Here is a 1,012,068-nt window from a genome sequence, read left to right as displayed (position 1 = left end):
TATATGGACCCCTCTTTAAGGAGCAAAAGAAACCACCTTACTGTGGTAGACTATATTACTGTTTACCCATAATTTTGGTGGCTCCTCTGTATGTTGTCTGTGTCTATTGGAAGATTAAACATCTCTGCCCTGTTGCACTCAGAAGTGGCCATGTGACTTGCTTGGCCAATCTAATGTGGACCACTTCTGAGCAGAGGCTGTGAGAGCCAGCTTGTGTGGTTCACAGTGCCACAATGAGACTTCTCCATTAGACTGAGACCCAAAGTTAAATTGAGTCAAAACAGTAGCTGGCCCTCATTGGACAAGTAGAATAAGGGAGAAGCAAACCTTTGTTGTTATAAGCCACTGAGGTGTTTAGAGCCATTTACCGCCACAGTATAAGTCTCGCCTATCATGACTGATACTCACCCACTCCCATTTGCCACTGCAAAACTCTCTAGGGAAGAGGCAGCCACATAATAAATTTTCTAGTGGTGATAAACAGTAGACTTAGAATTTGATATAATAAAACCCATATGGATTACAAACTCTCAACCTTCTTTTCTCTCCTGCTGGCTAGAACACAAGCCCTCTTTTCCATGCTGGGGATTTCTCATAGCCCTTCGGGCCAGTCTCTGGGCTGCCTATATTTCTTTGAGTAGGCTGCCATAACAAAATACCATCTTTGGGGTAGCTTGAACAACATTAATGGGTGCCTGACATGCCAAGGAAGGACTGGTGGAGGTGGCTGTGAAAATTTTAGTCACTACGCACAACATTTCCCTTTAAAAAACAACAAAGTTGCCTAAATTTGAAATGAAAGTCTAATTGCGCCTAGTACTAACGTACAATTAAAATAATTCCTTGTTTTCTTTCAACTGTGTTTACTTTGTTAGAATGAATGGAAGTTTTCAGATCTTTTTTTTTTTTTTTTTTTTTTTTTTTGCGGTACTCGGGCCTCTCACTGTTGTGGCCTCTCCCGATGCGGAGCACAGGCTCCGGACGCGCAGGCTCAGCGGCCATGGCTCACGGGCCCAGCCGCTCCGCAGCATGTGGGATCTTCCCGGACCGGAGCACGAACCCGCGTCTCCTGCATCAGCAGGCGGAGTCTCAACCACTGCGCCACCAGGGAAGCCCCAGATCTTATATTGGGTTCCCTTGGAAACAGATTCTGAGACAAGGAGTTGTATGCAAAAGGATTTGCGGGGGGTTGTCTTGGGACTCACTTGCCCTTGAGGAAGACAAGATTGGTTAGAGTGAGAAGCTAACCAGCAACATGGTTGCAGCTGAGGCTTCAGCTCATCGCTTGAGGAGCCCTGGAGGTGGGAAAGCCCTTCATAATTATATCACATGGAGGCAAAAGGTCCGGCCGGCCTTCGTAACCCTGCATCAACCAGTCATGGCTGTGGGATGCCCTCTGGGTAGGGGCATAGCCTTGAGCAAGGCATAACCCTGTGGCTGGGGACAATGTTCAGTGAGGGACACAACTGTGAGTTGCCAGTGGCTGATACTAGCAGATGGGGGAAAAGTGCACTGGTGCTTGGGGGAATGGCCCCCAAGAGGAGATCTGGGTCAGATGCTGTAGAACCCATTGCAGCCAACCCTTGCACCATTCATATTGACTTGCTTCTTTTCAAAAAACTTTTTTTTTGATGTGGACCATTTTTAAAGTCTTTATTGAATTTGTTAACAATATTGCTTCTGTTTTATGTTTTGGTTTTTTGGCCACTAGGCATGTGAGATCTTAACTCCCCAACCAGGGACTGAACCCACAACCCCTGCATTGGAAGGCGAAGTCTTCACCATTGGACCACCAGGGAAGTCCCTGACTTGCTTCTTATAGTAAGTTTGCCCCACTTCAAAACAGCTTTCATGGGATTCTGGTTGGTCTTGTGTTCTGGGGTGTGAGGATAAGTGGGGCTACTCCTGCTTCCAACCCTTGGTCTCCTGAACCCATGTATTCTTCCAACTGCGACATTGCTTCACACAGTGGTCATTGATTTGGAATGGCACTCAATCCTTTCAGTTTATTTTCTCTTAAGTGGCACCTCAGCTACGTCTTTAAGAGGCCATTCTGCTGCTCAGGCTGATGGCTTCTGGTGGTGTGCAACGTGAAAAGACCAATGGATGCCATGGTTATGTTCCCATTGCTCTACCTTCTTTTCTGGAGACTGAATCCCTCATTCTGAGGCAATGTTATGTGGCATCCCAACACTCCAGTAAATCAAACACTCTGCAAGTCCTTGGCTGGTGATTCTGGGCCAAGGCTCTGCAGGAAGGAAAGACAAACTTATGTCCGAAATAAGTGTTGATCTCAGTCAATGTAAATTGCTGCCTCTTTCAGGGTGAAAATAGTCATTTTCTGTGAGAGATGGTGTCAGTTCAGGGGGTTTAGCTCTGATGCTGGCAGGTTGGACATTCAGCAGCGGCAGTAGCTAGATCAGTTTTGGTAAATGGAAGTCCACGCTGTTGGGCAGAACCTCCATCCCTGCCACCATGGCTGTCAGTCATGAGCCCATTGTGTCAGCACTGGGACAGATGATGTTGGAGGCTGGCTAATGATACGTGGCCAGTCATTCTGTCTGCTTGGTTGTTTAATTCCTTTTCCATTGTAGATGATCTCTGTCAGGTGTTAGCATATGATACATTGATACTTTTACTCATTCCCATAAGCCCATATGTTTCTTTCTGAGCTCTTTTGACCCTGCTACTCTAATCTTTCTCTTTCCAGTTCCCTGACCAACCAGCCAAGCTGTGGCCACTCCCTATGGATTCATGTATATTCTTACCTCAGGTCCCTTCTTTTTCCACATACAGTGGGTGACTGGGTACATTGTCTGGAATGCTGCACAGTGGGAGGACTTTCCTATCTTTCAGAGCCATTACTAAGTGGTGACATAAATCAACGGCAGACTCACACCAACATACCAAGCTGTGTTAGTCCACTCAGGTTGCCATAACAAAATACCACAAACTGGGTAGCTTGAACAATAGGACTTGTTTTCACAGTTTTGGAGGCTGGGAGTCTGACATCAGGGTGCCAGCATGGGCAGGCTCTGGTGAAGGCTTTCCTGGCTTGCAGACAGTTGCTTTCTTCCCTTCTCACGTGGTGGAGAGTGAGGAGGCAAGTTCTCTGATGTCTCTTCTTATAAGGGCACTGATCCCATCATGGGGGCCCTACCCTCATGATCTCATCTAAATCTAGTTACTTCTCAAAGGCCTCATCTCTAAATGCCATCACACTTGGGGATAGGGCTTGAATATATGAATTTGGGGGAGGATACAGTTCAGTCCATAGCACAAGCCAACCCACCCATGAGCCAAGGTCAGCCTGTTTCCCTCCTCTTCCAGCTGGTAATAAGCCTCCCCTCTTCCTTCATGTAGCCACACACATGAACTGAAGTAGAGAGATTTTGGGCCTTCTGTCTCTGCTGCTTACTTGTACCCCTTGCTGCTTTGCCTGGTCCTTCTCCCTTAGGATGGATTGCTCACCTTTGAAAGAACCTGTTTCACGATGGGCAGCTCTGGCAGCACGGTCACTTGCTGTTCCATGCTCCGTCTCTACGAAGGTGAGATACTCTGTCCCAGCTAAGGCCTAGTAACATGCAAGTAGCTGCTTTTGAATTGTGCATAGTGCATGTGTTACCCATAATGATGACAAATAACTTTTTTTAAATGTAGTTTAATGATTCAGAAAATGGCTTTCCATTACCTTCAAGATAAAGTCTCCACTCACTCTGTACAGGCAATCCAAGGCCCTCAAAGACCCAGTTCCTGCCAACTTTCTGTCTTCATCACTCTTACCACGTGCAGACGTAAGTGCTGTGTTCTAGCCCTGCGATTTCCACGTAATCCGCACACTTATGAATCAGGGTGCTGGGAGGAAACAGATGATACACACAAAAGGGGTAACTGAAGAGTTTACTAGACTATTTACAAAGGTGTGGACAGGGTTTAAGGGAAATAAGAATGGAAGGTCATTACGCTTCTAGGCCGGAAGGGCCAATGTGAGGGAGCTGTTCCCAGGACCTAGAATGAGATGGGTCATCCTGGAGAGCTGGAGCTGTGGCCTCCCTGCTGCTGTGCGGGGAGGGAGCTGGGGGGCTGAAAATGGAAACTTTGTCTCCTACTTCCCTCTACTGTGCACCTGCTGTATCCCATTTGGCTGAACTCAATAAGAAGTCAGAAGGCAAGGGAACCCTGAAGATGCATTCTGCAGAGGCCAGTCCCAGGGCACAGAGCAGAGTAGACAGGGGTGGAAAGTGGATCTGGAGAGGCAGTGCAATGTCAGCATATGCACTGCACTTCATCAGTGAGCCTCTGCACTTGCTTTTCCTTCTGCTTGAAAGGCTCACCTGACCCCACCCCCTTTCCTGTCCCTTGTTCACGTAATAAACTCATTCTCAACCATCAGGACTTATGTCCAGCCTTTCAATTTGAATAGCAACCTGTGCAGATTTCAGTTCTCGCATGCAGCACATTGCACTGTAATTGTTGATTACCTGTCTATCTCCCTGACCAACTTGGGCATTCATCCAGTACAGCAGCTGGGCCTTTTGTATCCTTCTATTCTTAGAGCCCAGCACTGTGCCGGCACCTAGTGGGTGCTCATTAGTTATATATTGACGAGTCTCTTTATATTCCTGAAAGTGGAAGGTCCTTTCTTTTTGTAGCTCCTTTAAATGTAAACTGCAAAAGCTTAGTTACTACAGGGGAACAATATTCCCTTAATTGGGAACAACAATTCCCAATATTGTTGTAAAGTTTTAAAAACCCTTTCCTAGTTAGGGAACAAAGCCACTTACCCAGCATCCCATCACTAGTGATGGCTGAGAAGTGGGTAGAATCAAGGTCTTCTGCCTCCTAATTCACTGCTCTTTGCTCTCATCACTAGATGTCCTCAAATGAAAGTGAGTGCATCAGGTGACCCTGTGGAGGTGGCTCACATAATTTTAACAGGTGGCAATCTCAGAGGGACGATTTGAAATGAATGAGGTTAAATGCCTGGTTGAAGAAAATAACCCCTTAACAATTTTTTTTACTTTCAGAACTTTGCTGGGTCATTAAGAATTGAATTCCAAGAAAGGGAATATCCAGTTAGTTGGACCAGATTTTTTTCCATTTTTCTTTCCAAGGTGAAAACATGTAAGCTGCTCGAGGTCAGGGACCAAGCCTTCTTTACGTTTGTCTTCTGTCAGCCTTAGATCAATGTGTCAGAGGAACGGCGCATCATACAAAACAACCAGATGAGGTCAATCTAGCAATGCTTTGCGCGACTCCCGAGATGCTTACTTTGGTTACCTGCGCACTCAGAGTGGAGTAGGGTGGAGTGGAGTGCAGTGGCCACTAGTGATTCGATGTTCAGCATCCATCTCTCCTTCTGACAAAAGCATCCTGAATTTCCTGTGAGAAATTACCTCTCCTATTTCCAGCTTTGTTCTTTGGATGGAATTGACTTCAAAGCCCAGGTTGAGGGCTGATTGGCTAATTAGCGTAGAACACTCTCTCGGTTCCATGATCAGTTCAGAAATGAGCCAATGATGTGCAATGATACAGTCACTAAGAATTCTGGGGAAGAGACTCTTTCTCTCCCGTTGCTGGACATGAAAGAATAAGGATGTAGTTGCTGGAGCTGCTGCAGCCATCTGTGATCCCCTGGGGTCAGAGGTCAGACTAGGACCAAGGAAGTGGAGACAGAACTGGAGGGAGTGGGAACCATGTCAAACGTGGTGACATCGTTTGAGTCCTAGATCAAGTTGCACCTGAGCCACGCACTAATGTGAGCCTGCATCCCTAGTCTTTCTTTAAGCCAGTGTTGGTCGTGCTCACTGTGGTAACTGGCATGTCGAGGGAAGCAGCATTTGTGGGTGAGAAGGAAACGAGGGTTTCCTGTGGCTTCGCAGGTTAAGCCAGGGAAATGGCTGGGCCGTGAATGAAGTCATGTAGCAGAATAACTCAGGGAGATTTGCAAACCACTCTAGCTCTCCTTCTGTACCAGGACCCATTCTAGAATCACTTGGAGAGTGTGTGTGTGTGTGTGTGTGTGTGTGTGTGTGTGAAGTTTAAAAGCCCTGTGCCAGGGATTCTGATGCAAACTAGTCCAGTCACTGGACCCCTTGGACTAAGAGTAGGTCTGATTTGACTGCCTGTACCCCTACCCTGAACATAATGCCTTGTTAGTTCTATGGGATCAGCGTGTAACTGAGGCCCCAACAAACCCTACTTGCTAACTTTATTTAGGGTATCGAATACTCAACCCTCTCCCAGGCCTTTGGTGGTGCTAAGCAGTTCAGTTTTCCTTTCCTCGGGGAGAACCACCTTGTTGTCTTTCACTTCCCTTTTTCCCCCATCTCTCCTCTTAGGACCTTATTCAGGTTGTTCTTTTAGGTTCTATGAACTCATCCAGCCATAGAACTAGGAATTAAAGGTGTGAATTCATAATACAATTCCTACTGACAAGAACTGATTACAAGGATGCAGAAACACAAAAGAATAGATATTTAAAGCAATGAGTGGGAAGTGAGTACTGGGAAATAGGGCTTTGAAGCCTGGAGGTTTGGTCCCTTTCCCCCTCCTCCCACAGTGTTGCCACACTACTTCTCTTTTCTCTCTCTCTACAAATTATACTTGGTTTTTTGTAACGCAGTTTGGCATGATGCAAAGCCAGTTAATTCTTCTTGCACTTAGCTGATCCATCAGAACCAAAACACTGTTTCGAGGAACAGAGGAAGGGATGTATTCTTGTACCACAAAAGTGAAAGCAGTGTGAATCAGAAAACAAAATCGTGAGCATAGCATCCTCTATTGAAAATGCACAATTAAGTAATCAGGTTCTCGATAGGGAACGGCTTCCAGGCCGCCTCCTGCGTGGTAGACGTGGTGGTAGCTGCTGGGAGACTTCGTGCCAGCTGAAGAAAGTACGCGGAGGACACAGAGAAGAGAGAAAGTGATTACAGATAATCACTTCTCAGCTTCTCCGGAGAGGAAGTCTCTGAAGCTCCAGAACATCTCATTTTCTTATTGGAAAAAGACTTCACAATAGTCTCTAAGGTGACCTAGCAGGACGTTTGACTTGACCCCATCCGTGAAAGGTGTCATTAGATTTCCTGGAGAATGGTGGATACTCCACAGGTCTCGCTAAAGTGCCTTGAAGCAGGAGAGCTGCCAGGTGGGCCGTGAATACCTAGGAAGGTGGAGGAGGTCCTGTCAAACTTCGCACTTTGTTCTCGGAGCTCCCCCAGAGCACGTAGTAGCAGCAAACACAAGCAGTGGGGATCGCTGAACACCGTATATGAAGTAACAAAAATGACAAAAGGCCAAAATGCCTTAGTAGAGTCCTCTGACTAGAGTTAGATTCATCAATATTTCTTGGCTCAGTCTTCTCCGCCAGATCACCTACAGGTTAGCAGCCACACCGAGAGCCAACCTACGGCATGGACCATTGCCGGAGGGTGGATCTGCTTTTCTTCCTGAGACAGGACCAACTGTCTGTTGGCATCTTCTCCATTAATTATAATGCATGGCTGTGGTGGGGGGAAGCTAACAGGCAATTTTATCCCATCTGGGTAAAGAACGTCCAGAAATACTTAATCCCTGCAGTAGACAGGTCATAGTTTTTTGGTTTTTGTTTTAAATAAATTTTATTTATTTATTTTTGGCTGAGTTGGATCTTCGTTGCTGCACGTGGGCTTTCTCTAGTTGTGGTGAGTGGGGGCTACTCTTCATTGCAGTGTGTGGGCTTCTCACTGCTGCGGCTTCTGTTGTTGTGGAGCACGGGCTCTAGGCGTGCGGGCTTCAGTAGTTGTGGTGCATGGGCTCAGTAGTTGTGGCTCGTGGGCTCTAGAGCGCAGGCTCAGTAGTTGTGGTGCATGGGCTTAGTTGCTCTGCAGCATGTTGGATCTTCCTGGACCAGGGATCGAACTCGTGTCCCCCACATGGGCAGGCAGATTCTTAACCATGGCGCCACCAGGGAAGCCCCCAGGTCATAGTGTAATAGTACTTTTTTTTTTCTTTAAGGGGCCGGGGAGTGGACTTGAAGGACACTTTCTATTTTAAAAATTTTAATTTATTATTATTATTTTTTGGCCATGCCAGCGTCTTGTGGGATCTTAGTTTCCGGACCAGGGATTGAACCTGAGCCCTCGGCAGTGAAAGCATGGAGTCCTAATCACTGGACGGCCAGGAAATTCCCCAATAGTACTTTTTATATCATATTGCCTTTAGCTTGTATATCAAGATATAGAGTACCCAAATACAAGTCCCTTCAAAGTTGAAACTATGTCTCATGTTATTTCTTTGTTTTGATTCTCAAGTGATTTCATTTTCCTTTTTTGTGTTATTTGTACTTTCTAATTTTCTAAAACGAGCCTATATGAAATATATCTTTTTTTTGAAAAAAAATAAAGGCACAGTAAATGATTTCTTTATTTACTTTATCACGTATCATAAATTCCATACCATAAAATTTACCCTTTAAAATGCACGGTTTAGGGATTTTTGTAAGTACTTTTTCAACCATCTCCACTATCTAATTCCAGAAACATTTTTGTCATCCCTCAAAAGAAACCCTGCATGCATTAGCAGTCACTCTCTGGCCACCTCCACTCTCTGGCAACTACTGATGTGCTACTTGGGACCCCAGGGTTAACTAATCAAAGCCATAGGTCTCTGTGAGTCAGACTCTTCCGATTACTGCTTTTCCTCTGTTGTCCATCATGGTAACCATGTCTACCCTACCTTTGGAGATTAAGTGCCACCATTTTGCTGGCAATATTCATCATCCTGAAGCAGCTGGCTTGATAGAATAGTGGAATGGCCTTCTGAAGACTCACTTGATAATACCTTGCAGGGTTAGGAAATGACCTCTAGGTTTCTGTATGTGCTCTAAATCAGCATCCAATATATGAGGCTATGTCTCCCGTAGCCAGGATTCATGAGTCTATCAAAGGGTAGAAATGTGAGTGGCTGGTACTCTACTAGCAAATTTTTTCTTTCCATCCCTGTGTCTTTAGGCTTTGCTGGTCTAGAGATGTAAATTCCAAAGGGAGGAATAGTTCTACCAGGAGTCACAAGAATGATTCCATTGAGATGGAAGTTGAGACCATCACCTGGTCACTTTGGGGTCCTCATTTCTGCAAATCAGTAGGCAAAGAAGGATGAGTGATCCTGATTACCAAGGAGAAACTGGGCATCCATTACACAATGGCAGTGAGGAAGAGTCTGCCTGGAATCAGGAAATCCCTCAAGGGTGTTTCTCTGTACTACCATGCTCAGTGATTAAAGTCGATGGAAAACTACAACAGCCCCATTCAGGCTGGACTGCTAATGTCCCAGCCTCTTTGGAAAAGAAGTCCTGGGTCACCCTACCAGGTAAAGAACCATGTCTGGTTGAGGTGCTTGCTGAGGGCAAAGAGAACATGGAATGAAAAGTAGAAGAATGTAGTTGTAAATACTATGACCAGGTGACTAGATGCAGAAATGAGGACTAATTGTGATAAGTACTTCTTCCTTAATTTTTATGAATATGGTTGTACATATGTTAAGCAAATATTTTGTTTTCTTCCCTCTCTTATCCCCTTATCATCAAACATAAGATGTATTTGTGAAAGGTAAATTTATACCACAGTATAGTGATATACAGTATAGAATAGAATATCTATATCACAGTATAGAATATCAAAGGAGAAGAGTGAACAATACCTAAGGACTTTGCATGCTCTTCTAGAGAAAGGATTAGTGTGATTTTGGTTGTACACATGATAATTATATCATGTCAAGAAGTATGACTTGTTACTGTCTTTATCTGGAGATTAAGTATGGTTTAAAGAGGTGCGTATGGGTGCCATGTTGACAAGGGTTGGACTGTGATGGTGTTTTTGACATGTCAACTTGACTAGGCTAAACTTTTCAGTTATTCAATAAGACCCTGATCTAGGTGTTGCTGTGAAGGTATTTTTTAGATATGATTAAAATCCATGATCAGTTGGCTTTAAGTTAAGTTTAAAGATTTTTCCCTAGATAATCTGGGTGGGTCTGATTCAGCTGAAAGGCCTTTAAGAGCAGAGCTGAGGTTTCCTCAGGAAGAAGAAATTCTGCCTGTGTGCAGTTGCTTCAGCCTGTGCCCCAGAGTTCCATCCTGTCCTTCCTTATGGCCTGTCCTATTGATTTCAGACTTGTGTAATCAGCCACCACAATTGTGTAAACAATTTCTGTGCAATAAATCTATGAAAATATCTTCCTACTCGTTCTGTTTCTCTGGTTGAACCCTGACTAAATGAACCTGGCTGAAATGATGTTTACAAAATGTTAACAATGATTATTTCTCAGAGGTAGGATTGATTTTAGGTGATATATATATTTTTTACTTTCTCCTTTGTTTTTTCCCATAATGCTCAAGAGTTTTTTTTTGTTTTGTTTTGTTTTGCGGTATGTGGGCCTCTCACTGTTGTGGCCTCTGCCGCCGCGGACATGCAGGCTCAGCGGCCATGGCTCACGGGCCCAGCCACTCCGCGGCATGTGGAATCTTCCCGGACCGGGGCACGAACCCGTGTCCCCTGCATCGGCAGGCGGACTCTCGACCACTGCGCCACCAGGGAAGCCCTGCTCAAGCGTTTTAAAAGAACATTTTAAAACAAAGACAATAGTTAAAAATCAACATTTTTAATAAAAATGATAGGTTAAAAATGTATAATTTCACAATATTACCTAAAGCCTAATTCCATTTACAAAATACAGAACTGTAGCAAGTTTTTATAAAACTTAGAATTTCTAAAAACACAATTTGAAAATCCCTTTGAGGAATTCCCTGGCACTCTGGTTAGGACTCTGTACTTTCACTGCCAAGGGCGTGGGTTCAATCTCTGGTTAGGGAACTAAGATCCTATAAGCCGCGAGGCGCGGCCAGAAAGAAAGAAAAAGAAAATCCCTTTGGTCTTTTCCACAGAATTCAACAAACAAAAAAAATTCATCTACGCTATAATCTACCCTGTTTTTGTTTGTTTGTTTGTTTCTTGAATGTTAATGAGCCCAGGGATAATATCTTACTCTTCTTTAGTTCTGTTGTTGTGTCAAAGGGCTGAGTATAAGGTAGGTCCCTGTCACATATATATACACATGTTAACTTCCCTTAACTTTTTTCCTAGTAATTACCAAAAGTATCCTCTTTACCCTTTCAAACTAGGATATCAAGCACTTTAAGTTTAAAACATACCAAACATTAAATTGTTATGTGCACATTTTCTTTATTTTATTAAAAATAGATAGACAGGCTTCCCTGGTGGTGCAGTGGTTGAGAGTCCGCCTGCTGATACAGGGGACACGGGTTCGTGCCCCGGTCCAGGAAGATCCCACATGCCACGGAGCGGCTGGGCCCGTGAGCCATGGCCGCTGAGCCTGTGCGTCCGGAGCCTGTGCTCCGCAATGGAAGAGGCCTCAACAGTGAGAGGCCTGCGTACCGCAAAAGAAAAAAAGAAAAATAGACAGTACTTATTTTTATGGAGTTAAAATAGCTTTGCACTTATCATTTTGTACTTTCCTCTTTATTAATAATATTTCAAACCCACATAACCTTGAGTCAACACAATCCATAAACTTGTCTTTTTAATGATTCTAGAGCAGTCCATCATGTAAATATGCCACAGTTTGCTCATCCATAGCTCTATTTTTAGACATTTGGGCTCTTTCCAGTTTCTTTCTATTATAAACAATGTGACTGTGAAGGCTTGTTTAGACCAGTGGCTTTTAAAATTATCTCTTGGGGGTCATTTCCTTAGGTCTAAATTCCTAAAGATGAATTCTTTGGGAAAAACACATGAACATTTTGTTACCTGTTGCCAGATTGCTTTTACAAAAAGACTGAAAGAGTTTTACAGCATCACCAACAATACGTTTCCCTGAAGCTACATCCGCGTTGGATTGTTAATATTCTTATTTACTGTTGCTAGTTTACTAGATATACAGTGGCATCAAAGTTGATTTGAGGTGCTGTGGAATAACAACCTTAACATTCTTAGAAGCTCTCTTGTTGGGGTCTGCAAGTCATGCCCTTAAAATTTTTAGAAGTATTTTTTGTCTGGCTTAAGGGTCTCTCGGGTACAACTTAAATCTTTCCAAGGTCTTTGCAAAAGATCTTGGAGCTGCACCTTTGATATGAATTTTACACTGAAGCTATGTTTTACTGGCAACACCCTAGATTTGATCTTTGCCTTAAGGCCATTTCTTAATTTGAAAATATTTTGCTGCCTAGAAGGTTTCCCTGGACTGTCTATATTTCTTCTAAATTCTGCTCAAATAGTTCTTTATTTAGCTCATTCCTTTCTTCTTGTATTTTATCGTAGCATAGGAAACTAAAAGAAGCCAGTTGACACTTTCAACATTTTGCCTGGAAATCTCCTTAGCCGGATCCACAAGTTCATGAGGCACCCTTTCTATTTGTGTTGTTACCCCAGGCAACAGTTTCAATAAAATCTCTTCTGGTATACACATGGCTTACCCCTTGCTCTAGCAATCAGTAGCAATCTCCTCACTGCTCTGCCAGCCTTCACTAATAGCCTTTTTGAAAGTCTTCAGGCCTCTATCCACCTTCTGCTCCCAAAGCCAGTTCTACATGTTCTAGGTTTTGCTTATGCAGCATTGCATTACTAGGTGCCAATTTTTGTTTCAGTTATCTATCACTGTGTAAAAATTCAAAAAATCACCCCAAAACTTAGTGGTTTAAGACAACCACCATTGTATTTTGTGTGTGTGAATTTGGTGGTTGATTGGTCTTAGCTGGGAGGTTGCTTTCTTCCATGGGGTGTTATGGGGCTGCAGAGGCTAGACTGGGCTGGACCGTCCAAGACAGTTCATTCATATGACTGGTAGTTGGTGCTGGCTGTCAGCTGGGAGCTCAGCTGTAGCTGTCAGAGGACCTGGTTCCCCTCCATATAGCCTTTCCATGTGGTTCGTTTGTACAGTATGGCAACTGAGTTCCAAGAGGAAGGAAGTAGAAGCTTCTAGCCTTAAGGCCTGGGCTGAGGGGTCCCAGAATATGTTTCTACTGCATTCTGTTCATCAAAGCAGTCCTAGGTTTTTCTTAGGTTAGAAAGAAGGAAAAATAAACTCCACTGCTCAGTGGAAGAAAGGCCCAGGGAGGGGAGAAAGTAATGATATCATCTTTGGAGTCTGTCTATCAGGCCAGGGTGATGGGATCATTTATCAGCTTTTCTCAGGAGTGTTGTGGAAAGAAAAGACACCCATTACTCATTCTGGGCTCTGTTCTAGCCATTGTGGATATAATGGTGAATAGGACAAAGTACCTGCTCTTCTGCAGCTTACACTCTAGCAGGGGGAAATTTTTAAAAAATATATACATATATTTAAATAAATAAGAAAAATAGAAGGCAGTTAGTTGTTGTGGGTTGAATTGTACCCCCCACCAAACCCTCTTTACATGTGTCATTCCCAATAAACATGAAGTTCCTCCCAAGACCATTCATCTTCAGTCTTACAGAGGTCTCCAATTCATTGACCCCATCGCTGTCAAACATCCCATCACGACCTCACTTCTTTTCTTATCCAGGTCAGACACAGAAGTCCATTATTTCAAACACTCCTCCCTTGGCTCTATTCCTCCATCACACCCACCTGGCATATTCCAAACCTAATTAAATTCAATATGTGCTGACTCTATGACTGAACCCAAGCATGTAACTTGCTTTGGTCAATGAAAGTGATTCAAACTGATGTGTGTTATTTCTGAATGAAAGCTTTAAAAATCAATGCACAATTCATCACTCTTTTTATTTCTGGCCCACTGCCTGACAACACTCCAAATGGGGGCTGCTCTGTAAGCCTGGGTGTTGGAGTAAGAAGAATCAGAGTAGAACCCCCAGCTGACTCATAATGGGCGTGTAGTGTGATGTCACTGAGATGTCACTTTAGTTGTTTTTTTTTTTTTAATAAATCTTTATTGGAGTATAATGGCTTCACACTACCATGTTACTTTCTGTTGCGCAATAAAGCAAATCAGCCTTATGCATACACATGTCCCCATATCCCCTCCCGCTTGAGCCTCCCTCCCATCCTCCCTCTCCCACCCCTCTAGATCATCGCAAAGCACGGAGCTGATCTCCCTGTGCTTTGCTGCTGCTTCCCACCAGCCAACAATTTTACATTTGGTAGTATATATATGTTGATGCTACTCTCACTTCACCCAGCTTCACCTTCCCACCCCGTGTCCTCAAGTGCATGTTCTATGTCTACCTCTTTATTCCTGCCCTGCAACAAGGTTCATCAGTACCATTTTTTTATAGATTCCATATATATGTGTTAGCATACGGTATTTATTTTTCTCTTTCTGACTTACTTCACTCTGTATGACAGACTCTAGGTCCATCCACCTCACTACAAATAACTCAGTTTCGTTTCTTTTTATGGCTGAGTAATATTCCATTGTATATATGTGCCACATCTTCTTTATCCATTCATCTGTTGATGGACACTTAGGTTGCTTCCATGTCCTGGCTATTGTAAATAGAGCTGCAATGAATATTGTGGTACATGACTCCTTTTGAATTATGGTTTGCTCAGGGTATATGCCCAGTAGTGGGATTGCTGGGTCATATGGTAGTTCTATTTTAAATTTTTTAAGGAACATCCATACTGTTTTCCACAGTGGTTGTATCAATTTACATTCCCACCAACAGTGAAGGAGAGTTCCCTTTTCTCCACACCCTCTCCAGCATTTATTGTTTCTAGATTTATTGATAATGGCGTTCTGACTGGCGTGAGGTGATACCTCATTATAGTTTTGGTTTGCATTTCTCTAATAATTGGTGATGTTGAGCATCTTTTCATGTGCCTCTTGGCCATCTATATGTCTTCCTTGGTGAAATGTCTGTTTAGGTCTTTGCCCATTTTTTTTTTTTTTAAACATCTTTATTGGAGTATAATTGCTGTACAATGGTGTGTTACTTTCTGCTTTATAACACAGTGAATCAGTTATACATATACATATGTCCCCATATCTCTTCCCTCTTGCATCTCCCTCCCTCCCACCCTCCCTATCCCACCCCCTCTAGGTGGTCACAAGGCACCGAGCTGATCTCCCTGTGCTATGCAGCTGCTTCCCACTAGCTAGCTATTTTACGTTTGGTAGTTATATGTCCATGCCACTCTTTCACTTTGTCCCAGCTTACCCTTCCCCCTCCCCGTATCCTCAAGTCCATTCTCTAGTAGGTCTGTGTCTTTATTCCTGTCTTGCCCCTAGGCTCTTCATGACCTTTTTTTTTTTAAGATTCCATATATATGTGTTAGCATACGGTATTTATTTTTCTCTTTCTGACTTACTTCACTCTGTATGAAAGACTCTAGGTCCATCCACCTCACTACAAATAACTCAGTTTCGTTTCTTTTTATGGCTGAGTAATATTCCATTGTATATATGTGTCACATCTTCTTTATCCATTCATCTGTTGATGGACACTTAGGTTGCTTCCATGTCCTGGCTATTGTAAATAGAGCTGCAATGAATATTTTGGTACATGACTCTTTTGAATTATGGTTTTCTCAGGGTATGTGCCCTGTAGTGGGATTGCTGGGTCGTATGGTAGTTCTATTTTTAGTTTTTTAAGGAACATCCATACTGTTCTCCATAGTGGCTGTATCAATTTACATTCCCACCGACAGTGCAAGAGGGTTCCCTTTTCTCCACACCCTCTCCAGCATTTATTGTTTGTAGAATTTTTGATGATGGCCATTCTGACCGGTGTGAGATGATATCTCATTGTAGTTTTCACTTGCATTTCTCTAATGATTAATGATGTTGAGCATGCTTTCATGTGTTTGTTGGCAATCTGTATATCTTTGGAGAAATGTCTATTTAGGTCTTCTGCCCATTTTTGAATTGGCTTCTTTCAGTTAGTAATATGCATTTTAGTTTTCTGTATAAATGTATTCATTTATTTATTATTATTATTTTTTGGATGCATTGGGTCACAGACTTTTCTCTAGTTGCAGCGAGCGGGGGCTACTCTTCTTTGTGGTGCATGTGCTTCTCATTGCGGTGACTTCTTTTGTTGCAGAGCACGGGTTCTAGGCATGCAGGCTTCAGTAGTTGTGGCACATGGGCTCGGTAGCTGTGGCTCGTGGGGAGCGCAGGCTCAGTAGTTGTGGCACACGGGCTTAGTTGCTCCACGGCATGTGGGATCTTCCCAGACCAGGGCTCGAACCTGTGTTCCCTGCATTGGCAGGCGGATTCTTAACCACTGCGCCACCAGGGAAGTCAGAAGAGGACACATATTTGAAAATGACTTTCCTGAGACTCCCAACCACTAACCAACCAATTCTCCACCCCAGGAGCTTGATTCTATCAGCTACCTGTGCATCCTGACAGTTATATACAGTCATATGTGTGTTTATATCCTGTATTTATAAATATCTCACTTATATACACAACACACAAGAATATTCTTTTCTTTTAAAACTAATGGTAGCATATTATCCACATTGTTCTACCCTCATTTTTTTAAATTTAAAATACTCATCATTGTTCTGTATCAGTATGCACAGAACCGATCTTTTTATCTGTTTCTGAACTTAAGCTTTTATTTACTTCTGTTGCATCATCAAATGATTTCAGTTTGAGGTAGTATTTTTTTTTTAAATTTTGGCAAAATATACATAGCCAAAATTTACATTTTAACTATTTTTCATTGTACAGTTCAAAGGCATCGAGTATATTCACATTGTTGTGCAACCATCACCACTGTCCAGTTCCAGATTTTTCATCTTCCCAAATGAACCTCCATACCCATGAAACACTAATGCCCTATGTTCCCCTCCCCCAGCCCCTGGCAATCATCATTCTACTTTCTATCTCTAAGAATTTAATTACTCTCGATACCTCATATAAGTGAAGTTATATAGTATTTGTCCTTTTGTGGCTGACTTATTTCACTAGCATAAAATCTTCAAGGTTCATCCATGTTATAGCACGTATGAGAATTTCCATCCGTTTTAAGGCTGAATAATATGCCATTGTGTGTATATACCACATTTTGTTTATCCATTCATCTGTCCATGGACACTTGGATTGCTTCTACTTTTTGGCCACTGTGAATAATGCTACTATGAACATGAGTGTACGAGTATCCATTTGAGTCCCTGCTTCCATTCTTCTAGGTATATACCCAGAAATGGAACTGATAGATCATATGGCTAGATAGATGTATGTTTAATTTTTGAGGAACTGCCATAACGTTTTCCACAATGCCTTGTTCTTTTAAGTGACTCCTTTATATTCTATTGTATGGATGTACCATAATTTATTTAACCAATCTTATATTGATGGATATTAAGAATGTTTCCAGGCTCTTGCTATAAAAATATTGCAATAAAATCCCTGGAAATTTTTTTTTGTTTTTATAGAGAGGTATATCTGTGAGATAAATTCTTCTTTTTTTTGCGGTACGCGGGCCTCTCACTGTTGTGGCCTCTCCCGTTGCGGAGCACAGGCTCCGGACGCGCAGGCTCAGCAGCTATGGCTCACGGGCCCAGCCGCTCCGTGGCATGTGGGATCTTTCTGGACTGGGGCACGAACCCGTGTCCCCTGCATTGGCAGGCGGACTCTCAACCACTGCACCACCAGGGAAGCCCTGTGAGATAAATTCTTAATGCTATTGTTGATCAGAGAATAAATGAACTTTTTAAAAACAGATTTTATTTTTTAAAGCAGTTTTAGGTTCACAGCAAAATCAAACAGAGAGTGCAGAGATTTCTCATATACCCTCTGCCCCTGTATACATACAGCCTCCTCCGTTATCCATGTTCCCCACCAGAGTAGAGCCTTTGTTACAATTGATGAACCTACATAGACACATCATAGTCCCCCCAAATCCAGAGATTACATTAGGGTTCACACTTGGCATTGTATATTCTATGGGTTTGGACAAAATTGTAATGACGTGTATCTACCATTATAGTACCATACAGAGTATTTTCCCTGCTCTAAATATCCTCTGTTCTCTGGCTCTTCATCTGTCCCATCCTTGCTAGCCCCTGGAAAGCGCTGATCTTGTTAGTTTTTGCCTTTTCCAGAATGTCCTATAGTTAGAATCATACAGTATGCAGTCTTTTTAGATTGGCTCCTTTTGCTTAGTAATATGATTAAGGTTTTTCCATGTCTTTTCATGGCTTGATAACTCATTTTATTTTAGTGCTGATTAATATTCTATTGTCTAGATGTACCACAGATTATTTATGCATTCACTTACTGAAGGACATCTTGGTTGCTTTCAACTTTTGGCATTATGAATAAAGCTGCTATAAACATCTGTGTGTTGGTTTTGTGTAGACCTAAGTTTTCATTCCTTTGGGTAAATACCAAAGAGTATGATTACTTGTATGAGAAGAATATATTTGGTTTTGTAAGAAACCACCAAACTGTCTTCTTAAGTTGCTGTACCATTTTGCAATCCCGCCAGCAATGTATGAGTTTCCATATATTAAAAAAGAAGAGAGATCTTGTTTCTTAAGGTGGAAACTCTTTGCACTGATATTCTTTTGCTGCATGTCTAGGGTTTACCCACTAAGAAAGGTACTGTAGTTGAGATCCTATTTTATTGTGTTTAGGGATTCCCTGGGTGATCACTGAGGCCCTTCTACCATCGCTGGTCAGATCTCTTGTCTTTCCACCAGATGTGAGCTCAGGGGAATTAAATTAAATTAATTAATTACACAATTTTGAAAGGTTATACTCCATTTACAGTTATTACAAAATATTGGCTATATTTGGGGAACTTTATATTTACAACTGTCTGGTCATTTTTTGCCTCTCTGTGAAATTCTACTCTATGCACACCCAACCCAGCACTCATCAAAGACTCAGGCAGACCCATAAGCAAATTACTGAGTCTTCTTGCATTTTTCCCTTCAGTCCAGACGCCAGGCCCACGATTCCCAGCTGCCTTGGTCTCCCCAAACTCCAACTCCATATCTATTTCAGTGAGGCCAAAATGTTCTCTTTGACTCCACCTAGCTGTACCAGTGACTATGAAATTGCCTCTAGGTAACAAGCTGGGATAAGTATAGGGCCTGGTTGTTAGTTTCCCTTTTCTCATGGACCACTGTCCTGTGCTCTTTCTGTTTAGTTTTTATTCATTGCTCTAGGGATTATACTGTGCATCTTTAATTTATCACAATTCTCTTAGACTTTATGTAGAATTACTTCAAGAAAGATGTAGAAACCTTGCAATAGTCTAGTTGCATTTCCCCCTTTCTTTTTGCTATTTTTACCATATGTATATTACATCTATATATATTTTTTGAGATACAATTCACATACCATAAAATTTACCCCCTTAATGTGTACAATTCAGTATTTTTAAAATTATATTCAAAAAATTGTACAACCATCACCACTGTTTGATTCCACAACATTTCATCACTCCAAAAAGAAACCCCATATCCATTAGGAGCTTCCCTTGTTTCCCCTCTACGCCCAGCCTCCAGCAACAACTCACCTACTTTTTGTCTCTCTAGATTTTCCTATTCTGGACATTTCTTATAAATGGAATAATGTATCTGTATACATTTTAAACCCAACAATGCTGTTATAATTTTTGCTTTAAATAGTCAAATATGACTTTTACATAAATTAAGAGAAGAGAAAGAAAAATACATAGTTTTAATATTCATCCATATACTACCATTTGTGGTGCTCTTCATTCTTTCCTGTAGATCTGAGTTAACACATGGTGTCATTTCCTTTTATTCTGAAGAGCTTCCTTTAGCATTTCTTGTAATTTTCCCTTTGCTGTTTAAGATTTTGTGGCAAACAGGGGCCAAGAAAGCTTCTGTCATGTACCAATTCCATTACTTGATAAGTATGGGTTTTTCAAGGAATTCTCCCATTTCATCTGTTATTGAATTTTTTGGCATAAAGATGATATTATTCCCTTATTATACTTTCAGTATTGTGGTTTCTGTAGTGCTAGCCCTTCTTTCAATCCTGCTATTGGTAATTTGTGTTTTCTCTATTTTTCTGTTGATTAGGGGTTCATCAGCTGTGATCTCTTCAAAGAATCAATTTTTGGTTTTATTAATTTTCTGTATTGTCTGTTTTTCTATTTCATTGATTTCTGTTGTATCTTTATCATGTTTGTCTTCCCACTTATTTTAGTTTAATTTGCTTGTCTTTTTCTATTTTCTTTAGGTGTCATTGATTTTAAATCTTATTCTCTCATATAAACATTTAGGTTATAACATTCCCTTTAATTATAGCTTTAGTTTCAGCCCACAGATTTTTATATGTTGTATTTTCATTACCATTCTGTTTAAAATATTTTCTAATTTTCCCTGTGACTTTTTTTCCATGGGCTATTTACAAGCGTGCTGTTTAATTTCCTAATACTTGGGGCTTTTCTAGTTATCAGTAAGGTAGCTCCATTCTAGCTTTCCCAGCTGTTAGCCCTTTAAGATTCAATCTCTGCAGGGCCTTATAGATCTTGTCTTGAACATGTGCAGTCCAAATATGGTAGGTTGACTTCTAAGATGGCCCTCAATGGTCCCCCACTGCCTAATATTCATACCCTTATATAATCCTCTCCCCTTGAGTGTGGGCTGGAACTAGTGATTTGCTTCTAACCAATAAAATACAGCAAAAGAGATGACATATCACTTCTGTGATTAGGTTGTAGCATGTCATGACTTCTAGATGTTAGCAGACTTGCTGGCTTTGATGAGCAAGCTGTCATATTGAAGAGGCCCAAGTGGCAAGAAACCGAGGGTAACCTCTGGCCTAAAGCCAACAAAGAATAATTCCCTCAGTCCAACAGCTCTGAAGGGACTGAATCTTACCAACAACCAGATATGTGAATTTATGAAAGTCCTGAAAGAGAGGGCCCATGAATGGATTGATTCCTGAGCTACAGAAACTGCAAGAAATGTGTGTTGTCTTAAGCTTCTAACTTTTGGGGTTAAGAAGAAATGGACAGCTAATACATTAACCCTTGGCCAAGGAGGTATAGTGAATGCTTATTTATACTTCTGGGGCCCCTCCTCTGTGCAGCTCCCTCTTCTCAGGTACCCTGCCCTGGAAATTCCAATGGCTTTAGTAGCCCAGAACTCAAATCTTTGTGTATGTTTGGATATTTTAAGGGCAAGGATTGAGTTATAAACATCTTTGTATCCTCTACAGAGCCTAGCTGAATACCAAATTTCTGATGAGTGTTCCTTTATTATTTTTTGATTGCATGCTTTCCAAATTGAACTGCCCCAATACAGCCTTGACCAGGGGCACATCTCAATGGTAAGTAGTGAGAGTCTTTGCAGGGCTCCCCAAATTGAAGCCCCAGACGGTTGTGGACCACATACCCCGCATACAGAGCTCATCTATACCAAGTCACTCCTACTTGCAGATCTGGATGGAGTGCTATCCTGCAGATGTGGAATTTTGTTTTCCCAGTGGCCACCAGGGGGCTGGATGACACAACAAGTTGATGCAGGGGGATAGACCTTAACTAACCGGAAATGGGAAATGGAAGTGAGCTGGGCAGATAAATCCCACTTCCTTTCTTCCCTCTATAGAATTCTTTGAGATGCAGTTCCTTTTTGCAGCCCTTCTAGAGAAGTTCCATAGCACCAGCAAATGAAACTGTTGAATGACCAGCTCTTTGCAGTTCCACCCTCACTGCCTCCTGGGCTTTGCACCTCTCAAAGAAAACATCCATATTTTAATCCTTGCCTCAGGCTCATCTTCCTAGAGAGCCTGGGCTAAGAGAGATGGCACTCATGGTTTATCTTTGCTTTAAGTGTCCATCTCAACTAACGATCTCTGAGGACCATACTTTAGCATAACAAGTTTGACCATGACTCACCTTTGATAATTCATGTAGCCAATTTCACATACTGTCTTGTGTCATGTTCTGTCATGTTTTGAACATCTTCCCTCAGTTTCTCAAACTCTATGCTAAAGGAAATGAATTTTAAAATTGAATGACTAAGGAAAGAATCAATTTGAAGGAAATGACTGAATATGGAGTTGGCAGTTTGCTTTGTTTGTTGTTCACATTAACTGGCTGTAGGGAGCTAAAATACTTTTAAAAAATGGACAATTTTCACACTTACTGAGTTAAATTCTGTGTGGTCCAGGAAAAGCTTTTGCCTGCATCCCATCTCACCATCCTGCCATGGCGATTTGCAATTTGCGCCACCTCTGTTCAGTCCAGTGAAACATCAGGGGACTTGTTTAAAGGGAAACCCACAGACAAAGAAAGGCACAGACCCCTTCCTTCTCTAATCAATTCTGATTTTCAGCAGCACACCAGGTAGAAGTAAGAACTCAGAAATGTGGCAGGGCTTTTTTGCCCTTAAATTAATGGGAGCCTAGAAGAAAAATAATTGCATGTACGTGCCTGTTTCTCTCCTTCCACAATACTGTGTGCAGTCAGATGAAAACCGTTCTTCCTAAGCTTCTAACTTCATGTAAATTAGGTGTAATTTATTTTCCCTTTAGCCTCAAAGCTTGGTAAGTGTAGCCAGACCAACAAGGCTGTTACTAAAAGCAGGCCCTAGACATTAAGAAAAAGTGAGTCTCTTCTGATGCTTTTCATTATGTCAGAGCAGCAAATTACAGACTCTTTCATTAGCGTACACAGAGTTGAATAGAGGGTGTCTGAGACAGTAGCAGTTACCTAGTTTCTTCCCAACTCTCACTTCCCTGCATTTACTGTGCCTCCCTATGGTTTAAAGGAGCTCACCACAGTCAGGAGGTACCCTCATGGTTCTGGCAATCAAGTGGGCACATGGTGGTTAAAAGGGCTCTGATCCCCATACGCAGGAAACATTATGGGACATCAGAGAGGACCCTAATTTAGCTTAGGAGTGGGAGAGGGTTGAGGAAAAATTAAAGGGACACCCTTCTAGAGTTTGACACTGTTGAACTAATTCTTGAAGGCTAACTGGGAGCTAGCCATATAAATAAATGAGGGTTGAGGGAGTTCTAGGAATTCAAAAGGTATTCTAGAAGGAGTTTTGCTTTTAGTAAGTAGACCATGGCATATAGTCATTCTTTGGATGTTGAGCTCTTATTTTGCCTCAGAGGCACTTTCTCTGGATGGTAACAGACATGTACATATAACAAAAATAAAATATAAGAAACTATTGTATTACCCTGGCTAAATAAATAAATAAAGGTGTATTATTCTCTTATGTTATTCATCTCCTAAATAATTTTCTACTCAACTAGGCTCCTCTTAACCTACAAACATGTTCAAGTCATTCCTATCCAGAGAGAAAACTTCTTATATCAGTTAGGACTCCTTCAGGTAGAAGTTAAGGTTGAATAGGAAACTCAACCCTAATTGACTTAACTAAAAAGGGGATTTATGGAGATTGTTGAAGATCCAGGGTTACTGCAGCCATAGGGACAGCCAGATTCAGTGGCTCAGATAATGTCACCAGGACCTGGTTTCTCTTCATCTCATAACTCTGATTTCTGCTATGTTGGTTTTATTCTCTGCTAGGCTCTCCCTGAATAGGGATAAGATGACTGAGTAACTCCTGCTTCTAAGTTCTAAACCCAAATATATCTGTTATCACGTTAAATGTAAATGGCCCAAACACTCTAATAAAAAGGCAACGATTGTCAGATTGGATAAAAGGCAAAACCCAATTATATCTTGCTTACAAGAAACCAACTTTAAAGATACAAATAAGTTAAAAATAAAAGAATTAAAATATATACCATGCTATTATTAATCAAAGAAAACTGGAGTGGTTACATTAATATTAGACAAAGTAGATTTCAGAGCAAAGACTATTACCAGAGATACTGAGAATCATTTCATCATGATTAACTGGTCATTTAAGAGGACACAAACCTCCTAAATGTTTATGCATCTAGTAACAGCGCTTCAAAATACATGCAGCAAAAAGCAAGAGAACTCTAAGAACAAATAGACAAATCCACAATTATAGTCAGAGATACCAACACTCCTCTCTTAAAATATTTCTAACTTCCCTTGAAACTTCTTCTTTAACCAATATGTAATTTAGAAATGTGTTATTTAATTTCCAGTTATTTGGGAACTTAATTTCTAAATACCTGGGATCTTCCAGATCATTCTGCTGTTGATTTCTAGTTTAATTCTGTTATGAGCAGAGAACACACTTTGTAAGATTTCAATTCTTTTAAAGTTGCTAAAGTTTGTTTCATGGTATAAAAGATCGTCTATTATTTTTATATATTTATTTATTGTTTGCGGTACGCGGGCCTCTCACTGTTGTGGCCTCTCCCGTTGCGGAGCACAGGCTCCGGACGCGCAGGCTCATGGGCCCAGCCGCTCCGTGGCATGTGGAATCTTCCCGGACAGGGGTACGAACCCCTGTCCCCTGCATCGGCAGGCGGGTTCTCAACCACTGCGCCACCAGGGGAGCCCCTAAAATATGGTCTATTATAGTTAATGTTCCATATACACTTCAAAAGTGTATTTTGCTGTTGTTGGGTGGAGTGTTCTAGGTCAGCTAGGTCAAGTCAATAGTATTATTTTTAGGATGTCTATATTCTTGATGAATTTCTGCCTATGATTTTGTTTTATTAATTACTGAGAGAAGAGTGTTGTAGTCTCCAGCAGAGTATAGAGAGTGGGTTGAATTGAGAGGCAATAGTTTAATAACAGACATAGTTCATTCCATTGGCTACTCAGTATTTATAACCATCTTTCCTACATGTTCATACTTCCATACAATAACAAAAAACTTCTTTATGCTTTCACCTAACTAAATGCAACTAAATTTTGTACAACCAAAGACATTCCTCACTGTTTCCCCAAAATGAAGAAATAAAAACTTCCAAAAGTCATTGAATTAATTTTTTAAAATCTTTTTTCATTGAGGTACGGTTGACTTACAATATTATATATGTTTCAGGTGTACAACATAGTGATTCACAATTTTTAAAGGTTATACTCCCTCTGTTTATAGTTATTATAAAATATTGGCTATATTCCCATGCTATACAATATATCCTTTGAGCTTATTTATTTTACGTAGTGGTTTGTACCTCTTAATCCTCTACCCCTATCTTGCCTCTCCCCCTTCCCTCATCCCATTGGCAACCACTAGTTTGTTCTCTATATCTGTGAGTCTGTTTCTTTTTTGTTATATTCACTAGTTTGTTGTACTTTTTAGATTCCACATATAAGTGATATCATACAGTATTTGTCTTTCTCTGTCTGACTTATTTCACTAAGCAAAATACCTTCCAAGTTCATTCATATTGTTGCAAATTTCATATTGTGGCAAAATTTCATTCTATGCAGCCTGGACCTGTATATTTTGCTTATCGAGGAAACACCACCTTATCTTGGTTGTTAACTTAAAGCATAACTGCATCTTGTCTTTTTCATTCAGAGTTTTGTTTTCCAACTGGTGCTACAGTTGAGTATTCAACAGGCCATTCCACCATCCTATTAAGCCAGATGCTTCTGGGTGGTGGTGTGCATGGATTTCATGGGCATGAATCCACTGCTGCACTTCATAATATACTGGAACTAGAAACTAAGGCATTCTAATATGAAGGTCAGCACCAGAAGTAGAGATTGTATAACTTGATGGGACAAGAGAATCCTCAAAATATCATGACCTTTAATCCTAAATTTTGTGTCTCTGTGTCAGACCATCAGTTTTACTCCCATACTTTTCACCAAGATATTAAAAATATTGACCAAATCTCATTGTAATTGAACTCCAAATTATTTTGTTTATTAGAATTTCTTGAAATAAATGGGCTACAAGATGGATGAGACTTATCATCATACAATTTTAATTACCCTGAATTTACTGTAGCAGGGATTCAACTGCTAATACCATGTAAGGATTAATCAATAGGAGTATTTCTGAATCTTTTTGGATGTCAAAGTTCTTAATACCAGTCAAGATAAAATGACATGTTTCTTGATCATGCCATGGCAGATAAAGGTTTGTGTAGGGGTGCTTTTTAAGTGGAAACAAAAGATGTGATCTGTGAAGGAATTGGTATTTGAATCATAGGGTAAGAAGGCGGGTGGGCATTGATTCTCCTTTTGATTTGAAATAAATTACTAGAAGACCTAAACCTGTCAGAGGCAGAATGCAACATAAAAGTGTCAGAGCTGATAAGTGTACTTTGAATTTTAATGATTATCTTTTGAATGCAGTTCAGAATATTCTACAGCTACTCCATTTATTTCAATTCACCCTTAAAATTTGGCACACTGTCCCAGGACCCAGAAGACAATTTTTTCTACCTAGATATTTAAATATATTTTCTCCATTTCCATTTCTTTAAACATGTCCATGATATAGTCCTGTCTTTCAACATAGTCATAAACATACTTTCCAAATAGATCTATGTATGGCTCATAGGATCCATAGGAAAGAAGAAAGAATCTATATTTCAAAAGTGTTATCTTCTTAAAAGAATGAATCTTTACTCTGCAAAATCTATATATGGTAAGGGATCTAAATCTCTGGAAAAAAGTCTTATTTAAGAAGGAAAAATAGAGAAGTGTATATTTTTCCATGAGAGTTGAAAATAGAAGATAAAGAAATATTTTCATTATACAGGAAGATAAAGAAAGAAAGATGGGATCTTTTCCCTAAATCACAGCTTACATAAAAGCACAGACAGATAGAATAGGTTAAAGCAGAGTTGCTCTGGTTGACTGAGGCGGGGTGGGGGCGGGGAGGGAGGGAGGTGGGGAAGGTAAATCCAAATAAACATTCATCCCTCCACCCCACTCCCAGCCAAGCTGTGTGGGAAGAGGATTCTGTAGAGCTCAATGTTGAAATCAGTCTTAAGAAAAGAAAAATTATAGAATATTTCTCTTTCCAGAATCATAGGTATTGAATGTATGGTTGAACTGATGGCAATGGCTGTCCAGTCTTTTCGGAGCAACCTCATTATCTCTTCCTCTGCTGGTTTCCACTCTCTGTGTTTACTGCTGCACGTTGTTACTCACTCTGTACCCTCTGCCTCTCAAATCCTACCCATCCTTCAAGGTTCAGCTCAAAATCTACTTCTTCTATAAAGTCTTTCTGGTTGGATGTAACCACCCCCTCCTCTGAGGTCCAATCATTGCAATTCATTTATATTTGTATTGATTAATTAAAGATTTATTGTTGAATGCACAGGCGTGGCAATAGGTGTTAGAGCGATGGTGGTAAGGTCCCTGCCCTTTAGAGAACTTACCTAGTGGCAGGCGGTGGTGGTAGAACAGACAATAAAAAAGTAAACAAATAAATGACCGAAGTACAGGTTATGATAACTGCCACAAAAGAAATAAATTGAATGATGTGATAAAGCGTATCTGTACCTCTGTGTGCTTATGTGAATGGTGTGAATGGGGGCTGCTTTAGGGTGTGGTGAGGGGCTGGCATGTGAGCTGAGAGCATGGAAGTCTTTGGGCATGTGATATGAAGTCCAAAAATCTGAGAAGACAGAAACAAAGGAACAGGTCAAGTTAGGGTGCCAAGGAGAGAAAAACTGAAAATGGGGGAGCAGCGGGAATCAAGGAAAACCATCTTGGCACAGCTCCCAAATGAGAGCCACGATGCCCAGAGGTCCTTCTTGGAGGTCCCTCAAAGTCAAACTTTTCTGGGAGAGGGCCCACATCCAGATTCATCTTTGTGTCCCCACAGAAACTAGAACAGGGTTTTGCCCATGGGAAGTGCTCTGTAATTGACGGTAAAATAAGGATTAAAGCCCCAATCGATTCCTTCATGAAGACTTCTCTGATTTTTACCAAATAGCCTCTCTTTCCCCTGAACCCCAGGGAGAGCTTCTAGTGTAACATACTAGGTTTTTATCTTAATTCTTTTATAGATATTTGGTACTTGAACTCCAAACTCCCATGGAGATTTAAGGAATTGTTGAAGAGTAGTGCTTGGGCGTGGAAGCTGTATTTTTCTTGGTGACTGACTGTCCTTTGTTTTCTGTCTTCATGGTCTACAGGCTGAATGGCATGAATCTGTGGTGCTGGTTTTCAAAAGCAAGTAAATAGACATAATGTCTCAAAATGCATACAGTCAGCATGACCCTTTGGTGTCCTGTTTTGTAGCCTGATTTGTAGCCTTTGTCTATTTCTGTTGTGTAAATACGTCCACTGCCTTGCCGTATTCCTATTATCAGTCATTTCTCACGACTCCAGCACACAGCTGTGACCTCAACATTGGTGCTCATCACCTTCGGCTGCCTTGTCAGAAGGATCGTCTCAGTGAACTGCACTTCATTCTGGTTGCCCCTTGACAAGAGACCCAGAGAACATGTTGAAGGCTGGGAGATGAACTGCAAAGATGATGTAATGATCACTGGCTGATGCCTGAGTAAGCAGTCAGGAGAGAGCCTCCATTTCACCTGCTCTCATGGTCTTGGCATCTGTGCAGCCAACAATAGACAGCAAACATGGTCTCCTGTACCCTAAGCCGGATTCTCCTCTTCACTCATTCTTGAAGAGCTGCAGGCAGGGCAAGGTAGCAGCCTGGACATGCAGGGAGGGAAGCTATTTTCTTCTTCCTTTGGTATACTTGCCTTGAACGAAACCAAGTATGTTTTGAGGTATAACTGAATGCAGCAAACCTCTGCCTTCTGTCAAGGTTACTAGGTACTTCTTAGGTTTTCCTCCACCCTAAACAAAAATTGCAGGTCCGGGCAGTGACATCCTGGCTGATAGGATTAGTCATGGTGTTTGATGAACACATTTCTCCCCTCTGATCATGGCACTGTGCGTATGGTTTTCCTTTGGCAGTTTGGGTCATGTTCTAGGAGAAAATCAGTACACAATGAATCTTTGTAGTTTGCAGATGAATTAAAGATGCTCTGAGAAATGCCAAGGGCATAGGGAGAAAGTACAAGGAGGGTCTCTGGGCGATGAATGAGGGTCGGAAGGTGGGTGCTGCCTCTAATAGTGGATGAGAATGAGGTAAGGAATTTAGGGCCCAATATTCCAAGCTACACAGGCAAAAATATTGGCTTACATTCTTCTAAGTTAAATCTCAGGAAAAGGGTTCTGGAGTCAAAGCCTTGTGCTCTTAAATGAGAAAGACCCGGGCCTGTGTATTAGTTCCCTACTGCTGCTGTAACAAATTACCACAGACTTGGTGGCTTGAAACAACATAAACTGACTTCCCTGGTGGTCCACTGGTTAAGACTCCATGCTCCCAATGCCAGGGGCATTGGTTCAATCCCTGGTTGGGGAACTAAGATCCCACATGATGCACGGTGTGGCCTAAAAATAAATAAATTTAAAAAACCACGAATTTATTATCTTACAGTTCTGGAGTTCAGAAGTCTGGAATGGGACTCACTGGGCTGAAATCAAGGTGTTGGCACGGCTGTTTTCCTTTCCAAAGGCTCTAGGGAAAAATCTGTTTCCTTGTCTTTTCCTGCTTTTAGAGGCCACCTACATTCCTCCACTCTGGGATCCCTTCTTTCATCTTCACAGCCAGCAGAGCTGCATCTCTGTCTGACTGTTTTCTGTAGCTCAGATCTCCCTCTGCTTCTTCTTCTGCTCCCCCTCTTCTACTTCTAAGGACCCTTGTGGTTATATTGGCCCACCTGGATAATCTAGGATAATCTCCCTATTTAAGGCCTATGGATTAGTAATCTTAATTCCATCTGTATCTTTACTTCCCCTTTGCCCTGTAGGGTTATATATTTATAGGTCCTGAGGATTAGGTCATTTTTTTTTTTTTTTTTTTTTTTTTGCCGTACACGGGCCTCTCACCGTTGTGGCCCCACCCATCGCGGAGCACAGGCTCCGGACGCGCAGGCTCAGCGGCCATGGCTCACGGGCCCAGGCGCTCCGCGGCATGTGGGATCCTCCCGGACCGGGGCACGAACCCGTGTACCCTGCATCAGCAGGCGGACTCCCAACCACTGTGCCACCAGGGAAGCCCCAGGACGTGGTCATCTTCGAGGGGCCATTATTATGCTTAATGACCTTATTCTGGATTCCAACCCTGTATCTTCAGAGCTATGTAACCTTGGGCAAGTCACCAACCTTTTAAAAAGCCTCATTAGATAGTGGGGTAATAGTGGGGTAATAGCCCTTCCTCATGGGCTTTTGGTGAAGATTAGATGTGCTAACATGTGCCATGTGCTTAAAAGGGTGCTTGGCCCATGCCAAATACTCAGTGAATGTTAGCTAGTTTTATTTCAGACCTTATGCTTGCTCCCCTTGGCTCGGGATTAGAGAACCCTCTTTGAACTCCCACAGAAGCCTGTCCTTCCTGGACCATAGCACATCCCACATTGCAATGTCACCATCTGTTTATGTGTCTCTTTCCTCTATTAAACAGAGTTCCCTGACAGTAGGGGGACTAGCTTATATATCTTAGTAACTCCTTCATGTCTGGCACAGAAGAAGCTTCCCAGTAAAAGACTGGGTTGAAGCGTGTTACCATTAAGAGTGAAAAATGAGTTTTTTCCTAATCATATAAAAACCACAAAAGTTCACACTAAAGTTTTCTCAACTGCGTCAGTTTCTCCCATAACATTTGCTTCAAACTTTTGGGACATCCTACTGTTTGTTTTCTATGGACACTTTTAGACTAAACAAAAATAGTATTACTAAATGTATCAATTGATGAAAATTTTTTATTTTAGAAAGTCATTATTAATGAGAGCATTTAGAAAATAACTGATCATTCAGCTACCACTGTCAAAAAATTACTAGCCTACTTTTTCACAAAGGTACTTTGGAGATGAAGTGTAGTACTGAAGTAATACTGTGTTGGCAGCAGTGAATAAGCCATTTTAATGTAAAAACTTTTATACCCTCCCTCCCCCCAATGATACTGTGATTTTGCTGGGGTATATAAGCATATCCTTAGCTAGTGCGCATGAGCTATAATTAAATGAAGATGTATTATTAAACACACATGTAGGAGTTAAAAAACATGATCTAGATATAAGGTGTAAAGATGTGATCACCCTGATTGGAAATGAAGGAAGAGACACTTAAAAGAGATAAGATCCTTTTACGGAGCTTGTTGAAGAGGAAAAAAGAGTTCTGAGGGGAAATTAAAAAGCCTAATTAAGATGACAGGCTCAAATTATCTCAAGGGGAATCCACAAATTTTCAGGCTTTATAACAAGAGGAAGACTCCTCTGTGGGTAAAATCCAGAAAAGACTGGCTCTTAGGTGGCTATGAGGAATATAGCGTCAGTTAGATCTCAGTAGGCAGGTGTTCTCTCCTTCTTCAAGGATCTAGGAAATTAAGAGCAGGTAGAGCAAGCATATACCTCCATTAGAGCATTAACACTGCATTGTAACACAGACAGACGTGTGAGTCTTCCCCATAAGACTTAAGGTGGTAAGAGCACATACCGAGCTTTAATTTTTGTGTGTAGAGGGCCTAAAACTCCACCTGGCATATAGAAAACACTGAATAAATATTCGTTGTTGAATAAAAGAGCTGGTCTCATAGAATTTAAGAGCCAGAAGTGTGCAAAGAGACTAGTGGTCTCCAGATTGGTGGTCTCCAAATCTATCTGGACATCAGAATCACCAGTGGAGTGTATGTGTGGGTTCCTTTTAAGATACTGATTCTAGAATACATAGAGGATACACCACTTATTCCCTTCATGAGACACAACCTAAAGTACCCTCCTAATCAGACTGAATACTTTCCCCCTACAATGAGGAGTAAGGCAGGGATGTCTGCTCTTGCCCCTTCAGCATAGAACTGAAAGTTCTGGAAACTACAAAAAGATAAGAAAAAGAAATAAAAACCATAGAGATTAAAAAAGAAGAAATAAAACTATTCACAAATGCATGATTGTCTTCATAGAAAACCCCAAGGATTCGACAAAGAAATTCTTAGAAATAGTGAGTGAGTTTATCAGATTCATAGGATAAAAGTCGATATACAAAAACCAATCATATTTCTACATGTTAAGCCTTAAACAATTGAAGATTGAAATTTACATGTTCAATAGCACACCGGAAAAGAAATACAGTTATAAGACTAACAAAAATGTGCAGGATGTTTATACTCAATAATGAAAGAAATCAAAGAAGACTTAAATAGAGATATTTATCATGTTCATGGATTATAAGACTGAACATTTTTAAGATGTTAATTCTCCCCAAATTGATCTATAGTTTTAATGCAATCACAATAAAAATATCAGTAGGGATTTTGTAGATAGTGACACAGTGATTCGAAAGTGTATGTGAAAAGGAAAAATAAATCAGAAAGCTAAGACAGTTTTGAAAAAGAAGGACAAAGTTGGAGGACTTGTATCACTTGATTTCAAGACTCATTAAAACCCCACAATAATCAAGACAGTGTGGTACTGGCAAAAGAACAGACACATGGATCATTGGAACAGAATTGTGAGTCAGAACTAAATCCACACAGATAGGGTTAATTGATTTTTGAGAAAGGTGCAAGGTGATTAAATGGAGAAAAACATAGTCTTTTCAATAGTGTAGGAACTATTGGATATCCATAAGCAAAAATATGAACCTTGACCCATACCTTATACGTTGTACAAAAATGAACTAAAAATGGATCATAGACATAAATATAAAACCTAAAACTATAAAACTTTTAGGAGAAAACCTTTGTGACTTGGGATTAGGCAGAGTTATTAGATATGATACCATAAGTATGATACATAAAGGGAAAAATTGATAAATTAGACTTCATCAAAATGAAAACTTTTGCTATGTGAAGGATCATGATAAGAGGATGAACAGATACTCTGCCCAGTGGAAGAAAAATATTTGGACCTAACTGACAAAGGATTTGTATCCACTATATATAAAAGATACTTAAAACTTATCAAAAAGCAAGCAAATGAACCAATTAAGAAATAGAAAATTTTTGAAAAGATACTACAATGGAATTAAATAGGTGGCAAATAAGCACATGAAAAGATGCTCAACGTCTTAATTATTAGCGAAATAGAAATTAAAGCTACTACACACCATTTAAAATGGTTTAAAACAAAACAAAGAAACAAACACCTAGCTGTATCACGTCCTGGAATGAATACAGAACAACTGAACCCTCGTATATTGCTACTGGGAACGCAATGTCAAAGGCAGTTTGGTAGTTTCTTTTATAGGTAAACATACGCTCACTGTGGGAACCAGCAAACCCAGTCCTACGTATTTACCCAAGTGAAATGATAACTTCTATTCACACAAAAACCTGTAGGCCAATATTTACAGTTGCTTTATTCATAACTTCCCTGAACTGGAAATAACCTAAACTTCCTTCAACTGTGAGTTGATAAATAACTTGTAGTACATTCATACAATAAGAAGGCATAAACCACTGATGGACTCAACAACACAGGTGAATCTCACATGCCTTATACTCAGTGAAGGAAGCCAATCTTGAAAGGGTACATACTGTATGATCCCACTAATACGACATTTCAAACAGACAAAACTGTGAGGCAAAAAACACATCAGTAGTTTCCAGGGGTTAGGGTTAGGGGGAGGGCTTGACTATAAGGGGCAGCAGCATATTTGGAGCAATGGCACCATTTTGAATTTTGATGGTGGTAATGGATTTACCAAAATTTGCCGAACTGTTCCTTTAAAAAGTGACTTTTACTGTACATATATTTAAAAAATAAATTTACAAAGAGCCTTCAATGGCTTTGTATTGTTCTTAGAGTAAATTCCAAACTAGAATAAATTTTGTGTTCTTTATCCTGACCTGCAAAGCAGTGCATGGCCTGGTCCTGCCACTCTCTGACCACATTGTCCCTCACTCTCCCCCTTGCCCGCTGTATTGAACTCATTTTATGCATCAACTCAATGGATGATGAGACACCAATTTCCTAGAGCAAATCCAGCAATGGTCTGTGCTATGACTGTGGTCATGGAGCCAGGTTGCTGCTACTTCTGTCACTACCTTGGGTTGAATCTCTCAAGTTGCTCTTGGGTACAGCCCAACAGTGCTGCACCTCCTGCCATATGCCTTTTGCCTTCCACCTTGGGACTTCCCTAGTCTTCCCAGACACCTATTTGGTGACCACTCACATGTAACCAGAAGTGCCGATCAGTTAACATTGAGCAATGAGAGAAAGGAGCCTGCAAATAAATGTTCTCTCTTTCTACCACACCAGAACTCTTTCCCCTGACCCCCGACAGATGTTTGAAGCTTCAGAAGCATTACACTGCTTCTCTGTAGACCAGAAATCAGCATCTTCCTTTTGAATCCTTCTTTAGCCTATCCACTGATACCTCCATGCCACCTCCTACAAATCCATGGTGCTTCCTGCCGACTCTGGCAACCATCACCAGCTGTGTAACACAACTCTTTGTAGTTGCTTTCCCTCTCTTCCTGACTCACTCCTCTTTTCTCTCCATCCTTTCCTGAGATTTCACTTCCCTATAGTCTTGTCACCTAACCATTTGCTTGGGCCTGTCTTTCTAGGTAGTTCAGCCAAAGACACCCAATAAGCTTCAGTCACGTTAGGTTTCTTTGTGTTCCCAGAATAAGCTGTGTATTTCTCCCCTCAAATTAGATCTTTGGCACTCTGTTTCCTCTGCCTGGCTCTTTCCCTAGTTGTTCCAGCTTATCACTCTATGTGAATTCTTGACATAGCACTCATTTGCTATGGATCTTATGTGCTGTATCTATGTATCTATCATCTGTCATCTATTTTCTATCTCATTAAGCTAGAAGCCCCACCAGAACATGAATCTTGTCTGCCTTGTTTAGCGCTATATCCTGAGAACCTAGAACAGTTTAAAGCACATTGGAGGCCCTTAGGAAATATTTGTGGAGTAGATGAATGAATGCATGCCACTATTGACCTAGCTAGCCCCAAATTTACACACTCAGTTGCTTCCTTGACAAAAAATTGCAATTAAGTGCCCAAAGTTGACCAAATGCCATGGTGAGAGCGGTCCCAGCACATTAAAACTCTGGAAGTGGGAGACTCTGACCATGGGCTCAAGGCCAGTTGTTTCAGTGTTCCCAGTTTCCAATATCACACCGTTAAAGAGCATTGTAAAAAGTAGGGTCCAATGTTTAGGCATAAATCTTGTGCCCTTGAATTAGGCAAAGCCTTTTAGATATAACACCAAAAGTCCAAGCAACAAAAGAAAACATAGATAATTCATGCTTCTTCAAAATGGAAAACTTTTTTCTTTCAAAGGAAATGGAAAGATAACCCACAGAATGGGAGGAATTATTTACAAAGTATATATCTGACTCATATCCAGATTATATAAAGAACACTTATACCTGAATAATAAATCATAATAAATAATGAGTAAAAAAGACAAATAACTGACTTTAAAAAAATGGGTAAAGGATCTGAATAGACATTTCTGCAGAGAAGATAAGCACATGAGAAGATGACCAACATCATTAGCTGTTAGGAAAATGCAAATCAGAACCACAATGAGATACCACTTCATGGCCACTAGGATGGTATAAACTTGAAAAATGGCAAATAACAAGTGTTGGCAAGGATGTGGAGAAACTGGAACATTCACACACTGCTGGTGAGAATGTAAAATGGTACAGCTGCTTTGGAAACCAGTGTAGCAGTTCCTCAAAATGTCAAACTTAGAGTTACTATGTGACTCAGCAATTCCACTCCTAAATAGACACCCAAGAGAAATAAAAACATACATCCACACAATAAAGGCATACACAAATGTTCATAGCCACATTATTTATAATAGCCCCAAAGTGGAAACAACCCAAATGTTCATCAACTGAAAAATGGATGAACATAATATGATATATCTATGCCATGGGACATTATTTGTTCATAAAAAGGAATGAAGTACTGATGACATGGATGAACCTTGACAACATTATGCTAAGTGAAAGAAAGCAGTCACAAAATACTTCATATTGTATGAAGACTTCATTTATATGAAATGTACATAATAGGCAAATCTATAGAGAAAGTAGATTAGTGGTTGCCAGAGGCTGGGGGTTGGGAGAATAAAGGGAATGAGTGCTAATAAACACAGCATTTCTTTTGGGGGTGATCAAAATCAGTTCTAAAATTGATTGTGGTGATAGTTGTACAACTCTATGAATATACTAAAAACATCAAATTGGATACTTGAAATCGGTGAATTGTATGTATGAGTTATATTTTAACAAAGCTTTTTTTTTTTCTAAAAAGCAGAGATCATTAAAGGAAAATTAAAAAAATAAAGTGGGTTTTTAAATCATTCTCTCTCAGAGACACCTCCACCCAAAGCACTGCCACCTTCTACTCACCAGGGTTCTTCCTGTAGTCTGTAGGCAATGACCAGGTCTAAACTGTGCAGGCCACAGGTGACAAAATGATGACCTAGGGACCCCTTGTGGCCTATAAACTCTTCTTTTTAAAAATATTTTTTTAATTAGTTACCAACATTTTAAAATTAAAAGAGTTCACATTAAATGTAGGTTTTTGGCTTCTCTGTGGAGGAAAAACAAAACAAAATGAAAAAATCCCCAACTTGAGTGGCCACACTGGATCTGCATTTCCCATGTGGAAAAAAGAGACTGTGCTTTATGTCCTTGAAGTCCTTGCCAGTTTGGCCCTGTGCAACCAGGCTAAGTCACTTGTTATTTCTTTTTAATCCCTTAGGGACGTTTGAGGTTTGCAGCACCTGCTCAGACCTTTCCTTGCGTCAAAACTTTTTGGTTTGTCATCCCATTGCCTCAGGCTCAGTTTGATGATTGGCTAATCCCTGGATTTCCAACCCTGGCTGCACATCAGAATCTCCTGGGGCCCTTGTAAAGCGTCCCTAAGCAAGGCTGCACCCCAAGCAGTTAAATCAGAATCTATGGGTGTGGGGCGAGGCCTACCACTAAAAAACGAACAAAAAAATCTGACTCCCTAGGTGATTCCAAAGTGTACCCAGAGAGGCAAAAACACGGAGCTAATCTGCTAATCCAATCTGGAACAAATTTTAGTATCCCATAAATGGTTTAATGGCCTCTCAGATGTCTTTGGTTTTGTAAGCTTTGCCTGAAGGAGTAAATGATGTGGAAATGGAAGGCAGAACTAAGAACTAAGAGGATGGCTTTGGTCAGGGGAACATTTTCCGTGATTTTCAAATCAGAGTTGGCAGATGTATGAACCTAAATGTGACGGTCATTTCTACAACTACTAGTCATATTAAAAGATTTTGTAATCATTATAACAAGCATGGACAAGTCATGGTGCCTTTACAGCTTTACATGGTGCCTTTTTGTTATTTTTACCAGCAAGTTTTTTTAATCAATGAATTTGACTTGCTATTGAGATCTTCTGTGGGTTCTGGAAATGTTGCTGCAGTTGACAAGTATAGGAAGTTACAGTAGCTTTTTGAGAGGTCCTGAGTGGCCAACGCAGCAGGACAGGAACATGTGATGGCAGTCACTTGATAAATATTGGTTGAATAAATTGTCAAGACATTTGCCTCTTATCATCTCCAGTGGAGATGGAAGATTTGGTGACATTCTGCGGTGGGCTACAGGAGGTGGGGGAAACGAGGGGGGAAGAGATCCCTTAGATGTCCTTCTTCCCAGCTTTTTGCTAAGCTCTGGTAAAGAAAACACTGATGAGGCAAAGCAGCCCGTCCCTCCTTGCGGGCTCGTCCTTCCAAGACTCCCTTGAACTTCACTGCTGCGTAGCAGGGACCCCAGGGTCTCCCAGTCGAAGCCTGGAAGAAGGTGCTCTACGTTGAATCTGACCTTCCCACGACCCTAAACAAATGGCACCGCTTAGAAAGCAGCAGTGTAGACTGCCTAGAAGCCTGGCGGTGGGCTAGGACTAGCGTGTATAACGGGGATAATAAGCCTAGCGGCTGCACCAGCACAACATCGGGGTGTCCACTGCACCTGCAAACCGCGCGCGCGCCTCAGCTTGGCCCTCTGCACCCCAGCCGTCCGCCCACCCAGGAGAGGCTGCCTGCGGGGCCGCAGTGGGGAGGTGGGTCGGCGGCCGCGAGGGGGGGAGGCGGCGAGCCAGGCTGGGGAGGGGGGCGCGGCGGGCGGCGGTGCTGTCCCGGGGGAGGCGGGCGGAGGGAAGGCGCCGCCGCCGCCGCCGCCTCAGGCGCGGCGGCACAGACGCTGGGAGCGGCCGAGGCGGTGAGTCGCAGCGCCTTCCGTCCGCTTCTCCGGAGCGAGAGCGTAGTCGGAGTTGCAGCCTGGCGGGTGTGCGGGGGTGGTGGCACCGGGAGCGGCTGCTAGGGGGACCGGCGCGCTCGGGGCGCGGCGGGCGCAGGGGTGGGCGCGAGGAGCGCGCGGTCCCGGAGACCTGGTCCCCGCAGCCCTTCCCGGCTGCAGCTCATCCTGTCAATTCCTCCGTCCTTCCTTCAGTGCCTCTGAGGGAAAATAAAACAAAACCAAAGACCCTGAAGATGGTGGCAGAAAAAGAGAGCAACTTTGCAGAGGGACGCGCAGAGGCGCACAGGGCAGGCAGGTTGGGGCCGCGCTGGGTCGGAAGGGGACGTGCTGGGTCGGAAGGGGGCGTTGGTGCGCCTGGTGGCCCGGGACACCGGAAGCATCCCTCCCGGGGTCGGGGGAGGAGGTGGGGGTCGAGGGCACTCGCGGGTTCCCGGGCCTCAGAGTCGGCCCTCAGAGGCCGCAGGAGTAACTTGCGAGGGGTGGGCGCGTGGGGAGGGGGCTTTGGGAACCACCAACAGGCGCCAGTGGAACGCAGACGAGGAAGTGGTCTGCATTTTGGACTCAGGACTTGAAAGATTTGGGTCTCTTGCCCTCGGGAACTCGGGAAGGGGTGTGCTGGGGAGATGTGTTTGAGTGTTTTTCAGTGCATACCGATTTATTTTTAGCTCCCAGAGAAGCAGGATGTGCAAAGTGGGTTGGATCAGCCCGGGAGGGGCAGGAGGTCTCCTTGTCCGCAGGAAATAACACAAGTTTCTTGCTGCAGATGCTTGCTTTAACTCTCATGCCTGGAGAAAGAAGCCATTTGGCTCTCTGAAGGTCTCCCCGCCAGGGCCACTTTCTTCCTGCGGGTCTGAGGCTGCTGGCCAGGCGAACGTGCTTCTGTTAAGCGCTGGCCCCAAATAATGGTACACGTTCTGCTCTCTAGGGCAACTAGTGGGAAACACAGAGGTAGGGCTGCCAGGGTCTTGCTTGCTGAGAAGGATACCACACAGGCTTGCTCCAAGTTTTCCCAGTTCTGACTGATTTGAAAATAATAGACCTAAGCCTCTGGATTACCAAGAGCAGACTTTGCTGTCGGGGTTCCTCAGACCTGACTGGCAGTGCTTGTGAGGTTTTTCACTCCAAATGCGCCTGCAAGGACTGCAAAGGAGAAAGGGGTGGTGGGGTGATGGGGAGAGTGTGGGTGTATGGGGAATGCTGGTTGAGGGCTAAATATAGACTTGGGGATGGGGCTTCTTTCAGAAGTGGAGGCTCAAGAAGCTGAAATCCAAATGTTCAGGTACCCAAGCCAGGCCCCTGGAGATTGCCCTGGAGTCTCCCCCATTTCAACCACTCAGCGCCCATCTCGAATATCCACTCTCTGTGGGTGTGCTTAGGAGAGTGGGCTGTGAGGAGAGTGGACTCTGCAGCCAGACTGCTGGATGTGACTTCTGGTTGGGACACAAATAGCTCTCAGACCTTGGGCTCCTTAATCTCTCTGGGTTTCCTGATCTGTGATTGACAATAGGTTCCAAACTTATCTCAGGCTTGTTGTGAAGATAAAGTGAATTAATACACAAAAAGCACTTCACACAGTGCTTTGTCATTAGAAAGTGCTGCATAAATGTGAGCTCTTATTTTTGTTGTTGTTGATGTCTTCCCCCTTCTCTCATTTCCTGCTGTCACTGATTTAGTTCATAACCTCATCACTTCTTGCCTGAATTGCTCCAGTTGCCTTCACACTGGGCTCCTTGCTCCAAATCAGGACTCTCTTGCTCCAGTGGGTTCTCCAAACTGCAACTAGAATGCTTGTTTTGAAAATAAAAATCTAAGTCAGTCATTCGGCTTAGTTCCCTCAGAGGCTTTCTGTGGCTTTCAGGATAGAGTTTGGAATCCAAGGCCTTCATGACCCTACCCTGGTCTCCTTGCCAGCTTCATCTCCCAACTCCCTCCGCCCCCAAACCCCATGTGTAGCCTTTACTCAGGCCACTGAATCTCAGCACCTGCCATCCTCCCATCCTTCCTTGTCTGGTCAACCCCTATGCATTCTTCCCTGCTCTGCTGCAGTGACACTGCCTTCCAGCAGACCTCCTGGTACTCATCACCGCCACAGCTGACTGAGCTGCCCTTGCTTCATGCTGGAATGTTACCCTGCACCTACCCCTCCTATCACTCTGCATTATCATCTGCAATTGTCTTTCCTACCTGCAAGTGCCTTGAGAGGTGGATTGGGATTATAAGTAATTGTTTATTGGATGAATGAATGAACATCAGTCAAGCAAAGTTCATTCCTTTCCACTAAAACCAGAAACAAGGAAAATAATAAAGAGGAGGACCAAACCAACTTTTATACATACTACTCTGCAATTAAAAAAAAAAAGCTTTGGGAAATAAGGAATAAATAAGGAATCAAAGGTTGGCCAAAAGACATGTGGCACAGTCTCTTGGAACAATTTCAGAGGTGTTTTTTTAATTGTAAGGAGTTAGACTAACAATGGAGAAATGTAGTGATTTGAACTCTTGCTTTCCTCACATTGGCTGTGGGGAATGAGTGTGTTCGGCTGTCTGAGGGGCTGTGCGGTGAAATTGCTTCTGGAAGTAGAAGTGAAGGTCAGCACGTGCATGGGCTTTGTAGCTCTTCCTTGGATTGTAGCTTCCCCCAGAGTGTGGGTGTCAGCTTGCCCTGGGATTGGCGTGATAAGAACAGAAACTCTCCTGTCATCAAAGCTCCTCTGTACTTTTCAGGCAATTCAGTGTGTTCTGTGTGTGCACTTCTGACTGAGGTGGCATTTCCAAGTGCTCCAGTACTGAGCTCCCAGGAGTCCTGCAGAGGGAGATAAGATGGTGCCTGGATCTCTGGGACAGCCCCCGAGTCTGATTTCAAGGCTCCAGAGCAGGGGGTTTGGTAAGCTGAAAGATCAAAAGATGCTTTTTAACATTTTTAAGGGGCTGAAAACACAACAAATCAAAACACAAAGAAGAATATATATTAGAGACCATGCCTAAAATACTTACTACACTGTACTTTACATAAAAACTGCCAACTGCTGTTCTGGAGCTAAGACAATTGGTTTCATTTTGCCTGTCATCTTTGACTGATTTGATTGGTAGTGGCTGCCTGGAGAGCTGGGTTGAAGAGGAATCCAAGGCTGGGTCCAGGCTCAGTAGGAACGAGTGCTGTGGTCAATTAGCGATGTCTGTCAGGGTTTGGGATTAGGCAATAATGACAGCCAGGCTTGGTCCTCACCGTCCCTCTGTCTCTATCACCATGATAGAATACCCCAGCATTCCTGAGTTCTACACTAGTCTAGGGCTTGGGCTTGGTTGCGGGTTTCATCCCTGAGCCATAGGCTAAGAAGTAGGAGCAAGGGTGTTTCTCCAGCACAACATTGTTATACTGTCACCAGGAGATTGGCCAATAGATTTTGGATTACAAAGCAATAGATGTCCACTATAGTAATGTCAGCATTCCCACTTAACAGATGACAGGCTTAGGGGCAGTCAATAACTTGTCCGTGGACACATGGCTAGCAAACAAAGGAGTTCTGATTTAAAACCCACAATTTATGCAATTACTAGGATTGTTTGTCAAAAGAACAATTTAAAGTGAGTTTAGCGTGAGGTTCTACTCTTCATTTCTGAAAATATAGGTAACTAACTTCAAGAAATGTTAAGTACTGACTGGCTAGAAGACTTGGGAAAAAAAGAACATAGACTTCTTTGGCTAGATTTTTACTCACTTATTCAACCAATATTTTTGAGGATGTGCTCAACATTTTGTTAAGTTCTAGGGATTTGGATGAGTATGATCTAGTCCCTTGTCTTGAAGGAATTTGTATTCCAGCTTGAAAGTGCAAGACATAATTAGGGAACAGATTGCTGGAATGAGGGGTATATGGGGGAAGTGCAGGAGCTGAGCACCCTTGATGGAGACAGTGACCTTCCAGTTTGTGTATCCCCAATGCGGTGCTTTGTGTAATAGGTGAGCAATTAATATTTCTTAAATACGTTTAAAAATTGTGGTTAAATATATATAGCATAAAGTTTACCATTTTAACCATTTTTAAGTGTGCTGTTTCGTGGCATTAAGTACGTTCACGTTGTTGTGCAACCGTCACCACCATCTATCTTCAGAACTTTTTCAAATTCCCAAACTGAAACTCCATACCCATTATACAAAAACTTTTAATTTCCTCGTGCCCACTAGACCCTGGCCACCACCATTCATTCTACTTTCTGTTTCTACGGATTTGACTACTCTGGGTACCTCATATAAGTGGAATCATACAATATTTGTCCTTATGTGACTAGCTTATTTCACTTAGCGTAATGTCTTCAAGGTTTATTCATATTGTAGCACGTGTCAGAATTTCCTTTCTTCTTAAAGCTAATATTCCATTGTATGCATATACCACATTTGTTTATCCGTTTATCTGTCGATGGACACCTGGGTTGCTTCTACTTTTTGGCTTTTTTTTTTTCTTTTTTCGGTACGCGGGCCTCTCACCGCTGCGGCCTCTTCCGTTGCGGAGCACAGGCTCCGGACGCGCAGGCTCAGCGGCCATGGCTCACGGGCCTAGCCGCTCCGCGGCATGTGGGATTTTCTCAAACCGGGGCACGAACCCGCGTCCTCTGCATTGGCAGGCGGACTCTCAACCACTGCGCCACCAGGGAAGCCCAGTTATACCCTTTTGAGTGTGTTGTCTGCCTCCCTGTAGGACCGTGGCTGATAAACCTTTCATAGGGTTTATGCTCACAGCGGCATCACTCAAAATAGCCCGAAGGGATTCCCTGGTGGCGCAGTGGTTGAGAGTCCACCTGCCGATGCAAGGGACACGGGTTCGTGCCCCAGTCCAGGAAAATCCCACATGCCGCGGAGCGGCTAGGCCCGTGAGCCATGGCCGCTGAGCCTGCGCGTCCGGAGCCTGTGCTCCGCAACGGGAGAGGCCGCAGCAGTGAGAGGCCCGTGTACCACACACACACACAAAAAAAGGGTACAACTGAAGAAAGTTTAATGAAAAGACTATACTAGTTCTCGCTTATCCTCAGTTTTGCTTTCTAAGGTTTCATTTACCATGGTCCGAAAATAAGTGGAAGATCTGGAAATAAACAATTCAAATCGTGCGCCATTTTGAGTAGTGATGAAATCTCGCGTTAGTTTGCTCCGCCCCGCCCAAGACGGAATCGTCTTTTTGTCCAGCGTATCCTGCCCGTTAGTCACTTAGTAGATCCACTTCCGTGGTATTTTAGTTCTTGTATTCAAGTTATCCTTATTTTACTTAATAACGGCCCAGAAGCGCAAGGGTAGTGATGCTGGGAATTCTCATATGCCAAAGAGAAGCTGTAAAGTGCTTACTTTAAGTGAAAAGGTGAAAGCTCTCAACGAGGGAAGAAAACAAAGCCTTATGCTGAGGTTGCTGAGATTTACGGTAAGAACGAATCCTCTATCCGTGAAATTGTGAAGAAGGAAAAAGAAATATGTGCTGTGCTAGTTTTGCTATCATATCTCAAACTGCAAAAGTTACAGCCCCTAACCTGGGCCCTGCGACCCTCACGGACGGTGTCCCTGTTGGGCTCCAAGAAGGCGTGAGTCCCCCTTGAAATGCTGTGCAAAATTTGTGCATGGGTGCATTTTTTTCTGAAGAAAAAAAAAAAGTTACGGCCCCAGTGAATGATAAATGCTTAGTTAAGATGGAAAAGGCGTTACATTTGTACAATTAAGATATTTTGAGAGAGGGAAAGAGACCACATTCACATAACTTTTATTACAGTATATTGCTATAACTGTTCAATTTTGTTATTGTTGTTAATCTCTAACTGTGTCTAACTTATTAATTAAACTTTACCATAGCTACATATGTATAGGAAAAATCATAGTATATATAGGGTTCAGCACTATCTGTGGTTTCAGGCATCCACTGGGGGGCTGGGAATGTGTTCCCCATGGATAATGGGGGACTACCATATTCATAAAGTTGTGGGCAAATTAAGGGAAGTCACCCACACTGGCTAGATGAGTGTGCAGTCCTGAAAGGGTGACATGAAAGAGCAGTTTCTGGAATTGCCCTTCAGTAGAAGAATACAGCTACTGCCTAGGTATGGTCTGGCCGGGAGGCACCAGGTGAGTAAGTCCCCAGCCACTCTTTTCTCCCCCCCTCTAATCTGCTGGTGTCTTCCAATTGGCCAAATCAACCAGAAGCCAGAGGGCAAGAAATGCAGGGACTACCTTTTTTTCTATAGAAGTCAGCCTCCCAGGGCTGAGAGCAGGGTGGAGAAGGGAGGAGGTTGGATCTGGAGGGCAAAGCAGAGAGAATCCGGCAAGAGGGAGCCTTACGATTATCCTTTACAGGTAAGAGAACTAAAGCATCAAGAGGTTGAGTGACCTACCCTAGGTCAGTAGCTAGTAGGTTGTGGAGCTGGGATTTGAACCCAGGAACATTTCTTCTGTACATCTAGTTGGATCTGGAATGTTAGGTTTTTCAGAAACCTGTGTGTTTTGATTCTTTGGTAGTAACCTGATTTGTGCAAACTTAGCTAGGCTGTCAAAATTTAGAGTAAGTGACTGCTCAGAAATCACCCCCCCCTTTTCTCTAAATAACAGTGTGTATTTTTTTTTTTTAATATTTTTTGGCTGCGTCGGGTCTTAGTTGTGGCACGCGGGATCTTTCATTGTGGTGCACGGGCTCTTTGTTCGTTGCTGTGAGTAGCCGGGCTTCTGTAGTTGTAGCACGTGGGCTCCAGAGCACATGGACTCTGTAGTTGCGGCACATGGGCTCTCTAGTTGTGTCGTGCGGGCTTAGTTGCCCTGCGGCATCCCCTGCATTGCAAGATGGATTCTTAACCACTGGACCACCAGGGAAGTCCCAACAACAGGCATTTTTTAGATATGTTTCATAGCTGATTGGTTATGTTTCAATAAAAAAATCTTTTTTGTATAGTTGATGATATGTCCGTGAAACACACGTGAGAAAGCTGTAAGTTTGTTTTGTTTTTAGTTCAAAGTTTCAAAAGAGTTTATAGCATAACCTGGCTGCTTAAACATTAATGAGACTTGGCCACCTTGGAAGGAGAAGAGTGTTGAGGACAAAGGAGATGGTAGTTCCCTCCCTGCTATTCTGGCTGGGGGGAATGCACAGGGCGGGGTCTAGTGTGTGGGAGGTGGAGCTCATTTCCCCTGAGGCATGACATGAGGGGCTCTGTAGCCAGAAGAAGCTCTGTGGGAGCCTGATTATTATGGTCTCCAAATACATGTAGTACTGCATTGTGGAAAAGACCTATTCTGGGGCCAGAACTAGGCTCACTGTGAAAGCAGAAGGGCTGCTTTGGAAGGCGTCATATTTTCCATTCCCTGAGAGGTGAAGCTGAGGCCACAGGTGAGAGATGTGGCTGAGGGCTTGTATTAGTTTCCTGTGGCCTCTACAACAAATACCACAAACTGGGTGGCTGAAAATAACAGAAATTTATTTTCTCACGATTTTGGAGGCCAGAAGTCTGAAATCAAGTTAACAGCAGGGCCAGGCTTTTTCCAGAGGCTCTGGAGGAGAATTCTTTGCTTGCTTCTCCTAGTTTCTGGTGGCTATCAGCATTTCTGGGCTTGAGGCTGCATCACTCCCACTCCTGCCTCCTCCTCTCCTCTGTGTGTACCTTATAAGGACAACTGTCATTGGATTTAGGGCTCACCTGGATAATAATTCTAGATAATTTTCCCCCCAGTTTTGTTGAGAAAGGCTGACATACATCGCTATAAGTTTAAGGTGTACAGCATGATGTTTTGATTTACATGTAGTGTGAAATGATTACCACAAAGGTTCAGCTAACATCCATCGTCTCATATTTATACAATAAACAGAGAAGAAACACAAAAAGAAAAAAAAATGTTTCCTCTTGTGATGAGAACTCTTAGGATTTATTCTCTTAACATCTTTCCCATACATCACACAGCAGTGTTAACTATAACATCATATTGTACATTCCGTCCCTACTGCTTATGTATCTTATAACTGAAGTTTGTACCTTTTGACCATCTTCCTCCAATTCCTTCTTCTCCTGTCCTCTGCCTCTGGTAACAAGAAGTCTGATCTCTTTTTCTATGAGTTTGGTGGGGTTCTTAAAATTTGTTTGTTTTTAGATTCCACATATAAGTAATATATAATGCTTGTCTTTCTCTGTCTGACTTATTTCATTTAGCATGATGCCTTCAGGGTCCATCCATGTTGTTACTAATGGTAGGATTTTCTCATTGTTTTATGGCTGAATAACATTCCACTGTGTATATATACCACAGCTTTATCCATTCATCATCCGTGGACACTTAGGTTGTTCCTATGTCTTGGCTATTGTAAATAATGCTGCTATGAACATGGGGTTGCAGATATCTTTTTGAGTTAGTGTTTTCATTTCCTTTGTATATATTCCCAGAAATGAAATTGCTGGACCATATGGTAGTTCTATTTTTAATTTTTTGAGGATCTTCCATACTGTTTTTCATAGTGGCTGTACCAATTTACAATCCCACCAACAGTGCACAGGGGTTTCCTTTTCTTCACATCCACACTGGCATTTGTGATCTCTTGTCTTTCTAACAATGATCATTCTAACAGTGGTGAGGTGCTATCTCGTTGTGGTTTTAAGTTGCATTTTACAGGATGGTCTTATTTCAAGATCCTCAACTTAATTATATCTGCAAAGACCCTTTGTTCAAATAAGATCATATTTGCCTGTTCCTGGGTTTAGGATGCAGACATATCTTTTTTGGGGCCACCATTCAACCCACAACAGAGCTCATGAGTGTACACCGCAGTCCTTGATCCTGTGATTCTGTCATGATGCCCATAGATTTGATTTACCACCTGGGCTATAGGTTCCTTGATAGAGTATAGGTCTTGTACATGCTTTTGATTTGATCTATTGAAATTTTATTTTAACTTTAAATGACAAACAAACAAAATTCTTAGAATCTGCCATCCCTTATTTCTGAAATGAAGGGGTGAGTGAAAAAGGCTGTCAAAAACCAGTTCGGTCTCTGCCTTGCTGGAAGTTTTCTGTGCTTTGCTTTGTCCCGTGCTTGGAGGAAATAAATGGGAGAAGGGCAGTCACTGCTCCTGTTCTGGCTTCTCACCTGGGGTTGCTAGATGCTTTTAAAACTGTAATTACTCAGAGGAAGGCTAAAGATGTTAGAGTCTTTCAGGAAAATGAAGCAGAAGCAGTAAAGTCTCAAGTTTTAGTCCTTCAGAAAGCATTGGCTTAGAAATATGGTTTGTAAATGTTACCAGCCTATCAACAAGGCTTTTATGCGTGTGTTTTCAATAATGAGTCCCAAACTGGGGCCTGTGTACATCAGGCACACAAGACAAGGTCAAGGGTAGCTTTGGCAATTACCTGGCTAATTTGATGGCTGCAACTCATCAAGTGGAATATATCAAGAGAGTCCACCCCAGGGTGTAAATTATTCTGTTTGTCTGTGTTGATCACATTAACTGGGTAAGAGCCAACATCCATTCCCTCTGTGCTATGGAGAGGCAGTTGTAATTAAGGTCCATTTCTCTCCAGGGGCCAGCTAATTTTGGTTTCTCAGCCACTTTGCAGTTTGACTTCAAAAGGGAAAGAGGAAAGAAAAAAAAAAGGTAAAATGTCCCTTCACTTTATTATGTTATATATTCTGCTATAACATTGTTACTCTGGTTAATATTAACTTTCGGTCTGTTTGCTTTGAATAGTATACGTGGCATACGGTGATGCTTAGAAAATTTAGTCTCACCAGCTGAAGAAAATGGTTTGCCTTGCACAAGACTGGCTACATAATTTAGGAGGCCCAGTGCAAAATGAAAATGTGAGGCCCCTGTTAAAAAAGTTATTAAGAATTTCAAGATGGTGTCAGTGAGCATTAGATCAAGCAGGAAGCCCTTCTGAACATAGTGCCTTGTGTAACTGCACAGGTCACTTGCCCATGAAGCTGGCCTTGGAGTCACATAGATGCTGAGGATGGCGTCTTCTGACTTACTGGCATCTTCTTGACCCCCAAAGAGCGACTAGGCCAGTTTCCTGTGCTGCAGTTGAAGCACACTCTTCTGTAGGGACAAGGACAGCGAGCAGGCTGGCCATCTCTTGTTGTGTCCTCCGTGTCTCTTTCCTCCCTTATCCACGTGGCTCTGTGCCCTGAGAGGCTGATCTCTACCATCAGCATCAATGTCCATCTTTGTCTTCTGATTTCTAGTGTAATTCAGCCTATGGTGGGTCCAGCCATTGTTGGGAGGGTGGGAGGAGAGTGAGGTAGGGTAGTTATTTCCTCCGTGCCCTCCTGCTGGGTTGGATGTTGCAGGCTGGCTTGTCTGTTGCCCGAAGGCCACAGCTCCATCCAGGCATCCTCTGCCTGCAGCCATCCTCTCTGCATTCCTTTAGCCACTCCTTCCCCTCTAGCCCTCAGGCCTAGGGTGGTAATGCTCCCTGATGTTGTGAGCGGAGCCTTCACTGCTTTCCTAAACCCCTCATTGCCGTCTTCTCACTAGCCTCGATCCTCAGTAGGATCACAGAGACCTCTGGGGCTTGCCTGGGCCCTAACAGATCTGGCAACCCTCTGCCAGAGCCTTGACCACAGCTTGCACTGCTACAGAGCTGAAAGAGCAGCTGATGGCTCTGCTAACGCGTGACTGCTGCACCAACTCCTGGAGAAGCTGGCAGTCAGGAAGCAGTGTGTCCACACCGCAGTGGTGGAGAACGTGTGCTTGGAGTTGGGCATTTGAATTCTCCGGCATGACTTTGGGTGAGTCATCTCATCTGCAAAATGAGCATAATGATAGTTCGTCGCTTCTGGGGTTGTTTTGAGCATGAACTGACGTCATGTGGGCATCATGCTTGGCACAGTGCCTGCTATGCAGTAAGTGCTTGTAAAGCCTCGTGGCACTTGCCATTAGTTCTCTGTAGTGCCCCACTTGAGGGGATACACTGTCTACTTTGTCTCTGATCTGAACCAAGGCACTTACAGCCTAGAGTACACCAATGATTATCAGGTTTTCATTATTTCACTGTCGTTTTGGGTGTTATTTTTGTCTATTCAACGAGATTGTAGTGTTTTGGAGATCAGAGATTCTATCTTCAGAATTGTCTTGGTGCTAATCTAAGTTCCCAACCTAGTAGCTAGCACATCATTAAGCGGATAAGAAATATGTCTTGGCTAAATATAGTGACCACATAATTTATTGTTCACACCAGGACACTTTTGAGTGTGAAGGAGGAGAGCTTTTTAATGATTATAACAAAACAACAGGCACAAACACGGATGTCCTAGGCAATCCAGGTGAAGAGCGACATATGGTCCCCCTAGTTAAGTGGGACTTAAGATAGTTTTCCAAATGTGTTTTAAAGTTTGCCAGGCTACCCTTTTTTGTATTAGTCTGCCTTTGTTTTATTAGATAAAAACTTGAGATTTCAACAACATAGAAAAAATATATTTAACACTCCTAGCAGATTCTTGACCCAAATTTGAGGCAATAGGTCAGGGTTTCTTATACAAATAGAGACCTACTTTTATACCTTATTACCCTTCTTTATACTGGGCACCTGCTTACAAAACTTTCTCCTGTACCTACCTTTCCCACACTATTTAGTCTCCTAGTTTTCGTCCTTTTCTTGCAATAGTGATCATTTATGTTCAGAAGATGGCAAAATAGATTCATATACATATATTTTTCCAAACATCTCTGTCTTTGTATTTCTGGTTGCCTAGGTGACATTTCCAAGAGAATGTGTGCAAATCTGCTATTATTAAAGTGGAGATAACATGGCATCTATTTTTAGGCCCTTCTATACCTTTCTTTTTCCCCACCAGACCGGGTAATTGGTTTATTTTTTCTGTTTTCATTATTGGAAGGCCATGTATAGCTTCCTTCCTCTAGTTCTAATTTGAGGATTGATTAACTTTTTGAAAATTGACATAATAATTCAGTAACTTCTTCATTCAGCATTACTATTGATCGTCTCTTTTTAATTTAATTCAATTTATTTATTTTTGGCTGCGTTGGGTCTTTGTTGCTGCGCGCGGGCTTTCTCTACTTGCGGCGAGCAGGGGCTACTCTTCATTGCGGTGCGTGGGTTTCTCATTGCAGTGGCTTCTCTTGTTGCCGAGCACGGGCTCTGGGCGCGTGGGCTTCAGTAGTTGGGGCTCATGGGCTCTAGAGCGCAGGCTCAGTAGTTGAGACACATGGGCTTAGCTGCTCCATGGCATGTGGGATCTTCCCGGACCAGGGCTCGAATCCGTGTCCCCTGCATTGGCAGGCGGATTCTTAACCATTGCGCCACCAGGAAAGTCCCTGATGATCTCTTTGATTAGTGGATACCAGTTGTTTTTCCTAAATGTTGTCCAAGCCAAGCTTGGGCGTGGATTTTTTTTTTTGCGGTACGCGGGCCTCTCACTGTTGTGGCCTCTCCCGTCGCGGAGCACAGGCTCCGGACGCGCAGGTCCAGCGGCCATGGCTCACGGGCCCAGCCGCTCCACGGCACGTGGGATCCTCCCAGACCGGGGCACGAACCCGCGTCCCCTGCATCGGCAGGTGGACTCTCAACCACTGCATCACCAGGGAAGCCTGAGCGTGGATAATTTCGGTAGGAGGAAAAAGGGGTGCAGAGGCAATCTGTAGATCCAGAGTGGAAAGAGCACATCTCCTCTGGAGCTGGATTAACCTGGCTTCAGTCTTAGTGCTGCTGCTTAGTAGCTGTGTGAGCTCCTGGAACTTGCATCTTCACGTGACATGTGGACAATACATGGACCTGCTTCATGGGGCTGCTGTGAAGGTTGAGAAGGTTAGGTGGGCGCGAGGTGCAGCATCTCACATAGAGAACTCCTGCTGCTGCTGGAGCTGCTCTTTAATATCCAAGGTACAATTGTACCACCTTCATTTCATACAAGAAGTTGCCAATACTTGAATTTACTAAAGAGATAAATTCGAGGGATCATTTTCTTTGCTACAATTTTTTTGTTTTAATAAGCTTTTCAGAGAATTTCTTTCAATGGTGAACACACCACTGGGTGTACTTTTAGTAGTTTTGAAATTAAAAATCTCTAATTTACCCCACACTTTTAGGAACATAACTGTAGTATTGTTACCCATAATTCAAAGGCAGCCAGTGTTAATAATTGGGTTTTTACATAATTTACCATTTATGTAATGGTATATATGATATACATCTCTGTAGTGCTATGTAAGGGATTTTGAATGTTTATCTCATTGTTGTATGCACTTGAAGGGGAAATATTTAGCCTAATTCAGTATTAGGGTCCGGAATACTGCCCATAGGGATCCGAGATTATTAATTTGGATTTTATGGCAAGGTTGCGAGGAGGGATGGACTTTAATCTGTTGTTATTTAAAATTGTTTAATATTGGAGTGTTAACGTGGCTGGGGTTCCTTTGGTTCTCACTCTTTTGCATTGTCATTTTATTTTAATAAATAGATTTATCATTTATCACTCAGATTTATCAGATTTGGCGAATGAGGCAGATGGCTGCATCATTGCCCTGGAGTTTGTCTTGCTGCCCTTGAAGATAGAGGAAGGGGGGAGGAAGCGATGTACAGACAGACAGAAAGACACACACACACACACACACACACACACACACACACACACACACACGCACACATTTTCTTTAGGCTTGTGACCTAAAATTTCTAATAGGATATTTAAAGTAAGAGCTCTTTGATGGAATTTTGCTCTGTGACTGGTCGGAAGGGGAGGATCGGGATGTGGGAAGTCTGTGATGTTGAGTTCCCACCACCTCACCCTTTGGAAGACATGACAGCCTTTTCCATGTGAGACCAAAAGGCAAGCAGTGAGAATCAGAAGTCAATTCTGGCCTCTGAAGTTTCTTGGGAAAGCAACAGGAAGACTGTGCCTTCTATTTTTCTAATCCAGACACTTAAAGAATATGTTCCCCAGAGCTTGGGTGCCGTTTCCTTCATACCCTAATCCTCACCATTATAAAAGTAAGGCATTATCATGAAATAAAATGTGAACATTATGGAAAACTAGAAAGAAAAAATAATCCAAATATTCAAAGGCAAACAAGGTTAATATTTGGAACATTTCATTATTTTTATGAGAGATTTTTTTCTTAGCTACATAGTTATATTTATATATAATTTAAAAATTATTTTTCATTTAACTGTACTGCAAGCTGTAATATTGTGATATAATAAGAAATATATATTTGGTCTTTGCCCCCAGTTGCTGGCACAGAGCTCCTAAAACCCTTGGAGTTTCTAGTGATAGGGATAAGAGGAGCATCTTCTGTTATTCATAATGTGCCCTTTTCAGCCATATCTGAATTTATGCTAATTAAGTGACTCTTGTAAGATAGAGGGTTGGAATTTTTAGTCCCTCCCCCCCACTCCGTCTCCCCCAATCCTCCAGGGAGGGAAGAGGGGCTGGGGATTGAATTCAGTCACCAAAGGCCAATGATTTAATCAACACATGCCTACATAATGGAACTGTCATAAAAATCCTAAGTAATAGGGTTTGGAGACCTTCCAGGTTGCCAAACACATCAAAGTGCTGGGAGGGTGGCACGCTTGGAGAGAGCATGGAAGCTCTATGCCCCTTCCCCCATACCTGGCTGTATGCATCTCTTCCAACTGGCCTTCCTGAGTTGTATCTTTCTGTAACAGTTTGATACTCTACTAAGTAAACTATTTTCTTGAGTTCTGTGAGCTGTTCTAGCAAATTATTGAACCTGAGGAGGGGGTCTCAGGAACCCCCAATCTGTAGCTGATTGGTCAGAAGTACAGGTGACAACCTAGGACTTGGAACTGGTGTCTGAAGTGGACAGCAGTCTTGTGGGACTGAGCCCTTAACCTGAGGGGTCTGCATTAATGCCAGGTAGTTAGTAGTAAGAATGGAGTTATAGGACACCCAGTTGGTGCCCAGAGAGTTAGAGAATTGGTTGGTGTGGAAAAAACCCTTGTGCATTGGTGTCAGAAGTGAAGGATTGAGAGTAAAAGAAATGGAAGTTTTTACTTTAAAGGACTTTTCCATTTTATTTTATATTCTTTGTAGATAATATGTAATTGGGCATAAACGAATCCATTGACTGGATATACCTCAGGTTACTTAGCCATTCCATGATTGGTCATTTGATAACAGATCTAAATAATTTTTTTGCTATTATCATTTTTGTACAGTAACTTTTACTTTATGCAAGATTATATCCTAGGATATATTTCTAGTGGATTTAATAGATTGACGTTTTGAACATTTAAAAAGGTAAAAGATGTCCTAGCACTCTTTATTGAATGGTGTTTTTCATTTTTTTAACTTTCCATAAAGCAAGTGTCTTTTCTTATTTGTGCATTTTTTTCCCAACTTAAAACAGTGGTATTATAATCAGAAGGGTCTTTTCTAAGGGAAAGAAGATTTTGCATTTACGTGGTAGTTCCACTGAGAGTAACTTGGTCCCCTTGGATCCTAGATCTTTGCCTTGTAACTTGACCATCACGATGCTGCTCGTGAGTGTAGTCTGAGCAGCCCCTAATGATTTCTCATCCATCTCTGCTGCATTGCCCTGAGGTGTAGGGCCACAAATATAATCTTGTGTTACAGGTGAAGAAGCCAAGCAAATCTCAAAGACTCATTCAGGGTTATTCCTGCTTTCCAGTCTGGTGGTTGATTCTTTTATATTATTCTATCTCTTGTTTTGCTCTTCCTTCTGATTTCCTTTTAAAGTGATAAATTTATCTTTGAAACTTCAGGTCTAGTTTGATCACCATGTAGGGAACCTGAGGAAGGTCATAATGATAGTTTTGCTTAGAAATGAGGGCTCTTCCAGGACCATAATTATTATTAATATTATTTTTGAAAAAAACATTTGTTGCATGTCTACTCTGTCCAAGGCAATATGCCAGATGTTGTGGGAAATACAAGGTGAATAAAACACTCTTCCTTTCCTCAATGGTTTTACACCCATTTCTTTAGCATTGTTTTAGTTACTTTTATTAAGTTGCATTCTCTACTAAAGGGTATCAATATTTTGTGTTGCGCTTGCTCCACAGTCTGGAAACCCCAGGGGGTGATGTTTTTTTCTATCCAGCAAGTCTTGTGAGTCGAGTGCATTGGATATTGTACCCTAGTCAAAGCACTACTGTGAGGTACTTTAAAACACTTGAGGACTTGACTGATGCATATTTTATCAGCTAAGATGGGCCTGGAGATCTGCAGCATCTGTGTTACACTTTTCCGTCCCAGCTTCTCTTCCTTTGAGCACTTAGGTTACTCATTTGGTCAACCAGGATCTAAAAATAAAGCTAGAAACTTTGAGAGGTTTTTTTTTTCCCCCTTGGCTGATTGATGTGTGTTTTTGTGTCTCCCAAACTGTGCTGTGTTACTATTTACTTTTACATTATGTATAGCACTTAGCAACCAACAGTGGAAATGAAAGTTAAGAGCACAGGCAGTCCTGGCTGAGCTGGAGGAACTGGCCAGCTGAAGCCTTAGAGAATTCTCCTTCCCTCCCGCATTCCTGCACTCTGTGGCCCTGGGGTCTGCCTTGCCAGCCTCAAGTTCCTGCTTTTGCCTTCTCTACTGGTGGCCAAGTGAGGACCACAAGGAGGGACAGGAAGGACCCCTCCTGCCCCTACCCTAACCCCTCTCGGTTCCCTTGTCTGGTCACCGTGGGTGAGGCGAGTCTCTTCACCCCAGGAAGGCAGGCCTTGGCCATCACTGACATCTTGGCACTGGTGACAGTGCTGTAGGGTCAGAAGCACTGTGTCTTATTTGGAGTTCTGAATGCATTTCCAAAAAGGAAGGTACGAGTTGTGTCTGGAGTGTGCAGGGCCCATAGGACAAAATTCTGTGATTCTTAAGGAAATCTGAGGTGAGGATGGCTCTTTTAGAGTGATATAAGTCAGTGCTTAGAACATTGTTCTTGGGGGAGAATACTTTCTAGATTCTAAGAATTCCAGGTTAGGAAGAAACTTAGAACATGATCAGCCTGTAAGTTGAGGGACTGGCTTTAAGGTCAAAAAGTGGCTTATCCCGGCATGGGAGTGGCCCCTTGCTTGAAACATTGGAGTGTGTTAGCCCTTCTCTCCCCCAGCCCTCTTCTGTAGCTGTCAGAATATATTAGTCTTCCAATTTTTAGAGTAGTAATTGCACTAAAAAACTTACATCCTGATTCTACCAAAATGAGGCAGGGAGAAAGACCTCGGGAATATAGATTTAATTCCTTGATTATTGCCTTTTCGCAAAGAATACAAAACCAAATACACCAGGGCCTTTGGGGAAGGCCCTTATTTTTTTCCTAAAGAAATAAAATTTCTGTTCCTTTCTCAGGACTCCTGTATGCTTCTCATTCGTTTTTTTTTTTTTCTCTCGCGGTACGCGGGCCTCTCACTGTTGTGGCCTCTCCCGTTGCGGAGCACAGGCTCCGGACGCGCAGGCTCAGCGGCCATGGCTCACGGGCCCAGCTGCTCCGCGGCATGTGGGATCTTCCCGGACCGGGGCACGAACCCGTGTCCCCTGCATCAGCAGGCGGACTCTCAACCACTGCACCACCAGGGAAGCCCAGCTTCTCATTCTTAATACATTTTGGAGAACAGATTTGAAGAATATTTCTGTGAATCTTTTTTTCCAGGGAAATAGAGAATTTTTGTTTTCTAAAGAGGTTCTTTGAAATGTGTTTTTTTTATCACCTTTCTGTAGCAAAATCCATTTTGTTTTTTTAAAGGCTGGAAAGCATAGATCAGCAGTTCGGAATGATTAAACAATACTTACTTGGAAAGGAACAAAATCTGTCCAGTTGCTTGTGTAATTTTCACAGAAGGGACAAAACAGTTACAGAGTAAAACCCCCCAGCCTGTAGGTGAATTTTTTTTCCGACCTCAGAAGGGGTGGGCCCACTCGGAACAGGAAGTAATCACAGGCCAGCGGTTTGAGTAATGAGAGAAGGCTCTGGATTTGGCTTAGCTGTTTTCTTCATCCTGAAAGCCAGGGCAGTCTACAGACACTCTCCTACTTCTTCAGCATTGGTATCTTTTCCTGGCGCACGCAGTGTACATGGGCACCTGCCTGACAAGAACAAGGAGCCACAGGAATAGCTAGAGCTGTAGAATGCATTGGAAGAGGAGGCTAAGCTTCGAGCAGTTGCAGACGGAGGAAGAGGAGTCTGGGAAGTTGGCATATCAGCCCTGGTACATGGAATGACCTGGTCCCGAGGGGTCAGCATGGGACCCAAGAGGAGCAGGGCACATTACAGGATAAAGACAGGGACGGGGTGTCCACTTTCACGTGCTACCCATGGCTCAGGTTTTCCCGTTAAAGAGGATTTTTCCCTGTAGTTATATCCATAGGCTGACAGTACTGTATGTATTGTTTAAGACTATATTTTTGTTTAAGTTAATCACTTAATAAATTGTTGCATTAGTTTGGGCCCTCTCAGTGGCCAAGGACTAGGATGTCACTCAAATGAGTTTAAGTACAAGGAGCTCATTGTAACAATGACTACTTCTATTGTTACGTTGTTCTGAGTATATTGTCACATGGACTCTTCTGTCCTGCTCCAGGTAGAGTGTTATTAACCCCACTCTACTGAGGAGGAGCAGCCTTAGAGAATGTGTCCTAAGCATGTGGGTGGTCAGTGGGAATCCGGACTCACACCCAGGTGGTCACTTGGGAGCCATAGTCTCTAACCACTCTACTGCGCTGCCCCTTCAAAGGATTCTGAGCCTGTGAAACAAAGAACAGCTGGGTCTCATGGAGCCCAAAACAAAGGACTTTAAAATTAGGAATGGAGTCATTACCTTTCTCAGAGGTCATGTGGTCTCGCTCAGTGGGCCCCTCCCTTTTTCTCTCCTGCCTTCTTCTGTTGCTTCATTTTACATATGGTCCCTGAATGGCCAGCCCATAAGGCTGCAGCCTGGGACCTCAGTATCTTCTGGCTCAAACTTGTAACTGAGAGTTTCCTATTGGTCTAGTTCATTGAGCCAGGCTACACAGCCATTAGAGCCTGGCTAGGAAAAAGATTAGCTGCCTTTGGGTTGGCTGTTCATCCCAGGTCCTTTGGTGGTTGCCTCATGCACGGACTTCTCCAGCACCATTCTCCCAAGCAGGGGATTGTGGGCAAGACTTAGGAAGTTGTTCAGAGCAGGAAATTAACATCTGGTATAAGCTCATATTATACTTGAATACTTTTAAAGTTAAATAACACATTTGCTATCTTTATAAAGTCTCAAGTATCTATATCTGTTAAGACTCTTCAGGTTGTGAATGATAGAAACTGAATTTCAAGGAACTTAGAAAAATATCAAATTTAATTGGCTCTTTTTTTGTTGTTTTTTGAAGATGGCTACCCCAAATTTATTAAAGATAACTCTCCTAGAATTGAAAATAAAATAGATGCAACATATGACTAACCTGGCAAGTTTTTCTATTCTAGAAGTACTGTTTTTAAAAACTTTTAAGGTTGACTGTCATCTAAATAAATCATTAATTGGTTCTTGTAACTGCGTAGGCAGAAGCTTGGCTGGATCCAGATCTTAAACAATAACCTCGGAAATCAGACTCTTGCCATCGCTTGGCTCTGCATTCATCTGAATTGGTTTCATCCTCAGGCAGGCCCTCCCTTCATGACCTCAAGACACCACTGGAAGCTCCAGGCTTATCTGTTAGCCGAGCTGCCCCGTGGAGAGCTTCTCTTTCTCAGTAGTACCAGCAGAATTCCCAGGTTTGATTCTCATTGCTCTGGATTGCCAGCCTCTCAACCAAACATGGCAGCCAGGCTGCTTGGTCAGGCCTGGGTCACTGCCCACCCCTGGAGAGGGGTTAAACCACCTCTTTATTAAAACACATGGACAGGGTATAGGGGAGTATAGTCTCCAGAGACAATTGGGGTGTTAGTACCTGAAGAAATGGGAATGGATGCTGTCCAGACAAAAATAACCCATGTCCACGTTGGAACATTTTCAGGTATATCATAAATAACTGGATATCCATAATCAAGATTTTGGGGCTCAGGGTAAGCAGTCTGGGTCACTGACTTTATCTTTTTTGTATGTGACAAATCCAAAGACATATGAAGTCCAGAATGTTTGGAAAGGCCTAGATCACCTATGTTTTTTTAGTCATTAGTCCTGAAAAATGATGCTATTAAACCAAACGAAGTTGTTATTAAGACTTGCATCTTTTGGGAGATTGGGATTGACATATATACACTAATATGTATAAAATAGATAACTAATAAGAACCTGCTGTATAAAAAATAAATAAAATTAAATTAAAAAAAAGACTTGCATCTTTTTGAGAAAACCAATAGCAGGGTGGTCTTGTCTCCATTTTTTTGATTGAGTAGGAGGATAAGACTTTAAGGGCTCTTGTTAGGTGCCCTCTATTTAAAGTCCAAGCTGTTCTAGCATTGAAATGACTTTGGTGAATTACATAAAGCCTTTGTGTAAACCTTTAGCTGTGCCTAGGATTTAAGACCCAGTTTATTGAGGTAATGATTAAATTGTCCTGTCTATATATCCATGATCTTAAAACCCACTGGGAAATAATTGCTTGGTTTTTAACTATCTCATAAATCAGGAACTTCAAGGCCAGGGGAGGTTAAATTAGTAAGTCCCCATGCTAACAGATACAGGTTGAATCTATGTAACCTCGAGTCTTGAGTAGTTTGTGTGTTGTGTGTGTGTGTATATAGATATAACTTTGTGCCATATCTCTTGCTTACTGTACCTACTGCAGTGGTCCCAGATATCCACTGGAACAACTGATCAGCTGCTTTTAACTATTAAAGTTTCACAGATAGTTGCCTTAATTTCTTGTACTTATTTAAAATTTTAGGGAATTCTCTGGCAGTCCAGTGGTTGTGACACTGCACTTCCACTGCCTGCAGGTTCAATCCCTGGTCAGGGAGCTAAGCTCATGCAAGCTGAAAGTTGTGGCCCCCCCCCCCCAAAAAAAAGTATATTAATGGGGTTAAAAAAGTTCCGTGATATGCCAAAATGTGTTTCTTCTCTCTTGACTTTAATTTAGTAGTGCAACTATTACTTGGTTTCATACTGGTTTGAAGTTCTCAATTGCAAACAATAGTGCCCACTCTGGCTAGTTTATACAGAAAGAGAGTTTTTAAAAGGATATTAAGGAGCTCACAGAATTTCTGGGAGGACCAGGGTCAGACTTGGAGGCCATGCAGCCAGGAACACTACACAAATTACAACACTGGTGGCTCCAGTAGAGACCTTGGTGTGGCTACCACAGGTCCCTCTGCTGATACCATCAAGTGAGTCCTTATGTGGGGACCCCATTGCTGTTGCTTCTGCAGGCTGGGCGTCTCTCTGCCATGCTCCACACATCTCCACCACAGTGAATCCGTGTGGTGACTCCTTCTGTACGCCTGCTCTCTTCTGAGAAGAATCTTTGCATGGTTGCTGCTGATCGGTGGAACCCAGGTCACTTGCCTGTAAAGTAAGCTGGGGATTCAGATTCCTGACTTCTCTGGAAGATATGGACTCAGAAGGTAGGAAGTTTCTCAAATGTGGGAGGAGTATTCGAAAAAATGCTGTTTGGCCACAAAATATGACAAATTACTACACTTACCTCTGTATACCTTATTGTTCTAAAATAGTGACTGACATCTAACAGTAGGGCTGTTTCCTACTGAGTACAATTTGAATGAACGCAGGAAGGAACCCCCTGGCCTAATGCCATATAGGAGTTTCATTACTTTTCATTGAATGTAAACCTCCCACCACCCACCTCTTTACTGCCCTTGGTTGCCTCATCAGTATCAGCTAAATCAGTCTCCATCCGTTCCCTGCATGAAGGCAGGAAACTGGTCTAAAAAACCAAAAATGAGTCATCTGATGCTCAGAGAAGGTAACCCACCTGCCGAAAGTCACACAGCCTGTAAGTGATTAAAACCCAGGTCTGCTCCAGAGTCTGCTTTTCTACACACTGTGCAGTACTGCCTTTGGAGCCAGGTATGCTCTCTGACTTGAGGGTTTTCCTTGTCAGTAATATGTGATAGAGAGACGGCTGGACTTCTGATGAGCCCTCAACACAGTCCTTCTGCCTCCTACAAAGATGAATTATGCAGTGTTGGTGAGGGAATTGGGATTTACTTGTGTCTCTGCCACAGCTAAGCCCCTGATATAACCAGGAAATGAATATTATTAGTTGCAAATGGAAGCTTTATTCAGTGGAACTTCCAATAACATGGTTTGCTTTACAATATAATTCATTATTAGATGAATTGTGTCCCCTCCGCCTCCCCGAAATTCATGTACTGAAGCCCTCATTTCCAGTGTGATGATATTTAAACAGGTCCATTAGGGATGTAGTTAAGGTTAAATAAATGTGGGGCTCTAATCTGAGAGGGCTGGTGTCCTTTTAAGAAAAAGAAGAGATACAAGAGCTATTTCTTTCTCTGCATGCACAGACAAAAGGCCACAGTGAGAAGGTGATTGTTTGTAAGCTAGGAAGAATGCCTCACCAGAAACCAGTTCTACTGAAAAGTTGATCTCGGACTTATAGCCTCTAGAACTGTGAGATAATAAATAACTGTTGTTTAAGTCACCAGAGTGTGGGATTCTGTTACAGCAGCCTGAGCAGATGACTATGGATCCATTTGCCTTAAATCCCAAATAGGAAGGTAAGGATGGTAGTTACATATGCAGCAAAAGCTAGAGGAGCAATGGGGCCTGGAGGAGGGTGAGAACACAGATCATCAGGGGTCATTAAAGGCTGCATCAGAGGCAGTGCCATGTGAAATGGGCATTGAAGGAGTTGGAGTGCCTTGCAGGCAGGGTAGCTTCGTGGTTAGGAGTATGGGCTCTGGGGTCTGACTTCCTGCGTTTGAATCCTTGTGCTGGCTTGCTGGCTGTGAGACTGTGGGCAAGTTACTTAACCCTTCTGAGCCTTCCCTTTTTTTTTTTTTTTAACATCTTTATTAGAGTATACTTGCTTTACAGTGGTGTTTTAGTTTCTGCTTTATAACAGAGTGAATCAGCTATACATATACATATATCCCCATATACCCTCCATCTTGCGTCCCCCTCCCACCGTCCCTATCCCCCATCTCTAGGTGGTCACAAAGCACCAAGCTGGTCTCCCTGTGCTATGAGGCTGCTTCCCACTAGCTATCTGTTTTACATTTGGTAGTGTGTATATGTCTATGCCACGCTCTCACTTCATCCCATCTTCCCATTCCCCCTCCCCGTGTCCTCAAGTCCATTCTCTCCGTCTGCGTCTTTATTCCTGTCCTGCCCCTAGGTTCTTCAGAACCTTTTTTTTTTTGATTCCATATATATGTGTTAGCATACAGTATTTATTTTTCTGTTTCTGACTTATTTCACTCTGTATGACAGTCTATAGGTCCATCCACCTCACTACAAATAACTCAGTTTCGTTTCTTTTTATGGCTGAGTAATATTCCATTGTATATATGTGCCATATCTTCTTTATCCATTCATCTGTCAATGGACACTTAGGTTGCTTCCGTATCCTGGCTATTGTAAATAGAGCGGCAATGAACATTGTGGTACATGACTTTTGAATTATGGTTTGCTCAGGGTATATGTCCAGTAGTGGGATTGCTGGGTCGTATGGTAGTTCTATGTTTAGTTTTTTTTTTTTTTGCGGTACGTGGGCCTCTCACTGTTGTGGCCTCTCTTGTCGCGGAGCACAGGCTCAGGACATGCAGGCTCAGCGGCCATGGCTCACGGGCCCAGCCGCTCCGCGGCATGTGGAATCTTCCCGGACCGGGGCAGGAACCCGTGTCCCCTGCATCGGCAGGCAGACTCTCAACCACTGCACCAGCAGGGAAGCCCTCCATTATATATTCTTGCCTTCTTTATCAAAGATAAGATGACCATATGTGCGTGGGTTTATCTCTGGGCTTTCTATCCAGTTCCATTGGTCTATATTTCTGTTTTTGTGCCAGTACCATACTGTCTTGATTGCTGTAGCTTTGTAGTATAGTCTGAAGTCTGGGAGCCTGATTCCTCCAGCTCCGTTTTTCTTTCTCAAGATCGCTTTGGCTATTCAGGGTCTTTTGTGTTTCCATACAAATTGTGAAAATTTTTGTTCTAGTTCTGTGAAAAGTGCCATTGGTAGTTTGATAGGGATTGCACTGAATCTGTAGATTGCTTTGAGTAGTACAGTCATTTCCACATTGTTGATTCTTCCCATCCAAGAGCATGATATATCTCTCCATCTATTTGTATCATCTTTAATTTCTTTCATCAGTGTCTTATAATTTTCTGCATACAGGTCTTTTGTCTCCTTAGGTAGGTTTATTCCTAGGTATTTTATTCTTTTTGTTGCCATGGTAAATGGGAGTGTTTCCTTAATTTCTCTTTCAGACTTTTCACCGTTAGTGTATAGGAATGCAAGAGATTTCTGTACATTAATTTTGTATCCTGCTACTTTACCAAATTCATTGATTAGCTCTAGTAGTTTTTCTGGTAGCATCTTTAGGACTCTCTCTATATAGTATCATGTCATCAGCAAACAGTGACAGCCTTACTTCTTCTTTTCTGGTTTGGATTCCTTTTATTTCTTTTTCTGCTCTGATTGCCGTGGCTAAAATTTCCAAAACCATGTTGAATAATAGTGGTGAGAGTGGACAACCTTGTCTTGTTCCTGATCTTAGTGGAAATGGTTCAGTTTTTCACCATTGAGGATGATGTTGGCTGTCAGTTTGTCATATGCCTTTATTATGTTGAGGTAAGTTCCCTCTGTGCGTACTTTTTGGAGGTTTTTTTTTTTTATCATAAATGGGTGTTGAATTTTGTCAAAAGCTTGTCTGCATCTATTGAGGTGATCATATGGTTTTTCTCCTTCAATTTGTTAATATGTTTATCACATTGATTGATTTGTTTATATTGAAGAATCCTTGCATTACTGGGATAAAGCCCACTTCATCATAGTGTATGATCCTTTTTTTTTTTTTTTTTTGCGGTACGCGGGCCTCTCACTGTTGTGACCTCTCCCGTTGCGGAGCACAGGCTCCGGACGCGCAGGCTCAGCGGTCATGGCTCATGGGCCTAGCTGCCCCGCAGCATGTGGGATCTTCCCAGACCGGGGCACGAACCCTTGTCCCCTGCATCGGCAGGTGGACTCTTAACCACTGCGCCACCAGGGAAGCCCTGTATGATCCTTTTAATGTGCTGTTGGATTCTGTTTGCTAGTATTTTGTTGAGGATTTTTGTATCTATGTTCATCAGTGATATTGGCCTATAGTTTTCTTTCTTTCTTACATCTTTGTCTGGTTTTGGTATCAGGGTGATGGTGGCCTCATAGAATCAGTTTGGGAGTGTGCCTCCCTCTGCTATATTTTGGAAGAGTTTGAGAAGGATAGGTGTTAGCTCTTCTCTAAATGTTTGATAGAATTAGCCTGTGAAGCCATCTGGTCTTGGGCTTTTGTTTGTTAGAAGATTTTTAATGACAGTCTCAATTTCAGTGCTTTTGATTGGTCTGTTTATATTTTCAGAGTCCAGAGTGCTAACCATTACACTATGGAAGCTGTTTATATTTTCTATTTCTTGTTCAGTTCCAGAAGATTGTGCTTTTCTATGAATTTGTCCATTTCTTCCAGGTTGTCCATTTTATTGGCATAGAGTTGCTTGCAGTAATCTCTCATGATCCTTTGTATTTCTGCAGTGTCAGTTGTTTCTTCTCCTTTTTCATTTCTAATTCTATTAATTTGAGTCTTCTCCCTTTTTTTCTTGATGAGTCTGGCTAATGGTTTATCAATTTTGTTTATATTCTCAAAGAACCAGCTTTTAGTTTTATTTATCTTGCTTCTGTTTCCTGCATTTCTTTTTCATTTATTTCTGATCTGATCTTTAGGATTTCTTTCCTTCTGCTAACTTCGGGGTTCTTTTGTTCTTCTTTCTCTAATTGCTTTAGGTGTAAGGTTAGGTTGTTTATTTGACATGTTTCTTGTTTCTTGAGGTAGGATTGTATTGCTATCAACTACCCTGTTAGAACTGCTTTTGCTGCATCCCATAGGTTTTGGGTCGTCGTGTTTTCATTTTCAGTTGTTTCTAGGTGTTTTTTTTGATTTCCTCTCTGATTTCTTCAGTGATCTCTTGGTTATTAGGTAGTATATTGTTTAGCCTCCATGTGTTTGTATGTTTTACAGATTTTTTTCCTGGAATTGATATCTAGTGTGATAGCATTGTGATCGGAAAAGATACTTGATATGATTTCAATTTTCATAAATTTACCAAGACTTGATTTGTGTCCCAAGATATGATCTGTCCTGGAAAATGTTCCAGGAGCACTTGTGAAGAAAGTGTATTCTGTTGTTTTGGGATGGAATGTCCTATAAATATCAATTAAGTCCATCTTCTCTAATATGTCATTTAAAGCTTGTGTTTCCTTATTTATTTTCATTTTGGGTGATCTGTCCATTGGTGAAAGTGGGGTGTTAAAGTCCCCCACCAGGATTGTGTTACTGTCGATTTCCCCTTTTATGGCTGTTAGTATTTGCCTTATGTATTGAGGTGCTCCCATGTTGGGTGCATAGATATTTGCAATTGTTATATCTTCTTCTTGGATTGATCCCTTGATCATTGTGTAGTGTCCTTCTTTGTCTCTTGTAATAGTCTTTATTTTAAAGTCTATTTTGTCTGATATGAGAATTGCTCCTCCAGCTTTCTTTTGATTTCCATTTGCATGGAATATCTTTTTCCATCCCCTCACTTTCAGTCTGTATGTGTCCCTAGGTCTGAAGTGGGTCTCTTATAGACAGCATATATACGGGTCTTGTTTTTTTATTCATTCAGCCAGTCTGTGTCTTTTGGTGGGAGCATTTAATCCATTTACATTTAAGGTGGTTATCGATATGTATGTTCCTATTACCATTTTCTTAATTGTTTTGGGTTTGTTATTTTAGATCTTTTCCTTCTCTTGTGTTTCCTGCCTAGAGAAGTTCCTTTAGCATTTGTTGTAAAGCTGGTTTGATGATGCTGACTTCTCTTAGCTTTTGCTTGTCTGTGAAGGTTTTAATTTCTCCGTCGAATCTGAATGAGATTCTGAATCATTCAGAAAATCATTCTGAATGATTTGCTCTGTTGAATCTCTGTCCTTGCTGGGTAGAGTAATCTTGGTTGTAGGTTCTTTCCTTTCATCACTTGAAATATGTCTTGTCACTCCCTTCTGGCTTGCAGAGTTTCTGCTGAAAGATCAGCTGTTAACCTTATGGTAATTCCGTTGTATGTTGTTTTTCCCTTGCTGCTTTTAATATTTTTTCTTTGTATTTAATTTGTGATAGTTTGATTAATATGTGTCTTGGCGTGTTTCTCCTTGGATTTTTCCTGTATGGGAGTCTCTATGCTTCTTGGACTTGATGAGTATTTCCTTTACCATATTAGTGAAGTTTTTAACTCTAGTCTCTTCAAATATTTTATCAGTCCCTTTCTTTTTCTCTTCTTCTTCAGGGACCCCTATAATTTGAATGTTGGTGCGTTTAGTGTTGTCCCAGAGGTCTCTGAGACCATCCTCAATTCTTTTCATTCTTTTTTGTTTATTCTGCTCTGCAGTAGTTATTTCCACTATTTTATCTTCTGGGTCACCAATCCATTCCTCTGCCTCAGTTATTCTGCTGTTGATTCCTTCTAGAGAATTTTTAACTTCATTTATTGTGTTTTTCATCATTGTTTGTTTGCTCTGTAGTTCTTCTAGGTCCTTGTTAACATTTCTTGTATTTTCTCCATTCTGTTTCCAAGATTTTGGATCATCTTTACTATCATTACTCTGAATTCTTTTTCATGTAGACTGCCTGTTTCCTCTTCATTTGTTTGGTCTGGTGGGTTTTTACCTTGCTCCTTCACCTGCTGTGTGTTTCTTTGTCTTCTCATTTTGCTTAACTTAACTGTGTTTAGGGTCTCCTTTTCACAGGCTGCAGGTTCATAGTTCTCGTTGTTTTTGGTGTCTGCCCCCAGTGGCTAAGGTTGGTTCTGTGGGTTGTGTAGGCTTCCTGGCAGAGGGGACTGGTGCCTGTGTTGTGGAGTATGAGGCTGGATCTTGTTTTTCTGGTGGGCAGGACTGTGTCCGGCCGTGTGTTTTGGGGTTTCTGTGACCTTATTATGATTTTAGGCAGCCTCTCTGCTAATGGGTGGGGTTGTGTTCCTGTCTTGCTAGTTGTTTGGCATAGAGTGTCCAGCACTGGAGCTTGCTGGTTGTTGAGTGGAGCTGGGTCTTAATGTTGAAATGGAGATCTCTGGGAGAGCTTTCGCCGTTTGATATTATGTGGAGCTTGGAGGTCTCTGGTGGACCAGTGTCCTGCACTCGGCTTTCCCACCTCAGAGGCAGAGGCCTGACACCTGGCCTGAGCACCAAGACCCTGTCAGCCACATGTCAGGTACGTGGGGAGTTTCTTGCCTTTTGGGAGGTCTGAGGTCTTCTGCCAGCATTCAGTAGGTGTTCTGTAGGAGTTGTTCCACATGTAGATGTATTTCTGATGTGTTTGTGGGGAGGAAGGTGATCTCCACGTCTTTCTCCTCCACCATCTTGAAGGTCTCTGGATTGCTGTTGGCTGGTGTCCTTAGGATAGCCAACTTTCTGTGTTTCTGAGCCTTCCTTTTTTTCAAAAGGAGAATAATGAGAGTGCCTATCTCACAACGTTGGGGAGATTAAATGAGACAATGCATGTGAAACTATTTAGAGCTGTGCTTAGCTTGTAGTAAGCATTCAATAAGTTATTAATATTATTTTAAGCAGCAGAGAATGGGGTAAGGTGTGTTTGGGGAGAAGAGTGGTGGTAATCACAGGCTGAAGAAGTGTGTGAGCAACAGAGGGAGGACGTGGCATGCATTTGGTGAACAGCTGTGTGGTTTGTCTGGAGCCCAGTTCACCAAGGCTCCCTTTTTCCGAGTCTGTGTTTTTCAAGGAGTCTCCTCTTGGAAGAGATTTCCCGAAAGGGGCTTCGAAGCAGCATAGAAGCATGTTCTGGCCTGCCTGATAATGTTTCTCGTGGTACATGAGCAGATTGGCCTTATGGTTTATCAGTCAGTGTCTTGAGCATTTGGTTGGTGTGACTCAGTCCCCCAGAGTCTCATCATCCCTGAGGGAACTGATAAAATCAAATTCCTGAATGTGCAGAACTGAAGACCAGACGTTGGACCTGCAGTGACCCCTTGGAGGTGCAGACATTGTGAGGCCCTGCTGCAGAGAACTCGCCCACCACTGTCTCTCTTCCGCCTTACTCTAGCCTTTAAACTTTTAAACAGTGTGACAAACTTAACCCCAAATGTCTGGTGGGATTGGGCAGAGCATAGTGTGCCAAAGGAAGAAGCCCATTAAATGCTTGTTGGGCTAAGGAAGTACTCGCTGTTGGCGATGCAATGGGCAGTGGACTGGGGCAGGAAGAGTCGTGCCCTGCAAGCAGGAGTCTGCGTCCTGGTCTCTTCTCCCACTTACTGTGTGCCTTTGGACGAATCCCTTAACTGACCCTCACATGCCTTATCTGTGTAATGGAGATAAAGTCTTTCCCTACTGAAGGCAGAACATGACTGAAAGCCGTCTTGGTTTCTCTTCTGGCTCTAGTACTCATGCCCTGACAAGGTGACTCCCAACAAGGGTTGAGGATATTATGGCACAATATTTTTCTACCATGTGGAAACCAAGGGGAGCTACAGGTAGATTCTACCCTCTCCTGCCCTCTGATGGTTTCATGTTTGCTTTCCTTGTTGGTCCATTTGAAATGAAGCTAGGTTGTGTAGGTGGGGTGTTGTTGGTGGGGAAAGTGGATGGACATAATTCTCATGTGTTGTTCACTATGCCCATCACATCACTGAGTATATGAAAGGTGCTCAATAAACACTTGTTAAATTGAATTGAATATTACTGCCTAATAACCAATTAATTCAAATTACATTCTTACACTAAAGACATTATTTGCCTCATCTACAGAATAATAGTAATAAGATAAACAAAAATGAAAAATAAAACTGGTTATTTTGAAGAACAAAAGATGTATTATGAAGGCTCTTAGTTCTGTTCCAGAGTTGCATTTATTTAATAATGACTCTTGTTAGTTTATTCTAGGATGTTTTATCATTTTGAAATGATCACCCCCTGCCTCCCCAAATTCATGAGATAGAAAATTAAAACATGAATTTTCGTTTAGAATTCAGCTTCCCACAGCCTTATTGACAAGAATTGGGGGTGTTAATACTGCAAAGTCATCCTTCATGTGATTCGGATAAATGCTGCTCACATCTTTATTTGACTGTTTTGTAAATGGAGGATTCATTTCTTGTCTGAGACTAAACATGGGAATCTATTATACTGGCCCAAAGTGGACAGCCTGTTCTCACATGCGCAAGAATTCTAAAGGTTCTCATTTCAGATACACAAAAGCAAAGCAAAGCACACACAGAAACACCCCTTTCCCACTTGTTAGTAATTTCCTAGAATAAGGTTATGGTTGTGATATACTCGTATGCCTTCCTTCCTGAATGCATAGGCTGGCAGCACAGACTGGAAATAATTCCTGTGCTCCAGCAGATGCTGTTCAGGACTCGGCTTGCTCCCCTGCATCAAGCGTGGCCTTTGTATATAAAAAGAATGCTGTTAATTCACTTTCTAAATCAAAAGATGCACTCTGGAGGCCAGCAGACATGCTTTATTTGACCTGTAGTGTTTTTAAAACTTAAAATTTGTTGCCAATTTAAAGAAAGTAGAATATGTCTCAAAAATGTGGATCTCAAGCTTCTCTTGAAAAATAATACCTGCCGGGAAAATGGCACATGGCTGCAATCAGCGAGCTGAGCAGCACCTGCTCTCTTTAGCGAGGACACCTGCACACTCACCGCTGTGAATCTCCACTCTTCCTACCTTCACGAACCCTGACCTGCTCGGCTCACCCACAGGCATGCCTGCCCCTGTAAGCATTTGCATTTTTTTTAAAGGTAAAATATACGTAACATAAAATTTACCATTTTAACTATTCTTTTTTTTTAATCCTGAGTTTCCCACTTTGTAGCTAATTGACTATTTATTTATTTATTTATTTATTATTGGCTGCGTTGGTTCTTCGTTGCTGCATGAGGGCTTTTCTCTGGTTGTGGCAAGCGGTGCGCGGGCTTCTCATTGCAGTGGCTTCTCCCATTGCAGATCACAGGCTCTAGGTGCACGGGCCTCAGCAGTTGCAGCAAACGGACTCAGTAGTTGTGGCTCGTGGGCTCTAGAACACAGGCTCAGTAGTTGTGGCGCAAGGACTCAGCTGCTCCGCGGCATGCGGGATCTTCCTGGACCAGGGCTCGAACCCGTGTCCCCTGCATGGGCAGGCGGATTCTCAACCACTGCGCCACCAGGGAAGTCCGTAACTATTCTTAAGTGTATAGTTCGATGGTATTAAGTACTTCACATTATTGTGCAACCATCATCACCATCCATCCCCTAAACTTTTTCATCTTTCCCAACTGAAACTCTGTTACTCATTAAACAACAACTTCTCATTTCCCCGCCCCTCAGCTCCTGACAGTTATCATTCTACTTTCTGTCTCTCTGAATTTGACTACTGTAGGTACTTCATATTAGTGGAATCATATAATATTTGTCCTTTTGTGGCTGACTTATTTCATTTAGCATAATGTCTTCAAGTTTAATCCATGTAGAATTTCCTTCCTTTTTAAGGCTAAATAGTATTCCATGTATGAATACACCATAGTTTATCCACTCATCTGTCAGTAGACAGTTGGGTTGCTTCTCCATTTTGGTGGAATAATGCTGCTGTGAACATGGGTGTTCAAATATCTGTTTGAGTCCCTTAAGCATTTGCATTGTTTGGACAATTTTCTTGACCATTTCCCCACTATGCTCTTGTTGCTCCAGCTTTCCTCTCTTTTACTGGTCTCCTCAAGGCAAGGGACTGACTTCAGCTTAATGAATTAACTTCTTGGAGAAGCAGTGAAAACTCCTCAAGCCATCGCATGAAAATGACTTAGGTTTTTTAAAATTGTAAAAAGTAGTTTCTGTGGGATTTTCAAAATTTAATGTCACATTAATAAAAATATCTGTAACTAACATTTTGTGATCTATTTAGTCTTGAGTTTCGCTATGAAAACTCCTGTTTTAGGAAGAAATTTGCAATGTATTTGGTTTTCTTGATCTGAACGAAGCTTCTTCATATTGCTTCGGTGTGCTGTGTATGCTAATGAGACCTTTTCCTTGTAGGTGTTGATGAGAAATATAAAAATAATTTAGATTTTATTTCTGAACTTTCAGATTGCATTAAGCTAGGAAACATGTAAATTTTTCCCACTGAGTGCTAAATGGAAAGGTCAAAAGATTTTGCTCCTCTTTTTGAGAGAGTACTATTGTTGATCTGTTCTTTCTTAATGACAACATCAGCCTAAATGTTATTATCTGACATAGGCATATGACAATTCCCTTGTATTATTATGAGAACAAAAACTTGATGTCAACGTGGAATTTTGGTTATTTAGGTAGGCACTGGGCCAGAATTTGCATTGCTGATATTTATTTAGCATTTCGCTCTAAGGCAGTTGTGGACATAACTTTTTGAAATCAAGAGTGCAACTAATTATGGTTTTCTCAGGGTATATGTCCAGTAGTGGGATTGCTGGGTCGTATGGCAGTTCTATTTTTAGATTTATTTTTTCCATAACTTTTCTTTAATCATATGAAAAAGAAGGGAATTTACATGGCATAACAAAAGATATGCAAAACTTAAGGAAACACAATTTTCTTAAATTTCTCAAACTTATTTGTATAGGATTCAGAATGCACTTAAAATGATTAAATGACTTAAGGTAATTCTTTTTTTTTGTTTGTTAGTTTCTGCTTTATAACAAAGTGAATCAGTTATACATATACATATGTTCCCATATCTCTTCCCTCTTCCGTCTCCGTCCCTCCGACCCTCCCTATCCCACCCCTCCAGGCAGTCACAAAGCACTGAACTGATCTCCCTGTGTTATGCAGCTGCTTCCCACTAGCTATCTACCTTACGCTTGGTAGTGTATATATGTCCATGCCTCTCTCTTGCCTTGTCACAGCTTACCCTTCCCCCTCCCCATGTCCTCAAGTCCATTCTCTAGTAGGTCTGTGTCTTTATTCCTGTCTTACCCCTAGGTTCTTCATGACATTTTTTTCCCCTTAGATTCCATATATATGTGTTAGCATACAGTATTTGTCTTTCTTTTTCTGACTTCACTCTGTATGACAGACTCTAGGTCCATCCACCTCACTACAAATAACTCAATTTCGTTTCTTTTTATGGCTGAGTAATATTCCATTGTATATATGTGCCACATCTTCTTTATCCATTCTTCAGATGATGGACACTAAGGTTGTTTCCATCTCCTGGCTATTGTAAATAGAGCTGCAATGAACATTTTGGTACATGACTCTTTTTGAATTATGGTTTTCTCAGGGTATATGCCCAGTAGTGGGATTGCTGGGTCATATGGTAGTTCTATTTGTAGATTTTTATGGAACCTCCATACTGTTCTCCACAGTGGCTGTATCAGTTTACATTCCCACCAACAGTGCAAGAGTGTTCCCTTTTGTCCACACCCTGTCCAGCATTTATTGTTTCTAGATTTTTTGATGATGGCCATTCTGACCGGTGTGAGATGACATCTCATTGTAGTTTAGATTTGCATTTCTTTAATGATTAATGATGTTGAGCATTTTTTCGTGTGTTTGTTGGCAATCTGTATATCTTCTTTGGAGAAATGTCTGTTTAGGTCTTCTGCCCATTTTTGGATTGGGTTGTTTGTTTTTTTGCTATTGAGCCGCATGAGCTGCTTATAAATTTTGGAGATTAATCCTTTGTCAGTTGCTTCATTTGCAAATATTTTCTCCCATTCTGAGGGTTGTCTTTTCATCTTGTTTATGGTTTCCTTTGCTGTGCAAAAGCTTTGAAGTTTCATTAGGTCCCATTTGTTTATTTTTGTTTTTATTTCCATTACTCTAGGAGGTGGGTCAAAAAGGATCTTGCTGTGATTTATGTTATAGAGTGTTCTGCCTATGTTTTCCTCTAAGAGTTTTATAGTGTCTGGCCTTACATTTAGGTCTTTAATACGTTTTGAGTTTGTTTTTGTGTATGGTGTTAGGGAGTGTTCTAATTTCATTGTTTTACATGTAGCTGTCCAGTTTTCCCAGCACCACTTAATTGAAGAGGCTGTCTTTTCTCCACTGTATATTCTTGCCTCCTTTATCAAAGATAAGGTGACCGTATGTGCGTGGGTTTGTCTTTGGGCTTTCTATCCAGTTCCATTGATCTATATTTCTGTTTTTGTGCCAGTACCGTACCGTCTTGATTGCTGTAGCTTTGTAGTATAGTCTGATGTCCGGGAGCCTGATTCCTCCAGCTCCGTTTTTCTTTCTCAAGATTGCTTTGGCTATTCGGGGTCTTTGGTGTTTCCATACAAATTGTGAAATTTTTTGTTCTAGTTCTGTGAAAAATGCCATTGGTAGTTTGATAGGGATTGCATTGAATCTGTAGATTGCTTTGGGTAGTAGAGACATTTTCACAATGTTGATTCTTGCAATCCAAGAACATGGTATATCTCTCCATCTATTTGTATCATCTTTAATTTCTTTCATCATTGTCTTATAATTTTTTGCATACAGGTCTTTTGTCTCCTTAGGTAGGTTTATTCCTAGGTGTTTTATTCTTTTTGTTTCATTGGTAAATGGGTGTGTTTTCTTAATTTCACTTTCAGATTTTTCATCATTAGTGTATAGGAATGCCAGAGATTTCTGTGCATTAATTTTGTATCCTGCTACTTTACCAAATTCATTGATTAGCTCTTACAGTTTTCTGGTAGCATCTTTAGGATTCTCTATGTATAGTAGCATGTCATCTGCAAACAGTAACAGCTTTACTTCTTTTCTGATTTGGATTCCTTTTATTTCTTTTTCTTCTCTGATTGCCCTGGCTAAAACTTCCAACACTATGTTGAATAATAGTGGTGAGAGTGGGCAACCTTGTCTTGTTCCTGATCTTAGTGGAAATGGTTTCAGTTTTTCACCATTGAGGATGATGTTGGCTGTGGGTTTGTCATATATGGCCTTTATTATGTTGAGGTAAGTTCCCTCTGCCTACTTTCTGGAGGGTTTTTTTTTAAATCATAAATGGGTGTTTAATTTTGTCAAAAGCTTTCTCTGCATCTATTGAGATGATCATACAGTTTTTCTCCTTCAGTTTGTTAATATGTTTTATCATATTGATTGAATTGCGTATATTGAAGAATTCTTGCATTCCTGGGATAAACCCTGCTTGATCATTGTGTATGATCCTTTTAATGTGCTGTTGGATTCTGTTTGCTAGTATTTTGTTGAGGATTTTTGCATCTATGTTCATCTATGGGCATATACCGTGAGAAAACCATAATTCAAAAAGAGTCATGTACCGCAATGTTCATTTCAGCTCTATTTACAATAGCCAGGACATGGAAGCAACCTAAGTGTCCATCGACACATGAATGGATAAAGAAGATGTGACACATATATACAATGGAATATTACTCAGCCATAAAAAGAAATGAAATTGAGTTATTTGTAGTGAGGTGGATGGACCTAGAGTCTGTCATACAGAGTGAAATAAGTCAGAAAGAGTAAAAACAAATACCATATGCTAACATATATATGGAATCTAAAAAAAAAATGGTTCTGATGAACCTAGGGGCAGGACAAGAATAAAGATGCAGAGGTAGAGAATGGACTTGAGGACACTGGAAGGGGGAAGGGTAAGCTGGGACAAAGAGAGAGAGTGGCATGGACTTATATATACTACCGAATGTAAAATAGATAGCTAGTGGGAAGCAGCTGCATAGCACAGGGAGATCAGCTCGGTGCTTTGTGTCCACCTGGAGGCGTGGGATAGAAGAGGGTGGGAGGAGATGCAAGAGGGAGGTGATATGGCGGTATATGTATACATATAGCTGATTCACTTTGTTATATAGCAGAAACCAACACACCATTGTAAAGCAATTATACTCCAATAAAGGTGTTAAAAAAAAAGAGTGCAACTAATGTTGTGCAGAGAACATTAAACTCTTTAAGAAAACAAATTGCTTTCAAGTACTTACAGAAAATGAAACGTACGAGTTTACAAATAATTTGACATGCAAATCACAAATCCTCTTCATTAAAGCTGGACCCTCATAGCTCCTGTCCTACTATGTAAGATTTGTTTTAGAGCCTGGCTCGTTTTAGAATTTTCTTGAAAACTTTATGATTGCATTTCTTTAAAATGTTTTATAACCTAGACTTTTAAACTAATACAGCAAACCTTCATCTGAATTAGTAAATTTCTGCTGTAATTATTTTTTATTATTTTCAATGTATTTGCAGTTTCAAGAAAACACGCCAGGGACTTCCCCTGCAGTCCAGTGGTTAAGACCCTGAGCTTCCACTGCAGGGGGCGCGGGTTCAATCCCTGGTCGGGGAACTGAGATCCCCGCATGCAGTGCAGTGCGGCCAAAAAAAAAAAAGAAAAGAAAACACGCGAGCGTAAATGTGTGTGGGCACATTTTTTATTTGCTGTTGTTGTTAGTGCCGTGGCTTGCAGGATCCTAGTTCCCTGAGCTGGGATTGAGCCCGTGCCCTCTGCAATGGACTCGCGAGTCCTAACCACTGGACGGTTGGGGAATTCCCTTTTCCTTTTTTTTTTTCTGGGGGGGGCACATTTTAAATTTCAAGTTGGCTTAACTATTAAAGTACAGTTCAAGGACAAATTTTGTATCTTAATATAGACCTACTGTCTCTTGATAAGGATCAATGTCTTCCTATTTACTTGTTTTAAAACTAATACATTTAAATTTTAAGACATGTAGGAGAAATTCCTTAAAAGTTAAGATCCAAGATTCTTGTCTCATCTAAGTGTTTTGTAGTTTAATTTTCTTTCCACCTGCCCCCACCCCATTCCCCCCAAAGATGTTTGTAATGATTCTAAGGAATTGACTTTCCTATGATAAGTCTTAGGTGCCTTGGATTATTGGTGAGCATGGATTTAGCAACGCAGGCCATTTTTACTACGCAGGACTGTTTTTTTCCAAGTGACAGATACTGAAATTAAATTGGGCAAAATAGCGCAACTAACTGAAAATTCCAGGGGTGGAATTGAGACCCATTTATGATGTTCAAAGAATCTGAGGAATTTGTCTTTCTCACACTTTCTACTCATCTCTGCTTTCATCTGTGCTAATCTAATTCTCAGCAGGCTCTCTCCACGTGGAAGCCAACGTGGTTGCCAGCAGCTCCAGGAATACATCACCCTGGCAGTTAGCAACCCTAGAAAAAGGAGAGACTTTTTCTACAGAAGCTCTGACAAAATTACAAGAGAGGGATGAAGTTAGTCTTGGGTCACGTGCTCATCCCTGAGCCAGTTACTGAGGTGGAGGAGTAATGAGTGATTGGCCAGGCCTGGGTCATATGATCATCCCTGAACCAGTTATCGTGGTGGGGAGATGAATTGGCTAGGTTTGAGTCCCACGGCCATCACTGTGTCAGGGGCTGGGGAATGGTTGGTTAAATTCCAAGTGCTTGAGATGGGTTCCTCATTGGAAGGACAGGGCTGGTGTCAGAAGAAGAAGAAAGATGCGCAGGACATCATTTAGGTGTCCTGAAATCTCTCTATAGGGAAGGACTGGTTTTACTCATCTTTGTTTCTTTTAGTTGACACAAGCCTTAACAGAGTTGCTCAGTTAATGATTGGTGAGAGTTTAATTAAGGAATTATTTATAGGGTGTCAGCAAGGTCAAGGGAAACCACTGAGGAATGACAAGGCACCTTAGGGCCAGAAACTGCTGGAAGTTGTTAAAATCCTCAGACCTAGAGGAGTAATGGGAGGAATAGCTCCTGGAATCAGAGAGAACAGTGGCTGTGGGAGAGGGAGACCTGACAAGAGCCAAGGCCTTGGGTAGAGGGATGCACTACTGTCAAACGATGGCCTGGTAGGGGAGAAATGGGGAGGATGAATACCCCAATCTCTCTCTCATCCTGACCTCTCTCACATCTCTGCTGTGCTTGATTCCCATTGGGTTCCCATTGCTTGAACCCACTGAGAAGCCAGACGGCAAGAGAGCCTAGTTCATTTAGTACACAGGCACCTCCAGGCACCTAGGAGGACGAATAGAGGTCATCCCAGTCTTTCTCATTCTCAGTCTTCTTCAGACCTTACTTAAATGCAGATTTTCTTAGATGTATTCATCCCCTGCCTCCAACTCCTACCCCAAGCACAGACTATACTTATTTTACTGTCTTAACACCACATGCCTTTGCCAGGGGTACAGCAGAGGTCTGTGTAGGAAGCACCATTCACATCATGTGAATGGCGTCCTCTGAAATCCTGCAGTGCACAGCCTGTTCTGTGGCCCTGTCTTTGCATTGCATTCTGAATTGTGTTGTCTGGGGGTGGGGCTGGGGGTGTGGCCCAAGAAAAGAAGAGAGAGAGATAGCGCGAAGGCTTATTATGCCGTAATTTTAAATTTGGAAATAATGACCTATGTACCTGTCAGGGCTGCAGATCCTGTTGGGGCAAAGAGCAGGAGGACTAAGGTTTCAGTAGTAAAAATAATGGGATAAGTTGATGAGGGTCCAGAGTAAGGAGGTACTTTTTTTTTTTTTAATTTTTATTGGAGTGCAGTTGATTTACAGTGTTGTGTTAGTTTCTGCTGTACAGCAAAGTGAATAAGTTATAAATATACATATACCCACTCTTTTTTAGATTCTTTTTCCGTATAGGTCATGACAGAGTATTGAGTAGAATTCAGAATAAGGAGGTACTTTGAAAAGAGGTTATTGACTATTGCCACAGGGTGGGTGCTATCAGATAAGCTGTATCCAGCCTCATCCAGAACTTCTGGCCTTAGCCTTCACAACTGACTCAACTTCTGTTGAAATAGCATCTCTGTGTGTCAGTCTTAACAGGAGTAAGGGATATGGAATAAACATCTTGTGATATTGTGCAAGAGAGGGCACAAATACAACAGCAAGAGATAATGAAATCACCTTGCACTTAGTCATCCTTGGGGTTGGTACAGGTTTGGGGCCCCCTGGTTGTGATTAAGGACCTTGGCTCACAGGCTTGCTATGCAGGTGAGTGAAATAATAGGTGGGAAATACGGGCTGTCAAGTGTGGTATGAATGAATGTTAGATGTAGTGAATGGACCCATTTTTTCCCCTGTGCTAGTTCCTATTTGGTTCCTAATTCTTTTTTTTTAAGTTTTTGGCTGCACCCCATGGCATGTGGGATCTTAGTTCCCCAACCAGGGATTGAACCAATGCCTCCTGCATTGGAAGGCAGAGTCTTAACCACTGGACCACCGGGGAAGTCCCGGTTCCTAATTCTTAGTCTTACCTTTTTGTAGTGTCTTAGACTATGGGACTCAGGTAAGCTGTGACTTATGTAAGCTAAGACTATGGAGCTTAGGTAAGCCAATCTTCTCAAATCCCTACACATCCATGACTTGTGGCTATGTCCGTGTTTTCAGGTTAGAAGTCACCAGAGAACCAGTCCATTGTGTCTGGTGTGTCTTTTCCCTAAATCACACTGGAGGAAAAGTGGCGCCTGCCTTGGATGTGTAACTAATTGGCTTCAATAGAAATAGCAGATATTTACAAAGTACCTACTCTGTGCCATCCACTCTTCTAGGCACTAGGAATATGGGGGTGCCAAAAACAGGCAAGAGTTTTACCCTCAAGAAAATAGAATTAAAGTAGAACTGAAGAGAATTAGAGGTAGAATTCTAATTAAAGTAGAATTAAAGTCGAATTTTATGACCGCTCATATAGAGTAGAATGATGGTGGCACCACATTTTGTTGGAAGTTCAGGGAAAACCTCTTTGAGAAAATAGGATTGAAACTTAATTACGATTAATGAAAAGGAACACGTCATGAGAATAGCAGGGCAAAGAACAGTGCAGGATGAAGGAAGAGCCGTGCAGAAGCCCGGAGATGGGAATGAGCTTGATGTGGGGAAGGAGCAGAGAGGTCAATGTGTCAGAGTGTTTGGCCCAGAAGGCAAAGGGGAAATGCTTAAGCTGAGGTTGCCAGGTGCATCAGGGGCTTGGCAGCCAGGGCAGTGTGTTTGGAGTTTTTGTAAGGGCAGTGGGAAGCTATTGATGAACTTTACACCGAAAAATGGCATATTCTTTTTTACATTTTAAAAGTGGTTGCTTTTGATGGAGAACACTATGGAGGTTCCTTAAAAAACTAAAAACAGAACTACCATATGACCCAGCAATCCCACTACTGGGCATATACCCTGAGAAAACCATAATTCAAAAAGAGTCATATACCACAATGTTCACTGCAGCACTATTTACAATAGCCAGGACATGGAAGCAACCTAAGTGTCCATCGACAGATGAATGGATAAAGAAGATGTGGCACATGTATACAATGGAATATTACTCAGCCATAAAAAGAAACGAAATTGAGTTATTTGTAGTGAGGTGGGTGGACCTAGAGTCTGTCATACAGAGGGAAATAAGTCAGAAAGAGTAAAAACAAATACCATATGCTAACACATATATATGGAATGTAAAAAAAAAATGGTCATGAAGAACCTAGGGGCAAGACGGGAATAAAGACGCAGACCTACTAGAGAATGGACTTGAGGACACGGGGAGGGGGAAGGGTAAGCTGGGACGAAGTGAGAGAGTGGCATGGACTTATATATACTACCAAATGTAAAATAGATAGCTAGTGGGAAGCAGCCACATAGCACAGGGAGATCAGCTTGGTGCTTTGTGTCCACCTAGAGGGGTGGGATAGGGAGGGTGGGAGAGAGATGCAAGAGGGGGGAGATATGGGGATATATGTTTATGTATAGCTGATTCACTTTGTTATACAGCAGAAACTAACACACCATTGTAAAGCAATTATACTCCAATAAAAATGTTAAAAAAAAAAAAGAATTGACTGTAGAGGGTAGGAGATGAAGCAGCAAGACTCATTAGGTTTTGTTTTAAAAGTAGTGGTAGGGGCTTCCCTGGTGGCGCAGTGGTTGAGAGTCCGCCTGCCGACGCAGGGGACACGGGTTCGTGCCCCGGTCCGGGAGGATCCCGCGTGCCGCGGAGCGGCTAGGCCCGTGAGCCATGGCTGCTGAGCCTGTGCGTCCGGAGCCTGTGCTCCGCAACGGGAGAGGCCACAACAGTGAGAGGCCTGCGTACTGCAAAAAAAAAAAAAAAAAAGTTATGGTAGTGGCTTGAAAAGAGCCGTAGTTGTAATGGAGGTAGAGAAAAGGCAGAGCCAATGTGCGGTCCTGATGGCTTAAAATAAGGAGGGAATTGAAGGAGGGAGGGGACTCAGGAATGATTTCCGGTTTTTATATATAGTGCTTTGGTGGATGGTGATGTCTTTTATTCTGAGCTGGAGAAACCTAGGGGTATCTTGAGGAGGTACTGTGGAGGTGGGTTGGTGGATCAGAGTTCTGTGTTATGTGTTGCACTGTGTTCCCACAAAATTCATATATGAGAGTCCTAACCCCCAGTGCTGCAGAATGTGACTGTGTTTGGAGAGAGTCTTTAAAGAAGTAATTAAGTTAAAATGAGGTCATTAGGGTGGGGCCTAATCCAATACTGGTGCCCTCATAAAGAAAGACTAGGACACACGCATACACACACACACACACACACACACACACACACACACACACACGGAAGACATGAAGACTTAGGGAGAAGATGGCCATCTGCAAGCCAAGGAGAGAGAGCTTAAAAGAAAAATCCTGCCTACACGTTGATCTTGGACATCTAGCCACCAGGATTGTGAGAAAGTAAATATCTGTGGTTTACGCCACCCAGTCTGTGGCACTCTGTTATGGCAGCCCTAGCAAACTAACATATGTTAAACACCAGTTACACCCCCAGTGAGGATAAGTCACCAGTGGGTTGTATGGAGCTGGAGAGATGGGAAAGCTAGCGAGAGATTTGGGGGTCATCAGCATAGAGGTGTATTTAAAGTCTTGGGCTGGATGAGATGAGTGTGGATAGGAAAAGAGGGCCTGTGGCTGAGCCCTGGGTTAGTGAGCGCTGAGCGGAGAGGTGAGCACAGGGAGTGGTCAGTGAGAAGCCAGTGTGTACAGTGTGCGCGTGCTTGAAAAGCCACTTTTGGTCTTCAGCTTGTTAGCCTCCTTTCAGACTCATCCCTTGGGCCTGTTCACCTCATAAGATTCTTCTTTGAGTACACAGTTTAGATCTTTGCATCAGTTTCCCTGAGGTGCTTGCTCACATGACCATTACTGTTGTTCACTAGAGGGAGGTGACAAAGTGTGTCAGTTTGCCCAGGACTGAAGGGTTTCTGGGATGTGGGACCTTCGGTGCTAAAACCAGGACATTCCCAGGCAAACTAGGACAGGTTGGTCGCCCTAATAAGAGGGAAGCTTTGGCAAGATTTATTTACTTCGTCTCACTGGTTTCATTGAAAGGTGACTGGTTTAAGAGAATGTCGTAACTATTGTTAGTATTATCATCTTAGAAAAATGTTCATATTTTTCCCTAGAAACTATCTAGAAATGGGTGCTTCCACCGTGAAACAAGCCTAATAATGAAAAGCAAGTTTGAGATACGTTCCTTTTAGTTCCATTATCTCCTATCAGTTTCATTTAAACAAGAATATTTTCTTGGCTTGGGTTTGTATTATTAAAAATTTCATACATTTCAGGGTGTACGTTTTCAGTAATTGTCTCCCCAATGATTTTAAGCACTTGCTTCAGCTAATCCGCTTAATGAACCCACTAACAGTAACTTCGGCATTGTATAAAATACAAAATTGGAGCCAGCTGTTGTTCAATGGGTTTTAGCTGGTTCAAACCTAACAGATGTTTCAAATCTAAGCACAGGACTAAATTGGTTTACCTTACGTGGCCCCATTTTGGGTGAGTGGAAGAAAGGAGGTCCTCCAGGTCTTTGGAGGCAGTAATGATGAGGACTCCTGCATCACCATGCTGAATAGTTGTTACTTGTTCGCGTCTCGCTGGCCCAGCTCAGTTCTTAAGCCCAAGCCGGCCACCGTACCTGGCTCTGCCTCCCTCGCTCCATCTGCTACCCGCTATCTCTCGCATCCTTCTCAGCGCCTTCCGGGACTGGGCGGGTAAGTGTTGGACACATTCTCGGCTCCATCTGACCAGTGCACCAGCCCCACGTCACATGTCATGGGCATAACTTCACACTCAAGCAGACGGGTTACTGCTAAGGCCAAAACAGCCTTAAAAGTTAACAGGGTTGGGCTTCCCTGGTGGCGCAGTGTTTGGGAGTCCGCCTGCCGATGCAGCGGACGCAGGTTTGTGCCCCGGTTCGGGGGGATCCCGTGTGCCGTGGCCGCTGGGCCTGCGCGTCTGGAGCCTGTGCTCCGCAACGGGAGAGGCCCGCGTACCGCAAAAAAAAAAAAAAAAAAAAAGTTAACAAGGGGCTTCCCTGGTGGCGCAGTGTTTGGGAGTTCGCCTGCCGATGCAGCGGACGCAGGTTTATGTCCCGGTCCGGGGGGATCCCGTGTGCCGCGGAGCGTCTGGGCCCGTGAGCCGTGGCCGCTGGGCCTGCGCGTCTGGAGCCTGTGCTCCGCAGCGGGAGAGGCCAAAACGGTGAGAGGCCCGCGTACCGCAAAAAAAAAAAAAAAAAAAAAAAGTTAACAGGGGGATTCCCTGGTGGCGCAGTGGTTGAGAGTCCGCCTGCCGATGCAGGGGACACGGGTTCGTGCCCTGGTCCGGGAGGATCCCACATGCCGCGCAGCGGCTGGGCCTGTGAGCCATGGCCGCTGAGCCTGCGCGTCCGGAGCCTGTGCTCCGCAACGGGAGATGCCACAGCGGTGAGAGGCCCGCGTACTGCTAACAGGGTTGGGCTTCCCTGGTGGCGCGGTGGTTGACAGTCTGCCTGCCGGTGCAGGGGACGCGGGTTCTGTGCCCCGGTCTGGGAAGATCCCACATGCCGCGGAGCGGCTGGGCCCGTGAGTCATGGCCACTGAGCCTGCGCGTCCGGAGCCTGTGCTCCTCAACGGGAGAGGCCACAACAGTGAGAGGCCCGCGTACCGCAAAAACAAAAAAAAAGTTAACAGGGTTAACTATTATGTTTCTTAGGGCTGCCCGAAAAAAATGTCACTATAAACAGGGTGGCTTAAAACAACAGAATTTTATTTTCTTACAGTTCTGGAGGTCAGAAGTCTGAAATCAAGGTGTCGGCAAGGCCATACTCCCTCTGAAGGTCTAGGGGAGAATTCTTTCTTGCCTTTTCCCAGCTTCTGGTGGTTGCTGGCAGTCCTTTTGCCTTCTTGTCTTTTGGACACATCACTCCCATCTGCGTCTCTGTCTTTATACAGTGTTCTCCTCTCTGTATGTCTCTGGGTCCAGATTTCCATCTTCTGAGGACACCAGTCATTGAATTAGGGCCCTCCCTTGTTCAGGATCATCTGATCATCTTGTTTTTTTTTTTTTTTTTGCCGTACGCGGGCCTCTCACTGTTGTGGCCTCGCCCGTTGCGGAGCACAGGCTCTGGACGCGCAGGCCCGGCGGCCATGGCCACGGGCCCAGCCACTGTGCGGCATGTGGGATCTTCCCGGACCGGGGCATGAACCCGTGTCCCCTGCATCGGCAGGCAGGCTGTCAACCACTGCGCCACCAGGGAAGCCCCTACCGTTACTTTTAAAACAAAACCTAATGAGTCTTGCTGCTTCATCTCCTATCCTCTACAGTCGATTCCTTTTTTTTTTTTAACATCTTTATTGGAGTATAATTGGTTTACAATGGTGTGTTAGTTTCTGCTGTATTACAAAGTGAATCAGCTATATGTATACATATATCCCCATATCTCCTCCCTCTTGCATCTCTCTCCCACCCTCCCTATCCCACCCCTCTAGGTGGTCACAAAGCACCGAGCTGATCTCCCTGTGCTATGCGGCTGCTTCCCACTAGCTAGCTATTTTACATTTGGTAGTGTATATATGTCCATGCCACTCTCTCACTTCGTCCCAGCTTACTCTTCCTCCTCCCCGTGTCCTCAAGTCCATTCTCTACGTCTGCGTCTTGTTTCCCGTCTTGCTCCTAGGTTCTTCATGACCAGTTTTTTTTTTACATTCCATATATATGTGTTAGCATATGGTATTTGTTTTTAACTCTTTCTGACTTACTTCACTCTGTATGACAGACTCTAGGTCCATCCACCTCACTACAAATAACTCAATTTCATTTTCTTTTTTATGGCTGAGTAATATTCCATTGTATACATGTGCCACATCTTCTTTATCCATTCATCTCTCGATGGACACTTCGGTTGCTTCCATGTCCTGGCTATTGTAACTAGAGCTGCAATGAATATTGTGGTACATGACTCTTTTTGAATTATGGTTTTCTCAGGGTATATGCCCAGTAGTGGGATTGCTGGGTCGTATGGTAGTTCTAGTTTTAAAAAACTGAACTCTTAGAAACAAAAAGTAGATTGGTGGTTGCTAGGGGTGGGGGTGGGGCACAGGGTGGGTAAATGTGGTCAGAGAGTATAAACTTGCAGTTATAAGATGAATGCAAGTTTTGAGGATCTACTGCACAGCATGTTGACTATAGTTAACAATGCTGTATTGTATATTTGAAAGTTGCTAAGAGAGTAGAACTTAAAGGTTCTCACAGTACACACTAAAAATGGTAACTATATGAGGTGATGGGTGTGTTAACTAACCTTATTATGGTAATGAGTTTACAATATATATGTATATCAAATCATCACTTTGTGCACCTTAAAATTACACAATGTTATATGTCGATTATATCTCAATAAAACTGGAAGAAAAAAAAGATAATCTTATAGTCTAAGCTGTCTGCTGGAGCTGGAGCCATCACATCCATCCTCTAGGTAGAAGGATGGAGAAAAGAAGTAAAAGGCAAATGGCCATGCTTCCCAGCTGAGTCAACATCTTATCATCTTTGCTGAAAGCTTTACCTTCTGTTTTGTTTTTTAAATATCACTCACCACACTTGTCTGTAAGGGAGACTGGAGAAATGCAAGTATTTTTAGTTGGGCACTTTGTTACTCAGTGATATAGATAGGATAGAATTGATATGTTGGAAACTAACAATCTCTGACTTAACTCTCTCAACTCATTTGATTATCCCCTTCATGATTAAAATGCATTTCCTACTATCCAACAAAAATGATCAATCACAATGAAAAGAGTCACTTAAAAAACTAAAAAGTAGTTCTTTCTAGAGCATCTAGGACAGTTTTTTAACTCATGGGAATTAATGAAGTTATTCATTTATGCAACAAATAGTAAGCTTGTGTTTTTCCTAGATATCAAGTTGCGACGCTTGAGGATAGAGCAGTGAGTTAGGCGGGCACAATCCCTTCTCTCCTAGTTATAGTCCAGTGGAGGAGTAGAGACACATGAATCAAAGAATTGCATAAAGAGAAGAAGAAGTTGTGATGACAAAGAATGATATGTCTTAGATACAATAAGAAAAACTCTCTTGGTCGTAGAGTTAGGGAAGGCTCCTGACTCCATAGATGAGTTGAAATTTGATGGATGAGTAGGAAATACATAGTTGAAAGGGATGTGTGGGTAAATAGCATTCCAGGAATTCCAGGCATTCCGGAAAGAAGGAATAGTACAGATGAAGGCCAGTGGTGGAAGGACCATGGGAAAAAGGCTAGTTGGTGTGGCTGGAGCACCAGAAGCAAGAGGAAGCACATTAAGAAATGAGGCTAGAGAGGTGGGCAAGGACCAGCCACGTGGGGAAGTGTTAGACATGTTAAGGATTTCAGTCTTCTTCCCAAGAGCAATGGGAAGCCACTGAGTTTTAAGGTAGGGGTGGAGGTTGAGGGTAGGTAAAATGATCTTATTTGCTCTTTGTAAAGATTACTGTGATGGAGAATGGACCAGACTGGATTGAATGGTGGCAGACAGACCACGCCAGAGCCTAGATAAGAGATAATGGTGGCTTGATCCAGAATGATGATGATTGTAGGTGTGGAAAGATGTATATGGATTTAGTAGTTCGTAGAGCCATTTGACTTTTGAGGGCGGATGATGGTCCAGCTGTGTCTTTCTGAGGTACATGCTCCAGGTAGAAAGCAATAATATGAAAGAGAACTGTTTACATTAAATTTATTGGTTGTAACAGTGTTCTGTTCTAGAGGTTTGTTCAAACTCGGAAAAACCCAGGCTTCACCAGACCTGGGTTGTGGTGAGATTTGGTCCTGGTTTGGTCTTAGAATATTTGTGATTTCGTATATTTTTCTAATCCTAAACTCTGGTGTTTTAATAAAATGTACACCAAAGATGTGTAGGTTCTTGTACACTAAGATGAGAGATGCTTAGGTGATGTTTTCCTTGCCTCTGGGAATTGTTAGCTTTTTTTCACTTATCAGAATTTGAGAATCAAAGAATTGGGAGGTTTCAGATTAAACATGGTGCCCAAATGCAGTGTTTACTGTGGACTCTCCTACATCCTTAACATCACTAAATGTCAGAAAAAGGATTAAGCAGCATTACCCTATAAGGACAAAGAGAATAAGGAAGGAGATGACTGCATACAAAAGAGGCCAGCAAATTTTTGAGGTATGGAAGGCAGATAGATGAATGATAACTGATTTGGGTTTTAGTTTTTTCTGCTTGGTTAAATAAAGCCTGTAGCCAACAATAAGCAGGGTGATTTGTGCCACAAAACACCAGACAGGCTCAGATATTGGTGGCCCTAGATACCTCTGAAGGTGGGGCTGATAGGGGGATTAGCTTAAAAAGGATCCCCTCCCTCCAGTCATGATGCTAGGCAAGTGCCCTTCCTCCGCTCTGCAAAGATAGGAGTTTACTGCCTAGAGAGTATGAACTGAGGAGCTCCCAGACTATGGGACAAGTCAGCGGATACTTGGCAATACCTGTTGTTGTCACAACTTGGCAGGAGTTTGCTACTGGCATCTAATGGGTAGATTCTGCTAAATGTTCCGCAATACTCAGGGCAGCCACCACAACAAAGAACTATCTGGCCCCAAATGTCAATAGTGCTGAGCTTGACTAATTCTGAATTAAGTGCAAATCTAGGGTGAGACTCCCTGCCTCTCCACCCAACACAGACATGTATATGCGCAGGCAGTTCAGGAGATGGGAGAATATTTCTGTTAGGAAGTTGACGAGCAAAGAGAAAGATACTGACATCTATAAATCTCCCAACATTCCAGGTCCCTGCCAGTCACCCACTGTGAATTCTACCCACTTTGCAAGAATTTTCATTCATTTTTTGAGACTTTCTTAAATGTGAATGGAGAGCCACAACTGACCAGATAGTTGAGGACAGTCTCATAATGACAAATGGAGAGAAAAATGAAGAGGAAAAAAAAGAAAAAAGGAATTTAGTAGAAAAATAAAGAACGCAAGAAACAGAAGAAAACAAAAGTAACTGGATTATAGTACCTCTAGAGAGATAAGAGATGCTATTGCACTTCTTAAACTAGAACAGTATGCTATTAATAAGAAAGGCATATTGAGAAAACAAAAGAGGTTATTGGAAATTTAAAATATGAGAGTGGAAATAAAAATGAAGGGTTGGAAAGTACAGTTGAGGAATGCTTAGAAAGTGGAACAGAAAGACCGAGAGATGGGGGGAAAAAAAGCAATGGGGGAAAATCCAGGGGATCAACATCCACCTACTAGGGATTCTAAAAAGAACATGGAAGGAAGGAAATCAGAAGAGAAAAAATACAAGAAAATTTCCCCAAAGGGTATGAGTTTCCAGAATAAAGGTCCTACTGGGTGCCCAGTACCAGAGATGCAAATCACAATGAAATTTTAAACCAGCAATAACGGAAAATCTTATGAGCTTTCATAGAGAAAAAGCAATCAGTTATTAGGGGCACTAGATTTTTTAACAGAAACACTGGAAGTTAGAAGGTGATGGAGCATTGCCCTCAACATTTTGAGGGAAAATTATTTCCACTTTGAATTCCATATTCTGCAGAACTTCAGGCACATGTAAAGTTAGAAAAAAGACATTTTCAAAGTTACATGACTGAAGGAATTTACCTCCTATATACCTTGTGTTAGGAATATGCTGGGGGATGTGCTCCATCTAAAAGGAATATAATCAAGAGGTAGAAAGACTTGGGACGTGGGATTGTGTAAAAGGAGAAAAGAATGCCTGATTTAAAGTGTGCATCAGGCCCACAGAGTTTGGGCAGATTGTAAGAGGATGATGGAGCATTCCAAGAAGGATGTCTTTAAGAAAAGCAGACAAATACTACATAATGTGATACCTCCGATGAGAGGGATTTTAGTTTTGTGGAAGTTTTCAAGATACGTTAGTGAAAGTTATATAGAAAATTAAGTATATGAAAAATGAGGCAAAAACGAAAGGGAATGGACAAGAAAGGAAATCTATTCTGATTGTGCATTTAGGGAGCACTCATTTTGTACTAGGCATTGTTTTAAGTGTTTGTACACAATGACTTATTTAACCCTCACAGCAACCCCATGAAGTAGGTGTGAATACTGTTTTCATTTTATAAACATGGCAAATGATATACAAGGTTATATAGCTTGTGCCTGTTGGAAGCAAGATTTGAACCAAGGCAGCCTGGGTTCATAGTCATAACAATGTAAATACCACATTGCTTTAATCAAAAGAGTGATAGTCCTATATAAAGATGATGGTGGGGTGGAGAAATGGGGGGAAACTAGGTAACTGCTAAATTCTAATCACTGATAGTAGGAAGTAGTAGATAATGTCTAAATAGAAAAAGGAAACAAGAAATAGCAGTGAAGCAGTTAACATAAAAATAAGGAGTTTACGATCATAGGAAATAGGTACAAAGTGTTGAGAGTGGTTACTTGTGGGGAATGGGACTGGGAAGTGAGTAGGGGTGGGTAAAAATGAGCTGCTCTCTTTTCCTCTTAGCCTTATAAGTGCAATCTCACTTTTTAAAACAATACACAAATGTTAGCTTAATTAAAAATATGAGTCAAACAAAGGTAAAAAGAATAGAGGAGTCCTTTAGCCTTATGTTGGGTCACCCAGCTGGACTCTAAGCTGCTGCATAGGAAAGCATCGCTGTGCCCATCTAGAAGCACTGCACCTTCCTTTTTTTTTGTTTTGCGTTACGCGGGCCTCTCACTGCTGTGGCCCCTCCCGCTGCGGAGCACAGGCTCCGGACGCGCAGGCTCAGCAGTCACGGCTCACTGGCCCAGCCGCTCCGCGGCACGTGGGATCCTCCCGGACCAGGGCACAAACCCGTGTCCCCTGCATCGCCAGGCAGACCCCCAACCACTGCGCCTCCAGGGAAGGCCTGCACCTTCCTTTTATACTCATGACTGCAGCCGTCGCACTGTGACTGGTTATGGGCAGGCTTATAAAGGGTTCCAGAACGGTTTGTTTGTTGCCAAAGTTAAGCCCAAATCATGCTGAGTCAGTTTGAAATACCAGTCTGCTCTTCATGGGTTATTTCAGTTAAAGGAACGTATCTTCTTGGCTTGGATGTGTAGATTTAATTAGACAACTTCAGTGTTAAAGTTGTGGGGCTGGCTACCATTTCGGGGTTGAGTCACACTTCACGAACTCATTGGTGGGGAGACACTCAGGTGGTATTTCTCTTTTATAAGTATCGCCTCCTGCAGTTATTTTTTTGTTCCTTATGCACCAAAAGGAAAAAAAAAGTCACTGTTAATAAGCACAAGCAGTGAAACACATTGACTTTTCTTTTGCCCTTTTGGAAGTAGGGGGAGGAGATGTTCACATCTCAGTAGCAATTCTTGGTTTTTCATCTAGCTCTCTATTGTGTTCTTCTCTCATGGACTAGAGAATGATTTGTATCAGAGCCATAGTAGGTATGGCTGCAGCCAGGGCTTGAGAGGCAGGCCAAATGCTCACATGAATTTGCCCCTTCCTTACAAATACATCCTGCTGGGAGGGAGTGCTCACTTTCTTATTGCCAGGAAGTCTTCTGAACTGAATAGCCTTGTATTCAACCGTATGTTATCTCGAAGCCTCCTTTCTCTTGTTCTTTTTTTTAAAGTTGGTGATTTCTTTCCTGATGCCTCCAACATAAAGACAATGATTCCTGCAGTGACTGAAGAAATAGTAATTTCAAGTATTAAACAAGACATAGGGATAAGTTTTCTTTGTGGAGCATTTATGGAGGTTGCATACTTAGACCCTTTGGAATGGGATTTGGGAGGGGTGTGGGTGCTCCATGTCTATTTTAGTCAGAGGGGGATTTGGGGAGAAGCTGCAATTTGAAGAGGCCTTTTAATTTGTATCAATTTCTGGTAGGGACAGAGAGCTCATGTGTCAATCATATCTCCAAAGAGAGCTTTACCTCTCAAATAACTGCCCATCTAAAGGGCTATTATTTGAAAATAATAAGCACCAAGGGAAGGTGTCTCAGGACAAATAATTACAAAGTATCGTAGGCATCATCATCGTCGTCATCATCCTCCTCCTCCTCCTCCTCCTCCTCCTCCTCATCCTCTTCACGTTTTCTTTTCAATGCATTTGATGATTCCTTGGCAGTATTTTGTGATGACACCATGTTAGTGGTGATAAGAATGCTTTTGGACCCAATTAATGATGGACTAATTAGAACATTCTGAACTTTTCATGTTGCAGGAATTGATGCTTTTACAGCTAGGGATTGTGAAGTGGGCATCTGTACTGTGATGCCTTTTTATTCCTTTGTGTACCCTTAGAGGTAGAAAACCAGCAGCTAACTTGGCTGTGGTAGCATTAGTGAGTATCCTTACAGAGGGGGTGGGAGCATTGGGCTGTGAAGGTACATTTAGGATGCAACACATGTTCAGCGACTGCTGGCCACTACTAGGTCACATTCCCACTCATGAACTAAATTGTTGCCTCCAGGATTGGTCCAGCAGTTGGTGGGTTCCGCGAGGCTTGGTGTTGGAGAAAGCCCTAGCCATGCCCTGCTCAGTGTTTCTCCAGTGCCTTGTAAAGGGCTTGCAGATGAGCGTTTAACTTTTTTAAATTGTTACGTTTACCAAACTATTTCTGTATTAGTTAGCTAGCAAATGCCATAGACTGGGTGACTTAAACAGCACACATTTATTTCTCACAGTTCTGGGGGCTGAGAACTCAAAGATCAAAGTGCTGGCAGATTCAGTGTATGGTGAGGGCCACTTCTGGCTTGCAGATGGCTGCCATCGTGCTGTGTGCTCAAATGGCCTTCTCTCTGTGCTGCTTGGTGCATCCACGAGGAGAGAGAATTCTTTCCCGTCTTCTTCTTGTAGGGCATTAATCCCATTATAGGGGCTCCACCCTTATGACCTGGTCTAACCAAAGGCCCTACCACCTAATACCATCACATTGGGGGTTAGGGCTTCAACATGTTTTTTGGGGAGACACAATATTCAGTCCATAACAGTATTCTAGCTGTTTTTCTTCTAATGATGAAAAGGGGATCATCTTCAAATATCAGCATGATGTCTCGCTTAGAGTTTGGGCACAGAAATTTAGCTGGCTGGCTGACTGACGCAGTGGGGGAAATAATAGAAAAGGAGTGCAGATTCGGAGAGGAGAGAGAGAGAGTGCTTGTGTGGAAGACCAATGAGCTTTTACCTTCCCATTACCTGAAAGCTCCTCAACATTAAATCAATAATAGGCATGAATGAGCTAAACTGTTTTTAAGCCCAGGGACTGTTTGTGCCACGGGATAGTGCTTTTTTCATCAGTGTGATACTAATAATATTAAAGAGCAGTTTTCTGTATGGAAGGGACTTTGTTGGGATAGTGAAAACCAAATGACTCATGAGAGATTTAGCCTCAAAAATAATGTGCTAATGCATTTGAATTCTAAGCAGACCTGGCTTAGGCTGGTCATACTGCATTTGTGTGATTTATTGACATTGTAAACAGTACATTTTCTAACATTATTAAAACAATATTTTGTTCTATCCTTTTTCATCCATCATTGGTTCATCCAATAAGGGATGAACCACCAAGAGAAGGGTCATAGAAGAGCCCCTTTATTGCTTCTGTTCTTAAGGGAGCAGTTCTCAAACTTGGGGAGTGTGCATAAAATGCAGGTAACAGGCCCCTGCCCTTGATTTAGATTCAGAACATAAGGAGAGGGGCCCATGAATCTGAATATTTAACAGATACCACAGGTGGTTATGATGCAGGTAGTCTGAACAACATACTGTGGGGAAAAAAACCAAAACAAAAAAAAAGAAAAAAAACTCCAAACCTTCTCTAACCTCAACACTTTTCCCATATCTCAAACCCTTAAACCTTTGCACGCTCTTAGAAGCTTTGCCTTAATGCCTAGTGAGTGAGCTGAAGACCTAGCCTCAGCTCGAGTCCCTCGTACCCCATGGGCAGAATGTAGTTTGACAACGAGTGATTAGGAATGACACACGCCAGTCCTGATATCTCCTTGTGATTGCAGTTTTTGTGGGAGCTCCAGGCCCTTCATGCCCCCTGTGCGGAATGGTCACCGACTTTTAGTGTCCCCCAGAGGCTCCCTGGAGCCCATGCTTTTATTTGAGGGCCTTCCTTCCAAGTGAAATGAAACTCCCAAGGTGTTCCCTTTGATTAGTGGGAACACTTGCTAAATTCCCTGCCCTGTCGAGCCTCTGAGAAGAAAACGTTAATCCATTTGGGTTGAGGTCCCCTGAAGTTCCATGACCAGCTCTGACAGGAAGAGAACAATGATGTACTCAGGAGCCAACCCATACAATCCGCAGTGAAGCATCTGGCCCACCTTCCCCTGCATTCGTGCTCTCTGAAAGACTGTGGTGTGACACGGTGGATTGTTTCTGGATAATTCTGCAGGTCAGTCTTGAAATGAATGCTTATAGGAAACTGCCAAGATGAACCTAGTATTAGGCTATAAAGGTCAGCTGGGGGTAGTTTAAATAAAGATATTTGCTTGGAATTGTTCAGAATAATGGAACTCTTAAGTAAGAAGTCAAAATAGCAAACACTGCTGGCTGCTGGAGCACATGAACTTTTCATGTGAAGTCACTGGAAGAGAGGTGACTGCTTCCTGGGTGGATTATTTTTTTAAAAGAAGGTGGGTGGCAGCAGGGATCTATTTTTATTAAAAAGGTTTGAGAAGTGCAATGAAATGGCTGTGTGTTTGCAATCAGGTCTTTCCCATTATTTGACAAGACATGAATAACTGGAGGCAGAAGACGCAGTAGTCTCGCCTCCCTGCTGCAGCACTTCGCTGGATGTGCTTTATAATATTTGGGCAAGTTTGCCATTATTTCTCTGTCTTAATTTCTTACTTCTTTAACTTTGATTTAACGCCTCGTGGCATGATGGGATTTCCTTAATTGGTGGCAGATTGCTTTGTATGTTTGCATGTGCAAAGGGAAAGTAATCCAATTTATTAATTATGCATTGCAGTTAATATTCGTTTTGAGCTGTCAAGTGATTAGCTGTAGGAGGTGCTTGAGAAAAGGACTGTTAAAACCGCAGCAGTTGTTTCTGTAGATATGGCCAATTGCTGTTACGCCCGTAACCTTTTAAAGAAATGCACAGTCGTAACTTTAAATAAAGCCTTATTTAATGAAAATTGTGTCCTGGGTGGCAGAGTTGCTTATGTTCTCCCTTTTTTGGAAAGTGAAGGCTATCATGCCGTGATTGTCTTCAAAAGAGTGGGTTCCACATACTGGGTCTAGAGATCATGTTTCATGAGAGGAAGAGTTAATCCTTCCTATCTTCAAATTCTAACTTTGCCGGGGACTAGCTGGCTGTCATGAGAAAGACACACACACTTCTGGGTCTCAGTTTCTCTCCCTGTAAAGTGGAGAAATACTGTGATTGTGCAGAATATCCTCTTTGTCCAGCTCACTTCCCAGGAGGCTTTAGCTTTATGAGGGTTAGAAAAGGAACAAAGAACAGGCAGCTGGTAGCTTTGTAGTCTCTGCTCTCAGCTGGATTCAGTGCTGTTGGTGTGCATGAAACAGATGTCTGCTGAAGCTAGTGCAGGTAAAGGAGGAAAGGATACAACAGATTAATTCCCAGACATAGGTCCTGGAAGCAGCCAGGCCACATGCGAGTTGCAGCAGGAAAATGACTAGAAACTGAAGCCGTGGCCTCTAGCCCTTAGGGGTTGTCTGGCTTCTTTCACCTTTGCCCCTGTCTTCTCTCAGCCAGCTTCCTCTGCTAGGTTCATTATGGCTCCCAACCTTGAGTGTTTGTGACTTACCAGGTCGAACTCACCACTGACTGTCTGTAGATTCTAAGACTCGTATGCATTCATTTAACAAGTATTGATGAGCACCTACTATGCTCCGGTCCGTGTTTTAAGTCCTGCCCTCTAGCAGAAGGTTCTGACAATAATCAGATAAACAAGCAAACAAATGAATGAACAATATACTTTCAGATATAGATGAATGAACAAAAAATAAAATAAGATGATGGGATAGAGAGTGATAGAGATGGAGGATGTTATGCCACTTTAAAGACAGGGGTCAAGTAGTATTTGACTAGACTTGAGTGATGAGCAGAGCCAGCAATGTAGAGATCTAGGAAAGATAATTCCAGGCAAAGGGATCAGCATGTGTGAAGGCCCTGAGTCAGGAATGAAAGTGGTGGATTGAAGGAACAGCTAGAAGTCATAGTGGCAGGAGTGTAATGAATGAGGGGTCAAGTGGTGGGAGATGGGGTCTGCAAGGTGAAGAGTGGGGCAGTTTACAAAAGGACTTGTAGTACAGTTAGGAGTTTGGACTTTTTCTAAGTGAAATGGAAAGCCACTGGAAGGATCTTAAGTTGGAGAGTTATATGATCTGATTCACATTTTGAAAAGATCACTCTGGTGGCTATATGAAAATAAAATGTGAAGGGGCAAGAGTGGATGCAAGGAGACCAGGTAGGAGACTATTACAGTCATCCCTGCAAGAGGTGATGGTGGCTGGATCAGGGTGGAGGCAGTGGAGCTGGTGAGAAGTGGCCATTTAGGGATATTCGAGGATTGTAGGTGAGGTGGATGTGGGGTGTTGAGATGGAAATAAATCAAGGTTGATGACTATGTTTTTTTTCTAGAGGAGTTAGCTGCAGTGGAGTTGACATTGGCTGACATGGGAAGACTGGGAAAGAAACAGGACTGAGGGGAGAAATTAAATTTATGTTTTGGACATGTTGAGTTTTGAGATGTCTCCTAGACATCCAAGTGGAGATGTCAAGGAGCTACTTGACTATTTAAATCTGGAGCATGGGAGAGCTCAGGACTTTGGGAGCTACTTCTAACCAGGGGCCTAATGAAGATCACATAGAGAGACTGTGTTTATAGTGCAGAGAAGGAGGCCCAGGACTAATCCCTGGGGCACTCCAGCCATGTAGAGGTGAGGAAGAGGAAGGGAGCCAGCAGAGACTGAGGAGGAAGTCAAATTCCAGAGACAGTGAATTCAGTTGATAACTAGTCCACCAAGGTGCAGGTCACCTTCACGTTTGCTAAGTACCCCTGGTCCAGTCAGTAGTGGCCCAAATGAATGGGGTATGAAGCCTGCTGAGGTCCACTGAGTTTTGTGGGCAGGATCAGATATCCTGAGAAGGAGAAAGGGCGTGTTGGAGATTCTGAAACCTGCCTAAAATATAATTGAAATTCTGTTGACAGACTCTTAAGGATATTACTTCTCTCTCTCTCTCACATCATAGCTTTTTTTAATTTATCTCACTTTTACAGACTTTTTACTAGTTCTATTTTTTACTTTCCAAAGGATCTTAGAGGCCCTTGGTACCACCAGTGTCTGGATTTCTTCTCACCTTTTTGTCTTTTCTCCTTTCTTGGTCCAGCCTTAAAATTCCTTTCCACGTCCACATCCATGGATACAATCCAGTGTCAGTAACCCCAAGTATCAAGTATCTTGTGCCCCGTGGAGGAACCATAGGATGGGGCCACCATCGTAGTCAGCCCTTCTCCAGGCAGTTGTGAAATGATCCTCTCAACGCATACAGATTCTGTTGGAATAAATCTTTCACTCAGAGAGTGCTAAGGCATCCCAAGTTCCCCTCAGGAGAGAGACAGAGAAGGGAGCACGACTTAGGTTTGGGAATGCTGTGAGTAGATGTTGATCAAAGAGACTCGGTTTCGGAGGGATCCGCTAAGGGAAGCGGGTGTTTGGGGGAGCTGGTTTAACATTGCTTCGCTCCATTCCTGGCCAGCAGGTTTGCTGTGCAGATTTGAGGCATAATTGGGTTCCCTCGATTCTTCTTGCTGTGAGAGGATGTATCCTCCCTGGCAAATTTTGAGCTTCTGTTTCTACATATCAACTGTGATAATAGAGTTGACCTTTCTCACTCAGATTGTTGAATTTAATACCCTTGAAATGTGGCAAGTGCTACACGGCTGCTAAAATCTTATTCCGTTTCTCTGTTCCCAACCCCTCAGTCTCATTTTCAGGGAGGCATTCTCTTAGAACCAGCAAAGCCATGACCTAGAAGCCAGGTGGTTCAGCACCTTCCTGGGGATGACACTGATTTCCCTCATCTGCACACGTCTATGATCAGCTCAACTTGGTTACTAACCATAACTCAGCAGTGTTCTCTTAGGATATTTTACAAAGATTATCATGATATTTCAGAAGTTGAGAAGGAGAGAAAATCTCAGATCTTGCCTAGTAAGCACAACTCTTTTTCTTTCCTTATTTCTTTTTGGTCTTCCTGCTATTTGTATATATTTTTAGTGTTTTAATTATGGCATACACAAAACTTGCATATGCTTCTGTAATTTTAAAAATAATTTAATGCATTTTTTTTTCCTGTGTACTATTCCATAGATTAGAATGACCAGAGTTTATTTACTGTTCTCTTCTTTGAGGGCATTTACTTAGTTTTCAGTTTTCCACTATTATGTCACTGCAGGGCTCTTTTCCCTACTTTTGCGTTCTTTCCGTAGGATAAAGTCCCAGGAGCAGTAATATGGGTACGGTTGCCACATAAAACACAGGATGCCAGTTAAATTTGAATTTCAAATAGACTCTGAGTAGTTTTTTAGTTCGAATATGTCCCATGTAATATTTGGTACATACTTACACTAAACAAGTATTCATTTTTATTTAAATTTCAAATTTAACTGGGTATCCAGCATTTTTATTTGCTAAATCTGGCAACCCTAATTATGAGTCAAAATGTAGGAATATTATGTGAGTCTTGATACACATTGTCAAACTTCTCAAGTTTATCATTAAGATTCTATTATTGATTTAAATAAGGAGGGGAAATTTTCAGAAGGGAGAGATACGAAGGAGAAAAGGGGAACTCTAAGATGTTCTGTAAGTACTTATCTAGGTTATTGAGTTTTAATGTTTAGCAGATTGACATAATCATAGAAGCATATAATATTATATAAATATTTACAGACACATAAGGACAAACTTTTTGAACCATATAGACTTTGGTGACATCTACATGGTTTGTACTTTCCTTGGTGTGGCACTTGCTGTTAGTTGGCTACGTGCTATGTGTCACCCTTCTTTCTTACAGAACCCTGATTTTGTACAGGGCAGCAGTGGGCCCTGTTAAAAACTCAATTCTGTACCCTTAAAGGTAGCCATGGGACTCAGTTCTGAGCAAAGAGAGGTTAAGTAGAAGCCTGTGGTGCTGTCTTCACTTTCCTCTCTCCTTTTGCCTGGAATGCAGCTATGATGTTGAGAGATACAGCAGCCATCTTATGAGCAGTGGAAGAAAGCTATACATAAGGAATGTGGAGTAGCAGTAATCAAAGATTCATAGCTGAATGTAACCACAACTGAAATGCCCATAATTGATTAAGAAAAATTCTAGTTTATGCATATATTTTATAGCTTCTTCAAGTCTTTTATAGAAAGAGGTGTGTATAAATCTGTATGCCCATAAATCATAAATATTGTGTGTAAGTCAGTATGCCCACAGCAAGAGGTTGAGGATTTCCTGTGAACTGACATGAAAGTTGCTGATACAAGTTCAGTCAGGGTTGAAGACCATGAAGCCTAATTCCTGAAACCCAGAGACCAATGAGGAGAAGGATACAGGTAACCAGTCTGGCTTTGGGGCGCAAGGATTAAGGTATCAAAGGAAGTAAATGTGACAAACAGGAAGTCAGGTCAGACTCTTAGGGGTTCAGAATGAGTTGTTATACCAAGGTCAGGAACTTCTGAGGTAAACGTTAAAGACAGGGAGAACTTCACAGATTAGAACAGGAATTTGTCCAGATGCGTGAATCAACACTGGAGAAGCAACCTGTGGACGCTAGGCTTTGCTTCTGGTGCCATTTCCTTCACCAGATCTGTCTGCTAGCTTATCCTCTGCCTTAGTACCTCTATAGTCCCATGGAGTCCTGAAAAATGACTGTAGATGTCAATGAGAGCTGAAACTTCTGTTACACCTCTGGTGATTGGAAGATTTTTTTCTATAGACTAGCTTCTGGCTCTGTATGTTTCAAAACTTGTTTCTCCTTCAGCTTACATACTTCCAGTACTGGGCACCCTGAAGTGCCTAAGGTCCTAAGACATGCTCACATCTTCTGGCCTTGCACCTTCATCAAATGACAATGGGTGAGTCAGTGCCGTGGGTGGTGGGAATATTCCTGAAAACCGTATCTATCCTGGGACAGCCAGCAATAACTTAACTATACCTGGAAATGATCATAAACCTTATTAATATGTCCTGTGAAGCCCCAAACTAAATATATCCCAACTCAACTTCCTTTTATCCAGACCCAAAAATGCCCGGGGCAATTCCGACACCACCTAAACTGAGACAAAGTATGATGGAGGAGAGATTGTGGTCGAGACAACTGTTTTAACCAGTTGCTCTTAAAATAGCTTATTTGTGCAAAATTAAACAAAGAAACAAATGACCATGTAGGCACACTGTTAGGACCCACCTAGAGTATTGGGAAGGCCCATGTGCCCTCAGAAATGGTCCTGAAGCTTAAAGCTAAAGAAGCTTTGTGGTAAACCCATCAGTGTGCCTTTGGACTGTTTTGTATGCTACCTGACAATCTGAGGGCAATAGTTTTTTTCAAAATAAATAATGTTTAGTTTGTTTTAAAATTAGGTAATCCATGCTGTTGTTAAAAACAAAAAGAGAAAATGAAAAATTAAAAAAAATTTACTGTAATACTACTGTGTGGGGATTTTGGTGTGTTTTCTTTCAGATGTTCTTTTTATTGAATATATATGTGTGTTTATATATTTATATATTTATATTTCCTCACCTGTGAAAAGGGGACAACTTCAAAGTGTTATTTTGAAGATTAACTATATAGTGAACTTTCTCCTATATTATTGAATAATCTTATAAAAGGGTGGCTTTAAAAAAATAACTGTATAATATTCTAAAATTCCCTATTATTGGAGCTTTAGGTTACTTTAATATGTTTTATACTATAAATTAGGTTGTGGTAAACATCTTTCTACATATATCTATATATGCATTTTTTTTACTATACACATAAATTTTTTACTATACACATAGTACATTTATACACAAAATAAATTCATAATAAATGTGCCAAATTTAAAGAAGTTTTACATACAGATAAGTAGCTCTCTAGAAAGTCTGTGTGAATTTATATTTTTTAAAGAAATGTGTGAGAATGTTTTCCTAAACCCTTGCCAGAAACATGTACTGGTATTAAAAAAAAATCTTTGGAATGGTATCCCATGGTTTTAATGCTTATTTCTCTGGTTATTGTGATGCTGAATATTTCTTATATGAATTTTGTCTTTGTGTATCTTCTGTAAATTGTCAGTTCATACCCTTAGGCAAGAGTTTTTACTTAGAAAATTTTAAATTAAGGCAATACATTTGTTATTACTGTTATCATTATTATTTTGCGTTTTCCCCTGTCGGCTCTTTTCTCTGGCTTTTCCTCCTCTTCTTAAGAAATACTCTTGACCTCTATCTTTTCTTTCTCTATTAGACCGAACAATATGAAACTGCAATTTTTAGAAGGTTGAAAAGTGGTTAGATACCAGCAGTTTTATATGGTTAAGCCTGGTATATTTCTTTTGACAATCTGATTCAATCTCCTATCTGTCTATCCTCTATGTCTATCCATCCACCCAACAAATATTTATTAACCAGCTGTACACATCACCTCTCTAAGAATGACTCACTCTCTTAACCGTCTTTAGCTCTGACCTTTCTCCTGAGCTCCAGTTGTTGTGTTTTATGAGTTGGCAAATCAGGTACACTCTGGCTCTGTAATATTCTTCACATCTTCTCTGTTCCTGTCATATCTACCTCAGTTCCGATTCTCACTTAATGTGTGTCTTAGTGTGTTTGGGCTGCTATAACAAAAATACTATAAACTGGATAGCTCATAAACAACAAACGTCCACTTCTCACAGTTCTGGAGGCTGCAAGTCCAAGATCATGGCACCAGCAGATTCAGTGTCTGATGAGGGCTTGCTTCCTCATAGATGGTACCTTCTCACTGTGTCCTCACGTGGTGGAAGGGGCAAGCTAGCTCTCTCAGGTCTTTTTTAGAAGAGCACTAATCCCATTCATAAGGCTTCACCCTCATGACCTAAGCATCTTCCAAGGGCCCCACCTCCCAGTACTCATCTCGGGCTTTAAGATTTCAGCACATGAATTTGGGGGGAACATAAACACGCAGACCATAGCAATGCGTAATGTTTTCTCTCCTGCAGTATCCTCTTCCTTCTCTCACCTTCACTCTACATTTCTTTAGATTCAAGTCTTTTCCCTCTTTCAAGAGTCATTTTAAATGTAATGCCCCCACCCCCATTCTTCACTACCACCTCAGATAGAAATTTCACCATCTAATACCCATTTATATGCACATCTTTTCTGGAACTTTTTATCCTCCTACCATCTGGTTATTTCTATATTTTCTTTCATGTTGAGATATCATTTATGTATAGTAAATGAAAAAAATCTTAATTGTACAACATAGTGAATTTTTACAAATGCATATTCTTGTGCAACTACCACTCAGATCAAGACAGACCATTTTCATCACCTCAGTAAGTTCCCTTATGGTCTTTCCCAGTTAATAACTGCTGCCAGCTACCAAAGGTAATGACTGTTCTGATTTCTGTCATCATAGATTAGTTTTCATGTCCTTGAACTTCAAATTAGTGGCATCATACAATATGTACCCTTTTTTGTCTGGCTGCTTTTGCTCAAGATAATGCTTTTGAATTTCATCCACGCTATTGTGTCTATCAATTATTTGTTCCTTTTTTTTTTATTGCTGTGTAGAATTCCATTCTGTAACAATTTGTTTATACAGTCCCCTGTTGGTGAACTTGTGTTGTTTCCAGTTTTTCACAATTATAAATAAAGATACTATAAATACTCTTGAACAAATTCTTCTTTCTCATGCACATATACCTAGAAAGGGATTACTAGATTATAGGGTAGGTGTATGTTTAACATTACAAGAAACCACCAAATAGTTTTCCAAAGGGGTTATTTGATTTTACATTTTTACCAGAAATATATGAGAGTTGATCTATACCCTCACCATCATTTGATGGTGGTATACATCTTTTCCATTGTATTGTATGTGTAGTGGTATCTCACTGTGATTTTAATGAAGCATGTGGTTTTAATTCCACCATCAGTAATGATGTTGAGCACGTTTTCATATACTTATTGTCTATTTGTATATCATCTCTTGTAAAGTGCCTGTTCAAGTTTTCGCTCGTTGTTTTAATTACTGTAGTTTGCTAGTGTATCTTAAAGTCTGGAAGTTTAAGCCCTCTAACTTTGTTTTTCAAAATTGTCTTGGCTATCTGGGGTCCTTTGAATTCCAATATAAATTTCAGAATAAGCTTGTCAGTTTCTGAAAAATAATTGCCTGCTGGGATTTTGATTGGAACTCTGTTGAACCTATAGGTCAATTTGGGAATTGATATCTTAACAATCTACTTGCTTAGGTCTTCTTTCATCATCAGCAGTATTTTCAGTGTAGGGTTCTTGCACATCTTTTGTTAAATTTATTCCCACGTATCTGATTTTTTATGCCATTGTAAATGGTATTACTTTTTAAATTTTATTTCCTGATTGTTGATTTCTAGTATATAGAAATGCAACTGGCTTTTGTATACTAATTTTGTATCTTGTTTCTTCCTTAATTCACATACTAGTTGTTGTAGTTGTTTGTAGATACATTCCTTTGGATTTTCAAGGCACATAATTATGTCACCTGCTAAGAAAGAAGTTTTCCTTCTTCCTTTCTAATATTTATGCCTTTTATTTTTAAAATTTTCTTGCCATATTGTGAAATTCTTGTACACTTCTTTCTTCCCCCACCAGGTTGTGAGCTACTTGAGACATGATTCTTGAGGCAAAGCCATAGTACGTTAAACATGGGAGATATTAAGAGAATTTTGGTTGACTATTTAAATGATGATGGGGAAAACAATGAAATTAAAGCTGTAATTTACTATTCTACATGATCAGTAAACCACCACCAACAGAAAGGATGCTGGTTAAAACCCACTTTTTGTGAGTTGGTACATCTAGATTTGTAAGGGTTGCTACAGGTACTTTGAAGATTCTCCAGGTCATTCTGCCTGGTTTGTGGTTCCCAGTTCCAGGATGCTTCTCTGATGGTATGTTCGTGTTATTTGTGTTCTATACGACTCCTGCTAAGCATTCTGAGACTTCTGAAAAAGCAGTGACTGCTTCTCCCCAGGATATCATGGAGCAGATGGATTCCTGGACTTCATTGCCTTCAGTCCCAATTCCCCAAGCTTCTCTTGGTGTAGGAAAAAAAAAAATGTGCATTTTTAATATTACTGGAGTGAAGCCTGGGAAATTTTCAGTTTTGAGCTTTTAAATTCCAGGAGCAATGTTATTTTTAGATTTCTAGTATGCACTTGGATTTTGTGAGTGAGATTGTGTTACAGAGTGAGGATGAGGGCTCACGTGAGTGGGTGGTGGTCTTTTCCCAGTATGCAGCGGCTCTTGCCCATTCTGAAGATTCATGGGACTGTGAAGTGGCAGCCTGGAAGCTGCGATGACTCCTAGGAGGAAAAGCACTGATAGGACTTTGATACCTATTTTTGCATTTTGATTGCAAGTAGCCATTTCTTTCATGGATTCTGTTGTCCATGTGGCTGGAAAAAGATGTTTCTTCCATTGCATGATGAGTTTGTTTCTAAGGAGGTAATTCCATTGTTTCTTTGTTTCTTTGCAAGCAGCAGAGATGCTGTTAGAAGTTTGAGCAGTATGTCGATAAAATATTTAAGGCAGTTTTGAATTGAGGCCACAGGTCTTCTTCTGCTCTTCTTCCATATTGGTTGACATTTTACTATCAGATTAGGCTCACACATTGATTAAGAGCTAGCATATGAATAAATATGTTATTACTGTTAAATACATACGGATCACCTTGAAACAAATGAGAGTGGTAGAAATAATAGAAAAGAGAAAAATAAAAGAATGCACACCCTTGCAAATTTGGATTAAATAATATAAATGCAGGGTGATTTTTTGTCCAAATAGTTGTATTTTTCAACATTTTATATATTTGGTTCTCTTAAGCATTTACATACTGACATTAAAACAGTGTTCTAAAAGTATTTTTATGACATTTGTTTATTTCTTTAATTGAAATGTAGTTGACAGACACTATTATGTTAGTTACACTGTACTACATAGTGATTTGACCTTTGCATACATTATGAAATGATCACCAGGGTAAGTCTAGTAACCATCTATCACCATACAAAGTTATTACAATATTATTGACAATATTTCTTATGCTGTATATTATATCCCCATGGCTTACTCATTTTATAACTGGAGGTTTGTACCTCTTAATCCCCTTCATCGATTTTGCCCCCTTTCACACCCTTGCCTCTGGCGAATAAATACCCATTTATTTTCTGTATCTATGAGTCTGTTTTCATTTTGCTTTGTTTGCTTACTTATTTTGTTTTTTAGATTTTACATATACGTGAGATCATACGGTATTTTGCTTTGTCTGACTTATTTCACTTAGTATAATACTCTCTAGGAGTATCCATGTTGCAAAGAGCAAGATTTCGTTCTTTTTATGGCTGAGTAATATTCCATTGTGTATATGTACATGCATCTTCTTTATCCATTCATATATCAGTAGACACTTAGGTTGCTTACATCTCTTCATTACTGTAAATAATGTTGCAGTGAACATTGGGGTGCATATATCTTTTTGAATTAATTTTTTTGGGTAAACACCCAGAAGAGAAGTTGCTGAACCATATGACACTTCTATCTTTAATTTGGTGGGGGAAACCTCCATTACTGTTTTCCATAAAGGCTGCACCAATTTACAGTCCCACCAGAGTGCATGAGGGTGCATGAGGGTTCCCTTTTCTCCACATCCTCACTAATCTTTTTGGGGTTTTATTGTTTATATTTGCATAGAATACCTTTTTCCATCCCCTCACATTCGGTCTGTGTATGTCTTTAGATCTAAAGTGTGTCTCTTGTAGGCAGCATATATATGGTGCTTTCAAAAAATTAATTCAGCCACTCTGTGTGTCTATTGATACATAAATACATACTTACTGCCATTTTGTTAGTTGTTTTCTGGTTGTTTTTATAGTTCTTTTTTGTTTCTTCTCCTTTTGCTCTCTTTTCTTGCGATTCAATGACTACCTTTAGTAGTATGTTTGGATTCCTTTCTCGTTTGTGTGGGTGTGTATCTATTTTAGATTTTTGGTGTGTGGTTACCATGAGGTTCATATATAACAACCTATATATCAGTGATTATTTTAAGCTGATGATATCTTAGGTTTGAATGCATTCTAACAGCCCTACATTTTACTCCTCTAGCCCCACGTTTAATGTTGTGGCATCATATTTTACATCTTTTTGTTTTGTGTATTCCTTTGCTACTTATTGCAGATATAGATCATTTTACTACTTTTGTCTTTTAATCTTACTACTTGCTTTATAAGTGATTGATTGTATTACCTTTATTGTATGTTTGCCTTTACCAGTGAGATTTTTCTTTCATAATTTTCATATTTCTAGTTGTAACCTTTTCTTTTCCACTTTGAGAAGTCCCTTTAACATTTCTTGTAAAGCCAGTTTGGTAATGCTGAACTCTTTTAGCATTGTTTGTCTAACACTCCTTATCTCTTCCTCAAATCTAAAGATAACCTTGCTGGCTAAAGTACTCTTGGTTGTAGTTTTTTTTCCCTTTTATTACTTTGAATATGTTGTGCACTGTCTTCTGGCATGCAAAGTTTCTGCTGAAAAGTCAGCTGATAGTCTTATGGGAGTTCCCTTGTATGTAAGTAGCTCGTTTCCTCTTGCTGCTTTTAAGATTCTTTAATTTTTGACATTTTAATTTAATGTGTCTTGGTGTGGACCTCTTTGGGTTCATCTTGTTTGGGAGTGTCTGTGCTTCCTGGACCTGGATGTCTGTTTCATCTCCCAAGTTAGAGAAGTTTTCAGCTATTATTTCTTCTGCCCCTTTCTCTCTTTTCCTTCTAGGACCTCTATAATGTGAATTTTAGTATGTGTGATATTGTTCCAGAAGTCTCTTAAACTATCCCCATTTTTAAAAATTGTTTTTTCTTTTCTCCGTTCAGCTTGAGTGATTTCCACTACTCTGTTTTCCAGATCACTGATCCATTCTTCTCTGTCATCTAATCTACTGTTGACTCCTTCTAGGGTATTTTAAAATTTCAGTCATTGTATTCTTAAGCTCTGTTTGGTTCTTCTTTATATATATATATATATATATATATATATATATATATATATATATTTTTTTTTTTTTTTTTTTTTTTTTTTTTGTGGTATGCGGGCCTCTCACTGTTGTGGCCTCTCCCACTGCGGAGCACAGGCTCTGGACGCCCAGGCTCAGCGGCCATGGCTCACGGGCCCAGCTGCTCCGTGGCATGTGGGATCTTCCTGGACCGGGGCACGAACCCGCGTCCCCTGCATCGGCAGGTGGACTCTCAACCACTGCGCCACCAGGGAAGCCCTTCTTTATATTTTTTAACTTTTTGTTGAAATTCTTGCTGTGTTCATCCATTCTTCTCCTAAATTCAGTGAGTATCTTTAAAATCATTACCTTGAACTATTTATTAGGTAAATGGCTTATTTCCATTTCATTTAGGTTCTTTTTTGAGGTTTCGTCTTGTTTCTTTGTTTGGAACATATTCCTTTGTCTCCTGATTTTGCCCAATTCTTTGTGTTTATTTCTAGGTATCAGGCAGGTCAGTTGTGTTTCCCGATATTGGAGAAGTGGCCTTATGTAGGAGAAGTCCTGTGGGGCCCAGCAGCACACTCCTCTCTGGTCACCGGAGCTGTGTGCTCTGAGGGGTGCCCCCCTTATGGGCTGTGTGTACTCTCCTGTTGTGGAGGGGCTGACTACTTTAGCTTACTGGTAGACGGGGCTGGCCCCTGGCCTGGTTGGCTGTGAAGCCTAGTGTGGAGGCTGTGGGCCACTGGTTGCAGAGTAGGCTTCCTGTGTGGCCTGGGGAGGCACTAGGTAGCTGCCCACCTACAGGGTGTGACTATGTGCCCACATGGCTATTTGAGCTGACCATGGGGCCATGGGGCTGGTTCTGACCTGCTGAAGGGCAGGGCCAGGTTGCCCCACGGCTATGTGACTATTACTAATAGAACACTTCTCTTTGCCCCAAGGCAACTGGCACTTTGTCCGATCACCGGAATTCCTGCCACCCAGAAATAATTACTTTTTGTACTTATTTGTTATGAAATAATTATAATTATTTTCCACATTTTTTTAATGCTATACCTGCTATTTGGAAATCTGCTTTTGTCATGTGATGTTCTGTGATATGAGTATATTTCCATGTCAAAAAATATAGAGCTCCATTATTTTAATAGCTTCTTAGGATTTCTTGTGTGTGTGTTTGTGTGTATGTATGTAAAATAATTTAATCAGTGATTTGTTGATGGACATCTTTGGTAAATTTTTTTTTTTTAACTATTATAAACAACATTGCAATGGACATACTCGTACATGAATCTTGAGCATTTATCTGATTAGTTCCTTAGGATACAATTCTGGCAGTGGGATTCTAGGACTCAGTCTGTGTACATTTTATCTTTAGATTCATTTTCCCGAACTTCCCTGCAGAAAATTTGAGTTAGTTTTTATTCTCATCAACATCAAATTGGGAGTGTTTACCTGCACCATTGCAAACATTATTTATCGTGAATCTTGACCTGCTTATATTTTAAAATTTTTGTATATTTGTCTCTCCATGGGGGTTGTAAGCTAAATTGGTCAGGATCCAGTCAGAAAACCCAAAACCACACTAAGTATTTCAAATAGCAGAGATTTCACACAGGGAGCTGGTTCCGCGTGTACTGGAAATCAGAAAGTGCAAAAAGGAAATGCTGAAGTCACTCAGAGGTAGTAACTGCAAGAAGCAGCAGGGAAGAGGTAGGAAGATGAGACCTAGGAGCTCTGGGGAGGGGCCTGGAGGGGATGGGCTGGACCTCAGGTGGGTGCAGCCTGGCTGGTGACGTTGTGCAGCAGCTGGCAGTTTGACTGCCAGGAGGGTGTGGCCCAGCTGCCAGCACATCCAGGGAGACATGGGATAGTTAGTGTTGGCACTGTGGAGAGAAACTGGGGACTGAGGCCAGCCTTGTACTGTTGTTGGTATAATGCTGATGGAAACGAGAAACCAGAAGGAAGTCCCTTCTTTCTCCTCTCAGCTTCCAGTCTCTCTCTAGTGCCTTGTACTGGCAGAAACTTCCAGGAAGCCAGCTGACAAGAGAGTTAGTGAAATCAATTTTGCAGAGTCCCATCCTCAACATCACAGAGAAGAAAAGAGAATGCTGGGCTTGGAGCTAAGAGGCAATAAGTAAATAACTAGTTGTGTTAGTTTGCTGGGCCTGCCATATCAGAGTACCAGGAACCTAGTGGCTTTGAACAACAGAAATTTATTGTCTCACAGTTCTGGAGCCTAGAAATCAGAGATTAAGGTGTTTCTTACCAGTCTTATTGGATTAGGGGCCCACCGTACTCCAGTATGACCTCATCTTAATTTAACTAATTATACGTTCAATGACTTATTTCCAAATAAGGTCACATTCTGAGACACTGGGCATTAGGACTTCAACATATGAAGTTTTGGGGCCCAGAATTCAACCCCAAACACCAGTATATAAACTTCTTTAGAACAGAGCCCTTTCAGCCCTAAAATACTATATTAATTCCTTTGCATTCTTCTAGTTTTGGGTACAAAGAATATGCCTAATAATTGCTAATAAGTGAATAAGTGCTAAATTAAATGATGCACATTCACCTTCAGACTCTTAAAGTCATCATACATTTTAAACTGAAATTTTAAAAAATCTGTCAGATTTTAAAATGTCAGATGGTCTTAAGTTTTACAAATAAATGCCAAATGCATGCAGAGTGTTCTGATGATTACAAAGCTTACTCCTAAATTTAACACGTAAGTGTAAGTTTGAGTGATTTCATTCCTATCTTTTTCTTTTTTTTTTTTTTTTTTGCGGTACGTGGTCCTCTCACTGTTGTGGCCTCTCCTGTTGCGGAGCACAGGCTCCGGATGCGCAGGCTCAGCGGCCATGGCTCACGGGCCCAGCCGCTCTGCGGTATGTGGGCTCTTCCCAGACCGGGGCACGAACCCATGTCCCCTGCATCGGCAGACGGACTCTCAACCACTGTGCCACCAGGGGAGCCCTCATTCCTATCTTTAATTCTGAACTTTCCTGTGGTTGGAAAATCACTTATCCTATAAGCAAAAAGGAGATTTCCAACTCAGGTGAACTGAAGTTATCATCTTAAGTGGGTGGAAGCTACTTGGTCATCAACTTAAGACTACAACACAGTTGCTTATTGGTTAGGATTTGAGTCTGGGTATAAGGGCTTATCTTTTTTATTTTAGAGTTCCCTCTGGGGATCCAGGCAAATGTAATGTAGCATGCTCTGACCACCTGCTGGCTTCCACAGCATTCAGAAAGCTTTGTTGGACACTCATAGAATGGATGTGATGGATGAATTGCTAGGAGATTTTTCACAGCAGTGAATCCCAAACTAGGCTTCCTTAGAACGTTGATTTCATGAATTGGACTCTCTGTTTCCCAGACTGAACCAAAGAATGATATTTTCCACATGTTAAAGAAAGAAGTTAACTTACTTAATGGAATTAAGTTTGGTGACTACTATTGCTTATTCTGTCAGCAAGTGACATGACAAAATGAATGGATAAGAAGTTGCAACATTTTTTAACATTAATATGCAGAAGTAGCTAATCTTACTTATTAAACAGTTCATATTTGTGGCCTTGTGTGCTTCCTGCTGTAATTTCATATCACACAGACACATATTATGTTAGTAACTTGTTCCTAATGTGTTGGTTAGAATTTCATTAAGTTCTGCAAAATACATGGAACACTGTACTATCTGAGCAAATGAGATAAACTTAGTTCTAGCAATCAGATCAGCTATAACTCCCACCCCTAGGGATCTTATCAAGGAGTAGAGAGTTAGGACAAACTCTAGTTTAAAATGCCTGTGCACAAAGTCAAACCTACCATGGAGAAAACTAGTGGTCAGTGTCCTGGACTCTGTGGTTTGATGTGGAAACCATATGACTTACCTTTGACTGCTACCCTTCCTCCTTTACCTCTTTCCTTCTGTGATGCTCTGAACTGGAGTGAGGGGACAGAGCGAGTCTTTACCCTTGAAATCCTGTCAGTTTAGTGAGGGAGATAAACAAATATTTATACTCAGTACATGCTGGAGCAGAATTAGATAAGCACTGGGGAAGACTGTAGGCTCTGGGAGGGCCAGGAGTCTTACGGTCTTTGTTTCCTTGGGTCCTAGCATAGGGCCTGGTGCCCAGTCAATGTTTATTTGTTGAAAGAGGCAACACAGTTAGTCCCAGGAGTGTTCAGAAGAGAAGTTACATTTGAACTTGGTGTTGAAGGAGAAGGAAAAGATGGTGATGTAAGGAAGGAATTCCCTTTACCCACATCTTCTATCCCTAAGCCCCCTTCTCTAGATACTTCTAAAATTTGAGTTATGGTGATGGGTGTGACCATGGCCTACCTCTGTAGCGTGTTTCTAGGGTAAACTTATCTCTAGGCCTTGCACAGGACTGACTTAACAAGTTGTAGGAGCCCTGGGAAACTGGACTCCAGTCTCAGCTTCATCACTAACTTTGAGATGTTGAACAAGCCATTTAACTACTTTGCTATGTGTGTTTATGGATAATAAGCTAAATGATGTGGGTAATGCATTAAAATGAATTTAATACCATATAGTTATCAGGAATTATTGTGAGTTAGGAGGTTCATCTTACCTTAACACTGTCTTCTTGTACATGGATTACATGCAAATTACCTTCCAGGAGATGGACATCCAAATAAGAGAGCAGAATCATGATCTGGGATTATGTGGGAGTGGTGAGTGATTCCAGGTTAATTTGGTAAGGATTCATTTATTACTAATGGAGTGCTGAGAATGGACTGCTGCCATCATAGGGGTCAGGCTGAGCCAAGACCCAAAGGCAAGAGGAGAGAGAATTCAACAGAGTGTGAGTGATAATGAGGTTATATGTTCATTCATTCTCCAACTATCTATCAAGTTCCTACTGTGTGTCAAACAGGGATTAAGACAGAGACAGTCTCTTCCCTTTTGAAATGTCCTATCTAGCAGGGAAATCAGGCACGAAACAAATAATTAAACAACTAATTAATTATATTTATTATAAGAAATGCTAGAAAGGAAAAGTGCAGTGTGCAATGAAGTATAGTATCGGGACCTGATCTCATGTGTGCTGTGACGGCAGGGAGCTGAGAACTAAGAATAAGGAGGAGTTGGCCAGTTGGGAGAAATCAGTGCAGCAGGAGCCTCATATGTGAAACCTGAGATGAAAAAAAATGGGTGTCTTCAGGGACCAGAAGAAGGCTGGGGGCAGAACACGATGAAAGTAGAGAAAAGTAGGGCAGTACAGGCTTAGGTAAATGATTCTGGACTTTGTTCTTGGAGCACTGGGGACCTGGGGTGTGGTTGAGGTTTTGCAATTTTGGCCTCTATCAGATAAGTGTTGGCTGTGGAGATGAAGAAAAGTGGGCAGATGTTAAAGGAATTTCAGAGGAAAAACTGTTTGAATTGGGGACTGATTTTAAGCAAGTGGGTATGAAAGGAGGGAAATGTCTAGGTTGACTCCAGGTTCCTGGGTGGACAGTGAGACCACTGATGAGAAACAACCAAAAGAGGTCCAGGCTTGGTGGGGGAAGATAGTCGCCTCAGATTTGGATGCTATATATCTGTGTACCTGTGAGACATTCAAGTGGAGATGCCAAGTAGACATCCAAATGGTTCTCAGGTTGGGGGTCTGTGTGGATTGTGGAGTCAGGGGTCTTTAATGTATGATAGATTGTAATGGTAACCGCCTGACTGAATGAGACTGGGAGTAAAAGAGAGAGTTCTGTCTGGTGGGAGTAGAAATAAAGTGAGGGTCAGAAGGACAACAAAAGTTGTTTATTTCAAACCTCAGACCTGGAGCTAAGCAATTCCTCCTTAATCAGATACATTCTTGCTTTGGGGGCTGCTGTGCTTTTCTGATCAGACTTAAATTTTCCTTCTTCCCTTAGGAGTGGTCTCCTATGGAGATGACCCATGACACTGGGCCTACTGGAAAGAGTGGTTTATTATTTTTAAATTATTTATTTAATTGACGTATAGTTGATTTACAATGTGTTATTTGTTGGTGTACAGCAAAGTGATTCAGTTCTTTTCCATTATAGGTTGTTACAAGATATTGAATATAGTTTCCTGTGCTATACAGCCATTCCTTGTTGTTTATCTCTTTTACGTATAGTAGTGTAGATCTGTTAATCCCCAAACTCCTAATTTATCTCTCCCTCTCTTTCCTCTTTGGTAACCATCAATTTGCTTTGTATGTCTGTGAGTTGATTTCTGTTTTGTAAATAAGTTCATTTGCATCTTTTTTTAAGACTCCACATATAAGTGATATCACGTGATATCTGTCTCTCCCTGTCTGACTTACTTCACTTAGTATGATAACCTCTAGGTCCATCCATGTTGCTGCAAATGGCATTATTTCATTCTTTTTTTTAAGGCTGAGTAATATTCCTTGTGTGTATATATATATGTTGTGTATATATATATATATATATATATATACACATTGTGTGTGTATACACACACACACACACACACACACACACACACACACAGTATACCTTCTTTACCCATTCATCTGTCAGTGGATGCTTAGGTTGCTTCCATGTCTTGGCTATTGTACATATTGCTGCTATAAACACTGGGGTGCATGTATCTTTTTGAATTAGAGTTTTCATCTTTTATGGATATATGCCGAGGAGTAGGATTGCTGGATCATATGGTAACTCTATTTTAGTTTCTTAAGGAAACTCCACACTGTTTTCCATAGTGGCTGCACCAATTTACATTCCCAACAGTAGTGTAGGAGGGTTCCCTTTTCTCTGGAGGGTTCCCTTTTCTCCAGAGGGGTTGGTTAATTTTCCCTTGAACTTTTGGTGTGGTTGAGGAGTCTTTGCATTTCACATTCTTTTTTTAAAATAAATTTATTTATTTATTTTTGGCTGCACTGGGTCTTTGTTGCTGCACACGGGCTTTCTCTAGTTACGGCGAGCAGGGGCTGCTCTTCGTTGCAGTGCACGGGCTTCTCATTGCATTGTCTTCTCTTGTTGCGGAGCACAGGCTCTAGGCATGTGGGCTTCAGTAGTTGCAGCACGCAGGCTCAGTAGTTGTGGAACATGGGCTTAGTTGTTCTGCAACATGTGGGATCTTCCCAGACCAGGGCTCGAACCCGTGTCCCCTGCATTGGCAGGTGGATTCTTAACCACTGTGCCACCAGGGAAGCCCTAACATTCTTTTATTTATTATTGTTTTATTGGAGTATATTGCTTTACAGTGGTGTGTTAGTTTGTGCTTTATAACCAAGTGAATCAGCTATACATATACATATCCTCATATCTCTTCCCTCTAACATCTCCCTCGCACTATCCCTATCCCACCCCTCTAGGTGGACACAAAGCACCAAGCTGATCTCCCTGTGCTATGTGGCTGCTTCCCACTAGCTATCTGTTTTACATTTCATAGTGTGTATATGTCCATGCCACTCTCTCACTTCGTCCCAGCTTACCCTTCCCCCTCCTCATGTACTCAACTCCATTCTCTACGTCTGAGCCATTATTCCTGTCCGGCCCCTAGGTTCTTCATAACCATTTTTTCTTTTCTTTTTTTAGATTCCATATATATGTGTTAGCATATGGTATTTATTTTTCTCTTTCTGCCTTACTTCACTCTGTGTGACAGACTCTAGGTCCATCCACCTCACTACAAATAACTCAATTTCGTTTCTTTTTATGGCTGAGTAATATTCCATTGTATATATGTGCCACATCTTCTTTATCCATTCATCTGTTGATGGACACTTAGGTTGCTTCCATGTCCTGGCTATTGTAAATAGAGCTGCAATGAACATTGTGGTACATGACTCTTTGAATTATGGTTTTCTCAGGGTATATGCCCAGTAGTGGGATTGCTGGGTCATATGGTAGTTCTGTTTTTAGTTTTTTAAGGAACCTCCATACTGTTCTCCATAGTGACTGTATCAATTTACATTCTCACCAACAGTGGAAGAGGGTTCCCTTTTCTCCACACCCTCTCCAGAATTTATTGTTTGTAGAATTTTTGATGATGGCCATTCTGATGGTGTGCGGTGATACCTCATTGAAGTTTTGATTTGCATTTCTCTGGTGATTAGTGATGTTGAGCAAACTTTCGTGTGTCTGTAGGTGATCTGTATATCTTCTTTGGAGAAATGTCTGTTTTGGTCTTCTGCCCATTTTTGGATTCGGTTGTTTGTTTTTTTGATATTGAGTTGCATGAGCTGCTTGTAAATTTTGGAGATTAGTCCTTTGTCAATTGCTTCATTTGCAAATATTTTCTCCCATTCTGAAGGTTGTCTTTTCGTCTTGTTTATGGTTTCCTTTGCTGTGCAAAAGCTTTTGAGTTTCATTAGATCTCATTTGTTTATTTTTGTTTTTATTTCCATTTCTCTAGGAGGTGGGTCAGAAAGGATCTTGCTGTGATTTATCTGATAGAGTGTTCTGCCTATGTTTTCCTCTAAGAGTTTTATAGTACCTGGACTGACATTTAGGTCTTTAATCCATTTTGAGTTTTTTTTTGTGTATGGTGTTAGGGAGTGTTCTAATTTCATTCTTTTACATGTACCTGTCCAGTTTTCTCAGTACCACTTATTGAAGAGGCTGTCTTTTCTCCATTGTATATTCTTCCCTCCTTTATCAAAGATAAGATGACCATATGTGTGTCGGTTTATCTCTGGGCTTGCTATCCTGTTCCATTGATCTATATTTCTGTTTTTGTGCCACTACCATACTGTCTTGATTGCTGTAGCTTTGTAGTATAGTCTGAAGTCTGGGAGCCTGATTCCTCCAGCTCCGTTTTTCTTTCTCAAGATTGCTTTTGCTATTCGTGGTCTTTGGTGTTTCCATACAAATTGTGAAATTTTTTGTTCTAGTTCTGTGAAAAATGCCAGTGGTAGTTTGAGAGGGATTGCATTGATCTGTAGATTGCTTTGGTTAGTATAGTCTTTTTCATAATATTGATTCTTGCAATCTAAGAACATAGTATATCTCTCCATCTGTTTGTGTCATCTTTAATTTCTTTCATCAGTGTCTTATAGTTTTCTGCATACAGATCTTTTGTCTCCTTAGGTAGGTTTATTCCTAGGTATTTTATTCTTTTTGTTGCCGTGGTAAATGGGAGTGTCTCCTTAATTTCTCTTTTAGATTTTTCATCATTGTTGTACAGGAATGCAAGAGATTTCTGTGCATTAATTTTGCATCCTGCTACTTTACCAAATTCATTGATTAGCTCTAATAGTTTTCTGGTAGCATCTTTAGGATTCTCTATGTGTAGTATCATGTCATCTGCAAACAATGACAGCTTTACTTTTTCTTTTCCGATTTGGATTCCTTTTATTTCTTTTTCTTCTCTGATTGCTGTAGCTAGGACTTCCAAAACTATGTTGAATAATAGTGGTGAGAGTGGACTTCCTTGTCTTGTTCCTGATCTTAGTGGAAATGCTTTCAGTTTTTCACCTTTGAGAATGATGTTGGCTGTGGGTTTTTCACATATGGCCTTTATTATGTTGAGGTAAGTGCCCTCTATGCCTACTTTCTGAACGGTTTTTATCATAAATGGGTGTTGAATGTTGTCAAAAACTTGGTCTGCATCTGTTGAGATGATCATACGGTTTTTCTCCTTCAATTTGTTAATATGTTGTATCACATTGATTGATTTGCGTATATTGAAGAATCCTTGCATTCCTGGGATAAACCCCAGTTGTTCATGGCGTATAATCCTTTTAGTGTGCTGTTGGATTTTATTTGCTAGTATTTTGTTCAGGATTTTTCCTTTATGTTCATCAGTGATACTGGTCTGTAGTTTTCTTTCTTTGTGATATCTTTGTCTGGTTTTGTTATCAGGGTGATGCTGGTCTCATAGAATGAGTTTCAGAGTGTTCCTCCCTGTGCTATATTTTGGAAGAGTTTGAGAAGGATAGGTGTTAGCTCTTCTCTAAATGTTTGATAGAATTCTCCTGTGAAGCCATCTGGTCCTGGGCTTTTGTTTGTTGGAAGATTCTTAATCACAGTCTCAATTTCAGTGCTTGTCATTGGTCTGTTTATATTTTCTATTTCTTCCTGGTTCAATCTTGGAAGGTTGTGCTTTTTTAAGAATTTGTCCATTTCTTCCAGGTTGTCCATTTTATTGGCATAGAGTTGCTTGTAGTAATCTCTCATGATCCTTTGTATTTCTGCAGTGTCAGTTGTTACTTCTCCTTTTTTCATTTCTCATTCTATTGATTTGAGTCTTCTCCCTTTTTTTCTTGATGAGTCTGGCTAATGGTGTATCAATTTTGTTTACCTTCTCAAAGAACCAGCTTTTAGCTTTATTGATCTTTGCTATTGTTTCTTTTGTTTCCTTTTCATTTATTTCTGATCTGATCTTTATGATTTGTTTCCTTCTGCTAACTTTGTGTTTTTTTTGTTCTTCTTTCTCTAATTGCTTTAGTTGTAAGGTTTGGTTATGTATTTGAGATGTTTCCTGTTTCTTGAGGTGGGATTGTATTGCTGTAACCTTCCCTCTTAGAACTGCTTTTGCTGCATCCCATGGGTTTTGGATCATCGTGTTTTCATTGGCATTTGTTTCTAGGTATTTTTTGATTTCCTCTTTGATTTCTTTAGTGATCTCTTGGTTATTAAGTAGTGTATTGTTTGTCCTCCATGTATTTGTATTTTTTACAGATTTTTTCCTGGAATTGATATCTAGTCTCAGAGCGTTGTGGTTGGAAAAGATACGTGATACAATTTCAATTTTCTTGTTTACCAAGGCTTGATTTGTGACCCAAGATATGATCTATCCTGGAGAATGTTCCATGAGCACTTGTGGAAAATGTGTATTCTGTTGTTTTTGGATGGAATGTCCTGTAAATATTAATTAAGTCCATCTTGTTTAATGTGCCATTTAAAGCTTGTGTTTCCTTATTTATTTTCACTTTGGATGATCTGTCCATTGGTGAAAGTGGGGTGTTAAAGTCCCCTACTATGATTGTGTTACTGTCGATTTCCCCTTTTATGCTGTTAGTATTTGCCTTATGTATTGAGGTGCTCCTATGTTGGGTGCATAAATATTTACAATTGTTATATCTTCTTCTTGGATTGATCCCTTGATCATTATGTAGTGTCCTTCTCTGTCTCTTGTAATAGTCTTTATTTTAAAATCTATTTTGTCTGACACGAGAATTGCTACTCCAGCATTCTTTTAGTTTCCATTTGCATGGAATATCTTTTTCCATCCCCTCACTTTCAGTCTGTATGTGTCCCTAGGTTTGAAGTGGGTCTCTTGTAGATAGCATATATACGGGTCTTTTTTTTGTATCCATTCAGCCAGTCTGTGTCTTTTGGTGGGAGAATTTAATCCATTTAAGGTAATTATCAACATATATGTTCCTGTTACCATTTACTTAATTGTTTTGGGTTTGTTATTGTAGGTCTTTTCCTTCTCTTGTATTTCCTGCCTAGAGAAGTTCCTTTAGCATTTGTTGTAAAGCTGGTTTGGTGGTGCTGAATTCTGTTAGCTTTTGCTTGTCTGTGAAGGTTTTAATTTCTCCATCGAATCTGAATGAGATCGTTGCTGGGTAGTGTAATCTTGTTGTAGTTTCTTCCCTTTCATCACTTTAAATATGTCCTGCCACTCCGTTCTGTCTTGCAGAGTTTCTGCTGAAAGATCAGCTGTTAACCTTATGGGGATTCCCGTGTATGTTATCTGTTTGTTTTTCTCTTCCTGCTTTTAATATTTTTTTCTTTGTATTTAATTTTTGATAGTTTGATTCATATGTGTCTTGGCATATTTCTCCTTGGATATATCCTGTATGGGAATCTCTGTGCTTCCTGGACTTGATTGACTATTTCTTTTCCCATTTTAGGGAAGTTTACAACTATAATCTCTTCAAATGTTTTCTCAGTTCCCTTCTTTTTCTCTTCTTCTTCTGGAACCCCTATAATTCGAATGTTGGTGCGTTTAATGTTGTCCCAGATGTCTCTGAGACTGTCCTCAGTTCTTTTCATTCTTTTTTCTTTATTCTACTCTGCAGTAGTTATTTCCACTATTTTATCTTCCAGGTCAGTTATCCGTTCTTCTGCCTCAGTTATTCTGCTATTCATTTCTTCTAGAGAATTTTAAATTTCATTTAGTGTGTTGTTCATCAGTGTTTGTTTGCTCTTTAGTTCTTCTAGGCCCTTGTTAAACGTTTCTTGTATTTTCTCCATTCTGTTTCCAAGATTTTGGATCATCTTTATTGTCATTACTCTGAATTCTTTTCCAGCTAGATTGCCTATTTCTTCTTCGTCTGTTTGGTCTGGTGGGTTTTTAACCTTGCTCCTTCATCTGCTGTGTGTTTTTCTGTCTTCTCATTTTGCTTAACTTACTGTGTGTTTTTCTGTCTTCTCATTTTGCGTAACTTACTGTGTTTGGGGTCTCCTTTTTGCAGGCTGCAGGTTTGTAGTTCCCGTTGTTTTTGGTGTCTGCCCCCAGTGGCTATGGTTGGTTCAGTGGGTTGTGTAGGCTCCCTGGTGGATGGGACTGGAGCCTGTGTTCTGGTGGATGAGGCTGGATCTTGTCTTTCTGGTGGGCAGGACCACGTCTGGTGGTTTATTTTGGGGTGTCTGTGACCTTGTTATGATTTTAGGCAGCCTCGCTGCTAATGGTGGGGTTTTGTTCCTGTCTTGCTAATTGTTTGGCATGGGGTGTCCTGCACTGTAGCTTGCTGGTTGTTGAGTGGAGCTGGGTCTTATGGTTGAGATGGAGATCTCTGGGAGAGCTTTCACCGCTTGATATTACGTGGAGCCGGGAGGTCTGTGGTGGACCAATGACCTGAAGTTGTCTCTCCCACCTCGGAGGCCCAGGCCCGACACCCGGCCAGAGCAATAAGACCCTGTTAGCCCCACAGCTCAGAAGAAAAGGGAGGAAAAAGAAAAGAAAGAAAGAAAAAGAAAGTAAAATAAAGTTACTAATATAAAAACTAATTATTTAAAAAAAACAACCCCCCCCTAGAAACCAAAAAAAAACAACCCAAAACAAAAAACAACTGACAGACACAACCCTAGGACAAATGGTTAAAAGCAAAGCTATACAGACAAAATCACACAAAGAAGCTACACATACACAGTCACAATAAGAGAAAAAGGAGAAAAAAAATATATATCATTGTTCCCAAAGTTCACTGCCTGAATTTGGGATGATTCGTTGTCTCTTCAGGTATTCCACAGATGCAGGTACAGCAAGTTGATTGTGGAGATTTAATCCGCTGCTCTGGAGGCTGCTGGGATAGATTTCCCTTTCTCTTCTTTGTTCGCACAGCTCCCGGGGTTCACCTTTGGATTTGGACCTGTGTCTGCCTGTAGGTCGCCTCAGGGCATCTGTTCTTCGCTCAGACAGGATGAGGTTAAAGGAGCAGCTGATTCGGGGGCTCTGGCTCATTCAGGCCAGGGGGAGGGAGGGGTATGGAATGTGGGGCGAGCCGGCAGAGGCAGAGGCAGGCTTGACATTGCATCAGCCTGAGGCGCGCGGTGTGTTCTCCCAGGAATGAAATCCTAACATTCTTAACTGAAACTGAAGTCTCAGTCTCCCTCAGAACTGCATTTCTTAGCAGACATTTTATAACAAAAATGTTTCATTTGGTTGCTATTTTCCCCATCAGAATTGCTCTCAGAATGTGCTTCCATTTATATATGTTATTTTTATTTATTTATTTATATATTTTGCGGTATGCGGGCCTCTCACTGTTGTGGCCTTCTCCCCTTGCGGAGCACAGGCTCCGGACGCACAGGCTCAGAGGCCATGGCTCCCAGGCCCAGCCGCTCTGTGGCACGTGGGATCTTCCCGGACCGGGCCATGAACCCGTGTCCCCTGCATCGGCAGGTGGACTCTCAACCACTGCGCCACCAGGGAAGCCCTATATATGTTATTTTTGCTTTACCTAAGAACAGCAACAATTTATATTTTTTGTGCAAGTTTTCTTAGTTTTTTACTTCTTCTAAGGGTTCTGTTTGGCTTGTGGTTGTACATTTAATAAAAAATGTACATTTCATTTGGCAGTTGGAGCTTTTAATTAACAATTAGAAGATAATGTGGATTATTTTTATGTACTATTATAAAGTCACTGCTGGTCTAACAAAGTCTTCTATCAGTTCTGTAGATAATCTCAGTTTATTCTAAAAACAATAAGTGATATATATATATATTTTTACTACTGCATGAGTTTAAGCTCCACAGGGGAGCATTTTTGCTAGCCTCGCACACTGATATATCTCAAGCTTGTAGAAAAGTGTCTGATATATAGTAGATGCTCAATAAATATTTGTTAAATACAGTTGACACTTGAACAACACAGGGGTTAGGGGTACCGACCCTCCAAGCAGTCAAAAGTCCACATATAACTTTACAGTTGGCCCTCCAAATCCATGGTTCACATCTGCAGATTCAACCAACTGCAGATTGTGTAGAACTGTAGTTTGTATTTAGTGTAAAAACATCTGCATGTAGTGGACCCACACAGTCCAAACCTGTGTTCGAGGGTCCGCTGTAATTGTGTTCAGGAATCCAGATAAAGGGGTCTGAAAGACAACAGCATCCTGCTCCATCCATTCTTCTTCCAAGTTGATGAACATCGTTATGACCATGACTTTGAGCTCTCAGTCAGCACCTAGATCAGCACCTGCTTGGAAGCCAGACCCTCAGGGAGCAGCTTTCAAAGTATGCAAATATATACAATCCTGTGGGACCACAAGGGTAAGCACTGTTGGCCACCAGACCAGGTGATTTGGAGGTGTCCCCTGGGTGACATTCACAAAAATCAGTACTCTAGAAGAGCATATAAGCTTCTTTCTGAGAGATCCTGGTGAGCTATAGTGAGGCAGAGGGAGAGCGAAAAGATGGTGTCCCCTAGACTATGTTCGCTGAGAGCCCCTCTGTAGCCTCCAGCTGTGTGCCAACCTGAAACCTGACTCTCAGGCTGAAGTGCCCAGGACAAGCAAATAGGCCTCTTTCACAGAGAGTCCGGGGTTGTGTTTCAGTCTGCTGTCTGTGCAGTCCTGGGTGGTAGCCTGCCAAGAACTGTCTCCCTGATTTTTATAGTCCTATGGGACCCAGAAAGGAAAGCCTCCCTGGTCACTAGAGCCAGCTGTTCAAGGGATGTCCCCTGGGTGGAAGCTGCAAAAAGCAGGACACTAGATGTAAAAACTGAGATACTGGACATAAAACCCAGTACACCAGACGTATGTAACAACTCCCCTCTGGGAGACAGTGGTGCTGTGGAGCCTGGCAGAGGGAGAGTGCAAGGATGACACCCTCCAAGGAAAAAGAGAAAAAAAAAAAAACATGGTGCCTGCTGGCTTTACCTAGAGGGAGAGTGCTGACACGGTGCCCTCCATCCCCGGAGAGGATCCCAACTGGCCCCAGCCCCTCAGGCCAGTGCTTTAATATTTGCAAATGAACTCTTTGACATAAAGTCTGGGTGCTTCTCAAAGAGCTGCTTCTGAGCTGGACCCTGGCGAGTGAGTGTGTGTCCTTAAAGAGGCGTTTCTCAGTTTGCTACAGCATTTTGGGTCTCATGAATATGAGCCCCGTTGGTTTTCAAAGCCAGATGTTTGGGAGGGTCATCTCTCAAGTGCAGGTCTTAAATGTTGGGGTGCTGATGTGGGGTATGAACCCCTCTCTCCTCAGGGGGATGCTCCGGGTTTGTGAGTTCCCTCCCGATTGTGGGTCGCTGCCCTGGGGTGGGGTTTATGGCAGTACCACGGCTTAGCCTATCCTGCCTGCCTCGATGTGATGACTCTTTTCTTGTTTGTAGATGTGAAGCAGCTGCACAGCTAGTTTTCAGGTCTTTTTCAGAGGGAATTGTTCCGTATGTAGCTGTAGACTCAGTGTGTGCATGGGAGGAGGTGAGCTCCGGACCTTCCTATGTCACCACTGCCCCGACGTACTTGCTCCAGTTAGGAAATTCTCCCTGCTGTGGCATTGGGGGACTAGTGATTAATTGAATTTCATTAATTGTATACTCTTTTTTTGCTAAGAATGTTCTGTTTGTTTTGGCTTTCTGATCTTTGTGACTGTGGGGTTACTACTCTCAGTTTATTTATTCAACTAATGTAGCAGTCTAAAAAATATAGAGGTGTAAGAACTATTACATGCTTGTTTTAAAACTTAATTTAAATTTGACTTGGTTGAGAGTGTAATCTTAGCCATGCTTGAGGCCCCTTTCCTTACAGGGTTACACCAGAATCAAGGAGGCTTATGGTTAAAGCACTTAGAAAACAGGCAAAAAGCCTCTAATTACAAACAGTGGAACCTGGGCCTGGGCATAGGGCCCAGACTTCTTAGCTGTACCACACATATACCTCACCACATCCTCAGGGCATTGTTACCAGGGGGTGGTCTGGTTCTTCCCTGTCTCCCAGCCCTGCGCAACTTGTGCTGGCCATGGTGGGCAACTCTTGAGGCAACCAACTAATGAACCTCAGTGCTTACCATAATAAATATTTATTTTTTCCTTGGTGCTGACTCAGGGACCCAAGGTGTTTCCATCTTATGAATTCACCATCCTCCTGGGCTTCAGAGTCCTTTGCTTCCCAGTATGTGGGAAGAGAAAAAGAATATGGAGGATGAAGCCCTTGGCCAGGCAGGGACCCAATCACTTCCTCCTACTTTCTATTGGTGAAACTGCTCACATGGCCTCGCTTGGGTGCCGGGGGGGCTGGATATGTGGTCCCTGGCAAAGCAGTTGCTTCCCAGCAGCCATTCTACACTGTAGAAAGGGGAGTAGGAATCTTTGGTGGTAGGTCAGCTATCTCTGCCACATCCCATCTCTTTTTGCCAGTGTCAGTTAATTTTTTTCTCTTGTCCCTTTGTTGTATTTAAAGGCATTTATCTAATACCTTCAATGAACTCAGGCTTTAGGGGAAAATGTCAGGAAGGAAATATCTTCCTAACAGCTTCACTTTGCACTTTGAAAAGCAAGATTTTTCTAAGAGAAGTTGACTTAGCTACTTTCATGGAACAAGGGAGAGAGAAATACAAAGAGAAGAAACAATTTCTTAATTATCTTGTCATGCAAATATTTATTGAGTAGCTACAATGAACTAGACATTGACATACAGCAGTGATCAAGACAGACATGTGGGGGAAAAAACTAGATTATTTCAGAAATAATACATGGAGTGAAGGAAATCAGCAGGGTGATAGAATTGAGAGTAACTGGGCTGGGGTGGGGAGGTGACTTTATGTTGGGTATCGGGAGAAGCCCCTTTGGGGACTAGAGGATGAGTTTTAGGCTAAGATCCAAGACACAAGTAGCTGTAGCCTTCTGAAGAGCAGTGGGAAGAACATTCTAGGCAGAGAAAACACCAAGTGCAAAGGCCCTGGGTGGGGTACAGCTTAGTTTATGAGGGGAGTAGAAGGGAGGCCAGAGTGTCTTGAACATGAAGGTAGAAATTGTGCATGTGAAGTGAGGCTGGAGATAGAGGTGAACACAGGTTACCCAGGGCCTTGTGGGCCGTGGAAGTAGTGGAATTTTCTGGGTGCAGCGGGCAGCCTCTGGAGGGTTAAAGCTGTGGTGTGAGATCTCCCTGATCACTCTTGGTCTGCGCCTGTTGGTGGGTGTCCAGCCTCTTGATGAACCTGATAACCCTCAACAGCGCGGACCCGGCCCAGGAATGCAGGAAGTATCATCTCTCTCTCCTTTAAACATTTAGGGCTTTGGATCGTGGTAGACCACAAAATTAGTTCTCGTGTGAGTCTGTAGCTGAAGCCCCGAAGATAAAGCCAATTGTGTAGAACAAGAGTGATAAAACTGGAGGACTGGAAACGTAAATTGTAATTCAGCAGAGTGGAGCAAACGTGGAGCATGTGATGAAAAGGATTCTGGCGTTGGGAAGCCAGATGGAAAATAATGTTATTAGACTAGGAAAGATAGAAGGGAAGGAAAAACAGGCCCCAGTATAATATGAAAGGGGAAGTCTGTTTGCTAGCTGTGATTCAGTTTAGTTCTCTGCTCTATATGTCTGCTCCCTCTTTCGTTGGGCTCCTGCTTCCTGCTGCAGGATTGTGAGGTGTATTAAAGTAACAATATCTGGAATGAGATCTTGAGCTACAAATTCCTCAGTGAAGCCAAGGGACAAATGATACTGCTTAGGCTGCCTGAAAGGTTCATAGTTAACTTTTTGAATCTGGTTTATATTATTTCATGGTTCAAAATACTAGTGTTCTGTGGTATCAGAAGGCAGTCGTGGTGATTCAGAAAGGTAACTCCTACTGGTACTTTACTAGATTCTCTTCCTGGAAAGTCCTTGTTAAAAGGAAATTATGTCAGGGTCATATAAGGACAATTGGAGTGTGTGTGTGTGTGGAACAGGGTGATTCTGTGTCACTTAAAAGTACACACTTGAAGGATGAGGAAAAAAACCATAGCAGAGTTAAATGTTTGAATTATGTTTTTGTTTTGTTTTTAGTGTTACCTGATCTGAGTTTGACATCCTGACACTGGCTGTAGATTTAGATTCAGTTTTTGTTTAAAATGGCTTCACGTGTTTCCTTGTCATTTTAGGTGCCCCAGAAGCCAGTGTGCTGGAAATAAGCAGAAATAGAAATAAGGGAACAATCAAGGGTTTGCACAATGGGAGGCAGAACTCATGGGGTGAACCTATTTCTTGATGTGGGTTAGGATTGGACAGCAGTTTGGGGGAGGTTTGATGGGTTCAGCAGACAACATCATTTTATCATTTTAATTTCTAGAATCAGAAAGAAAGATTTCTTTCAGTCTTCAGGAATCTTCTTTTAAAATGCAAATTCAGAGCCAGGCCATGATCACCCAATACACATGTTATCAGTTAATGTTTCTGCTGGAATTATTAGAAATGAGCTTAAGGGTAGGTGTCCAGGGGCAGATGGAGAGGGGTAAGGCTTAAAGGAGGTCAGAGCAGGACTTTCCTCCAGTATTTTAATTTAACATAAATTTGTGCATTTTGCACTGATGACATGGGGTGCAGTGCTCATGCTGCTTTCTCAGAGTATGAGAAAAAATTAAGTGGAAGGTTCCTTTTCAGACATGTCTCACAGTCAGACATTAACCTGTGGGCATATGCCTGCCTCATTGCTGATTTTCTCACTCCTCCCTAAGCACACGTCTTGAAAGGAAATGGTTTTCACTAGTGTTCTGTTAGAACTATTTCACGCTTGTAATTAAATGGCTATTTATATAATTAATGGCTGCCTCCCAGGCTATGCCCCAAGCCTCACAAGGGCGGAACTCTGTCTTGTTTGTGGTGTGTCCTCTGGGCCCAGCACCACGCCACTCACAGAGTAGGGGCGCAATAAAGATTCTGGAACTACTGAACAAAGCTCTGATGAACTGCAGCGTGATATTAGAGATACAAACCTTCTCTTACCTTGGGCCAGAAGTTTCAATTGATCTTCACAGCAAATAAATAAGGTCCTAGGAAACCAGAACTCAAGACATAAAATACATTTTAGAGAGAGTAAGTGAGGAGGGAGCTGTCCTTCTTGGGGCAAGAATTATTTCTGGTTCAACATCTTCATGATAATTCCCAAACACATAACCTGCCATGTTTTGGACTTCTCTGGGCTGCCTGCATTTTGATCATTTCACTATTTATTGTCCTCATGGTCAGGGGAAAGGGAGTGTGAAGAAAAATGACTCATTTCATTACTTGTTAGCAACTGTATGTTGGGTACAGGAAGGTGAAACTAATAGCTCAAAGAATTTGGGTGGGTTTTCTAAAGACTTATTTGTCTTCTCTTGAATAATTGAGAGTCATGTATAGTTATAAAATTATATATATTTATAAAATTATTAAAAACTGCCAAGAAAAACCCTGCAACCCTATCTGCTTGGAAATGTGGTGGGGTAGAAATGTGCTGGATTTTTTGGGGGAGGGGAGGGTAGTGGTGATGTTTATAATATTAGTGCCGCAATAGATGACTCCTATAGCTCAGGAGGAGTTTAAAATTGGAGATGAGGTCAGGAAGGAAGGATACAGGTGATGGGGGTAAAAAGCTGAACACTGTTAGCAGGAATGTAAATTGGTATAGCCACTGTGGAGAACAGTATGGAGGTGCCTGAAAAAACTAAACATAGAGTTACTGTATTATCCAGCAATCCCACTCCTGGGCATATACCCAGAGAAAACCATAATTCGAATACATGCACCCCAATGTTCATTGCAGCACTATTTACAATAGCCAGGACATGGAAGCAACCTAAGTGTCCATGAACAGAGGAATCGATAAAGACGATGTGGTACATATATAGAATAGAATATTACTCAGCCATAAAAAAGAATGAAATAATGCCATTTGCAGCAACATGGATGGACCTAGAGATTGTCATACTGAGTGAAGCAAATCAGACAGAGAAGGACAAATATATGTGGAATCTAAAAAATATGGTTCAAATGAACTTATTTACAGCAATAGAGTCACAGATGTAGTAAACAGTTTTATGGTTACCAGGGGGGAAAGGAGGGGAGGGATAAATCGGCAGATTGGGAGTGAAATATAGACACTACTATATATAAAATAGATAACTAATAAGGACCTACTATATAGCACAGGGAACTCTACTCAATACTCAGTAATGGCCTATATGGGAAAAGAATCTAAAAAATAGTGAATATATGTATATGTATAACCAATTCACTTTGCTGTACAGCAGAAAGTAACACAACATTGTAAATCAACTATACTCCAATAAAAATTAAAAACAAAAAACAAACAAACAAAAAAACCCCAAAGGCTCACTGCCTCTGCCCTTGGCGTTTTCCATTGGATAACAATAGAGGCCTCAGCTTTATATTTATGCCTTTGAAAATGGAGGAATAACCTCTCAAAGGTTTGATGTGAACATTCCTTGGGGATCTGCCAGTAGCTGGGACAGGGGCTCAGGTGGTTCCTGGAACTGTTCACATCCCCACCCTACCCACTGTCACTCTATCTCTGTCCCCTCATGTTCTGGAGGAAACAGGCAGCCTGCAGATGGGCTTCACTGGGAGGTGGTGCCTGTGTATGGGGCAGTGGAAATACCGGGACGGATATGAAAAAAAAAGCCTCACTGATTCACATCAGGACAAAGTAATGTGACTTTTCAGATTAGCAGTTTGAAATCTGTTGCCTCGGCTCAGCATTTCTATTTTGGGTCTTGAGAGCATCTCTCCAACTGTTTCTTTCTTCTTTTTTCCACTCCCCCTTCAGGCCTCAAAGCCCCTTCTGCTTTTTAGCTTTTTCATTTTCCCAGTGCTGTGGAGTCTCTTGTCTGGGGTTTTTCAACTGCCTGGGGTGAGAAGAATTGATGAATCTGATACTTTATCATAGGCTGGACTCCACTGAAGGAGTCTCAAATTGAAGCAGGCTGGGTCCTCCGTAAATGCTAGTTGAATGAGTGAGTACATGAGCAGATGAGGATACACATACAGAAAGGAACAAAGCACGAAATTCTATTAAGAGACTCATTCAGTCGTGGGCACTTTGCAAAAGCACCGCCCACTGACACCATTTAACTTTACACACTAGTTCAAACATCCATGACAGAAAGTTTGTGTTCCTGTGTGGTACGTAATTTTTGTGCTTTTCATATCATCAATACAGCAGAAACTCAGTTTAGTTGCTATAGACAATGGTTATATATATATGTCATATATATATGTCTATGTCTATGTCATATATATATATATATATATATTTTTTTTTTTTTTTTTTTCCCCTCTCTGTGCCTCTGCTGGCTTGAACAGCTGTGCAGGTGTTTGGCCATTTACTAGGATGGGACAACTGAGAGAAATAAAACTCAAAAATTGTTGAATTGCATTTCATGAGCAATGAAGTACTGGCTCTTTTTAGTATTTCAAGCAAGGGATAAAGAAATTGGGTATTTAGAATTGTTTTTAATTTTGACATTTTATTTCTAAGGAACACTAAAATTTCCAAAACTCCTTATCTTTTCCTTTCCTTTTGCTCTCAAGGGACAATCTTGCTAACTTTGCTAAGTTAAAGTACCGTAGGGTTAATCTCTTACATGTATCTGTCTGTTAACTTGTACTGAGTGCTTTTTGATTTAACTTTTCCTTTAATTGGTTAGTTACAGTATTAATGACAGTAAGAGATGCTGAAGTTTGTTTCAGTTCCCATCTTTAAGCCACAATTAATGAAAAGACTTTTCTCTCGTAGGAGGGTGTTTATATATTCTCCCTTTTATCTATTTTAGACACAAGATGAAAATAATAAATATTCTCATGTCATCCAAAAATAACAAAGTAACTTCAGCTTTGGCTTAATATCTATTACATTTTATTGTGTCTCTCAGTGATAGATTCTTAGAACAGTGCCTGGCACAGAGGAGTTGCTGTATCAGTGTTTGCTGTGATGATGATGATGGTGGTGATGATGATGATGTTCCAGAAGTGCCTGTGTATATCCTGGGATTGATTGAGTAATTGATCATCTAGTACCATGAACAGGTTCATTGAACAGGTACTACATGTAGGCACTGTGCATGACCCTGAGGTTTCCAAGGCCAATAAGATTTAGTCCCTAACCCTAAGCGGCTCTCTATCTGTGGAATGCTGTTTGTTTTTGACCTGCATCAATTGTAGAAGTAGAAATGGCTCTACAGATGTGCAGGAGGGGAGGGAACAATGTTCCTAAGAAGAGTGAAAGAATATAAAATGATTCAGCAGATATTTTTTGTATTTGAACCTAATTGTGCCATGGAGATGTGGGGAGCTATCCATTGGTTCCCCCTCAGCCCTCCTTGCCCCAGTAGCACATGTTTGAGGGGTCTGGGGATGGGTTAGAAGACCATAAACCTGTCTCACATGAGCATCCAGTGACTTGCCCCGCACCCTGGCAGCGTGAGGGACTGACCTTCGTCAGTGTCCTCTCCTCTTGGTGGGAGATTCTCAGAGCTCTGGGGCCGGAGGGTGGAAGAAGAAGGGTTAATCCTGGGGTTGCAGCAACTGAATATACAGCATAAACAGCGTTTGGGGATGAGATCACTTCTGTTTTGGGAACCTAAAGGCAAACACAGTTGCATTTGTTCGTGTAATCATGGCCCTGTTTGAGATTGTTTATATTTAGAAATTCATGTTGGAATATTTATCAGTTGGGGTACAGAAACCAACTCTGGCTACTTAAGCCAAAAAAGGATTCCACTGGAAGGCTATCAGGCAGCTCCCAGAGTTGAAGGAAAAGAATGAATTGTACATGACCTGGCCTCAGAAAAGAAGTTGGACAGTTCTGGGGTTCTAAATGTTAGGCAACTAAGGGATAGTCTTGTCAGCATTCACATGGGGATGAATGGGCAACAACTGTTTTCCATCCTGACATTCTTTCCCTGGAGATTCAAATTCCTGGAAGAGCGAGTCAGCTGGGTCATTCTGCCCATCCACTTACCAGAAGGTGGAGACTGCAAGCAGCCAAGGAGCATTGTCCCGGTGGATGCTGGGAAGGCAGACACGACAGATGTCCACCCCTGACCATGAACTGATAGTGTATTTCTCAGGCTGCCTACTTCCTAGTCTTTCTGGCCTATTTCGTTGTAGGTCATCTATCAAGAGTACTTTTGATCTTTTAGTGCATGGCTTGGGGTTTTAGTGGACATTCTGGTAACTCTGAATGAGCAACAGGAGGTGACAGGTGGAGCTGTGGACCCCAGAAGGGGAGGCTGCACTCAGAGTGGCTTCATAATGCACTATGGTTAGGAAGCCATAGAGGAGATGGTGGGCTAGCTCAGTGTTTCTCTAATGGAGGTCTGCATTTCTCTGGGGGACTCTCAATGAGAACTTCAAAAATTTGATGTTTCACTTAAATAAGAATCATAAAAAGTGGTCCCTTTATCTACTTGTTCTGGATCATCTGTTGATATTTAACACCATGAGCACTGAGCTCTCTCTTCATTCATTTTGGTGCATTGGGTTTTCTGAAGCACTGGTTCTGATAGAAATTTGTTAACTGTCATGGTCTAACGAGAGAAAAATAGAAGCAGGCTTAATATAAAAACAATCTTTGCGTCAAGTGCAGACCAAATGATACCACAGAGTGCTGTTTTTAGAAGAGAGAGAAATGTTTGGGAAATGGTGTTTTCACATGGCATATAGCAGCACAGGCATGCTGAATGCAAGGGAAATTGGGCTGCAGCAGTCAGCACCATGGTCAAATTGAAAGCAGCAGTTGAGTTTCAACAAAACAACAATCCTTTACATGCACTAATGGTATTTTGAGTTTTATTGGCTTTGCAGTTTTGTCTGAGTTTAATTTGTACAATTTTTTTATAGTGGTATGAGACTACCAGCACAAGATATAGATCTATATATAAATATAAAGTCATTTTGTATTTCTATATATTTAAGTGAATTATAATAAAAATAACTTTGGTCAGCCCTGGAGGTCCTTGAGGAATATTTTTTTCTTTAAAAGGAAAGTCTCTTAGTCAAGTTTTGGAAATGCTGGTCTCTGGGAGACACTTGCTTTCCCACCCACCCCACCTCCGTGGGGGGAGTACACTTCCCCACCCCGGGGGGTACTGGGCGTGGCCATGTGACTTGCTTTGGCCACGAAAGCAGAGGCTTGAAAGGAGCTGATAGTTTGGCTTGGCCTCTTGTATTCCTCCCGTTCTCTGGGAAAAGACAATGGCTCAGGTGCTGCTGGTCCAAAGAGAATGACAGACACATAGAGCTGACCTGAATTCAGCTGAGCCCAACCTAGGTTAGCTGAGCCAACCAACAGATGTGTGAGCAAAAAAGAAATGCTTATTGTTGTATGATATTCCGTCGTGGTTTGCGACACAGCGTTATTGTAGCAATAACTGACTGATAGGATCTAGCACACTGATTAGTTAGCCACATTAGGGTGTATACGCTTGGATTTTAATGAACACTTACTATGTGTCAGTTATTGCTGTAGTTGCTGGGGTTACAGCAGTCTTCAAGACAGACCAAGTCTCAGTCCTTAGAGAGTGCACATTCTAGTGGATGTTCAATAACTTTTGCTCGACTGTTTATGTATCTGATGGATGCTTTGTTTTTTCCAAACTAACTTCATACTGACATGTTTGGAAAGTGACCATTATCTGGATAGAGGTGATCTTGTCTACATGTGTGATCTTATCTACATATATGTCATATATTGAACAAAAAAGTCAGGGAATAACTTGACTATTGATGTTGCCACCATTATCATCAAAACTGCCTTTGTTAAGGCATTTACTTCTCCCAACTCATGTCCAGAAATGTCTACAAAAGAATATAAAAATGGATGAAAAAATAAGAGCGTCATCACTTTGTCTACCAGTTTTGCTCTTGCTTGATTTTGCTTTATGCAAAGTTTTGACTGGGTTCCATAACTAAAAATAATCTCCCTGTGTACGTGAAATTTCATCAGGGTAAATGGCTGTGTGTGTGCTTATATTTATGCATGTCTGAAAATTCTGCCGACTGTGGAGGTCTGTGGCGGCTGCTCTGGAATGAAAACATCATCCTGGGAAGGGAATTTGAATGTAATGTTGAATACATTTAAAAATATTATTCAAATGACGGAAAAGTTAAGTTTTATGACTTTTGGGACTGTTGGGAATCAGTAGCAAAAATTCACATTTTTCATGGAGAGCAGGGCTGAAATGCGGGTATACGTATTCAATTCTCAGAGGCCTTAAACCTGCAAGGCCCATTTTAGGTTTAACTCTAAGGATGTAAGGCTTGCTTGTCCAGGTTAGTCCTAGATGGATATTAACAAGTAGCAGGGAGTTTGAAAAATAATTTATTACACTTTGGAATGTGGTGAAATTTGGTGTTTTTTGCTTTGATGTCCAACTCCCTTTTGTCTAGGTCTCAAATGTCAGTGGTCTAGGGCAGATGGGGTAACACTATGGACAGTCATGAAGTACTTGAGTGTCCTTCAGAGACATGAAAGGTCTTTCTCCATCCACTGTGGGGATCCACTGGTAAGTGGAAGTCTGATTCGCAGAGAGAAGCTAGCTTCCCCCTCTGCCCATTCTATAGATAGTCGTACTCTTGGCCATAATCTTTGGGATGATGTTCCTTGTTCTTTCTTAGAACCTCTGCTTTGTCTTTTTTGGGGAAGTGGGGAGGGAACGGTTTGCAAGCATGTGGGTGTGTTATTGGGGTGTGTTTTTTCAGCCATTTAGAAACAATGTTTTATTTTTAGGTTAAGACATTAATGGTTTCTTCCTGATTGAGTTAAGCCCAAAGTACTCAGGACAAGATGTTGAATTGTAATATGATCTTGTAGGATCTGCTCTCAAGGCTGTTGCATTTCCCGGGCTCTCTGGTAGCCCACTGCTTTCCAGGGCGTGGATGCTTTGGTTGATCTGTTTCAATGATCAGGTTCTGGGTTGCAGTCAGGGTGTTGCAGCGACAGGAAGAAAGGATCAAGCGTTGGAGAAACTGAAGCTGAACTGAGTCTGGTTTCATAAGAAAGACCTCCATATGCTTGGGAAGGGGAAGGAAGGAAATAATTTTTTACCTAATCTCTCCTCCCACAAGGGCCTGGGCCAAGTGATTCTGGCCAGTGCCTGGACTTGCAAGTGAGGTCTCCTTAGACTGACTGTCAGAGAAGGGGTCAGAACCAGAGGCCTGGGGTGAGCCTTCCTTGCCCTACAGCAGTGGTTCTCAAAGTGTGCTCTCTGACCAGCATCTTCTGTATTGCTGGGAATTTATTAAAAACACTCCAGACCTGCTGAATCAGACACCCTTGGTGTGGAGCTCCAGACAGGTTGTTCTAACAAGCACTCTGTAGATCCTAAGTTGAAGAATCATAGCCCTAAAAAGAGCATCAGGGATCCCAAATCTGTCACCCAGGGTTGGAGGGTGGTTGTCCAAGGCTAATCATGAAAAAAATTTCCCCCTCCTACTTAACAGTTAACACATTTAGCAGAATGGTCACTTTTAAGAGACCACTAAACACTCATTCATTTATGTCCCCTAAGTGTTATACTAGCATGGCAGTGATTCATGGCACATTGCAAACTTAGAAAAATTGGTATGTAGATCATATTTTGATATTTCACTAATAGCTTTACATTTTTATAGCCTGATTTCTTTCATGGTTGCCCTGAATTCTTTCAGAACTCAAGCCTGTGACTTCAGTTTTTTAAATACTCGTTCATTCATTCACGCATTCACTCAAATACCGTGGAGCAACTGTTATGTACTAGACCCCGTGCTCTGCTGTCAAGGATAGGTAGTGTAAGGGGTATGATGTCTGTTTATAACGATTTATAACGATAATCACAATATGCTCAGTTACAGTGAATACAAAGAGATTTGGGAGCAAAGAGGATGGAGTGACCCACCCTCCATCACCCATCCTGAAGTGAGGATGGCCTTTGGGAAATTTTCATGGAGAAGGCAATATTTGAATAGAGACCTAAAGGAACAAAAACACTTACCAGGTAGTCAAGATAGGTAGGAATGTTTTGCGTGGAGAGAATATATCTGGGACTGTATTTGCTGTAAGAAATTACCATAAACTTGGTAGCTGAAGCAATATAAAATTATGTATTATTCTGTAGATCAGAAGTCTGACATGGGCTAAAATCAAGGTGTTGGCCGAGTCCATTTCTCTCTGGAGGCTCCGGGGGACAATGTGTTTCTGTGTCTTTTCCAGCTAAAAGAGAGGCTGTCTGCCTTCCTCGGCGTGTGGCATCCTTCTTCCATCTTCAAAGCCGGCTATGGCGGATGGTATCCTTTTCATGCTGCCACCTATCTGGTGGTCTGCATTCATATGATTAGATTGGACCTACCTACAAAATCTAGGATAATCTACCCTCTCAAGGCTGTTAACCTTATTACATCCGCAAGACCCCTTTGCCACGTCAGGTAACATAGTCTCATGTTTTGAGGATTAGAGCATCTTTGGGGACCATTATTCTTCCTCCTGCAGGGACAGCATGATGCCTGAGCGTGGAGACTATTTCAGAAAGAACAAGAAAGCCCCGTGCCACGGTGCTGTGGCCAGGAGTGAGGGAGGAAGTGCTGCTGAGAACGGAAATGGAAACATGCATATGGCAGAATGGAACAGAGATGCTTTCAGCAGAGGCCCAAGTTTAAAAAGTTTTAGTGACTGAGTTAATTCTGTTGCCTACTATTTTAGAAAAATAATTCCTTTCTTTGTAGAAGAAAAAAAATGGATGCTGGCCACAGGAACAGATAGAGATAGGTAGAAAAATTCCATTTCTTCTTTTTCTGGTTTTTCTTACTTTGCTTATCTGTCTCACCCACCAGAAATTTATTAGGTAAGCCACTGTGAATCACAGGAGCTTTGGTACCGTAGACTTGCTCGTCAGTAACTTGCATTGCTATCTATAGTTAAAAAAAAAAACTTTATATTCACAGTACCTGAGGGGTATATCCAGGCCAGACAGAGTATCCTTCTGCAATGAAATAACAGTAAATCTTGCTCACCTTCCTTTCTAACCACATTTGACCTGTGTCCTCATCCTTTTAGCTGCTTTCCCAGGTAAAGATGGCATATCGTAAAAGGAGAACTTGCTGACTGTATTAAGGTCCCTAACATTTAAGTCCCTTAGCTGGGAAATCATCTACCTTAGTGTGATCTAGAATGCAATTTCAAGTAGTCATCAGCCAACACTTATCGAATACTTATGAGCAATAATGGACTTTAGGTTGGCCATAAACTACACACTCTCTTCTGATCCCATCTCCATCAAATGTTTCATTGTATTAAAGCTCCGATTTTTACTTGGTCTTCAAGTGCTTCATGCAGCAAAACTGTCCGGAATGTAAGTAACTTATTATTAAAAAGTATTTTACCCTTAATACTTCACCACTGAGAAGAGATAAGAGAGAAGAAAATCAGACAGTGAATGTCAGATGGATCTGAGAAATAAATGTAGATGGTGTGGAGTCAAAAGAAGTAATTTACACCCAAACTGAGAAGAATAGTAGGTCAGGGTAGGGAGAAACTCATAAATACAAGAGTGTGGGCTTGGAGGACACACTGACTTGAATTTAAATCCTGGCTCATCCCATGTAAAATGAAAGTTATATTTTTTAACAACTGTTTTAATAACTGGAATTTGAAAATTTTAGCAATACATGTTTCTAACAGGAAAACTATAACATATAGTCAAACTTACACAGAGATAACTTCTATTAAATATCTAGTTGTGCTTTCTTGTGAACCCTCTTCAGTATACTCACAGATGCTGAGGTCAGAAATTAAGAAATTCTATAAATAATATTCTTTCTTGCGTGAGTTTGGAGCTAATTAAGAAAGAGACACAGGAGGCAGACAGATGAAAAAAATTAGCGTCTCATCTAAACCCGCTTAACCTCAAGTCTAAAGCCAGATTCTTCAGTCTGGTTTTTATCAGCCTTTAAGCATGAGGCTTGGTGGGTTTGCGGATTCCTTCCCTGGCATCTGTCACAGGCAGTGCTAGAATATGAGAATGTGTCCACCTCAAAGGCAGAGGGAAGAGGATTGGGGACACACATTCTCTGCGGATATAGGCACATCTGCAGAGAGGAGAGAGCGGAGCCTGCTACCCACTGCTGCCCAGCTGTCAATCAGATAATTCACTGCTTCTTTCAATAAAGAATAACCCCTCCAGGCAGCCCCTGTCTTCCCTCATGTCACCCATGAAGGTAGACTTGGCACTTCTTTGCATTCCCTCCGCAGAACCCACTTAGATTTTATTGACGATTTCATGATGGAGTCCAGGGATGGGGTGGGAAGTTACCTCACATAATCTATAGGTTTTTTCCGTTCAAAAAAAAAAAAATCCCCGTTAGACATTTCACCTCAGTCTCTGATTTTAGCTCATCAATAACTGAATCTCTTCCCATCCCTTCCACCATTCTTCCTTCTCCTTCCAGGTCTTTCCATCTCTCAGTTTTTCCCTTTTCTACGCAAAGTAGGTTTGCATAATCCAACCTTATTTAAACTCGTAAACTCATACCCTTCACCCTATTCAGCAGAAAACAAACCCTTTAAGGGTCAAGACTCACTGAAGATTATTTAAATCTAGTAGGGGTTTATAAACAATTAATAATTTTTTCGTATATATGACTGTGAGATATTAAATCTTAAAGGAAAAAGCATAAAATTAAAGCTTCTAAAGGTAACTCCTCATTTTGCTGTGGTTTGGAGAAAATTGGCCAAGTAGTCACAAACTTCTATACACTGTAGAGTTGCCCAGCATCACCCAGTTTCATGTTTTGTTTCATCTTTTAAACAATGGCCTCTGGGGTGGTCTTGACTGAATGGCAGACATTCATGGATCCTAGAGTGGCTTAAATACTGCCCAGGCTATGCCTCATGCCTCCGACAATCCTTATTTGTTTCTTTTTTTAAGTGTAATCAGAGGGATGACTTACATATAGTGAGTTTTGGAAGAAGAAATTGATATACCAGGGCTGACATGTACCAGACAAGCTTGATAGGTTTTTCCACCCTGAGTGTTTTGATCTATATCGTTCCTCCCCCTTTGAAGCTGAGGAGATTCCTATGAGCTCCCGAGGTGTTGAAGGTCTCAGAGTTCTTGTGTGCTGTTTCTTTCTCTTGTCCCACTTGCTGCAGGTTACCGTGCACTCATTTTAACAAGTACTTCATTTTCATTACTACTTATGAAGGGCCAACCCTATGCAAGCCGCTGTACAAGGCATTGGGGGCCCAACGTGAACGAGCTCCCGTCACTTCTCAAAGATCTTCCCGTTTTCACTCCAGCCTTCTTCCAGGCTGTCCCTTGCACTGCTGCCAGAGTGCCTGTTTTAAGCCCCAAGGATGGTCTTGTGACCCCTGCACTCCCAACCCCTGCCACTGCTCCCACTGCTTTTAGGGGCAGGTTAGGTTCCTGAACATGGTCTGCAGGTGACAACCCATGTTCTCCCCAGGTACTTCCTCCTGCTGCTTCTCCCTCCCGCCTCTCATCCTGGGCTTCTGTGCTCCTTCCCACTGGCCTCCTTTCAGCTTGTCAGGCATGGCTTTTCCCCTCCATCTTGAGAACTTGGGGTGTGTGCGTTCTCTGCTGGGGGGCTCCTGCTTCTCCCTTTCCCCTGGGTAACTGCTGCCTCATTTGAGGTGACCACCTCTCAGGGCTCTTCCTGACTAGGTAAAATGTGTCACAGAGCCCCGTGTAGCACTTTGCAGTTGTAGTTTTTTTTTTGCAGTACGTGGGCCTCTCACTGCTGTGACCTCTCCTGTTGCGGAGCACAGGCTCCAGACGCGCAGGCCCAGCGGCCCCGGCTCACGGGCCCAGCCGCTCCGCAGCATGCGGGGTCCTCCCGGACCGGGGCATGAACCCATGTCCCCCGCATCGGCAGGTGGACTCCCAACCACTATGCCACCAGGGAAGCCCCAGTTGTAGTTTTATATTTGTTTGAGAGATGCTTGTCTCCTCCACTAGACTGTGAGCTGTCCAAGGGCGGAGTTTTGACTATGTACGTCATGGTATTCCCAGTGCCCAGTACAGCGTAGGCTCTCAGTAAACATTTGTCAACTGGATGAACGAATATAGATAGGTTCTTGCCCTCCAGGAATTTACAGTCTAGTAGTCTATGACTCAAACATAAAATACGATGTAGTAAGTGCTATCTGTGACAGAGGAAATACGGATTACTATGGGAGCACATGGCTGCTACCCCAGACTTAGGGATGGTAAGGAGGAGGCGGAAGAAGTATATAGTGTGGTGGTTATAAAGCACTGGCTCTGGACCCAAGCAAAGCTATGTTCAAATCCTGGTTTTACCCCTTCTTAGCTGGGTGGCCTTTAGGAAGGTCATTTAACCTCGTCGTACCTCAGTGTTATTACCTGTAAACTGGGTCCAATAATAATACATACTGAAGTCTGAAGACCTGTTCTACTTGGAATGGTGTATTAGTTATTTGTTTATTTATTAAAAATTTTTTAAAAAATTTATTTTTATTTTTGGCTGCGTGGGGCTTTCTCTAGTTGCGGCGAGTGGGGGCTACTCTTTGTTGTGGTGCACGGGCTTCTCATTGCAGTGGCTTCTCTTGTTTCAGAGCAGGGGCTCTAGGCATGTGGGCTTCAGTAGTTGCGGCACATGGGCTCAGTAGTTGTGGCTTGCGGGCTCTAGAATGTGGGCTCAGTAGTTGTGGCTTGCGGGCTCTAGAGCACAGGCTCAGTAGCTATGGCATGCAGGCTTAGTTGCTCTGTGGCATGTAGGATCTTCCCGGACCAGGGCTCGAACCTGTGTCCCCTGCATTGGTGGGCGGATTCTTAACCACTGTGTCACCAGGGAAGCCCTGTGTATTAGTTATTTATTGCTGTGCAACAAACTACCCCAAAAGCTAGAAGCTTAATACAACAAATATCAATACTTGTTATCTTATACAGTTTCTTAGGGTCAGGAATCCAAGAGTGGCTTAGCTGGGTGGTCTGGCTCAGGGTCTCTCATGAGGTTGCAGTTACACTGTTGGGTGGGACTGAAGCCTTGAGTAGGGTTGGAGGATCTACTTCCAAGCTCAGTTACATGGCTACCGTCAGGAGGCTTCAGTTCCTTCCCTAATGAGCCTCTTCATGGGCCTGATCATGACATGGCTTCCTCGAGAATGAGTGATCCAAGAGAAGACAGCCCCAGATGGAAGCTGCAGTCCTTCATAATCTAACCTCAGAAGGGACATACCATCACTTCGGTCATATTCTGTTGATTACAGAGACAAATGGTGATCAGCCCTGCTCTAATGTGGGAGAGACTTACGCAGAGGTGTGAATACAGGGAGGTGGAGACCATCTTGGAGACTGGTTACCTGGATGGTCAGATCTCAAGGACACCTGGGATTGGTCTTTGATTTGACCTGCTGAGGTTGCCCTGAAATGTGAGTGGTCAGGCTCGAGCTCACTAGTGAATATTTTCAAGACAAGGGGCACTTATACTATGATAGTGTTGATTTATTAGAGTTTGTGACAATTTTCACTATTGCCTGCTGATCTGTTCTTCTCACCACCACCAACCAGCCCCGCATAGAGCCTCTGGGATTGTTTGTTCAATTGTTTGCTCACTCATCCATCCCTTCTTTCAGAAGTACTCTTACTGCATTTATTGATAGTGAATCCTCTTTGAGGGAGGTGTATCTTATCCCCATTTCGCAGATCTCAAAGCTGGCACTCAAGAAGCCAGGTAGACTTCCTCAAGGTCGTGTAGTTATTAAGGGGGCAGCTTCTGAGTTCTGACTCAGGATTGTTTCATCCCAAAGTTCATGCTCTTAAAACAAACAAAAAAAGCATAAGCCCCATTGTTCTTACTAAGGAAGTGACAAACATTCTTTGTAAAAATTTTAGAAAATGAACAACATAGTTACGTCTTTTCACATATTTTATGATGTTATTTTTCCTTTTGGATAATTTCTGAGAAGTGTAATTGGTTAGTTAAAAGGTATACAGAGTGTTAAGGCTTTAAAAACGTATCTGGCATACTGACCTCCCAGAAGAGTACCAAGTTACTCCCTAAAATGTATGTTCTTCATACAAACCTGTATCCAAAAGATAACTAAGGATGTAATGAAAGTCATCTCGGAGTGTTTGTTTTGTGCTTCCTGTGTGCTCATGGGCTCTGTTTTGTTCTACAACAAAAAGAGGTGGGAAAAATGGGGTTCTAATAATAGTTTGGTTTACCAAGATCCACTCAGAAATAAAAAGAGAGCCGCAAGAAAGCTGAAAGAGAAATTAGATGTTAGTTTGCTTTTGTTCTATCAACTTTTCAGTGTGAAATTTCAAACAATGGTGTGTTGTGTGTTTAAGAGTAAGATGGTGTAGTCCACACCAGCTGATTAACTGATGACTAATCATTTCTTGCTCTTCGTTAATTTGGTGAAAAGAGAATCAATCCAGCCATGTCTGAGTAAATTGATTATTCAACAGAAAGGGATGATTCTATCAAAAGTCCTCATTTGGTACCACTGTATACAGAGTAGAAGTGCCAGGGAGAAGGCAGGCATTTTATTCAGCAAGTCACTTAAAAGGAAAACAATTACATGTGTATTTTTATATCCTTAATAATAGCTAATGTTTAGCAAGCACTTGTTATATGCAGACACTGCTCTAGGGTCTTTCTTCTCTTTCTGTCATTAACTAGGCTTTTCACTTTGGGGTGTGGGGACAACAGGTGATTTGTAGGTGTCTGGAGAGTGTGAGAAGCTGCTGCTACTGTGGTGGGGAGGGTGCAGGGGGGAGGGGCAGTGGGAAGTGTTAGACATGGTTCCGTTGGCTTTTTTCAGCTTATTGTGAATGAATGTGACTTGGGTCTCTCTTGAATGATTTGAGATAGTTTTGAAGCTGTCAAGCTAAGTTCAGTTTTTCTTTATAAAGTTGGCAATTATTTCTGTCAACAACGATTCCAGGGGGTTCTGGCTATGCGGTGCCACGTGGCTGTTCTTCTGGGGCTGGGCATAGGATGAGGGCACCTTTATCTTTGCTAGATGTCAACTGATTGCACCCCACATTAGTTATACAGCTTACATTCCCACTAGCAGCATGGGAGGGCTCCCTTTGTCCGCAGATCATCAATTCTTGGTGAACTTTCCGTTTTTTTCCCCAGTCTGATGGATCTGAGGGGATGTGTATTAGTCAGGGTTCTCCAGAGAAACAGAACCAATAGGATGTTCATATACATGGTATATAAATATATTATATAGATAGATATCGATAACACATACGTATATATGTATATCTAGTTATCAGTCTATCTATGTATTGATCTATGTATCTGTGTAGGTATGTATGTATTTGTGTATCTATGTATCTGTCTATCTACCTATCTATCTATCTATCTATCTATCGAGATTGATTTATTTTAAGGAACTGGCTTAGGTATGTGTGGAGCTGGCAAGTCTGAAATTTGCATGGCAGCCCAGCAGGCTAGAGACCCATAGAAATGCTGATGTTGCTGCTGGAGTACAAAGACCGTCTGGAGGCAGAATTCCCTCTTTCTTGGAGGACCTCAAGTTTTTTCTCTTACAGCCTTCAACTGATTGGATGAGGCCCACCTACATTATGGAGGGTAATCTGCTTTACTTAAAGTCTACTGATTGAAATGTTAATCTCATCTAAAAAATACCTTCACAGTGACATCTAGACTGGTGTTTGACCAAATATATGGGCACTGTGTCCTAACGAAGTTGACACATAAAGTTAGCCATTACTGGATGTTTTTAAACATTTCTGCTGCTGGGACAATGCCTTGCACATAGTAAGCATGTTCAGTGCAAGTACTTGTGGATGAATGTGTGAAAGAATGACTGGAAGAAAGATGTGACTCCGCTAATGTCTTAGTTCATAACCTATAAGAGATGCCATGAGGATGGGTGAGAAAATGACAGTTAACATGTTCTAATATCTTAGAAAGCAAGATCTTAAAGAATCTCAGTTTGTGTAAGAATTGCATACTGGTAGAATTGGAAAGGATACAATTTGTATGTGAATAAAGAGTTAAACTTTCGTGAATGCTTTGGTGGGGTCCTTCTATTTATTTTACCTTAATTGGTGAATCCACAACTTTAAGACTGAGAGTCCTTTAAAAAATAGGCATTCATGTGTCCATAATAAAAACCTAAAGGAATGAAAGGCCTTTTAAACTGTAAGATATTACTGAATCAAAGAGAAATGACATCTAACCAACCTGACGTGTGTTGGTATTGCCAGGTGGTTAACGATGCCAGCTTCGGAGTTAGACTGCCTGGGTTTGGATTCTGGCTCCCGTGTTGATTAATTTTGTGCCTCAGTTTCCCCCACTGTAGAATGGGGATAACCGTGATCAGCCTCTGGAGTTGCTGTGAAGATTAAATGAATTACATGTGGAAAACGCTTAATCCAGTGCCTGGTGTAGAGTAAGTGGTCAAGCAGTGTTACTCATTAGCACTCTCTTCATATTTATCTTTTAGTATGCTGCTTTTAATAGCCAGTTAAGAGTAGAGACAATATGTTTAAATATCCCAATTTTAAGCATTCAGTATTTAAATCAATATTTAAAATATTAAATTCATATTTCATATTAGTATTTAAATATTTAATATTTTTCAAATAACCAATTTTTAAATAAAGAGGGTACAGTAAATTAGATTTTAAAGAAATCAAGATTTCGTCATTGGGTTTGAATTTCATAGCACATATGAAATGAGATTATAACATATATGGTAACTTCTTAAATATACATACCGAGAATTTCTGGGGCATACTGTTCTTTATGTTTGTGGGTTGGAAGCTTGTCTCCTTATAGGATTCCACAGATTGTTCTAATAGAAGGGTCTTGCTCCTGTTTGTTTTGTGACTATCAAATTTTTTGAGATTTCTTCTAAGGCAAACTATGACTTGTGGGCTAAATCTGGCCTGATGCTTGTTTTTGTATGGCCTTTGAGCTAAGAACGGTTTTTACATTTAAAAATCAAAAGAAAGGGGCTTCCCGGGTAGCGCAGTGGTTGAGAGTCCGCCTGCCGATGCAGGGGACACGGGTTCGTGCCCCGGTCCAGGAAGATCCCACATGCCACGGAGCGGCTGAGCCCGTGAGCCATGGCCGCTGAGCCTGCGCGTCCGGAGCCTGTGCTCCGCAACGGGAGAAGCCACAGCAGTGAGAGGCCCGCGTACCGGAAAAAAATAAAAAAATAAAAAAAAAATAAAAAGAAGGATAATATTTCATGACGTGAAAATTCTATGAAATTAGAATTTCAGTGTCCATAAATAGCGTTTTATTGGAATGCAGCCACACTGATTCCTTTACGGGTTGTCCATAGCTGCTTTCATGGTACAGCTGCAGAGCTGAGTAGTGGCAGCAAGGACTGTATGGCCCACAAAGCCTAAAATATTAACTACCAGGTCCTTTATAGGAAAAGTTTGCCAGCACCTGTCCAGTTCCAAATGTGGTAGAACAGAGAGGTCAGATTCAGCTTTGTTCATTTTGGAACCTGTTAGCAAGTGAGGTCAGAGACGGAAGCTTTTAGGTAAAATAAACTTCCTGGATTATGTGTGGATTTAACTACTTTAAGTCATCCTTACCTTCCGAGGTAGTGCAAGTGAGAACATTTAGAGACAGTGGAGCCCTGGATGAGAGAAAGGTAAATGGCTTCAGAGCTGATATCAAAAGGTTGTTGTGGCAGGTGGGCCTGCTACTTAGGCAATCAAGAGGGAGTCTGTGAATAGAGGTCTGTAATCTGTAATTTTTTTAGGCCCAAATGCATTAGATAAAAAGGGCACCACCCAGTGGGAGTGTTTTTCCTTTTCTTTTCTGATATTCTTAGGCTGTAATCTTCTCAACTGCTTCATCAGGGTTTATCTGCTGTAATTACTGAAATCTGTGGTACATGTTATCAACATGTCAAAAGAACTAATAAACCCTTTCCTTAAAAATAAGAAAAATTATCTTAAGCTGCCAACCATAAAATGCTTGAAACTTATTTCTTTGTGTAACTTCATAAAAGTGCTTATGAGAGATTCTTCCTGCTTACCTTGCTGCTGATAAAAATACAAAGAACATTAAATTCAGTTTCTTTCCAGATAGAAAAATTCTGGCGGATGTAATTCTCTGTGGCAAGTTGCAGTTTAGAAAGTTCATTCTTCTGCTCTTTTGAAGACCTACTTTATTAAGATTTTTGTTGAAAAAAATTTTTTTAACAGAGCTCCACATTATTGCTTAGAATGAACACTCTAGAGAAATGATATCTTCAGGAAGTCTCATGTTTTAAAAATATTGAAATAATGGGGCATTGTGTTAACCTGATACACTGTAGTTTGGATTCTGCGTGGTGCAGTGTGGTTTTTGACTTCTGTGTTCTGATGGCTTGGTCATGGGCTAAGACTTTTCAAGGCTTTGTTTAGATGATTCCCTTATTTCTTCCAGTTGTCCTATCCCTATAGCCCTTTGGAGTACAGTGCTGTTCAATAAGAGTTTTAACTCAGATGTCGACATAGAGCTCTGCGACATTGGAAAACCAGCAGTTGAGTTACCATGTCTAGTTGACAAAAGCAGGAAGAAAATTAAAGAGCAGAGAGCAAGGCTTTATGTATTTTTTTTTTTAAACATCTTTCTTGGAGTATAATTGCTTTACAGTGGTGTGTTAGTTTCTGCTGTATAACAAAGTGAATCAGCTATACGTATACATATACCCCCGTATCTCCTCCCTCTTGCGTCTCCCTCCCACCCCCCCATCCCACCCCTCTAGGTGGTCACAAAGCACTGAGCTGATCTCCCTGTGCTATGCAGCTGCTTCCCACTAGCTACCTATTTTACTTTTGGTAGTGTATATGTGTCCATGCCACTCTCTCACTTCGTCCCAGCTTACCCTTCCCCCTCCCCGTATCCTCAAGTCCATTCTCTACATCTGCGTCTTTATTCCTGTTCTGCCCCTAGGTTCTTCAGAACCATTTATTTATTTATTTTTAGATTCCATATATATGTGTTAAGGCTTAATGTTTTTATAACAATGGGAAAAAATGAGTGTAAGTTCCTAAAACTCAACAATAAGAAAACAAGTAAAAAATGGACAAAAGAGCTAACAGATCTAACTTCACCAAAAAAGATATACAGATGGCAAATAAGCATTGGAAAATATGTTCAACATTATATGCCATCAGGGATTGCAAGTTAAAACACAATGAGATACCACTACACACCTAAAATCCAAAACGCTGACAACACCAACTGTTGGCAAGGATGTGGAACAACAGGAACTCTCATTCATTGCTCTTGGGAATGCAGAATGGTACAGCTACTTGGGAAAACAAGTTTGGCAGGTTCTTATAAAACTTAACATATTCTTACCGTATAATCCAACAGTCACATTCCTTGTTATTTACCCAAATGAATTAAAAACATATGTCCCTCCCAAAACCTGCAGATGAATGTTTATAGCAGCTTTATTTATAATTGTCCGAACTGGGAAGCAACCAAGCTGTTCTTCAGTAGGTGAATGGATAAACTGTGGTACATTCATACAGTGGAATATTATTCAGTGATAAATACATATTGCTAAATGGAAGAAGCCAATCTGAAAGGGCTATATACTGTATGATTCCAACTATATGACATTCTGGAAAAGGCCAAACTATGGAGACAATAAAAAGGTCAGTGATTTCCAGGGGTTAGAGAGAGGGATGAATAGGTAGAGCACAGAGGATTTTCAGAACAGTGAAACTATTCTGTATGATGCTATAGTGCTAGATATATGTCATTATACATTTGTCAAAACCTGTAGAATATATAAGACAAAAAAGTGAACCCTAATGTAAACTATGAGCTTTAGTTAAAAATAACTTATCAGTATTGATGCATCAGTTGTAACAAATGTACCACATTAATGTTGGATGTTAACAGTAGGGGAAATTTATTGTGTGTGGGGTGGAGCAGCAGAGGAGGTGTATATGGGAATTTTGTACTTTCTGCTCAATTTTTCAGTAAACCTAAAATTGCTCTAAAAAATGGAGTTATTAATTAAAAACAAACAGTGTACAATAGCAAAATCTAGGTCTTTATTTCCCTTCTTGTTGATGCTTATTAATTTTTACAACTCTCAACCCCATTTATGGAAGAACAGCAATTCAGCCACTCTTATATATCCAAGAGACATAATTTTTAGAATGTATATTCCCACTGTTGCTCACATTGTACTGAAATATTTGTTGAGTTGAATGGCTAAGAATGGGTTAGAAGAATGAATGGAGTAGATTGGCAGATCCTTTTTTCCTTAGAATAAAGAAGACTCTTGAAGCTTTGTAAAGTGTTTTAGCAATAATTGGAAAATTTTTTGAATTTATATTCCTTTCAGGTTAGCAACTTAGAGCACAGTTGTGGTAAAAGCAAAAAGATGCAGGGGTAAAGAACCCTCAACTGGTCAGTCTGCCAATATTGGTTGAATGCTACTATGTGCTGGGCCCGGTGCACAGGTATTCAATATAGACAGGGTCCCTCCTGTCAAAGACTAACAGTTTAGTGACTTTGATCATGATATTGGGGGTGGACAATCTTGGTTTTTATTCTAGCCTTGACGCCTATGGCCTGTGAAATCTTGGGTGATTTACCTCAGTTTTTCATTTCTCATTTGGCAATAAGGACCATACCTACCATGGACAGACTTGTGAGGATTAAATTCAAGCATATAAAGCACCTCACATTAATAAGCATACAAATTATAGATTAGTTTTTCCTTTTATTCCCCTTTGGAATTGACAGTACAGTAAGGCTGTCAAAGGCTCTGCATTTCTTTATCCTCTTTAAGTTAACTCTCCCTCTGTAACCAACTCCAGGAACACAGGAAGGAAAAAGTGGGTTAGAGGCAGCTGTGAACTGAAGGGTAAGTGACAACCAAGTTCTTTAACTACCTGATCTGATAAAGACAAAGCCTCACTCCTTAGAAAATCCCCATAGAAGTTATTGTTTCAAGTTAGAAAGTGTGCGTGTATGTGAGTGTGTGTGATTATTGTGATTATTTTTCTTCGACAAATAGGGAGAAGAAAGTACATAATGAGACAAAACCCACAAAAAAATTCAAAGCACACTTAAAACTTTCACACACATAGACACACACACACACACGCACACGCACAAATTCAGTTCAACTGGAAGTAAATGACAACAGACAGTTCTTCATTTATAAAGATTTCCCTCGTTCACATGAAAGAACATACTTGTAGAGCCAAGTGGCCACTTTTCTTAGTTGGTCTCCTCCTTTCTGGTAGTGGAGGGGCCCACTAACCCCCCGGTCCAGTTTTGAGTGGTCAGCAACAGCAGTGGACAGAAGAGGCCATTCAGAGAGGACCTGGCAGGGAAGCCATGTCTGAATTAGTGCTGGATGGATAGAAGGACACTCATGCACTCTCAGAAAAAGAGTTCTTGGGCTATGTGGCTTTCTCCTCAGAGAATTGCCTTTACTGAGTTGTATTTTCCTGCAATATTGTCTGCTTTTTTGGAGGAAGAGAGATGAGAATTACATGAGCAACCCATGTCTTTAGTGAAAACCGCACACCAATTTGATTGATTTCATTGTCTAGAAAAAAAACAAAGAACAACAGACTCTGTGTATAACCTAATACCCCTACATTTTTATTAATTAGTTAATAACAATAATACATTATTATTATTATTCTGCCTTAGCTAGAAGGCGTTAGTCAATCCTGTGTCTCAGAAATTGGATGCTTAAAATCTTTAGCCCATTAATTTTTTTTCAAGTGACCTCTGCTCTTTATGATCCTTAAATGTCTTAATCTATAAGCCCCCTCAAAGCCTCTCAGAAGCAGACAAGAAAAAAACCTTAAGTAAATGTAAAAATAGTAACATATCCTCAAGTGGGAAAAGAGTCTCCAAACCATAAATGCAATTTGAATTCTAGTTCACCTCGTGATCTCAAACCTTTTATTTAAATCACAGAGACATTTGTTTTTAGAACTGGAAGAGTCCTCACTCAAGAGAATTTTCCTTTCTGTAGAGGCCAATCTGGGGCACCAAGTAGAGGAAATTTTTAAAAGGATAGAGAAAAAGTCATTTATTCGCCAGTCTTTTGCACAGCTCTTTTTCCTTTCCATTGAAATTAAACACAGACACACCCATGTCCAGTGGCTATTGCATGGGAAGGAATACAGCTCTTCTGCTCTGTGCTCTGGAGGTGGACCTGGTTTAGAACCTCAGCTTTATGACTGACTACTGGCTGTGATCTCAGTTTTTTCAATCAAAAGCGGGGAAGAATAATGATAGTCCTTACCAGGTAGAATTGTTGTGAGAAGTAGATTACATAATGTATATAAAAAGGGCTTAGGCTAATGCCTGGCCCCTGATAATGTTCAATAAATGGCACCTTTTGTTATTTTCTTTTTCATCAGGATCATTAGTATGTACTATGGATAACTGTTCTAGATCTGCACTAATAGAGTAGCTACTATCCACCTGTGACTCTTTAAATTTAAATTAATTAAAATAAACTAAAAGTAAAAATTCAGTTCCTCATTTGCATTTGCCACATTTCAGTGGCTCAGTGCCACATGTGGATAGTGCAGACATAGAACCTTTTCATCATCCAAGTAAGTTCTGTTGCTGCTCTGGAGTATACCCGATGGCATTATAAACTCATAAGCCAAGGGTTGTCTTTCAAATATCAGATAATTAATGATTTACACCACGTCTGATATGACCTCTATAACATTAAAAAAAATACTCATTGTGAGATGAATCAGAATGAAGCTATAATAATAATAAAAAAATGTGGCCAGGGGGTTAAATGTTACTTTACCTGGTAAAACTTTTTGGACAGTGGAAGGCATTGCAGTCACTCTTCTAGTTTGTAAATACTGTCTAAGAACATGTAAGGGAAGTACTTATGAGTATATGATTCAGACACAGAAACTTGAACAGATAAGGGGAGGTCAGGTACAGTAAAGGAGAGATCAACATCATCTTGGTAAAGGGCTGAGTTTATGTCTTTTAGGAGGATCCTTTAAGGTTCTGGGAAGGTTTATCATACATTGTTCTCAGTTGGTGAAGTAGAGTTTATAGATGCTTGGTGCAATATCAGGGAACATCAATCCAACAGTGAATTATTTAAATGTATTTGGTGGACAGGGTTCAAAGTAAACAGTGACCTATAAAAGCAAGATTAATAGCAGCACTGTTTATTTATGAAGTATCAAGAATAACTTTTATCACATAGGCTAGATTATTTGGGGGAGTGGATTATATAATTTAAAGTTATTTAAACTTAGCACATTATAGCCTCAATGAACATGGGGGAACTAAATCATACGTCCCTGTGAATTCCTAGAAATGGCTGGCAGAAACGGTGCAATGCAGCATGGTTCAGACTGTGCATGGTGACCAATTTGTGATCATAGAATCAGTTTAGTGAGTTATGACCAACATTTAAAAAATGAAATGGAATGAAATAGAATGGGAAATACCAGAGTATGTTGCATGTATTAAGGGAAAACATTGTGCTGTAAAATATTTGCTTCAAATAAGTGTATATGAGCATACTGAGTCACAGTGAATTCTTTTTTTCCTCCGTGGGTTGCGGTGAGAAATGTTTAAAAGCCAGTGGTGTAGAGGAAATTCAAGTATCAATTGGATAGTTGAACCCTGTTGTTTTTGATGATGACATGAACAGCTAAAATCTGAATGTTTACCATGTACCAGTGCTTTTATTTCTTTACACAAATCACATTTTATTTGCAAAACATTATATATAATTCAGTTATGCTTAAAAAGACACATGTACCCCAGTGTTCATTGTAGCACTATTTACAATAGCAAGGACACGGAAGCAACCTAAGTGTCCATCAACAGAGGAATGGATAAAGAAGATGTGGCACATATATACAATGGAGTATTACTCAGCCATAAAAAAGAACAAAATTGAGTCATTTGCAGAGATGTGGATGGACCTAGAGACTGTCATACAGAGTGAAGTGAGTCAGAAAGAGAAAAACAAGTATCGTATATTAACACATATATGTGGAATGTAGAAAGATGGTATAGATGATTTTATTTGCAAAGCAGAAATAGAGACACAGAAGTAGAGAACAAAGGTATGGATACCAAGGGGGGAAGGGGTGATGGTGGGATGAATTGAGAGGTTGGGATTGACATATATACACTATTGATACTATGTATAGAATAGATAACTAATGAGAACCTACTATATAGCACAGGGAACTCTACTCAGTGCTCTGTGGTGACCTAAATGAGAAGGAAATCCAAAAAAGAGGGGATATATGTATATGTATAGCTGATTCACTTTGCTGTACAGTATAAGCTAACACAATATTGTAAAGCAACTATACTCCAATAAAAATTAAAAAAATAAATATCATTGGGATAAATAAAAATTATACTGCTCAAAAAAATTCAGTTATGTAGCAAAGAATAAAATGTAAGGATTTTTTAAAATGTTATTCTCACATACACCCACCCAGATGGGCACATTATACTCCTAGGCTATGTTTCAGTGAGGTTAAAATGCCTTCCCAGGGTCATAGAGCTGCTGCAGAAGTTGAGCTGAGATTTGAACCAGGACTCTCTGTCTTCAGGGTCAGTGGACTAGAGTCAACATATTTTCCTTTAAGATGCCTTTGAACAAGGCAGTGCTCAACCTTTTGGTCATTACTCAGTGACCCTGCCATCAGAGTACAGCCATAGAAGCAAAAGGAGGTGAAACCAGACTTGATCTCTTTTACTTATGGCCCCTTGGTTTCATGGCAGCAGTGCATTATGGTAGGAAGCCCTGAGTTTAGAAATAGAGACAGTTGCTAACCTTTGTGAGCCTTGGATTTCTCCTCTATTTTCTAAATCCATTTTTTTTTTCTAGAGCTGTTGTCTATTGAACCTGTGCACGTAAATGTACCTACTCTGTGCCAGGCCTTGTTGTAAGCACTTTGCATGTATTAATGCATTGAAATCTCACAGAACCCTACCTAGTAGATTCTGTTAGCATCTCTGTTTTACTAGTGTCAAAACTGAAGGCTTGAGAGGACCAGTAACTTGCCCAGACTCACAGAGCTACTAAGTGACATTACTGGAATCCAATCTATGTAGACCTGCTCCAAAGCTATGTACTTAACCATGACAGTAAAGATCCTCTCCAAATATTAAAGAATCCTTAAATTTCCCCCATTCAACTCTTTGAACGCCTTTCTGAGCCGCTTCTGATTGGCCATGAAAGTTCTTTCTAACTTACAGAAACATCCGTTCAGTAGTGACGTCAATCATCACTCTTCTCCCTGCTAACTCCGTTTGTGGGATGAATTATGGTCCTTTCCGTCCCATGCCTGTAGACGTTATGCTAGCTTTTTCCTCAGCCCAGAGGAGCAGTTTCCCAAATATTCCTCTCTTCCTGAACCCATTTCTCTGAGTCCTCAAATTCCCTAGCAAGGATTAACTATTGTTTTGGTCAGTTTATTCATCATTTAAAGTTGTAAATAATATTCTTACAGCCTCTCCAACTGTCTTCTCAAATTCCTCTTCTCTGTCTCTTCTAGTATTTTATCAGACTTAAATTAGACTTAAAATTTTAAAAAAAGAACTATTTTTACGTAACTCGTGTAGCAATTTTCCATGTGTTGTTTTAACATGTCCTGCTTAAAATGAAGGCCATAACTGACCGCAAGTAACTGAAAATATGTTGAAATTCTAACATATTTCTGAGTGTTGATGCTCAGAGATTCTGGTAATATTTTAACATCAGTCATTTGAGGCAAACCGGAGTCCTTGAACCAATGATGTAATTATTTTTCCTCCCAGTAGAGATGCAACCAGAGTCCTAGAGCTTAGGAGTAGCTACCAGGTGTCTTCTTTCTGGCTTGGCCTTTCAGGTAGGGACAAGGAAGCAAAGAAAATGAGCAGTTACAAAACGTTCCCCTTCCAGCCCCTTCTTATCACTCCAGCCCGATTTAGTACAACATAGGTAGCCTTATTTTTTATTTTAAAAAATTGTCTTGTCTATAATAGAAATGGAGAACAGCTGCTTGCTAACCTCCTCACATTTTGCCTTTTACACTTTAATTCCAATTTCAGGTCACTTCTTAATAGTCCCAACTCCTTTGACTTCTCCTTGTCCAAGCTCCCAATTCTCAGCCTTTCATTATCTTTACAGCATTTTGCTCACATCCAGATTTTCAACCTGTGACAGCCTATTAATATTTAATCAACAATACAGATACTTGCTGCTGGATTAAGGACAAGACAGCTGTCAACTCTATGGCAACAGTTATAGAAAGCAGCAGGAAGAACATCAGAAAAATAAAACAAAACAAAAAACCCTCTCTATACTTTTTCATTAAAGAAGTTTCCAAAGCTTAAACTTCAACAAAATATTATCCTCAAATGGAAATGAGTAAAGGACTCACATGGGCCATACACTAATTGAGGAATCCAGTTAAATGTCCATAATTGTGTAAAGGAAATTTAAAATATTGTAAGAACAAGCAGGTGTGCCCAAAGTGACTTCCTTGTGTGAGAGGTGAGTTTATCCTTTGCTTTTAATACCTTGATGACAGCAAGTCTTAAGATAAGTCTCAGGAGATCTTGTTGGAGCAGCATTTTGTTGGTGGTGGGTCCACTGCTAGCACATACGGAGAAGGGGTTTGGTTGGCTCCTTCCCTTGTGTTCCCTTTTTCCTCCCATCCCAGGGCCTCGCCAAGTCCTCTGTGTTGGGATGGAAAGATAGGGGAGCTGGAAAGTTTTGACTTGATGTCCCTGCTGTTAGACGGCTTTATACTCTCTGGACCTGGCTGGTGTTGAAGGCCAACTTTTTTTCTCCTGGGTGTTTTTATGGATGTTCCAGAGACCACCCACTTCCTCACCTCCACCACCATCCCCACTTGCTGCCCTAATCATTGAGACCCTTTCACCTGTAGCTCTCTTGATGCACATGATGCATGGTCTCTCCTCTGGTTCTTCATTTACTCCTTCTTCATCCCAAGGAGTCTGGAGTCACATCCAGCTTTCATCAAGCATCTAGGAGACCCTACACAACAGGCCCTCACGTGACCTCACACCAGCCCTCTTGTGTGTGGCCCCATCTCCACCTCATCACGGGAAACATGCAGGCATCCTTTGGACTGATGAGCTCTAGTGGAGGCCCATCCGGATTCTAACAAGTCTACCTCCCGCACTTCAGGATTTTCAATCCACGGTGACTTCTGTGATGCAGGAGTGAACTGCCCTTAACCAGGCTTGAAGTGAAAATAGACACCCTCCACCCCTTTCGCGAGGGTTAAAGTACAGCTCTCTCCAAATAAGTCCTCCTCACACATTCTTTTCTCAGTTGTTTTCCTCTCATCTCTCTCTTTGATATTCTTGTTGTTGGTGAGGGGTCTGAGTCCTCTAACTAGTTCTTGGACACTAACTGTAAAATTCTGCCTTGGGTTTACTGTCTCTAAACTGAGAGAAAAGTTTCCACGTTGACATGCTGTTACACGTGTAGTAAACCCACCAAACTCATTGAGGACGGTGTGTACTTTTAGGCCTAGACGAAGCTCTGCTAGGGCGAAATACGCTCTCCAGGGATTTGAGCAGGGCATTCCTCCCAGGAAAAAGGCCTCTAATCAATGGGTGATGCCCTGATTAGTGAAACCCACCGTACCATAGTAGGTGATTGGATTTTGACTAGAAAAAGGAGACCTTTTTTCCTTGATCAAAGCCTCAAGGGTAATTGGGTGCCAGCAGGGAGGCATTTCCTCTTGATTGTGGCCCTCTGTGTCTAGACTGGTGTGTTATTGCAGCCTTCCTCTGGACTTCCAGGCCACGCCAAGTGGAGAATTCTGAGCTCACCAATCAGCTAGGATGGCAGTTTTCAGAGAGCAGTTCCAGTTGCTTTGACTTTCTCTTTGAGGTCCTCATGCCTTGGCCTGGGGGTCTACATTCCCTGTATCAAACTGGCTTTTGAAAGAACCTCCTACTCTCTAGGTCAGGGGTCATTACAAATGTGGCCCCAAGCCACACATGGCCCACTGGAGAGATTTTTGCTTGGCTGTTTTGTTAGGTCTGCACAGTGTTTTAAAAGGCAAGTCATCTAGGCCTGTTCCTTTCAACCTAGCTCGCACAGCTCCTGTGTGCTAACTGCACGTGCCTGTAGGCATTCAAGCTTTACTACCTCTTTTTGGATCTTTTAGGATATCTTCCAGTGTGAATTAAGGTAAACTCACTGAAACAAGCCAATATGCCTTTGAGTAATCGGGAGGTAAGGTAAAAAAGCACTTTCTGTTGTAGTTTTCCATTTCCTTTGTCAATGATTTATTTGTTTTGGGGGAAGAGGAGTGATGGGAGAGTACCAAAAAGAAAGGGGCATGTCTCTTTCTGTGGCATGAAGGCTGCACAGGTAAGGGCTAAGACAAAAGAGGGGCATTTATTACAACAACAACAACAAAAGATACACCCCCGTATTTTCCCCCCACTGACAAGAATTCTTTAACACTTAAATTGAGAAATTAGTAAAACAGATGAGGGATGACTAAGTAGGCCTTTGGTCAATGATACTTTAATGGGACCAAAACCACATTGGGAAAATACACCTTTAACTCTGCCTTAAACTTTTCCAGAGTATAACTACAGCAGTGCCCATGAACCAAAACACCACCATGTCCACAGCAGCCCTGACCTATGGGACAGCTTGTCGGGGTACTCTTTGAACTAGAAAGTGTCCTTTTATGAGCCTGTCTCCATGTTATGAAGGTGGGTACACGGGCAGCTCCCCTTGAATAGTTCCAGTGACAAGACGACTGTTGTCTTTGCCACATATGGAACTGGCAGCCCTTCAGGAGGCATTACCAACCCTCCGCTGCCCATCCCAACTGCCTTTTAATGGATTTACTATTACTAAGCTTACCTGGAAGGAACACCTGTTGGAGCTGGTCAACATGACAACCCGTCTGGGCTCCAGAATGTGTGTGATGTGGGCTGTGTGAGTCTAATTGTAGCAGCAGGAACCCACTTGTGTCTGTATTCTCATCTCAAATCCAGAATTCTTTTGGAACCAGGGTTTGATTTACCTGGCCACCGAAGGAAACCATTACACTCCCACTTGCTCCTGGATCTGTGGTCCTTTCTAGGGGCTGCAGAAAGCTCATTCTCTCTTGCCTGTACTCCCCCCATTCTACTCAGGACAACAGCTAAATGGTGGAGATCGGTTCTTTCCTTGCTGTGGGTTACTTTTCTCCAGGATAACACACAAGCTCAGTGTTGTAGAACCTGTTAAAACTATAGGCTTTAATTCTTGCAACATATTATAGTGGGAAGTGAGCAAAGCTAGTTGTGCTTTTCTTGTGTGTTTAGATACTACCATTGATTACCAGAATGATAAACACTTATCCAGTGCTTACTAGGAGCTAGACTTTATGCAAAATCATTTAATCCTCACAGCCCCCTAGGAGGTAGGGATTATCACATTGTTGTTTTACAGGCACAGAGAGGTCAAGGAACTGGCTTGAGCTCATCTGGTGAGTAAGTGGCGAGGAGAGGGAGTCGAATCCAGGCAGCGTGGCTCCTGAATCTTTGTTTCTAATCATCACTGCCTGGACTTTCTCCGATTAATGATGCAAAATTTAAATGAAATTGTATTTGAAAGTTAAATAAACTCCCAACGATTATACAGATATCAATTATCACTCTCCTTTGGCTTCCTTAGGGGAGAATGTTAGGGACAGGCATTCCTTCTGAAGACTGGAAATGTGAGAAAGAACAGCAGCAACATGTTCTGACAATGTCACCATCCTGGTCATTGTATTAGTTTTCTATTGCTGGGGGCTTGGGTTTCAGACAACACAAGTTTATTATCTCATAGTTCACGAGGATCGGGAATCCAGCACAGGCTGGCTGGGTGCTGCTCAGGGTCTCCCCAGGCTGAAATCAAGGTGGTAGCAGGGACTGTGATCTCAGCTGAGGCACAGGGTTGTCTTCCTAGCTCACTGGCTGTTGGCAGGATTTATTTCCTTGATATTGTAGGACTGACATCCCTCTTTTCTTGCTAGTAGTTGGCTGGGACCGCCCTGAGCTCCTCGAGGACACCTGAGATTCCTCGCCAGTTGGCTCCCATAGGCGCTTTGCAACATAGATGTTTGCTTTCTTCCAGGCCAGCAGGAGTGCATCTCTCTCTAGTTGGCTAGGATGGAGTGACAGTCCCATCTCCATTAGTCATATAATGTAACCTAATTGAGGAAGTGACCATCCCACCATATTCACAGGTTCCCACTTGAGGGGAGGAGATTGCACAGGTGTGTACACCTGGGTGAGGGAATCTTGGTGGACATCTTAGAATTCTGCCCACTATAGTTGTTGTGGTTTGGGAGCCCATAGGGGTCTCAGGAACACTGCTAAAGTGAATGTTAGAAAAGTGTGGAATGGGTTACTAATGAATATGGGTGCGTCACCCAAACATACTTACGTGCTCTTCTGGTTAATGCTGCAGAATCTGGAGCCTTCTGCTTAAGTCTTCTAGGGGCTTTGCTGCCAAGGGAATAATCAAGGCCACCAAATGCCAGGTGGTAAGAATTGTCAGGGGAGTTTGTGGACTTGATTCTGATGAAAGTTGATGCAGCATCCTTTGCAGGCTTGCAGGCTCACCCTGTTTCTTACATACTCTGCAAACCCCATGCAGAGTACTATGTGATAAGCATTCCTTATCCAGAGCAAGGATTGTTCTTTGCGAGAATATAGTTATTGTCTCTGTCTCACAGGCCTATAGGCAATAGTTTTCTTTCCGCATGGTGTGGACAGAGCCTGTGTGGGAAGGTGCTGGTTTCATTTCTGTCACATTTCACTTGTCCGTTTCCTGAGGGCAATTTAAATCCCCAAATTGGTTCAGTGGAGAACTACCACGGAGCAGCTCAGGGTCAGTTTAGTACAGTAAGGCAATGGCCATCGGGAAGTTCCAGTGAGTCAGGGGCCCTAGAAGGCCCTATAAGAAGCAGCACTGTCCTCACCAGCTGGAAATTTTGTTGGTGAGGTTAAATATCTGCACACTGATGAACTCAGATTACCTAGGGGTGAAGGCAGGGAAGAGAGAGACTTTATCTGGACACAGGTTGAGTGCTTTGAAACTTCAGGTATTGAAATAACAAAAATATTTTATTGATATAAGATGTTTTATATACAAAGTGCTATCAGTTCAGGTCAAGATCCTTTATTTAGTTTTCCTCAAGATTTAAAAACAACAACTGTATCTCATGGTCAAGAAGGAGGCAAACTGATGTGAAGCACTTCAGTTTGCTCAAATAATTGGGTCCCTTCCAGTTCTAGGCTAAAGGCAGTGGCCTGTCAGGAATATTTAAGTGATGGTACTGAGAGCATTCTTTTATCTTTAAAATTATGACTGTAATATAGTCATCCCTTGGCACCCGTGGGAGATTGATTCCAGGACCCCTGCAGATGCCAAAATCCACAGATGCTCAAGTCCCTTGTATAAAATTGCCTAGTACAGTGGGCTCTCTGTATTGGTGGGTTCCTCATCTGTGGATATGCGGCTGGTTGAATCCGTGGATGTGGAACCTGTGGCTATGGAAGGCCAGCTGTACATGCTAATTGCAAAAAATAAAATTAGAAAAATAGAAGAAAGTAAAAAAAATGCTTATAATTCCAATAACAGTTGTTGATATTTTGGCATGTGGATGTATATTATAGACACACACACCAATTTGGTAATTTCATTTAAAAGATTTTTACAAGTATTTTTTGAGATTTTTAACACGGCATTAAATATTCTTCTATAGTATAATGGTGTGATGGTTAAGAGCACGGAGTCTGGGATCAGATCAGATCGCCTGAGTTTGAATACTAGCTCAGCACTTTCTAATTTGGTGGCCTTGGGCAAGTTACTTAACTTCTTTGCCTTAGTTTTCTCTGTAAAATGCGGGCAATAATAATACTTACATCATAGGATTATAGTAAAGATCAAATGAGTTAATTTATTTACAAATTGTTTAGAATAGAGCCTGCTACATGGTAAGTGCTGTGTAACATTTGCTTTTACTAATGGTTGCATAGAATTCCATCTTCTGGGTGAGCCATAACTTATTTATCATCCGTTGCTTGCTATTTTGGATGTTTTTGATTTTTGATTATTACAAATTATGAAACCCTTGTATACACGTTTTGTGTGCCCATTTAAAAAAATTGTTTCTATAGCCTATGTTTCAGGAAATAAAGTTTCTGGACTAAAATATATTAATATTTTTATGGTTTCTGTTATATATTGGCAAATTAATCTGAAAGATTGTACCAGTTTACACTTCTACAGTACTGACAGTATCTGTTGTTCTCAGTTGTTGAGGCAAAAGTAGTACCTTACATTGTTTTCATCAGCATTTCTTTGATTACAAGTCAGAGAGAGATTTTTTCCAAATGTTTATATCTGCAATTTACATTTATTCTTTATAAATTATTGCTTCCTGGCCTTTACTGATTTTTACATTTCTCTCTTAAACTGACATTAAGTGCTTCTTCTGTATCAAAGGCATGCTGAGTGCACTTAACAATGATGATGAGGGGGACGGTGAAGACAGTTGCCCAAGGCATTTATCACAACCCACAGAGGCAGCTGCCTCCTATAGTTAAGTTCTCTGTGCAAGGCTGGCCCAGCCCCTAATCTTCCATCAGAGGCATTTTGTCATAGCCTCCATGTTCTTCACATTCGTTATTATTATTATTTGGTTTTATTTCTATGGCAACAGCATAAATTTGTCGTGTAAAGAACTTATGGTGCAGTTATTCGGGGAAGAGGTTGCCATTAGTGTTGCTAGAAACACTGCAAGAACAAGATGATATCCTGCCTCTGTAACTTCAGAAATCATTTCAAGGTGATGGGCTTTTCTGAATGAGATTTCATTAGCGACAGTTTTTGCCTTTACATTGTGGTAAATATTGTGACTACCCGGGAGAGAATCCCTTGGTTTATTAAAGAGCTAAGAAGTCACCTAATGAGAAACTTGTCAGTAATCTTGTGAACATGTGGAGAGGAGTATTTATTTTTAAAGGCCTAGATGTACAGCAGGTCTCAGGAACAAGCACTGATTCACTGTTTAAATTAGCTCCTGGATTCTGCTGCCTTCCCTTTGGCTACGGAGACCTCTGGCTACATGACACGCTGTTGCTGAGTATTGAATATCAGCAGCAGTTGATAGTCTTAATTTGTGTTACTGATTTTCTCCATGCAAATCTTGCCATGGCAGGCTAAACAATAAAATGATAAAAACGTGTTTTTAAAATAGCACAAAAACATGTAAACTTTGATGAAGGAAAACTTGTTCTGTTCTGGAAAATAGACCAAGATCAATGGGAAGCAGTTCGACATTTTCGTTTAATGCAAGGAAGAACTTTTTTATCACCTTTTTGAAGCAGTCACTGGGATTTTTCCAGCAGAGATAAGGTGATCAAAAGGTAATGGTTACTGGATTTAAGATGAAAAAGGTGTGACCCATGCACTGGGTAAGACCCTGGACTAGATTACTTCTAAGGTTTTTTCCAACTCTGAGATTCTACAATTATGTTAATTTTAAAAAGTCATGTGCTGGGACTTCCCTGGTGGTCCAGTGGTTAAGACTTCGTACTTTCACTGCCAAGGGCCGGGGTTTGATCCCTGGTCAGGGAACTGACTGCATGGTGCGACCAAAAAAAAAAAAAAGTCATGTGCCTACTTTTCTGAAGTAGTAAAATTCATAGAAACTGGAAGTGGAGTGGTGGTTACCAGGGACTGGAAGGAGGAGGAAAGGGGAGTTGTTATTTAACGGGTGTAGAGATTTGCAAGACGAAAAGTTCTGGAGCTCTGTTTCACACAAAGTGAACATACTTAACATGACTGCACTGTACACCTAAAAATGGTCAAGATGGTAAATTTTATTTTATTTATTTTTTTTACCACAATTAAAACAAAACAACCATGTGCCTACTATGGGTTTCGTCCTAGGTCAGGCACTATAGGGGAGCCGTAAGTCTAAGACAGTCCCTGCTCTCAGCTGGCTCACAGCCCACCTCTGCTGTGAGAAGCGAGGTGCCTGACCAGGAGCCCAGGGCCCTCATTAGCTGTGATGACATCACTGCTCCTGCTCTGTGGGCACTGCCAGAAATCCAGAGAAACAAAAAGGCGTCTCCCATCTGCTGTCTTCCAGTCTCCTGCTAGTGCCTCAGCCGATAGAACCCAATAGGAAGCCAAGTGGTGAGTTAGTCTGAAAAACACGGTGTGCTGTCGGAGGAAGGTACGTCGAAGAGTGAGTGTGGGGTTGAGCACCATTAGGCACAGTCCACACCTTGTCTCTTCTGCATCCGCACTCAGCCTTCTACCCACATACGAACTTAATAAAACAATAACAGCAGCATGGCAGTGCTTCTGCTGATAGAACTGTCCCTTTCACAGTGAAGGCATGCTCACCCTTTCCCCGATAAGGCAGATGCAAAGTCTCATCAGTCAAGTGCGTCCATATTTGAATGATCTTAGTTACTCTCACAGGTTAGTCAAATCCTATTTTATAACCCACAAGACTAAACTGTAAAGTTAACTATCAACCAGCAGTCCTTATATGACATATCAGGGGAAAGGAAAAAGGAGAAAATGATTTCTATGTACAAATATGTACATAAAAATCTAGGGATCAAATACACATAGTTGCTACAGTTCTCACTTCTGTAACTGATCACAAGGCCGTAATTGATATATAGTGATAGATAAATAGGTGGGGGATCTACATATATAGATCTATATCTGTAGCTACATATTTTCCTTCTTCCCTTGTCCACTTTCATGTTCCTTTTCCTTTTATCTAGTCCTTTGGTTTGTGAGGATTCTTTTTCCGGTGAGTTGATGCTTCATTCCTGAAGAGTCTGTGTCCTTAGTCGTCTCTCATTTATTGGACTGGTAAAATCTTTTATCAACTTTATTACTGAACATGTAATAAACAGTAATAACAGAACAAGTAATAAACAGAACCCCAGAGAATCCTCTGAATTACAGACATCCCTCTTTAGGTCCCCATTGTTCAGCAGCAATCCTATTTCATCTTTACAGTTGGGACCAATCACCTCAATGTGGACAGTGAAACCTTTCTTTGTCCATTGGTTCAATGGCATGAGGAGTCTAAAATGACCAGGAGGATGTCTCAAATTTGGGTTCAGTAGAACCATTTTTGTGCCTATAATGGAAATATTTTTCTTGAGAACTAATAACTCTAAACCAGTGGAGCCCCGCATCTCAGGGATGGGAAGCAAAATTTTTGTGATTGATTATTAGGTGTAATAATAAAAGCAGACCCTTCAAATTTAATCCTTGGTTTCCAGATCCGTGTATTCTAGTTAGGGAGAAATAGCACTTTATATGGGTTGTCGATTCAAAGCATATACTGTATTCTGTAAGATAGTTCCATAAATTGTCAAGGTGTTATCTCCCAGTTGGTGACTTTATTGAGCCTTCAGTTGGTGATTCCACCATTCTGTCAGGCCAGCTGCTTCTGGATGATGGACATGTGGCAGGACCAAAGAATTTCATGGTCATAAGCCAGTTGCTGTACTTCTTTTGTTGAGAAATTAGTGCCTTGTTCAGAAGAAATGTTGTGAGGGGTACCATGATGGTAAATATATATGTGGACGGTGGTGCCTGCAAAAGGCTAATCCATATCCAGAATGTATTTATTCCAGTGAGGACAGATCTTTGCCCCCTTCTTTCTGGAAGGGGACCAAGGTAATCAACCCTCAGCAGATGGCTAGCTGGTCTGCCAGGGCCCACTTTTGGCTCCTGCTGTTAGGAGGTTGAGTACTCAGCAATGGTAGTAGCAAGATTTGCCTTGGTGAGTCTATGCACAGCCTGATTGATTGCTGCCATAGATGCTCTGAAGATAAGTCCTTGGAGAAAGCACTGGAGTAGCTGGGGAAAAAAAGGCTGACTGTCGTCTGACATCCTCAGAATGTGTTATCTTGTCTACCTTACCATTGAGAGCCTCTGCAGTGGATGCTCTTTTGTGGGTATTCACATAGGATACAAATATTTCATACCCTTTGCCCATTCCAAAATCCATATACCTATTCTGCAGTCCTCCTTTTTACCAGTTTTCCAATTCTCTTCTTTCTAATTCTCTGACCATTTGGCTAAGTCATTAACTACTACTTACGAGTGAGTATAGATTTGTACTTCTGGCCATCTTTCAGCCTGGACAAAGTGGATAGCCACATGTACTGTGAAGTTCTACCAACTGGCCGGATTTTCTTTCTCCACTATTTTTCAGGGCCACCCCTGAGTGAATATGCAACAGTCTATTTCCAGCTAGTGCTGGTATATAATGAAGAATTATCTATAAAACATACCCAAGTTTTTTCCCAGCATTAACTGGTTATAGGGAATCCCTTATGAGGTCATAGGTGTGGGCTGAGAAAGAGAAGGCCATGTAGCACGAGTAGGTGGCCATAGGAATCTGGGTTCCTAATCATGTGACTTACTGTACCTTCTGGACCTGCTACAGACCTATCTTATATACATCACTTCCACTTGGTGACAGAGTGTGACTGCACTTAACCGATTTTATGGATTGGTGGATCAAATGACATGGTTGGTTTATGGTGGGCAGCTCAGGTCATGTGGTCATCAGATGTCCAAGGCCAGGAGTTCTGCCTCCACAAGAGCCTAGGAATGGACTTTCAAGGGGAAAAATCAGCAGCTATTTCTCAGAGGGTGAAAATTAGCAGAAGAGGCTGGTTTTGCTCTAAAATATTAGTATTCAAAGTTGTGATTTTTGTATGACTTGCCCCAGGATTGTTAAACCGTCCCCTTTTGTATCTGGGGGTTGAGCTATAACACTTTTGCGGATCACGAGGAGATTCATGGGGAATGGAGGCCATAGAGTTCTACATATCAATCAGCATCTTTCCTTTCAAGTTTTCTTCGTTGAATTATATTCCTTCCTAGTCGACTTTTTCTAGTATTGATTACAGAAATGTATTGAGTATATTTTAACTCACCTTCCCCAAATATGAATCTTTATTGCCTTATATACCTATCATACTTCTCCCAAATTTGGAAATTATCAGATGCTTCTTTAGATCCTTTTTCATGCTTCTAAGGACTTTACTGGAAATATTTTGTCTTCTTTTTAAATCAAGCTACTGTACTGTAAAACAAGACACAGATAGAACCTCCCTTCCAAATCAAATATGTAGCTTAGTAAAGCATATATTTGATAAGGCAAAAGCACTTGTAACTACCACCCAGGTCAGGAAATAAAAATTTGCCACCCACTCTAGAAGCCCTTTCCATGTGCCCCCATCTCAGTCATAATCCCCTACTTCGCTTCGTAAGTAACCATTATCGAGGTTTTAGTAGTAATCACCCAAATGGGCATCCTTAGGTACTATAGTTTAACAACTTTTGAAAATGAATTTACTCATCAGAAAAACACTGCTACACCATTCTTTTTATCTATAGATTCCTGATCCATCCTTTTCTTTTCCTTATAGTTTATCTGTGGATGAACCCAGCCTTCTGACCTGTAGAGTTTCTCGTAGTCGTGGCACATTTCACTGTGTTCCTCTGTCTTCTGTATTCCTGTAGAGTGGTAGCTGGATTTAGAGGCTTGATCAGACTCAGATACGATTCCTCTGGCAACACTGTAAGAGTGTTCTTCCGTCTGGAAGCGTGTGATATCTGTCTTGTCCTTTTTGTGATGTTAACTGTTGTTGATGCTCAATGCTTAGATTCATTCATTTGTTGGGGTTGGTAAAATGGTGATATTCTAATTTAGACTTTTTTTTTTCACTTATCAGGTGGAATACTTTTATAAAGAATTGCAATCCCTCATCTATTTTTTGATTATCCAGTGGTATAGTTCACATAGGAGAGACAAGATAAATATTTGACTCTTTCATTTAACAAGTTTCAAAATCATGAATCTGGTTCCCTTTCATCCTCCAAAGGAGTGTGTGTGTGTGTGTGTGTGTGTGTGTGCGTGCGTGTGTGTGTGTCTGCATGACTTTGTGGACTTAAGCATATTTGATGGGTTCCATTTAATTGCAGTTATATTTTTGGAAGCTCAAAGCCCAGTAGAAGCCTCTTAAAGTTGGCTCCTGTTTATTTTTCCTGGATGCCCTTTGTAGATATAAAACTCCATGGACTGAAAACTCAAGAACTACTTCTCTAGACCAGCCTTTTCTCCATTCATTTATGGCCTTAACTGACCAGGGAATATATTTAAAGAGCGGGGCACACCCTCTATAGAGAGGGAATATGTGCTTTCTGTTTACAAATATTCCTGGCTTTGTATCTAGAGCCCAGAGCACTGGCTTCCTGTTGGGCTATTCTCCTCTGAAAAGGAGATTGCTTTGCCAGTGTTGTCCACCTTTTCCGGAAAGATTTGATATTAATAGTTTTTCTCTAGAATGACTTATTCTTCTATGAAGCATGTGCTCTTGCCTAGTCAAATATCTGGAATAAAATTAAAAACAGCTGAAACACTTACTCCCCCCACCCTTAAAATTCTCTGTGTAATCCAATAAATAACTGTGAATTAACCTTTGGGAAAAATAAATTAATCTTATTAAATGTGAGATTGCCTCAGGCTTCTTTGTGTGTGGTAGAAGGACTTGCATTCAAAATGTGCTGTGCCTTGAAAATGTAATTTCCTATCCTCAAAGGAGATTTATCGTATCCCTCCTCTCTTGGTAACTTGCTTTTCCTTTAGCTCAAATGCTGTGTTTTCTGTTTTCATCTTCTCAAGCTTGGACAATTCTGAACATTTTAACCCTCTCAGTTCTGTTTCTGTGGCAGTCACTTTCTGGCAACAGGGCTCCTGTGAGTTTATGGTGAAAAATTGACAGAAGAAGTAATACTTGAGCCAGCATACAAAACAGAACCTCCCACAGGAGAGAATAAAAGTGGTTTTGAGAAGCTTATGGCATCAGTATCTGTGACAGTTTTCTTTTGGTTTATAATATTCATGTTTCCAGGCCGGGTAATATTGATTTACTCTTCTGGAAGAGGTCTGTCTGATTCTCCGGGCTTAAGTCCTTAGCCTGATATTCAAGGCCCTCCACAGTCTTATTACCATCCTCCCCCACAAACCCTCAGTGACTCCCTATTGCCTGTTGGACTGAGTGCGTACTTTCCCTATGGTTCCAGTTTACCCCCCCAAGCTCATCTCCTTGGCTTTCCTGTGGACACCTCTTCAGATCAGCTATATTAGATTGCTTCCATTTCCCTGGTATACCCCCCGCTTTCCTACCTTGGCTTTCACTCACATAATTCCTTCCATTTGGAATGACCTTGTCTCCCATCTCTACCTGCAGAAATCTTATTATTTTAAAACCAACTTGAAATTCCTCCTCGCCCAGGAATTTCTTTCTGATTCCTCCAAAGGAATTACTTCATTCCTCCTTTGAACTCTCAAGCAATTTGTTTATGCAGTTGCTTTGTATTATTTTGTTATATGGGTAAAGATGGCTGTTGCCATCATTTATGTATTTGTCTGATACACTTGCTTATGGGGTACAAATAGGATGAACATATATCCAGATGTTCTTGAGACAGTTCCAGTTTTCCTTGGACAGTCTCAGTACAGGCGCTGTCCTACTACCCTGTCTGATTAGTCCCCTCTTGCGTTCTCAAAAGTGTCTTGATTTGAATGATAAATGACCAGTCACCCTTGGAAGAAGTAACTGGGGGATTGAGGCTGCCTCATACTCATGCTTGAATCACTGGTCATTTAGCAGGAGGGGTGGTGGAATCCATATATGGTGGGCAAAGAAGTTCACAAAAAGGAGACTGTCTTGTGCTGTGGGGCAGGGACCACATTGCAGAGGCCATCAGGAAATGCTAAGGAGATTAGTTTTGACTCCTGCCAGAGCTAGTCCTCCTAATGGCACTGCCCAGAGCTATTACTTTCCCATCAGAAAGTTAGATTCCCTGAGGGTTTAATAAACAATTTCTCCCAACATGAAAAGCTGTGGGCATTGTTTCCCCCTTGGGTCAGTGCAGTTAGAGCTTCCAAGGAGAATACTTGGGCATTGTGTGGAATATTTAATACACAAGTGAAAGGCATCTTATTTATTTACTTATTATTTATTTATTTTCCACTCCTTTTTATTTTTAAAATTAGCCTACAGAAAAGTTGACAGAATAGTACACAGTCATAGTCCCTTCATTTTGCTACATGTGCTTTTCCTCTCTTGCTTGTTCCATATATAGACACATTGGATTAAGTTTGTGTTAAAGTAAGATTTATGTATAAATGTTCACAGTCTCTTTCTGAATCACTTGAATATTGGTTTGAGGACATCATGATACTTCACCCTTAAATACTTCCACATGTTTCTCCTAAGAATATGGACATTCTTCTACATAACCACAATGTCATTACTACACCCAAGACAATTAACTGTAATTCCACAAAATCATCTAATGTACAGTCCATATTCAAATGTCTTCAAACAGGTTTTGGATCCTGAATCCATTGGCTGCATTATGTCTCTTTCATCTCTTTTAATCTTGCATAGTCTCTGTGCCTGTTTTCGGTGTTTGTGCGACGCATATTTTTGACATACAGTGTTTGAAATTCTTTCCCCCCTCACTCTTTAAAGAATTTTGCCTTTACCCACTCAGGTTCTTCTAAAGAAAGTTGCATCATTGCCAGATCTTCTCTCTCCTTTTTTGAATTCACTGATGAAGAATCCAGAGATGGGTTAATGGGCTAGAGGAAATGAGGGGTGGGAGGAGGGGTGTGTTCCTTGGAAGTTGGTCCTGAGGCTTTAGAAAGGCCTGAGTTCCTCTCCTACCGCCCACCCCTCACTCTGTAGCTCTGAGATATGGGGTCTTGGAGAGGAGTGGAAGGAACTTTGAAGAAGTATTGTTGTGAGTTAGGTATTGGATTCTCTTTAGTGTTCTTCCAGAACCAGGAAAGATGATGCTTATTAGTCACTTGTGGACTATATTTCCCTGAATGTGACATTCCCCCAAGATGAGGCTTCAGGGGAAACCAGTATTTATTCTGCTCAGTCTTTTCTCTTCAAAGGAGAAATCATTAACTCCCATAGAGAGAGAAAGCTTTTTTATGGCTGTGGTCTTAAGCCTTAGAATGTCTTAAGAGGATTTTATCATATCACAGAGTTTTATCATCCAAATTGGGACACGTTTGAGAGTGAAACATTTATAGTGAATATGAAATAATTATTGATAGTGAAATAATTATTTTGGGGCCATATGCTTAAGTCAGAATGGTGTCAGGCAAACCAAAATATATGGGTACCCTGGTTATATATGCCTGTTGTTTGCACCACAATTTATCTTGTCCAAATGGATAAAAGTTATAAATAAACATGATGGAAAAAATGAATGCATGTATACTACTATACATAAGTATTAGATTAAACCATATGAAACTGCCTTATAAAAGTAGCAATTTCATGAGCTATCTATAGAGATTTCAGAATTTTGGCGTGTCTGCTGTTTATTTCTTTGAGTAGTAAATTCTTTGAGGATAAGAATCATTCACTTTTCACTCTGTTATTTATTTTTCATTCATTTATTCATTAAACATTTATTGAGCACCTACAACATGCAGGCACTATGCTAGATGCTGGGGATAGATCAGTGGCACAGAGCGGGGTACCTGCTACGCAAGAGCAATATAATGTATTTGTGCCCTTTTCTCTATTCTAGTTAGAATTGAGCATAAATATCAAAGCATAGTAGGTTCATGTTTGTTATTTGATGTCAAAAAAACCCTAAAATACAAATTGAAGTACAAAATGTTTTTGCTGCCATTCTTGTGGCACCCTCATGAATTGATATCTGAGGACGTATGTCCCTCTGTATCCTTTTCATTGTGCAATAAGGATTCACATGCCTCAAAGACATGAAAAGATTTTTGCAAGGAGAACCGCAAGGAGCTTAGAACAGAAGAAGAATGACATGGAAGTGCATTAGGCATCATGGGTGCTCTGATTTAAGTCAGGGACCTGTCTGAGCTGCAAGGGAGGACGTGATCCTTAGCTGCCCGGTGGGAATTAGTGGAAAGTTATTCATAGAAGCACTGAGGCTGGAGATACCATGCATTGGCTTAAAATTTTTATTGAGTGCTAGGCCTCTAGAGATTAACTTTGGGCCTAAACCATCCCTACTTCACAGAGGTAAGTGTCCATTGAGGATGGTGGGCTTTGAGCTAATTACTACAAAAGTAAGCATATAGCTATCCGTCGTGATAAGTGCAATAAGGGAAAAGAATAGCAGGTTGCAGAGTATGTAGGAGAAAGACCAAATTTGGGGGTCAGGGAAGGTCTCTCTGAGGGAACCACCTTGAACTTGAGACTCAAAGGAGGAGGGCAGCAGACCCCACAGAGGGTTGTACAGCTGGAGCTGAGCAGTGGAGGAGGAGGGTAGTGCCAGGTGAGGATAAGGAATTTTCATCTTGAAAGAAGTAGAATTGTCAGATGGACCCTTTTGGAGGTGTGGTGGCAAAGGGTTGATCAATTAGGACATGGAGACCTGAATATCACAATGGAAATGAATCAATGGAAAACTGTAAGCAGTTTGACAAGGCTGGGATGTGGAGTGTGAAGCAGGACACCATCTTGAATATTGAGTTCTTACGATAAGTAACAGGGAGGCATTGAAGAGTGGATATGAGTGGGGTAATGACGTATCAAATGTGCATTTGACAAAGAGAACTCTCAAGGATGGATGAATTAGTTGCAGACATCAAAGGCTGGAAGACCTTGCAATTGACTAACAGATAGGGGATGAGGTTTGATCTAAGGTGGGGGCAGTAAAGAGACAGAATAGGAGACTAAGATGCTCAATAAGCACAATCTATAGAATTTGGTTATTGACGAGAGGAGAAAGTGAAGGGGTATTAAATGATGTTCAGGTTCCTGGCTGATTAGTGGAAAGGGATAGCAAGAGGGGGACCGGTTTGGGCAACAGACGATGAGTTAGATTTGTCCCTGATAAGTGCCAAGTGTTTGTGGGAGATCCAGCCTGATGTTACCTAAGTAGCTGATTGGTTAATGTTTTCTGAGGTCGATGAAATTCTCTCTGAATATATTTTTTTATTTTTTATTTTTTGTGGTACGCGGGCCTCTCGCTGCTGTGGACTCTCCGGTTGCGGAGCACAGGCTCCGGACGCGCAGGCTCAGCAGCCATGCATAGCTCACGGGCCCAGCTGCTCTGAGGCATGTGGGATCCTCCCGGACCAGGGCATGAACCCGTGTCCCCTGCATCAGCAGGCGGACTCTCAACCACTGCGCCACCAGGGAAGCCCTCTCTGAATATTTTTGATATGTTAACATGGTATCTTTTGAGAGAGTTGGAAGCATTCAAACTACTTATAAAAGGGTTCTTGAATTTTACAACTGACAGATTGCTTTATTTTGAATTACTCATGACAGACTTATTTTTTTGTGTTTGAGAGACATTTGACTTTGTCACAGTTCTGAAAATATGTTATTTCTGGTATGTTTGGATGGTGGGTTTTCAAGAATGGTTAAATATTACAACTAGGCTTGCTGCGTTTTGTTTTTCCCATTCAGTTTCCCGTTAAATATACAAGCATAACATCTGGCAATCTTCTTTTTAAGGACTGTAGAAAAAGAATAGCAAGGATTAGATTTAGCACTTGACAAATCATCCAGTTGTAATATTTTCGTCTACAGTTGAGTTCGAAGCTGACTGAAATGTCCACGTCAGGAGCAACACTGTGTAATGTCACAGAGGAGTCACTTAGGAGAATTCCTAATATGGTCGGGCATTCTTTAGATGCATGGAATCGCCCATTTGTGCGGTATCATCTGAGATGGGAATGCAGCCCTAACACATCAAGGCCAGAATGACAGAATCTGCAGAGTACTTCCTGTCTGTAATTTGTCAGGCTACAGCCTTGTTGGCTGATGATGGCAATTCTTCCTTCTTTGCTTCATTTTTCAATGGCAGATCCTTGGACCCTGAACTGGAATGTCCCTTTCCCAGTTTGAAAGTCAAATATTCTTAGAAATGGAAGGGACTTTGATAATTATCTTCATGCAGACCCCTGGCATTTTTGCAGATGAGGAAAACGAAGACACAGAGAGGTTAACGATTTGACCACAGCCATCCAACTAATGACTGAACCCTCTGGCCCAGCTAGACGCCTCTTTCAGAATGGGCAGGATGGCAGCCTCCCGCTTCCTTTTAGTTTGTTATTTGCCAGAACTTAGAGTCTTTCTTCACTTTATAAAGCCTCTGGGAAATAGTCTAACTCCTTTGAAAGAAGAAAAGACATGTTTACTCAGAAAACTTATTTTTGTTTTTTTCCTTATGGGTTTTTGTTCTGAGGCAGGGTGGCTGCCCTCTCTTCTGAGAGAGCTTTCACCACACAGCGTGACATCTCTCTAATGGCTGGTGCAGCCCAGTTGGACATCTGTATAACAGTCACAGCAAAACCCCATGCATTTTGGAGCATGGCAGTGCCTCTGAACTCGGGATGCTAGATGCTAGAATGCTAGAATCTGATCAGCACCGTTGCCTGGGTCTTTAGGGTGAGTGATACCAGGAACTTCTTTAGAAGCAACTGTTTATCAAACTTTCAAAAGGATCATTGATTGTTAAAATTAAAAATCTCAGAGCTCTGTCCTAGGACTGAGCACCCCTGTGAGTCCTGAGCACCCATGGGGCTTCGCTGCTGCTGCAGGGCAGGCAGGCGGAAAGGGGGGCACAGCTAAGGGAAAGGGGGGAGATTCAAAGATGAGTTATGAGTGGGAAGAGGAAAAGAGCCCCTACGGTGCTGACCATCTACTGCCTCAGCATGGTGGGGAAAGGATTTGGGAGCCCTTTTCTCAGGACCCACAATGTCTACTTGGTCCCAGCTTTCTCTCCATACTTTCTGGCCTGGGTGTGGGGTGGTGGGCCGAGCAGGTGGTAAGCATTGCTCTGGCTCGTCATGTTGTCTGTTCTCTGAGACGCCAAGTGCTTGGGTTTAGAACGCCAAGAGACTTTATTTTGCTTCTGTTGGAATGTCTCTTCTGTGAGACAGTGGACACTGCAGGAGCCTCCTTCTGGAAAAAGGGAAGAATCTCAGGGGATAAGACCAGGAGGGAGAAGCATCAATTACTAGCTCAAAACAGAATCCCACACTTGTAAGAGCTCAGTTAAAGAAAAACGGGCTGTCGAGAGTAATCTTCTCAACCTGAGCTGTTTCCAAAAGCAGCAAGTGGGTGCTGCTATCTGAGCTAAGCACAGAATGATGAGAAAATGCATACTGGTGGATTTTCCTCAAATCTTTAGAGTAAACAGAATTTTTTTCTTGCTATAGCAAACTTAATTCTGTACCAAAATGGTCACAGAATACTGCAGCTCTGTGGCAACTCAGACATGATCCTAGATGAACATGCTCTGTCCTTCCAGATCCCTTCTTCCCGCTTCTGCACGCTGTTTTGGGTCCTGGGAGGCTAGTGTCCATGGATCACATCAATCACTTATTTGGCCAATGGGAAGTCCTGCTTTACCATCCCTTGATGGTTTCTTTAATCCTGTCTATACTTTGTAAATAATCCCCTTAATAAAAACTCCCATTTGAGTGTGTAATCTCTTTCATGCTGGGACCCTGAACTGATAAATCATCTAATCCTATATGACCATTTTACAGATGAGGAAACTGAGGCACAGAAAAGCCCACTGACTTTTCCAGTGGTGTCCCTTTCCTCCTCCTTTTCCCAGCCATGATTGAGTATTCACAAGTGAGACCTTGAATGCTGGACTGAGGATGAGATAACCTCTGAAACTAGAGTCTGCTCTGCTCTAATGTGATGACACATTTCTAAAAAACTTCCATTTATTTAAAAACTGTGCCCTTAAAAATGCTATTTTAAAAGACACAGACATAGAGAATGGATTTGAGGACATGGGGAGGGGGAAGGGTAAGCTGGGACGAAGTGAGAGAGTGGCATTGACATATATACACTATCAAATGTAAAATAGGTAGCTAGTGGGAAGCAGCTGCATGGCACAGGGAGATCAGCTCGGTGCTTTGTGACCACCTAGAGGGGTGGGATAAGGAGGGTGGGAGGGAGATGCAAGAGGGAGGGGATATGGGGCTATACATACATATGCATATAGCTGATTCACTTTGTTATACAGCAGAAACTAACACAACACTGTAAAGCAGTTATACTCCAATAAAGATGTTAAAAAAATGCTGTTTTATGTGGTATATGCATACAATGGAATATTATTCAGCCTTAAAAAAGAAGGTAATCCTGTCATATGCAACAACATGGATGAACCTTGAGGATGTTATGTGAAGTGAAATCAGCCAGTACTGCATGATTTCGCTTACATGAGTTATCAAAATAGTCGAACTCATAGAAGCAGAAAGCAGAGTGGTGGTTGCCAGGGGCTGGGGGAGAGGCAGAAAAGCGGAGTTGCTATTCGATGGGCATGAAGTTTCAGTTATGCAAGGTGAATAAGTTCTAGAGATCTGTGGTACAGCATTGTGCTGGTAATTAACAAGACTGTATTACACAGTTAAACATTCAAGAAGATAGATCTCATGTTCTGTTTTTTTCTTTAACCACAAAAAAAGAAGCAAAAAAAGTATTTTAATAGGTCAAAAAGTAGTTAGAGAAAGGAGTCCCCCTGGGGGGACACTGTCCATGGGGGCATGGCTGGGCCAGCGGAGAGGCAGGAAATGCCTTCTTCCTCCAGGGTGGAAGCACCTGCTGCAGGACTGGGCTGGAGGAGCATGGGCTGAACTTATCTCCACCCTCCTCTAAACTCATGCCTCCTGCACCCATCTCCCAACATATGAGGAGCCTCTGACCATGAGTGAGTGATTGAGCGTGTGTGTGTGTGTGTGTGTGTGTGTGTGTGTGTGTGTGTGTGTGTGAGAGACAGAGAGACAGAGAGACAGAGAGAGAGACAGAGACAGAGAGAGAGATGGGGAGGGAAGGAGAGGGAGAGAATGAATTTGCATTCTTCCTTTTATTAACTTTCCCAAGTTCTCTTGAAGAACCTTTTTTGACCTCTCGTATTTCATTGATTCTAAGACACGTTTTATTTTTTTCACATTTTAATACTCTGATACCAGGATGGGTCATACACTTGAAAGCATCTTTCATTGCTGTTGGTCAGGCGATGGTTGTGTTGTAGCTTCATTGTCCATGCGTGTGTGAACTTGGTAGTTCTGGCTGCATGATAACACGAGTGAAACTGCTCATTGTTTCAGTCAGCAGTCCATTCCATGATCATCTGAGGAAGGAATGTGGTCCTAGGTGTTGACTGAACTCTTCTGCTGACATCTGTTAGCAAGATTTTCTTGCCAGCATCAACACTGTGGAAAAGCATTAGAAGCTTAGAAGAAAATCCCAGATGCAATACTTGAGCACTCCTTTAAGAAATGCTGCATCACTAAATCTCTTGGTGGTATAGAGGACAATATTGTGTGGAAAAAAACAGTCATTGGACCCTGTGGCAAAAGTGATTCAGAAGAGTGGGTTTTAGATTTTTTGATGATGGCCATTCTGACTGGTGTGAGATGATATCTCATTGTAGTTTTGATCTGCATTTCTCTAATGATTAGTGATGTTGAGCATCCTTTCATGTGTTGTTGGCAATCTGTATGTCTTCTTTGGAGAAATGTCTATTTAGGTCTTCTGCCCATTTTAGGATTGGGTTGTTTGTTCTTTTGCTATTGAGCTGCATGAGCTGCTTGTAAATTTTGGAGATTAATCCTTTGTCAGTTGCTTCATTTGCAAATATTTTCTCCCACTCTGAAGGTTGTCTTTTAGTCTTGTTTATGGTTTCCTTTGCTGTGCAAAAGCTTTTAAGTGTGGAGAAAAGGGAACACTCTTGCACTGTTGGTGGGAATGTAAATTGATACAGCCAATATGGAGAACAGTATGGAGGTTCCTTAAAAAACTAAAAATAGAACTACCATACGAACCAGCAATCCCACTACTGGGCATATACCCGAGAAAACCATAATTCAAAAAGAATCATGTACCAAATGTTCATTGCAGTTCTATTTACAATAGCCAGGACATGGAAGCAACCTAAGTGTCCATCATTGGATGAATGGATAAAGAAGATGTGGCACATATATACAATGGAATATTACTCAGCCATAAAAAGAAATGAAATGGAGATATTTGTAGTGAGGTGGATGGACTTAGAGTCTGTCATACAGAGTGAAGTAAATGAGAAAGAGAAAAATAAATACCATATGCTAACACATATATATAGAATCTAAGAAAAATAAAAAAGGTCATGAAGAACCTAGGGGCAAGACAGGAATAAAAACACAGACCTACTAGAGAGTGGACTTGAGGACACGGGGAGGGGGAAGGGTAAGCTGGGACAAAGTGAGAGAGTGGCATGGACATATATACACTACTAAACATAAAATAGATAGCTAGTGGGAAGCAGCCGCATAGCACAGGGAGATCAGCTAGGTGGTTTGTGACCACCTAGACGAGTGGGATAGGGAGGGTGGGAGGGAGGGAGACGCAAGAGGGAAGAGATATGGGAACATACGTATATGTATAACTGATTCACTTTGTTATAAAGCAGAAACTAACACACCATTGTAAAGCAATTATAGTGCAATTAAGATGTTAAAAAAAAGAGTGGGTTTTGAATGTGATATCTAAATCAAATTGGAGCAACTAACCAATTTATTTCACTAATATTTTTACATTTTCATGAATATAATAAAACCCATGCCTAAGTAAATCTAATAGAGCTTTTTCAATAAGTACAAGATAAAAATTCTAAATCTTAGTATTGTATCACAGTTTAATTTGCAACCATTTTTTCTTTCCTATTATTATGTAAAATAGCATTGTCTCTTACAACCAGTGAATCTTAATCAATGAAGTATGGTAATGAAGTAGGAAGTCAATTAAATTATCAGTATGAATCAAAAGATGAGTTGGAAAGCTAAGACCTGAGGAATAAGTTTAGTAATTCTTTTGCTCAATAAATGTTTATTAAGTGTCTGCTGTGAGACCAGTGCTGGGATAGGCATGAGGATACAGCTGTGAACAAAGCAGATATGATCTCTGGGTGCACAGGGAAGACAAGATATATTGAATAAGTAGTTGCATGTACGATATTACAGAAGAAGACTTGCAGGCTTATTTGAAGTGTAAATAGAGGAGCTTAAGATGGTCAAGGGGAGCAGATGGCCTGAGTGAGGAAGTGACACTTAAGTGGAGAATGGAAGGACGAGTAGGAGTTAGCCAGGGGAAGAGGAGGGCAGTCCTGGCAGAGGGGATGGTCAGTGTGAAAGCTGGGATGTGCCAAGGAGTGAGGGGCTGAAGCAAGTCCAGTGTAGTAGGAGCCCAGACAGTGCTACGGGGATGAGAGACAAGGCTAGAGAAGTAGGTAGGCATCAGATCATGAAGGGCCTTATAAGTCGTGCCAAGGAGCTTGGCCTTTATCCTGTGGATAAGAGGAAGCTGTGGAAGGGGTTTCAGGAGGGGTGTGGTATGTCATGCTCAGATTTTAGAATTTCACTCTGGCTGCTGTGCAAAAATGGGGTGCTGTAGATCAAGGGCAGATGAAGGGAGCATGGCTGTAGTCACCTTCACTTGATTTGAGACATGGTAGCTGGGAGGGGTAGAAGATATCAAATGATGCAAGGGAATCCTGCAGCAAGCAATAGCCCCCATCACTGACTGCCTTGCTCAGATATTACATCCTTAATTCCTGATAACCTGAAGATAATAACTTTATTTTTGACAGAGTGACGACTTCTGGCTTGAGCCTGCAGTGTGCTTTGAGAGATCTTCCGCCAGGTAAGTGCAGAACAAATTTCCTCAGATTTATAAACCATGCTTTTCTCCCAAGACTTTCCTAAGACTCAAATCCAACATCTTATTTAATCCTTACAACAGCCCTATAAGTTAGGTGTATTTTATTGAGACACAGAGAGGTTAGGCAACTTGATCAACATGCACAAAGACGTTCATCACAGCATAAATTATACTTGCCAAATAAAACGAAACGAGGAGAGAATCTAAGTATCCACCAGTAGGCAAATTGTGTTAAATCAGTTATAGTACATCATTTGATGGAGGAACTTTAATAATAGTCTATATCAGATTAAGAAGTTTCTTTTCTATTCCTAGTTTGCTAAAAGCAAGTTAGTTGTCCTGGGTGTTGAATTTTATTGAATGCTTTTCTAATCTACTGAGCTGATGAAATGATTTTTATTCTTCATCTAATCATGGTAATTTATATTTATTGATATTCTAACATTAAATTACCTTGCATTTCTGAGACAAAATCAACTTGGTCATGATGCATTATCCTTTCTATATTTAGCTAAGATTTAGTTTTATCCTGAGATTGGATAAAATTTTTTTTTTTCTGGTGTTTTCCTTGCCAGGAATGTTTTTCAAAATATTGGAATTGCTTGCTACTTGAATGTATGGGGGAATATGAGAGTAAAACAGTTGAGACCTGTTGTTTTCTTTGAGGGAAGAATTTTTACCTGCTGATTTAATTTCTGATTTATTTAGGTTTTCTGATTTCTTCTTGAGTCAGTTTTGGCACATTTTGTTTCTGGTTATGTATACACATTTCTGTTGGATATGTATTGCAGCAAGGGAATTTCTGGATTATGGGGTAGGTGTGTGTTCAGCTTGAGAAGATACTATCAGTTTTTCAGAATGGTTCTATTAATTTAAAAATTTACATGCTAACCAGGAGTGTGTGAGAGTTCTGATTTCTCTGTATCCTTTCCAATACAAGGTATTTTTTGTTTTGTTGTTTGTTTGATTTTTCATTTAGTCTCTACTGCTAAGTGTGAAGTAGTATCATAGTGTAGTTTTGATTTGTATTTCCCTGTAGACTAATGAAGTTGGATACTTTTTCATATGTTGATTGACCGTTTGAATATCTTGTTTTGTGAGAAGCCCTTTCAAGTCTCCCCCCCAAAAAAAGTGAAGTGCTTATTCAGGTCTTCTGAAAAAAAATTGTGTTGCCTTATTGAATTGTAGACATTTTAATAATATGTATTCTGGATTTGAGGCCTTGGTAGGATATATATGTTGTAAATATCTACTTTTTTTTCCTGTGGTTTACCTTTTTACTCTTTTTATGATCGGAAATTTCTTTAAAATAGTGTAAATTATCCATTTTTTTTTCTTTGTGGTTGGTACTATTGTACCTATTTAAGAAATCTTGGCCTTATTCTAAGATCACAAAGAACTTTTATGTTTTCTTCTGAAAGCTATATTATTTTTCTTTTACATTTTGAGCCACGATCCATCTGGAATTGGTTTTATTGTATATGATGTGAGGTAGAGGGTCAAGATTAATTTTTTCCATGTGGATACGCACTTGACCAGAAGCCATCCTTTTGTCATAGCACTATTTACCTATTTATTTATTTTGGTCAGGCTTACTGAGGTATAATGAACACACAGTAAAATTCATGCTCTTGAAATTTATGGTTTGATAAGCTTCACCAAAGTGTACCATCCTGAAACCGCCACCACAATCAGGATGCAGAGTGTACCTAACACCTGAAAGAATGCTCCTTTGTAGTAACAATCACTGATCCGATTTCTGTCCCTAGATTTTTTTCTTTTTTCAGAATATATAAATGGGGTCATACAGTATGTAGCCTTTTGTTTTAGATTTCTTTAAAAAAAATCTCAAAGACTGTCAAAAATTCATCCATGTCATTGCTAGTACCAGTCATTTGTTCTTTTTTATTGCTGAGTAGAATTCCATTGTGTGGATGTACCACAATTTGTTTATCCATTAACCGATTGATGAACATTTGGGTTATTTACAGTTTTTGGCTCTTATGAATAAAGCTATTATAATTGCTCATTAATAGGTCTTTGTATGGATGTATGTTTTCATTTCTCTTGGGTAAATTACTAGGAGTAGGTTTCTTGGGTCATATACTATATAGTATACTGGATTGTATATATTTAACATGATACAAAAAAAATCCCTCCAGCTGTTCCCAAAGTGACTGTGCCATTTTGCATTCCATTCGGCAATACATAAAATTTTATTGCCCCCCAGTCTCTCCACCACTTGGTATAATCAGCCTCCATAATTTTAGCAATTTTGAGTTGGTTTGTAGTATTATCTTGTTGTAACTTTAATTCTCATTTCCCTAATGATTAATTATGTTGAACATCTTTTTATGTGCTTCTTTGCCATCTGCATATCTTCTTTAGTGGAGTGTCTGTTGAAATCAGTCACCCATTTTAAGAATTAAGTTATCTATCTTTATATTATTGAGCTATAATAGAATCTATTCCGGATACAAACCCTTTATCAAATGTGTGCTTTGCAAATACCTTTTCCCAGGCTGTGGCTTGTTTTTCATACTCTTAAAAGCATCATTCAAAGGGCAGAAATTTTTAATTTTCATGAAGTTCAATTTATCAATTTTTTCTTTGTTGGATAGCAGTTTTGTGTCCTAAGGAATCCTTGCTAACAGCAAATATACAGAGATGTTCTTAATTTTTTTCTAGAAATTTTATAGTTAAAACTATAGTTAAACTATAGTTTAATATAGTTAAAACGTAAAAGTTTTGCATTTAGTTATATGACACATTTCGAGGTAGTTTTTGTATCTGGTGTGAGGTAAGGGTCATGGTTCAATTTTTTACATGAGTGTCCACATTTTCCAGCACCATATGTTGAAAAAGCTGTCCTTTCCCCCTTTTAAATACCTGCACACCTTTCTCTCTCCTCCTCCTCCTGGTACTCTAATTACATGCATGTTAGACTGTTTAATATTGTTCTACAGCTCTTGGACACTTTTTTTTTCTTTTTCTTTTTTTTTTTTTTGTGTGGCTGCGCTGAGTCTTCATTGCTTCATTGCAGGGACTATTCTTTGTTGCAGTGCATGGGCTTCTCATTGTGGTGGCTTCTCGTTGTGGAGCATGGGCTCTAGGCATGTGGGCTTCAGTAGTTGCAGCACATGGGCCCCAGAGTGCGTGGGCTTCAGTAGTTGCAGCGAGTGGGCTCAGTAGTTGCGGCTTGCGGGCTCTAGACCATGGGCTCAGAAGTTGTGGCACATGTGGCATCTCCCCAGACCAGGGATCGAAACTGTATCCCCTGCATTGGCAGGCAGATTCCTAACCACTGGATCACCAGAGAAGTCCACTTGGACACTTTTTAAAATTACCATTTCTCTTTGGGTAATTTCTATAGAAATGCTAAGTTCGTTGCTTCTTTTCTTTCACTGTGTCCTGTCTCATCAGCCAATCAAAGAATTCTTCACATCTGATATTGCATTTTATTTCTAGAATTCTTGTTTCTTTTCTGTAGTTTCCATGTCTCTGCTGAAATTCTCCATCTTTTCCTGGATTGTATCCTTCTTTTCCATGTGAGCCTTTTACATATTAATCATAGCCATTTTAAAGTCTCTGATCATTCCAATATCCGGGTCATCTCTCTGTCTAGTTCTGTTGGTGGCTTTATCTTGACAATAGGTTGTTTTTCCTTGGTTTTTTGAATGTCTCATAATTTTGATTGCATGTTGGATGTTGTTGGTAGAAGAGCAGTAGGTAATAAAGTTGATAATATTGCCACCCAGAAATGGGCACACTTCTTTTGCAAGGCTGCTAATGTAAGAATGGTTTGGTCCCTTGTTAACAGTTAATAAGATTAATAGTTAGTAGGGAGTTTGGGTGGGGTTGGCCTCCTGGTTGCTATGGTTCTCTTCAGCCAAGCAGACTGCAGAGTTTTCCAGTGGTGGACTGAAGTTACCTCATGCTTAGTGTGTGGCCTGGTGTGCCAGAGGGTTTTTCTCACCGTCCAGACTCCATCCTCAGCTTTCCACTGAGGGGATCGCTCTCCATGTTGATGCTCCTCTCCTAGCTGTGAATGGCTTTTGCTCATTGCTCAGTGCAAAGCTGTGGCTATGTTAGGGGGTTCCCAGTTCTTCTGGTCCAGCTCCAATCTTGGGCAGGCCTTGGGACTGCAGCTTTGTCCATGTTCCTGTTCCTCTTCGTGGCATTCCACTTCTGCCTTGTATCTGTAGGTGGCTTGGGTGGGAGAGAGTTCCCTGCCCCTCCCTCAGTGGTAGCAGACCTCTTCTTTGTGTCAGTGCAGGATTCTGGGCCTGAGAGTCCCTTGTTCTTCCATCAGGGCAGGACCAGCAGCATCAGTATCACCTGAGAGCTTGTCAGAAGTGCAGAATCGCAGGTCCCATGCTCAGACCTGATGAATCAGAGTCTGCATTTTGACAAGATCCCTGAGGGATTCTTGTGCACTTTGAGAAGTAGTGTTTTACCGCAGTGGTCCCCAACATTTTTGGCACCAGGGACCGGTTTCGAGGAAGATGATTTTTCCACGGATGGGGGTGGGGTGGGGTGGGGGGAGGTTCAGGCGGTAATGCGAGCAGTGGGGAGCGATGGGGAGCGGCAGATGAAGCTTTGCCCGCTGGCCCGCTGCTCACCTCCTGCTGTGCGGCCTGGTTCCTAACAGGCCATGGAGTGGTACTGGTCCGCGGCCTGGGGGTTGGGGACCCCTATTTTACCCAATCACTGTTTTCTTTTTTTTTTTTTTGCTAACTGTGCTTTTAATAATGAGATTAAAATCCTTCAAACTCAAAATATTGTGAAGGTAACCCTACTTTAAGAATAAACTGGGTTGTAGTGCACACATATTTAAACTAAGGCATTTAAATGTTTTTTTCTAGTTAAATTATTGAATTTAATTGAACAATTATCATTGATATGCATAGTTAAAGCTTCTTAGTTTCAAATTCTTCTTTGAGCTTTGTGTTCCTAGCACCCAAAAATCTTGACTCTTTCTTGTAGCAGGGATTTTTCTGTTGCTTCCTCTTATAAAGGGATTTCTTAGACCTTTGAAGCCTGCCTCCTAGGGGCAGTTCTTTCTTCCTCTCCACCTTGGGTTCAGCTCAAGCAACAGGTTCCTACAGTGATGCTTCAAAGCCTGGCCTAAAGGGTTCTAGCAAGTACCCATCCCAAGAACCTTTAGAGACAAGGTTCTTGCTGAGAGACCCTCAGCTTTTGAATCTTCCCAACTTCGAGTATCTTGTGATGCAATGATGCAACTGTGCTGCCAGAATTCTAGTTTTCTCTGTTTTTTCTCAACTTTCAGTAAAGGTTAATTTTACATTTATCCCAGTTCTTAAGTTGTCCTCTTTCCTTGGATTTCATAAAAAAATGCTGGCCATGATTGCTGGATTATAGCATCTGCTTTCCTTTTGTCTTTACCTTTGCTTTTGTATCCAGGTATTTTGAAGCCTCCCCCCACCCCCTGCCCCCATGTCTCAGTGAGAGACATCAAGTCAGAGAGTTCTGGCAATATCATTAAATTGTTTTAACATAGCTTGTTCAACCTGGGACCATCATGGAAGTATTCCAAGCAGGTGGACACAGAGGGGCCTCTTAGCTGAGTCAGCCCAGGTTAAGAGCTGTCCTGGTTTCCTGGGACCAGTGAATTATGCTTTAATCTTAGTGGTCACCGTTAGCTGCAAGGGAGGCTGGGAAATGTATCTTTGAGTTGGGCGTATTGTTGGTGCAAAAGTAATCAGGGCTGGGTTTGCTGTGGATGGAGAACTAAATGCAGATATCAGACAGACAGGGAGCTTTATTCAATATCAGCTGTATTCCCAGTGATCCTGGATTGGAGAATGAGCTTAAATTATGGACAGAATCAGCTAGAATCAGGCATCCTATTACGTTTATTGCTGAAGTCTTCTTTCATGGAAAAGAAAAATACATGCTGCTGAGGCCAGAAATAGAAAGGAGGGTATCCAGACCTCCATGAACTTTCCCTCACTCAGTCTGAGCAATTCAAGGAGTCACTTCCTTGAGGAGGAGTGAAGGGATGTAGTGAAGGGTAGAGGTCACCTTCCAATAGTCACCTTCTTTTAAGAAGACACACAGTTTTATTTTATGTGCCCAAGCAGGGATGCTGGGAAGGCGAGAATAATGCTCCTCCTAATAATTGTTATGTACACGGGTGTGTCACACACACACACACAATGTCTTATTATATATTATGACATATTGTGACAGTTGTGTTATATTTTTCCCAACTCCTACAGTTAATGACTTTGTAATATAGAAGGTAACCTCTTATGAGAGTTGAGCAAAGGGAGAATTCTCATGTGTTGACGTTGTGAAACCCTCATAAAGGAGATGGAGATGAACTACTTATAGATTTTAAAGATTTGTAGAATAGTTTCAGGTTGAGAAGAAGAATGATTCAGTGCAAATAAATAGCATGGGCTGCAGCCAGTAGACTTCCAGCTGCTTTGGAAGCTTGCTGCAGGATTCTTTATAGCATCCCCCCACTTCATTGCTGCACAGAAACCAACCAACAAGCTGCTGCCTCCGCCCCCCCCCACGCCGTCCCCCAACCCGAGGGTTTTGCTGCAGACTTCCTTGGTGTGCAGCAGGCTCCAGCCCCTCTTCTCGCCTGGTCACCCTTGACTCCTGCGGTCACGCTGATTGGAAACCCATAACAACCCCCCAGCTCACTACACAAGGCTCAGCTCAGGACCGAGTTGACAGCTGATTGTTGCTGCTGATTGCTTTGCTGACGGTGCTTTGTGGCTATTTTGGTTTTTCTCAAGAGTTCCTTAATTAGAGGAAATGACATTGTGTGCTGTCCAATCAGCCTCTTATCAGACATTATTCCATTTGTAGGATAATCAGGTGACATTTGGGTTTGTTCCTGCCAATCCGGTATGAGGATTGTGGCCTGTGGTGCAGTTGGCTTGGCAGAACAGAAGTCCCTACCCAGCTCTGAGACAGCGTTGCCCCTGGTATGAGGGAGGAGAATTCTGCATTCCCAGTGTGGTCTCAGAGACCCAGGGGTGCACTGGGGCCCCTGTTCAGGAAGCAATGTCCCACTGAAATCTTACACCTCACAGCAGCCATTCCCTCAGAGGATGCTGACTTTCTTCTCTTTGAAACGTGGTGTTTCAGGATTCCTTTGATATTTGCCTTTCTGGCCAACAAGAAAGACAGATATGACCTGAGGATGGCCTCTATTTCGGGAAGTTTTAGAGGTGGTTTGCCATTCAGTGTAGTGAGATCTCACTACATTGCTTTAATTGCCGGGAAGAACCATCCTAAGTTATAAAAATTCTAAATTATAAAAGAAGTTTGAACAGATTTACAACTCTGAAATCCACAGAACTTTTACCAGCTGTTTTTTAAGGCTCTTTTATTGAATGCTTTATTTTAAAGCATTAATAAAGCATTGAATAAATAACTGTGTTTATTTGCATATAAACCACGTGTGAAAGTTTAAAAAATCTACTTGTCCAAGTATGAGTATGGACCCTTCTTTTCTAATTTTTTGTTTTTGGTATTAACTTATTGCAACAAGGATTTAATGAGCCTGCTGATGTGCCCTTGGACTTATTAACAAAGCAGCGTGAGACACAGTCCCTCCTGCAAGGAACTTACATTCTAATCAGGGAATCAACATTCTCCAGTGGTCCTTTCTTCATGGTTTCATTGAAGGCATCTTCATGGTTACATGGTTTTTCTCCAAGAGTGTTCAGTGTTAGAGCGGAGAACATAGAATACAGGATTATCCAGTGTTGGGAAGAGGAGAGAACAGAGATATTGAGGGGTCTAGGGAGACACTGTAATCATCTCATATTGGGCACAGAGGAAGGGAGGCCAAGATGTGTGTGTGGGGTCAGATGGGGGTATCATGAAGATGGAGAAAATGGTTAATGGACGTGGTGGGTGGAGGCCAAGGCCAGGAGAACTCCATTAGGTCAATAAGGAAATGGAGAGTGGCTAAGAGACAAGAGAAAGAGAACAAACTGCTACCTGACTGTTTCCTCTGGGTCTATCTTCCTCTTCCACCAAAGGGTAAAAAAGGGCCAAGTATGATGTTTCTTTTGTTTCTCCTTCAGCTCCTGGTTCAGCATGTTGCTTATAGCATGTGCTTCCTAAATATTTCCTGAAGAAATTCAGCTCACTCATGGGCTTTCTTTGGAGTCATAGATCAAATTTCTTTCACATATATAGAAATGATTGAGGTGGTCATTGGTTCATGTAAATGGTGAGCTCCAGAGTGACTTCTGATATAATCTGACAGTGGTATAAACACACACATGTATACTAACCACAGTGAAGAGGAAGTCTCCATCATCTGACACTTGCTCAGTACTTCCAGGTAAACGGAAAGTATCATCTTTAGGGAGACCGTCTGAGGAGACTTCAGAGAGTCCCACATGCTGGATGTGATGCTGCCTTACCCAGAAAGCCAAAAATGCTGTTGCTTTCCATAGGCCAATAGTTCTCCTTTGTCCCCTCATGATTTTGCAGGCTAAGTGCATTTGAAGACCCAAATGAACAACTTAAACTTCTTTCTGATCCCGTTGCTGTTCCCATGCTCAACAGTCAACTTTTTCTCATGTCTGTATTTAGCTGAAGTAATCTTCGTGAAAGTCTTCCACACTTGAAATCACAGCAAAAGCTAGAGAATAAAATTTACATTTTGGAATAAAAGCTAAAACTTGATGATATCATTCCTATATATATATTTGTTTATTCTTGTGGCTCCCTGGGGACCGCACCTACTGCGAGTTCTTTGCAAGTGTCTTCCATTCACTGAGTTACCCTAGTGCTGGCCCGGTGCTGGGACACCGTTGAGGCTTACAGGTGTATGTGCCCCTGAAGAGAATGGATCGTGTGTCCAGTTCAAGCATGCCAGCAGGGCTGTCATGCATATTTTCTTAGGTAGCATTTGAAAGTTCCTTAAGCTGTACGCCAGACACAACAGACTTGACCAGAATCATGCTGTTACCATGGCATCCAGAGAGAGCCCTTAGAAGCTCATCGACTTCTCCAGACGAGAGGAAGATGGTAAACTGCTCTGATAGAACATTTTCTACCTTAGAAGCTGAGAATAGAAACTGTATTTATCTGAAACAGCAAATCTGATTTTCAAAATTTCTCTCCAAGCATCATTTTTTATAAGACATTTTTGAAGACTGCTCACAGGTTTATGTGCTCTAGCACAGACTTGGAGAAGCTTTTCTTTCATCTCTGATCTGGAAACTTCTCTTTGAATAAACTAGAAATGTTGATTGGCTCTGGCTAAGAAATCCCTTTCAATTTCAGACAAGAGTTGAAGTAACTGAGCCCTGTTTATTCAAGGAGAGTGAAGCCAGATGGGTCTGCTGTGAATAAAAGGACAGGCCTGCTTTCTTCACAGGTGACTTCTCTCCTCTGGCCCAGTTCTTTGGTATTAATCTAATTCTCCTTAATTGCTAACTCCAAAGCAACAGAGTTTCGATCTTTGAAAGGATTGCCTTTTATAAATGCTTATTGTCTGAAATTTCTGCTTAATGGGAAGACCACTGAACCACTAATTTTTTGGTTTAGAGTTAGTGGGCAGGGACAGTTTAAGTCATTACCTTCTATTGCTTGACATTTTGTATAACACTTTGCAGTGTTCAGAGCACTTTCACATCCATTGTTATTTGAGATTTTTAACAACCGCTGGAAGACAGAAAGACAGATTTTTTTTTAATTCCCATTTTTTTGAATGAGAGCTTATGCCTCCCTTAAAATCATTCTTACCAGAGGTAGACCAGGAACTAGAACCTACCTTTCCTATTCCTAATTCCTCTTCAGGTTGCCCTGTCATGATGAGCTAAGTGTGAGGATGGTAAGGGAGAACCTATAACTTGTTTGGCAGTTATCTGCTTAATCGTCTGTCTCCCTGGTCTGACGTTAAGCTCCCTAAAGTGGAGATTATTTTATTCACTGTTAGATCCCCAGTGCCTAGAGCAGTGCCTGGCACATAGTAGATTCTCAGTGAACATTTTTGTTGGTGAACAAGCAATAATAATGCCAACATTTTCACCTCTACCCATCCCCTTCTTACATGTTCCAATGGCATAATAAGAATTACATCTAAAATAAGTAGGCAAAAAAAATAAAATAAAATAAAATAAGTAGGCAAAGATATGAGCATAGTGGGGAAGTGCAGGTTGTCAATCCATCAAAGTAGTAGATGAAGAACATTCAACTGAGCTGTAGAAAAACACAGAAGAAACTGAAAATAGAGCTCCTGCCTTCGGGGAGCTTAAAGCTTAGGGAAACAAGATAACCCATGATGGAAAAGATGAGGAAAATCACTATCCAGCAGTCGGTTTGGTTGGCCCTGCTCTTTTGGAAACTCAAAGTTGGGGGAAATAAAAAGGACGCGTACTACAAAAAAACCCCTTGATCTCAGAGGGAGGAGGAAGTGGAAGGGCTTTACTGTCACTTTCTTTCTTTGGTTCTATAATTACCTGTACCTTTTCAAGTACTTTTCAAGTGTTTTTATGCAGGAAACTAAATACGGAGACTGGTCGAGGGATGAATCATTCTAAGTAACTGGAATAGAAGGTGAACTTTGACAAAGCTTTGATTAGTTCTTTTCCTTAAATAGTCAAGTAATTATGCTGCAATCTGGCATTCGTAAACAATTGTTTCCATCCTTATCTCAACCTGAGATAATAGTTTCCAAGTCCTTTAGGGACAGTGATTTTCAAAGTTTAGTTCTCAAGCCACCTGCTTAAATATCCACTCCTGAAATTCTGATTCAAGAGGTCTGGAGCAGGGTCTGGGAGTCTGCTTTTTTAAAAAATAAACACTTTATTTTGGAATATATTTCTAGAAAAGTTGCAAAATAGTACAGAAAGCTCCTATATTTCCTTCACCTGGCTTCCCCTAATGTTAACGCCTTACATAAGCAGAATATATTTGTCAAAATTAACCAACTAATATCAATGCGCTAATACTAATTAAGCTACAGTCTTTATGCAAATTTCACCAGTTTTTGCACTAAATGTCCTTTTTTCTGTTCCGTGCAGGACATCACATTGCATGTAGTCATCATGTCTCCTTAGTCTCTTCCAATCTGTGATAGTTTCTTAGTCTTTCCTCGAATCTGCATTTTTAATAAGCTCCCAGGTGGTTCTCAGACACTAGAACTCAATCGCCATTGCTCTTCCAAAGCCAGGGACAGACTCTGGGCACACCGGACAAGTGCTCAGAAACCAGTGCCTGGGAGACCTCCCCTTGCCTGAGGGGTACCTTGTGTTTTGCATCCCAAGTCCTGCTTCTGTCAGTCCAGGACAGATCCGGAAACAGAAAGCACACTCTGGAAGAGCCTGGAGAGAATTTAGCAAAAGTGCTGTTTATGGAGATGTAGGCAGGGTGAGAGAAACAAATAAAGGATATTAAGGCAAGCAGGAGCTTTCAGCAATGAAAAGCTTACCCCTCTTTGGGACCAGCCACCAGGTACAGCAGTAGTCAGGGATGTGTAGTTGGAGAACCAGCCACTGCCACAAACTAAGACTCCAGTGTTCAGAGGACATGGGTCTTTGTGCTCCTGTGGGTGCCCCCCATTGGCGACACTTAACAAGAAGCCAGAGGGCAGGGAATGGACAATACAGTTGCTGGGCACAGAGGAAGAAGAGAGGGTGGAGAATGGATCTGGAGAATGCATTGAGAGAGGGGTTGAGGTGAGAATAACCAGCCCTGTGTCAAAGAAAAATGCAGGAGAGAGAGTCTGATTAGTTAATTGTGCCTGGGTTAAAACATGTGCTCTGCTTATTAATTCATAGCTACAATGTTAGGAGGGGCCCGTACCTTAATTAAAAAAAAAAGAGGATCCAACGAAAACATTACATTTAGACTGGAAAACTGTACAGTTGATCAACTTGTTGCAAATTCAACAAACATTCTTCTGGTGGGTTAATGATAGTAAAAGAATTGTAGCCTCCAGCTAAATAAAGTCTAGGTATTTACCTAGACTGAAGAAAAAGAACGGCTGTCTGAGATATAATTTTAGAATTGATAACAGATTTTAAGAGTGTCATATACCACCTTCTACAATTTGGATGAAACAGTGCTTTTATTTATTTTTTCCCTATTTTGTTACTTGATTCTAGTTTTTGAAAGGCAATATCATCACCCATTCTGCAGTATAGTGAATTAAATTCTGGACACCAAAGAAAAAGACTCAGAAAATGTTCCTTTTCTTTTTGTAGTTGCAAAAGGATAAGAGTGGGAGGAAAGCTCATCTGTCCTCAGCATCCATGGGACTTAATGGAGAATCACTGGTCTTTAGAATTAGGCTTTCCTGGGGTTTATGCTGTGGAGGCTTTTTTGATGGTGGGAGTGAGTGGGTGAGATTTTTTCCCCCTTCATTTCAAAAACAGGAGTAGAAGTTAGCAAGGAGGAATATTAGCTGTATTTTGCTGTTTTTGACATTAAATACATCAAGTTTGCCAAAACAGATTGGTGGAGGTTTGTTTTGCTCATGCACGTTTTTTTCATAGATACTGGTTTTTTTGTGTTTGCTCACCGTCTTCAGTGAGGAAACAAGCACTGCTATATTTATTTTGCAAAGTGGTTGCATTGGGATCTTGGCAGGAAACAGAATTTACCTCGGAGGGTTTGAATGAAGAGAGTTTAGTGGAGGAAGGGATTATTGCAAACCCGTGGGCAGGGTTATGAGAACAAACAAGGGGTGGTCTAGCCCCCAGGAACTAGTGGCAGCGGGAAGCCGTTGCTATCCCCAGGCCAAAGGGACAAGAGGGACAAATAGTGGAGTCCAGGGAGGATTGTAACCATGGCGGAAGGGCCACTCGACAGGAGCCATAGTGGTGAAGGGCCATAACTGTGGTCAGACACTGAGGTGAAACAGGGAGAGAGTAGGGGAAACAAAACCCCGTTGCTCTCCTCCCAGCCCTCCCGTCTTTTCCTGGTGCCCCCATTAGTCAAACCCAACAGGAAGCCAACAGTATAGGTGACATGGGGGCAGGAGAGGTGGAGTAGGGTTGTGGGTGTTGTAGCAGGGATGGGGAATAGCGAGCAAAATGGTTTGTTGCTATTTGAGCCCCTGAAATGATTACTCGTGACATTACGTTTAGAGGAAATTCAAAGTAGGTGCATTCAATTAATGAGCAAATCCGTTTTCTATAGAGCCAGTTTTATTGTTTTAAAAACTTGCTACTCCCTTAGCCTGTTCTGAAGTGTTTTAGTGCACAGACCCTGATTTCTCGTTTCCTCGGCCTCACTGTGTCGCGAGAAAGGCATTGCCTTTAACATGATGCGGAGCCTGAATTTGACCTCCTGAGCCCTGAGGAGGAGGAGGACTGGCATAGCTTGCATTGTTGGTTGCCCCAACTGGCATTTTCAGAGTTAAAAATGGCCACTGTAACGTGTGTGCTCTTCTTGTCCTAATGAGTTGTGTCTGTTGGAGCTAAATGTAATTACTAAATAATCATTTCATCGATTTTTCGGTGCATGATTATTTAATGAAAACAGACCCAGATGACCAAGAGGTAGAGAGGCCTGCTTCTGGGAAAGCATTCACTCTAGCCCAGTACCTTCAGTTGCAGATTATTTGAAAATGAAAGCAAAGCAACAAAACCATCTTAAATGCTTCTGGCAACTTTAACAAAACCTGGCCCCAGGATCATTTAAGAACTTCTGCTGTGAGTCTCAGAGAAATAGAGCTGAAAATAGATTGGTTGCAGCAATTTCAGCGAAGGGATCCGAAAATGTTTTCTTCAGCTGCGGGTTTTTAGTGAGTGATGAATCGACAGTGCCCAGAAGATTGCATTCTTGGGAAAAGAAATTCATATTTGATCTTGCTTTTCCTGGTGGACTGTCTCTCTGAAATACTTCATATCGAATCTTAAATATGATGCAGTGGAGGCTGTCAGTCTCCTATTTGCTGTGATGTTTTCTTCCTATTTAATTAACCCCCCTTTTCCTTTCCATATTTGTGATGGATTCTTGGGCAAAGCTACCTTCACATAAAAGACTCTGGAAAAAATAAAATAAAAACATGCTCTTTAAAGGTATTATTTATGTATTTATGTCATTTAGTTAGTTTTCACTGTTATTCGTCTTGACCGTATTTCCTTTTTCCCTAGCTTGGAAAAATGTCTGGTCTGGCTTTGTCTTCAGTCATATTGGCTGCTCTCTTTAAATCACAAAAATGTTAAAGTAAAAAAGTAAAAAAAAAAAAAAAAGGATCATAAGCTATTCATTCTAGTGGTCAGTTGGCTTAAATTTCAAGTCATTGACTCTCATAGCTTAAATTAGTTTTATTGCGATTTTGAGCAAAGTTAGAGAAAAAAAAATCTGTGTATCATGCCTTATGAAGGAATGTCATGGTTTTGAGTAGCTAGGATCAATGAGGTGCTTATAGTTAGTGACTCTACGTGGATACAGAGAGCCTTTTACCCTTATTGATCTGACCTCTTGACGGTGTTAGAGCAGTAGGTAGTGGTTAATGCAATGCTGTACCTTTGCTTTAACCTAAGAACCCAAACCCCATGATAATAGGCATTAGCACTGAGGAAAAGATCATCTCTGTCCTTGGCAGCTGTTCCCGTCGGCATCAGGATCATTTTCCAAATCGCTGTGGTGCTCAACATCGATGCATCTTTACCTCCGCTGCCCTCCACACTCCCTCACGTTCGCTTAGTCATCACGGTCATCCCTTCTAGCTCTGCAAGACAGACTTGTTTCCTTTCCCACTGTGACCCCCATAGGCAAGGACCTTCCTAATGGTCTGGTTATTGAGATACCCTCCCACAAGCCTGCCTGCTCACAGAATTTCTTTGCTTTTGCTATATGAGTTTCCTAGACTCTCGTATTTATCAGGATCTGCCTCCACTCAAAAGCTCTCAGCCAGTTATTACTGACAGAGTAAAATCCCTGTCAGTAACCAATAAATATGTTTCTGTGAGCAACCGCTGTGAGCAAGACCCTCTGCTAGGTGCTGTGGGAACACAGACCATGTCCACTTGCTTCTTTACTTCGTGTGTCCTCAATTAATTTATCATTTCCAGTAGAGCATGAATTATACTTGATGTGTATAAGTGCACAGCAACAAGACTGTTTTCTTTAAACTTTTTTTTTTAATTTTTATTTTTTGACCACGCCGTGCAGCATGTGGGACCTTAGTTCCCCAACCAGGGTTCGAACCTGTGCCCCCTGCATTGGAAGCTCGGAGTCTTAACCACTGCACTGTTAGGCAAGTCCAAGACTGGTTTTTAATCAGTGTTCCCGATTATATATTTGTCAGTTGAGATTGCTCTTTAAGGTATATAGCTTGGAAAATTATATACATAGTCTCCTCAAGGCTGCTTGATGTAGTTCTTAATATTTTTGAAACTCTCTATTTAGAATTATCTTCAGAACTCATAAGTTACGAAAGCAAAAGAGTCTCATTGCCCCATTCTTTTGTTCAAGATGCAATTTATTAAATGCCTGCTTAGTCCCAGGTGCTGCTCCAAGGCCTTGGCACACCAACGTGTGTTAAAGCCCACCAGACAAGACTCCCAGGACACACCATCGTCAACCAAGCTTAGGTTTATTAGCTGGCTGCAGTAAGGGAGAGCACACATCGTGGAGAATTGTAGGGCATTTCAACAGGTGGAAGTTAGGGAAGAACATCTATAGAGTTTTCAGGACTGGAGTTAGTCAGAGGATGGCTTTGGCAAAGATCGGCCAGAATTTGTAATGTAGGAAGTTGCTGAAACTGTCTGTGGTCTTATCTTTGGGGCACATAACAGTGTGGAGTTACTGTTAGGTTAGTTTGTCTGTGGTCTTGCTTAGAATACCATGCATCTGAACGAGCTGGTGTTGAGTCTGAACTTAGTTTGTCTTGCATGTCATGGTTTGGTACAATTTTTCTATTTTGTGCATTATAATACAGTTTTGCAAGTTATGGTTTTTGTTTCAATTTTCAGTTTCCCCCCTAACAGCCTAGTTGCCAGCTGAACAGGTTTTCCCTTTATCAGAAGAATAATGACACAGTTCCTGTCCTCCAGGAGTTTCCAGTCTAGGTTATTATATTTGATATGTGCCATAGTAGAGATACAAATAAGGTGTTATGGAGTTCAGAAGAAACAACTGTTTAAAAAAAAAACTACTGTTTTGTTGATATCATATACAAGGCTCTACATACATTATGTACTAAAATAATATATGTATTATTTTATTTAATCCTCAACAGTCATACAGAGTTGACGCTATTTTTTTTACCCTCATTTTAAAGTCAAGAAATTGAGACGCAAAGAGGTTAAATAACCCACCAAAAGTCACCCAGCTAGGAGACAGCAGATCTAGGGCTTTATTAAATATTTGTAGGGTACTGTTCTAGGTGCTTTATATAATCTCCAAAACAGACCTTTGAGGTAGCTACTGTGCTTTATTCTATCATCTCACTGTTGAGGAAACTGAGACATGGGGAAGTGATGTAACTCATCTAAGATCACAGAGCTCATGGCCACATTGTAGGGGCAGGATTCAGACCCAGGCAGCCTGGCTCCGTGGTCCATGCACATCACCAGCTGGGCTGCTGCTTCTCTTGAGCCGTGTCATTGGACCCTCGTGTCTGTGTTCTTACCCTCTGTGCTGTTCTGCCTCATTGGCAGAGGAGAAGCGTCACAGAAGGGTTGACTGTGGGCTGGGGCATGGTGGATAAGTAGGATATTTCCAGAGGGATCAGGGAGAAAGACTGTACCATTCCATTCAGGAGGAATAGTGGGCGCCGAGTCCGGAGAGCAGCAGGAGGTGAGGCTTGAGAACTCTAGTGTGTAGGATGGGAGCAGTGGCAGCCGATAGAACTGGACATATGTATTGGGACCAGATTGGAGCTTCACAGTTGCCCCTCACTTTTGACTGGAAGGATGCTCCTCTTCTTGACACTGTGCTTGCCTCTGAATGATCATTCTGGTCATAACGCATCCCCAAAGAAAAGAGGTTTGTCATCACCACAGATATTCCTGCTGGAGGCCATTCCAAAGGAGAAGTTCCAGAAACATGTTAAGCAAAGGAAGCTTCAGGGAAAAAATGCTGCCTGGAGATATTCTTAAGGTGATTGCTTTGGAGAGCATAATGAACATTTGAATGGCTGTGTCCTTGTAAATTAAAGGAAAAAAATGTGTCACCACTTTCAATCAATACGGTGTTGAATAGCAACTTTTATTTATAGAGTTCTGGAAGCTGACATGCATCTAATCTTTACATCAATCCCATTAGATAGATACTGTTCGTGTCCCAGATGTATAGATGAGGAAACCGAGGCTAAGAAGTCTCTTGGGGGTTTTGGCAAGTCACACAGTGGGAGGTGGTAGAGCCAAGATTTCGACTCAGTTGGACTGATTGCAGAGCCCATTCATTCTGTCATGCGTCCTCAAGAAGTCTGTCCTTTCAGCCGTGAAAGTGAAGATTGTCCCCAATGCAACAGGCAGCCAGATGGCATGGAGCACTGGTAGTCAGGAGCGGGAAGGACTGTAGTGGGACGAGGAGGACAGGACTTGCTGGAGCTTCATCCACGCCTCCCCCACTCTGTGTCGGCCCCGCTTCTCTCTGCATGCATCACTGGAATTTACTGGCTTAAAATAGTATCCTCACCCAATGTTACTTCTTGGACAGCAAGAGGGAGTCCAGAAAGCTAAGGCCTGAAATTCTCATCTTTCCTGGGCAGTGAAATTGCCTCAGATTTGCTGGGACATGGGCCTATCAGCCGATTAGCAGATACATTTGTGTTGACCTTTCTATTATCAACCTACTGGTTTGCTTATTTAACTAATTACATGTGCCCTTGTTAGGAGCTGTGGGCACAGAAAGATCTTTGTTGACTCTGGACAAGTGATGCTCTTTGTTAATTCTGGATATGGCTCCCCATTTCACAGCATCAGGGGAAAGGTGGTGGCAGCAGCTAATGATCCCTGGACTGCACGTTCTGGAGATTAGGGAGTGATGTAGGCTTTTTTTCCCTGTAGAGTATGCTTGTGGATTAATTGCATAAACTAGTCGATTTAATCTAAGAATGACCTGGTCCCTTCCTTGCCTGGCCAGGTGGTGTGTACAGAGAGCCTGAGCTGTAGTTAGGCACCCAGGGTCTGAGTCCTGATGTCTTGGTTTATACTGGGTAAGTTACTTAAACTTTCTGCACCTCAGTTTCTTCATTTCTAAAATGGGAATAATAAAAGTACCTACCTCATAGGGTTATTCTGAAGATTAAGCAAGAAAATCTTTGAAAATTGCTTGGCACATTACTTAGTACATAGTAAAGACCCAGTAAATGAGAAGAACAGCATATAGCACTTGTTCTGTGCCAGGCCTGGGCATGAGCTGTGTACCACGCAGCTCCCAGGGGCACCTTCCTCATAGACAACCCTGGGAATGTCACCCAGAAGGTGTGCAGTGCAGTGGCCTTGTGCCAGGAACTGCTCTGAGTGCTTCATGTGTTTTAACTCTTTAATCCTCACAACAGTCCTTTTTTTTTAACATCTTTATTGGAGTATAATTGCTTTACAATGGTATGTTAGTTTCTGCTTTATAACAAAGTGAATCAGCTGCACATATACATATATCCCCATATCTCCTCCCTCTTGCGTCTCCCTCCCACCCCTCTAGCTGGTCACAAAGCACCGAGCTGATCTCCCTGTGCTATGTGGCTGCTTCTCACTAGCTATCTATTTTACATTTGGTAGTGTATATATGTCCATGCCACTCTCTCACTTTGTCCCAGCTTACCCTTCCCCACCCCCCGCCCCCATGTCCTCCAGTCCATTCTCTATATGTGCATCTTTATTCCTGTCCTGCCCCTAGGTTCATCAGAACCATTTTTTTTTAGATTCCATATATATGCGTTAATATACGGTATTTATTTTTCTCTTTCTGCCTTACTTCACTCTGTATGACAGACTCTAGGTCCATCCACCCTACTATAAATAACTCAATTTCGTTTCTTTTTATGGCTGAGTAATATTCCATTGTATATATGTGCCACATCTTCTTTATCCATTCATCTGTCGATGGACATTTAGACAACAATCCATTATTAATCCTGCTTACAACTTAGACACAGCTGTTTGTTACCTTGCCCAAATTCAGCCAGCTGGTAAGTGGCATGGCTGGGATGTTGGCCATTTGTATTATTATAGTATAGAGTCTTTCCTGGCAATCACAAAATGGAGGGAAGATCTCCATGATAGATTGATGTTCTTTATCAACCTGCATTCATTGTCCTTACCTATTTTAATATATTGTAATATTTGTTGAAGCAGTTTACATTTTCAGCCTTTATAGTTAATACATATATTTTAGCTTAATAATGGAAATGCATGAATTCACTTGACTTTGGGAAAAGGTGACACACTTTCCTTATCATAATTGAGCTCTTTGTGATTAGGGTCGAGGGAGGGAAGGAGGAAGCGGGAAGAGGAAGAACAAGCCCACTGAACATTTGGATAACACCAGCACTTCTATCTGCCCTTCCATCAGGGCGTCACCGCCCACACTCTTTGCTCAGATGGCTTTGCCTCTCACATGACTTACATGGTATGAGCGTCTTGCCGCATAGAGCTTTAATAATGTGCTTTTCATCCAACATGGCCGATAAATGAAGCCAGCTAGTTCAGCTGGTGCTCAACCAAAGATTCACTCCAGCGCAAGAATCCAAACTAGCTGTGCTGAAATTTTTGACAAGCGGCATGGCAAGGCCCCAGAGAGACACGTTCCTGAGGGACTTTCAAGGGGACTGCCTCTTCAAGAGACCCTTTTTGCCCTGGGTGGTGGACAGTGTGCAGTTGCGAGGAGCATGGCCAGGGTTTTAATTGTATTGCCTGTGCCTTCTGAAATGGTTCTGGGCCCTCCCTGGCTCTTGCCTTCTCCACAGACACCCTATAAATAGCACCTCCAGATTTGTTCCATTCTCCTTTGTTTTCTCCTATTCTCGACCTGCGTCTCCCCTTTACCTAGATCCTTTGCATTGGGTGGTTGGCTGGACTCTTTCTTGCCCTGTTTCCTCAGCCCTGTCTTTTCTCTCTGTTGCCCTCCTTGGCCCTCCCTGAACTCCTCTGGATCCCCGCTGCCTTGGGGGAGAACTCAGGCACATGAGTTAGTACTATATATGTGAAGTAGATAACTTTTGCAAACTTCTCCATGTTTCAAAATTGGTTTTTTCTCCTGAAATTTTATTGGAGTGGCTAAAATCAGATTTCAAGGTTAGGGTTTTTGTATTAGTGGGATTACAATGGAGATGGATCAATGTTGACTCCCTTTCTTCTCTAATTCCCATCCTGCATGAAGCTGTAAGGGTCTCAGCCTCACGGGAACAAGCAGCCTTGGTAGTTTTTCCAGGAGAGGTGAGGGGCACCTGATAATTTATTGTGTTTGTGACAAGTCTGTGTCACTGTGTAGTTTCTCCGACTTGTCACACTGAGGCTACTCAGGACACCATCAAAATTAGAGAAGATGAATCTTTTCTATAAAAATAGCACATTTTCTATACGATGTCAGGCAAAAGAAGATGATTCAGCGTGCCCTTTGCCACTCTTAAAAAAAAAAAACAAAATATGTCTTCCTTTCTACTTAAAACCAAAATAAACTACTTCCTACTACTGTCATTCACAGAGCTAAATTAAAACCATACCAGGATGGAGAGAGAGAATATTTTCATCCAAGACAGAGAAGATCAAAATGGCAAGGTTGGCAGTTGGATGAGGGCCTGGCCCACAGTGGGTTGTTGGAGAATGTTAGCTTATCTGCTGTTTGCTGAGGGGACTTTGCTTCTCAGATTACATTTATGGTGTCTGCTTTTGAAATGGTATTTGGAGGCGGTGTTTAGGAGAATAGAACAGGACAGGCTGAAAGAATATGGCTTAGAAATAAGAATACGAAGTCTGAATTGTGCCTATTTCTTCATTTTTTTCTACGATTGATTTGAAATCTTTCCGACTGAATCCCGGGAGAATGTTGCCTCCTCTTCCCTGACTTACTGGAAGCTGGCTTAGCTGTCTCCTCTGTCTCCCCACACTTCCTCTCTCAAGGCACACATCCCATTTTATGAGAATTAACTGTTCTCTGCATCTTTTGCAGCTTGGGACTGTGACAGTCTGTGCTCCCAGTGGTGTCTGGCACATTGTCGGTGCTTATTTGTGGAATGAATGAATGAAGGAATGAATGGTGTTAACATGTTACGTTTCTCTCCTTTTCTGCAAGTTCCTTAAATAAAAACCCAGGTCTGATTCTACAGATTATGTGGCAGAGATCACACAAGTTCTCAGCAAGAGCATTGTTCCCAGGATTCTACTTACTGTTCCAGGCGTGCTGGGACTGTTATTTAAAGAAATGGGTTATCAAAGGCTTTATTAACCCTCTGAATCCAATAGAGGATGTGAAACTTAAAAACCTTCAAAACCAGAAGAATAAATGCAAAAGTTTTATTTGTTATTCTTAAACTAGAACTAAGGAGAATAAGAGGGGCCAGGCCCAGATCTCTTTAAACTGGTGGGCAGTTGCAGATACTAGGTTAATTGGATGCGGGTTAATCTAAAGTCATTTCTGAGGAAAATAAAGGAGTTCTGAAAGCCTGGGTTACCCAGAAAGCATCAGCAAACAGGCTGTAGCCCATAATTCTAAGGGCAGTGATCTTTTCTGTGTCTTTAAGCTGGAAGCGGACAGCTCCAGGATCAGCATCAGTATTCTGGGTTTTTAAGAAATTTTCCCAAGTTTCAACATTATCATTTTAAACAAAGTTGTATCATTCTATTAAATCAGTGCACTTTATTTTGGTTAGTTGGTTGGTTGGTTCCTTTTTTTTTTTTTACTGTTATAAATAATGTTGCCATGAGCATCTTCTTGTGTACAGCGTTTCTTTTTTTTTCCTTTAGGATGAATTAGTACCCCGTGGAGGGGGATAAATGTTTTTATGGCTCTGGATACCTACTGCCAAAATATTTTTTAAAGGCCTCTAGTGAATACATGGAGGGAATGTTTTAGCTTCTTTTTAAAGCTGTGTGCTCTGCTCAGTGATGTTTACCACTTTGTGATAATCTGTTCTTGTAGATCTGAAGCCATGTAGTGCAAATTGTTCTGTCTCCCTAACTTGCTCTGCACCCATATGAAATTGAGGCTCAGTCTCAGTACAGCCTCACATCCAAGGGAACAATGTCCCATAGTCCAAAGCAATGACAAAAAAAATTAATTCCTATCTTTATCATAACTCTCAAAGAACATGAAACGAACATGAAGTTCTTAAATATACCTTTTCTCTTCTTTTCAATTCTATTTCATGCTGCAGTTGCTTGAAACTTCCTCTCTTCATATTGCCATCTCATTTCTAAATGGCTTCCCTGTTACTTTTCTGCTGACACGTACTGTCTAGCTCATACACTTAGCCATCTTCCCCGAAGCCCACACACTCGACCCATGACCCTTTTTCCTACATAGAACCTCCCCCCCGGGAAATAGAGTTTGAATGCTCTCTAGTGGATTTTCTCACACCCAGACTCAGACAGTGCAAGAGAAAACCCTGGAGCTGACCTGACAAGCAGGAGGGGATAGGGGAAGACCATCTGTAGTCACATATTAATAATTTTGCCCCTCTCCCAGATAATAATAACAGCTAATGTTTATGTGTTTACTAGGCGCTAAGTCCCTTGCATGTATTGTCACTGATTCCTAATAAAAACCTTGTGAATTAACTAATAATATCAATTCCATGTTTTAGATCAAGACACTGAACTAGAAAATGTTTTAAGTAACTCTCCCAATGTCACACAGGAAGTGACAGAGCTGGGATTTCAACTAGGTAGTTGGCTTTAGAGGATGGGTTCTTAACTACTATATACCACTATACTCCTTAAATTTCTATTTTGACATATGTGTTGACAAGTATGTTTATCTCAGATATAGCTATAGCTATAGATAAATAACTTTTCCTTATTTAATCAAAATATAGAGCCAGAACTTGAAAACAAAGTGGAGTACTCATTTCTCATGAGTTACTTTTTTAAATTAAAAATTACTGGGGGACTTTGTTCTGCTGTCTGTGTCAGCCTACCTGTCTGATCTTATTAATCTGGGCCATGGAGTTGCCTTTATTACTTCTTGTTATGAGAAAGGCCTGTTTTGACAAGGTCAGTGGAAAGATTTAATCCATCTTAGAATCTGGAAGGTAAATCTGGTAAAAAGGATTTGCTAGTATACTAACAAGGAGTGACTGCTGAGCCTCTTAAAGAAAAGGGTTTGTAATTTAAGCTGCCTTTTATCAATTTCTCAAGTAAATGCACACATTTACTTGAGAAATGTCCTGGGTTCTGGGTTTGTTTTTAATGCATCGGCATTCATCTTTTATATTTTTCTTTTGGCTATGCCAATTACTTGGTCTGGTTCGCCGTTTTCATCCCAGAGACACTGCATGATGCAGTGCTCAGATAAGAATCCCCTTTTCCTTTGGAGAAATTGCTTGCAAGTTAGATACATGAACGCATCTTTCTCAGAGGAATAGAAAAGTGGATTTTTTTTTTTCTTGAGAAGAAAATGTCTAGCAATTGGGGTCACTCTTCACAGTCAAAATTGACTTTAAAAAGATCATTTAAATGTTCAATTTGAAATACTGTCTATAGGCTGCTCTTCAAAGAGGAGTGCTTATTGAGAAAAGGCAGTAGTCCTCCAGTTTTCTATAGTGGAAAGAATGCTAGAACTCCTGGAGTCAGGAGAAATTAGGTCAAGGCCAGTTCTGCGGATAACCAGCTGCTTTGGGACTTATTACTTATCCTCTCTGAGTCTTACTGTCTTCATCTCTAAATTGAAGGTTTACAGTAAATAATTTCTACACCTTTCTTCATATATAATAAACAGAAGATAAATTTCCCTAGGCAGGTCTGACATAGGCAGCCACCTCCCCATTTGAGTGTTCCTCAATCCCTCCCCCACCAAATACTTATCAACCCGAGCTGGCTGGCTCAGGCTCAGAATTGCCTAATTAAAGCTTCATTCCTTAAGAGTAGTTACTGGTTAAAATAAAAGTATTACTAGATGGAACTTTGCAGGCTATTTGCCATATTATTTAGTTCATTTAACTAATCTAATAAGCAGTAATTGAACACATAAGATATTCAAGATGCTGAGTGGGGCTGTGGCTATGTTTGGAGTGATGGGGAGGAATGTAAAGATGAATAACATATGGTCCTGCACTTGAAGGACCCATAATGAGTGGTGGAGAACGGGAAGATCTGCATAAATACCAGATGAGCCCCGTGGATTGTGAGTGCCGTAAGAGTTCAGATGGAGAGAGGGATTGCTGTCAGCTGCAGTGGTCAGGGAATTTCTTTTTTAAATTGAGATTAGGCTTGAATATGGCTTTGAAAGACAGTTGGCTGATAAAAAAGACATAGGTAAGGGGCTATGGCTAGGCATGAATCAAGGCTTAGAGGTGAGAATAACAAAGGCAGATTGGGAAGTATAGTTCAATATACAAGGGGAAGCCATGATACCATAAAAGATAGACAAAGAAAATTAGATTTAATACAGTAAGTAAAAGGGAGTGCTCATTTGTTTTTAAACAAGGAAGTGACATGCTGCTGGGTGAATTTCAGGAACTTCATGTGATGGAATGTGCAGAATAATTTTCAGGAAAAAAAACGCCCTAAGCCTTCAGAGCTTCAACCCTCACCCCTTGAATATTATTGAATGAGCGTTTTTGGAATTTGATCTGATGTCCTTCTAGGAAGAAGGGTTGACTGTAAATAATCTTGCCAGCAAAAATAAGCAGGTTGGGAAGAAAAAGTATTGCAAGGGTTTTTAAAGTGAAGGGGCAGAGATAGGTGTGCCTACTCTGGCTCTCCAGTCCCAGCATCATTAGCATTCATCCTCTTTCCTCTTCCATTTGTTATAGCCCTTAAAAGTGAGTAAAATGTCAAGTGTAAAAGGTCACGGGTACCTTTTTGGGGGGTTATATTTGGGTTCTCATGGTTTTAAAAAATGTAGAAGCTATAGAACCTGCCTTCTCCCTCATTTTTCTGTCCTCTCACTAGATGAAGACATATTTAATAGATTCCATATTGGAATTACTAGTAAAAGTTTTAGAGTCTAAGCGTCTGTTCTGATATTGCTGCGTAACAAATTACCCCAAAACCAAGGGGCCAAGCAATCACTTACATGCCTCACGAATCTCTAATCGGAGCTGGGCTGGGTGGGAAGGCTCATCTCTGCTCCACACGGTATCAGCTGGGACAGGTCAACTGGAGGCTGGAGGACCCACTGCCATGATGGCACCCTCTCATGGCTGGCAAGTTGGCTCTGGTTTTTGGCTGGGGGCTTGAGGTGAGGGGCTTGCCAGAAGGCTGGGATGGGGAACCCTGGTTTCTCTTCACATGGGCCTCTTCATGGTTGCTTGGCTTCCATGTGGCTTGGTGGCCGAGTTCCACAAGTGAAGATCCTGAATGAGAAAAAGAGGCGGGGCAGGGGTGGGGGGGAAGAGAGAGAGAGAGAGAGAGCGAGAGAGAGCGAGCGCCAGACAGAAGTTCTACCGCTCTTTTGATCTAAATTTGCAAGTTACCAGCACAGCTTCCACCACATTTTATTTGGTGGATGTGAGTAAGCCATCCCAAATTCGAGAGTTGGGGAATTTGACTCCACCTCTACATGGGAGAAATATCACAGAATTTGCCAACAAGTTTTAAAGCCACCACAGCACCCATAGGATTCTCTGCCCCCACCCTGCCGCCTGGCCAGTTCATCTTCCTCTCTCTTTAATTGTATCTTTAAATGTTCATAGGAGTGAACCTGGGACACTGTCTAGGACAGGGCCAGATAGGTCACGTTTGTGAGTGAAGCAGGGTATGGGGATGGTGATGTAAAGGAGAGAATTTTCCTCACCTAAAGGAGACAGACCCAACCTCCCAGGCCACCACTCTGGAACTTCTGGCTGGATGGAGAAGCAGAGGTAAACTTCACCTTGTCCCACTAGACTCTTTCTTGTTGTTGTTCAGTTAATCTTCCTGATTATTTTTTAAGGACAGGACAGTGGGTGATATAATCTATATGGGTCAGGAGTGGAAACATGCTTTTAGAGGATGTCCTTCATCCTTGAAGCTGGTGTCTAAATGACAGTTCTCAGCGAGGGGCAGGATGCTGGATTAAAGGGAGCATGGGACTGACCTTGTTTAGATATTTTATGCTCTAATAAAGCAGATAGTCTGTGGATAGGCCCTTCAGCTACATCCATGTCCCTGACTCTGGTGTCTGCTGTCACATGTTACTTAGAAAGCTGGTATTCCAGCCCCCAAAGTGTGTGGGGTGCCTGAGCTCTCAGCACAGATGAGAAGCTGAGCTGCAAAGACCTGATCTGAGACGATGGTGGAAACTCTCTGGGTAGAGTTGTCTTAGGGAGTCACAGATTCAATCATAAAATACCATCCTCTGTGATTTGAAAAAGTGGTGGCTTTTCAGCACTCCTTTATCCTTGTTCTTAAACGGAAGAGATGTGACTGTATTCTCTTCAGGTGGGTTCTGCATGGCTAAAGTTACACTTGATAGCTTCTGGCTTGCCTTTAATTTCAAATATGGGAGAGAGAGGATGTTATTTGGAGAGTCCTTTAAGCCCTTTCCACTGATGGAAAGAGCACGATGCTTCATTGCTTGTTGATCTCCTAGGTTTCCAAGAGTTGTTTTTGAGTCAGTTAGAAATAGCTGAACAATTTTGGTATTAAATTGCAAACTCCTTTCACTTAGGAGCTCCAACATTTATTAGTCAGCTGTCCTATAGAACAGATTTTTCGCTCTTATTCTTAAAGGCCTTGCCCATTTCTTCGATAAATAACACTGTCTGATGTCAATGATATATTTTATTATACTGATATTTATTAAAACTATTTGTGTCATGGAACCATATGCTGGAAGAGGGCTACGTCTATACCCTTGGTTTTGGAAGCAGAAGTTTGTTGTATTGGATGCAGAGCCTGGGATGGTGGTAGATGATGTTTTAATTAAGCAGAGATTTTTCCTTCTTTTGGGTTTTTTTTTTTTTGCATTAAAACCTTTAGAAAGGTTAAAGACTTAGAGAACTGTCCGAAGAATGAGTTGTTTTTATAAACAGCATATAACCAGTTGGTTTCTCTCCTCTCTCCTGGTTTCTTGGGTGCTCATGGCTTGTCGAATCCTCAGGTGGAGGCATTTCTGGAGAATGCTAGATTAAAATAGTGCTGCAGAGTCCGGCAGGAAACAGAGGCACACTCAAGCAGGAAGTTTGGGAGAGTTTAAGGAAAGATCTATTTACAAAAGTGTAGGCAGGTTAAGGGAAACCAAATAAGGACAATGAAAGCACCCTGTGGGGACAGAGGAAGGGAACGAACTTCAGGTGGGAGAGGCCGCTGGATGGGGCTGTGCGTAGAGCAGAGGAACATATCCACCCACCAGGAGAAGACTGAACAGTAAACCCTCCGGCTCTCTTCCTTCTGCTCACGAGGCCTTCCATTGCAGACCCCAACCCGAACCCAGGGAGATGGCAAGAAGCCCAGCGCTGCATTCCATAAAATGTAGCCTTCTGGGCTTCTGAGCAGGGTGAAGCATAGAGAGTGGACTTGAAGGGGCCAATGGAGAGTAGCTATCACAGCAGATAAACACGACCCTACAGTTTTGGTTTGTTAGCTGTTTTTTTCACAAAAACAAGCTCATCTGGTGGGCCTAGTTGCGTGATGAATTTCATACAAGTTTCCCTCTAATAGGAAGGTGAAAATTCAGATGCATAAAATCCCCCCCCCACACACATTTTCATTAGCCTGGGGACAAAGGGGATTGGAAGCTTTCCATTTCTGGTTTTCTTCAGGCCACGGTGTGGAGGTGGAGTTCTGCGGGTGGATAGCAGAGGTGGGCTAAGGTATTTGGAACTAAACTTTCTTAGCGAAAAGGAGATCCTGGTTCTGGACTAGGGCGGTGAACCCTTGGCAGAGCCTCTGAGAGGGCCAGGGATGGGGATGAGGAGACAACGTGCCCGTCAGTTAGATTTGCAAACCCCTCACTGCCTGGTGGCAGAGGGACGGGACCTCAGAGGCAGGGGAACTCCTGTGGTAAATGTGCTCAGAAGGGAGAACAAGTTCCAAGAAGTGCTCAGCCTCTGTCTCAGAAGTGTATTTATCTGGTAGCCTCTGGCCATTTGGGGGTTTAGAACCGTCACACCATGCTTTATTTCTCTTTTAAAAATAGAATTGTCTAACTCTGTATACCCACGGGGTCATGTCTTTCAGTGTGGAAGCAGCCGGAAATAGAAGGGAAGAGAGCCCTTTACAGTTTCCAACGTATGCTAATTTATGTGTTGTCGTGGAAAATCCATTACATGAAAACAGTATGTGCAATTTTTTACGTATAAGAAATCAGAGGGATTTTCAAGGCTATAACCTTTTACAAGAAGCCTAACTGCATGCACATTGGCTCTCAACCATATAAAGTGGGTCTGTGGTATTTCCCATTCAGTCTGCTCCAATCTCAAAGTATCAGAAGGACTTGGTATAAGGCAAGCTCATGGTGCTTGCTCAAAAGCAGCATCTTGGGGGAGATTTCAGCTTCTGAGGCTTTGGCTCCTTCTCCAAAGGAAAGTTCACATCCAAAATATGGTTGTGAACTGCCCTCCGATACTGGAAATTCGTATACCTCAAAGGCTGCATTTAGAAAAAGGAATGATCACTTAAATAGGTTATGGAAGGTGCCACATTCAACAGGTGTATCCATGTAAAGACCCAAAGGGGCTGAAAAATTCCTACAGTCATTCGGTTTGAGAGGCACCTTAATTTGTTAATTGATCTGTTTGTTTGTTTGTGGTATGAGTTGGTGATCTACCTCTTTTCCAAATGGATAGCCAGTTGTCTCAACATCATTTATGGAGGAGTCAATTTTTTCCCTATTGATTTTATTTATTTATTTATTTATTTATTTATTTATTTATGACCATGCCACACAGCATACAGGATCTTATTTCCCTGATCAGGGATCAAACCCGTGCCGCCTGCAGTGGAAGTGTGGAGTACTAACCACTGGACCACCAGGGAATTCCCTGTTATTGGTCTTGAATTCTAATATTCACAAAGGCAACCTCTGTGTGGGAGAATAAATCAGTAGTGTTAATTGCACTTGTTTTAATTCAACCATGAGAAAAATTAAGCCTTTCATAAGTGGCTGATTTTCTGGATGACAGTTTCTGCTGCAGAACCATTCCTTTTGTGATGGAAAGAAAGGTTTAAAATGTTTTCAATTAAAAGTTTCATTCTTTTTTTTCCCCTTCTCTAAAAATATGCTGTGGAAGAATACTGTTTTAATTGGAAGAAATATTTAGCTCAATACAACTAAAATATAACTGAGTATAATCAGAAAATGAAATAATCCGGATCAGATCTGAAAGAACCCACAAGGTTCTTGTGTGGATGCACACCAGAAATTTACCTTGAGACCTGCAGCTTTACAGGGTAGGCACTGAGGAGTCTTGGTCATAAGCCAACAGGCTGGGCATTTGCTATGTGCAAGGCACAGACTTGTTCTGTAAATATAAGATGAGATTATTGCCTTCCAGAAGCTATTGTCTAATTACAGAGATAAAATCCATGAAAACTAATTGATATATAAGAAATACGTAACTGTTCAATAGAAACAATGCCACAAAGCTGTGCAAGCTTATCTCCCAGATAAATGATACAAGTAATAAGTGTCTTATTCAGAAAAGGGAGAGACGATTATGGAAAGGCCTGGAGTGACTTGGAGATGGAACTTGAGTTGTGTTTTTCAGGACAGCTATGAGTTGATAGACTTAGAAAGGCCTTGGGCATTGATGGAGGAAATCATGAAATAATAGAGCATAAAATGGACAAGGATTGGGCTTCCCTGGTGGCGCAGTGGTTGAGAGTCCGCCTGCCGATGCAGGGGACACGGGTTTGTGCTCCGATCCGGGAAGATCCCACATGCTGTGGAGCGGCTGGGCCCATGAGCCATGGCCGCTGGGCCTGCGCGTCTAGAGCCTGTGCTCTGCGGCGGGAGAGGCCACAACAGTGAGAGGCCCGCGTACCGCAAAAAAAACACCAAAAACAAAATGGACAAGGATTTCATGGTCATGTAATCTGGACCATACTTGAACACCACCAGTGAGTCAGCCTTCATGGGTAACCTGCTCTATTTTTGCTTAGCATTAGTCATCAGAAAGTTCTTCTGTTTGGTCACAGGTGAAATCTGTATCTCTTCCCCATTCCAACTCTTTAACTTCCATTCTAGTTCTTGCAGAGAACTCTGAACCCCTCTTCCATATGAGAGCCTTGAAGTATTAAGGAGTATTTTATGTTCCCTATGTCTCCTCCCTGCCCAGTTCTTTCAGCTGTTTCTTATTTTTCATCATTTTCAGATACTTTGCCATCTCGGTCACTTTTCTCTATGCATCTTGAGACCCTGCCTTTACCAGTACTTCTGTCTCCTGTAAAGCACAGATCTGATCACTCCACTGTTGAAAAGCTTCAGTGGCTCTCAAGTCCCCATGGAATGAATGCAGGCTCCTGTTTCCCCTTCTGTAAAATGCCACCTTAACCAGAAAATCCAGTATGATGCAGCATCTGATGTGTCCCCACCTCCACCTTTCCTGGGAGTGAACTTGGCTAGGCCCGGTCAGGTTCCTGGTGCAGGCAAGGATGGAGGGGAGTGAGGTCTTGTCATTGTGGTATTATTTTTCCTTTGGTGAAGGAGCAAAGCCATTGCCTGTGAGCTGTAAGTAGTGCCCTTCTGTTGTCCTGGTATTACATACGGCTTCCAGAGATGCCAAGGCTGATGTGGAATTGCCAGGCCTTCCTTTGGCTCTGGCCTCAGCCCAGTGCAGTGTCTTTCTCCTCACGGCTGCCAAGCCTTTGAGCAAGGTGGTGCCACCGCCACCACCCCTGTCCTGAGTATGAGCTCATTAGGGCCTCAGGCCCCGATGTAACACAAAGGCTATGCTGGCTGAGTTTCTGTTTTTCACCGCTCCACGAAGCTAACAGGGTCTTTTGTGGCATTTAGGCTGGCTGGGAAAGTAGGTTAGTTCCCAGAAAGAAAGATGACTGAGGCCTGCAAAATGCATTCCTTACGCTATATGGATTGAGTTTCATTTACTTGTTTCTATTTGCTGTTCTCGCTCTGTCTTACAAGGATTTGAGCTGTTATAGTCCAACTCAGTACCCTTATCACAGCATTCTGAAAGGAAAAGTCTATCTATAAATTCAGGGAAGGAGAGTAGAGTGTAGCTTTTGGCTTTATTGAGAAAGCTCAGAATGACTTCTTGTTTTTATTCTGCGTCATTTTAAAGTCAATCACATGGCTTCTCTGCAGAGCCCTTATCCTACACTGATATTTCCCAGATTCATTTGTTGATTTGCTGTAAGCTCCATGACAGCCTTCAGCACCCCGTTTTAATTCTCTGCATAGCACTTATCACTTCCTGGTACTTCTCATGTTTATTTGCTGATTTGTTGTGAGCTGCACGAGAGTATAAACACTATATTTGTTCATTACTCTGTCCTGTGTTCAGGAATGAATGTTACATCATTCGTGGTATAAAATGCATTCTTCTCCATACTTTGGAGTTGGAGTGGCCTTATGAGCCTTGTTAGGTTTTAGCAAAAAGAGAAAAATTTCCAGAATGAGTGCTATCCAAAAGATGCCTTCCTGCTTACTAGTGTCCCTTATGGCTTCTCCCAGGGTCCCACTACCAATGGTCATCCACCCACCCCCACTGGAATCTTCAGGAATGAAAAGCTGCCCACTGCATTGTACTTCCCTGGGGTTTTGCTTTCTGAGTATTTTTTACAAATTTATATGTGGCCTAAACCGATTGGTCTGAGTACCCTATTAACCGTATGACAAATATTTTGCTGCCAATCTTGTTCATTCCTCCTTTATCTCCCTGAACAACTGGAAAACTGCCTCCTTATTTCTTAAAGGGCCACAGCATTCAGATACATGAGCTGAGCTACAGACCCACATACATTTCTATCTACTTTACCAAATGTACTGTTTTCTTTGAGAGTCAGCCTGCATTCCTTCCTTCCTTCCTTCCTTCCCTTACTCCCACCCTCCCCCTCTCCCTCCCTTCCTTCTTTTCTTTAGGCTTTTGTTGAACACCTGCTGTATGCCAAGTCTTGTGCTAGGATCTGGGATACCATGGAAAATAAGACACGTAGGATGTCTGCCCTCTCAGAGCTTACAGTCATGAAGGTTTATTAGAGATTACCGATAAAACAGTTCTCCCCTCACTCCCTCTCCCGCCTGCCCCACCACATACACACAATACATGCTTCGACTGAAGGGTTAAGTTCTGTTTTAATGAGCATCATTATGGTGTAGAGACTGGCTTGTGGAATCAGATAGGCCTGGGATGACATCCCAGGTCTTCCATTTATTACCTGGGTGACGTTGCCCACATAACTTAATCTCTTTTCAGCTTTCTCATTGGTAAAATGGGGAGAATACAGGGGAAGGCGAAATGAAATATAATTGACTTAAAGCACTTAAGATAGGACCTGACTCAATAAATGACAGTGATGAGAATGAAGATGGTGATCATAGCTGGGAGCCTGGACGGGGCATTTGGAAGGAGTTTGACCTTGGCTCTGATACACATGCTCTTAATCTCTAGTTTCTTGACCAAGATAATAGGATCTGTTTAAATTAACAAAAAGGAAAAGGAGGGAAACATAGTTGGGATATATATGAGTATAGTAATCATATTTTCTGAACTCAAAAGATCATCCCATGTAGACTGACAAGCATGTATATGCATTTCTCTGGAGAGGGGGCAGAATATTTGTATCTGGGCCACTGGTCACTGTGTAACATGGGCTGCCATCTCCTCTAACAAAAAAGCTACTGAGAAAAGACAAGGGACTTGTTGGGAACGGGTACCGAGTGGGGAGAGAAGGAAGAGAGGACAAAGCCTCTGGGCTTTCTCATTTCCTGCTCTATTTAACAAGACTTGCCTGTAGCTTTTATAGCCTGGTCCTTAAATAATTGAAGACCATCTTAAGTACCAAAATCTTCCATAAATTTCATGAAAGTGAGTAATGTGCCCTATCGCCCTGTGCTGAACTAGGATGGAAATTCTATGCATCGCAGTCTGCTGCGAGGACCCCTGTGAGTGGTAAAGAGGGAGTTCATTGTAGCAGAGCCAAGGTCCGCCTGAGAGAAGTGAATGCACCTGCCTGTGAGTGTTCACCTGTGGGGCCTTTAATGGGATTTCTGTTTGAAATTGGTTTTCAGTGTCTGAGGGGCCACGTTGAAATCCCCTCATTAGCACCAAGTTTGTTGCTTGGAAAACAAATTTTCTGTGAAAATTTGTTCATTATTTTTTTAGTGCCTTTTAGCATTTTGAGCACTTAGAATGACTCCTCAGGAAACAACAGTTCCAACGAAAAATGTCCTAAAGGAAAGAAAAGCAGCCTCTCAATTCTCTTAGAAGACTTGTTTTTCAGCAGAGGTATCTAAACATAGTAGAGTGTGGACATTGAATAAAAATAGTTTAGGACAAAAATAGAAAATAGAGGCTTGTTCTCCTGGTATGAAAACACGTGTAACGATCACAGCGTTTCTTGTTTTCCACCGTAACCATTTCTGAGTAACATTTCAGGCTGGGCAAACAGTTCTTTCTCCTTTCCACCTTCTAAGTCCCTCCCTCGGCTTTTCAAAGGACTTGCATTTCTGTCTTTGTTTCTTATTTAAATGTGAATTTCCATTAGGAGAAGATTCAGAAAAGACTATAGTGAGATGAAGTATGTCCATGTAAACCTGCTATTTCCTCCACTTAGTCAGGATACCCACCCCAACTTCCCAACCCTCCCCTCCCCCACGTCCCCCCATCCCACCCCTTTGCCTTGTGTACTCAGCATTGGCATTTCCCCTGCATAGCACCTATCATAGTAATAACCTAAAAATAAATTTTGTTATTTATTTTAGAATATCTCCTTTTTTTGCTGGACTGGAATCTCCATGATGGCAGGAGGGGAGATTGTCCTGATCACCTTGGTACATACTGGGCCTGGCTCAGTGACTGGCACGTTGCAGGAGCTCAGTTTATATTTTGAGTAATAGCTAACTCAGAAATAGCTATTTATTGAATAACAGGCAAACTGCTAGTGAAAGAATCAGCCTTCAAAATACTTGCATCCATTAAACTTCAAAGTCTAAAAAATCCACGTGAGACTTATTTGTATATTGCTTTGAATGTTTAAGTGATGGTATATATCAAATGCTACAACTAAGTTGGATATGAACATTTGAGTTTCTAAAAGTGTGCATTGATTTCAAATAAATTATTGTATCTTCTCATCCCTGTGTGAGATAGAGAAGAGGTAGGTAGTTTTACTAAATTACAGCTAGCATAGGGAGAGTAAGTCATGGGTGAGGGTAGGGCCCCAAGCCCTGGCCTCTCATGAGAGCAGTCAAAGAAACATCCTTATATTACCAGTCAGGGTCCCATCAGGAAGTGAAGGCACCCTTGAACTGGCCATTCAAGCAGAATTTAACAAAATGAAAGTGAGGCTAGGGTTTATAGAAACTATTAAGAGATAATGCAGTACCCCAGGGCTAGCTACAGCTGGGAGCCTTTACTCCCACTAGTCCTGAAAGGTCAGGGGATGGAGAGTTACCAGAATCCATAGAGGGTGGCTGAAAGGAAAGGGCCATCCAATATGAGCTGTGCCCTTTGGTAGGAGCACTGCCAGCCCATGGCATCCTGGCAGGGAGGAAGCTGGGGCAATGCAAACAGCACCTTCAACCTTCTCCTACTTCCTAACCTCCTGCCAGTGCCTTCTATGGATACAATCCAACCGGAAGTCAGGGGATAAGGGAACCCATTGATTTAGTCCATAACGGTCAGGTGGAGCAGGTTGGAGAATGAATGTGAGGTGCAAAGAGAAGATAAAAGGTAAAGGAGATAGAAGACACAGCCGCATTCTCTTCACTGAAACCCACCGGAGGACAAAGAAACCCTGGAAAGTGTGGAATGAGGTTATTTATGTGAGGTCCTTGGAGTGTCAACCTGGGCACTGTTCCAATGAGAAGTGTTATATCCAATGCCATGGAGCAGCTCACTTTACAAACTAGCTGTCTCAGTAACTGGTCATTTGTTCAGCAAGTATTTGCAAGCCCTTTGCTGTGTTGGGTGTGAGAGCTTGTAAGGGAGGCTTTTGGTGCCCTCATTTTCCTTTAGTGCAAGTCTGTATCTGTAGGCTGTCCTTGAGTGCAGGTACTCAAGGTGAGGTTCCCAGACCAGCAGCAGAGCAGCAGCACCTTGGAGCTGGTCAGAAATGCAAATCCATGACCACACCCTAATCTTCCGGGTCAGCATCTCTGGGTTTGGGGTTCAGAAAACTGTGTTTTAACAGCTCTCCAGGTGATTCCTAGCAGGCTTAAGCTTGAGACGCCTTAGCAGGTATTATAAACTTTCGGAACATGAAAAAATAAGCGCATGGCTGTTGAGTAACACACACACGCACACACACACCACTGCAGTTCACACAATTTTATCTTAATCTTGGCATATTTTCAAACAGTCCTGTAAAATAAGGAAATTGGATGAAAGAAGTGGTTTTCAAACAGTGTTTATCTGATCCCTTTCAGAGCCAAGGGGGTCACTGGGCCAATCCACTCAACTAAAGTGATACACTTATTTTTATAACATTTCATTTGGACACGGGGTTCTAAGGCTTAAGAAGCTTTGAAAACCCCTGTTTGAGATGATCAAAGATTCCCTCTTGTTCAAATGTTCCATGGTGTTGTATATATGTGTCAATTGCATTGATGATGTATGGAATCTATATTTATAGCTTACATAGATGCATATTTTGTTTTATTTCAAAATATTGCAATTGACTTATGGCCAGAGGTGTTATTTTTCCGTTTCCTGCCCTTTGTGGTACAGCTGAAGTGGTGTGCCCATAAACCTTTCACCATGCGAATGCATGTGTGATTTCCAGAATGGCAGTTCCTTCTCGGCAACATGTCCTTAGTTGTTTTAGCTCTTATTGCTGTTTTGAACACAAAGCATTGTGTTCACTGTCACTACATTGTGTTCAATGTCACTACATTTCTGCTTGCATCAACTCTTGCGTCTGAACTGTCCATGTAAGCATTAGGCTGTTAAATATTTAAAAACGGAAAGTGGTATGGTTCAGCAGGCAGGCTCAGAGCTGTTCTCATCCCGGTTCTGTATTTGGCCTACAAATCCAAAACCTTGGGCAATCACCCATTATTTCTGTACTTGCATTTTCTTATTTGTCAAAAAGCCATAATAATATATTGCCTGCCTATATTAAATGTGGTGGCTCCGAAATTTCTGCTTAGAAGGGTGTTTGCGGCAGTAGCCTTGTTGCTAGAGGTGGGGAGTAGAATAAGGGCTTACTTGTCTTGAGGGCAAATTTGTAAAGCAAGCACACACTAGTTTTCTTAGTTTGTGTATCAAAATTCATAAAATTAAAAAATTTCCAAAAAACCTTTTTTTAGACTATATGGAAAATTAATAAAATGGCAATAAATTATATCAAAGAATACTCTTTAAAAAATTAAATTGGCTTTGGAGGAGAAATTATTGGGGCAGGAAGAACTAAAGTTTTTGCCCCAGCCACTTCTTTTTTTATTGAATATAGTTGATGTACAATATTAATGTTAGTTTCAGGTGTACCATATAGTGATTCAACATTTAAATACATTACAAAATGATCACCATAAGTCTAGTAACCATCTGTCTCTATACAGAGTTATTACTGAACATATTCCTTATGCTGTATATTACATCCCGTGACTTATTTATTTTATAACCAGAAGTTTGTTCCTCTTAATCCCCTTCATCTATTTCACCCAGCCCCCCGTCCCCCACCCCTTTGGCAACCACCCATTATTCTCTGTATCTGAGTCTGTTTTTATTTTGTTTGTTCATTTGTTCTGTTTTTTAGATTGCACATATAAGTGAGATCATACAGTATTTGTCTCTGTCTGACTTTTTTTCACTTAGCGTGATACTCTCTAGATCCATCCATGCTGTTGCAAATGGCAAGGTTTTATTTTTTATGGTTGAGTAATATTCCATTGTTTACATATACCACATCTTCTTTATCCATTCTACTGATGGACGTTAGGTTGCTTTCACATCTTGGCTATTGTAAATAATGCTGCAGTGAACATAGGGATGCATATATCATTTCAAATAAGTGTTTTGTTTTCTCTGGATAAATACCCAGAAGTGAAATTGCTGGATTGTATTGTAGTTCTATTTTTAATTTTTTTGAGGAAACTTTATACTGTTTTCCATAGTGGCTGCACCAATTAACAATCCCACCAACAGCGTACTAGGGTTCCCTTTTCCCCACATCTTCACCAACACTTGTTATTAGTTGTCTTTTTGATGATAGCCATTCTTACAGGTGTGAAGTGGTTTCTCATTGTGGTTTTGGCTTGCACTTCCCTGATGATTAGTGATGTTCAGCATCTTTTCATGTGTCAGTTGGTCATTTGTATGTCTTCTTTGGATAAATGTTTTTTCAGGTCCTCTGCCCATTTTTTAAATTGGATTGTTTGTTTTTTTCATATTGAGTTGTATGAGTTCCTGATATATTTTGGATATTAACCCCTTATTGGATGTATTATTTGCAAATATCTTCTTCCATTCAGCAGGTTGCCTTTTTGTTTTGTTAATGGTTTCCTTCACTGTGCAAAAAGTTTTTACTTTTATGCGGTCCCATTTGTTCATTTTTGCTTTTGTTTCCCTTGCCAGAAAAGACAGATCCCCCAAAATATTGCTAAGACAGATGTCAAAGAGCATACTTCCTAGGTTTTCTTCTGGAGGTTTTATGGTTTCATATCTGACATTTAAGTCTTTAATCCATGCATCTGAAAAGAATGTGTATTCTACTGTTTGGGGATAAAAATATTCTGTATATACCTATTAATTCCATCTGATCTAATGTGTCATTTAAGGCTGATGTTTCCTTATTGATTTTCTGTCTGGATAATCTGTCCCTTGATGTAGCGGATGTGTTAAAGTACCCTACTACACTAAGTCCCCTACATACGAACCTTCAAGTTGTGAACTTTCAAAGATGTGAATGTGTGTTCACATGTCCAGTCACATAAGTTAGTTCACGTGTCTGGTGTACATTGTCACGTGTGTGCATCCTCTATAAGTGGTTGTGCTTTTGTGTACTCTACAGTACAGTACTGTACAGTAGTACAGTATTTTTATTTCAAGCCTAGGATGTCCAGAAGCAAGCGTAAAAGCAGTGATGATGTAGCTGGTACTGCTAAGAAGTGCCAAGCGATAACAATGGAGCTTGCTGTGCAGCACAAGGAGCTTACTAAAGAAGACCTGATGGAATTGGAGACCCAGAGAAAGGATGAAGAGAGACGAGGAAGAAGAAGTAACTGAAGAACTGAAGTGATTCACTATGCAGGAAATGGCAAGGGGATTTTCTTTATTTGAGGAGGCACTATTAGTTTTTGAGGCACAGGACCCGAACGTAGAATGGTACACAAGGGTTGCAGCAGCTGTTCAGAATGCAATCCAGTGCTACTGTGTCATCTATGATGAGAAAAGAAGAGCTATTACCCAGACATCACTGGATCATTTTTTTCAAGAGGGTAGATAGAATTGAATCTAGCAAGGAACCAGAACCTGTGCCATCAGCGTCAGGCGTGAGTGAGATTGCAGCCTGCCCTCTGTCTCCTATTGCTGAGGATCCTTCAGCTCTACCATCTCCCACCTCCTCTCCCTCCTCCAGTCAGTAACTCTTCTTGCTTGTTCACTCGATGCCAACCCCTCTATGCCAGCTGTTGTACTGTACTACTGTACTTTTCAAGGTACTGTACTGTAAGATTAAAAATGTTTTCTTTATTTTTTTTGTTTTTTTAATGTATTATTAGTGTGAAAAGTATTATAAACCTATTATAGTATAGTACTATATAGCTGATTGTGTTAGTTGTGTACCTAGGCTAACTTTGTTAGACTTATGAACAAATTGGACTTATGAACTTGCTCTCAGAATGGAACTTGTTTGTATGTAGGGGACTTACTGTATTATTGTGTTACTGTCCATTTTTCACATTATGTTTGTTAATATTTGCTTTATGTATTTAGGTGCTCCTATGTTGGGTGCACATATAATTGTTATATCTTCTTCTTGGATTGATCCCTTTCTCATTATGTAATGTCCTTCTTTGTCTCTTGTTACAGTTTTTGTTTTAAAGTCTGTTTTGTCTGATATAAATATTGCTACCCCAGCTGTCTTTTTAATTTCCATTTGCACGGAATATCTTTTTCCAGTCCTTAATTTTCTGTCTGCACGTGTCTTTACATCTGAAGTGAGTCTCTTATAGGCAGCATATATATGAGTCTTGGTTTTTTTTTTTTTCATTCAACCCCTCTGTATATTTTGATTAGACCATTTAATTCCTTTACATTTAAAGGAATTTTCTACCGGTGTGTTCTTATTGCCATTGTGGATTGTTTTTTGGTTGTTCTTGTAGTTCTTCTCTGTTCCTTTCTTGCTCTCTTCTCCTGTGATTAAATGACTGTCTTCTGTGTTATGTTTGGATTCCTTTCCCTTTTTTTGTGTATCTATTATAGATTTTTGGTTTGTTGTTACCATTAAGTTTATATATAATAATCTATATATAGACGTGATGATTTTAAGATGATTTTACTACTCTTGTCTTTTAACCTTTCTACTAGCTTAATAAGTGGTTGATATATTACCTTTGTTATATGTTTGTCTTTACCAGTGAGATTTTCCTTTCAAAATTTTCATATGTCTAGTTGTGACCTTTCTTTTTTACTTTAAAAAAGTCCCTTAAACATTTCTTGTAAAGCTAGTTTAGTGGTGGTGAACTCTTTTAGTTTTGTTTGTCTGTAAAACTTCTTACCTCTTCTTCAAATCTGAATGATAATCTTGCCAGATAGAGTATTCTTGGTTGTATGTTTTTCCCTTTCATTAACTTGACTATATTGTGCCACTCCTTTCTGTGCTGCAAAGTTTCTGCTGAAAAGTCAGCTGATAGTGTTAATGGGAACGTCTGTAAGTAGTTGCTGTCCTCTTGGTGCTTTTAATATTTTCTTTTTATTTTTAATTCTTGACATTTTACTTATAATGTGTACTGGTGTGGATCTCTTTGGGTTCATCTTGTTTAGGACCCTCTGTGCTTCCTGGACCTGGATGTCTGTTTCCTTTTACAAGCTAGGGAAATTTTTAGCTATTTTTTCTTCAAAGAAGTTATCTGCACCTTTCTGTTTCTTTTCTCCTTCTGGGACCCTTATAGAGCAAATATTAGTACACTTGATGTTGTCCCAGATGTCTCTTAAACTATCCTCACTTAAAAAAAAAATCTTTTTTTTTTCTGTTCAACTTGGATGATTTCCACTTCTCTGTCTTCCAGCTCAATGATCCATTTCTCTGTATCATCTAATTTACTGTTGATTGCTTCCAGTGTATTTTTCATTTCAGTTATTGTATTCTTCATCTCTGATTGATTCTTTTTTATATTTTCTAACTTTTGGTTGAAATTCACACTGTATTCATTCATTCTTCTAAGTTCAGTAAGTATCTTTATAATCATTACCTTAAACCTTTATTAGGTAGTTTGCTTATCTCCATTTTGTTTAGTTCTTTTTCTGAGGTTTTGTTCTTGTTCCTTTGTTAGGAACATATTCTTCTATCTCTTAGTTTGCCCAAATCTCTTTGTTTATTTCTGTGTATTAGGTATGTCTGTTACATCTCCCAATCTTGGAGAAGTGGCCTCATGTAGGAGGTGTTCTACAGGGTCCAGCAGTGTACTCCCCTCTGGCCACCAGAGCTTGATGCTCTAGGGGTGTCCCTTATGTGGGCTGCATCATGCTTCTGTTGTGCTGGGGCTGATTACTGTGAGTGTGCTGGTAAGCAGGGCTGGCTCTCGACCTAGCTGTCTCATGCAGTTGCTGTCAGTGCACTGGTGGGTGGGACAGGCCTCCAGCATGAGTAGTTGTGATGCCTGGTGATATGCCTCTGCTGCGGACCTGCTGGTGGGTACTACTGGAGGCAAGCCCCCAGTGCTAATTGGCTACAGGGAGGATTCCAAAATGGTGCTTGCCAGCACCATTGTCAGCATGGTAGATCAAGATCCCCAGAATGGCTGCCACCAGTATCTCTGTCTCTAGGGGGAGTTCCAGCTGCCTTCTGCCTCTCTGGGAAATTCTCCAAGATCAGCAAGGGACTTTGTCAAACTGCCCACTTTGTCAAACTACTGGGACTCAGAGAGTGAGATTTTGTGCATGACCTTTAAGACTGGAGTCTCTGTTTCCTATAGCCTTCTAGCTCTCTTGAACAAGCCCCACTTGTTTCAAAGCCAGACATCCTGGGGGCTCATCTTCCCACTGGGAGACCCCTGGGCTGAGGAGCCTGATGTGGAATGGGGACCCCCTCACTCCTCAGGGAGGGCTTCTGCAGTTGTGATATCCCTCCTGTTGGTGGGTTGCTGACCTAGGGGTGTGGGTCCTGACTAGACTGTGTCTCCACCCCTTTTACTTGTCTCATTGAGGCTCCTTCTTTATGTCTTTAGTTGTGGAAAATCTTTTCTACTAGTTTCCGGGTCATTCTCACAGATAGTTGCCCTATAAGTAGTTGTAATTTTGATGTGCCCATGGGAGGAGGTGAGCTCAGGGTCTCCCTACTCCACCATCTCAGTCTGTCTCCCCCACCCACTTCTTGGCGTAGCTCCTGGTGGACCCTGGCATATTATGAAGGTAGTAAACCAATGAAAGAACTGAGCAAGTACAAGAATGAAAGGATTATCAAGTTGGTAGTATTTAAATTTCCTTAAGTTTCTTTAAAGAAGAAGCAGTGTTCAATTCATCTTTGTGTCTTTCCCCACCAACTCTGCACCAAGTGCAGTGCCTGTCTTTTAGTAGCTATTTAAAGAAATACATAAAGTGCAGATAAGTGTAACTCAGATGTTCCTTAGGTGACTTTGTTCAGTGAGATGTACATAAAATAGACTTGAACTCCATCCTGGGTGCTCTGAAGTCCTGGTGGCTTATGGTCTCAGGGTCCGCTCTTGCTCTGATTTCTAGCTGCTCCTGAGCTCTTGGTCACACGTGTGGCTCATCTGTAGCTGTGCTTCGCTCTCTGCCCTGTGTGGATCCACAGAGAGTTACCAGCCCCCTCTCCTTGGTTTCCCCTAAATAATTCTCATGCCTGGCATTTGTGTGCAGCAGACTTCTCCTAACTATTCAGAGATACTAACTGGAGGATGGCAGCACATAGATAATTTAGTATTAAATACTAGTTTTGTCCTAAAAAATTCCCCTGGGGTGCATAACTTCTATTTTCTTTTCACCTTGTGACTTCCTTCTAAAGAGGACAGTATGGAAAAGGTGGTGAGAAAATAACTTCGCAGCGGAGAAATCTGACAGGTGATCAAGGTCAGCATCAACAGCCTTAAAACATTAATAGTATGTACCCTTGATATGATAATACATTCTTAACTCTACGATCATCCTCCTAAACCTACCCAAACCTCATAACCCCATTCTTTTTTTTTTTTTTTTTTTTTTTTTTTGTGGTACGTGGGCCTCTCCCTGTTGCGGCCTCTCCCGTCGCGGAGCACAGGCTCTGGACGTGCAGGCTCAGCGGCGATGGCTCACGGGCCTAGCCGCTCTGCAGCATGTGGGATCCTCCCGGACTGAGGCACGAACCCGCGTTCCCTGCATCTGCAGGCGGACTCTCAACCACTGCGCCACCAGGGAAGCCCATAACCCCATTCTTTTTTTTTTTTTTTTAAGATCTTTATTGGAGTATAATTGCTTTACAATGGTATGTTAGTTTCTGCTTTATAACAAAGTGAATCAGCTATACATATACATATATCCCCATATCTCTTCCCTCTTGCGTCTCCGTCCCTCCCACCCTCCCTATCCCACCCCTCTAGTGGTCACAAAGCACCAAGCTGATCTCCCTGTGCTATGCGGCTGCTTCCCACTAGCTATCTATTTTACATTTGGTAGTGTATATATGTCCATGCCACTCTCTCACTTTGTCCTAGCTTACCCTTCCCCCTCCCTGTGTCCTCAAGTCCATTCTCTAGTAGGTCTGCGTCTAGGTTCCCGTCCTGCCCCTAGGTTCCTCATGATCTTTTTTTTTTCTTTAGATTCCAAATATGTGTGTTGGCATACGGTATTTCTTTTTCTCTTTCTGACTTACTTCACTCTGTATGACAGACTCTAGGTCGATCCACCTCACTGCATATAACTCAATTTCATTTCTTTTTATGGCTGAGTAATATTCCATTGTATATATGTGCCACATCTTCTTTACCCATTCATCTGTCAGTGGACGCTTCGGTTGCTTCCAAGTCCTGGCTATTGTAAATAGAGCTACAATGAACATTTTGGTACATGACTCTTTTTGAATTATGGTTTTCTCAGGGTATATGCCCAGTAGTGGGATTGCTGGGTCATATGGTAGTTCTATTTTTAGTTTTTTAAGGAACCTCCATACTGTTCTGTATAGTGGCTGTATCAATTTACATTCCCATTAACAGTGCAAGAGGGTTCCCTTTTCTCCACACCCTCTCCAGCATGTATTGTTGGTCGATTTTTTTGATGATGGCCACTCTGAATGGTGTGAGGTGATACCTCATTGTAGTCTTGATTTGCATTTCTCTAATAATTAATGATGTTGAGCATTCTTTCATGTGTTTGTTGGCAATCTGTATATCTTCTTTGGGGAAATGTCTATTTAGGTCTTCTGCCCATTTTTGGATTGGGTTGTTTGGTTTTTTGATATTGAGCTGCATGAGCTGTTTGTAAATTTTGGAGGTTAATCCTTTGTCAACTGCTTCATTTGCAAATATTTTCTCCCATTCTGAGGGTTGTCTTTTGGTCTTGTTTATGGTTTCCTTTGCTGTGCAAAAGCTTTTAAGTTTCATTAGGTCCCATTTGTTTATTTTTGTTTTTATTTCCATTTCTCTAGCAGGTGGGTCAAAAAGGATGTTGCTGTGATTTATGTCATAGAGTGTTCTGCCTGTGTTTTCCTCTAAGAGTTCTATGGTGTCTGGCCAGACATTTAGGACTTTAATCCATTTTGAGTTTGTTTTTGTGTATGGTGTTAGGGAGTGTTCTAATTTCATTCTTTTACATGTAGCTGTCCAATTTTCCCAGCACCACTTATTGAAGTGGCTGTCTTTTCTCCATTGTATATTCTTGCCTCCTTTATCAAAAATAAGGTGACCATATGTGTGTGGGTTTATCTCTGGGCTTTCTATCCTATTCCACTGATCTGTATTTCTGTTTTTGTGCCAGTACCATACTTTTTTTTTTTTTTTGCAGTACGTGGGCCTCTCACTGCTGTGGCCTCTCCCATTGTGGAGCACAGGCTCTGGACGCACAGGCTCAGCGGCCATGGCTCATGGGCCCAGCCGCTCTGCGGCATGTGGGATCTTCCCGGACCGGGGCACGAACCTGTGTGCCCTGCATTGGCAGGCAGACTCTCAACCACTGCGCCACCAGGGAAGCCCACCATACTGTCTTGATTACTGTAGCTGTGTAGTATAGTCTGAAGTCAGGGAACCTGATTCCCCCAGCTCCATTTTTCTTTCTCAAGATTGCTTTGGCTATTCGGGTTCTTTTGTGTTTCCATACAAATTTTGAAATTTTTTGTTTTAGTTCTGTGAAAAATGCTAGTGGTAGTTTGATAGGGATTGCACTGAATCTGTAGATTGCTTTGGGTAGTATAGACATTTTCACTATGTTGAGTCTTCCAATCCAAGAACATGGTATATCTCTCCATCTGTTTGTATCATCTTTAATTTCTTTCATCAGTGTCTTATAGGTTTCTGCATACAGGTCTTTTGTCTCTGTAGGTAGATTTATTCCTTGGTTTTTTATTCTTTTTGTTGCAGTGGTAAATGGAAGTGTTTCCTTAATTTCACTTTCAGGTTTTTCATCATTAGTGTATGGGAATGCAAGAGATTTCTGTGCATTAATTCTGTATCCTGCTACTTTACCAAATTCATTGATTAGCTCTAGTAGTTTTCTGGTAGCATCTTTAGGATTCTCTATGTATGGTATCATATCATCTGCAAACAGTGACAGCTTTACTTCTTCTTTTCCGATTTGGATTCCTTTCATTTCTTTTTCTGCTCTGATTGCTGTGGCTAAAACTCCCAACACTATGTTGAATAATAGTGATGAGAGTGGGCAACCAGGTTGTCTCATTCCTGATCTTAGTCGAAATGCTTTCAGTTTTTCACCATTGAGGACGATGTTGGCTGTGGGTCTGTCATATATGGGCTTTATTATGTTGAGGTAAGTTCCCTCTATGCCTACTTTCTGGAGGGTTTTTATTATAAATGGGTGTTAAATTTTGTCGAAAGATTTCTTTGCATCTGTTGAGCTGATCATATGGTTTTCCTCCTTCAATTTGTTAATATGGTGTATCACAATGATTGATTTGCATATATTGAAGAATCCTTGCATTCCTGGGGTAAACCCCACTTGATCATAGTGTATGATCCATTTAATGTGCCGTTGGGTTCTGTTTGCTAGTATTTTGTTGAGGATTTTTGCATGTATGTTCATCGGTGATATTGGCCTGTAGTTTTCTTTCTTTGTGACATCTTTGTCTGGTTTTAGTATCAGGGTGATGGTGGCCTCATAGAATGAGTTTGGGAGTATTCCTCCCTCTGCTATATTTTGGAAGAGTTTGAGAAGGATAGGTGTTCACTCTTCTCTAAATGTTTGATAGAATTCGCCTGTGAAGCCATCTGCTCCTGGCTTTGGTTTGTTGGAAGATTTTTAATCACAGTTTCCATTTCAGTGCTTGTGATTGGTCTCTTCATATTTTCTATTTCTTCCTGGTTCAGTGTCAGAAGGTTGTGCGTTTCTTCCAGGTTGTCCATTTTATTGGCATAGAGTTGCTTGTAGTAAGCTCTCATGATCCTTTGTATTTCTGCAGTGTCAGTTGTTAATTCTCCGTTTTCATTTTAATTCTATTGATTTGAGTCTTCTCCCTTTTTTTCTTGATGAGTCTGGCTAATGGTTTATCAATTTCGTTTATCTTCTCAAAGAACCAGCTTTTAGTTTTATTGATCTTTGCTACTGTTTCCTTCATTTCTTTTTCATTTATTTCTGATCTAATCTTTATGATTTCTTTCCTTCTGCTAACTTTGGGGTTTTTTTGTTCTTCTTTCTCTAATTGCTTTAGGTGTAAGGTTAGGTTGTTTATTTGGGATGTTTCTTGTTTCTTAAGGTAGGACTATATTGCTATAAACTTCCCTCTTAGAACTGCTTTTGCTGCATCCCATAGGTTTTGGGTCATCGTGTTTTCATTGTCATTTGTTTCTAGGTATTTTTTGATTTCCTCTTTGATTTCTTCAGTGATCTCGGTTATTAAGTAGTGTATTGTTTAGTCTCCATGTGTTTGTATTTTTTACAGATTTTTTTCCTGTAATTGATATCCAGTCTCATAGCGTTGTGGTCGGAAGAGATACTTGATATGATTTCAATTTTCTTAAATTTTCCAAGGCTTGATTTGTGACCCAAGGTATGATTTATCCTGGAGAATGTTCCATGCACTTGAGAGAAAGTATAGTCTGTTGTTTTTGGATGGAATGTCCTATAAATATCGATTAAGTCCATCCTGTTTAATGTATCATTTAAAGCTTGTGTTTCCTTATTCATTTTCAGTTTGGATGATCTGTCCGTTGGTGAAAGTGGGGTGTTAAAGTGCCCTACTAATATTGCGTTACTGTTGATTTCCCCTTTAATGGCCGTTAGTATTTGCCTTATGTATTGTGGTGCTCCTATGTTGGGTGCATAAATATTTGCAATTGTTACATCTTCTTCTTGGATTGATCCCTTGATCATTATGTAGTGTCCTTCCTTGTCTCTTGTAACATTCTTTATTTTAAAATCTATTTTATGTGGTATGAGTATTGCCACTCCAGCTTTCTTTTGATTTCCATTTGCATGGAATATCTTTTTCCATCCCCTCACTTTCAGTCTGTATGTGTCCCTAGGTCTGAAGTGGGTCTCTTGTAGACAGCATATATATATGGGTCTTGTTTTTGTATCCATTCAGCCAGTCTGTGTCTTTTGGTGGGATCATTTAATCCATTTACATTTAAGGTAACTATCGACAGGTATGTTCCTATTACCATTTTCTTAATTGTTTTGGGTGTGTTGTTGTAGGTCTTTCCTTCTCTTGTGTTTCCTACCTAGAGAAGTTCCTTTAGCATTTGTTGTAAAGCTGGTTTGGTGGTGCTGACTTCTCTTAGCTTTTGCTTGTCTGTAAAGGTTTTAATTTCTCTGTTAAATCTGAATGAGATCCTAGCTGGGTAGAGTAATCTTGGCTGTAGGTGTTTCCCCTTCATCACTTGAAATATGTCCTGCCATTCCCTTCTGGCTTGCAGCATTTCTGCTGAAAGATCAGCTGTTAACCTTATGTTAATTCCCTTGTATTTTATTTGTTGTTTTTCCCTTGCTGCTTTTAATATTTTTTGTTTGAATTTAATTTTTGATAGTTTGATTAGTATGTGTCTTGATGTGTTTCTCCTTGGATTAATCCTGTATGGGACTCTCTGTGCTTCCTGTACTTAATTAACTATTTCCTTTCCCCTATTGGGGAAGTTTTGAACTATGATCTCTTCAAATGTTTTCTCAGTCCCTTTCTTTTTCTCTTATTCTTCAGGAACCCCTGTAATTTGAATGTTGGTGCATTTAATGTTGTCCCAGAGGTCTCTGAGACCATCCTCAATTCTTTTCATTCTTTTTTCTTTACTCTGCTCCAGTAGTTATTTCTACTATTTTATCTTCCAGGTCACTTATCCGTTCTTCTGCCTCAGTTATTCTCCTATTGATCCCTTCTAGAGAATTTTTAATTTCATTTATTGTGTTGTTCATCACTGTTTGTTTGCTCTTTAGTTCTTCTAGGTCCTTGATAAATGTTTCTTGCATTTTCTCCATTCTATTTCCAAGATTTTGGATCATCTTTACTATCATTATTCTGAATTCTTTTTCAGGTAGCCTGCCTATTTCCTCTTCATTTGTTAGGTCTGCTGGGTTTTTGCCTTGCTCCTTCATCTGCTGTGTCTTTTTCTGTCTTCTCATTTTGCTTAACTTACTGTGTTTGGGGTCTCCTGTTTGCAGGCTGCAGCTTCATAGTTCCCGTTGTTTTTGGTGTCTGCCCCCAGTGGGTAAGGTTGGTTCAGTGGGTTGTGTAGGCTTCCTGGTAGATGGGATTAGTGACTGTGTTCTGGTGGATGAGGCTGGATCTTGTCTTTCTGGTGGGCAGGTCCACGTCCGGTGGTGTGTTTTGGGGTGTCTGTGGCTTTATTATGATTTTAGGCAGCGTCTCTGCTAATAGGTGGGGTTGTGTTCCTGTCTTGCTAGTTGTTTGGCATAGGGTGTCCAGCACTGTATCTTGTTGGTCGTTGAGTGGAGCTGGGTCTTGGCGTTGAGATGGAGATCTCTGGGAGATTTTTGCCTGTTGATATTACGTGGAGCCGGGAGGTCTCTGGTGGACCAATGTCCTGCACTTGGCTCTCCGACCTCAGAGGCACAGGCCTGAGCCCCGGCCGGAGTGCCAAGACACTGTCATCCACATGGCTCAGAATAAAAGGGAGAAAGAAAGAGAAAATAAAATAAAGTTATTAAAATAAAACATAAATATTAAAAAAAAATTTTAATAATTAAAAAAAAGAAAGAAGAGAGCAAACAAACCAAAAAACAAATCCACCAATGATAACTAGCGCTAAAAACTATATTAAAAAAAACCCAAAGAACAAAAAGCGACAGAACCCTAGGACAAATGGTAAAAGTGAAGCTATACAGGCAAAATCACACACAGAAGCATACACATACACACTCACAAAAAGAGAAAAAGGAAAAAATATATATATATCGTTGATCCCAAAGTCCACCTCCTCACTGTGGGATGATTCGTTGTCTATTCAGATATTCCACAGATGCAGGGTACAGCAAGTTGATTGTGGAGATTTAATCCGCTGCTCCTGAGGCTGCTGGGAGAGATTTCCCTTTCTCTTCTTTGTTCGCACAGCTCCTGGGGTTTAGCTTTGGATTTGGACCCGCCTCAGTGTGTAGGTCACCTGAGGGCGTCTGTTCCCCACCCAGACAGGATGGGGTTAAAGGAGCAGCTGATTCGAGGGCTCTGGCTCACTCAGGCCGGGGGGGAGGGAGGGGTACGGATGCGGGGCGAGCCTGTGGCAGCAGAGGCCAGCGTGACATTGCACCAGCCAGAGGCGCCATGTGTTCTCCCGGGGAAGTTGTCCCTGGATCCTGGGACCCTGGCAGTGACGGGTTGCACAGGTTCCTGGGAGGGGCGGTGTGGAGAGTGACCTGTGCCCGCACACATGCTTCTTGGTGGCTGCAGCAGCAGCCTTAGCGTCCCATGCCTGTCTCTGGTGTCCGGGCTGATAGCCGCGGCTCGCGCCCATCTCTGGAGCTTGTTTAGGTGGTGCTCTTAATCCCCTCTCCTTGTGAACACGAAACAATGGTCTCTTGCCTCTTCGGCAGGTCCAGACTTTTTCCCGGATTCCCTCCCATGTAGCTGTGGCGCACTAGCCCCCTTCAGGCTGTGTTCACATCACCATCCCCAGTCCTCTCCCTGGGATCTGACCTCTGAAGCCCGAGCCTCAGCTCCCAGCCCCGCCCACCCCGGCGGGTGAGCAGACAAGCCTCTGGGGCTGGTGAGTGCTGGTCGGCACCGATCCTCTGTGCAGGAATCTCTGCGCTTTGCCCTCCGCACCCCTGTTGCTGTGTTCTCCTCCGCGACTCCGAAGCTTTCCCCCTCTGCCACCCACAGTCTCCGCCCACGAAGGGGCTTCCTAGTGTGTGGAAACCTTTCCTCCTTCACAGCTCCCTCCCACTGGTGCAGGTCCCGTCCCTATCCTTTTGTCTCTGTTTTTTCTTTTTTCTTTTGCCCTACCCAGGTACGTGGGGGGTTTCTTGCCTTTTGGGAGGTCTGAGGTCTTCTGCCAGCGTTCAGTGGGTGTTCTGTAGGAGTTGTTACACGTGTAGATGTATTTCTGATGTATTTGTGGGGAGGAAGGTGATCTCCATGCCTTAGTCCTCTGCCATCTTGAAGCTCTTCCCCCTCCATTCTAATCATGGGAAAAACATCATAGAAATCCCAATAGAGAAACATCCTATAATATACCTGACCAGTACTCCTCAAAACTCTCAAGGTCATCAAAAGCAAGGAAACTCTGAAATATCATCAAAGCCAAGAAAAACCTAAGGAAACGTAACAACTAAATGTAATGTGGTACCTGGAGCAGAAAAAGGACATTAGGTGAAATCTTAGGAAGTCTGAATAAACTATGGACTTTAATTAATAACAATGTATCAATACTGGTTTATTAACAAAGGTGCCGTATTAATGTAAGATATTAATAATGGGAAACTATATGGGGACTGGTTGTGGTACATGGAACTCTCTTTACAACATGCTCAATTTTTCTGTAAATCTAAAATTGTTCTAAAAAATAAAGTCTATTAATCAAGAAAGTTCCCCTCGTCATGCACCTGGAACAGAATATTTCTCGCTACCAATTTTCCTCCTTGCATTCCCTATCAAGGTACTGCCCCCAGTGTCCTGCCCATCCACATCCCTGGGCTTCTCTTCCTTGTGCCTCTCCTGCTTTGGGCACATCTCTCAATACACTTCCCCCACTAATCCGTATTCATTCCTTTCACAGAGCACTTTGGGGGTTCTTTGTTTAACTGTAGTTCATCCAGATACTCTTGAAGTTATAATTAATGTTTCTTCCCACTGCAAATGAACAAAAAAACTGATTCCATTTGTTGAGAGCTGTTCGCCAGCCCAGATCCAGCTCACACGACACAGTTCTTGGGGATTCTTGGGTCACAGTCTGTGTGACCTAGCTCAGGACAGATGAGTTGTACAAAGGGGAGCAATGTTCATTGTGGAGAGAAGGGTTTGCTCTTTTTCAAGACTTTATCTCAATATTAATTACATGATTTCTCCCCCAGAGTTCACATTGAAATATTTCTAAACTGTGTAAGCAGGTTGGGGAAAAGTAATTTTCAGTGCAGTCAGACAGAGGGCACAAAAATGTGCTTGGTGACACACTCTCTGGAGATAAGTTGCATTCACTGAATAGCAGATTTCACATTAGCTTCCTTAACTTCATTGTTCTTGTAGAAATCCTCCTCAGGTTGCAAAGTAGGTTTTGTTAGTTTCCTTACGGTCATTTTAAGAAAAGTTAAAGGGGAAAAGGGGAAAGGATATTTACCCACATTGTACTGGAGCAGTGCACAGATGATCTCATTTCATCTCTACATTTTGAACTGAGTGTTTTTGTCGCAGTTGTAGCCCAGGAAGCTGAGGTGAATGAACTTGTGTGAAGGTTCAGCCCATGTGTGGCCCAGCCAAGTCTGGAGCCCAGGACTGCCTGCCCCCGCAAGCCTGTGCTCTTCTCACAGAGCTGCCTCCTGATGCAGCCCCTCCAGGGATGCTGCCTGTGCCACTGGAAGTCCTGGATCTCGTCCTGGTCCTTGGCTTGAGCTTCAGTTTGTTGCCAGTGCTTTCCAGAGGTAGAAACGTTTATTTACACATCGTTTGTCATCCTCATCAGAGTTATCATTCTCTTCCTCCTCACAAAGCCCTACTGAATTGGTTGATTCCTGCTGGGGATTTTGTAAAAATACATAGAAAGGCTATTTGGACATGATTCTCTTCCCATACAAAGCAAGTTTAAGGGTCCACTTTCCCAGGTGCAGAAGATGGCAGGGCTTTCTTCTGATCCATTACGTATTTTCTCATACCTTTCCCAGCTTTCTCATACATGGTAGCTACAAGATGAAGGGAAAAGGGAGCATGATTGGGGTCAGGTGGGCAGCCAGGTGGAGAAAAATAGAGTTGGGAAGGCCAGGTTAGTCCTTCTGGGGTCCCCATCTTTTATTAAGCCATTTCCATAAACAACAGAGGCAAGACTGACTGGTATCCACTGTGGGTCCAGTACCACTTTCGACCATCATCTAACCTTTGCACTCTGAGGGAAGGGGTGATGTTCCAAAGACAGCAGAAGTTAAGTTGAAGACCATGGCGGACACTGAAGCCTTATGCTTTGTATCTTTAGAAGCCTTCAGGGGAATGATCTCAGCAGGGAGGAGAAATTTAAACAGCGTTGTAACTGACACAGTTGATCCAACTTAGTGGGTTTATAGGTTTCTTCTGAATTATTATTTTTTTAAAATCAAGACTGGTACAACACTGGTAGAAGCTGAATTCTATAATACGCTTTCTTAAGAAGTGCCTAGTTTTCTTTAAACCACATGGGAAGTTCGAGCCCTGAAACTTAACAAGTATATAGAGGAACATACTGCTCGAATGTGGTTATTTCACACAATTTGTAAAACTATTTTGGAGGCAGATAGAGCTTTACTGGTTGGGGCCACAGAAATTCTGCAAAATGTGCAGACTCTTTGAATGGTAGAAATCTACCGTCTGGGAAGGGGCAAGCAGTAGCAGTGATGGGAAATTAGCATGGAATCATTTTGTTATTACAACACTATTACAATGCAATACATAATGCAGTTAAAATGTCCATGTGGCTACAAAGAGGTTGGAAGGAAAAGTAGAAATCAGAAAAATCAGTTTAAGTGAATAAACGTCCATAATTTCCTTGTTAAGAGCTTACATAAAAGGCATAAAGGAAGTTGTTATTACTTGCATTCTGAGTATCTGGAAGTGGGCTTGGAAATGGTTTGTGTTAGCTAAGTACCTACAGAGATAATCCATTGATTAGAAAAATGAAGCTAATAAGAGGCAAGTTTGAGGCTAGGTACTTAATGTTCATAGCTTCTTCTTTGTTTATATTCTGGGAGCACTTTGGGAATTGTACCTAAATGGCTGAGCCAAATGATTTATGCTTGATTATCTATAAACACACACATGTAATTAGATTCACTCCTGCTGTTTACATTTCCCAGATCTGAAATAAACTCAACAGCTTGGACCTATTTATTCTACAGAAGGTTGAAATTTGTCAAGTATTAGGTCAAAATCATGAAATTGCTTTTGAAAGTCAAAAACAGCCAAATATTGGCAGTTTCATGTGATTCAATCTAATATGTGAACGCGCTTGGTAAATTCTAGATGTGTCACAAAATGCAATGAAATATCATCCATTATCTGGTGTTAGTTATCAAGGATGAAGCGTCATATTGGAAGAAATTTAAAAGTCCTCCTGAGGTTTGTCCTGAAGCTTTTTTTTTGCCAGCAGAAGCTGTCCTGGTCTCTCATAGCCAGTGGGCCCACCTAGGAGTTGGCAGACCTGGGCTCTACTTATGTGTTCGTTAAAAGAGATGATAAATAATGTAATACATCCCCAACCTATGTCTTTTTCAGGATTTCTTTTATGGTCAAATGAAATAAGCATTGAAGGGCTTTGAAAGGTTAAAAATTATGTTGGGTAACATAGTATCATTATCATCATGGCTAATTATAGGGGAATCCGATTGAGACTGTTCAGATAGGAGAACATAATCTAGAATAAGACAAACCACCCAGACTCCTCTGTCCATTCTGGGAAGTAGATCCATCAGCTAATGCAGGCGGGAGATTTCTCCCCTTAATGTGATAACGGGTTAGAAGAGCTCGGTTTAGATGGAAGTGGAGACATCATTTGGATGGCACCTTATTTTTTTTTTAATTAAAAATATCTTTAGCTATGCGCTGAGAACAGAACAAATGGTTCTGTATGTCACCAGATCTAACAAGACAGGTGGTGTGTTCAGCTTTGCCGTGGGTGCTTTTCTCACGTGCAGAGAAAGCCCATGTTAGCAAATTCCAAAGTGGTTTAACGAATGGACCAATGGAAGCTTCAACCTGCTGTCCCTCCTGTGAACACAGTAGAATCAATCACAGTTCACCTGGGACTGTATTCCAAAGTAACCTGGGGACCCAGAGATGCTTAAATTACACGTTGCTATCAGGTCTTTTTCATCAGGCTGTGGAGCATCAAACAAGCTGCTTCAGGAACATGTTCATCAGTTCTGTCTATTTACCTTTTGGGGTTTGCTGATATTTTGTTTGGAGGGGGAAGTCACTGATAGACTTTGAAGAGCACAATGTAGAAAGCACATGCCATTTGGGTTTTCTTGGTTGTTTGTTTTACATAAAAGTGTGTGGAGGGTTTTGGGGTGAGTCTTCTGTTAAGAAGACTCAGGTAGCTTTATGACTCACCTTACAGATAAAAAGACTGAGCTTCAACAGCACAGCACTCTAGGCAGTGCCTTGGTCTCAGCCACTGACCTCAAAGAGAGGACCTTCATTTACCATGACTTAGTCCTAGATGGTTAAAACTCCAGCATGGAAAAATCTACTTGTCACAAAAATTATGTATCGATCTCCTTGTTGTATCCAGAAAAGTTGCTCTGAGCTACAGGGGGCCTGGTGAAGGGGGAACTTAAATTTATTCTTCTTCTTTTAAGCAAGACAAACTGTCCTTTAAAGTTGTTGGCCGTTTCTGTTTCCAGTTTTTGTGATTCTTCACCTGGAAAGAAAACTTTTTGATTTTGAGAAGACCCACTTGAGTAGTCCCCTTTAGTTGTGTAGATATCAAGCAAACACCAAGCCACTCTTCTGAGAATGTAACAGGAGAGTTTGGGGCTTGGAGAAAACTGGAGGTATAGAAGAACAGAGGTGGTCATAGATTCTCCAACACGTTATTATGCAGAACTGAATGGTTCCTGGGTGGAGTGATGGGCAGATTTGCATATGGTCTCTTAAAGGGCCACCCTCTATATTCTATTTCCCTTTGAGGATCTAACTTGTTTTCCTGGCTAGCAATCTGGATTCCATACTACTCCAGAGCTGTCAGAGGGAATGTTCTGATGGTAGAACCTGAAAAAAGCGTTCAGTGTGTGTGTGTGAGTGTGTGTGTGTGTGTGTGTGTGTGTAAATTGCAAGAGCTGTATCAACAAGCTGCTCTAATGCTGGGAAACCAGGCCTGCTTTGGAGGAGTGTGTCCAAGAAAGTGAGACTGGGAGAGAATCCTCACCCTCAGTTGTCTAACTGGGCTTCAGTTCCCATGACTCTCACTAGCATGGGTGAGCCCTTAGGCCCTCGGGTTCTGGGCCACCTGCTAGCTGACAGGCCCTAGCAAGAGTACTAGATTCTGCTTTAGCAGTGTGTCACTGTGGGTTGTCTACAGTGGCAGAGAACGGGACATTTCAACCCATGCATCCAGCTTTCTACCTCTTCCTTTGGCAAAGGGACGGTAACCACATCTGACTGCTTGGGTTGAATGAGGGTCCCCAGGATTCTTGTCCCATCCAGGCAGGGGTTCCCCAGGAAGAAAGACCTCCTTACCATAACAAGAAGTGATCCTGGAGTCATTTTGTTTTCACACGAAAATGTGGTGAAGAAGCACTTAAGTGTTCCCTAATAAACATCTTTAAATTCCTTGATTCTGTTTGCTCCCCTCCTCTTGGAGAAAGGGGAATTAAGCACACAACTGTAGCAGCTTCTGTTGTGGTTTATAATACTGTTCAAGGCCCAGTGGTAAAATTTTAAGATCCTAGTAAGCACCATGTTATCACTAACAGATGGATAAGAAGTGGAAATAATTAGAATTTAGTTTGTTCCAGAAAATTTCAGCAGTTATTTGGAAAGCTCTAGTTCTTTCTTTTCATCAAGCATTCCAACTACTTGTTATATACATGTGTTATCATATACTAAACACACTCATGTGTTCTGTGAAATTAGAACACATCATGCAATATATATGATTCTGCTTCCTAATTTGTTTTTTCCACATAAAAGTATTTTGTGTTATTAAATATTTTTCAAAAATATAACTTTTAATGGGTACTTTGTATTCTCTTGTATAAATGCTCCATAATTTATTCAGCAATGGATATTTTCATTTTCACTATTAGAAATAATGTTATGATGAACATCCTAACAGAGAAGATTCTGTGATTTTCCCTTTAAGGTAGACTCCCAAATACGAATTTTGTGGGTCAGAAGGAATTGTGAGCCTCTTCATGCGTATGGCAGTTCTAGATGAGAATGCTAGGTTTAGCACATTGTTGTCAACATAGATACTCACCTTTAAAAGAAGTTTTTACCAACTTGATCAGTTAAAAATGGGTAACTTTTTTCCATTTTTTTTGGCTTTGATTGCTGTTGAGTCAAATATCTCATTATAATGATAATTTATGTTTTGTCTAATCATGTTCTTTATTTGTTGAAAATAAATACATTAAAGTATTTACTTTTCATTATTTGTAAGAATTCTTTATATTTTTAGGAATGTTAGCTCTTTGTCACAATCATTGCAAGTATTTTCCTAATTTTTATACTGTGTGTTGATATACCAAAGTTTAATTTTTACATAGTTAAATCTATCAATTTACTCTTTATGATTTTTGCTTCATATTATTAAATAATGAATAAATATGAATAATGTTCTGAGAGTAACGTAGTACAGCATTGCTGTTCCTTATAAATAATTCAGGCCACAGAAAATATTTTCTAAAAATGAGTATTATTACTTTTGACTTACTATTGCTCTTTTATTATGCTTTGGAGGAAATGAGTTTTCCTAATACACTCTTTAGGAAACCTTTGGGAAGCACTCTTTTTTAGGTGTTTCCCATTCCATGCCAAAATATTTTCTATTTTTATGAAATATACAGAATGTGCTGTCATAACTGTTGTTCTGTGGGACTCCACTTTTTGTCTTTCCACTTTAGGCAAGTCCTTCTTTGTCCTTATGGATAATTTGGATTTCCGTAAATATTTAGACATTTAGACAGATGTTTTCATATGGTATTTGTGGCAGAAATCGGCTGCTCATCAAGATTGTGTCCTTTTCCTCCTGGTCACACAGCTAAATATGTTTCTTAGGCATGTGTTTTTAGTCACACATGGCATCTCACTGGGTTATAGTCAATGGAATGTGAGTAGAAGTGATGTGCACCACTTCCAGACTTGGACATAACCACACCTTTTACCAGATCCTCTGTGTTCTTTCTGTTTCCGGGGTGACTTTGGAAGCCAGGTGTTGAAGTTGGTAGAGCCATAAGACAGTAAGATGCTGAGACCCTGAATCCTGAGTCCTGAGACCAGTCAGAACTTTGAGTCTTTGTGAAGGAGAAATAAACTTCTATTGGATTAAGCCACTGAAGTCTGGTTATAGAGCTGGTGTTACCTTGACTAATACTATATTCTTATGGTCAAGTTAGAGAAAATTTAAATTTGTGACAGATTGAACATTGTGTGCAAAAAAAGTAGATTGCTGTGGGCTGATGTCAGTGTGTAGGGATCTGTCTAGAGGCATGCCATTGTATTTTGTCCTTCTATCCGTGGATAAGAGGTGGTGAGAGGTCTGGAAGGTGGGGAAGAAGATACTTAGAAGAGACAAGCCATGATCGATTGTTTCATATATCTCAAGGTCTTTTCATGTGTGATTCAAGAGAGGGGAATTACGACTAGTGACTAGAAATTACACAAAGGCATATTTTAGCTTGTCACAAAGAATTTAAAATAATAAATAGAATAAATAATTAAATAGAATACACTGCCTTGGAAGAATATGAATTCCCATTCATTTTAAAAGTCTGATAATTACCTGTCATGGATGCCTTTGGTGGGAAGTAAAATTATAAAGCCATTAAGATTCTTTCCATATCTAAGATTCAGTGAGATTATGAACTACTGTAATATATTGTTGTCATGGTCAACTCCCCACTGGTATCTTTCAGATAGTTTCTCTCTTCCTCAGATTATAGGGCTGGCAGGAACCACTGAAGTCTGTGTTGGTGATGGCCTCATTTGGGTTCACAGTGATGTAGCTTGTTATTCCATCAGTGAACTTTCTCTCTCAGCCTACTGTTAGTTTTGCTTTCAGTTGCCTGTATAAAATCTAGATATTCATTCACTCCTGTAACAGAAAGTCTGCAAGAAGGGTGACTTCAGGGGAGGTTGATTCAGCAACTAAAAGATGTTAACACTCAGATTCTTTCCACTTCTCCATCTGCCACTTGCCGTGCCAGTTCTACCCTGTGTGGTCTTATGCCTCGTTGTTGGGAGTTAGATGCCAGCAGCAGCTGGGGTAATATATTTCCTCAAGCATGACCTCAAGAATTGATGCCTTTCAGGAAACAGAAGTGGGGAATATGGAGTATGTTCAGGAGAACTAGAAAATTAAGTGGGATAAATGGTGTATGAGGAATGAGAGGGGGTTTTGAAAAACAGAAAAGGAGGTTAGATGTGTGCACTCAGTGATTAATAGGGAAGCTTCTTAGGTTCTGGAGCAGAGGCATGAATGTCATAATGAAAAGGATGTTTAGGAAGTCTAGCCTGACATCGTATCATAGGTTTGAGCGTGGAGTGGCCATGACTTGAAAAGAGGTTTTCTTTTTGAGTATCTTTCAGTGGTGTTGAAGTGGTTCATAACAGTTTGTAAAAGCCAATTATTAAATTTTCTGGAATTTTTCATGGCAGTTGTTATATCATTGGTAGCTTTAAATTGATCATGAATGAACATTTACAGCATGGAAATTGGCAAATGGTACAAATCAGGGCTTTTCTCTCCAGAAAACCAATTTACTAGTACACCACTGGGTATTGTTTAATACATCTGGGTTTCTTACCATGCTCCAGGATTATGAGAAATCCTATTACATAAAAAGGGAAAATAAGTCCTAAGACCAAAATAATATTACAGAAAGTCCCCATGGGGTTAATTATCAGCTGCTCTAAGACAAACAAGCCTAATAATGTATTCCCCTCTTCCCAAATGAATAGGCTGATTGGGAATAAGTTTATTTCATTTGAAATATTTGAAATATTTGAAATAAACACCTCAAAGGCATTATTCTAACTTAATGCTTCTCAAACTTTAATGTGCATGTCAATTACCTGCAGATCCTGTAAATGCAAATTCTAATTCAGTAGGTCTGGAGAAGTGTCTGAGGTTTCAGGTTTCTAATAAGCTTAAAGGTGTTGCCATTGCTGCTGGTCTAGGGACTTCCGGTAACAAGTCTTCAACCCTTAATTTTTGTAATATGTTGCCGGAGAAAAGGGTGAGGGTGAGATGGCTGTTACACAACAGAAGCATTGAATCAGAGGGATCCTTTGTCCTGGTGACATTTTGCAATGATGATAGGGAACCATGCTTTTTGTGTGTGGCCCTGCTGGGGAACCTGACTTTGGTTAAGTCAATTAAATGGAAGGAGATTTTCCAGATACTAACCAGGGAAGCAGAGCACTGGCAGCACTAAAAGGGATTTGATTGAAGCCAGTTACCAAACAGAACAGCAGGCAAATTGGCCTGACTGGCATAAGCAATCAAGGAATGAGAGCACGCTGAATGGAAAGACGTGTTTATCCTTTTTCTTCTGTATTTATTTTTTGCAGATAGATCATATATTCTATTGGACTATTAAGGTAAAAGATGAATGCGGGCTCCCAACTTGAGTTTGGCACACTCTGCCACGACACAGCTTTGTCTATGAGACACATTGCTTTGTTTTTAACCTGTTGCCCAGGAGTCATTTCTCAAGGGTGGATGACTACTAAATCACTGAGGAAATTGCCATGAGCTTTTGAGTGGGTAGTATAGGCTACTGCATTTTTCTTGGAAATAACAGAATGAATGATCCACAGTTTGGTTCTCTGCTTTAATAACGTTTCTAGGTGCTCTCTCTTTGGAAATAAACTGATGTCTTCAGGATTGTAAATTTCGACCCAGGGTCCAGAAATTCCACTAGGAATATCTGGGTGAAATGCCAAATTTTTACTGCTCTTTCTGAAATTTTCCCAAGTTCTATTTTGATAAATCTTTCTTTATGGTTCAGGTCAGATGACTGTTAAAGCCAGCCTCTGTTTCGTGCCTGGAAATTAGGGTAGGGGGAAGAGTTGAGGCACAGTGGAAAATGCAGGAACTTTGCAGAGTTGCCTAGAAACCCCTTGTCAACTTGAGCTAAAAGTATAGTTAGCAAATGGAAACTGAAATACTCAAGCAACACCACAATTAGCCTTTTTGAGTTGCTACTAAGGCAACAGTAGTTCAGTTACCATTGGGCAAGGCTGGAAACTTTGACCATTAGATATGCAAAACTGTGGAACTTTAATTCTGGAAGAGACCTCGGAGATGCTCTAATCCATCCCACAGGATTTAAGATGAGAAATTACAGCTCAGAGAATGTATGGCTTGCCCCAGATCATCCTGCTAATTGAAGAAAGGGCCAAGACTAGAACTTGGGTTCCTTGGTATTTTAATTATACCTCAGATTGTTAATTTACTATGTACCAGGTTCTGTGATAAATATTTTATTATCTCATTTAATACTCATAAAGCCTATAAAAAGCTACCATTCATTTGTTTATGTCATTTATACTTATTATACACCTACTATGTGTCAGCCACTGTCCTAGATGCTGGGGATACAACCAGAATCACTATATTCATATTCTTATATTCTAGTGGGAGCAATAGACAATGATGAAATAAACCAACAAATATGATCATCAGACAGCGATGGCTGCTACTGTGAAAATAAAACTGGCTAGTATAGTGGATGGTGCCTGAGGTGGAAGAGGATGGCTTTAAACTGAGGAGGTGACATTGGGCTGAGGCCTTAGTGACAAAAAGAGTGTTTCAGACAGAGGAAACAGCAAGTGTGAAGCCCCAAGGAGGGAAGGAGCTTGGTATATTCAAAGAATAGGAATCAAGTCAGGATGATCAGACCGTATTAGTGAGGGTAAAAGTGAAATAAGATAAGAACCATGAAGGGTCCTCAAGGCCAAGGTAAAGAGTTTAGAAAAATGAAAAGCCTTTGGGGGGTTTAAAAAAGCAGGGAAGTGAAATGATACAATTTACGATTGTTATTGTTACTTTTCTATCACTTCCTCATTTTACAAATAGGATACCAAGGTACACAGAGGTCCTGTGACTTGCCCAAGGTCATTCAGTGATTAAGTGGCACAGGTGGTGGCACCAGTTCTGAGTTGAACAACTCCAGATTCCATGCTGTGCTGTTTCCTTTTTTTTCCCCCTGTACTCACGCTATTCCCACATTTAAAACAGTTATACTAGTAAATTAAATGATTTTTTTTTAACTTTAAATGCTTGAACTAATGTTTTCCTCCCTGAAAAATGGGTCAGGGGCAGTGTGCTTCACTGCATTCTGCTTTTAAAAGAGTGAAGGAACTCTGATTTTGATGTTTAAAAGTCTTCCAGCAGCTACTTCAATAAATTTTGTTCTATCTGGTTTGCCATTATTTTTGGAAACTGGCCAGGCTAATGCAACAGAACACTATGGTGGGCACTGGAGCATCTCGAAGGAAATGTACAGAAAATGGAAATTAATAATGTGGGAGCCCTTTAGTGTTCCTTCCTGTGAACCTGAAAGAATTAGCAAACATGGTGATCTAAAGGCAGCTAATTCTTCTTTGTCTGTCCTTCTGAACAATCCAATCCCAAAGCCAATAGATAGGGCTGATCAAGGGATATTCAGTGTGCCCAGCAGGTGGGCATCATGGGAGGAAGGCTGAGGTGGCTCAGGAAGGATGTTGCAGCCCAGGTGGGGTGAGGGGAGGGTATTGAAGCCGGAGCGGGGTGAAGAGGATGTCTACACTGGGGACAGGGAGGGCAGTGGAAGCGATGAGCAATAGTTATGAGCAAAGCTAGTGCCTGGATACTGTTCTCTAAATAACATGGAAGTTGGCTTAAAGGGTCTTCTACTGGCCAAATCTGGGGTGCTTTGAGCACAAAAGATGATAACAGATTGTAACCTAATGAATAAAACAGGAATTTATGAGTCCATATTAATATAAACAAGCAAATAGCTAGAAAGTTTCTTGAGGAATGGGATATTTACAGTCTCGTGGTGCCTTCTTATGAAATACTTATACATCACCAAAAAAAAGCGTAATTTACACTGTGGTCTGCCAGGTTTCTCCAGTGAACATCACCAGTAATAGAACAAGTAAAAATTATTTTACTTGTTATTTTACTTGTTAAATTACTGGTGAGTACAGTGAGAAGAACACAGCATCACTTCTGTGATATTCCTGCCAAAGATGTCTAAACCCAAATCTAACCATGAGGTTTCAACAGAAAACTTCAAATCAAAGGGCCATTCTTTAAAATAACTAGCCTGCAATCGGAAAAATGCCAAGGTCATGAAAGTGAAGGAAGGATCCAGAGGCTGTTGCACATCGAAGGAGACTAAAGAGCCAGGACAATTGAGTGCGCTCTGCGATGCTGAGCTGGCTGCCTTTCCTAGAAAACACTGACTGGGACAAGCGGGTAAACCTAGGTGGCATCTGACGCTGAGATGGCAACAGTGTTTCAGTGTTAATTTCCAGATTTCAATGGTTGCATTACAGTTACAGAATAAATACACTAAAGCCTTCCTGGAGGTGATGAGGCAGAATGCCAGCAGCTTACTCTCAAATGGTTCAAATGTACTGTTTTTGCAACTTTTCTATATGTTTGGAATTGTTTCCAAATAAAAAGTTTAAAAAATTAAAAGCGGACCAGAAGGTCAAGGGACCAATGTCCTGCATACACTGTGCAGCTGTATTTAAAATGAAACCTTGTTTGAAGCATGATGGCTCTGAAACCAGATTGCCTGGGTTCAAGTTCTAGTTCTGAGTGTCCTTGGGTGAATTATTTATCCTCTCTGGGCCCATGTTCCTTATCTATTTGATCACATGGTGGATAACAATCCATTTTACAGGGTTGAGAGGAGAATTTAGTGAGATAATCATGCAAAGACCCTAGAACAGGTCCTAGCATATGGTAAACAGTCAACAAATACTAGCTACTATTATTATTCCTTAAGGCGTAAAAACATCTCTGTAGTTTATCCTTCTCAGTCCTTTAATAACACACCTCCCTTGAATGAGCACCAAGAAGGTCCCTCCTTGTACTGAAGTGCTCCCTGTGTTCAGTGGTGCCATAACTAAGCTGCAGTGTATATGACCAATTATGCTCTAAAAGTGAATATCCACAAGCATTCTGCGATTACAGTGACAGGGTTATAGGCTTCCTAAGAGCTGCTGGGGAGGCTTATGGTCTGTCTTTGGCCAACTAGACATAATTGTGAGATTTGGCCAGATAAAAACATTTCTCCAAAGAAGATATACAGACTGCCAACAAACACATGAAAGGAAGCTCAAAATCACTAATCATTAGAGAAATGCAAATCAAAACTACAATGAGGTATCACCTCACACCAGTCAGAATGGCCATCATCAACAAATCTACAAGCAATACTTGCTGGACAGGGTGTGGAGAAAAGGGAACCCTCTTGCACTGTTGATGGGAATGTAAACTGATACAGCCACTATGGAGAACAGTGTGGAGGTTCCTTAAAAAACTAAAAATAGAACTACCATAGTGGAGCAATCCCACTACTGGGCATATACCCTGAGAAAACCATAATTCAAAAAGAGTCATGTATCACAGTGTTCATTGCTGCTCTATTTGCAATAGCCAGGACATGGAAGCAACCCAAGTGTCCATCGACAGATGAATGGATAAAGAAGATGTGGCACATATATACAGTGGAATATTACTCAGCCATAAAAAAGAAACGAAATTGAGTTATTTGTAGTGAGGTGGATGGACCTAGAGTCTGTCAAACCGAGTGAAGTAAGTCAGAAAGAGAAAAACAAATACCATATGCTAACACATATATATGGAATCTAAAAAAAAAATTGGTACTGATGAACCTAGTTGCAGGGCAGGAATAAAGAGGTAGACATAGAAAATGCACTTGAGGACACGGGGGGGAGGGGGAAGCTGGGTGAAGTGAGAGTAGCATGGACATATATACACTACCGAACGTAAAATAGCTAGCTAGTGGGAAGCAGCCACATAGCACAGGGAGATCAGCTCGGTGCTTTGTGTCCACCTAGAGGGGTGGGATAGGGCGGGTGGGAGGGAGATGCAAGAGGGAGGAGATATGGGGATATATGTGTATGTAGAGCTGATTCACTTTGTCATACAGCAGAAACTAACACACCCTTGTAAAGCAATTGTACTCCAATAGAGATGGTAAAAATATATATGTGTTGATTGCTAGCACCCACAGCCAAGACTGTGGAGGGCCCCAAATGACTTTCTCTGGGTTTGAAATCTAGAATTGCACATTGTAATTCCATTTTTAGATCTGCAAAGGCCTTTGGAGATCATTGGGTCCAGCCCTCTCATTTTTATAGGTGAGGGGACTGAGGCCCAGAGAGGTGAAATTTGCCCCACATAGGACCACACCACTGGAGCTTGGAGGTATCCTGACACAGAGGTTAAAATAGTTTGGGTGATGCTGGGGTCCCATGACAGAAAGAGAAACGATGTGGAGAAATGCACATCTTTCAGGTGATAGTGGAGGAATTTACCAGATTCTAAGTGGGGACCTTTGCTGGTGGGGGCGGGGGGCCCTGACCTACTAGATTCCAGCCTGGGGGACCCATTCTGACAGGCTAGTAAGGTCTCAGCTCTGGAACCCCCTGCGTTTTCTCAATGCAGCTGTATAGTATGCCTTGCACACCGCAGACAACGTGCTGCCTAATCTTTTGACTGCCAGCACTGTGTCGCAGCAGGTTCCTGTATGGCCAGACAAGGTGTCAGGCCCTTAGCCCCAAGCCCCTGACTGTTCTTCTGATTCAATAGTTGAGTCAGATTCCTCAAGTGTTCTGATCACTTTATGTCCATTCCACAGTTTAGGAGACTCCAACTATTTTTGGTAGGAAAACAAATATCCTCGGGGCTGCTAGTGAGTTTGTCAAGACACATCCTGATTCATCATACAATCACCAAGATACAAAGCCCTAAAAATAGGGAACTTGCTTTAATATTTCGTTTGGCATCAGAATGCTAAGTTCATTAACTGCAGTCAGTATTTCAGACTGATTTCACTTGATTTCCTGGGTAGGATGCTCTCTGGCCGGGAAGGGCAACTTTTTGTTTATCTTCGTCTCTGCTTGGCTTCAGATTAAGGCTTTATGCATTTAAAAAAAAAAACAACTTTTCTTTTCACCACCCATCTGTTTAATAATTATTTTCCCTTTTCTTTTTTTAACTCGTTATGCTAACATTGCTGTGTCTAAATAGAACGTCTATATTTGATTGCATTGTTCATTTTAAAACTTTTTTCCTTGTTTGTTTAATTAGAATTTAGAGTATACCAGAACTAGATCCCTTTCAATAATGCAAGGATCAAAATTACTTTCATAAATCCCAGTAGGTTAACTGTAGTGTCTGTGTTTATCTCAAAGATTCATTAAGGAGCAAACCTTTCCTGTTTTCATTTCTTTCTTTGGAGGGAAAAAAAAGCATTAAATTTTTATTTAAATATGGCTTGTTCAGAATTTAGCTTTTCCCCATTTGGTATTTCTATGTTTTATTAAGCTGCACAATGAACTCTGGGTAAAATGTGTTTTTAGGATGAAATGAGAATGAAGTTTAATTGTTACATGTTACATGATTATATCCTTCCAGCTGGGCATGATGGTGTGGGTTAGGTAAAAGGGTTTTCTGTGTTGTAAAGAATATTCTTCTTTCAATCATCTTTCTTGTCAGTCCTGTGAAATTAGGTACTGGACTACAGAATTTAACTGTTTGTCCATATTGTTTCTTGGCTGTCATCCAAGTAAGCAATGTCTTATAGTCCATAATAGTAGGTGTCTCTCTTTTTCTCTTTCCCTCCTCCTCACAACCTGTGTATACAATGTATACAAATACATTCCTGCATTGCTATAATATTTCAAAGACAATGCCTTTGGTGTATGTTTGCTACAGCAGCTGTAACTTAAGGACAGTTGGGGGTTAATGATTTTTGTGACTTGGATAGTCCTGCTCTGATTAAGGTGTTTCTTTCTACCAGCTGTGTTTGGATAAACTCTTCAAGAAACTGGCTTGAGTTGGTTCATTTAAACATAGTCATTTGACCCACATTCTGAAACATGTTACCTTCCATGCTTGGCATGCAACCAGCCTGAGATTTTCCTGTGTTTTGGTTGCAGAAGATGGGAAAAACATGATTCAGGCGCAGCACCAGCCGGAAGGAACCTCTTTAGGGTTAGGTGATGCTCCATTAGTATCTGTGGTTTATCCATTATATCAATTAAGGGGATTTGGGGACACTTAAATTGTCATATAATTTTAAACTTATTGAAAAATTTCAGGTATAGTACAAATAGTTCTAATTCTATTACTTAGATTCCACATATGTTTACATTTTGGATTCTCTGCTTTGTCATTTTCTCTCCCCTCTTCCCGCACTGTGTGTGTGTGTGTGTGTGTGTGTGTGTGCGCATGTGTTTGTGTATATTTTTCTCTGAACTTGGAGACATCACACCCCATTACCCTTAAATACTTGAGTGTGCATTTTCTAAGATCAGGCACATCCTCTTTCATAACCACATTACAAAAGTAGGAAATTTAACATTAATATAGGACTACTATCTAATCCACAGTCTAGATATAAATTTTGTCAGTTGTCTCAAGATCTTCTCTAATTATTTTGATGTTTCAAAACACAGACTCTTGATTTTGCTACCTCTGTGTTTGACCATTTCCCCCTCATTATCATATTTCATTGAAACTATATTAAGAATTGTTTGGTTTCTAAAGCACTGCTTTATGTTTTATTGGAAGTTTTCATAAGTATGTGAGCCCACGTTTCTTAAGGGCAGAGCCTGTTGTGTTGTTAAACTTTGTTTTGTTTTTTATAAATTTATTTATATATTATTTTTGGCTGTTTTGGGTCTTCATTGCTGTGCGGCGAGCAGGGGCTCTAGTTGCGGCTCTAGTTGCGGCAAGCAGGGGCTACTCTTCATTGCGGTGCACAGGCTTCTCTCGCTGTGGAGCACAGGCTCTAGAGTGCGTGGGCTTCAGTAGATGCAGCACATGGGCTCAGTAGTTGTGGCTCGCGGGCTCTAGAGCACAGGCTCAGTAGTTGTGGTACACGGACTTAGTTGCTCCGTGGCATGCGGGATCATCCCAGAGCAGGGTTGGGACCCGTGTCCCCTGCATTGGCAGGCGGAATCTTAACCACTGTGCCACCAGGGAAGCCCATAAACTTTGTGTCTCCTAGATCTCTTAACTCACTGCCTGTATTTGCTAAATGAACAAATGGATAAAAGCCCAGTTTTAGATCCCAGGTATCTCAGCTTTCTAATTATTAATGACTATGACTTTTTTTTTTAATGAGGGTAACTTCTTGTGCATCAGCTTACCTCTTGTTTTGTGCGGCCTATGACATAGGCACATTAAGTCTAAACTTTTTGTGAGGCTGTATGTACTCACATTTGCCCTCTCCACAAAAGAGATACGTTGGGGATCCATGGGAAGCATTTCCCTTCTGTTTCCCCAGAACCCACATCTTCCTTCCCATTAAAAACATAAAACTAGGTCTAGGGACTTTATTGTTCCACCTCTAAATTCCCATTTAATTAACTGTATGAGGCATTTGGGGACACCTCTTCTTGAAAGTTTTTCTTCTCTCTCACGACATTTATTGTTTGTAACATTTAGTCACTTGGCAAAAGACAGCAGTGATTTGAAAGAGGACAGAGGGAGTTGTGGGGCGGCTGAAAGGTCTCTGGGCTCAGGGTCACATGATCTAAGTCCTGTCTCCTTTACTGGCTATTTGTGTGACCTTGGGACATGGTTCTAAGCTTCATTTTGCTGATAAAGAACTGAGGCTCAGAGGGGATCAAGGACTTGGATGAAGCTGTAGATAGACCATTTCAGAGATAGGACTCTTTGTCCTAGCTTTGCCACTTACTGGAGCAAGGGTTAACCTTTCTGGAATAATCATTTATGAAAACATTAATTGTCTCTCTAGAGCCATGCCTGGCACAGAGTCAGGGCTCAGTATTCAGATTTACGGTGATAATGATGAGTCTAACTTCTGTATTATCTGTAGCACAAGTTAAAGTCTTCTAGTCTACTTACGCCACCAGGAGTGGCAGGCAGGCTTCATTTCAGGTGCTAATGGGATCACTTTGTGGACCCTGCCCAGAGCACTGTGCGGGGAGAATTCTGGTCCCAATTCTGTCTTCTCTTCCTCTGTCCTCTCATCTTCTCCTTTCACATCCAAATCACTATTGATAGTTAGTGCAGAACAATTTAGCCGTCCTTTAGACTGAAGGAGGAGGATGATTGCTGCCCCCGTAAGTGAGACTGGCTTTCTCTGATGAGAAAGAGAGAGAGAGGGAGAAAGAGAGCGAGGGAATGAGAATGAACGAGGAAAGGGGGGAAGTGGGAGGGATGCGTTGAGAAGGAAAAGAAAAGCAGAGGTCAGGGAATTCACTGGCGGTCCAGTGGTTAGGACTTAGTGCTTTCACTGCCGGGTTCGATCCCTGGTTGGGGAACTAAGATCCCACAAGCTGTGTGGTGAGGCCAAATTAAAAAAAAAAAGAAAGAAAGAAAGAAAGAAAAGCAGAGAGCGGACAAGCCAAAAGAGGTCAGGGGAAATGAGAAGGCCCTCAGGGGCGAGGATGTTCCTGGTTTCCGTGTGGCATGACCCATCTGGGCAAGTGAGAAAAGGGGTCACTCGCCTAGGAATTTTCTGGGTAGAAACTATCCTGAACAAAGTGTTGTGTTATTCCATTGACTTTAGGAATAATTTATCGAGCACCTCTGAAGGCCAAGTCTTCATCCTCATTGTGGCAAAATGTAAATGAATAAGAGGCAGGTCCACTGCTATGTCCCTAGGTGCCAGGGGCTCCTTCTGCCATAGGCCCCACCATACCCTATAATTCACTTCAAACAAAGCTTCCCCACATGAATTGCTTAGTGCGTGTCTGCCATCTTGGCTAGGCTGTGAGCCCCATGAAGGCCAGAGTCTATGTCTGTCTTTCTTACCATGTGTCTACAGAGTTGCAATGTAATTCTGACACCAGTTACCTGGGGTTAGGTCAGATTTCACAGGTTAAGGGCTCAGTCCTCCACAGGACTCCCCTCCCTTCAGACACTAGCCATAAGCTCTGGGGTTCCTAGGCCACCTGGACTTTTGACCAACTGGCTACAAATTCAGGGCTTTGCACTATGCCCTGAGGTTCAGTAATAGGCTTGAATGACTCAGAGGACTCAGGAAAACACTATATTTATGATCATGGTTTTATTATAAAGGACACCAAACAGCACCAGCTCAATGAAGAAATGCATAAAGTGAGGTCTGGGAAGGTCCCCAAAACAAAGCTTCCTTGTCCTCAGGAGACATCACCCGCTTGGCACATCAATGTGTATCACCAACCAGGAAACTCAGCCAGGCTTCGGTGTCCAGAGTTTTTATTGGACACCAATATGCAAGCATGATTGATTAAATTATTGGTCATGTGATTAAACTCTGTCACCAACCTCCTTTCCCTCCCTGGAGGTCAGCTGACTGTTGGATGGCTCAAAGCCCCAACCCTCTAATCACATGGTTGGGCTTTCCAGCCTGGCCATCCCCCATCCTGAAACCACCTATGGGCCCACCATGAGCCACCTCATCAGCATAAACTCAGGCATGGTCTGAGAAGTGTGACATAATCAAAGTTTCAGGTAGCATGAAAGTTGATTATGTGAACCCAAGTCTCAAACAGAAGCTAAGTTTGAAATGATGCAATTGAAATCCCGCCTTCATCTAGATCAGTAAACGCAAATATCTTAAGAGCAGATAGACACGAGGGCACTGTGGTTGTGATGTGCAATACTGAACTGAAAGCCACAGTTAATTTTCTCAGTTTGGTCAGGTTGGGGAGCCCATTCTTCCTTCATTCTTTTCTTTTACCAAACACTTTATTGAGATATGATAGACATACAAAAAAAGCTGTGTATATTTAATGTATGCAACTTGATGAATCTAGAGTAGATATTTTTCCAATATATATTTAGTGACTGAGGGCATGAGTCAATTTCCTGTAAGAGCTCTTTACCCCTTCCTTTATATTTTAGTCCATATGTCAACTGACCCTTCTCCCTTCCTCTGGTCTTCTCCAAAATTCCACCTCCACAACTTGTAGCAACGTGGAAGCAATGTAGGGTGGATAGAAAAGGCAGAATAGGATGGTGTTGGACATGGAGACTAGAGGAGTCTAGAACTGGACCTGGCTCCGTTATTTACTAGTCGTGTGACCTTGGACAAGCCACTCAACCCCTCTGCACCTCGGTTTCTTCATCAGTAAAGTGGGGATAAAGATAGTTTCTACCTGGTAGGTTTGTGATGTGAATCAGACAAGCTTATATAGATAAATCACAGCACTGCCTTGGCACGTAGTCTGTGTGATGTAGTGTTACCTGGTATCATTACTTACCATTTCAAAGAGGAGAAGGAGGGAAAAGTTTAAGTCCTTCGATTTGCAGTTGTTTGGCTGTTCTCTGAAGCCTTGCTTTTCCACCTTGCAGCTGCTGAGTTACCTCTCCATTTTTCCCCTTCCCACACTCAGCCTTCCCCTTCCCTGCCTTCCCTTCTCAGATCTGCCCTCCCTGGGCCTCTCAGTCTTTTACTCCAAGCTTGTAGACCCCCAGCCTCTGCGGCATACTGTCTTGTTGAATGCCAAAGGCTTTTTTACTGAGAATGGAGATGTTGCTTGCATTCGTTGACATTCTTTTTAGGTATCTTTTATGGACTGGATGTGTAGCTGACCTGCCCCTTAATGTGACTCTGAGCATGGAGGAGAGAAGGGAACAGAAGGAGACAGGCAGCCAAGAGCCGATGGAGTCAGATTATGGACAGACGTGAGTAGACAGTGCTTAAATCCATTGGCAGTAGGGAACCATTGAATGTTTTTGACCAGAAGCATAGGCACAAGGCAAGTATTTCACAAACGGTCTTCTGGGTGTGATTATTCCAAAACCCTCTGCGTCAAAACAAAAGGTAAGCCAGCCACAGTGCTGGAAGACAGAGGCTGTACCCTCTAAAATCCACATGGTCATTTCGTAAAAAGCACCACAACCCGAGTTACCCTCCTTCCATCTCATCGAAGGCAGCATACCTTTTTCTAGTGCCTGTCATCAACCAGGCTCTGGACCAAGCCCTATTCCTCTACATGAGTGGTTCTTCTGAACTGTTTTTATTGCAGGAACTCCTTGAGGTCTCTGATCCTTCATTTCAAAACAGCAAGATTTCTTCAGCTCTTGAAGAGGGCAGTTATCACCGCCCTGACATCTTTATTTTACAAACCACTTAGTGCAAAGCAGATTTTTGCCTGATTCTCAATGTCTCTCCAAATTGGAGACAAGAGAGACGCTGACAGAGATGGCTGGATTAAAGTAGGGTTCCTAATAGCCACCAGCTGTCCCTTAGTTTTCATCATGAAAACATCAGAGGGTCTGCGGCAACCTTGTGCTTCCTCTGATGTTCTTTAAATTGGGAAGAGAGCCAGCAGTCGGATACTCCCAGATTGAGGACCGTATCACCATCAGCAGTGGCTGTTCTTCCCTGGTGACAGTTGAAGTGGGTGACAGAGGGGCAGCCACAGCCCCACATCTACCTCAGGTTGGAAAAGACGCTGTCATTTTTCCAAATGTGAATACGTGGTTGTCCTGACAGCTCCTCTCCCCTTAGTGAGAAATCAGTGTCCTGGGCCAGCAGCGAAAGTTTCCTGAAAGAAATCCAGGCTCGTTAGAGAGATCCAGCATGTATAGTCACCCAAATTCCTCAGAAATTGTGGGGATGAAGGACAGAAGGAAGACAGAAGGGAAATTGGGAAAGAGAAGGTGTGATTTCTGAAAAGAAGAGTCTTGCTGCTGCTTCCCGACAGCCGGTTCTGTCAGAGACGTCTGCCCGGCTGGCAGGTGGGGAGCCTGCTTGGAGAGCTGGACAGGGTGGAGATCTCTTTGCCCCCTTAGCACCCGTGGAAAACTTAGCCCCAGGAAACCGCTCGGTGCCATCCACACTTAAATCTCTCTCATCATCACAGCATGCATGTATGCCCAGCGTCTCCCCGCCTTCCTTTCTGCCCCTCCTCAGCCAGAGCATGTGAGGTATTAAGCTCTCCCTTCAGCCTCTTGGTGCTCTTGGAGCTGTTGAGGAGCCCCCGTCACGAGCCTGCTGATAGCAAGTGTGCTCCGCAGCTGCGATCAGAGATGGGCCGGGCGAGGGGGCCCAGGGGCATGGACATTAGGAACATTTCTCCCAGGATGAGGGCTGAAGTGTGTCTAATCAGCGCTGCCTGCGTGGCCCTTGCCTGGCGTCTACAGCCAGGGGACCCAGGGGGCAAGAGGCAGCTTGGCTCTGCCGGCCCAGGCCCTGTGAAGATGAGGTCTCAGGGCGAGGGAGATGCTGGAGACAGAAGGAGAGGCCAGAGCTTCGCAGAAGAGAGGTGGTGGGGTAGCTTGGTCCGTCCTCAGCTGGTCCAGAGTGAGGTGGGCATGTGAAGATGTGAGCTGTTTAGTGGTTTTTACATTTGCATTCTTTGCATGGACGACAGCTAACGCTCTCAGTTGCCTGAGGAATAGAGGACGAGGAGGGGCAGCTCTCTGGGGCCTTCTCCCAGATCCATGCAGCGGCCAGTTCCCACTTGTCTCCTGCCCAGACCTTCCAGAGATGCTAAGAAGTGCTTGGATCTAACACTGCCCTCTGAAGAACTTTCTGCTGAAATGACAGAAGATTCTTGGCTGCTAGAATAGAACTAAATAAGGCTTTTAAACAATACATAAGCTAAATTATCCTTCTCTTCTCTCTGGTTTAGTCAAGTTTGGCTGTGGTGCCCTGACTTTGGGAGAAGCAGGGGCTCAGCCTGGAGGGGACTGACCGCTTGGTCCCTGCCAGCAGATGCCCAAGGGACTGTCTAAAGCTGACCAGCAGCTCCCAGAAGTTCCCAGGCCTCCCTGTCGCTTGAGGATTAGAACAAATATCCATTGTAGGAGCTTAGCCATGGAAGAAGCCAAGGAAACTAAAGTCAGGGGGGTTAAGTGACTTGTTTAAGATCATTTATTTATGTGTTCAAGAAACAATTGCTGAGTACCGGGCACTGGCAGGAATGTTAAAATATGGTATGCACAGAGTGTTTTGGAGTCACCAGTTCCAGCATGTTCTGGTCACGCACAGTGTCACACACAAGAGCCTTTTCAAACCCAGATGCCTTCATGTCGAGCTGGAAACGTCATCAAAGCCCCAGCCTAGGGAAATGGGAGTCTGGGGTCTGTGCTCAGTCTTATGTCCTGACTCCAGCCTCCCTCTGCCCACATGTGCCACCCCCCATCCACGGAGCTGCCACCCCCCCGCAAATCCTTGCATATTTGCCCATTCCTTCTGTGCTTTGGCCCAAGATTGCCAAGGATGCTCCAGTCACCTCTGTCAACATTCTTTCTGGAAACCTCCTTGCTCAAGACTTTGAGTTCATTAGGTATTTTTTCTAGGCTCCAGGTTACTTTCGGTAACAATTATACCAAGTGTCTTGCCATTGCAGAACATGGGCACCATTTTTCCATCTCCTATAATATTTCCCTTATCATTTTTTAGCTCTCACAATATGTATCGCAATATATAAAAACATATTACAATATATAAAACATACATATTGCAATGTATAAAAATATATATATACCTCACCACCTGTGACCTGTTCCCAAAGCCGATACCACATACTTTAGTTTTATTACAGCAGCATCCGCTTGTATGGACCTATTACCGTCTCAGCCAACTATGCTGAAGAACAGATAGCCACAAAATATCGGTAGCGTATTGCAGCAACAAGCAGTGTTTCTAGCTCCTGTGACTGCAGGTCAGCTGGGCTTGGCTGGGCTGGGATCCAGGCTGTGTGCTTAGATCAGCTCTGTTCCATTCCATGTCTCTCGTTCTTCTTGGACCAGCAGGCTCCTGGGGGCATAGCCTCTCATGGCCACAACCGAACTGGGGTTTGGGGACAAGTGGAAGCACACGGTGTCTAGTAAGGCCTCGGCTCAGAACTCGTTCACTGTCAAGTCTGCCCATACTCCATTGGCCAAACACAACATCAGTGAGACGAAGATGCATGTTCTCTTTCCAGTAGAAGCAACTACACAACCACGGGGCAGAGGGAGGGATGAAAACTCGAGAAGATAGTGAAATCTGCTCCAGCTATCCTGCTGCGTAGGAGGGATATCTGGGCATCTGACAGTCTCTCAAGAAGACTTTCCTCTTGCTTTTAGCCCAGCATCAACCCCTTCTTCCAGAAACCCCTTGTCCTGCCAATTCCTGAGCTGTTTCTGGGTTATGCGATGTAAATCTTGCTGCTTCTTCCCTTCTTCACCACCTCCTTAGCATTCATATTTTCAGGTTTGTTAAGTCAGCTACCACTTGCCCATCTGCTTTCCAGCTTTCAAATTTCATTGCTTCTGTCTCTTTTCACATTTTCTTTGTCCTTGTGGGTTTATGCCTGTAATAAAATCCTTTTACTCTCATTTTCATGGGGTTTGGGGAAAGAATAAGGCTAAATGCATGTTTTCAATCCATCATCATTCCCACCTGTCTCCTTCTTGACACCTTAATGATCAGCCTTCCTTCCCTCTTCAGCTCATCTGGCTTTAATTACGTGCAGCTCAGAGCCCCTTGTTGCCCGGAGACAACCAAGTAGAGGAACTGTGATGGAGTGCCTGACCGGGTGGCGACTCACTTCTCAGTCTGTCTGGTTGTTGGAACACAGTGTCAGCTGCAGAATAACCATTTCTGACTCAATGTTGTGTCCATAAACACAGATATATTTTAAGAAATCATCTACCTCTTCAGAGTCCATAAATATATAGTATCACTATTTTTGATCTGAATCTGAGGCATAAGAATTATTCACTTGAACACACACACACATACACACACGTACATGCGTAACACACAATAACAAGCTGGATTTTCTTATACTAAGTCAGAATGCAAAAGAATGCAAAATATAGCTACCTAGTCTGTTTTGACTGCCTTCATTCTTTTCCTATCAGTTCATTGGAAGTGATAGGGGTGGGAAAGATACTCTGTAACTCATGGTTTGATCAGCTCTTTCATGTTTTCCAAAATACTGGTTGACCATTAGAGCTTCCCATTGGATGGACGGCAGGGCTGAGGACAAGAGTGCTCCAACAGTAGTGACATTTACATCGTAAACTGTTTGACCCACAGCCTCTCTACCACACTGGGTGTGTGCAGCTAGAGTAGCAGAAAAAGTTATTGCACGTGAAAATCATTTCAAAACTTCATGGAAATATTTTGCAGTGCTATCGGAACAGGGACCTATAAATATATTTCCAAGCAGGGGAAGAAGGGAGAAAAATGATCTGTAACAATTAGCAAACCTTGAATCAGAGAACTGGGGTTCAAATCCTGATCCCACTTCTTACATTCTGTATAACCTTGGGTAATTTTCTTGATCTCTTGGAAGAGGAAACAGGTCTCCTTGCTCATGGAGTCATTGGAACAATGACGGGAGACAATGAAAGCTCTTCGTTAAATAAAAGTTCTATTCAATACAGGTTTTATTTGGGGGTAGTTATGAATATAAGTAGTTTATACAAGGTGGGTGGGTAGTGAGAAATCTATTTCTATGTACCTTTCATTACTTGGAACACATTAGTCCTGGAAAGCTGAATGAACTCTCAGGTGTTCACTGTAAGGTACAGTTTATGATAATTAACAACCTGATGAGCATTTGGTAAGTGCCGTGCCCCCTGTTCTAAGCACTTTACATATAGGTCATCTAATCCTCAGAACAACTCTATGAAGTTGATTCTATAGATATTATGTTCACCATTTTAAAATAGGAGGAACTGGAGATTGGTTCAAGATGGTGGAATAGAAGGATGTGCATTCATTCCCTCTTGTGAGAGGACCAGAATCACAACTAACTGCTGAACAGTCATTGACAGGAAGACACTGGAACTCACCAAAAATGATACCCCACATCCAAAGACAAAGGAGAAGCTGCAATGAGACGGTGGGAGGGGTACAATCAGAGTAAAATCAAATCGCATAACGGCTGGGTGGGTGACTCACACACTGGAGAACACTTATACCACAGAAGACCACCCCCTGGAGTGAAGGTTCTGAGCCCCAGATCAGGCTTCGCAACCTGGGGGTCTGGCAATGGGAGGAGGAATTCCAAGAGAATCAGACTTTGAAGGCTAGCAGGATTTGTTTGCAGGACTTTGACAGGACTAGGGGAAACAGAGACTCCACTCTTGGAGGGCACACACAAAGTAGTGTGCATCAGGACCCAGGGGGAAGGAGCAGTGACCCCATAGGAGACTGAACCAGACCTACCTGCTAGTGTTGGAGGGTCTCCTGCAGAGGTGGGGGTTGGCTGTGGCTCACCGCGGGGACAGGGATACTGGCAGCAGAAGTTCTGGGAAGTACTCCTTGGTGTGAGCCCTCCTGGAGTCCGCCATCAGCCCCACCAAAGAGCCTATAGGCACCAGTGCTGGGTCGCCTCAGACCAAACAATCAACAGGGAGGGAACTCAGCCCCACCCATGAGCAGACAAGTGGATTAAAGTTTTACTGAGCTCTTCCCACCAGAGCAACAGCCAGCTTTACCCACCACCAGTCCGTCCCATCAGGAAGCTTGCACAAGCCTCTTAAATAGCCTCTTCCACCAGAGGGCAGACAGCAGAAGCAAGAAGAACTACACTTCTGCAGCCTGTGGAATGAAAACCACATTCGCAGAAAGATAGACAAAATGAAAAGGCAGAGGACTATGTACCAGATGAGGGAACAAGATAAAACCCCAGAAAAACAACTCAATGAAGTGGAGATAGGCAACCTTCCAGAAAAAGAATTCAGAATAATGATAGTGAAGATGATCTAGGACCTCGGAAAAAGAATGGAGGCAAAGATCGAGAAGATGCAAGAAATGTTTAGCACAGACCTAGAAGAATTAACAAACAGAGATGAACAATATAATAACTAATATGAAAAATACACTTGAAGGAATAAATAGCAGAATAACTGAGGCAGAAGAATGGATAAGTGACCTGGAAGACAGAATGGTGGAATTCACTGCTGTAGAACAGAAGAAAGAAAATAGAATGTAAAGAAGTGAAGACACCTTAAGAGACCTCTGGGACAACATTAAATGCACCAACATTTGCATTATAGGGGTCCCAGAAGGTGAAGAGAGAGAGAAAGGACCCAAGAAAATATTTGAAGAGATTATAGTCAAAAACTTCCCTAACATATGAAAGGAAATAGCCACCCAAGTCCAGGAAGCACAGAGTCCCAGGCAGGATAAACCCAAGGGGAAACATGCCGAGACACATAGTAATCAACTTGACAAGAATTAAAGAAAAATTCTTGAAAGCAGCAAGGGAAAAACGACAAATAACATAGAAGGGAACTCCCATAAGGTTAACAGCTGATTTCTCAGCAGAAACCCTACAAGCCAGAAGGGAGTGGCACGATATATTTAAAGTGGTGAAAGCGAAGAACCTACAACCAAGATTACACTACCCAGCAAAGATCTCATTCAGATTTGACAGAGAAATCAAAAGCTTTACAGACAAGCAAAAGCTCAGAGAATTCAGCACCTCCAAACCAGCTGTACAGCAAATGCTCAAGTAACTTCTTTAAGTGGGAAACACAAGAGAAGAAAAGGACCTACAAAAACAAACCCAAAACAATTAAGAAAATGGTCATAGGAACACACATATTGATAATTACCTTAAACGGGAATGGATTAAATGCTCCAACCAAAAAACGCAGGTTTGCTGAAAGGATACAAAAACAAGACCCATTTATATGCTATCTACAAGAGACCCACTTCAGACCTAGGGACACATACAGACTGAAAGTGAGGGGATGGAAAAAGATACTCCATGCAAATGGAAATCAAAAGAAAGCTGGAGTAGCAATACTCATTTCAGATAAAATAGACTTTAAAATAAAGAATGTTACAAGAGACAAGGAAGGACACTACATAATGATCAAGGGATCAATCCAAGAAGGAGATATAACAATGATAAATATATATGCACCCAACATAGGAGCACCTCAATGCATAAAGCAAATGCTAACAGCTATAAAAGAGGAAATCGACAGTAACACAATAATAGTGGGGGACTTTAACACCTCATTTACACCAATGGACAGATCATCCAGGCAGAAAATTATAAAGGAAACACAAGCTTTAAATGACACAATAGACCAGATAAATTTAGTTGATATTTATAGGACATTCCATCTGAAAACAGCAGATTACACTTTCTTCTGAAGTGTACACCAAACATTCTCCGGGATAGATCACATCTTGGGTCACAAATCAAGCCTCAGTAAATTTAAGAAAATTGAAATCATATCAAACATCTTTTCCGACCACAACACTATGAAATTAGAAATCAGTTACAGGGAAATAAAACTGTAAAAATCACAAACACATGGAGGCTAAACAGTGTGCTGCTAAATAACCAAGAGACCACTGAAGAAATCAAAGAGGAAATCAAGAAGTACCTAGAGACAAATGACAACAAAAACATGGTGATCCAAAACCTATGGGTCGAAACAAAAGCAGTTCTAAGAGGGAACTTTATAGCAATACAATCTTACCTCAAGAAACAAGAAAAATCTCCAATGAACAATCTAACCATACACCTAAAGGAACTAGAGAAAGACGAACAAACAAAACCCGAAGTTAGTAGAAGGAAAGAAATCTTAAAAATCAGAGCACAAGTAAATGAAATAGAAACAAAGAAAACAATAGCAAAGATCAATAAAACTAAAAGCTGGTTCTTTGAGGAGGTAAACAAAATTGACAAACCTTTAGTCAGACTCATCAAGAAAAAGAGGGAGAGGACTCAAATCAATAAAATTAGAAATGAAAAAGGAGAAGTTACAATGGACACTGCAGAAATATAAAGCATCATAAGAGACTACTACAAGCAACTCTATGCCAATAAGATGGACAACCTGGAAGAAATGGACAGACTCTTAGAAAGGTATAACCTTTCAAGACTGAACCAGGAAGAAATAGAAATATGAACAGACCAATAACAAGTAATGGAATTGAAACTGTGATTAAAAATCTTCCAACAAACAAAAGTCCAGGACCAGCTGGCTTCACAGGTGAATTCTTTCAAACATTTAGAGAAGAGCTAACACCCATCCTTCTCAAACTCTTCCAAAAAATTCCAGAGGAAGGAACTCTCCCAAACTCATTCTATGAGGCCACCATCACCCTGATACCAAAACCAGACAAAGATACTACAAAAAAAGAAAATTACAGACCAATATCACTGGTGAAAATAGATGCAGAAATCCTCAGCAAAATACTAGCAAGCAGATCCAACAAGACATTCAAAGGATCATACACCATGATCAAGTGGGATTTATCCCAGGGATGCAAGGATTCTTCAGTATATGCAAATCACTAAATGTGATACACCATATTAACAAATTGAAGAATAAAAACCATATGATCATCTCAATAGATGCAGAAAAAGCTTTTGACAACATTCAACACCAATTCATGATAAAAACTCTCCGGAAAGTGGGCACAGAGGGAACCTACCTCAACATAATAAAGGCCATATACGACAAACCCACAGCTAACGGCATTCTCAGTGGTGAAAAATTGAAAGCATTTCCTCTAAGATCAGGAACAAGGAGTTCACTCTCACCACTATTATTCAACATAGTTTTGGAAGTCCTAGCCACAGCAATCAGAGAGGAAAAAGAAGTAATAGGAATACAAGTGAGAAAAGAAGAAGTAAAACTGTCACTCTTTGCAGATGATATGATACTATACATAGATAATCCTAAAGATGCCACCAGAAAACTACTAGAGCTAATCAATGAATTTGGTAAAGTTGCATAACACAAAATCAATGCACAGGAATGTCTTGCATTCCTATACACTAACAACAAAAGATCAGAAAGAAAAATTAAGGAAACAGTCCCATTCACCATTGCAACAAAAAGAATAAAATACCTGGGAATAAACCTACCTAAGGAGGTAAAAGACCTGTATTCAGAAAGCTATAAGACACTGATGAAAGAATTCAAAGCTGACACAAAGAGATGGAGAGATATACCATGTTGTTGGATTGGAAGAATCAGTATTGTGAAAATGAATAGATAGTTAATAAGAACCTGCTCTGTAAAAAATAAAATTAAATTAAAAAATTAAAAATATATATACTGTGAAAATGACTATACTACCCAAAGCAATCAGCAGATTCAGTGCAATCCTTATCAAATTACCAAGGGCATTTTTAACAGAACTAGAACAAAAGGTCTTAAAAGTTATATGGAAACACAAAAGACCCCGAATAGCCAAAGCAATCTTGAGGGAAAAAAACAGAGCTGGAGGAATCAGGCTCCCTGACTTCAGACTATACTACAAAGCTGCAGTAATCAAGACAATATGGTACTGGCACAAAAACAGAAATATAGATAAATGGTATAGGATAGAAAGCCCAGAGATGAACCCATGTACCTATGGTCAACTAATCTATGACAAAGGAAGCAAGGATATACAATGGAGAAAAGACAGTCTCTTCAGTAAGTGGTGCTGGGAAAACTGGATAGCTACATGTAAAAGAATGAAATCAGAACACTCCCTAACACCATACACAAAAATATACTCAAAATGGATTAAAGACCTAAATGTAAGACTGGACACTATAAAACTCTTAGAGTAAAACATAGGAAGAACACTCTGACATAAATCGCAACAAGATCTTTTTTGACTCACCTCCTAGAGGTAATGGAAATAAAAACAAAAATAAATGGGACCTAATGAAACTTAAAAGCTTTTTCATAGCAAAGGAAACTATAAACAAGACGAAAAGACAACCCTCAGAATGGGAGAAAATATTTGCAAATGAATCAACGGACAAAGGATCAATCTCCAAAGTATATCAACAGCTCATGCAGCTCAATATTAAAAAAACAAACAACCCAATACAAAAATGGGCAGTAGACCTAAATAGACATTATCTCACGTTGCAGTCCATATGATCTTTCTAAAACATAATCATATGTTTTCCTGCTTAGAACTCTTCAAGGGACTCCTAGTGATCTTAAGGTAAAGGCCAGCAGCCGTAACTTGGTTTCCAAGGCTGATCATTACCTGGTCAGTTCCTACGTTTTCAGCCTCAGTTCCTGTCTCTTTTTTTCTTACATCCTTTCCTGTAGCTGAACATCTTTCAGCATCTCTCCACACCTCTTGCTCACCTCCATACGTTTGCACATGGAGTATCTTTTGCCTAGATCAGTCTCAATCCCTTACCCACTACACTTTTCTGTCCAGCTCCTATTCATCCTTCAGGTATTAACTTAAAGTAAGAATGTTCTCTGGGAAGCCTTCCTTGACTTTTATAGTCTAAATTAAATGCCTTAAAAGTATCCTATGTAACCCTTACTATGACATATTGCAATTGCTTGTTTAGTTGTCTGTCTCTCTGGCTACACTGGAAATCCCTTAAGGGCAAGGATCATGTAGGTCTAGCTCATAAACTATCCTCTGAGGTTAGCACAATGACTAGCACATGATAGGAACTCGATAATTATTTATTAACTATTAAGTGACTATTGTATAAAACATCAAAGTTTATAAATTGCCTCATTCCCAAAATAAGACTCCTCCCCCAAAATTCAATGCTGTTTTGTCCCTAACGGATCACCATGTAAGAAGGCAAACTGAAGACATACCTTTGCTACTTGTTTTTCAAGACATTGGGGAATAAATGAAAATAAGGGGAAGACTTTCCTCCTATTTTTTTCCAGAAATTCTGATGCCCTATTAATTAGGATCACTTGTCCCTCTAGGGAAGCCGTGAGATGATGAGGAGACAATAGTGGATGTGGTAGGAGGGGTTCTGGAGGGTGTTTCTAAATGCTTTGTGCCCTCAGAGAAAGGAGAATGAACTTTTCCCAACTGAATGAAGGAAGTGGCTGGCGCAGCTTTTGGCCTCAGTTCACACTTCTTCAAACACTAAAATCCTTGCCTCCTCAGAGACAGGTTCTCTGAAGATGGGAAGCTTTGAAAGCGTGGATTGAGGACAGTGTCTGGACTAACCTTGGCCATCATAAAACTTGTCCTCCACGGAGCATAGTTATCAAACCCCAGCATCATCTGTTTTCAGCAGCGGAAGATGCACTGGTGGAGGTGACGTGGCTTCACAGTATCAGCCCAGGCGTTTTTACCTAAACATGCTTATCTCACATTCCTTTCCACATTCCCGGAGGCCTGGTTTCCTTTTTATCAGTCTCTTCATCCATAAGATGGATACTTTGGCCGGTAGCAACGCCAGTCATTAAACAGAGTCGATGTTCTAGATGAGATCCCCTGTTATTCTCTTTGCTCCTTTCAGTTTTCCTCTGAATCGCTGGTCAGGGTTTGTAATTCTCCACTTATTTGCCTGATTATTCGTTTGCTGTCTGCTCCCTTCCCTGCTTCAGCCCCTGCCTCCCCAATGCCAACCACTGTAAGGTTCATGGGGGCAAAGACTGCATCTGTTCTGTTGTCACCTGGGTCCCAGAGCCCAGCATGCTGCCTGGCACATGCTAGGGCTCAATGAATGCTTGTGTAAAACATCACTGGTTGAGTGGCAGTCGTAACAGGAGAGGCATGTGGGTGACTCCCTGATACCCCATAGGTCACCGAGCCTCTGCACAGGGTCCTGCTCTGCTTACTGCAGGTTGAGAGGAGCAGGGAGGAGTATGATGGCTTCTGAGCAGACCTCGTGCAGAGCATGAACCTCGCCCTGAGACTCCTACAGACATTTCACTCGTTTCTGGTTCAGTTGTGCTCTGTTTTGTGTTCTCCCACACCTCAGCCCCCACAGAAAGAGGAGGCTCCCAGGCTGGGATTTGAAAGAAAATTTCACGAAGGGATTGTTTATAGAGGAGTGGGCAGGAGCAGGGGAGCCAGCAGGTGGCTGGAGCTTCCTGGGACCAGCAATAGAGGAGCTGTTACCGCTCCTGGGCCTGAAGGGAAAAGCTGGAGCTGGTGAGGCCTGGGGCACGGAGAGGGCCATGGCTGGGGGCATGCTTGTAGAGGGATGCAGTCACATCAGGAGACAGCGCGAGGCGGGAGAGGAGGAAGAGGAAGAGATGCTTAAACTCTCTCCTCCTTACCTTTCATCTCCTGCTGAGTCTCCACTCGGCACAGCCTCATGGGGAGCCAGGAAGCAAGGCACCTCAGTGATGTGGCCTGTAGAGCCAGCCTCCTGGGGCTCAGAAGGAGGAGGCATGGACCTGGCGGTGGGGGACAGGAGAAAAGCTAGTGTGCGCCACTGTTTTTGGTAAGTGATTCTCTCTTTAAATAGAGAGCGGTCGCTTGTGATCAACTTTATTCTGCCCACCCCCACTCCAATCTATTACGGTGCCCAGTGTTTCTTGACATCAGTTTACAGCATCCGTCTTTTCTGCATCTCTGCTACTCTGCTGTCTACTATTCTTTATATGGCTTTCATTTAAACTCTTCCAGAGAAAATCTGATGGTGTTTTCCTCTAATATTGGACAGGGCACTCACAGGGAAGCCTGTGAAGATTGTCCTTGGGTCCCACACCTATCTCTGGTTCAGTTAGCTGCCAAGCAGGGGGGCCTGTGACGAAAAATCTCTCAGAACTGGTTATGGGTTGCAGGTTCCTCAGAGGAAACAGTCTGACTGGAAGCCACCTTGCATGTCCAGGACTTTGTCACCCCCAAGGTGACCATCCTCCCATATGAAGGCTAATAATATCAGTTGTCCTGTTGGGAGGGACCAGCTAATGCTCACCGTTAGAGTCTGTGAACACAGGACAAGTTGCCTCTGTCAACTGGATTCACCAAGTGTGCCCGGCATTGGGCTCTCCTATGGTGTGATGCAGCTTCAGTCCCTCCCCCACTCCAGGATTAGCTGGGCAGCTGTGGTGCCCCAGATGTTGTGTTCAGGGTCTGGTTCCTGAGCTGATACTGTTCTGCTTCTAATCAGAATAACCATGTTCATTTGTCTTCATAAAAAGTAAATGATTCTGTCAATCAGGTTCCTGATAAAAGAAACAGGGCATGATGCTTTTTAGTCATAATCAGCCCTGCAAAACCTCCCACAAATAGGAAATGAGTGTTTTCTGGCATTTTGGATTATGTGGAAAGTTGAATTTATGAAAAATGACAGCAACTGTTTGTTGGTAAAGTTCCAGGATGGCAGCCTTGATTGGTGGCCAGGATGCTATTCTCTTTGAGTGCTCATTTCTCCCCAGTGTGGAATCCCTTCCGCGCTACCCCGTTCAAGAACAGAACCAGTGGGGCATCCCAGTTACTTATTGAGCCATTCCAGACTATTTATCAATGTCAGAACTCTCCACGGTGCTTGGTTCTCTGCACACACTCTTTCCTACCTCTGAGAACACCCTTGCCCTTCACCTCCACCTTGTGAAAGTCTTGTCTTTCAAGTTTCAGCTCAAATGCCCCTTCCCATGCGATAGTCCCCATGAGGGTAGGCTCTGCAGTCAAACTACTTGCACTTTGTATCTAGTCAGCCTCTCAACAGGGGCCCTGATTTCTGCTTTTGTAAATATGGAGTGGTAAATGGGTGAGGCTGCCTATTTCAGTGGTTAAGTCTAAAGGCATCAGAGCCAGATTGCCTGGCTTCAGATGCTGGCTCAACCACCTACCAGCTATATAACCTTGAGAAAGTTAATGAACTTCTCAGTGCCTCAGTTTCTTCATCTGCAAAATGAAGGTGATAAGATCTGTATAGGTTTGTTGTGAGGATTAAATGAGTTCGTTTAAGAAAAAGCCCTTAGAACAATGCCCCATTTGTGGTAACCCTTCATGAATACTGTAGTGTATTATTTTCTATCTCATTGTTAAGGATAAGTTAGGTAAAACATGCAAAGCACTGGAATTATGCCTGACCCGAAGTCAGTTCTCAACAAGTGATGGTGGTAGTTGTTGTGGTGCATTTTTCTTATTATTCTCGGACATGCCAAGGAGAGGTTGTCCATCCCCTGTGTTCCCATAGTGTGTTGATCATACCTCTAATAGCATTTTTTACATTGTATTGTCATTTTGGATTCTGTCTTACGTATTGGGCCTTGAGGTTCTTACAGGCAACAGTAGGCAATCAATTAATGTTTACGATTGGTTGAAATAAAGAACTACCATAGCTCAGGGTTTTGGCCTCAGGATTGATGCTGATAGCTTGCAGTGAAGTTCTTTGTTCAGCCAGAGGCCAGTAGCAGATGCATTAAGGCTTCTGGATTTGGGTGCCTCTGCCTGCCTTCATCAGCTCACACGATTTACCAAGTGCAGAGTCAGAATGTGAATTCTAGTGCCAAGAGGAGTCTTCCCCTATTCTCTAGGTAAGCTCTAGACAGCGTTTGAAATGAGTGAGACTCGGGGCCTCCCCTTTTCGCTCCCCTTTATGTAATAAAACATTTGCTTGGTTTCAAATGTAGCTTTCATGACCTTGACTCAAACTGGAATTCTACCACCGTGAGGAAGTGCATGCTGGGAAAGTAGCCACATCCAAGAGATGACTCATTCTGATGATGGCTAACTAAATTCCTCCCCAAGCTTTTGACTTGAGATGTTTGGTGGAATAAAAGGAAAAGAAAATAAATAACGAGTTATTACTTCCTGTTTTGGGTTTCCCTTAAGCAAAAAGAAATACATCTTTTTCCAGCTTGAAACCGTTTCGCCTATGCTTGTGATATATTAATGACTGTAAAAGAATTGACATCAAACAATGATTTACTACAGAAATTGCTGTAGTTAAGATGAGAATGTGCTTTCAGTCAACACCCCACGTCAACCTGTCATCCTGCTCGCTCGTAAACACCTTTGCAGGTGCAGGTGCATGCACGTGACAAGTGCAGCACATAATGCCCAGTGTGAGCTCCTGCTTGTGTTAGTTGGAAAGATGCACAGATGTTATTTTTGCAATCCGATTCAGAAGTTTATGTTATGCGTCAGAATAATCATAAACATTAGCTTGTATAGATAGGGAATGAATGAATGCTCTGTTAGATTTCTGATAAAAGAGAAGCATAGACTACTTTTGAGGTTTAGAATGTGTTGTAACTTAGACTGCAGAGGGAAGTTTATCTAATAGAATGTCTCCATTATATTTTAGTTACTTGAGATTAAGGTAAACTCTTTTTCTTTTTTTAACATCTTTATTGGAGTATAATTGCTTTACAATGGTGTGTTAGTTTCTGCTTTATAACAAAGTGAATCAGTTATACATATACATATGTCCCCATATCTCTTCCCTCTTGTGTCTCCCTCCCTCCCACCCTCCCTATCCACCCCCTCTAGGTAGTCACAAAGCACCGAGCTGATCTCCCTGTGCTATGCGGCTGCTTCCCACCAGCTATTTATTATACGTTTGGTAGTGTATGTATGTCCATGCCACTCTCTCACTTTGTCCCAGTTTACCTTTCCTCCTTTCCGTATCCTCAAATCCATTCTCTAGTAGGTCTGTGTCTTTATTCCCATCTTTCCCCTAGGTTCTTCATGACCTTTTTTTTTTTTTTTTTAGATTCCATATATATGTGTTAGCATATGGTTTTTCTTTTTCTCTTTCTGACTTACTTCACTCTGTATGACAGACTCTAGGTCCATCCACCTCACTGCAAATAACTCAATTTTGTTTCTTTTTATGGCTGAGTAATATTCCATTGTATATGTGCCACATCTTATTTATCCATTAATCTGTCGATGGACACATAGGTTGCTTCCATGTCCTGCCTATTGTAAATACAGCCGCAATGAACATTTTGGTACATGACTCTTTTTGAATTATGCTTTTCTCAGGGTATATGCCCAGTAGTGGGATTGCTGGGTCGTATGGTAGTACTAGTTTTAGTTTTTTAAGGAACCTCCATACTGTTCTCCATAGTGGCTGTATCAATTTACATTCCCACCAACAGTGCAAGAGGGTTCCCTTTTCTCCACACCCTCTCCAGCATTTATTGTTTCTAGATTTTTTGATGATGGCCATTCTGACCATGTGAGATGATATCTTATTATAGTTTTGAGTTGCATTTCTCTACTGATTAATGATGTTGAGCATTCTTTCGTGTGTTTGTTGGCAATCTGTATACCTTCTTTGGAGAAATGTCTATTTAGGTCTTCTGCCCATTTTTGGATTGGGTTGTTTGTTTTTTTACTGTTGAGCTGCATGAGCTGCTTGTAAATTTTGGAGATTAATCCTTTGTTAGTTGCTTCATTTGCAAATATTTTCTCCCATTCAGAAGGTTGTCTTTTGGTCTTGTTTATGGTTTCCTTTGCTGTGCAGAAGCTTCTAAGTTTCATTAGGTCCCATTTATTTATTTTTGTTTTTATTTGCATTTGTCTAGGAGGTGGGTCAAAAAGGATCTTGCTGTGATTTATGTCATAGAGTGTTCTCCCTGTGTTTTCCTCTAAGAGTTTGATAGTGTCTGGACTTATATTTAGTTCTTTGATCCATTCTGAGTTTATTTTTGTGTATGGTGTTAGGGAATGTTCTGATTTCATTCTTTTACATGTAGCTGTCCAGTTTTCCCAGCACCACTCATCGAAGAGGCTGTCTTTTCTCCACTGTATATTCTTGCCTCCTGTATCAAAGATAAGGTGACCATATGTGCATGGGTTTATCTCTGGGCTTTCTATCCTGTTCCATTGATCTATATTTCTGTTTATGTGCCAGTACCATACTGTCTTGATTACTGTAGCTTTGAAGTATAGTATGAAGTCAGGGAGCCTGATTCCTCCAGCTCTGTTTTTCTTTCTTAAGATTGCTTTGGCTATTCGGGGTCTTTTGTGTTTCCATACAAATTGTGAAATTTCTTGTTCTAGTTCTGTTAAAAATGCCACTGGTAGTTTGATAGGGATTGCATTGAATCCGTAGATTGCTTTGGGTAGTAGAGTCATTTTCACAATGTTGATTCTTCCAATCCAAGAACATGGTATATCTCTCCATCTGTTTGTATCATCTTTAATTTCTTTCATCAGTGTCTTATAATTTTCTGCATACAGGTCTTTGGTCTCCTTAGGTAGGTTTATTCCTAGATATTTTATTCTTTTTGTTGCAATGGTAAATGGGTGTGTTTTCTTAATTTCAATTTCAGATTTTTCATCATTAGTGTATAGGAATGCCAGAGATTTCTGTGCTTTAATTTTGTATCCTGCTACTTTACCAAATTCATTGATTAGCTCTAGTAGTTTTCTGGTAGCATCTTTAGGATTCTGTATGTATAGTATCATGTCATCTGCAAACACTGACAGCTTTACTTCTTCTTTTCCAATTTGGATTCCTTTTATTTCTTTTTCTTCTCTGATTACTGTGGCTAAAACGTCCAAAACTATGTTGAATAAGAGTGGTGAGAGTGGGCAACCTTGTCTTGTTCCTGATCTTAGTGGAAATGGTTTCAGTTTTTCACCATTGAGGATGATGTTGGCTGTGGGTTTGTCATATATGGCCTTTATTATGTTGAGGAAAGTTCCCTCTATGCCTACTTTCTGGAGGGTTTTTATCATACATGGGTGTTGAATTTTTTCAAAAGCTTTCTCCGCATCTGTTGAGATGATCATATGGTTTTTCTCCTTCAATTTGTTAATATGGTGTATCACATTGATTGATTTGCATATATTGAAGAATCCTTGCATTCCTGGGATAAACCGCACTTGATCATGGTGTATTATCCTTTTAATGTGCTGTTGGATTCTGTTTGCTAGTATTTTGTTGAGGATTTTTGCATGTATGTTCATCAGTGATATTGGCCTGTAGTTTTCTTTCTTTGTGACAACTTTGTCTGGTGGCCTCATAGAATAAGTTTGGGAGTGTTCCTCCCTCTGCTATATTTTGGGAGAGCTTGAGAAGGTTAGGTGGTTAGCTCTTCTCTAAATGTTTGATTGAATTGACCTGTAAAGCCATCTGGTCCTGGGCTTTTGTTTGTTGGAAGAGTTTTAATCACAGTTTCAATTTCAGTGCTTGTGATTGGTCTGTTTATATTTTCTATTTCTTCCTGGTTCAGTCTTGCAAGGTTGTGCTTTTGTAAGAATTTGTCCATTTCTTCCAGGTTGTCCATTTTATTGGCATATAGTTGCTTGCAGTAATCTCTCATGATCCTTTGTATTTCTATAGTGTCAGTTGTTACTTCTGCTTTTTCATTTCTAATTCTATTGATTTGAGTCTTCTCCCTTTTTTTCTAGATGAGTCTGGCTAATGGTTTATCAATTTTGTGTATCCTCTCAAAGAACCAGCTTTTAGTTTTATTGATCTTTGTTACTGTTTTTTTCATTTCTTTTTCATTAATTTCTGATCTGATCTTTATGATTTCTTTCCTTCTGCTAACTTTGGGGATTTTTTATTGTTCTTCTTCTTTCTCTAATTGCTTTAGGTGTAGTGTTAGGTTGTTTATTTGAGATGTTTCTTGTTTCTTATGGTAGGATTGTATTGCTATCAACTTCCCTCTTATAACTGCTTTTGCTGCATCTCATAGGTTTTGGGTCATCGTGTTTTCATTGTCATTTTTTTCTAGGTATTTTTTGATTTCCGCTTTGATTTCCTCTGTGATCTCTTGGTTATTAAGTATTGTATTGTTTAGCCTCCATGTGTTTGTTATTTTTACAGATTTTTTCCTGGAATTGATATCTAGTCTTATAGCGTTGTGGTCATAAAAGATATTTGATACGATTTCAATTTTCTTAAATTTGCCAAGGCTTGATTTGTGATCCAAGATATGATCTATCTTTCCTTATATATTTTTCCTTATATATTTTCATTTTGGATGATCTGTCCTTTGGTGAAAGTAGGGTGTTAAAGTCCCCTACTAGGATTGTGTTGCTGTTGATTTCCCCTTTTATGGCTGTTAGTATTTGCCTTATGTATTGAGGTGCTCCTATGTTGGGTGCATAAATATTTACAATTGTTATATCTTCTTCTTGGATTGATCCCTTGATCCTGATGTAGTGTCTTTCTTTGTCTCTTGTAATAGTCTTTATTTTAAAGTTTATTTTGTGTGATATGAGAATTGCTGCTCCAGCTTTCTTTTAGTTTCCATTTGCATGGAATATCTTGTTCCATCCCCTCACTTTCAGTCTGTATGTGTCTCTAGGTCTGAAGTGGGTCTCTTGTAGACAGCATATATACTGATCTTGTTCTTGTATCCATTCAGCCAACCTACGTCTTTTGGTTAGAGCATTTAGTCCATTTACATTTAAGGTAATTATCGATATGTATTTTCCTATTCCCATTTTCTTAATTGTTTTGGGTTCGTTATTGTAGGTCTTTTCCTTCTCTTGTGTTTCCTGTCTAGGGAAGTTCCTTTAGTATTTGTTGTAAAGCTGGTTTGATGGTGCTGAATTCTCTTAGCTTTTGCCTGTCTGTAAAGGTTTTAATTTCTCCGTCAAATGTGAAAGAGATCCTAGCTGGGTAGAGTAATCTTGGTTATAGGTTTTTCTCCGTCATCACTTTAAATATGTCCTGCCAGTCCCTTCTGGCTTGCAGAATTTTTGCTGAAAGATCAGCTGTTAACCTTATGGGTGTTCCCTTGTGTGTTATTTTTCCCTTGCTGCTTTTAGTATTTTTCCTTTGTATTTAACTTTTGATAGTTTGATTATATGTGTCTTGGCGTGTTTCTCCTTGGATTAATCCTGTATGGGACTCTCTGTGCTTCCTGGGCTTGATTAACTATTTACTTTCCCATATTGGGGAAGTTTTCAACTATAACCTCTTCAAATATTTTCTCAGTCCCTTTCTTTTTCTCTTCCTCTTCTGGGACCCCTATAATTTGAATGTTGGTGTGTTTAATGTTGTCCCAGAGGTCTCTGAGACTGTCCTCACTTCTTTTCATTCTTTTTTCTTTATTCTGCTCTGCAGTAGTTATTTCCACTATTTTATCTTCCAGGTCAGTTATCCGTTCTTCTGCCTCAGTTATTCTGCTATTGATCCCTTTTAGAGAATTTTTAATTTCATTTAGTGTGTTGTTCATCAGTGTTTGTTTGCTCTTTAGTTCTTCTAGGTCCTTGTTAAATGTTTCTTGCATTTTCTCTATTTTATTTCCAAGATTTTGGATCATCTTTACTATCATTATTCTGAATTCTTTTTCAGTAGACTGCCTATTTCCTCTTCATTTGTTAGGTCTGGTGGGGTTTTGCCTTGCTCCTTCATCTGCTGTATGTTTTTCTGTCTTCTCATTTTGCTTTACTTACTGTGTTTGAGGTCTCCTTTTCGCAGGCTGCAGGTTTGTACTTCCCGTTGTTTTTGGTGTCTGCCCCCAGTGGGTAAGTTTGGTTCAGTGGGTTGTGTAGGCTTCCTGGTGGAGGGGACTAGTGCCTGTGTTCTTGTGGATGAGGCTGGATCTTGTCTTTCTGGTGGGCAGGTCCACGTCTGGTGGTGTGTTTTGGGGTGTCTGTGGCCTTACTATGATTTTAGGCAGCCCCTCTGCTAATGGATGGGTTGTGTTCCTGTCTTGCTAGTTGTTTGGCATAGGATGTCCAGCACTGTAGCTTGCTCGTCGTTGAGTGAAGCTGGGTCTTGGTGTTGAGATGGAGATCTCTGGGAGATTTTCGCCGTTTGATATTACGTGGAGCTGGGAGGTCTCTTGTGAACTAGTGTCCTGAACTTGGCTCTCCCACCTAAGAGGCACAGCCCTGATGCCTGGAGCACCAAGAGACTGTCATCCACATGGCTAAGAATAAAAGGGAGCAAAAAAAGAAAGAAGAAGATATAATAAAATAAAGTTATAAAAATAAAAAATAATTATGAAGAAAAAAAATTTTTTAAGTAAAACAATCAAAGAAAAAACGGACAGACAGAACCCTAAAACCATTGGTAAAAGCAAAGGTATACAGACAAAATCACACACAGAAGTATACACATACACACTCACAGAAAGAGAAAAAGGGAAAAAAAAATATATCGTTGCTCCCAAAGTCCACCTCCTCACTTTGGGATGATTCGTTGTCTCTTCAGTTATTCCACAGATGCAGGGTACATCAAGTTGATTGTGGAGATTTAATCCGCTGTCCCGAGGCTGCTGGGCGAGATTTCCCTTTCTCTTCTTTGTTCGCGTAGCTCCCAGGGCTCAGCTTTGTATTTGGCCCCACCTCTGTGTGTAGGTGGCCTGAGGGCCTCTGTTCTTCGCTCAGACAGGACGGGGGTTAAAGGAGCAGCTGATTCGGGGGCTCTGGCTCACTCAGGCCTGGGGGAGGGAGGGGTACGGATGCGGGGCGAGCCTGTGGTGGCAGAGGCTGGCGTGACATTGCACCAGCGTGAGGCGCGCCGTGCGTTCTCCTGGGGAAGTTGTCCCTGGATCCCGGGACCCTGGCAGTGGCGGGCTGCACAGGCTCCTGGAAGGGGGGTGTGGATAGTGACCTGTGCTCTCGCACAGGCTTCTTGTTGGCGGCAGCAGAAGCCTTAGCGTCGCATGCCCGTCTCTGGGGTCCGCGCTTTTAGCCGCGGCTCGCACCAGTCTCTGGAGCTCCTTTAATCAGCGCTCTTAATCCCCTCTCCTCGCACACCAGGAAACAAAGAGGCAAGAAAAAGTCTCTTGTCTCTTTGTCAGCTCCAGACCTTGTCCCAGACTTCCTCCCGGCTAGCCATGGAGCACTAACCCCTTCAGGCCGTGTTCACGCCGCCAACCCCAGTCCCCTCCCTGCAATCCGACCAAAGCCCGAGTCTCAGCTCCCAGCCCCGCCCGCCCCGGCGGGTGAGCAGACAAACCTCTCGGGCTGGTGAGTGCCGGTCGGCACCGATCCTCTGTGCGGGAATGTCTCCGCTTTGCCCTCCGCACCCCTGTGGCTGCGCTCTCCTCCATGGCTCCGAAGCTTCCTCCCTCCGCCACCCACAGTCTCCACCCACGAAGGGGCTTCCTAGTGTGTGGAAACTTTTCCTCTTTCACAGCTCCCTCCCACTGGTGCAGGTCCCGTCCCTATTCTTTTGTCTCTGTTTTTTCTTTTGCCCTACCCAGGTACGTGAGGGAGTTCCTTGCCTTTTGGGAGGTCTGAGGTCTTCTACCAGCGTTCAGTAGGTGTTCTGTGGGAGTTGTTCCACATGTAGATGTATTTCTGATGTATTTGTGGGGAGGAACGTGTCTTACTCTTACGCTTCTTACTCTTCCGCCATCTTGAAGCTCCAAGGGTAAACTCTTAAATGTGTTGGCCTTGTTTGTTGGTGAAGAGTTGGTATTTCCCCTCTTCTTAAAAAAGCATTTGTAAATAACATTTGTAATATTTTATCTTAAAATATTTTATAGCTTTGGAGATGGGTTCTGTTCAGAAGCCTCTGGGTCTATCCAAATGTGTTCTCTGTAGCAATGGGGATTTGGCTGTTGTTTGTGATGTGCCGTTAACTTACAGACCTTTCAGCTTTCTTCTGTGTTTTCCATCCTGCAGCTGCCAGATTAGGTTCTGTGAACTTTGTCCAATATATTGTAATACTTTTGTTCAAACCTAGATCTTGTCTCATTCTGGGTTTGAACTGTCTGTTGGCTTAACAGCCGTGTTCATTATACTGTGTTTGCTCTCTTGAGTTACCCAAACCAGCTGTGCCTACTGCTGTTTGCACAGGCTCAGTGGGAGACAAAGGCTGTCACATTGCAGGTTAAACAAATGCTGGAGCTCTATCCAGATTCAAACATCTAGTGCTTTTTAGTATATTTGTCTCTGGTCTAAAGTTTTAATTTTCTATATATTATGATGTTTTCACACCTTAAAAACCTTTCTGACTGGGGAGAGATTGCCCCTCCCTGGGCTACCCAGTTCTTAGAGATAGCAAAGGGTCAGTGGGATCATACCTTTGATATGAAAACTAACCAATCCAAAGTCTTAATCTCCTGCATCTGGCAAATTCACACCAAGCCAGTATTTCCCCTCCCCTAAATCATCCCAGGACCTGCTACCACGCAACCAGAGACCACCCCTATATAGAGCCTAAAGCCCCACCTGCAGGAATTATTCAAGCTAACCAATCTTAAAACTGTTTATTTTCCCCTGCCTTGCCTTTCCCGTGGAAACCCCTGTAAAGGCTCTGGCCAATCCCCCTTGCTCCTGCTTTCTGCCTCCTGACCACCCAGCTACCCTGAGGCTTCCCCATGGAGCCCTGCATGGCCTGGTGTGCTTCCTGTTCTTAGGACCTGTGAATATAATAAACTTTTGTTTTCCTGAGCCTCTCCTATGTTTCCACTTATGGCCACACCTGACTGACCATCCCATAAAAGAACACAGAACAATTTGTATTTTAACTGTTAGTGTCAGCATTTGATAAGGGCATGTCGGGGTCATTTAAAATGGATCATCTTTTTGCTTCCATACACATTTCCTCTGACAGATGATGGATTAATGATTGTTATATATTTTCATCCAGGAGTGTCACTAAATTTCCTTGGTTCATCTCAGTGCTTATCTTGTCTTATTGTCAGGAAGTACTCCTTGATATCGAACCTAATCCCTTCCTGTTGCTACCCAAGGCAACCAATTTTCCCTGGATCTCTGCCTTAATAATTAATTTTCTAGAAGTATTTGAGATTCATCTCAACATGCCAAGTCAAGAATATTCTTCCAGGTACTGCTCTCAAAATTGCAAATGAAACAAAACCTGCTGCCCTTAAGATATGTATTAAGTGTTCAAAGAGTACAACTATAACCTTGAAAAGAATGTTAAGTGATGGAAAAATAGCAATAAATGCATGCTGACTGCCACTCTCCTAAAAGCTCCTTTTATGCACTGAATTGGCTCCCAGGGAATTGGATCTTATTTTACAGTGTGATGAGGAACGTACCCATAGGTTTTAAAGTAAGACTGACATATATACACTCTACCAAATGTAAAATAGATAGCTAGTGGGAAGCAGCCGCATAGCACAGGGAGATCAGCTCCGTGCTTTGTGACCGCCTAGAGGGGTGGGATAGGGAGGGTGGGAGGGAGATGCAAGAGGGAGGGGATATGGGGATATATGCATATGTATAGTTGATTCACTTTGTTATACAACAGAAACTAACACAACATTGTAAAGCAATTATACTCCAATAAAGATGTTAAAAAAAAAAAAAAAAAGTAAGACTGACCTAGGGTCATATTGGCCGCTGCCACTTACCAGCTGTCTGATCATGAGGCCATTATTTCACGTCTCTGAACCTCAGTTTCAGCATCAGTAAAATAGGGATAATAGTAGGTGCTTCATGGAATTGTCATGAGGATCGAATGACACCATCAAACGGAAACTACCTCACAAATGGCAGGTATTCCACAATATTAGTTTCTCTCTGCCAGGATTGTTGATGCAGTGAGACTGCCAGGTTATATGTTGGTAAATATACTAAATTTAATTATTACAAAACATCATTAATTAAATCAGAATTTGTAGTTGTTCAGACAGGGCTAAGCAGAAGTTAATTTTTTTTTTTTTTTTTTTTTATTTTTACTAAGAAGAGGGTCTTTGCTAAGCAAATTTTTCTGTCAGCCAGAACGGTGATGAGGAGAAAAGTTAAGCTACTTAAAGCTTTTAGAATCTCCTATTTGCAAATAAAGAGAAATAATTAATTAAAAATAATTATTATCTAAGTCATTGAAAGGGTTGGGGAGACAACCTACTTAGTAACATTTGCCACTGGTTTGTGTACAGTTATCTTCTGTGTGATTTACAAAGGCGTGCCTCCCTTAAAACTTGTCTCCATTTCAGACATTCCATCAATTAAGATGTGCTTTCCTTTCAATTAATCTGAATCCGTAAGTTTCTCTAACACTGAAAAAGTGGAACATTAAGTAAAGTGCTACCCATCTTCACCAAGATTGTGGGAAAGACCTTCATTTGCTTATACTAATTTGTGCTGTGGTTGCACTCCTCTTTCCTATCCCTTCATTAATGCATTGAACAATTATTAACAGCCAATCAGTGACCTGGCATGCAATTACAGAAGAATTTTTCTTCTGGCATCAAGGTACAGAGATAAAGCTTGCCTTGTGTAGTGGTGAAAATGTGCTTTCTCCCTCTCCTTGGGAATCCTGGTCAAATGCAAGCACTGGTAGATACCAGATTTAAGTAGGTATATAATGTCATCACCTGCATGTTATACTCCATCCTTTGAATGAGTAAGGACAGGGCAAGAGTTAATTATTGCACACTGGTCAGAATGGCCATCATCAAAAAAAAAGTCTGCAAAGAATAAATGCTGGAGAGGGTGTGGAGAAAAGGGAACCCTCCTACACTGTTGGTGGGAATGTAAATTGGTGCAGCCACTATGGAGAACAGTCTGGAGGTTCCTTAAAAAACTAAAAATAGAGTTGCCATATGATCCTGTAATCTCACTCCTGGGCATATATCCAGAGAAAACTCTAACACCCCAATGTTCATAGCAGCAGTGTTTACAATACCAAAGACATGGAAGCAACCTAAATGTCCGTTGACAGATGAATGGGTAAAGAATATATAAAAATAGATAATAATACATATATATATATATATATACCAGTAAATATATATATATATAACAGAATATTACTCAGCTGTAAAAAAGAATGAAATAATGCCATTTGCAGCAAAATGGTTGGACCTAGAGATTATCATACTAAGTGAAGTAAGTCAGAGAAAGACAAATATCATGTGATATCACTTATATGTGGAATCTAAAATATGATACAAATGAACTTATTTACAAAACAGAAATAGACTTACAGACATACAAAACAAACTTATGGTTACCAAAGGGGAAAGGGGGAGGGAGGGAGGGATAAATTAGGGGTTTGAGATTAACAGACATACATTACTATATATAAAATAGATAAACAACAAAGACCTACTATATAGCACAGGGAACTATATTCAATATCTTGTTAACCTATAATGAAGGTTATAATAAAGAAGAATCCGAAAAAGAATGTATATAATATGCATATATAACTGAATCACTTTCCTGTACATCTGAAATTAACACAACATTGTAAATCAACTCTACTTCAATAAAAAATTAATTTTAAAAAAGATTTAATTATTTGACTTTCAGAAGTGAATACAAAGATGACCCAGCCCTTCAGTAAGGCCAGACAGTCACTGGTGATCACAGGTAATGACCAGGGATCTGTGGGGTCATGTGCCTGTGCTCAGCGTAAGGTGAAGGTCTGACCTCAGCCTCAGGCTTGAGGATACACTGTAGGTCATTATCATTATTTAGACTTTTTCAGGATGCATTACTTGTTGCATGTTTCTGTTGCCACTTGCAAATTTAACCATTATTTCTTTGCTTGTTCAGCAAAGAAATTACTATCAGAAAATGATTAGAAATGACAACACTGAGTTGGATCGTGCTCTTTGCCTGCCCATCCTGATGGTACAATTTTGATCTTTTCTTCACAAGATTATCCAGATATGTGTAACCAGAAAGCTACCATAACCTTTTGTTAAGGTCCCCAGTGACCTCTGTCCTGCTAACTGGAATGATTAGTTCTCAGTGTCCATTGTACTGGGCTTGTTTGACAGCATTTGACACTACGAATGATTCCTTTCCTCTTGTTCTTTATTTTCCTTGACCATTTTAATCACCTGTTTTCTGTTGTGGGTTTTAAGCTCTTAACTTTTATACTAGATCCATCAACATCTTATCTGGCCACTGGGGTTGCATGAAAAGAACATTTTAACATCCTCCTTAAACTCAATTTTCCATTTTGTGTTTATTGCTGTTAAGTTATGCTATTATGTAAATGTAATTCTGTCCCCTTAGGTCAGTCCTTAGGAAATTTTTGCTAAATTTGAAAGTGACTGTAGAAATTGGTTTTTTGTTTTGTTTTGTTTTTTTTATTTTTTTGCGGTACGCGGGCCTCTCACTGTTGTGGCCTCTCCCGTTGCGGAGCGCAGGCTCTGGACGCGCAGGCTCAGCGGCCATGGCTCACGGGCCCAGCTGCTCCGCGGCACGTGGGATCCTCCCGGACCGGGGCATGAACCCGTGTCCCCTGCATCGGCAGGCGGACTCTCAACCACTGCGCCACCAGGGAAGCCCGAAATTGGGTTTTTAAAATATTCCTCTGTCTTCTGCTTTATCATTGTGTCTTAATTCTTCAGAACTAAGAACCTACTTAGTAACACTCACCACTGGTTTGTGTGCATTTAGCTTCTGTGTGATTTACAAAAGCGTGCCTGGTTAAAACTAGTCTGCATTCCAGACACCTCATCAATTAAGATGAGCTTTCCTCCTTTATTTTTTTACCTTGTAGTTTTCATAATATTTTGTTTAATTATTTTTCCCCTTTGATGTAGAATCTACTTCTTTGTCTTAAACTTCGTAACTTATTCCCACTTATTTCTCTAGTTCATCTTCTTCCAGATCTCCTTATTTCTTCTTGGGATCTGTAATTTGAGACTTCTTTGATAATTTTTTTAATATGTAGTCTCATACTTTTAAAATGTTTTTCTTCTCCCCAGCCAGCTTGCCCCACTGTTCTCGTGGTGATATTTCCACTTATTTTAGCTTTGCCTTAGTCTGAGGAGGATGGTCCAAGTTGATTCTTATCTTCTCATTGTGTATTTAAATCGTATCTATTCTTTTCAGTGCCGGCTTATGAAGCCTATTTTGGTCTCCAAAGTTTAAAAAGCTGACGAGTAGGCATGGTTCTCATTCCTGTCTCAACGGAGAAACTGGAAAGGGCAGACGGAACATGGTGCATCGACTTCTACTTCGTTACTTCCGTTTACGTGAAAGCCCCTTGCAATCCGGTGTTTACTCACATCATCCAGTGAATCCGCTCTGTGAAAATTCCCTCATGGCTTCCTCTGGTCCTTTTAGCAGTTATTTCCTCACCTCCTGCCTACCTGAAGCTCTCTACCCTCATCGATTTTTTCCCCCAGACTTCCCTCCTGCTCCTCTTTTTCTTTTTGGACTAATTTGTGGGCTTCTTTTCCTTTGCCTTCTCTAATCCTTCCTCTTCTCCAGGGCTCTGTCCTTGCTCCTGTTTTTTTTTTTTTTTTGTTTGTTTTTTCATTATGCATTATCTTCCTGGGCAAACTCATCTACTCATATTCATTTAACTACCTCCACTATTTTGTGCAGTTTCTTCTGCCTTGAATGTTCCCCTCTCTCTCCCTGTTCTTTTCATCCTTCAAAACTCCTCTTAGTTATTCCTTCCTCCAGTAGGGTTTTCTTCAGTCCATAAATTGGACCAACTGTCCCCTCCCCCACCTGTAACACTTGGGGATGCCATTATCATACCACAAATTACATTATAATGAAATTATCTGTGATCTCCTTGAGGGTAGGAACTATATTTGTATCCTTGTGCCTAATAACAGAACTCAAGAGCTTCCTGTGAGGCTTGCTTTTCTCTAAATGCGACATAATCTTCTTCATCAGCTATCTGAGATTGCATTTCAGCTCAAGAAAAATTTGTAAAAATTATACTCCAGATCACATTTTCTTTTGTTAATTTTCTGTGGATCTCTGATAGGGTATCATTTGCAAACTAAACCCCCTATCCACTTCCTAGTTCTACCAAGGCCGCTATCATATATTTATGTGGCATAGCTGTGGTTTGACTTCAACCATCACCCATATGCCAATGAATCCTAAATCCTTTTTTGTAGCCCTGACTGCTGTCCTAATCTGATTGTTTTTGTACATCTTACCCCTTGTATGCAAGTGTTTCTTGTCCTCATGGTACAGGGTTCCTAGTGCTGTGAGGTCTCCAACACCCAGGACATGTCATTCAGGGTTGATGAGGAGGAAAACTACTCTCTGATTTCTCATTTGGATGTAGTGTGTAGGTTTAGGGAGGGGAGCAAAGGGGTGCTGGTTAGGTTAGCATAGAATGAAGTAGCAGAATGAAAAGGTGGCTCTATCAGTTTCCTATGGCTGCTGTAACAAAGCACCACAAACTTAGAGACTCAAAGCAACACAAATTTATTCTTTCATAGTTCCGGAGGTCAGAAGTCTGAAATCAGTTCTGTGGGCTAAAGTCAAAATGTCAGCAGGGCCGGTTCCTCCTGGAGGCTCTGTCTGAGGGGAGAATCCATTTCCTTGCCGTTTTCAGCTTCTAGAGGCTGTTGGAATTCCTTGGCTCCTGACTGTGTCACTCCAACCTCTGCTTTCACTGCCTTCTCCCTTGACTCTGACCCTCCTGCCTCCGTCCCATGAGGACCCTTGTAACTACACTCGCCCTATCTGAATGATGCAGGATAACCTCCCCATCTCAAGATCCTTAGTTTAATCATATTGGCAATGTCCCTTTTGCCATATAAGATAACACCTACAGGTGCTGGGGATTAGGACATATTTGAGGGGCCATGATTCAGCCTACAGCAGTGGTCCGGGGTCAGGGTGGGGATACAAGCAAAAGTCTCGCCACTTCTAGTGGATGGAGATCCAGAATCATTGATTTTTAGCAGGTGTGAGGGTCAACGGGTGTGTGTGTGTGTGTGTGTGTGTGTGTGTGTGTGTGTGTGTGTGTGTGTGTGTGTGTGTGATGGAAGAAAAAGTGTTGCTATTAATACTGTTTCTAGGTAATAGAAAATTAACAGTGCCAAGGGGAAAAATTCTAGATAGCTTTTTTGTGTAAAAGTAAACCTTAGAGTCGTTTATATGAACTGCCTCTGATTTATGCCTAAGTATCTGACAGCAAAATAATATTTTCTAACTAATTAACTTGTCAGATTATCATTTAAGTTTTGTTTTTAGCTCTTTTTTTAAAAAATTTATTTATTTATTTTTGGCTGTGTTGGGTCTTCGTTTCTGTGCGAGGGCTTTCTCTAGTTGTGGCGAGCGGGGGCCGCTCTTCATCGCGGTGAGTGGGCCTCTCACTGTCGCGGCCTCTCTTGTTGCGGAGCACAGGCTCCAGACACGCAGTCTCAGTAGTTGTGGCTCACGGGCCCAGTTGCTCCGCGGCACGTGGGATCTTCCCAGACCAGGGCTCAAACCCCTGTCCCCTGTATTAGCAGGCAGATTCTCAACCACTGTGCCACCAGGGAAGCCCTAAGTTTTGTTCTATTACAGTATGTTCAGGTGTCTGCTTCCCACCTGAACAAAGTAGGAGGTGTTGTCAGTAGCTCTGATGAGCTCTCCTCTTAATGGGACTTTGAGCCTGGGCTTCAGGACTCCGAGCAGAGGAAGAGGGAGATGTTTATAACATGCTTGTTTCTCTTGCATCCCTTTTTCTTTAAAAGGCGGTGTAGTTAAGGGAAATGACTGGTTAATGAAAAAAAGTGGAAAGAAATTCCTTCATTTGAGAAGCTTGATAGCCATATAAAATGCATGTACATCAAAGCAGAAGGTCTGCTAACAAGGCAAATGGGATTAAGGGGATCATTGGAAGATGTCTTAGTTTGATTTCCCCTCCAGAAGCAAATTTTGAGGCAGGCATTTGAGTAGGCAAATAGGGATGTGTTTACTTTAGACTGTCTCTGGGAGTTGCTTAAGGAGGACAGCTGGGCATTTATCCATCCAGTCTCGTTCTCCCCTGGCTGAGAACCATCCTGGAGCTTTTGTCCCCTGTGCTTCCTGGCTGCACATGCAGACTGTAGGGCCTCAGCACTGGGGAAGGACTGGAGGCAGAAAGTTGGAAGATACCTAGGAGAGCACTGTCAGCCCCAGGGGAGTCTGCACCCCCTCCACCAGTCCTCCAGTTGCAGCAGAAAGCAGAGTGGCGGGCAGGATGTAACGTAGGGTGCCAAAGGAAAGACCTCTACTCTAGCCTATGATGGCATCTGTCTATCAAGAAAAAGATACTGAGTGTTCCTAATAGAACAGGCTTGGCATACCCATTAATATAGCTGTCACCTCCCAAAGCCTCTGTTCCCTCATGTGTGAAATAAGAGCAATGATTCCTCCTTTTTAGGACTGTTACGTGAAATAAAAGAGATAATGTATGTGACATGTTCTGCATGGGACCTGCCTGTACCCACAAATGAGAGGAGCTGTGCTAAAAAGAAAAAAGAGACAGCAAAAACCAACCAAACAAAAACAGAAGAAAGAGAAAGGAAAGAAAGAGGAAGAAAAGAAAGATCATTAATTGTTATGTGAGACATCTGTTAGGAGATACAGTCATGCATGTTCGTATTTCTTGCCAAATAATGTTTGTGACTGTTTCACAGCTCAGGGCATAGAGTCACACACGTTTCACTCAAGTCCCCGGCCCTGAGTTCTTTCTGCTCCCCGACTCCGCTTCCCATTTTTCTGGCAGAGTTTCTGACTTCAGATGCACACAGGGTGCTTTAGGACCAGCAGCATGACCCAGCCAGCCTTGTGGACAAGGGCCCAGCCCAGCTCTAAGGGAGGAGTTCTGGCTTCTTACCCAAACCTCAGGTAACAGAGATGCTCTAGGTCATCGACCAGGTTCTCATGTAAGGTCCAAATCACCACTAGGTAGTAAATGCCCTTTTCGCCTTGGGGTGGACATTCGCTTGTTCACTGATCCTTGGAATACAGATAGTACTGAATCTCCCGTGGGCCGGCTGACCCCAAGACCCATAAAGAAAGTTGGTGGAATGATCCAGGCTGATTTCAGGCTCAGTGATGCCAGAAACACTGATGCTGGGGGCACAACCTGCTCCTGATTATATGACACTGATAAGGAGCTTCCAGTTCCGAAGGCCAAGTCACTGGCAAAACCTGCAAAAAAGGAGTTGTACAAGCTTTGCAGTAGAAACAAATAAAGGCTGCCAGACCAGCCGTGTCACCACTTCCCTGGAATAGGAAAAGCTGAAGCCATGGCCAGAGCACTTGACGTCCTGGCTGCAGAGGGACACACCCGTGCCCCACACATGCACATGGGTGCTGATGAAGGAGGATTTGGACACAGCTATTTTCATGACTGTCTCAGAGAGAAGATGTAGAGCCAAGACTCCATAAAGCTCCAGTGGGATCCATGTTGCTAATCGTCTTGCTGCACAGCTTCCCTTGTGTGCCTTGTGGGAGGCGGCACGTTTTGATGAGTCTGGATCAGGAGACCCGAGCTCTCCTGACTGATTAAAGCAGGAGCATGGACTCTTTTCTGCTTCCTCTTGTGGTGACACGAGACGAAGAGGGCCCTCTGATGACGGGAATAGGGCGGACATGGAGGAGGGAAAGGCACAGGATCTACCCTGAGCTCGGATGCTTGAGGCACCCTAGCCTTGGGCTTCCTTGGTCACGTGTTTTAGTAAGATTTTCAAAGGAGACTTTAACTACAGTGGGTTAAGAGCACTGTCTCTTTCCACTGTGATTTGCCTTTACCCTCACGTGGAGGGGTGTTGGCATAGCCAGAGGCATTTTGGGGATCAGTCAGGGGAAGCTGAGTTGGGGACACATTTTATATGGGCTTAATAAGATATATTTATGCGATTTTACAGTCACTTCCATATATACGTGTATCTGGTAGTCAATTACTAAACATATATTATTATGCTAAGCTATTTTTCAGTTATTAAAATTTGTAATTTCTATAATATACTTTTCTTATTCTAAAAAATATCCCCATTTATATTTAATTTTGTTTTATAATTTGTACTTATTTAAAAAGGGCTTCTAATTGTGTAAGCTCAGACACCACAAACCTGGATCTGCCCTCCTACACCCCCCGTACAAGGAAACACCCGTCCCTCCCTCGCTCCCTCCCTCCCTTCTTTCCCTCCTTCCTTCGCCTCTCCTCCTCCTTTTTCTTTTAGAGCCTATGGCGTTACAATATTTACCTGACTTTCTGATTTCTCGCTCCTATTTCACTTTCTCATAGAATCGAGGGGAAAACGTTTCCTGTATATAAGAGATTAAATAAGATTTTAAAGAATGGTTTGACAACCCAACCACCATGTAAAATGCTGTTCCCATAAAAGAGTGTGCCCTGTGTTATAAACTGCCAACTCAGAAGGACCTTCTGGATGATCCGTGCCCTACACGGTCTGGCCTCTGCTCTCTGTTCTAGCTCATTCCCTACCCTCCTCTGAGGACACCCTGCAGGCCTGCCCTTTGAAGTCAGGCCCCCAGGCCACATTATCTTCCACAGCCCTTTGTTTCTGCATTTAATATTCCTTGCTTGGCTTCTCTTTATTCTTCTTTTACTAAGAATGCTAACAAACAAAGTGGTCAGGTTTCTTAATCCCAAGTGGGTAACAAATAGCATGTTACTATCCAGGGAAAAGTTTCAAGAGGCAGTCAGACTGAAAATTGCAAGAAATAAAGTCTCCAAAGTGAATAAAGAGACAGGAAAAAAATCAAACACAGAAAACTAAAATAATAATACAGTGTTCTGAGTCTGTAATATAGGCCCATTTCCTTTCGGAGCAAACAGGTGTTTACATTTCAAAGTGCATGAGGGCAACATGGGATCAGTCATATTCATGTGACTAACATGGGCATTTGGTATACAAAGTGCAGAAAATGTGAAAAATTTTCATCCAAGGTATATATTCTAAAGTTTTTTTTTTTTACAGAATCTCTGTGGTGCAGGAGGCTTACATAATTCTTCAGTGATGTTGATCAAACAACATGGTATTTTATTAAATTGAATCTGGGGGAAGTGTGGCATTATGGTTATGACTGAGATTTGATGTCAGACAAGCCTGGTCATAAGTTCTGGTTCTTCCACCTAATTAGCTATGGACCCCTCTGAGCTTCATTTTCCTTGTATAAGATGCGGATCATCGTCTACCTCGTAAGATCTTGGAGAGATTGTCTATTTCTTAATTCATATCTGCTAAGGATTCATAGAACAGTTGCCGTGTGAAGCTTTTTGCAGGATCATTTTCCAGTCGGTTGCTGGCTCGTCATTCAATTTGTAGCCCAGCGTTGCAAGAGTATAGCACTTTGTCAGCTGCTTCGGCATTAATAGACATGAAAATACTTGTTAAAATATTTTCCTTGTTTTTTTAGGTTTGTTTTCTTTGATGTGTTTTCTTATGGGAATAATGGGAGAATAAATTGCACTCAGAATAAAATCCAAACTCCCTTTGGGCCCTGCCTACCTCAGTCAGCTCACCTATGCCCTTCTGAGCTAAGCTCAGACACTTAACGTCTGTAAACGTCAGAGTCCTCATTTTTAAAGTGGGAATGGGCACCCATAGAGATGGTTCTGTTGATTAAATTGGATAACTCCTGTAGAGAGCTTAGCTCAGTACCTACACATGGTCAGTGTTCGAGAAAAATTCTTTCCTGAGAGTCCCTGTAAACCACATTCATCTTTAATCAGATCCTGTGGTCATAGAGAGCTTTGGATGTGACTAACAGAAATAAACGGCAATTACTGACTGGAGCCTGAAAAAAATAGCTTATAGAACTGAGGGAAGAGGCCTTAGGGGCCTGCAGGAACCAGGGCAACTGAGGGTCTTCAAAGCAAGAACGAGTGAGTAAACCATCCTGTGAGGTGCTGCACTGCTGACCGCACAGCCTCTTGTCCTGTCGCCCCTGAATGCCCACGAGGGAGGTTCAGATGGCCCAGCTCGGGTTTGGGCCCTCCTCCGTGGTAAGAAGAGTGAAGTCTGGGGTTGGCCGCCCCACCGAAGCCTTGAGGACAGGACACTGGACAGACAAAACTACCTATTGTTCTCCACAGACCTATAGCTGGGTGTTTCTGAAGACCGGCTAAGCCAATTTCTCTCAACTGACTTCTCAACTTCCTCTTTGTCAAAATTTAATTGCCTTTTATAAGAACTCAACCTCATTTCCTCCCATCTTTCTAGACAGTCATTCCTTTTTCTGAGTAACTTCTATGATGTTTATTCACTCATACATTCATTTAGTAAACAGATATTTACTGAGCAACTACTAGGTGTCAGTTTCTCTTCTGGGGGCTGGTTTACCTCAGTGAACCCAAGAAATCAAGGACATACCTGAGTTGGGGGGGGGCAGACAACCAAACAGAAACAAATAAATAGATGACATCAAGTGGCAACAGGGCTGATGACAAATCACTAATGAGAACAACCATAAGACAGGGAAAGGAAGGAGTGAGGAGTGTGTGGAGGTGGTGTTCAGATTGGGTATGCATGTTCAGATGAGTCTGTCATTCAACTGCTCCCATTCTGATTAGTTTATTTGCTTACTTGTCTGTCATAAGTGACTAGCTGGCTTGCCCTGTCTAGCAGGTGAGCCCCTTAGGGGTGAAGTCATGTCATTCATTTCTAGGGCTAGCCCCTGCCTCACTGTGGATGCTAAATTAGTGTTTGTTGAATGAATGGATAAACACACACCCCTTATGTGTGGCTATTGGATGACTGTATTTTTCTGCTTGTGAGCCAGCCAGCCTTTCTCCCAAGAGGGGCATCGCAGGTGGCCTGGAATTCCTGCACTCGTCAGTTCTCTGTTGTTGACTGACCAGTTAGCTGAATAAGACATTTCTCTAACCCCTATTTAGTGGATCTCTCTTCTCTGGAATCAGGTTGGTTTCTTTGTGCTATTATTGTTTTTATTTTCTCATAACGTGCTTTTTGAATTTACGACCAGGTCTGAGAAAGAAATGAGAAAAATGTCTATTCCTCACAACTTGAGCCCCAGAGTCATGGCACCAGAATGAATCATGGCATCTGAAGGAAGCTCAGGAGAGCACCTAGCCCAAGTGAGGTTGTGCCGTGAGAAACAGGGGCAATAGCAATGGTCCTTTGAGGGAAACTGGATTCCTATTAAATCTGCTGCCTCCATACTTAACGTCCATGTTTCCTGAAGTGGAAAGTACTAAATTAATCCTCATTTAAGTACTCAGTCTAAAAGTAGAAAACAAGACAATGAAGTGCTTTAAAATATTTTTATTAAACATTTGTGTAAAGTAGAGCCAGTGTTGACTGCACGATGTTCAGACGTGGCCTCCACCCTAGCAGGATTCATGGCTTTTTACTTCAGACCAGTGAACGGACTGCCATTGACACAGCTCTCTGGTTGTGATGGTAGCTGGGTTTATAAATGGTCAGCTGTGCTGTGAATATATTTAGCTTATGCTAAGTGCCGCTGAGCGGATGAACATCATCTGTTTCCAGCTGAATTGTGTTTTGGAGCACGGTACATTTTTTTCTAAATGAATAAATATTAAGCCTTTTTCACTTCCAGAGGAAAGTTAGGGTTAGATGCTGAAATTCAAATTACTAGACTTATTAAATCAAATTAAAATGAAATGTAAAAAGCCATTTGATTCTATTTATAAGTACTTGTCAGGATACACTGCTCAGTGAAAATGCCATGTTTTGGGTAAACAATTAGATACCAACACTAAGATCAGAAACCATTTCATTCGCTGTTAGCATGAATGGATGGAATGGCTGACTGACCAGGTAGTTAGAAATAATGGTTAAATGGTGTTGGTAACTGTACAATATCTTCATATAACATTTAAAACCTTTTAAAGCAGTTTTTATCCAAATGTTTTCAGACTTTCATATCATAGACCTTGAAGTTTGTGGATGCAAACCAAAATATATACGGTGACTATTTTAAATGCTGTCACCATTAGAAAAGGATTCACTTCAGCCTTCTGAAAAAGCTGATTTGGCTGGCCGTATGCATTTGTTCATAAACAATAAACTTCCTGATAGAGATCTTAAAGGAAAAGTTAAGAACCAACTTGAAATGGATGTCAAAAGGGATTTTAGAGTGATTACATACATTCTCGGAGTATAGAGATCTAGTGATGCTAAGTGACTGCTCCAAAGTTAGCCCCCTGCTAACTAACGGCCACACTGGGGTTAGACCCCAGGATTCCTGACTTCCACACCTGTGTTCTTTCCACCTTATCCCCTTGTCTCCCTGACGTGATCGTTTGAATTAGCAAGATATGCATGTAGTCTACAAAATTTCTCTGTATCTGTTTCAATGACATCAGCTATTATATAAACAATGCATATATGCCCTGTGGATTATTTACACCTGCTTTCCCATGTGTCCTTGCCCCTCCCACCCCACCTGCATCATTTTCTTATCAATCTCTGAGAAAAAATAGGTAAGATAGGCTGTTTCAGTGTGCCTCTGTGAGCAAATCAATGAGACTTGTCCAATGGCATAGAGAACAGGCAGAGCTTTGATAGCTCTTGGGTGGTGTCCTCTTCTCCTGGTCTCACCCAGCTGACTTGGATGCCAGCGACAGGCTTGGTTTTTAATGGCCTGTCCACTCTGACACTAAAGAAAGCCTTTGGGGCCCTATGTCTGGTCAGCTCTGGTAAACTGCTTATTTATTCACCTTGACACTTTAACTCAGCATCTGTGTTTTGTTTTGTTTTCAGTAAAATCTGAAGCTCTGGAACAGGGTGAACTATATATATTTTAAAATGTAAAACACTGTGAATTCATTTGACTTAATCCCACATCTTAACAGTGGAAAAGCCTAAAATATCACTTTTCAAATTGTAATGCGCTTATATGTTAACAAAGTAACTATGAGATAAAGGAAAATATACAAAAACCATTTCACAGATTTTTTGTTTTAGTTAAAAAAAATCATGCTTGGAAAGATTACATTATATTAAGCCAAAATATCTTTTAAATATCTATATTATTAAAATGTACAGATTATTGCAGTAAGAAAAAATTAAGAATCTGTCTTACATCAGAACTCTTATATTGCCAGAACTAAAAATAGCATAATAACAATTATTTATGGTACATCCAGAGGTTCAGTATTGCCTGAGGGTCCTTACCACTGAAATATATCGCCTCTAACTATGTTCAAAGGGACAGATCTCTTAACTCTTTGGTAAAGTTCCTAGTTTTGCTTTAACTGTGTTCAGTTCCCTGTTAAATGCTTGGAGGAATATGAGTCCTTGGTTTATTGACTGAGATGCATTTTGCAATGATTAGTACAACATCAAATACACAGAAATTGGTGGAATATTATTTTTTTCTAACATGTCAGTTGGAACATCTTTTCTTCTCGAATTACTCCAATTGATTCTTTTTAATAAAAAGGATTTTTAGAAACCCCCAAATTCTGCATTTCTTGGTATTTATTCCTAATACAGGTAACACTCTGATATTTAAGAATTAAATGATATGAGTTGGGAATTTTTTTTCTTTTTTTACAGATCTCCCAAGAGGGCTTTGACCCTGTTGAAACTGTAGTAGGTAGACTAATTAGATTAGTCTAAAAACTAGTGTTCCCAGAGTTCTAAAATACACTTTTTCTCAAAGAGAGGTTATAAATGCAAGAATTAGATTAGATTAGTCTAAAAACTAGTGTTCCCAGAGTTCTAAAATACACTTTTTCTCAAAGAGAGGTTATAAATGCAAGAAACACAATCTGAGAGACCACGCCCTCCCCATGTCCATTGGCGTTGGGATTCAGCAGACCACACCCCCTTCCTCCTAACCTTCTCAGTCAGACACACTGAGCCGCACTCCTCACAGGCTCCCTCCCTTACAGCCTCCTCCTGGCTAACAACTTTGATCATTCCTTTCTTCTGAACTATGAATCTAACCAATACATTACTCTCACTTATTGACCTATTTATCGTGATTTCTTATTGTTACATTATGACACTGTGTCTGCTAATTCTTTTTGGAATGTACCTAAACTTTGATACATCTAAAAGGAGGCTCATTTGGTGCTTGTTCTGAAGTGCAAAATGAAGACCCGTGTTCCTGACTGTCCCTTCCCTTGGATCTGTATTCTCTTCCAAGGAGTTTATAAATATCAAGAGGTCAATGCCAGACTCCCCATTTCTGCCTCTGATGCCTTTTCTAGGCAAGTCCTTTCTGGAGAGCTCTACCTCTACCCTACTTGCACTCCCTTCCCCAAAGGGGTTATTGATAACTAAGGCCAAGTCGTGGGATGCCTCGCAGAGTTCTGCCAGTAAATATGTGGGGATAAATGACCTTTAAAAAATCCTTTAAGATTTTTTCATTCAACATATTTATTTTGCCTGTTTTCTTTTAGATCATCTCAGCTTTGGTCCCTTGGAACCACCCACTAGCGACAGTCATAAAGTAAGTATACATTTTAAATTTTCTTTCAGTCGCTGTAAATGGAAATCTCAGTTTTGTTCAGTGGTTTTCACCAGAGACAGTTTCATTCAAATATTTTATCAGTGAATAGTAGTATAATAAATGGGAGTTTGGGGGCTTCCCTGGTGGCACAGTGGTTAAGAATCCACCTGCCAATGCAGGGCACACGGGTTCGAGCCCTGGTCCGGGAAGATCCCACATGCCGCGGAGCAACTAAGCCCATGAGCCACAACTGCTGAGCCTGCACTCTATAGCCCGCAAGCCACAACTATTGAGCCCGTGTGCCTAGAGCCTGTGCTCCACAACAAAGACAAGCCACCACAATGAGAAGCCTGCACACCACAACGAAGAGTAGCCCCCGCTCACCACAACTAGAGAAAGCCCGCACGTAGCAGCGAAGACCCAATGCAGCCAAAAATAAATAAATAAATAAATAAATTTATGGAAAAATAATGGGAGTTTCATATACAGGAAAGATAATAAACCCTCTCTTTAAAATTTGTGAAAAGGATAATGGATAGAAATTAACTAAATAAGGCACTGCTTATCACTCTTGAATATTGCCCATAGCATAATAAAGTATATCTGCAGCCACCTAGTGGAGTGTTTTTTATGTACCATCTTCATCCCAGGCAGCTGCCAGAGTCCTCTCAAGGGGCACATTACAACAGCTTCTTCCATTTTAAATTGGGCCATAGTCCAAGAAGTATCTCAAATGGTATTAAGCACCAATTAACATCTAGCAGAGGGTTTAGCACCTAATGGGCACATAACAGAAATTTGTTGGAGGATGAATGGGTGGATTAATTAATTCATCAATTTTATACTCTTTGAGGTCCTCACTAGTGTGAGGCAATGTGGTGTACTGGTTAGTGCCCCAAATCTGGAGCCAGGTTCTTGGGTTCAGGTCCTGGCTCTGCCACTTACTAGCTTCATGACTTTTGTCACAGGTCCAAACCTTTCAGTGCCCGGGGCTTTCCATCCACAAATTGGGCTAATTAAAACTACCTCTCTTGTTGTTGTTGTTGTTATGAGGTTGTTACAAGAATTAGATGAGTGAGTATTTACAAAATGCTTAAAATAATGCCTGGCATGTGGTAATCTCTATAAAATGTTTGTTGAATAAATTAAAATATATTAAACATATAGGGATATTTTGAGGTTCCAGATTTAGAGATTGAAAAACTGGTTTAGCCTAGAAGCAATAATGCTCTAGTAGCAATAAATATATCTACCACTCAAATCCTGGTTTCAATATTATTTCCCAATAAAAAGAACCAGAGAAGTGGCTGATTGAGGATTGGGGCAAGAAATACGCAAAATGAGCCTGGAGTATCTTATAGTGCCAGAAAGTACTAAAAGAAAAAAGGTAAAACAAAAACAAAATCTCGTAATGATGACTGTGACACAATGTATGTTGAAAGGATATAGGAGCCAACTAAAAGTTCTCCCAGTGGCCAAAATTGGAACAATTTGAACCACAAGGTAAATAACTAGTATTGAGGTATAACCCAAATCTGATAACTATCTATTCTGATATAAATAAATGATTGGATAAATATATGAGGAAAATAGACAAATCTCTTATGCAGAAAAATTCCAAATAATGTATGTGGATACTCTGCTTTATGGGAGGTAAAGCATAACTCCGGATGGGGCTGCACAGAGTTTCTTTCTTCCAAAGAGCACAGTATGGAAAGGGAGTGAGATTTTTTTAAAAAAATGAGTAACTTACCGTAGAGAAACCTGACAAACACTACCTCAAGCCAGGTAGTCAAGGTTAACATTAACAGAGATATGCCATATTGATAGTAGGTATCCTTCACATCATGTGAGATGAGAATGGCATTTGACCTCTGTGATCTTCCTCCCAAAACATATTACCCCAGTCTAATCATGAGAAAAACATAAGAGAAATTTCAATAGAGGTGCATCCTACAAAACACCTGAATAGTCCTCAAAACTGCCACGGTCATCAAAAACAAAGAAAGTCTGAGAAACTGTCACAACCAAGAGAAGCCTAAGTCAACTGGCCAGCTAACTGTAAGGTGGTATCTTGGATGGGATCCTGGAACAGAAAAAGGACATTAGGTAGAGACTAAGGAAATGTGAATAAAGTATGGAGTTTAGTTCATAAACATGTATCAATATTTGTTCACTAATTGTGAAAGATGTACCACCCTAATGTAAGATGTAATAACAGTGGAAACTGGGAGCGGGGTATACAAGAATTCTCTGTTCTAGCTTCACAATAATTCTGCAAATCTGAAACTTTCAAAACTAAAAACTTTATTCTAAAAAATAATGAAGTATGCACGTTAAAAAAAAAAACTGGTTTGAAGGTATACTCTCCAATTTTCAAGTGCCAAGATAATAGTTTTTTGAAAAATGTTGAGTTCAGCTAATTTATGTTTTGAGACTCATACATGGAGAATTATATTCTGCATTAAAGTTTTTGTTTGTTTGTTTGGTTTTTTTGCGTTACGCGGGCCTCTCACTGTTGTGACCTCTCCCGTTGTGGAGCGCAGGCTCCGGACGCGCAGGCTCAGCGGCCATGGCTCACGGGCCCAGCCGCTCCGCGGCATGTGGGATCCTCCCGGACCAGGGCACGAACCCGTGTCCCCTGCATCGGCAGGCGGACTCTCAACCACTGCGCCACCAGGGAAGCCCTGCATTAAAGTTTTGAATTGGACAGAGGTGTACACATCTATAAAGCTTTAGGTTATATTTCTGCTGTCCTCAAACGAAGGAAGAACATAGCACTGGCAACACAAACCTTTTTTGCAAGAATAAATGTTATTGGAGTTCGAAGTGGATTGTGAAATTTAACAGCATAACAAATTTAGTGGCGTAAAACAACATGTAACCGTTACCCTGCAGTTTCTGTGGATTGGGAATCTGGGTGTATCTTACCTGGGTCCTCCGCTTAGGGTCTCATAAGGGTATAATCAAGATGTTGGCTGGGTTGTGTTCCTTTTTGGAGCCCGATTTTATTTTCTTCTAGGTCCACGTAGTTGTTGGTGGGATTCACTTGAGGTTGTAGGACTGAGGCCTCTTGTTTTCTTGCTGGCTGTCACCTGCGGTGCTCTCACCTCCCAGGTATCACTCAGGGTTCCTTGCCATGTGGCTGATTGCTTCTCACAGGCCTTGTCACAACGTGGCAGCTGACTTCAAAGCCAGCAGGAGAATCTCTGACCCCAGTCTGCTAGGACGGAGACTTACATAGTGTAACCTAAGCAAGGGAGTGACTATCCCCTATGGCTTTGCAGTATTCTCTTGGCTTGGGAGCAAGTCACAAGTTGTGCCTGCACTCAAGGGGAGGGGATCATCCTAGGGCGTGTCTCACTGGGCAGTCACGTTAGGGTGTGTCCACTACAACAGGAGAGTTTTGAAACCGACACAGGCAGCTGGGCATAGAGGATCAAACCAAATAAAAGGAGAACAAATCAGAAATGCTTGCTTGTTGCCTTCAAGCAAACTACAACTCGAAGTAACAAATAAGTTTCATCCCATCCATCCACACACAAATACACAACATTTTATTGAACTTGGATGAATATTTTTAAACTCTGAGGAGTATTTGAAGATGAAGGAGTCAGAGAAATATATTTGGAGATAGCTCATAAATACATCACCATTTTCCCCATTAGGGTGTTTTTTTTTCCTTTTCTGTGAAGAAATTTGCACAAAAATATGTTCTCAGTGGGAACAACATTTATGCCCTCTCATTATAAAAGTCCAAATAATATCTCATTTTTAACATATTGTAACTTAATTTTTTTCATTTTTGAGACTGTTTAGTTTTTTAATACTTAACGTTTTTACACTCTGCCTACTAATAATTATTAATAGGATGATACTGTTTAATTTATACATTTTACATGATGCTTATAAATTTGTATATTTTAAATGTATTAAATATCCATTTTCACTGATTTCTTTTTATGGGTTCTGAATCCTTTTCTTATAAAGTAGTAAATACAGGAATTCTGCTATTGTCATTTTGCTCCAGTTTTGTAATCACCACCCAGATTTTCAGGAACACAATTTTTTTTTTTTTTTTCTGATTGCTCCTTATAAGACCAAAATGTCCCAGAAATCCTAACATTTAGTCATTGGAACTGCATTTGCCAAGCTGCTGCTTGCATCTGGAAATAAAGCACAAGTACCCTTTGTTAGACCCTGCGTCTGAATTGTGGGTTTGGATAATGTGTTCACTGTCTGTGCATCTCCATGGAGGTTAATACAAACCTATTAGCAGATTGAACCAGAGACCTTTGCAGTTTGTCTCAGATATACAGCCACCTTAAAGAAAACAAGCAACTTGTGGAAATGAAGCTCATTAGCCGCCAAGTTGACATGAAAAGAAAATATGTATTGCAATAATTTAGTTAAGAAACTCAAAGGAGAAATGATTTCTTGTGCCTCCTCCTCCCTTACCCTTCACCCTTTTTCTAGTCTTTTTCTGCCTGTATTTTTCTGCTCACTCACAAGTAAGCCTTAGGTTGCAGCTATTGGTTCTCTTATGCCAAGGGGTGCAAAGGGTTGTTATTCAGAATAGTGAAAACATAATCACTTGTAGCTATTGGTAAAATAGCTCATGTAGCAAATAAAGGTCAAAGCTTGCTTGCTTCCTTCCTTTCTTCCTTGGAGATGTTTTCTTTGTAGGAATTAAATAAAGGGAACTTTTTAAAAAAAATACAAGATAAGTTAGATTAAATAGAAGTAACCTTTCCTGCTTAGGAAAGAAGTATTAAGTGAAATCCCAGAAGAAGAGCATTTGTCTTTGGCTGGAAGGTCACAGCATAAAGCATTCTTATCAGAGCTGAATCCAGGGGAATGTCTTGGAATTTGCCAGTGTTGTTGGCCTGTGGTGATCATCAGATCTCTTCCTCCTGGTTTTAAAGGGGTTTAGTCTTGCCTAATGATTTCATCAGTTTTATTCACCATGTACCTTAATATATAAATCTGTTATTTTCACCTATTACTGAAATTCTGGGTTTTTTAATAGTACGATTGGAGCAACCATTCGATCTTTTTATCGAAAGACCTGAGTTTAATTTGAAGTAGTATATATTCTAAATAGTATCTCTGTACATTATATCTGTCTTCAGATTTTGTTTCTAGACCATCTTAACATCATTTTGCATCATGGTGATCAAATCGGAGCTGGATTTCTTTGTTTGGGAGTACCGAGGTAGCAATTCGTTGTCACCTGGGTCTTCTTTTGGCATAAGACAGGCATTCACCAACTCATTCATCATATCTCTTTATTTGGTACTGTCCTTGGGGTCCTGTGTCCCCAGTGATGCCCACACCACCTCCTCCCACACTGAGCTCTCCTTTTCCTGAGTTTCCTATCACACGTGTATTCTGTTCTTGGTCATTCCTGTCTTGTCTTATTTACCCATTCTTTGCTAGGGATAGTTTTTCTCCCCAAAGAGACTGTTAGCACTTTGAGGGCAAGGATTCTGCCTCTTGTCTTTTGCGCCTTCACAAAGCTCAGGCTCCTCAGAACTTGATGACTACCTGTCACCCTGCCCAATGTCTCCTACTCTTACACCTGATCAAAACAGTGTTTCCTCAGATCGAGACTTATGTACGCTCCATTTGGCTCGCCCTGTGCTGGGGACCACAGAAGTGGGGTCAGCCAAGCAAAACGATCACTCCTGACTTTGGGACCTCTCATCCTCCTCTGAGGACCACTTTGCTATTCCCAGATCCCAGGCTCCTTTCTAGGCATCTCTCCTGTGACTCATTCTCTGAGGCCCTGATGTCACTGAGGTCTCAGCTGAGTATGACACTACTAGGACAATCTTGTTCTAATAGAGAAATCGTGAAAACCAGAAAGACTTCAAGACCCAAAGTAATGTATCTCCAATGGTGAAATTCCAGACACTGTGATAAGCAACAGTGAAGATACTTTTAACCCATCCTTGTCTGGCCTCCCTTAAATAACACCACACAGGGAGAGTCCTACTCTGCTTGCTTACAGGTGTACCTGCATAGGAACTGTTAAAACAATGGAAATGGTGATCTCTGTCCTTATAGTGTAAATAACCTAGCAGGGCAGTTGGACCACATGTGCCTGTGGAGCAGACCAGTGTACTGTTTAAGAGTCCTTCTGATCACACAGTTCTGTCTTCTAATCTCAGTTTTTCTACTTGTCAGCTGTGTAGGCTTGCACAAGTGTCTAAAATTTCCTGGGGATCATTTCCTTCATTTATAACACCACAATAACAAAGGCCAAGGATGCCATGAAAATTCAACAAGTGACTGTATGGGCTGTTCTTGGCACATAGTAAATATGCATGACACGGGTGACCGCAATAATAATAACTAAAGCTAGGGAGGATTGTAAGTCCAAGCAAGGCAGTTTGGAGGTCTGAGGCTGAGAAGAGGTATACAGAGCAAGGCAATGATGGAGGTGGAGGAGGATGGAGGATAGCTTCCTAGAAAGGACCTCCTCCCTTCATAGGAGAACATGAGTAGTGTCCAATATCTGTGCTTGCTTAGCCACTGGTACCTAATCCCCTGATCAGTTGGTCTGCAGAGGCATTTTTGGCCTGGAAGCAGTCTGCTAGGGAGTGGAAAAAGTCTGAGTGGAACCCATGCACATTATCACTGTAGAGTGGAGGGATAAAGGTAGCTTCACACCTTTTCATAACTGTTTACTTCTGAGTCTCTTTCCTCCATTGGACTGTGTGGTCCTCAAACCCAGGTTCTGACAGTTCATCCCTGTTATCCCCAGGCCACTGTCTAGAGCACATGCTCAGTGCTTAATTATTGGTAGAGAGATTGAAAGGACAGGAGATGCTGGAGTTTTGCTGCACTACATCTTCTACCAACACAAGACTTAGTACAGGTATGAGAACATATTTTCCCTGCATGCAAGAACAAGATTCCGTCAAATGAAAGATGGAAATATTGTGGTTTGTGGTTCTTTCTCCAAAGCAACATTGTTTGTGGGGTCAGAGACCAAGAAAGATGTGACTTAGGAAAGTTGCTTAAAAATGCTGGTTGTGGTGCATGAAAGAAAAAGAAAAAACAAACAAACAAACAAAAACCTAAGCATATAAAACTGAAAGAGGGGCCGTAAAATCAAGCTTGATGCTAAAAGGGATGAGTTGGCAGATTGGAATGGGTCACTGCAAATTCCTGCAGCCGCCTAGCTTGTGATTTAACACTTCTCTGAGCTTTTGTTCCAGATATTTGAGGCTCAATTTATTCCCATTTTATCGTCCTTGTCAAAAGCAACTTTGTTTTTTTAAAGGCTGTATGTTTTCTTTCCATTCTTGTTTATACCTTACCATCCTGCTGTTTACAAGATTGGTCTCTCACACTCTGCCTGGGGTGTCTTCTATTTTTGTGTAGTTAAAATTGCCAGAGGATTCTTTCAGCAGCTCTATTTTGATGAATGGGGAAGCCATGCTGCCCTGTGGAATCCCAGCATGGCGTGGCAGCTCCCCCAATGAAAGAGGCACATAGCTGTTGTGAACATGTGACCAACTGTGAAACTTTGCACATTCAAGTACTTTAAACACTTGAAAGTGCCTGTTGTACATCTCATTACAGAGATATAATACCAGGTGTGACCTCTCATGTGGGTTGATGCCTCCCTGGAGGTTGTTTGGAGTAACATGAAATGTGATTTCTTTCCAAAGTGGAGCACCTGCCATTTTCTCCCTGGCTCTGGGCTGGAAGTGATATCCTAATGCCTCCTGTCCCTCTCCTCAGCTCCTGTATCCGGTCCTCACTTTGGTCTGAGCCTTCTCCCCCATCTGAATGGTCTCCTCTGTGCCCTGTGTTCGGATGGTGTTCCTTCTGATCACAAAATCTTGGTGGCACCTGTGGCAAATGGGAACTGGACGCTGCAAATTGCTCTTTTGCTTTTTTTTTTTAACTTTTTATTTTATAGAAAGTAAAAATAAAAGTTGATTAACAATGTTGTGTTAGTTTCAGGTGTACAACAAAGTGATTCAGTTATACATACACATGTATCTATTCTTTTTCAAATTCTTTTCCCAATTAGGTTGTTACAGAATATTGAGCAGAGTTTCCTGTGCCATACAGTAGGTCTTGTTGGTTATCCGTTTTAAATATAACAGTGTGTACATGCCAATCCCAAACTCCCTAAGCATCCCTCCCCGCCTTCCCCCCGTCCCCCAGCCGCCTCCACATAACCATAAGTAACCATAAGTTCGTTCTCTAAGGCCGTGAGACTGTTTCTGTTTTGTAAATAAGTTCATTTGTATCTTTTTTTTTTTTTTTTTTAGATTCCGTATATAAGCGATATCATACAATATTTCTCTTTCTCTGTCTGGCTTACTTCACTCAGTATGACAATCTCCAGGTCCATCCATGTTACTGCAAATGGCATTATTTCATTTTTTTTAATGGCCGAGTAATATTCCATTGTATATATGTACCACATCTTCAGAAAGATTGGGGGGTTTGAGCAGAAGTTGCATTGATGGATTACAATTGCTTTAATTACAATTACAATGAATCCTGGCACCAAGAGGATGACCCTTGGCAAAGGGGTGAAGCAGGCCAAGGTCGGCCTTGTCCTTCTGAGCCTCATCATGCCTCCATCCTTCCAGGGGTTGCTAACGCTCCCTCCACTCCCTTAACCCCCTGTTTACCTCAGGTCTTCCTTATCAGAGTAGATAGCACTCAATACTTCAGGATCCTTCCCTTATGTGCTAGTTTCCTTCTATCAGAATTTCTAGTCCCAGATATTATTCCTTTTGGGAACTCTCTGTGATATGAACATGAGTGGTACTGGGTCAAAGATACCTATGCTGGGGGTGCTCCTCCAGGGTGGGAAGGATACGATGAAAAGCACAACTCACCAGGCCTCAGATGACCTAGGTTTATAATTCCAGTTTTGCCACTCATTAGCTGGTGACGTTGGGCTGTGTTTCTTAACCTTTCTGAGTATGTCCTCATCCATATAATAGAATTGATGAGTCCATGCTAGCATGTCTTACATATGAGACTTTTACTTCCCAGGTTTATCATGAAGCTCAAATGAGATGAAGCACTGGAACGCTCTTTATGCATGAGAGAGGTTCTGTGCAAATGTTAGGGAGAGAGGCAAAAAGGTGCCTTACCTATGTCCACGGTGTTAGCTTTTTGATAGGTAATGAGTTGTAGCAGGAAGCTTCCACCTGGCTTTAATATTTTCTGTAATCCTCGTTTATTGAGCCTCCATTTCCTCATTCATACAAAAGAATGTATACAAAATCTCATTGGCTTGTCATGAGCAATGATGGTTAGAAAGTCCCTTACCCTAGTGTCACTTGGGACTTAGTGTGTATTTTATAAAATGTTAGTTTCCTTTTCACCTTAACATGTCCCTCAAGAAGTGACTCTAGGGCTTCCCTGGTGGCGCAGTGGTTGAGAGTCCGCCTGCCAATGCAGGGGACATGGGTTCGTGTCCCAGTCCGGGAAGATCCCACATGCCACGGAGCGGCTGGGCCCGTGAGCCGTGGCCACTGAGCCTGCGTGCCCGGAGCCTGTGCTCTGCAACGGGAGAGGCCACAACAGTGAGAGGCCCGCATACCGCAAAAAAAAAAAAAAAAAGAAGTGACTCTAGACATTCAGGTACAAGAGTTTCCACATGCTTCAAATCTGTCTGTGTATGAGGCAGGTCCGGTAACCGAAATGGTATCAAAGCAGCCCAGAGGAATGATCTAGTCCAAAGGTAACATTAAAAAGGTGTACATCATCCTCTGAAAGGCAGTGGGTGCTGATAACGCACCCATAGGGTGACATGGGGCTGGTTCTAAGGAATGGGGAGGGAGGTGACTAGGGCACTCGCTTTGTCACAAAATTAAAGAAGGCACCATAAAACTCCATAAAATAACATTTAATGCAATATTTTTTTAAAAAAATCAAAATGCAAAAATACCTATGACGAACAAAACGTCAATTCAAAACAATGTTGACTTTCTAAAGTATTGCATTAATATATTTACTTTGATTACTGAGTTTTTTGGTGCCCCCCATTAAAATTTGTGCCCAAAGAGAGTGAGCTCCTCCATTGGCCTTGCCCTGCCCCCACCCTGGGGTGGTGTCCACAGGGCTTGGGGGGAAAGTCCCAGGGAGAGCTTCCAGTACCCACTCCTGATTTCCGCTCATCCACTTGGGGTCCTGAATTTGGTTTAATTATAACCTTGTGAAAAAAGAAAAGACCATATCAAATGAAATTCTGGTATCCTTTCTAATCAAGTGACCACAATGAAAGATAAGAGTTTGGAAAGAAAATATGAAGCCAGTTGTTCACCAGAAGCTTGATTTAGGTTGGGGGTTGGCAAACAATGACTCGCACACTGACTGCCTGTTTTTGTAGGTAAAGTTTTATTGGCACGTAGGCCTGCTCGTTTGTTTTTGTGTCATCTAGGCTGCCTTGGTGACACAACAGCAGAACTGAGTAGTTGCAGCAGAGACTGTATGGTCTGCAAAGCTGAAAATGTTTATTATCTAGCCTGTAGCAGACCCCTGATTTAGATTATCAAAGGACTTAGTTTTCTTTTTTTAATAAATTATTTTATTTATTTATTTTTGGCTGTGTTGGGTCTTCATTGCTGCGTGCGGGCTTTTCTCTAGTTGTGGCGAGCAGGATCGACTCTTCATTGTGGTGTGAGGGCTTCTCATTGCGGTGGCTTCTCTTGTTGCAGAGCATGGGCTCTGGGTGCACGGGCTTCGGTAGTTGTGGCAGGTGGTCTCAGTAGTTGTGGCATACTTAACAGTGAAAAACTAAATCCTTTCCTCATGAGATCAGGAGCAGGCAAAGGATGCCCTCTTTCACAACTCCTATTCAACATAGAACTGGAAGTTCTACACAATGCAATAAAGTAAGAAGAGAAAATTAAAGGCAGATCAGAAAGGAAGAAAGAAAACTGTTCACCATTCATATTTTTCTTCTCTGGGAGGTGTCAGATCTGTTGCTCATTTTTCTATTGTGTTGTCTTTTTCTTACTGATTTGTAACATTTCTTTATATAATCTGAATACCGGTCTTTTGCTGATTTCACAGGTTGCAAACTTGTCTCAGATATTGGCATGTCTTCTTTCTTTATTGTACCTTGCGATAAACAGAAGAACTTAATAGTAGAGTAGGCAAATTTATCAATCTTTCCTTTTGTGATTAGCACTTTTGGACTTAGCCTTAAGAACTCTTCCCATTTGGAGGTCAGAAAGATGTTATCCTATATTTTCTTCTACAAGGTTTAACATTTTACTTTTTCAGCTAAGTCCTTAATCCCTCTGGAATTGATCTTTAGGTATGGCTCCTCCTTGACTTTTGGCTCAGTAAATTATTCCAACCTTTGTGAGAGCTCTGTTATCTTTCAGTTCCAACTTCCCTGCCATGCTGGTTCTGATGCTCTGTCTCTAAAAATTGTGTGGCCTTTTCTTTTCTTTTGGTATGCCTTATAATTTTTTTCTTGATAGCCAGACATGATGTACCTGGTAAAAGGAACTGCTGTAAATAGATCTTTAGGAATGTGGTAGCGAGTTTTCAGGGAAAAGAAGCGTTCTATGCATCCTACAATTAGGTCTCAGTCTTTTGGTGAGCCTGTGCCTTTGGACTGCCAAGTTCACAAGTATTTCTCAGTTTTTTTCTCCTCGCTTAGGTGGGACAGGATGGCTAGAGTGGGCTGCAGTTGAGCAGTTCCCTTCTCCCACAGTGGAAGCCTAGAGGAGTCTAGAGCTGAGTATTTCCCTTCCCCAGGTCAGTTAGGCTCTGAGGATATTCTAGCAGGTTAGGCTCTGGTTAACTAGTTTCCCCTGAGGGCAAGAACAGAGTGTTATGGCATATCAAAAAATGTTCATTTTCCCCTCCCCCTTCCAGAAGCCTGAGGGGATTTTTCTCTGGTATTTACTGTGGACATCTGGTAGAGCTCCGGGAAGTAAATCTCACAGTATTGTAAGGACCCCCCCACAGTGACTGTGTCCCCCTGGAGTGTTTAACTCTCAGAGTTGTCCCCAGGGAGACTCCAGCAGTTGATCAATTACAGTTCACATTTTCCTGTCCTGGCACTGCTTCCAGCAGCACTTTCTGTTGGCAAGTCTCTGCTCAGTTTCAGGCATAGGAACAGGAAGGGCAAAGAGCAAAAAGCAAATGCCAGAGCCTTTTAAAAGAGCTTTTCCAGGAGCTCTACCTAGCACCTCCAGCTTACATCTCCAAGGCCCAAACTGTTCCACCTGCCCATCCTTAGCTGTAGTTTAAACAGGGCAAATTGCTGCCCTGAGCAAAATCAAGGTTCAGTTAGGACAGAGGGTAGACTGGGTGTTGGATAGTTAACCAGCAGTGTCTGCCCCGCTCTCTAAGCTCCTGCCAGGATTGCCTATCCCCCTAGCAGGGTTGTTTGGATAACAAAATGGAAGATCACATGCAAGAGCATTTCATACATTATAAAATGTTTCATAAACAAAGTGGAAACATTCTGAACTATTTTCTCAGAGAGCAAACCTACTATTAATAGAAAGTCTTACTAAATGCAAAGACTTGGGTAATCAATATCTCTTAAACCTCAGCTCATTCTCTTTCAGACATCTTTGGATAGACCAAGATCCAGTGTTTTCATAGATACACATCCTCAAACACCAGTCTTCAGATTCAGATTATTGCCGAACATTGTTGTAGTGGACATTTGTTGATTTCCTCCAATACTCCTTTCCTCCTTTTCTCTTCCTCTTAGTAATCTGAATGCCTTTCCATGTGATTTTTCTTTGGAGTGTCCTTCCTTACCCTCTCCTCTAAGGATAAGGCTAGATTAAAGTCATTCAGCAAAGTATCGTGACATTCAGTGATGGGCAGTCAGAATGACTTCAGAGCTTGAGACTGGCAGCATGCTAACACTACACTCTTGGGAGATGGATGTGTGGTCTGAAACTGCTGAAGCTATATTTTTGCACCATGAGGAAAGGCAGCCACAAGATGAAGTCAATCTACAGAGAATGCCATGCTAAGAGAATTGCAGAGAGTCAAATGATATACATAGTGAACCCCTGTTTTCCAGAAACCAACCCTACATCCAGGTTTTTCTTCCCCAGCTCAATGAACCAAAATATTTCCATGTCTTGTTATTTATTTAAGTGAGTTTGAGTTGGGTTTTCTGTTATTTGTAGCCAAAAGATTCCTGAATGATAGTTTCCACATCTATTCCGGGAAAAAATTATATATATTATTTTAATGTTTATTATTTTAAATAATGTATATATTTTATATAATATATTACTTAGCGTATTATATGTCTATGTTTATATATACACACACATGTATATACATATTTATAAGTATTATATATATATATAAATATATATTCTGAAATTTATAGTCCTTCCAGGATTAAGGCCATAAGGCCTGAATATTACTAAGAAAGCTTGTAATACATTTCCTGCATGGCATCTGTCTAAAGGATTTTAAACTTTGACATGCCAGGACCTGAGTCTTGCTCTTTTAGGGACTGTATTTATCACCCCTGCGGTACAAGATTTACCCCTGAGTACTTTGAGGCAAAGACCAATTAGGCTGAGATATGTCAGTGTTCTCGTAGGTGTGTTTCCTGTTTCCTGTTTGCAAAGGCAACTACAGAAGAAATAAAAGTAACGGCCTTACATAAACCGCTTACTGAGCTGTCAAGTATTCAAGTAAGTTATTCATTAATTATGAGTGATTTCAGTCGCAGGGCCAGAGAACTGCGGGTGATAAAATCTGTCGTGATAACTGCAGAAGGCTCTGAGATCCGAGGCGCTGCGTGACTGCGTATTGTGAGTTACTTTTTTAACCTCTCAAATGCCTGGGTTTTAAATTGTGTAAATTATGATTCAGAATGCAAAGATGTTGCATCCTAGTTAAGTTGTTTTGTGTTTATATGTTTGTGGTATTCGTTAAATAGAAGATGGTAATTTATATCTGCCATGAAAACTTTGTTGTGAAGTATACATTTCCATTTTTAACTGTAGATGAATTTGTATGTTACCAAAAAGAAAACTATGCCGCCATTCTACTTTTGTAAAAATTCTTTTCTCTTCTGTGGTGCCTCTGATTAAATAGAAGGCTAAGGAAATTTACTTAAAAAAATGTAGGAGAAGTTATAAAGAAGTAAAAACCTGACTTGCCTCCTGGAAAAAAAGGCAATAACTATGTGCCCCTCCTTACTTTCCAAATCTACTCATTTGGTATGGAAAATTGAAGAGGATATTGTGCAGCAAGTAGATGGAATGTTTTCTAATTCAGAAAAGATTCTTTTGAAATTCTAATGAGGGCAGCAGCACCCACAGTAGTGAATTTACTGTTAAGATAGGAACATTATTACTTTCCTACTTTGTTGCTGTGGGTCTCAAAAGCCATCTCATTGAATGTTTAGGAAATTGGCTTTTCAGGAAGGGAAATCTGCTGATTTATGAATTTCTTGGAAATTTTTCAAAATATGCTAATGGCCCCAGATGAGAGCCAGCCAAGATTTGTAGGCAAGATGATATCGCTTAAGCCCTGGTAATACTTTTTGTGACTGTTTGTAAATAAGGCATGAATATTTACTTGGCCAAATAGTTTTATATGAGGAAAAAATGGCAAAAATATTAAAGTAAATGTGGGCCAGAACAAAGCTTTAGTTTGTATTTTGCTGATATTGCAGGGAAGGGAGATAAGTCAATATAAAATGCAACTTAAATGTACTTAGCTCTTTTTCATCCCATTTCCTTCATCCCCATTAAGTCTCTATGGTTTAATTATTAGGTGAGCAACATGGCTCATCTGGATGTAATGTGAAAGTGAAAGTGAAAAGCCTTTATTCCAAATTGGATAGGCCAGTTCTTTTAATGAGATCTATAGGAGAGTAATAAAATATTTGAAGTCAAGCTAACCAAAATCTTTTTTTTTTTTTCCTCATGACATTGATAACTAAGCCTCAACCCCAATGCATTTCTCCTGGAGCCCAAGAAAGAATTGTGCATTTAAGTTGGCAGTGATCAGGCAGCTTGAGATATTTTGAAGTACTTATGGATCTCAACCCTAAACATGATAGTAGCCATTGCATTAGTTCCTTGGATCTTTCTGATATTGAACTAAAGGGTAATAGAAAAATGTGCATTCTTGTCCCTAAAGACAGTAAAGCATGACTATGATCCAACATAAGAACCCTTCCCCTTGACGTGAAGGTGTAGAGAATCAGTATATCTGCTGTTGGCTGGTTGTTTCTGCCCCTCCTCAAGCATCCAAGTTTCTCTTCTGTGTCTGTGATCTCAGGGACAGGTGATTCCTCACTGCAGATTCCCTTCTTGAGTGAGTCCCAAATATACTGTACTTCATCTCTGCTTTATGCAGAGCAAGGGGAGGCTACAGGAGTTTGTGCTGCAAATTTGAGGCATCTGCCAGACCCAAAGGAGGACGATTTGAATAAGAAATTGACCAAAAAGCTCTTGAGGCAGTGAAGGAGCCACTTCCTGCTCAACTACTGTTGCCTCGAGAGAGGAATGGGCAAGGCAGAGATGAGGACGACCCCTTAAACAGAGGCTAAACTGTCTAACTGGGGCTTTCCAAAGGAATGGCCTAAGTTAGCAAACACTGCCCCAATTTCCTGGGCTTTCTGGAATTTTGCTCAAGAATTCCAGACACTCTTGTAAAAATTACCTAGTGACAGAGTTCCTGACAATAGATAGGAAAGATATATGTAAAGAAGCTATTTTAAAGTAAAGTATATGAATAGACTCTAGGTTTACAGTCATTTCTGATTTCCTGTTGTCTGGGTATCTCTCTTTAGCTCCCTTAGGCTAGAATTATTTTGTCTGGATCCCCAAGAAATCCATACTCTTCCCCAACGCTTCCTATGTGACTAGCTTCTCAGTTACATGATATTACATGGAATTATATTTTTTCTACGGTTTTCTGCACTAAAGACCTCTTTCCTTGTTCTCTTAAAAAAATGCTGTTTTAATCCTCTTAGCCTAGGAGCTTACTACTCTTTAATTTCAATGTCTCAGAAATCCTCCTCTATCAAAAAAACCTACTTTGTCAATAGCATACCTTTCGTTCAGGAGTAGTAATTGGGAGAGATTATCTCAGAGGCTGAGAACACAAGACACCAAATATCTAAAGGATAATTAAAGTATCCTTCCAGATGTTTTCAAGTAGAGACAAATACTGATCATTCAAATAATTGATTCCCTGACAACGATTTTTCACTCAGTCTCGTTCTCAACGCCAAAACAGCTAATAAATTCAATGGGAAAAAAACCCTGCTCTTTTATTAGTTTGTAGAAAAAAGAAGAGAAAGAGAGTAGTTGACTTCTCAGCAATTTTGCAACAAGTTCTTTTAGTGTCATGTAGACTTAGGAGAATGCAGTTTGTAGTAGATAACTGATGATTCCAATTAACCAAAAAGTATTGATTAAGCACCTACTAACTTGAGCCCTAGTGGAGAATGATATAGTATAACATGGACTCATATATTTAATAATCATGTTCCTAGAAACCTAATTCATTTACTCATTCAATAAATACTTATTGAGTGCTTGCAGTATGACAGGCACTGTGATAAATGATGGGGATTTTAATGGGGAACAAGGCAGGGATGGTTTCTGTCTACAGTTGAGTGTGGGGTGTAGGGAAGATGTTAATCAAATAATTCCACAAATAGATTTTACAAATGTGATCAATACTATGATGGGGGGAAAAAAAAACCAAAGAAAAATGGGAAACCAAGACTATAAAATACAGGCACTACCTACATCTAGTCTAAGTGGTGATCAGGGAAGACTTCCCTGAAGAAATCTGAAGAGGTTGGGAATGGGGAGGAGAATGTTCTGGGCAGAGGCCCTGAGGTAGAAGGGAGCTTGGAGCTTACTGGGAACTGAACCAAGGCCAGTGTCGCTGGAGAACGGGGTGGGGCAGGAAAAGCTAGAGAGGTGGCAGGGGCAGATCGTGAAAGACTTAGTAGAGAATGAATGAATGAACGAATGAACATGAGTAGTTAATAACATGGAGTTAGTCCTGTCGTCTCCTGTCATTATTGTGAAAATAAAAGGAGTTTGCAATTGTATAATGACTCTGCTGTTTGGGAGATACGGTATTCATTCATTCATTCAGCCATTCAGCCAGTAAACCCAAGACAAAAATCCCTGTTCACATGGATCTTAAATTCTAGTGGAACAAGCGGCAAATATATAGGTTTTATAGTAAATTTTTGTTTATGAATAAATGGTGTTAAGTGGTCTTTCGATGGAATTTTAAAAATAATTTCAAATGTATATCATATTGCATTTATGTATGGTTATTCCTCTGTTTGGTTAAATAGAGTTATATCCTTTAGCAGATCTAGGACCATGCTCAGCACAGGTGTTCTTCACAGTACTCAATTCACAGTCAAAGACTTTGGAGAAATTCCAAGAGAATAAGATAAGAGAGGGAAGCTAAGAGATTTGCATTTGTTCTTGTTTCTGAAGAGCTAGTGAGGCCGCTGCTCACCAGCACCTTACCAGCTCTTCCTGGAGTGGTGGGGGCAGGAGGAGGGGAGCGATGGAAAAAATGAAAATAACTGAGGCTAACACTGATGGAAAAGGATCTCAGAGGGAGAGTATTCCAGAGTCTTGCTATTTCTTTTTATAAAAAGAGCTTAAAACATCTTATTATATACTTAAAATACTTTATAGATTTTGCACATTTACCATCTCTATAAAAGGTTCACATTTTACAATCAATGTACACATTTAAGGAGAGATGTTTCTTTGTCACATTCCCCAAAGCTCTTATTTAATTGATGGCGCATCTTAAAATCATCAGTGACTTACAGTCAGAAAATAGTACTTATCTGGAACCTTGTTTGAGTTTTCAGTCATGCCTGTCTTTTCTGCTTGAAGATTTCCTGGTGACAGTGTTTTGTATCTGCATATAAATTATTACCATAGATGGAATTAATAAACCAGAGCACCTGTGAGGGTCACCTTCAGGTCTTGTTTGCAAAAATCAGAGAGTAGTTCATTGTATCAAAGGGAGGCATAATAATTATGTTTTAATCTTCAGGAACTTCCTTCTGATTTCTAGATTGCATAAATCAAAGTGATTATTTCTATATAATCCAAGAGGAATAATAGAAATGTTGCTAGTGTGATCCTTTAGTGCAGGATTTCTTAACTGCAGCACTGTTAACATTTTGGACCAGATAATTTTGTTGTGAAGGGCTGTCCTATGCAGTGTAGGATGTTTAGTGGCAACCTGGTACCAGTAGTATCCCCCCAGTTCTGACAGCCACCTCTAGACATTGCCAGATGTCTTCTGGAAGGGGCCAAATCATTCTCAGTTGAGAGCCATTTCTTTAGTCTATCATAATCACGGACTCACCGTGCTGCATTAGCTTTTGTGTTGTTGTTGTGTTGCAGACGTGTCCAACTCTAAACGCATAGCGTTCAGTTTAACAAGATGGTATCTTTCTAATTCTATAGTTCTTACATCACAATTAAAAATAATGTTATGAAACCAGAATTAGATTTTTATTCAGCCAAATGTGTGAAATCCTGACACGGTAATATGTTTTTTGGGGGGAGGCAGGGAGGGAGGCGGGGGGGGGTGGTTTACACTTTAAGGGCCTTGTTTTATTTGTTAAAGCCTGACAAAATTTTATCCTCAAAGTTTAAAACTTACTTAGTGGCTCAACTATTTTGTTAAAGATACATTTATGGGAATCTTAATGCCACAAAAGACTCCTACTCAGTCAGCTGCAAGAATTAATAGCCTTTTGGTGACACATAAAAACTTGAATGAGGCACATTCAGCAAGTTCATTTCTAGTTTTATAGGAAGCCGAAAACAGCAGAGAGAAAAAAGTGCTACCCTTGTATCCTTTGATGATGGTACTTGACATTTTAGTGTAAGTTATTACAATAATATATTGGTTTAATGTTCCCTTAATATCAGTGGTTTACTCAAAGTTTCTGAAAATGGGAAGAATGTGTGTTCTCTCTGTCACTGTTAAGCTAAGAAATGGCATTTCAAAATCACTTTAATCGTACATCATTAAATCTTCTAAAGTGGTATTTTACTATGCTGTGGTGCCTGGGAAGACTTAAGATTACCTAAATTCACTTAGACGTATGACTAATATATGATACCATTAAGAGAGAGATTTTAAATTCCTTTTACTGTTATTATTTACTTCACCTAAAGGCCTCTTGACTCAAAGTGTTTTATATAGCTCAAATGAGACCAATGTTATTTTGTTAAATAGAGCCTTCTTTCATGTCACTATTATGTTCAGGAATATTTAAGAACTTCTAGTTGTCTCAAAAATAAAGTTCTAATTCTTTTTCATGGCACTTAAAGCCCTCTACTAACTGGACTGCAATCGATCTCTTCAGAGGTATCTCCTTTACCTCCATTTGCCCCTGTCTCCATATCACACTCCAGCTGCAATGAACTAGGTTGCCCAGGGCATCCTTGCATTTTTCTACCTTTATAGTGCTCTCATGCTACGCTCTCTACCCCTTAGATTCCAATCCATGCTTAAGAACCATTTCTTCCATGAAATTTTCCCAAATTTTCTCAGTTGGAATTAATCTCTCTCTCTCTCCTATAATGTTTGGAAAGCACTACACTAGTGTTCCTCAAACTACCTATGAGAAGGACTAGATTTTTTTTAAATTTCCAGTTTATTACAGGACAATATGTATCTTCTTGTCTATGACCAGTACTTAGATCTTGCCCTGTGAAATTCGCATATCTGATCTGGTCTAAACCCCATTCATTGAGCCAAGTCCACTTGATCACACATTTGAGTAGTGCCTCTGTGTCCAATGCTGTAAAACTGTCTGAACAATTACTCGCGATCTCTGTACTTGTGCTGTTGTTGATAAGAATAGTTCATGAGGTGGTGCTGGTCCACAGACCACACTTTAGTTAGCTCTGCCCGAGACTATAAGCTCTATGAGGACAGGGCCCAGGTCTGCTTTTTCATCATTATAATTCTAGCACCTGGCATTGCCTGTCACATAGTAAGCACACTTATTCCACGTAGAAGTATCATATTACAGATAATAGCACCTAAAAGCACCAAAGTAGCTTGGATCAGATCGTGATCACTTTTTAGCACCTATAGGATTATCATGCCTAACCTGTATGAATGAGAATATCAGACTGTTTTATTTTAAAAACACATGTTCTTTAGTAAAAAATCTACTGAAATGAAACGCCCAGCCTGCTAGTGCTGGTATAGGCTTTATAAATGAAGCTCACTTAATCAGTAATTTAATTTTCTTTCCCTAAATAGTTGCAGAAACTCACTGTATTCAACTTCATTTAAGTAAACTAAATGGAGCTTAAAAGAAATCTAAAACACTTTGCCTGTTAAATAGCAATATTGAGAAATTGTCTAAGAGAAATATATTCCTCATAGAAAAAAACCCCACAGAAACAAAACTATATTTGAAACCAAAATGGCTTTCTCTTATGCAGCTCAAGGGGGGATACATTGAAACTCTTAAGCAGTCCAGAATTGTATTTTTGAAAATGAGAATCACATGGAGTTAGTTTAACATCCACCACTGTAAATTCTACTGGGGAAAACACCTGGAATTTGAGTAACATTTTTCAAAATTTAAAATGTAAGAGATTCAGAATACTTGACAATGCTATCTGAACATAGATTTCTAACTTTTAGTAGTTCAAGAGTGTCTTTCTGAAGTGGTAAGAAGTAGTTGCTGTTGAATGTTCATGTTTTTCTTTGACTATTTCATTATATTAAAATTGACAGCCAAGAAAAACAAGAACATTTACTGTATGTTTTTCTCACCATTATTGGCCACTTACTTTTCCATGGAACATTTGTTATTTCTGGGAAACATATGGCATATGACCAGAACCATAATTAGTCACAGTCTGATGTTATAGGAATTCAAATTTTGGCAATTTCTAGCTTCTTCCTCTGAAACATAAAAGCAGTAAATACAGATCGTAAGGTGCATTCTGGAGTCAGCTTTTCCCTCCTTCACAAATTGTGGAATTTACTTGTTTTGATTGGGGAGGTGTTTGAAGACTCACAAACACTTTTATAGCTCTGCCTCAGACCTAGAATGTTCCAGAAGGAGGCACCGTTCTAAGCACTTTACACACATCAGCTTATCTAATCATTGCAATAGCAGGTGAGAAAACAGAGGCATGAAGACATTAATTTGCCAAAGTCACTTCAATAAGAAACTGTGTAGTTGAGATTCACCTCAGGGAGTCTGGCTCCAGATTCTGTGTTTTAACTTTCATAGAGTAGTGTCTTTTGCTGCATTGCTCCTATAAGTAGAGATTCCATTGGTAGAATCCTGCTGAAGACGTTATTTTCTTGCAGACTGTCTCTGCCTAATACTTCATAGCTGAGAAATGCTGAGTAACTGGGGAATATCAGATGACTATGAATGATGGGTAACTAGAGAATGCTGGGTAACCAAGGAATCCTGGGTAACCAGGGAATGCTGGGTAACTGGGGGAAAAGGGTGAGAAGCTATTAGTTGACAGTTTACTCTGAGAAACTTTCCAGCATCTGTAAACCAAAGGGTTGTCATCAATATAAGATCTGGGACTGTCCTGCAGAGTCAGTCACTCTCACACAGGATCCCTAAAAAGTGTTATCTTTGAATCAGAAGGATAAATATTTGCAGTAATCACTTTTGCCTTGCGTTGGAAGCCATGGTTGCTGAGGCTGATTATCACAGAAGCAAGGCATCCTTTGTTACTAATGGAGTTATTGAGGACTGAAAATGCAACATTGCTTAGCAACATGCATCATAGTATTTACTCTTTTGAGCAGGAACAGCAAAAGCAAGTAGTATGTCTTATAAATGTCCTGGCAGGTATTTTTATTTTCCTTTCCAACTAACATTGCTTGTATCCATTGTCATGGTATTAGCAAAGTGCTTAGACTGTGGCTTGGTGGGTGTAGGTTTAGGTATATTCCCATAAGTACAGAGATCAGCCCTGAAAGCTGGCATTAGCCCAGTGTAGAACCAAAAAGAAATTAGGCTGCAGGTAAGAAAGAGTAGTAAAAGATTCCTACAACTCTAATGTTCTATATAAGGCTCCTAATTTTCACTGCTGGCAAGTATGTGATGGTAGCGATAGCACCCCTGTAAGATGTGGGAACTTGCTGTAATACTCTTCAGACTTCTTGTTTTGTTGGCTCTGATCTTTCAGGCGCTGATAGAGTCCATAATAACTAAAAACGAACATAATCCCTATTTCCTCCTAATGAAAATTTAATAGTTTCACTAATAACAGTGCTAGCACTCCCCTGTCATTTACCCTTTATCATGCATATTGGAGAACAAGTTTGTCTCTGGGGAGAATTTGATCTGGATGCACTTCTTAAGCCCTCCTTTCTTCTCCAAATTAAAATAGTAACTATACATTGGAGAATCCTGGCATTCTTTTACTATCTTTTCTTTCTCTGCCTCCAAAGTCATCCTAGCTTGGTGTCTTAAATTATGGTGTTCTAACTTGACTTCCGCTCTGATGAAGAGCAAGAAATCCCAGGGGTTGGAGCCATCTTAAAGGAAAGACTGTCTCTGCAGTGGATTGAACAATTGTGGGAGAAAAGAGACGCTAACCTTCCTGCATGAAAACAATAGGGAAAGAATCAGTTCACCCCTAAAACAGAGGCAGCTGTTCATCCTGGGTGGGGGAGATGTTCCACTTGGGATTGTCATCCAATGATTAATGTCTGTTCAATCCCAAGATAGGTGGAGAAGCTTGGAATCTGAATGACCATATTGTTCGATTCTTTGTCCCTCTTGGGGAAGGGTCCTGGAATGTGTAAATTTTCCTCCTGCAGTTTCACTTTTCAGGGCTTTCCACACTCTTGGCTTTGCTTTTGCTTTGTTGTGTCCTGGAATAACTAATTAATTATGGACCCAGTTCCTTCTATGCACTTGTAATTGGACGTCTTGAAAATTGCTCCGTGCTGGCTTAAATAATGAGGAGAGAATTAAAAGGCTGAGAGGTGCTGGGAAAGATAGAGAGACCATGACCACTGGAAATCCAGCAAATATCTCACCAGATATCTGTTACGCCAGTAACCAGGGGAGACAGAGCACTGGGGCAGTGGGGCTAGAAAAACACACTCACAGTGAAGTGATAAAAGTGACAGGGGCAGCAAGAGGGTCCATTGTTGAGAAGAACATTTTTGTGGAAGGAAATCCTGTTTGAAGGCTGTGCAGGCTGGGCAGGCCTAGCCAGCTAATGTCTTCTCTTGGGGAGGTGTGTGGGGTGTTCCCTGAGAACAGGGGAAGAGCCAGGACTTTGGAGTCCAACATACTGACATCTGTGTCTGGACTCTGCCATTTACTAACTGTGGGATTTGGAGCAAATGACTTTACCTCTCTAAGCATCCAGCTTTTCATCTGTGAAATGAAAAATAATAGTACTTGTCTCAGAAGGAGTGAGTGGGATCAAATTGGTTAGTGTCTAGACCATTTCCTGGCACATAGCAAACTCTCAGTACTGGGTAGCCATTATTATTATGCAGTTATGTTGTCAACATAATGATTTAATAACAATAAAGATATTAACAGCAGGTAAGGTAATTAGCCTGGCACAGCTCAGGAAGGGTTGGCTTTAAAATGCATTGTAGGAGAATTATTATTCCCATTCTGTCTTCTCAACTCTCTTCCTGGACAGTTTGGTTTTTCCCCTTATTATATCCCCCCTTCACTCTTCCACTTAGGGAAGGAGAGGAATTTAAAAATTGGATAAGAACAGTGCAGCTGTTCAGCTGGGGCCTTTGGTTGTTGGAAAGGAGGCCACCAGACCACAGCTGGCCAAATAACCCATGGAAACCATTCCCAAAATACATTCTGTTATCCTGTCCTGCTACTTATGTCATTCAAACATAAGGTGATTTGCAATTTCAGATCCTAGATCCTTCTCCCCCATTAGAATGTAAGTCTTCAAGATGGCAAGGATTTTTGTCTCTTTTGTTCACTGCTGTGTGTCTAGTGTTTAGAACTATGCAATGCACATGTATGTGTCCAATGAATATTTGTTCGAGGGAGGAGTGAGGGAAGGAAGGAAGGGAAGAAGAAAGGATGGACAAATGAACTTCACCTAGCAGAACTTGAAGGCAAAAAAAAAAACATCTTGGAAAGGAGACCTCCTGGCTAGCCTAATGGGTTGACAGAGAAGGCCTGTAGGTATTCAAATCAACAAACATTTAGTGAGTACCTACTCTGTACCTGGCACTGCACCAGGTTGTAGGGATATAACAAAAAATAAGATACCATCTTTGCCACCAATGACAGACATCTAGGTGGGATGCAGACAGTCTTAAATGTGATGCAACTGAGGTAGCTTTAGGAGTAAAGTGGATAATTTCTGTATTATCATGTTATACAGGGTAAAAACAGTATCAACTTGATAGGTGCTGTATTAGTTTCCTAGAACTGCCATAACAAAGTATCAAAAACTGGGTGGCTTTAAACAACAGAAAGTTATTCTCTCATAGTTCTGGAGACTAGAAGTTTGCAGTCAAGTTGTTGGCAGGACCATGTTCCTTCCAGAGGCTCTAGGGAAGAATCTTCCTGTCTCTTTCAGCTTTTGGTAGCCCCAAGTACCAGGTACTTGGCAGCATAACTGCAATCTCTACTTCTGTCTTCACATGGCAGTCTTCCTTTTGTGTGTCTGTCTTCTCCTCTTCTTATAAGGACTCCAGTCATATTGGATTAAGGATTCATCCTACTCCAGTATGACTTCATCTTAACTAATAAAATCTGCAACTACCCTATTTTCAAATCAGGTCATTCTGAGGTAGTGAGGGTTAGGACTTCAACATGTCTTTTTGAGGAGACACAATTCAACCCATAAGAGTTGCTGACTAGGATTTTATTTATTTATTCTCACTAGGATTTTAGATGCAAGGTGGAGGCTTTAAGATGACACTGTGTGTCAATATTAGGCGAGTTGATTCAAAGTAGATGAGTAGTATCTCAGGATATCGGTATAATCTTATGTTTATACTGATAGATAGACAGATATGTATGTATATTTACACAAATACATATATGTAGATGCAAGTATATATACACACACATATATAGACTCATACACACACATATATATACATATTTTATATTCACATGCAGATAGATACAGAAATTAATATTGATATGTGTGTATTGATGGGTTCATGTACATACATGTATTTTCTAGCTCTGTCTATTGAGAGAGCCTAGAAGCAATGATACCCTGTAACAGTGAACACACCCAGCTCCCGAATCTTGGTTTCTAAATACCATTCTCCAATCAAAGAAACCAAGGCTCTTTGTAGGAATGGCTGATTGTAGAGCTGAGGCAGGGAAAATAGAAGATGAATTTGGAGCACCTTGTAGTGCTAGAAAGTTTGAAAGTGCTATTTTTTAAAGGATAGAGCATGTCAAAGGTTACAGGAGTCAACCTGAAAGCTCCCTATAGCCAAAGCTATAATTTAAGGGAAAAAAAGTGGGAATTCCCTGGCGGTCCAGTGGTTATAGAACTCCACACTTCCACTGCAGGGGGCACGGGTTTGATCCCTGGTCGGGGAACTAAGATCCTGCATGCTGCGTGGAATGGCCAAAAAAAAAAAAAAAAAAGTAATGATAGTATTAGTATAGGTTATAACCACAAGAATGAAATAAATATCCATGTGTCCATACTGATATAAACAAATGATGGAATAAATAAATAAACAAACAAACAGGAGTGAAGGAACAAATCTTTCTTACAGAAAAATTCCAAACTAGAAATGTAGAAGAAACGAGGGCAAAAAAATCATCCTTAGAACATTGCAGCAATAATTGCTGCCGGCAAGATCCAGTGGTGAATCCTAAGATTAATGGGCAAAATTTTAGGAGAAAAAGGATATTTGCATAGCCTCAAAGTCTCTCTCCCAAAATATTTCCTAATTACTGTGGTAGTTTTAACCTTTGTCACAAATTGTTTGATACTTCTCCATCCAGGAGGTGGAGCTTAATTTTCTTTGGGTGTAGACTGGACTTAGTGACATACTTCTAACACACAAAGTATGGAAAGAAAAAGAGAGGAACTTTTCAGTAGTAAACTTCACAGACACTACCTTAAGCAAGGGGTCAACATTAATATCTTTGTTGATAAGTCATGTTGATAGCATCTATCCCTTGAAATGAAGGGCACTTTACCTTGGTGGTATCCTTCCTCCGATTCCTTAAACCTAATCATGAGAAAATACCAGACAAACCCAAACTGACAGAAAGTTTACACAACACTTGACCTATTCTAAAGTGTCGAAGTCATGAAAAACAAGGAAAAGTCCAGAAACTGTCACAGATCAGAGGAGACTAAGGAGATATGGTGACAGATGCAGTGTGGTATCCTAGGTTGCATCCTGGAACAACAACAACAAGATAATGGAAAAACTGCGGAAATCCAAATAAAGCCTGTAGTTTACTTAGTAGTATTTTGTACCAATGTTAATTTCCTAGTTTTGATAAATGTACCATGGCTGTGTATGGTGTTAGCAATAGGATAAGCTGGGAAACTCTCTGTATTACCTTTGCAACTTTTCTGTGTGTCTAAAATTATTCTAAAATTAAAAGTTAAGAAAGAAGGCTCTGAGAAGAGGACTCTATAGCAATAGTATCAGATTGTCCCAGTGACTGTTCTCTGAGTGCTTATGTCACTTACTCTCGTTCTGTTGCCTAGATGAGATACAGCAATCAGCTCCATCTTTGAGCTGGACCCCACAAAGTCCTCACACTGGCCTGAAGTCCTGACACTGTCTCCCTCCCACCATTCACGTTACCTCTCTGATTTTTATCTCCCACTACTCTCTTAAATATAGCTAGATATAATCAGGAATAGATAAGACTTGTTGGCATCAGAAAGACTCGTCTAGCAGCAATAACGTAGTAGAAAGATTTAGAATGAGCAAACTTTGCGGTTTGAGTTCTAGTTCTGCTGCTATTCACCTAAGGAGATACTGGCCAAGTCATGTAATCTTTCTGGCTTTTTAGCCTCTAAACTGGAAGAGTTGGACCAGAATGCTTCTAATTGTAAATTCAATGGCAGTGTTATCCTTGGTTTACAGCAGGATATGAATTTGATTTATCCATTCGGGAAAATTTCTGCATATTTTGATCCCTAGTGTGCAATTGTGAATCTCTGCCTGGGTAACAGCTGTGTTCCCACTCTGCCCCAAGCTCAGGGCTTTGCAAGGAAAGAGGAAGTATAGCCAGAAACTGACCTCATGCCCCATTCTTCCTAGTTCCAAGTCATTTCTGTCAAATGGCTTCCCAAGTTTTAATTCATGTTCTATCTTCATGATTTTTACTATATCCATATTCTCTGTGTACTATTTTTACTTAATATCTTTCTTTAAACCACCCTCTCTTTATATTTTAACTTACATTTGCCTTAAGCAGTGATAGCTGTGAAATTGCAGATTTGATGCGCCAGCTATATTTTTTCGAACGTACACTACAACAAATACACAGCCCCAATCCACCATAACTATGCACTGCCTAAAATGGTCTCACGGAATGCTAGCAGTATGCGTTCCACACTTTGGGAAACCCCTCCATGAAGGTGAGGGGCAGCATCCTAGGGGTCTCAGTGTCTTTCCCCCAGTGATCTTAGAGCTTGGGAGTATATAAAAAGGCATTCCTATCAGTGAAAATATTGGGAATCCCATTCTAAGACACTGGAGACTGTCCACTTTATTTTGGAATGAAGTAACAGAAGTGACTAAGCTTTTTCTCTTTGAGGGAAAGGCCCAAAAGGAGCTGGAATGAGGAAAAAAAGGTATTTTTCTGGCTTAAAAAATAGGAATGAATAGCAGAGGAAAGGGCTGGAGAGAAAGAGCAATTAACAGGAGTAAGACAGAGTAGCAGGAAAACAATGGGGGTGAGGTGATGGTGAGGGAAAACACTGGAGGGAAATGCAGTTTCTCAAAGAGGCAGAGTATTAAATGAAAGGTTAGAGATTTTGTAGAGGTCCTCATATCCTCCTCCTTTTTGACTTTTGGACTCATTCATGGTGTGAGAACTGATTAGATACACCAGAGGGCCAGCTTGAAGGGCCAAAGGGATTGTACTCTCCAAGAAACTTCCTGCTAACGATATCGTGCTCTGAGCAGGTTAGTTTCTCCTTCACATATGACCTTGGCATAAAAGATAGATTTAATACTATCAGAAGGAGTTAGAAAAGAGTCTAGATTTTCCCTAGCATCCTTTCCTACTTAATAACGAAAGGAAAAGACCTTAGCCTTTATCATAATACAGATCTGATTGATTCAAACCCACACATCTGCAAAGGTCAGTCAGATTTAAAGAGTAAATATTTTTTTCAAAAATCTGAATTCCAGAGGATTAAAATATCTCTGTTTGGGCACATGTTCCCTGGCACACAGCTGAAGTAAGTGCCTGCAGATGGTCACAGCCGTGTTGGGCAGAGGCATAGTGTTGGGGTACAGCATGCATTGGACTGGACTGGTAGAAGCTGATGATCCTAATACCACAGAATTTTAATCGGGGATGGGGGTGGGGGAGAGGGGTATGATAGGAGCCAAGGCAGCTGCACAAGGGGCAATTAGGAAAATTTTCCATGTTGTTCTGTATTTTTCCAGATTTTTCTATTTTAAAATAAATAGCGCTTTCTGAGAGGGAGTGCTGATATGGTTTCCATCCTTTCCAAAAGAGGAGAGGAACTGGGAGGCTCTGAGGAGACTAGGTATGGTCTACACATCCAAGAGAACAGATTCAGCCAAAGGACAGCACTCTTTGTCAAGCTGCACCAAGAATGCTGTTGATTACCCCTTCCTGAGATGAATTTAGGAAAAGCCCAAGAATTAAATTGCACTCAAAGCACATGACATGCAGCCTCATATACTGTTCTTCCAAAACCTCAACTAGGATATTTATAAGGTTTTGGTTTCTTTCCAGACTTCAGAGAACACTCATCTGAAATTACATTTTCACGTCAATTTCTGCCAGATGTACTTTAGGTAACTTATGACAGCTTTTTTCCTTCTTCATTTTTCTTTTTTGCTCAGAACGTTGTCCCTGGAAGGTCCCCTTGCCTCTTTCCCTATTTATTTTCTCTTCTCCATTTTATAATTGGTTCTCTTTAGAGGCGGACCCATGGATAAAATCTTAGTTCTCCAGGACTTTCACCTCCAGAGAAAAAAAAAAAAAAAGACCATTTTTGTGTATGCCTTGACTTTTTCAGAATTGTTGAGACGATGTCAAGGCTTTGACCAAGTCAAGCCTTTCTCAGCCTCCGTGGTGAGTTGGCTTCTTCCAGAAGAAGATTCATCACATGGTGTGGGCCACTGAGCTACTGTGCATCTGACAGCTTAGCTCACTGCCCTTGGCTGGCTCTTGGAATGATTCAAACAAAATAACAGCTTAAATTATTGTACCAGAGGGAAAAAAAGCAGATTCTTTCATGTGATTTTGATCCTTGTTTGTTTGTTTCGTATGAACTTTATGTGAACAAAGTGACTTGTGGTGAGTATATATACAATCGAATCAAAATTTAAGAGAATACCCTAAGATAAAATGGAAACTGTGGGAAAATGGTTTTTTTTTTTCATTAGGTATTTCTTTTGCCCATCCTCTGAACACTCATTTCTAGCACTTCTTGTGAGTTGGGAAAAGAGTCATTGTTCTGTAGATCTAAACCACTGAAGCAATCACATTTCTGATGGGGAAAAAATTTTAAGTGTATGAATTGAGGGGAATTGTCAGAGTCTGAGTTGAGCAAATCAGGACATTAATTCAGTACTCCCTAACCCTCGTGAATTAGCATTGTGCCCATGCTGATGGCTTGTTTTTATTTTCTGTTTTTAATTTCCTCAATATTTGACCTGTAGAACAACATATTATGGTGTCTGTTTCCTGGGAACAGAAAACACAAGTAAATATTTGAGAAATTTGATACAGGGAAATTTGGGTTGAAGCTTGTCAGAAAGATGCATGAAATCAAGCCCCAATAAAATATCATTCTTCCTTACATCTGGTTTATCATGATTTGATGAAATTCTTCTTTGTGGCCCACTCCTGAATAATTTCATGACTAATACATAAGTGGATGGATTACGCAAATACTGTTGTTCTAACAATACCCGGCATTTTGGCCACTGCACAGATGTGACACATAAAACTTAGATTGCGTGTGTAGACTTTGGTGTAAGTCTTTCACTGAAACAATATCTTTTGAGTCTGTATTGTTATAAATTAATATTTGAGCCTGCCTGAGACAAGAGTACAGATGGAAGCCTCAGCCTGCAGCCCTTCACCTTCTGGCCTCTCAAGAGAGGCCTTCCATGCAAGCAAGCTGTATTAGTTTTCTGTAGCTGCTGTAATAAATTGCCACAGACCTAGTGGCTTAAAACAAGGCCAGTTTACCATCTTGCCCTTCTGAAGGTCAGAAATGTGAATCAAGGTCTTAGCAGGGCTGCGTTTCTTCTGGAGGCTTTGAAGGAATAATCCATTCCCTTACCTTTTTTAGTTTTTAGAAGCTGCCTACATTCCTTAGCTCATGGCCCCTTTCTCTCATAATTCCAACATCTTGCTTGTCATTATTTCCTACAACTAACTCTTATCCACCTGCCCCCCTCTTATAAGAGGTCTTATGATTACATTGGGCCCACCCAGCTAATCCAGGATAATCTTTCCATCCTAAATCCTTAACTTCATCATGTCTGTAAAGTCCTTTTATCATGTAAGGTAACATACTAACAGATTCTGGGGACTGGGAGGTAAACACCTTTGGGAGGCCTAAGATACACGTGAACTCTCCAGTCCTGCGTTTTCAAACTCCGTCCTCTTAACTGCCCCCTCCATGCACATACACAAGGGATGCTCTGTCTGCCCATGGGAATAGCAGCAGTACTGCCTGTCTGCCCTTGGGAGGGCCAACCTGGGCAAGGGTTCACATAGGTCCTATTGGTGGCTTGGAAAAATTGGACGGGACGTTCTGGGATCCTGAGTTCTTGGAATGTAGTCTGGCTTTGGAGAAGGTCAGTGCCAGCTCAGTGTGGGCACATGCTCTCGGCTCTCGTGCTCCTTGACCTATAAGGAGGAGTGCAGCCGACAGAAGGGCAGAGTAGGGCCCTCTGGAGCTAGAGACTCAGAACAGGGCCAGTTGCTGACATCTACAAGCAGCATTGCTTCCAGCAGCCAGACAGGTGACAGAATCGAATGCCTGGAGCTGGATTGTGGGAAAAGAGAGACTGTCTGCCCTTCTAAAGAAGGTAGATACAATGTCCCAGAGGAAGGGGACCCAGTGCTGCTACATCTTCTGAATTTTTTGAACAAAACCAGAAATCTGTTTTTGTTTTATTTTAAACCCTGTGTGAGGAAAAGAAAAATGTGCACAAGGGCCATTCAACTCTCCAATTTGCAACTGACCTGTGGTTTAAAGGAAAAAGCACAGAATCCCTAGGAATAGACAACACTATTGAATGAGTGAACAATGAATGTCAATGCTAAGTTCAGAGATGGTGCATTAATTAAGTTACTCAAAGCTGAAAAATTCATCCCTAATCATGCCACATTGTCCAATAGACTCATCAGAAATTTGGCAGGGAGATTAAATGACAATATTAAGATAAATATTAATGAAATGCCAACAATGTGATGATGCCTTCAGTATGGTATAAACTTTTTTCACATTGTGAATTTCACAGAGAAAAATGTAAAGTCTATCAATTAAAACTCCAAAATCAAAGTCCCAAAGAATTAAAGTTCAAAATCCGAAACTTTTGCTCTTGCGAATGAAAAACCTAAAGGAATCAAAACTTCAGTCATTAAAGCAAAGTTTAAAATTACTTCAGAAATTTCTGAGAAATTACTTCACAGTCATTTAGTCATTCAACAAATAATTATCGAGCTTCTACTATGTGCCAGGCCCTGTATTAGGTACTTGAGATAGAGCAGTGAGCAAAACACAAGAACATCATGTTCTTATGGAGTTTATGTTTAAGACAACATAAATAAGATACATATATAGCATTTTAGTGATGGTTGCTAAGGAGGAAAAAGAGTAGGGGAATGGGGAGTAGCAGCAGTTTGGGATTTTATGTAGAATGGCCAGGGATGGTCTCATGGAGAAGGTGACTTTTAAGTAAAACTTGACAGACATGAGGGAGGAGCCTGGCAGAAATTTGGAGAAAGGCTGTGCCGGGCCCAGGGAGCACAAAGGCCCAGGACCTGCAGCAGGTGTGGGCCTGGAATGTTTGGGCAACAGCGGACGTCCAGAGTGGCTGGAGCAGAAAGAGTAGAGGGGAATGTAGGAGATGGTGGTCTGAGAGGAAATGGGGGCCAGACCACATAGGGCCCCAAAGAGAAGGACTTGGGCATTTACTCTCAGTGCGATGGGGGCATGGGAAGATTTTGAGGAGAGAAGTGACATCATCTGACTTAAAGTGTAAGTCAGACCCCTCTGGCCACTGTGCTATGAAGAGGCTGAAGGAGATTAGGGACAGAAGCAGTGACACCAGTTAGGAGGCCATTGCAATACTCCTGGCGATGGTTTGCGGTGTTTAAACTCGGTGGTGAAAGGGAGGTAATGAGAAGAGTTTAGATTCTGGGTATATTTTGATGGGCCAGATAACAGAATTTTCTAATTTGTCTGGGGTGTGAGATAAAAAGTAGTTGAAGATAACACCGTGGTTTTTGATTTGAACAACTAGAGTGGAGTCGCCATTAAGAGACTGGGAAAGACTGGGAAGGAGACAGGTTTAGAAGATCAAGGGGCCAGTTTTGTATATGCTAAGTCCTAGATGCCTATTAAACATGCAAAAATAGATGAGCAGGCATTTGAACATAGGGGTCTGGAGTTCAGGGGAGAAGGACCAAGCTGGAGATACAAACTTGGTGATTATCAGTATGTAGATTTTAGTTAAAACTATGAGGCTGCATGAGATCACCTGGAAGGTGCATGTGGAAAGAAACGAGAAGAATTTCGAGACCTAAGCCCTGGGGGACTCCAACACAGAGATCAGGAAGATGAGGGGGGTACCAGCAAAGGAAAAGGAGTAAAAGCATCTGGGAAGGTGGGGGAAAAACCAACCAAGTGAAGAAATTGTTTCAAGGAGAAGGGACTGAACAATTGTGTCCAGTGCTGCTGGGAGGTTGGAGGGGGAGGACTGGGAATTGCCCATTGGATTTAGCAACACGGAAGCTAATGGGAACTTTGATAAAATTGGTCTCAGCCAGACCGATGGACAGTCTGTGCCTGCCTTCAGCAGCTATAGACTGGCTGTCTTCCATGGATGTCGTTTCTTCAGGTATTAATGTACTAAGTAGTAGAGTTAGACACAAAATCATCCAAGTGGATTGCTTTTTAGTAAATATGAAGAGTTGATGGGACACTTAAAAGTATTATAGCACTGGCCTCATACACATGAAATTAGAAAACAAGATAGTCTACGGCTCCTGAAAAATTACTTAAGGCACAAGGATATTCCCCAAGCCAAGTGTTTAGTATTGCCAAATACCACAGCAGAAATCCGCTGGCACTGAGTGAAGGAGGGTGGTTGGAGAGAATGTTGATTTCTGTTTCACCAGAATCCAGTAAGTCAACAAAACTGGAGACCAAGACTTGTGAACTCAAATTGAATGGGAGAAATACACACCCACTCCACCACCACTACCATCAGAAAGAGGAGAGAGAGAGAGAGAGAAAGAGAGAGAGAGAGAGAGAGAGAGAGAGAGAGAGAGCGCCTTACAGTGATAAGCCCCACATCCCTAAGCATATGCTGAGAGCATACAAGTGTTCATGCTTCCTGCAGGCAGTTAGTATCACAAAGAGGAAAAACAGAGTGAGGGACAGCTGAGACTACACATGCGCAGTTCCTATCCCCAAGGGTCTGATTCAAGAAAACACTGCTTCTCCCTATAGGACAGTGAGGCAGGGAGGGAAGAGGCTAGGAATATCCCTCCAAGAGTTCTCACATAAATGCAAAATCAGAGGAAAAGGGATTTGACTTCCATACCCCCAAGCCCCAACAAACACAACAGGGAAAGAAATTCAAACTATCGTACTTGGTTGCTTCTTTGGTATCAGTTTGATTGGCAACAATGATAAAACTTCATCGGTTAAAATGAAATTAGGAACAGGTGAGTATTCATTATTCAAAATCTCTCTTATTCTGGGAAATCAAGAACTGGGTTTAGAATATTTAAGCCACAATCTTAGATGCATATGTGTACAGGTCTGTTGATGATCAGGGAGAAACTGGAAGCCCCTGACTTCTTGTTTTTGAGTCCTTGAGTCTCACCGGCAGTTGGGAGCAATTGAGTTACATGGCTGTAACCAATCTTTGTGATTACCTGATGGAACAGTTCTATTTTTAGTCCTCCATTTAAAGTAGATAAAAATTACAAGTACTCTATATCCTTCTAGGAAATTAGAACAATCCTATAGGGCATGTACAGGTTTTTTTGGGTCAAATTTTTATAATAAGCTGTTTCTTGTTACCTTAACGTGTTTAGCTCACTCCCCTTTCCTGGTTGTGCCCCTTTTCTCCATCAGCATTTAAGAGTCCAGTCATCCATGCAGGTGTCCGTCGTTAACCCCATCAGCCTTAGTCAGCACTGACATTCCAGCGCTCTAAAGTGCAGGGGGGATCCTGGTGGTCATAGGTTGTTGATATTCATGTGTAGCAAGTAGATGCATTTCACTCACTGTTAGCCTCTTGGAGGGAGGCTGGAGCTCAGAGTTGCCTTCGGGAGTGATTTGACACAAAAAGCTTCCTGAAAATGTTTCCTGAACCACCATATGGCAGTAAGTAGTCTTGCTTCACGGGTCTTATAAGGTTGATTGAGGTTAATTGAGGTTCTATGAAGTATGTAAAAATGCTTTCAGAAGTATACAGTACTCTCTGATTGTCAGGTGGTGTTCTGATCGCTGATTCATGTAGTTCAGTTCTCTGTCTTGTTGCACGTTAAAGTCACGGGTCTCTTCAAAGTGCTTTTGTGTTCTTCAAAGCATTTAATGGCTCCCCGACACAATATTTGTGGAATGATAAGGAATTGAATTCCATTTCCATGGAGGAATGGGGTCCTGCCCACTAAGGCATCATCCCTACATTTCCAATTCCCTATTATTTTTAAGAATACCAACCACAGAATGGAATGCTAGCCTAAACCCTCCTGGCTGCTGGGGAAAAGCAGATGATAGAGGAAGCCGGAGTTTAAAAAAAAAAAAAAGTGAGAAACATGGCTTTAAGACATTCCAAAAAGAAAAGGGAGGAGATCCAATCTTTCTAAAAATTGAAAGCAAGTCTTTGGCAGAGGCCAAACTGACAAATGGCAAGAAACCTCATCCCTGTAGTTACAGAACCAATATCCAGGTTGAGGGAATAAATCTGGCTTGTCAAAGAAAAACCTCAGAGTTGAGGAAAAACGGTCACAAGCCACAGAGATGCTGCATTTGTCCCTGTCATGCCTCACACCTGATGAAAGGTAATGAGAAGCTATGGCGTGGGGCGGGGGGGTGAGGAGCTTGGTGGGTGTGCTGAGGAGGAAGCAGGGTCCAGGGTCAGCCTGCGTGGATTTGAACCCAGGCCTATTGCTGAGCAGCTGTGAGGATTTACAGACTTGACTTTCCTTCCTGAGCCTTCACTTCCTGTAAGGAGAGAAAAACAGCCCTGGCCTCATTGGGTTATTAGAAAGTTAAATGAAAAAATATGGAAAAATTTGCAGCAGAACTGTTGGGAAATATCAAGTGCTTACAAGCATCTATTATAATTAATGGCCTTTTTTTAAATTGAAGTATACTTTTACAGTGTTGTATTAATTTCTGCTGTACAGCAAAGTTATTCAGTTATACATACATATATACACACATTCTGTTTAAAATTCTTATCCATTATGGTTTATCACAGGATATTGAATATAGTTCCCTGTGCTATCCAGTAGGACCTTGTTGTTTATTACTGCCATTTTAAAAGTATAAACTGCTGGAAAAAGTTTTCTTTTAGTCATATGGCATTAATCCCAGGGGGCCAGGAGCAAGACATGTGACCAGACTTTGACTCTTCCCAAAATACTGGAAGGGTTCTATTGTTCCCATTAGGGAAAACTAGTGTTAGATTTAAACAGTAAGTGACAGTAGTCAAAGTTATGAGAAATGGGCAAAGCTATACTCGGGTATTTGTCATTTAAAAAATGTTTATCCAAATTATGTTCCTTCTTTATTATGCTATTAGAAATTAATTACTAGTTAATATTTGCTTGTAATTTGAATAATTTACTTTCAGAAAAAGCATGTGCTAAACATCTTCTAACTTTTGTCCAAGACTTAGAAAGTTCAAGCCAAAGAAAGGCTTCATGGTCATAATTAAGAAAACACTATTCATTTGAAACCGGCCCCGACGTTACAGGCTTTGTATCTATGGCCTCAAAGGGATAACTTAGGGGAAATCAGCTGTGTCCCAGAATACGTCACAATTGTGTAGTAGTTCATTAATTACTATTCAGATACACTTTAATTTATATAGTAGCTATGTCCTGCACAACTGTGCCTGAAACGAATTTTTATAATTTGATTCATTTCCCCATTAACTTATAATATCTGTGAAATATTTTCTTGGTTTTGATTGATTTTAATTCACAGTAACTTCTAATTCGTTGTCAGGTGTGGTAGTTAAAAGCCTATAAATGAATACTTAGTGGTATCAGGGAACATAACAGTCTTCTTTACTATTTAAGGGCAGCCTGGTAATGAACCCTTCTGCAAATTTGAGGGATTGATTTTTGCAATGACAATTACATAATTATGAGATAATAAGTGATAATAAGTTCTTTAAGGGCAAGGATTATATCTTCTATCCATCACAGCATTCTACAGTGAAAAACAAAAACACTTGTACATGAAGCCAAGACCTAGGCACACATGCAGCCCTAAGAACTAACTTGCTGTGGATAAGGCTTCTTCTTTGGGTGAACACTAATTTTCTCATCTCCCTTTCTACCTCATGAAACCAGAGAGTTTCAGATGGAGTCATATATGTGAGAAATGCAATCAAATATGTGAGAACAAGTGGCAGTCTAAGATTGTCTTTATAGCAGGTACTCACCCAGTTATCCAGTGATTCATTACCATTTAATGTATTTGTTCTTTTACATTGCAGTTTTCATGTTTACTTTTCTTGAGGTAGAGCACTTATATACTTTGGTTAGTTTTTTCCTTTTTTAAAAAATATCATATGGGGCTTCCCTGGTGGCTCAGTGGTTGAGGGTCCGCCTGCCGATGCAGGGGACACGGGTTCGTGCCCCGATCCGGGAAGATCCCACATGCTGCGGAGCGGATAGGCCCGTGAGCCATGGCCGCTGGGCCTGTGCGTCCGGAGCCTGTGGTCCGCAACGGGAGAGGCCACATCAGTGAGAGGCCCGCATACCGCAAAAAAAAAAAAAAAAAAAAAAATCATATGTGTGGTCTTAAAATCCCAGTTTTGCATTGCTCAGTCTGTGTCTTCAAGTTTCTTTATGAGTTCTTTGTTCCCTCTGCTCCTCCCATCCAAATGTTCAACCCCTGCTTTTCGCATCTGTATATATTGTGCTCTACCAGCAAGAACCACAGTGGGACTACCCCGGCGGCGGGGGGGGGAGGGGGGGCGCTGAAAACCCCAGTGACCCAGAGGGGAAGGGCAAGGGTTTAATGAGCTCCTCAGTGAACTTCCCCTGTGGGCAGGGCTAGCCCGGTCTCTTGGCTCCTCAGCCCTGACTCAAGCCAAGAAAAACTAAGCAGCCTATATTGGTTTCCTTTGGCTGCTATAGCAAATTACTACAAACTTAATGACTTAAAATAACACAGTTTTATCATTTTACAGTTCTAGAGGTGAGAAGTCCAAAACGCACTTCACTGGGCTAAAATCAAGGTGTAGGCAAGGCCGGTTCCTTCCGGAGACTCTAGGGGAGAATATGTTTCCTCATTTTTCCACTTCTAGACGCCACCCAAATTCCTTGTCTCCTGACTCCCTTACACCATCTTCAAAGCAGCAACAGTGGGTTGAGTCCTCCTCATATCACATTGCTCTGACCTTCCTTCTGTCATTACAGCTCCTCTCCTGATTTTTACTCTGCCTCCCTCTTCCACTTTTAAGGACTCTTGTGATTGCACTTCCCAGTTAATCCAAAATACTTTTCCATTTTAAGGTCAGGTGATTAGCAACCTTAATTCTATAAGTAAACTTAATTCCTCTTTGCCATTGGGACCTAACAGGTTCTGGGGGTTAGGAAATGGGCATTTGGGGGGATGGGGCAGGTTCTGCCCCCACAGCTCCCCAGAGCAATCATTCTCAACATGTGACCGTCAGGACAGCTGCATTGGAATCACTGTGTGGAGGCGGAGGGAATGTCAGTGCTGATTAAAATAAAGAACCCTGGGTCCTACGAAAGCCAAAAGAATCAGAGTGTCTGGGAGCAGAGTCCAGGACTACATTTTTACAGGTTTCTCTGGTGATTAGTATACTCACTAGAGCTGAGAATCATTGTATTCAAGCATTTAGCCTACCTTAAAAAAAACAAACAAACTTGTTTTATTCAATAAGTTCATTATAGATTATGTTGTTTCATTGTAGAAAAATTAAAATATATACAAAAGGGGTTTTCTGGGATATGGATTATTCAGTACTAAAACTGGCAAACCAAATGCGTTAATTGTGCTACTGATTTCTTTAATTTTGTTGACTTATCATGATTTCCCCGACCTCTTTGAAGCAGGGATAGTTATTGACCCTGGGAGAGAAAGAACTATATCTTGTCCTCCCTCTTTCACCTCCATTTCCTCGATGTCTCCATCTTCTCAGCAGACAACAGAATTTGACTCGCTGCCCTATTCAGCACGTAAATCTCTTTCCCCTTTTCCTTTGGAGATAGAAGAGCAAATTAAAGATACTGTAAGAAGTGTAATAGCAAGATCAATGGCATTAGCAGAAAATCGGAAACCAGTGTTACATTACATTATTTCTTCTGGCCTTGTTCTTGGAGACTAGAACTCAGTGAAAAGTCAGAGTTCTGTAGGAGAGAGAAGTCAGAATGTCTCTGAATGAGTAGATATGCGCATCTGTATTGTCTTGGCTGTGTCAGTATTAGATTGTTTTGGGGATGGGAGCCATGTTGGAAATTCACAAATGCCAAAGAGAAAATGAGTAGTTGTGCCTCCAAATAGGTCTTATTGAAACTCTATTATCCGAAAGAACTATGAATCAAAAAGGAGACAGAGTTTGAGGAGGAAGATGGACATTGTGTAGTAAGGGCAAGTTAAAATGAAATCACATCCTGGCATCTTATTATTTATTCCGTGTTTTGCTATGTCACAATCATATGGTAGCAACGCTTGGCTCATAAGCAGTTTTGATATTGTCTTCATTTATTAAATCAGTAGGCACTGGGACCCAGAGTTGAAAGAGCTCACAGCATGGTGGGGAAGAGAATCAAAAATATATAAAACGGATTATGACAGAGATGTTAGCAAAGTGCTATAATTATAAACAGAGTGGAAGGAATAACTTATGTGAGGAATAGGGAGGGAGTTAAGAAAGGCATCACTGAAGGTAGACATCTGAACTGACTTCTTAAACAGAAAGCAGGAATTTGCCAGCAGATGAAGGAGTCAGGACATCTTTTATAAAAAAAAAATCTGTGTGTGTCATAACACAGTACTTTGAGAGGCTATTTCATGTCTGGAGAATGTGTCTAGCTTGGTGGAAAGTGGCAAGCCACAGAGCTGGGAAAGTAGGATGACCCTGGATTCCGGGGGCCCCTTATGCCTTGGTAACAAGGAGGATTTTCTACCCCAGAGGAACATTTTTTGATTCATTAATTATACCATAAGATTTCCTATTTATGTTAAAATATTGTGATTTTTGGTTCACCAAGACCAGTAGTTTTCTTTGTCTTTTTTTTCGTAATAGTAGAACTCTTTCTTCACATAGAAACGTACACATAAGCTCGTTATAGAAATGAGTAAGATCAGAGCTGCTGTAGTATATATTGCAGGGATGGAGCTTAGAGTCCATTCTTCACCTTTTCCTGTCCTCAAAGTGCCTTTAGGTAACCTCTAGTGTCCTGCAAAGATTATTTCAAATGCAGTGACTCAACCTGAGATGAAACCCTAAGAATGTCTCAGTAAGATGTATGAGTGTTCACGAAGATATAAACATTTGATCATCTATAGGCTTCAAAGGAAAGAAGAGAAAAGTATTGCTAAGATCTTATCATTAGAAACAAGTAATGTGGCATCAACAATGCAATAGACTTTTAAGAGCATTGAGTTTCTAAGATACCACTGTCTTTTTTTATTTCCAAATTTTCCATTCTGGGGATCTTCCCTTTTCCCCTCTAATCCATTTTTCACATTATATGTTTTTTCTACACCCATGATTTCATTTTCCACTTTCCACTGGTGACTGTCCAATTAGCCTATATATTTCATCTGACCCCCTGACATGTCTCCATCTGGACACACCATAGTCATCTCAAACTTAATGTTAGTTTAAGTTATGGCATAGCCATGTAAAACACTTTATCTTCCTTTCTAAATTTGAGCATCCACAGTGCAGAGGAAGCAGGCAAAAAAGCCTTTCTCCCAGTTGCTCCTTGGAAGGGGTTTGACTGCATACTTTCCCACCTGCTACCTGAGAATCAGGCTTCTAATTAGCCTGTATCTAGGTGCTGACTGCAATCCTTTCCTTTGGGACGCTCATGGGTCTTGAAATACGCTCAACTACTGGCAGCTACTAACAACAAAGATGGCAGTTTAGACAATTACAAAGGTTGGAGAGGCAACTTGAGCTTGGGCCAGGCTGATTGATGAGGTTCATCTCCTACATGAGACCAAAACTAGAAGAGGTGGCTGTTTTACCTACTGTGCAGAAACAAACACAGAAGAGTCAAGGAAAATAAAGAAATAAGGGAATATATTCTAAACAAAAGAACAAGATAAATCTCCAGAAACTGATCTTAATACAAAGGAGATAAGTGATTTACCAAATAGAGAGTTCAAAATGATGGTCATAAAGATACTCACTGAGGTCAGGAGAGCAATGCATGAACAAAATGATAATTTCAATAAAGGGATAGAAAATATTAAGAAGTACCAAACAAATCATAGAGCTGAAGAATACAGTAACTGAACTGAACAATTCAATAGTGGGTTCAAAAGCAGATTAGATCAAGCAGAAGAAAGGATCAGCAAATTCAAATACAGGTCAGTGGAATTCATCCAATCAGAGCAGGAAAAAAAAAAAAAAGGAATGAAAAAGAGTCAAGATAATTCAAGGGACCTATAGAACACCAAGTGGACCAATATATGCATTACAGGCATCCCAGAAAGAGAAGAGACAGAGAAAGGGGTAGGAAGCTAATTCAAAGAGATAGTGGCTGAAAACTTCCCTAACCTGAGGAAAGAAACAGACATCCAGGTCCAGGAAGCCTAAAAGATACTAAATAGGATAAATTTAAAGAGACCTACACCATGACACATTATAATTAAACTTCCAAAAGGTAAAGACAAAGAGAGATTCTTAAAAGCAGCAAGAGAAAAGCAATTTGTTATGTATAAGGGAACCCCATAAGACCATAAGCAGACTTTTCAGCAGAAACCTTTCAGGCCAGAAGGAAGTGGGATGATATATTCAAAGTACTGAAAGAAAAAACTGCCAACCAAGAATACTCTAACTGGCAAAATTATCCTTCAGAATTGAAGAAGAGATACAGAGTTTTCTAGACAAATAAAAGCTAAAAGACTTTATCACCATTAGGCCAGCCTTACAAGAAATATTAAAGGGAGTTCTTTAAGATGAAATGAAAGGATACTAATTAATAACATGAAAACATATGAAGATATAGCTCACTGGCAAAGTAAATATATAGTTAAATTCAGAATACTCTAATATTATAATGGTGGGGGGTAAATCACTTATACTCCAATGTAAAGTATAAAAACAAAAATATTTGAAATAACTATAACAACAATAATTTGTTAATGGATACACATTATAAAAGATGTAAATTGTGACATCAGAAACATAAAATATAGGGGGGTAAAAATGTAGAGTTTTTGTATGCATTCAAAGTTAAGTTGTTGTCAGCATAAAATAGATGGTTATAAATATAAGATGTTTTATGTAATCTTCATGGTAACTACAAAACAAAAACCTATAGTACATACACAAAAGATAAAGACAAAGGAATCAAAGTATACCACTACAGAAAAATCATCAAATTACAAAGGAAGAGAGCAAGAGAGGAAAAAAGGAATAAAAGGAGTTACAGTTGGCCTTCGAACAACATGGGGTTAGGGGCACTGACCATGGATTCAATCAACTGCAGATTGTGTCATACTGTAATATTTACTGAAAAACATCTGCATATAAGTGGACCCACCCAGTTCAAACCCATGTTGTTCAAGGGTCAACTGTACAAAACAGCCAGAGAGCAGTGAACAAAATGGCAGTACTAATTCCATACTTGTCGATAATTATTTTAAATGTAAATGGGCTATTCTACAATCAAAAGACGTAGAGTGGCTTAATAGATTTTTAAAAAGACCCAACTATATGCTGCCTAGAAGAGATTTACTTCAGCTTTAAGGGCACACTTAGACTGAAAGTAAAGGGATGGAAAAAGATATTCCATGCAAGTGGAAACCTAAAGAGAGCAAGAGTAGCTATACTTATGTCATACAAAATAGACTTTAAGCCAAAAACGTTAACAAGAAGAAAGGTCATTATATAACAATAAAGGAGTCAATTCATCAAGAAGTTATAACAATTGTAAATATTTATATACTCAACGCTGGAGCACCAAAATATATAAAATAAACTTTAACATACCTGAAGGGAGAAATAGATAGCAATACAATAATAGTAAAAGACTTCAATACCCCACTTTCAACAATGGATAGATCATCCAGACAGAAGATCAGTAAGGAAACATTGATCTTAAACTTCATATTAGACCAATGGACCTAATAGACAAATATAAAACTTTCCTTCTCAGTTGCACATGGAACATTCTCCAGGATAGATCATATGTCAGGCCACAAAACAAATCTTAATAAATTTAAGAAGATTGAAATCATATCAAGCATCTTTTTCAACCACAGTGGTATGAAACTAGAAATCAATTACAAGAAGAAAACTGGAACATTCACAAATATGTGGAGATTAAACAACATGCCTCTGAACAACCAATAGGGCAAAGAAGAAATCAAAAGGGAAATTTAAAAATACCATGAGACAATGAAAACAGAACATACCAAATTTATGGGATGTAGTAAAAGCAGTTCTAAGAGGGAAGTTTATAGTGATAAATGCCTGCATTAAGAAAAACGATAGGTCTCAAACTAACAACCTAACTTTACACCACAAGGAACTAGAAATAGAAGAACAAACTGAGCCCAAAGTCAGTAGAAGGAAGAAAATAAAAAGATCAGGGTGGAAATAAATAAAATAGAGACTAAAAAGACATTAGAAAAGATCAATAAAACTAGGAGCTAGGGGCTTCCCTGGTGGCGCAGTGGTTGAGAATCTGCCTGCCAATGCAGGGGACACGGGTTCGAGCCCTGGTCTGGGAAGATCCCACATGCCGCGGAGCAGCTAGGCCCGTGAGCCACAACTATTGAGCCTGTGCGTCTGTAGCCTGTGCTCCGCAACAAGAGAGGCTGCAATAGTGAGAGGCGCGCGCATCGCAATGAAGAGTGGCCCCTGCTTGCCTCAACTAGAGAAAGCCCTCGCACAGAAACGAAGACCCAACACAGCCAAAAATTAAATAAATAAATAATAAAATTTAAACTAGGAGCTAGTTTTTAAAGAGCTAAACAAAATTGACAAACCTTTAGCTAGACTGGTGAATTCTACCAAACATTTAAAGAATAATAATACCAATCCTCCTCAAACTGTTCCAAAAATAGAAGAGAAGGGAACACTTCCAAACTCATTTTATGAAGCCAGCATTACCCTGATACCAAAGGCAGACAAGGACACTACAAGAAAAGAAATTACATGCCAATATCCCTGATGAATACAGATGCAAAAATCCTCAACAAAATATTAGCACACTGAATTCAACAGTATATTAAAAGGATCATATACCACAATCAAGTGGGATTTATTCCTGGGATGCAAGGATGGTTCAATATATGCAAATCAATAAAGATGATATAGCACATTAACAAAAGGAAGGATAAAAGTCATATGATCATCTCAAAAGATACAGGAAAACCATCTGACAAAATTCAACATCCATTTATGATAAAAACTCTCAATAAAGTGGGTATAGAGGGAACGTACATCAACATAATAAAGCCCATTTTTGACAAACCTACAGCTAACATCATACCCAATGGTGAAACCCTGAAAGCTTTTCCTTTAACATCAGGAACCAGACAAGGATGCCCACTCTCACCACTTTTATTCAACATAGTACCGGAAGTTCTAGCCAGAGTAATCAGATGAGAAAAAGAAATAAAAGTCATCTAAATCAGAAAGGAAGAAGTAGAATTGTCTCTTTTTGCAGATGACATGATATTATATATAGAAAATCTTAAAGACTCCACCAAAAAACTGTTAGAACTAATGAATGAATTCAGTAGAGTTGCAGATACAAAATCAATATACAAAAATTGTTGTGTTTTGAAACACTAACAACCAACTATTGGAAAGAGAAATTAAGAAGAATCTCATTTACAATAGCATCAAAAAGAATAAAATACTTAGGAATAAATTTAAACAAGGAGGTGAAATACCTGTACAATGAAGACTATAAGATAGTGATGAAAGAAATTGAAGAAGACACAAATGAAAATGTTCTGTGCTCATGGATTGGAGCAATTAATATTGTTAAAACGTCCATACTACCTGAAGCAATCTACAGATTCAGTGCAATCTCTATCAAAATCTAATGGCATTTTTCACAGAAATAGAAAAAACAATCCTAACATGCAGTGAAATAAGCCAGACAGAGAAAGACAAATACTACACAGTATCACTTATGTGTGGAATCTACCAAAAAAAAAAAAAGTTGAACACAAAGAAACAAGAGAGTAGAATGGTGGTTGCCGGGGGCTGGTGGTGGGGGAAATAGGGAAAATCTGGTTAAAATGCACAAAGTTTCAGTTATAAGATGAATATGGTCTGAGGATCTAATGTATAACATAATGATTATGGTTAATAATACTGTATTCTGTTATTGAAATTTGCTGAGAGAGTAGAACCTAAGTGTTTTCACACACACACAAAAAAAGAAGGGTAAATATGTGAGGTGATGGATGCATTATTTATCTTGATAGTGGGAATCCTTTCACGATGTATACGTGTATCAAATCATCATGTACAAAACCGGAATAGAGTTGCAGATGTAGAAAGTAAACTTATGGTTACCGGAGGGTAAGGGGGAGATAAGTTGGAAGATTGGGTTTGACATACACACTACTGTATATAAAATAGATAACTAATAAGGACCTACTGTATAGCATGGGGAACTCTACTCAGTACTCTGTAATGGCCTAAATGGGAAAAGAATCTGAAAAAGAGTGGATATATGTATTTGTCTTACAGAGTCACTTTGCTGTACACCTGAAACTAACACAACACTGTAAATCAATTGTACCCCAATAAAAATTTTAAAAAATCATCATGTACACTTTAAATATATTAAAATTTTTTTCAGTTATACCTCGATAAAGCTGAAAAAAATATACACTTTACAGTGTTTTGAGATCATGCTTTGTGGAAGTACATCCTATTATCATATACATTCTTATTCTGGTGAAATAGATGATTCAGGATGATGAAGGATATTGGTGCTTTGAAAGTTATTTTCACCCACACAGATGAAAGTTTCCATTTCACCCACACAGACAGGAAAGCCTCCCTGGGAGAGAGCTTTGAGATAAGAGGATATAACTTAATGGTTAAAACTGTGAGGGCATTGAAGTGGACATTCAATCTCTGAGTAGCCAGAAGGAGCCCAGAGTGGCTGAGTTTTTGTGTGGCAAGTACAAGAATGACCTGTACTTATCTGTGCGTTCATAAAAGGCAGCTGTTTTATGAGCGGTACATACAAGTTAAAACGTGAAATAAATGTGAAATAAGAATAGAAATAGTACCAAGAAATAAACCTTTTAAACTAAAAAAGAAATTAAAGAGTAAGTAAATGTGAGCCTCCATTTATTGAATGTATCCATTTCTCTGAATATAGCTGACTGTTTCTGTCATGATAGACTATATTATGCTGCTATTAAAAAAACACACACGACCCCTCAGATCTCTTGCTTAACACAGCTAAAGTTTATTTCTCACCCACATATAATCCATTGCGGGTCCAAGGGACTCTCCAGGGTAGCTCATTCCATGCGTAGGCTCAGCATTCCAGACTGCTTCTCATCTTATGGAATCTTCTTATCAGCATATGCTTCCAAGGAAAGATAAAGCGGAGGATCTCGCATTAGCGATCAAATGATCTGGCTCAGAAATAACACTCGTTACTTCTGGTCACAGTCCGTTGACCAGACCTAGCCATGAGGTCCTACCCAAAAGCAAGAGAAGGGGTATTATCCTCCTGTGTGTCTAGAGAAGAGACCCAGACGTGGAAGAACAATAGAAGTTTCTACCATATTACCAAGCCACATAGTTAGGGTCATCCTAAATTTCTGTTTCACTTGCTACATATGATCAGTCACTTAGCCCAGCGTCACTGTTGCTCATTCCCTCTAAATATCTCCTCCAGCCATCTCTCTATTTCATCCCCATTACCACTGTCTTCATTTTGATCCTTATTATGTTTCACCCACATCACAACAATAATTTCTTAACAAGTGTACCTGCCTCCCATCTAGTTTTCTTTCCATTCACCCTCTACCTGCCTCCCGGGAGATGCAGAGTGTCTGAGTGGCTCCCATCTCCTTCATTATAAACTCTCTTCCCTGACTGTGACCTTTCAGGAGCTGACTGGTGAAGGCTTTACCTGCCCGGCTTCATTTCTCATCACTTTCCCACATGCTCCAGCCAGACCCAATCCCTAGAAGATCTTGCAAGAAGCCGCGAGTGCTCCCTGACCTCTTTGCAACTGCTGTTCACTGTATTAGGGATGCCAGTCCCCTGTGACTTTGCCTGACACTCACCCTTCCTGCTCAGCTTGAGCATCATCTCCAGGTGTCTCCAACTACTCCCCCTTGTCCCCAGCAACCTCCTCGGGAGACTCTGACCCCTACTTCCACTGTGCTCTGTGCTTCCCTGTATCCCAGCCTGTTCCCACTGCTGGTCCACTTGTGTGGAACACGCAGGTCTCCTGGTTGGACCAGCTCAGTGGCTGCATCATTGATCACACTGTCCCCTGTACTGAGAGTGCTCGCTACATGAGAATACTCGTTAAGGTTTGCTGTATGAGGTGAATGAATAGTGTTGTAAATTCCTAAAAGAATGATTCAGGTGCCCAGTCTTAATCCGTTATCTTTTTTTAAAAAGTCATATGATATTGTATCAAAACTTGTTGTTATACTCTAGGATAATAGCTGTCCTAGCTCTGCATTTAACCATGGGGCTCATGTTTTCTTCCATGGCAGACTGGAAAAACCATATGTTTATTCAACAGTAAAATGTAGTTTGGGATTTAAATAAATGATGGATCAATGGCTGGTCTTGTGCTATAAGGAATGAAGCATGAAGAATAAGAAAAGGCTTACTGGAGGGACCAGGGAAATTAGAAACAGACTAATAAAATGCAGGACATGAGGGGAAGTGGAAAGGCAGTGAGTGGGAGAGAAAATGTCCATGGTCAGTAGAAAAATTAGTGTAGGGGCTTCCTGTCACGTGCACTTCAGGATTGTAGTTATACCATCCCGGCCCCCCTCCCCCAGATGCTCTCCCATGTCTTAGGTTGCAAGTAACCAAACTGTTTGAAACCAGATTAGAAGTAGAGTGGCTCCAGCCTTGTTGTCAGGAGAAGCGTTTGATCCGTTCAGTGGAGTCCACTTGTCTTCAGGCACCGTCTCGGGGCCGGCAGCTTGTGTTACTCAGACCCTCAGAGGGCGCCAAGCAGCACCTGCTGCCCTAGTTCAGAACATTCACAGAGACCTCTTTGGCACAAGGGAATGCTTTCATCTTTCTAAGTAAACAGCACATAGAACTAGAGGTTTCTTTTTTTTTTTTTTTTTTGCGGTTTCATTTTTTAAATGTACTTTATATCCCTCATTTTAGGCAGCTCAAGCTGGCTCTTGGGCCAGAGCAGATGTTAAGTCTCTGACTTATAATCCTCGAAACAGCAGTTGTTCCTAAATGTCCCTTTTTGCTTCTTTGTGTCTCATATGGTGACCTGTAGGTCAACCAGTCCTCTCCCATGACTTTTGATGTGTAAAGGCTTGCGTTTCAAATGGGTTTGGTTTTCTTAACTTCACACCGGGTTTATGGAAGGAGGTTAAATGGGATATCAGGGGTTCCCAGGGGAGGTTTCAACAGATGGAAGTTAATTGTCTCTTGAGAAGAGAGGAAGCTATTGAGCTTTCATCCCACAGTCAGCTGCCCCTGTTCTGCCTGTTAGCAGAGAAAAAGCATCCACTCCCAGCCACTGTGCCTCACCTTCCACTCTGCCTCCGCTCAGAACCTACAGGCCAACTTAGTTCAGTCCAAATTCAGAAATTAAACAAGTATTCCTTTCTTCCTGTGTACAGGAGGAACCATCTGCTTTCTCTCTTTCAAAATTGCCCAGGTCTTGTGGAGGGTTGTTAAGTCCACAGAGACATTAATCGACTCAAATCCCATTTCCATGTAAAACCAGCAGACCCTAGTGCTGGAATATTTAAGTCCCTCTGTCTTTTAGGCTATGACACCCAAAATTTTATACTGCAGTTTCTTCACCTTTCCGCATCTATTTTTGTGGAATATTTTCTCCCAAAATGTTTTTCCATCCTGGTGAGCTTAAGCATGAGGGAGAAATTTGAATATATCTGCCATCCAGGAAGTTCCAAAGCTGGCCTGGGTCCTTGGGATATATTTTTTAGAACTTTAAAAGAAAAGACAAACAATTTAGCATTTAACTAAATGCCTGATACCACTGAAAGCCCTTTATGGATGTTAACTTATTTAATGTTCATTAAACTTTATTAGCAGGTACTAATATTATCTTCACTTTATAGATAAGGTAACTGAGGCAAAGAGAGATTACAGGACAGCCAGCGAGGGATGGGGCCAGGACTCGGACGTGGGCAATCCGCCTCTAAAGTCCGTGTTAACTACCATGCTATGCAGCTTCTCAAGCAACCTACCTTCCCAATCAATATTCTAGATCAGGGAATGTAGACTGGCCCACAGATGTATTTTACATGGCTCACCCACAGTCCGAAATTTCAGAAAATTTACATAGAAATCTGGATTTTCTGACTTCTTTTGAAAACAGGGACACCGGGAATCATTCTGTTTACATTCCCAGCTCGTGCCGAAGCTGAGAACAGTCAGCTGCGTGGACAAGGCTCGCACGCTCCAGCTTGCCGCAGTCCTCGTCACAGTGGGGAGACCACAGTGTCCACTGAAATTTCCTGTCTGACCCCTCCAAGCTTGTGAGCTTGTGACCACTAGTCTAGCTGCTGCATGTATGGGCACTTTCAATACAGCAAGGGCCAGGTTTAAAATGCATTGCTTGATCTTCTAGACATTTAATTTCCTCGCTTTTCCCAGCAATTGGGTTTCTGGTAAGTTATGTCTAGTGGTTGATCTTGTCCTAAAGATAAAAGTTGAAAGGGAGTGAATCACTCCCTCTGGCCTGGGTTCCCAAACCCCTACCGTTCTGGAAAAGTTTCTAGCCAAGTGGCTGATGGTGTGGGTTGGTTCCCCCGTGGTGAGCTGGATTATAGGATATGTCAAACTTGTGTCTAGTGATGAAAAGCAAGGTTCCAAGGCCAATATGAGCCCTAGGTCTGGAGGCTCTGCACATTTTTGCACTTCCCTCTCATCATTTACTTACAGAAAACATGATCTATCAGAAAGCAGTGTGCTCCACGTTAGATTCATTTACACATCGGGTTAGCTGGTGTGTCCTGGCTGTGTGCGTGGGCAGCCATCTCTCTGTATCTTGGAAGTGCCTTGACTCAGGGTTCATCTGGGTTATGTTCCATGGAAGAAGTGTTTCGGGGTATTAGCCCAGAGGAGACAGGACCCTGGCTGTAGGGAGAGGCTTCCTCTGCAGGGCCGGTGGCTGATGCCAGGGCCTGTGACACTCCTTTGGCTCTTTCAAAGTCTAGGGCCTTTTTAGTGACAGGCACCCCAAGGGGCAGTGCCAGGTCTCTCTGAGTGACATCCGAGCTGGATTGTGTACGTGCTTGGTCCGGAGGCCTCTTCAGTCGTGACAAGGCTACTTCCGCAACCAGATGTGGAAAGTACTTTGAATCAATATCATCCGAAAAGAAACCTTCTACATTTTTATTAGCTTTATTGAATTTGGAAGAGCTTCCTGAATCGTGTGAACACTTGGGGGGCCACAAGAAAGGGTGTCTGTCGCTAATGTGAACGTACCACGTTGCCTTGCTCAGAGCCCTTTCAAATTCCATGTCTGTCACAGTGGCAAAGATGAAAGCTGGCACTAGCTTGTCTCTGTTCACTTATAATTCTATCCAAGACAGATTTATGAAATAAATGATTCTTTCCATCATAGTGGCTAGTGGTACGTTTTAGAAAGATTAGGATGCAGGAGACTTCCGTTCCTGTGCTAGTGCAGCCAGGCAAGTTACTGCCATCACCCAGCTGTACTAAGTGAATTTTACCTTGTTGCATTTTCTGGTTTCCTATCTGGAAAATGGGCAGAGAAATAAAGACCTTTTACAGAGTGACATTATGAATAATTGACAAAAAAAATTATTACAGGTCATTTTACAAATCAACAGCTCTGTATTCATGCTAAGTATCAACATATAATTTTTATCTTATTAAAAAAACAAGGGGGGTCACAAATTCTCAGCACACTTTGAATCAGATACCAAATTCTATTCATTTATCTTAAAATTTTTAGAAGCAATAATGTAGAACATTTTTTTAAGCTGGATTTTATCTTTCTCTTTTGTTACTATCTGATTTATGTACAAATTCAAAGTTAATGTCATAGATTTTATTACTTTAAAACAGAAAGTAGAGAAGGGATTCAGTTAAAGAAACTTAACTTTCAAGAGCAAAGAGCAACTGAACATTAAAAATCTTAGGACTATTTCAGTGCAACTCTTGAGGTAAAATCTGCAGCCTCTGGGAAACATGACCTCTTCTTTTCTAAATATAATTTCCCCAAACTTAGGATAAAACACTTTTAGGGCTGGAAAGCACCTTGAACTTGGAATTTCTAAGAGGTCCAACAGCTTTCTTGTATCAGTCTGGGAGTTAATAGTTCAGCAGACCTAAAACATGTTCAAGAGGTCTTGAATCCCCAGACAATACTTTTTTCCAGTTTTCTCTTGCTCCTTCACCTCTGAATTATTTCATGGTATCTAAACCACTCCATTTTCCACCCGCACCTTCAACTTCTTTCCCTAATTTGGTTCTTGTAGCCCTCGGTGCTCCATGGAAACCCCAAGATGCAATGAGAAAGGAAAAGTTAACTAAGGTTCTCTTATGACTTATTAACCAGAATAGCTCCATTTGGGGCTGTTTTTCTTACAGTGCTTTCCTGAAATAAGGGATCCAGGGCTTTAAAATGTTTGCAAACTCCTGCTCTCCCCCATCAGAGCCACATGCTTGTCTTGCTCAAGTTAGTCTCCCAACTTCCAAAGTCTCTTTATGTCAACTTTGGATCATTTCCCTTCTTACTTGAGACGTTGCCTTTCTCAGACTTTTGTAATGCTTGTTCCTCCTCATTTCCCTTTTGCACCATAGATGGTTCTTTACCATTTCCCATCCTTGTGACAGACCTGAACATGTCCCGGCATCCTCTTTTCACATAGGATCATTATTTCTCATGAACTTAAATGCCTGGAGTTAAACTCTCTTATCTCAAGGTCCCTAAGTTCAACCACATATCAATACCTCACCCCATACTCTACTCTCTGATCTAAGTCTCTCTAAAATGGTTACGCAGAAAGCATTAACCTTTGGGTCCCTTGAGTCTCACATGCACCCAGGAGCAGTGTCTGTTTTCTGTCTTCATTGCTGTACTATAAACTCCTTGAGGGTAGAAGACACATCTTATTTTTCCATCTCCACATTGAGCATTGGTCTTTAATATGGTAGGTGTATTAGTTAAGAATTCCATTGGCTTCAAATAACAATGGCTTGAATAAATTAGGGGCTTTCCTTTACTCACATAATTAGAGGTCTAGAGGGGAGCAGTCCAGAGCTGGCATGATGACCCATTATGTCATCATGGACCCAGGTACCTTTGTCTGTTCAAGAATCCCTAGCATCTGCTTGTCACCTGTGGTCCCCAGATAGCTGAAGCTCCTCCAGCATCGGGTCCACATTCCAGGAAAGAAAAAAGGGAGGGAGAATGGGCAATTTGTCATAGACAAACTTGGTGGTGGTCGACACCAACAAAGCAGCAATCAGCCAACCCTCTTTAATCACTTTCTCAGAAGTGCTATCCAGCGAGTCCACTTACATTTCACTCATGAAACTGTGTCTTATGGACACCTATAGTGAAAGGAGTCTGGAAATGCAGTGTTCTTGAAACTGGGTATGTTTTTATTAATAAAATTGAGGTTCAGTTGGGAAAGAAGAAAGAGATAATGGATATTTGGTAGGCAGCCTAACATCTCTGCCAGGGTAAGTATGCAAAAATACTGCATATGGATGGAGTGGTAGGCTTCCCCCCACAAATGGACTGTATCGAGTCCCCGGAAGTGTGATTGTCCAACTGTAGTCCCCAGACCATCTACATCAGCATCACCTGGGAATTTGTTAGAAATGCACATTCTCAGGCCTTACCCCAGACCTACTGAATCATAAGCAAATGGAGTCAGTAATCTGTTTTAAATACCCTACAGGGGATTCTGATGCATTCAAAAGTCTGAGGACCACTGGACCAGAGTGACCAAACATGGAATCCTAGCTTTTCGGGCTCTTCCTGTCCTGACATCACCAGTGTAGGCTGCATAGGCTAGTGGTCCAGTTAGGCACTAGAAAGTCTTTATAAAACAATTAAGCTCACCCAAATAGGGCCAGAACAATCCAGGGTCATGAAGTTGCTGGGTTCAGGAAGAAATTGAAGAAAAACCTGTGTGGAATAACCAGGCAACGAAGGAAACTTAGCATGCCAACAAATGCCAAAGGCCTCTTCCATTCAGATGGCCATCTTCCTTCCTACGCAGTTGAAGGGCTTCTATCCTGTGTGGCAACAAAGCATTACTCTAGGATTTTGTAATTAAAAATTATTTGAAAGGTACAATTCTTTCTTTTTTTTATTGGGGTATAGTTGTTTTACAGTGCTGTGTTAGTTTCTACTGTACAGCGAAGTGGCATCTATTTTATACATATTAGTGTATATATGTCAATCCCAATCTCCCAATTCATCCCACCTCCCACCCTCCGCTTTCCCCCCTTGGTGTCCATACGTTTGTTCTCTACATCTGTGTCTCTGTTTCTGCCTTGCAAACCAGTTCATAAAATGTACAATTCTTAAGCTTCCATGGGGCCACTAAAAGGTAGCTTTTGGGGAGGGGGTTTTAGCCGTCCTGTAATATCCATGTACATTTCCTCCAAATAACCCAAAACTAACTAATGCAATTATGTAAAAAGTGCTCACAGAGCACATGCAGCTCTAAGTTAGGCCTTGTGGCCCAGGCCTCCCCAAAGCCTGGTTCACAGGCAGATCCAATCCAAGGACTCTGTTACTGGTCTGCAACAAGCTAAAGAACTTGAACTCGAATGTAAGTCAAGTACAGTCATCCCTCAGTATTGCTAGGGGATTGGTTCCAGGACCTCCTGCAGATACCCAAATCCATGGATGCTCGTCTTTTGTAGAAAATGGCCTAGTACAGTCAGCCCTCCTTATCCACTGGTTCCTCATCTGCAGATTCAACCACCCACGGGTCGAAAAGGGCCAACGGTATGTTACTAAGCTCACTGTTTAGTTCAACTGACATTTTTTTTCACACTAAGACTTTCTTAAAGAAAAAATGAGTGCAGGAGAGAAACAAATGGTTTGCAGACCTGCTCCTCTGTGAAGCACTGTTCTAATAGTCCCCTTCCGGCAAGACAGCCAGCCTGGCCCTTTCTTCCTGGAAATTCTGGATCTGACACTTTAGGCATCCTTCTGTCCTTCATTTCTTTAACAAGCGTTTAGTTGGTGCCCACAGTGTACAAAGTACTGTGCTGGATGCTTGGGAGACAGTGGCCAACAGGGCAGTCTGTGAGGATGTCAGCTGTCATCAAATGGTAGTATCAAATGAGCAAGTATATGTGGATGTACTTTATAAACCTAATTAGATTTCAGAATCAGATAGTGTTCTCTTTCCTCCATTAGCTGGAATAAAAGGTTCAAAGAGAACAAGAAGATAACACTGGCCAAATTAAAACTCACCACTCCCCAGCATCCCTGACTTTAGCGGAACTTGCTTATTAGTTCTTTTCTCTCTCTATGGTAGATCTCATCTGAAAGAACATTGTTCTTGAGCTTAAGAAGAGGAAAAAGAATTTTAGAGTTATGTTTTGGATGAGAAGCGTACAATATTGACAATTCAGTTCACAGTCAACCTCCCTCCTGGGTGTCTGAACATAAAGCCAATCTCAGTATGTATCATCGGAACCTAAGTGAAGGGGTAATGAAGCTCCAGGTTATGAAAATTGCTATTAACTTGGCCTCTGGGGGAGCACCAGTGAGAATATGCTTCTCCATCACATTGCTTGCGGTCTCTTAGCCTAGGAATTTAGGAAGCAGCAGAAAAAGGCCAGGATGCTTAGGAATGGAGACGAGCTGTCAGAGAGGATTGGAGGGATGGGAGAGAAGAATGCTGGGCCTAGCAACTTTAAAAGACACGCAAGCGGGGCTTCCCTGGTGGCGCAGTGGTTGAGAGTCCGCCTGCCAATGCAGGGGACACGGGTTCGTGCCCCGGTCCGGGAAGATCCCACATGCCGCAGAGCGGCTGGGCCCGTGAGCCATGGCCGCTGAGCCTGCGTGTCCGGAGCCTGTGCTCCGCAACGGGCAAGGCCACAACGGTGAGAGGCCCGCATACCACACACACACAAAAAAAGACATGCAAGCAACTATGGCAAATGTTAACATCTGTTAAATCCTAGGAGTTTATATTTTTATCTCTACTTGTCTTTACATTTTAATATTTTGTAACTTAACATTAAAAAAGTTAAACAATATCCTTAAAACAGAATAGTGTCTTCAGATGATCAGTGTAACACAGAAGAGATATTGCAGTAGATAAAATATTCATGGCCTTAAAATTATGAACGACACAGCTTAGGGGTGTGTGTGTGTGTGTGTGTGTGTGTGTGTGTGTGTGTGTGTGTGTGTGTGTGTGTGTGTGTGTGTGTCTGTGTGTGTGTGTGTGTCTGTGTGTAATATCCAAGGAACACCTAAGAGTGAGGAACCCTTTCATTGGGGCCCCTCAGCAGACTTTACATGCCCTTGTGTAAACCAATAGCTGAGAAGAGGACTGGGTCCACCATAACTGATCTAGACCAGTCAGGATTGACCTCTTTTGGCTGGGAGTGGAAACTGCCTTTCTTACAGCTCATAGATGCTCGTAGAATGATGGGGACCAAATTACAAACAGGGTTCTGTAAGAAGAGTGGTTATCATCAAGGGATGATCTTTGCCCAACTCAAGGGGCATTTGGTAATGTCTGGAGACATTTTTGGTTGTCACACCTAGGGGGAGAGTGTTGCTATTGGCATTTATTTCAGAGAGACCAGGGATGGTGCTAAACATTCTACAATGCACAGGACAGTCCCTACGACAAAGAAGTATCCGTCCCAAATGTCAAAAGTGTAAGATTGAGGAACCCTGTGATACAAGGGGCTGCGGGGAGCTGTTGGGAAGGCAACGAGTAGTTGCCCTCAGATCTGCCACAGATGGAACTACATGTGTAGCACCTCCCTGTCAGTCTAGCCAGCTGCAGGCTACAGCACCCTGAGTGATGGAAACGGATCTCCTTACATTGGCTGGCCAGCCCTTAGTCTACAACTGTATGTCAGACACCTGAGTGAGTCAGAAAGATTTGTGCAGACTAAAGTTAGGAGAAAACAAATGATGATTTTAAAATAAATTAGAATAGGCCTATTTAGATCCTCTGAGACTACAGTCTGATACATATATAGGACTAAAAATATAAAAATATGGTACTCTGTCACTCGAATCACTAGATTTCACTAGCTCTGAGTATAATAATGCCTTAATCACCATGTAAAATTAATGCCTTTTAATATTTAAAATATATTAATAACCTTATGTTGGTATATTATTGGTATATATTTAAATTAATTTCATAATTTCTAGGAGTAGCTCTTTTTAGCATTATAATCAATGACTAGATTTTTTTGTATCCATCCATCTTGACATTTTGCAGTAAATAAGAAATGATGTAGTAAAATATATTTATGGTTTAAATAATAGTTCAACAATTTTTAAGCTTCCTTTGCAAACTTTACTTAAATATGGTTTATATTATTGAATGATAGGCACACTTGTTTCTACAAAGGTCGCTAGATTTAAAAGAAATCAATGCCATGACCTGTAATTTCCTTTACAAATAGAATTTGTTCTGTTTGCTTATGGCCTCTGTTTGCAAGATCACAATTTCCCCTCAAATAACAATGAAAGAAGTGACATAGAAGACTTTGGCCAAATTTGCTGACAGTTTCATGGTGTCCAGTTTTGTTAAAAGTGATCGTGTACCTACTTTTATATATATCATAATGTATCAGCTTTGGATATAGCAAAAAGCATTAAACTGTAAAGCATTTTCTGTTTTATAGGCTATGGTTTACAGGGCCTCCCAAGAAGTGCTTTTGCTTAAACATTCTTTAATCAGTTCATGAGGAGCTTGCCTTGGACTTCATTTTTAAAAGAATGACCACTAATATATTCACTTAGATGTGCTCCTTTGCATTCACATACATTTTTTGCATTCACTTCTTTTTTTCTTAACCAGTGTCTAGAAGCCAGAACTATCATCTTTCCTTCAGCCCTGTTATAGACCTAGGGTCTTCATAGGAATATTCCTTCAGTTTGAGGACGATCTTAAGCTCTGTTTTTCTGTTTAGTTGCCTGTGGATGACAGATAATGATGTTATACACATTTAAGAGCGCTCCAGTTCCCTATTTCATGGACATATTTCTAATTGGCTCCAAGCTCCTTGCTATTAATAGCCGTGGAAGATACACTGTACATCTACTTTAGTGCTGCCTGGGGTGACACAATTGGTTTTGTTATTTTACTGCCAATATGTACAGCTTATGTGACAGGGAGCCTGGAGCTAATTGACAAGATCCCTGCCCTCAGAGGCCGAATCCAAGCCAAGCTTCTCAGATGGTTTCCCTTCAGTGACCTCAGCCCTCCTCATCACCCAGACTACCTTTGGTTTGGTGCCACGACTGAATAAGGAAGGCAAGCCACCTCGTAGGTTCCACTTTATGCAAGACTCATTTGACTTTATCCAAGCCCACCCTGATGGGCTGTGGAAGTCCTCAGGGGCAGCTCCTGAGTTCCTACATATTTCGAGGTAGCAGTATAGAAGAAGGCTAGGGGATTTGTCTTGAATGAGTGTTTGCAGGGCAAACGTGTTTTATTTTATTTGAACTGTATGTTTTTCTTTTTGAGTCAGCTGTGCAGAGGCTGACAGATATTTGGTGGGGAGGCCCCCCGAGTCACCCTTTGGCGCAGACACTGGTCATTCGCCTCGTGGAAAGCCCCTTCCAGTGGCGTCACTGAGGGCTGATTTCTCTGCATGCCTCTTTTGAGTATAATAGCACCCAATCTCTCTTATATTCCACCACCCAACCCCAGCTTCCCACTCAGCCAACCTGCAGCTACGCAGGGCTTGTGACTGCTCCAGGAACTGGACGCACAGCTTTCTCTTTTCTTCTGCTCCTTAGTTTTTGGTGTTCCCAAGGCCTAGACTCTCTCCCCTTCCCCAGCATCCATGACCTCTACCAAAACCCAGTGTAAACCCTACTTCTAACCCCCTTTTTTCCAGTTTTGTTGAAATATAATTGACATACATCTCTGTATAAGTTTAAGGTGTACAGCGTAATGAGCTGACTTACATGTACTGTGAAATGAATACTGTAATAAGTTTATTTAGCATCCATCATCCCATATAGATACAATAAAAAACAGAAAAAGAAAATAATTCTTTTCCTGTGGTGAGAACTCTTAGATTTACTCTCAGCAACTTTCACATGTATCATACAGCAGTGTTATTCTAGTCATTATGTTGTACATTACGGCCCTAGTACTTATTTTCTTATAACTGGAAGTTTGCACATTTTGAACACCTTCCTCCAATTCCTCCCCGTAAGATGTCCCAGCCACCGTAAGATGTTACAGAAAAACCCAGACAGACTTTCTGGCCAAGCCAATACCTTTTGACCATCTTTCTCCTATTCCCCCTCCCCTCACTCCCTGCCTCTGGTGACCACAAATCCGATCCCTTTTTCTGTGAGTTTGGATTTTTCTTTTTGTTTTGTTTTGTTTTCTTTTGTTCTTAGACTCCACATGTAAGTAAGATCACACTGTATCTGTCTCTCTCTGTCTAATTTATTTCACTTAGCATAACGCCCTCACATTTCACCCATGTTGTTGCAAATGGTAGAATGTTCTCATTTTTATGGCTGAATAAAATTTCATTGTTTATATATACCACAGCTTCCTTATCCATTCACCCATCTATGGACACAGGTTGTTTCCATGTCTTGGCTATTATAAATAATGCTGCTGTAAACATGGGGGTACAGATATCTTTCTGAGTTAATGTTTTAGTTTTCTTTGGATATATTTCCCAGAAGTGGAATTGCTGGATTATATGGTAGTTGTATTTTTAATTTTTTGAGGATCCTCATACTGTTCTCCATAGTGGCTGTGTCAATATACATTCCCACCAGCAGTGCATGTGGGTTCCCTTTCTCCACACCCTTGCTAGCATTTGTTGTCTCTTGTCTTTTTGTCGATGGCCATTCTAACAGGTGTGAGGTGATATCTCACTGTGTAAACCATACTTCTGAGAAATCATCTTGAACCCTCTCCAGACAGAATTAATCACACCCTCTCTCATGTATGCTGACAGCACTTCCTCTGCACTACTGGTCGCCCCAGGTCTGGCATGGAATTCTTTTTTTTTATTACTATTTTATTGGCGTCTAGTTGATTTACAATGTTGTGTTAGTTTCAGGTGAACAGCAAAGTGATTCAGTTATACATATAATCCTTCTTTTCCAGATTCTTTTCTCATATAGGTAATCACAGAATATTGAGTAGCGTTTCCTGTGCTATACAGTAGGTCCCTTTTGGTTATCTAACTTATATACAGTAGTGTGTGTATGTTAATCCCGCGCTCCTGATTTATCCCTTTCCCCCACCTTTCCCCTTTGGTGAACAGTTTGTTTTCCATATCTGTAAGTCTGTTTCTGTTTTGTAAATCAATTCATTTGTATCATTTTTTAAAATTAGATTCTACATATGAGTGATATCATACGATATTTGTCTTTCTCTGATGGTGTGGAATTCTAGTCGTCCAACACAGTTTTCCTCAGCATTTGATTGTGAGCAGTTTGAAGGCAGGATCGTATCTGACTCACTTCTATATCACCAGTGCCCAGACAGTTTCTGACATTTGGGTGGGCTCAGTAAAGGCATGTTGCATTAATCTCTTGTTGTTACTATGGTGTCTATCTTTACCAGCATCAATGAGAAAGGAGGTGTTCCCCAAAAGAAGGGTGAACAGGTAGCTAAACCATAACCCTATGAATGCTGAACCATTTTCCGCATGAAAAAAATTTTGTGTACATCCCTGCCTTAAGAAAAAGTCTAACATAATGCTTTGCTTCATGACTAGGGATCTTCTTGTGAGCATTGGTTATTTCACTGAGCTCTAATATTATCAGTGTTCTGCATCCTATGAAAGTACCATGAAATAATGGTGTCAATCAATGCTCTTTAAATAAAACGTATATATTAACAAAACAAAGCATTGGTCCAGCCAGTGACCTTCCAGTGGAGCACCAAATGTTAGCCTGTTGGATTCTGATTTGAATGAATGAATACAGGTTGACTTGGCTTACAGAACATCTGGAAAACACTGATCTTTCCTTAGATCATTTAGTGTGAACTTCTCCAAAAAATTTCCTGTTTCTGAAAAATATTAATTTTCAGGAAGGAAACTTTTAAAATACTCAATGACTACTGAAGGGTATACGAACTTGAATTATATTACATATTTTCACCTCCTTTAGAGAACCAGGTGTTGCCACACCAAAATGGCTATACATTGCCTTTTATCCATCCAGTCATTCAATAAACACCATGTGCTAGGCATTGTGCTAGGACCTAGGGACCTAAGAGCGAAAAATGTAGACCTAATTCTTGCCTTAAGGTCTTTATGTTTAGAGAGGAGAGACAGAGCAACAAACAGAATTACAATAGTGAATGTCTTTCGATTTTGAGAACTTCACCAGCCCATAAAACATTGTCTACCTCTGCCACGTCACTTGACGTTGCTACGACTCTTCCATCACTGGTTTAAGAGACCATCGTAACCCAGACAAGAGCCAGTTGTATTGCTCTGGTGGTGCAGTTTGGGGTTTTGAAGAGGGTCTGCAGTGATCTCTCTGGACTTGGTTATTCTTGGTGCTTTTGTGGTAGGGTTGTGGAACTAGTTAAGGGGAATAAGATTTATATTTGTAATCTCAGAGGTTTGGAGGAGAATAGTGATGCCTATCAGTAATGGGAGGGGGCTGTCACCAACGGCAGCTCCAGTGGCAGTGATTGTGTTCAAGTAGAGAAAGTGGGAAGTAATTGCTGCTGCTGAAAGCTGGAGCAATATTTCCTACTTGGGGAGTTTCTAGAAGCACATTTTGTTTATACAACAAAATATGATTGAGTCACATGGATATCCAAATGTTAGTAAGTAATGGAATTAAATTGTTTGCTTTACATCTGTTGGTCTTTGTCACATGTGTCTTACACTAATGTTTAGTTAGTTATTTCTGTTGTATGCAAAGAGCCATGCTAGATACTGAGGGGGCTCTGTTTTGTTCTCAGTGGGTTTATAGCTCAGGAATGACATCAAGCAAGGACATAGGGCCTGCAGATTCAAGGTCACAGGGAGAATGCCAACTGTGAATGGAAGTAGGTCTTGGTTCCTAATGGGAAAATAAGAGTGTTGTCGTGTTGAGATGTTTTAAAAGCTCATTTCTGTGGAGTGATGGGCAATGGAGAGTTTCCCCAGGTCTTGGTGCAGGACGAAGGGTCCCTTAACCCTATCGAAGCAGTGTCATTGATAATAGCAGGTGCTGGGGTTGAGAACAACCGTTAAAGGTCACACAAAGATCAAATTTATTATAGATTTTTGAGATCAGAGTATATTTGAAATGTAAAAATTCAGTTTAACTAATAATTATTTAGAATCTGCAGAAGTTCTCTGCAGGCTGTGAGGGGTTTTTCATTGTGTATTCTTCTACATGAGACTAACTTTAATGTATACAGAGGGAAAAAAAAAAGATTGAGCCAGACTAATTTTGCCTTTTCAATGGTAATTTAAAATTTAGAAGTAAGACATTGACTTATATTGTGGAATGAATAGAGATTTTTACGGAGATCGTTCTTGTCATGTGAGCTAATCATGGACTGTTAGAATTGGAAATGCGTGATGATCGCTATCAGGGGTTTTCAAATGTTGTAAACAATATTTTATACCGATACCGATATATAGTATGTCAGACAGACAAAAGTGGAGCTGGACATGGAGTCTGATCCCAATCGACTTGCTCTGTTAATGTCTCCAAGAGGTTCCCTGCGACACAGTTTGCAAACTGCTGCTCCAGGCCTGTCACCACATTTTGCCAAGGAGGGTGCCAGGGCCCAGGAAGGGAAAGTGTATTCCCCTGTAGTACTGCTTGTCAGAAGCAGATAGGGGTCTGGGTTCAGATATTTTGACTTATTTCATTGAGCTTTCTTCTGAAAACCTAACACAATTTGCATGTCTTTTCATTTGTTTTTCCAAATGTCCGTGTCCTTTGAAACTGGGTCACACTCTGATTAGTGATAGTAACTGAGGAAAAGAATGACTGTGGTGTTCTGGGCTGAGAGGCAAAGAGGTTAAATCCACTGTGTCATTTTTAATCTCCTTATTGTATTTGACTGTATTCATCTTTGCTCTTCAAATAGAAAAGGGAGCTTTCCATGAAGCCCAGCCCCGGTCCCTTCCCTACAGTGGGAAATGCAGTTGCACAGAAGATGGTAGATTTCCATGTGCACCTTCTGTGTGATCCTGGCAGCCAGTCAGTGCTTTTTATGAGCACTGGTGGGGGTCCTTTGTAGACTCCCAGGTGTTGCCACACTTTGGGTAGCAAGACCCTACACAATTCTGTCTTAGCACCACTTAGGTAATCTAGATCTGTCATGTGTAATCTTTGTCATTAGGTGCGTTCAGCTGAGGAGACCAGGCGGCAGACAGCTAACTTTCCACTAGCTCTTCAAGCTCCCCTTTGTGTAGTACAGGTTTGTTTCTGGGGGGATGTAGCTTCTCAGTCAGAAACCGCATCTCTCCCACTCCCCCCAACCCCGCCACACACACACACACACGCACACACGCACACACACACACACACACACACACACACACACACACACACAGTTAGGGACAGCCACACAATCAAGCTTAGCTCATGAAATGTGAACAGCAGTGATACACACCACTTCTAGGCCTGGCCTATCTGACTCCCATGCAACGTTCCTCAGTGCTCTTTCCCTATCTGTTGGCTGGATATACAGAATTTAAGGACCTAGACCAAGGTTTCTTAAGTTCAGCACTGTTAGCATTTGGGGCCGAATAATTCTTGGTTGTGAGAGCCTAGCCTGTGCATTGAAGGATGTTTAGCTGCATACCTGGCCTCTACTCGCTTGATGTCAGTAGTACTTCCCCGCTTTGTAGCAACCAAAATTGTCTCCAGACATTACCAAATGAATGTTCCCTGGTTTGGGGGGAGAGGGCAGACAAAATGACCCCTGATTGAGAACCACTGCCTAGAGTGTTACAGAGCCACTGATGGAAGGAGCATGGGTCCCTGCATCACTGTGGAGTAGAAAGTCAACTGGGTATTACTGCACTGGATTATCAGCTGTGGAAAATGTGAGGTCTGTTTGTTAAAACACATGGTGGTACCTAACCAAACACACTGCTTTGATCTGCTTTGCAAATTGGACTTCTGCATAAGATTCCTTTTAAAGAAGGTTTTCCCTCAAAAAGAATAAAATGAACAAAACCTTCAGAAACTTTGGACCGAATTCGGCCTCTTCCCTTTACAGATGAGGACCAGGTACAAAAATGTGAGGTGACTTGTCCAAGATCACCCAGCTAGTGAGCTGCAGAGGCAGGCCCAGGCCTCAGGCCTCCAGAGGCTTTGTCCAATGCCTTAACCAGAAGTCACCCACCTCTAACACTTTCCAGTCAAAACAGATGGAAGTGCGACTTCCCTGGTGGCACAGTGGTTAAGAATCCGCCTGCCAATGCAGGGGACCACGGGTTCCAGCCCTGGCTGGGGAAGATCCCACATGCCGCGGAGCAGCTAAGCCCCTGTGCTACAGCTACTGAGCCTGCGCTCTAGAGCCCGTGAGCCACAACTACTGAAGCCCAAGTGCCTAGAGCCCCGTGCTCCACAACAAGAGAAGCCACCATGATGAGAAGCCCGCGCACCGCAACGAAGAGTAGCCCCCACTTGCCGCAACTAGAGAAAGCCTGCATGCAGCAACAAAGACCCAACACAGCCAAAAATAATTAATTAATTAATTTTTTTAAAAATGGAGGGAAATGGTGAAACCAGCTACACTGAAAAGTAGCACTATCTCAAAAACCTGGTACAGTTTAACTTGGCCAAAACTTAGGCTGATGTCAGCCTAGTCCTGCAGGTAGGATAGGTGTATAAAGCACCTTTAGTTCATCCCTCCATTGTGTTTTTTCTGCCTGTTCATTGTGTTATATTATCTAAGTCACTATTTGGGGGTAAAACATCGCCTCAGTCTTCAGTTATGCTGTTCAGTGGGGTCCCAAGGAGGTGAGTCCCCAAAGCAGGGCCAGCATGGAGTTCCAACTGGGAGGAGAAGAGGACTAAGGGACCAGGAAACCAGGGAAACAGAGGTCCACCAGGTGGCCCATCCACACCTGCTGTGTGCTCTGAGTGGGGGGACAAGCCCACTTGCTAGTGGAAAAGATGTTTCTAGGAGAACTTGAAGCCTGGCTCTCTTTGGCTCAGGCCCCGGGCACGCTAAGCTTGCAGGCCATTCCTGGGGCAACTGGGTGAGGCTAGTCCTAGCAGGACTAGCACCTCTTCCCATGTGAGAGAGGCGTCCTTTGGAGGAACTATGGAGTAAGCTCACCAGTTAATGCACCTGTACGTATGTTTACACCCCACTTCCTCTATTCTACGTCTCTTTATCCCCTGAGCCAGTTCTGACCATGTGGACCCTGGTACTACTTCTGCATTTACAAATTCCCCCCTAGAAGACACCTATAATATGGCCCCTTATTAGCTTTTTCTTACCAGTTATGGAGAGAAGAATGGACTTACATTCCCTGGGGTTTTTACAAAACAGTGATCATCTGTCCCAGGTGGTTAAGTTTCTGTAAATTCTCGCAGGTAGCACAAGCCAGGCTCTCACGCACCAAGGAAGGCTGAATGTCTGCCGTACCACTGCCACATTCACTCGGATCAGTAGTTTCTCTCTTCTGCAAACTAGTCCTTCCAGACAAGTCTTAAATTGGGAGAAAGGGAACAACTATTCTCATTCTTTGAGAATTACATATTTTATTTTAAGTTGGGATACTCACCAATTTTAAACACTTCTCTCTCTCTCCTTTTTCCTCCAGTTTGGATAACAGTTCTTGGAATTAAACTTAAGGTCTCAGGATGTCTGAGCTGGGAGTTAATTGTTGAATTTTCCTGAGTCATTGTCAAAAAAAAATTTTCATCTTAATTGCTCATGGGGAATAAGTAAAAAAACATGTGTAGACATCTGAAGTCCTATATGCTTTGTCAAACTAAACTGTTAACGGTCCTGGCCAAAGTGTTCGGACAGTCTGCTGAACTGGGTTATTGTTAAGAGACTTCAGTCTTTAGATATTTAGGTTTCCTTTATTATTATGTTGCAACATTTGTGGCTTAACCTTGTGGCATCATCCTGAATAGGAAGAAAACGCAGCACGAAAAGTTTCTTTAGAAGCCATCTAACTCCTTGCTACTGAAAGTGTGTCCACAGACTAACCAGCAGTACTGGCACCCCTGGGAGCTTGCTAGAAATGCAGAATTTTAGGCCCCTCCCCAAACCTATTGAATTAGAATCTGCAGTTCAAGAAGGCCCCCAGGTGATTTGTGTACACATTAAAGTTAGAGATGCACTCGTCTAGTCCGGCTCCTTCATCTGCCATGTGAGGGAACTGAGGCCCAGACAGGTTCTCAGCGTCTCAGAGCGCAAGGAGAAGCCATGGCACAAGACCAGGGGCTGCATCTTGAAAACAAGCTGCCACAAACCACGTCATCTCTCCAGATGCGGGCTCACGGGGTGGCTGAAATCTCTGTGATATTCGCTCTCAACCATACTTAAACACGACCACAAAGTAAGAGAATGTTCTAGAACTGCTTCCATCGTGGGCATTTTTCTAAAAATAACTGAAAGACACCCTTCTGGGACAGATATGAGCTGATGTGGCCATTTCAGACCAGACAGGTAAATAGTGAGTCCCCATCTATTCAGCCCCTGGCTGTGAACAGTTTCTCAGTGGTAGCGGGAGCATGGTTGTCTCCTCTTAAAGGAAGCAGGAGGTCAGAATCCACAATATTTATGTTGGGATTTTCACTGTTTATATGAGGAAACATCCTCATTAATCCCAAACATGTCGATTATTGAGTAGGTCCCTAAAGTCAGGTGTTCCTTTAAAACAATAAACGTAACCTGTGTCTCATATTTCAGGTTTGATGCAATTACTGCCTCAGGCAGCCTACCTAGTTCTTTGGGGCTACAGTTTTCAATGTAAACGGGACTAGAAATTCAATAAAACTGGACACACATGTATAGTTTCTAACATTTGCTGTCATTATGAAAAAGAAATTGTTTTTGATTGTCAAACCTTGCTATGTGCTAGGAAGCAATGAAAACAATTATTTTAGACACCAAGATGGAGAGAATAGAATGCTGTGTATTTCCAGTGGGAGAGGAAGACGTTCAAATGCTCTGTCACATATATAGGTCTGAATTCTCTGCCTGCGGCAGAAGCGTCAGGCTGTTAGAGACCTGACAAAAGGAGATCCCAAGGGTTTATGGGCCGGGAGAGAAGGCAGAGAAAGGAGGATTCGCATTCCTTTGTTTTGGGGTTGGATGCAGGTAAATGAGCTGTAACGTACCCAGACCAGATCACGAAGTCTGACGTACAGGAGCCACTTAGTGTACGTTCTTTCTTCAACCCCTTCTCTCTTTGCGGCGGGGAGTCAGGCTGATGACATAGCCCTGGCAAGGCCCAGAGGTAGATTTGGTTTGCTCAAGATGGCTTTATCTGTAGTGGCAAAACATAAAGGAGAATGTTTCTATTGTTACTAAATAAAAGAACAGCTGTGTGAATCACGACTGCTTCATGAGAACAGTAGCAGCAGGTGCAGAATCTCCACGCCTCTGGGGTCAGGAGAAATTTGGATTTCCTGACAAGGACTAGGGTTTCTGTGGGTTTAACCTGAAATGATGGGAGTGGAGCCACCCACAATCCATGCTTGGCTGTCTAGATCTGGAATATTCCAGATGAAGTCAGTGGGAGCACATGGCAATTCTGACCCAGTCTGCTGTGCTGAGACTGCTGGGGCAGAAGAGAAGATGCTAGGAGAAGGCAGAGCGATGTCAGGAGGTGATTCTCAGGGTTCATAGGAAAGGTTACAATAAGCCCATAACGTTTTAGGGGGAAAGAAGTCTGTCTAATGCATCCCAGATTTTCTTTAAAGGAAAATATATAGGTACAATAATGGGGAGGGGACAGAGGGGCAACGATCTTGGAGTTTCAAATACTCTTTGATCAGTTTCTTCTATCAGATTATGACAATTCTGATTTGCCAGGGAATTGGAGATAAATTTGACATTGGGTCCGTGCGAGGTAATGGAGTTAGGTTAAGATAATCCAAATGACACAGGTAGGCCTTCCTGGGTAGTAATAGTCATTTCTTTTTTTTTTAAATTTTATTGAAGTATACTTGATTTACAGTGTGTTAATTTCTGCTGTACAGTGAAGTGACTCAGTTATACATATATATTCGTTTCCATTATGGTTTATCACAGGATATTGAATATAGTTCCCTGTGCTATATAGTAGGACGTTGTTTTTTATCCATCCTATATATACTAGTTTGCATCTGCTGTTCCTAAACTCCCAATCCTTCCCTCCCTCACCACCCCCTTGGCAACCACAGGTCTGTTTGCTATGTCTGTGAGTCTGTTTCTGTTTTGTAGATATGTTCATTTGTGTCGAATTTTAGATTCCACATGTAAGTGATATCATATGGTATTTGTGTCTCTCTTTCTGACTTACCTCACTTAGTATGATAATCTCTAGGCCCATCCATGTTGCTGCAAATGGCATTATTTCATTCTTTTTATGGCTGAGAAATATTCCAGTGTGTGTGTGTGTGTGTGTGTGTGTGTATATATATATATATACATATATATATATACCACATTTTCTTTATCCATTCATCTATTAATGGACATTTAGGTTGTTTCCATGTCTTGCCTATAGTAAATAGTGCTGCTTTGAACATATAGGTACATGTATCTTTTCAAATTATGGTTTTGTCTGGATATATGCCCAGGAGTGGGATTGCTGGATCATATGGCAACTCTATTTTTAGTTTTCTGAGGAACCTCCATACTGCTTTCCATAGTGGCTGCACCAATTTACATTCCCACCAACAGTGTAGGAGGGTTCCCTTTTCTCCATACCCTCTCCAACATTTGTTGTTTGTAGACTTTTTAATGATGGCCATTCAGACTGGTGCGAGGTGGTACCTTATTGTGGTTTTGATTTGCATTTCTCTAATAATTAGTGATGTTGAGCATCTTTTCCTGTGCCTGTTGGTCATCTGTATGTCTTCTTTGGAGAAATGTTTAATTAGATCTTCTGCCCATTTTTTGATTGGGTTGTTTGTTTTTTTGTTATTGAGTTGTAGGAGCTGTTTGTATATTTTGGAAATTAAGCCCTTGTTGGCTGCATCATCTACAGATATTTTCTCCCAGTCCGTAGGCTGCCTTTTCGTTTTGTTTATGGTTCCCTTTGCTGTGCAAAAGCTTAGAAGTTTGATTAGGTTCCATTCTTTAAGTAATAATCATTTCTTACATGGGCATGGATTGTCAGTCTGTAGACCGTCCTCATGGCAGTATTGTGAGGAATGTCTCTCTAAGGCTAGTGCTTCTCCTACTAGACCAGTGGCCCTAAAATGGACAACCCACTACACCCTGGAGGGTACACACGATAATCTATTGCTTGCACAAAGAAGCTATTTAGAGTTTTTCCCCCTAAAAATCAGAAAGAAATTCAGCTTTACCAATATTGACTACACAGATTGAGCTTGGCACGCTTTGTCAGTTTTTATATCAGACAGCCCCACATTACAATGTCCAGGTGTCCATTACAATGTCTCCTGAGGACTGAGGGCATTCCCATGTCTCGGATCAGAGTGACCCCCAGCTTGTTCACTTGCTGCCTCCTGTTGCCCCTTATTCACCTGTAGTGAAGTGAATTGATAGATTTCGGGGTCTTCCTTCCTCTGACAGAGAGGAAAAGCAACTTAGAATGAATCTTGCAAAGAATGGGATAATATTAATGATGCAAACACACACCAAGCCCAGAAAACAGCAGAGCCAGTGTTTCTGTTATTTTTGGTATGTACTCATTGTCTGCCATAGTATGATATTGAAAACAGCAATCTCATCTGAGCTAACAAGTTGCCAAAATATTTTCAAGAAGATGATTTGAAATGTGAATTACCTTCGCTGTCCTTGATGATGAATGTCACCCAGGTATCCATTGTACCTTAATGTAAGTTCAAGGACATTAGGAAGCCATCATGATTAGCAATTCATTTAAAAGCAATACATGTAGGACTTAAAGACAAAACTCTGTAGTCCCCCTCCCTCCACCCCTCCCCCAGGTGGTTGAAGGCATGCGATTCTCACCAGTACTTAAAAATTTTGCCAAATTTAATGATAAATCTTTAAAAGCCTCTCTTGAGATTTCTTACTTAACTGAAAAAGCCACATATGACTGGGTAAATCTGTTCTTCTTGATGCTGTTAAAAATGGTTGAAATAATGCCTAAAATATATTTAGGGACAAACAAAATGCGTTTCTTGTCAGCTGATACTGTTGGAATAGAAATAGAAAATATTGTTGAATGTCTGAAGAAGCAAGGATTAGAGCAGGTGTTGCAGTGTAGGATGTTTGCTATGTAGTTGTATAAAAGCGTTTATTTTGTCAATATGTTTCTACTTAGAGTATTTGCTAGATTCTGTTTCAATAATTCAGAAACTAAAGAGCTACTTTAAATTGTGTGTGTGTGTGCGTGCGTGTGTGTGGTGTGTGTTTTGCCAGTGTGCATACCACATACGAGAAAATATACTGGAAATTATATACCTTCAACAATTATTTCTTTAATTAAAAAATGTTTCATGGAAAACCTAGGTAAATATGACCACTGAGACAGAGATAGGGCCGGATGAAAGTCATTCCCCAAATCGTACAGAGGAAAGCTTTTATAGCAAAGTAGTTAATGCCAGAAGTGCACAGAATGTTATAGGATGTTATCCATATGGGTTAAATTTATAAAAACAAGACCTTTAAAATATAGTGGAGTCCTTAAGCACTGCATAAAGAGATGGATAGTGACCATGAAAATCTTTTGTAATACACGGAGTTTCCTTTTAAATTTCTCGTAAGTTATCTTCTGTCAACATATTAAAGGAATTGTTGAACTTAAGATGAGACCCAAAGAGGTTGATTGTTTCTGTGATGACAATTATGCTATCTAGAAAAAATAAAAGTGTCATGAAGAATGAAGGTGGGAAGGAGGCATATTCATTGACTAACTGACCCATGAAGGGTATGACCAGGTGAAATGAACATTTTGCCTTCCCAAGGCATATCATCTCGGGCTGCATTTAGAACTCTCCTCTTCTTTGCGTTCCCATAATACCCTTTCTACACATCCCCCCACCCATCCACCCACCTTTCCATCTCTCTGTCCTTCCATTCATCCATCCATCCATCTAGCCATTCATCCATTTATCACCCATTAATCCAGCAAATATATATTGATCATCTACTAGATGTCAGCATTCTAGATGGTGGGTGTACAAACAGACAATGAACAAAACTATCAATAATCCCAACCATCATGAAACTAACATCCTAAGGAGGGAAAACAGATCATTTGAAAAATAAGATGTATAATAAGTTAGACGGTGATAAATATTATGGGGAAAAACAAAGGAGAAAAGGAAATTAAATTGTGACAGGGAACACACTGCAACTTTTAATTCAGTAATCGGAGAAAGCATCACTGAGAATATCACGTTCGAGTAAACACCCAAAGGAGGTGAGAGGCTGAGTCCTGCAGATACCTGTGCAGTTTACTGAGCAGAGGGAACAGTAAGGATAAAAACCCCAAGGAAGGATTGTGCTTCAGGTTTTAGTTGAAGCTGAATGAGTGAGGGGAGAGGAAGCCCTGAGGTCAAAGAGGTGACAAGTCAAAGGAGAGGGGCAGTGGCAGACTCTGCAGAGCCCTGCAAATATTTTGGCTTTTATTCCAAGGGCAGTGAGAAGCCCCTGGAGGGCTCTGTGCAGAGGACATGACTTGGTCTGACTTAACGCTTTAACAGGATTGTTTTGTCTGTGTTATAGAGAATAGACTAAACGGGGGCGTCTTAGTCTGTTCAGGCTGCTGCAACAAAGTACCATAGACTTGGTGGCTTGAAGCAAGTCCTCTCGAGACTCTTGTAAGGACACTAATCCCATTGAGAGGGCTCCACCCTCATGACCTCATCTCATCCCAAAGCCCCTGCTTCCTAATAGCGTCACATTATGGGGTAGGGCTTCAGCATAGCAACTGGGGGGTGGGGAGGGTGGAGAGACACAAAGATTCAGTCTATAACCTGGGGCAGTCACAGAAGTGGAGGCCTATTGGGAGATACTGCGGTAATCAGGGTGTGGTAGTGAGAGGTGGTTGGATTCTCAATTATCATGTTATATTGAAATGATCCACTTTTTTTTCTGTCTCCTACACCTGTATAGGGCATTCCCAGCACCTATCACAATGCCTCACTCATAAAAATCATGAAGTATCTCCTTTTGGTGAATGAACTATGCTCATTTTGAGGGTAGTATAGGGCTAATTGTCTCAACTTGTAGATAAGATGGAAGTGAGGTAGAAAAGGTTATTTATTTAAGGATTAAAAGAAAAGTAAGTGGTTGATACTGGGTTATTATGAGAAATAGGATGCTTGGGGGAGTATATTCTTGGTCACAGGGGATGATTTTAAGGAAATCCTTCCTTTCCCAACACAACTCTGGGAATTTGGGTCAGACTCAAAACTGTTTCCATCTGATGTCACACTTGGAACCTCTGCATTGCACAATACCTGGACATGCTTTTCCCACAAAATACAACATGTCTCCTTGAAGTTGTACAGTGTGCTGATTTGTGGATATGTATCTATCTATATTTTTGAGAAGTCTTCAGCCATTGGGAGGGGGTCATAAATTCACATAATCATAGAAGCAAAGCAGAAGCCATGATCTTAAATACTGTTTGTTCAATTCTATCACCTATAAGATGGGGATAATACTTTTACCTCACAGTGTTCGTGTCAAGATTAAGTAAAAGAGTTAATATGAAGATTTCCGCACTGCTAGGTAAATAGTAATCACTCAAATCTTTGTCCTTTTCAGCCGATGTTATTGTTGAGCTAAAGAAAATTCACAAGGAGGGTATCAGGCCTACCTCAGTTTATTGTGCTTTGCTTTATTGCACTTCACAGATACTACATTTTTTGCAAATTGAAGGTTTGTGGCAACTCTGCTTCCAGCAAGTCTACTGGCACCATTTTTCCAGCAGCATGTGCTCACTTCATGTGTCTGTATCACATTTTCATAATTCTCACAATACTTCAAATGTTTTCAGTATGACTGTATTTGTTATGGTGATTTGTGATCAGTGATCTTTGATGTTACTATTGTAATTGTTTGGGAGCACCACAAACCATGTCCGTATAAGACAGCAAACTTAACTGGTAAATGTGTGTGTGTTCTGACTGCTCCACTGACCTGTTGTTCCCTCATCTCTCTCCCTTCCCTCGGGCCTCCCTGTTCCCTGAGACGCAGCAATATTGAAATTGGGCCAATGAATAAACCTACAGTGGCCTATAAGTGTTCAAGTGAAAGGACAAGGCGCATGTCTGTCAGTTTCAATCAAAAACTAGAAATGATTAAGCTTAGTGAGGAAGGCATGTCAAAAGCCAAAACAGGCCAAAAGCTAGGCCTCTTGCACCAAACAGTAAGCCAAGTTGTGAATGCAAAGGAAAAGTTCTTGAAGGAGATTAAAAGTGCTACTCCAGTGAACACATGAGTGATAAAAAAAGCAAAACAGCCTTATTGCTGATACGGAGAAAGTTTTACTGGTCTGAATAGAAAAAATCAAACCAGCCACAACATTCCCTTAAGCTAAAGTCCAATCCAGAACAAGGCCCTGATTCTGTTCCATTCTGTGAAGGCTGAGAGAGGTGAGGAAGCTGAAGAAGAAAAGTTTGAAGTTAGCTGTGGTTGGCTCATGAGGTTTAAGGAAAGATGCCGTCTTCATAACATCAAAGTGCAAGGTAGATACGACAGCAAGTGCTGATGTAGAAGCTGCCCCAGGTTATCCAGAAGATCTAGCTGAGATAGTTAATGAAGGTGGCTACACTAAACAATAGATTTTCAATGTGGATGAAATACCCTTATATTGGAAGAAGATACCATCTAGGACTTTCATAGCTGGAGAGGAGAAGTCAGTGCCTGACTTCAAAGCTTCAAAGAACAGGCTGACTCTCTTGTTAGGGGCTAATGCACCTGATGACTTGAAATTGAAGCCAATGCTCATTTACCATTCTGAAAATCCTAGGTCCCCTGAGAGTTATGCTAAATCCACTCTGACTGTGCTCTATAAATGGAACAACAAAGCCTGAATGAGAGCACATTGGTTTACAACATGGTTTACTGAATATTTTAAGCCCACTCTGGATAACTACTGTTCAGAAAAAAAATGCCTTTCAAAATATTACTGCTCATTGAGAATGCACCAGCTCACCCTAGAGCTCTGATAGAGATGTACAATGAGATGAATGTTGTTTTCATGCCTGCTAGCCCAACATCATTCTGTAGCCCATGGATCAAGGAATAATTTAAAATTTCAAGTCTTAAAATTTAAGAAATACATTTCATAAGACTATAGCTGCCGTAGATAAGTGATTCTTTTTTTTTCTTTTTTTTTTTTTTGCGGTACACGGGCCTCTCACTGTTGTGGCCCCTCCTGTTGCCGAGCACAGGCTCCGGATGTGCAGGCTCAGCGGCCATGGCTCACGGGCCCAGCCGCTCCGCGGCATGTGGGATCTTCCCGAACCAGGGCACGAACCCGTGTCCCCTGCATCGGCAGGCGGACTCTCAACCACTGCACCACCAGGGAAGCCCAATAAGTGATTCTTTTGATGGATCTGGGCAAAGTAAATTGAAAAACTTCTGGAAAAGATTCACCATTCTAGATACCTAAAGACCATTTAAGTATCTAAATGATTCATGGGAAGAGGTCAAAATATAAACATTAACAGGAGTTTGGAAGAAGTTGATTCATGGATGACATTGAGAAGTTCAAGACTTCAGTGAAAGAAGCAACTGCAGATGTCATAAAAATAGCAAGAGAACTAAACTTAGAAGTGGAGCTCGATGATGTGACTGAATTGCTGTAATCTCAGATAAAACTTGAATGGATGAGGAGTTGTTTCTTATTGGATGCACAAAGAAAGTGGTTTCTTGAGATGGAATCTGCTCCTGGTGAAGATGCGGTGAAGATTGTTGAAATGACGACAAAGTATTTAGAATATGACATACACTTTGTTGATAAAGAAACATCAGTTTGACTCCAGTTTTGAAAGAAGTTCTGTCGTGGGTAAAATACCATTAAACAGCATTGCATGCTACAGAGAAATTGTTTGTGAAAGGAAGAGTCAATTGATGTGGCAGACTTCATTGTTGTCTTATTTTAAGAAACCTCCACAGTCACCCCAACCTTCGGCAACCACCACTCTGATCAGTCAGCAGCCATCAGCTTCAAGGCAATACCCTCCATTGGCAAAAAGGTTACAACTTGGTGAAGGCTCAGATGATGGGTAGCATTTTTTAGCAATAAAGTATTTTTAATTAGGGTATGTATATTTTTCTTTAGATGTGATGCTATTGCACATTTAATAGACCACAGTATAGTGTAAACATAACTCTTACATGCACTGGAAAACCAAAAAATCAATGTGACTTGATTTATTACAATATTCACTTTATTGTCATGGTCTGGAACTGAACCTACAGTATCTCTAAGGTACACTTGTAATATATTTAATGAGCTCATCATCTAAAGTGGTGGTAGGAGAAGTGGTTCCGCCAAAAAAAAAAAAACTGTAAGAACTTATATAAAAATAAGAGGATGAATCTATAGTGAGTTATTAAGGAAAAATAGAGTCTGTACCTATTTGTACCCCAGTATAGTGGGTTTATTTGTAATTTGGAAGCTGTTGTCAGCCTGTGAGAACAGCAATAATTCATGGGTGCAGCTTTGGTCCCCATCAGGACCAGGGTACAAAAGGCCAGTAGAAACTGGGAGGGCTCAATAGATAGGGAGTTTGATGCTGATTAATACAACTACTGCCAGTAATAATAACGTATTCCGGCTTCTATAGAGAGGCTGGGAATGGGCCAAGATGACAGAAGAGAGCATAGGTCCCCTGCTCTACTTACAGAGATTATTTTTTTTTCTTTCCTTATTCCTTGAGATCAGAACAAAGAAACAATTGACTGGATATAAAAGTTTCATGACAATTAAGTGACATTTTGTTCAGGATAATTATAGGATTTACACTGTTTCCTTTTGACAGTTGATCAAAGGGAAATGAAAATTTGTAACACAAACTGCCCCCATGTAGATCAATAAGTAAGCTGCTGCGTTTAATTTTCTTCCTAGGACTTTGGAAGGCAAACAGGGATCTCTCCAGAATGTTCTTACTCTCTTGCCTCAGTTGGCACTGCCCTATGTAATCGCTCCACTGATGCTTCCAGCGGGTTGTTGTCAGCTTTCATCATACTCAGAAAATGGTCTGGCTTCTCTCTCGGGCTTTCCTGTATTCTGATCTTAAACCCCAGTTAAAGAGCAATGTATTTTGAGTACAGTCTTGAATTTTCTAGTATTCTGAGAACCCATCAACCTGTAAACATTCATTGGCTCCTTCTCTTTTTCTAGAAATGTTTTTATCCCCATGCTATTGACCTTAAGAAGCCTGGGTACTGATGGTTTTTACATTTTTATTTCCTGAAAATCTTGTCAGGATTGACGAAAAATATTGTTTTAGTACCTTTGTCCTAAAAAGTGCTGTGAAATTCCAAGGCAGGCCAAACTCAGGAGGTTGGTGGGAGTGATTTTCACCAATGGGGAGGCCTTATGTATAGAAACTTAAACTTGAAGGAAGAATATTGAAAGATCCTTCTTGTCTTTCATGTGGGTGCATCTTACAATTGCAGCCTTTTAAACAGAGGTTCTAAGACCTAGTTTTTCAGCCAGTTCTCAGATCTCTTTTTCTTCTCTTTTTATTAAGTAGAACATTTCATGGCCTTGCTAACAGCAGGAAAAAAGTTTTTGCACATTCTACATACTCACCATATCTTTAATTTTCTAAAACTGTAGCTAGTTGCCAAAACTATTCTGTCATTCCATGAAGCGATGCCGTTTGTCATCAGAAAACTTTTGAACTCTACGTAATTGCAAAATATCAAAGAACATTTTTATATCCTGACAAGGCTTATAAAAACAATTAGACTGCATTTTATGGGATTTGTTTGGGTTAAATATGATTCTGGTCATCAGAAAAGGATTTTTCATTCTTTTTTTTTTTTTTTTTTTTGGCTAAATGTATCAGTAAAGGTTTAATCAGGAAAAGAGAAACCACGTTAGGTATGTCAAATAAAGGAGGTTTAAAATAGGAGACTGATTCCAAAAGTAAGGCCTGAAGGAACAAAAGAAGGGAAGGTGGGATAACACAGAGGTTAGTGTCAAGCTGCTATTACTGGAAGAACTAAAGAGCCAAGGTGGTGCCCCAGAGCTGAGAAGTGCACTCCTTGGAATTATCCAAGTGTGCATCTGCTCCTGGACCTCCTGATGCTACTGCTGGAACTGCAAAGGCTACTGGACCACAGCCACTCAAGGCTGCTTCTGCTGCACCCGGAACAGTCAGCACCATTGGAGTCCAGAGCCACCTGCTGCCTCCATGGCTGGACATGGGGCTGGAAGCAGAGAGAGGATGAGCAATGGCTTCTCTCCACCTTGCATCTTCCAAACACATGCCAGTGTGTCTCACTGCTTGGATCTAATTGATAGTCAGTTGGCAGGATTCTGGAGAATGTAGCTAGCTGGCAGAGTCCAGCTCACTGCAAAACAGAGCTGAGCCTAGAAGGGAAGGAATAGAATTGAGAGCAAACAGGCAAATGACAGCTCATGTCTGTCCTTCACACAGAGGAAAAATGTGTTCTAGACAAATCTGACATGGAACAACACAATGTGTCACATCCCTCTTTCCAGCTTCATGAATGAATAAATGTTCACTTGGCTTTCTTTTCACTTCCCCAAATATTTTAAATTTTAAATATCTTCCATTTTTTAAATACTTAAAGGTGGAATATGAATGAAGAAAATCAAGCAATGCATGCTATAGTTTATCTTATGTAATTTGTTTCTTCAGCAAGTTTTGGAGGAAGGCAGCTTTGGCTTATGCTTTTACAAAATGCTAGGTGATATACAAATATTTCTCATTTAATACTTACAACAGCCTTATGAGGTAGGAATTACTTATTTTTTAACATCTTTATTGGAGTATAATTGCTTTATAATGGTGTGTTTCTGCTTTATCACAAAGTGAATCAACTATACATATACGTATATCCCCATATCTCCTCCCTCTTGCGTCTCCCTCCCACCCTCCCTATCCCACCCCTCTATCTGGTCACAAAGCAGCGAGCTGATCTCCCTGTGCTATGCGGCTGCTTCCCACTAGCTATCTATTTTACATTTGGTAGTGTATATATGTCCATGCCACTCTCTCACTTCGTCCCAGCTTCCCCTTCCCCCTCCCCGTGTCCTCAAGTCCATTCTCTACGTCTGCGTCTTTATTTCTGTCCTGCCCCTAGGTTCTTCAGAACCTTTCTTTTTTTTTTTAGATTCCATATATATGTGTTAGCATATGGTATTTGTTTTTCTCTTTCTGACTTCACTCTGTATGACAGACTCTATGTTCATCCACCTCATTACAAATAACTCAATTTTGTTTCTTTTTATGGCTGAGAAATATTCCATTGTATATATGTGCCACATCTTCTTTATCCATTCATCTGTCGATGGACACTTAGCTTGCTTCCATGTCCTGGCTATTGTAAATAGAGCTGCAGTGAGCATTGTGGTACATGACTCTTTTTGAATTATGGTTTTCTCAGGGTATATGCCCAGTAGTGGAATTGCTGGGGCGTATGGTAGTTCTATTTGTAGTTTTTCAAGGAACCTCCATACTATAAAACTCTTAGAGGAAAACTCTTAGAGGAAAATATAGGCAGAACACTCTATGACATAAATCACAGCAGGATTCCTTTTGACCCACCTCCTAGAGAAATGGAAATAAAAATAAACAAATGGGACCTAATGAAACTTAAAAGCTTTTGCACAGCAAAGGAAACCATAAACAAGTCGAAAAGACAAACCTCAGGAGGGGAGAAAATATTTGCAAATGAAGCAACTGACAAAGGATTAATCTCCAAAATCTACAAGCAGCTCATGCAGCTCAATATCAAAAAAACAACCCAATCCAAAAATGGGCAGAAGACCTAAGTAGACATTTCTCCAAAGAAGACATACAGATTGCCAACAAACACATGAAAGGATGCTCAACATCACTAATCATTAGAGAAATACAAATCAAAACTACAATGAGGTATCACCTCACTCCAGTCAGAATGGCCATCATCAAAACATCTACAAACAATAAATGCTAGAGAGGGTGTGGAGAAAAGTGAACCCTCTTGCACTGTTGGTGTAAATTGATACAGCCACTAAGGAATTACTTTTATAGGCACCACCGTCACTCCCCAAGAAAGCAGAGTCTCAGACAAACCTTCACATCTCTTCGTCTCCAGAGCGGGGACAAGAACTCTGCCTAGCACTTTCCAGCCAGCACATGGTGGCTTTGCAGCCTGGAAAATAATGGCAGGTTTTTACTTGCAACCCAAGAGAGACCTTGATGTGGGAAAAATAGGATTTGTAAATAGGTTGCCAGAATATTTTTTTCTACTGTAATACTACTGTGAACTCAAGGAAACAGTGTACCCTCCAGTGCTTACTGGTGCCCATCTTGAATTTCCAGATCTCTTTGCTTGAATCTCTTTATAACACAGGTTTCATTGGCCTTTTATAATATTCATTTGCTTCTCTGTCATTTCCTCCCAATAGATTATTGTAAGCACCTTGAGGACCACCGCGGTGGTTACATTCATCTCTGAACCCCACACAGAGCCTGGTGGAGGGCTAGCACTTAGGAAGAGCTCGAGAAATGTGTGGCTATTGGATTGTGGGTTTTGGAAGGTCCTGCCCTCGTCATGGGCTGTGTAGAGCCAGACCACAGGAATCATGACTTTCAGAGACAACTTAGTTCATATCCTGTCTTCACTACTTACTAGCTATGTGACCTGGGAAGGTTATTAATTTTTCTGTACTCTCTTCCATAAAATGGAAATAATACCTACCCCTCAAGGATCATTGTAAAAATATGTTGGTTCATGTACAAAAATTTTCAGATACTATAGCTAGCATAGGCTAAGTGCTTAATAAATACCAGTTTACCATTGTATAATTTTTTATTGGTTAAAAAAACATAATAATTTCATCAGGACTCAATAAAAGTATATTAAGTGATTAACAAAGAGATCTGTAAATGAGAAATCAGAAAGACTTAGCTCATTTATATGTTGAATATCTGGAAGCTTTCTGGGGGAGAAAGCAACTGGTTGAACTGAAGTGACCTGAGTTTTCAAGCACAGGTGTAGGTGTCTTAGTCCATTTGGGCTGCGGTAACAGAATACCATAATGCGTAGCTTATAAATAACAAATATTTATTTCCCACAGACTAGAGCCTGGAAAGTCTAAGATCAAGGTGCTGGCATGTTTAGTGTCTAGTGCAGGCCCACTTCCTGGTTCATAGATGGGTGTCTTCTTGCTGTGTCCTCACATGGCAGAAGGGGCAAAGGGGCTCTCTAGAGCTTCTTTTAGTAGGGCTCTAATTCCATTCATGCAGGCTCTGCCCTTATAACCTATTTACCTCTCCAAGTCCCCACCTCCTAATACCATCCATTGAGGGTTAGAATTTCAATATATGAATTTTAGGGGGACACATTCAGTGTATAATAGTAGTGGATAAATCACATCATCTCTGTGTGTACGTGTGTGTACTTGCACACATGGTATCACAGTATTCACTTCCTCTGCAAAAGTATCCTCTGGAATTTCACATGCAGATTTACTCTTATCATGAATTTACTATACACTTGATGAGTAAAAGGTCCCTATTTGGTTTTGCTCCCCTGTTGCTTTCCCAAGTAACTGGGTATTTGCCATTTCCTACTATGAAAGCACTAGAAGGCTGGTGCCAATGTAGATAGTTCAAATATTGGCTGCATATATTCAAGTGTTTTGTTTTGGAGAAGTTGAGGGTCAAGGATCAACGTACTGTGACATTTGTAGCTTTGGTTTAACCTGGAAAAGCTACTTTGAAATTAGCTTTTTCATGCATCACACCATGGTCAGAATGCCTTTAGAGCCTATCCCATTCTTCATCAGGGATTCCTGTGTTACCAGGGCACATGTTACTTTGGCAAAAACTGAAGAAACTGGATATGATTTTTCAGAAAATTCAAAACTGATAAAAACTGGTTTTCCTTAATATTTCACATCCCTAGACCCTAGTCCAAGTTGAAGAAACCACACTTGAGTCAGTTTTCTAAATTCAGATCATACATCTGTATCTTTTTGTGGGGTCTTTATCCTAAAAACTGAATTTTAGTTCATTCATTCACCTATCCATTCATTCATTCATTGAACAAGTACATTTTGATCACTTGCCACGTGCCAGGCACTGTTCAATGCTGTGAATACAGAGTGAATAAAATAGGCAACGTCCCGAGGTTAGAAATGTTAAAGCTAAATAATCCCTAACTTCTTAATACTTCAAAATCACCTTAATTTTTGATGCCATTTTTCATTAAAGCAGGATTACCACTATCTGTGTACAAAATTCCTGGAGGTCAGCAGGTGAAGGGTGGAGGATGGTGGTTGTTTTACAGATGGCCAAGTGGCTTCATACTTGAGTCCCTCTTAATAATAAAAAATAAACGAAAATACCTACCCTTATAGTTATGAAGGGGACTGTTCTACATTAGTCAGAAGCCTCTGATTGCTAGTAGCAGATAACCTAATTTAGAATGTTCTAGACAATAAAGAGAGCCTAACAAAAGAAAAGTTGAGAAGAAGGGAGGCTTTCGACACTGTTTCATTCACAGGTTTGTGAGATGATAGGGCCTCATCAGCCCCATTTTTCTGAAATTCTTGTGGAACCTCAGCCCAGTGCCCTAGCTTCTTCCCTCACTGCGGTGTGTTTACCGCTGGGACGTGGGTCATCCTTTCCTCTTCACTCTGTTTAAAGGGCGCCGTGCTCTTTATCTCACCAGGCGTGACTTATGGGAAGCATTAGAACAGTGTAACTGCAAATAAGGTCATTCCTTCATCAAGGTCCGAAATCCTTTAAGGAATATATACAGATGTACATGAGTTAACAACGTGTTAGAAAATGGCGTGGCACTGCCGCAGACTCTTCTGGTAAAAACCAGGGGGGTGGGAAGGAATTTAGGTGGAGATTAACATAAAGCTGAAATCATCATTACCATCATCATCTCACTGAGCAGACTGGGAACTGGGGAGAGAAAGATATTAGTTTTGGAATTATACAAAGCTATATCTGGTGAGGATTGAAATCTGGGTCTCAATGAATACAGAAGTACTAAATACAATTTACAGACAGGAAAATACAAATGGCAAACAAATATATGAAAAAATGTTCAACTGTCCAGTAGGGCAAGAAATAAAAATCTGAGTGATGACAGGTAGTTATTTGGCACTTACAAACGAAGAACAATAAATAAATTATAGATAGATCAATCGATCTAGATCTAGATCTAGATCTATTTGATGCAGTGCTAACAAGCCTGTGGAGATACAGTACATCCAGTTCTTGCTAGTGGCTAGAAAAACAGTTACAGTTCATTTAAAACTCTGACGAGAAGTAGTATCAAAGGCACAACTTTCAGTACCTATGACTCGGTAGTCACTTTCATTAGTCTCTTTTGCCCAAGGAAACAACTCAAAGGAAAAAAAGTAAATGTATAAAGATGTTTATGTGTTGCTATTTATAATAGAGAAAATCTAGAAGCAACTGAAATCTGAAGCAGTCAGAGAATTAAATATTAAATATACCATGGCATATCAGTTCGTTGGAATTCATGTAGCAACTGGAAAGGATAAATATGGAGGCTCTGAAGGCTTCAGAAGGGATTCATAAGCCCACAGTGAGTGGAAAGGAGGGAAGACCTTTGGCTTCTGGATTTGAGTGCCAGCTCTTGTGTGAACTAACTCCGCGGATTAAGTCAGGCACCTCAGGCAAGTGATGGTCACTCCTCTAAAACTCAGTTTCTTCATATCTGTAATAATGGTACTTACCTCATGGGGCTGTTATGAAGATCAAATGAGGTCACTCACATAAAGCACTCAGTGCCAAGTGCAAAACAAGCCAATAAAAGAATCATACCTAAATATTATCTTTGTAACTATGTTCATTTTTCTCTGTGTCAAAATTAAAGGTTAGAAGAGAGCATGAGAAAAACATGGGGGAAAAGTCTTAAGCAGGTTAATGGAATGGGTGAATATTTTATTTTTGAGTATTTCCCTTTATAATGTTTTATATGTTGACATTTTTAAAAATGTATTTCTAAGTTCAGACGCCTCCCAGGGCGAAGTCCTCATATCAGGGCCCCTCCTCTTTCTGGCAGCTGGAAAGCCCCATTTCGCAACCCTGCCACAGCTCTCAGAATGCAGACATTAAGCCGGGGGAGTCCACTGCACAGATTTTAAATGGACCAATTGTATCTTTATCCTTTCCGCAGCTGTTTTTGGAGAAGCTGCTGTTCTTAGATGCCTGATTATCCCACACCTGTGAGGATATGGTATCGCTCCCTGAGAACCAAATCATGTTTGAAATTTCTGGTGTCAGAGGGTCTTTTAAAAAATGGTTGGCTTAGCATTTCCTCAGAATGCTGCATTCATGGGAGGGGTCTTCCACCTGACCTGTCGGGAACAATGCGTCTTTCAGACTGTGGCCGCAGTGAATGGGACGCTCTGAACCTCCTCTCTTTAGGGTTATTATTCTGAAATCTTCATTGTCGACAGTGCCCCCTTGGCAGCTGGATAGTAAAATGCATCTTTCTATCAATTCAGTCTCTTTCCTTTTTTTGGTAGTTGATTGGCTAGAGAAGCAAAAGCCAGCATAGCTACATTTTATTTCTGTGCACCTGCATTATTTATGCTGTCAGAATCTCAAGGCAATAGGCTGAAACCGTGATTATCATTAGGCTTGGGAACTGCAAAGACAGGCAAAAGAGACTTTCTTTTAATGTGGGTGGCAGAAAAATAAAATGACAACCCAGGAAGAACGAATTCTAAGGCATGAACTCTAAAAATGATCTGCCAATTAACTATGAAGAGGAGGGCATCTTAATCAAGCACTTTATCTGCTGGCCAGGCTTCCTGGGGCTCGTTTGCTTGCCACTCCAACTAGGAGGGAAGGGTTGATTCCGTAGCCTTGCAGAGCGCCTTCCCAGGAGGAAGGACAAGGGGCTTCTATTCTGGTACATGAATCCTTATGAGAAGTGCTCAGTTTGGGTTTGACCAAGGAATTGGAGCTGCTGGCAGTGCGGAGAGAGGCAGAGACATCCTAAAGGGCTTCTGTGGTTGGGTGATGAAAACACCATCTTCTGATTTTGAAATGGACAGAGACATTCTGGAGACCAGGCCATGAAGAGACCAGGGAATGTGCAAATATAATTTATCAGATATCTTTCTGAGTATAATCACTCGATTATCTTCAAGTCTACATTTTCATGCAGTAAAAACGGGCAAGCAGCTGACTTATGGGGAAGAGTGTGGGGTCCTTTGTGTAATGGACAGGTTTTCATCATGAACCCTAATCCTGTGACTTTTGTATGGCTCAGTCTGGACAAATCCTATAATTAAAGATGTTCTAAAGATGTCTAGTGTCTGGGGATAATGGATTTGCTGAGGGTGATCATTTGATGTTATATGTCACGCAAGGTGTGTACTGGGTACCTGGGGGCCATTTGCATAGTGCCCTTTGTGCCAATAGAAGATACATTCTCTCTACAATCAGCATGTGTTACCGTTAGAATCAGAAAAGAACTTTTGAAAGGACATTACTTTAAAAAGTTTAGTTGGTCTCTGAATTAGAGCTCAGATGACCTAGGGTCCAATGTGCCACCTGTTAGCTGTGTGTCCTTGAGCGAGTGGCTCAGTTACCTGTTTACATTCGTTTACAAAGCCCTCTATAAGCTGCCCACAACCGGCTTGCTCATCGTGTGCCACTTACTTTTCTCAGCGCTCTGCCATCCTGGCCTCTCAGTTCCTCTAACATGCCATGTGGCCTCTCGTCTCTGAGGTTTTAAACCCACTGTTTTCTCTGCTCAGTACATCTCCCAGCTCCTCAGCTGGCTCACTCCTCTTTATTCTTCACTCAAGGGTCATATCTTCTGAGAGCTTTTCTGTGAAATCCCAGACTGCATTATGGTCTCCTGGGCTGGCACCGGGTAGCTCTCCTTCTGTATCACTCATTATTTACTAAATGTTGTAATTGTTCAGTAACTATAAATTCCATGAGGCCAAAGTCTGTGTCTTTCTTATTCATTGCTGTGTCCTCTGACACACAGAGAAAGCACTCACTGAAGATTATTAGGTGAATGCATGAACAAATGAATGCAATGATCGAGGTAATGAAAGTCTTTTGCATTTTGAGGAAGCAGTGACACTAATTGAGTGAAGGACAAAGATGATTGTGTTTATATTAGAGATCACTTGCTTCAAATGATGGAATGCCCGCTCAGGCTGGTGAGGCAAAAAGAGAAGTTACTGATTTGATGTTGCGGTGCGCCTGGGTGTAACTATAGGAACTGGAGAGGCCCTGCAGAGCTCAGAGACTACCTGGGGACTTATGCTGTAGGACTCCGACTCCAAGCCCCTCATCCTTTTTTAGAAGGTTTCCACTGATACTCATTCCCAAGTGAACAGCCTTACTGAGTCAGAAGTCTTCCTTTCATCTTGACTTCACGATTCTCCTCCTTTGGTGAGGGTCCCCCCGCCCTTCCCTCGAGCCCCTACCAAATTGCTTCTCTCCTCCCATTCCTGTTTCAACTCTGTTTGCTGGGAATTATTTCCTCATGAAATTCCTTATAAAAAATTTCTTGGAGAAAAGGCCAACGTCAAGTCTTGTTGCTCTGGAAGGTTTTGAGTCCCTCCAGCCCTGGCACAAGTGTATCCGGGCACTGTGGGCTCTCACTCCTTTTTGGTGAGGTTGCTGATCTCATGACACTCATCCTCAGGAGCTCGGAGGATGCTGACAGCTTTACACCATGGGAAACTTAATAACTGAACATCTCATTTTTTATAGGTTAAATATGATTCTATGCTGTGGTTTCAACTGTCATTAAATGCTATTAAGTGGAAATATAGGCTATGAAAATATAAATTCATAGTTCTCTTGATGTTAGGAACTATTATAATTTACTTACTAAGGAATTCCATGAAAATAAGAAATCACACTTCAAGTAAATTTATTCTTTAGAAAGCGTAAACTTAGGTAACCTGGACCCTAATTAGCACATTTGTTAATTATTCTTCCTAATTGTGAAGTTTAGCTTTCTGTTAACTGTATCAGATGCACTACTAAACTTGAGCATCACTCTTTATCACCACCCTGCAGGGCCATTAGTACTGCTATTTCACAGATAATAAAATGAAGACTCAGAGGGGTTAAGTAAGTTGTTTGAAGTCACAGAAATGAAAAAGTCATGTTTTCGGTGCCCACATTTAAATCTGAGTGTACCCGATTCCAAAGTTCATACCCTTTCCATTATAATGCAGCAAGAACCCTTGATACCCACGTTTTGTACAAAAACTCAACAAAATGCATGAGTTGGGGCTGCAGATAAATTTCAGGATTGATTCTCTCTTCTTGTTTATAGGAGTTGCATTTCAACACGGGCACTACAGAAAGCATCTAGATTCTTCATGCTTTTCAGTCTGTTTCTTTATCTCTTGGAAGTAGGAAGGAATAGAATCCTTGATGATCTGTAAAAATCAGGTTTATAAATGTACAAGAGTGTCTGACAGCAAGGAGAGAGTTATGATTCTAAACCAATCTTTAAAAAGAAAAAAGCAAAAACAAAGATCAATGTTTGTTCTAATTGTACTGGATGTTGCTGATGGAAAATTAACATTTTGCATCTTTCCTTTTTGTATGAGAAATTAAAGAGATAATTTGTCAACCATTTTCCCATGAAATCCTTAGTTTCATGTGAAAAATTGTCTCTCTTTAAAAGAAAAGAATTTATATCCCTCATGCAATCTATGAAAAGGCAAGCAGGGTGAAAGGAGAGCCCATTTTTATTCCCTGAGTAATTTTGTTGTTTCTTTTCTCCTTTTTCTTTATCTTCAACCCATGTGACTCTTCAGTGTCTAGAAAGACTTTAAAGAATCTTCACATGATTATTACCAAATATTAATTAAAGGTTACTAATTTAATTACCTGGAGAAATGAAGAGCTGTTTTCTAGGATTCCTTTTGCAATGCTTTTGCAAAAAGCAAAATGCATTGCATTCTGTTTTCTTCTAGATGGATTCCTGGAATTTCATGAAAGTTCATAGCTTATTTAACATCTGACGTTTCACTTGCACAGAGTTCCCTCCCCTCCCCCTTTTTTTGATGGTGGAAACTCTAACACTTGGGAATAGGTTTGACATATAATAATTGTGCCTTAAATATGAGAGAACTTCCTCCCTCTCTCTCTCACTCTCTCTCTCTCTCTCTCATCTAAAAGTCCAGAGGGAAGAAATGTAGGACTGGATTGACAGCTTTTTTCCATGAAGTCTTTGGGAATCAGGCTTCTTCCAGCTCATAGCTCCACCATCCATCTCTAGGATATATAGCCCGCTTCCTCATGGTCCACTGGTGGCCATCACCTCCATGCTCCCAAGCAGTAGGATGGTAAACAGAATAAAACAACGAAAAGGGCTCAGACACGTGTGTTTGCTCATTTGTTTTTAAGGAAGGTTCTGGAAGCTACACATGACATATCTATCTACATCCAGTTGGCCTGTTTTAATCACAAAGCTACAGAGCTAGAAGGGAGGCTAGAAAATGTCTTTATTCTGGGCAGCTATATCCCAGCTCTTCTTTGCCCAGCTACTTGAGGTAGAAACTTAGATCATGGATTTTTAAACCTTTTAAAAAATTAATGTTTTTATTGATTCAGGGTCAAATGAAATAGAATCGTGGAAGTGCTATGTGAACCATAAAGCACAATACAAGGGTGCTACTCTTACCACTGTTTCAGTGACTGTGCCCAGTCAGCTTGCGATGATTCGTTTTAGCATGGCTCTCTTTAACTGTCTTTTCCCCTGATCTCTGTTATACTGTCTGCCACATTTGGTATCACACCCAGCTGTTGGGCTTCACTAATTTTTGGCTGATTGCTCTAGTATTTCTTACAGTGCTCTGGGGCATAAATTGCTCCACAGTATGATCCAATTAAATTCACTAGGGGCAGTTTTTGAGGCCAATCTGTTTGTTCTGATCCCAGAAGGGCTCTTTTTAGCTGTTTCTTTCCCTGGTTCTCTCTGGTAAACTAGCTGGTCTACAGGTTAGCTTTTGCTCGTCTATCAGTCTCCTCTCAATTGTTTACCATCAAAATCTCCATTATTTTCAAGAGCAACCTTAAGCTTGAACTTCCCCACATTCTATTTAATAAAGTCAGTTCCTCTGTGAAGATCTACAGATCTCTCTGCTCTCAGGGATTGTCTCTCCCTCTGGGAAAAACCTCTGGACATGGAGCAGTGTTGGTAGCCTAGTCTCAGATTGCCTCTGGAATAGAACCTCTGCCCTACAAGTGAGCTGGATTGAGGGTAATAAGGGCCTCAGGATTTTTGACCTGTTGTGCCTGGAGTAGAGCATCTGCCCCTACGAGTGGGGGCTAGGTGGAGGAAGGGTGCCCCCAACCTCTTGGCTGCACTGACCAGGAATTTAACACCAGAGCTGGAGAAACGCTGATGGCCTGCCTTTCCCAGTGAGATACTGTGTCCCTTTATCAAGAGCTGAGGGGAAAAGGAGCCCAGTCTTATTGGTTACACCTTTCCAGGATGGAGCATGCGTGGAAGTGACTTAAAAGTGCCACAGATTCTCAATGTTCTTATCAAGTTTTAGTATGTTTTCTTGAATAAATGTTTCCTCATTGGCTCTATACCTTAAGGACAATTCTCAGAGACTTTCTATGATATTTAAAAATACTTTCACAAGTTATGCTTGTTTCACTAGGGAACAGGGCCACGGAGGTCCTCAAAGTACCATGCTAAAAGTGGAACCTCAGTATTTTTTTTAAACAGATATAATAATTCCCATTAAGTAGTGCTTTAGGTGCATATAAATTTTGATACATTATATTATTCAGTTCAAAATATTTTTACATTGCAATGTAAATCTTTTTAATTCATGGATTATTTAGAAATGTATTGCTTGGTTTCCATTTAGAGATTTTCTGTTTGTCTATTTAATACTGAGTCCTAGCTTTGTTCCGCTGTGTACAGAGTATACTCTGTGATTTTGATAATTTATAATATATTGAAAAACTCCTGTAGCCCAGCATATAGTCAGTATTGTTAAATATATTTGAGAGGAAAGTTGTGTATTTTGTAATTCTTGAGATCATCATTCTTCATGTGTTAATCAAGTCGGATTGGTTAATTGCATCATTAAAATATTCTGTACCTCTACCTTATTTTGCTACTTGTTCTGTAAGTTATTGAAAAAAATATGTTAAACCAATACTATGAGTGAATTTTTCTATTTATCTTGATGCTATTTTATTAGGTGCATGCATATTTAAAGCAGTGAATTATGAAGTGTTCTTCTATGTCTCTAGTAGTATCTCTTGCTTATATTACAAGTAAGTACTATTGCTTGATAATAATGCTACAACAGTTTTTGCTTGTTAGTTTGTGTATCAATTTTCATCTCTTACGTGAAGAGTTAGAATTTTCTTATTAATACAGTCTGATGTTTTTGCCTTTTAATTAGAATATTTGGTCAGTTTATATATTATAGTAATCACTGTCATTATTTACATGTTTGCAGTTAACTCTTCAATGTTACTATTGAGTTGGCCAAAAAAGTTCGTTTGGGTTTTTCTGTAAGATGTTGCAGAAAAACCCAAACGAACGTTTTGGTCAACCCAATATTTCTACCTATTTATCCTATCATTTTCTCTCCCCCCCCACCCACCTTTTTTTGCTTCTTTTGGGAATCAAGTAATTTTTAAAATCATTTTCCTGCTGTATTAGTTTATTAGCTATACATTCTTTTGTTATTCTTTTAATGGATATTGCAAGGATTACATTGTGCACCCTTATCTTATTAGAGACTATTATTAATTAGTACTTTGACCAGAATACAAGAGTCTTAGAAAACTTTAATTCTGTTCATCCTCTCTACCTTTTGTGCTAATGTTGCCCTATATTTTGAATCTACACACATTTTAACCCCTACAAGACATGGGGGTTTATAAAGTTGGTATTCATTTAAATTTATCTATATATCTGCCCTTTCTGTATCTCTGTGTTTCCATGTGGGATCATTTTTCTTCTGCTTAAACAACTCTTCAGAAATTTATGCAGTTCTATTGGAACAAATTCCCTCGGTTTTTGACTGAAATGTCTTATGTCACCTTCATTTAAAAATTTTTAATTAAACTTTTATTTTGAGATAAGTGTAGATTCACATGCAGTTGTGGGACACAATGCAGAGAGAACCCATATACCCTCTACCCACTTTCTCCTAAAGGTAACATCTTGCAGAGCTGTAGTACAATGTTACAGCCAGGATATTGACATTAATACAGTCAAGATGCAGAATGTTTCCATCACACTATAAGCATCCCTCCTGTTGTCCTTTTACAGCCATAGGCACTTCCCCTAATTCCCTCCGTAATCTCTGGCAACCACTGATCTATTTTTCATTTCTATAATTTTGTCATACTGTTATAGAAATGGAATTGTGCAGTAAGTGACCTTTTGAGATTAGTTTTTTACACTCGGAAAAATTCTCTGGACATTCATGCAGGTTTTTATGTGCATCATAATTTGTGTCACTTTACTACTAAGTAGTACTCTATAGTATGGATGTACTAAAATGTGTTCACCCATTCACTCATTGAAAGCACCTGAGTTGTTTCCAATTATTGACCATCACAAAGAGGTACTAAAAGCATTTGTATACAAGCTTTTCTGTTAGCATAAACCTTCATTTCTCTGGAATACCCAGGAGTACAATTGCATGAGTACATACAGTAGTTGCATGTTTAATTTTTTAAAAAACTGCCAAAATGTTTTCTGTAGTGGCTGTACCATTTTACTTTCCCACTAGCAATACGAGTGATTCAGTTTCTCTGTCAGCATTTGGTATTGTCACTTTTTTATTTTAGTCATTTTGACAGGTGTGTAGTAGTATCTCATTATGGTTTTAACTTGCATTTCCCTAATAGCTAATGATGCTGGAAAATCATTTTGTGTGCTTATTTGTCATCTTTGTACATTCTTGGGGAAAATATCTTTTCCTGTATTTTGCCAATTTTCTGATTGGCTTGTTTGTTTTACTGTTGATTTTTACTGTTGATTTTTACTGTTAAAAATTTTGCCAATTTTCTAATTGGCTTGTTTGTTTTACTGTTGATTTTTTTTGCTCCTTATAAATTAATATAATTTTTTTGTTTCACTGCTTTAAGATTTTGTCTTTGTCTTTAGTTTTCAGTAGATTGGTCACGATGTGTCTATGTGTGGTTTTCTTTGTAATTATTCTATCCTATCCTGTGGTATTAATGTGGTATTAATAATTTCTTTGAAATTATTCGTTTCACTATTTTTCTCTTTTGCTATATCTTCTATGTTCTTGAACCCATCTGTTGTGCTCTTAATTGTATTTTTCAATTAAATTTAATGTGTTCTCTTTTTTATAGATTTTACTATTTTGCACGTGGAACTCTCCATCCTGCTATTTCCTTGAACATATTAATTATACTGTGGACCCTTAAATAACACAGGTTTGAACTGTGTGGGTCCACTTATGTGGGTTTTTTTTTTTTCACTAAATACACAATACAGTACTACGCAATTCATGGTTGGTTGAATCTGTGGGTGTGGGACTGCAGATATGGAGGGCCGACTGTAAACCTAGACCCAGATTATCAACTGTGTGGACAGTCAACTTCCAGATTGTTCAAGGGTCAACTGTGGTCATTTTAAAGTCCCTGTCTGATAATTAGAGAAGATGAATCACCTGTGGATCTATTTCTACTGTCTATTTTTTCCTCTTGGATTTTGGTCAGTTATACCTATTTCCTAGCATGATTAATGATTTTGGAGTGAATTGGCAATGGTATATGAAAAATGGCAGAGGCTCTGTATGATGTTATCTTCCCTTAAAGAAGGTTAATTTTCTCTGGAAAATAGTAAGAATAGGGGTGAATTACCTTGATCCAACTAGGTATTGTAATGATTCTAGGATGGATCCAGGTTTTTGTGAGGATGCATCTATTTTCTGTTTTCCATTACTTCTGGGGCCTTTCAGTTATGAGGCCTGAAAACTTAGGATGTTCACAAGCTCCAGCTCCTTGAAGGATCCTGAACTCTCAAACATAAACTCGCCCTTTATGTTTTTATCTTATTTGCTGCATATTAATGCTTTGTCTAACACCATCTAGGAATTGGCAGGTGCTTTAAGGGGAAAACAGTTCAGAATGTTGGGATCTCTTCTCTGTGATTCCTTTTTTTTAAACCAGGATCTCAATCCCTGAAGTCCTGGATGTTTTTGAATATTTGAATCCCCAATTTTTGTCTCTCCAGTTTTGAGAATGCCAAAAACCCCATACCACTTAGGAATTATCAAATAATTTGAGGAGAAAAGTAGCAGATAATGTAGAGAATGCTGGGCTTACATCAATATATATTCCTTTTATCTGGGATCTTGGCACTTAAAGGTTTTGCTGCCTTTGCTACTCTTTGATGCCTTCCAACCACTTAAAAAAAAATCCAGCTATTATTATCTCAGTGAGAGTATTAGTTTGAATACAAAAAACTCCATCATACTGGGAAACAGAAGTTACCCAAGCCTGTGTAGTCCAGATGTTTGCTTCACTTAAGACTATAATAATTTGGGTGATTTCATTCAGGATATTTTCAGTTACTTTGCCCATTTTCCTTTATTCAAATCTTCTGAATTAGATTTTTCTTGCCATATTACACCTTAGGACAAACCTAGATTAAGATCACCAGAGTTCCCAAATGCAGAAAAGATAAGTTGGTCTTCTCCCCCTCATAAGAAATTAAAAATAAAAACAACCTTCAAGTATAAAATAACCATAAGAAATAAATCAATGCTTTCTAAAAATATATCAAATGTAAATTATTTCCAAAATTTATGGAGCCAGGTTTCCTGGGTGTAGATCCTGGCTCTGCCATGTGCTAGATAGGCAAGTTACTTAATCACTCTTTGCTTAAGTTTCTTTAGTTACGAAATGTGGAAATGAGTGATGCCTACCTCATAGTTATTATAGTGAATAATTTAATATACGTATAGCACTTAGAACAATGCTCCAGATATAGTAAGTGCTCGATTAATCAGTTAATGTAAAAGATTATCCAACATCAACAGCTATAACCATAAAATACATCAGCATATAACTTATGTGCACTCATAATAAATATGATTTAATAGAGATAAGTTTGATTTATTTGGCAAATTTACTTGAACCCATTCATCGCTAGAAAATTTTGTGATAACTCAACATTTTTGGTTTTGTTTTTCGTTCCTTTGCCTTTTGGGGGGGTTGAGGGGAGGCTCTCCCTTCTCTGTTAGCAGGAAGAAAAAGGAAACATTTCTTTCTCAGCATTTTGAGGAGTCACTCAACATTTATTGAGCATTCGTGTTCTGGTCCTTGTGCTATTAACCATAGAGTTGTAAAGATGAATAAGATTCATCCTTTCCCTGAAGGTCTTAGACTTATCAGAGTCAGACAGATAAGTAAGAAATTACATATACATTGAGCCACTGACCCTGTCACAGGGTATCAGAATTTTAAAATCCTCACAACAACCTTAGGATGTAGGCACTAAGGCTCAGAGCACTTGAGTAACTTACCCAGATGAGATTTGAACCCAGTGCTTCCAAACAATAGGTCTGTGGCCTTCCCACTAAAATGCTGAGACAGGGATACAGCAAAATTTCTACCTAGAAACATCAAATAAAAGGCTGATTATAGTTGTCTACTCATTGCCTAAAACACCTGTTAATTCAGGTATGTGAACCCAAGTCAGAATGCTTGTTTAGTAGCATTTAAGTGTTATTTCCAACAGAGTGGTCAAACTAATAATAAGGAGCCCTGACATTCATACAGCAAGTGAAAACTATGGTGCAGAAGTATTTTTGAATGGGTATTTTTAAATTAAGTGAATCATTTTTACCTAAAAATATGAGTTATTATTTTAAAAAGAAAATGACTCATATTGTCTTCAATGCAGTGAGCTGTGATTGGAAAAGGCCCTCATATGTATTTCCTATGATATTTTTACCTACATTTGGATTAATTAGCCAAATGGGTAGAAACCTGAGCTCCAAAGAGATCATTGTCACAATTTCAACTCTGCAAGAGACCAGTGACTTCCTTAGCTGTAAGAGGAATCTCTAATTCTAGACAGTTTGCAAAGGGAAATGAGTGATGGCAGGTTGGAAGCATGCTATAGAAAAAAGGATTACATGTATCCACTTTTCATTTTGAAGGTCAGTCCACTGATAATTTTAACTTATAATATGAGTGCCCAAGTCAGTATACAATAAAGTATACTAGTCTTTAAAAAAAAAAAAACTTTATTGGAGTATAATTGCTTTACAATGTTGTGTTAGTTTCTGCTGTATAACAAAGTAAATCAGCTATATGTATACATATATCCCCATATCCCATCCCTCTTGTGTCTCCCTCCCACCCTCCCTATCCCACCCCTCTAGGTGGTCACAAAGCACCAAGCTGATCTCCCTGTGCTATGCAGCTCCTTCCCACTAGCTATCTATTTTACATTTGGTAGTGTATATATGTCTGTGCCACTCTCTCACTTCGTCCCATCTTACCCTTCCCCCTCCCCGTGTCCTCAAGTCCATTCTCTACATCTGTGTCATTATTCCTGTCCTGCCCCTAGGTTCACCAGAACCTTTTTTTTTTTTTTTCTTAGATTCCATATATATGTGTTAGCATATGGTATTTGTTTTTACTCTTTCTGACTTACTTCACTCTGTATGACAGACTCTGGGTCCATCCAGCTCACTACTAATACCTCAATTTCTTTTCTTTGTATGGCTGAGTAATATTCCACTGTATATATGTGCCACATCTTCTTCATCCATTCCTCCATCGATGGACACTTCCATGTCCTGTCTATTGTAAATAGTGCTGCAGTGAACATTGTGGTACATGTCTCTTTTTAAATTACAGTTTTCTGAGGGTATGTGCCCAGTAATGGGATTGCTGGGTCATATGGTAGTTCTATTTTGAGTTTTTTAAGGAACCCCCATACTGTTCTACATACTGGCTGTATTAATTTACATTCCCACCAACAGTACAAGAGGGTTCCCTTTTCTCCACACCCTCTCCAGCATTTATTGTTTGTCGATTTTTTGATGATGGCCATTCTGACTGGTGTGAGGTGATACCTCATTGTAGTTTTGAGTTGCATTTCTCAAATGATCAGTGATGTTGAGCAAAACTTTCATGTGTTTGTTGGCAATCTGTATATCTTCTTTGGAGAAATGTCTGTTTAGGTCTGCCCATTTTGGATTGGGTTGTTTGTTATTTTCATATTGAGCTGCATGAGCTGCTGGTAAATTTTAGAGATTAATCTTTGTCAGTTGCTTCGTTTGCAAATATTTTCTCCCATTCTGAGGGTTGTCTTTTCATGTTGTTTATGGTTTCCTTTGCTGTTCAAAAAGCTTGTAAGTTTGATTAGGTCTCATTTGTTTATTTTTGTTTTTATTTCCATTCCTCCAGTAGGTGGGTCAAACAGGATCTTACTGTGAATTATGCCATAGAGTGTTCTGCCTATGTTTTCCTCTAAGAGTTTTACAGTGTCTGGCCGTATATTTAGGTCTTAAATCCATTTTGAGTTTATTTTTGTGTACGGTTTTAGGAAGTGTTCTAATTTGATTCTTCTACATGTAGCTGTTCGGTTTTCCCAGCACCACTTATTGAAGAGGCTGTCTTTTCTGCACTGTACATACTTGCCTCCTTTATCAAAGATAAGGTGACCGTATGTGTGTGGGTTTATCTCTGGGCTTTCTATCCTGTTCCATTGATCTATATTTCTGTTTTTGTGCCAGTACCATACTGTCTTGATTACTGTAGCTTTGTAGTATAGTCTGAAGTCAGGGAACCTGAATCCTCCAGCTCCGTTTCTCGTTCTCAAGATTGTTTTGGCTATTCGGGGTCTTTTGTGTTTCCATACAAATTCTGAAATTTTTTGTTCTAGTTCTGTGAAAAATGCCATTGGTAGTTTGATAGGGATTGCATTGAATCTGTAGATTGCTTTGGGTAGTAGAGTCATTTTCACAACGTTGATTCTTCCAATCCAGGAACATGGTATATATCTCCATCTACTTGTATTATCTTTAATTTTTTCATCAGTGTCTTATAATTTTCTGCATACAGGTCTTTTGTCTCCTTAGGTAGGTTTTATTCCTAGATATTTTATTCTTTTTGTTGCAGTGGTAAATGGGAGTGTTTTCTTGATTTCACTTTCAGATTTTTCATCATTAGTGTATAGGAATGCCAGAGATTTCTGTGCATTAATTTTGTATCCAGCTACTTTACCAAATTCATTGACTAGCTCTAGTAGTTTTCTGGTAGGATTTTCTATGTATAGTATCATGTCATCTGCAAACAGTGACAGCTTTACTTCTTCTTTTCCGATTTGGATTCCTTTTGTTTCTTTTTCTTCTCTGATTGCTGTGGCTAAAACTTCCAAAACTATGTTGAATAATAGTGGTGAGAGTGGGCAACCTTGTCTTATTCCTGATCTTAGAGGAAATGGTTTCAGTTTTTCACCATTGAGGACGATATTGGCTGTGGGTTTATCATATATGGCCTTTATTGTGTTGAGGTAAATTCCCTCTAAGCCTACTTTCTGGAGAGTGTTTATCATAAATGGGTGTTGAATTTTGTCAAAAGCCTTTTCTGCATCTGTTGAGATGGTCATATGGTTTTTATTCTTCAATTTGTTAATACGGTGCATCACACTGATTGATTTGCTTATATTGAAGAATCCTTGCATTCCTGGTATAAACCCCACTTGATAATGGTGTGTGATCCTTTTGATGTGCTGTTGGATTCTGTTTGCTAGTATTTTGTTGAGGAGTTTTGCATCTGTGTTCATCAATGATATTGGTCTGTAGATTTCTTTTTTTGTGACATCTTTGTCTGGTTTTAGTATCATGGTGATGGTGGCCCGTAGGATTAGTTTGGGGGTGTTCCTCCCTCTGCTATATTTTGGAAACGTTTGAGAAGGATAGATGTTAGCTTCTCTCTAAATTTTTGATAGAATTGGCCTGTGAAGCTGTCTGGTCCTGGGCTTTTGTTTGTTGGAAGATTTTTTTTTTTTTGCTGTACGCGGGCCTCTCACTGTTGTGGCCTCTCCCGTTGCGGAGCACAGGCTCCAGATGCGCAGGCTCAGCGGCCATGGCTCACGATCCCAGTGGCATGTGGGATCCTCCCAGACTGGGGCACGAACCCACGTCCCCTGCATCGGCAGGTGGACTCTCAACCACTGTGCCACCAGGGAAGCCCCTGTTGGAAGATTTTTAATCACAGTTTCAATTTCAGTGCTTGTGATTGGCCTGTGTATATTTTCTGTTTCTCCCTGGTTCAGTCCTGTAAGGTTGTGCTTTTCTAAGAATTTGTCCATTTCTTCCAGGTTTACATTTTATTGGCATATAGTTGCTTATAGTAATCTCTCATGATCCTTTGTATTTCTGCAGTGTCAGTTGTTACTTCTCCTTTTTCATTTCTAATTCTGTTGATTTGAGTCTTCTCCCTTTTTTTCCTGATGAGTCTGGCTAATGGTTTATCAATTTTGTTTATCTTCTCAAAGAACCAGTTTTTAGTTTTATTGATCTTTGCTGTTGTTTCCTTCATTTCTTTTTCATTGATTTCTGATCTGATCTTTATGATTTCTTTCATTCTGCTGACTTTGGGGTTTTTGTTCTTGTTGTTGTTCTTCTTTCTCTAATTGCTTGAAGTGTAAGGATAGATTGTTTGAGATTTTTCTTGTTTCTTGAGGTAGGCCTGCATTGCTATCAACTTCCCTCTTAGAACTGCTTTTGCTGCATCCCATAGGTTTTGAGTCATTGTGTTTTCATTGTCATTTGTTGCTAGGTATTTTTTGATTTCCTCTTTGATTTCTTCAGGGTTCTCTTGGTTATTTAGTAGTGTATTGTTTAGCCTCCATTTGTTTGTATTTTTTACAGTTTTTTCCTGTAATTGATGTGTAGTCTCATAGCATTGTGGTTGGAAAAGATACCGGATATGGTTTCAATTTTCTTAAATTTACCAAGGCTTGATTGGTGATCTAAGATATGATCTATCCTGGAGAATGTTCCATGAGCACTTGAGAAGAAAATGTATTCTGTTGCTTTTGGATGAAATGTGCTATAAATATCAATTAAGTCCATCTTGTTTAATGTGTCCTTTAAAGCTTGTGTTTTCTTATTTATTTTCATTTTGGAGAATCTGTCCATTTTTGAAAGTGGAGTGTTAAAGTCTCCTACTCTTACTATGTTACTGTCGATTTCCCCCTTTATGGCTGTTAGCATTTGCCTTATGTATTGAGGTGCTCCTATGTTGGGTGCATATATATTTATAATTGTTATGTCTTCTTCTTGGATTGATCCCTTGATCATTATGTAGTGTCTTTCTTTGTCTCTTGTAATAGTCTTTTTAAAGTCAATTTTTTCTGATATGAGAATTGCTACTCCAGCTTTCCTTTGATGTCTGTTTGCATGGAATATTTTTCCATCCCCTCACTTTCAGTCTGTATGTGTCCCTAGGTCTGAAGTGGGTCTCTTGTAGACAGCATATACACAGGTCCTGTTTTTGTATCCATTCAGCCAGTCTGTGTCTTTTGGTATAATCCAAACCATTTAATCCATTTACACTTAAGGTAATTATTGATATGTACGTTCCTATTACCATTTTCTTAATTGTTTTGGGTGTGTTATTATAGGTCTTTTCCTTCTCTTGTGTTTCCTGCCTAGAGAAGTTCGTTGACCATTTGTTGTAAAGCTGGTTTGGTGGTGCTGAAATCTCTTAGCTTTTGCTTGTCTGTAAAGGTTTTAATTTCTCCATCGAATCTGAATGAGATCCTTGCTGGGTAGAGTAATCTTGTTTGTAGGTTTTTCCCTTTCATCACTTAAACTATGTCCTGCCACTCCCTTCTGGCTTGCAGAGGTTCTGCTGAAAGATCAGCTGTTAACCTTATGGAGATTTCCTTGTATGTTATTTGTTGCTTTTCCCTTGCTGCTTTTAGTATTTTTCCTTTGTATTTAATTTTTGATAGTTTGATTAATATTTGTCTCCTTGGATTTATCCTGTATGGGACTCTCTGCACTTTCTGGACTTGAGTGACTATTTCCCTTAGCATGTTAGGGAAGTTTTCCACTATAATCTCTTCAAATATCTCAGACCCTTTCTTTTTCTCTTCTTTTTCTGGGACCCTATAGTTCGAATGTTGGTGCATTCAATGTTATCCCAGAGGTCTCTGAGACTGTCCTCAATTCTTTTCATTCTTTTTTGTTTATTCTGATCTGGTGTAGTTATTTCCACTATTTTATCTTCCAGGTCACTTACCTGTTCTGCCTCAGTTATTCTGCTATTGATTCCTTCTAGAGAATTTTTAATTTCAGTTATTGTGTTGTTCATCGTTGTTTGCTCTTTAGTTCTTCTAGGTCCTTATTAAACACTTCTTGTATTTTCTCCATTCTATATCCACGATTTTGGATCATCTTTACTATCATTTTTCTGAATTCTTTTTCAGGTAGACTGCCTATTTCCTCTCCATTTGTTTGGTCTGGTGGGTTTTTACTTTGCTCCTTCATCTGCTGCATATTTCTGTGTCTTCTCATTTTGCTTAACTTACTGTGTTTGGGGTCTCCTGTTTGCAGGCTGCAGCTTCATAGTTCCCGTTGTTTTTGGTGTCTGCCCCCAGTGGGTGAGGTTGGTTCAGTGGCTTGTGTTGGTTTCCTGGTGGAGGGGACTAGTGCCTGTGTTCTGGTGGGTGGGGCTGGATCTTGTCTTTCTGATGGGCAGGGCTGCATCCGGTGGTGTGTTTTGGGGTGTCTGTGAAGTTAGTGTGATTTTAGGCAGCCTCCCTGCTAATGGTTGGGGTTGTGTTTCTGTCTTGCTAGTTGTTTGGCATGGGGCATCCAGCACTGGAGCTTGCTGGCCACTGGGTGAATCTGGGACTTAGTGTTGAGAGTGAGATCTCTGGGAGAACTCTTGCCGATTGGTAATACTTGGGGCCGGGACGTCTCTTGTGGTCCAGTGTCCTGAACTCAGCTCCCCCTCCTCAGAGGCTCACGTGTGACACCAGGCCAGGGCATCAAGACACTGTCAGCCACACGGCTCAGAATAAAAGGGAGAAAAAAAAGAAAGAAAAATTATAATAATAATAAAATAATTTAAAACATTTAAAAAAATTATTAAAATAAAAAAAATTTAAAAAGAGAGCAATCAAACTAATAAATCACCAATGATAACATGTGCTAAAAATTAAACTAAGATAAACATTAAAATTAGAAACAAATTAGTCACAGACAGCAAACCCCAAGCCTACCACCTCACTTTTGCGATGATTCGTTTTCTGTTCAGGTATCACAGATGCAGGGTACATCAAGCTGACTGTGGGGATTTACTAATCTGCTGCTCCTGAGGCTGCACAGAGAAATTTCCCTTGCTCTTCTGAACGCACAGCTCCTGGGCTTCAGCTTCGGTTTTGGCCCTGCTCTGTGTGTAGGTCACCCTCAGGCATCTTTCGGGAAGTCTGAGGTCTTCTGCCAGTGTTCAGTAGGTGTTCTGTAGGATTTGTTCCACATGTGGGTGTATTTTTGTTGTATTTGTGGGGAGGAAGGTGATCTCCACGTCTTACTCCTCCGCCATCTTGAAGATCCCCCTCTACTTAGTCTTAAAAATGATAGAAAATTCAAAATAAAAAGGTGTTAGTATTTGTTGAATTTTGAACTAATTTAAGGCCAGAATTTTAAGAACTGATTACTTCTTGTTTCAGAGGACATCACCTATTGGCAAACTGTGGTACTGCAGTTTCACTGCATAAAGAGGAAGAGATGATTAGGCAGCCATGGATTTGGAGTCAAAGAGATGGTAAAGCAGGCAGCTCAGAGAACATGGGGCCCTGGAAGTCTAGAAGGAAATGCTTTCTCTCCTCTCTTCCCATTCCCCTCATTGCTGTGATGTACACTTCTGACAGAAAACCAGAACTATAACTGGAACAAATTACAAATTTGTGAATTGTGACTGTTGCTGAAATCTACCACTGGTGTGACATCCTGACCCATTTAGATAGGCATTGGATTCAATGAGCCAATTGTCCTTGTGCTAAGAGGTAAATTCCTAGCTATCATTAATCTGAAATTAAAGGGGGGAGCGTTCATTATAGCATTACACTTTGATTTTACTTTTGCAGTGCTACAGCTAATAGCATCAGGAAAATAACTTTGCAAATAAAAATGTATCTTTTCTCCCAGATGGGGCTGGGACAGAAGTAAAAAGGAAGAGGAAGATGGAATAGGAAGATTCTATGGTCAGTTTGAACATTAGTCTTACTGTGCTAGAAGTAATTCCTGACTCTTAACTGAAGAAATTTCATTCTTTTGCAGTGACATAAATGTAGTCTGCTCAGCTGGTTTAGTTTCCATTTATATTTTGTAGCACCCCAGAGCTACTTTTTGTCTTTTTAAAGAAGCCAGCAGAAGCCAGCCAGAAGAAATCCTGATAACTTTAGCATGGGAAGGTTTTGAGAGCAATCTCTTCTCCCCGCCTTTTAACCTCTTTCCCCTTTGAATGGTATATGTTTCAATGGATGTATTTTTCAGAGTACCTTCCTCTGCATTTTATTTCATCTTATTTAATGGACTTCCTATTAATTAAGAGGGAGAATGAACTAGGAAATAAGCACTGTGTGGAGTTAGAAGTAAGGTAGGGTTGTCCTAAAGGAAATGAAGCTGAAGTTAGAAAATGTGCCGGACCTTCCTTTTATTCTGCTGTCCTAGGCTTTCACTGAAGTTTGTGTTTGGGGACACCCATTTACTCCATGCTGAGTCCCAAAGGGATGTGGACAAGAGCATTTAGAAGGGGAGGATTTGGCACCTCTATGGTGACCCCCAAAGTAAAAATCCAAAAAAGTTTAAAATGTAAAGCGTTTTAAAGTAGCACTGTTTTGAAACTGTTTTGGTCGTTCATCCTTGCATAGACATTTTACAATGCAGGGATCCTGAATTCATCTCACCTGATTCCCCATCCTAGTTGACGTGAGGCTCATTAGACTCTCATCTGACTCAGGGCCACCACGCCCCATGTTTCTTCTCTTTCTTTCCATTACTAGCCTGGTCTCAGTACATTGATGTGGATTCTTATATCATTTTAAAAATATCTTTTCTTCCAGCTCCCCTTGAGCTTCTGTTTTTATCCATTTACTTACAAATAGATTTAATTAGCTTAGAATACTATCCCCAGCATTTCTTAGTTCTTTCCTTCTGTTCTACAGAGAGAGACACAAACTTCATGCTGGTGACACTGAGACCAATGGGAACTTCAGAGGGGCATGCATTTTCTTGCCAGAAACTGTAAGGAACAGCCTTGAAGAGGAAAGTTGTAGGCACTCTTTAGTCACAACTTCAAGGGTTGAGGTTGCTGGGTAGCTGTCCGTGATGGTTGTGGGGTGTGTGCGTGCACACACACACACACACACACACATACACACATGCACTCACAAACACATACACATCACAGTGACAGATGACCTATTGAAATAATTTCAGAGCTGTTCTGTGGTTGCTACGACAACCAATGCTCTCTTGGCTTTCATCTGGCCATGTGACAGGGACTTTGACGTCAGCCGGAGGCAGAGTCTGTGGCTGAGTCCACACAGTCAAAGGCCTGTGAGAATCTGGTGGATGCTGGCCGCCGCTGCTGCTCTTAACGCTGCTGCCGCTGCTGCTTCTGCGTCCCAGGGGCTGCAGAGCATGGACTGTTAAATCTTGCACTTCTTCTGTGTGAGGTAATTAGTTTGCTTTATATACAGTAGTTAGATGTGTTTGTAGATCATTGTGGTTTGGCCCTCTCTCTTACCTCTTACAAGTTTGTCTTCATGAACAATTACTGTTGTACCAGGAGAAAAATGTGAAGCAGCTTCTAGTTGTTAATTTCGGGTGGAATCTCTGGCATTTGGTTAAATTTGGATTAGTGTTCTATGAAGTAGGTTAAAATGTTAGCCGCCTTTCTTGTTCAACACTTGCTAACATGACATTATTTAGAGATACAGGTTTTGCGGCTTGAGCCAAATATTCCCCGTTGAATTCCAGGAATCCTCCCTTCAGTATTGTTTTCGGTTTAAAGACTCCAGCATAGCCTTGCAACATGTTGCTAACTTTGCTTTTCTTATATTTGCTACCATATTCTGAATCAGCCTGGAGTAGTTTGGTATTTGGTTTCTGTCTTGTTTGTAGCATTCATAATTAGCAACAATAGGCACGGCGGGAAAGAACATTATACTTTGAAACAAAAGTTGGGGTTCTTCTAGTAAATAAAGTATTCTGAAAATACCAGGGAAAACTGTCAAGAGCTTCCTGTTTAGAGAAAAATAATCTGGAATATGCCAAGGAAGTTGGGGTGGAACCTCTGACATGTGCTCATGCAGTTGCTTTTTGGTTCTCAGAGCAAAGTGCACATTTTCAGTATCTTCCTCTGAAAATTCAGCTGTGAAGAGAATAGCATTGGATGGTCTTCATTCACTAAGGAGGCATGTAAGCTATTTTTATATTTAAAAATTGAAATAATTACCTAGAGAAGAAAACAATAGCCCTAAAACTAAATTATCATTGGTAGATCTACTTTAATTCAAAGACAGATATAAATAGCCACTGAAAATCGCTCTAGATCTTGAATGAGTAATTTGATAACTGTGATTAATAAAGCTTTTAATCTCTATTCCTATAACAATATATACTACAAATGGGGGGTGTTGCATTGTTGTAGTTCCTTTCTTTCCCAAGTTTAGTAATTTTGAATTTTCCATCATTGCACACAAGTTGGATGGTTTTCGTAGCTTGTAATTCAACAAAAACCTCTGGTACTGAAGTTGATCGAGCCTAGATTTATAAGCAGGTATCTAAATCTTACAAATTTAACTGGAAAAAAAGGCAAATTTTAGAGCAGCACATGTAATATACCTACTGTTTTGATGAATAGAAAAATAATGGTTTAACTATGTAAATGAAGAATACACATTTTATAGTATGTGAGTTACATATCAGTTTTACAGTATGTGAGTTGTATATCAAGATAGCAAGAATCTATTATTCTTTTCTATATTCTTTATTAGTTTCTGAATTCTGATCACCTTTATTTTACTTAGAGATGAACATTTTGAACAGTATTTAGCTTCAATAATAAGTGAATAATTGTGAGTGCATAAATAATTTCTCAGTAGCTTTCAATGAGTGAATATTCATTTAACTTGCTGGCATTTGATATGTCTGTTTTTGGCCAGAGTCTCCATGGAGGATTTTCCAAAAACTCTTAATGTGCTTACACTCGAGGCACATCTACTGAGGCGTTATCTCATTGTTTAATTTACCTCATAATTATAATAACTCAGAGGCCCTATTCCTAACACTCCTAGAAATATGTTAATTGATTTGCAGTGTTTCAAGTGAGCATGAATAGGACCCATAGCCAGTAGCACTGTCATTTAAAAGCAGTCTTTGATGGGATGCTTTGATGTTTGCTTCTTTTACTCAAAATAAGGAATTTTCGTTATAGTTTTTCCAGGTAGTGAAGATTTTCTTGATGCTCTCTCTGTGTTTTAAAGTTATAAAATGATTGTATTCAGTGCCCTAATAAAACAGACTGGATTTCAGCAATACGAAATAAGTGAATATTTTAGTGTTGATCGGCAAAATGACAATGATAAAGTTTATCATTAGAAGAAAACAACCTATGCTATGATGGCAGAAATAGTTTAGAATCTACAGGTCTTTTCTTACGGAAAATTAGGGGAAAAAATGACTCTTATCAGAATCATCTATTTACAGCAATGAGACTGTGTTGATTTCAAGGTCAAGTTTGCTTCAACTTCAAAAGATACTAGCAAGGAATCATTTACTCTAGAAACCTGGATGTTGCATTATTAAATGCTTTATGTACAGTTTCAAGGGATTTTAATCTTTTGAGTGCCATGGACCTCTTTGGCAGGCTGGTGAAGCTTATAGGTTCTCCTTAGAATGATGATTTTAAATGCATGATAAAGTATGCAGGATGACAAAGGGAATTACTTTTATTGAAATACATTAACCAAATTTTTAAAATTGTGTGTGTTGTCAATAATTCACTATTAAATAAAACAAATTAGCAGCAGTTATAATTACTACCATAGTTATAATAACTACCATAATTTTGAAGTAGTGATGAACATAAAAGGTATTTCGAGATGGCTACAGTGACTGTAATGTGATGTGAGAATATCTGTGATTTCTCTTGGCAACAAAACCGCAGGTATGGTGGTTTATGCTCTACATTTTAATCTAAATTTTACTTTGAGGTTAGTGAAACTAAAGATAGAATATTTTTCCCATCCAAGTTCCTGGATCCCATGAATTCTCTCCACCCCTGAGTTAAATGATATGTAAGCTTGTGATGCTAAAAGGTCTTGGAACTGCACTGGACAAAATCCACACCTCCATTTCCACATTCAGCTCTACCACATCTGATTTTATTCTCTGACGGTGTGAATTTCACAGTATTCTCTAATTTCTGTGTGAAAGGGGTGGTATCCACATTGCTACCAAATTGTAAATTTCTTTTGTTTTCCTCCTTAATCCATAAGCAGGCTTGTGTACTTGGACTGAGCTCATACCTAGTTAGATAGGGGTTAAGAGGAAAAACTTATAGTGTTAACGCAAGTTAAAACCGTGGACCATAGAAGTAAGACTATAGCTATTTACAAAGGGACCTTTATCCAGTCAAAGAAAATAAGCAAGTAGTACTTTCATGAAGAATGCAGGATGTTATATGAGATCGTAGCTGAAGAAATATTCTAGAAGGTACTTTGTGTGCTCACAACAATTGAAATGAGCATTAAAGAATTTATGTCACTTTTCAGTTTGATGTAAAGCACATACATGCATAAATTGATCACTTGTAATGTAAATTTCAGTTACTCTGGATAGAGCCTGCTGGTTCACCTGTCAGAGGTCCCTGGAACAGGAGACATTGATTCAAAATGAAATGAGGAATGGAGACACTTCCCAAGTAATCGGAACGCAAAATCTTATTTGACTTATTGGATATTCAAGAACAACACAGGAAATATTAATATTATTGTTTAGGGTGACTTATATAAGAATTGTCTCCTTTCCCATGTCACTCTTAACTTGCAGAAGATATTGCCTAATTTTCCTCTGCAGCTAACTAGGTGACTTTGCAGTTAGTTGGCTGATGTCGTGTATCGCTGCCTTTCCAGCTCTGCGCTTAGTCCTTACATCCTTTTATTACATCAGCACCATCACCCCAGCATAAGAAAATTGGAGCTATGACATTATGCACAAGCTGGTGTTTAAACTCTATCCAAATCCCTAACATCTGAAATGGAAGCTTAGCAGTTTTTCTTCATGTGTTCTCGGGGAATTACAAAAGAGGATCTTCCCAAACATTTCTTATTCTTTGGACTAGAAAAGGACACCTTCTTCGGGGGCTTTGAGTGTCTGTGGCACCTTGATAAAGAAACTTGGAAAAAGTCAAAAATCTCAGAATCCAGTTGGAAAGGAATGTGCCATTATTTTTCATGAAATCAAGTGTTATTTTAATGGTACCTGTGATGGAAATCAACTAGAAATAGCATTCCAAAACGCAGTATTTTTTATTGTTTCCAGAAGTGATGCCGTAAAAGTTAGTGCTCATTAAGACTTCGATACAAAAATTATATGATAAATATTTAAATCCAACGGAGGCATCTACTCCAAACCAAAAACAGTCTGCTCTTTTTATTTCTGCAGTGAACTTTAGGGGATTTTTGGACATATTTCTGTAAATGCCTTTAATTAGAGACATAGCATCCCTTTAAAACTTAGTTTACATTAATGTAAAACATAGTATACTTACATCACATGAAAGTTCTATATTTGATTTTCAAGAAAGAAATCTCTAGTCTGAAAGATAGTCTAGCTGCTGCCTGTCCTAAAAGGAGGATTGTCCATATTTTCTGATTTCTGAATTGCAATGAGTGCAGGAAAACCAAAGACTGCAAACTGCTTTCATGCCAAGATGAATTCTCTTATGGATGATTCTAGAATTGCTTTACTTTTATGAATTTAAACCCTATCCATGAGATAGAAGGGTGTTGTATTCTTTGGCTGACTGCTCTGCTGACTCCCACAGACTTACGGATGATTCATACAACTAAAACCACGACCAATTTTGTGACGACCATATTTACAACATCCTTGGAGATAAATTTAAAACTAGCATCCCACAACAGTTATCCGATCCTGCGCCTTCCCACGTTTTGCCATGGGTCAGGTGAAGCATTGGGTTGCATCACTCAATCAGCAAGCATTTTATCAAGGGGCTACTGCGTCCACAGTATCGTAGTAGGCATTTGGGGCTCCCCCCTCATGTGGTCTTTGAGGGATATGCCACTGGCTTAAAGAGCCCAAGTTACTTTATAGACTTCTGACTTCTGTTTGCTTGAGCTTTTATTCAAACATTCAGTCTTTCATGCATTCAATAAGTTTTGAGCACCTACTGTGTGCCAGACATTAGACTAGACACTAGGGATGCTATGGTGAACAAGACAGACAAGGTCTCTGCCATCATGGAACTTACAGTCTAACTATATAGGGGACCTTCCCAGAGACCTAAGTGTAACAGCAACCAAGGTTTCTCCCTCACAGCTGTGCTGGTCAGCATAGTCAAAAAGAGAACCTTCTCTATAAGGGAAAAAAATCAAAACAAAAGAGACAAGCAGACAACCTGGGAACCATTAGGTTTTACACCAGAGTCAAACCTTAGAAGAGGCGTTCCTCAGCTGGTGAACAGTCAGCCTAATTCGTGAGCAGTCTGTTCATATCAGTGTCAAGGATTCCAGATCAGTACACCCAGCCCTATTTCCAAAGGCTGCTTGTCCTCTCCTGTTCAGAAGATACAAGAGACTGGTAGGGACTGACCTAGAGAATAATTTTCTTTTATGCATATACCCTGCCTTATGCAAACAACAAGAGCCATTTCATCTTATGAAAGGAATCCTTAAGTTAGTTGTGCTCAAGCATATCAATCCCATCTTCCCTGTACTCACCCAGGCAAGATAGGTTCACTGCTCTAATAAATAACCCCAAGTCCCAACGGCATAATACAGTACTGTTCCTTATTCACTCAGCCACAAATCAGATTTGGGAGACAGGCTCTGCTCCATGCAGTAATCCAGGGATTCAGGCTCCTTCCATCTAGTTAAACTGATCTGGGGACAAATCCCATCTCTACCACTTGCAGGTGTCACTTTGGGCAAGTTACCAAAGTCACAGTTTTCTTACCTGGATAATATTAGTACCTACCTTATAGATTTTTAAGTCAGTTTACTTGGCATGGTAGCTGACAGGTATTAGGTACTCAATAATGTGAACTGTTATCATTCATTTTCTACCCCTTGTCGCGCTGCCACCACCGCTGTCCCCCCAGGAGCCAGGAAGTACCACTGCCAAAGTTGGAGGACGTGTATCCCTGGTGTCATGAGAACAGCTGCCACTTAGAGAGCTAGATAGCCTTCTGAGCTTTTTTCAGAGTAACTATTGTTTTTTCTTCACAACATCCCAATTTCATAAATGAGGAAACTAAGGGACAGAGAGCTTGAGCACATTGCCCAGCATCACACAAGTATATAACGGAGCTCTGGGGATTCGGCTCTAGAGTCACTATGCTGTATTACCTCTTAAGCTGGAATATTTCTTCTAGAAGTAATGTTATATGTTGTGGCAGACTGTACACTATTGTGGGACGCTATTTGTAAATTCCTCTCCAAAAATGGCCTTGTAATTCTATCTGCTCCCCCTTGCTCTTCTGGAATATTGCTATACTCCCTCAAGAGGTGGAGTCTGTTGCCTTCCCCTTGAACCCACATGAGCTTTGTGATTGGTCCAACTGATAGAGCACAGTGAGAACAACGCTAGATGACTTCCAAGGCTGGATTTGAAAAAGAATTCAATTTTTTTTTTCTCTCGGCTATTCTTTGTTTCTCTTACACATGACATTTGCCCTTGGAAACCAGCCACCATGAGGAAGGCCAGACCATATAGAGGCGCCATATGTAGGTTTCAGCCGACACCTCCAGCTGAGATCTCAGCCAGACAACCAGCATCAACTGCCAGAAATGTGAGTGGGCAAAGCCTTCCGAGGATCCCAGGCCCCAGCCCCAGGGCCCCCTTCCCCTTCCTGACACCACGCGAACCAGAGGTGGACTGCCCCTGCCGAACCATGCCCTAAACTGCAGGTTCATGTGCAAAATAAAAATTGGGGTGGTTTTAAGTCCATGAATTTTAGAATTATTTCATAGGCAACCAGAGGAACTGGAATGTATGGGGTAATTAGAAATTACTAAAATACCTGTGTAAAGGACTAAACTGTAAGTACATGTAGATTAAATAGGTTTTGGGGATTTGGCATAAGTATCTAACCTAATTAAAATAATTTCTGGAGGAAAATATATTTCAGTTACCAGTTAAATTACAGATGGGCTTTGGGTACACATCCTGTTCATAAATTTGGAAGAGAGTCCCTACATAGTAATGCTATAGATGGTTCTAGGAGAAGATTTGGGCTACACTGTGATGGACTATGCATTAGTGAAATCTCCCTCGTTGCCTCCTCCTGGCTGGGACCCTCTCAACAGGAGAGTCCTGTGTAGACAGCAGTACTTGTGCCATTTTCCCTTGGTCACTGTTTAGTCTCTGTATCTGCTTTTGTCTCTCTCACACCTACTCTGTCTAGTCTGCTGCCTAGTTTTCTATTGTTAGATTCTGCTGTCTCCTTGACACTCTCTTTTGGCCCATTTCCAATGCTTCCTAACCTATTTTTCTGCTCTAATGATTTATAGTAAAGCTAGGGAATTTCTCTTGGGCAGGTAAGATTTAGCCCATTCAGCAAAGTCTTTTTTTTTCTTTTAGTAAAGCTGCCAAAGTGGCAGCTGTCCCACTGGCTTGCGGCTCCATGTGTTGGTCAAACCTAGTATTTGAAATATTCAGAAATGTAGTCCTTAGGTCCTGACTCAAAGAAGCATCTCTGTCTCTTCTGCTGCAGAGAAATCAATACCTCTGACTTTCTTCTTGCTTAAACGTCACCCCATCCTGAGGGTCTTCCCACCTTCCCTTTAGAAGGCTAATCAGTTTGTTCACTTTTGATGTATTCATTCAACATGTATTAATTCCATATAGTGGGCCCTGTTGTTGAGCACCTATGAAAAGATTTCCTTTGTGTCCAAGGACTAGTAAGGTTCCTCCAGTTGTCTCTCATTTGCTCACCACTAACACCAGGAAGATGTGGTCCAGTCACCTAGACCTTTCAATGACCAACACATGTCCCACCTCACCCAAGATGTCCCAGCTAAGTAGGATACTACGAGGGTAACATAGGACCAGCCAGTCTTTGAAAGGGTTACAGTCTAGTTGGGGAGGCCGGACAGCATATGCAGCTGAGGTCCAGAGCTTTGTCTTCCATGTTGGGTACAACTTCTTATAGTGCCTAGTGTAGCACTGGACACATAGTAACCACTTATTAAATCTCTGGTAGGTGATTAATGAATACATTAACTATAGAAAGGTATATGGCATTGAGACGACTTCAGAGGGGAAGTGAGCTTTGAGTTGGGCTTCAAAGGATATAGAATATTTGGCATGAACAGGAGTGAAAGGATTGCCCACGAATAAGAAACATCATAAGTACATTCCTAGTAACAGAAATAGACACTCACCCATCTGAGATCAAGAAAATGCCTGGGAAAAAGCAAAATGTACAACATGTAAGGTGGGTCTGTGGAGGACCTAGAATTTATCAATTTAAAACAAACTGGGGACTTCCCTGGTGGCGCAGTGGTTAAGAATCCACCTGCCACTGCAGGGGACATGGGTTCGAGCCCTGGTCCAGGAAGATCCTACATGCCACAGAGCAGCTAAGCCCGTGCACCACAACTGCTGAGCCTGTACTCTAGAGCCTGAGAGCCACAACTACTGAGCCTGCATGCCACAACTACTGAAGCCCTCGAACCTAGAGCCCGTGCTTTGCAATGAGAAGCCCGCGCACCTCAAGGAAGAGTAGCCCCTGCTCGCTACAACTAGAGAAAGCCCATGTGCAGTGACAAAGACCCAATGCAGCAATAAATTAATTAATTAATTAAAGTCCCTGTTAAAAGTCCCCAAATAATTGGAAATTTCTTAGGTTTACACTGAGCAAAGTTTACACAAAATTCCACGATGTACAGATTTCAGACATACATGTGTTCAACCCACCTACTTAAACCATATTCAATACAATTTTTATATAATCACTTAGCTTGCCACCTTGCTTGTCAAAGAGAAAGCCATGGAACCTGAGATTTTCTGGTCCCAGTAATATTCTCAAATAGTCCTATATTAGTCTTCTAAGAAACTTAAGTATAGAATCAATATATGTTTATGATAGAACATTCAGAAAATACAGAAGAATATAAAGAAAATAAACCTGACTTTTAATATTCTACTGCCTAAAATAGCCACTATTAATATTTTAAAATTAAAAAGCATTATATTTCAGTTTACTTTATATTTCATCTTACTTCACTTCAACAGAAGAAAAAGAACCCTGAAATGAACTCAAGCATTTGAACTTCAGATAACTATTTCTTTAAAGCAGGAATTAACAATTTTTAACTAAATTAAATTGCTAATTAAAAATTGAAATTCAGGGCTTCCCTGGTGGCGCAGTGGTTGAGAATCTGCCTGCCAATGAAGGGGACACGGGTTCGAGCCCTGGTCTGGGAAGATCCCACATGCCGCGGAGCAACTAGGCCCTTGAGCCACAACTACTGAGGCTGCGCGTCTGGAGCATGTGCTCTGCAACAAGAGAGGCCGCGATAGTGAGAGGCCTGCGCGTAGCGATGAAGAGTGGCCCCCACTTGCTGCAACTAGAGAAAGCCCTTGCACAGAAACGAAGACCCAACACAGCCAAAAATAAATAAATAAAAAATAGAAATAAAGGAATTCCCTTAAAAAAACAAAAAATTGAAATTCAATCGAACAGTAAGAGATTGAGGAATCAATGTTTCTTAAAAACTAATTGTTTCTCAATGGATATAGGTTTATATTTTCAGTTAGTAAATCTTAGTTTACAATCTCATAAAGATCAGAAAAGATCAGAGATAATCAAAAATACCTTGGGGGAAATAAAAAGTTTTTAACCAGAGATCACCTTTAGGAATGGTCTCCTGGGGAAAACGTAGATAAAAAAGTTAATATGTAAGGAATATAGTTCCTTACATATTAAAGTCAAAACCACTTTCAAAAGCAAAACTAAATCATACAATAGGGAAGCAGTTACTTTACCCAGTGGCCTAGAACTCACAGAGAATTTAGAGGAATTCACTATATTTATTGACCCTCTCCCTTGACCATAGAGGTTTAACTTTAATTACTTCAGACACCAGTGGGGTTTTTTTAATGACATTTTATTTATTTGTTAACATCTTTATTGGAGTATAATTGCTTTACAATGGTGTGTTAGTAGCTGCTGTATAACAAAGTAAATAAGCTATATGCGTACGTATATCCCCATATCCCCTCCCTCTTGCGTTTCCCTCCCACCATGCCTACCCCACCCCTCTAGGTGGTCATAAAGCACTGAGCTGATCTCCCTGTGCTATGCAGCTGCTTCCCACTAGCTATCTGTTTTACATTTGGTAGTGTACTTATGTCCATGCCACTCTCTCACTTCGTCCCAGCTTACCCTTCCCCCTCCCCGTGTCCGCCCAACCATTCCCTACATCTGCATCTTTATTCCTGTCCTGCACCAGGTTCATTAGAATCTTTTTTTTTTTTTTAGATTCCATGTACATGTGTTACCATATGGTATTTGTTTTTCGCTTTCTGACTTACTTCACTCTGTATGACAGACTGTAGGTCCATCCACCTCACTACAAATAACTCAATTTTGTTTCTTTTTATGGCCAAGTAATATTCCATTGTATATATGTGCCACATATTCTTTATCATTCATCTTTTGATGGACACTTAGGTTGCTTCCATGTCCTGGCTATTGTAAATAATGCTGCAGTGAACATTGTGGTACATGCCTCTTTTTGAATTATGGTTTTCTCAGGGTATATGCCCAGTAGTGGGATGGCTGGGTCATATGGTGGTTCAATTTTTAGTTTTTTAAAGAACCTCCATACTGTTCTTCATAGTGGCTGTATCAATTTACATTCCCACCAACAGTGCAAGAGGGTTCCGTTTTCTCCACACCCTCTCCAGAATTCATTGTTTGTAGATTTTTTGATGATGGCCATTCTGACCGGTGTGAGGTGATATCTCATTGTAGCTTTCATTTGCATTTCTCTAATGATTAGTGATGTTGAGCAAACTTTCATGTGTTTGCTGGCAATCTGTATATCTTCTTTGGAGAAATGTCTGTTTAGGTCTTCTGCCCATTTTTGGATTGGGTTGTTTGATTTTTTGATATTGAGCTGCATGAGCTGCTTGTAAATTTTGGAGATTAATCCTTTGTCAGTTGCTTCGTTTGCAAATATTTTCTCCCATCCTGAGGGTTGTCCTTTCGTCTTGTTTATGGTTTCCTTTGCTGTGCAAAAGCTTTTAAGTTTCATTAGGTCCCATTTGTTTATTTTTATTTCCATTTCTCTAGGAGGTGGGTCAAAAAGGATCTTGCTGTGATTTATGTCATAGAGTGTTCTGCCTATGTTTTCCTCTAAGAGTTTTATAGTGTCTGGCCTTACATTTAGGTCTTTAATCCATTTTGAGTTTATTTTTGGATATAGTGTTAGGAAGTGTTCTAATTTCATCTTTTACATGTAGCTGTCCAGCTTTTCCAGCACCACTTATTGAAGAGGCTGTCTTTTCTCCATTGTATATTCTTGCCTCCTTTTTCAAAAATAACGTGACCATATGTGCGTGGGTTTATCTCTGGGCTTTCTATCCTGTTCCATTGATCTATATTTCTGGTTTTGTGCCAGTACCATACTGTCTTGATTGCTGTAGCTTTGTAGTATATTCTGAAGTCAGGGAACCTGATTCCTCCAGCTCCATTTTTCTTTCTCAAGAATGTTTGGCTATTTGGGGTCTTCTGTGTTTCCCTACAAATTGTGAAATTTTTTGTTCTAATTCTGTGAAAAATGCCATTGGTAGCTTGACAGGGATTGCATTGACTCTGCAGATTGCTTTGGGTAGTATAGTCATTTTCACAATGTTGATTCTTCCAACCCAAGAGCATGGTATATCTCTCCATCTGATTGTATCGTCTTTAATTTCTCTCATCAGTGTCTTATAGTTTTCTGCATACAGGTCTTCTGTCTTCTTAGGTAGGTTTCTTCCTAGGTATTTTATTTTTTTTGTTGCAATAGTAAATGGGAGTGTTTCCTTAATTTCTCTTTCAGATTTTTTGTCATTAGTGTATAGGAATGCAAGAGATTTCTGTGCATTAATTCTGTATCCTGCTACTTTACCAAATTCATTGATTAGCTCTAATAGATTCCTGGTAGCATCTTTAGGATTCTCTATGTATAGTATGATGTCATCTGCAAACAGTGACAGCTTTACTTCTTCTTTTCCGATTTGGATTCCTTTTATTTCTTTTTCTTCTCTGATTACTGTGGCTAAAACTTCCAAAACTATGTTGAATAAGAGTGGTGGGAGTGGGCAACCTTGTCTTGTTCCTTATCTTAGTGGAAATGCTTTCAGTTTTTCACCATTGAGAATGATGTTGGCTGTGGGTTTGTCATATATGGCCTTCATTCTGTTGAGGTAAGTTCCCTCTATGCCTACGTTCTAGAGAGTGTTTATCATAAATGGGTGTTGAATTTTGTTGAAAGCTTTTTCTGCATCTATTGAGATTATCATATGGTTTTTCTCCTTCAGTTTGTTAATACAGTGTATCACATTGATTGATTTGCATATATTGAAGAATCCTTGCATTCCTAGGATAAACCCCACTTGATCATGGTGTACGATTCTTTTAATGTGCTGCTGGATTCTGTTTGCTAGTGTTTTGTTGAGGATTTTTGCATGTATGTTCATCAGTGATATTGGCCTGTATTTTCTTTTTTTGTGACATTTGTCTGGTTTTGGTATCATGGTGATGGTGGCCTTGTAGAATGAGTTTAGGAGTGTTTCTCTCTCTGCTATATTTTGAGAGAGTTTGAGAAAGATAGGTGTTAGCTTTTCTCTAAATGTTTGATAGAATTTGCCTGTGAATCCATCTGGTCCTGGGTTTTTCTTTGTTGGGAAATTTTTAATCACAGTCTCGATTTCAGTGCTTGTGATTGGCCTGTTTATATTTTCTATTTCTTCCTGGTTCAGTCTCGGAAGGCTGTGCTTTTCTACGAATTTGTCCATTTCTTCCAGGTTGTCCATTTTATTGGCATATAGTTGCTTGTAGTAGTCTCTCATGATCCTTTCTATTTCCACAGTGTCAGTTGTTCTCCTTTTTCATTTCTAATTCTGTTGATTTGAGTCTTCTCCCTTTTTTTTCCTGATGAGTCTGGCTAATGGTTTATCAATTTTGTTTATCTTCTCAAAAGAACCAGCTTTTAGTTTTATTGATCTTTGCTATTGTTTTCTTCATTTCTTTTTCATTGACTTCTCATTTGATCTTTATGATTTCTTTCCTTTTGCTAACTTTGGGGTTTTTTTTTGTTGGTGGTGGTCTTCTTTCTCTAATTCCTTTAGGTGTAAGGTTAGGTTGTTTATTTGAGATTTTTCTTGTTTCTTGAGGTAGGACTGTATTGCTATCAACTTCCCTCTTAGAATTGCTTTTGGTGCATCCCATAGGTTTTGGGTCATTGTGTTTTCATTGTCATTTGTTTAGATATTTTTTGTTTTCCTCTTTTTCTTCCGTGATCTCTTGTTTATTTAGTAGTAAATTGTTTAGCCTCCATGTGTTTGTATTTTTTACAGTTTTTTTTCTGTGATTGATATCTAGTCTCAGCGTTGTAGTCAGAAAAGATACTTGATATGATTTCAATTTTCTCAAATTTACCAAGGCTTGATTTGTGACCCAAGTTATTATCTATCCTGGAGAATGTTCCATGTGCACTTGAGAAGAAAGTGTATTCTGTTTTTCTTGGTTGGTATGTCCTATAAATATCAAATAAGTCCATCTTGTTTATGTATCATTTAAAGCTTGTGTTTCATTATTTATTTTCATTTTGGATGATCTGTGCATTGGTGAAAGTGGGGTGTTGAAGTCCCCTACTATGATTGTGTTACTGTCGATTTCCCCTTTTATGGCTGTTAGCATTTGCCTTATGTATTGAGGTACGCCTGTGTTGGGTGCAAAAATATTTACAATTACCAGTGGTTTTTATATTCCATTAATTGTTTAAATACAAACTGAATTTTAGCTTGCTTCATATTTAGACCATGATTGCCTTTTATGTATATTTATCTTTCTAGAGTGTCTAATTATCTTTTTCTTCTCTGGTTGACCTGGAGAAACTTGAGTCTTTAGTACATATGTGGCATGTCATGGTTTACTTCTTGATTCTTTTTGTTTTGTTTTGTTTTTCTTCCCGATTCTTAGGTATCCAGTTTAATCATCATAATCTTTTGCTCTGTTGAAGATGTTTTTCACCAAGCATTCTGTCCCACTATTGTAATTTGGAGTAAATATAAGCTGTTCCACTAGGATTTCTTTCCATCTGAACTGGATTATTTCCATTGTTTCCAGGTCTTCCTATTTCTTGGATTCATTTTCAATTTTGCTAGAGTATATTTTTTAATTATTTTTTCAAAATGGCAGAAGAAGGGCTAAGTCCTTGTAGATCTTCATTTTGCCTTCATAGTTGAAAAACAGAGGTAGGATAGGTAAACTTGGAAGCTTAGTCTGCCATCTTAGAGTGAGATTGTACTACCATTCCGAGTGGCATGAGGCCGTGGCACATGTCTTACTCACCACAAGGCCATTCCTCTTTCTTTCATGGCCCTGCATAGCACTCCCAATGCTGGTTGACCATATGATCAACATGGATCATTTTTACAAAGAGAACAGAGAGTGAGAGGATGGATCACATGAGCCAATTCCATCACCAGACCCATAATATCTGCCTCCAACAGGTACTGCCTCATCCTGCCGGACACCAGTCAGGCCCCACCTCCTCTAGGAAGGCTTGCTAACTTCCCCAGTACTCCTGCATAATACAAACCCCAATTATAACACCAACCCCACAGCTCAATTTCCTACTTGTCTCTTCCACTAAACTCTAAGCTCCCTGAAGGTGAATGAGGTGCCTTATTTCAGGTCTGCGTCCTTGCTGCACTCCATAGGGGCTGGCATGCATTATATGCCCAATACAGATCGATTAACCAAGCAACTGAATGCATAAACAAGGGAATGAACAAGCTTGATGTTGACCTTGGAAACAGGTTTGTTGACCTTCCTTGTTGAAAATGAGGCCACTGACCTGCTCATTAGTCAGGAGAAGCTCTGGAAGGTTGTTTCAGGCAGAAAGACCAGTATGGGGAAAGGCTCGAAGACAAACTGGGGCATGGCTTTTTGGGGGGAATGATGGAGGTTGTTCCCAGAGGGCTGTAGATTTTTCGTTCATCCAAGTTTAATCTCTAATCTTTGCTGTGTCCTTTTGTTCTGAGTGGCAGTCTGATTAGAGGGTTCTTCAACTTTGCCAGTTCAGTGAATGTAGGTTTAATGTTTTGTTTTACCAGAAATGCTGGTGCCTCAATTCCATAGGTGTCAATAAAGGCTCCTTCATGGTACTTTACAGTCATGACTTAAAACCTATATCAATGTTCTTTGCACGTTTATATTACAGGATCTGCCTACATTTGTATTAAGTATCATGAATTGCGTTGAGCCCTCACTTCACAGGAACAACATGAAACCCCAGATGGCTTAGAATGGAGCCTTTCCATCATCGTTGGGCTCCTGAAGCCTGCTGGAAATTGGTGAAGTGCAGAGCTGAAGTTACAGATCTCTGCCGTTCATGTGATTTTCTGGCAGAACTTCCTCACTCAAATGCCTCTGGTTCCAGTCGCCACTGGAAGTCCTCCCCAGAGGTCTGAGGGCCTCACCTCCTATGTCTGGTTACTTAATTAAAAACTACTAGTTGTCAGAAGCAAGTAGGCTCTTGATTCCTGGTTAGTTAACACGAAGCTTTCAATTTTGAGATGTGTTATTCTACCCACATAGCAGGAGCTCTGTACATGTCTGTCAGCTGGGTGAAAGAATGAATGAAACATTCAAGAAAGATGGGGTTTGCCTTTTCTGAAACTAGAGTTAAGGAGCACATTTGCTGGAAATTGTCCCTGGTAAGTGAAGGGAGCTGTTTGCCACTTACTCTTTCCATTTCAGCCATTTTCTGTTCCATCATGTATTGCACACATGATCCATCTCTTGTCTTTGGGGATAATTCATTCCAGGATTTAGAATGTCACCAAAGACATCTCAGCAGGGTCCTTTAATTTGTCCATAACACAGGATTGTCTGGCGGATGTGCTGTTCCCCGTGGCAGAGACCCTGACTCAAAGGGCACATGCATCACACACCAGCTTCTCAGCATCGATCTGGGTTTGTTTTTAAGAGTAAAGCTGTGTGGCCCCTCAGCAGTCCGGTGTTAGATGTGAGCTGTATAAACCAGGGTGTTCCCAGTTGTCTGACTCAGGAGCTGCCTTGGCAACCATCAGTAAAACGCCAGGCCATGCTAATAGGAAAACAGGTCTGGGAACGCTAACGGTGTAAAATGACTGGCAAAAAGGGACACAATTTTTGGCAGCCCTTGGGTAATCAGGGCCGGAGACATCAGGAGAGAGATGACTGCATGAAGATCACACAGGAAGAGCAGCTCAGGTCTTCTCATTATTCAAAATTCCAGAGCTGGATCTGAGCTGCTGCGTCAGTGGAGAGGAACACCAGCCCAAGCTGACCCCCAGGGACTCTTGGCTGGAATCTTCCCAGGAGCCTGAGGGGAGAGGTTCAAGGGCTAAACACAGTCCCCCCAGCCACTGGGGTTAGAATCACAGCCCTGTGGTTGAGATGCAGATTCCTGAGTCTGAATTCAAAACTTTGGTACCGAATCTGGAGGGCTGGGACTTGGGGTCTTCCTCCTTACAGAACTTCCTAGGTGATTCTTAACTTCCACCAGCTAAACCTTGAGAGCCACCTGAACTTACTCATCCTCTCACTCTCCAAGGATCTCTTGCTGTGGACAGGCTGCCCGACACCAGGAATTTCAGCCAAGCATGTGGCTGGTCAGTACATGACTTGAGGAGGCAAGTTCTGTGCCCTTGCATTTAACAAGTGATTCTAGAACATGGGCACTGCTTTAGGCCTTGAAGGCAATTCTTCCTTTCAGGGGTTATTAAGTTGTGAAGTCATAATCTGCACCCTCAACCCAACAGGACCACCTAGTATCACTGAAAACTCCTTTGATGGCTGTATGCCACTGGTCACAGAGATCTGATGCAAATAGGAAGTCATCAGCCCAGTGATGACTACCACAGCTAGAAAACAACTCCAAATTCCCTATTTGTGAGGAGCAACCTAAGGGTGGGGCTCATTCACAAAGTTCACAACAGGCCTTACAGATCCCTTAAGTAAGGTTGTCAAATTTAGCAAATGAAAATACAAGACACCCAGTTAAATTTGAACTTTCCAACATGGAGTAGTTTTCTTCAGTGTAAGTATATCCCATGAAGTATTGGGGACATACTTATGCTAAAACATTATTGGTTGTTTATATGAAATTCAGATTTAACTAAGCATCCTATATTTTATCTGGCAGTCCTACCCCTAAGCTTATTTAGGGACACTTCCTAAAAGATCGAGGCTGTCAAATTTGGGTATCTGGTCGCCATAAATTGATGAGAGTAGAGGGGCAGGGGGCTTGCCCTATTATCGTCACCTTCCTTAGCAAGCCTAGCACAGCACTCAGCTTATAATAGACACATGGCGTGAGGGGCGGGGTGTCAGCGTTAAATGGTTCTTATTCAAAGGAGACTAACCTTGGTGCTGGCCACTTACGAGTGGTAGGAGGGGAGAGCCTGCCTAGCAGAACTGATGCGCTATGGTAGACCTCCTCACATCCCCAGCATTGAGTGCCTCCCCCCTGACTCACTGACCAAGCTCTCCATCAGTTATGAAATGAGCTGGTGATTGGAAAGGGCTGAACATTGTATGTCTAAATATGTCTTTTTTCTCTTAGAGCTCTTTATAGCTTCATGGGAATAAACCTCACTTGAAATATCGTGAGTTACTGTAAAGGTTTTGTAAATTAAAGCACACTTCCCCACTGGATAACATGGTCATTTCGGAGTTACATTTCCATTTTGAATTGATTTTTTTCTCCCAAGGGTAATAAGTTAATGAACTATGCACAAGGGAGGTTCCTATTTCAAGAAAGCTTTCTAAAGCGGAACAACTTGGTTATAGCTTTCATTGTAGATCCCCCTTCTTTAAGTTGAGGCACACCTGTTTCCAGGAAACAGTTTGTCAGCACGACAGTATTGGCATTGTGGGAGTGTGCCAAAGAAGCTTCAGGATATTATGTTCTTTTCTTTTGATTTATTTTCAAATTGCTCTCCAGAGGAAAGATATTAATGGGAGGAGAGAGTAGCCCTCTGTAGGTAATCAGGGGGTCCATGCTGCCTGCTTCACTGCAGTCCATTCTGGCTCTTTATTTACAGTTATTGGGCTATCTTGACAATATTTAAGAGGTAAATCACTCAAATTCCCTTGCTTGTCGTAGAAGCATTTTAACTTTGCCTAAGTAGGACCTTATGGCCATCTGAGTTAGTCATTTCTCATCACCCACCTTCGAGGCAAGTTAGCATTAACCCCTCATTGCTGGCTAAGAAAACCAAACTCCAAAGAAGTTGTTTCTGGCCCAAGAGCACGTGGTGATCAGAGTCAGACCCGTGATTCTTAAACCTCTTCCCTCCTCTGAGTATGCACACTTGCCATCTTTCACCAACTTCAGTGGGATGTACAAAGACCAAAATTTAGACACAGTGTTTCTATTTACATGGCTAACTCTATCTTTAAAAAAGGAGTATTCGGCTCTAGTCTCATACAAAATCACCGAGAGAGAGAGAGAGAGAGAGAGAGAGAGAGAGAGAGGGAGAGAGAGAGAGAGAGAGAGAGGGAGGGAGGGAGAGAGAGAAGCTTGTATGGTGCTCCTGTGCAGGGAGGATTGAGAATGCTGGTCCAGGCAAAGTGAGCAGGGGTTCGTGGGATGCTAAGTTCCAAACCCGACTCAACAGTCTCCCCACATAGGTGTCCACCATCCTACCATTACAGTATACATTTAGCCTGGGTTAAAGCATGTTGTTACCAGAAAGGAAACATTAGCGCAGGGTTAACTTTAATAGAAATACATCACTCTGACAGAGGGACAGGGAGAAGAGAGCAAACCCAGGGTATGGAGTGCTGACCAGACTGGTGAGGGAGGGGTGGCACTGGGAACCCTGGGCTGTCCCAAGACCCCAACCCCATAGGAGTGCCATGCTCCTGGGCAGTGGTTCTGGAAGGTGAATAGGTAGACTTTGATAAGAGGTGGGGAATCAAGGTAGGCTTATTGGCTCGGAGCAGCATGTACTCTGAGGTCAGACTGCCTGGGTTCAAATCCTGGCTCCCTTAAGCTCTGTGACCTTGGGCAAATTACGGACCTCTCAAAGGATCAGTTTCCTAATTTGGAAAACAGAGGTAAAAATTGTAATTACCTCATCATTTGTTGGGGCAACGAAATGAGATAATATGTGATGCAATCATCAGTGGCCCCTGGCCTTTCCAGCATCACTGGATCACTGTTAAGTTCTCTTAGTTAAAATGGGGATGAACCATAACCCTCTCCTTCAAGGTAGCTAATTCTCACAAGGAAATATAAGATTAGATTTAAGGTGGTGACTTAACATGTTGACTCAGAAGCAAGAGTGGACAAAACCTTACAAGGGAGCCCCTTGGCCTCAGAGCTGTAGGGTCAGGCTGTAGCCTTGGACTAAAGAATGAGAACAGGTACCAGGAAGCCAAACGGGGTTGTCCCAAGACGTGGCTCCAAGAGCACAGAGAGCTACCAAGTCAGAGGCTATGGGGCCAAGTCCCAAGAAAATCCATGACCCAGAAACCAAGGGAGGTACCCAAGGCTGAAGGAAGTGGTCTCAGGAATAGCCTTCTAGAGTTCACTGTTGGGAACCAGCAGGGCCTTGGTGTCTGCCTGATTTAAGACTTACTTAAGCCTGGAAGGTCCCAGATGTGAATATCTTCGCAGGCCATTCTGACAAGCGTGTGTACTGCTGGGAAAATATGGTTTCTAAATCAGAGCCCCCGACTCTGCTCTAAGACTGTGGACTTGTTAGCATTTCTCACAACAGGACCCACAAAAGGATGATTCTATGGGATGTCCCATGGTAAACAGACTTCCTGGGTAGATGAAAGTTAGCATGTTTCTTAATTGGAGAACTTTTCAGTATCTTTAATTTGCTTGTAAATTTCCAAGAGGAAAAGATGGTAAGATGGGTTTCCCAAACTAATTTGATCATGGAACCCTTTCTTCTTGGGAAGAATTTCCAACTCCTCTGGCTCTTTTGCCTTCTTAACTCCTGGAGCTTCTGCCTTAAAGCCCCTTCCTCACTTCTCAGGGGTGTGTAGAACCCTCTGTGGGATGTGGCCTCATTACCAGGTCCCTACTACTCAGGTAGGGGCATAAGATGAGGCTGTAAACTGGACAAGGGCAGGGCCCATGCCTGTCTTGTTCTTCTCTCTGGCACATAGTTGAGTCTCAAATACTGCCTATTTGTGGAATGACTATTCATTGAGTGAATGCATGAAATCTAGTTATGCCAAACTTCAGCTGCTGCCACAGGTAGCACCTTGGGTGTTCAGAATTAAATACTCAACTGACGCACTCTTGTTGGAGGGAAGTGATTTCTGAGGTGATTTTGTATAGGACTAAGGATCAGGAGATGTGAGTGATTGTCTTAACTTGGTGTCTTTCTTTTTCACCTATCCAAAATGACCTCATAATAATCCTGCCCATCTTACTTCAAAACAGTCATGGAAATATAATAGTTTGCAAAAATTAAACTCTCCACACATATAAAATATGTTCTTAATGACTTCCTTAGGAATTAGTCCCAGCTATTAATGGTCTAGTAGGCCCTTCAGTATCTAGTCTGATCCTTCCTGAAAGGCATATGCTGGTTCCCAACAGTGAACTTCCTGGCATATGACAGTAAAGGCTGCCCCCAAGTAGGTTTTGTAACCACAGGCTCTGCAAGTTTAAAGGGAGAAGAGAGATGGAGCAAGAATGGGATATTTTCTTCGACTCTTTTATAGTGGGTGGTGTTTATTTTAAGCAGTTTCCCAAATAAGTAAAGTGTTTCTTCTGTGCTACTGCACCCCGGAAATGATGCATTTTTGTGAACGTTTTCACCTGCCCCGCCCCACCCCTACCCTGAACTTGTTCATCTGGAGGTGCCGTGAGCTTGTTATTACTTGCGCATCTCATCCATCTGCACCTACCCTACAGCGCTTCGTTTTTACTTTTATATTTTGGAGAGTGTGCATAGAAGGAAAAGCAAGCTACTTTGATGGAGAGGCATTGGGACTTAGATCAGATCCACAGCTGCCGTGACTAGGAAAGAGAGCTCATTTGTCCAGACTCTGCATTGTAAGTTATGTTTGATTTGGGGAGTTAAATTTAAACCTCATTACTACACATAATGTATGAAAACATAGTGACCTTATTTGCTTAACCCTGAGTCATCAAACAGTCTATGAAGAGTTTATCTATTTCTTAAGCGTTTATGTGAACAGTCTTCAACCAGCATAAGGATTAAACCACATTTAGATTTAAACAAATCACTGTGTTGAAAAATGAAATTTTTTGAAACCAGGACTTTGGGAAATCTGAACTCTGGCCCTGTCTGCCCTGTGCCCTGGGAGAGAAAAAGAGACTTGGAAGTTCGTGCCATTTGCCAAGTGGTTCAAGAGGCCCCGCTGTCCCAGATGACAGCTGGCACACACAGACATGCCACTTGCTCTAACTTTATTTTTTCCTGGTAAGGAAATAGCAACTATATTTGCCAGCCTCCTTCTTCTTTGCAGGAAGGCAGCAAGGCGTTTGCATAGTGATTCTGGTATTTTTAGTCATTTCTTCAGTGTCAGTTGCTACTATCAGAGAGTAAGAAGGAGCCTGTTTACAAGGAGACCGTAGAAAATCCAGGAAAAAATAATAATTACGGTAATTTTGGCTAACGAGTATAACGTCAGCTCTAGATGAAATTTCTTTAAGGGAGTTAGTCTAGTACGCCGGGCACATTCAGCTGTTTGGAGCACTCGATTGGAGAAATGAATAATATAGGAGAACCAATAAATGTTGCTTTGGCTATTCCAAAGCAGTTTAGTATCTGCACAGAAACAGTGATGATTGTGATGTCCTGTTGGAGAGCATAGGGCTACACAGCAGGTTTCCAAAACCCAAAACTTTCTCTCTGAAATGTATGACCACAAAGGATGCATTTCTGAGATCTGCTGTCTCCTGGCTTGTTCAAATAACGATGATGTTAGGAACCTTCCAGGGCTACAGGACTCCTCTCCACACTCAGTGACAAGGACAACAGAAGCCTCATCAATCAACCAATGACCTTCCTTCCCGTTATTTGGATTCTATTCCTGGGCTGCTGGCTCTTCATCAGTGCTTATCTGCTCTCCCTTCAGCTCAGATGTCCAGTGTTACCCAGAGTCCTGCAAATGGCTCAGCCATTAGGTTATTAGGTTAATTAGGTTATCTGATATTTTCTTTCTGCCGGTGGCTAATTTTGTTCGAGATTTCACCATGCTTCTAAATTTATATATATAAACAAACAGGGACACACCTTTCTTCAAGTCATTTATTAGAATCAAAATTAGGAAGAGTTTTTAACCTTCGCACAGTTGAGCCGACGGAAGTAGCTATTGGAGATGGGTGTTGAAGATGTTCACGAGTGTCTCCACAGAAGAGGGAATTCACATTCCCTTCCCGTCATGCCTGTGTGTTTCAGATTTGTCACGCTGAGGGTCAACGAGTGAACGTGTGTCAGTCAGAGGACAGCATGCCTAGGTCACTTTCCAGGGGAAAGGAAAATGGCCTTCCTCTCTTAGGTTTTGGAGAGCTCTAGAGTATTTAGTGCGAGGTTCACTTCAAAGCTCACAGGTGGTATATTAGAATTCATTTTCTCTACGAGGAGGAAGAACCAGATCAATCAGAACATCACTGATAGGCTGTTTGAAATATCAGGAAACATTAATCTTAGGAACTTTAACAAATTGGGTATAGGACTTTAATACGGACAATATTGTTATGAGATACTTGGGATGTGGACGTTGTATTAGTGTCCTATTGCTGCTGTGACAAGTCACCACAAATCGAGTGCCCGAAACAACAAATCTGTTATCTTACTGTTCTGGAGGTCAGAAGCCTAAAATAGGTCAGCGAGGCAGAGTTCCCTCCTGGACACTTTAGAGGAGAAGCTGTTTTCTCACCTCTTGTAGCTACTAGAGGTCACCCATGTCACTCCAGGCGCTGCTTCCGTTATTACATCTTCTCCTCTGAATCCAGCTTTCCTGCCTCCCCCTCGTCATGGCATGGGGCCCACCTGGGTCATCCAGGATAAGCTTCCCGTCTCCAGATTCTTATTTTAGTCATGTCTGCAATGCCTTGTTTGCCATATAAGGCATATATGCACATATATATGCATACACTCTGCCCTCGACTGTAGGCGGAGGTCTTTATGTGAGAACTAACGGGATCTTTAGGACTAGTGACGTGTGCTCTGTAACAACTGAACAGTAAATGAGGTTAATCCTACATCGCACAGGAAGGGAGTAAAGGATACTGTAGGAGAGATCCGTATGCTAAGCAAACTTGCCATATTCACAAGTTTCAGAGATCAGGATGTGGACATCTTTGGGGGCCGTTAGTCTGCCTGCCACAGATAATCTAGTTTATCCTTTCTGATCAGTTTTCTCACTGATCTTCCCACAAAGCTGCAGGAGTTAAGCTTAGCTTTGTTACAGCTAAGATCTGCAGATGTGGACTGTGAATTTGAATGTGCCGTCCTGCAGCAAGACCGCCTACCAAGAAGGCCTGCTGGTGCTTTGGAATCTACTCAGTCCAAGGGAAACTTCCAGCGGGCAACAAATTGATATTTTTTCCATTTCCACCAAGTCTTCCAAGTGTAACGTGGAGCTCATTACACAGAATCCAGAGCTGTTGTGATAGCATTCATAAGCGCCAGGGCTTTGGAATAAAGCAGTTCAAATACCAAATCTGTCCCTTACTAAGTGTGTAATGTTGCACAAATATCTTATTTTAGTTAAACCTCCATTTCTGTACTGAAAAACAGAGATGATAACTTCCAGAATTGCTGTGAGATTATGAAAACAAAATGTTCAAAGTGCTTAGCACATGCCTGGCATATAGTTGTTGCCCAGGGAGTGGTGGTCGTGCTCTGGGCTGCCCAGGCCCCAGGGGTAAAGAGTGGACACAAGCCAGGCAGAGAACACTGGAGTGGAGAGAGCTGCAGGTCGAGCCAGAGACCATAGCCATTCCTCTGTTAATAAATGAGGCAGCTCACCAACTTCCTCAGAGGAAATGGAATTCTGCACGTACATTGATAGGACTTGTACCATTTGCAGATGCAAAGTCTGAGAACTTAGTAATAAGACCCAGAATGGGAAGGCAGACCCCAACAAAGAATGGTATGGATCGTGACCTTCGCAATATCATAGAAGAGGAGGATTGGGATCTAAGGGATAAGCAACTCCCTTAGCCATGCTGGTTAGTACCAATACCCAATCCTTTGTAATATTTACAGCTGTGTAGATCATCATTTGCTTGATGACTTACTCTTCAGCAATGGATAATACCATCTTATCCCAGAGTGTGGCTTCAGCTTGATTCTCAATAATCCACTTTATTGTCATCGTAAATCCTGATTTTAGAACTGCTCCAGATGTTGTCAAATATATGAATTTGGACCAAGTGCATTCCACCTGGAAAAAAGCGCTAATGTTTATTGTATATTTACTATATGCCGGTCAGTGCCAACTGCCTAGAATATATTTCGTTCAGTCTTTGTAGTAACTCTATTATAATTCTAGTCGATTTTAAAGATGACAAAACAGACTTCTAAAGTCTGAGTAACTTGCTAAACTTACAGAACTTATAAGTGGTGGAGCCAGGAGTCCAATCCAGATCTTTCTGTCTCCAGGCCCAGATTCTGGCATTTAAAGGGAGAAAAACCAAGCGACAATAAAATACTATCAGGAACGACAACCATTATTTCTAAAATGGAAAAATGTCCATAAATGGAAAAAATGAGTGGTGGAATTATATGTAGATTATGATTAGATTTTTGTAAACTAAATAGGAATATATATATAGTTATATGTATGTTATACTTTATTGTATTATACTTTGTTATATATGGTTATATGTATATATAGGTAAATATATATACATATAAATATATATATTTTTTAACTTTTTGGGTAACTGATGAAATTTATGGTCTCTTTTCCTTTAAAATGTATATACATACATGCACACAAAATTTCACATACAATTTCAAGAGGTTTAGATTAGGGATCTCTAATATATATGTATTACATGTAAAGAAAAATGTAGAAGGATATACACCAAATTGTTACTTATGCTCTTTGACAGATGGGATTGTAAGATATTTTTCATGTTATCCTTTATGATTTTCTGTTTTGGTTGAATTTGTTTTCAGTGAGCATGCATTATTTCTATAATCAAGAAAACATTTTTTAAGATTATAGATGAAGTCGAACTGTTTCCAATTTTAAATGGAATTTACTGCTTGTTTCTCTCTTGATGACCAGGCTTCTAACGTTTTCCTGTGTCATAACCCGGAGATGATCGATAGACCTCTGAAAAAATTCAAAGAATGCCTTTGTGAAAGCACTCAATGTGGGCTATTTTGTCCAAAAAGAAACTTCCCTAAAAGTTAAGAATGACTGAAAATAAGGAGGGATGTGGGGAGGAACCATAAAGAGCATTTCTGACAGCATTATCGGTGTTCTCCACTGTGAACGAGACGTGTGCGTGAGGCTGTAGGCGGAGGTCTTTATGTGAAAACTAATGGGATCTTTAGGACTAGTGACGTGTGCTCTGTAAGAACTGAACAGTAAATGAGGTTAATGCTACATAGCAGAGGAAAGGCGCAAAGGATGCTGTAGGAGAGATCTGTATGCTAAGCAAATTATCCTTCGGCTATCGTTTGAAATGACCTCTTAATCCTTATTTCAAGTCAGTCTGGCACTAATTGAAATGGCTGTTTCCAGGGCGCCCTATGCTTAACCAAGGGAGTTTTCTTTGAGCTCGCCACCTGCTCACTCTTGCTGTTCATTCAAGTTGGGGTGTCAGGCTCATCATCTTCCACAGGAACGCTGGGTTTGGAGGACACTTTCTCTCCTCATTCCTACCCCTCGCCCACATGTACACCCCCTGTCTCTTCAGAGCAGGGAATTTCCATACAGTTTTACAAGAAAATTGTATTCTGAACATGAACAAAGATTCCAGGAGCCTCTGACTTTTCACGAAGGAAAGAAAATTTTTTTTCATCATGCCTTTTTATAAGGAATCCGTAATATGCAGTCTGATATAGTCTTGGTATGATAGATTTTCGTACACGTTGGGGTTTGACATGGCTGGAGACCCCAGTAATCCTCACTGCCAAGGATAGCGGTGAGCCTTTTCCCATCCCATCTCCAGAATGGTGTGTCTGTCCCTCAGTTTAGTGTAGCAGCTGCAGGAGCAGCTAATATTAATGAAGTTCCTTGGATCGATACCAGTGTGCTACGTAAGAAAGGACTTTATCACCCTGTCCAATCTGAAAATAGAATTCGCACACTGCTGTTTGTTCCTCTCCTTGGATATGATGTAAGCACCGCTTGCATGGCAGCCCGTGTCAGGGTATCGTTATTATACACCTCCTTCCTGAAGGTTGGGACCAGAGGACGATATGGAGCTGTCTGCTCCCAGGCTCATCCTCTACACCCTGACGAGAATCCTGACAGTTAAGCTTGGCCTGGTGTCTTCGCAGGCCTGCTCTCCCTGTGGGAGGCGGTCTCTGTGCGTAGCAGGCTCCATCGTGCGAGGAAGTCTCCTGGTGTATAAAGAGTCCTTGATTTCAAGTTCAAACAGCCTGGGTTTAAATCCTGACACGGCCACTTACTAACCATGGTTTTGTAAAGTTTCTCACTTTCTCTTAATATCTGTTCCTTTGTATGAAAGATAGAGGTGGTGAAATGCACACTGCAAAACCACTGGGAGGGTGAGATGGGGTGTTAACGCGCGAAGCACCCAGCATCACAGCGCTGTGCTCCACAGATGGCAGCTAGTGATATTAACAGCATGCTCTTAGCTTGTCCATTAAAAGAAATGTCTTTCGACCCCCTCTTCCCCTGCCAACAACTGCCCTGTTTGCTTGCACCCCTTTTGAGTAGCTCTTGAAACAAGGGCCTATATTCAGTGGCTCCAACCTCCCTCCTTACATTTGCTCCTAAGACCACTCCAGCAGGTTTGGCCCACCTTTCTAACGCTCCGTTTCTTGTCAGGTCACCAGTGGCCAGAGCATTTACCAATGGTGGTGACCAATCAGTGGCATTTGATAGACGAGGTATCTTCTTCCTACTTGATGTGATTTTCCCCTTGGCTTCAGGACAACACACTTCCTTGGCTTCCTCCTGTCTCACTGGCTGCTCCTTCTCTGTTCTGTGGCTGAGGTTCCTGATCCTTAGACATTGTGGGCACCCAGGACTCAGTAATTGTTCCTCTTTTCTATCAATATTTATTCCCTCGATGATCCCATCCAGTACTCTGGCTTTGAATAGCATCTTTGCCGGTGAGTCCCAAATATATATTACTAGCCCTAAACTCCAAATTCCTCATATCCAGCTGCCTCCTGGACTCTCCACTTGAATATCTAGTAGGCATCTCGAGCACTGTATAATAGTCAGGGTTCTCCAGAGAAACAGAACCAATAGGATGGATGAATGTATGCATATATTATAAGGATGATGGATACAGGCAAGTCCCAAGATACCTGCAAGATGAGTCAGCAAACTGGAGACCTAGGAGGGCTGATGGCTTGGTTCCAGTCAGAGGCAGAAGGCCTGAGAACCAGGAGAACCAATGGTTTAGTTCTTGTCTGAAGGCCAGTGGGCTTAAGACCTAGGAAGAGCTGATATTTCAGTCTGAGTGTAAAGGCAGGAAAAAAAAAGCCCATGTCCCAGTTCGAAAGCAGTCAAGCAGGAAGAATGCTGTCTTACTCGAGGGAGAGTCAGCTTTTTGTTCTATTCAGGTCATCAGTGGATTGGATGAGGCCCACCCACATTGGGAAGGGCAGTCTGCTTTACTCAGGCTGCCAATTCAAATGTTAGTTTCATACAATAAAACCCAGAATAGTGTTTGACCAAATACCTGGGGACCCTGTGGCCCAGCCAAACTGACACATAAAATTAATCATCTCACACAATATGTCCAGAAATTGGACTCCTGATCTTTTGGACAAAAGTTACTCCACCTACACCTTCCCCTGTCGTTGCTTGTCAACTGCATCCTTCCAGTTCGTCTCAAGTCAAAAACCTTGGCGTCATCCTTGACTCTTCTCTTCCGCTCACGCCTCACAGACAACTTGTCAGAAAATTCTGTTTACCTTCAGAACATATCCAGAATTCAACCACAGCTGGCCACTTCCATTGCTAATAGCCTAATGTGAGCCACCATCATTGCTCATGGGGACTATTGTGGATGCCATATTTGAGATTGCTGCCACCAGCACCCTTGCTCTCCTTTGCTGTGATTTTATCCCTAAGCACTCCTCACCTCTTATATACCATATAATTTCCTTATTTGTTCTGACTGTCGTTTTTCTGTCTGCCTCGGGTAGAATGCCTAGAATAGTGCCTGAGATGTAGTATACTTGCAGTAAATGATTTTGGTTGAATTGCCACTGTAGAGATGAGAAAACCGAGGCTTAAAGGAATTGAGTAATTTACCAGGGTGACACCATTATTAGTAGTAAAGCTATTCTAAAACAGTACTTAACAGAGTCACAGGCAAGAAGCGCTGAGGTTAGCTAAGTTTCTGCAAATGATTGTTGGACACCTATTTTCCATTTTTTTATTAAAAGTAGACCATATCCAGATAGCAGTGTCTATAGCCCAGTGCTAATTTACATGATTATGCTTGACCATAGGAAAAGGTTTATTCTCTTATTCTTATCTCATTGCCTTTCAGTCATCTGATAAAATCTCCTTGCTGTGAAATATTTCCACCTTTCAGACACTAATAGATTAACATTGTGTCCCCCATCCTTAAGAAGCCAAGCCAGACGTCATTTACTTATAAGAGCTTTCCTTGTAAGGTAATCCTTTTATCTTCTTGTAATACTTACAGTAGGATTAAATTATTTCACAAGAGCAAAATGGAGTTTTTCTTAACTATATCTTTGTATCATCATCCGCAAATATAAGGTGAGCAGTTACTCTCTGCGGCTCCATGATGGGGCTGGGGAACTAAAGAGGCTTCCAGAAAATTCTGGTCTGTTAGGGGAAGTGTGTATGCATTAGTTGGAATCTTGATTCCACTGCTTTAACAGAGACTAAATAACAGTGGCTTAAAAAAGATAGAAGGATTTCCTTTCACCATCACACCCCCAGCCCGTCTCTCTCTCTCCTCCCCCAGCTGATAAGCAATGAGGAGAGAGAAGGTTGTCTCCCAAGGTTATTTGGGGCCCAACTCCTTCCGCACCATCCCCTATTGTGTTGTTCTCAAGATGGCAGAATTTGGCTCCCACCCCCGCCTATACGTTTCAGGCCCTAGGAAGGGGGGGAGTAGGAACTGTGAGCAAATGGATTCCTTTTAAGGACACGACCCAGAACCTGCACATCTCACTTCTACTCATATCCCATTGGACAGAACTTAGTCACATGAGCGTACTTAAGCCAAGCCAAGAAACACAGTCTGTAGGGCAGCCATATGCCCAGCTTGGGGGATTCGAGTGCTAAAAGGAAGGAGAGATTGACTGTTGGGAGACAAATAAAAGCCCTTGCTTGGGCATATCTGTAAATATTTCTGTCACCAACTAAATAATAAGGTCTTAAAGGGCAGGGCTGAATCGTACGCTCTCAGCACCTTGCACATGGGTATTCAATAAATATTTGTTGATTGGGTGATTTGGTTCATGCACTTTCATCCAAGAGATTTTTGTGGAGAGTTTTTATTATAATGCCCGAAACAAACACTATTCAATCCCAGGGTAAATACTGCAGGGAAATAAATGTCAAAAGGCAACATGGTCATAGATTGGCTCTCTACACTTACACACCCCTTCAAGCCAAGCTAGAGGGGCCGTCTATTGTAAAACAGATGCAAAAGATAGACTCGGACTACAAAGGACTCATGTTCCAGCTGAGAGGCTGCTTCATTAATGTACCCAGAGATCAAGCGCAAATTTGCTGACCTAATTTTGGGAACAGAAAGCCAGAGGTAAATGTGGTTTCATGGCATACTGCATTCCTTTCTTAATTCATCATGCTTCATGGGAACCAGGATCCCAGACTTCCCCTCCCCCAGATAGCAGTTAAGCTGGTAGAATTGTTCTCTCTAGTCCACAAGGAGATGAAAACGGATCCTGCTGGGGGAAGTAAATAGAGCAGCAGTAAAGTGCTGTCTCCCCCTGAATCTGAACATCTGTTCAAACTTTTCACAGCTCCCATGAGGAAGGGGACAAAACGCAAGGCTTCGAGCTATCAAGGAAAAACCTCATCTCCTAGCACTCTGCTAACGATTTATACTCATTTGACCTGAACTGGGCTGGGTTTATCTCTATGATGCCTTTGAAGGAAGGCCAAGCTGGGTAAATAAATAGGGTCAACAATAGGATAAGGGGTGATGTTTATCATATTCATGAGAGCAAACATTTGCAGGAGTTAAGTTCATGAACGGCTGGATTTAAATGACTGCTGTTTATGCCAAATGAGACACAGATTCAGTAGCAGAGGGCACAACCGCACCTCAGCGTGAAGCTTACAGTTAACATAAAGTTGAGTTGCTCTGTGGGCTTGAAAAAAACAGTCTATGCTCTACGGTTTTGGAATTTCACTGATGCACACTGGCCTTTCTTCATTTATCTGAATTAGCAAGAAGTAGACTGCATCTGGTTAAGTTACCCAGACGCTCTCCTGGAACCTCAGCTACCCTTAATCCGTTTGTCAGTTTGCATTTTAGGATGTTAGTTTAGTTTTAGGATGAATGGAGGTCCCGTCCCCCTTGTCTCGTCATCTACCCTTCCCAGAATATTTAGCAGTATGGCCTTTGGCCAGTTCTTCTCTTCTGCTAGCGTAGAAGGTTCCAAGTGCCTGGCTGGTCAGCTGGGCCCCCAGCTGGCTCTGTTTCCAGCTGCTTCAGGGCCCACTGGCCAGGAGGGAAAGCCGCAGTAATAAGCATTGTAAAACTAAAGTCGGTTGCTAGCCAGGCCAGCCAAGCAGCGTGGGAGGAGTGGAAAATCCAGGCTACATGTTCTTGTCATCACAAATTGTCAGTATCTGAGGTGTTCCACTGGGAGAAATGGGATGAGATGTTCTCTAACCAGACCTAATGTGTGTATTATCAGTCAGTAGCTCTTGGAGAATCATGTCAGGGCCAGGCTAAGGGGACTGAAGCCATAACCTTGGGTCAGCTTGTTCATGGGCCACCATCTTGACTAACTTCTTGAGGTCTAGTATGGCCTTGGAAATTCAGTATCAGAATGCAGGAATGGTTGCCCTTTATTGAATTACTAAGGGAGAGTAAGTATTGGGAACTGTTTAATCAGGGACCAGGCCACCCTCTCTCCTCTGATGTGGCCTACTGATGATACATTTTTATCCAGCATTCTGAGTGTCAGATGTTGCTGCCCAAGTCAAGCTTTGGGGGTAGCTGTACATTTTCACATCTTTCCATACAAGGGAAGGAAATAATAGTGGCTGTAACTCCTGGAAATTCAGTTGGGTGACCTGAAACTTTGATGACTTTTTCTGGTCTTCTAGGGGATGTATGTTTAGCTCCCCACTTCTTGCTCTCCAGAACTCTTTGTCTCATGGTTGAATTGAAATAAGAGTAGAAAAGAAAACATTGTTGTCCCTCACTGAGACTAGGCAGGTACCTGGTATTTTCTCAAGACCTACCTGGAATTCAGATGAGAGCTCCTTGGGGTGGGGGGGTGGGGGTGGGAATGGCACGTTGTCTTAATTTTACTACTTACAATTTCTCCTATGTACCAGGGATTAAAGCCAAGTCTCTCCCCCCACTACTCCTTCACTTCCTGCTTCCTCCCCTGCCCTTTCCTCTCTCCCTCAGTTTCCTTGTCTTTAAAGACTCTGACAACCTTTCTGGCATGTTGCCTAGGCTTTCCAGCGAGAATCTTTATAAAAATTCCTTCTAGTCATTGGCATGGAAGCACTGTGTAAATCAGCAAGACACTTTGTTGTAAAACTTTCTCATTATCAACATTCACTACTGTTTCGTTTTATGAATGCTTCTTTGTCTTCCAAAAAGCATTTCAGAATAAGCAATGCTGTTACTGAAAACGTGGGTGGTTTCTGCTCGTATGCTTGGTCGAATTGCAGACGGTTGCCGTGAACATTACAACGCCAGGTTCCTATAGGTGAGGTACAAATGTGTATGAAGTAGGTAAGAGGTGGAAGAGGAGATTCAGCCGCCTTCTTATCCAGCGAGTCACTGGATTTATTCTTTCGAGGTAAAAGAGCTCTGAGACCTACGTGTGGCTCAACTACCCGATTTAATTGGGGCAGAGCTTTTTCCTATTATTGGATGCACAGATTCAAATTCAATTACCAAAAGAAAAAGTGTGTTGCACACCCTGTGTGCCAGCACTACGCTTAGCACTAGAGATACGCAGATCTGTAAGGACCAGCCTTGCTGTTGCGGTGTTCATAATTCCTCCAGGGAACTTTCATCTGTCAACAGCAGCTCTCTTGTAAGGTAGTAAGCACAGTTGCAAAGATACGTGCTAGAGACACATGGTGAGGGATGCGGTGGGGTGGAGTGAGGGCGTTGTCACATACCTGGTGGGTAAGAGCACCTGGTCTTTGATAGCAGACGTATGGGGTTAAATCCTGGATCTGTCCTTATTAACTGGGTAAACAAGTTAGTCAGTGAATTAATACCTAACTTTCACTGTTATAATTGGGATTGAAAGGAATACTGGAATGGTGTATAATGTCCTCCAGATAGCGTCTGACACCTAGAACATGCTCCATGAATGATCGTTTGTAACTGAAGAGTAATCAGTTGATTTGGGTTTTATTGGGTAGACATCTGGGCAGTATGAGGAAGGGTAGTGGGGCTGAGACCACAGCAGGAGACACTATGGTGAGGCAAGAGCTCAGGGCCACATGAGAAGAGCCTGCCCCTCTCTAAGGTTGGGGCAGGAGTGAGTGGAGAGAGGGTCAAGAGCTTTAGAAAAGACAGGTTGGGACCAGATTGTGAAGTGATTTGTAATGTCAAACTGAAGGATTAGACTTGACATTAAAGACAGTGGGGTGTTATTGGTGTTTGCAAGCAAGAAGGCAGCATAGAGATGTGAGTTTTAGAAAGTAGCTTTTCTGATAGCCATATGGGGAATAGTCTAGAGGGGAAACTACTTAGGAAATGAATACACTAGTGCAAGGAAGAGTTGACGTTCTCGTTCACTCTGCCGGTACTCGGTGAAAGCCTGTGCATCTGAGCATTTTGCTGAGAACCAATGAAGGCAGAGTGCAGGCAAAGGATGGAATAAGGAGAAACAATGCTGTACATTTTTCCGAGATAAAATTGATAAAACCTGGTGACTGTCTGGAAGTGGAGGTGATGGAGAATGACAAGTGAGAAATAATTTCATGGGAAAGTGAGACCTTTCAGACCATTGGAATTCAAAATACTTCATCAGCGACAGGAAAGAAAGAAAGAAAGAAAGACAGCCATTTCTCTTCTTGCCTTTCTCCTCCACTGCATCATATTCTCTGGGAAAAGAAATCACAGGGCCAGTAATGGCAAGCACTCTCTGAGCAGTTGGTCCAGCAGCCTTCGGGGGTGAAATCATGCTCTGTATTATCTTCCAGAGAGATAATGAAAATTGAGTGAACAGTGAGAAAGTAATGAACAGCTTTGGACAATATTCTCATGGTACCTTGAATGTTCAACTAATTTTCTTTTTAAAAGAGAGACCAGCACTTGACTTTGGAAAGTTGTTTCTCCCGTCAAAGTGGAAATGTTATGAGAGGCGATATTAGGTAATGGAAAACATGAGGTTATCTGATGAGAGGCTGAGGATGGGATCCAAAGGCCATCTTAGGTAAACAGTAGGAGTGAGTGGTGATATGTAAATATTTACATGAAACCCAAGAGGAAACAAGGAGAGGAAAACGAATTACAGCATGAGATGGCTTCTGCTTATTGGAAAGATGTTCATGAAGGAATAGCAAAATCTTCAAAAGAAGACAGAGACGTATGAATCTATTGCCTTTGACTTTGTTAATTCTTCCAGAAGTTACTAGCAGCACCCTTATTGGAAAGACAGCTGTGTGGCAGGATTCATCGCCATGGGTAAATAAGAGTCAATAACTTACATATTAAATAGTAGAGATTCTAATGGGATACAGTTAATAATCATGAAAGAAAACACACTTTGTATAGTGTGTGTTTGAGCCAGATTCTTACCAGAATAATCTCATCCAGCCAGATTCTCGTCAGATGCATTTGTAACTAGTGAGAATTATTCTACAAACTGGGGTTCAAGTGAAATTGCATTCCTCCTAATTTTTACTTAAATCTTTGGAACTCTCATGCACCCCACTCTATTAGCAGGCAGGCCAATGTGTCTCTCTTGATCTGAGCCCTTCTCTTAATTGTTCAGCAGTCTCTAGGGCTCATTCAGTCCAACAACAGCCCTTGACTTTCACATGCCTCGCCTAGATTGCTGAGGTCTCATTGGTCCACCACGTACTTACTTGCTTCTCACTGTCGCTCAGCGGTGATGTTGAAAACTGGCCCCATGCAGTCTGACAGTCATTGCTGTCCATTGCTGCAGGGAATCCTAGCTGGTCCTGTTGGTCCCTTAGACCAAGAGGGTATCCCAACCAAGAGGGTTCACCTATGCAGCCACTTCTCAGAACACAGCTCAGCCCCAGTTGTGCTGAGTCAATGCCTCTTAAGCATCTGCCACCTCATGGGATCTTTTCCCCGAGGTCTTTCACCCAAATAGTGGACCTGATTTTCTGTTAAGTCCTCAGAATGAAAGATCCTGAAACACTTCTTTCCATAGACAGTAGGGCCACTAGCCCTGCATTTATACTCATAAATGAGGCCACTTCTGATCTGATTTTTCCATTTGTGTTATTAAAAAAGAGGGGGAACAAAAAGCTAATCTCTGACAGGTCCCCTCTGATAAGACACCTCAATATGTATAGTGTGTTTAGGAATTATTTTGCTTTTATTCTCCCCATATCAGTCATAATTCCAGAATTCAAAGTAGTTCGAGCTGAGCTCACAATGGCATTAATCCATTGGGAATCTCTTGATGCTACTACTGTACATTTTCACTGGTTAAAACAATAACAGCAACAACTCTGGTTTACCATGTAGCCCTACATTCCCAAGACATATACATATACTTACACACAACATAGAGGCCAAAAGGTACATGTTTAGCCACAAAAGGTTTGTTTCTTCCTCTTTTGCTGTTTACAAGGGCGTGTTGATCCTCAGTTGAAAGGGATTTCAGCCAAGAATAGCAGCTAGACAGTAATGTATTTCCCTAGCTTTTCAAAACCTGTTACCTCGTTTCTGCCAGCAAGACTTAGGATGTGAGGTACAGTCTAGAAAGTGGCTGCTGGAAGGGAAACCAGTAAAACAAAGGAAAAGAGATTTTTGAGAGAAAGGAGAGTATGGGGTGAATGGTAGACAAAAGAGGTGGTGAAGTTTGGTAGGCACTGTGCTTGAAAGCTCTCTGTGTTCCACTGTTAAATATGAACCTTGATGGCTGTTGGATTCATCTTTATCCAGAGGCAGCTGTGCCGGGCATTGTTGACAGAGCATAGCTGGACAGGACAAACCAAGCTCTTATTTACCATGATTAAGGTGACCATTCAATTTATTGTTCAAACAGGAATATTTTGGAGTGTATTAATATTGCTCTATTACTAATAAAGCCAGGGTAACCAGTGTAAACCAGGACATTGTAGGTACACCAGGAGTCATGGTCATCCTAACCATGATAGATCTATAATTTGAAGACACTATATTTAAAAATCGAGCTATTAACTGTGAAAAATACATTGTCTTGATTGCTGTGGGAGCTACAAAAAAGCCGTGCCACTTCCAGGAATTGACAATCCGGTCGCAGAGAAAAGACTCATACGCAAAGAAATTGCCAGGGATCATTCAAGGTGATGTCTAACCAAGTGCCAAAGAAATGATAGTCATGGGTTGTCAATTACACCTCAATAAAGCTGGAAAAAATGATAGTCATAGGATGTGGTAGGAAGGGCAATGGCCTTGAGGGTAGAAGACTGGCATCAAGTCATGGATCTGTCTTTAGCTGGATGACATTATGCAAGGTACTTCATCTCCTTGAGCATCCCTTCATTCATTCATTCATTCAGTAAACGGAGGGACTTGCTCTGTGCCATGGTGTCATGGTGATAAAGAGCATAACCTTTACAGAGAGACATACTTGGGGTCAAGTTGTGGCTCTGTCACCAACACTGAGACTTGAACTTACCATTTAACCCCTCTGAGCTACAGTTTTTTCATCTGTTATGTGGTGGTAATAATAACCCAACTCACAGAGCTGCTTTAAGCTCCTGCAAATGAGGAAATGAAGTCAGATTTTGTATATGAAATATTGAACAGTTTCTAGCACATAGCAAAGCTCAAGAATTGATAGCAGTTATTATTATTCCAGGTACTGTACTAGTTGCTGGGAATGCAAAGGAGAATGGGGGAGAGGGATACTGTGCAGGTGAAAGTAGACAATAGTATCTGCCTAAACACCTCCCTGGGCTGTTAAGAGGATTCCATGAAGACATCAGGTGAAAGAGCTTCACATACTATATAACATGCTGAACAAAAGAAAGCTATTATGCTTGTTACCAGTGGTTGGGGCATTGTCTAGATTCTTCCCTTTTCCTATCTGTTAAGAAACTCTTACTTGCAAGTAAGAGATAACCCCACAGGTCTTAAATAATCCATACAAACATTCTCTCACAAAACAAGATGTCCAGAGGTGGAGTGTTTCCAAGATTGGTTAATTCCGTGGTTTGATAATGGCATCAAGAGTCCATATTTCCACTCTGTCATTCTCAGATGTTGGTGGACTCACTTCAGGATGACGTTGGCTGCCATAGGCCAGGCATTACCTTCTCACCACACACTAGAGACAGCAAGAGGCTCTCTCTTCCCTGTATCTTTTCTTAATATCTAAGAAGCCCTTCTCAGAGTCTACCCAGTAAGCCTCACTGGCTAAAACTGGATTCCGTGTTCCTTTCTAAGCCAGTCAATGATAAGATAAAATTATTATAATTGGCTTATGCTAATCAAGATTCACCCTCCTGGGGCTGGGAAGCCTCTCATCTCCCCGCCCCTGCCCCTGCCTCCAAAAAAAACAAAAAAACCTCAATCCTCCTATTGCGTCTCCTCCTATTGCAAACTCCTATTCATCCTATTGCAGAGGATGCAGGGCACCTGAACAGAATCAATTTCTTGTTAACAGGGAAGGAAAGAGAAGTGGCTGCTGGGTAAACATGTACAGTGTCTTCTACTCTATTTCTAGTCAGCCGCCGTGTCTCCTAATTCCACCTCCAAAAGCTCTCTTAAATCCACCCTGGCCTTTGCCTGCCTTCCCAACTCTCTTGCCTAGACTCTTGATTCCTTCTGTCCTTTTCCCAGCCATCCAGTCAGCTCTTCATATAATGCAAGTCTGAGTATAGCATTTCCTAACTTAAAGACCTCTCAAGACTCAACTCAGGTGCAACCACCTCTTTGAAGATGCCCCAGATGTTTTATTTATGGCTCTTTAGAGCCCTGCTGAGGGACAGTCTTGCTTTTGAGCTATTTGTATATTTTCTATACCTCCCAATTTCCTCTCTGTCCAATATAGTAGCATTAGCCACGTGTGACTCTTGACCATCTGAAATTTGACTGGCCCAAACTGAGATGTGTTGTTGGTACAAAATACACTTTGAATTTCAAAGATTTAGAACAAATAAAAGGAGGAATGCAAAGTATTTAATAATTTTAAAATCGATTACATGTTAAAATGATCATTTCAAATGTGTTGGCTACATTTTGGTTAAATGAAATGTTATTTAAATTTATTTCACCTGTTTCTTTTTCATTTTTAACGTGATGACTAGAATTTTTAAAATTCCCTGCATGGTTCCCATTTGGAGCCCACGTCACATGTCTGTGCACTAGACTGTTAGCTCTTACAGAGTAGGGGCTGCATCTTCTTGATCTATTATGCATCGTGTAGCTCCCTTTCCCCACCTCGGGGTCCATCAGAGTTAGAATCTAGTCAAAACACATTACTTGGTTAAAATAAAGTGTAAGATAACTCCATTCGGAAATGAAAGTACACAGGATGATTTATCTGACTACTGCCTCTGGATTTTTGATGCATGGGTTTCTTTTCTGTGTTCTAACTAGTCTGAAGCTTCTTTTTAAGTTTACCAGGTTTGGAAATCACTGTTTGTTGTGGTTACTTCCGAGCACTGAGTTTTTATGAAATCATCCAGATTGAAAGAGGAGAAACTAGAATTGAAAGATTTTGATTAGGTTTGCTTCTCTTTGTTAGTTTTCATTCTGTCTTATTAGACCTTCCTCGACAAATTATACTTTACACTTTAGAGGTAGTGGTGTCTCCATGACTACAACCTCCAGAATATTTTCTTTACTTTTACAGTCATTATTAGGAATAAAGATGCAGATATAAATTATGCACTTTCTATTCAACTCCGCTAAATTACAGCTGGCATTTTTTTTTCATGGATAAAGAATTATATATACATATTTTATCATTTATTGTATTCTTAGCCAGGATTTTTTAGAAGGCCAAGAAATTAACATAACCCAGAAAATATTTAGCAGGAAATCTGTTTATAATGCTACAATGAAGTCAGAAACTTTTTTATATTTCATGAACAGAAATGAGGGAATTCAATTTTATAGTTATGGTAGCCCCAAAATGCCATTGTTTGAGGAAAATCTTCTTTTTTAGAAATGTCTGGAGAATTTATAGCTCTAATTTGGAAATAAATAATATCTATGGTCATAAATCATGTGCTGAAGACAACAGGCTTACTTGGTTACTGTTTGGTCAAAGGGCTGAGGGGCCTTTGGAAGCAGAGTCCTCTGCCCCTCCCTGTCTCTGGGGCGTGTTAATCCTCCTGCATGAACAGAAACAATCGCGGAGTCCATTATTTTGTCAGTTAACACTGCTTTAGTAAGTGCCCTTTGCCAGGTCTTGTGAAGACCATTGTTTCCTCTGGCTTTGATCTTTCTTGATCACTCAGAAAAGCTCTGCCCCAGTGACATCTAGATGCCGGGAAGCGGATTGGAATTCTGGGACTCTCCCTTTCCATGGAATTGTTATCCCAAGACTGCTTGGTGGTTCCTTCCCTCCCTCCCTCCCTCCTTCCTTCCTTCCCTCCCTCCCTCCCTCCTTCCTTCCTTCCCTCCTTCCTTCTTTCCTTCCTTCCTTCCTTCCCTCCCTCCCTCCCTCCCTCCCTCCTTCCTTCCTTCCCTCCTTCCTTCTTTCCTTCCTTCCTTCCTTCCTTCCTTCCTTCCTTCCTTCTTCCCTCTCCCTCTCTCTCTCTCCCCCTCCCTCCCTCCCTCCCTTTCTTCCTTCCTTTCTTTCTTTCATGGTAAAATATACATAACATCAAATTAACCACTTTATAACCATTTTTAGGTGCAAATTTTGGTGGCATTAAGTACATTGACAATATGGTGTAACCATGGCCACTATCCATCCAGAACTTCATTGCCCTAAACAGAAACGCTATACACAGTAAGCACTAATTCCTCGCTCACCTCCTTTCTCCTTGCCCAGCAACCTCTATTCTACTTTCTATCTCTGGAAATTCACCTGTTCTGGGTACTCATATAAGTGGAATCATGCAAATTTGTCCCTTTGTCTCTGGCTTCTTTTATTTAGCATAATGTCTTTAAGGTTCATCCATGGTATAGCAGGCTGAATAATATTCCATTGCATGTATACAGCATATCTTATTTATCCATTGATCTGATGATGGACATTTGCATTGTTTCTACCTTTGGGCTTTGTGTAGTTTTTAATAGAGCATAGAAACATGTGATGGCACTCTGGCCATTTCTGCATTTAGATCTGTTTCTGATGAAATAAAGAAACCTAGATGTTATCACCCTAAAAAAGTCTGACTACCTGCTGACAAAGAGAGCCTGCTAGTATGGGAAGGTGTCATCGAGTGGAGACACCTTTACAGTTCATATTATTTCTCAGAGTCAAGTGCAGACACCTCCCAGGAAAGACAGCCCTGCCTCATTGCCTGGTAGAGACGAGATGCAGGGGCTGCCCACTTCCCACCAGCCACTTCCAGGCGGGAAGGGTCGCTGAGGGTGTGTTGGAAAGCTCCAGCCAAGTGCTGTCTGGTTGCTATTGCAGGAAAGGGGATTTTTCAAAGGAGAGTGGAAGTGTCCCTGTCTCTGGAATTGAAGCAGCTCGGAGGAGGATTTTGCATAGCCTTCTTTTAGGAGAGTGGGCTTCCTTCTGGTGTGTGCTGGCTGCCGTTTTATTCCAAGAGATAGTTGATGTTGTAGCCAAAGGCCGGGAAATATCCACATCCTGCCCTTGCAATCCCCTCTCCTCCCCCTTGGGGTTTCCCTGGGAGCTGTTAATACACAGACCTCAAGGAATCAAAATGCCTCTTATCATTAGCCAGACAAGCAGGGCAGGCCTCTCTGGTGATCGGGTCGGAGTGGAAGGCTCAAGGCCCAAGTGAGGCCTCCTCCACCCTCTCGGCTCAAATCTCAGTGTCCCCACCATCCAGCTGCTAAGCCGGGAGGGATAGTCTCTGTACTACGAGTAAGCAGAAGGGATGAGGGAGAAAGTGCCAGAGATCTCTGCTTATCTCTGGAGCCAGGGCAAAACAAGAAGCAGGGGGAAGGCATTGGACCTCAGCAAACTGCAGTCCTTGCTTTTGGCAAATTAGTAGCCTGGAAACTTAAACAGTGACATAAGTGCTTCTTGGGGAGGGACCCGAATAGAGGCAGAGGGAGGGCAAATTTTCCTCGTCCCTCTGTATATGTAAAGACCCTTTATGTATGTTTCTTTTATAACGGCATGTGTACCGCACACTCGTTATTATTGCTCTTTTGCTGGAGGCAATGCCGAGGCTCTGAGACTGTACATAAATGGCCTGCCATACAGCTGAGTGGCAGAGCAGGATTTGGACCCAGATCTGTTGGACACCATGGTCTGTGATCGAACAGTTATTCCATAATATTCCTTTTTTTCAAACTTGGCTCCAGAAAGAGTTCCACAAGGCCCTGCAGCACTTGCCCCCATCAGCCCTCTTCCGGGTCCTGTTCAGTGGGGAGAATGGACTCCTGTGACAGGTCTCTTCCAGTAATTCGTTTTGGTTCTTTGGGGAGACATTTCTGACCATGGAGACCATCCATTCTGCAGAGCCGTTTATGAATCCTAATCTAGAAACAATTGAAGTGATTATAACATGAAAATTGTTTCAAAAGAAAAAGACAAATGACCTTATTTCAGAATAATGTAATTATTTTAAGGGCTTGTTTCTCCTCAGCAGTCAAAGCCTGGTTAGAAATAATTGTTACAGAGCAAAACAGTAGCTTTGAAAAGTCTTACTGAGGAGATTATAAGGGCAAAGGGAGGTAAACCCACACCGCTGACAAATGCTGCTACACGATTACGTTGACGCCTGGTGTGCAGAACACACACACGAGCACATGCGCGTGTGCACACACTTCAGGGTGAAAGCAGCAGAAGAGACCACACCCACCTTACACAATGATTATACTGTGACACCAACAAGTCTCACATGCTCTCTGGCTTTGAAAGAGCCTTACCCGTTCTGTCCTCCAGGTTCACTTCTCTTAACCCCCATACTTTTACGGTTGTATCAGCACAGAGACTGCATAATGGACTGGTTAAGAACATGAGTTCTGGAGCTATGGCCCTCCATCTTAATCCTGGCTCCACCACTTATCCACTTGTTAGATGTGTGGTCTTGAATAACTCACTTAACCTCTCTGTGTTTCAGTATCTTCACCTGTAAAATGAGGAGGATAGTAGGACCTCCTTCAGAGTGTTGTTCTGGGTATCAAATGAGTTAGTGTCTAATAGGGAGTGCTCTATAGAAATATGGTAAATAACAGAAAAATCACAGCAGCCAACCAGAGTGAGTGAGATAGAAGGCAGACGGGGAAACGTTTTTTGTTTGTTTGTTTGTTCGTTTTTAGTAAACTACCTCATATTCACAAAGGCCCACACACTCAGACTTCTGTCATTATTGTCTCCAGTCAAGTTTACACATTAACTCACAGAGTTAGACTGATGAGATTGATGGGTGGGAAGTTCATTATGCCACTTTAATTGAGTCCCTGGACCACAGCATCTGTGATGCACTATGACTTAATATTCTTTATGAATCCTGTAATTCACTTCTAAATAGCATAATTTAAAGTGCTTTGAATTTTTACATGTATTATAAAACCATAATTTGCTAAACATCAATACTTAAGAGTACATCACAATGTTTGGAAGTCTGTTTTGGCATTTCTTCACTTCTTTACAAGCCATTGGGACACACAAAAAAGGAAGTTGACCAGACCTCCTTCACACTCTGGGGTCAAACCCATGCCTTTCGGGTATTTCATGAAATGAACATCTCATTTCATTGGAGGAGGAAGCTGGGAGTTGCTGGTGGCAAGTCCTTCAAATCAGAGCTTTTTTCATACAACTATTAGTGTATAGCCATTTTCCCCCAAGCCCAGTGGGAATAGGGGCCCCTGGAAAATAGACTTAAGGAGGAAGAAATAATCTACATGGCTGTAGAACTGCGGTTGTTTCCCTGGTGTCCCAGTTAGGACACTTCCAGGTGTGAGGCTCAAAATCTCCAACCGTGACTTGCCACGGGGAAAATTTATTAGCTCACAGCACTGAAAGTTTCGGGCAACAGCCCAATGAGTGGCTCAGTAATGTCATCAAGGATTTTTCTCTTTTCTCATATCCTCAGTATCACATCATCTTAATGTTTTATGGTCACAAGATGACCACAGCAGATTCAACCATCACATGGAACTGTGGGAAAAGGCTGTTTCTTTTCCTGTGCTCCCGTTTTATCAGCAAGGAAAGCCTCTCCTCAAGGCCTCTAGCAGCCTTCCACTCAACATTTCATTGGCCAAAACTGAGGCTCAAGCCTTGCTCAAATCATTTCTGTGCAAGAGGAATACAACCACCATCGTTGGCTTAGACTAGTCAGAGTTTGTCCAAGTTACAGTGGGGAGGAGGAGGTATCAGAACTACACCAAGGCTTTGCTGGTGTGGAAGAGGGAAAGAGCTGCTGGTGTGCCTCCACCAGTACATGCCTCAGTGGCTTGCAGAAGTAGAGGCGTCTAAACGGTGCTTCTTGCTGGATCCTGTTGGAACAACTTCAGTTGGATATTGTAGAGGTGGCTGCTTTGGGTGCTGTGTTAGTCTTGACTTAATTGAGGTTGAGTCGTGTCTATTCCTCAGCACAGTATTCATTGTCTTCAAATGGATCTCCTATCCCATTAACACCCACTGGAATGACAGGAACTACTCTACAGCCAGGTTGGAGTTCCATCAGGGGGTCATAGCATCTCAGATTTGGCATGTTTGGGTGGGATTTTAGGAAAGATCAAGTGAGAAATGAATGGTAGCTAACAACAAGGTAGTCATTATGTTCAAAGATTTATCTAAATTAATAATTTATCTAAATAAATAAATTAGATTGAAGATGTAATGTAATGTGAAAATTACATTAAAGAGGTACATGATGATGACAGTTTGGGGTATTGGTTTTGGTGGATGAAAAGAGGACAGTGACGTCCACCTAGCAGAGGTTCAGGAAAAATACTGTGCTTTGCATTTGAAGACCTGAATTTCAGATCTCATCACAAGAATCTGAATCCTCATGAGCTGTTTGAAGGTTTGCCTTGAGTGTCTTCTTGTGTTTGCATCCTGCAGAGGCTGAAATGAACACGTAATAACACTAACATACTTATAAGCATCACAAGTTTTATTCTTGTTGCTGTTGCTATTATTAACGTTCGTATTGCACTGGATAATTTACACAATATTTTTACGCACAGTACCTCACTGGATCCGTACCTTATAAGATATTATTGTCATGCCCGTTTCACCCATGCAAAATGGAGGCTCAACAGGTTAAATGCCTTGCCCGGGGTCACTTAACTGCAAAGGGACAGAGCAGGAAATCTAATTCAGATCTTTGACCTCAAAGTCCATGTTCATTCCTTACCATCATGCAACCTCATTGCGTGTTAGTGTTTCTGAACTAATTTCATCTTGTCTTAGGAAACCTGAAGTTTCTCTGGATTTCTGGCTCAATGACTTTCCCTCTCTGAGCCTCGATTTCCTTACCTATAAAGTGGGGATCATAATAGTTTGCAGAGTTATTGCAGAGGATTAAGTAAAATAATGGATGTGAAAGTGCTTCGTAAAACTGTCAAGCATTATACAAGTGAAGGTTATTCTTCATCGCTAGCTGCTGTTCTTTAAATATGACACAGTGCTGCGTAATGATAAAAGCAGATCCTGGGAGTCTGGGGATTCAAATCAGCCTCCACCGTTTACTATCTGCCTGATCTGGGAGAAATTATTTAATCTCCTTAAACCGAGTGTCCTCATCTGTGAAATGGGTGCGTTGTTCCCCCCTCATAAGATTGTTATAGAGATTAAATGAAGTAATGTACTTTTAGCATACTGTGGACATGTGACCATAACGATGTGGGAGTGATCATTGGCCTGGGGACACTAAGAAGAGGCCCTCGATGAGTTGGAGATTGATCACATAGCAGGTGATTGTGATAATCCCAAAGAGCAAGGGAAGAACAGACTTAGGAAGACAGGGCCTACTCACTAACTACACTATGATATCACTTTGTAATTAAGTCTTTCCCCACAGAAGAATTGTTTTAACTGAGTCCTGACTATAAAAGATTCTAATTAGCTCCAGCCACTACACAGTGCATAGAAAGACTGCTGTGCTGTATTCTCTGATTTCCGTAGATCTGATTTTGTACGTTGAAAGAAAACTTGACTCACATGAGTCAGGCTGTGAGATGAAAAGAAAATATTCTGTTGACTGAATTGTCTTCCCCTAAATTTCGGTGACCAAATTTCAAAGTCCATTTCTACATAATTGGAACTGCTGTTTGCTAGCGCGTGACGAGTGAGCATCACAAGTCTTGCTTTATGTGTGTTTTATGCAATATGGAACAGGCTGAAATGGTGAAGTGGATTTAATCAGAAGGAAGGCAACCGAGTTCTTTGGAGTCAGTGGTGGGGCATTCGTAGTGGAGTCATGAGATGTCCTCTTTTCTACAAATACTAAATTTTACTTTGATCGTTTAAGTTAGGACTTCTCAGCCTGGGTATGGGGCCCACGGGTGAGCTATGGGTGGGGTGGTATTGATCCCTCAGCCCTCTGGGTGGCACAGGCACCTAGGCCACCCTCCCCAGGGTGCAGCGAAAATAGCGTCATCTTCCACAGGTGCTATGAGACATTACAGGACAGGAGACACTGCTGTGTCCTGCCTCCACAATAGGGACACGTGGTTAGTAGAACTTCCCACAGGTAGTGTCTTTCCTGAGCTTGACCTTAACAATGAAGATACGTGGTAGGTAAACTAGGAGGAAACAGGATCCCTGCTCAGCCTGAAACTTTGACCCTAAGATTTTTAAACCTTGATAGGGAGAAGCTTTTTTTAAAAAGTCACTTTAAAGTCTGCAAGCACACTCTGTCTTGCTAGCCTTGGAGCGTCTCTGTTACTTTGGGGTTGTTTCTGTGACCATGAAAAACACCCAAGTGAGGTTTGAATTATGCAAACGTAAATCCATGATGATTCTCTTTGGAAATGGAATTGTTTAAAATGCTCCAGTTTCAAAAAGCTAACTTTTTTTTGGCTGTGGGAAGAGGTGGTGGTAAGAGATATTCTGCTGGCAAAGCAGAGCTAGGATTCCAGTTGAGGTCTAAGTAAACGTAGCTCACAACTGCCGTCTGCACTGCTTGCAGCAGGTGAACACTGGTGGGATGAGGTGAGCATGGCAGAAGACCCTGAACGCCAAGGATGGTGGGAGTTGAGGAAGGGAGAAAGGGGACATGGAAGTGGAGTGGTGGTTCAGGGACTGAGCCTTGCCGGGTCTTTGATCCTTCCACCAACAAACTGTATTCTCCTTGGAAGACATATGGGTACTTCTTCCAAGTCAATGCCACGTGCTCTTTGCATTTCAGTCTTTCTGCCTTCTCTCGGGAGTTAAGTGAGGACACACGCTCCACGCCACCTCTGTGATTTCCCATCCAACACCTCATTCCAAGGGGTCCTTTCCCACTTACTGTTGTTATTCCTAGAGTTGGAGGGAACCTCTGTTCACCCCACTTGCATTCCCACCCAAGGAGAGAGGAGCAGATTTCACACAAAACTTGGTCTCGAGATGCTTGTCCAGAGCTTTACCTTTAGCTGCATCCTCAGGGTGTTTTTATAATTCGAATCTGATATGATGTCCTCACAAATCCAAGAAGAGATTAGTTTATTGTCATCCTGTTTCTTCTGGTATCTGTGACTAATGAAAACAGCCTCAGGATTTGTAGTGTTACTCACAGCACAGTGTTTTTTGAGGGAGTCAGAGGAATGAGGGGCAGGGAAGTTTCAAGAGAAAAGCATCACTTTCTCTTTGTCTCACCTGTATCCACTTCCCATGTGACCACAGAGCCACCTTTACCTCTTTTCATGGGTAGGGTTATAGGCAAAATTCAGTCATTCTGAATACTTCTTAACCCAATCACACAGTGAAAAGAACACCTACCCTCATTGTTTATGTGTGATACGTGATTACCTTGTTTAGATTATGCTCCTTGAGTATAGAGACCATGTCTTTTATGTGAAATCATAGTCTATCTGGTTTACCAGCTGACCAGTCTCCCTGCCATTTCATCCTATATAATAATTATTTGAATCCACTGTCTTGGACAGTCCCAGGCGCATAGCGCACTCTCAGGAAATTCTTGTGAAGTAATTCAAAAGGAATTGGGATCTCCTTGAGTAAAGACATTACTCCAAGCTTTTCCTGTATACACAGCTCACAATTTTATTCTAGGAATAGCGTTCGTTCTAACTTCTCAGTTGCATTATTTGATCTATTGGGGATAAATTTAAACATTTAAAAGTATACCTTTTAATGCATATTTAAGATTCTTGTAATCTAAATGAAAGAAATGATTTAAACTACATGCATACCACTGTTGAAATTTAGATGTTTGAAATGCTGGAGAGGGTGTGGAGAAAAGGGAACCCTCTTGCACTGTTGGTGGGAATGTAAATTGATACAGCCACTATGGAGAACAGTATGGAGGTTCCCTAAAAAACTAAAAATAGAATTACCATGTGACCCAGCAATCCCACTACTGGGCATATATCCAGAGAAAACCATAATTCAAAAAGATACATGCACCCCAATGTTCATTGCAGCACTATTTACAATAGCCAGGTCATGGAAGCAACCTAAATGCCCATCGACAGATGAATGGATAAAGAAGATGTGATATATATATGCAATGGAATATTACTCAGCCATAAAAAGGAACGATATTGGGTCATTTGTAGAGACGTGGATGGATCTAGATACTGTCATACAGAGTGAAGTAGGTCAGAAAGAGAAAAACAAATATCATATGTTAATGCATATATGTGAACCTAGAAAAATGGTACAGATGAACCAGTTTGCAGGGCAGAAATTGAGACACAGATGTAAACAAACATATGGACACCAAGGGGGGAAGCGGCAGGGGGGTGGGGGGGTGGTTGTGAGATGAATTGGGCGATTGGGATTGACATGTATACACTAATGTGTATAAAATAGATGACTAATAAGAAACTGCAGTATAAAAAAATAAGTAAAATTCAAAATCCAAAAGAAAAAACATTTAGATGTTTGTCTTTTTTATTTTAAAGTGGATCCAACTCAGTTTTGATTACTGAAGTGTGTTAATTCTAATGCTTTTACTTCACTTCTGTGTTCTTGTACTATGACTTCCTGTACGAATACAATCAAATTCTAATTTTGCATAATTTTCTTATAATGGAAAATGCTGCTCTAAAGAAACAAGCGATCAACTCAGAGGATTGGAATAATGTTCTGTATCATTTTATACACTGTTGCACATCGTATAATTCATTAGTGAAGGGAAGAGGAGTACTGGCAAATTTATCGTCCTCATTATTCAAATAGAATAGTTACATATAATACAACACTCTCCCATTATTGCTTTCTCTTTCAATAAAATTATTGGATAAATTTGAGATTTTCATTATTTTTTTTACTATAACCGTTTTTGTTGCAACCCAACTCATAAAGCCCAAATTTTATGTAAGAGTAAGCATATTTGAATCTTTGGATGTGTTAACAATGAGAAAGATTTAGGTTGTCAGTTCCAGCCGTTTGTTATACGATTCCATTGGTGCTTCTGAGTCCACCCTGTTTGCCTGTTTCATAAATTTAAGGCGTTTTGCTAGCTACACATGATGAATGCATAGCCCAACAGTCTCCTCTCTTTAGTTCATCTCAGCAGCTTCACACTGAGGCTGTATTTGCTGCCGCCATAACTGCTAAGCTATGTGTACTAATAAACCCTTTGGTGCTGCAAGATAAAATAGAAAAGGGCAGAAGTCGCATTATTCAGGAAAAGGCAGAATGTAATTTTCTTTGCAACGTCTTCTGCTGAAGTCGGGGCACACTGTGGTTTGCCAGCACAGGTACCGCGATGTGGGTTTCTGTGCGTGTGCAGGGCGTGGAGTGCAGGATGCCGCCTCTGCTGTCCTTGCCGCATTAGCCAGTGTGACGTCTAGCTGATACGGCTTCCGCCAACCCCACTCCGGTAGTGACATGCCAGGAAAACGCTGCCAGCTTTTCGGAACAACTTTAGAATATTTTGAAAACTTTTTTTTGCACTGATTCTACATTGTTTTTAAATGTTTGCTATAATGTAAGAGAATATAGAGGGAGAAAACGGTAGCTCCATAGAAGTGACCCACTGCTGTCGAAATTTAGAAATAGGGAAAAGGTTAGGGCGTCCCAACTGGCAAGGGGGCAGGTGGGTGTGCAAGATAAGTTAGAAAACTCTCCCAGGCACACCCACAGTCTAAACAAGGAGGGGCTCGCCTAGTTGGACACAGAACCTCTTTCAGAGCTGGTGGGGATCCTTTGTTTGAATTTGTTGCATTTTTATCACGTTGTGGATATATTTTCACCTTCCCTCTTTTCAAATTAAGCTTCCACTTTCATTTTCTCTTAACAAGAAATGGAAATAGTAAGCAGAGTGTAAATAGCTAGACAGGAAGGTTTTTCTTAAGCACACAGACCTGCACACATCCTCCAACACTTGGCAACATATCCCCTGAGGCTTTGCTCTGTTTTCCACCACAAGGTGCTGTGCTGAGTGGACAGAGGACAAAGCTCTGTGTCCTACGTCCACCTTTGAAACTTATCAGCCATGGTACCTTGGGGAAATACTTATATCATCACCCTCAATTTCTTTAATATAAGTAATTGATCTTGCCCCTTCCTTTCTCACGATATTTCAAGGATCTGCTGAAACAGTATATGTGAAAGCCCTGTAAACATGCAAGAAGGGGCTATGCTTTATTTCAATTTGTGGCATTGGGTCGCTGGTGTAGTGCCCTGCATACCCTTGGCATTCTTTAAATATTAGTGGAATTCTTTAAAGTGACACAAGCAATGTAATACTCTTTAAGGTCAGTAGAAAATAAGCTCAGTGGAATAGATCCATCATTTCTTAGGCATCTGCCACATGCCAGCATCGTTCTCAGAGCTATAAAGAGAAATGCCAACAAAACTCCACAGATACGCTTAATGCTCACTTAGAAGAGAAAGGGCAGCTGAATGTAGGAAGTAATAATCTCCACCTGACACCAAGTAAGATTTCAACAGGTAGAGAAGGAGAGACTCATGGTTATAATATTGACTATTGGGAAACACTTCAACGTTTACAAAGGGTTTTAAGTTTATTCTCTCATAAGCTTCATTCCCTGGACCAATGTGAGGATTGGAGTGGAAATAAAAGTGTGTGTCAAGTTCAGGATAGAGTGACGAATTCAGTGGTTCTGATGAGGTTGGGATGCAACCTGGAAGGGCCCTGAGGACCAAGCTATGGGCTTTAGCCTTTAATCTGTCATCAATACGGAACATGGAAGATTTTTGAGAAATAACATGACATGATCAGATGCAGAGCCTTAAGCCTGGAGAGCAGTTGACATTTCTGAATTCAGGTGGGAGATGATGAAGGTCTGCATTAAGAAATGGCAGCACTAATTGGAAATAAGTTGAGAGACAAGGATTTTCCTATGGCTGTTTTTTTCCCCCTAATGATAAATGGAGTTTTTTTTAAACCAGTTTATTCCTCTTTTTCACCTGTGATCTTAGAAAAGATGGTTAAAAAAAAGTAATGAAACAATGGAGAATCATTTCTTACCCCAGGTAGAGAAGAATTGATTTGGTGAGTCATTGATACCCGATGTTTGTTAGTGGTACCAATTTGTATCCAGTTTGTTCTGAAAATAGCATTCTTGTCCAGCCAGACTCTGAGAACGGGTTGTAAGTCCTCCTTAAAGCAGTAGGACCATCCCATTGCTGGAAGGCTGATTCGCCATGGGACTTCTCTGAGCCTGCACTGATTCTGCCCCAGCCCCACTTCCCAGCCTCAGGAGGGAAGACCAGAGAAAGAAACAGTGTCCTGCTCTCCATCAGCTGCTTCTCCAGTGGGACCTCTTTGCTTAATTTCTGGTTAAAATAATGCCTTCTATGCAAGGAAAACATTCAGCCAGGGGTCTGGCAGGAGTCCTCTCTGGGTGCAAACCCACAAATGTCTTTCACATCTGGCAAGTGATCCAAGGGGGGAGTCAGGCAGGAAGCTAACAGTGGTTCTCTTTCTTTCTCTAATGTCACATTCTTGCTCTTGTTCTAATTCTTCATGGAAAAAAGCGGGATGACTCTGGAGGGCTCATCTTTGTAAGCAACCCACCAAACTGAATCCTTATCTCATTCAGATTAATAGTCAGTGTTTACTGAGCACCTGCTAGATGCCAGACACAATACTGAGTTTTCCCTCACTCATCGGGATTCCTTTTTCTCATTTCCTGTTTTCTCACCAAACAGCCCCATGAGAGAGGTGTTACTACGTCTATTTTACTGTAGAAGAATGAGATCCTTAGAGAGGTCAAATGACTTTCCCAAGGTCACATAACAGTGTATTATAATAAGGACTTTAATTCAGTTCCTTTGCTACCAAGTCCAATTCTCTTTCCACACGCCTGGCTGGAGGACACAAAAGGCGCAAGAGGTTAAAAGAAGTTACTTCACAGTCTCTCCTTGTCAGCCAATTATTGTACTTCTGACTTGTACATTAAGCTTGATGGATAAACGTTAATATTTTAGCCACATTGGCCAGGATAGAGATTGATTGATCACCACCTTCCAACAGAAGCATTCGAATACCAGAAGTGATCCAGCCAGAGATGTGGACGGGATGAGAGTGGGAGGGTGGTTCCCACGCTCCTCCCCTGGGACCACGAGCTGCATGAATTTGTCATGATGGTTAGCTTCTTAAGCCCCGTGGAGTAAAACCAAGATATAATATCCCTCTCACCAACAAAACTGCAAAAAATTGTAAAAATAAAATACTAATGAAAATACTCTGAGCTGCAACCAGAATACCAGACTCCCTCCCTTCCTTTCTCTATCTTATGTAGGATGCTATTTTTGTAGGAATACTCATTTTAAGCCAGGAAACAGTAGATGTTAAGCACATGCTTGCTGAATAAATAAAAAAGAATTATAAACTATTCTTAGACTCTGTGGAGGGGCTTGTATCAATTAGCTAAATGCATTTGTGGCCCCTGGAGAATGTCTAAAAATGGACATTTGAGCTTCTCTTGTGCCTCTCTGGCTGCTAATTACATGATGAGGCCTGGATCCCCATAGCTGATCTATTTGCCCTCCTGAGTCCATGATGGCTCACTCTTCTGCTTTACAATTTTATCAAAACCCAAAGTAGTACTTCCTGTCTTTTAAATAAGAGAATATTGGACTTCCCGTGTGGTCCAGTGGTTAGGACTCCACACTTCCACCGCAGGGGGCACGGGTTCGATCCCTGCTCGGGGAACTGAGATCCCACATGCTGCACAGCATGGCCAAATAAATAAATAACTAAGAGAATATTTAGTACATTTAGCTAAGCAGAAATTTATCAAAATAGGAATTCCATGGAAGTCAGCCGAGGTAGGGTCTTAGCCTGTGGCAGCCCTGGAGAATGGTTGAGGGCCCTCAGAGCTTCCCCTTCTTTCCCTCCCTGCAGCTGGCCCTGACCTAGCATCTGCCACGAGGCGGCCCAGACAGGCAGCTCTGAGGCAGTGGCCTGATGGCCACGTGCACTGATGGCAAGGGGACACATACACTTCATCCGAAGACCTTGACTTCAGGCACTCCAACAATTTCTTTCTCTGGATCAGCTTTGTAGTTTCTGCATGTAGTTTAGTATGACCCCTGTCCATTTACTTAAGGGCACTTGAAGCATGCAATGTAAGTTCACCTCCAATTGCCAGCAGTCTAGGAGTGGGTGGGGCGTGGGAGTCAGCCATTAGCTAGACTTGAAGTGGGGGGAAAGGAGTGGGCATGAAAAGTCAGGAGTTGAGTATTAAGCCATAGAGGATTTAGAGTGCTGTTTGGGTAAAATAGCTCTTCAGGCTGAAATGAGAGAGGGGAATTCACGTGGTGGCAGTAGTGACAGGGTGGACATGGCCTCCTAGGTACTAGAAATAGCTAATGCCAAATTTGCGTGTGTGTGCCTGTGACACAGGCAGAGGGGGTGGTGTGCAATTCCAAGTCCAATTTCAATTCTAATTCAGTTCTAATCCTAGCTGGTGTATAAACTCTTACAAAATGCACGGTTAGCATATAAAGGCTCTAGAGGAAAATGGCTTGTTGGAGAATTTATAAGGGAGAGTCTAGAGATCATGGTACTTGTCAAAGACATCAAGAACATGTTTGTAATAAATACTGCCGAAGGAATCCAGGAACCATGACTAAGGTAGATGCCAAGGGAATGAAAGAAAAGTGGAATCAACCGAAATTGCCTTCAAGGGGGATTAGTTAAATAAATGTCATGCAATGGGCTGTAAGCTTCACGTCACTAATTATTCTGTCAGCTACCCAATTCAGTGCTTGGCCCAAGGTCAGTGCTCAATACTGTCTGTTGAATCAATCAATCAATCAAAATTCAGCAATTTGAAAAGATGAGATACATCCATATGTATAACATGGAAGAATGCCCACAATATACTTTTAAGTGAAAATGATCCTCTTCATGGTTAGAGTGTACAGATTTCATATATGTGCATTTAAATGTCTAATATATATATATATACATATATATGCATATATAAAACTGTTGATAGTGGTTATTTCTTATGGAGTACTACTGGATCAGAGCGAGGGTGTTCACATTCTAGTTTCGATATCCCTTTACTACTTACATTTTTTATAGTAATGATAATGTAGCACTTTGGCAGTCAGCAAAACTAAAAATAATCATTTCCATTTTGGGAAACAAAGGAAAGGGTTGTTGTTGGATAATGTTCTCTTCAGAGTCTATCAGAAATATATGTTTTATTGGCAGTAATATGGGTTGTACTTTATTTTTTATGGAAAAATAAAACTTGGAAAAGAGCCCAAAGCCAGGCCCTCTCAGTCTGAACTTCAGGCTCTGTAGAACAAGGGCCCAGATATTTGAGAGACCATAAGCCCTACTCACCCTGGGAAGACCAGATGGGTTTCCCGGGCTTTATCTCAGAGCCCGCGGAAGGCAGAAGGCAGAGTGGATTTGTTTCTAGAGAGCTTTCTGCTCCCTATGTATTTTGTACCGTTAAGTTCTCATCTCAAACCCCATCACCTCTCTGCAGGGGGAGTGAGTGCAGGGCTGTGACCAGGAGCACAGGTATGACCCCGCAATCAGGAGACGTGGGTCCGAACACCCAGTCCTCATGGGGAAGAAGGCCTCCCTGCAAGCAGTGGCTTTGTGACATAGTTCAAGCAGCCCCAGCAAAGCCGTTTTGTGATCCACATGAGGAGGTAGGGAGCACATTTTGCTCCCTTATGTGAGCTCATCTTACCAGAGGCTGGAGGAGAGAACATTCTTTGGTCGAGGCAACTAAGTTAGCGAGATTATTACATAACTTCAGTTCTCCCTCGGTAATATTTTAATTTTTTTCCCCTCTATGCACCACTGTGTTTCATTTCCTAATTTCCCCACTATATGTAAATATGCCAGTTTATATACATGGTCTCCTTTCAGACTTCCACTGAGAGGAAAGTTCCACTGAAGAGAAATTTCTGAAACACTGTGCTCTTCAGGTTTTTATTTAGTCATTTTTTTTTTTCAGTGAGAATTAAGGACAACTGACCGTGAAATGAATTTGCTGGATTTTAGCCACCTGTAAAATTCAGATGGCTAAAACATCTGATGTCCCAGTGATGGTAAATGAATGCTTCCTCCCATTAACCTATAACTTTTATCATTTTCTTCCTTACATTTTAGGAACCTTTTTTCAGTTATGTTTTCATAATTTAGACATTCCGTTGGTTGAAAATTCAAAGCAACTCTTAGAGGACAAGGTTACATGTTCCAAACAGGCAAACGTTTTAATTAACCCGGCCTCTTTCGGAAACCACTGTGGGCTCTGTGTTCCTTGTTGCAGCTAAACGTGACTTTAGCTGCTAGCTTCTTGTCTATTCCATTTTAGGAGACCTCAGTGCACTTTGCATTGAGACTTCCTCTGAGGTTAACCAGGCTGTCCAGGGTAAGTTATGGATTTTTTCCTGGAAAATCTAACTCTGGGCATTGAAGAATTAACTCACAGAGTTTTAGAACCTTATGGGGAATCACAGAAATGAAATGCAGCTCTTTCCAATCCACAGGTACAAAATATAAAGAAGGGAGCACATGCATTCCAAAAGGTTGTTCCCTACTCACCATTTCCTTTCCCTGTGGCATCATTTTTAGGAGCTATTCCTTTTTTAGTTCTTTTTAGATGGAAAGTTAACTTCATAGTTTAGATTCCTGTGCATGGTTCTTTGTTGGTGGTTTGGTGTCTTGTATATTTTTCCTTTTTCATCCGTGGTCATTATTAACCCCAGATTTATTTTTTGGACACGGAGCGACTGGATGTGACTTATATTTCCCAAAATAAGTTGGGAAATTTCACATTGCCCAGCTCAGATTAAACTACTGAGTAACAGAATGCTGACGTTTAATAGAATACCACGTGTATTTCATTTGATGAAATGCAGTTGAGATCCAGCAAAAATTAATATATATTGTATATGGTATATGTTATATATATTTTATAGTAGATAGATAGGTAGGTAGATCTTACGGGGTATTTAAACTAAAGGGTGAGGACCAAATTGCTATTTAAAAGTATTCTTCAACACCCTGAAGCAGAAGCCCTTAAGAGGTAAAAGCTGGAGCGTGCAGGAGGCCAGAGTACGTGGGCAGGGGGCCTGAGAAGTCAGGGATGGCCAGGGCCAGCTTCCACAGAGGCTTGTGGGCCCAAGGAGGGAGTCTGGATTTTCTTCTCAGTGTGTTAGGAAGCCCATATGGAGCTTTAAGCAGAGGAGTGACCTGGTCTGTTTTGTGTTTTTTAAAGGTCATTCTGGGGCGCTGAGTGGAGAGCAGATCGGGGCCAGGTAGGGAGAAGGAAAACAAGAGTCAAGAGTGAGAAGCCAGCGAGGAGGGCGTTGTAGACATTCAGGAAGGAGGCGATGATGGTTCAGGCTGAGGTATGACAGTGGAGATGGTGAGAATGAGTGTATCTGAGACCAATTTTAGAGACAGAGACAAGTTTAGACAGCACCTGCTGTCTTTTATCTAACAAAAGTGCAAGGAATCATAGGTGAGTCCCAGGGGTTTGGAGTGAACAGCTGGGTGGAAGCTGATGTCCTTTACGGAGACGGGAGAGGCTGGGGTGGGGGAGTGAGCACAAGATTCAGAGAGGAAACCAAGAGCCTCAGTCCTCACCGTGCCGCTGCTTTGAGCACTTCCATGTGCCCCCTCGAGCTGGCATGAAGGACACACGACGGAGTGGGCACACTTTCAGTCTCTGTATCTTCCTGCCCCCTTGCTGCCCATCCCCGTCATCCTCCCCAGCTGGTTCCTTCTCCTCTTTCAGATTCTAAACGGCAGGGCGACGGAGGACTCAGTCCTTATCCCCTTCTCTCTTCCATCCACATTCACTTCCTTGGCATTCTCATCCTGTCTTTTGCTATAAAGATTATCTATCTTCTGATGACTCCCAAATTTATATTGCCTCCCTGGACCTCTTTCTCTAACTTCAGACACATCCAACTACCTGCTCAACATCTCCAATCAAATGTATGATAAGCATATCAGAACTAACACATGCACAACTAACTTAGCACTGATACCCATGCCCCCTGCCTCACCCCGAACCCCTGCTTCTCCTGCATTTTTCTTATTTCAGTAAATGTCAACTTCATCCTTTACTGTTCGTCTATTTTTTCACACCCTACAGCTGAACCGGCAACTAATCCTACTGACTATACCTTCAAGCTGTGTCCAGAATCCCACTAAGTCTCACATCCTCCACTGCTACCTTGGTTGCACCATCTCTTGCCTGGGTTGCTGTCATCTCTTGCCTGGGTCACTGCGGTGGCCTCCTAACTGGTCTTCTCACTGCTGCTCTTACCTTTCTTTAGCTTTCTCTCAACACAGCGGCCAGAGTGATCCTGTTAGAATATAAATCACTCCTATCATTTCTCTGCTAAAAATCCTGCAGTGGCTGCCTCTCCCTCAGAGTACAAGCCAGTTACTTCCTGGTCCCACATTCTGGTCCTCATTACTCTTCTGATCTCATCTCCTTCCTTTCCTCGCACCCATGCTCCAGCCCTGTCCTTGGGCGTGCTGAGCATATTCCCCGTGTAGACCCTTCTCATCTGCTGTTTTCTTGGCCTGGAATAGTCTTCTCTCAGTCATCTCCATGGCTACCTCCTTGCCTCTCTGGTCTTTTACAAAGGTCACTTTCTTAACGGGGCCTTCCCTGGCTTTTTATTTAAAACGTCAACACCCACCCACCCGTTCCTGGCATTCCCCCACTCACCTTACTTTTCTCCGTGGCACGCATCTCCTTCTAACATTTCACTTATTTATTGTCTGTCTCTTGCCACTAGGCTGTAAGCTGCATGAGAACAGGAGCTTTGCCTGTTTGTTCCCTGCTGACTTCCCGGTGTCTTGAGCCTTGCCTCCCTCCTGGTAGACGCTTAGCCCATATCTGTAGAATGGGTGAGCTCTAATAGGGGTCGTCTCTTCCCTCTAACTGCTTCTTTCTGACTTCGTGTGGAGCTGTTGTCTTAATTTCTACGTGTGCTTGTCTGTGAAGCTAGTAGGGCGTAGTGAAAAAAAAAGCAGTAGACAGCCCCATGCAAATCAAGCTTCCCACTTGGCTCTCTCATTCAAAAGCTGTGGAACTTGAGACAAGTCACTTTGCCTCTCAGAGTTTCCTTCCTTCCTGCCTGCCTGCCTTCCTTTCTTTCGCTTAGGAAATGGCGAAAGCTACCCTGCCGTCACTCAGGGTTGCTGTGAAGGTTCGACAGAATAACGTATGAAGTGCCGTGGAGAATAAGAGGCAGTTTTCACTGACCGCAGCCTCTGGCCTCGACTCAGTGCCAGAGCTTTACGTATGTGACTGTCTCGTTTAATTCTCACGTAGAATCAGTGAGACACGAGCTTGTACAACTGAACTCATGTCACAGATGAGAAGACTGAGGTGCACCAAGAAATTAAGTGAATTACCTGAGAGCTAGTCAATGGTAAAGCCAGGCTTTGAACCCAAAAGCATTTTTATTCCATGGCCTGAGTTTTCCTCATTGTGTTCTACCGGCACAAGATAAAGGTTTCAATGACCAGATATGGAGTGATTAAAAGGATGTGACCTGAGGTGCAACTTCTGTCTCCAGATGATTTGTTTTCTTGACTGCTAATTAATGTAGCGTTTCCCTTAATGTTATTTTCCCCCCCCCCCTTCAACTCAAACAGCAGAAATTCCCATCTTCCAAAGAAAAAAAGGTATTGTCAGGCATTTTTCTATCTTTCTCTTCCTCCCTCAAAGAATGAAATGCTGTCCTGTGTCCCCGGAGATTTCTGTCATACAGCCTAACCAAGTCCAGATGGTTTTCTCAAGTTCAGACATCATACTTAGTAAAGTGTGTGTAGTTATCTACAGAAACAAGTTCTGGACTAAATTGCAAACACCCGCTTCCCAGATAACTTATTCCATGCTCTTCTGCCTTGTTTGTGTTATGGCCTGTCTGTGCTAATGAATTTGTAAATGTGGTTTAATTACTGTTTACCGGAAAAATAGCTGCACACAGATCAGTCTCAGTGGGAGTCTTAGCCAAAATGTTGAGGCCATTTGTTTCTAGGGCAAAAACAGCTAATAAATGAGAAGCACTTTTTAAATGTTGGGAAGGGAGCTTCAGTTCGGTTTTGAAGAAACAGTTTTTTATATATCCTGGGAAATAAATCATTCTTTAAGAGAGTGGATTTAAATATCAAAGTGGCATTTTTTTTCCCAAGGCCTTGCACTCGGTAATTTGCACGGAACCAAAGTATTCTAACAGTGATTTGATTGAATACCACACCAAAGGGCTATCCTCTAAAGAACTCACCAAAAGGAAAACTCAAAATTACTTGTAAATTCCAGAAAATGTTTCGGAGCTCTGTAAATCCATGTATTATGTATTACCTCATGTTTCTGAATTCTTGCCTCAGGCAAATTGCCAACTTAGCAACTAAATGACAGTTTTAAAATTCTAATAGAAACCAGCCTGTCCAACTTTTCTTTTTTTCCTCCAGGAGAAAAAAAAAAAAACGGGACACGAGAGGGAAGTGAAAGTTATTGAAAGGTTCAATTTATAAATTGTTTGTGCTCTGCTTGGAGTTGTAGTTTAATTTTCCTCTTGCATAAAATGGTATTTGCCTGATTCTGCATAAAGGGGCACCTTTGAAAGTAAATAAATTCTCACGGGCAACTGTTGGTCCTGCTAATAGGGAGGAAGCTCTGTCACGCTACCCTTCGGGGGATGCCTGCCTCAGAGCCAGAGTGGGCCGGTTCTGCCTTCAGTGAGAACTCAGAAAACAAAAGCAATCAACTTGGCAACTAATAAAGATGTTTGTCATTTCCTGAACTGTGGATATAACAAAGAATTTGAGCAGTGTGAGATGCAAGCCCTGCCCTCAAGAAGTTTATTTTTAGTGGGGGCAGCAGACAGGTACACAGGCAATTCAATCTAAGAGATCCCAAGGCAGGGGGAGGGGGAATTGAGTGAAGGTGGTCAGCAAGTACAAACTTCCAGTTACAGTGTAGGATACATAAGTTCTGGGGATGCAGTGTACAGCATGGTGACTATAGTTAACAATATTGTGTTGTATATTTAAAAGTTACTAAGAGAATAGATCTTAAAAGTTCTCATCAGAAGAAACAAATTCTGTAGCTATGTTAGGTGATGGATGTTAACTAGACTTATTCTGGTGATCATTTCCCAATATATACATATATCAGGTCTTATGTCATATACCTCAAACTTATGCGGTGCTCTGTGACAATTAGATCTCAATAAAATTAGCAGGCAAAAGAGACCCCAAGACCAAGTCTTAACTACCAAATACGATTAGTGTCTCAAATAACCGTATGAAAGCCAGGGCCTCATCTTTGGGGCAGAAAGACTCCTTTTCCAAGAAGATTATTGCATATTTCCACATTGTAATAATTTATCTGTCTATCAGTTGTTTCTTCATTCATTAACTCACCCAATGTTATTTGTGATGGGCCCTAGAGAGACAAAGTAACTTCAACAAGACTCCATCTCAAGGAGCTCACCCTGCAGTGGGAGGGAGGCAGACATAAACAAACACCACAAAGTGAAAATCTCAAAGAAACTGGGAATCATTATTAAAATGGGGATGTGTTATCTTTTATATATTCTATGTTTCCAATACAAGAAAAATGTAAAATATAAGTGCAGAGCCCCTTTATTAAAAGGGATTTATCTTAACCATGCTTAAATCATAAGACTTTGGACATGAGAACTAAGCTCAGATATCACCTCCTCCAAGAAAGCTTCCCTGATAGCACCCATGTTCCCTTTTGGCTTGAGTGTCCTTTCTATGTACTCTCACTGCACCATGTCCATTCCCCTGATACCATGTTTTGAATTTTTATTGTGTTGTCCTCTTACTGCCACTACCACCTCCATAAATACACAACTGGGTACCCCTTAAGGAGGAGGGGACACATCTTACTCTTTGCATTCGCAGCGCTAGAAACATACCTGGTATATGGCACTCGGTTAATGTTGAATAGCTCTGTGAGTGGGAAGATGATAATTACAGGTTTTTTCCCCATCTAATAAAAGTTGCCTTTTATTCCCCACATTATATTAAGTTTTAAAATATGTAACAAAGGGTATATATTCTTGTTTTTTGAAATGTAAATGTATTAAAATGTAAATATATTAAATGTAAATGTATTAAACATTTATTAATAGCATATTTAGATAAGGGCGCATACAAAAAATCTAGAAGGACACACACCGAAATGCTGGTGGTGGTTATCTCTTAAGTGTTAATGTTTGAAATGATGCTAACTTTGTCTTTATGCATCACTGTGTTGTTTAACTATTTTACTATGGATGTGCTACTATTATGATAAGAAAATATGAAGTTATTTGTATTTTAAAAAGGAAAATTTGGCCCATTTCATAAGCCACAATCATAGGACATAAACAACTTTATGAAACATCATCTTTACCATCTAACGCAATGTTGACAGTGATTTGACTTCGGATTTAAACAACTGACCAAGCTTGGTGGCATTTAATGGAATTAAATGGGTTTCTATTTTCCTTGCTCATGTCTGTGTTTATAATATTCAGAAGGTACCCAAGCACTTTATTTGCAGTTGTCTAAAACGTGCGAAATTATCTCTTTTGCTCGCTCTCTTTTGTTCCTTTCCTTTAATTCTCCCTGCTAATACTTGGATTGGGTGTTAGAACCCCAGTCTTTTTAAAGCCAGGCTTAACCTCTTGCAAATAGATAAGGCAGAACTAAGTAACCAATTAATTCTCTCTCTCTCTTTCCTTCTGTCTCTTTTTCATTATAAATCTCCTGTTTTTAGGGTGGCTCTGTGTAGAAGAAATATCAGTTTTCTGGTCCGTGATAGCGTTCTGCCGTGCATCTTCTGCCTGCCCGTCTTTCAGCATTTTGTCTGGCTGACCAGAATGTTGGAAAACCCTAGACAATGTTATTGGACTAACAGTTTATTTCTTTTTCCCAGAGGAACAATCACAGATTGTAAAATGTGCCTCTAAAGAACAGGTTTAAAAAACTATACATACTATATTCTTTTTTATCTGCAGCTGAAGTCTTGCTGCCAAGATGGGGAAACAGAACAGCAAGCTGCGCCCGGAGGTCATGCAGGACTTGCTGGAAAGCACAGATTTTACAGAGCACGAGATCCAGGAATGGTATAAAGGCTTCTTGAGAGACTGCCCCAGTGGACATTTGTCAATGGAGGAGTTTAAGAAAATTTACGGGAACTTTTTCCCTTATGGGGATGCTTCCAAATTTGCAGAGCACGTCTTTCGCACCTTCGATGCCAATGGAGATGGGACAATAGACTTTAGAGAATTTATCATAGCCCTGAGCGTAACGTCAAGGGGGAAGCTGGAGCAGAAGCTGAAATGGGCCTTCAGCATGTATGACCTGGATGGAAATGGCTACATCAGCAAGGCAGAAATGCTCGAGATTGTGCAGGTACGTGGACCTTGCCCTTTACAAAGAGAAGAGTGTGAGTCACAGTAAGAACTGGGAAGTCCACAGTGCAGCTTAGTGGAAAGATTGCAGACGGGTGGTCTCCTGGGCACTGACTTGGCCTAGCCAGCGTCTTTGAAAATGTGGAACCCATATACAAAACAGGGAGGTTTACACATAAACATGCAGATTGGTTAGTATCTCTTGGAAACTCAGGAGCTCTGGCCACACTGGGCCCACATTCTTGCCTGGCATAGGTGCCCTGGGGCTTCGTGCTGACTCCTCCCTACAGAGGGACATGCACTCTTCAGCTGGTCATGCTCACTGTGGCCACTCCATCTATTCAGTGCAATGACCTGCCTGGACCTAGAGCCTGGAGTGATGTTTAATGGTCAAACTCTGACCTGGGTTCAAATCCTGCCTCTTCAGTCACTACCTCTGTGACTTTAACCCAAGCGAGCCTCAGTGTCCTTGTCTGTAAAATGGGACTATCAGCAGTGCCCACTGCTGTGGGATTGTTTTAAGATTAGACTGACTCTCCGTGTTCAATGCTTAGCACAGTGCCAGCCTTACAGAAAAGCTCATCATCACTGCCATCACTAATTTCCAACTTTATTAGACACTTGAATAAAAGTAGGGATCTCTAATCTAGCTTCTATCTCATCAGAGATACAAACAGTGCAGAATCAAGGCCTCCATCATTTTTATAGGAAGCACTCCATTTTATTTCCCCAAGTCACTCACCCAGAGTAAATTTCCCAAACAGAACAGGAAAAGGGGTCGTTTTTCCTCTCACCACCCCCTCTTCTTTGCAAGTCCACACTCAGGCCTTGTCACTGTCCCAAGAAGCTGTGTACCTTTGTGGGAATTCTCACTGGTTCTAGCTGGTCTGCACCAGGAGAATGCATATTTGCAGATGCTACAATCGCTTCAGAGGCGGCACTGTCTTTTAGGTGTCTGGGAAAATACCTGTTAGAAAGTGTAAGATGGAGGCAGGCTGTGGGCCGGCAGAATCATACACAAATGAAGGCTCTGTTCGTTAAAGCAAGTGAAACTTCAGCTTGATTACAAGTGTCAGCACATAAATTCCTTGCTGAACTTCTGTCCCTCCAAGACTCAGAAATTCAAGCCATTTAATGTAAAATGCAAATTCATGATGTTCACCTGCAAATACTCATAAGTGGTCAGGGTGAAGATCGAGGCTTGTCAGTGAATGGAGGGCGGAACTCCATAAATTCTCTAGTTTTTCTTCTTTATTGTTGCTTTCTGTGGTGTAATTTTGGTATCCACAGAATATTGGTGGTGGTAGCAGACTGGAATCCTTTTGTTTTTCCTGGCATTGGTAGGAAGGATTCTATTGTGGACTCTGTAACACTGAAATACACGGTATTGGTTTCCTCTTGGAAACCAATTGGCTGCTGTAACAAAGGGCCATAAACTTAGTGGCTTAAAACAACACACATTTATTATCTTACAGTTCTGGAGGTCAGAGATCTGAAATCGGTTTCACTGGGCTAAAATCAAGGGGTCCGCAGCTTGCGTTCTGTCTGGAGGTTTTAGAGGAAAATCTGTTTCCTTGCCCTTCCTACTTTTTGAAACATTCCTTAGCTTGTAGCCCTTTATATCCATCTTCAAAGCCAGCAACAGTGGATTGAGTTCTTCTCACGTTGCCATTCCCCTGGGTATCTCATTCTGCTTCTCCCTTCCACTCATAAAGACCCCTGTGAGTACACTAGGACACCCCAGATAATTCAGAATAATCCCCCCTAGCTCAAGATCCTTAACATAATTACATCTGCAAAGTCCCTTTTACTGTGTAAGGTAACATATTCACAGGTTTCAGGGATTAGGACATGCACATCTTGGGGGGGCCATTATTCAGTCTCCCACGTATGTCCAAACGCAGTTATGTTCCTTTTTCCAAAAAATAATTTTGTGCTATATCAACATCTGGGTGAAAAAGCAAAACCATATGCAGATTTATTTTTAGAGTCTTACACAAACATTTTCACATTCATGTGTTTGTTTTTTTAAAGTGACAAACTTGGGAACATGATTTAGGTCCAATATTTTATTATTGCATCAAAACCATCTCTCATGAGTCTTAAGCCAGATCACAATTCTGACGTTTCTGCCGTAACGGCAGATCCTCTCCTGGGGCGGGGAGGGCCCTAATCTCAGCCCCCCGCTGCAAGAGGAAGGAGAATCCTTCCTGCCCCACACAGTTCTCTGTCCCTGAGCCCAGCCAGAGGCAGGTCTGAGCACCCACACCCAGCCCAGCACAGGCTGTTTCAGGAAGGGGGCAGCGAGCATGTGAGTAGCGTTGCTCATTGAACCACGAGTGCTCAGATGCTCTCTGGGATCTTGGGGGTGAGGGAACATGAACTTAGGGATCCATCAACAGGACCTCAGGGAGAGAATGCAGGAAGAACAGAGAGTGAAACTGACCCCTTCTGTTCTCAGAAAGTAACTAGGACCCTTGAAAGAACACGTTTTAACTACAGGACTGTCATTGGGTAGGAGTACACAGTCTGTGTTGCTTTACTCTTATGATTGAATGAAAATCACAGGCTTAGACAAAAATTGATCACCGGGATCCAAAACAAAGATGAAGAGGGAGTCAAGGGAAGAATTGGCATGTGAGAGCGGTTGTCTGAGCAAAGCAGGTCAATATCACCTTGCCCCTCCTTTTTTAATCTCCTTTTCCTTCTTTTCCTCGGGTAAATTATTTAACCTTTCTGTGCACTGTTCTCATGATTTGTGAACTGGAACCAATCATAGCACCCGCCTCAAGAGTAACCATAAGGGTTCAACAGTTATTACAAGTAGAGTACCTAGAACAGTGCCTCTCAATGGGTATCCTTCAGTAAATGTTGACTACTATTATTCTATAGACGTTTCTGGAGCTGAGACAGGACGTTTCCCTGCAAAATAAAGGGAGGTCCTTTCCCATTCAAAGGACAAAGTAATAGAGGCTCCCATTAAGTTTTTTTCTCTTTTCACCTTTATTGGAGTATAATTGCTTTACAATGGTGTGTTAGTTTCTGCTTTATAACAAAGTGAATCAGTTATACATATACATATGTTCCCATATCTCTTCCCTCTTGCGTCTCCCTCCCTCCCACCCTCCCTATCCCACCCCTCTAGGTGGTCACAAAGCACCGAGCTGATCCCCTGTGCTATGCGGCTGCTTCCCACTAGCTGTCTACCTTACGTTTGGTAGTGTATATATGTCCATACCACTCTCTCACTTCGTCCCAGCTTACCCTTCCCCTCCCCATATCCTCAAGTCCATTCTCTAGTAAGTCTGTGTCTTTATTTCCATCTTACCCCTAGGTTCTTCATGACATTTTTTTTTTCTTAGATTCCATATATATGTGTTAGCATACGGTATTTGTCTTTCTCTTTCTGACTTACTTCACTCTGTATGACAGACTCTAGGTCCATCCACCTCACTACAAATAACTCAATTTCGTTTCTTTTTATGGCTGAGTAATATTCCATTGTATATATGTGCCACATCTTCTTTATCCATTCATCTGATGATGGACACTTAGGTTTCGTCCATCTCCTGGCTATTGTAAATAGAGCTGCAATGAACATTTTGCTACATGATCTTTTTGAATTATGGTTTTCTCAGGGTATATGCCCAGTAGTGGGATTGCTGGGTCATATGGTAGTTCTATTTGTAGTTTTTTAAGGAACCTCCATACTGTTCTCCATAGTGGCTGTACCAATTCCCATTACCACCAATAGTGCAAGAGTGTTCCCTTTTCTCCACACCATCTCCAGCTATTAATGTTTCTAGATTTTTTGATGATGGCCATTCTGACCGGTGTGAGGTGATATCTCATTGTAGTTTTCATTTGCATTTCTCTACTGATTAATGATGTTGAACATTCTTTCATGTGTCTTTTGGCAAACTGTGTATCTTCTTTGGAGAAATGTCTATTTAGGTCTTCTGCCCATTTTTGGATTGGGTTGTTTGTTTTTTTACTGTTGAGCTGCATGAGCTGCTTGTAAATTTTGGAGATTAATCCTTTGTTAGTTGCTTCATTTGCAAATATTTTCTCCCATTCTGAAGGTTGTCTTTTGGTCTTGTTTATGGTTTCCTTTGCTGTGCAAAAGCTTTGAAGTTTCATTAGGTCCCATTTGTTTATTTTTGTTTTTATTTCCATTTCTCTAGGAGGTGGGTCAAAAAGGATCTTGCTGTGATTTATGTCATAGAGTGTTCTGCCTATGTTTTCCTCTAAGAGTTTGATGGTGTCTGGACTTACATTTAGGTCTTTAATCCATTTTGAGTTTATTTTTGTGTATGGTTTTAGGGAGTGTTCTAATCTCATACTTTTACATGTTGCTGTCCAGTTTTCCCAGCACTACTTATTGAAGAGGCTGTCCTTTCTCCACTGTACATTCCAGCCTCCTTTATCAAAGATAGGGTGACCATATGTGCGTGGGTTTATCTCTGGGCTTTCTATCCTGTTCCATTGATATATATTTCTGTTTTTGTGCCAGTACCATACTGTCTTGATTGCTGTAGCTTTGTAGTATAGTCTGAAGTCAGGGAGCCTGATTGCTCCAGCTCCGTTTCTCGTTCTCAAGATTGCTTTGGCTGTTCGGGGTCTTTTGTGTTTTCATACAAATTGTGAAATTTTTGGTTCTAGTTCTGTGAAAAATGCCATTGGTAGTTTGATAGGGATTGCATTGAATCTGTAGATTGCTTTGGGTAGTAGAGTCATTTTCACAATGTTGATTCTTCCAATCCAAGAACATGGTAAATCTCTCCATCTATTTGTATCATCTTTAATTTCTTTCATCAGTGTCTTATAATTTTCTGCATACAGGTCTTTTGTCTCCTTAGGTAGGTTTATTCCTAGATATTTTATTCTTTTTGTTGCAGTGGTAAATGGGAGTGTTTTCTTGATTTCACTTTCAGATTTTTCATCATTAGTGTATAGGAATGCCAGAGATTTCTGTGCATTCATTTTGTATCCTGATACTTTACCAGATTCATTGATTAGCTCTAGTAGTTTTCTGGTAGCATCTTTAGGATTCTCTATGTATAGTATCATGTCATCTGCAAACAGTGACAGCTTTACTTCTTCTTTTCCGATTTTGATTCCTTTTATTTCCTTTTCTTCTCTGATTGCTGTGGCTAAAACTTCCAAAACTATGTTGAATAAGAGTGGTGGGAGTGGGCAACCTTGTCTTGTTCCTTATCTTAGTGGAAATGCTTTCAGTTTTTCACCATTGAGGACGATGTTGGCTGTGGGTTTGTCATATATGGCCTTTATTATGTTGAGGAAAGTTCCCTCTATGCCTACTTTCTGTTGGGTTTTTATCATAAATGGGTGTTGAATTTTGTCGAAAGCTTTCTTTGCATCTATTGAGATGATCATATGGTTTTTCTCCTTCAGTTTGTTAATATGGTGTATAACGTTGATTGATTTGCGTATATTGAAGAATCCTTGCATTCCTGGAATAAACCCCACTTGATCATGGTGTATGATCCTTTTAATGTGCTGTTGGATTCTGTTTGCTAGTATTTTGTTGAGGATTTTTGCATCTCTGTTCATCAGTGATATTGGCCTGTAGTTTTCTTTCTTTGTGACATCCTTGTCTGGCTTTGGTATCAGGGTGATGGTGGCCTCGTAGAATGAGTTTGGGAGTGTTCCTCCCTCTGCTATATTTTGGAAGAGTTTGAGAAGGATAGGTGTTAGCTCTTCTCTAAATGGTTGATAGAATTCGCCTGTGAAGCCATCTGGTCCTGGACTTTTGTTTGTTGGAAGATTTTGAATCACAGTTTCAATTTCAGTGCTTGTGGTTGGTCTGTTCATATTTTCTATTTCTTCCTGATTCAGTCTTGGCAGGTTGCGCATTTCTAAGAATTTGTCCATTTCTTCCAGGTTGTCCATTTTATTGGCATAGAGTTGCTTGTAGTAATCTCTTATCATCTTTTGTATTTCTGCAGTGTCAGCTGTTACTTTTCCTTTTTCATTTCTAATTCTGTTGATTTGAGTGTTCTCCCTTTTTTTCTTGATGAGTCTGGCTAATGGTTTTATCAATTTTTTTTATCTTCTCAAAGAACTAGCTTTTAGTTTTATTGATCTTTGCTATCATTTCCTTTATTTCTTTTTCATTTATTTCTGATCTGATCTTTGTGATTTCTTTCCTTCTGCTAACTGTGGGGTTATTTTGTTTTTCTTTCTCTAATTGCTTTAGGTGCAAGGTTAGGTAGTTTATTCGAGATGTTTCCTGTTTCTTAAGGTAGGATTGTATTGCTATAAACTTCCCTCTTAGAATTGCTTTTGCTGCATCGCATAGATTTTGGGTCGTCGTGTCTCCATTGTCATTTGTTTCTAGGTATTTTTTGATTTCCTCTTTGATTTCTTCAGTGATCACTTCGTTAATAAGTAGTGTATTATTTAGCCTCCATGTGTTTGTATTTTTTACAGATCTTTTCCTGTAATTGATATCTAGTCTCATAGCGTTGTGGTTGGAAAAGATACTTGATACAATTTCAATTTTCTTAAATTTACCAAGGCTTGATTTGTGACCCAAGATATGATCTATCCTGGAGAATGTTCCATGAGCATTTGAGAAATATGTGTATTCTGTTGTTTTTGGATGGAATGTCCTATAAATATCAATTAAGTCCATCTTGTTTAATGTATCATTTAAAGCTCGTGTTTCCTTATTTATTTTCATTTTGGGTGACCTGTCCATTGGTGAAAGTGGGGTGTTAAAATCCCCTACTACGAATGTGTTACTGTCGAATTCCCCTTTTATGGCTGTTAGTACTTGCCTTATGTATTGAGGTGCTCCTATGTTGGGTGCATAAATATTTACAATTGTTATATCTTCTTGGATCAATCCCTTGATCATTATGTAGTTTCCTTCTTTGTCTCTTGTAATAGTCTTTATTTTAAAGTTTATTTTGTCTGATATGAGAATTGCTACTCCAGCTTTCTTTTAGTTTCCATTTGCATGGAATATCTTTTTCCGTCCCCTCACTTTCAGTCTGTATGTGTCCCTAGGTCTGAAGTGGGTCTCTTGTAGACAGCATATATATGGGTCTTGTTTTTGTATCCATTCAGCCAGTCTGTGTCTTTTGGTGGGAGCATTTAATCCATTTACATTTAAGGTAATTATCGATATGTATGTTCCTATTCCCATTCTCTTAATTGTTTTGGGTTTGTTATTGTAAGTCTTTTCCTTGTCTTGTGTTTCTTGCCTAGAGAAGTTCCTTTAGTATTTGTTGTAAAGCTGGTTTTGTGGTGCTGAACTCTCTCAGCTTTTGCTTGTCTGTAAAGGTTTTAATTTCTACATCAAATCTGAATGAGATCCTTGCTAGGTAGAGTAATCTTGGTTGTAGGTTTTTCTCCTTCATCACTTTAAATATGTCCTGCCAGTCCCTTCTGGCTTGCAGAGTTTCTGCTGACAGATCAGTTGTTAACCTTATGGGGATTCCCTTGTGTGTTATTTGTTGTTTTTCCCTTGCTGTTTTTAATATGTTTTCTTTGTATTTAATTTTTGACAGTTTAATTAATATGTGTCTTGGCGTGTTTCTCCTTGGATTTATCCTGTATGGGACTCTCTGTGCTTCCTGGACTTTATTAACTATTTCCTTTCCAATATTGGAGAAGTTTTCAACTATAATCTCTTCAAATATTTTCTCAGTCCCTTTCTTTTTCTCTTCCTCTTCTGGGACCCCTATAATTCGAATGTTGGTGTGTTTAATGTTGTCCCAGAGGCCTCTGAAACTGTCCTCAGTTCTTTTCATTCTTTTTTCTTTATTCTGCTCTGCAGTAGTTATTTCTACTATTTTATCTTCCAGGTCACTTATCCATTCTTCTGCCTCAGTTATTCTGCTATTGATCCCTCTAGAGTATTTTTAATTTCATTTATTGTGTTGTTCATCTTTGTTTGTTTCATCTTTAGTTCTTCTAGGCCCTTGTTAAACGTTTCTTGTATTTTCTCCATTCTATTTCCAAGATTTTGGATCATCTTTACTATCATTATTCTGAATTCTTTTTCAGGTAGACTGACTATTTCCTCTTCGTTTGTTAGGTCTGCTGGGTTTTTACCTTGCTCCTTCATCTGCTGTGTGTTTTTCTGTCTTCTCATTTTGTTTAACTTACTGTGTTTAGGGTCTCCTTTTTGCAGGTTGCAGGTTCGTAGTTACTGTTGTTTTTGGTGTCTGTCCCCAGTGGCTAAAGTTGGTTCAGTGGGTCATGTAGGCTTCCTGGTGGAGGGGACTAGTGCTTGTGTTCTGGTGGATGAGGCTGGATCTTGTCTTTCTGGCGGGCAGGTCCACGTCTGGTGGTGTGTTTTGGGGTGTCTGTGGCCTTATTATGATTTTAGGCAGCCTCTCTGCTAATGGGTGGGGTTGTGTACCTGTCTTGCTAGTTGTTTGGCATAGGGTGTCCAGCACTGTAGCTTGCTGGTCATTGAGTGCAGCTGGGTGTTGGTGTTGAGATGGAGATCTCTGGGAGATTTTCACCGTTTGATATTACGTGGAGCTGCAAGTTCTTTTGTGGACCAGTGTCCTGAAGTTGGCCCTCCCACCTCAGAGGCACAGCACTAACTCCTGGCTGCAGCACCAAGAGCCTTTCATCCACACGGCTCAAATCACAAAAAGAGGAAAAGGGGAAAAAATAATAAATCTTCCTCTCAAAGTCCACCTCCACAATTTGGGATGATTCGTTGTCTATTCATGTATTCCACAGATGCAGGGTACATCAGGTTGATTGTGGATGTTTAATCCGCTGCTCCTGAGGCTGCTGGGAGAGATTTCCCTTTCTCTTCTTTGTTCACACAGCTCCCAGGGTTCAGCTTTGGATTTGGCCCTGCCTCTGCGTGTATGTCACCGGAGGGCGTCTGTTCTTCGCTCAGACAGGACAGGGTTAAAGGAGCAGCTGATTCGTGGGCTCTGGCTCACTCAGGCCAGGGGGGAGGGAGAGGCATGGAGTGTGGGCCGAGCCTGCGGCGGCAGAGGCCTGAGGTGCCCCGTGCGTTCTTCCGGGGAAGTTGTCTCTGGACCCCGGGACCCTGGCAGTGGCGGGCTGCACAGGCTCCCCGGAAGGGAGGTGTGGATAGTGACCTGTGCTCGCACACAGGCTTCTTGGTGGCAGCAGCAGCAGCCTTAGCATCTCATGCCCGTCTCTGGGGTCCTTGCTGATCGCCGCGGCTCGCCCCCGTCTCTGGAGCTCCTTTAAGCAGCGCTCTTAATCCCCTCTCCTCGTGCACCACTCTGGACCCCACGGCCACTGGCTGGCCCACTGTGTTCAGGAAATTCAATAGGAACCCTGGCAGCTCCTCAATGTCTGCTAATGTTGGAGGGTGTCCTGCAGAGGCGGGGGGTGGCTCTGTTTCAGACACTGGCAGCAGAAGTTCTGGGAAGTACTCCTTGGTGTGGGCCCTCCCAGAGTCTTCCCATTAAGTTTTAAGTTAAGTTTACCTAGTCGTATAAATGTGTGTTCACAAAACAAAGGGAGGTAACCCAGCTAAACCTCCAATTGGTGGAACTCACAGAAGAGATATTCTTGTGCAGATGACTTTAGGAGTTCCCAGGCTTCTTCAGCTGTTGTGTTTCCTACCAAACACCATCCCAGCTGGGAATAAGCTAAAACTTCTGGGCTGCTCTGATGCTTACAGGATTTAAGTAACAGAAAGATCACCTTTCCAGGAGAGAATGTGGTTGGCACCAGGAATTCCCCAACTCCGAGCTGTTGCCCTGAGCCCATAGGTGCACTTCATGCAGGACTTTTGGGGCACAGCCGGTCTGGACTTGTTCTCAAGTCCTGCTAGAGACTTTCCGAAAGGAATATATAGGCTAACACGGTGTTGCCTTTAGCAGTTCTCAGGGAACTCACTTTAATGACCAGGTTGCAATAATTTCTAGTTAGCGTATTCATTCCTTGGATGGTAATGATTGCTTTAAAGTAGTTGGTGTTCAAATACGTGTTGTCTTAGAATCAGACTCTCCCTCCTAGTTGTGATTCAAGGTTAATTAGCACTTTTGATAAGGCAGAGTAAACTTGATAACACCCTCAGTCTACATTTTCACACCCTTTGAATGAATGAAAACTAAAGGAAGGAGGTTGGGCTGATGCTGGCAGCGCATCACAGAAGACTTCATTTTTTTGTTTGTTTCTTTTAGCAATATGGGAATTTTTTTTCCTGATTCACTCATCAGAATAAGGCATATGTATCCATACAGCAACCAGATGAAGAGGAAGGGAGACTATGGTGTTAGCCGTGTAAAGGTTTGCCGTCCACAAACACCAGACAGACTCACAAATTAATCTGACCTGGTCTCAAGAGCACTGTGACCAGTTCAGACAAGCAGCTTGTGAGTATTTGTGCCATGACGGATCAAAATCAGGACCAGAAAGACTTGGTTACGTTCTTTCTAAAACCACTTCCTGAGTGGCATTTTTTTTCTCCCAAAGATCTTTCTAAATTGGTGTCGTAGACACTATGTCACTTGTGATATGTGCCTTGGAGACCTGAAATACTGTGCTCTTCTGATGGTGAAAAAAAAGGCAGGGGGTGAATGGTGTTGTGGTGAAAGCTTCTAGTCCGTCTTGATATGGCCCCTGGGAATTCAGCTGCAAACCCTTGCCTAATTCTCAGTTATGAGTGTGGACCACAGATGTTACTCCAGAATGCAACTTGGATTTCTCTCCTGGAGAAAATTCTTTAAAGCAGTTGCCCAGGTTAGTGACTTTCTCTAAGAACTAACCTTAGTGTTTGTTTATCAGTTGTGTTTGGCTTATCCCTTTTTTATCAGGGGATTAATCTTATCGTGACAAGCCACATTATAGTTTAAGAGTTGAAGTTAGGCATCTAGCAACCCAAGTGAGTGCCTGCTACCCAAAGGCCCCCCACTCGGCTGTGCCCTCCGTCTACTTTGTGGACTATTCTTCCTTCTCCTGTTTCCTAAACAAGGATATTCCCAAGCAGAGGTCCAGCCTCAGCCTTCTTTTCCTTTCATTAGTTCTGGGAAGTCATCTTCTCAGTGCTTGTATGGGCCAGGCATAGTGTTAAGTATTTTCCACACTGTATTAGTTTCCTAGGGTTGCTGTAACAAATTACCATAAACTGGGCAGTTTCAAACAACAAAAATTTATTCTATCACAGTTCCAGAGGCCAGAAGTCCAAAGTCAAGGTGTGGGCAAGGCTGGTTCCTTCCAGAGACTCCTGGGGGGATCTGCTCCATGCCTGTCTCTTAGCTTCTGGTGGTGGCTGGCGATCCTTGGTGTTTTGGGCCCACATCTCTCTATCATCGTGTGACATTTTCCCTGTGTGACTGTGTCCAAATTTCCTTCTTCTTATATGAACACATCATTGGATTAGGGCCTGCCCAAATCCAGTATGATCTCATTTTAACTTGATGACATCCGCAAAGACCCTATTTCCAAATAAGGTCACATTCACAGGTTCTGGGTGAACATGAACTTTTGCAGGACACTAGTCAACCTGGTACATGTGCATTTTCTCATTTAATCCTCACAATAACCTTATTAGCCCCATTTTATGGATGAAGAAACAGAGTACCTCTAGATCTTCACCTCTGCTATGTCCAGCTGTTAATGGACACCTCCACTAAGACATTGCACTGGTACCTCACAGTCAAACATTCCAAAAACAAACTCAGTATTGCCCCCTAAAATGTGAAGTCCTAAACCACAGCAGCTCCAGAATGTCTTTTTAGGAGAGTGAACGGGATCTTTGGAAGGGGCTGTTGGAAGCAATCTTTGCACAGCACTTTATATAAGAATGAAATAAATAGTAACTGCCCATATCTAAAAATGATGGGTACCACCACTCACCTGAAACAAGACAGTGGCTGAGGAATGGGCAAGAATGGTAAATTTAGAAAAATATGAAGGAGGCAGATTTGATAGGTCTAGTTGACTGCCTGCATGTGGAGACGGGTGGTTAGAGCCATATTAAAGATGTCTTTGACTTGATTACAGGATGGTGGGTGGTAGGAGTGTTTACCAAGAAACAAACAAACATGAGTGGGGGCAGGGGCCTGGGCAATAATGAGTTTCAAGTAAAATCTTCTGTGAAAACTAATATAAGAACGGAGCTGCTTTGGTTGAAAAAGGGGTAGGGCCCTTATTCTCCCCCCATCCTCTCCCTGCCTGTGAACGTGTCTACAGCACTTTGGGAGAACATTATGGGTTTACTGACTTACTGTATTCTTCTAGCTCTAAACAAGAAAGTGCTTACGCTGTTCTAGATACATAGATATTGACCCCATTTTAAGAGTATTTCCAAGAAAGATTCTCATGGCCTCTCTCTACCCTCCTTTCCTGGTATGTAATATCCTTCTAAGCAGGATGCTTTTCTTTATCGACAATCTAAGAACAACCTATACTGCTTAACTTCTTTTACCCTTGGTGGGTTGTCATGGGGCCTTGGGTGTCCTGTTGGAAGACCCTGCATCTTCTGATGAAAAGCCAGTCTGGTTTCCTTCAGAGAGAAGAGTGAACTTTAGCTCTTGGAATTGTGCCTGCCCTTAGTTAATCCCACAACGTTTATCAGTTCAGACATGAGCCCTTCCTTTCCAACATTCCGAGAGGTGGTTCATTCAGAGGGAAAAAGAAAAATCACATATATATATATATGTCAAGAGGAAGCTGGTAATTCCCCTGGCCGCAGGTGGTGCTGTCCTAAGCCTGCCTAGGGCAGAACCAGAGCTGGGTTCCTGGGTGTCCCATAGCGGTTGTATTTACCCAGAGACAAGAATAGGGCTCTTCAAGTTTAATTAAAAACAGGATGTCCCTGCTGGGCCTCTCATTGACATTGCTAAAAATAAAGTAGGGAAGTAGCCTGGCCTCTCCATGGTTTAATCCCATTAAATTAGGGGGAGGGGTGTGGGGAACTGGGGTTAATAAAAGACACGATTTGTTTCAGATTGCTGTCTGGAGTTGTGTCTTTTCTCTCCCTGCGCTGTGGAGTCCCAGGTCTAATACAATCAGTGCTGGCTTGCTGAGGCCATGAGAGAGGGGCAAAGGGACAGGTGATTCCCCACTGAGGTTTTGCAGGGCTGTCACCCACTTACTCACATTGGGACCCCTGGGGCTTGTCACCTCATCTCTTTGCTCACTGCTCTAGTACCACCCATGTTCATAGACCTGGTTTTGTAAATAATCCACTAATCCCTTTCTGTGAGCTGATGCACATTAAAAACAAACAAATGGGGCTTCCCTGGTGGCGCAGTGGTTGAGAGTCCGCCTGCCGATGCAGGGGACACGGGTTCGTGCCCCAGTCCAGGAAGATCCCACATGCCGTGGAGCGGCTGGGCCCGTGAGCCATGGCCGCTGAGCCTGCGCGTCCGGAGCCTGTGCTCCGCCACTGGAGAGGCCACAACATTGAGAGGCCTGCGTACCGCAAAAAACAAAAACAAAAACAAATGAACAAAAACAGTGTAGTCTGAGTGCTATGAAAGAGCCATCTGGAAACGTGAGCGTCTTAAAGGTGCTCGCACTTCCTCCTCAACCCCTCAGTACACTCAGACGTTACATCTCTTGCCCAATTCCAGAAGCCTCGTTTGCAAATATCCTCATATAAGGGATCCTGACTTTCTTCATTTTTGTTTTGTTTTTATTTAGGGGTGTTTTGTTGTTGTTGTTTTGAACTAACCTATCCTCATTTCTCCGCCCCAGCCCTATTCCTTTAGTCTAACAGCTAAAGACTAAACGCCTGAAGACTTTCTGTTGGGTGTAAGAGCCTTGTTTTCAAACACACATTCATCTGTTTGCTTGGTCTTTCGTTCATTTGTTCAACCAGAGTATTAAGAGAATAATCCCTAGATTATTACACAGTTGACTTCCTTCAGAATCCCAAGAAGGAGAATTTCATGAACCTCAACTCTTAGAGGCTGAGAGTTCCAAGGAGTGTTCCAGACCAGTGGGTTTTACTTGCTACCATGGGACCTTACTGAGGCCAGAACAGATTTGGGGAAGGAGCAACGCAGCCCCAAAGAAGGTTGATTACACAGCATCCTTAAGACTTCTAGCCAAAGTAAACTTATTATTTGTCCATAAATGCCCCTCCCACATCACCTGTACAACTCCTGAAATGTACCAGCTTTTAAGCCTTTAAAGAGGTGTACTTGTGATTTAGTGGGCCGCTGATATCTAGATACTGTTTTGTTGTTGTTGTTCTAAGATTCCTGGGCTTGTGAATTCACAAAATATTTAGATTGTGTAAGTCTGAAATCCGTGTGAGGGGTGTGTGTGTGTGTGTGTTCATCAGTTGGTGCCGCCGATTCCTCTTTGAGTCAAGAGTTACAGAAAAGCTTCCGTGTCGGAGCAGAGAAAGCTGAGGAGAGGGCGCTGGACCTCAAAACATGGTGGTGTGGAGAGTGTCCTGCTTTCCACTCTTGTTACTAAGTATTCACATGGCCCTGGAAGTTCAGCACCTCTGTTTCCCATTTGTAAAAAAGTCTCTAACTCTATGGCCTTTTCTAGCTCCCCCCAAGGAGTCAGGTGTCCCCAGCGGCTTGGCGCATGGCGCTATGACCCCAGCACAGATGGTAGTGTAGTCCTGGGCTGGAGGGGACAGCAATAGGGATCCAGGAGGAAGACAGAGTATGGCTCACCTCTCGCCTCTGGAGCACACTTCAGTGAGCGTCTCTTGGGACAGCTGACTGTGGCCAAGCTTACTTACCCCAGTGACACCCATCATTCCAGACAGAGCCGTGTCTCCCAGTTTGCCCTTCCTCCCAGACAGAATCACCATGGAGGCAGCTCCAGTTCAGCGAGGACTCTGGGTGGGTTCAAGTCAGACTTGGGGAGCCTGGCCTGAGGGGTCCCTAATGGGGTGGGATCAGTCCAAGAGTCAACACACTGGGTGAGTCCATTTTTCACTCCTATTTTATCAACAGAGATTATAATATTTACCCCCATTTCTCCAGAATATTTTAGGAACTTGAGGCAGAGTTGATCCTGAACGAGACTGTAAAGTGGAGAAGTTAAGCCTTTATCTCTTTTTACAACCCTTTTTGTTTCCACATTTCCCCTTTGGAGACTACTTTCCTTCAGCTGCCTTCCTTTCTCTCCTTCCACTACATCCCAAGTTCCAGAACTTTCCAGATTCCTCCGCCCACCCTCTGGCAAAATCTCCTTTTTCTAAAACTCCTTCCCAGGGCTAATTTTCCCCAAGTGAATCTGAGTACCAGAACCATGGTCTGGGGATAAAAACAATGACTTTACATTATGCTTCCAAAATAAAAACAACATTTGACTGCTGAGGCCTTCCAGGCGCTTACTGGGTACCATGGGGGGTCCACGGTAGGGGAGATAGTTTCAGTACTGTTCACAGAACCTTTTCAGTAGAACCCTCTTTTGCCCATCAGATTTCTGATGTACCCAGCTGATCTCAAGCTGAGACTTTATACTTACTTCTTCCAAAACTTGGATGGCAGATTGTTCCCATCCCGGGGATACCTGGCAGCTTGCTGAGAAGGAATGTGAGACGATTGCCACATCCAAGGAGAAAGAGCACTGGGATGGATTGGTAATGTCTGCCCAGGAGAAGAGGAGGGCAGGCCCTTACAGACCATCAGTGTTTGTCACCCTTGAGGGACCCAGGGAGAGACCACAGTAGACCCTGACCAGTCTCTGGCCTGAGGAATGTCACCTACAGCCTGAGAGCAGGGACCTCAGAACAGCAGCAGCAGCACACAGGCACCTCATTAGAAATGCAGACTCTCAAGCCCCCCATCTCCCCAGCCCACCCTACTCAATCAGCTGCTGCGTTTTCACAAGATTCCCAGGGGATTCATAAGCACATAAGTTAGAGACACGGGGGGCCTAGTGGATCTTCCTGCCAGTTGTCGCTCCTGAAGGTTCTTGCTGCTGGACAAGCTCTGCTGGCCTGGCTGCTCTCACCAGCAACTGCACGTCTCTCTTCTACGACAACAGATGGTCAGGAGCAGAGCTGGGTCGCTGTGTGATGGGAGGCATTCCCTTCAACCCTGTATTTGGGAGGTTTAATAATAGTGCCATTGTGTGCGAAAACAAACCATGTTTCTGTCTCACGCCATGTTGCTTCTGTCCCCAGGCAATCTATAAGATGGTCTCCTCTGTAATGAAAATGCCTGAAGATGAGTCGACCCCAGAGAAGAGGACAGAAAAGATCTTCCGCCAGATGGACACCAATAGAGACGGTAGGAGGCCATGGCTGCTTTGCTTTGCTTTGCTTTGCTCAGAGGCGGGGCTGCTGGAGGGGCTGGGGTGTCCGGGCAGGGAAATTCCACTAGAGGTCAAGATATTGGCCATAAGGACCTGGCTCGAGGCCCTTTGTGAAAGTGGCTTATCCTGCTTTCTCCCTGTAGTGGGAAGATGGAGGCTGGATCCTGCAGGCCAGCGAATCAGAAAGTGGGGAGGGGCTTGTTATGCACCCAGACCCTAGTAGCTTTCACCCCAGCCTGCCCAGGGGGTTTTGTTGGGGTTTCGTGTGCATGCTCCAAGGTGTTGGGTTTCCTGGAGCCAAGTGGGACCCCTCAGCTGTTGGCGGGTGAGGTGGCCAGCAGATTCCACCCTGAGGGAGCCACCCACAATTCAAATGCAACAAGGGGATGCAGAGCAAACCAAAATGAAAGGAGAGATGGATTTCAAACTCAAGAACAGTGGATTTTAGATGTTGCATTGCCAGACAGAATACAGGAGGCACCATTAAATTTAATTTTTGGACAAATAACAAATGACTTTTCAATATAAGTATGCCCTATTCAATATTTGGGACATACTTAAAAAATTGTTGTTTATTTGAAACTGAAAGTTAGCTGGGCATCCTGTATTTTATTTGCTAAATCTGGCAGCCCTAGTTAGATGTAATATCTGAGTTTAAAGTGCTAACACAGAGCTTGGTCCATAATAAGCCCTGAGTCATCTATAGCTCTTGCTTTTATTTCCAGCTTGCCTGTTCTGCTGGGCATCCCCAGCAGTTCTTGTCAGTGATGAGCAAATGCAGTCATATACCCCCGGCGGAAGGCTTTGTCGCAGAGCGAGCCTCAGTTTCTATCCCTATGCCCTCTGGGGCACCAGCTGCCTGAGAATCCAGGTTTGCAGGGTACAGGCCAATCTGTTTGCTTTGTTTCTCCACAAAGGTGCCGTTACATCCTGTTTCTCTATGTGCCTTGATTCACAGCGAATAGTTTGTTTTGCAAAGACTAAACACATGGGATTCTTTTAATAGAATAGTAAACTCGCTGACATTAAACTGCACATTTTGCTGATGCTCCAGGGGAGCACAGGTGGGCTTGTCTGCTGCCCGAGGCCCAGCCTCCTCTTCAGAATAGGGCTGAAAGATGGGAGAAGACCCAAACACTGCAGGATCGAACGCTCACTGCGAGAAATGAGACCCTGTGCTCTGGGACTCGGCCACAATGGGGTCACAGAGCCCTGACGGGGTCAGCATTCCCCAAATGCATCTCGTTGCTAAAAGTCCTGTGCTTTCCTAAGGGAAAGCCTTGGGTTTTTAAAAAAAAAAAAAGGGCGGGGGTGGGGGGGGGTCGGAGTGGGAGCCGTACTGGGAGGGGCTTTCGGTCTGCAAGGGGTCAGGCTCCACCCAACCAGGAGACTTGGTGCTTTGGCTCAGGGCTTCTGGACCCCAAGGCGGGACGCCACACCGGAGCACGGTCCTCATCTAGACCCTCCCGCTGTTAGATTCCTCTTGGAGAAGCTCTTTGCATCTAACCCCTGGCGCTGACTTGAAGAGAAAAGTCTGGGCCCCCAGCAGGTTAGCTGGGAAGCCAATCCGGGAGCACGCGGGTAGTTAGCCCGAGCGGATACATACGCTGAATGCAGGGTTTACCCTGCCGCAACAAGAAAGTGGGGGAAGCTTTGCCTCCCCACCAACAATATGACCGAGGAAACTTCCCGAAGGGAATTGATACATACTCTAGCTTGGGCAAGAAGGAGAAAGACATCGAGGAGGAGTGGAATCCCAGGCAGCCAGTCTCCCCCGTCCAGCCCATTGAGGTAGGAGGAAAGTGCCCTGATTGACGGGAGGGACCCCCGCGGCACCTCTCTGCTTCTCGGAGCACACAGCCCTCGCCTGGATGGAAGGGCAGCCATCCTCACACCTTGGCCCAAAGAAGGGGCCCTGTCCCCAGATGTCTCTTCGGGCCCCTCTGCCCACATGCAAACGTAGGTGTAGCCAAGTGACCCTGAGGAGCCCAGAGGGCCCAGTGAGCCCGTGGGGACGGCCTTGGCGCTGCAGGAGCCCAGCTCAGTCTCTGAAAGGCGCTATCTGAGTCCCTCCGGGGCACCTGCAGCTGGAGGGGCCACGAGGGCAGGGCCCACGTCGCGGCCACCCAGCAGCCCCGCAGCCCAGGGCCGTGCACACAGAGCTCTCAGGAGGCCGCGTGCTGCACTGTGCGATGCTCAACGAGCCCCGGGGTCTCGGCTCGGAGAGACGGAAGGTGGGCCTCACGGCAGGTGTGAGACCCCGGGAAGAGGTGGGCCGCCGCCGCCGCCGGCTCCAAGGTACAGCGGGAAGCCTACGTCTGTGCAGCGGCCGCCAGCCGCCACTCACCGGTCCTCTTGCTTTCTAGGAAAACTCTCCCTGGAAGAGTTCATCCGAGGGGCCAAGAGCGACCCGTCCATAGTGCGCCTCCTGCAGTGCGACCCCAGCAGCGCCGGCCACTTCTGAGCCGGAAGCCCCACCAACTGTAGAGCTGCTTGTGTTCCCTTTGGAGTTTACTTTTTAACAAAAAAATTTTTTTTTTGCCAAACAATATTGACGGTGATGCTGTTCCTCGTGTGGTCGGATGCACCTCCCTCCGTGCCGCCTGCAGCTTCTTTTGTCGTGGACGCTTCATGGGAATGTCTAGAGCCCCCCGCGCTTGTGGAGAGCATGAACAGTGCTGCCGTGCACAGACTTTGTGGTGTTCGTTGTTCTGACGATTTTTCATCGTTATTATTATTACTTTCCCTTTGATTCGAAAGTCTGTGTTCTAAAACCGAAGACTGGGGGAGGCAAGAGAAGAGAAGAGAAAACAATCCAGTCCAGTGATTCTATTGCAAGCTTAAGGGCCCTGTTTGGAAAACAAAATTCCCCACCTGGGTCTGGAGTGACACATGCCCTAGGGGTGGTGGCACCAGATGCTCGATTGCCCAGGGACCAGGAATCCTCCAGGGCTAGGCTATTAAAGGGGCCTGGGGGATTCCCGCCTGGAGGCCCACCCCATCCTCTTCCCCAGCAGGCTTTAGTTTCTAAGCTGTGAACATTTCAAGGTAAATTCATAGAGGAGAGGAAAAAGATGGCTCAGCTATTTCTTCCCAGGTTTACACTAGTTGAGCTAAGATGAGTTTCTCTGGAAATTAAACACAAATGGTAATTTATATTTCAAAGCCAGACCCATCTTGTTGCCTATTGTAGTTTAAAAAAAAAAAAAAAGATCGCTGTATATAAAATACTGGGTATTACAGATGAAATTAAGTGTTTTGCCTTGTTTAAATGAAATGCATGTTTAGTGAGCACTAATACAATCTTATTACAGGAGACTGTTTTTAGTAGCTTGTTGTGAAGTAAGCCAGCTATAATGAATGTCTATGTCTTATTTTAAAGTCATATCCGTCTTTGCACAAATGCACCAATCAACAGGTATATTTTATATATTCCAGAAAAGTACAAAGTAACCATGACCAGGGCCCAACCTTAATTTTGAATGCTTTTCCAGTGGTAGTGCCTAGGCAAGAGAAGTGGGGCAAGTTTGAGTGGGATGTGTCAACTGGAGCACCAGAAGGTTCATATTTATTAGAGATGTGGGTTTGCCCACCCAGCCCAGCAGCCCGTTGACAGTCCTGGATCAGAGGTGCGGTGCTTTTCTGAGCAGATAATATTCTGTAGCTGTTCCCACCCCCACCCCAAATAGCATAAATTCTCGGGACTTCCCAGTGCTTTAATCCACATGGATGGTTAGGAAGCCATAGCTGGAATGTTGACTTTTCCACGCCTCTAGCGGCCCTGAAAAGAGTCAGAGGTTAGAGGCTGGGCATCACCTGGTTCATCCTGAAGAAGGCATAGGCAAGTGTGTCTGTGATTTCCAAGGCCCACCCTTGGGAATCCGAAAGTGTCTTGCATCATCGTGTTCTCTGAATGCAAATTTCTATTTACAGAAGTGACAGTACAAATTTGAGTTGCAGTTTGGTCTGATGACCTCATACATCCTAATTTGAATTGAAAGGTAAGAGTACAAGTTGCTGGTCACAGGTAAGTCATATTTTCACAAGCAGTAGGTATGGGGAAGTCCAAACACTCAAGGATGTAGACGGGGAGACCCTGCCCCAAGAGAAGGCAGAGAGGTCTCCTTGGCTGCGGCCAAGCTACTTCCTGTAGACCATGAACCACAGAAAGATAAACTTATAACCATGAGGAAAACGATGCTGAGCCCATTTCTAACCTCTAGATTGCTGAGTATTACGTGATTCCATTTAAACTGACAGTAAAAATCTGAATTTGTATGGTTGACCAAAACAAACCAACTTGGCAGGGTGAAATTTTGAGACCTGGACTCAGTAAAATAATCTTCATCTTCCTCTGCGTGTCAGTTTTTTTTATAGTGGTTCTATACTGTGAGACTTGCTGAGTCCCTCCATTGGCCAAGTGGTAAAATCTGGTTTTGAAAACTAGGGAATTAACCTAAGACGCGGCGTGCACAGTGGCAAGGGGACCCGGCACCTCTGTAGGTGATGTTCAGGAGCTGCCTCCCACTTTCTCGCGCTCTTGATTGAAGACCTAATTCCTCCTTTAGTTCTCCTTAGATGGCGGAGTCAGTTAATGTTGGGGAAAGCCCGCCTGGGCTCTGTCCTCAGTCATGACATCTTACTGAGCCAGACGCACTCCGTTCCCTAGAACCTAGAGCTGGAGTGAGATGCAGGGGAGTGTGTCTCCAGCTGTTAAGAAAACAAAGCGGAAACTAGTCCTCGTCCTTGCCTGCCATTGACCCTGTCTGTATTTTCTTGAGGGTTGTTTTCTCATTCTCCTCCTTCCCAGGAAGACCTTTGTATGTCTGATCCAATGCACTCGAGTGTGGCCAAGGGACTTGACAGCACCCAGAAGGCTGAATGCCTAAAAGCTTATGTCACTCCTGTGCTGGGCTGTTCATTGTCATTGCTGTGTTGAGGGACCTCTGGAAATGGAGTCTGTTCTGTCTGAAATCAGGCCAGCCTGTGATGTTCAAGGGACTGGAATAAAGTGGCTTACGACGTGAAGGATGATAGAGTGGTCGACTGTTCATATCCTTGTTTAGGGTGGGGAAGGGGTGTTGAGGGCGCAGTCCCATCCCATTGATATGCCCTGGGGGCACTTTGCACAAGTGAATTTAGTAATTTATGAATCCCTCCCCGTGGAGTGGGTCCTATATCAGGTGACTTTTGTGTTACTCTAGCTTGGCATTCAAGAATGTTGCTGATTTAATATGATGGTCTGGGACATGAGGTTTCCATGCCTAAACTGCTGCTCCAGCTGAATCTGTGCCCGAGTGAGGGCCCAGATGCTGTGCTGGCCACCTCCTGGGTGTGGTTTCTGCTCTCCAGGCACAAGGAAGCAGGGTTTGTGAAAGCGGGGATGAGAGGGTCTGCTGGACCCCAAGCCGTGTCCGGAAGCATCCTTGGTCTACATGTGGGCTAACTTTCCCCTCATGGCCTTCCCTTTCTTACTTCCTCTCCTTCCTCACAACTGGAGCTATAAATTCTAGTCTCAACATTAGGTGCACCAGAAGGAGAAACTGAGGCAAGTTCCTCTTCAGTGGGAAATTAACATGCCCCTCTCCCCTCTCAGGGCCTCTCAGGCTGGAGAAGAGTCTGTAGGAAAACTGACATAATACAGAGCCCATGGCCTCAAAGCCAATTCAGATCAAGGTGCTTGTTGCTGCTGTCCTTGGCCTTGCCTCCAGCACAGAGGCCATGAATGTAGGAAGAAGGGGCTGAATGTCAGCTACGGTAGGTGTCTCATGGGCCAACCAGACCTCATGTAGGAGCTGAGTTGGCCTGGAGGGGAGTCTTTTTGTACCTCACAGTTTCTTTCTGTAGACCAGCAGTGGCCCTGAGGCCCGTGAGAACTGAGCATGCGTAATGCCGTGTCACTCACGGCAGTGATGGTGAGGAGGTGGCTGCGACCCTCCAACCTGATCAGGAGGCTCTTCACTCGCACACCTGTTGGAGGGGAACCTGTTAATTTCCAGCACGTTTGCAAGCCTGAGGCTCCTATTTTCAGGGTACTGTCCCAACCCAGCTCTGGACCCCCTGACAGCCTAGTTCAGGCATGGGGGGGCGGGGCAGGCATAGGCCAGGTGAGGAAGAATCTGCCTGCTTTCTCAGTCGAGGCAGGGGGAGGTCACGAGAGCTCCCTTTGGAAGAAATGGAGATGCTTCACGCAGGCCTCTCTTATCTTTGTCAGGAGTATGCGTTCACTTCCCTGAAATTTTCTGTTTTGTTTTTTTTTTTTAAGGTGGCTGAAGAAACAAAAGAAAGAAAATTGAGCCCTGTATTTTCCAAGGCAGTAGAGTATCAGTCAGATCCACCTAAAGTAGAAAGATTGTTGCAGAGTGAAAAGATGTCCACGCCAAGGGTCTAACCAATGGTATATTCATTGCAAATAGATTTCTCTACACTTGAATGATGACCACATGTCCAGGGCTCAGGTAGGTCCTGGGCATTTGCTGCCCTGGGTGTTAATGTGCCACTGACCCTCAGAGATACAGGGGCTCAGACACTCGAGTTGGCAGCCTTCCTAAAGTGAGATTAGCGTTTGGTGACCTCATCACATTGTGAAAGTCTAAGGGTAAGAGGGGATTGTATGCCTTAGGACTGGGGTGACTGCTGAGCCCTGGCTCTCCCAGAGTGAACCCCTATCCCGATGCTGACGATGCCAGGCTGTTATCACTGGGCACATTGCAGCCTCTGAGGATGGACTGCATCTAATGTGCCTCTTATTCCCCAGCACCGGGCACGATGCCCGGCCCATAGTAACTGAGCTGAGCTGGCATAGTGGTGAAGGCAGGAGCTGGTACTTGACCCTGTGGCCCTGACAGCTTTACCTACCCGGAGTCCCAGTACAGGGAGGTGGGGGGTGTGTGTGTGGGGCACACATGGGGAGCAGAGTTCACAGCAGGACTATGGCTGCAATGGGTCAAGGGAGGACTGCCTCAGGGGAGATGTGGAGACCAGTGCATGCCCGGCAGGACGTCCTCGGGCCTGTGGGGAATACATTCAGACCTCCTACTGACACTGCGGAACACGGATCGTGGCAAAGAGGCCTTTGGCCCATTTCTAATCCCAGGATCTCTCCAGAAGCCTCCTCAACGAGCATTTCTCCTGACCTCTTTGCTGCCCACTGGTCCAAGCACGGAGGCTGCCGAGGATGCCAAGGGGGTCAAAGTTGGTCAGAGAAAGCTTTCCCTGGCGAATTTTTAGCCAAGATTTGAAAGCTGTGGACGTGGACAGACAGACAGGTGGAAGAACATAGAAGCGCTCCTTGTTTGGAACAGAGAGGCTCTCGGGAGCTAATCGTGGAGGATGGCTGAAGGAGTGTGCGTGGCCACTGAGGAAATGCCGAGAAGTACTGGGATTTGAATACAGAGTGAAGTAAGTCAGAAAGAGAAAAACAAATACCGTATGCTAACACATACATATGGAATCTAAGAAAAAAAAACCAAAACGGTCATGAAGAACCTAAGGATAAGAGGACACGGGAAGGGGGAAGGGTAAGCTGTGACAAAGTGAGAGAGTGGCATGGACATATATACACTACCAAACGTAAAATAGATAGCTAGTGGGAAGCAGCCGCATAGCACAGGGAGATCAGCTCAGTGCTTTGTGACCACCTAGAGGGGTGGGTGGGAGGGAGGGAGATGCAAGAGGGAAGAGATATGGGAACGTATGTATAACTGATTCACTGTGCTGTAAAGCAGAAACTAACACACCATTGTAAAGCAGTTATACTCCAATGAAGATGTTAAAAAAAAAAGGAAATCCTTCAGCAGAAGCATCTGCTTGGCCCTACAGGGCTTCTTCAGATGAGCCATGTGGCTGTAAGGTTGGAATTGTCCATGGAAAAGAGGAAGAAGGGGTCAGGGATACTTACTTTCTCCCTCCCATATTCAGTTTCCCAGTGATCAAAGTTTGTTCCATGGGAATTAGCACACCACACTTAAAAAAAAAAAAAAAAAATACTGGGATTTGAGCTGACAGATACTAGCGAGGCTGTGGGTTCCAGGGCAAGAGACTGTCATGATGAGGTTGGCGTTTCAGCCACGTGGTTTTAGTCTCTGTGGAGAGGTGGGCGAGATGAACTAAGGGACGGGAAAGCTCTGGTGGTACATTTAAGTGGCGGTGAGGGAGCTGGGCGTGAGGAATGCAGATGGACAGAGCCTACTCCCTGCCCTGGGAACTGGAAGAATAGCCATGCTGGTGGCCTGTCATGGTCACACCAAAGGCCTCGTGATGTCTTCAGCCCTCTTCTCATTTAACCTTGGGGTTGGGCACAACAAAGCAACCAGAAGAGGAAACGTCTGCTTGTTGGAGCCCAGGGCCTGAGGTGCCCAAGGGGAGCCTAGAACCTTCCCCGCTCACACAGAGGCTTCTTTCCAGTCAGGCAAAGAGCCCCAATACCAACCTCACCGAGAACACCAGACATTTGAGTTGTTAGGAATATTTATTTTTTTCTTCTTAAAAATGTACAAAAAATAAAATAACTGTATTTATAGTTTATAGATTCCCCCTCTCCCATTTACAAAACTATTAAGTTACATTTGCCTTTTTTTTTTTTTTTTAAACACGAGAGCAAATTGTCCATCTAGCAGTCTTCCTTGCTTGTCTTTAAGAAAGGGCTGTTTTTAGAATTTGGCACAAGCCCTCTGCTTCTGTTGCATTTGCGTAATTTTAAATAAGAAGGAAAATGAAATGTTTGATTCAGTTCATGCTTCTTAAGTTTCTGGGCTGGGACGTGCCTTAGTCTTTTAGGATCCAATTCCAAGATGATACCCGACTGCATTTTTCTGTTGGACCCAATTCCTAAACACCCATAAAGTCTAAGCAATTTGGGTAAGTATAAGAAAAACACTTGTTTCACATGTCCCTCGTCTTACGTGAATTTTTTCTTTAAAGCTTATTTATTAAGGGACAAAAAAAGAAGAGGAGGCAAGTTTTCCTATCTCTCTGGAGTGTGTTTCTTGGACAATTTTGCTCATCAAAGCTCTGCTCATATACATAGTGAAGGCCACATCGAAGCTAAGCCATGGGCACACCAAGGACGCAGAGGGGACACGGTAAGATGGGGACAGATCAAATGCGAGGGGACACTCTGCACCACCCTTTGCTGGCACTGAGCTCATATGCTTTGTTCTGGCAGTGGTCACCGCGATCATTGCCCAGGGACCTGGGACAAAGGCAAAAGCCTCTGATTCATCTGCTGCCTAGGGCAGGATTAGCCAACATTTTTTTCCACAGAGGCTGGAGAGAGAAGGCTTGGTAACCCGTGTCAGATTGCCAAAGATTTTCTCTTTTTCCTATTCTGGAGTGCTGTGCCCCGGCCCAGTAGTATTCGCCATTACATCTGCCGATCACGTCTGGAACCAGCCCTCAGGCAAGGAGCATGGGAGGCGCACTGTACCTCATGCACTCCCAACAGTGAGCCCCACTAGTACCCAGGAGGTTCCCCAAGATGCCGGTCCAGGGCATGGCAGTCACAGAGTGGAGGAGGCGGCGACAGACTGGAGCAGAGGTGAATCCAGGATGTAACCTTTGGCACCACGGAGAGGGGTGATGTGTCCAGAAGACACGGAAAGGTGCCTGCTCACCACACCCAGAGAGCTTCCTAGGCTCTGCACCTGCCCACCATTCCATTCAAGTCCTCTGCAGCCTCCAGGACAAACAGCTGGACTGGAGGCAGCCCTCCCGTCCAGCTCTGGGCCTCAGGGGCAATGGGGTGGGAGGGCAGGGAGCCCTTGAAGAGAAAGCCCCCAGGTAAGACATCAAAGTGCTTTACAAACAAATGGGTCCTTACAGAGAACCTGTCCTAGACCTGGGACCTTGGGTGGAGGGTGTGCTCGCTAGTAGAAAGCTAGCGCTTCAACCCACAAAGGTGAACACAGACCCCTAGACCACGTTCCTGTCCCCTCAAGGAGAGCTGTGGCCTGGCCGGTCCATGACATCGTGATCACTTGGGGAAGTGTTTCTTTTCATCTGCTAGGGCAGCCAGCAGAAGGGCAAACCGCCTCTCCTTCTTCCTCTGGACGCTGCTTTCCGAAGAGCCAGGGCTCTCGGGGCATCCTCGCTTGCTCCCTCCACATCCAGCATCTGGGAGCAGAGGCGGCGGAGCACGGCCTCTCCCGTGCCGGCTGAGCCCCGGGAGGCCGCGGTGGCCTGGAGACCCAGAGCTGAACTGTCGGCCTCGCTCTCGGGACCACAGTTGGGCTTTAAGGGGGCCACTTGTGATGAAGGACGAGCTTGTAAACTGCGAGGCACTCGCAGTGGCCAGGATCCTCACGATAGCCAAGGAGTTCTGCAGCGGGCCCAAGAGACGGGGCCCTAGTGGCAACCCCCCTGCAGTCTCTCCAGAAAGTTCAGGCGGTGCCGACACCAAAGCAGGAGGAGCTGGGGCCTCAGACAATCTCACCTTTGCCACGAGACAGCTCAGAGGGAGGGTCAGGCAAAGCGCATCGCCGTGAGATAAACTCAGTGGCCTCCGGGGCGAGCAGTGCCCGTGGAAAGGGAACAGGGCGCCCTCTGCGGACAGGGACCGAGGCCCCGCGCGTGCCCACGGGAGTAGCTGTCTTGGCGCTCACCGCAGTCACCCGACACCCCAAAGGCCACTTCCGTCGCCCAGCGCGTCTCCTGAACAGCACAGAGGCAGAAGCCTCTTGGAGAAAGCAGGGTCTCCAGGTACGTGCCTCCCCCGGCCAGTGGCAGCAAACATGCCCACACAGCACAGGTAGAATATATTATTGCCATATTATAAACACTATGTACACGCGCAGCCAGGCACACCTTCTAGGTTACTTACTAATTACACAGTGGCTGAATGTCTTCCTGTACACGGCCTGCTGGCCACTCACTGGGAACCCCTGGGGGTATCGGCGAGATGACCGTCTCCGAGCAGCCTGAAGGTTTCTCACCAGGAAGGGGCGTCCGCCTCTCCCCCGACCTCTGATGAAGGAAATGGCTCGTTCTGTCCGTCCACTCAGGAGACGTAAGGAGGTGAGACAGCAGGGGCGAGCATCCTCAGGCCCTTCGGGATGAATGGATTGAAGGGGAGGGCTCTGGACGGTGGCACCTGGAGCCAGCAGTGACCGGCAGAGCCCTGGCGGGCCTGGGCCCTGGGCTCCAGAGAAAGGTGGACAATAAATAAGGATCCAACAGGCGCAAGGCCCTTTCCCGAGGCGCTTGGGCTGCGGCTCCATGGCAGGAGCCGGCGGGCGGACCAAACGCACGGACCAAACACGGGGCTTCAGGCCTCGGCCCGCTCCCCAGCGCGGTCGTGTAACAGCAGTTGTGAGATGGGCTGGGTGGGTCTGCAGGGCCCGGGCTTCCGGCTGCCCCGGGGAGAAAGGCCCTGAGGGCTGCTGCCCGGAGCAGGGCTCAGATCTCCATGAGCGTGATCTTGAAGCCCTCCACCGTGCTCTCCATGTTGAGGATGAAGGTGTCCTCATTCGAGTAGTGCTCGATGATGTTGTCGTCCATGTTCACCAGGATGCTGCCGGGGATGGGGGAACAGAGATGCCATGACCAAGGCGCTCAGTGCAAGGGCAGGCTCCTGGCTGGGGGCTCCCTCAGCCATGCTTTTGCCAGGGAGGCCAGGGAGGGGGGCAGGGGCTGGAGGGGAGAGGAGACAGGCTCCCACTCTGCAGCGGCCCCCAAACTGGCCCCCAGAAGCCACTTTGAGGAAAGCAAAACCTCGCTTTCTCAGAACTAACTCCTTATGAAACAGGATTTCAGAGCTCATTCAACCCAAACCTTTTGCTTTCTAGATTGGTAAAGTACAGCCCAGAAGTTAACAGAGCCTGAAATCACAAAGTTAGCTATTGACAGGGCCAGGTCCCCGAACTATTTTCGTTAAACCATATTGCCTCTTGAAAATGCATTTTAAAAAAGTACTCCACACTTAGGAGAAGAGGAAAATAAACAAGAGCTGCAGGTACCCTTCCTCAAGCATGTAGTGTGTTCCAGTGTTTTGGAGACCTTGTGTTCAGTCCTCAGGGCAACCTTGAAGGCAGGTGCGGTCATCACCATGGTGCAAATGAGAAACCTGAGCTCAGCAAGGTGAGATCGTGTCCCCAGGTTCACTCAGCTGCTTCACTGCTGAGCTAGGTTTTGAAACTGGCTTTGCCTCACTCTGAAGTTCATACTTTTACCACGTGACCTACTCCTTGGTTAACCATCTGTGTTGGGTTTGGTTTTAAGAAAACCAACAACTTCCAGGGCCTGTCTGTGATTTAGAAGTCCTTTAACCAATCCCCTTCTCTGAAGTCAGACAGATCTTGGTTTGAGAACTGACTCTCATTTTACAGCTATGTGTCATCAGGCAAGTTGTTTAGCCTTTCCACAAAAATAAGAATAACAACCCTGCTTTAGACGGTGGTTGTTAGGATTAAAGTATTTAGCCCAGGGCCTGAGACAGGGCTCAGTGGAAGTGAAATGTTACCATCGGCATGTGCGTCGACACTGAGGGTTTCTGCTCAACGTGAGACCTTGAGACACCGCTCAAATCTCACCAGCGAAGGAATACACTCAGCCTCTTGCACTGACTTTGGAAAGAACTGTAACATGCATTTTAGTGAGCTTTTCAACCAGGGCTCAAGTGGAAAGGGTTTCCTGCTTGGCTCCAAATTAACCGAGAGACCACATCACTCAAAAAGCCCGAGTATCCCAGATAATCAATTTCCTTTATGAAAGAGGCCCAGAGAAGAGTTTAAAGACCTATTTTCTGCTTTTTGTAAGAAGATAGCTCCAGAAGCTGACTCTACTGGAGACCCTCTCCTGGCACTAAATCCAGCTCCGTGGCAGCTAAACTTGGAGCCTCATACACAGGAGGCCCTGGGAGGGCTGGAGACAGCAGACGTGCGAGCTAAACCCTAGGGCTTTGGGGCCACGGACCTGGGTTAAATCTGCGCCTCACCTACTGAACATGAGACTTTGGGCAAGTTGCTTAGCCTCCATCAGCAATAAATTATGGATAAGAATCTACCTCACTGAGTGGTGAGGAACAATAGAACAATACACATAAAGCACTTAGCAGGGGACCCAGGACCTACTGAGCACCAGATAAATGAGAGCTGTCGTTCTTAACAGTGAGAACAAGCAGGTCCAGTAATCATTTCGATCATTATGTTAGTAATGACCTCAGAAGAATCCTCTATGCCCTGAATCCTTTGTATTCCTACCGTGCTGCCCTGAAACCAGCCCCAAGAGCAGCACGTGATTCCCTATAAACTCTGCTCTCTGCAGAAGGGCGACCTTGCCACTGTCCCCAGGGCCACTCTCACCACTTCCAGACCCCTCTATTCTACCCACTGATCCTGTCATTGGAGGGGGGCATCTCAGCTGACGTCATGACAATGCACTCTCACCCCCCGCTCTCTCTCATTAAAGGTCTTCAAAATGCATGGCACACGTAAGCTGCTCAGCACGCCTTTGGAAGGATGACAGATTTTTATAAAAGGCAGACAACAGAGCTAACGAAAGACGGGCACCATCTTGTTTTTTTTTAAAGGCACTGTATAGACATATCTGATTGGGAAATCAATTTAAGTTCCATTTCTTTCTTACCCTTTTTTGCTTTTCTTGTAAAGCTTTGTTATCTTTTCCACGGGCAGCCCGTATTTCTCAGATATCTGCAACCAATAACAAAAAGGCAGGTGAGCGTGGAAGGGGAGCCAAGCGGAGACGAGAGAAAATTCCAACTTCACCGTCCTGGAAATGTTTCTGGGTGCCAGTGGTCTTCACTCATGAGTCAGACTCTCAAAAAGGCTCATTGCTTTGGACAAACCATAAATCAGTCAACAAAAAATTCACCCACAGGAGAATTTAATCTATGATGAAGGTGTCATTTCAGGTCAGTCAGAAAAAGATGGACTCTAATCATGATGTTGGATTAAATAGGTAGCCATATAGAAAAAAATTAACAAGTTAAGTCAGATCCCTTCTCCACGACTTCCATCAAAATAAATATCACCAAAGATTTACAGGGAAAAGATGAAACCATGCAAGAAGAAACCATGAAATCAATTCTTTGTACAGATATCATCTTTAAGTAAGGAAGATGCCAAGCCAGCTATGAAACCTGAAGAAAAAAGGCCAAAATGTAGATAAAGCAGCATAAAATGAAAAATACCAGTATAGGCAAAACCACCCAAAAAGCTGAGGACAAACAATACACTGGGAAACATTTGTGCAACACAAATGACAGACATGGAACTAAACTTTCTTAAGTTAGAAAGAACACCTCCAAATTAAAAAAAACGGACTAACATGCTCCCTTTGGCAGCACATATACTAAAATTGGAACGATATAGAGAAGATGAGCATAGACCCTGCACATGGATAATGTGCAAGTTCGTGAATTGGTCCATATTCTTTAATACAAATGAATGTATTTACAGAACAGAACAGACTCAAACAGACATAGAAAACAAACTTAGGTTACCAAAGGGGACGGGGGGAGGGAGGGATAAATTAGGAGTCTGGGATTAACAGATACACACTACTGTATATAAAATAGATAATCAATAGGACCCTGTATAGCACAGGGAACTATATTCAATACCTTACAAATAACCTATAATGGAAGATAATCTGAAAAAATATATACATATAACTGAATCACTTTGCTGTACACCTGAAACTAACATAATATTGTAAATCAACCATGCTTCAATTAAAAGAAGGAAAAAGACTAACAATTCAATGGGAAAAGGAAGGCAACAACATAAAGAAGTAATTCACAGAAAAAATACAATAGGACAATAAGCAAATAAGAAAATGCACCACCTCACTATTAATTTAAAAATTCAAATTTAAACAACAGCAGGATACTACCTTTAATCTATGAGACTAACAAAAACTGAAGAATTGATAATACAGTGCCAGCCAAAGGATGAGAAACAGCAACTCTCATAGCCCATAGATAGGAGAGCAACAAGCTCAACATTTCTGGAGGGAAATCTGGCAGAAGCTATTGAAATTTCAAAGGCATATATCTTTTGACCCAAATAATCCACATCTAGTAATCTGGTGCACAGAAATACACTCAGATGTATGCAAAGCTCTTCAAAGCATCACTGTTCATAACACAGCTAACTGTGTACAACAAACATTCATTAAGCACATTTTGATATTTGCACAGTTGAAAACCACGCCGTCATGCAACCATTAAAAGAAACGCAGGACGCCTATATGAAAAAAATGTCCTTAACATACTAAGTGAAAAAACACAAATTGCAAAACACTGTATATAGTGTAATCCCACTTGTATTTAAAAAAAAAAAAAAATGTAAGTAAATAGAAAATATTTGAAAGACCCACCAATCTATTAGCAGTGGCTACCCTGGAAGAATGGACAGAAACTTCTTCTTCTTTTCACATTGTACAATTCTGTGCTATTTATTTTTACAGTGACCATGATTCAGCTTTATAAATATAAAACTATAAAGTAATATAATAATAGTTTAGAGATGGATTCTGGAGACACCTACCCAAAATGCTGCTTCTCTCCCAAATCCAATCCACCCACCTCTTGTGAGCCCAGTGGCTGGCAGGGCTCACAAACGGCTAGGGCAGGTGAGGTTTGGGACTTGGACTACTGGGCAGTCTAGCAGGGCCTAGGAAAAGAAGCCAAAGAGCCCTGGGACAAAGGTGGGATAGGTTTGGCTCCTGCGAAGAGCTTATTCTCCAGAGAATCGGATTCCCACCCATCCATCCCTTACACTGCACAGGAAGAACTCCCACCCCCTCCCCCAAGCCCCAAAGGAGCAGAACAGGTGGGCTGAGGACTGAGACAGCAAAGGTAGACTGGGAAACAAGTGGCCTGCCTGTCGCACATCACTGCTCCGTCACTGATGGAACTGCCTCATGGCCATACTGGAGCCCAAATGAGCCCAGCACATAAAATAACACGGCCTGTGGGCAGCAAAGAAAATGGACAGAACTTAATGTGGACGGCATCTGTGTGAACAGAACATAAAAGAGCACTTATGAAGACTGCTGTACAGCACACAAGTATAAAATTCTGATCTAAATATATGATTATTGAACTAAAAATTCTGTAAAGGTCAATAAATGAATTGAAGGCCAGGTGGTCGATCCAGCAAACCAACCGGCGTTAGGAAAGATAGATTAGAAAAACCATTTCAAGTGCAGAGCAAAGACACACAGCATAGATGGAAATCATGAAGGGGAAAAAAAAGAGAGGTTTGAAGAATAGAGACAGCCATACCTGATGTGACTATATCCAAAGTCCCAGACAGAGAAAAAGGAGCAAATGGAGAAGAGGAAACAATTAGACAAATAACAGAGGAAAGACCCATGTTTTTAGATAGGAGGGGTATCCTGAATCCCAGGAAGGAGCAATGAGAAAAGAACCATGCATCTGGCCACGTGCCAGATCTCCAAGGGTAATGAAAATACAACATCCTGGAACCTCCCAGACAGAAAGTACAAGTTACCAAAAAAAGAAAAGAAAAAGAATGAACCTGGCTTCAGTCTTCTCATCTGTAGCACTAGAAACCAAACCGGAATAACCCCTACAGACTACTGAAAAAAGGGACTTTACCCCAAGAATTCTGTACACCAACAAGCTCTCCCTCACTTCTCAGGTTAAAGAATGGCATATAAGAAATGCATTTCACCCAAATATCCCATTTGAGGAAAATACTCACAAAAGAACTCTAGCATATGCATCAAAACAAAGACTTCAGCAAAGGGGGAAGAAAACAAGCAATCAGTGTTGTACCATAAATATATACATACGTATACACACGCGCGCACGCGAAGACAGACTATATATACTCTATATAACTATAGATCTATAGTTATATATCCATACATAATGTATATACATATAGATATATATGGTCCGTATATAGAGTTATAGGTATGTATAACTACCTATATATAGTTAAATGGACTGGGAATGTGAAATAAGTGTTAAATAAGGATTCTTGAAGTAAAAAGAACATAATGGAATCAGAGCAATAAGGAGAAGAGACTGAAACAATTTAGGGAAAGTAAAGAATAACTTTCAAGAAAAGATGAAAAACAGTGACTTAATCCAACTGCAAAACTAAAGAGAAAGAGGAAACTGCAAAGTAAAATAAATAAAAACCAAAACATTTATCGTTGTGAGTTGCTTGGCCTGCAAGCGTTGGGTTTTGAACTTTGGTTGGTGTCATTTGGAACTTCTTTTTAAAATGAAATGGAAAAATAAAGTGTGTTCCTTTTTTGACTCAACATCAGCAAGTTCATATCTCTTAGTCCCCCTTTTCTGAAAGAGAGGTGAATCTGATTCTTGGATCTTCTCTTTTCAGGGGTTTGACTCCCAGTTTTTCCCAAAGCATGAAGAACGCATATACCTCAGCTCACAGTTCAGTTGATAACAGTCAGGAAATTTGCATAAACCTGCATATCTGCCGGAAGTAGCGGCAGCAGGCAGCATTCACTGAGTGCTTACTAAGTGCTTAGCATATCAGCACAGGGAGTCCTGCATCTATTAACTCGCTCAATTCTCACATCATTGCAACAGAATAGGTGTTTTTAGGAGACCCGTTTCTCCGGGCAAGGAAACTCAGGCTTAACACTCAGTAAGTAATCAGGGTCCCTCAGCTAGGAAGTGGCAGAGACAGGATTTAAAAGGTAACAGTCTGGCAGTCTGGTTTCAGATTCTAAGCTCATAGAGAAAAGGGGCATATGATGGGCCTGTTTGAAGCAGGGCTCATGGACCCCATCCAGTACCAAGAAGCAACTGGCAGAGTTGACACGGGCATCAGGCTGCCGAGGGCAACAGTCTCCAGGAGGACAAAGCCCTGCCCTCTGTGCAGTTGTCAAAGGCAAAGGCAGAGACAGCTGGATAAAATGCCACCCTAACACAGCGTCCTCTGCCTCCACGCCAGGCAAGGAAGTGGGCTTTGCCAAATCCAGAAGCCTGGAAAGAAGTGAGACCGTGCAGGATAGCATGTGGAGGAAGCTGGCCATCTGTCGGGAGATTACGGAAGGAATCCTTCTGCCCAGGAGCTGGATGGTGTCACCACAACACTCCCCTTCCGTGTGCATGGCAAGCACACGCTTCGTGATAGTTCTCAGAGCGGGGGCATTAGGACTGCCTGGTTTTTTCTTTGTGATTTTCAAGTAGTCTGAACTGCTCGTATATGTCCATCATTTTTAAAAGCTCATGATCAATATTTTTAAGGACCCCCTAACACTTCCCTGATGCCCAAGAGGATCCTAGGTCTTGGACATATCTCATCAGTGTGTTACTGGCTAGCTGACGATCTGGAACTTTTAGACTTTTACTTTGTGGAGAGTTCTCTTTGCCCAGAAACCTCAGATATGTGACAGGCAGAACTAGAGATTTCCATTGGTTTTCACCAATGTAGGACTCTGTCTGCCTGGTCTAGAGGCATCCAACACAACTGCCAGCTCTGGAGGCCGATGACTTTTTTTTTTTTTTTTTTTTTTTGCGGTACGCGGGCCTCTCACTGTTGTGGCCTCTCCCGTGTGGAGCACAGGCTCTGGACGCGCAGGCTCAGCGGCCATGGCTCACAGGCCCAGCCGCTCCGCAGCATGTGGGATCTTCCCAGACCCGGCACGAACCCGTGTCCCGTGCATCGGCAGGCAGACTCTCAACCACTGCGCCACCAGGGAAGCCCCTAAGGTGCACTTTTGGAAAAGGGGTGGCTCTTGCTTATAAATACTTCCTAGGTGGCTACATTTGACCTGTCAATAGAATTGGGGAGGACAGGCCTGCATCTCCATGCATGAATGACTCAGCTGCATAGAAGGGGGTGCTACCGGGGCCACGAGCCACCTTTTCCCTGTGCACCCAGCCAGCTTCACCAGGGGAGAACACCCTTCTCTAGCCCCTTTGGCTTGAGGGAATTTCAATCTGCCTCTCCACCCCATAGCACTTACAGCCGTCTACTACACACACACACACACACGCACACATATATATATATATATATATATATTTTTTTTTTCATTTATACAGTGTTTCTGTATTTAAAATTTTATTTATTTTTCTGGCTGCATTGGTTCTTCGTTGCTGCATGCGGGCTTTCTCTAGTTGCGGCGAGCGGGGGCTACTCTTCCTTGCGGTGTGCAGGCTTCTCATTGTGGTGGCCTCTCTTGTTGTGAAGCACGGGCTCTAGGCATGTGGGCTTCAGTAGTTGCAACACACGGGCTCAGTAGTTGTGGCACACGGGCCCTAGAGCACATGGGCTTCAGTAGTTGTGGCAAGTGGGCTCAGCAGTTGTGGCTCGCGGACTCTAGAGCGCAGGCTCGGTAGTCGTGGCGCATGGGCTTAGTTGCTCCGCAGCATGTGGGATCTTCCCGGACTAGGGATCGAACCTGTGTCCCCTGCACTGGCAGGTGAATTCTCAACCACTGCACCACCAGGGAGCTCCCTATATACAGTGTTTCTATGTGCTACTTTAAACACCTTGTATAGGAACTCATTTAATCCTCGAAACAACACTACATCTCATTTTATCAGTATCTATCTTCATAATAATATCCCATATTATTATTACTCTCATTTCAGAAACGATGAACCTGGGGTACAGAGAGGTTGAGTAACTTGCCCAGGGTCACACTACTCTGAAGTGTCAGAGCTAGGATTTGAACCCTGACTGTGTGGGATCAACCATCATACACACTACTTCTTGCCTGATGGCTTACTATTGCCTAAGCTTCTTTCCTTTAGTTGTTGTGAGCTGTGACTTGGAATGGTTATTCTTCTTGCAATAACTTTTCATGTGTGGACGTCTCCCTAAGTGGACTTAAGTTGCTCAAGGGCTTAAGCTGGCTCTGCCTCTCTGTGGAGCTCAGGAAACCCCACATCTGTAAATGACGGTGATGACATCTGACCTGCCAAGTTCACAGGGCTATAGTGAAGCTCAAGTGAAGCAATGCATGTGAAATACATGCCACCCATAGCACTTGGCATGGTGGTACATACACAGTGGATGCTCAATTCAGTCAACAAATATATATGCTCAAACACCTGGGGATACACAGAAGACAGCAAGAGACAAAGCCCCTGGGGGAAGAGAGAAACAAATTGGGGAAGAGAGAAACAAAAAAGCAGAGTTAACTCAGGGATTGTTTGGGTGGAAGTGAAGGTGACATTTAACCCCACTGTGATCCAGCGAGACCACAGCTACAGAACACTTGTAGAACTAGCCAGATGTCACAAACAGGAAAGGAAGACACCAAGGAAGAAGGCGTAATGAATCAGTGCAGAATTGGTCTAGGTCAGTGGTTCTCACACCTGGCTGATCTCAGAATACCCTGAAAAACTGTTAAAAATACAGATTCCTGGGCTTCCCTGGTGGCGCAGTGGTTGAGAGTCCGCCTGCCGATGCAGGGGACACGGGTTCATGCCCCGGTCCGGGAGGATCCCACATGCCGCAGAGTGTCTGGGCCCGTGAGCCATGGCCGCTGAGCCTGCACGTCCGGAGCCTGTGCTTCGCAACGGGAGAGGCCACAACAGTGAGAGGCCCGCGTACCGCAAAAAAAAAAAAAAAAAAAAAGCAGATTCCTGCTGCTCCACCGCCCTCCCCCACCTCCACTTCAGCAGAACGGGAATCTGGGGTTGAGGACTGGGAATATGCATTCAAAACAGCTGCTAAAGTAATTTTCAGCTTCACCACCATCCTAGGTAAGTCAGTTTCAGTAATATGATCTTAAAGGCCAGATTAAAGGTATGAAATTTGTTCAAAGGGCTTCTGTAGCTCATAAATCAATCTTCCAGTCATTTTAGGGTTATTTAAAAAAATCCTAGTTCATTTGAAGAGAGATAGATGATACTTTTTGTTGTGTTCATTTCTGGTTTTGTTTTCCCTTTATGGGGTGGGGGGCAGATTCAGTAACAACAAACGCCATGCCAATGACAGATCCTGAGAACAGAAGAGATTACCAAACCCTCCAGCCAGGTGTTTCTTAGAGGGTGGTCCTCCATGCCCTGCTCTGAATTGCCTAACAATGCCAACCACATTGGTAACATTCTTGTGCTTTTTAAAAAAAATTTCAGATGAACAAATAAATAATTTTTTTACATATCATATAAATTCCCCACTTAAACCATTTAAAGTGTACAATTCAGTAGCATTTAGTACATTCACAATGTTCTGCAAACGTCAGGACTATGTAGTTCCAGAACAATTCATCACCCCAAAAGGAAACTCACTAAGTAGACTTTTCTCATTCACTTTTCACCCAACTCCTGGCAACAACTAATCTGCTTTCTGTCTCAATGGATTTGCCTGTTCTTGATATGTCCTATAAATTGTACGATTATACAATGTGACCTTACGTGTCTGGCTAGCAATTCCACTCCTCAGTATACACCCCAAAGAATTGAAAACAAGTATTCAAACAAACACCTGTACCTGGATGTTCTTTGCAGCACTATTCACAATAGCCAAAAGGTGGGGGGGGGGGGGAATCCAAATGTCCATCAACTGGTGAATGGAAAAACGAAATGTGGTATATCCACACAATGGAATATTATTCAGCCATAGAAAAGAATGAAGTACTGATTCATACTACAACATAGATGAACCTCAAAAACATTACGCAAAGTGAAAGAAACCATCCACAAAAGACAACATAGTGATGATTCCACTGATAGTCACTGTCCTACACATTTTCACATATTACTCCATAGCCCAATATGCTGTTTCAATGCAGCAGTTTTCCAGACCAACAAAAATTCTAGACTGTCCCTTGGCAGTCCTGCTGTCTTCATCACCACAAAAACCCTGGATCTTCTACAACATGGTTGTACAGGGGAGTCAGATATCATTTTCAATGTAGAGTCATATTCAGATGGATAATACATGGATAAAACATAAAATAACTTCCTGAGCCCAGGTTGGGTAATGCTAGACTAAACAGGGGATGAAGAGGGAAGGAGAGATTTCAGAATCTTACTTAAATCATTTTATAACTCTGCAATTTATATTTTTTTCTTAACCAAAACAGGTCATATTTTATTTTGGATTACACTATCGCAGCTGGCAAGACACTTCCTAATCGTTTTTGTTCTGTATAGATTTGGAAGTTAAACGTATCTAATTTGGTTTCATGCAGAGACAAATGGAAACTCACAGTTTAAACTTTCTCTGTGGCATCTTACTCTGATTAGCCTTAAACTGACAGGGAATTGGCAGTTTTACAAAGTTTCCTTCTCCTTAAGATGCTAATAATAAGCCAGACAGGGTGGAAATCAGTGTCCCCATGAATCTCTACTTTTTCTTTTTCCTTGAGAAAGCTCATTCCAGGGCCATCTCGAAGGCTGCATTTTAATAAATGGATTTCAGCTCAGGAGACTACATGCCAGTTTCTCGGAGGCTGAAGGGGGTTCATTGCTTACCGCTTCCATCAGGCCCCTCACGGTGGGGGATTTCAACATCAAGGCATCAAACACATCGTCTGTCTCCTTCCTCACGTACAAAAGCACTGAAAGAGAAGGGACGGGAAGCCGTGACTGCGAAGCCCACACAGCTGCCCCAGGAGACTGCTTCCTACCAGTGGCTGTTACAGATGAACATTCTGTAACTTCTTCCTGTAACCCCGAACAGAAAAATGTAATTTCCAGCAGGCTGACCCTAAGGAAACCCCAAACCATATTCTATTGGGTTAGCCAAAAAGTTCGACCCACCCGAACGAACGTTTTGGCCAGCCCAATATTTAAATGAGGGCCGCTTCCACTGGATTTACAGACCTCTTCTTGGAAAATCATTGTCTTTAAAAATAGTGTGGCTGCTACTTCTGCTGTAGGAGCCCCTGGAATGGGTTAAAGGGGGCATGGCAGCGGGTTGATGGGCTGCAGTTGCCACCATCTCCTGCTGGGCTTGTCGATAGCCACACCTGCATGCTGGGCTTACAGCTCACCCCCAGGGCCTGCCCAGAGAGGCAGCTCTCATTAACTGTGTATCTGTGGATAGGAATCACTCCACTAACATAGCAGTAACCATTATCAGGCATCCCAGAGCTTGTACAGACAAAGGCAACCGACTCCCATGACTTTGAGAGAGCCACCCTGAGAAGTGGCTACAAAGGCAAAACAAATAACGGCATTGGTGATAATTACAGTCATTCTCTGTCCTGGAGAACTTCTAACAAACAACGGGCACTGTCACTGACCCTGACTCCTTGTGCCTCTCAAAGCCCAGCTCAGCGTAGGAGCTCCAGGCGAGGGGCTCAGTAACTCCACTGTCCTTTTCCAAAGAAAAGCCACTCCCGGGAGAACGAGTTCTCTATTGCTGGAAGGTTGCAGTGCCCTCACGTGTCCCTAGGACTGAGATGTCTCAAAGGCCGTAACTTTGCATTTTGTCTCAGCAATTCCTGATGGCAATTTTTGTGCAGACTTCACAACCTCAAAATATCTGAAAAACACAAGCTTTGGACCAGCCAGCATGTACTAAATATGGATGTAAGCTACTATCACTTTGGCCCGTGTGATCCTTGATTTCCATATAACATTGCCCTCATTCTAAAGGATGAGATATAAAAGGCATGCAGGAATGGAGCTCAAAATGCACTCGAATATTTGATGGTGAGCCTGTGAAGCCGGAAAACCCTTTATAGGTTTAAATATTACTACTGTAATTAAGACTACTCAGGTATTTACACTCCTTGAATTCTGAAATGCTCATTACTCATTCACAATTATGATAATATTCCTTAACTAGATCCAGGTCTAAAAATAAAACTAATTATATTAGTGAAGATGGAGTGCTTACTATGTACTGGGCACCTGAGTTTGGTGTTTTACATACATTAACTCATCAAGCCTCCCTCTGTGACGTGGGTACTCCTGTCACCCCATTTTACAAGTGAGGACTCCAAGGTGCAGAGGACCTTCCCAAGGTCACGTGACTCGATGTGGCTGAGGGAGGCTACACAGGGGATGCTCTCGACCATTATGCAAATCCCATTTCAACAAATAGGAAAAAAAAATTCTCAGTAACGAAAACCTCAAGCCTGTGCAGATGGTGGACGTACGGTAACCTGACTCATTAAAAGTCCAGTGCTGTAAGCAGAAGGTCTCTGGAAGCTCTTGGTGTTGGCTACAGCAGGATGTGGGGAGAAAAGCCACCACCTCCCCTTTCCCCTTACTCCCAGGAGGGACAATGAATCAGCACAGCATCGAGATGCTGAGCAAGACACTGACAGGCCTGTGCTTCGTTTCTCATTCTCTCGGTGAAGTGGGATAAGATCCCTGACTGAGAGAAAATGAGTAAGTTGGGATGTCACAGAAAACAGGTTCCCTGACTTGTACCGTGATTAATCGTTTGCGTCTGTTGAAGGATTCTCAGCTGCTGCTGCTTATGAGAGGGTATTGTCAAACACAGCACGAGCTTCTTTTTAACCTTGTATCTCACTGCTTGATGAGTCAGTATATTCACTACATTTCCCTCAAGGTGAAGGAAAGAATCAGTGCCCAGGAAGAATAAATGTTTGCTTAGGCTGTTTAAAAAGATAAGGTTTAAAGCAAAGGAGGAGACTGTGGACTTCCTGGATCAATAAAAGCATCCCCAGGCTAGCACGGAACCACAGGGACATGGGCCGGGCCGGGGGTTCTTCTCAGTGAAATGTCCCCACCACCATTCCTAATTGGAGCAACACCGGGGGAGGGCCTCAACGGGAACAGTACCTCGCTTCATCCCTTCTTCCTTCATCTGCTTAGAAGGTGCCGGACCAAACTCCTCTTCCATGGGCCTGAACATCCGTTTCACAAGGACACTGCTGCTAGAAAAGGTGAGGAGAAAGTGTTAATTAAGGAAGGCACCCGGGGTGCCAACAAAAAGGTGTATGGATGTGTCGGTCCCTATCTCTTCCCTTTGTTTACGCCATCCCTTATCACGACTGGATCCACGCACCAACCTCCTGCCTCCCCCTCACGGGTCCCAAGTCTGCATGTGGGGCAGAACACACATGCCAGTATCTTTCACGCATGGCCCTGAGACATCCTCCTTGCTGCTGAACATGGATCCACCGAGGTGAGGCCTCTGGGTTTTACCCATTCCGTTCTGCACCTAACCCCCCTTCCTGCTCAGAAGACCAGGGCTGGGGATGCGGGCCTGAGCCCTGTGTTTGTGTGGTGTGCAAGTTATACAGCCCGTCCCACCTAGCTAGGGCCTGGGTGTCCCGCACTTTCTCGCCAGCCCTGAGGGCACAGCGTGACCTCTGGAAATGGCACGGGCCTGCCTCGCTGGTTCTAAGTTATGAGGCTGCCCTCGGTTCCTGCTGTTCCACAACTCCATCAGCTTGGAGCAGAGGAGACTGCAGTGGCTGAGGTTCCCTAGACCCGGCCCTTCCTCATGGGAGAGGGTTTCGGTCCCCCTTCCTGAGGGCCCACGGGTCCCCAACTGGCCAGTTCTGGTGGCTCTGCATTTCCTCCCAAAGTCTCTGTCTGTCTGGGCACTCTAGGGAACGGAGGGCTGTTCCAGAGGAAGGAAATTAGAAGAACAGATTGTCACTGAAGAGAAGTCATTGCCGCTGAGTGTCCCCTCAAACTCATATGCTGAAACCCTAACCCCCAGGAGGATGGTATTCAGAGGTCCGGGCATTGAGAGGTAATTAGGCCCTGAGGGTGGGGCCTCCATGATGGGAGTGTCTTTATGAGAAAAGGACACCCTCTCTCTTTCTGCCGCGTGAGGACACAGCAAGAGGATGGTGATCTGCAGGCCAGAAAAGGGTCCTCACCAGACACTGACCATACTGGCACCCTGATCTCAGACTTCCAGCCTCCAGAACTTTGAAAAATACATTTCTGTTATTTAAGCCACCCAGTTTATGGTATTTTGTTATAGCAACCCAAACTGACTAAAACACTGAGAAAATGCCCCTGCATGGAGTCTTATGGTCCTTTAAGCCCTCAAGAGAGCAGGTGTAGGTTTTTAGAAGACTTTAATCTCTCTGGGGATTCCTGGAACCAGGCACATGAAGCAATGCCAGATAGGCAGTTCTGCAGAATTGTTAAGACATGAGATCTGGGGTCCAGACTACCTTGGTTTAAACCCCTGCTTTGCAGACTCACAGACATAGAAGACAAACTTATGGTTACCAAAGGGGAAAGGGCGGGAGGGATAAATTAGGAGTTTGGGATTAAAATATACGCACTACTCTATATAATATAGATAACCAGAAAGAACCTACTGTATAGCACAAAGAACTATACTCGATATCTTATTGTAATAATCCATTGTAATAACCCATAACCTATAATGGAAAAGAATCTGAAAAATTATATGTATAACTGAATCACTTTGCTGTACACTTGAAACTAACACAACACAGTAAACCAACTATATTTCAATTAAAAATTTAAAAAATAAACCCCTGCTTTGCAATCTACTAGCTACGGAAACATGGACAAATTCTTCAACTGCCCTGAGCCAACAGCCTCTTTAAAAGGAGGATGTTGAGAGGCTTAAATGAATTCAACATAATGTAAATTCAAACTCACAAAGTTGCCTGATACATTTTAAGTACTACAGAAGTGTTAGTTAGAGATGATGATGGTCATGATGATCATGATAATTAAAGTTGGAGAGATCTGAGGAAGAGACATAACGGGGAAGAGTACATAAGGCAGACAATTTAAAAGAGCTCAAAGTTTCCATTCACTATCAGATAGCAAACAGCCCAAACTACCACTTTGGCCCAATTTAAGGGCTAAAGTTGGAAAAGCTTCCTGCATCAGAGACTGACAATTATATCAATCCCAAGCTTCCAAGATAATATAAAACCCTGCTCCGGGGCTTCCCTGGTGGCGCAGTGGTTGAGAGTCCGCCTGCCAATGCAGGGGGCACGGGTTCGTGCTCCGGTCTAGGAAGATCCCACATGCTGCGGAGCGGCTGGGCCCGTGAGCCATGGCCGCTGAGCCTGCGCGTCCGGAGCCTGTGCTCCACGACGGGAGAGGCCACAACAGTGAGAGGCCGGCGTACTGCAAACAAACAAACAAAAAACCCTGCTCCAAAGCCAAGTCCCTATTGGCATCATTGTCATTAAGAAGTTCTTTTTATCAATTCTCAACTGGAGCTAATGGTGGGGTCCAGTGGTAGAAAGAACACATGGTATAAAACTGTGGACAGTCCAAAAAGTACTTCTATTAATTCTAATAGTTTAAAGTATTAAACCAACAAGGCTTTAAATTACCATCTTCTACTCTAGGTGGTCCAAAATTATGTTTATGAGCCCTTAATAAGACCACGCTTTTCATCAAAACACTTTACATCTCCTTGGTCAATTAAGTCTTATGAACACTCTGTGAGCCAGCAGCGCAAAGACCAATCTTATCCCTATTTCGGTGACGACCAAACTAAGGCTCAGGGCGTTATGTGTCTCATGCAGGGCAACGCAGCTAAAACAGTGAAACAGGCTGTTGAGAGAACCCAGCTCTGAGGAGCAACCTCATGATAAAGTACTCGATAAATGTGAGATGATGATGAGTGAGGGTATGAGAAATGATATTCAGAGTCAGCATTCTATTTTATTCCATAGTAAGTCAAACTATGGAAATAGCCAGAAGAAAAACTCAAACTCAAGTCCCAGCTGAAGGTGGTAATAAGTTTTTAGAGCACTGTTCCCTCTATCTTTCCCTCACTTTTCTTTAAAACCATAAAAGCGGGTCATATTATTCTGTCATGTCTTGGAGCTGGACTGACCATGACCCTGGGAGCAGAAGATTAAAAATCTATTGACATTGCTGTCAATGACCAGTAGGTTAATGATGGGTAAATAGCCTGAAACATCACCAGACACTCTTTCATGTTGTGTTAGGGTTCCTAAACTAGGGATTTTCTTTCTCTCATTAAGAAAGATTTATTTACATTTTTCCAGGTCTGTTGACTTTTGACAGCACCCCATTCTGAGCATGACAAACTTTGCCATTAAAATAACATCTTGGATAAACCACATTTCTCTTGGGAGTTCAGAAATGTTTTTTCACACTTTCAAATCTATAAACCCAGTAGGAGTCAATAAGCTTGTGTGGTCTGAATTCAATGGTTTCATTTCTTTTTAAAGCAAGGTGAGAAAAAAAGGGGCAGAAATGACTGCCCAATTGACAGAAAGAGTAAGGATTTCAGGTCTCCTAATGTCCTGTTCAATTACACTGGCTTGTAGCACAAAAGGACAAGAACAAGGAGAAGGTGCTTTCTCTGACATCAGTCTCCATCCCTTGGGCACAACATGTTAACATGTAGAGGGACTCCAGTTCCAGCAACATATGAAATCATTGCTTTGTGGGGTCAATGTCAGGGAAAGCAAGTCCCTGAGGTGTAAAAAAGGATGGCTAAGTTTCATCAGAAGAAAAACTGGGAAGGTGTTTGGATCTGAAGCCTGTCTCTGGACATACTTGGCAATGTTGAGCCCTACCTATCAGGCTGAACCACACTAGGCATCAGTACCTAGGTGAGGAGGTACCAAAATAAAGCATGGAAAGGAGGTGCAGGCACCATGGAGACATAGTTTGTCTAGTTCACAACTCTGCTTCTGGCCTGTGTAGGCTGATGACCACATCTGCCCTAAATAAATTAACATCCTTACCCTTTGTTAGCCTCAGAAAAGAGGAGGTGCTCTTATGTTCAAGTCCTCACAAAGTCTTTCACATTATGGAGTAGAATCTCAATTAGTTTATTTTCAACAATAAATCACTCTGGGGAAGAACCTATCATCCCCAAATGACTTTAATCAATGCTAGTTCAGGGTCTTGATAGAAGTTCATCTGACACACTCAGTACACACAAACCAAAATCAACAAACAAACCCCACATATGTTTATAATTATGGTAGTTAAGAGCTTACAATTGAAAGTAGTAAATAACTAGGTCAGTAGGCCCCAGAGGAAATACAGATATTTCTGTTTCTGGCTAAGATGTTGTATCTTGTGGCAAACCAAGCAATGTTCCAGCCAAGAACGATGTAAGTAACTGTAAATATATATACATATATATTTAATCTTATTGAAGGTATTGGACACTACTGTTGAGTCGGCCAGAACCTGAGAGCTGAGATCTCAGAGGAGAAAAATGCGAGAGGTGAGCTGATAGTCAGTGGGCCACTTTCCTCTGGAAGCATTTGCCATTTCTCAGCTGGGAGTAGAGGATGGTGATCACAGCAGAGGCACATACTTAATGGCAAAGAAGTCTGCACAGCTTTTGGCAATCTTATGGTGTTAGAGAAACAGAAATTGGTGTTTAGGGCTGCAAAGTTATTCAGGACTAATAGGAAAACTTCCAGAGAGTAGAGAAGCACAGAGAAGTAAGCCAGACACTGCAGTATTCCTTCCCAGGTATTTGCCAAGTTTTTAAGCTGCACAGGATGAGAGAGTAAGAAGTTAAGCAGAAAGCCCTTGAAACTCATAGAGGAGGCTTGGGTAGTCTCCCCATGCTAAGGAGACAAAAATTGAACTTCAAGCTCCATGAAGGAAAAAGACCCATAGAAAGTCCCTCAAAGGTACAATCTAGGAGTTAGGATGAATTAGAGGTCATCTGAGGTTAAAATAAACTGCAACCCAGCTTTGGGTCAGTTCTGTCCCTGACTCAGTTATGGTGATCTGTTAACTAAGGCTACATACCAGATAGGGAAAACCTTCATAAGGAAAAATATGGTCATCCAGAGCCTCCATAATTTTTACGCATATTGTTCATCATTCAATGATTATCAAATATTAAACAGGACCAAGGGAAAAACATACAATAGAAACACACCCAGATAACATACTTATAGCACAGTTATTATGTTCATGAAAATAAATGACAAGACATTTAGAATTGAAGTTCATTAAAATAAACCAATTAAGTGGAAGTCCTAGAACTAAAAAGTGCAATAATTGAAATTAATAACTCAATAGATGGGTTTAGTATATTGAACCTAGCAGAAGAGAGGATTTGAGAGGTCAATAGAAAATATCCAGGCTGGAGCATGGTGAGTAAAGAAGATGGACAGTTTAGAAAAGAACATAAAAAACATAGGGACAGAATAAAAAACTCTAATACACATTTAGAGTCTCAAAGGAGTGGGGAGAGAACAGGGAAGAGCACTATTTGAAGAGATGACAGCCAAGAATGTTCCAAAACTGATGAAAGACATCAACTCACAGATTCAATGAGTGGTATAAAATACCAAGCAGGGGGAAAAAGAAAGTACAAAGAAAACCCACACGTAGAAACATCATAAAAAAATTTGAAAACCTGAGAGAAAGAGAAAAATTTTAAAGCAGTCTTTCTCAAATGAAAGAAAAAAGAAAGGGAGGAAGGAAGGAAGGAAGGAAGGAAGGAAGGAAGGAAGGAAGGAAGGAAGGAAGGGAAGAAAGAAAAGATTACATTTCAAATAGCAACAATAAGACAGTTGACTTCTCAACAAAAAATGATGGAAACCAAAACTGAAAGAAAGTAACTGCCAACCTGGAATTTGATACCTAACAGAAATACCCTAGAAAAGCGATTACAAAATAAAAACATTTACAACAAATAAACAAATATGAGAGAATTCTTTGCCAAAAGTTCCACAACAAAAGAATTATTAAACAGAATTCTTCTGGCAATAGGAAAAGGATCCCATGTATAACAATCACTTTGCTATACACCAGGAACTAACACAACATTGTAAATCAACTATACTTCAATTAAAAAAAAAAATAGGAAAAGGATCCCAAAGAGAAACAGAGAAATAAAGCAAAGAATGAAGAGCAACAGAGAGGGCAAATGTAGGTTAAATTTATTAAAAAAGGCAAAGCTTAGTTCTAAGAGTCTTTAGTTCAAATCTTCTAATTTGCAAAATGGCTAACTAGTATACAAGCAAGAATAACTGGTACTAATGTAAGAAACTGATAAAAATCTGCTACTCTGAGGGATGGTAAACATGATTTTCATTTCCTTAAATATTTTCTAAAAATCTTCCTTGTATATCTGATGCAGATTTGAGTATTATTGGGTGGATTTTTTAACTGCAATATCTAACAGTAAAAATCAAAATACCATCAATTGAAAAGGGGGTGGGCCTGGAAATTCCCCAGTGGTCCAGTGGTTAAAATGGTGCTTTCACTGCCGTGGGCCTGGGTTCAATCCCTGGTCGGGGAACTAAGATCCCACATGCTGAGCAGTGTGGCCAAAAAAAAAAAAAAAAAAAAAAAGAAAGAAAAGGGGTTGGGCTTCTTACAAGTGCATGTGAATCAATAATTATCTTGAAATAAAAGGTTTGATTAAAAACACACATGAGGATGCCCAAATTTGCCAAGAATCCCTGTGCCCCAAATGCAGTGCAGAAGCCACAGAGCTGCTAGACTTGAGGGGACCTCACAATAGACTGGAACGGGGGGCACCTCTGTGGGGACCAGTGTGGACAGAGGATTAAGGCAAGAATGGTTTTCCAGGAACTAGAGGTCAGATGGAGATGGATACCAGATCCCCAGAAATAACGGAAATAGAATTTCTCATCATGCATGATATTTGAATATCAATTTAAATACTGTTTCAGGGAGCGTAAGGCCCTTCCCTCTTCCCCATGAGAGCCATTCATGAATCCCCGGTTAAGGGCTCAGCTCTACAGAAAATCCTTTTTGTCTGGTTTTTCTTTCCATTTTTCTTCATCTTCCTCTCTTCCATTTCTCAATGAAGTATCATTTATTTAGGGCCTGAAAAGGAACCTTGGCAACAACAACAGCTCTGTTTTTTTGAAAGCATCTTCCATGTGTCAGGGCATTTTATGTATTAATGCTTCTAATAATTCTAGCAGGTAGGTATTAATATTTGCTATTTTTAGATGAGGGAACTGAGGCCCCAAAAGGTTGTTATCTTAAGTTACACAGCTTGTAAGATCAATGCAAGACTCAAATCATGGCTGACTGGCTCTAGAGCAGTGGTTCTCAAACACTGCGTGCGTTAGAATCACCTGGGGACTTTAAAAAGGTCTCCATGCCTGAGCTGCACCCATCTGCCAATTTAGTCAAAATCCCCGGAGACGGTCCCTGTATGTGAGTATTTTTTTAACTCCCCGGCTTGATTCTGATACGCAGCAAGAGACCTGCTGCTCAGAGATGGTGTCCAAAAGCCTCTGTATCTGTTATAGCCCCTGCCTAGGAAACAAGCCTGCATGGGGTCTGTGATCCCCAGATTCAGCACCAGAAGTCACCCCAAATACTTATCACTAGACACGGAGGCAGGAGCGAACAGGTGCTCCTCTTTTCGTTTCGTTCAGGTACCTAGCTGGCGATGGCTCCCCATCCCACCTCATCCGAACTTTCTCTAGTTTCTCTGTAACTGCTGGCGCTTCAGGCCAAAAAGCTCTCCTCCTCATGAACAAGCCCGTGTCTGGCCACCGCTCCGGCTTTGGAGTAGTCGGGAGAGGGCCCTGGTGCACCTGGGCAGGCTGTGTCCTCCAGCTGGTGGCTGCCTGAAGGATGCTCTCCAACACTCAGTTAGATGCTTCAATACTAACTGATTTATGCCTGGCAGGGAGAGAGGAGAACTGGCCAGACAGTCCTGATCTGATGAAGGCTAAGCGAATGCCCGTGAAGGTGGTTCTCCCCAGGGCTCGGTGAACTGACCCCCTCCGCCAGGTACACTCTCCTAGGCTTGTCACAACCTGGGTCCGAAAATCCAAACGGTATGCCTTTGTCAAGGCCAGAGAGCCATCACGATGAGGGCCTGTCTCTGGATGATTCCTTGGCAGCCACAGATCAAGAATTACGAGGGTTAGGTGATGGGGCGTGATGGCTAAAGGCAGGCGATGGGAGTGCAGCTAGACCCAGGTTCAAATCCTGCCTCTGTCACTCACCAGCTGTGCGGCTTAGAAGTTTCCTGACCTTTTGAAGTTTCAGTTTCCTCCTTATAAAGTGGAAGTACGTATAGCATCTTCCCTATGGGAATTTTGGAAGAATCCAATAAAATCATCCATAGAAAGCACTTAGGACAGTGCCTAGCCAAGGTGTCCAGTGAATGTCGATTACCACTTTTACATGTAACCATAGCCAAGTCCTACTATGTGTTAACGCCGGGCTCCAAGGCCACCCATATTGCTCAGTCGAACTCTAATGAGAAGATGGTTAAGAGTAAGAGCCTTGGGCCTCAGGCCTCAAGATTCTGCAATAAAAGAGGGGAACTGTTACAGAGAGGCCAGGCCAAAAGAGGTCAAAGTAGGTCAATTCGCCACCTAAATGTTGCCGACTTGCAGGGAAGGACAGTTACGCTGAGGCAGATTCACAAGCGCAGCCTGCACGTGCAAGAGCATTTAGGTCCCAGGCATTTCTTATATAACACTCAATTTTCTCACAAGAGATCGTACAGATCGTCTTATACAAAATCCTCATTTTACGATGGAGGACACCGAAGCCCAGAGGTCAGGGAGGTGGCCCCAGGCTTCACACGGGTGAGCGGCAGCCCGGGAGTAGAACCCGGGCTTCCTCAGCTCAGAGTCAACGTTCTTTCTGTGACACCAACCTGTCCTTTGTAAACTACGTGAACAACAGATTACAACTGCTCGTGCTAAGCGTTTCTGTCCATTCCCACCCCTGGAATATATTGCCTCTGTACCAAGACGAAAAGAACAATCTAATTATGTATTTAGAAAATTTGGAACTCAGAATCTAGAGGTCAAATCCTGGACAAGGCTCTGCTCCTAACCAACTAGGGAATTATTAGGCTCTTCTGAGATCCTCTATCCTTTGGAGGGTGGCACACTTTTTCTGTAAAGTAAATATTTAGGCTTTCCCGGCTAGACGGACGGTCTCTGCTGCAACTACAGCAGCGCCTCTGTACTCAGCTCTGCTGTGGCAGCACCAAGACAGCCAGAGACAAGACACGAAGGCATTAATGTGGCTGCATTCCAATTAAGCTTCCTTTCTGGGCACTTGAACCTCATAATTTTCAAGTGTCATGCAATATTATTCTTCTTTGGGATTTTTTCAACCATTTAAACATGTTTGCAGACAGTACAAAAAGTATTAGGCCTTGATTTGGCCCTTAGGCTATAGTTCCCTGAGCTCTGCTCTAGGAAATGAGCTCAAGAATATCTGCTCCACTTACTTCACTTTGAAATGTTTTACCAGTAAATATGTTAATTGCATAGGGAAGAATACCTGGTTTGACTATAGTTTGAAAAACCAGTGATCTAGAGAGTTTAGTTATACACATGTAATTAATGCAAACCAAGACTTTAGTTGTATATAAGTAATGTTATGTAGATGAAAAATGAACGTAGTTCTAGATTGCTTTAAGAGAAAAACAGTATCCAGGTCACAAGAAGAAATCATCCCAATATAATCTCCAACTCCTGTGGTTCAGAACATGTGTATTTCTGAGAGCCAGCTTTAAGGAGACTATTAACAAATCTAGTGTTACCCCCTGGAGGGGGAATTAAGATGCTGAGAGGTAAAACTATGTCTGAATGAGGAGGAAAGGTTGAGACTTATCCAGAGAGCAGAAATAGAGCTAATGGGTCAAAAGAAGACAGACATCAGTTCAACAAACTTCCTGGAGCTGGACCTGGCCAACAGTATCATGAGTATCAGAATATTCCCATCACTGGGAACATTCAAGTAGAAGCTGGCTGACCACCTATCAAGGATGCAGTATATTGTGCTACACTGCCTAGAAGACATTGCCTAGCAGTATGCTGTGCTACATCTGCCTGGAAGGAGAATGGCCTTCCCCAGCCTCCTTCCAGACAATCCCCAGAGTCAAGCCTTTCCTAGCTCTGAGTCTGGAGGCTGAGCAGACATTCTCACCCCCTGCCCCATTACCCTGTGCTTGGAAACCCATTTCTACTGACATGAACTGACTTTGGGTGCTTGAGTGAAAAGACCGAGTGTCTTACCCTTCTCGTTCATCATCCGTGTTGTAATACACCTGTGGAACAAAACAACAGGCTTACTGTAGTTTGGACACAAGAAATGGAAATATATTACATGATGCACAGACTTTCCTAAGGCATTACACTGTCTCAAAAAAGACAAAAGACAAATCTGTTTAATGGTGCTGCACATGTGTGTCTGAGGAAATACAAATTTAACCTCTTCACAGTCTCCCTAGGGTTACTTCTTAGATTTTAATGAACTAAAATTGGAAATCAGTTTACCTATAGCCCTAAGCCAAATCTTGCTTTTGGCATTAAGGAAATATTTTAGCAAGATCTAAAAATCATTGTTTACGAAGGCCTTGGAGCAGGGCCTGTGAGTAACCAATCCCATCCAGTCCACAGGAGAGCTGACTCCAGACAGAGTGCTTTGGAGAAGAGTGCAGAACAGGAAGTCCCCACGGCAGTAACCCCAGGCCTCTGTTTTTTCCCCAAAGGGACCTGGGTTACCCTGGCATCCCGCGACCACAAAAATCTAGGAGTTAACTACCCTCAGGCCAGGAAAGGTCATTTAGCTCTAGGAGGTGCTCTGGCCAGAAGAAAAAGAGACTTCTTTTGGTGGCCAGCATGGCAGCAGGCAGAATCAGATTTAAAGACATTATGAAGCATCCTTATTTTATGCAACTCCGGAAATCCAGAGGGTATCCGCTATGTATGTTAGGTCCTCTTCATCCAATTATTTATGACAATTAATTGTGGGCCTTTTGTGAGCTTTAACTATGTGCTGCAGGACCATTTCCATTTGGGTGAAGGATGAAACTCAAGTTAGTATCCAACATTCACACATTAACTTCAAAGTCACCTCTGGTTCTAATCCATTTCTTCACTGTCCCTGCTGCAGCCACCTGGGAGAGAAACAGCTGTGTCTAGACTGACACTCTCCGTGGAAACTTTCTCAAAGGCTTGTGGCCGTTCCTGGGATGCTGCCAAACCCAAACTTAGTTATATAACAAAGCTGGTTACCTGGAACTCTTTGGGAATGAGTCATTCTAGACATTAGCTCGGATTTCCACAGGGAACTTTTTCCTCTTAAACTTTTTAATGTCTATGGTTGTATTGTATACTTTGTTTCTTCTTAAACTGAGAACAATGAAGGTAACACGTTTCCTCCCCAGACCCCATGTTTCAGTGTGGCATCAGAGCACTGGCATGTACTAGTAATGGGACTGTCTATTTAGATGCATATAGAGTGACCCACATAAGCAAGGGAGCCTGAGCCATAGCACTGGACACACAACTGGATTTGGAGGAAAAGTTCCTGATGCTGGCTTGTCTTTTGCTGGTTTCTTTAAACGTGGCATAATACATCCACCCTGCTGCACCACCCTGGTAGGGTAATGGACAGCTCTCTGCAAAGGTGACTGGTGACCCAAAGCTGGAAGCAGCCTTCTCTTAAGTGTCCTCCTGGCCTCCTGAGCAGCCTCTGCTGCACCGTCCCTGTCACCTCCTTGCACTGTCATTTCTCCTCCTCTCATGTAATGACCCACTGTTTCTTCTTGGTTGGCTGTAGGGCTTATTGCATGAATTTAATTCTTAGACAGTGTTTCTCAAACTTTAGAGTGCATAAAAACTATCTGGAGAACTTCTCGTAAATGCAAATTCCCAGAGTCCCCCTTCAGAGATTTTAATTTGAAAGGCCTGGAATGGAACTTGGGAACCTGCATTCTTATCAAGAATGCCTATACTTCTCTGGTGGTGCAGTGGCTGAGAGTCCGCCTGCGGATGCAGGGGATATGGGTTTGTGCCCCGGTCCGGGAAGATCCCACATGCCGCGGAGCGGCTGGGCCTGTGAGCCGTGGCCTCTGAGCCTGAGCGTCCGGAGCCTGTGCTCCACAACGGGAGAGGCCACAGCAGTGAAAGGCCCGCGTACCGCAAAAAAAAAAAAAAAAAAAAAAAAAGAATGCCTCTGATCTGGGGGATCGAGGGTTTACAAGCCACAAGTGGGGAGACGGTTCTTGAGGGTGCGAGGGAGGAATGATGTCCTCCCTGTGTTCAGGTGGCTAGAGGAAGGGTCATACCCGCCAAGTACATGTTATCCAGTGGGATAATGCCTCTGCCTCCCACCGTTTCTCCCAAGCTCCCCTTGTCACTTCTTTTTAAAGGCATTCCCGACAGAAGCCACAGTGCGTATCAGGACGTCAGTGCGAGGAGAGGGAGACTGACGATCTCCACAGAGCCTGCACGTTGGGTTCATGCCCTCATGTGAGGTTTTGATAACCGTCTGGTGAATGTATCAACCCACAAGTGAATCAGTGAGATAATGAAGGAGCAGGGGACATGTGGGCTGATAGTGAAAAGCCTGCTCCCCAGGCCATGTGACCAGAGCTGAGGTGCCTTCAGCGTGGCTCGGAGCGCTCACCGACCATGAAAGCTAAACAGCTGCTTGCCCCGCAGTTGTGCAGGGCTGCCGCGTGGCTGATTTTACCAGGTTCACGCCTGCAGTGGGTACCATGGCCCTTCCTCCCCTACCCGCCCCTGCTCCCTTATGGTAAAACTGGCCCAGCTTTTGATCTGCCACAACTAGCTCTCATTTTGCCTGTCAAAGTCAGCCAAGCCCTGTCCCATGCCCACTTCTCACGCCACGGCACTGCCCTCTTCCCTCCTGCCTCTGGACCCATCTCCCAAGGCTCGCAGCTTTTCTAAGAAAAGGCAGCCTTTAAAGTTCCAGCCAGCTACACAGTAGGCGCTCCTTTCCTTCGGCCAAGCAAGTTGATCAACCACAGGACGTTCACCCATTGTTCTAGAGCACAGAAGAGTGTGTTCCTTTGTTGCCTGAAGCCCAGGCAGGCTCCCTAACTGAGCCCCTTAACTCTGACTCCAAGGCCACAGGGGAAGCCGGAGGCTCTTCAAGAACAGCCCCAGACAGCGGGACTTAACTTCGCAACGCCCCAGGGGACGCTGACTGGGCTGCTTTGCAAATTGCTGCAACCAACCCATGGTAAAGGCTACACTTTCCTTCTGATTCAGCCACAGGCTAGGAGCCCAGCTCAGGACACGGAGGGAGCAAGTGAGGCCAGAGGACTGACAGTCACGAGCAGTCAGATTTGGTCACTTTTCCTCTTAGGATTCGTTTACAGCTTTGTGTATTTCAGAGAAATCTTGCCAAGAGAACAGGTCAGGCTGTCAGTTTTGACACCGGGCTGAAGCCAGAATCACACCAGTAAATAATAAGAGCAATTTAACTCAGTTTCCCCCTCTCTCCTGGAAGGTGTGGACACCTAGCTTCAAAAAATCCCATGTATTTACGAAGACTGTAAATACACAAATCACCATCATGTTCTTGGGAATTAAAAAATAATAAAAATAGGTGCTGGCCCTCATAGCTTAATAAATCATAATATTCTTCCTTTCTTCTTTGTGTCCTTTTCCTATCAAACAAGCAAGACAAGATGGGAATGCTACATTTTAGTGGAATGCACTCTAAGAAAAAACTATGGGTATTTTATTGCCATGTTGTGTCAAAAACAGCAACTTTTAAAAAAAGCCCTGGTGTACAACTGCTTTGTCTCATACACAAAATATTCTCCAGAAAGAGAAAGTTAAGCTGATAATGATTTCTGCTCCTAGACTAAGGTCAATTCTAATGAGTGTGTGAACACTTAGAATGGAAGAAAAACTGGAATGTGTCATTATGCACCTGTTTCTCAACAGACCTTTCCTCAGAGGACTCTGAGTTTAAAAGAAAACTAATCAATACAAGAGTCACTAAACCCAACTGGTTTGGTGAAAGACAATTCTGGCTAACACTGGGGAAGTAACTACCTCACACAATTTTAATTCATAACATAAAAAAAAATAATACTAAAGACATTACAAAAAGTCATCCATCTCCTAGCCCTACTCATCAAGTATTACAATTTGTCTTGTTCGAATTCAGGTATATATTTGGAATCACAGTATAGATACAAATGGCTATTGTACTTTTTTCCCCTCTGAACATTATCATAATGAGTTCCTATGTTGCTACATAGTTTTCATAAATATAATTTTAGTGGCTGCATAACATTTCATCAACTTGAGCTACCATAATGAGTTAATTTTTGGATCTTTATATAATATTATTTCTATAATTTCACTTATAGATATACCTAGAAGACAGGAACTTTTTTTAAAAGGCTTGTCTACAATCTCATTTTTCTCTTGGTGTGAAATTATTTACCTATTCAATGGAAACTGTTAATTTACTAAGGGAAAAATTGTTGATAGAGTTTTATTTAATCAAAGAATTTTTCCTCTTGGGCAACTTTCTAAAGTTATGGGTGCAGTTCGATTTCCCACCATTAGATGGAGCTTCATCGCATCAGGTGGATCCCACATGACAAAACTAACAAAACAAAACTTTTCTTACAGGTTATCAGCCTTCTTACTTTCTTCCTCTTTCATTGCTTTGTCAACACTTCGAGATTATCAGCTCACTCTCACCTTCCCCTTAGTAAGTTGGTTTCCTCTCCTGAGACATTCCTTTCTATAAAATTCCATTTTCTGTAGGGAAGAGCTGACTTTTTGTTCAATTCATGGGTTTTATTTTTAAGATCAACAGTGCCTGAAGTGATGCTGTCTTAAGGCTCTACCAGCCCAGTGAATGGATGGCAGGCAGATGTTAGCAGGGAGGCCATACCTGTCCTGTCCTCTGCAGGTTTGCAAAGTGAACATCAGGTATGAAGAGGACGGGCTGGGAGTGCAGATCAGGCATTGTCTTGAAGTAGGTGATGTCGCTCTTCTTCTGTAACGGTATCGCCGCCAACTTCCCATCAGAGGCTGGACACAATCACAAAACCCATAAGTGAGAAGGCTGTGAATGACTAAACTCTCACCTGTAAGATCTGATCTTAGCTAAAGTTCATGACTGTCTCCTATGAAGATTCCCAAACACCACAGATGTGAACACACTTTAAAAGCTTCCCCTCTCCCATCACCAAACCAGCAGAAAGAGAGTGGACTTGGCGTGAGCAGTCCTGAGGGGGAGCTCCGGTCCCCTCTTGCCCTCCTGTCCCTCTCTGTGCCCTAGATTCCTTGTCTGGAGAAGGAGGATGTTGGTCTCCTTGACATTAGAAAAATCCCTCCTAGTTCTAACATTGTGATCATGTGATTCTATTTACGTTTAACAGGGACAGTTCGCCCCTTCTCCACTGCTAGGGAAAAGCAAGCCATCCCTTGCATGTCCATATTTTACCCGCAACCCACTTCTTTTCACCCATTCCCCAGTGGACCTGGCCCAGACAAAGCCTACCCCTTTGCAGCCACACTCACAGTTGTTGCACTGGGTTTGGGAGGCCTGGCCTTTCCCCTTCTTCCTGTTCTGCTTCCTCTCTTCGTCTCGGATTTTTCTTTCTGCTCCCTGACAGGGAAAAACACATGCAGACAATGCTAGGCATGTTACCAGAGCAACTGTCTGTACACAAGCCACAGGGATAAGAAACAAAACGTGGGGAGGTGAGCCAGGCAGCCCCGTTTCCGTCCTCCGGCGAGGTCAGGCCTCCACTCTGAAGGCTGAGACTGCTCCTTCGTTTACAGTACCTTGTTGACCTCCAAGCGATCCCACTCTTCCCAGAGTTCCCCCTGTTCCCTATCACAGTGAAGCCGGTTAAGTAATTTTACTGATCATAATAAAATGTTGTAGGATGAAGCATCAGCTCGTTAACATCATTCCTGGTAATTCCTATAATTCCCTATAAAATTTTTCCTTTGCTCGTTGGTACGGAACTATAAAAAGTCATTGCAGTAGAGGAAATGAGGGAGGGCATAAGTAAACTACAGAGGCTTTAAGATCATTTTGTACATACAAGTATGATTTGGGGTTTCGTCTTAATATGTTCATATGCTCTTAGAGATGGTGCTCATTTGACCGAATAGAAGAGGCTGGTCTATTTGCTTCCCTTTTGCTCCTCTGTTCCTTGTATTTTGACTTTTTCATTGGCTTCTCTTGCCAAATCCATCTGACTTAACCAGTTGACCGTCACCTTATGTCTCTTGCCTTCTTGGCCGTCCATGATTCTCTGAATATCTTCTCTTTCTGGTCAGCTTTGCTAACTCGTTTTCCTCTTCTCACTCCCCAAATAGACATTCCAACACAGTTTCCTTTTCTTTTCTCTCTTTCCATTCTTACGACAGAAGAATTCATCTACACCCATATTTCCATGATGCTCTAAACAGGTGACATCCAGATATATACTCCCAGCCTAGACTCCTCCCCTAGATTTCAGATCTGCATTTACTGGTCCTGCCCTTTGTGGATTTAAGGGATAGTAAAGTAAGGACTGGCCAGCAACCTCTACCCCTAGAAACTGCCCCCAAGTTATCACACACTAAAGAGATAGATTTGAGAGTATACAACTTACTCTTTCTGTTAAACACACACACAAATTGATTAAAAAGCAAAGGACGAGGATACTTCCCTGGTGGCGTAGTGGTTAAGAATCCGCCTGCCAATGGAGGGGACACAGGTTCAAGCCCTGGTCAGGGAAGATCCCACATGCCGCGGAACAAATAAGCCCATGCGCCACAACTACTGAGCCTGCGTTCTAGAGCCCGCGAGCCACAACTACTGAGCCCGCGCGCCTACAGCTTCTGCTCTGCAACAAGAGAAGCCACCACAATGAGAAGCCCACACACTGCAATGAAGAGTAGCCCTCACTTGCCACAACTAGAGAAAGCCCACGCGCAGCACTGAAGGCCCAATGCAGCCAAATATATAAATTTATTTTAAAAAGAGGCAAAGGACAAATTGGTGAAAATACTTGCAATAAAATATCATATAAAGTGTTAAATCATTAATATATAAATAATGATTCAAATGAAAAAAACAACTAACATACCAATAAAGAAATAGACAAGAGCCATGAAATAGGCAATTCACAGAAAAGGACACACAAATGGTTTGAATTAAAACATTGAAATATAGAGTTTGCTTATCAAATTGGCTTTTTAAAAAAAAGTTGATTCCCAATTCTGGCCAAAGTAAGGCCATGACACAACAGGGATATATGGTCAATCAAGGTATCCATCATGGCTTTAGAGCTAATTCTTGAAGAATGAGTGATTACAGCTAATCCTGATGGGGCACTGCCTCTGTGGCAGGTGAGTTCTAAGAGCTTTACACAGGTAAGATTTGGATAGTTATAATAGTTTAATCAGATATTTTAAATATGCATTTTTATGCCCCAAAACTTCTTACTACCAAAAGGGAGTAATTATTTCACAGTGCTTCAAGTTTTGAATTGTCACTGAGGTTTATAAACCATAGAAATTCATAGAAAGAAGGAGAAAAAAAATATAGAAATATTTCCTTTGCAAGTCTCTTCAACATATACTAAGGTTTTGTAGAGTTTTTTGTCTAGATAACGTATAATATTTTCAGAAAATAAAGTGTTAAATGCACAAACATGACTTTGTTCAAATGGGTGTGAAATATAAGCAAAAGGCCCCTATTCATTTTTATTGTGTCCAAGTAAGACATTTTTCTCTGTATTTGAAAGACTGTACAATATGGTATTTAATGTAAGTAGAAATATGGAAATTCATCTATATAAACTACAACTCACCAAAGACACACTCCAAGGTTTGTCAAGCAATTTTATTTTTAAATTGGTGTTTTATTTTGTACAATTGCTATGAGAAAAAGGTCTGAAATTAATCTGTTTCAGGATTTATATATGTTCAATGTCAATTACTAGGAAATAAGATCACCTGCTCATTATTTTACAGGTATTCTTTGATATGCCAAATCCAAAGGATTAACATAAAACATAGAGTAGCTCTCCACAGAGCCTAGCCCTAGTACCACATCTACGTAAGAAATTCCTGCCCAGAAGGCTCAGATATCAGCACACCAAAACAATTCTGATAGTATCCAAACTTCGAGAGCCACAGTTCTCATATCTAAAATAAAGCTTTGACTTCACAATGACCCAGGGCAGCTTTGATACATTCAATTAACATAGAGAAAGCATCCTTGAACATGACCTTCCAAGAATTCCTTTCCTTCCTTTGATTATTTGTGACCCAAAGCTTCTAGAAAATAATCTTTTCACTCTCACTAAAGCACAAAAAAGTCTAGTTCTTCCAGAATAGTACATTTTCTGCAAACACCAAATTTATCATTTGAAAATAAATTCCTCAACTTATATGTTCACTATGGAGTGTTAAATTTGAAAAAAAAATACACCTGAGGATTTCCTGATTATATTGTGATCACTTTTGCCACCTTTTGAGAGGGGATGGCTATCTTTATTTTTTTATTTGGCACTTAAATTGTTTCTCTTAAATTTATTTTAAGAATGTGGACTTCAATAAAATGGATAACCTGGAAGAAATGGACAAATTCTTAGAAAGCACAACCTTCCAAGACTAAACCAGGAAGAAACAAAATATGAACAGACCAATCACAAGCACTGAAATTGAAACTGTGATTAAAAATCTTCCAACAAACAAAAGTCCAGGACCAGATGGCTTCACAGGCGAATTCTATTAAACATTTAGAGAAGAGTTAACACGTATCCTTCTCAAACTCTTCTAAAATATAGCAGAGGGAGGAACACTCCCAAACTCATTCTACAAGGCCACCATCACCCTGATACCAAAACCAGACAAAGATGTCACAAAGAAAGAAAACTACAGGCAAGTAACACTGATGAACATAGATGCAAAAATCCTCAACAAAATACTAGCAAACAGAATCCAACAACACATTAAAAGGATCATACACTATGATCAAGTGGGGTTTATTCCAGGAGTGCAAGGATTCTTCAAAATACACAAATCAATCAACGTGATACACCATATTAACAAATTGAAGAAGAAAAACCATATGATCACCTCAATAGATGCAGAGAAAGCTTTCGACAAAATCCAACACCGATTTATGATAAAAACCCTGCAGAAAGTAGGTATAGAGGGAACTTTCCTCAACATAATAAAGGCCATATATGACAAACCCACAGCCAACATCATCCTCAATGGTGAAAAACTGAAACCATTTCCACTAAGATCAGGAACAAGACAAGGTTGCCCACTCTCATCACTCTTATTCAACATAGTTTTGGAAGTTTTAGCCACAGTAATCAGAGAAGAAAAAGAAATAAAAGGAATCCAAATCGGAAAAGAAGAAGTAAAGCTGTCACTGTTTGCAGATGACATGATACTATACATAGAGAATCCTAAAGATGCTACCAGAAAACTACTAGAGCTAATCAATGAATTTGGTAAAGTAGCAGGATACAAAATGAATGCACAGAAATCTCTGGCATTCCTACACACTAATGATGAAAAATCTGAAAGTGAAATTAAGAAAACACTTCTATTTACCACTGCAACAAAAAGAATAAAATATCTAGGAATAAACCTACCTAAGGAGACAAAAGACCTGTATGCAGAAAATTATAAGACACTGATGAAAGAAATTAAAGATGATACAAATAGATGGAGAGATATACCATGTTCTTGGATTGGAAGAATCAACATTGTGAAAATGACTCTACTACCCAAAGCAATCTACAGATTCAATGCAATCCCTATCAAACTACCAATGGCATTTTCCACAGAACTAGAACAAAAAATTTCACAATTTGTATGGAAACACAAAAGACCCCGAATAGCCAAAGCATTCTTGAGAAAGAAAAACGGAGCTGGAGGAATCAGGTTCCCTGACTTCAGACTATACTACAAAGTTACAGCAATCAAGACAGTATGGTACTGGCACAAAAACAGAAATATAGACCAATGGAACAGGATAGAAAGCCCAGAGATAAACCCACGCACATATGGTCACGTTATTTTTGAAAAAGGAGGCAAGAATATACAGTGGAGAAAAGACAGCCTCTTCAATAAGTGCTGCTTGGAAAACTGGACAGCTACATGTAAAAGAATGAAATTAGAATACTCCCTAACACCATACACAAAAATAAACTCAAAATGGATTAAAGACTTAAATGTAAGGCCAGACACCATCAAACTCTTAGAGGAAAACATAGGCAGAACACTCTATGACATAAATCACAGCAAGATCCTTTTTGACCCACCTCCTAGAGAAATGGAAATAAAAACAAAAATAAACAAATGGGACCTAATGAAACTTCAAAGCTTTTGCACAGCAAAGAAAACCATAAACAAGATGAAAAGACAACCCTCAGAATGGGAGAAAATATTTGCAAATGAAACAACTGACAAAGGATTAATCTCCAAAACAGACAAGCAACTCATGCAGCTCAACATCAAAAAAAACAAACAACCTAATCCAAAAATGGGCAGAAGACCTAAATAGATATTTCTCCAAAGAAGATATACAGATTGCCAACAAACACATGAATGAATGCTCAACATCATTAATCATTAGAGAAATGCAAATCAAAACTACAATGAGATATCATCTCACACCGGTCAGAATGGCCATCATCAAAAAATCTACAAACAGTAAATACTGGAGAGGGTGTGGAGAAAAGGGAACCCTCTTGCACTGTCGGTGGGAATGTAAATTGATACAGCCACTATGGAGAACAGTACAGAGGTTCCTTAAAAAACTACAAATAGAACTACCATACGACACAGCAATCCCACTACTGGGCATATACCCTGAGAAAACCATAATTCAAAAAGAGTCATGTACCAAAATATTCATTGCAGCTCTATTTACAATAGCCAGGACATGGAAGCAACCTAAGTGTCCATCAACAGATGAATGGATAAAGAAGATGTGGCACATATATACAATGGAATATTACTCAGCCATAAAAAGGAATGAAACTGAGTTATTTGTAGTGAGGTGGATGGACCTAGAGAGTGTCATACAGAGTGAAGTAAGTCAGAAAGAGAAAAACAAATACCATATGCTAACACATATATATGGAATCTAAAAAAAAAAAAGGTCAGAAGAACCTAAGGGCAAGACGGGAATAAAGATGCAGACCTATTAGAGAATGCACTTGAGGATACGGGGAGGGGGAAGGGTAAGCTGGGACAAAGTGAGAGAGTGGCATGGACATATATACACTACCAAATGTAAAGTAGATAGCTAGTGGGAAGCAGCCGCATAGTACAGGGAGATCAGCTAGGTGGTTTGTGACCACCTAGAGGGGTGGGAGAGGGAGGGTGGGAGGGAGGCAGATGCAAGAGGGAAGAGATATGGGTACATATGTATATGTATAACTGATTCACTTTGTTATAAAGCAGAAACTAACACACTATTGTAAAGCAATTATACTCCAATAAAGATGTTAATAATAAATAAATAAATAAATAAATAAAATAAAAATAAGAGATAACTGAGGTGACCACCTAGAGGGGTGGGACAGGGAGGGTGGGAGGGAGGCACAAGAGGGAGGAGATATGGGGATGTATGTATATGTATAGCTGATTCACTTTGTTATAAAGCAGAAACTAACACACCACTGTAAAGCAATTATACTGCAATAAAGGTGTTTAAAAAAAAAAAAAGAATGTGGCCGTAAACTATTTAAGTTGGCTAAGAAGGTAGTTTGGAGGGATATCTTTAGCTTTTCATAATCTCCAACAGTCATTGTCTCCAAGATCATTCCAAACAAGAATTAATAAAGAAAAAAAAATTCTTAAGGGAATGTGGCTTTATTCTCAGTTTTGAACAATATATAGTCACTGTCTTCAGCAATATAATTCTTGTCTTTCAAAAGATAATGGAAGTAATTAAATACGGATATAAAGATGTAGACATAAGTACTGATATAGGCACAGCCATATAGCAGATCCTGAATTTTTAAATTCATAAACATGTATTTCAATAGAAGTATCATAATATCAAAAAAAGGTAGAGAAGGACTTTATCTTCATCTGCAATCTCACAGGTGCATTAATTAGAAATCAAGCTGGGGAACTAAAAATAGTGCAGAATACCATCTGTTTAAAACTCTAGACTGTGACTGGGAAATTTACAGTTTTAAATAGAATAGCTCTTAATTCTTTTGCTTTAGAGGATAATTCAAATTAATCATTTGCATTTACACACCCATTTGAAAAGTGCAAGAATTAAACTTTTTAATTTCCCAGGAGTGAGATTTTGCCTGGATTTTTAAATCAGAGCTACAAATATGATAACAAATTATAGCAAAAAAATTTTGTTTCCAGCTTATCAGAAAAATTAATAGCAGTTAAAGTTAATACACCCTGCTTGTCCCATGAGATTTCTTCCTTGTGAGTTCCCTAACACTCAACATTGGGAAACGTAAACTAAAAACTACCCACTAGAAACTCTTTACATCACTAGTTTCTTAAGAGTCCCTCTCATTCTAGGGCACAGGTGAACAACAATACAACTCTCTATGTATTCTGCATTTTTGCTTTGTTTTGATTTTTAGTATTTATGACCTCAACACTTGAAAAAAAATAATTATATGAGTATCCCTTAAGCCCTCTCTTTCCTACTTTCAATTCCAACTATGACATGAAGGTAAATGGATTGCCCAGGGCCTCCATTCAATCCTTCCCTCCCTTTCTCCTTGATCCTAATCTTTCTCGTCCCTTCCAAGAAGGAGATTCACTGAGGGGAATTCTACCATCTCCCTTGAAACTTCTGGAATAAAATAAGGAATTCAAATTGTATAAACGTTCTCCCACATGTAGTTTAAAAATTCCACGTTGTACGTCATTTGAAAATGCTTTCTTAATGTTTAATATGCTGAATTAAAGATATAAGGGAAAAAAAAAAGAAAAAAAAAAGCTATAAGGAGTAGGAGTTTGGAATCAGATGTGGATTTGCATCCAGCTCCTCTGCTTTTTCACCGTGTGACTCTGGTGAGTTACTTGTGCTCGCTGGCAGGTTTCTCTTCTACACAACAACCGTGTCTTACTGACTTAACTGTGTCTCCTCTGTATTGTGGAGGCTGCCTAACTGTCCCCGAGAGAGCTGTGCTGCTCTGACGAGTAGCACTAACTGAAGTCATTATGACCTGAAAGGCTATCGAGATTTTAGAGACACTGCTATGCCACATGTCCCTAAACTCAGTGCAGTTCTAGTTAATGTGTTTCCTTCTCTTTTCTCATGACCATCTCTGCCTCTGTTCACAGAGGCCCACTTCTTCCTACTCTCTATCTCTGCTAAACTACAACTCGGACATTTTAATGGCGTGGTAGATCTTTGATCTACATCTGACTGTAGCACCTTTAAGAGTGCTGGCAATTCTGAATTAGCCACTAACCTCTTTTTCCCCTTCCTCTCCTCTCCCCGGGACCTATCTGAACTCACCCTTTTACGTCCAGTTAACACCTATAAGCAGTTGCCAGCTTATTCTATTTTTCATATTCTCTCCCCACCCTACCCAATTTTTAAATAATTGTACTATGTCTACACTGTCAGAACATATCACATTGCCATTACTGTCTTTCCCATCATTTAGAATTAGATCCAAGGTAAGTATACACATAATGCTCACCATCAGTCCTTTTATCAATGTCTTTACAGTCATACTGGTGTCTAAAGCTTGTTCTTTAATAGATTCCTCAAGAAGAAATATTCCCTGGATTTTTTGATTGCTTGTTTGTTCGTTGGTGGTTTTATTTCTTTGTTTTATTTTGTTTTGCTTTTGCCTGTCACCTTTATAATTGAAAGTCAGCTTGGCTGGATATAAAATCCTTGGCTCACATTTTCTTTATTTGATTACTTTAAATATCATTGTCTTCTGACAGGGTGTTGCTGTTGAAAAGTTTGACGATAAAAGTTTCCTTATAGGGCTTCCCTGGTGGCGCAGTGGTTGAGAGTCCGCCTGCCTATGCAGGGGACACGGGTTTGTGCCCCGGTCCGGGAAGATCCCACATGCCGCGGAGCAGCTGGGCCCGTGAGCCATGGCTGCTTAGCCTGTGCATCCGGAGCCTGTGCTCTGCAACGGGAGAGGCCACAACAGTGAGAGGCCCGCGTACCGCCAAAAAAAAAAAAAAAAAAGTTTCCTTATAAATGACTCCTTATCTACTATAAAATAGATGGCTAATAGGGACCTACTGTGTAGCACAGGGAACTCTGCTCAGTGCTCTGTAATAGTCTATATGAGAGGAGAGTCTGGAAAAGAGTGGATATATGCATGTGTATGGCTGATTCACTTTGCTGTGCACCTGGAACTAACACAACATTGTGAATCAACTATATACTCCAGTAAAAGTTAGTTTAAAAAAATAAATGACTCATTGTCTATTTTATTTTTCTTAGATGCTCAAAGAATTTTCTTTTTAAAGACACCAATTGTACTTGAACATATGTTACTTTTTTTTTTAATTAATTAATTTATTTTTGGCTGTGTTGGGTCTTCGTTTCTGTGCAAGGGCTTTCTCTAGTTGTGGCGAGCGGGGGCCACTCTTCATCGCGGTGTGTGGGCCTCTCACTATCGCGGCCTCTCTTGTTGCGGAGTACAGGCTCCAGACGCGCAGGCTCAGTAGTTGTGGCTCACGGGCCCAGTTGCTCCGCGGCATGTGGGATCTTCCCAGACCAGGGCTCGAACCCGTGTCCCTTGCATTAGCAGGCACATTCTCAACCACTGCGCCACCAGGGAAGCCCTCAAAGAATATTTTTAAAGTCATCCTGGGTCAACTTTCCCAGATGCATGGTAGCCCATTTAAAAATGTATACTTTTTATTTTAACTTTTCCTGATTTATCATTTTTAGCATTTCTTCTGTTCCATTGTTTTAGCTTTCTTCCTGAAAGATACATATTATATGTCTCTTGGATCGTCTTTACCTCCCTTCTATTATTTTCTCTTAATTGTTTCTTCATTTCTTCTGATTTTTAAGATTTTGCTGTTTTCCAACTTGTATTTCTATTAAGGCATTCTCTTTTCTTATTCACTCTTGTGTTGCTTGTAGTGTAGTCTTTTCTTCTGAAATATTTTAATCTTTTCCTTCTAAATTCTTTCCTGAATTCTACCATATCTCTTTTCAAATCATTCTGTTCTCCAAACACCTCATGTCTAAGTTTTTCAAACTGTGATTTATGTTGCTCTTTATAATTTCCATGATTTTGTTAATTTCAAAATTTTTAAATTATGTTAATTTTAAGCCCATTTTTGGAACATTAGGCTATAGGTTTCACCTGTTTTGTGGGCATGTCTTTCTGGCACGCATCCACTGTCCACAGGAAGTCAGTCTGATCTTAATTATTTTTTTCATGAGACTGTATGGGATTCAACTGTTTTTCTTTCTGCTGGTCATTTCTAAGTGAAATGAGAGAACTAGGATAATTCTTTTAGCTTCATGGCTCTCATGCTCCTGCTTCAGTTGTGTTCACAAAGTGATAAAAGAAAATAGTCCTGTATTTCCTGAGATCTGCCTACTCTGTATCTTTTCCCCTCTTCCTTTTCATTTGGAACTTCTCTTTCCTTTGAACCTTTGTTTTTGTTTTTGTTCAACTCAACTTGGATTCTACTCCCAGCAGCCTCTTCTCAGAGCAGGATTTTATCCTACCGGGAGCTTCAATTTATAACTTTCCAGAGTTTATAGAGCCCAGAACACTTCAATGTTCTGTCCCCTTGCACCCACCAGTAAATTGAAGTCTGTACAATCCATCCCCTCCCACCCTAGTTTCACATACAGTCCTCTGATGGCCCATTTCTCTCTCTGGTACCATGGGTCACTTTGGTAGGTTCCCTGTTCTTTGGTCATCAAGTGGGCCCACTACTTTCTCTCACAATGCCGACATCACATAGGTCTTGAAATTGTTGATGCTTGGTCCCATTCACATTTGGGATTTTGTAAGGGTCTCTTGTCACATAATCATGGGATTTTAATCTTTGCCATTTTAATTGCTCTGTCTTTTATGAGGGGTTTCAAAAAGATTCAAAAACTACATCTTCTGCTGAAGCATGTTTGCTAATGAACTTATTTTAGAGGTGCCATTTCCATTCCAAAAGGCTCTAGCTGAGACCCCAATTAACCCATAAATTAATAGCGGTTACATTGATATGTTCTGGGACAGGATCTATATATCCACTAAAAACAATCTATTATTTCAGTTATCTAACTGAATCAGACTCATAGCACAGTGCAATGGCAATCAGTCATTAAATTAGCAGTAGAATGATTGACTGAAAAGAAAAAATACAGTTGATTGATGACTCCCTAGATATCTAATAGGAACTGAGAATGAAAGATTACCACTCCCACTGTGATTAGTAAGTGATTATTTTGACACCACTAGACAAGAGAAGGTGACAAGGGGGAAATGTCATTAAAGCAATATCTAATAACAAAAATACCTTTATGACAAACTGTCATCTTTACTCACTTTGTCGCAGAAGACCTTGATCTGGCAATAAGCTCTATGAATGGGTTTATTGCTACGATTATTATAACTGTATGTATCAATCTGAATCATCAAAGGAAGTCCTTTCACTCCTTTTTGGGAGGAGAAATCTGTACTCAGGCAATTCACAGTGATGAAAATCTGAGGGAGGAAGAAAGAAAGGAAAAAGTTCACAAGTCACCGTAAAAAAGATCTATTTAAAAAAAATGCATAAGCCTTAGACTTAAAGTCAAAATATTAAATAAACCTATAAGGACAACTGAAGAATATTTGGATATTCTCACATAAAAACTTATTAAACACATATAACATGATTTATTATATAATTTATAGTTATAAATTTATAAAAATTTTTCTTTTAGACTTAATCTCGAAACAGACAATTTAAATTACTTCTCTTTAACTATATTAGCAAAGTCTTACTTATTTTTCAAACATGCATAAGTTAGCTGGGTAAAATGCTATCTCCTCAATGTATTAAAGCTGTCACTTCTAATAATTGTATCAGTTTCTCTAATCTCTGACCTGTGAGATAAAAAAAAAAAGCTACACAACACCTTCCTTTGCACCTTATTGCACTGAAACATAGTTATTTGTTTACACATCTGTCTTTCCTATTTGTATGAGAGTATGAGACTTGAGACAATTTCTTATTATTTTTGTATTACTGGTACTTAATGTAGTGCCTGGCAGAGAATAAGCATTGAATAAACATCTGATGAATGAGGTCAATGAGTTTATCTAGAAAGCCCACTAGATTGGGAGTCAAAAAGCCCCAGGTTTTAGTCCCAACTCTAATATTAAGCAGACTTCAGGCAAGTCACTTCTTGTCTTTGGTTTTCAATTTTCCCTTTAAATCATTTTTAAATCCCTCCCTGAAGAACAGAATATAAATACTAAGATACTTTCATGTTAGTGAAAAAGTAAAAGCAGGGCTGGCAGAGGTAAGACACAGAACAGGAGGAAGGACAGGTAGTAAAGTCACTAGCATCCTCATCTTACATCACGAGATAGCAAGAAAGACAACAAAAGTGACATGAATCCGAAAAAATGGAAACTCAAGCAAATAATTAAAGATTATAGCACTGCCCAACAGAACTAAAAATAATAATTTTATTACAAAATATTGGCAGGAATAGAAGGAGAAGCACAAATGACTAAATTTATCCTCCTTTTCTATAGTGTGTAGATGTCAATATATACCATTTAAAGTTGATTTATCACGGACTAGGGATATGAGGACAGCACCTAGATTTATGTGGTAACTACATGAATAGTAAGAGGCAGTCTCTGGGAAAAAACAGGCATACTATAGTATATCCTTGATACTATTTCCATTTAATACCATGTGCATTACTTCTATTTAACAGAAAACTTTAAACTCACTGTTTTAAAACTGTACAGTTATTTATCCTGAAAACCATTTCATTGGATGTATTATCTGACTCTTGTTTTATTTCATCCCCTTGGAATTTTTATTCACCTTCAAACCCTTGACCTGAAGCCTTTCGTATCACAGCAACACCCCAGAGAAGAACCCTGCAGAAAGCAAAGAGCCACTGCCATGAGCTGCATTTTAAAGGCCATTCAACTTTCTGACCTAATTCATTTTAAGTCCTATGCCTGTAGCCCTTTGGTAATTTATACAACCAGATCTCTCGTTTTTAGTGCTATATCTACATAAAGATCATTTTAATCATTTAATTTTTGAGCCCCTTACTTGGCCACGAGAAACACATTAGCAAGGTACCACATCAGTAGCAGTCAAGGCCAGATACAGGTTTCAGTGACATGCTAATCACAATAACTATGGACACCATGCCACAGGGTCTCACTTCTCCAGCTGCATCTGAAAATGAGTGCCTAAAGATGATCTAACGTCGAATACGGTCATTTTATTCATTCATTTCTTTTATTCATTCCTTCTATAAATATCAACACAAGTCCACAGTAGGTCAAACAATTAGAAACTAGGGATACAGAAGAAAGTAGATCCCAGCCTCGTGAAGCTGACAGTCCAAGGGGAAGGCCAATGAGTAATCCAGCAACGACCAACACAGGGTGGTCAGGGCTCCCCTGAGAGAGATGAGTACAGAGGCCATGAGAACACAGAACAGAGCACTGAACTTGGAGGACACAAGTGAAATACAAAACCCACAGAGACACTGGGCTAAGACCAGGGGTTCCATAAATATCTGTTTATTATTTAGGAATGGTAAAGACAAAGAGTAACTACAGACGCAAATGTCAAATGATTTAGGAGAGCTGAGTGATGAAGACCGCTCAGAAAGAATACGCCATGTTTCTTATGCCTGTTTCTCCTACCGAACTTCCAGGGTAGAAGTCGACAGAAAATGCTGTCTACTGCTCCTGGAGATGCCCCAACTGCAGAGAACATTCACTCATGCCACAGATATTTTTAAGTATCTACCACGTCCCTGAGACTGTGCTAGTTACTAGCACAGATGCACCAGTTATGGTCCCTGCAATCACAGAAGTTGGAGGCTAGATGGGAAAGGAAGACAACACGATGGTGCTCTAAAGATGACAATAGCTTCATTAAACCCCGATCATTAGGTCAAAAAATAAAAGCGTACTTTTCTGGGAACACTTGACTTCTTTTATTGTTATTGTCATTATTGACAATGGGGTTATCTTGGCCAGAAGCTATACATAAATACAGCTTTATGTCAGCAAATCAAATGATCACTCTGGGATCAAATGACGTGGTTGTTCCTACCTAGGGCTACGTATTTCATGTAGACATCTTCCAACATGTTGGTGATTGTAATCCACAGGGTCCTCAACCAGACTAGTTTTTTTTCCTCACCCTCATAAAGCCTGCCTAGTCCTGCAGAAGCCAGAAGAGAAACGTGTTCTGTATTTCCTAAGCTAATAGGATTCATGGTTGGGCTTACTGATACATCCCTACGTCACTCACAGTGAACATACACTCAGACAGGCAGGAAGCAATATTAATTGTGGCCTTGTCAGCTCCAAGTCTCAGTTAAGAAAGCTTAGCTGATGGAACATGTATTTTTATAAGGGCCACTTGAGCAGGACAGATCCATTGAAATAACAGATGCTTACTGGCAATACCCTACAATACATACACGAAATCCTCCTTGGAGGAGCTGTTACGATCAGCCATCCAGTAGACATGGTCTACACACTGGACTCTAGGAGACACTTAGACTTAGGTCCTCGTAATGGAGAAAGGCCCTTAGAAGGAGATCCAGTGGGCCTTCTTTGCTTCATGGCATCCTAATTCCATAAAAAGTAAACACGAGAATCCGCCTTCTCTGCTACACTGTGTTGCCAGCTCCCAGAGTTATCCTAACAAGCAGGAATTTTATCCTAACAAGCAGGGATTTTATCCTATAAGCAGGGATTTTATAATAGGGCTGGCACTGCTTTCTTCTTGCCTGGCTGTCCGACCCAATAGCAAAGCACAGTCTATGTGCCTGATGATATCAATCACAGTCTCGCTGTGCTGCACTTAAAACCTGAATGGTTGAACTTTAACTGCAATTGCGGGGGTTGGGAAGGCATGGAAGGACATTAACTAAAACCTCGGGTTGGGACTGATAAGCATTAATTTGTTTCATCTTGCAAACCCAACCATGTCTGAGCTCCATACCCAGCAGGCAAATGTGACAACACATTTCTTGGAAGTTTATCTACAAAGCACTGTTTGTACATGTGTACTACAGAAACTTAGGGAAAAGGTACGCTTTCCCTCACCAATGTTCATCCAAATGCCAAGCACAGAAAGTTCTTTTTAACTTTAGTAGAAGCCCTAATTATGTAAAGAAATACCATGAACAATTGGTCTGCCAACCAAGAGTTATGAATGTTATTTTCCTATAATTCTTACAGCACATAATTTATTTTTTAGAAAAATTTTAATTGAATCGGGTGTATCCAGGCAGATAATAGATACAATTTTAATTCTGTCATTGGTTCAAAGACTGATTCAGATAGAAAGAGCATTTGTATTCCAGAAATAGAGGCAGTCTCATGAAAACTGATGATTTTTAATAAAATCATTCTTTGACACGTGAATTGCAATTCCCATTCTGTAGTTCCTACACAAGAAAAGTGACTTTACCCAGGTTATAATACCTCTCAGTTGTGCATTATGTGTGTAGTAAGATTTATTAAAACGAACACAGTATTTGTCTTTCTCTTGCTAACACATATATATGGAATTTAAGAAAAAAAAAATGTCATGAAGAACCTAGGGGTAAGACAGGAATAAAGACACAGACCTACTAGAGAATGGACTTGAGGATATGGGGAGCGGGAAGGGTAAGCTGTGACAAAGCGAGAGAGAGGCATGGACATATATACACTACCAAACGTAAGGTAGATAGCTAGTGGGAAGCAGCCGAATAGCACAGGGAGATCAGCTCGGTGCTTTATGACCACCTAGAGGGGGTGGGATAGGGAGGGAGATGCAAGAGGGAAGAGATATGGGAACATATGTATATGTATAACTGATTCACTTTGTTATAAAGCAAAAACTAACACACCATTGTAAAGCAATTATACCCCAATAAAGATGTTAAAAAAACAAAACAAATACAGATTAATGGGCTTTAGAATTGCTGCATTAACTTGATTATTAACTCCCAAGAGTTTTTCTGAGAGCTTGCCATTAAAACAAATAGGCCAATCTTGATTTACAAAGCAGTTTGGGATTTAAAAAATCATAAGGTCCATGATTTGATGGAAATTGTTTATTTTCCTCTTTAAACAATTGCAATTTGTATTTTCAACAAGATCCTCTGATTAGAGACTAAGAAAGCTACTTATTTCCTAAGGTTGAGACTCTTAAGAGCTCATTTACAAGAAATTGCACACACATTAGCCTCCAAATTACAGACATGGCACATAGCAAGAAATCAGCATTTTCACTGTAAAATGCAAACAATATATTAATACGTTAAGTGTGCTCTTGCCAGTTTCCATATTCTATTTTCTTTCTGGTTCTTAGAATTATTAAAGACCTTATAGATGGTTTTCTCACATTTCAGCATTTTTTCCCATTTATATGATTGCATTTGGTACAAATGCAAAGCTAAATTGAGACAGAAAGACAAACTAAGAGTAAATAATATTAACATATGAAATCTCAGTCTTGGGCAATTATTCATTTTCTCCAAGCGTTAATTCATCAAATATTTATCAAACATCTTCTCTCTGTGCCTGGCATCATGCTACGAGGTGGGACACAAGAATACTGAGATTCCCTGCCCTCAGAGAGTTTGTGATTTTGTTGAGGATCTAAGAAACTCCTAGATTTCCTGACACCTCCATTATATAGATAGAGCTCCTTTAGGGAATGATTTAAAACCTGAGAATAGACTTCTTCATTTTCTCCTACAGATACTGCGGGTGTGCACAGATACACTTCCGGCTTACTCACATATTCTACCACATTTTCCATATTCCTTTAGTACTCAATACTCTCCATTGCCAGAATATGCCCAGCTTGTTCGCCGTTGCCAGTCTTTGCTATGTGCTGTGCCCTCTACTCCCAAGGCTGCCCCCAGGATCATCACTGCCCACTCCTTCTTCTCGTTCAGGTTTCAGTCCAATGGCCACTCTTCAGCAATCCCCACCTTGGCCATCTAGAGCTGTCTTCGTCCTCCTTCTCCCACCTCTGCCCGTGACGAGTAGCACACGCCCTACCGTGCTGCTCTTTTCTGGTTGCCTCATAGGACTGAACATTATTTCGATTTATCTTGTTTCTCTGTTTAGTGCTTAATTATTTGTCTGCTCCATGCGGCTCTAAACACATAAGAGGAGGGCCCTTGTCTGCCTCAAGCCCACTCTACTCCCAGTGCCAGGCCCATGGGAGATACTCAACAAATATCTGTCCAACGAATTAAGAGAAAATTACTTTTCTACATACACATTTCCCTCTTTTTCCATGTTCTTGCTTTCATAAGCAAAACATCCTAAGAGTCAGGACTGCTCTGTGTAGCTGAAGTTGTCAAGATAATACAGCAGAGTTAGCTGCTCTGACCACGTTTATCCTCAAAAAAATGTTATCTATCTGTATATCAACAAACACAAGCCAAGCACCAATTATATAATCAGTATGAATGTATGTATGTACATATGCATGTATGTATTGATACATGTATAGATGCTACTGAAGATGCTACATACAGATGCTACAGGAGATATAGAAATCTATGGTAGGGCCTGCCGTCAAGGAAGAGGGGAGATATAACATCTCTCAATACACTGGTGGGGTGCATAGAAGTAGGAACTAAGTTGAATATCTCAGGCTGTACGTACCGTAAGAACTTGAAAAAAAGGAGAGAGCTCAACAAGGGAAGATTTCCTATAGGTGTCCTGAGCTAGAAAAATGAGAGATGGAGGAGAAGAAAGTGCATCCTGGCTCTCAAAAGAGGGAAGAGACCAGCCTAGTGGGAGGCTCAGAGGGTGCCTGAAAAAAGGCCGTTGGGGAGAGAAGAGGCCGACCAAGATGCTTGCATCACCGTGATCAGGTCAGGAACACTTGATGAGGTCAAGGGTGTATCACTGAGGTCAAGGGCAGATAGAACTGTGGCCCCAGTATCCAACATCCAAGTTACCAAGAGGACAGAGTGAGCACTAAGAAAAGACCACCAGGATCAGAAGTAGAGGGTCTGCGCCCCTTCTGGAGGCCAGACTCCTGGAGGGAAGGACAGGAAGCTAGACTGCTGGGGCGAGGGAGCCAGGACACCAAGATGGAGAGGGAGAACCTCGGCTGGGGAGTCTGGCAGAGGCAGGAGGCTGGGCAGGAACACGGGCAGCAGGGCCACGCACAGGTGTTCTTCCAGGACGGACAAGGTGTTCACACAGCATGAGAGGATGAACGTAAGGCTACGGAAGGAGGCTCTGTGGGAGCTAAGAGCCCCGGAAGCAGGGATTAAATGGGATCGACTCACAGGAGAAGTTTTGTAAGAGGAAAGAGCGTTCTGTGAAGCTGGAGGGCGAAATGAGAGAAAGCACAGCAAGAAAAAAAAAGGTACAGGAGACTCAAAATTATGTCCCTGGTGCAAATCCTGACACTATGGCCTTGGACTAATGGCACCGTTCTGGGCCTCATTTGCCTCATCTTTTAAATAGGCATAACAATCCCTAGCTTGCTCCTGTGACACTTTAAAACGAGATCACGTTTTTTGTTTTGTTTTTTGTTTTTTTTTTGCGGTACGCAGGCCTCTCACTGTCGTGGCCTCTCCCGTTGCGGAGCACAGGCTCCGGACGCACAGGCTCAGCGGCCATGGCTCACGGGCCCAGCCGCTCCACGGCAATGTGGGATCTTCCCGGACCGGGGCACGAACCCATGTCCCCTGCATCGGCAGGCGGACTCTCAACCACTGCGCCACCAGGGAAGCCCCTGAGATCACGTTTTTAAACTGTAAAGTGCTACGAAAATCTATGGCAGCTTCCTGTGCCCACCATGATCTCCATCTTCTCAGATGCCCGGTCACCCAGCCAGCCCTACTCTCTGACTCCAAGCGCCTCCTCAGCCCCACGGCACAGTCCGCAAAGCCCCATACATATTACCTCCCCAACTGTGCCACGAGGCTCGCCTCCTCAGCGTCCCCCTGGCCCCCAGTTCCAGCTCTCCTTCCTACCAGACTACTCTAAGAGCTTCCTGTCCGGACTCTCTCTCAAGGCATTTTGTGATGTTCTCCCCAGATGATTCCAAAGTAGATTAGTTATATTCACAGAACTCGAATAGAGAGATAGCTTATGAAGGTGAACTGATTTTTAAAACATAAAATCTATCTGTGTGGGACACTTTCAAGGGGGAGAGTCACACGCTTTGGTGGGGAGAGAACAAGGCGAACTCTCTCGGGCAGAACCTTCATTGCTCTGCCAATGGCCAGTCTCTGCCACTCAGCTCTGTCACCTGAACAGGTCTTGTGAAACAGCACCTCAGGACAAGGAAAAATTTGGACATTGTGTAACAATGGGTTGGCCTGTTTCATAAATAATGAGCTCTCAGCGGGAGGAAGAATTTACGCAGAGACTGAAAGAGACACTCACTCAAATTTCTGATCATTTGTTATTATTTTAAACCTTTTTCTGTTCATGTTTAATACTTAAAACTTGTTTTGAGCTCGTAATATCTGAATCTAGCACAAGGTTCAAAAGGGCAAACATGGAAACCACACCCCCTCCCCCGCCAGCATTGTTCCCCAACCAACAGCTTCTTGAGTATCCTTCACACTTTCTTGTACATCCTTCTAGAAACAAGCTATGCAAATTCATATCCTTTTCTTTTCTATACAAATGGTAGCACAGTAAACACACAGTTCTGCAGCCTGCTTTTTCCACTTGACAAGATATTTTGAAGACAGCTTTTTCTTTTTCTTTTTTAAAAGAACCATGATTATGGAATAACCATGTCTTTACCATGAGGCTGTTTCTAGTCTTTTCATCTTGTAAACGATGCTGCAATGCATGCTTTCAACATGAGCACATATAAATCACTGGCTGTAAGTAAAGGCCATGTCACCGACTATTTTGAATCTGACTTAGGACTTCACTATTCTACCGAGATTGCTTTCTTCCGGGTCAGCCTTCTCAGTAGCATCCTTGTAAGCAGGGGTATGCAACCAGGAGGCCCTGTTACAACATGTTAAGACTCTGCCCCCTTGGCGTTTCCAATGCAGTAGGTCTGAGGTCGGAGGTCCTAGCATCTGCGTTTCTAACAATTTCCCAAGTTGCTGCTGCTGCTGCTGTCTGTGGAGGCTCAGGCTGTGAGAAACCACTGCCTACAACACCCATTTCACTGGCCACTTCCTCCTCTCCCCATCCTTCTGTCCTCTCCTTCCCGACCACCCTTTCCTTCTCTGGTTCCTCTTCCCCTACCTCCCCTAAATGGGTGGGTCTAAAGTTCCCACCTTGACCCTCTTTCGCCCACCCTCCAATTCTCTCCGCGGCATCTCACCCCTTCTCCTGGCGTCTCTCCTCCCCTCCTTACAGCCCACTCGAAATTCCCTCCCGAGCTCCCCCACTCCCAGCTCTTCTTCTGCGGCCAGTCTCTGCACCTTTGCGCGCCCCGTCCTTCCACCTGGCTCCCCTTTCCAACCCACACTCGTCTAAATTCCACCCGACCCTTAAGACACAACTCCCTCCCGTGCCACACCCTCCCTCGAGCCTTCCCTGATCCCACAGAATGGCGCCCTCTCCAGGTGCTGAAGTCTTTAGTAGAGAAAAGTGTGTGTGTGTGTGTGTGTGTGTGAGAGAGAGAGAGAGAGAGAGAGAGAGAGAGAGAGAGAGAGAGAGAGAAAAGAGAAAGCAAATCTGGCAAAAGACTGACAATGAGTCAATCTAGGTGAAGGGTATGTGGTAAGAACTGTATTATTCTTTCAACTTTTCATTTGCAATTTTTTACACAAGAAATTGGGAAAATATTTTTAAACAGAAAACTTAATAGAAATGTTTTATAAAAATAAAAACAAATTAAAAAATGAACTTATTTACAAAACCGAAATAGACTCACAGACATGAAAAACAAACTTATGGTTACCAAAGGGGATGGCAGAGCGGGGGGGCAGGATGGGGGGCAGGGGAGGGATGAATTAGGAGTTTGGGATTAACCTATACACGCTACTATATATAAAATAGATAACCTACAAGGACCTACTGTATAACACAGGGAGTTATATATCTTCTAATAACCTATAATGGAAAAGAATCTGAAAAAAAAAAAATATATATATATATAACTGAATCACTTTGCTGTACACCTGCAACTAACACAACATGGTAAATCAACTATACTTCAATTTAAAAAATGGTTTAAAAAAATAAAGTTACCAAAAAGCTCCGGGCTACTAATCTAGTAGGTGGGTGCTTATTTGTGCTCAAGAAAATAAATCTTTTTATGTTGTGATTAAAAAAATAAAATAAAATAAAAAACAGGGCTATCTCCCTCTCCAGAACTTTCCTGGCCCTTTAATTCTGTTTTCATTACAGTCTTTGTCACTTTCTTCCTCATATTACAGTCACTTACAGATATGTCTGAGTTCTCGGCCCAGCCAAAATGTCCTCTGAGAGCGGCAGACACTCTGCTTGGCTGGTGTGTCTGTAAATTCCCACTGCCTGGCCCAGCACGTGATGTACAGCAGGCAAGCTGCTTGGAGGGGATGACTGCGCCTTTGCCACAGATAATACAGAAGATACTATGACTACCTCTTCCCAAGATGAAAAGGCACTATGGAAAGAGCACATGCTTCAGACAGACATTCCCAGGGTGGGAATCCCAGCTCTGCTGTGCATTCACTATGTAAGCTCTCTGGACTTCAACCTCTCCATTATTTAAATGAAAAATGATATCCACTTAAAGTATGAATATTGCATAAGGTATATAAAGCACCTGGCAGAGTGCCTGGTATATGGTAATCACTGAATAAATACTAGCCATGGTACACACACGCACACACACACACACACACGCACACGTCAGTCTATGAAATCCAAGTATGCGATCTCAGTCTCTGTATACACACAACAGTTGATACATGTGAGTTACAGAGCCCTCAGCAGAATTCAGGCCAGAAACCATGGATACTCCACATTCTAACAAAAGATCAAGCCGTAGGTAGCTTGGATGAGATGGTTTCCAAAGATTATTCCTTCTATATATGAATTAACTCCAGCTTTATAGCTTTTCCTGCCATCCATTACCTTATAAAACTGGAACAAAGGCGTGGCTTTAAGTTCAATACCAAAGACTCCAGCAAATGTTTACCTTTCCCTTTTAAAGCTTCCTTCACCCACACCACGCCCCAGCAAACACATAAAAATGCCATTTGCCCTGCTTTGCGGTGTGTATCTCAACCTTTCAAGACCCCTCCCAGGAGCCTTCCCCACCCCTTCTTTACTCTGGAGAGCATGGAAGATGCCCTATAATATCCTCTATTCTGCCATATGATGACCTGCTGAAACCTGGGCTCTATTTAGTCAAAACATTAGGATATAACTTCTTCTTTATCAGTAATATCCATCAACTCCACTGCATCCTGGACTGTCCTGTAAGCAGAAAGTGGACTCCCTGGACTGCTGATGGGAGGTGGAGGTCAGGGAAACAAACTAGGTCATGAACCCACAGGGCACTCAGGAGTATGGCTTCCTTTGGCCGGTCCTTTGGGTACTCTTTTCATCTTGAAAATCAATATTTACGCATCTCCCCTTCTCCCTGGTGACCAACACTGGAGTTTGGCAGAAAGAGAATACAGTCCATTTAGAAGCATCCCCTTGGAAGCCGTGATTCGTCAAGACTAACGAAACTGTAACTTTCTAAAGCACTTTGCTTGACACACAGTGGAGCCCCATAAAAACTGATTAAATCTTTTAGACCGAAAAGAAATGTTGAGGGAGAGAGAAAAGGAAGGAGGGTGAGATAAATTTGGGACAATTTTAATGGTTCTGCTGTGATTTGGTACTAAATGTCAAAACAGTCTTTCAATGAGCATTAACATATTTTCCACAAAGAGAGACTAAATAGTTTACAGAAGAAGGTTAGAACACTTACATTTTCTCTAGTTTACTGCCTTTACATAGGCTGTGATCAAAGCACTGCCATTTGCACCATCCTGTCTTTGAAGCTACTAACATTGAGATCTGAGGACTGAGGGGCTGTTTCCTACCCCTTAGCAAATGATAGAGTAAAGAGCTAGGTTTCGCTTGCTGACCACTTGTTGTACCTTGAAAAGACAGCACTGGGAAGAGAACGGGCTGAACCACACAGGAAGAAAAGGAAGAAACCTGGACTTAACATGACAGAAGTAAGTCACCCGATGTGAGAGCTTTATTTATGTCTCACAATATGAAGCAATTCATGACATGGGCCCCATCAAATGCCCTTATGTCCAGGGCAGCTGCAGGGCAGTGCTGGGGCATTCAAGCAACTTCATTTTCTTCCTTAAGGATAGAATTGCAAATCTGGAAGAGAACTTTTTACTCCCAACTTTCACTTTTGCTTTCCTGCTCAGCCAGCTGATTCCTCTTAGCACATCCATGTTTCCATCCCTCAGACTGGGTCTCAGTTCTCAAATGACATCTCCTTGGTATTAGTGCAAAATCAGACACAGAGGCAAAAATAGGCAAAAATATTAAGGGAAATAGGGCCTAGAGGGAATATCAACATGCATCCTCTCATCTGGCATTTTCTCTCAATTTAAAAAATTACATGGAAACTGAATCACTGCGCTGTACACCAGAAACTAACAAAACACTGTAAATCAACTATACTTCAATAAAAAAAATTACATGAAAATCTCTTTTGTAAATGCAATTCATTTATAGCATCCAAAGGGATCCAAAGTGAGAGGAATCTAAATATAAAATAAATATTGCTTATGTGTAAATGTTTACTTCCAATTTACCAGCTTGGTAAATATGGGTTTTCATTTACCGTATTTCTTAAGTTGCAAACGTAAAGCAGGGAGCCACTGTGTACCTTCTGCAACCTCCATTTTCTCGAATAATAACTGTCATCCTTGCTTCGAATTTTTTCATGCTGTGCTTCCTACATGGTATGGCAAAAAAGAGTAAGGAACAGTCTTCACTGTTCATAACAGGAAAAAACCAAAGCATAAAAGTGTACAGAAATAATGTAAATGAGTGGGAAAATGAAATTCAGGATACCAGGAAAAGGAGCTAGAGAGAAGTGGGGAAAATGGAGAATAAATGTGTAAGGTATGGAGGAGAAAACGCTGCTATGCCTCAGAGCTGCACTATTAGAAAGCATGCACTGATCTTCAATTAACACAGAGCGAGGTCATAATTAGGCCAATGAGATCACTAATGTTAGGCTAATACACACACATACACACACACTCAGCTGAAGAGGACAAGGGATCCAACAGTCCTCACTCCCCTATGCACTCTGGTCAATAATATGTATGACATCAACCGGGAATGTACCAGGGCAACCAAAGACATGGATAGGAAGAGACCTTTGTGCTGGAAGTGTTGGGTCAGTGGGCCCACCTTTGTTGGTGGGGATGGGGGAGACGAGTGGCAAAATCAGGGTGACTTGATAGAATTGCTTTGCTCAAGGAAATGAGATTCATTTGATTTCTTGCTTTCTAGGTTGTACCCTATACATCTCTTTGAGAAGGAAAGTCATAGCATTCTTTGGTCTAAAAAAAATTACAGATATCCCTCTGTTGGGATGGTTTAAGAACATGGACTCTGGACTCAGAGGGACATGGTTCGAAGTCCACCTTTTCCACTTGCCCAATCTTGCAGAGCCTGCTATGAAGAAAGTTGATATTTAGTGGAATCAGAATCTGAGATGCACAGGAAAATGATCCATGGTGTCTCTCAGCCTCTCTACTTCCCACCTCACCCCAACCAGTTTTCAGCCCTGCCCACCCCCAGTTTCACCACAAAAATCTGTTAACAGGGATGAAAATACGACTTATCTGTGTCCTTGACTCTCTCTAAAACTGCAACAACTTCTGGTCAGAAAGTTCCTCCCAAATACCAAAACGCAGGAAGAACGTTTCCCACCTGATCTTGCAAAGCAGAGGGCCTGACAGCTCCTCTCTCGAAGCCCCTCCTGCAACTCAAGAGAGAGAGTTGGTGGGGGGAGGCGGGAGGGTAGGCATCCCTCCAGAGCGCAGTCACTGCCCTTGCTGGGCTAGACCGCAGCAAAGAGTAACACAGGGCAGACAGAGCTCCATATAACTGAATTATAATACATTTTCTTTTTAAATCATAGAGACAGGGGAATGGGTTAGGAGTGGATTTACTTGTTTGCTTGATTATTTAGCAGTGCTGGTAGTGAGGGAAAAGGAACATTTCACTGACTCAAGATCATTCCGAAAGGCTTAGCAGCCGAGGGTTCATGGAAATAGGCCTCCTTCATCTCAGGTAGTCTATAAACCACGAGAAGGGGGAGGCATAGAAATAGGGGGAAATTGGTATGGTGTTCCAGTGAAAAGACACAAAAAAGAAACTCGTTCCTCAGAGCACTAAGTAGTATCTTAATGCTCAAGTAATTCTCTGTGGTCACATGAGAGAGGCCTTTGTAGCACGTCAAGGTTGGTTTAATCTTGAAATCACTGTGAACAGAGAAAAAGGCTCTGGACACAAATAAGGGGCCTGGTTTCAAGAATCTCCTTAGAAATCGGGGAGAAAGGGGAGCCTATAATTAGGGTTTGTGCGCTCCCGCTTTGGGGGTGATGTCATCACCGGCGCTCGGTGCCAGGAATCTGAGCTCACCACCCTTCAATAATTCAATAGGGGCTTGCCTGGGAACTTCTCATCTCGGGGATTACTGACCAACAGATCTACTTTGTGGGTACCTGCGTTTGGCTGAGGGGAGAAAAAGAAATCGAAATGACCTTGTAAGTGGGAGTCATGTGAAAGAATGCAGCCCTCTGGTGCTCCCACTAGAATCTTACGGATGGGACCTTAATACTTTGTCAGCCCCTCCCTGTTCCGCTTCCCGCCATTTTCCAGCTGAGAAACTGAAGCTCAGAAGGGGGAAGACGCAAAGCTGGCTATTCCCGCGCCGGGACGATACCTGGTGGCCTGAGCCCCATTTCAGCGCTTTGTTTTCTCTGTCACCCTGTGCCCCAACCTCATCAACTTCCAAGCTTCCACCAGCATGGACGCTCAGAGCCTCACCCACCTGGATGCCACCTGAGTCATTCCCAGGGGCCCAGGGACCCCGGTTCAAGTTACAGGAGCTTCCAGACTGCACAGACCCTGAGGGGAAACGAATGTCCTGCCGGAGACTCTTTCTGCTGCGGGCGTCATTGTGCAGAGACGCTGCAGCACAACCAGCAAAACCGGTTCTGGGAGGAAGAAGTCTGCAGTAGTTCTGCCAGAACCGTGCTGCCCTTGAGACTGGCGATCTGCAGTTAATCCCGTAACCTCATTTTCTTTTTTAACACCTTTACTGGAGTGTAATTGCTTTACAATGGTGTCTTGGTTTCTGCTGTATAACAAAGTGAATCAGCTATACATATACATATATCCCCATATCTCCTCCCTCTTGCGTCTCCCTCCCTCCCACCCTCCCTATCCCACCCCTCTAGGTGGACACAAAGCACCGAGCTGATCTCCCTGTGCTATGCGGCAGCTTCCCACTAGCTACTTATTTTACGTTTGGTAGTGTATATATGTCCATGCCACTCTCTCACTTCGTCCCAGCTTAGCCTTCCCCCTCCCCATATCCTCAAGTCCATTCTCTACGTCTGCGTCTTTATTCCTGTCCTGCCCCTAGGTTCTATTAACACCTTCCCTGGCCAAACTTTTCCTGTAATTAAATTAAACTAAATGATTAGTTTCACGTTCTTTCCTTTCTTCTGTTCCTGCTAAACGAGAGCTAAGAATAGAATATAGGTCAGCAGCAAAAGAAAAGAGTAGTGTCCTGGAAAAATCCATAAATTTTGTCATCAGGCCTTGATGATGCATATGTGGGAAGACTAACAAATACGGGACTGTTTTATTTTTTTAATAAATGCACCAAAACCAACTGTCCAAATAGAAGCTATCTTGGGAAGACACACAGATCTCTCAAATGATACTGCCATGGCTCAAAGTATATTCGTAGTGTCTCTCGGGATATTACCCACTTCAAAGCTGGTCTTGTGCCAAAAGCTATACATTACTTTTACCCCTGAAGTCATATTATCCAACTTGTTGGTACACACTCACATTTGGACCCAAGTGGTTTCTGATTTTTTAGAAAATATCCTCAAAGATCAAGATTTACTACCTTTCTTTCAAACAAAGAAGGGCGCAGCAGCTCTCTGTAACGGCACCAACACAAGTCAGCCTCTGTGTGGCCCGTTGCCAAAGGAAGCCGGGGAGGTTGGTGGGGTTCCTGACTGGCCCATTCCTCTCAGCCACACGGCGTCAACCTCCCTTGTGTCACTGCTTTCCCCAACACCGAGAGCCAGTAAAGATGTACACGGCATATTCAGTTGTCTGAGGGGGTGCGACTGGGGCGTGAAACTTCAAGTGTCCACGAGGACCAGGCAAGGAAAGTTCCACGATGGAGAAGGCTAGAGAAAGCGTTAAAGAGAACAGCTGGTACCTCACAAGAGCTACTCGTGGGCTTGCAAACACTCGGGCTCATGTTGCCAGAATCTCTAATTACCCAAAAGAATCTGGAAACTTAGGTTTTTGTTTTGTTTGTTTCTTGAATCTCCTGATTATTAAATGTGGGCAAAATATTTTAAAACTTGGAATATAAGTACATAAATGCAGGATACACACGTACATATACGTTCTGTGGAATATATGAAGGCTGCGGGTCACAAATGTGTGTCCTCTGGCCACATGAACTAAAACAACATGTGACACTGAATGAATGTCGCAATCCTAAAGCCTGCAACAGATTTCTGTGTGGATGTTACCAAGAGGAACTCGAAGTCAAATGCAACTGCTCCCGAGAATAAGTTCACAGTAAGAAAATCACAAACAATCCCACCGTGAGAGGATTTTATGCCTTGCTTTGTTGAAAACCTTTTTCCCAATCATGTAATTTTGGGTTTTTTTGCAGCCTGCTTATTATAAAATCAATGATATGTTTTTTGGTTTTTTTTTTGCGGTACGCGGGCCTCTCACTGTTGTGGCCTCTCCCGTTGCGGAGCACAGGCTCCGGACGCGCAGGCCCAGCGGCCATGGCTCACGGGCCCAGCCGCTCCGTGGCATGTGGGATCTTCCCGGACCAGGGCACGAACCCGTGTCCCTTGCATCGGCAGGCGGACTCTCAACCACTGCGCCACCAGGGAAGCCCCAAATCAATGACATTTTAAAGAAAAACCTTACATCCTGCAGGTTGAAACAAAAAAATCTTCTCAGCCTACCTAATGAAATGGATTTAACTTTTACGGTTTTTCTTTAAAAGCTCTTCCAGTAGTTTGGCAGAAGTATTTGGAGCTATTTTTATTACTCATCGATTAACCCAAACTGCTCACAATTACAACTACCAAATAATAGTTACTGAAAATATGTATTAAAGAAACAAGTTTCGCTACAACAAGCAAGCACTGCCATTTGTCAAAGCAGATGTGACCTTAAATGTGTCAGCCTGGAACAATACACGTGCACAAACATACATATTTCAACAAGAAAAGTGAGCCTTACCTATGGGAAACGCAGGAAAAGTCAACTCAACCCCCAATTAACTACCTCACTGGTTGACCATAGAGCCGCCATCATTCAAGATGCCCCTTCAGGTTCAGGCATTTTCTTTAAAAGGTCCTTATTGACTGGTAACAGTTAACACATTCACCTTCTAGCACGTGTTACCAGATTGCATGATAAGGAAATTTAGGGCTGCAGTTACAGCTTGCTTTACCTTGACAAGGCACTTCCAAGTATAGGATCCCATTGTCTTCCCAACGGACGGCTCTGCTTGGGCCTGCCTCTCACTCCTCACGCACACTGCTGTCCAGCTAATGATTCCCTTACCTCCCTCGGAGACTGGAGTTTCACACATCGTGCTCCCAGCACATGCTTGGTACAGCAGGGACAATCGGAAAAGTTTGTTTTGTTTTGTTTTGGTTTGGTTTGCTTTACATGAGCGAACTGAGGCCCAGAGAGGTCAGCTGACTTGCCAGGATTCCAACCCTGGGCCCTGATACCATGGCACACACTGCCTTTTCCTTACCCAGCCCAGTAATCTAGCCTCTGGGAGAAGAGAAGGGGGCACGAGGAGAAAGCCTGGGGCTTGGGTGAGGAACTTTAAACGGAGGTGGAGTGGGGCCTCGAGGAGAAGCTTTTCCTGCACTTCTGTGCCCATCACATCACAAGGCCCCCTGCCTTCCCTCAGATGCACTGACCCACTGGAACATTCTCCCAGCTACTATGGAGCTCTGTTTCTGCTTGCCCATTTAGGTCACCTTTCTTGGGCCTAAAGCCAATTTCATTTACTTTGTTTTATACCTGAGTGAAATGAGACACTGAGCAATTCATCTTCTTCTCTAAGTCATGCCCACAAACTCCCATCCAGTTTCCTTTCTCACCTGGCCTTCCCCTGCTCACAGACAATGAAGCATTGAAAGCAGTTGTTTACATTGACCTTTTCATTAATTCCAAGACAAAGTCTTCTAACGCCCTCCTAGAGGGTACATAACCGAAGCAGAAAACAAGCTTAGGGTTCACCTGGAACCTTCCCTTTGGTGCAAAATAAGGATCGAGAATCAGAAGGTACAGAACACAGGAAGAAGAGTGGGCACAGCAGCAAAGTTCAGTTTTCACAAACTCAGAGACTCATGGTTGGAAAGCAAATCTGAGTATCACCAAGTCTCACTTTTTTACCCGAATCCATGCAACGGTGGACATCTGGCCTCAGGATGCACCTGGCCAGAGATTCTACTGTTGCCCTTCTTAACCATGCTGGCACCAGACAGAAATAAGAAAAGCTTAAGCTTGAGGTTAACAGGAAAGAAATGGCTCAAGGTCACGGTGGTGGCTCTTCCTCAGGGAGTCAAGTTCAGAGCCCTGCAGCCCTGCTTCCTGCACCCTCCCTTGACCAGATGAAGCCTCACAGGGGCCGGGGGTCGGGAGGCTTGCCCAGCTGCTTACCTGTGCAGACAGTCGCTCTGAGCACCTTCCTGCCTCTGAAGAAGGCAGCAGTTGGAGAGGTGTTTGGGGAAACTGCAGTGCAGGTAGAAAAGATTTTTCTGGCCCAGTCCTGTCAGCCCCAAGTGCTAAAATGGAGCTTGGGGGCCTGGAAGATCTGGGAGGGACAAGGGGCCTGGCCCGTTCAGCGGGAGGCCACAGGGGAATAGGTACACCCCCTTTCTCCTGCTCCACAAAAGGCAATTTAGCTGCGCGTAATTGAATGTGTGTGACTCAAGAGAAAGATCACAGGTTCATTTCCCTTTTTTCTGGCTCAAGTTAACAGATCTTTCCCTACTCAGAGGCTCTTGTAAAAGAATCCTCTGCAGAGAAAGGACACGGTATTTAACAGGTGCGACCAATGAATCAGTGCTACCGTCACACTCACCTTAGCTTCTTCATTCACGTCCCAGGTGAAGGAGACAGCGTTATACGCAATCTCTTCAATGTTGCCAATCGTATTAAAGCTCTCCTTGTAATCAGCTGTGACATGAAAAAAGAAAAAGGTAGTAAAAGAATCAGCGTTACTGGGCGACATGTATTGAATTATCATTTTTCCAGTGGGGAAATGGCAACTTGGCCTATTCTTCTGTCTGTCTCCATGGCTACAGTTCAGGATTTGTGCTTGCTGATAATCTTTTACTAATATTTACTCTATAAGAATGTAAGCGTGTTCCTCTATTACAAGAGTAAACCTAGGTGAAGCAATGTTCCTAACTGATTTGTTCATTAGTTTCCTTTTTAACTCGCTTTATAAATTTCTTCCTCCTGACCAGGTTCCAGAGGAACCACCTACCTAGTCCCTCTCCTACTCACTTTTCTGCCACTGAATTTGGCCGGCAGTGCCAGAGTATTCCATAGGGATCGTTTCATAGGACAGAATATTCTCTTTATCAGCCGGGCAGGGTCTCCGGGGCTTCCGTGAAGAAATCCAAGAGTGCAGAAAAACTTATTTTTTACTTCTTTTTGGATTCAGGTACAGAGAATTGAGTCAATTGTACTCAGCTCATTACCACCACCTGTCCCCTCAAGGCCCTCTCTTATTTCTTTATTTATGTAATATTTATGTATTCCTTTTTATTCTCTCTATCCCCCACCCCCAAACACAACAGCTATCAACATGTTTGCTCTGTATCCTTATGAAATAAGTTGGGTTGATTTGCCTGTGTACATAGTTTTCATTTTCACAAATTGTGCCGTACTGTGACTAGGGTTGCCAGATTTAGCAAATATTTGGGTCATACTCTAAAGTATTTGTTGTTTAATAGAAATTCAAATTTAACTGGGCACCCTGTATTTTATCTGGCAGCCCTCGCTATGGGCCTTTTCAGACGTTAGTGGTGACCACCAACTACAATTTACTTATCCCCTCTCCCCAGAGATGGACCCTTCAGTGGTCTCCAGCTCTCTAGTACCACAGACAACACTGTGATATTCCTCTGTCTCCACTGTCACTGCCTTAGTTGGTCTTCAGGTCTAGACACGACGTTCCTAGTAGCTTAATCCTCACTACTTCCTGAGGTTTTTAGCTTATGCTTACCATCTAGATTTTTCCCCTACTCTTGGCCTCCTTGGATATGACATCCTACCTCCACTCCATCCCTTGTGTACTAAGTAAACATTGGCCATGTCCTGCTTGGCTGGCATGACGGTAAGGCCCATCTGCTTTTCTTTGAGGTCTGGTTCACTCATAACTTGATCACCTAATCACATATGTTCTTTCTTTCTAAACTTTCATAATTATTTTTCTAAAATGAAAACTCTAATCATGTGCTTTTATTAATTTTTTAAGGCTAAAACTTACACCATGACCCATCATATGCTTTACAATTAGACCCTGCACACTTCTGTGTCATCACACTCCAGCCCCACAATGGGGGCCAGAGGAAGGTTCAATACTAATGATATTGGAGGTCTTTTTGTTTATAAAATCTTTTTGAATATGTTTCTGAGTTAGGATGAGTTATTATGATGGACTTCCAGTATAAAGTGTTCATTGTCTACAAAATTTGACATGTTTCTGGCCAAATGGGCATTTCCTCAACCTGTGTTCTAGGTGGCCCTATCACTCCAAGGCTGGTGGCTTCTTGAGGCTTCAGCAAGTTCTCTATGTTAATGCTGTAAGATTTTGAAGTCTGCTTTCCTAAAACTCACATATCTGATCATTTTTAGATCATTTCCTCCTCATTTATCACAAAATCTAAATTCATGTGATCCTTTACCAAGATTTTAATTACCTTCTCTTACTAATACAACTCATTTTGTTCGTGTGAATTAGGCTGGGAGAAGCAGGACTCCTATTTGATTTTTCTATCCATAACACAAATAATAATAAAACAAAGTCCATAGTAATAATATCAATAAGTTTAGGGGAATTCCCTGGCGGTCCAGTGGTTGGGACTCAGCACTTTCACTGCTGGGGCCCCGGTGGATCCCTGGTTGAGGAACCAAGATCGTGTAAGCCGCGTGGCATGGCCAATAATAATAATAAATATAATAATAAGTTCATAATAATCCATAATAAAACAAAGTCAGTTTGATTTTGTGTTTTTAAAATAACTCCTTATTACTGGGACCTGGATTGCTGGTTAAATTCAGAAAAACCTACTGAGATGTGCTCTCCAGAATGGCCCTCAGACTCACTTCCTATAATGGGTCATGTCAATCTATACTCTGACCAGAATTCTATTTCCCCTCTTTCTCACCAAATTTCTACTTTTGTGGCCAATCCAGTGGGTACAAAGTGGTATGTTGCATTTCTTCTATCACCTATGAGTTCAAGCATCTCTTCACATCCAGGATAGCCAACGAGGTGTCTCCTTATACAAACTGCCTATTCATGCCCTTTGTCTATAATTTTATTGGTTTCCTCAGGGAAACTTTAAAGCAAAACTATCGATCTTTACATTTTAAATAAAGCGCACACACTTTAACATAGAAGCTTGTGTGTTCACCACAGGAAAGTCGTTTACCATGAACAAATAAGAAAAATATTTAAAAGCAGGCACAATCTACTCACCCACTACAAACACATCTGTGTAGACTTCATTTTTCCTATCTCAGTCTCTGTCTCCCTTTCTCGAAAATAGGTAAATATTTTTACACAACACTGTAACAATTATTTTTTAATTTGCTTCTTTTCCCTTTAATACATCTTCAGCATCTTTCCATGTCACTAAATAAAATTATGGAAAATAGTTTTAATGTCCAAATACTATTATCTTGGGTTGAAATAAAATGCTATAACTTTATTTTGCTCCTATTGGACCCTTAAATGATGTATACTACTTTGCTACCTTAAATAGCGCTTCATCTAATTATCTTTATGGCAAAATAGTCATATATACTTCCTTATTTCATTAACATATATTCTCAGAAGTGAAATTAATAGGTCAAAGGCAAATATATTTTTGAGGCTTCTAATTCACTTTGTCAGATTGCTCCTAGAAAGGTTAAAACAGTTTATATTCACAGTAACAGTGCGTGACTTCCTGTTTCCTCAAACTGTCTCTTTCCAAGTTGGTATGCAAAGCATGCTAACATTATTTTATTTGCAATTCCTTGATTGCTAAAGAATAGAACAGTCTTCTATTTGCTTTCTGGCTCTTTGTGTTTCTTTATATTCTTTCTCTTTGTTTTTAAAATTTATTCATTTATTGTAACAGTTTATTGTTCTGTCTTTTGCTCATTTTTCTCTTAGGGAATTCAAATTTTCTTATCGATTTAAAGTAAATACTTAAAGCTAAGCGATAAAACAGAAAGCAAAGGAAAACGATTTTATATCCTACAAGTTTAAAGAAAGGCTTTATGACTATATTTCAGATGATTTTAAATGCAAAACTGTGCTTTCAGCAGGCCAGCCAGTTTCTTAAAATTTTGAAAAGAAAACAGATCACTGAACTTAAAGGAACTGAGTTCCCTGATTCTTCATAGCTATTTGTTTTAAAAGGTAGTCTTACAATTTTGTTTTGCAATTTTTAATAAGCATTTTTAAAATCATAAATCAATCATAAATTTAGAAAGCAAATGCCATATCTAGCAGTAAAGAGAAATCAGAACGGTTTGGTCAAACGCCTAACCTAGATCTTTTTAAGTTTTTATTTTTCCACACCTTCTCTACCTGAAAAATTCCTCCCCTAAAAAAATATGTTAGCTTAGAAAAGTAAAGAATTTTAAAAACAAATGCAATACAAACACAAATAAATGCTTTCTGGGTCTTGCACAGGTTCCCTGTCAGTTTCTCTCTATCATGTTCACTTAATCAACTAAGGTATTGAACAAATATTTACTGTGTGTTCCCTATATACTGGGCAGCATCCTCACGCTTAGGAAACAGCAGAAAATAAGACTAGGTCCCTGATCTAACAGCACTTACAGTTCAGAAGTAGACAGAATACAAATAATTAGACAAATAAATAAATGAAAAACATATTACGTTTAATATGCTTTTTATGCCAAAAACAAAAAAAACAAGACTGGTCAGGCTACTTTTTATTGGGTGGCTACGTTACCTTGCTTATTTCCTTCATACTACATATCAATGTTTTATTTATTTGTTTATTTATTTAACACTGCCATTTCCCATTAGCTATACATGCTATGTAAAGGCAAGGAACTTAAATACTGCTACTTTCTCAGTGTTTAACATTATCCAGATAAGATGCATTCCATAAATTTGTTGAGTAAATGAATGAATAATGGACCCATGAGCAGTCTAAACAAAAATATAACTAAGAGACTAATGTCACACACTCCTCTCTAACCTTATAAAAGACATATCTGTTCTTCTCTACCCCTTTGTTTTTAGTCTCTAAGCCACTCACCTATAGATGGTGAAACAGCTCTGCTATCATATGGTGACTGTCAAAGTTTTGTACACGACTTACACACATTGATATTGCTTTGTCCACATGCATTTTAGTCCAATAAACAAAATGCTAATAGACGTGTCTCCTGTTTCTGAAAACTGTCTTAATGTCCTCTGATAACTGTTGTTTGCTTAAGGGTTCATGACCCTTGGTGTAGGAATAAAACCTCCACAACCTGTTGTTAACTCTTCCTGAATTTATTTCCTCAAGAAAGTTTCTCAAACCCAAATTTTGTAAATGCTGATAGCTACAACCAGTAAAAGGTATTGTAGGACTTCCCCAGTGGTGCAGTGGTAAGAATCCACCTGCCAATGCAGGGGACACGGGTTTGAGCCCTGGTCCAGGAAGATCCCACATGCTGCGCAGCAACTAAGCCCGTGCACCGCAACTAGTGAGCCTGTGCTCTAGAGCCCACGAGCCACAACTACTGAGCTCGAGCACAACAACTACTGAAGCCCACTCACCCTAGAGCCCGTGCGCTGCAACTACTGAGCCCACACGCCGCAACTACTGAAGCCCGTGTGCTTTAGGGTCTGCGTGCCGCAACTCCTGAGCCCGCATGCTGCAACTACTGAAGCCCATATGCCTAGAGCCAGTGCTCCACAACGAGAAGCCACCGCAATGAGAAGCCTATGCACTTCAACGAAGAGTAGCCCCCGCTCACCACAACTAAAGAAAGCCTGTGCGCAGCAACGAAGACCCAACGCAGCCAAAAAAAAAAAAGGTATTGTAATGAGCTGGTGTAACGAGCTTAGTTTCCTAGAGCTGCCATAACAAATACCACAAACCTGGAAGTTTAAAACCACAGAAATTTATTGTCTCATTGTTCTGGAGCCAGATGTTCCAAATCAAGGTGTTGGCAGTATTGGTTCCTTTTGGAGGTTCCATGCCTCTCCTAGCTTCTGCTGGTGGCTGGCAATGCTTGACATCCCTGGACTTGCAGACATATCACTCTAATCTCTGCCTCTGCCTGCACGTGATGTACTCTTGTGTGTCTCTGTGTTTCTTCCCCCTTTTTCTTCTCTTCTAAGGACTTGTCATTGGATTTAGGGCCCACCCTAAGCCAGGATGATCTCATCTTGAGATGCTTAACTCATTACATCTGCAAAGGCCTTTCTCCCAAATAAGGTCATGTTTACAGGTGCTGCGACTTAGAATATGAACATACAATTTTTGAGAGTTACCATCAACCCCTGCATCTGAGATTCCCTCCTATGATTGGAAGTCATGTGATTTGAGTGTATGGCTTATTCTTGTATGAGAGCCACCGTAGCTAAAAAGTAATCACCCTACTTTAAAAGAATTTTAAAGCATTTAATCGTGAACATACAGGCATGCCTCCAACATATAGTGGGTTTCATTCCAGACCACCCCAATAATGCCAATATTGAAATAAAGTGAGTCACACAAATGTTTTGGTTTCCTAGTGCATATAAGAGTTATGTTTAGTCTGTACTGTAGGCTATTAAGTATGCAATAGCATTATGTCTAGAAAACAATGTACAAACCTTAATTTAAAAATACGTTATTGCTATAAATGCTAACCATCATCTGGGCCTTCAGTGAGTCATAATCTTTTTGCAGGTGGAGGGTCCTGCCTGGATATTGACGGCTGCTGACTGATCAGGGTGGTGGTTACTGAAGGCTGGGGTGGCTGTGGGAATTTCTTAAAACACGACAACAATGAAGTTTGCCGAATTAATTGACTCTTCTTTTCAAGAATGATTTCTCTGTAGCATGCAATGCTGTTTGATAGCATTTTACCCACAACAGGACTTCTTCCAAAACTGGAGTCAAACCTCTCACACCCTGCCGCTGCTTTATCAACTAAGTTTTTTCCTTTGCTCAACCATAAGAAGCAACTCCGCATACATGAAAGTTTTATCATCAGGTTGCAGCAATTCAGTCACATCTTCAGACTGAGTCGCTAACTCTAGTTCTGTTGTTATTTCCACCACCACATCTGCAGTTACTTCCTCCACTGAATCTTGAACCCCTCAAAGTCGTCTATGAAGGTTGGAATCAACTTCTTCCAAACCCCTGTTAATGTTGATATTTTGACCTCTTTCCATGAACCACAAACGTTCTTAATGGTATCTAGATGGTGAATCCTCTCCAGAAGGTTTTCAATTTACCTTGCCCAGATCCATCAAAAGAATCACCATCTATGGCAGCTATAGCCTTACAAAATGTATTTCTTAGATAATAAAACTTGAAAGTTGAAATTACTCTTCGGTCCATGGGCTGCAGAATGGACGTGTGTTAGCAGGCATGAAAACAACAGTAATCTCATAGTACCTCTCCATCAGAGCTCTTGGGTGACCAGGTGCATTGTCAATGGGCAATAGTAATATTTTGAAAGGAATCTTTTTTTCTGAGCAGTAGGTCTCAACAGTGGGCTTAAAATATTCAGTAAACACATGTGCTGTCATCCAGGCTTTGTTGTTCCACTTATAGAGCACAGTCAGAGTAGATTTAGCATATTTCTTAAGAAACCTAGGATTTTCACAATGGTAGACGAGCATTGGCTTCAACTTCAAGGCACCAGCTGCATTAGCCCCTAACAAGAGAGTCGGCCTGTCCTATGAAGCTTTGAAGCCAGGCATTGACTTCTCCTCTCTAGCTATGCAAGTCCTAGATGGCATCTTCTTCCGATATAAGGCTGTTTCGTCTACACTGAAAATCTGTTGTTAAGTGTAGTCCCCTTTATTAATGATCTCAGCTAGATCTTTTGAGTAACTTGCTGCAGCTTCTACATCAGCACTTGCTGCTTCACCTTGCACTTTTATGTTACGGAGACGGCATCTTTCCTTAAACCTCACACACCAAGCTCGGCTAGCTTCCAACTCAATTATTCTCTAGCTTTCACACCTCTCTCAGCCTTCACAGAATGCAGGAGAGTTAGGACATTGCTCTGGATTAGGCTTTGGTTTATGGGATTCTTGTGGCTGGTTTGATCCTCTATCCAGACCAGTAAAACTTTCTCCATGTCAGCAGTAAGACTGTTTTGCCTTCTTATCATTCGTGTGTTCCCTGGAGTAGCACTTTTAGTTTCCTTCAAGAACTTTTCCTTTGCATTCGCAACTTGCCTTACTGTTTGGAGCAAGAGGCCTAGCTGCTGGCCTGTCTTGGCTTTTGACATGCTTTCCTCACTGAGCTTAATCATGCCTAGCTTTTGATTTAAAGGGAGAGATGTGAGACTTGTCCTTTCACTTGAACACTTAGAGGTCACTGTAGGGTTATTAATTGGCCTAATTTCAATATTGTGTCTCAGGGAACAGCGAGGCCCGAGGAGACAGAGAGAGATGGGGGAACGGCCTGTCGGTGCAGCAGTCAGAACACATACATTTATCAATTAAGTTTGTCGTCTTGTATGGGTGCGGTGTGTGGTGTCCCAAAACAATTACAATAATAACATCAAAGATCACTAATCACAGATTACCATAACAAATTCAGTAACAATAAAAAAGTTTGAAACATTGAGAAAATTACCAAAATGAGACACAGAGACATGCAGTGAGAAAATGCTGTTGGGAAAATGGTGCCAATAGACTTGCTCCATGTAGGGTTGCCCCAAACACCCAATTTTTTAAAAAGCAGTATCTGTTAAACACCATAAAGTGAAGCCCAATAAAACGCTTCATATTACATTTCGAATGGACCCTCATTTCTTTAAAAAAATGACGAGGCAACACAAAAACTACAGGTTTTGTACACTGGTTTGTAAATATCTGTAGAATACTAGCATCTACTTGGTGAGCACGGGGATATAAACAGAAATATGGCTTAGATGTTTCCAAAAAGTGACATGATGGCGCACAAAACTACAATTGGCTAAAACAAGTTTCGAAAAAATGTATGTCAACGGAATCTGAGTTACGAAGGTAGTTCTTAGTAATCTTCGTCATTCACACAAAGGAATAACCCTAAAGTACACAACCAGCTCAAACCATCAAAAACAACGCATCCCTGGGAAGAAGAAATGAGAGTTCGTCTAATGAAATAAGAGTGAAGTTGATCTCACTGTTAATGTCATGTTGCCGGTGATAGAGTCAGACTTTCCAGGGTCTGTTCTCAGGCTGAGTGTGTCCTTGGCATGTCAGAGTGAGGCATATGGGAATGCACAGCCATAGAGATCCTCTACGGCCTGTTAGGATGACCTCCAAAGACGGAGACTGATAGTGTCTGGATTCTCGTAGTTTATAGGCTTGTGTGGATGTTCTGTAACAGGGATAATCAAATGCTGGGGTGCATCAGAATCACTGGAGGGCTTTGGTAAAATGCAGATGCCCGAGCCCACTCCCAGAGATTTGGATTCAGCAGGTCTGGGATGTGGCAAAGAATCTGCCTTTCTAATCAGTGTCCAGGCAGGGCTGTTGCTGCTGCTCTGGAGACCATCCTGGGTAGCATGGATCTACGGCAAATTGAAATGACTGGATCCTTGGTGTGCATTTGATTTATCCCACACATAGTCTTAGAAAGCGCTAGATATGCCTTGATGTCCTACATCAACTACCCATGACGTCCATGAGACAGATTGTTCTGCTTCCTCAAAGGTCTCCCCTCTTGGGTGGACATCAACACCACATACCGGAGGACCAGGCAGTTACCTACGTGGTGAGACGTGGGTACCACCTGCTCCAAAACATTTGCTATTCTCTTGCCTGGAATCCCATCCTAGAACTCACTTTCCTTTAGGAACAGACACTGTCATCTCCTGACATGAAGACGCAAATGCTCCTGGGACAGTAGTAACTGCCACAGACTGAGAGCTTACTGAGTGCCAAGCCTTCCACCGACGTATCTCATCTAATCCTCACCACCGCTCTGGGAGGTAGGTAGGTATCAGCATCCTCCTACAGGGAAGTTAAGCTGCTCGTGAAAAATAACGTGGCTGGTAACAGACCAACCTGTGATTTAAATCTAGGTCTGTTTAATGCCAAAGGCCATATTTTTAACCACTGCCTATATTTATCTTGCAAATTAAACACTAAATGGCCACCAGATAGTAATATCTTACAGAGAAAAATCATAGCATAGCCTACGTGGCAACTAACTGGTAGAGAAGTGCTGGGGAATGTAAGTTTGATGATGTGGAGAGACTGGACATTTTTGGACCACTGCAAATGCCTTGACAAAGGAGGGCAAAGTCAGGGGTGTGTCCTGCAGACCCCAGGAAGATGGAGCTCACAAACTAGCCCTTCTGAGAAAGCAAGGGATGTCGGGGCAAAGATGATAAACTTGACAGTGTTTCAGCAAAGGGCTGCTAGGCACACGTGGATGTGCAATACTTTCTGCATGTTTTTGGCAAGTTATATTCTATGCTGAAATTATGGGATTCAATTCTATTTTAATTGTGATGGAAAGCAGGACGGTGAATCCTTTGTTATCTTTTAAAATTTTTTTGCATGGAATCAGTGGTCTGTTAAAAGGTCTTTAAATTCAGACTCTTGTAGATTGAGTTTTCTTCAGACTGATTGTATGTGTAAGTGTGATTCCGGAATGCGGTCAAAGGAACTATTAATTCCTTCACCTTAATTAAGCTTCAGGTGCTTGGTAAATTATAAATACCCCTTTCAATTATTTTTTGTATGTATTGTTGGAGATAAAAAGAAGTGCTGTAATTAAAGTAAAAACTGCTTCTCTTTTGAAAGGTGTAGATTCTGCCTGGACTAGTGTTATAATGAAGCTGAATGCTGAAAATGGCTCAGGGCGCTACTGCCAATTCAGTGCGCAATACGCCACAGCCCAAGAAGATGCCTATCTTGAAAAGCCAAGAACTTGGGGTAGTTCACGTATTTGGGGTCAGGATGCTACAAGGAGTCCATTTATAGAGTGGTGCCCAAAGCACAGAGAGAAAGGACACTGGTGGGGGAGACTCCCAGACCTGAATTTAATTTCTATCCTCCTCTCACAAGCCCTAAGACGTCCAGTGAAAAGTTACTGAACCTCTCTGCACCTGTATTTCCTCAGCCACAAAACAGAGGCGATGTCTAAGGGAACAGACCCTGCTAGTCCTGTGGTCAGTGACAGAAACAACCTTGCTCCCCACTTTCCCCCATCCCTTCTGTCCTCAAACATCTGCTTTTCTCTGTCTGCAGTGGCCACATGGGATCAGCTCAAATTCAGGAACCAGTTGAGGGTCATTCTAGGAGTATTCGCCCTGACTTGAAATAGGTAAAATAAATAAACCTTAGTCCAAGTAGGTTCTGAGATTTTTTTTTTTTTCTGTTTTCAAAATCAAAGAAGCAGCTTCTTAAAATCTGAATGACTCACGAGAACACTAATGAGCCCACGATTTCCTTTATGATACTTTTACCAAGCCAGAGGTAACCTGGGTTTCCTTAAGTGTGTTGACACTTGAGCTGATTTTTAGAGGCACTAAATGTATTTCCATCACTGGGTCCTGGGCCCTGAGCAAGTAGTAGGAACAGCCACCAGTTTCTGAGAGCTTAGTGTGTGCTAAATACACATACTTCACAAACACAACCTCAGGCAATTCTGATCAGTAGCTTTTTTTATGATTCCTACTTGGTATAACAGGCCAACGTGTCAAGTACCTCTCCTCCCCAGCCGTCACTTAGTTTTGAAAGGGCCAAGCTGGGATTGAAGCCTAAGAAGTTCTGTCTACGTACAAAGCAGAGCCTTTCACTCTCTGTGATATATAACGTTTCCAACGAGCACCTTTCCATACATAATCCAGCACAAAGGGGGCTGACATTATGAAAACATAAGTTGTGACTCACAGAATGTGACTGGCATAGAACGACTCTTTGGCACTATTAAAGCTGGAGCTATTAATAATATTATTGATATTTACTCTCCACACATCATTTAAGATGAACTCTTTCTTGGAATTTTCCCAGTAGGCCAAACCTAATATTTTCTTTGTGTTTGACTCACCCTTCTATTTCTTGAGAAGGAATTACATAGGCCCATGAGATAGCTTTCAATTGCACTGACCATAAACTTAGAGGAAGAAAAGCGTTTTACATTGTGACCCATGACTGCATTCAGACATGCTAGTACTTTTACTCTATTTGACTTCATTGTTTAAATGCTGGTCTTGAAGACCTAAACAGATGTTTCTCCAAAGAAGATACACAGATGGCCAATAGGTACATGAAAAGCTGCTCGACGTCGCTAATTATTAGAGAAATGCAAATCAAAACTACAATGAGGTACCACCTCGCACCAGTCTGAATGGTCATCATTAAAAAGTCTACAAATAACAAATGTTGGAGAGGGTGTGGAGAAAAGGGCCATATGATCCAGCAATCCCACTCCTGGGCACGTATCCGGACAAAACTATAACTCGAAAAGACACATGCACCCTTATGTTCATTGCATCACTATTTACAATAGCAAAGACATGGAAACAACCTAAATGTCCATCAACAGATGAATGGATAAGGAAGATGTGAGATACACACACACACACACACAATGGAATACTACTCAGCTATAAGAAAGAATGAAATAATGCCATTTGCAGCTACATGGATGGATCTAGAGATTATCCTACTAAGTGAAGTAAGTCAGAAAGAGAATGACAAATACCATATGATATCACATATGTGGAATCTAAACTATGACACAAATGAACTTATCTACAAAACAGAAACAGACTCACAGACATAGAGGACAGACTTGTGGTTGTCAAGGGGGCAGGGGATTGGGGGAGAGATGGATTGGGAGTTTGGGACTAGCAGATGCAAACTAATACACATAGAATGGATAAACAACAATGTCCTACTGTATAGCACAGGAAACTATATTCAGTATCCTGTAATACACCATAATGGAAAAGGGGGGAAAGAAGAATGCTGATCTTGACCCATAAAGTTGATTTCAAATGGAAAGTAGGTCATAGTCTGTGTGTGGACACATGTACACACATGCATATGTGCCTATACACACACCATGGCCTCTAGCTCTGAATTTAATTCAACTTGGATGAGCTTAAAATTTAACTCCTCTCATCAGTCTGTTATTCAGTGAGACTTAACTTCAATTTACCTATTTTGTCTTTTCAAACTATTCGTCTCTTAAATTTGTGAACAACACAAAAGTGCCTGACATATTCTGACAATTTACTGAATGAAGACATGGGTGGTGCTTCAGTAAGTCATTTATTCTTGTACACTGCATGAACTACTCATGTTTTATTCCAGTTTTCCATTCTTCCTTTCATTACTTAATATGCTAACAGTCTTAGGGTGAGGAAGGGGACAAGATGTTATAGGCACATAGGATTAGAAGTTAATCAGCCCAAATCATCTCAGACCTACAAACAGGGCTCCCTCCCTCCAGCACAAGTCCCCAAACTTTCCCCACCCCAGTTATTTCCAGAAACTGTAACACTTCCCAGTTAAACCAACTCTAATTTATAAAAGAAAATTGAACTCTTTCTCAAATGGTGATACTTTATTATTAGCAAGAGTCTTGAGAATTGCTGTTGTGTCATAAGACATTCCACGGTCTCTCTCAAAGACTCATTCTAGTGTCTAGTAGCCCTCAAGATCAGAAATAATTTTCCAGCTCCTATAATTGTCCTTTTGAGTTGCAGACTGAATAGATTCAAACAAAAGAAATAACTTTTTGGTAATTGGTGGTGCAGGACACAGACACGCTACAAGAAGTATAAATCCTCAGATGGATTACCTTTTGATAAATTGGGAATTATAAACCCAATTCCTTCAGTGGCTCAAGATCCATTAAAATTAACCCCCATTTTCAACCTCCCCGATAGCCCGTGGCTGCCCAATCACTTACCAAATTGGTCCACAGATAAAGGAAGGGAAGTTTGTTATGTAGACGATAGGGTTGGGAGGTGTTTGTTCTATGAGGGATTTTTGCATTAACTGCTATTTGAATTACTCATGTTGCTATTCCTGTTTACTTATTTTCCAACAATTATTAGAGGATTTAGATGTTATTTCAAAATTGAAATTCCAATTCTCTTAAATATATTTCTTCAAGAAGGTAAATGTGTCCCTCAAAGGAGGGAAGCAATTCCCGCTCTTACTATTTTCTTTGGTGATGCTGAACCACAGCATCTGGGGATTGTAGGTGTGAGCACAGCAGAATCAGCAGCCACCTTAGAAAAGCTGGCTTCCCAATCTGTGAAATGGAGATAATACAGGGCTGGCCTCACAGCATCTCTCAACAATGATGGGATGCTCATTTATTCGGCTCTCGGTTTTTTCAATACTTGCCTTTTCAAGAGAAGAAACACTTAGTGGCAGCTCTGCGTTCCTGGAGCCAGTTCAAAGAGTTTTCTTAAGATTGGATCCTTATTTTGGCTTCTCCAGCCTCAAAGAGCTTAATTAAATTTGGGGAAAAACTTTCTCTTGGCAGGTTTTAGATTTTGTAAACAGGGAAAAGAAACCTTTAGATTTGCCTAATTCCACACTTGCGGGTACTGCAGAGGCAACGAAGACATACATTTGTTCCTGCTGAAAGGCAGAGCGAGAGAGAGGCTTCCAGCCATCACTGGAGGACAGCTGAAAAGACCAGCTCTATAGTTTTGTTCAGTAAATAGATGAGTCTCGTGAAACTATCAGACTGTATTGCCAGGGGTTTTTTGGTTTTTTTTTTTTTTAATTTTTAAGCCAACCAAATAATATGAAAAAATGTGAGACTATCAGGTTATCTGAGGTGTCATTAAATGCATCTCTAAAGAAAGAAAATAATTAGGCCCCAAGCAAAAAACATAAACTCAAATAAAAAGCATAGATTACATGTTTGAGATGAACACATGGTCTTATTACATCAGTAAAGATATAGAAAACGGCCCACCAAGTAGGGGCAGACAATGTGGTGGTACCCGGTAAACGTGAAAAAGAAAAAGATGCAACCCAGGAAATTAAAGCATTTTATGTTATTAAGCATGGTGGGTCTATTAAGAGGTTTTAGTTATCTGTGTGTGTGTGTGTGCGCGCGCGCGCGCGTGCACGTGCACACGTTAATTCTGAGACCTCATAACCTAAACCAGTATCTTTTTATGGGACAGCTTTCACCTTTCGTTAAAACAGATTCTCAGAGCATCCATCCGGTGGGTGCTCTTCAAGCACCCATTCCCTGCTTTAATCCTCTGCGTAACATTCCTTCTGGTTAACCACTCAGGGCTTCAAATTGCCAGCAGTAGGGAAGAACTTTTCCAGAAAAGGTTTATTAAACAATAATGCCTAGAGCCAGACAAACACCACTCCTGGAAGCGGTGAAGAAAAATGAACCCAAATGAAAGACCACATTAAGTATCATTTTTAATTTCCAAATCTAGCTATCTTTTCTTGGGAAAGTGTGCTTTAAAACAACTTCCTATTTGTTTGCTTCAGGGAAAAACAAGAATTTCTAGTTAAGTTAAAAAGGAGAAATTTCCCCTCGGTTTATTAGCGTAGGTATTATATTTCTATGTTAGCAATGAAGTCTTGGAGTTGTTAACCAAGTTTCATCAAAAAGTCTACAGCATAACACAATAATATATAAAATATGAGAAATTAAAGTACCAAATGCACATTTAGCTGGCATCCAGAAAAATACTACCAAAATTGATCCTTTCATCATGGAAGAGGACACAGCCCGACCGCACCCTGATTTCCCTGTTTACAAGACACATGCCTGCTTACCGTGGTATTACCCACATACACAGAACCATACATGGAAGTTTGTTCATCAACTAGTCAGCACTGGTTGAGCATCTTTTCTGTGCCAGGCTCTATACCAGGTGCTGGTTATACAAAAGTTAAAAAAAAAAATCTTCTCTCCCCTCAAGAAGCCTGGCATCTAGTGGAATGGACAGAATGTAAACTGATAAACCAAGAGAAACACAGCAGACGTGTTATTGTCTAGACATAAACTAAAACGCGTGGAGGAAGCAGCTGACTATGCCTGAAAGATGAGGAAGATCTCACCTAAGTGGGGTCGGGGGAAAAGGTCTTAGGGGCGAGATGTCAGCCAGGTAAAGGAGAAGAGCCCTAGAGAAGGAATAAAGGAGAGGTTAGAAGTAACTAGGAAAACTAGTGAGGGGTGAAAATATACCTGTAGATTTGGCATGAAGAAATTTTAATAAAAGGCAGGTTATGCTGTTTTCAGACATGAGTAGTAGTTTAGGATGGGGGGTAGGCATTGACTCCTCTTTTAAGAAACATGGATTGGAAGGAAAGAGGAAGACCCAGCAATAGTGTTTTGCAAGGGAGTCTGCCAGGATCAGGGCCTGTAAGTGTGGGCGGTCTCAACTCTGCCCCTGTCCTGGTCCATTCCCTGGGGGAAGGCTGAGGGAGCCCCAGATCACCCTAGGCACACATGCCAAGGAGGAAATGATTCTCCCCAGAGGTGTCTGTCCCCAACAGAAGGAGCTTCTAGGACTCATACACAGACATGCATGCAATAAATAAAAACCCACAGTGGCTCAATTTTCATTGAAAACTAATTTGTTCCGCCTGAACTAAGATTAAACTTAAAAAAATATTTGCCGTTTGTAATCTGTTAAATATATAACATTAATAGCCTACCATTTTTGTCACGTAAATATTGTATAACCAAAGTAGAAGATGAAAAAAGTTTTCCAGGAGCTGTGGCTACGGTACTTCTCTATAAAACAGAGGCGCCCTACACTGCCTGTACCTGTGGCAACAGCCAAACCACGATGCCACGTGAGCAGCGGGTCGGGCGGAGCCTGGCCCATACCCCAGCCTGTTCCCTCCTGTGCAGGGGGCAGGCTCAAGGCTGCTCCTCTAGTTTAGCTCTGACTCACTGCCTTGACTCTCCAGGCAGCCCTGGTTGGTTTTTGTTGTTTCTTTGCTTTTTTTTTTTAAGTTGAGGGCTCTCAAGAGGTGGTGTTTTATTTTGAATCAAATTTCCTTTTCATATCTATTCAGAAGTGTGGAAAGAATCTAGGAAACATCAAAAATCAAAATTCCATTTACTTGAGTTATTTTGAAAGGAAGGAAGTCCCACACTTTCCCGACTGCAGGAGAGAGCAAGTTTGTACAGTTCTGGGGGAGGAGGGCTCTCCACAGAACACAACTCAGTGGCGGAGTGGGAAACCCAGAGGAAAGGGAGAGAGTGGCAGGGCACACTTGTCTCCCAGGCCTATGTGAGCCACAGATTCACTCTGACTACTTGGCTACCTGACCTCTTGAAAGGCAGCAGCTGCCTCGTCCAACCCACCAGTCTCTACCCTCCCACTTTTCTGCACAGCTCTGAGTAGCCCAACCCAGGTTTGACTATAAAAACTGCAAGAAAGCACACTTGTAGGGCACATCCAAAGCCAGCCTCCTCTAGAAAGCTCAAAGCAAAAAGGAAGGAAGGAAGGGAGGAAGGGAGGAAGGAGGGAGGGAGGAAAGAAAGAAAGGAGAGAGAGAGAGAGAGGGAGAGAGGGAGGGAGGGAGGGAGGGAGGAAGAAATGAAGGAACGAAGGAAGGAAAGGTGTGACAACTTTATTCGCAATTCCTATTTGAAAGTGGAGTAGGATTTCAGACAGAAGAGAGCTCCCAGGCCTGGACAGACAGCCAAGCTGAATAAGTCCCAGTGTCAATGAAGTTCTGTATTCGAAAGTCTTCTGAAAGGCTTCTCTTTGACTCTCAAAGAAAACAATTTAGAACTAAACGTGAAGAAATATTTTGATTTCATTGGAACTTAAGTGTTCCTGAAAGCTTTATCTTAATATAAGATTGCTATTAACAACACGATTTAAAACTAAAGAGATAGATTTGCATTAGGGCACAGACGAAAATCCTATAATCACACGCTAATAACCCAAGATGTACTATAATTGCCTACTAATTACCATGGAAAAGTATGGGATTAATATTAACAATATGACTAATACAACCTGGTACAGGGAAAGATTACTTACTGGGAACCAAAATTAAAGACAGATTGAATAAAGAGCAAATGGTTAGTTTCACAATTAACTACAAAATTATGTCAATACTGGTCACATTGGATGTGACTATCACGTAATGATCCTTATTCGGACATGCTTGTGGAATAAGTCTCATTACATGACAATCTACACCACCCGTTCTGAAAGTGCAAAAACTGTGATGTTCATTATTTTGAAACATCTGCATTGTAAAGCAAGAAAGTAATTCTGTTCAGTAGAGAAATTATATTTGAATGAGTTTCAATGTATCTGCTGTAGCTTCTGATTTTTCATTTTATAAATCAATATTAGTTGTTGAACGTCTTATAATTTTCCTTCCCTGTTTGAAAGGAAACAAAGAGAAAAATATCCCTTCCCAGGAAAGTGGTTTTGGAATTATTCATGGTTTGAGTAGACTTGGTATGCAGTCTGGTTCATTTCGTGATTTGTGGTTCATTTCAAATGTTTTTAAAATGGCTTACATCGTGCAAAACTGGATCCCTCCACCATGCAAATAAGTCCCGGGTAACTCCCAGCCTGCTCCATGTGTGTGATCGTGTCCCTGGCTGGACTCAGCACTGGCCGGCCTCCACTCCCCCGCAGCTGGCCACGCTGCCCCGCCCGACCCCCTGCCTCAGGGCGGGACACCCGCCTCGCCTCGCTAACAAAGCTGAGCTTTTCTTCTGTGATTTTTATCTTCTCCTTTATTCCCAGAGCCAGTCAGTCCTGGAGAGTCCACCAGTTCTAGAATTCATCTCTCATTCCTGGGTTAACTTTGCATCTCTCCTTTCCCAGCCATAACCGTCTCTCCCTCACTTCAATCCCACCCCCATGCTGGCCCAGAACTACCTCTCTGAAATACAGATATCACTGCATGACAGTCCTGCTAAAAATCCTCAGTGTTTATCCAAAGCCTCCAAAATCAAATACTGCAACTCATTGAAGAGAAATACCGCCTCATCACCATATTCCTTTTGCCTTTATTTATTCCCAGTCTCCTCCTTGTCAGAGTTCTGCGAAGACTGAAAAGTGAAGGCAACACACCCACCTGGGTGAGTGACAACTTTTATGAACCCTCACTTACGTATTCCTGGATCTCTAAAGCCCATTCTGTTCAACAGTAGAAAAACTGAATTAGCAAAATACAAAGTATGCATGTTACACCTCAATATAAAAGAGTATAAACACACACTTTTCAATAGCTCCCCAACAAAACTGCAAACCAAGACTCTGGAGCCAAGCTAATGTCAAAGCAGCAGAGGACGAGAAACCCTGAGCTTAATTCCCCTCAGCATCTGGTGTGGTGATGTTCCTCTGCAAAGACCCACCCCACGGTCTGAGAGGTAGCATTTCCCCAACATGCCACCTGCAGCTCTGGGCGTTACCACCAGGACACATGTGGTATTTGTCAATGGCCCTCTAATACCTGGAACCTTCTGGGCCTTGGACCCTTAAACACCCAGCTGGGCTCGTTCAGCCTCCACGGTAGACCTGGAGCTTCAGCCCGTACCTCATGGAAACAGCTTTAAATGGGGCTCCTCTTAGAGCCTGAGACCCAAATTCCATCTGTACTTCATATCCCTGGTGCTCTAAGATTCCCCTTAAAAAAGCAAGCGCCTCCACAGCCACCACAGCCTTCAATTTCATTTTCTCAACCCAGTTTACTCGGGACTTCCCTCCTTCTCCCCACTCCCTGTGTAAGTTGAATCGATGACATTCCCACCAGCACGCACGAGAGTTTCCACCCCTCCCATCTTTGCCAACAGTTTTACCAGATTTTATAAAATTATGCGCCAATCTCACTCTGGTTTTTCTGTCTGGATTCCTGCACCTCCGCGTGGGCTGCTTCCCTGGCTCACAGCACTCTCCGCCACCTTTTCGAGCTCAGCCACTCTTGTTATCTTTTCCGAGGGGTCTTAGAAACATCTCAGGGGAGTGCTCTTCCCAAGTGCCCCTCACGCGTGGTATCTTAGCTGGTCATCTTCTTGCCTCTAGACTTGAGCGGTTCGAGGAGGGGGCTCCACCTTACTTATGTATCCCTGAATTGCCTGTTCCTAACAAAGGGTCCATTTGCTGAGCGAATGTGGAATCACTCTGCCTTTCTGCAAGCTGGTGGTAACTAAGATGGGACCAGCACTAACTCCATGCCCCCTCAGGGGCTTTCACCCTCAGAGAGGAGCAAACGACAGATATCATCAAAGCGGCGATTCCGTACAGTAGGTACAATTGGCACAGGGACAATCTCTGGGCTGCAGAATGTAAACGTATCTATGACCTGGAATAATTCTGTTATCCGATGAGCTCACCAGAACGAACTTGTGAAACCTGGAGAACTCTGCTTGTGTGCTTTGCCAAGCAGCAGAAGGCACTTGGGCTGGGGTTGGTTTGTTGTATTTATACCCAGTAGGAGCTAATTGCTAATGTTTCCTTCCCCACCAACATAGTTTATGGCCTAATGTACAAGGACCACGTCTCCGAACTGGCTTTTAGAAATATCAGAACTAGTAGCGGCCAAGAGTCCTACCACCCAGAGTGCAAGATGTTCTCAATGTCTGGAGAGAAAGGCGTAGAGGAGAGAAGGAGGACCTCAATGCAAGGTCAATTCATGAATGTGTGCAGTCACTCCGCATGGCCTGATGGGGGCCAAGAACTATCTACAGGTCAGGATACAAAGACAATAGACAGTGGAGTAAAGACACAGAATAATAAAAAATAAAACAAGGGGTGCAAACTCCAGCATTCCTGGGTTTCCATCTTCACTTACCAGGGATTTGACCCTGGGTAAAATTCTTAGCCCCTCACCATCTCAGTTTTTAAACAACAAAGTAAGTTGTTTTCAGGAGGAAGGACAAAATGTTTATGTCTGATGCACAGAAAGAGCCCAGTACAAAGAAGGCAACAGACACATGGGAGCTTTTATTAAGACACAGTTCACTCCTTCGAAAGCCTGCCTCCCGTCACTGTAGTAAGAGTTTCATCCATACATTTGTTCATTCATTCACTCATTCATTCCTTCAGGAAATATTTATTGAACACTCACGATGACTTGGGCTCTGTGCTAAGCATTGGGGCCGGAGCAGAGAACAAATCAGACAAGTGCCTGCTCTTACGGGCTTCTTCTAGTAGGAGGGGGCACACAATAAGAAACAGAAACATATATTCATAATAACCTGTTAGGTGATCACAAGCAGTCTGCAGTAAACTAAAATTAAGGGAGCTCGAGAGTGATGAGGGGGTGACTTTGGGTAAGGTGATAGGGAAGGTCTCTCTGATAAGGTGACAACAGGCAAAGCCTCCAAGAAGTGAGGGAACAAGCTGGGCATCATGGGAGTATCCACTCAAGGAGGGATGTGACTGGTGTGAGGCAGGGATGGCCTCACCGGGAACTCCACTCAGCACACAGGAAGCTGGGAGCTGAGGCGCCACGTGCTCTGAGGGGCAGCCTCCTTCCCTGGCCCTCAGGCTCTCACTCTCCTTTCCATGGATCCACAGACAGGGCTCCATCGGGGACGCAGAGGGTCCTCTCCCGCCAGGCAGCCAGCACACAGGGGCCACTCAGAGCATCAAGAGTATGTGGGAGATGAAGAGTAGCCACAAAGAACAGCCAACAATCTTATCCAAGGGAAACGGACTTATGTCAGGGAAGATGCAGAATGTTCTCCAGGCATGATTATTTCAGGGTGCAAGAGATGACAGGAGAATCCTTGAGTGTGAGTGCTGAGGGGATGTTGAGGAAGGAAAGACACAAAGAGAGGTAAGAGCTCCATCGGGCTTCTCCTGGAGTGGAGGGAGGGAGGCCGCGTGCTGGAGACAGGCTGCTTGTCCCAGGCACCCCCGGAAAGGAGAGGAAAGGATGCGCACACCCATACACACAAAATTGTGTTACGCGTAATTTGAGGAGTTTGAGGTTCCCCTGTAGCCCACACCCACAGACCCCAAGGACCAAGGTTATGAATGCTTGTTTTAGCAAAAGGGGCCTCATCTCAGTCTCTAACGTGAGCTTCAAGTTCACTACCTGCAGGGCTCAGCTGAACCTGCTGACCACAGTGGCTGGTGGAGGCGTGGGAACTGCAACTTTGGAGCCCTGACTTTAACCTCCAGTTCATGGAGGTGAAGAAAGATAACACATTACATAATTTTGGATCCTTCCTTTTCTTCTGCAGGCTACTAGAAGGTTCTCAACCCCAAATGACAACGGTATAGCATACACACTCTTGGGCCTCCCTACCCCCTCAGCAGCCAAGGTACAGCCACACGAACATTCTCTACACGGCCCTGCACAGTTACTACCGGTGACGGCTACCACACACAGACATATGTGCTGTGGCAGCATCAGCTTCCCCATTCTATTGGAAATGGTGTTAACCACCCACTGGCAGAGGAACAAAGGGCTTGATTTTTTTTTAAATCTAGTACAAGAATGAATTAGATGAGATTTTTTGCATATTTCCTAATCCTGTCAGGTTGAGATTAGGGGTAGAGACTGTGGTCTGAAAATTGATTTTCCATTTGAAGCTAAGGGGTTGATTCAGTGTCTTCACCTCAGATTCAGAGCAAGTAGCCCAAGTAGCCATGAAGCTACTTGGTAAGAGTCACACATCTCAATGATGAATCGTGTGTGTACATGTGTGCACACACGCATGTGTAAAGGGTTACATGAGGGAGAAAAGGCAGGCAAGAGGTGATAAAGAAAAGAGGTAAGATCTGAAATCGTATGAGACCTGAGAGATCATTCTAGTCTAAGAAAAGTAAACCTTGTAACGACATGAAATTTAAACCAATAGGTATGCCAGGAAAATGCTTTTATTATTTGCCTTATTTGGACCTGGTCCATACTTCTATTTAACTGCTCCTCTCATTTTCTTGGGCAATAATTATAAGGCTAAACTTTTCAAATAAAATAAAATTGTTCCTCTGCTCTGTGCAGATTGGCTGCAAAGCAGGTTATGGCAAGTATCCCCAAATCCTTCGCCCTAGTCAGTCAGTTTTGGGGGTTCAGGGTATGACCTGGGTGAGGAAGACTGTTTTTATCCCAGCTCTTGCACTAATTCCTGCCCTAATTATCTGAGGACAAGTCACTTGGAAAGGTGGGTCAGTGAGCCTCTCTAGACCTCGGCTTCCTAGTTCATTAGATAAATAAGCTTGATGAGTTTACAGATGTGTATGTGTGGCAGGGGGGAAGGGGGAGGAGTGGTGTAGCCGTTTTGCAAGAAAAAACAGCAAGTTAGTTTCAATATGTTCTACAGTGAGTCCCTAACCCTCACCTAGTTACTAACTTCTCTGCCATTGGTCAAGGGGCCCTAGCAAGTGTGAGATGGAAGGTCTGAAAAATCCTTCGTTACAATGCGAAAGAAATCAAAGTAAACATCCTTTTAATGGTTCATTAACACCTCTGGTATCCAACACAGTGGAAACCTTGCTTGGCCTATCCTCACTGGGGCTGTACGCTGTTGGTCTGCAAAATGTGAAAATAAAGCCTATAAATGAGAAATGATTTACGTCTCATGGAAGCAGCAAGTAGATAAACTGTTAAAATTACTTAGAAACACATATACATTAAGTCCCCTGCCTACAAGTTGTGAACTTTCAAAGATTCGAACCTGTGTTCACGTGTCCAGTCATGTAAGTTAGCTCATGTGTCTGGTGTACATTGTCACCTGCGTGCATCCTCTGCAAGTGGTGGTGCTTTTGTGTCCTTTACTGTACAGTACAGTACAGAGTACAGTAGTACAGTGTCACTGGATCGTTTTTTCAAGAGGGTAGATAGAATTGAATCCAGCAAGGAAGCAGAACCTGTGCCATCAGTGTCAGGCGTGAGTGACATTGCAGCTTGCCCTCCGTCTCCTATTGCTGAGGACCCTTCAGCTCTACCGTCTCCCACCTCCTCTCCCTCCTCCAGTCAGTAACTCTTCTTGCCTGTTCACTCGATGCCAGCCCCTGTAGGCCAGCTGTTGTACTGTACTACTGTACTTCTCAAGGTACTGTACTGTAAGATTAGAAATGTTTTCTTCGTTTTTTGTGTTCGCTTTTATGTATTATTTGTGTGAAAAGTATTATAAACCTATTACAGTACTGTACTATATAGCCAATTGTGCTAGTTGGGTACCTAGGCTAACTTTGGTGGACTTACGAACAAATTGGACTTGCAAACGCGCTCTTGGAAGGGACCTCGTTCGTTGGTAGGGGACTTGCTGTATTACTGCGTTTTTAAGTAATTTCTAGGTACTTTGAGATGCAATCCCTGACTTCCCCTGCTTTGCTCTGTGTCTCAGAGGTTGATTCCTGCAAAGTGCATGTGCCAGGGTCACGTGCCCTCTGCTTCAGGGTAATGTGGCCACCGGGAAGCACTGGGGGAGACTGGGAGGCAGGGCGAAGCCAGGGCAGCCCCTCTCCCCCTGCCCTCTTGGCACTGAGGGGTGTCTCTGGCAGCGACTCCTCTGAGGTTCTGCCTGCTCTTGGAAAGCTGGTCCCAGCTCCAGCTGGTGCCTGTTCCTGCTGGGCAGCTCTCACAACACTAGCACCTCTCCCTTCGATCCTCTGGCCCTCCAGCTAAGAGCAGCTGACTCGTGCTGTTGCTCCTGTCTGCACTGTCTCACGGTGCCTTCAGCCCTCCCAACTCTGGCAATGAATTATCTCCACGGAACCACCTGGTGTGGGCTCTGCTTTCCTGACGGGACTCTGAGTCTTGTCCAGAGGGCTCTAGGTCTCTGAAGAACAGACATCATGTGTAGGAATGTACAGATTCCAGAAAATGCACTTGGCAGGTCCATTCCTTCACTGCTGCCGGGAAAGCTCTCTCAAACATTGCATTTGTCTGATCACCTAGGATCATTTGCACTAGACATGTGTTTGGATGGAAGGAACATGGGATGGAGAATTAGAGAACGAGGATGCTGTATCTAGTCACGTGACCTTCGCAAGTACCCTAGAACCAAATGAGCCGAGGTTATTCGCGCCACAGGGGGATAACAGTTCCTCTGGCCTGCCTGCCAATCATTAGGCTCAAACACAAGAGGGCATGGAAATATATTTTAGAAACTGGCACGGCCGTTGCAAAGCTAAATCTATTATTATAGGAGACACAGTTGACTTTTATGGAACGAAAAGTGTTTTGCTCTCAGCTTAGCCTGATTTTGACTTCTCAGCCTGATTTGTACTAAATGTACTAAAACATAGGAAAGGTGCACAGACTAGTGGCTGGCACATCATGAGAGTGATGTGGGTCCCAGCTGTGATTTCTGGGCTGGGCTCTCCTTTGCATCATGACAACATGGCAGTTTACCAAAGACCGTGCCGGGAGGTCAAGGTCAACTTACCGATGTCGAGGACCCTCTGCTTGGCCGTGTGCTGTCGAGAGTGCCAGTACTTCCAGTATTTCAGCTGCTCGTCCCGGTTTTTGTCTTCACTGAAGACCACCATTACCACGCTCTGCAGAGGGGGAGAACCACGGAGCTTACTTTCTGTTCAGCACCTCCTGCTTCACACACTCTCCAGTTCTAGAAGTTCTATCAGAGGTGGGTTGCTGTCATTTCTGTAAATTTGTTTTTCTTGCTTTAGAAAAGCCCAACAAGCCCAGGCGTATGGTTTGTCTTGTTTGAAAATGGGACTACTTTAAAAAAATGAATGGGAAACGAGAACAGCACATAGTGAAAAAGAACGCTACATCATTTTCACCATGAATCATAAACAAACAGATTATCCAATTTACCAGCAAATTTATTACTGTGTGAGCTGAGTGGGCATACCAAAAAAGATTTTTTTCTTGTACTGGAAACAAGAACATTTTTGAAATTTCATATCCTTAAACATAGAATTTGGTGCTTTTGTAAAGGAGCAAACATCTGTTTCTGGCCTAATTAAGTGCCTCTGGCTGGATTAGTGGGAATAATGAGAGAAATACTAAAAGATGAGCTCATATTGATGAACGAAGATCTAAGCTACAGATATTTCAGAGACCAAAAGCTACAAGGTCAACTATGTGATTTATAAAAATATGTGGATGTACTTTTAAAATGAGCATGAGAAACTAATAATGTCTTGTAGAAATAAGTATCCCAAACTGCTTTCACTTCTAAGTTACAGCCTCGTTCAACTAAATATATGTTAATTCATTGTCATTTATGAGATGGAGGAGGTATCAAAAATAAACAAACCAAAAAAACAAAAAGCAAAACCCCTGTAATTACAGCATGAGGAATACCGTATCCAGGAATATACTCCCCCCCTCATTCCATATGCAAACTACTTCTTAGACATTTTTCTGCTATTCCAGAAGAGTGTTTCAATGACTCCCATTCTTTAATAACTTCTCCTTTGAAGCATTTCACAGACTTGTAGTCATCTACCTAATTATTTACAATGATTCAGTCCACGGCAATGTCTTCCCACCGATGCCTATCTCAATGAGGGCTGGGACAGAGTCACTCACCACGGGGGCCCTGGTGCCCGACAAATAAGAGATACCAAATATGTGTTTGTGACTGAACTGTCAGGTCAAAATCTGGCTTATTCCCAGTGGTATGTAAACATCTGTTACACAAGAAAGCAGGTGTTTGTTAGAAAAGCTAGTTTAGAAATATGCATCCATACTCTTTGCATTCACAAGCGGCAACCCTCAAAGGCATGGAGGAGAGCTGACAAGAAAGGGATCCACTGGCTGGGCTGGTGGAGCTCTGGGCTCAGCCTCTCTCCATCCTCCCTCCCCCTTCCGCAGGCTTTTCCATTTATACGTAAGAGTTTACTGCCCAGCCTCCTGGTGTTTTTTTCTGTCTGTTCCAAAATAAAAAGAACATTTCAGGTAATTTTTTCTAGCACATGACTAAAATGGCGTATTCTTGGGATGGAAATGTATTTTTCCAGTGGTAAGGAGAAAGGCCGTTTGAAACTGCTATTACCACGGCTACGCTTCGACATGGGATGCAACGCTGTTCTCAGAAATCAGCGCTAGGAGGTTCCAAGTGCATCCCTCATTTCTCCACACTGCTGGCTCTAACAGAGCCTAGGACTAAGAAAGATCCATTCTGAGAAGGGCCATCCTACTCTCCAAGGCTGTTAGACTGAAGTCCTTAAGAGAAGGAAGGCTCTTGGTTTTAGGCAAAATGCAACAGAAGGAAATAAAATTTCTATATGTAATTATTTCCATGATTTCAATGAAAGAAAATTCTTGGAAAAGTTCCTGCACTACAAACTGTTGTCATGGCCTCAGGTTACTAACCATGCGTTATCTTTTCAGGGTGATGATAACAGTGTTGTTACCAAGGTGTATATATGAGTTATACACTTGTAATTTACAAGATTTTTTTTTTTTTAAGAATATGTATCCAGTGTCTTCTTACCAGGCATCCACATGTGAGGGTTTAGGATACAAATTCTAGGATATATTTCCAGAGGTGGATTCCATGCTAAAATCCGTCTACCTTTCAGGCCTCCATGCTACTCAACACAGTACACTTAGTGGTTAAGAGAGTAGGTTCAGGGGTCTGACTGCTTGGGGATATAACCCAGTTCCCTCACGTTTGAGCTATGTAACCTTGGTCAGTTGCTAGCTTCTAAAAGGCCAAGTTTGTTCATCTGTAACATTATAAAAGGAATGCCTATTTCATAGGGCGGTTGTTAGTTTCAACGAGTTACTAGACGTACAGTGCTTAACACAGTGCCCAGCACATAGAAGATACACTCAATAAAAACCAGCTGTTATATGGTGGCTCTGGTTGTTGTGATGATGGGGATGATGATGATTGATGGTGACGATGATGCCGCTGTGGCTGACAGCATACCTCCACCGTAGCCTTGACCTCAGGGTTGGAACATACTAGCTCCTCTGGAGGGCACACTCAGCACTCTTCCACCTGCCACGGGTTCAGCCTCAGGTGGGTCGTTAGTCCCACATCCTCCCTGTCTTTCCCCTCACTCTCAACTGCCCTGCCTCCTGCCTCCTGTCACTCTGATCTGGAACTGGGATGGCCTCGGAGGGAGAAAGGCCTGCTGGACAAACGAGCAGCAATTCTTCCCTGTCTTTCTCATGGAAACAAAGCCGTAAAACCGGGTTGATTCAAGAAAGCAGCACTGCAACGATTTTACCTAAAAGCTAGTAACAGGCAAACCGGCCAGCAGGCGCCTGGACACTCTCTTCTCTTCTACCTCAGGGGTTACCTTTGCCTGGGAATCTGGGTTGGGGTAAACTCACTGGGCTCGGCACAGCCCGGCGCTCCTTTCTCAGTACGCAGAAGAAAGAGCTTAGGAGTGCACACCACGCACACGGCAGCATAAATCATTTTACAACAGGGCAGGAAACTCCTTCAGCCTCTTTTGAGAGCTCTGCTATAATTCTCCTTTTCAGTCGACAGGGATTACCAGTTCCCTCCCTTCTTGGCAGTAGCGAGAATGCCAGAAGCTGGCAGGCTTCCAAGGCAGTTTCATGTCCCACAAATAGAACTAATAACTCGTGAATGTGAAAATTCCTCCAAGTCACTCCTGGTAGGGATCATATCATGCCCACCTCTTGACTCCTGAGTAAGTGCCAGGCTGCAGAAGTCTTTTAGCAAAGCTGCGGAGGGCCCAGGGACGCGGAATGAATTGCACCCTCCTTTCCAGAAGAAAGCCCAGCTCTTTCCTGCCCACACATACGCTCTGACTTACAGCTGCTTACTTGAAAACTGCACATCATTTGATTGAAAACAACGACGACAACAACTAGGTAGCACGTAGGCAATGAATGAAGCTGGGGAAATTCCTTGGATACAGTCAGAAAGCATGTTCCAACCACGTCCCTTCCCTGGGGTTTATTAGTTACTGATTAAAATGATAAACTGCAAGCCAGTAAGTTCTCTTGCCCCAACTCTCTGACATTTGTTCTAGAATTATTTATTTTGGGATTTTTTCCATGCCCTTCCACAAGGCTGGCAGGTAGTCACTGCTTTCACCTGATCCCTCTGTGCTTTACTGGAGAAATGAGGCCCTTACCCTGACTTTGCTGATGGGGTGTCGGAAGCACTTGTTGTCCCCCGTCTCGCTGAGCGTGATGGCATAGAACTGTCCCTTGTTGAGGTAGGTCATGGGGCCCTCCCCCTGCTTCTGACGGAGAGATTTGGTGGCTTCCAGGGTGTACTGAAATGTGCCACTGTGAACAGAAGACAAATAGCGGTCAGATTCATTCACTTGGACATTTCTGGCTTCTGGATCAATTTCACATCAATAGCATTTTGTATGAATATTAACCAACGTTTACTCCATTTCACAGACAAAACACAGCACATGGCAAAAGAGATGAGACCATACCAAAGGTCACTGTTAGTACACTGCACACAACATTTCTAATAGTGGCCCATAAACCAGATGGTTTAGAAGGGGAGAAAGTCCACAATGTGCCCGCCTACTTGTGCCAGGCGGAGCTGGGGGAGCCTCTGTTAGGTTTTAGTTGGTCCTTGGTAATGCCTGAACTTAAGAATCGCTAAAATTTGCCACTTTCATCCTAGCAACAAGCCAAATATGTGAATGCTTTTGTTCAATTCATCCGTATACCAACTTTCTTTTGTCTAGCCAAGGTGTTGCAAATAGCTACATCCCACTTTAAAATAGTTCAAAATGTAAAAATCTAGAACTCATTCATTATTGAAATCTATATGGAATCTAGCTCCATAACAGGGAGTATTTTTTGATTTGGGGGTTTTGTTTTTTAAGCCTGCAAAAGAACTCACGACAGGGTTACTGCTCTAAATCAGGAGCCTGCAAACAATGGTCTGTCGGCCAAAGCCAGCTAGCTGCCTGTTTTTTGTAAATAAAGTTTTACTAGAACACAGCTACACTTGTTTGTTTGTGTTGCCACAGCAGGGCTGAGTAGCTGTGACAGAGACTGTGTAGTATGCCAAACCTAAAATACTTAGTATCTAGCCCATTACAGAAAACAAGTTTGCAGATCCCTGCTCTTAATAATTTCCCTAATATTTTACAAATATAAGTTAACTTATAAAATAAAAACACTGATTTTCCCAACTTTGAAGAATATGCCCGTTGTTTACAACGAGCAACGGATATGAGTCAAATCTTTTTATTTAAGATGCTCATTCAGAATATTTATTTCTGTCACACTGCAGGACGGCACACAGTGATGATCCAATTACAAGTGCTTTGTGTGTTTCCTGAGAATCATCAGAGGCTCTTCACTGGGTCTATCTATTTTTTTAGCTCTTTAATTTCAGTCTGTGAAAGGCTGTGTGCAAAAATGACTGAAGTTTGCCTCTTCAAATGATCTACTTACAAGATTATGGGGGACTCTTGCTTTCTATGTTGACTATTTCTGCAATGTTTGATTTTTTTTTAACTTTTATATTGAGAAAGAAATTTGAAGGGCAAAATAATATTCCTCTTCCATGATAAAAATCTTAGGCTTAAGCTGATAAACAAAGCAAATTCCAGAATATGTGTCTTAGAATAAGGTGGGAAATAAATCATTCAAGACAGAACCAATTCCACTGTCATTTTGCCTAGAAAAAGCAATTTCAAGATAACCCACTGAATCATAAAGTTTGAGACCTGGACAGGATATTAGGAATCACCTAGACCAGGAGCGTGCAACTTGTCTAGGGCACAGACTGCTTGAAAAACATGAAGAAAGCTGTGAACCCTCTTCCCAGATAAAAGCACATATGAACACTAATGGTTTTTAATATAATTTCAAGGGATTCACGTCCCCCAAGCTCATCCACAACACAAGATGAGAACCACTTTCCTCATCTCACAGCTGAGGAGAGACTGAGAAACTTGCTCACCCCTGGAGACAATGACAGCAGCAGAAAGAGACACCAGGTCACATGACTGGTAGGTCGTTGCTCTTTTCACTGGCCTGATAGCTGGCTGCATCGTTATCTGGATTGACAGCATGCAAATTATACATGTATTTCCACGTTTCAGAAGGTGATTTGGAACTTCATCTTCTCTGCCTCTCACCTACCCTTCACCACCACTGCACACCCAAATTCTGGCTGGGAGAATCTGGAGAGGGTGACTGGGGAGCCTGAGGCTGGAGCAAGACCCTGAAGGGGCAGGAGGGCTTCAAGCAGAAACAGAGAGAGGAGAAGAGGGCCATACATGTAAAAGTAAAGGGCCAAGAAATACAGTGGGGGACAAGGTCTACAGTAAAAAGGGACCAGCACATAGAGGGCCCCAACTACCTTCATAAGGAATTGGTGTCTTATTCTGTCTGAAATGGTGAAGTCACTGATAAGTTTTGTAAATGGGATGGATTAATTCATCCTTGCCATTCTCTCCTGTCTACAGGCATGATCACGAACAGGGACTTTGAACATGTGGCCCCTCTACCTAGAATGTTCTTAATCCTCCTTCTCTCCCTGGAAAACTCCTGATAATCCATCAAGATCCAGTTCAAATGCTGCTTCTTGTAAAACTTTCCTCTGGTCCCATCCCACTCACACCCCACACACACCAGGCCTGCAGGTCATCTCAGCTGTCTATTCATGTATCTCTGCAGATGAGCAGGACTCATCATTTTGCAAATGTATTGCAATTTGTATGACATCACACAGGTCTCCTGCAAAAGTCTATGGGCCTCTTTTAAGGACAGGTTATAACTTATCCTCAATCCCTATCGCATTGCTGGAAGATGGAAGGCACCAAAGTCTGTGACAGCTAGTAGGAAGAAATGTCCAAAGTGGAATGGAAGGGAAAAGAAAGTGCTGGCAGGGCAACCTGTTATGTTGCAACAGCTCAGAAGCATACACACAAGAGTAAATTGGAAAAGACAGGACAGGGGGAATAGGACATCCAGCACTTGGCAAATGCCATGAACGTGCAGCAGGAAGGCAAGCACCTTGCACCTCTGGAGTGTGTGGCTGGGAGGATGGCAACATTAGGCACAACAAGAAATAAAAGTGGAAGAACAGATGTGAAGGAAGTGAAGAAGGAAGGAAAGAAGAGGAAAAGACACGTACATGCTGTGCTGGAGGCCCAAGTGCCTGAGGTTTAGAGGAACACCTAAGAAGGGATGTCTAGCAGCAAAAGGACAAAGGAAGGGTACAGGTAGGTCTCAGAAAATTGATCAAGACTGGAAACAGTAATTTAGAAGTCATTGTGGAGAGAAAAGAATTTTCTTTTAAAGGTGTAAAAGTATAACTTGACGATACATTTAAACAGTTATCAGTTCATCAGTTTCTAGGGGCAGCTCCTGTAACCTACCTTGATGTCTGGTCGTACATGTACTCCTCAGCCCCAACTGAAGCACTCCGGAATTTCTGCAAAATTTAAAAGTCATCAAAATTAAAACAAATAGTGAGTCATTATGCAGGAAAAAAAAAGTGACAAATGTATCCAAACTGTTTTATCCTCATTTTAGAAAAGAAAATTACACATTTTTTTGGTATTATGCTTTCAACTACAGTGAAAATAGTTACCATTTGTGTATAGAACCTGCATACCACCTGCACACTGAGAATTACCTTCAACAGAAAATGCATTTGTGCTTTTATTCACATGTCCACATTGGCATGTCCACAGGTGTTCCTAAATTGTCTCCAGGTACTGGAAACTGTTTCCTCAAACATGTAAACATCTCTTCCATTTTCTTATCTCCAACACTTATTCCAAAAGCCACAAATTCTGAGTTAACGGAATACTCATTACAGAGAAGCCACATAGCGTATCATAAAGCAGTATTTAGAGCTCTGGGGCATAGTTTTTGGAGCAAGACTTTCTAGAGTCAAGTTCTAGGGTCAAGTTCTAGCTCTTTTACCTGCTGCCTATGTAGACTGAGGCAAGTGCCGTATTCTCTTCAGCTGTAAAATGCCTACTTATAGTGATGAGAAGAATTAAATGTATTAGCAGAGATAAAGTACTACAAACAGTTCCTGGAACGTGGTGAGCTCTATCTATGTGTATTAAATTCTGTTCCATACTCAGGCAAAATTGTGAAACTGAAGTTCACACTGACATTTTCTTCTTCCAACAACAACAACAACAAAAATTCTGTTCTATAGTAATCACTTGATCGTACTCAATGCCCTTCTCTAAGATCTTCATTATCACAAGAGTGTTAAAAGTAATTTTGCGGAGGGAAATTCTAAGTCTTAGTATTACATGTGAAAAGGCTTGGGTCCACAGACATTCAGCTGTTGTATATTTAGTGCAAGTAGGATGCACTTTGCTACATTTTAGAACCCTCTTAAAAGTAGATGCACCAAAAGCCCTAACTCTTGATCCTAAAGTAAATATAATAGAATATTGATGAAAAAGCACTTGGTGGACCACACAGATCTGGACCTTCCGCTGTGGCCTTTTTTCTAGTGTCTCTTTCTAAGAAACAACCGTCTTGTCTTTCATTTCTCTGCCATAAACTTCCATTCTTTGACAAGTAATGCAAAGATTTCCTTCTCAGGAAAGGTTCACTCACAGCTACTTTCCAAATTTCCTTCACAATCTCTAACCACCATCACTTGAATGCAGTGTGCCCTCACCTCACACTTTATATGTACATCCATAGGATCTTTCTTTATATACAGTCTTATAAACTCCGTGGATCCGAGAAGACAGTTTGCCCTTCAAAGTTTACCCAAACGCAGCCCAGGAGCATCTGACAAGTATTTGTTAACTAGTTTATTAATCATGACAGAGACTCAAAGATACAGATTTGTGTTTCTTTTGCAATCAGTCAACCCATCAACAAGGCATTAAATGGAAATATTCTGGGGCTTCAGCATCTGACTGGTGCCAAGAGACATAGAGAAAATATATAAGGCACTTTCTTTGCCTCAAATATATAAAAATTGGTTGAGGAGGTGAGTAAATTCATACGACAAATGACAACAAAAGAAACTGAAATACAGCAAATGACTACATATGAAGGTCTATGTTAAAGCATTCATCCATTCATTTATTCAGGTGTCCTGACTGGAAAAGTACGGAATGAACATTACCAGGAAAGGAAGATCAGCAAAATTCTGGAAAGATTTTATGGCTGTTGTGAACTTTGCTTTGATCCTTAATATATTTAAGAATTAGGAAATTTTGGAGTAGGAAGGTAGCATGATGAAAAGAGCATTTAAGGAAATGACTCCAAGACAGAGAAGATGCATTTCAAAGGTCTTCTTTGAAGGAATATGTGGTAACCCGTAACAATACATGGTGAACCAGTATTCATAAGCAAGGCCCTGAATGAGTTCATTGCCCATGCCATGGCACCGTGCAGCCTGAGGATAGACTTGCTTACTAAAACATATTGGACTGATACATTCTAGGGTTCTAATGTCCCAGGGGATGTAAGAAGATGTGATATACTACAACCATTCAGACTCAAAGAGACTGTCAACTATGGGCTAACAAATAAAAACTCTTAATCCAATAATATGAGCATGTAAACAAGAACTATGAAAAAATTAAAATAGTTGACATATTACTGACATGGATATTACTTTTTCCGAGTTTAAACATTTATCCTTAATTCGGTTACATTATCTTTATAATTTAAAAAAATTAAATGTATACTCTACCTGGAAAACATCACAATCCTTTATGATGGCCCTAAATGATTATTGATATGGCCAAAGGGAAACAGGCCTTTAAAAAATATATATATATATTTATCCTACAGTAAAACTGTAGGCTACCCTCACCCTTGGCATTTTCACTGTTGCTGTACAAGGCTGCTTGGTTTTCTTTTTGTTGCCAAAGTCTAATAAACAGGAGAGACTGTCATGCTTACGCATGAAATAGAATTTAGTCAAATAAAAAATTTTGGTCAAAAAAAGAAAGAATTAGAACCAAAACACTCAGGCCATTCTGACTACAATTACCAAGTTTCCACAACTGTTTGGAAACATTTTAATATAATTTGTAGGATGCCAAAAGGCAGGCAGACAGTCAACATCACCATACCTTGCTGTGATTTGATGCAGTGCATCTATACATTTCTTAATCATTTGGCCTGAGAAAAATGGTAGTAAAGGAAGTATGGTAACATATATTTTCTAGATTATCCTTAAAGGACTTTAGACATCAAGGAATATTAGAATGTTATATTTAAATTTTGAATATTAGAATTCTAGTTTTTTCCTTGGGTGGGAGGAAAGAGACATCTACTAAGAATCTACTACGAAAAGACAATGATTCTTAACAGTGGTAAAATCAGATATAGCAAAATAATTCCATGTCTTTGATCAGCCACCAATTTTTTAGGTCTTATGATTCATTTATTCATTCATCCACTCTCTCAATAAATATTTGCTGAGCATCTACTTTGCATCAGACACCACGCTAGGTGCTACGGATACCACAGTGAACAAAAAGAGAAGCAGTCCCTGCTATCATGAAGCTTCCGACCTAGTAGATGAAAAATATTAGTCAAATAATCATTAATTTAAAAATTTACAAACTGTGTGCAAGCACTCTAAGAAGAACAACAGAGTTCTAGGAGAGCACATCACCACCGAGAAAGTAAAAATCAGTCCCACTGACAATCAGCTTTGATGCTCCTAACAGAATGTACTGCTTCCAACAGCACACGGACAAGGCCAACAGAAGATAAGCAATGCTCCCAACAGAACCCCAGAAGACAATAACACAGGTACAAAAGTGAGTAACATCCCCCTCTTCTGCGAGACTGATGCCTTCTTGGCAAAGATAGCCTCAGCCCTGCTTTGTTCATCCCATCTCCTGAACAATGACGACCGAGGTACCCAGTTTCTAGATTGCCCCAACGTCTTGACATATGAAATCCAGAGCTGGTTGTCACTTCCATGATCCCTTCTTAGACTCATCCAGAACAAGCCCAAACACTACCAAGAGCTCCTCCCAACTCTCTCTTGCTGAGTTGTCCCTAAGGGCCCCTTGCAGAAGCAAGCTAAATAAATGTAACTTTGACTACAGATGTGTTCACGGTAGTCTTTGGCTGGTGGACTTAGATACAAAGAAAACTGACTTTACTAGGAACTGAATGGGGAGGACAGGGAAGGCTCCCTTGAGGTAGTCACACAGGAGGAAGGGTGTGGAAGGTAGTAAAGAATATTCTAGAATAGCATTGTCCAATAGAACTTTATGCAAAGATGGAAGTGTTCTATATCTTCACTAATATGGTAGCCACTAGCCACATGCACCTTCTGAGCACTTAAAATGGAGATAGTGGGACTGAGGAATTGAATTTTTAATTTTATTCAATTTTAATAGCCACAGGTGGCTAGTGACTGCAGTATTGCACAGCACAGTCCTAAAACATGGAGTAGCAGGCACATGGGTCCTGAGGCAGGAGGGAGCATATCAGGTTCACAGAACTGAATGACGCTCAGAGCAGAGAGCACCAGGGGGAAAGATGTGCAAGATGAGGTGGGAAAGGCGGAGGAGAAACAGAACGTGCAAGGCCTTGTAAACCCGTTAAAGATTTAGATCTTAATCCTGAAAACAATGGGATTTCAGTGAGAGGGTGTCATGATCAGATTAGCATTCTGAAAAGACCATCCCAGGTACAGTGCACAAAAGTGGACAGTATTACAGGCCAGAGATAATGACAGCTTGGGTCAGTATGGTGGAAGTAGAATGGAGATAAATGATTTCAGAGAGATTTAAGAAAGTGAAGTTGATAGAACTGATAATGACTTAGATGGGGATTATCGTAGAGCAAAGCATCAAGAAAAAAATCCTCGTTGCTTGAGAAACCAGAAGGACGGTGGTGCCACTCCACTAGAGCAGAGAACGTGAGGGAAGATGTAAGTCAGATTTTGAGCTGGTGGAGAGTCAAACAGGCAGTTGCACATAAAGGTCTGGAGCTCAGAGAGAGCTGGGCTGGAGAAAAATAATGTGAAAAGTATTCAGGACATAGATGATAACTGAAGCTGCGGACATAAAGTTAAGAGCATTTTCAAGAGACAGTGATCAAAGCATCAAATGGTGCTGCAAAGTAACAGCTTTAACAGAACGGGGATTTCCAGAGCCGTTCTATTCAAGAGCTGGGTAGATGGTCCCTAGGAACCTAATAATAGGCCATCCAATCTCACAAAATTTGACTATGTATAGAGAAACCTAAATCCTTCCCAAGTATAAAATGTGTATGCTAAGGATTTTCCAAAATTTTGCTTGGTGCAAAAACAAACTAATAAAATAATAGAAGTTTTAGTGGTACCATATGCACTATATCATGTATTTAAAATAAAAACAGCAAAATTGGTTGCACTGATCAAAAAGTGAAGCCATGTTCCATTTCAGTACTTGAATCAACATCTTTAAGATTTTATTCTTTAAGTTTGTGGTGGGAAATGAACTATCAGTTAAAAATTAGTCATGTTGGACAGGGTTTAGATCCAGGGTAACTTCCAGTATCAGCCTACAGATGAATATAACATCAAGGGACATAACCATCATACGTCTGTTGGGTATAACAAATAACAATTCTTTGATTTTATTTCAGGATTCTCTGCAAACTATGTTAATTTGACAAATAACATACCAGGGACTAAATAATGAAATACATGGTAGAGCTATCTGGTGCTCACACATAAATCATTCTCATTCCTGAGCACATGGGAAAACCAGACTTCTCTTAACCTCTTGCAGTTAGTTAAGACCATGTGACTGGTTCTAGCCAATGAAGTGTGAACAGGGGTAATAGCGATACTTCCAGGTCACAGTATTTACAACTCAGTGTGCCATCTCCATGGTCTCTCTTCCCCAGCTGGGATGACCCTGAAGCCACATATAGTGATGGTAATGTCACAAGATGGAGGGAACCTGGATTCCTGATCAAAAGACGGGTCTGCAGACATCTATCAAGATTATTATTAGCAAGAAATAAACATTTAGTGTATCAAATCACTGAGATCTGGTGTTCCTTCATTCATACAGTTAGACTTATGTTGGCTGACATACAAAATTGTAGTACAGAATAGCAAATTCTTTCTTCTACTTTGATTCTTATGATGACAATACATATGATTTTTCTATAAAAACTCTTTCTTGCATCTCTCAAGGTTTACATGTTTCCTAAAAGCATTCTAGGTGTTAATACTACCCTGTTTTATATTTATCAACTATACGCTGCTTATTAGCTGTGTGACCTTTGGCACGTTCATAACCTCTCTGAATCTCTGTTTTTTCATCTGTAAAGTACGAAGAGTAATACCTTCCTTGCAGAATTGTGGTATAGTAGATATTAGAAATAAAGTGTGTAAGCCACAGTGCCTGGCACACAGTAGTACTCAATAAATAGCAGCTATATAGATAGTAACCTTCTAGAGCGCAGAAACCAAGGCACACCTCCTGCCCTCTACTCCCACATCTAGCACAATGCCTGACACCCAGTATAAACAAATATTTACCAAATGTTACTACAAAGAGGACACAAAATAAAATATAAATCCAATTAGCTAAAATAAATTCATTAAAGAACTTTTTAATGCTACTAGCTTCAGTTGAACCAAACTGCTCCCTTCCCTGGTATCACTATACACACACACACACACACACACACACACACACACAGAGAGAGAGAGAGAGAGAGAGAGAGAGAGAGAAGCAGCCATCTCTAATAGCAAATGAAACTTGCTAATTCAACAAGTAGTAGCCATTTTAGTAGTTTGCCTAAAGTAAGTGCTAGGTTTTAGACAACTTTTCCTTAGTGAAATTTACTTGGTGAAATCACTCTGAGCTCACCTGATCTTATAACCAGTTGACAGTGCCATGGCTAAAGATCATGATAAATCATTCCATTTAATTTACATCAGATTGAATTATAATATGCAATGTAAACACTGATTTCCAAGACTAGGAGAGCAGCTAAACCATACTCGGTGGAAATAATTTTCACATTTAGTTTCTGGTAAGTTGCTTTCTCATCCACTTCAAAATAAAACCCCAAATACAATTGCGTCCTTTCATAAGCCTCTTTACCTACAACACAAACACAACTCATAACACATCCTCCAAGTAGCATGATGGTTCCGCTGACATTGGACCACATCCACGGACTCTTCTGTGACTAATGTAATATTTCTGTACTGTGTGAGAAAAACATTAGTAGCAACCCTTTAGTGAAAAAGTATGCACCTCACATTCCTACGTGGAATGACTTGCTTTTCTCTACAGAAGCACCCCTGACTGCTTGAGGGCAAATCAAATATTCAACAATACCAAAAACCCTACGAGATCCCTTGCTCAGTTTGAAAAAAAAAAAGAAGCAGCAGCAGGAGGTTGTTGACTCTTTTAAGCCACACCACACAGGACGCTAAAGGAGCAAACTTTAAGATAATATTTTTATTACAAGGACACTGAAGGTTTGATATAAAGCTACCAGAACCCAAGAAATACGGAAGCCTGGTAAGGGCAGGGAATTTATTGTGTCTCACTCTGCTCATTCCCCAATTTCATAGAATGCAGCAGGCACTCAGGAATGACAGGCCAGGAAAAGAAGGGCTGCTAGTGTGACTTGTCTACTGTGAGGCCCTCCCAACGCTGCAGAGAGCTGGTTCCTTTTGTTCCTCTTATTCTCATATGAAAGATGAGAAATAGCTAATGACGTAGACAAAGAATCCTCATTAAGAAAACAAACACATTTAAGCAAGGTACTATGTTCAGTTATGGAGCTCCTAAGAACTGGAAGGTCCCACAGTGTCTCTGAGTGTAGAGGTAACGGCTAAGGACACTGGCCCTGGAGCCCGACAGCTTGTGGCAAGTCCCATCTCTGCCACTTACTACGGTGCGACCATGGGTGTCCTTATGCTTTCTGTGCCTTAGTATCCTCATTTGGAAAACACAGATGACAATAATAGTACCTCATAGGGCTTTTGTGAGGATTAGATGAGTATATATCACTTAGAATGATGCCCAGCACAAAGTAAGTGCTCATCAAATGCTTATTATTTTAAAATATGATTATTTAGGGTTACAATTTCAGCCTCAGGTGGCTGAATTTTGTCCCATTGGCAACTAAATGGGTATCGGGCTGCAAGTATTTGGTATACTGCCACCACAGTCACTCCTCTTTAAGAAATAAGAAACCACAAGTTTTCTCCTTCTGCCATTGTCTTTTATTGACCCAGGTGGAGTGCAAAATGAGATGTCAGTGACCATCGACTCAAATGTAAAGGCACTGCTCCTAAATGTTGAAGCAGCTGACCTGAACTAAAGACAAGAAGAAAAGCATTACATATTCTGGGTCAAAAATTGGAGAGGTGATCCACAATTATATCAGCAATTGTTGTTCTACAAAGATCCCAAGGCAATTAAATGGAAAGAATATTGTCTTTTCAACAAATGATGCTGGAACACTGGATATCAATGCGGGAAAGAAATGGGACTCAACCCTTCTCTAACACCAGATATAAAAATTATCTCAAAGTGGATCATAAACCTACACGTAAGATGTAAAACTATTAAATGTCTAGAAAAAAAACAAGAAAAATCTTTGTGACATTAGGTTAGGCCAAGACTTCTTAAACTGCACATCAAAAGCATAAACTCTAAGAGGAAAATATTGATTAACTGGACTTCATCAAGATTATATATTGTTGCTGTTTGAAAAACATAGTTAAGAAAATAAAGTGGCTATCAAACTGCAAAACGTATAACTGATAAAGGGCTACACTATTTAAGGATCTCTTACAACTTAATAAAAGGAAGACAAATAACCCAATTTAAAAATTGGGCATATTATTTGAACAGACATTTCACAAAAGAAGTTATAGGAATGGTCAAATAAACACACGAAATAATATTCAACATCACTAGACACCAGAGAAATGTAATTTTAAACCACAATGAGACACAATCACATATGCACTAAAACGACAACAGTTAAAAAGACAGACAATATCAAGTTTGGGCAAGGATATGGAAAAGGGGAACCCTCATGTATTGCTGGTGAGAATGAAAACGTTCCAGCCACCTTGAAACACTGTCAGCAGTGTTTCACATACATTTACCACATGACCCAGCAAGTGCAGTCCTAGGTATTTACACAAGACAAATGAAAGCATCTGTCCACAGCAGCATTATTCATAATAGCCAAAACCTAGAAACAACCAAAAGTCCACCAACTGGTGAATAAATTGTGATACATGCTTACCATGGAATACTACTCAGCAATTTTAGAAACAAATTATTAACACAAGCGATAACATAGATGAATCTCAAAAAGATTCTGCTAAATGAAAGAAGACAACATATAAGACTCTATACTCTACCACTCCATTTATATGAAATTTTAGAAAAAGCAGAAGTATAGTGACAGAAGGCAGATTAGTGTCTGCCATGAGCAAGAGGAGACGGGAGGGCTTCAAATTCAAACTTTTAGGATGAGGAAACTTTCCACCGATTCTGATGTTGGTTACATCATTGTAAACAATTAGCAAAATTTTCAAACGTGTGAATTTAAAACAAACAAGCAAGCAAAGATCATTGCTTCTGTAAGTTCTTTGGGCACACGAGAAGAATACATAGAATCTATTTGTAAGGTACAAAGTACACATACACGTACACACTTGGTTATTGATAATACCAATTCTTTCTTGAGTATTCAATCGGACAAGGTCTTTAAAGAGTTATATTGTTTTAAAAAGTGATGGGTAGGCAACATCTTTGGCTGCCATTTGGAAAGTTACAAACTAGAAGAGGTCAGAGTGAACACTTTACAAAGTAGGAAATTTCCACGCAAACAGCCCTTTGTTCTTCAAAAACAGTTAATTTTAAGACTAAAACTAAAACCAGTCAAGGAATCTGTCATCTAAGAGGCAGGAAAACGGAAATATTCCTCCACACACCTAGGCCAATGGTCTAATAAAACCCGTTTATGAGGAAAGATGCAGGCATGTTTAAAAAAAAACAAAACAAAATCTTAAACTCACAGTTGAATTCACTCATCCCACTTAAAAAGCCAACAGAGAAAACAAGTTAGGTGGTTTTGGGTTTCAGTTCCAGCTGCTGATGTAAGAGCCAGGGACTCACCTCTGTGTTTCCGTCTTTGAAGCTCTCGCTGTAAGTACTGTCCGGGGTGCTGCGCTGATCATCCTTGAGGTAGGTGCTGTGGCCGGCCACGGACGGCACACCATACTGAGTCTGTTCAAAGATAACCACGCGTTGCTCTTCACCATCTCCCCGGGGATAGTGCACAGGTGGGGCCGTGAAAACCGGCGTGAAATCTTCGGCCTTCACCACTGTGATTCCCGCCATGGGGATGACGGCTGGGCTCTCAGAGACGTTCGTGCTATACTGTTCCCGTTTTGAATTCTCCAGGTGGTCTTGATTTAGGGAAAGGTTCACTGGAACAGTCTTTAGGACCTGCACTCGGTTTTCTCCTCCACTCAAACTACTCTGGGCTCCACTGGTGCCAAGACAGTTTCTGTGTGTTTAAACCCACACCCCGCAACAGAACAGAATTAGAAACATCACCCTTCTGCAACTCCGAATAACTGATGTAAGCAAGAATCAGTGGATGCTAATGCATTAGGGGGAAAGCTGATGGCAAACTTTACAATGGAATGCAATGAATCTTTGTATCACTAGAAGGAGGACAACTAGACATATGTGCCTCCTGGTATCATGCAATGAGCCCCACCTAGAAAGTGCTATTGCCCACCACCCCCCCGCCCCGAAACAGCTGACTCTAAATCAAGCAAGCCTTTACATCCAGCTTCCAGTTCTTAGGATATATGGGAGCTGGAAGGATAATTTAAACAACATGGAAAAGAAACAATCATACAAACCAGAATGTCACACATCTTACTGACCTGGTTTCTTCAATAAGTCAGAGGCATGCAAAAAGAAAGAAAAGTGGGAGACTTGTTCTAGGTTAAGAAACTTAAAAGACATAATCAAATAGGATTAGCAGATCTTGTCTGGATCCTGATCTAAAAAACCAAAAAGGCACTTAGGAGGCAGTGGGATTTTTGAGACAACTGAATATGAACTGAGAGGTAGCTGATGTGAAGGAAGTACTGTTAACTCACCTAGAGGTGATAATGATTTTGAGATTAGGTAATAATATGTCTTTATTTAGAGATACAAATCATAAGTTGTTAGAGATGAAATGACATAAAGTAACCCAGGAACTTATTTTGAATACTATTGCAATAAAAATTTAAAAGAAAGAAAGAAAAGGTCAAGTTTAAGTAGGTGTAACACAAAGTTATCAGTGCTGAACCCAGAGGATGGGATGGGTATCTGGGGGTTCATTATATCATCGTCTTTATTTATGGGTATGTTTGAAAGCTTTCAGAAGAAAACATTTTAAGTAGCTTTTTTGAAAAAAGGTGGGAGCAGGACAATAAGTTAAAGGAAGAGAGTGGAAAGAATATTTTTCACTCTTCTGCAGGCTAAACTCCTTGCAGGAAAAATAATATAATGAGAGGGCTTCCCTGGTGGTGCAGTGGTTGAGAGTCCGCCTGCCGATGCAGGGGACACAGGTTCGTGCCCCGGTCCGGGAGGATCCCACATGCCACAGAGCGGCTGGGCCCGTGAGCCATGGCCGCTGAGCCTGCGCGTCCGGAGCCTGTGCTCCACAACGGGAGAGGCCACAACAGTGAGAGGCCCGCATACCGCAAAAAATAATAATAATAATAATAATAATAATATAATGAGAATTTATCATTAGAATATTTTCACTAAATTGAGAAGTACCATCAGCTCGTTGATGTCCTTAGCACTGAATTACTTTCAGGGCTTAAGGAAGTGGTGTAACTGGGCTTACGTAAGACAAGATCTCTCAGATCTCAGACCTCCCGTGCTACAAAGAGAAAGGAAAGGATTCAGAAGATTAATTCTTGCCAGTATAAGATGAAATACTTTCATCTATACTATAGAGTTCTGGGAGAGAGCAGAAGCAAAGAGAAACTTCTTACGAAAAGAGCGTTGTTGATAGCAAAATGATTTTACTAGCAAAGTCCTTGTGGTCAGTAAGATCTTACTTATTTATAGATTATTCTGAATGACACAGAGAGAAAATGCACGTTTTGCATGGAGCCCCGTCTCCAATGTCTGTTCTTTTTAAAACTAGCATGTGCTTTCTGGGGCTTACAGCCATCTCTCATCGAGAGACATATTTGAATAAGATTGGTTCTTCCAAGAATTGGGCTCTCGCAGCTCCTCTCTGTTAAGGAAATCCACTCGCCTCTGAGCTTGCCTCTCAAACAGGACTCGGTATTTTTAGCTTTGATTTTTCAAATAAAACTTCAAAGTGAAGCTTGAGGAAAGAATGGCTCCACATGAACAAAGCCAACAGAAAAATACCTGGACCTCTCTGAGTCGGTCACAGACCTGCAGAAATCATTCTAGAAACAAACCCTTTAAAGAATGAAATCGTGAGTCTATAAACATTCTGGCTTTAAGTAATAACCTGCTTTCATGGCTGTATCAATACAATGAATCTGCATCTAAGACACAGTGAAAATTTAGAAATTCTGTTCAATCTGAATCCAGTAAGCTGATGATGCCAAAACCCAGGCCACCCATTTATATCAGTATTCCCTAAACCTTATTGTTGAGAACATTGCATAGAATGTTAATATATGTTCCTCAAAGAAAGGAGACCATGATAAAATCAGTACTAAAAAAAAAAAATTGCCTAAACAAGACCACCCTGGTGGGTCACAGTCGTGAACACAGTAAAGGCCCCCAAGGGTTCCCCCACTTGTTTAACTGTAACCCACGATTTCTCAAACTCATTTTATCCGGGACCCTTCTGTGGAGGAGTAACTACTAGTACTTGTGGGTAATGTCCTGCAAGTTGGGTGTAGGACGGTTGGTCTACGTTCATTAGCTACCAAAGCAATTATCCACTTCCAGCACTTCTGGGCTTTGCACAAGCACGCTCTTACTGGCTTTGCCAAAATATTCAGAATTAATCAACTCCTCTACAGTTAGAGTCCACTTCAGTCCAAATTTCTTAAGTCTTTAATTCATGCAAAACTCTTGGATTCTAAACAAGAAACACACGTCAAAATATTTTTGGTGTGCTTATCAACAAATAAATAAGCAAACTAATAGAGTTGTGCAAATCTGGTTGAATCGGCACTACCATGAGACAAGGGAACAACAGACTCGGCACCATCCTATAATGTGTAACTGTGCCTCTATAGAATAGCACCCACTTTAAAAGCTGATGCCAGAGAACTCTGGAAGTCATCCCAAAAATGGGTGATCAGAACAAAGTAAGAATTATTGTGAGATATACTGACTCACCTGCAATAGAATTCAAAATTGAACCAAACATTATAAGGTGAGAAAAAAATGCAAGGCTAAGAAGGGTTCATTGAAATATACTTTTAAAAAATTGGGGGTCATGACATTGAGATTACTTTTCAAAGTGGCGACTTCTGTATACGAACATTTGTAATGATATCATGTCAGCACATGGCACCTTAATTCATGAGTACATTGCAGACCAAATGATATCCTTCCAAATTACATTCAACCGGAAGTCTACTAAGTCATAATCAGTCCATACAAGGTGGTTTGTCTATACCTCACCGCCAGTTTTTTTTTAAGGCACTCCATTGATATCACAAAAATCGGCCTTTAAAATACAATGAGTGGCTATCAGTCTTTAATGTTGTTCTAGAAGATACTCTACCAAAACATGGGCTCTTTTGTCTATTATGATACATACAGAGCACACATCTTAGATTCGTTCCCCTCCCCACCTCCACCCCCCGCGCCTCCCCCAACTTTTCTGTGATGACTGGTATAGGTCTTAGGAGACAGCACTTGCTTAGCCTAATAAATGCTGGCTGGATGGAGGAAAAGTTATAGGACCTGAAGAGCATCAGCCTCTTTCTCCCTGTCATCACTGCTACTCACTAGTGCCCAGGGCCCCAAAGCAGCATAGAGCATCAGAAGATCCCTGTGGAACCACACATCAGATGCAGACAGCCTTGATCTTCTGCTGGGGATGTGCCTTAGAGGTGATACACAGCACAGGGCCACTGATGGGCGGGGTGGCCCCCACCGCTAGTCGTATGACAAGATCACAATGTCACAAGCAGTGCCTATCAAGGCCAGGAAAGATTCTGACATGTGTTTTAGCAGGAGACTTCATTTCTCCTGGCTTCATGTTTCCAAGTGGAAAAACCCCCCAACAGAAAAACACTGTGGCTTCTCCGTCCCTCCGCAGGGGAAGAGATGTATTTGATTGGTGAGTTTGGGAGAAGTAGCTGAGCAAGGTGGTTCAGACCCTTGTGGTTCCCTCTTTATGTCTGGATCATCTTGGCCAAAGAAAGGGGACACTCCAGTCACCGCGGCCATGCCATCAGTGGCCTGTCCCTTCAGGGAGGCCTGAAGTCCTGCTTGGGACTGGATGAATAGACGTATCTAAGTCAGGACTGAAATGTTACAAATTGCTGGTTCAAAATCACATTCTCTAATTAGCTTCATCAGAAGTAAAATTGATTTTTTTTCCTTTTTAATTTCAATCTGTCTGTTTGTTTTTCAACTGGTTCTTAACTCAGGATTGAAGGAAAGGAGTATGACCTATGGTCTCCTAACATCTTTCCTGCCCCTGCACCCCAACAGTGTCCTCTGCCACCCATGGCTCCCTACCACCTCCTCCCTGAACTGAGATCAGCCTGGCTCCTTCCTCTCCTCCTTATCAAAGACTATCTTCAAAAGTCTCACTCCCTCAAGGGCCTCATCGCAGTCATACAGCCATCGGACGGACAGAAAAGTTCACGCCAGCAGTAGGCTATCTTGCCTGTATATCACCTCTAACTCTTGGGATCTGCAGCCTCCTTGGAAGATACTGAATGCCCTTTGCAGAATTGCAAAACCAAAAAATACAATTTTCTCTCCCGCCTGAGAGATCCAGTTTTGTTCCAGACTCCAAAAACAGGTAGCAGACATGAAGCTTCTTGACTCCCATATCCTCTCAAGAACAAAAGTTATAGTTTAATACTATTGTTTTCAAAAAACATAGAAAAAGAGTTATCTGGGGAGTCAGGCATATTCCTGTATATATTATCATACCTTTTATCCTGGTCTTCTTGGCTGTCACTTGCTTTGCTTACAGACAGCAGCCTCTTGTCTCGAGGAACCTGAAAACATCACCAGCCATCAGTCAGACTTACGTAGATGCAGAGCTTGACACCAGCATAAGCAAAGAAAAGGAAACGGAACATTCTCCAGAGAACGGTGGCAAATTTGCAATGGCCAGGAGATGGTTAAAGGTAACCAGGCTGATTGGCAATGCCAGTAGACCGGATACAAAAGGGTGATGATCAACGTAGGGCCACAGCAATCCTGATTCTGCTGTGCCCTGCTGACACTGGCAACTCTCTCTGGCTGGACCTGAGCACCTTCTGAGCCCTCCCCACCTCGGCTGGGAGTGGATGAGGGGAAAGGGTAAGAGGATCTGTGCTCTGGAGCAGACAGAAAACATCTTGGAGCTACAACAGGTATCCCGTTAAGGAACAGGGACTGACCCTCCACTCTGATGAGGGACTCCAGGTGCTGACATGCAGGGGGGCAAACTGGGTAGGGGGCTGCACTGTCCAGTGAGGGAGCGCCATCTAATACCTGAGCCAGCCTTCACCTACCCTCCCTAGCTCTCGAACGAGCTCCCACCCTGCTTCTTCTAATGCACTTTTATTATTGACTTCACAACCACAATGCCAACATATTACCTGAAAGATTACTGAAAAAGCGCTACTTGAGAGAAGGGATGCCCCTACCAGCTGTGCTTCTGAACATCACCTGACCGCCCTACCGCATGAAGGACCGCTTACCTATCTCTACCATAGTTCTCGAACACATGAATGGTGGGCTTAGATTTGTTTGGCTGGTTGGATGTTTGGGTTTTTTTTGTTTTTGTTTTTGATTTTGTTTTTTCCTAAATCTCCGGATCTTCCTTCTAGCCAAACACCTTGGCACTCAAAACACAGCCTTCACTATTCTGACATAAGAGAGCGTTTATGAGAAGCATCTCTCTTCTGGATTCCGGACTAGCAATCCTCATGGATGGTTTCCACTCACCTGAATATGTATGCAAGCCCAGCTAGCTGGGCAAGGGAGGCAACATAGCAGGGTGGCTAAGAGTCCAGGCCTAGACCTGATTGTTTGGGTTCAAATCTCAGCTCTACCACTTACTAATTCTGCCTCAGTTTCCTCAGCTGTAAAACAGGCATAATGGTAGTCCTATACCTCACAGTAAAATTAAATGAGTTAATTTTTTTAAAGCCACTTAGAGTGTCTGGGAATTTATAAGCATTGGTTAAATAAAAATAAAGTAAATCAACTGTCCTTCACTCACAGGTCAATGATGAGGGTCTACAATGTAGCAGGCATTACTAAGTGCTAGACAGAAATGAAATAAACATAGCTCCTATCACCTACTGAAAACAACAGATAAACATAAAATTTTAATACCCAGCACACCCATGTTCATAGCAGCATTATTCACAATAGCCAAAAAGTGGAAATGACCCAAATGTCCATCCATCTACAGATGAATGGATAAACAAAATGTGACATATACATACAATGGGATATTATTCAGCCTTAAAGATGAAATTCTGATACATGCTATAATATGGATGACGCTTGAAGACATTACACTAAATCCCGTGTGACTCAAATCCATCAACTTCCCTGTGGATGCCTGCCTCCTGGTTCAGCCCCCGACATCTCTTACCTGAGCTATGGCACCAGCCTAACTGGTCTCTCCTCTCCTTCACTTAACCCCTGCAAATCCATTTGGGATCCATTAAGAAGATCCAGAGTGATCTTTCAGTCTGACCCCACTATGCTCTAACTTAAAACTCTTCAATGCTTCCCGTTATTCTCAGGAACATGGCCTCCAAAAACTCTTCTGCCTCAACTTGGGCCACCCCCATCACTGTTGTGTGTACAGCCACACAGCGTCTCTGACCATGCAATGCTCCTTCTTGCAGCAGAGCCATCACACAGTCCCCTGCCCCACCCTACCCATGCCTTCTCTAAGCTAACTTGTGAGCTTACTTCGAGAACCATCTAAATGTTCATATCCAAGATTAGACTACAATCTCCACGAGTGTCCACCTTGTGCATGGTTATGTCCCAAGCGCCTGGAATGTAGCAGGCCCTCACTAAATTCTTGTTGAAAGGATGACTGAATCAATCAAAATGGCCTGCAAAAAGTAGAATCAAAGAAATAGGAGAACTAGGGATTCCAAACACTAAAACGTATTAGTAACTCCCAAAGACTCCTGGAAGTGAACATTAGTGTTGCTAAGATGCACTGATGCCAGCTCTGGGCAGCCTGCTCAGTCTACAGTACTGGGCACAATGTGACAAAGGGAAACCTTTGGGTTTGCTCCCATCTGGGCCAGGCTGAACCATGTTTACCTTTGGCTTCCCAAAGACTGTCCTTAGAGAAACTGAGACCTCTGAACTCAGGCCCCGTTCTCAAGTCTAGACCCACAATACTGTCTATCAGACATCCCTACCTAGACATCCTACAAGCGCATCAAACTCAACATACAATTATCCTTTTCCCCAAAGCCCTTCTTCTGTACTCCGCCTTCATTAATCTGAGAGTCAGCTTAGATATTATGACCCTAATTATAGGGTTCTCCCACCAAATCTCACACACACACACACACACCACACACACACACACACACAATCAGTTGCCAGCTTTTTTTTTTTTTTTGCGGTACACGGGCCTCTCACTGCTGTGGCCTCTCCCGTTGTGGAGCACAGGCTCCGGACACGCAGGCTCAGCGGCCATGGCTCACGGGCCCAGCCGCTCCGCGGCATGTGGGATCTTCCCGGACAGGGGCACGAACCCGCGTCCCCTGCATCGGCAGGCAGACTCTCAACCACTGCGCCACCAGGGAAGCCCCAGTTGCCAGCTTTTATTCAAACAAATACTCAGTGATTTCTTGAACATACTGCTTTGTCTCTATGCAGTATGGCTGACTAAACAGAGCGGCTGATTCAGAGAGAACCTCACAAATGCTGACCCAGGAACAGCTACCATCATGTCTTACTTTAGGGCTTCATCATTTTTTATCTGGACTATTGCAACGAACTGTTCACTGGATTCTCTGCTCATAACCCACCTCCCTGCTGCTGCTGCTGTTGCTGTAATATGTATAAATCATTTCTCCAATCTACCAGGCTTATGTTCAAATCGTTCAGCGATGGAGAAAATGATGCCAAATAATATGACAGAAAAACTACAGGCAATTTCACTTTCTTCTTTAAGCTTCCCTGAATTTTCTATAATGTATATGTATAAGCCAAAAATAAAAAGCTGATTTCAGCAGCTTATGAATATTTCAACAGCTTATGAATATTTATTAAATCACTTATTCACTCATTCATCTAGATAATGTGAATTTAAATCATTAAAATACATAAAAAACAGGACTGCCCTGGTGGCACAGTGGTTACGAATCCATCTGCCAATGCAGGGGACATGAGTTCAAGCCCTGGTCCAGGAAGATCCCGCATGCCTCAGAGCAGCTAAGCCTGTGCACCACAACTACTAATCCTGTGCTCTAGAGCCCGTGAACCATAACTGCTGAGCCCGCGTGCCACAACTACTGAAGCCCGTGCGCCTAGAGCCCGTGCTCCACAACAAGAGAAGCCACAGCAATGAGAAGCCCATGCACCGCAACAAAGAGTAGCCACCGCTCGCCGCAACTAGAGAAAGCCTTCGCCTGCCGATGCAGGGGACGCATGCCGCGCAGCGGCTAGGCCCGTGAGCCATAGCTGCTGGGCCTGCGCGTCCAGAGCCTGTGCTCCACAACGGGAGAGTCCGCAACAGTGAGAGGCCCGCGGACCGCAAAAAAAAAAAAAAAAAAAAAAAATTTCAGGTGTCCAACATAGATTCCCAATTTTTATAGGTTATATTCCATTTATAGTTATTATAAAATATTGGCTATATTCCCTGCATTGTACAATATATCCTTGTAACTTATTTATTTCATACGTAGTAGCTTGTACCTCTTAATCCCCTCCCACTATCTTGCCCCTCCCCCCCCTCCATTGGTAGCCACTAGTTTGTTCTCTACATATTTAAGTCTGTTTCTGTTTTGTTATATTGACTAGTTTGTTTTCATTTTTTAGATTCCACATATAAGTGATATCATACAGTGTTTGTCTTTCTCTGACATTTCACTTAGCATAATGCCCTCCAAGTCCATCCATGATGTTGCAGGTGACGAAATTTCACTCTTTTTTACGGCTGAGTACTACTCTATTGTATTTATATACCTCATCTTTATCCATTTGTCAGCTGATGGACACTTGGGTTGCTTCCATACCTTGGCTATTGTAAATAGTGCTGCTATGAACACTGGGGTGGATGTATCTTTTCAAATTAGTGTTTTCATTTTTTTCAGATATATATCCAGGAGTGGAACCTCTGGGTCCTATGGTGGTTCTATTTTTAGTTTTTTGAGAAACTGCCATGCTGTCTTCCATAGTGGATGCACCAATTTACATTCCCGTCAACAGTATAAAGGGTTCCTTTTTCTCTGCATCCTCAAATTGAGTTTTATGTAAACTCTCTACTCTGCATTACAAAATATTTACAGAAAGCAGTATTTCAACTTTCCTCTACATTTTAAAAACGTGCAAGAGGAGAGGTAATCCAGGTACCATACTTACTAATACTTTATCCTCTGAACCTGTGGGAAATAAAATACGTTGCTTTCCTAAATTACTAATGATTTTTGTTTCAAGGTGTGTTTCTCTTTTTCATTAATATGAAAGAACTGCCATCTAATACAGATGCCTGAAATTATACCCATTTCACAGTAGTAAAATCTACATTTAAAAAATAAGAAAAATATATTTTTTCAAAGTGTATCTTAATGTATTTCTTCAAAGTCTTATAAAAGCATTAACTAACGTATTTGTTTAACACAGTTATAAAAGTTACCAAAAAATGTAGTAATGACCCAAGTGATTAAATCAGGGTCATTTTAATATGTTACTAGATTTTAAAGATTGATAAAGGTATCAATTTTTCACAGCAGGGGAAGGAGAAGAGGGGACGAAGTGAGAGAGTAGCATTGACATATATACACTACCAAATGTAAAATGGATGGCTAGTGGGAAGCTGCTGCATAGCACAGGGAGATCAGCTCCGTGCTTTGTGACGACCTTGAGGGGTGGGATAGGCAGGGTGGGAGGGAGGCTCAAGAGGGAGGGGATATGGGGATATAAGTATACATATAGCTGATTCACTTTGTTGTACAGCAGAAACTAACACAACATTGTAAAGCAATTATACTCCAATAAAGATATTTTTTTAAAAGGTGTCAAGTTTTAAGTATTTTTTATAATAAAGGAAAATTGCTTTGTGATTCCTTTCTAGGGATGAGACCATTTCTGAACATTACATATTAACACAAAAGTCCAATAGAGCTGAACCCTCAAGAGGTAGCCTATAACATGAAGCGGTCTAACGTGATAAGTTCTGTGTTTCTATACCGTCCTCAATACATTCTGAAAATTTTGACTCCAAAACGTTTAGAATTCATCCCTGTGTTTTTCAAATAAGCTCCTTAGTCAAAAAGGATTAAAATATATAAAACCACAAAGAAAAGAAGAAAGGAAAGCCTGCCAAGAAACCATCTTTGTTTTTAGGCCCGGTTTTTTTCAGGCGATTCCTGTTCATTGTAGGAAACTGCCCTGCTTACACGGAATGGAGGTTAGACCCTAAAATATCCTTTCATCTGGACCCCAATTCCCAAAGTTAAAGCCCCTTCTTGCTATGTCAGGAGACGTGTTGGGAGTTGTACAGCTTCACAAGAGAGCTGTCGAAATCGGCCAACTCCAGCTCCGTTGGTAAAGGGAAAAAAAATCACCCTAGATTGGCAAGGGTTACCAGTGGAATGCCTTTCCCATATTTCTCCAGCACTTTCCAACCATAAAAAATGCATTTATTTGAGTTAATAATATCCTCATTTAAAGTAGCCTGGATGGGCCAACCTATCAGTTACTCATACCTCGTGTTTCATCTTAAATAAGCACAACTTGGCTTGGCTTTCATTCTTCTCCCCATGGAGGGAGCCCTCCTGAGTGATTTAATAGAGAAAATGGGAAGAAGCTGGAAAAGGAACGAGTAATTTTAGAGAATTTTGGTGAAAGAAATAGGCCCGGGGGCAGTGCCAGAGTCAATGGTGGTGGGAGATCGTTGTAAAGCACAAAAACCCTGGTTTAGGAGAGACCCAGGGGACAACACAACTTGCAGAAGTGAGACCACTGGGAGGAATCGGGAACTGGGAAGCAGGGAGGAAACAGGAAGCTAAGACTGGTGCTTACCGAAAGAAAAATGATTCCTCTTGGGTGACTTTCTCATGATGGAGGGAGAGGGGAAGAGGGGGATTTAGTTCTTATTCTAAAATAAAGAGTTCACTAAACACGGCCATTCTCACCTTTGTGCCAATAGCATCGTAAACCCACAGTGTTTACAATCAAGTCAGGCAATAAATATCCTCCTTCAGTAAATACCTGTTGAGTTTTTACACTTCATTGGTTCTAAGGGAGCAGGTCATACCAGATATAGTCCTTTATAGTTGAGGCAGACCATTGTTTGTTGTTCGATTTCCTGAAATATCCTATTTTGAAAGTAACTATGGCAGGTATTTTTGTAATGCAAGCGAATTACATTCACTTTGTTTGAAGGGTTTTTCAAAATAAATATTGAGTACTCATTGAAACAAATGGAGACAGATTTTGGAATTGCTGCAAAAGCCTACCACTAAAGTATTCATTGGTGTATTCCTTACAAAACTGAAAAATCTAGAAACCCTGATGTTTCTTATAAAATGGAAAATCTAAAAGCAACCTAGAGAGCTCCCTGGTGGTCCAGTGGTTAGGACTCGGCGTTTTCGCTTCTGTTTTCACTGCCGAGGGCCAGGGTTCAATCCCTGGTCGGGGAACTAAGATCCTGCAAGCTTGTGGCACGGCCAAAAAATTAAATTAAAAAAAAATTTTTTTAAAGGTTCTCATTACTTAATTTAAAAATAAAATAAGATAAAAGCAACCTAAATGCCCCAGAACGGAATAATGACTAAATTATGGTACAGCCACACAATGTAATATTCTTTATTCACCAAAAATCATAAAGTAAAAATGGCAACAAAGAAGGATTTGCAATATGATATGAAGTAGAAATTAAACGTAGGTAATATGTATGCTTGTAAACAGAGGGCACAGAAATAATCATCCTAAAATGGAAACTCCCTCGGGGGGGGTGTGGTAAAGTCGTGCTTTATAGATGGGAAAGCAGAGACGCAATGAGAACAGGAAGAGACTGAATTCCAGAGCGAGTGTGGCAATGCCATTCATTCTCTGGCCTGGGATGAAGAATCTGGCCCCTCTGCCCACTAGAGAGGGGAGGCCCTGGAGGCAGAAAGTGGAGGGAGGCAGGGCTTCAGGTCCTACCTTGTAATAGTCATACAGCAGGCCAAGGGCGGCAGCACTGTCCTCATCACCGTTGATACTCATCATCGCCTTGGTGGCCGCCGTCAGGGGGTTCTCCAAATACGACTTCCAGGCTTCATCCTCACTGGTGTAGGCTCTTCGGGTATTAAATGGAGGGTCACTGGGCATGGGCACTAAGGCCACCAGTCGTTTATTACTGTGAAAGCAAGAAAAACACGAGGTGCATTATCAAAGAAGCATTCCTTTGATATCCGCTAAAAAATACACATTATTTGGTTAATTTGTACTTCCCCAGAATGGAAGAGAGGGCAGATTAAGACTAAAGTGACTGCCCCATTGCATTGATAAAGCCACTGATTTATTTCTCTACTGCCCATGAGAAGTAATAATGGTCTTTCAAAGGTAGTACAGAAGTAGTGTAAGTTGGTTTCCTTCACACTTGGCTTTTCACGTCCAATCACTTCAGAAGCCAAATCATTTTCTTTGATTATTCTTCATTAGTGAATAATAAAATGAAAAACTGAGAGGGAGCAGGTTTCATTTAACTCTCTGAGTTCTAATGTATAAATATGTGCGATACATTAAATGTAATCAACATGTTAACGGTTATTAAAAACTATTTTATCCAGTTTAATTTGTACTATAATTGCTAGCAAATTATAGACCAATCCAAGTCCCTTAATTTAAAAAGGCAATAGAAGCTACTTTGCAAACAAGACGCATTGCAGATATGCTGCATAACAGGGATACAAAGGAACAGGAAAAGAGACGAACTCTGTATATGAATCCTGTGTTGCCGTGGGATCCTACTATATTTAAAGGACATAGAAGCTACAGGTTGTAAAAAATCACCATGGGGAGTGAGGAGGGCACCTGGAGAACCTTCAGTAGAGGCAAAAGAGGAGGCTGGAGTCATCTGTCCGTCTTAACCAAGCCAGGCTCAGGTAAAGCAGCAACTGACTATCAAAAGGATTTCTTAAGGAGGATGCGATAGTAACTTAAATACTCACAAACCATGACAGTCCTCAGCAGCTCCCCAGCCTTGTTCATTGAAGTGAAACCAAAAAGTAACCATGAGACACTGTATTTCAGTAACACCTATGTCCACGCATAGTAATATGACACAGACAAGTAACAGGATTGCAAAGGCAACATGTATACCGATCAGTGGAAATTCAGTCACCAAGAGCCTTCTGATGGGCCTTCAGTCACAGACGTCCCTTTTTGCTGATATTTCTACAGGGCCTTCTGATAGTAGATGGTCTCCCCGTTCACTTTGTGATAGAAAACTGGTATGAACTCCCGACAAAGGCTGTGTTGAGGGCCCTTTATGTGGAGGCATGGTGCCACACATCGGTGTAGGGTCAGAAAATGACACTGACATTGGTAACATATGTTTGGGGGCCGGGTGGGAAATCCACACTGAGCAGAGTGGAGTTTCAGACTATCTCCAGGCCCCTGGTTTGAACTTTGTGCCAGGGGCTTGGTGGAACTGATTGGGAAGAAAGAGAAAATGACCCAACTGTAAATTAATTGGATTAAAAGGTAAAATCAAGTTTCTGGAAGTAAACAGGAAAACCCTGGTAGAAGGCCTTTCTAACCATTAGGTAGTCTGGTGACATGGAACAGCACAGGCCCTGGAAGTGAGTCTTTGTTCACCACTTACAGTGGAGGAAAACTGCCTGAGGTTCGGTTTCTTCACGCCTTAAATAAGGACAACACTATTCTTAGTTTCTTAAGGAACCTCCATACCGTTCTCCATAGTGGCTGTACCAATTTACATTCCCACCAACAGTGCAAGAGGGTTCCCTTCTCTCCACACCCTCTCCAGCATTTATTGTTTGTGGATTTTTTGATGATGGCCATTCTAACTGGTGTGAATGGATAACCAACAAGGACCTACTCTACAACACAGGGAACTCTGCTCAGTATTATGTAACGACCTAATTGGGGAAAGAATTTGAAAAAGAATAGATACATGTATATGTATAACTGAATCACTTTGTTGTACAACTGAAACTAACACAACATTGTTAATCAGCTATACTCCAATATGAAATAAAAAGTTTTTTTAAAAAAAGACAGCAATGCCCACCCTACTTACCTCACAATGCAATTGTAAGAATGGAATAAAATAATGAATAAAATAGAGGTCTGTAAAGTGCACAATGTTATACAATAACAGGTATTACTATCACAGCACAGTTCTATATTCCCGTAGTTTGTGGGTATAGCAATTTTTGGTTATAATGCAGAAGTGCTAAAGATAATCATTAATTAAAGGGAGACTGAAGTTGTTCATTTAGCTATTTTGATTGAGAGCCCAATAGATGCCAGACACCATGCTATTTGTGGAGGATGCAATGGCAAATGACACAGGCACTGCCCTGTAGCCCAAGTAGCTTGCAGTCCAGCGGGGGAAAGAAAACACCACTGTTAGGATTTCCCTGGTGGTGCAGTGGTTAAGAATCCGCCTACCAATGCAGGGGACACGGGTTGGTCACTGGTCCAGGAAGATCCCACATGCCGCGGAACAGCTAAGCCCGTGTGCCACAACTACTGAGCTTGCACTCTAGGGCCCATATGCCGCAACTACTGAGCCCTCATGCTGCAACTACTGAAGCACATGTGCCTAGAGCCCGAGCTCTGCAACAAGAGAAGCCACCGCAATAAGAAGTCCACGCATTGCAACAAAGAGTAGCCCCCACTTGCTGCAACTAGAGAAAGCCCACGCGCAGCAGTGAAGATCCAACGCAGCCAAAAAAGAGAAAGAAAAAAAGAAAGCACCGCTGTTACAAGAGCAATGAGTGTGAGAAATGAACAGTGTCATGAGTGAGGTTATATGACAGAGGGGACTAACCTCACCAGAAGATCAAGGAGGAAGCAAAGTTTCGACAAAGACCTGAAGGAAAGGCAGGAGTGTGCCGGTCAACGCTGAAATGGGCAGATGTGGGAAACATCTTTTTTTTTGGTGGGGGGAACATTTTTAAAGTGAAGACTATATTGGTAATGCACAATAATGGAATTTTCTGACAAAAGGAGCACATTTGTATTCATTTTGGAGAGTCAACTAAAGAAATTTATGTATTTTATATACAGTAGAATATTACTCAGCCATAAAAAAGAATGAAATAATGCCATTTGCAGCAACATGGATGGACCTAGAGATTATCATACTAAGTGAAGTAAGTCAGAAAGAAAAAGACAAATGCCATGTGATACCACTTATATGTGGAATCTAAAATATGACACAAATGAACTTATCTACAAAACAGAAACAGACTACAGACACAGAGAACAGACTTGTGGTTGCCAAGGGCAGGGGAGGTGGGGGAGGGTTGGACTGGGAGTTTGGGGTTAGCAGATGCAAACTAGTACATACAGAATGGATAAATAACAAGGTCCTACTGTATAGCACAGGGAACTATATTCAATATCCTGTGATAAACCATAATGGAAAAGAATATAAAAGAGAATATATATATATATATGTATAACTGAATCACTTTGTTGTTCAGTAGAAATTAACACAACATTGTAAATCAACTATAATTCAGTGTAAAAAAAAGAAATTTATGTACTTTGATTTAACAGTAAAATAGTATTTCCGTGTTGTGGAAATTACCAATCACAGAGGATAGGGCTTGATTTAGAGAAAGAATTTTGGTGGACTCCTAAGAATCTGCAAGTGGAAGAAATGAAGTCTCTGGGAGGACCACGAAGGCAGAGGTGATAGGCCCATGTGTGGCAGTGCCACCACCACCCCTCTCAGCCATTTAGTAGGAGCCACCCTGGGTGCCCGGTCTGCAGCCTTCACTTAGAGGGAGAAGTAGAGGAATCTGAACCCTAACTGTTGCATGAGCACCCAGGCAGCATGCATACTTCCCAAAACGCTCAGTCTTACAGGAAGGAAGGTCTTTAAGTTATTTGCAGTGACCTCACCATTGAAAAAGATGGAGATTTTACTCTCTTTCTTACTTAAGAAAAGCTGGGAGGCGGGGGGAGGGTTAATTACAACACTGGCTAATTTCCAAAAGTTCAGCAGGAAGCACCAGGGTGAAGGATAAAAGCCAACTCCTGATTTACACTAAGTAGTGCCCTGATTCACTTGAGAGATTTTTCTTTGAGTCTTCCTTCAAGTCCCTACTCCCTCCTGCTGAGTCTCCTGGATTGCTGATTTTATCTCTTCCCAGCACGAATGTTCACTCATAAATCTAGGTTCATCAGCTTTTCCCCTATGATGAAATGGTTGATGAATCCTTACATGATCAATGGAGAAAAATACCCCAGAAAAGCAAATACTTACTAGCTGTTTCTGTTCACATTTTTGATGGCCAAAGGGCTTTTATGCTCTCCCCTTTAACTGCATAATGACTTTGGACTTTTTGTTTTTTCATAGATTATAGTCTCTGGTACAGAGCACTGTTGAATAAAGCTTGATTTAGTAAAAACAGAACAATCTCTCTGGTACACTGAGCAAAAATGTAGACTTGTAAAGAAGGACAGTTTCACAGAACAGCTTTTACCAAAGTTTGGAACACTTTCTGAAGGTGAGTTTCATCACTGTTCTTCTGGAGTGGCAATTCTAATCCTGCTCTGGTCAGCTTTTTAAATATCCTTTCAGTAGCTTTAGGTATGTAATTTTCTGGGTTGCCTTGAACACAGAGCACGTCAACTATAAACTTGATCTCCGTTCTTCCTCGGTGGAAAGTTTAAATTAGCACCTGAGTCTTCACAGCAAGGCTAAGGCTGGGTTAGATCACAAATATTTTTTTTTCTTTCATTTGTTTCTTTAATCCGCTACTTCATTTTGTTGATGTTGGGAGAAAAATTAAGAGATGAGTCATCAGCTGAAGTAATGAAAGAGGTGGAGCAGTCATGCAGCTGAGATCATAACCAACAAGTCAAGAAAAGCTCCAGATCGCTCTACCACATGCCCTGGGGCATTAAAAAGAGTCTAACAGGGGCTTCCCTGGTGGCGCAGTGGTTGAGAGTCCGTCTACCAATGTAGGGGACGCGGGTTCGTGCCCCGGTCCGGGAAGATCCCACATGCCGCAGAGCGGCTGGGCCCGTGAGCCATGGCTGCTGAGCCTGCGCGTCCGGAGCCTGTTGCTCCGCAACCGGAGAGGCCACAACAGTCAGAGGCCGCGTACTGCAACAAAAAAAAAAAAAAAAGAAGTCTAACAGAGGGAATGCTTTGCTGGGGAGAAGCATGTGAAACTTAGTACATAACGCCTTCACCTCCTAAAAATATGTGTAGTAATAGTCAACAAATCCAGACATAAATCCATTTCCCTTGGGACCACAAAAAACCAGGACAGTGAAGTTTTCACGTCAAATTATCACTTTCAATCCATTTCTCATCATTCTTTTTTTTTTTTTTTAATAATTCCTAGAAGGGCATTAGTCTTTGAGGGGAGGGTTGTTTTGGGGGTTTTTTTTGGTCTTAATCTAGAGGGAGAATGGTTTTGGAGTTGAATAAACCTCAGTTTTAATCTCAGCTCTGTCAATTACTGAATTTAGATGAGGTACTTTACTTCTTTGAGCTTGTTTCTTCCTCTATATCATGATACCAGCCTTACGGTACTGTTCTAAAGGAATAACTCAGATATTTACATATGAAGAGCCTGGTACATTACAGATCTTCAATAAATAATACTTATAAGTATTACTTCTCTTTAGAACTGATTCTATTAATGACCTCTGATCAAAATCCAATAGACTGGGCTTCCCTGGTGGCGCAGTGGTTGAGTCCGCCTGCCGATGCAGGGAACACGGGTTCGTGCCCCGGTCCGGGAAGATCCCACACACCGTGGAGCGGCTGAGCCCGTGAGCCATGGCCGCTGAGCCTGCACGTCTGGAGCCTGTGCTCCACAACGGGAGAGGCCACAACAGTGAGAGGCCTGCGTACCACAAAAAAAAAAAAAAAAAAAAAATTCCAATAGACTGCTCTCAGTTCTTAATCTCCTTGGATTTTCTTGGCCATTTCTCACTTCTGTAAAATCTTTCCTTGCTTGGCTTCTAAGATACTGTACAAGGGTGGTTCTCCTCTGTAGCCAAACACTCTTTTCTAATCTCTACTCTAGCTCATCCTTGTCCTCGAACTCTCATCGTTCCTGGGCCCTTTGCTCTTTTCTCTCCATTGTTGATTCGTATGGCTTTCATTGATCCTCTATCTTTTTTTTTTTAATTTAATTTATTTTTATTTTTGGCTGTGCTGGGTCTTCGTTGCTGCACACAGGCTTTCTCTAGTTGCGTCGAGCGGGGGCTACTCTGTTGCAGGGCGCGGGCTTCTCATTGCTGTGGCTTCTCTTGTTGTGGAGCACAGGTTCTAGGCACACGGGCTCAGTAGTTGTGGCTAGCGGGCTCTAGAGTGAAGGCTCCATAGTTGTGGCACACGGGCTCAGTTGCTCTGCGGCATGTGGGATCTTCCCGGACCAGGGATCGAACCCGTGTCCCCTGCATTGGCAGGCGGATTCTAAAGCACTGCGCCACTAGGGAAGTCCCTGATCCTCTATCTTAATGACTAATAGATGGGTATCACCTAAGAGCCTGTTCTGCCTTCTCCTTAGATGTCCTGTCGTCACCTTTAACTCAATCCAAAACTAAGGTAATCATCATTTCTCAATTGGGCACACCTCCTCATCATCTGTCCCCAGTCATCTAGAGCCAAACCTTATGTACTGGTTTAAAATATAGACTCTGGAGCCAGACTGCCCGGGTGTAAATCCTGGCTGCACCACGTACTAGCTGTGTAACCCTGGACAGGTTAGTTAGCCTTTCTGGGCATCAGCCTCCTCACCTGTAAAACTGAGATGTGCCCCCAAATGAAACTGACACCGAATAAAAGCCTCATGTGTGTTGGCTATTATACTTTCTCTTCGTCCCTTATATGGAGTCAGTCACCATAGCCACGATCACAGCTTTGGTCTTATCTCTTCGTGCCTCCAACTGGTCTCTTGATCCTTCAACTTTCCCCTCTTCAATCCCTACTGAAGCCCTATGGAATCATCTTCAGAGATAATCATTTTCAGGAGTGTACTATGATTCTTTACCACCTGTAATATCAAGTCCAAAATCCTCCATCTGATATTTAACATTCTCCATTATCAGGCCCCTACATACTTCTCAAAATTTCTTTCTTTCTACTTACTGAACATAAGGAGTTAAACCATTTATTTGCAGTACCCTAAAGAAGCCCATTCCTACGTCCATGCCTTTGCTCAGACTGTTCCCCTGCCTGAAATTCCCTTCCTGCTTCTCTCCATCTCAATTCTACTCTCATCAAAGTCCAGCTGCAAGATCCCATCTTCCAGAAAATACTCCCTGATTGTTTCTATTTGGGCTCTTAAGGGCCTCCCGGTACTAAGGACTCCTACAGTCTGTATATTATTTACTACATACATTCTACCATTTAATTTTTACTACATAAAGAATACTGACTATGGAAAGAAAACTGTCATTCAGCTGTCGGATCCACCAACTACACCAAGAAAGTAGCATTCATTAATCAAAAGGCCCAGCAGTCCCCAAACACAGTCCACAGTCTGTCCTGCACCACGTCCCTTACCTGCCTTGGATTCCCAACCTTCCTGGCTTCACTCAAAGATCTGCAAACCCCTCCTCTCCAGCGTTGCATTGGCTTTCTTCTAAAAGCACCAGTCCCCACACCATCACACACACGCACACACACACACATCTCCCTGAGTCAATTAACACACCTAGACACCCTAGGCACTTATCTTTTAAAAGGCAGATAACAGAGTCATCCATTAAGTCTTCATTTTCTTACATCCACGTCATTAAAAAGTCCTACCTATTGATCTTGCCTTCAAAATATATCCAGAACTTGACCACTTCTCACCATTCCACTGGAAGCATGCTGGTGCAAGCCACCATCATCTACTGCTTGGATTATTGCAATTGTCTCTGAGGTTGGCAGCCTCCACTACAGGCCCCCATTGATCCTTACCTCCTAGAACTCACACCCTTGTGGAGTTCCCTCCCGCATTGTATCAGACTTGGTTTATATGACCAACAGCATATAGCAAAAATGATAGTATGGCACTCCCAGAATTAGATAATAAAAGTGTTCCATCTTGGTAAGTCAGTCTCTCTCTCTCCCCACCCCCCCCGCCTCTCTCTCTCTCTCTCTCTCTCTCTCTCTCTCTCTCTCTCTCTCCCTCCCTCCCTCCCTCCCTCTTTCTTCTTTCTCTCTCTGGGGAAAGCAAACTGCCATATTGTGGCGAGGAACTGAAGCTTTGACCACCAGTCAATGAGAAACTGAAGCCCACCAACAACCCGTGAGGGAGCTTAGTACATTCTGCAGTCAGAGACAAGTCTTAAATCACTTATAGCCCCAGACGACAACTTGACTGCAACCTTATGAGAAACTCAGAGTCAGCACCAACCAGCTAAGTTGCCCTTAGATTCCTGACCGTCAGAAATTGTACAAGATAATGTTTGCTATTTTAGCTGGTAAGTTTTTAGATACTATGTTACACAGCAGTGGATAACTAATACTGTCTCTAAATAAATCTCCCTGCTTTTACCATTGTCCCCTCCTTCCTCCAGTCTATTCTCAACAAAGCATCTATAGAAATCCCATTAAAACATAAATCAGATCATGCTATTCCCATGCTTAATCCTATAATGACTCCCCATTTTCCTTAGAGGCCAAGGTCCTTCCACTGGCCTTCCAGGCCCTGCAGAATCTCTCCTCCTTTATGTCTCCGACCTCCTGTCCTGATACCCTCCTTGTCATGCTCCTCACTCATTCGGATCCTCTGCACTGGTCTCCGTGTCTCCACCTTAGGGTCTTGGCTCCAGCTGTTTCACCTTCCTGGAATGTTCTTCCCCCAAATAACTCTCTCATCTCCTCTAAACCTTTGCCCAAATCTCACCACAATGAAATTTACCCTGACTACTTTACTTGATGCAGGGACCCACCTCAACCCACCCTAGAACTTCCCATTCCTCCAAAACTTTCCGCCTCCCTTACACAGCTTCTACTCTTTCTTCCCTGGCAGTCACCATCTTCTCACACACAATGTAGCCTACTTACTGTGTTCAGTGTTCATGGCCTGTCTATCCCCACAAGAATGTAAGCTCCACAGAGCTGGGATTTTTGTTCTTGTTGTTCATGGATGTATCATAAGCAGTTTGAACTATGCCTGCCACTCAATTAAATTTGTTGAATGAGTGAATAAAAGTTCAGTTGAAGAATTGAAGTATAAGTTGGGGTTTAAAGTACTATGAAGGGAGGGGGGAAGGGAGCTATATTTTTCACGTTTTCATAAAATCAGTTTATAGTGTGTTTTTTAAATTGGTTGTGAGCTATAAAATGCTATATAAATGCAAGTTGCCTTAATTTGAAGAAGAATAATTGTAAAATTAATTTAACAAGGATTGATCCTAAACTGTTTTTCTCTCACCTCCTACTTCTCACCTTCAAATTAAACAAAATGAGGATTCATTTTTCTGTTCTCCTAAAATGTTCATTTTAGGATTCATTTTTCTGTTCTCCTAAAATGTTCATTTTAGGATTCATTTTTCTGTTCTCCTAAAATGTTCTGGTCTCCTACAAACAAGGAAACGAAGCAGATGTATGTGCAGACCAGAGGCAAAACTAGAGGAAGACTGAACTCTAATCAGCAAAGGTCTACAATCCATGACCCTTTCTTCCACCTGTTGTATGTCATTCTCAACACTGACTTGAATTGGGGGCAAAAGAATTTTTTCCACCTCTCTTTAAGAAGTGAAGTTTTACCTAGAGATTATCATACTAAGTAAGTCAGACAGAGAAAGACAAATAACATACGATATCAATTACACATGGAATCTAAAAAAATGATACAAATGAACTTATTTACAAAACGGAAATAGACTCACAGACATAGAAAACAAACTTATGGTTACCAAAGGGGAAGGGTGGGGAGGGATAAATTAGGAGTATGGGATTATCAGATACACACTACTATATATTAAATAAACAACCATGAACTACTGTATAGCACAGGGAACTATAGTCAGTATCTTCTAATAACCTATAATGGAAAAGAATCTGAAAAAGAATATATATGTATAACTGAATCACTTTGTTGTACACCTGAAACATTGTAAATCAACTATACTTCAATGTAAAAAAAAAAGAAGTGAAGTTCTTACGTAATTCTTAGGATTTCATGCTATGTTCTCTGCCTCAATATCCCCCTCTTCTCTGTCCCATCTCTCTCTCTGTCTCTGTCTGTCTGTCTTTGTCTCTCTCTCTCTCTCTCACACACATGTACAGAGACTTTATCTTGAGATTGAATTATGAATTCTATTTTCCAAATAGAATATCTCATCTTATGCTGAGTCTTCAGCACTTGGAGTTTAGCCTTTATCCACTTCAATTTCTTGTAGCTGATTTACTGTAGCTAGTTACTGACATACAATCACTTCAGCTTCCCAGCCTAAAAAAAAAAAAAAAGACTATATTCAGACCCTAAACTTAAGAGCAAGATTTCAACAACTAACAATTATTCTTTCTTTGGGAATCTTGGCATTTCCTCCAGTTATAGAATATGACTTTCAAATGGAAACTAATGAACCAATCATCCTAATCAGGGTTAATGTCACAATTTAAATGCCAATGATGTTAGTCATTTCACTAGTAGCTACTTTCAATAATATTCCCTCCTTTTGGTGCTTGCTAGAGGCAAATCACAAGAGATAACAGATACTTTCCATGTTAGAACAAGGGTTGAAATTGATTAGGAAGTTTCTACACTGAGAACTTGTCCTTAATGACTCTAACCTTTTGCCCTTCACCTAATCCATATACAAGTCAAAGGAAATAAAATGAATCCAAAAGCCTGGAATGATATTGATAATCTTATGTTGCAGATGGTTATATTTGAGAAAGAGGGAATTCAATTAATTCAGTGAAAATATTATAATGCTCTCCACCATATAAAATGAACAGTTTTTAAAAATAATGAATTTTAAAACAAAACTTATGTCTATTGAAATTAGGATAGTTCCCCTTTGGATATATTAACTGCAAAATATATTGATCCATTGACTGAAGAATAATCTCTCTCTCTCTCTCTCTCTCTCTCTCTCTGTCTCTCGCTCTCTCTCGCTCTCTCGCTCTCTCTCGCTCTCTCTCTCTCAGCGGTGCCCTAGCTTTGCTAGTGCCCTAAGCATGTTTAGTCCACCTATTAAGTAATCAAGGACTGAGAAGATTAGGGATATAATTAAGAAGCTGCTGGAAAGGCACATCATCAAGCACTAGAAACAACCATGAGGAAAAAGCTGTCATAATGGAAAGTAGAAGAAAGAGGACAAGAAAATAATATTTTAAACGGAGATAATTTGTAGTGCTCACAATCTATGAAATAACTAAAATTGGTTAAAATTGTGTGTGTGTATGTAAATTGAAATTCAAAATGTTAACAGTGATTATAGGTGAATTTTTATTTTCTTCTTTCTACTTTTTCACTTTTCAAATAGTCTTTAAGTTACACATAATTAATGAGCCCCTACCATATGCCAGATAGTGTTCTAAGCCCCTGACATGGGTTAACACATTTATTCTTTGTTATAGCCTTAAAGTTAGGCAAGGTAACCATGCCCTTTACATAGACAGGGACACTGAACAGAGAGTGCTAAGCTGCTTGCCCAGGGTTATGCAACAGTTAGCTTAGGCCAGGATGGCATCACAGAGCCTGAGCTCTTAAGCAACCTTCTCTGTTGCCAATTCTTCACTATGCTCTATTTTCTTAATCAGAAAAAAGTTACTTGAAAAGAGGGAACTAGAAAACAGACTGAATACAAGAGATTAATATGACAGGGAATTTTCTTACATGGAAGTAAATGAGATAATGTCGAAATTCAAAGTTCTAGAGAAACTGTGCAAAGGGGAAGTCTATAAGCTCCTTGAAGACAAAGATGACGTGTTTAAGTTATTTGTAGAATTCCAAGGTGCTGAAACATTCTGCAGGGTACACATGAGGCAGACAACACAAATAAATTGTATATGGGGAGGGATAGCAACTACTCCTTATCTACCTTTAGTTTGACACAGTCAGAGGCCATCTGTTTTTAAATATCCTGTAGAAAAATATTAAATAATTGATGTAATAAAAATATACATTAAATAAGCACGATATATTAAAAAACATTATATTTCAATAGTGACCAAAATATAATTTTTAAAGAAAAGAATCATCTTAAAACCAAATTAGCTTCAAAAATTAAAAAGAGAATCAGTTCTTTGGAGGAACTTATCATGCTCAAATCTTTAGCAGCAAAAAAAGAAAACAAAAACCAAAAAAAACACAAGAGCCTCTTAAAAGGCTGCAGGACAGAGTTCTATCTCATGACCATTTCACGTGTTTACTTTTCCCTCAAAGATTTCCCTGAACTGAGACACATAATAACGTGTAATCATGTAAAAACAGAAATTTGTTTTCTGAAGATTTTGTTTAGTTTTTTGTTTTCAAGAAGAAAAATTTTGTTTTCAAGAAGACAGAAAACAGAAGATTGGAACAGAGGAGAAACCAAAGTCAAGAAGGCTGCACCCCTACGCTGGTGCAGGAGAGGTTCATGCATAAGTGAAAACTGGTTTTCCCACTGAGCCTGGTAAACTCTAATTCACAGTCTCCAGCATCTATAACCAAGCCAGTCACAGGAACTAGCTGCAGCGTTCACTTCTTAAACACAGGAGTTGGCTTTTGGGGGGGCCCTAGCACCAGAAAGAAATAACTCAGTATAACACCTAGAGTAACTTCAAGATCCCAAATGGAAACAAAGGTGGAGGGGGGGGCGTGGATACTTAGCTTAAAACAACGGGAAAACCCTCCAATGTGTCCTACCCAAGTTTGCCCCCTGGGACCTCACCTGTATATATGCAAAGGAAACCTCCAGGTACGCTCAGCACCCGTGACCACTCCTCCTTCCACTTAAGAGAACAGCCCACGCTAGGAAGAGTGAGCTCCGCTCTGCTAACAAACCCTGGCAGCTCTGAAATGTGAGCAGTCCAGCTCTTTATTCTTTTTTTTTTTTTTTTTGCGGTACGCGGGCCTCCCACTGTTGCGGCCTCTCCCGTTGCGGAGCACAGGCTCTGGACGCGCATACCCAGCGGCCATGGTTCACGGGTCCAGCCGCTCCGCGGCATGTGGGATCCTCCCGGACCGGGGCACGAACCCACGTCCCCTGCATCGGCAGGCGGACTCTCAACCACTGCGCCACCAGGGAAGCCCGCAACTCTTTATTCTTAATAGGAGAACTAAGAATAACCAGATATTTAAGGAAAACTAACATGAACAAAAGAGAGGCCCAAGATGAACAAAACGTCTTGTTGATGAGGAAAATAATTAATGTCGGATATAGAAAATAATGTTAAAAAGAAGATACTTCCTGTGCAAAGCAGGCTACTATGAAAAAGAAATCATCACAAAACAAGATACATAATTTCTGAAATAAAAGTAAAACTTTGTTTGAGAGTTGCATAGAGAAGAGCTGGAAAAAAAAGTCATGATCTGGGAGAGCTAAGCAAGCGTTTTTCCAGTTTCTAAAGAAAAAGAAAGAATTTATGAGACAAAGTTAAAAGGTATGCAGAATAGATTCAGGGGTATAATGTTCAACTGATAAGAGTTACAGAAGAAAGCAAGAGGATGAAAGGGAAAAATAAATAATTAAAGAAATAACAGAAGAAAATGTCCTCCAGCTGACAAAAACTTGAGCCTTGGGAATGAAAGGCCCCAAAATGCTAAAAAGGATAATAAAAAGAAACACATCTATCCATATCCTAGCAAAATTTCTATGTTAAAGATTAAATGAAAAATGCTACAAATACCAAGTAACTTTCAACAAAACAAGAAACAGTCAACCAATAAACTTCTCATCTGCTAAATGCTGCAAGACAAGAGAAAGGGGATTTGAACATAGAATTCTGAACACACCAAAAGATCAATTAGTGTGATGGCAAAATAGAGACATGTTTGGTCATAAAAGGATTCAAAAACTATTCTACTCCTATATCCCTTTTGAAAGAATTATCTCTCAATTCAAAATGAAAAACAAGGCATTCAGGGTAGGAAAGAAAACTGATATAGCAATCAGAGTATCAAATAAATCAGTAAAATGTTAAATTACTTGTAACTAATTTCTGATCATGGAAATGAAATTTAAGCCACTAGGAAAGAATTCTTAAAGATAATAATACCAAACTGGAATGAAATACCTGAGAGGGGATAGGAGATTGTTTAAAAGTGTCCTGAAGATTTTGGGACTTCCCCCGCAGTGCAGTGGTTAAGACTTTGCCTTCCGGGCTTCCCTGGTGGCGCAGTGGTTAAGAATCTGCCTGCCAATGCAGGGGACATGGGTTTGAGCCCTGGGCCGGGAAGATCCCACATGCCGTGGAGCAGCTAAGCACGTGTGCCACAACTACTTAGCCTGCGCTCTAGAGCCCGTGAGCCACAACTACTGAAGCCCATGAACCTAGAGCCTGTGCTCTGCAATAAGAGAAGCCACCGCAATGAGAAGCCCACGCACAGCAACAAAGACCCAACTCAGCCCAAAATTAATTAATTAATTAATTAATTTAAAAAAGACTTTGCCTTCCAATGCAGGGGATGCAGGTTCGATCCGTGGTCGGGGAGCTAATATTCCACATGGCTCGTGGCCAAAACATAAAACAGAAGCAATACTGTAACAAATTCAATATAGACTCTAAAAATGGTCCACATCAAAAAAAATCCTGAAAAAAAAATTTAAACATAAATAAATAAAGTATCCTGAAGATTTTGCTTCGTATGGAGGAAGAGCAATGGATAATGATTAATTCCTGATATTGACAGAAAATATTTTTAAATGTGTTTATTAAAAATTCAGTGGTAACAATTACTAGGATAAAGATAGGATGGAGAAATTTTAGAGCAGCAATTTTCATTATATGGTCTGCAGACCTCTAAGGGTCTCTTAGATTTCAGGGATCCATAAGGTCAAAACTATTTTCATAATGATACTAAGACATTTGCCTTTTCACTATATTGACATTTGCACTGATGGTACAAAACTAATAGTGGGTAAAAGTTCTGGTTCCTGACATGAATCAAGGCAGTGACATCAAGGTGTCCTTGAGTCACTGTATTCTTAGCAACACACATTCACAATAAAAACAAAACAATCAAACACAAGAACAAAAGATGCTAGTTTCATTTCAGAATGTCCTTAACATAGTATAAAATATTAATTTTATGAAACTCAAACTTTGAGTACACATCTTCTTAATATTCTGTGTGACAAAGTGGGCAGTACACAGAAAGCACTCCTTTTGCATACTGAACAACAATGATTGCCTCAGAGAAAGTACTTGTGCAATTGTTTAAGTTGAAAATGAACTGGATGTTTTTTTCATAAAAGACTAACAGGCCAACATCTATGTTTTCAGACTTGGGTGTTTGGCCAACATTTTCTCAAATATAAACCAAGTGTGAGTCTATCACTTCAAGGAAAACAACTGACAGTCTTTGTTGCCAATGATAAAATTTAAACTTTTAAGAATTTTTGAAAACTTGTTTGCACCACTATTGACAACTTCCTAATACCTTAAGATTTTCTGATGAGCTAGAAGGAGATATTAGTGCATGTGATTTTTTGCTAATGTATCATGAAACATGTTAACATTTGAAAGGTATGAATAACTCTGTCAACCAACATTTCCAAACGTCAATGTCTGACATTGCAAAAATCACAAACAGGTAAAAGAGCCACTCAAAGTGCAAAACAGACATAGGGATTTTAATGGAAGAGCGTACAGAAAGTTCACTGTATGATTTCAGTTTCCACACTGCAACTAACCTTTAAGAAACTATCATCTGCCGAATTTTGATGCAGTATCCAAGTATCTACAATTATCTGAAAAGGCTATGAAGATACGTTTTCCTTTTCCATCTGACTATCAGTGTGAAGCAGGATTTTCTTCACATAGATTTCAACCAAATTAACATTTTGCAACAGACTGAATGAAGCAGATATGAGAATCCAGCTGTCATCTATGAAACCAGACATTAAAGAGAATTATAAAAATGTAAATCAATACCACTCTTCTCACTAAATTCCTTTGTTTTGGAAATTTTAATTAGTTTTCATTTTTCAATGTTATGTTAATAACATTTCATTTTTAAATGTTATGTTAATAACATTGTTAATATGCAGTGGGTTAATATGCAATCATTATTTTAACTGAATCATAAAATATATTTTATATTTCTCATCTTTAATTTCTAGTATGGTAAACTGTAATAGATATATATAAATAGATATATAGATATAATAGATATATATAAATAACCCACACAAACACATGGTTTTTATATATATAGATATATATAGATATATATATATATATAGATATATAGATATATAGATATATATAAATAACCCACACAAACACATATATATATCTATATATATAAATATCTATATTTATATATATAGATATATATAAATAACCCACACAAACACATATATATCTATATATATATAGATATATAGATATATATAAATAACCCACACAAACACATGGTTTTTAGGGACTTCAACAATTTAAGAGTGTAAAGCGATTCTGAGAACAAAAAGTTTGAGGACCACTGTTCTAGAAAATCACTAGAGAAAAATAATGGAAAAAAGAAATATTGATCAATGAAATAAAAGTAAGCAAAAATAAAAAGGATGACATAACATGGGAAAAATAAGACCTTACAATTTCAGCATTGCAATAAGTAAAAATGAGTTAGGTCTACTTTTAAAAGAGATTTTTCCAAACTGAATTTTAAGTAGAAAGTATTCTTTTTAAGCACCCATGATACATAAGAAAATTGACCCTGTAGCAAGCCATTAAGCAAGAATATCCATTTCAAAGAATTCTTATGAAACCGACTAAATTCTCTGACCACAGCATAATCAAATTTTAAGCCAATAACAAAAAGATGAACTTTAAACACTGTATGTTTAGAAATTATAAGATAATCTTCCAAATATTCATAGATCAAAAAAATCAAGGGAATCTTAAAAATTAAAACAGAATAATAAAATAAATCCCACATGTGATGGGATATAGATAAATCAGTACTTAGAGGTAATTTCATAGCTTTAAATGCTTATACTAGAAATGAACAAAAGTGAAAGTTAAAGAGCTAAGCATACAATATATTAGAAAAAAATAATAGAATTAACCCAAAGAAAGAAGGATATACTAAAGATAAAAACATAAATTAATGAAGTAAAGGCATGAGAGAAAGGGCAACTTATGACAAAAGTTGGTTCTTTGAAATGACAAAGAAAACTATCAAACTGGCAAGGATAATCAAATATTAGGGAAATAAAGGAAACTTTCAGATGGAGCACAAAAAAAGAGAATACCTTGATGTTAATAAATTTGAAACTTAGACAAAATGGAAATATTTCTAGAAAAATGTAAATAATCAAAACTGATTCAGTGGAGAAACCTGGCAGCCACTTTCTTAACCAAGCGATAAACGTTAATATCATGAGTGATGTCAGGAACACCGTGACATGATATGATGAGGACACTTCACCTCTGTGGTCCTCTTTGCAAAAATCCACAACTCCAGGCTAAATAAACGTTGAGAAAAACATCAGACAAACCCAATGGAGGGACATTCTACTAAACTCCTGAGTCTGGATGACTATCACATCGACCATGTTAAAACTAATAATATGTGAGTAAATAAATAAGGTTATGAAACAGAAAAACAAACAAAAAGAGAAGAAAATCAACTTTTGGAGGTGAAACTGTGAGTGATTTGCCCTCAGTAATTCTCCTTTGATTTTGTTTATACAACTGTATATGAATGGAAGAAAAGACCATCCAGCTAACAGAGAGAAGTACTGTGCTTCTATAAGCAGTCTCTGTTTAAGTTTGGGGGAACTAACGAGTTTGGGCATTTCCTTTCTGTGGCATCCAGAATTCTTATTTCCCTTTCTCTGTTCCAGACATAAAAGCTGATCACAGCAACCATTATATAATTCCCGATTCTAAAGCACGAAGCTTCCACTGTGCACCTTTCTCTCTTTCTCCCTGTTTTTCTTTTAAAAATAGATTTCTACTCTGTGAACCCTCCCAGTTTATGACCAAAAGGCCTACTTAAGAAAGAAATGAAACTCAAAGGAGCATCTTGTATTTTATGCAACTTAAATTCCAAATATACTCAAAGCTAGATATAATTTTTATATATGGGTATTTGCAAGGATTGCCGATGGTCTGAGGTACAAGTTGTTTTTGTGTTTATAAACAGAATCATAGCATGTAAGCGCTGAAAGAAATCTTCATGATTACTTCCCTCAAACTTTTCATTTTACAAATGGGGAAACTGAGGTCCAGAGCAATCATACCACTTCCTTAAGACTACACAGGGGGCTTCCCTGGTGGCGCAGTGGTTGAGAGTCCACCTGCCTATGCAGGGGACACGGGTTCGTGCCCCAGGCCGGGAAGATCCCACATGCCGCGGAGCGGCTGGGCTCGTGAGCCATGGCCGCTGAGCCTGCGCGTCCGGAGCCTGTGCTCCGCAACGGGAGAGGCCACAGCAGTGAGAGGCCCACATACCGCAAAAAAAAAAAAAAAAAAAGACTACACAGGTATCTTTGTTAACATCAAAATGATTAAAGCACAAGTTGCTGGAAGACACATACACTACTGTCTAATTTGAAGCACTTGTGGACACATAAACGCTCTTCTATTTGAGGATAAAGTGGAAATTACATGCATCTTCGGGCAAAAGGTTTCCTCCTCCACCCACCCTCTCCCCTTAATCTCCCCCTCAATTAATTGAACAAACCTCTCTTGAGCTCCTACTGTGCAACAGGCACTGATCTAGGTGCAGGGGATACAGTGGTGATCAAGAGAGGCAAAGTCTCTGCCATTTGCTCATTCATTCATTCATTCATTCAAGTAATCTTACCACCAGAGCTTCCTCTAGAAGCTAAGAAAAATCTCATCCCAGTGCTCACACTTTGAGGTCCTCTTATAACAACAGGCTCTCACTCTTAGATATGTGAGTCCAGGTAGAAAGACATAATAGAAAATTGTATCATAGAGGGCATGGATTTTCATATACTGGAGACACCTCTATTTATAAATCTTGGAAATTAAAAATACATTGATTCAACAAGCTTGAGTGCTTACTACGGGCTGGTATTGCTCTGAGTACTGGGATACAGTGATGAAAAGACAGACCCAACGCCCTGGCGAAGCTTTTACAGAAGAATACACAGTTGTAGATGTGACACGTGTTAACAAAGAAAAAGCCTGAGGTGCTATGAGAAAACATGTCCTGAGGGTTCCTGTGGTGGCCATGAACACCTCACGTCCTCCAACCACAGAAAACGTTATTGATCGAGGAGCCCACTGCTGACTCTGAAATCAACCACATTTGTGTGGAGGCCACCCTTCCTCATAGCTCCCAGGCAGTGAAGACACATGGCAGGACTAGGAAGGCAGGCCCCATCTGGGAAGGCAGGGGACCCCTCTGACGGCTGACTTTGGCTTGAAGACTCCCGGTGCCCTTGCCAAATCTTCCTTCGATTGCAAGCAGCCGTGGAGGCTTCCACGCAAACATGCCTTCCCTCTCTCCTCCCCTCGGAGTCAGACTTGGATCGTGGTCTGACAGCCCTTCCCATCTTTACCAGTTCCCTCCCCATTTTTTCACACGAGTGGTTACCCTAATAAAATCCTTGTATGTTTAATCCCATCTTGGAGTCTTCAGCTTGGAGAGCCCAGACTAACACAGATCTAATTTAGATTGAGGTGGGGCTGCATAAGAGTGGATTACTGGGGAAGTGACACTTAAACTGAGACTTGAAGGAGGAGGAACTAGTCAGATAGAAAAAAAAAAAAAAGAGTGGCATGACAGGAACAGCATGCATGAGGCAGCGTGGAGCTTCTTCCAGTTGAGGAACTAAATGAAGGGCAGTGTAGCTGGAGCATAAGGTTTCAAGAAGGAAGAGAGCAGTGTCTGATGAAGCTTAAGAGATAGGCAGAGGCCAGATTATGCAAGGATTCGTAATCCACTTTAAGGATTTTAAATTTTATTCTAAGTGCATTGGAAAGGCAGGCAGGGTCTTTAGCAACAGACCAACTTGGTCAAATGTGTGTTTTAAAAAGAGCATTCTGGCTGCAGTGAATGAATTTTAAAAAAAAGAAGTACTAGGAGATCAAGAAAGAGGCTACTGGGACTTCCCTGGCAGTCCAGCGGTTAAGACTCTGTGCTCCCAATGCAGGGGGCACGGGTTCAATCCCTGCCTGGGGAACTAAGATCTCAGATGCCATATGGCATGGCCTAAATCAATAAATAAATACATAATAAGAAAGAAAGAGGCTACTGAAATTGTCCAGGAGAGAGATAAATTAAGGATTATTTTCTACCTAATGAAAAAAAAATCATTTTCATAGGGTCTCCCTTAAGAGTACATAGCCCTTTTCCTCATCTGAAGGCATTCGATATTTTATGCCTTATTCTTTATTTAGGTATAAGTCTTAACCTCTACCATCTTTATGCAAGTGGATATTATATCTTACTCAATTTGTAATCTCACATAGCATGTGTTAGTCTATTTTCTCCAAAATTAACAGAAATATTCAATGATAAAGACATTAGAATCCAGGGCTTCCCTGGTGGCGCAGTGGTTAAGAATCCACCTGCCAGTGCAGGAGACACAGGTTCAAGCCCTGGTCCGGGAAGATCCCACCTGCTGCAGAGCAAGAAAGCCCGTGCACCACAACTACTGAGCCTGAGCTCTAAAGCCCACGCGCCGCAACTACTGAGACTGTGTGCCACAACTACTAAAGCCCACGCACCTAGAGCCCGTGCTCCACAACGAGAAGCCACTGCAATGAGAAGCCCGCGCATCACAACGAAGAGTAGCCCCCTCTCACTGCAACTAGAGAAAGCCCCCAAGCAGCAACGAAGACCCAACGCAGCCAAAAAAATTAAATAAATAAAAATAAATAAATTTATAAAAAAAAAATTAGAATCCAACTCCATCTGTAATAGATAAGGAAATAAATCAGAGATCCACATTACACAGGAAGTAATGGGAAAGCCCATACAAAGTCCACACTAAACACAATGATTACACAAGATGTCCCTTCTGCAAAACAAAATAGGGCATGTGAATGGGTTTACTATATAATAAACTTGACCTAAAACAAAAGTGCTAGAAATAACAAAAATCAGTTAAACTTTAGTTTGCCTTATTAGAATTTAGACAGGCTTCTAAAAACACGATCAGGAAAATAAGAATCAAAGTTATTCCTTTGGCCTTAGATCTGTGCTTGAAATTAAAAATTAATTTTAAAGCTGTACATGTTACGTGAATGTATGAATATGTGAATGTATACATACGTGAATCTTTATACATACATACTTAGGGATGGGGTTGGTTGTGTGACGTGGGTGAAGGGGAGTAGGGTGGAGAGAAGCGGCAAGAAAAGGAAAGAGGGAGACACAACAAACACTGTATAATATGATCACACTCAAGCATTTACATAAATTATGTGGGTATGCAAAATTATGCACATGTAAAGAAATTTTACAGGAAGAAAGGAGAGAAGGAAAGGAGAGAGGGATGGTGGGAGGGAAGAAGGAAAGAAGGGAATTGAAAGAATTCCTCTTCCAATAAATGATATTGGGGCAAGTCGTTGAGGTGTTTGATTTCATCTGTGTATTTACTTGTTTAAATAAGACTCTTACTTGAAATCATTACAATAAATCCCAGGCAATTCTTTAGTTAGGTTTAGTATTCAACTACGTATACAAAAACAGCTTGAATACCAGCTTAGGAAAACTCTTTGAGAGAAATCATTATCTCCCCTATCAGACTTTAGGAGAAATGGCAAGAACTTGGGGTATTTCTAGTCTGGGAGAAAAGAGAAGAAGAAACACAGAATGATCTCAACCACGTGGAGGTAGCTGTCATTGGCTAAGAGTGAATCATTCTGTATTGAAGGGACGTTGATAGAAGGATAACATGTTGTTCTGATGACTAGGCAAGGAAGCACTGGCAGAAATGTCTTAGAAAGGACCAGGAGCCTGCAGAATGGGTCTTGGGAGCAAACCTGGGGGACAGACAGAACCAAGTGAAGAGGAGACTCTGTGTGGGCATCACTTATAAAACCATACTTATAGTTTTCTCATGGGAAGAGTCACATGTAAGTATAATAAGTACTGATTAGGAGCAGGGCAATGTGTGATGTAGGTGTCTCCACCTTGGCGGAAGATGTGCAGGAGAGTTCAGAAAGGGCCATGCTCTACCGTGGACAAAGCACGAGATCACAGGGGATGAGCCCGTGTTGTAAATAAGACCATCTTGAGCCTGGAAGTTCTAGAACATTTAGGATTCTACAGACACATTGACTCTCCTGCTGGCCATGTGACAGGGTCACAAGATGTTGGTGAACTCAAGTTGCCTTGCCTCTTCTACCTGGTTTCACCGCTGCACGAAAATGTGCAATTCTAGTTCCCAACCTTAGTCTCTCCCAGCGGACGCTAGCCAAACTCGTGTCAAGCCCATTAGAAAGAGGCGGGGTTGCACGCAGCAGAAAACTTTCCAGAAATTGTAGCCGCTTATAAATTGCAATGCCTGTGAAACTTGTATCAGACTACTTCACATGTACGTGGAAGTCTGAAGAAAAGACAAATATCACTCTTGTATGTTTTATATTATTTGACCTTCTTCAACCTTTGTCTGCTTTGTCTGCCTTGTCACTGAGGAAAGTGAGCATTTTTTTAAATTACACAGACTCCCCAACAAATGTTAGAATATTGCCCAGTGAACGTGTCCTGCAGAGCTCAGTCAAACACAGTGAGCAGCCTGGTTTCTTTGACAGAAAGAGGTCACTGGAGTGACAGCACAGCCCTTTGTCCCAGTGGCTTCTGCAACCTGTTGGGGTTATAGAGGCAGCTGTCTGGACAGTCCCTGCTGGCTTCATCCTGGGTGCTCTGGTCCAGCCAGAGAGGTCAGGGGAATGGAAGAAGGAGCTAGCACTAAATATCCCTAGTGGCGAAGAAAGAACTGAAAACAAAATGGCAGATAAATGCAGCAAGACCCTCTGGAGGAGGAAAAACCAGGGAAGGGGCAGGAAGAAGCCTGTTGAAAGCTGCAGGTGACGTTTCATGACAACTTTCCACTGTGAACTATGAACAGTGGTGCCAACACTCTCAGGTACCCTTTTCTTTCAATCCTAGTGACTGACGGGAGTGAGAATGGAAAGGATGTGAACAACCAAAGCAACTGTCTCCAGCAGAAACAGAAGCCCCAGGACCCCGAGGTCAAGTAGGGGACAGACCTAAAACCCAAAGGCAGGAAAGAGAATGCCTTCCCGCAGATGTGGAGTGAACTCGATACAGAACATTTAACCAAGTCACTCAGAGGCTACACAAGGCCAAGCTGAGCGTTCCCACCCTGCCCCATCTTCAAATGCCCAGGCTCCAAGCCAGCCTTGAAAGGGCATGCAAACATGTCTCCGATGGCAGAAAGACAGTAAAGAAATCATTCATTTTGACTACAGCATAACCAAAGAAGGTCTGACTAGAACATACCAAGCATAAACAAGTCAAAAAGAAATGGCATAGCAATAGGGCAAAAGATGCTACAGGAAATAAAATAATAAAAGAACACAGCATGCATAAGAAAACTAAATTAATCACCCCCCCGAAAAATCTCAGAAATCGCTTTATACTATAAAACATAGTAACATGAACTCAAGGAAAAAAGTGCACACCTGATGGTACCACAGAATTAGGTAAAAAAGGGAAACTGCAGAGCTAAGAAAAGAGAGACCAAAACAACAGCCATTACAGACCAAATAATACCAGCAGAACTGAAAAAGGAATTAATGACAAGAAAGGCTTGATAATCTCAGTGAATGCAGGAGAAAAAAAGAGAAATTAGAGGCATTAGATAATAGATAACCAGAGACAAAGAGGAACAAATATAGAGATAATAAATGTCCCTGAAGCAGAACACCAAACAAAGAAAAGACAAACACTATTCAGTTATAGTACCGAGGCTACTGGTTAAATGTGGCAAGATGAACACCTTTTCTGAAACCCCATTAAAACGATAGTTGAAGAAGAGGCCAAAGGATTTGGGAGAGGAGATGACAGTGTCTCAGCTTTATCAGTTAAATGGGGGAACTGTACATCAGAAGAGTGGCAACTGGGCCAGCAGCGTGGAGTGAGAGGAAGCTTGAATGCGTGCAGAGGGCTCTCCAAGCAGGAGCGCAGACAGAAACGCAGAGTATGAAGGGCTGAGCAACTGCAAGCCATTAGGGACCTTAGAATGTGGGAGTGTGGGGAGTGGCTGGAGAAAGATTCGTTAAAAGTACATAAAAGAAGAAACACCCCCCTCACCCAGATCTCTTTTCCCACCTCAAATGGCCAGGCTTCTACCTCTCCAATATCCTAGCATGGATGGAAGCCTAATCCCCTGGTAACACTGAACTCAAAAGGCCCAGGGTTTGGGAGCATCAAGCACAGTAGAAGGAGAAGGTAGAGGCTTTAACTGAAAAGAGAGGGTTTCAGTGAAAGGACAACATAATCAACTATAAGACTCCCCTCTCCCCACCAGCTTCCAAAATCCCATCCCATACCTACAACCAGAAAGGCTTCCCTGGAGACAATCACTAGCTCCAGAGAAAAGTCCTAGAGATACTGACATTTGGGGGTAACACAAAGAAAAGGGTCACTGGCCTATCACCACCTAGAGAAATGAGCCTGCAATCCACAAGCCTGCCCTGCCCGCCCCTCACACGCAGGAAGCTTCCAGTCACCGACTGCACAGCTGTTAACATTCACCTATTGAACAGCCCAATGGAGAGGCAAGGATCACGATGATTAAAACAAAAGCAACCTAGAAAACACAAACAAGAAACTTCAGGGGACAGAGACAATGCAGAGAACAGAGAAAAATATGTAACATCCTCAGAGAGGTAAAAAGAAACTGCTGCACCTACGTAGTTAAAAAAAAAAGGAGGCTGTTTAAGGAGGTTGTTTAAAAGAGAGAGAAAGCCAGAATCTTGTAAATTAAAAACAGGATGACTGAAATGACAAAAATTCTACAGAAGAGCTGGATGATAGAGGCAGGGACAGCTCCAGAAAACAGAATACATAAAAGACAAAGATGGACAACAGGAGGGAATTATGAACAAACTATAAAATCGATCCAAGAGGCCCAACATGAGAATAATATGAATTCTGAAATGAGAGAAGAGAAAACTTAATGGGAAGTAATTATTACAGAAATAATATTAGAAAAGTCCCCCAAACAGAAGTACCTGAATGCCCAGATCAAAAAGTCCATGGAATACCAAGTACAAAAAAAGTGAAAGGAGAAAAGAATGACTAACACATAAAACTTACGAAATTTCAAAAAGCCAAGGATACGAAAATGATCTTAAAAGCTTCCAGAAGGGGGCTTCCCTGGTGGCGCAGTGGTTGAGAGTCCTCCTGCCAATGCAGGGGACGCCGGGTCGTGCCCCGGTCCGGGAAGATCCCACGTGCGGCGGAGCGGCTGCGCCCGTGAGCCATGGCCGCTGGGCCTGCGCGTCCGGAGCCTGTGCTCCGCAACGGGAGAGACCGCAACAGTGAGAGGCCCGCGTACCTCAAAAAAAAAAAAAAAAAAAAAAAGCTTCCAGAGAGGAAAAAAAGTCACATATAAAGGAGCAGCCTCTTCGGAATCTAGAAACAATTGAAACAGTGCCCTTCAAATTCTAAGGAAAAGTTAATTCCAACTTAGAAGTCTGCATCTCACCAAACTAGCAGTCAAGCGTGATGGTAGAAAAAAATACATTAAGATAGGCAAGGACTCGAAAACATCACCTCCCATTCATTTACCCTTTCTCTGGAGGCAGCGAGGGGCGATGCCTCTGACGAGTCACGACGGTCCTGCTCCACCAGCTTCCGAGTCTCCTGGGCGACCCGCGAGCTGGGCCGGCGGGTGGCCACCCCCGGTGCGGGCGGGCGGAAGCGGTGCCCCGGGCCTGTGCGCAGCCGCGTCGCCTGCCGAGGGGCTGCCGTGCCCGCAGCCACAGAGGCGGGAACGCGGACCCCTCAGCCAGTAGGAGAGGCGGCGGCTGCACTTCGCTCAACAATAACCAACCCCCCGCTCCGTGGCACACCCCACCCTGAGAACGCAGCCCGCGGTGGCGACCGATCCCTCCCACCAGGCCCCGGTTGGGGCCCGGTGGCCCTCCCTGGGGCGGCTGCGGTGAGGGGCACCCCCCTTCCCTGCTGCAATGGCCGCCCCCTGGGCTGCCTGGACGGCCCCGCTCCTCTGCTTCGCCGGCCCCCCACTGAGGATCCCTGGCCCGCTCTCCTCAGTTCTGAGGGTCCCAGCGGGAAGCGGAGCCTGGCGAATCAGGAGGGGCTGGCGGGACCAAAGGAGAGCCAGTCTCAGGGAGCCCCAAGGAGGCACCCCCAAATTTCAGGCGCCCCTAGACCTCAGCCTCAGCCCAAATTCAGCACTGAAGCCTCAGCCCCCAGAACAGCCCAGGACACCCCTTGCTTGGACAGCACTGCTCCTCTTGAGAGTGGCACCCCACTGCAGCCACCAGCAGCTGGCCCGCCCCTGCTGAGGAGCTCCGGACCGGTGGCCTGGAGCACCAGTACCCAGAGGGCCAGCGCACTCTGCATCCCAGCCTAGGATTCAGTAACTCAGTCTCTGGCCTGTGGCCCTATCTGGTGGACCACAGAACCCAGTGGCCCTGGCTCCCACATCTGAACACTGACCTCTGGCTGCCTTAGCCAGAGCACCAGAACTGAGTGGCCCAGACCTTTGACCCTGACTCCCCATCTAGTCTGAGGTCTGGGCTCCCCAAACTGAGGCAGACAACCTGCCAGCCAGGCCTAAGAGCCAAAGCATGGGCTGGTCCAGAGCCCTACCCAGGACTGACTTGGCCCCTGGGCCTACACTGCCTGCAGGGTTAGCCCCTTGCTCTGGACCTGGGGCTGAAATATGAGAAGGGTAGTTTCCTTTTTTCTTTTTCTTTCCTTTTCTTTTCTCTCTCTCTTTTTATTTTTCCCATGCTTCAGAGACACAAGAATTAATAACTATTTTTTATTTTGGTTAGCAAAAGAAAAAAATCTTTATCTTCATGGTTGGAAGTCAATAGATAATACCTTAAATGGATAGATGGAGAAATGGAAGTATTTATTATTGAGACGTATGGGGCTAAGTACTAAAGCAAAGAGTGGAGCATAGCTGCCTCTGGGGACCAGAAACCAGGGAGCAGAGCGGGTCTCAGGAAACCACTATTTTTCTCAAGTCCTTTTAGTATTATTTGACATTTTAAACTAAATACATTTCTCTGATAAAAATACAAAATAAGTGTTAAGCAAATGCTACGTGGGCCCTATGAAACATATGTGCAGCCCAGAAGCAGCTCGTGATTGCCAGTTTCACCCACTAAACTACCAAGCTTCTGGCGAGAGCAAGTAGGCAAGGAATCTCCTGAGAAGGAGGTCAGGACCACTATCTGTTCCCTTTCAACAGGCAAGGAAGCATGATGACTAAATACAGATGGCGTCATCCGACCACAGGGGTTCCAACCCCAGCTCTGCTGCCTGTCATCTCTAGGACCCTGGGCAGATCACTTAACCTATCTGTGCCCCCGTTTTCTCATCAACCCTCAGGGGTCTGACTGAGAAATAACTGAGTTCATACATGTAAAGTGCTTAGAGTAGTACCATAGCACAATAAGCATAATACCTGTATTAGCTAGTAACGTCATTTTAAGGTTCAATAGTATTAAGCCGTCTCTAGTAGACTGCAGTGGTCCCAACGCCAGTCAGCTGGTAAGTGATACCAGGAGTTTATAGTGGGAGCCTCACCCAAACGACAGAGGTTGTGCAGGCTGATGCCTTGGATGCAATCACCAGGTTTTCCTGAGCGCCCTACCTGCCAGATGATGGAAATCCTCGTGCCCTAGCCTCTAGCAGGATGGGCACGCATGGGGGGAAAAGAGGTCGTGTCTGAGAACACAAACTGCCTCGCGTGTCCCCTGAATATTTAGTGACCAGCAAACAACATGCCTTGGTTTTCAACAGCAACTCCAAAGGACCACAAAAGCAGAAAGTGCAGGAGAGATCAAGGCTCCCTGGCCTGACCTCACAGGATCATTTTCCTGTGAAAATAATATGATTTCCTATTATTTTTCTTGTAACCAAGACTAAAACCTTGACTTAAGTAAGTCACTATATTCATGAACTTAATGAAGAGACAGGACCCTAGGAAATGGAGAGGGAGGGGGTGGGGTGTTGGACTGCTGAATTTCAGGATTAGAAAGAGATTTTTTATTTGTAAACAAAGCTCATGAAGTAGGAAGAGTGATGACACACATCCCAACCACATACGTAAGTGTGTGCGTGGAGAGACAGAGGCAGGAAGAGGGCAAGAGGAAAGAGGAGGGGGAGACGGTAGGAAGAGGTGGGGGGGGGCGGAGAAGGAGAGGAGAAGAGAGAGGAAAGGAAGGGGTGGGAAGGAGGGGAGGGGGGCGGAAATGGTACTGAAGGTTGAGACTTGCTCCCTCAGATGTAAACACCTCCCTGCGCCCAACATCCTTCTGCCTAAAGTCTGCCCGTAAGAAGTCCCTATCCTACAAAGCTATTCATGCCATTGGTGGAAAGCTCTCACTGTCAGGAAGCTTGCCCTGCAGATCTCCAGCAGCAGCAGGCAGAGAACTGACAAGGGCCCAGCAGCCGCTGAAGCCAGGCCTTCCCACACCACCCCTAGAGCCAATAACTGAACTCAGCCTGGAGGCTCAGGCAGGCACACAGCCCCTCTGGTGGCACAAAGTAGAGGACCCCAAGGCTCTGAGGAACTCCCGTACACGGCTGGGCAAGCGAGAGGCCTCCACCCAATCTCGCCTCCTCTCTCCTGCACGAGAAGCCAGACTGGCCTCAGGGCCTGGCGCTGCCCACCCAGCCCCCTCCCCACACTCCCTCACACAGACATTCCCCTAACAGAACCCTCGCTTGTTTAAACTCATCTTGGTGACAGCTTCTTGGAGGCTTGGAACTAACACACGGTCTTACGTAGATTTAATACCTACACTGAGACAAGCTCAGGAATCACTGCACCAATCTGTTCACTGTGGCCCAATTTTTCTAGTGAAATATTCATAAAGGCAGTGATGAGCTGTCCTCAGTGTGTGAATATGTGCATGAGTGTGTGTGTGTGTGTGTGTGTGTGTGTGTGTGTGTGTGTAAGGGTGGGGCTGGAGTGAAGGTGATGGTAGGAGAGGTAAAATCAGACAAAGAAAGAGTGAGAAGACGTAACCATTGATAAAAGAAGATCTGAAACTGATGATTTCCTGGAAAATATAAATGCTCAAACTTGGCCTGGAATAGAAGGCCTGAAGAGACAAAGGAAGCATAGAAGAAACTGAAAGGTTAGTCAAGGACCTTCAATGGGCCCAGGCAACCTTTAAGGAATAGATTACTCCAACATTGTTTGAATTATTGCAGAGCGTAATAAGACCTGGAAAGTTTCCTAACTCATTCTAATCAGCCAGCATAACATGGATATCAAAACACAACAAAGATAGCACTCACCCACGTACATGCACCCCCACACAAACCCCAGGAAACAAGAGACCGGGGCAGTTACAGTGACAATAATAATGATATCTAACATTTCTTGGGTGTCTACTATGTACCACAGACTGTTACAAAAGTTACATACCTCACCCCAATGCTAGGAGGCAAGATCTCTTAGTATTATCCCTGTTTTATAGAGGAGAAACCAAGACACAAAGGATTAACTTACAAAAAGTCACCTCGCCAGTAATCAGTGGGATTGGGATGAATATAGATATAGAAGCCTCAAAATAGTAGAGATGAATGGAATCTACTGATATGTTTTTACAACATGACCACACAAGGCGTATCCCAGGAATACAAGACTGCTCTGAAAAATATTAGTAAATTTACTTATGAATATCGTTACATTAAGAGAATAAAAAATGGCCTATATAGGGAAAAAATCCAAAAAAAAAAATAGTGGAAATATGTATAACTGATTCACTTTGCTGTACACCTGAAACTAACGCAACATTGTAAATCAACTATACTCCAATAAATTTTTTTTTAAAAAAGCAACCCAGAGATTAAAACAAAAGAGAATAAAAAAGAAAAAAATCCAAAATGAAAATCATGCTTGATAACCAAGAAACCTAAAGTACCATCACTCTTAAAAGTGAGACTTTAAAACCACTTCCTTTACAGAATGTCCTCTGCCATCTCAACATTGTACTTGACATCTTGAGCAATGTAATAAAAGAGAACAACCTAAGAAATCTAAATACTAGAAAGGAGGAAAAAAAAATCATTATTTGTAGACAACATAATTACTGGACAATTTGAGATTCAGTAAAAGAGAGAGAGAGGAAGGGAAGATGAATGGCTAGATAGATATTAGAACAGAGCAGTTCAGTTGGGTGGTCAGATAGAAGATCATATAAAACCAAAAGCTTTTCAAAGACCAGATCATATTTAATGCTGAAATCCTAAAGACATTAGACAAGGACATCTACTCTCACACCTAGTAGTATTAGCTAACATTGTTCTACAGAGATAGGTTGATACACTTAGAGATGAGAAGGAAATAAAAGGTACAAAAACTGGTAGAGGTGAATAAACAGCATTTGCACACAATATGACACCATGACTGATACCCAAGAGAATCAGCTGAACAACTATTACCAAAAAAAAAAAAAAGGAAATAATGTAAAGTGGCTGAATACAAAATAATATTTAAAAATAACTTTTCTAATAAAAAAATTAGCTAAAACATATAAAAAAAGAAAAGACCCCACTGAAAATAGTACCAAAAAGATAACATACTTTTGAGTAAACAAATTTTTTCAATAAACTTAACAACAGAAGTGCAAGATCTATATGAAGAAAATGTTTTAATGATACTGAGGAACATCAAAGATTTCAATAAATAGAGCAAAACATAGAACTCTGTTCTTAAATAGGAAGATACAATATTAATATGATATCAACTCTATACCAAAGTTACCCATAAAATCTAATGTATTCCCTCCCTTCCTCCCCACCCTCAAATCAGGATTTCTTGAGAATTACAGAAGCTGATTCTAAAGTTTATATTTTAAAAAATGCAAAAATAACCAGGAAGATTCTTTAAAAGAAGAGTAATGAGATGGCACAGCACTTTCAGATATTATTAAACATTTTGGGGTTTCCCTGGTGACGACGCAGTGGTTGAGAGTCCGCCTGCTGATTCAGGGGACAGGGGTTCGTGCCCCGGTCCGGGAAGATCCCACATGCCACGGAGCGGCTGGGCCCGTGAGCCATGGCCGCTGAGCCTGCGCGTCCGGAGTCTGTGCTCCGCAGCGGGAGAGGCCACAGCAGTGAGAGGCCCGCGTACCGCAAAAAAAAAAAAAAAAAGAAAAAAAAAAATTTTGTAAGGATAAATAAATAGGTAGTTAGCTGCTTCTGAAGCATAAATAGGTAGATCATTGTAATGGAATAAAGACCTAAGAAATAGTCCCAAATATTCACAGATATTTAACATATGATAAAGGCTGAATTTTTAACAAGTGGAAATATTATTATAGTATGAACAGTATTATTCAATAAACACTATGGGCAAAACAGGGGAGCTATCTAGAAAAACAATTAAGTAAGGATCCTATCTCATTTCTTCATCAAACAAATTCTAGGTGGATCAAAGTTTTCAATGGAAATGCGAAATGATAAGTCATAGAATGATAGAATAAAACTGAGAAGTCAGTATTGGGATAGGGGTTGTTTGTAACTTTAGAACAGAGAAAGCCTTCCTAAGCAAGGCATAATACCTAGAAGCCATTTAAGAAAACAGATGAATTTGGTTGGCTACCTAGATTTTAAAAACCTCTGCAGAGCAAAAACAACATAGTCAAATGACAACAAACTGGTAGACAACACGCTAATCTCTCAGTACAAATACAACTCTTAAAATTCATCAAGGAAAGACCAAGAACACCATGCGATCCAGCAACTCCACTTCTGGGTATATATCCAAAAGAATTGAAATCAGGATCCTGGAGAGATATCTGCACTCCCATGTCCACTGCAGCACTATTCACAACAGCCAAGATATGAAACAGCCCCAGCGTCTATTGACAGGTGAACAGAGAAAGGAAATGTGGTATATATAAAATGTGGAATATTATTCGGCCTTAAAAAAAGAAGGAAATCCTGCTATTTTCGACAACATGGATGAACCTGGAGGACAGTATGCTAAGTGAAAAAAGCCAGACTCAGAAAGACAAATACTGCATGACTCCACTTCTGTGACGTATCTGAAGTACTCAAACTCATTCATACAAGAGAGAATATAATAGTGGTTGCCAGCAACTGCAGGGAGAACAAAATGGGAAGTTGTTATACATGGGTTTAAACTTTCAGTTATGCTAGATGAATAAGCTCTGGAGATCTGCTGCACAACAGAGTGCCTGTAGTTAACAATATAGTATTGTGCACTTCAAAATTTGTGAAGAAGGTAAACCTCATGTTAAGAAGGTAAATCTCATGTTATGTTCTTAACACATACACATACACACACACACGCACAAAGGGACACAAGGAAACTCTGAGATGTGCTGGATATGTCTATTATATTGATTGTGGTGATGGTATCACAGGTGTTTGCACATGTACAAACTCTTTGATTGGACACATTATTAAATACATGCAATTCTTTGTGTGTCAATCATACCTCAATAAAACCTTGTTTTTTAAAAGGCCAACAACAAAACAGAAAAACAGGCAAAGAACCTTAACAGTCCACAGTGGGGAAAAATATAATGGCTTTTAAATATGTGAAAAGAATTCAAGAAATGTGAATTATGAGACTAATTTTTTGTGTTAGCAAAAACTCTGAAGACTGATAAGATCCATTGATTGAGGGTAGGCAGAAATGAGCATATTCTAACGTTATTGACTGGTGTATAAATTAAAGCAGCATTTTTGGAGAACAATCTAAGATTTCAATATGCAAAACCTTTGCCCCAGAAGTTCCACTTCTATGAATTTATCCTTTAGTCATTCGTATGTTCATACTGCAGAATACTGTGCAACCAAAAAGGTGATTTGGTATTATTGACATAGAACAGTCAAAATCATAAAACAATATATAAAATAATTTACTTGTGAAAATTTTGTAGATTCTCAAACACATACACATTCATATGGGATATAATGCCTAGAAACACATCTATAAGGCTATCCAACAAATTGTCAAAATTCTGTTGAAAATGGTAGGAGATAAAGAAATATAAAAGGGGCATTTATTTTTTTCTCCCTGAATTTATTTACAGTTTTTGTGTAATGAAATAACTTTTTAATATTTATTCATTTGAATCCAGTAAATTCCACTTGTAGAAACTCATTCTAGGAAATACTCTCAAATCTTGAAAGATTTTATGTCTGAAGATTTTATAAAAGTATGATTTTATAATAGTGAAAACCATGGCAACAAACTACACGTAACCTACGTGTAAGTCGATGACAGTAAGTCCATAGCACATAATGCTCTGCAGCTATTAAAATATTTAGAAAAAAATCATAAAATCATGGCCAAACATTTATATTATAAAGTTAGGTTGGAAAAAAGAGAAAAATACGCAATATGACCAATTACTTAAAAACTTCCCTTCATCGGCATAGTGGTTTCATGGGGAAGACCATTATTTATAGCTTGCAAATGCTAGAATTCCTAATCAAACAATCCTTAGTTTTACAGCTTCAAGAACATTTGAAAAAATAGAAGGTGTAACACGTATCACATGAAATCCTAGATAATCAAAGAATGTATTTAAAATAATGAGTTCAACCTTCTACTGGAATTAGATGTTTTTTTCTTTTAATCAGTAGCCAAACTAATTAAGCTGAATTTTCCTTTTCACGCCCTCTCTATTAGATATGTACAGAAAAAAAAATTATATATCTAAAAGGTTAACTATAAGAGGAAGATAGAAGAAAACAGCCTGGATAATTCAGACCAGATAATGAGTTCCTGATTAGTACAGCTGGCTCTAATGTCACCAACGATTTTAAAATAACTTTCTAATTGTCCTAGATGTTTTCATGTTATACTTCAGTTTAGAAAAGTACCAAATTACTTCCACAAATTCCCAGTTCCCACAGATGTTACCTTTAACGCTACAAGCAACATACCTATGACAGAGAACAAAAACAGAAGTTTTCACCCGTAGCTCTAGAAAAGTTTTGAATAAAAAGTTTAATTATAGAGCCCTGGAGATTTACCTCTGAAAAGTGACTCCACTTTAAATAGCCTACTGTTTAGATAAACAACCAAACTGTTTCTTAACCACTAATAATAGATAAAAAAAAAAGGGAATGGATGCAAGCCTAATCAAACCTGAGAAATGAAAAATAGTGGAAGATCTTTTCAAGTCAAAATAAGGCAGAAAATTGGAAGACTCACAGGATTTTGGACCTGCCTGCCTCCACTTTTCCCACAACTAATTACCTCAAGAATGAAAGGTAAATGTGCATTTTTAAAATAAATTGCGTTTTTTTCTAATTATATTGTTTAAGGTCCTCAGACCTTAAACTAGTAGTCTGTCTAATCTTTGTGGTCTCCGTGCCTGGCATGGTGCCCGGCTCTGTACCTGGCCTGTAGGCACTCAATAAATCATGAAGTGGAAGAGATTTGTATGTACGGTGACCACCCATTTGTTGTTTGGATGTATTCATCCTGAGCTTAGTCATCACCAGTCAGCTTGGAGACATGGGCTCCCTAACCCTTGACTAAGTTCCCTGAATTTATGGCCTTTGATTAAGGAGCCTGAGTGAAGGCCTGGGTCCCTGCTTTCATTGGCAAGGGATGGGAGCTGTGAATTAGAGACAGTTCTCAGACACAATGACTTGTACCAAGAGAAGAGACCACGGCTGGGCCTACTGCTGATAAACTCTTTTTACTAATGCTGAACTCTCTATAAAACCCCAAGAAGAGCTTTTAAAATATCAAAATACTACATATATACATTAAGAAAACAAAACAAAACATAAAGTTCTCCTGAGAAAATACAATTTGAGTAAATGGAAAGAAATGCAATTCAAAACAAATTACCATTTCACCCTATCAAATTGGCAAAGACTAAAAAGAAGAACAAATACACACTACTATATATAAAATAGATAACGAACAAGGACCTACTGTATAGCCCAGGGAACTATACTCAATATTTTGTAATAACCTATAAGGGAAAAGAATCTGAAAAAAAGTATATATATATATATATATATATATATATATATATATATATATATGAATATATAAAAAACTGAATCACTTTGCTGCACACCTGAAACTAACACAACATTGTAAATCAACTATCCTTCAATATAAAAAAATAAATTAAGAAAAAAGAGGATAATATGAATTGCTGGAGAAGGAAGGTGAAATCCTCCCTCAGATACAGTGTTGATGGGAGTGTTAATGAGGAGAGGATTTTTGGATGGCAATTTGGAAATATGAACCAAATATCTTTAAAAACAGGATGGCTTTTAATGTCATGAAGAACCTAGGGGTAAGACGGGAATAAAGACACAGACGTACTAGAGAATGGACTTGAGAATGTGGGGAGGGGGAAGGGTAAGCTGTGACAAAGCGAGAGAGTGGCATGGACATATATACACTACCAAACGTAAAATAGATAGCTTGTGGGAGCCGCATAGCACAGGGAGATCAGCTCGGTGCTTTGTGACCGCCTGGAGGGGTGGGTTAGGGAGGGTGGGAGGGAGGGAGACGCAAGAGGGAAGAGATATGGGAACATATGTATATGTATAACTGATTCACTTTGTTATAAAGCAGAAACTAACACACCATTGTAAAGCAATTATACTCCAATAAAGATGTAAAAAATAAATAATAAAAATAAAAAGAGGATGGCTTTTGATCAGGGATGTCTATTCATTGGAATGTATACCAAGGACAAAACTAAGAAGTGTGTAAAGATTTAGCTATAAGTCATGCAAATATTGACTTTAATAGTAAAAAACATGAAAATTTTAAATGTACAACAGGGAACTGGTTAAATTAATCTGGACGTTTCCATTCAATGTAAAACTATGGGCCATTAAAATTATTTACCACCATGAAAAGCTATATCAATATTAACTTAAAAAATAAGTTACTAAACAGTATATAAATTACTAACTCATTTCTGTATACATAGTATATTTGTATGTACAGGCATAGAAAAAAGTAAAAATATAGATGTCAGAGTGTTAGCAGTGTTACTATTAATAACTTTGAGTGGTAGTTTTAAGAGTAGTTGTATTCTCTAATGTTTTTACAATTAAGTATGAATTAATCATCTTTAAAGAGCTTTTTAAATAACCATAAAAATAAGGCTAAAATAAAGGAAAAGATTTTAATGAGTTAAGTCCACAAAGGTTGATCTCAAACTTTGCACATTTGAAAGTAATGAAAGTACTCCCACTCATAAGAACAATACATTTGACATCAAAAAATCTAAAGCTCTGGGACTTCCCTGGTGGTGTAGTGGTTAAGAACCTGCCTGCCAGTCCAGGGGACACGGGTTCGAGCCCTGGCCTGGGAAGATCCCACTTGCCGCGGAGCAACTAAGCACGTGTGCCACAACTACTGAAGCCCACGCGCCTAGAGCCCGTGCTCCGCAACAAGAGAAGCCACTGCAATGAGAAGCCCACGCACCGCAAGGAAGAGTAGCCCCCGCTCGCCCCAACTAGAGAAAGCCCATGCACAGCAACAAGACCCAGTGCAGCCAAAAATAAATAAATAAATTTATATTTTAAAAATATTTTAAAAAATATCTAAAGCTCTGAATATTTTTTAAATCATGAAACTAAATGGTAACCAAGAACTTGAGGAAATTATAGCCAGAATTTTGACAAGACAGTTAATAATTTTAGGTGTGTAAAAAGCGCTCACAAATCAATAATAAAAATATCAGCATCCCAATTCAAAAAAAAAAAAAAAAAGAGTGAAAATTAAGAACAGACTACTCCTAAGCCCATATGGTACATTTGTATAGATGTTGTAAGGTGCCCTTTTCCCCGGGCAGAGGCCAGAGGGAAGCATAGCTCGATCTCAACCCCAAGGTCCCCTCGTCCAGGACACAAAAAAATAACTGTATGTAGTAGCCAAAGCAAAAACAAGATCTTTGGTAAAAAAAGAAACTTAAATGACGAATAAACATCTGAGAAAATGTTTAACCTCATTAATTATCAGACTGCAATTTAAAACAAAAATACACTTTTTTTGCTGTTCAAATTGACAAAAAAATTATAAATCTCATAGACTGGTGACAAGATATGAGAAAGACACTCTCAAACACTGTTGGGATAAAACAGAAATTTTTACAAGCTATCTAGAAGTCATTTTCAAAGTATGAATCAAGAACCTACAAATATTTATCTTTTGTTCTTATACTTCCAAAAACTTATTCTAAAGTAATAAGCAGAGATACAAAGATTTATATATAAGCATGATTTATAATAATGAAAAAGTAAAACAACCTAAACATAAAAAATAGGAGATGGTAGATTTCATCTTTAAATGCTATGTAGAAGTATACTTAAGAGACTAGTGAAATGCCAATAATAAGGCATTAAGTAGAAAATGCAGAATGGCATGAATGATGTAAAAACGGGAGATTATAATTTGTACACTTTTATAACCACATTCATAACGGTAAGAAAATATATGAAGTGTTAGGGCCCTGGAATTATGAGTGACTTCTCTTCTATATACCTTTCTCTAGTTTCCAGTTTTTTCTCATGGCCTTATAGTATCTGCATAATCAGAAAAAAAAAGCCTCCCCAAGAAATGGTGCTTAAAAAAGAAAACACACGGCAAGTGCAAAACTGCACCATAAAATAGTTGCAACAAAAGTCGGCCTCCACCATAGCATTGAAAACAGTGAGGTAGGTCATTCAGAAATGCTTCAAAACTGTGATTTATAAAATAATCCATCAAACAGTAAATACAATAAAAATCTCAGATTCATAAAAACATTTTCAATTTCTTCCATATTCCAGGAATATCTGGCACAACAACAACAAAATCTCAGAATATCATGTTCAATTTGGTTCACCTGGCCAACCGTAGGTTATGTTGCAAGAGAAAAACTCCCAACTTGTAATTAAATGTGCCCTGGGTATCGACCACATAGGTATTTTACTGTAAATTAGGATCAGGAACCCAAAAAAAGGATGTGCGTCTTTTAAATGAGGAAAAGAGAAGAGAAACAGGTACAACCGCCAGCCGATTCAACTTCAGGACACTAGGAGTGATAAATGAACTGTGTCCCAAGATTTGTGGGCAAATTCAAAAAGCAAATTTGTGGTCCTGCGTGGCTGAATACAAACCACACCTTTCAGGCTATTTACTGAAATTGGATAAACGCAGGATAAAAAGACAAACCGTAGCCCTTCCTAATCTCCTTCTCGCAAGCCCTACAAGGATATGCACCTTTATTTAGACTTTGAACGACCAAAATCGATAACGATTTTTGAAAATGTAAGGTACAGTATTTGAGAGCTGATGAATTTCTGCACAATGAGAAGGAAAGTATGGGGGAGGGGAAGCCAGGTAGGCACGGGAGAGAAGGGGACAATTGCAAATTTCACCTTTGAATCCACAACCAAAAAGTATAATCACAAACTCTGTGTTGATTCCCACAACCTAACGTTGCTTTGGTTTTGCTCACATTAGCAAAGTTCATTTCCTTTTTGTTTAAACCTCGCCCCTCCCCCGTTTTTTCCCTGACATATTTTTGGCAACTTAAGTGATTCTGTGAGGCCACGTTCTCCCTCCAAGTTCACATCGTGTACTTTCTGTTCCCTGGTGGATGCTCCTTGGATAGGCTGATAAGTAAATAACTTCACATTTGCGACAAAGCTTCCATTAAAGACGCCTGCAGGAAATTCAGTGATGCAATCGCACACAGCTTAACTAACAGACTCCATCTCGCGTCTGGCATGATCTATGTACCAGCTTGTAGAAGCAGGTACATGACTCACACGCTTGGCCCTCCAGGGAAAAGCAAGTCTATGTTACGGAAAAAATAAATTGTTGTTTAAAAAAAGTAATAACTCAACCGTGCCTACAACTACTTTTTGTTTTTAAAGGAAGTCATATTCCGGGTTCTCCCTAGTCCTGAAAAAAGATTAAATACAACTGGACCTACCACCGAGTCGTTCCCAAGAGCACCCACTCAGGTTAGGTCAGAGATGGCATGGAAGGCAGCCCCGCCTCCAGAGACTTTTCTCCAAGGTAATCTGCGCAGGCGCATGCAGCCTACTGAGTGGATGAAAAGGTTTCTCTTCTGCTTAGTCACCACCACCGCTCCCCACGCCCCCTCCCCCCACGCCCCCAGCTGCAAGTTATACAAAGGCTGGAAACTCCCACACCTGGGTGTACTATTTTGAAAAATAGGTGCACTTGATAATTGGTCAAATCCAAAGAGACAGGGTTGTTGAGACACTAACCCAAAAGTGTACAGGTGAGTGAGGCACAGTGCAGAAGACACACGTGGCATACCAGCAGTGAAGAGCTGAGTGACATGCCTCTATCAGCAGGGAGGGAACAGCTGAATTCTACCAGGAACAAGCAAGCAAGCAGGCTTTCCCATTTTATTTCAGCTGTGTGTGTGTTATTTTTAAATCTCTCCATGGCCAAATGACTTCTTTTTTAAATAACCTTAAAATTTTTCTAATTACAAGAACAGTACAAGCTCACTTCAGCAAACTAGAATACAGAGAAGAACAAATAAGAGACAAAAGCATCTATAATTTCTCCATGCAGAGAGCAAACCACTGTTAACCTACTGTGGTTTTATTATCATAGTTGATTATTTATTTTCTATGCCTGAAAACCTTCTAACATAATACACCATGAACATTTTTCCTGTCATTAAATATTTTTCCATAATCTGATTTATAATGCTTACCGCTGAACTGTGATTTACTAAACCAGTCCTCTGTATCTGGGCACTTAGAGCTTTGCTGATTTTTCACTTTAAAAAATATTCCTACAATTAATATCCTTGATTACTTCCTTAAGATAAAGCCCTAAAACTGGAATTCAGGTGTCAGAAGGTAGGCCCATTTCAACCAGTTTTGCTAAACTGTCTTCCAGAAAGTTTGTAAGAATGTATAATCCTTCTAGAAATGTATTTTACCGAAACCCAGTTTTGTTAATCTTGGCCAATTTGACAGGGAAACCTTGAGCTTCCCTGTTCTGTAATCTATATTTCTTGGATTATTAATAAACTGAATATTATTTTATATGTCTATTAATCACTTGTAGCTTTTGTGAACTGTCTACTCATGTTTGTGGACCATATTTCTATTGAGACGTTTGTCCTTTTTTAAAATGTTTCCAAAACTATGTAAGATAGACATAGTTTTAAAAGTAGCCACCACGATTCCAAAGCAGCTAAAAACCGTGGTCTGCACAGGAAGCATAAATGTACTTAAAGGCTCTTCTAACCTATCAAAATCCTCTACTTGAGAACTTCCAGGGGCTTCAATCCATTTTTTCCTGCTACCAACACTGACTTCAGAGAAAATGGACTTCAGAGACTTCTAAATCTTATAACACAATAGGATACCAGAGAAGGAGATTTTATTCCTGACCTACATGAATAGTCATTTGTGTGCCCTGGAGTGAAATCATATATTGTCTTTTTTTTTAACTTTTTATTTTATATTGGAGTATAGCCGATTAACAATGTTGTGAGAGTTTCAGGTGCACAGCAAAGCGACCCAGCCATACATGTACGTGTATCCATTCTCCCCCAGACTCCCCTCCCATCCAGGCTGCCACATCACATTGAGCAGGGTTCCCTGTGTATATTGTCTTACAATCGAAGTGAAACTGCAGGTGCTATTCTTATTCTTATATTATTTAATACCTTTTCTGAACACTTATTAAACCGTTGGCTTGGCAATACTGGTTGACAGTAGGTGTCCCTGAATTATGTTTTATTAAGAGGAGGAGGAATCTGGAAGTGGGGCATGGGAGGGGAAGGATGAAGGGAGGAGGAAAAGGGGGAGAAAAAGGCAGCAAGAGGCAAGAGGAGAAGGCCCATTTGTTGCTGTTTGCATTTTACTAAATTTTATTCAATGTTCCGTCCATTCCAATACTGCCTCTCCTTCACTCTACGAGCCTGCGCAGAGTAAACCACTTCCTGGGTGCTGTTCTGGAAGGGGGTTCTCAGAGTACCTGCCAGCCCTTTTTATCTGATTTTCTTGTACCTTTATCTACCAGCCCAGTGAGGCTGTGAGGGGGTCCACTAAGTAAACCATTGATCTTACCGCTTAGATGCTGAATTCCGTGTGGCCCTCTGAATTCCTCTCGCCGGCCAGAAGTCTGTTTCTTTGTCATCTTAAACCACCTTTTATTTTGCTAAAATAAAATGATTTGAGGGGGGCCTGGGAGCAGAAGCAGGTCCCACTGTGCCCTGTAGTCTCCTCTCTTGTTAACATCATCATTCTGTGAGCCGCCACCAGCCCAGACCCCACTGGAAGGGAGAAAATGAGACTCACAGAATGTTGGAGCAGGTGATTATCCTCAGAGATCATTTAGTTCAACTTCATTTTACAGGTGAAAAATAATGAAAGACAAACCCTCTGATCTTATGTTAATTATCTTATTGGCAATACAGGGAAGAGGCAAAAGCTACCTTTGTTCCTTGCTGCTTTGAAAAGTTAGATCCAAGAAGTAAAGAAAGCAGTTATTTTCTGAGGCTCACTGAACTGAGAACTAAAACCAATGATTTGGGGTGAGTGTGGGAAGGAAAGGCCATTTTAACTCACAGAAATGCTGTCGGAACCTTAACCACGTGTTTCGTATACTCACGTTCATATCTTAAGAAGCAAATAGGCAATGCCTCCCCTGTTCTCAATCTCCCTACCAAAAAAACGGAGTACATTTTTTTACTTAATCAAAACCTCAGATTTTCAATTCATACAACGCCAGTATGCAACACACAAGAAAGAATGTAAGGCACTTTTTTCCTCAAATCAAACTTTCAGCTCCAAATCCTACTCTTGGTTACTCACAGACTCTGTATGATCTGTAAGGCTCGTCCTAGATCTAGGATTCAAGGCATCAAGTTAAAATCAGAATCAATCCGCCAGGAGGATAAACAGCACACGTCATCCTCTCTTAGAGCCCAGCTCTGCCGCCGGAGCATGGCAGATCTCATGCTACTGAGAAAAGGCTGGCAACTCTAAGGGGGCTAAAGCATAGTTTCTCCCTGCTCCTTTTTTCTTCCTCTCTTTTCTCCATTCTTCTCCCCTTCGCTTCAACCTTTCCCCGTTTTCTGAAACCCCGATCTAAATTCAGAAGCCTTAAGAAAGAGACTCTGGCCCTGGGGTGTTTGTTCCACGTGCACATCCACCATTTGGACGAAAGGCTGGCGCCAAAATAAAAAGAAGCAACAGGCGAATCTTGCTTCCCTTTCTGCTCTGGGGGGTGTCTGCATTCACACTTGTAAAGGAAGCATTTCCTTGGGAGTGAATGTGAAGTCAGACCACTTTAAAAATGCTCCCCACAAAGTTCATTGCCCTGTTCATTACAAAGTAAAATTAGCCTCTTCATCGCCACAGGCAGTGATTGCTTTACACTGAAGGCCCATTCAAATGCTTGGTGAATCTCCATAACCCGGACAGATTCTCAAAATGTACATCGAAATCCCCTGAAACGTATCAGCTTTTTAAGTACGTTCCACAGAGCTCTAAAAATGTGTGCTTGGTGGGCATTTTATAGAGCAAATCAAAATGTGCTGTTTTTAAAAATAATATTGCTTTAATCCTGCTACTCACCAGAACACATCACGCTAAAACACTTAATTCCCTTCCCAATATAAATGGGGGTGGAAGTTGGGGGTAGATCCCTAAAGAAGTACTTCCTTGCTTCTACCCCACTTACCCCATTATAGCCCAGTCCTTTCTACCACAGACCATTAAAAGATTTACAGCATAAAATGTAATTTTCTGGTGATGGAGGATGGATGGATAGATGGATGGATGGATGGATGGATGGATGGATGGATAGATGGATGGATAAATAAAATGGAAGCAAGGAGCCAGGACTTCTCTAATGGATGGAAATATGCAGGGCAGGTGGAGGGTAGAGTGAATCTGAATTTTGGAGGCTTCCGTTTGAAGACCTGTGAAGCTGTCTGAGGGACTTCCAGGTATATGTTGTTGTTACTAAGCAACCCACCCATCCTCCTGGGCCAAAGCAGAAATTCCTATTCAGCCTGTTGCTGCTCGCTAAGGAATTTTTCCTGGACAAGTTTGCCAAACCAATCATTACCCTGTTTCAGCCTAGACCTCACTTTTTATAATTGAGCAGGAATCCCTGAATACCTTTTGAAAAGGAAGAGAGTGCCTGCACCCCGAAGTGAGTATCAGGGATCATGAGTGAGGACTCTAATTTAGGACAAGGCTTGCCTTATACTAAGAAGAACTTAAAAGTAAACATTTTCCAAGGTTAAGCTCAGTTGACTTGAATTAGATAAGGTACCATCACCTGCTGCCATCATCTTAACCCTTGGCTCAGGTGAAAAGAATGGGTTGCTGTTGCTATAAATGCTAAGAGAACACAGCAAAGTTCACTGGCTAAAAGAACACCTAAAATCAGATTCATATTTATATCACTGCATGGAAGAAGTGCATGTGTAAATTCCTATCAAGTAATATGGGAGGGAAAAAAATCAGCAAAGTGGCATCAGGAGACAGACCAAGGAAGGAAAGAAGGGAGGGAGGGAGGGAGGGAGGGAGGGAAAGAGGGGGAAAAAATGTTGCTTCAGACTAAGGACAAAATAAGAGGGAAAATACAATTTAACCAAATTGTTTATTTTTTAACCTGAAACGTATGCCTGGTTGTATCAAAGTCACAGAGAGGAACCAAAGCATTTGCCTGAGTTACCTAAGTCTTTAAAAGAAAACTAGATTCAATAACCAAACATCAAAATAATAATCTTGTTTAAATTATCTATAGATTTCAAACAAATACTTCTAGGGGTTCTTGGGTGGTGGTGGTGTATAAATGTTATGTATGTTTGACTTACTTGGCTATATGTATAAATTCTCTGTTTGACTTTGCAGAGTATAGTAGAAATTGCTAGATACAGCTCTTCATCACTGCTCCAGCACTTACTTTTAATCCTCCTTAAATCAGATGGCACTGGGTCCATTTGGGTGGCCTAGTCTCTGCGGTTGGTTTAAAACAGGACCTAATTACAGATCAACAGAAAGCCTAGTACCATCTTATTAGGGTAATACTTAAAGCTACCATTAGCCCTAGAGATGAAACTGCAACCATCATCCCATTAAATATTTCACCAAGGACCAGCATCAGATTGTACAGATCAGAACTCGTTATCTTTGACTTTGTGCTACAAAATAGAATCTAAATTCAATGAAATAACTGTGCCCAGAAAAATGAACACTAATTTTATCTTCTAATGTAAAACTATGGAAGGACAAGGTTGGCCTTCTAACTCCAACCCAGCTCCCTAGTGAGTGGGATCCAGCCTAAAATCTGAGTTTGACCTTTTAACTCTGGGCCTGGCAGAAGGCCACATGGGTGACATCACTCCCAATCAGGTGTTTAGCAGCTCTGGAAATATGACTTGTCAAAAGGATCCCATTCTTCCAGAAGGGACAGTTCAGCAACACAATGAAAGTAAACAACATTGAGAGAAGGCCTAAGAACTCTTAAACCCTAGTTAAGATATCAGAAGCTGCTCATCCAAAAGTAGCAGAATGAACACAAAGCCTACAGGTTTCATTTCACTTATATGCTGGATATACACCTGAGAAGGGATATATAAATTGAATTTATTAGGTAACATACTCACTTAAAGCATTATTTTGCTAAATAACCCAATGCACATGCCTTGGCCCCTCTCTGGAGAATCTGATTCCATAACTCTGGGGTGGGGCACAGGGAGTGTAGTTTTACCAAGTGCCTCAGGTGATATATTTTTGTAATCAGATGAGTTTGTGTTGCAGTGATTTAAAGAATGCCTATGGACATTCCTATTACTAAGCACATACATAATTATCTTCAACCTTTTTTTTTTCCAATCAGTCCAGACTTCTATATTGTTGTCTAGCATTTTCTCATTTTTCAGGTAAGTTAATTTTGCCTGTATATTAGTTTATTTCACCGAAGATGCAAAACTAACCAAAGCACACTGTTTGCAGTGTCTCACTTCCAAACACAGTGGCCCAGTCTGTTTTCTGATGGATACAAGTTTGCAGAAATTGAATGCGGATGAGAGAAAGAAAGGGTGAACTGGAGGCTAATTTAGGGTTGAGATAGCCAGGAAGGGCGGCAGGTTAAATTAAGAGGTTTAGACATGTATGAGTGTCAGAGCAAACACCACGTTGGTCCCTCTTCTTCAGTTCTAATTCCCAGGGGTCATCCAGTATGTGTGCATTTTTTCATCTCTAAATTAAGAAGCGTGCAAGATTTAATCCATTGTAGGGAAGAGAACACTGGACTTTAGCCATTAAGCTGGTGACACCTGGGGAAAGATACAAGACTGACACTATTAGCTGATTCTGTATTTACTGTATTTGTAAGTATAGTGTTGTCTGGTTTTGAGTGTACAAGTGTCTGGACTATTAAGTAGAGAACTGATTATCTTAGTTTACTTAATGGGACCACTGTCTCTCTAAGTCTCTGATTCACCCACACTGGGCTCCTTTCTGATCCTAGAATATGCTAAGTACTCTCCCACCTCAGGGTCTTTGCACTTGCTCATCCATCTGCCTGTAACACTCTTATCCCAAGTATCTTCAGTGCTTGATCTCACTTCAGGTTTCTGCTCAAAGGTCATCTCATCAGAGAGGCCATCCCTGAGCACCTTATATAAAATAATTCCCCGTTACTCTCAATCCCTTTAGCCTGCTTTGCTTCCCTTTGTAGCATTTATCATCATCTAACTTGTTATGTATTTCCTTCTTTATTGATTTACTGTTTCCTGGAACTACAATGGTAGCACCACAATGGCCGGCAGTTTGTCCTATTTGCTAATGAATCTCAGTGCCAGGATCAACGCTCAGTATATAGTGGCACTCAAGATATATTTGTTGAATAAATGAGTGGGTATTTTTATTGCTTCGAGGAAGATATGATTAACTCAGTATTGGTGATATTAAAAGATAATATAGGGAACTCCTTGGTGGTCCAATGGTTAGGACTCCATGCTTTCACTGCCGTGGCCCGGGTTCAACCCCTGGTCGGGGAACTAAGATCCCGCAACCTGCGTGGCGTGGCCAAAAAAAAAAAGAAAAGAAAAGAAAAAAAAATTATATAGCTAAATGGAAACATATCCATTTATAAAACTAAAGAGTAGAAAGATTAATTAAAATATTTCATCCCATTACTTGAAATGCTACCCACATGAGGTATCTATAACTTTGGACATTTTCCTTTCTAGAATAATGGCTGGACTCCTTAAGACAAAACACACAGAATGACTAAAGGTAATCGTCCTAAGGCAAAAGCGGGGTGGATAGGGAGAAGGGGGATTTATGTGATATCTGTTACTGTTTCATCTTCCACTAGAGTGTAAGTCCCTTGAGGACATGGCCCACTTTATACGTCTTTTTATTCTCCTACAATACCTATCTGAATGTGTTGCAAATGGTAGGTAATCAGAAAACACATATAGGTAATGAAAAACACCTGTTTCAAATAAATCATATATATATATATTCTGAATATTTTGGCAATAAAATAAGAGTTTCTAAATCTATCATTGGGCGGCTAGGATACACATGCTTGTTGACAAAGGTCATAAATCTCCACAAAATGTTAGAAAGGGGGAGCAGAAAAATTCTAAATATGTACAAAGACAAACTGTCCTAAAAATACTTTGTTTTAAATAGCGATAGCATCAACATTGCAGAACATAAAAAGCAGATCGTGTCAATCTGAAAACTTCACGACTATAAAAAAGATGATGCTACTTCAGTCCAGACTTGCTAACTGGAATTATCTTCGTATGCTATCCAAAAGCTTACCTACACTTTGATTGGTTTATAGAAAAAAAAGTCCTTCGTGTATTCCTTTAGGTTAGTTCCAGAAAATAAAGACAAGCCTCCTACAGGGATTTACCGAAAAGTTGATAAAGTTCAAGCTCCAGGACTCCCGTTTGCTCTGGCAGGAAGCTCCAGAAACAGGCTCACATGGGTTTTTCTTTTTTTGGTTTTTTTTTTTTTTTTTTTTTTTAAGAGCCCTCACCCCCTACTCCACCTAACACAATTGCATAAGCTTCAAGCTCATAAAACCTGGGCCCACCCCTGCCAGCCAGCCATTAAAAAACTAGGCTAGAATCTGCAAAAATGATCCAAAAATCATTTATTAATTTCAAGCATTTCTCCATAGTCTAGGCAAAGAGACGTAAATGGGGTTCAACAGTCTCTTTGAGGTATTGTTAGTATTACTTTTCCCAGGAAACGAAATGAAGTCTTGGAAACCATCGCTAGATAAAAGTTACTTTCATTAAGTGTAAGTATACATAACCCTAGATAGTTATTACCCATAAAAATTAGGTAATGTATCGCAGTGAACTAGATTGCTAGTTTTATTGCTTATTTTCTTTCTTTAAATTTATTTTTAATTGAAGTATAATTCACATTCAAATATTATTTTCAAGTGTACAACATAGTGATTTGATGTCTATATAGGTCACGAAACGATTCGCACAATAAATCTAGTTACAATCCGTCACCAAAGTTAACACAATATCGACTATATTAGAACTAATTTTCAATACTAAATAAATGATCTTCATTGGTGCTAAGTACAATCGGTTAAAAGCCAATCTGTTTTCATCCTAAATTCATTTGAGTCCCGTTGTATCACCAAACGAAGTGGTGCAACCGAATGTTAATCGTGTTAAATAAGGAATTACAGTAAGACTTATCCAAGAGTCACTAGATTCGCAACCATTTTTGACACGAAGATCGAAACAAACCAAAAAAACCGTGCTGCCATCTCGGCTTTTGGCTACTGAAGTTTTCAAGCTCGAGGAGTGAGTTCTTAAAGGTTACGGAGAGAATTGGGGGTGGGAGCGGGGGTACACTCAAACCCACACTTTCCCAGTCCCACCCCTGCTCCCGACCTCGGCTCGTGTTTGTACTGTAACTAGGTCCTCCCCTCCGGTGTGTAGCTCGCACTTAATTTTTCATTAGTGGGTAAAGTGGTACTAATATCTGGTAGTTTTTCTTAAGTATGATAGCCTGTGACGTTAGCTACACCTACCCTACCCGGGGCTTAACTTTGAGGATGGTCCCCTCCATCCCTGGGCAGGTCCACAGGGCATTCCTGCTGCCCCCCTCAGGGTCCCTCGATTTGGGACGGGTCCCAGGCCACTTCTCCAGGAGAGGCGCCGGCAGCCCGCGGCCTCCGGCCCTCCCCCCGCGGAAACGCCCTGTGGAAGGTCTCCTTGGGGTGGCCGCACCGCCGGGGTAAAGCGACCAGGAAAAGCGGAAAGGCGGCCTCCACGCACTCCCGATAGGACGCGCCCGCCAGGAGGGGGAAGGCAGCGTCGCCACCGAATCCCGGGCAGGGCCGCGGGACCCACCTCCGGCTCCCGCTCGCTCCCGCCCTCCGCCCCACCTCCCCCTGGCAGCACAAAGCCGGCCGGGAGGCGGGGGCCAGGCCTGCTGGGAGGCCGCCTGGACGAGACGGGACCCGGGCCCGGCGCCCCGCGGCTCAGGCTGCCGAGCCCCGGCGCGTCTAGAGTTCCCGTCACGGACGGGGCGGACGCGCCCCCCGGCTGGCCTTAGGAGGCGCGGGAAGCCGGGCTCCCCGCCTTTTCAGGCGAGAGTCGCCTAGGGAGGCCCCGGCGCACTCGCTCCGTCCCGCTAGCCACGCCCGAGGTGGCGGCCTCCGGAGCGGGGCGCCTGGACCGGCCGGGCCTCGGAGGGCGGCGAGCTCGCGAGGCCGCGGAGGCTGTCCCGGCGGGTCTGACTAGATAAGTTGCAGGCGCCCCTTAGCGCCTTACCGTGGCGCAAACTGGGGCCTCAAATCAATCCCCCTTGTTCCCGAAAGGCCCAGTCCTCCCGCACCTGCGTAAGGTGGCCAAGCCATTCGGGGGCGGGCGGGAGGGGGCGGGGGCACGGGGGTAGGGGCGGCCCCCGCTGCCCCCGAGACCCGGGCCGCTCGGCGCCTCGCCTCCCGTCGGGGGCGCACACGCGGGCGCGCACACGCACACCATCCGGCCCAGTGCGGGAAGATGGCCGTTTCTGCTGCAGGATAAAGGCTCTTTGTTGCGCTCGCACAAAAGCCGCCAAGACCCGCTTTTTTCAGCAGGCCCTTTGGGCAAATCGAAGGAACTCAGCTGAATTTCCAAATGGCCCTAGGAGCCTGAAGCGGTGGGAGCAACTAAAAGAGAGGGGGAATAACAGGCCTCCCGCCCTCTTCTACCAAAACCTCTGCCAATATACAAGGATTCGTCCTGGGAGACCGGGGCTGAGATCATTCGTAAGGGAGGAAGGAAAGAGGAAAACCTACTTTTAGTATCAAGGCCCAAAGGGGGTATTAAACATTCATATTCTTGCAGGGTGTCTCCCCTTAACCAGGGTAGAAACATAATCTGGAAAAGTCTGGATACACCAAAAAGAAAAAGAAAAAAGAAAGAAGAAAAAAAAAAAAACCAACAATAGCAACCTAAAAAAAAAAAAAAACCAAAAAACATAACAAACCAGTTGCCATCAACCCAAAGTGGTAGTAGCAGCAGCCGGCGCGTGTGATCCACTTACTTGTCCGACTCTTGTGACATGTTTGATCCAATGAACTCGCTCCCCTTTTCCTGGAGCCTCAGCCTCTGGTGAAACTGGACTTTCAAGTCTGTGCAGGTGAAGGTGTGTGAGAGCCCGTGATGGCAGAACAAGAGCTACAGGTAATTCTGCTTTTCCGTCCCCCCTCACCAATCTCGCTCGCTCGCCCGCTCGCGCCCTCACCTAGCCGGAAAGGTGGGATAAGGGGGGGCCCCCTCACATGGGGCCCGAGCTCGGAGGCGGCCGGGCGGCGCGGAGTCCTCCCGGATCGTGGCAGTGGGCAGCCACAGAGCACAAAGTGGCGGACTTGGGCGGCCACAGGTAACTTTCTCGCAAGGAGCTGAATTCTTTCACTAAAGGGTACAAGCCCGAGGGACGAGCTGCGCGGTGATTGGCTGCGGGGTTCCCTCAGGTGAGCTGCCATTGGCAGAGGCGCGCTCAGGTAAGGCCCTTCTCCAAGTGCAGGTAACTCACTCCGAAGTTTACCTGAGAGCAGCGGCGGCACGCTTGCAGCTCTGCGGCAGCCCGTGGGAGCCGAGGGTCAGTGCTTCGAGTAGACTTCATGCTACGTTCCCCTTCTTCCCGGAGGCCGGCCTGGGAAGGGGGGTGGGGGGTTTGGCGGGGGATGGGGGGGAATTGAGGGAGAGAAGTTAACAGGAAAAAAAGCAACACCTGCAACCACTAGGGATTGTGGGTCAAACGGAAGGACTAAGGAGAGCTGAACTCGGGGATCCCAAGCCAACCGGAATCAAATGCAACCGCACCGCCACAAGGCTTTTAATACCCACATTAAGAAGACGGTTTGACAGTGTCGGAAGAGTACGGGACTGAAGTGTACGTTGTGCTCAGAGGGGGAGAAAAACACAAAGATCGCCGAGTCTGTTACGTAATTGCATTTTTAACATACTTATCCACAACAAACACTTTTCGTGTCCCGTTGTGTAACAGATACGGTAGATTACTAGATTTACAAATAGGTGAGCATCCTTTCAAGACCTAGACGGATAGGGAGTGGCATGGTTTTGATAAGGTGAAGAAATTTGGTTGAACAGACCCTAATATGGCTCAGACACACCACTTCCATCTTAACTCTGCAGCCTGGGATTCCAGAGCTGCAAACCACTGAATCCCTCCCATAAACCTGTTGTCATTTGACGTTTCCAGGCAAGCATCAACATTTACATTGTAATTCAATAGAAGCAGCGATTACAAAGAAAATTTATCCTTCCAGCTTAATATGGTTGCTACGGAAACAATTCAGAATGAAACTGACTTTTTTGCAGTTTTGTTTCTCCTGGTTGGGAGCAACGAATTTGCAAACGTGTAATTTATAACCACTACTTCCAACGAGTATCTGTGGAAGTTCCGACAGTAATCTAGCCCATGCATATGAATTGTAGAAATAAAGAGGGCATGGAAAGCTTATCATGATTTATTTCGAATTAATACTACATTGACAGAGATGAAACAACTTCTATTTTAACCTGTATGGATCATGTATTTCCTGAAAATTACATTATGAGACAAGGTTTGGCTGTTCTGTGTTTCATTCTCAACAAATGAATTTCAAATTTTTTTCTTACTTTTTAAAGATAGTATAAGCACACACGCTTACTTTTTAAAGATAACATGATACTTTAAGATAATGCAGTACCCACCTCTCATTTGCCTTCTTAACCTCCTGTCTAGAGGCTACCAAATTCCACTTTTAGCCATCTATTCTGTCATTACCTTCCTATTTCTAAATAATTTACACAGCTATCCCTTGATTTATCAATTTAGATGGTGTGTTTTGTCCACCTGTTGCCTTAGATAAGGACTTAACTCTATCAAACCCCATCTAGTTTCATCTTCCACCATTCATCCAATATATCTCTTTCACAGTTTAGGGATAGCAAGCAGTCAGTGACTGTGCAAATACTAGTCACAATAGAGCAACTATGGTTGTTTTCTTTCTTATAAAAACCTTTTATCTGTTTACTCAGTTTGTGATGTTTCCAACCTGATATTTTTTCTACAACATGTCTATCAGATAACTGTCACATTTATTTTCCAAATGATCAATCGATCCCATTCCCCACCCCCCATCCCCCTCCAAAGTCCACTGTCCTTCTCTTCCAATGGAGATAAGTTCCTCTCTGGACCTGCTACTCCGTTGTCATCCTGGGACATCTCCAGAGTAAGAACCACATCTCTCTGCCCTGTGCCTTTTTTCTTGGTTTGCTGCTTCATTTTCCATGGCATATGTTCCAGTAATAGCCCAAGAATGGGTACAGAAGGTAAAATTTTAAATGTCTTTATTCACCTCTTACTTTTTAAAGAGTTTGACCAAGTGTAGAATTCTAAGTTGAAATGTTTCATTCATAAGTTCATAAAAATTGCTCTTTTATCTTCTAGCATCCAATGTTGCCATTGAGAATTCGGATGCCATCTTGATTCCCATTCCTTTGTGATCTGGAGTTTTTCTTTCTAAAAACTTACAGAATAATCTCTTTATCTCTAATATTCTGAAATTTCATGATTATGTGCCTTGGTTACCTAATATTCTGAAATTTCATCATGCTGGAGGCTCTCATCAAATGTTTGCAAACCTTTGACTCTCCCTTCTTACTTAAGAATGAGGTCATAAAACCCCACTGGAAACCACACATAGGGGTGGGAGGGAGTGTGCTCGCTCATTGGTGGGCTCGCTGTGTGGTGATCAGATAAAAAGTTCACCTTTCCTTAGGAAGATCCCCTAAATATCAGAAACTAGAGGTCTGTTCTTCTGGGCTCTTCAGCGTCTCAAGAGAAGTATCTGCTATCTCTTGCCTGAGGGAAAACTCACCAGGCTGCCAGTCTTCTCAACTCATATGCAGTGTATCATTCTTTCTTTCCTGTAGGTGCCTTACTCCTGCCCTTCTTTCTGCCTGATGCACAAGCCTCTCTCCTGTTTTTCCTGCTGGAGTTGTAATCACCTGCCTCCAAGAAATGGCACAGGGGACCTGAGCTGAGGATCTAACAACTCCAAGTACCCACATTCACTCAGTCTCGGCCTCTCACTTCTCCCTCACTTCTGGGATCCTGAGACATCTCACCAGCATCTCTCTCTCTCATGATCTCTGGCATGTCCAAGACCCAGGCCTATCTGGTGTTTTATAGAATAATCTCCTGAGCTGTTTCTGTACTGACCTCTAGGATGACATTAGAGTAGCTTCCGATGTTCCGTTAAACCAGTTTCCAGGGCTTCCCTGGTGGCACAGTGGTTAAGAATCCGCCTGCCAATGCAGGGGACACGGGTTCGATCCCTGGTCCGGGAAGATCCCACATGCCGCGGAGCAACTAAGCCCGTGCGCCACAACTACTGAGCCTGCGCTCTAGAGCCCACGAGACACAACTACTGAAGCCCACGTGCCAGAAGTACTGAAGGCTGCGTGCCTAGAGCCTGTGCTCTGCAACAAGAGCAGCCACCACAATGAGAAGCCCGTGCACCGCAACGAAGAGTAGCCCCCGCTCACCTCAACTAGAGAAAGCCTGTGCGCAGCAACGAAGACCCAACCCAGCCAAAAATAAATAAATAAATTTATAAAACAAACAAACAGTTTCCACTCTTCCATCCAGACCATCTTCCAGAATTGTGTTGAAATATATCCATTGCAGATGACCCCACCTCCATCCTCTTTGTCCCTGTGGATTTATCCTTTTATGTTCCTTTAGTGTGCTTTTCAGAAGACAGTGAACATAAACAAATATGGGTCAATCTGCCATCTTTAATGGGAAGCCATTTCCAAAACTATCCAAACTGTCCCAGATTTGTTTGTGCAAACAAAACAAGAATTTGTGGGCAACCCTTTCCTCTTTTTGGTCAGTGGTGGCCAAGATTCCTTTCTTCCTCTCCAATATCAAATAACTCAAGTTTGATTGCATCACTTAGTATCCCCTGATTGGCTACCTACTGCTACATTGATTGGTTAGTTTATGAAGGATAAGGTCCTCCCTGGAGCATTTTAAATAATCGACCATGAAATTACCTCTGTTACCCAATTGTTTTGATTCTTTTGGCAAAAGAGTTGTAAGTGACTATGAAACCCTGCCACACCCATCATGAGAATGTACTTCTCTCTCTCATTTTAACAGTCTTCACAGGATCTTCACCAGGAGTAGATTCCATCTCAAGAAACCACTTTCTTTGGTCAACTCAGCATTCATGAAAGTTTTATCATCAGATTGCAGCAATTCAGTCACATCTTCAGGCTCTACTTCTATTTCTAGTTCTCTTGCTATTTCTACCCCATCTGCAGTTACTTCCTCCAATGAAATCCTGAGCCCCTCAAAGTCATTCGTGGGGATTGAAAGCAACCTCTTCCCAACTCCTGATAACCTTGATATTCTGACCTCTTTCCATGAGTCACCTCATCATGAATGTTCTTAATGGTATCTAGAATGATGAATCCTTTCCAGAAGGTTTTCAGTTTACTTTGTCCAGATTCATCAGAGGAATCATTGTCTGTGGCAGCTATAGCCTTATGAAATGTACTTCTTAAATAGTAAGACCTGAAAGTTGAAATGACTCCTTGATCCATGGGCTGCAGAATGGATGTTGTGTTAGCAGGCATGAAACAACATTCATCTCATTGTACATCTCCATCAGAGCTCTTGGTTAACCAGGTGCATTTTCAGTGAGCATCAATATCTTGAAATGAATCTCTTTTTTTCTGAGCAGTAGGTCTCAACAGTAGCTTAAACATTCAATCAACCATGCTATAAACACATATGCTGTCATATAGGCTTTGTTGATCCATTTGTCGAGCACAGTCAGATTTAGCATAGGGCCCTAGGATTTTCAGAATGGTAGATGAGCACCGGCTTCAACTTCAAGTCACCAGCTGCATTAGCCTCTATTAAGAGAGTCAGCCTTTGAAGCCAGGCGTTGACTTCTCTCTAGCTATGAAAGTTCTGGTGACATCTTCTGCCAATACAAGGCTTTTTCATCCACATTGAAAGTTTGATGTTTAGTGTGGCTACCTTCATTAATTATCTTAGCTAGAGGGACTTCCCTGATGGCTCAGTGGTTAAGGATCCACCTGCCAATGCAGGGGACACGGGTTTGAGCCCTGGTCCGGGAAGATCTCACATGTCACAGAGCAACTAAGCCCATGTGCCACAACTACTGAGCCTGAAAGCCACAACTACTGAGCCCACGCACCTAGAGCCCATGCTCCACAACAAGAGAAGCCACTGCAACGAGAAGCCTGCGCACCACAACGAAGAGTAGCCCCTGCTCGCCGCAACTAGAGAAAGCCCACACGCAACAAAGACCCAACGCAGCCAAAGATAAAAATAAATAAATAAATAAATTTATTAAAAAATTATTTTAGCTAGATCTTCTGTATAACATGCTGCAGCTTCTACATCAGCACTTGCTGCTTCACCTTGCATTTTTACATTACAGACACGGCTTCTTTCCTTAAAGTTCATGAACCAACTCCGCTGGCTTCAGACTTTTCTTCTGCAGTGTCCTCACCTCTCTCAGCCTTCATAGAATTGAAGAGAATTAGGGCCTTGCTCTGGACTTGGCTTTGGCTTAAGGGAATGTTGTGGCTGGTTTGATCTTCTATGCAGACCACTAAAACTTTCTGCATATCAGCAATAATTTTGTTCCCCTTTCTTACCATTCATGTGTTCACTGGAGTAGCACTTTTAATTTCCTTCAAGAACTTTTTCTTTGCATTTACAACTTGGCTAACTGGCACAAGAGGGCTAGCTTTTGGCCTGACTCAGCTTTCTACACGCCTTCCTCTCTGAGCTTAATAATTTTCAGCTTTTGATTTAAGGTGAGAGATGTGCGACTTGTCCTTTCACTTGAACACTTAGAGGCCACTGTAGGGTTATTAACTGGCCTAATAGCAATGTTGTTGTATCTCAGGGAATAGGGGGGCCTGAAGAGAGTGAGAGACATGGGGCAATGGCCTGTCAGTGGAGAAGTCAGAACACACACAACATTTATCTATTAAGTTTGTCGTCTAATATGGGCATATTTCATGTTGCCTCAAAACAATTACAATAGTAACATCGAAGATCACCTATCACAGATCACTATAACAAATATAATAATAATGAAAAAGTTTGAAATATTGCAAAAATCATCAAAATGTGACACAGAGACACAAAGTGAGGAAATGCTGTTGGAAAAATGGTGCCAACAGACTTGTTTGATGCAGGGTTGCCACAAACCACCAATTTGTAAAAAATACAATACGTGCAAAGCACTGTAAAGTGAAGTGCAACAAAATGGAGTATGCCTCTACTGAGGGTTAGGACCTCAACATATGAATTTAGGGGAGGTACAGTTCAGCCCATAACACCATGCCTCCTCCATGCTGGCAGGAGACAGAAGTGTATTCTAGACAAATTGAACCAGGAAGACCACAGGCTTGGGTACATCGAAGGAACCGTCAGGAGTGAGGCATTGGACCTATAACAAGGAGAACATGCGAAGGCCACATGCTAATCAGTGAGATACCATCTCCTAGCTTCCTCCATCCAGCCCAGTGAGCCAGGAATATACCACTTGTACCACAATATACCAGCCAGCTTATATCACTACCAGCCATGCCTCTCCTCAAGGTAGGAGATGAGAGGATCTTTCTTTAGATTAATTATAAAGCCCTAGAGAAAAGACCTACAGATACTGATGTGGGTGTTTCCCAATCAGGAAAAAAGAGAGAGTGAGAGAGAAAGAAGGAAGAGAGGAAAGAAAAGTGAAGAAAAGAGAGGAAGGAAGGGAGGGAGGAAAGGGACTATTCTCTACCAGATCCCCTTTCAACAAAGTCCATCAGTCAATAAGTCCCACCCTCACCCATAGAGCTTCTAAGAAGCTTTTTATGTGACACTCTTAAATATAGATTATGAAGTTAGGGGTCACCAGACATTTGAGAAAAGCCTCCAAAATGAAGTATAAATACCAGAACAAAAATGTAACTAAAACAGTGATTTTGAGGAAAACAGGTGGTATAAGGATGGAATAAAGATTCTATAATTAAAATATTAGAAGATATTGCATCCACGAAACAAGAACAGCATACTTTTCTTTTTTTTATGGAATGCTTCACGAATTTGCGTGTCATCCTTGCACATTTGCCATGTGCTGCCAAAGTGAGCACCAACATACTATTTAAAAGCAATAAAACAACCGTCAGAGAATCAAAAAGGGCTTGTGGACATTAAAATATAAAAGCTGAAATAGAGCCTCTCTATATTTGGAGATAGAATCTAGGAAGCCTCCCGAGAAGTAGAACAAAAAGACAACAGAATAGAGAGTGAAAGAGAACAAATAGGAAAATTGCAGGATCGGTCAAGTAGGTCTAAGATGTCACTAAGAGGTGTTTCAGAAAAAGAGAATGGAAAAATGTTGGGGAGAGAATTATCAGAGAAAAGATAAAATATGATTTTTTAAAAACCCAAGTATTGTAAGTCTTCTGATTGGTATGACCCACCTAGTGGTCAACACAGTGGGTTCTAAATAGTGTAAATTGAAGCAATTCTCATAAAATGTCTGGGCTGACCCTTCTAGCCCAGATGAATGAAATGAAAATAAAATGAAATAAGCAAAGAGGAAACTGCTTAGACGCAAACGATCAAGAATAAGAAAAAAGCTTCCTTCCTCCCTCCCTCCCTCCCTCCCCCCTTCCTTCCTTCCTTCCTTCCCCCTTCCTTCCTTCCTCCCTCCCTCCCCCCTTCCTTCCTTCCTTCCTTCCTCCCTCCCTCCCCCACCCCGTTCCTTCCTTCCTTCCATGTCCCCCCCCTTCTGTCTGTCTCTCTGTCTTTCTCCCTTTCTTCTTTCTCTCTTTTCCCTTGTTCCCTCTCTTGGGACAAAGCTCTCCCTACCAACTGCAGGAATCCCTGAGGCGATGGGACTTCTGGCTGTAGACTCCAGCCGGCACAGTCGGGCTGACCTGAGCCGGGGGTGCTGCTGGGCACCTTGGAGAAACAGCTGGGGCTTGGTGCCTGTCACCCAGATAGCGAGCTGTTCCGCAGGAAAAAAATAGGCTGCAAGAGCGGAGAGTGTTAGAACTGCCACCTCGGGAGCTAGTGATTCTCAGCGTAAACACTGCAACGTATGGGCCTCTTGGTAACACCCTGGACCTCCTTTTATCTTAGAACTTCTTGCCTTTTCCTCATGGATGTGTTCTGGCCACGAGAGAAGACCAGAAGGTCAATTCCTTGGAGCGCTCAGATCTATCCAGACTGTTTCCCAGAGCTCATGGATGGGTGGTGTATGCCCCAAGATACAAAGAGCCACCCAAGGAAAAGCAGTGCCTGGATGGAAACGCTGAGAACAGACACCTCCAGAAACATTCCTCCTGCCTCCTGCAATGACATGCCTACTTCTGTTGGGTTTTTGTGGAGATGGGTTGGGCTGCTGATCAAGGAAGGGTTATGCAACCTTAAAATTAGTGAAAGGTTTTTGTAAAAAAAAAAAAAAAAAAAGAAAAAAATGGGAGTTCCTTGGTGGCCTAGTGGTTAGGATTCCGGACTTTCATGACCCAGGTTCAATCCCTAGTCGGGAAACTGAGATCCCACAAGTCACATGGCATGGTCAAAAAAAAAAAAGAATGTATTAGCTCACTCAACAACACTGCCAGCTTGAAGATATTGGGGGTGGGGGTGGAAATACGTTTAAATACTGAATTATATGCCTAGACAAGTTATCGATGAAGTATGAAAGTAGAATAAAATTCAATTCCAGAAGCTCAGGTTCTAAAAATTACCTCTCATGCACCCTTTCTCAAAAAGATATTAGACAATGTGATCCATTAAGGCATGGGAGAACACAAAGAACCAAGAAAGAGACAGTCTTAGGACTCAGAAAAGAGGTGAAGCAACAGAGGAGAAAGTTCAAGGGATGTCGGAAAATGATGGCTTTTTAGCAGGCTTAGAGAGCAACTAAACTGTCATCCAACAGAGGCCTCCAGGTGGGAGGGAAGTGCGGAAGGTTGAATCCATATATTAAGTTTAACACTGTGGAAAATTATATTGAGAAACTCTTTGAGGGTGTGAAAAGTATTAGGAATACGTACAGAGAAGATTAAGCAAATATTTAGCATTCAGTAGCTCCAGGGGGAAAATTATACAAGAATGGAAATATAATCAAATTAATCTTCTACATACTTGGCTCAACAGTGAGTAATATTCATATGATCTTCATAATAGAATTACTGAATGATAATTTACTAAAACTGGTGATAAACCTCACCTGAGAAGATGGAAGGAGGAAGATACTGGTATTGTGTGGGTAAGAGGATGTGGAAGGTTGTGAAAGAGTTAAATCATCATCTACTATAAAAGAAAGTCAATAGCTGTTGCCTAAAACTCATACATCAGGATCTAGCAACTAAACATCAATTAGGAATTCTTTGGGCAGCTGGTAATATCAAGGCTGATTAGCAGTAGTTTAGAAAAATAGGATTTAGTTTTTCTCATTTAAAAAAAAAAAAGGTCTGGGTTTCCCTGGTGGCGCAGTGGTTGAGAGTCCACCTGCCGATGTAGGGGACACGGGTTCGTGGCCCTGTCCGGGAAGATCCCACATGCCGCGGAGCGGCTGGGCCCGTGAGCCACGGCCGCTGAGCCTGCGCGTCCGGAGCCTGTGCTCCGCAACGGGAGAGGCCACAGCAGTGAGAGGCCCGCGTACCGCAAAAAAAAAAAAAAAAAAAAAAAAGGTCTGAAAGTTAGCAGGCACTTGCTTTGGTGCTGACCCTCAGTTCTGGCATCTCTGAGATTCTCCTGGCCTTCTTCACGTGGACACAAGATGATCCCTTCAACGTTAGCTGTTACATCTATGCTTAAGGCAATAAGAAGGGGGAGAGGGTGGTGCTCATTGCAACTCTGTCATTTGTGAAGAAAGAAATGCAAGCGCTGACATTAGAAGCCTCCTAAATACCTTCATCTCATTGGCCAGAACTAGGTCGCGGAAATGTGTTCTGGGTTAGCCAATCGACATAGTATTTAGAAATATGGAAGTAAATGCTAGAATTTGAAAAAGAAAGCTCAAATAATGAAAAAGAGTTGCCCTTAGGAGTGGGATTAGAAAGTGGGGAGGAGTGAGGCATGGATTGATAGTTTTCAATAATATTAACCAATATTATTTTCAGTATTATCACTCAAGGTAATTATTTGACTTTTAAAACTATATATACTTTTATACGCATGTGTAGTTTATATACACACACATATATATATGCAATTGTGATCAAATAAAATTAATTTTCAAAATAAAAGTACAATTGCAAACATATCATGTTCCCTCTTACCCAGGGTCTTTGCGTTTGCTATTCTATAGCCCTAAAACCCTTAGTCTCTTTTGTCCCTCATCTAACTAGCTCCTAACCTTCCTTTGGATCCCTGCTCCGTCATCTCATCCACAGAGACGCATCTTCGGCTCTCCCAGATTAGGTGCAGGTATATTGGGGAGATACATTTCTCTGTGATTTATTAATGCAGCAACATGCTCCTCTTTTTGAAAACACTTGTCACAGTTGTGATTTCATATTTATTCGTGTGGTGTCCGATCACTGGCCATCTCCTTCCACTAGACTCTGAGCTCCAGGAGGGCAGAGACGATGCCTGTTACTGGCTCATCACTTTCTGTGCGGCACTTAACACTATCGCTGGCATTTGGTCAGCAGCTTCATAACTCTGAGCTCTGAGTCAGCGTTTTTGCACTTTCCTGCCTCTCACAGTAAAAAGTTTCATCTTCTTACACAACGAAGTTCAAAAGCAGGAAGAAGGTAGAGCACTCACTTTAGGGATGAAAAAATCTTTCCCAGAAGCCCCCATCAGACTTCCCTTCCATCTCATTGGTCAGAACTAGGTCACATGACCAGTAGAGATCAGGAGCTGGATCCACCTTCTGTGAGATCAAGGAATCTCCACTCAATATTTGAATAGATCTGGGTTATCTTAACAAGAAAGTAGTGGGAGAATGCCGTTGGGTTAAAAATATATGTCAATTAGTGATACCACAGTGTTGATAGCTTCATAATATAGATGATAAATTTGACCTTCGTTTTGGATAGTGTAAGTAGCAGATCTGGGATTCAAATCTTTACCTGCCTTATTCCAAAATCTGGACCAGGCCACCTCCTGGCTTTAAATGTAAAGTTCTTCCTGTATCAAGATGTGGTAGATTTAGCCATGAATGGCTTTACAGAAGAAAAATACTTTAGGCATGGTCTTGAAGGAAATTACACAAATTGGGCTGATGGAGTGAATGAGAGGGCAGTTGTGAGGTATTATATTAAAAGCACGCTCTTCATTTTCACTCTGTATTAAAATGCTTTTCATGTAACCCGTCGATCATGAGAGCATCCCTCTCTATTTTGGGGATTATTATTGCTTTGATGGTCTAAATGAGCTATAAATAAACTGGGAAGAGGTGACATTTACCCAAGGGAAAATGGCAAAATGAGAACCCAGAGACCATGGCTGGGCTACAACAGAACAGAATGTTCTCTCTGAGATTTTTAATGAGGCATGTTCATTTTTGATACCTCAAAATACTCTTTAAACTGTCTCGACCCGGAAAAACATATTCAAAAAACCTCATATCATGAGACTGCCCCTTTCCTGTTTGATAACCTTGAGCAATTCTTCAGTACACATAGGGCCACCTAATCTATGAATTGAGATGTTCCCCACTCTAACTCCAATTCATCCTCACTGGTCTTCTGCAGAAAGAGACTTGAGTTGAATATGGCCGGATATGGGGTCTGTAGGGCTACAGGTTGGAGGGAACTGTCTTTGTCCAAGGCTTGGCACCCCCTCAAATCACAAGTATAAGCAGAGCCAGAAAACATGAATGAAACTTGGAAGGTGGATCCAAAATGCCAAAAAGGATATTTGGAGAGAACTTAAAGCTTAAGTGGGACAAAGGAGATATTAAAACTGGTCCAGAGTGAGTGGATGCCAGCGGGGAGCATTGAGATTCGGACAGCAAAAAATCCAGGGCAATTGTCTGTGGCATTTGCTGCTGGGGATGATTTGCTTTTATTATCCACCCTGGTCTTGGTACAGCCCCTCCCTCCCCTGCATCCTATGTTGTCAGTGCTTCCTGGGTGGTCCTGGCAGAAAGCCCTGACCTTTCCCAGGGTACTTTGGAGATAGCAGGCAGGCTCTGTGGCACAAGCTGGTCCATGCAATTCCCAGTATACCAAGTTTTGGAGACAATCAGAGCACAGGACATTTTTCACTGTACTTTTTCAATTTCTTGTTGCAGAACTTCAGGCAGAGATGTGCGTGAGGAGAGGGGAAGGAGGTGGTTAAGTCTAAGTGGTCCAGCCCAGTGGGAAGGGGCTCGTCATGGGCTTGGGCACTGGATGCAGAAGCCATATGAAGGAGGCCATGATTGGTCTCTAAGCAGTAGTTTTCCAGATTGGAAGAGAGAAGATTTGCCAGAAAGACAGCCCTATAGTGTTGCCCAATTTAGATGTACACCCTCATTCTTAGGGCCAGTTTCTTGAAACTCTCTGAGTGGCCTATACGTAGCTCCTTCTGGCTCCTGTGGGATTTTAGACATTAGAGATGCACCAGGGCCTTGCTTTGTAAAGTGTAGCCACAGGTCAGTGATATTGGAATAACCTGGAAGCTTGTTAGAAATACAGAATCTCAAGCCTCCTAAATTAGAGCTACATTTTAACAAGATTTAAATGCACATTAAAGGCGTAAGAAGCATTTTCCAGGGCTTGAAAATACAGCCACAAGTGAAAGCCATATCTCCTGGGGGTTCAGAGCAAAGAAGTACAATGGATGGCTGTGGGTAAATTGTAACCAGTGGAGCAGCTGTGTTGTTGTAGCAGAAATTCCTCTTCAAAATTCACTTGGGATTAACAGTGGAGGAAACTAATGTGATGAACGGTTAATGGGAAACTTTAGGATGAGCTATCAGGTGGTTACCACATAAACCCATTGATCAATCTTAGCATCATTAAAAGCAGAACAGGCAGATACTGTAGGTATTCCACAGCAAAGCCTGTGGCATCACCTTTGAGGTGCTATTCCCTAAAATTGAAGCAATCTAATCAAGCCTCTGGAAACAAGGAAGAGACGGAAACGAGTTGAAAGACAGTCCAAAGGAGCCAAACAGACACATCTAGAATATTGAGAAGCCTGAGGGAAACAGACTTATCTGCAACAAGTCACTGGCATGAAAAAAAAAATTGTGGGTTGGGGAGAAATCTACATCAAAATGAATATAAAAGACAAACAACTAAATGTAATTTGTGGACCTGGTTTGGATCTTGATTTAGAAAAGAAACATGTTTAAGAAATGTATATGGACATACGCAGATGCCCAATGACATGATATCTGAAACTGGCTTTAGAAGAATTAAAAGAATTCAACAGAAGGGGGGAAAAAGAGTAGATAAAGTGAATGTGGCAAAATTTTTCATAATTATTACGTTTGCGTGAATGGGTCTATGAGGATTCATTGTATTGTTCTCTCCACTTGCTGTGTGAGTTTAATTTTTTTATAAGCAAAAAATTGCTTTTGAAAGCAACAAAATCCAGAGCTCAGTGTCCATATTTGTCTAGCCAAGGTGCTATAGGGAAGGGAGTGGACAGATATAAGTGGATATGGAGGGCTTCAGACAAGGCTTTCAAGAACCAGAAAGTGGAACCAGCTGGGGTCTCCATCCTCCACTGGCCCCTGCCTGGGTGGGTGAGAGCTTGGCAAGTACGTATGTTTGGTGTGTGTGTGTGTGTGTGTGTGTGTGTGTGTGTGTGTGTGTGTGTGTGCGTGCATGCGCGTGTGCAATGAGGGGGGCACTCAATTCGAAAATTTGATATTTAAGCAAAATGATATGACTCTTCCCTGAGAGCTGGTGAGGACCAAGCTGAGGATGAAGTTCCCAAGGACCAAGTCTGGAGGAGGGAATTCCTTTCCCAAAATATCAGGTGATGCCCAAATCAAAAAAACAAAAGGAGCAGAAACTGTATAAGAAAAAATGTGCCCAAAGGCCAGGTAGGTCCCCAGAGACACAGGAGCCTCAGGAATTAACAGGGGCAGGTTCAGGGGCAGGCCTTGGAGTGAGAGATAGAATGAGCACGTAAGACTTGGGGATAACAGGGCCAGCCCACAGAGAATCACTTAGAACTCTGGATCTTAAACCTGTATGTCCATAGAATGTCCATAGGAGCCTGTCACAAATGTAGATTTCCTGGCCCAGCCTCTAACTCAGTGAATCAGAATCCCCAGGGGTGAGTCTCAGGCATTTGTATTTGTAACACGCGCTTCCATAGGCACAGGGATTTTTACCACACCAGGCAAGCACTGGTACCGAGACCAGCAGGTCTGAGGAACCATCAGCCCAGGTTGCCTTTAGAATCTACCACTTCATTGGGCCAGCTGGTGCATGGGTCCTGTATGGCTCATCCCAGCTCTAACGGCCAAGAGCAAAAAGACATCAATTACTCCGTCTGACCTCCTAACACTTCCCCTCCTTGACTCTGTGCCCCAGGCAAACTGCTCTGCACATTGTATCTTAAATGCTCATTGCATTTTCCAGCTGGTATTTAAAGTAATTTAACTTTAATAACTTAAGACTGATGTGGGAATGAAGAGAGAGGAAGAAATGTGATTGCTCTTCATCGTAAGGATTTTAAGGAAATCGAGTTCTTAGGCTTCCACCAGAATCATAAATTGTCCAGAAGGATGGAGCTACAGAAATTATCCTGGAATCCCAAATGTAAGCTTGCATTTCTCATTCTATCTGTTGCTGCCACACATTTTCTGTATCACTGATGGCTCAAAGTCAGAACTGCCTGTAATTTGGTAACATGTAAGGCATTAATCCTCAGGCAATCCTCTGCTTTACAAGTGCCTTTGACATTTCAACGACTCATAAAAAGTAACAATTTTAGGAGGTCTGTTTGTATTTTTGAATATGTAAACATTTTAAAATGAAATAATGGTGTATTTGTTATCTATTGCTGTGTAACAATCTACCCCAAATTTAACAGCTTAAAACAACAAACAGGGACTTCCCTGGTGGCACAGTGGATAAGACTCTGCGCTCCCAATACAGGGGGCGTGGGTTCGATCCCTGCTCAGGAAACTAGATTCCCACGTGCATGCCGCAACTAGGAGTTCTCATGCTGCAACTAAGGAGCTGGCGACTCACAACCAAGGAGCCCAGGAGCCACAACTAAGGAGCCTGCCTGCTGCAACTAAGGCCTGGTGCAACAACGACAACAACAACAAAAAATCCACCACCACCAAATATTATTATCTCACTTGGTTTCTGAGAGTCAGGAATCTAGCAGCAGCTCTGCTGGGTGCTTCTGGCTGAGGGTCCCTTATGAAGCTGTGGTCAAGCCATCAGCCAGGTCTTCAGTCACCTGAAGGCCAGAGGATCTCTTTCCAAGTTCACTCACGTTCTTGTTCCGTGGGCTGCTGGACAGAGGGCTCAATTACTTGCCATGTGAATCTCTCCTCAAGGATGTATGTATATCCTCCAGAAATGACTGCTGGCTTCCCCTAGAACAAATGAGAGAGAGAGACCTTAGCATCTTTTATAACCTAATTTTGAAGGTGGCATTTCATCTTTTCTGCTGTATTCTGTTGGTCAGACAAGCCAATCTTGCTGCGATGTGAGAGGGAACTATGCCAGGGTGTAAACATCAGGAAGTAAGATCTTTGGAGCTGTCTGGGAGGCTGCCTACCACATAGGGGTAGTTTTCAAAGCTTAAAAAAAATTAAAAATTAAAAAAACTTGAAAAACTAATAGAATAGACTCACACATCTTCATTTATGACAAAGCTATATGAAGTGTAGTGGAAACAGGACAGTCTTTTTTTTTTTTTTTGCGGTACGCGGGCCTCTCACTGCTGCGGCCTCTCCCGTTGCGGAGCACAGGCTCCAGACGCGCAGGCTCAGCGGCCATGGCTCACGGGCCCAGCCGCTCCGCGGCATGTGGGATCTTCCCGGACCGGGGCACGAACCCGCGTCCCCTGCTTCGGCAGGCGGACTCTCAACCACTGCGCTGCCAGGGAAGCCCCCAGGACAGTCTTTTTAAGAGGTGACTCTGGGCCAGTAGGATATCCAGATGAGGAGGAAGGAAGGAAAGAAAAAGAAGGAAAGGAAAGGAAGGACTTGACCCCTACCTCACACAAAACAAGGTAATTCCAAGTGGATTATAGTTTTGAATATTAAATGTAAAACAATAAACCTTCCAGAAGATAACAGGAAAATATCTTTATGACCTTGGAGTAGGCCAAAAAAAAAAAAAAAACAGAGAGAGACAGAGAGAGAAGGAAGGAAAGAAAGAAAGAAAGAAAGGAAGGAAGAAAGGAAGAAAAAGAAAGAAAGGCTTCTACAAATCCGTGAGAAAAGACAATCTAATGTGAAATGAGCCAATAAACTTGATAAGCAATTCCAAAAAGGGGATATCCACATAATCGCTGTACACAGAAATGTACTCAAAAACAAACAGAGGGACTTCCCTGGTGGTCCCAGTGGTAAAGAATCTGCCTTCCAATGCAGGGGACAGGGGTTCGATCTCTGGTTGGGGAACTAAGATCCCACATGCCGTGGGGCAACTAAGCCCGCACGCCACAATTACTGAGCCTGCGCACCTCACGTAGAGAGCATGCGCTCTGATGCCCGTGCACCACAAGTAGAGAGAGAAAAAACCCGCACACCACAACTAAAGAGATGCCCGCGCGCCACAGCGAAGAGCCTGTGCGCCTCAATGAAAGATCCCACATGCCGCAACTAAGACCCGATGCAGCCAAAAAAATTAAAATAAATTTAAAAAATAAAAACAAACAAAAATAAATATGATTGGCCTAGATTAGATCAGTGTTGACCCTATGGACCAGTCAGTTGTTGCCAGGCAGGCAGGAGAAACGGCTACACTCCCTACCTGACCCCCCACCAACCACCAGCACCAACACCAGTTTGGATGGGCTGGGCTCATAATCCAGTAGGTTTCCACTAGACTGTGTAGTGGTGTAGTAAGTTTGTGGGATTTTTCTCCTGGCTAAACATACAGACACACACACACCACAGCTTTGAAAGGAAGTATTGAATCTTACTCCTTTTTCTGTTTTCCGTACTAGCTCAGTGGCCTAGATGTTAGTGAAATAAATATATGTGGTAAACTGAATATATGTTCGTTATATGATTGACTATGAAAGTGCACAGACCCAGGCTGTGCTTCTAGGGCAGAACACACACATGTGTGTGCATGTGTACACACACACATACACACACACCGCTATGAGTTATGCCCCTCAAGATTCTTCAGTTACAATCAGAAGTGTTTAGCTCTAGCTTCTTTAACAGAAACAGATTTCAGTGGAAACCTATAGATGTTGGACAGAATCAAAGAGAAATCTGTATATCCAGGCTCAGGAAGGGCAGGAACTAGGGCTGCTCTCAGGTTCTCAGTCAGCAGGAATGAGTTGATGGTCTCCTCAGGATGCTGTCCCACCATTTTCTGCCCTTAACTCGAAATCCAGATCCCAGGGAGAAGGCATCTAACTGGACTAGCTCTAGTCAAATGGCCCCATGTCTCCCACCCCAGCACCTCGACTTATTGTCCCACCAAATGGCATCCAATGAGACAAGGACAGAGTCCCCACAGCAGTACTGTGAAGAGGGTTATGGTCCAGATAGGCAAAGACAACAGAGCCCACTGTGAGAGCCCTTTGGACTGTCAGGGCAACGATGCCTATGGTGAGGTGGATGGAAAATGAGATGCCTGTTGCCTGGCCCATTCATTTTGCCAAGAAGTCTCTGGGAAGCTCCCTACACAGGCACCCAGGAGAGATGGAGGCCTCTCCAGCCGTGGCACCTAGCTGGGACTCCATCCAGGAATGTTTTCTGCTTTCCAATATTCTTAAATAGGGTGTCTAGATGGCAATCTGAACCAACATAGCTTTGGTTGAGTATGACTCGTCCTTAAACATCCTGGGGCACTTTCCAAATCATGAAAACTAAAAAGAAAGGCAAGGTCCTTTCCCTGCGGCAGCAGGGGAAAACTTGAGCTGGTGCTTTGTTAAAGCGGAAAGCAATTTAACCAGCGTGTCACTCACTTGAAGGGCCTGGAGTAGATCCTCAAAAGTGTATGGAATGAGATTTGGATTGAGAAACGAAATGAGAATTTATTTACAAGTGATAAGACAAAACTAAAAATATTATTTTTTCCAATGAAAAATACACCATCTTTTGGGTCAAAAAAAAAAGTGTATGGAACTAACAGATGCCCTTGAGAGTCTCCCCAGTCCTCGAGATTTGGAGATTTCCGGTCCAGTGGTCCTATCTCAAAGCGGGGGAAGATGAAGACACACAGTGTTCATTTCCAGATCCCGATTTATTGGATGGAGGTGACCAGCCAGCAGTCTGTGATGCCCCTCGTGGCTGCCTCAGCCCATGTGCCCACCCTGCCCACCGTGGTCCTAGAAGGTGGAATGCAGTGCCTGGGACAGGGCCATCTCGGTCTCAAGACGGACCCCTACAAGGCCACCTGAGTGCAGAATCCTTTTTATTTAAAAAATCTTGCCTCATGGTGTCTTTCCGAAGCGTTCACTCTAGTTTGCATAGAAACAACAGCTCTCTTGTTTTCTCGCTCATATTTCCTTAATTTATGTGGTGTTGAAGTAAATCACTTCCATTACAAGGGGCATAAACAGGTCTGGTGACAAGGCCAACTCGCCCTGGCCCATGCTTGCCCCTCAGCTGAGAGGGCCCAAGTCTTCTGCAGAGAAGCCCCCAGCTGTGGTGGGCCTCTTGCCTATTGCACAGAAATGTTGATAAAGGTTGATTCCAGTTGGTAGGTTTTTGGGTGATTTTTCATTTTTAGGTACTATTTTATAGTTTCTAACATTTGCATGGGCTTTTATTACTTCCCCCCTCCTACCCTCCCCCGTCCCCCTCGCCCCGACCATGCTGCACGGCTCGCAAGATCTTAGTTCCCCGACCAGGGGCTGAACCTGGGCCCCAGCAGTGAAAACACCAAGTCCTAACCACTGGACGGCCAGAGAATTCCCTGTATTACTTTTTATAATCAAAGAAAAACTGTATGTATATTATTCATCCTCTATAGATTTTTGGTGTTTGTTAAAAATACACTAGAGATAATTTTCAAGGATTTTGTTAATAAAAGACTTAGAAAAGGGGAAAAAGTCTATTTTTTGTTAATGGTTAATAGAAGAGAGGTTTTATACGTTTTTGGAATACCTTTATGGGTCTACCCTGCATTTGCAAGCCTTATATACAAATGGAAATTGGGATGAGAATTAACTATTATAAAACCCCCTTTAAATAGGCCAATTAAGATAGGATTTCTTTTAAGTTACCTTATGTAGTGTCATGTATTTTTGTAATTTCCTATTCTTTCACTATAAAAGTAATGAAATTCATTTCAATAATCACCGTGGAGAGAAAGAATATAATGGTCATTTGTAATCTAACCACCTAACTGTTGGCATTTTTGGTTCAAGTTATTTTCTGCCCTAGACCTTCAAACCGTTTAATAAGTCTTGCCCCAGTTTAGTCTCAAAACAGGATTCAGAACATCAGGGAGATGTTCGTGTTCCCATAAGTGAGGCATAGAGCCCACTCTTGACTGCTCAGCCAGTGGTTTCTCCAGGGAAAAGCTGGCTGTGTCGTGTGAGGGACACCTGTACACTGGCAATGATTAGCACAGTCCCCAGAGATAAGTCACCTTACTAACTAGACTCTTCTATGTGGATCACTAAGGGCCACAAAGAAAGACTAAGGTCACTTATTTAGATGATTTTTGTTTCTTTGTGTTTTTCGTTTCTTTGCATTCTTGTGTGTTTGTAAGTCCTTAAGTTCTGGTATCAGAATTTGATATGAGCATGTGAAATATTTAATCTCCCATTTGGGATTTTCATTTAATGACCTGGATACTCGTTTGGCTAAAATTAACATGAATTCATTAAACGTGAATTCACTTAACATGAATTTTTTAATTGTTTACCTTTTAATGGAAACACAAAGCAATTGGAAATAGACCAAACGATGTACCCTCAACCCCCATCTCTTTTTTAAAAAAATTTATTTAATTAATTATTATTATTTTTTTGGCTACGTTGGGTCTTCATCGCTGCACTCAGGCTTTTTCTAGTTGCAGCGAGCAGGGGCTACTCTTTGTTGCGGTGCGCGGGCATCTCATCGTGGTGGCTTCTCTTGTTGCAGAGCACAGGCTCGAAGCACGCGGGCTTCAGTAGTTGTGGCACGTAGGCTCAGTAGTTGAGGCTCGCGGGTTCTAGAGCGCAGACTCAGTAGTTGTGGTGCATGGGCCTAGTTGTTCCGCGGCATGTGGGACCTTCCCGGACCAGGGATTGAACCCATGTCCCCTGCATTGGCAGGCGGATTCTTAACCACTGTGCCACCGGGAAAGCCCCCATCTCTTTAATTGTAAAACCTCTGGATATTTTTCTATAATATTTTCTGAACTATTATCATACCACAGGACAATTCTGGCACTTTTGTATGTTCTGGTCCAGAGAAACTGAAGGGTAGAATGCAAACAAAACTTTGTTTGCTTTTTCCACACTTCAGGAACCAGAGTAAATTCAGTGCAAAGAACCCTACGGGGAAAGAAAGAAAAAGGGGGGAAAGAATAAAAAGCCCTTTGTTGTACACAGTTAAAATTAGCAAAGAAGATTTTATTTACACTGGACATTATCATCCTAATTAACAAAAGTAAGGCATCAATAATGATAGATAATTGTCCTTGAGAGCAGCTAGTGATGAGATGTGATAGGCAAATGGTTGTTCAGAAGCATTTAGATGTTAATAGAGTCGAATTCCTTGAGCTACCCAATTTTTGCATTACTCCTCTATGTGGATCACTAAGGGCCACAAAAAAAGACTAAGGTCAGCATTACTGACCTTAGGGAGCATTACTTTGGGGCAGAGTAGACTTTTCCTGGTTATCACCCTTGACAGTAATGCTTTGCCCGGTTTCCGACTGGGAGTGTGATCTCTTGGGGTCTTGTCTCTTGGGTGGAATGGCTTCAGGGAAGGAGAGAGGCCAGCAGCGTGCCCCTGCCCGGGTGGAGCTGGTGGCTGCGGTCAGCCTGTCCGATGGGCAGCGTGCCCCAGCCTCCTCTGCTGCTCTGTCTTGCCCTTGTTTCCAGCCTTGTTTTGGCTCCCAGTGAGGGACACTGCTGTTGGGCTCTGGTTTTCTACCTCGGTGAGTATTCCATGGTCTGTTTTAATGCCTTGTTTTTAGAACTGGGTTTAACAAGGTAAGGAATGGAATTGCCATACTGGGAAGTCAAGAAAAACGAGCCCACTCGAGCTTCCACTGGGAGGTTGCAACTTTAGCCCAGGCAGGACTTCTCCTTTCTGTGTTATTTGGGACCATACGCAACTGCCGCTTTTTAACCATTTTTTATTCTAAATATGTCAATTTTATGTGATTCAGTTGAATAGTTGAACCCTGTGGAGCACAGTGGGGTGAATTAGGGCAAAGGAGGAGGGAACTGGTATTTATTGAAGACATGCTATGTGCTGGGCATGCTAACCCCCTCATACCTCAAATTACCACCAGAATACAAGCCCCATCAGGGAAAGTGCTTGCCTTCTTCACTAATCATATCCCTGTTCCCAGCACAGTATATGGCTTCATAGATATTTGCTAAACAGGTAGAGATGAATCAGTGGTGTAAAAGAGACGGGGATGGGCTTCACTGGTGGCGCAGTGGTTGAGAGTCCGCCTGCCGATGCAGAGGACACGGGTTCATGCCCCGGTCTGGGAAGATCCCACATGCCGCGGAGCGGCTGGACCCGTGAGCCATGGCCGCTGAGCCTGTGCGTCCGGAACCTGTGCTCCGCAATGGGAGAGGCCACGACAGTGAGAGGCCCGCGTACCAAAAAAAAAAAAAAAAAAAAAAAAGAGACAGGGATGTTCATAACACCTTACAGACCTTACAGAGTGCCTGTGAATGTGTAAGCCCTCTTACATAGTATATGAAATACATATATATATATATGATCAACAAGGTGCCTGGCATACGATAGCGGCTCAATAAACATTAGGATGGAGAGACTAAGAGTCAGAGAGGTGAAATAATGTGCCCCCAAATAAATAGCTCATAAGCAGTGGAGGCAAACTCAAGTATATTTGGTTAAATTCAAAGCCCACGTTATTTCCATTGTGCTCATACAGTTGTATTTTACATAAACTTCAATCAGGTAGCCCCCTCTGCTCTGCTCCCTCCAGCCCTCCAATCTCCATCCCCAATTCTTACTCATGTTACCAGGGAAGTCTCTGGAGCCAGAGAAAATGGCAAAAACAAGAGGGCTTGCCTCCACCATCCCCTGCTCAGCTTCCCTGAGAGCCTACAGATGGCTGAGACCTGGCAGGCCGGACTGCGGCATCTTGGCAGGTCAGACATACAATTCTGTACCCCTGCTCTGCCTCCAATTTCCAGGGGAAATAATAACAATAATAAAGAGGAGAAGGATAGGAGGACAAACATTACAGTGGCGCCTTCTACGTGCCAGTCAGCGCTCTAAGCTCTTTGCATTATTTCACGTACTGCTGACAAAAGCGGGTGATTATCCTCATTTTACGAACGGAAGTCACTTACACGAAGCCACACAGCGCATTTTAGCCTGGCCCTCTCTTACTCCAGAGCCTAAGCTTTTAACCCTTATGACCTAAGATGGAAAAGAAATGTCATCGTATCATCAAGAAGAAGCATAAGAATAGCTAGAGAAAAGCAAGATTGAAATATCAGAATAAATATCATTTATTATTTCTTCTGATCATAAAATGTCATCAAGAAATTGTTCAGAAATTCCCACACTCTTAGTAAGGCCCTCTGTGGGGTCAGTCAGGGGCAACTGCCCTGTCACTAGGGATAAGAAGAGTATGGGGAAGACGTTATTGGAAAAACCACCCTTCAGGACAGGAGGCAAGAGAACTGGAGAAAGATAATGATGGGCCAAGAGAAAATGGCAGGAGGGAGGCTGCCTAGTATTGAGAACAGGAACGAGGATCCTGGAATCCAGGAAACTTAGGCTTGAAACCTGACTCCACCGTGGGTTTACTGTGTGACCTTGGAAAAGTTACCTCCCCTCTCTGAGCCTTAGTTTCAGATAAGTATAAAAGGGAACGAATAGGACTTCCCTGGTGGCGCAGTGGTTAAGAATCCGACTGCCAGTGCAGGGGACATGGGTTTGACCCCTGGTCTAGGAAGATCCCACATGCCACGGAGCAACCAAGCCCGCGAGCCACAACTACTGAGCCCGTGTGCCACAACTACTGAAGTCCGCGCACCTCGAGCCCGAGCTCCGCAACAAGAGAAGCCACCGCAATGAGAAGCCTGCGCACCGCAACGAAGAGTAGCCCCCGCTCACCACAACTAGAGAAAGCCCGTGCGCAGCAACAAAGACCCAACGCAGCCATAAATAAATAAATTTATCAAAAGAAAAAAAAAAGGAAAGGAAGCTGTGACAAAGCGAGAGAGAGGCATGGACATATATACACTACCAAAGTAAGGTAGATAGCTAGTGGGAAGCAGCCGCATAGCACAGGGAGATCAGCTCGGTGCTTTGTGACCGCCTGGAGGGGTGGGATAGGGAGGGTGGGAGAGAGGGAGATGCAAGAGGGAAGAGATATGGGAACATATGTATATGTATAACTGATTCACTTTGTTATAAAGCAGAAACTAACACACCATTGTAAAGCAATTATACTCCAATAAAGATGTTAAAAAAAAGGGGGGAAGGAATAATGCTGACCTCATTGGGTAAGTTACAGGATTTAAAATGAGGGTGTTTGTAAGGGGCCTGGCACGCATTAAGAATTTAATAAATAATGAATCTCCTCCCTTCTTCTAGGGATTAGAGAAAGTAAATTCACTTTGCTTAAATGCATGTAAAAGGCTTCAGATTGCTTCTCAACAATGAGGATCTTTGTTGGTGAATATGCAAACCAAAAATAAAGAGAGGTTAAGAAACCTTGGCCAGTGGCATCCCTATCTTTCCTTAAGATCAGCCTTATCTCTAGTGTCTTCCACCTTAGGAAAAAGCAGAGGCTCCTGTTTGAGACGCTCTGTCTCCAGTGGTGGTAAACCCCCTCCTTCCCTGACTCCAGCCCATGCTGGGCACCGAAGGAGCTTGGCGTGGAAAGTCCTCCTTCTTGGGGCTCCCTTTGTCATTAGCACAGAAGACAAACTTAAAAGGAAGGAAGAGGGTTGGGGGGTGGGGAATGGTGACGTTGCAGCTTGGTCTTCCTGTATGCTACGAAATGTGCAAAAAAAAGAGCAATTCATAAAAATTCACACTGATTTCAGAATCCAGAGGCGCTCCGTTCAAGAATCTGAACAAGATCAATAACATATTACTGTGATCATTTTATTGATACCCTCTCTCATCAATACAAGCTGATCAAGGTACAACTCACTGAAACATTTACGTTCTTAGCATACACTGTGCTTTTCATTTACAAGTATAAGAAACAACTTTGGCTACTTTTTTCCAATTGCAATTGTTTCTTTGGACCCAGATGCTTTAGTCACTGTTCATCTCTGCTTGCCAGAGAGCTTTCATTAACTCCTATCTTCTGGCTAATTCTGTCTTAGCAGACCAGTTGGATTCCAACAAGCTTCCTCGAGTCCCTCAGGGATTGGTGTTAAACCCTGTGCCTCTCCCTACCGTACGGTGCTGCGGGAAGCTGGGAGAGCCCTGCATTGCCCAGTGGTGCATGTCCTGCTTTCCCTCTTTTCCCTCTCACATTACCCAAGGCAAACATCTCAAATGGACCATTTAACCCCCGCCCCACACTTCCCTTCACCTCTGTTTGATCTCAGCCTTTAAAAAAATTTTTTTGAGTCATTCAAATTGACTTATTCAAACTGACAAAATGCAGTTTTATACCACTCTAGCCCCCAAACACTATAGGGATGGTCTTTATCGTTGTACAGAATAAAAAGAAGTAAAGTGATTCAAATGGCTGTTTATTTAGTGCAGGAGGGCTGGGGTGGGGGGCAGGCTTGGGCCTTGGCATTCTATCTCCTCCCCACTTCATTCCTCTGCTCCTGGACCTTAGTACTTGCCCTCTGGGCAAGTGGGCTCATTATTTCTGTGAGAAGACAGACTGCTGTTCATTTGGCCCACACTTTACTTTTTTTGTTAGATAACTAAATATCTAGATTTTAGCCTGATTGTAGCTTGGGGCCAGATGGTTGGTCTGGGACCCACAGGTGTTTGCATGCCAAGGGAGGGAAAGGCCAAGGCTGGGACGTGTGTGGATATCGGACAGAAAGGCATCTGCTGATGCCTTTCGGGATTAGACAAATACACGCCAATTTACCTCCAAAAGCTTGTGTTTTCTCCCGCATGCTCATCTCCTTGAACTTAACGCCAGGCTTAATGGAATACCAGGAAGGGGTTACACACTCTGAAAGTGATTCTTAACTCACAGAAAGAATTCAGGACACAACAGCCACAGTGCCTTTGCTTTTCTAAGATGCCCAGATGGCTGTGGGAAGAAGTACCTATGGAATAAAAAACGATTCCACCATCACCAAGAACCCATCAAATATTGACTAAATAAATGATTTTCAGCCCTCACTATGCATGGGGTTCCCCTGGGGGTGATAATAAAAGCATGCAGTTGGCCAAACTGCCCCAGGTGTTCTGATTCAAGGACCCCAGGCCTAAGTATGCATAAAAAGTGTTTCGGGACTTCCCTGCTGGCGCAGTAGTTAAGAATCTGCCTGCCAATGCAGGGCACAGGGGTTCAAGCTCTGGTCCGGGAAGATCCCACATGCCGCGGAGCAACTAAGCCCGTGAGCCACAACTACTGAGCCTGCACTCTAGAGCCCGTGAGCGGCAACTACTGAGCCTGCATGTCACAACTACTGAAGCCCGCACGCCTAGTTGCTCCACAACAAGAGAAGCCACCACAGTGAGAAACCTGCGCACCGCAAGGAAGAGTAGCCACCACTCACCACAACTAGAGAAAGCCTGCGTGCAGCAATGAAGATGCAATGCAGCCCCCAAAAAAACTCTTAAAAAAAAGTATGAGTATTTAATGAAAATTTTCACTTTTGTTCCCTTTTTCTTTTAAAGTAATATAAAATATTTGAATCTATATAGGCATTTAGTCTTAGATTAACATGTATTTATCATTATACTTACTCCATATTCCCTTGATGAAGAACAGAGCTATTCCAGCTGGAAAAATAGAAAGCCATGTGAGTTTCAATAAGAACAGAAAGGCATAATAACTTAGTTACCTTAAAGCTTCCTTGGCTAACTTCTATGCTCCTATCAGATAACAGCTTAAACATAATTTCCTCAGGGAAGCTTACTTCGGACTCATCAGCCAAGTTTAGATCTTTCCATTGTATCCTTCATTGCACTATAGTATCCTTTGTACTGTAAGGCTTGATATTATTTTTGTGTATGTCAATGTCCTTGCTAGATTGTAAATCCCATTTGGAGTGTAGGATAGAAACTATGTCTAACATTTTCTGCAGCATCCTTAGGACCCAGGACATGGCTTAAATCACAGATGATGCAATTGATAAATATTTTCTTGGTAAATGTAAATGCAATGGCTGTGTGTTGTTGTCAGTGAACATTCTTCCCCAATCCCTATAACTTTAACATGTATATCCACTGTCTTTTGTACAGAACATTGATTTCCAGAGTCAAATACTTTCCATTCCATTTAAAGGAAGAGCCTAAAATATGTATCTTCCTAAAAAGATTATAAAATATAATTGCCATTCTATTCTTCTTTGTATTTAGCCTAAAACATGAATGTTCCTTCTTTTGCCAAAGTTGAATATAATCCACAAATTATTTTAAACTTCATTTACAAAGTGGGTATATTCTTAGCAGACATATTGATCAATTTTAGTCCTTCTCTTTTGGTATAATCTCTTTTGAGACAAAGCCTGAGGTTTTTTGATTGTTATTTTTTGTTTTGTTTGATTGCCATTTTATAACAAGCATTCAGCAGTTGCTCAATAAAAATTAATTTCATTTTCCCTAAAAAAGAGTACAGACTTAATGGATCTCAACCTCTTGTGACCTTGGGCAGATTACCTAACTTCTCTGCCTCAGTTTTCTTACCTGTAAAATGGAATCAATAATAGTACCAGCATCATAGAATTTTTGAGATTGAATGAGTTAATCCACGTGAAGTACTTTGAACACTAATTTGCAATATTACAAGTGCTCAATAAATATTATCTATTATTATTATGACTCTAAGACTCCTTCTTTTGACCTAAGCTCATTTAACTACAACTACCAACCCCTCCCTACCTTCAGGTTCTACTGTCTCATTAGCTGAATAAAATTTCCTATCAAGGAGAAGAGCAAGCTCAGCTGGTGTTGTGGAGGCATGAATGTTGGTGGAATCCTTTTAGGAAAATTACTTAAAGGGGCAAAATCTAGATGTATGAGTTGTCATGCTCCCACATGGGGCTGCCGTAAACTACTTGCTCAAGAAAGAACAATGTAGGGTCTCCCGTTAGAACACTATTCTAACATTTTAATTGCCTTCTTAGAAGTACTAAGCTCATCTTTCCTCAAGAGAATCAAGCATTCTCTCTAAAATCACATACAGCAGGATCATCTCACCTTCTGCCACCCACTCAGTGCCACTAAATTACTACAAGAAACACAGGGAAAAAATAAAAAATAAAAAATAAAAAAAATAAAAAAGAAACACAGGGAATGCTCTAGGGATCCTGATTCCCTAAACTAGACCATATTCGCTAATACAGTGCATGCCCTGGCTCTTCCACTGCCCAGCTGTTTTCCTGTCCAGGCTTCTATTTCTGAAAGAGTCACCATGACTATGAAAGAGAATTGCTGTTTATAGTAGCATGATTTCACTTCTCTCCTATTATAGCCTTGGATTGTTCTTCAGCAACCAGAGAAAACAGGTCCAATGCTTGGGGGACTAATCCCTACTTCAAATAAGTCAAAATAGGACAATTTTTTTTTTTTCCTGCGGTTCGTGGGCCTCTCACTGTTGTGGCCTCTCCCGTTGCAGAGCACAGGCTCCGGACGCGCAGGCTCAGCGGCCATGGCTCACGGGCCCAGCCGCTCCGCGGCATGTGGGATCTTCCCGGACCGGGGCACGAACCCGTGTCCCCTGCATCGGCAGGTGGACTCTCAACCACTGCGCCAGCAGGGAAGCTCTCTCCTTTTAATTTTATTGAGGTTTGTTTTGTGGCTGTATTGGTTTGTTTTGTGGCTGCCATAACAAAATATCATCGACTGGGTAGCTTAAAACAACATGAATTTATTTTCTTGGTTCTGGGAAATCCAAGATCAAGGTGCTGGCCTATTCAGTTCCTGATGAGAACCTTCCTCCCGGTTTACAGGTTGTCACCTTCTCCCTGTGTCCTCACACGGTAGAGAGAGAAAGCACGAGCTCTCTGGTATTTCTTCTTTTTTTTCTTCCAGTTTTATTGAGGTATAATTGACAAACAGCACTGTATAACTTTCAGGTGTATAGTATAATGATCTGACTTCGATACATCATGAAATCATGACCACAATGTTTAGTGAATATCCATTGTCTCATATAGATACAACATTAAAGAAATAGAAAAGATTTTTTTTCTTGTGATGAGAACTCAAGATTTACTCTTAACTACTTTTATGTATAACATACAGCAGTGTTAATTATATTTATCATGTACATTACATCCCAAGTACTTATTTATGTTATAACTGGAAGTTTCTACCTTTTGACTGCCTTCATCCAGTTACCCCTCACCCCACGCCCTTCCTCTGGAAACCACAGATCTGATCCCTTTTTCTATGAGTTTGTTTGTTTGTTGTTTTTGAAGTGTAACTGACCCACAACACTATGTTAGTTCCTGGCACAGGACGTAGTGATTCGATACTTCTATACATTTTGAAATGATCACATGATAAGTCTACAATCTGTCATCATACAAAGGTATTACATAGTTACCAACTGTATCTCCCACACTGTACATTTCATTCCCATGACTCATTTATTTTGCAGCTGGAAGTGTGTACCTCTTAATCTCACTCATCTGTTTCTTTTCTCTCTCCACCTTCCTCCCCTCTGACAACCAAACATTTGTTCTCTGTATCTATAACTCTGTTTCTGTATTCTTATGTTTGTTCATTTGTTTTGTTTTTTTAGAGTCTACGTATAAGTGAAATCATACAGTATTTGTCTAAATTATTTCACTTAGCCTAATAGCCTCTAGGTCCATCCATGTTGTTCCAAGATTTCATTCTTTTTTATGGCTGAGTAATATTCCACTGTATATCATACCACAACTTCTTTATCCATTCACCTATCAATGGGCCCTACAGTTGCTTCCATATCTTGGTTATTGTAAATAATGCTGCAGTGAACATAGGGGTGCATATATCTTTTCAAATAGTAGTTCTATTTTAATTTTTTGAGGAGTCTCCAAACTGTTTTCCATAGTGGTTGCACCAATTTACATTCCCACCAACAGTGCACAAGGGTTCCCTTTTCTCCCCATCCTCACTGACACTTGTTATTTGTTGTCTTTTTGATACTAGCCATTCTGACAGGGGTGAGGTGATATCTCATTGTGGTTTTGATTTGCATTTCCCTGATGATTAGTGATGTTGAGCATCTTTTCATGTGCCTGTTGGTAAAAACTCTCAACAAAGTGGGTATAGAGGGAATGTACTGCAACACAGTAAAGGCCATATATGACAAGTCCACAGCTAACATCATACTTAACAGTGAAAAGCTGAAAGCATTTCCTCTATGATCAGGAACAAGACAAGGATGCCCACTTTCACCACTTTTATTCAACATAGTATTGGAAGTCCTAACCATAGCAATCAAATGAGAAAAAGAAATAAAAAGAATCCAGATTGGAAAGGGAGAAGTGAAACTGTCACTGTTTGCAGATGACATGAAAATACATACATAGAAAATCCTAAAGATACCACCAAAAAAACTATTAGAATTCATCAATGAATTTGATAAAGTTGCAGGACACAAAATTAATATACAGAAACCTGTTGCATTTCTATACACTAACAATGAACTATCAGAAAGAGAAATTAAGAAAACAATCCCATTTACAATCACATCAAAAAGAATAGAAAACCTAGGAATACACCTAACTAAGCAGGTTAAAGGCCTGTACACTGAAAACTATAAGACACTGATGAAAGAAATTGAAGACAACACAAACAGATGGAAAAATATACCGTGTTCATGGACTGGAAGAATTAACATTGTTAAAATGACCATACTACCCAAGGCAGTCTACAGAGTCAATCTCTATCAAAATACCAATGCCATTTTTCACAGAACTAGAAGAAATAATTCTAAAATTTGTATGGAACCATGAAAGACCCCCAAATTGCCAAAGCAATCCTGAGAAAGAAAAATAAAGCTGGAGGTAACATGCTCCCTGATTTCAAACTGTACTACAAAGCTACAGTAATCAAAACAGTATGGTACTGGCACAAAAACATACATGTAGATCAATGGAACCAAATAGAGAACCCAGAAATGAACCCACACTTATATGAGCAGTTAATCTGTTACAAAGGAGGCAAGAATATACAATGAAGAAAAGACAGCCTCTTTAATAAATGGTGCTGGGAAAAGTGGACAGCCAGCTACATGCACATGAATCAAACTGAGCTATTTTGTCACACCATATACAGCAATAAATTCAAAATGGATTAAAGATTTAATGTAATACCTGAAACCATAAAACTTCTAGAAATAAACAGGCAGTATGCTCTTTGACACTGGTACTTCTTATAAAGACACTAATCCTGGGACTTTCCTGGTGGTGCAGTGCTTAAGACTCCACTCTCCCAATGCACAGGGCCTGGGTTCGATCCCTAGTTAGGGAACTAGATTCCACATGCATGCTGCAACTATGAGTTTGCATGCCACAACTAAGGGGCTGGTGAGCTGCAATTAAGGAGCCTGTGAGTTGCAACTAAGGAGCCCACCTGCCGCAACTAAGGATCCCATGTGCCGCAACTAAGACCCAGTGCAACCAAATAAATAAATAAATATTTTTAAGAAAAGGGGAGGGGGTAATCTTCTTAGCCATAAATATGGCTGTAACCACAGGTTAGAATATGTCATTAAAAAAAAAAAGACACTAATCCTATCAGATCAGGGCCCTACCTTTATGACCTCATTTAACCTTAATTACTTCCTGACTCTAAAATAGTTGTGCTGGGGGTTAGAACTTCAACGTATGAATTTGGGGGTGGACATAATTCAGTTCATAGCAGTGGCCTAGCATATGGTTTATCCTGGAGAATGTTCTGTGTGCACTTGAGATCATGTATGTTCTCTTGTTGAGTAGAGTGTTATATAGATGTCTATTATGTCTAGTTGGTTTATAGTGTTGTTCAGGTCTTCTATTTCCTTTTGATCCTCTATGGATCATTGAATCCTATAGCTGGCTTTGAAGAATACTTCAGCTGTGTGAATCATACAGTAGTTCAGCTCCTAAGGATTGATTATATCTATGAGGTTATGTAATCACAGCGTCACTGTAAAGCAGATAAATAACGATATTAGTACTACACTTTTCATACATGGACAAGTATAGGTCTGGAGTGATTAACTGATGGAGGCAGAATCACAGTGAATGAGTGGCTGAGCAGGGACAGTGGTCAAGTCTTTTGCCTGCTCCCAGTGTTACCTTTCCATCAGACTAAACTGCCTTCCTTGTGAACCATTTACAAGGTAGCAGATGTGCACAGCGTGCGCGCTCACGCATGCACGTGTGTGTGTATGTGTGTGAGCGCACATGCAACAGAGACAGAGACAAAATGTACTAGGCAGGTGCAATGTTAAATTTTTGTTTATCCTGGAGCCACAGTCAGGTTTAATCATTCTTGGAATTCTTGTACATGAATAGGGTGTAGTGTGGACTCATTATTTACACAACATTCTCCTCTCCCTCTAGCCCGAGGGAGAAAGGGGCTTTCTCTGGGACCAGTAGAGACCCTCCCCCCACCCCCTTATCTTTCCTAGCTGAAAGCCCACAAGCATTCCTGCTGCCTTCTTGGACTGTTCTATGGACGTGACCTGGGTGTCAGACTGACCGTTAACAAGGCAGATAAGCTGCACATAGCTTCTCTCTTCTGTGCTTCCTGCCTTCCCTCGTTCTCACCTGGCTGTCGACATAGTAGGCACTCAATCAATATTTATTGATTTGGTTTGTAATGAGGCTGGGCTAGGTTGAACCCTGGTTGTTAATGAACTAGTGATTCAGCAAAAGGAGGAGCTGACAGACACCCGGGGAGACTCCCGGAGTATCTCTTGGAGAAGAGTGATAGATAGATGAAGACTGAGAGGAAAAATAGAAGTAGCACAGGGTCACAGCAACAGTGGGACACCTGGACTCCAGTCCTGCCACTGGGGCTCGTCACCTTTTAGGGAGCTGCAGCCTCTGTCTCCTTGGCTGTTGTTATATGTGGGTGCTCAACCGAACAGCCTCCAGGGTTTATTTCTGCCTTAATATTTTTCTCATTCTGTGAAATGCTTTATGCTTTATTCCTTTGTTCACATGCTTTCATACTCACGCTCTAATTCAACAAATATTTATAGAGCATCTGTTAAGTGCCAGGCACCAAGTAGACCTGGGCTGAGAGATGGGGAGGGAGATGCAGAAATAAATAATGAATCGCTGAAGCCTTTGAACCCACCTGGCTGGGTGGAGGGAGAGAATGGGAGACAGACACCCACTTGGAAAACAAATACTGCGCAGGCTGAAGTTGATGGCTCTTGGGGTAAGTCCCAAGTACATCCCTGTCCAGCCGGTGCTTGCCTCAGGAACCTGGGAAACTGAGGCAATGCCAAGGGGAAGCTGGGAGATAGGGCGTGGTTCCTGAATGGGTGGGAGGGCTCGGTGAGATTCTCTTGAGCATTTGATGACATTTGAGGAGATCATAGAGCCCTCTCGCCTGCCCACTGGAGACATGAGAAATGGATTCATCCTGTGTCTAGGTATCTTGGGTTGAGTGGAGAACCCTCATGGAAGTGTTTCTGCTATCGGCTGTGTTCATCAAATAGGCCAGCAGCGTTCTCTGAGACTGGCTGCCCTGACGAGGCCTGTGGTCTTCCAGGGCCGTGACCCTGGCATAGTCTCAGTGCAGCCTGACCTGCAGCTGCACACATGGCATCACCTCAGCTCAGTTCATCTCCACACCTGGTGATCCTAGAGCCCACAAACCGAATAGCTCATGCAAATGTCCAACAGAGCTTGCAAACAAAACCAAAACTATAACAGAAATTAAAGAAATCCCGAGTCATGCAGTCTCCCACGCAACCTGAAGACTCTCGTTGCCATGCGGAAGAGCAGGCCATACATGGTGCCCACTCTCAGCTATGGATGACAGGACTTCATTGCTCTTCACATCAGGCCAAAGAAGGGGAGATCCCCCCCCACCCCCGATCTGTGCATGCAACCCAAAAGAGATGCAGTGAGGGTGTGAGTGAAATCCCACAATGGCAGTGAAAATGACAACAGCACAACTAAACGGATTGCTTGTTGCCTCCCAGGCACTGTGTTAAGCACTTTATGTACATGACCTTACTTTGTTTTTGATCCTATGAGGTAGGTATCACCGTCGTCCCCATTTTTAGTGATGGGGAAAGTGAGGCTTGGAGAATTTAAGCAAACAGCACAATAATTAAAATCCAGACAGGGTAACTCCTAAAGACACATTCCTAACCATCACCCGGTATTGCACTTCTCATGGCTCAGCTTTACCAGACGTGAAAATGAAGTCATGGAACACACACATCGGAGCAGCTTCCCCATCCTATGGCTTGAGTTTCGATCTGCGTGTTGTGTGTTTCTGAAGCATTTCTTTTGGATGTGTGTTTTGAATATTGTTAAGCCTCCACAAATCCTGTTGCAAGCAGGCACATCATAAAGCACAATTAAATAAAAAAGCAACAGAACACACACAGAGATCATGGGAACCGGCTCCAGTCTCGTCTGATTAGAGCTGCTTTGGGGTGAGGGCTGGGGGCACTGTCTTCGTGGCTGCCAGACAGAAGGTTCTTTGAACTTGGCTGGTTGTGAGAGCCAGCAGAGTGAACTTGAAGAGAAAGATAAACATACAACAACCGTTCAAAGCTTCAGGTGTTATGATTGCTAATTGAGAAAGGCTCTAAATGATACCTGCTGGAGTGTAGGAATTTCACTCCCGGGGATTAGTGGCTCAGGTAACTCTGGGACTGTGTTCCTTCAGATTTTCCCTTCATGAAAATTAATAACAATCGTAGTGTCCTAGCCCAGCAGGAGCGGGTGTGCCTGAGTATAGCCCAGGGCAGCTAAAGCATCTTCATCTCTGAACATCTTCAGGTGGACTCTTCATACAAGAAATCTCTCTCCCTCTCTCTCTCTGTCTCTCTCTGTCTCTCTCTGTCTCTCTCTCACACACACACACACATGTTGTCACACACACACACTCTCAGACATTTCACAAACAACCCACGTTTCACATCCCTACTCACACACAAGCTCCCAGACACATACACCCATGAATACATGCTGGCTTATACATACTTTCTCTCCACGTGCAAAAACACACACCAGCTCACGTAACACTCATACATCTATGCATTCACATGCACACATTCTCCCTCTCACACACACACACACACACACGCTCTCAGTCTCTCTCTCTCTGACACACACACACACACACACACACACACACACACACACTCAGTCTCTCTAAGTCTCTCTCTCTCACCTGCACTGCGTACTTCTGACAAAACTGCCGCAGCTGTACTAACCTGCCCGCGTTTCCTTCCAGGCTTTGCCCCTACTGCATTTTCCCAGGCCCATGCTCCCTTCAGCTGCTGCCCTGCTCTCTCCCACTTTCCCTCTGAGCCTGGACACTGGTCCCTGACTCAAAGCCTGTGTGTGTAGGCCTGGGGGCTGCTGCGCAAGCAGGGGTTGGGGTGAAAGACGGGAGCCCGGGGCTGACCCCTCCCAGTTCTCCCCCAGCATCTGGGCCCCATGCTGGCTTCTTCCTCTTGTGGAGACAGCTTGGTGTGGCGGACTGGGCTTTGGGAAACGTGCGGCCTGGGTCCAGCCACAATCCGGGCCTTTGGGTGAACTGGTAAGCTGCTCTGACTCTCCATGTCCTTGGCTGTGTTGCAAGTATGTGTCAGGCGTCGTGGAGAGTGTCACATCCCATACTTGACGTGAACACGCTGTCCCAGCAGGGGTTGTTACTGGTGACTCCTCTGACTGACAGGTTGTAAAATGCCTTTCGTACTCACTCCCCGTGCATCCTGGTAAACTTTACTTCTAAATGAATCAGCTTTGTGTCAATGTTCTTCCAAAATTTTTTTAAAAACAAAAGAGGCGACAAGATGCGACACAGATTACCATCACAAGAAAGCATCTTTGTGCTGCTTCTAATAAATGAATGTCCGAGGAGAAAATGCTTTAAAAACCTTTGTTTTTATGTGTAAGAAATTCAAGAGTGAGTTGACATTATGAGTGACAGTGTAGACTACCAATGTTCTCTGAGATTGTTGCCCCAAAAAGCAGCTTTGAAGACCCTGAAACAATGCCCTCTCTGCCCCCATTCTGCTCACTTCCTCCTGGAGGTATTTAATGCCAATTAAGTACTAATGTTGATATGAAAAACATGAAATACCACACTTCCACAGGAGGGGAAAATAACAGAAAGAGGGAAGCTGCAGGTACTGAATGTAAAATATATCTCTTTTCACAATTTTGCTGAACATGGTCTCTTTAAATATCTTCCCAGTGGTGGGGAAGGTTGTAAATATCATTTCTGCAGCACCTACTATGTCCCAGACATTACATGTTTGACATCTAACATACTTAGTCTTTCTTCTCCCTTCTAACAATGGTAGGGGTGAACTGACGTGCCATTTACCTACTGCTGCGTAACAAACCACCCCAGAATGTAATGGCTTAAAACAACGACATTTACTTTGCTCATGAATCTGCAGTGTGGGCCGGGCTCTGGGTGGGGGAATGAGCAAGGAGGTTGTTCGTCTCTGCTCCACTCAGTGTCTGCTGGGGTGGCTCGAAGGTTGGACCTGGATGCATTCCAAAGCTCACTCCCTCTTGCACGTGTCTGGCATGTAGCCTGGGCACACTCACAGCACTGGGGGTCGGAACCACTGGGCTCCCTGGGCATCTCTTTCTCTATGTGGTCTCTCCATGTGCTCTCTCCAGCACGGAGGCACCAGGGGAGCCAGACTTCTTACTTGTTAACTCAGGGCTCCTAAAATGCATATCCCAAGAGAAGAAGCCAGGAAGAAGCCGTATTGCCGTTTCTGACCTAGCTGCAGAAGTCACGAAGCATCATTCTGGTTGCACAGTTACAGAAGGCCACCCAGGTTCAAGAGTGTGGAGTGTAGACCCCACCTCTTCATGGAGGAACATCAATGTCACACTGTAATAGAATGGGACACAAGTGGGTGTGGCCATCTTTGGAGAGTATAATCTACCACAGCCATGGCCATCATTAGGCGGGCCCTGCATCTCAATTCTTCTCTCTGCCCGTGCCTGTCTTCTTCCCCTCTTCTCTGTTGGTGTAGCCCTCAAAAGCACAGTTAAAAAAATTATCCTGCTCACCAAACTGTGTCTCAGAGCCTACTTCCCAGGAAGACTAGTCCCTGTAAGACTAGTCTCCCAAAACCAACATGTTCAAAGCAGAGTCATCATCTTCCCTACCCCTCTCCTCTGTGCCTAACCTCAGTGAGTGGCACCTACTCTGTCTAGCACCTTCCCACCCTCAGGCACTCTCTGTATTCTGTCTTTCCCAGACATCTTTCATACACGTCCAGTTCCCTTCATCCCGAGGCCACTACTCCCAACCAACGTCCTCCATCACTCACCCCCATCGGCACAGTAGTCCCATAACCGGTCCTTCATTCTCCCTGCAGCCTCAGCTCCACTCGTTGCCGGAATGCTCTGCGTCTCGTATTTGATGAGCTCATTCCCCGTTGCCCATGTCATAAAGTCCAGACTTCTTAACTTGGCCCACAACACCCCTTGTAACTGGACCTCGCCTTCCTTTGAAGTTCCCATTTCTTAACCCTGCCCATCACACTCACTCCCTCTGAGTTTCTTTCAGCTCCTTTGTTATGTTATGAGCATGGTAGAATCTCCCTTCCTTTCTGAGACGTTTCTTCTGGGTGAACAGCAACATCCTTCTCCCACACCTCCCTACGTTCTTATCCTTGGGCTCAAATTCCATTTCTTCTGGCAAGCCCTCCCTGACCCTTAGACTGAGTGAGGCGCCCTGACCTGAACTCCTGAAGCGTCCCTCCAACCGTAGCACAGCCACACTTCATGGAAACCATGTGTGTGACCGCCTTCCCTGCAGGATAGATGTTCCACTAGGGCAGTGATGACATCGGCTCGTTCACCAGCATAGCCAAGATGCAGCCCAGCACATGGCACGCAGTGGGCACTGGAACAGGCTTCTAGTACACAGAGCAGGTTGTGCTCTGATCAGCTCCAAGGGGCTCCATTTGCATAAGCTACACCGTGAACGTATCCCCTAGAATTATGCAGTGCCCACCCTAAACACAGAGGCCCAGCTGAAAGTTTTAATTGTATGATCAAACGAATAAATGAATTATGTTATCCTTTGTGCTCTCTGTTAATTAGTGAATTTATGTTTGGTAAGGGGAAAATAATCTGATTTCATGGTCTCTTTTCAAATGCCAAAGGATACAACATTTGCAACTAGAAAAAAAATGCAAAAGCCTAAAGCAATGGCTCTCGATTCTGGATGCCCATTAAAATCACCTGGGGAGCTCTGGAAAAATACTGATGCCTGGGGCTCACCACAGTTTGCTTAAACAGAATCTCCGGGGTGGGGCGCAGCAGTGGGATTTTTTTACTTTGCCCCAGCTGTCTTTCAGGAGCAGCCAAGGCTGAGAGCCTCTGGCCTAAGGAGTATCCAAGCACATCCAAGGAGCTTAAGAACCACCCCCCCGGCAATCATTAACCTCACTGTTAAAACACCTGGTTCAGGAGCCACAGGGCTGAGCACCCAAGATGAAGACATTGTTGGGTTAAATGTCTTTCTTTGCTAGTTTTTGGACCTCAGATGCAGAGCTGAGTTTGTCGTATCCATCAGTTCAAGTACATTGCCTTCATTAGTCCATGCAAGGCACTCTCATCCAAGTGTCTTCCCCCTACCACAGACAACCATCCTAATATACTTGATGTTTATACAATATTTACTTGTGTGTATATGAATTCTTGTAAAAATGTGTTTCACTGGTTTTTATGCCTGCACTTTTACTTTATGTAAATGTATTGTGCTCTAGACTCATTCTGGTTGGTAATTTTTCACTCCATCCCTGTTGCTTTGGGTACATCCTGTCTGTGCTCCTAACTGCTGCAGAGGCTGCCAGTCTGTGCTTCTCCCATTTTCCCCATCCACACCCCCAGTGATATTCACCCATATTGCTCCCAGCTCCCCAGCACCACCGCACTACAAGAGCCATCCTTGTGAATGTGTCCTTGTGCACCTGCGTGAGAATTTATCTGGGATAAGTACCCTCTCTGATCTATTAGCTATATACTTTAAATCTCATTGCTTCTATGTTTTTACATGATGGATACTTTTACATCAATACATACCCAAAAGAAAAATCCAAGTGATTCGTAATACGTTGACTTTAATAATGATGCCCAAACATATGTATAAGTGGCTATAAGAAAACAATCTAATACACCCCTAATGTCACAGAAAGGGCTGGGAATCTTGGGATCTCAGTGTCATTTAATCCCTATACTCTCTCAAGCTGGATTTTAGTAGAGGAGGTGGTCTCCAGCAAGGACCACTGGATCACCTCAAATGAAATCTCAGTGAAATTTCACCATTTCTCGGCTTCTTCCAAAATGTCATTGGGTAAGACTTCCAATCCTGTGGATCTTAGCTGAACCTCTTACAGGTTCAAAAGGGGCAAAGGCTAAGTCTGCTTCAAGCAATCAGGTTGTATGTGTTAAACCTAACCTCTGCTGACAAAACTAGGCAGAATCAGGTGTTCTGGTTTGGGAAAGAATGAAATTTTGCCAAAACTCTGCTTGTTATAATCAACATTATAAGCTGAATGGAATGTTTAGAGAAGACTTCAACACTTAATTAGCAAATATCCTGAGTGATAGGAGTTCACTGAAAATCCTTCGTACAATAGCTATGTTGTGTGATGCAATGATATCCATGAGATTTCCAAACCAAACTTCTACGTTTTAAAGCAGTCGTTACTTTAGCAGAAGTATTGAGATTAAACCTAAAATTCGTGATAGTTTTTCTGCTTGACCAGAAGCCTCAATATTTATTAGCATTTACTGTCTAGCTAGTAGAGAGCAGTGGTTCATGTTGCAGACCACTTACTAGTTCTGTCACTTAGGGCAAGGTGATTATCCTCTCTGTGCCTCAGTTTCCCCATCTGAAAAACAGGGTTGGTGTTAGGGCCTGCCTTTTGGTGGTGGTATGAGAATTAAGTGGGATGACACACAATAAGTACTTTGCACGTAGTAAGCCCTACAGTGTAATAAGCCCTGGAGATACTCAGCCTGTATCCTTGTGATGATTTATTTGGGCATCCTGGTCAGAACTGGTACATGTCAAGTCCAAGTAATATCTTTAGATTCACTTACTTTATGGGACTCTCCTGGCTAGTCCCAGAGCACATGCTCTTCTGCTCTCTGATGCTCTGTGTCCCCATGTAATCAAACCCCACAAACTTCCTTCACTTACCCAATGTTCTAGACAACTTAGACTTTAACGTGCATTTGTTTTGTCTACCCAATTAGATGAAAACTGGAGGGAAGCGATGGTCTCTTCTATTTCCTCTATCTCAGAAAGCCCTTGGCAAGTTCAAGGACACATAATAGACTGGTGGGATGTTTCTTTCTGCATTAATTTACAAAATCCCTTTGAAATTTTGCTAGCATAAGAATTGTACTTTCTTAATATATTCTATAAATGTATTAACAAAAACTCAGAGAGTGTAACGTTTCCTTTCCTCTTCCCTGGATAAGTTAGACTAGAGTTTCTCTATAGCCAGCTTTAGCCAATTACTCCATGATATGGTTCCTTTGTCTCCAAAGCTCCCATCAGAGTCAGCATTAATTTGCCTTGGACACGGATGGGTCTTTGGTCCCATTACGTTTTCCATGGAGGGACTTCCTGTTGAAGGAATTGAATAGCACAAACCCTTGTGTGTGTGTGTGCGTGTGAATATGTGTGTATGTATGTATTTATTTAAAAAAAAAAAACTTCCCTTTGACACTGGTTTTTCAGCCAGCATTCATATACCATCATAGGTTATTATCATTCATTATTATGAAACATTATTACCTTTACCAGGTAGGAAGTTGGATGCATTTCAATTGCTTCATTCAGCCGCTAATTGATTCACATAGTTTGCTGACATTCAAGTTTAGACATATTGCTTCCATAAACAGGAGCAATACCTTCCACTTGGGGATATGGCCTGCACGTTCTTATATGGTGCTCACTCTTAAAGCACAAACTGATTTCTGCAGATCTTCATCGTTTTTTCTGTAAAGAATGTTTCCCCTTCTGACATGATTTTTTTCTTTAGCTAACCCAATGGGTGCTACTGATGACTTGGTGGATTTTAGTTCTATATGCCTATACTCAAGGAATTTTTATAAACACCATCACCATCCTCTCTCTTTACTTTCAATATTTTTATTTTATTTCATCGTTTTGTACCTTACCTTGTCTTGGAAAGGACTTAGGATGGCTAGTTTAAGAAAAATGCTCTTTTCTCTCACCGTTTGTTTAGCAAATCCGGCTACATTCTGTAAGTTTCTAATCAATAATCTTATTCAGCTCTGAGGGTCTTGAACGCTCTCCTCTCCTGAGCAGAAACGAGAGGTCCCGCAGGAGGACAAAGAGGAGGCGGGGGCTTCCCTGGTGGCGCAGTGGTTGGGAGTCCGCCTGCCGATACAGGGGACGCGGGTTCGTGCCCCGGTCTGGGAGGATCCCACACGCCGCGGAGCGGCTGGGCCCGTGAGCCATGGCCGCTGAGCCTGTGCGTCCGGAGCCTGTGCTCCGCAACGGGAGAGGCCACAGCAGTGAAGAGGCCCGCGTACCTCAAAAAGAAAAAAAAAAAAAAAAAAAAAAAAAAGAGGAGGCGGGACGGGAAGGAACCAGAGCAACTGGGTGCGGCTCGCTTCGCGCTTAGAATCTTAAGCTGTCCGCTTCTGCTCATACTTATTTCTAACCAAAGCCCTATGGCTAAATACTGCTGACTCTCATTCTCTTCAAGGGCGGGAAGCCAGATCATTTGATGTCCTCCTGTCCTTCGCGGCTCTAACTCAGACATTTAATCCTGAAGACCTCTCAGGAGTACCTGGGTGAGACCTTAGGAAGCCTTTGGTTCATACTCCTTTCCCGTGTTCCTTTCCCAAACAGCCCCATCCAAGCTCCCTCTGCTATGTCTCTAACCATCACTAGTCTAGGACTGTTTTGTTTCTTTTGCACCAAATTTAGTGTCTCTCCTCTGAGGTCAGGAGCTCTGGGGGTTTCCGGAGGGTGGGCTATTAGCATTCCTGCATCCTCTATACACTGCCCAGAGCTCTTCCACTGTCACCCTCCCTCCCTCGGGCTCTGCCTCTTCCCTAAGGCCACTCCAGCCACCGTCTACATTTTTGCATTGGGAGGACTGCCCTTCAGACCTCATTCTTTCATAAAACTTGCTAACTGCTAGTGTCTAAACTAAAAGCAAAAAATGTGCATCTGCATTCAAACTTCTTTTTCAACCATTATAAAAAGGTTTTTCAGAATGTGGCCTTAAAAGAGTCTTTTCGGGGCTTCCCTGGTGGCGCAGTGGTTGGGAGTCCACCTGCCGGTGCAGGGGATACGGGTTCGTGCCCCGGTCCGGGAGGATCCCACATGCCGCGGAGCGGCTGGGCCCGTGAGCCATGGCCGCTGAGCCTGCGCGTCCGGAGCCTGTGCTCCGCAATGGGAGAGGCCACAGCGGTGAGAGGACCGCGTACCACAAAAAAAAAAAAAAAAAAAAAGAGTCTTTTCAATACATATGAGAGTAAAGATGGCTCCTCTAGCGCGCCTCACACAGCAACTGCTCCCAGGGGGGCCCACACCTTCCTCTGAGAGGTCACAGGTTTGCTTGAATTTGAATTTGAGGGGAGCCAGAACCTTTTGATTCCCTTCATGACTGACTCAGAACCTCATTAACTAACTGTTTGCCCCCTGACTTGTTTAATTATGGAGTGAACTGAGTATTCCTGGGGCAGCTTCTGGTAGAAGTTAAAAGCGTAGGCCTGGATTAAGACACAGACTGCCTCTGGCCTAGCTGGGTGACCGCGGGCGAGTTATTTCATGTTTCGAAACCTCAGTTTCTTCATCTGTCGAGTGGGCATGGTCACACACGTGCTCTAGGGCGGTCATGCAGATTAAATGAAAAAACGCACACTGAACAGCATGTTGAACCGTCTGCCGTAGTGACCAGGATGGAAGGCGTGCCCGTCATCGCGCTGCTTAGAGCCTGGGAAGGGGCTACAGACGGGTAGTGGTAGAATGTAGTTGTTGCTGTAGAAATGGCTGTTTAAGCAGATACCTGAAGGCTGGGGGGTTGGGCAGGGAGGATGTTCCAGGCAGAGGGAACGTGTGCCCTGGAGCAAAGAGGAGGCAAGACCAGGAGCAGGGCTGGAGAGAGAAATCAAAGGGCACATAAACCATTCTTAGCAGGCCAGTTAGGAGGCTGCTTCATTAATTCAAATGCAAAACCTTAGTGCTCTAAATGGGACACAAAGCAAGGAGGATGTGGTCAATGGATTTGAGAGAGATTTAGGAGGTAGAACTGACAGGATTTGGTGATTCATTGGACATCCTGGGTTTAGTCAGCAAGGATTCAACAACTGTTTGTTGAGGACGCCATCTGTTCCTTGCGAGACCTTGACTGATTTACTTCCTTATCAACCCTTAGGGCGAATGTCCAGCAAACCTCTCTCAACTTGTCCATCCTCATCCATTCTCAGAGGCTGGGTTGCTTCTGCTGGGGGCAGGCCCTGTGGAGTGTACTTGGGGTAGCCCTGGGGCCATTCCTCTTTTAGAAAAGCCAGGACTTTAAAGAGAGCTGTCAACACTTGAGGATTTGGGAGTTAATTCGCTTGCTAGTGGATTCTCTCAGTCTTTAGACGCTTCTTTCTTTGAAACACTGCTTTGTAATCAGTATGGTGGCCTAAAGAAAGGGTTGGAGAGGGACAGTCACCCAACATAGCTACTGCCATGCGGTCATTTGAATGAGCTGAGTCAATAGAGGAGGACCATGGTGGAAAAACCCCAAGCCATAATCCAAAAGTACCCTCTCCTTCAGAGTGCCTGTTCCAATCGTGCTCTGGATTCTTTGATGCTAAAATCTGTTTAAAACCCCGATCCTTTACCAACAAATGGCAAGTCGAGGCAGTGAGACGTGTGAGGAGTGGCAGGGGAAGGTGCCTAGAATTTAAGGGAGTACCTCGACAGGGAACAGCTGTGTTGCATGAGGAACAGACCCCCCCTTCCCTGACAGTGTTGGAGAAAATGAGTAAAGAACTCTGAGTTATTCTGCAGTTACTTTTTTTTTAAGTTGAGTTTTTTTTTTTAATTTTTTTATCTTAATTAATTTATTTTTGGCTATGTTGGGTCTTCGTTTCTGTGCGAGGGCTTTCTCTAGTTGCGGCAAGTGGGGGCCACTCTTCATCGTGGTGCGCGGGCCTCTCACTATCGCGGCCTCTCTTGTTGCGGAGCACAGGCTCCAGACGCGCAGGCTCAGTAGTTGTGACGCACTGGCCCAGTTGCCCCGCGGCATGTGGGATCTTCCCGGACCAGGGCTCGAACCCGTGTCCCCTGCATTGGCAGGTGGATTCTTAACCACTGCGCCACCAGGGAAGCCCTGCAGTTACTTTTTGATCATCAGAATACCATTCTGAAACCGGACGATGTGGGTCACTATTTTACTAAGCTTTTTATCAACCACAGCAACAAAAATAGCTGATGTTAAATGTATATTATGTGTGAAGCCGCACACCAGGCAAGGAACTTTATCTCATCTATTCCACACAATGGTTCTATTAGGAAAATAGGACAAGTGTTCCCATTTTACAGATGAGGAAGCTGAGGTTCGGAAAGCCAATGTGACTTGCTCAGTGTTCCACAGCCAATACATGGTGGAGTGAACCAGGGGAAGAGCATAAAAATTAGGACCTTTGGGTTGAATAGAAGCTGATAGCTAAACAATTTATTATTTGTGAAAGATTTTGTGTTTGGTAATGAGAAAATAATTCTAGGGGCTTCCCTGATGGCACAATGGTTGAGAATGGTTGAGAATGCAGGGGACACGGGTTCGAGCCCTGGTCTGGGAAGATCCCACATGCCGTGGAGCAACTAGGCCCGTGAGCCACAACTACTGAGCCTGTGCGTCTGGAGCCTGTGCTACGCACCAAGAGAGGCCGTGATAGTGAGAGGCCCGCGCACCACGATGAAGAGTGGCCCCCGCTTGCCACCACTAGAGAAAGCCCTCGCACAGAAACGAAGACCCAACACAGCAAAAATAAATATATTAATTAAAAACTCCTCCCCCCAACATCTTCTTTAAAAAAAAAAAAAAGAAAATAATTCTAATCAGGTATGTTGTGTAAATACCATTTAATATTTATCTTACAGCAACCACATTGTGATCTCCATGTTCCCGGACGGCTTCACAGGAGGCAGTGCCTGTTCATGCAGTTTGACTTCTGAAGGCCCCTGCAGGACATGCAGCCCCTTGGTGGGGGGGTCATGACCCCCACGGCATAGGACAGCCCCCATGAGTTAATGGTACCCCAGAGAACAAGCCAGGGAGTCTTCTGGTTGAATTTCCCCTCCGCGAGTCCATGCACTGTACACTTTGCTCTCCCTAAAGCGAGCAGCTGGTGAGAAAGATGCTAAGCGGGCCTGCACACTGCCCGACTCCATTGTCCTAGAGCCTCAGGAAGTTTCTCTCCTGGGAGCCAGCCCCACCGGTTTGGCTCTGGAGGACAAGTCTGAGCTGGATGAACGAGCAGGAAGTGCACACAGTGATCCCGAGCTCTTTGTAGAATAACCTGTCCAGCTCGGGAGGAGAAAGCCACCAGCAAACTGGCCTGACAGCACCGCCCGTCTCAGAAACCCCGCTCCACAGCTCGGTTTTGAAGCTCCTTCGCTGGAGCAGTCTCGGGAGCATCTTCCGACGTCACTTCTCTGGCAACGATTTTGCCAGCCGCAGTGTTCACGAACTCCCATGGTCCCTTGAGTGAGGAGCCTGACTCCTTGCACGACATGCGGCAACTTAACCCCCTCCATAAGGCTCTTTATCTGTAAAATGAAGTGGTTGGATTCGGTGAGCCTGTAGTTTTGATTCTGAATTCATCACCGGTAGAATAAAAAGGGTAGTCTGTGCTACCAAAACAACAAAAATCATCACACCTCCCAACGAAAACGATTGAACTCACTGGGCGGGATACAGAGGGGAAACTGAGGTGAAGATGGGTATTCTGTATTCTATCCAGATGTCCTAAGAGGGGAAGCCCAGGGTTTTTCCATACTTGAGGGAAGACTCTAGACCTGGTCAGCTCATCAGAAGGGGCCGTCAGCTCATCCAGGTTCTCTCCACTGTGCTCAAGCCCCCCGCCCAGCCCCAGATATCAAGGGTGAAGGGCATCAGCCTTCCTGGGACATGATCCCCCTACCCTGAGTGACATCAATGAAAGGAAAGAAAATAGAAACGGTGCTGGAAGAGGCTTACAGCCTGTGTAGCCTCCCGCTTGTCTTTCCTAGAGAGGGGCTACTGAGGCCCCCCACAGGTCACGTGACTTGCTCAAGGTCTTACCTGTCTTAGGTTTGGGGCTGAGCGCATAGGACACAGTCTCCGCTGTCAAGCCAGTGCCAGAAAGGGGAGGAAGGGAATCTTCACCTGTGAGTCACCTCTGTTTTTATCCACCCAAGGGAATTCAGTCTCCATTTGGTCAGGGTGGACAGCCTGCAGTTCCTATGAGTGATTTAGGGCTCGTGGATTTTATTTCAGGAGCCTTAACTACTCTGACCTATGTCTTCTGGACATCTTGAATTACCACGGTGTTCTAGTCCAGAAACCCCAAACCGTGTGTGATTGGCTTTACCATCCATGGTGAGGGAGAGAAAAGAACCTGTGCGCCTGTTAAAAAGTCATCGTTTGGATTTAAATCAGCCCTGGTTAAAATAATCAAGGGAACTCGGGAACTATGGAAAGGTCAAAGGTTTGCAGGTTTAGGGTTTCGTGGGAACATGCGCGTGTTTGGACCAGACCCAAGCGCCTGGTTGACCTGTTTGACAGGTAACAATTAGAGAGTAGGAGCTTGCCTGGCTGGAATGTGGCTGCAGAGGCGGGTCGGAGGATCTGGTTTACCTGCTCGGCAGGTGGGGCCTGCTGAGTCCGACAGGCATGTGCACGCACCGCATTCCAGAGAATCGCTTTTCTTTTAAAGACACAGAGATGACTGCAGGGCACAAAAGGGTTGGGTTGAGCCCTGGCTGCAAGCCGTTAGCTGTTTGCAAGGTAAAGAAGCAAAATAAATAGTTCCCTCTAGACAGCTCAAGGAAGAAACTGCAAAGGCATTCAGAACTTCTGTTGTTGTTGTTAATGTCTAAAATGAATATGTTCTTCTTGTCTCCAGACCTGAGAAACCCCAGACTGGTGCAAAACGCCAAAGATAATAGAATTGAAAAGTCACGTCCCCCTCCCCCCAACTTTTTGCTCCCTTTTCTTTTTAAAGAGGTCATAATATTATTGAGAGGGAAAGATAGGCTCCTTGAACGGTAGTGTCTGGCTTAAGACAGTCTAGAAAGGTTTGCTGGATCTCTTAATACAGCTGCAGAAGACACTCGGAAAAGCAAAGTTCCAGGGTTTTTTCCTCAATACATAATCTGTGTATCTTTTGAAAGGTAAAAATACTGTTTCGATAAATGTAATTAAAGAAAGTAATTTGGTGTTTAAAATAATAGAAGGAGATTAGGATGATATCACCTACATAATATACAGTGTAATGGAGCATCTCTCTGGATGCAGACCCACATACATAATGTGACTTCTCTCTGACTCAGAGGGATTTTGGGTAGTATCACTTCAACTTCCTGTATCATATTCATCACTGATGAGAAGGGGAAAAACCAAGCCGAGGGAGATTGGGACCTGAGAATTGCGATGTTATAGGGAATGTTGCTCAAACAAACTCAAAACTCTGAAAATTTCCAAGTAATTAATTTTTTTAAAAAAATTTACCAAGTTAGTTTTCTATTTTTTTTTTCCTTTTTGGCTGCGTCACGCAACTTTCGGGATCTTAGTTCCCCGACCAGGGATCGAATCTAGGCCCCCAGCAGTGGAAGTAGACTGCCAGGGAATTCCCATGATGTTTTGTTTTGTTTTGTTTTGTTTTACCAAGGTAGTTTTCTAAAAAATAAAATCCCCCTTTCTTTCCCATTGTCTCTCTTCAGTGTAGAAATTATTTACATCCCTCCAAATGAATGATCGGTGCTTCCCATTGCTCTGAAGTCCCAAGGCAGAGTCCCAGGATACCATCACTGAGGCCCTTGGGAGTGTGGTGGAAGAGGTAAGCAAGAATGGGCAGCTGGTGATTACCCTGAAAGCTCCTTGCCAGTTCAAAGAGTTAATTATAGGGAAGCGGAAGATCTTAAAGTTCAATTGGCAGAAACAAACAAGCAAACAAAACCTTAGCTGTGCATTGTTGACTATTGCTGGTGGTAAAACAGCTGCTAATGTGGCGATTTAACTCTTTAAGTATTTGTGTAAATGTGAAGGTGATTGTGTACAGACGTTTTACCAGAATTGATCAAAAGTCAGTAATAATAATAACAATGAAAAGTCAGAACAGTAACAACCTACGGTTATTGAGCTCTTGCTATGTGCTGGCTACATTTTCTCATTTCATCGCCACAGCAATGCTGAGACGGGTATTACCATGCTCTCCATTTTATAAACAAGGAGACGGAGGCACAGAGAAGTTCCAGAGCTTTTGCCGAAGCTCATATCCTCGTTCAGCGGCAGAGCGAGGATCTGAACCCAGGCACTTCATTCATTCATTCACAGGTTTGAACTCCTGTTCTGAGACAGGCATAGTGCCAGGGATTCACAAGACCATGATGAACACTTAAGAGTTGGTCCTTCGCAGACAAATTGGACTCAGTAGAGTCTGATTACAGACGTTCCCTGGCTTACAATGGTCCAGCGTTTGATTTTTTTACTTCATGATGGTACAAAAGCAATACTCATTCAGTAGAAACCATACTTCGAATTTTGAATTTTGATCTTTCCCTGGGCTCGCAATGTGTGGTGTGATACTCTCTGGTGATGCTGGGTAGTGGCCTTGAGCTGAGGCTCCCAGTCAGCCACGCAGTCAATAAAGGGTCAACAGCCGATACACTGACGACCGTTCTGTACCCAGACAACCATTGTTTTTCACTTTTAGTACAATGTTCAATAAATTATATAAGCTATTCAACACTTTAGTATGAAATAGACTTTTTTTTTTTTTTTTGAGGTACGCGGGCCTCTCACTGTTGCGGCCTCTCCCGTTGCGGAGCACAGGCTCCGGAGGCGCAGGCTCAGTGGCCATGGCTCACGGGCCCAGCCGCTCCGCGGCACGTGGGATCTTCCCGGACCGGGGCACGAACCCGTGTCCCCTGCATCGGCAAGCGGACTCTCAGCCACTGCGCCACCAGGGAAGCCCTGAAATTGACTTTATGTTAGATGATTTTGCCCAACTGTAGGCTCATGTAAGTGTTCTGAGCACGCTGAAGGCAGGCAAGGCTGAGATGTGATGTTCGGTAGGTTAGTGTGTTAAATGCATTTTCGATTTGCATCACTTTCACCTTACAGTGGGTTTACTGGGATGTAACCCATCGTAAGTGAAGGAAGATCTGTATTGTTTCTGACTCCAATACCAGATCTCTTGACTATCTCTAGACAGCCTCTTAGTAGTACACATACTTTAAAGTCTGCCATTGTCTCTGATGCCACTGAGTACCATACCAGAGACCAGGACCTTCACCTCTGCCATGACCCAGCTATGCTGAGAAACCCTCAGTAGCAGAGTCTTAGTGCAGCGAAGGACAATGGCTATTTTCTAGGCCACATACTACATGTATACCCCAGGCCTGCTTTGTTTTAGTTCCCTAATTTGTGTGAGAGCAGTAAATTCAAGTTTGAAAGAGCTTACCGTGGGCGTGAGAAGCCACTCTGATTACTAAGTATCTTATCAATAACTAATATTTGCATATTGGTTTTTACTCCTTGATAATTGAACTTGATCATCACAGATTCAGACATAAGGACTGCTTCCTGCGAATCCTGAAAAAAAGAAAGCAAAGTTAGCTTGCACTTTACCTACTCAAAGGGAAGTACTTCAGTGCAGTCTCCTTACCCTGTAGCACTACCCATTTTCCTGCAAGGTTGTTCTTATTTCCTTCTGATAGTGTGTATAAATCCTGAACACTGTGCTCTTTGACCAAGCCGTTCCTCATGTGCCTTTGAGCGAACTCTGAAGGATACATATGGCTTCTCTGGCAGTGACCCACTTCCAGTGACCATGGAAAGGCTGAATGGCCACTTACTTAGGGTAGAGTAATAACAATGACAAATGGCAATAGTAATAATTGCACTGAGGGTCTGCTATGGGCCAGGCACTGTGCCACTTATTCTACGTGCATTCTCTCATTTAATAATTACAGTGACCATAAGTATGTGTTATGATTACAGGTAATAGTGAAGGAAGCCTGCTCGTGAAGCATAAATGCAGCTAACAAATGGCAGTGCTAAGATGCAGAATAGACCCATCAGGCACTAGAACCTGCATTAGGCGGGAGGTGGAAGCACATTTCCATTTAGTCTTTAAGATTTTGTGATTCTGAGATGCTCTACCCTGCTTTGAACAAATCATATCAGAAGTGACATTTTGGGTTCCTCTGATCACTGTGCTATAAGTGGGAAAATAAACAATCTGAAGGATGTTTTAAAAAGAACAACCAGGGTAGAAAGATACTCAGACAATGTCATGTGAAGAAAAGTTTAAGGAACCAGAAATATTTATAGCCAGGAGTTGAGGAAACTAGGACTGGGGGCTTGGTGGGGGGAGTATGCTAATTGCCTTCAAAAAATTGAACGGCTGTCAGAATATGATGGTGCTGTGTAGCTCTAAATTGGAAAACCAGGACCAATAAGAGGAAGTTGGAAGAAAACAGATTTTGATCCCATATGAAGATGAATTTGTGATCCCTTCAACTGGAAAGCAGTGGAAGAACTGTTGGAATGCCAGTTCCATCGCTGCGGTAAGCATTTGTTGTTTTCGTTTTCCAGAGTCCATCCCTCTTTATTCTGAAAGCAATGGCCTGATTTTCTCAGGGGAAATAACATTTTCCCATTGCGAACAGTCTTGGCGGAACAATTCATCAAGTTGTACTATTCACCTCTCATCAAGAGTTGAACATGCGACCCAAGTTGGCCCAGTCAGATTCTTTTTCCCAGGACACTCTATCTTGAACTGAGTAACATGAGGGTAGAAAATGGCTGGAGCTGATTCTTCCCTGAGCAGTGCACTGACCAAAATACAAGATACATTCTTATATATTAAACGTCTCCTTCAAGCTCAATTTCCCCACTATTTTCCCAGCCTTTAAAGAGACTCTCCAAGGATTATATCTCCAGTCCAAATTCCTTCTGATGCAGTTTGCCCTTGAAGAATAGAATTATTATCATCCCTGGTCCTGTTCTTCAACATTCTCTCGATTTTGTGAGCTTCCTATATTTTCCCAGTAAATTCTATTTTTGCTTAAGTGAATAGGAATACTTTTCTACTGTGAGCAAAAAGTTCTGACACAACCATTAACTAGATTCATGGCTATGATTGTGGGAAACAATTTGACCTCTCTGAGCCCCAGTTCCTTCATTTGAAAATAATCCCAGTAGGTTTTAGAGTATAACATGAGATAGCATCTGTGAAGAGAAAGACATATAGTAGGTGCTCAATAAATGCTGGTTCCCTTCTATTTCTCCTTGAAAACATAAATTTTCTGTTTTCAGAAAAATTAAGAGAGAATGTATGTGAAGTATTTAGCATAGTGCTTAGCACATAGTAGGTATTCAATAAATGGTAGCTATGGAAATGATTTGATTATAATTTTCTGTCTGGGATTTCCCTGGTGGCACAGTGGTTAAGAATCCACCTGCCAATGCAGGGGACACAGGTTTGATCCCTGGTCTGGGAAGATCCCAAATGCTGCGGAGAAACTAGACCCGTGTGCCACAACTACTGAGCCTGTGCTCTAGAGCATGCGAGCCACAACTACTGAGCCCACACACCACAACTGCTGAAGCCTGTGCACTCTAGGGTCCACGTGCTGCAACTACTGAGCCCGCATGATACAACTACTGAAGCCCACGTGCCTAGAGCCCGTGCTTTGCAACAAGAGAAGCCACTGCAATGAGAAGCCCACACACCGCAATGAAGAGTAGCCCCCGTTTTCGCTGTAGCAATGAAGACCCAACACAGCCAAACGTAAATTTTAAAAATTAAAAGAAAAATTTTTTTCTGTCCCTGTAAGTAATCAAGTCTAGACTTGAAAATCACTGGCCAGGAATTTACAGGGGTGATTCAACCATGGCAAGGGTGGTTGGACATGATGGCCTCATTTCTTTCCCACGTTGAGAGTCTATGATTCTATATGAGAGAGATTTAAGGATGTGCAGATCCTTTCAAGCAAAATGATAGAGGCAAGAGTCTTGGTATGAGGGCTGAACATGGTTGGGTGCATCCCCTGGGCTGATGTCCAAGCCAACACTGAGCAGGGTCACTAACCAACCTGCCCTTGAGGGGGCTCTGATGGTCACCCAGGTTAGTGTCCATAACGACTGACTCACTCAGTGCTTCCACCATGGTTTTGTCTTAATAAGGAACAGAGACTCATTCAAGTTGTTCCAGAAAGAATGGGGTTTATTGAAAGGACATGTATACATGGGACTCCTGGAAGAACCAAAAAACCCAGCCTCAGGAAAGGCAGGAATCAAGGCAGCTCTGTGCTATGCTCTTTCACATTTCCAACTCTCCCCCTCACAGCAAAGTCTCGCTCTGTATATTCCCTCCTTTATCTTCCTTGCCAGCTGGCAGTTTCTGACCATTCAGTCCCCAAATATGCATGATCTTCCATGTTCAGCGACCACAACTAACTTCCTTCTGGGCATCTTTACCTAAATCCTGAGAGAAGAATTTGACTGGCTTAGCCATTGAGCCAGGCTATGTCGTGGGCTACCAATGGACCACCCCTCAGACCTGTGCCCTCACCAGGTGCGGTCAACTGAGTGTGTAGGAACAGCCTTACCTGGTTTGTTGCCCACTCAGCAGGAGATGGGGACTGGTCAGGAAACTAGCAAAATCTGGTAGGAGGCATTTTACCTGTGATGATACCAAAATACAAGATACCTCCTTATAGATTAAACATCTCCTTCAAAGTATATTTTCTCACCATTTTTTCCCAGTCCTTATGGAGAATCTCCAAGGGTTGTATCTCCAACTCAAATTCTTTAGGATGTGGTTTTCCCTTGAAGAAGATCTCCTGTGAGAACATGGAAATTTCCCCTCTGAATGTTGACCTGAGGCAACTGGGTCTTCCAGCGTGTTGTGTAAAATTCTTGAGCTAACACTAAAACATTTCAACTGAAAGGCTCTGGTTTCCATTTGAAGGAGAGGTGAAAGGAGGACCTCAGACCATGGGAATAGGAAGATGACAATAAGAAGAAAAGGGGGCTTCCCTGGTGGCGCAGTGGTTGAGAGTCCGCCTGCCGATGCAGGGGACGCGGGTTCGTGCCCCGGTCAGGGAAGATCCCACATGCCGTGGAGCGGCTGGGCCCGTGAGCCGTGGCCGCTGAGCCTGCGCATCCTGAGCCTGTGCTCCGCAACGGGAGAGGCCACAACAGTGAGAGGCCCGCGTACCACAAAAAAAAAAAAAAAGAAGAAGAAGAAGAGGGAGCTGTATGAAAGAGCTGGGTAGGAATGAGAGCCAAGGTGGGAGCTGTAGGTTGGAGTGGGAAGAAAGCCAACCAAGATGAGAAACCAGACAAGAACTGCTGCTTCCACTTCGGGTCTCAGGATATCTAGAGTGAAACTAGAAGTTGAGTACAGAGCAGCATGGATGGACCTAGAGAATATTATGCTTAGTGAAATAAGTCAGACAGGGAAAGACAAATACCATATGATATCACTTATACACAGAATCTAAAAAAATAATACAAATGAATCTATATACAGAACAGAAATAGACTCACAGACACAGAAAACAAACTTATTGTTACCAAGAGGGAGGGAGAAGGAGGGACAAATTAGGAGTAGGGGATTAACAGATACACACTACTATACATAAAATAGATAAGCAACAAGGATGTACTTGCACAGGGAATTATACCCAATATCTTGTAATAACCTATAGTGGAATATAATCTGCAAAAAAACAGAAAACAAAAAACAAAGAAAACCCAACCTGAATCAGTATACTGTATACCTGAAACTAACACAATATTATAAATCAACTGTAGTTTGATTAGAAGACCTAAATAGACACTTCTCCAAAGGGACATACAGGGACTTCCCTGGCAGTCCAGTAGTTAAGACTCCACGCTTCCACTGAAGGGGGCATGGGTTCGATCCCTGGTCAGGGAACTAAGATCCCACATGCTGTGTGGCAAGGCCAAAAAAAAAAGAAGACATACGGATGGCCAAGAGGCACATGAAAAGATGCTCAACATCACTAATTATTAGAAAAATGCAAATCAAAACTACAAGGAGGTATCACCTCATACTGGTCAGAATGGACATCATCAAAAAATCTATAGACGGTAACAGCTGGAGAGGGTGTGGAGAAAAGAGTACCCTCCTACACTGTTGGTGGGAGTTGGTGGGAATGTAAATTGGTACAAACATTATGGAGAACAGTATGGAGGTTCCTTAAAAAACTAAAAATAGAGCTACCATATGATCCAGAAATCCCACTCCTGGGCATATATCCAGAGAAAACCATAATTCAAAAAAATACATGCACCCCAATGTTCATTGCAGCACTATTTACAATAGCCAGGACATGGAAGCAACCTAAATATCCATTGACAGAGGAATGGATAAAGAAGATGTGATGCATATATACAATGGAATATTACTCAGCCATAAAAAAGAATGAAATAATACCACTTGCAGCAACATGGATGGACCTAAAGATTGTCAAACTGAGTGAAGTAAGTCAGACAGAGAAAGACAAATATCATATGATATCACTTATAGGTGGAACCAAAAACAAGGTACAAATAAACTTATTTGCCAAACAGAAATAGAGTCACAGATGTAAAAAACAAACATACAGTTACCAGGGGGAAAGGGGTGGGGAAGGATAAATTGGGAGATTTGGGATTGTCATATACATACTATTATATATAAAATAGATAACTAATAAGGACCTACTGTATAAACAGGGAACTCTACCCAATACTATATACGGGAAAAGAATCTAAAACAGAGTGGATATATGTATATGTATAACTGATTCACTTTGCTGTACAGCAGAAACTAACACAACATTGTCAATCAACTGCACTCCAATAAAAAGTTAAAAATTAAAGAAAAAGGAAGAAAGGAAGGGAGGGAGGGAAGGAGGAAGAAAGAAAGAAAGAAAAAGAAAGAAAGAAAGAAAGAAAGAAAGAAAGAAAGAAAGAAAGAAAGAAAGAAAGAAAGAAAGAAAAGAAAAGAAAGAAAGAAAGAAAGAAAGGAAGGAAGGAAGGAAGGAAGAAAGGAAGGAAGAAAAAAGAAAGAAAGAAACAAGAAAAAAGAAAGAAAGAAAGAAAGAAAGGAAAAAAGAAAAAGAAAGAAAGAAAGGAAGGAAGGAAGAAAGGAAGGAAGGAAGAAAGAAAAAGAGTAGAGAGAGTCAGAGAATCAGGTAGAATGAGAGTGCTGAGCTGGGTGAGGTCTCCACCCCAGTGATTGTCTTGAGGGCCAGCTATGTACAAGGCACATAAGATCTCTCCCAGGCTTGGAGCTGTATTTATCTTGTGAGACTCTAATAGTCAACTTGCATTCAGTTTGAAAACTTATAAGTTCTTAGCTACTATATTCTTATAACCTCTGACTAAAGGGAGGTTCGGCGGTAAGAAGGATGTGTTTCTTAGACCAGGAAAATGTCTTGAGCCATATTTAACACAAGGGGAGAGTGAAACCTTCTAGAAATGCCTTGGAAATAATGTCCCCTGGGAAGTTTTGAAGACCAACCCAGGGACTGCCCTGTGGTTTGCTGTAGTCTTGCGTGCCATTCACATGCCTGTGAGATCCGACCCCAGCACTGGACTTGCATCTTTCCAATTTGTTTTGGGATACCCCTTTGAGTAGCATCTCCAAGAAAACATTGGCGCAAGTCTCTCTGCAGGGGGAGGAGGTTTAATAGATTACTCAAGAGCCTCTGGGGACTGTGTTAAGAAGGGGATTCTGAGCCCAGAGTTTTGGGCCCACACACTTCACATCTGAGGATTAATGATTGGTCCTCCTCTGAACTGGGGTTAAGGCTTTGCTGGTTGATTACAAATGCTCCAGATACAAATCTTTGAGGTGGAAACTTTGTGAACAACAAAAACGATCACAAAACAACTCTACAGAAAGCCTTACCTTAATTCATTACTCAATGTTGTGAATTTTGAGGATTTAATGAGGTATTTTAAATAAAGAAAGGAATTACTTAAAGGTTAAAGATATCTTAGACCAGCTTAAATTGGGCAATGAGAAACCTAAGTTGCCCTTTCAGGATATTACTCACCCTATAAAAACCAAATGCATTTGTTTGCAGTAAACATGTCAGAGCAGCAGCTATAGAGGACAAGTGTAGACTGGTTGCTGTCCGATCTGCCAATTTTCAGTTAAAAGACCGGGATCTGGTAAGTGACAGATTACCATGAGAACATGTGCATCGAGATCTTTTCTGGTTCATCATTTCATCACCAACCATATGAGTGTATCAATCAAAGTTCAAGACAACTGCTGTTCTCACAATGTATTTATATTTATCTAAAGGGGGAAAAAACCCTCTTTTTGATGGCAACCCTCAAGACCTGTCAAACATAAATGAGCAGTCCTAGTTCTTGCTTGTAAGGGCAGGGCAAGGCCAGATCCCTCAACTATAAGTAAAAATATTTTTGTCCTATTCATGAGCAGATCCCGTCTCCTCTCCACACATCGGTTAATGCATCGATAAAAGGAGAGAATTATCTTACTTCAGTGTGTCCCACACTATAACAACTTGCACACTACCTCACAGTTTTTGCTATATTATCATGCCAGCTGTAATATTACCTACTGATTTTTTTGTCTTAAATTCAACTCACCTTTTTATCTAAGTAGAATATTTTTTGAATTAAATTGTCAATGTCTTCAAAATCAGTTTTGCCTGTGAATTCATAACTTTATGGGCTCATTTTTTTTCTAATATCAATTGAAAAAATACATAGCTATTAAGAGAAAAAAAGTGTTGGCCCATTAAAAAAAAATAACTAAAAACGTCTTGTGAAACCATCACTGGCATGCAGACCACATTTTGGAAAATCCTGCTCAGTTATAAGAAGGGTGCTAAGTGTGAGTGAAACTTTACGCTCTGCCCAATTCCTCCCTGGAAGAGGCTGATTGGTTCCAGCACTCTCCTTAATTGGCTGATCTGTCCTGGGTTAGTCACTCACCTCCTACAACTTCATTTCCTCATCTGAAGAAGTTGGACTAAATAGGCTCTGAGTTCCTCTGTAACGATCTGTGGGTTTCCAAGATTCTGTTGCCAGGCCCAGACACTGCCAAGAGCCTTGTGGCCTTGAGCTCCAGTCGGTTCCCTAGCACCGGTCCATACACATGCTCCATCTTCCTGGGAACTTCGCAGGACTCTGCTTTTCCTTTCATTAGCAATGGTTAGGGAATATGCCTCCCAGCCAGTGTATGAATGCAAAAGCCCCCTTTCTTTAGTTTGGATGAATTACGGTGGAAGAAAAGGCAAGTGGACAAAAGGAATTTGGAAGGTGGCTTTGAAGGATTGCTGATTTGACCCCTCCTATTGCCTCCTCCCAGGTCTAACCCCAACTACTCTGGAATGATCCTGGGGAAAAGGAAAATGTAATTTGATTACTCCACACCTAAGGGCCCAGTGATGATAAATAATGAGAAAAATAGTGCACAATTAATAATGTGTTATCAGTCTAATAAAATAACGGCAAGTCAGCTAATCTTACTGAGCCTTTATTTCCTCATTTGCAAAAGACAGAATCTGAACTGGTATATTGTGAAACTTCTGCCGTCTCTGAAGTTCTTTGATTGTATGACTTCAATTTTTATTTTTTTAGACAAAAAAGTGCTAGATTTTTTTTTTTTTTTTTTTTGCGTTATGTGGGCCTCTCACTGTCGTGGCCTCTCTCGTTGCGGAGCACAGGCTCCGGACATGTTGGCTCAGCGGCCATGGCTTATGGGCCCAGCCGCTCTGCGGCATGTGGGATCCTCCTGGACCAGGGCACGAACCCGTGTCCCCTGCATCGGCAGGTGGACTCTCAACCACTGCGCCACCAGGGAAGCCCAAAAGTGCTAGATTTTAAGTTCGATAGAATCCTTTTAAAAATCTGGCATTAGAAGACAAGAATAAAGTCACCTTTGGGATAATCATCTATGTGTAATTTTTGTAAGTTTCCTTGAAACTATGATATGGTCTATGGTACAACTTAATTGAAATGTCACTTGTCCATATTAATCATTTTTTCCTTCATTTACCTGGTCATTTTTTCTTCAGAAATGCACTGCACACCTATTTTGTACCAAGTAGCAGAGCATGATGAAGAATGTAATTCTGGAGGCAAAATAATTTGGGATTGAATCCTATTTCCACTGCACATTAGCTCTGTGGCCTTGGATAATTGACTTAATCTCCATAAGACTTGGCTCCTTTATCTATAAACCAGGAATGACAATATATCATAATTATAGCATAATTATAGGGTTATTGACAATTAAAAGAGATATCAGGTAGAAAGTCAAGTACCCAGAATACAGTAAGCATTCAATAAATTGTAGCTGTTATCATCCTCTTCATTACCATTGTTATGGACTGAATTGTGTCCCCCCCCAAATTTATATGTTGAAGTCTCAACCCTCAGTAGGTCAGAATATGACTGTAATTGGAGATAGGCCCTTTAAAGAGGTGATTAAGGTAACAATGACGCCATATGAGTGGGTCCTGATCCAATATGCCCAGTGTCCTTGTAAGAAGAGGTGATGAGTGTGCCACAACTACTGAAGCCCACACGCTCTAGGGCCCGTGTGCTGCAACTACTGAGCCCGTGTGATACAACTACCGAAGCCCGCGTGCCTAGAGCCCGTGCTCTGCAACAAGAGAAGCCACCGCAATGAGAAGCCCACGCGCTGCAACAAAGAGTAGCCCCTGCTCGCTGCAACTAGAGAAAGCCTGCACTCAGTAACAAAGACCCAATGCAGCCAAAAAAGAAAAAATTAAAATTAAAAAAGAAAAAAAGAAAAAGAGGTGATGAGGACACAGACACACACAGAGGGGAGACCATGTGAAGACACAGGGAGAACACAGCCATCTACAAGCCAAGGAGACAGGCCCCAGAATGAAATTAACCCTGCTGACATCTTGATCTTGGACTTCTAGCCTCTGAATTGCAGGGAAATAAATTTCTGTTGTTTAAGCCCGCCAGTCTGTGGTAGTTATTATAGCAGCCCTAACTGACTAATACAATTGTCTTCAACATCACTGATATCATCATCATTGTGATCATCATCATCACCATCATCGTGTGCTGGGATTCAAAGATGATTATGCTATTAACTCTTTTTCAGTAAATTCACAATCTAACAGAGGGAGACAAGCACATAGACAAATATACTTTACAATACAAGCTGAGGACAAAAATAAAGGTCTGTCTGGGGCTTCCCTGGTGGCGCAGTGGTTGAGAGTCCGCCTGCCGATGCAGGGGACATGGGTTCGTGCCCCAGTCTGGGAAGATCCCACATGCCGCAGAGCGGCTGGGACCGTGAGCCATGGCCCCTGGGCCTGCGTGTCCGGAGCCTGTGCTCCGCAGCGGGAGGGGCCACAGCGGTGAGAGGCCCGCGTACCGCAAAAAAAAAAAAAAAAAAAAAAAAAAAAAAGAGGTCTGTACATCTCCATAAGAGCACAAGAGAGGGAAGGCTTTACCATATGGAGGCGGGGGGTACTTAAAGAGAAGTAAAGGAGAAAAAGGGGGTTATAAAGTATACCAGTCCTGAAAAGACCAGGGAAGGTCACTTGATAAATAAGGTGGGCCAGGGCATCTTAGGCAAGGGGACAGCACATGCAGTGGAATTCGTGGGTGACAAGGACATACTTCAGGATTTGTTATTTAGGAGTCATTTGTTCTGTAACATGGAATCTGACTTGTCTGTGATGGAGAGAAAGTTAAGTCCTAACCAAAACAAAGTGAGATGCCATTAATCAGCTGGATAAGCTGGTGCCTGGACATTCATTTCCACTGTCTAGATAATGTGAGGATATAGGCACAAAAAGAGAAATTCCCATTCTCACCCACCAGAAGCATTTAGCAGGCCTAGTTTTTTTTGTTTGGAAGCTAAGGTAACGTGACACCTCAGCTTTAGCTCAGAATGGATAACAGGACAATGAGAGTGGAGGAGAAATAACCTAGTTCCGAAGAGGTAGTTAAAACGTAATCCATTTGTTCTGGTGTGTACATCTGTGGGGATTTATAACATACAAAAATACGATTATCACTTGCCTCACATAAATCCCTCATTATAAATTCAAAACAATTATACCTTTAAATGAACCAGAATAAGCAACGTGGGGGAGGTAATATTATTCCCTGCCTGCGTGGTGGATTGTTGAGGATTAATGAGCTAATGTCTGTAAAGCTCTCTAGCAAAGCAGAAGAAAAGAACTGGAAAGCTAGCAGGTGTTATTATCTCCTCTCACACCCCCTGCAAAGCTAAAAGACCAAACACGGAACAGTCTGTCTCAGCTTTTTATCTTTTCTAATATAACAAAAAATGATTAAAGAACATTTTGTTAAAAGACAGAAAACAAGTCCCCATTTTGCTAATATGGCACCTTAATTGCTCCAGTTTCTTCATCTTTATTCTCATCCATCCATGGTTGTAATCATTAACCTATTTTGTATTTTAACTACTTCTGTATTTTGCAGTAGCTTGTTGGTGTTTCCATAAGGTATCATATGATGTGTTCATGTTGCTACACAATCTTCATAACAGTTTTTAAAGTATTATGTTGATGTATAATTCATATACCATTAAATTAACCCATTTTAGTGTATGATTCGGGGACTTTTTTTTTAAGTTTTTTAAAAATTTATTTATTTATTTATTTTTGACTGCGTTGGGTCTTTATTGCTGTGCGCGGGCTTTCTCTAGTTGTGGTGAGCGGGGGTTACTCTTCATTGCAGTGTGCGAGCTTCTCATTGTGGTGGCTTCTCTAATTGTGGAGCATAGGCTCTAGGTGCACAGGCTTCAGTAGTTGTGGCACATGGGCTTCAGTAGTTGTGGCTCACGGGCTCTAGAGCGCAGGCTCAGTAGTTGTGGTGCGTAGGCTCAGTAGTTGTGGCACACAGGCTTAGTTGCTCCGCGGCATGTGGGATCTTCCCGGACCAGGACTTGAACCTGTGTCCCCTGCATTGGCAGGTGGATTCTTAACCACTGCACCACCAGGGAAGCCCAAGAGTTTTTGATACATTCTGAACTTATGTTCTTTGTTAGATATGATTTGCAAGTACTTTCTCTCAATCTGTGGCTTTTCATTTCCCTAGTAGCATTTGTTTGAAGAAGAAAAGTTTTTCATTTTGATGAAGTCCAATTTATCAAATTTTTACAGATCATGCTTTTGGTATCATACCTAAGAAATCTTTGCCTTACCCAGGGTCACAAATATATTCTCCTTTGTTGTATCCTAAAGTTTTGTTCTTATATTTAGGCCTGTGATCCATTTTGAGTTAATTTTTGTGTCTGGTGTAATATAAGGTCTAAGTTTTTTTGTTTTGTTCTTTTATTTTTGTGCATGTGGATAGCCAGTGGTCCCACTACCATTTGTTGAAAAGACTGTCCTTTCCCTATTGAATGGCCTTCACACCTTCGTCAAAAGTCAACTGACCATAAATATAAGTTTATTTTTAGACTCCCAATTTTGATTTATTCACATCTATCCTTATGCCAGTACTGTACTGTCTTGATTTCTGTAACCTTAAAATAAGTCTTGAAATCAGGCTGTGCAAATCCTCCAACTTTGTTCTTCTTTTTAGACTTTCTTTTGTCTCTTCTTTGTGACAATTTTTTTTTTTTTTTTTTTTTTTTTTTGGCCATGCTGCCCTGGCATGCTGGATCTTGGTTCCCAGACCAGGGATTGAACCTGGCCCTGCAGTGAAATTGCCGAGTCCTAACCACTGGACTGCCAGGGAATTCCCTCTCTGTGACAATTTTTAATGGTTGCAGGATAGTTCATAAAACAGATGTTTTACAATAAATGTACTTCCTCATTTAATTGTTCCAGTCTTTTTTTTGTATTGTTGTTAACTTTGTAAAGAATATCTTTATGCCTATGTCTCTTGTTTCCTCTTGGTTGTAGAGTTTCTTAAGGTGAATTCCTGGGAGAGGGGCTCCTGGATCAAAGCCTATGAGTGCGTGTTCCCTCCTGTTTTGTGTAAAGGGGCAGCCCTGACAGGGAGGGCAGTGATTTTCACGCTGAGCTGCTAATGCTTGTTGAGCACTTACCAGATGCCACGCATTGCGTTGATAAATGCTTCACACCCTTTATTTCACTGACTCTTCACAACTACTCTTAAAGTAGATGTGATTATCTCCCCTTAACAGAAGAAGATACTGAGTCAAGTACTTGGACCTAGTTTGACCAGCAGATAGATGGCAGGGCCGAGACTGCAGCCCAGAAGTCTCCCTGAGTTCCTGCTGAAATATCTTGGCTCGTCGTAAGCAGCTGTGATTTGCTCGCTGGGAGAATCCTGTGGGAAGGAATTCACTCATCCACTTCCTCAGTCTTCACCAGACATCATCTTCCCTGAGTGTCTTTATCAACACTTTCATTACTTGTCACAATAGCTGCATGAGGACTTGTGGCCTGAGGTGACCCATTTTATAGGCAGGAGAAACTGTTAGGAGCTTAATAGAACTACCAAGAAGTTAAAGATCGACCACCGGAGGAGGCCGGGAAATGATCCTGCCTCTTTAAGGCCTCCTAGCCTTCTTCGGTCTCTCATAAGTGACTATTGAACAAAGGGACAGCTTCCTATTTTTGTTTCATGTTAAATTTTGAGAGTGAGGATTCAGCTGAAGTCTCTCCAGGCTTGGGGCTGGGCTTTTGCACCATCTATAGATATTCTAACTCCATATCTTTTTCCACACTCTCTTCCCACCCAAGATCTCACAAGCCTGTTAAACTGAGGACGCGGTATCTCTTGCTCCCTTGGCCTGGAGTGTGTACCGAGAAAAGACTGGGCCGTGACGGAGTGCACAGCGGTGGGGCCGTCCCACCGAACAAAGCGAGTGTCTGGGCCGGGGAGGACATACAGCATCGCTGTCCTCGCTCAGAGGAGCAGCCATGAACAAAGCAGCTGGGGCCCTGCCTGCGAGCCCGCAGCTCCGAGTAACGGAGGCTCTGAGCTCAGCTGAGCAGGCCCCATGCAGGCGGCCCAGGCCAGGAGAGCCTGGGTGTCTGCTTTGTCCAGGTGGGAATCTGGGCTGCCTGGCCCAGGTCTAGGCCACGCTCAGTCAGAAGCTGGCACTGATGATGGCACTGGGTCTGGTTTCATTCCAGGGCTGTGCCCTGAAACAGCATGAGGCTGAAAGTAGCTCTCCCTTCCCTGGGGGGACGCTGAGAACATGCAAAGCTAACGCTTCATGCTCCCCGACCCCACCCCTTCTAACCACCTACAGCAGAACTAAGCCCACATCCAGGCTATTTAGTTTTCAAATATAGTCCTCTGCCCAAAATGACCTTCCCATTTCCCTATATGCATTCTTCCAAGAGCGGCTCAAATCCTACCTAACTCATTGATTCTGCATGAACACCTTGTGCCTGCGAGGGGCCCATGCTGGTCTGGGGGTTGTCCTGGGGTCCCTGGTACGTGAATCATCTCTCCTTCCCCAGTGCTTGCTCAGCGATCTGTCTCTATCGCCGGTAGAGTTTTTACGCAGCTGGGCTGTCATTCTGCTCCACCATCTGAGGCCTGGCACTGGAGCTTCTTCTCTTTTTTTTTTTTTTTGCGTTACGTGGGCCTCTCACTGCTGTGGCCTCTCCCGTTGGGGAGCACAGGCACGCGTCCCAGTGGCCATGGCTCACAGGCCCAGCCGCTCCACGGCATGTGGGATCTTCCCGGACCAGGGCACGAACCCGTGTCCCCTGCATCGGCAGGCAGACTCCCAACCGCTGTGCCACCAGGGAAGCCCTGGAGCTTCTTCTCTTACTCTTGATTCTAAGCTTCTCTCTCTCAGCCTCTGGCTCAGCAAGCTGATTCTCATCTCCTGGTTCTTAATATTTAACCACGAGATTCTTTTGTTGTTGTCATTCTCCTCATCACCTCCCTGTAACAAGGGAGGTAAGTGTTTCTTGTCATGTACTCTGGGAAACACTGCTATACTTGTAACCCCAGCTTGGAGGACTGGCTTAGATTCTGATTGCTCCCTTGACTCAGTTTGATTTTGGCCTTGTTATCCCAGGACAGACCTAAGCTATGACCATCCAGCCATACATCCTCTGCAGCAAGAACTGTCTTCCTTCCTTAAATATATATAGATTTTAGTTGTAAACGGCTTTTGCTGAGATAAAATTACCTTATAGCGAAGGAGGTAGAGTTGCGATGGTAGATGGAGCTGGGTGTGGAGAATAGATTCCACTGAACTTCTGGAAAATGTTCTTTTTGCAGAGGGGATTGAGAGTGAGGATTGGGGTTCAGTTCAACAGGTCCCCTATAATTATAGAGACTGGTCAAGAGGGGACCAAGCAGAGGACCCTTTTGACTTCCTTCTATCTTTGGAGTGCTGACCACGTTTTCCTTCTGAAGCTCTCTCCTGCCTCAATTCTTTTCCTACTTTTGCATACCTTCTCAGTCTTCCTTGCTGGGTCCTCTTTTTTTACCCACTTCTTAAATGTGGGTGTTCCCTAGAGCTCCCTTTTCTTCTTTTCTCCATTGACCCACTATGTGATCTCAATCTATCCATCCCACCAATTTAACTTCCGCATATTTGTTGAGGATTCTCAAATGTACCTCCAACTTAACCATCTTCTGGAACTGCAGACCTGTGGATAATGAGCTGTGTCCTGCTCTGCCTTTCCCTTTCCCCTGGGGACACAAACATGCCCAAACAATCTAATCCTCATTTCTTAGAGATGGGCTATGGGAGCTGAGGACAGAATGAGGCATTGGCTCATCCGTCTACTCATCCATTCCGCAAACACCACGCTCCTGCTGCTTGCCAAGCACTGGATCAGACACCAGGAAACGAAAGAGGAGTAACGCACGGTGCCCATTGTCAAGAGCCCAGATCTGTGTAACATACAGAAACATAACATATAATACAATGTGGTTAACGCAATACTTGACATATATAAACAAAGTAGAATGGGCACCAGGTGTGGGAATTACTAAATCTGCCTGTAGAATACTTCAAAGGTAGGGTACCTGGAGAAATTCCTGAAGGCCTCTGGGTTTTGATGCATGTGGGCATTCAAGCACTTACAGACAGGTGCTCAGTAAATATTTAGCACCTGTGAGCATGGGCACCGGTGCTAAGAATGGTGGAACAGGAAGAATGAAGGTGAAGGCCATTGCTGATATCGTGGAGCACCCATCCTGACCCTGATCTCCAGACTTCTTTCACAGAAGTCTACAGAAGAGTAGACCACTCGCTCTCTTTTTAAAGCCCCTGCAAACACTTTCCTTGCCACCTAACAAAATTCTTAACTGACATGGAAAAGAATCTTAGAGGTCAACTAGTCCTGTGTAGAGCAGAGCTCTGAATCTTACACCTACTGTTAAACCTGAGGTTCTCTGCAGTTGGACATGGGGCGCCCCCCATCAACCTTTCTACCCTGCGACTGCCCCGATGCACTTCTGCAGACCCCTAAGTCTCCAGGGAAGATAGCCTGCAGACCACCACGTCCTCTCTCTCTCTCTCTCTTTTTTTTTTTTGGTTGAGGAAATAAAAACCCTGAGAAATCAAGTAATATGCCCAAGGTCACACAGCTAAAGGCAAAACTGGATTAAAATTTTAGTGCTCTGCCCACTGTTTTGCTTTAGTTTTCTTCCCTTTACAACGCTGAGTTGCTGAGATTGAAAGAGAGAAAGCAAAAATGCTAATGAAGAATGGAAGTTTAGACCCTGAAATGTAGGAAGTAAAAAGAGGAAAAAAGAAGGAGTAAGGAAGAGACGGGAGAAAACACTGGACTGCAGCGTAGAGACTGTTCATCTATTAACTTGCTACTTGTCCAGGGTTACTTGGGGAGGCTGAGAAATCTTGGTCCCCTAATACTGCCTTGTCACTGCTGTGATAGATTTTCTTTCCTAGCGTAAAAATATTACTGTAATCAATCAAGCAATCTGCAGATTCCACAGATCACGTGTGTGTGCTCAGCACTGTATGAAGGGCTGTGTAGATACAAAGGAATAACAGAGATGGCTCTGCCCAGGAGATACTGCTCTGGGGATTTTTGCCCAACTTCAACGTCCACTTAACTTCCTGTTCTATACCCATTCACAGGAAGCTGGCAGCCTACAGAAATGCACAGTCAGCATGGGCCCAGTTGACTGGACCAGAGGTGTCCATTTGACCCACAAAGAATCAATCAGTAAAGTAAAGTGGTACTTGCCCCTGGGACCACTAGTGGTGAGCAAAACAGACACAGGCTTTTGCCTTTGCAAAATTTATAGTCCGGAGGAGAGGACCTAAATAATAAACAAATCCAAATTATAAAACTCTGAATTATAATCATCACTCTGCGGGACAGTGGCGTTGGACCTCGGGAGTCATCCATTCAGATCACTATCTTTGGGAGGCCCTGAGGTGAGGGCAGGGGGGTGAGGTACCCTGCAAGCCTGGCTGGAAAAGACCGCTGGGTCAGAAACAGCTCTGCTGCCTGAGCGATAATATGTAAGTGTCAGTCTATGCTAAGAGATACTGCCCTGGAGGAAGCTGAAGGTGGCTTGAGAAGACAGTGTTTGGACCCCGGCTGTGTCCTCATCCTCGGGGTGTCAGGGAGTGTTCTCAAGGTCAGCTCCAGGCCGGACCTCTTCCTGGACCCTCAGGTCTATGCTGGGCCACCTGCTGTGCCTTTCCGCTTGAATGTTCCTTAAGCCCCTAACACCCAACACCTCCAAAGCAGAAGCTATCGTCGCCCTGGTCCTGCCTCTCTCTCTATTCTCCTTCATTTCAGCCTTGGGCATCACCATCTATGCCGCCATACAAGCAGGAATCGCTAGCCTGCCCCTCTAGCCCTTACTTCCCACTTCAATGAGTCTCCCAGTTCATTCATTCATCCACAGAGGTGAACAAAATCCAGAGGTGAACAAAACAGGCCTTTCAGCTTCTGGAACTTTGCCGCCCACATATAAGTCTTTCCTCTTCCCTGTGCATCTTGCCCTTCCGGTCGCTGCCCTGGCTTAGTCTCCTCCACACTTCAGCTGCGACTCCAGCCCCCTCATCTCCCTGCCACTGCCCTACCCTCCTGATCTCATCCTCACACCCTGACTAGCTTTCACTCCAAAATGCAAATCTGTGTCTCTCCCTTGCTAAAAATGTAAATTAAATTAAACTAAATAATATTGGAGCTGCCAACTTTTTCTTTTGCCAAATAAGTCATTCGAAACGATAACCATTTAAAGATCACTATCTTGACTTCCCTGGTGGTGCAGTGGTTAAGAATCCGCCTGCCAATGCAGGGGACACGGGTTCAAGCCCTGGTCTGGGAAGATCCCACATGCCACGGAGCAACTAAGCGCGTGCGCCACAACTACTGAGCCCGCATGCCACAACTACTGAAGCCTGCGCGCCTAGAGCCCGTGCTCCGCAACAAGAGAAGCCACTGCAGTGAGAAGCCCGCACAACGCAACAAAGAGCAGCCCCGGCTCGCTGCAACTAGAGAAAGCCTGCATGCAGCAACGCAGACCCAACCAGCCAAAAATAAATAAATAAATATCATTATCTTTTCATAAAAAAAGGTCATTGTAACCAAAGAGTTTAAAAAAAATAGAATATAATTTTAGGGAGGAAGAAACGTCCTTTAAAGTAGACAGATGTCCATATTTTTCTTATTTCAGCAGGACCTGTGAAAACTCCATCTTGGCAGACTGGGGACCGTGGGCCTGTGGATGGACAACAAGCCTCCCCAAAATGCACCCAAACTCCCGGCCCTGCCCTCCTCTACTGACCCCGCCTCCCACCCAGCCCTGCCTGGAATCGGCAATGCAGAACCCCTTTGGCTTCTCCCACAGACACTGCTGTTCTTGCCTGACGACACATTTGTTCTCTCTCTTCCATTTTGCCGGGAAGGCTCACGCCACCTTGATCGTCTGGGCTACTCTCACTCACCTCCAAGGCCCAGCCCAAGCGTGAGCTCATCCAGGAAGCCCTTGGCTGTTGAAGCCTCCCCACAGCCTCCACACACGTACACTCTGCGCTCCATAGCGCGCGGCAAATCTCTTTTTTAGCTCTTCCTGTATTGTGCTGACCCAAGTCCTTAATTTATAGCCCAGATTGCCTCCCCCTGTCCCCATTGTAGGGTCTGCAAGGTCACCCCAGTCATCTAGACTTCAGAAGTACTTCTGCTTCTGCAGAGATGGAAGTTACCACCCTCCCAGCTCTCCTGATTCCTGACCCTTGCCACGCCCCCTTTGCCTATGGCAGCCCACCCCAACCCCCTTAGGGTTTCTGAGCCTACCTGGGGGCTGCCGGTCCCACACTCAGTCTGCATCCTGCTTCCCTGCTGCCTCTTGGGTCCTCACAGCAGCTTTTCCGTCTCCTTCCCACAAGTAACAGCAGAATACCAGGCTTACAGAAGGTTTGAGGGAGAGAAGGATCAGTCTGCAGTCAAGGATCGAACAGGCAGCAGCTTAAAAGTATGTATGAAATAGCAGTGTTCCTTAATTCTACCAACCGTTCTCTGGCTTCAGCTATGGCCCACAGAGAGCGCCCTTAGATGTCTGCCCTGGGGTGAGGCTCGTCTCTTCCTGAAGCCCATCAACACATGCGTATTTTCTTTTCACTCACCAGTCCCCATTCCCGTCATTTCCCTGTGTTTCAGTCTGCATTCCCTCCCCTCACTGAGATCTGGGTTTGTCTTCGGATGTCCAACACTCACGAATGAATAAAAGAATGTGCCCCCCACGGCAGCATACTCCAGCAGCAGGAGCCCTGAAGCCAGTTTCCCCGCATCCTTAGGCAGGGGTGAGCTCCCTCTGCCACCAGGCTCTGTGAGTGGGAAGGGGGCAGTCCAGAAAGCAAGTCCCTGGGGTCGGTGGGATTTGGTTTTTTTGTTTGAGTTAGTGATTTTTTTTTTTTTTTGTCTTAGCGATTTGTCAGCACAACTTCTCTGCTAAGCAGGAGCTTCTGGGGACAGGGACTTACTTATCTTTATCTCTCCAGGATGAAGCATTCAGTAAATGTTTGCTGAACGAATTAAAGAGCTCATGAGAGGAACTAACTGAGCTTAACTAATAGTGAACAAGCAAGAAATATTTGTTGAAGAATAGAACGAATCAGTGGCTTGGTGAATACATCCTAAACTGCTGTACCCTTACTCCACTTACTTCTTAGCAGACTCATCTTCCTGTTTGACTCAGGCAGTTAACCTGACCCCAACTCCTCATGACATTCAGCTTGGCGTGACCTTGGGTTGCATACAGTCTAGTGGCTAAGGACTCAGGCTCTGCAGTCAGATAGATGAAGGTTCAAATATCTGTTGCTTAGGAATTCTACATGACCTTGGGCAGGGCACACAGTTTAAGTCTGAGTTTCCTCTTTTTAAAATTCAGAATGCTAACAGTACTGACTCAAAAGGTTTGCAGAAGGATCAATGGGGATAACCCACCTAGCGTGCGTAGCATAACGCTATAATGCCTAGCACATAGCAAGCGCTCAATAAATGTGAGTGCTGTTATTAATTATTGCCATTGTCTCCTTCTCATTATCATCCCAGGTGTCTGGGCTCAGTGAGAAGGCTCTAAGCCCCTTCCCAGGACAAAGGTTTCACCTCTCTGGAGATTATAGTTACCCCTCTTTGCCAGGTACAGTGGCACTAGGTAGAGATGTTCTGATAATTCCAAGTGGGTGGTCTTTAAGCCTGGTTTGGAGAGTGGGTGGTTTGTTTGAACAACCTAATCTATTTTTTCTCTTTTAACAAAACTTTACAAGAAATGCCAACACACAACAGGATCTAAGAGAAGTGTTAGTGAATGCAACTTCTAGGGTCACTTGCTGGAATTCCGACTCCTTCAGTTACCAGCATGTGAGACTGCCCAAATTATCCAGCTAAGCCTCATTGTTCGCATCTTCATAATGGGCATAATAATGGTACACACAGGGCAGGGCAGTTGCATGAGCTAATGAATATAACAAAGGCACCTGCTGTGCGCTCAGAGGTTAGCATTTATTATATGAGCATCTGATGGTGGAAGAGAGGATAAACCAGCTCCCAACCATGGTTCAGGCATTTCCACTGGAACCATGTTTTAAAACTCCAGATCTTACTAGTTACACTGTTCTGATTTTGTAGCAGGAAGGGGGACCCCTTCCAGGGCCCGAGAGTGGGCTCTTGTCTAACACTCAGAAATGAATTGTCCGAGGAGACACACATGGTGACAAAGCAAGAGACTTTATTGGGAAGGGGCGCCCGGGCAGAGAGCAGCAGGGTAAGGGAACCCCCAAGAACTGCTCTGCCACGTGGCTCGCAGTCTCGGGTTTCATGGTAATAGGGTTAGTTTCCGGGTTGTCTCTGGACAAGCATTCTGACTCAGGATCTTTCCTGGTGACGCGCACATGGCTCAGCCAAGCTGGATTCCAGTGAGAAGGATTCTGGGAGGTTGGTAGGACATATAGGCTGGCGTCTTCTCTCTCCTTTTGACCTTTCCAGAATTATTCCAGTTGGCGGTAGCTTGTTAGTTTTGCGTTCCTTACCAGGACCTCCTTTTGTTAAGATAACTCATGCAAGTGGCTAGTATCTTGCCTGGCCAGGGTAGGCAGTTTCAGTCAGTGGTTCCCCTAACAATTTTACATCTGTCTAGATTGGTGCCACGATGCCCAGGAACATTCCAGAATGCCTTTACTCTGACCAAGCTCTTAGTTTTCTCCATGAACCCTCATATGACAGAAAACTGCGTTGGAAAATCTCAGTTCTGCCCTAAGCTGAGGGTCACGTCCTTTATCCTTGACTTTAAAAGCTGTATTTATAGATGGGAAGGGAATCGCATCTAAATCATGCAGGCCCTGCCCGTGTCACACTCAGTTTAATTGGACTCACTCTGAAAAGGACGTCCCTGCCTTTTTATTAGTTAATCAAGAAAAATAGAAACAATTATATGGTCCAGGATGCACCCTGAACCCTTTTCAAGGGCAGTAATAACATGTCCTGCCTGAATCAATTTGAACTAAATTGGATTGCTTTGATCTAAAAAATACTGTAACTTTTACAAATGTGTCATTTTTGCAGACATATTTTTTCCAGTTATATAAAGACCACAGATGAGTCACATGTCATTTGTAAACCCAAAAGGAACTAGACTACGGAATAGATATACCTGAAATCCAAACAATATTTATAAAAACCACACCAGGATTTTCTCCAGTAAAAAGAGATGATTTTCAAAAATCAGGAAAAATAAATAAATATTAGCACTATTTCCTAGATGTTTCAGTCTAAAGAGTCAAAGTAATAAGATCCAGGTTTAATCGGTTCCATGGATCCTTGATTAGCTGGAATTCTTCGGGAGTAGCACGTTTTGGTTCATTGGATTTTCTCTACCTTGTAAGAAATTTTTCTAGAACATAGCTTTATCCTTCCCTTCCTCCTTTCTTCCTCTCTCCCTCCTATTTTCTCTCCTTCCTTTCTTAAAAATGAATATAAGGGATAGAATTTAATCTTTCAGATCTTCTGGACAATCATTCTGAACACAAAAATTCCCTGTTCAGTCTTGAAATAAGGAAGCTGGCTTGACTAATTCTCTGGACAATTGAATAGCAAATAAGTTTAAGGTTATTTGACAAATCCCTAGTCTTTCTCTGTGACATAGTCTTCATTTATTTTCTTTATGGCAGGCAATACTGTCTGAAAGTAAGCAATTCATTTTTGTGTGTGTTTCCTATCTGCCTGGCCCCCTCAAATGTAAATGCCATGGGGCAGGGAGTCTGTCTACTTCTCACCTGAACCTTCAGCATCTCGAGGTGCCTGGCACGAGTCAGCCACTTCATAAGTATTTGTTGGATAATGAATACCTTGGTTTTTATCACCAAAGAGTTGAGTCTAAACGTTTCTCCTTGGTTCTGGCTCAATGACGCCTCGCCAAAATGCCATCCCAAGAAGTCCTTGCTTTTCACCACATGAGGCTCCAAAAACTATAGTATAAAGTTGATCGATACAAAGCAAATTCTATTTTCTCAGAAGGAGGGGGAACCTCTTCTGAGGTAAAGGTATTCGATTAGAGAATATCTTAAAAGAGCCCATATGTGTACCCAAAATAATAGCTAAAGGACAAAAAACCTCTCTAAACCACTATAAACAGCTACAATATTAAAATGATCTGCTCGATCACTGGTCTTTAAACTGTGCTTCTCAGCCCTGCAGGTTCAGCCCGGGACTTCCTTGAATAGCAGAAGGAGAGTCTCACGAATGGGCCCCCACTCCCTCAACCCTCCCCCGACACCCAACCCTTCGGTTATACTTAAAGAAAGACTTCCGTGGTTAAGGAAGGCTTGAAAACCAGAGTTCTAGATCTAGATTACCACCATCGCTCACTGTACTCCACAGCGCCCCAGTTGATTTCTATTCACTTAGCCATTCAAAAGTATTTCCTGAGTGCCTCCAGTGCACCGGCCTGGAAATGCATCCTCAGATCAAGCAGACAAAGTCTCTGTCTTCGTGGCGCTAGCCTTCCGGTGGGTGAGACTGCCAAAACCAAACCAATAAATACGTGTGCCAGATAACAAGTGGAAAGGAGAGCAAGAAAGCAGGGTAAGGGGTTGGGCAGGGGATGACGAGGGAAGGCCTTACTGATAAGGTAGCATTGGAGTCAAGACATGAAGGAAGTGAGGGCCCAGCTGGTCAACTTTTGTTTTGGCCTCACCACCCGGCTTGCGAGATCTTAGTTCCCCAAACATGGATTGAACCCAGGCCCACAGCAGTGAAAGCACCAAGTCGTAACCACTGGACTGCCAGGGAATTCCCAATTTCTGAGGCAAGGGTGTCCTACCCCGAGGGAAGAGCAAGGGCAAAGGTTTTGAGGCAGAAGTGTGCTTGATGCCTTCAAGAAATAGGAAGGAGGCCCGTGAGGCCACGATGGGGAACAGCAGGGGATAAGTCGGAAGGTCAGGTCAAGCTGGGCATGGCTGGCCTGAGAAACCTACCACCACCTTGGAGATGGAGGGTAATGGCAGCCCCAGACCCATCTACTCTGCCAGCCTCATGGGAACTTCCAGAGAGAAAAAGCATACGGAAAGATGATGATACAAAACCACAAAGATGCCAGAGCTTCTAACCTCTTCCAACCTCACCCCATAAGTTTCACTCCGATTGCTTGGGCTTAAGAAGATCATTGACTGGACCATATCAGTCCATCTAGTGCTCAGAGACCAAACAGAGAGGGAGCCGCAAAGTGCTGTGGCCGGAGGGGTGATCTGGGCAGCAGCATTCAAATCTCAGTCAGACATGCATCCTTTACCTCCCAGACCCCTCTTCTCCACTGAGTGCTAGGCGTTTGCTCACTGCTTCAAAAATAGTCTCATACAGAATCTTCATTGCAACCTTTGCAGGATACCTATCAGTATTGTCATGTTATAGATGGAGAGACTAAGACTCAGAAAGATGAAGGAATTTGCCCAAGGTCAGACGGTGTGAGATGTGAGCTCCAAAGCTCACTCTCGTCCTCCGCCAATGAATTTCCACCCTGGAAAGAGGGTGTGTGGGCAGAGATGAGCAGGAAGTTCTAAGAAGCCCTTCCCACCTGAAGCCAAAAATAACTTCAACCTCTATTTGTCATCCAAGATTATCATTATGAATGCCCTCCATTGAAATACATTATAATTCAGTCACACTCCATGACGTGCCCGGTTCAGTTTACCCGTACACGTTGTCCCCAACTAGCTGTGCATTTACTGGTAGTTTTCCTTCTAGCACTACTTGCTGCAATCTGGGTTTCTCAGCAGCTTCTGGTCTTGTCAGTAGCTTCATGCACTACTGCTGTGAGCTGGCCTGAGGGGGACTCTGCCTTTCCTATGAGCTCCTGAGAGCTTTTAGCTGCTCAAAGACCTTTTCTCTGATTTCAGTGTTCAGAGCTGTACTCTGAATGGCTGGCATCACCAAACACCCAATTTCAGCAAAATAGAGGTACTTCTTCTCAATAGCTTGCTAATCAAATTGAGCTGACATATTGAACTGCATGTTATTTAAACTTTCAATTTTACTTAAAAAAATTTTTATTTTTGGCCATGCCCCACAGCATGTGGGATCTTACCTCCCTGACCAGGGATCGAACCTGCAACCCCTACAGTGGAAGCATAGAGTCTTAGCCTCTGGACTGCCAGGGAAGTTCCTAAATTTTAATTTTAGATTTACAGAAAAGTTGCAAAGCCAATACAGGAAGCTCCCCTGTACTCTTCACCCAGCTTCTCTTAATGTTAACATCTTACATAACCACGGTTCAGTTGTCAAAACTAAGAGATCAACATTGGTTGTGTATGTACTGTTAATACGCTACAGACGTGAATGCTACATTATATATTGGATATTTTCTGGTTTTCTAGAAGATCTCATTTGTACATAATAGTCTAGGAAGCCAATTTCCTCTTGACGCCTCAGCTTGTGAAAAAGTGTTCAATTTCCTCCTACCCCACTGGAAAGTTTACAGCTGTTGCAAATCCAAACTTTTGGTCCTTTTCCTCTTTATTTTATAACTGAATTAAGAGAAATAATAAAATGTACTTACAACAAAACAGCAGCTAAGTACATAATTTCACCTCACTAGTTTGATTTGTGTATCAAGTCCGCAGGTTTGCACCTATGGGTAAATACTACTTACCTAACCAATTATGGAAGAATAGATAATGCTGCATTTATTTTATCCAACCCAGTGAATAAAATCCATCCTGCAATTTCTCTCTTCCTTAGATTCCAGAAAACTTGAATACAGTCGTTGGGTAGTGTGAGTATTTCTAAGGAAAACTGTTAGAGTGGGATGACTTTCCTAGTTCTCTAAAGTGTAACAACCAGACAATACAAACAAACAAACAAAGCTAGAGAGAACAGAAGGAGTGAGAGGGAGAGAGAAAAAGAGGTATTTTGAAATTGTTGAGGCAGAAAAGAAATCAGGAATGAACTTGTAACAAAGTCGGGTGGCAGAACATGGGATAAGAGGAAAACCAGGAGACTTTGTTGTCCTAGGTCAGGTCCCCTGGACACAAATTCTGAGACCGAGATTTGGGAGATCTCAGGAACGGCACCTTGAAGGAAATGAGGTAAGTGGGATTGGGCAAAGGGAGAAATTCGAATGTGATGCGTTGCAGCAGAAGCTTCAGCCTGTCCAGTCCAGCTGAGAGCTCTGGTACTGAGCTAGTCCTTTAGAGTTGTCCCAAATGGATGCCTTGTACCCTCACATCAACCAGTCCTCGGATATGGGCTATCCCCAGGAAGGAGCAAAGCAGTTTGCCCTTCTGAGAGCAATTCCCAGAGATGGACTGAGCCCTGAGTTATCAGATACCAACGTGCCTGACAGCTGGGGGAAGGAGTTTCTTGGCCCTGCCGGGAAATCTGGGTAGCACGCCAGAGCATTGATCACATACGGTATCCTCAACCGGGAGAAGACAATGTTGCAGGAAAGGAGTGGTCAACTGTATGGACTGTATCTGACAGGTTGACAGTTGAGGATAGAGACGTGCCCAGATGGAGGACTTGGTGACCTGAACCAGAGAATTTTGGTGGAACTGGAAGGATGCAAATCCAGTTGAAGGGACTGAGAAGAGAATGAAGATGAGGAAATGGAGACAGAGTAGAGATCATTCTTTTGAGAATCTTACCAGTCAATAGGAACAGAGAGATTGGGTGTTAAATAGAGAAACACATGGAGTCAAGGGAGGTTTGTTAAGTTGAAAGATACCCAGAACATGTTTGCTGATAAACAAGAGGACATGAACAATGGGGGAAATTGAAATGCAAGAGAGGGAGGGCGTGGTTGCAGGAACCACGTTTTTGAGAAGGTGAGAAGGAGCGGGATGCAGGGCACAATTGGAGGGTGTGGCCTTGGATCAGGGAAGGATACCTCACTCATAGTAGTAACAGGGTGGGCCTCCAGTGAGTACTAGGTGACTTTACCTCCCTGACTGTAGTTGACAGATAGAGGAGAGCTATACCAGGCCTAAAGGTAGCCATCAGATTCCCTCTGTCTGGAATTTGGAATAGGGATTAAGAGACAGAGATCCGTTTCTTGAAAGGTGATTTGAACCCAGGAGCTCAGGAGTGGCTATTTTTCATCTACCACGTGTTCTGGGAAGTTGAGAGAGCAAGAAGCAGGTGTTCGTAGAGACAGAAATGAGACAGGTTGCAAATCCAGGATCTGGGACAGAGTCTTATCTACCCTACGGAGCACTGCCTGATATTGATGTGCAGTTAGCCTCAGTCCAGATACCCCAGAAGGCATCCTTGATTTAAGTCAGCCTTCAGCAGAGAGAGTTATTTTGCCACATAACTCAGGCTCTTTCCTGGGACTGTATCATGGATCTTGTACAAAAAGGGTGTTTCCAGTGCCATTCCACGTGTGGGAAAACTGGATGTAAGAAAATCTAAAGCCGTAAGGAACAATTAAAATAAATACGAGCTAGTCTTTCAATAAATAGTATCTAGCCACTCCATTGTTATGAAGACTGGATAGAAGCAAAAAAAAAAAAAATCAAAATAGGACACGATTCAACACACATTATTATAGCGTTGTAAAAAAGTGCGTTTGAAAATACACCAAAATGGCAACAGTAGTAAAATATCAAGATTAACGAGATCATGTGTGTTTTCTCTTAATTTTCTCACTTTTATTTCTAAAATGTGGCTATATTATACAGATGATTTAAAACAATTCTTTCTCCTGACGCTCAGAGCTGAGCAGTTTCTCGGAGCCCCTCAAGTCATCACAGATCATATACCTCAAAGGAAGGAAAGGGTCAACTTGAGAATTGGGAAGTCATTGTTGACATCAATGGGACGCCCACCTACCGACTGGGGACATGAATGACAGTCCCTCAGTCAAGCCTAGGAGGAGAACAGGGTGACCACTTGAACACGATCAGATCTTGCAGCTTGTTCCCACTGCAGGAATACTGCCACGAAACAGCTGTGAAACAGAAAAAGAGGCTGGGCCATGTCCTCCTCCCAGGTGACTGCAAGTGGCCGGCTGCTGGCCAAGCACCACCCTCCCTCAGCCCCTCCCTGGCCGGTCTGTGGAGCATCTTACCTTTCCTCAGCAGCTCTCCTCTTAAAAGCGCCAAGGTTTTGATTAGGAACCCCGCTGCGCACTGACCCTGAACTTCAACTCTGCTAAGTGTCTCCAAATTGTCTTAATGAGGATCCCGCCCCCCCGCCCCACCCCTGGGGTGTGAACCCAGGGCTGGCCTGTGATTCTCCTTGTAGGCGATGTGCAGCGGTCACTGAGTGGTTGCTCAGACCCGCCCTGGGAGGAGAACGGCAATCAGAACTGTGTGTTCCAGGGGCTCGGAACGCTCCTTAGTTCACTGAGCCTGGCTGATGCTTCGGGTGAGAAAGGATTGAAAAGAATAAGTAGTAAAGGGGGATGAGAGATGGGGACCCAAGCTCTCTGCCTGAGCGAGCAGCCGTGCTTCTGCTCTTCCTATTGTTACAAATTCCTCAAGCCACGTGTATTCCTCCAGTTTAATCTCCCAGCTCCCCAAACAGAGGCCAGGAAATATATGTGCTGCTGAAGCGAGCACAGCAGAGGCCAGGAAAGATGGACTGCTATGGGTTTCAGTTCATCAAAGTAGTGAGACACCCACCCCAGAGGCTACAGTATAAATTAGCAACTGGCCTTGTGTTGGTGGACAGTACATAGCTACTGCAGATAGAAGTAAGTTAGCAACAAGTTCTCCCCAGAGGGCAAAGGAATGTGAGAATAATGTGAGAGGAGACCCCCAAGCACAGAGGAGCAGAGCTAGTTATCAAAGATACGGAAATTACTTACTTTATATTAAATATCCATATTTGGTGAGTGACTACTACGTGCAGGCCCTGTGCTAGGTGGTGAGCAACGCTGAAGCAGTCGGATGGCCCACGTGTCGGATACCCACTGTCAGGGACCTTGGGGTAGTCCCAGGGGAAGGTCTGGGTGGTTCCCTGGCAACACCAGATACAGGCAAAAGGCAGGGGCATCACACCTACTCCTGGGTATATGGTGGAGAAGCCAAACAAGTTAGCTGGGCTTCAGGTCTCTGCTTCAACACCATTACCTCCCAGAAGCCACTGGGAGCTGACTCCCAGGACCCTAGGTTCCCCTGCTACCCTCAGAATGTAACTGTAGCAGTCATGAGTGTGATTGTGAGGTTAATGGTCTCTTTCCATGAAAACAGGCATGGGGATATCTCTTTTTTTTTTTTTTTTGCGGTACGTGGGCCTCTCACTGTTGTGGCCTCTCCCGTTGCAGAGCACAGGCTCTGGACACGCAGGCTCAGCGGCCATGGCTCACGGACCCAGCCGCTCCGCGGCATGTGGGATCTTCCCAGACCGGGGCACAAACCCGCGTCCCCTGCATTGGCAGGCGGACTCTCAACCACTGCGCCACCAGGGAAGCCCCGGGGATATCTCTTGATGATGAACACTGTGCCCTCGGCCGTGCACGAGTAGGTTCTCTACAAATATTTAGTGAGCAAATATCCTTCACAGCACTCACCACACAGTAAGGGTATAAATCCTTAGGTAATTATTTCTCAACTACCTCGTTCATTGCTACACCTCCAGTCCCTAGCACACAGGGACCTCGTTTATCTTGTCTCCACCAGCATTGGCCTGCACATGGTGGCACCCAATGTTGGTGGCAGAAATAAATGAATGAATTAACAAACATGAATAGAAGGCCACAGATCTAGAGATGGGTAGGAAAAGGGGGATAAAACTGAGAGCTCAGGAGTCAGATATGCCCAAGAATGGACCAGGTGAGCAAAAAGTGAGAATGTCTAGGACTTCTGTCTGAGTGGATGTGGGATGCCCAGATCCTCCTTCCAGGTGTTGACTGGGTGGTGTGTGTGTTTAAGGGAACAGGGGAGGAGATGATAAACTAAGGCCAAGGGCCTCTTCACTCCAGAGGAAAAGCTAAACCACTCACTTCCTCCTCTGCAAAGTAAAAAGCCCAGATCCTTTTCTTTTGTGAGATGGAGACTTGAACTCCCGAAGGTCTGGGAAGCAGGGAAAACGGTTTGGCACCTGCAAGAACAGGTTCACATATAAGGCTGGATGCCAGCACTGCTGGCTGGGAGCGTTTAGTGCATCTTGCTGACTAGTTGTGAGGTCAGCTTGGGGTCTAGTAGGTAGAGACCTGAGCTCGAATCAGCAGGGCTGCCTCTGCTACAGGGGATGCCTCTTCTTCCCAGGTGTGAGAGCCAGCAGGCTCAGGGAAGGGTTCTGGAAGGTGAGGGAGCCAGCAATCCACAACAGGGTGACGAGGGGAAGATGTGGGCCTCCTGGAGAGCTACTCGCCATGTCTTTGCTCTCTCTTTGCTGTAATGTCTCTCCTTGGACCACTTGCCAGGGTTGGCTGCTAAGGCGGGGACTCTCCTGGAAGCTGAGAGACTGCAGAAATAGTGTGAAGATTCAGGAAGCATAAACTGAGTTCCAGATGGGAATTTCTGAACAGTCCTCCCTTTCTGGACCGCCTCCTCCTCTCTCCACTACCATTCTAAAACTTGTTTTCATGGACTATTTTAAATAAAATTCCTTCTTATCCCAATTTCCACTTCCTGCCTTCCTGGGCACCAAAAAAAGGAAGTGGGAGCACTGAATTATTTTAATTTTCTTATTTTATTTATTTATTTATTATTATTATTATTTTTGCGGTACGTGGGCCTCTCACTGCTGTGGCCTCTCCCGTTGCGGAGCACAGGCTCCGGACGCGCAGGCTCAGTGGCCATGGCTCACGGGCCCAGCCGCTCTGTGGCATGTGGGATCTTCCCGGACCGGGTCACGAACCCGTGTCCCCTGCATCGGCAGGCAGACTCTCAACCACTGCGCCACCAGGGAAGCCCAGCACTGTATTTTTAAAGCAGCTGCCCAGTCCCCACCCCAATACACACACACACAGATACACACACCCCTCTAAAACACTCTATCCATTTTTAGCAGATAAACAGGGAAAGGAAAATGCAGACTTTTGCAATAACCTAGCTTATTGCCTGGTCAATCCATTTGGATGGGGACCGATAGATTTTAAAATAGGGCTTCATATTTTAAGCTGGCTGCTCTGTGATTGACTCAATCTTGCTGCAAAATCAGGCTCTTGTCAAAAGTACTTTGCAGGGCTTCTTGGAGGTTAGAGGCGGCATACCCTGTACACAGCTTATCTAGGGCTAGTTTTTTACTTATCTGTGCTAATTTTACCACTCTTTGAGGGGACACACCAAAATTTTCCCTTTTGTGTGTCTGTGTATATGTCGGATTATTCTTCTATTTAGTACTTCCATCCAATTCATCCAAGAAAGTTTTCTAGATACATTGACTTTACTTATTTTTTAATTCAAGTGTCACAAATTTTGGATATCTGTAAGTTGCTCTGAGTTGATTTAAGCCATTGTCTAATTTGACCTCAATCATAACAACAACAAAAGCGTATTCTATACAAATTTTTTAGTGTTTCACAGACGCAAATAGTTTATATGATCATTTGAATAAAGTGTTCACAGTCACGTTTTCACTTAAATATTGAGGTGTAAAATTTCCGGGCACGAGTAAAGAGTGGTCCCCAAACTTGTAACTCTTTAAAATGATCTCATTCTGCTAATAAATACAAGCCAGCATGTGTGTTTACTTTTTGGGGGGCAGTGCACAGGGGTGGGATTGACCCAGACTGTGAGCCAGCAGACGCACGCTGTGGTCCTGAGCTGCCCCTCACCCATCAGCTGTGTAAGTGTGGGTCAGTCACTTTGTCTTTCTGGCCACTCTTTCCTTCTGTGGCACCCAGGGCAATTGGACTTGATGGTTTCTAACCGCTCCCCTACACCCCCAGTTCTGAAATGTCATGTTTCGATATTAAGGAGGAAACTTAGAATCATCTAGTCCGAGGCCAAACCTGGCCCACTGCTTGATTTTATACATCCCACAAGCTAGGAATGGCTTTTACATGGTTGGTAAAATAGTATTACATGAAAAGCAAAAAGTTACATGCAGTTTTAATGTCAGTGGCCATACATAGTTTTATTGGCAGACAGCCATGCTCACTTATTTATGTACTGTCTGCGGCTGCTTTCCCACTACAATGGCAGAGTTGAGTAGTTGCTATAGAGACATCATGGCCCACAAGCCGAAAATACTTATTATCTGGCCCTTTGCAGAAAAAGGTTTCTGGCCCTGATCTAGTCCAACTCTTTGACAGACGAGGAAATTAAAGCTTGGCCAAGTCCTGGTCCAAAAAGACAAAACACTGTTATAGAAAGAAAGCAAATGGCCATTTTGAAGCCTCCAAAGGGACAAAAACGATGAACAATAAACAAAAGGTTAAGGACGGAAAAGGAATTTCTTCCTCAGATGACAAAGGATAAGGCCTTATATAAGAGATGAGGACAAAGAAATTGTGAAACCCTTGGGGCAGGCTGCACTCATTTGTATGGAAGGACTGCTGTTTTCTTAATCTGGAATCAAATTAAGAGGACTTGATGATGCGGGAGGTGAGCAGAGAACACCAGAAAGGTTCGAGATTCTCCATGCTGATAAGACTCCAGGAAACTTACATCCAAGCACGCTGCAGGAAATGGAGGTTGACATTAGAAATGCTTTAGGGGCCCTTTTCAAAAGTGTAGGAGGTCTGGAAGGGGTGAGGCAATGCTGCTGTGACTGGGGAAAGGAAGCCTGGGACAGATTGGGACGTTCAGTCAAATGGAGGCCTAGTGCTGGGAAATCCCAAAGCCCTTTAGATCACAGACTCGACTTAGAACACCCAGCATAGTTCTGAGAGCTTTGGCCCTTACTAGTGACAGGCTCACATCCCGCCAGGGTGGTAAATAGGGGCAAAGCGTGGAGCTGGCCACATAATGATTTTAGAAGGTTTAAACAAAGTTCCATGGTAGGGGGTGGGGAGAAGGGTGTCAAGCTCATCATCCTTCAATTCACATAGGAGCATCGCTTGGGAAATTACTGGGGGTGGGCAATAAATATTTCAAGCCCAAGAGAGAAGAAACTGCCCCAAGATCTGTACCACTGGTGATCAACCAGGAACCAAACATTACTCCCGTGGGAAAGGCCCTAAGCCGTTAAAATAGGTAATTGAACTTACCCAACAGATAGGATTTACCCTGGAAATTCAAATTATTGGCAACACAGTGTGTGTTCCCCTGGGTCAGTGAGTTGGAAGTCTCTAATTTCACTTGGTGGTTAATGGCATGAGCTTGTGAGTCAGGCTGCCCAGAGTTGCATCCAACATCTACTGCTTGAATTCCTTGGGCAACTTACTGATCCTCTCAAGTCTCATTGTCTTCTTCTGTAATAATAACTTTATTTTGATTTTTAAAATTTATTTATTTTATTTTTGGCTGCGTTGGGTCTTCGTTGCTGCACGCAGGCTTTCTGTAGTTGCGGCGAGCAGGGGCTACTCTTTGTTGCGGAGCATGGGCTCTAGGCACGCCAGCTTCAGTAGTTGTGGCACCCGGGCTTAATTGCTCCACGTCATGTGGGATCTTCCCAGACCAGAGTTCGAACCCATGTCCCCTGCATTGGCAGGTGGATTCTTAACCACTGCGCCACCAGGGAAGTCCGATAATAACAATACTTTTAAAAAGAATGATAGTAATAGTACAGCTATGGGCGGCTGTGAGTATTTAAATGAGATTATTGATAGACAGTGCTTGGGAGAGCTGAGCATTCGTGAGTGTTTATTAAATGCCCCCGCCCATCGTTGGCTGCATTGTCAAGCATATTAACTATATCATTAACTATCCATTAACTATTAACTATTTGAGTGCAAATAGTTCTGGGTTGGACTTCCAGCTTCACCACTGAGTAGCCTTGAAACCATGAGCAAATTACTTCAACTCACTGAGCTTCTGTTTTCTTATTTGTAAAATAGTGATAATAATACTACTTACCTTAAGGGGCTGCCGTGAGGATTTAGTGAGAAAATATACTTAAATTGCTTGGGAGAGTTTCTGGCACTTAGATATTATCATCATCTTCTTCATTATTATTATTCATTGGTTCCCTAATATCCAAATATATTCTGAAGACAAGCCGAAACAGTAAGCCTGATAAGATGCATACTTGTGGCATAGACACATATAAAGAATTTTCATGTATAAAGAATTTTCACGTAATTTGATCAAATGGTGGTGAAATGGGTTTGGATTGTCATGAAATTCCTCCGATGAGCTGGGGAGACCAGGTGCAGGCTCAAGGGAGGCTGTGGAGATGCTCCCCGTGGGCGCCCCCCACCGGCCGGGACCTCCTCCTGCCCCAAAGCCCTCCGTGCTGAGCCCAGGGGCAGGGTGTGTTTGGCTCCTTTGATTTCCTCCTTGAATCTTTCTTCTTGTCTTCCCACCTCTTTTCTGCCAAATTCCATGGTTCTTGTTTCCTGTCAGGCTTCTCAACATTTGGAACATGTGGCTACAATACCGCCTCGTGTTCCAGGTAAAATTAAACGCCTGACTCATCCTCTATCAGCAAGAAGATAGAAATGATGGCCTCTGGAGAGGAAAGGGCTCTTTAATAGCTGGCCCAATCTCTCTTCTTAGTTTGCTGAGTCCAGACTTCGTTTCCTACCATTAAGAGATTGGTTTGCTTATCTGATATTCTGCAGGTTAAATTACCGGGCATCCACGGTGATGGGGCTTGACAAACCTGCTTTTCCTATTGCTTGCTACCCACACCCTTTCACTTCTGCTAACTCCTTCACAATGAACAGAAGGGAGCCTATCCGCTGATCAGGAATTACAAGAACATGTGTTATAGATATCAGCGGGGTACTGCTTAGCATAAAATGTGATAAGGCCGAGGTGTTGCTTCCGCTCAAGTTCTTAAGAACTGAGGGTCTCTTCTCCCAAATAAGCCGGATTGGAAGCCTTGTCTTTCCTTCCACTTTCCCACATGCCCATATGGGGGCCGCTGGGGAGTAAATAACACATGTGACTCAAGCTCTTGTGTTCATACGTTCCTTCTTGTGAACCTATGGGGTCCATGGGATCGCTTCATCCAGCCTTTTCCTTCTGCTGATAAGGAAGCCATGACATATGGTGACAGCTGGATTCTAGCCGAGCTGAGACCAGAGCCCAGGTCTCCTGACTCTCAGGCCATTACCCTTTCCTCCTTACAGCTCTGCTTGCCATCCCTGCTCGTGGCTGGAGCGGATTCTCCATGGTGCATTTTCTGATTGTTCTGGGCAGCCAGGACTCATTCGGGAGGAGCCCGACCTGTCTTCTCACCCTGGTGTCCTAGCTATTGTTTGGCCTTCTCTGTGCAAGCCATCCTCTGCAGACCTAAAGATTTCCCCCAGTGGCTTGTGGTCAGGACAGATGCTTATTTGGGTGAGGAATTGGGCTGCCTGAATATGACTGGCAGAAGGCTTTACGGTGAGGAAAAAGGAGTCACTGCAGGTTTTTTCAGCTTGGGTAGGGCCCACAGCCCAAGTCCCAGTAGGAAGGCTGACTCTGAACCTGGTCAGAAACCAAGCAAGCCACCAGGCCTGAGGCCTACCTGCCACCCTTCCTCTCCATCAGCCAGAGTCCGGCAAGGCCAGTCTGAGGAGTGACCTGACACCTTTGACCCATGGTTGTGGTAGGTTGAGTCAAGGGGTGATGATCAGCATTGTGTCCCAGGAAACACTGATACTGGGCCTCAACGATTTGTACAAAGTGGGTGACCAAAGACAGGACGCCTGGGGTCAACGCTGGGAATCAAAGCACAAAAGGCTGTCAGAAAACCAGACAAGAGCTCCTGGAGAATGTTTGTTTGAGCAGGACTGTCCTTTCTAGGCCAAGACAACTTGGCATCTCACTTCCTCTTCCCTACAGTTCTCTGAGGGGGATGTTATTCTCCCCATTGTAAAGGTCAGAAAACTGAGACTTGGAGAAGTTATTTGCCAAAGTCAGGAAGCTAGTAAGTGTCAGAGTCAAGACTAGAACCCAGGTCTTCTGATTCCAAAGCTCTTCTTCTGTCCACGTCACCTTTTAGAGAAGTCCCCCTCCATTCACCAGAGAACTCTGATTGCCATGTGTGGTGTGGCATTCGTAATCATGTAATCAAACATGCAGTCCTGGATGGGTGTCCCTGACGGTGCTGTCCAACTCAAAATACATTGATTTCCTTTGTCATGGTGGTACTCAAATGGTGCCCTGAGAAGGTCGCCTCACAGGGACTTGAGTGGGGACAGAAAAGGCGGATGGGATGGGCACAGGTCACCTGCTGTCTGCACTCAGCCCCAAGTCCTCTCTCCACCATCCCTTCAATCAGAGCTGCTCCATTTCCATGGATTAGGATCCCGTGTTTGAAAAAGGTTTCAACAACCTCTGTTCTTTCAGATGATCCAGCTTCTGATTCAACATTTGCATGAGAGGAAACTCACAAATTAGGTGGACTTCAGGGTCTTCCAGAGCTGAGCAAATGAGGATGTCCGGGAAGTGACCATGACACTGTCTTCTGGGTTGAAGAGCCCTGCAACACCAACAAAAGTATGATGTTCCGAAGCGAGCACAGCCACAGGAGTTAACAGCTGCCTTAGAATTTCCTCACATTCATTCGTTCACTTGAGAATATTTAAATTAGAACCATCTACATCTGGTCCAGCAATCTGACTTTCGCGGAGGCCCAAGTAGACACTGTTGTGGGACAAACAGGACAATCTCTCCAATGTCACCCTCGAAAGACCAGAGAAGAGCACCCTCAAATCCCAGACAGTGATCTGTCAGGCATGAACTTAGCTAAACTTTTTAATAGTGATGTTATTCATGTTTTTGGCTGTCATCACTTCTTGACCGAACAAGCTCAGTAACTTGCTCCCACCTATGCAATTCCTTCCCTGTCCTATATTTATGTCCCTCACCTTCCAGGGGTAACTCTAGGTGTCGTGAGCTGGGAAACAAGCTCAACCTGATGTGCCTGAAGCACCAGTTGAACAAATAATTCTTGAACTGACCGTTCTGACCAATGACATCATTGCAAATGCACACTGGCTCAGGTTTTCAGTCCCTTAAAACCCTTCCTCTCACCACTGTTCTGAAATCTTAGGCACGCGAAGTCGTTTTTCTATTCCTTAGACAACTGAGCATCTGGAGTATTTCTGAGCAACCGGAGTAGGGGGTGTTGACTGTTCCCCCCTCTTTGACCTGGGTTCCTTCACATATTCTCACCTTTATCAGTCTAGCCAACCCCATGCACATTTAGAGAAATGCAAACCATCTGTTATCTTTCCGTATTCTGAGGCCAGAAAATCTCATTTTGACCATCTCTGTACAAGCTGTTGGCAATTCCGGAACCTCTTTGATGCCCTTTAATATCTTCTACTGGAGAGTACCTCAGTTGACAGACATCATGAAGGAATAAGGGCAGAGTTTTGGATAAAGGAGCCCAGATAACTAAGAGTATAACTCTTTAAGCCCCAAAGAGTTTTAAACTTTGTAACCATTGCAACCCAAATTTCTCCATATAGATAAACACAGGCCTGGGGTTAAAAATCTGGTCTCACAGACTGTAACAAATGATATTTCTCTGTGCTGGCCTCATCTGCTGGTACGAGGCCGTGGTGACCATGAAGATGAGCTGCTTAGACTTCTTTCCATGGGAGTATGATTGTCTGAAGGCGCCAACGCTGCCCCTCTGTGTCTACTGTCATGTATGTACCATGGCTGTGTTTCCCATGGGCTGCTCCCAGTCAGTGACTGAGCAGGATGGGGTTCCTGAGCATGGCACGACATGGGACTCCTCAACCAGGAGATGTTGGCTCAAGGACTCCCCATCAGCCTGGCTGAAACCATCTGAGAACCGGCCTGAAATCTGAGACTCTTCCTACTTCACAGGGGTCAGACATGCACCATGGTGTGAAGGCTTTTCCCACCTTCCCCGACTCCTCCTTTTTTCCCTTCACAGGCATTGCCGTCAAGGAATTCCTTGCACATTTAATTTTGACAGGACGTCTGCTTCTTTGAGAACCTGAACTAACACAGGAACCACTGTTCTGCTCTCCTTCAGAGTCCACTCCACCCACTCCCAGATGTTTCCAGGAGGCATCTCACATGTAGAAGGCTGAGAGGTGCAGGCAACGGTATTTTGAGAGGCTTGAGGAGTTAAAGGAATAAAAATTGGAGTATAAGGATGATTGAAAAAGAGAGCCTCTAGTAAACTTCCAATGCATTGGTTTCAGATCCTGAAGGGCTACACTTGCACAGCGAATATGGAAATAGATGAGTCTTCACATAGAACACAGTTTCCAATCACCTCCAGCCCTGAAATGGGATTAGGTTGATCCTTGATTGTTAGAACTTAAACTATCTCCTAGAAACAGATATAAATTCTCTCTGAGGAAAGATGGCATTCCTTTTCTCTTTTTAAATTGATTAAATTTATTTATTTTTGGCTGCATTGGGTCTTCGTTCCTGCACGCAGGCTTTCTCTACTTGCGGCGAGCAGGGGCTACTCTTTGTTGCGGTGCACAGGTTTCTCACTGTGGTGTCTTCTCTTGTTGTGGAGCACGGGCTCTAGGCCCGTGGGCTTCAGTAGTTGTGGCATGAGGGCTCAGTAGTTGTGGCTCACGGGCTCTAGAGTGCAGGCCCTGTAGTTGTGGTGCATGGGCTTAGTTGCTCTGCGGCATGTGGGATCTTCCCAGACAAGGGCTTGAACCCATGTCCCCTGCATTGGCAGGCAGATTCTTAACCACTGTGCCACCAGGGAAGCCCAAGACAGCATTCTTGTAGGACTTAAATTATCCTATAATTTTGCAACTACAATGTCTGAAATTCAACAAAAGATAACCAAGCACACAATGAGACCAGATAACATTACTAAAATCCATGGAAAACATGAGACAATAGAAACAGAGCCAGAGGAGATACAGGAAATGGAGTTGCTGCAGATTTTAAGATAAGTGTTCTGACTATATTCAAAGAGATCAAATACAAGACTGAGAATTTTGTAGAGAAAAATGGGTGGCAGGCATAACATTTGCTCTGGGATAGAGGTAAACAGGGTAGACTCCCCTACCTACCTTCGAAGATTCTTCCCTGATACCCCAGGTAGTCAAGACGCTTCTTCCTCCCTCTGGCTCCCATATGGGAATGGCTTTTGTTTTGTTTTGTTAGCTGCCCTTAATCCACTTCCTATTCTTCAGTCTCCCCCAATTTTCTTTTGGATATAGCCTGGTGGGATTGTTATCAGCTGTTCTCTTCCAGCCAAGGGAACAGCATATGACCCAGGCTAGACCAAGCAGACCCTCGCTCTCCCGTGTGGAAATTGACTCTTGAACTGAATGACCAAGATAAAAAATGGTTGTTTTGTCCAGCAGCTCCTGCCTGGTGACCACCCCTCCCACTCTCTCATCCCCCCACCTCCCCACCCTCAGAGCTGATGGGTGCTACCTATTTTCACCCCTGGTCTCTATGTGGGGCTCTCCACATTCTTTCCATAAGTCCCTTTTTTTGCTTAATTGTGCCAGTGTCAGTTTCTGCTGCTTGCAAACAAAGAACCCTGATGTAGCCCCTACTTTAGTTTTAATCACTTAAAAAGTGTTTATTGAGCACGTACTATGTGTCAGGCACCCCCCCCCCCCACACCAACTAGACATGGGGGATGACACAGTAAAAAAAAGAATATCTGCCTTCCTGAGGCTCTCAGTAAAATGGGAAAGAAAACATTGAATAAATAGTCCCCCAACAGGCCATAGAGTGACAAGTGTGACAAAGGTCAAATTCAGGATATTAAGCAAGTGTGTCTCTAGGATCTTAATTTAGGTTGGGCCCAAGGAGACAGCATAAAGGATGACACATGTAAGCAGAGACCTAAAGACTGAGTGAAGAACATTCCAGGCACAAGGGACAACCTCTGTAAAGGAAGACCTGAGGCAGGAAGTAGGGTTGCCTGTCTTGAGCTGACCTTGGCCTTTGCTCCTTTATCTGGTGGGACTTGACCAGGCCCATTCCAGCCTCTTCCTGGTCTGCCACCACCTGGGGCAATAGTCTTGGTGCAGGAACTCAGCTCTCTTTCTCCAGGAGCTCCCTGCCCTTTATACTAAGGCTCAAGGCAACAAGTCAAGTTGGTCACCTCCAGTGAATGTTAGCAATGTGAGAGGTGTGGTGAACGCTGAGCTGCGCCTCCCTGACCCCCGCCCCCCCTTCATGACTGAAGGACTCACTCCCCACCCCTGCTGTGAGTGCCGCAGGCAGACAACCTTCAGCTGTCAGTCTCACTTCAAAAGCAGGCAGGTCTGGGGCACCATCCCATGTTCAGAACTCTTAAGACTTCCTTTGAGACTACATTGTCTCAGCTCCTCCCTCTGCCCAATGCTGCTTCCTCCCCTCCACTTCTACAGGCTCTGGTCCCAAAAGTGTTCCGTATAACCCTCCTGCATGCTAATCGTCATCTCAGGGTCTGCTTCCTAGGAACCCACCTTGCAACAGATGGAAGGCACCAGAATCAAGGGTGAGAAGACTGTGTTTGCGCCTGTCCCATCCTTACCGTGTTATCTTGGACCAGCCTCAGTACTTACCACTGCGGTTGGTACCGGGCGCCATGCCTATCACACAGAAGGCAGGTCCACAGTAAGTGTTTGTTGATTCAGACAGTGTATGGAACTTTCTCTGTAAATGTTTTTAAAACCCACACAATTGTCAATCATTATTATTTAGAGTTGGAAAGGGAAAAAAACATAAGACAACTCTAGTGAAAAATGAACTTATATGCGGAATCCAAAAATTTTACAAAGCAATCTACATATGAAACAGACTCACAGACATAGACAACAAACTTCTGATTACCAAAGGGGAAAGGGAGGGAGTTGGGAGGGTTAAATTAGGAGCATGGGATTCACAGACACAAAATACAATACATAAAATAGACCAGCAACAAGGAGTTCCTGTATAGCACAGAGAGCTATATTCAATATCGTGGAATAACCTATACTGGAAAAAATCTGAAAAAATATATGTATATACAACCGAATCACTTTGCTGTGCACCTGAAACTAATATAGTATTGTAAGTCAACTATACTTCAATTAAAAACAAATGTGAAAGAGAGCACTAGATTAAAAGCTGGAGATCCTGGAGCAGGGAGAGTGGGGAAGAAAAAGCCACAGCTGTCCAGAGGAGACATAATGAAGACAAGAAGGAGATCCAGCACTCAGAAAAATGAAAACTGGGACAGGTCAGAGGCACAGAAACCAAAGGGTGAACAAGTGCACAAAAATGTTAAGTGATGACATAAAGCTTCAGATTCCAGAGCAACGTTCTCATTCTCTCTTCCAGAAATGATCCACTGGTCCACAGCAGTCTACTCAGGAAACAGGGAGGGTGCAGGAACATATCTGTCTCTTTCGCCACTGTGGACCCAGGGCTTAAGAAGCTCTTGGTACCCACTGGCACCTGACAACTAGTTATTGTTGAATAAGTCTTAGGGGATTGAAAATAAAGTTGGTAATTTATTGTCACTAATGAAATAGTATGTTAGAAAAATCTGTCTGCCACACACACACACCTACGTACCCCATTCTATCCATTCGATCTAGCCGAGTTGCTGAGTATAAACAAAGCTGTTTCCTAGTATATCAGAAGCTGTTTTCCCTATGCACCAGCCCTGGAAGGGAACCCTTGAGCCCCTCCTTACACTTTTTTAAGGCCTCTGTACCTCTTTTTTTTTTTTTTTTTTTTTTGCGGAACGCGGGCCTCTCACCATTGCGGCCTCTCCCGTTGCGGAGCACAGGCTCCGGACGCACAGGCTCAGCGGCCATGGCTCACGGGCCCAGCCGCCCCGCGGCATGTGGGATCCTCCTGGACCGGGGCACGAACCCGTGTCCCCTGCATCGGCAGGCGGACTCTCAACCACTGAGCCACCAGGGAAGCCCCATCTCTGTACCTCTTTTGATAATTCTTTAAAGAGTATGTAAATGAACCACCAATAAGATGACGCACTTCTCAATTTAGTCGGGAAAGGGTAAACACATGTTATAGAATATAGATGAGAGATCTGAAGACACATTTTGAAGGGTGTGCTAACAGGATATTGGAGGCCGTAGGATTGTTTCAAAATAAAACAGTCCCCCTTTGAAGTGAGAATACGTAAAAGCAAGTTATGACCTTTAAGGATTTGGACCTTCTATCTGAGTGGAGACTGTGAATCCACGTGCCCAGTTGGATGGGTGATCACAATGTAATCTCCCCTTCCCACTACAACCTAACTGTGGTGGCCTGTCATTTTACTAGACGTGACTGTGACATTGGTGCGTCATTGCACAATGATTTGTCTTATCTCCCCACTGGAATGTGAACTTTTTGAGGGTAAAGACTTTTTCTTTCATCTCTGATTCCCTAGCATATTGCAGATGACCTGTTGCGTGGGAGACATTGAAAGCATATTGAAGGAAGGGAGAAGAGGAAAGGGATGAGGGAAGGAGAGGGGAAGGGGTCCGGTAAGACTCCAGGAACTCATTCAGAGTTGTTGAAACACTCAACTCCTGCTGACCTTCAGGTATTATAGCTTTCTGACTCCTGGAGTCCTGGGGCATAGTGAGAAATACAGACAATTGGAAACAGGAAACTGTTTTGTGAGGAGCTCTACCACTTAAAGCATGTGTGTCAATAGAGGAGGCATTTAATCTCCAAGCCTCAGTATCCCCTTCTGTAAATTGGGAATTATTATTTCTCCTTAAAGAAATCTTGAGTAAGTGAAATAATATATGTGACACCATTCAACAATCTATTAAGTGCCACGTAATTGTTACTTGTAAGTATTATTACTTGGGAATCAGAACCATCTTCAACTGAACCCTCTCGTCTGTTTTATTTGGCAAAACATTGTACTTTGAGAGAGTATTTTGAAGGAGGGGGAAAGGTCTCATCTTTCCTTCTTATTTTCAGGATTTTGCTAATGCATTTAATAGTTGCATTGGACGGCTGTCGTTTTTAAAAAACCATCTGGGGGCAACAGTGATTCCAAAGATTGACCAGTGATCTCCAGTTGAATCAGAATCACTTAAGAACTTTATAGGCACATCCCTGGTGGCACAGTGGTTAAGAATCTGCCTGCTAATGCAGGGCACAAGGGTTCAAGTCCTGGTCCGGGAGAATTCCACATGCTGTGGAGCAACTAAGCCCGTGCACCACAGCTGCTGAGCCTGCACTCTAGAACCTGCGAGCCACAACTACTGAGCCCGTGCGCCACAACTACTGAAGCTTGCGCGCCTAGAGCCTGTGCTCCGCAACAACTGAAGCCACCGCAATGAGAAGCCCGCGCACCGCAATGAAGAGTAGCCCCCGTTTGCCATAACTAGAGAAAGCCCGTGTGCAGCAGTGAAGACCCAACGCAGCTGAAAATAAATTTTTTTTTTTAAAAAAAGAACTTTATAAAATACAGATTCCCAAGTCCCAACCCCAATCAAGTCAATTCAATTGTTCTAGAGTGGGGATGGGAATTCTGTAGTTTGAAAAGCTGCCCAGGTGAGTCTGACGAGCAGCCAGGTCAGGAATTCTGGACAGGCTTCTTTTTTCCATTTAAAACTGTCAGAAGACCTTCAAGGTCAGGCCTGAGAGCTTATGAATATGACCCTTATTGCTGGCTGATTGCCTGGAAAATTCTATGAGGGTTCATGGCATGAGACTTTGTTATTTGAAACTAATAATGTTATAGTAGAAATGCTAGCATGAGCGTGACATTTCCGTAACAAATTCACAAGTAGGCATTTGGACCTAAAATCCAAGCTCTGGGGTTAGAGTGGGAGATAGGGAGCTTAGGAGGGCTTAGAAAAAGCATTTCAGTTGCTTCTGTAGTATTTCCTCAGCTTCAGGAGGAAATGGCATAACACATACTTCCCTCCATTTCCCAAGGATGTTTTGATCTGAAAACTAATGTGAAAAATGAATGGTGCCTTGGACTTCTTGGAAAGACTCATGTGCATTAACATCTGTTTGTTCAGGGACATATTTCTCTCCAGGGTTACTATCCATCACAAATCTTGTAAAAAAAAAAATGCTCTGTTCAAATTCTCATACTTGGCTGGTGGGAATGCAAACTGGTATAACCACTTTGAAAAACTGTTTAGTAGTACCTAGTAAAACTGAACATTTGCATAACCTGTTTCACTCCTATACGTATACCGAAGAGAAATGCAAACATATGTTTATCAAAAGACATGTATTAGAAAGGTCATAGTCTCCCTGATAATAGCTCGAAACTGTGAACTACCCCAATGACCATCCACAGTAGAACGGATAAGTAAATCACTGTTCACACAACAGAGTCCAATATAGCAAGGAAAATGAATTATTTACAAGTACATGCAAAATTAGATGAATTTCAGATTCATGAGTTTAAATGAAAAAAGCTAGACTTCAATGCAAAGTTAAAATCAACCCCAAGGATTTATAGCCGAAGTATAGTTGATGATGTTCACTAAGGGAAACTGACATTTATTTCCAAAAGGACCCCTTTCTTTTCAAAGATGCCCACACACTGGGAAGAGCCCACGCACTGCAAGCCCTGAACATTCCTTTCCCAGTTGACCATTTTGGTTGACTTTAGAGATGTCTGACCAATAAAGTGCTTGAAACAAGATAAGCCCATAAGGCATATTTTACAAAAGCTTATGAGTTGATAATTCAGCGATGCCTTCCAAAACGAAGGAAAATGTTTCCTCCATGTTCAGAGTAACTTTCTTTTTCACCTCAAAACCCACCTTGAACAGAGCTCAGAAAGAGGTGCTGTTTAACTGGACAGCTGAGACAGGTGTTCAGAAACTACCATGGAAAAAAAAAGTCACATTTCAAAGCATTTGAAAAAAGCCTTGCCATATTTTTGTGTAAATGCTTTTTAAAATTCCTTCTCAAAATGTCTTCTCTTTTTACAAAAATGATGTGTGTTCATTTTTAAGTCAATTGGTACAGGACACTACAAAGCAAAAGTCAATATATTAAATAAAAATCACCCACGTCACCTCCCCAAGTAACTATTATTAGCATTAAGTGACTATCATTCCAACAAGTCTCTAGGCAGAGGTAGGAATTATTTTGTAAACACGGGTGCAAACTTTAAAAATAAATGACAAAGGAACATTGCTTGGGAAATCTCTGTTCATCTCTGTGGTGGAGGAGAGAGAGGAACTTGTGCTTTCAGAGGTTGTAAAAGAGCCTCTTTCTGGTCCTTCCCCTGATGAGATGAGTGCTCTGATAACGAAATAGTTGGAATTCTAAGGAAAATAGTGCCTTTTCGATCAAACAGTTGGCCTAACTCAGAGGTGGGAGGAGGGATGGAAAGGAGGGAAACAGCCTCTAGTTCCCCTTGGGGACTTTCTGAAAGAAAGGGCCGAGGTGTAGACCATCACAGAGCAAAGAAGGGAAGAGGAGGTTTGACTCTGAGTTACGGCCAAAGCAATAAACTGCCAGGGGGCCTGAGGGGAACTTCAGATGACTGGGAGAATGAAGACTTGGAGGTTTTGAAAAATGATCCTGAATGCGATCAAAGAAAAGAAACAGAATAAAATAGTGTGTCATTGGTCTGACTGCTTTCACGCAAAATGACTTCAGCTTCTTCTATCATTTTTAAGAGATGTCTTGGGGCTTCCCTGGTGGTGCAGTGGTTGAGAGTCCGCCTGCCGATGCAGGGGACGTGGGTTCGTGCCCCGGTCCGGGAAGGTCCCACATGCCGCGGAGTGGCTGCGCCCGCGAGCCATGGCTGCTGAGCCTGCGCGTCCGGAGCCTGTGCTCCGCAACGGGAGAGGCCACAACAGTGAGAGGCCCGCGTACCGCAAAAAAAAAAAAAAAAAAAGAGATGTCTTGGAAGCGCAGATTAAATGTGCTAATTCTTAGACATCATCTGTTTACAAGTAAACTGAGCACAAAAATAAAATTCCGATGTGTTGCATGGATCATTCTCCAATTGGGTTGAGCAAAATTTTCACAAGATGAGGATCCTTTTAACTGAGGGGATGGGGGAGAGTAAGGTGCAAATCCTGCCTTTCCAGCAATCTGAGATGCTGCCCATCGAACCCTGGGGACTGAATTTATCCCCTACTGGCCTAAGGTGTCAAGGACACTCTGAGATTGAGAAGGAAAAAGTTCTCTCCTGCCCAGAAGTTTTTCAAGTGTAAGGGTTTACAATTTGCAGCCATTAGAGCAAAAAGAACTTGCAACTTCGTTTTCATACCAAAATCTCAAGTTGATGTCCAACTTTGGTACTGTTCTCACTGGTTAATGATAGAGCAGACCCAAGCCGCTGAGAGCCCACCGTCCCTGAACATGTGTGTGCCCTGCACGGTCCATGAGCTTCACATGTCTTAGCCCAAGTAGCTCATAACTCTCTAAGGCAGGCACTACATTAAGTCCCCTACATACGAACAAATTCTGTTCAGAGAGTGCGTTTGTAAGTCCAACAAAGTTAGCCTAGGTACCCAAATAACACAATCGGCTATATAGTACTACTGTAATAGGTTTATAATACTTTTCACATAAATAATACATAAAAAGCAAACACAAAAAATAAACATTTTTAATCTTACAGTATAGTACCTTGAAAAGTACAGCAGTACAGTACAACAGCTGGCATACAGGGGCTGGCATCGAGTGGACAGGCAAGAAGAGTTACTGACTGGAGGAGGGAGAGGAGGTGGGAGACGGTAGAGCTGAAGGATCCTCAGCAAGGGGAGACGGAGGGCAGGCTGCAATCTCACTCAGGCCTGATGTTGATGGAATGCACGTTTGGATCTTCAAAAGCTAGCAACTTGAAGGTTCGTATGTAGGGGACTTACTGTGTTACTATCCCCATTTTACAGGTGAGGAAATGGAGGCAAAGAGAAGTTAGTCTACTTGCCCAAGGTCACAGAGCTAGTGTGTGAGACTCCGAAGTAGACACTGAGCAAAGGGCCTGGTTCCAAAGACCTGACTCGTGAACACTGAGGGCGATTAAAGTTAGGAGAGAGACCACATTTCCTTAGGACCAATCCGACGTCCCCACTGTAAGCTCTCCAGTTATTTCAAGTGGCTTTGGAGTCGCCAAATCCCACAGGACACTCCCCCTCACCCCCCGAGGTTTATCATATCGGGTGTTGGCCTCCTGACCTTGCACCACAGCGTGACCTCAGCTCCTCCGCAGGAAGTGAGAGGTGAACGCGTGCGGGAGTGTATATACCTGTATGTGTGTGTGTGCATGTGTGCGAGTGTGCGTGAATCACGTATGTGTGTGAATGAGTGCATGTGAGCGTGTGGTATGGATTTATGTAAGTGCAGGGGTTGTGACTGTGTGAATGCATTTGTGAGTGTGTGGGGGTGATGGATGTAAAGGTGAGTATTTGCACTTGTGAGTGTGTGTGTGTGAATGAGTGTGTAAGTATTGAGAGTAAATGTGTGTGGTTGTGAGTGTGTCTGAATGCATGTAGATGTGTGTGCATAAATGTGTTTGAGAGGGGGGATGTGAGGGCACGTAAGTGTGCCTGAGTGAATACGCGTGCATGTGTTCCTGTTTGAATGACACAGGTAAGTGTGCTTGTGTGTGTGTGTGTGTGTTTGTGTGCTGCTCCCAACTTCCTTTACTGGCGGCCAGATCAAGTGACACATGAGCTCTGCCCTCTGACGAGAAAGCTTGAGGAAGTTGTCCAAGGACAGCGCCGGCCACGGAGAGGGAGGAGGTCAGCTCTGGGCCACGCGGACTCTGACGGTGGGAGCATAGCACGCCCACAAGGGCCACCACCGGCCTAGCTTCCTGGACCACTCCCGTGAGCACTCCCTTCCCTGGGGTCTTGTGGGGTTTCCTTCTCTCCTAGTCGAGTGGGGTGAAGAGGGAAGTTAAGCGGTCAGGTGCTAGAGAGGGAGCAGCTCAGGCTTCGGAGTCAAACAGACTTCGGCTCAAATTCCTGCTCCGCCTCTGGACACGAAGGGGCTGTGGGCAAGCTCCTTAATGCATCTATCCTTGGCTTCCCGACCTGATAAGGGAGAGCAATGATACCCAGAACAAATGTTTGTGGTGAAGATCAAAGGGGCCGGTGCACCTAAAACAACAGCAACAACAAAAACCAGAAAAAAAAAACCCAACAACTAGGCATAACACTCTGCACAAAGTATATGCCCAACTGATGATATTACTGTTCCAGTGAACCGGTAAGATCACCGTTTCTTTCTTCCAAGTTGCCACTTTGGGTCAAATCCATGGCTCTCACAGTGGAGCCAGGCACTACTGGAGGTTTAGAGAAGCTCTTTGGTTCATCTTAATTATGCATTAGGGCGCTTGGGAAGCCATTTGCAAATGAGGCCCCAGGCTTGGGAAGAGTTAATATACCAAAACGGTGACGACAGGAAATCAGCTCTTCGCTTTGCAAGAGGAAAGTAGAAAAGCTCCTCTTACCCAACAAACCCAATTCCACACTGAAAATTCTGACTGGAGTGAAATACGGCTCTTTAAAAATGAAACACTACACCTGTAAGTGGGAGTTGATTGCCCAGCTTTTCAAGGACCAGAAAGTGAAATAAAGAAAGGAACTCTCGACAGGGAGGCCGCAGCGTCACTGAGGAGAACTTAGTCAGAACAATGGCTGACGAGGCCACCTGCCTTCGAGGCGGGAACTGAGTCAACACAGGCACTGAGCAAACAGTCGGGCTTTAGTGTTCTAAATCAGTTTGAACAGTGGTTAAAGCTTGTGGGCCGAGGAGCCCTGAAAGCCTGCACACATCCTCTATTAAGTCTGAGCCAGTCTCCTGGGGCCGTCGCTTTGTTTACTCAGTGTCTTTCATTGCAAAATGGCCGCCCCGCTAGGGTCGTGAGCTGAGCTGCGCGGAGCCGGGCCGGAGGAGGCCGGCTCCCCTGCCCGCAGAGAAAGTGTGGGCTGCACATTCTTCACAGAGCGAGGCTTGGGGTTCCGTAACACCAGTAAAGTGGAAGCCTGAGGTGAAGAGAGCACAATGGAAGGACAAAAGGCATAAAACACACCCTGTCGGGAAGGGGCCTTGGAAATAGCTTTCAAGATTCTTTGCTGCAAGGTGGGGACAGGGCCTGAGAAAAAGAGGATGGATTTCCCAGGTTCCAGGTCTCTCTGAGCCACGCTCAGCCAGCAATGCTCTTCCGTCTGCCATCTGTGGACTTGAGGATGCCTCCACGTCAGCAATTCAGAGGCCTTTAGAATTGGGGCAGATTAGAACTGAAGAACCTCAGGAATGGGCATTATGGTCTCGCACGTGAAAAAGGGCACGACGCCGTGTCAATGAGTGAACAATGTTTACGGCATTCACAAGAGGTAGATTTGTCATCGTGAAAAGCTGGAAATATTTTGGGGGGAGTGGCGGGGCAGGGTGGATCCCATAAGAAACGCTAATTTCACAGCATTTCATGTTTTTCGGGCGCTAAGGAAGTGGAGAGGCGACCAGTGGGGCACCAGAGGACACAGCGCCCATGCAGGTGCAAGGTGCTATTCCACACAGACGGGCTTTGTCCTCAGTGCCTTCCTGTGTCTCATGGTGACCTGACTCCCACCCCAGAACAGTGAGGAGGATTTTCTGGAGCTGAGACCCAAGTAGATCATAAGAAGTAAGAGGGTATCGACACCCGCTCCCAACCTTACCCAGGCCTGGCCTCTTCGAAATCTTCCTATGTTGCAAAATGTCTTCTTCCTCCCTTCTTCCATCAAAATCGCATTCCTTCAGTACAGTGGTTCTCAGCTGGAAGGGATTTTGCACCCCCAGGGGCACTTGTCACTTTCTGGAGACATTCACAGTGATTCCAGCCAAGGACCGGAGGGCCTGGCACCTCCTGCGAGTAGAGGCCAGAGATGCTGCTAAACATCTTATAGGGCACAGGGCAGCTCCTCACATCAAAGAATTATCCAACGCAAAATGTCACCAGGACCGAGACTGAAAACCCTGCTTTCGTGTACTGAAATCACAGCTACATTCTTGAAAAGCATCTATTTGAGCTAATTCACAATATGTTTTTTTTTTTTTTGCGGTACGCGGGCCTCTCACTGCTGTGGTCTCTCCCGCTGCGGAGCACAGGCTCCGGATGCGCAGGCGCAGGCTCAGCGGCCATGGCTCACGGGCCCAGCCGCTCCGCGGCGTGTGGGATCCTCCCGGACCGGGGCACGAACCCGTGTCCCATGCATCGGCAGGCGGACTCTCAACCACTGCGCCACCAGGGAAGCCCCACAATATAATTTGAATGGCTGATAGTCCATGTATAACCTTCCAGGGTGAGTTGGTTTTTAAGAAAGTTTCTCACTTTTTGGCAAGCTTTTAAATCATATGAAAAAGGAAGTGAAGACTTTTGAGAAGTTACGGGGAAAAATGTTTTGTATGTATGTGTGGAGGAGGCCCTCCTGGCTATTCCTTCCTTCTCATCACGAAGGCACCTAACTGCTTGTCCTGTGGGTAGAAAGACCAGTTCTGTGCACTCGTTCTGGCAAGAGCGGAAATAAGGACCCAGGAGTGCCGCCTCTTCTACCTGCACTCGATGGGAGGCACAGCATTGATTTACATAACATCCTGGTCCAGGTCACCGTGTGATGGGAACGATTCGAAGTCAAAAGCCTGAAGGGATAACAAAGGTTGGCATGAAGAATGTGTACACTAGCCCCTAATGCTTACTCCCACACAGTTCTCAGTCAGCTGGTTGCAAGAAGGCACTAAATGCATCTCTTAGGTCAAGGCTTCTCAATCTTAGCTGCATGTAAGAATCCCCTGAGAAGGCTTAACAAATTCTGATGCCCAGAGTGACCTCAGGCTATTTAATGAAAATCCCTAGAAGTAAAATCCAGGCATTAAGGTTTTGAAGTTAAATTTTTATTGAATTATTACATACATATATAAAGTGCATGTATCTTTAGCAATTCCATTTCTGGAAATACACCCCCCAAGATTGCAAGCAGGGTCTCAAAGAGATATTTATAAATCCATGTTCATAGCAACATTATTCCCAAGAGCAAAAATGGTGGAAGTAACCCAAATGTCCGTCAGTGGGTCAATGAATAAACAAACTGTGGTCTATACACACAATGGAACATTACTGAGCCTCAAAAGAAAGGAAATCCTGACATAGGCTACAATATGGATAAAACTTGGGGACGTTATACTAAGTGAAATAAACCAGTCACAAAAATACAAAGACAGGTGTTAACAATCTGACTTATATGAAGTACCCAGGGTAGTCAAATTCGTAGATGTAGAAAGTAGAGTAGTGGTTGCCAGGGACTGAAGAGAGGGTCAAATGAGGAATGATTGCTTAATGGGTATAGAATTTCAGTTTTGTAAGATGAAAAGAGTTCTGGAAATCGGTTGCACAACAATGTTATGTACTTAATACTACTGACCTATATACTTAAAAATCGTTAGGATAGCAAACTTTATGTTACGTGTATTTCACCACGATTTTTAAAGAGTGTATATATAAAAAGACACAGTTTGATGAATTTTTACAAAGTGAACACAATTGTATAACCAGCACCCATATGAAGAAATGAAATATTACAAGCACCCCATAAGGCCCCTTTATTTCCCCTATATACCCCCTCCCTGTCCTATCCCTACCCCAAGGGTAATGATATTCTAACTTCCAACCCATAGCATAAGTATAATTTTTAATGGAGCTGCAATAGTTTATGAATGTATCATGTTTTATTTAACCATTCCCCAGTCCTTTAATTGAACTTGGAAGATACTTTTTAAAAAATACATGAGGGGCCTTCCCTGGTGGCACAGTGGTTAAGAATCCACGTGCCAATGCAGGGTACACAGGTTCGAGCCCTGGTCCAGGAAGATCCCACATGCCGCGGAGCAACTAAGCCTGTGCGCCACAACTACTGAGCCTGCGCTCTAGAGACCACGAACCACAACTACTGAAGCCTGTGCACCTAGGCCCGTGCTCCGCAACAAGAGAAGCCTCTGCAATGAGAAGCCCGCGGTGCCGCAACTAGAGAAAGCCCGAGTGCAGCAATGAAGACCCAACACAACCAAGAATAAATAAATAAATTTGTAAAAAAAAAAAATACAAAAATAGGGCTTCCCTGGTGGCGCAGTGGTTGAGAGTCCGCCTGCCGATGCAGGGGACACGGGTTCGTGCTCCGGTCTAGGAAGATCCCACATGCTGCGGAGCGGCTGGGCCCGTGAGCCATGGCCGCTGAGCCTGCGCGTCTGGAGCCTGTGCTCCGCAACGGGAGAGGCCACAACAGTGAGAGGCTCGTGTACCGCAAAAAAAAAAAAGAAAAATACAAAAATAAAAAATACATGAGATGCTTTGAGCATAGATCTTTGTCCACATCTCTGCTCTTTTAAAATAGATTGATTCTTAGACGTGGCATTTCCAAGTCAAATGGTGTGAAAATTTTAAAGACCCTTGTTTCTTACAGGCATCAGTATTTTTAGAGGTTTCCAGGGGATCACGATGTGCAGCCACGGTGGAGAATCACTGCATTACTTTATGGATTGCCCCTGATTAGATCCCTAAGGAATATACCTCAAACCACCACTGATAATTGCACTTGATCCCAGAGGAAATTCTTTACAGATTGAAAGGATACAGAAGTAGCAGTTGGGATGTCTTTATCTGTAAGGAATGCTAGACAGTTGAGCATCACTTTAACAACATTTTTTGTTCTCCCCAAACAAGAAATCCTGGGTCAGTAGATAAACAAAGAATTTGAAGTTAAGAAGAGAAAGAAGCAAACTAAATGTATTCTCTTTCAAATTCTTTTAGAACAACATGTGTATCTAGCCAGGGAGAGGGGGCATGGAGTGGGAATGGGAGAGAATCTAAGTGAATAAATCATAATGTCTTAGGCCAGATACCTGATTAAGTATTTAGAATTTATTATTTCATTTAATTTGAAACACACACAAATGGAACAGTCTGTCTCTATTTCACTTGAGATTCAAGTAAGAGATCTCAATGATGTTTCCAGGATAATACAGTTAGCCAGCAAGGGCCAGGGAACCAACATAATCTCAATCCTGGTGACTTGGGCACTTATCCTTCCCAGGTCACTTTTGAGATACTTTGTCAAATGATCTCAAAGGATTATTTTAAATTTAGCCATTGACTTGAGTGCCATTTCAATGGTCTACTGGATGCAGGACAAAAGAATAGATCTGAAACCAATGGAATTAGCTATAGCTTCAGCAGTGAGTCAAGGATTAAGGCCCATTTAACAAAAATTTTGTGACTTAGCCCACTAAAGCAGACTCCGGGCTGTTGGATTCCAAGCCCCCCAGAGTGCCAAGGACGCCTTCTTCCCTGTGGGTGACGGAGGCATAAAATTCAGTTGCCATTTCTTCATGATAAGACAGTCATGGCGGTCATGGTCCTTTTGAGCTCAGAGCCTTTCCAGGAGCATTTCTGTCTTCTAGACACTTCCCAGCCATAGATTCCACCCATTTCAATTTCTTGTCCTATCACACCAACAAAGTCTTTTCTGTATCCAGCCAGGAAGTGGAGGAACCCGGTAGCTTAATTGAGATGAGCTTACCCAACATGACTCAGAGGGAGCTTCCTTCTCCCAGTCTGTTAACAGCATTTTCACTGATGTTAAAATGCTTAATAAGAAGAACAAATTAACATTGCCAGGAGAACTCCAGAATTTTCTGACATTTTAGAGTTGACATTCTGAGCCTCCACCTTTCCTCAACAAGGTAGTTAGCATTTAATAAGTTCTGAGATTAGGAGCTTTTTTCTCCAGAGAGCAACATTTGCTGTAGTCTGCAAAGATGGCCACTACCGAAATGTCAGATAAATCTAGAATGTTTTCTCCAAACATCCAGGATACACTTAATTAAATGCTACCTATCTCTCACACTCTTACAGCTATTAGCCCAGACTCTTCTCTATGTATATTCACACAGAAATTTTTTAAAATCTCTGTACATTTCTGAAGGGGGAATTTTATGTGACTTTTTTTTTTCAATATTCACAATTTTAAATGTGAATAAAATTGATGTGACCAGCAATGTCAATTTTGGATTTAAAAAAAAATGACAGTTTGGGCTCCCCTGGTGGCGCAGTGGTTGAGAGTCCGCCTGCCGATGCAGGGGACATGGGTTTGTGCCCCGGTCCAGGAAGATCCCACATGCCGCGGAGCGGCTGGGCCTGTGAGCCATGGCCGCTGAGCCTGTGCGTCTGGAGCCTGTGCTCCGCAATGGGAGAGGCCACAACAGTGAGAGGCCCGCGTACCGCAAAAAAAAAAAAAAAAAAAAAGACAGTTTAATGAGTCTGGAAACTGGATAGTAGTTTTGAAAGGACAAGAAAGAAATTATTTCATTTCTTCAGAGACAAAACTATTTAAAACTACACATTTCTGGGTATTAATTTGTCAATGTCATTTTGCTAAGTGGATTAAATCCATCATCCTCTCTGTTCGGTTCCAATAACGTCAGCTGGAATGGAAGCAGCACACTTAGATTGCATATCAGTGGAGATAATAATGGCAAGGACAGACTATCCAATAAATATTTAACTCTGAATTTTTCAACATTTATTTAACCAGCAGATATTCATCCATCCAAATCCACCAAGGGTGACAGTGCTTGTATCATCACACGGTTTCCGTTTATACATTCTTCTAGGATGCATAAACACATGCAAAGGCAAAGAGAGAAATAAGGACACAACTTCACAACATGATAAAGACGTAACAAATGCTATATGCAAACCTTTTCTTCTGTATCAGTTTTGATTCAGGGTTTTTCCTACCCTTTTCAAGTAAAATTTAGTTCTTTACCTAATTTTTAATTTCTTCATTGATGTTGAGACACAGAAGAACCAAAAATGATAACTAATATCAAAAGGGATCATATGGTTTTTGTAAAAAGCAGGGAGCTATTTTCACTGTGGGGTGCCTGCTGACATCTTTTTTTAATTTTTTTTTTTGGTACGCGGGCCTTTCACTGTTGTGGCCTCTCCCGTTGCAGAGCACAGGCTCCGGACGCGCAGGCTCAGCGGCCATGGCTCACGGGCCCAGCCGCTCCGCGGCATGTGGGATGTCTCTGGACCGGGGCATGAACCCATGTCCCCTGCATTAGGCAGGCGGACTCTCATCCACTGCACCACCAGGGAAGCCCCTGCTGACGTCTTGTTAGTTCTCATGAAGGCCAGGTCTGTTTCTCCCAAAACAGCTGGGTGGGAAATGAAAGGCATATTTAACAAATCCACTTCACCCTTAGCCTATAAGGGTCAGCCAAGCTGCTGCTTTGTGCTCTCCAGAACAGTCCTGACAGGTTTGTCCTTATGCTGATTTTTTTTCCTGTCGTGTAACCAGCTAAATCATGGCTGAAGGGACGTCAGCCCAGCCTTCCCGAGGTCTGCCCCCCCTCATCTCCTAATAGCCTGTGGCCTTAGCTCTGAAGACTTCAGCCAGTGATGTGCTGGTAAATGTTTAACATCAGGCTCTTCAAAAAGAAAATTCCCTCAGTGTAAATAAACCCATCATGGCCAATTTCAAGCTATCAACGTGAGGTCACTGAACACGGAATTGGGAAGAGATTTGTGTAACTGGCCTGGCATTCTGGCACGATCTGGCTTCAGCACACCTCTTGCTTTAGGCCTGGAGACCAGCTCCCTGAAAACTGTGCCAGAGTTTCATACCTTCTCTTCCTACTGAGTTGGGAGGTGGAGGGGCCAGGCCCACTGCTGACTTAGCCAAGCAGGAAAGTACCTGAGACAGAAGGCGAATCTCACAGGCTGTGGTGCCTTATTCTATAACCTTAATGACTCTTCTGTCCTACTTCTCCCCCAGAGAAAATAAGAAACCAGCATCATGGAAAAAGTAGCCCATGAATATCATTAGCATGTAATTATGCCCACTGTGTTACCATTACTGGAAGTCATTACCTGGAGCATGGTTTGCGGGTTAAATGTGGTAGGAAATTACATTCAAATTCAGACCTGATGGGAATTGGCTTGTCCATTTTTTAAAAAGTGATTCAGTTATATATATACATTCTTCTCAGATTATTTTCCGTTATAGGTTAGTACAAGATACTGAATATAGTTCCCTGTGCTATACTGGCTTGTCCATTTTGATCTAAATTAATAAGTAAAAAGGATTAAACTGTCACAGAAAAGAAAGAAAAAGATCTAGAGTCCTACCAAGTATCCAGCAAAGCAGAGGAAAAGGTTTTGATTAGCTAGAAGTAGAAAATTTTCTCTTCAAACCTTATCTCAAATCTATAGATGAACTGCAGTGTAGGTTTAGGACACCCTGGACATCATATATTCACGTTTGCAACATGAATCATAGCCAACTAATAAATATACTTTTTTCATCATGTGTGTGTATATATATATATATATATATATATATATATACTTTTTTCTTATATGTATCTTTTACATTAATATGTAAAAGATATATATATATATGCTGCCTAGAACTGTGAATTTTCTCTAAATTGTTTGGAAGAACAAATTGTGAAATAAATCTGTATTGTGCTTTCACAGTGTTGGAGGACTGTGTGGAGAAATGACTTAAAAGTAGTTTGCCTAATTTCTTTTTTTTTTCTTTTTTTAAAAATTGAAGTATAACTGATTTACAATAGTGTATTAGTTTCAGGTGTACAACATAGTGATTCAGTATTTTTGCAGATTATAATAATTACAAGATGATGGCTATAATTCCCTATGCTATACAATCTATCTTTGTTGCTTATCTATTTTTTTAGTAGTTTGTATCTCTTAATCCCATACCCTGTCTTGCCGCTCCCCCCTTCCCTCTCTACTTTGGTAACCACAAGTTTGTTTTCTATATCTGTGAGTCTGTTTCTGTTTTGCATATCCATTCATTTGTACTACTTTTAAAATTCCACATATAAATGATATTATACAGTACTTAGCTTTCTCTAACTTATTTCACTAAGCATAATAATTTCTAGGCCCATCCATGTTGCTGCAAATGGTATTATTTCACCCTTTTTTATTAGTTTGCCTAATTTCTTCTTTTTTTGGTATAATCTCTTTATTTTTTAAATTGAAGTATACTTGATTTACAATATGGTGTTAGTTTCAGGGGTACAGCACAGTAATTCCCATACACAAATATATATATATATATATATATATATATATATATATATATATATATATATATATTAGTTTTCAGATTCTTTTCCCTTACAGGTTACTATAAAATATTGAGTATAGTTCCCTGTGCTATATAGTAGGACCTTGTTGGTTATCTACTTTATATATAGCAGTGTGTATACGTTAATCCCAAACTCCTAATTTATCCCTCCCCCCACCCTTTCTTTGGTACCCATATGTTTGTTTTCTATGTCTTTGAGTCTCTCTCTGTTTTGTAAATAATTTTTTTTTCAGATTCCACATATAAGCAATATCATATGATATTTATCTTTCTCTGTCTGGCTTACTTTACTTAGTATGATAATCTCTAGGTCCATCCATGTTGTTGCAAATGGCATTATTTCATTCTTTTTTATGGCTCAGTAATATTCCATTATATATATATATGTCACATCTTCTTTATCCATTCATCTGTCAATGGACATTTAAGTTGCTTCCATGTCTTGGCTAGTGTAAATAGTGCTGCAATGAACATTGGAGTGCATGTATCTTTTCAAATTATGGTTTTCTTTGGATATATGCCCAAGAGTGGGATTGTAGGATTATATGGTAGCCCTATTTTTAGTTTTTTAAGGAGCCTCCATACTGTTCTCCATAGTGACTCTACCAATTTTCATTCCCACCAACAGTGTAGCTGGGTTCCCTTTTCTCCACACCCTCCAGCATTTATTGTTTGTAGACTTTTTGATGATGGCCCTTCTGACTAGAGTGAGGTGATACCTCACTGTAGTGTTGATTTGCATTTCTCTAATAACTAGCAATGTTGAGCATTTTTTCATGTGCTTGTTGGCCATCTGTATGTCTGTTTAGATCTTCTGCCCATTTCTGTATTGGGTTGTTTGTTTTTTTGATATCAAGCTGTATGAACTATTTGTATATTTTGGAAATTAATCCCTTGTTGATCACATCATTTGCAGATATTTTCCCCCATTCTGTAGGTTATCTTTTCATTTGTTTATGGTTTCTTTTGTTGTGCAAAAGCTTTTAAGTTTAATTAGGTCCCCTTTGTTTAGTTTTGTTTTTATTTCCATTACTCTAGGAGATGGATCCAAAAAGATATTGTTGTGATTTATGTCAGAGAGGGTTGTGCCTATGTTTTCCTCTAGGAGTTTTATCGTATCCAGTCTTACATTTAAGTCTTTAATCCATTTTGAGTTTATTTTTTTATATGGTGTTAAAGAATGTTCTAATTTCATTCTTTTACATGTAGCTGTCCAGTTTTCCCAGCACCACTTATTGAAGAGACTGTCTTTTCTCCATTGTATATTCTTGCCTCCTTTGTTGTAGCTTAATTAACCATAGGCGGGTGGGTTTGTTTCTGGGCTTTCTCTCCTGTTCCATTGATCTATATGACTGTTTTTGTGCCAGTACCATTCTCTTTTAATTACTGTAAGTTTGTAGTATAGTCTGAAATCAAGGCACCTGATTCCTCCAGCTTCATTTTTCTTTCTCAAGATTACTTTCGCTCTTTGGAGTCTTTAGTGTTTGCACACAAATTTTAAAATAAAAAAATTGAAATTAAAATGACTGACAGTATCAAATCTTGGTGAAGATGTGAAGCAATGGGAATGTTCACACACTTCTGGAGAGCATGTAAATTGATAGAGTCACTTTGAAAAATATCAGTAGTTTGGCATTATCTACTAATGTTAAATATATGCATGCCTTATGACATAGCAAGTCTATTCCCATAGATATTCTAGAGGGAAATCTATGTCCATGTACACCAAAATCCATGAGCAATAATGTTCATAGGCAGTATTATTCACAACAGCCCCAACCGAGGAAGAATCCAGATATTTATCAATAGAAAAATAAATAAACATGGTATAATCATGCAATGAACTTCCACACAGCAAAGAAAATGAACAAACCACAGCTAATATACCATAACATACTTGAATCTCCCAAACATGACATTAATCAAAAGAAGCCAGACACAAAGGAATAATATTGTATTATTCCACTTATATAAAGATTAAAAAAACTGGCAAAACAAATTTATGGTTAAGTTGGGAAAGTGGTTGCTTTTGGAGAGGAGGGAATAGGCAATAGTTGGGATAAAGCATAAAGAGGGTTTTGAGTACTGGCATAGTTTTATTTCTGAGCACGAGTGGTAATTACATGTGTTCACTTGGAGAATTTTGTGTTTTATATATATATAACTTGTGCATTTCTCTGTATGCATGTGTACTTAACATTAAAGAGTTTAAATAATAAAGAGATAAGTCATTCATTCATCCGTTGGTTTATTCATTGATTCATTCAGTAAACCTTTGCTGAGGGCTGGCTGCAATATAATTGGAGGACCTAGTACTTAGTGGGTTGCAGTGTAATTTTCTTATGGAAAAAGAACGATGTTCTTGTTTTTCTTTTGATCCCATGATGCTTTGCAGAGGGCTAAATAAAAGGCAAGTGTTCCAGAACCATTTATTCACTGAACTTGGTTTAGTCTTCACTCTACCAAAACTTGATGGTAAGTTTAGTCAAGCCATTTTGCCTCTCTGTATCTGGGATAACCTCTGGAGTAGATGATCTTTCCTTCAGCTTTGAAATTCTAATTTATTAATTCAATCAGCTTTAGTAGAGCATATATTCTCTGTGCCAGTTACCTTGCTGAGGATTGGGGTCACAAAAGCAAGCAAACAAAAACATGATCCCGCCCTCTAGAAGTGCAAAACCTTGCCAATAGAAAAGGGACTGTTGTGTTACAGTGAGATGGTGCTTTGGTGCTTTGTCTGTCCAGGATGCTCACGTAGCACATGTGAGCAGCAGCTAACCCAGACTCCCAAAGGAAGGCTGCCCAAAGCTGGGATGCCTAGTTTCACTTAGGCTGTGCAGGAAGTGCTGCTGTGTTGGGTAGAGCGATAGCCAGGCTGGGCCAGCAAGGTTTCCCTGAGGCCTGAAAGCAGGAGGAAGCTTTCACCAGGCAGAAAAGCAGGGGAAAGGGAATCCAGATGAAGACCCAAGTGAACAACATAGAATTTTTTTTTTAATGCTTATTTTCCAGCTTACTGTGGGGAACCTAATGGTCTGTGAAATACAATGGTGGGGGGCAGGGTACAGAAGGGAGTGGGAGTCCAGCGTGTGGCAGGCCAGGGCAGGAGAAGCCTTGATGGCCATGATACCAAACCATAAGTCAATATTTACCCAGCGGGAAAGAACTCCTTCTTCTCCCCCAGTTACAGATACTGGGCGTCTGGCTGGCTGAGCCAGGCCGTGTGAAAGCAGGCTCCTAGGAGCGAGTCTGGGATCACCTGGTTGCTGGTGGCCTGACAATCTTGTTGCAAAAAGTCAAACTTCTAAGGGCTCTCCCAAGCCCCAAGGGCATACAGGCCCACTGAGAATGTGGGTCATTAGCAATGCAGATGTGAAGTTAGTTGCACTTTGGAAAGCATAATAAACAAAGCTAAGGACCTCACTGGAAGGTCTCCACCAGACATCTTGATTTGTGGAGTTAGAAAGAGAGCAGCCAGCAGTTCTCCCTCGGGCAAAGATCTATGAATTTTGCTTATCCGACTCTCTCAGAGGCTACCCAAGCCTTTGAAAGACCTGAAGGATTGCTTTGCATTTGGGCTCAGCAGATGTGGCAATTTGCATACAGGTAAATTTCCGTATAGAAACATAAAGATCTAGCAGATCTTCAAATTATTGTCAGATTGAAACCTAAAGTCTATTTAGCACCCATCAGCTTAATGAACAAATAAGCATCAAGATGTATACCAGAGAACCAAGGTCTGCAGTTATTTTAATGGTTGGGAATCATCTTAGAAATGGAACTTAGAAAAAAATCCAGAGAAAACAATACAAGCCCCAGTGTTCTGGGTACCCTGCCCTGACTGCTGCATACAGGATGGCTCACCCTGCTTCTCTCTGAGGGAAGGGGCATTCGTTCCCTGGCCCACTGCCTGTCCCGTTCTGCTCAGAGAGGTGCCCTCCATTGTCACTGATGGGGAGGCACTGCTGGTTTGTAAGGGGGGCTGGGGCTGAGCCATTCTGCAGTGTGTGGGCCAGTCCTGCTGGGTGAAGTACTGCCCCTCCTCCTCCAAGACTTTTGACTGTTCACTTTAATATGTACAAATCACAACCTGGAATTGCACAGACACATTTAAATTATGAGAAAAGTAACAAGAAAAGAAATGTATATAGATCATCACTAAAATATTGAAATTCCATAGGAAAATAGAAGTCAATTTCTGATTTGGATATAATTTTTCAGAATACCTGTGGGATTAACGGTACTACATTCCTCTTTGGGGCATTGAAGTGTGTGTGTGTGTGTGTGTGTGTGTGTGTGTGTGTGTGTGTGTGTGTGTGTGGTGGGTATGCTTTAGGTGCTAAAGGAGTTTCGATAGGCCTGAAACTGGTGGGGCTGGTGTGATACACAGAGGCTGGTGAGGCTGCAGTTGGATGTTCATGGTGTGACGTCAACATCCAAGGAAGCTCACTGGGGCCTCGGCCCAGCTTCACAGGTTCACGGGGACCAGGGGCTTTCCTAGTGGAACTCATAGGGCCTTGGTTTGGGGAAATTGTGTGGCATGAGGGTGGCCGCAGAGTGCCTCCTGTGGGCAGATCTTGAGATGCTAAAGGTTTTTCATTTTTCCTGGGTTTTTTTTGGCCGTGATGTGTGGCATGCGGGATCTTAGTTCCCCGACCAGGGATAGAACACGTGCCCTCCTGCAGTGGAAGCACAGAGTCTTAACCACTAGACCACCAGGGAAGTCCCCAGATACTAAAGATCTTTCCAATCTGTTCTTAGCTTGCATGAAGATGGCCTGGATTGGTGGAAGACACTGGGAATGAGGAGAAAGAGGGAGGTGGGGTGAGTCATGGGTGAGTAGATACCTCCAATGGATTCACGTGAAAGCCTGGGAAAATCATTCAAAACCAGAAACTTCAGAGCCATCCTTTGAGGCTCTCCCCCACCTTCAGTGAGCATCAAGGCATTGAGTGTGTAGTGGGTTGAATGGTGACCCCCAAAATATACACCCATGACCCGGAACCTGTGGATGTGACCTTATTTGGAAAATGGGTTTTACAGATGTAATTAAGTTCAGGTTCTAGAGATGAGGTCACCCTGGATTACCCTGGGGGATCCTAAATCCAGTCACCAGTGTCCTTATAAGAGACAGAAGGAGGAGAATGTGGACACAGAGGAGGAGAAGGTCATATGGAGATGGGGGCAGAGATGAGCCACAAGCCCAGGGATGCGTGGAGTCCCCAGAAATCCAGGAAGAGGCAAAAAAAAGGATTCTCACCTAAGACTTCAAAGGGAGCATGGCCCTGCCGACACCTTGATTTTGGACTTCTGGCCTCCAGAACTTGAGAGAATACAATTCTCTGGTCTTAAGTCACCAAGCTTGTGGGAATCTGTTATATCACAAATTGGGGAGGAACCAGGCACACCCAGGGCTTGTACTGTACGTCGTCAAAGCCATCAGGTGCTAAATACTTTTCTGGGGGAAGCAAAGAGGGGTCACATGGGGGACGAAGGGTCACAAGGAAGGGACAAGCCCAGCCTGTGTGGGGTGCACTCATCCTGAGGTCAGTACTGTTCATGAAGCTGGGCTCGATCCTGTGACACTGCTTTGCTGAGCCTCTGCTGGAAGCTGAAAGCATGGGGCCCTGCAACATGGGGCCTCCGCGAGGACCTTGCTGGTGGGCTGGAATGGCAGTGTCCAGGTGCGAGGTAGAGACAGCACTCAGAATGGGGGGGAGAGTGACCAGGGGTGTGGAGGGCAGATTGGCTGTGTGGCCAGGGACCCCCCACTACAGAGGTGGGGTGGGACCCCGACCAGTCTCCGCAGCAAGCGCAGAGAACAGAGTGCTGCGGGCTATCTCCGAACCCTGCACCCAGAGGTGGGATTCAGCCCAACAGCTGTTGCAGAGAGAAACCCGAGGTGTGTCTGTGGTCCTGGGATCCCAACAGCAATGGAGGTCATGACCACACATTTACACTTTGCCTTACCTGGAATAAAAAATGTTTGCTGTGTGCCTGGCCTGGGCGAAGTAAGCACTGTGCATGCTCACCCAATTTTATTTTTAATTTTTTGCGGTACGCGGGCCTCTCACTGTTGTGGCCTCTCCCGTTGTGGAGCACAGGCTCTGGACGCCTAGGCCCAGCGGGCATGGCTCACAGGCCCAGCCGCTCCGCGGCATGTGGGACCTTCCTGGACCGGGGCGCAAACCCGTGTCCCCTGCATCGGCAGGCGGACTCTCAACCACTGCGCCACCAGGGAAGCCCTCACCCAAACACTTTAACCCCCATTTTACAGCTGAGGAAACTGAGCCTTAGGCAACTCTGAGTAACCTGGTGATGCTCCTGTAACACATCTCAGCTAGGGTTTGTGCCCAGGTCTGTCTGCCTCCAGAGCCCAGGAGCTCAGAGTGCTTCTCACTGGGCACGGAGTTCATTTTCCCAGTCACTGGAACTGTGCTCTACCAGGTTTTTCTATTTCCCTAGCTGATAGAACTCTCTTCATCTCCATCTCATTATACACGTACTTGCCTTAAGAACCAAGTGTTACAAACATGACTCACACACGATCAATGGCTCAGGGGTCTCTTTTTTTTTTTTTAACATCTTTATTGGAGTATAATTGCTTTACAATGTTGTGTTAGTTTCTGCTGTATAACAAAGTGAATCAGCTATATGTATACATATATCCCCATTTCCCCTCCCTCTTGCATCTCCCTTCCACCCTCCCTATCCCACCCCTCTAGGTGGTCACAAAGCACCGAGTTGATCTCCCTGTGCTATGCGGCTGCTTCCCACTAGCTATCTATTTTGCGTTTGGTAGTGTGTATAGGTCTATGCCACTCTCTCACTCCGTCCCAGCTTCCCCTTCCCCCTCCCCGTGTCCTCAAGTCCATTCTCTAGTAGGTCTGCGTCTTTATTCCCATCCTGCCCCTAGGTTCTTCATGACCATTTTTTAGATTCCATATATGTATGTGTTAGCATACGGTATTTGTTTTTCTCTTTCTGACTTATTTCACTCTGTATGACAGACTCTAGGTCCATCTTTATAAGCAGGCTGAACTCTGTGACAAGTGATGCCCCCGGGGGCTCTCTGTCCCTGCACTGTAATCCCAAGCCTTCAAGTTCTTATTTTCTGTTCTTTTCATGTTTCTGTTCCCAGTCTTACTACCCTGATTTCTGAACTTAAGTCCATCTTTGTACTTATCTCTAACAGTTTTCCCCTCTTCCAAACAGCTGTTTTTCAATCTGTATATACCAGAAAACTAAATAGCTTGATTAGAATTATGCCCCAAATGATAACAGCCCCTAAGTAAAAAGCTCCACGTCTCTTTCAGGCATAAGTTACACAAATTTGTCGCTGTGCATCAACTCAGCAACCATTTTTCGTTGTAAATGCCTTTTTCCCCCTCACCTTATTTCACTTTTTGAATGGGGTCTTAAGAGCTGAAATTATTGGATTGGGGATCTCTATAGTGAGAAGTTGCTGTAATATCTATCGTCACTAGAAGAAACTACCTTTCCATTAGGTGACTCTGAACCCTGGGACTAGCACCTGCTTTCAGAAGGCAAGAAGTTGCCATCAGTGTGCAGTGGCTCTTCTGCAGGAGGTTAAGAATACTGGTCCCATTCCTCGGACAACAGGCCATTCCTGATGTCTGAACACTGCTCCAAAGGAACGGCCTGAAATGTCTGTGTTGCTTTTTTCCTGTGAAGAGACAGGATTCAAGTGATCAAATTGTAGCCCATTATTTTATTTTAAAATAGAACTATTCGGTGCTTTGTGACCACCTAGAGGGCTGGAATAGGGAGGGTGGAGGGAGGCCCAAGAGGGAGGGGATATGGGGATATATGTGTACATATAGCTGATTCACTTTGTTATACAGCAGAAACTAACACAACATTGTAAAGCAGTTATACTCCAATAAAGATGTTTTTAAAAAAATAAAATCTTCTCACAAAAACAGAAAATAAAATAAAATAGAAGTATTGGTATGGAAATAAAACCACCATTTACCTCTTCGGCTAAGAACGTTAAATGTCCCTTGTGACACAATATTGCCACCTGCTGGCCAAAACATCACAGCGCAATTGGGTGCATAAAATAGTTTGTGCAGAATGTGTATTAGCTACTACCTTTAAACTAAATACAGATTATGGCAATTTGTGTTCCAAACCAAAATAACCACGACAGTTTGCAACGTCACCCAGCCAGGCGCCAACTTCAGATTACATTTCCTTTATTGAGTTCTTCAGAAAGATACATACTTCCATTTAAAATAAAAAACCACACAGTTGTCTTTTATTTTTTAATTTGCTTTAGCCTCTACAGTTAATAAATAAGAATTGTAGAAAGAAAATAATAATGGATTTTTTTAATCCACTGATAAACACAGCTAGAGACAGCATGAGAGAGACCTGGTGTCACAATCCCTCCTCCCATTAGCTGTGTGAATCTGAGCCTCCGTTTCTTCACCTGTACAATGGAAATAAGAATACCTATGGTAAAGTCCTGCAAAATAAATAGATTTCAGATGGTGCATAGCACAAGTAATTTAGCACATGTTGATTTAGTCTCCTTTCATGAAAAGAACAATCATTCTGTTAACTAAATATACACCCATCCGCCAACTTTCCTCTAGAACTATCATCATCTCTTCGGCAGCAATTATTAGAGCTCTTCACCTATTTTCCAGTCTATGGATTTTTTTCTTTGAGTTCTTTAGGTATGGTTTCTGAGGTTCAATGCTTGGGTACTTGCAATTCCATACCTTTTTATCCCAAAGCTTTTCTCATTACCAAATATTTTGATAGTTTATTTCGGTTTTTTTAATTGAAGTAGATTTACAAAATCATATTCATTTCAGGGGTACCGCATAGTGATTGAATTTTTTTTTTTTTTTTTGTGGTACGCGGGCCTCTCACTGTTGTGGTCTCTTCCGTTGCGGAGCACAGGCTCCGGACGCGCAGGCTCCGGACGCGCAGGCTCAGCGGCCATGGCTCAAGGGACCAGTCGCTCCGCGGCATGTGGGATCCTCCCGGACTCGGGCATGAACCCGTGTCCCCTGCATTGGCAGGCGGACTCTCAACCACTGCGCCACCAGGGAAGCCCGTGACTGAATATTTTTACGGATTAGACTCCATTATAGGTTATTACAAGCTAATGGCTATAATTATCTATACAATGCACATACAATGCTACACGATGTATCCTTGTGGTTCATCTATTTAATACATAGTCGTTTGTATCTCTTAATCCCATACCCCTAATTTAACTCTTCCCCGCTTCTTTCTCCCCTTTGGTAACCACTAGTTTGTTTTCTATATCTGTGAGTCTGTTTTTGTTTTGCATGTACATTGATAGTTTATTGTGAAACGCAGTTGGCTCTTTTCCTTTTCTCAGAACATTTACTGGATCTTCTCTTCCCTAAGGTAAAATTCCATTTGATGCCCTATATCTCCCAGTACCTTGCAGTTAGGTGGGGTCACTTGACTAGTTCTGGCCGTGAAATGTAGGTAAAAGTGTTGAGCGTCACTTCCCCACACCCACATGCAAACCCTCATGTGTTCCCTTCTCCTGCTGTGGTTACCTAGGAGCACAGCTACAAGATGATGGCATCTCCTTCAGCCTGAGTCCCTGAGTGACGGTGTGGAGCAGAGTCCCTCACTAACCCACACTGGATATGTTCCAACCCACACATGAGTTAGAAATAAACTATAGTTGTGTTAAACCACTGAGATTTTTTGCAATTGTTGGTTATTGTAGCATAGTCTAGCCCGTACATCCTGTAACACAGGATGACGCTCTTGCAAACTGATTGAGGAAGTACCAGGAGCACAGTGAGATCCTTGAGGGGAAAGGAAAAGAAACAAACAAGCAAACTTTGGTTGATGTTACAAACCACTATCCTATTACAATTTTATAAGGCAAGGATGTTGTTCAAAATGTTTAACAACTTGTATGGCATGAGTCTAACTAATCAAAACAGACATCCAACAAATAAGAAAGGATATCAGCTGATATGCCATGCAGGGAGGTATCAGCAGAAGACTCCAGGCATATTATCAGAACAACGTTAGTATCAAACATCTTTAGAAGACAGAATAAGTAAATGAGTAGCCAGGACAATTATAAGCTGAGCTCATAGCCTCTGTACTTAAAATTTTCTGAAAACAAGGAAGGTGGACTCCAGAGTCTGGATGGCTAAATGGCTGCATTTTCTTGCCGCCCCATCTTGCTGCTTTCCACCCTGAAAAAGGAAAGTTAAAGGAATTAAATCTGATCATCTGTATCTGTTTCTGTTTTAAGGCCAAATCATTTCTTATCTGTTAGCATATAACCTGCTCAGAATGTGATCATTTATACATCAATACATTTGCTGATGTGTTTTAGAATAAAATTCCAATCATCCAGGATGCTAACGTCTAGGAGGCTCAATAATTAAGACGCTCCTTCCAGTGTGGATAAGCAACAGTCTCTTGATGCCCTGAGTAATACACGGCAAGATGGAGAAGACTTCCCGCATCATCAAAGAAGGATCCAAGAATGGTCTGGGTGGTTCTAGGATTAAGTACACTTTGTCGTAGGCTTATCTGGACATTGGTCATCATTGATGCCATTTTGGTAACTTTCATATAGACCAGAGAAACAATTCACCGGGAGCCCCATTTCTCAGTCATTGAAAGAAATGGGAGTTTTCATAGTGTGACTAATGAAAGTTAAAGCACTGTATGGAGCCATGAACCTGTAAATAGCTGGGATGGCTGAAATTACAGGCAAAAATTCTGTGGCTCTGTATTTACTCGCTGGGCACAGCATGCATGTATTTATAGCTTTGTATGTGTCCCCAGAATATTTTTAGGGGATGAATAGCCCCCAAATTACAAAGATAATTTCCTTACAAAGAAGGGGCTTTGTCTGACTAATCCAAATGGCAAAACAAAAACAGGAGACAGGAAGATTAGTCTTTAAACCCTGAGTAGCCCTGAAGCACAGTTAAAAGAAAATCAAAGCCTCAGATGGTGAAGTTGTAATGCATTTAAATGAAAATTAAAATGAAGAATGAAAGAAAACACTAAATACTCCTTCTCTGGTCGAGGCAAGGGTTTTGCTTCCTGCAACTTGACTGGGGGTGAGAGGAGGGAGGAGATGGCCTCTCAGAGACCCTTCTCCACTTCTGAGTCACTGGACTTGGGCAGGAGTGTGGCAGGAATGTTACCCTGACGGGGAGAGTAGAAACGGGTTCCAACCAAGAAAATCATTGTAGGCAGGGAAGGCGAGATCTCTGGAATGGAGATTCCTTAACTTGGAGGAGCAGCAGCTGCTTCTAAAGATCCAATTGTCCTTTCATTCATTTTAGAAGAAATAAAGGAAGATATTGAAGCCTGAGAGTTTGGGGATTGAATAGGAAACCCAGATCTGAAATCAGAGGATGGAGACCATGAAATAGCTACTAGAAGTTTATTTTAGAGGAAGCCTTTAAGCATTGGGAACAAATTCTTTCTTTTTCCTCCCCAGCACAGGGAAGATTGAAGGAAGAAAGTCTAGGTGGAAGTTTTAGGAGAAGCCTCAGAGTTCATATTCCTTTGCAACTCCAATGTCCCGATTTATTTTAAAGGTATTAACAAGTCTGCCATAAACACCAGGCCTGGATGGTCCAGCTGGGCTACATTTCACTGTGGAACAAACTCAGTCTGTGACCAAGCAAACTTGCCCCATGACCTTTCATAAGCATAAAATTTAGGATTATAAAATAAACTTGGACCAATATTTAAGGCATGGGTCTGAAGGGCAGCTCCTGTAGACCTGAAGTTGGGTCACATGTTATGTCTGCAAAGTCTCCTTCCTCTTTGCTCTTGGAAACTACCCCCATTTCCACCACACACCACCACCCTCACTCTTTCCTCCTGGCTTCTCAGAGTCCCAGCCACAGGCTCACTATCTGCCCCAGGTATACAGAGGAGCTGAGGAAACTCTTCCTGTGAAGAAGAGGAGAAGGGAGACTGGGGGACAACTGGCCATCTGCCAGTCTTGCCACATTCTCTTCCATGTTTCAGTGTCTGTCTGTACAGACGTACAATTTCTTAGCCACTTTTGCATTCCCAGAATCTAGCCCGGTGCCCAGCACACAGTAGGTGCTCAGTAAATGCCTACAATATAAATGACCTTTATGTCAGAGAGTCATAGAGGAGAAACTCTTTAGTGTAAACTCTGTGAGTATAAAAATAAAATGACTTTTATCTGAGTAGTACATTGAGGATACTCATCACCTGCACTGTAACCCAGAGACTTCTAAGTCCAGACGACTTCTCATTTAAGGGTGGAGGCCTTTACATTCAAACAATAGACAAGAGGTAGAAAGTGAAAAACGAATGGGGCTACAGTTGAGCTTAATCTCACCTTCCTGAGTTCTGATCTCACCCTCTTTGCTTACCCAAGAAGGCAGCTACAATCCCCAAGGCCTTAGAAGGAAGCGTGTCTTTCCTTTGCCACCAGAGAGCACTGGGCACAATTGTCTGCCTGTCCCAAGCAAAGGTGGCACCAACAGGAGAAAGGAGAGGGGCGCGGGGATGAGGTGAATTCCGGACTTGTGATGTTCAGGAACGTCGTGTCGAAGAAAACACCACTGGTTTTATAACAAAGAGCTTGGGTTACCTTTCAAGCAGATGTGTAACACCCACATGGAATTCAGGCTTCTCCCAGGAGGTTTTAGAGCCAGCACTAAAAGCAGGTCTTAGAAAAGCTTCCTCAGGGCCCCATTCAGCTCCCTCGCTCTGGCTCTCATGGCGTCCTCTCCTTTGCTCCTCACAGAACTCACGGTCTGGTGGGAAGAGCAACAGTTACAGTCCAGAGTGTTGGGCAACATCTGGAGTGCGGCCAAGGCATCCAGGACGTGCACAGGAGCTGGGTGCAGAGTGGTTGGGAGGCTCCATGGAGCAACTCCAGGTTCTGGAGGGCCAATGAGAGTTAGGTAGCCAGGGCGTGAAAAGGGAAGGGGTCCTAGACTTGAGAACAAGTGTAGAGCAGCGGGCAGGAGAGAGCACAACATACAGACCTGGGGTGCTCCCGGTGGTTCAGTGAGGCCCATGAGGGAGACAGCATGCGGGGCAGGGAACAGGCTGGCCACACCATGGGGTTCGGATCTCATCTACTGGGCATAGGGAGCCGCTGACAAGTTTTAGGAGAAAGAGTCCCATCGTTGGGTTATGTCACGGAAAAATTCCTATGGGGGATAGAAAAGGGAAGGCTGGGGAAAGAAGATGAATGTAGTTGTCCAAGAGAGGCAGCTAAGGCCTAGGCTTCATTCCCACTGCCAGCAGGTAGGAATGGAGTGGGGAGGACAAACTTGGGGGCTGAGGGGAAACCTGACGGACTTTGAGCAATGATGGGCGTCAGGGGAGGGAGAGGGGAGAAGGAGGCTAGGGGACTTCTCAGGCTTCTGACATGAGCCGTGAAGCTTGAGGGTGCCATTCCACCTGTGAGGAGAAGGATTGGGGAACACGGACACTTTGAAAGTGATGAGTCTGACTTTGTCACGTGGAATTTAAAGTACCTGAGGGCTGTCCAAGTGGAGGTGCTCAGTAGCGGCTGGCGCTGTAGTCTGCAGCTCAGGAGAGACCTGTGCTGGTGAGGGACAGCTGACATCGGTCTGACATCTGTCTAACGTTCCCAGGAAGCAGGCCCTGGGAGGAGGGTTCACACGTGAGTGGTTCACCACAGCAGTGCTCCCAGAGGGAGAGTGGGAATAGGAAAGGAAGGGTGACAAGCAAGTGCATGGGTTGCCCAGGGCTGCCACAACAAAGTACTACCATCTGTGTAGTGGGTGGCTTGAGCAACAGAAATGTATTGTCTCACAAGTCTGGAGGCTAGGAGGCCAAGATCAAGGTCCAGGCAGGTTGGGTGCATGCCTCTCTCTTAGCTTCTGGGGGTTTGCTGGTGGTCTTTGGTGTTCCTTGGCTTATAGACGCATGGCCCCAATCTCTGCCTTAACGTTCACATGGCATTCTGTGTGTGTGTGTGTGTGTGTCTTTCTGTCCAAATATCAACTTTTTATAAGGATACCAGTCATATTGGATCAGGGCTCACCTGACTCTAAAATAACCTCATCTTAGTTAATTACACCTATAATGACCCTATTTCCAAATAAAGACACATTCTGAGGTACCAGAGGTTAGGACTTCAACACGTGAATTTTGCAGGGACACGATTCATCCCACTACACCAAACAAGGGCAAAAGGATCTGCAAGGCTGCTTCAGCCTCACCCCCCGGGGGAGCCGTGAACGTTGAGGCTCACCCCAGAGCTGTCCCAGCCTGAGCTGGGCTCCCATGCTCCTGCACTGACAGTCTAATGGCCTTGGGGCCGTGGAGGAGGGGACGGACATTCCTAGGAACTTCTAGTGCTCTGCGTATCTTTCTGTGGTTAAAAACACACCAAAATAATTTTTAATTTTTTATTATTATTTTTTTACCGGTACGTGGGCCTCTCACTGTTGTGACCTCTCCCGCTGCGGAGCACAGGCTCCGGACGCGCAGGCTCAGCGGTCACGGCAAAACGGGCCCAGCCGCTCCGCGGCATGTGGGATCTTCCCGGACCGAGGCACGAACCTGTGTCCCCTGCATCGGCAGGCGGACTCTCAACCACTGCGCCACCAGGGAAGCCCCAAAACAATTTTTTAAAGAGGCCCAAGGAGATGGAGGAAAAGCATGGCATTGCCTATTACAATGGTCATCAGGATAGAAGGTCATCAGTTTGTCAAAAGAAAGGCTGAAAGCCAAAGACCCACATTCCAGAAGTGGGAAGAACAAGGGGGACCCAAGAAGGAGAAGGAGATGTGTGGTGGAGGAGCTAAGAATTCAGGTGATTACACCAAGCACTCAAGTTTTTAGATCCCAACCCAAACATCAAGACAGCTGGCTGACCAAACATAGCTGGGAACAAAGGGATATTTTAAAAATCAGGAGTAAATAATCTGAAATTATCTACGGTCATCATTTCTGGGCTTCACATGTACTGGGAACTTGGACGATAGAACCTGAGAACCAAGATGAAGAAGACGAAGGCTCCGGTTCCAGTCAGTGGATGTCACCTCACAGCGGTGGGCGATGTGGGGACACTCACACTGTCCGAGGGTTGGATTCCAGCTACTGGGGAGTTTGAATGGTAAACAGTACTGAGCACTCTGGTGATGACTGCAGCTTGAGTCACATTAAAAGAATGATCAAATAAAAGCAAAAAGCTCTGATTTGAAAAACATCATCTGAGACAAGAAGTCTGATGTCTGGACACACTCATCGCATCCCCATGCCTGACCAGCAGACTTCCAATCAAACCACAATGAATAACAAAATATTTTTTTCTCTGTCTTTTTGAAAACTCTTCAAAGATAGGACCATCCAGGAGAACAAAGTTGCAAGAACAAACGTTGTTTTTACATATTTCTTTTAAGAGGAGATGTGCTTCTCAGAATCGTTCTCTAAATAAATAATTATCCAAGGGGCACCATCCTTACCCAAACCATGTGGTCTGAAACAGGGAAGGGGTCCAGGGAAAGTCAGGAAGCTGCTGCCCCAAGTAGGGGTATTGGGTTCAGGACTTGCAGAAATGATGGATTTGTGAGCATTTGTGGCTCATTATGACCAAGTCTAGACCTTCCCTTAGAGACGAATTGGAAGGGCATATGGGTCCAGAGGTGCAGCTCAAAAGACAACTCAAGTAGTGGTAGAGGTCCTTCACAGCTCTTGTACCTCCTAAGAAATTTAAAAAGCTAAATATTGCCAGCAGTTACTATTTAAGGATTCACTTGTTAAGTTGCTAAGGAAGTTACAGAAACAGATGGACCATACTACTCAGGAGATGAAATCTTAAGAGTTCCTGGGGGTTATGGGGCCCCACTTCCATCCCTCCCTCATTCCATCTGGACTTTGATGTGGGCTGTAGCAAAAATACCACCACTTTCCTGCAGAACTGCAGACTTTTAAAATATGATAATGTCACGTAGCTACACTGATGATGACACATCTCAGTGTCTTAGATGTCAGATCTGTCTGAGAACCTTGCCTTTCAATTTCTTTTATGGTGCCTGGCAAGTAAACATTTATTAAATGAATAGAAGAAAACTTGAATTAGTAAACAAGCCATTGACATCTATCGCGCATCTATATACACCAGACTCTGGGGTGGATAGTTTCACCAGCAATTTAATTTAATCTTCATAATATTCCTGAACTGATTATCAGAGCGGTATCTTCAAGGAACTTAGGCTCTAGTTTGAATATAAAGCATAATGGAAAAAAGTTAAATGTAAAAATAATAGATAGTGGTATTGGTGTAAAGATAAGCATATAGATCAACAGAACAGACTAGAGAGCTCAGAAATGGCCCTACACATATATGGCCAATCGGTTTTTGACAAAGAAGCCAAGGAAATGTAATAGGAAAAGAATAATCTTTTCAACAAATGGTGCTGGAAGAGTTGGTTATGTAAGAAAACGAATCTTAACCCTTATTGCATACTGTATATAAAGATTAATCCTGAGTGAATCATAGACCAAAGGGAAAGAGCTAAACGTATAAAACTTTTAGAAGAAAACACATGAAAATATCTTGGTGACTTGGGTTGGGGAAAGATTTCTTGAATAGGACACAAGAAGCATGAGCTACAAAAGAAAAAATTAATAAACTGGAGACCTCATCAAAATTAACAAGGACTGGGGCTTCCCTGGTGGCGCAGTGGTTAAGAATCCGCCTGCCAATGCAGGGGACACGGGTTTGAGCCCTGGTCCGGGAAGATCCCACATGCCGCGGAGCAACTAAGCCCATGAACCACAACTACTGAGCCTGCACTCTAGAGCCCACAAGCCACAGCTACTGAGCCCGCATGCCACAGCTACTGAGCCTTCTCTCTAGAGCCTGCGAGCCACAACTACTGAAGCCCACAAGCCACAGCTACTGAGCCTGTGTGCCACAACTACTGAAGCCTGCGCACCTAGAGCCCATGCTCTGCAACAAGAGAAGCCACCGCAATGAGAAGCCCGCACACCCCAATGAAGAGTAGCCCCCACTAGCCGCAAGTAGAGAAAGCCCGTGCACAGCAACAAAAACCCAATGCAGCCAAAAATAAATAAATAAATAAATTTATTTAAAAAAAAAATTAACAAGGACTAAGGGCCACGAGGAAATTTGGGGGGATGATTAAAATGTTTAATACCTTTACTGTGGTGGTGGTTACACAATTATAAACATAATGTAAAACTCTTCAAATTGAATACTTAAAATTGGTGAATGTTTATTGCATGTAAATTACACCTAAATAAAACTGACCTGACCCAAAAATGGAGCATGTATCATCCTCAATTCACAGACGAGGAAACTGAGGCTTATAATAGGTAAGGAACACACCTAAGTCACAGAACTAGCAAGCAGTGGAGGCAGGATTCAAACCCAGGTGTCCTTTTGAGTCCACAACTCATCTTCCTTCTTTTGCATTGTTTCCTTCCTTGCTGTTCATTCTATAATTATTAAAGGCTCATATTAAAAGAATGTAATAACTAGCAGAATAAGACATGTCCCACGAGGGTCCCTTGCCCAAGGACGTATGGGGTAGTCTTCCCCATCGAATTCTTACATTGAAGCCCTGCCCTCCTGCCTCTAGGACGTGTGTTTCTCCAAGGCTGTCCTTATTCCAGAATCCTCAAATCCAAGTCTTTGCTTCCCTTATCTCCAGACTCAGATTCGCCCCATCTCACCTTCAGCACTTTCACCTGGTATTTATCAGCTCTACATGATTTTATACTTATTTATCTTGCACCCCTCGTGGGCCTTGTCACCTACAGGTCTAAGGAGTCCCTAACTAATCCATCAGCTTCATGGAACACTATTATTGAGCTTGTGTTCCCCGCAAAGCACCCGCGACAGCATCTTTTACTCACTATGAGCTCCAGGTTGGATTCGAATCTTCGCATCGCGATATAGTTCAGGTGCGCACCGTTTATCAGGTGCCCGCTGTCTCCTGTTATGCCGGGTGTTATAAACACAGATGAGGTCCTTGGGCTGGCAGTGCAGCGGGGAGACAGGTGTATAGAGATGTAATTACCCACCAGCACAGTGGACGCAGCGATAGAAAGAGGAGTGAAGCCCAGGTTGTCACGGTGGAGGTGCACCCACTCTCTGGAGGCGGGGCAGGGGGGGGTCGTGATGGAGGGTGGTGGGAACAGCCCTGCGCAACAGTCCTTACAGGGAAGATGACCTCTGCTGGGTTTGAACGACCGAGAGGAGATGTAAAATCCTGGGAAAACATGTGCGAAGGCATTGAAGCGTGAAGGAGCGCCAGGGAAGCAGAGTTCGGTAACGTCGGGTGTGGACTGTAAAGAGAGCGGCTCGACCTGAGGTCTAGGAGGTAGCAGGAGTTTGGCAAGAGAGGGCTTTGTGGCAAGAATCAAAGCCCCAGGCCACCTGGGAGCTAGGCATGATGTTAACAAAAGAGGCTGACTTTGACCCAAGGACAGGAAGTAAAATAATGGAAAGAGCATCTACGGGGCTTTGACTCTGCCTGAGGCCCCGTTTTAATCAAACGTACTCAGTCACTTATCAGGTAAGTAGTACCATTATTATGGCCATTTTACAGATGAGGCAACCGAAGCCTAGAGGGCGTAATTAATATGCCCACAATATGTTTTTTAGGATGTGAACGCAGGGATTCTGACTCTAAAGCCCAACTTTAACCACTTGGCTACTCTTACCTCAGAAATATCGAAAAGACTTCAGTTTTTAAAATGCCTCCAAATAGTACCAGGCCTATTAGAGGGAGCAAATACAGTGTAGGTGGAAATCTCAAATAAGGGAGATAAACCACCCTCAAAATACCTAAGGAGGCTATTCCTCCTAGAAAACTAGAGGCTTGTAGACCTCTCAGTCCCTAGGAGAGCAGGTTTATTATCTGCGTAAGATCATAATTTACAAACATAACAAAGTAGAAATCTGTTTCTGATGCTTTCATGCAATGCTGACTAGGTTACACCTCCTGAGCTGGGTTTCAGGCGAGCTTGGTGGGTCGCGCATCTTCCTGTGTCCCAGCTGCTGTGTCTGCTGAAGAAGGCTCCAGCGGTCTCTCCTGTGCTTGTTCTGAGATATGCCAGGACACAGAGGGGACCCCTGGGAGTCCCAACACCCAGCAGAATAAAATGTAGACTCAGAACGTATGTGGGTCATACCATTCCTTTTGACCATTGGCATCTTTTTTAAAAATTTATTTATTTATTTTTGGCTGCACTGGGTCTTTGTTGCTGCACGCGGGCTTGCTCTCGTTGCGGCGAGCAGGGGCTGCTCTTCGTTGAGGTGCACGGGCTTCTCATTGTGGTGGCTTCTCTTGTTGTGGAGCACGGGGTGACCCCAGAACAGAACCCTACAAAGTGGACGCCCCCGTGGTGTAACTAGGCCCTCGCATTTCAGTCCTGTTTCTACCTAATCAAGGCCTGCTCTTCGTTTGAAGTTTCTATTAAATCAATTTTCTCCTCTCTGTGTTGAATAATCTCAGTTGTCCCAGGTATTATTTCTGGCCTTGTCCAATATTTTCAAGTTGAAGCAAAACACTATTCTTGTAAGGGTCTAAGAGAAGCTTCTAAATATATTAAATTGTGTGTGTGTGTCTGAGAGAGAGACAGAGACAGAGATTATGGAGGTTTCATTCTAAAGATCAGGTTACAGTATGAAAAGCAAATCAGTCTAAAGTTTAATGAACATAAGGTAAGCATCTGGAAACCCACTTAAATACTTGGAATAACTCTTCTAACAGCTGGGTCCTCTGTCATTTCAGCTCTAGAAAATTGATCAAAGACCACAAATTAGCCTTCATGTATCTCCCACTGAGTTCAAGCTCAGTATTTTTTACTTTTTAGAGTTATTTGAAGATTTTTAAGTTTGACTTTTCTGGCACAGACCCAGAGATTCTTCACTGCCTGGATCTAGTCCTAAAAGAGTAGTGGGGACTGGCTTTGCATTTGTGCCTTAGGTAAAAATCTCAATCACTATCAACATGTACATAAACACACACACACACACACACACACACACACACTCACATCCACGACAGTTTGCACCCAAACTAGTGAATGTGTCCAAGATGAGGCTTGCCTGCTGCTCTATTCCAAGAAGAGCTGCTTTGAAGTGACCGTCCAGGCTTAGAAGAATAAACTCAGTGCTATGTTTTCTCCAGCAGATGGCGCTGTGCACCGCGCTCTGTAGAGCGATCGAAAGGTACTCAATATTTTTGAGGGACTCTACCAACCCCCAAACAGCAGGGTTTGACCCCCAAAGCCTGGAGTTAGGACCAGTCTCCACTCTGATTCATTCTCCTCTGCAACCTTACAGACACTATTCATCTACCACAAGCCTGTGAGTGGATCCTAAATGTATAAAACTGCTCCCAACTAATGAATTCGTTCTTTCAGCGACGGTTCAGTGGTGCCTTCCATGTGCCAGGTACAATTCTTGGAGCTGGGGATAGAGAGCTGAGCAAAACAGATGATTAAATGAAGTCCAATAAAAACACAAACAGCTCTATCATGTGATGGCTGTCATCAACAGGTGCTCTGAAGAAAAATTAAGCAGGCTCTTCTAGTGGGCAGGTCTGAGAGAGCCTCTCTGGGGAGGCGACAGGTGAGCAGAGCCCTGAATGATTCCAAGTAGGTGGCTCCAGCCTCAGGTGCACCTTGAAATCACCTGGGACGCTTTAACCAGGCTGGTGCCCGGGCCCAGCCCCGAGCATGCTGCCTTAACTGGTCAGGGGTGGGGTCCAGGCGCTGGGAGTTTTAAGTCTCTCAGGTAATCCTTGTGCACACCCAGGGTTGAGAACCATTAACTCTAAACATCTAAGCAGGAAATCATACACCTTGGTAGGGAATTATCCCAAAGCTAAATGAAAGGAGACCGTTTTTTGCTGCTGCCTGATGTAGGGCTGGCTGCAGCACAGAGGCCCTCTCCCAGCTGCTCCCTGGAACCCAGGCGAGCTGGACAGCAGAGCTCACTCAGCAAGCCAGAATACGCCTCGTGCTCTGCCAGTCGTCTGGGCTGCTGAATCATCTCGCTTTTCTGAAGATCAGGGGAAACGTGGCCAGTGCCCTGTCCTGCCCCGGCATGGGTTCCCTCGAGCGGGCTGCCTGGGAGCAGGGGGCTGTCCTACCATCTCTGTGTCTTAGCGTAGGGAGCACCCTTTGTCTCCCCAGGTGGCCCCCCTGAGCTGCTTCTCCGACACCCCCATCTCTTCTGACCTTGTACCTGAACTGCCTGCCTCTCCCCCTTCTCTTCTGGAACTCATCAAGAATCTTTAGGGGAGAGCTGATGAGTGGGCACAGCTGTGCTCTGGGAGCCTGATGGATTCCAGCCCTCAGCTGCTGACCCCAATTCTGCCTTCTTCAGGACACAGGGGTCCCATCTCCCCTGGTGGCCGACAGAGAGCTGGTGAGAGATGCTGCTTGGCCGCCCCGTGAGCATTTCCTTGTTTCTCTTTCAGACAGGCTGGAGATTGTCTTTCCCTCCTTTGAAATGCTGACCGGGAGCAGCTCGCCACCTCCACCTTCCTCAGACTTGTGCTCCAGGTAAGATCTTTGCTCTCAGGCACTGAGATGTTCAAGGAGGCCAGTCTGAGGATCCAGGCTTGGGATGGACATGCTAGGAGAAGAGACCCTCTGTAATGGGATCTCCATTGGTCTTGTCCTGGGACCCAAGGCCACAGTTCTCTCTCTTTACTTTTAATCATGGAAAATTCAAAACATACCCAAAAGTAGAAAGAATAGTAAAGTGAAGCCCCATGGACCCCATCACCCAGCTGTGACAGGTTGCCAATCTTATATCGTCTCTTGTTATTAATTCCGGGAGGCAGGGGTGGGGAATTTAAAGCATGCTTCAGACAACCTATAATTTTACTCATAAATATGTCAGAGGGACATCTTTTTTATTTTTACTTTATTTATCTTTGGCTGCATTGGGTCTTCATTGCTGCGCGCAGGCTTTCTCTAGTTGCGGCGAGTGGGGGCTACTCTTCATTGCAGTGTGTGGGCTTCTCATTGCAGTGGCTTCTCTTGTTGCGGAGCACGGGCTCCAGGCACATGGGCTTCAGCAGCTGTGGCACGTGGGCTCAGTAGTTGTGGCTCGCAGGCTCTAGAACACAGGCTCAGTAGTTGTGGGGCATGGACTTAGTTGCTCCACGGCATGTGAGATCTTCCTGGACCAGGGATCAAACCTGTGTCCCCTACACTGGCAGGTGGATTCTTAACCACTGCACCACCAGGGAAGTCCCAGAGGGACATCTTTAACTGATAGGACTTTTAAATAGAACCACCAAGTCTTTTTTTTTTTTTTTTTTTTTGGCTACACAGCATGGCTTGCAGAATCTTAGTTCCCTGACCAGGGATTGAACCCCAGTCCTGGCAGTGAAAGAGCTGAGTCATAACCACTGGACCGTCAGGGAATTCCCAACCACCAAGTCTTTATCATCTAATACCATGTTAGCTCATACTCATATTTCTGTGTTGTCTGAAAAGTCAGTTCTCTTAAACTGAGTTCAGATTGTTACTTGATACACATCTTATTGATTTTCCATTTAACCCACTTCAATTCCTCAACCCTTCTTGTTGGGTGAGGGGCAGGGAGTTAGGTGGGAATGTTTCCCTTTGACATTGAACTGAGAGGTTTAGTGGAAGGCGTGTGGGTCTCAGGCTCAGACTCAATCCCAGATCTCTTCCTTTGTGACTTAGTCTGGGATCTGATGAGTCTTCCCTTCCCAGCCTCTCCTAGGGGAAGAGAAGTTTGCTTGTTAGGAACCTCAAAACTCACGGAGACAGGTCTGTGAAAACACTTGCCAAAAGTAAACAAACATTATTACACAAACCTCCAGTATTTCCCTGTAAAAAATTTATTAGTTGACCTTGGTGTGAAGTCAACTGAACCACCCAGATCATTCTGAAGAAATGTATTCAATGTTTTTTTTAAAATAAATTTATTACTTACTTTTGGCTGCATTGGGTCTTTGTTTCTTTGCCCCTTGGAGGGAGGGGGGCCTGGGGAGACTACTTTACATTGCGGTTGTGCGGGCTTCTCATTGCGGTGGCTTCTCTTGCTGCGGAGCACGGTAGTTGTGGCTCCTGGGCTCTAGGGCGCTGGCTCAGTAGTTGTGGCGCACGGACTTAGTTGTTCCGCCGCATGTGGAATCTTCCCCGACTAGGGCTCGAACCCGTGTCCCCTGCACTGGCAGGCGGATTCTCAACCACTGCGCCACCAGGGAAGCCCTGTATTCAATGTTTAATGGCCTTGTTCTTAAAAGAGAAACAACCCCCGCCCCCCCATACACACACACATTAAACCACTCTCTTAAGTTCAGAAGTTGAAATAAAAGCAAAATCCACTGTTCTTCCCTCCCTTGTCATTAGAAGATGGTCTTTAGCTCTTGGTTAGTTTTGATTCTTTTCCCTGAAAGCTGTTCACTTGGAAAGAGGAGAGAAAAAGGAGAGCAAAAATCAAACAGTGTGTTAACAGGGATTTAGTCAGAGGCGGGCTGCTGAATTGTAATTTACCTCTGGGCAGAAAGAGATTTTACTCTATTATTTATTAGGTCAAGCCCTTTGTTGACATAAAGCCTGGGAGGTGTTGTAGGTAATTTCTTAGCAATGCTTTAGGGGAGCATATTAGTTTCCTATTGCTATTGTAATGAATTACCACGAACTTAGTGGCTTCAAACAACACGGATTTATTGCCTTACAGTTCTAGAGATCAGAAGTCCAAAATGAGTCTCACAGGACCGAAATCAAGAGGTTGGCAGGGCTGGTTCCCTCTGCAGGCTCCAGCGGAGATTTCGTTCCTGGCCTCCTCCGGCTTCTAATGCCCACGTTCCTTGGCTTGTGGCTCCTTCCTCATCATGCAGACCTCTTGCCCCTGTCATCACATCTCCTCCTGTCCACTCTGTTCTCCTGCCTCCCTGTTAGGGGACCCCCAGATAATCCCAATTAACCTCATCTCAACATCTTTAACCTAAACACATCTGCAAGTCTCTGTCGCCATGTGTGCTGACATTCATGGGTTCAGGGAACTAGGATTCAGACTTTCTCAGAGGCCATTATTCACCCACCACAGGGAAGGAACAAGCTTTTGGAAATCCAGGCCTCACAAAACACCTCAGAACTGTCTCTTCTTTTAAAGTCCTCCTGGGGATGGTCAATGGACACTTATATACACTGTGCTCTGGGGAGATCCAGAGCTGGTCATTTGTGGGAGGGTAGGAATTTGTGGGCCCCAAAGCAGACAACAATGTATTCTTTTCTCCCCTGTGAGCGGAAATTCCCCCAAATGGTGAGCATTCTTTCCTAGACATGTATTCAGTTATCAACATCAAATAGTATCCCTTTTGGAGCTCCCTGGTTTCTGTGGGGTCCTGGAGACGTTGGATACATTTACCATCCCCCTTTAATCTGGGCAGGCTCTCCGACTGCTTTGACCAGGCTCAGGCCTTAGGAGTCAGGCACTGAAAAAGAATATATACAAAAAATTGAATCACTCTGCTGCCCACTGTAAATTAACACTGTAAATCAACTACTGTATATTTCAATTAAAAAAAAAAACACTGTAGGGCTTCCCTGGTGGCGCAGTGGTTGAGAGTCCGCCAGCTGATGCAGGGGACACGGGTTCGTGCCCCGGTCCAGGAAGATCCCACATGCCACGGAGCGGCTGGGCCTGTGAGCCATGGCCGCTGAGCCTGCGCGTCCGGAGCCTGTGCTCCGCAACGGGAGAGGCCAAAACAGTGAGAGGCCCGTGTACCGCAAAGAAAAAAAAAACAAAAAAAACACTGTAGATCAACTACTGTATATTTCAATTAAAAAAAACACTGTAAATCAACTACTGTATATTTCAATTAAAAAAAAAAAAGAGGCGATGTTCACGTCCTGTCTCTCTGAACACTGGCTCTGGGGGCCCTGATCTTCCCCACATGAAGTCCAACTACCTTGCTGGAGAGACTCCCATGGAGAGCACCGGAGAGTCCTGGGAGGAGAAGAGAAGCCTACCTGAGCACAGCCAGGGAGCTGTCCCTACCAAGGCACCAGGTATGCGGAGCAAGCTGCCTTGGACCCTCCAGACCAGCACAGTGGGCAACCGAATACCACTGAATGACCCAGTCCAGGCCACGGGCAGCAGAGGAATCACCCAGTGAAGTCCTCCCTGAATTCCTGCTCCACGAAGCTGTGAGATGGAAGAAATTGATTGCAGTGCTAAGTTTCAGGGTAGCCTGTGATGCTCAGTAGATAATTTGGTGCACCACATATACTGTGCACCAGTCACTTTCCATCGGGTCTGAGGGTAGAAATTTAGGGGGTATCCATCCACAAGTCCCAATCCAGTCATCAGACATCGTGGATTTGGACTTCCCCTCTCTCCATAGTGATAAACGGATGAGGCGACTCATCTCTGAAGTGGGGACAAGGGAAATGAGGGCTCACAGAGTTGTTTGTGGTGGCACGTGCAACAAGAAGAGCTTTGTAATCTGAGAAAGCCTATTCCAATGTCATAGTTTGTAGTGGTAGTTATAGTAACAGTACTACAGGAGAAATCAAATGGAGGACAGTCATTCCCTGCCTGTTTTAATATTGTCTCCAAGTGTGGGTGTTGATCACCAGGTTTGTAATCTGATTTTGCATCATAACTCATTTTCAGCATTTAAGAGGGGAAAAAAGGACGAGGGAAAAAAAAAAACAAATTACTTTTTTCCTCCCCAAGAGTTTGGGATGTCACGTGGTCCTTGCTAATGCATTATGTAATTGTGGATTATGTAATTTGTGGAACAGTGTATGCTCTTCCTGTCCTGAGCTGACCCTCCTCTCTCTTGCCTTCTGTGAGCCATGCACAGTTTTACATGTGCTCTTCCACAGCAGAATAAAAATATGTTTTGTAGACTTCACTTAAGCCTGTGACTACTTATTTAAAATCAGTTGCCCTTCAGAAAGTATGATCAAGCCTAATACGAATAATGATTAAAGAGCTGGCGTGGAAGAAGTCTGCCTCTCTAGGGAAGATAGTTCATTTGATCAAGGAACAGAAAACAGGCAGCCCGTGCAATGCTGCAATGCCGCCTTTGAAGACATTTTGCGTTTAGTCTGTCTAGTCTGTTTAGATGAGGCCTGTAAGAGATCAGAAGCTGGAATTCAAGGGCTGTCAGGAACCAGACAGGTGTAGCCTCTGGGACCTGAGGCCTTTGGTTACAAGACCTGGGAGTCTGTTCTCAATCACTGAGACAGAATATAGACAAATGCACATGGTATCCTCTTGCAGAGTAAGATTCCTGGGCTGAGCGTACAACTTCGAGTTTTAAAAACTGGTTTGGCATTTCCATACATTTTTAGCCACATGGAAAGACTTTGCTCGTGGTTGACTAGCCTACTCTGACTGAAAACAGATGAAACCTGGGCATTTGAAAACAATACAAGTCAGGCCTGTCACTGCTCCATCCCCCGTGGGACCACCACTGCCACGTTTGCAGAGGTGGAGGAGGTCGGCGCCACCGGGGCATTAGCTGTTCTGTGTCTGAGGTCTTTTCACTTGTGGGAGTTGCTGTAAGAGTGGGTAACAGGTTCTTCCAAGGTCAAGGCACCATCTTCCCAAGAAGGCCCCTTGGTTGTGAGAAGAATCGGATGCACCTTGGGCCCGATATTGAAGAACTGAAGCCAGAGCGGGAGCTCCAAGCCAGTCCCAGGCCTGGAGAGAAAGAGAAATTGCCAGTACTGTGAACCCCGGCCGTGATCTTTGTTACTTTAGGCTGAGAAAGGAACGGAAGCGTTCCCTTCTCCCAACGAAGTTGAAATTTCTCAAGACCAAATTGACCGGTACCCAGTGATTACAGCCCTGAAACGTTCAAGCCACAGAACACAGGAGGTAGCCGTGAAGGGCCCCAGAGGGTGACACAGGTGTAAACCTACAAACCAGCACTGAGCCAGGGAGGGCAGAGGGCGGTGGGGATGGGACTCACCCGAGGGGCCCAACAAAAGCCTAGGGATGCAGGACAGCACAAACATCACAAGGGAGGGACTGGGGACAAGCGGGCTTGGCTTGGTCACTTGGGTGGCCTTTGGTAAGCCCTCCGACCTAAGTTAGGGTTCCCTCATTGAGAGAATGGGGATGTCATCGTCTCCCTCTCGGGGTTGTCTGGTGAGTCCGTGCGGAGGATGCCTGTTGAAAGTCATGGTAACGTGGCGCCGGGGGTGGGGGAGGGGCTGAGCCTCATAAGAAACAGTGGAGCTGAAGTCAGTCAGTACAAGTCACCCGGCATGGGAGTGAGGAGGGGGTTGTGCGCAAAGCTTAGGGCCTCCACCAGGATTGCTCTGGGACCCAAGGAGGGCCTGGCGAGAGTGGTCCTGGTCTCGGTCTCTGCAGCATCATTGGTCTCCTGAGCTGTGCCACAAGGCAGGCAGGGTTTGGGACACCAGGTCATAGCTGGGCTGACACCCACTCTAGGCTGTGCTCACCCTCAGTTCTTAACCAGTGCTTGTGCAGATCCAGCGATTCCGGATTCCAGGTTGTGCCACCTTCCCATTCTTCACGTCCCCATCGGGCAAGATTTCGCCCATTAAGACCAATCACATTTGATCAAAGTTGGACTTTAATTGAATATTTAGAAAGAAGATTAAGTAGCAGGTCGTTATTTCCCATTTCTTTTTGCAGCTGTTATTCCAAGTCACCAGTCCCCAAAATAAACTTGCTTTTTCGCTTTGAACCAAAAATTTCTCTTGCAGACAAATGATGCACAAACGGTGACCTTTCTGAATTGGCAGAATTCTTTGGGTACATTATTTATGAGCACACAGGTGCTGCATCTAGTTATAAGACAGATGTCAGGAAGGCCAGAGAAGAAAATGCTAAAGGAGATTTCTGTTCGTGAGTGTGGTGTCTCTGAAACCCTCCTCTCCATTTGCCTCGTGTCTCATCAAATGTGTGTGTGTGTGTGTGTGTGAGGCATCAGGAGTAGGATTTCAGAACATGTTGTGAATCCTATATTTCAGCCTTACATTTTGCTGCATAATGGCCCTGCGTGTTAGGGTAAACAAGTAAATAACTTGGCTTCACTTTTATTGTTTTGAGGAAGTCGAGTTTTTTCAGGAAGACAACGGCAATAATGCCCTTTTCCAAATGCTTTGCAGCTGCTCACTCGTGAGATAATCATGGCAACCTTGTGAAGTAGCGAGAGTTAGGAATGGCGCCAACATGGACATTTGTGGCAACGAAGTCACAGAGGTGTCTAGGGCTCGGGCAGATGTCAACAGTGGATAGTGACACAGGACGGTTACAGCCCGGGTCTTCTGTTTTCCTAACTCTTACTGGTGAAATTTTTAAAAATAACAATTTTAAAACTTTTCCTATAAAAGTAATGCATACTCATGGAAAAAAAATTAGAAAGTGGAGAAAATTAGGGAACAAAAATCACCCTTAGTTTTATGACTCAAACACAATTATTTTTAACATCATGATACTGTTTTGCAGGTCAAAAGGGAAATTTTTAAAATAATTTTATAAGCTTTATTTATAATTACCAAAAATTAGAAACAACCAAGATGTCCTTCGATAGGTGAATGGCTAAACAAACTGTGGTACTTCCATACAACGGAATATTATTTAACAATAAAAAGAAATGTTCTATCAAGTTACAAAAAAGACATGGGGGAACCTTAAATGCATATTGCTAAGTGAAAGAAGCCAATCTAAAAAAGCAACATACTTTTCATATAATTCAGCCCAATTATATGACATTCTGGAAAAGGTAAGACTATGGAGACAGTAAAAAGCAGTGTAAGTATTCTGCGTGATACTGCAACGGTGGATACAGGACATTATACATTTAGCAAAGCCCATGGATTTATACAATACAAAGAGTCAACACTAATGTAAACCATGAAATTTAGTTAATAATAATGTATCAATATTTGTTCATCAGCTGTAACAAATGTAACATATCATTGCAATATATTAGTAACAGGATAAACTGAGGGCAGGAGGAAAGGGAATGTATGGGAACTCTCCGTATTTTTCTGTTCAAGTTTTCTTTAACTCAAAAACTGCTCTAAGAAATAAAGTCTACTAATTTCTTTAAAACTTCAAATACATTTTTAAAAAGGAAATGGACAATAATGATATTTATTTAAACACGCATGACTGGAAAAGAGTGAGGTTTGGGAAAAGATTATTTGGGTTTTAGATATGTAGAGTTTAAAGTACCTGCGGAACACCTAAAGGATATGTCAAAGAATAGATGAATATACAGGTCTTGAGTTCAGAGGAGAAGTCTAACCTGGAGATACAAATGTTAATCATTTGCAAAATAGGCAGTAATTCATGTTAAAAGCAACAGTGGACTCTCCCAGATGAGATTATGCTAAAGCATTGGATGCTTCAGCTTCCATCCATGCTTTGGCGCTGGCTACTAAAAACATTTGGACAAGAAAGGAAATAAATGAGAATGGCTGTGTTTTGTATTAGGGTTTTTGTTTGTTTATTTGCTCGCTTTGTTTCTTGTTTGATTTTGTAATAAGTGGATGCTGGAGAAATTTTGGAAGTAAGGATCTCAGAGAACAGGCTGAAAAATAAAGAGCAGATAGTGGGGACCGGAAATGTCTTTCTTGGGTTAAGTAAAAGTCACAGAAGACAGAGAAACAAGGTGATAAAGACCAGTAAGAGAAATTGTTGCCCTCCCTTGTGATAAAATTAAATAGAATGTTGGTGATTTATTTAAAACCAGAGTGGGCTGGGGCTTCCCGGGTGGCGCAGTGGTTAAGAATCCGCCTGCTAATGCGGGGGACACGGGTTCGAGCCCTGGTCCGGGAAGATCCCACATACCAGGGAGCAACTAAGCCCGTGTGCTACAACTGAGCCTGTGCTCTAGAGCCCGAGAGCCACAACTACTAAAGCCCTCGAGCCTAGAGCCCGTGCTCCGCAACCAGAGAAGCCACTGCAATGAGAAGCCCGTGCAACCCAATGAAGACCCAAAAAAACCCAAAAATTGAGGGTTCTATAAGCCAGTGGGGGGTTAGACTCAGTGATAGTGGAAAGGGAAGCAAGAAGGTTAACTGGTATAGATTTCAGTGGATATTCCTATGCTAGGATTTATTACGTATATGAAGGCTAGCCCTGAAATAGATGTGCTGTATGCTCCTTTGAGGATATATTCAGTTGGACTTCTGAGGGGAACAAAAGTCAGTGCACATAAGGGGATCTTTGGAAATTTGGGAAGATGGGCAGCCCGGAAACACAAACAAGTTGCACCTCATAGTTTGACATATCAGTTTAAGAGGGCTTACATAATCACTTCAAGGTGAGGCGAGCTAAGCTTAAAGTCTCTGATTTCCAGGAATTCTCAAGTCTCTAGATGCAGCCTATAGCACTTATATCCCCAAAAAAGGGAAATTTTTTTTTTTTTTTTTTTTTGCGGTACGCAGGCCTCTCACTGTTGTGGCTTCTCCCGTTGCGGAGCACAGGCTCCGGACGCGCAGGCTCAGTGGCCATGGCTCACAGGCCCAGCCGCCCCGCGGCACGTGGGATCTTCCCGGACCGGGACACGAACCCGTGTCCCCTGCATCGACAGGTGGACTCTCAACCACTGCGCCACCAGGGAAGCCCAAAAGGGAAATTTTTGACCCAGAAAATAAATGACTTCTCTAAGCTCATGCTGTAGGGATACTTGCACTTAGCAATCTTGCATTAGTTGAACTGTCACACAGATCCTAGTTTGCATTGGGGGAGACAGGTGGCTGCTCGCACAGTATGAACTGAGTGGCACCAAACGAGAGCCATTTGTGCCCACTCTCTTCTTCTAGGGCCATCATGAAGTCACTTTCTAGGCTAAGTAATCGTATCTCCAGGAGGCAGATCCCTATTAGCTGCAACTAGGTCTCCTGGGGTGAGTAACCCATTAGCACCTATTAACAGTCATGAGCTTCTCAGATTAACTGGCTCAGAACAAGGCTCTGGTGGAAAGAGATATAGGATGGGTAATTGTTAAAAACAGTGTTGGGGTCTTTCCAGAACAGGGGTGGGTAGTCTCTCTGGTAGATGTGGGAAGGATGGTCAAGGCTCATTCAGCTGCTGCTGCCATTACTTGTACTGCGGCCACAGTCATACGATGGGGCAGACCATATTTTCCAAAGATGGAGATACCTATCTCACCCCACGTGCTCTTCTCATAATGTGACTGATGCCCCGCCCACTGAGAAGTGGGGTCTGTTTTTTTCTCCCCTGGAATCTGGGCACCAGCCTGAGTCTGCTCTGGCCCCTGGAGAATGGTGGAAGTGATGCTATGGGCCTTCGGAGCCTACAGCATAAGGAGGTTACAACTTCCACCTGACGCTCACATGTCTCTCTCTCCGCCTCCCTTCCCCACCACCTTCTCAATGCTCAACTTTGGAACCCAGCCTCCATGCAGTGAGGAAGCACAAACTAGTTTAAGCAGGGAAACCACATGGAGAGGAACGGAGGCCCTTAGCCAAGAGCCAGCCTCCACCACCACACGTGTGAAAGAACAAGCCTTCAGAAGGTCCCAGCCCCTCGCCTTCAAGGCTTCCAGCTGAGGCTCAGACCCTGTGGAGTGGACACAGGCAAGCCATCCTCACTCCGCCCTGACCGGCTTCCTGACCCACAGAACCCGTGAGCATGACACGTGGCTGTTTTATGCCACTAAGTTTAGGGGATAATTGTTACGCAGACCTAGTACTGGAACATGTGCACCCAATGGCATTTAATGAAGAAAGACATCTAACCAAGAAAGTCATATGTCCACTTTGTAAAAACATATCACCAGCCTTGACTCTCAAGCTATAAACCCTGCAACCTAAGAGCCATGATAAATACTCTGCCCAAGCTCAGCTCCTTGTCTTTACTTGACTAATTTCTCCCTCCATTCCCCCAAGTCAGAGGTGTTTTAGCTAAGGTTATCCAGGGACCACATGAGCACCGCAAACTCTTACTGTGGAATGCACCCTTCATCTCTCCTCTTCCAGCCTCTCATGAGTTGGGAGAGTGGTGGAGGTTTGTAGGCATAAGACATGAAGGCGTTTATGAAGGATAACACAGCAGAGGTTAGGTGAATAGCCTTTAGACACAAACTCCCAAGAGTGTGTGCTGGCTGTCACATCTAATATTTTTAACTCAGCAAAAAGTAGTACATGTTCAAGATTTTAAAAATCCATACCATGCAGAGAGAGAAGCAAACATCTCTCATCTGCTCTTCCCATGCCCAGCAGTGAGAACTGTTAACACGGGGAGGACAGTGTTGGCACAAACTCTGGAACTAGACTGTCTGCTGTTGAATCCTAGCTTTGTGGCTTTGGCCCCAGTTCCCTCATCTGTAAAATGGGGATAACTAACCTCAGAAGTGTGTTGTGAGAGTTAATGAGTTAATATATGAAAAGCATTTAGAACAGTGCCTGACACATACGAAGTCTCAATACGGATTGGCCGTCACTACTGCTACTACTGTCATCATCGTCATTAGTTATGAATAGCGCTTCCTGTAGCCTCAATGGGCTCAGGAAATAAAGTGTTGGAAGGAACCCAGAATTAGGGAGGAGGCTCCCAGACCAGAGGGTTCACATCTGGGCACAGTGGCCACTGGGAATATAATGAACACCCTCGACTCCATCCCACTGTAGACCCTTCAAGGGGGTCTGGGTCCCCAGTGCCTCTGCCAGGAGTCACAAATCACATTTTCTAGCATCTTGTAGAGTAAGAGGGTCAAATATGGCTAAAATGTTGATACGAGAAAGAAAATAAGCAATAAATGGCCTAATCCTGACAGCTTAGGAATGCTGACAGGTTTTGAGAAGGAAATGTGACCTTTTCCAGAATCACTCCCTTCAGTTTTCATCTCTGGAATTCTGGGAGGCTGTCATTAAACACACAACCTAGTTCCTCCTGCTTGTAGCCAGGCGATGGTTGCAGGTGAGGGTTGCACGTGTAGGTGCTGGCTAAACATTATGGAATGAATATGCCTGTGACCTGTTTCCACCACCCGGCCATAGCAAGAGAGGGGCAGAGTCTTCAATTTGGTCTAGATAGAGCAGCTCTCGAGGGGCAGCCAGCCTGTGCCCACTGATGGGTGAATAATCTGATCCCATGAGTGGAGCATGGTTAGAGACCCAGAAATGTTCTTTTTTGTACCAGTTTGGGCGCTTTTGATTACAAACAACAGAAACACTAGACTAAAATTAGCTTAAGAAGGAAAATTGATTATCTCACCTAACCAGGGGCAGACAGCAAGGGGCCCAGGATTTTAGCTCTGAGACTCATGATGACATCAAGATCCAGGACCTTTTTCATCAAGGAAAACTTTCCCAGAGTGCACGCCCCTGCCCCAGATTTTATCTTACATCTTATTGGCCAGAGTTATGTCACATGACTGTGCCTAACCCAATGCGAGTTATGTCACATGACCACGCAAGGGGAGTGGAATTACCATGATTGTTTTAGACCAATCAGCATTCACATGAAAAGTAGTCCAAAGCCGGGTGGGCCTGGGAGTACAGGGAAGAAAGGCCTGCGGCAATTAAGCAATTGATGGCTTTCCTCTGTTATTCCAAAAAGCTCCCTTCAGTGATATTCAGTGCAATTTAACAAGATAATATTTAATAGGATTAAGTGATGAGGATGGATTTAAAAAAAAGCAAGGATACACAAAAGGAAGCTCAAAATACAATCAAGTATAAAAAATGCATAGCGTGACAGCCTCTGTGGCTTGCGAAGTTAGGCCACCAGCGTGGGTTTAGTAGTCAGTGCAAGGAGGTCTTGCCGGAAGATGCAAATGGTAGCTTGTGGGCCAAACGTGGCCGATGCGTCTATTCCATTTCGGCCTTTCCAGGATCGTTTGTTTATTCTTCAGTTGGTTGCTTGCCAACCTTAAAAAAATTGAGAGATTTTAAGTTGTTCAAAAGTATTTCTCGCTCCTCATTAAAAAAATCAGAAGATGCCTCAGCACTGGGCCTACTTTCCCACCTGGCAGCAGTCAGCTGGAGCTGACGTAGCCGTCCCCTCTGAAGCACACACGTGCGCGCCACTTCTCCCTGTGGCTTCTCATCTGTTACCTGCGTGGTCCCATGGGCATTTGAGTCTGCAACACTGGAGTTAGTTTACAGGGTCCCCAGGATAGAAGCCAACGAGTTCCTCAGGATAATATGGGTGTCCCGATCCTAAGCCTGGACCTCACAAAGTGACCATTGTGGGGTGTAGTGGACCCTCCCCACCCCCCATCTCATCCTCACTGAAGACCCTGGAAAACCCTCACGGACTCATTTCTTATTAAGGCTTTCTACACAAACCGGGGGGCAAAGATGGAAGGAATGGGCACGTGGGCAGATGGAGAGAGAGGTGGCAGAGACACCTACCACTTAGGGATAACCTCTCAAGAGAATGTTTCCAAAGGCGCCTCCTATTTGAAGAGGGCTGGAGTTTAGTGCAGAAGAAGAATCTCTCCCAACAGTTGTGGGGTTAAAAAGAATAGGAACAGGTTTGGAATTAAGACTAGATTTGGAGAATGATTCTCGCTCTGCAAATGATTTTACAACCTGTGACTAGTTTAACCTCTGATGTTTCACTCCACAGTTAAAGAGGTCCTGGATTGAAAGAGAAGCTTTGTACCTTCTGATTCAGCCTTTCATGGCAGCTCTATGTCTTCCAGTCCAGAAACTCCACTGACTCCAACGAGGGATTTAGAAATCCAGACAAGAATTTTTCAGTCACGTTACTTTAAATGCGAAGCTCTTTCCCCAGAAACAGGTAAAGAGGTGCCGAGCAGATGTGCACACAGATGGGGCTTATCTGACTTCCTGTCCATCTACGCCCACACACTGCAGGGTCTCCGGAAAGGTTAGGTAATGACAGTGACTCAGGAAGCCAAGAATGTGAATTATGTGACATGCAGCCCGGATCCAGCGCCTGCATGGTTAGCGTTCAACCCACCACAGCAAGCCTGGGAATAAGAGGCCATCTTGCTTTAAAAGAAGGGATATTGCCACACTTGTGCTCATGAAATAACATTCATTCAGTTTGCTGGAGACGGACAAGAGAGAGACAGAGAGAGATTAGACCCAACCAACAACGTTGCTTTTGACTCTGTACCACGCACAGCACACACCCTGCGTTCCCATTTATGCACAAATCACCACCTACCTGGTATTCCTCACAACGGCAAAGGCCTGCAGTGGAACCGGATGGAAATCCATTTACCAAGATGTTACTAAAGCAATTGGAAATTCCTGATCACGTTATATGCTTCACTGAGCTCTTTAACTGCAGAAAAGCAAGCACAGGAGCTGTCCCCATGGGGTGGCAAGTGGGGACAGCTGCTGTCTACCTAGACCTTGAGGAAGGGAGAGCCAGGGGCTGAACTGCTGCTGGGACCCAGCAGTTCAAGGAGAGGAAAGAGCAGAGGAACTCAAAGACGGGCTGATGTTGGCACGGCCAAGGTCAGGTCTCACTCGGGCCCCGGGGTTGACCACGAGGGAACTCTGACCCTCTCCACACACCCTCCTTGGGCTGTGCAGGGCTCTTTGGTGTATGTCTTTGAGACTCATTTTGATAAGATTTTGCCAGAGTAGAGATCCTTGAGGAGAAGTGTAAGGAATAAGCAGAGTGACGAAGAGCTAGGGCTGTGGAGGGAGACAGCCTGGCTCTGCAACTTGGCTTTGCCCTGTGTGACCCTGGACCACCTATTTAACAGCTCTTTGCCTCAGTTTCTCTATCTGTGAAATGGGTGCGATAATAGCCCCTTAGAGGAATAACAAAGTATTGCTATAAAGACAAAATGAGATTGTACAGGTAAATCTAGACCCAGTGCTGGACACAAAGTGCTCAGATAATGTTTGTTTCTTCCCAGTCCAGACTCCTCATCCCTGAAGTGGACTTGAGTACGCACAAAATATGGCTGAAATATAAATGTAAAATACAAACTTTATCCCTGATTATAGTCAGTAAAAACAAGAAGTCAAATGAGAGAATATCCCCAACATATCTTCATAGAACACTACATAAATTTCGGAGTCCACTAAAGTGATTTCAAAGAGGCCTGGTATTTTTCAGCAGAAAGGATAAAAAATCAAGTCAGAAAGCATTTGTTACATGCTTCCCATGTGACTATCACTAGAGGGAAAAAAAGATATGATAATAATTACATAATTAGTACCTTTTACATACCAACTACTGCCTACAGATTATTTTTATTCCTTACAATCCTTCAAGCTCGATATTATCTCCATTGTAAAAGTGAGGAAATTCTGACACAGGTTAAGCAACTTGGCCAAGGTCACACAATAAATGGTTGAGCTGGGATTGGAACTTGGATCTGCCTGATGACAATGGTGGAGATGTCTGTATTTGCTGAGTGCCGGGAATGTGCTGACCTGGGTATTATTATGATGTCTATTTTGCAGATGGGAAAAGATCAAGTAATGAGCTCAAAGTCTCACAGTCACACAGAGGAAGACACAAGCATCCACTCCACGTCTGGTTGACCCCAAAGACCAAGCTCTTATCTGTCACCATCCTGCATCCTTTGTCTGAACAACAGCAAGACACATGACTGGTCACAACACAAAACTGCATAATGACGAGGGCCCTCAGTCCGTATGGACAGCCTGACTTAACCCTTCATGCAGAAGAGACTGTGATTTCTTTCTCTACACTACAAATTGTTATAAGCCAACATCTCTCCTAGGAAAATGTGTTCAGTGTTCCTCCAAAGGACATGGCTCTCAACCTCTCATGACAACCTAATAAACTCAAGGTCATGGGAAACAGTGTATCTAAGAACATGTGGCTAAAAAAAGAACAAGGGGTATTAAATTAACTTGGATTTGGAAGGATTTTACCAAGAGAACACTGGAGTAATTCTTTTTAAATTTAATTTTATTTTTGGCTGCGTTGGGTCTTTGTTGCTGTGCATGGGGTTTCTCTAGCTGTGGTGAGCAGGGGCTACTCTTCGTTGCAGTGTGCAGGCTTCTCATTGTAGTGGCTTCTCTTGTTGCAGAGCACAGGCTCTAGACGCATGGGCTTCAGTAGTTGTGGCACTTGGGCTCAGTAGTTGTGGCTTGCGAGCTCTAGAGCACAGGCTCAGTAGTTGTGGCACATGGGCTTAGTTGCTCCGCGGCATGTGGGATCTTCCCAAACTAAGGATCAAACCCATGTCCCCTGCATTGGCAGGCAGATTCTTAACCACTGCGCCATCAGGGAAGTCCTGACATAATTTTTTAAAAATATTTATTTATTTATTTGGCTGTGTTGGGTCTTAGTTGTGGCACAAGGGCTCTTCATTGGAGTGTGCAGGCTTCTTTAGTTGTGGCATGCAGGCTTCTGTTTGTGGTGCACGGGCTCCAGACCACGCAGGCTCAGTAGTTGCAGCACACGGGCTTAGTTGCCCCACAGCATGTGGGATCTTAGTTCCCCAACCAGGGATCGAACCCGCATCCCCTGTGTCGGAAGGCGGATTCTTAACCACTGGACCACCAGGGAAGTCCCTGGAGTAATTTTTTTTTTGCGGTATGCGGGCCTCTCACTGTTGTGGCCTCTCCCGTTGCGGAGCACAGGTTCCAGACGCGCAGGCTCAGTGGCCATGGCTCACCGGCCTAGCCGCTCCGCGGCATGTGGTATCTTCCCAGACCGGGGCATGAGCCCATGTCCCCTGCATCAGCAGGCAGACTCTCAACCACTGTGCCACCAGGGAAGCCCCCTGGAGTAATTTTATTTGAACTTATTATAGGACCTGCCGGCATCCTAGGTGACACAAGTCTTATAATTCGTGCAGGTAAGTCTATGATTTGTGAGTCCTGCCAGTGAGATTCACTTATGAACAGCATCTGCGTTAAGCGAATCATGGTCCTCCAACCTCACAACGTTCTGCCAGAGAAACAGGTGAAAGGGATTGTCAAAAGCCAGCGTTTTCACCCTACCCCGTTTCCTTATTAACCCTCAACCTTTGGTTTTTAACAAATCAAAACACGTTTGAATCCTATGAAAGGTAGACAAGAAAGAGGAAAGATTGTCCTCTAGACACATGCCGATACAATAGTCACAGAGCAGATGTGGCTACTCACATATAAATTAGTTCAGATTAAACAAAATTAAAAATGCAGCGTGTCAATCACACGAGCCACGTTTCCAGAGCTCCATAGCCACCTATGGCTAGTGGCTAGAGATATGCTAGGACGCTTCCATCATTGCAGGATGTTCTATTAGACAGCCTCACGCAGCACACCTGCGCCCCCCTTCCCAGCCCCTGACCCTGCAGAACAGCCTTCTCCTGAATGAGCACCAGTCCTACTGTCCCCGCCTCTAGCTCATGCCCAGCCTCCCCTGCCTCCTTCAGCCCCTTTTCAAAAAGTCCCTTGGCTCGTCCTTCATCCCGTATTTTAATCTAATGCGTGAATAGATCAATATCCTTTATCCCTCTCCTTCAGAAAGCAGAGTCCTTTTTAGAGACCTAGGTGTTGTGCTACGTCCTGACCTGGCTTGGGAGTCAGGAGACCTGGGCTTGACACACCTCAAAAACGAGATGTTAACTTTTTTTTAAATAGGATTTACTCTTTTTTTTTTTTCTTAATTAATTTATTTATTTAGGGCTGTGTTGGGTCTTTATTTCTGTGCAAGGGCTTTCTCTAGTTGTGGCAAGCGGGGGCCACTCTTCATCGTGGTGCGTGGGCCTCTCACCATCGCGGCCTCTCTTGTTGCGGAGCACAGGCTCCAGATGCGCAGGCTCAGTAGTTGTGGCTCACGGGCCTAGTCGCTCCGCGGCATGTGGGATCCTCCCACACCAGGGCTCGAACCCGTGTCCCCTGCATTAGCAGACAGATTCTCAACCACTGCGCCACCAGGGAAGCCAAAAACGAGATGTTAACTTGATTGTTGATTTTCAACTTAGACAATGGGGTATCAGAATCGTGGGGTGGAGGGGGTTTAGGATTTCCTCCAACTATGTGGTCCAGACTATTCTTGATCACCTTTATTAAAATGTGTCTGTCCTATGGTACCTCTGCCTTCTGGATGGCAGAAAACACACCCGACAGGTACCAGCACCGCCCCACCGCCTCCCCCCCCCCCGAGAGTCCAAGTGTGACCTCCTCGTCCCACCCCAGGTGGAGTCACTGCTGTGGAAGATTCTCCTGCTGATGGAAGTGCGTCTCGTCCCCTTAGAGTGCTGGGTGGAAAAAAGACTGTGAATCACCCACTGGTCCAGATGACAGCTAAGATCCATGGCAGTGCTTGCGTTCTGCGAGACTATGATTTCTACAAAACGCTGGTATGCACAGTTCAGTCACCTCCCTATGATTTTTTTTTTTTTTAATATTCCAACCCCTTTATTTTTAGAGTATCTGCACCACTCCCAGAAAATTAAGTTTACAGCAGTTTCTGGGTACCATGATTTTTGGGGGAGAAAAACAAAGCTCCCAGGGTGATACCTATTATCCCCGTATTCAACTTCCCCTTCTCCTTCTCTCCCCCCTCCTCTTCCTTGTTCTCCTTTGTTCTATCCTCTTGGACAGATACTTCCCTATGATTTATACTGCCAAGCAAAGGAAAAGATAATTAGCCTTAAAAACGGGGAAAGGGTGGGGGGACTGGGGTGGAGGAGATATGGTGGTGGGTCCTGTCAGGAGTCACAGAAATGTTTTGCATAATAGAGTCATCTGGAACTGCCCTGGGTTGCCTGGGGAAGGAGACGGTGGTCACTTTCCCAGCCTCTGTGGAGCGATGTCTTCAGACTCACGCGATAACCGATAACCCAAAGCTCCTCTCATCCCAGGAGCTCCGCTCAGACAGGTCTCTGCAGAGGAGGCTGTGCGTTTACCTAACTCCCTTCACAGCACTGCTGAAACCTTCTCTCCTGGTCTCCAGTGCTGTGGGGTAAGTCAACATAAGCATTTATCAAGCGTCCGCTGAGCCTAGAATGGGGGCCAGATGAGGAACCGGGGAAGAGGGGGCAAAGCCCAAATAAGCTTCAGGCCCTGGTATCAGGAGGCTCTCCGTCCAGCCTCCTCCCCCGATACAACTCTTCAGGGGAGAAAGAAAGCAAGGGGACGAACAGAAAGCGAGGTCCCGTGCTCATTTATTCACCCGCAAAGATTTCTCAGGTACAGGGCTGATGAGCACACCCGGAGGCTGACAGTTTACCGAGAGGAGTGAGGGCCAGGGCTGTTGTCCCCTGCTCTCCTCTAAGCCATTTCTGGTTCACCCAGGCCTGACAGTCCATTCTGGTCCAGCGGCCCAGGCAATGACCCTGGAAACTCAGCATCCAGGCTCCCATTCCCATAAAGAGATAAACACACCAGTTTCATGCTTCTTCCTGAATCATATTTTACAAAATTTCTAACACAACAGGGATTTCTATTACCATAGTAACCCTTGTGTGTGAAGAGCAGACTCCAGAGAGAAGCGGGTAAAAATGTGGAAGAAAACCAAGCTTCAGAACAGTGCAAGGAGAGAGGGGCAGGTGGGCTGGGCTGGCTGGCCACAGGCCTGACCCTGCCAGGAGGGCCTGATCCGGGCCCTGAGGATGCGGTTGTCTGTGATTTCTTTTGCAGCTGTATTTGCTTGTAAGTTACAGTACCTGGAGGCCCAAGAACAGTGACATTGCCCTGGTTTTCACTTGGCTGACGTGAGGACTTTCTACCTCTTTCTTTCCTTTGTTCTTTCTGTTTCAGGAGATCTAGGGGAAGATACATTTGTTTTCAGATGATGTCATTCTATGGCATAGTTTGAAAGAGACAGGATGCAAACAAAGGTGAATACGATATAGGGATGAAATCAAAGAGTCGGAAAGGAAAGCTGCAATGTCCCAAGACTGAGAGCATCCTGTCCCCTTCACCAGTGTGAACAGTCCTTTGGTCACTGTCCTTTCCAGGTTACAAGGCCACGGGTACAAAAAGCCTCCATTCAGGCTTCAAAAACAACAAGAGCAACAAACAAACAGGCAGAAACCCCAGTTGCCGAGTCAGGCATGCTCTTCCCCGTGAAACGTTCTGCGTCCACAGGAAAGGAAGCAGCCTGCAGACTGAGTTAGGGAAAATGGATAAAGACAATAGCATAGCTGCATCACGCAGGTAAAGTGCTGTCCACAGGGCCTGGATCTTGGGTTTGCTACTTTAAAATGCAGTGGAGCGACTTCCCTGGTGGTCCAGTGGTTAAGACTCTGCACTCCCAATCCAGGGAGCACCGGTTTGATCCCTGGGCAGAAAACTAAGAACCCGCGTGCTGCACAGCGTGGCCAATAAATAAATAAAATGCAGTGGAAGTTTTGTTCCTGTTCCTTTGATGCAAGTGTACCTGCATCAAAGAGTCAGTTGGCTTGCTTCCTCCAGGTCACAGTTTATAAAATACGTTCTGATTCCTGAGACTGGAATCGCTGAACTTCTGGAGAATGTTGCCTTAAAGTAATTGTGTTTAACTCTGTGTGTATGTGTGTGTCTTGCTCACATACACATAAACTTTTCCAAGCACTTAAATCTCTAAGTGATACAGATGGTGACACTTGCATGTGTTTTAAACTCCTACATGCATTCTTCTAGACATCAGGGCAGGTAAAACACAAAGGACTTAATTTTCAGCAATAACAAACCAGAGAGCACAGGGGATGCGCCATGTCTCACCTCCTCCGGGCCTTTGCACGTGCTGCTCCTTCTTCCTGGAGCCCCTTTCTGCACTCTTTTCTTCTGCTGCCTCCTGTGTGTCCATCAGTGTATCTCTGAGCCTCCTCTCCTACCAGAAGCTTCTCTGACGCGACCAGGCTTGGTTAGGAGCTTCACCTAAAAGAAGGTTTCTTAGGAGATGTGACATTTCCTGCTTGCAACTTGACTAAGCTGCCACTGGAGCATGGAGGTAACTCTGCTAGAATTTGGCAGACAGTTCAGAGCAGGAAAGTATCAGCTGCAAAAGCAATGTAACAAGAGATGTCCCTTATCAAACAAATACCGAGGGCTAGGCGATTTAGTATCTCATTTAAATTCCCTCAGAGGCAGGTATTCATGTGCCCAGCTTACAGATAAGAAAACTGAGGCTCAAAGAGGGTAAAAAAAACCTTCCCTAAATGGGGATGTAATGTACAGCACGGGGACTATAGTTAATACTGTTAAATTGTATATTTGACAGTTGCTAAGAGAGTAGGTCTTAAAAGTTCTCATCAAAAAAAAAAAAATCGTTACTCTGTATGTGATGGATGTTAACAAAACTTATCACGGTGATCATTTTGCAACATATACAAACACTGAATCACTATGTTGAAACTAATATAATGTTATATGTCAATTATACCTCAATAAAAAGAAAAAGATCACTACTCAATTATATTTAACTTGTAGCAGTGTAACAGTGAATGAAATAAAGTTGTACGATTTAAAAAAATACTTCCCTAAGTCAAACAACTATCAAACAGGAAAGCAGGGGTTTAGACACAGAAGCTGGGCCAACGTCTGTGGTCTTTATCACTGTGCTAAGTTGCTTCCCTTATATGTGCACCAGGCTTTCCGTGGTGCTCTCTTGGTCGACGAGTGTAGACAAAGATTCTAAAACAAATTGATATGGCCATTTTGTGCCAGTAGCTTCCTGTCTCATTTGAAAGCTTTGGTCAAAAGCCTGGCCGCAACCAATCAAGAGCTAAATCCTGAAGAAGCGATGCCAGGCGTCATTGGCCGGTGCGGAGGCCTGGGCGATTGGCCCAAGGAAGGGGTGTGCTTTGCTTGGGGGGGTCACTCAGCATTTCTGTTTCATGCTCCATTGATTTCTAGCCAGAATGCATGCAAGTCCTGAAAGCTGGAAGCTCTGCCTCAGGTTTAACCCCCACACAATCTCTTCTTTCTGATTCTTGAGGTTTAAAATTAATCTTCTCTTACTCAAAGTTGTGCTTCTAATGAAGATGCCTGAAGGCTAATTTGAAAATGTCAGTCCCCATCAGTCACGAAGAGAGAGGCCAAGGGGGGCTGTCTGATGCACCAGACGAGTATGGCTTCGCAAGCCGGGGTAGTCTCCTGTTTAATGCAAGGATGTATGTCATTCCAAGAGGTGCCTTTGTTGTTCCTCACCGCACCCCCTCCACACGCCCCCTGGTGAGGTGATAGCCAGAGGCAAGATGAACAGACTGACCTCCTCTGCTTGCTACCTGGGGGACTCATTTTGAGTCTCAGGTTCTTCGTCTGTAAAATGGGGCACCAATGCTCCCCTCATAAAGATGTTGAGGGGATTCAATAAAATCATGTACCTATATAAAGCATTTAACAGCAGTACCTAGAACGCAGTAAATACTATGGTGCGGAAAATAAATCTGGTAGACTTCAGATTAGCCAGTGAGGGAGGTTCAGGTCTATTTGTTTTTTGGGTGTTTTTATAAATTTATTTATTTATTTTGGCTGCGTTGGGTTTTCGTTGAGGTGCGCGGGCTTCTCATTGCAGTGGCTTCTCTTGTTGCAGAGCATGGGCTCTAGGCACGCGGGCTTCAGTAGTTGTGGCATGCAGGTTCAGTAGTTGTGGCTCGCGGGCTCTAGAGTGCAGGCTCAGTAGTTGTGGTGCATGGGTTTAGTTGCGCTGCGGCAGGTGGGATCTTCCCGGACCAGAGCTCGAACCCATGTTCCCTGCATTGGCAGGCAGATTCTTAACAACTGAGCCACCAGGGAAGTCCCAGATTCAGGTCTATCTGAAATCCTTTGATTCACTTAAAATTCCCTTTTGACAATAAAACTCCTATCCTAGAATATGACTCACATGTTTCTAGAGGCAGGAAGTACATAGAGATTAAGTCCCAAAAGAGTGCAGAGAACAGGGGAAAGAAGAGGTAGGGAGGACAATGGGTTTAGAAGAGTCAGAATTCCCCAGCCCCGTCTGACCCCCTTCTCTTCTGTGAGCGGAACCTGGGAATGTGTTGGGATAGTCATTCTGGGATTACTTTGGTTACATGCAACTCCATCTTATCAGATAGGCAAGACAGATTTGTCCTGCTGGCCTCAGAGAGGGAAGCATGCTGCCATGTTGAGGACTGCATATGGGGCCTGTCGCCTAGGACCTGAGACAGGCCACTAGGAGCTTAGAGCCACCCTAGCTGAGAGCCTCAAGAAGGCAGAAACCTCAGTCCTACAACCCCAAGAACTGAATTCTGCCAACAAACTGAACGAGCTTGGGAGAGTATCCCCAGCTCCAGATGAGATCACAGCCCCAGCTGACTGTCTTGATCTCAGCCTGGTGAGCCCTGAGCCCAGAGCCTGGCTACACGGTGTCCAGACTCCTAACCCACAGAAACTCCCAGATGATAAGTGGGTGTTGTTTTAAACTGCTAAGTTTATGGTAGTTTGTTGTGCAGCCTAGAAACTACTTCAGTGAGAAAGGGCAGAGATTAGAATTTCTTCTTGCCCCTCTCCTGCTTCCCCTACGTACACAGACGGTACTTAGAGAAGCCTAGGAGGAGCTGCCGAGGTTAAGAGTCTTCCAGCTTCGAGCACACAGGCTCTCCACACCTCTGGCTCCACCCGGGACTAAAGCCTCTTCACAGGTAACCCCAGACCACACCGTCACATCACTACCTGATGGGTCTGGGAGACCTGGAGGGCATGTGTGGCGGGGGAACAGGGTATGGAATTATTCAGAGCAAAAAAATCTACCACCTTCCAGTATCTCATATAACCTCTCTCTTTAACAATATAAACAAACATTTGGCAGACGTCCCAAGGCCTTGAAAAGAAATGGGCAAGTTGTCATCTATGAGGAGAGGCCAGTTGGGAGTGGAGGTGGTGATAAGAAGTGGACTCAAGAACTGAGTCACGGAGTTGACTGAGAAGACGTGGGGATGGCTGGCTGATGATGGAGAGACGGCAGGACATGAGGCACAACTCATGCCCCCTTTTTTTTCATGCTAAAACATCTTTTTACTGAATGGGGTACAAGACCAAAATTTTGAAACCATCAACCTAAAAGAAAGTGAAACTCATTTTCTTCATTTAAATGCAAATTTTAGTACTCAAAGTTTTAGGAGATTAAAAAATAAAGCCAAATGCTTTTCCCATTAACTAGTAAAATCCAAAATAAAAGCTATTGCAATAGCTAATCATACATGTGAAAAAAGAGAAAGTTAACAGGGAGACAGCATTGGAATGGAACGAGAATAGCATCTTTCAGCTAAAGATGCAGTGACACTTTACACCCATCCATGCACACCCATGCACATAGGTAGCGGTTATTATATAATCCCCTTCAACAGTTCAGGGGAAAAAGAATGTACCAAAACGCATTTGGCATTTTGGCATTTGGCATTTTGACGTGGCCTTTAGTATTTGGTCTCTTCGAGAAAGGCAACTAACTTGATAGTTGACCCCACAATATTTAGGAAATGAAGCCATATGTGAGCTTAGAGGATCATTTAGTCATAGTGGAGGCACAACTCCAGGATGGAAGAGCAGTGGGCACCTGGAAACTACGGCACATCTCCTTTACCGACCAGAAGTTTCTTGGGGCCACGTGGTTTTAGGCTGGGGTTTTTCCAAGGGAATAGCCTACACATTGTCTAGTCTATACAGTTCAGAGAGAGTCACAGTGGGCCATAGGCAGTGGGAGGACAGTCCCACTATCTAAGCAAGGATAGTCTGGTTCTGGACCTTTCAAATCGGTCCTCTGCCCCCTTCCTGCCCCCGGCTTCCTTTCGTAGTAGGAAAGTTTTATAGATTCTTGTCAAGACCCTCTCTTTCCTCCCCATCTCCAGCTAGTAGATGAAGGTTAAAGGGAGCCCCCTCCAGGGGTATATGCACATCGGCCGGAGCATACGGAAAGGCTTAAGGTCTTCAGGACCCAAAGGAAGAACATGACTATGGGTGGGTCTTCAGGCCCCATGATGTAGAGGAGAGGACACTGTCTGGAGATGGTCAGCCTCCAGGGGCTGCCCCCTAGCCCAGCGGCCACCCGTCTGCCTGCTTGTTAGGGCCAGATGTCTCCGGATTAGAGACTGTTAGAGCAGCACGGGACCCTCTATTTCTACACCCTGATCTTAGAGTAAAGGAACCCAGCCTGCAGAGGTTAAAGTAGTCTGTCCGAGGCTCCTCAGCACGATAAAAGCAGGGCCTGGGCTAGAATCCAGCCCTCCGAACTCTCAGCAGGGCATAGTCACAATTGTGGGTGGATGAGGCCAGAACTCGGGAAGGGTCACGAGGGGAAAGGGAAGGCAGACACAGCCTCCTGCGAGGTTGGCTGCGGTGGGAGCCTGCGGAGAGGCCCTGCACGAAGGGAGAGCAGAGGGCCGGAGCGGACAGGCCAACAGGACTGCGAGAAGCACCCCTCGCTGCCCCCACCTTAAGCTCTGCTGATTGGGTGAGTCAGCCTCCTCCTGGGCCTCCCTGCCTCCAACCTTTAATGCGGCTCCATGTTGCTGCCAGAGGGATTTTTCTAAAATAAAAAGCAGATCACGTCATTCCCCTATAATCCCTTCGGCGATTCCCCACTGCCCACAAGTCTGAGCAGCCCAGCAGGATCTGCAAGGCTCTGACCCCATGACTCAGGCATCCTTGGGACACTTCAAGAACATCTGACTTACAGAGACTTAAGCAAGCAAAGACCTTTCGTCATCTTACATACGAGCGGTCTAGACGTAGGCGATCAGAGCTGGAGCAGTAGCTCACCCTCATCAAGTCTCATTCTCTTTCCAGCTTCCCACTTCCCTCCTTGCAGGTGGGTTTACTGTCTCAAGGCTGCAGGCTGTTTGCTGCAACTCCACATCATGTCTGTGTTAGAGGAACACAGGACAAGAATACAGGAATATGAGTTCCTCACCAGCAGCCACGGCAGTCACCTTCATTAAGAGAGCAAAGCACGTTTCCGCTGCAAACCCCAGCCAGATACAAGCTTACGTGACATCGGCCAGAACTGTGTCATCGGGTCCCTGCAACCTGCAAAGGACATGGTGAAGACGGGAATCTAGCTTTCCCAGCCATGACAAGCTGCCAGGGGAGGAGGAGGCGGGAAGGACTCGTGGCTCATTCTGGCAACATTGAAGCCACACTGGCTTCAAAGTCATGGGAGGCCACTTGCTTGCTGGCCCAGTGTGCTGGACTTGACCCAGGGATCCCGGAACTCCCTGCCCTTCTGTGGGGTTTCAGCTTGGACTCCACTCCGCATCTTGCCAGCCTGGCACAACCCTGCTCCTCCCTCACAGCTCAGCTCAGTGCCTACTCTGTGCCCACCCAGACCCCTCCCTGGTGTCCTGTGCAAGCTGTCCCCCAGCACGTGAGGCTCTCGTTAGACTGTGGGCTCTTCTGGGGCAGGTATGGTGTCTCAGTCTTATTTCTCAGCTTTCAGGCCTAAAATCTTAGTCATACCTCCTCTTTTTTTTCCCACGTCCCATATCCGATCCATAGCGAATCCCGTGAGCTCTATTTTCAAAATCTACCCAGACTTAGGGCGCTTCTCACCACCGCCACCCCCTCCTCCGTCACCTCTCCCTTGTGTCACTGCAGTGGCCCAGCTTCTGCCCTTCAGGGAGGGCCCTGTTCCCCCTCCCCAACCAGCCGAGTGTCACCACAGCAAATCTGTCCCTCCTTTGCCCTGAACCCCCAAGTGGCCCCCATTTCACTCAGAGGTGAAGTTAAAGTTCTTATAAGACCTATGTGACCTACCCCCACCCTTTATTTCTCTGATCTCATCTCCTACGACTGCCCCCCTCACAAACGCAGCCCTTGCCACGTTACTGACTCCTTTCTGATCTCGCCAAGCACCTTCTGCCTCAGGGCCTTTGAGTGGCTTTTCCTCTGTCTAGACAGCTCTGCCCCAGATGTCTACATGGCATGCTCCCTCCCCTCCCACAGGTCTTCATTTAAGTCATTACAGTGCGGCCTTCCCGATGCCCCATCCCTCTTCCAGCTGTGTTTCTCTTCAGGCAGTTCTCTAACGTAGTATACATTTATGTGTGTAATTTGTTCCTCTGTCTCCACCACCTTCCCTGTAGATTATAAACTCCATGAAGGCTGTTCGGTTTTCTGCTGTATAATTGGCGCCTAGAACACATAAGAGTGGTTTAACAAAGATTGATAACTGATTGATTGAATGAATGGATCCTTGCCTCCCCCGCACAATGCCTGGCCCATAGGAAAAACCAGTAAATGTGTTGAACTCACAAATGACTGGCTGCACTGGAGAGAATGTTGTGCTGTGCAGAGGCTCTGGAGGGAAGCTGGCATTAGGACTGTGTGTCGGGAGCCAGGTGTCACAGCCTTGGGGACAGAGTGTGGGGCAGGAGAGGGCTGGGCCGGGGAAGAGGAGAGCCGTGACATTCAAGCCGTTCATTCCATCCAGGATTAATTTCAATTAACCTCCCAAAAGGCAACTCAATTCTGTTTTCTCTTTCATCCTTCAAGTTCTATTAGCAAAAGCTGCTGCCCACGGCATGAATCTTGATTTAGAGGCTAGGAGGAGTGTTGTTTCTGTGCAGATGGAGGGAAAACACAAGAATAGGCAGCCCCGCTGACTTTGCTGGGTGGGCAGCCAAACAGAGGCCCAGTGATGCTGGTGTAGAGCCTTTGGTGTGGCCAAGAGATAAAGCGAGGAGGAGAAAAGGGAAAAAGGAAGATGTTGCTGCAGTGTCCAAACCTGGCCACTTCTGTAACACAAACTGTGTCTGGGACCCATTTTAACTGCAGCTGGTTGTGTTATCAGAGTCAACTCTGGGCAAATCTGGTGGCTGTTTTTAGAATCCGATTCCACCTGGATACATTTGGTACCAGTTTTCTCTCTGGTGTGTAGTTACTAAAGTCTCATCACCCCAGACCTGGAAGAGACCACGTGTCTCACCTGTTCACATTCGGAACAGGTAACACCAGTCAGATGCAAGGGAGGTGCGACTATCTTTGTAAAATGTAGCCGTGTGCACCTTGGGAGTTCTGAATATGTATGTAAATAAGCTTCACACAGGGCATCTCCAAAGTGGAAGAAAATTAAGTTCCTGGACACGTGGCCATGAACGACACTGGACATGGCAGTTGGTAATTTACAATTTTAAAGGTCAAGCAAGAACAAACGTGTATGTAAAGGTGGGAAAGCACTGTAGAGCTTTAGCGTCCATGACATTTGTTATGTTTCTGAGTTTTCATTTTGTTTTTTTAAAAAACATTTTTTTATAGTCACCTGCAGAGAGAATGCAAATCTCATTTTTTTTTTTTCAATTGGCCACGCAGCACAGCATGCGGGATCCCAGTTCTCTGACCAGAGATTGAACCCGTGCCCCCTGCAGTGGAAGCACGGAGTCTTAACCACTGGACCACCAGGGAAGTCCCGCAAAACTTATTTTAAAAAATTATCATGTGACTCTGTTTACTTACATTCCCTTTAAAGCTGTAAAACACTTATTAAAGCTTAAGAATGGCTTCTTGGGGCGTCCCTGGTGGCGCAGTTGTTGAGAGTCCGCCTGCCGATGCAGGGGACACGGGTTCGTGCCCCGGTCCGGGAAGATCCCACGTGCCGCAGAGCGGCTGGGCCCGTGAGCCATGGCCGCTGAGCCTGCGCGTCTGGAGCCTGTGCTCCGCAACGGGAGAGGCCACAACAGTGAGAGGCCCGCATACAGCCAAAAAAAAAAAAAAAAAAAAAAAATCTTAAGAATGGCTTTTTGCAAAATAGTCTAGGTTAAGAAAAACAGGAAGCTTAATTTTGTTGATGTTGTAAAATAGGCAGCTTAAAAGTGTTTAGTGTTATATTGGAGGATGAATTCTTCCAAGAGCTGCATAAAATGAGAGAACTCAAATAATGAAGCCTATTTTCATATTTATATAATTATAGTTTTATAAGCAATATAGAAATGTCATAAAATTATACTGCAATTAGGTTTTTATTAATTTTAAAACCTATAAGAAATATGTGACTGCTGGTGTTTCTGGAGCAGAGCTTAATCAGGTTAATAATAAAATCTCACTATTTCTAATTGTCATAAAATAAAGTTGTTGGCCCATTGCCATCACCAGCCTTCCTTCTAAGGAGAGCTCTGGTGCCAAAGAATTTACAACCTCATTCTTAGAAATTCCGGACACTTACCTGACTTAGATGTTTATTAAATCCTTCCGAAACTTCCTTGAGAGGAAACCAGAAAAAAAAAAAAAAAAAAAAAAACTGAAAACTAGGATAAAATTTCATTTAAAAGCCTTGACAATGTATCATGACATAAATCAAAGATCACATTTGTGTTTCAAGTTTGAATGGTCAACTTTACTAATTTCCTAATCTGAATTTTTAAAAAGGTATAATTAACAATCAGAATTCTACAGTTCTCTTAAATATTAATTCTGCCAGGTTTCTTTGAAGAAGCCTAGTAAGTAACCGATTTCTACTGAACTCAATTTCAATATTCACAAAAGGATACCTAGAAGTCGTTCACAAATCACTTTAATCTCCCTCAGAGAATTTAAAAACTAAGTTAAGTATGGTTATATACCACATAGCATCATAAATACAGCCAACATTGTCCCAAACTTCCTGAGATAATCCTGATCGAAGTCATTTTATTTTTTCTACTGAGTGCAATTGTTTAAATGCATAGCTCAGTGAGATTTCAATTTTATGAGCTTTCTTTTTCATAAAACCAAATTCAGAGAAATTAGCAAGAATCCTTGGTGAGACCACATGTCTTATTTTTTGAGTCTGGAAATACAATCACTGTGGCTATAAACTATTTATTGAGAACTATACTACTAGAGCTGATGGAATCATTTTAATTTCTTCCAGTTTCTCTGAAAGAAAAATTCTACCCCAGGTAGAAGGGATATGCCAAGTCTCCTTTGCAACTGGATGGCAAATATGGCTTTGGCAGGACCACATTCCCAGGTTATGGGATCTCCCGGAGAGAGGAGATCCCAGGCCTCAGGACCCGGGGCAGCAAGGTCCAGCCGAGGCTCCAAGCTAACAAGAGGGCTGCCCTGTTTGCCCACTTGCCAAATGAGCCTGAGAATACCTTCCTCCCCCTTGAATTTTTGCAAGATCATATGTGATGCCTGTGAAACTGCTCTGCTGTGAACTGAACAGGGAGCCAGGTGCCCTGGACCCGAGGGCCTGAGAACCTGTGCCCGGCTGAGAAATCTGCGCAGCTGAGCTGGGCCGAGAGGCCACAGGCAGAGCGGAGCCGGGGCCCAGGCTCTCCTCCTGGGCTGCGGGAGAGAGCTGGGAGGACGGCTCAGGGCCAAGCACCAGAGGACTGTGGGCTGAGGGCCTGCCGCTTCTGCTCAGATGCCAGTATCTGGAGTGAGCTGTGTGTCCCTTGAACTACAGGCTTGACCTTGGCTATCTTGGGGGAGATGGTCTGTGGGACCCCAGAAACAGCACCCAGGACTATGAACTATACCGCACTAAGATGCCCCCATCTCTTCTTCTTTTGTAAGTTAACGTTACTGAATACAAAGTAATAAAAACATTCATCCTCTCTCTCCATCCACCCTCTCCTCAGTTCTCCTCCCTGCCTTTAAGAACACACTTTCCTTACTCTTAGGGAGAAAGCTCTCTCTGTTGACTGCAGAAGATCACATGAAACACTGCAAAATGTTCCTGGTTATAACCCTGAGCTCTAGTTTTACAAATGAAAGGGAATCTCGTGATCAGACTCAGACTTGCTGTGTCACCTGTATATACCTGTATACAGTTAAATCTTCCTCTCATCGAGCCAACCGTAGACCCATATGTCCATGTAGTAGGTAGCAGTTGTCTGAACACAGTGTAACCTTGGATACCAGGAAACCCAACTTTCTCAATCTTGTTGCCAAGGCAACGGGACAGTGTGGGTGTGGGGAGCCCAGCGTATCTATCTACATGCTGTGCTGCCAGTAGGAAGTAAATGGGATGGAGGGATAGGGATGCCCATCTCCTCAAGGCTTCCTCTGAAAGCTACAGGGACAGCACAATACCCTGTGTCACCAATGGCCAGGGAACTTCTAAGGGGGACCCTATTACACACTCCTAGAGGGTGCAAGGCAGACAGGGGAGGCTGGGGAGGCACAGATTATGAGCAGAAGTGGGATGAAAGGGAGGGATGCTCGTGAGCTGGGGAGTCTGGGGTAGGGGGAGACAGGAGCTACCTCGCGAGATGAAGGCTGGATCCAGAATATCCCTGGCACAGAAAAAGAGCATCCAGGACATCGTCCCAGCCACAAAATTCACACCAGCCATTATGTGTATCAGCCTGGCTAATCCTGTAATGAACCCCCAGAAGTGTGGTTGAAAGATAAAGCTGAAGGTTTTAGAATATTCTAAAGATCAGATAGAAGGAGACAACTGTATTAAAATGAGAAAGTACCTGCCTCTACTCTCACTACTAGTTTGACCAGAGATCCTGTTTACTCTGTTTCCATCAGATTTGACCTGCAGAGCCCAAAGCCCTCTTCAGGCGTAGAAAGGCAACAGCCCTTGCTCTCCTTCAGGGCCTGGAGTATAGAGTCATTCTCACGTGCCCTCAAGCCAGGCAGTGCCTCTGGGGCCAGACCTTCGTGGCCGTGAACCATCTGTCTCCACGCTATCATTTATGATTGTTATTATATTGTTAAGACATAACTTTTTGAAGGTATAGGGAACTTCACAAAGACACAGAGGCAATGGGCCATTAAAATAAGCATTAATGAAAAATGCATAAAATTTTGGATGGAGAGGACGGTCAGCCAAGGAGCAGATAGGAATGCTTGTATAGGAAAAACCTAAGCTGAAGATAGTTGCTAAAATTCAACCCAACATTTAGATCTGTGCTTTATAGCCACCAAGTCTAAGCCAGCAACTCAGTGATGTTCTAATGATCTTACAGACACTAGAGACGGCAGTCACTGCGCCTTATGCCTACTGGCCCTGCAAAGGACGCTGCCTGTGTCCAGGGCCCTTGTTGCCCTCTTGGGCCCACTGTCACTTATGCCCATAGCCTGAAAAATGAAGGCAATCCTTCCATAAACTGGCCATTCATTCATGTAGCAATTATCTTTTGAGGACCAACCACATGTCAAGCTCTGTGACAAATATTGGGGATACAGTGGTGAACAAGAGCCTCAAGTCTCTTTCCTTTGGACATTTATAGTCAACAGAGAGGAAAACCCTAAACAAATAATTCCCCTTTGGCCTAGCAGGATCAGATGAACTGGACCAATCAGATTCTTCTCTCAGAACCTGGGGATTAGACACTGACTAGGGGAGCCAGAGAGATGTAGACCCGGAGCTGAGAAGGTGCCACTATTGTAACGTTGAAAAGTCCTAAGTCAAACCGTCATAAATCTGGGACCCCCTGTACACTAAACGCCTTAGTCCATTTGGGCTGCTATAACAAAATACTACAGACTAGGTGGTTTATAAGCAACAGAAATTTACTTCTCACAGTTCTGGAGGCTGGAAGTTCAAGATCATGGTGCCAGCATGGTTGTATTTGGCAAAGGAAAGCCCTCTCTTGGGTTGCAGACTGCCTACTTCTTACTGTGTCCTCACATGGTGGAAGAAGCTAGGGATCTCTCTGAAGACTCTTATAAAAGCACTAATCCCATTCAGGAGAGCTCTGCCCTTATGACTTAAGCAGCTCCCAAAAGCCCCACCTCCTAATACCATCATCTTCGGAAGCTAGGATTTCAACATATGAATTTTGCGGGGACACAAACATTCAGACTGTAGCACTAAATGACCTCTCAAGCCTGACGTGGTGAAGGTCTCTCATTTGTGCCCCCCAGCAGCCATGCACCTTCTGTGGGTAATTTAATAAAGCACCGATTTTCCCTGGGAAATCAGCTCCTTCCCCAAGCTCATCCTGTGCTCTGGTTGGAATGGTGGATCATATAACCTAGACCTAAGCTGGTCAGAGCATCCCATTCCCTAGGCCCAGGGACTGGACCCAATTAGAGCCCATGAGATTCACCACTGCAAGGACTTCTGGGTGTGAGACCACTCTATCTACCGGACTTGGGACTGGAGGAGCGCGAGGAAGAACTGCAGCCATCTTGCCATGCTACGGAGCTCGAGTATGAAGTCAACACGCAGGGCAGTAGAGCCAAAAGATGGAAAGAGTACCTGGGCCTTTGATCACCTTGTTTGAGGTCCTCTCAAAGCTGTACCTGAAACCAGACTCGTCTAAACTTTTCAGTTAGGTGACCCCATAAATTCTATTTTTGTCCAAGCCAGGTTTTGTTTATACATTCATTTTGTTTGTTGCCAGAAGCAAGTGAAATGGTCCTGAACAAAATGATATACCTTATCTGAGATTGGGATGAGACACACAGGTGGGGATAATCTCAGTGGCTAAGTACATAGCCTGACCGAAACGTGGAGGGCCTTGGGGGAGAGGTACAAGCTACTTGGATTCAGCAGTGAAAAGTCTAAACAAGGCAAAAGTGAAGAACTCATAGCTTTCTTTTTCGTTTTCCATGTGGTTAAACATGTTGTGATGTTTGTATACTGTTTCAGAAATACATAATTGGGCCTTTATTTAATAATTTATGACACTGGCTTAATTTCTTTGCACAGTTCCACCGGATTTCCAAAAAGGTAAAGAGAGGAATGTACCCCACACACATACACACACCTCTCTGCCCCCTCCTCCATGCTGTGTTGACATGACATAGACTCTCTCTAGGCACACTTTATTTTCCCTTTCCACAACAAGAACCAGAAAAGCTCTCTACGTTTGTGCTGCTTTGTCCCCAGAACTTGCTGCCCCCATTTGACTGGCTGGTCCATCAATAACCACTGTCCTCTCCTCTCTCTTAAGGATCCTCCTGGCAACAGAAGGACAGATTCTCTGGCTGTCCCCATGTATGTCATTTTCAGCTTTACTTCCACTTTTCATTTGATAGAACCATCAGTAAATGTGGTTTCATCTTCCTTGGGTTGATAGCTGTTTTCCAAAGTGGATTTAGAAGAACACGAATCCTATGACATGTTTCTCACAAACAGAGCTTGCATTCTAATTTGGAAAATATTGCATGCCACGACGCCCCTTAGACATGTGCAGTATCATTTCACAGCTCTGAGAGGTCCTACAATTTAAATTTTGTTGAGCCCGCCTTTTCTTATATTTTACTAGCGAGGGATTCTTTTTAATGTTGTGTTAACCCCTAATATTCTTCAGAACAGGTATTTCATAGGGCATGCTTTGAGAAATGCTGATTTAAAATAGAGTAGAACATGATCAAAGAACTATAGGCAAATCTTTTGCCTATTATGGTTATAAGAATGGGACTTCAAATAATTTGAAGCAGATTAGAAATGTTCTTTTACCTTCTGCTTTGATGAAAGCAGGTGCTTTTTATGTGCAAATGATATGAATTCATCATTTTCTTTTTTTGTTTTTTTTTTTTGCATTTTTTTCATCATTTTCATTCTTTATCTTAAATCCTGCAGCTCCAAGTGTTCTTCATGCAATAACAGTGCAAGAGGCCAAGTAAGAAGGGGAACAGGGGTAATAGCTAAAAATATGCAGCTGAGGTAGGGCACAGTGGTTAAATCTACAACGAAGGCAGGGAGACTGCTAACAGGGGTGCTGTGGTCTCCTCCATTATTGCTTTCCTCTCCCCAAAGGTCAGAGGAATATGGAACCAAAGGGATGGGGAGGCATAGCTCTTGGAGTTTTCAAGGTGGCGGTCACAATGGACATCTTTTCTCTTCTTGTTCTCAGTGTGAAGCCACTCAGAATGCCTATGTTTTGAGCACTGCCTGTGCCAGGTAGAGTGCAAAGAGATTTCTTATGGGGCTAAGAGTTTCATATACATTATCTCACATAATCCCCACAAAAGCCCTGAGAAGGACATTCATCACCATTTTGCCGATGAGGAAACAAATTAGAAGCTGGTCTAAGGCCATAAATGTAGTAAAGTGGCAGAGTCCCTGTCTCCCTTTCCCAGGAAGCTACAAGGTCTCGCGTCGTCCTGGCAGTGTCCAGCCAGCTCACTCCACTTTGCCCCACAGAGCTGACATGGGAGTGGGGCAGGTGTGTCCAAGGCCTCAGGCCCCAGTCTGATAAGACTTATTTGTGTTAACTGAGAGCCATAGCTTGGGACTTGGGTACCTGAGCCTCTGGGAGGCTGGAAACCAGTCTGTGCACAGTCTGCAAAGCAACCTAATAGGTGCTAAGAGAGAAATGTATTTGCCTCTGGTATATTTGACTCACGTTTTCATTTTGTGGTAGCATAAAAATGAATTTCGGGACTTCCTTGGTGGCGAAGTGGATAAGACTCTGCACGCCCGAAGCAGGGGGCCCAGGTTCGATCCCTGGTCAGGGAACTAGATCTCACATGCATGCCGCGACTGAGTTCGCATGCCACAACTAAGGAGCCAGTGAGCCGCAACTAAGGAGCCCACCTGCAGCAATTAAGACCCAGTGCAACCAAATAAATAAAAAATTTTAAAAATGAATTACTTTTATAATGAGGTGAAGCTCTTTTATTTTAATAAAAATACAAGGGGACGAGAGAGGAAAACTGATCTTTACTGGGCTAACAACTGTGTATTAATTGACCGCTGTTAAGAATAAATTAGGAACCTTAAAACCTTTTAAGATTTTATATGAACTAAGGAATTTTGCTGGGGATGAGATGAAAGAGGTTCTGGACCATCCAGCCTTGTCTTTAGTGAGGGATGCCCAGGATGAGTTAGGGGTGTGTCTACCGGTGGAAAAGAAAATTGAGGGGAATCTTGGGAAAGTATTATCTCCCAGCCTGCTTATTTCTTCGCTTTCAACTGCCGTCATAGAGCCGGGGTTGAGTCATCCTAGAAAGGACACAAACTTAGCTTGTTATCCATCTGTTTAACTTGCCTGTTATCTAACTTTGCCAGGTAGTATTGTTAGCTGTGTGTATGTCTGACACGTCCACTATTCCATACTTGCACATAAGCAGTGATAAAAGTGAGGGTCTGCAATCAGACTGACCTGGGTTCCAATGCTGGCTTTGCATTTGACCTTGGATAAATTGCTTCACTTCTATAAGCCTGTTTTCTCATCTGTAAAAGTGGGGATAATAATTATCCTTTTCTCAAAGGCCTGTGAAGTTTAAAAAGCGTAACGCATAGTTCTTAGTGCAGTAACTGGAACATTGGAAGCACTCAATAAATGAGAGTTTCCCTTCTTAAGAGAAAAGCTCTGTTTTATAATGAATAAAAATTTCATAACTATTTGTAAAGTATGTTATGCCTATTATCTTGATCCTAATACAGAGCCTTGCAATTAGGAGGCAGCTTGCTGGGGAGAAACCGGCATTCTTTTACCTTATGGTGGAAGAGTAATTGATAAATCTTTCTGGAAGGCAATAAGGTAAAGGGATCAAAGATATAACCTCTGACCCCGCAGGACATGCACAGAAAGGCGGATATGCAAAAAGTTAATTCATAATCTTGTTAATAATACTGAACTTTCAGAAACAACCCCAATGTCTTACAAAGTTGGTCAGTAAATTCTGATACATCCATACAGCATACACAAGGAACTTCTTAGCTGCAACTGACCGTATCATCGTTCATAATGGCTTAAGTCAAAAAGGTCATTTATTGGCTTAATCAGGAGGGGCAGGCCCAGCTCAGATGTCACTTCTCTGTAAAGCCTTCTCGACCCACCAGGCAGAAGGAATTGCTGCTCTCTGTGCTGCCAGATTATGAACTTTATGTATCTTTTTATCTACATTGCTGAGAAAAGTGCCAAATCCAAGCTGGTAGTTTAGCAAATGAATGAATGAATCCGTCCATTGATCAATGATTTTATGTGATGGGTCAGAGGGAAGCAGTGTGGTTTGTGGAAAGAGACTTGGAGGGGAGGAGTCTCAGTACTCTCTGCACTGCTTACTAGCTGTGCTACCTTAGGGAAGTCACTCAACCAACCTGGGTCTCAGGTTCCTCACATAAAATCATGGTCATAGTAAACACCTGAACCAATAACTGCAGAGGACCAAAGAAGCCATTTATTTAATACTTGAACATATGTTTTTCTAATTATCAATGTAAGGAAATTAAATATCTTTTGATGCCCCCTACGGAACTGGAAGGTTTTAGCCTACTTGTACTCTTCATAGTCCTCCTTGACCCATTTGCAGCTCTATATGAATATAAGCTGGGATTGTAAATATTTCCTAAAGTAACATTCTTTCATTGATTCATTCCACAAACACTCATCCTTTATGTCAGGCACTATTCAAGTTCTGAGACCCCAAAATGACCGCAATATGCAAAGAAATAATAGCAAGCCTATGTGGAAAGCGCTGTCAAAGAGGTGTGGTTAAGAAGACTGTTATGAGGACTTCCCTGGTGGCTCAGTGGTTAAGAATCCGTCTTTCAATGAAGGGGACACGAGTTCGATCCCTGGTCCGGGAAGATCTCACATGCCATGGAGCCACTATGCCTATGTGCGACGACTACTGAGCCCGTGCTCTAGAGCCTGCGAGCCACAACTACGGAGCCTACGTGTCACAACTACTGAAGCCCACGCGCCTAGAGCCCATGCTCTGCAACAAGAGAAGCCACCGCGATGAGAAGCCCGCGCACCGCAACAAAGAGTAGCCCCCGCTCGCCGCAACTAGAGAAAGCCCACATGCAGCAACGAAGACCCAACGCAGCCATTAAATAAATAAATAAATAAAGAGGACTGCTATGGAAACACAGAAGGACGAGCTACAGCTCTAGGGCAGATGGAGGAGGGTCAGTCCTGCCCAAGAACCACTCACCTATGAAGCCTGAAGGCTGCTGAAGATGATGTGGGTCTTTTTTACAGTGGGCAAGACCTTGCAGGGATGATGCCTTCTGATTTCACCACGCGGTGGTAATGACAGCTGAGAAGAAGTCCCTTTGATGGAGCAATCAGACCTCTGGTTCCCACGAGGTTGGAATGAAAAGACTGATCCTTTGCACTGGGGAAGCCCCTTGGGGCTCTGGGATATCGTGAAAGATGACCTGGAGAGAGAAAGTGTGGACTTCCTGCTAATGGAGGCATGAGGGACTTCAGGGGTGCACCTTGGGACACAGCTCTAGGGAGTCCTCGTCCCCAGCCCGGTAGAGAAAGAGACCGTGGTTACACTAGGAAACCTTGTCCCATGGGTGGGAACTGGCACCCCCAATTCCCAAAGCTCTATCTCAGGATCGAGTCTCAGGGAGGGGTGAAGGCCGAGTCAGCTGGCCGGTATGTACTCCAGTTCCATCCTGTCTAGCCTGGATGTCCGTTTTCTTCCAGCTTCTTCAGCTTCCAAGGTCCCAGACTCCTGAAGCCCCAAGGTTATCTGTCTTGGTGGCCACCAAGTGGACATTCTAGCTCCCACCATCCTGCCGGTTAAAGTAGGGAAGTAGATATGTTTCAAATATTTGACACCTGGCCTCAAATGCCCCATTCCGATTGCCCCCAGGGCACATCCTCTTTTCTGGTTTCCTCATTGTCCTAAATCCACACCTAATTCTTTACTTAAGCTGCTAACACCTTCCGCTCTGTCATTCTGTTCAGAATGTTAAGCACTTCCAAGTGCCCCCCTCACCCCACCCCTAGTGCTGGGGCCTATGAATGAAGGTTGGAGGAGCTGCATTTTGAGCTGAATCCCTCATCTGCCCACTCTCTCCTTTCCCTGTAACCAAGATCCATCCGCCATTAATCCCACAGCGTCTCACCATGAACGGGACTAATGGGATAAGCAGAGATACATCTTAGGCCATTATTGCTTTCATCTCATCTGGGGATTCTCCATCATCTCCTGCTGAATGCTCTGAGAACGCAGCCTGTGCAGAAATAAAACCGGCAAACACTGCACAGGAGCATTTGGTGGGCGCTCAGGAAGTATTTCCCCAAGATGCTCATGATGGCAACTCAGCTCTATGAAGATTGTCAGCAAAAACATTTAAGATTCCTGCCATGTCTTTCGAACATTTAAAATCCAGGGACTTCCCTGGTGGTCCAGTGGGTAAGACGCTACGCTCCTAATACAGGGGGCCCGGGTTCGATACCTGGTCGGGAAACTAAATCCCACATGCATACCACAACTAAGAGTCCGCATGCCACAATGAAGATCCTGCATGCCGCAACTAAGACCCGGGCAGCCTAAATAAATACTTTAAAAAAAAATCAACTGTCTTTAAAACAAAAACAAAAACAAAACCAACAAAAACATTTAAAATCCATATACTGAAATTTTTTTAAATAATAAAAAGATAAAGAAAGTGCACATTCTCTAAAATTGCAGCTTCAGAGTGTGTCTTAGTTACCGGAAGAGAACTGAAGCAGGAGGGAGAAAAGATCTTGGTTTCATTCCCTTTCTCGCCCCCTCTTCCCACAGGTTTCACATTTTTCAAACCACCTGCCATTTGTTTCTGAATTTTCCTTCTACTGTATTTAGTTTTTTCTTCCGCCACTTCCTTTTTTGTAAGATTTCAGTTCACCGTCAAAATGGGGAGGTGGCCAAGTTGTAAGATCACCACAGGCTGCCGATGCCATGCTCAGCGGGGGTGTCTCTGTGCCGTCCACAGAGCGTTCAAGTGTCCCCATGGGCTACCACCAGAGCCAGCCTGGGGAGGCATGTGTCTCTACATTTCCTTCTCCAGTGCACCAAAGTACTGTCAGTGGAAGGTAGATGGAGCTGTAATTATAGCTAATCATTTGCTATTCAAAAGATATCTTTTTGGTATCTTCTATCTTTTAGAAGAAAATGAAGGAAGACGACAGCTGGGTCAGATTTGTGCTTCAGGACGATGGTCCTGGAAGCTATGTGAAAAACAGATTTGAAGTGTGTGCAACTCCAGGCAATTAGAGGCTGTGAACTGGGAGATACGGTGTTGTTGATCGTTATCATAATGACATCCAATGAACCATGCCTCCCTGTGTTCACAGCCTTTTGTGATATGACATCACCACTCCTCCAATCCAGAGGCTGAGTCTGTTTCTTCACACCTTTGAGTCTGCCCTAGCCTCGTGACATGATTTTATCAGTAGAATGCTGCAGATGTGACCTTAGGTGACTTTCAAGTCTGTCCCTTAAGAGGCAACGCAGTTTTCATGTTCTTTGTCTTGGAACTCTGAGACCACCACACTGCAGAGAAGTCAGTGTAGCCAGCTGGAGGGTGGGAAGCCATGTGGAGAGCTGAGGCTCACTAGTCAGGTGGCCATCCCAGCAGCTCTCTGACTACAACGATATAAGCGAGCCCAAGCAAGACCAGCTTAAGGCCCACCCATCGGAAAGAATACATTAGTGTTATTTGAAACCACTAAGTTTTGGGGAGGTTTGTTATGTAGCACAGATAACTGATACAGAGAGCATGTGCTCTGAACTAGGGTGTTTGTGGTATTTATTCATTCAACAAACATTTCTGAGCACCTATTATGTGGCAGACTCTATTCTAGGCACTGGGGATACTGCAGTGAGCAAATCAGATAAAGATTCCTGCCTACATGGAGCTTATATTCCAGTAGGGGAGTGGACTGGACAGAGGGAATGGATTTGAGAAGTATTTAGGAGACTTATTTGGAAGGGCCTCGTAATTGTTTGGAGATGGGAGGGCGGGAGAGAGGAGTAAAGAATGGATGCTTAGGGAGATCAGGGCAGTGGTGGGGTCATCCAGAGAGAGGCTAACCAGACTGAGCGTTGTTCAGTTTTGGACACATGGGCACCTATGAAACAACAAGACGGCAGACGTAAGGAGACGTCTGTAGCTCAGGAGGGCTGTCAAGATAAATATCCTGGAGTCATTACGTCTTGCACAATTTAGCAAATATTTATTGAATGACATTCAATAAATTCATTCTGAGGGACCAGGAAATATAGTGACAAACAAGACATAGTTGAATGGAGGATACAAAAGACATTCACTGTGGCAAGTTGTTTAGCAGGGCTCTGTCTGACACAGACTTGGAGAATACAGAAACTGGATAGACTGTGGTTGAAACCATGACACTGAATACGGTTATCTTTGGAGAGTACAAAGGGAGAAAGTAGATGGGCCAAGGACAGAATCCTAGGAAACGATAACATTCAGTGGGGTGTTTAACAATAAGGGGATAAGCCTACAAGAAAGGGTAGGAGATACTGGGATGAGGGGGGCAAGGAGAAAAGAGGGAGCCTGGGGAAAGGGAGACGAAGTGGGTTGTCTTTGCCCTTGACCAAGGATTATAGGGGCAAGAGGTTGGCTTAGGAAGTACCTAGCTAACCATATTCAAGTTGTTTTGGAGTTAAAACAGTCTAAGCTGTTTCAGGTAATGTCTGACTTGGCCTGAGATGTGTGGCAGACTCCCAGAAGCTCTGCTGCAGGTGTTGAAGGCTGCTCTGGGCAAAGACTGCCTCCAAGAGTGTCCAGAAGGGATAAGCATTCTGTAAGCCCCTGAGGGGCCCTGTGTCCTGCTGCTACCGAAAACGTGGAGTGCTTTGTCTGGGTACTTTGTTTTCTCACGCTCAGTCCTCAATTACCTCTAAGCTGGTTGACTTATACTAATTTTGCCCTTATTCTTTGTTTCTTGAAGAGTATCACAGAGTCATCCCATTTGGGACCTGGCATTTCATGATGCTCCCCGCAGCTAGAGGCTATCATTCCACATAGGAAGATGCTTATATAGCTCGATGTAAGTAGACACAGAGCCAAACCCACAGCCAGCTCTCATTATGTATCCTGAAGAGGAAGCAGTGGTCCCAAGAATTCTGTTAGGTGTTGAATTATATCTCCCCCATTAAGATATGTGTTGGAGTCCTAACCCCCAATACCTCGGAATTTGACCTGATTTGGATATGCGGTCTCTACAGAGGTGATCAAGCTAAAATGAAGTCATTAGGGTGGGCCCTAATCCAATATGACTGATGTCCTTATAAAAAGGGAAAATGTGGACATAGAGACAGAGCGCTTAGGGAGAACGTCATGTGGAGACTGGAGTATGCTGCCACAAGTCAAGAACTACCAGAAGCCAGGAGAGAGGTCGGCCCAGGTCCTTTCCTAACACCTTCGGGGGGAGCATGGCCTTGCAGACATCTTCATCCCAGGCTTCTGTAGCCTCCAACCATGAGACAATGAATTTCTGTTCACTCAGTTTGTGATACCTTGTTATGGCAGCCCTAGCAAACCAATACAAATTCCATATTTGAATATTCCAGCATCATTTGACTGGATCTTTGAGATGTATCAGAATTTTTTTTTTTTTTTTTGGCTGTGCTGGGTCTTAGTTGCAGCACTCGGGATCTAGTTCCCTGAGCAGGGATCGAACCCAGGTCCCCTGCCTTGGGAGCTCGGAGTCTTAACCACTGGACCACCAGGGAAGTCTTGAGATGTACCAGAATTTTTATTCATTGTGTTCAACTGGATCAGGAATTATGATGAATTCAGAAGATCACTCAAAATTTTGCCCCTGTGTTATCTATGTGTTTGCTGAATAAACAATATAAAAGAGAAAGCATACATCACTAAAGAGAACAAATTGTTTTCAAACTCTCATTTGGTTTAGAAGTACTATTTACATACAACTGAGGTACTAGTTAGAAGTGGTTTCTTATTCACTTATTGAGGTGAACCACCAGGGAACTCTCCTGTTTCCCATGCTGGATCTCTGTTGGCTAGTCAGTGGTTCAGATGTCTCTCTAACCTAGATTGACTAGTTAGAACAGATGAGATTTTTTTTTTTTTTTTTTTTTTGCGGTACGCAGGCCTCTCACTGCTGTGGCCTCTCCCGTTGCGGAGCACAGGCTCCGGACACGCAGGCTCAGCGGCCATGGCTCACGGGCCCAGCCGCTCCGCGGCATGTGGGATCCTCCCGGACCGGGGCACGAACCCGCGTCCCCTGCATCTGCAGGCGGACTCTCAACCACTGCGCCACCAGGGAAGCCCCCAGATGAGATTTTTAATACTAATTCTACTGAGTATTTTCTGCTTTGTCTCCCTATCCTACTCTGAGCCATGGGAGGCTGACCCACGTAGGCGGTAAGAATAGGTTCATTTCTAGTTGGGTCCAGCCAAAAGGAGGTGCTGGCAGGAACTGAGGGAGGGAGAGAAGAGAGTGGAGGAGGAGTATTTATTCCCCAGGGTCTGAGGGTCCCTCCCTTCAGATCACGTGGACTAACTGTGTTCTTCTAAGAGGGCCACAGCTGCCATGGGGGTGGCCTCCCCACGCAGGCCCCCCTTTCTGGGTTCTGTGAGCCACTCCCGCCCGACCCCTTTGGTGGTTACACTGTCAGGACCCTCGCTGTACTGCAATGTCCCTAGTCCTTAACCCTTAAACCCTGCCAATACCTTTGTAAGCACCTGAAGACCCTTTACTAAACCCTGTTCAGATGACCCCGTTTGCATGTGCTGTCTGGCTCCTGCCAGGGCCCCCTCTGACGGATAAACTGATGCGGTGCATCAGTGCCTCCCATATGCCTGAGGCTGTGCTAAGAACTTCATATGCATTTGCTCATTTAATCCTAATGACAACCCTGTGACTTAAGTAGCATTGCTTTAGAGTCTCCACTCTAGAGATGGGAAAAAGCAGGCTGCTAGGTTAACGAATTAACTGGCCTGGATTCACCCAGCCAGCAGGGACCTGAGCTGGCCTGCACACCCAGGTCCCTCTTACTTTAGGTACCCCGCTCTCACAACTCTGGTGTTTGGCCTGTCTAAAAGGCATCTTCGCACAGAGCAGACTCACCTTCACAGTGGGTTTTACTCAGACTAATATTAAAATGTTCTTGAGGACTTCCCCGGTGACGCAGTGCTTAAGAGTCCGCCTGCCAATGCAGGGGACACGGGCTCGATCCCTGGTTCGGGAAGATCCCACACGCTGTGGAGCAACTAAGCCTGTGCGCCACAACTACCGAGCCTGCGCTCTAGACCCCGCAAGCCACAACTACTGAGCCCACGTGCCACAACTATTGAAGCCTGTGCGCCCCGTGCTCTGCAACAAGAGAAGCCACCGCAATGAGAGGCCCGTGCACCGCAACGAAGAGTAGCCCCCCCTCGACGCAACCGAAGAAAGCCCATGTGTAGCAACAAAGACCCAACGCAGCCAAAAAAAAAAAAAAAAAAAGTTCTTGGGACTTCCTTGGCAGTCCAGTGATTAAGACTCTGCGCCTCCACTGCAGGGGGCGTGGGTTCGATCCACGGTTGGGGAACTAAGATCCCGCATGCCCCTCGGTGCCGCCAAAAAAAAAAAAAAAATGTTCTTGCGTCCACTGAGCAACAGTGACAGAAACCCGGAAAAGACTCCAGAATCCACTAGGGCACAGGAGATACCACATTGGGATTAGATATTTGCCGTGAAGATATATGGAAGATATTTTCAACCGTGGATAACCAAAACACACTTTTTGTAAAAACAAGAAGTTGACTGTCTAAGTCAAGACGCCGCCTCGGGGGTGTGAGGTGGGAGAGAGTGAGTGTCTGGGAGGATGCAGTTCAGTGAGGTGCAGGGATTCCTTTGCAGCCAGGTAGCAGCTTGTGGGAGAGTGTGCCCTCTGCTACCTGTGCCTTCTGAATTTAACACATTAATGGTTCTTCATAAATACTGATGCCTCGGATAGCCTCATGAATATTTACTTCCCCTTGTCATCATCCTTCACCCAGGGTTTAAGGAGTGAGCCGTCAATTTGGCGCTGTCAGCGATTTTATGGGCAAGATTCCTTAGTGAGAGGCAATCGCATGGGCTCCCTCTAACGAGTATCCTGAAATCCTTAAAGCATCACTATCTGTTCAGGGGATTTTAATAATATTATCATATTTTTCATTTTGTTTGACTCTTCTTTACATCTTCAAGTTAAGAAATCTCCCTAACCTGACCCTGGTGGCTTTTGCTGTGACCGGGTTGCAAAGTCTGAATCCCCAGAGGTTACCTGGCTGTTAAAGCAGAAGCATTCAGGCTCCGCAGCAGAAAAAAAAAATTCAAAGGACAAATCCAGGCACTATTTTCAGCCCCTGGGTCTGTGGGTGGGCAGAAGGACAAAAGCCGCACATGCCCTGGCCCCATCCCTCTCCTGTTCTCCATGCCGGGGCTAACATCCTGAAACAGAAGCCAAGTGTCCTTTTTGAAACAGTTGCTACAACAGGCTTTCACAATCCGCGATCCCACTGATTGTGACTTGCGCTCCAAATCCCGTTTGTCCAAATACAAAGAAGCCTTCTTCCACGAGCAACTGCTCTTTGCCATTTCATGTTCTTGCTGTTGAAATGAGTGATAGTAACACATGATGTTAGTCTTATAAGACTAACAGTTCTATCTCAGGATAACTGGTTCTCTCTAACGAATTTAAACTTTCAGAGGAATACAAATAACAACTGTATGGGGAAAATACATCAGAGGGTTACGAGCCTTCGGGGCTGAAAGGAGCTGAAACTCCTGTTTCCATAGGACACAAGAGGTGAAGTGATTTGCCCCAAATCACACAGCTGTGTTTCATGGCAAAATGGAAACTAGAACACTTGATTTCAAGTCCAGGACTCTTTTTACATTCACCAAATAGTGAGATACATGGGGAACCCATTTAAAACATCACCAGAAGTCCCAGGGTTAGCTCTCATATTTTTTTTTTTTTTTTTTTTTTTTTTGCCATGCCGCATGGCATGCAGGATCCTAGTTCCCTAACCAGGGATCAAACCAGCGCTCCCTGCATTGGAAGCGCAGAGTCTTAACCACTGGACGTCCAGGGAAGTCCCAGCTCTTTTATTGGTGCAGTTCATTCATAATCTAACTCTGAGCATCCGATTAATCTACATATCTATCAAAGAGTTTAGCCAGAAAAAGAACTAAGTTTCAGGAGTGTGTTGGATGATTTAACAAAACATACAAATTTCAATAATGCAAAATATACAAATAATGCAATATGAACCACACTTTTGTGGCCCCAGATATTTTGTCCCCATTGCTGTTAATGTTTGGATGGGATATACAGCTCACGAGGGCAGGGATTATATTGGTCTTTTCCATGTCTTCCTGGTGTCAGACAGAGTGCCTCTGATATAATTAGCACTCAAGACATATTTGTTGTGTAGGGGAATATTGACACAAAATTTAGAAATGAATAGGTTATATTATACAAAAGAAATTAGGGTATTCGTGGGATTACATCACTATTCTCAGATTTGTTTTTCACCTTCAAATGCCTTTATAGCTCATTGCTGACCTTAGGAAAGATTTTCTTCTGACTTTAAGTATTACTGCTTTTACTCTCTGTTATAAATTCCATAAGGTTAAGGACTTGTTCTGTGTTATCACCTCTGTACCCCCATAAGTGAGCCCAAGGCTTGGCACAGAGTAAGCACTCCAGAAATATTAGCTGTTGTGTTTCTGTTTTACGATCCAGTGTGAGCATTTGCCAACTCGCCATTTTGTCATTGGCAACAAGATTTGCAGCTCTTACCTTAGAACACTGCCTAGTTTCAAGACGCTGTAGCTAGTTTCACTCTTATATGGCAATGACTAATAAAGTGTCAGTGAGAGTACCAGAGTGCTCAGCTACGGGACGTAGGAAACAAGAGTTCCATAAGCGCTCAAAAAAATCAATAAACCTCTGTCTCAGTAACAGAAGAACAAATAACTTTGGCAGCCCTCTCACCAGCTCTACTTTTTTATCTAAGCTGAAAGTGTTTTCTAAAGTATTTGTTCTTTTGAGAGCTGACAGATGGCAATGCCTTAAAAGCCTTTTTAATACTAGTAACACACTGAATGATCCTAACCAAATTCCAAATGGCATCAAGTTGACTAGGCTTGGAAGCTTGGATGCTCAAGCAAGTACATGCCAATTGCCTGTCAATTACATTCTGAAACAGGAGGCACAGATGTGAATGGAAAAAGCACTCCAGATACAGCGATGACATGGAGGAAAGTACAGTGATAGGAAGGAACAAAGATTGCCTGGGTGACATGACATAGACCGGTATAGGGCTTCCCTGGTGGCACAGTTGTTAAGAATCCGCCTGCCAGTGCGGGGGACATGGGTTCCAGCCCACATGCCGTGGAGCAACTAAGCCCATGCCCCACAACTACTGGGCCTGTGCCCTAGAGCCCGTGAGCCTCAACTACTGAGCCCACACGCCACAACTACTGAAGCCCGCGTGCCTAGAGCCCAGGCTCTGCAACAAGAGAAGCCACTGCGATGAGAAGCCCGTGCACCACAACAAAGAGTAACCCCTGCTCGCTGCAACTAGAGAAAGCTCGCGTGCAGCAATGAAGACCCAACGCAGCCATAAATAAATAAATTAATTAATAATAAAAAAAGAAATAGACCAGTATAAATAAAACAGTTCTAAACAAGAGAGAAGGTGGGATATATGGATTGGGCTCAAGAATTCCTACTCAAAGGCCTTAAATCCCATGTGATTTAGCTAGCTATTGCTGCGTAACAACCACCATAAAACTCAGTGGCTTAAAACAACAAGCATTTATTATTGCCCATGGTAATAGTTGTGCTGAGAAGTGCTTTTTGTCTTGGCCGGGCTCACTCACAGTGGGTTGGGGGAGGCAGCTCTGCTGATCTTGGCTGATCACTCTCACATGTTTTGTAACTGGCTGGCTATCAGCTTGTATAGGAAAGAGTTAACCCTGTAGGCCTGATGCTCTTTAGAAGGACCTGCTCACAGAGCTGCCCCCTTGGCTGGGAACTTGGTTTTTGAAAAGTTCCCTGTGTTATTAACTGCATTAGTTTTCTATTGCCGATGTAACAAATCACCAAAAATGTAGTGGCTTAAAACAACACACATTTATTATCTTACAGTTCTGGAGATCAGAAGTCTAAAATAGGTCAGCAGGACTGTGTTCTTTCTGGAAGCTTTAGAGAATAATCCATTTCCTTGCCTTTTCAAGCTTCAAAAGCCATCTGCATTCCTTAGCTCATGACCGTTTCTCCTCCCTTTTCAAAACAGCCTCGAATCTCTTTCTCACCTTTGCTTCTGTCATCACCATTCTTTGACTCTGATCCTAGATAATCCAGGAAAATCTTCCTATCTCAAGATCCTTAACTGTATCACATCTATGTCCCTTTTGCCGTGTGTGGTACCAGAATAACAGGTTCTGGGCATTAGGATATAAACATATTCAGGTGCTTTAGGTTCATTAACTGATGATGGAACAAATGACGGGTTAACAAGCAGGAAATCCTAGAGATACAGTTAGAAAGCTATGGGTGATTGTTCAGGACACAATAATCAGTGATTGGAGTACCAGAGAGAAAAACAAGTTATCTATTTGTAACTGATAAAAGACTGTGTTAACCAAGACCAGTTTGGTAGAGCTTGTGGTATTAGAAAGAGGGAGTCTTACAAGAAGAGGGGGTCCCAAGGAGAGGAAATGGCATGCACAAATCCCTGGGGTTGGGGTGAATGTGGTCCTCTGTAAGTGCAGTCAAAGTCCAGTGTGACTGAAGTGTAGAGAAGGAGGGGAAGGGTGAGCCTAATGTGGCAAGGAAGGTAAACAGATGTCAGTCCACACAGCAGCATTTTTCTGGCCACAATAAGTAGTCTAGATTTCATTCTAAGCATAACTAGAAGTCGCTGAAAGGTTTTACGTTTTCAAAATGATAACTCTAGTGTTGAGAGGCAAGGGTGGAAGTGAGAAAACTAGAGCCTTGCTACTCATTGTGGCCCACAGACCAGCAGCACAAATTGACTTAGGAGTTTGTTGGGAAGGCAGAATATTGGCCCCTCCCCAAACCTGGAATCAGAATCTGCATTCTAACAGTATCCCAAGTGATTCACTTGCACATTAAAGTTTGAGTAGAGCTAACTTGGAAGACCACTGTAGGTAGCTTGGCCTAACATAGTGGCTGGGAGATGGAAAAGTAGAGGCGATATCTTAAAGATAGTCATAGGCATGCAGAACTTGCATTAGAATTAAAAGCTGGAATAAGGAGAACAATGTTCAAAACACAGAGAACCATTAGTTAGATGCAGACATGGAATGTTAGTCTTCTGTATTAGAGATGTTTTCAGGAAGGAGTCCAGTACCCTGGAGAGCTCCCAGAAACGAAGGGTTTTATAAAGATGAAAGTCTAAGGGTCTATAGAGAGAGCCTTTTAGACTCAAAACCTTGAAGTCATCCTTGACTGTATTTTCTTGGTGAAGCTCTGATGATAACTGGATTAAGTTCTTTAATACCTGGGAATCAGCTTCAATACCCAAAGAACTTTCTGTTCCACATGATAGAACAGCCATGGTGTCTGCTCTGTCTTGCATATTCCAGTGAAATTCTAACCCTGAAGGAGGCCAAAAGGCTGAGATGAGGTGGAGGTGAGAGGGAAGCACCTTTTTTGATATCATTTCCCCTCAAGGACCCCCTCTCTCCTGGAACAGGAGCTGGAGTTTGTCTTAGATTCAGGGATTTAACTACAAAATAGAAACCATTAGAGCACTAAGTATAGTGATAACTCTGAAAATGGAAAAGGGCCAAATCTGTGGGAGACTATGAAGGAAAAAATTTGTGGAACTTGGTGAAGGGTAGGGAGAAGGTGAGTGTAAAGTACCAGAACCCTTGACTACTGCCAGAGTCCTCCTATTGCTCTCATCTGTCCAGCTTAGAATTGTGTGTAGCAAATATAGAAAATTCCATTAAGATCCCACTGATCCAATGAGATACCAACCATGTTACTTCCACTAAAATGATTAAAATGAAAGACAAGTATAAGTGAGGATGTGGAACAACTGTAACTTCATACATTGTTGGTAGGAATATAAAATTGTACTACCATGATGTGAAAAGGTCTGACACTTTCTTCTGAAGTTAAACAGACACTTACTGTGTGACCCAGCAATTGCACTCCTAGGTAAAAGATACTTCCTCAAAAAGACTTTTACAGAAATCTTTATAGCAGCTTTATTCATAATAGCCAAAAACTAGAAACAACTCAAATGTCCTTCGACAAGAGAAGAGATACACAAATTATGGTGCATTTGCATAATGGAATATTACTCAGCAATAAAAAATAACAAAAATTTGATACGCACAAAAACCAGAATAAATCTCAAAACATTATGGATAAACAAATTGTGGTATGTTTATATAGTGAAATATCAGTCAGCAATTAAAAACTAATGAGCTATGGATATATGAAACAGCAAGGGTAAATCTCAAAAACAAGACAGACACACGAAAAAAGTAGATCAAAAAAGGACACCCTGCATGATTCCATTTATATGAAATTCTAGAAAAAGCAAAAACTGCTGCCTACTGGGTGGGGCAGAGATTAAAGGGGACAGAAGACAACTTTCTGGGGCGACAGAAATGTTCTACACCTTATTTGGGGGGTTAGTTAGGTATATACAGTTGAAAGAATTCATCCAATTGTACACTTAAGATCTCTGAGTATTATTGTATATACATTTTACCTCAATAAAAATAAAATTTTAATTAACAACAAAAATCCCATGGGCCTTTGCCTCAATCCAAGGGTACATATACCTATATCTGCTGGGTTGTTTCACCCAAGAAAAATCTGTGAGGGCTACTCAACAATCTTTTTGGTCTGGAAAGAATGTGGCAGAGAGGCTGGCACTTTGCCCAAATGGTTGATGCAAAGCCCAAGGCAGCTGGGCTTAGCAAAATCTTTCACGCAGGCTTTGAACAATGCCCATAATGTGTGACCGTGAAATTGTAACATCCCCACTGGAGCCTGTGTGTCATTAGAAATCTCATCCTAGCAGCTCCTTCTAAGCCACAAGAGCCTGATGAATTGCTCAGCTGTTCTTTCAGGCAGTTCCGATTTCAACGGCAACTGGGGGAAGCAAAAAAACCCAGGTTTTCAGTGTTACAGAAACTCAGTCCAGTGTAAAGGACCCTGAAAGAGGAGCTAACCAATAAGACGACAGAATAATGAAGCCACATGCTCCCAGATCTGCTTCTTTTTCCCATCACCAGTTTAGTCCCAATTCTAGTTGAGCTTTGGAACAACTCCCACCCAAAGTGGATGAATTCAACCAACATGTTGTGAGGGTTTGCTGTGAACCAGGTGTTGTTCCATGTACTTGGAATGCAGGTAAAAGACAAATCTGATTCTTTAGAAACTCAGAATGGATACTTGTATGGGTATAATTGAATCACTTTGCTGTCCACCTGTAACTAACACATCATTGTTAATCAACTAGACTCCAGTATAAAATAAAAATTTTTTTTTAAAAATTAAAAAAATAAACTCAGTCTGATACAATTAGCTGCTGTCACATCCATCATCTAATTTGATCCTTACAACCTCTTTGAAAGGTTAAGTAAAACAGGAAAAATTACAACCCCCATTTCACAAATGAGAAAATTGAGACTCAAGAGAAATTAAATGATTTGCTCAAAGCTACATAGCAAGTAGTAAAGTTGAGATTTGAATTCAGGTGTTCTTATGTTGGGTCCCATGTTCTTTCCAATGCGTTATGAAGATGTATATAAAACAGGTATATGTCCTTTCTCTACTATAAGTGTACTGAAGTCTTGGGTCTGAAAAATGGTGGGACTCATAAGCACAGGACTGGTGGGGAGGGAAAGGAATTGGGACCAGGCTGTACTTAGTACTCAAGGAGGCATCCAGGATATTACTTATACACTGTCTGAATGGACACTGAGGGAGAAGGCTTGGCCCAGAAAGGTGATCCTTATGCACAGTGATGTGATCTGATGGATGGATCCTGGATGTTTAAACAGCTGGAAGTCAGGTTAATTAATTCCATCCATTGTCCCTCCACAATGTTATTCATAAGTTCCTAATCTATGGGTTAGAGTCACAAGAGTCCCAACAAGACAGGGAGAGCATCAGAGTTCCAGCCAATTAGGAGGTGGCTCAGAGCAGCTTTCCACATCTCTGTCCAAGTTCTTGGTCAAAAGCAACAGATTCAGACACTAGCTCCCTCAAGCAAAAAATAATTTATTAAAAATACAGGTGGTTCACAAATCTACGGAAAACTTGAACATTCAGCCCTCAGAAGGGACAGGAATTAGGGCAACTCTGAGAATTCAGGTAGCAAGGACAAAGGGAAAAATCTCTCTCAGTGTCAACTTCAGCAGTTTTCTATCCTTTCCTCTTTTCAACCAAGATTCAGTTTCCAAGGGGAGAGAGAGCCTGATGGCTTAGCTTGGGCCACTCACCTTCACTTTGGCAGGGGATGGACAGAGTACCTTGAATAATAGTCCCCAGAAAACTGCATGTACTTAGTTAAGAGTTGGTTCCTCAAAGGAAAATCAGAATGCAGCAATATGGATGCTGAACATGCAAAAAAACTTGGGTGGCCACACTGGATTCACAGGAAACTGAAGGGTTAGACAGGGAAATCAATAAGGAGACACGGTCAGAGAACGTAACAGCAAGAAGAGCTCCTTGAAGCCCAGAGCTCACCGCTATGCACCAATTCCACGTAAATAGCAGCAAATATCTTTCTAGCCCCCACTGGGTTCTAAGCTAAGGTTCATGAGATATTTATTGCCTTACTCAAAACAAGCTCAGGAATTGGAAGAATTTGAGAGTGCAAATAGAATGATAATAACATTAGCCATAACATCTTGGACAAGCTGAGCGAAGCAGGATCTGGCCAGAAGGAATTAAGCGTGGTGTTAAGCTCATTGTATTTTGCAGAAGGTAGACAACAAGAATTAAATTACTTGGAATTAAATAAGTATGCTGCTTATGATACAAAAAAAAAGACGAAATGACTGAAGAACATAGAAAGTAAAAACAGCTGAAAATATTTCAGATACAATTTCACCAGAGAAAAATAGTCTATTGATTTGAACCTTGTACCGTGCTGTATAGTTTAGAATGCTTTAGGCTGTAAGCCATAATAAACCTTCACTGACTCTGACTTAAACACGGAAGAAAGTTAATATCATTCAGGGCAAGATAACAGAGCTAGGGCAGGCTCCAGGAGCAGTAAAATTACTGATTCAATGATACCATTATGGCTTAGACCAGCGGTTCTCAAAACTTTTGGTCTCAGGATTCCTCTACGCTGTTTATGTGGGTTATATTTATTAAGATTTGTTGTAGTAAAAAGCTAAAACTGAGGAATATTCAACGTTGTTTTGGTTGAAGTATATGGGGGAAAATTGGTCTTATACAGATACATAGTTACAAAAGGGAGAAGTATCTTAATAACCTTTTCATATAATTGTTGATATTCTTCTTTGATAGTATACTCAAACTCAAGATTAGTTTCCTGAAGTTTAGTTATAATGTGGGTCTGAAACCACATCAATAACTTTTTATATTCTGTCAAACGGTATTAATACCCATCGGTCTGTATCTTGCAGCTTGAATGGACCTTTAGCCCATGCATAATTTTGTGAAGTCTTTGGTCATTTGAAAAATATTAGTCCCCTGCGTTAGGCAGGTCTTCCAAATATTGACACATTTCATTATAACATATCAAAATAATCCAATTAACTAATACCACCACTGATCTTAGAAAAGTCTTTACATTGGGAAACTATCAGTAAATATTGGGAAGCTGTGCACATGCAAATTTTCCAAAATTCAATTTTGCTCAACAACTTGACCTTATCACTGACAACAAATACTGCCCATTGTTTACCCTGAAGTGGCTCACTTTGTCCAGGTTCCAGATAGCATCTCCCAAATACTCAAGTATAAGTAACCATAGTTTATCTATCATTCTTTCAAGTAAAAGAGGAACTGAAATAACTCACAGCCCAATCACACAAGTGCTTTCCCTCGAGATGACCATCATACTTTAATATGCAGAGAAGGGATTTATGAATACTTTAAAATTTTTTTATACAGAGATCAAAAAGATGTGTACTCAAGGATCAAATTTTCATAGAATTAAATTTTTTTTACTTCATCAAGGACATTAAGTGAAACTAGTTGCTTTTTCTACTAGAGCTCATCAAGGAATTCGGTAAAGTTGCAGGATACAAAATTAATATACGGAAACCTGTTGCATTTCTATACACTTAACAACGAAGTATCAGAAAGAGAAATTAAGGAAATAGAAAGTAACCATCACACAATGCGCTAAGTTCAATCCCTACCAGGAAAGCAGTGCACTGACAGAGCCACAAGGATTCTAATAAACTTGGCTGAGAAATCTGTGAGACTGACTGACACAGCTGTCTTCCTGGCAATACACAAATGTATTGACTGAAAAAACAAGCAAGTATACCACCCTGGGAAAGGAGACAGAGCAAATCAAAGCACATCTCGCTATAGCTGCCACAGTTAAAACACACCTTGAAAATATTCTCATTTTAGATACTTTAAAAAATGGAAGTTGCAGAAAAGTTATGACCTGCTTAAGGGAACATAGCTGGTTAGTGGACGAACCTGGCCCAAGAGAACTAATGTCCTGCATCTACCACCTGATCTTCACAGTTGGGGCAATTCTGTAAATATCTTTCAGAATAGTTGTGATCTGAATGTTTGTTAAGCCAGGGATGATTGTATTTCCCCTGCATGTCCTCCCAAACCCATGTACAAAGAGAAACCTGCTATCTACACTCTTTTTAAAAAAAATTCTATTTTATTTATTTTTGGCTGCGTTGGGTCTTCGTTGCTTCACACAGGCTTTTTCTCTGGTTGCCGTGAGCAGGGGCTACTCTTCGTTGCGGTGCACGGGCTTCTTATTGTGGTGGCTTCTCTTGTTGCAGAGCACGGGTTCTAGGCGCGAGGACTCAGCAGTTGTGCGGCATGAGGGCTTAGTTGCTCTGCAGCATGTGGGATCTTCCCAGACCAGGGCTCAAACCCGTGTCCCCTGCTCTGGCAGGCGGATTCTTAACCACTGCGCCACCAGGGAAGTCCCTGTGACAAAGTCTTGATACTTTATTCCTTCAGATGCACAGAGAACAATTTTGACTTCATGTTACAAACAACACTGCATTCTCTGGTTTCCTTGGCAACCTGCAGTTCCACCCTTGGTGACAATCAAAGACTAAAGGCTCCCATTTCCTTCTAGCTCTAAAAATTCTCATTCTATGAGTAGCTGTAGGTTTAGACAGCCTACTAAAGGGAGACTGGTGCCAAAGTCTTAAACTTAACTATTGAACTATTAAACCACTAATCTTAAACTACTGAAACAGAAGCAGAGACAAAGATGGCTGCTTCTTTGACCGGTGGAGACAATCTGGTGGAATTCAGGGAAAAGACAGACCATGTTCCTCCACAGGCCGAATAGGATATCAACAACAATCCTAAATTAACAGAACTTCAAATTATACCCCACTCATTCTGTTAACTAAGGCAGAGTAATGAGTACGTACTGTTGAAAGCTTTCTTTCTAAAATGGCTACAAACCATGAATTTCAGGAATTAAATTGTCATGTTTCAGAGAAAACGTCCTTATCTAGAACCATTCTCTGCAAATGCATGATGAGCTATTACTGTATGTACCATTAGGGGCACCAGCTCAAAGCACAGACATTCAGACTAGAGGGCAGAGGTTCACATTCGATCTGATCCAGCCCCATCTGGAGAGACAGGGGGAGAAGTAGGAAAAATGTCAAAGGGGGCCCTGAAGTTCGCAGCATCTACAGTGTCACAGACCATCTTTCTCACAGGAACGAAGAGCACAGTAGAGAGTGACCAGCATGCTTGAGTGAGAAAATCTAAGTGTGCTGTTCCGTTGTCTATTAGATATATGTGGTTTGTACCAAGGGAATACGAATGACATCCACCAGTCCCTTGCTGAGGGCCTCTTTTGTTTACTGTTCCTGTTAGTTTCTCTTCTGATCCACATGTCTCCCTACAGAGTTTGGGAGAAACTTGTGCATGTATATCACCAATAAGGCAAAAAGCCAGTGTCAGGGGATCTCACCACCAGTCCTGAGGGAGTCCCAAAGTCCCTGAGGGAGTCAGGACGTCTTCCTCTTCTGCCGGAAGCCAAGGCTTGCTTACATGTAGCATTCTCCAGGTCTTCCCAGGCCTAAGAACAGCAAGTCCCCAAGTTCTGGACTGGAGAAGTGGCAGAGAGCGAACCAAAGGCCACCTTTCCTGCCAATGAAGGCTACGTTAGGGAGCACAGTTCAGGGCCTGCTAACCCCCGTCCAAGGTCAGCCTCCATCCAGGGGAAGGTGGAATCTGCAAATGCACTTCTAGGTGGCAGCCTCTTGCCAGTCCAGAAAGAAAATGAAGACCAAGGCTTCCCTGGTGGTGCAGTGGTTGAGAGTCCGCCTGCCGATGTAGGGGACACGGGTTCGTGCCCCGGTCCAGGAAGATCCCACATGCCGCGGAGCGGCTGGGCCCGTGAGCCATGGCTGCTGAGCCTGCGCGTCTGGAGCCTGTGCTCCGCAACGGGAGAGGCCACAACAGTGAGAGGCCTGCGTACCACAAAAGAAAAAAAAAGAAAATGAAGACCAGGAACAAATTCCACCCATGCATGCTTAGGAGCTGGTGGGGATTGCTCCCCGCAATAAACAAACACAGACCAATGACTGTCACCTACAAGGCAAGGAGGAAGGGGTGGGCTAAGAGGCCAGCTGAATTGAGGGAAGTCCTTCGCAGCACCGTCTGGCTCAGAGAGCGGAGGCAGCACCCATGTTTGTCGAACCCTAAAACAAATGAATATGCACAACGGTTAGGAAACCTTATTAAATCTTGCCAGTTTAGAAAATAGGAATATTTCAAATAGTGGTCCCCTGCCTGCCAAGCTTTGGGTTTTCAAGGCTGTTCACTTCAAGATCTGCTTTTCCGATGCCCTGAGCTGAAGGTCTGGCAGTGGGACCTACACACAGCAAGTGGCTCCCATACCCTTGTGCACTTGGGGACAGGGTGGCTGCCCCCTCCCCTGCCGCCAGTGTCTGTGAGATCCTCGAACTGCTGACATTCTATGAAACAGCACTTGGATGTGCTATGGACATTGGTCATCTGCCCAGAGTCCCGATGCTCTGTTCCCATTCCAGCTCCCTCAGGGAGAGGACCTGGCCCTGAACCTCTGCGAAGCTGGCTGGAGGCTCTCCCCTCAGCCTGCCCCCTGCCAGCTCTTTTCCTGCCTGGATTTCACCTCCCCCGTATGGTCCGGATGCTCCTTGGAGACCCACGCGAGCCTGAGAAGTACTGTGCTGCACTTCTGCCCGTCCTCCGCCCCTCCCCACCACCCCTGCTTCTTGGATCAAATACTGACACCAGACTTCTCGCCTTGAGTGTTGCTGGTACTTCACCCACAGGGGCAAAGAGAGCTGGCAGGAAACGAACCCCTCCAGCTGGCATTGGCCTGGCCTGGCACAGTGAGAATCTCTGTAAGAGCCTCTTGCCCCCGTCCCCCATGCCCTCTGCACCCCTTTGCCCTAGCACTTCTTAGCATCCTCCCCTTTTATACCTTTCCTTCATCTTGTTCTGACTCACTTCTTTCCTTTTTTCTGTCTCCCGGTCTACGTTCCTTCCTCTCCTCTCTCTCTCTAGGTGTTTGGGGTTTTTTTCTGCCCTTCCCCTCCCTTCTTCCAGCTTCTTACTGTCTCCCACACATAAGTGTAATCTGGTTGCCAGGCTTTGTATAGCAGCCTCCTAGAAATCCCTCTGTGGTGGCAGTGTCCACCTCCAATTCTTCCTCCACTTTCAGTACAGTGACCGCTCTATGTCACTCCCCAATTCAACACCCTGTACGACCTTCTCAGTGCCCACAGAACTGAGTCCAAACTCCGTCACCTGCCTGCCTTTCTTTCATCCACTCAATTGTTTATTGGTTCACCCAACAAGTCTACTTAGTTACTGAGCACCTACCATGAGCAGATACTGTACCAGGAGCTAGAGAAGAAGTAATACAGAATAAATAAAAGGATATTTACAAATGAAACAGTACCTGAGATGTGCTTCAAAATAACTCAAGGAGTGGAGGAGGGGGGGTTGGTAAAGCAGAAGAGGTACAGAGAACACGATTGACCATGAGTTGAAAATTATGGAAGCTGGGTGCTGGGTTTAGGGGTTCATTACGTTATTCTCTCTACTTCAGTGTATGTTCGAAATTTTCCTGTTAAAAATGTAATGGGCGGGGCTTCCCTGGTGGCGCAGTGGTTGACAGTCCGCCTGCCGATGCAGGGGACACGGGTTCGTGCCCCGGTCCGGGAAGATTCCACATGTCGCGGAGCGGCTGGGCCCGTGAGCCGTGGCCACTGAGCCTGCACGTCCGGAGCCTGTGCTCCGCAACGGGAGAGGTCGCAGCAGTGAGAGGCCCGTGTACCGCAAAAAAAGATAAAAAACAAAAACAAACAAAAAAAACCTCTGTCGTTTCTAACAGATCGGCTGGCACAAATCTGGCCTCATGTAGGGTCTGATGGGGGATGGGTGAGGAAGGGGAGGAGCTATTGTGGCACTGGCTGGGTGCCCGGGACACCCTGCCCATCTCCCCAGCCAAAGTCGGGCATGTGTACCCTGAGCCGGCAGCTCTGGGAAGGAGTCCACTTAGAGCCGTGTCCTAGAAATTTTCTGGGCAGAATTTTGAAGCTCACTTTGTAAAGTCCGAATTAATCACCTGGCAAAATCTTTTACGGCTTTTTTTTTTTTTTTTGGCGGTACGCGGGCCTCTCACTGCCGCGGCCTCTCCCGTTGCGGAGCACAGGCTCCGGACACGCAGGCTCAGCGGCCACGGCTCACGGGCCCAGCCGCTTCGCAGCACGTGGGATCCTCCCGGAACGGGGCACGAACCCGTGTCCCCTGCATTGGCAGGGGGACTCTCAACCACTGCACCACCAGGGAAGCCCTTTTACGGCTTTTTGGTGAAGTTCACCAAAGATCACTTTGAAGTGATCTAATTGCAGACGACCAAAGAGTCAAGAATGACATTTATTGAAAATTTGTTCTCAATAACACACCACCTGCATCGTGTCATACTTTAACACAGAGCAAATAAGTATAGATTGTATGAAGTGACATGGTTTATTATTTTATAGAAGTGTCAAGTATGGGATACTTCCTCCTGGCAATGACATATATGGCTGGTTATATATCTGCTTCTCAGAGAGAGTACTTTCCTGAACACTCTGCCTAAACAGCCTCCCCATCCAGTCTTGCTCTCTCCTGTTCAATTTTTAATATCATCTATCACTACTACAATACTGTATGGTTACTTATTGGTGGTCTGTCCCACCCTCCCCCTTAGAATGTAAGCAGCCTGTAACCAAGAGTTCTGTTTGGTGTTAACCAATGCTGGGCACATGGCAGGTGTTTGACGAATGACTGAATGAATGAAAGTGGATTTATTACTGAGCAGGGCCCCTCTCCCCTCTGCAATAATAGAAGCAAACTTTTTAATACAGTCTTTTGCCTCTGCATTTACACAAAACTTTATAAAAGTGTTCTTTCTGTAAAATATACAAAGGTAGTAAAATACTTTAATATCGTTAGATGAAATGAGTGAAAGAAAGACCCCTCTTATCCATGAGCTTACTCTGCAACCAGAAGAAGTTCTGAGTAACGTAGATAGCTTCAGATATAAAATGTTGGCAGTGTAATCTCCTTTGATTTGTTCGGTGGAGTACTTGCATATCTAACCAAGGAATAGTTGTAGTATATATAAAAATGGAAGCATTTTTACTTACATGCCCCTGCGAATGCTTCCACAACAGCATTTTTAATGGCTCTAGTTATTTTGCTGGATGGATATCTTTATTGTTGAGCATTTAAGTTAATCATAATTTTTTTATTATTTTAAGCATTGTTGTTATAAGAATCTTTGTACTAATAGTTACATCTTTATGCTAAATAATTACTTCTGTGGAATAAATTCCTTATCAATAAGTTTTTATATTGAAGTACATAATTATTATCAAGGCTTTTGATAGCTTTCCCAGGCACTCTATTTCCGTGTTCTTGATATGTGAAACTGAGTAAATCCTTAGCTCTGTCCTGGAATTGGAGTCCTACTCTGTGCTTCTCGCAGTGGGTGGGACCTTGCCCCTCATATGTAAGCCTTCCAGGTGTCTACTTCCTGTCTGCCTTTACCTGTCATGGCTAGAGGTAATGTAACACAGGTGGAACTGTCTGCCTGTCTGTCTGTCATGGCTCCCTTTCCAGATTACCTGCGCACTGCTCTGACCCCTGGGGCAGACCATTTTTCTGAACATACCCAGGGTCACCATTAAGCTGCCTTTCCCTACTGTCCTCTTTGTGTGGGAACACACACTACAGCCCCAAGTTGCAACAATTATTGTAGTGTCCTGGCTTTTATGGCATATTTCTGGTCATCTCTGCAATTTACTTAATACTGCTTCCTGGGTCATGTACCCTGAAATGTAATTTTCAATTATAAAATGGTTCCTTTAATAAAACATTACCTTATTTATAATGATCAACTCTGTGGTATCTAGGACGCCTTGTGGAAAAACTGCATGGCAACTACAAACAACCCATTGAAAGACTAGCAACTCTAATTGTCCTAATCGCAAAAAGAATGATATTTAACCTGCTTTTTAAAAAAGTTTTTATTGTGGTAAGATAGATATAAAATGAGGTTCACCATTTTAATCACTTTTAAGTGTAAAATTCAGGGGCATTAAGTACATTTACAATGTTGTGTAACCATGACCACTATCAATTCCCAAAACTCTTTCATCACTCCAAACAGAAACCCTATGAACATTAAGCAATAACTCCCCATTTCCCTCCCCCAGCCCTGATAACTTCTACTTTCTATTTCTATGAATTTGCCTATTCTAAATACTTCAAAGAAGTATCATACAATACTTGTGTTTTTGTGTCTGGCTTCTTTCACTTCGCATGTTTTCAAGGTTCATCCATGTTGTAGCATGTATCAGAATTTCATTTTTATGGCCAAATAATATTCCATCATATGTATATGCCACAGTTTGTTTATCCATTCATCTGTCATGTGCACTTAGGTTGTTTCCACCTTTTAGCTATTGTGAATAATGCTGCTACTATTAAATGCCTAGCAACTCTAATAACCCTAATTACAAAAGAATGGTATTTAATCTGTTCTTGTGATTCACCTCTGTTACAAACGTTTCCAATTTCTTATAAAGATATACATGGAAATTACTAGCAACATCCTCTTTGAATAATCAATGCTTTAAACAGTATACCAAACCAGTCTAATTTTATTTTAACCTTAGTCCAGAATTTATTTGAGGAAGTTTACAAAATACAGAAGGATCAAAATAGGTGTTGGGCTTCCCTGGTGGCGCAGTGGTTGAGAGTCCGCCTGCCGATACAGGGAACACGGGTTCGTGCCCCAGTCCGGGAAGATCCCACATGTCGCGGAGCGGATGGGCCCGTGAGCCATGGCCGCTGAGCCTGCGTGTCCAGAGCCTGTGCTCCGCAACAGGAGAGGCCACAACAGTGAGAGGCCCGCGTACCACAAAAACAAAAACAAAATAGGTGTTTTTTAAAAGAAGAGATTTAGAGAAAATCATGGATGGCACTGTAAAATGAAGTCATGGGTAACATACACAAAAATATAATATACCAGAAATTATTGCAAAGTCGGTAGGTCACAATTCCTAAGCTTCCTAGTGACCAAAGGAAGAATCAGTCATAAATCATAGGGTCTATATGATAAGCGAGCAAACATTCACTAGTGAGGTGCATTTAGGGGGAAGTGTACTGATGTCTACAACTTAATTTAAAATTCATTTAAAAATAAGGATGGGGCTTCCCTGGTGGCGCAGTGGTTGAGAGTCCGCCTGCCGATGTAGGGGACACGGGTTCGTGCCCCGGTCGGGGAAGATCCCACATGCTGCGGAGCGGCTGGGCCCGTGAGCCATGGCCGCTGAGCCTGCGCTTCCGGAGCCTGTGCTCCGCAACGGGAGAGGCCACAACAGTGAGAGGCCCGCAAAACAAAAACAAAAACTAAAACTAAAAAAATAAATAAAAATAAGGATGGACAGAAGGTTAGGTATATGCATGATATGTGACAAGTAAAGTAAAATGTGAATGGTAGAATCTCTGTGGGAGTATACAGTGATGTACTGTAAAAGTCTTTCAGCTTTCCTGGATGCTTGAAAGTTTTTTTTTTTTTGCCCTTTAAAAATTCCGAAAGAAATCAGAAACCTTAACCAAGGCTCTTGCCCAAAGTTATGACCACTCTATTTCTGCTTAGAAATGGGCCTAAGTAAAAAATAATCTAATAATAAAAATTCTTTAAAAAGAGTCTTAAAAGGGACCTATGTATCCCTGGGATTTTTATTACTAACCTATGATGGGCTTTAAAAGTGTTTATTAACAGTGTCAATCATTTGGAAAAATTCAAATGAGATAAATCATAAAACATAATCATCAGCTGACATGCTCATACCCAGGACATTACTACTGCAGTTTTAAGTATAATCCACCAGGGGGCAGAGAAATGGAATCACAGAAAACTTGCACATTTCTAATTTAAGTGAGTAGTGGAAAATATCTTATTACTTCTGTTAATAGAAAAGATTTGCAGGCTTTTAGCATGAAATTCACTATACAGGACACAGAATTAAAGGTACAATCTAAACCTGAAGCAAATATGCCTGAGGATATTTGCTTTTTAAAAAAATGGTGATTATTCTAATTTGCCATGCTCATTTGCACAATTTCTCTCTCTCTTAGAGGTTATCTTTTATTTATGTGTGAGAGAATGACTATGCAGTTATCCTTTCTCACCGCTCACATGATGAACCAAGCGCATCCATCACTCTCCTTCATCTCACAGTGCTTTCAGCCTCCTCTCTTACGCCAGAACTCAGAAGCCACGGAGCTTCTAAATTTTTTACCGCTGTTAACAGATCTTTAAGTACGCCTCCTCTCAAATGCTTAACCTGCTGTGCTGAAGATTTCAAAGTAGCTATGTAAAGAGAAAAAGAAAAAATATTCCCTACATATAATTGCAAAGAGGCTAATACGTAGACTAGACAATTTGAGTTATTCATAGAAGTCAACATCTATTTTATACATAAGATGGAGCTCATGATTATTGCATTGAAGCAGGCCCTGATTTGTCTCCAGTCATTTTCCAGAGGGATTCCTAATTGGTCTGCACCCTGATTTAAGACAATCCCTCTACATTTCCCTCCTCTGACACATGCTTTAAGATGGCAGTGAGGACATCCCTGGTGGCGCAGTGGTTAAGAATCCGCCTGCCAATTCAGGGGACATGGGTTCGAGCCCTGGTCCACATGCCGTGGAGCAACTAAACCTGCGAGCCACAAGTACCGAGCCCGCATGCCATAGCTGCTGGAGCCAACACGCCTAGAGCCCTTGCTCCACAACAAAGAGAAGCCACCCTCAATGAGAGCCGGCGCAGCACAGCGAAGAGTAGCCCCCACTAGCTGCAACCAGAGAAAAGCCAGTGCACAGCAACGAAGACCCAATGCAGCCAATAAATAAATAAATAAATAAATAAATAGATTTATTAAAAAGCAAAAAAATGGCAGTGAAGCAATGATGCATTAAGAAAATGTCAACAGTTGCCTAAATTCTTTTTTTTTTTGGAAGGAAGAAGAGGATGAATAAGAAAGTAAAAATCAAATTTATGGAGCCAGAATTCTGTTTAGCAAATAGACCAATCATCTTTTTGGATGATGGAAAATGACTCCCTGTTAGTAATTCTGCAGATGAATCATGATACTGGGATGCTCAAGAGATTTTTGGCATAAAAGAGTCAGTGACATGGCCTGTGGAGTATTGAGCTATAAGATGAAAAACATCAACCAACTGCTCTCAGAAACTAACTGCACTGATAATCCAAAACTCCACTTTAACATTAAAATCCTAAAGTCTGTTTTATGTTTAGTTGAAAGTACATTGCATGGCAATTTTTTCTTTTTTTTAACCTGACAAATGCTATCCTATGGGAACAGAACGTGAGAACATTCTCACAATTTCAGGGCTTCGAGTTAGTCTCTGCTCAACTCGTCTAGCAAGTCTACTCATCCCTTTCCTAACTAGGCAGGAACCAGATATATTGGTGTTATTTAGAATCACACCCTGCTTCAAATGCTTATTCAGCTGCATTTCCAATATTTTGGACCTGCTACCGTCAGTCACATTTCAATACGTGTTTATGATCTGTAGTTTTAACTCTGCCACTTCTTGGTCACAATTCAGGCTTAGCCTTTATGTTATGAAAAAAGAAATGCTGTGTCAGCTGAAAAATACACTCTAATTACAATAATAATATAACAGCAAAAGACAGTTTGTCTCACAGTTAAAGAACTCAGAATCATCATGTTATAGCAAATTTTATTGAACAGCAAGAAAAGTCAGGGCTTAGAATACGCAGATTTCCTCAAAAACTTTTGATCCCCCAAAATAAAAAATTATCTTCCTATTTCTCTCAATTTCTTTCTCTTTCTTTTCCCCGTATCTTTTCCCCCCAATTTAAAACATTCTTTTTTTTTTTAAAAAAAAGCCAATTTTCAACTTAGTTTTAATTAGGTTTTAGTCCATAAAACTGCTTTTAACATTGTACACTGTCTTTCCCTCCAGTTAATTGGATGATTTTATAAGCCATTCAACTACTTGCAGTGAACATATACCATCAGGCAAAATATTGGTTTCCATTAAGTATCACAGAATATGATTCCTGTGAAAAAATGTAGTAACTAAGGCATAATGAGGTAGCATCACTTGCCCAGCTGATGCATAAAATTCACATCTCCTGAACGGAGTGATAGGTAAAGATAGCTGACTGGATTCTAAGGCTAATGGGACTAGGCCCCTGGAGGGTCAGATAATCATGCACTATTATGATCACAGTTTCTAGTGAGCCAAACATCTGACACAAGTAAGCCATAAATCAAAAGATGGATCAGGGAAGAGAAGGTTCCAACCCCACTGACAGAAAGACAGCTGAAAGCACAAGCCCTACTGAGGCCAATCAGTGGTGAAATTACACACTAAGTAAGGTTGACACGAACACACATGTACCTTGGAAATTTTAACTATGCCAAGTATGATGAAGTATCCTGATGACTGTGTTGGACGAACCCACACATCATATTACATTTGTCCCAAATGACACATCATTTGTTTATTAAGGACATCCTTCTCTTATTTGTACTTTAAATTCCGAGGCACTAAAGATAGTTGTCTTTAATGTTAACCAAATTCATGTTCCCTGTTGACTTTCTGAAACTATAAGAAAGAAAAAAAGTTAAAATGTCAGCTAAATAAAACTAACACTTGGGTATTTAGGTACTCCAAATCTACTTTGGGAATAAGAAGTGTATAAAATATAAATTTTTTCATACATCATAATTAAAGTTACAATCATATTTTAAAAATCCAAATTGTTATCATAAAAGACACCTGCTCCAAGTCCCTCACTCTTTTTCAGATTAAGAAACAAGAGCCAGAAATGATAAGCAATTTCTCTGTGCAACACAGATGAGTAGCAGAGCATGGTCATGACAATAGAAAGAACAATGGTGCCCACGTTAGCCATTGTAAGTCTGGCATCAGCGGTTCTCAGCCAAAAGGAAGAGGAACTCTCCGCACTGGAATTCATTCCTGAGGCTGTGTGGTGTGGGGGAAGGAAGGTCAGGTTTGGAATCAGATAGATTTGGATTCTCAATCCTAGCTCTTTTACTTACTAGTTCTCCTTCTGTGTGATGATAAGAAAATTAATATCTTGGAGTCTTAGTTTCTTCATCAGTAAATTGGGACAATGAGATGTATTGTGAAGGTCCGACGTGAGGATTAGAGTAACACAGCATGGGCCCAAATTATAGCTGTTATTATTATCATTAGGAGGCTTTGAGCAATAATGAATTCAATTTTATATGGGAAGATTATACTGGGGACCCAGCTTCAGTAGGGCATGTTCTATGGCTAACTGTTCCAGAAAAAACAAGTCATAGCTGCAGTGATGATCTGTCATTCTCTTCCCTATCTCCAAATGCCTTTGTCACCCTGTGGGGTGGGAGGGCGGAGAGGGAGAAGTTCTCCACTTCCTGGTAAGTTCATGCCCCAGACAAACCAGATGAAAGATGGTGATTTGGATTAGAATAATGGCAGTGGAGGTGGTGAAGAGTGGACAGAGTCAATGTATATTTTAGAGTTGAATCAACATGACTTGGCAATAGATTGGAAGTGCCGGCTCAGGGACTGGTAAGTACCAGGACTAACAATGAGGCTTTTGAAATGATTATCCCAGTGGATAGCAGTGCCTTTACTGAGATAGGATAGATTGATGAAAAGGAGATTTGGGCATGGCAATGGAGAGAATATTGGACATTATGCTCTTTATTATTCTAAAGCAAGTGGTTTTTTCAATATATAACAGTTTACTGAGCTATAATTCACATACAAACCACTCAAAGTGTACAATTCAATGGTTTTCAGTATATTCACAGAGTTGTACAATCATCACCACGATCAATTTTAAGACATTTTCATCATCCCCAAAAGATAATCCCTACTTATTCATACCTATTACCAGTCACTTCCATTCCCCCCCCCACCTGCAATTCTCCCAGCCCTAGGCAACCACTAATCTACTTTGTTTCTATAGACTTACCTACTCTGCGCATTTCATATAAATCCAATCACTCAATATCTAATCTTTTGTGACTGGTTTCTTTCACGTAGCATAATGTTTTCAAGATTCATCCATTTTGTAGCAGGTGTTAGAACTCCATTCTTTTTTATGGCTGAATAATACTCTTTTACGGATATACTATATTTTATTCATCAATATGTCAGCTGCTGAACATTTGAGTTATTTCTATGTGGCATCTATTATGAATAGCCAAAATGCTGCTTTGAACATTCATGTACAAGTTTCAGTGTAGATGTATGTCTCATTTCTCTTGGATATAGACCTACTATTGGAATTGCTGCATCATATGGTCACTCTGTGTTTGACTTTTTGAGGAGCTGCCAGAATGTTTTCCAAAGGACTCGCTATTTTACACTGTCACCAACAGTGTGTGAGGGTTCTGCTTTCTCCATATTCTGTTCACCACTTATTATCTGCTTTTTTATCATAGCCATTTTATTTTATTTTATGAATTTATTGATTTTGGCCGCACCGTGCGGCTTGCAGAATTTTAGTTCCCCGACCAGGGATCGAACCCAGGCCCACGGCAGTAAAAGCACCGAGTCCTAACTGAGGCAGGAGATAGATGGGCCCCAAGCTGAGCAGCTGGAGTCTGTCCCCTGTGGACAGATACTCCAAGATAGAGATAATGGCAAAAGCAAAGAGGAGTTGAGCCTGTCCAGATAAAAGATAGAGACCACATATTCCTAATTCTCGAAGTCAAGGAGACCTTCCCAACTACATACGTGCAGAAAGCCTTCTTGGGGGCCTAAAAGGGAGGCGGCACCACCCCATAGTAAGTGATGTCAACCTACCCATAAGCCTCTTCACTAGAATCCACCTTGGCTAAGAGATGCGTGCGCACACAGGGGAGGACCCTGAGATAAACCAAATACGGACTCAGAACCAGGCAAAGCAAGATGATTGGCCAGAGGAAATCTGGAAGAAATGTCCCATATAAGTGATTCAAACTACCACGAGGGCGCGACCCTTTCTCTGAGTCTGCCCACGTGTGCCTATTCACACGTACTCTTTTAGGTCCTAATAAACGCTTTACTTGTTTCAGTACTTTCTGTCTCTTTGTGGAAATTCATTTCTACAAAGCTGATGGGCCAGGGCCCTTGTCACTGGCCACTGACCCTCATGGTCTAGTGGCTAGGATTCAGCACTCTCACTGCCACAGCCTGACGTCAATCTCTAGCTGGGGAACTGAGATCCTGCCTCAAGCCGCTGCAGGCTGAGGCCACCCTGGACCACCAGGGAATTCTCAATCATAGCCATTTTAGTAGGTGTAAAGTACACTCTCAATGTTTTGATTTTGCTTTTGGCTAATGATGGAGAGCATCTTTTCTTGTACATATTGGCCATTTGTATATCTTCTTTGCAGAAATATCTAATCAGATCTGTTGCCCATTTTTTAACTGGGTTATGTCTTTTGTCATCAATGCTTTAAGTGTCATATCTAAGAAGGTTTTGCTTAACCCAAGATCATGCAGGTTTACTCCTATATTTTCTTCTAAGAATTTTATAGTTTTAGCATATACAGTTAGGTTTGTGATCCATTTTTGATTAATTTTTGTATATGGTGCAAGGTAGGGGTCCAATTTCATTATAGGCATTTGAATATCCAGTGGTCCCAGCACCGTTTATTGAAAGGACTGTCCTTTCTTCATTGAATTTTCTTGGCCCCTATTTTGAAATCAATGTGAAGATTTACTTCCGGATTTTCAATTCTATCCCATTGATCTATATGTGTATTCTTATGCCTGTACCACAGTCTTGATTACTGTAGCTTTGTAGCAAGTTTTGAAATTGGAAAGTGTAAGCCCTCCAACTTTGTTCCTCTTTTCAACATTGTTTTGGCTCTTCTGGTGTGAGGAAGAACACTCCTGTGTGTGTCTCCTCTACTCTCAATACCTACTTCACTACACTACTTCACTGCTGATACCAGATATGTAGGCTGTCCAAACATCAAGAAATTTTGCAACACCAGGTAGGTGTCCTACAATGTAACTCAACTCTGCCACTATCTACCTACAGATAGCACCCTATCCCACAGGTTAAGGATTTAGTCTTACAAGGTTTTAGTCTTACAAGACTGCCCTCACTTCCACTTCAGATGCCTATTGCATGTCCAGGTTGTTACCTGCACTTCTGACTGATGGGCTATAAATCAGAGGTTCCCACAGTCTACTCTGTAGCTTTGATTTAATTTGCTAGAGCAGCTCACAGAATTCAAAGAAACATTTACTTATGTTTAAACTGTTATTATAAAAGATGTTATATAGGACAGAGGGTGAGGTCTAGAAGGGCTCTAGACACAGGAACCTCTGTCCCCATGGAACTGGGATGTGCTACCCTCCCAGCATGTGAAGGCCCCATTCACCAACCGGAAGAATCATCAAATGTTGTTCAAGAGATTTCATAGAGCTTGATCTCCAGCCCTCTCCCCTTTACCTTCCCTGAGGTCAGTGTGTGGGGCTGAAAGTTCTAATCATTTAATAACTGGGTTTTTCTGGTGACCAGCCCCATCCTGAGGCCATCTATGGCCCCCAACCTAAATCACCTTATTAGCATAAATTCAGGTATGCTCAAAAGGAGCTTCTTATAAATTACAAAAAACACTCCTATCATTCAAACATTCTGGGGGTTTTAGAAACTTTTTAGGAATGGGACAGGAACAAAGACCAAATACATTTCTTACTATACCACATCTGGGGTCCTTAGAACTTCCAGATGAACTTCAGAATAACCTTGGTGATTTATGCAAAGACATCAGTTGAGATTTTGATAGGGAAGTGTGTTGAATCTGCAGAGCATTTGGGGGACTATTGCCACCTTTATAATAAGTTTTTTGATCCGTGAACACGGAATGCCTTTCCATTTATTTATGTCTTCTTTAATATCTTTCAACAATGTTTTTTAGTGTTCGGAATGTAGGTTTTGCACTTCTTTTGGTAAGTTTACTTCTAAGTATTTTGTTCTTCTTGATGCTATTCTAATACATCACATTATTTTTAAACCTACTTTAACATCTCTGAAATTGTGATGTCTTACAATCAAGAGTATTTTAGTGTAATGCCTTCAACTGGAAGCAATTTTTTTATCTTGGTGGACATAAATGTGACTTACAATCAATAGCTTCTTAGATTCAATACCATATAGCACCAAATGTGAAATGTCTGTGAAACGTTGAAGTGGAAATGAAAAATAAGCATTTGGGTATATTAATTTGGAATCAGAAGAGAGGTCTGAACTGGCGATAGAAATATGGGGTCATATGAAGTTTATTATTTAAAGCCACAACTTTTCCCTTTGGGCTAAGCGGGTAGAGAAGACAAGAGAATCCACCTCGCAGCCCTGAGAAATCTCAACAAGTAGAAGTTGAGCAGAGGAAGAAGAGCCAGCAAAGGTAACATTTCTGTTTTGAGTCTATCATTGTCATTATTGCTGTTGTTATTATTTGTCACTAGATGCAAGGACCTATAGGGGCAGGAAATCGCCTCCTTTGCCTCCTTTGTTCTCCAATGAACCCTTGAGCTGAGCACTGCACTACTTTTTTTTTTTTTTCCACACCGCGTGGCTTGTGGAATCTTAGCGCCCCGACCAAGGACTGAACCCAGGCTGGGCCCTCGGCAGTGAAAGCACCTAAACACTGGACCACCAGGGAATTCCCAGCACTTCACTACATTTAGATATTAACCTACATGCCACAGATAAATCTATGTTTATCTGAGAAAGAATATATTGACTAACCACCAGCTCTTTCACCCCTGAAAATCTGACATGAATACAAATAAATAAATAAGTCTTTCAGGTCTTCGAAGCAGTATTATAATCTGATTGTGATTGGAATAGAAAATAGGCACAGGCTTACTGCATATTAACCTAGAGTAACTGTCTCAGGCAGAAGAGGAAAAACAGTCAGTAGAAGTACTGTAGCATTCACGATTAAAAACATAACTATGTATAAAAATTTTTCCAAGGAGTTCATATCCCATTCGCTGTCACATTTCTATAACATAAGTAGGACACCAGCTGGTAGTTATGCGAATTCATCTGCCTTTCATTTACTGTTTGTCACTTCACAGGTGTTGAATCTTATTCATTCCTTCTTTCATTTTTTTCCCTTTGTATTTTAAATGCCCTAACCATCATATAAAGTTACCATAATACCATATCCTCTATTGTGGTTCTCTACCAGGGGAGATTTTGACCCAAGAGGACATTGGGCAATGTCTGGAGACATTTTCAGTTGTCACAACTGGAGATGAAGTGCTACTGACCTCAAGAGGGTAGAAGGACAGGGATGTTGCTAAACATCTTACAGTCCCTAGGACAGCCCCCATAACAAAGAATTATCCAGCCCAAAATGTGATTAGTACCAAGGTTCAGAAATTTTACCAATGGGGATAAGTTTATATGTACATGAAATTTTTAGGGGCAAAGTCCATAGCATTTACCAATTTCTTGAAAGTGGTATAACTCAAAAATTTAAGAAACACTGGTTTTAATGAATATTTCATCTAGGCCTTGGTATGAATGAATATTTCATCTAGGCCTTGGTAACAAGTGACATATTAACCCTATTTCACAACAGAAATCACCTTTCTAGTTAAAAAGACTTATCTTTGCCAATCAGATTTCCCTACCCCTTTCTGTTGTCCAATCTCATTCATGGCTAGACAAACACAGATTTCCTGTCTTTAGGTTTTCCAAGTACCACATCCACCTCCTATTAGCCAGGTTAATATAGTTATTATGGTTATGGTGACTACTAATAATTAAGCTATGGTTTCATGAAATGTCACTATAAGTCCTGCTTTCTTTTCAATCCCTGCCATGTTTCAATTCCTGCTTTCTTTTCAATTCCTACCATGTTTCATACGCTGCTAAGCACTGGGTATATAGTGGTGAAAATGAGCTTACAACTGAATACTGGAGAGATATTAATAAAATTTGAACATGTAACTTAAAACTGCAATACGGAAGGGAGGGCGTGAAAAGTGAAGGCGAGAGGAACTGAAATGAGGTTGAAAAGGAAGGACTGAACAACCAGATCGTTGTCGTGTGCCACCCAAATGCAATAAGCAGTTAACCCCTTCCTGGCTATTTTAAACAATTTGGCGATACACATACACCAGTCCAGAAAACTTGCGATGTACTTACGTTCAACTAACATTTTCTGGGGCACTGACGGGCAAATTTGGGAGAGCGGAGGCTATGGGTCAAGGTGGGACAGTCACATGCAAGACCCTCCTTTGTTGTTTTATCTGTAGTTCTAATTACAAACCAATGTGTGCTGGGGGGCGGGGGAGGGAAGGTTAAGAAAAAGCCAACGTCTAAACATGCTGCCCTTTCCAGATAAACATTTAATAATCGTTACAATCGCCATCACTCTTGATTCTGATATTGGAAATTAGCTGTCGTGGCCTATAAATCAAGACCAAAAAACCCACAACTTAACCATTTCCCTAAGTATTAACAACTCAGTATATTGTTGAGTAGTCAGCCTGAAACGGTCAGGGGGGCCTAGCCGGCAATTTTCAGTGAGACAGTCAGGCGTGAATCTTGAACTCACTAAAACCCCCAGAATGGTCAAATAACTGAGGTTTCCATGGGAACGAGGTAAAAGGTAGGTGGTGAGAGAACAAAGGCCGCGCGTCCCAGTTCAGGGCCTCCCGGCCCGCCGGCCGCACTGGGGGCGGAAGCGGCGGTGTGCCAGGGTGGCGGGCTCCGGGGTCGGGGACCCACACCACCGCGGCGCTGGCGCCCCTCTCCGGGATCCTCCCCAGGCCGGGGCACAGGAGGACGCCGCCGAGACTGGAAGCTCGTGAGAGGGGACGCAGGGGTCGAAGCCTGGCCGCCGCCCCAGTGAGTGAGCAAGCGACTTGTGAATCACACTGCGAGCCGTCACCCGCCAGGACCGAGATCACGCGGCTCCTAGGGCCGGCTGAAGCCGCCCAGATGGAGCACGCAAGAGAACGGGGAGGCGGTGCGCCGGGACAGAGCGCGACGTCCCCTGCTGTTCCAGTCTCTGAGGGGCCACCGTCCCCGCCAGGCCCCGCCCCCTCTCGCTTATGTAATAGGGGCGCGCTGCCATTGGCCCGCGCGACCGGAAGAGGCGCAGGCGCGCGAGCGGGTGGGGGCGGAGGGAGGCCGCGGCAGGAAGGTCGGTGGGCGGGGGCTGCGCTGAGCAGGCTACGCTGGGGCGACTGGGAGAGCTGTGCGGCGTGCGCGAGCACGAGGTGTAGTGGCCTCCCCCTAGGCTGAGGCGGCGGCGGGCGCGCGCGGCGGCGGGTGCGAGGCGCGGGCTGTTGTGCTCCCGGCTCTCCCCTTTCCCCTCCTTGGCGGGTGGAGGAGGCCGAAGCGGTACTGGGCGCGCTGCGCTCCCCTTCCTCTCCCTCCGGCCACCTCCCCCGGCCCTCTCGCGCTGCGCGGTTTCTCCGACGCAAGACTGTCCCGGCCCGGGTGAGCGGCTGTGGGGCGGTGCTGACGCCGCAGGACTCCTGGGAGCCGGGTGGGGGCCCTGCCGGCGGGGTCGGCGGGGACCGTGGGGGGTCATCGCGGGTCGCGAGGGGCCGCCGGCCTGCCCCGCCTCCCTGGGGGCGGCCGAGCCCGTCCGGTCCCGGCGCGGGCCGCGGAAGGACGGGAAGCTCGGGCGTCTGCCAGGCCCTGCAGGTGGCCGGGTCGCAGGCCGGCCGCGGCGGCGGAGCGGTAACCCGCCGGCGACAGCAGCTGGTCGGTTTCTCGAGGCTGGGGCTCCCTGTGGCCGAAGGGGCCGGGTTTCGGGCAGCCGAGGCCTCCAGGAGGCGCGTCTCGGGCCGGGGTCCGTGAGGAGTGGCGGGTAGGTAGGGGTTGTGTGGCTCTGGGTGGCAGAAGAGAGGAGGGAGCTCTCCCAGGCGGGAGAGGCCGGTTTGGGAAGGAAGGCGCGCTGGGCTGCAGCTGGGCTCACCGAAGTGCTGGGTGAAATAGACCTCACTGCTGGTGCTTTCATCCTCTCTCCTCTGCAAAAGGGATGTATTTAAAAGGCTAGGGTCAGAATGTTGGTCACTGCTTGGGCCTCTTCGTTTTAGATGCTTGTGGAGAATGATCCTACTTCTTGGATCCAAAATCTATTTCTCTCTTACTCGTTTGTTTTGGTTTTAAGAGGATCTTTGGGACAGTGCTTACTTGTTGCCTCCTGTAAGAGCTCCTCATTTTGGAAGAACTCCTTATTCCCTCTACTGCTTCCCTCTTTGGAGCCCCCTCAGAAGACCATACAAAATAAGAGTTATATTAAAAGCCAGCTTTTAGGTACTTATAAAGGACTTCTTGCTCCTCCGTTTGTTGCATTTAGTCAAGGAGAAGTTATGCTTGGTTACGCTTAGATCTTGTAGAAAACTCAGCTGGCTTGAGAGTAAGTCCTAAGTCGAGCTGTCCAAAAGCAGGTGGTTTGGTCGTTTGCATTTCTGCTTTCAGAAAGGAAATCAGTGCAGCGTGTTGCTAGAACTTAGGGGCCTACCTCAGGCGTTTAGACTGATTCAGTTTCCCTTACCTGGTGTTTTCTGTTTTAAAAATAAGAACAAGCAACCACAGTCTTCTATTTATTAAAACTTCTATGGCTTTTTGTTACTTTTGTTAGATGACAATGAAAATGGGTTAAATGTATTGTTAATGTTATATTTGAGGAGAAATGGTAACTGAAAAAGTTAAAAATAATGTGTATCTAATGGCATTGCTTTCTACAGATCACTGCATGAAAATGTTATCAAAATAGCTAATAACTTCTAGATATCAAAGAAACATCTAGAATTAGTAGCTTACCATTTTATAAGGTTTTTTTCCAATGTAAAACAATTAAGAGGTTACCCACACAGTGTATTAACATACGTAGCATAGCATACATCGTGTGGAAGAGTTCAGATCTATGAGAGAACTGAAGTATTCTAACATAAGGTATTGATACTAAGGCATTGAGACATTAAGAATGCTATAAACATTAGGATGCATAAAGATTGAATACCTATCATCCAAATAATACAAAAGTATCCAAATCTGTTTCCATGGAATTGGTTTGTAAGCGTGCCATAAATAGACTTTAAAAAAAATCATTTCAGCTTGGAATTAATAAGAATTTGGTTTTTAAAAAATAACAAATGATAGTCTTCAAGGGCTAAGACGTCTGGTAATATTTACCTTTATTTGGTGAGAATGGGGTTCTTATATTAGGCTAGCATACTAAACATTTTTGTAATTTGTTAAAATATTCAGCCAGCTTCCTAGAAAAGGATTGATCCTTCTTTATATTTTGACTTCTGGTTCAGTGTTTAATGCTAGTGGGAACTCGTCCAATTGATGTGTTTATTTTTTCAGTTTCCCTTTTTCTTTTTGGGAGAAGCTCAGGTGTTTTAATGAAATGCTTTGACCTCATACCTGTTAACTAGTTAAGGTTCCAGTCAGAAAAAGCTAGCACTGTTTTCTGGTGAAGTTATAGATCCTTTGTGTGTTCATGTCCTGCAATGACTTAAAAGTTTAAAATTTAATTGCAGTGCTAGTCAAAACTATCCATAGGAATTCTCCTTAGATCCTATTTTAAAGTATTTAAAAAGCAGCTGAGACTCATTATAGACCTTTTATGAACAGATTTAACTTGTGTTGTCTTAAAGGAGTCTTCAATTTTAATGAAAAAATAAAAGTAGTTCTTTTCCCTTAATTTTTAACCCATGTTCATTTCAGATAATCAGTAGTAAAAAGTGGTATCTTTCATTTTTGTAAAGGTACCCTTAATCTTATTTAATAATTTGTCCAGCAATCCTATGAATACCATTTTTTTTTTTTTAAGAAGGAATAGCACAGTAGTTTCATGAAACCTGAGTATTTAAGAGAACGGTTTCCATTGCTCATATGAGCTCCTTTAGAGACATTAGATGACAGCTTTTATTTCTCTTAAAGTTGTAAGAATCTCAGGTCACACAGTGAATAGTGGAAGGGGAGAGTACCTTTGCAAAATGATCAGACAAATGATTGAGGAAGGGGCTAAACTGTTTCTGGTAAACTTTTGAAGATTACATATAAGAAAGTGTACAATTCTTAGGTGTATAGCTCAGTGAATTTTTACAAGTGAATCAACCTGTATAACCATTACCTAGATCAAGACACAGAACATTATCAGTACCCCAAAAATCCCCCTCATGCCCTTTCTTCCCAGCGTTACTTCATGGATTAGTTTTGCCTGTTTTGAACTTTATACAACAATATGTTCTTTGTATCTGGCTTCTTTCCTTAATGCTGAGATATAACTATGTTGTTTAACAATAGTTTCTTCTCTTTGAGTGCTGCATAGTATTCCATTGTAGAAACCTGCTACAAGTTATGTATCCATCTTACTAGTAGTAGGCATTTGGATTGTTTCCAGTTTTAGAAACAGTGTACCTGCACTTCTGTTGAATATATACCAAGAGTGGAATTGTGAGATTATAGAGTAGACGACTAGTTTTCTACAGTGGTTATATCAATTTATCCTCTAGTAGCATTGTATATGAGAGTTCGTAACTCTGAGAGTGTTATCATACTTAGATTTCACTTTAATGCCTCAACTTCTGTTTTTAGATATGGCTCGTGGACAGCAGAAGATTCAGTCTCAGCAGAAAAATGCCAAAAAGCAAGCTGGACAAAAGAAGAAACAAGGACATGACCAAAAGGCTGCTGCCAAAGCTGCCTTAATATATACCTGCACTGTCTGTAGGGTAAGGGAAATTGAAAGACAGCTTTCTCGTGGACAGTTCTTTCATTAGAGATTGGTTTGTATAGGTTAAAATTTTGCAAACATGGCGAGATAAGTGCTTTACTTGAAATAGGAGATTTGAGAACTGGTTGTGTTAGGAACCCGTCTTCATTTATCTGTTCAACAATTTTATATATATACGTATATATACATATATACACACACACATATATATGCTTTTTGTTGTTGTTGTTCACGCCGTGCAGCATGCAGGGTCTTAGTTCCCTGACCAGGGATTGGACCTGTGCCCCCTGCAGTGGAAGTGTGGAGTCCTAACCATTGGACCGCCAGAGGAGTCCCAACAATTACATGTTTTGGATAGCTCCTTTGGCCAGGCACAGTTCTCTTGGTGTTAGTGAAAAGGAGTGAACAAAGCAAAATCCGTTTCCTCATGGAGAATAAAGATGTCTTCTTAAGGGCAACACTTTGAACTTTAAAAAAGGTCAGATTTACATTCTTAATTTAGAGCTATGTAATATACCTCTGGTTATATTAATTGTTTTTTTTTTTCTTCGCTACATTCATAGTTATGATGTCTGCAAAACTAAATAGAGTATATTCACATTGAGAGCTTTTACTAGAATTAATGTGTTTTATTAGATTTGAAGAATAATCATAACAGCTGCTATTGAGTGCTGACCAGGTGCCAGACACTGATCGAAGTGTTTTACATGCATGAGCCCATTAATTCACATAACAACCCTATGGCATAAAGTACTTTTATTCTCATTTTACGGGAGAGTAAATTGAGTCATGGGGACTGAATAACTTGTGCAGGGTCACCCAGCTAGTATGCAGAAAAGCTAGGATCTAAACCCAGGAGGTCCAGCTCCAGAGCCCACCTTTTAGACCACTATACCACACTGCCTTAAAGAAGTTTTTCTTAAATTCCAAGCCAGGGTCTCTTTTTTGCCTGTTTGTTCAAGCTCACTACCCTTGAAGTTAGTGAATAAAAGTGCCAAAGGAAAAGTGCATAGTGAGGTTGATCCAGTTACAAGAAACTTTTTTTGTTCCCCCCAAAGCCCTATGCCTAGGTAGAATTGGTAGTAGGGATGGGAAGGGATCTTGATAAGACTTGATTCCTGGACTAAAGTTTATCATTTATTGAAGTCATTACTGATGAAATAGAAGTTCCTAACTACATAAAAGTTCTCATTAATCTAAGAGAGGAAATCTATTACGTTAAATAACCTGTTCATAGTGAGCTTTGATATACTCAAAATAATAAAATTGAGCAGCTTCAGATTCTGTTTGGAAAGAGGCAAGGTAAAAGTAAATTTCGCTAAATTACTAATGAAGAAATACCTTGACCTAAAAGTATTAGAGTAGCTCATATACTTAAAAACTCAAAACAACAAAAAATGTTTATTTCATGTTTTGTCTAATGTAATGTGCTAAAGAATAATTGAAGGTCCTTGCCTAGGTAAGTCAGTATCGTGTAGTATTTGAGATCTGAAGTACCTAGTGCTAGGTTAACCATAGGTATTGGACAAATTAATCTCTAGGTTTTAGTTTCCTTAGCACATAAAATGAGGATAGTAGGACCTGATTTAAGATTACTGGAAGGGGGCTTCCCTGGTGGCGCAGTGGTTGAGAGTCCGCCTGCCAATTCAGGGGACACGGGTTTGTGCCCCGGTCCAGGAAGATCCCACATGCCGTGGAGCGGCTGGGCCCATGAGCCATGGCCGCTGAGCCTGCGCGTCCAGAGCCTGTGCTCTGCAACGGGAGAGGCCACAACGGTGAGAGGCCCGTGTACCACAAAAAAAAAAAAAAAAAAATCACTGGAAGGTTCTATGAGAATTTTGGTAACATGCTTAACATAATGTGTTTGGTAAATGTTACCTATTGTTTACTGTTAATCAGATAAGAATACTTCATTCTGTGTGACCCTTTATATGTGAAATGTGGGAATATGCTAGGAATTTCTTTGTTACAGGGTCCTTTTTCATATGCCAGCCATTAAGTTATAGGAATTTAAAAGTGTTTTGCAATAGTTGTCAACCGTGAGTAGTCTCAGGACTTTAAAAGTTAGCACATTTTTATTTCATGAATCAGGTCTAACTCTTCTTTTTTGCACAATTTTTTAAATTAGACACAAATGCCAGACCCTAAGACCTTCAAGCAGCACTTTGAGAGCAAGCATCCTAAGACTCCACTTCCTCCAGAATTAGCTGATGTTCAGGCATAAAGTTGTTTACAGGTAATTGACCTTTTCTTCTTTTCGTTCGTTAATGGCAGGGCTGTATACGAGAGCAGAATTATCTTCTGTAATTGTAAAATTGATTTCTGTCTTCTAGCTGAGACTTCATTACTGAAGTTAATGTTTAACTTTACAATTGTTAAAAGTCCATTTTCCCAGACCATATCCTTTCAGTGCCTTTGAAACATCCACGTTTTTAACCACTGTAGGCAAAAATGGCATGAGGTGATGCTGGCCCACTCTGGTCCAAGAATGGAAGAAAGTTTTCAGTTTAAAGAAAATAACTATTATAAAGGTATTTGAGGGTCTTGCTCCCAGAAAGGATGCAGACCAAAGTTTATGAGTGCTTTTTTGCAGGTATTTTACTTAGAATGCTTAGTAGAGCTTCTGAGTACATTAAAATGTAAGGCAAAATGTAGGCATTCACTGTATAAACTAGGTAGTTGCTTGAAAATAATCAGTTTATACTTTGTGTGGTTGGATTTTTTTTTCTAAATGGTGGTGATGGTATATGCATGAGTATTATTTTTAAAGTAAATCATCAAAGATCTGTTTATAAAAATTTAGCTGACAGATCTATCAGACTAACTTCGTAGCTTAGGCATGTTGTGCTTTTTTTTTTTGAATTTTATTTATTTTTTTATACAGCAGGTTCTTATTAGTTATCTGTTTTGTACATGTTAGTGTATATATGTCAATTCCAATCTCCCAATTCATCCTGTGCTTTTTTTTAAAGACATTTGAAATGCATATAAATCACATTTGTGTAATGCTTACGTTCACCGAAAATCTTGCTTATGTTTTGTAGGTGAATTCGTGACACCTTTGACTCTTCTCCTGTCTCAGACCTTAGGTAACAAACCTGCAGCTGCTTTTCTAACAAACTGTTGATCAGCAAAAATAAAGGGGCTACAGAAACATTCATTTTTATGCTGTTCCCTTTTGGGCTTCATGCAAAGACAATTCTGTGTAAATGTACAGTTGACTCTGATTTGGAAATCTGAAAATCAGTCCATCCTTGTTATAAAAAATTTTTTTACAATTGTAATTATATTGATGTTCATATTGTATAAAATAACTCATTTAATAAAGTAGTACTTTGATTTTACAACATCACAGGATAAATGGTTCTAGAAATTCTGTTCTAACTTTCTACATTATTTGCCTTATAAAAATCTAATGAATTCATCAGCTAGAATTGCAAGCGCAATTCTTATCTCCCTTTCTAAGTTCAGGGGCATGTTCATAGTTAAACTAGAGCAGACTCATTCATGAAATCTGTGCACACGATTTTATTGGCAGCTGCTGGCCTAGGTGAAGAATGACTTACCTGCTGCCTTAGTATATTGCAATCATGTGTCATTTTCCCCTCTGATTGTTTCTTGTGATTGAGGTTGGAATATTTAAACTTGCTGTGTGACCTGGCTATACCTGCCAGCCAGGTCTAGCTTGTAGATAACTGATAAATTCCTTAAAGTGGTTGGATTGTCAGTCAGCCCATCTGAAAAATTAGGTTCTGAAGTATATGCCACAATGAAGTAATTAGCCTACTGTTCAATACAAAATATGATGGAACATATGTGAACTGGTAAAGATCTATCTTTTATAAATTATACTTGACTCTTTGAAAATGGTTCAAGTTCTTTCATTTGAAATTGAAATATAATTTTCAAAGGAGTTTTTGGAAGTTAATAACAATTTGGCCAATTTATGAATGGATTTTGCATTAACAGAAAGATTGGAATGGCTTGTGACTGGGTTAATTCCCAGAACCTTCTCCTTCCTTTCCTTTTTAAGTGAGTAGTTGATTTTTACTTTGTTCTGGTTCCTAAAATCAAAGGCTGTGTACAGTATGACTTCCGTCTGAACTAGAAAAATATTAAAATAGGCCAATATCCACATTTTTTTGGCTCTAAGGATGGGGAAGTGGGTTGGTTCCGATGAATGAGGTAAATGCTACCCAGTTAAAACAGACTAATTTGGGTTTCTTCTAATTTGCTTTTGCCAACTATTAATACAAGTGAAACCGCTGTAACTCAGTTTAAATTTTAAAGTTGATAGAATAGGAAGAACACTCAAATATTTACTGGTAATTGCTTAGAGCCGCAAATCTGATCCTGCGGATTACAAAGTGCATTCCCTCTTTCTGCTGTAACTCATCACTGCATTTGTTTTGTAACTGTACATATTTTGCCCGCCTTGTTTGTCTTCACTGTAAGTTTAAAATAAGATATTTCCAAGGAAAAGCTTCAGTGGTGATAGTTCCTTAGTAACTCCTATTATACTCTTACTTTAAAAATAGTCATTTTTTTCATGTATTTGATTTCCTCAGTTTCAGATTTATTATTTGTTAATTCCCAATATGTTGGTTACCAGAACATTAGAGTTGGCCTAATTGCTTATAGTGGTTATTAACAGAAGTTCTGGTTAAATTACAATTTAAAAGTTTTTAAAAGTGCTTTGAGCATATGTATGTTTATGTTAGTAACAAATCATTTAAAAACCTTTTACAAGTTTTGGATTAATTTTTGTTTTATTTGTTTTATTGACTAATTCAGAATAAAAGCTTTATGTTCTTATATTTAACCCTTTTTTTATAAGCAGCTGAGGACAGCATATTTAACTTTAGATCTCAGTGATAGGGAGATGGCTGCATTGATGTAGCATAAGACATTAATTCTTTCATGCGAGAATTATTAGTGCAGTCCCCATTTTTTGTGTTCGGCTTAAATCGGTGTAAGGGGAAGATTACAATTTTTAAACATCCTCATTAATTTGAAGATTCTTTAACAGATCACAGCAAAGTTCATTATAAAACTGTTATGGTGTCTTCAAAGACTTGATAAAATACACAGAATTGCTCCTTTTGTATTCTGTATTGCCATTAGTTGCCAAAAGGAACGGGGTTAAGATTAAACTTGTTTCCATTCTCCTTCGTATGCATCTACATCCCCATGTTTAACTGACACACTGGGGGCTCAGTTGTGTGCTGTAATGTCTTATTAAAGAAGATATTAAAGAAAACTAAATTAGTCTAATTTCTTCTACATTTTAGGAAATTTTTATATTGCCTTTTCCCATTTTTTTTTTCATTTTTCAATTTAGAATTGTCTCTTGAGTGTAGAACTTGGTAGTTCTAAGGGTGGCAAGAGATTTCTTTCATTTCTCAAGGTTTTCCCTTTAGTCTTATCTGTTTGAGGTCTATAGAATACTTCTTAAGAATAAAAGGAAAAACGTTGCTTAGAACCTTGCTATATAAATAAGTGTAAGCTGTTGGAAGGGGGAAGTAATTAGCTACTAATATAAAAATAATACTAAAACAAAAAATGCTTAGATCAGTTAATTGAATTGAATGGATGGATAAGTCCTTAAAGACATTGACTCAGATTTGAGATAACACTTTTGGTTTTATATTAAGATACTGTAGAGCTAATTAATCATATCATACTGGGATGTATGTAGCATGAATAAGATAGGCTTTACCAACATTACTATTTTACCCCCCCAAATCTTTGTTTTTCATTTTTTAAATATGTGGAATATACTGTACCTGTTTTAAAATGTGGTTAATGTAGAGGCCTTTTTCTATAATACAGTGATCGATCACAGTCCAAACTATAACTGACATACATTTAAGCCTATGAATCGGCATTCATTCATTTGTGCTAGAATTTTCGTTTTGGGGGTAGTTTTTGGTCTGGTTTAGTTTTGGTCACAGATAATATACTTTTTAGAGTGTATTGCAATGAAGATCAACACTAGGGGGTTGTGTTTACTGTGACTTTACATTCTGAGATCTTTCAGGCTAGCCTAATTTTATCTGTTAAAGTTTCAGAAAAACCTTAAGTGCTCCCAATGTGAAGATTTAATAAAACATCTGTCTGCTTGGCTGAGAAAATAGATGTTTTATTAATGAAAGTACAACCTGTCTTTATTAATTGTGGATTACCATATGAAACTGAAAATTAAATATCTTCTATTTTAAATGTTCTTTGGCTAAGCTGTTTACTAAGTTACCATATTTTTGGAGTTTTTTTGTTTGTTTTTGTTTTTGAACAGCCATTCTTTAGCTCCAGCTTTTCTGTGCGTAATATGGCTGCAAATTTAAAATCTGCACATATACAAACAGACTTCAGTCATTTATTTCTATCCATATGGGCATATCTATATTGTGAAGTAATTATGTTAAAAATCATATTCCTTTCTAATCATTTTTTAATTTATGAGCATCATTGTTCCTTTACATGATATTAATACTAATGGCTTAGGGTTTTGTAGACATAAGTACCTCACTTTATCACTACCTTCTGCCTTGTAAAATTCAGAATGGGACTTGCATTTTGGATTCTATTTTATTAAAATTTTAATTAGAAAATAGGCCATCATAATATTTCCTCTATAACGGTGTAACAGTGTTTCTCATAATGAGGTCTATAGCTAAGGTGACCATACCCATACATCCTGGTTTGCCAAAGATCACTTTGGCGTAAATATTGATTTAATATTAATTGATATTTAATATCAAAGTAATGTTATTTATAAGGTATCTCATAAATCTTAATATTGCCTCTTTTTATCACACGTGTCATCAGTTTATAAGGTCACCTGTGTAGAACAGCTGAAGTCATTTTTTTGGCCACACCGCACGGTTTGCGGGATCTTAGTTCCCTGACCAGGGATTGAACCCAGGCCCACTGCAGTGAAAGCACTGAGTGCTAACCACTGGACCGCCAGGGAAATCCCTGAAGTGCTTTTTTTTTTATAACAACACCTTTTGTTAATTAATTAATTTATTTTTGCTGTGTTGGGTCTTTGTTTCTGTGCGAGGGCTTTCTCTAGTTGTGGCAAGCGGGGGCCGCTCTTCATCACGGTGCGCGGGCCTCTCACTATCACGGCCTCTCTTGTTGCGGAGCACAGGCTCCAGACCGCGCAGGCTCAGTAGTTGTGGCTCACGGGCCCAGTTGCTCCGCGGCATGTGGGCTCCTCCCAGACCAGGGCTCGAACCCGTGTCCCCTGCATTAGCAGGCAGATTCTCAACCACTGCGCCACCAGGGAAGCCCCTGAAGTGCTTTTATAAATGTAGGTTTTTTAAAGAAAACTGTGATACCCAGAAATCCTTACTCATTAAATGGGAATATAGTGTACTGGCAAGGTTTGTCTTTTAAAGGCCTTGAATCTATTTTATTTAATTTTTAAAAAATATATCCTACCAAGACTTAAGCATCTGGTAAAATTAACTAGATTTTAAAACTATGAAATGCCTTTATTTACAGACATTCATATAAACTTTATGTTGTTTGTACCATGTTGTTCAGACTTTTGTCTCCTGATCATCCTTTCATCCAAAGGACTTAGGGGAAATGCCATTTGGGATTAGAGGTACTGCCTGTTAGTATAGAACACTTTTACTGAGGAAGAAAGGGAAGTGTGCAGCATTAGCTGCAAGTTAGACATCCGCTAGGCTAACAGTATTGAAAACTTAGGGCAAATCTTTTGATTTGATACAGGATGCTTCTACATATTATTTGACCTGGATCTCTGAAATTTTCTGTCTTATAAACTCTTACAGGCATACAGAGAAGTTGTAAAGATAGTACAAGGGAGTTCTTGTATCCCCTCACCCAATTTCAGTTTACCCTAATGTTATAATCTTACATTATTTTGTTTGTCAAAACTAAGGAACCATCCTTGGTATGTTACCATCAACTCCAGTTTATCTATAATATCCTTTGTGTTCCAAGATCCAGTCCAGAACATCATATTGTATTTAGTTATCGTTTCTTCTTGGTCTCTTGTGGTCTGTGTTTCTCAGTCTTCACTTTATTCTTTACGACCTTCACAGTTTTGAGATGCATGGAAGTATGTTGTAGAATGTCTTTCAATTTGGATTTGTCTGATGTTTTTCTTACGGTTACATTGGGGTAACAGGTTTTTGGAAAGAAGACCACAAAGGTGAAGTGCCTTTCTTACCATCTTGGGGATGGATGATCCCCACATGACATCACTAGTGATGTTAGCCTCTGTCACTTGGTTAAGGTGCTGTCTATCAGGTTTCTCCAATGGAAAGTTACTATTTTTTTCTTTCCATATGCTATCTTTTCAAAGTAGGTCCAGCGCTTACTCAAGGGGCGTAGGGATTTAGCTCCACCTGCTGGAGGGGATAATTTAGAATTCTTCCATAAGGAAGATTTGTTTCTTCTCTGCATTTATTTATTCAGTCACTTATTTATACCCATATGGACTCATAATCCAATACTCTTATTTATTTTTTTATTTAAAATTTTATCTTTTAATTTATTTTTGGCTACATTGGGTCTTCGTTGCTGCACGCAGGCTTTCTCTAGTTGCCATGAGCGGGGGCTACTCTTTGTTGCGATACATAGGCTTCTTATTGCTTCTCTTGTTGCGGAGCACGGGCTGTAGCCACGCAGGCTTCAGTAGTTGTGGCATGCGGGCTCAGTAGTTGTGGCGCACAGGCTTAGTTGCTCCGCGGCGTGTGGGATCTTCCCAGACCAGAGCTTGAACCCGTGTCCCCTGCATTGGCAGGTGGATTCTTAACCACTGCGCTACCAGGGAAGTCCAATACTCTTATTTATTTTGTTGTTCAGTTTATTCTGGCTTTGGCCATTGGGCGCTCTTTCAGATTGGCTCACACGTCCCTTTGACATGCCCCATCCCTTTTTGAGCATTTCCTTATTACTACAAGAAGCTCCTGGCTGATCTTTTATGTCCCCTGCCCCAGCTCTGGAATGAACTATTTCTCCAGAGAGACCTGATTGGAGAGTGGTATTTTTTTTATTGAAGAATGGTATTTAGAAACCAAGATCTGGACACGGTATGAGGGTTGTTTTGTTTTGTTTTGTTGTTTTTAATTATGAATGTTGAACTTTTTCCCACCATTAGCTAAATATATCTGTGGGTTGTGGGGAAGAAAAGTATCATTCTCCCAGATCTTTAGGTGGTGGACTCTGAGTGAGTACTTTTCTGCCCATGATTATTGAAGTGTTCTCTTTTTAAAAAATCTTTTGTCATTAAAAAAATTTTTTTTGTTTCTGTTTTCTTAAGTCAATCTAAGTTACCAGCATATTTGTTGAGAGTAATATATGTGAAGTTGCTTTATAAACTAAAGCATTATATAAAAGCAATTTATTATTATAAAATATATAACAAAGGTCCCTAATCTTTAGAAATTAAAATGCATTTTAGGAGATAACATATTTACGTAATTTTAGGCTATAGGGTTAGGTGCTTTGTGTGTCTTACAGGCAATAACTTCTACAGGAATATACAGGAAGGAGATGATGTGTGGGTTGGAGAGTTTGGTCTGTGCCTGGAAGGATGGGGAGTCACTGGGGGGGAGGAGGAGTGAATAGGGGAAGAAAAGTGAGGGTGGCTGAGTGAGCAAAAGCTCAGGCAAGTACATAAAGTTTCTTTGAGAGAAAGTGAGTAGGCCAACCAGAGCATAAGGCTTGTGAATGAGAGCCTTTGAGCCCATGGGGTGAGAGCGGGGAGCAGCTTTAGAATGGGACTGGATTGTGCGATGTGCATACCCTGCAGTGAATAGTTCATATTACTGACAACACTGTGGGGATACTTTCAGGGTTTGGGGACAGGGGAGTGACATGTTTTTAGGTTATTAGGAGGATTAATATTTAACAGTGAGATATGCTGTCGGTACTGTTTTGATAGAGATCTTTTTTACAACCTCTTGCACTTTCCTTGTCCATAATTTAACTTTGGATCATTCAAGGTCATTAAGAATGCAGATTTACAGGTAGAAGTTTGCTCTGCTGTAGTGCAGTGGTACTTCTAGGACCCAAAGAGCTGTGTTTAGGGCTGTTTGCCTCTGCTCTAAATGGTCCCAGGCTACACACAGTATGTTTCTTTGTGATATTTGTTGTCTACTTCATCATAAAAGTGATACATTTTTATTATGTATTGAATTCTAGAGAATATATTAAAGTTGAATTTTAAAAATTCACCATGACAGAAACTTTTTGGTGAATATTCTCTCTCTCTCTCACATACACACACATGTGCATATGCATACATGCAAATATATTTTTTAAGTTAATGCATACTTTCATGTCATTTTTTGCACATTATGTTTTTGTACTTTGCCGTTTCACATTATAACAAGTGGAGTGTTTTTTTCATGTTATAAACTTCGTGTAAGTGAATTTTTGTGGCGGTATAATGATCCATTGCATAGATTTGCTATAGGTTTTTGTGTTGTTTAACAATTCCTCTGTTGTTGATCATTTAGGTTTTCTCAAATTTATACAGAAGGCTTTATTTCCGTTTAGAATTAAGCATCATAAACTTTAAAGTTCTTGCAAGGAGATAGGGGATGAGATTCTGAAGAACGTGTAGTAGTTTATTAAAATAGAAGATGAGAGAACCTGAGTTGAAGGCTGGATAGTATAGGGGAGCAGGTTACACTTGACCTTGAATGTTTTTGCATCACCTTCATTTGAATACTAGCGCTTTTCCATGAATTTGGTAGCTTAAGCATGGCGTATTTCCTTAATTTCTAGTGGAGCCTGAGCATCTTAATTTGTTAACTGTTTATAGTTCCTATTTTTGTGAATTGTCCATTGCCAGTTTATTTGTTGGGGTCCTCTAACTATATTCAGTCTACTATCCACAGTAAACTAAGAAGAACTGGAACTTGCCAGGGGACAATAGATAGCTAGAGTTGTGAAACCCATAACTTATTTTACACAAAGTACAAAAATTATAGGATCTGTCTACACTATTTGCTGGACATCTTAACAGATAAAGTATAAAACCACAGTTTGCATTTAATGCACATTTTCTATTCAGGGCTGATGAAAGTTGTTTTTGATTTATTGATACCTGCCTGTTAATGAAGAAATAGGTCAGTAATTTTTAGTATGTTAAGTTGGTTCAAGTTACAGTAACAAAATTGCCTTTTGTGTTTCTAGATCTCTCTAGATTTCTCATCTTCATTTAAGTTCTGTTATTTCATAATTCCATATATGGATTTTCATAGTAGCAAAATAGACTGTATTTAAGCCTTGCTTTGAATAGCCAGGAGTATTTCTGATAGGAACAGAGTTCCTTCCTAAATAGGAGATTATTTAAAGCTGTAGTTAAATGACCCATAAGAAAAAGGTCAACATCTAGGTTCACATTTAGCTCTTCTTTTCCCTAGTTGAGTGAACTCGGACAGGTTATTTCACCTTTCTGAGCTACGGTATCTTCAGTCCCTTTATAAAATGCAGAAACTAATACTTACCTCAAAGAATTGTTCTGACTTAAGGAGTAAATGACATCCTAAGTATGAGTACCTGCCGAGTCATTGGTGCTCAGTAACTGTTAGCTTTCCTCCCACTCTCTTCCTTTCCCCTCCCCTTCTACGGAAATGTAGTATTCAGTACATAATGTGTCTCACACATACGCTTCTTATTTTTTGCCTGTTTCTGCTTGTGCTTTTTCTAACTGAAATGCTTTCTCTTCTCTCCATCTAAGCCCAGTCTCTTCATGTGGATGTAATACCATCCCTTCTTCAGTACTCAACTCAAATGCTGATTTTTTTTTCTTGAAGGTCAGCATTTTTAAAAATGTACTAAATGTGGGAAAGAGGAGTACACAATAAACGTGAAACATGACTGCAAACTGTTAAAAATAGTGTCAGGAGACTAAATTTTAGAAGGGCAAAGTTCCTGAGTTAAACAGCAATAACAAGGCATGGGTGTTGGGTAGCGCTGCCTTAGCAAGTCCTATTTATATGCCATGTATTTTGTAAAAGTCTCACTGTAAAAATGAAACAAACCCAATATGATGAAATACCAAAGGGACACATGGTCTCATTGAGTTTTCACTTGGCCTTGATTAATTACAACTCAGAAAGCTATAAGAATTTGTAGAACTTGACATTGTTGAATCTGAACTACTGTCATTCTAGGAAAGTGATACAGATGAGAAGATACCCAGAAGGCCAGAGATAGGTAATTTGTGTCTTGATTTTCAGAAAGCACAAAAGAGAATATTAAAGGATGTGCAGGATTGTAAATGTGCTCTTAATCTCTAGGTAAATACATACTTATCTTTTTACTGTGAACCTCCCTTTTCCTCACTTGGACTAAATTCATGTGTAGTTCCAGTCAGACCCCTTCCCTCCGAAGCTGTTAGGTGTCTCCCTTGCCCACCAGGTGCACACACAAGCCTTGGCTGTGACTGAGTCCTCCACATCTGGCCCCAGCGCGTGCTTAGCAGCCAGCCTCTTCCACTGCCGTATTTGATCCCATGCTCCTGCTACAGTGAATTGCTTGCTGTTCCTGAGTAACTCTCACTACCCCTTTCTTGCCTCCACACAATTTTTCTGCCTCTTAATTAGAGTGCCACCTTTCTTCTCTTCTGTTCCTTTGAGGCCTGTCTCTAACTTTTCCTGACACTGTCCAATTCTAACTCTCATAGCCACTTGGAGTAGTCTTTTTTCAGCATTATTTGTACCATTCTTCTAGGATCCTTAAGAAGAGGAATTGGCTTATTTGTACCTACTTGAATGTTTATGGCAGAGCATGCAACTGTTTTCAAATGGAGCTTTCCCTAAATTGCAAGAAACCATTCTCATTGCTTTTGTGGGTTATTTTTTTATTTTATTTTTTTTGCAGTACGCAGGCCTCTCACTGTTGTGGCCTCTCCTGTTGCAGAGCACAGGCTCCGGACGTGCAGGCTCAGCGGCCATGGCTCACGGGCCCAGCCGCTCCGCGGCATGTGGGATCTTCCCGGACCGGGGCACGAACCCGTGTCCCCTGCATCGGCAGGCGGACTCTCAACCACTGCACCACCAGGGAAGCCCTGTGGGTTATTATTTTAAAAAACTTTTTTGGATTTACTTTTTTAGATAACTTAAGCCGTAAAGAGTACTTGTTACAGGCAATGCTGTACATGTAGAATACTTTATAGTTTGCAAAATATTTGTCCTTTTATGAGATGCATTTAAAAGTACACTTGAAGAAATCAAGAGACAGCTTGATAATATATCTTAATTTCAGCAAGGCAGAGTCATTTATTGTAATCGTGATAGCAAGATTTCATATAGGCAATAGTACATTTGAGTGGACTTTAATTTTGAACTTCTGTTTTGATGTGTTTAATAGTTATTTGTCAACATGTCAAGTTCCATAAAGCTCTGTCCTGTCCAGTTTAAATTGTGTGTGTGTGTGTGTGTGTGTGTGCGCGCGCGCATGCGCGCGTACGTGCATGCGCATGTGATCAGTTTATGGGGGACACAAAGTATGGAGGGAAGCTAAAAGAGAATTACAATTCAGAAAGATTTTGGGCTGAAACATAAGTAAAACCAACAAGAAACAGTTTAGGTGGGAGAAATGTAAATCTAGTTAGGATTTTTAGAAATTGCATTTGCAAGTCCAAAATATGGACAGGAATCCGTCTTGGCATTTTTTCACGTGAGAGCCAATGTGTTAGTTTATTGCAGGCTTTTTATGGGTCAAGCATGATTTCTCTGCCTTAGAAGGTGGGAATGCAACCTTGGTTTAGAACACATTAATTACACAAAGCCATCTTCATTCATTGATTGCCAGTTCTCATTTGCAACTGGTGTTTGATTTTGGGTGTCTTTGTTGTTTTTAAGTGAAACATTGCTTAGCTAGGTTCCATTCAAAGGAGGAGGAGGTCGAGGATGGTGAATAGACGGTAGCCCGTGTTAGCAGCTTTCCAGGCATCTCCCTTGCAGTGTTTTGCTGTCCTAGGGGGCAGATCTGAAGCCATGAGTAGAGATGACTTCATTGTAAGAAGAATCATTACAATGCCTGGATCTATCCAGTAGCAGAATGGCTTACCTAGTGGAACGAGCATCTGTTCCCCAAAGTTCTTAGCAAAGGTGTTGCTGATCATGTCTGGGACAGTGCATCTGGATTTCCTAGTACTTGGCAGGAGGTAAAGTAGACAGGCTCCGAGATCTCTTCTTACTCCGCAATCCTGTGATATCAAGTAATTCACAGTGCTGGGGGCGCTTGGATTGTTCTGTATTTCAATCAAGTTTTATCAAAAGGAAAATAGAAAAAGTAGTGGGAAGAACTGCTCTTATTATTGTAACATATAAACTGCTTCATCTTTATTTGTCCTCATCTTTCTCAGTTGCTTATAAATTTTAAATGGGAATATTGAGTGAGGATCGGAGACAGGACGCCTTCATCACATTTGGATTTGAGATGTGCATCTGACAGCAGGGTGTATTTACGGTCAGTATTTTAATAGGCCCTTAGATGTCAAACTTAGTTTAGAGGTGCTTCTTTTTATCACCTGGCAAGTGGTATTGTAATAATATAAATATAGTGTGTCAAGACCATTCTTGATGTCAGTGGACTCCATACTTAAATAGCAAATTCTGTCAGTAAAAAAAATTCTATACACTACTAATGTATTTATAAATCATATGCGTGTACTTTTGTTGTAATTATAAAGCCTTCACAAAAAGACATTAAAATAGGATAATATGAAAAAAAATTCTAATATTTTCTTTCCACATACCAGTAGATGATCTTGCATTAGCACCTGAAACATACATACCTCACTTTGGAAACCATTGCTCTTTAGCATAGAACTTGGGATCTTGGTTTCCCTTTTGTTTTTAAGCTGAAGAGTTTCTAGCAACTTACAGGTGCATAGATCTATGTAAATTAATAAAAGGATATGAAATGTAAGAAGGGTCCATGCTGTGTATAAAATGTTTTGCAAAGCATGTGAAGAATGTAAGATGCATGCCCTTGAAAAGTAGACTGGTAAGGGGCGGGTGGCAACTTTTTTTGAGTATTTAGCACACGTAGTTTTGAACATGATGCTGGGACCTAAGAGAAGTCAGGACTGAAGAGAGATTTGCATTAATATGCATAGGGTGATCTTTGAAACCTAGAAATAGATGATATCTGTAAGGCAGTATATAGTCAAAAGAACAAGCAGCTGAGTATAAAACTTTGGAAAGCCCTCACTTTTAGAGGATGGGTAGAGAAGGAGCTAGGAACCGTAACTGAAAGAGCAGTTGAAGGGGTAGGAGGGTTACCAGGATATACAGGCCCGCAGAAGCGAAGAGTGAGCAAAAAAAAAGCTGGGTAGTCAGGGCTGTGAACTACCATTCATTCAGTGAGTGCTGCTTTGTGCCAGCCTGGATTAAACACACTCTTAACATCAGGGTTCATCCTCCAGATGTTCCCCTGAGGTCAAGGGAGTGTGGTTTCAGGAAACTAGAAGGGATGGAAGCTGAGTGGCAAGGAAGGAGCAGGTGTAGACCACTGACTGGAAAAGCAAGGCAGTGTCACATGGCAGATGTCTATCCATGCCACCAAGGCCTTTTTCCAAGCGACCTAAAGCACTGATGGCCGGAGAAACCTATTTGTAGTTGATAGGAAGAAGTGCTGACAGTTTAAAAGGAACTGTGAGGGCATTCATTTTTTAGGCCTAATTTATAATTTTAGGCTTAATTTATAATTAAAATGTTGACATAAAATATTTAGAAATGACTAAATAGGCCATATTTAAATATAGCCTCTGAACCCATGCTCTTGGATGTTTCCAACCTCAGGGATGTATAAAATGTACCAGCCTTCATTGGTAGCGTGAAAATAGAGCATACCTCGAGTTACTCATTCGCTGTTGGTTGAACAAGGAGATACGAACCTTGTGATATCCTCTCTGGCCACAGTTTAACCCCTGAGATCCATTTTACTATTTTAAATTGACAAATGTAACAGTGGCTATTTCCTTGAAAAAATTCCTACAAGTGGAATTTCTGAGTTAAAAATATACACACTGGCTGTCATTGGTTACAAGGCTGTGTGTCCAGAACGTTTGCCTGGGGAAGTGGTGGAGGAGCCATTTGGAAGCTCTTGGTAGCTCTGTGAGGAGTTTTTAAAAGTACATTGAAGTGCTTTTGTTCAGGTGTAAAGCCCTTTGAGGGGTGGGTGGTGTGCAGTGTGCTAGTGTGTGGTTTACAGCCGTGAAAAGCTGGATGTTAACTCATGACTGTTTTACGTACCAACGTTTGTAGACTGTTTGTGAATTAGGATGGATTCAAGACTGTCCCTCACAAGAATACCACTTAGTTGCATTTCAGCATGCTCTCTCCAGAGGGAAAGAAAGAACCCAATTAAAGCCACCAAGTTAGGAATCATATGTATGGCCCTAGATATGCCTGTCTGTATGTCAGACATGCAAATGTCAAATGGCCTGTGTCTTGTAGCAGGAAGAAAATATTTTCGAGTCAGTGATGTAGAGGAAATAGCATTGGCTTCTTTCTCAGCCTATAGGTAAACCTGGGTTCAAATCCATCACTGCCATTTAGAATCTAAGTGACTTTGAATAGTAAACTCAAGTCATATCCCTGAATCTCACAGTCCTCCTCTCTAAAATGAGGATAACCACCTGCTTTATTGGGTAATGAGCATTGAGCTCTGTTCCTGTACTTGGTAGAAATTAAAACACAAAAATGTGTTTCTTGTTAGCTGTCCACAAGGTAGCACTCCCTGGAAGAGGCACTTGTGCAAATGCATTGCTGGACCGGGACATCCAGTCTGTATACATGTGAGTGTTCCAAATATTTGAAGATTGTGATATTTTGAAGGAATATCAGTGGGAAATACCTTAGCTCTTAAATGCTTTGGAACTTTTCTTCAAAGTTATCTTGTTTTTTATTAGTCTTGTTGAGGGTCATTTTTAGTTCTTCATGATAAACAATTCAACCAATACGTACAGATATAAAATAAGTAAAATCCCTTATTTTTTCATTTATACCTTGCAAGTGGTTTTCCTTTTGTTTTGGTTTTGTTGACTGGTGGGTTGATTAGTTTGTGTTTTGATATTTCAAATTCAAAATGCCACTATTTTTTAATGATCGTTTGCATTGTCTACAGCTAGAAAGTCCTATGACCAGTGGTCAACCTACTGACAAAGACTGCTCCTGAACTAAACTGGGTCACTGTGATTTAAAACACCTTGCAAGCTCTAACTACAAAGCTCACCAACTCTATATAAAACCAGATTTTAATTGGCTTGTGTTAGGCTCTAATAAGAAAGCCTGCCACTTTAACAAAATGCCACAGACTGCTGGTATACGCAAAAGCTCCCAGTGTGAGGGAGGCCTGCAGCTTGATGTCACGGCTCAACTTTCAATGCCATTTCCATAAAGAGTGTCAACATGACCATAGAAAGTGAAGTTTACTAGTATTTTTTGGCTTGGTTCTTGAAAGTCTAACTACAAGCCTAAGAGAATAAATCTATTTGTTGTGGGCTGTTGTGACTACCATCAGATTCCTGGGAGAAGACAGATTAAAAGGAAAAATACATTTCGAAGAAAATACTTTTAATGCATCAAGACAATGAAGTGACCTTTAAGTCCAAACATAGAGGTTTGGCTCTCTCATATTCTAAGCTGGTTCTTTATTAAAATAATTATAATAAAATAAGGAAAAAGTCCAGTGTCAAACATTTCCACTTAAAGGGTTGAAACTAGCTGGTGCCCAATTAACCTGTGTCCAGAGCTGATTTTTAGCCATACCCACCTGTATGGCCCTGCCAGTTACCATATTAAAATACTTCTGTCTAGTTAGGAATAACCACTGGCCTGACTACCCCAAGTGATGCCTACTGCTTCAGCCATCCTGTCCCTCAGCCCCCCACCAGCCTCCTCATGATGCAGCAGTTAGAGGGGTGACACCTGGCACAGAAGGGGCTTGTTGGGCCACATACCAGCACTGGTCCAGGATCTGGTCTGATTAGCCCATGCCCTGCTAGTTGTTAAATACCATATTTTGAATGTTCATCCCTGTCTTTTTCAAGGATGGCTGAACGGCACAGCAGTGGATAATCCAAAAACCTACATCTGGCAAATTTTTTCTTAGTACTGAGTATAGGAATGTGATGTGTGATTAAAATGGTCAAATGCCAAACTGCTGGGAACACCAAACCTCAGGCAGAACATCACATGGTTGCTTAGCTCTCTGAACTCTTCTGTACTGTTGTACCTTCTCTTTTTTTCATATACACAATTTTTTTTTCCACTGCAGCCTGAGAGGACATTGCCCGTTTTGTTTTGTCCTTTTATCATTAAATCTTGACGTGGGTACCTTAAGTCATGTAGTGTCAGTGTCAACAGAATACTGCCAATGACAAGATCGCTGTCAAACCTGATCTCCCCGAGCTACTGTTTTAACACTGAGATCCATTTACTTTTCTTTTACGGAAAGGTAAAATGTAATTCTGCCCTGTGGTTTACTGCTTCTACCAGACCTTTTGTTAGTCTCCCAAAGATGTAGCTATCTGTTCTTTTAAAGTCTGGGGGGCAGTGATTGTTTCTTGTCATTTGGAATGAAGCAGTGTGGTGTGAGAATTTAGAACATGGGCTCTGAACTCACCTGTGTTTGAGTTTCAACCCTGCCCCTTACCTATGTGACCTTAGGCAAGTCATTCAACGTAGCCATAAAATAAGGATGATAAAAAGTTAATTACCTCTTAAATGTGATAAAAGTATTATTAAGTGCTTGGAGCAGAGTATTCAATAAATGTAAGCCAAACACAATAAGCAACCTAATTATCTGACCCCATATAAGCTGTTTGAATGTTCGGTGTCTGAATTGTTGGAGAGTGCCAGGGAACGTTGGGAAAGTCACTTGATCCTTCTGAGTTTTAGTAAAATGAACATAATACCTACATCCCAATGTTGTTTTGAGGCTTAAATGAGATCATGTGAAATAACCTATAGGACAGTTTACTCAACAAATAATTACTGAGTGCCTTTATGGGGTACAGCAATGAAGCAGATACACAGTTTTGGTATTCATGGAGTTTACACAGAGCAGGACTAAATAAATACTGATTTTCAATCAGAGAAGGCAAAGAAATGCCACATATATATATATACATACAAGTTATAAAATCGCATATGGTTCTCTTTCCTGAAGAGAGCAGGTTTTATCCTCCACAAAATTACTGAAGCTTTCTAGTCACTAGCTGCTGCAAACATTATGTCACTAGTACCAAAACAAGGGGCAGGAGTTGGTGACTGAGGGATTTATAGATGCCTGAGCATGAATTTAAGGCTGCCTTTCTGGAGCATGGACCTGAGTTGTGCCAGAATTGATCAGGTCTGCAAGTGGTTACCCATTCTCCTGTGGAAACAAATGTGAAATGAAATCTGGACTGGATCACTACCTGTAGTGATCTGGAGCCCTGGGGGGTAAACCAGGGCTCCAGGGCATAGGTGGTATTTTTTAATCTCTCTTAGTTGAAGGTCATGCCTGGAAAAGGGGTGTGGGAAGTGAACAGATGGTTTTATACATAGTGTCAAATAGGAGACTTTGTTGTTCTGGACCCTGGTTTATAGTCTCAAATCTTTCAAGGTTCTGAAGGGGCCTCTGGGAAGCCGATGTCAAAACAGGATTGGAATTTTTAACAGATTAGGGGGAGAGCCTATGAAGGATAAAAGGGGGAGAGCGGGAATAGCCTATAAAAGCCTTTGGACCATGGTGCAGTTCTCAAACCTGTGAAGGGAGAAAGGCGAGAAGAAGGGAAGAATGGGGTAGCAAAACCCTCAGATTGCAGTGCAGTTCTGAGCAAGCTTCTGCCAGACCCATGGGGTGCCCTCAGAAGCTGCCCAGGAGAGAAACCCCGTGTGGGGCAGGGATGGGCCAGCGCTCTCCCCTCGCTCAGCTGTCAGTGGCCGGGGGCAGCCTGGGGAGGGGGTGGAGAGCATAGCCTAGCATGAAGACAGTAGTGGGTCCAAACAGGCAACCGCAGGGGCTATCAGTCAACTAGACTTCCCACAGCTGGTTGGTTGTCTTGAAGGAGATTTTAGCAGTACGCTTTCAGGGGTGCTGCAGACCCTAAACTGCATACCTTTTTTGGGGAACTGTGGCATATGAAGATAGGCCCTTAAGAATCCTATAGGTGAAAGGACCCATATCTAGATCACTGTTAAGTTTTGATCATCTATGTATCAGGCACTGGGGCTGCAACCCGGAGCATGATAGAAGGGTCCCTGCCTTCAGGCAGCTTGTAGTCTGCTGGGCAGACAGGTAGCCTGGTGCCATGAGAGTATCACAGGTGTATGTTCCTCCACATAGGGTGGTCATCAGGTCCCTCTCTGGAGGCCAGGTAACCTGGGCTTTGCAGGCTGAGGAAATAGCAAGTACAGAGGGCCGGAGGCAGGAAAGAACTTAGCCTATTCTAAGAATGGGAAGAGGGCTTATATATGCTGGAGAGAAGCAGACACTCCAGGGATAGAGTGGCATGGGCTGAGGTTTAGAGGTGAGCAGGAGACAAGGCTTTGGTGGCTGTGGTGAGGCTTTGGGGCTTTATTTTAAATGCAATGGGAAGAACTGAAGATGTTCAGAGCAGGAGAGTGACATACTATGACTTACATCTTGTCAAGAGCATTCTTCCTGCCATGTGGACAGTCACTTGGAAGGCGATGAGTGTGGTAATGGAGACAGATTAGGAGAGTATAACTAACTCAAGCAAAAGACGTTGGAGACTTGGACCTGAGTGGGGGCAATAGAGAAGTGGGCTGATGTAGAACGTATTTTAGAGGTAGAACCACCTGGGCCTACTGATGGCTTCTCTGTGGACGAAAGAAAAGGGGGAATCAAAGATGACTCAGATTCCTGGCTTAATCAGCTGAGTGGAGGGTGATGCCATATACTGAGATGGTGGAGAATATGAGAGAAGGAACAGATTTGGGAGGAGTTTGCTAAGAAAATTAGTAACTCACCTTTGGACATGTTTGGGATGTGTGTTAGCCAAGCGGTAATGTCCAGTACATTGTACTTGAAGCAAGTATGTCTCGGTGGACATATGCTCGGTGGACATATTCTGGGGGCTGCAGGTATAAATTCCAGAACTGTCAACCTGTGGAAGGTATTGAAAGCTGTAGGACTGGGTGAAATCACTTAGAAAAGAGAAGAGGTAGTAGGCCCAAGCCCTGAGGAACCCAACATCCAGAAGTTAGGTAGAGGGCGGCTAGGAGGCAGGAAAGGAGAGAAGAACTGGCATTGGGGATGAGGTCAAGCAACACAGAGAGGGGGTTCCTTCAGGGAGGGAACACTCGCTGTCCAGTGCCGCAGAGACCAGGGCCAGCGAGATAGAACGAGAAACGTCCTGGCAACACCAGGACACACTGGTGATCTTAACACGATCATCTTCAAGTGTGTCGTGAGGACAGAAGGCAGGTTAATGGGAGATGAGAAAGTAGAAACAGCCTGTTTAGACCTCCCGATTCAAGAGTTTTGTTGTGACAGGGGACAGAGAGGAGGAGGACGTGGGGTCTGGGGAGTCTTAAATTCTCATTTAGGTAGAAGTTGTGAAAAGAACATTGCAACTCATACTCTTCACCCCACTTCGCTGGGATTAGATTCTCAAACAAAAAGAGAACGCAAGCCGCCCCCAGCTACTACTGGGTGGGCAGTGCCCGGGTCAGCAGGGCTGCCGCTGCTCAGGACCGTCAGGGTGGCCGGGCCCTGAGGGACTGGGAGGCAGGTCCCCGTCAGCAGGAAACCAGTGTCCAAGAGCCCTTGGACGTTGGGTCTGAGTGGTGTCCTTGAGGCGTCTGACCAGCTGTGAGGTGGTGGATCCGAGGCTCCTCTAAGAATGCTGACTGGTAAGTAAGGCTGCCTCCGAGGACTCGAATAAAGGCACTGTAACAGGAGGGGCAAGAGGCCTTCTCCCACCTCAGCAAATGCGAGCAGCAACTACAGGCAGGACAAAGGTCAGCACTGGGGACTTACGAACGTTAAGACTGACACTGGACAAGTAATGAGGTCTGGCTCTGAGATCCAGCTGCGCCGTGACCCGCCATCGAGGGCTTCCTGGCCGTGGGGCAGAAAGCACCACCACGTGTCAGCAACACGGTCGGTCACGAGCCCAAGCCATCTCTTGTCAATTCCTTTGTAAGGGTTTCCGAAACTCCTGATTGCCTTTGGCAGGCGGATGACCTAGGGAACAACTGTCATGGCAGGGGCCACAACTCACCCTGTGAAGGTCAGGGAAGATGTGCTTGTCAGAGTTGCAGTAACTTCACCAAGACTTGAGCTGGAATTCGCGAAGGTGGGAAAGCCACTCAGGTGAAACTATAGCGCTTGGCTATTCGTTCATCAGAGAACGTGGGACATAGTGAGCGATTGAAGAATCCCTTAATTTGCATGGAAAAAAAAGGGAAAATCTGATTTCAAGTTAGGAGGTTGTGAGTATTAAGCAAAGGGAACTTGAGATGTTAACGCCTGGAAGAAATCAGTATTTCCCAGATACCCCTGAAACAGAGGGCTCAGACTGGAATATGGAAACCCTGAAATAAGGGGTGGCAGAAGGGCCGTAAATGTCCAAAAATGATAAAAGTACACAGAAAGCCGGAACCCTGCATGAAGAAGTGTGGTGGAGAGTATCTGGGTGGAGGTGAAGGGAGAGAGTATCAGAAGTGATCTCACCATGGGGGCTCCGTAAAACTTAGGGACCGCAGGCCATTACCAGCGTCCGTAGGCCATGGCTTCCGCATCCCGAATCCAAAGAGGGGCAAGATGTGGTAAAAAATAAGAATGTATTTCAGCTCTTTGAACCCTTACTAGAACGTTCACTCTGCCAAAAGAGTGCATTTGTTAGATTTTTGACATGTCGGTTTCGTCTTTGAGAAGATGAAGGAAAGGTGAGGGTCAAGCATCTAGATATACTTCTCACCAAGAAGGAAAAATGCCTCATTGCCAAGATCACAGCGATGCGTAGAAAGGGATTGAGACCAAAGTGGAAAAGTGTGAAAACTCAAACAAAAAAGAGCACAAGCTGTGCCCAGCTTCTAGCCAGGGAGGGCCTGGATAAGCAGAGATATCGCTCCGAGACAGGGCAGAGTCCAGCTCTGCGGTCTAGAAGGCTCGCCTTTCATGAGGTGTAGATTACAGAGTTTAGAAAACTATAGGTAGGATTTCATGGCCAGAAACGAAAAAGGGACTATGGTGCAAAAGAGATGGAGTCCTAAAGAAGGCCCTTCTGTCACACGAGCACATGATTGACCTGAGGAGGAGGTGGCTCAGGTGCCTCGCAGACCCTGAGCGTGATGGAGCTCTCCAGTGGATGGTGGGAACCGGCAGGAAGGCCTAAGCCAGTGAGGCTGAGGCTTTCCAACCAGGGCTAGTCAATACTTAGAAATTGTGTGCAAAGGTTAAAGGAGGAGGAGAGTGAGAAGAAATAGCAGAACCCTGTGTTGGGGAGGGATAGGTAAAGACAGACCCCAGAAATGATGGGCACCACCCAGAAAACATGGCTTGGTCAGTGTGTTTCTCTGGTCCAGAATCAGGCTTTTTTCCTGTTGGGTCTACGGGTCAAGGGGCAGACCTGAACTCTAAGCCAGCCCTGGTCGGTCAGGCTCACACCTGACACTGAAAAGCTCTACTTTGAATACCCTAAACTGTGCTCAGTATGTGTAGTTCATGTGTGTTACGAGGCCACGTGCCGCTGTCTAAGTCTGTGAGATGGCAACATCAGAATTGCTTGGCCCTTGTGTTACCAATGCAGATTCCTGGTCGCCCTTACCTTCCTTCTCTCCCCAACCAATTCAGAACACCTAAGCGTGGAGGGAGCTCCAGGAATCTGCATTTCAAACATGGTCCTCAGAAGGTTCTATCCAGAGAGAATTTCAGAACCACTGGTCTGAGTCAAGCCTGCCAGCACCTCGTTGCCCAGGGCCCTCATGAGTGTGTGGGCTTACAGCCTGAAAGTGCCTTTTTATCTGCCAAAGCATGGCTGCAACCTAACTTATGGGCCCTCTAGATTACCTATAGAATAAGGCCTTTAAAAAAAAAAGTTATACTTTCTAATGGTTAGATTTGCAGTGATTCTTGCAATCCTGCACATTAGAAAAATACAGATACCCAGGCCACACCTCAGACCAGTTAAGTCAGAATATCTGGAGTGGGGCCCCAGGCATGGTATTTTTGTGTTTTGTGGGGTTTTTCTCGTTTTTTTTTTTTTGTTTGTTTTAAGCTTTCTAAGCAGTTCTGATGTGCAGCCAGGGTGGAGAACCACTGCTGCTTAAATGTTAGAAAAATGTAACACTTTTTTAAAGGCTCTATTCTAACATGATACCTGTTTCTTTTCAAATCAACAGATAACTCCTCTCCATTTCTTCTCCATCAAAAATAGTGCTCTCAGAATTAGAAAGGATGAAACAAACATGGTTAAAAGAGAACAACACTCCATATAAGTGGCTGTACAAAATATATTGGTCTCTAGGTCCTAAAAACTTGCTTTCAGGGCACTGAAAAGATTTGCAGATATAACTGAGTAGCCGTAAGCTCTCACCGCTCGTGAGAAATGAGTGACCCAAAGACAGGACCCAAGAACACAGCAACCCGGTTGTCCGAAAGGTGACTCATGGACGATACAAGCCAATGAGTTTCAATCTGTCTTCCTTGAAAAAAATGTAGAATGCTTAATTAAAAAGACAATTTATGAAACTTTATTAAAAAAGGAATCAGTAAGGAAGGGTAGACCATTCCTATTGGGGTAAATTAGGGGGGCGTGCTGGTGATGGAGGTTATCCCTACATCTGACAAGATTACTCAGAATATCCTCACTCTATGGTGGTGGAATGAAGACTGAGTTATTATGCAGTTTGTGTGAATTTACAGCTGCTTGAACAACCATATCCCAAGGGGTCTTCTTTCTACTTCTAAGATTCTTTGAAAGCTATAGTTGTTAAATTCTTTATTATGGAAATGAATTTTTACGTAAAGAATATTGTCCAAAGTGATGTTATCCTCTAACCCTGGAGTACTGTATGTATACACATATACACATATATACACACACATATCTGGGGGGGCTTAGCCCAACGCAGATTCTTCCACATTGCTCCTTTCCAAAACCTCTCCCTTTCCCTGTAACACTGTAAAAATAATATATAACAGACTTGGCTTTGGCTCCTTGGTCTCTTAGTCCAGCCTCAGCTGTTGTTTTTCATCTTTAACTTTGGTGACTCACTGGTGCTCAGTTCTTATCCAGATATTGTGGAGAACCATTTTAGCACAGCCGAGCTGATTTCTGTTCCCCTATAGGTGTCCAGGGCCCAGCCTGCTGTCATGCGTGTGCGTCCACATTCTCTGTCTCTGCGCAGGCTCACCAGCTCGTAATTGAGCAGACAGGCTCTAATAGCATTCTGCAGATGTAGCCGAGGACTATATTTTGGATACGCTCGCTCTCCCAAACAATCTCCTGTGAAAAACCCCGTTTTTATCCCTACTTAGTAGACTAATTTCCCAATCACATGAATTTGCTGGAATAGTTTTGGAGAAAACTAGATTTATTGAAGAGCTGCTGGGTCCTTCAAAAATGTCTTTACCCCAGATGTAGACAAAGTTAAAAATACTCTGAATATAAATCATCAGAGTAAGAAGGTAAAACTGTGTCAAGAAGGTGCATTTGTTAGACTATTGGTTCAGCTGCCTCTAACAGAGACCTACAGTATCAGTGGCTTAAACAATATCGAGGTTTATTGCTCTCTTACTAATAGGCTGAAGGTTGGCCATCTAGGACTTACACAGTGGCTCCATGATGTCAGAGACCGAAGCTCCCCTTGTCTTACTGCTTCATCATTCCTAGGGGATGGCCCTCATCGGCATGGTCGAGATGTCCACATCCTCGGCCCAGGCAGGAGAGAGAGGCAGAGCATGCTGCCTCCCCAGAAGATGCTCCCAGCACTTAACCAACCACAGGAAAAGCTGGGAAATGTTGTCTTTATTTTGGGCAACCAGTAAAAGCAGATTCTCTTAAGAGGGAGGAAGGGAACAGACTTTGGGGAACAACAAGTAGTCTCTCCAGCATATTCCTGGAAAATAGAACATTTCAGAGGGGGAGTGGGCGGGCCAGGGAGGGAGGAATCATTACCTCATCCGAAGAACGACATCTGGCTTAAAAAGTGTCTAAGTCACCATCAAAAAGGCTGTGCTCCCCCTGGTTTTCCTTTAGAGGGGGAACACTCCCTGTCGCAGGAGCTCTTCCTCCTGGGACTCTGGGCCCAGTGTGTGAAGTGGCCGTGCAGTTACTGACCCGCCCCCAATCAGAGCCGGCCCACAGCACCCTTAGGATACGTGAGGACGGCAAACAAGATTCTGGGCTGGGAGAATGGTCAGGAACTGGAAGGAGGAGATTCTTCCAGCAGCAAAGCTAATTAAAAGGAAAAGCCTGTTTTCCAAGGGCGCCTCTTCAATATGCGAGCATCCTGCCTTCTCACCATTACCTGCCTCACTTGTCACCAAAATGCAATCCATTCCTGGTCGCTTCCACCTTTAGACTTTGCACATCCTTTCCTCAGTGCTCCTTCCTTTATTCCTCCAGCTGCTTAAACCATTTTCTCAAGCCTTTAAACAACACACATACACTCTCCTTCCCCCACATTCTTTTTTAAACAAAGAGAATTCTGCTTTCTGTTACAAAAAAAGAAAAAAAAAAAAAAACCCAAAGCCGGAGACAATTCTGTCCTTTCGGTCCACATGGTGAATCTTTCTACCTGCATGGAACTTAGCTTGAGTGGCAGGTCTACGCCAAGAAGCAGCACCCTGTCGCTGTCACGACGGGCAGAGCAGAGTTTTTCCCCTTAATAATGCTATTTCTAACTGAATGCCCATTGCAGTTTTGATACCAGCAGCGTGTGTTACTAGACAACAGTTCCTAGTTCTTTCCAGGCCGTTAGCATGGCCGTGAGCAGGCGGGTTCCACCCACACCAGAACAGCCCTGGTGTGAAGTGAAGTGCTGTATGGTTTACAGAGCGTTTCACATGCATGGTCTCGTTTCAGCCTCACGCTCACCCTGGCAGTAAATAAATAGCAATAACATCACCCCCATTTTGGTGATGAAAAAAACCGAGGCTGGGAGCAGTTAAGTGACTGCGAATGAACTAAAACTGGGTCCAGTCTGTCTGTGTTGCTAATGTAAGATGTTGCAGAACTGTCTGTGGTTAAAAGAGAAGGAATATTTATTTTTAACAGTGTTCTTTTCTTCTTGCCACAGTTCAAGATTGTCCTAAAATTTGATTTGATAGAAGTATTTTCCCTAGTCCTCTAAGTCAGTCTTTGAAATGCTTTTCTGCCTCTGGGTCTTGTTTTGCTTTGAGGCGTGGATGGCAAACACGGATCTCTCTTATATAATCTCTAGGTCTTACATTTTAGTTCTCTACCTGAACATTTGTAATGCTACTTTGATTCTACCACAGTAAAGGAAAGCAATCTCTCATTTCTGCCGTTGAAACTTAGATATCTAAGATTAAAGGAACTATATGTAAGTATTGCTTATCCAGAAGCCTTCTGAATATTTCCTTGCTAATGGAAATGCTGGATGTTTTTAAGCAACATTATCTCTTACAAAACAATTTGAAAAGGAAAAAAAAAATCACACAAGGATAACAGACTGTTTTTTATAAGAAGAAGCTAGTTTTCACAAAAAGTATTGTTATCAGTTTATAAGGCTGCTAGAGAATGGATTTTGTATTGAAAATAGCTAAGAGCATAGTCATTGTTTTAAAGATGCTTTGGGATGGGGATAAATGTTCAGTATTTTTTTTAACATGTACTGGCATGTATCTGGATGAGGTTTTTTAAAGAAAAATCACAAGTTTTATAAAATCTAAGAAACTTTAAAACTGTGTCATTTATAATGTAAAATTAATGCAGTTGAAATTCAGTGGTTGACTCATAGCTCCCACATTCATCTTCAGTTCTCTTTAGCTCATATGGTTTTCTTTAAAAATTAGTGATATCAGCTAAATGGGACTCTTTCCCACTCCTACCCACAGAGAAAAGTGCTTTTGTGAACATGTCAGCTCTTTTCCATCATTACATGCCATCGTGGAGTGCAACAGAAGCAAGCTGGCTGTTCGTACTCATCACCAATATTAGTACAAGTTCAGGAGCAAAATCCAAATAAGATAACCTTAAAATTTCCATTTGTTTATTTTATGCACATAAGCCACATTTTTGGTACCAAGGAATTTTATATCTACACTGGATCTTTCGAGTCTTCCAATCTAGCCTCTTTATTTTGGATCTGGGGAAACTAAGGCACAGAGAGGCTCAGCAACTTGCCCAAAGTCACACAGCTCACAGCTGAGCCTAGAACCCAGGTCTGTGTGACTGCAAAGCCTTTGCTCCTGCTACAATGCTTCACAGAGAGGAGATTATTTACCCCGATCATTTGGCCCGTGCCCTGCAGCACCCTCCGCTGGTGCCATGCTAATTAGGAGGCAGTTTCACGAATGTTCTGTAAAATGTTAAGATGTGAAGCCAGCTACCATATCTCTCCAGAAATCTTCTCAACTCTGCTTCTAGCAATCAATTTAGGTTTCTCCAGACTAAGCAGTTCTGTCACACCTTCCTGTGATTTGCTTTCTAGTTACCATCTCCTGGACATATTCCTTTGACACATTCCAGTTTTATTAAGATGGGACCCACCCAAAACGGGACTCCTCCAACTTGTTCCTCATCCTTATGTTTCCAGTGTCCATGAGTCCCACTGCCGTCCTTTGTGTGTCCCAGCCCTAAAAACGCAGTCGCTTTGCCTCTCCTTCTCTCCCAACCCCCAGCATCCACGCAATTTCTCCCACAGCTTACTCTCTTCTTACTTCTACTACTCATATTTTTCCTTGACTGTGGAAATAGTCCCTTAACTGCTTTTCTTGCCTCAAGTCTCTCCAGAAATGCTTTCTTAAACTTCAATTGCTATGCAAGGTCTAATTGCTGTTGGTTTGTCTCCCCCAGGACCAAGAAGCCCCCAGTTCTGGATTCTGGTTCTGCTGTGCGTCTGCCAGCTCTTTGGCTTTAGGTACATGACTTATATCTTCGGCCTCCGTTTCTCCACTTATAAAATGAAGATGTTGAACAAGACAGTCTCTAAAGAGATGCCTCCATTTCTAATCTTCTATGTGTCTCCCCACTCCAATCTGCTGAACAGACTGCTTCCAAAGAAATCTTCCTAAAATACTGATCTTTTTTTTTTTTTTTCTGCAAAATCCTTCAGTTGCCCCCTCCTTTCACATAAATCCCAATCTCCTTAGCCTGGCACTGAGGAAACACTGCAGATTGGCATCCAACTCTCCTCCCTTAGCGCTCCGTGCTCTTCACGAGCCCACACTCAAGCTAAACTCAGCTACTCCCTTTTCATCGTACTTGTGCCAAGCTCCCACCTCTTTGCTCCTGCAGCACCAAATGCTTTCTTTCTACCTGGCACTGTGGGTGGGACATGTGCCATGTCTTTGTAAGCGCCTCGCAAATGGGTCACCCCTTCCTCATCCTCGTCTCCCACACAACACTCGTGCTTAGGAGGCACTCAATAAATAGTTGTTGACCAAATTTGTTCAGCCCAGAATTGCACTAACATTTTTTGGCCGTCACATCGTATTCTTGATATTCAGAAGCTTCACCTGTTAGAGTTTAATCTTCATCCCTTGTTCTTGTCTGTACAGATCTTTCTGATTCTTGGTTCTCTTATCTAGTTTAGTGGCGTCCCATTGTGTTACCCACAGGTGTGATGGGTATGCTGACTGTTTCACTGCAGTTGTTGATACAAATGTTGAACAGGAGAAAGACCAGTAGCTTGCCAGCTTGGCATCTCACTCTCTAGCTTGACAGTGGCATTTAAAAAAAATAAAATAAAATAATTATTTATTTTCCTTACTTTTGGGCTGCATTTGGTCTTAGTTGTGGCACGCGGGATCTTTGTTGCGGCATGCGGGATCTTTCGTTACAGTGTGAGGTCTCTTTGTTGTGGCGCTCGGGCTCCTCTCTAGTTGTGGCGTGCGGGTTTTCCCTCTCTAGTTGTGATGCGCAGGCTCCAGGGAGCGTGGGTTCAGTAGTTGTGGCGTGTGGGCTTAGTTGCTCCGTGGCATGTGGGACCTTAGTTCCCTGACCAGGGATCAAACCCACATCCGCTGCATTGGAAGGCGGATTCTTTACCATTGGACCACCAAGGAAGTCCCTTGACAGTGACATCTTATCTTGCAGTCTTTGGATATGGTTATTTAAGCACATATGACTATATTTTGTTATAATTCATTGCGTACATAGACATTGAAGTGTAATCTCTGCATTCGTTTGATTCGTTTGATGACAACCATTCAAGTGTAAGGCAGCATACTAGACTTTGTGTAATATAAAGTGTTGATTAGGATTTGGCCCCTTGTCCCGTTTGAACTTCAGGGAGCAAATAAGACTCATGTACAAGGTAAAGTATGAGGCCCAACACGAGAGGTAGGTCAAAAGGAGTCAGAGGATGGAGAGGTACATTTCTGGTTGAGTGAAGCCTTACAGAGTAGGACTGTCTTAAATGGACATGAGGAGATTAAGGTACAGGCTAAGCTGCTGTAACAAAGAGAGTCCAGAATACAGAGGCTTTACCGCAGTGACAGTTCATTTCTCTCTCAGTGCTTGAGGTGGCAGGTGGTCCAACCGAGTTGCACTGTCCTCAGTATGAGGCTTCCACTAGCGGGTTCAAGGTGACTGCCCCCGTCCTCACCATTCCCAGCCAGAAAGGTGATAGAGACCAAGATGTACCACTCAGTCACTTTGAGGACATAACAGGAAGTTGCTTATATGGCTTCTATTCATATCACACTGGCCTGCACTTAGTCATGTGACCACACCCAGCCTAAAGGAAGTCGAAATGTAGTCCTTCCCTGGTAGCCTCGTGCCCAGCTAAAACTATTACTTTTGAAGGAGAAAATAGATATTGGGAAGACAATTAACAATCAGCTACAGGAGAAAAAGAATTCCATGTGAGAAGAAAAACTGTAAAAGAGGAAGTCAATGGATTAATTCTGTCTCAGCTGCGTGGAACTTATCAGAAGCATAGATTTGAATTTAGAAGAAAAAACTAGAACTCTTAAAGGAGGAATGGGCTGTCTTGAGAGACTTCTCCACCTCTGAAAATGGTCAGAAGAATACAGTCAGAGGGATGATGGGCAAAAGGTCAGCCTTTAAGACTCTAGCTGTGTGATTATAGTGGGATGGAGAGGAAAGGTTCCCATAAACTGTCTGGAAACTACAACACTAGCCCCGATGTGCGAAAATAAGGGTGGGAGCAGTGAGAATGGGTTGGAAGGAACAGATGTAAGAGAGAATAAACAGAACTTGGCTGAAGGCTGCTGGGGAGGGGAAGGGCAGATCTGGGGAGCACATTAGCTTAGCCACCTTAGGGATTCAGAAAAGTGGGCTCCAGGAAGCCTTTGCCGTGCCAGGCATGGGTGTTGCTGCCTCTTCCCAAGCCCAGGAAATACTGATAGAACCGAGTTCTTCCTGCATAAAACAATGAGCATCACAGTAAGCTCTGCTCCTGAGAAGGCATTTTGTTCACGAACAAGTGTTTTTTTCTCACTCTGTCCTAATTTTCATTTCTGTTTAAATTCAGTAAAAGCATTACCAAATTTTAAAATAATGTACTTAGGGCTTCCCTGGTGGCGCAGTGGTTGAGAGTCCGCCTGCCGATGCAGGGGACGCGGGTTCGTGCCCCGGTCCGGGAAGATCCCACATGCCGCGGAGCGGCTGGGCCCGTTTTGCCGTGACCGCTGAGCCTGCACGTCCGGAGCCTGTGCTCCGCGGCGGGAGAGGCCACAACAGTGAGAGGCCCGCGTACCGCAAAAAAAAAAAAAAAAATCATGTGCTTCGTTTTCCCCTGTCTCCCAGTCCCCACCCCACTCAATTCATCAAAGATATCTAATCTGTTTGTTTTGAAAATGCAGCTGTTCTCTGAATTTATATGTGCTCCGATAGGAAATGTTTTGTGTAATAATAAAAGTCATTCTCTTTGGTGGATACCGTTGTTGCTTTGTGTTCTGTCCAAGAACGGTATTTCTTCACATCTGTTAAATACTAGCATTTTCCCCACTAAGCAGATTCCACTGGTGGCCAGTTTGTATTGCAAATCAAGGAATTCGTAACTTGTAACTCCTCCTGGTCATTCAGGGCCATGTCTAAAGGATCAGAGCCACAGATGAACATTCTCAAGCAGCCTCTGCAGATCCCTGATAGAAGAGAGGGAGGCATAAATGGAAAGGCCTCCAGTAAATGTCCCCCCTCCTCTGTGTGTCTAAAGCACTTCTGTTTGGAATGTGGGAGCGTCTATAATGTTGGCAGAATCACAGAAGCTTCCCTGTACTAAGCATTGGCCCCTCATAATGGTCCTATGAGGCAGGTTCCCTCATATCTCCCACTTTATAGAAGCGGAAACTGAGCACAGAGAGGTCAAGTGACTTGTGCAAGGTCACACAGGATTCAAACTTCACTCTGCTGGACTCCAGAGCCCAAGCTCTTAATCACTACATCGAACTCCTTAGATGGAGTAGGTACTCTGATGCTGCAAAAACTGTGTCTCTCCCTCTTGGGCATTGTGAGCCAGGACAGTGAAGCCACGGGGGAGAATTTACAGGAGGACAGGGCAAGGCCTGAACCTGGGTCCTGAGGGGCAGTGGATGGGACAGAGGAGACCTCAGCTGAGGGATTACCTGAGTCAGGTGGGCAGGCTCATTCCCACGGAAATTGGGTAGCTTGGGGGTGAAGAACACAGCTTCCAGAGGCAGGTTGCCTGAGTTCATCCTAGCTGTGTGACCTTGGCCAAGGTAGTTATCCTCTGTATGCTTCAGTTGCCCCATCTGTAAAGTGAACATAAGAGTAGTATCTATCTCATAAGATTGTCCTGAGGATTGAATGAGTGAATATATCTGAGACAGAGGCTGCTAGTTACCCCACAATACCCTTTTTCCTCTTTTTCCATAGTAACGGCTTCCAATGTTTAGCTGGGCGTATAGCCTCCCAGAATAAAAACTGTACTTTCTAGCCTCCCTTGTAGCTGTGCCTGGCCATGTAACTATGGCCGGTGAGATATAAGCAGATGCTACTTGGCTTCTACCTGGAAAGGCCAGCTAGCATGTACTCTTTGCTCCCTTTGTCTTCTTTGTCCCTTCTTCCAGCCTGCTGCCTGGAATGTGGATGTGATATCTGGCATCCTAGCTGCCCTTTGAGACCTGAGGATAAGGGTAACACCGTAAGGATGGTGGAGCTGTGAGCCGGAAGAAGCCTTTGTCCCTGAAGACTTCACGAGCAAATCTACTATAGCAGCCCCTGGCTACCTACTTCTGTGCTTATACACAAGAGAGAGAGAAACGACTATCTTATGTAAGCCTTTGTGATTTGGGGCCTTTATTACATGGTTGAACCTAATCTTAACCTGTACAATGTGAAAGACAAAGTGATGTCTGGCACATAGTAAGCAATTCAATGTGCTGGATAAGTATGATTATTATTTTGTTTTAAATAATGGATGAAGTGAGGCCAAATTATAGCAGGGCTTGGAAAATCAAGGAGAGAAATTTGACCTTAATGTGAAGAGAACTTTATATTTGTTACTTCTAAAAAAATGACTTGAGGAGAATTAAACTAAAATGACCCACAATCCCTAGGACCATCCCATAAAGATAAAAGATAAGACCTATGGAAAGCAGGGGAAAGAATTGTACCAGAACCCTAGGCTAAGCCTGGTTATTAAAACCGCACAAAGTTTAGCTCTGAGTTGCTGGGCTGCTTCAGCTCTGAAAAAAGAGAAGCCTTTGCAGGAAGTCAAGTATAAAGTGATGAAGGGGGAGGACAGTGGAGTGGGAATCATCTGGAAGATGGTTCAAAGGAGCTTACAAGTGCTTGACAAAGAATAGCTATGAGGATAAAGGAAATGCAAATGTCAGAGATGACTAAAGTTGCACATCTGAGCCATTATAGTAGTCAGGTGTCTGCTACTCAAGTGCTGTGTAACAAACGGCCCCATAATCTCAGTGCATTACAACAATAAGCATTTATTTATTGCTTATGGGTGTGCAGATTGGCTGTGATGGCTGGAACCAGATAGGTTCAGCTGAAGCTGCCAGTTGTGTTCAGGTCTATTCCAAGTGTCTCCTCATTCAGGGACCAGAGGCTAGATAGGCAAATTCATCTTGTGGCAGATGGCAGAAGTGCTGGAGACCAAGCCAAGCCATGAAAGCATATTTAGGGACTTCCCTGGTGGTCCAGTGGTTAGGACTTCGCCTTCCAGTGTAGGGAGTGCGGGTTCAATGCTTGGTTGGGGAGCTAAGATTCCACATGCCTTGCAGCTAAAAAACCAAAACATTAAACAGAAGCAATATTGTAACAAATTCAATAAAGACATTTAAGAAATGGTCCACGTTAAAAAAAAGAATTCTTCAAAAAAAAAAAAAGAAAGCATATTTAAAGCCCCTGCTCCCATCACCCACGCTAATGTTTCTGTTAGCCCAAGCAAGTCACGTGGCCAAGTCCAAAGACAATGGGGCAGGGAAGTAGGCCAGCTGTACCAGGAGGCACCACAAGGTCACGCGATGGGAGGAGGAGAGACTAGAGAATAAGAATCCAACCTGCCACAGCAACTGAAATACAAGTGATACCCCAGACGTCAGGTTTCTTAAAGCAAGGCATACCTGGAACATGAGAGCCATCTGTCTGGTGCAAAGGGTTCTGACACTGCAGTCAGGAGATCTGGGTTCCAGATCTATCTCTGGGGCATACTCAGCCTTTGTCTTGTTGCTATTTTCTGCCATAGATGTTAGCACTAGACCATTCTTTCCCTGCACCTATCATCCTTTTCCCTTCCCCTCACACACCGTGGGTAGGATCCTGGCGTACAGTCGCTCCGGAAATGGCCTTGCAACTGACATTAGTGGATCGGCCATAAAAACAGCTCTCAAAAATTGGCCCTGCCCCTAGATACAAAGACTAGAAAGAAGTATTCCAAGATGGTCCTCCTGGGGGTGGGACTTCAGCTTATTTTAGGTCTTTGTGTACCTTCCAAACTTCCTCCAACGAGCATATAGAAGTTTTATAATATCAAGGAATTTTAAAATGATTTTTTAAAACTCTTGTCATTGGCTCAACTCTATTTCATCCATCCTTTGCCAATAAATATCTAAAGTAAAAGTCTATCGGAAGCATTAGCACAGTGGACCTGCCAAGCCACGTCTTCCTTGAAGGAACAAACTCCCCGAACAACACAGGGCAGTTACTGTCCTTCTAATACGAATTCATTTCCCAGGAATGGTTTGAGGTTTTGTTTTGTTTGTTTGTTTTGTTTTTTTCCCCCTGAATTTGGTGTTGGGGGGGAGGGGCAGAGGGCCTTATAAATTTGAATATAAAAGAGCAAATCAAGTTTTCCGTCTTTTTCTTATTGTTTTGGTTTGGGGCCTATATGGAACCAAGTCAGGCCGGAAATGGGCGCAGGAAATCCACCTGCTTTTGTCCTTTTGTCAGCTTTCCAAATGCTCCTCAGCCCCTCCCACACTCAGATATGAAGCCCCAAAGGGACATCTGACAGCAGACAAAACCACCAACCTGAAAAGAATACTCTTTGTGCCGGGGCTCTTTTCACCAGTCAAACCCCCCTTCTCTCCAGGCACAGGAAGGCAGATTTTGAATGGAAGGAGCACAGGCTTTTTTTTTTTTTTAATATTTATTTATTTATTTGGCTGCGCCGGGTCTTAGCTGAGGCATGTGGGCTCTTTTAATTGTGGCATGTGGGCTCTATTTCCCGGACCAGGGATCGAACCCCGGGCTGCCTGCATTAGGAGCATGGAGCCTTAACCACTGGACCACCAGGGAAGTCCCAGGAGCCCGGGCTTTGAGTCAGCTAATCCTGATGGGAGCTCCTAAAAACACCCCTCCCTTGACCTTGCCCCCTCCCCATCACTATCTAGTTTCTCCGATCTAGTCTCTCATGTAAAACTCTCCAGAGCACTACCTCTTCTCCCTAACGTCCCATACGCTTTGCATCCTCACACAGTCTGGCTTCCGTCCTACTCCTCCCTCCATGCTACCCCCTGGATCATCAACAAGCTACTTGTCAAGTCAAAGTTCAGCCCCTTGTTTACTTTGGCCCCTTGCCTATATGTGAAACCTTCAATTATTCATTCTTTAAACTCTTATTCCTTTGGTCTCTATGAAATCACGCTCTCCTGGTTCTTCTGGGCTCTCTCTGAACATTTAAGTTCCTGTTTCTTCCTCTCCCGGCCTTTACTTCTTGTTGTCCTGGGTGTCGCCCTCTGCCCACCCATATTCTCACACACACCCCTCTCTCAGTGGTCTGATTCATTCTTAGTTTCAACCACGATTCGTAGGTGGATAACTCCAGCCCAGACCTTTCCCCTCTGATTCGTATTTCCTGGAGGTGCTGGTCTTCCCGTGGCGGCTGTCACATGGGCCTGAAACCCACCATGTCCAGAGCTGAATTCATCTCTCATTAGCGCTCTTTGGTTGTAAGCAACAGGGACTGAGGCTGACTAGCCTATGCGTAGAAGAGAGTAGTCGGAAGGATTGCAAGGTAGTTCCTAGAGTCAAAGCAATCACTGAACAACCCAGTGTTTGGAGGCGAGAACCAGGTCACTGCATAGATTCAAGTTTCCAGGAGTGAACTTGACACGGCCAGCTTAGGTCATGGCTCTACTTCTTGGGTCTGTTATAGCAATAACATGGGACAAGAGGTGCAACGGGTCCAGACAATAGCCATCATGCCTCTGCCTCCCAAATCTGTTTTTTCTTCACATTCTCCATTTCAATTGGTAACCCTGACATCCATCCATCTACCACCTAGACTGGGAAGAAGTTTCTCTCTCTCTCCCTCTCATCACAAAGCCAGTCCAATCATTACATTCTGACACTACCTTTATTATTATTATTTTTTAAATTTCCATACAATGCTTACCCAGCACCTGATTTGTGTGGGATGGTGGCTTAGAAGTTGTGGAACCCTGTTATCTTTTTAATTTTTTTAAATACATTTATTTATTTATTTACTTTTGGCTGCGTTGGGTCTTTTTGCTGCACGTGGGCTTTCTCTAGTTGCGGCGAGCGGGGGCTACTCTTCGTTGTGGTGCGCGGGCTTCTCATTGCTGTGACTTCTCTTGTTGCGGAGCACGGGCTCTAGGCACACGGGCTTCAGTAGTTGTGGCTTGTGGGCTCTAGAGCACAGGCTCAGTAGTTGTGGCACATGGGCTCAGTAGTTGTGGCCTTCAGGCTCTAGAGCATAGGCTCAGTAGTTGTGGCGCACGGGCTTAGTTGCTCCACAGCATGTGGGATCTTCCCAGACCAGGGATCGAACCCATGTCCCCTTCATTGGCGGGTGTATTTTTAACCACTGCACCACCAGGGAAGTCCCTGACACTACCTTTTAAAGTAGTTCTCCAAACAGTTGCCTCCTCTCCACCACTTGGACCTCTGACCTCCTTTGGGGTCTTAGTATCTCTTGCCTTGATGACAATTAAGCTTCTTGAAGTCTCTCTCTCTGCTCCCATTCGTGTCCACCTCAAATTTGTCCTCCACATAACAGCCAGAGTGATGTATCTAAAACCCAAAACTGACCATGTTACTCCTCTGTTTGAACTCTTTACCTGGAAGGTAAGGTATAGGATTTTCAGTCCACGTTTCTTGCTATAAAATAAGATTCCGCCAGAGCCTTGCCCTTGCCTACAGCTCCCCGTCCACACTCCCTGCTCTGCAGCCTGTTTTTGTTTATGGAACCCCTTCTGTCCAAGAGACCCCTGCTCTCTCTTACCTCCAACTTGGCTATTATCAACTCTAGAACTCAGTTGAGACCTTCCCTTCCCTAAGTCTTTCCCGACATCTCACGTGAGGCTAAGAATCCCCCCGACCCCCCCAGCGCTCCCTTTATGCCCTGAACACATCACTATCACCACACATAACCAAGCGTTTGATAAATATCTGTTTGCATACCTATCTCTCCTACCACATGTAAATTCTTGAAAAGCAGGGACAGAGCAAGGCAGGTGCTCTATAAATGTTTTTTGAATGGTCCTTGACCTTGTAAATCAGATAAACTCTCTGGGTTTCAGCTTCCTCATCGCAGAAAAAGGATGACTCTACCCTGTGTTGTGGAATTAAATGAGACGATACAAATGAAATGCCTTACCCAGTACCTGGCACATAGTAAGTACTGAACTGACAGTCACTTCCCTCACCACCATTCCAACTTCTGCAACACATTTTTTTTTTTTTTTTTTTTTTTTGGCTGTGCCGTGCAGCATGCAGGATCTTAGTTCCCCAACCAGGGATCGAACCCGTGCCCCCTGAAGTGGAAGCACGGGGCCCTAACCATTGGACCACCAGGGAATTCCCCACAATTTTAATTAAATGGGAAAAGATTTCTCAGTATCCTTTATTTAGCTGTATGTCTCCCCTACTGGAGCGCAAGCTCTGTGAGAAAATGGGGCCAGGTCTGTATTATTCATTGCTCCATCTTTTGCATATGGCAGGTGCTCAATAAATATTTTTAGGATAAATGAATAACTGCTTATGCACTTATTTGATTTTTCATTTTCACCTTCAATGAGCTTAATGTTCTTGTTTCCTTTTTCACATCGTATAAATCATCGACTTCTATTTATTCAGTGTGCACTGTTTTCCTACTGCAAACCAGCCAACGCCTGAGGAAGAATGGAGGCTGGGCTCCTGGACAAGCCAGGCTGCCGGGCAGTCGGCGAGGTTGCCGGCCACTCTCTCCCCTGGAGAGGATGATGCCCGCAGAGGCACTGGGGGAGGCACTCATCCCACTTTCACCTGCTGGCCCCTACGGAGCACATAGCTCTCTCACTTACACTCACAGGCTCCTTTCATTCCCATAATAGTCCTAGGAGGGAGAAATTGTTTTACTGTGTCAGGCAGGGGCCCAGAAGGGGACAGATCAGCTCACCCAAGCTGGGGAACTGAGGAATGTTTAATAAAGGGATTTTATAAAAGTTTGAGCAGGGTTTAAGGAACCCTACAAGGAATAGTGTAGTCCCTGGGGCTGGTGACAGCTGGAGTCCTTATCCCTCCTGAAGGGATGAGAGGAGCCGCCAGCGGCAGCCACCCAGGAGGGAGGGAGCTGGAAGAACAAACTCCCTGGTCTCACTCTTCTCCTGCCAGGGCTCGCTCCCCAGTGGCCAAACGCAACCGCAACCACGTGGTCCAGAGGGGTGGGCCTTCAGGCCATGAGCAGGGTGAGAAAAGTCAAGAATGACTCTGGAAGAGCAAACAGGGCAAGGCCTGACGGTTCGACAGTACCAGGAGGGGGAACCCAGGCAGTCCAGCTTTTAGCTACTGGAGTTTTCCATGAGGAACCAAGAGACGGTCATGTCTGCATGGGATGAATGGGTACCGCCCAGATCGGGAAGGAAGACAGCCCCCTCTTTATAAACGCATACACACCCCCATGCTGCTCTGTGAACTGACAGGAAACCACCTGCTGACTTAACTCCAGCAGTGTGGAAATGTTGCAGTGAATTTCCCCCAGCACAAGGCCCCAGCAGCAGTTAAGACCCTAGACTTGGGAATCAGACTGGCCAGGACGTGAATCTCAACTCTCTCACCAGCTATGTGAATCTGGGCCTCATCCGTAAAATGGAAACTGTCATACCAGCGGGGGTGTTAGGGTTACAGGCAGTGTGCGATTTGCCTTGCATTCATTAAACATTAGCTAAAAACACTATCTTGGTAACAGCTATGGCTTTGCACTATGATAGTTTTTTGACCTAATTCCTTACTCATTCCAACTTTCAGAATCCTTTAAGAATGGATATTTCTGTAACTGAGAAGAAGGATAATGGTACCACATAGAGATTTATAGTTTTAAACTCCTTTCCCTTAGATTATCAAATGGGATTGTTACAAAAACCCAGTGAGAAAGGCTACAGAAATATTACTCTGCCTCTTTTAAAGATGGAGAAGCTGACAGCCAAAGAGTCTCAGTGGCTCGTTCAAGGTCACCGAGGCAATAAACGTGATGACATCCCACTGAAAAGGCAACGCCCACTATGTGGTCTCCTAAAGGCAGATGGAAGCTGCAGCTCAGAGGGGGCACCTTGTGTGTGCCCATCACTCTGCAGCCGTCTTTTGGCTGCATCATTTAACAATGTGCATTTCCCCAAATTATAATTTTGTCCTTCGTTTGCAACAGAGAATATCAGAGCCACTTCCTCCCGGTAAGCCTGCGAGCAGGGGAGTGGTGAGTGCCCACGGTCAGGTTGGCGGCACCCCACTCACTGTTGTTTAGGCTTCCTCAGTACAGACCACTCCTCCGGCCTCTGCTGGCAGAGAGCAGTGCGTTCACTCCCTCAGCTTCACTAGTGCTTTCTCTGTGGCCAGGGAAGAAAGCAGAGCTTGCCCCCAGGCTTCACTTACTGGAGGTGCACACTTTACAAAGAGAAGCCCATCTCTGAAAGCACAGCATGCATTAGCATCCTCTCTTTCGGAGAGAGCTATTTTTGTCTTTCGTCTTCAGAGACTGTTCCAAAGTAGGGGATGCAAGAATCAGGAGGAGAACCAAAAAAACCCAAGGTCTCCAGCTCAGAAGAGAGCAAATCACTGTCATATCCTCAAACAATTGCCGCAGCAGTGACAGAGAACAAACTGTGCTGGAGTCGAGCTGCCCTTGGGTACAGGACAACATCCAGAAAGAGACAGATCTCTTTCTGTGGGATTTCTCTCCGTACACTTCGCCACTTCGCGGAACAAGGTTCGTTGCCATGGTTACCAGCAAATCACATGATAGCCTCACTCCCTAGAAGTGTAGGAGAACAGCCGGCTCAGACTGTGATGGAGAGAGAAGATGCTTTCCTCCCCAGCATGTTTGCTTTTCCTGAGCAAACCTACGCAGCACTTTCCCGTTCTGACCTGCCCACTTAGGGGGTAAGGGCCAGCCGCTCTTTGGGGCACCAATTCATTGCTTTCATAATGAGAGCAGCACAAGTTTCCCTCAAGAACTTCTCCTTCTGGTTTCAGGAGCCCCTCTCCCCCACTCCAGCCCCTTCCTTCCCTGGTCCCTCTGTCCCACATGCGCGGGCGTGTGTGTGTGTGTGTGTGTGTGTGTGTGTGTGTGTGTGCGCGCGCACACACACACACACACACACACACACACACGAGTGCTGTACTGAACTCCTGAGCTGAGTGGAGGGTGGAGCACGCTGCCTACACCACTTGAATAAGCTCTTTTAAAATCCTAGGATGGCATGAGTCAGGGAATTTAGAAGCTGTGGAACCATCAGGGCACTGATGCCTCAAGGGGGTGAAGAGAGGGAGAATGGACTCACCCAGACCCTAAAGAGACCAGGCAGGGTCAGCTTCCCCCGGCCCAGCCTTGATGTCCTAGAATTGGGTCCACTCTGACCATGTCTGATGTGGTGAGGTGGGTGTGGGCCCACGGTTGTCGCCTTCCTGGGAAGAGAAAACCGTGGCCTCGGAGAAAGCTCTAGAATGACAAAGCTCTTTGCCTCTTCCCTTCCCCCTCTCCTTCCCTACAGAACCAGGCCAATTAGCTCAAGTTCTGGGCTGCAACAGCAAGGCTAGAGAGGCAGGTCTTTTCCCCTGACAATTATGGATTGCCTACTTCTTTGGGTTCAGATCATATCTCATCTTATCGATTCCGTCACATTTTCTGGTCTGCTTTCCCCATTGCAAAAGCAAAATCTGGATGATAGAAACAGACACAGAGTCAGCAGGCAGCAAAGGCAGGGCCAGGGAGGGACTCTGCCGCAGCTGGGCTAGGCGATCCAGAGGCCTCACTTCAGGGTCACTGCCTCAAAGAGCAAAGCGCATTCAGAGACAGGAGGCAAACGGCCTCACAAATGCAACTAACCCCACGGGGCGCCACAGGGCCAGGGCCAAGGAGACCAGAGGGCTCTAAAATGAAGGGGGGAAGGTATGCACCCCAGGGGTATGTGAACCTCCAGCCGGTGGGGTACAAGAAATATTAGAACTTCCATTTAGAGTTATCTCTTCTTGTTATATGTATTTTGGTACATGTATTATAACGTATAAAATTTTATCACGTAGGATCAGATTTGACTGAGATTAAGAAAGAAGAGAAGGGGCTTCCCTGGTGGCAGAGTGGTTGAGAAGCCGCCTGCCAATGCAGGGGACACGGATTCGAGCCCTGGTCCGGGAAGATCCCACATGCTGCGGAGCAGCTAAGCCCGTGCGCCACAACTACTGAGCCTGCGCTCTAGAGCCTGTGAGCCACAACTACTGAAGGCCGCACGCCTGGAGCACGCGCTCTGCAACAAGAGAAGCCACCGCAATGAGAAGCCCATGCACTACAACGCTCACCGCAACTAGAGAAAACCTGCACGCAGCAACAAAGACCCAACACAGCCAAAAATAAATAAATAAATTTATAAAACAAAACAAAAAAGAAAGAAGAAAAAGAAGAGAAGAGAACAACAAAGGCTTAAACAAGAGAGAAGTTTATTTCTCTCTCATGCAAATGGAGTCTGGCGGTGGGGCGCCCAGAACTGGTGAAGTGTCCTTTCTGGTTCTTCCACATCCTCAACATGTGGCTTCCACTCCGTTGTCCAAGGCTGTTGCTCACGGTCAAGCCATCCTGTTCACATTCGAGGCAGCAGGAAGGAGAAAGAAGGGAAGAACTGCATGTTCCTCCCATTGAGGACACTTCCTGGAAATTGCACCTTACACTTCTGACAATTCACTGGCTAGAATTTAGTCATGTGACCACATCTAGCTGCAAAGCGTCCTGGGAAATTGTAGGATGTCATGCGCCCATTAGGAAATGCTACACTAAGGAAGCGGGGAAGGATGGACATGGGATGCCACTAGCAGTTTCTACCATAGTAATATGTTAGTAGTAGAATAGCACATATGTATACTTACAAAGAAATAAATGTACTAGTTGGGTGCATAATCAAGATTGGGGCTTTTGGGGTGAAGTTTAAAGACCACTGCTGTGGATTATAGTACTCTAGAAGTGCATATAATTAATGGAAAGAAGGAATAGAGGTTTTTTCTTTTCTCAACCAAGTAAATTTGAAGCTCAGTTGCCTTCATTCAACGACTCATGAATCAGGCAGCATCCCGTTTAGCAACTAGAAAGGCATCCCGAGGGATTTTTTTTTTTTTTTCTTTTTAACCGTCTGGCATACATTCATCCTTCTCCTGGTAAAACAGTATGGAGAGTTTTATGTAGGGACTCATCCTTCCCCCACTCTAAGCGATGCCGTTGTGAGGGAGCCCTAATTAGTCTTAGCTAATCAACTCCTCTCATCCACTTGACCACTGGGATTAGTGTAGGTTACCGATTCGACTCTTAGAAAGGAGACACTGGACAGAACGTTAAGAGCACATGAAGTTGGAAGCTGCCCAAATCCTCCTGCAACCATGATGGGAGAGCTTATGTGAGACTGCAGCCAATGTCCAGAGGAGAAGGAAGCCACGCTGAGGGAGGATGGGGTCCTGGTGATACCATTTAAGGTCCTGTGTCAAGCTGCACCTGAACACAGCATGCATCGTGATAAGGAGCCATTTTGGACCAGGTAGATGAGGTCAAACCCCCAGACCTGGCAGAGCGCCTAGGTGGAAAGAGCCTGAGACGGAATGACTTCCTAGAACAGAGCCTGGCTGAATGTGTACGTGAAAGAGAAGACAATTCAGTTTCCATCTTGGATAAGTGACTGTCTTTTTAAATCTTTGTTTTAGCAGCCAGCCTACAGCCTAACTAGTACACATGTGTTATTTCATTTCCTTTATTTTTAACGATCTCATTTAATTACCCAAGGTGGCAGAACAAGGGGGCGCAGAGCAAGGATCTGAACCCAAGACTGCCTGACTCAGGATCCCACACTGTCACTCACCACTTCAGCCCTCTGCTCATGCGTCCCCGGGGCTAAGTCTCTTTCCTACATGCTGAGTGGAGTCACGGCACTTTACACTGTGCCCTCGTTGCATCTTTGCACTTAAGTGCTTTGGGGCCAGAGGCTGTACTCTTCCCCCTTGCACTGCCCGGGTCTGGATGGGGCTTGGCCCTCTGTAAATGTTGACCAAATAAATGAATAATAAATGTTCTCGCTGAGCCTCAGAATATCTAGCAGGCTATTGGAGGATCAAATGAGATCATGTTTGAGAAGATGTTTTGAGAACTACAAGCCAATATATACACTTGAGTTATAGTCAGCTCTCTCGTTAGGAAATTCTCTATATTTAGGGCAGGAATATGGCTGTTTCCATGCTGTACTGTCTTTTGGTACTTTCCTCTGAGAAACAGTGCTCCCTGTCATGTCACTCTTAGGGTTGGAGGACACCGAGAGGCCACTCAGACCTACCTCCTTGTGCCCTCCCACCCCTACCCCTGGCAGGATTCCCCTCCGTGACATTTCCACTGAAAGGTCAGTTGGTCAGTAGCCCTTCTAACAACTGGGCACTGTTATCAAAATGTGACTCAATGGTGCAGGACAGGAGACAGGCTCCACGCTGTCCCCAGATGTACCATGAGTTCTCCTCCACAGTTCAGAGTCCTCTTTCAAGGTCAGGTTCAAAGTCACCTTCTCTGCAGAAGTCTTCCGAGTCCAGCAGGGGCACTGAGGTCCCTTTCTTTCCTGCTGTGTCATTTTGTACTTTATTCTAAACCATATCGCATCATACTTTTATTTGTGCTTTTTTATAAACCCCACTTAATCACTTCTCCAAGCTACTACCTCCACCCCTCATAGGTGAGATTTTTCAAGGACAGAGACTCTATCTTACTCTTTTGATTCTTGTCACCTACCTCAGTGCCTGGCACTTGTTGATAAACTTAATAAATGCTTGTTGAAAGGATGAGTGAGTAAATGCATGAGCAGAGGGGCTAAAGCTTTGTCTCTGTCATTACACAAACTCATGTCCAAATCCCATTGATTGACTATACTCATTCATTTATGCATGTACTCATTCATTCAGTCAAATTTTTATTGAGTACTTAATATATTCCAGACACCCTACTAGACACTAGTATTGGACAATCAGGAGGACAGAGTCCCTACCCTCACAAGTTTATATCTGAATAGTAGAGACAAAATAAAGAAGCACATCAGTAAGTAAACAAGCTATCTACAGATTCTAATATGTCCTGTGAATGAAATGAACAGGGGGCGTGTGACGGAGGACGTGAGGTTGGCAGTGGGCAACCGTAGATGATGGAGAGGGGACAGGGAAAGCCTCACTGGGAACCTTTGAGCTGAGTCCTGAAGAATGAGTCTTTTAAAGGAGGAAAAACAGGGGATAGCCACAACCAGAAAAAAATTGCTTCTTTCTCTAAGGCTTAGTTCCCTCATCTGTAAATTGAAATAATCATAGCACCCACTTCATGATTTTTTGTGAAGCTTAAATGCATTGAAACACTTAGCATAGTGCAGGGGACCTAGAAAGCACTCAATACATCTTAGCTCTTATTATGGGGTAATGCTATCCAAAGGAAATGAGGGTGCAGTCCAGTGGTCCTCTGTAATTGCCACTTCCTTTCCAAGTTCTAAGCCATCTGTTAAACAACACGGTTAAGAATGTGCCTGGGAGGGAATTCCTGGTGTTCTAGTGGTTAGGACTCCACGTTTCCACTGCAGGGGGCGCGGGTTTGATCCCTGGTTGGGAAACTTAAGATCCCACAAGCTGCTCAGTGTGGCCAAAAAAGAAGAAAGAAAAGAATGTGCCTGGGGCACCAACCTTAATCTCTCTGATCTCTAGAATCTCTTTAAAATGAGTGTAAATACCTTATAAGGTTGATAGAGGGAACAAATCAAATAATGTATGTAGAAGCCCTGTGCAATGGTACTTATTTCTATTGTCATATCTTCAGAGTTTCTCCATAGTTTCTGGACGTCTCATGTTATAGCTGCAAGCACACCACTGAGTTTGCCAGCCAAGAACCTTCTTAAAACAAGGCCCCTGAAACTGAACATGGAACTTCAAGCAAGCTCTGGCAGAGCAGGGAGAGCACCCAGAATCCAACACGGCCTTACAACCAGGTAACAAGTTAGTAGCGGAAGCAAGAGTAGAACCCAAGTCTACTGCCCCCAGACCAACCAGATACACCCTCAGCATCCTGTGGTCCAGCAGGTGAGAAAAAGTTTGCCATGTTACTCCAGAACAAAAGGCCCCTGTGTTTTCTTCTTCTTTTTTTCTTTTCTTTCTTTTTTTTTCTTTAATTGAAGTAGAGTTGATTTACAATATCATGTTAGTTTCAGGTATACTTTTGAAGGAGTTGCAAGACACTTAACAAGGCTAGTCTTATCTACTGGTCAGATGGGAAGATCTTGCATTAATAACAGGAGCAAAGAGAAAGATTCTAACCATCTCAGAGACAAAAGCCTTTCTGCAGTTCAAAGTCCTCTGAACCTGTGGTTTCTCTGATGTGTGTATTTGCGTACACACATACGTGTGCATGCAAGAGAGGAGAAATAGCACTGACTCCATACTTTAAGCCACTGACTCTTGCAGATAGGATTATTTTATGTATTCTTATTTTCAAGTCTGGCCTTAAATGGCAACATAAGCAGAAAGATGCCAAGGAGAGTGGTGGAACAAGGGCTTAATTACAGGGACCTTCGTACAACTAACATGCCAATAATTTGCCTAGCTGAGTGATTCAGCAGTAATCCTGCCAGGTTCCCAAAGAAAACCCATATCTGGGATGATGTAATGTCTCTCCACCCCAATACAGCCGTCTCTCTACACCCACCGTCACAAGTTTACTGTCTCCTCTGGAGAGCCACAATTCCATCTGTGGAATTTTCAGTTGCCATCTGCACGGTGACAAATTTGTGTTTTATTATTTAAATGGTATTACAATGTACAACGCTGCTAGTCTAGCCCTCATGCTTAAAATTTCAATAGAAAAATTAAGACAAAAAATCCTAGCCTCTGGTGAGTTATATATTGGCAAATCATGTCTGCAGAATGCCTCCAGTATCTCAAATTAGATATTTGATCTATGTAGCCCATGAATATTTATACTTTGAGGCAAAGTGATTGATTTAATTTATCACTGGAAAATGAGGTGACTATCTAGACTTACTACATGGTAAGCCTTGCAGAGAATATGAAGAGAAAGGGACCCTAGTCCTACCCCTGTCCGAGGTACCTTGTGCGGGGCTGGCAAATACTTTTGCTTGCCTACCTCAGATTCATTAGTCTTCCCCATATTTCTGATCAGACAAATACTCAGGGAAGGTGCTCTTATCCTCATGTAAGCTAATTTTGGTTTTCCTTGCCACACTTGGCTAAGCATATCATTCATTTTATTTCAATTTATTTTGAAGAGAAATGGAAGGAGATCTACTAGGGGCTTGGGGGAGTTCTGGGAAAAAAAAATTTCTGATAAAAAGAGATCCGAAGAATAAGCTCCTTTTTTTCTGCTGTTGGATGTTGTTGTGATACAAGGAACCCCTGCAGCCATCTTGCAAACATGAGGATAGGTAGCTGGAAAGATTACAGAGATGACAAAAATCTGCGTCCTTGATGTTGATAAGTTACTGATTAACTAACCTAGAGCTGCCCCTACCTCCAGACTTCTCATTATAGAAAATAATAAATCCTTTGTTATTTAAACTGTTTGGATGGAGGCTTTCTGTACCTAGAAGCTGAAAACATTACTAAGTAAGGCAGTGATTTTCAAGCTTTTTGACCATAAACCAAAGTGAGAAATATGTTTACATGTGATGCACTCTAAAATCTTCTGTTTGACTCTATTTCATTTTCTAAAATTCAAGTCATGACTCACTGAAGTGATTTCAAAACTCACTGGTGGTTCCTGACCCACATTCTGGAGAACATTAAAGTCATAGGGTACATAAGCTACTGTGATATAATGAAAAGCATAGTGTGGTAAGAATCATGAAAGACAGACAAAGCGCTGTCATAGGAGAGAATGATCACTTTGAGTTTGGGGAAACAGGGAAGCTTTCATGGAAGAGCTGGACCTTGAAAAGATAGCTACATTTTCAGCAAGAGAAGGGAGTTTAAGGAATGACCAGAGGAAAGGCAAGATGGTGGGAAGTCAGATAAATGCCAAAACCAGTGGGTAAACCTGGGCAGATGTTGACGTGTGTGGTTTAGAGAGTAGTGAGAAGTGAGGTCTGACTTGGGTTAGGTCAGGCGCAGCCTTGATGGCAGGCAGATGGGAGGCCATATGAAGGCCTTCGGGAAGGGCTGGGTGTGAGGAAGTCTAAATAGGTGGCAGTTGCAAGTTGGGTTGAGTCTGAGTCATATCAGAAGCTCAAACTGGAACTTGAGGCAAATGAGAAGGGCCTCTGCTCTAGGAGCTCAGCTTCTGCTCCATCACATCTTTCTGCCTACAGTCACTGCAAACCCGTTTTACGCAGGGGCGTCCTCTATCTGTGGGCTGCTTTTTAGTGGTGACCAAAGAGTGAACTGGTCTTTCTAAAAATTCTGCCTGGCAGCCCCCAATGTAAACCAACAGTGCTGATGTGGTGTTTCTGCTCAGTGAAACCAACAGAGTAGGCAAGAGTGGCCAATCTGCAATTTCAGAAAGGCCAGCAACCCCCAACTTCTCATTGTTCCTCTTGCACCCACCTGCCTGCCTTCTGATGAGTTAACATGTTGTTAGATCCAGCCCTAAAAGGTGGGCTGAGCCTTGCTACTTGGCACCTCTAATGAAAAAAAAAAATTCAGTGGAGGAGGCTTTGGAATTGCTGGTTAAATTGGGTGTCTGTGCAATCTGTGGATGTTCGTCACCCATGTCATTCCTCCCCTACTCTCTCCCTGAAAACCAAGACCTGACCCTCATGATGGAAATTAATCAAAACTAATCTGTGACTTCTCTTTTATTATACCTGTAGACATGAGGGATTGGCAAATCAGAGTAGACTTTTACTGGGAACCCAAATACTGGAGAATAGAACCAGATTTTGATCAATCTTAAATGGGGTCAAGTTTACCCTTACCCTCGCCCCTCAAATTAGTGATAGTTTCTTAATATGTAAGACTGAACGATCAAATTTCTGGAGCACTGTTTCTGTCCTGACAGTTGATACTCTTCGTGGTTTGAGCAGAGGGCCCTACATTTCTGCCCCCCCACCCCGGCTCCATATGGAAAATTACAACCAACAGTCTGCCCTTTGGGAGCACAAAGAAAGTTAATTCCTTGGTTTAAGGTGGGGGACATTGTCGTGATGGAAGCACCAGCTAGCTACATTTGACCCCAAAGCATATGAAATCAAGCCATACGTCTGCATGGTTACAGCAGTTCTGCCTTGATATCTTCAAATGGTTTATTTGGGCTTTTCTTTGTAGAAAGTGAATGAGTGAAACCTTACCAGCCTAACTAACAGCAAAGGTTCTTCTCCTAAGATTTCTTTGACAATAACAGCTCAGAATCAACTCCCCTAGAACCATCTGCTGTTGATTTTCTAACCACAGCTCCTAAGGCCTCCTCAGGGTCCAAAGTCTACTGTTCTTGCAGATGTTTTAATTAGCTGGTATTTCCTTTTTACATTTTGATTTCCTTCATGGACATTTATTCAAAAACTCTTTCTAATAACTTACTTTAATAACATTTTCCCTAATTTTAAAAGTAACATAAGCCCATTTGTGTACAGAAAAGCATAAAGAAAATAGTATCACGCCTGTAAGAGGTACTTGCTGAGCTCCATCCTGGCCACTTTGATGACAGGGATGCCTGTCTCAAGCACGCAAACAGTGGCTCTCATCCTGTTGGAGCCAGCACCCTCTTTTTATAACGAGTATTTTTATAACTTCACCTTTATTACACTGAAATGGATTTTATAGATAATGTAATATGTACACATCTTTTTTAAAAATTCAATAATCATATTACAAAGTGTTATTGACTGAATGTTTGTATCCCCCCAAAATTCGTATGTTGAAATTCTAACCTCCAAAGTGTTAGGAGGTGGAAGCCTTTGGGAGTTGCTTAGGTCCTAAGGGTGGAGCCCTCATGGATAGGATTAGTGTCCTTATAACAGAGACTGCCAGGGAGCTCTCTTTCCCTCTACACCAAGCGAAGATACAAAGAGAAAATGGCCATCCACCCTCGTAAGAATCTGATCATTCTGGCACCCTGACCTTGGATTTCCGGCCTCTAGAATTGTGAGAAATAAATTTCTCTTGTTGATAAGCCAACTGCCTGAACTGACTAAAGCACAAAGTAGAATTAAAAGGAAAATAATTTACAGTAAAAGAGCGAGTCTGTCAACTGTGCAAATGCTCAGCAGGACTATCCTAGAAGAAATGAATAACAATGTTGTAGGTGCTGGATACCCAGAATCCCTGTGAATGTGGCAGCTAGCAGTGCAGGCCCATACAGGTCTGTTGTAGTGGAGAGGCAGACTCCATGAGTGGTGCTGACATTGCTAATGTGATTTTCCAAAATGGGGAACAAACTCTTGGAAAAGTTCTAAACAAAACAAAGCTCAGTGTTCCCTTGATGTGTGCAGTAATTGCTTGCCTGGAAAATACAGTGCATTTAAAAAATGCGTTGGTTTTACAGATAAAAAGAGTTAAGTTTAGCTCCAATATTTTGAACAGTTTCTTTACCTTCGTGAATGTTCAAAATTCATGAAGGTCACAAGAATGGGTGTTCCATGCATTGTGGGTCGTTAACCATCTCCTGTCTTTACATCTCTAGCTACTAATTCAAGGTCACGAATAGCCTTGAATCATTGAAACAATAAACAACGCCCTTCTCCACATTTGTCCAATGTCCCAGTTGAGAAGGACAGATCCAGGTGAACCCCGGTGCTCCCATACCCCGTCCTGTGATGAAACACCAGGGGAATGCTACTGACGGCCTTTGGCTCAAGGTGTTTCTACCCGATAATAAGAAACACAAGGTACGTAAATGGTACCTTTCTCTGCCTGCGGTTGTTCTATGACGATATGAGGCCTGGGGACCGCTCTCATCTCGCTGTCATCCAGAGAGCCAGCCCAAGGAAGAGGCCAGTGCGGGGCGCAGGCAGAGGAGAACGGCGGGAAGAAGTGGGGTACCCGCTGACTTAAAATGAGCCACTGAATGAGCCAACCCCAGAACTGCCCCCCTTCCTTTCCTGTCGATGGGTTAAATAATTGCACAAGCCGCTGGGGTTGGGGTTTTCTGTTTTACAGACAAAAGTTTCTTCCTGATAAAAGCACTCATGTTCTCACTGGAGACCCCCTTCTGGAGCTTCCTGCAGAGAAATGGCCTTTCTTGGTTCTACCTTGAGAGGAGGTGGTTAAGGAAGTGTCTAGGTTCCCGTTCCAGCTTTGCTTTTACAAGCTGTGTAAATATTGGCAAGTCCCTTCATCTTTCGACATCTCATTTCCTCATCTGTAAAATGGGAACAATAAAAGTTCCCACAACAACAACATCCAGGGATGTTGTAATGATTAAGCTAAATGAGTTAGTATAAGGAAAGCACTTGGAACAGTGCCTAGCCCATCACTCGTGCTGAATCGGTGGTAGCTAGCATTACAGAGTCTCTTTCAGCTTTTTGGTTAGATTTCTTTTGACCGCAAATAACAGAAATGCCATTCAAACTAAATTAAGCAAGACAAGGAACGTCACTGGCGGCTGAGGGCACCGAGGTGGGTTACGAGATCGGAAAGAGCTGCCGGGATCAAGGCCTTGGGGATCGGATGCGGTCCTTCTAGACAAAGAGTTCCTATCCTTGACCGCCTGTAAGAATCATCCACAGGGCTTTTCAGAGTCCCGAGGCCCAGGCTGCGTCCCTGACCAATCAAATAAAAATTCCAGTCTTTAAGGCTCCCCAGGCAAGTCCAACGTGCAGCCCCAGCTGAGAACTCCTGCCTAGATCTCAGTTCATCGGCCTCTGGTCTTTGCTGTTCTCTGTTTGTTTCATTCTATAGAAATCCATTCCATGGCTTCCATGTCTGTCCTCCCATAACAATCTCAACAGAAAAAAAAAAATTTTAAATAACAAAGTTCTTTCTCCCCGCATCCACATAGCAATGGATCTGTCCTGCTTGGGTCTGCTTATCCTTTTTATTCCGATCACTGTTGCTAAGGGCTGGGGTACAAACCCACCCCTGTGGTCAGGAATCTTGATTGACAACTTACCAGAAACACTTGGCCTGGAGACAGAGCAAGTGCCTCAAAGATCTAAAAGGACTGAGCAGGAAAAGTCTGTACACATCATCTAATTAAATAAGACTAGTTACACTTCATCTTTTTTCTTTTTTTTTCTTGGTGTAATTTATGGTCAGCGTGATTTGCTTCAGCCATTTTTTCGTAACCAATAAGATTTAGGCTTGATGGGGTCTTGTCTCGAAGTCTTTAAACCACTGCAAGCGAGGAGATTATTGCTTGGCTGGGACGATGCCCGGTCTGTCCCTTGGTCTGTCTCCCGGCTGCCTGAATGGATTTGCAGTTCTTCATTCCCTGGAGCCGCTTATTCACTGATTCCTTGTCACACCCACAGATGACTGATCTCGTAAGTTTCCCTTTTGATTTCACTCTGGGATCATTTTCTAACAATACTGTCCCTCTTGCTACTGACTACACAGTATTTCAATTCAAACTGAAACCCAAGTTTCCATTTCCTTGAAATTTTGAACTTTCATCTCCTTTTCTTTTTCTTTTTTTATAAATTTATTTATGTATTTATGATTTTTAGCTGCGTTGGGTCTTTGTTGCTGCACGCGGGCTTTCTCTAGTTGTGGTGAGTGGGGGCCACTCTTCATCTGCGGTGCACGGGCTTCTCATTGCGGTGGCTTCTCTTGTTGAGGAGCACGGGCTCTAGGTGCGCGGGCTTCAGTAGTTCTGGCACGTGGGCTCAGTAGTTGTGGCTCGCGGGCTCTAGAGCGCAGGCTCAGTAGTTGCGGCACACAGGCTTCGTTGCTCCGTGGCATGTGGGAGCTTCCCGGACCAGGGCTCGAACCCGTGTCCTCTGCATTGGCAGGCAGATTCTTAACCCCTGTGCCACCAGGGAAGTCCCTCTCATCTCCTTTACTTGCTTATCTTCAGGTTGGAGGAGCTCTTTTAGGAATGCATTTTTTTTTTTTTTTTAACCAAAAGATGATTGGAATTACACATGGTATTAAAATCCTAGCGTATGCTCAGCCACATGTGGTGAATAGCACTCACCAGATTCCCTTTTTTAAACTGGACACTATCAAGAACAATAAAACACATTCCCAACCTTCCAGAAAGTAAAGAATTTTTAAGCCAGCTGGAGCAAAGTGTGTTTGAGGAGGCAAACCACAGTAAATACCTGTGTGTAATTAACAGAAGAAGCAGCATAATCAAAGAGCTGCTCCCCTGCGTATCTGCACCCCCAAGGATCTCATTCTCTGGGGTTTATTTCTGGGGCTCTGTCACGGCATGTTTTCTGAATTCAGCTTACTTTAGGTTTCACAAGTTTCTGGTGACACACTGAGCAGCTAATTTTGATCTCAGAGTTTCCCAACCCGCCGAAGCCATTGCGGCAACATGACAGATGAATGATGGGGGGAAACGGCTGCAAGGTGGATGCTGGGGGAGGGATGGACAGAGGGCCCTTGTCGTTGTGTGTGCTGCCTCTGGGGGGTTTATTCCAAAGGAAGTCTCCATCTCTCGGTTGTTAAGTAGATGCCTTGCAGGCCTCTTCCTGTTTTGCTCACACTTTGCATAGTTTCAGTTGAAGTGAAAAGGGCCCCCAAAGGGGCTTTGCTCCACCACTAGATGGAGGAATACCTTCTCTCGTGCAGCCCCGGAGACAAGGGCCAGGAAAAGGATCTACCGCCACCCAACCCAACCTTTGTCAGCCCCCCTCGTCCCTCCCCCACGCCGAGCAGGAAGCCACCTGCCGCAGCAACGGTCACTGCCGAGGTCACCCTCATCGTGTGCTTTACATTTTGAGATCTGATTCCTGCGTGAAGCCGCAGCATCCTCTTTGGTGTTCTTTGAAAGTTCTGTGTTTTTCCAGCTGTTCCACAAACCTTTGTTGGCCAGGGCGGCCTTGCACATAGCTTTCCAAAATTACTGTCAGCATTCTTTCCACCCACAGGATCCGCAATGACCCTCCACCTTCGTGAATGCAAATCCTTCCCCCTTCTTACTGAGTTTGTCTCACTTCCTCCTCCCAAAAAAAGCTGCCTGCGTCACTCTGGCCCGTGAGCGGCGCTGGAAACGGGTCACCAGGCACAGCCAGGAATAGTTTCCTCTATTCTTGAATTTCATATAAATAGAATCACACAGTGTGTCCTTTTTGTGTGTGGCTTCTTTTGGTCAGCGCTTCGTCTAGGAGATTCATCCTAGATGAAGGATGTTAAGCCCTTCTTATTCCCTTGTGTGACCACAATTTGTCAGTTCCCTTATTGATGGACATTCAGGTTACTTCCAGTTCTCACTATTGTGAATCAGGCTGCTGTGAACATTCTTGTACAAGGCATTTTCTGGATGTATGTGCTCATTTCTCTGGTGTATATACTGCGCGGTCGAAGCACTGATCCCTGTAAGTGTATCCTTAGCTTTATTAGAAATGGCCAGTTTTTCAACATGGTTGTTTTAATATATGTTTAATCGTCACAACAACCTTAAGTGTTCATCAGTCAGTTTGCAGTTGAGCACCTACTACGTGCTAAGCACTGATCTAGGTGCTGGGATAGAGCAGTGAATAGACAGACAAGGTCCCTGTCGTTGAGACACATTCTCGTGGGTGGGACAGGCAATAAAAGCTAAATAAACAGAGAAGATCATTTCAGATGCTGACACAGGCTATGTAGAATAGAGTGTGTAATGGGATAGAGCTCTGTGGAGGAGGGTGTTGCTTTGCGCAGAGCTCCTGGGAGGTGTCTTTTCTTTTTAGCAGCATGTGAATTTATTTATTTATTTTATTTAAAAAATTTTTTTTTACTTCCCCTCCTGCCTCCTGGGATCTCACCTTGGTGAACAAGTTAAGGAGCCAAGATGGAATTTGGCCACCAGGATTATCGAAGCAATACATGAAAACTAGAGAGGAAAAAAAGGACAATTCAGAAGGAGGAAAAAATACAGCAACAAACCCTGCAACATTCCAGGTTTATATTCAGGCCCAGAAATTAAGGAGGGAGGTAACACAGAATTCAAGTGTACAGCGTGTGAGTTTAATTAGGATGTTTTTATTTTTTTAATTCATTAATTTATTTATTTTTGGCTGCACTGGGTCTTGTTGCTGTGCATGGGCTTTCTCTAGTTGCGGCGAGCTGGGGCTACTCTTCATTGCTGCACGCGGGCTTCTCATGGCAGTGGCTTCTCTTGTTGCGGGGCACGGGCTCTAGGTGCGCGGGCTCCGGTAGTTGTGGCACCTGGGCTCAGTAGTTGTGGTGCACGGGCTTAGTTGCTCCACGGCATGTGGGATCTTCCAGGACCAGGGCTCGAACACGTGTCCCCTGCATTGGTAGGCGGATTCTTAACCACTGCGCCACCAGGGAAGTTCCCCGGGAGGTGTCTTTGAGAAGCTGAATCTGAGTCACCATGTGAAAGCTGGGGAGGACATGGCCACGCAGGGCATGGGGAAGAGTGTGAGAAGCAAAGGGACAGCAAGTGCAGCTGCCCTGGGGCAGGAAAAAGCGTGGTGGGTTTGGGGAGAGACGGGGTCTGTGAGGCCGACACACAGTCATTCATTCATCCATTCAACAGGGAAATATAGACTGAGCTTCTGCTATTCTAGGTTCTGGGGATCCAGCAGGGGACAAAAGAGACGACCAGCCTGCTGTCACAGAACAAGAAGGAAAGAGCAGGTGGGAGGATTTGGAGGAGGAACCAGAGGCAGGTTAAGTAGGATCGTGTGTAGACCATAGAAAGGAGCTTGGATTTTATCCTGGAGCAGTGGGAAAACACAGAAGGGGTTTAAGCAGAGATGTGAAAATGATCTGATTTACGGGGATGGAGCAAGGATGCAGTAAGGGAGACTCATTAGAAGGCCAGGTAGTGATCTGGGCTGGAGTCTCTGGGTTGGGACTACAGTTGTGGCCGTGGAAACAGTGAACATGACCAGCATTCAGGAGATATGCTGGAGCTTGAGCCAATAGGACTTAGTGGAAGATTGGTTACGGGGTGAGCAGCATGAAGAATGCAATTCAGATTCCAGGGCCTTAGCCTTAGCAGCTGGGTGGGTGGAGGGTACCATGCCCTGAGGTCAGGAGGACGGGGGCGAGGAAGGAATTGAGTGAGGAAAAGCACGTTCCATTTTGCTATGTTTGAGATGCAAAGGAACCTTCAAGTGCGAATGTTCAAGAGGCAGGAGTTCTAGGGAGAGAGCCAGCCCGAAGATCTGACCTTGAGAATCCCCGGCAGGTAGACGACTTTTAAAGCTCCCAGACTGGATGGGATGACCTAGAAGGAGTCTTGGAATAGACTGAGAATTTCCATGTGCCGTTGTACAGATGACGAGAGTGAGGCTCAGAGAAGCTGAGCCGAGCAAATTGCCCGAGGTCACACGGTAGGACAGTCAGTCTTACTTCAGGGTCTGCCTCCTTCCCGCTTCACATGAATGCCTTAAGACTTCTCAGCTCTGCCGCTTAGATGCCACATGACCTCAGGCGAGTGACTTAGCTCCCTGGTGCCTCAATTTCCTCCACGATAAAGTAGGGACTACAACAGTTAAACACCCTGCATAGGGCAGTGTGTGTATGAACCAGATGAATATAATTAAAGCGCTTGGAACAGTGCTTGGCGTACTGTGGTGTTAGCTGTGAGTCACCCTGGCTCCGAAGAGGCTAAGTCTGTCTCAGGAAGGAGCTCTTTGACACTTGTTCCGATAACCAGTCCCAGGGTGTGGAGGAACCCCAAATGTCCCCCTCTGGTAGGTGGACTTGGCACTTTGGGATCAGGTCAGTAACTGGGTAAGAACAGGACTGCAGGCAGAGGGCCAGACTAGGAGCAAAGCCAGCCCGGGATGGCTTTAACCCCGGAAGCGTACACAGGAGCCCTGCCTAATGCCTTCTATTCTGCTCTTGTGGGCATTTACTGTTTAACCGTGCATGGTATCATAAGACATATATTTGGTCCTTGTCCCCAGTTCCTGGTACAAAGATCTTAAAACCCTTGGAATTTCCTGAGCCACAGCAGTGTCTTTTGTTATCATAAGGAGCCCCTTTGGAGTACAACAGAGTTCATGCAGATGAGGGGACTTAGCGTGGGACCCTATGTAGCCTCAGGATGGGGCTGGCCACCAGAAAGACCAAGAGGTTAGAAGGCTGGAATTCAGCCCCACCCACTGGCCTCTGGGGAGAAGTGGAGGTGGTGGCTGCAGATCAGGCTCTATAAAAACTCCTGAACAATATTTTTGATGAGCTTCTGGGTTGGTGGATACATCCAAGTGCTGGGAGGATGGCGCACCCCACTTCCATGGGGTCAGAAGCCCCTGTGCTCCAGACCCTTCCAGACCTCACCCTATATACCTCTTCATCTGGCTGTTTATCTGTATCCTTTATAATAAACTTTGAAGCATTAGTAAATGTTTCTCTGAGTTCTGTGAGCTGCTCTCCCAAATTACTCAAATCCAAGGACGGGGTTGTGGGAACCTCTGACTTACAGCCATTTTGTCAGGAGCACAGGTGACAACCTGCATTTATAATTGGCGTCTGAAGTGGGGGCTGGTCTTGTGGGACTGAGCCCTTAACCTGTGCGATCTGATGCGATCTCCAGAGTTGAGGTGAATTGTAGGACACCAGTCAGTGTCCGCTGAGAACTGGAGAATTGGTTGATAGTGTTGGAAAACACACATCAGACCATGACGCAGAATCCCTTCAGTTAGCTCCTAGGCTATGAAAACTGAATCTGAAGGCAAGAAAAGGGAAAGGTCTAGTAATTGTTGAAGGTAACATATGAACATGGGGCACACAGGGTCCCTCGTCCCCTGTTTTGGTAATGGCATCCCCTCCGTTCTTTGGAGTCACTGCCCCTATCCCCACCCCGTGCCATTCACAGACCCATGCCCGTGTCCTTAGTGTTTGCCCAAAGAGTGGATGCATGATCTGAGCTGCACCAATCAGAAATTTCCCTTCGCTTTTACAGATATTGGGAGAAGACCCTTTCTTTCCACGGGGGTTGCTAATCTGTGATGCCATAAGAAAGGAACTGTTAGTATCCATACCTCCCTTTACCCATCAGCCATGGGGAGAATAAAGCCAAAGGAGAGAGCTCAATAGGTAAATACGAGAGCTCTGGTGGCTTTGTTCTGCCTGAGCCCTCCCCTCCTGCTCTGCTCAGTCACAGATGTCAATACATCCCCTCTGTTTGCTCAGGCTAGTCGGGGTTGGGGTCCCTCACAGCCTTACAGGATTAACTGGTTCATGGTAAGTTTGACTTAAGTAGTGCAAATTTTCACAGCCTTAGCTGAGATTCTCCTGAAAGCAATTCAGTGTTATCATTCAGTTTCATGAATGATGAACCTAGCAGGTTAAGAGTTCCAGCCCAAGAGCTCACGGCATTTTCATGACTGACCACCAGAGCTTATGTAGTCTATTTTTATTTCATCACCCTCCATATAGATGGACCAATCTGCCCACGTGGGCTCTGAAATCCTTGGGGACCCCCTAAAAGAAAGGAGCCCCAAGCTCATGAGGTCAGAATGTTTGGAGACAAGGGGACACTAAATTGGGCAGTGCTTTGCTTGGGGACCTGGGACGTCTCTAGACAAGGAGACTGGGGCAAAGGAGTCAAGTGACTCTGAATTGAAATCACACTGGAATGGATCAAAGTGACCCTTTGGTCTTGAGTTTCTCTAATTCTGGCCCCAGTAAAAGGGTCTGGTTGAATCAGGAGTTCCTGAAAGTTTTAGTGGATTTCTGGAATCTCATAGATTCCAATCTTCACAAAGAGAGTAAATCACTAGGTGATATTTGCTTTATTCATATGCGTGTGTGTGTGTGTGTGTGTGTGTGTGTGTGTGTGTGCGTGTGTGTGTGTGTATGTGTAGGGGTGTATATGTACGTATGTATACACCCCGGCTCCAGACACACACACTTCTCCAGAAAAGAATTAGAAAGATGCTGAAAAGCCCCGCCCCCCTCAAATTCCTTAAAACTTCCTTGGGAATCATCTCCTGGACTTGGCCTCCTTTCCTCCTGTGACATTTTTCATCTCAAAGCTCTAAATTCTTTTCACAGCAGCTAAGTAGGTGAAAGCCCTTCAAGAACAGACTTCTATTGTCTTGCCTTCTTTTGGGAAGTGAGATGGGAAGGTGACTTGAGGAGCTGGGGAGGGGAGGACATTTTCCCGGCACCTCAAATCGGGCAGGCCCAGGTTGAAACAGCTCCAGAAAATGCAGCACTTGAAAATGTAGCCAGGCGATTGGAGACCCAGGAGGCCCAGAACGAGAAGCAAATGTGGGTGTGCGGTGTTATTCTTGTCTTCGCTAGGCCAATCACTCCTCCTCCCTGTGCTTGCTGCCTGGAGCAGATCTTTTTTAAAGGGTAACTCTCTCCTTGCTGAACCGGAGCTTTCGCAGGCTTATGGAATTCCTGTGTGCAAAGGAGGGAATTGGGAGAGAGGACCAAGTGCCGTCTGGCCACCTCGCTACCAGAGCAGGCTCAGGTTGTGTGAGAGTGTGTGCTGTGTGGGTGTGGGCGTCCCTCTCCCCATCACTGTTGTGCTGGTGACACAACCAGCCTCTTAGAAGATGCTAATGAGATTCTTGTTAGAGCTACAGAATCAGCTGTGGCAGATGGTAGAAGGTTAGGTTTTAATTTCTCTTGTTCCACTGTTCTTTTTCTCTAAAAATGTGCTAACCAGCGCGCCGCTTTCTTGTGCTTTATTTCGACAAAGCCACGAATTAATTTTTTAAATCCTTTCCATCCAACCTTCCTCTCTAATCATAAACTCAGTGAGCAATATCTTCCTAGAAACAAAAGCAAATCACTACCCAGCATCTTCTCTCTGCCCCTCCCATGCAGTCTGTATTTCTTTACACAGAAGAAATCTTAACACGTTTTCTCTGAACCTGCAGAGCTAGTATACACCAATGTCATGAGTGCCCCTGTTAATGTATAATTCATTTTCTTCTTGGCTGGGGCAAGGTTATCGTGTTTTGGTTAACGTGTAGTCCCTCTATAGATAGGTGTAAAAGCAAAAAATATTATCTGAGCCAATAAAGAGAACAGCTAACGTTTATTGAATACTTTCAATAGCCAGGTACCACGCTAAGCAATGTATGGACATTATTTTATTTAATCCTCACTATGATCCTATATGTAGGTAATATCATTATCCCCACTTCACAGATGAGAAGACTGAGACTTGGAGAAAGAAATTTGTCCAAGATCAGATGGCTAGGAAGCGGCAGAACTGGAATTCAAAGCCAGGGACTCCCAGTCCAAGATCAATGCTTTGAGATGGTGTGTTCTTTTGTTTTCCTTGATGAATTTCAGTTGCATTAGTACGGTAGTCTCTAGGATTCAAAGGTATTTTTCTTGATTTCAAACCCTTGAATGGGGCCCAGATATCAGAAGGCTTATTTATGGTGAGAGGCTCTGACACCAGTCATGGCAGCATTAGCTTGTCTTCAAAGATGGAAGACAGATCCATCATTTTTCAAAGGAAGAAATTAGAATCCAGAGAGTATGGTGCTTCAGCTACCTATTGCTGTGTAACAAACCAGCCTAAAACGTAGTGGCTTAACCCACAAAAGCATTTTCTTGCTCCTGATTCTGTGGGCCAGGACTCTGGGCAGAGCTCAGCAGTGCTGTCTCGGGACTGTTCCATGTGGTGTCGGCCAGGCTGGTGGGAGTAGGGCCTCTCTCACACAGTTGGGGCCTCGAGGTTGGCAGCTGGCTTTCTGACCAGCAGGACAGCTTGGACTTGACATTGTGGCTCAGGATGGCAAGAAAACAAACGACCTCAGCCCAGTACTGGAACAGCGCCCCCTCTGTCTCCTTCTATTGGTCCAAGCCAGTCTTAAGGCCTCTGATTCAAGGGGAGGGGAACATTAGTATTGTATTAATTTAATTTCCAAGTGTTGATAATTGGTTGTATAAACTTTGAAGAAACTGGATAAAGAATATATGGAAATTCTTTGTAATATTTTTGCCTCTTTTGTACATCTGAATTTATTTCAAAATTAAAACTTAAACAAATTTAAAAAAAGGGGGGGAGAGAGAGGAACAGACCATACCTTTTTTTTTTTTTTTTTTTTTTTTTTGCTGTACGCGGGCCCCTCACTGCTGCGGCCCCTCCCGCCGCGGAGCACAGGCTCCGGATGCGCAGGCCCAGCGCCCATGGCCCGTGGGCCCAGCCGCTTCGCGGCACGCGGGATCCTCCCGGACCGGGGCACGAACCCGCGTCCCCTGCATCGGCAGGCGGACGCTCAACCACTGCGCCACCAGGGAAGCCCCCGACCATACCTTTTGATGAGAGGAGCAGCACGTGTTCCAACAGGGGCAGCCAGTGCGTGGCCATCTTTACAGACAGCACCACACATGGTGACTTGTTAGTGGCAGATATCCAAGGGTTAGGCCAATATTACAGAAAATCCTACTGTGGCAGCTTTCCTGGAAAGGAAAAGACCACCCCTACCCCCCTGAAACTACATTCTATTTGGACTCTTTAACCCCTAACAGGTAACTGTGAGAGGTATTTTAGAGGAGTTGGGGCTGTCACACATTTATTCCTGTGGGTGATGACATTTTGGGGGGCTGTGTGACCAGTTGGGCCCAGTGCCTGCATCACACGCTAGGAGGAGGAGACGGCACCTCCCTTGGTCTGGGCAGTCTGCACATTCTCTCTGGCAAGAGCAAACCCTGGGCAAAGGAAAGAGGACAGGGGGTGTTGGCTCCACCGGGGACCCAGAAGAGATGTGCCCAAGGATGTTGCAGAAGCTGTCAAGGTGAGCATGGAAGAGAAAACTAGCTCCATTCGCCTAAAATGATCAGCCCAATGTGCCTCTAACAAAAACCAGATAGATGGCCTAGGCATGAAGAAGCTGGTGAGAAAAGAAAGGCATTTCAGGCCTTAACTAGCAGGGCGTTTGTAAAGCCCGTCATACAAATGGGCTGAGGAAGGATCAAACACAAAGTCAAGGTCAAGCGTAGGAATGTGTACCTGGGAAGGAAAAATAAAGTGGATTACAACCCTGTGAAGAACAATGCAAACTCCTCAAACGTTAGAGCCAGGGGGAGCCTAAGAGATCAAATTTAGCTCGAACCCCATTTTACGCATGAAAAAGCTGAGGCCCAAGATGAAACAAAGACGTGAGTACCTGCCGCTCAGTTATTCTTGTGTTGACAGTGAGTGCCTAGTAAGCACCCATTAGGTGTCAGGCATTTTGCTGGGTGATGGGAACTCAAGGTAGACTAGGACACAGTCCTTGCCTTCACAAAACTGACTGTCCAGGGGAGGAGAAGGACACAAAACAATGATTATACAACAGTGCAGGAACACGGGGCCAGCGGTGTTCAGAGCAGACTGCAGGAGCCCAGAGGGGGCAGCCCGAGCACCAGAGCTCCACGGCTCAGCTGCAGGTCCCTTGCTATCAGAGCCTATGGGCTCTGTATAGAAGAAAGCTTGTTTTAAAAATCCTGCCCACTGAGCTACCCATTGGAGGAACATTGGAACCTATGGCTTAAAAGAAAGTGCAGTCTTACAATCTTGGGCATTAAGAAGATCCTAAATGTGCCTTGCATTCGGGCAGATCCTAACGGAGCATTCATATATCTCACTACGTGCACAGTCTCACTGCACGTCGTCATCCCCACCACTGGCCTCAAGCAAGGCAGTGAGCTTTAACGCAGAGGCTCTGACTTCCAACCCCTTCACTGGGCCATCAAATGAGACACATTCTGGCCAAAGTCTCAGGAGAGCCAGATCAAGGGTGGAGTCCACCACCAGCATGAATGGTCCCACTACCCTCCTCAAGGCTCTCATGCGGACCCTCCTTGCCACCTCGCATCCCTCCAGCTCCCACAACCCGGCCCCTACCCCCTTCCTTTCTGCCCCCTGCCCCCTGCAGTGGTGTGTTTTGGCATCCAACCCGGTCCTCCTAGAAGGGAGGAGAGCAGGGAAGAGGGAACCTGGAAGACTCCTTCTCTGCTTCTGTTATTCCTTGGCTGAATTAGCCATGAGGACCACTGGAGAGCTAAGTCACCCTAATACAGCTGGTCTTCACTGAACACTCACTGAACGCCAGGTGCCTTCCATACATCATCTCACGTCATCCTCGCCAGAAACTTGCAAGGTAAAGTATCAAGCCCCCATTTTACACACAAGAACCAGAGTCCAGTTTCACCAAGCTAGGAAGTGGCAGAGGTGGGATTCAAACCCCTGTCCGTCTGCTCCAAAGCCCGTATCTCCTCTGTCACTACACAAGAGAAAAGGTAAAGGAATGAGGAGCATTTAATGTCATGCAGCTCCAGATGTGGCCCTCAGACCAGCGGACTCAGCATCACCTGCGAGCTTATTATAAATGCAGTCTCTCAGGCCCCTCCCCAGACCTACTGAGAGGGAATCTGCATTTTAACAAGATTCCAGGTGATTTCAATGCCTATGAAATTTTGGGAAGCCCACCACTTGTCCGTGGTTCGCAGCCCAGGCTGAACCCTGGAATCACCTGAGGAGCTTAGCAAAACGCTGATGCCCGAGTCCAACAACCGTGGTTCTGATTTTGTGTGTATGCGTTTTCTTTTTTTTGAATTTTATTTTTTTTATACAGCAGGTTCTTATTAGTTATCCATTTTATACATATTAGGGTATATGTCAATCCCAATCTCCCAATTCATCACCACCAGCCCCACTTTCCCCCCTTGGTGTCCATGCGTTTGTTCTCTACATCTGTGTCTCTATTTCTGCCCCGCAAACCGGTTCATCTGTACCGTTTTTCTAGGTTCCACATCCATGCGTTAATATACGATATTTGATTTTCTCTTTCTGACTTACTTCACCGTGGTTCTGATTTAATTGGTCAGTTTTTTAAAAGCTCCCCAGGTGATTCAGTGGGCAGCAACCTTTGAGAACCGCTGGCAGGAGAAAGAGGAAAGCTGACGGCTGTGGAGTGTCGGTGCCACTAGCGACTTGCCATGCTTTTCCAGGCATGGCAAGGGGGGTGGGAACAGCGACAGGGAGGCCGCGGAAGACCCAGTGACAGGACAGTGACCGTCGGGGTTTCCTGCCCGCTGGTGCGCGCGGTTGGACAGACACCGGCTGCGGAGGGACGCGGGGTAGCAGGCTTGTTCTCAGGAAGGAACCCCGTTGGTCCGGGTGCCGAGAGGGAAGCGCGGGTGAGTCTTCGGGTCCCGCCGGCGCCAGGAGCCCCGCCGGGCGAACTAGCGCAGCGCGCAGGCGCAGAGGGAGGGGGGCGGGGAGGCGCCGGGCTCGGCTCGGGCGGGGAGGGGTGACTCAGAGGGCGGGGGCGGACCTAGAGCCGCACCTCCGCCCCGGGCCCCGTCTGCCCCGCATCAACCATCCCCAGGGCCGCCTCCGGGAGGGGCGGGGCCGGCCGGCAGGGCAGGTGAGGGCGGCCCCGGGAGGGTGCGTTGGGACGCTTCTTTGTTGATCGTCCGGCCCCGCCCCAGGCCTGGGCGCGAGCTGCAGGAGCTGAGTCACGGCCGACTGCTGGGTGCGTGGCCACATGGCCCCAGGCGGAAGAGTGCGTCCCTTTCCTGAACCTGGCGTGTCTCTTGAGGAAGCCAAAGAGACAAAAGCCAGGGAGCGGTGGCTTCTGTTCTACAAAGCTCACTACTCGTAACCCATAACTGAGGTCACCCCAGCACTCGCACAGCCCTGAGCAGGAACCACCGTCCGTCCGCCACCCCCATGCCACCTCCAAAGGGATCATGATTTTGAGGCTGGAGGCAAAGCTCCGCGACAGACTTGCAGTGACATGGTCCAGGAAGGTTCCTCTAGAGCTGTCCCATGTCCCCACACCTGCCTGAGGTATGCCATACGGGCTGAGCGGGCGGGCTTGGGGTTACCTGGAGGATTTGTCAGAAATGCACATTCCCTCGCCTTGTTCCTAGAGCATGAAATTCAACAGAACCGGGTAAAGCCCTGGTATCTGCATTTTAACAAGGGCCCTGATGTTTTCTCGGCAGATGCTTGGCAGACCTCCCTTTGAGTGTCACTGATTTTGAGGACGTTCCCCTGAACATAGATGTATTAACCACAAATGAGCGCTGCTGAATGATCGTAAGTTGAGTCTGCAAGGGGGCACAACTAGAAGCTGGCAGAAGTGGGAGCCAATAGTGTCAACTGGAGATGGAGCAGTTTCCATGCCCTTTCCAAAAAAAAAAAAAAAAATGTGGGAGCCAAGCCAGGGTCACCAGGTCCCCATGCCTGTGTTTAATTTATGAGCACAGGCCAAACTTGAATCGCAGCCATCCTTAGGACGCTTCTAAAGGCTTTCTACTTTGGTGGTATTGAGTACATCCTGAAACAAGCAGCATCAGATGGCATTTCCACACTACCTGATTTTCTCAGAATGCCATTCCAGCATGGTATGTGGATCTGGGTTGTATGCACTGTAGCTTAAGCCTATCCACCACTAACGAGCTTGAGCCCCCAGAAGAGTCTGTTATGACTAATGTCAACTCGAATGGATTTTTATATAATCTCTACTTTAAAGGATGCCAGTCTATCAAAAGAGGATAGAGAAAAAATTCACTGGAAATTAGGTTTAAGAGCAAATTTGTCCCCTTGCTTGGCCAATGTCATATTATCCTGTTAACTGCTCCTAATGAAAAACATGAGTGCATATTATATTTTCGACAATTTGTTTGAAGTGAGGTCTCATAACTCTGAAGACAGATGGCCTTGGCTTAAATCTCAGCTTTTCCGCTTACTGGCCGGTGACCTTGGGCAAGTTCTTACCTCTTTGTGCCTCAGTTTCTTTATCTGAAAAATGTAGTTGTAAATATTTATTTTACACTTACTACCGTCAGATATTGTAAGAAGAGATTTGCAAGTGTTAGTTTGTGTAATCCCCACTTTACAAATGAGGAAACCGAAGCTCAGGGAGGCTGGGTACCAAGGTGTCCCCATCTCCATCCTTAGTGGCAGGAGGAGTCAGGAGATGGGATTATACTAGCAGAGATGCTGCTGGTTTGAACTAAAGGGGACCAAGAAAGGGAGACAGGAGAGTAGATGGTCAGACTTCTTGGGTTCCACAAAACCAGACCACAGAGCTTTTTGGTTACAAACTTACACTGTTATTCAAGGAAAGGGAAGAAGGACCTTGAAGGCAATTCGGAGATTATCAGGCCACCACCTGGGATTTAACAGGCCAGAAAGCCTACTTCCAATTGACAGAGCTGCAGAGGCAGAACCAGTGTCCCAGGGAGTCTGGAAAGGCAGAGCGTTGAACCAAAGGGGATTACTCTTGAGCCTTAAGATCTAATGGAATTTGCCTTGCTAGGTTTTGCACTTGCTCGGGACCCATCACCCCTTCCTTCTTTCCTGTTTCTCCCTTTTGGAATGAGAATGCCTATCCTATGCCTGTCCCACCATCGTATTCCGGATGCATGAAACTTGTTTCACAGGTTTGCAGCTGGAGAGGAATTTGCCTCAGGATCACTTGTATCTCAGGTCTCGCCAATATCTGATTTAGATGATACTGAGATGACACTTTGGACTTTGGAGCTGATGCTGGTTAGAGTTAAGACTGTTGGGATTTAGGATGGAATGAATATATTTTGCGTGTGAGAAGGGCATGAATCTGGGGCGCGACAGAGATGGAATGCTATGGACTGAACTGTGTCCCCTCAACATGATGGTATGGAGATGGGGCCTTTGAAAGGTAGTCAGGTTTAGGTGAGGTTATAAGGTCCCCCTGTCATGAATTAGCGCCCTTATAAGAAGAGACCAGAGAGCTTACTTACTCTCTCTCTCTGCCATGTGAGGACACAGTGAGAAAGCACCCTCTGCAAGCCAGGAAAGACTCTCAACAGACACGAGCCCTGCTGGCACCTTGGTCTTGAGCTTCAAGCCTGCAGAACTGCAAGAAAATAGATTCCTGTTGTTTAAGCTGCACGGTGGTCTGTGGTATTTTGTTACGGCAGCCCAAGCTCACTAAGATGCTTCTCAAATAAAAACCCTGAACTTCCTGAGGCAGCAAGGATGCCTCTAACAGACATGGGGAGAAGTCTTGCACAAAGAGCTGGCGCACGGGGTGCAGTGAAAAGGGAAGAAACGCACCAAGGATACCATTTCAAGGCAGGGGCTGACTGAGTGCCTACCATGCTCCGGGCACCGAGCCAGCTCCATCCCAGAGTAACACTGCTCCTGGCCCCCGGACACCCAGGGAAGCTGTTGCTCTGGCCGCCTCCTGGCAGCCTTGCTTCTCAAACCTCCCTCCAAGGACAGAGGGTGACAACTGCCCCCAGCCTATGAAGGAAGCAGCTGCACCCAGCAAGCTGGGAGGCCGCATGTGCCCAGAGCAGACTGTTGCCCTTCGTTTAATTCTCCAGGCCCAGACTTAGGCCAAGCATGGAGATGCACCTGCCAGTCTCCAACTCCCGTCGCCTCTCCAAGCCTTTCCCTGCCCATTTCCAAGGTCCCTCCAGCCTCCGGGGCAGTGCTGCCATTAAGAGGGAGAACTGACCTGGGTTTCACTTCCTCTGGAGGAGATGTAAATAAACAGAAACTAATCAGCTCCCGGTCCATCAGCACCCACTGCAGGCACCCAGCCACCGAGACCATCGGTCTCTTCCTCGCTGCACTTGGAATGGCTCCACAGCTTTGGAAAAAACACGGACCCCCGGGCCCCAGCCCTGAGTTCCTCATTTCATTGCCTGGAATTCGGCCTGGGCATTGGCTTCTGTAGATTCCACATGCAGCCAGGCCTGAGCTCCACCACCCCTGGGATCCACATTGCCTGCATCTGTGAAATGGGGCTCGTGGGACCTCCCAAACAGGGTGTTGTGAGGCTGAGGTGCGAGACAGCCTGGGCTGGAGAGGGAAGGGAATTGTTCGTCAAAGGCTAAGGGGAGCCCTGTGCCAGGCGCCACGCTAGGGGTGGGCTCCTCTGCGAGACGGCTCGGCAGGCTCCCCTGGGGGGGTGGTGCCCCATCCTCGCTGGCATCTGCCCAGCTCCTTACCGCTTATGGAGCCCTTCACTCCATGAGACCAAGGCTGGCACGCCATGGCACCCAGCAAATGTCTATTAGATGAACGAATGGACGGTGTCCTTTGACTTCCGTGACAACTTTGAGAAGTAAACCAGAAAGAGATCCTTATCTTCTCCGATCCCATAGAAAGAATGGGAAGTTCAGAGTCAAGGTTCTGTCACTAGCTTTGTGTCCCAGAGACACAGTTAAGGGAACTTAACTTCTCAAAGCCTTTGTTTCTTCATTTGTCAAGTAGGACTTTCTTATAATTCCTTTGTTATGAGGCTATTCTGAAGAGCTGATGAGACAATATGTGAGGGAAACACTTGTAGAAACTATTATTTGATGAGGGAATTGAGGTTCAGATAGGTTAAGTGACTTGCCTACAGTCACACAGCTAGTAAATAGTGAAGCCAGGAGCGAAGAACTTCTGGACTTTTCCCTCTCCCCACATAGAAACGCAGGCCCACATATACTTAAAAAAAAAAAAAAAACAAACACCAAAATAAGTACCTGGTTAAAGAGAGAAAGATTCAGATATTTAGAGAAGAGATCCTGGGCCTTGTTTGGCTTCCAAAGCTCACCCAAAGGGGAAGTGTTGCAGTGAATTTTGCAGAAAGGAAGAACGAGGCTTTGGGTAAAGATTTTTTTTTTAAAGAAGGACTAGCCTGGGAGAAAACTCAGAGAAATGAATAAGCAAAGAATTTTGTTTGTCCACGATGGAGAAGCTGAGAGGGAACCAAGGTGAAGAAGAGGCAGTTGTGTGGGAGAAGCCTTTGCCATCTCTGGAGGGCCTGGCAGCCTGCAAACGGGGCCCTGTGTGGCTCAGAGCACAGCGCCTCAGCTCCCACCCAGGGCCAGCTGCAGGGGTGCCCTAGAGCGTCCTTACAACCAAGCTCCGTGCCCAGGGACTGCTCGCCCAGCTCTGGTTCCTCTGCGTGAAGCTCTGTCCTGAAGTCCCACTAGAGAAGGAAGGAACCTGTAGTTACAGACCACCTGTCCCGGCACCTGTGATCACAGGAGGATTAGGTTGGGCCCTGCCTCCCAGTGAGAGAAGCATTCTCCACCCCATTACACAGGTGGGGCTCAGAGATGCTAGGCCACTGGCCACTTCCCAGGGCCCCTCCGGCCTTCACACGTCCTGGCCATTCTTCTAATGCATGGCTGTATGCCTCCAGCCCCGGAATCCACGTGTCCGCTCTCGCCTGGGCTCCTGGTGGACTCTGGGGGCAGGCTCCGTGCGGGGCTGCCCGGCAGGCAGGCTGGCATTACCTAATTGCTGGCCGGCTTCTTTTTTGTCACCTCATTTCTCCAAGCTGCCTGGCTCTGAAAGCCTCCATCTCAGACAGACAAATGAGACTCCAGCCTTGTTCTGCCTGAGCTCCAGCAAAAGCAAGAGATCAGAGGCTGCCGTCTTGTTGGAGAAGCCGCCAGGATCCGGATCACAAAGCACTGGGGGCAGTGGATGTCTTTAGCAGGTGACAAAGCCCAGGCCAGTGCCCTACTTTTGGCTGTGACTTCCCTTATTGGGCTCTACCTTCTGCTGTAAGGTGTCTGGGGTCAGCATTCTGAGCACTGGGACTCTTTCTTCATCAACCAGCCACCCTAGGGAGATGGACTCTTGTTAGAGCCAGCCCTGGCATCCTAAAAGCCTCTCCTCCCTCCCCAGTCTGCACTCAGGGAAGAAGGAAGTAAGCAGAGAGCACACTGGGGCACGGCCTCAAACAGGCCCGCACACCTGGAGGTTGAAGCCAATTCCCAGCGGCAAGGCTGGTGTGGGCCCAGCTCAAAAGCAGCCTTCTGCCCCTCCGGGCCCCCGCCCAAGGCTGCAGCACCTGCCTCTGGATGAAAGGCCCTTGGAGAGGCTGAGGAGAGGCCCTAGGGCATCTGGCCTTATCCTGCCCTTTGCTGGCCGGCAGGTGGGGTGGACAGATCCGCACTGATGCCCTCCCCGGGCTGTGAGCGTGTCAAGGGCAGGATCTGCGTCCCACTGGACTTGGTATCTCCTGGCCCAGGTTAGCATTCACCAGGGCCAAGCACTGTTCTGAGTTAACCCACTAACCCTCGCCTCTACCCGAGGAGGTGCTATTCCCATTTCTCAGGTAGAGAAACTGACACACAGACAGATGAGGTCCATGAAGGTCAGGAATGGGGAGTGAGGATTCAACCAAGCATGGCTGAACGGACTCCCGAGTCCATGCTGTTGACCGTTATACTATAGCGACTCTTGACGAATAAATGATGGCTGGATGGATGGATGAAGCGGTCAGTTGATGGCTTGTAGAGAGACAGACACGAAAACCCCCTGTTCAAACTTATTTCCTCTTTTAAGTTTCAGGGCCTGTGAACCTGCTCTTGAAATGCGTCCCTTTGAGCTCGAGTCCGCAAAGCCCCTCAGGAATTGGAGTGATGGCAGTGACTGGCCGTGTGCCGTGGCCGCGGGGATGGCTAGGTGAGGCCTATGGCCTGGGAAGAAGTCATCCCAGTGTGCGAGGAGGGAGGAACGGGGAGCTGGGGCTTTCTGCAGAGATCGCTGCTGCCGCCGTGATCTGTGGTGGAGCAGCGGCTGGGACTCGGGCTCCGAAGCCTCCGAGCTGGGTCCGAGCGGCTATGCCTCGTACTGCCGTGTGGCCTGGGGCGTCACGTGGCCTCTGGGGGCCCAGTGTCCTCATCTGTCCTCGGGGATACTGAGAGCGACCTCGTGGCTAATGGTTAAACAAGCTACTGTGGGTAGTGTGTCTGGCACTGAGTAGGTGCTCTGCAAATGGAAGACGTTATTGCTGTTATCACACAAATTATAGCCAAAACATGAGTCAGTGACGATGACTAGCCCGCTGTTCCGTCTGAAATGGGTTACCGATCTGGCGACCCTATTTCTGGTGTCCCAGGGACCCCCACCCCCACCCCTCTACCCAGCCCTGCCGTCCTGCCGCCCAGGGTCTTTCTGACTGTCCCCAGCCCTCCCTCCTCCCACCTCTGTCCCGGCCTGGCCCCAGCTTCCTGTCACCTGGACTCCATCCAGTCTGAAAGGGCAAGAGCGCACGCGGCGAAACCAGGAGGACGCAGCCCCTGGAACCCCCGCCCTTCCCTGTATCCTATGTTTGTCTGCTTCCAGCTCTTGGCCATCTTGGGTCTCCAGCTGCTTCTCACTTCCTATCCCTTTGTTCTAACTTTTCTCTCTCTCCCCATTCCGTGGTTCCCCATGGCTCTCATTAAACTCTAATTAAACGATGCAGCAGGTGGCAATGACGATACCCTCTCCCATCCAAGTGCTCATCAAAGGGTTGTGCACGACACACCGGAGACACGGGATGAAGAGAGGCCTGGGCGCTGGGGTGGGGGTGGGCGTGGGGGGCAGCAGGGGCGTTCCTTATGCGGCCATGACCTGACACCAGAGACAGAGGGAAGGTCTGAGGGCTCGCTGTGTGTCCTGGGATAATTCTGTTTGTCCATCTGTCACACCAGGACAGGAATCCTCAGTTCTGTACACCCAGGAGTAAAGGGAAGGTACGAGATACTTAGCAAAGATGACCATGAAAGTCCTGGTCACCATCCACTCCACCAAGGACTAGTGATAATAACTAGCGTTCAGGGAAGGAGTCCTAGTTGACAGAGCCTCTCTCCTAAACTCTCTTGAACCTCACAACCACCCCATGAAGCAACAGAGAAAAATGGCACCATTAACCCCATTTTACAGGTGAGGAAACTGAGGTCTTGAGAGTTTAAATGACTTGCCTGGGGCCTAGGCCACAGGGCTGATCCCCGGAACCATTTTCCCATCCCTTTCCGAGATCCTTTTCATTTTGTGCACTCAGCCTCTGCCCCGCCCGTGAGTCCCTCACTGCACCTTCCCCGGGCTGGCCCTGGGTGCTGGCAGCTTGGAGAGTCATATGCTGAGGACTGTGGCCACCACAGAGCCCGGCCTCAGGCAGGCCCTCCCCTGCTCCACAAGGCTTTTCCCACGCCTGGCCTGGCCTCCCTTCGTTCCCCTCAGCAACACTTCCAGAAGGGCCCTCCCCCACCCCCCACCCCGTCATCCCCTCCCACACTCCTTGCCTCCTGTGGCTCCTGGCAATCTTAGTCCTGAGCAGGAAGAGCCTTTAGGCCAGCCCCAAGCCCGGAAGCGCACCTGCCTCCACCCCTTTTTGTTTTCTCCTCTTCGGTCTTAAGGTTGCAGGAGGCCCCCTCCTCTCCCTTTTGACCTCTCTCCCTCCTGGCCCTCCAGGCTCCTTCTGCATCAGTGGTCAACCTTCTCTTCAGAATTTCTGGCCTCTCCTCTGCACTGGCGCCCCCAGCCCAGCAACATGCCGTTGTCTCTCCCTTCTTCTTTGCCACGGCATTTTCATGCCACTTCCCCATTTGACCTGAATTCTTAAAAGGATAGTTCACACCAGGGTTTGTCGACCTCAGCACTATTGCCATTTGGGGCCAGATAATTCTTTATCGTGGGGGCCATGCTGTGTGTTTACCTCAATTTTCTTGGGCTGCCATCACAAAATACTATGGACTGGGTTGTTTAAAGACAGAAATTTATTTCTCACAGTTCTGGAGGCTGCAAGACCAAGGTCAAAGTCTGGCAGTTGAGTTTCTAGTGAGGATTCTGCTCCTGGCATGCAGACAGCCACCTCTTCTTCATGCCCTCGCCTGGCCTTTCCTCTGAGTGTGAGGAGAGAGGGGCAGCAAGCTCTCTGACGACTTTTCTTATAAGGGCACTAATCTCGTCAGACCAGAGCCCCACCCTCATAACCTCATCTAACACTAACAACTTCCCAAAGCCCCATCCCCCCTGCCACCAGAATACTGTCACATTTGGGGTTAGGGCTTTAACATATGAATTTCTGGGGAACACAAACATTCAGTCCATTACAGAGCTGTAGGGTGTTTAGCAGCGTCTCTGGCATCTACCCACTAGAGATGCATTCCTTTCAGTTTGGAAAGATGGTAAAGGACACTAGAAGCCAGTAGTGAGAGTTACGATGCACACCTCCCCACCCCGAGTCGTGATCGTTGTTGACAACCCCAGTTGTGACAACGAAAAATGTCACCAGACCTTGCCAGATGTTCCCTGGAGGACAAAAATCTCCCCATGCTGAGAACCACTGGTTTACCTTATTTATTCTATTTTCTTATCCCAGGATATCCAAAATAATTGAATTCACTCCTCTATTCACTTGTAATTCAGTGTCTACTCCTTTCCCAATCTACTGCTTTAGTTAACACTCACTCTACCCTGTATTGTAAAATCATTTGTGTTCATGGCACTGAGTCACACTGCTCTAGTGGAATATTTACCACTCTCTACTTCTGGAACCTATTCTGGCTCCGGAGGAAAGCCCTGTTAGTCGCCCTCCTGATTGCCAGCCTTTCTCCCGCCTTCTTCCTGTAGTTAGATCTGTTTCTACGGTGACTGAAATACTAGTTATTCAAGTGACCATCTTCCTTGCAGCTGGGGCTAGGTAATGGCATCTGAGGGAGAGTCTACCTGCGAGAGCTTCTAGGAAAGATTTACTTTCTGAGAAAGGGGAAGGAGGGACACAAAGAAAAAGCCACATTATTGGTTAAAAGAAAAAAGAAAATTGATGTTGAAGCAGCTGCAGCCATCTTGCAAACATGAGGAAAAGCCAAGGAGAAGCCTGACTTATTGAGCCACTGAACCAACCCTGGAATTGCCTACTTCTGGACCTCTTGTGAGAGAACTAATGTTCTTATTACCTAAGTCAATTTTAGTCAGCTATTCTATTACTTGTAGCCAGCAGTATCCTGACTGATCCAGCTTCTAAGACTCTACTCTGTCCCTGTTCTCTGGATGATCCTTTATCATCTTCTTTTTTTTTTTTTTTTTTTTTTGCGGTACGCGGGCCTCTCACTGCTGTGGCCTCTCCCATTGCGGAGCACAGGCTCCAGACGCGCAGGCTCAGCGGCCATGGCTCACAGGCCCAGCCGCCCCACAGCATGCAGGATCTTCCTGGACCGGGGCACGAACCCACGCCCCCTGAATTGGCAGGCGGACTCTCAACCACTGCGCCACCAGGGAAGCCCTCCTTTATCATCTTTTTCCAGGCCTTCTCCTCTTCCCCCTCCCCGTCAACAACAAGTTGGTGTTCCAAGGCTCACAGTTCTTCTCACTCCCATCATCTCCCATCATTTCACTGACATCCTAGATGCCGATGACTCACACATCTGAACCTAGTGCTTTCCTTGAGCTTCAGACTTAAACCCCATTGCCCACTAACGCACAACCACTTTGTTATTTCTTTGGTTGGTTCTAGTTTCTCTGCCACCCCCTTAACGTTAAGGGTTTCTCAGGCCTTATTCTTGCACCCTTTTCCCTTTTCTAGCTATACTTTCCCCCTGGTTACTTCATCCATTCATGTAACTTTATAAAGGTATTTCAATACTGAAAATCCAAGCTGATACCTAAAGCCCTGAGCTCTCCATTGAGGACTTGAAAACACAGTTGCCAACTTACCACCTATCCTTGGAATGTCCCACAGAGTGGTCACACCCACATGCCCAGTACTCAGCTCATCCATCTTCCTTAGAAACTGCTCTGGCTTGTGTGCTCCGCCTCAGCGGCCCCACCACCGTCCTTCCAGACCCGAACCAACCAATTGTGCAAGATGCCTCCTTTTCTATCTCGCGTCTTGCAAGAACCACCAGGTCTCTCTAATTTTACCTCCAAAATGCCACTCTTGCTTCCCTCCAGTCCCATTCTCCACCTTGCAAGCAGAGTGATATTTCTAAAATGCAAATCTTACTGCCTCACTTTTCTGCTCAAAATTCCTCATTAACTCACCATTCCCCTCTAGCAGTGATTTTTCAGTTTTTAGCGTAAGACCTCCAATAGATAACAAATTAACAGTTAAATAATAGGGAGGGACATCCGGAGGCCCTCCTGGATACCCAGCTCCCCCTTCCTTCCCCCAACCCAAAACACACATGCATGCATGCACACGCACACACAAGTGCCCAGCGGCACACACACTGTTTCCTACATTAGTTTTGTTTAGACTATAGATGCCATCTAGTCTGCCCTACCTGGATGTCCAGTATGTCCAGGAAGCACCTCTACCACAGCTCTGGCAACATCCAGCATCTACTGGATACTCTCAAATGACATGCAGCTCACTACTTTACAGGATCCATTTCAGGATCCTGTTTTGAAAGTCAAAAATCATTTAAGTGATTTTTATGACTGCATACAATTTAGGGCCCAGGATAGCCTGTAACTTGGCACTAGCAAGGCTTGTCTTACTTGCCTCGTTAGGACTTGGAGGTTCTTAGTGCAGTTTGTACTTGGGTGTAAACAGAAAAGGGAATGCTTCTGAGCGCCCATTACATCACCCCCCAGTGCTGGCTCAGCAATCGGCTGCTGGCTAAACTGGCTAAAACCAGTTGGAGCTGAGCTGCTGGACTGTAAGACCAGACTGGTATGAACAATAGAAACGATGCCTCTTTTCAGGGTCCTGCTCACCAGAGAGGCCCAGGCCACTCTGCACCTGTGGAAGGGACGATGTTGTCACTGAGCTGTGCAGCTCCAGGTTCAAACCCTAGCTCAGCCACTTAAGAGGCATGTGACCAAGATTTGATAACCCCTCTGGGCCTCAGTTTCCTCATCTGTGAAATAGGTTGTCAGTAGGACAAGGACCATGTCTATCAAGTGCCAGGTGTTTACTAGTTTCTCAACCAATGGTGGTAGCTAGGGAACACCGTTCACCAGCCCTTTCCTCATTCCTACCTGTGCTCAGAAGTAGGTGCTTCTGGACTTTATGAATGAATGAACTCGGTGATTTGACTAATTAACGAGTTTGTACATCTCTGGCTCAGGCCCTCTAGGCCCCCTGTTTGTAGACACCCTCGCCCTTGAGGTCAGCTGTCCAGGCAGCCACAGGCCCCACAAGGGGAGGGAGGTCTGCCATTTGGGGGGTAGCTCACTTGGGGTGGGAAGGATTAGGAAACCTCTGTGGCCACCACATCTAAGCACACAACCCAGAGGGATGTTTTCTGTTGCCATCCTGACTCCCAGAAGTGGCTTCTAGAGGGGTGAGTTCAAGGAGCTAGTGAGAGTGCATACCAGGTGAATGTTGGGTGTCCTTCTGGTTCTGAGAACACTTGATATTCTCAGATGTAAGATGTGACATCACCTTGGGAGCTAAAAAGAGCCCCTCACACCACAAGGACCTACTATGGAGCACAGGGAACTACATTCAATGGAAAAGAATCTGAAAAATAATATGTGTGTGTGGGACTTCCCTGGTGGCGCAGTGGTTAAGAATCCGCCTGCCAACGCAGGGGACACGGGTTCAAGCCCTGGTCCGGGAAGATCCCACATGCCGCGGAGCAACTAAGCCCATGCGCCACAACTACTGAACCTGCACTCTAGAGCCCGCGAGCCACAACTAGTGAAGCCCATGTGCCTAGAGCCCATGCTCCGCAACCAGAGAAGCCACCGCACCTCAAGAAGAGTAGCCCCAGCTCGCCGCAACTAGAGAAAAGCAGCAACAAAGACCCAGTGCAGCCAAAAATAAATAAATAAATAAAATTAAAAATGAAAATAAACCCACTTGCTTCCAGAGGTCAAGAAGAAAATAACATTAAAAAAAAAAAGGATATATGTGTGTGTGTGTGTGTTTGTGTGTAACTGAATCACTGCTATATACCTGAAATTTTGTAAATCAACTATGCTTCAATAAAAAAATTATAATTAAAATAAAAAATAACCCCTCACTGCATTGCAGAAAGAGATCTGGAATGAGCCAGGGACAAAAAGGGCCCTGGCATCCTCTGGACATGGGGTGGGACCCCATAGAGGAGGCAGCTGACTCAGGTAGAGTACTCAGCACATGGCCTGCCACAGGGTAAGTAGTGCTGGCCTACGTTGCTTGCTGTGTTTGGTGGAGCTTTTCTTGGAAAGAATAAAGGGGTTATGAGTAGAACTGAAGCCAGCACACAATATAACTCTGGTCATGGTACCCCACTGCCAGCGCCCTCAGTGGCCTCCCATTGTCTGAGGGTAGAGACAGTCCTTGAGCCCAGCCTGAAAGCTCCCACGGGCACCCCACTCAGCTCCCTGGCCCCTTCAGCTCACTCTTGCCGGCCACATGGCCTCGTTTCAGTTCTTCGAGGGACCCCTTCCTTCCTCCGGAAGTGACCTCTGACCTCGCCTGGAGCAGTCCCAGCAGGGAGCCGCAGGGTCTGCTCACCTGGTAGAGACGTCACGGGACACGGCCCCTGGGAAGAGGAGAAGCAGTAGAAGAAGAGGGGTGAGGTCTGGGCTTCCCCAACCGCTCAGTGACTCCATGGTTTCCCTGCTCCTGTGAGCCTGCACCTGGTCCTCCGTGCACCCCTGTCCCCGTTATCGCCTGCTGGGGCTGGGGGAAGGGCAGGCGGCAGCCGGGGCGCAGCACCCTTCCCCAAAGAGGAAACGAGAGTTGCTTTTTTTAAGCCCAATTGCTGCACTGCTAGGCGTCAGCAAGAGCGACTAGGCAGCATGCGCACACATGTCTGAGATTTAGGTTTCTCAAGGCCAGAGCTGGCGCCCCAGCTGCCCACCTTTGTGGCTTGTGCATGCCTGCTGTGCCCAGAGACCTGGCTCAGTCTGTCACTCAAGGTGGGAAGGAGCTGTGAAATGTTCACAGGGCATGGGCTAGTGTTTATGAAATGATGCCTGAAAAAATGCTTTGGAAACATTTATGTATTACAGAAGTATATTTCTGTTGCCATTGGAGACTAACAGTCTGGGAAGATTTCCCTGGGACTTACAAGTAGAGTAGGGAGAAAAGAAATGGCCTAGGGTGTCCCCGTCCACATGGTAATTTGCAGAATCCATTAGATGAGTGCCTGGAATAATACAAAGGCTTTCTGCACTTGCAAGATTAGGTAGAAAATAAGAGCATTTTCTCCAAGTGATGATAATAATTAGTATTAATAGTAATTAACAGTAATGACATGTCAATTCTCATGCTAACCACTTTATAGGCTGGATCTCATTAATGCTCACTACACACTGTGAGAAAGGACTGTTGTTATCTTCTCCACTGCAGAGATGAAGAAACCGAAGTTCAGGACTGCTGGCTGACCTGCCCAAGGTCGCACGCAGCCAGCAGTGGCAAAGCCAGGATGCAAACCGAGGCGACCTGACTCCTGAGCACGAGCTCCAAGGATGACTTTACAAGAAAGGGTTAACGGGCTTCCCTGGTGGCGCGGTAGTTGAGAGTCCGCCTGCCGATGCGGGGGACACGGGTTCGTGCCCCGGTCTGGGAAGATCCCACAAGCCGCGGAGCGGCTGGGCCCGTGAGCCATGGCCGCTGATCCTGTGCGTCCGGAGCCTGTGGCCCACGTGCCGCAGACAAAAAAAAAAAAAAAGAAAGAAAGGGTTAACTCAGCAGCCAAGTCACAGTAGGCCGGGAGTGTCTCAACCTCCGCTGCCCTTTGTTATCAGTAGGGGAGCTTTTTAACAATACCGATGGCATCAGGGGTCTCCAACCTCTGGGATCTAATGCCTGATGATCTGAGGTGGAGCTGATATAATAATAAGAGAAATAAAGTGCACAATAAATGTAATGCGCTTGAATCAACCCCAAACCATCCCCCCACCCCACCCCACCCTTCCCCGGCCCGTGGAAAAACTGTCTTCCATGAAACCGGTCCCTGGTGCCGAAAGAGGCTGGGGACCGCTGGATGACATGATGAGATCCCATCCTAGACCAATGGGAAGGGGGTGGGAGTTGGGCATGAATACTTTCCAAAAGCGTCTCAGGTTGTTCCCTGGCCAGGGTTGGTCAGGAAGGGCCCCGGAAGCTGCATGTGGGGCAAGGAACTGTCCACTGGAGTCTGCTCCCCGCCCCTCCTGCCCCAGCCCCCTGCCCCACAGGGCCGCTGAGCAGAGGCCAGGGAGGCTGACTTGCTCGCCCTGACCTTGGTTTAGCACTGCCCCTGGAGAGTGCTCCGGGGGTCCCTCCCACGCGCCCTCTGACTGACACAATCTACCCGCAGCCAGGCTAACTGGCACAACCCCTGGGCCCAAGAGGAAAAGGAGCAAAAAGCCTCCTTTTTTTTTTAATTGGGTCAAGAGAAAACCAGAATTATAGAAAATGCAAGTCATGGTTAGCACTCGCATCATTTTTCGGGCCGCTGTGCTCTGCATCTCCCACATGTAAGAGCTGGTTCTACAGTGTGAGGGGGTGGGAAGCAGTCCCAACAAGCTGAGAGCCTTGAACCATCGAGGGCGGTGAGGGTACCAGGCCCCGTGCGGGCCGGGTTCCTGCTTGATCTCAGCCCGGCCTGTGGACGCCCCATGAGGGAGGTGGTATCAGGGCCTCTGACAAGCAAAGAGGCTAGAGTTAAATAACCGCGACAGAGGACACACAGGCGTGTAAGGCGAGACTGGCGCCAGCTTTGCCAAGCCCGTGGGCAGCGAGTGGCTCTGCTTGGCGGCGGCTCCAGGGTGGTGGGGAGCCACCAGGCCCCACCTGCCCCACTCACTTTTGTCCCTTCTCGCTGTCGTATGTGACTCACAACATGGGCTCAGGTGGCCCCAGGTCTGCAGATCTGGGGAGGTCGATGGACGTTGGCCACCTGCTCTCCCCACAAGGCCGCCTGAGTACTCTGGTTCGCTCTGTGTTCTTGAGAAATCAGGAGGGGACAGTTCAGTCTCCTGGGGGCTACATGGAGTGGAAAGGAGGAAGCCCCAGGGCCTGGGAGGATGGTGTGTGGATTCCGTGGGAGTCCTCCACGTACCAGACACAGCCAGAGCTCAGCCCTCCCGCCAGACGATGCGGGAGAACTCCCGTTCCCTGCCCTGTCTGCCTTTCTGACTGGCTCTCCTGCCAGCTTTTCCACAGGCAGATGCAAACCTATCAGGGTGGGAAACGGGGGCCCGTGGGGCCCGGGGAGATGCACTGCCAGTCGTCACTTTCCTCCTCGCATGAAACAATACTCACTCATTCGGCTCACATCCTCGAGGTCCTGGGCTGAGTTGGGCACTGGGGCGGCCAGAATACACAGCCCAGGAGCTGGTAGCCTCACGGTTTCGTGGGATAAACGCACAGAGTCACCAACGGTCGTGCCCCATGGTGGCTGCAGCACCAGAGCGCATACAAAACACAGTGTCAGCCCGGAGGAACGCGTGATTAACTTTGAGGAGGGAGAAGGGCCAGGTCAAGGGGTCCAGGAGGATAGTTTGGAAGCAGGACGTGACTCTGAGCACACAGGCGGAGTCCCACCTCCTCCCTGGAGCCCGATCTGGCCACTCCCACCTTCTCTGGTCTCCCCTACTCAGGATGCAAGCCTCACATCTTCTTGCATCGCACTGGTGCTCTCTTAATTCTGCTTTGCTCGTGATGGTTTTTCGTACATGGCCCTCTCTCTCAACTGCATTTTAAGTTCCTTCAAGTCAGGGACTGGTTCTGGTATTTTCTCTCCCCACAGAGGGCTAAGATGGTGTTGAGCTTCCTGGGATGCTTCATAAACGTTACTGAGTTACTGACCCAAAGGCCATTGGAGGGTTTGAACCTCTGAATTCGACGGCCAGTTCTAGGCAAGGTGTGGGAACATGAATGAGGGCAAAATTAGCCCTCATTGATACCTTCCCTCAGAGAAACAGTAACCTTTACCCTGGAGGGGAGGCAGGTGGGAAAGGTAGCCAGCTTTTAAATGGTTCATGAACTGGCTTTTCGCAATGTACTTTATGACCTAAGTGTAGTCAAATATAATGGCAAAATTAATTTCAAAGTCAAATATCGGGTTGAGGATTATGTGCTGTTTGGAGTGATTAAAACTGCTGCTCTGTTCTGTAATAACACAGAAGAGGAAGGACCAAGACAGTGTATTCTGTTCAAAGGGCAAAAAGGCCCAGAGAAGTGACATTTTCCCACTCTAGCTTCTAGTTTTAGAGGGAAAAAGAAAGGCAAGTAAATAGCTGGTAATGAAATTACCTTTTACTATTAATTTTTTCAGGGTAACAAATGTACCTTATTTAAATATCGAAAGGTACTACAATGCTTATAATAAAAAGCAGGGATTCCCTGTGAGTCCTACTTTTCAGAGGAAAGCACTTTCCACTCTTTCTTTTTCTTTTCTTTTTTTTAAGGGAGGGTGTGAGGGAGCTCTGAGTGAGGGAGGGGGTGAGGGAGCTCTGGGTAAGCGCACTTTCAACTCGTTTAGACATTTTTCTGGTATTTTCCTCCATAGTTTTAAATAATATATTTCTCAATTTTTTCCCATTATAGACATGTATTAACTTCCTACTATGGCAGAGGAAAATTCATTTTTTGCATTTTATACACATGAGCACATTCTTCGGTATGGTATTTCACCTCTTTTGGATTAATGAACACTCAGAATTTATGTTGCTGTGTCCCGGTAAATATTGTTAAATATTGCTCACAGCTAAGATTCAGAGTTTGCTATAATTACATTTCCCCTCACGTACAGTGTTTTGCTTTTCCTGGAGTTAATCACCATGTTACATTTGCTCGGATTTTTAAGTGCCTCTCACTAATTCCTCCAACTTTTCGTTAGACTCTTCTCAACATGGACAAACACATGAAGTGTAAACTCAGATCATTTATCCCTGTTACGGCATGAATGCAGAGGTCCAGTGCCCACCATCCCGCAGCTCCACTCTGAATGGAGAACTCTCTAGACCTACTGTACCATGTTGCCCTGGGACTTCCCTTCACCTCTCTCCTGTGTTAGACTAGATATTTCCTGGGTCACCTTTTGTTGGTTTATTCTCTTGTTTCGCTGAAGCACATCCTTTAGTAGTTTGCTGAGAAAGTTAATCTGTTGAGATTTTGCCTGTCTGAAAAACGTATTCGGTTTATCCTCACATTCAACTGGCCATTTGGAAGTTGTTCTCCTTCAGAATTTTGAAAGTACTGCTCCACTCTCTTCTCGTTTCCAGTGGTGACAGTGAGAAATCTGAATTTCTGATCTTTTCTATTTTCCTCTAGAAGTTTTTATGATAATCTCTTTATTCTTGGTGTTCTCAAATTTTACAATAACTTATCTATTTTTTATTTAATGTTCCCAGCACTTGGTCCAAATTTTCTTCCATCAGTTCTTCAGTAATTTCCTCCTCTCCATTTTTTTGCTCTCCTTTCTTCCTGGAACTCCTGTAAGTTTGTTATTGGACTTCTTGGATTGATTCTCTTTTATCTTTTCTCTCCTGTTCATCATCTTTTTGCCTTATTCTATTTCCTGGGAGACTTCTTCAACCTTACTATTCAACTCTTCTATTGAGAGATTCATTTCTCTTATGAGCTTCTTAATCTCTTCTTTTTTTTTCTTTTCTTCTTTTTTTTTTTTTTGTTTTTGGCTGCATTGCAGGGCTTGCAGGATCTTAGTTCCCCAACCAGGGATGATTGAACCTGCACCCTCACGCCCTCAGACGTGTAGAGTCCTAACCACTAGACTACCAGGGGATTCTCTGAACTTCTTACTTTCTACAAGTGTTTTCTTATTCTCTGAATGTTTCTTTTTTATCCTGTTCTTATGTCATGGAAGCAAAGTCTCCTAATTCTTCAAGGATATAAACTTCAGTTTGGCTGACGTTTTCTTCTGCTTCCTGCATTATGTCAGCTTTAGGACTTTCTGCATTTCTTTGTCTCTTTGCTTAGTTAGATCTCTGGTGATTGTGTTAGAAGCTTTTCTCAAATGTCTGAAGATGCTTGGCTTCCTCTTCCTATTTAAGGATGGTGTCCTGGGTACGTATTCATTACAATTCTTAAGAGCTTGGGCTCTGGAGCTAGCTAGACCTGTGTTCAAATTCTGTTCATTCTTTAGCTCTGTTGTGTTGGGCAGTTGACCTACCCTCTGTGAGCCTCATTTCCTTAGATGTTAAAATGAAGATGGAGATTATAGTAATGACCAGGGCTGGGAGCACTGAGAGATTCTCAGGTGTTGATGCTGCACTTGTGGGACTCTGAGAGTGAGCACCCCCTTAAAGCTTGTGCCCTAGGTGTCCTGCTTGCCTCATCCTAAGTCCCAGCTCTCCTACAGAGAGGTAACTCTCAGAGTTCGGCAGGATAATGCATTGTAGGAGCTTGCATCAGAGCTCGCATATGGTAAAGGCTCAGTAAATATGAGCTGTCACTGCAGATCAAGTGACATAACGTTTATTAATAGGAAACGTTTATTTAATATCCACCATGCATTTGGAGCTATGACTATGAAATCAGAGATTAGAAAAGAGAGGGGGACAAAAGAGGGAATAATAATAGTAATAATAATGAGAAGAAGAAGAAGAAGAAGGGTGAGGAGGAGGAGAAGAAGAAGAGGAAAGAATCATGATAGGGCTTCCCTGGTGGCACAGTTGTTGAGAGTCCGCCTGCCGGTGCAGGGGACACGGGTTCGTGCCCCGGTCGGGGAGGATCCCGCATGCCGCGGAGCGGCTGGGCCCGTGAGCCATGGCCGCTGAGCCTGCGCATCCGGGGCCTGTGCTCCGCAACGGGAGAGGCCACAACAATGAGAGGCCTGCGTATCACAAAAAAAAAAAAAAAGAAATAAAAAGAATCATGATAATAAAAGTAGGAAAAAACAAAGGAAAAATAATAAAAATTTAACCAAGAAAGGCTAACCCTGGGAGACAAAACTGTATAGAACAAATTTATATTGACACTGAGGCTGCAGCTGGGAAGATTTTCTGGGTGAAGAGAAACGCCTTCATTGTAATGAGGAATGAGTTAATAAGAAAAATCTGGAATCTGTTTCTCTTCAGAAAAGCAGAATTGATTGATTCTCTGAGGCTGCCTGAAGGAAGAGAAACAGCCTCAGGCCCAAGAGAAAATGACCTTTTCCAACTGATGTCCCCTTGATTTTCACACATGCCAGTCGCTTGGGCAGCTTCTCCACATTTTAATTGATCATTAGTCTTCTGGGCGGGGGCCTCAAGGTGACTTGAGTCAGGAGCAGGGCAAGTTTATCGGTCTCAGAAACAAATAAACAAACACTGAGACTCCCTCCATCATTAAGATTATGGGAGATAAAATCTTTATGAAATAAAATCATCTCTCCCTAACTCTCTCTCTCCAAACACCAGAATGAAGTGGAAAAGTAGGAGAAATTTAGAAAAATGTAAAAGAATCCAAGGACACTGTTTTCCTCTCCAAACTCACTGCCCTCCCCAATTTAAGAGCGCTGAGTCACTGGGCTCAGTCGGACTTTCGTACCTAATGTGGTTATCAATAAACTTTTGTGTTGCCCCAGCGCTCTTCTCCCCTTTGGGCCGGGTGTGGCCTTCCTGGACAGGACCGCGGAACGGAAGCCATGGGCATCTGACAGGCAGGAAGGCTGAAGCATAGTGGAGAGACGGGGAGAACACACTGGCCACCTCCCAGGCCTGTCTCGGAGGCATCCGAGGGTAGAAGGGGCAACCACAGGACTTCCATCACCAGACACGAAGGAAACGTTTGATCAAAAAAATTGGACCTTCCTGGAATCTCATTGTTTCTTTGTGTTTTGCTGGCATTTAGGAAGTGACTGAAAAATCAGAGCTGTTTAAAAGTAAAATAAAGCACTAGTGCAGGGGGTGAGGGGGTTTGCTCTGCCCCTGAAGCCTTCACTGAGGGGCTCAGGCTTCCTGGGCGGAGCTGGAGCTGCTGCGGAGGCGTGGCTCTGCCTCATATGAGTGGCCCGAGCGCAACAGGACTGGTGTCCTTCTAAGAAGAGGAAGGGACTCCCAGGATGGGCGCACACAGAGGAAAGGCCGTGTGAGGATGCAGGGAGAAGGCGGCCACCTGCAAGACAAGGAGGGAGGCCTCAGGAGAAACCAACCCCGCCGACGCCCTGATCTTGGACTCCAGAAGTGTGAGCAAATACATGTCTGTTAAGCCACCCAGTCTGTGACATTTTGCTATGGCAGCTCTAGTAAATGAATAAAGATATGATTACAGGAGCCTCCTAAAATTCTCTTCCAATTTCACTATTTCCTGAGTGAAATCAGAAGCAGTGTCACCTCCTGGGAGTGAGGATGGAGACGTTGGAGCTTGGAGGACAGAAGTGAAAAGCCGTCATCCAGGAGCGGGGGAGAATGGAGGGACCAGGGAACACGGTTGGGTTCAGGAAGCACTGAGGGCTCACTTAGATTTAAAATAACACCGATCCGCCTGCTTATCATCTGTCTCCTCGTCCGTGTCCAACTGTGAGGATGGACAGCTGAGGTGGGAGGTGGGACAGGGGCGGAGTTGACGAAAGGTTGAATTCCACCAGGGCTGCAGTTTTGTGAGGACCACAAAGCAAGAGAAGGGTAGGGGAGTCGATGTGTGTGAGGGATTGTGGATGCTATTATGTGTACACGGGAGCTTTTATCATGAGTGGCAGTGGAATTTCAGCTGGATAAGGAGGAAATAGAGAAGATGAGGGCAGCGAGGGACCCATCAAAAGTGGTAGGATCGGTGATTTGACGTCCTGATCGGTTGAGGCGTGGTGGGAATTGGGGTTCTGGAAGTAATGAGCAGGGCTGAGAAGGTAGCACATGGTTGAAGAAGAGGCGACAGAGGCTTTCCAGGCAGTTCTTAATAATGGGAAGTTCTAGCATTCGTGCGGGAGAGCGAGGAAGGAACAAAAGGACAGGATGTTAACAGAACCAACACTGTTACTTCCCTGGCGGTCCGGTGGTTAAGACTCCGTGCTTCCACTGCAGGGGGCATGGGTTTGATCCCTGATTGGTGAACTAAGATCCCGCAAGCCATGTGATGCGGCCCTAAAAAGGAGTTTGTTAGGACCAAATGAAGAAATATGATCTTTGCTGAATTTTTATTTTGCTTCGAAGAAAAAATCCAATTTTTTAGCTCTTTAAGAACTCTCATCAAAGTTCCAGAAGCTCTATTAAAAGAGCCAAGGGGGGGACTTCCCTGGTGCAGTGCAGCCAAAAAGACCCCCCAACTCTGTGGATGCTGAAATCACCAAGAATTGTAGTCGAGGAAGTTGAGAGGGTGTCAGAGAGGCAGGGGCTCAATCTCAAAGAAGCGAGGGGAATGACCCTGGCTGCACTTAGTGAGGTCCAAGGACGTGAGCTTCAAGCCCGCGGAGTCTAAGGTCAACAGGTCTTGTAGGTGACCCTGATGGATATAGCCCAGTGGTCAGAAAGCTCAGTGGTGACAGGCCAGAGTCACACAGCTGCCCCCAAAACTTGCTGTGGCCCCAGATATGGACACATTCCTCACTCATCCAGCCCTTTTCTGAGCTACCCCTTCACCAGCACCTCCTGAGGGCCCAGGATGTGCCCTGCACAGTGCTGGACACTCCGGGGGGCGGGGGTCAGAGGTGAAGATGGAGACTGGCACCAGCGGAGGGTGGAAGATCCTGAGACCACACTGCTCAGCTCCTCCCTACCCAGGAGCACACCCCGCCCCAGAGGGCAAAGCAGAAGTAGATCCCTGCCCTACCTCACACACACGCAGACACACACGCAGACACACACACGCACATAAAATGCATTCGATCAGTCTAAAAAGAGAAGTCTATTTAGCTGTTGTGCTTGAAATTATACTCTCTGGTTTTCAGGAAGATACAATTAAGGCTGATTCTCTCCCCCACGGTAGGGTTTTGATCCTGTGAGTGTGTCGTGCTCTTCACTCAAACATCCAACAAAAGCTTCATTTGAAAAACAAAAAGCCTGTCAGCGTGCTGACAAGTTACAACCATGAGTCAGGCAGGTGAGAAGGCAAACCTACTCCCTTCTCCCCGTCACCTTCCGGACCACCATGCTGGGATTCTCGGAAGCTCTCAGAAACAGTTCAGGCCGCCGGTCCAGCTTCCAAACGTGACCAGTTCAGAGGAGAAGCAGTACATCTGAGCCAGAAAAGCCCAAGACCGCCTCCCCCTTCCCTTGACGTCCTCTGCTCGGCACCTTTCCTACCATCCAGAGACCTTGGCAGGGGCCTTCCTGCCATCCTGTTCTGATCCACTCACACATACACACTCACATACACACATACAACACACAGACACACACCCCACACACACCGCACACACAACCACACACACCGCACACACCACACACACACACCACACAGACCACACACACTTCACACACCACACACACACCCCCCCACACACACCACACACACCACACACACACACACCATACACACACACACCACACACACACAACATACACACACCCACCACACACACCCACACGCACACCACACACACACGCACACCACACTCACACACACACACCCAGCACACACACACACTCCGTGCGCGTCCCTTCTCCTAGCTGGACACCTGACACGAGGCACCTGGCCAGCTTGGTGTTCACCCCTCCGTCCCTAACTGCAGAATGAGGCGCTGAGGCACAGCTGGGCTCTGTGACCCGCGGGGCGAGGCGGGCCCTCCAGAGCCGAGGCCTTGCAGCCTGAGGCAGCCTGTGTGCCGTCGCCAGGCGCTCTCGGGGTGGCAGCTGCATGAACAGTGGTCAGCCGCCCATCAGAGGACTTCCCCAGTTCCAGAACTTCACAAGAATCTCCACTGGATTCTGCCCTCGGATTTAGCCAGCGTTATCTGTGAGCGGGAGCAGAGGGCCTGTCATCACACTCCTCCCCGTGGCTATCGACTTGCCGTGCATTTTGGAGGAGGTCGTCTCAGGCACAGCAGCCTCTGTTTCAGCAAGATGACTCCTGTAAGCCAGCGACAGGCCCCCAGAAGCCCCGAGAGGCCCTGGCCATCTCCCACCATTTTAGGCCCTGGTAAGAATGGAAAGGTGAGGACAGAAGCAAGGTAGTTTGAAGGCAGGATTTTGAGGCATCGGTGACGGAGCTGATGTGGGAGCCAAGAAGAGAAAGAGTCCAAGTTGGTGGTGATAGAATAAGAGCCCCACCTTTCCTCGCTCAGGGCTGCTGTGGGACGTGGTGAGAGACAGGCTGCGAGGAAGCTTTCTTACCACTCTGGGCCTGGGGACAGAGTCAAGCTGAAGTCAATTAAGGATTTGCCGCCCTCCTTGTTTTTAGGGAAGGCCCCCCTTGCCTCCCCACCGCCCCATGCAATCCGTCGAGCCAGAAAGTGGAGAGCAATTCTAGGCCCGTCCACCCCTCCCCACCCCATGTCCCATCCACATTCGAGCAGTACCCTCTTCTCCATCCCCATTGACCCCAAGTGCGTTCGGCTCCTTCATTCCAGCAAGAACTTCCTAGCTGGCTCTCTCTGATCCGTCTTTACTGTTACCACCAGAGAGAACTCTCTACAAAGCAAACCACGTCATGCCGTTCTTAGGCTTAAACCCTCTGTGGCATCTCCATCCAGTACTATCTGTCACGCCTTGGCACCCACTCCTCCCCTCCTGGGAATGCTCTCGCCTCTTCTTGTCATCTGAAAATGGCCAGTCGTCTTTACAGATGCTGGCAGTATTTCAGGGGTAAAGGATGGAGCAGGAAGTCTAAACTCCAGACTCACAGTCGTGTCTCCTGTGCAACATCTCAATTCAGATGACTCTTGGGCACTGCAGGCTTGACGTTGTCCAAAGCTAGATCCTACACCCTATCCCAAGGCTGCCTCTCCTCCAGGTAAATAGCACTCCCGTCCAGGAATTCGAGCAAGAAACCTGGTTAGGGGTCCCTCATTCCTCGTTTCTGTCTTCACACCCCTATATCCGGTCCAGCTCTCTTATCTCACATTTGCCCACCTCTCCCCATCTCTGCGCCCTGCCATCATCCGAACCAGCATTTCTAGCCCAGCACCAAGGCAGCTTCTGAACTGTTCCCGCTGCTTCCACTCACCCCCATGCTCACCTGTCACCCATATACCAACCAAAGATCGTTTTCTTTCTTTACAGTTTTAATTTTATGTCTCTTTCGAGAGGTCTCCGTATTTATATAGATCAAAATTCAAATGGTGATATGGATATAGTATCCAAATTGTATAAAGACATCTAACAACAAAAAGACAAACAACCTTTTTAAAAACTGGGCAAAGAACTTGAATCAACATTTCTCCAAAGAGGATAAACAAATGATCAATAAGCACATGAAAACATACTCATTGTCACTAAACATTAGGGAAATACAAATCAAAATGACAATGAGATACCACCTCCCACCCGGTAGGAGGGTACTATAAAAAAAAAAAAAGGAAAATAACAAGTGTTGGCGAGGACGTAGAAAAATTGGACCACTTGTGCGCTGTTAATGGGGATGTAAAATGGTGCAGCCACTGTGAAAATGATTCAGCATTTCCTCAAAAAGTGAACCATGAAATTATCGTAAGACCCAGCAATTCTACTCCTAGGTATGTACCTAAAAGAACTAAAAATTCAACTCAAGCAAATACATGTACATGCATGTTTATAGCAGCACTAATCACAATAGCCAAAAGGTGGAAACAACCCGTGGCCATCAACAGGTGCTGGATAAACAAAATTGTGGCATATACATATGACGGAATATTATTCAGCTGTAGAAAGGAGTCAAGCAGTGACACGTGGTACAACGGACCTCAAAGACATTTTACTAAATGAAAGAAGCCAGACATCAAGGGTCCTGTATTGTGTGATTCCATTTACATGAGATATCCAGAATAGGTAAATCTGCAGAGATGGGAAGCAGACTGGTGGTTGTCAGGGGCTGGGGGGGAGCAGTGAGGATAGAGGGGGAAGGAGGAAGAGGGAGCAACTGATGAACAGGTAAAGGGTTTCCCTTCCGGGTGATGAAACATTCTGGAACTAGATAGAGGCGGTGGTTGCATGACATTGTCAATACACTACATGACACTGAATTAAAAGTTAAAAAAAAAAGAGAGAAAATTCAAATGATGCGAAAGACTGTGTAGGGAAAATCTGCCTCCGACCCCTATGCCCTGGGCCTCAGTTTCTTCTCCCCAGCGGTAACCTGTGTTGCACGGTTTCTTACCCTCTTTCTTGAATATTCCAAGCATAAACATCCGTGGCAGCCATGGAGGTGTACGGCTCAAAGCTATCTTCCAGGGAGTACGACTGTGAGGGTGTCGTTAGTCCACAGCCTCGGGATGCTGCCCCTGGGGGTGCCCCACAGTGCTCAGGCCCAGTCAGTGATGGAGCCGGCAGCGCTCCCGCCTGACACAAGCCTCCTGTAACTTGGTCTTTGCTCTGTGGCTGTGACTCCTCAGAGCTACATCTCCTTCCTTCCCCTTATTTTTTCACTTGCGTCAGACCGACACTGGGATCTGAAAGCTCTTCCCACCTCACTCTTGCTCTGTTTCCCCTTTATCCTCTAAACATTGTTTCCCCCAACAAATCTTCTGCGCTTCTAATTCCATTCTGGTGTCTGCTTCCTGGAGGACCCAAACTCACAGACACACATCCTTCTCTTGCACAGATAACATGTGTGTACACTATACACACGGCCCTGAAACTTGCTTTTAATCATTGGCTATATATACACCTCAGGGGCTGAGCCGTGTCAGGACACGCCCGCCGCTGCCCAACAGTGTAGTGTGTGGATGACCAACGTTTACTCATCCAAGCCCTTATCTGTCGAGATCATTGGATGTAGTCACTTACTGATATGCAGACTCTTCCAGTCTTTTACAATCATACACAATGCTGCAATGAATAACCTAGCATACATCGATTTTGAAATATACATGTGTAGAATAAATTCATGGAAATAAAGCCCCTGGGTAAAAATTGTGCGTTTTTGATTCTGATAAATATTGCCAAATCACTCCTCTTAGGGTTTATACCAATTTATAACTCCTCCAGCCCTGTGAGAGTCTGTCTGTTTCCCACACCTTTGCCAACACCATGTTTTCAAACTTTATTCTTTGCCAATCTGATGGGCAAAGAGAATGATTTTTTTTTTTTAAACAAACAATCAAATCGGGTCACTCTCTTGCTTAGAACTCCTCAGTGGCTTTGCATAGTATCTGTGTGAAATCTGGCCTCCCCATCCCGGCCCACAGAGTCCTGTGTGATCTGACCCACATCCTGCTCTCCAGCCTCACCTCTCGCCTCCACCACTGCACATCTGCTTCTTCTGGGTTCCTTAAACACACCGAGTTCATCACCAGCTCAGGGCCTTTGCACAAGCTGTTCCTGCCACCTAGAGCACCCTGGCCTGAATCCTTCAGGTCTCAGTTTAATTGTTACCTCATCAGAGAGGGCGCCTTGACCACCTTTAAAAGTTGATATCCTTATTATTACACACGCTTTCCTTCATACCATTTATCACAACCAGAAATTATTTGTGTGTTTACTGTTCTTCCCCACTATATTTTATTTTAAAATTTTATTTATTATTTTGGGCTGCATTGGATCCTTGTTGCTGCCCACGGGCTTTCTCTAGTTGCAGCGAGCGGGGGCTGCTCTTTGTTGTGGTGCGCGGGCTTCTCATTGCGGTGGCTTCTCCTGTTGCAGAGCACAGGCTCTAGGCATTTGGGCTTCAGTAGTTGTGGCTCGTGGGCTCTAGAGCGCAGGCTCAGTAGTTGCGGCGCACAGGCTTAATTGCTCTGCGGCATGTGGGATCTTCCCAGACCAGGGCTCGAACCCACGTCCCCTGCATTAGCAGGTGGATTCTTAACAACTGTGCCACTAGGGAAGCCCTTCCCCACTAGATTTTAAGTGTCTCAGTGCCTGGCTCACGTTGGGTGCTTACTAAGAACATGCTGAAAGAATGTATGAATAAATAATTAACTAAACACCTCTCCCTGGACTCCAATGACATCAGGCTTTCCCCATATTCTTTCACATCCCATTGTCTGGCATAAATATTTTGTGCTTCCAAAGCTGGAAGGCTCCTCATCCCCCAGGTGGCTGCGTTTCCCAGGTGTTTTCAGCCAGCTAATATCTTTCTTTGGGATCCTTCTGAAGGCAGAATGTGACTCATACCTCCAGCACAGCTGTCACAGGTGTGTCCACAGAAGCAGATTAGAAGCCCCACCAAAGACTTCTAGGAGTTGCCAAAGCAGATCTCGGGCTGCAGATTGCTATCTCAGTAAAAGAGACAGATCCCCAGGTTTGTCTGGACTAATGAGATTTTTTCAAATGAATTCACTGCAGTGTATGGTCTTAAACCAAGAGACAAAACAAGATGCAAACTTAGGAAATCTAAGGTGACACTCACATGGGAAACGGAAAGCATGTGAGTTCACGGAACGCTTTTTTTATGGGTTAGGTTTTGTCCCTCCCACCACCAGAAATTCATATGTTGAACCCCCTGTACCTCAGAACGTGACTGTATTTGGAAACAGTCCTCGCAGAAGTTAAGTTAAAATGAAGTTATACTGACATAGGGTGGGCCCCAATCCAATATGACTGGGGTCTTCATAAAAAGAGGGAATTTGGACACAGACATACATAGGGAGAATGCCATGTGACGATGAAGTGAGAGGAATGCAGAAGATGGCCAGCAAGCCACCAGAAGCTGGAGGAGAACATGGCCCTCGGAAGGAACCAACCCTGCCGACACCTTGATCATGAACCTCTAGCCTCCAGAACAGTGAGACCATCAATTCTGTTAAGTCACTTAGTGTGTGATCCTTTGTTACGGCAGCCCTGGCAAACTGCTACCACCAGCACTCCTGTTACGCTGACCTGAATGGCTGGATTCTACATGCCAACTTGAATGCGCGCATTTCACCTTCTTAATAACCCCAGCCACAGCTCCTTCCTTGTTTGAGGACTAGAAAGAACACGAGGCTTGGGGCAGGAGGGCCTGGGGTGTCGTCCCGGCACACACACCCCTCTTTGGCTCCGGTAGGCGGTCAGGTGAGAGGGTGGGCCTGGAAGATCTGTCGGTTCCCTCCCAGATCAATGTTCTATGGGTCTGTCATTCCTCCACACTGTTTCCCCCTACAGGCATGGTTACTACCAAACGGTCTCTGCAAGACTTAGGGAGGCTGGGGTCAGAAAGGTCTCGACCAGCAACCCAGATGGCAGACCTAGGGCAGCAGAGACGTTGCGGTTGGACCTGCTAACTATACCCTGTGTGCTTTCCCTTTCTGTCCTTTCCCACTGACAGAGCTGCCCCGGCTTTTCCATTTGGATGTGTGCGATTCCGTTTTAAATAATGTCAAGGTGCCTTTGTCTCCCTGGAGATCTCACCTGGGGACGTTATTCTTAAGAGTCATTTGGGGAAATGTGAAGGCATTTTTAGTATCATTATGGTATGCGGGGTTTTTAGTATCACTATGGTATGCAGGGAGGGGTATCAGATTTGTGGGCAAGGGCTATGGGTGCTAAAGGTCCTACAGTGTGTAGGGAAGTTCTGAAAAATAAAAATTTCTCCCATCCAAATTCTAATAATGTCTCTGCTGGGAAGCACTTATAGGTGGTGTGGAGGAAACAATGTAGACCTTGGTGTCCAGATGATGTTCCAGTTACCGATTGCCACGTAACAAAATCACTCCCCAAATTTAATCATTTCAGACTCTACTCTCATTCTTCTCTCTCACCGTTCTGTGGGCTGACATCTTAGGCGGATAGGTCCACCTGGGGCTTCTCGTGTGCTTGCGGTCAGGTAGTGACCGGAGCTGGAGTCAGCTGAAGGTTTACCTGAGGTGGATGTCCAGCATGGCAGCTCACTCACATGGGCAGCACGCGATGCCCGTTAGGCTGAGATGTTGACAAAAGTGCCTATGTGACTTCTACATGTGGTTTAGGCTTCTCCCAGGATGGAAGCTGCTTTTCAGAGGGAGTGTTCCAGAAGGAACATTTCACAAGACCAGAGCAAAGGCTGCAAGTCTTCTTATGACCTGAGAAGTCACCCAGCATCGCTCACACTGTTTTTTGTTGGTCAGAGCTGTCATAAGTCCTTCCCAGATTCAACAAAGTGGAGGAACAGTCTCCATCTTTTTTTTTTTTTTTTTTTTTTTATCTTTTGCGGTACGCGGGCCTCTCACTGCTGTGGCCTCTCCCGTTGCGGAGCACAGGCTCCAGACGCGCAGGCTCAGCGGCCATGGCTCACGGGCGCAGCCGCTCCGCGGCACGTGGGATCCTCCCGGACCGGGGCACGAACCTGCGTCCCCTGCATCGGCAGGTGGACTCTCAACCACTGCGCCACCAGGGAAGCCCAGACTCCACCTTTTGATGGAGGCGTGGAAGAAGGAGCATGAGGGATTAATCCATCATAGAAAATAAAATCTACCACGGAGGACTTGGCTTTAGGTCCTGCCTCTACCACTCGCATTTCAAAGACTCCCATTAAATCCTGACTCTCTCTGAGTTTTGGTGTTTTGCTTTAAAACAGGGAGTAACATGCTGCCTACCTTGCTAGGGTGCCTTGAAAACCTATGGCGACCATTGCTAGTCGTTACTGTCGGTGTTTTCCTATTAGCGGGAATGGCAGTCCCAATTCCAGAATTCTCCTAATGCTGTGCATGTGTCCGCCACTTTGACTGCTGGCTTTGTGGCTGAAGGATTTGAAAAGCACCCTCGGTTTATGTTGGAGGAGGTAAGGTCAGCATCTGACCAATGCAGGTCCAGTCTTATGTCCCTTATTGGGTTTAATTTTTGTTTGTATTTAATCAAAATATAACATCTGTAAGAGTCCCTTGACCTCTTTCCTCCCTTATCTTCCTTCTGTTCCCCAGAGGCAACCACCTGCAACATTCATAGCTGCTGCTGCTTCTCCTTCTTCTTCCCCTCCTTCTTTTTTCATATTTATATTCATATTTTTAGATAATAGGCATACACAGTTCTCTCTTGAGTCACTTGCTTTAAATATTTTCCACTATACAGTAAGTGAATATTTTAGATCACTCCTCTCCCTCTTCCTGTGCTTTGTATCCTTCCAATACAACCGTTTATCAATTTTGGGTCAGATCCACACAGAGTGTTTTCATTATTATGATTATACACAATAAACATTGTTCATTTCTGAGCCAAGCAGTGAATCGAGATTACATTTCTTTTTCTCAACATTTTCTTCTTCCTGGGGTTGATTGTTCCTTCCAATTTTGCATTTGCTTTGTTTTCTGTAAACATCTAAGTCTTTCCATATTTCCAACAACTCTGCAAACCAATTTATTCAGTGTTTTGTTTTGTTTTTTAACATCTCAAACCTGTTGATAATCAGAACTTCCTGGGGAAATTCTTCCTGGAGTCCTCAATGCTCTGCTCTAACCTCGACCAGTTGGTTCCTAGGCCTACCTCATAGCTGTCCTCCCGGGACTGCCCTTCACCAGTATCTTGGAAATTCCCTTTTCCCCTGTCCATCATAGGATCACAAGGCTTCCTCTTTCTTAGTCACTCCCTCACCGTGGTGGAGCATCTTCCAGTGGTTTCCCAAGAATGAATACAATTGATGTCAATATTTTTTGTATTTTGCATGTTTGAAAATATCTTTATTTTACCCTCATACTTATTTGATAGTGTGGCTAGGAATAGAAATTTAGGCTAAAAATAATTTTCTTTGGGGATGGTGAAAGCATTTTTCCAACGTCTTCTAACTTCCAATGTTGCTATTGAGAAGTCCAATGCCATTCTGATTCTCGATGCTTTATATATAAACTTTTTAGTTTTCTCTTTAAAAACTCTAAAGATCTCCTTTTTCCCCGTGGAGTTCTATAGTGTCACAATGATGTATCTTGGTCTGGGTCCATTTTCAACTATTGTGCTGGGCATTTTCATCAAGAATTGTGTCCTTTGGCTCTAGGGCATCTTCATATTATTTCTTTGATAATTTCCTTACCGTAATTTTCCTCTGTTATTTCTGAAACTACTTATCGGATATTGAACCTCCTGAATCACTCCTCTAATTTTCTTATCCTTTTTTCTCCTATTGTCTTTCTGTCTGTTTCTGCTTTCAGGGAAATCTCCTTAACTATATCTTCCAACACTTACAGAATTTTTGAAATTTTTTGTTCATATTTCCAGGAGCTCTTTTTTTGCTCTACTCGTTCCTTTTTCATCACATCCTATGGACACAGTGTCTTCCCTTATGCCTCTAACGATATCAAATGCATGCAGTTTCTGCTGCTCACTCTTTGTTTCTGCTTCCTTCAGAGATCCTGTTGTTTTCATGCTTGATTATTTTATTCTCTGTCGTGTTGGATGCTTTCCTCACCTGTGATCCTTGACTGCCGCTCAAGGATGAAGCCCTGAAGAGCTGACTGGAAGTTCTGTGGACATGGACGGGATTTATTCTAGGAAGATCAGGTAGACAATGGGATTTTTCACCAGAAGCTTCCACATGTCAATATGTGTAGGTCTTTTTCCTGGAGTGGGTCCGTTTCTGCAGAAAAGCATCTTTCAATCTCCTGCCCTGGTGTTCTGAGGCCAGGTAGGGGAGGGGAGGGGAGGGGGGTTACTTAGAGTACACCTCAGCCTCCCTCGGTATCTGATGCCACAAAGTCTCTCTGGTTCAGTTTTTCTAGAAAATAAACCTCCTGGGAATTCCCTGGCTGTCCAGTGGTGAGGACTCTGCGCTTCCACTGCAGAGGGCATGGGTTCGATCCCTGGTCGGGGAACCAAGATCCCACAGGTCGCACAGCGTGGCCCAAAATCTAATAATAATAATAAAGAAAAATAAACCTCCTCTCTCCTGCAAAAGGTAAAGTTGGAGCTGGGACCTGCAGAAGTCTATGTGCCTCTTACAAATACTTCTAAAGAATCCCTCTGTCTTCAGGCCCTACATCATTCCCTTCCACAGCACCTGATGCCCCAATTCTTGAGGCTCGCCAAGGTTCTACGGGCCACAGCCTCCTCTCTGGTATATGCCACCCCTGTCCCCAGGCACTCAGTGTGGACTTTCCTTCTCCCTGCTGATTTCTTCACCTTTCCACTGTCTTCATGTACTGTGGTTCAGGGTTACATATGTCTCCAACGTCTAAGAGACTTCTGAGGAGGGGGTGGAAAATGCTCTACCCACCATCTTAAAACTCACGGTCCTGGCAGCCTTTAAGCTAACGTTGGCCTTTTGTGTTAGCTTCAAATCAACCAATACAAGTGGACCATCTCAGATGGCTCAGAACACTGTCATGATAACAGCAACAACAACAATAACCATTTTTAGCACCTACTATGTGCCAAACATTTTGCATAAATTATCTTTAATCCTCACCACAACCTACAAGGTAGGTATTACCCCCATTTTACAGATGAGGAAACTGAGACCCAGCAAGTTTCAATAACTTGTGCCAGTTCAACCATTTGATAAGTGGCAGGGTCAGGATTTGAATTCAGATCTGTCTGGCTTCAAATAGCCTCTAACCACCAACGCCTTATAAATCTACCTCAAGTCACACAGTGGGTGGGCCTTAAAGCTCCGGTAATCAGTCATGTCCAACAATCTCTTATGCATCAGTGCTTAAAAGGGAAACTATGGGGCTTCCCTGGTGGTGCAGTGGTTGAGGGTCTGCCTGCCGATGCGGGGGACACAGGTTCGTGCCCCGGTCTGGGAAGATCCCGCATGCCGCGGAGCGGCTGGGCCCAATGAGCCGTGGCCGCTGGGCCTGTGCGTCCGGAGCCTGTGCTCCGCGGCGGGAGGGGCCACAGCAGTGAGAGGCCCGCGTGCTGCAAAAATAATAAAATAAAATAAAATAAAAAAATAAAATACCCCAGAGAATTTCACTAGGGTAATTTAAAAAAAAAAAAAAAAAAAGGGAAGCTATGGTGCGTCCGTGCATGGTGGAAATAAGCCTCCTTGGTATATATGTTCTTGGTATATATGTCCTTGGTATATATGTTCTATTCAGCCGTCCTCATCTTGTGTTTGTTTGAGGTGAGCCCTCCAGGTGAGCGGCTAGGCCTCGCATCTCCAGTGTGCAACCACGAGCCAGTTTTAAAAGAACCCAGCTCAATAGGAAGACTAATGAGCCCGGCGCCCTCCCCCTGCTCTGACTCCTGCTGGTTGTGGGGCTGCAAGCTGGAGCAAGCGTAGCCATGGTGATGGTGGCAGGCGGCCAGCTGGGGCGGGGCGGGGCGGGGCGGAGAGGGAGGGGAGAGGGAGGGGTGAACTGCAGGGGATGGGACCAGAGGATTTCTCTGAGGAGGCTCCTGGGGGAAGGGGCTGCTCCCTGCCCCCAGCAGCCTCGCAAGCTGGCCACCTGCCAAGCACCCACCTGCCTTTCCAGCTTCCTCGGCACCCGCGTTCTCACGTCTTCGCCTGACTCACGAGGCAGGTGGCTGACTCACGGCACCTGTGGTGTAACCAGGGCGGAGGTGGCATGTGGAAGCCTCTGCTGGTATGCTCAGCCGCTCCAGGAGGGTGTGTGTGTGCAGGATCTGGGGAAGGCAGACCTGGGGGCCTGAGCTCCGCGAGGACAGGACTGAGAAGGTGATGCTGAGGGCTCACTCTCCGACCATCTGTCCCTGCCCTGCCTCCACCACTTCCTGGTTCACTTTGCTGCTTAGCCGCTGCTCCCGGGAATGTCCCTACCCGTTGGCACTGCTTGACAGGGAGGGCGGAGAGCCTTTGGGCCCGTGGCTCTCACTGAACTGGGCACCCGCTTATACAGCCAGTGTTCCCTGAATGTCACTGCCTGCTCCCATCTCTTTGAAGGCTTCCCTAGGCTCCAGGCATAAAGACTCTGAAAGTGTCTCATGCTCTACACTGGTCTTCCCCTCCAGGCCCACCTCCTTCCTGGGTCCCCTCCCGCTCTGCCCTGGGCCACACTGGCCACCTTTCCATTCTCTGCCGTTTTCCCATCGGGCCCTTGCATAAGCCCTTCCCTCCTCCTGGGATGCCCCCACTCCCTCTCACCTTTTGCCCCTGCAGATATCAACTCAAACATCACTTCCTCCAGAACGCCTGTCTTGGCCTCTCAGACCAGTCATTTCACCCTGAGGCCTCCCAAACCTCTTCTTTGCAACGTTCCTCACAGCTGCCATGTCTGGGTGTCCGTCTCTCTCCCCCAGTGGGACTGGGAGGCCCAGAGGACCCCTGCTCCCACTGGATGCCCTGTACCTTGTACAGTGCTTGGCAGATGGTCCCCACTCAACAGTAAGGAAGGAACAGAGGGAGGGAGGGAGGGAGAAACCCATCCTTTAGTTCTGACTGGGGATGTAGGTGGGTGACGCAGCTCGCTGCCCTGAGCCTGCCCCAGCTGGGACGCAGAAGCCAACGTGACATTTCTCCTGAGCTGCTGTTCCACATCCGACCTTGATGATGATGAAAATATGAGTATTAAGGGCTTTGGGCTCTTTAACCAAACCATCATTTGTCTTACTCTCAAGAATATTTCTTGAAGGTGGGAGCATCTGATACTTCTAGTTCGAAAGGAAGTGTTCCTTGAATACCCTGCATCCGGCAAGAATGGGGATGGGGTACCCACCATCTGGCTTACATTTCAGAGCATTTGCTCTCTTTCTTACACTCACCAGCCCCACTTCCCATGTCCCCCCAGCTGTCTGGGGATCATGTGCCCCTAAAGGCCAGCGACAGGGGAGAGGCTTGTGGGAAGAGCAGGGACCAAATTCTAGAGTCCAGCTCCCCTAAATGCGGGTGGCTGAGCTCCCAGCAGTGGGGGAGATGGAGAAGAGGGGAAGTTTAAGATGTCCTTCCCTGAAGAGGGTGGAGAAGCTGTTTCCTGCTCAGCCCTGCAATTCCAGCCGGGTGCTCGCAAAGGGCTCTGGGGAGTGAGTCACCTCTGATAAACCCAGGCAGGAGGGATTTTGATAAGATAGAAGGACGGGTGTTTACCCAGGGCCCTTCAATTCCGGGCGGGTCCGCTGGTGTCGAGGCCAAAGAACATCCTCTGGAAAAGTAAAGGAAGTCGTGTTGGAACCAGAGGGAAGGCAGACTAACAGACTGCCTCCGACTTCCATTTTCTTGAGCTTATTTTTAAAGGGCCCTGAGACCGTCCCCCTAGAGAAAAACCTTGACGCACAGTGCAAATCAAAGGCGTTCTCTGGTTGTGTGACGTTGAGCAAGTCATTTTACTTCTCTGCTTGAGAAACTGCCTTGAAGCTGGCTCAGATGATTTATTGAGTTGAGGTCCCTTTCACTCTAATAAATATTTATGGAAGTCATTAATGTCTCCCCTGTCATGAACTTGAGTTTGAGTTTTGATTCTAGCATTTGCTGATTTTCCGCCTCTGTAAAACGAAACCTATTCAAAAGGTCGTTGTGTGGGCCTCCAGCCTGGTGCCCCGTTCCCGGAAGGAGGAAGCTGGCTGGATGTCCGTCACTGCCCACCCTGTCCCTCATCTCCCAACGAGTGTGGGATGGCTGTCGTGGGTATTTAGAGACCAGTACATTACCCTTCTGAAAGGAAGCTCTGGGCTTGTTAGGAATGATCTGGGAGGCCAAAGACTTCGCTCCTTTACCCTTGCAGGTGCTGGGCCAGGAGTGTTCAGCCTCTGAGCCAGAGAGTGCTTCCAGGTGAAACCCTGTTTCAGATAAACCAGTACTGCTTCAAGGAGAGGCAGTGGGACTAGGGAACCGGTGTGAGAGGAGGAAAAGGGAGGTGGTGGTGCCCTGCTCACAGGCCAGCCCTAGTGACAATCACAAAGTCCCATAAAACCACAGTCAAGACTAAAAAGGTTCCTAGGAGTGACCTGCTCCAGCCTCCTGCTTTAATATACGAGGAAATGTATTCAGAGGCGAGGTGAACCGCCCCGGATCCTCCAGAGAGCAGCCGAAGCTGGGACAAGAACCCAGTTCTTCTGCCCCCAGGGAGAGGTTGCCTTTATTTATTTATTTATTTATTTATGGCCACGTTGCGTGGCATGCGGGATCTTAGTTCCCTGACCAGGGATCGAACCTTCGCCCCTGCAATGGAAGCATGCAGTCTTAACCACTGGACATCCAGGGAAGTTCCAAGAGGTTGCCTTTAGACCCCAGTTCATCCATTGTGAATTCTTTCTGAATCTTAGGACACTGCTCATTCCCACCAAGGGTTAACAGGGAACCGAGGTATAAAGTCCAGTCGGTTGGAGCTAACTTTGTGAGCAGTCGTTTCATTTGAGCTTATGGGCTCACACACACACACACACACACACACACACACACACACACACACACACACTACAGCAAAATGTAATATCTAGTCAACAGTGAAGAATGTCTTCTCAATCATGAAAGGCTGTTTCTAACTCATAAGGTTTGATTACTTTACTTGTTTGTTTGTTTGTTTGCGGTACGCGGGCCTCTCATTGCTGTGGCCTCTCCCGTTGCGGAGCACAGGCTCCGGATGTGCAGCGCGGCCACGGCCCATGGGCCCAGCCGCTCCGCGGCACGTGGGATCCTCCCAGACCGGATCATGAACCCACATCCCCTGCATCGGCAGGCAGACTCTCAACCACTGAGCCACCAGGGAAGCCCTACTTGTTTGTCTTTAATATTAGCCAAAGATAACCATTCTTCCATAGACCTCATGAGACTCCGCCAATGTGTCAAAGGTCTCATTGAGTCGCCCGTAGATGCTGTGATCAGAAGGAATACCGTGGTCACTCAGGAGCATGTGGCGACCCACACATCTGCACCCCTGCATCTCTGCAAAGGCCCAGAGAGGGACTGTCTCTGTGACACACTAGCAGAGGCAAGTGTCAATCTCCCGGGAATGCCCCGCAACAAACCACTGCCCAGTTAAACTGGGGGGGAAGCAGAGTAAGGCTGGGCAGTGTTCTATTTTCTTCTCAGAGACGAAGGAAGGACGGGCAGGGTTAGAGTTCTCCATCCCCTGTAGTGGGGGCAGGACCATCTGCGGTCTCCCAGCTCCATGATATAAGTAAGTGTAAACATTGCATTTGTTGCGTCCTGAAGAATAGGATGTGGTCTCCAAGGAAACAACCTCTAGCCCAGGGCAAGAGAAATGCTGCCATTACCCCCACCTGAGCGTAGCACCACTAGCCTTGACTTCCAAGACCACAGGTGTTGCCCAGGACGAGCAGCGGCAAGGAGATGAAGGTCAGGAGGCTGAGGTTCCTGGGGGTGGGTGGAGCTTCAAGCAGATGGCACAGTCCAGCAGAGGTAACTGAGTGTAGACAGTGAGATTCTGTTTAAAAACTTCAGAAGAGGGCTTCCCTGGTGGCGCAGTGGTTGAGAGTCCACCCGCCGATGCGGGGGACGTGGGTTCGTGCCCCGGTCCGGGAAGATCCCACATGCCGCGGAGCGGCTGGGCCCGTGAGCCATGGCCGCTGAGCCTGCGCGTCCGGAGCCTGTGCTCCGCAATGGGAGAGGCCACGGCGGTAAGAGGCCCGCGTACCGCAAAAAGAAAAAAAAAAACTTCAGAAGAATTCCAAGTCTCCTTCCAGGATCTGCTGAGACATGAAGACTGGGTAACCCACGGAGGACATGGGGCAGGGCAGAGGGGTAGGAGTAGTGGACCAAACTGTAACCCACAGGGACTCCTCGTAGAATATACAGTGTCCGAGTTAAGAGCACCAGCCCAGGAGTAAGACAGCCTGGGTTTGAATCCCAGCTCCTCCACTTACTAGATATATGACAGGCAGGTGTCTAAACCTTAGTTTTCTCAACTGAAAAATGCTGGGATAATAATACCCACCTAATATTGCTGATTAAGCGACATCAGATGTACGAGGCACTTCTAGTGTCTGGCGCATTAGACTAAGTGCTTCTACTATTCTCCTGTTGCTGTGTAACAAATTACCTTCAGGCTTCGGGGCGTAAAACAACAAACATCATCTCAGCTTCTGTGGGTCAGGAATCTGGGCACAGTTTAGCTAGATGCTTCTACCTCAAGGTCTCTCAAGGGATGCAGTCAAGCAGCTGGCCAGGAGGTCCCTGAAAGCTTGGCTGGAGGTGGGGAGGGGCACCTGTAAACCCACTACTTCAGCCTCAGCCCCTCACTACGCCTCATGACATGGCAGCTGGCTTTCTTCAGGGCACACAGTCTGAGAGAGAATAAGAGCAAGAGAGAGAGAGCCCAAGAAGGAAGCCACAGCCTCTTTATAACCTAATCTCTGAAGGGATACCCCATTACTTCTGATATATTCTATGCATTAGAAGTGTAGGACATTAGAAGTCAGTAGGACTTCCCTGGTGGCGCAGTGGTTAAGAATCCGCCTGCCAATGCAGGGAACACGGGTTCGAGCTCTGGTCCGGGAAGATCCCACATGCCGCGGAGCAACAAAGCCCGTGTGCCACAGCTACTGAGCCTGCGCTCTAGAGCCCACGAGCCACAACTACTGAAGCCCACGTGCCTCAACTACTGAAGCCCGCGCACCTAGAGCCCGTGCTCCACAACAAGAGAAGCCACCGTAATAAGAAGCCCGCGCACCGCAAGAAGAGTAGCCCTGCTCGCTGCCACTAGAGAAAGCCCACGCACAGCAATGAAGACCCAACACAGCCAAAAATAAATAAATGAAATAAATAAATTAAAAAAAAATAAAAGAAGTGAGCCAAATCCAGCCCACATTCCAGGAGAGGGATTACATAGAAGGTGAGTGTCAGGAGGTGGGGATCATTGGGGCCATTTGAGAGAATGCCTACCATAGCGTTTATTTAATGTTCCATATTTTTATTATTCTTTTTGTATATTTTATTCCCCAAATTATTCTCCATTAATGCCACTACAAGTTTCCAATTCTGTGTTTTACTGCTGATGTTCTTACTACCAGGAATGCCTGCTTCAAAATATTTTTTTATTGGATATTAATCCTTTATTTGTCATAACATTTGCAAATGTTTTCTTCCATTCGGTAGGTTGTCTTTTTTTTTTTTTTAAGAAGATGTTGGAGGTAGGAGTTTATTAATTAATTTTCTTATTTATTTTTGCTGTGTTGGGTCTTTGTTTCTGTGTGAGGGCTTTCTCTAGTTGTGGCAAGCGGGGGCCACTCTTCATCGCGGTGTGCGGGCCTCTCACTATCGCGGCCTCTCTTGTTGCGGAGCACGGGCTCCAGACGCGCAGGCTCAGTAGTTGTGGCTCACGGGCCTAGTTGCTCCACGGCATGTGGGATCTTCCCAGACCAGGGCTCGAACCCGTGTCCCCTGCATTGGCAGGCAGATTCTCAACCACTGCGCCACCAGGGAAGCCCCAGTAGGTTGTCTTTTCATTTTGTTGATAGTTTCCTTTGCTGTGCAAAAGCTTTTAAGGTTAATTAGGTCCCACTGATTTATTTTTGCTTTTGTTTCCTTTGCCTTAGGAGATACAGCCACAGAAACGTTGCTACGATTTATGTCAAAGAGTGTTCTGCCTATATGCTTCCAAATATTTACATTGTCCAATCCTACCTAACTCTTTTTTTTTTTTTGCGGTACGCGGGCCTCTCACTGTTGTGGCCTCTCCTGTTGCGGAGCACAGGCTCCGGACGCGCAGGCTCAGGGGCCATGGCTCACGGGCCCAGCTGCTCCGCAGCATGTGGGATCTTCCCAGACCCGGGCATGAAACCGTGTCCCCTGCATCGGCAGGCGGACTCCCAACCACTGCGCCACCAGGGAAGCCCCTCCCACCCATCTTTTAAGGCTAGACTCAAATGCCACCTCCATGAAGCCTTGGCAAATCAGCCCCTTATAGGAGGTAGTCATTTCCTTCTCTGAAGTCCAAGAGAGAAGAGGTTGATGAAGGAAAGAACAGCTACTTTGTGCTCAAGAAGATAAATGCAACAACTGATAAATGAGTAGCAGGCAAGTAACTCAGATACACTTCATGTACTTTCTTCTCAGAAACAGGCTTTGGTGTTTGGCTTTCTGGGTGGATGAAGGCACCAGCTCTGTTACACCATTGCAGAAACTGCTTGGATATTTCTGCTTGTTCTGGGCTGTCTGAGCACCTACCCATTTGCAGACCCTTAGGACTCATCTTCTCTAATAAAGGTGATGTGCGTCCGAAACTGAAGGCTCTTCTGCAGGGTCGGCTCCAGTAGCTCCAATAGCAGGTACAACACAAAGCCTCTTGCCCCATCTGGAGAGAAATCTAACTGCGGTAGCGTGTTCTTCTATGAACGCTCTTGTGGGTGTGAAAATTCCATCTTCCAACAAGACTCTGTTAGGCCTGAAAGGAGCCCTCTTCCACACCACAATGCTGTTCTCAGGTATCCCAAAATGATGGACTGCCACAGGGTTTCCATGGGGGTCGGGGGTTGCTGAGGAAGAGAAAAAGGCAGTGAAGTGAGTGTGGCTGATGTGGGGTCATGAAGCCAAATGCAGCCAATTCAGCCACAGCCTGAGTAGAGGGACATCAGGTCAACCCAGGAGAAGAAGACAATGAAATTCACATCTGTTATGCACCTGCAGTGTGTCAGATGGAGCACTTAACATTCGTGGTCCTACTGACTCCTCAGGAAAGTCTGGTGAGGAAGGGGGTATGTTCCCCATTTTACAGATGAGGAAACTGAGGTCCAGTGAGGTGAACTGGCCTGCCCCAGGTCACACCACCAGTGGAACACAGAGCTGCTTGACTCAACCCCTAGGTTCATTCCACAGTCTATAAATGACTGTAGAAACAAAGGGAAAGGCAGAGTTCTAAGACAAGCTAACTAAAGCAACTCCAAAAATAACTATTACAGACCAAGCATGAAGTTTCATTTAGTTCTCCAAGTTCTCAAACCGAATTTTAGCAAAGCTTCCGTTATTGGTCCTGAGTTACAAAATAAGCAAATCTTCCATAGTGACAAGTTGGTGAGGGGGTGGGTGGGAAAAGATGTTTGGTACAGTTAATAAGAAGACCTCCACAGTCCCTTGCCCCCCATTACCACCTCATCTTTATCAGAATATGAGTATTAAAAGTGATGACACAGGGCTTCCCTGGTGGCGCAGTGGTTGAGAGTCCGCCTGCCGATGCAGGGGACGCGGGTTCGTGTTCCGGTCCGGGAAGATCCCACATGCCGTGGACCGGCTGGGCCCGTGAGCCATGGCTACTGAGCCTGCGCGTCCGGAGCCTGTGCTCCGCAACGGGAGAGGCCACAACAGTGAGAGGCCCGCGTACCGCAAAAAAAAAAAAAAAAAAAAAAAAAAAAAAAAAAAAAAAAAGTGATGACACAACCAGAAAGCTAACAGGATGGGAAACCTAACTCTAAAATATCAGCTTCCATTCTACGTGAACCATCGCCCTCTCTCCTTACTCTTTCCATTCTGGCTTTCTGGTCTCTTACGATTGGCTCTGCTTTCCTGTCCCAAAGGAAATAACTCCCAGAAGGAAGCAGAAGCCTCATGCCAAGAGAAGATACAGGACAGATTGAAAGCTGCAGGGTGAGTAGACGAGCCCTAAACTGTCGATACTAACTCCTTTCCTCTCACCTCAAGTTGATGACGTAGATTGGGTTAACTTGCTGTTGAGTCTTGTGTGGGGTGCAGTTACGGATACAGAGAGAAGAGAGAAGTTATGTGGTTATGGAGAGAAGTGCCCCCTCAAGACGGTATTACAGCGTATTTTACAGCATATTACAGCATATTTCCTCTGATCTCAACAAATATTCAGTGAGCACAAACTCTCAGCCACGTGCTGGGCTAATAGGTATGGTGGAACTCAGTGGGGGAGACTCAGACTCTGCCCTCAAGGCATCTAGAATTCTCTAGGGGAGATATAAAGTGTACACAGAACTTAAAAATAAGACAGCATGTTACAATCGCCATTAGAAAAATCAAATCAAATTACTATTCCTTAAAAAGGAAGAAAATTCTGACATGCTATAATGAGGATGAACTGCAAGGACATTATTTGAAGTGAAATAAGCCAGTTGCAAAAGACAAATACTGTCTGATTCCACTTCTACGAGGTACCTAGTGCAGTCAAATTCATAGAGACAGAAAGTAGAATGGTGGTTGCCAGGAGAATGGGGAGAGGAAAATGGGGAGTTAATGTTGAATGGCTACAGAATTTCAGTTTTGCAAGATGAAAAAGTTCTGAAGGTTGGGTGCTCAGCAATGTGAATACACTTAACACTATTGAAACGTACACTTAACACTATTGAAATGTACACTTAAAAATGTTTCAGATGGTAACATTTACGTTATGTGTATTTTACCATAATCTTAAAAACTTTTTAAAATTTTAAATGGGAAAATATTACTATTGACCTGCAGAAAGTAAAGCAATTGTATATCTAACTGGAGCTATCAAGAAGGCTTCATGGAGGAGGGGACATTTGAACTGAGCGTTTTAGAATAGATGGGCTAAAGATGGACAGAAAAGGGCATTCCAGGTGAACAGAGCTGCAGGAGCAAAGGCACATCTTTTTTGAAAAAAATCCAGAAATTTCTCTCTTCCATTGCACCAACCCTTAACAAACATTTTTCCAGCGATCAGACTGCCGGAGCCTGTGTTTGTAATTCTCTCCTGTGACATCTCAGTGAGGCACGGGCTCTCCTGCTTCTCCCTCCCTTCATCTCTTCCCCTCTCTGTGCCTGCCTCTTCCTGCCTCTTGTTCTCTCTCGCTCTCTCTCTGGTGTCTTTTGAACGTTCTAAAATGAAATCCTTGACAAAGGTTTGCTTTCACCCCAGAAGCAGCCTTCCTTGAGGTCTCTTTAGTAAGAGCAAACACCCAGAGACTCTCACACCTTTATTAACAGACCTTGTTTTGTTCTTTTTCCTCCTTGGATACCAACCAGAAGCTTAAGAAGAAATTACCTCATCACCCACACAGGCAGGTCTCGATTAGAAAAGCAGTCTTTCTGACAGACGCTTCCACTGCCTGGTCTCCCTGATTAAGGACAGCTTTACACACCAGCACCCTGACGGGGGAGGCGAGGGGAGAGGTTCAGGTTTATACATCACCTGTGAACACAAGCCTAGAGGAGGGTGGGCTCCAGGGAGAATTTCTTCATCTTCGGAAGGATTACTAAAGTCAGAACTTACTCTTCTCCGTGTTAATCACTGAGATTGAAGGCAAAAATCCCCCTGTTTCAGATGAGAATGGTAACCAGGCAAAGGGAAGTCATCTCAGGCTCCAGGAAGAAAGCCTGCCCTGTCCCCACCCGCGTGGAGTCGGGCATCGGGCCCAGGACCGTCTGATTTGGGTAGACAGAGCAGAGCTTTCCCGCAGGTCCCCAAAGTGCAGACTATGCAGCGGATATGCGCAAAACGTGTCTGTTAGAGTGAATGCAGTTTACCCAAAGTGAAGCCCCTGCTGCTTCGTGCTGCCCAGTGTGATTTGGAGAGGCTGCCAGATCTCCAGTTAGACAATTGCCCTGTTTTTAGTTATCTTTTTGTCCTGTCCTTCATTTTCGATTGTTACCTTTAGTTTTGAGCGAGGACTCCTACCTGTTTTGGGGTGAATCGTGCCACGTCCTGGATGTGGCAGGCCTGACTCCTCTCCACAAAGTCTGTCTGTTCTGGAGAACTGACATTGCTCTTTTCTCAATTTCTTCAGCTCAGTCTACACAGCTTTCAAGTCAGCAAATGCTGGAGCAAAGGCAGAGCTCAGGGTGAAGTGAGGAATCAGCCTGACATTTTCTTTGTTGGAATTGATCACTTGGGAGTAGAGGGGGTGGAAATCCAATTTAGGGACCACAGTCCTTCCTTGGTGTCTATTTAATTCCATTAAAAATTATCACAACATGGGCTTCCCTGGTGGCGCAGTGGTTGAGAGTCCGCCTGCCGATGCAGGGGACGCGGGTTCGTGCCCCAGTCCGGGAAGATCCCACATGCCGTGGAGCGGCTGGGCCCGTGAGGCTTGGCCGCTGAGCCTGCGCGTCCGGAGCCTGTGCTCCGCAACGGGAGAGGCCGCAACAGTGACAGGCCCGCGTACCGCAAAAAAAAAAAAAATTATCACAACAAAATCATGGCATGTCAGCATGGGGAGGAGCCTGAGGTGTTACCTCTGCCAAGCCCAACATCATGCAAGAATCCGCCATATGCATCCCAGCTGGCTCCTGCCACTCAAATAGTCAGACACGTTCCCTGATGGAGAACACACTGCCTTCAGGAGTGAAATTAATCAGAGAAGTCTTCCTTAGATTAACTGAAAACTGAAAATCTGCTTACGTAGTAGCTTACACGCACAGAGACTAATGCTGGCATATATGCCTATAATATGTGTGTTGACTGACTGAATGAATGAATTATAAACCAGAGGAAATTGGCAAGGAGGAGAAAAAGGGAAGGGAGGGAAAGTAGTTGCAGTGGTCAGAGGCTGTGGGAAGAGAGGGGGAAAAATGTTTTTCTCTAAGGATTTTCTTCAGGTTTTGTGCTGGGTAGGGAGCATGGCCTGATTGTCTCAGCAAATGTTTTCATTCCCTCGTAACATCTCTTCAACCAGCCAACCAAAACCCCAACAAGTCGATATATAATTGCATCCGATTTTACAAAGAAATACATTTGTGAACTGAATTCGATTACTTATGATAGTATAAAATTTACTAAAGATAAATATTGCCTATTTTCCCTGAGTTGTTTTCTTAAGACTTTCTCTCTCTCTCTCTCTCTCTCTCTCACACACACACACACACACACACACCCCACACACACCAGCGCTTATAAACCATTGCTTTCTGGCCTCCTCCGAGGGAGCTAGCTAGATAAACCAGCTAACCATTACCTTTGCTCTAGCTCAGACACCCTCCTGCTCTGCCTCTCATCCCGAAACAGCTGCCCCCCTGCCATTTAGGACGGCAAAAGGCCCTCCCTGGCACACACCACACCCTCACTCCCACACACCCATCCACAGCTCTGTGTTCAAGCAGAGCTGCTCAGCTAGAGCAGGAGCCTCCTCCCCGGCAGCAGACAGGCAGCAAACACGCGCTGCATCTTTCCTGCTGTGTGGGAGGGCTGGGGAGAATTCCCCGGGTGCAGCCTGCAAGCGCTCCCCTAACTCTCAAGATGACGGTGGCTCTCGCAGCCTCGCAGGGCTTCCCGGGGTGATCCTGGACTTGAGCTCAAATAATCCGCTGCTTTCCCTGCCTTCTCTCCTTCCCACCCCTTCACATACCCTGGGAACGGTTCCCACCCACCGGGCACCAGAGCAAGCTCCCCTGCAAATGCCAACGTGTCTGGTGTCTGAGTCTTCCCTGCAGGAGCTCACCCTCCAGTACAGTCCCTTCTGGAAGGCACTGCAATTCGGTGAGGACAGCAGCAAAGGCTGCAGAACCTGGTGCTGAAAATACCCCTTGTGTTCTGGATCCTTCCCAGATAGGTAGCCTCCCCCACTGAGGGCCCCACCTCCCCCCAGTATCTAGCACTGGGATGCCGGGGCCACCAGTGCCAAGAGAGTTGGATAGTAGGAAACTGTGCACCGTTTTCTGGCATCAAGGACAGCCAATCCAGGTAATACCAGCCAGAACCTCTTAGTGTTCGGTAATTCAGCTACAAATAGGCCCTTGGCTTTTGCCTTTCATTTTGCAGATAACTGTAGCTAGAACTCATCAAACATCTACTAGATATTCTCTGGTACTTAGACATAGAATTCTCAGTGTGGAAAAGACCCTAGAAGCGAATCAATCCTTGGATACATCTGACCCCCTGCTAGAAGATTTATATCCATTGATCATATACAGGATGTCATTTCCAACCCTGTGAATCAGAATCGATCATTCCCCCCCGCCTTCCCTCAGCATTTCACTGGCAAAGATTCCAGGGCATTTTTTCACGCGGCTCTGTTCTGCAGTTAGTGGGTGTCCTGTCTGTCTCTCCACTCAGGCTGGGAGCTCCCTGAGGGCAGGTCTTAATGCTCCGGAGTCCCTCCCAGCTCCGAGCACAGATTCATATATGCAGGGGCTTAACAAAGACATGTGCAGTGGAATTCCTGCTTTCTGCTCTCCCTTCTACTGTCCCAAGAAATAGCAATTTATCCTCAGCAAATGGAGTCTGGCCCTCCATGGGAATGGCTCCCACATGTAGGTGAGATGTGGTGAGACACAAGAGGATGTGGTGAGACACAGGATGTGGTGAGACACAGAGACAAGAGTTAGCATGTGTTCCAGGTGTCCTGTAAGGGCCAGTACCAACAACAGGCAGGGGCCTAAGCCCAAGTGTTATAGGATTGTCCTCCTCTGCTTGACCTTGGCCTCAAGACAGGAAGCTTGGCCCTAGGCTGGCCCTACGGGTCTGGAGCAGCGTCTCCACTCCAAAGTAGCCTCCCGTTCATTGTTATCACGGTAGCAGCCACACCTCCATGATTTTCTGGATAATTTCCATTTCAAGTATTCCGTCCCATTGTTCCTACCCATTTATGTGCACATGTCAGACTCTGCTATTTCCAAATCAGAAAATAGAATTTGGAATTCCAATTCAAGAATTATTCTTTTGGCTGTTTCAGAAATCCCCCATGATTGTTTGAGTTCCCCCTACAGTGGAGACCCTGAGACAAGGATTCAAGCACAAATAGGTACAGAGAAAACCAGACGGGGATGGGAAGAGAGACAAGGAAGGGAAGGCGGCTAATAGAGAGTCTTCGACCTAGCCCGCTGCCAGTGTAGATGACGGAGCTTAACGCTGTCTGGGAAGCTCTGGGGCTCCACGTAAAACACAGCCCTCAGAGGTGTGGGGGCCTGGGTATTCATCACCAAGGCTCATCAGTTATTGCCTGCAGGTTGCTTCCCGGAGACACTCTCAGCTGCCATCAGAGAGCAGAGGGCGCCCCAGGAGTGAGGAGAAGCCCCTAGACGGCAAAATGTCAGCGCCGGCAGCCGGCAGCTAGAGGGGTCAAGGACACAGTAGGGCACTGGCAGAGTGCTCTACATCGTCTCATCTCTAGAAGACATGGCTGTAATTCACATATAATGCACAATGACCCTTTAGGAACAGTATCCAGGATATAAATCAGTGGCCAAGGAGGCTGAAGAAAAAGATACTGAAGCAGGCGGTGGTGACACACTAATGTCCACGTCTCACGCCTCCCGGTTCTGTGCTGTCCAGTCTTGTTCGCCCTGCACGGACAGGAGGCCAAGTGTACAGGCTGTTTCTAATGGGTGAGCCAGACCCCGATCCATGGCCCACGGTCTGTCCGGCAGGATTTCACTGGGACTTCCCTGGGAGAAAGCAGGAGGGATGGGAAGGATGGGAGGGGAGGAGGTGGGCACTAACACTGAATCCCTACTGCAGGGCAGCCCTTTCCACTCACAGTCTTATCCCAGGCTCACAACAAAACCTCAGGATCAGCACATAACTCCCGAGGTGGCCACTGGGGATAGTGTCTGCTCAGAATGGCATCTTCTTCTGGGCAAGTCTAATGTGGACCACAGGGTAGGGTGGCTACTGCCAGTCAACCTGGCCACAGAGACTCTGCTCCAGGATGGACACGCGACCCAACATGACACACTCGGTGGCCAAGCCTGTGATTCCCCAAATTAGAACAGGGCAAGAGCTGCTCATCTTTGGTCATTCAACCACGAGAATATAAATTTGAAATTGCGGATGAGCCTGAGTTCTTCCCCTCAGGAAAGAATACACTGACAGAGGGAGACAGCGAGAAGAACAGATCCCATAATGCTCCAGTTCCTCGATTATGTGCATGAGCCAATAAATTCCCCCTTTTCTCTTTACTTCAATGATTTCTGCCACTCACAACTGAAAGCATGTTGGTGGCTATTCACCCTGGTTTCCTGGTTAAGTATATGAAAGTTCAAAAGGTCAGGTAACATGCCTGAGCTACACACCTCCCATGCGCTGGGGCCAGGGGGCCTCTCCAGGTCTGTCTGGCTCTGTGTCTTCAGGTTAGTTTCAGTAATGCCGTGCCAGGCTAGTGCCCGTGGCAAGCTGGAGCTGGCCTCTACTCACAAGAGTCCACCGTTTTTTGCTCAGGAATTTTGTAAGCCAACTGCAGGCCTCTCACTGTTGTGGCCTCTCCCGCTGCGGAGCACAGGCTCCAGACGCGCAGGCTCAGCGGCCATGGCTCACGGGCCCAGCCGCGGAGCGGCATGTGGGATCCTCCCGGACCGGGGCACGAACCCGTGTCCCCTGCATCGGCAGGCAGACTCTCAACCACTGCGCCACCAGGGAAGCCCTACATTTGGTTTTGACCATTGAAAACAGAAGTCAATGATACCTTTTTAAGGAACAGCCATGACATTACTATACTCCAAGCAACAACCAAACACAGACGTCTTACCCCATGCGTGGGTTTTTGCTTGGTTGAGTTATGTTTGTTTGCTGTTGTCCTCAGACTTGGGAGAATCCTCCAGGAAAGCAAAGGTGGGGGGCTTCAGTGGGCTTCAACCATAAACCAAGACAAAAGCAAGTGAGAGGCACGCAGAGGTCTCCAAGCCCAAAGAGAAGCTTCGGGAGATGATTAATTCCTCCAGGCCAAGAGGGCCAAAGCTAACAACATTTCCCTGAACGCCTGCCTGACAGCATGGCCAAAGTCCAGTTCAAAAATGCATCTGAAAATTTTAAGGCAACAGCTTACATAATTTTATTCAGAACTAGAAATAAGTTACCTTTGGCTCAAACTTCTCCAGCCCAATGGAACGATTTAGGTGCACGTGTTATTGCTGATACTTAATCTGAGACCAGCACCCAAGAGAGCAGAACAATCCCTCCTTTCAAACTTCCTCAGGCTCCTCCCCTCACAGAACCTTCCAGGACAACAATTTGGACTTAAAAATGCTAGCTATTCTCGCTCATTATCTTCCAGTAAAGTGCTGCTTTCTGGAGTCTGAGTCCCATCTCTTGCTTTCTGCCCTGGCAGCAGTGGATCACGCAGATCACGCAGACGTTGCGGGGCTGCATAAATCCCTCACGTTGTTAAAATTTAAAAGAAAATGGCTGGGCACCACTCTGCCTTTGACTCAGCTCACAGAACAGGAGCCGGATGCCTCCTTTAATTTCCAGGTGCGCTTAAATTAAGGTGCACTTAATTTCCAGGCTGCAGGCACCCCTGGGAGAATGTCAGGCCTCAGGTAAGTGAAAACCCCTTCGAAAGGATGCCGCGCAGTGGCTCTCAGCCACACCCGAGCCACGGCTCTCCAGCTCCGGGAGGGCATTCTTGAAATGTGATTTCCCCTTATCTGTCCACATGCCTGGCATTTATGCCGAAACTGTCCTCACGACACAGGCAAGTGTGATAAACCATCTAGTCTCAGGGCTGTGTTCCATATTTGTCACATTTCTCAACCTTTCTTTGGTTCTAAGCTTTCAAAGGTGTTGTCGGGCTTCCTCACGTATGTGAACGCAAAGTGTGTACCTTCCAAGCTGACTTAACGCCCTCTGCACCATTTTCGATCAATATTTTTAGGGACATTATTGAAAAATTTTGGACATTTGAATCAAAGTCTTTTACTGAGATCATTTTTTTCTAAAAAAAAAGGTTTCCATTTCTCATTGCTGACTTGAATGAGTAACACTGTATTTTTACTGTAAATTTTTACTCTGTATTCAATACACAAACATTTTGCTACTAATGTATGTTTCTGCCTAATTGAAGCCTTTAATAACTCAAATCAAGTTGCTTATTCATAGGTACAGTGCGCTTAGGCTGTGTACCAGACAGGAAATTAAGGAAAATACAAATTGCATTATTTGGGCTCAAGGAATGCCCAGTCTTGTTGAAGGAATAAGACAGAATAGCATTAAAATACAGCGCTAGATTGGTGGGGTACATGAGCCATCATCCCAGGAACCATTTATAGCCCTGATATCTCCAGAAAAACAGGATTCCCACCACAAAAGCGGCCCAACATAAAGGATGGATGACAGCCAGGTTCTTAACTAGCAACTATTTCATAAACAGAACTGGAATGACCTCTAGCAGGACAAGTAAAAAACTTCTATAAAGAACCTTGTGGAAAACATTAACTGATCCTTTTACCAGCCCCTACTGGGAGAGGTGCTGACCCCTGCATTTCCAGGATAGGATGGAGGAGAGAGACCCCTATGGCTCATAAAAAAGCAGAACCTTCACTCACCTCGGGAGCACCCTGTTCCACGGCAATGGACTTTGGCTACCTCTCACCTGGTTCAAAGGGGTTCATTTGACTGAAACTTATGTAAGTCCCAAGATGGTATCAGCCTCCCATTCTCATCTCAATATCATAGCAGCCCACATCTCCTGAGAGTTGACGGGTACATTATCAAGGAGAAAGGAAAGAGCAAGCCTTGACCCCAGTTCAACCTTGGAGGTCAGCCTCCCGAGACGTTGCATCATCTTTTGACAAATGACACCATCCATAGCCCTGGAGATGTAAGGACGGCTCCAGGCAAGATTTACTTGCCCTTTGGGCAGCAAGACTTTCACTTAGATCTTCCCCTATGAGCAGATTCTGTCAACCAAGTGAATCCCAAATTGTATAAACCCAGTGGGCACAATTTAAACAGGGGTGGAATAGGGGACAGGGAAGCAAAACATTTTACAGTGAAAGAGAGGACCCATGATCATCCTGCTTAATATAGGATAAAATTTAGAGTATCTGATACTGGGGAAAAAAGGGAGAAATTATTTAAAATAATTTTGAAGCCATACCCCTTCTTCTAAGTGAGGAGTCCATAGTAAGTTCCCTACTTCCATTTGAAGTCAACCTCAACTCGTTGACTTACAAGTCAAGTCTTGGCAATTGTCTCCTCTAGGTTCTAGTAGCTGTGTCTGTAAGCTTAATGACTTTGGCCAAGCTACTTAACCTCTCTGGTATTGTTTTCTTCACCCTAAAAGCGAAGCTGTGATTTTTAGGTTTTCTTCCAGCTCTCAAAATTTAAAATTCTATGACTATGCTACACAGAGATAAACTTGCCCTCAAATAACTGTTCTTTATCTAGGGAATAATTTCTGCAGGTAGTAACCTTCAGTGTCCCAAGAAATGCACAGAGCCACACACAGTAGCCTGGGACAGACCCCTTCTCCAGGGAACTAGAGGTCTTCCAGAATGGCCAGGGAGATCCACTCACACCAGCCTTCTCAGTCACGCCTGACCCAGAAAGAGTCACACCATCTGCAAGGATGAGTAGCTCTGAAAAAGTAAGGCAGTGATGGAAACTGTAGGAAGTTTAGACACAGCTGGATGGGATTTCAAGAAGCAAAGGGTCAAATAACAAGGTGACAGTAGACTGCCATGCTGTCAGCACATTATTCTTGCAAGGACTGGGTTTCTGGACACCAATTGTTCAAACTTAGGCTTGCCCTTCCCCCAAGGATTTGGAAGATGAGGTTGGGAGGAGAAGCAGAAGAGTGAGGGGAGGGCGAGGTGCATCAGTGTGGAGTGACGGGTTACCCTGACTCTTACCTGAGCCCCTGAATGAGGCATTGTTTGTGCTACTGGTAACCAGAGCTTCTCCCGTGTGTCGCGCAGTATGGGCTTCCCCACCCTGCCTGCTGGGCCTGTCGGGCATGTTGGATATGTGGAAATACCTCTAGGCTCTAGAATATGGCTCACCAGCAATGGAAGACTGCTCCCAGACACTGCCCTGGGCCTCAGGCACCTCGGAAGTTCTGCTGTGTCAGGGACCTGGCGCTGCAGTCTTTTCGTCTTTCAGATGAATGGTGGCAAGCAGGCTAGCGCAGGACTGAGGAGTGCTAGGTGGCATGGACCTTTTGCCTGTATCCCTGAGGGATGAGAGAAGATGCTCTGGGGGCTCTGGCTTCGTGACCTGGCATCTGTGACATTTCTTTTTTTTTTTTTGGCGGTACGCGGGCCTCTCGCTGCTGTGGGCTCTCCCGTTGCAGAGCACAGGCTCCGGACGCGCAGGCTCAGCGGCCATGGCTCACGGGCCCAGCCGCTCCACGGCATGTAGGATCTTCCCGGACCGGGGCACGAACCCACGTCCCCTGCATCGGCAGGCAGACTCTCAACCACTGCGCCACCAGGGAAGCCCTGTGACATTTCCTAATTCAGAAAGCAAAAGAACTACGTTCGTTCAGCAGGATAAGCAAGTCCTGCTCACCTTGGGTGTAGAGATTGTCCCGTTCCATCCATTAGAGGACAGTGGCACCTAGGGGATCACATACACACACATAGTCACACACGAGGGCTGACTCAGCAGTCATCCCTTCTGCTGTGACTGAAATGCCCCAGGCTCTCCAGAAAGCTCTGCTTTCGGCCAGGGCAACAGTGGATGGAACCAGATGGGCCAAGCGCTAAACACAGGGTTCCAGTTTGGCATTAAAGTTGCTAAAGTTGTTGCTGGTACACATACAGGGGACTTCAGCTTTCACCCGAGTGGCCAGAGCACAAAACCACCCCTGGATCCAAATCCCTGTGGGGTCTTTTGTTCTTTTTTCTTTTTTTTTTAATATTTATTTATTTATTTGGCTGCATCGGGTCTTAGTTGCGGCACGTGGGATCTTCACTGTGGCATGCAGGGTCTTTTTAGTTGTGACATGCGTGATCTTTAGATGTGGCATGCGGGATCTAGTTCCCTGACCAGGGATGGAACCCAGGCCCCCCGCATTGGGAGCTCGGAGTCTTAGCCACTGGACCACCAGGGAAGTCCCCCTTGTGGGATCTTTGAGCACAAGTTGCTGGTTACTCCACACTGAACAGGAATGCAGCTCCATGCCTGTCCTCAGGCTATAGTCACCCCTGCAGGTAAGGGCAGGTTGGGTGTGGAACCCTCCGAGGAGGTTCCCTGAAGAACACCTGTTCTGAGAAATGGTAATGATGACTCACCACGTGGCACTCCTCCCTCAGACTCAACTCTGACTCTATGCCCAGCCGGCTGGTGGTGACTTGGAGCAGTCATAGAGGGTAGCTCTTGGGTAAGTCATAAACCAGGAGGCTGACCCCTTACCCTCCCGGGGTGACCCAAGACTTTTTCCGAAAAAAGCAGGCAGAACAAATTTCTATTCCCTCTTCCTCCTCCTGGCTTCCGTTTGCCTGTGGTGACGATGCCAAGTGCCACGGGAAGTACTAATATGCCTTTCCACAGCGGTTGTTGAAAGTTTCTGGGCCGTGTTAAACAAGAAGAGTTAACCTGAGAAGGCTACACGGTTTATCAATGTAGATGAGCAAATTATATAGCCAATAATCGAAATCTATACCATTCAATACGGCAGCCAGTAGCAGCATGTGGCCCTTTACATCAGATTAATTGAAATCTAAAATGCAGCCCCCCAGTCATACCAGCCACATTTCAAGTGCTCACGTGTGGCTAGCGGCTGCAGTATTGGACAACACAGCTATAGAACATCTCCACCATCACAGAAATTTCTATTGGATAAGACTGGCTCTAGATACACAGCAAATGTTAGAGATCCGCTTAACCACTCATTCATTTGTTCATTCAACGAATATTTACAGAGCGTTGGCTACGTATTGGGTCCCTCCAGGAGTTTGCTGGGCGCACATATGTGTAATCAAAGCTGTAGACCCTTTTCATCTGGGGAATAAAACAAGCCACACGTGAGTGAATAGAACTTTTACAAAAGATTAGCTTTAAGGCAAGAGCAGGGGAGGGAGTCAACCTAGTCAGACCTGAGCTTATAAATCTTTCCTTCAGCACCTGCTTGCACATGTGTGGGTGGTAATTTAGCTTAGGCCTGAGTAACAGGTGTCACATCCACAGAGCAAGGAAGCCAGAAGAAGGAAGCCCAGACTCAAAGCTCTCCTAGGAGAACTCCTGACCATGATCTAAAGAGGGCAACTTTGTGAACCAGCTGGTGGAGAAGACCATTTCTCACGCAATCCTATCCCAACCAAAGTGCACGTGTAGGAAAACTTTGCCATTCACCTCCTGGAACTCTGGGACACTGTGCTTCCCACCACACTTCTAAGAAAGTGGTGAGCACCCCGCTGGCTTTTTCTCCAGCACAGCTGCTCCTTGTTTGAAGGATTTTCACCAAGTGATTTTTACTGTTTTTACAAAGTGTTCAAATTGGGCAACCACATTTGCTATGCAGGGTCTGGGAAAGTGATTACAAAGCACCAAGAGTGACCGGTTCCCACAGAAGTTTTCAGCAAGGTTGCTTTAGGGAGGGGATGACTGAGGAAGAAAGACACCAGAGTAAAGGGCAGATACAGGCTTAATGCAATCAAAATGCCACCTGAGGGGCTTCCCTGTTGGCTCAGTGGTTAAGTATCCGCCTGTCAATGCAGGCGACACGGGTTCGAGCCCTGGTCCGGGTAGATCCCACATGCCGCGGAGCAAGTAAGCCCGTGTGCCACAACTACTGAGCCTGCGCTCTAGAGCCTGCGAGCCACAACTACTGAAGCCCATGTGCCTAGAGCCCGTGCTCCGCAGCAAGAGAAGCCAACGCAATGAGAAGCCCGCGCACTGCAACGAAGAGTAGCCCCTGCTTGCCACAACTAGAGAAAGCCCACGCACAGCAATGAAGACCCAATGCAGCCAAAAATAAATAAATTAATTAAAAAAAAATACCACCTGAAAAGGATGACTTGAGCAGGAAAGAAGCACATGGGAAAATGCAGAAATCCGAATCAGAGCTCCAGAAGAATGAGGAGGTGTTTTTCAACCTCGAGGGAGCTGTAATGACTTACAGTTGGGTGATACTGCGAGGCCGTCCTCTAAAGACACTTATGAATTTGTTTGGGGAGAATATCTGTTCACACTTGGGGATCACTGCAGATGGCTTGTGAGTCATAAGAGCAGTTGCTGGGTTCCTCTGGGCAGCCAGGCTACAGAAGAACTATTGTGAGAGACTGTGGAAACAGGAATTCTGTTTTTTTAATGTAATGTTATGAATACGGTACATAGTCTCATGATTCAAAATTCAGAAAAAGTATAAAAAGGTTCACAGTGAAAAGTCTCTCCTCACTCATCCCCTGCCTGCCTGGTTCCCACATCTCTCCCGCGTCCACTTGGGCGGCCATTTTGGACCCATCCCAAGTTCCTTTATGCTTTCACAAGAAAATGCAAATATATATTCTCATTTCTCCCCCCCTTGTTTTACACAAAAGGTACCAACTGTATACACTAGTCTATCTTTTACTTAACCATCTAATCACTCTTGGATGTCTTGGAATTCTTCCCTGTCAGGACAGAGAGCACAACTCATTCTTTTTCACAGTTCTGTAGTTAGACTGTTGCAGGAAGGGAGACCCCCTCCAGGGCCCCAGAGTGCGCTGTCGTCTAACACTCGGAAATGAATTGTCCGAGGAGACACACGTGCTGACAAAACAAAAGACTTCATTGGGAAGGGGCGCCCGGGCAGAGAGCAGCAGGGTAAGGGAACCCCGGAGAACTGCTCTGCCACGTGGCTCGCAGTCTCGGGTTTCATGGTAACGGGGTTAGTTTCCGGGTTGTCTCTGGACAAGCATTCTGACTCAGGGTCCTTCCTGGTGGCACACGCGTCTCTCAGCCGAGATGGATTCGAGCGTGAGGGTCTCTGGGACGTTGGCAAGACATATCGTCTCTTCCCTCCTCCTTTTGGCTCCTGGCGAATTCTCCCGGTGGCAGCACCGCATTCTTTATCGGAACCTCCTGTTGTGAGACAACTCAGGCAAGTAGTTACCATGGTGCCTGGCCAAGCAGGAGGTTTCAGTCAAAGGTTCCCTAACAAGACATCACCAGTTTAATGGTACCCTATAGATGGACACTTAGCTGCTTCTTATACTTTACCATTTCAACGATGCTATAGTTAGTTACCCTGAATATACATTATTTCACATGTGCACAGTATACCTCTGTAGTAAAAATCCCAGAAGGGGAGGTCAAAGGGTATAGCATTTGTACTTTGGGTAGATATTGCCAAATTGCCCTCCATTGAGTTGTGCTAATTTACACTTCTACCAGCAATGATTGAACGAGTTATCAAATTCTGGGATTTCTGCCAATACAATAGGTGAAAATAGAATCTCAGTAAGAATTAATTTGCATTTCTCTTCTTATGAGTGAGGTCAAACATCTTTTATATGTTTAAGAGACATTTGTATTTCCTTCTCTGTGAACTGTCTGATCGTATCTTTCGCTCATACTTCTCTGGAGTTATTATTTTATTTTATTTTTTTTTGCGGTACGCAGTCCTCTCACTGCTGTGGTCTCTCCCACTGCGGAGCACAGGCTCCGGACGCGCAGGCTCAGCGGCCATGGCTCACGGGCCCAGCCGCTCCGCGGCATGTGGGATCTTCCCGGACCGGGACATGAACCCGTGTCCCCTGCCTCGGCAGGCGGACTCTCAACCACTGCGCCACCAGGGAAGCCCTATCGTCTATTTTTAAAAGTCAGTTTCTTATTAATTTTTCTCATCAACTTTCTTATCAATTTCAAGCCCTTATCAAGGACACTAGCCCTTTGTCTGTAATATGAGGGACAGTGAATATAAACACAGAGCTAATCAATAACTCTCTTGCCCACAGATGATGGCCCATCAAATTCACGTCAAGGTTAGGCCTTCCGTCCCCACTTCCACACTCTCCCTCACCTCACTCCACCTGTCCCCTCAGGTTACACCAGGTTTCTGGCTGTCCCTCTTTCATTGATTTTCTTCCCTGGGGCCTTTGTATTGGCTGTTTCCTCTTCCTGGAATGAGATTTTCCCTTTGTCCTCCTGGTAAATTCCTGCTCCCCTCCTCAAGGTCTGTGGACCTTCTCATACAAAGAGCAAGTAGGGACAGGGGAGAGAGCCAGTATGAAGCTGTGAGGCTCTTCCTCCAAATCATAGAGAACCGAGGGGAGGCCCAGGCTGGGCAAATGCCTGGGAAGCAGTGTGAGTCGAGACCTGGGGTCAGGGTGAGGCCTCGTGAGCGGCAGAGCCGTATGAGGACCAGGGGACAGTGTGGCCGAGTGAGGAAGCTTCCACAGAGCGGGGCTTGTGGAGGGGGGCCTGGGGGGTGTGAACCCTAATGGGGCGTGAGGCCTGGGCACATGCATTCAGTGGGCTGTGTTTTCAGAAGAGCCTGGAGGGCAGAGAGTGGAGAGCTAGGAAGGACAGAGTATGAACACCAGGGATTCAGGGCGGGGCTGCAGCATCTCTCAGGGTGTTGTAAGCAGAGCGATTTCAGCTGGAAACCTAGGCACCTTGACCTAACAGTGCCCGCACTCCCAGGAACCCACAAAGGGGGAAAGGAGCGAGAGGTAGCTCAGCCTCTGGCAAGGAGAGTAACTAAAGGAAAATATTAAGAAGGACAGAAAGCCCCGTGAGTGTGGACTTAGGGCAGCCAGAGATGGTAAGAGAGGTGGGAAAGTCTGGGAAGAGACTCAGGAAATGCTTTAACCCTAAACCGCGCTTGCTGTGTGCTCAGATTCACCACGCTGTGAAAGGAGAATTTCCTGGCTTCTAAGTTGGCCTCCTGGATGTGCTGTGTTCTAGGGCAGACAAGCTGGGTGATTGGTGGGTACCACTAGGAAAGGAAAGGGGTCAGATGATAAAACCTGGGGCTCAGCCTTTGCGAGAGAATCATCCCTAGCTAATCTCCCAGGTGGCACCAGCAATTAGCCAGGAGAAGTCACAACAAGAACTCAGAGGTACCTTCTGGCCAGGGGGCTGCCTTAGGAGCAGCTGTTCAGCACAGCCCACTCTGAGGCTCCCCGTACACTTTCTCGTGTATTCATTCAATACATGTTTTGGGGGCATCTACTGCATACTGGGCACTCTGCTAAGAGACATAATGGTGAGTAAAGCACCACCTGCCCCTTCACTGTGGTCTAGTGGGAGAGATGGACACATATACAAGCCAGGGTCACGTGTGCTCTGATGGAAATGAGTAGTGGGGCTTGCGGAGGTGCAGAGAGTGGGGCCTGGCCAAGATTTGGGGTGTTTGGAAGGCTTCTTAGCAAAAATGACTCTTTAGCCGATTGGGGTCCCTCAGAGAATGACCTACCCTGAGCGCGTGTGTCCTGCGATGGGGTGGAAAGCTCTCTTGCAGTACAGAAGGAGCCTGGAGTTACCATGCTGCACCTCCAGGTAAGGGAGGAGACTTCAGGAAACCCAACAGAGAGATGAATGCTTTCCTTCTTCTGACTGTTCTGACCCAGACAGTCAAATTCCTGCACAACCATACCTCGGAAGTAATGCATGTGCAAATTCTGAGCCAAGAATAGAAGCCGTGCCTGATAGAATCCACGCTCACTCTTTTGTTGCTGAATTTGTATTAGCTCTTAGCTGAGGGTCAGCATTTTCTGATACCATCTTCTGCACTGAACTCATCCTCTTCCCTCTAACTCCTTTAAGGATCTCAAATCTTCCAAACAGGCTTGTTCAATATTTATATGGTCTGGGCACAGTGAGGCTGCTTTGATCTGCGGTGAGTGACGACTGGAGATCATCAGAGCTTGGCCCTCATCAGCTTCCTCTTGGCTTCTCTTCCCCGAGTGTGCCCCCCCCCAGGGGTCCCCAGGAGCCCTGCAGGGTGAAAGCACATATTTCTGCTCAGAGTCTTTGCTTCCATTGGGCACAAGTAGACACCTGTCAATCCCTTTCAGGGCAGGGGAGAGAGCGCTGCCATGTTCTTCTTTACAGCCCAGAGATTCAGCCTTCATTTTGCACTGTGACCAGTTAGCAGAAGCAAGAGGTCCATGAACCCTCAATGGACAGGCCACCCCAGGAGGGCCACCACGTACAGGAAAGTGGATACAGGTTGGAATTGCTCCTTTTGCTCTTGCAACTTGGAATTCCCGTGGCCAGGCTGCCTGTTTTCTTTCATCAGAGGAATCAATGAGATGGCGGGACCTGTAAGGTTTTTTCTGTCCCTGACAAGCACACACCTCCATCAGGATGCTAAGTAATGAAAGTGCCTTTATACTTGCTGCCTGGACCTTCAGGGAGAAATGCGGCCAGTTCAGACGTCTGTACTGATCTGCATCCAGCACAGAGCGTCTGGGGTAGTAATACGCTAACTCCACCGCTGTTGTTTTATCTTCTCAGCCTAGCTACAAAAAGAGTGCTGCTACCCAGGCCGCATCCGGGCAGAGCCCTTCTAGGTCGGCTAGCTGCGGAACAGCACCAGCAACTGGGCCTCCTAGAAGGACAGGAGACGTTTTGCCACCCAAGGGCCCGTTTCTCCAACATCTTGGAGAAGTAACAGGGGAGCATCAAAAGTATAGGTCAGGGCTTCCCTGGTGGCGCAGTGGTTGAGAGTCCGCCTGCCGATGCAGGGGACACAGGTTCGTGCCCCGGTCCGGGGGGATCCCGCATCCCGCATGCCGCGGAGCGGCTGGGCCCGTGGGCCGTGGCCACTGAGCCTGCGCGTCCGGGGCCTGTGCTCCGCAGCGGGAGGGGCCACGGCGGTGAGGGGCCCGCGTATCGCAAAAAAAAAAAAAAAAGTATAGGTCAGAGGTGGTTAATAGAGCAGAGCTATATTTACTCTCTCCCTCTCTTATGCAGACAGCACTACTAATCAATCATAATACTTGTTCCTTCTGAAAATATGTACCATCCCGGGAGCCGTAGTTGCTGACGCAGATCCTTGGGCTGCAGAGAAACTGAAGGCAGGGGCATTGATCTCCTTTCCCGGGAAGGTTAAGTTTTATCGTTAACAAAGTCTGAAAGGGTGCGTTTGCTGACACTTTTATAATTAGGAGTCCAAGTGAATTCATTCTTTTCTCTTGGGGAACAAAGCATTGAGCCGCTTGTCCTTGGGGTGAATCATGGCAGGCAAGTGCCTGGAGGGGCCTCCTTTCTGGGGAAGAGGTCCAGAAGGACCAAACCGTGTCCCAGAGGACTTGAGAACAGTTGGCAGGACTTCCCACATCCTGCAGGGAACAGAGACAACCAAGTATTTCCCATAACCCAATGGGGGCATGGAAGGAGCTGAGAGAAACAGGGCCTGGGAGGTAGGGGGCCCCCAGTATTGTCTGTGTATGTTACTCTCAGAACAGATGCCCAAAAGAGATATTAGGGTGAGCTACAGAAAATAGAGAATTTTAGATTACTGACGCCTTTAAGCTTGTATCCTTAGAACTCGGCTAAATTAAGGATGAGTTTAAGACCCTCTTCTCAAGGGCCCACAGTTTATCTGGGGAATAAAGAAGCAAACAAGCCAGTAGGATGTGGAAAGGGGCATTAAACAATCCGGAAGCTGCTTGTACAGAAAACCATTCTGTGAAGAGTCCCCCCGTCTCTCTCTCCAGTCTCACTTTTGGGAAGTGTATTAGTAATCTATTGCTGTGTAACAAATTACCTCAAAAATAAAGGGCTTAAAACAGTAAACACTTATGATCTTGCAAAGTTGCCAGGGGTTAGGAATTTGGGAATGGATTGACTGGGTGGTTCCGGCTCAGGGTCTCTCAGAAGGTTGTAGTCAAAGTATTATCAGGGCTGCAGTCACTTGGAGGTTTGACTGGGGTGGGAAGGTCCACTTCCACGGTGACTCAGAGAACTGCCACATGCCGGTTGTTGGCAGGAGGCCTCAGTTCCTCACCATGTGGACCTCTCCATAGGGCTACTTGAGTGTCCTTACAGCATGGCAGCTGGCTTCCCCAGAGTAAAGGATCCAAGGGAAAGAGAAAGAAAGAAACCACATTCTGTTCACAAGGAACAACTTACTAAGTTCAGCCCACAGTTGAGGGGAGAGAATTAAGCTTCAGCTCCAGAAGGGAGGAGTATCGAATAATTCATGGACTTATTTTAAGATCACCAAAGGCCATGAAGGAAGCCAGATTCCCTGAACTGCCTCCGCTATCCTGATCCCCTAAATGTGCTGTGTTATTATGGATCCAGAGATAATAGCACGAGGAAGGTCCACTTGACAATATTGGGGTTGGGGATCAGACACAGTCAGGAAAGATCAGGGGTACCTAAACATAAGAACACAGTCAAAACTGTGTCACTCCTGGGATGGGGCTCTCAGAGAACCAGCCCAAGGGGGAAAGTAGGAGCCAGGTGTAAGCACTGTTAGCCAAGGTCCGAGCAGTCTCTTTAAGCAGCAGGATCAAGGAGGCATGGGGCAGGGCCTGAGAGAAGGCAGCATTGGGAGGTCTAGCCACCGGGGCTGAGCCGGACTGCCCAGTGGGCACCCTAAACATGAGCTTAGAGACCCAGCCCAGCACAGGCCTCCAACAAAACTACAAAAGTTCACCTTCAGTGAGAACTGAACCAAAAGTTTTGCAATCCAAACATCTCAAGTAAAGTCGTTAAAATTTCAACACTCAAGTAAGTTTGTGTTTTAAGAGTCAGTATATTTTAAAACGTGGAACACGTAATGGGGGAGGGGGTTGCAGAAGGGTCTGTAAAGCAGAATTGACCGACTGGCATATCATAGCACACTGATGGACTGCTCACGGGTAGGGCCCCCAGCAGGGCTGTGCCTGGTGACCAGCACAGAGAACCTGGCATAGGGGATGGGTGGGAGCTGAAATCCAGCCTGTGTCCTGTCCTCCAAGCCTGGCATCCTGGTGCAGGGATGAGCCAGCCTGCAGGAAAAGACACACTTCTGTTATTCCTAGTTTGTGCTAGCTGCTGGCTCTGCTAGTGGGTTGTGGACCAGTTGAAATATAGATGCATTTGGCCCTTAGGGAAGCCAGGAAGGCTAGGACAGTACCATGGGGCAACCAGGGCAGATCCCTCCTGCTGGGAGCAGCCTTGTGTCTAACTCACATCAAAAAAAAGAAAGAAAGAAAAGAAAATGAATGCTTGAATCCAGCCCTAACCAGGCAGCTAACCAGTCAACAAGCATCAATACCAGATCTTAGGCAGCACCATCGACGTCCAATCAAGGTCTCCTTAGAGGCCCCCTTCTTAGTAATTGAATCCCAGTAGGGGTAGCACAGGGCTCCAGGACTAATCAAGGAGGCACAGAAGCAGGGCCAGGGAGAAGCCAGGGGACAGGTAGCCCCATACACAGGACTTGTCCTCGTGGCCAGCTGCGAGGCAGCCTGCCGGGAAAGCGGACGCAGCCTGTCCTTCTAGAGCTTTGCAAGTTGGCTGCTGGTAGCAGCACGTTAATGGTGCTCCAGCCCCTCTTGGGCCCCACAGAAAAGCCGAGCTGGGGCACTCCTCTGAAATGCCCCCCACCCCCGCCGCCAGAAGAGCTCCACTCTGGCTGGAGGGGCTGTGAGTTGGTCCAGAGCAGCATACAGATGAGGGATAGGAGGCCAGATCCCTGCGTCTAATAAAGCTTGAATCCGATAGTCAGAGGCTGTGCGCCACAGATTCCTGTGCCCACGGGTCAGGAGCCCGGGCCTGCGGACTGGGCTGTGCTGAAGGATGTGACATATGCAAATGAGTCACGTGCCTGCCCTGCTGGGACCTGACTGACAGCTTCATCCTGCAGCACCCCCATCTGTCAGGGCCTGTTCATAAAGAGGCCTGGAGTCGTCTCTTGTCTTTTGGCAACTATCCAGCTCACTCAGGCATGACTTAGCACAGAAATTGAGTTTGACTTTAAAAATGCTCCTTGTGATGGTAACTCTGCGGCCAAGACAAGCTCTGCGCTGAATTATTGAATGGCACGGGTGTTTGCCTGCCCCAGCCAGAGCCTTTCTTCTCTGTAGCTCCCTTGCCTGACAAGTAATTTTAAATATGCAGCAACGCATGGCCCTGTGCTCACCCGGCCTGCGCTGAGCCACATTCCAGCCATGCTTCAACAGCTGCCCAGACGCTCAGGGCACCAGCTCCTGCTCCAGGGTCACGGGGACTCGACAGATTTGGGCAAATGGATTATCTTGATGATCTCCAAGCTATTGTTCTGAAGGAATCAAATCTTAACACGTCTAAGACCAAAATCATTCATTAATCCCAAACCAGCTTCTTCACCTGTTTTCTCTACTTCGATGAACGGAACCACCATCCCCCCGGCCACCCAAGCCCACGTCTTGGCTTCATCCTTGATCCCCGTTGCCTCCTCGCTCTGCAATATGGGATCGGTCTCCAGGCTTTGTCTATTGAGCCTCTAAAGCATTTCTCAGATATGGCCAATCTTCCCCATTCTCACCTCTCTTGACTTGTTGGGCTGTTATCATCTCTCCTCTGGACTCCTAACGAGTCCTCCTGTCAAGCTCTCTTTCTCCAGCGCTTTGACAACAACAACCATCTAATCATATCCCTGTCCAACCTTCATTGGTTCTGATTCCTTTGAAGATAAAGTTTAAATCCTTTATCACGTTAGAGAGAGCTCACTTTGAACATGAGTTCTGCCACTTGCAACTCAACCTGTAAAATGAGAACAATAGCGACAGTGAAGGATTAAATGAGAGAATGTATGTAAGTGACATGGATCAGTATCCGGTGTCTCAGAAGTACCAGAAACACTCACTTTTATAATTGTTGCTGCTATTCACACCCTGTTCTCCCCTCCCTTTCCATCTGTATCTCCTGACCAGAGGGTCATATTCTATGCAACCACACACATCCCCTAAGCGTGTCCTACAATCTCATATGTTTGCTCCTTTACAGATGCCATTCTCCTGCCTGGAATGACCTTTAGCTCCTTTTCTAGCTAATGAATTGCTACTGATTCTTAGAGGCCCATCTCAAATGTTACCTTCCTTGAGATGGTCCTAATGGTCCCATCTTTGCACTTTCATGACCTTTTAACTCTATTATAACCCATTGTCTTGAAATATTTGTTCTCACACGTGCCTCCTTCACTGCACAGTGAGCTCTCTAAGAACAGAGGAAATACATCCATTCAAACATTTATTCAGGGACTTCCCTGGTGGCGCAGTGGATAAGAATCTGCCTGCCAGTGCAGGGGACACGGGTTCGAGCCCTGGTCCAGGAAGATCCCCCATGTCGCGGAGCAACTAAGCCCGTGCTCCACAACTACTGAGCCTGCGCTCTGGAGCCTGTGAGCCACAACTACTGAAGCCCCTGTGCCTAGAGCCCGTGCTCCACAACAAGAGAAGCCACCGCAATGAGAAGCCTGCGCACCGCAACGAAGAGTAGCCCCAGCTCGCCGCAACTAGAGAAAGCCGGCGCACAGCAACGAAGACCCAACACAGCCAAAAATAAATGAATAAATTTAAAAAACAATTTTTTTAATTAAAAAACCCGATTTATTCGATAACATGCATGTGGCATCTCTCCTGGGCCAGGCACTGTGCTGAGCACTGTGGGCACAAAGATGCACTAGTCACCATTTATTAATCAGGGGGCTTCCTTGCAGACAAGAGCATCCACTCTAACTAGTTTAAACAGAAGGACTTTTATTACAGAAGTCGAGTAGCTCACGGAATCTTGGGTAGGGTCAGGGCCAGGCTTGGTGTCTAAGAATATAGACAACAGCAACGCAGCTGAGAACTACGCAGACTGAGAAAAATGACCAATGACACCAAGGCCATGTTCTGATGGAAACACCATCACTATAGGCACTTTGTGCTGGGGGCTGGAGCGTGAAGACTCCAGAAGAACGAGATATCACCACCAAGGTTGCCAGAAGAGCCAGTCTTCACTGTTGGCTTCTATGGAAGTTTCATACAAGTCTATCTGCTTGATGGAACTTAGGTCACATTCCTATACCTCAGCTGTAAGGGAGTCTCCTAAGTGCGATTGTTAGCTTTCCAGCTCAAACAGGAGAGAAAGGTGTGAAGGCTTTGGAATGGGGGTTGAGTGAGTCCCACTACATCATCCTGGCTCTTAAAGGACTCCAGCTTAGGGAGAAAGTCCGGCAAGCAAACAGACATTACAGTATTATCAGCGCAGTATGGGGCAAGGGGTGGGGAGGGGCAGTGAGGGCCAGAGAAGCAGTCCCCAAGCCAGGTGACGGGGCGTTGCATGGAAGGCATACCTCCGTATGCCAGGTTTTAAGAGCTTGCATTTTATCCTGAAGCCACTGGATAGTCATCGAATGACTTTAAAACAGGCATGTGACATGGTCATATTTTAGTTCTGGGAAGATCAACCTGGATTGGAGAGGGGCAAGTCTAGAGAGAAAAAACCCAGTCAGGAGACCACCGCAGACATTTGGGTAAGACAATGATGATCTGAACCCAAGAGGTGGCGGTGGGGCTAGAGAAGGACAGAGACAAGAAATGTCTTAGACCCGGTGACAGTTCACCAGGTGGATGAAGGGAACTGAGGCCTGTAAGTCAATGGCCAGGTCCTGGTGTGGGTGGTTGGGTAGACTGTGATATGCTTCACCAAGATGAGGTAAACCAGGGAAGGTGTAAATCTGTGGGGAAGGATGATGAGTCCTTTTGCATGTGTGCTACTGTATCGTTTTCGAGATGGTGCATGTGAGCCATCCCAGTGAGGATGTTGAGTAAGCAATTAGCTAATCCAGGTCTTGTACCCATGAGAGAGGTTCAGTGGTAGAGTCACTATGTGCTGCTTTTTTCCTGACCATCCTACCTATCTTGTTTTGGCTGAACTACACTTTTGGGAAACCGTGTGGTTGTGAGGAACTGACCCGCTCACCTATCTGAGTAGACATTTAACCAGGCTATCCAAGCAGAGTCCACCACCCGCTACCACAGAGATTGGGTCAGGTGTGGTCACGTGACCCAAACGAGGCTCCTCGGTGGGAAACATACCCAGGCTTTTGCTGGACCCATCAGAGAGGAGATGGTCTGTTTCCATGAGTCTGACAAGTTGATAAATGAAACCCTAGAGTGTCCAGGGACCATGTTTCCCTCAGGTCTCTCTGATTGAATATCAAGGTGCAGGATGGGACCAGGAGGCTGACGGGCTAAAGAAGAGGGGAAGTGAGTCACCCAGAGTGATGTAATTTTGCCTCTCCTGCACCAACAGCAATACCTGCATACAGTAAGCACTCAATATACGTTTAATGAGTGAGGCAGTGAATGAAGCCTTTGAAACATGTACTTATAAGTAAGATACGGTACTACGACTATATCATATCATAAAAAATCATACCTTGAGGTTGAAAAATAACTACCACAATGGATCTAGTGGATATGCAGAAATTTCCAGATTCCAGTTTGGGGGGAAGGTGGGGACTGGGGAGTGGATTACACTGGACCTGCTGAATTGCTTTGCACAGCCATTTCCCTTGAATGTTTGAAGACAGATGAAGAATATTAAACACATTACAATACGATATACTGCACCCAACTAAATCAGCCATTCCTTTCCTTCAAAAGGTTGATGCCATAAAAATAATCACAGCGTAACAGCAGGACTCACGTTCAAAGTCTCAGAGGCTGGTTTTCTAGGGACTGGCGCAGCAAGACAGCAGGTCTGATTAAGTTGCACAATCAACAAAGGCAGTATAAGTTAAATTGCCATTTTAATCAAGTAGGGATCCAACCTATAAAAAGATGTGGAATACTTTTTGCTTAACATCGTGGACCACAATTAATCCATAACTTTGTTTTGCATCTATGCTACAAAACAGTTAAAAATCTAGTCATGGCTCTTCATTTTGCTCCTTTCTTTGGCTGACAAAGGCTCCAGGAAATCAGGGGAGTTGATGGATCTGGCCGTGGGCAATTAATTCACTTGACCTCTCATTTTCTTTCCATTTCTTCACCTATCCCAGGAACCAACATATGTCCTGAGCTTTAATGAAACAAATTACCCGGAGGGCATTAGCAACACTTTTCCTGAATACTGGGAAGATGAGGGCACTGCTGGTGATTAGAATTTGTCTTGGGCTGTCAGGGAATTGAGGGAGCAGAATGCTAAAGAGAAAGGAAAAGAGGAGAAAAAATTGAGCAGGCATGGTTTCGGCCCTAAAAGAACAGTTTGCACATTCCTCCTTCCTGAGCTGTAATAATAAACAAGCCAGGCTGGAAGACATGACTCCCCTCTCCCGCGTGTTTGTCTTTTCCTTTGCCTGGTGCCTCCCAGATCCTGCCCCTCGAGTCTGGCTGTGCTCTTTGAGGCAGGACCACACCTCTCCAGAGTCCCCTGAGCCTGACCAAGAGAGTGTATGTAGACAGAAAGCCTGAGAGTAGTGGAACTAAATGGAAGCATTTCTTCTATCAGGGGAAGGAGAAACATTGCAATACGCATGCACACGCGCACACGCACACGCAAGCAAGCATGCAATTTCCTAATCCCTTGGGCAATTCTAGTCAAGGTTATTCAGCTAGACTGTCCATGCCTTTGCCTGCCTTTGCCAGGGGTGATTTCCAGCGGCACTCGCCTGGGGAGAGAGGGGTGCCCCGGGGCAGTAGGCATTTTTGCTAAACAGAAACCATCACCCCTACCCCTCCCACCTCCTTCCAGAACCTGTCTGTCTTCCTTCTCTCAGACACCCTCTTTGTTCACACTATCCTCCAGGCATCTCACGTGGCCCTTCCTCTTAGGGAGAAAACTGTATATTATCTTACACCTAGAAGTGACCTTTCTAAGGGAGCAGGCAGGAAGGAGGTAGGAAGGCATGTGTAAGGAGGGACTGGGCTATCAGGCAGTCACAGAACAGATGCTCAGTTAACATTTGTTGAATGACTGATAAATGGAAAAGTATCCGGTTAACTCATAGAACCAAAAGAGCTTTGAATGCAATATAGAAAAAACAGATTATTCTTTCTTACTCTTCTATCTTTACACTTCCACTGGCTTCTCTGGACTTTGTCCCCCACTCAGGAATCATGGACCTAAAAATGCTGCTTTAACCTGGCTAAGCCCCCAGATGATGAAATAAACCACATATCTGGTTGAGTGGAGGGGCCGGTACTGTAGACGAGAATCCCTACAACATGTCAAGGTCTGGAGAGCTCTAATGCATCCGACACCACAGAAGCCACTGCTTCTAAGACTAAAAAGGCCCCAAATTGTCTGATCCTTCTGGGTCAACTCAAACTGGAGGCAACTATTAGTACTAAAATGAAAGTAAAATAAAATAAAATGAATAATAATGCTGTTGTCTTTGAGCACCAAAGACAACAGGTACTTCCCTAAATTACTGTATTCAATTGTACGATAACTCTGGTCCTACCACCCCACTCCACATTTGGACACACTGAGTTTCAGGGAGATGAAAGGATTTGTCCGAATAATACACGGAATACAGAACACCGGCAGAGGCAGGCTTTGCACTCCGATCTGTCTGCTTCCCAGATGCACACCGTGAACTTCCCGAAAGAGAAGAGCAGCTTCATCTGCGTTTGCTTTCAGCAAAGGGTGCCCTATTCAGCTACTGCATTAGAGATCTAGCCTGATCATTTTTCCTGCAGGCCAGCTTTTCTCTTAAGAGAATCCCATTTTGCCTATTACAGAGATAGCTGTCCCCACAGAAAACCCTGGTGACCCATTAAAATGTTCTCATGAAAACTGCCTCTGGCCAGAGCCATTGGGAACCACGCAAACTCCAGCCTCTGGTGATTTAAGAATCTGTTGGCTTCACAGCCTAGTGGGGCTAGTACAGCTACAAATGCTTTTAAGGCAAAGCTGCAGAAATAACAGGCCAAATTAAGCTCTAATCTCCGAACCATTGTAAGGCTAAGGAGTGCACTTTGTAATAATTGCCGGAAGTGAAAGCAGGGAAGAATACATTGGAAAAGTCCTCAGCTTCAGTTCCTTCTTTGGCAAACCAGGGATTGTAGGGCCAGCCAAACCCCTGAGCTCACAGAGGGCTTGGACAGTTCATGAGGTGGGAAAAGATTGAGAAACAGGCCTGCTTTACCAGTGGCTCTGCTGGCAGTCACCAGGATGACCACAAGAGCCCTGCCCCACCCCGAGGCAGGTTCTCCTGCATATCTTTCCCTTAGGCTGTGAGTCCAGCTTACTTATATACCAAGCTTCAGGACAACGCTCATCTCTAAGCAGGAGGGACTTTGACTATTCCCATTTCTGTGGCTTCCACCACGGGGAATGCCCAGTTTCCTGTGAATTTAGTGAACCAGTGGACCATGTCTGCCAAGCCTCTCTTTTCTGGGTATGTTTTGTTTATTTGTTTGTTTGTTTTTTGCGGTACGTGGGCCTCTCACTGTTGTGGCCTCTCCCTTTGCGGAGCACAGGCTCCAGATGCGCCATGGCTCACGGGCCCAGCCGCTCCGCGGCATGTGGTATCTTCCCCGACCGGGGCACGAACCCGCGTCCCCTGCATCGGCAGGCGGACTCTCAACCACTGCGCCACCAGGGAAGCCCATGTGTATTTTTAAATGGTTGATTTTATGTTATGTGAATTTCACTTCAATTCTATATACGTATATATATTTTAAGTTAGGGTTTCATTTACCTGAGACCTGCCTTCCCAGGGAAATGCAATGTGAAATCAAAGCAACTGACTAGGGGCCCAGACACCTTGCTGATGGATGCAATTCCAGGGTAGTCATATTTTGTGGGGAAGAGGAGGTGGTCTGGTAGTTTCAGAATCATGGAGCACAAAAATCTTCATGCTGTCAATACTACCATAGGTGCTCCTTAAAATACAGTAAGTCCTTTAAATCTCTTTCATGAACAGTATTCTCAGTCTTAGGTACAAATTCCTATACATTACATCTTACCTACCTCAAAGTTCAGAACCGCTGAGCTAGACTGAAAGAAGGAAAAAAGGACAAGTTTATATGCACATCTGGTCCTTCTAACTACTCTGCTTTGAAGATAAAGGAGGGCAGGGGTATAGCATGGTGACAATAGTCAATAACACCATACTGCATATTTCAAAATTGCTAAGAGAGAACATCTTAAAACTTCTCACCATACACACACGAAATTGTAAGTGTGAGGACAGATGTTAACTAGACTTATTGTCGGAATCTTTTCGCAATATATACAAATATCAAATCATTCTGTGGTATACCTGAAACTAATATAATAGGTCAGTTATACCTCAGTAAACAAAAAACATTACCAAAGGACACAGCAGAACACATCAACAAATGGGAAAACACACCATGTTTTCTAAAAAGATGACTCAATATCATTTTCCTTTCTTCTGTCAGGAGTATGCTTATCTTCTTACTATGATGTTAAGTTTAGCATAATCTCAATAAAGCTGTAAACGGGGTGGGGGGGGGGAAAGGAGCATAGGAAATTTTGAAAACGTTTCTACTCGTTTGTAGGGTTTAGTCCCATCCTGTGTCCGTATTAAAGCTCTCTAACATAATCTTAATCCATGTTAGTGGATTTATTTGTTGGGGAGGCAATCAAATGAGATGATGTCGTCTCATTTGGGGGAAGCTTGACAGAGGCTGAGGTCTGTTAAAGGATAAAAAAGGTAAGATCATGACTCCTATACAGATATAAAACGATCACTTGTCAAAGATTTTAACTGATAAATTAACAAGGGAACCAGTAGGTATCTCAAAAAAAAAAGGTCAAAGGGAACTCGGAGTCCCACACTTTTCTGGTTAGATGAAGAATGCTAAAACGAATTGACAAATGGATGCAAAACTGTTCGCTATCCACAGGGAGACTATCACTTGCATTCCAGTGGACGTGATTTGCATTCCTATGGCTGGGGATTGTTACAATTAGTTTCATACAAACAAATGTCTACCTCTACAGAGTTGTAAAATAGGCTCTTCAAAGACAAAGACAGATGGACTGAGCTGACCAGAATACCCACTAAATTTCAAAATCTTTCACAATTTTTCCTACATTTCTTTAAAAGAAATTATTTTTAAATTGAAGTATAGGGGCTTCCCTGGTGGCGCAGTGGTTGAGAGTCCGCCTGCCGATGCAGGGGACAGGGGTTCGTGCCCCGGTCCGGGAAGATCCCACATGCCGCGGAGCGGCTGGGCCCGTGAGCCATGGCCACTGAGCCTGCGCGTCTGGAGCCTGTGCTCCGCAACGGGAGAGGCCACAACGGTGAGAGGCCCGCGTACCAGAAAAACAACAACAACGACAACAACAACAACAACAACAACAACAAATATATATATATATAGTGTCACACTGCCTGAGGGGAGGCAAATGCAGTGTCATAGCTACAGAGACACTGTAATGATACACACGTGTATGTCCATTCATCCCCCTCCACAGATCTTTATCGAGTGCCAACCACAAGGCCCAGGCATTGTGTTAGGAGCTGATTATACAAGGATGGTCAAAACATCCCGGAGTGGGTGCAGCTCCAAAGCAGATTGTCACCAATGTCTCTTGGTCCAGGTCATCCCTTATTAACGAATGGTGAGCTGTGCTGTGTGCAGGGCTCCATGCAGGAACAAGTTCTGATCCAGGACCACTCCTTCCTGAACCCCTGTTGAGCCTGGCCTGTCCTTCTGCTCCAGTTTGCTGCTGCTTTGATCCAGCTGCATCCCCCTCTCCTGGTTCCCTGTCAGCATCACTCATCTGGTCCCCAGAACCTATTTCCAGCCAAAATCCTTTCTTCCCTGGCCCCCTAGCAGTAAGTCCCTTGTGGGAGTTGAGATGAAGAGTTCCAGTGTGGGGTCACACTGCCTGAGTTTGATCCCTGACATTGCCATTTACTAGCTGAATAAACTTAAGAAAGCATTTACTATTTGCTAGCCTCAATTTCCTTACCTATAAAATGGGGATAATAGTGCCTGCCTCATAGGGTTATTGAATGGATTAAATAAGACATTGTCTTGTTTCCGGGTGATGCTCAACTAATAGCAGCTATTATTATTTTTGCAGAACTGGTCCCCTTTCCTAGTTGTCCTCTGTCTCTAATCACGAGGCCTGGGGTCCCTTCAGGTCTAACCTGGGAAGTTTTTTTGTCCGATACAGCCAGGAAGGCATCTTTCAGAGTGTGTGAGGGCAGTTGGCCTTGAGCCAACTGAATAGAACAGCAGTGATGAGAACCACCTGGCAGGTCATGCATCACAGAGGGAGGAAATGGGCTTCAACCTCACTCAACACCGTGGCTGCCTGGATTTTCAAAGAAAGGAAGTAGCCACAGCAAGGCGGGAGGTTGGGGTCCATACTTCAGCACTCTCCTTCACGCTCAGAACCACTCTGTTACACAGCTCTGGGGGGCCATTAGAACTGGACTTGTGTGATGCAGCAGTCCGTTCATAAAGGCCCGCTCCTCTGGCATGTTGAGGGAGGTGGAAAGGGTTCTAGTGAACTTCCAGATGCTCCTAATTCTCTTCTGAGTCTTAAGTGTTACATTCATTAAAAATGGCACTCAGTACTCAAACAAATATATATATGTACATGCGTATAGCAGCACTATTCACAATAGCCCAAAGGTAGAAACAACTCAAATGTCCATGAACAAATGCATGGATGAACAAAATGGGGTATATCCACACAATGGGGTATCATCCAGCCGTAAAAGTGACTGAAGCACTGACACATGTTACAACATCGATGAACCTTGAAAACATTACACTAAGTGAGAGCAGCCAGACACCAAAGGTCACATGTTGTATGATTCCATGTATATAAAATATCCAAAATAGGTAAATCCTAGAGACAAAAAGAAGATTGTTGGTTGCCAGGGTCTGGGGAGGGAAGAAGGAGGAATAATTGTTTAGTGGGTACAGGGTTTCCTTTTGGGGCGATGAAAATGTTTTGGAACTAGATAGCTCCACACAACATGGCGAACGTGCCAAAGGACGAGTGGTTTGCTTTAAGATGGTTAATTTTACTTTATGTGAAGTTCACCTCAATTTTTTTAAAAAGTTAACACTTAACCCTTTAACATGAAAGAATCCAGAATCTGAAAACCATCAATTCTACCCCTCCTCCTCAAGTCTGGTTCTAGGATATCTGCTTCTTGTTATACCAGGGAAGAGAAAGATGGTGCAGATTTGGAGCCAATGCAATGACTCATCCTTTCGTGGGGATTATTTTGAAAAGTGCCAACCAAAAGTTGGGTCAGATCATCTGCAAAAGATGTATTTGATTTCGAAGGCAATTTTGTTCTAAGTTATGTTATTTTTCTTACATTCAATTAAAGCTCCCATTCCAGAAATATTAGTGTTTTTTAATACCTCCCCCACACCAACTGTAAGATCTCACAGCAGCTTTCTGGATTTGCAGCGAACCTCACATTCCTTCAGAACATGGTTGGCCAAAGTCTTGAGTGTCCTTGCCTGACATACAGAGAGAAAATCACTCCTCCCACTGCCTACCCATTCTAAAAGGTCTTCCCAAAAGATACTCCTGGTAACAATTATACAAATGTGTGGGTAAGGTAAGATTACATTTCTACTTCAGATAGAACAAAGGCCAGAATCTCTAATCAGTGCTATGTGTAGCTGAGAGCAGTGGCTCCCCATGTCTCTCAGATGGAATCCTTCCCTCATTTATCACTCACTGTAGGCTTTCCAGGGCTGGTATGACAGTTTAGCAATTTGGGGAATCTAGACTCCTTCCAGATTGTTTATCTGCTAATCCTACGATGTTGCCCTTATCCACACAGTCCAAAAGGGCTCAATGCCACTTCCACACTCCAGCCTACAGGAAAAGAGAAAGAGGAACAGTGGAGGATAAACTTATTTCCTTTTAGGAACATGACCTGGAAATTTCACATATAATTTCTGCTGATGCCCCATTAGCCAGAGTCTAGTTACACTGTCGCACCTTGCTGCGAGGGAAGTTGGCCGAGTGACCAGCTTAAACTTCTATTACTATAGGAGAGGGGAAGAATGGACATGGGGAAGTACGACTAGGACTCAGCCCCAAGCCAACTTAACATTCCTTCTCTCACCAATACCCCCAGTCTCTTTCCTGTCATTCAGAATGGTGGGTTCTTGCCCCACCTCTGATCTCATGCTCTTCCCTAACATGGAATATTCACCCCACTTCTCCATACCTGTCTTGACTTCACCATTGCCTCAAGTCTCAACTCCTCCCCAAACCTTCCCTGACTACCCCAGCCCACACTGACTTTCCATAGCCTTCCTCGATCTTTATGTTTTCACACGCTGTTCCCTGTAGCTAAGTCAGCTTCAGAACTAGACAATATGTTTCTTGAGAACAAGGTGTCTATCATATATTTTTCTTCTATCCTCTATGGTCTCTTGCTCAGTGCTGTGCACACATATGTATTTAACAATTATGCTTTGAAATGAATTGAATTTGATTAAAGTGACATGCTGAATAATTTAGGACAATATTCTTATTCTCCTTTAATTATGGTATTTTTTTTTTACCTGTGTTCTGCATAATTAAAATCAATATAAATAAAGAAACACACAGGTACACAAGTACCTTTACAATTCAAGAAACAAGTTCTATTCTTATTTAGTTTTCTCATTCAGTTGTTTACTGGGCAACTTTGTATCAACATTACCCACACTGTTTCAAAAATTAAACAGTATAAGCATAGCCTAGGAGTTTAGCACAGGACCTGGCACATAGAGGGTGCTAAATAAATGCAACGAGAAAAAGTGTCAAGGGCAGAGTATAAATGTAAAACTGAGTTAAACTGTTTAAAACTTACTGCAAAGTCAAGGATTCTGGTGTTAGACTTTGGTTTGAACTTTGGTTCTACTTATTCACAGTTTTGCGGAGTATTCAAAGAGTTGACTAATGTGTTTGTCATTTTCTGTTATCTCTCAGTTCCGTGCACACCCTTCCGTACTTTTATTTGTAATACTGTGGGCTTGGAGTCTGAAAATTACATTTCCCAGATTCCCTTGCTAGCTGATTTCCAGTTAGGGTCTGCACCTGGGAGGCACAAGTGGGAGATTGGAAGAGGCCAGAGGAGAGAGGAAGGAATTCTCTTCCTCCTCACACCTTCTTTGGACTGTTATGACTCTGGCACCTTTTGATACTCCTAGCACCAATGTCAAGCCACTTTCTCAGAGGCCCCATCACTAGCCACACAGTGCCCCCTTGGCAGTCCCACTACCAGGCACAAGATGGCCCTATAACAGCCCAGCTCCTAAGGTGGTGGCCCTTCCTCTGCATTCCTAGGCTCTGATTATACCTCTTTCCTTTTGCTCCCCCTACCTTCAGGTTGCTTTCTGTGTTTACTTACCTCACTGCTCCCTTTTGAATATTCCAACACCTGTGAAATTCACTCACTGTGTTAAATACCCTCTAGTTGAAATACCTTGTATAATTTCTGTTTTCCTGACCGAATTCTGACTGACACAGTATGCAACGTGCTTAATGCATTTCATCTCAACAAATGTTAGTTCTCCCCTAGATGATTTCACTCTCTTGTGTTGAAAGCAAATGTGTAATGGAAGGAAAGATATATTCACTTTGTTTTTAAAATGCTCACTTCTTTTTAGAGTTCTTGAGCTTCTCCACAGCCTCCCAGTATTCCACAAAGACCACTGGTTCTCAGCCTTAGATATGAACTATACTCGGCTGCAGAATCCTCAAAAATACAGATGCTTAGGCTCTCCTAGGATCTGGATATCAAGGGATAGGGCTGAGTTAAGTGCATTTTGAAAAAGTTCTCCATGTAATTATTTGTGCTAGTTTGAGGACCCCTGGTTTAGATACTCAGAATACAGTATATTAATAAGTATGATTTCTTAATGCTTCATGGGTGCTAAAATGTTACCTGCTTACTGGTATCTCAATACGTGCCTTTTGATAATGATGTTGACACTTTATCCCAATAACCAGTTGAATAGTCCCTTGTTTCTATGGCATCAAGCTCAGATCAGCCTTGAGCTGGTTTACTATCATGGTACTAGATGTTTCCTGGCTCCATTCCAGATATGAGGGGTAGAGCAAACTCGCATGGATGGTAAGTGACAGAACCAAGGCTTGGTCTGTTGAAATTAGCACCAAGGAAAATTAGCTTCCCAACATCCTAGGCCTATACCACCCAGAGATAATTCAAGCCCAGGATAAGGGAACCTCAGGGAGAACCAAAGAGGATGCCACAAACATTGATCACATCATCTGTTCTCTGCCTACTGTTACCTCTTCCTTTTCCACTATTCTTTTTATACCGGCCTTATCTAAGAAAAACCTCAAACCCATAAAAATCTTGCTCCTTTAAGTCCAGTTTCTCTCACCATTCCCCCATAGCAAATTTCCTAGATCCACATCAGAAGCCCACGAAATGCCCTTTGAGTGAAGAGTGATCCCATGAGTGCTAAAGGAATCTTTACCTTCACAAAAAAATCAAGACACTAGGCTGTCATCAAATCCTGTCCTTTGTAATTATTATTGTACCAAATGGGATGTAGTCTCATTAGTGGGCTTCCAAATTCTATCTCAACTGAGAAACCCAGAGGCAGCTAACAAAGTATAAGGAAAGAACTCCCTGTAACACACGAGGTGACTTCAAATGGTATGACTTTATTTATTATTTTAACAAAGAAATCAGAGCTTATACATCCAAGTGGCAAATTTTTTTTCAAACCACGTTACCATGGCTCACCATATTTTAAAATTGTCCCTAGAGCCTGCTGTAGATTTTTATGAAAAATTCTCCATGGCCTCAAATATTCCTCCTTGGGTCGATTTGATTATTTGGAAACAACTGGAGTATTTGAGGGTAAACCTGGTGACCAAGGTATGTGATCATGCTGGGAGACATCATTATTTGGTGGAGCTGTAGCCAAAAGAAACCAGGAGTGAAGGAAGAGTGTCAGTAGTTGTGAATACAATTTTCAAAGAGGAATTGAAAGCATTTTAGATAATGTTTGGAAGGAGTTATAGTCTCCCAAGATGACAATTTTAAAGAATGTCTCTCATTCTGGGTAACCAGATCACATATGTGTATGTGTGTGTGTGTGTTTTTAATCAACCTGACTTTACAATATTATATTTACAGAAGTTGTTCTCAATTCTCTCTCCGTGTATGAAGATCCCCAGCTGTCCTGGGTATTTTCTCTGCCCATGAGGACCCACGGCAATGAGATTGTCTGAAAAAGGAATGGATTTTGGAAAAAGATTGGTGTACAAATCTGGGCCTCAACTACTTACTCTCTCTGTAATCTTAAGCAAGTTACTTGGGCCTCACTCCACTTTGGTTTTCTTATCTGTAAAATGAGCATAATAATACTTACCCCATGGAGAAGACGAGAGGATAAAAGGAAATAATACATGCAAGCGCCTAGCGCAGTGTCTTGGCTCAAAGCAAATACATGCAAACATTATTATTACCATCAACGTGTGGGTGCGCTGCGGATCATTCCTCCAGTGTAGGGATACTGATGTGTCTGTTTATATAAACCAGACAGCCAAGCCTGGAGCAGCCCGTGATGAGCTCTACGTAGAGCAGGGAGAATCCAATGATAGCGCACTGGAATAGTTTCCTCTTCTTTTGATCCACCTATGGGATCCTGCAGAATGGGAAAATCATATCATCTCAAAGTACATCAGTATGTTAGAATGTTAATATGAAGATATCTCATTGACCCAGTGGTATTGGGAATGCAGTATTCTGCATACCCCAGATAACAGAAGTGTTTCCCTTTGAGAACCAGCACTTTTCCCAAAATTTTAATCATTTGGGAGTCTTCACCTCTCTCCTTTGCAAGCAAAGCACATGCCTCAACTTTTTTGTTTTAATCCACTACCATCATTAGGAACATGCGTTGCAGCATGGATGGGGTGCTCAGGGATGGGCCTGCTGTCTGGGTTTACTGCATTCTCCTTCCTTGATGTAAGGCGTTGTCTGGATATGACAGGCTTGAGATGCAACAAGTTCACCAACCTTGGAAACAGGCAGATACCCAGGAACCACCAATGTTCAGGAGAGTGACCACTGACTACTTAGGGACATCAGTTCTTTGGTAGGTGGATTTGGAGCGAGACCCTCCTTCAGCCATGTAGCCTTGAACAAATTACTGTACTGAACCTCAGTTTCTTCATATGTTCAATGAGGCTAAAAATAGTAGCTACTGGGGGCTTCCCCGGTGGTCCAGTAGTTAAGAATCTGCCTTCCAATACAGGGGACACGGGTTCGATCCCTGGTGAGGGAAGTAAGATTCCACATACCGTGGGGCAACTAAACCTGTGCGCCACAACTACAGAGAAGCCCACAGTGAAGAGCCCTCCATGCTGCAGTGAAGACCCAGCGCAGCCAAAAAAAGAGAAAAAAAAATAGTAGCTACATTGTAGAGGACTCATGAGTCTTAAATAGGAAGATTTAGACATAAAGTGCTTAGTGCACAGGACAGAGAACAAATGCTCATTATTACCTACTGTTATCACTATTACAACTAGCAAGCAAGGTCTCCAGGAAACTCTGACTGCCCTCCCGCGACACTCATAAACACCCACACTTTGTGTGTCTTGTCTTCCATCCATTAAATAAGACTGTAAAAGGAGTAGCCAGTGAAGGGCCAGTGGCTAGAGCCCTCTCGGTGTTTTCCCCCATGATCTGGTGAAACTCCCAGAGAAGAGAATTTCAGCCAAATGAGAACCTCCAATCGTTCTGTCAAAGGCAATCCAACTCTTCTCATTAAGGACCACGCTTCTTACACAGATGAATGGCCAGCCAGACCGTGGCATCTGCACCTCTGTCAGCCCTGCAGGCAGAAACACCAAGAGCGGGAGGGGACTCCAGGGACCAAACACCTCTGTCAGATCAAGTCGTCAGGTCTTGTCTGGTGATCCCTGGTGGCAGAAGGGCAGGAGGCTGGGAGCCCCTAGAGCCTCTCATCTGGCACCATTCCTGGCACTAAAAAGAAATGTGCTCAGAACGATGGCAGCCGCATTGATCTGATGAGGATTCGGGAGACTGTGCAGCTCTCCAAGTGGTTATTTTCTATCTTGTGTATCCTGTAGGGGGTTAATTAACATCCTCAACGGTGTGCAATTCTGGCTGTTTCACCACTGGGGGATGGCAATTTCAGGTCGCTCTGAAGTTAAGTGAAGACAACAGCTGCAGCCTTTGTTGAGGTCCAGATTGTGAGCCACTGAGCAGGCCCCCAGCGGCGCACTTCATTCTGTGTGAGCACCATTCATAACCAACAATGGGCACTCGAATCAGCGGACAAGTGTTTTCACTGAGCACGCGCCCCTGGGTTAGGGCTCAAGTCTTTGTACCATCTTCCTGGCTAACACATGCCTCCCCCAGGGACTCACTGCCTCAAAATGATATTCCCAACATAAGTGCCAGACAGGGGCCTATTTGACAGTTTTCGATATTTTATGTCCCCGGGACTGTTCCTTCTCCACCAAACCTACGCAACCTCCATTTGCACATCAACGGCTGTAGCTCGCTTTATCGGGCATTACTTTCTAATAAGGTGGGGGGGGGTGTGGCGCTTTTATAAAGCAAGCCGTATTTTCGATGCACTAGGTGACCTTGAAATTGTATTGGTTCTCTGTTGTTACATAACAAATTACCCCCAAAACATAGCACACAACACAATCATGAATATTTATTATCCTCACAATATCTGTGGGTCAGAAATTCAGGCGTGCCTTAGCTGGGCAGTTCTGGCCTGGGGGCTCTCATGAGGTTATGGTCACAATGTCAGCTAGGCCTGCTGTCACCTGGAGGGTCCGCTTCCAAGATGGCCTGCTCCCATGGCGGGCAAGTTGGTGCAGTTATTGGTGGAGGCCTCATTTTGTCCCCACATGAGTCTGCCAGGCTATTAAATGTGCTCACAACAAGGCCACAACTTCCCCCGGAGTGAGGTATCCATTAGAGGGAGCCAGGTGAAAGCTGTCCTTTTTATGACTCAGCCTCAGAAGTCACGTTCTATTCATTAGAGGGGAGGTGGTCACTCAGCTGGGAAGGGAATTAGCTCCACTTTTTTTTTTTTATTGAGTTATAGTTGACGTACAATATTATAGAAGTTTCAGGTGTATAGCACAGCGATTCACAATTTTTAGAGGTTATATTCCATTTATAGTTATTATAAAATATGGGCTATATTCCATGTGTTGTACAGTATAACCTTGCAGCTTATTTTATACCTAATAGTTTGTACCTCTAAACCCTCTACCGCTATTTTGCCCCTTCCCCCTCCCCTCTCCCCACTGGTAACCAGTAATTTGTTCTCTACATCTGTGAGTCTGTTTCTTTCTTTTTGTATTCACTGGTTTGTTTTCCTTTTTAGATTCCATATGCAAGTGATATCACACAGTATTTTTCTTTCTCCGTCTGACTTATTTCACTAAGTATAATACCATCCAAGTCCATCTGTGTTGCTGCAAATGGCAACATTTCATTCTTTTTCATGGCTGAGTAGTATTCCATTGTATATGTATATATATATATATATATATATATATACCACACCTTTATCCATTCATCTGCTGGTGGACACAGGTTGCCTGTATACCTTGGCTATTGTAAATAATGCTGCAATGAGCACTGGGCTGCACGTATCTTTTCAAATTAATGTTTTTGTTTTCTTTGGATATATAGCCAGGAGTGAAATTGCTAGATCATTTGGTAGTTCTATTTTTTGTTCTTTGAGGAACCTCCATACTGTTTTCCACTGGGGCCGCACCAATTGACATTCCCACTAAGAGTGCACAAGGGTTCCTTTTTGTCCACATCCTCGCCAACATTTGTTATTTGTGTTCTTACTGATGAAAGCCACTCTGACCAGTGCGAGGTGATACCTGATTGTGGTTTTGATTTGGATTTCTCTGGTGATTAACGATGTTGTGCATCTTTTCATGTGAATTAGCTCCACTGTTGAAGGGAGCAGTATCACAGAATTAATGAGCTTATTTTACAACCATCACAGACATTTAGGGATGCATAATTCATTCGCTTGACAGATATTTATTGAGTACCTACTATGTGCCCACACTGTTGTGGATGCTTGGGATACATCCTAGACGAAACAGACCAACGTCCCTGCCTGCCCTTGTCAAGTTAAGCTCTAGTGGAGAGAGACAGGAAATAAACAGTAAGCAGAATAAGTACATTTTATAGTGCGCTGCACTTTAAGTGTTGGGGGGAGGGGGAGGGGCGGGGAGGGAGAGAGCTCTGGAATCCCAGAGCCAGGTTACATTTTAAATAGGGCCATCAGACTCGTCCTCACTGAGCAGGTGGAGTGGGGCAGGCCGTGGTTTGGAGAGGTGATGGGCCGTATTGTGCGTGCAGTGTATGACCACGGAGCCAAGTCCCTGTGAACCCTGGTCACTGTTACCATGGTCCCTCGTGGGTGCAGATGGGGAGAGGAGTTTCCCTACAGCTGGCATTTCCCCCACCCCGAGACCACCTAGGAGAAAGTATCCCGATGGCTATCCCCAGCTGCAGGTGATCTTCGTGACGGCTCAGACGGAGCTTCCGTGCCACGCTGAGACACGTGGCAGCAGCCTGTGTGTACAACACAGAACATCCGAGGGGGAGGGACAGTGAGTCAGTCAGTCCTGCAGCGATCACGTTTGGAAGAGCAGCACTTGTGCAATGCTGAGTGCGTAATTCTAGTTTAAATTCAATCATGGTGTTTCTACAACTGGAGGCGAGCACCAAAAAACACCCAACAGGAGCTGCCCAGCCCAGAGAACGGCAGAACTTTGGAGGCTTCTGAATCATGAAGGAAGGAAGCTGGAAGAGGACATTCCAGGCTTGAGTGTGGCCAGAGGCGGGTCGGTGCACAGGAGACCCTTGCCAATGGGCAGCCTGGGGCTTGAGGAGCAAGGGATGAAGCAGTGTAGGGCTGGTGCCAGAGGATTCCACGGGGCTCCCAGTTCTAATCCAGGCCGGCTAGAGGGGCCCCAGGGCAGGTGGAAGGAAGGGTGAGGGGTATTTACACAGAAATGTGTGAGCCCTATTCAAGGAGCAGTTACTGACCTAGAGGGTGTGGTGACTAACACTATGGGACATAGGCCACCCCTCAATCTCCCATGCAGTATGTCTAATGGAGAAGGACCCCAGCCCAAGGGAAGAGAGTGTAGAGGTGCACAAGAGGGCCCAGGCCATGGCTCAGGGTCTGAGGGAGGTCTGTGCATGTAGGAAGAGATGGTTCCCTGACAAGGTTAACGCCCAACCCAGAGGACCTTGCCCAGAGATGGCCGTGAGGAGAGAAGGAACGAGAAATCTTGGTCCCTAGAGGTGCTGTAGCCACCAGACACTTACCAGGAGAGCAGGCAACAAGGACCAGGGTGACCAATGGGGACTTGAAGGAACCCCGGGAGTACCAGATCAGTCATCTACGGCCACATCCAAAGGCCAACAGCCAGGGGTGTATAGGGAGCAGAAGCTGAGTTACACCAAGGAAAACCTTTACTCCTACTCAGAGAGCAGTATCCCTGAATGGTTAAAAGGCAGAGGCTGGGCAGGGGTGATCACCCAAGTTTGTATCCTGGTTACACCATTTACTAGCTGTGACAGAGAAGTCTCTTAACCTCTCTTCATCCTCAGCTTCCTCACCTGTCAGCCTCACACAGCTGGTGAGACGTAAATGAGATAAAACACTTAACACAGTTCCTGGCTTATAGAAATGGTCCACAAATAGCTACTATTTTTATTGTGACTATTTTTGCAAATGTTGTGGACAGCTGCTGCCGGGGCTTTTTTTGGTTTTGTTGCCTGGCATCTCTTCCTTTGGAATTGCCCCTCCCTACTCCCACCCACTTGGTTCTGATGTCCAGCTAATCCTGCCACTTGGACCCCTGCTGACAGGAGACGGGCAAGTGACCAATCAGATTTTCTCTCCCAGGGACTGGAACTCTAAGTGCCAGTGCCGTCATGCGGGAAGGCAGTTAGAGCTGAGTCATCCTGCGACAGGGAATTTCCTGGAGCAACCCCTGCTTCATCCCTCCCGGGGTCTGGTATGAAACTCACACTTCTCATTGCAGCCAAGTATCCCTCCTCAGGACAGCCACAGGGCGAGACAACTCTATGGAAATGGCCGTGTGAATGGCAGTGTAGGGACCGGGAGGCTGGGAAAGAGGAGGTGATCTTCCCACTTCCTCCCTTCCCTCATCACTTAGGTCATCAGCAGGGCTTCTCTGCCCAACCCCCCTCTTTTTTTTTTTTTCCTGGTAATATTTGTACTTAAATTGAGAGTCAAATAGTGAATAGAGTTGGGACAACTGGGTAGCCACCTGGAAGAGATGAAGCTGGATCAATATATGAGGATAAATTCTAAATGGATCAAAGATTTAAATGTAGAAAGTGAGAACTTAAAGTCACTAAGAGAAAACATCAATGAATTGCTTTATAAGCTTTGAGTGGGGAGGGTCTTTCTAATCATGACTCAGAATCCATAATCTATCAAAGAAAATATTTATAAATATACTACATATCCATCAAAAACTTAGCAGAAAATAGTAGCAAAAACAAACAACAAAGTGGAAAAAATATTTCAATACAAATGATTGATTTCCGTAAAATACAAAGAGCTCCTAGAAATCAAGAAGAAAAAGATAAAAAAAATAATGCGAATGTGGGCAAAGAACATAATCAGAGCATTCAGAGAAAAAGAAATATAAATGGCTCTTAAACATTTAGAAGATTCTTAATCTTTCTTATAATAAGAGCAGTCATATTGACACCTGGCAGACTGATAAAAACTCAAAACTTTGACAGCACATTCTTCTGATGAGGCTGTGGGAAAATAACCACATTCACACAATTTTGGTGGGAGAATAAGATGATACAACCTCTGTGGAGAGCAATTAGGCATTATCTATCAAAAGTACAAATACATTTGCCCCTTGACCTCTGGAAATTTATCCTCCAGCTATATCTGCACCCAATTGAAATAACATATGTATACGGTTATTCATTCCAGCCTTGTTGGTATTAGCAGAGCACGGGGAACACCCCCAGTGACTAGTTTGTTTTTTGGTTTTTTGTGAGCCAAAGGTTTAAAAAAAAATCCATCCCCTGCTCTACCCCATTCCCATTGCCAGTTCTCAATTACTAAAGGCTTTAAATTTTTAGTTGATTTTTCAGATATTTATTCCTATATTTATTTTTTTAATACTTATATTATTTCTTGATTTTCAATTTAAGCATTATCTATTGACTACTAATGAAGAAAAGTATTTAACTTTATTATGTATCTCCCACTCCTAATTCACACACATGGAGCTATTCACTATCCTCCTTCGTTTTTCCAAAGGTTACATTACAATTTTTTGTTATATTAATATTCAATATTTTGAGTATTATGTCTATCACCAGGGCTTCCCTGGTGGCACAGTGGTTAAGAATCTGCCTGCCAATGCAGGGGACACGGGTTCGAGCCCTGGTCCGGGAAGATGCCACATGCTGCGGAGCAACTAAGCCCGTGAGCCACAACTACTGAAGCCTGTGTGCCTAGAGCCCGTGCTCTGTAACAAGAGAAGCCACATCAATGAGAAGCCCATGCACTGCAACGAAGAGTAGCCCCCGCTCGCCGCAACTAGAGAAAGCCCACGACGAAGACCCAACAGAGCCAAAAATTAATTAAGTAAAAAATAAAAATTAAAAAAATAATTTATCCCCCAAATATCCTATGTGTCATACATTTGAGATCCCCCATTAGTTCCATTTTTCCCCTGGAGATACTACTGTGGTATCCCTTCATGTTCTTGCTCTATTATGCACTGGTTTCCCTCTAGACCTGCTGCACAGCTGTCATCTTCAAGCCTATCTTTACTACCACCCTGAGAATTTCCTTTGCTCACTCGATCTCATGTTGGATCCATTGTGGCCTGGATCCCAAGTCTCCTAGATCTGCTTACTCATTTTAGTAAAATACAGCGTCCTCAAATAGATTCCTAAGAATGAGTACATAGGAAAAATTTGAGACTCTTCTTGTATGAAAATGTCTTCATTATACCCTTACACTTGGTGTTAGTTTGACTATACAGCTGCTCTCCGTTTCCATGGGTTCTGCATCCTAGGATTCAACCAACTGCGGATCAAAAATATTCAGAAGGGCTTCCCTGGTGGCACAGTGGTTGAGAGTCCGCCTGCCGAGGCAGGGGACACGGGTTCATGACCCGGTCCGGGAGGAAACCACATGCCGTGGGGCGGCTGGGCCCGTGAGCCATGGCCACTGAGCCTGCGCGTCCGGAGCCTGTGCTCCACAACGGGAGAGGCCACAACAGTGAGAGAGGCCTGCGTACCGCAAAAAAAAAAAAAGAAAATTCCCCAAAGCAAAACTTATAGCTTATATGCAAATACTACACCATTTTATATAAGGGACTTGGGCGGATTTTGGTAACTGCAGGGGGTCCTGGAGCCAATCCCTTATGGATACTGAAAGATAACTGTATGCACCAGTTCAGAAATATTTTTTCCAAACGTTTCATTTCCTGATGGTACCCAGTGTTGCTGTTGAGAAGCTTGATGTCATTCTATTCTTGACCCTTTGTTGTGGCCTATTTCTTCTCTCAGGAAATCTCTCAGGAATCTTCTCTTGATTCCTGGTGTTCTGAAATTTCATGATAATGTGCCTTGATGTGAGGTTTTATTTTATGATTACTATTTCTTGTGTTTGGGCACTCCATGGGATTTCTTGTATTATTTCTATGGTAATTTCCTTTCCTCGGCTTTCTCTCTTCTCCTTTTCCGAATATCAGTTTCATATTGTTTCTCTCCTACTTTCCAAATCTGTATCTTTAATTTCCTACTTTCTATGAGATTTCATCAACTTTATCTTCTAACTTTTTTACTGAATGTTATTCTGGTATTGCACTTTTAACTTCAAAGAGCTCTTTCTTGTTCTCTGATTTTTACAGGACCCTGTTCTCATTTCGTAAACTGATAGTCCTTTTGATTTTTTTTCTGCTCCCTGCCTTTTTTTTTTCTGCTTCCTTAAAGTTTCTTTTTTTTTCTTTTGGTTTCTGTCTTTCATGCAATCAATCTGCCATGTTAAATGTTAAGTCTCTAGCCATTTTAAATGTTGGAGTCTTCCAACTTCTAAAGCCTGTCCCTTGTATTTTTCAGACTGTTGTTTTTTTAAAATAACTACATAAGTAATATACAAATGTATTCTCATTGTCCCAAATTCAAACAATACAAAAGTATACGGAGAAAAATGTAAGATTTCCCCTTCACACCCACTCTTGTTCCCAAAGGTAACCAGTGACAACAGTTTGGTGTGCCAAGATATTTTCTACCATACACTCTAAATCCACCTGAGTTAATGCATATGTAATTAACTGGCTTTCATGGAGGATCCAGAGTGTGTGTGTGTGTGTGTGTGTGTGTGTGTGTGTTTTAATTTGTTTGTTTGGTCTATGAGAGTTACTTAATTTTTGAATTGACTATCCAACATTTCAGTGTTAGGAGATCATATAAAAATCCAGATTCCCGGGCTTCCCTGGTGGCGCAGTGGTTGAGAGTCCGCCTACCGATGCAAGGGACACGGGTTCGTGCCCCAGTCCGGGAAGATCCCACATGCCTCAGAGCGGCTGTGCCCGTGAGCCATGGCCGCTGAGCCTGCGCATCCGGAGCCTGTGCTCCGCAACGGGAGAGGCCACAGCAGTGAGAGGCCCGCGTACTGCAAAAAAAAAAAAAAAAAAAAAAAAAAATCCAGATTCCCAAACTCTCTCTAAAAAATTAGGAGTTTTGACAACAGTGGACCCATACACCCATATTGTGAAGGGGCATCTTTTCTCCTAGTCCCCACTCAACCTGTGCTCTTTCATAGTACTTGCCTGGCTCCTGTAAGTGTTGGAGTTGACGACACCTAAGTTAAGGTGTTGGTGTGCACTCTAGAAGTTGTAACACATCCATCACTAACTGATAAAGACTAGTCTACTGTATCATAGGAAGGTCTGTCAGACAGGAAAACAGAGGCGGAAGGCCTCCTTTTCAAATGTATGAAAAAGGGCTGGGGTGGAGTAGTTGCCAGGTCAATTGCACTGTTGGGTCTGGAAGGTAGGATAGCTCATTAACTGCTAATCCCTGACTTCCCTGAGTATTTTTTTTTCCCACAGATCTTTCCCAATATAGATTACATGGCAGCAAAGCACACTTTCTGACGTCTAAGTAGAATAGGTACAAAATGAAGGGCAGTTGAGGCAGGAAGCAGCAGAGATGCTGACCCGCCAAGAGAGGACAGTTAGTACGAGCTTCCACCAAGGCCACCACATGACGAATGGCTGCAGCTCACTCTCACGTGGCTGATTACCGAGGCCCACTCCCACATTTCCTCCAGGCAGGGAGGGGACCCACGGTGCCATTTTCCCGTAAGCAACATCTCTGTGCATCAAATGCAAGTGAGCTTTTGGTATGTGTAGCTCTGATCTCTCTACACAATTCGTCTATCTTATTTAACTCAGTAAATAGCCACACATCCACCATCCAAGGCAAATCATGATTTAATCCCAGGTGAATGGTAAAGAATACAAGTTTTTTTTCTTTTTTTTTCTGGCCACGCCATGCAGCTTGCAGGATCTTAGTTCCCCGACCAGGGATTGAACCCGGGCCCTTGGTAATGAAAGCACAGAATCCTAACCACTGGACCACCAAGGAATTCCCAAGTATAGAGATTTCATGAAACTCTTATATTTAAAAAGGTTAGGAAGAATCTAGTAAAATCATTTCTGTAGGCAAATATTTAACTATAAGAATATATTATGTATTTGTCAATGGGAAAAAACATCCCTGGCCCATTTTAATGCACTGCCATACAGATAAATTTTAATGTTCCTTTTTTTAATTTCACAGGTTCATGAGATGGAAAAGAGATGGCTAGACCTCATCATGTGTCTGCAGAACACAGAGCAAAGGGCCTTCAATTCTGCCAGGCTCTAGTCTAGTAAAGATCTCATGGGACATTTTTCACAGAAGAGAGGTGTGACCCCTGCTTTGGCCACTGTCGTCTCCTCACTCCACCTTCAAACTTTCTCCCCCTTTCCCATCAGCCTCACTCCCAAGGGTCCAATAACTAGTCCCTACTTGGGCCTCTGTGTTGAAACCTGTGCAGAGATCATAGAAACAGTATTACAGCCAATGTTAATTTTCTTGCTCCCAGTGAGATACCAGCCTTTCTTCCACTAAATCGCTTCACTGTATTGTACTTGAGACATGAAAGGGTTGTCTTTGGTCAAATTTTCATCCAGAGCAAAAATAAACTAATGAGGACCTACTGTATAGCACAGGGAACTCTACTCAATACTCTGTAATGTCCTATATGGAGAAAGAACCTAAAAAGAGTGGAGATATATATATATATATATGTATATGTGTGTGTGTGTGTGTGTGTGTGTGTATAACTGAATCACTTTGCTGTACAGCAGAAACTAACACAACACTGTAAATCAACCATACTCCAATAAAAAAATAAAAATTAAATTAAAAAAAATTTTAATAAAAGGTAATGTTGGACTCAGAGCAAGGATATTGAACAAAATTCTGAAAAGTTGAAAAATAACATAATATAACATAAATTAACATAAAGTAAAATTAAAGTAAATTAAATTAAAAAGGGCATTTAATGGGGAATACAGATGGAATGATCCAGGGTCCTTCCACAGACACTTTTTTAGGATGTAGACAAGAAGAAAGGAAAGAGACGGGAGTGAGAAGACAAATTATATGATATTTCTTTCTTCTATTCCAAAGTAAATTTGTTCCTGCCTTTGCTTTCATCTAATACTGCTATCATAATTTCTCTTATTTGCTTCCCATTCTTGCATAGAAAAATGGAGTTCTGCACCATGATTGAATCTAAATACTCTGATCATTTAAGATACACTACCCCTGGGACATACAGCAAAAGGTAATAAGTTTCTCAAAATGTGACCTAATTATAACTGTCCTTTTAAGTTTTATTTCCTACTGGGACCAAATGTCTGCAGTTAAAAATAATTCTTGAAACAGGTCCATGTTGTCACAAAACTTTTCAGAGTCACTTAAATGTTATCCATATCCCCAATTTATTTTTCTCCTCTGTTTCTGTGTGATAAAAGCCAGAGAGCCAGGAGAGGCAGGAGGCCAGGCCACACTTTGGGCAGAGAACATGCTGGGCCTGAATTCTCACAGCCAAAGTCCCCCTTCTGAATGGATGAGGAGTCAGTTTACCACTGGTTCATTGACACTCTGCGCACCAGTGACCCCATATCATTCCCGCCGTCAGCCGCCAGATAAGCTTTGAACGCCCAACAGTCAGAACTCCTTGCCCATTTTTTCCCAGGCCCCCCATGAACAGCAGACTCATGTGGCTTGAGCTTTGCTCTCATTTGCTGCACCAAATGGTCTTTGAGATGCTCGGGCCTCAAGCCCCCTCCGTCTCCATGGTCCAGTGTTCACTCTCTCTTTCTAATGTCCATTTCAGTGACTCTCCTTTTGGAGGCAATCCTATGTTTCTGAACGAAAATGCCCACTCTCAGTCTGGCCAGCATCTCTTGCTTGATTTGCCCTGATTCGAAGAGACCTGGGCTTCCCACCGTGGGATTTTCTAAGGACACTTTCAGAAGCTGTTGCTTTTTTAATTCTGCATTTAACTCTCTCCGAACAGGAAAAAAAGATGAGGGTTCTTCTGATCTAAGGCCACATGCCCTGAAGGTTCACCACATATGTCCTGAAGTCACACAGACCTAGGCTTGAATCCTAGCTCCACCACTCATCTGACTCCAGACACAAGCCTGAACTCCCCAAGTCTCAGTTTCCTCATCTGTGAAATGGGGATGACAAAGGAGGGACTTTATAAAGTTGTTGTAAGGATTAAAATTGATAAAGAATGCCAAGCAATTACCACAGAGCCTAAAGTGTTGTAGGCACTCAGTAGATATGAGCTATTATTATTAGGGCATTTGAAAAAAATCACTTCTTCCAGGCTTTAGTGCAGATAGAGGATGCTTTTTTTGTTTGTTGAGGGTGCCGGAAGGATTCAAGCCAAAGATGGCTAGAAATTAAATTCCCTTAGTCTTCTGGATACTCTTCTCTCCTGAGTCCAGCTCATAGGAGAAGTAAACAGCTAAGAAAAGAGAGAAGCCACAGCCAGGATCTTACCCAGGAGGCCCTGGTGAGAGCTCACATGCAAAGACATGCCATTTCCAGGGCCTTCTACACCCTGAAGAGGAGAAGCTAAGTTTTGAAATGAGCAGATACATTTTAATTTTTAATTTCAGATATGCACATTTATTCTGTGCTAAATGGTACCCTTGAGCCTCATTGGGAGTGTGGGTGACCAGCTGACCGCTGTTCAAAGCTAGATATGAAATACCAGATCTGGTGTTGGGAGCTTTATAAATGATATAGCGTGTCACTGGGAGCTCCCCATCTAGTCTTGGCAAGAAGCACTGTAGGCTTCTACCCAGGGAGACTAGCAGAAAAGAAACAAGGAAAGAACATTGCTGGCTGGAAGCAACAAAGAACAGACAGACAAAAATGAGAACTGTTATACTCCAATAAAGATGTTAAAAAAGAAAATGAGGGCTTCCGTGGTGGCACAGTGGTTGAGAGTCCGCCTGCCGATGCAGGGGACGCGGGTTCGTGCCCCGGTCCGGGAAGATCCCACATGCAGCGGAGCGGCTGGGCCCGTGAGCCATGACCGCTGAGCCTGCACGTCCGAAGCCTGTGCTCCGCAACGGGAGAGGCCACAACAGTGAGAGGCCCGCGTATCGCAAAAAAAAAAAAAAAAAAAAAAAAAAAAATGAGAGCTGCGGGAAGCACTGCTTGGCAGTGACTGTGATGGAGACCAGTGGGCAGGGGGGAGCAATCAGGAAGGGGAGTGAGAAACCTAACAGGCTTTCTAGCTCACCTGCTGGATTTCCACACTGTGCTGGGTGCTGTGAGGTCCAGAGTCATACGAAAGTCAGTCTCCACACAAAGCATCTGGCAGCATTTCTAGGATATTAATGCACGATTATAGAGCTCACATGTAAGACAAATGTAATGGGAACACGAGCACCTTCCATTAGATATTAATAAACAGAAGTTACCGTCAACCAGCGAGGAGTGGGCTGTGGATCCCCAAGCCTTCTCACCCCTTCTTCACGGTCTCTCAGAAGGGCCCCCAGGGCAGAAATGCACCCCTTCACATTCTCTTTATGGGCTTGCCTCCCTTCCGTGTCTCACGACCCCCCTCCCTCACCTGGGATCACCTGCTGTATGTGTTTCCTAGGCTGCCATCACAAATGACGACAGACAGAATTTGTGCCTTAAAATAATAGGAATTCTTTTTCTCCCTGAAGCCTGCAAGAGGGAGGCAGGGCTGCAATCGCTCTGAAGGTTCTAGGGGAGAATCCTCCCTTGCTTCTTCCAGCTTCTGGTGGCTCCAGGTGTCCTTGGCTTGTGACAGCATCCCTCTAATCTCTGCCCCAATCTCCACATAGCCTTCTCCTCTGTGTCTGTGCCTTCTCTCTCTCTTTTTTTTTTTTTTTTTTTTGCGGTACGTGGGCCTCTCACTGTTGTGGCCCCTCCCGTCGCGGAGCACAGGCTCCGGACGCGCAGGCTCAGCGGCCATGTCTCACGGGCCCAGCTGCTCCGCGGCATGTGGGATCCTCCCGGACCGGGGCACGAACCCGTGTCCCCTGCATCGGCAGGCGGACTCTCAACCACTGCGCCACCAGGGAAGCCCCTGTGCTTTCTCCTCTTTCTCTTCTAAGGACACTTGGATTTAGGACCCACGTAATCCAGGATAATTTCACATCTTGAGATCTTTAACTTAATCACATCTGCAGAAATTCCTTTTCCAAATAATGTCACATTTACAGGTGGTGAGTGTTGGGGCATGAACATAACTTTTTGAGTTCCACCATTCTACCCACTACACCTGCCAAATAAACAACTCACACTCGTCTCAGACTTTGTTTTTGGTAGAACCCGAACAAATCAAGCAGCCAAAGAAATACAGTTTATCTAGTCCACCCCTCCACCACTAGGCAGGTCCCACAGAAAGCACACCAAACAAAGAGCTCATAAAACTTATCAAACTTCAGTGCCTATTTTTTTTTTTTTTTTTTTTTTTTTTTTTTTGCGGTACGCGGGCCTCTCACTGTTGTGGCCTCTCCCGTTGCGGAGCAACAGGTTCCAGACGCGCAGGCTCAGCGGCCATGGCTCACAGGCCCAGCTGCTCCGCGGCATGTGGGATCTTCCCGGACCGGGGCACGAACCCGCGTCCCCTGCATCGGCAGGCGGACTCTCAACCACTGCGCCACCAGGGAAGCCCTTCAGTGCCTATCTGATTCAGCACTGTAGCCCCAGGGTTTAGCACACAATGCCTGGCACACAGTAGGTCTCAAAAAAATATTTGTTGAATGAATGAAGTCTCACCATCAGATCCCAGGTAGAGAAATAAACTTTTTTTTTCTTAACTGTTTTTTTTCCAACAGCTTTATTGAGGCATAATTTACATACAACAAAATTCACCCACTGTAAGTGTACAATGGGATAACTTTTAGTAAATTTAGAGAGTTGTGCAATCATCACCACAAACCAGTTTTAGAACAGTTCCAACACCCCACAAAGTTCCCTTATACTTGTCTGCAGTCCAAACCCCACCTTCACCCCCAGCCCTAGACAACCACTGATCCGCTTTCTGTCTCTATAGATTTTTCCCTTTCTGGATGGTTCATATAAATGAAATTACATAATATGTTGCCTTTTGCTCCTAGCTTCTTTCATGTAGTATAACGATTTTAAGGTTGATCCACATTGTAGTATATATCAGTAACTCGGTCCTCATTGCTGGATGTATTCCATTGCATGAATATGCAACATTTTCTTTATCCATTTACAATAGATGGGCATTTGGATTGGTTCCAGCTTGGAGCTATTATGAATAACGTTGCCACGAACAGTCACATACAAGTCTACATGTAGTCATATATTTTCATTTCACTTGAGTAAATACCAAAGAGTAGAATCAAACGTCTCATTTTGAAAATTTCAAATCTATAGGGAAGTTGAAAGAACAGCACATTATACATCCTTTACCTCCATTCTCAGTTGGTAACATCATGCCGTATTTATGTTATCTTTCCGTCTTCATGAAATATTTTTTACGTACCATCTGATAGAAAGTTGCAGACATCATGACATATTTCCCTGACTTCACCTCTTAATTATAAGGCGATTCTCCTACATAATCACCATACCACTATCACAATGAAAACTTTTTGCCCAACTTTGAGTTTTTCAAATCTATGGACAGACAAATTGAAGGAATAATACACTGAAATGATCCTTGACTTTGCCACCATTTCCCATATTGCTGCTTTGACCCTTCTCTCTCAAACCTTCTCACTGCCATTGCTCCTAAAATATTTGTGTTGGGTTGTTCTTGGTGCAAAGCCATGGAATATTCCTGACCTGTCACACTCTTACTCCTCCATTGTTTATTCCCTGAGTTTTCAGGGCTGGCTTCACAAGACTCCAAGGTGCCTCTAACGTGTTGTCCTGAGGGATATTGCAAAACTCTCAAAACTTCCCTCACCTCTTTCAAGGCTTTGCTCAGATGTCAACCTCTCGATGACACCTACCCTTCCCCTTTCCACGTGTGCGCCCTGGCAGCCACGCTGGACCACTCCGTCCACCATCCATCCTCCCCCCGGAGGCACACCTGCCCTGAGCGGAAAAAAGCTGGGTGATCTGCCCTGACTTGCGAGGGATGCCAGTCAGATTCTTTCTCTTGCAGCCTGAAGTGGGAACTGGGGCGGGGGGTGGGGGGGACGTCCTGCATGATGGGGGGCGGGCACTGTAAGGAAGCTGACGAAGAGGCTTGGGTCAGAGGTGGTGGAGAGAGGCCGTAGGAGAAAGGAAGTTATGAGGAAACAAGGGGAGTGATAGCTATGAGACAGAGGAAAGCCCTTGGAAGAATAGGAAGACAGTGAGGCGTTCCACAGATCCCTGCCCGCGAGGTCCCTTGAGCTGCCCTGGATTCAGGACATATCTGGTTCCAGTCTCTGTGAGGCCTGGACAGTCCACAGGTCCTGTTTTCCTACAGTTTCTGTCACCCTCACTGCTTCGCAATTTCTTCCCCACAAAGCTCATCTCTTGAACTAGGTTGAGTGACAGTTTAATCCTTGCAACCCAAAGAAGCTGAGTAAAATGGAAATACACAGGTGTTTATTGTGTACAAGAGACTGCAGGGAAAAACAAACCTCCTGGAGATGTTCCCTATGTGCGAGGAGCTTACTGTTTTCTCCTCTGCTTTTCTCCATAGCAACACATCCTCTTGTGGTGTCCTACAGGCTTGCTACTCACACTGTGGTCCAAAACCCACCTACATATACATCACTTGTGAGATTGTTTTTTTTAAAAAAGCAGAATCTGGGACCTCACCCCACATCTACTCAACCTCAGGTAAGAACATTAAACTTTGCAGAGCATTGCTTCTCCCCAGCTAATAGTCCCAAACCCACTGTACCAATCACCTCTCCACTCTCGGGGCTCCCATCTGCCACTGATTTGATAGCCAACATCAATAATTCTATGGATATCAAAGCTTTTGGTAAAGCTCTCTGCCTATAAAATGCAGGTTTCTTAATGCTCTTCCTTTGTCTGTATCCTTCAGATGTCTTTCATTAGACTTTCTTTGTAACGGTGTTGTAAATGGTTTTCATTTTTTCAGAGGTTCATCCTGCTTTGGGAAAATCCTGTGGAGTGAATCCAAGGATTGCAGGAATCTCTTTCTCTACCCTGTTCTTTACAACTGCAGATGATCTCTAATGAGCATTTTAACTACATTCTTTCAACATACCGTCATCCTTGCAAAGTATCTATAGGTTCAGGTTACAGCTTGTTTTCATCTCAAAACACCAGAGAAAGATAAAAAAAACCATCAAGAGATGAAACACCAAGAAAAACAATGAGACCATTTTTTCCAGGAGAGATTCATGTTTTAGTTTCCTAGACCGTATGCCCTCAAGTGTCCATCTCATGGGTCAGTTGCTGGGCCGGGTGTATCATACCTTCAGAACCAGTCACGCCCACTTATATTTGCAAGTCTTCCTGCAGGTCCTCAGAAAGGGGACATGGAACAGGGCGAAGCTTTGTGTGAGCCATCCTCTGATTTCCCCTCCTATCCTCCCTCTAGCCCTCTGTTCTCTCTTGTGGCCTTTATTCATCTTTCCTTCCTCCCAATAAGATGTCTTGAGGGCTGACAGTGGGCCACATACTGTGCTGTGCCGGGTACTGGAGATGCAGCCACTAAGAGGGTACAGGTCTGCTTCATGTTGGGACAGTGTGGCCTGGGGGCTGCCTTGAGAAAATGATATCTGAGCCAAGGGCCCAAAGGATGAGTAGTGGTGAGCCAGGCTAAGAAAGAAGGGGATCCCCTTGTTCCCTGGAGACCACCCCTGCTCCCACTTGGTATCTTTGCTTGTAGGCTCCACACTGCCCTTGCCCAGTGCCCTGTGTGCTGACAGCTCCGGAGCCCAGGCTTGGACACTTGCTTCCGTTCTTGTCTGTGTCTGACCTTGGCCTGGGCCATTTTCTGCCCCTCTTCTCCCATCCTGGTGCCGACAGCTCACAGGATCCCTCCCCAGTTGATAGGCAATGGCAGTTTTTTTCCTCTCAATTTATTAGAAAGCGCTTCTTTCCTAATAGAATTCTTGTTTGCTCTCAGGACAATAACTCAGGCTCATTGCAGGGTGTATGTGTATGATACAGTCAGTGGTTGTGCAGGAAACCATGTCTAACACAGCTGCATCTTCTCGGCGCCATGCCCCCCGGCAGGTCTCAGTGGCGGGAGAACCACGTGTGCTGGGTCAAGTCTGGCTGCCTCTTGCAGATGCCCTCATTCAGGCTGATGGAGGCCTAGAGTAAGTGATATTTCCCACATGCTTCTCTCCAGGTTAGACAAGCAGCTGCTGGATTCCTCTCTCGCTCTGAATAAATTCAGTTGTTTTGCTAACTGGACTACAGCTTCTTTTTTCAGAACCGTCACAGGCATATTTTTGGGTTTCTATGAACAGGTGCTGCAGGAAGCACGATTCATTTGTTTATGAGGATGTTACCCTGTGTTTTGAAAAACAATTTGAAGAGGAAAATTGGCCTCTCCATGCCTTCTGCTTTTTCTCCTTAGGCCCTAAGCTGTGAACAACTGCTATTACCTTTAGTTTACAGAATCCCCATCTGGTTTGGTACTTTGATTTATGTTGGCTGTAATCCAGAATGGCTGATTTGGTTTATTTTAAGGAGTTTTATTTTAAGACACTTTTGACATTTAAAAATTTAATTGGAACAATCTGTACCCAGAAATTTTTTAATGCAGTCTAGGATTAAAAGATGTTCTTTGACATGTTTTAAAAGAAAGCAGGGTTTTAAAAGAAGGCAGGGCTTTCCACATCTGCCTAGGTTGGTACTTCAGGACTTCGTTGAAGATGTGGAGGGAGAATCCTCAGGTTGGGAGTCCCACCAGTAATGAGCCTCAAACCCATCCTTAAGATTGATTTACAAACGCTGCTGGATGGACTGTCTGCTGTGAGCCAGTTACAGGGGGATGAAGGGCATGCTCTGAGCCCGCTCTCATGAGGTGGTCAGGCCTAAACTGGATTGGATTCAGGAAATCTGCCTCATTCCCTTCACCAAGGGTCAGATTTTCCTGATTCTGAGAGGCCTAAAGAGACCAGGCTGGATTAGAGCGCCTCCACCTGAGAATTGAAGTTACAGCTAAAAGTTCAAGAGCCTGGTGGGGTCTGATGCTCCCAAAAAAGCATCCTAGCTTCCAGAGGTTGGCCAGAATCTCCGGGGACATTACACAGTGCCTGGAATTCTTAGTACTTTTTGGTGAGCCGCAGCTGATCTGGGATCCCTGAAATTGCTGCTGATTGAAGCAAAGAGCTTCCCAGCCTCCAAGAGGGGATTGAGAGAGAGAAAACCCGTAGCTCATCAAGCCCAACGGATCCTAAGAAATGGGAGGGGCCGGTGTTCATCAGGCCCTGGGTAGCAACCTGCGAACCATACCCTAGCCCCTGCTTCTCTCCCCAGCTCCAGCTTTGCTGCTGGTATTGCCACATGTGAGCACAACCAGCCCTTGGACTTAGAGGATTTCCCCTAATTCTTCTTTTTTTTCTTTTTTCTGTACGCGGGCCTCTCACTGTTGTGGCCTCTCCCGTTGCGGAGCACAGGCTCCGGACGCGCAGGCTCAGCGGCCATGGCTCACACGCCCAGCCTCTCCACGGGATGTGGGATCTTCCTGGACCGGAGCACGAACCCGCGTCCCCTGCATCGGCAGGCGGACTCTCAACCACTGCGCCACCAGGTAAGCCCTCCCCTAATTCTTCTACTTCCCTATTTCTCCAGACAGCACCTCCATTCTCCATTCTCCCAGTCACCGTCTTAGAGTCGTTATCCACTTTACTTTCCTGACGTAAGGCTCAAACATTAACTGTGTGTTCTTGGTCCAGTTTCTTAATCTCTCTGAACCGCAGTCTCATCTATTTAAAAAGTACCTACCTCATTTTTAGAAAAACTTTGATGTCAAGAGTTTGAATTTATTTGGGAAATGACGCGGAGATAAAAGGTTTTAACTTTTCATGAGCACCTACTATGTGTCGGGCTCTATTAGACATTTTACATTGAAGCTTTAAACTTAATTAACATACCCCTCCCTCTGCGTTTCAGTTGTAACTCCTATTATTTGCCTACTTGTATCTTACTCCAGGCAAACTAGATTCCTCATTCTTTCTCACTTGAGCAAGCTTGAATTCTCTCCCAATTCTTTGTTTTTGATCATACTCTTTTTTGTTTCTTCAATTTATTTGTGGCTGCGCTGGGTCTTTGTTGCTGTGCGCAGGCTCTCTCTAGTTGCAGAGAGCGGGGGCTATTCTTCATTGCGGTGCGCATGTTTCTCATTGTGGTGGCTTCTCTTGGTGTGGAGCATGAGCTCTAGGCACGCAAGTTTCAGTAGTTGGAGCACCTGTACTCAGTAGTTGCGGCTCAGTAGTTGTGGTTAGTTGCTCCTTGGCATGTGGGATCTTCCTGGACCAGGGATTGAACCTGTGTCCCCTGTGTTAACAGGTGGATTCTTAACCACTGGACCACCAGGGAAGTCCAATCATACTCTTTTTTTCTACCTGATCTATCCCACCTCTCCAGAATGAAATCCTGTACATCTTTTAAGGTCCATCAGTGATGTGCTGGTAAATATTTAACAACCAGCTCTGCAGACAGAAAGAGCCCTGCTTCGTAGTTTTTGTCAACTTTCATAGTGTAAAAACTCCCACCCTGGCCAATTGCAAGCTACCAACCTGATATCAACTGGCTGACAAAATTTCTGAAGTTGCAGAGACCAGAATGAGCTGGCTCTAGTGCACCACCGAACCTACAATGTCACCTCTCTTGATACATCCAAGCTGTAATATTCCTTCCCTCCTCTAAACTTCGTTAGTAATTTGTACTCTCTCGTGAAAGTCTTCTTCATTGTATTATGGTTATAATGAATCCCTGTTATCATTATTAGCTTTTCAAGGACATGAACTGTGTCTTACTCATCTAGGTATTCACAGTGCTGCCTAGAACAATGATGGTGTTTCAGTAAATATTTGCTGCATTAGACCGATGATGAAGATTATCGCTCAGGCTTGACACACGGTTGTGGGGAGGAGACAATGACATCATTCGTAAAGCGCTTACCAGAATGCTGGGCCCAGGGAGTGCTCAATTAGTGATCACCTGTGGCTTCTGGAATTAAGGGGGCACAAATTTTAATTCTGATGGTGGTTCTCAACAACTCCCTCCACCCCAAAACACACACACATTATAAGTACCTCGGAAACTTTTACAAATCCCAATGCCCGGGCCAATAAGTCGAATAATCAGTATTTTTAAATTTCCCCAAGTGCTTCTGTTGTGCACCAAGTTTCAGAATCACTCTCCTCTGCGTGTCCAATCCTCTCCCTGGCTGATGAGTCAAGAATGTTGAAAAGGAAGTGGAACCAGCTAGTCCTTTAAAATCCTCCTGTTCACTAAACAATTCCAGTAAATAGGGGGAAAACTCACTTGTAGGATTGCCTTATTTGGTGATCAAGTTGGGTGGAGTCACCTGGGAGGGGCAAAGCTGAGCATGAGTAATGAATGCAGCCTTCTGTAGGGGCAGCAGAGAAATACCTCTTTGTCAGCAAACTCCTGTAAGTGAAGTTTTTCAAGCTGGAGAGTGTTAGAGGCATCTCATTTAAACTAGATTTGGTTCTTGTGATGATTTTGTGCAGATTAAACAAAGGTAAATTTTGCTTCAATGAGCATCAGTGTATTTATCCTGATTCTTTTGTTCCACTAGAATTTTGTTGTGTTAAAATTACTGAGGGGGCTTCCCTTGTGGCGCAGTGGTTGAGAGTCCGCCTGCCGATGCAGGGGACATGGGTTCGTGCCCCGGTCCGGGAAGATCCCACATGCCATGGAGGGCCGCGTACAGCAAAAAAAAAAAGAAAAAAAAAAATTACTGAGGGACTTCCCTGGTGGTCCAGTGGTTAAGACCTCGCCTTCCAATGCAGGGGGTGTGGGTTCGATCCCTGGTCGGGGTGCTAAAATCCCACATGCCTCGTGGACAAAACCAAAACATTAAACAGAAGCGATATTGTACCAAATTCAATAAAGACTAAAATACTTTTTTTTAAGTTACTGAGCTATGAAGCCTCAAAATGATTCTTATTCTCCTATTTGTGGTAAGGAGGATGGCCTTCCTTTAAGTCAAGATAATATTGCATTTCTATCATTGAGAAGCAGGTATTGCTTTCGCCATTAGAGTTGGTGACACTGAAACAGTGTGAAACCTGATTGGTCCAAAGTGACAAATCCTATTTGACGGGGGTTGCCAAATAGGAAATCAAAGATTCCTGTCCTAACCACTTGACACACTTCATCCTTCATGGACATTTTAGCTACTGAGATTTTGTCATCTATTTCTCATGTTAAAGGTATATACCAAACAAAAGCAAAAACAAAAACAAAACAAACTCTGAAAGGGTTTGATCCGAAAAGTAAACTAAGCAATTCTGCTTTAATAGGTTACTCCCTTTGTTTTTTCTTATAAAAATGATAGCCTGGGAGTTCACTTTAAAGAAGGGGGAATTGGGAGGAAGAGAAAAGAACATATGTGGGCATGTGTTAGAGAGTCACATTTTAGAGGTCTAACATGCTAAATTTCTTTGATGTGTCTCTATGGATGAGTCTTTAAAAAATGATTTTCTTTTTGGAGGCACTAATGAAAATATGTATGGAAGTGTTAAGTGGCTGACGGTAATCCTTCAAGGAGCATTATTGGCTGCGTTGGATCGTACCAGGTGCTTCTGTAAAAACCATGTTTATTCTACACTTAGTCCAATTTGGAACTTTCTTATAGAGACTCTGGATTGTCTTTGAAATAAACATTTTTAGCTATGCTATTCAGTGGATTATAATTTTTTCCTCCTATGGTATACACATAGCATATCATTAAAATATATGGATTTTTTTTTTTTTTTTTTTTGCGGTATGCAGGCCTCTCACTGTTGTGGCCTCTCCCGTTGCGGAGCACAGGCTCCGGACGCGCAGGCTCAGCGGCCATGGCTCATGGGCCCAGCCGCTCCACGGCATGTGGGATCCTCCCGGACAAGGGCACGAACCCGTGACCCCTGCATTGGCAGGCGGACTCTCAACCACTGCGCCATCAGGGAAGCCCGCTAATTGCACCTTCTAAGGAAGGGAGCATTGAAGACACAAAAAGAGCAATTTGCTTGCAAATATGCCTCATTTTAACCGTAGGAATAGCTACACAGAAACTGGCCCAACATTTGTGGGTGTTTACCTGTTATGAAAGATGTTGAGATGCAGAAATTCTAATTTCAGAAGATCTGGCATCCTGTCAGGGTTAGAGCAAATAAGGATGGGACACCCAATATCCACAGGTGAGAGGAAAACACTGCTTATCAATTAAGACTGGCTTTAACTGCTTACAGCAAACAAATAACATTGGCTTAAGTAAGACAGAAATCTCTTTCTTTCTCATCCTGTAAAAGAACCACTCTAGGGCTGGTATAGCAATTGCATGGTTTTAGGGACCCAGGCTCTGCCATCCTTGGCACATGGTTTCCACTTCATGGTTCAGGATGGCTGCTTGAGATCCACCCAACAAGGAGGAAGGGAAGGGGAAGGAGGTAGAGAAGCTGCTCTACCTCAGCTGGGTACACATCAGCTGTTTTTTTGGCAAGTTTGCCAGAAACTGCCTTCCATTCATATTACATGGACACAATTAGTCCAACTGACCATCTATCACTGCAAAGGAGCTTGGGAAATATGCTATTTACAGCACTCATGGCCCCGGGAAAAACTGGAGTTCTGTTACGAGCAAAAAGGGAACAGATACTGAGGTAAGAACCCAACAGAGTCTGCCACAACCTGAACGATGTCAGTGCTGAGATTCAGATTTGAGAGGCTGTCATAATTAAGTGGAAAGCCTAGAATTCAGGAGACCTGGATCCTGTTCTCACACCTACCCAAGTGCCCAGTAGTGACTTAGTAATCTCATCTGTAAAATAGATATTTCATGGCTAAAAAGTAAATATTGTGACACATGATATTATAAGCATATAAGAGAACCCCTTGTTTAAAATACCTCCTCTCGAATAAAGATGTTAAAAAAATAATAAATAAATAAATAATATGTTGAAAAAAATAAAAAAAAATAAAGTATCTCCTGAATTAATTACCTGATCTAAAGCACATAGAATTCTCAAAATAGAATGGTCAAAGAGAATAGAATGGTCAAAACTTTGAGTTAAAGGGACATTCAAGGATATCTAATTCAACCTCCCTCCCCATATAGGAATCTCTGCCACAGCAACCCTGCCAGATGGTCCCCTGTCTTGTGCTTGAGCACCCCTAGAGCGTGTTATTCTGCAGTGGCATTGATGGACAGCTCTGGTTGTCAGATAGTTTATCTGGATGGTGATCCAAAAACTGCCTCCCTCGAACCCCCATCTCCTGAAGCAACAGAGAAAAAATCCATTGTCTCCTCTTCATGGCAGCGCTTCAGCTATTGGAAAACAGCTCTTCTGTCATCGCTTAGTCTTCTACCCTTCAAGCCAAACATTCCTGATTGTTGCAACTGTTTCTTAAGTAACCAGGTGCCCATCCCTCTCGCCATCTGAATATCTTTCTCTACGTTAGTGTTTCTCGAACTCTGTTGACTATGACCCACAGAAAGAAATCTATTTTTCATATCATCAGTACACATATACCTGCATATAAATGAAACACAAGTTTCATAAAACAATACGTAGCCTTATTAGCAGACGCAAACTTGTATATTTTCCAGTTCAGCTCTATGCTATTCAATATATTGTGTTCTATTTTATTTTGTAAAGGCAGGTTGCTATCCACTCAATGGATTTCATACTCACTCATAAGTGGCAACCCATAGTTTGAAAATCACTGCTTCATATGCACTCCGACCTATAAATACTCTTGGAGGGTAGTGCCTTGATGCTGCAGGCTGATTGGAGTAAGCAAAAGGGGCATTTACTTCCTGAGTCCAGAACTTAGTGTGTTTATTTTAAGGAAACCTAAATGTATTGAATTTGAAAGTAACACCATCACACCACTGGCTGAACATTTGAGTCAGTTATAACTGACCTTCTCCATGTGAACAGCTATCTGAACCTGCTTTACCCCACCCTCTCCTTGTGCAACTGACTTTTTTAAACCTAGATACAGAGCTTTAATTTAACCCTGTTAAGTTTCTCTTTTTTTAGTTTCAACTTTTTCAATGTTTCAAAACCTTTGGGGATCATTTTTGTCACCAATCTTTCCAACTTTATAGCATATATGTATTTTATAAATATATTTTCCATAGAATAATAAAATTTTGTATGGTTTAGTGCTTAAAAGATGACTGTTGACCTAAAGTCTCTGACCCTATTATAGCCATTTATAAACAAATGGTTGAAAAAGAAGCAGGAAAGATAGAGATCTATGGTACTGGATAAGAAAATAAAAGTTCTGAGAGGTAGGATTTGAAGTTATTATTATTATTTTGTATAGGTTTTCTACTTAAACTCAAATTAGATAATGTTTACCCATCATGCGGCAAGAGAATGCCAGCATGCTTCAACTTCATGGGCACTCAGTTTGTGAAGATCAAACATGTATGGCCTACACTGCTAAGACCAGGGAATTCCACCCAGAAACTCTGGAGAGATGGAGATCCCCTGATGTGATGCATCTCTTCCGCTAGAAGGTAAAGTAGGGCAAGTGGACATGATTTTCATTTGTTTATTTATTCATCTATTTATTCTAGAGATATCTGTTGTGTCAAACACTGAGAGGCAAAAGCAGGGGGCCCTAAATTAGGCTCTAGGGGTATGGGGATGGAGGAAATGCAAAGCAGGGAGCCCTGAGCATCTCCTCCCCTGTACTACTCAGTCATTAAGTCTCAGTGAGCTCAAGAAATAAGGACTTTCCTAAGAGCTGGTAAGAGTTAGCTAGACAAAGAGACAGCCATGTACCAGAAGGCTCAGAGGTGAAAGAAACATGGATACTTAATGAACAGCAAAGGACAAGGACATTACTAAAGTTCTTCAAGAAGGACGTGGCTTTGAACACACTGATTAAAAGGTATTTACTTGCCACATGTGCAGGCTAAGGCTGTGATGAGGAAACCAGAAGAGGTGGCCTCCATCTACGTACCATGAAGGACACCCGTGTGTCTGCTTAGGATTCTCAAGAGTTTAGGGGCAGCTCGAGGACACTTAATGTCTTGGCTACCTGTGGGTTCTAAGTCCTTATTGGATCAATAGGAGCTGAAAGTTGTTGGCCAGAGTGGAAGAAGGAATGGAGAAGAGGAGATGGACTTAGCAAGAAAGGGAATCATTTTCATTTGATCTTCACTACAAATTCCAGACTCAGACCAACAGAAAGTATTGTTTCCCCCTTGATTTTTCTCTTCTTTTCTGTTTTTAAACTGTCAGGTTTTTTGTTTTTTGCTTTTTGTCTTTTTGGTTTTTTTCCCTAATGAGTAATTGCATTCTACATGGTCCAAAAACTGAAAAGGTTCAAAAAAGATGGGTGATCAAATTTCCTTCCCTCTTTACACCCTGCCACCCAATTTCTCTTCCCAGAGAAAAACAAGGTCTTTTTCATATTTCCAGAAATAGTCTCTGTACATACAAGCGATATGTATGCATGTATAACCCCAAACCTTTTTTTTAGCCAAATGGCAGCATAATACACACACAGACAACAGATAATATTTTATTTTTTCTTTTACAGAACTGACCAACCCAGAAGGGGAAAACATTTTTCAGTGCAAGAGAGGGGACCAGTCTTCAAGAGATAAGAAAACGTGAATATCAAGAAGACAGTAAATAATTTTTAAAATATATGTATCTATTTTCCCCCAGTTTCACCATTTATATATCTCAATTTCTCATGAAGAAACAAGAATTCATAGGAAAAAAATATAAAGGGAAATATTGTTGGTTCTTCTTCAAGATGTTTACTAAAATCCTTGAGTTATAAAAAAAAGCTTGCAATCTTTTTCTGTCAAATATAAGAAACATGATAAAAGGAACGCTGAGTAGAGTAATACTTTGTACTTAAAATATTATGCAAGCTTGAGAATTCAGAAAGCTACACATGACTCTGTATGCAACCTTCAGAAATATTAACAATCTGTACTGACAAACGGGGCCATCTAATTTTCTCTTTTGTACTTCCAGATTGATGCAGAAACTAGGGAAGGAATGTTCAGGCTGAAATGAATAAAAGGAACATTATAAATGAGTAACAGGATAATTAAAGCATGAAGCCTTCCACATCTCGAGATAATGGTAATGTCAAGTGTAGTTTTAGCTAATTAATTGGTTAAGAACAATTTGCCTCGGTGACTATCTTACATTTGAATATGGAACACTTTTTGCTTTGCTAGAAACTGAGAATAGAATTATCTTGGAGCTTGTAAAACAAATAGATTTTGGCCACCAAAAGTGTAATTACAAGTCAGAAAACACAATTTGAATTAGTGAAGGGGAAAATTACAGAGACAATTTTCCCCTTCACACTAACTCGAGGGATCACACACCTTATTCATCAGATCTGATAACTTCTGGAAGTTTCTAAATATCAAACCCACACTCAAAGTGGGAGAACTTGTCAATCGGATCACATTCCAAAGAAAGCGTCGCAGACTCAGAAGGTAATTCCATTGGAGGAATTCCAGAAACATTGTGAGCTAAGTCAGCAGCATTTAAAGAAATGTGTGGTGATATTATGTCATTGTCTCCCAAGTTACCTTGAGGGGGACTTGCTAATTTTAGATGCTTAAGTTCTGAGAGATTTGCTAAATCAGCATCCTTACTTCATAGTTAAAACGTACAGACTTTCTGCAGAGGAAATCCAATCTTCCAGGCTTAGAGAATGAGGACAAGAAGCAAATTCAAGAACTATCTTGCAACTTGAAATTGAATTTCAAATTAGTTAATTTTCTAATCGAATCATATTTATGTATAAAAATCGCACATAAGAAACAGGACAGGAAGAAATTTACCAGAACCTTAAGACAGATCAGCTTCAAGGGGATTTTATCCTCTATTCCTTTAAAATTTACTTCTTGCATTTTACACGATGATTATGTAATACTTTAGTAATCAAGATCAAAGGGGAAAGTTTGAAACTGAAAAAAAATATTTTTCTATCTGCACCCATACTCCTTTTCCCCTGTGTGGTGGGATATCCTTCTAAACATTTTTGAGCTTTTGTCCAAGTTCCACTTTATTGTTCTCAGCGGCGATTTCCTCGGTAGACTAGAAAAGAAATTGAGGAATAAAAAAATACAAATCACTTTTTGTAACAGATTTCCCTCCACCTCTACTACAAAGCAATCTAAATACTACATCTTTACTCTCAACCTTTTTATGGTCACAGAGAACCCAGATGTTCTCTTTCGTTTCCCCTAAAGGGGAAATGGTAAATCACCTCCCCTCCCCCTTTCCCTCTCCCACAGATAATTTGGCCTCCTTCTTTCATATGCTGTGTATTTAAAGCTCTAAATGGTCCCCTGCCTTTGACCCGGGGAAATAATTTCTGTATTTTTAAACCAATCCTGCCAGTCAGTCAGGATAAACAGTCTTTTTAGAAGCTGGCCCCAGATTCTTCCCTCTGTCTCCCTTGGGGCATCTTCAAGACAGTGGCAGGGAGGGAAGTGGGGGCCACGGTAACTCGGGGAGCTGCAGCTCTCTGGCATCTGAGCCCTCTGGCTTCCGGACACTTGAAGAGGAGGAAGATGACTTCTTGGCCAGGTAAAAGGGCATCTGTGTTTAATCAGGATACACCCCAACCTTCTCCAGAGGTCCGCTGTGGAAGAGAAGAGGTTGCCTGGATTGCCTCCTCCTTCTCCAAATCCAGGAGACTCAGTGCCAGGATGTGACCTTGAGAAGTCTCTGTTCCAGTTCCTGGGGAGGGAGTTGAACTGGATGGTCCCCAACGCCTCAAAAAGCCTGGGATTCCAATTCCAGTTTATCCTAGTAGACTTCAGGGTATATGAGGACACATGGGAGAACCTTCTCTCTGGCCTCATTAATGAAGAACGTTGTGCTTTTCCAGGGCTGGTTTGTTTTTTTAGCTGGGAATTGTGACTCTTGTAATAGTTCCTGCTTCTTGCTGGGAGGCTTAGCAGCGAATCTGTAGCCTCCCTGTAGCAAATATCTAGGGCTTTAAGGCTCGTATTTTGTGCACTAATTTCACTCTAGTTCCCAACTTCCTTTACTACCTTTATTTTCCTTTTTGGGGACTTCCCTGGTGGCGCAGTTGTTAAGAATCCTCCTGACGATGCAGGGGACACGGGTTCAATTCCTGCTCCAGGAAGATCCCACATGCCGTGGAGCAACTAAGCCCATGCACCACAGCTACTGAGCCTGCAGCCACAACTACTGAGCCCATGCGCTGCAACTACTGAAGCCCGCATGCCTAGAGCCCGTGCTCTGCAACAAGAGAAGCCACCACAATGAGAAGCCCACGCACCGCAACGAAGAGTAGCCCCCACTCCCCGCAACTGGAGAAAGCCCACATGCAGCAACGAAGACCCAACGCAGTCAAAAATAAATTTTTTTTAAATTTAAAAGTATATTTATTTTCCTTTTTGTCATTTTTCTTACTCGTTTTTATACTACTGTTCTTACCTGTTTTTATCGTGTTATAGTATGTGTCCCTTTCAAAGCTTCTTAACATCTTTTTTGGAACAAAGTAGAATATAAATAAAGTTAAATCAATTTTGAAAATATAGATGTTAGGGGTATTCACTTTTCTCCTTATCTCTGTCTTCTCATCAGTTTCTCCCTAAATCCAAAAGTAGATCTCAACTCCATCATTCCGATTATGCAAATATCTTAAGCTACAAAAAGTTGGTATTATTAAATTATAAATTTCTAGCGAGCAGGGATCAGGTCTGATGAGGGATAATGCAGCTGTGCTAGGAGGAAAGAGTTTGAGCTGGTGTTTTGTTTCCAGCTCTGCCATGTACCAGGTGTCTGACCTTGGGCAGGGCCCTTCTCTCTGGATCTCAATTTCCTTGTTTATAAAATGAAGGGGTTGGACCAGGTCACCTTTAAAATCCCTTCCAGCTCTGAAATTCATTGACTCTCTGACCCATTGTGGGCGCTTAATAAATAACAAGCACACTTCCAGAGAAGAATGACTTGCATTTGGACACATCAGTCAACACATATTTACTTAGCATTCACCCGGAATGTGGCTGCCTTGAGGGGCAAATCAGAGGCAGCCCCCTGGGGGTCCCACAGAAGCCCAGAACTAAAGGAGAGACCTAGGCACTTGTTTTTCCCCACTGCTTAAGGGTTCCAAGTTTTTACAAGATCACTAAAAGCTGAAACTCCTTGCCAACATAAAGAACCAAAGGCACAGGGGGCA

General features: G+C 43.0%; 4 protein-coding genes, 5 long non-coding RNA genes and 1 other non-coding gene across 16 annotated transcripts; 8 read left to right on the top strand and 2 right to left on the bottom strand.

Moving 5' to 3' along the window:
* The first annotated feature begins 38,002 nt into the window (after nt 1–38,002).
* On the top strand, nt 38,003–467,197 carry NCALD (neurocalcin delta). 4 transcript variants are annotated; one of them, XM_059995004.1, is made up of 7 exons: nt 38,005–38,055; nt 173,745–173,797; nt 283,489–283,538; nt 297,250–297,337; nt 446,904–447,300; nt 463,381–463,486; nt 465,878–467,197. In XM_059995004.1, the coding sequence occupies exons 5-7, from the start codon at nt 446,923–446,925 to the stop codon at nt 465,973–465,975; spliced, it is 582 nt and encodes a 193-aa protein (XP_059850987.1). In that variant the 5' UTR covers nt 38,005–38,055; nt 173,745–173,797; nt 283,489–283,538; nt 297,250–297,337; nt 446,904–446,922; the 3' UTR covers nt 465,976–467,197. The 4 variants fall into 4 exon arrangements, with proteins under 4 accessions (XP_059850989.1, XP_059850987.1, XP_059850988.1 ...); XM_059995006.1 differs by lacking the exon at nt 297,250–297,337 and having other exon boundaries at nt 38,003–38,055; XM_059995005.1 differs by lacking the exons at nt 38,005–38,055; nt 173,745–173,797; nt 283,489–283,538; nt 297,250–297,337 and adding an exon at nt 385,675–385,822.
* A 4,771-nt stretch (nt 467,198–471,968) lies between these two features.
* Nucleotides 471,969–626,695, bottom strand: GRHL2 (grainyhead like transcription factor 2). The gene is made up of 16 exons (XM_059995003.1): nt 626,634–626,695; nt 587,357–587,552; nt 579,941–580,008; nt 574,931–575,324; nt 565,190–565,245; nt 561,962–562,118; nt 558,316–558,427; nt 533,649–533,743; nt 514,634–514,792; nt 503,655–503,742; nt 503,023–503,162; nt 498,366–498,397; nt 488,200–488,294; nt 485,914–485,999; nt 477,093–477,157; nt 471,969–475,020 (listed from the first exon to the last, which is right to left on the bottom strand). Exons 2-16 carry the CDS (start codon nt 587,522–587,524, stop codon nt 474,906–474,908), a joined length of 1,830 nt encoding a protein of 609 aa, XP_059850986.1. The 5' UTR covers nt 587,525–587,552; nt 626,634–626,695; the 3' UTR covers nt 471,969–474,905.
* Nucleotides 477,795–477,901, top strand: LOC132413432 (U6 spliceosomal RNA). The gene has a single exon (XR_009516730.1). It is a non-coding gene; the product is annotated as a U6 spliceosomal RNA (small nuclear RNA).
* LOC138414317 (proline-rich protein HaeIII subfamily 1-like) lies at nt 619,647–636,267 on the top strand. The gene is made up of 2 exons (XM_069541556.1): nt 619,647–619,666; nt 635,820–636,267. Exons 1-2 carry the CDS (start codon nt 619,647–619,649, stop codon nt 636,265–636,267), a joined length of 468 nt encoding a protein of 155 aa, XP_069397657.1.
* Nucleotides 636,268–637,218: 951 nt separating this feature from the next.
* Nucleotides 637,219–640,792, top strand: LOC132440264 (uncharacterized). The gene is made up of 3 exons (XR_009522548.1): nt 637,219–637,382; nt 637,620–637,702; nt 640,143–640,792. It is a non-coding gene; the product is annotated as an uncharacterized lncRNA (long non-coding RNA).
* Nucleotides 640,793–766,844: 126,052 nt separating this feature from the next.
* On the bottom strand, nt 766,845–821,280 carry LOC132440263 (uncharacterized). Its single transcript, XR_009522546.1, has 3 exons — nt 821,218–821,280; nt 820,345–820,450; nt 766,845–767,035 (listed from the first exon to the last, which is right to left on the bottom strand). It is a non-coding gene; the product is annotated as an uncharacterized lncRNA (long non-coding RNA).
* Nucleotides 821,281–836,100: 14,820 nt separating this feature from the next.
* Nucleotides 836,101–844,909, top strand: ZNF706 (zinc finger protein 706). Of its 4 annotated transcripts, none has more exons than XM_059995002.1 (4): nt 836,101–836,238; nt 839,956–840,092; nt 842,223–842,330; nt 843,139–844,909. In XM_059995002.1, the coding sequence occupies exons 2-3, from the start codon at nt 839,958–839,960 to the stop codon at nt 842,316–842,318; spliced, it is 231 nt and encodes a 76-aa protein (XP_059850985.1). In that variant the 5' UTR covers nt 836,101–836,238; nt 839,956–839,957; the 3' UTR covers nt 842,319–842,330; nt 843,139–844,909. The 4 variants fall into 4 exon arrangements, with proteins under 4 accessions (XP_059850985.1, XP_059850983.1, XP_059850982.1 ...); XM_059995000.1 differs by lacking the exon at nt 836,101–836,238 and adding an exon at nt 836,537–836,612; XM_059994999.1 differs by lacking the exon at nt 836,101–836,238 and adding an exon at nt 836,622–836,835.
* A 7,031-nt stretch (nt 844,910–851,940) lies between these two features.
* LOC132413186 (uncharacterized) lies at nt 851,941–865,108 on the top strand. The gene is made up of 3 exons (XR_009516633.1): nt 851,941–853,159; nt 854,460–854,563; nt 864,460–865,108. It is a non-coding gene; the product is annotated as an uncharacterized lncRNA (long non-coding RNA).
* Nucleotides 865,109–873,227: 8,119 nt separating this feature from the next.
* LOC132413187 (uncharacterized) lies at nt 873,228–886,730 on the top strand. Its single transcript, XR_009516634.1, has 3 exons — nt 873,228–873,509; nt 878,237–878,330; nt 885,997–886,730. It is a non-coding gene; the product is annotated as an uncharacterized lncRNA (long non-coding RNA).
* A 17,752-nt stretch (nt 886,731–904,482) lies between these two features.
* LOC132440262 (uncharacterized) lies at nt 904,483–911,392 on the top strand. The gene is made up of 3 exons (XR_009522545.1): nt 904,483–905,001; nt 905,160–905,253; nt 910,501–911,392. It is a non-coding gene; the product is annotated as an uncharacterized lncRNA (long non-coding RNA).
* The last annotated feature ends 100,676 nt before the right edge of the window (nt 911,393–1,012,068 follow it).

Source organism: Delphinus delphis, chromosome 17 (genome assembly GCF_949987515.2).
Source record: "Delphinus delphis chromosome 17, mDelDel1.2, whole genome shotgun sequence".
Taxonomy (NCBI): domain Eukaryota; kingdom Metazoa; phylum Chordata; class Mammalia; order Artiodactyla; family Delphinidae; genus Delphinus; species Delphinus delphis.
This window is presented reverse-complemented; position numbering and strand designations above follow the sequence as displayed.

Excerpts from the sequence above, each read along its gene's own strand:
- NCALD (XM_059995006.1), top strand. The coding sequence starts at position 446,923 with ATGGGGAAACAGAACAGCAAGCTGCGCCCGGAGGTCATGCAGGACTTG. Across the intron at positions 447,301-463,380 it reads AAATGCTCGAGATTGTGCAG|GCAATCTATAAGATGGTCTC; the intron begins GTACGTGGACCT and ends TTCTGTCCCCAG. Across the intron at positions 463,487-465,877 it reads GATGGACACCAATAGAGACG|GAAAACTCTCCCTGGAAGAG; the intron begins GTAGGAGGCCAT and ends CTTGCTTTCTAG.
- GRHL2 (XM_059995003.1), bottom strand. The coding sequence starts at position 587,524 with ATGCCCAGTGACCCTCCATTTAATACCCGAAGAGCCTACACCAGTGAG. Across the intron at positions 575,325-579,940 it reads CAAGAAGACCAGGATAAAAG|AAACTGTCTTGGCACCAGTG; the intron begins GTATGATAATAT and ends TTAAACACACAG. Across the intron at positions 514,793-533,648 it reads ACGTGAATGAAGAAGCTAAG|ATTTTCATCACTGTGAATTG; the intron begins GTGAGTGTGACG and ends TTCCTCCCTCAG.
- LOC138414317 (XM_069541556.1), top strand. The coding sequence starts at position 619,647 with ATGGATGAACCTGGAGGACA. Across the intron at positions 619,667-635,819 it reads ATGGATGAACCTGGAGGACA|GGTCCCTCGATTTGGGACGG; the intron begins GTATGCTAAGTG and ends TGCCCCCCTCAG.
- ZNF706 (XM_059995002.1), top strand. The coding sequence starts at position 839,958 with ATGGCTCGTGGACAGCAGAAGATTCAGTCTCAGCAGAAAAATGCCAAA. Across the intron at positions 840,093-842,222 it reads ATACCTGCACTGTCTGTAGG|ACACAAATGCCAGACCCTAA; the intron begins GTAAGGGAAATT and ends TTTTTAAATTAG.